At 44.1% G+C, this 1,153,433-nt stretch overlaps 3 protein-coding genes, 4 long non-coding RNA genes, 1 other non-coding gene and 1 pseudogene across 10 annotated transcripts; 3 read left to right on the forward strand and 6 right to left on the reverse strand.

Moving 5' to 3' along the window:
- Positions 1-2,405: 2,405 nt before the first annotated feature.
- On the forward strand, positions 2,406-45,943 carry LOC143929883 (steroidogenic acute regulatory protein, mitochondrial-like). Its single transcript, XM_077453840.1, has 7 exons — positions 2,406-2,523; positions 6,409-6,519; positions 32,444-32,577; positions 34,648-34,806; positions 40,141-40,325; positions 41,795-41,888; positions 45,590-45,943. The coding sequence occupies exons 1-7, from the start codon at positions 2,460-2,462 to the stop codon at positions 45,689-45,691; spliced, it is 849 nt and encodes a 282-aa protein (XP_077309966.1). The 5' UTR covers positions 2,406-2,459; the 3' UTR covers positions 45,692-45,943.
- Positions 45,944-66,218: 20,275 nt separating this feature from the next.
- On the reverse strand, positions 66,219-122,045 carry LOC143930338 (protein NDNF-like). The gene is made up of 4 exons (XM_077454596.1): positions 121,513-122,045; positions 93,141-93,321; positions 79,861-79,985; positions 66,219-72,442 (listed from the first exon to the last, which is right to left on the reverse strand). The coding sequence occupies exons 1-4, from the start codon at positions 121,520-121,522 to the stop codon at positions 71,088-71,090; spliced, it is 1,671 nt and encodes a 556-aa protein (XP_077310722.1). The 5' UTR covers positions 121,523-122,045; the 3' UTR covers positions 66,219-71,087.
- LOC143930339 (uncharacterized) lies at positions 66,219-958,373 on the reverse strand. The gene is made up of 2 exons (XR_013262756.1): positions 958,289-958,373; positions 66,219-68,222 (listed from the first exon to the last, which is right to left on the reverse strand). It is a non-coding gene; the product is annotated as an uncharacterized LOC143930339 (long non-coding RNA).
- TRNAL-CAA (transfer RNA leucine (anticodon CAA)) lies at positions 330,970-331,079 on the forward strand. The gene is made up of 2 exons: positions 330,970-331,007; positions 331,034-331,079. It is a non-coding gene; the product is annotated as a tRNA-Leu (tRNA).
- LOC143929884 (INO80 complex subunit C-like) lies at positions 334,617-335,319 on the reverse strand (annotated as a pseudogene).
- Positions 442,806-625,511, forward strand: CCSER2 (coiled-coil serine rich protein 2). Of its 3 annotated transcripts, XM_077454593.1 has the most exons (13): positions 442,806-443,040; positions 495,330-496,701; positions 504,635-504,781; positions 521,985-522,190; positions 548,991-549,081; positions 557,798-557,939; positions 567,702-567,906; positions 569,411-569,497; positions 571,806-571,892; positions 575,103-575,201; positions 583,074-583,158; positions 602,768-602,807; positions 618,949-619,146. In XM_077454593.1, exons 2-13 carry the CDS (start codon positions 495,369-495,371, stop codon positions 619,010-619,012), a joined length of 2,586 nt encoding a protein of 861 aa, XP_077310719.1. In that variant the 5' UTR covers positions 442,806-443,040; positions 495,330-495,368; the 3' UTR covers positions 619,013-619,146. The 3 variants fall into 3 exon arrangements, with proteins under 3 accessions (XP_077310719.1, XP_077310720.1, XP_077310718.1); XM_077454594.1 differs by lacking the exon at positions 602,768-602,807 and having other exon boundaries at positions 442,807-443,040; positions 618,949-619,198; XM_077454592.1 differs by lacking the exons at positions 583,074-583,158; positions 602,768-602,807 and having other exon boundaries at positions 442,808-443,040; positions 618,949-625,511.
- On the reverse strand, positions 552,898-553,852 carry LOC143930337 (uncharacterized). Its single transcript, XR_013262755.1, has 2 exons — positions 553,395-553,852; positions 552,898-553,102 (listed from the first exon to the last, which is right to left on the reverse strand). It is a non-coding gene; the product is annotated as an uncharacterized LOC143930337 (long non-coding RNA).
- Positions 958,374-965,128: 6,755 nt separating the features above from the next.
- Positions 965,129-965,836, reverse strand: LOC143930340 (uncharacterized). Its single transcript, XR_013262757.1, has 2 exons — positions 965,590-965,836; positions 965,129-965,489 (listed from the first exon to the last, which is right to left on the reverse strand). It is a non-coding gene; the product is annotated as an uncharacterized LOC143930340 (long non-coding RNA).
- Positions 965,837-966,945: 1,109 nt separating this feature from the next.
- On the reverse strand, positions 966,946-967,648 carry LOC143930341 (uncharacterized). Its single transcript, XR_013262758.1, has 2 exons — positions 967,407-967,648; positions 966,946-967,306 (listed from the first exon to the last, which is right to left on the reverse strand). It is a non-coding gene; the product is annotated as an uncharacterized LOC143930341 (long non-coding RNA).
- Between the last annotated feature and the right edge of the window lie 185,785 nt (positions 967,649-1,153,433).

Below are 1,153,433 nucleotides of genomic sequence, written 5' to 3' on the forward strand. Positions count from 1 at the left end.
GATAGTTATTGGCTTTGTTTTTGCCATGAGGTTAATTCCCAGGTATCTAATTGAAGTCACTCCATTCGAATTTAAAGCTTTTTTGTAAGAGGGCAACAGTGTCAGACTGAAGGGATATGTTTAACACTTGAGACTTGGACTAGTTTACCTGGAGGCCTGAAATATTTGCAAATTCATCTAAGGTGTGGCACAGGGAGGTTATATGGGAGGTGAGGAATAGAAGAATATCATCCGCAAAGAGCCCACATTTATAGATCTGAGAGCCACAAGTAACTTCATGTATATTAGGGTTTTGGCAAATGGAAATGGCAAGTGTTCCAATAGCTAGCACAAAAACAAGCGGAGATAGTGGCCTTGCTTAATCCCCTTCACTGTGCACATTGGCTTGGAGTAATATCCCTGGAGCCTGATGTAAGCTTTAGGAGTTATGTAAAGAGCATGCATCAGGCCCATGAATATTTCACCAAAACGCCATTGATCAAGGATCGCAAAAATGTGTGGCCAAGAGACTGAGTCAAAGGCCTTTTGGAGGTCCAGTGAGAGGAGCATGCTTGGTTGTTTAAGGCCCCCGGTGGAGTTTGTTTGGAGAATTAAGACTATATCAATGGCCCCCCCTGATCTGATCAAAGCCTTGTCTTCCTGAGATGAACCCCACTTGATCTTTATGTGTATATGTATTAATGAAGGAAGCTAAACGATTTGCCAGAATTTTAGTGAGGATTTTTAAGTCGCTGTTGATAAGGGAGATGGGTCTGTAATTGCTAACCCCTTCTGAGTTTTTGTCTGGTTTAGGAATAACTGGCTATAGGCAGTATTAAGGTGAGGATCAAGTGGGGTTCCCTGTGTCTTTCTGTTAAGGAATTTTGTCAAGTGAGTGGACAGGGTATTGATAAATGTCTTAGGGATCAGAGAGCCCACCTGGACCAGGGGCTGATCCCTATTTAAGGGCTTTGATTACTTCCTGAACCTCTCTTTGAAAGAAGGGGGCTTCCAATATGTCTCTATGTTCTGCAGAAAGAGATGGAATGGGGAGGCGGTCTAGATACTCGGAAATGGGAGTGTTATCTTTGGCTTTGTGGGGACTGTACCGGTTGGTGTTAAAATTTTTTGAAGACCTTGAGAATTTTAGCAGAATTGGCCGTAGTGCCTTGGCCCGGAACTCAAATTTTTGGTATTACGAATGACCGGAATCTGGGAGTTAGTTTCGATGCCAGCATGGATCCCAATCTGTCCCCTTGAGTATAAAATGTGTTTTTGCTTCAGCGGATTTGTTACTGGGGTCTGGATGCCTCGGAACGGGTTCTGTGAGTGCCGCTGGTCTGAGGTGGCGCGGAGCTCAGTGATCAGGCAGCCATCATGGATCCCTTGTGAATGCGCACTGTGTATTTCATTTTTTAAATGCAATTTGTAGCATCTTAGGGTGGTACTCTTACAGAAAACACACCAAAACCTTGAATATAATAGGTGTAAGGCCGCGTACACACGCGTGGACTGTTCGCCCAACCTTGTCCGCTGAACAGTGTTTGGGCGGACAGTCCGCTCGTGTGTGGGGCTTCAGCGGACAGTTTCAGCGGACAGTTGGCCGAACAAGGTCTTACGGAAATTCCGAAAAACTGTCCGCTGAAACCTCGTTTCAGCGGACTGTTCGCTCGTGTGTAGGCTTGTTCGGCCAACTAAGTCTCGCGCATGCTCAGAAAGGATTTCCACGTCGGAAGGTTGCATTGCAGTGTATAGGACGTCGTATTTTTCGTCCCGTCGTACGTGCCGTTCACGTCATCGCGCACGGTTTCAGCAAACTGTTTGTCCGTCGTGTGTGGCCATGTCCGTCCATGCTAAGTTTGAGCGGACTGTTCGCTCAAACTGTTGGACGGACAAAGTTGGGCCAACAGTCCGCGCGTGTGTACGCGGCCTTAGTCTATGGCAAATAGGTCATAAGTCTAACCCACTGCCCTTTGCCAAGGTATACTGTGCTGTGGCCAAAGCACAGATGATCAGTTTGCAGCTGTTCTAAGATTATTGCTTACATAGAAGTAATAGTAGTCTTTGGCATTTTGTATTCTATTATGTTGACGTTCCCAATACATTTCTCTTATTTGACTAAACTTTCTCTTATGCATGGCCCATTATAACCAGATAATATATGTATACTTAGGAAAAGTTCATATTTAAATGTCCTTTTTTTGGGAGCAACCTCAATGTCTTAAGTATAGATACTATTTTATATGCAGCAGCAGATGTATCAGTTGGCTTGTGAACTAAATGATTTCTTTATTCTGCCAGTTGGTCTCCTCCTCTGAGCTTTCTCTGTCCTTGGACTCTCTCCATTCCCATTTTCTATCTGGAAACTTGCTGGCTATCATCAGGTGTTGTCCTTCAGGATAACTATAAAGATAGGCGAGTGTAGAGTGCACAGCCCCTCCAGCTAGGAAGGCCGGACTGCACATCCCATCCTACTGACTATGCTTCCTGCGACTCTCAAACTATGCTGTGGCATTTCTCATCAGCCTCTCCGTAGCCTGACCGGTACTGTATCTTGTTCTTACCATTGTATATGAAAGCCTGTGATATGTATTATTTTTGTATGGCTCATGTCTGGCATTATAACAAACATATTTTACTTAGAATTACATTTTCATTTTATTTAAAAGATTAAGTTTCTTTCTAAAACATATAGGGGTTGATTTTCTTAAACTGTAGAGTGCAAATCTGGTGTAGCTGTGCTTAGAAACCAATCAGCCTTCAGGTTTTATTGTCCAAAGCTTATTTAAACAAGTGGCACAGTGGTGTAGTGGGTAGCACTCTCACCTAGCAGTAAAAAAGGGTCACTTATTTGAATCCCAACCACGACTCTACCTGCCTGGAGTTTGCATGTTCTCCCTGTGCCTGCATGGGTTTCCTCCGGGTACTCAAGTTTCCTCCCACACTTCAAAGACATGCTGGTAGGTTAATTGGCTTCTGTCCAAAATTGGCCCTAGTATATGAATGGGGACCTTGGATTGTGGGCTCCTTGAGGGTAGGGACCAATGTGAGTGTGCGATGTACAGGAATAGGGACAATTGTAGACACTCACTCAGGTTGAACTGGATGGACTGGTGTCTTTGTTCAACCTTACTAACTATGTAACTATGTAAGTTAGAAGCTGATTGGCTACCATACACAGCTGCACCAGATTTTGTACTCTGCAGTTTTAGCAAACCAACCCAATAGGCTCTATTAATATATCCATTGATACTAAGCAATTTTGCACATATAAACTCTTACTTATGCTTTACTTGTGTTTGAAGACCTGTCATCAGAGGTCCTGGATAGTGTAAATATTGCTTTGTTTACAGTCAGCCTGTCTGCGGTCTGTGCTGATCAACAGTCAATGTAGACAGAGATATGTCTGTAGACCAGGACTGAAAAGAACAGGGAAGATATCTTCTCCTTAAACCTTTTGAGTCAAACTACCACTTGTGGCTAGGTGCCCTAAATTATGTTTTTAAATCGAGGTGCTCTCAAACATACATGGAAAAGCAGATAACCCTCTCCTAACTGCCTATCTTCCATCTCATGTATTTCTGACAGCTAGCTGTGAAAATCAGAATGTACATATAGAAATATCTCTGCTTCCCTTTTTGTTGTCATTCCTGGTCTGCAGAATCAGATGTGTCTCTACATATTCTGGTCTTGGTCAGCCCAGACAGCAAACAGAAAGAATGTAAACAAAACAATGTTTACTGGACTGGACCTGTAATGACAGCTCTCAAAAATGATTGATACCTCATTGATATGCCTGCTAAACAGGGGCGTAACTATAGGGGGTGCAGCAGTCGTGACTGCAACTGGGCCCTGTGCTGCAGGGGGCCCATGCAGCCTCCTCTACATATGGCCGGCAGCAGCATAGGCAGCTAGGGGTACCAGTGCACCATGCACACAGGTGACTGGAGGTGGAGGGTGACTAGCAGAGCTCCATGCTCGACTATCGCACTGGCTGCTCTTTAGTTGTGCATTCCCATGACCTGTGTCCTTGGCCGGCTCCTCAGAGTGCCCCTCTCCTGCTCCATGCATTGCTGCTCCGTCCAATGTCTGTTCTCCCCAGCCAGAGTCCCACCCCCCCCTGAGTCCGGCCCACACTGCACTGCATACTTCTCCCGGGTAAACAAACTTTAAGCACACAGATGCAGTGCAGTCCTATGAGAGCCAGCTCCCCGGAGGACACTGCAGGCTTGTCTGCCAGCCCCCCTCCTCCCCCGTCATACACAGATGATGGAAGGTCTTTCTGGGAGATATGCTGATCGCCCGTCCAGCACACTGGATGGAGCCCAGGCCACCATGGATGAGTGCGCGGCCTGCAGCTTGGTCATGGTGAGTGAGAGGACCCCATCCCCCACACACCATTACATACCCCCTCCATCTCCCCCTGGGGACAGGGGCCCCTTCTCACGTGGGGACAGGGACCCTCATCTCCCCTGGGGGCAGTAACTTCATCTGTCCTGGAGAAAAAGGACCTCATCTCTTCTGGGGACGGGGACCCCATCCTGCCTAAGGACAGTCCCCCAATGGGGCACCTAAAATAAAAAAAATATAATAAAAAAAAACTACTGATGCCAGTGGTGGAACTACAGGGCTCACATAGGTCATACCTGTGACCACGCCCTGGAGTTCCACCGCCGAACTCGGAGGGAAGGGCCTTGGCTAGGGTTCAGGGGGGCCCTTCATGGTTTCTTGCATCGGGGCCCTGAAGGTTCTAGTTACGCCACTGCTGCTAAATATACATTGTAATATTTTATTGTGAATGGAAGATGACAAATTATTATGAAGCAAAAAGTGCAATCAAGAATAGAAATCAATAATCACCCTTTCATTTTCAGAATGTCAGGAACTGTTGAAATAGTAACTAATTTGGTTTGTCAGGGGATACTGCACTTTACACATCATTGTTGCTTTGTGTACTGCATTATTATATTAGACCAGGGGTCTCCAAATGTTTTAAGTTTGCCAGTTTACTATCCTTCAGACTTTAGGAGGGCCGGCGGGAGTAGGGAGTAGAAGTGCCTTGGACTTGGTGGTCAGTGGGAGTAAACAAATTACATTGTCTCTGTGATCAGTAGGAGAAGGAATAGTGCCCCATCATTGGTGTCAGTGGCAGGATTAGTGCCCCATCTTTCGTGTCAGTGGCAGGAATAGTGCCCCATCACTGGTGTCAGTGGCAGGAATAGTGCCCCGTCTTTGATGTCAGTGGAAAGAATTATGCCCAATCATTGGTGTCAGTGGGTGGGATGGTGCCCCATCATTGGTGTCCCTTGCTTGAATAGTGTTCCAACATTTATATTAGTGGAAGGAAGTATGCCCCATCATTGGTGCCAGTAGAAGCAATAGGGCCATGCTGTTGTCATCAATGAGAGGAATTATGCCCCACTGTTGGTGTCAGTGAAAAGAATGGTGCTTCATCATTGGTGTTAGTAGGAGGAAATAATGCTTTGAATCAATGAGGGGAATAGTGTCCCAAGGGCCACATAAAGGCAAACAAAGGGCTGCACCTGGCCCTCGGACCACAGTTAGGAGACCACTGGACTAGACTATTAATGGTAATATTTAATAGACATAAGAATATATAGTAAAATACGTTTCATTGTGCACAGAAAACTCTGTGACAACCTTTATTTTTGTCATTAAAGTATAACTAAAGCAAAACCTTTTGCTTTTAGTTTTGGATAGTGGAGGGGGATTAGAAAACCTGTCAGTTCTTTATTGCTGTCTGTGCCCCCCGTTTGGGAGGTTCACCCACCCTATTTGTCCTTTTTAACATTATCATCAAGCGTTAAAGTGAAAGAACATCAAAAATTTGGGGTTGACACCAGAAAAGGAATAAAGGGGACACTAGTTCTGGTGACAACAATGGATTCACTCACTTTGGGGGGGGGGGGGGGTATATCCTCTCACTTCCTGTTTTGGTTATGGGACAGGAAATTAAGGGAAATCTCCCCAATTGGACACAGAGGGCAAAAAACTTGTAGATTCACTAGACATCATAGCAGCATCTTTTGTAAATTATTTAAAGAAGAATTACACAGCAACTGGGGTTACTGGGCGCTTCTGATACAGTCGGCATTGTTAGTTTACAGTGGAACTTGCACCTCAGTGACAGGTTTCGCTTATTCAAGACCCCCCTCCCCCCCCCCTTTTCCTAAAGGGCTGGAAGAAAGTTCAAAAAAACAGCGGGGGGAAGGTTAGATGATATTTTTTCCTTTACCCCCCCTGCAGTTCCTAAGTGATAGTGACGTTGCCTTCCTGAAGGCATGAGTCAAATGGTATGGATGCTGGAAACCAATGTGCCAACAAAACACACCGTCTAAACAAAAATGTTGATATAATGTAGGCATGATTCCTATAGTATCTAAATGTTGCTTGTTTACTTGCCTTTAGGTCTTCAGCAGCCTGCTGTTGGTGCATTTGGAAAAGAAATGTCAAAATTGGCGGACAACTATTTCCAAAATATACCTCATTCCCTGCAGAATCTTCTATGTACGAAAATAGGTAATTATCAAAGCATGCATTAAATGTGCTCTGGTGTATGTATTGTGTAAAGCGTGGTCCACCTTGCTGGAGCAGTAGGGTCATACTGCTGTTTGGAGGGTTATGTCATTTCTGTAACATATTTAAAGTGATATTCAACCCAAAACAAAAAATGTAATATATCCCAGCTTACCAATCATTAGATGAGGTGGCTGCATCAGTTTTCTTTTCTTTGGCTTTTGTTCTCTATTTTCACCTGGGGATCTGACCAGTAATTCACCTCCTGTATTAGTGAAATACAACTCTGGAGGGATGAGCACGGGGGGGGGGGGGGCACAAGAAACATTAGCATTGTCAGTCTGGGGGGAGGGTAGTGTTAAATATATTAACAAATTTTGATACACCAACAAAAAAAACCAAACTGCAGCTCACACTTTATAATTAGTTAAAGCAAGCAGTTTTTTTAATTTTGGTATAAACGTTTTGCATGAATAAGTAAAATCTAATATAAGCACCCCTGCTGATGTTAAGTGGTTTGTCTCATCCATGTAAACTGATACATTCTACTGGAGAGTTTGGGATGTGAAAAAGAACAGATTTGCTGGCTGGATCACTAGATGAAAATAGAAGAAAGTCTAAAAAAGGAAATGAATACAGCCATTACCTCGTGAAAGAATCGAGCTGTCATTGATTATACAGTATCTCAATTGGATTCTTTATACTGTATCCCTCTATCATTTTAAAATGAACCCTGAATGAAAACAATTCAACATTTACTGTAGGCCCCTTTCACATCAGTGGACTGATCAGGTCTGTTTTTCAGGCAGACCCCATCGCACCACCTATTGTGTTCTATGGGGTGGCGTATGTCAGCAGACACCTGCCCGCTGTCACCCACCGGCATCCAATCCGGTCTGCTAAAAACAGATGGATGGGGATACGTTCAACATCCCTTCAGTGGATCAGATCATATGACAATTGGATGAAATCGAAAATGCAGTCTGTTTCCATCCAACCGCCCCAAAGAGAACAGCGGGCTGTGTTCATGTCCGCTCTGCATAGAGCAGACACGGGTATCCATGAGTGATGCTTTAAAAGCCTTTACAGGTTTAGTGTTCAGATTTAAATGTGAGCTCTGGCACTAGAATTATTGCTTTTACTCTGTTGTATTTCTGCTTGAGCACAGGGGGACAGGGTGTTTTAAATGTTTTCTTTTGTTTTTTATAAAAAAAAATTTTTTTTTACACTTTTTTAAAAACTTTTTTCTTATTCAACTTGCTTACGTCATTCAACTTGAACAACACCCCTTTGTGATAGCTTTTGCAGTGACAGGTACTCTTTATGGAGAGATCAGGGGCCTCTTAGATCCCTCCTCTAAAGTTTGAAGATCAAACAATCCACAGACCACACGCCATAAATCCATATTGCTCTGCGGATGCTATTGAGCGAAATATGTCAGTTGAAGTTGAGACAGTGACGTCATCATGCAGGGTCCTACTCCGGGACGGTGTGCAGTCTGTGGATTGTTTGCTCATTAAGCTTGTCTCTGTTTGCAATCTGTAAGTGCAGGGTATTAATAATTAATCTTTAACAGGTTCATGCACTATGGTAGCTTGTATTTTGCATGTGCGTATGTAGCTACTATGTGAGTATACAGGGTGGCAAGCATTTCAACGCTCAAGAATCAGGAAACTATGGCAGGATTTGGAGCCAGTCAGAGTGGGGTGGTGTTGCCGGAGGATCAAGATTAAACATGTTTTTGTAGCGGTGTAGTTGCCACTAGTAACAAACATCAACCATATCACCCCACTGCCAGACTCCATACGTCACTTGCAGAGACAATGAAAATTAATTTGCTGTGTTTTGTTTTTGTTTATTGGGGATACAACTTGGTTGGGGAAAGGGGTAGGATGCCCATAGAATAGTTCAATTTGCCATCATATTTGTAGATTTTTACAGATTAGTACATAATTAGAGCCTGAAGAAATGATGTACATGTTTAACTGCTATGACCTTTCTCCTGCTGAACCATGCAGACTATTGCTCCTCCACTGCTTAACTCCAGCAGACTATTGCTTCCAGGATTTCCTCACCCATGACCGTGTAAGGATGGGGAAATCACTCTTAACCGTGTAAGGGTGATGTTCCCAGAAATCCTCTCCTCCTGCGCAAACTTATTCTGTAGTTTTCAATGTACTGTTAATGCCACATCCTCTTCTGTAAGCAAGAAGAACCCACTCTGAATAGTTCCTTAACCACTTGCTTACTGAGCACTTAAACCCCCCTCCTGCCCAGACCAATTTTCAGCTTTCAGCGCTGATGCACTTTGAATGACAATTGCGCGGGCATACAACACTGTACCCAAATGACATTTTTATCATTTTTTTCCCACAAATAGAGCTTTCTTTTGGTGGTATTTAATTACAGCTGGGAGTTTTATTTTTTGCTAAACAAACAAAAAAAGATGCAAAAAAATAAAAAATAAAATCATGTTTAATAGTTTGTTATAAAATTTTGCAAACAGGTAATTTTTCTCCTTCATTGAAGTGCGCTGATGAGGTGGCACTGATAGGCTGCACTGGTGGGCACTGATAGGCTGCATTGGTGGGCACTGATAGGCTGCACTGGTGGGCACTGATAGGCATAGTTAAGGCGGCACTAATAGGCACATATAAAGCGGCACTGATGGGCAAAGATGGGCACAGATAAGATGGCACGAATGGGTGGCACAGATGGGTGGCACGGATGGGTGGCACTAAGGGGCACTGATAGGTACCACTGATAGATGGGACTGATGGGCACTGATAGGTGGCACTGCTGGGCACTGATGGGCACTGGTAGATGACACTGATGGGCACGGATGTGTGGCACTGGGGTGCAGCACCTTTGTTGAGGCAGATTGTGGGCACTGCTGGGTGGCACTGTGGGCACTGCTGGGTGGCACTGTGGGCACTGCTGGGTGGCACTGTGGGCACTGCTAGGTGGCACTATGGGCACTGCTGGATGGCACTGACGGGGGGCACTTATTTTTTAATGATGTGGCGCTGGCAGGGGGCAGGTGGGCACTGGCAGGGGGCAGGTGGGCACTGGCAGGGCTGGCCGTGATCGGGACTGATGTCCCGATCAGGGCCGCCGGTGATTGGCTCTTTTTTTTTCTCCTCGCGCTGTCAGCGCGAGGAGGAATAATAGCCGATTACCGGCTCCGTTGTATCACATGATCAGCTGTCATTGGCTGACAGCTGATCACGTGATAAGGGGTCGGGATCGACCCCTTGCTCGGATCAGTGATCAGGCGAGTCTCATAGACTCCCCATTCACAGAGCGCGCCGCACGCGCCCCTCAGGGGGCACACAGGCCGCTCGTGCACGGGACGACGTCAATAGACGTAGTCCCGGCAAAGGAGATCCACGCTGTAGCCGTCATTCAGTTATAGCGCGGATCTCAAGTGGTTAAGCTAGTTCTGGTTGCTCACTGCTGCTAGACCAGAGGCCTACAGCACCTTTCCCGGAGGCCTAGTAGTTTAAAACCACATGTTGGATGGTGGACTACAACCCAGCTTGCAAATCCTGTGCCCTCAGGCCACATCAATTTGACACTGCAGTCTCTCTCTCCTCTGAGCCAGGACTCCTCATCATTGACCATGTAATGATGAGGACTTTGCTAATGACCGTGTAAAAGCAAAGTTCCCTCACAGACATCCTGGTACATCCAGCCCTTCACTGTGGTATGCTCACCGACCTTTCTCTGCCCTGAGTCCTTGATGGAGAACTTGACTGGACCATATGTTTTCCGACAGCTTCACCTGCCCCTCTGCTCCGGGAGTTCCTTATCGATCACCGTGTAATGATAAGGACATCGCCAATGGCTGTGTAAAGGCAAAGTTCCCTCACAGTTCTCCCCAGATTGGGATGCCCTCCTGTTGCTGTCTAGCATTCCATTCTCCACTTCACTCAGCTGACAACCCTTTTCAGTGGCATGTTACCTCAGCTTATATAGGAGGCCCGCCCCATGCCAAGTCCAGTTGAGGATTGGTCAGGGCTCCCACATGAGCTGCCTGCCCCTTCCAGAACATTCTCCCTGGAAGCAGGGGAGGTGCCTCAGAACCAGAGCACAGGAGGCCCCACCCACTGCTACTCTAGCCACTCCCAGCCCCCAGATCAAAACAGACAGGCCCAGCTTGCAGCATAGGCCTGCCTAGATTTACCTGTGCTGACAGTCTATTTCACAAAAATCCTATTAATAATACCTACTTGATAGTAGAGGGTGCTACATTTGGGCCTATGTATAGTGGTCGCAGGCTCTGGTAATCTCCAGGTGATTGCTGGCAAGTTTCCAGGTGGCGCAGACTAGAGGGTGGATTATAGCTAGATAGATAGATAGACAGATGTAAAAATAAGGCTGATTTACTAATAGAGGAAGGTAAAACTGGCCAAAGATGGATCAAATTTCAGCCAATTACGCAGGAACCAGACGAATTTCAATCCATCTGGGGGCAGGCTTGTTGTACTGAAGTTGATTTTATTTTTTTTCACAATAGTTTTTATTGAGGGTTTTTAGTAAACAAAGAACAGAAATTGTACACACATTAGAAAATGCAGTTTCAAAAAAATACAACGTACAACATTCGAGTAGGTATTTTGACAATAGAATCAGTGTTAACAAAATGAGAATCGCTCCTTGGGGTTGTATACTATCGTGTTCTCATTTATAGCTTTAGTATCGAATCATATAGTCACATCTACAGGTTTCAAAAATACGTTAAAGCGAATTACCCCTAAGAGCGTAGATATTCCAACGTATGTAAAAGGAGGAAAGAAAACATAAAAATGAAAATAAGGCAGGGAAAAGATGGGGAAGACTAACAGGGTACTATAGAAGTGGGTTTCGGATGGACCTTTATCTTGTTCTGGCATGTAGCAGAGAGACATATCACCAGTATGTAATAGACAATGGGGGAGATCACTAAATTACAGTAAATAGTCATCATTAGGCTTGTTCGGGGAATCTATACAGGGAACTGTTCTGTCCAAATTTTCCACTGGCGTGTGGCCTTCCCCCCGATCCCCGCCTCCGGGCCAAAAGGATTTCGTACACAGAGTGAGTCTGTATGGTAGGGTACAATTCAGATATGTTTGGTGCCACATCGCTTCTCCATTGTCTGGTTATAAGCAATCTAGCGGCCAAAAGCACATGAATAACCACAGTGCGGAGATCTGGGGGGAAAATCTCAATACCCAGATTCAAAAGAGCTAGGCTTACATTTGGGCGGGTAATCATCCCTGTAACTGAAGAGATCAATCGAAACACTGAATTCCAAAAACTATTCAGATACTTACAAGACCATAGGATAGGCATAAGGTTACCAATTTCTCCACATCCCCTCCAACATAGCTGTGAGTGGTTATGAGAGAATTTATTCATACGGTAAGGTGTTAGGTACCACCTCAAGGCGACTTTTTGGTGAAGCTCCCAATGGTTAATACATTTAGTTGCTTTATACAGAGTCGTAAAGGCGGACTGCCACTGTTGAGTGGTATATACGGTCCCCACCTCTTTTTCCCATTTTAGATAAGGTGATGTTTTAGCAAACACAGTCTTGTGTTGGAAGAGCAAGTAGAATATGGATATTCCCTTCCTTTGGGTCTGCGGTGAAGTAAGATATTTCCACGCAGTCTCATGGACAAACCATTTGTGGGATTGAAGAGACCCAAAAAAATGAGAAATTTGACCATATGTGTACCTGTCGTGAGTTTGGAGCCCGTATTTTTTTTGGAGAGCATCAAAGGACCGTAAGGAGTTGTTGTGAAACAAGTCAGTAATAGTCATAATCCCCTTGGACCGCCATCTTCCAAGGGGCAGATTTGGGATGATGTCTGCTATTATTTCTAGGGGTACAGGAACGTCAATTTTGTTATCACCTGGTGACAGGGTATTACAGAGAGCCCTCCATGCCTGGAAAGAGGCCTGAATAGTTAAAGGCAGCATCTTAAGTGGAAATGGTTTCTACATGTCTACCAAAAGCATAGACGATAGTACTTTAGTAGGGCCCATTTCCCGTTCAATAGCACCCCACGGAGAGGTCTCTGTATCACGAAGCCACATTCTAAGTTGGACAAGTACTGATGCTCTGTAATAGTCTAGAAGGATTGGGTATCCCACCCCCCCTGCATTCCTATGTTTTGCTAGTTGAGTTTTTGAGCATCTAGGTCTTTTGGATTGCCAGACATATTTGGTCAATATGGAGTCCAACTTTCTTAAGGGTGTGGTTGAAAGATGCAATGGCAATGTTCTAAAAACATATAAGATCTGTGGTAAGAGGAGCATCTTAAATGATGCCAGTCTCCCCGACCACGTAAGCTCCACTTTAGATAATCGATTAGTTTCTTTAACCACTTGCAGACCAGACCATTTTGCTGGTCAAAGACCAGACCACTTTTTGCGATTCGGCACTGCGTCGCTTTAACTGACAATTGCGCGGTCGTGCGACGTGGCTCCCAAACAAAATTGACGTCCTTTTTTTCCCACAAATAGAGCTTTCTTTTGGTGGTATTTGATCACCCCTGCGGTTTTTATTTTTTGCGCTATAAACAAAAATAGAGCGACAATTTTGAAAAAAACGCATTATTTTTTACTTTTTGTTATAATAAATATCCCCCAAAAATATATAAAAAAACATTTTTTTCCCTCAGTTTAGGCCGATACGTATTCTTCTACATATTTTTGGTAAAAAAAATCACAATAAGCAATTATTGATTGGTTTGCGCAAAAGTTATAGCGTTTACAAAATAGGGATAGTTTTATAGCATTTTTATTAATAATTTTTATTTTTTTACTAGTAATGGCGGCGATCTGCAATTTTTATTGTGACTGCAACATTGTGGGGGACCCATCGGACATTTTTGACACATTTTTGGGACCATTGTCATTTATACAGTAATCACTGCTATATAAATGCAGTGATTCCTGTGTAAATGACACTGGCAGTGAAAGGGTTAACCAGTGGGTGGCAGTGTAGGGGTTAAGTGTTCCTAGGGGTGTGTTACTAACTGTGGGGGGGTTGGGCTTTCATTTAGTGTACACTGATCTCTGCTCCAATCACATGGAGCAGAGATCAGCATCACTAGTTGCTAGGCAGAATGGAGAAATGTTGTTTATACAGCATTTCCTCCATTCGGCCGCTCCGTGAGACGATCGCGGGGATGCCCGCGACCGGACTCGCGGGGGTCCCGACCAGCGCGGGAGCGCGCCGCCGGCGGCGCGCTCCCGATGGCAGGGCGGCATCGAATATTGGACGTACCTGTACGCCAATATGCCTGCCCGTGCCATTCTGTCGACGTACATCGTCGTGCGCTGGTCGGGAAGTGGTTAAGCAATTGGTCGGAAAGTAGGTGGTAGTTTACTTCAGCCAATCTATTTGGGTCTGCAACCAATTGGAGGCCCAAGTAGGTTATACTGTCTTCACTCCAGGTGTAGGGGAATAGTCTTTGTATGCTAGCTTGAAGGTCAGGGGGGACATTGATAGGTAAGATTAATGATTTGGAATAATTGATTTTGTAATATGAAATTCGACTGAAACTTTGCAAAATGGTGTGGGCATGAGATAGAGAATGTGTGGGAGAGTTCAGGAATAAAATGACATCGTCAGCAAATAAATTAATCTTATGGGAAGTGTTATGAAATGAGAAGCCAATAATATCTGGGTGTGATCTATTTTTTTCCGCAAGGGGTTCTATAAGTAGATTAACCACTTGACCACTGGGCACTTAAACACCCTTAATAACCAGACCAATTTTCAGCTTTCGGTGCTCTCGCATTTTGAATGACAATTACTCAGTCATGCAACACTGGACCTATATGAAATTTTTGTCCTTTTTTTCACACAAATAGAGCTTTCTTTTGGTGGTATTTAATCACCGCTGGGTTTTTTATTTTTTGTGCTATAAAAGAAAAAATACCGAAAATTCTGTAAAAAAACGAATTTTTCTTTGTTTCTGTTAGAAAATTTAGCAGATTAGTAATTTTTTCTTCATAAATTTTGGCCAAAATTTATACTACTACATATCTTTGGTAAAAATAAGTACAAATTGGTGGATATTATTTGGTCTTTGTGAAAGCTATAGAGTCCACAAGCTATGGTGCCAATATCTGAAAATTGATCACACCTGAAGGACTGACGGCCTATTTCAATTCTTGAGACCCTAACATGCCAGAAAAGTACAAATACCCCCCAAATGACCCCTTTTTGGAAAGAAGACATTCCAAGGTATTTAGTAAGAGGCATGATGAGTTTTTTGAAGTTGTCATTTTTTCCCACAATTCTTTGCAAAATCAAGATTCTTTTTACTTTTTTTTTTTTTTCACAAAATTGTCATATTATCAGGTTATTTCTCACACACAGCATATGCATACCACAAATTACACCCCAAAACACATTCTGCTATTACTCCCGAGTATGGTGATACCACATGTGTGAGACTTTTACACAGCGCGGTCACATACAGAGGCCCAACATGCAGGGAGCGCCATCAGGTGTTCTGGAGCACCCAGGACAATTCTGACATTTCTCTCCTACATGTAAAAATCATCATTTATTTGCTAGAAAATTACATAGAACCCCAAAACATTATATATGTTTTTTTAGCAAACACCCTGGAGAATACAATGGTGGTCTTTGCAACTTTTTATCTCGCACGGTATTTGCGCAGTAATTTTTCGAATGCTTTTTTTTGGAAAAAAAACTGTTTTGTGCTTAAAAAAAAAAACACAGTAAAGTTAGCCCAATTTTTGCATAATGTGAAAGATGAAGTTACGCTGAGTAAATAGATACCTAATATGTCACTCTTCAAAATTGCACACGCTCGTGGAATGGCGGCAAACGTCGCTACTTAAAAATCCCCATAGGCGACGATTTACATTTTTTTTACTGGTTATATGTTTTGAGTTACAGAGGAGGTCTAGGGCTAGAATTATTACTCTCGCTCTAACGTTCGCAGCGATACCTCACGTGTGGTTTGAACACCGTTTTCATATGTGGGCGGGACTTACGCATGCGTTCGCTTCTGCATGCGAGCACATGGGGACAGGGGCGCTTTAAAAAAAAACATTTTTTTTTATTGTTCATTTTACTTTATTTATTTTAGTTTGACATTTTTTTTCCCCAAAAATAATTTTTTTGATCACTTTTATTCCTATTACAAGGAATGTAAACATCCCTTGTAATAGGAATATGGCATGACAGGTCCTCTTTACAGTGAGATGTGGGGTCAATAAGACCCACATCTCACCTCTAAGCTGGGAAGCCTGAAAAAAAAAAAAAAGATTCTGGCTTTGATCGTATTAGCGATTCGGTAGAAGCACCGGAGGGCGGAGGGCGGTGGGAGATGTCTATGGCTGGGTATTGCAGGGTATCACCGACTATGGCTGGGTATCTCAGAGCATGGTGTTGCAGAGTACTGCGTTGCAGAGCATTGCAGGGTATTGGCGGGTGTTGCAGAGCATTGCAGAGTGTTGCAGGGTATTGGCGGGTGTTGCAGAGCATTGCAGAGTGTTGCAGGGTATCAGCGGGGGTTGCAGAGCATTGCAGAGTGTTGCAGGGTATCGGCGGGGGTTGCAGAGCATTGCAGAGTGTTGCAGGGTATCGGCGGGGGTTGCAGAGCATTGCAGAGTGTTGCAGGGTATTGGCGGGTGTTGCAGAGTGTTGCAGAGTGTTGCAGAGTGTTGCGGAGTGTTGCAGGGCATTGCAGAGTGTTGCAGGGCATTGCGGAGTGTTGTAGGGCATTGCAGAGTGTTGCAGGGCATTGCAGAGTGTTGCAGGGCATTGCAGAGTGTTGCAGGGCAATGCAGAGTGTTGCAGGGCAATGCAGAGTATTTGCAGGGAATTGCAGAGTAATGCAGAGTATTTGCAGGGAATTGCAGAGTAATGCAGAGTATTTGCAGGGAATTGCAGAGTAATGCAGAGTATTTGCAGGGAATTGCAGAGTAATGCAGAGTATTTGCAGGGAATTGAGGGGTTAATTTTCGGTGAGCAGCGATGTGGGCACTGCAGATGCAGCCCACATCGCTGCTGACACCGATCTCTTTCCCCTCCGCTGTACCGATCGGTACAGAGAGGGGAGGGAGGAACCGGCGTCATAACATGACGCCGGCTTGTTTACAAGTGATCACTCTGTCATTTGACGGAGCGATCACGTGGTAAACGGCCGCGATGAGCGGCCGTTTACCGTGATTCGTGATGCGCCGGGTCCACTGGACCCAGCGGTCACAGATGCTCTCGTGTGCGCGCCCCAGGGGGCGCGCGAGAGCGGAATTCTGGGAGGACATTAATTAACGGCCTCTCAGAGTTAAACAACCGCCCTGAAGCCGTTAATCGGCAATGGGCGGTTGTTAAGTGGTTAAAGATGGAAGGTGAGAGGGGACACCCTTGTCTTGTGCCATTTGTAATCTTGAAAGTCCGAGATAGGGTGTTTGAGGTGTATACCTGGGCAGAGGGCGATGAATAAAGGGCCAGAATAGCTGACAATATGGGTCCATTAAAACCAAATTTTTTAAGAACGTGTATCATGTACCCCCAGTGTATCCTGTCGAACGCCTTCTCCGCATCCAAAGAAAGGAGCTGAGAAGGCGTCCGACAGGATTTTGCATGTTGGATTATGTTGATAACTCTGCGCGTTGCGTCTGAAGGTTGTCTGCCTGCTGTAAAGCCTGATTGGTCAGGACTAATCAATGAGGGGAGAATGTCTAAACGTCTGAGGTATTTTGGCATATAGTTTGATATCCGTATTTAAGAGGGATATAGGGCGGAAATTTGGGGGGGTATCTGGAGTCTTACCGGGTTTTGGGATGGTAACAACGTACGTTTTAAGCATCTCTGGAGGGAAGGAGGAGGTCAGAATTGCTCTGGAAAAAACGTCTTGTAGCGCGGGGGATAGGGCTGTCATAAATGTCTTGTAGTAGTCATTTGGAAGACCGTCAGGGCCAGGAGATTTGCCCAAGGGTAGCTTGTGAATAGCTATTTGAATTTCTTTTTCTGATATAGGAGCATTAAGGGTTATCAATTGTGAGTGGGAAAGAGTCGGGAGTTTTAAATTTTGTAAAAAGGCCTGAATATCCTCATCTAATGGTTGGTATGTAGCTGGGTCCTTTTCAATATTATAAAGAGAGGAGTAGTATGTGGCAAAGGTATCGGTATACCCCTGGGATCTAATATTTTAGCACCATCTGGTGTATTTTTGATGAAGGGGATTCTAGCACGGGCATTGTATTCCTTCAATTTATTAGCCAGTATCTTGCCAGCTCTATTGCCAAAGGCATAGTGGTTTAGTCTTAAAGCTTTAACATATTTGTCATGATTATCTAGAAGCAGTCCCCTGAATTTGTATCGGAGACTTGTCAACTTATCTGCCAGAGCGACCCCAGGAGTGACCTTATTTTGAGCTTCAATGGTTTTAATCTCTTGAAGCAGAGAATCTAATTTAGCAGACCTCTGCTTTTTTAATTTAGAACTAAGTTGTAGCAGTATACCCCTCATGTACGCCTTGTGGGCACACCACAAGGTCATAGGGTTGGAGACAGAATTAGTATTAATGCTAAAAAATTCCTGTAATGTGTTTGTCAGGGAGGTCACATAACTGGGTATTCGGAGCAGACTTGAGTTGGCTCTCCAAACAAAGTCCCCAGTAGGGGTGTCCTTCTCCGCCACCACAACTGAAACCGGTGCATGGTCTGACCAGGAGATATTGTGGATGGCGGAGGAGGATGTTGCTCTTAACAAACTTCTATCAACTATGATCATGTCTATGGGAGAATACGTGTTATGTCTAGCCGAATGGAATGAAAAGTCCCTTTCTCCTGGGTGCTGGCATCTCCAGACGTCATAGAGTTCTTCAGAGTGGAGAGTAGATTGGAGTGTGGGTAAAGGTCTCTTAGATTTGGTAGTGGTGTCAATAGAATAGTCCGTAGTGATGTTGAAATCTCCACATAGTAATAGGGCACCTTGTTTAATTTCAGCAATTTTCTTCAGCAGCCTTTTTAAAAACCGTAGCTGATGGGAGTTGGGGGCATAAAGACTGACCATCGTATAGAGTTTGTTGTTGATTTCTCCTATTACAATGACATAACGCCCATCTGGGTCTACCATAGAAGATTTGAGTGAAAAGGTCACTGAGTCACTGATTGCGAGAGCAACGCCTTTATGTTTATGCGCAACAGAGGCTTGAAAGACATGGGGGTATTTCTTATGTTTGAGTCTATGTTGGTCTTGCAAGGTAAGATGTGATTCCTGTATACATAAAACATCGGCTTTTAATTTACTGGCTTCTCTCCAGAGAGCGGCTCTTTTGGCCGGATGATTGAGCCCATGGGCATTAAAGGTAACTACCTTTACCATTTGTGTGGATTACAAGTGAGAGATAGGAGTTGACATACCTAAAGTCAGTAGTGCGTGCGGGTTTCATCCAGTGTCCATTGGTAGAAGTGATCCTCAAGAGTAACGTAGGAACTGTGGGCAGTTCAGCAAGGTCCATCCTAGGAAGGAAAAGGGGAGGGAATAGGGCAAAAAATAAGAAAAAAAAGAGGAAGGGGGAAACAAAACCAAATTAAACATAGAAGGAGAAAAGAAAAGAGTTTAGAATCATAACTTGTTCAGTAAAAAAGAGAAGGGTTCCTCACGGGATCCCGTGGCAGAATTACTGCGCTGTATGCAACGGGGTGTGTAAACACTCAGTGGCTTCTGTGCTTGGAGAGTCGGGTATACATGTCTCTAGTAGATTCGTACAGGGGAGAATTCAGGTATTTCTCTTGGAGGAGGCAGCTTTATGTTTCCTAGAGACAACCTGCCAGGTGTTATGGACATCCATTGGAGGTGTTGGAGGTGCATGTGTCGCAGACTGATCCGGCAGGATCTCCCAAGTGCGGAGTAGTGCTAGACCCTCTTCCAATGAGTTCACTACGGTTACGTGCTCATCTTTAGTTATATGCAGTTTAGCTGGATATCCCCAGCGATAAATGATGGCGTGGTTACGCAGAGCCTTGGTGATGGATAGCAAGGCCTTACGTTTCTGCATAGTATACTGGGACAAGTCCGCAAAAAGTTGAATATTTGCATAGCGTTCAGGCGGTTGTTTATTTTTGCGGTAGGCAGACATAAAACTTTCCTTGACATGATAAAAGTGTACCCGCATGAGAATATCCCTGGGGATGTTGTCTGGTAAATGCGAAGGTTTTGGGATGCAGTGTATTCAATCGATCACCAAGTCAGCCTCAGCTAAGTCTGGTAGAAAGGATTTCATCATGTCCTGGGTATATTGTAGCAGTTGCCCCGTGGTAATTGCCTCAGGGACCCCTCTAATTTTGAGGTTGTTGCGGCGTGACCTGTCTTCCAGGTCCGCGACCTTTGACCTGAGCCAAGTCACCTCATCCGCCTGTTCATTATGGGCATCTACCAGGGAGTTATATGAAGTTGCAAATTCCCCCATTTTGTCCTCCACGTGGGTCACTCTCTCACCCAGTTCCCCCATGTCAGATCTGAAACTCCTCATACAGTCCATCAGGTCTGCGTGGAGGGAGCTGCGGAGGGACACGAGCATGTCCTTCAGCCTGGTGTCGGACACCGGCTGGTTGGTAGTGGGGAAGGATTGGAGCGTTTCAGCCAGCTCCCTGGTGTCGTCTAGTCCGTCATGGTCTCCGCTCACCTTGTCGCCGTCTGAGTCAGTCGTCAGCCGTGGTTTTGATTTCGCCGGGCTTCGGGACAGTGGAGGGGAGATCTCCGGAGGTTCGTGGCGTGAGGGCGTCCGGGAGCTCGGGCTGGGCGTTGATGCTGTAGATCCGCTGGATGTGAACGACGAGGCGTCGCCGGCGCCATCTTTAAGTAGGCCGCGATCCTTCTGCGGGAATTTTTTTTGAAGTTTCTGCAATTGAGAGGCTCCCTTCCTCTTTTTAGCCATGGCGAAGGAGTGAGGGGTGTCTCCTGAAGGGATGGTGCGAGGATGAGCTGGAATGCTCCCCTTAAAACTGTGCTTTCCCCGACTCTAGCACGGAGCTAACTGCCTACACGTCCATGCAGTAGCTCGGTAGCCACGCCCCCATCCTGAAGTTGATTTTTTGATTGACTTCAGTACAAACAGCCTGTTGGGTGCAATCACTGGTGGAGAAACCTACAGCTGTCAGAATGCAATAGGGCATTAGGAGGGATTTCCCAATCAACACTGACTGACTAATGCCGCGTACACACGTAGCCATCTATCCGACGGACTTAGTCTGGCGGACTTCCCGCCAGACTGTCCGTCGGACTTTCCGAACGGGCTACTCGCCCACACACGGCACTTTTTCAGTGGACTAATACGGCGTACTAAGTCCGCCGTACTATCGGCCCTACTTTTGAAATGAACGGACTCGCCCACACACGCGGAGGAAAGTCCGCTCATTTTGAGTGCGTCTCCAGGTAGGCGGGGCCCGCAAAGGAGATGTCGCTAGTCCCGCCGCCTGGTATGGACTTAAAGGGAAACCCCAACGCCGAAAAAAACGGCGTGGGGGTCCCCCCCAGGTCCACATCAGACCCTTGTCCGAGCACGCTACCCAGCCGGCCAGGAAAGGGGGGTGAGCGAGCGCCCCCCCTCCTGAGCCCACCAACCCAAAGCACCTTGTCCCCATGTTGATGAGGACAAGGGCCTCTTCCCGACAACCCTGGCCGTTGGTTGTCGGGGTCTGCGGGCAGGGGGCTTATCGGAATCCAGGAGCCCCCTTTAATAAGGGGGCCCCCGGATACCGGCCCCCCACCCTATGTGAATGAGTATGGAGTACAATGTACCCCTACCCATTCACCTGTAAAATAAAGTACAAAAAAAAACACAACACACAAGATAAAATAATTTATTGCACAGCTCCGGGGGTCTTCCGTCTTCGGGGGTCTTCTCGCCGGACTCCTCCGCTATCTTCTTGTAGCTCTTTTGCTAGCGGAGGAGCCCGGCCTCTTCTTCCGACTTCGGGGGTCTTGTCCCCCTCTTTGGTTCTTCTGCCACCGCCACCGCCTTCTGTTCTTCTTCTTCTCCTTCTTCTCCTGGAGATGTTGACAAGAGTCTAGCAGACATCCCGGGTATGATAAAGTTTGAAAAATTAAATCATAAATTATAATATAATAAATAACTATAAATAATTATACCAAATAATAATATAACAATAATAAAAATTATTCAATAATGTTATCAAATCAAAACACTGAAATTTGCTAATTTGCAGAATTGTCACTGTCATTACTTTTCAGTGTTTGATGACGGATCTCCTCACAAATCGCTATCCCTCAATTCTGCGAGTGATTCTAATTTATTATCGCTGTTTTCTAGCTGGTCTAAAAATCACTTTTGATGTAAAGGGACAGTTTTGGCTGCTATGGACAATCTCCAGTTTCCAGACATAAAGAACAGTTTTTATAATATAAAACTAAATGCAGGGCACTGGAGAAACCACTAAGGACAAAGGGGATGTGAAATACTTACATACAGCAATATAATCTGTAAAATTACATTATACTGTATGTAATGTGTGTGTTTTACTTTTTGAATTTGGCGCCATTCTCCGCCCCCGTGCGTCGCAACACTCGCAGGGAACGGAGCCCGGCGATTTGATAAATCGAGCGGAGGGCGGCTAAGTAAGTAACCTCTTCTTGGATTCAGCAATGCGGTCCCGATTCTGGCTCGGGGTTACCGCTAATGGTACTAAATTTTCACCCCGAGCCAGACTCGGAAATACCACCAGGGGGCCTTTAGCTCCCTTTTTGGAAATGTTATGCACAGATCTTAATGAGAGTGCTGATTGTTACTTTAACCACTTACCAACCAGCCCACGTCTTTATAGTGTGGCAAGTTGGCACAATCCCACGAACCGCCATAGCTATACAGCTCGTGGGATTGGGAAAGCAGATGCGTGCTTGCGCCACTGCACAGCCGGGGTGCCGATGCTCGTGGCCTACAGTCGCAAATCTGTGTTTTGTTCTGAGAGGAATGACAGATCATGTGTTCCTATTAGCTAGGAACCACGATCTGTCATTCCTCTAGTCAGTCCCCTCCCCTTTCAGTTAGAATAACTTCCCAGGGAACACAGTTAACCCCTCGATGGCCTCCTAGTGTTAACCCCTTCACTGACAGTGACATTTTTACAGTAATCAATGCATTTTCTATAGCACTTATCACTGTATAAATGCCAATGGTCCCAAAAATGTGTCAAAATCCGATGTGTCCGCCATAATGTCGCAGTCACTATAAAAAGCACAGATCGCCGCCATTATTAGTAAAAAAATATATAATAAAAATGCTATAAATCTATCCTCTATTTTGTAGATACTATAACTTTTTCGCAAAACCCATCAATATATGCTTATTTCCATTTTTTTTTAACCAAAAATATGTAAAAAAATACATAAATCGACTTCATGTTCCCAGGTGCACCTTGGTCTTTGCCAGCTCCCAAATACCTGGAAGAAGCTGGCAGAATATCTGCGCACGTGCCTTTTTTTTAAAAATGGCAGCATGGAGCAGGGGCGGGGAGGAAGTAATTTGGAAGCAGTTGAGTTCCACTTTAACCACTTAAGGACCGCCTCACACTGATATACGTCGTCGGCAGAATGGCACTGCTGGGCACAATCACGTACCTGTACGTGGCTCTTTAAGTGCGCAGCCGTGGGTCGGGAGCGCGCCGCCGCCGCCGACCCAGTCCTGAGCTCCGTGACCGTGGCCGCGGGACCAGCGGACCCGATCGCCGCTGGTGTCCCACGATCAGGTCGCAGAACTGAAGAACGAGGAGATGTCTGCGTAAACAAACCTCTCCCCATGCTTCCTAGTGTGGCTGTCACTGATCATCTGTTCCCTTTTATAGGGAAGGACGATCAGTGATGTCACATGCGAGGCCACACCCCCTACAATAAAAAAAAACATATACCATCATACATAACCCCTAAACTGCCCCCTAGAGGTTAACGCCTTTACTGCCAGTGTCATTTACACAGGAATCAGTGCATTTAAATAGCACTGTTTGCTGTATAAATGACAATGGTCCCAAAAATGTGTCAAAAATGTCCGATGTGTCCACCATAATGTCACAGTCACAATAAAAATCGCTGATCGACGCCATTACTAGTAACAAAAAAAAAATTATAAAAATGCTATAAAACTATCCCCTATTTTGTAAACACTATAACTTTTGCGCAAACCAATAAATAATCGCTAATTGCAATTTTTTTTACCAAAAATATGTAGAAGAATACGCATTGGCCTAAACTGAGGAAACATTTTTTATATATTTTTTGGGGATATATATTATAGCAAAAAGTAAAAAATATTGATTTTTTTTTTAAAATTGTCGATCTATTTTTGTTTATAGCGCAAAAAATAAAAACTGCAGAGGTGATCAAATACCACCAAAAGAATGCTCTATTTGTGGGGAAAAAAGGACGTCAATTTTGTTTGGGAGCCACATTGTCAGTTAAAGCGACGCAGTGCCGAATCGCAAAAAGGGGCCTGGTCCTTTGGCTGCAAATTAGTCTGGGGCTTAAGTGGTTAAAGTGAACATGACGATTTATAGAGTACAGGATTATCTTTACTAAATCAGCCATTTATTGTAAAAAAAGACAACACATCTGCAGTGCTGGTAATATTCTTGTTCAGCTTCTGAAGGAAGGAATTATCAGTAGATTGTAAGAGCAGACTGTGTACAATTATATCATGGTGACAACTTTCAGTAGCTGCTGCTTTCGATTTCCATCACAGTGAATTGAAGAGCTTAAAAATCCTGGAGCAGAACCAGTTGGCCAAGCAGAAAATAAAATTACTATCTGGAGCTCTGTTTTTTCTTCATCTAAAATTACAGCTGAAAGAAGAATTGGCTAAACCCTTCAGTAACAATATCTCATGTTTATGCATAGGGTTATTAAAGCTAATTTACAGGTGTATTAACCGCTTCTAAATTTTGGCTAGATTTTTTTTATTTTTTTTAGGCAGTAAGGACTTGAATTATTCAATAAAGAACACTGGAACTGATTTGCTTTGCTGCCAATGGTCATATTCACAAACATTACACTAAAATGTATACAGGGTTTGGACTTTGCACTAGAAAATGACACTATACATGTAATTATTCACTGCACAGGCTGGGGAAATTAACCATGAAGTACTTACAGTTGTGTGAAAAAAGTATTTGCCCTCTTCCTGATTTTTGATTTTTTGCATATTTCTTACACTTTAATGATTCATATCTTCAAACAAATGTTAATATTATACAAAGATAACCAGAGTAAATCCAAGATGCAGTTTTTAAATTATTATTTCATTTATTAAAGCAGTGGTCCGCCACAAAAAAGAAAAAATGAAATAAAAACCAGCAGCTACACATACTGCAGCTGCTGATTGTTGAACTGGATGGACTGGTGTCTTTATTCAACCTTACTAACTATGTAACTATGTAACTGCTGACCAAAAAGAATGCAAAGGCTCATCTCGCATTTACCAAAAAACATCTTGATTATTCCCAAGACTTTTAGGCAAATATTCTATGGACTGATGAGACTTACTTACTTTTTGGAAGGTGTATATCCTGTTACATCTGGCATAAAACAAATACAGCATTTTATAACAAGAACATCATACCAATAGTCAAACATGGTGGTGGTGGCAGCGTGATGGTCTGGGGCTGCTTTGCGGCTTCAGGACCTGGACGATTTACCATAATTGATGGAACCATGAATTCTGAGCTTTACCAGAAAATCCTAAAGGAGAATGTTTGGCCATCAGTTCATGACCTCAAGCTCAAGTACACTTGGGTTATGCAGCAGGACAATGATCCAAAACACAACAGCAAGTCCAACTCCAAATGGCTCAAACAAATTCAAATTTAGATTTTGGAGTGGCCTAGTCAAAGCCCGGACTTAAATCCAATTGAGATGCTGTATCATGACCTTACACAGGCCATTCATGCTGGGAAACCTTCCAATGTGGCTGAATTAAAACAATTTTGCTAAATTTCTTCACAGCAATGTGAAAGACTCATTGCCAGTTACCGCAAATGCTTGATTGCAGTTGTTGCCGCCAAGGGTGGCACAACCAGTTATTAGATTTAGGAGGCAATTACTGTTTTACATAAAGCCAGCAGGTTTGGACAGCTTTTTTGCCTTAATAAAGGAAGCCATCATTTAAAAACTGCATTTTATATTTACTTGGGTTAGCTGTGTGCAATAATAACATTTGATGATCTGAGTCATTTAAGTGTGACAAATATGCAAAAAAATACAAAATCAGAAAGGGGGCAAATACTTTTTCACACAACTCTACATAGCATATTAAGTTTTTTTTTTACTATATACAAGCTTACATAATGATATATGGTACAGTAGTGGAGCGCATCAACCCAAGATAAGTAACTTTAATTCAGATGGCCGCAGCTTTTATTGACCCTACCCTTGTCTTACACACCTGAGGACATTTGGTTCCCAGTTTTGAGAGGCCAACATTGGAATACAATCTAAACCACATTTCTTCCTGAAATTCATTTTTAAACAATTTCCATGGTGCAAAATACACAATCACTCCCAGCACTTAGAGTGCTGGCCAAAAGTCTTGCGACACAACAGGCTATAGGTAGTAACAAGAGGACATCTGTGAGAAATGCTCATCTGACATAGCGCTCCTCAGATCAGGAAAGCCAGTAGAAAACTAAAAAGAAAACGTCTAGTGCATTGCTGGAAAATGTATTGTAAAAACATAAAAAATGACAAAATGAATGCTCACAAAGGTAGAAGATAAATGAACATGGTTGACGCAAGGCAAAGTCCAGTGCAGAAATCGTGTGACCAGACATGCAATGCCTCAACCCTGGCTATCTGACACATTTCGGGAGCATGCTCCCTTCCTCAGAGCTGAGCTGACCAGCACACATACTGCCACCAGGGCTGCCATGGGGGGGGGAAGGGTGGACTGTACACATGTAGGGGGCCCGGCCATCCCAAGGGGCCTACCATGGCTGCAGCCTCCTCCAGGCTGCTTTGGCTGCTGTGTGGGGCAAAGTTTTCCTACTACTTTCCAGGTCCGGCCCAGCCAATTCAGCAGGGAAAGAAGACGGTGGGCAGAGGCAGAGAGGAGACTCTGGGCACCGTGATCTGCAGGCAGTAGGAATTTTAAAAACAACTTTCCTTAGCCAAGTGGATTGTTTCTTCACTTTCAAGTGCCAGTGCAATATCCTGTGTTGGACAAGTACACTACAGTCCCTGCCTCTTCCTTATCAATCCATCAGGCAGGCCGGATTGTCATGTACTTGCCTGGCACAGGATATTATTAAACTGGCATCCGAAAATGAAGAAACAGTGCGCTTGGCTAGGGAATGTTTTCTTTTTTAATTGCTAAAGCCTGTAGATTGCGTTGTGCCTAGAATCTCCTCTGCATAATATATGGGCCAGCCTAAATCGGGTAACACAATAAACTGAGTGAATATTCAATTATCCAATTATGTAAAAAGCTAATTCCTGATTATTTATTTCCGCTGTACTTAAGTGGGTATTTAAAGTGAAACACAATTAACAAGTGAGCAGAACCAGTTTCTGCTTGGCCAACTGGCTCTGCTCCAAGACTTTAAGATTTTTAAAATTCACAATATATGCAATGGCCGCTCACCTTAATACAGAGAATATCAGGCAATGAGTCAAAGATTGGCCTCCATGAAGTGTGTGTGTGTGTGTAACCCCTTGGTCTCAGATCTTGCTGAATGCCAGATTTTAAATTATAAGTCTCTGCATTCATTTTAATAAAATAGTTGCTTATACTACACCATGAGGAGTTTTATTGCTTTCCATATGCGCGAGCCGATCAATCACCTGATGGAGTGACAGAAATTTCAGGGAGGCCAGTGTTTGACTCAAAAAACTTTCCCTAGCCAAGCAGACTGTTTCTTCATTTACGGGTGACGGTGTAGTAATATCCTGAGCCAGACAAGTACATGACAGTCCAGGCCTACCTGGAGGATTGAAATAGAAGAGGCCGGGACTGTAATGTCCTTGTCTGGCACAGGATATTACACCGCACACGAAAATGAAGAAACAGTCCGCTTGGCCAGGGAAAGTTTTTTTTTAAATTGCTACTGCCTGCAGATCGTGGTGCCCAGCATCTCCCCTCTGCTTCCATATTAACATTATGTTTGTTTAGATTCATACATATATTTATATGTGGGCACTTTTATTATTGTTATATTTTAAAACAGATTTAGTGCCTTTCCATATATTGTGAATATCACTGTTTATGTATGTGGGGGCACTACAAAGAATGGCAGCTTTATCTTTTGAAAATTCAATACTGTTTAGATACAATTGTGCAATAGTACCTCTTTATTATTGGTTCACGTGTTTTCAAAGAGAGTAGCGCACTAGTTCTTATAGTTTGCTTTCCAGAATTTTTAAGCTTCCTCTGCCCTTGTTGTCTGGCAATAGGTGAGTAAAAGGATGGACACGCCGCTATTCACATTCTGCAACTGGGACAACCCTGTTAATGTTGTACCAGGTTTAGGGCTCCTTCTGGGGGATTCCTCTGACTGGGATGGCTGTGTGTGCAGGGAGGGAGTCTTCCATCTGAAAGGCATGGAGCTGCCAACTAGAAGGACTGGTGCCAACTAGAAGGACAATATCTTTATGGGGATGTCTCTTTACTGTATATATTGAGATGTCTCTACTGGATTGGGCTGTCTCTTTGTTGGATTGGCCTTTCTCTTTGCTGAATATATAGGGATGTCTTTTTGCAGGATTGGACTGTCTCTTTACTGGATTAGGATGTCTCTTTGCTGGATTGGGCATCTCTTTGCTGAATATATGGGTAGGGACAGGGACGTAACTATAGGGGGTGCAGCAGTCACGACCGCAACTGGGCCCTGTGATGCAAGGGGCCCATGAAGCCCCCTCTACATATGGCCAGCAGCACCATAGGCAGCTAGGGGTACCAGCGCCCCCTGCACATAGGTGGCTGGAGGTGGAGGGTGACTAGCAGAGCTCCATGCTCGGCTATCGCACTGGCTGCTCTTTAGTTGTGCATTCCCCGCATGACCTGTGTCCTCGGCCGGCTCCTCAGAGTACCCCTCTCCTGCTCCACGCATTGCCGCTCAGTCTAATGTCTGTTCTCCCCAGCCAGAGTCCCACCCCCCCTGAGTCCGGCCCACACTGCACTGCATACTTCTCCCGGGTAAACAAACTTTAAGCACACAGATGCAGTGCAGTTCTATGAGAGCCAGCTCCCCGGAGGACACTGCAGGCTTGTCTGCCAACCCCCCTCCTCCCCTGTCATACACAGATGATGGAAGGTCTTTCTGGGAGATATGCTGATCGCCCGTCCAGCACACTGGATGGAGCCCAGGCCACCATGGATGAGTGTGCGGCCTTCAGCTTGGTCATGGTGAGTGAGAGGACCCCATCCCCACACACCATTACATACCCCCTCCATCTCCCCCTAGGGACAGGGACCCCTTCTCACATGGGGAAAGGGACCCCCACCTCCGCTGGGGACAGGGACCCCTTCTCACCATAGATGAGTGCGCGGTCTTCAGCTTGGTCATGGTGAGTGAGAGGACCCCATCCCCACACACCATTACATATCCCCTCCATCTCCCCCTAGGGACAGGGACCCCTTCTTACATGGGGAAAGGGACCCCCACCTCCCCTGGGGACAGGGACCATCTGGGGGCAGTAACTTCATCTGCCCTGGAGAAAAGGACCTCATCTCTTCTGGAGATGGGGACCCCATCCTGCCTAGGGACAGTCCCCCAATGGGGCACCTAAAAATTAAAACAAAACTAATAAAAAAAAACTACTGATACCAGTGGTGGAACTACAGGGCTCACAAAGGTCATACCTGAGTTCCACCGCCAGACTCGGAGGGAAGGGCCCTGGCTGGGGTTCAGGGGGGCCCTTCATGGTTTCTTGCATCGGGGCCCTGAAGGTTCTAGTTACGCCACTGGGTAGGGATGTCTCTTTTCTGGATTTTTGCAATAAATGTACTGATGCAAGCACTGATGACTTGGAATACACTTTTAAAAGAGAAGTTTAAGATTATTTTTTTCAGAAATATATACAGTATATCTAGTTGGATTCAGCATCGCTCTGATGCTGCATCTGTCCCTCGCAGGCTCTAAGAGTGAGAACTGAGCGACTGCTGAAGACTCAGTTCTCCCCACCGCTGTGAACAGAGAGCAGTGACTCCACTTACTGGAGTGCCGGGCTGTGCATGTGGCAGGAGTGGCTGGCTCAGGCTCTCAGCAGCCCACTGAAAGGCGGAGCCAGGTGCTGGTTCAGGGATCTGGGTGGATCCTGACTTTAAAATTGGGATCTTTCCCCAGCCTGGACCGACTCAGCTGTCAGCTGAAAACGTGTCACAGGAGATCAGAAAGCACTGCACTCCTGTGATCCATAGAAATACAACCAAAAGAGCTGTACTTCTTTCATTTTCATACATTAAAGCATAAATTCACCCAAAAGGGGAAGTTCCACTTGTTTGCATCCACCCTCCTCCACTGTCACATTTGATACTTTTTGAGGGGGAGCGAGTACCTAGTTTTCTCCTCAGCGATCTGACAGAAGTTCAGCCCCCCCCCCACAGTCTTATGGGACAAATTACAGGTCCCAGATGACTACAGGACCATTGACCAGATGCAGCTCATGCGCAGTAGAAAACCGGCTGTGAAGTTGCTTGAGATGCCGGTGCCTGCACCCGAAGCCGATTGAAGAATAGGCTCGGGTGAGGACATCGCTGGATCCCTAGACAGAAAAGTGTCCTTATATTAGAAGTTAGCAGCTGCAGTAATTATAGCTGCTGGCTTTACATTTTTTGGGGGAGCCTGAAGCTCCCTTTAAGTTGTAAGAGCGTTAAAATAAAACTGAAGGACATAAGGGACAATGGGACTCTACAACAGCGAGGGTCAAAGGTCAATCACAAAAAAAACGGAAACAAACATGGGCTCAGAATACACAAAATAGCACAGCATGGGGTGGTGAGTATATTTAAAAAAGAAGGTGGTGGCACTCCAATGTACAAACAGCAGACTTCTTTATTGCTTCTTTATTGCTCACTTCATAGAAATAAAAAGACATGAATACATGACTTTTGGAACATGTAAACTCTACTGATGTTCCAAGAGCCACCACCCTTCTTTTTCATGGTCCTTGATTATGGTTGCTGCCCGGGCTGGCACACAGACAGATCCAGCAGCATGGGATGTCATGCAGGTCAGCCTTGAGCGGTGTGTATCCTGTATGCTGTTTCTTTGTAGAATATACAGTATATGTATATATTATGACAGAGCAAGGCCATGCCACTATGTGATAAGGCAGTCTGGGCCAAATGTTGGAGAAAATAGTAGTAATGGCACAGGTGTGTGCTGTTCTGACCCTCCTGAAGGTATGTATGATAATACGTGTTCTGTATTACACACGGGCAACAAAAGTGATTCCCCTTGACCAGTCCCAGGACAAGATCATCCAGTGCCCAGGGCAAAGATGCCAAACTGCGCCCCCTCCCCTTTATTATGTAGCTTATGATGAGGAGGGGGAGAGAGAGCGCAGCCTGCACCTCCTCCTGACTCTCTCCTCTCTGTGCTGCTTCCAGTACTTGGCTGACAAAAGTAGTAATGCCACTGTCACTACTGCTGTCTGCCTTATAGTGGAAGGAACTTGTGGTGCCCCCATCCCTACAATACACGCTGCACCCGGGGTAGCCGTCCCTTATGCCCACCCCTTTTCACAGCCCTGTCTACCTTGATTGCATTAGGGACCTGGGTGGACTGGAATATCATATGTGTGCCTGAATGAAAAATACGTAGAACCAAACAGGTTGTGTCCCTGTATACATAATAATAAGGCTTAAAGTGTTACTAAACCCAGTAATATGAAAATAGTTGATCCCCCCCACAGTGTCCACAGCTTATAAATCTTCTTTTTACATTAAAATACAACCACTATATTCCTTTTTGGATGATCTGTATATCACGGTTACATGATAAACTGCACAGTTTCTCCTGTGCTGAGAGTTCAGGTAGGAGGAGATTTCCACTACAGCCTGTATACCCGCCCACATGTGTAATGTCAATATCATGTGACCTGGCTAGCTCTGAGAACATGTAAATGTTCTCTCCAGCATAAGACACAACTGAGCATGTGCAGGTCGGCTACTCTGCCTGTGTTAGTCGGCCTTCCCAAGGTAGACCTTGCAGGAGGGAGAGGATCTGTGCATACAGGATAAAACAGCCTTTATACACAATGCATAGAATTAACCCCTTAAGTTCCACAGTGAGCATAACAAGCATGCTATGCTGCATATACAAAATGATTTTACTGTTGTTGGTTTAGTAACACTTTAAAGCCCAACTTCTGCCATTTGTAATCATTATAAAATTATAACAGGGACATGAGGTACAAATTTTCCTACACTGAGAGTCAAAAATCAACTGATCAAGACTTCATTGTACTTTGCAGAACTCTTAGGGCCGGTTCACACTGCGGCGCGAGGCGAGGCGACACGGCTCGCCTCGCCTCGCTCCCGCAAGTCGTCCCCATTGAGTACAATGGAACCGTTCTGAGAGGAGCGACTCGAGTCGCTCCGACTCAGAAAAAAGGTTCCTGTACTACTTCGGGGCGACTTCGGGGGCGACTTGCATTGACTTCTATGCAGAAGTCCTCTGCAAGTCGCCGCTGACCCCCCCTGCAAGTCGCGGCGAGGAAGTCGGAGACGCCTCGCCGCGGCTCGCAGTGTGAACCGGCCCTTACACTGCAACTAACAGTCTAAATCTTTACATTATTTATATAAAGTGCAATGTTAATCGTAAGCAACTTCTTCAGTTATACACTGCTGGTCAATCCTTGCTATATTTATATATGTAAGGTAACTGTAAACATATTTAGGAGGATATATTAAATTGATGAAACTTGTTTGTGTTTATATAGGAATTAATGCCAATCCCAACCTTGAAATTACTCCAATGCTTTCTAGCAGAGATATGTTTTATTTAAATCAAATTAAAGAAACGCTTCACAAGGCAAAGTCAATGCTGCAACAGGAAGGCTGGCAGACTGAACAGGTAAGTGCACTTCTTATCTAACACCTATGCATAAAAATTTGCTTGCGTGGAAGTGTCAATCACTTGCACGCCCCAGGTGCAATAAATCTTCGCGGTAATTTCTTTAAAGAAGTTGAAAACCTTCCTGTATACTTTGTACCTATAGGTAAGCCTAGAATAAGGCTTACCTATAGGTACTGTAAATATCTCCTAAACTGCACCGTTTAGGAGATATTTACTGTATACTAGACCAAAGATGTCACCTGCTCTGAAGGAATGGTCGCCCGTGCCGTTTCTTTAGAAGTGTGTGCCGTGACCGGCAACTCCCACGCACATGCACGAGAGTGACATCATGCAGCCCGGCCAGTCACAGAGCTGGAGTCTGCTGCCCCCGGAAGGAAGGTGGGGGAAGATGGATGCGGCCTTCAGTGGGGACGATAACGCAGCTTCGTTTGCAGGTAAATGACACATAATGTGCTAGTATGTAACGCATACTGTCTAAATGTTTAAATGTCTAAATGTTAAATCTCTTTAAATGTCCAGCCCCACCTCCTTTGCCCAAGGCGAATGACATGCACACTGCCCGCTGTGGCTCCCAGTATATGCACGTCACATTTCCCAGGAGGCATAGGCTTTCATTCAAGGAAAGGAGGAGGGTGTCTCCTTATTGGCACATCATCGAGAGGCCCACCTGCTGAACTTGAAAGAGTTGGCGACCTCTCTGTGACGTCAGAGAGAACATGGTGGTGCAGGACAAAGCAGTTGCAGGACAACGCTGGATCCACTGGATGTGTAAGTATCTGAAATGTGCAGATACCACCTTCAGGCAAGCAGAGCCAAAAAAAAAAAAAAAAAAAGATGGGGCTGGGGGGAGACAGTGGTCGGCTGGGCTCCGCTTTAAAAAAAAGATGCAGGGACTATATACATGTGAGCCAGGGCCTAGATTAAACCTTTAAATTACAATAATAAACATGTTATACTTACCTGTTCTGTGCAATAATACAGTGTGTTCCCTAACCTCCTCTTTTGGGGTCCTCCATTGCTGCTCTTGACTCCTTCCCTCTTCCAAGTTCGCCCATAGCAAGCTGTGTGCTATGGGGGTACTGGTGCAGGCTCACTCCCTTGCATCCATAGACACACACCGTTTAGCTGGGCCCTGCCTCCTGCTTCTTTCTCATAGGATTTGATTGACAGCAGCAGGAACCAATGGCTCCCGCTGCTGCCTCTGTGTCCTGTGAATGCAGGTGGAAAGAAGATAATGGCTGCCAGCAGGGACATTGTAGGGTCAATAGAGGTGACAGGTGAGTTTTTAAGTGGGAGGGGAGGCACAGACATTGGAGGGTTTTTTTTTTTACCTTGTTTTTGTGAAAAATTAAGTCAGCAGTTACAAAAACGGTAGCTGCTGACTTTTAATAAACAGATACTTACCTGTCCTACAATCCAGCGCTGTGTTCACCCGAGGGGGCAGCAGAGACCATTTTCGATTGCCGGCGCTGGCATCCTAACTGTGGGCATTTGGTTGGGAACCCGCAAGCCACTGCGTATGGACAAACCTTTCTGTGCATTGTGAATGGCCCCATAGTCTTCTGGGACCTGTGACATATGCGGGAAGAGAGGAGGGAAGGAGAACTTCTGCTCAGATCGCCTAGGCGAGTGGGTACCTGTCAAAACTGGGTACCCGCTCCACCCCTGGCAAAAGAAAATTGCCAAATGGGATAGAAGAGGGGGGGGGGGGAGGCCTTAAAATGGGAGTTCCCTCTTTGGGTGAAGTTCCGCTTTAATGCAGAGAATACATTAAAGTAAAAAACTTTTGCTTTTTAGAACCTCTTTTAGCGTTTGGTAGTGCTTTAGTGCAGGGGACACATTACCATGTTACAGTAACTTTAGGATTATCGTTTAGCTTCCTTTCACATAAAAATGTATATTGCATTTGCCAGGTGCGTTATAACTATAGAGATTATAAATGCTACTTTATTATGTAAACTTGAAGAGAAACTACTTAGCACATTGCATCATTGTTATGTATGTTCAAGGTCAAGTTATCAGGGCCAACTCAAAGATTGCTAATAATGTGACAATTCATTTATACAGAAAAATGAAGATTGGATTCTCAGTAAATCATTCCCAAAGATAGGAAAAGTATTTCGTGCAGAAGCTATAATTGACTCCCCACCAGAACACATCTACACTCAGCTATTTGAAAAACTTGAACACATCGACCAGTGGAACCCAAACGTCAGTAAAGTGCAGGTAATAATGTTCATGATATCTGATCTGTCCATACTAACAAAGTCTACACATTGGGGGTTATTTATGAAAAGGCAAATCCACTTTGCACTGTAAGTGCACTTGGAAGTGCAGTCGCTCTAAATCTAAGGGGTAGATCTGAAATGAGGGGAAGCTCTGCTAATTTTATCATCCAATCATGTGCAAGCTAAAATGCTGTTTTTTATTTTCCTTGCATTTCCCCCTCGGATCTACAGCGACTTTACTTCCAAGTGCACTTTCAGTGCAAAGTGGATTTTCCTTTAGTAAATGACCCCCATTGTCCTAGTTCCATATTTTTCAATGAAAACAATAGCCCTGCGTCTACTTTTATTTTCAATGTGTATTCTGTGGTTAATATATTGAGATTGAGCTATGAGCGTGTAACTCAGTTTTCTCGTAGGTTGATGTAACACATTATTGTCATACAAGCCTCATTAATATATTCTACAGATAAAAAGATTTTTCATTTCAGTCTACGAGTATCTTTGGTTTTCTATTCTTGACAATAAAATTCAGACTTCTCTTTTCTACATAATGGCAGTTTATATTTCCATAAACCTCCTCCCGCTGTGCTTGTAAATGGCTCACGTCCTCTCGCATACAGCTATGCAAAAGGGTCTGAGTCTGAGATTGAATTGTATGCATTCTATTATGTGACATTTGGCACCACCTGGCAGCTGTTTCAATGTGAATACTTACAGTACATAGTTACATAGTTATGAAGGTTGAATAAAGACACCAGTCCATCCAGTTCAACCTGTGGTGTGTGTGTGTGAGTTTACATCAATATTAAATTCCATATCCATGTATGTTGCGATCGTTAAGATGCCCATCTAAAAGTCTTTGGAAACTAGATCCACTCCCTGCTGACACCACTGCTTGTGGAACAGAGTTCCAAATCCTCACTAGGAAGAAAAGAACAGCTGCACACCACAGGAACGTTCCAACTATTTTATTTCAAAAATAGCAATTGACAACCAACCAAGACAGAGTGGCCGAACCCAGGAGGTGACACATGCGTTTCACACTGAGCTCAGTGCTTCTTCAAACGTTCTTCTGGTTTAAAGAAGCACTGAGGTCAGTGTGAAATGCATGCGTCACAACCTAGGTTCAGACACTCTGTTTTTGTTGGCTGTCATTTGCTATTTTTGGAATAAAAACATTGGAACATTCTTGTGGTGTGCAGCCATTCTTTTCTTCCTGGTGATCATCGGTGGTGAGCCGTGGCTTGCATCCAGTGCATTCGGACTGTAGTGACTGCTCTCCTGGTGCGGCGTCTTCCTTGTTTGAATAAAAATCCTCACGGCTCTGACAGTAAAGAACCATTTAAGGTTAAACCACTTCTCCTTCAGGTGCAATGAATGGCCGCATGTCTTTTTAAGCTCCCTCCCACTGAAAAGTTTTTGTTCCTATGCTGGGTCACCAGTAAGGTATTTGTATATCACTATCATATCCCCTCTGGAGCGTCTCTTCTCCAGAGAGAATACGTTTATTGCTTGTAGTCTTTCCCCATAACTGAGGTCCTCCAGTCACTTTATTAGCTCCGTTGACCCTCTCTGTGAGCTCTCGCCAGTTCAAGCACAACCTTCCTGAGGACTGGTGACCAGAACTGGACAGCTTACCCAAGATGTGGCAGAATTATTGTTTTATCTCTGGACTAAATACAGAGATAAAATTGATTCCAAGGCTCCGGGCTGGGTGCTCAGGCTGAACAGGCTTCCACCCACCTTCAAAGCTGAATACATGCAAGGAAAAGCTGACGCTTCAGTATAACAGCCTAAACAAACTACCTTTAGTCTAGGTTCACATCTATGCAGCTGTGCTTGATGCATTTTTCAGGCATGTTTTGCAGTTTGTTTTGTGTTTTTAAACCCGCATTTTTATGCGTTTTTGCATGCAGTTTTCATGCATTTTGTGTTTTTACGGTTTTTTTTTTCTCTTTAAACGCACTGTAAACACACTGCATATAGCTGGTTGTCAGCCACTGTGTCCTTAACAACCGATGAGAAACAGCTGTCAGGGGGTTACCCCGCTGAAAGCTGAATGTAAAAAAAATTTGCCAGCAAAAAAAAAAAACTGAGAAAAAAAGGTGTGGGGTTCCTTCGGGTCTAGTCTTTTACATGTTGGAGTGGGGTCGCCACCAAAATCCATACCACATCCTTATCCGAGCATGCCACCCGATAGGTCAGGGAAGAGGGGACAAGCGAGCACCTTGCCCCATGTTGATGAGGACATGAGCCTCTTCCCCACAACCCTGGCCTGTGGTTTTCGGGTTCTCTGAAATGTTAAGAAACTACAAGAGATGGTTTTTGACAAGTCCTTTTTTAAATATGATGCTCAAAGCCATCTTCTTTCTGAGCCGTCATCTAGCGATGCCATCATCTCCCCGTGCCATCTTTTTCTTGTGCTATATTCTCCCACAGAGCTGTCTTCTTCCTCTCCGCCATCTTCTTCTTTCTTTCCTCGCTGCCATCGTCTTCTTTGCCACTGCCATCTTCTTCAATGCCGCTGGTCAACCATCTTTTCCAGTTGTCCGACACCTCTTATATAGGCATGGGGCGTGGCCAATCAATGACGTCACCCGAAGAGCCCATCTCTTGTGACATCATTGATTTTGTTATATACATTCCTTTCTGCTAGGTTGTTTCTTGGCACCATAAAAATCTCATCAATCCTTCGTTGTTTTCTATTTTCTTGGGATGAGGTGCTGATACATTCAGTTAGACCAAACATTATTGATAAGCTATAATATATATTACATTTTGGGTTTTGGGTTTAATGCCACTTTAACCACTTAAACTTTCAATTTAAATCAAATTTACATTCAAGGTGCATCAAAACAAAAGGTGTTCAGTGTATTACATTTAAAAAAATAAACAAAGTGAAAAAGCCTATCTCCAGTTAGCATGCATAGAGAAGGACCTCCCAGTCTGTGTGAATGCAATGGTCTCTCTGCAGAGCTCTGGCACATCCCCTGTTGATTTAGACCTTGAGCACTCTGATGAGAAAAGGTTGTGTGTCCTCTTGATTGGAGAGATCTAGCTCTGACTCAAGCTCTGTCAACCACATTGACTACAACATTCTGGCAAGGGACAGGCTTATCTTCTCAGACTGTGGCTGCTTTTTGAAGAAAACAAACTATAAGACTTTGCACATCTTATGTTTTTAATGCACCCAGAATATAGCAGGCTGATGTAAACTAAATGTTTTATGGGGTCTTATGTTATATGACTCACGTGTAACTAAGAGCTCTACCTAAAATCAACAGGATAGCTATGAGTAAAAGTTTAACAAAAGGTAAACACAATAACATCATTTTACTTACTCATCTTTTGCCATTGTCAAATACCTTGCTGTGCTCAGCAGAATGTTGACAGCTCCTGACGATGGTAATGAAGGAACATAGATTGTAGGCAGGAGAAGCACATTAGAGAGATAAGATATTACACCCCTTGGTGTTGGCTGCACGCAAATATGTGGCCTATCAGAGCCTTGTCCTTGGTGTCGAGGGGCCGCATATTTGTGTGAATGGCTGTCTATACAGCTGTGCTGAAATTGCATGCGGTGTGCGCTCCCAACACAGTTACCGGCACCTAACCAAAAGCAAGCAGCAATCAGGAGTTTTCAAATCATGTGACAGCCAATCACAGTGGTCACATGCTCTTAAGCCAATTCCATCATCATATAGAACTAGTTCCCCCACAAACGGGGTTTTTAGGCAGCAAGAGACAGTAATAGAAGCCAATAGAAGTAGTATAAAAGGTATTTTAATATTAATTGGTAAAAACAAACATGAGCTTCACCTGAACACTTATATAACAGACAAAATCATGTATATAAAGTACATATAATGTCACATGGAAGTATAATAACAGACACAGCTATGTTACACTGTATGGGTAGATAACAGTGAAAGCATAAAACTGCAGTTTTATGCTTTCACTGTTATCTACCCATACAGTGTAACATAGCTGTGTCTGTTATTATACTTCCATGTGACATTATATGTACTTTATATACATGATTTTGTCTGTTATATAAGTGTTCAGGTGAAGCTCATGTTTGTTTTTACCAATTAATATTAAAATACCTTTTATACTACTTCTATTGGCTTCTATTACTGTCTCTTGCTGCTTAAAAACCCCGTTTGTGGGGGAACTAGTTCTATTTGTATCTACTTGGGGTGAGCAGCACCCTCCTAGCTCTTTGCAGCACTGTGTTCTTCTTTGATTGTTATTCCATCATCATAAACCTCTGGAAGGCCAGGGAGGCGCCGGCAATAGGTTAACAACAATAAGGTGTATATATATATATATATATATATATATATATATATATATATATATATATATATATAAACTGTACAATAATGCTACTCTGTTCTTCTTAACCCAAATGAGAAAGTCAGGAATACAAGGTAGCAGGCTTTCAGGGGTGATGACCCAATTGAAAGAATTATGGACTCATACATTTTTTATTCGGGTGAATATTTCCAAGTAGATCTGCAAATCTGAAAATCACCCAGCATGAGGATCCAGCCTATCAAGATTTGTGAATTCTGTGATTCTCTGTAGACCAGCCTTTTTCAACCAGGGTGCCTTGAGGTTTCTTCAGGAGTGCCTTGGCAAAATGCCAAACAATTGCCCAAAAATTGTATACAGCAGTGGCGGTGTGTGGATGAAGCCTGCCTTTTAGTTACACAAAGCCACAGGTTTTCAGTGTGCACAATTACAACCTTCTAGCGGTTGACCGGTTGAACAACAAATGACATCACAGTTGATAAGGAGGATGCCCGTAGCCTGCATAGCATCCTTGTTTGACCCTTCCCCGCCTCTCTCCATCAGCTTTGGGGTCACATTAGCTGAGTGATGGATGTTGCTGCATTATGTAAAACTATTAAAATCATTTTTTACATTTTGGAATGGGGTGCCTCAAGACTGTCCATAGTTTTAAAGGATACCTTGAGACTGTCCATAATTTTGAAGGGTGCCTCAAGATTGTCCATAATTTTGAAGGGTGCCTTGAGATTGTCCATAATTTTAAAGGACGCCTCAACTGGAAAAGGTGAGAAACACTGCTGTAGACTTAGCAAATTTTCATGCATAGATTTATGTAAAAATGTTTACAAAGTGTTTGCTAATTGATTGGTATTCAAATCAATTGGCTCATAGTTTGATAGCATTGAAAGAAGGTGAATAGAGAAGTTAGCAAAAGTTAGGATCATTACTCTGACCGCCGTAATGAAAATCATCATAGTCAATCTCCACAAGCTAACATGGAAAATGAACACATCTGAATTGTCTTTTTTATCGGCAGATCCTTCAAAGAATTGGAAAGAACACATTACTCACTAGAGAAGTGACCGCACAGAACCCGGCACACATGGTCAGCCAAAGAGACTTTGTCAATGTGCAACATTGCTGCAGGTCAGGCTCCTCTTTATACCTCATTGGAACTGAAGCTCATTCAAACTTGATGCCGCCGCAAAAAGAAATGATTAGGTATGTATGGTGCAGAGACCAGATGTTATAAAGAGGTCTGAAGTTTGAGGCTCAACTCCAGCTTTGGGTAAAATAGGGAATGCTTAAATCCTCTGCAAGGTTTTATTTTTTAACTCAGTGGGAAGACTTCGCCTCACTTTCTATTGAGACAGGAACTGTTCGTAAATCACTATGGTGGGAGCAGCACAAAATTACCCCAGCACACTCACAGCTAGTGAGCACAAGAAGCTGAATCAAAATGTTTTAATATTTTAGGTTGAAAATAGGGATTTTTAATGCATACAGTTGCAATTGCACATGGCTGTGTCAAGGCACTTCTGCCTAACCCAAGTAGGGCACATATTGCAATTAAACATTTTCCAGTAAAATAAAAAAGAATTAGAACCTGTTAGGTTAAAATTACTGCCTGCGTGTTCCTATCCCAGTGAAAACTGCTTCCCTCATTTCTTGTCTTGCTTTAGATCCACTTAGTGAACTCCATGCCCAAGAGGATTAAGGCAGTGCTGGAAAATAATGGTAGCCACACAAAATATTGACACTTTGGGCCGAATTTGGACATTTTCACTTAGAGGTGTACTCACTTGTGTTGCCAGAAGTTTAGACATTAATGGCTGTGTGTGGAGTTATTTTGAGGGGACAGCAAATTTACACTGTTATACAAGCTGTACACTCACTACTTCACATTGTAGCAAAGTGTAATTTCTTTAGTGTTGTCACATGAAAAGATATAATAAAATGTTTACAAAAATGCGAGGGGTGTACTCACTTTTGTGAGATACTGTAGTTACAATGGTCCAGCTTGGACCAAAGTAAGAATGTACGATATATGTCAGGGATATGCATTTAATGGACCTCCAGCTGTTGTAAAACTACAAGTCCCATCATGCCTCTGCCTTTGGGTGTTATGCTTGTGGTTGTCAGAGTCTTGCTATGCCTCATGGGACTTGTAGTTCTGCAACAGCTGGAGGTCCGCTAATTGCATATCCCTGGTATATGTCATACTTGGTCGATGCCCCTGGAAGCTGGAAATGACTGAATTAGACACCGTTATTCCAGCGATCTCCACTAGAGATGCACAATGGAAAACTTTGCGTGATAACACCAAATTCATCACACCTGTTCCCCATTCACAACTGAGACCTTGTAAGAGTAACGAGTCACATGACACAGGGAAGGGAAAATGGCTAATTGGGCCCAATTTGGACATTTTCACTTAGGGATGTACTCACTTTTGTTGCCAGTGGTTTAGACATTAATGGCTGTGTGTTGTTGAGTTATTTTGAGGGGACAGCAAATTTACAATGTTATGCAAGCTGTACACTCACTACTTTACATTGTAGCAAAGTGTTATTTCTTCAGTGTTGTCACATGAAAAGATATAAATATAAATTTGTTTACAAAAATGTGAGTGGTGTACTCACTATTGTGAGATACTGTAAGTAAAGTAATATGTTTATGCTTCTCTACAGGGCAAAAGCCAAACTCACCTGTATTATTTTAAGGCCAGTTGAAGGTGACAGGAGGAAAACACATTTCACTTGGCTTCTAAGTTTAGATCTCAAGGTAAGACTGTATGTATGTATATATATATATATATATATATTATATATATATATATATATATATATATATATATATATATATATATATATATATATTCTATTATTTAACTAGGCAGTGATGATACTAAGGTTGGCCATTAGGGATGGGCCCGATGTTCCAGTCCAATGTAAGTTCGACTCGAACATCGGATTTTCACCCGTTCGGCGAACAGCACGCATTATATGGCATTTGTGGCAAATTCGAAAGCCGCAGAATACTGTTAAAGTCTATGGGACACTAACATGAAAACCAAAAGTGATAATTTTAAAGGTTTATATGCAAGTTATTGCCATACAAAGTATATGGAGACCTAGGTCCTGCCCCAGGGGACATGTATTAATGCAAAATAAAGTTTTAAGAACGGACGTTTTTTCAGGAGCAGTGATTTTAATAATGATTAAAGTGAAACAATAAAAACACACAACATACTTGAACCAACACTTTTTCTGAAAACAGTGGAATGACGGGCTTTACCAAAAAGCTGTAATTTTGTTTTCTCTGTCCACATCACATTCTCCTAAAAGGATTTTAGTTTCCTTAGGTGAGTTTTGGCAAACTCCAATCTGGCTTTTTTTATGTTTCTGTATCAGCAGTGGGGTCCTCCTGGGTCTCCTATCATAGTGTCCCTTTTCATTTAGATGGTGCGAGCTGACACAGTTTTACCCTGTGCCTGAAGGTCAGTTTGAATTTGTCTGGAAGTTGATCGAGGTTCTTTATCCACCATTCAAACAATCCTTTGCTGCAATCTTTGATCAATTTTTCTCTTTTGTCCACGTCCAAGGAGATTAGCTACAGTGCCATGTGCTGTAAACTTCCTTACAATGTTGCGCACACTGGACACAGGAACATTAAGAGATGTACTTGTAACCTTGAGATTGTTCATGCTTTTCCACAATTTTTGTTCTCAAATCCGTAGACAATTCTTTTCTCTTCTCCATGCTTCATGTGGCATACAGAGACATACAACAGAAAGGTTGAGTACATTATTCACCATCTTAATTGGTTGCCAGTGGGATTTCTATATTGTCAGCCAGCACCTGTTAATTGATGTGAGTTTAATTACAAATTACAGGAGCATCACACATTTGGAATGCCAATAATTGTGTCCAGTTCATTTTTGGAGTTTTGCGTGAAATGCCTCTGATTTGACATGTTGTTTCTCCACCTTTTTGTGTCATACCAATACAAACAAAAGAATTAAACATGCAAATGCCTAAACATTTTTAATTGCAACAGTTTTCTGGGCAAAGTTGTTCATCATTTGAAAGAAATGCAATATTTTTGGCCATGAATGTGTGTGTGATATATATTTATCCATCTATCTATCTATCTATCTATCTATCTATCTATCTATCTATCTATCTATCTATATATATATATATATTAGATACTTACATAAACCTGTATAGTTGGATTGCCTAAGCAAGGAATATGCACCAATCACAATTTTTGCCAATTATGAGATGGGATATTTGCAAAATACAAACCTACTGACAGTCTGTTAACTAGGTACTAAAACTTATGCATAATTAACTTATTGTGAAAGGCTATTAGGACAGGGAAATCAATAAGCTGCCAACTCCCGAGATCTTAAGCTGCCACCAAACACTAAACAAATTTCCAACCAAGCCAGTGGTTGAAGGAAGCTGCATGGATGCAGTACTGGAATGGGGGTTGATATTTTTTTAATATAAAGACAACAATAAAGCAGACGTAGAGTCAAAAAGTGACATTAGGTTAGCCTGGCCTTCATGTTGCCGGCTGTCCATAAACCCTTAAAATTGCTGAAGATATTTGCCTATCACTGAAGTGCTCTCTATATGGATATGATTGGATAACTTTGTGGCTAGCAGTCCGGAAAGAGAGGCAAATCCGCTAGATGTCTTCTCAGGGTGAGGCATCCAATCACAGCTCTGTATCATACATTTCTGGTTCCTTTATCAGTTGTGTTCAGAAAGGCCCAGTGGGAATCACTGACCTCAGACCCACAGGATGTGTGCTCCGAATGGTAGGAAAATAATTTAAACAATTTTAAAGTGTATACGAACACAAAAAATAAATCACTTTAACACTTTAAACTGTGTTTTATCCCTATAATGCCCATCCCTTTTTTTGGCTTTGGCTTTAAAAGATGCACAAATACCTGGTGACCCTGCCAGTTGCCTTCCTCTTTCCACATCTTTCTGCTGTATTCTGTCAACACTATCCATAGGTTTAGACCTGTGGTAGTGTTGACAGACATACTAAGTTCCTCTTTTAAAAGGAACAGAAGGATGCCGGGTGGTGAGTCTGTAGTTCCCTAGTCAGCCTGTGTCATCATATCTGTCTTTCCTTCATTGAGTGACAGCAGCTCCTGTGAGGAGACTGTGCGGATGTGCATGGTCACTTTCACCGCCAATCTTGTGCACCGCCCTCACTGGCCACTGATAAACTATTGAATTTTGGTTAAATCACATGACCAATTTATAACCCAAAAAAGGTATTTTTTATAACAAGATTAACATGATGAATACTTGAGCAAATTATAATTTTTTAGGATTCACGTTCTGGGTTTTGGGTGGATGTCATATGACGGTGCACCCGATTGGCTACGCCCACGGGGGCACAGTGCGTGCCGTGCTGCTTGGACAGGACGCAACCCTGATCTCTGTAAAGAGCTGCTGATGCAGCTCCTTAACCATGTGATCGGCTCTGTCCAATCACGGGGAGTCACATGTAAATACAGGAAGTGCCGGTAATCATCTCTCATCGCCTCACACTGACAGAGTGTGCGGCGAGGAGAGCCAATCAGTGGCATTTCCTTGCAGGGGAGAACAGGGCTTGTAATCAGCAGTGATTAAATACCATTAAAAGAAAGCTCTGTTTGCGTGAAGAAAATGATTATATATTAATTTGGGTACAGTTTTGCATGATCACGCAATTGTCATTCAAAGTGTGACAGCACTGAAAGCTGAAAATGGCCTGGGCATGAAGGGGGTGAAAGTGCCTTGTATTGAGTTGGTTAAAGTGACGCTAAAGGTTTTGTTTTTTTGTTTTTTGTTTTTTTAAATAATAACCTTTACAACTCTTTTAAGGCATCATTCACACAATCAGCCAGGGGGCAGTAAAAACAGAAGGTTGATCTGCATTGTTCCCTGCCCCCCAACCAATCACCTAAACTGTGCAATGGTGACAGTAGGGGGTAGTGCATATTGCCAAGGTCGCCATGCTTTGCTTCACAATGATGCAATATTTTACAATTGGCAGACGGTGCTTTTGCAAAATGCCTCCCATGCAAATTAATATTTCAATAGAAAAAGAAAACAAAGGGTATTCTGGAGGCAGCAGTATCTCATCCTGAATGCCTGGCAGCCACCATACTACCACCCTCTAAAATGCGACCCATCATAGATTGGTTTTCAAGGAGGTGGTAGAGAGTGTCGCCCGTGTGAATGAGGTTTTATTTTCCATAAGATTTTAGGTGTGCTGTTATAACTGTATAAGTGTGAACAAATGTGCTAATGGTACATTTCTACATAAGTAAAAAATTAATGCAAATACATGAATGCTCATGCCACTTGTGAACAAAGGTCTTAGCACTGCCAGATATTTTTTTGGTACATATTTACTCAAAATACTGTCTAAATCAGCTACTTAGGCTTTATTTTTTCCATCTCCAACAGGGCTGGATACCTCAATCAATAACAGAACGGGTCTTGTCCCAGTCCCAGGCCGATTTTATCTCACACCTGAGGAGGCACCTGTCTTCATCAGAGAAGATCTAAGATGTACCTTATTTTATTATATGTATGATGGTTATATGAAGTTTAGCTATTAGAGGTATAATGCATATCACAATGTAGCTAGCTTCAGAATGAGTTTTATTGTTGAGAAAATATGGCAGATTATCAATAAAAGGAAAAAACAATATTCATATAAATGTATCTTTCATGCTTACTGGCTTATTTATTAAATAAGAGACTTGTAAACAGTGCCATAACCTAGATCAACAGTTCCCAACCTTCTTGGCACCAGGGACCAGCAAATTTTCCCAGGGGGTGGGGGTTATGGGGGGGGGGGGTTATTCACTGAGTCTGTCCTCAGCCCCCCTTTACAGCAGAGTCCCCCCTTTATATCAGTGTCCTCGGGTCCCCTTTACATGACAGCACATTACAGTGCAGTGCCCCTTTACAGTGCAGCTCCCTTAACATTAATATAACATGGACTTCTCTGTAAGAGGGCTGTGCTGTAAAGGGGACTGCACTGTAAAGGGGGCACTGTGAAATAAAGAGGACTGTACTGTAAAGGGGCACTGCACTGTAAAGGGGCACTGTAATGGTTACAGTGCCCCTTTACAGTGCATTCCACTTAATATTACTGTGCCCCAGTAATCACAGTCCCCCTGCAGTCTGCCCCCCATCCCCCTTTCCTCTCTAACTTCACACTTCCCCATTCCAATCTCTGCCTCCCCTGCACAGGACTCCTATCTTTGGCAGGGCAGAGGCTGTGATCAGTTTGTTTGCCCTCTCCTGCCCCCCCCCCCCCCCAGATGATGTCATCCTATCAGCAGGGCGGGAGGAGCTCTTCATTCCAATCTGCAATTTCTCACGCCCCTGCCCTGTTGATAAGATGACATCTTCAGCTGGGTGAGCAGAGCAGCCGGGAGAGGAGGCACAGGCTTGGCCACACAGCAGGAGGTGAGCGGCAACTGCGGTCTGTAAAACCCCTTTCTGCTCATCTCTTGCTCTTGCCAGTCATCAAAAGCCCATGGACCAGCATCGGTCCACGACCTGGGGGTTGGGTACCTCTGACCTAAAGCAACCAATTAAATGTCAGATCAAAGAAAAATTAGGTGCAATAGGACTATGTGGCTCAGGGCATCTCTCTGGGGGCTGTTTAAGAACCCACAATGAGGCTAATACAAATTACATTCTGTGCACACAGCTGAAAAACAGAGAAACATTGTTCATGTCTTCACAGCTTGTTTTTACATTTGAACCAAAAATGTCATTAGCTATTTCACACCAAGGGGGTGCTTTACTAGAATGTGACTAATACGTGGCAAAAATAAAGCTTTTTTTTAGCATTTTCTAAAGGAGCCCCCAGGAACATACACACACAAAATTTCAATTCTACATACTGTGGCCCAAGCTGACTAAAATGTGAAGTATACTACAACCAAAACATGTTGGAGATGCCGGCAGGACTCTGGATCAATGGTCTGTATAGGCTGGGAAAACACCTGTTTCTCCCCCTATTGGAGAAATATTACTAAAGGCTTTTTTAACTAAATCAGAGACTGAAGCTGATATCTCCCCAGCTACCTACTTACTACATGTCTCCAACCTCTCTCTTTCAAAATGTTAAATCCTCACTAGCCTTACATCTTCCTTATGCAGCAAAAACCATAATTCATATAAATTTGAATTCCTATTTTCCACCCTCCATAATAGATGGCTTCCCAAGGCCATTGCAACAGATAACAGCATCACATTTAACAAACACAAACTTGATGGGTCATCTTCAAATTCCTAAATATAGGGGTAGTTTACAGAACACACACCCAACCTAACTCATATATTGATATGACATTTGAAAACCACTGAAGACCAGGTTGATGATCATTGTTTGTGTTTGTTGATGAAGGTGGGTAACCTCTGTCCTTCGATAGTAGACGACCTCCCCCCTCCAATTCCTCACTATAATCTTCTATACTGAGATCCTCCAAGTCTATACTATTCCCTTCTTTTTTTTTTTCTCTTCTCTATTTCTAATCCAATCTTTGCCCATTTCTTTTATATAGGCAGGCACATGGTTTGGTTGTATTTTAGCTTAGATACCAGACATCAAATTCTGGTTCTCAATGTTGGATACAACTTTCCATACAGTGGTTATATAGCTCAGGTACTATAGCTCCTGAATAGTTACATGAGAATTGCTCTTTTGAATTCTCTTCTGACTGAACATCAGGGCTAGTAAAAAACCCCCACATGTACATGCACTACTCATAGATATTTCTTTATAGTAAGTGATATGCTAGGACGGTGGTTCTCAACTCCTGTCCTCAGGACCCACTAACAGGCCAGATTTGCAAGATAACTGAAATACATCACAGGTGATATCATTTGCTGCTCAGTGATTGCAGTATTCTAGTCTGCATCTCCATAAAGTAATACTTAAAGTCTGGCCTGTTAGTGGGTCCTGAGGACAAGAGTTGAGAATCACTGTGTTTGGACATTGGAAAATGTGCTAACATATGGAAACAATGTTAATCTTTGTAAAATAAAAGTGCAAATAAATGTGAAGTCCACCTGTGTTCACATCAAACATCCAATCATAAAAAGGTAAATTTCCCCCAAAAAATGTATAGGAGCACCTGATGTGCAAAATCCTCACAGTGATTACATCATTGATATCTTACTACAACGATGTCTCTGCTGTACAAAACTCAGAGGTGTATTGCTGGCATATAGTCTATATGGTGATTGATTATTGTAACTGCATTAGCTGTCTTCTGGACTTGGGCCCTGGACAGGGTAAGATAGTTCCACACCCAGAAAAGCCGGCTGTATTCTTCCTGTCTCTTTATGGTTGGTGAAGGCTACGAGTGGGTTGCAAAAAGCCTTTTAAGCCAGACTAAGTGTTCTCTGTTGTAGGTGCTTTTCCTTCAGGGGGTCCTGGGAGAACTGTACTGAGCTAGAGGAGCAGCTGCAGCAATCCTGTCTCTGGAACAATATGCAGGGAGTCATGAGTAGGAGGCATAGAGCCTTTTCAATGTCAAAGCCCTCTGAGTGAGTACTAATGACCCTGGGACGGAGAGAGACTGTGCAAAAGGGAAGTTGGCTTGAGAGTGATGCGTAATGTGATGCATAATGACCGCTAAAGTTCATCCACATGTATGATTGGCAAAGTAATGCCAAACAACCCCAGATAGTATGTCTGTGATGTGTCAATGCCATCTTCTGAAGAACACCAGTAAAGTGCAGAAACTATACCATTTGTGTGGACATTCCTTTCTTCTAAATATAAAGGCTAATGGCCAGAGATGTCATGCGAAGGCCTCTGGCAAGGAGATGGGCACAAGATGGTGGAGGTAAAGGGGCTACCAACAGGTGAGTTGCTCTCCTATCATAGGAGAAGCGGGGCAGTGACTTGTACCATTTGGTGCCAGTCATCAGCCAATCACAAGCCCCCAGGTTAACAGAGGATTTAGTTAATTCATTCAAACATATATTGGAAAATTATGCCGCGTACACACGGGCGGACTGTATGGCCTACTTAGTCCGTCGAAACACATTTCAGTGGACAGTCCGCTCGTGTGTGGGCTTCAGCGGACTTTTTCAGCGTGCAGTCTGGCGTACTAAGTATTTCGGATTTTTCGAAATTCTGTCCGTCATACTTTGGTTTCAGCGGACAATCCGCTCGTCAGTAGGCTAGTTCGACGGACTAAGAATGGCGCATGCTCAGAAAGGATTTACACGGCGGAAGGGTGCATTGCTGTGTATTGGACTTCCTATTTCTAGTCCCGTCGTACGTGCTGTACACGTCATCGCGCAAGCTTTCGACGGACTGTTTGTGCATCCGTGTGTGGTCAAGTCCGTTCATTCGAAAGTATGACGGACTGTCCGTCGGATTGTATGACGGACTAAGTAGGCCATACAGTCCGCCCGTGTGTACGCGGCTTTAGATTGTAGTATGTGTGGGCAGACTAATGCTGAACGCATTCTTCAGTTTATTTTCTTTTTAAGATATTGTTAGATATTACATTTTTTCTGCCATTTTCCTAACTTTGTAGATCTGCAAATTACTACAAAGGTCTAACTTGAGTGCATCAATAGTCTGGATTAAAAAATTAAATGTATATGTGATGTTAAATACAAAGGCACAAGAGGCTAGCATACAATAAATGACTTGAGATTTAGAGTTGGATGTGTGGATAGTTGGATTGTGCAGGTGTGAGTTTGGAAAACATGGTGAAGTCAAAGAGCTGGTTCTATTTCTAACGCTTAACATACGCTCTTATAGCGTTAGTATGGGTGTTAGACTTGCGTTAATGAGCTTTAGTATGGGCATTAGACTGGCATTTTACAAGCGATAATGATGAGTTAAAAATGCTCCCCAAATGCCCTAAGGGTATTTTTGAAGCGTTTGATGTGTGTTAAGGCGTGTTAAAACTGCTCCACAAATGCCTATTCCATTATAGTAAATGAACTAATCTTAACGCTCTGCAAACCGCACTGCAACTATCTGGCGGAGAATTTGCGGAGCGTTACCATAGACTTAACTCCTGACTCAACATGAGGCTTCAAATTTGAAGCAAAGCTAATTCTTCATGTTTTGATAGTGTGAACAGTACTGTGTGCTGTCTATTGTAACTTGTGCATAGGCGTTTGAGGGGTGTTTTTAATGTCTCTCAAACACCTGCTTTTAATGCTAGTGTGAACTTAGCCTAATGCTGGCCAGGCAATCGGTTGTACAATCAGTTATGTTAATAACTGATTGTACAATCTCTTTCTTATATTTATGAAAACAACATAATATAAGGTGCTATATTAATAATCCATTCACTTTAATACAAATAGACAAACTCTTGACTACATAGATGCTAGGAGATTTTAAGAAGATTGTACCATGAGTTTGTACCATGAATGGTCAGCTTTGGAGAATTTTGTATTCAATTTGCTATACATGTTACAATCTGATTGCATAACCACCTGTGTTTAGACAGAATTGTACATAAATCTAAGCCCCTGTAACCCCGGTCGGAGATTTCGACAACCAAATCCGTCGGATTTTGTCCGTCAGATCTTGTCCGAAACTGTTGCATACACACGGTCGGACAAAGTTATCGAAAAATCCAATCTTTCAGAACGTGATGACGTAATTTCATTACGACCGGAGTACGTTCAGGCTAGTAGCCAATAGCTTTGGTCTAGGAATTTGATCTGAGCATGCATGGCACTTTGCCTGATCGGAATTCTCTACACATGATCGGAGTATGTCCTATCGGACCAGTTTGTCGGAAAATATTTACAACAAGTTGGAAAATTGGGTCCAACGGATATTCCGATGGAATCAGTCCAATGCATACCACACACAGTTGGATTATCCGACAACGCGGTCCGATAGGACACGTTCCAACGGATTCTCCGACCGTGTGTACAAGGGCTTAGGTTGTGTGGGTTCACAGAAGATCCAATAAATTAGCACATTTTGGACAGTGTTGTATAATTTGGATAATATTTATTTAGACGTAAGCAGAATTTAATTAAATGAGGCTTGGAAAAAAGGATGATGTGGCTTGCCCTTTGTCAAGACAAAAAAAAACAAGGATCGAGGCAAGTAGAAGACTTTTTAGGTTGAACAGCTAGGTGCTCAGAGCAAGCAAGGATAGGAGTGTTCAAATGTAAAAATTCCAATGGTCACTTTAAGACATAAGTATGGTCAAGGCAAAGATCACAAGATTTCATTTAAAATCAATGAAACCTTGTGTTTTCACAATTTTGCAGTTGGAAAATATCACTCACTCAAAGAGTTTCCGCGTTGGGGTTGTCATAGAAATTCCAATTGTATCTCTGTGACTTTGTTAGCATTTCCTGTACTGGCAGTGGAACTTTAAAACATTTAAAGAGAGCTGATCCTGATGTCCCTATATCTCTTTAATGACAGATCACTTAGAATAGTATTTTATTGCTATTTGTGGTCAAAAGAAAACTAATTTAAATAACTTTGCTGCTGCAGGGATATACACAATTAACAAATCAACCCCCCCCCCCCCCCCCCCCGGCCTCATTTGTCCTGCAACTGAAAATACAATTACCGTATATACTCGAGTATAAGCCGAGATTTTCAGCCTCTTTTTTGAGGCTGAAAGTGCCCCCCTCGGCTTATACTCGAGTCATCGCCGTCTGACTGCTCGATCAGCGTATCGAGCAGACAGACGGCGGACATACTACAATTCGAAAGCCGCGCCTCCGCCTCCGCCTCCGCCTCCGCCTGTGATAGGCGGAACACTCAATTTCCCAGCAGTCAGTGTTCCGCCTATCACGGACATCCTCTCATCCTCGTACTACGGACGAGGATGAGAGGATGTCTGTGATAGGCGGAACACAGGCTGCTGGGAAATTGAGTGTTCCACCTATCACAGGCGGAGGCGGAGGCGCGGCTTTTGAATTGTAGAATGGCCGCCGAGAAGAGCGGCGATCCTGGAGCGGCGATCCATCAGCACGGGACGGGACGGAGGAGGCACAGGACGACGGAGGTTTGGGAAGACGGCTCGGGACGGAGGAGGCTCGGGACGGAGGCTCGGGACACAGGTAGGCTGGACACACACACAAGGCTGCACGGACACACACACAGGGATGGATGGATGGATGGACACACACACACACACACACACACACACACAGGGATAGATGGATGGATACACACACAGGGATGGATGGACGGACACACACACAGGGATGGATGGATGGATGGATGGACACACACACAGGGATGGATGGACGGACACACACACAGGGATGGACGGACACACAGGGATGGACAGCCATATCTCACCCTCGGCTTATACACGAGTCAATACGTTTTCCAGTTTTTTTGGGGGTAAATTGGGGGCCTCGGCTTATATTCGGGTCGGCCTATACTCGAGTATATACGGTACTAAAAAAGCAAAATTACAATGTTGACATGACCCAACATACACACAAAGAGGTAAAATTCAATAACACTGTACACAATTTATTTAGTATGTTCGCCTTGCACAGATACACTTAATACATGCAGCATTTTCCTGCAAGCACTCTTCCAGTGACACTGTACCGTTTCCTTCCCAAATGCAACATTTTGAGGGGACACTGCGGAACCTGTGTCCCACTCTACTAGCTCAGCCACAACTTGCCACCCCACTCCTATTGACAATGCAGAACAGCATCAACTCCCTGTGGATCTACTTCTCTCTCCTTCTCAGCACCTCCGGCCAGGCTCATAGGTTCCCCGTGCTGTGATATCCATCCCTGCTGCATGTGGGGCACTGAATGCCATGGAGTGAATCAGGCCACCAACCCCCTCGCCACAAGGGGACACTGTCACCCATGCCTGGCACCACCCTTCCACTGACTGACTGCTACAGCACTCCCACCAGACCTGGTTACTCATAGCAACAACATGTTAGACATCTTCCTAGCAAATCCAGTGTATGATTAACCCCTTCATAGTGGCTCTCCTTTTCACCCCCCTTGAATCTGTTACATGCCCTGTACTTTTAAGTACACCATGTACCTTAATGTACCCCTTTTAAGAACATCAGACCTGGCACTTTGTAACTTGGAGAACAAATACTAAAGGTTCTTGCAAATACAGGGTTACCAGTTCACAGTCTTTCTTAGTTCATTGCAGACTTAGTTCCACTTCATTCTAACTGACTAGGCTGATTCAGGCTATTTCAGGCTGCCCATGTCTTACCTCTTAAGCAAGGAAGAGTCTTCTTATCACAGACCATGTTTTGGCTTCAATACCCTGACTGGGTACCCCAAAAGGATGGCCACATGTTCCTAGAGGAGCTACATCTTGCAGAAAAGCTTCCTGCTAGTTCTCTCTCTAAAGGTTACCTCCCCTTGTATTAATGGGCAACAGAGGCAGGACCATGAACGCAGGGGAGTTAGCAACCTTAACCAGAGGCGTAGCTTGGAGCTTGTAGTCCCTGATGCAAAAATTGACCTAAGCCCACCCCCCCACTTCCACTGTGCATGCTGATACACCCACTGCACACCAAGATACTCAAAGTGGCTTAAGAGTTTTGAGTTCCCAGACTTACTCCTTACATCAGAGGACAGGAATCACCATTGGAGAATCAGAGGATATGAATCACCACTGAAAATTTTGAGGACATAGACCCCCTGGCAGGTCACTTGGCAGAGCTATGAAAGTCTCTGGTCGGAACTGCAGTGTAGTTGCAATAGGCAGATACACCCTGTGCAGATTGTGGGTGACTGGCTGTGTTGTAAAGGAATGTGATTTCAACCCTGCAGAGGAGCATCAGTATAGAGTGCCGTAATGGGAATGGAGTTCAGCGGCCAGGCATAGCATCCGAGGCTTTGGGGGTGGTCAGGGGGCTTTTGGGGGGGCGCAACTTAGATATAGGGGGACAAAGCCATGGGACACAAAATCTGGAACCTGCAGACCATCAGGGGCCCCTCAGGCGGTGTTAAGGGAATTGTTTTAGAAATATCTGAAGGTTTCTCTGTCAACGTTGGCAGGTGTTAGGGGAAGGTCACTTACCGGAGATGTGTGTCTTTTCCCCAGTTGTCAGGGAAGTGGGGCAAGCAGACATCTCCGGGTGGGGGGGGGGGGGGTACAGCTGGTGACTAGGAGACACTGAGCAGTGTCTTACCTCACCAGTGATATTGGTTGTATCATGGCTACAGGATGGCACTTTCCTCCTCTTAACTCGCTGAACTTGGTTACCATTCCATGTTGCCAGACACTTCCCCATCCTGGGCTGTTCTCACCCTGTTCTCCTCTCCATTCAGGAAATGGCTCACAGCTTCTTCCCAGCCAATGATAACAGAGGGGTCCCCTGGAGCTAGGGGCAGGATTGCGATTGTGACCCCTGCAACCCCTTATGCTACGCCCATGACCTTAACCCTTTCCTATCTCCCTGGGCAGCCTGTACATCTAAACTCACTAAAACCAACTTTACTGTTCAGAGAACAGTGAAATAGGCTTTTGCCCACTAACTAACTAAAAGGGTTGCTAGTAACATGTTACACATACCATTAGTATAGCAGCTCCACCTGCTTTTACACGCACATGAACTTTAATGACATACCAGTCTTAGTCCGTAGGGTTTAATATTGAGTTGCCCACCCTTTGTAGTTATAACAGCTTCTACTCTTTTGGGAAGGCTGTCCACAAGGTTTAGGAGTGTGTCTTTGGGAATGTTTGACCATTCTTCCAGAAGCCCATTTGTTAGGCACTGATGGAAGAGAAGGCCTAACTCAGAGTCTCTGCTCTAATTCATCCCAAAGCTGTTCTATCAGGTTGAGGTCAGAACTCTGTGCAGGCCAGTAAAGTTCCTCCACCCCAACCCCCTCTTTATGGACCTTGCTTTGTGCACTGGTGCGCAGTCATGTTGGAACAGAAATTGACCATCCTCAAAATGTTACTACAAAGTTGGAAGCATGAAATTGTTCAAAATGTCTTGGTATGCTGACGCCTTGAGAATTCCATTCACTGGAACTAAGAGGCCAAGCCCAACTCCTGGAAAACAACCCCAAAACATAATCCCCCCTCCACCAAATAATTTGGGCCAGTCAACTTGACTTACCTGCACAGAGTTCTGACCTCAACTTGATAGAACACCATTGGGAGGAATTAGAGCGGAGACTGTGAGCTAGGCCTTCTCATCCACATCAGTGCCTGACCTCACAAATGCGCTTCTGGAAGAATGGTCAAACATTCCCATAGACACACTCCTAAACCTTGTGGACAGTCTTCCCAGAAAAGTTGAAGTTGATACCTGCAAAGGATAGGCCAACTCAATATTGAACCTTACGGACTAAGACTGGGATGCCATTAAAGTTCATGTGCATGCAAAAGCAGGTGTCCCAATACTTTTGACAACATAGTGTATTTATATTAATGGTACACTTGAGACAAAATTAAAATACACATAAACAAGGAGTAAAGGCTACTGTCAGATTAGCTCAGTTTATCATCCATCCCACTTTTGTATGTAATCTAGTGATCCAGGCCCATATCTGCTGCTGATACTGAAAGACCCTCCTTGCTGTCAGCCACACACAGAATAATAAATTGTTTATCTGGGCCTGGGTATATATTGGACTGGTATTGTGGCATTTCTTAAGGTAAAAGGCTACTTCACTGCAAGTTTTCCACCGACCAGAAGATGCAGGTGCTAGGGATATACCGAAGGGGGAGCTTTGTAGTTGCAGTAATGCCACACAAAGGGATTTCTAGGGACGTTTCTTTGTTCTTCCATCTCTATTCACAATCCACAGTACCTGTAGATGTTGTACTTTAGCATATACAACACACTATTTTGTGATATTTGGTTACATATGAGGAATGACTGGTACCTGAAAAAGGTGACACCTTGTCAGAATCACATATTTGAAAAGTGTATGGGTACGTGGGATGGTGGGAATTGAATGGCACCAAAAACATAGCATAAAATATTTAAAAATCTATTTCACCTTTTCTTATACAGTACATGCAGTAAAATCATTTAAAATGAATGTCTGATTAAACAGACAAGACCTCAACTGTTATCATATTTACAGACTCATAATGCGCAAAATGTCCATATGGAAATCATTGCAGATACTGTAAATGGCAAAGCAAATTGCACTCAATGTGATGATTGTAAAATAGGTAAGGATGGTTGCCTCATTACTTCTTCTACAATAATTACCTTGAGTGCAATTTGCATTGCCATTTACAGTATCTTCTATGGTTTCTTTATGGACTTTTTGCGCATTGTAAATCTGTAGATAAGTGTTGATTAATCAGACATTAATTTGAAATTATTTTACTGTACATATAAAAAAGGTGACATTGTTTTTTTATGTATTTTGTGGTATGTTTTTGGGGCCGTTCAAATCTAATTTTCGCATTCACTTTTCAAATATCAGTCTTCTGTGACTAAGCCAATCAACAGCAAGATCTTGGTTCTGACAAATATAGCTCACTCCCTGGCACCCAACCCATAGTATTCAGTTCTCTTCCCAGAATCCAAGCTATCTCCCTAGTATCCAAGCCATAGCAAGCAGGCACGGTGTTCAAAAAAGTAAAAGACAAAGATGTCTGTTCTCCAGTGGCATCGCTAGGGGGTGGCTTTTGGTGCTATAGCCCCAAATCTGGGGCCCAGAGCCTCCGCAGGGGAGGCTCTCTGGGGACCCTGATATAAGTGTAGGGCTCTCTGGGGACCGTGATGCAAGGGGGATGCTCTCTGGGATCCTGATTTAAAGGGGAGACTCTCTGGGGACCCTAATGTAAGGGGGGGGTCTCTGGTAACCCTGATGTAAAGGGATGTCTCTCTGGGGACCCTGATGCAAGGGGGAGTCTCTCTGGGGACCCTGATGCAAGGTGGAGGCTCTCTGGGCACCCTAATGTATGGGGGGCTCTCTGAAGACCCTGATGTAAGGGGGTGCTCTCTGAAGACCCTGATGTAAGGGGAGGGGCTCTCTGGGGATATATACACACACACACACACACACACACACACATATTACTGTATATACATTTCTATGCCTGCCCAAGCGTATGACTTTCCTTACTACGCTGCTATGGGCTCTAACCCCAGATATTTTGAAGACCTAGCAACGCCCCTGCTGTTCTCCATTATTAACGTGTCCCTTTTATTGTCCTAATATTTCTGGGGGATGCAGATGAATGACACTTCTGGAAGTGACAGTTTCTGCAATGATTACAGAGCATGATTTCCCTAGAGAGGTGTTTGGTGACTTAGGCAGCGAGTAAAATAGGTAAGTATCCACTATATTCTTTGGGAGATCTGTTAATTTAATTTAATTTTAGTGAAAGGGGGCTTTAAAAATCAAAGCCTTTTTTGTCTTTTTAGAAAAGATCTTGCAACGTACACTCACCGGCCACTTTATTAGGTACACCTTGCTAGTACCAGTTTAGACCCCCTTGTTTGCCTTCATTCTTCATATATTCTTCTATTGACATGATAGCATCATGCAGCTGCAGCAGATTTGTTGGCTGCACTTCCATGATGCAAATCTACCATTCCATCACATCCCAAAGGTGCTCTATTGGATTGGGATCTAGTGATTGTGGAGGACACTGGAGTATAGTGACGATTTGATCTTTGTGACATGGTGCATTATCCTGCTGGAAGGAGCCATCAGAAGATGGGTACACTATAGTCATAAAGGGATGGACATGGTCAGCAACAATACTCAGGTAGGCCATGGCATTTAAAAAATGCTCAATTGGTACTAAAGGGACCAAAGTGTGCCAACAAAATATCCCCCACACCATAGCACCCCCATCACCAGCCTGAACCATTGATATAAGGCAGGATGGATCCATGCTTTCATGTTGTTTACACCAAATTCTGACCCTACCATCTGATTGTCGTAGCTGAAATCAAGACTCCTCAGAGCAGGCAATGTTTTTCCAGTCCTCTATTGTCCAAGTTTGTTGAGCCTGTGTGAATTGTAGACTCAGTTTCCTGTTCTTAGCTGACAGGAGTGGCACCCGGTGTGTTCTTCCACTGCTGTAGCCCATCTGCTTCAAGGTTCGATGTGCTGTGTGTTCAGAGATGTTATTCTGCACACCTCGGATGTAATGATTGGTTATTTGAGTTACCCGTTGCCTTTCAATCATCTCAAACCACTTTTCCCATCTCCTCTGACATCAACAAAGCGCTTTCTTCCTCGCAACTGATGCTTACTGGATATTTTCTCTTTTTGGACCATTTTCTGTAAACCCCTAGAGATGGTTGTGCGTGAAAATCCCAGTAGATGAGCAGTTTTTGAAATACTCAGACCAGCCCGTCTGGCACCAACAACCATGCCATGTTTAAAGTCACTTAAATCCCCTTTTTTCATTATTCTGATGCTCAGTTTGAACTTCAGCAAGTCGTCTTCACCAACTTAAGATGACTAAATGCATTGCTGCCATGTGATTTGCTGAGTAGCAATTTGTGTTACTAATCAATTTAACAGGTGTACCTAATAAAGGGGCCTGTGAGTGTATATCCCTCATACTTCTTTAAAAACTTGTTTCTGCATTCACTTAGCTCCATTATTCCATGCATGGTAGATTAAAGGAATATATCAGTTTTCTGTTAGCATGAAATGTTGTAAAACAATAGATAGAGTAATCTTGTCGTCCAATACTAATGGAAGGTAACACATCTTTATGCATGAAATACTGAAAAAATTATGAGCAGATGCGTTTATTAGAACGGCATATTTAAAAATTTTTTTTTTTTTGCAAATGTCTTTTCTTCAATCTATCTTGTTTCACAGCTTATTTTATAGCACAGGCTTATCTCATTCACCAAAGCAATCACACGCCTCATTGATGGAACATCAAAGTGCATCTTTTCTACAATCCATTAACTCAATGTCACACATATAACCTCACTTATTTAAAGTATTAAAGCCAAGATAACTTTTTTTTTTTTTTAAAGAATGTTCTATACCACCCTGTACTGATGTTGGCAGACATCATTTCTTATGGAAACCTGTAGTGAGAGGAAAACAAAGGGCTGCAGCTGCGGACCTCCATCTGAAAATTCTAGTTGATTGCCTGTCTCTTGCTTTAGTTTTTTTTTTTTTGAGTCACTGATCTGGACCAAGAATGCAAATCGGAAAGTCAATGTCAGGACTGTATGATCTGCATAATTGTTCAAGGTTCGTGCCTTGGAAAATACTAAACCCATTGGAACAGCATGACAGCCAAGCAACTTTATTTTTTTATAGGAGTATTGTGCAACGACAACTTTTCTGTAAAGCAGATTTTCATCTTTTTAATAGCTTTCCCAAGTGTTTTAAAGCCTAAGTGCAGCCAAGAATTTTTTTTTTAAATTTAGGGATATAACTTACAGTCAGTAGGATGTGTCCTCTTTGCTGATATCTCTTCTGTTAGGTGAAATTTTCCTCCATCCATGTCCCTCCATTAATGTCTTAACTGCTGACAACAAAAGTGAGTACACTCCTATGTGAAAATGTCCAAATTGGGCCCAATTAGCCCCCCCCCCCCCCCATGTCATGTAACTTGTTAGTGTTACAAGGTCTCAGGGGTGAATGGGGAACAGTTAGGTTAAATTTAGTGTTATCGCTGTCTCTCTCTCATACTGGTCACTGGATGTTCAACATGGCACCTCATGGCAAAGAACTCTGAGGATCTGGAAAGAAGAATTGTTGCTCTACATAAAGATGGCCTAGGCTTTAAGAAGATTGCCAAGACCCTGAAACTGAGCTGCAGCACGGTGGTCAAGACCATACAGCAATTTAACAGGACAGGTTCCACTCAGCACAGGCCTCACTATAGTCTACCAAAGAAGTTGAGTGCACGTGCTCAGCGTCATATCCAGAGGTTGTCTTTGGGAAATAGATATGTGAGTGCTGCCAGCTTGTCAGTGCTCAGACTATACACCACACACTGCATCAAATTGGTCTGCATGGCTGTCGTCCAAGAAGGAAGCCTCTTCTAAAGATGATGCACAAGAGAGCCCGCAAACAGTTTGCTGAAGACAAGCAGACTAAGGACATGGATTACTGGAACCATGTTGTGGTCTGATGAGACCAAGATAAACTTATTTGGTTCAGATGGTGTTAAGCGTGTGTGGCGGCAACCAGGTGAAGAGTACAAAGACAAGTTTATATTGCCTACAGTCAAGCATGGTGGTGGGAGTGTCATGGCCTGGGTCTGCAGTCACTGGGAAGCTACAGTTCATTGAGGAAACCATAAATGCCAAGATGTACTGTGAAAAACTGAAGCAGACCATAATCCCCTCGCTTTTGAAGACTGGGCCGCAGGGCAGTATTCCAACAAGATAATGACCCCAAACAAACCTCTAAGATGACCACTGCCTTGCTAAAGAAGCTGGGGGTAAAGGTGATTGACTGGCCAAGCATGTCTCCACCTAAACCCTATTGAGCATCTGTGGGGCATCCTCAAATGGAAGGTGGAGGAGTGCAAGGCTTCTAACATCTACCAGCTCCGTGATGTCGTCATGGAGAAGTGGAAGAGGACTCCAGTGGCAACCTGTGAAGCTCTTGTGAACTCCATGCTAAAGAGGGTTAAGGCAGTGCTGGAAAATAATGGTGGCCACACAAAATATTGACACTTTGGGCCCAATTTAGACCTTTTCACTAAGTGTACTCATTTTTGTTGACAGTCATTAGACATTAATGGCTGTGTGTTGAGTTATTTTGAAGGGACAGCACATTTACACTGTTATACAAGCTGTACACTCACTACTTTACATTATAGCAAAGTTTCATTATTTTCAGTGTTGTCACATGAAAAGATAGAATAAAATATTTACAAAAATGTGAGGGGTGTACTCACTTTTGTGAGATACTGTATGTGACAAGTGTCAGACTTAGCTCAGTGTTGAAGCGGTTAAAGGCAGCCTACCATTGTCCTAGGGAGAAGAGGAAGAATCCCCAAAGACAGTACACGACTGGCCAGAAGACCCTAAGGGAAAAGATGTATAAATGATTTCAAAGCTACAAAGTTCTTCTTTAAAGGAAAACACCAGTCTTGCTAGGATATTTAAATCCAATTGAGGTAAATATCCTCAATTGAGCAAAGATGGCAAAAAATTTACAATGGTTTTAACCATTCTCAACTCTAATTTCCATTTTTAAAAATTGGCTTTAGGTATTCTGACTATGATAGATAGACATGTGCCTTGCCTAAAGGAGAGATACAGTTGTTTCTCTTTGTGATAAATTCTTTTTTTTACAAGCAGCTATTTTTTCTAATGGGGATTATTATTGCATTTTATCTAATTTCTAAAATTGAAATTGTACCCAATAAGTAGAGTGAAATGCCATCTCGAATATTTAGGTAGGAAGGCCTTGACATTTCTACACTGTGCTGAATGAATAAAAAGGCATTTGAATTCATTGACTTCATTGTTCTCACTTTGTTTTGGCTACAACTCAAAACTTTGTAATTTTGTCTTTTAACTGACTTCCAGTTTCTCCATCTTTCAACTCTTTTGGTATTGCCAGGAAGCTAAGAGAGAGCACTTTTTTAAAATATTGTTTTATGTGTCCTTTTTTAAAACCTAAATCCAGCCAACATGTTTTCTTTTGTTTTAGATAGAATTGGGAGGATTTGGAATCTCTGTCATGGTATTATTACTGCCTCTGTTCCTATTAGAGCGATTTCCCTATACTTCCCATCAGGACAATGCTGGGAAATATCTCCAATGGGGATACAGACAAAAACAAAAAACACATATATGATCAATCCTTTATTGCTCCCCCTGTGCGTTTCTATACGCAGACAGCTGCTCCCTCCATTTATCATACGGATGCCACAGAAGCAAGATGTGAGGGGAGATCTCTCCAGACCGACACAGACAAAACCTGAAAAAAATGTGTCTATAGCATACATCTGACACAGTGCATCTTCATATTTCGAATGATAGGGTTATACTGGTGTCCTCCCTAATATACAGTAACCTCTCCTTGTTGAATGAATGAATGAAAGACTTGTATAGCGCTGCAACTACGAACTGAATCGCCTCAAGGTGCTTGATCCGTCCTGTGCTTCCTGCTTGTCAGAAGAGGTGGGTCTTGAGTTTTTTCCTGAAGGCCCGATGGTTTTCTTCCATGCGGATGTCAGTGGGTAAAGCGTTCCATAGCCAAGGTCCTTGGACTGCGAATCTTCATTCTCCTTTGAATTTCTAGCGGATTTAGGGATGAGGAGGAGGTTTTGGCTAGTTGATCGAAGTCTGCAGATGGGTGTGTAGTGATTAATTTTCTCACATAGGTATTGAGGAGCGTTTCTTTGTGTGCATTTGTGGGTGAGGCAGAGGGTCTTTAAAGTGATCCGATCCTTAACGGTTAGCCAATGAAGGGTCCTTAGGGCTGGGAGATGGATTCCCAGGGTGTTTTGGATGACTTGTAGGCATGCAATCTGGTATTTGGGTAGTCCTATGTAGAGGGAGTTAGCATAGTCGAGTCGGGAATTGATGATTGTTCTAACTACTACTGCTTTCTCTTTTTCTGGAATGAGTCTATGTAGCAGATGGAGAAGATGGTGCGAGCCGCTGACTACTGATCCTATTTGAGCATCCATTGACATCTCTGAGTCGAAGATGACTCCGAGACTATTGGCTTTGGTGCTGGGGGAGATGGTCTGTCCAAGGATGGTGGGTGGTGTCCAAAGGGTCTTTGTTTTAATATTTCTGTTTGCATTGAGGAGAAGAAGCTCTGTTTTGAATCCATTGAGTTTGAGGGAGCTCGTGGTCATCCAGTCCTCTATCATTGTGAGGCATTTTTCAAGTTCTTGGTATTGATCATTTTGTCCGGCGATTCGAAAGTAGAGTTGAATATCATCTGCATATGAGTGGTAACATAGGTCAGTTGTTCTGATGATTTTAAGGAGATGGCGGATGTAAATGTTGAAGAGCACGGGTGACAAGGGTGACCCTTGCGGGACCCCATAAGAAATTTCCCGCGTTTCAGAAGTAAGGCTCCTAGTTCCACTGTCTGTGAGTAATTAGCTAATTACGCCAGGCTCCAGTTTTTTTGCTAGCGTATTATGTGGGGAACCTCTTGACTAACCACCATGAGGCTTCTGTAGCTCGAGTTTGTAAAGCTGCTACTTGGTCTTCCATTTATACTTTACAAAGTTTTACCGTGTGGATGTTCCTGACACTAAGGATGCTTTTCTTTTTTTGGGTCGACGTGTTTTGTAGGTGGCTGTCTGAGGTTCTTACCTATTTGGGGCTGGTGGTTGGTTGCTGTGTGCCCTCCCCTCATTCCATTGCTTTGAGATGTCACTTCCGTATTGTTTTGAATATGAAGATGTTTTGTATCCTGGAATGTATAAAAAAGAATTTTGGATTTGTGTGTTTACCTTTTCTTGAGTATATCTCGAGATACAGAGATCCTGCCCCTCGTCCTTTGTGGTTCATGGCTTGCCACAAAAACTGGAGCCTGAACTAACGGAAAAAAGGTATAATTTGGGAGAGTACTTTTTGTCTTATTTTTACAAGTGTCCAGTCAACTGAAGGTGGCAATATAACCCTATAATTATGAATATAATTATGCCCTGTGTCCCATGATGTACTCAAAGAAAAGGATTTCACCAGTAAAAAAAAAAAAAACAACCTTATTGTTCCTCATGCAAAACTACAATACACAGTTGAAAATGCTCTGTGTGTTGTGATGCGTAGCATTCTTAAAAATAGATCAGGGCCTTTTTTTTCTGTATTGAGGTGTGTTCACAGCCCTTTGCAACCTAATGCCTAATGCAGCCTTTTTCAACCAGGGTGCCCAGGCACCCTAGGGGCCTTGAGGTTTCTTCAGGGGTGTTTGCAAGCCAGTGTGTGGCTGAAGGCTGCCTTTTAGTTACACTAATTCATGGGTTTTCATTTGCACCTTTATAACCTTCTAGCTGCTGGCGTCATAATGACCAATGGCATCATCAGTTGGGTTTCAGTCATAACATCCTTGTTTGACTCTCCTCTGCCCTTCTCCATCAGCACTGCTTTAACATTAGCTAAATGATGGGAAAAAATGGAAAAATCACCTCTAACATTTTGTGTCCTACTTGGACTTGTGGATGTTGCTGCAATATGTGAAACTTTTAGAATAGTTTTTACATTTTAGAATTGGTGACTTTCCATAATTTTCAAAGGGTGCCTCAAGATTGTCCATAATTTTTAATGCAACATTTAATGGGTTCTTCATTTTTTTTCTATATCAGTTTCTTGGCACCAACATACAGTGCCTTGCAAAAGTATTCACCCCCTTGGCATTTTTCATGTTAGTTGCCTCACAACCTGGATTGTTTGAGGATTTGCATCATTTAATTTACAGAACATGCCCACAACTTTGAAGATTTTTTTTTTTATTATGAAGCAAGCAACAAATAGGACAAAATAACATAAAAAGTCAATGTACATAACTATTCACCCCCCTAAAATCAGTACTTTGTAGAGCCACCTTTTGCATCTATCACAGCCCCAAGTCGCTTTGGATAAGTCTCTATGAGCTTGCCACATCTTACTACTGGGATTTCCTCCCCATTCCTCCTTGCAAAACTGCTCCAGCTCTGACCACAGATTTTATATTGGATTAAGTTCTGGGCTTTGACTATGCCATTCCAACACATTTATATGTTTCCCCTTAAAGCACTCAAGTGTTGCTTTAGCAGTGTGTTTGGGGTCATTGTCCTGCTGGAAAGTGAACCTCCATCCTACCCTCAAATCACACACAGAGTGGTACAGTTTTCGCTCAAGAATATCCCTGTATTTAGTACCATCCATCTTTCCCTCAACTCTGACCAGTTTCCCAGTCCCCACTGCTGAAAAACATCCCCCAGCATGATGCTGCCACCACCATGTTTCACTGTGGGGATGATGTTCTTTGGGTGATGTGATGTGTTGGGTTTGCACCATGAATTAGCGTTTTCTTTGATGGCCAAAATGTTCAATTTTAGTCTCATCAAACCAGAGCACCTTCCTCCATACATTTTGGGAGTCTCCCCCATGCCTTTTCTCAAACTCAAAACGTGCCATTTTGTTTTTTGCTGAAACTAATGGCTTTCTTCTGGCCACTATGCCATAAAGCCCAGCTCTGCTGTGGAACTCTGCAGCTCCTCCAGGGTAACCTTAGATCTCTGTGCTGCCTCTCGGATTATGCCCTCCTTGCCCAGTCTGTGAGTTTTCGTGTGCGGCCGTCTGTTGGCAGGTTTGCTGTTGTGCCATGTTCTTTCCATTTGGTTATGAGAGATTTGATGGTGCTCCTAGGGATCATCAAAGATTTGGATATTTTTTTATAACCTGACCCTGACTTGTACTTCTCAACAACATTGTCCCTTACTTGTTTGGAGAGTTCCGTGATCTTCATGGCAGTGTTTGGTTAGTGGTGCCTCTTTCTTAGGTGCACCAGAGCTTTTTATGGGGTTCATAACAAAGGGGGTGAATACATACAAACATGGCAATTATCTTTTCTTTTTTGTATATATTTTTCTAATTTTACTTCACCAACTTAGACTATTGTGTTCTGATCCATCACATATAATTCAGATTTAAAAAAAACATTGAACTAAAGTTTATAATGTAACAAAATAGGTAAAAAGCCAAGGGGGTGAATATTTTTGCAAGGCACTGTAACAACATACTGATAGGTGCCAGGAAAGGAAAAATATGTTAAGTATTTGATACAATTTTCAATTTTTCTTGCACCAACAAGGCAGCATACATGTGACATTTGATATAATTTTCGGTTATTTTTTTCAGCATCTGTCTTCTATAATAAATTTAAATCACTGATCATGCTAAGATTTGCAAAGGAATCTTCCCTTGTTTTACTTTATGAGGGATCTCAGTACTGTTTTGCGAGGTTCTCAGAAACTGAATATGTATCTATTAATACAAAGAAACTCTCTATTACTTGAAAATAACTGCACTCATGATGATAATAACACAGTACAGCCTCAGGTTTTTTTTAATCAAATTAAAATAGTTTTCCTGTGATGTAAAGACCTGAATGAAAGCTTGTCAGCTGGACCTTTGTACCAACAGAATATGTGCTTCATTAGTCCATTCAATGGCACTCACACTGGGATTATAAAAATTTAATACAAAACATTCATAGACATACAAAATACAGCATACATAGTGACGATACAGACAGGCAATCCAATAAAGAGTGCAGTCAAGAAATAAATATGTCTTTAAACTACTAAATGCTATGCAGAAAATGAAAAAAAAAAAAATACAATGAAGAAGTAACACTTTTAATACAACAAATAAATCACTATTAGCAATAGTATTGCAATAGCAATGGTCCCCTGTTTACTAAATTATATATACATTACATCCTTCAATAAACCTACATTGGAGCTACAGTATGAGACATGACAGTGTACTATGCAGCTACAATGTGTGACCCTACAGCAGCTATAACATTTCATTCAAAACATCTTTGGTGGATTGCTTTAGTGCTCGTGGAGATTGTTCGATTTCATCAGCGGGGTGGAAAATATAATTCTATCTAGTTGTTAAATTTTGTTTTGTCGCTGTAGCTTATTAATGCATATTTGAGCGTATTTATAGAGGAGTTCCAGAAGGAAAATAGGATTGAATCAGGTGTGTTGCATTCATATTAGCTGATAAAGAAAATGTTGATAAGAGTAGAATGCAAAGAAATGACCTCAGTAATCTTTTGCTGCTACTTCACTGTCCAATCATAGGATGGGGCAGGCAGGGGACCTAGATGTGTTTCTTCTCTGCAGCAGGGAAAAGTAAGGTCACTAGGGTAAATGATCTATCCGGACTGTCTAAACCACAGGACTGGATGAACAGAAATACAAACCTTTATTGCAGGTAAAACAGCTTCCATATATACATTTGAACTATGTAATTAGCAGTTTGCCGAGAGTTCAGATTTAAAGTGATTTTGTTATGTGTATGTAGCACCCTCTAGTGTGTGCTACTAGGAGTGAGAAGTTTTTGTAGTGTACTACAAAAAAAAAGCAGAAATGGAAGGCGTGCACTCCTAGTGCATTACCAGAGATAATTTAATAATAAGAAAAAGTTTTGTATAAAAGTGGGTATTCACATAATGCAACTGACAAAAGGCGATAAACACAGTGCATGGACATACACAGGGTACACTGACACATTTTGAGCCTAGCTCTGAGGAAGGGGTTGCGCCCCCAAAATGCGTTAGCTGTACCCTGTGTTCTGTGCATGTCCATGCACTGTGTTTATGGTTTTTGTCACTTACATTTTGTGAGTACCCACTTTTATACAAAAATTTCTTGTTATTACAATTATCTCTGGTAATGCACTAGGTGTGCACTCTGTCCATTTCTGTTTTTCTTATAGTTCCTTTTGGATTACCCCATCTGAGGAAGGCAGCATCCACCTTGTTCTGGGATACCATATATACCTTTCACACCACCATTTTATCTGACATCTGTTATTCCTCACTTTGGAAGACCTATTAGCTCTGGAAGTGACTGTGTTTTTTTGTATCCCTAGAAGTGAGAGTAGCTAAAGCATTCTTCTAGCCGGAATAAACCCAAGTCAGTGAAATATTATTGGTTGAACTAGATGGACTTGTGTCTTTTTTCAACCTGACAATGTAACTATGGACTGGGTCAGGGTTACTAGAGACCAGGGCTGGATGACTCATCCTGGCAGCTCTCTGCCTCCCCCTGGTATCTAGAGGGTTGGAGAACCTTCTAGAACAGGAGGGCAGGGGTTAGGAGGGGCTGCCCTGAATATTCATGGACTCTCAGCCAATCCCCAGCAGTGGGCTGCCAGGGAACTGGGATTCCCATAAATAGACCTGAGCCATGCTAGCAGGGGAGTCGGGTGGAAGATGAAGAAGCAGTGCTGAGGAGAGGCGGTTGGTGGCCCTTGAGTGACCCCTAAATGGGGTGGGGGGTTTCCTCAGGCTGGGAGCTCAGGAAAGCTGGCCTGGAAGGATCCTAACACAAGAGGTGGAAGGATTCATGCCGGAGAGGCAGTGGGAAGGAGCAAGGAAACACAGTGAGTAGATGAGCATGGTGTAGGGACAAGACAAGGGGAAAGACTGTCAGATGTTACAGTGCTTTCTTAAAGACAGCATAGTGCCAAGTCTTCATCTAACTTTGCCCTGAGAGGTTTTCATGTGTGTGACTCTAACTGTGCTACTTTTGTCATGGGACGGAATGTTCCTGCGTATATGGACCTTTGCTGAACTAGTAATATCCTGCTAGTTCCAACAGGAGTGAGCAGCATGTGCTGTGCTGTGGAAACCAAGTTTATGCAAGAGGAAGGAAGAAGAGGACTTTTGTAAATAATGAGGAAGTTGCCCCTGGTTCTGTGTTTCAAGTTGGGCATCCCACAATTCCCTACCCCACCCAAGTTATCATACCATAATAAAACAAAAAAACAAGCCAAGGACCGTTTTCTATGTTGAAATAAATGAAGGAAAATTCTATGTTACTGGCTATGCAGCAGTCGTGAACCTTTACTTTACAAGTAAAACGACAGCATTGTGTTATTGAACACTGCAGAGTAATGCAGAAATCAGGATTACATTCATGCTCTTGTTGCCAAATAATCAACAGGGGTGGCTTCTATCAATAAGTCAGTCTATTATTATTAATATATTATATAAGTAATATTTCATAGTAGAGTCTGTAAGGATGAATCACCCACTGATATCTAATATCTTATGGCAGCTTTAACAATTGGGTAACCCCCATAGTTTCTGGTTCTATTTCGGCTTATTGGGGAGTTTGAGGTGCCCCAATCCACAATGGTGTTCCCAAATCCTTATGTTCCCATCTACATCATATCAGATAAAGTAAAAATCCAGCAGAACGGTGGAACCTCACAATTATTGCCATGGTAGATGTGAAAAATGTTGTGGTCAAGAGCATAGCCCTCATTGCCAAAGCTCACCACTACTTTTTTTGGACAAAACCTACTACTTGAACCTTAGAAAAAGGGGGTAGACCCTGAAAGCCTGTCCTGAAAAATGATCTGTTAGTGCAAATAAAATAAAGTATCATGGAGAGTACTAAACTCTGTTTAGCAAATGCACTAATATGGCGAACTTGATCATGAGAAATCAAAAGAAACTCTCCAGCATCAAACTCCAACTGAAGTAACAATTATCTGTAGACTGATCTGCCAAATAAATAACAAGATATCTGCACTGCTCTGTGCCTGGATATTGGAAATAGTTATAATTACTCGGTATAACAATGCTTACACTGAATACAAATTACACGGCAACTTGAATGTGAACAGGAAACATAGAATCATAAAAGACTGATGGTCCAACATTTTTGTCTCAGTATAGATCTATGTTTGTCCAGGGCCAGATTTACATCTCAGAAGCCTATAGGCAGAGAATTTTTAAGCGGCCCACGGGGGGAGAGGAGTGGAGGTCAAGTGACAGCTGGGTGGACAAAGGCAGGCGGCAGTTGTTGGCGGAAGTGTCAGGATCGAAGAGAGATCAGCAGAGAGAGACACGTGTGTGCTGGAGTTCCCGCACTCCACTGGTCATTCCATAACAGTGATCTCTCTCTGTTCTCAGTGGTCAACTGTCTCCGATCACCCCTTCCAACATCTGCTCTGGCTGCCCTTTCTCCCCCCCAGGTGGACTCTCTGCTCTTCTTAATGGGGGCAATGCAGTTTACCTAATGCTGGCACCGTTAAAATTGCCCGCTAGCGGCCAAAAAGCAGCGCAAATGTGCCGCTTAAACAGCACTAAAGCGCTAACGGCTGACGCTTGCAGTGTGAAAGCACTCTAACATACACTGTGAATGTGCCATTTGTTTATGTGGCACGAGCAGTCAGATGCTGTGTGCAGACAGCCCATGTAAGTCCATCTCTAGGAATACAGTGGGTGCATGGACACAGTTGCTTGTTCTAAATTGACAGGCATGTAGTATACCTACATGCCTGTCAATTTAGTACGAGCAACTGTGTCCAAGTTAGTAGCACCAATATAATTTCTAGATGTTCTCTGTAACATAGCAAATCTAGAACTATAACTATACTTGAACATTGAAATGCCTTTATTAAAGAGGAGCTCAACCCAAAAGGCGAAGTTCTGCTTTAAGGACCTGCCCCCCCCCCCGCTCCTCTTGAAGAGTTGGCACTTTTGAGGAGTTGGGGGGGGCGAGGGGGAGAGAGGGTACCTGATTTTGACAGGTACCTGCTCTCACTTTCGCTCCGACTGCCTAGGCGATGGGAAGTGGAAGTTCTCCCCCCTCCCCCATCCCCCCTTGCAGTCTTCTGGGACACGTGACAGGTCCCAGAAGACAGCGGGACCATTCACAACAACTCGCGCATGTGCAGTGGGCACCCGGCTGTGAAGCTGCAAGCTGTCACAGCTGGGTGGCTCTAATTAAGATGTTGGCACCAAGGAAATATGACAGCAGGTGAAACTGGCTGCTGGTGTGAGCACACTGATGGATCGTGGGACAGGTGAGTGGCTGTTTTTGTAGCTGCTGAGTTTTAATTTTTTCACAGGAGAATAGAGCTCCTCTTTAATAAAATACATGGTTTCCAAATGTATGTGGCCAGCCATATAAAAGAAAGCCATGTGACAGAAAAACATTCAGCTCTGCAGAAATGCATATCTGTTCCTCTCAGAGCTCAAACAAGTTGGCAATTATCTGATCTGAAAATCTTTCAGTTTGTACTAGTCTGTCTTGCATGAATAACATTAGTTTCCATTTAAACAGACACAATATATTAAGCAATATGTTAGGTAGAGTACAAAATTTTACTAGAGACAAAGATCAAATACAAAAGGTATCAGTAAATACAAAGATTATGAACAGCTCTATATTGGAAATTGTAGCAAACCTCAGTGTGTTTCTATAGAAAAGTAAAAATAAATCCCCCATTTTGCAAATTACTTTTCTATAAAAAATTTCTGTTTTATGAAGTCAGTAAGTTAAAAAAAAAATCAGTGTTTAACATGTTTTTCTAGTCTTAACTACTTTGCTCTGATATCTAACTAGTATTCCAGAGGAACCAACAAGATACACATCAAATAGGTACGGTGTGCCTTTCTCTAGACCACCAATAGTTTCTGTAGTCACTGCTTTCTGGACATTGATATCATGGAAGTACTTGCAGAGAACTTTTTCAGATCTTGGCCGGGATTCAGGTCCTAAGCATCGGTCAACACTAGAAGTTTCTCTCAGAATTTCTTCTTCTTGAATCTTCTTTTTGTAGACACAGTACATGTTTCTTTCCTGTGTACCAAGCCAAGCAATTGTTATTGAGTCACAGGTTCTTAGTTTGTTGAAGGATTTAATCTTCAAACTTGCTGGAAAAAATGGGAATAATGTCTTATGGATATGGGATGATGCCTGAATCATGGCAGAGGAATTTAGCATTACATCTGATGATTTGAAAACAGCTAAGTATTTATCCATCATTTTTCCTTTAAATGTTATGTGTCTTAAATTTTGAATGGTTTCTGATACCAGCAACTTACCATTTCTTAATATCTGAGCTCGTATTTGGCCCCTGCATGGCTGCAATGTGAATTGCACCTTTTTATTTATTGCCTGATATTGGAAGCTGTAAACTTTTTGTTTTTTACCATCAAACTTGATTTGAACTATTTTACCATCTTTTAGAGGCACAACCTTAGGTTTTGGCTCCATCCAGGTTTTTGCAAAGGTTCCTGTGTAGGCAGCACTGGCATTTGTTAGAAGATTGACAACAAAAACATCAAAATAATACTGAGTGTTGGAGCTCAAATTGGAAAGTGTGTATGTGTTTTTGTTTCCAATACACATTTGCCTTACATCGATATTGTTGGATTTGTGAATAACACTAATATCACTCTTTGAAAGGAGCATAACCCGATGATGGTCCTCAAGATATTGTGAAATAGGATAACTTGGTAACTTTGGCCATTTTCTAGTTGCAGATCGAATTGCAGTGTCGGCAGCACACAGACTTTTGTAATTATGCTTTTCGTTGACAAGAACGCAGTATTGAACATTCTCCTTCTGCTTTGTGGCAGATGGACTTGGTTTCCAGACAAGTGAAACAGAATTGTGGTTGACTGAACTGACGTCAATACGAGGATCTCCTGGAAGCTCGGGAAATAGGTTACCATGTTCTAAGTCAGTTGTGAGATACACAGAGATGTGAGTGTCTCTCTCTGTTGAAAGAAATTCGAGGACAAAAATTGAAGAATGTGAAGATGTACCAACATAGTTTTCGACTGAGTTTCCTTTATAATGGAAGAACATAGATACGGTCTTGTAGTAGGATCGAGCTTTTAGGTCATCAAATGATTTGTATTTTTCTGTAATAGAAAACACAATATGGATTCAAAATGTGCAACAAACCATGATATGCCCACGATATTCGAGAGCCAATAGAAGGAACAAAATGGCCAAACCATATACTATATAAAAAAAAAAAAAAAAAAAGATGAAAAATGCTACTTTATATGAATAGAAAATTTAGGGAAAATGCTAAGAACCATAAAAAATTTGTCTTGCTAAAAAGAAACATTACAATAAATAAACATAACTTATACAATCTGTTAATGAATGAATGAATGAATGACTTATATAGCGCTACCTATACGAACTGAATCGCCTCTGGGCGCTTTTTCTTGCCACCGGTGTCCATCTGCAGCTATTTATGTGGTCCTTTAACCTGTAGAGTCCCGACACACTTACAACATTGACATACACATACACATATTATGGCCAATTCTTTTTTTTGGACAGGGTCTAATTAACCTACCAGCATGTTAAAAGATATGCATTTTATATTGTTCAAAATAAATTGGCTAGTTAGGAATAAAAATAATCACACAACAAACAAATAAAAAAATACAGAAGATTAAAGTGTGTTTATAAAAATTGCATTTTTTAAATACACATGAAAAACATAAAATTCATGTGTTTATAAAAATCAGCTTCCCCACATACAGCCTAATGTTCTTCATTTAGTATTCAAAGCACGTAAACCTGCCAAATGTTCTTCAATTTTAGAAAAGTTTAGAAACTCAACTTTAGCAATCTCTAAAGACAAATGTAAATTATGCAGTTTCAGTAATGAATTATACTCAGTCAATGACGTACATGGATTTAATCAGCAAAGAGCTAAAATAATTATTGTAGATCAGTAATTAGTTGCCCATCCTGTGGTCAGTGGAGAAACATTTTTGGAAAAAATGCCATTGCTTGACCGTTAGAGTTGAAGCTTTTTTCTCTGAAAATCAAACTGAACTTAAGCCCTGGTTCGCATTTGCTACTTTGAAATCAAGTGAAGTAGCGCGATTTCAAAGTAGCAATGTCAGCGCAGTTTCAGCTGCTACTTGATCATCCGTGTGGCTTCATGCACAGATGTCTATTGAAGTTGCACCTGAAATCTGCAAAAGTAGTGCAGGAACTACTTTTGCAAATCGGTGCGGCGCCGCAAAATCAGTGTTGCACCGATTGGAACAGTGCCATTGCCGCCAATAGGCTGCGACTTTTCATGCAATTTGATCTCTCAAATCACATAACAAATCGCTTCAATGTGAACCTAGGCTAAAGTGGTTGTAAAGGCACAAAGTTTTTTACCTTTATGCATTGTATGCATGAAGGTAAAAACCTTCTGTGTGCAGCAGCCCTCCAGCCCCCCCCCCCCCAATACTTACCTGAGCCCCATCGTGATCCAGCGATGTTCATGAGAATTTTGGTTCTCCGAGGACACACATTCCTGATTGGCGTTTGGCAGCAAAAGTGTGAATGGACACACAGAGCCACGCTTTGGGAGCACGCTTGTTTGTGTGCCCCCACAGCAAGCACCCGGCAAGCATCCGGCAGGAGGGAGGGGCCAGGAGCGCAGGCATGGGACCTGAGAAGAGGAGGATCTGGGCTGCTCTCTGTGCAAAACCACTGCACAGAGCAGGTAAGTATAATATATTTGTCATTTTAATGTAAAAAAAGTGAGGGTTTAGTAACACTTTAAAAAAGTAGATGTAAACCCAATCACTAAAATCTCATATACTTCAAAAGTAATGTAGCACTACCCCCCCAGGAGCCGGTTGGTAGATTGGGTTCTCTGCTCTTATGTCTTGACTCTGAGATTAACCTCAGCCCCATTAACACACCAGGTTAAGCAAATACAGGGAGCACAAATTTAGATACCCTACTAAGGTTCAGGATCAAAAAGCAAACATCAGACTGGTAAGTGGTAAATGAACCCCCATTTATTGTCATGGGCTGCAGTAAATAGCAGTATGCACATAAATGAGCAAGTAAAGGATTAGGTCGATCACAGTTCAATAGACTATAGAGCAGGGGTAGGCAACCTCAGCACTCCAGCTATGGTGAAACCACCAATCCCATCATGCCTCTGCCTCAAGGAGTCATGCCTGTGATTGTCAGGGTTATGCAATGTCTCATGGGACTTGTAGTTTCACCACAGCTGGAGGGCCACGGTTGCCTACCCCTGCTATAGAGGCATACAATTGAGTTCTATGCAGCTAAATTAGAGTAAACCTGGTAATCCACAAAAATCAGTGAACAGTAGGCTATATCCACTTTAGAGTACACTCTGTTTGAATGGCAGCATTCAAATTTGAAGACTCCCTAAAGTGGTACATTTAATAATGGGCAATAAGCTAAATTCTTTTGAATCAGCTGAGTGAGAAGTCTTTAGCCCTAGTTCTTTAGCTGGCCAGAGTTGGGGGCCCAGTCTTTATGGTGGTGCACATGAGTACAGTCCCAGTAAAGTCTGCATGCAGAAACCAATGCTGCTAGTTACATGTCCCTTCTCTATGTGCTCAGTTTCTGTTAGCAGCAACATATTAATGGCAGCAGTGTCCTCTCACCAGGCCCAGCGATACAGCAACTATTCAGATGTCAGCTCACCTCTCGATCTGCTGGAACCACTCCGGTCCTCAGCACATGATTGCAGGGCCGTAGCAGACTGAGGTGCATACAGGAGCAGTAATGTGCACACCTTGGTCTCCTTGCAGAAAAGAGAGGAAATCCATTGGTAGTCAGTCTGTAAAAATACAGCTCTCTCTCTCTTTATACTAGGCTTGAATTGGGAATTTTAGTCCAATTGTCCATTAACTGCCATAATACATTTTCTTTCCCAAACTTCATCTTTCATGATTCAATGACAACCATTAAGTTTCTTCAGCTCCTTCTGCTTGTCAGTTCCCCCTGGTGGATGGAGGTGCAATAGTGTAAACCCATTCAGCTGAAGTCATTTGGGAGCTGTCATGGCCTGCCACCTAGGGGTTAAAATAGTGCAGACTAATTTCAGTGATTGGCAACAGGCTGCCTTATTTAAAAACCTCAGCAGCACTGTGTCTTTGCTGTCTGATTTGCAGCTCATACCCGTTCCCGTGACTTCCTGTTCCTGTTATCCGATCTGTTTCCTGTGTTTGACCCGGCTTGTTTGAGTACGATTGATCTCTGTTATCCTGATCCTGGCCTGCCTTGTAACCACGCTCAGCTCTACTATGTTTGATATCCTGTTGCCGAACTTTGCCTGTATCCTGAACATTCTCTGCCTTTCGTCTGTATCGACATCTGATCATCTGTTACCAAACCCGACTTGTCTGACTACGTATTCAGTGTCTCTCCAGCTTACCAGCCTGCTTCCTGTTTCCTGCTGCACCAGCTGAACTGACAAGACCAAAGACAAACCAGGCACCCATACACCGCCATACACTTTTGCAACACCGGTGGCCCTTGAGCTGAGGTTGTATGAGACAGCCTTCCCACTGCACGTTAGGCTCATCCGGCAGGTACCTGACAGGCGCACAGAGAGCACTGCAGTTACAGTGTCCTAAATCATTCTCTATCTCTAGCCAAGCATCTGGCTACAGTAATTTTAATTTGTATTTATTTTTTTAAACCACTTGCTGACCAGCCATCGCAGTTGTACTGCGGCAGAATGGCACAGCTGGGCGAAACTACATTATGTAACGTCGCTTCGCCCTGTGGCCACTAGGGGCCACAAGCGTGCTCAGTGCTTGCCCATGGAAGGACAGTGGTGAACGCGACAGCCGGGCTCCCATGATCACTCGGGACACACCGAGAACTGGGATCTGTGTGTGTAAACACACAGTTTCCGGTTCCCTGAGGGGAGAAGAGACAGATTGTCTGTTCCTACAGAGTATAAACAGTGATCTGTCATCTCCCCTACACAGTCCCCCCCCCCCCCTTCAGTTAGAACACACAATAGGGAACACAATTAGCCCCTTTATCGCCCCCTAGTGTTAACCCCTTCTCTGCCAGTGACGTTTTTACAGTAATCAATGCATTTTTATAGCACTAATTGCTGTATAAATGCCAATGGTCTCAAAATGTGTCAAAATTGTCCGACGTGTCCACCATAATGCCGCAGTCCCGATAAAAATCACAGATCGCTGCCATTACTGGTAATAAAAAAAATTATAATAAAATGCCATAAAACTATCCCCTATTTTATAGATGCTATAACTTTTGCGCAAACCAATCAATACACACTTATTGCGATTTATTTTTTTTCACCAAAAATATTTAGAAGAATACATATCGGCCTAAACTGAGGAAAAAAATAGTTTTTGGGGGATAGTTATTATAGCAAAAAGTAAAAAATAATGCTTTTTTATCACAATTGTTGCTCTTTTTATGTTTATTGGGGAAAAAATGCAGAGGTGATCAAATACCACCAAAATAAAGTTCTATTTGTGGGTTAAAAAGGATGTCAATTTTGTTTGGGTGTAACGTTGCACGACCGCACAATTGTCAGTTATAGTGACGCAGTGCCGAATCGCAAAAAAAGTGCTCTGGTGAGGAAAGGGGTAAAACCTTCTGGGGGTTAATATACAGCATTCATTAAAAAAATACGTAGTAATTGTGTCATGAAGTTTTTGCCATTTCCTGTTATAGGATAACAATTCTTTGTTCCTGCCATCGAATTGCTCTCCTGTGTTGTCACTCCTTCACATGCATATGTGGAAGAGACTATAAGCAGCCATGTTGATGCTCATTATACAGGCATGGTTTGCCACTGCTATTAGCCCTTGTACACACGGTCGGACATTCCGACAACCAAATCCGTCAGATTTCGTGTGTCGGATTTTGTCCGAAACTGGTGTTGCATACACACGGTCGGACAAAGTTGTCGGAAAATCTGATTGTTCAGAACGTGATGACGTTATTTCATTACGACCGGAGTACGTTCAGGCTAGTAGCCAATAGCTTTGGTCTAGGAATTTGATCTGAGCATGCATGGCACTTTGCCTGATCGGAAATTCTCTACAAACGATCGGACAAAGTCCGATCGGATCATGTTGTCGGAAAATTTTATAGCCCAGCTCTAAAACTTTGTTGGTCGGATATTTCGACTGAAAAAGTCAGATGGAGCCCACACACAGACGGAGTATCTGACAACACGGTCTGATTGGACATTTTCCGTCGGAATGTCCGACCGTATGTACAAGGGCTTAGAAGGAATCCAGCCCAAAGCAATGACATGCAGCCACAGCTGGGAGTGAGTACATGTAGACAGCAAATGGCTGAAAGAGGCTGAGAAGATCAGTTGCACTGAGATGTAACAAAAACAATTGCTATGACTGGGGTACTTCTAAGGATATGGACAGAAGAGAAAAAGAAAAAACAAAGACAGAGGCCATAGGAGTGATCCTTATAGTGTAGTTGTTTACAGATTAGTTCAATACAATATATTAAGAGAAGATAAAATACAGTTATGTACTCACTGTGAGGTTCCTGAGCTCCCTTATTGGGGATCAGACAACCTGGGGTGAATGTCTGCAGGGAATATAGCTGTCCCTGTGCAGGGAGCAGTCACAATCAATGCTAGATGGGGTGATCTGGGCGAGCCTACGCACTGTGATCTCTAGATTTCAGTGTATTTACAGCAATAAATCTTTGAGCCTCAAAAAATGGGAAAGTGGCGTCAGCAGAAGTGTCCAAAATGTAAAGAAGCTGTGAAGTGAATTTATCATAAATTTGATATGTATTGCCAAAGGAATATTATAGGAACACAGCCAACACATTTCACCGCACTATACTGGCTACTTTCTCACGTAGGTGTGTAAAACACTTTTAACAGCTGGTAGTGTGTTCTAACAGACAATAACAAAAACATGTTTTTTGCACCATCCTAAGGAAGAGGCCAGTATAGTGCCATGAAATCCTTTAACAATATTTTTATAATATTGTTAGGGCAATAAAAAATCCACTTCTCAGCTTTTCCTTTACATTTGGGTGCCTCCACTTTCTCATCTTTTAGGGCTCAAAGATTTCTTGCTGAAAACAATTGATACACAGCACATTAGCAAAGTAAATGTTACAGTATCTATTTAGGATTTAAATCTACTTTACATTTATTGTTTAGTGTGGAAGTATATGCCATGGTGTTTGATAAAAGTGACTACATTTCTGACAATTCCTGCAGAATCCCTGTCATCACTCCCAGCCATCTTTTGTCGAAGAAGCGGGTCGGTTACCTTTCGGCTGGGCAGTGATTGCCTCTCTTCAGATGCAAGTACTGTTCAGGTTTTCAATACAATACCCCATAGGCTGAAATTTGAACTTCCACTTTACAAAGAAATTTTCACTTTACAAGGTCATTTTCTCTTAGGGGAGTAATATGGTTTGCAAAGAATACCCGATTGCGTGCAAAAAAAAAAAAAAGACTATACTTTTGCTTGTACATGATTGGATAGTGGAAGTCAGCACAACTTCATCTCATTCACAAAGCTAAGGGAAAATTCCGTGTGAAGAGAATATCCTATTTGCATTTAGTAAATCAACCCCCAATGTGTTGAGGATTGCTTGCCACTTTGAAGTTTAGTGTTCTCACTCAGATTCTACATGCCATTGCTTCAGTTTGTGTTAGTGGGCATGTGCTGATGACGCTGGCACATGTAAATACAGGGGATATGTCCTAAACCGTGCAGGTTTAGGAGATATCCTGGGTAGCAACAAGTAAGCCTTATTATAGGCTTACCTGTAGCACAAAGTGGTCTGTAAGGGTTTACCACCACTTTAAGACTAAATGCGAAGTTCCAGACTATTGTTTCTGAGCAGAGCAAGCTGTGTTTTGCCTTTCTCTGGATTCTATAAACCTGGATTGAGGCTTGGAGCTTGAAGGTTCCAAAGTGGTTTGGGTGGAATGTAACCTTTAATCCTGTGTCTGGATTGTACTGGATGTGCTCCTGTGCCTGTACACAGCTATGCAGGATCATAATATACTCAAGTCTAAAGATAGCTCGGGGCTCTCTGTGTGGGCACAGCTCCCATATTGGAGACAGGAGCTCTCAACCAGGGGTCAGAAGTGCCCAGCTAGAAGCCAAGAGACAAAAGGTCTTGTCTCATGAATCAGGTCAGCTCCTATTGGGGTGTCTGGAGAACCCCTATCCAGAGACCAGGAGTGTGCAGCAGACTGTGCAGTAGGGTGCTGAAACTAAAGGCTAAGTGAGCTGAGTGAACCAGCAGAGCTGGGCAATATAGTTGAAGGGACTGGTAAGAAGAGCAGCAGTGCTGCTGACAAGATAGCTAGGTGGTTTAGCATATTCAGTTGACTGTTGTTGATGGTGGAAAGCCCTGCATGGGCAACTGATTTCAATGTTAACTGTTCCCTTCTGTTTAATAAATGTGGGCTACCACGCCCTAAAATACCACTTGGACTGGCATAACTAATTGGAAAACTGCCATATGTGCATAATCAGCCCAAGACCATATGTATTCATACCTGCTGCTTTTCCGTGGAATGCATGTGATGCTCTGTACTGTAGAATACTCCATTCAATAGGTACATCACAAGGAGTCACAGTGATTGAGAAGTGAGAACTGTTTTCTTGCAGTGAAAAATAGTACCTGAAAAAATATGAACATATAAAATGATGATTACTGTAACGTGCAAAATACAGATACATCTGAGAACTACATTTCAAAGCATATTTTTGACTGTTTAAGGCCCCATTAAAATCTTTCCAGAATGCTCGAGAAACGCATGCCACGTTTGTGGTGCCATCACAGCAGCAGAGAAGACAGGAGAATAAGGTGGCCACATATGAAATGAATTTGTCACAAGTGATTTCAGGACAGTAGTCCAGCAATGTAGTGCTGACTCAGCAGATATAAGCAACTTGTCAGCTGCACTAATTATGAAATATAATGTAAAACTTTCCATTATCCCCGTATTGTGCCTGTCATATGTATATTTTTACCCCCATACATAGCTAGGTTCACAAAGTTGTAGTATCTATGAAAAATTTTACATTTGAACTGTAAATTAGTTTTTAATGCATAAGTGTTTTGTTTTTTTGTATGACTGTTCATTGTTGTTCTTTCCTTCTTGCGTGTACTTCATAGAACTCAGACCAATTAAGAACGAAAATATGTGTAATACTGTATATTCGTGGAAAGCACTTTGAAATGGCCAAAATAATGGGCCAAAAGCACGGACGCCTTTGGGCGCCACTAAGGGGCAGTTTTCTATTTGCATTTATTAAGTTATACTTAGAAATTCTGTAAATGAGCTGCTCATATAACCAATTATCTCCCAGTCACTGATAGACTAATGGAATATCAGGCAGTCAGCTGTGGGTCAAGCATCTGTTGACCAGACACTGGCTGCTCTCTTTTATTCTGCTTCAGCATCTGTAGTCCTTCTGCTTCTAGTCCTGAGCCTTCTGCTCTCTCCTGCTTTTCCTACAGCAGTGGCCTGCTACTTCCTCTGTACCCCAATACACATGTGCTATTTGCTCCCTCAGATACAAAATAAATCAGTGTACTACTGGGTTAAGGGGCTCCCTATTTTTATGTATATACAATATACAGCATGTAATGGTCTATAAAGATGTTTAATAATCAGTTTCTTCAGTTTTGTGAGTTATTTTATTCTTTACCAGATGTTGTGGTGTTGATCCTTGACCTAATTCAGCAAAGTGATGAAGGCTGCATCCTCACAGATATCTGGCTAGTTGACCTCATGGTACTGACCTTTGGCCAAACTAACCCAACTGCTGGCTTGACCATTGGCTTTATCGTAACTATTTATTATATGACCTGATGATTTTCAGGTATTGATCCTGGCTTGTTTGGAAGTGTCTTAGCAACAAATAAACATCTAGCTCCTCTAAACAACCTGTGCTGTCTCATTGCTCTGCAGTTTTTTTTGTAGAATTTTGTAGAATTTAACCTAAAATACCAAGAGATTGGGAAAAAAAACTATATATATATATATATATATATATATATATATATATAAAGCAAAAAGCATCAATTTATACTTTTAGTGAGTTACTGCTTCCCTAGGTATTGACTTACAAGGACTTTATGTTCCTGAAAATACATCATATAGAGCTTGGCAACTATCTTAGTAGAAGTAAACTGGACTACTTTGGTTATCGGTTTTATGCTGGCCTTTGTGCCAAACAAAATGCAGACTATACTTTATGTCAAATATGTAGTAGTAAATTCATTTTAGAATGAAAAAAAATATTTAACAAATGTCAAAACTGAGAAATAATTTTTTTCTCAACTAGATGACCATAGACCAGCAATTGTCAACTGTGAGCTGTGGTTGCCTTTAAGTGCACTGTGTTCGGGCATCGGACACAGTGCATTATGAGAAGCGTGACATCTGTGCAATCACGAGACTGCAGGCGAAATGCTTTATTTGCAGGGTTTTGACCTGTCTTGTGGCAAAATCCGCCCATAGTATCACTACGGTGCTTTGTTCTAGATTGGCACTGCCCTAGGAGATGGGTGGTACTTTCCCTCTGAGTTACGACTTCACTTCCGGTTTCCCTGTGCCAGTGATAAACCGGAAGTGACGTCAACAGCTCAGAGGAACGCACGGCCCAAGCTGAACTATTTCAGAATAGCACTCTGCACTGTCTGGAGAGAAGGTGTCCTGGCCTGCACTGTGTCCCCGCTGTGCCCGCTGACCGGCCGACCCACCAGCTGCTGCTGGCAGAGAGGAAGTGTCCCTGCACTATGGCACCGCATTGCCTGCAGATCACCAACAAGAGGGACACTTGGAGCTGTCTCCTTCCACCAGGCTGTATATGCTATTCAGGTCAGTAGAGGGGGGCTGCCTGACCTAGTTCACCAGTGTATGACTTGCAGGCAGCAAGAGGGGGATCCAGCCTTCCCTGTCTGCCTAGCCCCTGCTGTTGGCTCAGGTGGCATGGACAGGGTTAATCCTGCCTGGGTAGTCCAGTAGTGCCCTTGGATGATGGATGATGTGAGCTGTCTCTCTTCCCCCAGCATGGCTCTGATAAGGACCAGTACAGACACATGCTACTGGTGAACTACAAGTGCAAGCATATCCTGCCAGCCAGGGTTACTACAGCTCTCCTGTAAAGTTGGTGCTGTTGAGTTTTGGGGGAAGGCTGGGTTTGATGGACAGAGGCAGGTTCTTTTTTATAATGATGTAGTTCTTGGCTGCTGGAGATTGTTATGGTGGCTCTGCTGGGACTTGTGGTTCTTTAGCAGTTGTGTTGGGTTTGATGTATTCAGGGGGCTTGCAGCTCATTGGTGGGTCATGAGTTTGAGCTGTGGGGTGCTAAGATTGATTCCTGTTTGCAAAGAGTTTGTAGGTTGTCGGGTTTGAGCCGAGGGGTACTGGGTTTGATAGCTTCCGGCATGAAGTTTGTAGGTTGCTTGTGTTTTTGAGTTGCAGGGTACTAGGATTGATTCCTGTCTGCATGGAGTTTGTATGTTGCTTATGTTGCTTATGTGTGAGCTTTGAGGATATGGTTCTTCGTAAAGGTGCCATGGAATATGTCAGTGCTATAAGTCTTGGTGTGTGCGTGTTTACAAGGGGACTTCAAAAAGTTTTTGAAGACCGTGTGTGTGTGTGTGTGTGTGTGTGTGTGTGTGTGTGTGTGTGTGTGTGTGTGTGTGTGTATATATATATATATATATATATATATATATATATATATATATATATATATGCAGTGTGTGTGTGTGTGTGGAGCCGTGACCGTGGTGAGTGCGGACCTGGAGGAGTTTGTTTGCGCCCCCCCCAATTTGTTTTAGCACCAGCCACCACTGATGTGGGAATATAGAGGTTACAGAGAATTCAAAGCAAAATTGAGACGTATGTACCATAATGCTACACTTTCTGCCAAGGGAACAACATCAGCCAATGCTTGCTTGCAGATGTAAAAATAGGAAAATAGCTTAAATATACTGATAAGGTTACACCGCCCCAGAGAAAAACATGACTCCCACCTCAGTACTTCCTATATTATTAAAACCATATAGAGCAGACCTTCTTGTATAATCTTGGGTGTTAGGAAGGTTTATTGTTTAAAGCATTTAGGACTAGACTGAGGACTTGTTGGAGAGAAATTTACACTTGTAGATGTTTTCCAAAGGTGCAGATGGCCAAAGTGGAAACAGTGTTTGGTGCGTAATTCTAGACTAAGGTTTATGTGTATATGACTGAAATCAAATCCCTTCAACACACAGCTGATTTTTACTTTTATGGAAAGAAGAGAAAAAACGTGCAAATGGAAGGATGGATCTGAATTTCATTACATATTATTAACAGGTAATTGTAAGAGAGACATATGGCAATATTTATATGAAACTATAACTATACAACCTTTATAGTAGAGAGGGATTTTACGTTGATGTTTACTATTAAACATTTTTGTTTCTATCCTGTGGAATTTATCAGGGGTGTTATAATCACATCACTTCCACAGGATATGGCAAATTACTTTTTTTTTCTTCTTTGCTTTCCAATCTTTAAAAAGTCTGTGTTCTCTTTGAATTCTAGCAGAATTCAATATGGCCAGCAGATGCATTGGGAGCTCTCCAATGGCTATCTCACTATTAAATTGGTACTCTGAATGAATGATATAGGGAATCAATTATAATTTAGTTTTCCAATCTCTACTAATAAACTAAATGTATAGGCAATACAACTAAAAAACAAAAAGTGAAATGAAGACAGGTGAGTAAATACTACGCCGCGCTATAAATATGATATCATCAAAAATAAATAAATAAATATAAAAGGTATTATAAAATACAAGCAGCTACAATCACAATAAATTATTAAATAATTAAATTGGAAAGTGCTGTGCTAGGTATTATGCACGTTACACGATACCAAATGCATATATATCATAAAAACACACAAATATTGACCAATGGTGAAGTGCCGGTAAATAATTAATAAAAAATAAAATAAGGGATGGGAAAACTCAAATACACAGTAATGCCCTGTACACACAGTCAGACTTTCCGATGGAAAATGTGCGACTGGATCCTGTTGTCGGAAAATCCGATAGTGTGTGGGCTCCATCAGACTTTTTCCGTCTGAATTTTCAACACACAAAGTTTGAGAGCAGGATCTAAAATTTTCCGACAACAAAATACAATAGTTTAAATTCCGTTCGTGTGTAGACAATTCCAACGGACAAAGTGCCACGCATGCTCAGAATAAATTACGAGGTGAAAGCTATTGGCTACTGGCCTCTTTATAGTCCCGTCATACGTGTTCTACGTCACCGCGTTCTGAATGATCGGATTTTCCAACTTTGTGTGACCGTGTGTATGCAAGACAAGTTTAGGCCAAAATCCGTCATAAAAAATCTGATGGATTTTGTAGTCGAAATGTCCAACCGTGTGTACAGGGCATAAGTATATAGTGCTCATGTGAGAAAACATAAATTCAGAAGATTCATAAAGTTCATAAAAGTCCATATAGTGTATGTGAAAAAATATATAACAAATATTAAAGTGCTCGTGTGTAGACAAAGTGTCCTGCTGTGCTTCTACTCAATATGCTAAGTAGTCCATGCAATCACAAAAACAACTTGGTAGGTGTTCAAATGTGCCAAGGTATCCTCCCTTCAATGATCCCCTAGGTAGTGAACGCTAGAGCGTGCGACTTAGTGATTAAGCTAAACACGCATTAGAACCTCTTCTGGGCTCAGAAGGGAAAAACTGCATCCAGGGCTCCTCAGTGAAATGCCTCTGTTTTATGCAAAAATAAAAGCGCTTGATAGTGTAGTAGGTTTAAACAAATTAATGAACACAAGTAAACAAACCCTAATAGAGGGTACTCACATTTATGAAGTGCGTCTAGTGCACCACTCTATTGCCAGCAATAACCAATAAGATCAGATACCGGAAAGGTATGAGGGTGATGTGCGTCTCCTCCTATGGCAGGTAAACTGATCCTCGTGCCGTCCTGTCCCCTCCCCAATGCGTAGTCGATACAGGGAATTCATATCTACTTCAGGGGGAATGAAGACTGGTGCCTGGTCGATTCAAGTTAAAATCCAAATAAAGGAACCATGGCAATTTTTTTTACATTCTCTGTGTTTTGTGTTTTAATCATTTTTATTTTTTTTAATTATTAATAAAAATATTTTTTTTATTATTTTTTACAATATTATTTTTTATTTTATTTTAGGAGCCCCATTGGGGGGAGGGGTTTGGTGAAATATCAAGGGTCTAAGCAGACCCCTGTTGTCTCGCTTTTGAGACAGAGAAAGGGGCTGAGGACAGAACTTACCAGTTCCTTACTCTGCAGCCTCAGCTGCACTGGGCAGTGAACTAATGGGAAGTGCTCTGTGCTGAGCGGCTTGTTCATTCACAAACTGAAGCATAGTAAACAAAGTTTACTATGCTTCCATTAAAGGAGACGTATAGCCAAAGCTTGTTTGGCCATACTTCTCCTATGGACCCATCGTTTTGCACTCCTGTGACCCATTTTCAGCTGAAGTCTGCTCTCTGCTGACGTCATGCATGTCAGTTAGGCACCGCGTCATCACAACAATGGAAGTCGGAATCCACCAGGTGCCTGGACCGACACCACTGAAAGAATGAGCTGGCTGCCTCGGCCCTCTCCACAGCCCAGTGCTCCAATGAGCACCCTGTGCGCATGCCTATGCAATGCCATATGTAAGGCAAATGATAAAAGGCAAAAGGGTTTGGTGAAGGACTATTTTAGAAGAAGACGGGGTACCAAAACAAACTTTCATCCACAAAACAAATGCTTGCCTTACATTGTTTGTTTTACCTAGTTTACGCACCCTATCTCATAAGATCCTCAGAAGTTTGAGAATCAAGTTGTAATGAAGAAAATCCCCATTGATTAGTAAAGAAAACATTTGCAATGCTGAGAATACAGCAGGGGACATTTACTTTGCTGACTATGCACATATATTGTAAACAGACAAGCCCTTCTCAAGTTATTTAAAATGTGGAGGAATCCTGACCATGTATTTTGACAAAGACCAGAAATGTGGAAGATTTATTTAGATAACTTGTAAAATCTGTGTAACAGAGCTCATACTTGTGATGAGCCATGGATAGCACCATACAATGCCATAGATACCCAATGGACAATGTTATAATAAGTTCACCTTAAAGTATTACTAAACCCAAGAGCAAAAAATAAAGAAATAAATGAATAATACATTGCAGCTTACCACATGAGAAGAAGTCAGCAATACCATATCCCAAATACAGTATACCAATTATGCAGCTGGCACCAATGCATGTCTGAAGCACTTAATCTGTCTATATTTGCTTCTTATGTGGGGAAACCTGCAGTCAGCAGGCCAGTCACTATACCCCATGCATTCATCACATGAGAACTGGCCCAGAGAAATCTATTTCTCTGACAATGTTTGCTATATGTAGTGTAGGTAAAGTGAACACATTTACAGTATAACAACTAATGAACTAAAATTCCTGAAAACAGACTAAACAAAACTAGAAAATGCATTTCCTGGAGAAAATGTGTGGTAATGCTGAATAGCATCAAAGCTGCCCCATCATATTGCCCCCATCAAAACTGCCCATCATATTCTTCTATTATAAATCAGTACATGGTGTGTCTGTGCTCTCCCCCACCGCCCATCACTGTGTATAAGAAGCTTTGGTAACCATGGAAACAAAACAGACAACAAAAGCCTGGATGCCTTAATTTAATTACATTTTCTAAAATGATCACTAAACTTAAGCAGCTTTTTAACAAAAACTTTTAACAAAAACTGTAAGATATCAAACTGAAAAGATATAGCCAGATAGCTGAATATTTTGCAAACATTTTAAAGTTTGTTTGGCATCTGTAGGTGAAAGTATGAAGGAGCTGAAACTTTTGGTAGTGGAAGAAGATTTTAAGGATTTTAAGTATGCTCTCATTGACTTCAATGTTAAAAAAGTGTTAAAAAGCTTAATATTTTAAAAAGTATAAATAGTAGAAAAAAAATTTGAAGAAGTCAAATCATCAGCTGAAAGAGCTTAACATTTTAAATGTTGAATGGCTTTAATAGCTGAAAGAATGCAGAAGTTACGCAGAGCCAAAAAACGTACGGAATAATAAAATTAAAAAGATGATGATGATGATTAATGAATAAAAAAAACAAATGCTAAAGCATTCCCTAAAATAAATGATTTAACACTATACTTTAATATCAAGTGAGATAGCAGTATGTTATATGTGTAATTTATAAATGAAAATGATCTGTGTGAGTGAAATCCATACTGTTTAAAAATTGATTTAATATTAATCTGCTTGTTGTAATGAAATATGTACTTCCACTGACAATTTCCAATAATCTCCTTTCCCCCGAAGGCATATGCCAGTGATGGCGAACCTTGGCACCCCAGATGTTTTGGAACTACATTTCCCATGATGCTCATGCACTCTTCAGTGTAGTTGAGCATTATGGGAAATGTAGTTCCAAAACATCTGGGGTGTCAAGGTTTCCCATCACTGGCATAGGCTCTCTCTTTGAGACTCTGAACTACCATTATCAAGAATCTATGTAGCACTCTCCTAGATAAGTGCTAGGTATTAGATAGGTTAGCTTTAGTTTTGTTTTGATGGGTACATTTAGTTGCCACACTGTAGTCAGTGTGGATAATTTCTGCAAAAGCATATGGGATCGAAGGCAGTATGGCCCGGACATAAAGAAAAACCAAAACAATCAGTTTATTGATGAAAAAACATAACTTTATTTGGACATATTTGGACATATTTGGCCTATATTACTGGTTATAACAAATCATTTAAAAGCATAACGTTTATCATGTATATCAACTGTAATGAATTAAATATATCGACTGATTACACAACTCAGCCACTAAGATTCGAGCTGCAAAATAAATGACCCCTCTTAAAATTACTGTCCCCTTTTGTTAAACAAAAGGGACCCAATCGCGTACTAAGACCACAACAGAAAAAGGGGGGGGGGTGGGAGCTGTGCTGGTGTAACCTACCTCAGGCAATTAGCCCTGACTAAACTAGGGGAGCCCTTTTTATAGAGGACCCCAGGAATTCTAGAAGGTTCCTGGGGACCATGTGACCTAAACTGACCTATCCTAGCCAGGGTCCCTGAATTGTAGAAGATTCCAGGTCATATGACCTGGATCGACCTATCCCTGATCCCCCACTATATTAATACAGTGGGAGACCCTTGAAACAGATGTTGTCATGATCACTTGAGGAAAAAAGGGGACTGAAAACAGGCATATCCCTCCTTTCCCCCACATTCTGGCTCACTGCAATCAGTGCAGCCACTATCTGCTAGTAAGGTCTAATCTGTGTGTTCTTCTGCCCTTGTGAATACAGATTGTGTAGGATCTTGGGAACCTTGTTGCTTTAGCTACCCCTCTATGCATTTAGTCAGTTCTATGTCTATTAAAGGGAACACATGGGCTGGTGGTCCCGAAAAGCCTGTCCAATTGTAGCTTCTACATTAATGACACCGCTCTTGTGCTCGAAGTTTTGCTGAAACTGAAGTCTACTGTTGTCACAAGCCTGGACTTTCCAAGAAAGAAACCAAGAGAATGGATGTTTGAAACATCAACATGTGAAGCCTCTTTATTTTAGTGGCCCAGGGCTAGTGTGGTGTTTGAGGGAGTGCTGTGTGCCAAAGTACCTGCTCCCCCAGGTGCTAAGGACAGGACATGCAACATCTTGCTGCAACACGATAGACTGTTCTGAGGTTTACATAAAGTATCTGGCAATCTACTGTTAGTCCTATTGAGCCCAGAGACCTCCTTTAAGAAAAATCTACTTGATTTGTTAATTTTAGTTATTTTTCTTTTAGCAAGCAAAAAAGTTGGCAAAAGCAACCTCTGTATGTATCCTCAACACCTCTCTGCCATATAATATGTGTGCATATGTTTGTTGGCCACAATATCTTCTATATGAGGTAAGATGGCTGGTGTTAAGCAATGGCCACTGATAGAGTGATAGGTCTAGTTGTTTTCTTTCCACCTGCATTACATAACACAGGGGCTACATAACGTAGGGCAGATATTGCTCTCTGCTATAAACCGCTGGATTAAATCCTGCAGGAGTTCATTCATTCCATCTCTAAGGTGTGCTGAGAATGTACACTAAGCTGCACATGTGCATACATTCTACAGAAAATTGAAAACAGGTAGGTAAGTTTGTTTTATTTAAGAGACACAATCCCAGAATCCCATGACTGGAGGAGAGGTCGTTCCCATGCCTTTGACATGTCATGGAACTGGAATCTTCTCATGGTTTTTTTCCCTTGGCTCCCACACATTCAGCACCACAACTTCATAATTTCTTTATTACCAACCCAGGAAACACAGAAGGGGTTTATACTATGGCACCAAGTCAATCAATGACCAATCACAGCACAAAATGCATCTGAGTTTTTATTTCTCTGTAAAAGAAGTTTCGGAAGCAGCAGTGACTGGTTTGTGGCTTGAGTAATTTATATCAATAACACATTTGTTTCTTTACAATTTATTTAATTTTAACACAAATTGGCACCCAACCAATCTGAAACGATTTATTTAGATAAACTGCATTATACACATGAAAGGATGTTGGCGCTGAAAAAAAAAAACAACCTTCACAAGCTCTCTCAAAAATTATTGATAAAAAACATTCATATATGACGGCTGTCTCCGGAGTCTAGGCGAGGCGGGCCTACACCAAGCCTCACACTACAGTTCAGGAGGGCGCTGGAAGCCTATGGCGGACCTCATGGACCCTACGGGCCCGTTTGGCCTGGACTTTCTGAGGACTCTCCAATTGACACATTTTCTTTCCACAATCCCACCTCCCAATGCGGACGCCCAGACGCTTACAGCCCTGGAGGTGTTATGCACTGACACGGGTACCATACCTCACACACTTTCGCTGACATATAACCTTTTAAATGCCCCCTCAGTAGACTTTACACCCCCGGGATTACTTAACTGGGAAAAGGAACTAGTTTGCCAATTCAATGCCTCCATGAGGCACCGTATTCTCAGATTTACGCACAAATCCTCAATATGTGCCAAGATCCAGGAAACCAATTACAAAATTCTTTCACGTTGGTATAGGACTCCCTCGTTACTCCACCGGTACTACCCGAATACACCGGACCTATGTTGGCGTTGCCACACCGATAAAGGGACAATGTTGCATATCTTTTGGTCATGCCCAAAACTAGCGCACTTCTGGAAAGTGGTGCGTGAGACCGTACAACAATTCTTAGACCAGCCCATCACAGACGACCCAGCATTTTTTCTCTTACACGCCTCCAACATCCCTGAGAGGAAATATCAGAAATCAGTGATTCGCCACCTGCTTGACGCAGCTAAGGCCTGCATACCACTCCAATGGAAATCGGCTCTTCCGCCGACCATTGACCTCTGGCTTCGCAAGGTGGAGGACATCAGAAAAATGGAGGGCCTTATCCTCACAGCACAACATAGAGAAGGGGCCTTCACTAAAACCTGGCAGGGCTGGATTGTGTTTATATATTCAGCTGCGGGCCAGGCCCTGAGAGGGCCTGACACATAATACTGCAGAACAAAACTATAGTAGGCTGAGCTAAGGGGTCGTAGATATAGATCCCGTATATGCGCATCTGCTCAGATTTCTGCACGCTCCATGATCGTGTGTCCCACTGCTCCCCACCTTTTTTCCTTCCCTTCACCCCCCACCCCTCTCCCGCTACCTCCCGCACACTCACTGCTCTCCCGCTCCTCTCCTTTCCACCTGCTCCCCCTGATTACCTCCTTTTTTCTTTCTCTTTCTCTCTTTTTCTTGCTCTATTCCCCCCCCATATAACCGAGTAGTTGCTCCCTTAAAAAAAGACCTTGGGAGGTGTGCCCACGAGATAGTGATAATCCGCTGAATTCCACAACATTGGTATTAACGGTTTTTGATATTGATATTAATGTTAGCAGAGACTTGTTGTTGTATCACCTGTTTTGCCTTCTACTCTGTTAGACATGTGGAATGTTTGTATCTTGTTGGTCTATGTGGACCCATCTCCTGTTATAAATAAACAATTTAAAAAAAAAAAAAAAAAAAAACATTCATATTATTTGATCAGTAAGTCTGGATCTGAGCTGAGCCCAACCACGCAGTGACCAGTCATGAAATAATTGAGTCTTGGAGGACAGACTACAATTTTTTTCAAAGCCTAATGCCCTGTACACACCAGCGGAATTTCCATCGGAAAAATCTTGGATGGTTTTTCCGATGGAATTCCGCTCAAGCTTGACTTGCATACATGCGGTCACACAAAAGTTCTCTCAACTTTCGACCATCAAGAATGCGGTGACGTACAACACTATGACGAGCCGAGAAAATTAATTTCAATGCTTCCGAGCATGGGTCGAATTGTTTCCGAGCATGCGTAGGAATTTAGCACATCAGAATTGGTACAGACGATCAGAATTTCAAATCAGAACTTTTTCCGTCCAAAAAATAGAGAACCTGCTCTCAATTTTTTGCTGGCTGGAATTACGCCAGCAAAAGTCTGATGGAGCATACACACGGTTGGAATTTCCGACCAAAAGCTCACATCAGATTTTTGCTGGTGGAATTTCCTTTTGTGTGTACGGGGCATAGGAGTAGCCAAATAGAAAGTAGTACAGCTTCTTTGAATCAAGTTGCTGGGTGGAAAGCACAGGCAAAATCAGATCCTGATTTGAGCCATCTACGAAGCCATTACAAAACTGCTGGATCATGCCCCTCTTTTTACTACTCAGATCGACATCTTTAAATGATAAAGCTCTTCCAGTGGGCGAGTACATAGGATCCCTAAGTATTCACCTTCTTAAAGCAGGCAAAGCTACTCCACCCCCTACTATTATTGAATGGTGGGCCAGAGTAAATCAAAGTGTTCAGATGGAAAAAGCCCATGCACTAGCACAGGTCTCTCTGTCTCTGACATGGCTATTATGGCTACGTTCTAAGCTTTCCTCCTGTAACATCTGATCTTTGGCTTACATCCCTACACTAGATAAAACCTCCCCATCCTTGCCTTTAACTAACAAAGGGAAGGCTAACAAAAATGTTCAGGGCCCTGTCCTAACTGATGCAATGACCAGTAGTATTGTGAAGATTTAATTTTCTCCCCATTCCTCATTTTGCCTCAACCCAACTAACCCCCCCCCCCCCCCCCCCACACCCCTATTTTACTTTTATTTTCTTCCTATACCTCTTAACCTACTTCTTCTGGCTATGCCCCCCACATCTAAAACTCATCTGATTAAAAACATTACCCACTATCACCAGTTGAAACTAATGTTGAATCTGGCCTCACCCTGAAAGACACCCTTCTTCATCCACAATGGGTTACCTAGTTGAAAACCCCAGCACCTAACAACATACCTTGCTACTTTTCGATTTAAACTGGTTTTATATATGTTCTACAGTATGTTAAGCTTTTTGGCTTCATTATATACTGTATTTGGACTATATACTTAAATAAAGTTATTAATAAAATGATCATTATTAGAACCATCACTGGAACTAATAAAATAAAAAATAAAAAACACATTTTCAAAATGTTTTTAAATAATAGTAATTCTTTTCTACATTGTATTATAGCAATTATTCAAATTCAAACTTGCATAAGCAGAAAATAAATGTTTTAATCAGATTAGTTGTTGTATGTCATCACAGTTATTTCTTATTTTTGTAAATTAAGTATGAATGTTTTCAAAAAGTCACAATCACATATAAGGGTTTGCGCTGAAATGAAATTCTCTTACCTTTTAGTAATATCTTTCAATAAATAGGCAGTGGTTTCCCTGCCATCTGGTAGAATAAGCGAGTGGTAGGGGTTGAAAAAGTCTCTTCGATAGTTGTCAGATGTTCGTATATTGGAATGGCACATACATCCAGCCAGAACAGTGACGAGAACACTCCAATGAATTCCATGTGTTTTTATACCTATAGCAAGGTTACAGAAAAAAATCATTACAGTTAGTGTGGGTATTACTGCTGTTTGGAAACAATGTTTCTCTATAAAAGTAGTGATATGCTTTTGTCGCAGCTTAGTAAAGGAGAACATATATTTAGGTGGATGCTACAATAATATTTAATGTCCTGCACCTGTCAAAAAACCTGCCTTAAGAGTTTTTTTTTATAAGGGCAGGAAATACTTGGCATGACATGAAAGGGGTAGTGGTTGTTCACTCAGTAAAGGGTAAGGATCGTGTCACACTAATGAAAATGACAAGAACATGCAAGTGTCAAGACTGTGCAAATGTGTAGGGAAATACTCTCCTGCTGGCATGTGTCACTCCTATACCTGTTGACAAGAGAGGCATCACTCCTTCTCTGGTGAAAATGCTGCAAAATGTATCCAGAGAGAGAACAAGGCTTTGCTCATGCAGTCAGCAAGGGGATGACATGGGCTTAACTACTTATAGACCACCCCCCCCCCCCCCAACCAAATGTATGAGCATTATGTGTCAGCAAAAATCCCCCACACCAGAAAAATCAAGCACTAATCTGCATGCTTACCCCCTAAGCATAAATTCCCCCTCCTCCCAGTACAAATCTGACCCAAATCACACCTCCCCAAATTTCCCATGCTAGAACCATTCTTACCCCCTTCCATCCCCCCCCCAATTTCCTCCTCCCAACACAAATTCCCTCCCCCAATCTCCTTGTGGTGCCCCCTCCACGTCACATGACACCTCCGTGTCCAGGACAGCTAGCCCTCCTGCCCACCCCTTGTTCCAGCCCAGCAGCCAGTCCTCCTGTACTGGGCCAAGGCCTTATTAGTTCACAGAGGGCCCCCTGCTGAGTACTTGCCTTATTGCTGACACTTGTGACTCTTATGTAGTGCTGCCGGCCTCTACTTTTTTTTTCTCCCTCTAGCTGTGCTGTAGAGAGATTGGTTCTAGTATCTGGGCTCCCTGCTGTCTGGGACCCCCGTGTGCCTCTTTCCCTGCAGTGCTGCCGGTCACTTGAAATGGGTCTTTTTTGACTTTCTTCCATGGCTGCAAAGCATAGCATCACAGCTGTTGCATATTAGCAAAAAGATCATTTGATATTTTCAGAGGAGGGGGGTCCTGTCAGTTAGGTTGTACGGGGCCCTGTGATTTCTATCAGCAGCTCTGAACATAGGCCTACGGTACTGTAAGGCTTTAAAAGAAATATAAGCCATACTCTACATACAGTTTGTAAAAATATTTCATACATTTTTAAGAAGCAGCTGATGTATACAACAAGCTTGTGCAAAAGAAGAAACATAAGGATTGATTTACTAAAGGCACATAGGCTGTTCAATTTGCAAGGGAATTTTACCTTAATTCAGTGAATGCAGTGAAAATCCAATTCACAAAGCATAACTAATCACATGCAAGGGAAATAACAGACAGTAGTTTTGCTTGCTGAGTGAACAGCCTATTTGCCTTGAGAAAATCAATCCCATACATATAAAATGTTCAATACTGACAAATTGGCAGCTTTAGCCTGCAATTTAAGACATCTTCTGTCCACATTTTGAGTATAGAACCCATCTACCACATAAACAACAAAGAATGGACTGATTTAGTAAGCAAGTGGGACTTTAGGTGTGGGGTCCATGTCTGTGTGGTGGACTGGTAACACTATCTGGGCAGGCAGGGACTTGAGAAAAAGAAAGGTGGCATGGTCTGGCATGGAAGTGGTAGGGAGGGGGGATTACTGGAGGGGTGTTGTTGATAGTTCACGAGATCTTGGGAGTGCAGGAAGAGAAGGACATTCAAATTTTGTAAACGTTTTTAGTGGGGTTTTTTTCGCTTTCCTTTCCTTGAAGAAGTTGAGGAGCAAGCATAACATATGCAGTTATTTAGGAGTTCTACCTGTTGTTTTGTTGCTATTACATAAAAATTATAATCAGTGGTTCCACATAAGATCTGTTTTAATCTCGAATATATAAGAAATATGAAATTATCATTCATTTTATTGCCATTTTCTAAAAGAATTCCCTTTTTTTTTGAAGAAAGAAGGTAATATGAATTAAGCCATGTCAGCTAATGAAATATTACATCATATGTTATGCCAAGGGTCTCCAAACATTGTAAACAAAGGCCTGGTTTATTGTCCTTCAGACTCTAGGAGGGCAGGACTTTGGCTAGTGGGAGTTTAAATTTTCTTGGCATCAGTTGGAGTAAACATTGACACATTTGTTGAATAGTACCCCATTTTTGGTGTCAGTGGGAGAAATGGTGCCCCATTATTGGTGTCAGATGGCAGAATAATGTTTCATATCAGTGGGAGGAAAAGTGCCCCAAGGACCAGGAAAAAGGCAAACAAAGGGACACATCCGGCCCTTGGACCGCAGTTTGGAGACCACTGTGTTATGCCATAGGATGGCTGAAAGTATTTTTACATATCTATAAAAATGTATCAGTTTGTCAGTTGGCTGTGACTGCTAAGTATTTTCTAAATGCCTTATGACTAGGGATGAGCTTCGTGTTCGAGTCGAACGTACGTTCGACTCGAACATTGGCTGTTCGGCCGTTCGGCGAATTCCGAACGTTTGGGCCGTTCGCGTCAAAATTCGAGTGGCGCGCGCGCGGACCACAATGCACTGCGATGGCTCAGTGCATTGCTGCCCCATGATTGGCCAAGCATGCACTGTGACCCCGCATGCTTGGCCAATCGCAGCGCCAGCAGCGAGGAGAGCCATGATTGGCCACAGGCATCCTGCCTGTGGCCAATCATAGCTCAGGCTGTGTAGTGCACGCCCCACACTATATAAGGGCGCCTTTGAGGCGGCCTCGTGTAGTGTGTTAGCATCTGAAGCAGTGGGTGTTCTGTGTACCTTCAACACAGTACACACCGATCGTTTTTGGCTGATTTCCTATCTTGCTGCTGTGTAGTGGTTGTTGTCTGTGCCCTGACCGCAGTATACACCACTATATTCACCTCACCTATATAGCTAGTGATCTAGCTTTAACCACTTAACAACTGCCCATTGCCGATTAACGGCTTCAGGGCGGTTGTTTAACTCTGAGAGGCCGTTAATTAACGGCCTCCCAGAATTCTGCTCTCGCGCGCCCCCTGGGGCGCGCACTCGAGAGCATCCGTGACGGCCGGGTCCACAGGACCCGGCGCATCACGGATCACGGTAAACGGCCGCTCGTCGCGGCCGTTTACCACGTGATCGCTACGTCAAATGACGGAGTGATCACGTGGTAAACAAACCGGCGTCATGTTATGACGCCGGTTCCTCCCTCCCCTCTCTGTACCGATCGGTACAGCGGAGGGGAAAGAGATCGGTGTCAGCAGCGATGTGGGCTGCATCTGCAGTGCCCATATCGCTGCTCACCGAATTTAACCCCTCAATTCCCTGCCAATACTCTGCAATACCAGTGCATACTCTGCAGTACCCTGCCATTACTCTGCAGTACCCCGCCATTACTCTGCAGTACCCCGCCATTACTCTGCAGTGCAGTACCCTGCCATTACTCTGCAGTACCCTGCCATTACTCTGCAGTACCCCGCCATTACTCTGCAGTACCCCGCCATTACTCTGCAGTGCAGTACCCTGCCATTACTCTGCAGTACCCTGCCATTACTATGCAGTACCCCCCATTACTCTGCAGTACCCTGCCATTACTCTGCAGTACCCCCCATTACTCTGCAGTACCCCCCAATACTCTGCAGTACCCCCCAATACTCTGCAGTACCCGCCATTACTCTGCAGTACCCCACCATTACTCTGCAGTGCAGTACCCTGCCATTACTCTGCAGTACCCTGCCATTACTCTGCAGTACCCCCCATTACTCTGCAGTAACCCCCATTACTCTGCAGTACCCTGCCATTACTCTGGAGTACCCCCCAATACTCTGCAATACCCTGCCATAAATTGCCATACCCAGCCATACTCGGAGATACCCAGCCATACTCGGTGATACCCTGAAATACCCAGCCATAGACGCCCCCCACCCCTCACCGCCCTCCGGTGCTTCTACCAACTCGCCAGTACGATCAAAGCCAGAATCTTTTTTTTATTTTTTATTTCAGGCTTCCCAGCCTAGAGGTGAGATGTGGGGTCATATTGACCCCCCATATTTCACTGTAAAGAGGACCTGTCACCCCATATTCCTATTACAAGGGATGTTTACATTCCTTGTAATAGGAATAAAAGTGATCAAAAATATATTTTTGGGGAAAAAAATGTCAAACTAAAATAAATAAAGTAAAATGAACAATAAAAAAAAAAAAAATTAAAGCGCCCATGTCCCCATGTGCTCGCATGCAGAAGCGAACGCATGCGTAAGCCCCGCCCACATATGAAAACGGTGTTCAAACCACACATGTGAGGTATCGCCGAGAACGTTAGAGCGAGAGCAATAATTCTAGTCCTAGACCTCCTCTGCAACTCAAAACATGTAACCAGTAAAAAAAAAATTAAAGCGTCGCCTATGGGGATTTTTTAAGTAGCGACGTTTGGCGCCATTCCACGGGCATGTGCAATTTTGAAGAGTGACATGTTTGATATCTATTTACTCAGCATAACTTCATCTTTCACTTTATGCAAACATTGGGCTAACTGTACTGTTTTTTTTGTTTGTTTTTTAAGCACAAAACTGTTTTTTCCCCCCAAAAAACGCGTTTGAAAAATTGCTGCGCAAATACCGTGTGAGATAAAAATTTGCAACGACCACCATTGTATTCTCCAGGGTCTTTGCTAAAAAAAAATATATATATAATGTTTTGGGGTTCTCTGTAATTTTCTAGCAAATAAATGATGATTTTTACATGTAGGAGAGAAATGTCAGAATTGGCCTGGGTGCTCCAGAACGCCTGATGGCGCTCCCTGCATGTTGGGCCTCTGTATGTGGCCATGCTGTGTAAAAGTCTCACACATGTGGTATCGCCGTACTCGGGAGTAATAGCAGAATGTGTTTTGGGGTGTAATTTGTGGTATGCATATGCTGTGTGTGTGAAATAACCTGATAATATGACAATTTTGTGGAAAAAAAAAAGAAGGAAATAGGCCGTCAGTACTTCAGGTGTGATCAATTTTCAGATATTGGCACCATAGCTTGTGGACTCTATAACTTTCACAAAGACCAAATAATATCCACCAATTTGTACTTATTTTTACCAAAGATATGTAGTAGTATGAATTTTGGCCAAAATTTATTAAGAAAAAATTACTAATCTGCTAAATTTTATAACAGAAACGAAGAAAAATTCATTTTTTCGCAGAATTTTCGGTCTTTTTTCTTTTATAGCACAAAAAATAAAAAACTGAGAGGTGATTAAATACCACCAAAAGAAAGCTCTATTTGTGTGAAAAAAGGACAAACATTTCCTATATGTCCAGTGTTGCATGACTGAGTAATTGTCATTCAAAATGTGAGGGCACCGAAAGCTGAAAATTGGTCTGGTTATTAAGGGTGTTTAAGTGCCCAGTGGTCAAGTGGTTAATAATAGAGCTTGCAGTCAGTAGTGTTAGGAGATAGTGCGTGCTGTCTGCGTGCTCTGTACCCAGTACATACCGCTATAATATAGGGCAGGCCCCTACTTTCAAACATCCAACTTACAAACATCTCCTACTTGCAAATGCAAAGAGACAGCAGCAAGTGAGATGAAAAAAGATGGACGACAAAACAAATTATACAGGGGTGATAACCCTTCCCTATGTTTTCCAAAAAGCTTAAAAATAGTTTTTTGGACTGGAGCTACACTTTAAAAATGTACCGGTTGAAAATTACAAACAGATTCAACTTAACACAACAAACCTACACAGTCCCTGTCTTGTTTGCACCGCCTGTATACTGCTGTTCTGAGTATATAGGGGGGCCACACGCATTTCCTTTTTTTAATATGGGTACGGGGTTCCCCTTAATATGCGTACAAGACCCAAATAGGCTGGTAATGGGCAGGGAGGGCTACCCATGCCATTTTTCTGAATGATTTTCAACCATATTGCAGGAACCAGATATAACATTAAAACCGCAAGCAGTTTTAAATGGTGTTATTTCCGTTTAATGTCATTTTGTGCAGGGACTGTTCTAAACACGGGAAACACGTGGCACTTCACAGGCATACTACAGACACCCCCCAGGCACCATATTTAAAGGAATATTTCACCTTTTTTTTTTCACTTTAATCGTCATTAAAATCAGTGCTCCCGCCAAAACGGCCGTTTTTAAAACTTTTTTTTGCAGTGACCCATGTCCCCTGAGGCAGGAGGCAGGTCCCCAAACCCTTTTTAGGACACTATCTTGCATATTAGCCGTTAAAATTAGCACTTTCCATTTCGAACGTTCGAGTCCCATAGACTTCAATGGGGTTCTAACGTTCGTAACGAACGCGGGGGTCGTTCGCAAGTTCTGGTGCGAACCGAACAGGGGGGTGTTCGGCTCATCCCTACTTATGACAAATACAGCACACAGTTCATTAAGATCAAGGAACTGACTTGTATTTATATTAAGATAGTGTGGCAAAATGCCTAATGGAATTGATGGGGAATAGAATGATAAGCTTGACAAAGTCATCTGCATCAATCAAAACTCAGCTTCTATAAATTAGAACTAATGATGGAATAGTTGGTCATAAATTCAACGATGATGCTTTAAAGAAAATTTAGGAGTTAGAAGGAGGTTTATTATGGGACTATTAGAGAAACCAGGAGTTTACTAGGCGTATTAGGAAAAATAATAGCTATAGTTTGCAAAACAAACGGTTCATTATGTAAGAGGGTCTCTATAGCTATATAGCAAGTGCTTCCCTCCTTGTATTTCCCAGTGGCTCTGCACAGCAGTATCATGTATGGGGCAACACATGACACTCCCCCAGCCACCCTACCATTATAAAGTGTATAACCCTTTCCCAGTGACATGCGAAGTGAGAGAAAATCCCCTAAACGACATCCCCTTACTGTTACAGTGACACTGATAATCATGACAAACTGACAAAGTGGATCTACCCAAGGGGTATGCAGAAAGCAATAAAATGTTACAGAGGCGTTACACTTCCTCAGTCTCGCAAAACTAGAAAACATTTTAGGCTGAAGTTTTTACACAATGTACACTTTAAAGTGGGACTTTACTCTATAAAGTGCTTCTAAAGGCTGAATGTTTTTTCAGCAGCCCCCCAGCCCCCCCCCCATCCTTACCTGTGCCCCCCCCCAGTCTAGAGATGTTCACGATAGCCTTAGCTGTAGGACTCCCCCTCCTCATTGGCTGAGACAGCAGAGAGAGACAGCTTCCACTGCTGTCTCAGCCAATGAGGAGGGGGAGTCCTACAGCTAAGGCTATCGTGAACATCTCTAGATTGGGGGGGGGGCACAGGTAAGGACGGGGGGGCTGGGGGACTGCTGAAAAAACCTTCAGCCTTTAGAAGCACTTTATAGAGTAAAGTCCCACTTTAAAGTGTACATTGTGTAAAAACTTCAGCCTAAAATGTTTTCTAGTTTTGCGAGACTGAGGAAGTGTAACGCCTCTGTAACGTTTTATTGCTTTCTGCATACCCCTTGGGTAGATCCACTTTGTCAGTTTGTCATGATTATCAGTGTCACTGTAACAGTAAGGGGATGTCGTTTAGGGGATTTTCTCTCACTTCGCATGTCTCTGGGAAAGGGTTATACACTTTATAATGGTGGGGTGGCTGGGGGAGTGTCATGTGTTGCCCCATACATGATACTGCTGTGCAGAGCCACTGGGAAATACAAGGAGGGGAAGCACTTGCTATATAGCTATAGAGACCCTCTTACATAATGAACCGTTTGTTTTGCAAACTATAGCTATTATTTTTCCTAATACGCCTAGTAAACTCCTGCTTTCTCTAATAGTCCCATAATAAACCTCCTTCTAACTCCTAAATTTTCTTTAAAGCATCATCGTTGAATTTATGACCAACTATTCCATCATTAGTTCTAATTTATAGAAGCTGAGTTTTGATTGATGCAGATGACTTTGTCAAGCTTATCATTCTATTCCCCATCAATTCCATTAGGCATTTTGCCACACTATCTTAATATAAATACAAGTCAGTTCCTTCATCCTAATGAACTGTGTGCTGTATTTTTCATAAGGCATTTAGAAAATACTTAGCAGTGACAGCCAACTGACAAACTGATACATTTTTATAGATATGTAAAAATACTTTCAGCCATCCTATGGCATAACACAGTGGTCTCCAAACTGCGGTCCAAGGGCCGGATGTGTCCCTTTGCTTGCCTTTTTCCTGGTCCTCCCACTGCTGTCAATCACAGCCAGTGAGCCACTGAGAAGAGAGCTGGGGATGGGGCTGAACCACGGCTCTATGGGGTTGATTTACTGAAGGCAAATAGACTGTGCACTTTGCAGTTGCCATCTACAAGTTCACTTGCTCCAGAACTAGTAAATAAGGTAAAGTTTCACTTTGCAAAAAATACCTAATGACGTGCAGGGAAAATAAGAATAAAAACTGCATTATTGCTTGCACATGACTGGATAAAAGTCAGCAGAGCTTTATTTACTAAGCTCTGGAGCAACCGCTCTTGCAGAGCGCAACTACATTTTGCAAAGTGCACAGTCTAATTGCCTTTAGTAAATCAACCCTGTTGTGTCTTATGAAAGCACAGAGTAGCCACTATGGAGCGAGCACGCAGCAGTGCCCCCAGGGCAAGCAGCTTTCTCTGGGGGCACTGCTCCAGGGGGAGAAGCCAGGAACACCGGTGGGGGACCCAAAAAGAAGAAGACTTACCCCTTCACTGCCAGTGTCATTAGTACAGTAACAGAGCATATGGTTCCCCAAAAAATTGTCAAAAGTGTCAATTAGGTGTCTGATTTGTCCACTGAAATGTCGCAGTCCCGCTAAAAATCGCTCCCATAGTTTGTAGATCAATCAATATACACTTGTTGGGATTTTTATTTTACCAATACATATTGGTCTAAATTTTTTGAAGAAATTAGATTATTTGAAAAAAAATTATTGGATGTGTTTTATAGCAGAAAGTAAAAAAATATTATTTTTTTTCAAAATTGTCGCTCTTTTTATAGTGCATAAAAATTTTTTATAGTGCAAAAAATAAAAACCACAGAGGTGATCAAATACCACCAAAATAAAGCTCTATTTGTGGGGAAAAAAAGGGCATCAATTTTATTTAGGTACAGTGTTGCACGACCTCACAATTGTCAGTTAAAGTAACGCAGTGCCTTTCTTGTGAAAAAAGTGCCATATCGCAAAAAATGGCCTGCTCATTAAGGGGGTAAAACCTTCCAGGGCTGAAGTTGTTAATTATGTTTAAACCTTATGTCGATAGTATTAGTTAAATAGATAGGTATATTATATTTACCGGTAGGGAAAGAGGTTTTCTAAATGATCTCTTAACATAATACAGCATGAAGACATGGATGGATAGGTGAGTTTGCGTTTTCGGTTTGTGGTGCTTTAACCATAATGGAGATCTAGTAAAGATCCAGCTAATGAAAGTCATCATTATTAGCTATTTTCGGAAACCAAAATATTAAAATATGTTTTTCAAGCTTATTAAAATCTGGACTTATGCATATGAAAGAATCTAAAATTTAATAAGGCCCTTTAGATTTTATTAAGCTGGAAAGCGTTAAGTAAAAAATCAGTCATATGGCAAATGTACAGTATATGCATTATTCATACATTAAACATTTGGGCAGAAAAAATTTGATAATGCGCATAAACAGGCATAAGTGCGCGTTAATGCTAGACGCATTACATGGTAATGCATTCTAGCGAGCAGAATAAAGTTATATACAATAACGCTTAAAATGAGCAATCATGAATACATTTGTGCAAACGCTAATAAACGCACGTGCAAAATACGGTTTATACCATATTTATTAAGTCGCTTTTCTCCTGCTGTGAGAAAGGAAATTGGAGGAGCTGAGCAAACCCTCAGTGTGCATGAGGCCTTAGATGCACAATTGGATCTGCAGGATTTCATTTACACTGAGAATGCTTATTCTTGGCTTTCTACTATCAGTACTAAAAAGACAGAAGAAAAGGTTCTCTTCTCCGTGTCAATGATTAAACTTCCCTTCTCTCCAGCTGGAGCAGATACCGTACTTTGCATGACAAAGTTGCCACTACATTTTCTATTCCACCTGTCTTTTAATGTGTCCAGAGCATTGTGCAGACAGACAGCACTATGTCCTTAGAGATGGATTAACCACTTCAGCCCCGGACCAATTGTCAGCCTAAGGACCAGAGGTCTTTTTACAATTTCGCACTGTACTGCTTTAACTGGTAATTGTGCGGTCATGCAATGTTGTACCCAAACGAAATTTGCGTCCTTTTCTTCCCACAAATAGAGCTTTCTTTTGATGGTATTTGATTGCCTCTGCGATTTTTATTTTTTATGATATAATAGGAAAAAGACTGAAAATGTTGAAAAAAAAGATATTTTCTACTTTTTGTTATAAGAAAAATTGAATAAACTAAATTTTAGTCATACATTTAGGTCGAAATGTATTCAGCCACATGTCTTTAGTAAAAAAAATGTCAATAAGCGTATATTTATTGGTTTGCGTCTACAAACTAGAGTACATTTTCTGGAATTTACACAGCTTTTAATTTATGACTGCCTATCTCATTTCTTGAGGTGCTAAAATGGCAGGGCAGTACAAACCCCCCCCCCCAATGACCCCATTTTGGAAAGTAGACACCCCAAGGAAATTGCTGAGGGGCATGTTGAGCCCATTGAATATATTTTTTTTTTTGTCCCAAGTGATTGAATAATGACACAAAAAAAAAGTTTACAAAAAGTTGTCACTAAATGATATATTGCTCACACATGCTATGGGCATAAGTGGAATTACACCCCAAAATAAATTCTGCTGCTTCTCCTGAGTACGGGGATAGCACATGTGTGGGACTTTTTGGGAGCCTAGCCGCGTACGGCACCCCGAAAACCAATCACTGCCTTCAGGATTTCTAAGGGTGCAAATTTTTGATTTCACTCCTCACTACCTATCACAGTTTCGAAGGCCATAAAATGCCAAAATAACACAAACCCCCCCCCCCCAAATTACCCCATTTTGGAAAGTAGACACCCCAAGCTATTTACTGAGAGGCATGTTGAGTCCATGGAATATTTTATATTTTGCCACAAGTTGCGGGAATATTACAAACTTTTTTTTTTTTAGCACAAAGTTGTCACTAAATTATATATTGCTCACACATGCTATGGGCATAAGTGAAATTACACCTCAAAATAAATTCTGCTGCTTCTCCTGAGTACGGGGATACCACATGTGGGGGAATTTTTGGGAGCCTATCCGCGTACGGGACCCCGAAAACCAAGCACCGCCTTCAGGATTTAAATATAAAACGCTACCAAAAAGAACTGTTAGCGATCGCAGGGATCAGTCCTGACTCTGCAAACACTACAGTTATGTGTTTAGTGTTTTGTATGTGACAGTGATCGATCAATACTGCACTTGGATGGGCTGGGCGGAGGGGCTAGACGCAGGTGCTAGCAGGTATCTGGGCTGATCCCGATAACAATGCATTTTTTTTGGAACCCTAAACTGCTGGGGACGCTAGTATAGATCTGATCAGATCAGATATTGATCTGTTCAGATACTATACCACTACGGGAGGTGTATGCTTTGCGCGTGGGTGTTAGCGGTACTGGCACTAACCTAGCGCTGCCTGGGGCGACGCAGACCCTATCTGACCCTAAAACCTAATTGATATCACCCGCCGGGTGATCAGGGGGTTAAACCATTATTGGGTAATAAATGGTGGGTGCCCTGATGCTATAAAACGCAAACTAACTAACCAGAGTCACCCGTAACACTTATACGGTGATCACTGGTGAAAGGGTTAACTAGGGGCAATCAGGGGGTTAAAACCTTTATTAGGTAGTATATGGGGGTCCCTGACGCTATATAAAAAAATGGCGGGGAACCTAAATAACTAAATAACTAACTGGCTAACCAGCGTCACCAGTGACACTTATACGGTGATTGCTGGTGAAAGGGTTAACTCTAGGGGCAATCAGGGGGTTAAAACCTTTATTGGGTAGTATATGGGGGTACCTAACGCTATAAAAACCTGGCGGTGAACCTAAAAAAATAACTAGCTACCTAGCGGCACCAGTGACACTAATGCAGCGATCATAAAAACGATCGCTTAGTGACACTGGCAAAAGGGGGGGAAATTGTTAACTCTAGGGGCAATCAGGGGGTTAAAACCTTTATTAGGTAGTATATGGGGGTCCCTGACGCTATATAAAAACCTGATGGGGAACCTAAATAACTAACTGGCTAACCAGTGTCACCAGTGACACTTATACAGTGATCGCTGGTGAAAGGGTTAACTCTATGGGCAATCAGGGGTTTAAAACCTTTATTGGGTAGTATATGGGGGTACCTAACACTATAAAAACCTGGCGGTGAACCTAAAAAAATAACTAGATACCTAGCAGCACCAGTGACACTAATGCAGCGATCAGAAAAACGATCGCTTAGTGACACTGGCAAAAGGGGGTGAAAGGGTTAACTCTAGGGGCAATCAGGAGATTAAACCTTTATTGGGGGGATAGGGGGCTACCCTGGACCTAACACTAACTGCCCTGACACTTTTTACTGTCACAAATGACACTAAATGCAGTGATCAGTAAATAAATGATCACTGCAATCAGTGACACTGTGACTGGGAGGGGGGGCGGGGGGATCGGGGGGCGATCGGGGGTGATTTGTGTGCCTATGTGGACCTACGTGTCAGTGTAGTGTCCGTGCACACTTACTATGTCCTCTCCTCGCAGTACAGTCAAAAAGACCGCCCCGAGGAGAGTGACATCACTTCCTCCCTGCCTGTGTTTACACTACGCAGACGGGGGAAGCTTCTCATTCGCCAGGAGCGATCAAGAGGGGATAGCCAGAAACCGTTCGGACCCCCCACCCGCTGGAAGGCAGGCACGTACGGGTATGTGCTTGTGCCCGTATATGCCATTCTGCCGACGTATTTCTACATGCGGCGGTCCTTAAGTGGTTAAAGAACCATGGGGACCTAGGCAAGATAACAGCTTTGACCCACCTCACTTTAATTGACTTTGATGAATAAGACCAGTGTAGCCAACCGTAAGAATTGTCATTACTGACATTGCCCCATCACACACCAATTGCCAACAAGTGCATTCTCCCGTGTGAAGGGGCAGACAGGTCAACAGCTTTGACCAGCTGTGCTATCCTGATGGTTTACAACAGGAGCAAAAAGTTGCAGCTGGTCCACTGTGTAGGCAGGTGCAGTCTGTATCCCCCACTTCAGGTGGCGATCGACCAAAGTGGCAATGCAGAAGGGAAAGGAAGCTGTGGGGAACCTGGTTCCTCTATGATTTCCTAAGGTGTCGGATTGGATGCTGGGACCCCACATGACTTTGACAGCCATCTTGAGTCAAGCAGGGTCTATTTAAGAACCAAGTCTATTTAGGAACTGGCCAAGTGATACACTAAGGCCGCGTACACACGGGCGGACTGTTGGCTCAACTTTGTCCGCTGAACAGTGTTTCAGCGGACAGTCCGCTCGTGTGTGGGGCTTCAGCGGACAGTTTCAGCGGACAGTTTGACGAACAAAGTTTTTCGGAAATTCCGAAAAACTGTCCGCTGAAACTTGGTTTGAGCGAACAGTCCGCCCGTGTGTAGGCCACTTTCGAAATGAGCAAACTGTTCCCGCTCGGAGGGAAGTCTGCTAATTTCGAGCGCGTGTGCAGGTAGGCGGGGCCCGCGACGGAGACGTCGCGGGCTCCGCCGCCTGGAATGGACTTAAAGGGGAACCCCAACGCCGAAAAAAATCGGCGTGGGGGTCCCCCCAAAGTCCACAACAGACCCTTGTCCGAGCACGCTACCCGGCCGGCCAGGAAAGGGGGCGAGCGAGCGCGCCCCCCCTCCTGAGCCGTACCAGGCCGCGTGCCCTAAACATGGGGGGTGCCTTGGGGAAGGGGGGGCCGCGCGGCCCCCCCACCCCAAAGCACCTTGTCCCCATGTTGATGAGGACAAGGGCCTCTTCCCGACAACCCTGGCCGTTGGTTGTCGGGGTCTGCGGGCGGGGGGCTTATCGGAATCCGGGAGCCCCCTTTAATAAGGGGGCCCCCGGATACCGGCCCCCCACCCTATGTGAATGAGTATGGGGTACAATGTACCCCTACCCATTCACCTGTAAAATAAAAGTACCCAAAAAAAACCACAACACACGAGATAAAATATTTTATTGCACAGCTCCGGGGGTCTTCCGTCTTCGGGGGTCTTCTCGCCGGACTCCTCCGCTATCTTCTTGTAGCTCTTTTGCTAGCGGAGGAGTCCGGCTTTCTTCCTCCCCGCCGCCGGCCTCTTCTCCCGACTTCGGGGGTCTTGTCCCCCTCTTCGGTTCTTCTGCCGGGCCACCGCGCCTTCTTATAGCTCTTTTGCAGGCGGTGGCCCGGTCTTCTGTCGCCGCTGTCGCCGCCGCCTTCCGTTCTTCTTCTTCTTCTTGTTCTTCTTGTTCTTCTCCAGGAGATGTTGACACGTCGCTCTCTCCGGCCGGAATGCCAGAGCCGTGCTGTGCGGCCACTTATATAGTGACAATGGGGCGGTGTCACATGGTATATGTCACATGGGTTGGTCACATGGGTTGATGTCACATGGGGACTATGACATCGTAAGGGGGGCGGGGTCACCATGTGACCAACCCATGTGACATATACCATGTGACACCGCCCCATTGTCACTATATAAGTGGCCGCACAGCGGCTCTGGCATTCCGGCCGGAGAGAGCGACGTGTCAACATCTCCTGGAGAAGAACAAGAAGAACAAGAAGAACGGAAGGCGGCGGCGACAGCGGCGACAGAAGACCGGGCCACCGCCTGCAAAAGAGCTATAAGAAGGCGCGGTGGCCCGGCAGAAGAACCGAAGAGGGGGACAAGACCCCCGAAGTCGGGAGAAGAGGCCGGCGGCGGGGAGGAAGAAAGCCGGACTCCTCCGCTAGCAAAAGAGCTACAAGAAGATAGCGGAGGAGTCCGGCGAGAAGACCCCCGAAGACGGAAGACCCCCGGAGCTGTGCAATAAAATATTTTTTCTCGTGTGTTGTGTTTTTTTTTTGGGTACTTTTATTTTACAGGTGAATGGGTAGGGGTACATTGTACCCCATACTCATTCACATAGGGTGGGGGGGCCGGTATCCGGGGGCCCCCTTTAATTCCGATAAGCCCCCCGCCCGCAGACCCCGACAACCAACGGCCAGGGTTGTCGGGAAGAGGCCCTTGTCCTCATCAACATGGGGACAAGGTGCTTTGGGGTGGGGGGGCCGCGCGGCCCCCCCTTCCCCAAGGCACCCCCCATGTTGAGGGCACGCGGCCTGGTACGGCTCGGGAGTGGGGGGGCGCGCTCGCTCGCCCCCCTTTCCTGGCCGGCCGGGTAGCGTGCTCGGACCAGGGTCTGTTGTGGACTTTGGGGGGACCCCCACGCCGATTTTTTTCGGCGTTGGGGTTCCCCTTTAAGTCCATTCCAGGCGGCGGAGCCCGCGACGTCTCCGTCGCGGGCCCCGCCTACCTGCACACGCGCTCGAAATGAGCGGACTGTTGCCTCGTGTGTGGGCGAGTCCGCTCATTTCAAAAGTCGCGCGGACTTAGTACGACGAACAAAGCTTGCCGTATTTGTCCGCTCAAAAAGTGCCGTGTGTGGGCGTGTTCGTTCATTCAAAAGTTTGAGCGGACTGTTTGACGAACTTCGTTTCGGCAGACAGTCCCCGCGTGTGTACGCCGCCTTACAAATACATGACAGTAACAAGCGTATCATAAAATTCAGATGATACTGCCTTCAGATCCATAGTGCTCAACTAATGGCTTGGGAAGAATGCACAGCATCCAATGTGGCATCTAGGCAGTAATCAGCTGGCAGGTGGCAGTGACAGAGCTTGTGGGACACTTCAGGACTGGATGTGACGTCATGAATAGGCCAGAAGTCGCGTCCGGCAGACCAGAATGCGTGGATGGAATGCAAACGGTGCCCACACTTTTGGTTTGTGATCCCAGCATGCGTTCCACAGGCTGTACAGGCATTTTGGATTGAAGTATTTTATAGCACTACTTTGCAATATAGCACCCAAGGAACGTATACACTGATATAAACTGCCCCAAAACAAAGTCTGAGTGAACATTTCAAAGTGATTTTGGTATGTACAAGGTTTTATGGTAGGGATCAGTAATGTTGTTCAGGCAGTTCAATTGAGGATGCAAAAAAAAAAAAAATAAAAACATTTTTTCACCATATATGCTGTCTTTTGTAGTGAATGTTGTCCAGCGTATATGTATATGTCATTTTTACAGACCACTATCCTTCAAGGATGTGATGGTGATCACACTGTTTAGATTAATGGGGTCATCTGATCTGTGGTCCAAACCCCCTGTGGCAGGGGGTTGGACTTGAAATTTTAGCTCAATAAAGGCATACTATATAGACCAGCCTCAAGCCATTCATTCTTTTGGCTCTGAAGAAGAGGGTTTGTCCCTCAAAACACTTAAACTGCACTGGACGCCGAAAGATCTTCCCAAGCTATTAGTTGAGCACTATGGTTCCCAAGGAGTGGGAAATGTGCAGGGCCTATGCCACCTCCTCGTAGAAAGCCTCCAGTTTGGGGTGTTGACCGGTCAAGCCACATCCCTGCTTCTTGTTGCAAAAGCTGTCAGCATCATTCAAGGATCTCGATCCAATGCTACTGTTTGTAAATGGTTCCAGTCAGCTTCCCACCGGACCTGCTTGTGCATTATTGGAACTCTCACAATATACTGTTTTCATTCTCCTCAGTCTCACAACTGGACATTTACCAGGCCCTTGGCCCCTACCTAGGCCCATCACAAAAGGACAGGCAACCAAACAATGGCTTGGAACCCCGAGCTGGCCTGGGGCCCCAGCAGGGCGGGTCCTTTCCATGACGCCGCTTCCTATAAATGCTGCGGCCTGTAGCGTGGCCAAGCTCCTGTTCCTTTCTCCTGCAGTCCGGCTGGGTACCGCGCGGTACAGGAGATTCAGTTTCTTGTTCCCAGCCAGACTGACAGGAAGTGCACACTGAATGCTCACTTTCTTTCAGTCCGGCCGGCCAGGAACAGCAAACTGAATCTCCTGGCGTGCAGTACGTGGTAGGAAGGGGGTGCGTGGTAAAAAGAACACGGGGGGGGGGGGGGGGAGCACTCATCAAGACCTGTTGCTCACAGCTTGATTGGACACCGTTGGATTTCCTTTGCATATTGCACTTTTTGGACTTATTTCATGGACTGTAATAATATAGTTATGGCACTAGTTATACACAGCATTTGCCACTGTGTTCACACAGATTACTTTACACTTTGCACAAGGATTTGCTGCTATATTGTTGCCCATGCATTTTTTTTAGTTCATGTGACACATAGCATCCTTTGGACTTTGTTTGCACTTATCCTTTGAGTCTTATCATTTGATTGGGGGGGCTCTGTGTCCATTTGCTTTCTTCAAAAGGCCCTGCCCCTACCTAAGATTCTTTGGGGATGGCCTGTTCTTTATGGCTGGGTGACATGCAGAACTTGCATGAAGACCTTGAGTGGATTGCTTCAATTATCAGAAGAGGACCCAGAAAAACTTAGTGTCTCCTGGGTTTTCCAGGAGAGCTGACTTTCATCCTGTGTTCTCTTAGCCCACGTACACACGGTCGGAGATTTTGCCAACCAAATCCGTCGGATTTTGCCCGTCGGATTTAGTCCGACGGATTGTGTCCGAAACTGTTGCATACACACGGTCGGGCCAAGTTGGCGAAAAATCAGATCTTTCAGAACGTGATGACGTAATTTCGTTACGATGGGACTACATTCAGGCTAGTAGCCAATAGCTTTGATGTAGGAATTTGATCTGAGCATGCGTGGCACTTGGTCCGATCAAAATGCTATACACATGATCGGATTAGGTTCGTCCGGCCCAGTTGGTCGGGAAATATTTCCAACATGTTGGAAATTTGGATCGGACGGAGATTCGGACGGAATCAGTCCGATGCATACCACACACAGTCGGATTATCTGACGACGCTGTCCGATAAGACTCATTCCGACAGATTCTCTGACCGTGTGTACGTGGGCTAAGAATTCTTCCTATTTGGCTTGTCTCTCACTGTAGCTCCTACAGCAGTCCCATAGCAGTAGTGCATGGATGACTTACAGTAGTAAGACGACACTAAAAGCTGTTGCAAGTCATTGCCATATACACATAATGAATGTTATAGCTTTACAGTCTTCCCAGTTGATGTTGGACACTTCTAAAACATACTACCGATCTCAACAAATAACTCAAGAGGCTGTGCAAGTATACAAGTATTATCTAAAGCTGAACTAATAGCTTAGATCCCAGACTTCCATACAGACTGCACTGAAAGCAATACACCCTGGTCCCTTCTCCATACCTCTCTTAATACAAGAAATTACTTATATTTACTTCCTCCTGTAGTTGTTTTGCACAGAGCAGCCAAGATCCTCCTCTTCTCGTGTACCTCGCCGGAGCTCTTGGCCCCTCCCTCCTGCCAAGTGCCCCTAGAGCAAGAAGCTTGCTATGGGTACACCTGAGCCACTGCTCCATATGTCCATTCAGACAAGGGGCCGTGATTCAGCCCCACCCCTCTTTCTCCTCATTGGCTCACTGACTTTGGTTCACAGCAGTGGGAGCGAATGGCACCACGCTGTTGTCTCAGCAAATGAGGAGGGAGTGTCCCAGACAGACAAGACTGTCCGGCAACATCTCTGGATTGAGATGGGGATCAGGTAAGTATTAGTGGGGCTGAGGGGTCTGCTGCACACAAAAGGTTTTTTATCTTAATGCATACAATGCATTAAGATAAAAAAAAAACTTCTGACTTTACAATCACTTTAAGCTTTGACAAAAAGACTGAGAAGCTTATTGGTTTACTAGATTTTGCACACTCCATTTTGAGCTGTCACCAGAACAATGGAGGAGAAATATTCCAATGGGGACACTAGTTCCATTGACTCTGGTGACAACAAGGGGATTCTTCTACTTTGGAGGGATTTCCTCTCACTTTTCTTGTATGGGACAGGAAATAAAGGGAAATTTCCCCAATGGGTGCAAATTTAAAAAAAATAAAAGAAACTGATGGGTTATAACTCCTTTTACTCTATAACAATTAAAATGAAAAAATAAAGTTTTGGCTTTAGTTCTACTTTGATGATTAAAGCTATATAATGTTCAGTTTCTTGGATAAAAACAATTACCACTTTAATCTTAAACTATGAAGCCAAACTTGTTGAGTTATGGTTCTCTGAAAAGACATCTACCTTTAACCACTTGCCGACCGGCACACACCAATATACGTCGGCAGAATGGCATGGACAGGCAAATGGGCGTACAGGTACGTCCCTTTAAATTTGCCGCCATGACATTGCGTGCGCGTTGCGCGCATTGGTCGGAACCTCCGTGAGTCCGATCGCGGGTCCCACGGACTTGATCGCCGCGGGGAAACCCGCGATCGCCTCACGGGGAGGAAGAACGGGGAGATGCTAATGTAAACAAGCATCTCCCCTTTCTGCCTAGTGACAGTGTCACTGATCTCTGCTCCCTGTGATCGGAGCAGAGATCAGTGACGTGTCATACACAGCCACACCCCCCACAGTTAGAAACACGACCCCTAGGACACACTTAACCCCTACACTGCCACCTAGTGGTTAACCCCTTCACTACCAGTGTCATTTACACAGTGCCTTTGTATAGCACTGATTGCTGTATAAATGACAATGGTCCCAAAAATGTGTCAAAAATGTCCAATTTGTCCGCCATAATGTCCCAGTCACAATAAAAAATCGCTGATCGCCGCCATTACTAGTAAAAAAAAAAAAATTATAAAAATGCCATAAAACTCTCCGCTATTTTGTAAGCGCTATAACTTTTGCACGAACCAATTAATAATCGCTTATTGCGATTTTTTTTACCAAAAATATGTAGAAGAATACGTATCGGCCTAAACTGAGTGAAAAAATTTTTTTTTATATATTTTTGGGGGATATTTATTATAGCAAAATGTAAAAAATTATGTGTTTTTTTCAAAATTGACGCTTTTTTTTGGTTTATAACGTAAAAAATAAAAACCGCAGGGTTGATCAAATACCACCAAAAGAAGGCTCCTATTTGTGGGAAAAAAAGGACACCGATTTTGTTTGGGAGCCACGTCGCACGACCGCGCAATTGTCAGTTAAAGCGGTGCAGTGCCGAATCGCAAAAAGTGCTCTGGTCTTTGGACTGCAAAATGGTTTGGGGCTTAAGTGGTTAACGTATTCATAGGAAAATCTTCCCAGACACATCTAGAGCACAGGGCTCAGATACTGTATAGAACTCTGTGGTTACATAGACTAATGCATGAACAACATGTTATTGCTGCAGCATATCTCAGCAAGCGCAGGACCCACTTTCTGCAGACTATACTCATTGCACCGACTCATACTGTGTACATCACAGTCTGCAGATACTTTATCGCTGGCCATCAAAATGCAGATAAAGATTTTCAGCTTGTAAGCATAAATCCTTAAAGGGGTTGTAAAGCTAAAAAAATGTTGCCAACATGCTATATAGATCATGAATCTAGCTGTTATTTCTGCAATTTTTTTTATTTACGTCTTAGATAAATAGGATTTATCAGCACTTCCTCCTTCCATCTCTGTATGTTCTCCTCAACTTCCGGGTTTTCGAGCATGCTCCCTGCAGCAATGTCACGGCCTTAAAGGAAGGCTCCCCTGCCTCCCATGCCTGTGAACGCACACAGCGTCTCCCTGCAGGGATGTAGTCCCAAGGGAAGGGGCGAGCATGCTGACTAACCCCCAGCCAGAACAGCTCGGATGATGGGGCCAAGCTTCTAGAGGAGGAACAGGAAGTTGAAAATTCACACACAGAATAAAAGCATTTACAAAGGAAAATGAAGGAAAAGGTAAGTGAACCAACAGTACACTATCTTAGTCCTCCTTTAAGCGAACGATCCGTTCTGGTCTGCCTGTAATTTTTTTAGGCAAACCTGAATGGATGCTCCATAGACCTAACTCTAATGAAGCATCGGATGTCAGCGGTGACATGTCCGCTGACATCCGACCCGCTCCAATCCGAAAAAGTGTGACAGAGGAAAAACCTACTTTTCCATCTGTCTGTGGATCGGATTGGGTGACGACGGACTGTGGGAGGGGAGAGCGGCACTCTGACAGGTCCGTTCCTGCACAGTGTGCAGAGGCAGACCTGTCATCTTCCTGCTCAGCGGGGATTGACGGTGCGATCCCCGTTGAGCAAGCGGATGTCCACGGGGTGGATCATCACGGATCTGTCCCGTGCGAAAGAGGCCTTAAAGAAACATATTTAGAAAATAAAATATGAACCTTTAGTATCACTTTAATCACTCTCTGACTACAGCCCTGCTGGTTACAAATGCCTGTTTTTCACCTGTAAAACATGGCCCAATTTGCTGCTGTTTAAAAAAAATCACCTAAAAATCTGACTAATTTTAATAATATTAATGGACAGGAATGAATACAGCTTTTTTAAATTAAAGGGGTTGTAAAGGTTCGTGTTTTTTCACCTTAATACATCCTATGCATTAAGCTGAAAAAACACCTGGCAGTGACCAGCCCCCTGTTTTACTTACCTGAGCCCTTAAACTTGACCTGGCGGGGACGCGCTGTCTCTCTGCCCGGGGTTCTCAGCTCTTGATTGGATAGATTGATAGCAGCACAGCCATTGGTTCCTGCTGCTGTCAATCAAATCCAATGATGCGGGTGCCGGGGGTGGGGCCGAGTCACACATTTGGCAGCTATGGACGCGTAATGCTGGACTTGGGAGCGCGCTGCAAGGTAACCCCCTTGGGAAAGTGCTTCTCTGAGGTGGTTATCTGATGTGGGGAGGAGCTGCGAGAGCCGCTGGGGGATCCCGGAAGATGAGGTTTGGGCCACTCTGTGCAAAACAAGCTGCACAGTGGAGGTAAGTGTGATATATTTGTTATTTAAAAAAAAAAAACCTTACAATCACTTTAAACATTATGTACACACGACCGGACTTTCCATCAGAATAAACTCTGATGGTCTTTTCCGACCGAATGGGCTTACCTACACACGATCACACCAAAGTCCGTTAGTTTCTAACAAGATGACATATGACGGGACTAGAAAAGGAAGTTCAATAGCCAGTAACCAATAGCTACCCTTGCATCGTATTTGGTCAGTCGGAATAGCATACAGATGAACGGTTTTCCCGATAGGAATTGATTCCGTCGGAAAGATTTAAAATATGTTCTATTTCTAGGTCTGTCAGAATAAGGCGGCATTATTCATACTTTGTAAATGGAAGTACTTGAATTCAACTTGGGATCAACCTCTTGCAATCCCACATGCAGCATTGAGACCGGGAGAGGGAGGAGAAGAACTAGGATCCAAGTATTTTGAATGCAAATGCAGAGAGAGTAGAGGGATGACCTCATTGATCTGCTGCTCCTCTTTCACTGACTAGTCAGCAGGCTGAGGTTTGAGGAGTAAACCACTGTATACCTTTACTATAAAAATTACCTTTCCACCATCTCAATCCTTCCTCCACCACCAACATCATAGGCATGCACACAGGGTGGGCCAGGTATGCCTGGGCACACCCTAATTGCCCTGTGTGGTACAGATTCCCCCTGTTTAGACCCCTGATAATTGACCAAAGACCCCTAATGGGGCTCCATAAAAAAATTGTATAAAAATACAAACTACTGACACGGTCCACTGCCCTATTGACACCAATCTTTGCCCTACTGATACTGTCCATTGCTCTGCTGACATCGTCAGTATATACAGGTATACACATGCACACCCATGCAAACATGTTTAAGCTTTGGGGTGCACATCCTAATACAATAGGCTGTGCACACCTATGAGCAGCGTAAAGCAGTGCACTTGTTTAGATATTTATTTTTTACCCTGATCCTGCCCCCACGCTACCAATCTCACCTAGGTGAGAATGATTTATAGCCTTCTCCCACTGCCTCCTATGATTAGTACAACACATATCATGGGGGGTGGCACAAGGTTTCCCCACAGCGCAAGTCAAACCAATATTCATCTAGTGCTTCATCGTCAGGGGGTGGCTGCAAGAGATCAAAAGAGACTGCCAGCTCCCTGATGACTAGTAAATACAGATTATGGTGTGGGGTGGGGTGGGACGTGCAGCATTAGAGCAGTGGGGGCCAAAGGGACAACACAGGATTCTTTAGACTTGTGAGTATGTTTCCTTGGATAAAAGATTACCAAAGGCAAGTGGCATATACCAGTTTAATATAATGGGATTGGGTGAAGTTCCTCTTTAACTGCTGGTGTCATCCACCTGTCTGCTCTGTGCAAGAAGGATATGTAAATCTCAGGGATAGATGTATAGAAATAGAAATTATTTGGCACATAAAACAACTCTCATATATGTATTACATCTTTGCAATTAGCTGCTTGCCTGAAGTTCAGCTTTAATTTATAATCATGTTTTTATTTTCAGTATGATGACCCGTGTGCTCCTGACAAATAACATAAGTACGGTATTTTCAATACAGCAACCACCATCAAATCTTAGCTAAGCATGAGCCGGCCAGCACAAAAACGGTCCTATGTGCATTTAATGTAACATAATGTTTGCAAAACTAACATTTTGAAAGCAGTATTAAACCCAAATGCAAACATTTATTATATTGCAGTTTACAAATTCTTAGATGTGATGGCTGCATTAGTTTTCCTTTATAGACTTTCTTTCCTTTATTTTTACCTGGTGATCTGGCCAGTAAGTCTGTTTTTCTACAAAACAAGCTGTTCTGCAAATGCAGAATTTACAGGTTTGAGACAAACCATTTACAACCGCAGGGGTGCTTACAATGATCAGCTTTTATTTTGTTATAAAAAAAACTTGGTCCTATAAAGGAACAAAACTATTTTCTGTAACTGCCTATACAGTGTTAACTGGAGTTCAGTTTTAATACATTAGTGTATGTATGTGTAGTTTTTTCAGAATCCTACTTAACTAGGAGGATGCAGCATCAGTCCCCCGCCGGCTCTAATGCCGCGTACACATGAGCGGAACGTGCGTCAGAAAAAGTCAGACGGAAGCTTTTCATCATATATTCCGATTGTGTGTATGCCCCATCAGACTTTTTTTTTCAAAAATTCTGATGGACCTAGAAATAGAACATGTTCTAAATATTTCCGATGGAACCAATTCCTATCGGAGGAAAATGCTTGTCTGTATGCTGTTCCGACGGACCAAAAACGACACATGCTCTGAAGCAACTACGAGACGGAAGCTGTTGGCTACTGGTTATTGAACTTCCTTTTTCTAGTCCCATCGTGCGTGTTGTACGTCACCGCATTCTTAACGATCGGACTTTGGTGTGATCGTGTGTACACAAGACAGTTTTAGTGGAATTCAGAAAAACCTTCAGAGTTTATTCCGACGGGAAAACCGGCCATGTGTACAGGGCATAAGGCTGAGAACTGAGCGATCAAACACCACCAATTGCTCAGTTATCAGGGCTCTGTGGGCAGAAAGACAATGACTGAGTCACCGGCTGTCTGTTCTGCCCCCTCCTCTGCCCCCTCCTCGCTCACTGGAGTGCTGGGCTGTGGAGGGGACGGGAGCGGCGGCTCAGTCGTTAGCTGAGAGGCTGAGCCGGGTGCCAGTCCTGGCATGTGGGAGGATCCTGACTTCTGAGATCTTGCCCGAGCCTGGACTGGATCTGTGACAGCAGGCTTCAGCCCGCTGTCTGCAGAAATGGGTCACAGGAGTGCAGAACAAACTGCACTCCTGTGATGCACAGGAGAAGTACTGCCAAATGAGCTTTGGCTGTACGTCACCTTTAACAATGCTACTATCCAAAGGTGCACGCTATGCTCATCATGCAAAGTGGGGGCACGCTATTACAAGAGGCGTGTTACTAGGTAGATTCAATATCTAAAATTTGTGGTTTTGGGTTAACTACTTACGGACCAGCCGCCGCTGTTATTCGTCAATATTTTGGCGTGGAATACAGTTATTATGGCAGCAGATAGCTGCAATAACCCCAGTATCCTCTTAAAGGGTGGGCGGTCCGCTTTCAGATAAAAGTGGTCTCTACGGCGCAAGATCACCTTTTTCAAAAGTGGGAGAGCTGAGTGAGGGAAAGAGTGAGGGCCGTCACTTCCGGCCTAATGGTCTTAGAGGGTAAAAAAAAATTTTGAAACAAAATTTTATTTTTTTATTGCATTTAAGTATAAATGTTAGACCTGATGTCTCTTTGACCCCATAGCTTACATTAAAGAGGTCCTGCTATTCTTTTTTTCTATTACAAGGGATGTTTACATTCCTTGCAATAGGAATAAAAGTGACCCATAAAAATAAATTTTTCGCGCAGACGTGCCCGCATATGAAAACGGTGTTCAAACCACTCATGTGAGGTATCGCTGCGATCGTTAGAGCGAGAGCAATAATTCTAGCCCTAGACCTCCTCTGTAACTCAAAACTGATAACCTGTAGACATTTTTATATGCCGCCTATGGAGATTTTTAAGGATTGAAGTTTGTTGTCAATCCACGAGCGGGTGCAATTTTGAAGCATGACATGTTGGGTATCAATTTACTCGGCTTAACATTATATTTCACAATATAAAAATTTTTTAGCTAACTTTACTGTTTTCTTATTTTTTAATTCAAAATTTTATATTTTCCCAAATAATTGTGTTTGTAAGACCGGTGTGCAAATACGGTGTGACATAAAGTATTGCAACAACCACCATTTTATTCTCTAGGGTGTCTGAAAAAAAATCTATATAATGTTTGGGGGTTCTAAATAATTTTCTAGCAAAAAAAAATGATTTTAACTTGTAAACAACAAGTTTGAAAAATAGGCAAACCATTCAGATGGGTTTTACATTACTTGAAATTCTACACTAAGACCCCTTTCACACCCGAGGGCGCTTTGCAGGCGCTATAGCGTTAGAAATAGCGCCTGCAATGCGCCCTAAAACTGCTGCACCATTGTCTCCAGTGTGGAGCGGTGCGCTGGCAGGACGTCAGGAAGAGTCCTGCCAGCAGCTTCTTTGGATCGGTGAAGGAACGGTGTGTTTACCGCTCCTCCACCACTGCTCCCCATTGAAATCAATGGGGCAGCCCTGCAATACCGCCAGCAAAACGCTGCTATTGCGGGTGGTTTTAACCCTTTTTAAAAGGGGTAGAAGTGCCCCGCTAATGGCCGAAATGCACCGCAAATCCAACAGTAAAACGCAGTTAAAATTGCGGTGTTTTACCTCCGACACTATGGGCGGCGCAGTGTGAAAGCCCTCTAAATTGTCTTAGCCTTCCTTATTATTATAATAATCATTTTCTCTTCTTGAACAGAATCTGCAGGTCAGGTTAACAGCACATCACATCCAGCATTTATAAAAATGAACGCATGATCAGCAGCACTAAAATCAAAATATTCATAACAGTGGTGCCCATCATCATCTATACATCTTTTAATACTCTATCAGGTTTATTTACTAATGCTGGAGAGTTCAAAATCAGGCTCACTTCTGCATAGAGACCAATCAGCTTCCAGGTTTTATTGCCAACGCTTAATTGAACAAGCTGATTGGTTTCTATGCATAAGTGAGCCTGATTTTTACTAAGTGAGCCAGATTTTGCATTCTCCAGCTTTAGTGAATAAACCACCATTAAAGAGGACCTGTTATGCTTGTTTTCTATTACAAGGGATGTTTATATTCCTTGTAAGCCCTTGTACACACGGTCGGACATTCCGACGGAAAATGTCCGATCGGAGCGTGTTGTCGGATAATCCGACTGTGTGTGGGCTCCATCGGACTGTTTCCGTCGGAATATCCGACCAACAAAGTTTTAGAGCAGGTCTATAAAATTTTCCGACAACATGATCCGATCGGAGAATTCCGATTGGACAAAGTGGCATGCATGCTCAGATAAAATTCCGAGACCAAAGCTATTGGCTACTAGCCTGAACGTAGTCCCATCGTAACGAAATAACGTCGCCACGTTCAGAACGATCGGATTTTCCGACAACTTTGTCCAACCGTGTGTATGCAATCATTTCGGACAAAATCCGCCAGACAAAATCCAACGGATTTGGTGCCAGAACGTCAGACCATGTGTACAAGGGCTAATAGGAATAATAAAGACAGCGTAAAAATAAAAGCTTGCATGCAGAAGTGAACGCATACATATGAAAATAGTGTTCAAACCACACACGTGAGGTATCGTCGCAATCATTAGAGCGAGAGCATAAATTCTAGCTCTAGACCTCCTCTGTAACTCAAAACTGGTAACCTGTAGACATTTTTAAACATCGCCTATAGAGATTTTTAAGGGTCAAAGTTTGTCGCTATTCCATAAGCAGGCGCAATTTTGAAGTGTGACATGTTGGGTATCAATTTACTCTGCGTAACATTATATTTCACAATAAAAAAAAATTGGGGTAACTGTTTTCTTATTTTTTTAATTCACAAAAGTGTATTTTTCCCCCAACAAAAATGTGTTTGTAAGACCGCTGCGCAAATACGGTGTGACATAAGGTATTGCACAAGCGCAGAAGTGAACGCATACATGAACAAACGCCCTGCCCTGCTGCATTACATACTATCATTACTGGACATGTCTTATACCTGCACTCATTCTGGGGCCAGATGAGGTTTTACCTCCCCCCGATAAAGTACTATAATGCGATAGTGATGTGACAAGATGCTGAGACTTGTATTTTTACTTCAAGAAGAATTAATATAAAAATGAATGCATAATAGAGTTGCTGCCCCTACTAATTATCCTACCACTGCAGTGCTAATTAGAATAAAAAAATATTACAACATTAGCATTCATAACAATCATTATCTCTATCAACATTATTACTACAGCTACGGCATAAGTGTCAAACAATTAAAATAAAATGAGAAGCGTAGAGCTGTCGCATTGTTCTTTAAAACTTTCATCTCTTGGCTGCAGAGCACGCATTCGATTCTAAGTGCTAAGATATTAGCTGTTGTCTAAAAAAAATTCCCTTCTGGCAATCTATTTATTTTTTATTTTTTTACATCATCTATCCAATTAAAGTACAAAGGACATAAAGTGGACAAAGCAGGTCCTGGTGCAAACTTCTATCACTTTAGCATATATAAAAGAAAATATACTCACTTCCCATCATTGATGTACACCTCTTAGGCTCCAGTTAGTTCTCCGGTAAAGTGAGATCTGTTTATCCTTCTAGGAGAGGGTCACATGAAACACCCTCCAAGACCGATTGAAGTTTTTCATGGTGAGACGCTTTAAGACTCCTTCAGCTTGAAAGATGTCTCTTTCCAGATATGAAGCTTTTCTTATTCTTCTCTCTATTGAGCAATGAATGGCTTTTCGGAGATTCCCCTGTGGTAGAACTAAGGCTCAGTATCCCCTGCGAGTTTGTGGCTAGACTGCTCTCCTGCTCACTAAAGAGTTAGTTGTTGGCAGATCTGCAGATGGATAAGGGTTTGAATGATAGACAGAGAGGGAGAGAGGGACACCCACTTAACTCTTGTAGAGCCCTTTACAATACAGATAAAGGGTACCTGGCCTCATCCTATCAATAATCCGGCATTAGTGGAAGTGCAGTTAGATATTGTAGATCATATTTAATACCCTAGAGTGCTGGGATAGACCCCCTCCTTCTCTCTGCAATCTCATTAAAACATGTGATATCTAAAAAGGAATGTGCTGGGAGAATACATTCAAGCAAGTGGGAGCTGTCAGAAAAGTGAGGCTCAGAATATATTTACATTATATGGAAGCCATCCGCAACCAAGTGTCATTACGATTTATGTCTGCGGGAGCCAGCAAGTGACTTTCGATAAATCACCAACTGGCGAGTTAAAAGATACACGATCACCGTTTTAACTTTAAACCAGGAGCAGCCCAAACATTCCAGCTACTGGGAGCGTTATATACTGCATTTATCACGCCATAGAGCAGGTGCACGCTTTAATATTTTCGCACACGTGTCATTTGTTTTTGTAATGCGCTTCAACCCTGTCAGGGCCATTACATATTTTTTTTTCTTCCAATTTTGGAAAATTATAGACTTATTGATCTCATGTAATGTTTCGCAGGTCATGATACCTTTTAGTGGACTGACATTGAGTCCCGGGAAGCATAAATTGGATTTGTTTTTAGATGACCTCAACATTTTCTTTGTCTTAAGAAAAATGACAGTGGTTTTTTCTCTTTTCTACTCTACTGAAAAGTAAAAAAAATAAAAAAAATGTATGAAATGGGAAAAGAGAAGGGGGATTGTCGCAGTGTTTACAGATAATATCGGAAACCGTATATTGATAAAAAATATATATATCATTTTAAGCACCGCGACAATCCCCCTTCTCTTTTCCCATTTCATACATTTGATTACTTGGGATGAGGTGCAAAAATACTTGGGTGTTCTACCTTTAGCCAGACATGTTCAATATAAAAAAAAATAATATGTTGCCTATTAATACACTTTAATTAACAACCCCCCCCCCCCCCCCGTGTATAAATGCGCTCCAAATAACTCCCTTGTTTTAATGTCATTAAAGTGTTTCTAAACCCAGGACTCTGCATTCACTATATTTGGTCTCCCACAGTACACAGAACATGGAAATGCAATTATTTTAGTAAATATAAACTGCCAAATAACTTTTCTCACCAGCAGTATATAGCCGTCTTGTGACTTCTATCAGTGTCTGGTTAAAGCGGTATTAAAGTCTCTATTTATTTATTTTTTAAGCACTTGCCCTCCTGAAGGTTTACCCCCCTTCATGACCAGGTCATTTTTTTGCCTTTACAACTCCTTTAAAATGTTGCATCTCAAATTAGCAGTAGTTTCATAGTTTCATAGTTAGTAAGGTTGAATAAAGACACCAGTCCATCCAGTTCAACCTGAGTGAGTGTCTACCCCTATCCCTGAACATTGCATACTCACATCGGTCCCTGTCCTCAAGGATCCCACAATCCAAGGTCCCCATTCATAAACTGGGGCCAATTTTTGGACAGAAGCCAATTAACCTACCTGCATGTCTTTGGAGTGTGGGAGGAAACCGGAGTACCCATAAGAAACCCGTGCAGGCACAGGGAGAACATACAAACTCCAAGCAGGTAGTGGCATGGTTGTGATTTGAACCAGCAACCCTTTTTACTGGTAGGTGAGAGTGCTAACAACTACACCACTGTGCTGCCCAGCCCCGTAAGGATTTACCCTCTTCCTGTCCAAGCCATTTTTTGCGATACGGCACTGCGTCACTTTAACCACTTCAGCCCCAGAAGAATTTGCCCCTTCCTTCCGTCGCTTTAACTGACAATTGCACAGTCGTATGATGTGGTACCCAAACAAAATTGATGTCCCTTTTTCCCCACAAACAGAGCTTTCTTTTGGTGGTATTTGATCACCTCTGGGGTTTTTATTTTTTGCGCTATAAACAAAAAAAGAGCGACAGTTTTGAAAAAAAAGCAATATTTTTTACTTTTTGCTATAATAAATATCCCCCAAATATATATATATAAAAAAAATATTTTTCCTCAGTTTAGGCCGATATGTATTCTTCTACATATTTTTGGTAAAAGAAAAAACTTGCAATAAGCGTATATTGATTGGTTTGCGCAAAATATATAGCATCTACAAAATACGGGACCCGAGGTCATGGCCACAAAGATCGTGGCAAGCGTGCACGTGCGACACCGCTTCTTAAAGGGGACATACCTGTACCTCTTTTGCCTGGTGGTGCCATTCTGCCAAAGTACATTGGCGCGTGCTGGCCGGCAAGCGGTTAACTGACAATTGCGCACTCGTGTGACGTTGTACCCAAACAAAATTGACGTCCTTTTTTTTCCCACAAATAGAGCTTTCGTTTGGTGGTATTTGATCACCTCTGTGGTTTTTAATTTTTGCTCAATAAAAATAAAAAGAACCAACAATTTTGAAAAAAACAAACAGTATTTCTTACTTTCTGCTATAAAACTCATCTAATAAAAAAATGGAAAAATATAATTTCTTCATCAATTTAGACCAATATGTATTCTGCTACATGTTTTTGGTAAAAAAAATATCCCAATAAACATATATTGATTAGATTGCTTTGCGCAAAAGATGTAGCATCTACAAACTATAGCATAGATTTATGGAATTGAATTAGATTTGTGGAGGACAAATCGGACACTAAGTGACACTTTGTGGGAACCAGTGACACCAATATAGTGATCAGTGCTAAAAAACGCACTAATGTACTAATGACACTGGCAGGGAAGGGGTTAACATCAGGGGTGATCAAAGGGTTAAATGTCTTGCTAGGGAGTGCTTGCTAACTGTGTGGTGGGTGCTTGTACTGTGTAATAGTACATTATGACAGGCTTACCTGCAGACAGAGCCCTCCAGCACTGTGCTGACAAATTCTCCTTGGTCTCCGGCAGCTTCCATCTTTGTCTGGTCTTACTTCCGGGTTCCCGAACTGCAGGCACTTGTATGGCTGAGCCGCAGGTGACGTCACTCCTGTGTATGCACACAGTAATCACATCGCCTCAACATGCACTAACCCCTGAAGGAGCTGCTGAATTTTTCTGGGCTTACCGATTACCTCCACCAGCTCATACTCGTTGTCCTTGTCTAGGAGTTCCCAGGGTTGATGACCCAGTAATTGTAGAGAACGACACTTGAAGTCCTTGTTAGGATTTTTATTTTGCATAAAACAGCTCAACAAACTCAGTCCCTAAGTTGGGAATAGAGGGTATCAGGGTAGAGTTTAGCTCAGGTGTTTGGAACTGCTGACTTCAATAAAAGTCTCTCTCTCTGTACACAATCCAGGGAACAGCCGCTCACAACTGGACTCTTTAGCTTAAGTTTGTGTTTAGCAGCCAACAGGTAATTCTAGCTTTTCAAAGTCTCTCAAGCAGACTTGGTTGGAAACTTAGTTACAACTGGTAGAAGTAGAAACTTTTCTTACTGTACCAGAATACCAGAACCTTTCAGCCGGTCTGGCGACACTGTAAGAATTGTGAATTCAATCAATACCTATGGCAGCTCAGCTTCCAGGCTCTTACCGACCAGCCAGCCTTGTGCGTGGCTTTCTTACTGAAGAGTCCTCCCTTGGTCACGTGTAGAGTTGCTGGGCCTCTCCAAACCCGAGACGGCACCGGAACACCTTAGGCCGCGTACACACGCGGGGACTGTTCGCTCAACTTTGTCCGTCAAACAGTTTCAGCAAACAGTCCGCTCAAAATTAGCATGGACGGACTTGCCCACACACGACGAACGAACAGTTTGCTGAAACCGTGCGCGATGACGTGAACGGCACGTACGACGGGACGGAAAATACGACGTCCTATACACTGCATTACAACTTTCGGCGTGTAAATCCTTTCTGAGCATGCGCGGAACTTAGTTTGACGAACAAGCCTACACACGAGGGGACTGTTCGCTGAAACCAAGTTTCAGCGGACAGTTTTTCGGAATTTCCGAAAAACTTTGTTCAGCAGACTGTTCGCTGAAACTGTCCGCTGAAAGCCCACACACGGGCGGACTGTCCGCCGAAACACTGTTCAGCGGACAAAGTTGGGCGAACAGTCCCCGCGTGTGTACGCGGCCTTGGAATCCTCCTCCCAGTTAATGCGCCTCGAACTAGCCAGTTCTGAGGCTTGGAAACGGATACCCCAGGCCATGAGGGCCCCTGGGGGCTGGTCAGGAGAAAGTAACAACTTCTGGACTGGAACCCAGAACCACGTGACTTCGGCACCTTAAGTACCCTTTCCCAGATTATGCAGTGAGACAAACGCACCCACTGATTGGCTCCGAGAAAGAGATTGGTACCCAATGCATCCAACCAGACTGCGTTCTATAGCCTCCCATAGGTGTACACCCCACCTATGACTAGGCAGAACTTCTATACAGCCCAGCCAAATTGATGCCAAAGTACAATTTAGCACAATTAATCCCAAAACTCACTACAGTTTTGAGCAAAAACTAAATTTAAATACATAGCGCATTCTCATTAGGAGTACCGGCGCTAAATTTATAATAACAAACAAAGAAAAGGAGAGGAAGAGGGCCTTAGAGAACCTGGGAAAAGGAAGAAAACGTGAAAGACAAAACTGGAAAAAGTTGGAAAACCCAAGGTTTCCTAAGGCCCCCTTCCTCTCTTATTCTCCTCCCTTCCCTTTACCCATTTCCCCTCTTCCATTTCCCCTCTCTCCTTTTCCCCTTATATTTCCCCTCCTCTTTTCCCCCTTCCCTTTTTCCTACCTGGGTGTTCCTCTCTTTACATCCCTCTGTCCCTTCCCACCTCTCTTTATCTCTGCCCTTTTTTCTCTCTCTCTCGTCCCTCTTGTGGAGATTAGGATCTTTTATGGAATTGTTCATTTTGTAATTGGGTTATGGTTGGTATTTCCTAACATATATATTTTTTTAATGTGATATCAGTGTCCACCCTGTTCATATCTGAGATCTAAAGGTCCTCCTGATGAAGCGGAAGATTTCTTGAAACGTGTTGATCCTCAGATTGTGATTTTACCTTCATACATTATTTATTCTGCCAATTCCTGTTTAAAGCACAAGAAGTCTAATTGGCAGATGTTTTTAAATTATGACATATTATCCAGGTTTTAAGGTTTTTTTCGAACGTGTATAAAACTTTCTATTTTTTACTTTCTAATTTTTTTACAAATTGTTGGTGTTTTTGCGCTTTACCTTTAGAGGTATATATAAAGTCCCAATATATAATTTTTCCTGTGGTTACGATTTAGTGACACCCTAACCTGCTGCTAAGAATATACAGAAAAAATGATCCCCTACTGAAGCAAAAGACTCCCCCAAGGAATACAATATGTAGCACAGAGTGCTCGTGGGCTAGATACAAGCTCGGGCTGGCCCATCAGAGCGCAGGCTGGTCATTAATAGTAAAAAGTGGGGGCTGGCAACTACCACTCATGGGTTTTAATGACGTTTTGTTCTAAAAAATACAGTGCCACGTGCTGTAATTGACTGCTCTCTAGGCTGTCGATTACAGAGCCTGGCCTGCCTCCTATGACCATGACCTGTCTACCTCCATGATGCTGCTAAAAGAGCCCTTCAGCCTAACAGAAATTACATTTTTGGTGAGAGACTTCTAAAGGAATGCAGACATTGCAACGTTTCTCATAAGAACACTTATAGTACACCAGGTGATTATAATGAACCAGACCCATTTAGAATCAATATCCAAAGAACAAAGGAAAAAAAATATCAAAAGATGAAATACACATAAACTTCATGATTTTGAGAAATCTGAGGTCAACAAATCATTGTTATACTTGATTTAGAGAGGGTGTAAGGTCACATTTTGGATCTAGACCCCTCCTTGATGGGTTCAATATAGAATCCAGCAATGAGGGGGATGACAAACACACTACTGAATTTGTGGAATTAATGTATCCAAGATGCATGCTAAAGTTTCACTTTATAAAAGTATTTGTTTTTATTTGTAAGTATTATATTAAGTTTGACAGCATAATGTATCTGATTTCAGAACTACTGGATAGCACATGTATTTGCGGTGTGCAGAAAAATTTTAAACTGGCATACCATTTTATAATGCAAATTGAGATACGGAAATACTGTAACAGTGTGAATAATTCATCACAGATTCCAGACTACGTTTCAGACTATCTTGTATAATTCTCAAGAAACATTATTAAAACTCCCAGATTTATCATGTGGATAAAATAACATTCTTTAACGTGCACAGAATAGTAATATTACTGACATAGGGCAGAGAGAAAAATAAAACAAAGATCTGTCACTGCGAGAATAATAGCCAATATGTATCAGGTAAGCCCAGTTTTATTTTTCAGCTGCTGTTTGGTGAACCTGGTGGTTGTAGCTGGTGGGAAAGCAGAGGAGAAGATTGATGTAAAGTGACATTGTATGGTCAAAAGCAACCTTCTCTAAGCTGTATCTGCAAAGGATAAGTACATCCAGGAGTTTTGATCTTCTTTTTGTTTAAAGGCACTCAGTGGTTCCTTTCACCAAATGGAGAGGGCGACTTTCAATATCTTTTTAGCAAGGGAGGCTAAGTGGAGATTGTTTTTGGCCTGATAGGCTCTCATTTTAAATGGGCTCCCAAAGCACCATGATGCTGGTTTCACTGTACATGCACATTTTTTTTTCAATGCTGTGCACTACAATTCACAAATGGTTTAAACTTGCTCTTTTTGGCATAATATACATTGTAGTGAGTTGTGTAGGTGTGTTGGGGTTTGAATGTTACGACAATAAAATGCACAGAGAGGTATATGTTAACATGACCTTGCAGTAATACACAAAAAATAAACACAATTACCTTCATGTTACTATAATGCATTAGTATCAATCTGCCCCCATAAAAGTACCACTTATACCAGTTAATATTTGCCTCCAGGCCCATGGCCACTGTCTCAGGTCTGATATATGGTACATTGGGGCTCCCTAAACCTGGGTGCTAAATGCCACAGATGATTAATCAAGCTTCTGAGTTATTGGCTCTTACTCCTCTCACAGTATGTTACACACTGTTCTTAAGCAAGGGCTCCCTTTACAGTGACGGGCCAATGGTACGATGCATTTGGCAATGCCAGGACCTACCCAATCAAACAAGAAGATTGTTCTGTCCCCGCTACACCTTTCCCCGTTTGTAGCTTGACATGCAGCTAAACCCTCCTGTTCTGCAATAAGCCAGACTGAGTGTCATTTTGAAGCTTTATTAACAAAACAGGGTAGGGTGAAACTATTGAGAAAAACAAACACAGATACATATAATCGGTATATGAAATGTACACAAAATACTGTACAATTAATAAGCTAGACTGCTGATGGCAATGTGTAATTTTCACCAGCGATGCTGAGTTTAGGGGATGCAGGTTTTAGTCCAACATCTGATCTTATAGCTGGTTCATTCTTTCAGTTTCTAAGATGGAGTCTGAGTTCCCAGGATGCACCTGTTTCTCTTCCTTACACTGAAAAATTATGGGAACTTTTGTTAAAGGGGAACAGTTTCTAATTTCTGCAAAAACAGTAAATTTACCACTAGCTCCATTTTTTGGTCAAATCTGATATTGCAGGCAAAGCAACTTAATATCCTGCTGGAGTCAGATAAAAGATCCTTACTATTACCTTTACGCACCTGTTTCTCTTCCTTATACTGAAAAATGATGGGAACTTTTGTTAAAGGTGAGAAGTTTCTAGTTTCTGCAAAAACAGTAAATTCAAGACTAGCCCCATCTTGTGGTCAAATCTGATATTGCAGGCAAAGCAACCTGATTAATATCCTGCTGGACGCAGAACAATGATCCTTACTATTGCCTTTATTAGCCTTTTCAAACTAATGTCAGTTTTTTATTGTAGCCTGGCTTTCCTTGACTTTATGGCCAAGCCCTTCCAACTGCAATTCTCCGCTGTCTGATGAGAGTGTCTTTACTGCCCCTGAGGCAGACATTATTAGACAGTGGAATGACCGTTGGCATGATTTAGCCATGAAGTAAGGCAATGTCAGGCTTCAGTAACAACATATAATTAAATCAGAGAGGGATAAAGAAGAGGATTTTTTGAATCATAAAGGTAAGAGCAGGTCTCTTTCAGGACATTTCAAAATATATGTTTCTCCATATAACTGTTGACCAAAAAGTCTCCATGACTATATTAAAAAAACATCAGCCACTACCACAGTAGTTGATGGCATTACACTTCTTCTGTTAGCCTCAGCAGCAGTCCATTTAACTGCTATACTACAGTAAAATGTCCAAGGCAAGCCCCCTGGTAGGGCAGTCTGCCCAGATCCAGAAGCTGGGAGATGTAATGGGAGACAGGGACCCGTCTATACACTTTGGCACAGTCCACCTTCTGCTCCCATCTCCATACAAAGATGTTTCCATCGCTTCACTTCTGTGTTCGCTTATATTTAAATATCAAAGAACAAGAGGCACTGCTAATACATTTTAGCTCATAAGTGTTTTCAGGAAAAAGTGAATATCTTTTACTTTTTCCTTTCTGCTGCTTTCCTTTGTGGGCTAAATCCTCGCCCACTTTGTCAGTTTTAGCTTTCCAATGCTTGCTAAAGCTGTATGAAGTTGTCTTCCAACACAGCAGTAGTTGCAGCAAACACAATGTATCGAGCTTCCCTTTAGATTTTTTTTTTTACAACAAAAAAAAGAGTAATTTTAGCAAAAGAAGAAAAAAGTTTTAATTTTGCTATATTACAGAATCCACTTCACAGCGTTACATATTTGTATATCCTTCTATAGTGCAAAGCATGTTGTAGCTCACATGAAATCTATAATACAGCAACACTAAGGGGTTGATTTACTAAAGGCAAATAGACTACAAATATAGATAAAAGAAAACCACCTATAGGTATAGTGGTGCAAACCTTCACCACATCCCATTACAAAAGAGAAAATTAGAATAGGGGGTCCCCCGGGCGATTTTATGGGCAAAGGAAGTTAGCTAGAAAAGGGGGTAACAAGCATATAAAAATATACAAAATGTATTAAATACAAAACAGTAGTAAAGGCAAATAGACTGTGCACTTTGCAAGAGCATTTGCTCCAGATCTTAGTAAATGAGGTAAAACTTCACTTTGCCAAGAAAGCCCAATCACGTGCAAGGAAAATGAATGGCACGTGATTGGGTGACGGTCAACAGAGTTTCTGCTCATTTACTAAGCTCTAGAGCAAATGCAATTGCAGAGTGCAAAGTGCACAGTTTTTTTTTCCCTTTAGTAAATCAATCCCTAAGGGTACATTCACACCAGGTCCAGTAGGACTGTGCTGGGTGCCTATTTGTGAGCAGTTTCAACGCAAGACAAGGATCAGTGTGTTGAGGTGCTGTGCACCGAAAAAGTACTGCATGCACAACACAATCCACCTCCTCACCCCACACAGCGACTAATGAATTGTCACTGTGACATTTCAATAAAGTTTGTTAAAAATAAAAAAAGCGAACAGTGAGATGTGCATCAACAACGCTGTCAACCCACCGCATACCAGCAGCTGTGTTATAATGTAGCTGCTGGTGTAAATGTACCCTTAAACATACTGCCCCCCTATAGCATCATTATCATATTTTATCAGATACCTGGAGAGGTGATCCAGGATGATCAGGTGACCTAGGTCTTCTCAGAAGAAGTAGATCTAACCGCTTTTCCACCCAATTTGTTACATTTTTCGCACACATTTTAATCCTCATCTTTTGCTAGAAATGTACAACCGCCAAAATATTCATAACAATTTATCATTTTCTAACTGTTCCAAAGTTTTGATTGCGGTAAGCCCTGATCTCCCCCCTCTACACACACTGAATATCACTTCATACATTTGGAGGAAGCATAGTTCATACATGACTGAGAATGTTCTGAGGTTAGCCAACCAATTATCTTGTACCCAATAACTGAACCCTAGGCAGGTACAGAACACTCCAATAGATGTCCGCATAGGTTTATAAGATCACAAACTGTATGAACTCATTGTTGACTGTGCAAGTCTGGGCCACTGTAAGAAATCATGGGGCCCCATACAGCCTTCCTGAAGACACCCCTCAACCCTGTCTACACCCTACCCACCCCCATCCCCACCCCCGGGGTCCAGTGGAAAAGCAGCACTGACCCCAAGCATAAACAAAAAAAAGTCCCTCCTCTGTTCCCATCTCCTGGGCCCCTCCGTTGACCTGATGGAGCCCAGGGAAATATAATTTAATTCCTGGTAAGCAAGTAGGAGCAGAACCATTTAATAATTTAGGCAGAAATAAACAATGAAGATGTCCTGGGCCCCCCTATTTAGCTGATGGGCCCTGGGCCCAGTACAACAGGACTGATTGTACTGCCTTATCAGCGACCCTTGTACCAGTATGGGTATAACAAATGAATACCTGTTCATAAGGATCCCACAATTCCATGTTACCTTTTTCTTGATAGCAAGTAGAGCCACCAAGAAACAGTTGATATTAATAATGTATATATTAGAACAATACTAAATCTAAACCTTTTGTGAGTGGGCATTGGTGGCTGGTAATCTGTAGTGTGTGCTTCAGCCCTCCTAATTATGTTTTCTCTGCTTGTATAATATTAAATGATTCTAGAACATAATCCCTCAGTTTGATTTGTAATGGGAAATTAATGAGTTAAGCAGCATCACTTCATTCACTCCTCTTAAATATAAGAAATTGTTTTCCCATCTGTCACACTCCTTTAATTCTTCCTGAAAAGCTCCTGGGAAAATGTATAAAACCTCATGTTATAACAATAGTAAGTAGATTGCTGGACACATGTGGAGAGAAGACATTAGCTGATTGGAAATAAAATCTCTTTTGCTGGCACAGAGCGATCAGACCATATGCACTATAACATGAAGTAGAGAATAGTTTGTAACATACATACTCAATTCAATGAACAAACCAAGCTTAACTATTTAAGTGTTCCAGTGTTAGAAAGGACATTTATTATGTCATTCGTATCAACTGCATAGACAAATATTATTTCTATTTTTGATTGAATATATATATATATATAGATCTATCTATCTATCTATCTATCTATCTGATCTATATATATATATATATATATATATATATATATATATATATATATATATATATATATATATATATATATATATATATATATATATATATATATATATATAGATATATAGATAGATATATATATATATATAGATAGATAGATAGATAGATAGATAGATAGATAGATAGATAGATAGATAGACAGATATATAATATGTAAATAAATAAATATATATATATATATATATATATATATATATATATATATATATATATATATATATTTATATATATATTTTTTATTTTTTTTTCTATTTAAATAGCATTCATATATTAACCACTTGCCGACCGCCGCACGACGATATACGTCGACAGAATGGCACGGGCAGGCATATGGGAGTATATATACGTCCCTGCCTTCCCGCGGGTGGGGGGCCCGATCGGGCCCCCCCGGTGCCAGCGGCGGTCGGTATCCGTTCAGGAGCGATCCGGGAGGAGGGGGCGGCCATTCGTTCATGGCCACCCCCTCGCGATCGCTCCTGATGAATGGAAGTGAGGCGTGACATCACTTCCTCTCCTGTAATGTAAACACAGGCAGAGGAAGTGATGTAATCTCTCCTCCGTGTCGGTATTTGTATTTTTCGTTCCGGCACCGAGGAGAGAGGATCGGTGAGTTGCACCAACACGACACTACACAGTAGAACATGCCAGGCACACTCTCACCCCCCGATCACCCCCCCCCAATCACCCCTGCCCCCCCAGTCACAGTGACACCAATTGCATTTTTTTTTTTTTTTGCATTGGTGTCATTTGTGACTGTAATAACTGTTAGGGCAGTTAGGGTTAGCCCCCTTTAGTTCTAAGGTACCCCCCTAACCCCCCCAATAAAGGTTTAACCCCGTGATCACCCCCCGTCGCCAGTGTCACTAAGGCTGGGTTCACATTGCAGCAGTTTATGAGAACGGATGTGATTCGCACCGCACTGCAGTGCAAATCACATCCGATCTCTGTGCGATTCGAGTTCAGCCATACAGATAGTATGGCTAAATTCGCGTCGCACCCGCCGCACCCGCCGCAAACTCGCACAGGACCCTTTTTTTGGTCCGCAGCAGAATCGGATCGCATGGGTGTTCACACCATGCGATCCGAGTTTGCAGATCGCACTGCGATATGCGAACTGATCTGGGGGTGTCATTAACATTTCACTGACACTCCCAGCAGTTCCCATAGGGCAGTGTGAACTGCCGCCGGGAGGCATGCTATGCGGGAACCCGCTGCGGATTCGTGGCGTTCCCGCATCGCTCCAGTGTGAACCCAGCCTAATAAGCGATCGTTTTTCTGATCGCTGTATTAGTGTCACAGGTGACGCTAGTTAGGCAGGTAGGTATTTAGGTTTGCCGCAGCTTTTTATAGCGCCAGGGACCCCCATATACTACCGCATAAAGCCCCCTGATTGCCCCCTAGTTAACCCTTTCACCAGTGATCACCATATAACTGTTACAGGTGACGCTGGTTGGTTAGTTATTTTTTTATAGTTTCAGGGCACCCGCCATTTATTACCTAATAAAGGTTTAACCCCCTGATCACCCGGCGGGTGATATAAGTTTGAGGGTCAGATAAGGTCTGCGTCGCCCCATGCAGCGTCAGGTTAGTGCCAGTACCGCTAACACCCACGCACAAAGCATACACCTCCCTTAGTAATATAGTATCTGATCAGATCTATATTAGCGTCGCCAGCAGTTTAGGTTTCCAAAAACGCATTGTTAGCGGGATCAGCCCAGATACCTGCTAGCACCTGCGTTTAGCCCCTCCGCCAAGCTCAGACCAGCCCACCCAAGTGCAGTATCGATCGATCACTGTCACTTACAAAACACAACACGCATAACTGCAGCGTTCGCAGAGTCAGGCCTGATCCCTGCGATCGCTAACAGTTTTTCTTGTAGCGTTTTGATACAGTCGCTGACAGCCTAGGTGCTTTTTTACCTGTGAGTCTCACTAGTGTACCCCTAAATTTAGGGGTGTCTACTTTCCAAAATTGGGTCATTTGGGGGGGGGGTTTGTGCCATCTTGGCATTTTATGGCCTTCAAAACTGTAATAGGTAGTGAGGAGTGAAGTCAAAAATTTACGCCCTTAGAAAGCCTGAAGGCGGTGCTTGGTTTTCGGGGCCCCGTGCGCGGCTAGGCTCCCAAAAAGTCCCACAGGAGAAGCAGCAGAACTTATTTTGGGGTGTCATTTCACATATGCCCATAGCATGTGTGAGCAATATATCATTTAGTGACAACTTTGTGAAAAAAAAATAAAAAAAAATAAAAGTTTGTAATTTTCCCGCAACTTGTGCCAAATATAAAATATTCCATGGACTCAACATGCCTCTCAGCAAATAGCTTGGGGTGTCTACTTTCTAAAATAGAGTCATTTGTGGGGGTTTTGTGCCATCTTGGCATTTTATGGCCTTCAAAACTGTAATAGGTAGTGAGGAGTGAAGTCAAATATTTACGCCCTTAGAAAATCTGAACTCAGGAGAAGCAGCAGAATTTATTTTGGGGTGTCAATTCACATATGTCCATGGCATGTGTGAGCAATATATCATTTAGTGACAACTTTGTGAAATAAAAAAATAAAAAATTAAAGTTTGTAATTTTCCCGCAACTTGTGGCAATTTATGGCCTTCAAAACTGTAACTGCCCATAGCATGTGTGAGCAATATATCATTTAGTGACAACTTTGTGTAAAAAAAAAAAAAAAAAATTTTTTTGTCATTATTCAATCGCTTGAGGCAAAAAAATAAAATATTCAATGGGCTCAACATGCCTCTTATCAATTTCCTTAGGGTGTCTACTTTCCAAAATGGGGTCATTTGGGGGGGTTTTGTACTGCCCTGCCATTTTAGCACCTCAAGAAATGAGATAGGCAGTCGTAAACTAAAAGCTGCGTAAATTCCAGAAAACTTACCTTAGTTTGTAGATGTGACAACTTTTGCGCAAACCAATAAATATACAGTTATTGACTTTTTTTTTACCAAAGACATGTGGCTGAATAAATTTTGGCCTAAATGTATGACAAAAATTGAGTTTATTGGATTTTTCTAATAACAAAAAGTAGAAAATATCATTTTTTTTCAAAATTTGCGGTCTTTTTACGTTTATATCGCAAAAAATAAAAATCGCAGAGGCAATCAAATACCATCAAAAGAAAGCTCTATTTGTAGGAAGAAAAGGACGCAAATTTTGTTTGGGTACAACATTGCATGACCGCGCAATTACCAGTTAAAGCAGCGCAGTGCCAAATTGTAAAAAGACCTCTGGTCATTGACCAGCAAAATGGTCCGGTCTGAAAGTGGTTAATGTATTTCATTAGCAATTGAAGGCTGTGTGCAGACCTTTAATTCTCATTGGATTCACCTTGAAAATATATTTTTTATATTTTTTATATATTTCATCTAGTGTACGGTATATCTTTTTCCAGACGAGGTAACCACTATAGAGCCACAGAATGCACTGGTTGTGTGTTTTAACCTGTACTTATAATCAATAAATAAAGACCTTCCTGAAGAATCCACTTGGAAGCACCTTTTAGTTTAATGGGCTCCTCTGCTTACCACACGTTGGTTTCATTTTGGGGTCTCATTCCATTTACCATTGTTCACCTGATCTGATTGCAGCTTAGCGCAGTGCAGGAATCTCCATAAAACCTTGACTAACACTGAGTGTGACTGCCCACAGTCTGTATGGAGACAGTCATATTCACTACATGTACTATAATATGTAGCTTGACCCTCGGATGGGTATCCAGCAACCTTATTAATGTAAATATATGCTTATACACCTTTTGTTATACTTTCCATACAATTGCAACTGAATTCAACTCTCAGAAGGCTCTGTTGTGGATTTTAACCCTCATTTTCTCCTTTTCTCTGCATTTCTGAAACACTGTTGATTGCATTGTTTGAGCTGGAGTTCTGACTTCCCAGGCTTAAGAGATGGAAAAGTGATGGCAACGTTGGACTGCCTATTTGATAGACCTGATAGGCAGCTCTACAACTAGGGATGAGCCGAACACCCCCCGGTTCGGTTCGCATCAGAACTTTCGTACGAACGTTAGAACCCCTTTGAAGTCTATGGGACTCGAACGTTCAAAATAAAAAGTGGAAATTTTAATGGCTAATCTGCAAGATACTGTCCTAAAAAGGGTTTGGGGACCTGGCTCCTGCCCCAGGGGAGATGGGTCAATGCCTAAAATGTTTTTAAAAATGGCCGTTTTGGCGGGAGCACTGATTTTAATGACGATTAAAGTGAAAAAAAAAGTTAAACATTCCTTTAAATATCGTGCCTGGGGGGTGTCTATAGTATGCCTGTGAAGTGCCACGTGTTTCCCGTGTTTAGAACAGTCCCTGCACAAAATGACATTTAACGGAAATAACGTCATTTAAAACTGCTTGCGGCAAGATAAGGTCTGCAACCTTACCCTTGTACCGTGGATCAAGGAGAGTGGCCAGCCAGTAATTGTCCCTCTCCTTGATCCGAAGAATACGAGGATCCTTCCGCAGGCTTTGCAGAATCAGGGAGGCCATGCAGCGTAGGTTAGCTGAGGCATTCGATCCGGAGTCCTCTGGATCACTAAGGACAACATGGTCCGCAGCTACCTCCTCCCAGCCACGTACAAGTCCACGGGTTTCTTGGGACTGTAAATCATCCCTACAAGACTGCTGCTGCTGCTGATGCTGAGTGCCAGCCTCCACCTCCATGCTAACACAATCATCCTCCTCCTCCTCCTCCTCCTCATTCTCTTCCTGTGTGATGGGTGGCACAGCAGGAACACTGTCTGGATAAAGGGGGCCTTGAGAGGCAAGGAAGTCCTCCTCTTCCTGTCTCTGTTTTGCCTCAAGTGCCCTGTCCATTATTCCATGCAGCGTATGCTCCAAGAGGTGGACAAGAGGTACAGTGTCACTGATGCATGCACTGTCACTGCTCACCATCCTTGTGGCCTCCTCAAACGGTGACAGGACAGTGCATGCATCCCTGATCATGCCCCACTGGCGTGGTGAGAAAAAACCGAGCTCCCCTGATCCTGTCCTGGTGCTGTAGTCACACAGGTACTCATTGATGGCCCTCTGCTGCATGTGCAGCCGCTGCAGCATGGCCAACGTTGAGTTCCACCTAGTGGGTATGTCACATATAAAGCGGTTCTTGGGCAGGTTCAACTCCTTTTGGAGCTCAGCCAGCCGAGCACAGGCATTAAATGATCAGCGGAAATGCACACAGACTTTCCTGGCCTGCTTCAGGACATCCTGTAAGCCCGGGTACCTGCCCAAGAACCGCTGCACCACCAGGTTAAGGACGTGAGCTACACAGGGCACATGGGTCAGTTGTCCCTGTTGGAGGGCGGAGAGGAGGTTGGTGCCATTGTCGCAAACTACCATTCCTGACTTAAGCTGGCGTGGCATCAACCACCTCTCTGCCTGCCCCTGCAGAGCTGACAAAACATCTGCCCCATCGTGGCTCCTGTCCCCCAAACAAACTAGCGCAAGCACGGCATGGCATCGTTTTGCCTGCATACTTGCGTAGCCCCTGGAACGCCTACGGAGCACCGCTGGTTCTGAGGACAGAGCACAGGAACAGGCCATGGAGGGAGAAGAAGAGGAGGGGGTGGAGGAGAGAGGTGTGTCACAACCAATAGTAGCATTTTGGAGGCGTGGTGGCAGAACAACCTCCAACACTACTGCACCTTGTTCTGCATCCTTCCCAGCTGCCAGAAGAGTGACCCAATGGGCCGTGAAAGACAGGTAACATTCCTTTCCATGCCTGCTGGACCATGAGTCAGCAGTAATATGCACCTTACCACTGACTGCCCTGTCCAGCGAGCCAAGGACATTGCCTTCCACATGCCGGTAGAGAGCCGAAATCGCCTTCCGTGAGAAAAAGTGGCGTTTGGGGACCTGCCACTGAGAAACCGCACGATGTATAAACTCACGGAAGAGGGCCGAGTCTACCAACTGAAAAGGCAGCAGTTGAAGTGCTAATAATTTAGCCATGCTAACATTCAACCGCTGGGCATGTGGATGGCTGGGAGTGAACTTCTTTCGACGGTCCAGCAGCTGGGGCAGGGACATTTGCCTGCTATAATCGGACGTGGGTGTGCTACTAGCAGAGTGCCCAGAAGCACTTGGCTGTGACACACCTAATTCTACACCTTCATTCCTCTCAGAGCAGGTTTCAGAGACTGAAGGTCTAGTGGTGTTGGAGATCCCAGCTGATGAGGAGCAAGGAGAGGTCCGCTTTGTTCTTTGGTGTGGGTCTTTGAGGTAAGCTTGCCAACGAGCTGCATGGCAGGTCAACATATGTCTGGTCAAGCATGTGGTGCCCAAGCGGCTGATGTTTTGGCCACGCGAGATATGCTTGAGACATATGTTGCAAATAGCAGCGGTGCGATCTGATGCACTCATCTCAAAAAAGGCCCACACCAAAGAACTTTTAGAATAACGCGCAGAGGCACCGCCCTGCACAGGCGGAGCTCTGCGGTGTGATTCAGTCAGTGTGCTGCCCCTAAGCTGGCCCCCGGAGGGCATCCTGCCTCGTTGGACATGTGCCTCCTCCTCCTCCTCCTCCTCTCTCCTACCAGGCACCCATGTGGAGTCAGGGCCCTCATCATCCCCTCCCCCTTTCATCGCTGGAGCAAACCTGGCAGTATTCTGCAGCTTGTGGAACATGACTGTCCTTCTTGAGCATCCCCTCTCTCTGCGCTCACGCTACTGCCTTCCTCTAGCTGAGTATCATCATCAGAGCCTACAAAACACTGGGCATCCTCCTGGAGCATGCACCCAACACTGTGCTCAAAGAGTTCAGGAGACTCCTCAGGAGGACATGGTGGGTCAAGGGAAGGAGTCACTGATGATGACATTGAGAGGAGGGAAGACGATGTGTTGGCAGCTGCTTTGCTAGTACTCCTAGCCTGGGTGAGAGAGGATGAGGAGGATGAAGAGGGCTTGGTCATCCACTCTACCAAGTCTTCGGCATGTTGCGGCTCAACATGTCCAGCTGCCGAAAAGAAGGACAAGCGCGTCCCATGGCCACGTGCTGATGATGACGATGCACCGCATCCACGACCAGCACTGTTGTCTCTAGACACAGAGCCTGCTTGCCCTCTTTTATCGGCTTGCGCCTGTCTGCCTCTCCTTGTTGGTCTTCCAGACATGGTAATGGCCTGAAGGGAGATGGGAAAACCAGCAATTGGGTAGTGTATATTGTGCTGGAGGCACACACAACACCCACTAACTCCTGCAGATGGCAGACGGCTCAATTAGAGAAGAGCTATGTAGGTGGATATAGCGGTGTATACTGCGGTCAGGGCATGCAGACAGCATGCACAATCTCCTACACCTGACTGCAAGCTCTATTAAAAAAGAGCAATATAGCTAGCTATATAGGTGGATATAACGGTGTATACTGTGGTCTGGGCACGCAGACAGCACGAACAATCTCCTACAACTGACTGCAAGCTCTTTTTTAAAAAGAGCAATATAGATAGCTATATAGGTGGATATAACAGTGTATACTGTGGTCAGGGCATGCAGACAGCACGCACAATCTCCTACAACTGACTGCAAGCTCTATTTAAAAAGAGAAAGATAGCTAGCTATGTAGGTGGATATAACGGTGTATACTGTGGTCAGGGCACGCAGACAGCATGCACAATCTCCTACAACTGACTGCAAGCTCTTTTTAAAAAGAGCAATATAGCTAGCTATATAGGTGGATATAACGGTGTATACTGTGGTCAGGGCACGCAGACAGCACGCACAATCTCCTACAACTGACTGCAAGCTCTATTTAAAAAGAGAAAGATAGCTAGCTATGTAGGTGGATATAATGGTGTATACTGTGGTCAGGGCACGCAGATAGCACGCACAATATCCTACAACTGACTGCAAGCTCTATTTAAAAATAGCAAGATAGCTAGCTATGTAGGTGGATATAACGGTGTATACTGTTGTCAGGGCACGCAGACAGCATGCACAATCTCCTACAACTGACTGCAAGCTCTTTTTTAAAAAGAGCAATATAGCTAGCTATATAGGTGGATATAACAGTGTATACTGTGGTCAGGGCACGCAGACAGCACGCACAATCTCCTACAACTGACTGCAAGCTCTATTTAAAAAGAGAAAGATAGCTAGCTATGTAGGTGGATATAACGGTGTATACTGTGGTCAGGGCACGCAGACAGCACGCACAATCTCCTACAACTGACTGCAAGCTCTTTTTAAAAAGAGCAATATAGCTAGCTATATAGGTGGATATAACGGTGTATACTGTGGTCAGGGCACGCAGACAGCACGCACAATCTCCTACAACTGACTGCAAGCTCTATTTAAAAAGAGAAAGATAGCTAGCTATGTAGGTGGATATAATGGTGTATACTGTGGTCAGGGCACGCAGATAGCACGCACAATATCCTACAACTGACTGCAAGCTCTATTTAAAAAGAGCAAGATAGCTAGCTATGTAGGTGGATATAACGGTGTATTCTGTTGTCAGGGCACACAGACAGCACGCACAATCTCCTACAACTGACTGCAAGCTCTTTTTAAAAAGAGCAATATAGCTAGCTATATAGGTGGATATAATGGTGTATACTGTGGTCAGGGCACGCAGACAGCACGCACAATCTCCTACAACTGACTGCAAGCTCTATTTAAAAAGAGCAAGATAGCTAGCTATGTAGGTGGATATAACGGTGTATACTGTGGTCAGGGCACGCAGACAGCACGCACAATCTCCTACAACTGACTGCAAGCTCTTTTTTAAAAGAGCAAGATAGCTAGCTATGTAGGTGGATATAACGGTGTATACTGTGGTCAGGGCACGCAGACAGCACGCACAATCTCCTACAACTGACTGCAAGCTCTATTTAAAAAGAGAAAGAGCTAGCTATGTAGGTGGATATAATGGTGTATACTGTGGTCAGGGCACGCAGATAGCACGTACAATATCCTACAACTGACTGCAAGCTCTATTTAAAAAGAGCAAGATAGCTAGCTATGTAGGTGGATATAACGGTGTATTCTGTTGTCAGGGCACGCAGACAGCACGCACAATCTCCTACAACTGACTGCAAGCTCTTTTTAAAAAGAGCAATATAGCTAGCTATATAGGTGGATATAATGGTGTATACTGTGGTCAGGGCACGCAGACAGCACGCACAATCTCCTACAACTGACTGCAAGCTCTATTTAAAAAGAGCAAGATAGCTAGCTATGTAGGTGGATATAACGGTGTATACTGTGGTCAGGGCACGCAGACAGCACGCACAATCTCCTACAACTGACTGCAAGCTCTTTTTTAAAAGAGCAATATAGCTAGCTATATAGGTGGATATAACGGTGTATACTGTGGTCAGGGCACGCAGACAGCACGCACAATCTCCTACAACTGACTGCAAGCTCTATTTAAAAAGAGCAAGATAGCTAGCAAGATAGGTGGATATAATGGTGTATACTGCGGTCAGGGCAAGCAGACAACAACCACTACAGAAGAACAAGAACGCAAAATCGGCCGATAACGAACGGTGTATACTGTGTTGAAGGTACACAGAACACCCACTAACTCCTACAGTCGCCAACACACTACACAAGGCCGCCGCACTGGCGGCCTTATATAGTGTGGGGCGTGTACTACACAGCCTGAGCTATGATGTGGCCAATCATGGCTTTCCTCGCTGCTGGCGCTATGATTGGCCAAGCATGCGGGGTCACAGTGCATGCTTGGCCAATCATGAGCCAGCAATGCACTGCGATGGCGCAGTGCATTGTGGGCATGAACGCCACACGAATTTGGCGCGAACGGCCCATAACATTCGGTATTCGCCGGACGGGCGAACAGCCGATGTTCGACTCAAACGTATGTTCGACTCAAACACGAAGCTCATCCCTATCTACAACCAATCTGTAGTGCTCACCACTGAGAATACGCCTAGGTCTCCCTAGCTAGTACAGAGGCTGCTAGTCACAAGCACAGTTCCATGCACACCAACAATACAAGTTGAGTCTAGGGGATGCCTTTTTAGAATTTATTGCTGAGTAACCTTAAACAGGAGAGGGGTTCAGGGATCAGGATACTCCAAACAATAGTAGAAATACCAGGAGGATAGCTTCTCACTAGTCTTCTTTAAGCAGCCTTTCCTGAAGGTTTCGTAGAGGGGATACCCAGTATATCTAGGATTCTATGAGAGCAAACTCATTCCATATGGCATCCTCTGAAACTTAGTTGCCTTCTAGCATGTGCACACCCAAGAGTCCACAGCAAGGTCTTTACTCACAGTGTCCCAGTAGCTGTCTACCACCTAGCATCTACAGGTAGTTTCTCAGTAAGGGAGACAACAGTTCCTTCTCCAGACCAGGACTCCAGTATGATTTTCTCCAGCAAATAATCCTTCAGCAATCTTCTCCAGGCCCTCAGCTCAGTTCTTGCTGAGACCCGGACTGCAATTTCTTGTCTCAATAGCCATCTACCAGGGGAAGCAGTCCCAGGGATTGGCTGGGTATTGATAAATATTCATACTGGACTATATTCTGGAAGCTTCTCCCAGAAGCAGGTGGGAGAAATCAAACACTGGGCTAGGAACCCCTGACCAAATAAAAACAATAGATCACTGCTCTACTGACTGCAGTGAAGCCAAAAACTAACTTTAGACCAACAGTCTACAAATTGAATGAGCTTGCTTGGCAGGCCGACAACACTGCTGCTAATTGACAGGCAGGGTTGTCAGCCTGCAACAGGAATTGTTGTTACCTCCAAGCAAGAAATGTTTTAATATAATCGCAAAAACATTTTTTGGAGCATGATGCCAAACATACTGAACATACATACAAACAAACAAAAATTCTTTAACCTCCCTGGAAGTATTCCTGAGTGTGGCTTGAGGTGAATTTTCAGTACCAAGAGCGGTAATCCCGAGCCACATTTGGGAATGCATCGTAGTATCCTGGTATAGGTTACTTATATTGTCCCCAGGATCCTGCGATGTTCCTCTGCTGTATCCTCCGCCGGATCCTCTGCCCGATTCATCAATGTTCTGGGCTTCATTCTCTGCGAGCATCACGACGCATGGTGTCTGCAAATTAAAAAAAGTACACAAAACATAACACATACAATACACTGTAATCTGTAAGATCACATTACTGTATCAAACCATTTCACCTCCCTTTTGTCCCTAGTGCTTTGTCCAGTGCTCTGCTTGCACTTTCATATTATATATATATATATATACCATTCTTTCTGCCTGGAAACTTTAGATTGTCCATGGCATCCAAAAAGCATCCCTTTAGACCAGCTAGAAAACAGCGATAGCAAATTAGAATCACTTGCAGAATTGAGCGATAGCGATTCGTGGGGAAATTTGTCATCATACACTGAAAGTGTATGATGACAACAGTGACGACATGTGACGATTCTGCGGCTGAGCAAATTTCAGTGTTGTTGATTTGATTACATTAGTGAAAAAAATGTATTATTATTATATTATTTTTTTATATAATAATTTATAGCTATTTATTATATTATAATTTATGATTTTGAGTTTTCAAACGTTATATTCGGGAATGTCAAACTTTATCATACCCGGGATGTCTACTAGACTCTTGTTTGGGCAGATTTAAGGGAGTTATTCCTAATGCCACGTACACACGACAGGACTTTCCCGGAGACTAAGTCCAACAGTTTTCCTGACGTACTTTCGGCGGAGTTCTGACAGACCTTCCGAACAAACGGATTTGCCCACACATGAACAGACTAAGTCCGTTCGAAAGTCCACTAGTTTTGAATGTGATGACGTAAGACGGAACTAAAAAAGGAAGTTCAATACAACAGCTTCCCTTGCGTCATATTTGGTCCGTCAGACCAGCATACCGACGAACAGTTTTTCCAATAGGAATTGAGTCCGTCGGACAGATTTGAAACATTTTCTATTTCCGTCTGATTTTTTAAGTGAAAAATGATCGGATTAGCCCACACACGATCGGATTGTCTGACGGACTGATTCCATCAGACCTAGTCTGCTGGAAATTCTGGTCATGTGTACGAAGCATAAGAATTACAGGCCTACCATATAAACCGCCAAATTTCCATGCAAAACAATGTACCATTTTGACATTCAAAAATCTGACATAATCATACCACCAGGGAGGTTTAACGAACTTTTGAAGAACTTGAAGAATGAAATTCCACAGAGCAGCCCTAAACTGCTTCTTCTCGGGTCCCCCACGGTGCTTCTGCCTTCTTCTCTTCAGCGGACCTCGGCACTGACCCCCGCTCCCTCAGCACTGGCTTTGATTGATAGCAGCAGGGCTGTCTTAGCAAAGCCTGTGAGACTTGGAAGTGAGATGAGAGCTGTAGACGGGCACAACATTGGATCCAATGAGGGCTCAGTTAAGTAAAAGGGGGGGGGGCTCCTGTTCCTAAACATTTTTTGCCCTAATGCAAAAAATGCATTAATATAAAAAATGTTTAAGCTTTATAACCACTTTAACAAGCCTTCTACATAAGAAACCCACATCTTGTCTGGTATAAACTTCCTCTGTCTGCGATTCTAATCCATTTCAGAGGAAATGGTCCTAATTAGCTTATAATTAAGTTGAATGTGAAGGCAATTCATGGAAAATTGCTCACACAAAAAGATAGTTAGGATGAAACGGTCCCCATGCTCTTCTGTGACACAAAAGGAAGCTGCAACATCTTCTAGAATCATTTTTTTTTCTAGATGATGGTTTTCCTTCACTATCCCTGTGCTGATCGGATGTTTGCCAACTTCAAACAAGTATCAAAAGCCTGTTGTAGCATTTGGAAATGCTTATTCTTCTTTGGTATACAAAAGCTTGGGAACAATTCTATTACATCTGTGCCTTAAAAAAAGACCTACGGTAATATTTGTTCTGATTCCCCAACAGTTTACTGTATATTCCACTAATAGTTTTTTTAGCATTATTTATATGTACAACGCTGAAGTTAGACTTGTTCTTGGGTTAATAGGTACATTTAGTGAAATGGATCAGTCTTGCTTCAGCACATGTTATCATAAATAGTACATTGAAAGTCAAGACAAAACACTTTTTCTAATGTTTTAAATTATGTATGAGAATTCTGCTTATTGCAATTGCAGAAAACCAATGTGCTCCGTATTAGTGTACTCTGCTAACATTTATTCTCTCCTATATTAGGTGCATTTATTTTTCATGAAATCATTATGGGAAATTGGGTTGTTCGAGATCAATATTGTCTGACATTAAAATCTCAGATTATGAATTAGCGTGGGCTTAATTCTCTGGCTTTTAACAAAAGGAACAATTTAACCTAGCAAAAAATGCTATGTTTCAAAAAGAAAATTTTAAAAAAGATAAAAATGAATCAATAAACTTTTGTGACTTGTAATCTTGTATTATTGTGTAAAATAAAATAAAAAAATAGATTAACAGGAATGAAATAGATTAAAACTAAAACAGGTCTAAAAACGATTAGACGTCTAATCATTAGACTTCTAGTTGCTTCTTCATCATAGGCTTATTTAATAATGCAGTGCCTAATGTGAGATAAGACTTCAACAGCTCAATTCTGATTTGCTTTTTAGGAAGTGACTCATTTTAACTGATTCAAACAGAAAACTAAATGCGTTCCAAATGTCTTGATGGAATCTAGAGATTTGCTCTTTATGGCCTAAAGTGGCAATATAGTACAATGATATGACCACACGCTCCTTCTGGCATGGTACCATTACTCAAAAAATCTCCTTTTCTTGTTCTTAAACTTAAAGAAATCACAAAATACACTCACATTACAGGCGGAGGGTCTCAAATACCTCTTAGAAGCTCAAAGATGGCAAATCTTCTATCAGCAATAGTGCTCGAGACACACCCAAATTCCAACTAAAGATAGTTTTTAGGGTCATTTTATTTTATTTTGGAAAACTGTAGGAGAGTACATAAAAAAGGTGAAGATAAACTAGTTTAGGGTACCAAGAACTAATTTTCATTAACATCTTGACACTGATACCATGCAAATATGGGCATCTCAGCGGGTGGGCCTTGGTGCAGAGTGGCTACATATTTGCATGCCATTTGCATACATCTACCCGCGGCTAACAGAAAGCTTTCCAATCATATGACCATCATGACAGCCAATCATGGTGGTCACATGATCATAAACCCCACCCAACCTCCCAGCATCTGAAAGCCCTTAACCACTTAAGGACCGGGCCTATTTTTCAGACTCATTGTTTACCAGTTAAAATATTTTTTTTTGGTAGAAAATTACTTAGAACCCCAAACATTATATATTTTTTTCTAACACCCTAAGAAATAAAATAAGTATGTGACGGAGACCACCAAAGCGCAGCGGGAGAGGGGGGGGCCTCTCCCACCACCGATAAAAGTAATCTTGCAGTGAATCCGCCGCAGAGACCACTTTTATTTGAAAGCTGACTGCCCAGTGAAGAAGAGGATACTGGGGTTATGGCAGCTATCTGGGCATTTTAATTTGACTGTTTTCAATTTGGTTTGGAAAATATGAGGCACAGAGAGGCCAGCGCAACAAAGCATCATATGTAAAAAGGAACTGCCGTAGCTAATAGCTGCAAAATATAAATAAAAATGGATCCTCCTATATGTACTGGGCTTGTTTAACATCAAAAAAAGGAACAATGTTAAATTTGTCGGTATCAAACGTGTTCATTTTTGTGGGTTTTGGTGTAAAAATGATCACGGTATACTTTAAATTTAGTTCAGTAGTACAAATATCCAACAGAAATGAGGTGGGGAATTTACAGGGGAAGGAACACACCAATCAGTAGCACCATATGTTTTGTTTATAATGCAGTAAATCCTGCAGCAGGCTAGATACACTCACCGGCCACTATATTAGGTGCACCTTGCTAGTACCAGTTTGGACCCCCGTTTGCCTTAATTCTTCGGGTCATAGATTCAACAAGGTGCTGGAAACATTCCTCTGAGATTTTGGTCCATATTGACATGATAGCATCATGCAGTTGCTCCAGATTTTGTCGGATGCATATCCATGATGCAAATATCCCATTTCACCACATCCCAAAGGTGCTCTATTGGATTGAGATCTGGTGGCTGTGGAGGCCATTGGAGTACAGTGACCTCATTGTCATGTTCAAGAAACCAGTGGTGAGACGATTTGAACTTTGTGACATGGTGCATTATCCTGCTGGACGTAGCTGTCAGAAGATGAGTACACTGTAGTCATAAAGGGAAGGACATGGTCAGCAACAATACTCAGGTAGGCCGTGGCATTTGAACATTGCTCAATTGGTACTAAGGGACCAAAGTGTGCCAAGAAAATACCCCCCACACTATTACACCTTCATCCTGAACCGTTGATACAAGGCAGGATGGATCCATGCTTTCTTGTTGTTTACACCAAATTCTGACCCTACCATCATAATGTTGTAGCTGAAATTGAGACTCATCAGACCAGGCAATGTTTGTCCAATCTTCTATTCTCCAATATTGGTGAGCCTGTGTGAATTATGCCTGTGCGAATTGTAGCCTAATTTTCCTGTTCTTAGCTGACAGGAGTGGCAACCGGTGAGGTCTTCTGCTGCTGTAGCCCATTTGCTTCAAGGTTCAATGTGCTGTGCACTCAGAGATGGTTCTCTGCATAACTTGGTTGTAACGAGTGATGTGAGTTACAGTTGCCTTTCTATCATCTAGAACTGGTCTACCCATTCTCCTCTGACCTCTGACATCAAACAAGGCATTTTGGTCCACACAACTCACTGGATATTTTCTCTTTTTCAGACCATTCTCTGTAAACCCTAGAGATGGTTGTGTGTGAAAATCCCAGTAGATCAGCAGTTTTTGAAATACTTAGACCAGCACCAACAACCATGCCACGTTCAAAGTCACTTAAAATGGTTGTAAATACATTTAAAAAAAAACTAACACCTGCAAGACAAAGGCATAATGAGCTAGTATGCATAGCATAATGGCTCATTATGTAATACTCACCTGAGATTGAAGCCCTCGCTGCGGTGCCCCAAAAAATGCTCTGGTGGCCGACATCACTCCCGGGTATCGCAGCTTCAGCGCTGTGATTGCCCAGAGCCACGATGACCTCACTCCCGCCATTCGTGCAGTAATGGCACCCTCACTGAAGCAACAGTACATATGAGCCATTGCTTCAGTTTGTGTCAGTGCACATGCAAATACAGGGGACATCTCCTAAACCGTGCAGGTTTAGGAGATATCCTGGGTAAATACAAGTAAGCCTTATTATAGGCTTACCTGTAGTGGAAAGTGATCTGTAAGGGTTTACGACCACTTTAAATCCCCTTTCTTTTCCATTTGGATGCTCAATTTGAAATTCAGCAAGTCTACTTCGCCACCTCTAGATGCCTAAATGCGTTGAGTTGCTGCCATGTGACTGGCTGATTAGCAATTTGTGTTACCAAGCAATTGAACAGGTGGGCCTAATAAAGTGGCCGGTGAGTGTAGTTTGCTGTTTTAGTAAAAACACACTGGGGTTGATTTACTAAAGGCAAATAGACTGTTCACTTTGCAAGGGAAGTTGATCTTTGCAAAGGAATTATCCCCATAGTTTAGTGAATAAGGTGAAACTCTGCTGACTTCCATCATCCAATCATGTGCAAGCAAACATATTTTATATTTTTATTTTTCCTTGCACGTGATTGGGTATTCTTTTCAAAGTGAAGTTTTACCACATTCACTAAGCTCTGGAGTAAATTCCCATGCAAAGTGCAACTTCTCTTGCAAAGTAAACAGCTTATTTGCCTTTAGAAAACCAAGCTCATTGCACAGCTTTTTACCTGAGACAAGAGAGGGTTAAACATGTTGGCCAAAACTGCTTTTAGTTTTCATCAAGACCAATTAAATGGAAGTCTAAGGCCACTGGACTACCCGACTAATAGCTATATTGCTAATTAATTTCCGCACTCTTGACTTTTTTCCTCTATAGAGGAAAGACTAATGAAAACAAGAAAAGGAAGCAAGCAGCGAGAGCTAATGTGACAAGTACAGCTCACATCAATCTCTTAGCACAAGAAATGAGTCTGAAAGGCCGCTCGGTGCCATAGGCACTATATGTTGCTGGTTACATATTAATGGGAAGAATGACCCGCTAACAGTGTTCCAGAGCAGACTGATGCTTATTGAACCAGAAGGAAATACATGGTCCTTTTAATTTCTTTATAACTGTGCCGTTACAGATCCCACCCAGCAGCAAACCTTTAAGTGGGCTATGTGGACTTCAAAGAAATTCCCAGAATGAAATTACTGCGAAAATATGAGACAGGATTTTAATTAGTCACTGAGCGCTACAGTAATTTGCCTGTGTGGAAAGCTGTAGGAAATGCGATCGCCGTTTGATATATTCAGTTCTAATCCCAGAAGATTCAAGTCAAGTACTAAGAATGTTACATGGTATAGGTTTTATCATGTGTCCTTTATTCCCATGAATCTTTCTTGTTTGCTCATTTGGAAAATTCATAGTGCATATCACAACTTCCCTTGACTTTGACCAGGGGTTACATCTTTTTTTTTTTTGCTAACATCTGAAAAGAATAATGAACACATTTAATTTGGCTGCACATTTGCTTTAACCTCCCTGGTGGTATGATTATTTCAGATTTTTGATGCTCAAAGCGGTACATTGTTTTGCATGGAAATTTGGCGTTTTATATTGTAGGCCTGTAATTCTTAGGAATAACACACTTAAATCTGTCCAAACAAGAGTCTAGTAGATATCCCGGGTATGATAACGTTTGAAACACAAAATAATAAATTCTAATATAATAAATAACTATAAATAATTATAACAAATAATAATATAATAATAAAAATTATTCAATAATGTAATTAAATCAAAAACACTTAAATTTGCTCAGTTGCAGAATTGTCGCTGTCGTTACTTTTTATGATGAATTTCCCCACAAATCACCATCATTCAATTCTGAAATTAGTGATTCTAATTTACTATTTCTGTTTTCTAGATGATCTAAAACCACTTTTGATGTAAAGGGACACTTTTTGGTTGCTATGGACAATCTGCAGTTTTCAGGCAGAAAGAACAGTATTTATAATATAAAACTGCATGCAGGGCACTGGACAAAGCATTAGGGACAAAAGGGATGTGAAATAATGTGATACAGTAATGTAATCTGCAAGATTACAGTGTACTGTATATGTATTGTGTGTTTCACTTTTTGAATTTGGCGCCATTCTCCGTCCCTGTGCGTCGCAACGCTCGCAAGGAACGGAGCCCAGCGCTATGATGAATCGAGGGGAGGACACAGCACGCACACAGAGCAGGGAGACATCGCAGGATCCTGGGGACAAGGTAAGTAACTGTACCTGCATCATGCAATGCGATCCCAAGTGTGGTTCGGGTTACCGCTTTTGGCACTGAAAATCCACCCTGAGCCACACTCGGGAATACCGTCAGGGAGATTAAAGCTCATCTCCAGCCAAAGTAGTTATTTTTCTTTTTGATAGAGTGATACAGGATTAGAACCTCTGTCCAGATTTTATTGAGGCCTGTGTACCAATTGGGGAGATTTATTTTTATTTCTTGTCCTAGTGATAAAAAGGGCGCTGTCACATTGCCCCCCCCCCACACTTTGCTTTTGCCGCAGTGCCGGTGCACTCCAGTGTATCTACGGTTTTGGTGCGCTTTCAGAAAGCACTCCAAAACTATGGGAAGTAATAGAAGTCTATGGGAAAGCGCAGCTAACCCGCACCAAAACCGCAGGTACACTGGGGTTGATTTACTAAAACTGGAGAGTGCAAAATCTGGTGCAGCTCTGCATAGAAACCAATCAGATTCCAGGTTTTAGCCCCCGTTCACATTGGCACGATTTGACATGTCAAATCGCAAGCCAAATCGCAGCCTATTGCCAGCAACGGCACTTTTCCAATCGGTGCAACGCCAACTTTGTGGCGCCGCACCGATTTCCAAAAGCAGTTCCTGCCTACTTTTGGTGACTACGGGGCAATTTCAATAGGCATCTGTGCATGAACTCGCACAGAAGTCTTTCAAATCGCCCCTGAAGTCGCAATGGTCTGAAGGGTCTGAAATCATGCGAGTTTAGCTTAGTCATTTTTATTTTTCTGGATACATTTTGGCCAAAATTTATACTGCTACATATCTTTGGTAAAAAATAACCCAAATCAGTGTTTACTATTTGGTCTTTGTGAAAGTTATAGAGTCTACAAGCTATGGTGCCAATCACTGAAAATGTATCTCACCTGATCACACCTGATGTACTGATGATGGCCTATCTAATTTCTTGAGATACTAACAAGCCAGGAAATTACAAATACCCCCCAAATGACCCCTTTTTGGAAAGTAGATAATCCAATGTATTTAGTAAGAGGCATTGTGAGTTTTTTGAAGTTGTAATTTTTTTCCCCACAATTCTTTGCAACATAAAGGTTTTTTTTTCTTTTTTTTTCCCACAGAATTTTCATATTAACGGGTTATTTCTCTCACACAGCATATGTATACCACAAATTATACCCCAAAACACAGTCTACTACTCCTCTTGATTATGACAATACCACATGTGTGAGACTTTTACACAGTCTGGCCACATACAGAGGCCCAACGTTCAGACAGCGCCATCAGGCGTCCTAGGTATTTAAATTACACATTTCATTTTTTGACTACCTCTTACACTTTTGAAGGCCCTGGAGCACCAGACAATGGAAACGTCCACAGAATGACTACATTTTGGAAAGAAAACACCCCAATGTATAGTCTATGGGGCATAATGAGTCTTTTGAACATGTCAGTTTTTTCCACAAGTTTTTGGAAAACGTGGAAAGAAAATGAAAACTTTGTTGTTGTTTTTTTTACAGAAAGTTGTCCGTTTAAAAGATATTTAAACAGAACCGCAGGAGATGGTTTCTTGTGATGGGACCAAGGCGAAGGCAGAGATGAAGTGAGCTGGACAGCTTTAAGTAGGCAGATCAGACGAGTAGGATTAGGAACAGCTGGGTAACTGTGGAGAGAGATGTGAGCTGGCAATTAGCCGACAGCTGAGCAGCCAGCCCAGAGAAGGAAGGGCTAAGCCAGCCCTGACAGATGGGCGCTGTAGTGGCAAGGATGCAGCATGAATGAGAACTTATGTGGCATGGATGAGCACTGGGGTGGCACTGATGAGCACTGATGTGGCATGGCTGTGGCAAGGATGAGCATGAATGAGCCATGGATGGGCATGGATGAGCACGGATGGAGCATGGATGGGCATGGGTGGCGCAGGGATGAGGCAGGGATGGATGGAGCATGGATGAGCCAGGGGTGGATGGAGCTTGGATGAGCCAGGGATGGATGGAGCATGGATGAGCATTGATGGATGGAGCATGGATGAGCCAGGGATGGATGGAGCATGGATGAGCCAGGGATGGATGGAGCATGGCTGAGCACAGATGGGTGGAGCATGGCTGAGCATGGATGGGTGGAGCACGGATGAGCCAGGGATGGATGGAGCATGGATGAGCACAGATGGATGGAGCAAGGATGAGCCAGGGATGGATGAGCATGGATTGAGCATGGATGAGCACAGATGGATGGAGCATGGATGAGCCAGGGATGGATGAAGCACAGATGAGCCAGGGATGGATGGAGCACAGATAAGCCAGGGATGGATGGAGCACGGATGAGAACAGATGGGGCACGGATTGAGCCTAGATGAGACAGGGATGGATGGAGTATAGATGGGCACATATGGAGCATGGATGGGCACATGCGAGGCATGTATGAGCATGTATGGGCACATATCAGGCATGTATGAACATGTATGGACACATGGGAGGCATGTATAAGCACATGTGAGGTATGGATGAGCATGGGTTGGCACATGTGATGCATGTATGGGCACATGGGAGGCATGTATGAGCATGTATGGACACATGTGAGGCATGTATGAGCATGTATGGGCAAATGTGAGGCATGGATGAGCATGGATGGGCACATGTGAGGCATGGATGAGCATGGATGGGCACATGTGAGGCATGGATGAGCCAGAGATGAATGAATGGATGGGCACAGATCTGCTCCCTCCTCTTGTTCTGTGCAGCTCCTCCCCTCTCGTACCTCTTGCACCGATCAGTACAGTGTGCGAGGAGAGGAGAGGAGCTGCACCGGACAAGCTCCAGTTTGTTGAAAAGTGATTGCTCCATTATTGGACGGAGCGATCACATGGTAAAGGGCCAGTGCGTGGTCCCAGGGGGTGCGCAGGAGTGCGATTCAGTGAGGACGTCAATGGATGCCCTCCCAGAATAAGCCGACTGCGCTGTAGCCGTCTTTCAGCTATGGCCCAGTCAGCATGTGGTTAAAGTGATTCTAAATGTATTTTTTTTCTTTAAAATAACAAACATGTTATACTTACCGGTCCTCCTCTTCTCAGGTCCCCAGCAGACGATGCTGGCTCTTCCACCCACCGGGTGCCCCCATAGCAAGCACAATGTCTCGGTTTGTTGACACAGACAGCAGGACTCAGTCTCTACCCCTGCTCCCTCAACACTGGCTGGGATTGACAGTAGCAGGATCCAATAGCTCCAGCTGCTCTCTCTGCATCAATAAGCAGGGAGAGAGAAGACAAAGCATCTGCTCTCGTGCACATCGCTGGATGTAAATCAGGCTAAGGTAAGTATAACAAGGGGTGGGGGTGGCGTGGGGGGGGATTCACCCTAATGCAGAGAATGCATTACAGAAAAAATCCTTCTGCATTCACAGCCACGTTAGAATAGTTCTAAAATCTAAATATGTTTTACCATAATGCATTCTGTGCAATGAAGTAAACAATGCCCACTACCTGCCCTACCCTCCTCTGTCAGTAAATGTTTCTGGCTCCAGCACCGACTCCCCTCATTTCCTGCTCTTGCAGGAGTGACAGGAGGCAGTAGAGCCATAGGCAAGCTCCTTTGGGGAGGGAGCCCAGGGGTGGCCTACCAGTAATGTGTGTGACTATAGGCCAGCTCAGGTCCCAACTGGAGCATGCACTCATGGGTGCCTCCTTAGTAACTGGCTTGTTACAGGAGGCACCCGAAGGAGGTGGGAGCCCAGGCGCCAGCAGGGACTTCCTAAGCAGGAAGTAAGCAGCCTTTTTTGTTTCACAGAGCAGGTAAGTATAACCTCTTTTTTTATTTAAAAATGTATTTTGTATCACTGTAACTTTTTTAAACATTTTAACTTCACTTCTATCCCTGAATCCCTGTTTCTCTCCAACCCCCTTCAAAATGACACCTTTGGACCAGTCCCCTATGAATAGTTTAACCACAATGCTGACAGCTATTTATATCAAAGTAAATTGCATATATAGGTTTTTCAGAAAGATAACGTTTTCCTGCAACCAAAAGTTAAAGCTGATTTTCCATTTAATTTTCATTGTAAAATTTAGACAAATTCAAAAAAAGATGGAACTCTTTTGACAGCTGCACTGACTCCACACACAACCTTGGGAAGTGATTTCCAAAAAATTTGGTAAAGTTCTCCTTTGCATAAACTTACGCAACATGTCTGATGTATTTATTACACCCAGAAACAATATGCTCTTTGTACCTGTGTCTATAATTTGTAAGGGAAGATGACTCTAGGTAGCCTTGGCTCAAAAGCAGCTGTTAAGTCTCAATCATCACTGACTGAAAGCAGTAATATAGCAACATCTTGATCACTGCAGCTCCATGGGGCCGTCTTCATTTGGGTAATCCCAGATGACTCTAGCTTTGTGAAATTATAAAGTGACTTTCAATAAACATAGGAATATGGGTATTTCCCTGATGAAAATATTGAAATGCATGCAAAATTCTGATTACCCAAAGTAATGATCTTATTAACTTTCACAAGCTCTTCAGGCTGGCATTGGTATCTAGCTTTAAATTCTAGCTTCAAAATAGTCAGAGCTGAATTAAACAAAAAACTTTAACCTCCTTGGCGGTAATCCTGAGTGTGTCTCGGGGGTTAATTTACAGTACCAAAAGCGGTAACCCTGAACCACACTCGGGATTTCACTGTAGCATTCCTCAAATGTACTTACCTTGTCCCAACGATCCCGCAATGTACTCCTGCTGTGTCCTCCAAGTGGATCCTCTGCCCGATGCATCTGCCTTCCAAGTTCCGTTAACCAGCGAGAGTCACAGCGCAAGGGGTGGAACCGGCGGCAAATTCAAAAAGTACAAATAACATAACACACACACACAATACATTGTAACCTGAGGATTACATTACTGTATCAAATCATTTGACCTCAGTTTGTTCCTAGTGCTTTGTCCAGTGCCCTGACTGCACTTTTACCATTCTTTTTGCCATTCTTTCTGCTTGGAAACCAGAGAACATACATCGCATCCAAAAAGCGTCCCTCTACGTCAAAAGTGTTTTTTGACAAGCTGGAAAACAGCAATAGTGAATTAGAATCACTTGCAGAATTGAGCGATAGTGATTCGTGGGGAAATTCGTCATCAGACACTGAAAGTGACAACAGTGATGATTCTGCGACTGAGCTCAGTGATGTGCAAACTTGGTGCTCTATTGACTGTGGTATGGATCAAGCAAGTCACCCCAAGATTCCCATTCACTGGAGGATCTGGTATGAAAGTAGACATTGAATACGACAACCTCTTGGCATACTTAGAACTATATCTGAAAATATGGTTACTGAAACAAACCGGTAGACTTGTGCACAACGGAGAATTTTGTTTAGTTTCGGTTTGTTGTCATTCGTAAAATACATAATTTCATTCTGTTATATTCCTTATGTTACATTAATACGTTTTCGGATAATTCGTTATTATTCGTAGAGTGTCAAATTCATTCGTTCGTATTCGTTGAAATTCGCTATTTATGTATGTATAGACATTCGTGATAATGATTCATAGTTTGGAAAGTCGTTTGTTTATTGAATCTTTTAACACACATAATGACAACGTCTCTTCTCAGCTCAAATACATTACAACACCCTTCTAACTCAGTTCTCAGGAATGCACTTTGCCAGTAATCCATCCTCTGGCACAAAATTAATTAGCTGATTGGACTATTTACTTTGTGCTGACCTTTTGTTTCATTAGATCTTTAAAGAATTACCGAATCAAGTCGAATTCATTCGAATTAATTCGTTATATTTCTTTCGCATTCGTTGTTATTCGTTATTTTTTTATACGGACATTCGGATGCATCCGAATGTCCAAAAGATGCAAAATTCGGCCGAATTTCGATTCATTACGAAATGGATTGCACAAGCCTACAAACCGGTACCAAGAGCAACAATTAGCTACTACACATCCAAAGTTTCCAAGTAGCAGAAAGTGGGAACCAGTGACCAAAGATGACATTTGGAAATTTCTGGGCCTAATAATACTTCAGGGAGTGGTGGGGAAACCCCTGCAGAAGTGGTAGTGGACATCTAATGAGTTACTTGCCACTCCATTCTTTGGCACGGTCATGTCAAAATACAGATTTTCCCTGATCATGAAATATTTACACTTTGAAAACAACAAAAAATTTGATGAAGCTACTTATTGTGCACCAAAACTAAATAAAATTTGGGAAGTATCTAAAATGATTCTAAAGAATTTCCAAAGTTGCATTGTGCCAGTCAGTCCTATATACTGTAAAAGGAACAAAATTCAATCCAAAATACAACAACTATGGAACAGCAACATTTTCCATTCTTTCACTTATTGAGCCATTGCTAAATCAGGGCTATTGCTTAACCCCCCTGACGGTTTTCCCGAGTCTGACTCGGGGTGGATTTTTTATACCATTAGCGGTATCCCCGAGTCAGACTCGGGACTGCATCGCTGGATCCAGGAGGAGGAATACTCACCTTCTCCCTCGGATCCAGCGTCGTCTCCCCGCTGTACGAGCGAGCCGTGTCTCGCTCGATCTATCACATCGGCGATCTCCGTGCCCTGCGAGCGTTGCGACGCACGGGCACGGAGATCGGCGCCAAATTCAAAAAGTGAAACACACAGTAAACATACAGTATAATGTAATCTTACAGATTACATTGCTGTATGTAAACATTTCACATCCCCGTTGTCCCTAGTGGTCTGCCCAGTGTCCTGCATGTAGTTTTATATAATAAAAGCTGTTCTTTATACCTGGAAACTGGAGATTGTCCATAGCAACCAAAACTGTCACTGTACATCAAAAATGATTTTAGAGCAGCTAGAAAACAGCGATAATAAATTAGAATCACTCGCAGAATTGAGCGATAGCGATTTGTGGGGAGATTCGTCATCAAATACTGAAAAGTAATGACAGTGACAATTCTGCAACCGAGCAAATTTCAGTGTTTTTGATGTGATTACATTATTGAATAATTTTTATTATTGTTATATTATTATTTGGTACAATTATTTATAATTATTTCTTATATTATAATTTATGATTTAATTTTTCAAACTTTATCATACCCGGGATGTCTGCTAGACTCTGGTTTGGACAGATTTAAGAGAGTTATTCCTAAGAATTACAGGACTACAATATAAAACGCCAAATTTTCATGCAAAATAATGGTACCGCTTTTAGCACCTAAAATCCGAAATAATGGTACCGCCAGGGAGGTTAAAGCGGGATTCCACCCTAAAGTGGAACCTCCACTGATCGGATCCCTCCCCCCCTCCGGTGTCACAATTGACACCTTTCAGGGGGGAGGGGGGTGGAGATACCTGTCAAAGACAGGTATTTACACCCACTTCCGGGCATAGACTCCCGTGAGAGTCTACGCCATTTCCTGCCCTGCCACGCTGTCTGCTGGGACACACACGGGTCCCAGTGACAGCGCAGAGATTTCCTATTGCTTCGCTTCACTTCCTGATTCCCTCACCTAGAATGGTGGCAGCAGCAGCCGAGAGCCGAGCGATCGATCGGCCTCGGCTGCCGGCATCGCTGGAACCCAGGACAGGTGAGTGTCCGTTTATTAAAAGTCAGCAGCTGTAGTATTTATAGCTGCTGGCTTTTAATATTTTTTTTTTGGTGGAATCCCTCTTTAACAACTGACAACTTTTATACATCTTGAACTTTATGAATTTCTCTGCAAAACAAAACAGATGCCTATGGAACCGTTAGGCCTAACCGGCGTAAAATGCCGCCAATGTTTGGCAATAAGAAGCTGAAGACTGGAGAAATGGTTGCCTGGCAGAAAGGCAAAATGATGGCACTGCGATGGCGTGACAAGAAAGATGTGTGCCTAATGAGTACAGTTCACAATGCCTCCACTGTTATGGTACGCACGAAAGGTGGGAAAGAAATCATAAAGCCACAAGTAGTGATAGACTACAATAGCACCATGTGGGCATTCTACCCAGCAAGGAGGCAGGCATCTTCTTGAGGAATGCTTGTGGAATGCCTACATTGTGAAAAAAAAAGAGTGAGAAGCCTGCGATTCATTCTGGCTTCATTTGGAAAGTTGCTGAACGGAGGATCGTTGGGAACCACCAAAAACTATCAATGGCCGTGAATAGAGCTGGACATCGTGCTGTTGGTGTTGTCAACCAGGAAAGCCTGCCTGGTTGTCACTTCATGGACTACATCTCACCAACTAAAGAAAAAGTCAGCACCTACAAGGATGTGCGTGGTTTGTTGATGGAAGCAAGATGACAGTGGAAATAAATGACCTAATTATAAACAGTCCAAACTGATGATAGCTAGCTTCAAAAAATAATAAATATCAAAAAAAGTCCTTTTATATATATATATATATATATATATATATATATATATATATATGTGATTCTTTATAAGGTGACTTCCACACAGATTGGTATGTGAAAAAGAGAAAACCTCCACTACATGAACACACTGCCCCTTACCGGAACCCAGTGGCCCCTTATTACAGGGGACCACACTGCGCGGATAGCTGTAACCCCAGCCTTGGATAATACTGGCACACAAGAAACTCCTTAACCTCAATGTAAATGTCACAACTTGCAGCTGACTGATACCCGGAAATGTCCCCAACTCAAAGGGTGAGCCACAGGTTCAGATGTATGGCTTTGTAGAAGAGTTTGGCTGCTCCTCACCCAGTTTTAGGCCTCCCATGCAGCTGTTTTCAACCTGATCACAGTTGCAACATTCCTTTCCATCACCAGAATAACAAATTTTGTTTGTTTATTATTTTTTCTTTACACATATGCAAAATTAATCATGTCAAATTTCTAAAATTTAGTTGTGACTAACTGCTGCAATAATTGTTTTACTTTGATCGTATTTACTATATGAAAAAATAACTGCTGGTGTTGCCTCCTAGTAACTAAAGATCAAAAATAATAGTGTGCAAGAATATTGTTCTTGACTAAGGTATAAAAGTTGAAGTTCAGGCCTTGCTCAAGCTGCCTCGCCACTCCATTACCCACCCCACCACTGAAATAAGGCACACTGACACCAACTGGGATTCAATGGCCACAGCAGCTACTTTAATTACCAAAATTATCAATATAAATAACAAAATAAATAACCATATAAATAACCATATAAATACCAAATATACATAACAAATAACAAGCAAGACTGAATGTATACTGGAATCTCAAGGCTCCTTGTAGGCAACCAAGTAATACCTATGACCCATAAAGTAGGTCTCCAACCACACACCATCGACTCAGAGACAAGGTCAGGTACACCATTTACTGCCATAAAAGTACTAAAATAGGGAAAGCCGTACCCAAGATGGGTCCCCATCCTTTTGACCTTTACTACTGCATAACTTCTAGGGCCTTGAAGCCCACCAGCTGCCATGACAGATCCCCAATCCACCAGCAACCTACCGATGACAGGACCGAAAACTCCAATATTTCAGGGGAGGGTGGGTGATGATTCCCTAATGTCTCCTGTCTTCCTACTAAAACATTCTTGGGAACGTCCTACCTACAACCCCCTATGGACCCCTCCCGCGTCATCCACTTCACCAATCAGGTCAATACCCCTTCTTGCTGGCCTCTTTCAAACTTTCAAGACTCTCCACTTTTGTCCTCCACTTCCATTTTAACTCAGTAATGCTGCCCCTCCATCTTTTCCTTCTGTAGTTTTCCTCCCGGCCTGACTTTCCCTTAACATTTAAATCATACAGCAGCCTTTTTTAATGTGTTTACCAAATATTTTGATTGCTCCCTATAACACCAAATATCATTTTGTGGGTTTGTAACCCTAGTCATAATCATAGTGGCATCAGTCAGAAAGTTTGATCTGAGAAATTTGGGGAGGATAATGGTAATTGTATTTTAAAAGCCAGTAATGACTAATGAATGAACACTACTTCAGTCGCACATACATGGTTAAAAACTGCAGCATTATAACTGAAAAATTTTATTTTCTCAGGGCTGAAAGAAACTATAATGGTACTGGTAAATTTAAATGTATACGTTGCAATATATATTTTTTTCATCATCTTTATAGCATCTTACAAATCAACTTTTAATATAACGTACACCCATGACCCTTGCATCACATGACATGCCTATTTTCAGGCCTCGCTTACTGAAGAGCAGTAGGGTTCCTTCTGAAGAGGCAGACAGGGAGGCTAAAGGAAGAAGAGTCACTCCCCAAATTGTATGTGTAAAAACCAGCTGAAGCTATGAAGGAAGATTTACCAAAACTGGAGCATTCAGAATCTTGTGCAGCTGTGCATGGTAGCCAATCAACGTCTAACTTCAGCATGTTCAATTATCTTTGATAATAAAACCTGGAAGCTGATTGGTTTCTATGCACAGCTGCACCAGATTTTGCACACGCCAGTTTTAATAACCCCCCTATTGAGTTAAATATACAACATGTTTCATTTTCGATAAAGCAGGCAGGATAGCCTAAAAAAAAATACAAATCAAAATGGTGACCTGGAGCTTTACCTGCTGGCTGGAGGTACCAGTACATACAGAAACTGCAGTAGCTTTCTTTCACCACTACTATGGCCAAATACCAGTGCTGCTGCTTTTAGTGGCACGATTATTTTGGATCATACAGACTTCAGTTTAGTAAACCATAAAAAAATATGTTAACCATAATATACGTAGTTTTGCTCTGGCCTGTTCTATGTTCTGCTCAGAAACTGGCGACTTCTTGATACATGATTATTTGTCCATACACATATGTATAGAGATAATCCCTCTTTTAAAAAATGGGTAACTTGATGGACACAAATCTGGATTTAGCAAAGCATTGCACAATGAAATATGGTTTAATCCCTGGATGACATGTTGGCAAATGTGGCAACAGTACTTAGATTAATGAGGAGAGCATCAATAATGGGAATATATAGATGTATGCAAAGAAAGATATATCCAGATTTTCATCTGCAAAACATTAGGAGCTTAGATATTAGTCTGCATCAGGACGTTGCAATATCCTCTCAGTGCTACAGATCTCATCCATGCTTTATAGTGGCTGAGATAATCTCCTTTGGAAAGCAAAGCTGTATGGTTTGAATTGTCATCCAAATGTACTTTAACTGAGAGTGATGTTCAATTCTTAGACATATGATAGTCAGTGCTTTGACACATGATTTATGCCACCCACTCACTGTACTTTGCAGGGTTTTATATATTATTTTTTCTATTGCTCAGTATCTTTTCTGGAGAAATACATAAACAACTAAAATAAAGTGGAAATACAATACGATTCAACATGGTAGAAACAGTGAAAGCAAATTAAAATATTTTATATTTAAGGCCCATCTGGAGGAACAATAAAAGGAATAAAACAGTGAAATACTTACCTGATCCTCCATTCTTCCCTGTAGCTAGACTGGTCCCAGCAGCTTCTGTACCACCATGCTCCTAGGGTCCTTACAACATCAAAATCAAGACCATGTATAGAATACTGTATATATTATTAAGCTAGATATATTAGCCCCCCCCCCCAGACTGGGGAGCTACCTCAAAGGCCCAGACAGCCTAACACTCCATCTCCATCCAATCAATTCCTGCCCAACTGGGCTGATCCTGGGTATTTAAGGAAGCCTGCTAATCTAGATTGGAGATTGGTCAGGGCCCCTCAGAATACCAGAGGTGGCTCCACCTTCCCTCTCCACCTCTTTTTCCAGAAAGCACTAGAAGATTCTAGAAAGAAGTGGGGGTCCCAGTGGCACCACCTGTGAGTCACCCAGCACTACTCTGAGCCACTCCCAACCCAGATCACAAAAAACACACCCAGGCTTGCCAGCCAAGCCTGGGTGTGTTTTTTGTGATCTGGGTTGGGAGTGGCTCAGAGTAGTGCTGGGTGACTCACAAGTGGTGCTACTAGAATCCCCCAAGAAAATGTACCTACTAAAAAAAACTGCACTATCCTTCTAGCACACTAGAGGGTGCTATACGTGCATTAACACCAATGCAAAACACTTCTAAAAGAGTGTTTTTACAGCTGCTTTTTCCTAGCATTGGCACTGGCTTTGCAGCTCATTTTTTTAAAGCCCTGTGTGCCTTAAAGTTTAATTTCAAATTAATGGGGGGATCCCCGTGGAAGCTGAAAAGCATTGTTGTGGGCACCGCTACCATCATCTGGTAGGGCTTAAGAAGTTCCAAGAGTCTTTATAGTATCTCACAAAAGTGAGTACACCACTCACATTGTTGTAAATATTGTATTATATCTTTTCATGTGACAACACTGAAGAAATTACACTTTGCTACAATGTAGTGAGTGTACAGCTTGTATAACAGTGTAAATTTGCTGTAAATTTGAGCGCACGTGCAAATGTCTAAATTGGGCCCAAAGTGTCAATATTTTTTGTGGTCACCATTATTTTCCAGCACTGCCTTGACTCTCTTGGGCATAGAGTTTACCAGAAATTCACAGGTTGCCACTGGAGTTCTCTTCCACTGCTCCATGATGACCTCACAGAGCTGGTGGATGTTAGAGACCTTGCTCTCCTCAACCTTCTGTTTGAGGATACCCCACAGTTGCTCAATAGGGTTTACATCTGGAGACATACTTGGCCAGTCCATCACCTTTACCCTCAGCTTCTTTAGCAAGGCAGTAGTCGTCTTGGAGGTGTGTTTGGGGTCCTTATCATGTTGGAATACTGCCCTGCGGCCCAGTATTCGAAAGGAGGGGATCATGCTCTTTTTCAGTATGTCACAGTACATGTTGGCATTCATGGTTCCCTCAATGAACTGTAGCCCCCCAGTGCCGGCAGCACTCATGTAGCCCCAGACCATGACACTGACCGAAAATTTGTGTGAACTTTAGAACCCCATTAAGTCTATGGGACTCGAACGTTCGAAATCAAAAGTGCTCATTTTAAAGGCTAATATGGAAGTTATTGTCCTAAAAATGGTTTGGGAACCCGGCTCCTGCCCCAGGGGACATGTATCAATGCAGAAAAAAGTTTTAAAAACTGCTATTTTTTTGGGAGCACTGATTTTAATGACGCTTAAAGTGAGAAAAAAATGTGAAATATTCCTTTAAATATCATGCATGGGGGTGTCTATGGTATGCCTGTGAAGTGGCACGAAAAAAGTCATTTAAAACTGTTTGCGGTTTTAATGTAATGTCTGGTTCCGGCAATATGGATGAAAATCATTGAGAAAAATGGCATGGGTGGCCCCCCTGCCCATTACCAGCCCCTTTGGGTCTTGTACGGGTATTAAGGGCAACACCGTACCCAAATTAAAAAAATGAAAGACGTGGGGTCCCCAGGCCCTGTATACTCAGAACAGCAGTATACAGGTGGTGCAAACAAGACAGGGACTGTGTAGGTTTGTTGTTAAGCCGCTGCTTACTTTTCAGTTCCCTCATCTAGCTGCTGGGATGACATTTCTCTGTCACTGTCGTTCATGAATCCTTGGTGGGGAGTGACAATCACCTCACCCTGGGCCTCCAGAACTGCCACAAGTGTAGGGCAGAGGTCTTGAACCCTCTGTCCAGTTGTCAGCGTTTCAGCTTTCGAGACAGCAATCTCTGAAGTTTCCACTGCCGATTCTCCCCTTTGCACTTCCTTTTCCATATTCCTCCCATGCCAGTTAGCCAATATAGGAAGAGTGCAATTGTCACACTTCATCAATGCAGCCAAACACCTGCTTCCTATATACTGGAAACAGTCACATGTACCCGATAGGGAGCAATGGACTTGGAAGGTGAAGGAGATTAGGGAGGCTGGGGAATGGTTGGCTACCTGCAGGGGCACTGGGGAGAAGTTTGACCCTACCTGGGCATTCTAGTTACAACACACATCCGGTGGGGGGTTTGTCACCTCCAGTCTAGATATTGCCTTGTTAGGACGAGTGGACCAGTGCAGTTCAACCGCCTAGCTGTAACTGCTGCAGCTGCCTGTGGTATAGGACCAGAACATCACCAGCAATGGGGGTAGCTTCAGGTGTACACTGTGCAGGTGGCACAATACACCGACTGTAACTGCTGCAGCTGCCTGTGGTATAGGACCAGAACAACACCAGCAATTGGGGTAGCTTCAGGTGTACACTGTTCAGGTGCCACAATACACCAACTGTAACTGCTACAGCTGCCTGTGGTATAGGACCAGAACAACACAAGCAATTGGGGTAGCTTCAGGTGTACCCTGTGCAGGGGGTACAATACACCGACTGTAATTGCAATAGGTTAAAATGAAGACACTGTCTCTATGAGTTGCCCGCAACACACTATTGCTGTGAGTGGAGACCCCGATATCAGCTCAAGCTGCAGTTGAGTGTAGGGACCAGTAGAATTCTGCCCTGTTAGCACTTCAGCTGAGGACCCCACATCACCCACTCCAGCTAACTGTTGGGGAGTGACCGCCACCTTCTCACCATGGGCCCCTAGAACTGGGGCAGATGACCCTCTGTTCGGTGGCCAGCACTTTAGCTGGAATCTTTTGTAACTCCAAAGTTGCTGGTGCTGGGCAGAGGTTGGTAGCACTCTGTTTTGTTGCCAGCACTTCTGCTAGGGACTCCACATCCTCCGCTCTGGTTAACCGTTGTGGCAGGAGGCTGGCTTCCTCCACTCCCAAATAGTGTAGCTGCCATTAGGGAGGTGAGCCGGCTGCTTACTTTTCAGTTCCCTCATCTAGCTGCTGGGATGACATTTCTCTGTCACTGTGTTCCAGGTTCATGAATGCTTGGTGGGGAGTGACAATCACCATCTCACCTGGGCCTCCAGAACTGCCACAAGTGTAGGGCAGAGGTCTTGAACCCTCTGTCCAGTTGTCAGCGTTTCAGCTTTTGAGACAGCAATCTCTGAAGTTTCCACTGCCGATTCTCTGGCATGCAGCTGAACGCATTCTAGCAGTTTCCTGTGTGCCCTCATCAGATGCTGTTGCTTCCTTAGCAAATAGTCTAGGTCAGGTTTAAGCTCTGAAACCCCTGAAAGACCGAGCATAACCTCTCTGTATTCTTGCAGGTCTTCAAGGGTAGGTTCCCCTTCAGCGCTATACACAAAACAATCTAAAAGGCTCTCCCACAGCAATCCAGGGTCACCAAAGTCATATCCCTCTGAAGGGTATTCTGTTGTCTCCCCTAAATATTTCTGCTCTGCAAGCCAGTTCAGAACACGATACTGATTGTCCAGCTCTATCTCCTGCAGACCAGTCTGTCCAACTCAGTCACCCATTGCTCCTGGGGCCGCTCTCCCAGGAATTGCACCCATAACTCCCGTTGTTCACTGGCCTGCTGCTCTGGGGTTGGAATGCACTTTCCCTGTTGCATGCCAGCAACCTGGAGGGCTCTAATCCAGTGTCTTACCCAAATCTTCTGCCTGAGCTCCAGGTATTCATCCGCAGACATAGTCCTGGGGATTGCTGAAAGGACGATCCGCAGCAACCCCCGGAAACCTTAATGCCAGATCCATATCTCCGCTGGGGTGACTGAAGTCTGCTATGCTGATATTGGATCAAAGTGGAGGTATGGACGTCTTCACAGCCAAGAAGCATGATCCTTAGCTCACCCAGTCACCAGACAACACCAGTCTTGGAGTGGCAAACAACAAACTCATTTATTATCACACATGGACAAAAAAGATGAAATACTCAGACTCTTTCCCCCAACCCTTGGAAAACAGGATGGGGTAAACTGTCCAATGAAAACAGACACACAGGTCAGATGTGTTCAGCTTCTCATCAGTAAACAGTCTTATTGGGGGGGGGGGGGGGGGGCTGCTGGAGAAATCCCCCCTCGCTCTTTCCTCACAGCAAACACACTTACACATCCCATAATATTTGAGGCAGACAGCCACAATAGAACAATAGAATACAGTCACACCCCAAACGATCACAGCAAATAGTACACAACAGCATGAGACAATATACAATATATACATATATACAAGATTGAGTCCGATTAGTACAGATCAGACTGGATTTCTCAGTCCCTGGTAATAAGGTGGTTGGTCCCTTAGTGGTGATAGCTTCCCCTCTACCTCCGACCATGACAGGTTCTCTGGCCAGCAAGCTGCAATCTCAACCCTCTGCTGCTCTCTTGCTTCTGGATAGGCCCTCAGACAGTCTAGTAGCCAGATGTGCCCAGGATAGGCCCTAACTCCGGCCTAGCAGCCTGGGAAATACAACATACGTCCACCCAGATAGCCGCCCAGGTGGTACAGAACCCTAACTATCTGACTCGACCCAAATATATAGTTTCTCGCAGCAATAAAAAAAAAAAAAAACAGTGGTGATTAAATACCACCAAAAGAAAGCTCTAGTTGTCAGAAAAAATATATAAAAATGTCATATGGGTAAAGTGTTGCGTGACCACGCAATTGTCATTCAAAGTGTGACAGCTCTGAAAGCTGAAAATTGGCCTGTACAGGAGGGGGTAAAAGTGCCCAGTTTCTGGAAATATGATGGGCAGGTAAATCTCCATGATTGGACACAGACAGCAGCAATAAAAATCTAACAGAAATTTTTAAAGGGTAACTCCACTTTTGTGGGGAAAAAAATAGAAAATAAAGAAAAAATAATATAGCGTATACAATTGGGACAAAAGCCATATTGTAATTGAATGTTATTAAAAAATTACCTTTCCTTTTCAATCTGCAGCCACTGTAATTTTCTGTAAATGCAATACAAATTTGGCTCCTTGAGTTGTTCTGTTTACAGAGTGTGTACTGACCACTCCCCAGAAACATATTTTTTTTCTGCTTGTATGATTGGCTCACCAATTTTCCCAGAAGTCTGCCTAAGATACAAGTCAGATTTCAGGCATCCCTTGCAATAAAAATGTTAAGAACATGTCTAAAGGAATGCAGGTCCAGTAGATCTCCTCATTAGTGCTATACAGGTCCACAGATGATAGATAATTATTAAACCACTACCATTAGACCCAATCAGTTTTTTCTTCAGAATAACAAAAGGTAGGAATCTGCAACAAAGGTTGTTATAATCCTTGCAATGTATATCGATCACCCAGTGGGAATGTTTTTTTCTCAACAAATGTGGAGTTACGCTTTAACTTATTACACCCAAAAATTGAAAAAAATTTATAAATAAAAGTTTGGTTGGAGTAACACTAAGATAAAAAATATAAAAGCAGCATAGAAAGATACTACATGGAGACCCAAATCAGACCCTATACAATGACATTTATGAGTCCAACATAGCTCAGATAAATAATATTTCTCAGGAGTGAAAAAGAAAGTCTAGATAATCAAGTTCCAATTTTTCCATCTGTTTGTCTGATTTTAAAAATGCATGGTATTTCACAAATATTCCATCACAGCCACAGCAGGTTTAAATGTCAACAGCAAACAGCTGGCCATAATGAATTTCCACCCATATGTATGAATGTGCAATGATATTCTTGCACTTTTCACCACAGTCACTTTTGTCAGATAGGCCGACAGAACGATTTATCAATATTCAACCCTTATTCTAAACTTTTCTCCAGACAGGTTTGTGTTACATTCTAACCCCTGAAATCCCAAGCCAGGCTGGCCTACAACTTCAACTTTTCACTGCCGCTAGCATCCATGTTACTGATTAACCTTCTCATGGCAACAGCTTATTCCCAGCTTACCTTCATATTTCAGCACATTCCTTCACTAACCTAAGGTTACTGGAGCATATAGGGATGTATATATGGGTGCGTATGAGCTGCTGTATGCCTGAAACTAAAATATATTTTCTTCGATATGTTTTTGTTCTTAAAGGGTCAGTCTACTGAAAACTGATTTTTCAATTGATCGTTTGCAAAATAACAGTAGAAAATAAGCTCTTTTAAAATAAGAGGTATGTGCGGTCACTCTTTTTGTTCTGTGTAGCTGAGGTCTGAATCAAGAAGAAAAATTAGGCAACATGTAACTTGGACATACATTGTAAGAATGTGATCCCACATGAATCAAGTGTAAACTCAGCAGAAATATATCACAGAAAACGAAACATCCATGCAATTCCAAAGTGATATAATGCGGTTGCGGCAGACCCAAGATATGCAGTAGCCAGATGATGATCTCACCCGCTCCTCAGACCCAATCTGCCACTTCCTGGTGTGGCGTCTTATATTACGTCACACATAGATGATTGCCGTGCCCGTCACAAACGACTTACTCATGGGATTTTTTTATTTACATGTGGAGCAATTTTGGAATTTCACGACTGGAGATTGGAGATCATCATAAACCCTGTTCATGTGGTTTAAAACTGATTAAGCCAAACACGAGAGTGGAATCACTTGCACGGAGGTGTGGTGGAAGCACCTTTCAGAGGGTGTGAGGAACACTTAGCCCTTGTACACACGGTCGGAGAATCCGTCGGAATGTGTCCTATCGGACCGTGTTGTCGGATAATCCGACTGTGTGTGGTATGCATCGGACTGATTCCATCGGAATATCCGTCGGACCCAATTTTCCAACTTGTTGGAAATATTTTCCGCCAAACTGGTCCGATCGGACATACTCCAATCATGTGTAGAGAATTTTGATTGGACCAAGTGCCACGCATGCTCAGATCAAATTCCTACATCAAAGCTATTGGCTACTAGCCTGAATGTAGTCCCATCGTAACAAAATTACGTCATCACGTTCTGAAAGATCGGATTTTTCGACAACTTTGTCCGACCGTGTGTATGCAACAGTTTCGGACAAGATCCGACGGACAAAATCCGACGGATTTGGTTTTCGAAATCTCCGACCGTGTGTACAGGGGCTAAGAAGTGCTGCTCCACGTACACATTGGTTTATCACATATGTGTATGTATTGATTTATTGATTTTTTATTCTTTTGATTAGTTTTAGCACCACTATGGTTTCACTGTTTATGCAAGGTTAATAGAGAACACATTACGGTTTAAAATTAATTTTTTGAAACTGATCAAACATCATTTCTTTAGTTAGAAAAACAGATCAGACGAAAAACTGACGTAAACTGATAAATAGACATTTTTTCATCTGTTTTTGCATTGGTAGTGGATGTAAGAAAACTGATGAAAAACTGATGAATACTTTATCTGTTTTGACGTGACCGAACTGATTAAATGAATGTTCCACATGTGTGAAAGGGGCCTTAATTGAAAAATCAAAGCGGTTGGGTGACACCAATTAAGTTCAACCCCTGTTTGGGCTATTTAACAGCCAGCATGTTGTTCTGGCAGGTCATAAGCTTAGTAATGTCATGCAATGACAAGCAGCGGTTCCCAAAGCAAGCAAAATCCTTTCTTGTATCAAGAGAGGTATGGACTCCAAAGAGAAAGATATAATTTTGCCCCTGTACAAATCATTAGTAAGACCTCAGTTGAAATATACGGTTTCATTTTTGGGCACTAGTTCACAAAAAGCATATCAGGGAACTGAAGAAAGTGCAGAGAAGAGCAGTCAAACTGATAAGAGGCATGGAGGAGCTCAGCTATGGGGAAAGATTAGATGAATTAAATTCCTTCTCTCTTGATAAGAGGAGATTAAAGTGGTTGTAAACCCTTACAAACCACTTTGACCTACAGGTAAGCCTAGATTAAGGCTTACCTGTAGGTCCAAGAAATATCTCCTAAACCTATACGGTTTAGGAGATATTTGCCCGAAGACAGGCACCGCTGTCTACGGCGCATGCGCCGTAGACAGCGGCGCGCAGGCGCACTGAGCGCGCCATTTCCAACAATGGAGCTGCCACGCGTGTCGGCTCCCGTGCGCATGCGCGGGAGTGACGTCATCGCGGCTCCGCCGAATGACAGCGGCGGAGCTGCGAGACCCCACCGAAAAGATGGATGCGCCGGACTACAAGGGACAGCGGTGACATCGATGGCTCCTGTGTCAGGTAAGTGACACATAATGGGCTACTATGCGATGCATAGTAGTCCATTATGCTTTGCCTTTGCAGGGAATGAAAGAGGAAGTAAACCCATCAGGGTTTACTTCCTCTTTAAGGGGGGATATGATCAACATGTACAAATACATAAGGAGTCCATATAGTGAACTCTGTGTTGAGTGATTCACTTTAAGGTCATCACAGAGGAAATATCATCATCTGGAAGAAAAGAGATTTAAGAGCTTTGAAAAAGTGGAAAAGACTTCCTCAAGAGGTATTTGTGGACATTTTTGTACATTTCTTTAAAAAAGGGCCTGGATTATTTCCTAAATGTACACAATATAACTGGGTACTGACATTTATAGGTAAAGTTTATCCAGGGAATATCAGTTTGCCTCTCTGGGAATCAAGAAGATTCCCCTGTGGTAGCAAATTGGAGCATGCTTTGCTGTTTTTTTGTTTTTTGTTTTGCCTTCCTCTGGATCAATTCTGGGTATGGGATTGTGTATATAGGATTGTGAAAAATATATATATTTTGCCCCTTTTATTGAGTGAACTAGATGAACTTGTGTATTTTTTAAATCTGACTAACTATGTAACTAGCAGGCCTGACTATCAAAGTATCATAGCCTCAGTTGGTCATTTGTCCAATTGCACTCTTTATCTGTTAGATCTGTTTTTGTTTTCTAAAGTGTTGGGTATCACAGAAACTTTTTTATTCCATCCTTTGTTGTATATCAGTGCTACTGATCTACTCTAGCTTCTTTCAAGCACCACCTGTCTACAGGCATTCGCTTCAGCATTGGATGCACATTCGTTGCTTAGGATGAGCTTCCCGATAACGACAATGGCGGATCATGCACGAGCAATGTGTGTTGGCATGGCCATTTGTAGTCTCAATTGGGGACGTATGTGACATGCTGACAATGTTGGAAGAAAGGAGAGAGCATTGTCTTTAACTGGTTGCTGACCGCCGGCAGTCAAATATCAGCCAGGCGGCGCACCTATTGTGGCGGGAGCCCATCAGAGTACCCGAGTACCTGTCCCAGTCCATCTGAGTACCCGAGTACCTGTCACAGTTCATCTGAGTACCTGAGTACCTGTCACAGTTCATCTTAGTACCCGAGTACCTGTCACCAAGCCCATCAGAGTACCTGTCACCAGGCCATCAGAGTACCCGAGTACCTGTCACCAGGCCATCAGAGTACCCGAGTACCTGTCACCAGGCCATCAGAGTACCTATCTCTAGCCCATCAGAGTACCCGAGTACCTATTTGCAGCCCATGTCTCATAGAATATACGTTGGGGTGTTTGCTTTCCAAGATGGGGTCATTTTGTGGGTAATTTCACTGTCCTGGTGCTCCAGGACCTTTAAAAGTGTGATAGGTAGGAATGAAATGAGATGTGTCATTTATGCTCCTAGAATGCCTGAACGTACTACTTCAATGTTCGGCCTCTCTATGTGGCCAGGCTGTGTAAAAGTCCTACACATGTGGTATCGCCATACTCGGGAGGAGTAGCAGAATGTGTTTTGGGTTGTAATTTTTGCTATATACATGTGTTAGAAATATCTTATAAATTGACAATTTTGTGTAAAAAAAATGCGTTTAAATTTTTTCCCACATATTCCAAAAACTTCTGGAAAAAAATTAACTGTTCAAAAGACTCATTATGCCTCACAGTTTATACATTGGGGTGTTTACTTTCCAAAATGGGGTCATTTTATGGGAAATTCCATTGTCCTGGTACTCCAGGGCCTTCAAAAGTGTAATAGGTGGTTGAGAAATTAGATTTTTGCTCGTAGAACGTCTGAAGGTACTGCATCAATGTTGGTGCTCTGTATGTGGCCAGGCTGTGTAAAAGTCTCACACATGTGGTATCACCGTACTCGGGAAGAGTAGCAAAATGTATTTTGGGGTGTAATTTGTTGTATGCATATGTTGTGTGTGAGAAATAACCTGATAATATGACAATTTTATAAAAAAAAATAATAATAAAAAAAATAATAATAATTAAAAAAAAATCTTCATTTTGCAAAGAATTGTGGGAAAAAATGACAACTTAAAAAAACTCACCATGCTACTTACTTAATACCTTGGAATGTCTACTTTGTAAAAAGGGGTCATTTGGGGGGTATTTGTACTTTCCTGACTTGTTAGTGTGTCAAGAAATGAGATACACCTGATGTACTGAAGGCCTGATCAGATGTGATCAATTTTCAGTGATTGGCACCATAGCTTGTAGACTCTATAACTTTCACAAAGACCAAATAATATACACTAATGTGGGTTATGTTTACCAAAGATATGTAGCAGTATAAATTTTGGCCAAAATCTATGAAGAAAAATTACTAATTAGCAAAAATGTATGACAGAAACAAAGAAAAAGGCATTTTTTTCACAAAATTTACGTATTATTTTATTTATAGCACAAAAAATAAAAAACCCACTAGTGATTAAATACCACTAAAAGAAAGCTCTATTTGTGTGGAAAAAAGGATGCAAGTTTCATATGGGTACAGTGTTGCATGACTGAGTAATTGTCATTCAAATTGTGAGAGCGCTGAATGCTGAAAATTGGTCTGGTCAGGAAGGGGGTGTAAGTGCACTGTATTGAGGTGGTTAATAGAACAGGGATCTTTATGGCAGGGTAATCAGGTATTTCTTTTACCAGTTAGGTACCAGTCTGTAATAACCCTTCGTTACCAGGACATTTTTTAATTTTCAGTGATAGTTTGACTGACAACTATCCTGTCATACAACACTGAACCCAAATCATTTTATAAAATTTTTATAGAAATTTTTTTATATATAATTGTACATATTTTTTTTCAAACAGAAAGGGACTAGAATCCATATCTTCCCCTAGTAAAAGCAGCAAAACAGTACACAGAAACACTGGCTAGGCACGCAGTTAACCCTTAGATTGACCTAGATGTTTAACACATTCCAGCCAGTGTCATTTTAAAGTGACAGTGCATATTTTTTAGTACTGATCACTGTATTAGTGTCACTGTGTCAGAAATGTAATTTAGTGTCCAATAGCCCACCGCAATATTGCAGTCCTGCCATAAGTTGCTCATTGCCACCATTGCATATAAAAAAAATTCCATAAATATATCCCATAGTTTGTAGACATTATAATGTTCACATAAACCAATTAATATACACTTATTGGGATTTTTTTTTTACCAGATGTAGCAGAATACATACTGGCATAAATTTTTCTAAGAAATTCTATTTTTTTAATTTTTTTTATTTGATGTGTTCTATATCAGAAATTAAAAAAATAACGTTTTTTTTTTTTTTTTCAAAATTATCAGTCTTTTTTGTTTAGAGCACAAAAAATTTAAAACACAATGGTGATCAAATATTACCAGAAGAAGCTATATTTGTGCAAAAAAATGCATACATTTTATTTGGGTAGAGTGTCGCATGATCACGCAATTGTCAATGAAAGTAACGCAGTGCAGTATCTCAAAAAATGTACCTGCTCGTGAAGGGAGGTAAATCTTCCAGAGGTCAAGTGGTTAAAGAGGAGTTCCCCTTAAAGAAAAAAAAATTAAAAGTCAGCAGCTACAAATACTGCAGCTGCTGACTTTTAATAATCGGATACTTACCTGTCTCAGGGTCCAGCGATGCGGGGGAACGAAGCCGGGCACCCACTGCGCATGCGCAAGCGGTATGATTGGCTGCACAGTCATCTGGGACCTGTCACGTGTCCCAGATGACTGACAGGAGGGAGGGAGCAGAGCTGAGCCCTTCCTGTGCCAAGGGGAAGTGATGTCACCAGCCAAGGCACTGAAGGAGGCAGACTACGAGGGACCCCCTAACAACAGGCATTTAGAGGTGAGTTAAAAAAAAATGTTTCCAAATATTTTTTTTATTTTTTTTAGGAATTTTGATGATTTTTTTTTTATGTGCAACACCACTTTAATAATGTAAAGCTATACACAGAAGGAGGAGTAGGTAAATAGATCACATACAGTGAGAGGATGGAGATGATGGGGTTAATGTGCATAATAAGAAAGGCAATGGCGCTAATATACAGACACAACAAAGGAGATGAGATGTACAGGAGTGGAGGGGATAAACGGGTTAAAAAACAACCGCACATTATTTTTTCAATCCACCCTAGATCTGCTGCTGCATACCTCCCTAGGGTCCCTCCGTCCATAATTTTCTCCATCCCTCATTTTGGGAGGAACGGGAGGGTTCTCAAATGTAAGCATTACTGTTTACATTTGTGACAACTGTGCCTATCACAAGGTACAGAGCCACTCTGATCGGTTCTGTGCATTTTGCCTAGGATCTTCTCTGTCTAATGTGTAAGTACAGGGCTATTTAAAAATGGCACTCCAGAATACCAGATCCATCCTACTGCCATTTTAAAACATACGACAAATGACACTTGTCAGATTTTATTGCTGTCTGTGCCCCCATTAAGGAGATTCACCCATCCTGTTTACCATTATCATTGAAAATTAAAGTAAAGGAAAATCATATATTTTGAGTTGTCCCCAGAAAAGTAATAGAGGGGAAATCTTCCAATGGGAACACTAGTTCTGGTGACCAGGGGGTCCCCAAGAAATGCCCTTAATTTGCAGGGCTTTCCTCTCACTACCTGTATAGCAATTGGACAGGAAGTGAAGGGAAATATCTGCAATGGGACACAGATGACGGAAAAATCTGACAGGGGTTATAAATCTCTCTTGCTCTATCCAAAAAAAAAAGAAAAAAAAAAAAAGGTTTTGCCCATAGCTCTTTGTTAAGCTTATATTTTAGATTTTAGTGATGGGTTGAGATCTACTTTAATCATGATGTAGGTGGGCTCAGATGCAGTGGATTCAGGATGAAAGGTCCTGGACTGCATAGTAGTACACAGTATGCATAGGTTTCTCATTGCAAGGAAAGTAGGTCAAAAAGTTACCGTTATACTTAGCGATTCTATCAGATCCTCATTTTAAAAGATTATCCTCTCAGTGAAGCATACAAGCATACTTTATTCTTTTAAACATTGCATAATATGCCACATTAACGGTAAATAGAGAAATGATTTGGTACAGTTACTCATGCATGACCTCTGATAACAGATGGTGGCTACAGATGGACTATCCTGATCACACAGAGGAGCGTCTCAAGTGCCATTTCACTTAACTTAACAAAAAATCAGAGTTCATAAAAGCGTTTTGCTACAAGTAGCATTATAGAGGTAAAGCTTACACATGTCATTTAAGAAAGCAGTAATCGTGTCTTGTTCTATTTGTTCTGCATTTTATGTTTGAACCTGAATAAAGGTTTTCTGCTCCCTTCACATACAAGGAGGACCAAATAATAAATAAAGTCTATTTCCAAGACAAAGACCTCCATATAGTGACCGATAGAAATGTTTTACACTTGGCATGATTTATAAAGACTAGACTTTATTTACAATATTTGGTGCAATCAAAAAAACCCTAACACACTTTTCTGGCAGTATGGTCCTTTTTAATGATCTGTGCCAGTTTCAAAAATCCCTGCTGTCATTTCAGAAGCTTTGCTGACACATAAGGTAGACTCAGGTAGCCCTTTTTAGAACCAGTTTTACAAAGTGGCACTAATACTGCCCCCAATTCAAAAACAATTATCTCCAGTTCATAGATAACTAAACTGGAAGTTTTTAAGACCAACTCTAAGTTGGAGTACAGAGACAGGCAGATTGCCTGTCTCTGTGCGCTACATAGCAGATTGGCATATTTGCCACCTTTATCCCCTCCCCTCCCCTTCCCACCTGTCACTGGTTGTAAAGGATGTTGTTTGCTTCCCCGCCAACAACCTCCTAGGAAGCAGTGATGCTGGCAGTGGGTGGAGCCTGATGGGGAAGCTGAGACGCTAGTTCCCCATTAGGTGCACTCTGATTTACAGCAGGAAGTGGGTGGATTTTGCAGCAGGTAGTGGGTGGATTCTTTAGCCAATAGCAGGCTTTCTGTGGATGGATCTGCTCACTGCCTGTTGTCATTTTGCAGCAGGTAGTGGGTGGATTCTTTAGCCAATAGCAGGCTTTCTGTGGATGGATCTGCTCACTGCCTGTTGTCATTTTGCAGCAGGTAGTGGGTGGATTCTTTAGCCAATAGCAGGCTTTCTGTGGATGGATCTGCCCACTGCCTGTTGTCATTTACAAAAGGGAGCAGACTTGATTGGGAACTACTGTTTGCAAATCCCCATCAGGCTCCGCCTCTTCCGGCTTTAAAAATACTTGGCTCTGTGTGACAGCTCTAGTGGTAGGAGGCCGGGGTGTCCAAATGGAGGACACTATGATCTCAGTGCTCTTCCGAAAGCAGAGCATACCCAAGTCAGCAAATACATTTGTCACACACACTGCCATTTGTCATGTAGAGGGACGTGAGAATTTTAAAGATTGTTAGGCAATCATTACGAATTCCCCCGATAATATCATATGAAATTTATACCTGACAAAACTCATGGTTGCACTTGAAACATTTTTTATAAGAAGTGTTTGTTGTTTATCAGATGCTAATCATATGATACTATGTAATCTATTATTACTTATTATTATGAGCTGTAAGCACATTAATATTCTGAAGATATACATTTCTATTAAGGCCATGTGCTGTCCTTTTCACATTAAGTATGTCCATCAATTGTCATTACAGACTTATAAGATTTTCTTGGCTTGAAATCTAACAAACGTGGGTCAATTCTCACTAAAGGCAATGCCTTTTCTATGACAGCAGCTTGGCTCTTTGAAGAGAAGGTTTAGCGATTTCAAGGACAAAGAACTAAAAGTTTAAGGAAAATAAAATTGTGTCCAAACCAAAAACATTAAAATATTGCCTGCCCATCCAATTCTGCCCTCACCTCCATTTAAAAACCTCATACTGATCTTCTCCTACAATGTAGGAGATTGCAATTATTATTTTTTTGAGGGGAAATTTCCTTTTCTGGCAGTATGCACCCCATAAGCAGTATGAGCTCAATACTTCTGCTTTTTTTGCCTAGGTGATAATGACATCCCCCCTGTGTGACGCCTCTTGGGATATCCATGCCATAAATGCCAAGAGGCTCTTCTTTATTCCATTTAAAAACCGCATACTGCTATTCTCCCACAATGTAGGAGAGTGCAATTGTTATTTTTTTTAGGGGAAATTTCCTTTTCTGGCAGTATACACCCCACAAGCAGTATGCACCCAACACTACTTCCGCTTTTCTCGCCTAGACGAGAATGAGCCCCCCCCCCCCCCCCATGTGAAACCTCTTGGGATAACCACGCCATAAATACCAGGAAGCTTTGAGACTATGTAGAGTTTCTTGTTTTTCTTATAATAAAGGCACGTAGGCTGATACATTTCTCAAAGGAAATGTACCCCAGAGCTTAGTGAATGGGGCAAAGGGGTTGAGTTTCTAAAACTGGAGAGTGTAACATCTGGTGCAGCTCTGCATAGCACCCAATCAGCTTCCAGGTTTTGCTGTCAAAGCTTAATTGAACAAGCTGATGTTAGAAGCTGATTGGTTACTATGCACAGCTGCACCAGATTTTGCACTCTCCAGTTTTAGTAAATCTGCCCCAAAATATCACTTTGCAAAGACTACCCAATCACGTGCAATGATTTTTAAAAGAAAAAAAAACAGCATTTTTGCTTGCACATTTATGGATGATGTAAGTCAGCGAAGTTTCACCTCATTCATTAGGCTCTGAGGAAAGTTTCCATGCACAGAGAACACCCTGTTTGCCTTTAATAAATCCAGCTCACTGTGCATGTGCAGTGGAACATCATTAGGTGGCCAACTGCTAGGACCCAGAAAAGCCCTAGTTGGTCTAATGCTGCAGTTGTCCCTGCTGGCTCTAAACCTGAGAACTGAGTGATCACATGATCCCTGATTGCTCAGCTTTAGGTCTTCACTGACCAGAGAGTGGTGACTTTCAGTCACCGCCCTCTGCTCTGCCCTTCATTGCTCACTAAGGCTGGGTTCACACTGCTGCGGGGGGAGATCCGGATGTGATTCGCACAGCAAATCACATCCGATCTCCGTAGCACTGCGAGTTCAGCCATACAGATAGTATGGCTGAACTCGCAGCTGTCCCGCAGCAAACTCGCACAGGACCCTTTTTTGGGTCCGCAACGGAATCGGATCGCATGGGGGTTCACACCATGCGATCCGATTCCTGTGCGAGTCGGCAGATCGCACTGCGATATGCCGACGGATCTGGGGGTGTCATTAACATAACATTGACACCCCCAGCCGTCCGCATAGGGCAGTGTGAACTGCCGGCGGGAGGTATGCGATGCGGGAAAACGCCGCGGATTCGCGGCGTTCCCGCATCGCAGCAATGTGAACCTAGCCTTAAGTAGGGAAGGGAATATCATCACTCCAGGTAGGTCAGCCAAAAAGTTAAACATCTCCTCCAGTTTAGAAGCTACAGGTGCTGGCAATGCATATAGCAATGGAATAGGAAGAAGTTCTGGACAGCCACACTCCAAAAATTGCCTTTTATTAAAAAAACAGGATAAAAAAAATTAAAACTAATTTTTGTGATTGTTAGCTATGATTAAGCACTGTTTCATAGTATAAAACATGTCAGCTCTTCCATTCTGCTGTGGCATGTATTTTTGATCCCGTTTTTTGAATAAAAGGCAATTTTTGGAAAAAAAAATTATTAAGCACTGTTTGATAGTGTGAAACGCATCAGTTTTTCTGTCCGTTCTGCTGTGGCATGTATTTTTTTATGCTGTTTTTTTAATAAAAGGCAATTTTTGGAGTGTGGCTGTCCAGAATTTCTCCTTATTTCAATACTTACTAAAGTGCTGGACTGTAGAGGGGCGGGAGCAACTGGCTCAGGCTCTCAGCTAAGATAACTGCCGATCAAACATCTGGGTAGATCTCGACAATATGGTCAGGACAGGGGCGTACCTAGAGCATTTGGCACCCGGGGCGGATCCTATATCTGGCCCCCCCCCCCCCCACCATAAAATGTAAAAACACCCACCGTGTCCCCTGCATACCTCTGCATCCTTCAATATCTTTTTGTCACTACTGTGTACCCCCCCCCCTCTCCACAACTGCACCTCTGGACCCCTTTAAATTACACAGCACCTCTGGACCCCTTTACATTACACAGGACCTTGCACCTAAGGACCTCTTTACATTACACAGCCCCCTGCACCTCTGGACCCCTTTACATTACACAGCAGCCTGCACCTCTGGACCCCTTTACATTACACAGCTCTTGTACCACTGGACCCCTTTACATAACATAGCACCCTGAACCTCCTGACCCCTTTACATTACACAGCGCCCTGCACCTCTGGACCCCTTTACATTACACAGGACCTTGCGCCTAAGGACCTCTTTACATTACACAGCAGCCTGCACCTCTGGACCCCTTTACATTACACAGCTCTTGTACCTCTGGACCCCTTTACATAACATAGCACCCTGAACCTCCTGACCCCTTTACATTACACAGCCCTTGTACCCATGGATCCCTTTACATTACACAGCACCCTGAACCTCTGGACCCCTTTACATTACACAGCCCTTGTACCTCTGGACCCCTTTACATTACACAGCACCTCTGCACCCCTTTACATTACACAGCCCCTCACAGCTCTGGACCCTCTGCATGTTACACAGATCCCCTACAGTGCAGACCCCCCTCCCTACCATACAGACCCCCATCTACAGTGTAGACCCCCCTACAGTACAGAATCCTCCCCTACAGTGCAGACCCTCCTACAGTACAGACCCCTCCACCCTATAGCGCAGACCCCCCCCCTACAGTGCAGACCCTCCTACAGTACAGACCCACCCCCCTACAGCGCAGACCCCCCTACAGTACAGACTCCCCTACAGTACAGAATCCTCACCTACAGTACAGACCCCCCTACAGTGCAGAATCTTCCCCTACAGTACAGACCCCCCCCCCTACAGTGCAGGACCCCTTCTACAGTGCAGGACCCCCCTACAGTGCAGGAACCCTTCTACAGTGCAGGACCCCCTACAGTGCAGGACCCCTTCTACAGTGCAGGACCCCTTCTACAGTGCAGACCCCCCTACAGTGCAGACCCCCCTACAGTGCAGGACCCCTTCTACAGTGCAGGACCCCTTCTACAGTGCAGGACCCCCCTACAGTGCAGGACCCCTTCTACAGTGCAGGACCCCCCCTACAGTGCAGGACCCCCCTACAGTGCAGGACCCCCCCCCCTACAGTGCAGGACCCCTTCTACAGTGCAGGACCCCCCTACAGTGCAGGACCCCCCCTACAGTGCAGGACCCACCACAGTAAAGAACCCCCCTACAGTGCAGGACCCCCCCTACAGTGCAGGACCCCCCTACAGTGCAGGACCCACCACAGTAAAGAACCCCCCTACAGTGCAGGACCCCCCCTACAGTGCAGGACCCACCACAGTAAAGAACCCCCCTACAGTGCAGGACCCCCCCTACAGTGCAGGACCCCCCTACAGTGCAGGACCCCCCTACAGTGCAGGACCCACCACAGTAAAGAACCCCTAGTGTACCTGGAGCCCAAGGCAGCGGCATTGCAGGGGGGAGGTGCGAGCAGCACCCGAGTGGAGTGTCACCTGTCGGCTCAGTGATCCGGGACCCGGCGCAATAATCCCCTTCTCTCTGTAGTCACGTGACTCACATCACTCCGTTCAGATCAGTCTCGGGCAGCGGCTGTCACTCACAGCCGAGCAGAGTGAAGCCGCCTCCCCCTCCTTGTCTACACAGTGCTGTGCATGGAGGAGGGGGAGGCGGCTTCACTCTGCTCGGCTGTGAGTGACAGCCGCTGCCCGAGACTGATCAGAACGGCAGCGCGACGCGACCACAGAGAGAAGGGGAGCCGGGTCCCGGATCACTGAGCCGGCAGATGTCACTCCACTCGGGTGCTGCTCGCACCCCCCCGCAATGTCACCCACTGCCAGTGCCTCGGGCTCCTCACGGCACTGTCTGACACTTCAGTTGCCGAGAGAGGAGGGGGGCGCTGGCCTGAAACCCCCCCCCAGTGTGTGGCACCCGGGGCGGCACGCCCCCCCGCCCCCCCACTTAGTACGCCCCTGGGTCAGGATCCTTCTAGAAATAGAAAAATATACTATATCCCCATCGCCAGGAATGGCTCTAGGCTATCAGCGCTTAACCATGCATGGGAAGTGTAAATGATAAAGTAAAAAAATGACTCATAGAATAAACAAAGACATTGATATAGACCAAAATTAATACAGACTAAAATTGGGAGGGGAGGGGGGCTTTATGAGCGGGTAGCCCTTATAACTAGACAAAAGGAACTGATGACCTGGGGGTGCTGCTGTCATAATGGAGGAGGTTCTCCATCTGTAAAACAGGAAGATAGTGGAAGGGAGGGAGACAGCGTGAAAACGCTGGTGTAGTAAGTTCCAACAAGGTTTAATTATAATGAAAAGTTAAGTGAATACTCACAATAGTATAAAACCACACATATATATAGTAAAGCTAGTCAAGTTGAAAAAAAAGTCCATCTAGTTCAACCAATAAAATAACAATTAATTGAAAAAACACACAATCCTATACCCAGTTGATCCAGGGGAAGGCAAAAAAACAGCAAAGCATGATCTAATTTACTACAGCAGGGGAAAAAAATTATTTCCTGATCTATCGAGAGGCAAGTGAATATTCCCTGGATAAACTTTACCAATGGTTTATTGGAAAGCAATCTTTAAAGCCAAAAAGGACCACTTCTCATATACAATCTCAACAGCCGCAAACCAACCACAGGAACTGTTTAAACTGGTTAATCAATCAATGAATCTGGTGTGCCTAGAACCCCCAGAAAGTGAATCCCAGGATTACTGTGACAAACTGTCGGATTTTTTCATCGATAAAGTCAAAACCATCAGGGAAACAATTTGTCAGAAGAAAACATCCAACCTCAGCCAGCAAATACATAAAGAGGATGTCTGCACCAACATACCACAACCGCCTAAATTTTCACTATCCCCAATTACCGTAGACACCGCAAAAAACATCATTAATAAACTGCGTGACAGTACCTCACCTATTGACATCATCCCCACAAAACTACTGAAAGAATGCTCCGACATCGTGGCTCCAACCATAACCCACCTCATAAATAGATCATTCCACAAAGGGATTGTTCCCAGCATCCTCAAACAAGGCACCGTCAAACCTCTGCTCAAGAAACCAAACCTGGACCCTCAGGATCCAAACAACCGTAGGCCAATTACAAGCCTCAACACCATTTCTAAGATCATGGAGAAAGCTGTAGTACATCAGCCACAACTTCACCTGGATACTCACAAACTCCTTGACCCGCTGCAATCAGGCTTCCGCCCGGGTCATGGAACAGAAACAGCTCTCCTGAAGATTTGGGACGACGCCCTCGAAGCAGCAGATGACGGTGAGCCGTGTCTCCTCGTACTGCTAGACCTAAGTGCAGCTTTTGATACAGTAAATCACAATACTCTACTCGTCCGCCTCACAGAAGTAGCCGGGGTCCAAGACATAGATCTCCAATGGTTCGCGTCTTCCTAGGAAATCGGTCACAGACAGTGAAACTAGGAAAATTCCTCTCCGAAACTCGGGCAGTCACCTGCGGACTCCCTCAAGGCTCTCCTTTGTCACCCGTTCTCTTCAACATTTACATTCGCCCACTCCTTCAAATCATCAGATGCTCAGATCTCTGCTTCCACTCTTACGCTGACGACACGCAACTTTATTTCTGGATCAATGGAAAAAAAGATCACCAACAACAACTTGAAAACTGCCTCAAATCAATAGAGGACTGGATGACCACTAACTCCCTCCAGCTGAACGAATCAAAGACAGAGCTTCTTATCTTACACCCAAATCATAAGCCCGCAACCAAAACCTCCTGGTCTCCACCAACCGTCTTTGGGCAGACTATCTCCCCAAAGACCAAAGCCAAGAGTCTCGGGGTTATTTTAGAGGCACAAATGTCAATGGAAGCGCAAATAGGAGCAGTAGTCAGTGGATCTCACCACCTGCTGCGCATGCTACGCAGACTCCTCCCTGTTATCCCAAAGAATGACAAAGCAGTGGTAGTTGGAACAATCATTAATTTGCGATTGGACTACGCAAACTCGCTTTACATAGGATTACCACAATATCAACTTGCGCGATTACAACTGATCCAAAACACGGCGGCAAGGCTGATAACAGGAAAAAAACCCTGGGAATCAATCTCTCCTTTGCTGTGGAGCTTACATTGGCTAACTGTAAAAAATCGGATCACGTTCAAGACCCTTTGCCTCACCCACAAATGCGTGCATAGAGAAGCTCCGCAATACCTAATGGAGAAAAAAAATCATTACACACCAAACCACAGTCTTCGATCGGCCAACAAAAACCTCCTCCTCGTGCCCAAAGCCTGGTATAAATCCAAGGGGGATCGGAGATTCGCTGTCCAAGGGCCTCGGCTATGGAATGCTCTACCAATCAACATCCGCCTGGAAGAAAATCACCTGGCTTTTAGGAAAAAACTCAAGACCTTCCTCTTTTAGCAGATGATCAAAGCTCGCCACATTGCTCGCCTTTTTGAATGAAATACTTGTATAGCGCACAATGCGAACTGAATCGAGGCGATTCAGTTCGCATTGTGCGCTATACAAGTATTTCATTCATTCATTCATTCATAAATGTTAGTACCCAGATATATTATGTACATTTAGGAAAGAATCCAGGACTTTTTTAAAGGAATCTACTGAGCTGGCCAGAACCACCTCTAGAGTGAGTGTATTACACATTTTCACAGCTCTTATTGTGAAGAAACCTATCCGTATTTCTTTTCTCTTTTTCTCTAGATGTAAAGCGTGTCCCCTCCACCTCTATGATGACCTTAAAGTGAATAACTCAACACCAAGTTCACAATATGGACCACTTATGTATTTGTACATGTTGATCATATCCCCCTAATCTCCCCTTCTCAAGAGAGAATAAATTCAGTTCCTCTAATCTTTCCCCATAGCTGAGCTCCTCCATGCCTCTTATTAATTTGGTTGCCCTTCTCTGCACTTTCTCCAGTTCCCCAATATCTTTTTTGCTGAGTCCGTGAAATATTTTATATTTTGTCACAAGGAAAATGAAAATCTTTTTTTTTTTTTGTACAAAGTTGTCACTAAATTATATATTGCTCAAGCATGCCATGAGCATATGTGGAATTACAGATTCCACATATTAATTTAATATTAATATTAATTAGACACTCCAAGCTATTTGCTGAGAGGTATGTTGAATATTTTGCAGATCTTACTTTTTGTCACTAAGTTTTTAAAATTGAAAAAGAAAAGAAGATAAATTTCCTTTTCTTTTTTCATTTTCAAAAACTGACAACTTTGTGTATAATAAAAAAGAATGAAATTTTCCCGAAACTTATGGCAAAATATAAAATATTTCATGGACTCAACATGCCTCTCAGCAAATATCTTGAAGTGTCTACTTTCCAAAATGGGGTAATTTTGGGGGGGGGGGGGAGGGGGGGTTGTACTATCTGGAGATTTCAGGGCCTCCAAAACTGTGATAGGTAGTGAGGAAGTGAAATCACCTTAGAAAGTCTGAAGGCGGTAATTGGTTTTTGGGGTCCTGTACATGGCTAGTCTCCAAACAATTCTCACACATGTGATATCTCCATACACAGGAGAAGCAACAGAATGCATTTGGGGTGTAATTTCACATATGCCCATGGCATGTTTGAACAATATATCATTTAGTGACAACTTTGTGCAAAACCAAAAAATATATATTTTGTCATATTCGTGAAACTTGAGGCAAAATATTAACTATTCCATGGACTCAGCATGCCTATCAGCAAATAGCTTTGGGTTTCTACTTTCCAAAAGGGGTCATGGGGGGGGGGGGGGGGGGGTTAACTGTCCTGTCATTTTATGCACAACAATAGAAGCTTATGCAACACATCGCCCACTCTTCCAACCACTTGCAGACAAGGCCCTTTCTGACACTTTTTTTTTTAACATGAAATTTTTTTTCTAGAAAATTACTTTGAACCCCGAAACATATATTGTTTTAAAGCAAAGGTTCTACAGATTAAAATGGTGGGTGTTGCAGTTTTTTTTTTCACACAGTATTTGCACAGCGATTTTTCAAAAGCAATTTTTTGGGGAAAAACAAACTTTTTAAAATTTTAATGCACTAAAACACACTATATTGCCCAAATATTTGATGAAATAAAAAAGATGATCTTATGCCGAGTACATGGATACCAAACATGACATGCTTTAAAACTGCGCACAAGTGTGCAGCGGCGACAAACTACATACATTTTTAAAAGCCTTGAAAAGCCTTTACAGGTTACAACTTTAGATTTACAGAGGAGACCGAAACTTGCGTTTGCCTTTTTAAGAAAAAAAAAATGATTTCTCTATTTATTTATTTATTTACACTGTCCCTTTAATTTTTATTTTTTTTTAATTTTTATTGTTATCTCAGGGAATGCAAATATCCCCTATTATAGCAATAGGTGATGACAGGTACTCTTTTTTTAAAAAAAATAATTGGGGTCTATTAAACTCTAGATCTCTCCTCTGCCCTCAAAGCATCTGATCACACCAAGATTGGTGTGATAAAATGCTTTCCAAATTTCCCAATGGCGCTGTTTATATCTGGATAAACCTAAGTCATGAAATGCTCGTGGCTTCCGGTTTCTTAGGCCATAGAGATGATTGGAGCTATTATGGTCTCCGATCATCTCATTGGTCAGCTGGTGGAAACATGGGCTGCATTCTCGGGTTCCCTGATGGGACAGGAGAGCCCAAGAAAACCATGGAAGAAGGCAGGAAGGTGGGGGAAATTCCCTCCCACTGCTTGTAAAAGCAGTCTAGAGGCTAATTAGCCACTAGGATTACATGAAAGCTGACTGCTGGCTGAAAGGAATGGTACCAAGATGTTACCTAAACTTGCAGGCATCATTCTGGTATAACCACTCAAAGTCCAACAACGTACCAGTACGTTGCTGGTCCTTCTTCGGCATATATTGTAATGTTCTTTTTTTCATGCAGCCTGCCTAAAGAACGGGGAGTGCTGGCGTCTTTTTTCCAGGGCCCTCTCCTGAAAGCGGATATCAATCTGGTTAGACAAGGTGATGACACTGTCCAGATCAGCAGGAAGGGATCTCAAGGTGACCTGACAGTTTGATCAGCCATGGACCCGGCTGATGTGCCGCTCCCTGCAGTCGATCCGTTGCAGGGCTTAGTTCGCAGACTTGAGACCCAAGAATCGCATCAGACCCAGATGATGCGATTCCTTCAGGATTTGGCATCCCGTTTTGAACAGGTTCAGGCCTCATTAGGACCCCCAGTTCAACAACCTCAACCGCTATCTGCTGCTGCACCTATCGCATCAGCCACACATTCATTACAACTACCAGCTCCGGTCCGTTTCTCTGGGGACTCCAAGGCTTGCAGGGGGTTCCTTAGCCAGTGCACAATTTATTTTGAACTTCAGCCCCAAAACTTCCTGTCCGATCGGGCAAAAGTAGCATATATCATATCCCTCCTGTCTGGTGAGGCGTTAGCTTGGGCTGCCCCTCTGTGGGAACTGAATGATCCAGTGGTTTCTAGCCTGCCTGATTTCTTGAAACTTTTTTGGAATATATTCGAGGAACCAAGTCGTGGCTCCTCAGCGGCTAGCGCTCTTTTACGTCTCTGTCAAGAGTCCGCGTCTGTGGGACAGTATGCTCTTCAGTTCCGTATCCTCACAGCTGAATTGAGCTGGAATAATGAGGCCCTAGTTGCAACCTTTTTACATGGCCTCTCTGATTGAGTGAAGGATGAATTAACAGGAAGATCCCTTCTTGCTGATCTGGACAGTGTCATCACCTTGTGTAACCAGATCGATATTCGCTTTCAGGAGAGGGCCCTGGAAAAAAGACGCCGGCACTCCCCGTTCTTTAGGCAGCCTGAGCCCCCAGTCCCTTCTCTTCGATCCGAGGAGCACCCTCTGCCTCCTGAGGAACCTATGCAGTTGGGCTGGACTAAGTTATCTCCTGAAGAACGTGCTAGGCTCAGAACACTGGGTCTATGCCTCTATTGTGGGGCCAAAGGTCATTTCCTTGACACTTGTTCTCTTCGTCCGGAAAAACGCTCAGGGCTAATACATCTGGAAGGTGGAGTATTAGACCCTGAAATATCACCTTCACCTTCTCGTCTTCTCCTTTCTGTGTTGCTTCATGTCGGTGCTTCCTCTCGTTCGGTCTCAGCACATCTGGATTCCGGAGCCGCTGCCAATTTCATGGATTGGGAAACCGCATCCTCCATGAGACTTACCCTTTTGCCCCTTACAATGCCATTTGTGGTCATGGCGATTGATGGCACTGTTCTCCCAGGGGGCCCTATCCGCTTCCAGACCCTTCCTGTTAAGATGTCAGTAGGGACACTCCACCAGGAGTGGATATCCTTCCTTGTCTTACCTAAGGCTTCATCTCCTATCATATTAGGTCTTCCTTGGTTATGGCTCCATTCTCCCCACGTTGACTGGTCTGCTGGACAGATCCTGGCTTGGGGTTCCTCCTGTTCCTCTTCCTGCCTACTCAAGGGTACCCCAAAAGAGAAACTTCCTGTTACCACCATCCCAGTATCTTCTGCTCTTCCCGCTGTACATAGCGATCTCTGGGATGTGTCCTGCAATAGACTGATGCACTCTCTAGGTCATGTGGTACTCTGGATGAGGGGTCCACCTATGAACCTGAGTCGATCATTCACTCCAGTTTGCATAACCATTTACCTTTGCCCGTCCCTAATCTCCCTTGGACGCACAGCCAGGCTAACTTGTCTGCAAGTTCCACAGTTGCTATGCCCTGTGATGCGATTGAGATGGTCGCTACACCTGACAATACTTTTCAGTCTGCCTCTGCACCAGTTATGCCAGTCCAGCCCATGCCCAATGAGCTTCCTGCTTCTTGTTCAGGACCTTCTGTGACCTGGCCTCACCCTACTGCTACTATGTCCGTTCAAACCCGTTTAAGAGGCTCAATCCATCCTTTGGATAGACTGCCTCATTCGGCCAGGGGGGGTTTTCAATCTTTTTCTCAGGGTTCTCTGCATTCTGTTTGTGTTTCAGCTATCTAGCTTGACTCTTGTGATATGTCACCTCCTAACCAACCTGACCTCAGGGATCCACTGACCTCTGCCCAGTCTGGTGGTCCTGTTCTGGATGCCCAGCTCATCTTTAAGGGTCTGGGGGACCCTGCTCAGGCTCCTGATCTTCTCATGCCCTTACCCATTCCTAAAAAGCCTTTAGTCCTCAAGTTCTCTCGTCCTCTTCCTACCTCAGTTCCAGTCTCTGAGGATAATCTATAATACAAGGTTAATAAAATTTTGGATTCCCGGCTCCGTAAAGGCATTCTTCAGTACCTCAGGGGTTGGTTTATATTAACCTGTACACTGCAGGCTAACCCTGCTGATCAACCATTGTGTATTCCTTTGTGTGTTTAGCTTCCTGTTACCTGCCGTGTGCTCTTCTGTTGTTCCATTACCGACTTTGGCGTGTCCTTGACTATCCCTGTTTGCCTGTGATCCTGACCTATTGGCGTGTCCCTAACTATTCCTGTCTGCTTGTGGCCCGACCTTGGCTTTATCCCTCACTATCCCTATCCTCCTGTTGCCTACTGTGGGTGCGAGCTGGGGGACCCTGGGGGTCGCGACCTGGAGCCAGTTGCAGCCAAGTTCATCCTCACCACTAGAGGCTCTGGTGAACACCTGCTGGCTCTTAGACTCCGTGCCCCAGGGAATATTACGCTCTAACCTCGGCGGGATCTGTCTCCCATCCGCAGCAGTCAGCCTTAGGGTCCACAACCTTGCGGTGCACTCCTGATCCCCACTGTGTGCATCTGTCACCTCGCCTGAAGGTGACCTGACAGTGTGGTAACGTTTGGAACAGTTACTGGTCAGGACAGGAGGGACAATAAAAGCGAGTGTCATGCCTAAATTAGTGTTTTCTACAGACACAACTTGTTCTTTGGGGTGTTCTTTTGGCTGGGGTACCAGGGAAGATATACGGAAAATGGCTCTCATGCAGCCAGCTCACTGCATTTGCATTGGAAAGGTGCACAGCAGACACAGAAAGAGATAAATACACATTTTTTATACCAGCATCTGGCCTTATGGGCAATTAACTATGGTGCCAGCGTCTGGTTGTTGTAGTACACCCCTCCCATGTTAAGGTTGTATTTGTGGACACAGAGGGGCTTCACAACAACACCGGTCACCATTGGAATTTCGACTGTTGTATCTTTGTGAAGGGAGGACAGAACGAAAACATTCCGTGCATCCCTCCAATGCACTGCGAGCAAATTATTACATCTCAAGCAGACTCTCTCCCCCATCTAAGTCAGGAATCTACAAGTCATTGGGGGTAGCCCCGGCGATTAGATTGCACAGTGCCACATGCATCAATTCCACAATCAAAAAAGGTGACTAAAAAGTGGCACGCTTGTGTAATACTTGTCCACGTACAAGTGGTACTCCTTTCCGAATAAAGGTGACACTAAGCCCCACACAATCTTACCAGCGCTCCCTATGTAGTCTGGGGAGTTCTCAGGCTCCACGTAACTATCTCTTCCCTCGTAAACCCTAAAACTATATGTATAGCCTGTTGCCCTGTCATAGAGTTTATACAACTTGACCCCATATTTGGCATGCTTGCTCTACAAGCCTGTCTTTGTCTTCTTGGTGGCTGCGGGACACTACTTGTGCTAGCCACTGCACCAGCTTGAACTGCACTTATGGGACTTGCCAGGTCATCAAGTGTTACTGCAGTCCTGGATGTACGACCAGGATGTACTAAGCCGCTGGTACTTTTCAGTTCACCAGAAGGTTGGGCGGCACTAGTACTGGCTCTCTGCTCCATGCGAGAGCCCTGCGGTTCTTCTACCTCAACAGAAGAAGAATGAGGTCAGGTACGCCTGACCTTAGCAGGGACCACTACTCCATCATCAGAGCTATCTGTCAGGGTGCCATTGCTGTCTATCGGTTCATATTCTGAGCCTGATCTGACAGATGGGTGACTTCCTCTTCATTCTCATCTGTCATGCTCAGAAATGTGTAGGCCTCTTCACTAGTGTACCTCCGATTGGACATTGTGGCCTCTAAATTTACTGGTACAACTAGTGCGACTCACAGGCAAAAAGAGCACCTGATTGTCAGAGCCTGCTTCCATAGCTACCAAGTCATGCCTGACTCTGCGAACACTACAGTTATGTGTATTGTAAGTGACAGTGATCAATTGATACTGCACTTGGGTGGGCTGGGCGCTAAATGGAGGTATTTTGGCTGATCCCTCTAATGCTGCATTTTTTGGAACCCTAAACTATTGGGTACACTAGTATAGATCTGATCAGATCAAAGATATTGATCCGTCCAGACACTATACTAGTAAGGGAGGTGTATGGTGCATGTGTAAATGTTAGCGCTGCTGGCAGTAGTCTGACTCTCCCTGGGGCTGACGCTGACCCTGATGCTAAAACCTGTACTGGGGGCGATAAGGAGGGGTTAAACCTTTACTCAGCAATATATGGCGGGTACCCTGATGCTATAAAAACCTGATGGTGACAGTGACTAGCTAACTGGTGGCTAACTATCGTCACCCATGACACTAAATACAGCAATCAGAAAAGAGATCTGTACGCTATATTAGTGACACTGGTGACAGTTAACTGGGGGGTGATCAAGGGGTTAAACCTTTATTAGGAGGGTTTAGGGGAGTACCCTGAATCTATCTGGGCCTACTACTAACTGCCCTAACACATCAAAGAAAATCAAAGATCAAAGAGAAATATGAAAACTGCACTTGATGACACTGTGACAGGGAGTGAAGTGGTTAACTAGGGGGATGATCAGGGGGTGAAAAGTGTGCCTATGTGTACTGTGTCAGTGTAGTGACTAGCTAACTGGTGGCTAACTAGCGTCACCCATGACACTAAATACAGCGATCAGAAAAGAGATCTGTACGCTATATAAGTGACACTGGTGACAGTTAACTGGGGGGGATCAAGGGGTTAAACCTTTATTAGGAGGGTTTAGGGGAGTACCCTGAATCTATCTGGACCTACTACTAACTGTCCTAACACATCAAAGAAAATCAAAGATCAAAGAGAAATATGAAAACTGCACTTGGTGACACTGTGACAGGGAGTGAAGTGGTTAACTAGGGGGATGATCAGGGGGTGAAAAGTTTGCCTATGTGTACTGTGTCAGTGTAGTGTAGGTGCAACTCATGTTTGGATGTCCTCTTTACGTGCTGTGGAATCTAAAAGGATTCCAGGACGGGAGATGACATCACTTCCCCTGCCTGCGTTTACATTACACAGGCAGCGGACAGTCTGCCATTCACCAGAACTGATCACCAGATCCAGGCCAAAAATGTATGTCCTGGGCATGGAGACTGATCAGTTCTGAAGTGAATCCGATTGTTGCGGGTGCGTGCGCATGCGCCCAACGTACAGCTATGACGCCTCACCCAGGAGAGTCAACCTATACTGCAGCAGCTGATCGGGAACTGGTTAAATAATTTTTTTCCACCAAGAACTCTATGTGGTCTTTTATTAAACTCTCCAGTATCCATAAATTATTAATCCAGCAGGATAATTCACCATGTCACAAAGCTCAAATAATCTCAAACTGGTTTCTTGAACATGAAAATGAGTTCACTGTACTCCAATGGCCTCCACCGTCACCAGATCATAATCCATTAGGACATGTGGTGGAACAGGAGATTCACATCATGGATGTGCAGCCGACAAATCTACAGCAACTGTGTGATGCTATCATGTCGACATGGACCAAAATCTCTGAGGAATGTTTCCAACACCTTGTTAAATCTATGCCACAAAAAAATAGAGGCAGCTATGAAGGCAAAAGGGGGTCAAACCCGGTACTAGCAAGGTGTACCTAATAAAGTGGCCGGTAAGTGTATATAGCAACCAGAAAGGAAAGCAGGATCTGAAAAGCCCGGGAAAATAGTCTAGCCACAGTTAACCCCTTCCCAATCTGGGCAGACCTACTAACTCACAACACACACAATCCTTCTTGTATTCACCTGCATACAAGTGTGTAAGGATGGCAGTCGTAGATGGCATGCACACACGTTTGCCATGGCCTGACTGGTTGCATTTGCACACATTTATGCAAACACACTCATACATTGAGGCATTTATGATGGATGCATGGGTGTGCAGATGCACAGATACGCATGCCTAATCCATGTCTTAGGGACAGATGACCTAATTCAGGAACAGAGCTGAGTCAGTAAGTTGCAGGATGGTCTTTAACTGCTACTCAATCCCATATCTGCTGCTGTGATCTGTTTGCCTGCTGCTGACCTTCCCCTGGGCACATCTTTGCTCTGACTTTCAGTGTGGTCCTGACACAATTTTCATTTGCCTGCCTGTTGTCAACTCTGCTAAATGGTGACCGTCCTGGCTCATCTATGCAGACTTGCTGGTGTGACCTCAGTCCTTCTCTTGATCACGATTCAGGAGAACAAAGAACTTGAACAAGACATGTGCTGAGCACATAAAGGAACTGGGAGAAGCTTTGTAGGACATCAAGCAAGAAGCAGTTTGTAAGATCCTGGATCATGGAAGACAACTCCATCATAAAGAAAAACTGAAAATAGGAACTTCACCACGGGATGACACTACATTTACAAACCAAGTTTTCAAACTTGGGTGTATCTCTCTTGCATACATTATCCATGCTAATTTGCTGGGAATGATAGATAGGTTGTGCATGTGTATATTGTATGCATATTTTGTCATACTGTGCATACCATTAATTGATTTTTCTACACGTGAGTACAGCATTTTTGCTTAGTAAAGCAAATTAATATACACTACACAGGTTTTTCATCCTTCCTAGCTTTTACTACAAAGTAACCTTTAAAGACGCAAAGCAAAGCAGACCTCTGCCTACCTTCTGACCATGCTCCTGCCTTCTGACTTACTGGTAGTCGAAAAGAACACATTGCTACGTAGAGCTAGGAGAGTGCTGCTCACCCCAAACGAATCAGAATAGAACAAGTTTCCCCACAAAACGGGGTTTTTAGGCAGCAAAAAAACAGTACTAACGCATGTCAAAATAATATAAAAAGTATTTTAATATTTGGTAAAAAACATGAGCTCTACCTGAGCAGTTTAAAAGCGGACTCTTATATACAGAGTACAACGATATCCATGGGCGTACATTAACAGACACAACTATAAATTACACTGTATATTATAATAACAGTAAAAATATATATAATTCTAACGCGTTTCAACCCCCTGGGGGGTCTTCTTCAGAGAAATGGTGGTCTGTTGATAAAACAAAATTACACTGAATGAATACATCAAGTATTATGTATTATTTGTGTTGGAAATACCTCATATTTGTTAATATCATTTACCCAAAGATGTGCTTCCAAAGAGATAAAATGAGTTGTGATATTTTTGATGGAGTTCCCCCATAAGGTGGTGCCTCGATTTCCTTCACATATCTGGAATGTTACCCGGTTCATGTCTACCGCCAGGATACCAAGGGGAAAGGAGGTAGCGCCAGAGAACCAATGGCGTGGCTCACGAGAGGTCACACGAATACCACACCCCCCATAAACATAGGGAGTGGGTGCAGATATGGGCAACCGGATAATGTGGTAAGTCACACCTGCAGTGAAATCCCAACATGAAAAGGATTAAGAACATGTCATTTTTAATATATGAGCACAGGGTGTGTATGTGGCATGAGATTGTCATCATCATACCCATAATCTATATAAAATAAAGAATGCACCCCTGGGTAACCCAAATGCCAAAAAAATATATATATAAGGGAGGGACATGTGTATATAAGTGAACCTAATAATGACTGTGCCTGCAAGATATCAGAATAATGTGGTGAGTGAAAAGCTAAAAGATGATAAAGTGAATATATGATGAATAGACTATGTGATGCATGAGAGATAAATAAATAGGTGAAAATGTGCGAAAAAAAGGAAGGAAATAAATAACTTAAAATGGTGGACTAAATGGAATAAATAACAGACAACACATGCATAAAAAACGATGAACCAACTAAAAAATAGTGTAATATGAAGCATAAAAATAAATAACCAACTAAAGAGGGGGAGGGAAAGCAATAAGGGAGTGACATAGAAAAACAAAACCACCATGTACATGAACTAGGATGAATGAGTGAAAGACAAGATGTAAATGAGATGTGAATGAGTGAGTGAGATGTGAGTGAGAAAAAAAAAAAAAAACCAACAACTATTTATACTAGCCTAATTTAATAGACGGTATCGATGGTAAGAATAAAGACAAATTACCTGGATTATTAGGCTTGATCAAAAGTGATCCGAGTGGGAGAGGAAAGGACTGCGACCAAAACAGGCGCAGTCACTAATTCGTATTAGGTAGAGTCACCAAATCTGAAATTTGATACTTATCAAATTTCAGATTTGGTGACTCTACCTAATACGAATTAGTGACTGCGCCTGTTTTGGTCGCAGTCCTTTCCTCTCCCACTCGGATCACTTTTGATCAAGCCTAATAATCCAGGTAATTTGTCTTTATTCTTACCATCGATACCGTCTATTAAATTAGGCTAGTATAAATAGTTGTTGTTTTTTTTTTTTTTTTTTTTCTCACTCACATCTCACTCACTCATTCACATCTCATTTACATCTTGTCTTTCACTCATTCATCCTAGTTCATGTACATGGTGGTTTTGTTTTTCTATGTCACTCCCTTATTGCTTTCCCTCCCCCTCTTTAGTTGGTTATTTCTTTTTATGCTTCATATTACACTATTTTTTAGTTGGTTCATCGTTTTTTATGCATGTGTTGTCTGTTATTTATTCCATTTAGTCCACCATTTTAAGTTATTTATTTCCTTCCATTTTTTCGCACATTTTCACCTATTTATTTATCTCTCATGCATCACATAGTCTATTCATCATATATTCACCTTATCATCTTTTAGCTTTTCACTCACCACATTATTCTGATATCTTGCAGGCACAGTCATTATTAGGTTCACTTATATACACATGTCCCTCCCTTATATATTTTTTTTTTTTTGGCATTTGGGTTACCCAGGGGTGCATTCTTTATTTTATATAGATTATGGGTATGATGATGACAATCTCATGCCACATACACACCCTGTGCTCATATATTAAAAATGACATGTTCTTAATCCTTTTCATGTTGGGATTTCACTGCAGGTGTGACTTACCACATTATCCGGTTGCCCATATCTGCACCCACTCCCTATGTTTATGGGGGGTGTGGTATTCGTGTGACCTCTCGTGAGCCACGCCATTGGTTCTCTGACGCTACCTCCTTTCCCCTTGGTATCCTGGCGGTAGACATGGACCGGGTAACATTCCAGATATGTGAAGGAAATCGAGGCATCACCTTATGGGGGAACTCCATCAAAAATATCACAACTCATTTTATCTCTTTGGAAGTACATCTTTGGGTAAATGATATTAACAAATATGAGGTATTTCCAACACAAATAATACATAATACTTGATGTATTCATTCAGTGTAATTTTGTTTTATCAACAGACCACCATTTCTCTGAAGAAGACCCCCCAGGGGGTTGAAACGCGTTAGATTTATATATATTTTTACTGTTATTATAATATACAGTGTAATTTATAGTTGTGTCTGTTAATGTACGCCCATGGATATCCTTGTACTCTGTATATAAGAGTCCGCTTTTAAACTGCTCAGGTAGAGCTCATGTTTTTTACCAAATATTAAAATACTTTTTATATTATTTTGACATGCGTTAGTACTGTTTTTTTGCTGCCTAAAAACCCCGTTTTGTGGGGGAACTTGTTCTATTCGCCTTCTGACTTACTTGCCTTCCCAGTTAATGACCACTACCTGTCTCAGATGGGGGTTAAAGAGGAGGGCCGGTTTAAAAAAAAAATAATTAAAGTCAGCAGCTGCAAACACTGTAGCTGCTGACTTAATAAGCACACTTACCTGTCCAGGGCACCCGCGATGACGGCCGCCCAAGGCTGACCAGTCCCTCGGCTCTCGGGTCCCGGCGCCGCCATTCTATCTAAGGGAAACAGGCAGTGGAGCCTTGCGGCTTCACTGCCCGTTTCCTACTGCGCATGAGCGAGTTGCGCAGTGCTTTGTGAATGGGGCGCGCTGTGTTCTGGGACACACAGTTCCCAGAACACAGCGCGACCCATTACCCAGAAGACGCCGCACGGAGGAGAGAAGAAAGAAGATCTCCGCGGAGGAGGAAGAGGCAGATTAGGATGATGCGCCTAGCAACAGGCATTTCTGGTAAGTTAAAAAAAAAAAAAAATCATTTTTTTTTTCTGATTTTTTTCTAATCTTTAATGTATTTTTTTTTTCAGGGTGGCCCTCCACTTTAAAGTGTTTTTGCCAGCTGTTGCCCAGTCTGCTTTGCCACAGTGATTTCTCCTGTGGCCCTGTTCTTCAGTGACCTTCCTATCAGTCTGCGCATTTTCAACCAATTCTTTAGGAACCAGCCAACATTCAAACAAAGCATGAGTAGTGTAGCGCCCTGCTCCTAATGAGCCGATGCTATTGTTTTTCAAAATTAAGTTGTCTGAAAATGTAGTTTGGGCCCAGACTAATTATTCCAAAAAGTTCTGGTTTTCTATATCAGGTCAGCTAGGTTGCACTAATTTCCACTTGACCGTGGGTGTCACTTTCACCGCCGGTGGGTGTAGAAATGCAACAAGCTGGATGTATTGAATACCACCTCTTGCTCGGAAATAGCTCAGTGGGAGTGGTTTCTCTGCTGTGCATTCTGGAAGAGGGTATTTAAGATACCAACGCCATTTTGTGAGAGCTCTTTCCGGGGTTCACTATCCCGACCTCATGGCCCTCCTGGCCTGGGGTGTGTGTTGCATGATCCTGTGCCTCGGGGCCGACTAGCCCGAGGCTTCGCAACTGAGAGAGTAGGCCCAGGAGTCTTGGGGCCTACTGATCCAGGGGTGGTCCTGTGCTGTCTCGTCTGCGGGGAGAGGCCATGAAACCTGGAGGACGAGGACCCAGGGGAGGACTTTTCTAGGAGAGGACCGAGCTCAAGGCTGGTATATCTGGAGAAGCCTGGAAACCCAGTTGGAGGACATAACCTGGATCAACACGCATACAGTATCGCCGGGTCGGCTGAAAGAAAACTGGTACTGTATGGCAGTTCCTTAAATTTGTTTGGAATCTCTCAAGAATATTTTAATTCAAAATACAAGTCTGTGGCAGAGACTTTGTTTGAGCATCCCACCGGCTGCTAGGTCAGGTGAGAGAGGGGCCTATCCGGTGGTTGCTGGATCCAGTCTGTGGAGCTGTTTGTCCTCTGGATCTGACCAATACCTCTAACCTGCAATTATAAGGTGCCTGAACCCCACTTAACCCTTTGACCCTCTATTGAAGGAATTTGTGCTTATCCCAAATAAATAAGTGAAAAAGGACTAAGTGTCGGATTTAATATTCTTCTGGGCTATTTTCCAACGGGACCCCTGAGACGGAGAAGCGAGCAGGTGAGGTAACGGTAAGCCTAAATAAAACCAGCAGCTCCTTCGGGGGTCAGTGCTACACTAGCTAAACCAGGTACTTGATACAGCGGGCTGACTCTTGGGAGGTGTTATTGGAAATCTCAAAATGCATTCATGGGTGAGTATCAGCCTGGAGGACTGAGTGTTTCTAGGCGGACTGCATTTTATTTGAAAGACCTGAAATCCAATGAACAAAGGGGTGGGCCAGGGAACAGGAAAGCCAGGTATGCATGTGCAGAAATGTGTCCAGCTCCTGATGAACCAAACCTGTTTCGGTACAGTGCCCAATGTTAAGCTTCCACATAAGTACACTTCCATGGTTGAAAGTATTCCAAAACTACTTGCAAAATTTGAACACCTGTTCCAAGTAGTGTTGCCACCTGTATGGGATTCACTCAGACAGTCCGGGTTCTGAATCATCTGCCCGGTTTTAAGACAGCCTTCGACCATTCAGGCAGGGGGAGCACCATTAGCATATATGCCACTGTGGAGACAGCAGCAGTGTCATTGCTTCTAGTGCAATGTCCTGAGAGAACTGGGAGGTGGAGCTCAGAAGCTCACTACTGTTGGGCTAGCGCTGCTCACACTACATGTAGGGAGGAGAGGAGCTGATGTTTTCTTGTCTGAGGTGTCTCTTAGGGTGGAAAGCTGACAAACTTCCAGGAGGATTTATTTTGCAGGAGTTGCAGTGGAGGGTTAAGGGGACATTGTGGGATATTGTGTCTCTGACCAATATCTTCCAAGCCTCACACCTCTGTCTATACAAACATCCAGCTGGCAGACATCACTAAGAGCTGCTTCCTGCCCCCCAGCTACAGGATATCATTTCATGGTCACTTACCTTCCCAACATCCCTCCCTGGTCACCCCATACACAAGAAACCCTTCCCCATTCTGCCACTGTCATACCTGCCACACTCCTCTCCTGTACATACTACCCCTATCATCCCCTCCACATTCCTCTCCTATAAATACTGCCCCCATCATACCTTCCACACTCCTCTCCTATACATACTAGCCCCATCATACTCTCCACGCTCCTCTCCTGTACATACTGCCCCCTTCATACCCTCCACACGCCTCTCCTGTACATACTGCCCCCATCATACCATCTACACTCCTCTCCTGTACATACTACCCCATCATACCCCCCCCCCCCCCAACCTCCTTCTGCCACTCTGAATGTCGCAGAGCTTGATGCTTTATTTAAGCTTTATTAGTGTTGGCTCTCATGAGGCAGCCATCTTTAAACCTGGGGGACCCATGATTTTCAATTGCCCGGAGGCTCCATGAGTTATCAGTCCGCCCCTTGTCTAGACTGTGGCTACCCAGCACTCACTGCAATTGTAAGCCAAGAGTGTTAACTTTGTTTACTCTAATGTAAAGGGGGACTCTTGTGATTAACCCCATATGTTTAGAAATGTTATTTATGCACAAAATATATGTATAGGGTATACTACATAAAAATTGCCCTGCATTGTACAGAGGTAATGAATTTAATGTACTACTGAAAAAATAATAATTGCCGTGTGCTGCTAATGTGTTTAGGTTTGGCTTGAAGAAAAAGTTCCAAGTCACATATGTACAAGAAAACATGTGAAAGAGAGGAGTTGCTAATGTAACATAAGAACAGAGTTTGAACAAACTTGGTGATATTAGATATGGAGACATTTTGTTAAATGTTCCCAATTTTTGAGCAGAGAAAAAGAACGATAGAAAAATGTGAAACTATGAGATCATGCATTTCATTTTACTCAGGTATTGTTAAAAAATGAGGTGATGAAGGATTTACTGAGACATATTTTCTTTTGTTTCTAATTCTTTCTCCAAAAGGCAGAGCTGTTTCATTCAAAACTGTCACGACTGTTGGTGCCAAAGCATTGCTTTACAGATTAGGATGGAAAAATCTTATGAGTGATGATGTTAACGCTCAATAAACCTGGAGGCAAACTGAACAAAACCAGTTTCTTTTCTGAAGTCATATCACTGCGGGCTGAACCATTCTGAGTGGAGGGAGAAAGTCAACCCCATCTGAGGCTTACATACTGGATATTGGAACATATTGGAGCTACCTATAACTGGCTGGCGTTTTAATGCAGTCAATACAGTAAAAACTGGTTGGTTGCAATGGATTTCCGGTCTTGGCATGCTGCTCTTTAATATTGTAAAAATACTTTAAGTGCATATTTATAATTGTTAAAATTCACATCTTGTAATTTTCTTTTCAAGGCAAATATTGTTCAGGATGTCTTTTTTCTATATAAAGCTATTTCTCAACTCATGTTCAACATACCGGAGAACTTAAAAAGCCTCAACACAGTTACAATGACAAGACTGTAGTTTAAGTTTGCTCCAAAAAGCAACTACAGTAGTAATCGCTGCCTAAGGACCACTCCACTCCACTCCAACACATTTCACTCAATAGGGCTTAGTTGTAAAGACGGTGGTTACTTTGGATAATAAACTTGAATTAGAGTGTCATCATTGGTGTGCAGAGGCTCTTCATTATATTCAGTGTGCTTGGAGCAGGGGTAGTTTAATTTAAGAGCAGAGGAGAAAGTTGTATCTTGTCCAGTCATCTTTAACATAATTTAGCTTTACATGAAAATAATACAAATAATAATAGTAATATTAGAAGACAGATGGCACCAATTCCTCCAAATGTAATTTTATATAAAGCACATTTAAATGTAGGAAACCCTTTCCCAAAGAAGAACTAAGATGGAACAAGACCCTAGGCAAGTTAATGGTCTTGGCCTTCCCCTTCCTTTGACTGACATTATTACTAATTCCAGCAGGCATGGAAAAGTCCCAATTTGCATTGTCTGTATTGATCCTATCAGACACCAACTGCCTGCACAATGCTAAGTATCTTCCCTTGTAAAGTGGCGGATGTATAGCATTGGCCAATTGGACTGTGACCCTGATTTATTGCAGAAGCATACATGTTGTAGCAGGGAACCATGGACATGCACTGGCCTAGGTCGCCTTGGCGATGATCTGACTCTAAAGCAGGGTATACATGCATAGTCTTCTTTTTTTTCATTTACAACCAGTAGGTTGAAAAAAAAAACTTGCAGTTTCCCGCATCAACACAAATGACGCAGATGCAGTGATCTCCCCCACTTTGATTTGATATTCTGACAGCAGAGACCCCCCCCCCCCCCACAGTCAGAATACACTGATCAGCACCGCAGCTATTGGCTGCAAGTGCTGATAAATTGCTGATCTTCCAGCAGGACCGTTCAACAGAAGTTGGTCGTTAGACCGGTTTCTGCTAAAAAGTGATACAGAGGGGGCAACAAGGCTTTTGTGCTTTGGAGTACAAGTTTCAAAGTACACCCCTGCTCCATGCTTTGGAGTTTGTGGGGGGCTATTTAACCACTTCAATACCGGGCACTTAAACACCTTCCTGCCCAGACCAATTTTAAGCTTTCAGCGCTGTCGCAGTTTGAATGACAATTTCGCGGTCATGCTATACTGTACCCAAATGAAATTGTTATCATTTTTTTCCCAGAAATAGAGCTTTCTTTTGGTGGTATTTGATCACCTCTGTGGTTTTTATTTTTTGCTAAACAAATAAAAAAATACAGAAAATTTTGAAAAAAAAATATGTTTTTTTTTGTTTCAGTTTCAAAACTTTGTAAATAAGTAAATTTTCTCCTTCACTGATGGGCACTGATGGGGATACACTGATGGGCAATGATAAGGCGGCACTGATGGGCACCGATGAGGTGGCACCAATGAAGTGGCACTGATGAGGTGGCATTGATGGACACTGATATGTGGCACTGATAGGCGGCACTGATGGGCACTGATAGGCGGCACTGATGGGTGGCACTGATGGGCGACGCGGATGGGCACTGATAGGTGGCACAAATTGGCACTGATAGCTGGCATGGATGGGCATGGATGGGCGGCATGGATGGGCATGGGTAGTCGGCATAGGTGGGCATGGATGGGCACTGATAGGTGGCATGGATGGGCACTGATAGGCGGCACGGATGGGAACTGATAGGCGGCATTGTATTATAATATACTGTACTAATGGATGTCAATCAGTGCCAAACAATAATGCATGCCAATCAGTGATGCCCATTGTGGGCACTGATTGGCATCCATTATGGGCACTGATTGGCATCCATTGTGGCACTGACTGGAATCCCTGGTGGTCTAGGGTGGCATACCTTATCCTGGGCATCCCTGGTGGTCTGGTGGCGTCCCTGGTGGTCCAGTGTGGGCATCCTCGGGGGGGGCTGTGCTGATAATCGATCAGCACAGGCCCCCCTGTCAGAGGAGCAGCCGATCGGCTCTCCTCTACTCGCGTCTGACAGGCGCGAGTGAGGAAAAGCCGATCACCGGCTCTTCCTATTTACACTGTGATCAGCCATGATTGGACACGGCTGATCACGTGGTAAAGAGTCTCCGTCGGAGACTCTTTACCGAGATCGTAGTTGCAGGGTGTCAGACTGACACCCCGCAACAACAATCACCGCGATGCGCGCCCCCGGGGGCGTGCAGCGGCTCATAATCCTGAGGACGTCATATGACGGCCGATCAGGATTATGAAACCACTTTGCCGCCGTCAATTTGTAATAGGGCGGGCGGCAAGTGGTTAAACAAGAGTGGGTAGTAGACATGTGCAGAGTAAAATATTTCGTTTCGGAATTTCGTTTTCGTCCGAAAAATTTATTTATTTAGTTACTCCCGAAATTCGTTTTTATTTATTTTGTTTTTCATTCAAAAATTGCATTGGTCCGAAAATCCACATGAATTACGGTCAAATCTGTCTTTGAAGGCTTATGGCGTCTGTCGGATGTATAAAGAGGATTCGACAGAGCTAGTATATAGCATACTTCGTGTGAACTTTAGAACCCTATTAAAGTCTATGGGACTCCAACGTTCAAAATCTAAAGTGCTAATTTTAAAGGCTAATATGCAAGTTACTGTCCTAAAAAGTGTTTGGGGACCTGGGTCCTGCCCCAGGGGACATGTATCAATGAAAAAAAAAGTTTTAAAAACGGCCTTTTTTCGGGAGCAGTGATTTTAATAATGATTAAAGTGAAACAATAAAAGTGTAATATTCCTTTAAATTTCATAGCTGGGCGGTGTGTATAGTATGCCTGTGAAGGGTGCTTAGAACTGTCCCTGCACAAAGTGTCATTTATGCAGGAAAAAAGGTCCTTTAAAATCACTCGCAGCTATTATGAATTGTCGGCTCCGTAATACAGAGAACACTCATTGAAAGTCATTGATAAAATAAATAAATAAATAAAAAAGCGTGGGGGTCCCCCAAATTCAATTACCAGGCCCTTCAGGTCTGGTATGGATATTAAGGGGAACCCTGCGTCAAATAAAAAAAAAATTGATGTGGGATTCCCCCTAAATATCCATACCAGACCCTTTATCCGAGCATGCAACCTGACAGGCCGCAGGAAAAGAGGGGGGGACGAGAGAGTGGCCCCCTCCCTCCTGAACCGTACCAGACCACATGCCCTCAAAATTGGGAGGATGCTTTGGGGGTCTGTGACCCCTCAAAGCACCTCGTCCCCATGTTAATGTGGAGAAGGGCCTCATCCCCACAACCCTGGTCGGTGGTTGTGGGGGTCTGCAGGCGGGGGGCTTATCAGAATCTGGAAGCCCCCTTTAACAAGGGGACCCCCAGATCCCGCCCCCCCTGTTTGAAATGGTAAGGGGGTACAAAAGTACCCCTACCATTTCACAAAGAAAGTGTAAAAAAATTGTTAAATAAGACAAACACACTTTTGAAAAATTCCTTTATTAAAAATAAAAAAAAGATTCCATCGGTGATAATCCACTCTTGCTATCCAGCGACGGATGATATCTCTCCAGCGATCGTTGATCTGATCCAGTGCAGCGAATCCATCCATCTTCTGTCTCCACGGAGGAGACACTGCGGGGATCCCTGCGGCCTGACGTTTGTTATATGGGGGCCACCCGTCACCTGACCCCGCCCCCTCGGACGCAAGGGGAAACCCCTGTGACGTATGGGTGACCCCGCCCCCCTCTGATGTAACACAGGCAGGTTTCCGTTACATCAGAGGGGGGCGAGGTCACCCATACGTCACGGGGAAGTCCGGATTTCCCCTTACGTCAGAGGGGGGCGGGGTCAGGTGATGGGTGGCCCCGCCCTCTGCATATAACAAACGTCAGGCCGCCAGGATCCCCGCAGTGTCTCTTCTGTGGAGACAGAAGATGGATGGATTCGCTGCGCTGGATCAGATCAACCATCGCTGGAGAGATATCATCCGTCGCTGGATAGCAAGAGTGGATTACCACCGCTGAAATCTTTTTGTTATTTTTTTTATTTTTAATAAAGGAATTTTTCAAAAGTGTGTTTGTCTTATTTAACTATTTTTTACACTTTCTTTGTGAAATGGTAGGAGTACTTTTGTACCCCCTTACCATTTCAAACGGGGGGGTGGGATCTGGGGGTCCCCTTGTTAAAGGGGGCTTCTAGATTCTGATAAGCCCCCCGCCCGCAGACCCCCACAACCACCGGCCAGGGTTGTGGGGATGAGGCCCTTCTCCACATCAACATGGGAACAAGGTGCTTTGAGGGGTCACAGACCCCCAAGGCATCCTCCCAATGTTGAGGGCATGTGGCCTGGTACGGGTCAGGATGGAAGGGGGGCGCTCCCTTGTCCCCCCTCTTTTCCTGCAGCCTGCCAGGTTGCATGCTCGGATAAAGGGTCTGGTATGGATTTTTAGGGGGACCCCCACGTCAGTTTTTTTTTTAAATTTGACGCGGGGTTCCCCTTAATATCCATACCAGACCTGAAGGGTCTGGTATGGATATTTAGGGGGAACCCCACGTCAATTTTTTATTTTAATTTGACGCAGGGTTCCCCTTAATATCCATACCAGACCTGAAGAACCTGGTAATTGAATTAGGGTGACCCCCCAAGCTTTTTTTATTTATTTATTTATTTATTTATTTTATCAATGACTTACAATGAGTGTTCTCTGTATTACGGAGCCAACAATTCATAATAGCTGCGAGTGATTTTAAAGTACTTTTTTTCCTGCATAAATGACACTTTGTGCAGGGACAGTTCTAAGCACCAGAAACATGCACCCCTTCACAGGCATACTATAGACACCCCCCAGCTACAAAATGTAAAGGAATATTACACTTTTATTGTTTCACTTTAATCATTATTAAAATCACTGCTTCCGAAAAAACTGTAGTTTTTAAAACTTTTTTGCATTGATACATGTCCTCTGGGGCAGAACCCAGGTCCCCAAACACTTTTTAGAACAGTAACTTGCAGAATCTTTTCTCTCTGTCAAATCTTTTCTTTTTCTTTTTCTTTTTCTTTTCGAATATTTTCTCTATATAATCTTGGACTAATAGAGGTAAGGTTAGGCACATTCGACCAGAGGTTCTATAGACATAGATTGGTATTGTCAGAGTCACGTTGAATCTCTTATTCTATATCGAACTGTTGTAACAAGGAAAACGAAAATAAATAATTTATTTATGTCGGATCTTTCGTTTTTCGGATTCAGTGCTTTCGTTATCGTTTGTCAAAACGAAAACCAAGAGTGGATTACCACCACTGGAATCTTTTTTTTATTTTTAATAAAGGAATTTTTCAAAAGTGTGTTTGTCTTATTTAATTATTTTTTACACTTTCTTTGTGAAATGGTAGGGGTACTTTTGTACCCCCTTATCATTTCAAACAGGGGGGGCGGGATCTGGGGGTCCCCCTGGCGCATATATCACACGGATTCTACTGAATCCTTCAACCTATGTGTTGTCCCCAGCGGAAATTAAAGTTCTATCATGTGGCCTAACTTTTTGTCCACAGGAAAACTTTGATGCGTTTGGAGTGATCACGGATATTCAACTCTTCACACGCAGGCTCCTGCTTAAGAGCCTGCATGCGAAGACTGATATCGGCGCCAACACCACAGATTGGTCTAAGTTTAGCATGAGAGAATTTAAGGCCTTACAGGACCTGACACTCTTATTCGAAGAAAACAATACCTTGGATTTGATAGACCAAATAGACTTGGAAACACTATTAGAAAATGCAAACAAACCCACATCCACTTCCCAGTCAGATTTTAAAAAGACTTCTGGCAAATTTGTGTCACTGAGTCTCAATCCAAGTATTGAAACATTTGTAAAACAAACCTCGAGAAAAATTTGCAAACTGTCATGGAAAAAATCTTATCCTGACAATTTGAGTCCTGATGAAATCAAGGCACTTGATGCCCAGTGCAAAACATCACAATTAAACCTTCAGACAAGGGAGGAAATGTGGTCCTAATGGACAATATGGACTATGTACATATGTGCCAGGACATATTGGACAACAAGGACTGGTATAAGATCATTCCGAGTAAACTAATACAGACTTATAAGAAATTTTATGATCTAATTGACACAGCACTTGATAAAGGTGGCATTACAAAAGATCAATATGCCTTCATCAGGACCAAGTACCCGAGGGAAGCTACTTTTTATAGTTTACCTAAAATCCACAAATGTCAATCTCGCCCGCCGGGTCGACCCATTGTCTCAGGGAAAGGAGGAATAGCTGAAAATCTCAGCAAAATCATTGACTCACTGCTACAACCGTTTGTTGTTTGTATGCCTTCCTTTTTAAATGATACCATATATCTACTAGAAACTATTGAAAATTGGACCGTGTCAGACAATTCAATTCTGGTAGAATGTGGAAGCACTATACAGCTTGATCCCCCATATCAAGGGGATCAAGGCAGTACGTGGATTGCTGCAACAGAGTGGTAAATATGAGCACGAAGTGAACAAATTCATAGTGGACGGTTTGGATTATATTCTGCACCATAATTTCTTTGCATTCAACAACTCCCACTACCTCCAGGTGCAGGGCCAATCTGTACCTGGGGGAGTGGGAGAAGTCCCTCCTGGGTGACGGGGGTCTCGTCGAGTATACGGGCCACATTTCGATGTGGCGATGATACATTGACGACATCGTCATCTGGGAGGGATCTGAGGAGGCCTTGCTGTAATTCAAATCCCGTATTAATGTAAACAATTACAATTTGCAGTTTACCATGACTTATGACTATCAAATTATTACATTTCTGGATGTCCTCATTGGCCGTACTCTTGAGAACAAAATTTCTACCTCCTTGTACCGCAAAAGCACCGCGGGCAATGCGGTGCTGCATGCGGAAAGTTTCCATCCCATTTCCTTAAAACATTCCACCCCCTATGGACAATATCTACATCTGCGTAGAAATTGTTTGAACGATTTTCTTTTTAAAGAAGAGGCCTATAAACTACAAACTAGATTCCTTGCACGTGGCTATAGTTGCTCATGCTTACGAAGAGCATACAACAAAGCTGCGGCACAGCCTCGCCGGGACCTCCTGTTTTCTAAGAGGGTACGGGGTGACCCTGGCTTGAATCCAGCCAGGCTCAACCTGCACTTCTCGAAACAACATAATATCCGAAATATCATTCACAAACATTGGTCCATCCTGAAGGATGACCCAAGGGTTGGGAGCTTTATTTCATCATGCCCTTCTATTACCTACAAACGGGCTACTTCACTACATGATAGGTTGGTCCAGAGCAATATAAAAACGAAATGAAAAGATCCAAACACTGCTTGGTTGTTGGTTCTTTTCCCTATGGCCACTGCCCTTGTTGCAAATACATCAGACGTGACAAGGTTTTCTGTCTACCGAATGGGGCAACGTTTCGACCTGCTCACTTTGTTAACTGCCAAACACGGGGGATTGTATACCTGGAGTGTGAATGTGGGGCATATTATGTCAGAAAAACGAAACAGGAGTTCCATCGACGGATGTCCAAACACGTCTATAGCATGGAAATTGGCAATCATTATTTGCCTGTAGGACGACATGTCGTGAAAGCACACAATTACAGAATGCCCAGTATTTCATTCACCGCCCTGAATCGAATACACATTCCAGATCAAGGTGGTGATTGGAATAAGACACTACTCCAACATGAGCAAAGGTGGATACATAAATTGGATGCCACCTTCCCTCCGGGACTTAATGAGTCGGTCTCTTTTGCCCCCTTCCTAAATGGGTTTACCTCTGGAAGGACGCAGTAGAGGCCGCTCACTGAGCCCTGCTAATGGGACCGTACGGTCCCATTCGCAGGGCTTTAGGGCCATATCTAGGGACATCTGGCCCTCCCCTCCTCTCCCCTCCCTGTTTTTTCTTTATCGCGTTCCCTTGAATTATTTGAAACAGTCTCGTCGCTACAGTTACACTCTAGTTTTGTGTATGTAGACCTTTACCATCAACTTTTTAATGGCATCATTAACTCTGATGTTATGCATTCACTGTGGCCTTGTCTCATGTATAACATATACTATATGTAGATAAATGTATAAATGTATTTGGAATTGGTGTGATGAAAACGAAATATTATAGTACTTATTTGGAAAAAAAAAAACTTGTGCTATTGTATTTTTGTATTGTGATATACTGCCTTTGCTCTCTCTTTTTGCCTTTTTCCTCCCCCTTTTCCCCCTTTTCCCTTTTTTTTGTATCATTTTTTCCTTCCCACTCATCCCTCCCCTTTCTTCACTTACCCCTTTAGGCATTCCGAGCGGAGACTGTTGCGGTTTGTCACAACATCAATACAAGTATACCCATTCAGGCACTGCCCTTTGGTGTGACTTCTTGGCAAGGAGGGGGGGGGGGGGAGAACATGTCTACATGAGCCTCTCCCCTTCTCCTCTGGTGTGGGCATGTGGGCTGGTACCGCTCGCCCTCTGGGGACATTTACCACTTGCCGGTGGCATCCTTGGATGTCTCTGGACACCATGCTTTGTGCGCATGCGCGGTGTGCCGCTGGTGCACGCGACGCGCTGACGTCACGCAGTTGCTGCGGATATGACGTCATTTCGGGGCTGCTCGCGTCCTTCCGGGACGCCGGGGAGGCCACACGCATCCAGCGGCCATGCGGAACAAGGCGGAGACTGGTCGGTATGTGGACGGAGGACACCTGCTGACAATATCCTGTGGATATCTCAGACCCAGTATAAATGCCTCTCACATAGGAAGGGGCCATTTATCTCTATCTCCACATGAGGAAGGATATACGATTTTCTAGCTTTCGGACGGTATGTACTGCCAACCTCTCTGATTGAGTTTATATCCCTGATTAATTTTACCTTTATTATAATTTGGAGGCTTGGTATACGAATCTTTAATTATATTTTGATTTACCTATAGATTGGGTGACTTTATCCTTTGGGTATTGCACAATAGCGAGTGACTGTGTCTGTGACCCATCTCGGGCTGGGTCTTTCCTTACAGCCTCCTCTCTTTGGAGCCCCCTCCCAATATAATCTAATCAGGTAATATATTTTCCTCTTGAAGTGGATTTTGTCTGCTCTATGTGGTGTGTGCACCTGCCATGGCTTAGCTCACTCTTCTCCACATTTTTGGCACAAAAACTTGCTTCAGGTATATTTTCACCTTTTTTTATATTGACTTCTACTATGTTGTCCTCACACTTACCATGCACTCTGCACATTTCACATTTCATCACCTCACTCTTGCATATCCATCTTCTCACTTGTATTACATTTTCCGTGTAATGGATATTTTTATCCACACTTTCACACATTTTGTGTGATTATTCGCAGCAATTTTCATCATTGTTATTTTTTTTTTTGGGGCTTTCTTCACAGGTTTGTTTCTTTTGCATCAGTTGTTCCCTCACTTTTAGATTTTCCCCACATTGTTGTGTTTTTTATTTTTTTCTCTCTTCTTTCACATTATCACATCTTATAACCACGGTGAGTGATACCACCCCCGAGCACCTAGGACTAAGGGCTAACTTTCCCTAATATCTAAAATAAATTGGTAGGTGTGTGTATATTTACACACACAGACTGATACGCATGATGATATGTTCATGCCTTGCAGATATCCACTTATTGAATTTTTAAGTGCATAACACTAACCTCATATTTGTATGGAATTTTGTTACAGGTGCGACCTGCCCCGCCTTCCAGCCTCCAATGCCCGCACCCACTCCCTGTTTACAGGAGGTGAGGGATTAGTGTGACCTCTTGTAAGCTATACCGCTGGACCCTAACTTCCTCTCTCAGTATTCAGTGATACTGTGGGCCTCGGCACTCTCTGTATGTGGGGGAAATTGGGGCGGTCCTTTTAAAAAGGGAACTCCACTGGGACTACTTTTTTTCATCTTTTTGGATGTGCATCATTAGGTAATCATATTAAGTTATTAGGTACCCCTATCATAGATAAGTATTATTTGATGTATATATTCATTGTATTCTTGTTTCATAGCAGACCACTCCTCTGAAGAAGACCCCTGTAGTGGGTTGAAACGCATCAGGTCTATATCTTCACTGTTGTTGTACTAGTCGTGTCTGCTACTGCACATTCATTGTTGTTTTTTATATATTCTTTGAATTATTTTGAATTGAATTTTTTCTAATTGTTCAGTGGAGCTCATGTTTTAACTTATGTGCTATATTTTTCTACATTAATAAATATTGGAATTTTTTATATCACACCGTTATACATTTATTGATTTGCTGCCCAAAAACCCCATTGTGGGGGAATTTGCTCTATTTTTTATGTCTGTCCAGGGTGAGCAGCACTCTCCAAGCCCTTTGGGTAGTGTGTTCTTTTCTATTGTGGTGTAGCCTTTGCTTGCCTTTATTTGGCCCTTAGGGCACTAAACCTACCACTGGAACAAGGCACTATTTATCCCACTGACACTGACAATGGAGTACTGTTTCTTCCACTGACACCAAGGGTGAAGCACTATTCCTCACACTGACACTATAGATAGGACGCTATTTCTTCCACCTGCAACATAGATGGGGCACTATTCTTCCCACTGACACCAATGATGGGGCACCAATCCTCCACCGATACCAATAATAGGGCACTAATCCTCCCACTGATACCACTGACAAGGCAGTTTTCCTCTTTCTACTGTCCACAGGCATTATGTAATTTTTTTTTTTTTTATGTATTCTTTTTTACCCCCTGCCATTTTCTATCCCCACTGGCCACAATCAGTCCCTCCTAAATTCTGAAGGACAGTAAACTGGCCCTTTGCTTGGACAGTTTGAAGACTTCTACGTAAAGCAGTGGTCATCAACCCTGTCCTCAAGGCCCACTAACAGGCCAGGTTTTATGTATTACCTTGGGGAGAGATGCAGACTAAAATAATGCAATCACTGAGCAGCAAATTATATCACCTGTGATGTATTTCAGTTATCTTGCAAACCTGGCCTGTTAGTGGGCCCTGAGCACAGGGCTGATGACCACTGACAAAGGTGACCCCTGATGAAGTCATGACCTGTGACGTAATGCATAGGGAAGTTACTGGATTAAGGAACAACCGGAAGTGACGCATAGAGACGTTTGTAACATCGCACATTGTTTGATCTGCCTGTTGTTTTCAGCATTGTTGTAAGTAGCCATTTTTTAAACATAAATAAACCTTTTTGAGACATATTACGCTATGGGATCTTCCTGTTTATTCCCCTCTTTAATTTGTCGTGGATGAACGGGCGAACTAACCAACTGGGAACCATTATTGCAATACAGCACTCTTAAGGACATCATCCCTGGTTTCCACACTCAGGAGGGCTCATCATTAGAAATATCTGAGAGGCATTTCTTACCCATTTAGAGGTAAGCGCATGGAGAGCACTGAGTGGCGCACACGAAGAGTACACAGTGGTTGTCACCTGAAGAGTTTGTCTGTCACACTTTTTGCACTAATTTGCACGTTTACTGTTTATGGATGGACTTTTATGGGTATCTCAGTATAAATAGGACTGTATTGGTACACCTACACACTTAAAGGCGTACACAAAGGATCATTTGATACTCAGAACTTTATGATAATCTTGCACCGTTTTGCACTATTTAGTGTTCATTCAATTATTATTTAATGTTTAGCATCTGATGAGGATTTGCATGATTTTGCACTATATTAACTGTTTATTTTAATTATTTGCACAGCAGTAGCTATTTTATTCACTTTATGAATTTAGGATAATGTGTTGTGCACATTTTTTGAAAATAATTTATTTGCGTAGTTTGCATAGTAGCAGTTTGCACAACAGTTAAATAATCGCATGCACAGCAAATGATTTTTTTGCATAGTTTGCACAGTAGTATTTTGCACAGCAGCTAAATAATCACATGCACAGTGAATAATTTATTTATGTAGTTTGCACAGTAGCAGTTTTGCACAGCAGATAAATAATTTCATGCACAGCAGTAATTTGCATTAGGATTCACCAATAGTATTGATACAATTATTGATTTATTGCACTTTATCTATGAAGTAGAATACATATCAAACAAGGATTTTCCATCTTTGTAGTAATATTTGGTATATAGTTTGCGCTGATCTCCTTTTTTATTTATTGTTGTTCAAGTGCATGGTATACACTTTAGGTCTAGCCGCAATCTAACCGACATACCACATTCAGATATTTCTCACTTTGATAGCGTGAGGGAACCCCATTTTTCTATAATTGCAACCTTACACAGCCACCTGAAAAACCTTGCATCCAAAGCAAGCATCCGAAGATGAGCTTACATCAATTTTGCAGAATTTTGTGAAATTGTGAACGGACAACTAAGTCATCGCCTTACACAACTGGGAGACAGACGCTTGATGACAGAAAGCCCAGGAGGTCCCAATTGCTCTGGTGGAATGAGCCGTTACAGGAAAAGGGGGCACCCGCCCCTTTAAGGCATAGGCCTGAACCACGATCTGTCTGATGCACCGAGAAATGGTGGACGACGAGGCCGTGAGACCTTTTTTCGGACCAGCCACCGAGACAAAACAGAGAGTCTGACTTCCGGAAGGGAGCTGTAGCAGACAGATACACCCATAGATCCCGGATGCAATCTCTTTTGGGTGTGTTGGCTTAGGACATAAGGAAGGTAACACAATGTCCTCATTTAGATGGAATGCCAAAACCACCTTTGGAAGGAAAGAGGGCTGCGGACGTAGCACCATCTTATCCTTGTGGATGACCAGGTAGGGAGACTTGCATGACAAGGCCATCAACTCAGAAACCCTCCTGGCAGATGTAATAGCCACTAAAAAAAACTACTTTCAGAGAGAGGGTTAACAAGGGAATCTCCCTAATGTTCTCAGACGGCGGTTTCTGAAGCGCCGATAGCACCAGATTCAGATCCCACGGAGGTAGCGGTGATCGAACCGGAGGGGCTATGTGTCAAACCCCTTGCACAAACATACTTACCATTGAGTGAGTCACCAAGGGGCATTGGAAAAAGACAGCCAAGGCTGATATCTGTCCCTTGATGGGGCTTAAGGCATGTTTCTGATCCACTCCTCGCTGCAAAAACAGCTGCCACTGCCGATCAAAGGCCCTGGGCCGACTGTACTCCCAGCACTTCCCCCCAACCAGTCAGGCTGGTGTCCATTGTGATCACTGTCCAACTGAGAGGAAGGAACGATCTCCTGCACCGAAGGGCCGGAGACCTCAGCCACCAGAAAAGGGAATCCCTGACTAACTGGCTCACCTGAATTTGAAAATCCAGGGATTATGGAGCTTCATTCCATTTTGACAAGACTCGAGTGGGAAATTGAGAGTATGGTATCGTCGCGAAAGTGGCTACCATGAGGCCCAGAACGCGCATGAAGAAGCGCAGCGATGACCACCTGCGGTTCATAAACAACTTCACCGCAGTTTGAAGAGTCTGCAGCTTGTCTGAAGGGAGAAAAACTCTCGCTTATGAGGAGTCCAACAGCAAGCCCAAGTACTCCAGGCGTTGAGTCAGCACTAACACTGACTTTTGTAGGTTCAGCACCTAACCAAACTCCCAGAGAGTCTGCATGATGATCGCTACATCCTCCCTAAATTCTGAGGCAGGAGCTGTTCTCAGAAGGAGGTCGTCTAGGTAACCAACAATTGTGATCTCACATTGCCTTAACAGCGCCAGAATTGGAGCTAACACTTTGGTAAAGATTAGGGGTGCTGACACCAGGCCAAAAGGCAGAGCCACAAACTGATAGTGCTCTTTCTCTACTGCAAATTGCAGCAACCTCTGATGCCTGAGGCATATGTGTACATGTAAATATGCATCCTGGATATCCAGGGACGCCAGGAAGTCCCCTGATGGAATGCAGCAACCACAGAGCAAATGGATTCCATCCTGAAACTTTGCACTTTCACAAAGTTGTTGAGGGCCTTCAAGTCCAGGATTGGACGTACCCCTTCCTTTTTGGGGACTACAAACAGATTGGAGTAGAATCCCTGAAACCTTTCCAGCGTCAGTACAGGTACTAACACCCTGCGCAGTAACAGATCCTGTACTGCCCTAAACAGGGCTGGAAGTACAGGTAGGTTGGAGGGAAAAAATCAGTTTGGTGGACAAGAAAGAAACAATCTTGTATCCCGATGAAACCAGTTCACAAACCCACTGGTCAGACATTAGAGAGGTCCACCGGGCTGCAAACTCCCCAAGGCAAACCTTCATGCGGTAACATTTTTGTTTGCAGACTTGTTTGTCTTGCGAAACCAGGGCCGCTTTCGTCCTTCAGCAGGCGCTGACTGTGAACACTTACCTGCCAACCTGGGCAGGCGAAAAAGCAATTTCTGAGTGGAAAAGAGGGCCCTTGCCTACGACGTGGCTCCTTACCCTTCCTGGACTGTGGGAGCAACGTGCTCTTCCCACCTTTTTTAACATTTTTAATAATTTCATCCAGCGAAGCTCCAAAAAGCCTCTCACCTTGGAAGGGCAAACCCGCCAAAACTTTTTTAGATGCCAGTTCCGCAGACCAGCATTTCAGCCAAATCAGGTCCTGTAGCACCACTGCCGATACTGATGCTCTAGAGAGCAGGGGAACCGTATCCAGGGCCGCATCACAGACATGGCACTTCCATCCGGTCAATAGTAAATTGATGTCCGGGTAGTGGTTCTGTTATCCTGACTGGGCATCATATGATGTCCTTCAGGATAAAATGCCGCCGCACGCCCGTGGGGGCGAGCATCGTGTCGATCGGTGGAGCAGTGTGTCAGTCTGACACACCGCTCCACCGATCTCAGTAAAGAGCCTCCAGCGGGGGCTCTTTACCACGTGATCAGCCATGTCCAATTACAGCTGATCACGATGTAAACAGGAAAAGCCGATGATTGGCTTTTCCTCACTCGCATCTGACAGACGCGAGTAGAGGAGAGCTGATCGGCGGCTCTCCTGACAGGGGGGGTCTGCGCTAATTGTTTATCAGCACAGCCCCCCTCAGATGCCCACACTAGACCACCAAGGAAGCCACCTGGACCACCAGAGAAGCGGACAACATGTGGATGACCAGGTATATATCCCATGGCCATCCACATGTGCAAATGATGCCCAATCTGTGCCAGTCAGTGCCCACAAATGGGCACTGACTGGCACCATCATGTACCAAAATAAAAACAGTGATGCCCAGCAATGCCACCCATCAGTGTTCATCAGTGCCACCTATCAGTGCCCATCCATGCCCATCAGGGCCCATCCGTACCACTCATCAGTGCCACCCATAAGTACCCATCAGTGCTGCCTATGATTGTCCATCAGTGCTGCATACCAGTGCCACCTATCAGTGCCACCTATTAGTGCCCATCAGTGCCCGTTAGTTCCACCTCATCAGTACCACCTCATTGGTGCTACCTCATTGGTGCCCATCAGTGCCACCTTAGTGCCGTCAGTGCAGCCATATCAGTGCCCATTGAAGAAGAAAACATACTTATTTACAAAACATTTTAACAGAATCAAAACAGAAAAAAAAATGATTTTAAAACATTTTTTCAGCCTTTTTTATTTGTTGCACAAAAAAAAATCGCAGAGGTGATCAAATACCACCAAAATAAAGCTCTATTTGTGGGAACAAAATGATAAGAAATTTGTTTGGGTACAGTGTTGTATGACTGCACAATTGTCATTCAAATTGCTACAGTGCTGAAAGCTGAAAATTGGCTTGGGCAGGAAAGTGTCTAAGTGCCTGGTATTGAAGTGGTTTAGGCCATGCACCAACTGGTCTGCCAGCTCTATGCAGACCGGGGGAGACTGTAGCTTCTCCAATTCACGGTGCAACAGCTTTGCCCATTCAGTAAGCATCTCCGACACCAAGGCCGTGGCCAGCACAGGTTAACGCTGACCCCACTACCGTAGACATGGATCAGGCCACTGTTTCAGCCCTCCTGTCGGCAGGATACCCTTCTACCGGAATCGTGGTTACTTTATTTAACTTGGATACCGGGGGTCAACTTCCGGAGGAGACGTCCATTTTTTCAGGAGGCTCTCCTCAAAGGGTTCACGCTTCTGCCTTCCCCATTCCTTGTAGATGAACTTATCAAAATAAGTCAAATACGGAAACACCTTAGGCGTGCGTGCCGGTTTGCGGGACCCAAAAGGGACCACCCCCTCAGCAGAGGTTCCTGCTGCATCCTGTATTTTCATGGTATCCCGCACCGCAGTGATAAGTGCTCCTACTAGCATTTTTTCCTAACCCAGACACAGGGTCATTCTCACTGTCCGACGAACGGTCCTGGTCCGCATCTTCTGACACATCAGAACAGGGGCCGCCAGCCACCACAGGACCCAAGTCTGAATGAGAGCTCTACCCAGAAGACGAGGGGGGGCAGGGAGCATTTTTTACCCCCTTGCGCCCTTATGCCACTTCCACCCTGGCAACAAAGTCTTCAGGACCGCTGACAAAGCGTCCATAGGCACCTCATTTTTTGCAGGTGAGCCGGTTGCAATAGCAGGGATGTTTGGGGAATAAGCCCCAGCTTCTGACACCATGTTGACCCTCACTCGCCTGCCACAAATTAAGGACTTAAGTCAAGGTACACAAATCCCACCCTCCTAGCTGCTCACGGGCTGAGGGGCCCCTCCATAGGACTCACCACCCCGACCAAGTGCTGCACTGTGCTGCCGCTGAGCGCTCTGCCCTGTTTCAGTCACAAAGTGCTAAGAGTGAAAACTGCACTGTTCTGAGGTACACCGACCCAGCAATTGAGGTAAAAACGTGATGAGGCTACAAGAAAATGGCCCCGGCCGTCCTTAGTACAAAAATCACCAAGAAAATGCCCGCTGAACCTTCTAGAAAATGGCTTACAGTCATACACTGCATAAGACTACAGGAAAATGGCCGCGGCTTCAACAAAATGACAGAGGCCTCTCCTGAGGTAAATTTAATTAGGCACCTCAGAGTGCAGTAAAAGGGGGCAGAAAAACAAAAACCATAACAGCCAGCACAGCCCTGACAAAGCTCGGAGCCCCCCCCCCCCCGGAGGACCCCCAGCCTAGGTACATACACTGCACCTCATGCCCAGCCACAAAGCGGTCCTAGCAGGGGGAGGAGGGAATGAGGGATAGGGAGAGTGAGAAACCCCCTAGTCGACCTCCCAGGGAATGCCCAGCTGCTCTATCCTGCCGAGGCAGGGAGAGCCATACCTACCCTTCCTGTCGGGATTGCTGGACGCAATCCACCACAGATCCATCACCTGAGCAGTATGGGGTAGCTGCTGGCCACAGCATACTGACACGGACAGCAGTAGCCCGGTCATATGTGGGCCCCGGAGCATATAGCTCACCGGCCCCCTCTGGAGCAGAAGGGGCACATTATGGCAAACCCAGCACATAGCTAGGGTCTGCTCACGCTCAATGGCCAGGCTGGGGAGACTACACGGATCTATATTATCCAGCCTGTCACCCAGCCGGCTGTTGATAGTCGATTACAGGATCAAAAATTGTAGAAAAAATTTGAAAATTCCAGGACCAATGTTCCCCTCAGGGAGTCAGGTCCTTCTCCTACACTAGGCAGAAAAAACTGAGCTGCAGGAAGCAGAGTGAGGGGTTATAGCCAGAGGGACTGCCCCCTGGGTGGTGCTGTGCAGTCTTGCTGTTTTTACATGTGTTACATGTTCTGCCTAGTCCTCTCCTGAAGTGGCATGATAACCCTAAGGTCATGAGTTAAAGGAGCTGTGTCTGTCAATGAACGAAAGAAAAATCCTATTACTAGCACCTACCTATTGGTAGAGGGTGCTGCAGTACCTTTTCTAGATATCGTCAAGTCAGTCACGTAACAAGCAGGGTCCTTTACGTCTTGGCCTCTTCTGTGCTGTGCAGTCCTCAATAATGAGTAGAATTGTGTTGTTATGATGACATCACTGCCATTTTCTGCAGCATTTTGCTGTGAGTGCAAAGTGTGGTGTTAATGCCACACTCACAGGATGTCCTCCATCCTCCAGGTTGAATGATGGCATTTATGAGCTTAATGGCTAATACTACATTTTCATTTTAGTTTGGCTAACTGCTGATTTGGGGTCCCTGGCTTGGAAATCCTACTTTCGTTTCTAAGCTTAAGTGGCTCCCATTCCACAGCTTTGCTCAATCCAGATGGTCAAAATAGACAGTATTCTTTCTGTATTCCGAGCCAGAACTTTGATTGGGGAGGATGGGATTTCCACACCAAGAGACCTGAATGTTATAAGAGGCTAACACATTATTGGATCTAGAAGTCTCCACATTTGGATGAACTTATATATACATATAAAAAAGTATGAATTGAATTACAGGTAATTAAAGTACAGCATAGCGAGGACACAAGTATTTCTATTTCAGACCCTAGTCCATATACTTCCTGTAAAAAAGCTTTGATCCTGACTACAGTGAATAAAAGGATATATCTTAAACACAAACAAGAACCAGATTTTTCCCAAACCTATATTACAGATTTATTTGTAAAATATAAGCTTTACACACTGAATCATTGTTCATTTTATGAAAATGCATCTACTAAGTGGAATGTCTGAGCTCTTAAATAGAGACCATATGATTGCAATACGGTATTTGTTTTATCAGGCAAATCTGGCTTGGAGAGCTGTAGGCTGTATTGGGTCGTTTTAAGGAGATGCGCTGCAGAGTGCCGAGCGGTTGCTCCAAGGATGCTGAACTCTCAACATTTATATAGCTGTCAAAGGTCTTCTGGCTCTTCCATGAAATTGTAGACCTTTCAAAACACTTTGGGACAGTTATAGTTATGTTATATATAGTTAAGTTATAATTTAAGACAGCTTCTGTTTTGGTTTTTTCGATACAAAGGTGAGGATCACATTTCTCAGAAACATATGGTTTAGAATAGGACTGTCCAACTGTTGATGAGCCAGCCAACTGTTACCATTCAAGCTGTTATTAGAGGCTCTGAACATACTGAGGGACATAACTTCTTTGACATTTGACTGAAGTGCTGTCCCATGTCTGAAAATCTCTTATCACACTAGTGGTCCTGTTGTTGGTGACAATTCACCAGTAACACAACTAATAGAGAGGGCAAAAAATATGCCCACCTGTCTCTACAGTATTGGTCCTTTGCTGGCCAAAATAGCTGGGCATTTCTTCCTTGTTGGTTGAAACACTAGAGAATTTCCCTTGGCAGCAAAATAGATATACCACACTGTTCAGGCCACCGAGGAAGTGACCCCATAGAAAGGGTGTTTTTCTTTCATGTTTTTTTCCCCCCTCTCTAATGATAGCTATTTTGACAGAGCTTAAAGCATTACTCCACTTTTGTGGCGATACTTAAATTTATTGTTATTAAAAATTACCTTTTTTCAATCTGCAGCTGCTGCAATTGTCTCCAGAGATGTCATTTCCTGCTTGTGTGATTGGTTCATTGACTTTCCCAAAAGTCTGCACCAAGACCCAAGTCAAATTTTAGGCACACCTGTAATAGGGATTTTGGTTTTGGTGAGATACTCCCCAAGTGCTAAATACTTAGAAAGGAATTCAGACTCTGCAACTTTTCTCATTAGAACACTGAAAGTGCACCAGGTGATGATAACCAACCAGACCCTCCTATTTAGAGTGAGTTTGCACTGGACATTATGAAACAACAGCTATTTCTTCAGAACAGAAAAGGCAGGAATCTGTAACAAGCATTGTTAAATTCCTTGCAATTGGCATAGATCACCCAGAGGATTTTGTTTCTCCACAAAGTGGAGTTAAACTCTAAACTGGAACCAAAGTCTAAAAAGCACAACTTACAAGCAGATAGACTCCTTAATGCCTAATAGACATGCTCAGCTCAGAAGCTTGGTCTTGTGGATAAGAACAGAAAAATAACTATTAAGCACATCATCCCTTTAAATCAAAAAATGGTAGCAAAAGGGTAATAGGGATGGGATTGTTTAGGTTCAAACTACACAAACCACGTTTAAACTGCATACATTTTATTTACAAAATATGATAAAAAAAATGAATATATTAGTTCAACCAAATATTGGTATTTAACAGGCAAAGAGAGTCTCCCATCACGCTTGTAGTTCTACATGTTTTATCATCCAAGCTTCTTCAGGAAAGCGTGATGGTGATACTAATGAAACAAAGAAAAAACAGCACAAAGAATAAAAAAATAAAAAAATCAACATACTGAAAGATATACAAATCATGATTTAGTAATGTTATGCCCAGTGACGTGGGGGGGGGGGGGGGGTGACTGATCCTAGGCCCGGCCCCTGAAGCTCAAGTGCCAGAGTCCTCCCCTCCCCCTCCTCTCCTTGTTTTACATCACACACAGCGGAAATGTCATGCTGTGTCACGGAGCTTAGGTTTGAATTGTTCACCGGCAGGCTGCATTGGTGGGTACTGGTAGGTTGCATTGGAGGGTACTGGTAGGGTGCATTGGTGGACATTATGAGGCTGCATTTGGTGGGCACTATGAGGCTGCATTTGGTGGGCACTAATGAGGCTGCATTGATGGGCACTGGTGGACTGCATTTGATGGGCACTGATGAGGCTGCATTTGATGGGCACTAGTGAGGCTGCATTGATTTCTTGTATAATGTCCACAATCTCTGACCATCTCCTGTATCATGTCTGAAGTCTCTGACCCTCTCTTGTATCATCTGACTATATCTTGTCTTATCATGTCTGCAGTCTCTGAGGGGGAGTCTGGAGAGGAATCAAGAGTGGGAGTGCCGCCGGGATGGGGGTCATGGGAGAAGTCAGATGTGTGTGAACTGTGGAGAGGAGACTATAGGATAAAACCAGAGCCACCAACCTGAGCCCTGCATGGTGCACCTGAGAGGTCAGTGACAGCACTGCCAGGCCAGTCTGAGGGTCACTGATGTATGGGGGGTGTGAGTACAGTAAAGTAAGGCGGCACTGATATAAAGGTTTCCCCCTTATATCATTACCCCCCCCCCTTTACCTTAGTGTATTCTTTCTGTGGAAGGTGGTCTCTGGTCACCAGAGATTCCCCACATTCCCAGAGTTCCTGGGGTCCCCCTTGACTATTGCTCCACTTTTAACCGGAATTTGCTCTGATACTGTACACATCACCCCTCACTCAACAGGCAGCGAGAATCGCAGAAACCAAATTAATAATTTATTGGGGGATAGGTTGGTTACACTGACTTTAGTGTGGCCTCCATCCAGTTCTGATTCAGGGTTTGTTTTAAAGCGCTCCCCTCCACATCTGCTGTGCTACAACACAGCAAAAGGCTGCAGCAGCAGCGCACACTCCACAGCCAGCTCAAGTGAGCCCTCAGCCCAGTCTCAGTGTTCTGTCACTGAGGCTTGCCGGGCAGCACTGGAACAGGCCGCAGCCCAGCCCTCATTGGGCAGGGGAGAGGGGGGCATTGGGTGGAGCTTGGGCTGGACTTAAAATGTGGGAGGGGGTTATCGAATTTACCTTCAGGCCGAAGCCCCTGGGATTTTTCCCCACCTAGCAACACCCCTGGTTACACCCACCAGGCAAGCTTAGGTTCCAAAAAATCCTTGCCTCTACATGCAATTGGAAAAAACAAGGCGTATGATTTGGGAAATTACTAAACAGTTTGTCTAGTAGAACCATACAGGCCCACGGCCAGGAATATCAAGACCAAATTCTGAACCTCGTGTAGAGGGGCCATGAAAACTTTAAAGTAAACATGGATCATATGTTTACAATGGTTGTATGAGAAAATATATATCATCAGACTTCGCAAAAACGAACACAGTATTTCCAAATGACTTACCTAAAATTGGTATGCTAATAATATTGGGAGCCTATTTGTCCTCTAGATGGTGTTGTAGTGGCTAGATATTTTTCACATACTATAAAGGGACATAAATAAATGCTCATAGATCAGAAAGATAGCAAATGCACAGGATGATTTGGATTGGATATTATTAAAATACTATTTAAATTGCCAGGCAACTACATTCAAGGAAAATTTAGCAATTACACAAAATAAACACCAATAAATTCAGTTATACCTTTCAGCTTTATAATAGAGGTGTGCAAATCCTAAACAGCCACATTGGGGCAGGTCACCCACATCTGTATAGAAAGAGTCTCATATTTACAAAAAACAATAGTGCAGGGCACCAAAAACCCATGTTTAACCAGTTAATAAACTGTGTATAGTAGCCTTCCCTGTACCCCTAATACTTACCTGAGCCACATCTCTCTCCAGCGATGTCCACGTGTCCCTCAGCCGTCCAGGACTTTCCTCCTGATTGGCTGAGACACAGCAGCGACCCCATTGGCTCCTGTGGCTGTCAAAGTCAGTTTGCCAATGAAGAGAGAGAGGGGCGGGGCCGAATGTAGCTCATCTCAGGTGCCCCCATAGCAAGCCTGTAGTGAAAAGCCCTTCCAGATGAAGATATGCCATCTCCTCTAGTGAAACACGTTGACGTCATGATTGTCACGTGATGCCTTGCCCCAGTCTGTCAGCAGTGGGAAGGGGACAGGCGACCACCGTAAATGGTGCTCGGATCTCACAGCGGTGAATTGGAACAACCAACAAGTTCCTCACAAATTAAGGGATTACAGAATGTCACAGCCACAAGGTACCAACGGACAGGATCACAGAGGAACCTATCTATATGGACATCCATTATAAAGGATAGTAATGTACCTCCACCAACAGGGTGATCAATATAAGTCAATGATTGGAAGCTTACTGTCATGATCCTTATATGTCTGGCGGTTATCCACCAATTCTTTCAGTTGTTACTGATACTATACTTACAACACCAGACCGCTAGGACCCGGATCTACTACAGCCAACGTCTTTACAGTGAGACTAGTGCATTTCAAAATTAGAGGAATTTTCCAAGCAACCAATTGCAGTATATAGTACACTATAATCAAGTACCGGCATTTGAAGAACTGGTTCCAGTCATGCGTATGACGTGGAGCTCTTACATACGTCCTATTCCCAGTACAGTAGGTCACCCAGGCCACCTTGTTCCATATCAAACCGGGACTTTTCCCCACTTCACTTGGTATTACTAAACCATACATTCTCGCAACTTTCCTTATACCAGCTGGCAGAATCCATCCTCCCCCCCCCCCCCCCAGTCTTCCCAATTTTTCACCCCATCCCCCATTGCTTCCTAATCCTTGGGGCCACACATAGTGAGGTTGTCATATATTATTGATGATACCAGTTGCATGAAGAGATTTCCATCAGACAACCCACCTGGGTGTTGTAACATGGCGTCCGGACGTTTTCTTTATATGTTGTTTGTAATATCTTATGTCTATGTTATAGTTTGATGTAATACTTCATAAGTTATGGAGCTCTGTTGCTAGCCTACTACTGTGAAGCTGTTTTAAAATTACTGGCTTTTAGAAATTGCCATATCTTACCATAGAAATTAATAAATATACATTTTACATATACTCTAGTATGATCCAATTTGTGATAAGCCCAACTCCTTTTTTCCATTTGTTAACTATAAGACCCCTTTCACACCACACCACCCATTGCATCGGCGGTAAAACGCCGCTATTTTTAGCGGTGTTTTACCGCTGGATTTGCGGCGGATTTGTGGCGCATTTCGGCCACCAGCGGGGCGCTTTTACCCCTTCTAGCGGCCGCGAGAGGGTTAAAACTGCCGGCAATACGCTGCAATAGCGGTGTTTTGCCGGCGGTATTACAGCCTTGCCCCATTAATTTCAATGGGGAGCAGCAGTGGAGGAGCGGTAAACACACCGCTCCTTCACCGCTCCAAAGAAGCTGCTGGCAGGACTTTTTTCTGACGTCCTGCTAGCGCACCACTGTAGTGTGAAAGCCCTCGGGGCTTTCACACTACACACAATGATGCAGCTTCTTTAGGGCGGATTGCAGGCGCTATTTCTAACGCTATAGCGCCTGCAAAACGCCCTGGTGTGAAAGGGGTCTAAATGCAATCAGTTTTAGCACGGACTTCCACTTTAAGGATGCCAGAAGGGCTGTGACCTTTTCCACACAGTTTGGAAGATCCGTAATAAAAAGTGTGTGTGGGAGAGGTCTTATAAATTCCAAGCAGTACCCTCTATCTACAAATCCCAGAATAAATTGACTGGAGGAAATCTTCTCCCACTGTGGGAGGAAAGCTCTTCAGTCTAATCCCCACCTGTCATTGTGCTTTCTGGGGCTGGACAGGAGGGTGAAAAATCTTTGATCCCTTTGCCCTTGCCCCTCTGTCCACAGGACTTCTTTTGACCCTCAGACCTGGGAGTCCCAAAGCACCTAACAGCGTGAGACTTCTTCCTAGACTGCTCCGTCACCTTGCACTTGATGGGAAAGAACTTCTTTCTACCTACTGTGTAATCTAGTACGGCCTCCAGCCCAGGACCAAAAAGTAAGTCCCCTGTGAGTGGAATACCACACAACTTGACTTTGGACGCACTATCACCCTGTCAAGTCTTAAACCACAAAGCCCTTTTTGCCAAATTGACCAGGGCTGATGATTGATCTGGCTGACACACAAACAGACTCTGCCAATGCGTCCGCAATATAAGCTACACTCTGAAGAAAATAGGACACGAATAAAGGACTGCCACTTTAGACATCCCCGCTTCTACTGTATGTGTTCCTGCAATTACCTGCGATAGACAATATTCTAAATTGTGGGCCAGAGCTGTAACCAGCACTGGGGACTTTAAATTCCCTAAGGTAGAATCCTAGGTTTTTTTTCAAAAGAGAGTCCATCCTCTTGTCCATAGAATCTGACAACACCCCTATGTCTTCAAAGACCAAGTCAGCATGCCTGGAGCCCTGGGAAAAAGCTGTGTCTAGTTTAAGACTCTTATTCCACATGGAAGCAGCATCTTCTGAAAAAGGAACCTACATTTCAGCGCCCTTGAGAAGAAAGGAGTTCTGACAAAGTTCCAGTGTCAGAGGAACGAAACATGTAAACTTTACGCTGAGGCAGCACCCCTGTCTTATACTGACCCCCGCCTACACCCTGGTTTCATGTGGAAGTAGCATTGAAAGCTTATGATGCACTGTCTGATACAACTATTCTGAATACCTTGTTGGAGACCGATGTTATGTACCAGAATCCTGGACTTTGATTCCATTGTCCGTTGGCCTACTATCAGCTCATTTTTTGATAGTATTGAAATACTGCATTAATTGAAAATACACAGAAAAATCAGAGATGAGGAACCCCATGCTGAGGAATTGTATGCTTTGTACATACACTGAGAGATTGATCTCCACATAAGATTAGTGGAGCTCTCTGCGCTACCAGCTGGATCCGTGAGTAACCACCATTGATTTAAAAAAACGTATCACTGTATCAACTACCTATGGGGGCTTACCTGCACGCTGCGGGAAACCTAGCATGTGGTTACATTGAATCTGTCTGTGAACATATCTGTGGCTCTGAATTAAGGAAAATATATCAACTTTAATTGCAGTATCTAGGGACTTATATTATCTCCCTGGTACATGGACATATAGCTCTGTCTCCATCACTGCACTTCAACATCGGGACGTGAATTATGGGGACTTATTGCCTTTTTAGAGACTGAATACATCTGTCCGTGAAAGAGTTTTTTTACCAAACATTTCTTTGGACTAATATCTTTCCTTTCAACGTGATCAACAACGCATGTATTTGACCTACCCCTACTCTGACTGATCAAACCAACATAACATATACCTATTATACCAGCATATCAGAATAGTGTGGATTGTGCATCATTACATTGTGGAACAGTGTGAATTTTACCTGCATTCTCGGGAACACACTGCTCCCTTTAGGAATTGCATGCTACTGCTACTTATTTGTTTACAGGTGGATTGGGAGGTTTTCTATAGGTATTATAGGGGGTGCTCTCATTTGGGAGAGGGAGGGATCTGTGGATTGCTGATTTTTACCCTATCTTTCCCCTTATAATTAGGAGAAAGTTGTACAGTGGGCACTGATAGGCTGCACTGGTGGGCACTGATAGGCACAGTTAAGGCGGTACTGATGGGCACAGATGAGTGGCACAGATAGGTACCACTGATAGATGGCACTGATGGGCAGCACTAATGGGCACTGGTAGGTGACACTGATGGGCACTGATCAGTGCTGCACATCAGTGCCACCTTTGTTGAGGCACGGATAGGTGGCACTGTGGGCACTGATGGGTGGTGCTGGTGGGCACTGGTAGGTGGCACTGTTGCCTACAGCTAGGGGGCACTGGCAGGGGGCACAGGTGGGCACTAAGGATCTGCAGCAGCTAGCTGTGATCGGGACTGATGTTCCGATCATGGCAGCTGCTGATCGGCTTTTTTTTTTTCTCCTCTTGCTGTCAGTGCAATAAGAAAAAATAGCCAATTACCAGCTGTGTTTACATCACGTGATCAGCTGTCATTGGCTGACAGCTGATCACGTTGTAAGGGGCGGGATCGACCCCTTACTCCGACCTGTGATCCAGCAAGTCTCATAGACTCGCTGATCACAGAGCACGCCGCATGCTCCCTGCAGGGGGTGTGCAGGCCACTCGGGCACAGGATGACATTAGTAGACATAGTCCCGGCAAAGCAGGTCCGCACTGTAGACGTCATTTGGCTATAACGTGGATCTGTAGAAATTAAGCAATAAATTATACTGTAGTTAACTCTTTAGGGTGTGTATACATCTCCTTATTTTTTATTTTTTCCCTTTGCTTTAGGGGAAATTTGTTTTTATTTGCAGTGTTTCCAATGAAGGGAGAAGCCAAGGTCTTTGTCCTGAAAGATGCTTTAGGGAAAATTACAACTTCAAAAAACTCACTATGCCTCTTGCCAAATACTTTCTACCAAATACGTTGGACTGTCTACTTTCCGAAAAGGGGTAACTTGTGCTGTCCTGGCATTTTAGGACCTCAAGAAATTAGATAAGCAGTCAGTACATCAGGATTGATCAGTTTTTAAATATACTGTATTTACCATAGTTTATAGACTCTGTACCTTTCACACAGTATACACTGATGTGGGTTCTTTTTACTAAAGAAATGTAGAAGAATACATTGTGACCTAAATTTATGAAGAAAGATTATTTACAAAATGATATAACAGAAATAAAGAGAATTTTCTTTACTTTTTGCTCCCTAAAGAATAAAGAAAAAGCCTTTAAAATGTAAAAAAATAAATAAATAAAAAAAGTAATTATTTTATTTATATGGAACAACAAAAAAAAGCTCTATCTAACTCAAAAAATGACGGAGTGATTCAAAGCATGACAGCGCTAATGAATAATGGCCTTGATTGGAAGGGGGTAAAAGTGTCTGGACTGGGGTAAATAAGGAATAAACATATGACAATGCCACCTAGTGGCAGAAAGTACTAAAATCCAGCATACTATACAACAGGGATATGCAATTAACGGACCTCCAGCTGTTGCAAAACTACAAGTCCCATCATGCCTCTGCCTCTGGGTGTCATGCTTGTGGCTGTCAGAGTCTTGCTATGCCTCATGGGACTTGTAGTTCTGCAACAGCTGGAGGTCCGCTAATTGCATATCCCTGCTATACAAGAACAGTTGTTGCAGCTGTTATATTCTATGTACACTGGATTTTCAGATTGCAAGTACAAATCTCAGCTGTTCATAATTCCCTTTGGGAGAGGAATATGCTTTGGAAAGGGTAAAAGATCAAATGTGCTAGGTCCCTAAATAACATTCTATTTCTTTGGGTTTCAAATAATTAGAATTCTTAGAAGTTCAGTAAACTATTATTATTATTTTTTTAATTTGTCCTATGTCTGATTTATGTATCTGAAGCAACCTATTCTGCTGTTACAGCAGGCCCTATCTTACCCATTTTATTTGGATTAAAGAACATGCTGCAAAGATTTCAAAGAGGTGGCCATCTAGAATATATATTCTGTATAATATTTGCCAATATCGTAGGTCAAACAGGATTCCTGAGTAGTGAGCAAGGATTTCATTTGACATTTATGAAAATGTCACAGAGCTATGTCCCACTCGCTCCTGTCAATTACTCCCACCTTTGCTTGTGTAATTTAATTATATTTAACTTTACACTGCACATAGAATATTTTTTTACCATTCTGATTAAATTGTTAATTAGAAATGTCGCTGCCTGATTACAGAAGGATTCTAGAATGTGCTGGTATGGATAGAAAAGTACTTGTCTTTTTCAGGCTCTGCATTGGAAATTCTTATGGGATTTGTGCTGTAATTGTACAACATATATTTCTTCATATTTATTATGATTATTACAAAACCTGCCTGATCAAAATGACATTTCAAAGGGCTATGCAAAATTATCATATAATGAAATGCTGCAATTTAATTAACTAGGAATAGTTTCTGTTCTTCCTTTTAGTTTGATATATTTACTGTGGAGAGAACTTAGTCTGAGGACAAACTACTGTATATAATCAAAAATGAGGCTAGAACCTAATTTTACCAAGTACCATGTTATCAAGTATCCAAAAGTTACCTATAGCAGTGGCGGCCCGTCCATTAGAGGCACCGTCCCCTATATCCACAGCTGCCCCCCCTTTCAGGATGCCAGGTGCATGAATTACAGCAGCGGGCGTGGGTTTTTCTTTGAAGCACCCGATTAGAGCCAGATGCTCTAATAGGCTTCAAAATAGGGGTGCTCGGGGGGCAGAGCATTGCGCTACAAGCCCATCCAGGTATTACAATTCAGTCAAACAGAAGCGGATCTGAGAACCGTTTTCCGATTGGCCCAAAAAGAGAAGAGTCTTAATTGGCCACGAGGAGGAGGGAGGAAACGGAAGCAGCTGCAATGCCCGTGGAAAGCAGGGGAAGGGGAAGCCCCCGATGGCGAGCAGGGGAAGCCACTGGTGAAGCCCGGGGAGAAGCCACCATAGATGGAGTAAGTGCTCCAGACCCGACTGACCAACGGGGGGGGGGGGTGGTATTGGTACTATTTGCCGCCCCCCTCAAAAAAATTACCACCGGCTGCCACTGACCTATAGCAACCATTTCATTTGATACCTTTCCTTTTTCAACTGGCATTTTCCAGAGCAGGTCTCAACCTGATTGATTGCTATGAGACCATACCAGTGTTTCTCAATTCCAGTCCTCATGGCCCACTAACAGGTCATGTTTTCAGGCTTTCCATTATTTTGCACAGGTGATTTGATCAGTTTCACTGCCTTAGTAATTACCCCAGCTGTTTCATCTGAGGGAAATCCTGAAAACATGACCTGTTAGTGGGCCATGAGGACTGGAATTGAGAAACACTGGACCATACTGACCCTATTTCACTATTTCAGTCATTTGCAACAAGAAAATATATACTTCCTTGTATTATTGACCAAATATAGATATATACATAGATGAGAATGATTTAAAAAAAATATATATAGGTATATCAATAATACCTATACATAGGTATATGACTAATAAGATAAAAAAAAACAAAAAACAAAAAAGACTGATAACCATACCTGATCATTATACCTACCTATAGGCTTGGTTCACATTGGTTATAAAATCCACTGCAGGTTCACACTGCCCTCTGTAAACCGCTGGGAGTGTCAATACAAAGTTAATGACACCCCCAGGTTTACATATCGCAGTGCAAACTGTCAATTCAGACAGGAATCAAAACAAAGGGTCCTGCCCAACTTTGGTCTAAATGCGATGCAAATTCAGCTATACAGTCTGTATGGCTGAATTTTCATCGCACAGCAGTACAGTGCGCATCACATGGGATTTTGGAGAGTGCACCAGTGTGAACCCAGCCCTAGAGTGCCACTGACTACTGAGTATGGCTTAAAAGGATTTACAGTGCAAGGATTCAGTAGCAGGTGGTGCAGAGCTCAGGAATGAAAAAAAAACAAAAAACTTATTTAGGATTGTGGAAATGGGGGAAGGGGTTCAGAAGATCTAAAGTTTTTAAGAGTAGGGAGGGTCCACTTCCTTTAATGCTTGTTCAGAATATCTGCAATATATTAGTGTGCATGAACTAGGGACTGGTATAAAACCCAACAATCATTAGTTGCGGTGGCTGCATTTGTTTTATTGTAGTATTTTCCCCTCTGTTTTCACCTGGTGATCTGGCCAGTAGCACACGTCCTGTATTAGAGTGCCTCCAATCTGTATAAAGGAGAACAGGAGGCACAGCAGCATGGTCAGTCTGGAGAGGAGACTAGTGCTATATGTACTAGCAGATTTAGAAACACTAACACATTGAAGCCTTACTCACTAGTAGGGATGAGCCCGGTGTTCGATTCAAACCCATGTTCGAATCGAACATCGTCCGTTCGTCCGCTCATCGAAAACAGAACTTTGTGGGCCGTTCGCATCAAATTCGTGTGATATGAATGGCCCACAATGCACTGCGCCAGTCGCAGTGCATTGCTGGCTGATGATTGGCCAAGCATGCACTGTGACCCCACATGCTTGGCCAATCACAGTGCCGGCAGCGAGGAGAGCCATAATTGGCCACAGGTTGGATGCCTGTGGCCAATTATAGCTCAGGGGGTTTAGTACACGCCCCACACTATATAAGGCCGCCAGCGCGGCGGCCTTGTGTAGTGTGTTGCGGCATTCATAGAGAGAAGGATAGGCAGGGACAGTGTCAGCTGTGCTTTACTTCTTTAGATAGCACTGTTACAGTGAGTGTAGTGTTCAGGGAGAGAGCAAGATAGGCAGGGACAGATTCAGCTTTGCTTTGCTTCCTAACCTAGCGCTGTTATAGTGGGTGTAGTGTGCCTCCTGCACAGCATACACCTGAATCTACCCCCCTCCCCCCTCATTGCTGGTGTTGTGTAGTTGATTTGTGCAACACAGGTATCTGCCTAATATTCAGTCAGTGTAGTGTGCCTCCTGCACAGCATACACCTGAATCTACCCCCTCGTTGCTGGTGTTGTGCAGTTCATTTGTGCAACACAAGCAACTGCCTAACATTAACATAACATATTTTGGGTGCGGGGTTCCCCTTAATATCCATACAAGACCTAAAGGGGCTGGTAATGGGCTGGGGTAGGGGGGTGATGGGGTAGCCATGCCATTTTTCTCAAAGATTTCCCTCCATATTGCCAGGACAAGACATTACTTAATAATTACTTAATTAATGCTTTAATAGCCGCAAGCAGTTTTAAATGGCTTTTTTTCCTTTACAAATGTCATTTTGTGCAGTGACTGTTCTAAACATGGGAAACACATGCCACTTCACAGGCATACTTTAGACACCCCCAGGTACGATATTTAAAGTAATATTTCACTTTTTTTTTTCACTTTTTGCATCATTAAAATGACTGCTCCAGAAAAAACGTCAGTTTTTAAAACTTCTTTTTGCATTGATACATGTCCCCTGGGGCAGGTCCTGGGTCCCCAAACCCTTTTTAGGACAATAGCATGCATATTGGCCGTTATAATTAGCACTTTAGATTTTGAACGTTCGCGTCCATTGTAATTAATAGGGTTCTAATGTTCGTGCGAACTTTCGGTCCTTTCACAGGTTCTGGTGCGAACCGAACCGGGGGGTGTTCGGGTCATCCCTACTCACTAGCCCAGGGGTGCTCAACCTGTGGCTCTCCAGCTGTTGCAAAACTACAAGTCCCATCATGCCTCTGTCTCTGGGTGTCATGCTTGTGGCTGTCGGAGTCTTGCTATGCCTCATGGGACTTGTAGTTCCGCAACAGCTGGAGAGCCACAGGTTGAGCACCCCTGCACTAGCCTATGTAAAACAGGATCCAGCATTCCAAAATTCAGCACACTGGACTCCTCTACTTTCTCTTTCTTCTCTGCTGTCTACAGTCAACATGGGAAAGAGAATGAGGAGGAAAGGTTCTGATACAGGAGGGCCTCTGAGAAATTGGGTGGTTCTGACACACGGGGAGCTTTGACACACACAGGGGCTCTGACACACACAGGGGCTCTGACACACGGGGAGGCTCTGACACATGGAGTTAGAGAGGCGGGGCAATTGCTGTTGGTTGGCTAACAGGGGGAAGGCTCAACAGGATAGGAGGCTGGGCTAATAGGGACAGAATTTTTTTTCATTGCACCCAGCTAATATCAGAAAAATAATAGAGTAAGTACACTGCTGCTAGTGGGACATATCCTGTGTTCAGTATGGTGGACAGCTAGGGGAAGTTAGAAAAGCACTGGATCCCCTCCCCCCATAGACACATACTAGATAAATCAGCAAAGAACAGTACCAACTGAAATGTCTCAGTATATTTATATATATTAGTGAACCCGATCTGCAAAGTACAGGGCAAGTATACAGCACAGCCAGGTACACTTCAGAAGGCAGAGCAGTGGGGAGTCACATGGAAGAAGACTATGACATCCATCCTCTGACATCTTCATGCTGGGATGAGATGTGATGTGTGTAGGACAAGAAGCAGTGATCGGAGCTGCACTGTTCTGTTTTCTTCTTGTTCTGTCCACCTGTAGAGGAGCTCTCTGTGTGACAGCTAGGATTGCCACCTCATCCCTTTAAACCCGAACATATGAATTACACAGGTTCTGAGGCTAATTTAATAAAAATGTAGCATGCTCATCTGCACTGCCTTGACCTGGGGAACATTCCAACCCACCTGACACTCTGGGTTTAGACATCCTTGTACCACTGTAAAGTAATAAATCAGACAACTAGTAAATTATATTTACTTGAACCAATTAACCACTTGCCGACCAGCGCACAACGATCTACGTCGACAGAATGGCATGGGCAGGCAAATGGGCGTACATGTATGTCCCTTTAAATTTGCCGCCCTGCCATTGGGAGCACGCCGCCAGCGGCACGCTCCTGTGCTGGTCGGGACCCCCGTGAGTCCGGTCGTGGGACCCGCGGACTCGATCACCGCGGGCATCCCCACGATCGTCTCACGGAGCGGCCAAATGAAGAAATGTCGTTGTAAACAGCATTTCTCCATTCTGCCTAGCAACTAGTGACGCTGATCTCTGCTCCATGTGATTGGAGCAGAGATCAGTGTTCACTAAATGAAAGCCCAACCCCCCCACAGTTAGTAACACACCCCTAGGAACACTAAACCCCTACATTGCCACCCACTGGTTAACCCCTTCACTGCCAGTGTCATTTACACAGGAATCACTGCATTTATATAGCAGTGATTACTGTATAAATGACAATGGTCCCAAAAATGTTTTAAAAATGTCCGATGGGTCCCCCACAATGTCGCAGTCACAATAAAAATCGCTGATCGCCGCTATTACTAGTAACAAAAAAATAATAATAAAAAAATTATTAATAAAAATGCTATAAAACTATCCCTATTTTGTAAACATTATAACTTTTGCGCAAACCAATCAATAATCGCTTATTTTGCGATTTTTTTTAACCAAAAATATGTAGAAGAATACGTATCGGCCTAAACTGAGGGAAAAAAATGTTTTTTTATATATTTTTGGGGGATATTTATTATAACAAAAAGTAAAAAATAATGCGTTTTTTTCAAAATTGTCGCTCTATTTTTGTTTATAGCCCAAAAAATAAAAACTGCAGGGGTGATCAAATACCACCAAAAGAAAGCTCTATTTGTGGGAAAAAAAGGACGTCAATTTTGTTTGGGAGCCACGTCGCATGACCACGCAATTGTCAGTTAAAGCGACGCAATGCCGAATCGCAAAAAGTGGTCTGGTCTTTGACCAGCAAATTGGTCCGGTCTGAAAGTGGTTAAAGAGATAGTGTCACAAAAAAGGAGGTGATAGATCTGCTGAGTTCTAGGCAACAGCACCAACTCAGCAAAGGAATCCCTTCCAAAGACGCAAAGCAAAATATTAACAAATGAACAGTATGTTATGCACACTTCCTTAAAGAAATAATACTATCCCTTAAAAGGATGAATACAGCTAACAAACTATACTGACACTCTGCAGAAGATGGAACCTGGCCCGCCTATAACGGTTACCCTAAGGAAAGATTAGGCCTGGAAGTAATAATATAAGGGCCCTTGGGGGCGTGGCCGGCGCGTGACTAAGATGGCAGCTTGAGGAGAGAGCTCTCCACACCGACGGCATCCGAAGCGACTCTCGACGAACCCATTCCGCCTTTCAAGCCTCTGGCATCCCGGGAGAACTCCCGATCCACCTCACAGCGATGTCGCTGAAGCGCAAAGACGATCGGCTTCCCCGAAAATTAACGGCGTTCATGTATCAGCCGTCCGCGCGGAAGACCCAAAATGGCGCCGGCGCGGACCTACGGAGCATACAGACAGAGGCCGCAACTCTCGCGAACGGAGGGGGTGAAACGTACGTATCGACACATCCTCCGGTAAGCAGAGGAGACCCTTCCCTCTCACCTCCAGGAACACCCACAGCCCAAAGCCCAGCTAAGGCTAAGATGCGCCTGGACAACACAGGCACAGCTCAGTGCAGGGACCTCACTAATGGGACGCCTCAGGCCTTCCCTCAGCAGAGCCAGCAACCTGATGCCATAGCAGCATTCCCTACCATCGGACAGGCTGTCATAGACACCACCTTAAAGGACATGCTCATGTCTCTAAGGAGCTCGCTGCAGTCAGATATGTTCTCTCTCATGCACAGTTTTGGTAGTAAAATAGGAGCAATGGATGACAGGATCACACAAATGGAGGTTACAGTAGGGGACATTACAGGCACAGTAAATGACATTATTGATACTCAGGAGGCGCAAGCTCAGGATATTACATGGATAAAGGACAAAATGGCGGATTTAGAGGACAGAGCCAGACGTAACAACTTTAAAATCAGAGGAGTCCCGGAATCTGTCCAAAACACTGACTTGCCTGCCTATGCAAAAGGCCTTATTAAAGCTGTGCTCCCTGAGGCAAAAAATATAGAACTTGTCATTGACCGCATTCACAGGCTGCCAAAACCCGCGTTTTTACCTGACGCTGTGCCTAGAGATGTCATCCTTAGAGTGCATTTCTACCACATTAAGGAGTAGTTCATGCACAGGATGAGGGGATTAGAAAATTTACCAGACCCATACAATCATCTCCAAATCTATGCTGACCTCTCACAGCATACTCTGAGCAGAAGGAGGCAGCTTAATACGATCACCAAAGCCCTCCGCAACCACCAGCTCCAATACCAGTGGATAGCACCAGCCAAGTTGTCCGTCCTCCGAGACGGGAGGAAATATGTTGTAACGTCTATACAACAAGGTTTGCATCTCTTACAGAAATGGGGCATCGTCCCTGCCTCCCCTGGCGAGGCACCTATGGATCAAAGTAACACAGGCTCTATAATAGCCCAACCTCTGCCTCCCAGGAGTCAAAACAACGCTTCCCTTTAACATTCAGGAACGGGCTCATACTTTCTATTTGCCGTTTGGTGATGCCATCTGCTCATGCCAGGTCTTAAGACTCGTTACCCCAGTTTTTGTGTTTCTAGGCGCTGTAGCGCTGAGGTTTATCCTCAACAGAAACTCCTTTTACAGTTCACGGTTTTCAGTACCTTAAAGCTTTCTAAGCTGCAACTACCCGAAAATCTCTTTGCTTTTTGGTCTACCTAGATACAATTGTGTGCCTTTTTTTTTTTTTACCTTTTTGTTTTGTTTTTTTTTTTGTTTTTTTGTGTCTCTCCCCTTTCCCACTTCTCTTCCTTCCCTGCTTGTCTCTCCACCCTACACAGCACCCCGGAAGCCTCCACCCATTGGACTGGACGTGCCTATTCTTGATCTATTCCGGTTTCCAGCACAGCTAACTGAACTTTCGGACCCCTCTAGACCACCGCCTTCCAAGGTAACAACCTCATCAGTTCCTTTTTGTTCTTTTTTGGCAATTAAGCACTCCACATGCCAATCACCATTGTCACAATCAATGCGAAGGGGCTTAACCACCCTGCCAAGAGACGGTCTTTGTGGTCGTTAACCAAACACACCAAGCGTGACGTTCTATGCGTACAAGAAACGCACTTCCAAGCAAGCAATTCACCGGTATGCACTAACAGAGAATTCAGCAATATTTTCACCGCTAATGCAGAAAAGAAACGGAAAGGGGTACTTATAGCCTTCAAAAACACTCTAGCATTTCATCTTGTCCAGTGCACAACAGACCCTGATGGTCGCTATATAATATTGTCTTGCACCATCAATGGTGCTCCTTATACTTTTGTCACCGTGTATGCGCCTAATACACACCAATCTCGCTTTTTACGTAAGCTACATAAGAAAGTTGAAGCCCAAAAGCAGGGAGCTACAATCTGGTGTGGAGATTTCAACAGCACTCCTGATCCGGAACTAGATTTCGACCTTTCAGTCTAAGAGACGCAGACTGGCGCTCAACCCTTTGCTGAGCACTCTACGCCTTCTAGACATCTGGAGATGTCAGCATGCAGATGAGAGAGACTACACATACTTTTCCCCAGGACATAATTCTTACTCCCGAATCGACCTTTTTTTAACAGACCCCTGGACTCTTCAAAATGTATCCTCTTCTACTATACATCTAACTACATGGTCAGACCACTCCCCTGTGAGTATAACCTTGGAAGACAAAATCAAGCACTCACCAGCATATCTTTGGAGAATGAATTCCAGAATTTTACAAGCGGAACCCTATGCTCAAATATTGAAAAACGAATTGGAGGAATATTTCATTCGTAACAAAGACTCTGTTGCAGATCCGCATATTTTGTGGGCCTCGCATAAAGCATTTATGCGGGGAATTTCTATTCAACTTGGGGCTAGGGATGCTAAGCAAAGGAGGCAGCGGATGAATACCCTTCTTACACGTATACAAACGGTTGACTTGCTTAACAAAGCCCAGCCTACCCAGACACTTAAATCTGAACTGATATCACTGAGACTGGAGCTTAGGGCCCTTTTACTAGAGAACCATGACAAAATCCAAAGGCGGCATAAAATGACATTTTACGCTGCAGGTAATAAATCTGGTAAGCTACTCTCCCACCAAATTAAAGGTCGTATTACTAGATCTCCCATACCTTATATCCATCACCCAGACTCCAATTCCAAACTGACTAACCCGCAAGACATCGCTAATGCCTTCAGCGTTTATTATGGCAAACTATATAATCTAACTGCTGATCCCAACCAAACCCAACCCACTCATACGCAGATACAGGATTTCTTAGACTCAGTGAATCTCCCCCGTCTGACTACACATCAACTGGAGGTACTCAATGCCCCTTTCACGCAACTAGAAATTCAATCCGCTATCCAAACTCTACCTAATGGCAAAGCGCCCGGTCCAGATGGTTTTGTAGGAGAGTACTACAAACAATTTAATACAATCCTCACTCCACATATGATACCCCTATTTAATTCTGCTGCCTCCTCTGCTTCCTTTCCGCAAGAGATGTTAAAAGCGTTAATCGTAACAATACCAAAGCCAGGGAAGGAACCTAATCTCACTCAAAATTTTCGTCCCATCTCACTACTGAACCATGATATAAAATTGTACGCTAAAGTTATTGCAAAGAGATTAGATGACATATTGCCACTGTTGATACACCCTGACCAATCGGGCTTTGTCAAAGGTCGTCAGACCTCAGATGCCACCCGACGCATGATTAATCTTGTCCATCATGCAGTGACCCATCGAGTGCCTTCTCTGCTTCTCTCATTGGACGCGGAGAAGGCATTCGATAGGGTTCACTGGCATTACTTAAAATTAACCTTAGAGAAATTTGGATTTCAAAACCACATCCTCTCATCTATTTTAGCCCTTTACTCCAACCCTTCGGCCCAAGTTTACTGTTCCTCAATGCTATCGACTTCGTTTCATATTACAAATGGCACCCGACAAGGATGCCCCCTCTCGCCTTTGATATTTGACCTAATGATCGAACCCCTGGCAGCTAAAATCAGATCCCATCCCAACATTTATGGTATTAACATTGGCAATACAGACCACAAAATCAGCCTTTTTGCTGACGATGTCATCTTTTCCTTGACTCGTCCAACCTCTTCCCTGGCTTCGGTACAACAAGTACTTGATGAATTTAGTCTCGTCTCATATTACAAAGTGAATGTTTCTAAATCTTATGCACTTCCCTTAGTCCTGCCAGAACAACAATGTCTGTTACTGAAAGACTATTACCATTATGCGTGGGCCGCTGATTCGTTGACCTACCTAGGTATCACCCTCACCTCTTGTCCTAACGACTTGTTTAAGGCCAATTTCACCCCCTTTCTCAACCAACTCCCACTGGAACTCGACAAATTATCTAAATTGATGCTCACAAGCTCAGGTAGACTAGCAACATTCAAAATGATCCACCTTCCACGGTTACTGTACCTGTTTAGGGCAATACCAATCCCCATACCTGCACCCTTCTTCACACAAACCCAAACATTACTCAGGAAATTTGTATGGCAAGGGAAAAAAGCTAGAATAGCATACACTACCCTACTGAAGCACAAAACGGTGGGAGGTATGGGTTATATCAATATTAAGGACTACTACTACGCAGCCATACTGGCACAACTCAAAGAATGGTTTACTCCTGACCTTAACAACCACTGGAGCTCCATAGAAACCTCCCAAATACCTGGTAAAAATTTACAAACGTGGCTCCTCTCTGCACCTAAATTGAGGGTGAGGGATACACTCCTCTCTCCCCCCATAAGAGCATCAGTGAAGGCATTCGCCTATCTGGTCAAACACACACACACGAATACCAACAACTGCACTGTTCCTCTCCCGATAGATATCATTGGTCTTCTGATCTCTGACATGCATATGCATTCTTGGAAAGCCACTGGGATCACACACATAGCGGATCTCTATAAAGATGGCCTCCTAAAATCCTTTTCCTCCTTGAAACAGGAATTTAATCTACCTCCCCGCGACTATTTCAAATATTTCCAAATAACTCATTGCCTAATACGGAATCCCCATCTCCACGTACATATTCCACGACCAACCTGGCAATATCTCACAGGTGATAATTCATCAACCAAAGGTATTTCTCTGTTTTACGCCACACTTAATGAAAAGACGTCCTTTGCCAAACTGCCCCCCATGATACAATGGGAACAAGATATGGACAACACATATTCATCGCATCAATGGTCACTTGCCATAAAAGCTGTCAACTCGGCGACTAAATCTGCTAACCTCTGGGAACTCACATACAAAATTAATCTCAGGTGGTACCTCACCCCAACCCATCTTCACACCTACTATAAAAATACAGATCCAACCTGTTGGAGAAACTGTGGTCTCCCAGGAACCCTCTATCATACCCTCTGGTCCTGCCCCAAATTGGTCCCTTTCTGGACAGATGTATTCAATCTCATATCAAAAGTCTCACACATCGCTACCCCTCCAAACCCCGCTCTGGCTTTACTCACCATTGGCATTGAACAATACCCTTACAGGCTAAGATGCATAGTAACACACATTTGCCTAGCCGCTAGATTAACAGTGACCCATAATTGGAAATCCTCTGCCCCAATTTCCTGTGCTGACGTTATACGAACCACTCATTTGCATGGGATGTATGAATGTATGTATGCCACTGCAGAGGGACATCTACCCAAAACTGCAACACTTTGGGAGGCGTGGACGGAGTGGTTCAACAATTCCCAACCCTTACTTATCTGAAAACTATAACATGATAAGGCTTCCCTACCCGTTCTTTCTACCCTTGTTCTACCATCTCCCTGGACCTCTCCCCCCCCCTCGATGGAGGGGGGGTGAGAGAGGGACGGGGTGTGTGGAGGGAAGACAAGTCCCGCCCCCCTTTTTATTTTTTTCCCTCCCCTTCGTGTGTTTTGTTTTACCTTTTTCTTTACTTATCTTTGTATTCTCCTTCTTTACAAAGCCCAAAGCTTCCTATGCTTTATGCTTACCTGCATCCGGGCGTACTTATGATAATTGATATGTGATATATTATTTGTTTCTTCTTAAAGTCAGTTTTATGTGATTTGACCGGTTTAGTTACAACCTCAGGGATAACTCTTACTACTATTTTCCTACATACATGTTGATAGGAGATTGTCCTCAACCCTGGACACAGTGAGATCCCATTTGGGGTGTCTGGATTGAGGCTAGTCCCTGAGGCCTGATATTTTCTATATCTATTGTTATGTCTTAGTGTTATATTCAATCCTACAATTTGTTGGTTATTGAATGCATCTACTGTGGACTAGAAGGCTACTACATGCAATGTCAGCGCTGTATTTCTCTTTTGCTTTACTTATTTTTGTTTTTTGTTTCCTGTATTACTTCTAACTTCAATAAAAATTATTGAAATATAAATAGCATAGCTTGGTGACAGCTTCGTTTAAGCTGATCATGTTCACATGTATATCCAACAATAAAAATGTTGAAGTGAAAAAAATATATAAGGGCCCTTGTATCAGTAATAACATTAATGTCCCCATTTCAGATCTGATAGTCTTTACCGGTACATAGGAGCTCATTAACTGTAATCTGATTAGGTGTAGTGGGAAACAATATGTTTCTTGTATTGAGGTAGGCTAAAGCTAAGCACAATGTTCAAATAGGTTCAGTAAAATATTCCTAAGGTAGAGATGTCTATACAAAGTGTCCTAGTGAAACCATGACAAAGGATGGGTAAAGGTTGGGCAATTGCCCTCTCACCAACGATCAGAACGATATGATGTCTTCCGCACAGTAACTCCAGTAGCGACACTCGTGCAGCAGATCCGGCATCTCGATCTCCCGATGTGAAGCTTGGTACACCGATGTCAAACCATGAATCAGACCACGACAGAAGTACAGTTGAATCACACTTGTTAAATAATAAATGTAAATAGAACAACGTAGTCAAAACATAGCCAAAGTTCGGTAATCGGAATGGATAGTCAGACAAGCCAGAAAGTCAGGAAGCCAGGAATCAGCGTAGTGGAACAGCAAGCAGGATCTGGAGCCAGAAGGAATGTCAGCCAAACAAGTCTTTAACAGGAGTGCTGTAAAAAGTCTCTGACATTGACCAATGCAAAGTCAGATATCATCTGGGCTGGACGGCTTAATTAAGCAGGACTGACAAGCATGATATCATCAACAATTGAGTCACTGTGGAGAGATAGGAGCTGGCAATTAACCGACAGCTGAGAGGCTAGCTCAGAGAAGGAAGGGCTGAGCCCAGCCCTGACAACTAACTGGCAGGTGACTGTAGTGGTGCTGTATGGATTAATAATTTTAAGACAGGCCAATAATAAGCTAGTGACCCACCCAGTAGTGTCAGCAGGTGGGTCCAGGTCATCCTTTACTAAAGAGTCTGTAAAGGAAGCAAGTGCTTGACTGTAACATTGACCAGTGGGTATAAGTTTGTCAAAATTTTCTCCAAGAGTATCATAAGTCAGTCTTTTTGGGGTGCATATCCTCTGTCTCAACCAGGAATTGATGTCTTCCAGTGACTCTTGTTCCTGTTTTGCTTCCCAAAAACTGCATCCAGCTTCCGGTTCAGATTCTACTTCAGGCTCAAGTTCTACTTCAGGCTCTACTTCAGGCTCTAATCCTGGTTCAGGGACTTTCTCTCTCCATGCTTTGTAGGAGGGATGAGAGCATCAGTCGCATTAGGCACTTCACAGGGTTCCAGCTTGACTTCCTCATTTCCCCTAGGTGAGTGAGAAACTACTGCCTCTGTGTCAGTCAAATGGGAACCTCTCCTTTTACAGCCTTCTCCAGTATCAGGGACGATGGAATCCTCTTCAAAAGACGGAACCCACAGCCAATCAATCCAGAGTTAATTCCTCATCATTACTTTCCTCTTCTGGAAGTGCGGGTGGACAAGGCCTCAACATTGGGGATTAATATGCCTCTGAGCAAGGGATGGAGGGTACTCAAACAGCCACTGATATGGGTAGTAAATGGTTTTGATGCCAAGTCTTGAGAGGGCCAGTCTTCCCTTCAGGCCGGATCTGATACACGGGGAATCCAGAGAGTTGTTTGCAAACAATGTAGGGTTGGGAACGCCATCAGCCAACTTATGTTTTCCTGGCACCCCTAGATTGCGCAATAACCCCCGATCCCCAGGTTGCAAATCCTGCATCCTCGCTCTAAGATCAAAGTTGTTCTTGATCCTTTGTTCTCTGATAGTAGATGCCTCCTTGGCTTTCTCATAAGCAACCTTTAAATTCTTCTGGAGTCTGTCGATATGTACCCTATAAGAGGCTTGGGAGGTATGATCTATTGATGTTTCGAAAGCCAGATCCACAGATAGGTGAGCTTCTCTCCCAAACATTAATCTGTAAGGGTAGTATCCGGTAGAATCATTTGAGGCATTATTGTTGGCATGAACTACTGCAGCGATATGATCTCCCCAATGCTGTTTCTTCTCTAATAGGAGGGTTCCCAACATGTTCAACAGGGTATGGTTGAAACGCTCAGGTTGTGGCTCCCCTTGAGGATGGTAGGAAGTAGTCCTGGATTTCTTTATGTTTAAGAGTTCACATAATCTTCTGATCAGTTTGCTCTCAAAGTCCTGACCTTGATCCAAATGTAGGCACTGAGGAAACTCATAATGGACGAAGAACTTCTCCATTAGAGTCTTACCCACTGTACTAGCTTGTTGATCCCTATAGGGGAAAGCTTAGGAATATTGGGTGAAATAATCTGTCACAACCATGACATTACTTCTTCCACACAGATCAGGTTCCAGGCACAAGAAATCAATGCACACCAACTCCATTGGCCCTTGACTCTGTAGATGGCCCATTGAGGCTGTCCTGCCTGGTAAAGTTTTTCTATGGATACACCTGACACAAGAGCGGCAGTAACTTTCCACCTATGTTATCATAGATGGCCAGTAAAATAGATCCCCGATCTGCTTGAAAGTTCTATATGGGTCTAAGTGCCATGATCATCATGGAGAGTGGTTAGCACAGTTAGTGTTTTTTTTTTTAGGGAGGAACATCTGGCTCACACCTTCTACTTCTTCAGAGGGACCTTATCGATATATGATCCCCTCTTCCCGCTTCATTCACTCCCATTCTCTGAATCACCTTGGGCCCCTCGATGGGACCATTCATCAATATCTGAAGGTCTTCGGTGGGCAACAATTTCATATTAGACTCCCTAATAGATCTTCCTGCTGATCCCGTCTCATGTCCATCTTAGTCAGCTGAGGCAGTTGTTTGCTGCATACTTGGGTCAAATTACAGTAGAACTTCGGTACTCCAGCAGGGGCGACTCCCGCAGCACTTAGTTCGGAAGTGTCCAGACTCTCAGAATCCATAACATCTCTTTTCTCGCTCTTGGTATAGTTTTAGTTCACTTGGGTGAGTCACTTGTTCCTGAACCTTCGCTTGGGTCTCCATCATTCGCATCAGAGCATGAAACATTTGAGTTTGAGCCTGAGCTACCTGAGCCATCAATTTGGTTGGCCCGAGCTCTGCTACAGGTTTATGGACATCAGGAAGGGCTATTCCACTATCCTCATCAGAGAAAATTCAATTTCTGCATGGACAGCTCGAGCCACCACTTTCTCCCTGTTCCCAGCAATAGGATTCAATTCTCTCGATCTTTGACTTTTCTCTAACATAGCCTACACCTCTCGTACCTCCCTTATCAATTTAGGATAGGTGGGTACCAGCTGCGTTCTCTTCAGCAATACCTTCAACACGATAGGATGATTTGGCCAGGCCCCATACAGAACCTGGTCCAGACGGGCCTGGTCAACATCTTTGGGGTCAGTGCCCTTCTTGAGGATAATAAATGATGCAGCATCTGGTCTACTCTGGAGATGTATTCGGACAGACTCTCTCCCTTCTGTTGGTGAGATGAATTTATACATCAGGTCAGCAGTAGTTTCAACCCTCCCAAATACAGCATACAGGCCATCTATGTAGTCCATAGCAACATAAGTCCTCTTTCCCATCCTCAGATTACGGATCACATCAGGCACTGGGCCTCGAAGACTCTCACTAAGCCGTTGTCAGCTCTCACTTAATGAAGATTCTATTTCCCATAATTAACATACAGTTTTAGCACAAAACAGTTTACTGTTTAGGGATTTCCATTTGTCATAACAACCCCCCCATCCCCCTCAAATGCATTCGACGCACATATGTTGGAGTGCACCAAAACGCACATCAATTGTGTTTTGTTGTGTCAGCACGCAATATACTGGAATGGACTGGTGTGAACTCAACCTTGCAGCAACTACCATAGTTATAAATTGATCAGAACAGATGTATCCATTGACTCTTATTTTACACAGGCATTTCTAGAATTGACTGTTTCTCATACTCCTTTTATATGTGTACCAATGCCATGTACTTTGTGCCACCTGTACTGTTAAAGGGTCAGTCCACCCAAGTCATATTTCAGATATAAGTGGAGTCTACTAGGTTTTGTCACTCACTGGCTTTTTAGATCTCCTGTAGTGCCGTCGCCTTACAATAGTTTCCTGTTCTGTTCCTGCCCACAGCGAGGTGTTCCCACTTACATGCACTATCCAATGACCTAAATCACACATCCACAAGATTTCAACCCCTTGTAATGGTTGGTGTAAATGTGAAGATCTGGGATCCCAGTTCCAGACACCTTATCACAACATATGAGAAACAGTTATGTAGTAGAAAACTCCTCCATCTATTACTGAAAATTGGAGTGGGGTGACCCTCCAAAAATGACCATACATACAGTGCCTTGAAAAAGTATTCATACCCCATGACATTTTCCACATTTTGTCATGTTACAACCAAAAATGTAAATGTATTTTATCAGGATTTTATGTGATAGACCAACAGAAAGTGGCCCATAACTGTGAAATGAAAGGAAATGATACATGGTTTTAAAATTTTCTTACAAATAAATATGTGCTAGGCTTGCGGACTACTGACCACTAAATTTGTCCTGTATTGTCCAGTTTCCGGGACAAAATTAACACCTAGAATTACCTTAAACTTTCGCTGCCGGTTAAGGCAAACCTGATAAAAATGATATTAATGCCACAGCTGCTCTACTTTTTACACAACTCCCCTGGAGTGATCCATCTAAAAATATTCAGAGTGGTTAATACCCTTTTTAGAAGCCTACTGTGGAATAAGAGTCCCCCAAGGATTAAATTGGAACAGCTGCAGTACCCAAAGGACAGTGGAGGATTGGCATTGCCCAATCCTTGGCTGTACTATCTGCCAGCCCAGCTGCAGCATCTGACTGGCTCCATGACCCAGTGGGCTTGTCGGCATGGTTGAAGCTGATAGGTACTGGAGCAGAAATTGTTCTGATGGGACTGGAGGTGCAGCTGTTTCACAAATCCAATAAACAGACACCTACTCTTTCATTATTTCAAAAAATATGTAACAAAGGAAAACTGATGCAGGGGGTGCAAGTGTTCACTGAATACAGCCCAATTTGGAATAAACTCTCATATGTTGAAATGGCTAAGCTACAACAAGGGCCTAGGTGGCAAACCTTCGTTGTGTCTCTTCTGTCCCATATATTTCATAATGGCAAGTTGAAGTCCTTCCCTGAACTAAAAAGTCAGTTTAATTTACCTCCCACCATACTTTATTTCTACCTTCAGCTCAGGTATGCAGTACATTTTTCATCTATTACAGTCTAGCACTGAAACTAAGGGTATTATTATATCACACTGTTAACAAATGTTGCTGACACACCATCTGAGGGTGCACCCCATTAAAGCAGTAGTAAACTCAGATAATGTTACCCCAAATCAGCAATATGCAATTTCATGTTGCTGTTTAGTAGCTATGCGCCACATACATTTTGCAAATAGAACGTTCTTACTTGATAAAATGAACTTTTTATGATCACCTCTGCTGGTACTCAGCTTGCCATTATAATTCCTGTCTTCCGTGTCTCAGTAGAATTTTATTTCTGCCCTCACTCTTCTTCTGTGGCCATTATCCCGCACGTGCCCATTCACTCACGAGCCAAGCCTCATTTTTCGTTTCAGACAGACAGGCAGGCAATGTCCTCGGCTCTGCGCTCCAACCCCTGTGACGTAGCAAGTCACATGGGATTAATCAGCTACTCAACGGAGGAGTATCGCGGGATCTTTGGGCTGACGTCAGCCCAAGGAAATTACGCAGCCCCGGCATGTACCCAGCAATTTTCCAGCATGCCGGAAACATAGAACTAGTCGCGCATGTGCCGGTGACGTTATTGAAAAGAAAACAAATAATTTCACAGAAACCAAACAGGTAGGAAACCACACACACAGCGCAAACAGGACATTAAGTTTACAATGATTTATTTTACAGAAACTTGATTTGATGGGTAGACAACCGCTTTAAGGCAGTATCCCTGTGGGAAAGGGACCTGAGAGCACTCAAGGGAGACCAGTGGGAAGAAGCACTGCAATCAATATCTACCTGCTCTTTAAATATTGCACAAAAATTATCAAAATTATGCATTACACAGTATAAAAGCTCCACAAGATGGGCAGACTGGCACACCCCTTATGTGGTAGATGTAGGCAGCACAACGGGGACCTTATCCATCTCCTCTGGCGATGCCCAAAGCTCCATCGTTATTGGAGTGAGGTACTTGGAACATTCAAGCGGGTGTTTCAAACTGATGTGCCTCTAAGCCCAGAGAAGATGGTTAGGACTGCATTCTCCAGGGCCCTGTTTCAGGCCAGAAAACTTATTTTGATGGGTTGGAAATCGATCTCACTGCCCACTGTCGCTTCCTGGATAACACACATTGGGAACACCCTTGTTATGGAAAGATATATCTATCAACACAGGGGGAGCCAGATAGATTTGAACGTATTTGGTCACCATGGTTAGATATGCCAGGGCTGAGCCCCAGGGAGTTGGTGATTTCCAGACTTCTACCCTGCCCTACAGGATAATGCCAAGTTTCTGACACAATGTAACTGTTGTAATAAATTTATGAACAAGTTTTGACGGTACGAGACCTTGCTTAGTATGTATAATAATTTTCATGGCACGATAACCCTGATATGTAAATGACAATTTTTGCAAGCGCAATGTATGTACATGGGAATTTGTTTACAAATGTTTAATAAAACTTTTTTTGATAAAATAAATAAATATAATACATACGTGAAAAGTGTGGTGTGCTCTACTCTTTACTCTTATAACCCTAACTAAAATCTAGTGGAACCAATTGCCTTCAGAAGTCACCTAATTAGGAAATAGAGTCCACCTGTGTGTAATTTAATCTCAGTATACATACAGCTGTTCTGTGAAGCCCTTAGAGGTTTGTTATAAAACCTTAGTGAACAAACAGCATCATGAAGGCCAAGGAACACACCAGACAGGTCAGGGATAAAGTTTTGGAGAAGTCTGAAGCAGGGTTAGGTTATAAAAAGATATCTCAGGCGTTGAACATCTCAGGAAGCACTGTTCAATCCATCATCTGAAAGTGTAAAGAGTATGGCCCAACTGCAAACCTACCAAGACATGGCCGTCCACCTAAATTGACAGGCCAGGCAAGGAGAGCATTAAATCAGAGAAGCAGACAAGCGTCCCATGGTAACTCTGGAGGAGCTGCAGAGATCCACAGCTCAGGTGGGAGAATCTGTTCACAGGACAACTATAAAGCCCCGTACACACGAGAGGACTTATGTCCGACAGACTTCCGAAGGAGTTCTGCCGGAGTTCTGTCGGAGTTCCGACAGAGTTCTGATGGACTTTTCGGCTGAGCGGACTTGGCCACACACGATCACAGTAAACTCCGACGGATTCGAACGTGATGACGTACGACTGGATTCGAATAAGGAAGTTCATAGCCAGTAGCCAATAGCTGCCCAAGCGTCGGTTTTAGTCCGTCGGAATAGCATACACACAAGCAAATTTTTCGAAGGGACCGGGTCCGGCGGAGTTCCTTCGGAAAAATTTGAAGCATGTTCCATATTCTAAAGTCCTTCAGACTTTGGTGAGTCAAAAGTCCGTTGCAGCCCACACACGATCGAATAGTCTGACGGAATCAGTCCGTCGGACTTTGGATGTTGAAAAGTCCGCTCGTGTGTACGGGGCATTAGTCGTGCACTCCTCAAATCTGGCCTTTATGGAAGAGTGGCAAGAAGAAAGCCATTGCTGAAAGAAAGACATAAGAAGTCCTGTTTGCAGTTTACGATAAATCATGTGGGGGACACAGGAAAGGTGGAAGAAGGTGCTCTGTGCGGATGAGACCAAAATGGAACTTTTAGGCCTAAAAGCAAAATGCTATGTTTGGCAGAAAACTAACACTGCACATCACCCTGAACATGCCATCCCCACCGTGCAGCATGGTGGTGGCAGCATCATGTTGTGGGGATGCTTTTCTTCTGCAGGGACATGGAAGCTGATCAGAGTTGATGTGAACACATGGATGGAGTAAAATACACAGCAATATTAGAGGAAAACCTGTTAGAGTCTGCAAAAGACTTGAGACTGTGGTGGAGGTCCCCCTTCCAGCAGGACAACTACCCTAAACATACAGCCAGAGCTACAATGGAATGTTTTAGATCAAAGTATGTTCATGTGTTAGAATGGCTAAGTCAACGTCCAGACATAAACCCATTTGAGAATCTGTGACAAGTGTATAGGAGATGGAACAGGAGTAGGAGGCAAAGTCACTTACACTTCTGTTGCATTGTGAGGCAAACTATGGATTTTTTGGTGATTGAGAACTCTATGATGATGGTGGCTGCTACAAATCTGTAATGTTCTCTATGGCTATTAGACTGTATGTGATGAATAAGGACTACTGTCAGTTTCAGGACTGTATGTAGTCAAATTAAAATAAAAAGAGAATCTGTGACAAGACTTCAGAATTGCTGTTCACAGATGCTCTCCATCCAATCTGACATGACTAGTGTAGTCTGAATGTTCCCCTTATATTATTCCTTACCCATACCTTCCCCTATTAGAAACGAGACCACACCATAGGTTGGAGTAAACTGGCCACAACAGCCTTTATTAAACATAACTCAAAATTCACTCCAATAACTTGTAAATATGAAAATATCTAAATATATATAGATATATAAATATAAATAACTTTATTACCATTAAACCACATTAAATAACATTAACTGCCCATTCTGGTGATCTCTGACGGTGACCCCACTTAAGCCAATACCAAATCACTGCGGTACACCTGACCAACTTCCCAAAGGCCTCCACCTGTGACCGGTCGGAGACAACTTCCGCCAGTGAACATAACCGTATTCCCTCCAATGTTCAGGAATACCCAGAGGGGCCGATCGTTAGATGAGCCCCCCACACCCTCAGATCCCTTCTGAGTACCTGTCTACCGTCAGAAACCACCAGAAAACACACCGCCAACACAGGAAAACCTTCAGCTGCCGTGACAACCGACGAAACCTGCAAAAGAAGAAAAGACCAGCAACGAACGACACAACAAAACAAACACATAACATTAGGGCGGGAGGGCGGGAAAAACTGCCTCCTCTGTGTCACGCTGGGATCCGAATGATCCCCTAAAGCCACACCCCTCCCTTTTATATGACCCCTCCCCTACACTGAACTTGCTTCCTGCAAACCTTTTTCCTCAGCTCCACCCATAAAGCTTAACCCTCTGTGTCCCTCATCCACACTGTCATGTCCAGCACTCCTTATATCATTGCATTCTTAATCCGTGCTTCTCTTGACTAGTGTAGTCTGAATGTTCCCCTTATATTATTCCTTACCCATACCTTCCCCTATTAGAAACGAGACCACACCATAGGTTGGAGTAAACTGGCCACAACAGCCTTTATTAAACATAACTCAAAATTCACTCCAATAACTTGTAAATATGAAAATATCTAAATATATATAGATATATAAATATAAATAACTTTATTACCATTAAACCACATTAAATAACATTAACTGCCCATTCTGGTGATCTCTGACGGTGACCTCACTTAAGCCAATACCAAATCACTGCGGTACACCTGACCAACTTCCCAAAGGCCTCCACCTGTGACCGGTCGGAGACAACTTCCGCCAGTGAACATAACCGTATTCCCTCCAACGTTCAGGAATACCCAGAGGGGCCGATCGTTAGATGAGCCCCCCACACCCTCAGATCCCTTCTGAGTACCTGTCTACCGTCAGAAACCACCAGAAAACACACCGCCACAGCCCGAAAGGGTGACCCCCTCAACCTTGAGGGCCACCCCACACCCTAAGAGCTTTTTTGTATACCCTCCTGCAGACCCAATGACCAAAGGTCAATACCCACGTCCGACCCCCATCCTGGTTTTGTTGATGCTTACCATGGACCTAGCCCACCTCCACACCGATCTGCCCACAATGTCCGACCAAACCAAGATGGTACCTGGGAAGCGGACTCGTAAGCGCAAAACATCCGCCCTAACATCAGCTAAGATGTCCCTTTCCTTCCGTATGCCCAGGTCGTTGCCCCCTGCGTAAATGACCAACACAACCCGGGGGCCTGTCCCTCATTGCAAAGCGCTCAACTTCCTTCATCACACGCTCCCACCGCATGCCCGGGAATCCCAACCACATCAACCTAGCCTCCCGCCCGGGAATTCCCAATGGCCTGCCTGCCGGCCGAGCATCACCTCTCCCGGCCCCCCAGCACACGTCCGAGTGCCCTAGGATCCAAACGAGGCGTGAGGAACCTCCATCTGGAATGAAAAAACATAACACAGAACATATAACAACCAACCAATGTAATATACCATAACACCTGTAACTCCCAACCCCATACTGCAAAACACTCCCAGCCGCGCCCCAGCTCACCCCAGGATCAACTGCGGCCGGACATACGAACGGAACCTCTTAGATTCCCAACGACCGATCCGGCGAACAATCGCCTCAGCCAGCCCACATCGGCAGCCTCAGTGGCCGCCCCAATACGGAAGGAGTGCGACGAGTACTCCCGGTCGTCCAAACCCACAGTCCGCAGGCACCGTTGAAAACTGACACGAATTGCAACCTAGAGAGAAAAGAGCCCCCCGCATGCAGCAAGAAAGGCCCCCCCCCTCCAGCCGCACCACCCGAAAGGCCCTTACCGCCTCCACAGGGCACACTGCCGAGCCCGGCAAGGCAAACAGTATCATCACCACTCCCCTGCCCAGCTGGTCAGGCTTGGACCTCTGCCACCGTATACTCACCCGATCAGCAGCCACCTGTACATCCTGATCCAACAGCCCCTCAGCAACCCGTTTAGACCGTCACACCAACTTCCCAGTCCCAAACGCCCCATAAAACGCCAACGAAAAAGCCGCTGTGAACAGGATGGCCTTGTAAGCGGAAGAACAAACTTCCACAAGCCGGGAACAAATCGCCACCAAGTTATCACACTGCACCAGCCTGCGCGCATCCCGACCTTTCCGTTCCCTCCTATACCCCTTCAAGGTTTGCCGCACCCAAAAATCCGCATTCCCATCTGGCTCTCCCCACAGCTTAAACAAAAATGCCAACCCCGCCAATTTCCGATCAATCGACGCAGGTGCCAATCCCATCTCAATGTTCCGTGCCACCCAATACAGCACCAACCAGCGCTGGTCGGAGCCCCGACCAACCGCTCCAACCCAACCATTCTGACCACACCCTAGCATAGGCCGCCCACGTGGACTCACTCAAAGACCCCTGAATCCAACCTGCGGCGACTACAAGGGCATCCCCCACATCCACCCAGGGCAAGACGCCCTCGACTCCTCCGTTCTCGGCGCCAGATCCCGGAACTCGTCCCACTGAAAACGAGAGAGCGAGTTAGCCAAAGAATTCTCCACCCCAGGTATGTGCACTGCCGAAACGTAAACATGGAGCCGTAAGCACCGAAACACCAGCTGCCGTAGCAGCCAAATGGTTGAGGACCTGAACCACCCCCATGTCGTCTCAACTAATGCGCAACTTCGTATTACGGAACTCCGCCCCCCACAGCTCCAATGCCAACACCACCGGGAATAGTTCGAGCAGAACCAGGTTGCCCAACAACCCCGCCACCTCTCAAGATCGCGGCCAAGGTTCAGCACTCCACCGTCCCCGAAAATACGCCCCACAACCCGCCGACCCAGCCGCGGCAGCGACCAATTCCACATCGAAATTGCTCACTGGCCCCGACATCCACATGTCCCGCCCGTTACAAGAGGCTAGGAATTCAAGCCACGCCCGCAAGTCTTCCCTGTGTTCCTTCCCGCAGACGCACAAAATGGTTAGGCACACTCACCCCGGCCGAGGCTGCCGACAGCCGTCTGCAGAACACCCGCCCCCATAGGGATGATCCGGCAAGCAAAATTTAGCTAGCCCAACAGAGACTGCAGGGCCCTCAACCGGACCTTCTACTATCCTGGCATCTCCGCCAATTCCATTTTCAGATCAAGTAATTTATTCTCGGGCAATCGACACTCCATTGCCCTCGAATCGATCACTATCCCCAAAAAACTCAAGTCCGTAACTGGTCCCTCTGTTTTATCCCCCGCCAACGGTACCCCGAACTTACCTGCAATGTGCTGCAACGTAGACAGAAAAATCGCACCCACACTGGAGGCAGGCGGGGCCCACGCACAGAAAATCGTCCAAATAGTGGATGACCGACTCCAGGCCCGAAACGTCACTCACCACCCACTCCAAAATGAGCTAAACGCCTCAAAGTAGGCGCAGGAAATGGAACAACGCATGGGCAGGCACTTACTCATATAGAACTGGCCCCGCCAATGGCACCCCACATCTGCCTTGGCCATAAGAGCCCCGCATCCAGAAAGCCTGACCCACCTCACCGCCGCATCAAAAGACGTGTATGAGACCGTACACGCATCAGGGCCGATGAAGTCATTGACGACCCCCCTTTAGGAAAGGACAAGTGATGAATCAAGCGAAATTTCCCTGGCTCTTTCTCAGGAACTACACCCAGCGGGGACACCACCAGGTCGCCCCACGATTGCACTTCGAAAGGCCCACCCATCCGGCCCAACGCCACTTCCTTGCCCAAGTTTTCGCCTACCACCCCTTTTCAGGGTGTACCAAAGCCGATCGCAAGTTCCGGGCCACTGGCGGCACCTCCGCCAATGAACAAGGAATCCTGAAACCGTCCCGAAACTCCGAAATCAACCCCAGCGCCGCCTCACCATCCGGATACTTACTTAGGAAAGGAAGCATCCTTTCCAGGGTTACCGGCGTCATCCCTTTCGTGAGCAACATCGCCGGAACGCTTTCCTTTCCTGAAACAGCGGGACAGTGTGAGGGCGCCGCCGCAGCCGGAGCACTCGTGCTTAAATCGGCACGCTCTCCCGAATTTACAAGCCCCCCGTTAAAGGGCCAGCACACACCCCACTTTGTCCCGGCCGGCAGCCCTGAGGACAACACACTCCCGCCCCCCCCTGAAGAAACGGAGCAGGAGTCCGAGCCGCAGACATAAGCCTCATCCAGAGGCTGATGTCCTTGTGGTCCCAGCGTAGTTCCGGCCGCACCGCTTACCGCTGCCTGGACTGTTCGTCATAACGCAGCCATGCCACCCCCCCCATACACCCGATAAGCCTCTCCAATCGCGTCCATATAGCAGAACAACGCCGAGCAATGCTCGGGGTTCTTCTCCCCAATCACGCTAGCTAAGCCAGCGAACGCCTGAAGCCAATTGGAGAAAGTGCGCAGAATCAGCCGATACCTACGCTTCCCCTCGTCGTCCTTTTGGAACTGTCCGGCTTGACCCTATCCAAGTTGAACTTCTCAAGGGGGAGCAAAGAGAAAATCTCCACATACTCACCCATGCCAATATTCTCCCGCACCTCCTGCTTTAGGCACGCCCCCACCGGGCCCTCGAATCAACATATACTTCGCACCGGGCAGCATCCGCAATCCTGACCACATCGGTCCACGCCCCAGGTTCCGTGACCACTGGGGGGACCCCCGTGCCCCCAGGCCCCATGTCTACCACCCCCCCAGAAGCCGCAGCGGTTGGGGGGTCCACCACCGGCGCGGCCCCGGACCCCCCTCCCCCCGACCCTGGGCCCGCAGCCATCCAGGGACCCACTTGCGGCCCCCCCGAACCCCCGGCAAACTTACCCACCAGGGCCCGCAGCCCCTCCAAGAAGGTCCTGCAGCTGTCCGTGGGCCCCCCCCCAGGGCAACATGCCCCACCCCCGCCGACCGGCCCTCTGCCCCCATCCCCTTGCCGTTCTGGGATACCGGGTCCCCCAGCAAATCCCCCAAGGCTTCCGTCAGAACCAAAGGATCACGTGACTTACCTGGCCGCACCGGGGCCTTGCCGACAGTCATGGTTTCGTGCGCTGCATGTGAAAATTCCTCCTCCTGCGACAGCTCACCCTCGGACTTGTCCTCCGCGGTGCGCGCTGGGGGCGCCGCCATCCCCCTGGGCGAATCGCAGACCTCCTGGTCAGCGCGTTCAGGCGCATCCCGCAGTGCCTGTGGCCCACGACCACCCCCGGCATGCTGGTGTCCAAGACCAGCCCTGCCAGGCACCTCGGTGGCTCTCGTTATCCCACCCGCCCCATCCCGGGAGCTGCGACCCCCCCCCCCCCCGTGCCAAACCCTGCCCCCCACCGCGCGTGTCCCCATGCTGGAACCCCCAGTCCGAGGATCCCCCCCTTCCGCTGGACCCAGAGCCCCCCGCCCGTTCCCCCCCCCCGTTCCCGGGTGCCGGCCCGACCCGGAGCCGGCGCCATTTTGCCGCGAGGCCCCGCCCCCCTCCGGTCGGCGGCGCAACCACCACCCGGACCAGGGAGAGCCAGGCACCTTCCTCTTCGCCGGGGGGACCGAGCGGTCAGCCCCCGGGCTCCGACAGTCACGAGGTGGACGAGGTGGACGAGGTGTAGGCCCCGGGGAAAAAACGCGCCGGAGGCCGAGACCTCCGCGCACGCAGCGGCGCCTCACCTGCATCACCGACATCCTCCGCGGCGTCCTCCAGGTCCCCGCTCGGTCCCGCAGCCACTCCGCTCCACGCGCCTCCGCCGCCCGTCTTAGCCTCTTGAAAATCCCACCCAGGTCGGCCATTACAGAGGAGCAGAGAAAAACTGCCTCCTCTGTGTCACGCTGGGATCCGAATGATCCCCTAAAGCCACACCCCTCCCTTTTATATGACCCCTCCCCTACACTGAACTTGCTTCCTGCAAACCTTTTTCCTCAGCTCCACCCATAAAGCTTAACCCTCTGTGTCCCTCATCCACACTGTCATGTCCAGCACTCCTTATATCATTGCATTCTTAATCCTTGCTTCTCTGAGCTTGAGCTATTGTGCAAAGAAGAATGGGCAAAAATGTCACTCTCTAGATCAGTGTTTCTCAACTCCAGTCCTCAAGGCGCCCCAACAGGTCATGTTTTCAGGATTTCCCTCAGATGGCAAGGCTTTGGTAATTACTAAGGCAGTGAAACTTATCAAATCACCTGTGAAAATAATGGCAAGCCTGAAAACATGACCTGTCGGGGTGCCTTAAGGACTGGAGTTGAGAAACCCTGCTCTAGATGATGTGCAAAGCTGGTAGAGACATCCCCAAAAAGACTTGCAGCTATAATTGCAACGAAAGATGGTTCTACTAAGTATTGACTGAGGGGGCTGAATACAAATGCATGCCACACTTTTCACATATTTGTAAAAGAATTTGAAAACCATTTATCATTTTCCTTCCACTTCACAATTATGAATATTTTTTCAAGGCACTGTAATATTCTCCTATACTGTCATAACACTGCCTGTCTTGTCCAGAATTTTTAAGCAGTAGTACGGCTTTAGTGAGTGATGGTCAACTTGAAAGTTATAAAGAACCCCCACTGATATATCCGGAGGGCCACACAATAGCAGTGCATTTTCATACATTGAGGTGTACTGTGTAAAGTTATTCAGCCAATTAAAAATAAATAAGCAATAACACACCTCAATGACAAAATATTTCAGCCCTGCTGCATGTTTTGTGTATCGCAAATGCATATTAAAAACATTGGAGTACATTAACTCCAGCACTGGTGTCAGTGACAGTAATGATAAACCCCGACAATGGTGTAGTGGAAAGCCAATACTAAAAGAATCAAACAAAACAGTTACATCAAAGCCGCAAGTAGATATCCCCAAGGATGATATAAGAACCCTCAGTGATGGTACTGACAGGATGGAAATGATCAATCTCTCCTAATTCGAATTCTTCAGGACAGACATATACGGCTGCTTTGCCGTGGTCTTTCCTTCTCACCGACTAATTGAATGAATAATTTTGAGGTATTTAAGGATGTCTCTTTATTTCTTAGAAAGGTGTATCTTAGATTGGTCCACTCTGATAACACAGATACATTTGCAGAACCAGGGTCATCCCATGATCCAAGAGAACAACAAGCAATAGAAGATCTCGTCTCTCTAAGGCCGCGTACACACGGGCGGATTGTCTGCCCAGCTAAGTTCGGCAGACAATCCGACAGACAGTCCGTTCAAAATTAGCATGAACGGACTTGACCACACACGATGAGCAGACAGTCCGCTGAAAGCGTGCGTGATGACGTGTACAGCACGTACGACGGGACTAGAAAAACTACGTCCTATACACTGCAATGCAACCTTCGGCTGTGTAAACCCTTTCTGAGCATGCGCCATACTTAGTCCGTCCAACTTGCCTACACACGAGCGGACTGTCCGCTGAAACCAAGTTTGGACGGACAAAACCAAGTTTGAACGGACTGTCTTACGGAAATTCCGTAAGACTTTGTTCGTCAGACTGTCCGCTGAAAAAGTCAGCTGAAGCCCACACACGAGCGGATTGTCCGCTGAAACACTGTTCAGCGGACTAAGTTGGGCAGACAGTCCGCCCGTGTGTACGCGGCCTAATAGAGGGTGACTCAAGAGATATCGAGAGTGAGAGCTCTAGGAGAACTCCATGTAAGAGACAAGCTAACCTCAATAATAAATCTAACAAAATGCCACAATTTAGAAATAACCGGTGGATTGAGATATTTCTGGATTTGGTCCAAGAGGACTTTACCAGGATCAGATTGGATAAGATAACTGTGGATAATCTCTTATCAGATGAAAGGACAAAAGGGCTGTAAAGCCAGGAACCACCTTGTCACATGGCCATTTTTCTCCCTGTTGTCATACATCCACTTTAAGGGAGCATGGTCGGTGACAAGTTTGAATGACCTGCCCAGTAGGTAATACCTCAGGGAGTCTAAGACCCATTTAATTGTGAGACACTCCTTTTCTACAATGGGGTGGCTTTAGAGTCTCATAGTCCTGTGCCCTATCTGGTTCTAGATCAAAATAGGCCTTTTCGTGGTTCTCCTGTTAGAAATGGGGCCAACAGACCCACCCACTGCTCTTTTGGCCATCCCTCACGGACAGAGACTCTCTCAAAAGTCGCAAGGTGTGCCTCGACATCATCGGCAGGTGTCATTTTCTGTAGGTGGTAGGAGGCACGTACCATCTTTGGTTCCACTGGCACAGGAGGTGGGGACCCCCTTCTTCAGTTCCACTAGAGCCTCTGCAAACTGACGGTTCATCTCCTGCTGGGCCGCCTGCTGTGCTGCAGCGGCTTCTGCAATTTGGTGGTTCATCTCCTGCTGGGCAGTATATTGTGCTGCAGCGACCACCTGTTGTGCTGCAGTGACATATGCGACTTGGCGGTTGGTTTCTTGCTGAGCTGCATTGGCCTGTAGCGTAGCAGGGCCTTTAACATTTCCTCCATCTTCAGAAAAGCGCCCGCTGAATCCACCATGTGTGGGAGAATAGCTTCTGAGGGATCAACCAGGCACTTTCTTTTAAAATCTGGCAGATGCCAGATTTGTTTACAGAGGGTTTGCAAATAAAAATAAAATAAAACAAAACAGTAAACTAAATCCTTGCCGTCTGGCGCTAAACTAAACAATAATCTCCTCTCTATACAGTGCGGGGCTGGTCCTCGTCACGCAAAACATGAGGGTAAGCAAACTTTCAGTCCAACACACAGAGCTCTTCTCACTCAGATTCCTCAAAATTTGGTCTGTTTTGACTACCGGCTATTACCGGCCATTACATCCAGTGCATCATCATCCTCTGTTTTAGTTGGCTTTGGCCTCTGTTATCTGGGGGCTGGTTCTGGGCTGTTTTTGGTCCCTCTCACTAGTTGCCTTGATGTTGGCATTTTTATGTCCAGCCCAGGGGTTGCGTTGTGCACATGGGAGGTGTTTCTAACCTCCTGCTTCGGCATCATGTTTTCCATGCCCACAGTGTGACGCCTTTTGACCTCACACTGTTCAGGGCTATGTGGAACATCTCGGATTGGAGGAATGGGGTTTGCATCTGCACACCCCCTGTGACAGCTGGCGTTACCACGCCAGCTTGTCCCCATTGGTACATGGCGCTGGGGGCGGGGCTTCTGGATCCGCCAGGGATACATCCGGATGTCCGGCACAGCTGCAGTTCGCATTTGTGTTTTTGTGGTCCGACGTAGTGGCCACAGGTTTGGGAGTGCACCATCTATGTGTGGGACTGCTTAATTGCTTAGGTAATATATAAAAAAATTTTTTACATTCACTGTGTAGCTGGTACCATCTTCACCGTACACAATGGAGGTTATCGATAAATTTTTGACTATTACCTACTTACACATATTTATTGTCTATATAATTCTTCAATCACTGCATCTCTTGTAGCATCCCTGCCTATACCATCTGTTGCCATAATGGTCACATATAATGCTATATTTTTCTAGACCAGCCCAACATATTGTAATGGACGCCGTGGCTGGGTCCTGGAAGGACGCTATATTTCCCCTCTGTTTGGGTTGTGCTCTCTTTAGGGAATGAAAATTGATTAACCCACCTGTTAGAGGAAGTGTCTTTAAAAGGCAAGACAGGAAGTTGTAGATGGGTGTGGAGGAGTGGAGAACACATGGTGGATGGTGTTTGGCGTTTGTTTTGGGTTGCAGCAAATGAAGTGGACAGCAGTGTCCTGTTTGTAAGGCTCCTGGCAGGGGAAGCTACCTGCCATCAAGACCAAGCTCTGTTTCTGATAAGGACAGCTCTTCTGGACTTTGCAAGTCGGTGAGACTACAAATCTTTTTCCTTTGGTTCTTGGCTGCTGTAAAGCTATTTAAGTTAATAAACCGTTTGTTGTATGAAAAGCCTGTGTCCTGCGGTCTACCTGGTCCCCCGAACATTACAAGTGGTGCTCGAATGCGGGCAGGACAAAGTAACAGGCATTTTTTCTTGCTATTTTTTTTTTTTTTTTTGTGGATTTGAACTGACATTTAAAGGGACAGTACAGTGAATTTATGTCCTGGGTTAAAGCTGCACAACTGCGGAAAGCTGAAACCATGGAGGAGCTAATTAAACAGCTGTCCTTGGCGAATATACAAGCGCAGACCCACCATGAGGAAGCTAATCAGCGCTTAGCAACACAGCACAACGAGGCACTGGCTTTGCAGCAAGAAAATACTCGCCTGTTGGTGGCCCAGTTAGCAGCCCAGCAAGCGACCCAACAAGGGGTTATGCAGGATCAGATGGCGGCCTTAAAAGAAGCAGTGCAGCAGCTTTCTCAGGGCCGTGAACAAGTGGCCGTTGCCTCTGGCAACCAGGTGATCATAAGGGCAAGCCATTTCTTGCAGAAGTTGTCCCCGAGTGATGACGTAGAGGCGTTTCTGGCAACATTTGAGAGGACGGCAGAGAGAGAAGGGTGGCCCCAGGACCAGTGGGCCGGCTTAATTGCTCCTTTCCTCACCGGAGATCCTCAAAAAGCCTATTTTGACCTACCACCAGAAGATGCTAAAAATTATCAAAAACTAAAGGCAGAAATACTGGCTCGGTTGGGGGTGACTACGGCCGTTCGGGCCCAACGAGTGCACCAATGGAAGTATCGTTCAAACCGGCCACCGCGATCTCAAATGCATGACCTGGTGCAACTAGTAAAAAAATGGCTGCAGCCCGAAGTGTTGTCTGGCCCCCAAATTGTGGAGCGGATCGTGCTGGACCGGTACTTAAGGTCACTGCCAGATGACCTTCAATGGTGGGTCAGTCATGGCGACCCCAAAACCGCGAACGGCCTTGTTGAGATGGTGGAACGATATACGGTGGTGGAGGATCTGCTTGGCCCCACCAAGCGTCAAGGGCCCAGTCTGCCACGGCCCTTCCGATCAACTGCCGCCCTTCGAACGGATGTCCCCAGGAGCCCTGGAACCAACACCCCGGAAGGCCAAGAGTCACACCCGTTACCCCCTCAGCGACCTGTTCCTGATCGGAGAGGAGGGGATGTACAATGTTGGCGATGTCATGCCTGGGGCCATACCCGGGCCCACTGCCCATTGCAGGAAGAACCCATGGAATGCGGGGTTCTTCGGAGGGGGTCTTTTTATGCCCATAAATCGTGTACAACACATCTTGACCTTGGAGAGAGGAATTTTGAGTGTGAAGTCCAAGTGAACCACCACCCTGCATGGGCCTTGCTGGACTCTGGAAGCATGGTAACCCTGGTTCACCCTAGAGTAATTGGGAAGATCGGTCCGGTAAGCAAAATTTTGCGGGTTGTGTGCATTCATGGGGACACTAGAGAGTACCCTCTCATCTCGGTGTCCATCTCCACAGCATGTGGCACTGATACTCAAGAGGTGGGGGTGGTAAAGAACTTGGTACATGACGTTATCATAGGACGAGACTGTCCATTATTTGCAAAACTTTGGAGACAAGGAGAACTATCTGAAAGGTCCAGAGACTGGGAAGAAACTAGTCCCTCTGTTCCTGTTGTAGAGGGTAATAACCCTGAGATGCCACATGTTCATAATATGGACCCAGTTGATAAAAACGCCAAGACTTTGGTTAATAATGATGAAAATAGTGCTGATTCTGTTAAAGATGTCAATATGTGGGGTTCTCAGACCTACCTGAACACTGAGGGGGGGGAACCTTCCCCGCTTCAGGTAATGCTGGGGGAAAATGATGAGGAAATGGCCTCTACCCCTGACTTGCCAGATTTGGGTGTTCCCCAGGGGGCATTTGGTACTGCCCAGATGCAGGACCCCACTTTGGCCAGGGCACGGGAACAGGTTGTAGTAATAAATGGGGAGCCCCAAGAGCCAGGTGCTAATGAGCGGTGGCCACATTTTTCAATACGTAATGAATTGCTTTATCGGGTTACTAAAGTGAGAGAAAATGTGGTAGAACAATTATTGGTACCCCAACAATATAGACGCAAGGTCCTGGACCTGGCCCATGATGATGTGTTAGGGGGACACCTGGGAGTTGAAAAGACGGAGGCACGGATCGCCGACCGGTTTTACTGGCCAGGCTTGAAAGCAGAGGTAAGGAGATACTGTACCTCTTGTCCCACCTGTCAGTTGACCGCTCCGGCGACCCATTTCCGGAGCCCGTTGGTCCCTCTACCCATAATTGAGGTCCCATTCGAGAGGATAGCCATGGATATAGTGGGTCCCTTGGTAAAGTCGGCTCGAGGTCATTCTTACATACTAGTGATCCTTGACTATGCCACTCGATATCCTGAGGCGCTACCCCTGCGGAATACCTCCTCTAAGGCTATTGCACGAGAGTTATTCCAGTTGTTTACACGGACAGGTTTTCCCAAGGAAATACTCACAGACCAGGGCACCCCGTTTATGTCGAAGGTTATGGCTGATGTATGCAAACTGTTCCGGATTAAACAGCTGCGCACATCGGTCTACCATCCCCAAACAGATGGATTGGTAGAACGTTTTAATAAGACCCTTAAGTCTATGCTCAAGAGAGTGGTACAAAGGGATGGGAAAGACTGGGACTGCCTGTTACCAGCTCTCCTGTTCGCTATCCGAGAAGTGCCCCAGGCCTCCACTGGGTTTTCGCCCTTTGAATTGGTATATGGGCGGAGACCTCGCGGACTACTGGACTTTGTTAAAGAAGAATGGGAAAGTGAACCAATCCAGCATAAAAGTGTTCTTGAATATGTCTCTCAAATGCAGGAGAGGATCCGAACTGTGATGCCGCTAGTTAAGGAACACTTACAAAAAGCCCAGGAGGCTCAACGACGGGTCTATAATAGGGCAGCCAAAATTAGGAACTTTCAAGTGGGGGATCGAGTAGCAGTGTTGATTCCCACTGTGGAAAGTAAATTCTTGGCCAGATGGCAAGGCCCTTTCGAGGTTGTAGAAAAAATGGGAGAGGTAAATTATAGAGTCCACCAACCAGGCAAGAGGAAACCCTTCCAGATATATCATGTAAACTTGTTAAAGCCCTGGACAGACAGGGAACCAGCGACCTCCCTGGCTAGTACAAAACTTGAGCCTCGGGTTGGGGTGGAGAGTGTCCAAATAGCAAATACCCTGTCTAAAACCCAAAGTCAGCAGGCAAAGGAGTTCTTGCAGAGAAATAAAGAAAAATTTTCAGACTTGCCCGGGCTCACTAGTGTCGTAGAGCATGATATTGTCACAGAACCAGGAGTCAAAGTTTTTGTCCGGCCCTACCGCATTCCAGAGGCTCAAAGGAAGGCCGTTTCAGAGGAAGTAAAAAAGATGTTAGACCTAGGGATTATTGAGGAATCGCAGAGTGAGTGGTCGAGCCCGATTGTGTTGGTACCGAAGCCCAACGGGACTCTGCGATTCTGCAATGATTTCCGGAAACTTAATGAAGTTTCCCGGTTTGATGCCTACCCTATGCCCCGGGTAGATGAGCTTATCGAGAGACTAGGTCCAGCCAGGTATATCACTACGTTAGACCTTACCAAGGGGTATTGGCAAATACCGTTGACTAAGGCTGCTAGAGAGAAAACTGCTTTTTCTACCCCAGAGGGGAGTTTTCAGTACAAAAGGATGCCTTTTGGATTGCAAACTGCGCCAGCCACTTTCCAGAGAGCAATGGATAGGATTTTACGACCTCACCGGAAGTATGCCTCAGTATACTTGGACGATATAGTCATTTTTAGCAAAGACTGGGAATCACATTTGCCCAAAGTGCAGGCAGTGCTGGACTCTCTTTGGAAGGAGGGGTTTACAATAAACCCTGAAAAATGTGCTTTGGGAATGGAGGAGGTGAAATACCTGGGTTATATCGTGGGTAGAGGGGTAGTGAAACCTCAGGTCAACAAGATAGAGGCTATACAGAATTGGCCCCGCCCCCTCACAAAAAAGCAGGTACGTGCATTCCTGGGCATGGTGGGATACTACAGGAGGTTTGTACCCAACTTTGCCACGTTGGCGGCTCCGTTGACCGATCTGACTAAGGGTCGGAAATCGGTCATGGTGGAGTGGAATGCAGACGCTGAGAAGGCTTTTTTGGAGCTCAAGTCGGCGCTGTGCCAACACCCTGTCCTTGTAGCACCCAATTTTTCAAAAGAATTTATTGTCCAGACTGATGCTTCCGATGTAGGATTGGGAGCGGTGTTGTCACAGGTTATTCATGGCGAGGAACACCCGATAGTCTTCCTCAGCAGGAAGTTAACACCAGCGGAGAAAAACTATGCCATAATTGAACGAGAGTGTCTGGCCATTAAGTGGGCTCTGGTATCCCTCAGATATTACCTTTTGGGGAGGAAGTTTAGGTTGATTTCTGACCATGCCCCTTTAACATGGCTGAGACAGGGAAAAGGGACTAATGCCAGGGTTACCCGGTGGTTCCTGGCACTCCAGGAATTTAAGTTTGTAGTGGAGCATAGGCCCGGGAGACTACATCAAAATGCAGATGCCCTCTCCCGAGTCCATTGTTTGAGCTCCACTGTTGCCTCCACCTCCTTGGCGTTGGGGCACAGGGGGGGGATATGTAATGGACGCCGTGGCTGGGTCCTGGAAGGACGCTATATTTCCCCTCTGTTTGGGTTGTGCTCTCTTTAGGGAATGAAAATTGATTAACCCACCTGTTAGAGGAAGTGTCTTTAAAAGGCAAGACAGGAAGTTGTAGATGGGTGTGGAGGAGTGGAGAACACATGGTGGATGGTGTTTGGCGTTTGTTTTGGGTTGCAGCAAATGAAGTGGACAGCAGTGTCCTGTTTGTAAGGCTCCTGGCAGGGGAAGCTACCTGCCATCAAGACCAAGCTCTGTTTCTGATAAGGACAGCTCTTCTGGACTTTGCAAGTCGGTGAGACTACAAATCTTTTTCCTTTGGTTCTTGGCTGCTGTAAAGCTATTTAAGTTAATAAACCGTTTGTTGTATGAAAAGCCTGTGTCCTGCGGTCTACCTGGTCCCCCGAACATTACAATATATATACATACATACATACACCAGCATGTCAATCACAATTATCAGTAATCAAAATGATCACAAGTTAACATCTTATGCCTTTTTGTGTCTCTATTCTGTTTTTTGAGACTGTTGCATCTCTATACACATTTTATACATATATATTTTTTAGATATGCTTCTGGGTACATCCAAGACTCCCCACCAATGCCTCATACAGTCAGTCAGTGCTGACCATCCTGATTGTTTCCCTGCTGCGCTTTCTGTTAGCTGCGTCCCCTCAGCTCCCGAGCTGGACACTCTTACTGCCACCATTTTGACACCAGTGCTTGGTAACCCAGCCCAATTGATTGGTAATTATGAGATCCGTTTTTCTTTGACCTCTCTTGCCTACCACTTCACCTGCCCTGACTTTTTTCATTTTTACATTTATCAACATACACCCATGTTTTTTTATTATTTCTTGTTTCAGACATAACTGCTATGCATCTGCCCCTGATGAGCGAGCCAAGACTCCTGAAACACGTAGGCCACCATCTATGCTTTTCATATGTTTACACTGCTGGGTGTTTTGTTTTGTAGTATTGCCTGTATATTGTTTCATTTCTGTATGTACAATTCTGTACCTATTATGATGTATGTATATTCACTGGCTCAGCAATTTACCATGCATTCTATTGCTGTTTAATGGATGTTCTATAAGTGTAATGAATTGATATCTGTTTTTATTCTTGCTGCTTAACTTGGCCACTATGCCGGGTAACACACACTTATTGCTGTTCCCATTAGGTTAAAAAGCATCATGAAACAAATAAATAGATCTATTACATTTTTGGTGAACGTATGCCAATCTCTTCCACCTCATCAAAAATCCCAGGGCTATCTGTTCTCTTTTTTTTCTCACTCAGATTCCTCTCTGAGTCTCAAGCCAGAGACCCTGGTATGCTCTCTTCCTGGATATTTAAAGTCCAGCTGACTGTGGACTCCAGTGGACCCAAACTTTCGGACCGGAACCCAGCCTGCCACAAAGGCTGGAAGAACCGGGCTGAATTCCGGTTTAGTCCCTTACAATGGAACGAATGCGAGGTGAAATGTACCTATTATTGTGTATCTCACATCGCAAACTGTCACAATATATAGGACATTTATACATTATGCTGCACAAGCCACATACCATCAGAACTGTGTGTTAGAGAATTACCACCAGCACCAGCACTTTACCATTCTCTGCTGACACCGCTAATATCCAGTCACTTACTCATCCTGAATAGGGATGAGCCGAACACCCCCCGGTTCGGTTCGCACCAGAACTTTCAAACGGACCCCAAATTCGAATGAACTTTAGAACCCCATTGAAGTCTATGGGACTCGAACGTTCGAAATTAAAAGTGCTAATTTTAACGGCTGCAAGATACTGTCCTAAAAAGGGTTTGGGGACCTGGCTCCTGCCCCAGGGGACATGGGTCAATGCATAAAATGTTTTTAAAAATGGCAGTTTTGGCGGGAGCACTGATTTTAATGACGATTAAAGTGAAAAAAAAAGTGAAATATTCCTTTAAATATGGTGCCTGGGGGGTGTCTGTAGTATGCCTGTGAAGTGCCACGTGTTTCCCGTGTTTAGAACAGTCCCTGCACAAAATTACATTAAACGGAAATAACACCATTTAAAACTGCTTGTGGTTTTAATGTTATATCTGGTTCCTGCAATATGGTTGAAAATCATTGAGAAAAATGGCATGGGTAGCCCTCCCTGCCCATTACCAGCCTATTTGGGTCTTGTACGCATATTAAGGGGAACCCTGTACCCATATTAAAAAAAAGGAAATGCGTGTGGCCCCCAGGCCCTATATACTCAGAACAGCAGTATACAGGCGGTGCAAACAAGACAGGGACTGTGTAGGTTTGTTGTGTTAAGTTGAATCTGTTTGTAATTTTCAACTGGTACATTTTTAAAGTGTAGCTCCAGTCAAAAAAACTATTTTTAAGCTTTTTGGAAAACATAGGGAAGGGTTATCACCCCTGTATAATTTGTTTTGTCGTCCATCTTTTTTCATCTCACTTGCTGTTGTCTCCTTCCGTTTGCAAGTAGGAGATGTTTGTAAATTGGATGTTTGAAAGTAGGGGCCTGCCCTATATGCTCTGCAGAAATGGCGGAACAAGGTGTTGGTTTTGCCACAACATTGTAAGCCCTCAAAGTGACTCTTGGTGGGCGCTGGAGCGCCCTGCTGTGAACGATTATATCAAGAATTGTAATTACATGCCATTGTTGAACAGTGGTAGAAAAATTGACCTTTGGTGGTTGTGGTGCTGGTGCCACAACACTATAAGTCCTCACCGTTACTCTGGGTGGGCACAGGAAGGGGCCCTCCTGTGAAATATTATATCAAGAATTGTAATTACATGTCCCTGTTAAACAGGGGCAGAAAAATGTGGCCTTAGGCACTGCTGCTGGTGCCACCACACTGCAACCTCTCCCATATACTCTAGTTTTATTGCAGGAATTAGCCCTGCTGCAAAGCATTGCATCAAAAATTGTACTTAAACGCCCCTGTTAAACAGGGGCAGAAAAATTGGGCCTTAGGCACTGGTGCTGGTGCCACCACACTGCAACCTCTGCCATATACTCTAGTTTTATTGCAGGAATTAGCCCTGCTGCAAAGCATTGCATCAAAAATTGTACTTAAACGCCCCTGTTAAACAGGGGCAGAAAAATTGGGCCTTAGGCATCACCCAGAACTAGAAATGTTCTTCCAACATATCAGCGGAGGAGGAAGAGGATAGACAATCAACATAACAGGACAGTCACTCAGCATCAGCATAGGCAGTCTTGAAGGGATGTGATATTTTAAAAAAAATTATTCTGTTACATCAGCTTCAGGTGCTTGGTAGCTGTGGGTGATCCAAGACTGATTCATCTTGATGAAGGTCAGTCGATCAACTGATTCGGTGGACAGGCGCACCCTGTGATCGGTAACAAAGCCACCAGCAGCACTGAAGGTGCGTTCCGAAAGAACGCTGGATGCAGGACAGGCCAATAGCTCAATTGCATACTGTGCAAGCTCTGGCCAGTGATCCATCCTCAAGACCCAGTAAGCCAAAGGATTTTCGGTGGGAAAGGTGTCCAAGTCTGACCTTGCCCCTAGGTATTCCTGCACCATGTAAATCAGACGCTGGCGATGGGTGCTGGAACTGATCATACCTTGGGGCTGCGGACTAAAAAATTGTCTGAAAGCATCAGTCAGACGGCCACCTTCTCCACCGCTCCTTCTGACCGATGCCTCAGCAACACGTTGTCCAGGACCAGGAGTTTGTAACCTCCCAGTCTCTGGGAACGCGTTGCACAGACCTTTCTGCAAGGCCTCCCGGAGATGTCTCATCCTCTGCTCCCTCTGTGATGGCAAGATAAGGTCGGCAACCTTACCCTTGTACCGTGGATCAAGGAGAGTGGCCAGCCAGTAATGGTCCCTCTCCTTGATCCGAAGAATACAAGGATCCTTCCGCAGGCTTTGCAGGATCAGGGAGGCCATGCAGCGTAGGTTAGCTGAGGCATTCGGTCCGGAGTCCTCTGGGTCACTAAGGACAACATGATCCGCAGCTACCTCCTCCCAGCCACGTACAAGTCCACGTGTTTCTTGGGACTGTAAATCATCCCTACAAGACTGCTGCTGCTGCTGCTGCTGATGCTGAGTGCCAGCCTCCACCTCCATGCTGACACAATCATCCTCCTCCTCCTCTTCCTCCTCCTCATCCTCTTCCTGTGTGATGGGTGGCACAGCAGGAACACTGTCTGGATAAAGGGGGCCTTGAGAGGCAAGGAAGTCCTCCTCTTCCTGCCTCTGTTCTGCCTCAAGTGCCCTGTCCATTATTCCACACAGCGTATGCTCCAAGAGGTGGACAAGAGGTACAGTGTCACTGATGCATGCACTGTCACTGCTCACCATCCTTGTGGCCTCCTCAAACGGTGACAGGACAGTGCATGCATCCCTGATCATGCCCCACTGGCATGGTGAGAAAAAACCGAGCTCCCCTGACCCTGTCCTGGTGCCGTAGTCGCACAGGTACTCATTGATGGCCCTCTGCTGCGTGTGCAGCCGCTGCAGCATGGCCAACGTTGAGTTCCACCTGGTGGGCATGTCACATATAAGGCGGTTCTTGGGCAGGTTCAACTCCTTTTGGAGCTCAGCCAGCCGAGCACAGGCATTAAATGATCGGCGGAAATGCACACAGACTTTCCTGGCCTGCTTCAGGACATCCTGTAAGCCGGGGTACCTGCCCAAGAACCGCTGCACCACCAGGTTAAGGACGTGAGCTACACAGGGCATATGGGTCAGTTGTCCCTGTCGGAGGGCGGAGAGGAGGTTGGTGCCATTGTCACAAACCACCATTCCTGGCTTAAGCTGGCGTGGCGTCAACCACCTCTCGGCCTGCCCCTGCAGAGCTGACAAAACATCCGCCCCAGTGTGGCTCCTGTCCCCCAAACAAACCAGCGCAAGCACAACATGGCATCGTTTTGCCTGCGTACTTGCATAGCCCCTGGAACGCCTACGAAGCACCGCTGGTTCTGAGGACAGAGCACTGGAAGAGGCCATGAAGGAAGAAGAAGAGGAGGGGGTGGAGGAGAGAGGTGTGTCACAACCAATAGTAGCATTTTGGAGGCGTGGTGGCGGAACAACCTCCAACACTACTGCACCTTGTCCTGCATCCTTCCCAGCTGCCAGAAGAGCGACCCAATGGGCCGTGAAAGACAGGTAACATCCCTGTCCATGCCTGCTGGACCATGAGTCAGCGGTAATATGCACCTTACCGCTGACCGCCCTGTCCAGCGAGGCAAGGACATTGTCTTCCACATGCCGGTAGAGAGCCGGAATCGCCTTCCGTGAGAAAAAGTGGCGTTTGGGGACCTGCCACTGAGGAACCGCACATTGTACAAACTCTACCAACTGAAAAGGCAGCAGTTGAAGTGCTAGCAATTTAGCCAAGCTAGCATTCAACCGCTGGGCATGTGGATGGCTGGGAGTGAACTTCTTTCGCCGGTCCAGCAGCTGGGGCAGGGACATTTGCCTGCTATAATCGGACGTGGGTGTACCACTAGCAGAGTTCCCGGAAGCACTTGGCTGTGATACACCTAATTCTACACCTTCATTCCTCTCAGAGCAGGTTTCAGAGAGGACTGAAGGTCTAGTGGGGTTGGAGATGCCAGCTGATGAGGAGCAAGGAGAGGTCCGCTTTGTTCTTTGGTGTGGGTCTTTGAGGTACGCTTGCCAACGAGCTGCATGGCAGGTCAACATATGTCTGGTCAAGCATGTGGTGCCCAAGCGGCTGATGTTTTGGCCACGCGAGATACGCTTGAGACATATGTTGCAAATAGCAGCGGTGCGATCTGATGCACTCGTCTCAAAAAAGGCCCACACCAAAGAACAGCGGAGCTCTGCGGTGTGATTCAGTCGGTGTGCTGCCCCTAAGCTGGCCCCCGGAGGGCATCCTGCATCGTTGGACATGTGCCTCCTCCTCCTCCTCTCTCCTTCCAGGCACCCACGTGGAGTCAGTGCCCTCATCATCCCCTCCCTCTTCAACGCTGTAGCAAACCTGGCAGTATGCTGCAGCTTGTGGAACATGACTGCCAGATTGCTGTCCTTCTTGAGCATCCCCTCTCTCTGCGCTCACGCTACTGCCTTCCTCTAGCTGAGTGTCATCATCAGAGCCCACAAAACACTGGGCATCCTCCTGGAGCATGTACCCAACACTGTGCTCAAAGAGTTCAGGAGACTCCTCAGGAGGACGTGGTGGGTCTAGGGAAGGAGACACTGATGATGACATTGAGAGGAGGGAAGACGATGCGTTGGCAGCTGCTTTGCTAGTACCCTGAGACTGGGTGAGAGAGGATGAGGAGGATGAAGAGGGCTTGGTCATCCACTCTACCAAGTCGTTGGCATGTTGCGGTTCAACATGTCCAGCTGCTGAAAAGAAGGACAAGCGTGTCCCATGGCCACGTGCTGATGACAATGCACCGCGTCCACGACCAGCACTGTTGTCTCTAGACACAGAGCCTGCTTGCCCTCTTTTATCAGCTTGCACCTGTCTGCCTCTCCTTGCTGGCCTTCCAGACATGGTAATGGCCTGAAGGGAGTTGGGTAAAACAGCAGTGTAATGGAGTCACACAACACCCACTAAGCCCTGCAGATGGCTCTATTAGAGAACAGCAATAAACGGTAGATACAGGTGTATATTGTGCTGGAGTCACACAACACCCACTAACTCCTGCAGATGCCTTTATTATAGAACACCACAGATAAAGGGGTATACTGTAATTGAGTCACACAACACCCACTAAGCCCTGCAGATGGCTCTATTAGAGAACAGCAATAAAGGGTAGATACAGGTGTATATTGTGCTGGAGGCACAAAAAACCCACTAACTCCTGCAGATGCCTTTTTTATAGAACACCAGAGATAAAGGGGTATATACAGATGTATACTGTGCTGTGCTGGAGGCACACACAACTTCCAATAACTCCTGCAGATGGCAAGTGGGCTCAAATAGAGAAGAGCTATGTAGGTGGATATAGCGGTGTGTACTGGGTACAGAGCACGCAGACAGCACGCACAAGCTCCTAACACTACTGACTGCAAGCTCTATTATAAAAGATAGATCACTAGCTATATAGGTGAGGTGAATATAGCGGTGTATACTGCGGTCAGGGCACACAGACAACAACCACTACACAACAGCAAGATCGAAAATCGGCCAAAAACGATCGGTGTGTACTGTGTTGAAGGTACACAGAACACCCACTAACTGCTTCAGACGCCAACACACTACACTAGGCCGCCGCGCTGGCGGCCTTATATAGTGTGGGGCATGTACTACACAGCCTGAGCTATGATTGGCCACAGGCATCCTGCCTGTGGCCAATCATGGCTCTCCTCGCTGCTGGCGCTGTGATTGGCCAAGCATGCGGGGTCACAGTGCATGCTTGGCCAATCATGAGCCAGCAATGCACTGCGATGACGCAGTGCATTGTGGGCCGTGAGCGCCACACGAATTTGGCGCGAACGGCCCATAACGTTCGGAATTCGCCGAACGGGCGAACAGACGATGTTCGAGTCGAACGTATGTTCGACTCGAACACGAAGCTCATCCCTAGGTATAAGTGTAGTACAGTATATAGGGTTCAGTGCACTGCTGTGCTGGTGATTGCAGCAGCCTGTCTTTTGTCAGTGCAGGGAGGGACAGGACGCTGTGTGTGTCACAGATCAGCTGCGGAGCTGATCTGTGTCTCACCTTTACTGTAGTGGTTCAGCTGGCGTCTGTTGTCCACTGTCAGGTGTTCAGCTCTGTGCACTCTGCAGCTATGAGCGTTGACGCCCTTCACCTGTTGCCTGATATATGTTTCCTTCCTGCTACTTCCTGTCTAGCCCCTCATGTGCTTCTCTATTTAAGTCCCTTCCTAACTTGCTACCATTGCTTGAGCAACGTTTGTTTCTGAAGCTCCCCTGTGTAACCTGTTTTACCTGACTTCTCGTGAACTGATCTTCTGTGTACCGACCCAGCTTGTTCTGATTACATTGTCTGCAGCCCACCCTGACCTTGGCTCACTACCTGGCTTTCCTTGCTTCATCCATCCATCCTTGTCTACAGTGTCTTCTGGTACTTCCCTAGCGAGCAGGGTGAACCCGGGGGTCGTGACCTGGGGTCAGCACGCAGCTAAGTCCAAACCTTCATGAGAGGGTCACTGGCGGAACACCGGCTGACTCTTAGATTCCACATCCTGGGGGATCCCGTGTCACCTGCTCGCCTGTGGGTTCGCTGTAAGTAGTACCGTGACAGTTTGCTCAAGCCATGAGTGTCTTTGAGAATCGGCCATTGACCGAGGATCCTATGCAACATCTAGTTCAGAGACTTAACTCCCAGCAAGCTAATCAAGAGCAAATAATGCTGGTTCTCCAGGATCTGGCCTCTCGTCTGGATCGTCTGCAACTCGCTGCAACTTCAGCTCCTCCCGTTCCTGCTCCTGCTTCAGTTGCTCTGGTCTTACCTGCTGCACCTGGCAATCGATTCTTCGGTGATCCTAAGGCTTGTCGGGGCTTCATTAATCAGTGTTCCATCCACTTCAAACTTTCCAGGCACCATTTTCCAACTGATCGCACCAAAGTTGCATATATCATCTCTCTCCTCTCCGATGATGCTTTAGCTTGGGCCTCTCCACTCTGGGAATTACACGCTCCTATCACCTCTGACCTCCAGCTCTTTTTGGATGCATTTCGGAAAACTTTTGATGAGCCCGGCAGAGTGTCTTCGTCTGCTGGGGCCCTCCTTTGTCTTCGTCAGCGAGAAATGACAGTCGGCCAATACGCAGTTCGATTCCGTACTGCTGAATGCTGAATGCTGAACTCAATGCTGTACTCAAATGGAATAATGAGGCCCTTACTGCTACCTTTTGGCAAGGCCTATCTGACCGTGTCAAGGATGAACTCGCTGGACGCGCCATTCCCACCACATTGGATGACTTAATCGCATTGAGCATTCAAATTGACATTCGCTTCCAGGAGCGGGCTCTGGAGAAATCCAGATCCAGTCATCCCCCTGCTGGCCGTCCAGCCCAGGTAGTCCCAAGATCGGTGCAATCCTCTCCGTCTTCGACCTCTCACATGTTGGAAGAACCTATGCAGCTTGGGCGAACCCGCTTCACTCCCGAGGAGCATGGCCGACGCATGGGACTGGGTTTGTGCCTTTACAGTGGCGATAAAGGACATCTTTTGAACTCCTGTCCACTCCGTCCGGGAAAATCCAGGGTCTAGCTCACTCAGAGGGAGGTGATCTAGACCGATCCGTAAATTTTCCTCGTTTCCCTCGTTTCACCCTTCCCGTAGCTATCTGCTGGGCTCAGAATGCCTATCGACTCTCTGCATACGTGGATTCTGGTGCTGCCGGCAATTTCATTGAACAGTCTGTAGCTTCCGAGTTGGGCATTGCCTTTGTTGCCTTGGCTATGCCTCTCTCCGTGACCACAGTAGACGGCTCCTTCTTGCCTATGAGTCCAATCCAGTTTAAAACCTCTCCTATAGAGTTACGCATTGGGGCTTTGCATAGTGAGGAGATCTCTTTCCTAATATTGCCTAAATCCTCCAGTCCCATCATCCTGGACCTTCCATGGTTGCAGAAACACTCTTCACATCTTGACTGGAATTCTGGACAAGTATTGGCTTGGAGCCCTCCATGTCAACAACGGTGTATTTCCAGGGTGCTACCTCCTCCTTCCATTCCTCTTGCTGAGACCTCCACAACTCCCATGTTGCCTGCCCAATATCAATCCTTCCAAGATGTTTTCTGTAAAAAGTCCGCCGATCGCCTTCCTCCTCATAGAGACTTTTACTGCTCCATTGAGCTTTTACCTGGGACCTCTCCTTCCCGTGGTTGAGTCTACCCTCTATCTATCCCCGAGACACAAACCATGTCTGAATACATTCAGGAAAACCTGCAAAAGGGTTTCATCAGGAAATCTAACTCACCTGCTGGAGCCGGGTTCTTCTTTGTAGCGAAAAAAGATGGTTCACTCCGTCCATGCATCGACTACACCCTCTTCCTTTCATTTCTGAACTCTTTGACAGACTGCGAGGTTCTCATATCTTTACTAAATTGGATCTTAGAGGGGCCTACAATTTAATAAGAATCCGGGAAGGAGACGAATGGATGATCGCCTTTAACACCAGGGATGGGCATTATGAGTATCTTGTGATGCCCTTCGGCTTATGCAATGCCCCAGCGGTCTTCCAAAATTTTGTTAACGAGATCTTTCGTGACCTTCTGTATGTCTGTGTTATTGTATATCTGGATGATATTCAAATTTTCTCGCCAGACTTACCTACCCATCGTTTTCATGTAAAAACTGTGCTACAGCGTCTATGGGACAATTGTCTATATGCAAAATTGGAGAAGTGTCTATTTGAACAAACACAAGTTCCATTCCTGGGCTATATAATCTCGTCACAAGGTCTCCTCATGGACCCAGCCAAACTTCGGGCCATCTCGGAGTGGCCTCAGCCCTCTGGTCTTAACGCCACCCAACGCTTTTTGGGCTTCACCAATTACTACCGCCAATTCATTCGTAACTACTCCACCTTGGTGGCTCCTATTACATCGCTCACACGCAAAAGGTGTAAATGCTCGGCTCTGGTCCCCTGAAGCCATTGAAGCTTTCCGCAAACTCAAGGCAGCCTTCCTCTCCGCCCCTATTCTTCTACGTCCAGACATTACTAAACCCTTTTCTTTGGAGGTAGATGCCTCTTCTGTAGGAGTCGGGCCGTCCTACTCCAAGCTCAGCAGGGCAAGTCTCAACCTTGATTCTTTTCCAAGAAGTTTTCTGATGCTGAGAAAAACTATACCATTGGGGGCCGTGAGCTACTTGCCATTAAACTAGCTCTTCAAGAATGGAGACATCTTCTAGAGGGTTCTCCCCATTGTATTACCATCTATACTGATCATAAAAATCTGCAGTATTTACAATCCGCGAAACGCTTGAACCCACGTTAAGCTCGCTGGGCCCTCTTTTTCGCCCGCTTCAATTTTAACATTACTTTCCATCCAGGTGCCAAGAACCTTCGAGCCGATGCCTTGTCCAGGTCGTTTGATGTCAATGATTCTGAGAATCACCTAGATCCTGGTCCCATCATTCCTCCGCATCGTATTCTAGCCACCACTCAGCTCCAGTCTACGCAGCCTCCTCCTGGTAAAACTTTTGTAGCCCCTGCACTTTGTTCCAAACTCCTTGCTTGGGCACATGACTCCAAATTCTCAGGACATCCTGGCATACCTCGTACTTGTGACCTTCTTCAGCGTCATTATTGGTGGCCCTCTCTTCGGAATACATTCAAGCTTGTTCGGTTTGTGTACTTTCCAAATCTTCCACGTCCGCCCCTGCTGGGTTGCTTTTGCCCTTACCAGTGCCCGATGTACCTTGGCATTGTATTGCCATGGACTTTATCTCAGATCTGCCTCCCTCAACAGGTTCTACAGTCATCTGGGTAGTGGTGGATCAGTTCTCCAAAATGTGTCACTTGATTCCTCTCCCAGGTCTACCTTCTGCTCCCAGTCTTGCCACAACTTTCATTAAGGAGATCTTTCGCCTTCATGGGATGCCTTCCCATATCGTCTCTGAGAGAGGAGTTCAATTTACTGCCCGGTTTTGGAGAGCCTTGGCCAACTCCTTTGGGATTAAATTGGATTTTTCATCTGCCTTTCATCCCCAGTCCAATGGGCAAACGGAACGTGTCAATCAAAATGTAGAACATTTTCTCTGTGCCTTCATTTCTGCTCACCAAGATGACTGGGTGGACCTTTTGCCCTGGGCAGAGTTTGCCTTAAACCATCACGCCAATGCCAGTTCTGGGAAATCTCCTTTCTTCACAGTTTATGGGCAGCATCCATCGGTTCCCTTTCCTGTTCCCATTTCTCCTGTGGTACCAGCAGCAGCCAAGACCCAAAGGTCCTTCAACTCAATCTGGAAAGAAGTCTCTGGGAATCTTCATCTAGCTGCTTCCAGGCATAAAACGGCGGCAGATCGTCATCGCCGTCCGCGTCCTAAGTTCCTGCCTGGCGATAGAGTTTGGCTCTCTACCAAGCACATTCGACTCCGGGTACCTTCGATGAAATTTGCCCCTCGCTTCATTGGTCCATTTCCTATTCTCCGCCAGATCAATCCAGTGGCCTTCAAGCTCCGTCTACCCTCTCATCTCAGGATACCAAATACCTTCCATGTCTCCCTGCTCAGGCCACTGGTCCTCAATCTCTTTTCTCGCCCTTCTTCTCACCCCGCTCCTGTGGCTGATACCTCGGATCAGTATGAGATTAAAGTAATATTGGACTCCAAGTACTCCCGGGGGAAGTTATTCTATCTCATTGATTGGAAGGGCTATGTTCCGGAGGAGAGGTCTTGGGTCCCTGCCACTGATGTCTCTGCCCCACGTCTGGTGACCAGATTCCATCAGAAATTTCCCTCCAAGCCAGCCCCCAGATGTGTAGGGAGGCCTCATAAGAGGGGGGGGTACTGTCACAGATCAGCTGCGGAGCTGATCTGTGTCTCACCTTTACTGTAGTGGGTCGACTGGCATCTGTTGTCCACTGTCAGGTGTTCAGCTCTGTGCACTCTGCAGCTATGGGCATCGACGCCCTTCACCTGTTGCCTGATATGTTTCCTCCCTGCTACTTCCTGTCCAGCCCCACATGTGCTTCTCTATTTAAGTCCCTTCCTAACTTGCTACCATTGCTTGAGCAACGTTTGTTTCTGAAGCTCCCCTGTCTAACCTGTTTTACCTGACTTCTCGTGAACTGATCTTCCGTGTACCAACCCGGCTTGTTCTGATTACGTTGTCTGCAGCCCGCCCTGACCTTGGCTCACTACCTGGCTTTCCTTGCTTCATCCATCCTTGTCTACAGTGTCTTCTGGTACTTCCCTAGCAAGCAGGGTGAACCCTGGGGTCGTGACCTGGGGTCAACAAGTCCAAATCTTCGTGAGAGGGTCACTGGCGGAACCCTGACTCACTCTTAGATTCCACGCCCTGGGGGATCCCGTGTCACCTGCTCGCCTGTGGGTTCGCTGTAAGTAGTATCGTGACAGTGTGCAGCAGGGACAGTCAGTTTAATCACTAGCTATTGCTATTAGGTCCACAAAGGTCCTTTTAATGACTGGTATAGGTGTACAGTATATAGAGTTCAGTGCACTGCTGTGCTGGTGATTGCAGCAGCCTGTCTTTTGTCAGTGCAGGGAGGGACAGGACGCTGTGTGCAGCAGGGACAGTCAGTTTAATCACTAACTATTACTATTAGGTTCACAAAGGTCCTTTTAAGGACTGGTATAGTGGTACAGTATATAGGGTTCAGCGCACTGCTGTGCTGGTGATTGCAGCAGCCTGTTTTTTGTCAGTGCAGGGAGGGACAGGACGCTGTGTGCAGCAGGGACAGTCAGTTTAATCACTAGCTATTACTATTAGGTCCACAAAGGTCCTTTTCAGGACCGGTATAGGTGTACAGTATGTACGGTTGTACATATATAATATACTTTCTTCCAAATATAGAAAGAATATTATACTTGACTGCTGCCCTATTCTGCAGCAGTCCTTTATCAGTGTAGGGACTGAGGTACAGTCTGCAAATCACTAGCTACTAGGTCCACAACGGTCCTTGTAAGGACTGGTATAGGTGTACAATATATAGGGTTGTGGTGCACTGCTGCAGATTACTGCCCTATTCTGCAGCAGTCCTTTATCAGTGTAGGGACTGAGGTACAGTCTGCAAATCACGAGAGAATAAAAAGAAGAGTTCCCCTTGGGGTTTTCAGGCAGCAACAAGAAGCAGAAATAAATTCGTAAAAATGTATATTTGTTTTATTGGTTCAACAGCTTATTTGCCATCATAGATTAAAAATACAGGCTCTAGTATATAATATTATAGCATATCAGTGGATAAAGAGTATATGCAACATTTATGCAACATTTAATACAAAATAGGTTATAGGAACAATTTACAAATACAACACTTTTTCAAAAGTTGCAAATAGCACCCGGGCTGCCCCAATGCATTTCGACCTTCAGAGAGTCAGGGTCTTCTTCAGGGGGTAAGAGACAACAGAGCCCTGGCGAAAGGAGTAGTTATATTGTATATTCTGCAGATGATCAAAGAAAAAAAGGTCTTTCAATATAGTAAATTTTAATATAGTATCAGAAATTTGTTTCGATAATATTTACCAATTCCACCGAACCAATGCTTTTCAACCAAAGACTTCTAATAAAATCTAAAAAACGGAACAATGCCTTCTCTCAAAGGGTCATCCTGGATTCGCTGCCCCCCCCCCCCCCGTTTAGACCCACCTCAACCTCCCCCAAGGTGGACAAAAGAGGGGGGGGAGTCTGCAAATCACTAGCTACTAGGTCCACAAAGGTCCTTGTAAGGACTGGTATAGGTGTACAATATATAGGGTGCTGGTGTAGGGCTGTGCTGCAGATTACTGCCCTATTCTGCAGCAGTCCTTTATCAGTGTAGGGACTGAGGGACAGTCTGCAAATCACTAGCTACTAGGTCCACAAAGGTCCTTGTAAGGACTGCTATAGGTGTACAATATATAGGGTTGTGGTGCACTGCTGCAGATTATTGCCCTATTCTGCAGCAGTGCTTTATCAGTGTAGGGACTGAGGTACAGTCGGGGCTGTGCTGCTGATTACTGCCCTATTCTGCAGCAGTCCTTTATCAGTGTAGGGACTGAGGTACAGTCTGCAAATCACTAGCTGCTAGGTCCACAAAGGTCCTTGTAAGGACTGGTATAGGTGTACTATTTGGTGTGCAGTATATAGGTGTGTAATGCACGTATAAAATACTTGCACATATAGAAAGCATAGTATAGTGCATTTCCACTGTGCAGCATTGTGACTGCTGAGTGGTTCTGCAGCGACACTACAAAGAGTGACAAACGCAATAAAAAAAAAAGTATTATAACCGGTGTGATAGACCAGTTACCCCCAAAAACAACAGATTGAGGCGGGGTGTTATATACCTTCTTCCACATACATACTGCACTTCTCTAGAGACTTTTGTCACAGGGTCATTTAAAAAATGACAGGCAGAGGAAGAGGAAGGCCCTTCCGCTGGGATGGTAGGGGTAGGGCAGGAGCAACAGACTTGAGCCAAAGTGGCAAATTGCAGAAGGTGCGTGTGATTACATCAAAGGACGCACCAGACTGAGTGGCTCACTCAGCCTTACTCTTCTGCACCGTCTTCTTCACTCTCTGCTATGTGCACCCCCAAATACACTACCACCAGCACCACCACCACCATATACCTTCCTCTTGAGTCACAGGAATTATTTTCTGATCCATATCAAGACATTTCCGATGCGCAGCCACTCTTGGCATTGGATCAGGAAGAGGAGGTAGCAACAACCGCCACTAAGCAGTCTGATGACAGTACCCAGATCAGCCCAAGGAGGAGGTTGGTCCCCGCTGTTCCTGCCTACTCCGAGATCTCTAATTATAGCGGTGGGGAAGGTGACGTCGATGATGACGTGTCTAGTGATGCCACGTGGGTGCCCACAAGAGAGGAAGAGGAGGGGGGGTTCAGAGGGAGATATGGACCAGCAGATATGGAGGAGAAGCAGGAAGAACTTAGATTGCACAGGAGGGACAAAGCAGAATGCGAATGTATCAGGAGCGAGACATCAACCATGTACAGTCACATCTGGCGCTCCCAGGACGCCGGCACATGGCTCCGCAGTGTGGGCTATTTTTTAACGTGTCCACTGCTGACAATAGTGTTGCCATCTGCAATCTTTGCAGTCAACGCATAAGTAAGCCCAACACTCACCTAGGGTCAACGCATAAGTAAGCCCAACACTCACCTAGGGACGACCGCCTTAAGAAGGCACATGAGCTGCCATCACCGAGCCCAGTGGGAGCAATAGAGCACTTCCAGGCTTTGCTTCAAGAAATGCTGCATTCTGCTTTTGCGTGCGCTGGCAGAGGAGGAACTCCCACTCCCAGAGAAAGAGTTCTGGATACCAATCCAACAGTACCTGCAAGAAGAGGGCGGTTTGAAGATGTGTTGGTGACTTCTGATATGAGGTCATTCTTTCAGCTGACCCATCGACAGGTGTCATCCAGATCCAGCATCAGGGAACGCCTAGACCGATAGGTGTCCGACTACATCGGGTTAACGGCCGATGTGGACGCTCTGAGGAATGATGAACCCCTGGACTACTGGGTGGGCAGGCTTGACCTCTGGCCAGAGCTTGCCCAATTTGCAATGGAACTGTTGGCTTGCCCCTCATCCAGTGTCCTGTCCGAAAGGACGTTCAGCGCAGCAGGGGGATCGTGACCGATAAGCGTACTCGCCTAGCTCACGACAGTGTTGACTACCTCACATTTCTAAAAATAAATGAGACATGGATCTCGGTGGAATTCAACACATGTGACCAGTAGACCATGTATATCTCTATAAACAATTTATTTAATCGAGCACACAGACCTTTTTTCTACATTTGGCTCACCTTGTACAAAAAAAGCACACCGTACTATATGCCCGTACCCTCATGTTTGAAGAGGTTGAGCGGTGTCATATTTTTGGGGCCCAGCAGCGAGTTGCTGGTATCAGTGCTGCTGTCAGTGCTCTCTATCTCGGTGCTGGTGTCAGTGCTCTATATAACAGTGCTGCTGTCAGTGCACTCTATCACGGTGCTGGTGTCAGTGCACTCTATCACGGTGCTGGTGTCAGTGCTCTATATCATGGTGCTGGGGTCAGTGCACTCTATCACAGTGCTGGGGTCAGTGCACACTATCACGGTGCTGGTGTCAGTGCTTTATATCATGGTGCTGGGGTCAGTGCACTCTATCACGGTGCTGGTGTCAGCGCTCTATATCACGGTGCTGGTGTCAGTGCTCTATATCACGGTGCTGGTGTCAGTGCTCTATATCACGGTGCTGGTGTCAGTGCTCTATATCACGGTGCTGGTGTCAGTGCTCTATATCACGGTGCTGGTGTCAGTGCACTCTATCACGGTGCTGGGTTCAGTGCACTCTATCACGGTGCTGGGTTCAGTGCACTCTATCACGGTGCTGGTGTCAGTGCTCTATATCACGGTGCTGGTGTCAGTGCTCTATATCACGGTGCTGGTGTCAGTGCTCTATATCACGGTGCTGGTTTCAGTGCACTCTATCACGGTGCTGGTGTCAGTGCACTCTATCACGGTGCTGGTGTCAGTGCACTCTATCACGGTGCTGGTGTCAGTGCACTCTATCACGGTGCTGGTGTCAGTGCACTCTATCTCGGTGCTGGTTATATCACGGTGCTGGTGTCAGTGCTCTATATCACGGTGCTGGTGTCAGTGCACTCTATCACATTGCTGGGGTCAGTGCACACTATCACGGTGCTGGTGTCAGTGCTCTATATCATGGTGCTGGGGTCAGTGCACTCTATCACGGTGCTGGTGTCAGTGCTCTATATCACGGTGCTGGTGTCAGTGCTCTATATCACGGTGCTGGTGTCAGTGCTCTATATCACGGTGCTGGTGTCAGTGCTCTATATCACGGTGCTGGGGTCAGTGCACTCTATCACGGTGCTGGGGTCAGTGCACTCTATCACGGTGCTGGGTTCAGTGCACTCTATCACGGTGCTGGGTTCAGTGCACTCTATCACGGTGCTGGTGTCAGTGCTCTATATCACGGTGCTGGTGTCAGTGCTCTATATCACGGTGCTGGTGTCAGTGCTCTATATCACGGTGCTGGTGTCAGTGCACTCTATCACGGTGCTGGTGTCAGTGCTCTATATCACGGTGCTGGTGTCAGTGCTCTATATCACGGTGCTGGTGTCAGTGCTCTATATCATGGTGCTGGTGTCAGTGCTCTATATCACGGTGCTGGTGTCAGTGCACTCTATCATGATGCTGGTGTCAGTGCTCTATATCACGGTGCTGGTGCCAGTGCTCTATATCACAGTGCTGGTGTCAGTTCACTCTATCATGGTGCTGGTGTCAGTTCACTCTATCACGGTGCTGGTGTCAGTGCTCTATATCTCGGTGCTGGTGTCAGTGCACTCTATCAAGGTGCTGGTGTCAGTGCTCTCTATCTCGGTGCTGGTGTCAGTGCTCTCTATCTCGGTGCTGGTGTCAGTGCTCTCTATCATGGTGCTGGTGATCATCTCCTGCACCCTCTTTATAGCCTACCCTGACCTTTCCTCTCCTCCATTGCCTTCATGCGCTCCTGAGTCCTGAATTGTCAAAATTTCACAGCTAAAAAAATAATGTTTGTAGTTGTCAATCCCAGATTCACTTCATACATGTGTTATGTCAGTGGCCATGTGGTGGGACTATGTGTGCACAGCTGACCCTGTAAGTTTTTAAAGTTCGCCTACCATTGAAGTCAATGGGGCCCGCCGCAAACTTTGCGGTTTGCGAACTTTCGGCCGCGTTCACGGTTCGCTTTCGCGAAACATCCCGTCGGAAGTTCATCCATCTCTAATCATGGATGCCTGGCGGTCATCGTGCTCTGGCCTCACGCGTGCGTGAATCTCTTGCCCTCCCAGTCGTCAAGAGGCGAACCGATGTACAGCTACGTCGGTTCGCCCAGGGGAGCCTGGGTTGTAATGTTGTCAATTCATGCAATGGATTGTTATATGTTGTTTCTATGTTCACTCAATAAAAATTAATGAAAAAAAAAAAGATTTGTTTTGAGTTCCTTGAACAACATTAAACTTTTTGTAACAATAAAATTGCAAGTATACATACGCTGCAGTGCGTTTTTTATTGGGAGCCCCTTCCCTTTCCCCTTCTGTCACAATAATAGGTCTCAGTGGGCACAATAAGAAAAAAAAAACTGAATTGGTATCAGTAGACACAATTGCTCTTGACATTGGTGTCAGTGGATGCAATAATTCACCAAGAGACAATAAATATTGAGCAGCACTACTGTCAAAAGCAATTTTTTCAAATCGATTAATGTGCAAATATAAAAATATCCATATACCACTTGAATTTTCTACTATTTGTACTATGTGTCAAAATCACAAAACATTGCAATATAGTAGAAATCCAGTATAACAACATGCCCATACAAATACATTTCTAGTTTAGAGTCAATGACTGTGGCATGTGTCCTTTTTGTTAAATCAATGAAACCCGTGCTCCACCATACTTACAAAACTAGTGCTCAACAGTGTGACCCTATTATATATATATATATATATATATATATATATATATATATATATATATATATATATATATATATATATATATATATATATATATATACATGCATACACACACACTGTACATGAAGCCTTTAGCAGTATAATCTTTTATATTATTACTTCCATCTATAACTGGTGGTCAGAGGAGGCCACATCTATAAAGAGCACCCATGGTACATGTTGGCACCATTTATTTCCTTAAAGTAGATGTAAACCCAATTACTAAAATCTCATATAATCTTTAACATGTTAACATAATTTTAAAAGTAATTTATGATCTTGTCATGACACTAGAGTTGCCACCTCATAACTTTAAACACAAACACATATGAATTACCCAGGTTCTGAGGCTAATTTAATGTAGATAAGGCACCAAGTGAGTTTAATTACCACCTTAATCAGCCACAGAACCTTTATAATTAATATGTGTTCGGTTTTAAAGGGATGAGGTGGCAACCCTAGTGACAGCCCCGATCTAGCTGGCCAGCCGGATAAGGACTCAAGCCTGGGAGAGAGAATTCTTCTCCCTTTGTGATGGGTTGGGACGTGGTTGTCGCTGTAGAGTGGAGGCAGACGATAGGTATGAGCACATCCTCCGTTCAGTTTTTGGGCAGGCTGTAGCATTGAGTGGCCTCTTTGGCTGTCCGTTGGCCTCTTTGGCCCCACATCATTCATCCCCACTCACTGGTAACCCAATTTGTCACAGATTTATCATCTAATAGTGTGTCATTATGCAGGCTGGGATAACAGGAGGATGCTGTAGAGAATGTTGCTCATATCCCAAGACACGAGTAAGCACTGTTCTGTGCAACAGTGAGGACTGCCCATTGCCAAGGTCACAGACAAACTTTGTATAGTTTGCAATTATGTGTGTACATAGTGGCAGCCCTATTTTCTTTTTTTGGACTTCTTGGGAGTGCCAGAGATCAGCTACAGAGTGGTGAGAGACCAGTTGGACTCCACACTTTGTATCTTTTGCTCAATATACCATCCTAATGTCCAAAATAGAATTCAGCCATAGTTAATTTTTGCCACTGTGGAGTACAACTGCTCCCACAGGGGATTAAGCACACCACCATAAGGGCCCCAACACCAATAGAGTTAAAGTTTCTCTGACCTCTAGAGAGGACCTCTTTCACCTTTCATGTATTACACACATTACATATATGTAGGTTGCACCAACATTTTTTACAAACTGACTGATGGAAGAAGATAAACTTTTAAGAGGCAAACTATAATGTGAACCGAATATCTATGGTTTATGTACTTTAAGTTGTTATTGGGTACATTACATCAATACAGTATTTTCTCTCGTCTTTAATGTAAAGTTTTTGTTTCTTTGAGTTGATACATTTTTTCAAATTTTTTAAACTATTTAAGAAAGCTTTGTTGTTGTTTTTTTTTAAAGTTCAAATCTAAATTATTTTGATCTGTTGTCATGTGGCCCTTAACCACTTCCCGACCGGCGCACGCCGATGTACGTCTGCAGAATGGCACGGGCAGGCATATTGGCTTACAAGTACGTCCATTTCTATATGCCGCCCTGCCATCGCGTGCGCGCAGCTGGCGGTGCGCTCGCGTGCTGGTCGGGACCCCCGTGAGTCCGCTCGAGGATCCCGCGGACTCGATCGCCGTGGGGATACCGGCAATCGTCTCACGAAATGGGTAGATGCCATTGTAAACAGCATCTCCCTGTTCTGCCTAGCAACAAGTGACACTGATCTCTGTTCCATGTGATTGGAGCAGAGATCCGTGTTCACTAACACAAAGCCCAGCCCCCCGCAGTTAGTAACACGCCCCTAGGAACACTTAACCCCTACAATGCCACCCCCTGGTTAACCCCTTCACTGCCAGTGTCATTTACACAGGAATCAGTGCATTTGTATAGCACTGATTGCTGTATAAATGACAATGGTCCCAAAAATGTCCGATGTGTCCGCCATAATGTCGCAGTCACAATAAAAATCGCTGATTGCCGCCATTACTTGTAAAAAAAAAAAAATGTATAAACTGAGGGACATTTTTTTATATATATATTTTTGGGGGATATTTATTATAACAAAAAGTAAAAAATAATGCATTTTTGTTTATAGTGCAAAAAATAAAAGCGCAAAAAATAAAACCCGCAGGAGTGATCAAATACCACCAAAAGAAAGCTCTATTTGTGGGAAAAAAGGACGTAAATTTTGCTTGTTTTGAAGCCATGTCCCAGGACCGTGCAATTGTCAGTTAAAGCGGCGCAGTGCTGAATCGCAACAAGTGCTCTGGTCTTAAGCCAGAAAAATGGTCCGGTCTGAAAGTGGTTAAACAGCCTGGGGCCCATAGGACAGTGCCTATTTGGTAATCCAGCTTTGACCACAGCAAACTGACTTATTTCTCAAAGGACTACAAATGCAGTATCCAGTATACTCATAGTCCGTTGACACTTCTGCCACGCACACACTATCGGAGTTTTCGGGCAGAAAAATCTTGGATGGTTTTTCAGACGGAATTCCGCTCAAGCTTGGCTTGCATACAAATGGTCGCACAAAAGTTCTCTGAACTTTTGACCTTCAAGAACGCAGTGACGTACAACAGTACGACAAGTTGAGAAAATTAAGTTCAATGCTTCCATGCATGCGTCAAATTGTTTCTGAGCATGCATAGGAATTTTGCACGTCAGAATTGGTAGAGACAACTGGAATTTCCAATCGGAACTTTAGAGAACCTGCTAGCAAAAGTCAGATGGAGCATATACACGGTCGCAATTTCAGACAAAAACCTCACATTGGACTTTTGCTGGTAGAATTTCTGATCGTGTGTACGGGGCATTCCTCTAGATTTTGGAGAATGATGGAGGAAGTGTGCAACCTGATCACAGGTGCAATTCTTTGCAGTCTCCTATAAAAAAAAACAAAAAAAAACACACACATTTTTTTCCTGCAAAAATATGTGCATTTATTTATTTTATTTATTTATAACGGTGAACCTAGATTAAACTTAAAATACAGTATGTGCTCTCCAAAATGTAAACAATACTTTCTTAGGGTCACCAAAGCTGTAAAATTGTGGCAGGCTGCATTTTCAATAAAGCACAGCATGGATATCAAATCGGGATGAACGATTTTTATGACAATTCTGTTTCCTGCAGTAATAATTTGGTAGCTGCCTGTTGAGAAGCGTTTAGCTGTGAATGAAGCCTGACAGTAGGGTGTATCCAAATTGCTGATCACATTTTCTCATTTTTTTCCTACAGCAGCGTAAACAGGTAGAAGCTTGGAAAGTAACTAAAAGATAGGCTAAGGATGTGATGATTCATATGATTTTCATGACCTATATAACTTGCATTTTGTCTAAGGATTATTTGAGCAGTAGAGGTATCTATGTGTTTGCATATATAACAATGAATCATGCCAACTCAGTACTTAATTGGCATCTTCATCTTTTAATAATACTTGCAACCTGCAGTATATCACGGAGCAGTTTAAGGACTATGAACAAAATCTACAATGATTAGGAATCTATAGAAGTGTGGCCAGGGGAAGTAAAAGCAGGCAATTGAGTTGAGGTTTTACTGCCCGTCCCCCTTCCCCTAACAGCCCACCTAAACAACTATATGCAGCTTCTCAGGGCTGTACACAAGCTGCTTTCACATTCATCAAGTAGTGCCGAATGTGACCCATTAAAGGCAATAGGGCTGCGCCTCAACTGACGCAGTGGTTTGGCCTTCTTAGGGTTAAATCAGGTAGTGAGGAGGGAACAAATGTCCTCGGATTCACCTGTCAACAGCTCTCTGAGAAGCATTCCAGCATAGATTGCTTTTTATTGGGGCGACAAAGGCTGTCCTACATAAGAACAAGTCCTTAGAACCCTTTCACACTGGGGTGGTTTTCAGGCCCTTTAGCACTGGAAATAGCCTCTGCTAAGCGCCTGAAAACCGCCTCTCTTTCATTCAACTGTGACTTTTCACACAGGGGCGATGCGCTAGCGGGACGTTCCTAAAAGTCCTGCAAGAAGCAACCTTTGGGGCGGGTGTGAAGTGCTATATTTAGTGCTCCCAAAATGCCCTGCCCATTGGAATGAATGGGCAGCACTTCCAAAGCGCCTGAAAAGCACTTCAGAAGCGTCATAAAATGGGAGTTTTTAACCCCCTCTTTGGGGTTAAAAGCCCCTGCTAGTGGCCAAAAAGCACGACTTAAACAGCAGTAAAACGTCGCTAAAACGAGTGGCGCTTTACCGCAAACGTGGCCCCAGCAAAAGGGATCTTAGGGTCTAATGATGCAGGTGATCATGCTCCCTTAAAGGGGAACTAAACCAATCAATTTAAGTGCATGGCAAGGCTTGCCATGAATGATAACTGTTTAGGACCCTTTTAAATGGCCGTTCTGATCAGGTCCGCCTGTCAGATTTTCAGGCGGACCTGATCAGAAAGAGCATGCATTCCTATAGACGCCTACCTCCGGATCTGAGCATTTCAGCAGGGTGGGTCCGAGGTAGCCGGGTGTAAATGGACAATGGAGTCCATTCACTCCTGGCCACCCATAGAGCTGAGGAGGCACTGCCCATGTCCGTTCTGCAGATACTGAGTGGACATGGATTTGCCATCCGTCCGCTCTGCTCTGATCAGCAGGGGATCAGCTCACAGATCCCCTGCTGATCACAATGGAATATGCCCCATGTGAAAGCGGCCTTACAGCTGCTTGTGCTCTCAGCCAAACTGTCAAGTCATCAAATAGTTGATGTTGTACCTGATCACACATGTAACTTGATTGTAACCGCAGATCAAAGAGAGGCTAAGATGGCAGCTTCCTTGGCTGTAAAGAAGAGAGAGGTTTAGTTTGGCTTTTAATAATGGCTGAGGACTTTGAAATAAATGCCTATTCATGTAACCTGCTAGGTGGGTTTATATGACCTGGCAAACTGCTGAGATAGGGAGTAATCAGTGTGAGTGCACAGTATGTAATGTGCTTGCAAGTGGGGTGCAGCGTGTGCAGCGACAGTAACTTACACAGACAAGTGCAATAGAAAACTTGTATTGAAGAAAAGTAACAACCACCCAGAGTGATGCCTACCCAACTGAGTACACTCACTATATCAAAGATGTGAAGATGACAAGTATAACCCAGGTTGACAGCATTTGTTAAAGTGTTACTAAACCCAGAACAGTAAAATCAGACTGTATATGCAGTAAAGCATGCTTGTCATACCCACTGTCTTCTCTATTCCTTCACTTCTTTTACTGCCCCCAATTCATCTGCTGATAGAACAGAGTCTTGGAGGCACTCTGCACATGCCCAGTTTTCTGTGTATTGCTAAAGAATTTCTTTTTTTCTTGGGAGGGTGCATGTGATCGGCACAGGGCCAATCAGCATAGGACAGTCAGAGGAGAATGAAAACGTCTTCCACAAGCTTTAGCCAGTGCTCGGCTGGAAACCGATAGAAGTCACAAGACTGCTATATCTGCTGATGAAAAAAGGTATTTAGCAGTTTATATTTACTAAAATATTTGCATTTCCATGTTATGTGTACTGTGGGAGATCAGATATAGTGAATGCAGGGTCCTGGGTTTAGTAACACTGTAAGAGGGAGGAATGTGGCCTGGCCATCCAGTGCCCAAGGGGGAAGATGTCTAAAGGACACTACACTTTCCCTCCTAGTCAGGAACCTTTCCCTACTGCTAGTACTGTCCCTAACAGGCAGGGTATCCTTCCCTATTAATTCACAAAAAAGTGCGCCAAGCCTGCGAAACAGGGTCTTTAGCCTCTTCCTGACCCAAGATGACTGCTGCAGTCGCATAGGGCGTAAGCATCCGGTGCTTTCCCAGTGACTCAGAAACCATAGAGGAACTGCGTCCCCCTTGACTTTCCCTCCAGCTGCCATGTCGCTGCAGAAGAGTGCCATCTGCTGTGCAGAAAGTAGACTGCACCTGCCTACATGCTGCATACTGTAAAATGTCAGTGTTATAGAAGTACCTGTAATAAATGGACTATAGTAATAGCTGCATATGGAACAGTCTACCAAAGGAAGCCTCTGATGACTTTCAACAGCAGAACTAAGAGTCAGACTTTTTTAGTTAGGAGGACACAGCAAAAGTATGACCTCATTAAAGTACCATCATGCTACGTACACACGACCAAACTTTCCGGCAGAAAAGGTCCGACAGAATCATTCCGTCAGACATTACGATCGTGTGTAGGCTTCATCAGACTTTTTTCTTCAAAAACTCTGACGGACCTAGAAATAGAACATGTTTCAAATCTGTCCGGCGGAATCAATTTCTATCGGGAAAACCGAAGGACCAAATTTGACGCAAGGGCAGCTATTGGCTACTGGCTATTGAACTTCCTGTTCTAGTCCCATCGTATGTCGACTTTGGTCCGTTCGTGTGTGGGCACGTCCGTTCAGAAAGTCTGTTGTAACTCCATCGAAAGTCCGTCGGAACTCCGTCGGGAAGACCTTCGGAACTCCGTCGGGAAGACCGTCGGAAAACTCAGTTGGGAAGACCGTCGGACATTTTGTGCCGGAAAGTCCGGTCGTGTGTACACGGCATCAATCCCTAAGCATTTTTAGCTTAACACACTGAACACAATAAAATTAGCATTCCCTAGTAAACTATTTGTTAAATTCTTACCCCAGAACTTGCAGTTTACCAATTTCCAAAGTTTAAGCCTCTGATCTTCACAGGAAAGACTTAAATGTAGACAGTGCATTCTTCAGTCAGTCTCTTAGCTTGAAGAAGGATGAGGGAGGAGCAGGGCTGGGCCTTGTGTGTCTATTGATGCACACAGTGTAGGGAGACACAGCTCTAGCCTCGGCATGCAAGGGTGGCTTCATAAGATGCTGCAAGAGAAAGGAGCCACCCTAAAAGAGCAAACATGGAGTCTGCAGTCATGGCACCAACTTAAACTGGCAAAAGATTCAAAAGCTGCATACTCTGTAAGTGATTAAATCAGGTGCTGAAAATGCTTAAAACTGAGAATTTCATATCACATTTTCTCCATCTTTGCCCAATAAGCAGGGTGGGGGGTGTATTTAGGACTAAGCTGTGCTGACAGTACACTTACATCTGATATGTGCAAGCGTTAGAACACTGGGAAAGGGCTTCTCTTCAGTGCAGAAAATATGAACTTATAAAATGATACCAGATCAGATGGGGTACGTTTGTAAAAGCAGAAGCTAATTATTGAGAAGACTGAAGAATGGACAGCAAAAAAGGTGACTAAAGCCCCATACCCATACCTCCCAACTTTTTGGGATGGGAATGAGGGACACCTATCATCAAAAGTATGCAGGCACAGGACACAGCCCTTGCCACGCCCCTTAAAGGGGAATTGTACAAAAAACAAGATTGGTTAAACCCACAAGTGCTTTTTTTTTACCACTGCTATTCCTTTATATTGGCTTTTGAAATTTACAAATGCAGCAATTTAGAAATCAGATGAAAGGTTTAGCGCTAGAAAACCCTTTTTCATAGATAAAAAGTGTATTTTATATACATTTATATAGATCAGACCAAAACGAGGGACAAATGAGGAGGAATGAGGGACAGTGGGACATTGCTCCAAATCAGGGACAGTTGGGAGCTATGCATACACACTATCAGATTCTCTGCTGATTTTTGTCTTCAGATTTACCAAAAACCATATAATATGAGGTCAAACCTTGGGAGTTTCAATGTGTATGCAATCAGGCAGGCCCTTGCACTACATGGTTTTGGTAACTCTGAAGACAAAAATCAGCAGAAAATCTGATGAATATGGGGCTTAACTCCATTGCACAAATTTGTTGGCAAAAGAGGATGGCATCTGTCTTGTTGGGACAGATCCTTCAACAACAGCAAATGAGAAGACAATGGATCCTCCGCCACTTAATAAACATGTCCCTGATGTACTTTTGTGCAAAATGGAGACTTGCAAAAACATATGCATTTCAATACAACCTGTAGATTTGCTATTTTTATTTCTACCACTAGATGGCACTATGACAACACATATGCTTTAACCTTTTATTTTTAAGAAATTATTTTCGATCAAACAGATTTGTTTTTACAATTTTCTTTTTTTTTAAAGTCAGGTTTCAGCAACTGAATTTCAACTTACAGAATCAATGCACATAAACTATGTGAGTTCATGTAAATCCTTTGATCTTTTTTTTTTGTACAGTGCTGGTTGCTGTTTTAAAGGTTGCAAACCTGCTGCAAAAAAAAAAAAGAATATCTAAAGCCCCATACACACTATCAGATTTTCTGCTGATTTTTGTCTTCAGATTTACCAAAACCATATAATATGAGGTCAAACCTTAGGAGTTTCAATGTGTATGCAATCAGGCAGGCCCTTGCACTACATGGTTTTGGTAAATCTGAAGACAAAAATCAGTAGAAAATCTGATAGTGTGTATGGGGCTTAAGTTTACAAAAACACTTTGTGGTTATTTGTAAAGTGTTTATAGTGAGCATACACTCTAGAACAGTGCCTTCTGTTTTCTTTTAGTGGGACAGAGGATGATTTTTTTATATCACACACACAGGGCTACTGTTAGAAATCACAGTGCCCCTTACAGCCTAAATGACAGGGATCCCCCCGGCTGAAAGTGACAGAGGACATATAGTAAATTTATCAGTCCCTTTCTCTGTAGCCTCAGCTGCACAGATGAATGAATAGGAAGCGCTCTGAGTCTTCCTGCTCATTCACAAACTGAAGCATAGTAAACACATAGTTTACTATGCTTTAGTGATGAATGGACACAGGAGTGATTGGTACCAATCGCTCACTGTGTTAATTCGGGAAAGAAAGGGGCCAGTAAATGACATATTTACTGGCCCCTTGCCTCGCTCTCCATCTTAAAACATCCCCCTTTGTGCCCACAAGAGAAGCTGGGGGGGGACAGAAGATGATCAGTGTCAGCAATAAAACAGCACAGCCAGCCCTCTTGCTTATCAGATGTCCAGGCCCCCATTTTGAACTGATGAGGCCTGGGCCAGGTACAGAAGGTCTGGCTGTACTGCCTTATCAGTGGCCCTGCACATACATACAATATATATATATATATATATATATATATATATAAGGTGATCACACCACCTACAGACTACGCCAAAGGATGAAATTCTTCTTGCTTTTTTCCTTTTAAAACAAGCCCTGGACTGATAATTGAGTGAACTGCCAGGGATATTGTACTCTGACTCCAAAACAGCTACTCTCTTTAAAGCCTCATACACACAATCGGATTGTTGGCAAACAAAACCGTGGACTTTTGTCTGAAGGGTGTTGGCCCAAATTTGTCTTGCATACATACGGCACACAATTGCTGGTCAACAATCACAAACGTAGTGACGTACTACGTGGTTTTTCAGCTCTTTAGCGCCACCTGGCTGCATTGGTTTTCTTTTTTTAGGCCTTTTTCTCTTAATTTTTACCTGGTGATTGTGCCAGTGAATCTGTTGTTTTTCAACAGAATAAGCTGTCCTGCAGATGTAGCCGTTAGAAGACCATTTACTACTGATATGGGTGCTTAGGTGTGAAGGGGGGCTGTGAGTGTACAAGTGCCAGGAGGGCTGAGAGAGTACAAATGTAAAGGGGGGCTGTGAATGTACAAGTGTGAAGGGGGCTGAGAGCATACGAGTGTGAAGGGGGCTGAGAGCATACAAGTGTGAAGGGGGGCTGCAAACGTACAAGTGTGAAGGGGGCTGAGAGCATACGAGTGTGAAGGGGGCTGAGAGCATACGAGTGTGAAGGGGGCTGCAAATGTACAAGTGTGAAGGGGGCTGAGAGCATACAAGTATGAAGGGGGGCTGTAAACGTACAAGTGTGAAGGGGGCTGAGAGCATACAAGTGTGAAGGGGGCTGAGAGCATTCAAGTGTGAAGGGGGCTGAGAGCATTCAAGTGTGAAGGGAGCTGAAAGCATACGAGTGTGAAGAGGGCTGAGAGCATACGAGTGTGAAGGGGGCTGCGAACGTACAAGTGTGAAGGGGCTGTGAATGTATAAGTGTGAAGGGGGGCTGCAAATGTACAAGTGTGAAGGGGGCTGTGAATGTACAAGTGTGAAGGGGGCTGAGACCTTACCAGTGTAAAGGGGGGCTGCGAACTTACAAGTGTGAAGGGGGGCTGCAAACGTACAAGTTTGAAGGGGGGCTTGCGAACGTACAAGTGTGAAGTCGGGCTGCGAACGTACAAGTGTGAAGGGGGGCTGCAAACGTACAAGTGTGAAGGGGGGCTGCAAACGTACAAGTGTGAAGGGGGGCTGCGAACGTACAAGTGTGAAGGGGGGCTGCGAACGTACAAGTGTGAAGGGGGGCTGCGAATGTACAAGTGTGGAGGGGGCTGAGAGCATACAAGTGTGAAGGGGGCTGAGAGCATACGAGTGTGAAGGGGGCTGAGAGCATATAAGTGTGAAGGGGGCTGAGAACGTACAAGTATGAAGGGGCTGAGAACGTTCAAGTATGAAGGGGGGCTGAGAGCATACAAGTGTGAAGAGGGGCTGAGAGCATGCAAGCGTGAAGGGGGGCTGAGAGCATACAAGTGTGAAGAGGGGCTGCAAACGTACAAGTGTGAAGGGGGCTGCGAACGTACAAGTGTGAAGGGGGGCTGCGAACGTACAAGTGTGAAGGGGGGCTGTGAACGTAGAAGTGTGAAGGGGGGCTGTGAACGTAGAAGTGTAAAGGGGGGCTGCGAACGTACAAGTGTGAAGGGGCTGCAATTGTACAAGTGTGAAGGGGGGCTGCAAACGTACAAGTGTGAAGGGGGGCTGCGAACGTACAAGTGTGAAGGGGGGCTGCAAACGTACAAGTGTGAGGGGGCTGTGAATGTACAAGTACGAAGGGGGGCGGCGAATGTACAAGTGTGAAGGGGAGCTGTGAATGTACAAGTGTGAAGGGGGCTGAGACCATACAAGTGTGAAGGGGGGCTGCGAACGTACAAGTTTGAAGGGGGGCTGTGAACGTACAAGTGTGAGGGGGCTGTGAACGTACAAGTGTGAAGGGGGGCTGCGAACGTACAAGTGTGAAGGGGGGCTGCAAACGTACAAGTGTGAAGGGGGGCTGTGAACGTAAAGAAGTGTGAAGGGGGGCTGCGAACGTACAAGTGTGAAGGGGGGCTGCGAACGTACAAGTGTGAGGGGGCTGCAATTGTACAAGTGTGAAGGGGGGCTGCAAACGTACAAGTGTGAAGGGGGGCTGCGAACGTACAAGTGTGAAGGGGGGCTGCGAACGTACAAGTGTGTAGGGGGCTGAGACCATACAAGTGTGAAGGGGGGCTACGAATGTACAAGTGTGAAGGGGGGCTGAGAGCGTTCAGGTGTGAAGGGGGGCTTAGAGCATACAAGTGTGAAGAGGGGCTGAGAGCATGCAAGCGTGAAGGGGGGCTGAGAGCATACAGGTGTGAAGGGGGGCTGCAAACGTACAAGTGTGAAGGGGGCTGAGAGCATACAAGTGTGAAGGGGGGCTGCGAACGTACAAGTGTGAAGGGGGGCTGTGAACGTACAAGTGTGAAGGGGGGCTGTGAACGTACAAGTGTGAAGGGGGGCTGTGAACGTACAAGTGTGAAGGGGGGCTGCGAACGTACAAGTGTGAAGGGGGGCTGCGAACGTACAAGTGTGAAGGGGGGCTGCAAACATACAAGTGTGAAGGGGGGCTGCAAACGTACAAGTGTGAAGGGGGGCTGCGAACGTACAAGTGTGAAGGGGGCTGCGAACGTACAAGTGTGAAGGGGGGCTACGAACGTACAAGTGTGAGGGGGCTGTGAATGTACAAGTACGAAGGGGGGCGGCGAATGTACAAGTGTGAAGGGGAGCTGTGAATGTACAAGTGTGAAGGGGGCTGAGACCATACAAGTGTGAAGGGGGGCTGGGAACGTACAAGTGTGAAGGGGGGCTGTGAACGTACAAGTGTGAGGGGGCTGTGAACGTACAAGTGTGAAGGGGGCTGCAAATGTACAAGTGTGAAGGGGTGCTGTGAATGTACAAGTGTGAAGGGGGCTGAGACCATACAAGTGTGAAGGGGGGCTACGAATGTACAAGTGTGAAGGGGGGCTGAGAGCGTTCAGGTGTGAAGGGGGGCTTAGAGCATTCAAGTGTGAAGGGGGGCTGAGAGCGTACAAGTGTGAAGGGGGGCTGAGAGCGTACAAGTTTGAAGGGGGGCTGTGAACATACAAGTTTGAAGGGGGGCTGTGAACGTACAAGTGTGAAGGGGGACTGTGAACGTACAAGTGTGAAGGGGGGCAGAGAGTGTACAAGTGTGAAGGGGGGCTGTGAACGTACAAGTGTGAAGGGGGGCTGCGAATGTACAAGTGTGAAGGGGGGTTGTGAACATACAAGTGTGAAAGGGGGCTGCGAACGTACAAGTGTGAAGGGGGGCTGCGAACGTACAAGTGTGAAGGGGGGCTGTGAATGTACAAGTGTGAAGGGGGGCTGCAAACGTACAAGTGTGAAGGGGGCTGAGCACATACGAGAGTGAAGAGGGGCTGCAAACGTACAAGTGTGAAGGGGGGCTGAGAGCGTACAAGTGTGAAGGGGGGCTGAGAGCGTACAAGTGTGAAGGGGGGCTGAGAGCGTACAAGTGTGAAGGGGTGCTGTGAATGTAAAAGTGTGAAGGGGGGCTGCGAACGTACAAGTGTGAAGGGGGGCTGTGAGCATACAAGTGTGAAGGGGGCTGAGAGCATACAAGTATGAGGGGGGGGGGGGGGTGCAAGCATGCATAGACCTGCGAGGAGGGCTGAGTACAGCTCTCTCAGGGATTTTTTCATACCAAAGACATTTAGCAGAATACATTTTGGCCTACATTTATGAAGACATGTTTTAAATTTTTAAATGTTATGTTACATAGCAGAAAGTAGAAAATATTGTACTTTAATTATTACGAGTAGGTGCGTAAATTGGGCAGGCTTTTAGGGGCCCATAGCATTACAGCGATATCCCCTCCCACTCCTTTAGAAAAACAGCCGATCGCTCACTCTAAAAACGGTACCGGGGTGATGCTTGCAGCTGCAGGCATCACCCTGGTATAACCCCTTAAAGCCGAGGCCGTACTAAGGGGATAAACTGTATGTAGCATCAGCTACATACAGTATACTGCACTGTGTTCATACAGCGGGATGAGGACTTCCCATCCCATTCCCGGAACAAAATCAAGTCGGGTGACTGCTGCTCAGATATTCACAGGGAGCACTGTATTTTCATCAATACAAGGCTTCCTCTGATTGGCTGAGGTGAAGATCATGACATGATCCACCTGCCTCTCCAACTTAGCCAATCAAAGGAATCCCTGCATTCATTGATGGAAATACAATGCTCCCTGTGAATGGCTGAGCAGCACTCATCCTAACTTGATTTTGTTCCGAGAATGGGATCCCCATTCCACTGCAGGAACTCGGTTTAGTATACTAGATGTAGATGATGCTTCATACAGTTTATACAGCACTCCTAAAGGCAACCAAACCTTGGTCCCACCCAGGGCCTGCGACAGCAATAGGCAGGCCAGGCAGCTGCCTAGGGCGCCTTGGCGGCAAAATCCAGATCCCCAGCCACTCGCTGGGGATTTGGATTTTTAAAAAACCTGTCCCTCCAGCAGGCAAACTAAAACTTTCACCCTGTACCCCATAGAAGAAAGGGGGCGCAGCATGGAAGCTTTAGTTTGCCTGCTGTTTAGAAGGCAGACTGCTCTCAGCATGAAAGCATCAGAGAGCAGAAGGCGGGGGGGGGGGGGGGGGGGTTGATGAGTGTGTACCGCTGTCACAGTGGATCCAATGAGGCAGAGGAAGGCAGAGCAATGGGCAGATTCCCAAGTGTGCAGGGAGAAGGAGGGGGACCCACTATCAGGCAGCATGGGGGTCTGCTCTGGCTGTGCACACTGAAGTAAGTCGGGCTGAGGAGGAGTTCAGGATGGAGAAGGCTCCCCACTCTTTGCAACTGCTGTTGCCACCACTGCTATCATTGACTCGGTGAGATCTTGTCATGCCTGCCCCATTACAGCTAACCCACCCTGACTGCTGCACTTTCCTCCACTAACATCATCTGGAGGAGAAGCCACAGGACTGGGAGGAACTGAGGGACTGGTGAGATCTGAGGGGTTGGTAAACCCAAGGTGTGTGTGATGGTGGAGGGAGTTGGGTATTCAGGGTGTGTTTTAGGGGAGCTGTGATCAGAGTGAAGAGATCTGAGAGGTGTGATCAGACTGGAAGTATGGGGAGGACTGTGATCAGGCTGGGGGATATCTGAGGGTGTAGTGATTTCAGAATAGTGGATATCTGGGGAGGTGTAATCGGGGTGGGGGGGTATCTAGGGGTGTGATCATAGTGGAGGTATATGGGGGTGTAATTAGGGTAGGGCTATCTGACAAAATACATCTTCTCCTATGTTGACATAAATCATTGCACCAGCCCCGGTTCCACCAGGGTTCAAACTTTCTAAAGTCACAAGAAACCTAGAGTTGGGCTTTGGCCCTGCTTCTTCTGTGGGTCACAGAAGTGCAGTTAGTTCTGTTAGTTAGTTTAGACTAAAAACCACTGATAGCTGACATCACTCAGCCGGTCAACACTCTGGAGGGATCCCAACTTTAATGTCAGGATCCACCCAGATTCCTGACAAGCAGCTTGCTTAGCCTCTCAGCGTGCTGCTGAGGGCCTGGGCCAGCCTGCCCCTTCCACTGCCTGGTGCTCCATTGAGCGGAGAGGCAGTGCAGAGAGTCAATGGCTCACTGCTAACTGAATGATCAAACACCACTGATTGCTCAGTTCTCTGCCTTAGAGGGGGTGGGGATAGATGCAGCTTCGGACCAATGCTGCTTCTACCTCAGTGAGTTTGTATGTTTATTTTTTTGAAATCCCACACTTTCCTTTTTAATATGTGAACTGAAATTATGAATTATCTACTTAATAAAATGTATATCTTTTTTTCTAGCTTCAAATTATGAAGGTTTATGAAGGAATAGTACCCGCATAGCTGCCAACACCTGAAAATAACTAAAAGGAATATATAGCTCAAAGGTGAATAGGAAATGTTTAGCCTGACATGCAGGACGTGACCAAAAAGTGGACTTACCTATTAGATGTGCAATGCATCACTGCATATGACTTGTAGTGTTGCACTTTTCCCCTTAAGCTTTTATTTGTTTTAAGCAAAATAGGGCCTAGGGATGTGTTGAAGAGAAAGTAGAAGCAAAATCCCATTATTGGTGTCACTGGGTGTAAAGTAAGCCCTATCATTGGTGTCTGACTAAAATAAGTTTAATTGTTGCTGTCTGTGGAAGCAAAAAAAGACACATCATCATCATCTGTCAGAGTAAAAAAAGTTCCATCATTGGTTTCTATGGAAATAAAATTCGTCCTATTATTGGTGTCAATGGGAGTAAAATAAATACCATTGGTGTCTGTGGAAATAAAGAAGTCCCATTACTGGTGTCAGTATGGAGTAAAATATGTCCCATCGTTGGTGTCTGCGGGAGTATAAATAAAGCCATCATTAGTGTCAGTGGGAGCAAGTATCTGTGGTGTCAATAACAGTAAAAATAAATTCAGAAGTTGGTGTCAGTGTAGGTAAAAATATCCCCCTATATCAGTGTCAGTGGGTGTAAAGGAGTACCTTCATTGATGTCAATAAAAAGGTAAAATAAACCCAATTGTTGGGGACAGTAGAAGAATAAGTCCAAATATTGGACTGAAAATATGCTGTTACTGTTGTTCAGGAGATCACTTCACTTGGAGCTGGCCTACCAGGATACCTACGTTCCTGGATGGTGCTGGACGCAAACACTAATGCCCGTACACACGGTCAGACTTTCCAACGAAAAATGTACGATTGGACTGTGTTGTCAGAAATGTGGGCTCCATCTGACTTTTTCCATCACAAAGTTTGAGATCTGGATCTAAGATTTTCTGACAACAAAATCCTATCGTTTAAATTACGATCATGTGTATACGTGGTTTACGCCACCTCGTTCTGAATGATCACAGCCCCCCTTCCCTAAAGCACCCCCCCATGTTGAGGGCACACAGCCTGGTACACTCGTCCCCACCCCCTTTCCTGACTGGCTGGGCTATGTCCTCGGATAAGGGTCTGATATGAACTTGGGGGGGACCCCCACGCCGTTTTTGGCGTAGGGCTTCCCCTTTAAGTCCATACCAGGTGACGGGGGGAGTGAGGTGTCAATTTTGCCTATTGAGGTGGCGACATTGACCTCCTGCTAGTCCCGTCTACCTGGAGCCACGTTCAAAATGAACGGACTCTCTGTGTGTGGGCAAGTCTGTTCATTTCAAAAGTCCGGTGGACTAGCCCACACACGTGCGGATGGTCCGATTGTGTGTACAGGCATAAGGGTAAGAACAAAAATGTATGTTTCTCTGTCCCCGCTAACGTGAGAAATTTAAGAAATAAATAACATTATATACAAAGGTGAACAAATAATTATTACTTCTAAATAAATATCAAATGGTAATATAGTGGCTAATACATTGAATAATAAAAGTGATAAATAAGTAGTCCCGGTGAAGACAATTACAGTAGGTGACCGCGATATTGTGTCAATCTCGCCGCTTCTATCAGCGAGATTGACACCCTACGAGCCCCGTCGCGGGAGCCAGCTCCAAGCTGGCTCGCATCGGGAAAGGAAAAATTTTTCTTTTCCTTTCCCGATAAGCGTCAAGCATCGCTGGCCGGGTTCACACTGGTGCGGGGATCCGAATTGGATTCCCGCCAATACCAGGCACTGTGTTTGGTATAAGTCCTAAGGGAGAACTCCACGCCAAATTTAAAAAAAAAACAGCATGGGTTCCCCCTTGGGAGGCATACCAGGCCCTTAGGTCTGGTAGGGATTTTAAGGGGAATCCACTACGCCGAAAAAAAACGCGTGGGGTCCCCCCAAAATCCACACCAGACCCCGAGCACGGATAGCGCCCCCCACCCTATGTGAATGAGTATGGGGTACAATGTACTCCTACCCATTCACCTGTGAAAAAATATGTAAAACAAAACACAACACACAAGGATTAAAATAGTTTATTGCACAGCTCCAGGGGTCTTCCCTCTTCGGGGGTCTTCTCGCAGGACTCCTCCGCTATCTTCTGCTAGCTTTTACTAGCGGAGGAGCCTGGCTTTCTTCTTCGTCGCCGCCCTCTTCTTCCAACTTTGGGGGGTCTTGTCCCCCTCTTCAGTTCTTCTTGCTGGGCCACCGCTTCTTCTTCCAGCTCTTTTACTAGCGGTGGCCCGGTCTTCTGTCGCCGCCGCCACCTTCCGTTCTCCTTCTTCTGGAGATGTTGACTCGACGCTCTCTCAATGCCAGGGACGCGGTGCGTGGCGACTTATATAGGAACAAGGGGTGGGGTCATCGGTTGATGTCACAGTCCCAGCATCCTACGGGTACATTGAACCCCATACTCATTCACATAGGGTGGGGGGCCGCTATCCGGGGGCCCCCTTATTAAAGGGGGCTCCCGGATTCTGATAAGCCCCCCACCCGCAGACCCCGACAACCAACGGCCAGGTTGTCGGGAAGAGGCCCTTGTCCTCATCAACATGGGGACAAGGTGCTTTGGGGTGAGGGCTGCTAATAGGCTCTGTACCCCACTGATTACCAAGATTCTGCAAATCCTCCATTACCTCTGACACCCTGGGTTCAATCATATTACCAACTGTATTAGTAAATAGAGACTCACACAGCATTAAGGTGTCCGTTTAGTAAAATTTGATAAGCTGAGATCAGGATGATCTCTGCTTATCTCAGAGCATTGCAGGTTTAATATACCGAGATCAGTGCTGGAGAACTATTTTTTCTCTTCTCATCTCAGAACACAGAACGGCTGCATTGACTGCAACAGAAACGGCATGTTTAGTATACAGAGATGCCACTTTATCTCTGTGCTTCTCTTTCAAGTTCTCCTTTCTGGCTTCTCCAGCCCAGAGGTGGAGATATCAGGAGATCTCTGCCAGAGAATAGCTTTTTCCTTCTCCCGTGGCCAAAAATGAAAGTAAAAACTTTCTTAACTGCAGTGAAAAATACACCAACAGCAGGTTACAAATACAATAACTATACAATTACACACAGAGATTATATATATATGTATATATATGTATATATATATATATATGTATATATATATATATATGTATATATATATATATATATATACACACACACACACACACATATATACATATATTTATATGTGTGTATATATATATACATACAGATATATATATATATATATATATATATATATATATATATATATATATATATATCTGTGTGTGTATATATTTATATTTGTGTGTGTATATATATTTTCAAAAAACTCACGAAACGGATCGTTCCTGGGATCAGAGTCATGGATTGGATCATTTTTCGGATCAGCAAATAATAATTGGCTGAGCATGACTGGGTATCGCTGAGTATGGCTGGGTATTACCGAGTATGGCTGGGTATTGGCAAGTATTGGCTGGGTATGGCAGAGTATTGCAGAGTATTGGCAGAGTATGGCAGGGTATTGGCACGGTATGGCAGTATTGGCAGGGTATGGCAGAGGATTGGCAGAGTATTGGCACGGTATTGGCGGAGTATTGGCACGGTATTGGCAGAGTATTGGCACGGTATTGGCAGAGTATTGGCACGGTATTGGCACGGTATTGGTAGAGTATTGACACGGTATGGGCAGAGTATTGACACGGTATTGGCAGAGTATTGACACGGTATTGGCAGAGTATTGGCATGTTATTGGCAGGGTATTGCAGAGTATTGGCAGGGTATTGGCACGGTATGGCAGTATCGGCAGGGTATGGCAGAGTATTGACAGGGTATGGCAGAGTATTGGCACGGTATGGCAGAGTATTGACAGAGTATTGGCACGTTATTGGCACGTTATTGGCAGGGTATGGCAGTATTGGCAGGGTATGGCAGAGTATTGACAGGGTATGGCAGACTATTGGCATGGTATGGCAGAGTATTGGCACGTTATTGGCAGGGTATTGGCAGGGTATGGCAGTATTGGCAGGGTATGGCAGAGTATTGGCACGGTATTGGCGTAGTATTGGCACGGTATTGGCAGAGTATTGTCACGGTATTGGCAGAGTATTGGCACAGTATTGGCAGAGTATTGGCACGGTATTGGCATAGTATTGGCACGTTATTGGCAGGGCATGGCAGGGCATTGTAGAGTATTGGCAGGGTATTGGCACGGTATAGCACTATTGGCAGGGTATGGCAGAGTATTGACAGGGTATGGCAGACTATTGGCACGGTATTGGCAGGGAATTGCAGAGTATTGGCAGAGTATGGAGGGATGACTGTGACTGCAATTGTTACAGAGCAGCGCTGTGGACACTACAGATCCAGCCCACAGTTAGGGTTGCCATCTTTTCTTCAAGTCAAACCCGAACACTTTTGCGGCGCACAGCAATTTTTTTTATAGTATAAACTATATATATATATTTTGCTATTAAATAACATTTCTAATCATATGAAGTTAAGAACAAGAGCCCCCCCTTTACATCAGAGTCCACATAGTTCCCCTTTTACATCTGAACTCGCAGAGTTCCCTTTCACTGTAATAGGGGACTCTGCAGACTCTGATGTAAGGAAGAACTCTAACATAAGGGATGCTCTAGGAACCCTGATTTAAGGAGGGACCCTGAGAACTCTGATGTACGGAGAAGACTCTGATGTAAAGGGGAAACACTGTGGCCTCTGGTGTAAAGGGGAAATCTGATGTAAGGGGTGCTCTGAGAACCCTGATTTGCCTTAGTGTACTTACTCAGAGGCAGGAGAGAGAAGGGGGGAGACTTCAGTCACAGACAGGGATGGATGGTGAGCTCACTCACCACCTCTCATCCAGATGTATCTGAGGCTGCTGGACTTCAAATTTCTGGCCCCGACTTACTTTCCTATTCTGGGGCTCAGCACCAGGGATTGGAGTGTGGGCAGACACTCCTGTGTATGTTTGGGGGGGATTGTTAGTGCTGGCTTTGGGCAGTGTTAAAGAGTGTAACAGGCACTCTCAGCTTAGACAACTGCATGCAGCAACCCGGCTGGGAGGCCATAGTCCAGTTTAAATAATGTGTCCGGGTTTCAGGCAGTCTGAAACCCAAACGCATGATTCCAAACCCGAACTGTCCGGGTGAATCCTGGACAGGTGGCAACCCTACCCACAGTGCTGCTTCTATCCGATCTCTCCCCTCCACTTTACAGAAGGGAGAGAGGAACCCACGTTTGTTTACAAGTGATCGCTCCATCATTTGACAGAGTGATCGAATCGTAAACGGCTGATGGGTGCACCAAGATAGCTGCCGCTCCAGAGCTAGGCCGAAGCCACGACCTTTCCTAAGGCCGAGGCCGTGGATCGCTGCGTGTGCCGATCCGAACAGGGTGACCCATTCGAATCACGGATCAGTGACGATCTGTTGCACCCCTAATATATATATATATATATATATATAATATATATATATACATACACACACACACACACACATACACTCACACAGATATACACATATATATATAGGCATATATATAAAGGCAGTGTTGGGGCTACAGAAGTACAACTGATGCTGTAATTTTGACAGCTGCGCAGATGATGCATCGCTGATAACGCAAGGTGGCTGTAAAATTCAGAGCATCAGATGAGTCCAGTACACACTGCGTTTGCATAAGTGTATATGTTAATACGCCGGTATTATTTATTTTTTATATTTATTATTATTATGTATTTATTTATTATTATTTTAATTGTTAATTTAATATTTTTAATATTAATTAATATTAATATAAATTAATTATATAATATTAATTAATTCATATTTTTATTGTTATGCTTTTTTAAAATTACTTTGAACTATTTAATATATATATTTATTGTTTTTATATGAATGGTGCATATCTGCATGACAAATAGGGTACTATCATTTCAGAATACACCATTCGCATAAGTATGCACATATGTTATGTATTAATTAGAATGTTTTACAGTTATGGGGTGTCTGTTTATTGGGTAGGGGAATTATATCTTTATTATTAACTTAATATGTGCAGTGTATGTGGAGTGCTTCGTATTTCACTTTGGGATTCTGATACTGAAATCTCCTGAGCTATTGTGAGATTACAGAAACAGAAGCCGTTCAGGGTTCTCAGAGCGTTTGTAGATCACTTCTATTCTCAGTGGGAGAAGTGATCTACATGATATATTAAACTGCCACATGGGTGAGAACAAATATCTCTGAGAAGAGCAGAGAACTCCAGAGATGTAAAATATCAAAATATACTAAACGGACACCTAAAGAGACAGTTTAAGTATGTTTACTGTATTAGTAAGAACACAAAAATAGGTATATCTCAACTTTGTTAAACAATAAGAAAACACTCTTACAAACAGATATTTTATCTATACTATCAAAAATGCTATATAATGGTGCAAAGTTCCTTTAAACGTAAATGAGCACAAATATTAACCCAATCACAGAAACCTATGTAGAAAAAGGGTAAAGAAAGAGGTACCTTCTAAGTATGAACTGTAGAAACTTTATGGTACAATAAATAAAAACACTCACATTGAGGATAAAAACGATCAGCATGGGGAAAATCCTGCAGCGGTGCATCTCCTTGCTCGCTAGTTCAACAGGCTGTGTCCCTCAGGAACCCATAGAAAGCCACCCGCCGGCTCTGTACACTCTGTGGCTCAAATGATAATAAAGAGGAGAAGTCTGAGGTGCTCGTGGACCGCAGCGGCGTTTAATGTCACCAGAAGTGTTGCAACTCAGTTTCTCACCATTCAATGTGAGTGTTTTTATTTATTGTACCATAACGTTTCTAAAGTTCATACTTAGAAGGCGCCTCTTTCTTTACCCTTTTTCTACATGTTTTGGAGTGTGCTTCTGCTATCCTGAAGAGGCCTGCCCTGAGTTATGGACCGTTTCTTCTTCACCCCTGGATATCGCCATCCATCTTGCACGGTTTGTGCTCTCCCCTGATCCACACCCATTACATTAACACAGACTCGTGTTCTCTGGCATCATTTGAACTACAGTTTGCACCAGAACCACCCCCATTCCAAAGAAACCTATGTGAACAAGTTAACAGGAGGGTAGACAACTGGCACTGTATCTACTGTGTCAGGTTTCTCCCTTCTGCCTCCTCAACTTAAAGTCCATTAAATCCTGCACAATATAAAGAGACAATATTCAAACTATTATATTCAAATTGGTTGGCTCCCTTTAGATGAAGTCTAATGCAATTAAAACAGAAAAGAAAAAGAGATAATAAAAGGGTAAAAGGGTAAAAGGGTATCCCTTGATATCCAGATGTCTTCAGCTAGTCTTTTTGGGTTGTAATAAAAGTAATCCTTGATAACAGGGGTAGTAAATTTGGCAAACTTTAGGTTATCCTTGTTGTATTGTAACTTCCTTTGATGTGATCCTAATGTCTGATTGCAGTGTTCATTATAAAATAAGAACTAACTTCAGTGGAACTACAGGTGCCACCAGTTGAACTGTGTGAATGATTTCTGAAAGCAGTGTCTTTAACAATAATATGGGCTATGCTCGCTTACCACTCTTGAAATCAGATACAGTCGGCAATGATGCAGATGATGAGAAGACTCTCACAGATAATTTTGTGCCCATTAATTGCCGCCACTGTGCCATCAATTGCAGCCACTGTGCCCATCAAACGCAGCCACTGTGCCCATCAAACGCAGCCACTGTGCCATCAAATGCAGCCACTGTGTCCCATAAAATGCCACCAATGTGCCCATCAAACACAGCCACTCTGCCATCAAATGCAGCCACTGTGACCCATAAAATGCCACCATTGTGCCCATCAAACGCAGCCACTGTGCCATCAAATGCAGCCACTGTACCCCAAAAAATTCAGCCACTGTGCCTCATAAAATGCAGCCACTGTGCCCATAAAACGCAGCCACTGTGCCATCAAACCCAGCCACTGTACCCATCAATTGCCGCCACTGTGCCATCAAATGCAGCCACTGTGCCCCATAAAATGCAGCCACTCTGCCCATCAATTGCCGCCACTGTGGCCATCAAACGCAGCCACTATACCTCACCACTCTGGAACTCAGATACAGTTGGCAACGATGCAGATGATGAGAAGACTCTCACAGATACTTTTGTGCCCATCAATTGCAGCCACTGCGTCCATCAATTGCCGCCACTGTGCCATGAAACGCAGCCACTGTGCCCATCAATTGCCGCCATTGTGCCATGAAACGCAGCCACTGTGCCCATCAATTGTCGCCATTGGGCCATGAAACGCAGCCACTGTGCCATGAAACGCAGCCACTGTGCCCATCAATTGCCGCCACTGTGCCCATCAATTGCTCCCACTATGCCCATCAATTGCTCCCACTGTGCCCATCAATTGCCGCCACTGTGCCCATCAATTGCTCCCACTGTGCCCATCAATTGCCGCCACTGTGCCCAATAATTGCTTCCACTGTGCCATATCAAATGCTGCCAGTGTGCCCCCCGTCAGCCCGTCGGCTGCACTTACCTGTCTCAGTTAGACAGTTCCTCATTGTCTTCTCCCATCTTCTCTTCCTGTCCTCTGCTATGATTGGATGCCTGGCATCCAATCACAGCGGCTGTCATTTCAGCCAATCAGGTGACGGGTAACAGATCCAAGCACCTGCTTGGCGGAGAGGCGGTTTAGTGTTGGGAAAGCGAATATTCATTTGCTTTTCTAACACACAGCTGAGTGACCTGCAAGCGCCCGGTATGACACTCACAGGTCACCTTTTTTTACGCCTATTAGAGCCTATGGCTCTAATCGGGTGCTTCAAAACCTCCCCTTTCTGCTGTAATTCAGGCACCCTGCACCCGAAAAGGGGTCAGGCGCCTGAATAGGTGGCCATAGATAGATTCATGCAATGCCCGTGCACCCTTATGGACACACCGCCACTGCCCCCTTGCATAGTCACTTGAGCATTCTCATTAACACATAGAGTCCAGCAAACACTAGAGGGAGCCACATTAATAACACAGAAAACGTCTGGATTTTAGGCTTAATAGCCAGCCCTGGCTACATAAACTATAAGAAGAGACACCAATCACCTTTTTAATTCACTTCTTGAATGTGCAATAACTAGAACCCCTTCACCTGTATTGCACCTTTTATGAAATCAAATTGTCTTCACTGGGACTACTTATTTATAACCTTTATTATTCAATGTATTAGCCACTATATTACCATTTGATATTTATTTAGAAGTAATAATTATTTGTTCACGTTTGTATATATTATGTTATTTATTGCTTATATTTCTCATGTTACTGCGAACAGCGCAATATCAATTTTTATTAATTTATTCAATCAGGCAGGCCACTGCACGATATAGTTTTTGGTAGATCTAAAGGAGATTGTGAAATCAGAGTAATCTGTGTTGTGTCCAAATTCTATGTTGTGTCCAAAACAGTGTCCAAATTCCCAGGATTATCCTGCAGGATCTGGGACACCTGGCAACTACGAGACTGTAAGCCAAAGGCCTATTCAACGTTTAAAAGTGTAACAGGTAAATTGCTAGACTTCCCAAAAGTGATCTTGTCACGGATCAGTAGTATAGCTGATCTGCAGCTCTGTGTATGTTTACGATTGTAATCTTTTACATGGCTGCCATAACCTGTTCTGATCCACAGAATTGAGAGGTATAGGCATGGCTGGATTTCACCTGCTGATTGATATAGCAGTTACACAGCCAGTCTCCTCCCAATCTGCCAATCAACCCCACTATTTAGCTATGTTCAGGCCAACACCTGTTGCTTAAAGCAAAAAATTAACTTCCTAGCCTGAGGTTCTGTCTGTGTTACTTCTTGTAGTTCTGCATTCCTACTTTTTTGGTTATCGTGTTTCCCTGGTATTTGACCAAACTTGTTCACTGCCTGCCTCAACCTTTGGCCTATCCCTGTTTCTGAATGTGCCTGTCAACGGAATACCACACTTTGGTCCTAATCTCTGGTCAGCTACCATTTGCACAGGCATGCCTCAGGGCTGAAACCTGGGACACACTCCAGCAAAATCCACCATTACTTGTGGGGCTTGCTCTACATTCATATCAACTTCCCACATGCCTGGAGCACACTTTCATGGTGGGCCCTGCAATTTATCGTAATTACAAGTTAAGGCTCCGTAGGTCTAGCTTAACCACTTGCCGACCGCCGCACGACGATATACGTCGGCAGAATGGCACGGGCAGGCATATTGGCGTATATATAAGTCCATGCCTGCCCGCGGGTGGGGGGCCCGATCGGGCCCCCCCCCGGTGCCTGCGGCGGTCGGCATTCGTTCGGGAGAGATCAGGGATGAGGGGACGGCCATTCATTCATGGCCACCCCCTCGCGATCTCTCTCAACGAATGGAAATCCCCCGTGACATCACTTCCTCTCCTGTAATGTAAACACAGGAGAGGAAGTGATGTATTCTCTCCTCCGTGTCGGTATTTTCCGTTCCGACACGGAGGAGAGCGGATCGGTGAGTTGCACCAACACTCTACACACACAGTAGAACATGCCAGGCACACTCACACCCCCCCTTTACCCCCCGATCACCCCCCCAATTACCCCTGCCCCCCAGTCACAGTGACACCAATGTCATTTTTTTTTTTTTTTTTTTTTTTTTTTTGCATTGGTGTCATTTGTGACTGTAATAACTGTTAGGGCAGTTAGAGTTAGCCCCCTTTAGTTCTAATGTACCCCCCTAACCCCCCCAATAAAGGTTTAACCCCGTGATCACCCCCCGTCGCCAGTGTCACTAAGGCTGGGTTCACATTGCAGCGGTTTATGAGAACGAATGTGATTCGCACCGCACTGCAGTGCAAATCACATCCGATCTCTGTGCGATTCGAGTTCAGCCATTCGCCGCACCCGCCGCACCCGCCACACCCGCCGCACCCGCCGCAAATTCGCACGGGACCCTTTTTTTGGCCCGCAGCAGAATCGGATCGCATGGGTGTTCACACCATGCGATCCGAGTTTGCAGATCGCACTGCGATATGCGAACTGATCTGGGGGTGTCAGTAACATTTCACTGACACTCCCAGCAGTTCGCATAGGGCAGTGTGAACTGCCGCCGGGAGGCATGCGATGCGGGAACCCGCCGCGGATTCGTGGCGTTTCCGCATCGCTCCAGTGTGAACCCAGCCTAATAAGCGATCATTTTTCTGATCGCCGTATTAGTGTCACAGGTGACGCTAGTTAGGCAGGTAGGTATTTAGGTTCGCCGCAGCTTTTTATAGCGCCAGGGACCCCCATATACTACCGCATAAAGCCCCCTGATTGCCCCCTAGTTAACCCTTTCACCAGTGATCACCATATAACTGTTACAGGTGACGCTGGTTGGTTAGTTATTTTTTTATAGTTTCAGGGCACCCGCCATTTATTACCTAATAAAGGTTTAACCCCCTGATCACCCGGCGGGTGTCATTTGTGACTAATAACTGTTAGGGCAGTTAGGGTTAGCCCCCTTTAGTTCTAAGGTACCCCCCTAACCCCCCCAATAAAGGTTTAACCCCGTGATCACCCCCCGTCGCCAGTGTCACTAAGGCTGGGTTCAGATTGCAGCGGTTTGAGAACGGATGTGATTCGCACCGCACTGCAGTGCAAATCACATCCGATCTCTGTGCGATTCGAGTTCAGCCATTCGCCGCACCCGCCACACCCGCCGCACCCGCCGCAAATTCGCACGGGACCCTTTTTTTGGCCCGCAGCAGAATCGGATCGCATGGGTGTTCACACCATGCGATCCGAGTTTTCAGATCGCACTGCGATATGCGAACTGATCTGGGGGTGTCAGTAACATTTCACTGACACTCCCAGCAGTTCGCATAGGGCAGTGTGAACTGCCGCCGGGAGGCATGCGATGCGGGAACCCGCCGCGCATTCGTGGCGTTCCCGCATCGCTCCAGTGTGAACCCAGCCTAATAAGCGATCGTTTTTCTGATCGCTGTATTAGTGTCACAGGTGACGCTAGTTAGGCAAGTAGGTATTTAGGTTCGCCGCAGCTTTTTATAGCGCCAGGGACCCCCATATACTACCGCATAAAGCCCCCTGATTGCCCCCTAGTTAACCCTTTCACCAGTGATCACCATATAACTGTTACAGGTGACGCTGGTTGGTTAGTTATTTTTTTATAGTTTCAGGGCACCCGCCATTTATTACCTAGTCTCACTAGTGTACCCCTAAATTTAGGGGTGTCTACTTTCCAAAATGGGGTCATTTGGGGGGGGTTTGTGCCATCTTGGCATTTTATGGCCTTCAAAACTGTAACGCCCTTAGAAAGCCTGAAGGCGGTGCTTGGTTTTCGGGGCCCCGTACGCGGCTAGGCTCCCAAAAAGTCCCACATATGTGGTATCCCCGTACTCAGGAGAAGCAGCAGAATTTATTTTGGGGTGTCATTTCACATATGCCCATGGCATGCGTGAGCAATATATCATTTAGTGACAACTTTGTGAAAAAAAAAAAAAGTTTGTAATTTTCCCGCAACTTGTGGCAAAATATAAAATATTCCATGGACTCAACATGCCTCTCAGCAAATAGCTTGGGGTGTCTACTTTCTAAAATGGGGTCATTTGTGGGGGTTTTGTGCCATCTTGGCATTTTATGGCCTTCAAAACTGTAATAGGTAGTGAGGAGTGAAGTCAAATATTTACGCCCTTAGAAAGCCTGAAGGCGGTGCTTGGTTTTCGGGGCCCCGTACGCGGCTAGGCTCCCAAAAAGTCCCACATATGTGGTATCCCCGTACTCAGGAGAAGCAGCAGAATTTATTTTGGGGTGTCATTTCACATATGCCCATGGCATGTGTGAGCAATATATCATTTAGTGACAACTTTGTGAAAAAAAAAAAAAAAAAAAAAAAGTTTGTAATTTTCCCGCAACTTGTGGCAAAATATAAAATATTCCATGAACTCAACATGCCTCTCAGCAAATAGCTTGGGGTGTCTACTTTCTAAAATGGGGTCATTTGTGGGGGTTTTGTGCCATCTTGGCATTTTATGGCCTTCAAAACTGTAATAGGTAGTGAGAAGTGAACTCAAAAATTTACGCCCTTAGAAAGCCTGAAGGCGGTGCTTGGTTTTCGGGGCCCCGTACGCGGCTAGGCTCCCAAAAAGTCCCACATATGTGGTATCCCCGTACTCAGGAGAAGCAGCAGAATTTATTTTGGGGTGTCATTTCACATACGCCCATAGCATGTGTGAGCAATATATCATTTAGTGACAACTTTGTGTAAAAAAAAAAAAAAAATTTTTTTTTTGTCATTATTCAATCGCTTGAGGCAAAAAAATAAAATATTCAATGGGCTCAACATGCCTCTTATCAATTTCCTTAGGGTGTCTACTTTCCAAAATGGGGTCATTTGGGGGGGTTTTGTACTGCCCTGCCATTTTAGCACCTCAAGAAATGAGATAGGCAGTCGTAAACTAAAAGCTGCGTAAATTCCAGAAAACGTACCTTAGTTTGTAGATGTGACAACTTTTGCGCAAACCAATAAATATACAATTATTGACTTTTTTTTTACCAAAGACATGTGGCTGAATACATTTTGGCCTAAATGTATGACTAAAATTGAGTTTATTGGATTTTTCTAATAACAAAAAGTAGAAAATATCATTTTTTTTCAAAATTTGCGGTCTTTTTACGTTTATATCGCAAAAAATAAAAATCGCAGAGGCAATCAAATACCATCAAAAGAAAGCTCTATTTGTGGGAAGAAAAGGACGCAAATTTTGTTTGGGTACAACATTGCATGACCGCGCAATTACCAGTTAAAGCAGCGCAGTGCCAAAGTGTAAAAAGACCTCTGGTCATTTACCAGCAAAATGGTCCGGTCTTAAAGTGGTTAACACCTGATGCCAAAGAGACACTGGAGCCAAAGCCACCTGGTGCGTGTTCCATTGTGGTTGAGTTCTTCCTGCACTGCAGGTGGGCAACTGCTTTTACTAACCAATATCAATACCTCGGCTAATAAGGATTGTACTTTACACTTTCAAGTACATATTTAACTCTGCACTTTACTCACCTTTCCCTCAGCTATGCGTTTCAATTAATTTTACCATATTACTTGTCTTGTCTTGCATACATGGTCAATAATGAGACAGTGTAATGACTTCTCCTAAACTTTCAGCTATATATTGTACACAACAGAACCGTGTAATTGAGTCCAAATAACATGGTATTACTGGTATATGTCCAGAGCAAGTTACAAAAGTCACACTAACACTACTCAGCACAAAATAACTGAGCAGAGTTGAGGAGTGTTCATTAGCCCCTGTGACACGCGACCTGACCTGCATTCTTCTTTCCATCGTTTGACCTGGCTGGCCTCTGATGTTTTTTTATTTCCTGTTGCTGACCTTGGCACATATCATGGCTACGCCTTCTGTCTGGTGCCTTAGTACCTCTGGTGCCTATCAGTCATTGACACTGGCCTGGACTTTGACCTTGTTCCTGTCTCTTACATGGTACTTACTTAGAAATGTGCCTGCCCTGTGTCCCTGCTCCCTATGCATATCTGGTTCGAGCCTCTCCATTGGCACAGAAGCTCCCAAGCTTTCTTCTGATCTTCTGCTGCATCTGAATCCATTGCAGGCATCTGTTCTGCTCCTAATCCTGCTACACCCTGTCTCAGTATCCAGAAGGTACTAGGCAGGAGGTGTAAGGAAAGCCCTCTCATAAACTAGGCCTCTACCAGGAATGTGACACTCACTGACTAATGCAGCGTACACACTGTCGGAATTTCGGCCAGCAAAAGACTGATGAGAGCTTTTCGTCGGAAAATGCGACCGTGTGTATGCTCCATCTGAATTTTGCTGGCCGAATTTCTGCCAGCAAAAGATTGAGAGCAGGTTCTCAATTTTTCAGACGAAAAAAGTTTCTATCAGAAATTCCGATCGTGTGTATGCAATTCCGACGTGCAAAAACTCACGCATGCTCAGATTCAACTACGAGATGGAAGCTCGGCTACTGGCTATTGAAATTCCTTTTTCTAGTTCCGTCATAGGTGTTGTACATCACTGCATTCTTGACAGTCTGAATTTGGTGTGACCATGTGTATGCAAGACAGCTTGAGCGAAATCCCATCGGAAATCCGTCGGGAAAACTATCAGAGCTTTTTCTGACCAAAATTCTGATCATGTGTACGGGGCATTGCTGCGCTGACTGATAAATTGATAAAAAAAAAGTCCCCTCTTCCTATCACCACTACAAATCTCCCCACTTATTCCCACTCCAGTTTACCTCTTTTCTATCTCCATTCCAAAGCCAACCACTCTAACCTCCCCCCAGCCCCCCTTCTATATCCTGCTCAAATTCCCCCTCCACCAATTTCCACTCCAAAGTCTCCCTTCCTATCTCCATTTCAAAGTCCCTCACGTTGCCACCTCAAAGTCCTTCTTATTACCTCTTCAAAGTCCTCCCTCATTGACACTCCAATCCCTATTACAAATCCCACCTGCATATTTACACTTCGTCGTTGCTTTAAATCATCCACACCTATTGCCACACCAAATTACCATCTGTCTATTGCTGCTCTGAATTCTTTATACCTATTGCCATTGCAAAGTCACAACTTCCTTACAATCACCCCTTAAAAGTCCTCCTCCACTATTGCCATCGCCACTCTAAAGTACCCTACACCAATTGCTACTCCAAATGCTTTTAGCACTGTTTTAAATCCCCCAAGCCTATTTCCAGTCCAAAGTCACCCCTGCCTATCACCAATCTAAATGTTCCTGCTAGTATGCTGCTCCAAAACCCTCCTACGTTATTGATGCTAGCTCATAATACCCCCTCTACCCCAATCGCAACTCTGAAGTCACACCCTTCCTATTATCATTCCAACCACCCCCCCCCCCCCCCGCCCCCGCACATCTTTTTACCCCTCCAGAGTTTTACCCCCTATTGCTGTACCAAACAAATCGCCCCATCACTATTTCTTTTCAATATTTGTATTGAAGATTTATAATGCAATATAAACAATGCCATCTATACAATAAAGTAAGATAAAGTAAAATCCCCTCACTGGCTAAACTGGCTAGAGGAAGGAAAAGCATTGAAACAAAAGGGAGGTCTCAAATATGGAGATAACATCATTAAGGCACTTATATGTTACCATATTTAGATCTATAGACACAGTTTAAACCTGCCCATTGTGTAACATAGGAAATATAACTTGTAAGGGGGGGACTACAGACCTTAGGGAAACATAATAAAAACAGTAGAGAACATTATATAGCTGAATATGATGGTCCCCCAAAACGGGCAACTTTAGGCATGTATGTGTCAATTAACTTAAAGTGGACTCATTCTGGTGTCTATGGTCATTCTGACCAGTAAAGACAATGGAATCCGTCCCCGCACGGCCATCGCTGAGATTGAAGTGTAACCCAAGTGTGTCACTGTAAGCGCTAGTCTGCATGAAAAAACTTTAGCAGGGATGACTCTCCAGGCCAGCCCACGAGATCATCACCCCACCCCTATGGGTGCTCACTGTGGAGTGAGAGAGCTCCAGGATCTCGCCCGGCAGAGATCCCCGCCTTTTGCCCCCCGACCCCTCCCGGGAGACACACTGATATTGTGCCCCCCCCAGGGGTTGAGCCGACAGGTCTCTTACTGTGACCGGTAGACCAACTATGGTGATCAGTTCCCTGGATTGGGTTATCTAGCATATATATGAGGTCGATCCGTGAGGAGTTTACCGTATAGTTTACATTCTGTCAGTCTAGTATCTAGGTATCAGAAAAGAGAGAGAGGAGAAGAATGAAGAAGAGAAATAGTGGAGGAAGAAAGAGAGGGGAGTGGGATAGGGTGTAGGATACAGGAGTGTGATCTCGCTGGAAAATCCTTTATGTTGATAGGTGACCAGGATAAAGCGGGATCTTTATGTATGTGGTCCATGGTTCCCAGATCGTATCAAAGCAAACACATAAAGAAAATGAGTTGTTGTGTGGTCTTAGGAGTGTTATGTAATATACGGTTTAGTAAGATATATGTGGGGTCTTGAGGAATTGCGGTTTCAGTGACCTTTCGAAGCAGGCGAAGAAACGTGTTCCAGTAGCTTTGTATGCGGGGGCACGTCCACCATACATGAAGCATCGTGCCTATACGTCCCACAACCTCTATAACAGAGGGAGGAGGCATCTGGGAATATCTTGGAGAGTCTAGCAGGAACATAGTACCACTTTGTGTAAACTTTAATGTTAGCTTCTATCAAAGCGATGTTTAAGATACTGTTAGATGATCTGCTGAAGGCTTGAAACCACATATCAGAGTCCAGCTGGATATCCAAACCGATCTTCCAAGATTGAGCGTATGCCGGTGTGTCCTTCCCAACCTCCAGGGAATCGTAAGTAGTAGAGATTCCACCCTTTTGAGGTACTATATTTGAACACCATTGTTCATACATGGTAGCTTTGGGAATGTTTTGTTTGTCCGTCCAAAGTGTGTGAAGAAAGTGCCTGATCTGTGACAGTTTGAATTTTTCTGAGGCAGGCATTTCTAGTTTACTCAGGCAATGACCCAGTGAAATGGGGCCGATAGGCGTGAAAAAATTACCTATCCTAAAAAAGACCTTTATTCAGTCACCAGTGGAACACGTGTATATTCATTTCTGGTGGGAAGTTGGGGTTATGAAATAGGTGTGTGTGAGGCTTCAGTGGGGATATCAGGTGTGGGTTTTTATGTAGCTGATCACAAAGCGCTAGGGAGTGAGATAATGTTGGAGCTAATATGACAGGTCCGTGTTTTGCTGGTCTCCACACTAAGAAGTTAAGTGTATAATGAGGTACTGCCTGCCTCTCAAGGGAAAACCAATCAGGTCTGGAGCTCTTGGCGTATATATAGCAGAAAACTGGGCCAGCTGTGCAGCCTGGTAATAGAGCCATAGGTTCGGTAGTCCTAGTCGCCCCATCACCGTTTCAAACTGCCCCTATCATCACTCCAAACACTTTAGCTCCAAAAGCACCCCTTCATGACCAGAGCATTTTTTGCTATTCAGTACTGTGCTACTTTAACTGGCAATTAGTCAGGAAACACTGTACGCAAATTAAATTCATATAATTTTGTTTTCACACAAGCATAGCTTTTTTGGCACTCTTTGCTCACGACATGGTTTTTTATTTTTTTGCTATATAAACAAAAAAAGACAATTTATAAAAATATATTTTTTCTACTTTCTGTTATAAAACATATTCAATAAAATACAATTTCTTCTTAAATTTAGGTCAACATGTATTATGCTAAAAAGTGAACTTGAAAAAAACATATACTTGAAAAAGTATTCATACCCCTTGAAATTTCCCAATTTGTCACGTTACATCAAAAAAATGTAAATGTATTTTATTGGGGTTTTCTGTGATAGACCAACAAAAAGTGGTACATAATTGTGAAGTAGAAGGAAAATGATAAATGGTTTTCAAATTTGTTTTACAAATAAATATGTGAAAAGTGTGGCGTGCATTTGTATTCAGCCCCCCTGAGTCAATACTTAGTAGAACCACCTTTACCTGCAATTACATCTTCAAGTCTTTTTTTGGGACTGTCTCTTACGAGCTTTGCACAGCTAGAGAGTGACATTTTTTCCCATTCTTCTTTGCAAAATAGCTCAAGCTCTGTCAGATTGGATGGAGAACATCTTTGAACAGAAATTTTCAAGTCTTGCCACAGATTCTCAATTGAATTTAGGTCTGGATTTTGGCTGGGTTATTCTAATGCCGCATACACACGACCGGACTTTCCGTAACACTAGGTCCGACGGAATCAGTCCCTCGTACAATCCAATCGTGTGTGGGCTAGTCCGACCGCTTTTTATAAAAAAAATCAGACGGACCTAGAAATAGAACAACTAAAAATCAGGAAACCGTTTGTCTGTGTGCTAGTCCGACGGACCAAATATGACACAAGAGCAGCTATTGGCTACTGGCTATTGAACTTCCTTGTTTAGTCCCGTTTACGTCATCACATTCAAAATGAACGGACTTTCGAACTGACTTAGTCCGGTTGTGTGTGGCCAAGTCCGCTCGTTCAAAAAGTCAGTCGGACCTCCACCAAAAGTCCGCCGGGAAGACCGTCAGACCTAGTCCGTCTAAAAGTCCGGTCGTGTGTATGCGGCATAAAACATGAATATGCTTTGATCAAAACCATTCCATTGTGGCTCTGGCTGTATGTTTAGGGTCGTTGTCCAGCTGACAGGTAAACTTCCGCCCCAGTCTCAAGTCATTTGCAGACTCTAACGGGTTTTCTTCTAAAATTGCCCTGTATTTGGCTCCATTCATCTTCCCATCAACTCTGACCAGCTTCTCTGTCCCTGCTGAAGAAAAGCATCCCCACAACATGATGCTGCCACCACCATGTTATATGGTGAAGATGGTGTGTTCAGGGAGAAGCGCAGTGTTAGGTTTCTGCCACACATAGCATTTTGCTTTTAAGCCAAAAACTTCAATTTTGGTCTCATCTGACTAGAGCACCTTTTTCCACATGTGTCCCCTACATGGTTGCTCGTAAACTGCAAAAGGAACTTCTTATGGCTTTCTTTCAACAATGGCTTTTTTCTTGCCACTCTTCCATAAAGGCCAGTTTTGCATAGTGTGCGACTAATGCCGCATGCACACAATCAGAATTTTGGTTGGAAAAAACTCAGATGGTTTCCCCGACGGGATTTCGCTCAAGCTGTCTTGCATACACACGGTCACACCAAATTCACACCATCAAGAACGCAGTGACGTACAACACGTATGGCGGAACTAGAAAAAGGAGTTTCAATAGCCAGTAGCCAATAGCTTCCATCTCGTAGTTGAATCTGAACATGCGTGAGTTTTTGTGCGTCGGAATTGCATACACACGATCAGAATTTCTGATAGAACGTTTTTCCGTCTGGAAAATTGAGAACATTCTCTCAAATTTTTGCTGGCGAGAATTCGGCCAGCTAAATTCCAATGGAGCATACACATGGTCGCATTTTCCGATGAAAAACTCTCATCAGTCTTTTGCTGGTTGAAATTCCGATCATGTGTACGCGGCACAATAGTTGTCCTGTGGACAGTTTCTCCCACATGAGCTTTGGATCTCTGCAGCTTCTCCAGAGTTACCATGGAACTCTTGGCTGCTTCTCTGATTAATGCTCTCCTTGCTCGGGCCTGTCAGTTTAGGTGGACAGCCATGTCTTGGTAGATTTGCAGTTGTGCTATACTCTTTCCATTTTCGGATGATGGATTGCACAGTGCTCCGTGAGATGTTCAAAGCTTGGGATGTTTTTCTATAACCTAACCCTTCTCCAAAACTTTGTCTGGTGTGTTCCTTGGCGTTCGTGATGCTGTTTGTTCATTAAGGTTCATTAAGGTTCTCTAACAAACCTCTGAGGGCCTTACAGAACAGCTGTATTTATACTGAGAATAAATTACACACAGGTGGACTCTATTTACTAAATGAGTTGACTTATGACGGCAATTGGTTCCACTAGATTTTAGTTAGGGGTATCAGAGTAATGAGGGCTGCATACAAATACACTCCACACTTTTCACATATTTATTTGTAAAAATTGTTGAAAACCATTTATAATTTTCCTGCCACTTCACAATTATCTGCCACTTTGGGTTGGTCTATCACGTAAAATCCCCAAAAAATAAATTTACGTTTTTGGTTGTAACATAACAAAATGTGGAAAATTTCAAGGAGTATGAATACTTTTTCAAGGCACTGTATTTAAAAAATTGATCAGTCCTGATGTACTGATCACAGAATCACTACAGAAAGCACAATTGTTGTGAATGAAACTCATTCATAAAAGTTGTGTATGTAGCAAAGTCTCCGGCCTTCGTCAGTCTAATGAAAGGCTCCAGGGCAAAAGATAGCTGACATCCTTCTGTATGTGGTGGGTTGTGAGGCATAGTGGGTGCAAGGTGGATAAAGTTATTGGGCACCAGACACTTCTTGAATGCAAAAAAGATGTTTATTTCTCTTACAAACTTTTTTGGGGGAAAAGGGGTTAGGGCCAGGACACCCTTCAGTTATTATACGCTATACGCTGAAGTTCCGGAAGTAACGGACATATATTCGAGGCCGGCCAACTCAATCTCTTTTTTATGCTGTATTTTCATCCATCCAAATGTAAGTGTGCATTTGTCTTATGCCAAATCGAAATAGATGTTAAGGTTTTTTACACTATTGCGAGCCTTTATCGTTTTATGTGGATTCTATTGCTGTGCCCGATCTGACTTGTGTGGGGACTGCTGAGGCTGAAGAGTCCAGTGTACTCCATAAAGATCCCGGGCTGGGGTAATATCCATCTGCATAATGTGGTCCCCTGTAATAAGGGACCACTATTAACTCGTGTTTGCTGTGGTGGAGGCTCTTCTATTTGGTCACATTCCTTTGGAGTGCTTTCATTTTATTTTATTTATGTATTATTTATTTATTTCAGTTACTTATATAGCGCCATCAATTTGCACAGCGCTTTACAAATACATTGTACATTCACATCAGTCCCTACCCTCAAGGAGCTTACAATCTAAGGTTTCATCACTTTTGAAGAATCTACAACTTACCACCAATTGGACTTTTTTACTTTTTGATTCATCATTTGTTCTATTAACCCTCCTTTGGGTTATCATCATCACTATTGGACTTTTAGTCACTTAATATTCTGTATTTGTCAGTATTTTTTATTTAGTGTTGTATAACATTTTGGGTTGCAGCTGGGATAATTTTTAGATAATAGCGCAGTTTTTTTCTTTTTTACCCTTGAGTTGTTGCAAGTTCAATTATCAGACTCTGAGACTTCAATCAATAGGAGGACAGCTGTGCAGGCAAAGGCCTCCAGCAAGAAGCCACATCTGCATGTGCAGGAATGCTTTCTCCTTTGGCAACAGTCTTTAACAGTTCCTAACACAAAGAATAACAGTTCTCTCACCTTCACTACAACTTCTCCTTGTAGTTCTTCAGCCCACTGAGCTCCTGGTCTGTCACTAGACCCTCTGATTCACTGCCACTGAATCCCTTGAGCTCCTCCAATCTTCATGGTGGTATCTTCCACAAGTGTCACCTCCGCCTCTCTGCTAGGTCCTTAGAGTGGCACTCCAGATACTTCTCAAGCTTCAACCCACTGGAAGTTCGGTCCCTAGCTTGGCTCACAGGGCTGCTCTGCCAGCGTGTCCTCCACTGGCTGGGTCCCTGTTTTGACTCTGGCTGGGTCCCTGACTGGGTACCTGACCCGTTTGGTGAGAATACGGCTCTGGTACTTGCTTCAGTTACTCATGTGGTCCCTTCTACCTCCAACCACTATTAGGTTCTCTGGCTGACAGAATGGTAACTTCTGGTCGGACTGCAAGCCGCAATCCCAACCCTGCACTGCTCTCCTCATTCTGGATAGGCCCTCAGACAGCCTAGCAGCCAGATGTGCCTGGGATAGGTCCAATCTCCGGCCTAGTAGCCCAGGCAACATGGCACACGTCCTTCCAGACAGCCGTCCAGGTGGCACAGAACATAGATCACCTGACTTCACCCAAATATATAGGCTCTCCCAGCAGGCCAAGTGATTTCAGAAAACCCCTGCCCATTGGGTGAGATATCCCATATATCAATAATCTGACCTTGAGTTGCTCTTCTCATATATAGTACCACCTGCCCGGCCACCTAGTGGTAGAAGAGAAAAGTGCAACAAGGCCAAACTTAGGGAGAAATCAATAGATCTCTAACAATCAACCAAGATAATTACTCCTGGCAAGTAAATTTGTGAGGAGCATTCCTGCCTAAACTCCAGGGTGCTACATGTATATACAGTATTGTGATCATGTGATCGCCTAGTGATCACGTGATCCATCGGTTGTTCAAAGCAGCCAGGTACCATGAACTATTATCCGGTCACAGCAGGTATGGGAGCAGCACGCTGGGCCTGAGAAATGTAGATACTTTGCTGAGCCTGCCTGTGCCACCCACCAACAGTAAAAGTATTGTGGGTGGTCTTAAAGCGTTTAAAGAAATCTAAATAACAGCTTAAAAAATGTAGAGACATGGTAACCCAAGCTAGTTCATAGTACCTCTAATGCCGCGTACACATGATCGGACTATCCGGCATCGTCTGGGACTGTGACATCATAAGGGGCGGGGTCACCACGTGACATCGCCCCTTGTCCATATATAAGTCGCCACACAACGCTTCCCTGCCATTAAGGCTGAAGAGAGCGTCGTGTCAACATTGGAAGAAGAAGAAGCAGAAGGCGGCGGCGACGGTGATGGCGACAGTGACAGAAGACCGGGCCAACGCTAGTAAAAGAGCTGGAAGAAGAAAACGGAGGCCCGGCAAGAAGAACTGAAGAGTGGGACAAGACCTCTGAAGAGGTTTTTTTTATGTACACTTTTTTCCAAAGGTGAATGGGTAGTGGTACCATGTACTCCTTACTCATTCATAGGGTGGGGGGCGGGATCTGGGGGGCCCCCTTATTAAAGGTGCTTTGGGGTGGGAGGGCCACAGGGGCGCCCTGTAAAGATGACTGCAAGAGCACAGCACAGACTGCTCAATGAGGTGAAGAAGAATCCTAGAGTGTCAGCTAAAGACTTACAAAAGTCCCTGGCATATGCTAACATCCCTGTTAGCGAATCTGTGATACGTAAAACACTAAACAAGAATGTATTTCATGGGAGGATACCACAGAGGAAGCCACTGCTGTCCAAAAAAAATATTGCTGCACGTTTACAGTTTGCACAAGAGCACCTGGATGTTCCACAGCAGTACTGGCAAAATATTCTGTGGACAGATGAAACCAAAGTTGAGTTGTTTGGAAGAAACACACAACACTATCTGTGGAGAAAAAGAGGCACAGCACACCAACATCAAAACCTCATCCCAACTGGGAAGTATGATGGTGGGGGCATCATGGTTTGGGGCTGCTTTTGCTGGACGGATTGCTATCATCGAAGGAAAAATGAATTCCCAAGTTTATCAAGACATTTTGCAGGAGAACTTAAGTCCATCTGTCCACCAGCTGAAGCTCAACAGAAGATGGGTGTTGCAACGACCCAAAGCATAGAAGTAAATCAACAACAGAATGGCTTAAACAGAGGAAAATACGCCTTCTGGAGTGGCCCAGTCAGAGTCCTTACCTCAACCTGATTGAGATGCTGTGGCATGACCTCAAGAAAGCGATTCACACCAGACATCCCAAGAATATTGCTAAACTGAAACAGTTCTGTAAAGAGGAATGGTCAAGAATTACTCCTGTCCGCTGTGCACGTCTGATCTGCAACTAGAGGAAACGTTTGGTTAAAGATGGTTGAAGGAGGTTTAACCAGTTATTAAAGCCAAGGGTTCACATACTTTTCCCACCTGCACTGTGAATGTTTACATGGTATGTTCAATTAAAACATGGTAACATTTAACTTGTGTGTTTAATCAGACTGTCATTGTCTATTTTTGTGACTTAGATGAAGATGAGATCACATTTTATGACCAATTTGTGCAGAAATCCATATCATTCCAAAAGGGTTCACATACTTCTTTTTGCAACTGTATGTACTGTGCAGCAGTAGTTCTCAACTTCAGTCCTCAAGTACCCCTAACAGGTCATGTTTTGGTAATTTCTCTTAGATAAAATAGCTGTCAAAAATACCAAGCCATTGACTCTGATTTAAAGCACCTGTATAATATAAAGGAAAACCTGCAAACATGGCCTGTTGGGCGTATAGCCTAGGAGTGCTGGCCATCAGGACCTGTGTGCTAAAAGACTGCTGTGAGATCTGACTAAGGCTCTATGCACACTGGGCTTAAAAAGACTCCAGTTCCCTTGGCAGAAAACATACATATCGTATTTATCGGCGTATAATACGCACCATTTTCCCCTTAAAATCAGGGGGAAATCATGGGTGCATGTTATACGCCGATCCCCACAGATGCCCCGCTGATTGTGAGTGGAGGATTGAGCGGTGCCGATATACATACATAGCCGAGTGTACTCAGCTAGTCTCGGCATCTCTTGGCTCCAATCACAGTCACGCCCAGTCCCGCCATTGGATCTGTGTTATATCCATTATAGGGCAGGACTGGGCGGGACTGGTAGAGGAGCCGAGAGCCGCCGAGAGAAGCCGAGAGGAGCCCAGAGCCGCCGACACCATTTTTAAACTGCAAGGCTACACTGACAAGGCTACAGATGGACACTGAGAAGGCTGCCTTAATGGGAATTTAAATGTAAGTTTTTTTCCTTAAGCTTCCCTCCTAAAAGTTTTTTTCCTTAACCACTTCCCACCCGGCCAATGTATATATACGGCGGGTGGGAGCCGCCTGCTCCTGATAGGACGTTCAGGAACGTCATTCAGGAGCAGCGGGATCGCGCGCGCGCGCGCCCGCGCAGCGGCGCGATCCCGATGTGCTCGTGTCACCCGGACACGGCACATCTCAGATCGGCAGGAGGGCTCTGTGATTGGCCCTCCTGATCACATGACGGCCGTGTCCAATCACGGCCGTCATGTGATGTAAACAAACAGCCGGTTGCTAGGCAATCGGCTCTCCTCTCCTCACACGGAAGTCACCGCTGAGAAGAGGAGAGCAGAACGCTGCAGCCGGCTGATGATCAGTGAGTATGGGCTGCTTTTCACAGCTTTTTACTCACTGATCATCAGTGTAGTGTAAACACACAACACACCACACAGTGAAAACACAGTCCCCACATATGTCCCCAAAACACACATGTCCCCAAAACATACATGTCCCCAAATAATAAAAACACATGTCCCTAATAATAAAAACATGTCCCCCACATATGTCCCACTAAAATCACATGTCCCAATGATTATCTGCACACATATGTACGTGATCACCTGCACACATATGTACATGATCATTTGCGTACATATGTCCGTGATCACACAAACCAATTATTATACACTTAACGGAATTTTTTTTACCAAAAACATGTAGCAGAACACATTTTGGCTTAAATTTATGACAAAATTTGATTTTATTGGATTTCTTTTCAAATAGAAAAAAGAAAATATTGTTTTTTTCCCAAATTTCCGCTTTTTTTGCGCTTATATCGCAAAAAAAAAAAAAAACGGAGTCGTGAATAAATAACACCAAAATAAAGCTCTATTTGTGCGAACAAAATGATAACAATTTCATTTGGGTACAGTGTAGCATGACCGCGCAATTGTCACTGAAAGCGCTAGAGCGCTGAAAGCTGAAAATTGGGCTGGGAAGGAAGGGGGTGAAAGTGCCCTGTATTGAAGTGGTTAAAATTCCCTCCTAAACTTGGGGTGCATGTTATACGCCGACACGTGTTATATGCTGATAAACACGGTAGTTTAGATGAGTTTAGGAGAGTTTTGCGTTTTTTCTGCCAGAAATCTTCAGTCAGAAATGCAAACCAGAAGGGTTTTTATCCTGCCTCTTTAACCACTTCAGCCCCGAACCATTTTGCTGGCCAAAGACCAGACCACTTTTTGCGATTCGGCACTGCGTTGCTTTAACTGACAATTGCGCGGTCATGCGACGTGGCTCCCAATAAAAATTGAAGTCTTATTTTTCCCACAAATAGAGCTTTCTTTTGGTGGTATTTGATCACCCCTGCGGTTTTTATTTTTTGCGCTATAAACAAAAATAGAGCGTCAATTTTGAAAAAAACGCATTATTTTTTACTTTTTGTTATAATAAATATCCCCCAAAAATATATATATATATATAAAAAAATTTCCCCTCGGTTTAGGCCGATACGTATTCTTCTACATATTTTTGTAAAAAAATCTAAATAAGCGATTATTGATTGGTTTGCGCAAAAGTTATAACGTTTACAAAATAAGGGATAGTTTTATGGCATTTTTGTTAATAATTTTTTTTTTTTTTTTTTACTAATAATGGCGGCGATCAACGATTTTTATTGTGACTGCGACATTATGGCGGACACATCGGACATTTTTGACACATTTTTGGGACCATTGTCATCTATACAGTAATCACTGCTATATATATGCAGTGATTCCTGTGTAAATGACACTGGGCTTTCATTTAGTGAACACTGATCTCTGCTTCAATCACATGGAGCAGAGATCAGCGTCACTAGTTGCTAGGCAGAACGGGAAGATGCTGTTTTCAAATGCATCTCCCCATTCAGCCGCTGTATGCCCGCGGCGATCGAATCCGCTGGACCCGCGGCGGCGTGCTCGCAATGGCAGGGCGGCATTAAAGATTGGACGTACCTGTACGCCAATATGCCTGCCCGTGCCATTCTGCCGACGTACATAGGCGTGCGCTGGTCGGGAACTGGTTAAACTTTGAGATTAAAACATGCCTGTAATCATCCTAATGTGCATGGACACACTGGATAACATTGAGCTGTTTCTACAGGGAACACAAAACTCCTGTAGTAGCAGGGATTTTTAAGCCAGTGTGCATGCAGCCTAAAAGTGATGTGTTTTGATCATAAGAGGTAATGTTGCTGCATTGTGCTTAGCAGAGGATGTGCCACTAAAAGTACTGTTTGCTGCTACTGCTACAGAATCCAGGGAAGGACAAGGCTACAGTTTCTATCAACACTTTCAACACTGAGAACGAAGCCCCCGAAGTGGTCCTCCGTCTTCATCTTCACCACTGCCATGTATCCCGGATTGACTTCCAGGTCTCGCTGCTCTGGCGCTGTGATTCGCGGGAGCCGCGATGACGTCGCTCCCGCGCATGCGCACGGGAGCCGTCATGAGTGGCATATCGCCATGATCTGCGGCCTGCTCAGTGTGCCTGCGCGCCGCTGTCTACGGCACATGCGCCGTAGACTGCAGTGCCTGTCTTTTTGTAAATATCTATATGGTTTAGGAGATGTTTCTTGAACCTACAGGTAAGCCTTAATCTAGGCTTACCTGTAGGTCAAAGTGGTTTGTAAGGGTTTACAACCACTTTAACTAATAAAAGCACTTGTGGGTTTAACTAATAAAAGAACAAAATGGAATAAAAGAACTTGTATTGAAATAATGTAGACTGTTCACAAATAAACCAGTGAGAAGACAGACCAACAGGGCACACTCACAATACCAACAGCATGTAGAGAGCAGAATGCAGCAAACTGACAGCATCTGAGCCTGAGGCCGCGTACACACGGGCGGATTGTCTGCCCAACTAAGTTCGTCAGACAATCCGACAGACAGTCCGTTCAACTTTTGAATGAACGGACTTGCCCACACACGGCACTTTTTGAGCGGGCTAATACGGCGGACTAAGTTCGCCATACAATCCGCCCAAACTTTTGAAATGAACGGACTCGCCCACACACGCGGAGGAAAGTCCGCTCATTTCGAGCGGCTATCCAGGTAGGGGCCGCGACGGAGACGTCGCGGGCCCCGCCGCCTGGTACAAGACCCCCGAAGTCGGGAGAAGAGGCCGGCGGCAGGGAGGAAGAAAGCCGGACTCCTCCGCTAGCAAAAGAGCTATAAGAAGATAGCGGAGGAGTCCGGCGAGAAGACCCCCGAAGACGGAAGACCCCTGGAGCTGTGCAATAAAATATTTTATCTCGTGTGTTGTGGTTTTTTTGGGTACTTTTATTTTACAGGTGAATGGGTAGGGGTACATTGTACCCCATACTCATTCACATAGGGTGGGGGGCCGGTATCCGGGGGCCCCCTTATTAAAGGGGGCTCCCGGATTCCGATAAGCCCCCGCCCGCAGACCCCGACAACCAACGGCCAGGGTTGTCGGGAAGAGGCCCTTGTCCTCATCAACATGGGGACAAGGTGCTTTGGGGTGGGGGGGGCCGCGCGGCCCCCCCTTCCCCAAGGCACCCCCCATGTTGAGGGCACGCGGCCTGGTACGGCTCAGGAGGGGGGGGGGGGGGGGCGCTCGCTCGCCCCCCTTTCCTGGCCGGCCGGGTAGCGTGCTCGGACAAGGGTCTGTTGTGGACGTTGGGGTTCCCCTTTAAGTCCATACCAGGCGGCGGGGCCAGCGACGTCTCCTTCGCGGGCCCCGCCTACCTGGATACCCGCTCGAAATGAGCAGACTTTTCTCCGGGCGGGAAAAGTCTGCTTATTTCGAAAGTACAGAGGACTGGCACACACACGGGCGGACTGTCCGTTCAAACCAAGTTTGAACAGACAATCTTACGGAAATTCCGTAAGACTTTGTTCGTCAGACTGTCCGCTGAAAAAGTCCGCTGAAGCCCACATATGAGCGGACTGTCCGCTCAAATGTGTATCGGCGGACTAAGTTGGGCAGACAGTCCGCCCGTGTGTACGCGGCCTGAGAATGCATACTGGCCATCTCGTTGCGAACCCTCCTTATTAGGAACCTTTGCCTGCCGCTAGTTCTGTTCTTACCAGGCAGGGTACCTGTCCCTAATCTACTGTAGCAAGGTCACAGGCCTCCGTCAGTCTAATGAGAACCTCCAGGGTCAGAGATAGCTGACACCCTTCTGTATATTATGGGTTACATGGCATAGTGGGTGTAATGCAAGGTAGATTGATTGGGCGCCAGACACTTCTTGAATGCAAAAGAGAGTTTATTTTTCTTAAAAAACTTTGGGGGAGAGAGGGTTAGGGTCAGGACACCCTTGTTGCAAGATTAATTGGCAGACTCCAAGACTTCAACCGGAGGACTGCCATTCAGGGAAAGGCATCCAGCAAAATGCCACATCTGCATGTGTAGGAGTGCTGTCTCCTATGGCAATAGTCTTTAACAGCTCCTAACATAAAGTGTAACAGTTCCTTCGCTTCCACTAGAATCACTTCTTGTAGTTCTTCAGCCCACTGAGCTACGAGTCTTGCACTAGAATAGATGATTCACTGTCACTTAATCCCTTGAGTGCCTCCAATCTTCACGGTAGTATCTTCCTCAAGCGTCACCCCTGCCGCCTCTCTGTTGGGTCCCTAGCTTGGCACTCAAGATACCTCTCAAGCTTCACCACACTGGCATGCTCCGTCCCTGGCTTGACACACAAGGCTGCTCTGCAAGCATCACCTTCCGCTGGCTGGGTCCCTGGCTTGATACCCACTGAAGTTTCCTGATTCTTCACCATCCCCGGTTGGTGAGAATACTGCTCCGGTACTTGCTTCAGTTACTCACCGTGGTCCCTGGTAATAAGGTGGTTGGTCCATTAGTGGCAACAGCTTTCCCTCTACCTCCGACCACAACAGGTTCCACAGCCGGCAGAACTGTCACTTCTGGTTGGACAGCAAGCTGCAATCCCAACCCTGCACTGCTCTCTTGCTTCTGGGTAGGCTCTCAGACAATCTAGCAGCCAGATGTGCCTGGGATAGGCCCAATCTCAAGCCTAGCAGCCTGGGCAATACAACACACATCCACCCAGACAGCCGTCCAGGTGGCACAGAACACTGATCACCTGGCTCCACCTAAATATATAGGTTCTCCCAGCAGGCCAAGGGATTTAAGAAAACCCCTGCCCATTGGCTGGGATATCCCATATACTCATAATCTGACCTTGCATTGCCCTTCTCATATTTAATGCTGCCAGTAGGGATGAGCCGAACACCCCCGGTTCGGTTCGCACCAGAACTTTCGAACGGACCCCAAATTCGTACGAACGTTTGAACCCCATTGAAGTCTATGGGACTCGAACGTTCAAAATTAAAAGTGCTAATTTTAACGGCTAATATGCAAGATACTGTCCTAAAAAGGGTTTGGGGACCTGGCTCCTGCCCCAGGGGACATGGGTCAATGCAAAAAAAAGTTTTAAAAATGGCCGTTTTGGCGGGAGCACTGATTTTAATGACGATTAAAGTGAAAAAAAAGTGAAATATTCCTTTAAATATCGTGCCTGGGGGGTGTCTGTAGTATGCCTGTGAAGTGTCACGTGTTTCCCGTGTTTAGAACAGTCCCTGTACAAAATGACATTTAACGTAAATAACATCATTTAAAACTGCTTGCGGTTTTAATGTTATATCTGGTTCCTGCAATATGGTTGAAAATCATTGAGAAAAATGGCATGGGTAGCCCTCCCTGCCCATTACCAGCCTATTTGGATCTTGTACGCATATTAAGGGGAACCCCGTACCCATATTAAAAAAAGGAAATGCGTGTGGCCCCCAGGCCCTATATACTCAGAACAGCAGTATACAGGCGGTGCAAACAAGACAGGGACTGTGTAGGTTTGTTGTGTTAAGTTGAATCTGTTTGTAATTTTCAACTGGTGCATTTTTAAAGTGTAGCTCCAGTCAAAAAAACTATTTTTAAGCTTTTTGGAAAACATAGGGAAGGGTTATCACCCCTGTATAATTTGTTTTGTCGTCCATCTTTTTTCATCTCACTTGCTGTTGTCTCCTTCCGTTTGCAAGTAGGAGATGTTTGTAAATTGGATGTTTGAAAGTAGGGGCCTGCCCTATATGCTCTGCAGAAATGGCGGAACAAGGTGTTGGTTTTGCCACAACATTGTAAGCCCTCAAAATGACTCTTGGAGCGCCCTGCTGTGAACGATTATATCAAGAATTGTAATTACATGCCATTGTTGAACAGTGGTAGAAAAATTGACCTTTGGTGGTTGTGGTGCTGGTGCCACAACACTATAAGTCCTCACCGTTACTCTGGGTGGGCACAGGAAGGGGCCCTCCTGTGAAATATTATATCAAGAATTGTAATTACATGTCCCTGTTAAACAGAGGCAGAAAAATGTGGCCTTAGGCACTGCTGCTGGTGCCACCACACTGCAACCTCTCCCATATACTCTAGTTTTATTGCAGGAATTAGCCCTGCTGCAAAGCATTGCATCAAAAATTGTAATTAAACGCCCCTGTTAAACAGGGGCAGAAAAATTGTGCTGATGGCATCAACCAGAACCAGACATGGTAATGGCCTGAAGGGAGTTGGGTAGTGTATATTGTGCTAGAGGCACAGAACACCCACTAACTCCTGCAAATGCCTTTATTATAGAACACCAGAGATAAAGGGGTATATACAGATGTATACTGTGCTGTGCTGGAGGCACACATAACTTCCAATAACTCCTGCAGATGGCAAGTGGGCTCAAATAGAGAACAGCTATGTAGGTGGATATAGCGGTATGTACTGGGTACAGAGCACGCAGACAGCACGCACTAGCTCCTAACACTACTGACTGCAAGCTCTATTATAAAAGATAGATCACTAGCTATATAGGTGAGGTGAATATAGCTGTGTATACTGCAGTCAGGGCACGCAGACAACAACCACTACACAACAGCAAGATCGAAAATCGGCCGAAAACGATCGGTGTGTACTGTGTTGAAGGTACACAGAACACCCACTGCTTCAGACGCCAACACACTACACAAGGCCACCGCACTGGCGGCCTTATATAGTGTGGGGCGTGCACTACACAGCCTGAGCTATGATTGGCCACAGGCATCCTCGCTGCTGGCGCTGCGATTGGCCAAGCATGCGGGGTCACAGTGCATGCTTGGCCAATCATGAGCCAGCAATGCACTGCGCCATCGCAGTGCATTGTGGGCCGTGAGCGCCACACGAATTTGTCGCGAACGGACCAAAATGTTCGTACTTCGCCGAATGGACGAACAGCCGATGTATCTTGTCAGGATGGCCGAGTGGTCTAAGGCGCCAGACTCAAGAGCTGTCTCTTCACATTGTGTGGGTGTTCTGGTCTCCAAATGGAGGCGTGGGTTCAAATCCCACTTCTGACAATCAGATATAACATTAAAACCGCAAGCAGTATTAAATGGTGTTATTTCCGTTTAATGTAATTTTGTGCAGGGACTGTTCTAAACACGGGAAACACGTGGCACTTCACAGGCATACTACAGACACCCCCCAGGCACCATATTTAAAGGAATATAACTTTTTCTTTTCACTTTAATCGTCATTAAAATCAGTGCTCCCGCCAAAACGGCCATTTTTAAAAACATTTTAGGCATTGACCCATGTCCCCTGGGGCAGGAGCCAGGTCCCCAAACCCTTTTTAGGACAGTATCTTGCATATTAGCCGTTATAATTAGCACTTTTAATTTAGAACGTTCGAGTCCCATAGACTTCAATGGGGTTTTAAAGTTCGTTCGAATTTGGGGTCCGTTCGAAAGTTCTGGTGCGAACCGAACCGGGGGGTGTTCGGCTCATACCTAAATGGGATGAAATCGTACTGCATCCATTCCAGTGCAATTTGTTATGTGGTTCGGCCCTGAAGGGCTTCTCTCTGTTCATTAAAGCCCTACGCATGTTGGAGGCCTGGAGCTTCTTTTAGTCATAGGCGGTGGGAACAGGGGACCCAAGGAATTTTTTTTTTTTTTAGGGGGGGGGGGTACATGAGTACTACACGTGTGAAATAAGAACGTTTTTTTGGGGGTATGTCTTTCAGGGTTTTTTATCATGTTATTCTTGGTCATTAATATGCACACAAAACAACAAGTTTGCCATATGCGTTTTTTTTAAATATAGGATGCATATATATGTTCGCAAGACCTAAACGGAACGATCACACAAGATAATCTTATTACATTAAGTGTTCTCCTTTAGATGGGGCTGTATGATAGAACTTTAGTAACCTGATATAGAGCTCAGCAGTGAACATGGCCACTTACAAGGGAACTGTTATTAACACCTTTCCGCCGCTGCTTCCCAACTCTTTAAAAGGTTCTGAATAGGGATGGGCCGAATGACCCCCTGTTATTGGGCATGTAGGCACCAGCCGGTCTCTGTGCTGGGGGCAGGCACAGCGCGTGCTGTCAGCATAGAAGGATGTTTACATAGGGCCACATACTGTACTGTACATGGAGCCTCTTGGCATTAAAGCCCATTCGCGGAGAGGCTACTTATATGCGTAAGGCCGACAGGAACAGGTTACAGTATAGAGTTCAGTGTGAATGTTGTTGTATGGATTTTTAAGGCGCTGATAAATCTAAGGATTGAATTGCCATAGGTGTCCTAGAAGTCTCCTTCTACGTAAACTGTACCTGTTTATCTGCAGCCCTCTCTCCTATACAGCCGTTCAAATTACAAAATGTACACAACATTTCTCCAGAAGGCAGGGGGCAGGGATCTGATGTAGAATGCCAGACAACATAGAGCAGGGAGATGAGTGTAATCTGAAAACTGAGTGGAGGTAATACCGTAATGGATACACTACCCTCTAAACAGTCTCAGGCCTGGTTCATATTAATGTGGCTCTGTGTGTGGCGTTTGCGCGGGCATGGCAGCTAATGCATTTACTGCAGGGAAAAGGTCCTGGCATCTTAGTTATAACACAGCCGAATGCAAATCGCATGATACTTTTGCGCTATGCGTTTCCACAGATGGGAAACCACAGTACATTTACAGTGTAATTACATCATTATGTTTCCCTGTTGGAGAAACTGTTTGCCCATGGCTATCCATCGCTCCACTTCCCTAAGACCCCTTTCACACTGAAGGCGCTTTTCAGGCGTTTTAGTACTAAAAATAGCACCTGTATAGCGCCTGAAAAGTGTCTCTCAAGCCACCCCAGTGTGAAAGCCTGAGTGTTTTCATACTGTGGCGGTGCACTTGCAGGATGGGAAAAAAAGTCCTGCAAGCAGCATCTTTGGGGCGGTGGAGGAGCAGTATATACACCGTCCCGCCATTGAAATCAATAAGCACCTGCAAAGCGCTTTGTCAGCGAACCTTTTCGGGGAGTTTTAACCCTTTGCACGGCTGAAAAGCGCTGCTAAAATGACTGTAAAGTGCCGCTAAAGCTAGCAGCGCTTTACCGCTAATGTGGCTGCGCCACAATGTGAAAGGGCTCTTCCAGATGGGCAACAGTGTCTACCACCCTTGGAAAATCTTTTTTTTTTTTGTTTAACTTGTGGTTGCGGCATGCTCCCATTGACCTTAATGGGCACATTTAACAGCTGGAGGTGCCTGTCAAACTTTGAAGGCCGTGTTAAAAATTGCTGCGGCCGCGGCATGTGTACAGCCCCTATTGGCTGCAATTGTAACATTTAACTGGTCATAGAGGGTAAAACTGTGGCTAAACAGCTAAACATCCTGTTTTTACCATCCTCTGGCCACCCATGTAAAACAGTCCTAACAGACACACTTTAACAATTTTGCCGCGTACACACGATTGGAATTATGGTCGGAAAAAGGTCTGATGGTTTTCCCGACGGAATTCCGATGGAATTCCACTCAAGCTGTCTTGCATACACGCGGTCACACCAAATTCCGACCGCCAAGAACGCAGTGACATCCAACACATACGACAGGACTAGAAAAAGGAAGTTCAATACCTAGTAGCCAATAGCTTCCATCTCGTAGTTCAATCTGAGCATGCGTGAGTTTTTGCGCGTTGGAATTGCATACACACGATCGGAATTTCCAATAGAAAGTTTTTCCATTGGGAAAATTGAGAACATGCTCTCAAAGTTTTGCTGGAGGGAATTCGGCCAGCTAAATTCCGATGGAGCATACACATGGTCGCATTTTCCGATGAAAAGCTCTCATCGGTCTTTTGCTGGCCGAAATTCCGATCGTGTGTACACGGAATAAAAAGATTCTGTTTGGGGGAAAAACTGGAAGAGAAGACATTATAAGCCAGTCAGATCATGCAATCACTGACTAATGTCTATCTCTAGGATGCCCTGGTCTATATTTCCAAAGCAGCTGAATAAACAAGCACAACCAACACAAAAGGGTGTCCCCGGGGTAAATTGTACAGCGCACTTTTCATTGTAAGCGGTTCATGGTCATTGGATGTCTCACTTTGTCTGCTCTAATTATTGATTGACCTTTCAAACAGTGCAGCAAGGGCAATCCTCTCCTGTGTTTAGTCTATAAACCTCTGAGACTGAAGTGAAGTCTTGTACCGTATATATATTACCTTTAATTATCTTGATCATTTGAGTTTGAATAAAATAGGCAGCTTTAGAACTAATTATCCTGTGCTTATTAAATGCTATAGGAATAAAGTGATGTCAGCAACAGTGACGGAAAGTAGGTCACTATTCTATTCAACTATACAAAACATCTATTTTCTAGACAGATAATTCAAGGTCCTACAATCAGATACTGGTAATGTCTATGTATTTTAACCACTTCAGCCCCAGAAGAATTTACCCTCTTCCTGACCAGAGCCCTTTTTCCGATACGGCTCTGCATCGCTGCGACGTTGCATCCAAACAAAATTGATATTTTTTTCCCCACAAATAGAGCTTTCTTTTGGTGGTATTTGATCACCTCTGGGGTTTTTTTTTTTTTTTTTTTTTTTTTTTTTAAACAAAAAGGAAATAATTTTATTGTTTTACATTGTATACATATACATTTTACAGCATGAATTCTATAATACAGAATATTTTATAATAAAAAAAAAAAATATTGCATTTCTAGATGGTCACGATACTATACTGGTTGCTTTTCTTAGTGCCAAATATCCAGTGACAACATCAGTGGGAAGCATCCTGATGTAATTGAATTCTTCAATTGTGCTGAATCGAAGCTTACTTTGAGGGTCAGTATAATTGGCAGGAAGTCCTGATATATCAGAATACTTCTTTGCAGGTTTGCATGAAGGTGGTGCATCAATATTGAAGTAGCTTGGATCATTTAGTTGCCATGGCAATGCCCTTTCTAAAGCAAGAATCTGTTTCAGGTTCTTCCAGGTCCTGTTCTTCTTGCCAGCTGCCGCTCCTCCAATTCCTGAATGCTGTGATCAGTGGATTGCGGGTGCAATGCCAGGCTTCTACAGACTCTTCCTTCAGCTCCCTGCTCACACTATATTGGAGGAAACGACACATGGATTCTCGGGAATGAGGCACGGGTCTTCAGTTGGAGAGAAGGAAATGCGCTTGTTTAAACGGCAAAGGTTTGCCAGTTGTCGCCGTTTGTGGTGCCGCTCCTTCAGCAGCTACAGCTTTGCTGTCCCCCATTCCTGTATAACGGCATTCACCGGTTACAATAACACAAGCAATCGGGGTTTTATTTTTTGAGCTATAAATAAAAAAAGAGTGACAATTTTGAAAAAAACTAAACTTTTTACTTTTTGTTATAATAATTATCCCCAAAAAAATGAAAAAACATATTTTTTTCCTCAATTTAAGTCGATATGTAATCGCAATAAGCGTATATTGATTGGTTTGCGCAAAAGTTATAGTGTCTACAAAATACGGGATAGTTTTATGGCATTTTTATTATTAATTTCTTTTTATTAGTGATTGTGGCTAACTGCGATTTTTATCGGGACTGCGACATTATGGCAGACACATCGGACGCTTTTGACACCATTTTGGGACCATTGTCATTTATACAGCGATCAGTGCTATAAAAACGCACTGATTACTGTATTAATGACACTGGCAGGGAAGGGGTTAAACAGTAGGGGGTGATCAAGGGGTTAAGTGTGTCCTTGGGAGTGATTCTAACTATGGGGGGGGGGGGAATGGGCTACAACTGACATGACAATGATCAATGACTGGGAGCAGTAGATCTCTTTCTTGTCACTAGGCAGAATGGGGAAATGCCTTGTTTACATAGGCATCTCCCCTTTCTACCACTCCGTGACATGATCGCGGGACACAGGCGGACATCGAGTCCGCAGGTCCCTTCGGGCATGGTCACAGAGCATGTGCTAGGCGTGTGCCCAGGCCCACAATGCCACTTCTTAAAGAGGACATACCTGTACGCCCATTTGCGCAGCCGTGCCATCGTATATCGTCATGCACTGGTCAGGAAAGGGTTAATTTTTATAGACTACTTAATTAAACAGATAAGGACAAAAAAATATATTTTAATTCAAATTTCCTGCACGGTGTTAATGACAGCTTTTGAAGTTTAGATCAATGTATGTCAGTCATTTCAGTATTTAACAAGCCAACCAGTAAATTATACATTTTTTTCTACTTTTTTGGAAACATTATTCTAATTTTTGGGTCCCCCGCTGGTGGTCCTGGCTACTCCCCCCACCGAATGACATGGGGGCACTAGAGCAGGCTCACTCCTGAGCCACGGCGTTTTTGTCCATTCACACACACAGTGCAGTTCGGTCCTTGCCCCCGATCTCTCCTCATTGGCTCACTGACTGTGATTGACAGCCAATGGCTCCTGCTGCTGTGTGAGCCAGTAAAGAGAGAGAGACCCGGAAGAGACACTGTTCTCTTGCACATCGGTGGTTTGAGATGAGGCTCAGGTAGGTATTGGGTGGGAGAGGTGCACCCACAAGGGTTTCTAAAGGAAAAATTGTCATTTAAAACTGATCACAGCTGTAATGAATTGTCGGGTCTCGGCAATATAGATAAATCTCATTGAAAAAAAAGAGCATCCCCCCCCCCCCCCCACCAGTCCACCAGTCCATTACCAGGCCCTTTGGCTTGGATTTGGGCAGACTGCCTAAAGAGCCAGGAGAAAGGAACCAGGAAGTAGTTGCAGGTGGAGCTCATGACTTGTGTTCCTGTAGCAGAAAAGATCTCCATAGAACCCACAATGTTGCCTACACATGGAACACTGCCAACAGGAAGGACTAGCCAATCAGAGCCTGTTGCACTATGCATTTGTGTAAGTGCAGTTAAAGTGGAACTCCAGGCTCCTTCAGAAAAAAATGAAAAGTCAGCAGCTACAAATACTGCTGCTGACTTTTAATATTAGGACTCTAACCTGTCCAGCTATGTCTTCATCCGAGCCGATTTTTTAATCGGCTTTTGGGTGCTGCTGTCACACTCTTGGGTAAGAGAAATCGTCAGTGAAGCCTTGAGGCTTCACAGCCGGTTCCCTACTGCGCATTTGTGAAGCGCGCTCCGCTTTGTGAATGGCTCAGTGGTGGGGAAATCGGGGGAGTGAACTTCTAGATGAGTTTGCCGCGGCAAAGTCAGACTGAAGTGGGAGTGGGTATCTAGTAAAACCAGGTACCAGCGCTCCCCCCAAAAGGTGCCAAATGTGGCAGCGGGGGGGGAGGGGGGGATAAGAAATAAGTGGAACTTCCCCTTTTGGGTGGAGCTCCGCTTTAAATTAAAAAGTTCCCAAGACTCACCAGAACGAGTCTTCCTTCCAACAGTGGATCTAATACAAATGGACATCATGTCAGGAAAGGCTGAAATCAGCAGATGGGCAAAAGAAGTTCTGTGAAAACTGAAAGATGAGAAAACAAAAGTGAATGCTGGATAGCTGGGGTGTCTGGAGCTTATAGTTACCTGGTTCTACTGACTTGAAGGGACAATGCTGCCATGATGCAAATTTGTTTATCAACTGTGTATTTTGCTGCTTTCCTGGAGTTCATTATATGCTTCCACACACTTCTGTATTCAGAGTTAAATATGCAACAAATAATAACAACAGGTATAGTTCTAGTTCTAATTCACTTCAAAAAAAGGAAAAAAAAACACAGAACAATGGAAAGTGTAAGCATGTGAGCTCTGACCCACACAAATCCTGGCACAAGTAGAAATGTCGCATGGAACAGTGCTCTGTGTCAATTAGTTCCTATAAATCTTCATCTTTTTATATAGATTCTGTGCACCTTTTCATGTGAATATATAATTACAGTCAGCTGATATTACAGGAATACAATAGGCACGATGAGTAATTCTAAAGAACAAAAAATAAATAAATTAGTGGAGAGAATGGGTTTCAAGGAGATGCCTAAATATCAGGCTTTTTCACGAAAATGTCACTGTACAATACATAGTTACATACTTAGTCAGGTTGAAAAAAGACACAAGTCCATCTAGTTCAACCAAAAAAAAATACAATCCTATATACACAGTCCTTCACCCACAGTTGATCCAGAGGAAGGCGAAAAACCCCACCAAAGCATGATCCAATTTGCTACAGTAGGGGAAAATAATTCCTTCCTGATCCCCAAGAGACAATCTGATTTTCCCTGGATCAACTTTACCTATAACTGTTGGTACCCAGTTATATTATGTACACTTAGGAATAAATCCAGGCCATTTTTAAAGTAATTTACCACCTCTAGAGGGAGTCTATTCCACATATTCACAGCTCTTACTGTGAAGAAACCTTTCTGTATTTGGAGATTAAATCTTTTTTCATCTAGACATAAAGAGTGTCCCCTTGTCCTCTGTGATGACCTTAAAGTGAATACCTCAACACCAAGTTCACTATATGGACCCCTTATGTATTTGTACATGTTGATCATATCCCACCTTAATTTCCTCTTAAGAGAGAATAAATTCAGTTCCTCTAATCTTTCCTCATAGCTGAGTTCCTCCATGCCTCTTATCAGTTTGGTTGCCCTTCTCTGCACTTTCTCCAGTTCCCTGATATCCTTTTTGTGAACTGGTGCCCAAAAATTAAACCGTATATTTCAGTTTGGGTCTTATTAATGATTTTTCCAGGGGCAAAATGATATCTCTATCTCAGGAGTCCATACCTCTTTTAATACAAGAAAGGATTTTGCTCACTTTGGAAACCACAGCTTGGCATTGCAGGTTATGATTGAGCTTATGATCTTCCAAAACCCCCAGATCCTTCACCATTGATTCCCCCAGTTGTACTCCCCCTAGCATGTATGATGCATGCATATTATTAACCCCCAAGTGCATAACTTTACATTTATCAACATTAAACCTCATTTGCCACTTAGTTGCCCAATTAGATAGAGCATTGAGGTCAGCTTGTAAATTGGAGACATCCTGTAAACTTTTCAACCGTGAAAACAGAAATGTTACTTTTAGTCCCAGACCCTATATCAATTATTAAGATATTAAAAGTAAGAGTCCCAGCACTGAACCTTGGGGTACACCACTGATAACCTTAGACCATTCAGAGTAAGAATCATTACCCACTATTCTCTGAATTCTGTCTTTTAGCCATATATGGAATTACTAATGTTTGTGAAAAACTAAAGTAAACTGCGCTTGTTTAAACGTATTAAACTTGTGTATAGCAGCATTACTGACGTGAGATATGATCACATAAATAATGAATGTATAGCAAAAGTGTTGCTCTAAACCAAAATATAAATATACATATAATTATAAATGTAAAACAATGAGTTAATTGTCCACTGCATGGCTCCATGTTTTTCTTCTGCTGACTCAACATTTAAGTAATCAGAGTGACTAAAATGCTGTTTCATGCAATCTGATGAGACTTTGCTTCTTTACAGAGGGTGTTGTTATAATATGATTAATGTTGGCATGCAACGCAGAAAAACCTATTAAAAGCACAAAACATTTTGTAACAAGGGTGTCATATTTATTCTTGTCAGATATATTCAGTAAAAAGAGGTTTTAAAAAGAACTTCTGTCAGACCAGCTGCTGTACACATGGGTTGAACCTGCCAATGCTGCCTTATATTTGGCCTGTGTGTACTAGGTTTAAAGGGATATTAAAGTCTTGGCTGTTTTTGTTTAAAAATAACAAGCATGTTATACTTACCTCCTCTGTGCAGTTGGTTTTGCACAGAGCAGCCTGGATCCTCCTCTTCTCGGGTCCCTTGCTGGCTCTCTGGGCCCCTCCCTCTTTTTCAGTGCCCCCACAGCAAACAGCTTACAATGGGGCACCTGAGTCGAGTCACAGCTCTCTGTGTCCATTCAGACATGGAACAGCGGCTTGGCCCAGCCCCCTCCATCTCCTCATTGGCTCACTGACTTCGACAGCAGTGGGAGCCAATTGCACCACTCCACTCACAGCTTGATGTCCCGTACACACGATCTGAATTATGGTCGAAAAAATCTCTGATGGTTTTCCCGACGGAATTCCGCTCAAGATGTGTTGCCTACACATGGTCACACCAAATTCCGACTGCCAAGAACGTGGTTACGTACACCACGTATGACGGGACTATGAAAGGGAAGTTCAATAGCCAGTGTGCCACCCTTTGGGCTCCTTCTGCTAATCTCATGTTTATCTCGTGTTAGTAGAAGTTTGGTGAGAGACGATTCGCGCTTTTCAGCTTTCATGCTTTTCAGATTATTGCTGCCCTTCAGTTTGTACCTGTGGGTTCGTATCTGTTCTTCAAAGTGTGTAGTCAGTTCGCATTTGTTTGCCAGTGCATGCTATTTATAGTAGTACCGTTTCTGATTATCAGCTCGTTCTTTCAGGCATTGCTGTTTTTCAGTACTTAGTTCGTTCTGACCAGCCAACTGTTTTGAAGCCATGTTGCGGGTACGTGCTCATTGTAGAGTTTGTGCCGTGTGGGGACTTGGTTTTGGGCTTCTAGCTTTGACAAAAGCTCAGTCCATAAACAGGGCGAGGAGGAGTTCATGGACAAAGAATTGGTTGCTTCAGCGTGACCAATTCTCGCACATACCTTTGTTGCGTGAGATGCAGGAGAATAACCCTGATGATTTCAGGAATTTTCTCAGGATGACGGACCTAATTTTTTACCGTCTGTTGGCTTTGCTGACCCCTTATATCAGCAGGCAGCATGCGGAAAGCCATCCCTCCGGAGCAGAACTTGTCGCCACTTTGCGGTACTTGGTGACTGGGAGAAGCCTGGGGGTCGCGACCTGGAGCCAGTTGCAGCCAAGTCCATCCTCACCACTAGAGGCTCTGGTGAACACCTGCTGGCTCTTAGGGAATCTTACGCTCTAACCTCGATGGGATCTGTCTCCCATCTGCAGCAGTCAGCCTTAGGGTCCACAACCTTGCAGTGCACTCCTGATCCCTACGGTGTGCATCTGTCACCTCGCCTCTAGGTGACCTGACAGTTTGATCAGCCATGGACCCAGCTGATGTGCCGCTACCCACAGATGATCCATTGCAGGGCTTAGTTTGGAGACTTGAGACTCAAGAATCGCATCAGACCCAGGTGATGCGATTCCTTCAGGATTTGGCATCCCGTGTTGAACAGGTTCAGGCCTCATTAGGACCCTCGGTTTGACAATCTCAGCCGCTATCTGCTGCTGCACCTATCGCATCAGTTGCAGCCACACATTCAGGTGGCGAAGCCAGCCCAGCAGGGGTTATCAGGTGACCCTGAGTATCCGAAACGAGGAGCTTGAGACGATCCAGGAATTTCTGATAATCAGCCGGCTGAGGTAAGCCTTTTGCTTACATTTTTATATATTTAGTTATCAGACTTCCTTGATCGGTAAGGCATTTTCGGGACAAAGGGTACCTATTTTACTCCCCTTAATCGAACTGTATTGATTGGTGGTTATATGTTATGTTGTCACTGTCTACTGTCCATCAAAGTGTTATAGAGAAAGGGAAGAATAGTGCTGTTCACAGGTATATGTAGTACATCTGCTAGATAAAGTTGTTTAGAGGCAAGAGGGTATAGGCACACGTAGAGAAGACTGGCCAGTCATTATGGGCATTAAATTAAGTAAGGGAATGACGGGTAAGAGACCCTCAAAAATGCCCAGTGCAAGAGGAGCGCTATATATGAACCGAAGGTGCGGTTCCGCCTATACTGAGCCCCTAGATTAATGGTTAAAGTGGACAGGGATCCACAATGGGTAACTGGGTTACCAAAGTCCACAGGGACAAAGAATCATGCAGAGTATACAGGTAGAGAAACAGCTATTTATGTGAGCAGGATGGATCAAGAGTGACATTAACCCTAGACAGAAAGGGACTTTTTGATGTTAAGTTGTGGGATGAATTTGGGGTCAGGTATTACAACTAGTAAAGTCAAGAAACAGTTATGAGAGTTAAAACAGAATGCTTTATATGTTGTCAGAGAGGGAAGATGGGATGAGCACTATAGCTGCCCGTCTGATCATAGAAGGTACAGTATGTGAAGTATGGAATTACAATACATTGGATGCAAAGGATAGAACAAAATAAAGAAAGCAGAAGTTTAAGCAAGGAAGTATTAAAAAAGCGTTAAAAGAAAGTGAGAGAATGATATGCATGTGTTGTGTACAAATGGGAATAATGTAAGCAATTTTAGAGATATATTTGAGTATGTTTGTGAATGCTGGAACCTTTAGTTCGCTCGCTTGTGTCATGTACGCAGATGTGACCCCCTCCTTTGTGCTCTCCTCAAAGAATGTAGCTGGGATGAGAGTTTGGTGATAAGCTGGAAGGACATCATGCCAATTTCAGTTTTTTAGACAAAACATTTATAACAAAATCTGCCGGGTTAACGAATCTAATGATAAACAATGTGATCACAATTATTTTTGAATCTGTTTTCCAAGCATGGTAAAATCAAGGTTACATTTAACCATGTCTTACACTAATTGAATATCTTTTGATAGTGGAAACAGTGCATTAAAAAAAAAAAAGAGAGAGAAATTGAGTTAAATGAAGTAATATGTCCCCCTTTAAGGACATTTATCTGTGCATATATATTAGTGTGTGATATTGAAATTATCATATGAGTATTAATTTCTAATATGAGTTTAACAATATTATTAATAAATATAGATATATTGAAACTGGTTTAGACAACCTTTGGTTGGAAATGAAATCAAGGTTAATGGGGAAATTGGTAAAAATGGGATTAGTTTATATAAAGATAACAATTTTGTAATTTTACATTTATTGAGTGGAAAGAAAAAAAAGATTCAGATGAGGTTGTTAATTTGAATACAGCTGCAATAATGTTTAACAAAGCCAAGATGAATGGGATACATAAGGAAGTTTTTCTACAGAAATGAAATCTTAAAGTCTGATAATAACTTGATGTGCGGTCCATGATGTGAGAGTAATAATAACATTTAAATATAACAGACCCATCACATCAAGTCCACACACCCTGTTAGGATAGCTGCTGCCTGCAGCCAGTTGGTTTATAGTTTTTGATGGCCAAGTGCTTTCTGGTCCGTCATACATATTGTTGGTCCTTTTGTTTTTATGTATTTTTATTTTTGAAATCCAAAGCAGAATGTGTGGATTGTGAAATGATGTGCCCCTTTTCCTTGTAAGTGCAGTGGGTATAAGTAGAAGAATATTTTGGATTTATGGACATCTCTGCATGACTGCAGGGTATTCTTATCATTTATTATAATATTGCCAGGAAAAAGTTGTCTTTTTGAAACATGAAACTGGTGTTCTTACACAACATCATGATAGAAAACAAGCCATTGTTATATTGATGCAATCTGGACCCAGTAATGAAGGGTTCACTCCGATGTATCAGAGCTGTAGCTTTATGCAAAGTTGATTAGACAAAGTTACAGATATTATTTTGGTTGAATATTTCATTTTTAATGGTCCGATATTCTGTACAGCAAATATATAGCTAACTAAATGTTTGTCTAATGAAAGGTTCAAAATATGAATTTGTTTTGTTTATGTACAAATCTAACAATGAAAAAGGTGTACATTTGAATCCAGCCACCTTATTGCCTCTATTGAAGGAGGCTGGAGACAAAGAAAAAGCACATGTGTTAAATTGATGACGTGGGAATCAGCTGCTGTGAGCCCAGTGCAGGACACACTCCCTGAAGACCCGAGTATTTACTTTTTTGTAGTGTTATTCCTGTTTTTTTACCGAGGATGAAGTTTATCACCCAGAAGGATTCCCTGTATTCAGAGTCATTGGATCCTTTTTCCCCAGCTCAAGAAGCAGAGCTTCATGTTTTAGAAAAGCCTGTGAGCTATAAAAAGAGTATATATTTATATAGATAGTCAAGATAGAGAGCTTTTGGTTCCATTTGAAGGGCCAGAAGTTTGTTTTTACTTCGGCAGGTAAAGCAATCAAGCACGCTAAGTTAATTTGATTGGCTGTTTTCAGCCTTCCAGGTTCTTGCTGAGGTAGCCATACTAACAGTAAAACTCACATATGGAAGCAGACCAGGCGACTCTAAAGCCCCGTACACACGAGAGGACTTGTGACCGACAGACTTCCGAAGGAGTTCTGCCGGAGTTCTGCCGGAGTTCCGACAGAGTTCTGACGGACTTTTCGACTGAGTGGACTTGGCCACACACAATCACACTAAACTCCGACGGATTCGAACGTGATGACGTACGACTGGACTCGAATAAGGAAGTTCATAGCCAGTAGCCAATAGCTGCCCTAGCGTCGGTTTTAGTCCGTCGGAATAGCATACACACGAGCGAATTTTTCGAAGGGACCGGGTCCGGCGGAGTTCCGTCGGAAAAAATTGAAGCATGTTCCATATTCTAAAGTCCGTCAGACTTTGGCGAATCAAAAGTCCGTTGCAGCCCACACACGATCGAATAGTCTGACGGAATCAGTCCGTCGGACTTTGGAAGTTGAAAAGTCCGCTCGTGTGTACGCGGCATAAGGATGCTGCATTTACAGCCCCGGACACTTGCTGGGTCTGTGCAACTCACAGATTCCACAACTAGTTCTGGCCCAGTATAGCTGGGATTAATAATTCAACTTTAAGGACCCCAGAACGAGAAGCACAACTGGTCCACAGAGGGCAACTTCTTACGAAACAAGACTTTGGAAAAGGTGATCATTTATGTTTGCAGACACTCTTTTCCCTCCAGCTTGACACATGGACCGTGTCATCAGTCACAAGTAGTTATGGCTGCCTTAGTAAATGAGCGTGGGATAGAGCCAGGGTTCTCCACAGTTGTTTTTATAACATACCACTTCTTGTTTTACCTGTTACCAAAGGTGTTACCAAAAGCTGAACATCCCTTCCAGAGATAACAAAAAGATGTATCCAGATGCCCAAGTCAGGAATCTTACGAGTATGTATTTTGTTTGTATGGACATGTTTTATGGATGTCCAGTGGCAAATGCTACTGCAAAGGCCATAGTAAAAAAGTGTTATCAGAAGTAATTTTTAAGTACAGAGTGCAGAATCTACAGAGAGTAACAGAGGAAATCATTTTTATAGGAGAGTCCTTACTAGAAGTTTTGAGGTTTTATTTTTACACCCCCCACTGTCTACAATGTAGCGGACAAAGTAGAGTAAGAAACTAGAAAACTTTTGCCTGAATGTTTTATTATATTTTATCAAGCCCGTGAGGGGATATTGGACTCTCTCCCTTTGGGATTTGGGTTGGGAGTGTGTTACTCACTTTCTTATATTTTGTCTCACCAGCTGAAGTCCTCCATTCGCATCTCACAGAGAATGGTGCTGATTTTTTAAGGTTTTCGACAAACTCATTTATGTGTTTTCTCCCCAATTTGAGATCCTAAAAGTTTGGAAGGATCTAAAACTAAAGCCAGGTGACATGTGGATTGTTAAGAGACATTTATATATAAGGAAATGTTTGGAGACTCAATACAGCATCTATTTCATGTACAGTTTTGCAAAACTTGAAAGAAAAGTCACCTGGATCCACACCAGACACTGCAAAAATGACTAAATGAAAGAAATCTCTGTTTGATTTGTTTCCCTCTTGCGATCACAGTCTAGGGTACTTTTTGATTCAATTACTTTAATTGTAAGGGATACATATATTTGAAAAGTAGTTTAGCCATGTTGAAGTCATTTTTGTCTTTTGTACCTCTTCCATTGTATGTAGAATTGTCTGTGTTTACATATGCTGATAAGTCAGCATACCAGCAATTAAGCTAGAAGGCCATTCTGGCCACAGGAGTGTACAGCCAGTACTCTGTAAATATGTATTTGTTTTTCACAGTGAAAAGTCATTTTGTAATGAAAAAAGCTGCTCGGCTATTATTTTCTCCACAATGGAGTTTTTGCCTCTTTGGCCAGGATTACCTCCACCTAAGCGTGTGGAGGTTCCAGGTTAAAGGTGATAGCAGGTATGGTTAGTGATCAAAATATTGATCAAAAGAGAGGAGACTGTAATGGAAATTTGTAGGTTCTGTATATAATTGTATTCTATTTTATATGTATTGCACGATGCCCTCACTGTGCACACGGCACTAACAATGTTTTCAGTACATGTTTTGCATTCTTTCAAGTCCAGATTAGAATTAGCCTGCCTATGTAACGCCCCTTGTTACCATAAACGTACAATTGTAATATTAACCACTTTCAGACCGGACCATTTGGCTGGTCAATGACCAGAGGTCTTTTTACAATTTGGCACTGCGCTGCTTTAACTGGTAATTGCGCGGTCATGCAATGTTGTACCCAAACAAAATTTGCGTCCTTTTCTTCCCACAAATAAAGCTTTCTTTTGATGGTATTTGATTGCCTCTGCGATTTTTATTTTTTGCGATATAAACGTAAAAAGACCGCAAATTTTGAAAAAAAATGATATTTTCTACTTTTTGTTATTAGAAAAATCCAATAAACTCAATTTTAGTCATACATTTAGGCCAAAATGTATTCAGCCACATGTCTTTGGTAAAAAAAAAGTCAATAACTGTATATTTATTGGTTTGCGCAAAAGTTGTCACATCTACAAACTAAGGTACGTTTTCTGGAACTTACGCAGCTTTTAGTTTCCGACTGCCTATCTAATTTCTTGAGGTGCTAAAATGGCAGGGCAGTACAAAACCCCCCCAAATGACCCCATTTTGGAAAGTAGACCCCCTAAGGAAATTGATAAGTGGCATGTTGAGCCCATTGAATATTTTATTTTTTTGCCTCAAGCGATTGAATAATGACAAAAAAAATTTTATTTTATTTTTTTACACAAAGTTGTCACTAAATGATATATTGCTCACACATGCTATGGGCATATGTGAAATGACACTCCAAAATAAATTCTGCTGCTTCTCCTGAGTACGGGGATACCACATATGAGGGACTTTTTGGGAGCCTAACCGCGTACGGGGCCCCGAAAACCAAGCACCGCCTTCAGGCTTTCTAAGGGCGTAAATTTTTGATTTCACTTCTCACTACCTATTACAGTTTTGAAGGCCATAAAATGCCAAGATGGCACAAAACCCCCACAAATGACCCCATTTTAGAAAGTAGACACCCCAAGCTATTTGCTGAGAGGCATGTTGAGTCCATGGAATATTTTATATTTTGCCACAAGTTGCGGGAAAATTACAAACTTTAATTTTTTTTAATTTTTTTTTCACAAAGTTGTCACTAAATGATATATTGCTCACGCATGCCATGGGCATATGTGAAATGACACCCCACAATAAATTCTGCTGCTTCTCCTGAGTACGGGGATACCACATATGTGGGACTTTTTGGGAGCCTAGCTGCGTACGGGGCCCCGAAAACCAAGCACCGCCTTCAGGCTTTCTAAGGGCGTTACAGTTTTGAAGGCCATAAAATGCCAAGATGGCACAAACCCCCCCCCCAAATGACCCCATTTTGGAAAGTAGACACCCCTAAATTTAGGGGTACACTAGTGAGACTAGGTAATAAATGGCGGGTGCCCTGAAACTATAAAAAAATAACTAACCAACCAGCGTCACCTGTAACAGTTATATGGTGATCACTGGTGAAAGGGTTAACTAGGGGGCAATCAGGGGGCTTTATGCGGTAGTATATGGGGGTCCCTGGCTCTATAAAAAGCTGCGGCGAACCTAAATACCTACCTGCCTAACTAGCGTCACCTGTGACACTAATACAGTGATCAGAAAAACTATCGCTTATTAGGCTGGGTTCACACTGGAGCGATGCAGGAACGCCACGAATCCGCGGCGGGTTCCCGCATCGCATGCCTCCCGGCGGCAGTTCACACTGCCCTATGCGAACTGCTGGGAGTGTCAGTGAAATGTTAATGACACCCCCAGATCAGTTCGCATATCGCAGTGCGATCTGCAAACTCGGATCGCATGGTGTGAACACCCATGCGATCCGATTCTGCTGCGGACCAAAAAAAGGGTCCCGTGCGAGTTTGCGGCGGGTGCGGCGGGTGCGGCGGGTGCGACACGAATTCAGCCATACTATCTGTATGGCTGAACTCGAATCGCACAGAGATCGGATGTGATTTGCACTGCAGTGCGGTGCGAATCACATCCGTTCTCATAAACCGCTGCAATGTGAACCCAGCCTTAGTGACACTGGCGACGGGGGGTGATCACGGGGTTAAACCTTTATTGGGGGGGTTAGGGGGGTACCTTAGAACTAAAGGGGGCTAACCCTAACTGCCCTAACAGTTATTACAGTCACAAATGACACCCGCCGGGTGATCAGGGGGTTAAACCTTTATTAGGTAATAAATGGCGGGTGCCCTGAAACTATAAAAAAATAACTAACCAACCAGCGTCACCTGTAACAGTTATATGGTGATCACTGGTGAAAGGGTTAACTAGGGGGCAATCAGGGGGCTTTATGCGGTAGTATATGGGGGTCCCTGGCGCTATAAAAAAGTGCGGCGAACCTAAATACCTACCTGCCTAACTAGCGTCACCTGTGACACTAATACAGCGATCAGAAAAATGATCGCTTATTAGGCTGGGTTCACACTGGAGCGATGCAGAAACGTCACGAATCCGCGGCGGGTTCCCGCATCGCATGCCTCCCGGCGGCAGTTCACACTGCCCTATGCGAACTGCTGGGAGTGTCAGTGAAATGTTAATGACACCCCCAGATCAGTTCGCATATCGCAGTGCGATCTGCAAACTCGGATTGTATGGTGTGAACACCCATGCGATCCGATTCTGCTGCGGACTAAAAAAAGGGTCCCGTGCGAGTTTGCGGCGGGTGCGGCGGGTGCGACACAAATTCAGCCATACTATCTGTATGGCTGAACTCGAATCGCACAGAGATCGGATGTGATTTGCACTGCAGTGCGGTGCGAATCACATCCGTTCTCATAAACCGCTGCAATGTGAACCCAGCCTTAGTGACACTGGCAACGGGGGGTGATCACGGGGTTAAACCTTTATTGGGGGGGTTAGGGGGTACCTTAGAACTAAAGGGGTCTAACCCTAACTGCCCTAACAGTTATTACAGTCACAAATGACACCCGCCGGGTGATCAGGGGGTTAAACCTTTATTAGGTAATAAATGGCGGGTGCCCTGAAACTATAAAAAAATAACTAACCAACCAGCGTCACCTGTAACAGTTATATGGTGATCACTGGTGAAAGGGTTAACTAGGGGGCAATCAGGGGGCTTTATGCGGTAGTATATGGGGGTCCCTGGCGCTATAAAAAGTTGCGGCGAACCTAAATACCTACCTGCCTAACTAGCGTCACCTGTGACACTAATACAGCGATCAGAAAAATGATCGCTTATTAGGCTGGGTTCACACTGGAGCGATGCAGGAACGTCACGAATCCGCGGCGGGTTCCCGCATCGCATGCCTCCCGGCGGCAGTTCACACTGCCCTATGCGAACTGCTGGGAGTGTCAGTGAAATGTTAATGACACCCCCAGATCAGTTCGCATATCGCAGTGCGATCTGCAAACTCGGATTGTAAGGTGTGAACACCCATGCGATCCGATTCTGCTGCGGACCAAAAAAAGGGTCCAGTGCGATTTTTTTCGGCGGGTGCGGCGCGAATTCAGCCATACTATCTGTATGGCTGAACTCGAATCGCACAGAGATCGGATGTGATTTGCACTGCAGTGCGGTGCGAATCACATTCGTTCTCATAAACCGCTGCAATGTGAACCCAGCCTTAGTGACACTGGCGACGGGGGGTGATCACGGGGTTAAACCTTTATTGGGGGGGTTAGGGGGGTACATTAGAACTAAAGGGGGCTAACCCTAACTGCCCTAACAGTTATTACAGTCACAAATGACACCAATGCAAAAAAAAAAAAATGCAATTGGTGTCACTGTGACTGGGGGGGCAGGGGTAATTGGGGGGGTGATCGGGGGGTGAAGGGGGGGGGTGTGAGTGTGCCTGGCATGTTCTACTGTGTAGTGTCGTGTTGGTGCAACTCACCGATCCTCTCTCCTCGGTGCCGGAACGAAAAATACCGACACGGAGGAGAGATTACATCACTTCCTCTCCTGTGTTTACATTACAGGAGAGGAAGTGATGTCACGGAGCATTTCTATTCGTCGGGAGCGATCGCGAGGGGGTGGCCATGAATGAATGGCCGCCCCCTCATCCCGGATCGCTCCCGAACGAATACCGACCGCCGCAGGCACCGGGGGGGGGCCCGATCGGGCCCCCCACCCGCGGGAAGGCAGGGACGTATATATACGCCCATATGCCTGCCCGTGCCATTCTGTCGACGTATATCGTCGTGCGGCGGTCGGCAAGTGGTTAATGTGATATCTACGTAATCATGTGTATAAAAGCCTTCAAATGCGTCATAATAAAGGAGAACGGTTATTTGGAAAGATGCTGAGCGTATCTTTTGTGTCTGTTCCCTACTGCAGTAGTTATTCATTTGGAACCACTAATCAATATGAGGATAGGAGTTGCCTATCATCAAAATATCCATTTCAGGTGGTACCAGCTCCGGCCAGTTTCTCTGGGGACTCCAAGGTTTGCAGGGGGTTCCTTAGCCAGTGCACAATTCATTTTGAACTTCAACCCCAAAACTTTCTGTCCGATCGGGCGAAAGTAGCATATATTATATCCCTCCTGTCCGGCGAGGCGCTAGCTTGGGCTGCCCCTCTGTGGGAACTGAATGATCCAGTGGTTTCTAGTCTGTCTGATTTCTTGAAACTTTTTCGGAATATCTTCGAGGAACCAGGTCGTGTCTCCTCAGCGGCTAGCGCTCTTTTACGTCTCTGTCAAGAGTCCGCGTCTGTGGGACAATATGCTCTTCAGTTCCGTATCCTTACTGCTGAATTGAGCTGGAATAATGAGGCCCTAGTTGAAACCTTTTTACATGGCCTCTCTGATAGAGTGAAGGATGAATTAGCAGGAAGATCCCTTCCTGCTGATCTGGACAGTGTCATCACCTTGTGTAACCAGATCAATATTTGCTTTCAGGAGAGGGCCCTGGAAAAAAGACACCAGCACTTCCCGTTCTTTAGGCAGCCTGAGCCCCCAGTCTCTTCTCTTCGAGCCGAGGAGCACCCCCTGCCTACTGAGGAACATCTGGAAGGTGGAGTATTAGACCCTGAAATATCACCTTCACCTTCTCGTCTTCTCCTTTCTGTGTTGCTTCATGTCGGTGCTTCCTCTCGTCCGGTCCCAGCACATCTGGATTCCGGAGCCGCTGCCAATTTCATGGATTGGGAAACCGCATCCTCCATGAGACTTACCCTTTTGCACCTTACTACGCCATTGGTGGTCTTGGCGATTGATGGCACTGTTCTCCCAGGGGGCCCTATCTGCTTCCAGACTCTTCCTGTTAAGATGTCAGTAGGGACACTCCACCAGGAGTGGATATCCTTCCTTGTCTTACCTAAGGCTTCATCTCCTATCATATTAGGTCTTCCTTGGTTACGGCTCCATTCTCCACACGTTGACTGGTCTGCTGGACAGATCCTGGCTTGGGGTTCCTCCTGTTCCTCTTCCTGCCTACTCAAGGGTACCCCAAAAGAGAAACTTCCTGTTACCACCTTCCCAGTATCTTCTGTTCTTCCCGCTGTATATAGCGATCTCTGGGATGCGTCCTGCAATAGTTGGACTGATGCACTCTCTAGGTCATGTGGTACTCTGGATGAGGGACTCACCTATGAACCTGAGTCGATCATTCACTCCAGTTTGCATAACCATTTACCTTTGCCTGTCCCTAATCTCCCTTGGACGCACAGCCAGGCTAACTTGTCTGCAAGTTCCACAGTTGCTATGCCCTGTGATGCGATTGAGATGGTCACTACACCTGATGATACTATTCAGTCGGCCTCTGCACCAGTTATGCCAGTCCAGCCCATGCCCAATGAGCTTCTTGCTTCTTGTTCAGGACCAGGGGCGGACTGACAACTCATGGGGCCCCCGGGCAATAGAAGATCATGGGGCCCCCTTGGTCTCCACACTCAAGTCAAACCTGCACAGGGAGACACTGGAGAGAGAACATACACACAGGGGGACACCAGAGGGAGAATGCACACACACACAGGGGGGGACACTGGAGGGAGAATGCACACAGGACACTTACACAGCACACAGGGGGACATGCACACAGGACATGCACACAGCACACAGGGGGACATGCACACAGGACATGCACACAGCACACAGAGGGACATGCACACAGCACAGGGGGACATGCACACAGCACAGGGGGACATGCACACAGGGGGACACACACAGCACAGGACACTTACACAGCACAGGGGGACATGTACACAGGAGGACATGCACACAGCACAGGGGGACATGCACACAGGAGGGACATGCACACAGGAGGGACATGCACACAGGGGGACACATGCACACAGCACAGGGGGACATGCACACGGGGACACGCACACAGCACAGGGGGACATGCACACGGGGACACGCACACAGCACAGGGGGACATGCACATAGGGGGGACATGTACACAGGACATGCACACAGCACAGGGGGACACACACAGCACAGGAGGACATGCACGCAGGACACTTACACAGCACAGGGGGACACGCACACAGGACACTTACACAGCACAGGGGGATATGCACACAGGAGGGACATGCACACATCACAGGGGGACATGCACACGGGGACATGCACACAGCACAGGGGGACATGCACACAGGGGGACACTCACACAGCACAGACGGACACGCACACAGGAGGGACACGCATACAGGAGGACATGCACACAGCACAGGAGGACATGCACACAGGACACGCACACAGGAGGACACGCACACAGGGGGACATGCACACAGGACATGCACACAGCACACAGGGGGACATGCACACAGCACAGGGGGACATGCACACAGGGGGACACACACAGCACAGGACATGCACACAGGACACTTAGGCCGCGTACACACGCGGGGACTGTTCGCCCAACTTTGTCCGCTGAACAGTGTTTTGGCAAACAGTCCGCTCGTGTGTGGGCTTTCAGCGGACAGTTTCAGCGAACAGTCCGCTGAACAAGGTTTTTCGGAAATTCCGAAAAACTGTCCGCTGAAACCTTGTTTCAGCGAACAGTCCCCTCGTGTGTAGGCTTGTTCGTCAAACTAAGTTCCGCGCATGCTCAGAAAGGATTTACACGCCGAAAGTTATAATGCAGTGTATAGGACGTCGTATTTTTCGTCCCGTCGTACGTGCCGTTCACGTCATCGCGCACGGTTTCAGCAAACTGTTCGTCCGTCGTGTGTGGCCATGTCCGTCCATGCTAATTTTGAGCGGACTGTTTGCCGAAACTGTTTGACGGACAAAGTTGGGCGAACAGTCCCCGCGTGTGTACGCGGCCTTACACAGCACAGGGGGACATGTACACAGGAGGACGTGCACACAGCACAGGGGGACATGCACACAGGAGGGACATGCACACAGGGGGACACATGCACACAGCACAGGGGGACATGCACACGGGGACACGCACACAGCACAGGGGGACATGCACATAGGGGGGACATGTACACAGGACATGCACACAGCACAGGGGGACACACACAGCACAGGAGGACATGCACACAGGACACTTACACAGCACAGGGGGACATGCACACAGGGGGACACGCACACAGGACACTTACACAGCACAGGGGGATATGCACACAGGAGGGACATGCACACATCACAGGGGGACATGCACACGGGGACATGCACACAGCACAGGGGGACATGCACACAGGGGGACACTCACACAGCACAGACGGACACGCACACAGGAGGGACACGCATACAGGAGGACATGCACACAGCACAGGAGGACATGCACACAGGACACGCACACAGGAGGACACGCACACAGGGGGACATGCACATAGGACACACACTTACACAGCACAGGACATGCACACAGGACACTTACACAGCACACAGGGGGAATCGCACACAGGAGGACATGCACACAGGGGGACATGCACACGGGAGGACATGCACACGGGAGGGGACATGCACACAGGAGGACACCCGCACACAGCACAGGGGGACACTCGCACAAGCGGACACGCACACAGGAGGGACACGCACACAGGAGGGACACGCACACAGGACAGGAGGACATGCACACAGGAGGACATGCACACAGGGGGACACGCACACAGGGGGACACGCACACAGGGGGACACGCGCACAGGGGGACACGCACACAGGGGGACACACACACAGGACACACACTTACACAGCACAGGACATTTACACAGCACACAGGGGGACATGCACACAGAGGGACATGCACACAGGGGGACACGCACACAGGGGGACACACACACAGGACACACACTTACACAGCACAGGACATTTACACAGCACACAGGGGGACATGCACACAGAGGGACATGCACACAGGACATGCACACAGCACACAGGGGGACATGCACACAGCACAGGTGGACATGCACATAGGGGGACATGCACACAGCACAGGGGGACATGCACACAGCACAGGGGGACATGCACACATCACAGGAGGACATGCACACAGCACAGGAGGACATTCACACAGCACAGGAGGACATGCACACAGGAGGACACGCACACAGGGGGACACGCACACAGGGGGACATGCACACAGAGGGACATGCACACAGGGGGACATGCACACAGGGGGACATGCACACAGGGGGACATGCACACAGCACAGGTGGACATGCACATAGGGGGACATGCACACAGGACATGCACACAGCACAGGGGGACATGCACATAGGGGGACATGCACACAGGACACTTACACAGCACAGGGGGACATGCACACAGGACACTTACACAGCACAGGGGGACATGCACACAGGACACTTACACAGCACAGGGGGACATGTACACAGGAGGACGTGCACACAGCACAGGGGGACATGCACACAGGAGGGACATGCACACAGGGGGACACATACACACAGGGGGACACATACACACAGCACAGGGGGACACTCACACAGCACAGGGGGACACGCACACAGGAGGGACACGCACACAGGGGGACATGCACACAGGACACACACTTACACAGCACAGGACATGCACACAGGACACTTACACAGCACACAGGGGGACATGCACACAGGACACACACTTACACAGCACAGGACATGCACACAGGACACTTACACAGCACACAGGGGGAATCGCACACAGCACAGGACATGCACACAGGAGGACATGCACACAGGGGGACATGCACACGGGAGAGGACACGCACACCGGACACACACTTACACAGCACACAGGGGGACATGCACACAGCACAGGTGGACATGCACATAGGGGGACATGCACACAGGACATGCACACAGCACAGGGGGACATGCACACAGGACATGCACATAGCACAGGGGGACATGCACACAGCACAGGGGGACATGCACACAGGACAGGGGGACATGCACACAGCATGGGGGACATGCACACAGGACATGCACACAGCACAGGGGGACATGCACACAGCACAGGGGGACATGCACACAGGACATGCACACAGCACAGGGGGACATGCACACAGGACATGCACACAGCCAGGAGGACACTGTGGGATGGAGGGACCCGGGGCCCATGCATCTGTCTGTACCCCCCCCCCCCCCCCATCACGTGTGGCGGCCCCCTGGTGTCTCGGCTTCACTCACCGAGTCACTGGATGCTTGCTGAGCCTGAGTCCTGAGACACTTCTAACAGCGCGCTGCTCCCCGCCGGCCCCTCCACTCTTTTCGTCGGTCCCAGGTCAGGTGATGTCACGATGCATACAGTACAAGCACCTGGCCTGGGATGGACGGGGGAAGGAGGGGCCGGCGGGGATCAGCGCACAGTTATCATCGGCATGTAATTCAGCCGAGTCCGGGCCCCCAATGTCCGCGGGCCCTCGGGCGGCGCCCGAGTGACCGACTGGTCAGTCCGCCCCTGTTCAGGACCTTCCGTGACCCGGCCTCATCCTACTGCTACTATGTCCGTTCAAACCCATTTAAGAGGCTCAATCCATCCTTTGGATAGACTGCCTCATTCGGCTAGGTGGGGTTTTCAATCTTTTTCTCAGGGTTCTCTGCATTCTGTTTGTGTTTCAGCTATCCAGCTTGACTCTTGTGACATGTCACCTTCTAACCAACCCGACCTCAGGGATCCACTGACCTCTGCCGTCTGGTGGTCCTGTTCTTATCAGGGAATGATTAGACCAGACTGTGTGGACTGCACAGAGGAAACCCAGAACGCATGTGAGTGAAATAACAATGTGTTTATTATAAATAAAAGGAAAGTGAAAACAAACAGTGCACTACCAACCACAACAACCAGTAATATATATATACAATAAATGGGAACTACCAGAGACGTCAACGAAAGCCAGGCCGAGGTCATACACCGGGGAATCAGTAGATGGGTAAGGACGGATGGATGAGCTGCAGAGCAGGGATCTAGGTAGCAGGAGACCAGAAGGACAGGTCCAGGATGGGCTCAGAATCTGGAAGGAACAGGTCAGGTAGATACAAGGTCCAAGTTCAGGTTTCAAGGTTCAGGGCACATGGAGAGAGCGATACCAAGGCAAGCATGTTAAGGGGCAACTCCCCTCACTACGGAGCCTTCCACGTGACGATCAGCCGCTCGGACAAGCGGCACCACACGTTAGGCTTGTGCATTGCGCTCTAAGCCTTTCTTTATGCCAGTACCACACTACAGTACCCAGCGTGCACTGCATCTCCCTTCCAGAGTTTTAACCATCATATGGATACATATCCAGGAGCAGGACAACCCCCCCTCCCCCCACAGGCATAGAGCAGCGGCGTCCTAGTCTCACAGTCCATCTACTAACAGTGAGTGACTTTAGGAACACAGTTTCTTTTATCTGCACCTGACAAGTTCTGTTTTCCATCAAGCACCATCATTTCCCCTCTCTGGGTGAGGATTGTTTGCAACCACCAATCCCCCACGTTCCAGCTGGTTGGCAGCAGTGCAGTGTTTTTGTGTTGCCTTAAAGTCACAAATACAGACTTCAGGGGAGATTTATCATATATAAAAAAATATGTCAGTTTACATTTTGATTTTATGTTACGATCGATGGATTTTGTGCTTTTAAGATCCCAGTAGGATCAGATGTCTTTGTTGTTGTTCTTTTATATTTTTATTTAATAAATGATTTTTATGTTTTTTCATATCACATCATAAGTTTCTGTGCTGCGCTGTATTTTGTTGTTTGTTTTTCGTATCTTATCCCACTAAGTCCAAAGTGGTCAAACAGCTGCACATTGATACGAACTATAGGACATCATTTTAACCACTAGGGATCCGCGCTATAGCCGAATGATGGCTACAGCGCTGACCTGCTTTGCCGGGACTACGTCTATTGACGTTGTCCCGTGCACAAGCGGCCTGCGTGCTCCCTGCACAAGCGGCCTGCGTGCTCTGTGATCAGCGAGTCTATGAGACTCGTCTGATCACGGATCGAAGCAAGGGGTCGATCCCAACCCCTTACCATGTGATCAGCTGTCAGCCAATGTGATCACAACAGAGCCGGTAATCGGCTATTTTCCTCTTCGCGCTGACAGTGCGGGGGGAAAAAAAAGCCGATCACCGGCGGCCGTGAGAGGGACTTCAGTCCCGATCACGGCCAAGTCATCAGTGCCCACCTGCCCCCTGCCAGTGCCACCTAAATAAAGTAAAAGTGTCACCCATCAGTACCACCCCTTAGTGCCCATAGTGCCACCCATTAGTGCCCATATTGCCACCCATCAGTGCCCACAGTGCTACCTATCAGTGCCCACAGTGCCACCTATCAGTGCCCACAATCTGCCTCAACAACAGTGCTGCACCTCATATGCCACATATCCGTGCCTATCAGTGTCATATACCAGTGCCCATCAGTGCCACCTATCAGTGCCACCTATCAGTGCCCATCAGTCCCATCTATCAGTGGTACCTATCCGTGCCCATCCATGCCACCCATCCGTGCCACCCATCCGTGCCATCTTATCTGTGCCCATCTTTGCCCATCAGTGCCGCCTTATCTGTGCCCATCAGTGCCGCCTTATCTGTGCCTATCAGTACCGCCTTATCTGTGCCTATCGGTGCCACCTTAACCATGCCTATCAGTGCCCACCAGTGCAGCCTATCAGTGCCCACCAGTTCCGCCTCATCAGCGCATTTCAATGAAGGAGAAAAATTACCTGTTTTCAAAATTTTATAACAAACTATTAAACATGATTTTTTTTTTTTTTGCATCTTTTTTTGTTTGTTTAGCAAAAAATAAAACTCCCAGCTGTAATTAAATACCATCAAAAGAAATCTCTATTTGTGGGAAAAAAATGATAAAAATTTAATTTGGGTACAGTGTTGTATGACCGCGCAATTGTCATTCAAAGTGCATCAGCGCTGAAAGCTGAAAATTGGTCTGGGCAGGAGGAGGGTTTAAGTGCCCAGTAAGCAAGTGGTTAAACAACGAGTATCTTGCCATATGGACAACTACTCTCAACAAAAGGAATATTCATTTGTGCGCCAATGACTTTTTGGTTTATGTTGTTAATTTTTGAGTCAAAACTACTTTCTAAGTCCTCTGGACTTTTGGGGAAAAAAAGTCTACTGGAGCCCACACACGGGCGGATTGTCCGGCGGACTCTGGTCCGCCGGATAGTCTGATCATGTGTACGCGGCATCAGTTGGGCCTGAGGTTGGACTTCAGGAAACAATGAAGGCCCTGGAAGCGGCCTGTCCTGGCTTGCCCCCCCCCCCCCTAAGCGCCCGTAAAGTGCCCCAAAATGATTTGAACAATTTTTTGGGTAGGGGGCCATTGCTTTGCCAGCATGGAATACATTTTATATTTAATCAGCTAAAATCTTGTTTTGGATTTACTGCTTGTGTTTCTTTTTCTCCCAGGTTCTCCTAGTGCACTGGTAGTGCCAAGTGGTTTTTCCCTTATTAACACCCATTGTCACTATAAACACCAACTGGTATTGATCATTGAAAGCTACACATTGTTGCGTATAAAACCTTTTTACTCCATACACATTTACATGTGCGTTGTAAAACCTTTTTTTTTAAAGTAACAAATTTAGAGTTATCTAAAATTTTTTTTGTTTTTTAGGTTACATAAACAGCCATGTTTCAAAACCTAACATACACAACTCTGGAACTTACAAAGTTCAACATTGAAAAAACTTTAAGGCAGGATCAGACATTATATTGTCCAAAATGTGTGGATCTTGCCTTCAACAGATGGGTCACCCCTGTAAAAGACAAATTTTGAAGATGCTCACAAATTGGGCGTCAAAGTGGGGATTTCCATCCTTATCCCGTGCATGATTCAATACGTGCTATCTCCCATCATGGGGGATCAATGGACATGTTTTGGGGGTGCAAACACTTCCTCTCTCCTACTTGAGCTTCAAGGAAGGGGTTGCAGGCACAAAATGCGTACATTGATATCCCCTGATGGCAGATAGCACATGTTGACACGATGTGTGCATTTTCAAAATTTGGCTCATAAAATGTTTCCAAAATGTAAAAATTAAAAATAAAAAATGGTGCCAGGTTTTTGGGAAATTAGATTCTTCCGAGGACATCAATCGTGTTCTTACGTTTTTGTTCAATCTCCAGAGCTTTTTGTTTTAAGAAGCCTAAATCCCGACTACACCACATTATGTCCTGGATTAGGCTTTGGGCACTGTCACTGGTGAAATTATGAGATTGTTTTTCCACAACCTGTACATCACCTAAAAATAAAAATACACACCATGTATTATAAATATGCAGGCATACATCTGTGTTGTCAGACACTCACCTGTTGTGGTGACAATCTCAGCCACCTCTCCTTCCTCCACATCCTCAGGTTGTGACCTCTTTTCCCGAGTCTTTGCTCCCCTATGAGAATGAAACAAAAGGTATACTTAGCACACAGATATTTGAGTGGGGTACAATTGTCTGTTTGGGCAGAGTTCCAAGCTGAAAACATGATTTATTCCCTTATTAAAGCTGGAATACTTACCTTTTTTTGGAGTTTCACACCTGGAGACACCCCAAATATCCTTTGGAGTACCTGTGTGGGAAACCCTAAAAATTTAATTCTTGTGTCCCACACTAGTGTCTAGATGTGTAAAGAGCTGCTGAGAGTCCTTTCCTTACATTACACTGAATCTTGTTTGCTATTCCTTCTAGGTTTAAACACATCTATACAACGATGTCCTAAACTTCTTTGAAAATAAAAATTTGCATGACCAAATGTATTTAATCCTGTATCTGGGAAAAACATTGTATTTATTTGGCAAACGAACAATGTTTACTACGACCGATTATTGTGCCCATGAACATGAAAGTAGCCATTTTAAAATGTCCAACAGTAAAGAAAAGCACATGATGCAACATGCAAGCAATAATTAATAAAAGGAAAACATGACAAATACTTTTTCGAAGAACTTTCTTGATCTTTCTGTACTGATCCTGCTCCCTTAATTTGAGGTTTGACCAGCGTTTCCTCAGTTGATCCTTGGATCGTCGTACCCCAAAATTCCTGTGCAGACTTTTCAACTTATATTTATGATCTTGGCCTTGCTCCTATTTGGTTTTGGGTACAGACCATAGTTCCCGTCATAGTCGTTCCTCCTCAAGATGTGGACCATCTCCAACATCTCACCAAAGGACATATTGGAGGCCAAAATCTCCTCCTGGATCGTGACGCTCCGGGCTTTCCTCCTCCTCATTACTACTATTATGTACCTGTTATGTCTCCGCCAATTTCCTCTCCCGCTGTGATGAAAAAGACGGGGTGAGGAATATTCTAGAAGGAACGTCAGGGGCGAGTGATGCGGGCGGTGTTTCACGCATGTGCAGTGTATATACAGCTAACATGCGTGTGTCGTAGCTACGTTCTGTGTGTGGAGGAAGGAGGAATGGAAGTGACGAACGTTATAAGGAAGGTAAGATTTTAACTTGGGACATAAGCAGCCTATACTGAATCTAGATTGAGGCCTATATCGGGATAAGATTAGCCTGAGATGACTGTGTTTGTTTTTTGTTTGGTCTTGCAGAGAAAATGTATCCATTTAAAGATCAAGAATTCCTGAGTGAATTCCTTGATAAATATCGAGATGTGAGAAATTTACGGGCGGTGAAAAAACAGTTATATCACAATAAAGCAGCTAGGAAGGCATTGCTGGAGAAACTGCTTGAATTTGTAAAGACCCGGGCCCCAATGCAGACATGAGGTTTCTGGAAAGTAAAATTGGTAGCTTGAGAAGCACCTATAGGAAGAAGTATCTGAGGGTCCAGAAGTCTCTGAGGTCCGGAGCAGCAGTAGAGGACGTCTATGTACCCAGTCTGTGGTACTACAACAGGATACGTTTTCTGGATGACCAGATTGAAGCCAGGGAATCACTTTAGACTCTTCCGGCACCCTTTCCCTCCCTATTTTTTATGAAAATGATTGTTGTTAACTAGATATTATTATTGATAACAAATGAATTATTTAACGAAAAGGGTTTGACATATCAATAGACAGTAAGGGATAAAAAAGATTGTGCCAAAAATGAAAAATGCTGGGTTCAGAATGATAGTCTTTTCTATTTATTAAAATTCAATTTGCAACAGTCATGAGCTGAAAATTGTGTGTGTTTGATGAACAAAAAACTAAAACTAAGTCCCTTTTTCATACACAGGAAGACCTCAGCCAGGACGAGGCTCTGGCAAGTGGCACACAGGAGGAGGCGGGGGAAGTGGCACACAGGAGGAGGCAGGGGTAAGTGTCAGCCAGGAGGTGGCGGGCCCAGTCACACCCAATCCCAGGTGCCTCCCCTCCGCCTTCCACCCAAAAGGCCCAGGAGTTTGCCCAAAGTTTTTCCATCAAAAAATTGAGAGCATGCTCTCAAATTTTTGCTGGCGGAAATTTGGTCAGCTAATACACATGGTCGCATTTTCCGATGAAGCTTTTCATCGGTCTTTTGCTGGCCGAAATTCCGATCATGTGTACGCGGCATGAGCCTCAGATTTTTATTTTAATATTGGTTGTATCTGAGATATCACTTTGACTACAGTAGTCAAAGAGATCTTCTCAGATTCAACCAATAATAAAAGGCTGTGGGCAGCCAATCAGAGGCTCAAGCTGTAAATAATGAGGAGCCCTTCTATACAGCAGAGCAGGCAGTCATTAACCACTTTCAGACCGGACCATTTTGCTGGCTTAAGACCAGATCACTTTTTGCGATTCGGCACTGCGTCTCTTTAACTGACAATTGCGTGGTCATGCGACGTGGCTCCCAAACAAAATTGACGTCCTTTTTTTCCCACAAATAGAGCTTTCTTTTGGTGGTATTTGATCCCCCCTGCGGTTTTTATTTTTTGCACTATAAACAAAAAAAGAGTGACAATTAAAAAAAAATGCATTATTTTTTTACTTTTTGCTATAATAAATATCCCCCAAAAATATATAAAAAAAATGTTTTTTCCTCAGTTTAGGCCGATGCGTATTCTTCTACATATTTTTGGTAAAAAAATCGCAATAAACGATTATTGATTGGTTTGCGCAAAATTTATAGCGTTTACAAAATAGGGGATAGTTTTATGGCATATTTGTTAATATATATATATTTTTTTTACTAGTAATGGGGGTGATCAGCGATCTTTATTGTGACTGCGACATTATGGCGGACACATCGGACATTTTAGGCACATTTTTGGGATCATTGTCATTTATACAGCAATCAGTGCTATACAAATGCATGTATAAATGACACTGGCAGTTAAGGGTTTACCCAGGGGATGGCAGTGTAGGGTAAGTGTGTCCTAGGGGCGTGTTACTAACTGAGGGGGTGTGGCTGTGTGTTAGTGAACACTGATCTCTGCTCCAATCACAGAAATCAGAGATCAGTGTCACTTGTTGCTAGGCAGAACGGGGAGATGCTGTTTACTGCCGCATCTCCCCGTTCAGCCTCCCCGTGAGACGATCGCCATTATCCCCACGGCAATCGAGTCCGCGGGATCCGCGACCAGACTAACGGGGGGTCCCGACCGGCACACACGCGTGCTTCCGGCAGCGCTCACGCAATGGCAGGGTGGCAATTTCAAATGGATGTACCTGTACGCCAATTTGCCTTTCTACCGACGTACATCGTTGTGCGCCGGTCAGGAAGTGGTTAATAACCATGATATAAAGTAGGAGGAATTAAAAAGACACACAGGGATGGGAGGAGGGGTGTCCCTTCTTTCCTCATATTTTTTTTACTCTCTCATCTGGAGCCATACAATTTCCAGTGCAAAATATATATAACAATATAATGGAAAAAATTAAGCGGTATTAAACTCAAAACCAAAAATGTTATATATTACAGCTTACCAATACTTAGGTGTGGTGGCTGCATTTATTTTCTTTTTTTTAGGCTTTTTATTTTCTGTTTTCCCCTGGTGATCTGGTCAGTAACACGCCTTTTGTATTAGAGTGTCCCCACTCTGGATGAAGGAGAAACGGACACCTTTGGACAGCAGTCTGAGGGGCAGGGGGTGTTAGATATACTAGCAGACTTAGGTACACTAAACAATATTTTTTCCCCTTTTGTGATAAAGGTGTTACATAAATGAATGAAAACTGATCATTGTAAGCACTCCTGTCAGCGTTAACTGGTTTGTCTCAACTCTAATTGCTACATCTGCTGGACAGCTGGTTTTAAAAAAAAAAAAAAAACAGACTTACTGGCAGGATCACCAAGAAAGGCTAAACAAGAAAATGAATGTAACCATCACATCTAAGAATTGGTATGCTGCAATATAATAAATGTTTACTTTGGGGTTTAATACTGCTTTAAGTGGATAAAGTTTTTCTATTATCAAATTTTTAGGAAAGTTGAGATGCCTGAGCTATTTCCAGTACTGGCAGGGAGAGAGGGGGGGGGGGCAGAGAGATTGAGGGAAGCAGGGAGAGAGGGGGACAGGAAGAGAAAGAGAGAGGAGGGGCGGCAGAGAAAGATTGAAGGTATGGAGAGAAAGAGAGCAGGCAGGGAGAGAGAGATTGAGGGAGGCAGGGAGAAAGAGATTGTAGGGGTGAGGGAGAGAGAGAGAGGGCAGAGAGAGAGATTGAGGGTATGGAGAGAAAGAGAGGGGGCAGGGAGAGAGAGATTGGGGGGGGGGGCAGGGACAGATATTGAGGGAGGCAAGGAGAGAGAGATAGAGAGAAGGGGCAGGGAGAGAGAGGGGTGGAGAGAGAGATTGAGGGGGGCAGGGAGAGAGATGGGTGGAGAGAGAGTGATTGAGGGGGGCAGGGAGAGAGAAGGGTGGAGAGAGAGTGATTGAGGGGGGCAGGGAGAGAGTGATTGAGGGGGCAGGGAGAGAGAGGAGTGGAGAGAGATTGATTGAGGGGGCAGGGAGAGAGAGGGGTGGAGAGAGTGATTGAGGGGGGCACGGAGAGAGAGGGGTGGAGAGAGTGATTGAGGGGGGCATGGAGAGCGTGATTGAGGGGAACAGTGAGAGAGTGACAGAGGGGGGCAGGGAGAGAGTGATTGAGGGGGTCAGGGAGATAGTTATTGAGGGGGCAAGGAAAGAGTGATTGAGGGGGGAAGGGAGAGGGTAATTGAGGGGGCAGGGAGAGAGTGATTGAGGGGGGCAGGGAGAGAGTGATTGAGGGGGGCAGGGAGAGAGTTATTCAGGGGGACAGGGAGAGAGTGATTGAGGGGGCAGGGAGAGAGTGGTGGAGAGAGAGTGATTGAGGGGGGCAGGGAGAGAGAGGGGTGGAGAGAGAGTGATTGAGGGGGGCAGGGAGAGAGTGGGGTGGAGAGTGATTGAGGGGGCAGGGAGAGAGTGATTGAGACGGGCAGGAAGAGAGTGATTGAGGGGAGCAGAGGGAGAGTGATTGAATTGCTCTTGTCTCCCAGCTCTGCTGATCCTCTACCACTCAGTCCTCTCTCTCCATTCTCCGCTCACCTTCTGCTATAGCGTTCCCATGTTACACATCTTGTGTGCCATCTGCTAGTTGCTCCAGCCTGGACCCTGCTCACCTTCCTGCTGCTCCATGCTGCACACCAAATGTGACATCTACACCAGACACTTCCAGAATATATACTAAGTGGAAATTACTGCTGATGATGTCTTTCTTGTTTGTTTGTTAGTTTCCCAGTGTATTCTGGGATATCTCATACGTGAAATACCTCCAAAACAAAGTGAAACTAATGCTAAATAAATGCCTCTTAAAAGCTTCAGGTGCTGTAAAAATATGTTGTGACTTCAGTGCACTTCTCTGCACAGTAAACCATTCCTCATGGATGCATATACTGTATGTGGCTGCTCAGCATTAAAGCATGCCCACCCAGTGTCGGCATATATGTGTTCGGCTTGTGGGAACTGGTTAAAACAGTAAATACAATGAAACAATGTAGTATTGCATTGTATTTACTCAATGACACTTGTGGACTGTTTTCAAGTGTCATGCTAGGCAGCTGGATTTTGACAGCCATTCCTGCTGTGTAATACATAGCAATTCCAGAATTCCGAATCAAGATGACAGCAGGCAAGTTCTGGTAATAGCACTGGGGGAACGGTGGTAGGAGGAGAAGAGCTGAATGAGAGAAATACTTCCAGCAATTACCATATTTATCGGCGTATAACACTCAGGGGAAAATCATGGGTGCGTGTTATACGCCTATCCCCACTGATTCCCCGCAAATTCCCCCGCCGATTATGAGCGGAGCAGCGAGCGCCACCTATATATACACATAGCCAAGTATACTCAGCTAGGCTCCGCTCCGCTCACAGTCACGCCCAGTCCCGCCCTATGATGGACATAACAAAGGGACTGGGCGTGACTGTGAGCGGAGCTGGGAGGAGCCGAGCCTAGCCGAGTACACTCGGCTATGTGTATATCGGCGGCGTTTGGCTCCTCTCGGCTCCGCTCACAGTCACGCCCAGAGGAGAGAGTGAGAGGAGCCAAGATTCACAGGACTGGCTCTGTGTATCTAGGCGGCGCCATATTTAAACATGAAGTGGCACTGACAAGGCATCAATATCACTGGACAAGGCTGCAAATGACACTGATAAGGCTGCATTGATGGCCATTTAAATGTCATTTTTTTCCTTAAAATTCCCTCCTAAACATGGGGTACGTGTTATACGCTGGCACGTGTTATACACCGATAAATACAGTAATTATGGGTGTTTGGTTAAGGTGGCCAGTTAATATACAGTACATAAAAAGTTGGTGTGTACTCAGCGCCTATTACAAACACTAAAAAATCAGACAAAGCTGCTCCCTTAAATTAGTATTAATAATACTCAAACATGTGTTTGTGCAATGTGCAGAGGGCGCTTTGTAATACTAAGTGGTGATATAAATGTGTATAAACCAATAAAAAATACCATATAATAATATATTACAAAATACAATATGGTGAAACTAATTAAAATTCATGCATGTGATATAGATATTTGCTCATAACAATCTATTGACATTACAGCCAAAAGTGATTCCTTGTATATAAGTAGTCCCAAACAAAAGTTCATAGTGATCTATAAAAATTCTTCTGTGCAGATAGTCTTCCAGAGAAATAGTGAGTATTCCTTCACCAAACACTGTAAAAACACCCCACACGTTTTAGGTAAATAATATGTTTAAAAGAGAAATTTGACTCTGACCTTTAATTAAAAAGAAAGTCAAAATAAGATTTGGCAGGATAATACCTGCTACATTGATGTAACCTGGAGATATATGGAACTCTTCCTCCTCAGAGATTATGCATGGGATATGTAAAAGAAATGATGGAAACCCATAGCATAATCCTTTTTATTAAAATGTAATAAAAAAATACAATAGCCGAGTGGCCGCTTACATGAACTCTGTGCCCCCCCCCCCACCCCACCCCAAAGCACCTTGTCCCCATGTTGATGAGGACAAGGGCCTCTTCCCGACAACCCTGGCCATTGGTTTTAACATTAGATCTAACATAATTTCAGAAATATTTCACATAAAAATAGAGATATTAGGTGGTACATAAGGTGTTACATAAGGACAGGTTAGCCCCCCCACATGCAATTTTCTGGCCAAATAATTCAGGCTAATAGATATTCATTAGATCCGGTAAGATCAAGTGTTTTTAACGTTAGATCTCACATAATTTCAGAGCTATTCCAAATAAAAATAGAGATATTAGGTGGTACATAAGGACGGGTTAGCCCCCCCACATGCAATTTTCTTGCCAAAAATCATCTAGCCTAATAGATATTCATTAGATCTGGTAAGATCAAGTGCTATTAACGTTAGATCTCACATAATTTCAGAGATATTAAAGTAGAGATATTAGGTGGTATAGCACCCCACCTAACCCATCACGACTGGCGTAAAAGTGTATCTCGTATGGCTTGGTTGGATCTTCATAGGCCAGGACTGGAGCGGTTCTTAGGCTTCACTTCAGCTGCCTAACACTTCTTCACACTTCGGAGTCCATTGTTCCTGAATGGACTCTCTGGATTTTCTGGGCCCTCCAGCTGGTCTGACAGGCTTTGCCAGATCAGGGTCAGCATCTTAGCGAATCCCTTGACAAATCTTGTGTAATAAGAGCAGAATCCCCTAAATGACCAAAGCTCAGTCACCTTGGTAGGCCTCAGCCAGGAGGTGACAGCTTCCAGCTTCTGGGGGTCGGTGGCCACTTTGGAAGACACAATATGGCCAAGGTAGTTGACTGAGGGTTGATAAAACTCGCACTTTTCCAGAGACAGCTTAAACTCCCTCATCATGCAGTCTCTTCAGGATGCTCTTCATGTGCTTCCAGGGTCTTGCCAAAAACTATTATGTCGTCTAAGTACACCAACACCTCGATCAGTTTCATGTCACCCACGGTCTTCTCCATTAGCCCCTTGGAAGGTGGCTGGGACACCAGACAGGCCTTTTATTGCATATGGTTGAATTCAAACATCCCCTCCGGGGTAATGAAAATGGTCTTCTCCCGATCCTCAGTGTGCATGGGGATTTGGTAATACAGACTCTTCAAATCCAGCATGCTGAACCATATTGCTCCTGACAGGCTCTGCAAGGCATCTTCTATCCTTGGGGTGGTATAGTGGTCGGGAATGGTAATTCGGTTCAGTGTCCGGTAGTCAATACACAGCCTCAGTGACCCATTCTTCTTCCATACCACCACTATTGGGGAAGCATATGGACTTTGGGACTCTCGGACGATACCTGCCCTCTTCAACTCTTGGAGAATGCAGCCTGAGTCTTGGCCCTTTCTTTCCATTCAGGCAAAAGAAGAGTATTCTTTGGATAGAATTCCTTCACAGAGATCCCATCCTTTGCTCCCCCTACTAAATCAGACGGCAGGGCTGGGTGGCTGAATTTACTTGTCCCAGCAACATCTGAGCCAACACCTTCACTGGTGAGACTGTTATGTTGCAGACACTAACCAAGATCTTCCTGTGACTTCTTTGCAACCCTTTGGTTGAGACAACCTCGGGAATTATCTCGACTCCCATGTCTTCTCTCTGTCTGTCTGCTTCAAGGACAATGAAAGGGCCTGGTTGCTTCCAATTTAGCTTGACAGATGCTAGGCCACTTTACAGGGCTGTAACACTTTCTCACACTGGTCCAAGAGCCAGCTCTTTCCCACTCTTTTAACTGGGGCCTTCTGTTCTTGTACCAGGCGCTGGTAGACTTGTCTCAGCATGGGGTGGACACTTGAAGTTGAAGTGCTCGGCTCCAGAACAAGAGGTGTCAACAGCCTTCTGACAAGATCAGTATTGGTCCCTATGCTGAGAGAACTCTTACTGGCCCCTGGTGGATGAGGACAGACCACTACCAGAGTGTCAAAAGTCTCGACAGCCATGGAGGCATCGAAGGTCAGCTTGATCAGTAGATAGCCATCATAGGGGAAGTTCTGAGTCAAAATGCCTCATATCTCCAGCTCTTCCAACTTCTGCAATGGCAGGTGCTTGAGGTGCCTGTCATAGAAGTCTCTGTAGAGAAGGGTCACTTAAGCTCCAGTACATAGAAGGGCCTTGGTGTAGACTCCCTTTACTTGGATGGGAACAACAGGAGAAGGTCCCACCAGCTTGTCAGGGAGCATCGAGGAAGTGGCAGCCCTGGCCTGTTCAGTGGTTTGTATCCACATTCCTCTCTTGCAGAGATTCTGATGAGGCTTAAGTCTACGCTAAGTTCTGGGAGTCTGGTGTGCATCGACTCTCCGATGGCAGGAAGCATGTGTCACAAGAAACGTAACACTGGGTTGCTTGGAGGAAACAACGTGGGGGGGGGACCTCTGTAAGGGTTTGGACTTCCGCTGCTGTCTCTTCACGTCATTGGTTTTGGAGCCAGTTACCGTAGATGGGCACACAGTTGGCTCCTTCACCAGGGCCCTCCGAAGTTTCCCTCTGTGCTTCAGGCTTCACTGGGCTTGGACACAACTGTCGATTAATGTCCCACTTAATTTCAGCATACCTCTGTATGCTCAATAGCTCTCCTCACTGGTACATGTGAAAATGCTCATAATCGGCTCCGATATAGACACTATCATGGATATCCGTGCATCGCTACCAAATATCCATAATATCCCTGTAATTATGCATAATCAAACATTGAAACCACTTGATCTTACCAAATCTAATGAATATTATTTAGTCGGGATGATTTTTGGCCAGAAAATTTGATAAGAAGGGGCCAGCCCCCCTCATTAATCACTTAATAAGTCTCTAATTATGTGAGATCTAATCTCATCCTTATATACCACCACCTAATATCTCTATTTTTATGTGGAATATCTCTGAAATTATGTGAGATCTAACGTTAAAACCACTTGATCTTACTGGATCGAATTAATATCTATTAGACTGAATGATTTTTGGGCAGAAAATTGCAAGTGGGGAGGCTAACCCGTCCTTATGTACCACCTAATATCTCTAATTTTATGTGGAATATCTCTGAAATTATGTGAGATCTAAATTAAACCACTTTACCTTACTGGATCTAATGAATATCTATTAGCCTGAATGATTTTTGGCCAGAAAATTTGATAAGGGGGGCAAACCCTTCCTTATGTACCACCTAATACCTAAAATTTTATGTAGAATATCTCTGAAATGATGTGAGATCTAACGTTAAAACCATTGATGTTACCGGATCTAATGAATATCTATTAGCCTGAATGATTTTTGGTCAGAAAATCACATGGGGGGGGGGGCTAACCTGCCCTTATGTACCACCTAATTTCTCTATTTTTATGTGGAATATCTCTGAAATTATGTTAGATCTAACATTAACCACTTAAGCCCCGGATCATTTGGCTGGCCAAAGCCCAGACCACTTTTTTGCGATTCGGCACTGACAATTTGTGCGGTCGTGTGACGTGGCTCCCAAACAAAATTGAAGTCCTTTTTTTCCCACAAATAGAGCTTTCTTTTGGTGGTATTTGATCACCTTCTGCGTTTTTTTTTTTTTTTGCGCTATAAACAAAAAAAGAGCGTCAATTTTGAATAAAACACATTATTTTTAACTTTTTGCTAAAATATATATCCCCAAAAATATATATAAAAACCTTTTTTTTTCCTCAGTTTAGGCCGATACGTATTCTTCTACATATTTTTGGTTAAAAAAAACAAAAAAAAAACGCAATAAGCGTTTATTGATTGGTTTGCGCAAATGTTATAGCGTCTACAAAATAGGGGATAGATTTATGGCATTTTATTAATATTTTTTACTAGTAATGGCAAAGATCTAATGTTAAAACCACTTGATCTTACCGGATCTAATGAATATCTATTAGCCTGAATGATTTTTGCCCATAAAATTTGATAAGGGGGGGCAGGCCCCCTCATTAATCACTTAATAAGTCTCTAATCATATGAGATCTAACGTTAAAACCACTTGATCTTACCGCATCTAACAAATAGCTTCCAAAATAGCTAATTGTTTTTCAATTTTTTGATAAGGGGGGCTGATGACGGGTTAGATCCCCCCAGCAAATAACTGTTACTATTGCTTCTTCTGTGTGAGATCTAACGCAAACAACGGTTGATCTAACCTAATCTTCAAAAGATCTAACAAACTGCATAGGATTTTTTCAAAAATTCTGATATGGGGGTGCTAACACAGCAGAGGTCGTAGACCTGTCTGAGAGAGGACCAGATCATTCTTGAATGCAGTTTCACTTTCACTTACGTTTCCTGCCCATGTCTACCCTATGATTGGACAATCAAAGGTAAAGCAGCAGAATAATAGCTCATCTTTCTATCACTCCTTTCTTAGCATCTCTTGCACTGTAACGCACCTAATTTTTTTCCATCTGCTGCTTGTCCTCCCTTAGTCTTAGCTCTGCTGTAAATGGAGACTCATACTGTGTCAAATTCAGGTACTTATGCTGCTTGCATTAAAGTGGGTTGTAAACCTAGTTATACCACTTGTACCTACAGGTAAGCCTATAATAATACTTACCTGTAGGTACTGTAAATATTTCCTAAACCTGCACGGTTTAGGAGATATTTACCATATCCGCTTGTGCCGACGTCATTGGCACATGCGCACTGATGAAACGGCCTGCTCGTGACACTTATTCAGGGTGTGAGGGGTTAGCTCGGCAGCGGGTGTGTGTGACCCCCTGGATGGGTTCACAACACAAAGTCAGGCACAGCAGACAGCGGTGTAGGTTAAAAAAAACAAAAGATCCGGTTTATTTATGCTACATGCAGTGATACATATAACAGCCAAACAAAATAAAACATGAAAATAAATCCTGGTCAGCTTGACCTCTAACTACACACGTAGACTCCCTGTCTAACAACTGGGTGCAGCCTTGTGCTGTACCAGTCCCTGCCTTTGTTGTAAAGGTTTTGCCACACAGGCGTTAACTCACCGCACAGTACAGGTGACACACTCCCCAGTCTATACAACACAAAACTGGTTCCAGGATGGAGCATCTCCCTAAGCATGCTGAGGTTTTTTGTAGAGGTCTTAATGAGCCCACTTACTACAGCTGGGCTCATTAACTCTTCCCCTCTAATTGTAAAAGTCTGCATAAAGCCTGAATCTAGGACACACATATTTCCCATCCTGGATACAACCAGGTGATTTTACCTGCGTGCTGCCACATACCCCCCCCTCTTGTTTCAACCTTGGGGTTGTAACACAAGCAGCCAGACACGCATGTATCCGAGACAAAGCATCCACATTCCCCATTTTAACACCAGGGCGATGCTTAACTGTAAAGTTAAATTCCTGTAGGGCCAGGAACCACCTATTTACCCTTCTATTGGTCTCCTTGTTCTGAGCAATCCACTTTAAAGGAGCGTGATCAGTCACCAGGTCAAAGTGCCTACCTAGCAGATAGTACCGAAGGGAATCTAGAGCCCACTTCACTGCTAAACATTCCTTCTCAATCGTGGAGTAATTTACCTCATGGGACTTTAACTTCCTGCTGAGGTAAATGACTGGGTGCTCTTCCCCGTTCCAGACCTGGGATAACACTGCTCCTAACCCAACGTCTGATGCATCAGTTTGTACCACAAAGTCCTTAGAGAAGTCTGGTGAGTACAACACTGGCTGGCTACATAAGGCTGTTTTTAAGGACTGAAATGCTTCCTCAGCCTCTGGGGACCATTTAACCATAACCGACTCTTTCCCTTTTGTCAGGTTGGTGAGGGGCACAGCCTGAGAAGCAAAATGGGGAATGAATCGTCGATAATAGCCAGCGATTCCCAGAAAGGCTCGTACCTGTTTCTTGCTGTTGGGACGTGGCCAACTCTGTATGGCCTCGACTTTATTGACTTGGGGTTTTATCACCCCTCTCCCAATAGTGTACCCAAGATATTTGGCCTCCTCTTGTCCAATGGTACACTTCTTTGGATTGGCCGTAAACCCAGCTTCCCGGATAGAGTCTAGGACTGCTTGTACTTTTGGCAAATGTGAGACCCAGTCTGTGCTATGGATAATCACATCATCCAGGTAAGCTGCAGCATATTTCTGATGGGGCCTCAGAATCTTATCCATTTTCCGCTGGAATGTTGCCGGTGCATTCTGTAACCCAAACGGCATTCTCTTATATTGGAATGCCCCATCTGGGGTTACAAACGCAGTTTTCTCCTTGGCCGACTCGGCCAGGGGAATTTGCCAATACCCTTTGGTGAGATCAAGAGTTGTCATATATCGGGCTGTTCCCAGCCGGTCAATCAACTCATCTATACGCGGCATGGGGTAGGTGTCAAATTTTGTAACTTTATTTAATTGTCGAAAATCGTTACAAAACCGCCAGCTCCCATTAGGTTTGGGCACTAGTACGATAGGACTGGACCAGTCACTCTGGGACTCCTCTATCACACCCAAATCCAACATCCTTTGAACCTCCCCACGTATTGCCTCCCGTCGGGCCTCTGGTATTCTATAAGGTTTTAGTTTTACCCTTTCTCCTGGCGGGGTGATAATGTCATGCTCTACGCCAGATGTTTGTCCCGGAAGCTCAGAGAAAATCTCTTTGTTACGAAGTACAAACTCTTTAACCTCCTGTTGTTGGGCTTTCGATAAGGTGTCTGCTATTCCAACCTCAGGAACTAAGCAATCAGGCTGTACTTGTGACAAAGTCTCTGCGACTAGGGATTCCCTATCCCTCCAGGCTTTCAGCAGATTGACGTGATAGATCTGCTCCGGCTTTCGCCTTCCAGGCTGTCTAACCCTGTAGTTCACCTCACTAATTTTTTCAATTACTTCATATGGACCTTGCCATTTGGCCAGAAATTTGCTTTCAACCGTAGGGACTAGCACCAAGACCCTATCCCCCGGGGAAAAAGTACGTGTCTTGGCCCCACGGTTGTACACTCTCTGCTGTGCTAACTGCGCTTGGGTTAAATGTTCCTTTACAATTGGCATTACCTGTGCAATTCTATCTTGCATCAGGGCAACATGCTCAATCACACTCCTGTGAGGAGAACTCTCATTTTCCCAAGTTTCCTTGGCGATATCCAGCAGCCCTCTTGGGTGTCTCCCATAGAGCAACTCGAAGGGTGAGAAACCCGTAGAGGATTGGGGTACCTCCCTAATGGCAAACATCAGATAGGGTATTAGACAATCCCAATTCTTTCCATCTCTATCCACCACCTTCTTTAACATTTGTTTTAGGGTTTTGTTGAATCTTTCAACCAACCCATCTGTTTGGGGGTGATACACAGATGTACACAATTGCTTCACTTTGTACAACTTGCATAATTCTTTCATAACCCGGGACATAAAGGGTGTACCTTGGTCCGTAAGCAGTTCCTTACAAATACCCACGTGGCTAAAAACAAGAGATAGCTCTTTGGCTATGGTTTTGGCCGAGGTATTTCGAAGAGGAATTGCTTCCGGATAACGGGTGGCATAGTCCAATATAACCAAAATGTACTGATGCCCCCTAGCGGACTTCATTATCGGACCTACCAAATCCATTGCGATCCTTTCAAAGGGGACCTCAATGATAGGAAGAGGTACCAGCGGGTTACGGAAATGTGGCATAGGTGCCGACTTCTGACACACAGGGCAGGAGGAACAATAATTTTCTGTTTCCTTCATGACCCCAGGCCAATAGAATCTCTGCAGTACCCTCTCTCTGGTTTTTTCGGTCCCCAGATGACCTCCCAGAATGTGCCCATGGGCCAATTCTAACACCAACTTCCTGTAAGGTTTGGGCACCACAAGTTGCTCAATGGTTTCTTCTGCCCTTTGAGCCACTCGATACAGCAGGTCCCTTTCCACAGTGAAGTACGGGTAAGTGCAAGTCTTATCTGGGTTCACTAACTCGCCATCTATTTTCACCACATTTTCCCGTGCCTTTATTAGGGTGGGGTCTTTTAACTGTTCTGTGGCAAAATTTTCCCTGTGAACCTCAAGGTCCGAAAACTCCACAGACGGCATGTTTTCAACTGAGGATGTTGGCTCCTCCCCAGTTTCTCGAGTTTCCCCCGCCAATACCGACAAGGGAAATTCAGGAGAGTCCTCACCACTCCCAGAGGAATTCGGGTCATCTTCCTGGTCTATAGGGGCACCAGTGGGGGGCTCAGGACAATCCCAGAGTTCCCAGAATTTTGGAAAATCCCTTCCCACAATAGCATCATGTGGTAAGTGAGACACTAACCCCACCTGATGAGAGAGGTTACCTTTGGGGGTCTCAAAAAACACTGAAGTTACAGGATACTCTCGGGTGTCCCCATGCACACAAATAACAGCCACCCTGTTCTTCTCAGAGACCTCTGTAGTAACTAATTCAGCTTTTATCAATGTTACCAGGCTACCTGAATCTAGCAACACATCAACATGCCTACCATTAATACACATTTTACATAAATGTCTCTCAGGTCCCCGAATGGCAGTGCATGCAACTCTCGCAAACAGCGACTGACGTCTCTCCCTTATAAAGTCACATTGCATAGGCTCATCCACAACTGGGCAATTGGCTGCAATATGTCCCTCTTGCCGGCAGCGGTAGCAAATAATCTTTTTTGCTGCCTCTTGCAGCATGGGCTTCCTGGGCTGCTCCCGCCAGACCTTAGGTAGAACTCCCACCCTCTCACTCTCTCCACCCTCACCCCTTGGAGTCATCTTACCCGTCACTGGGGATGATCTGGTCTTAGGGGGGAAAGTCCGTGAGTCCCTGGAAGAGGTGGTCAGGTTCTCTGTAGCCAAGTACCTCTCAACCAGATCCACAAGTTTATCTGCATTTTCTGGGTCTCCATGGCTTACCCATTTTTGGATGGCAGTAGGAAGAGCTCTCAGGAAACGATCCATAACCACACGTTCCACAATGTTTGGTGCAGTCAAAGTCTCTGGCTGCAGCCACTTCCTGCTCAGGTGAATGAGATCATACATTTGAGACCTGGGAGGTTTTCCAACCTGAAAAGTCCAGTTATGCACACGCTGAGCCCGGACGGCCAGGGTGACACCCAGCCGTGCCAATATTTCTGCTTTTAGCACCACATAGTCTTTTGCTTGGTCAGGCTCTAGGTCATAATAAGCTTTCTGCGATTCCCCAGTTAACAGAGGGGCCACCAGTCCAGCCCATTGCTCCTTAGGCCACTTTTCCCTTTCAGCAGTCCTTTCAAATGTGGTCAAAAACACCTCCGGATCATCCTCTCCAGTCATTTTTGTCAGTAAACGGCTCACACCAAAGGATGCGGTATTATTGTACCCACTTGCTTCATTGGTCTGCGGACGTTGCTGTATTAATGTCTCTATTTTCTGTTGAAAATTCTGCTCTTGCTTCTGCAACAGGTCTATGAAGCGGGCTTCAGATCGCTGCTGGGCTTGTTGCTGAGCTTCCAAACTCTGCTGGTGAGCCTTCTGCTGATTTTCCAAACTCTGCTGCAAAGTTGCATTTATCTGCTGCTGGGCTGCAAGGCTCTTTTGTAAACCTGCATTTGTTTGCTGCTGATTTGCATTTGCTTGTTGCTGGTTTGCATTTGCTAGAGCCAGCTGTCTCAGTATCTCCTCCATGCTGGCCTTAACAAAAAAAAAAGTGCCAAAATTCTCCACCAACTGTGAGGGGTTAGCTCGGCAGCGGGTGTGTGTGACCCCCTGGATGGGTTCACAACACAAAGTCAGGCACAGCAGACAGCGGTGTAGGTTAAAAAAAACAAAAGATCCGGTTTATTTATGCTACATGCAGTGATACATATAACAGCCAAACAAAATAAAACATGAAAATAAATCCTGGTCAGCTTGACCTCTAACTACACACGTAGACTCCCTGTCTAACAACTGGGTGCAGCCTTGTGCTGTACCAGTCCCTGCCTTTGTTGTAAAGGTTTTGCCACACAGGCGTTAACTCACCGCACAGTACAGGTGACACACTCCCCAGTCTATACAACACAAAACTGGTTCCAGGATGGAGCATCTCCCTAAGCATGCTGAGGTTTTTTGTAGAGGTCTTAATGAGCCCACTTACTACAGCTGGGCTCATTAACTCTTCCCCTCTAATTGTAAAAGTCTGCATAAAGCCTGAATCTAGGACACACATATTTCCCATCCTGGATACAACCAGGTGATTTTACCTGCGTGCTGCCACAAGGGCCAGTGCCACGACCGGCAACTCTCTCACGAATACGCAGGAGTGACATCATCGCGGCTCTGTCCAATCACAGCAGCGGAACCTGCGAGCCCAGAAATAACTCCGGGAGACATGTCGCCGGTCACAGCCGTGTTTGGGGACTGCTGCAACAGCTTTGATCTAAGGCAGTGATATGCAATTAGCGGACCTCCAGCTGTTGCAGAACTACAAATCCCATGAGGCATAGCAAGACTCTGATATCCACAAGCATGACATCCAGAGGTATGATGGGACTTGTAGTTTTGCAACAGCTGGAGGTCTGCTAATTGCATATCCTTGATCTAAAGCCGCGTACACACGTAGCGGTATGTCCGACGTACTTAGTCTGGCTGACTTCCCACCAGACTGTCCGTCGGACTTTCCGAACGGGCTACTTGCCCACACACGGCACTTTTTGAGCGGACTAATACGGCGTACTAAGTCCGCCGTACTATCCGCCCTACTTTTGAAATGAACGGACTCGCCCACACATGCAGAGGAAAGTCCGCTCATTTCGAGCACGTCTCCAGGTAGGCGGGGCCCGCGAAGGAGATGTCGCTGGACCCGCCGCCTGGTATGGACTTAAAGGGGAACCCCAACGCTGGAAAAAAATCAGCGTGGGGGTCCCCCCCCAAAGTCCACAACAGACCCTTTTTTCGAGCACGCTACCCGGCCGGCCAGGAAAGGGGGGGCGAGCGAGCGCCCCCCCCCCCCCACTCCTGAGCCGTACCAGGCCACGTGCCCTCAACATGGGGGGTGCCTTGGGGAAGGGGGGGCCGCGCGGCCCCCCCACCCCAAAGCACCTTGTCCCCATGTTGATGAGGACAAGGGCCTCTTCCCGACAACCCTGGCCGTTGGTTGTCGGGGTCTGCGGGCGGGGGGCTTATCGGAATCCGGGAGCCCCCTTTAATAAGGGGGCCCCCGGATACCAGCCCCCCACCCTATGTGAATGAGTATGGGGTACAATGTACCCCTACCCATTCACCTGTAAAATAAAAGTACAAAAAAAACACAACACACGAGATAAAATACTTTATTGCACAGCTCTGGGGGTCTTCCGTCTTCGGGGGTCTTCTCACCGGACTCCTCCGCTAACTTCTTGTAGCTCTTTTGCTAGCGGCTTTCTTCCTCGCCGCCGGCCTCTTCTTCTGACTTCGGGGGTCTTGTCCCCCTCTTCGGTTCTTCTGCCGGGCCACCGCGCCTTCTTATAGCTCTTTTACAGGCGGTGGCCCGGTCTTCTGTCGCCGCCGCCGCCTTCCGTTCTTCTTCTTCTTCTTCTCCAGGAGATGTTGACTCGACGATCTCTCCGGCCGCAATGCCAGGGACGCGCTGCGCTGCCACTTATATAGGGACAAGGGGCGGTGTCACATGGGTTTATGTCACATGGGTTGGTGTCACATGGTGACCCCGTCCCCTTACGATGTCACAATCCCGGAGGATGCTGGGACTGTCGCCATGTGACATCAACCCATGTGACCAACCCATGTGACATAAAGCCATGTGACACCGCACCTTGTCCCTATAAAAGTGGCAGCGCAGCGCGTCCCTGGCATTGCGGCCGGAGAGATTGTCGAGTCAACATCTCCTGGAGAAGAAGAAGAAGAAGAAGAACGGAAGGCGGCGGCGGCGACAGAAGACCGGGCCACCGCCTGTAAAAGAGCTATAAGAAGGCGCGGTGGCCCGGCAGAAGAACCGAAGAGGGGGACAAGACCCCCGAAGTCGGAAGAAGAGGCCGGCGGTGAGGAAGAAAGCCGGACTCCTCCGCTAGCAAAAGAGCTACAAGAAGATAGCGGAGGAGTCCGGCGAGAAGACCCCCGAAGACGGAAGACCCCGGAGCTGTGCAATAAAGTATTTTATCTCGTGTGTTGTGTTTTTTTTGTACTTTTATTTTACAGGTGAATGGGTAGGGGTACATTGTACCCATACTTATTCACATAGGGCGGGGGGCTGGTATCCGGGGGCTCCCTTATTAAAGGGGGCTCCCGGATTCCGATAAGCCCCCCGTCCGCAGACCCCGACAACCAACGGCCAGGGTTGTCGGGAAGAGGCCCTTGTCCTCATCAACATGGGGGCAAGGTGCTTTGGGGTGGGGGGGCCGCGCGGCCCCCCCTTCCCCAAGGCACCCCCCATGTTGAGGGCACGCGGCCTGGTACGGCTCAGGAGGGGGGGGCACTTGCTCGCCCCCCCTTTCCTGGCCGGCCGGGTAGCGTGCTCGGACAAGGGTCTGTTGTGGACTTTGGGGGGACCCCCACGCCGATTTTTTTCGCCGTTGGGGTTCCCCTTTAAGTCCATACCAAGCGGCGGGGCCAGCGATGTCTCCTTCGCGGGCCCCGCCTACCTGGAGACCCGCTCAAAATGAGCGGACTTTTCTCCGGGCGGGAAAAGTCCACTCATTTCAAAAGTACGGCGGACTGGCATACACACAGCCGGATTGTCCGCCGAAATGCGAGTCCGACGGGAAGAGTGCAACACGGCATTCTAAGTCCGCCGTACTTTCGGGTCAAAAAAGTATGCCGATGGCTACAGACAGGGGGATTGTTTGGCGGACTTGAGTTTGCCGGACTTTTCCACCGGATTGTTTGATCGTGTGTACGCGGCATATGGTGAGTATTTCATAATGAGCTAGTATGCGATGCATACTAGCTCATTATACCTTTGTCTTACAGTGTTTGTTTGTTTTGTTTTTTTGTTTTTTTTGGTTTACAACCACTTTAAGAAATACATTTATGAATAAATGAATGAATATAAAGCTGCATTAATTTGTGTCTTTTATAATTGCCTTGAGTTCAGCTTTGATGAAAGCTGTAGGTTTAAACCAATTGAAAACAATATTTTAAATAAATAAAACATATTAAATCTTTTTTAAATCTTTTATATTTTTTTTCTCTGGTGAACAAAAATCGGGGCATCTATGAATCACCTACTAATTGCAAACATTTTGAAGTAGTTCCTTTTTAGATACCAAGATGGAAATGTAAAGAAATCCCTGGATTAAAAAAAAAAAAACTCTTTAGGTGTTTTTTCATGGTGTAGTTGTATTTGCATATCCTACCAAGACTGATAAGCAGAAAATGTTTACCATAAGACGCAATTATTTATAGCTGAAGGAAACCTCTCCCTGAACTTATCCTTCCGACACAGAAGGCCTAGACCGTAAAATCCAGTCAAAGCAAACATATTTGGAATTCCACCAGTTCTTCTGTCAGCTGTTGTGACTTTTCATTGTGTCAGGGCTGGAGGAACTCCTCATCCTTTACTGGAACATCATTTCTTCTGATAATGATGTGAATGTGCCAGACCACAATACTAAAGCTGGTCATACACTAGTAGAATTTTGTAAACAAAAAAAAAGTCATCTTAGGAACGTTTGTTTAATCTTCTAATTACTACTGGATTCAAGTCGGCGTTTGTTTTCAGCCACAGTGATAAGAAACTTTGCAGGATGGAAATTTTTTCTTGAAAAAAAAAACACATTTCTAACCGTGTATGAGGTTTGTCCAGAAAAAGTTCAGCCTTTGGTAATATAATGGGAACAGTTTGCACGACATTGATGTAACCTGGTAGCCTAGAGGATTGGACTGGAATGTGCATGCATGAGCAATGATGACTTCACTGTACTAATCAGTGGGGGCGCTAGTGAGTAGGTGTACTGTGTGTCCGTCACATTCAAAATGACTGAGCCAGAAGATCAACCATTCTGCATCAAATTGTGTTTTAAACTTGAGCGCAAACTATTCAGATGATTCATAAGGCTTTTGGGGACAATGCAATGAGTGCAGCACAAATAAAAGGCAGTAAGGCTTCAAAGATTGTTGAGTATCTGCTGAAAGTGATTCACGTTGGTTGGACTTGATGGACTTTTTTCAACCTCAACTACTATGTAACATTGTGGAAGGCCTGCAGCAGAACACCTGAGAATGCTGTACATGTACGGGCTGCATTCAATAAAGATCAACAACAGCTGAGAGAACTAGAATTGATCTAGGGATTCCAAATACTACAAGAGTACAAGATTGTGACACAGGATCTTGTGGAAAAGACGCTGGGAGAACTGTGTGAGGTCCCAAGGTGCCTACTGAGGAGTCATTGTCCTGTGTACAACGTTTCTTGTATCTTCTTCAAGAAATGTCTCTATTTTTCATATTACAAGGGCTGGATACTTTCCAGACAGACCTCGTATGTGGCTTTCATTTTTTTGGGGAAATTCCATTTACTTAAACATCAAATGTTAAAAGCAAATATTTTTTGGAGTATTTCTTAACGACATAGTCATGTGACTGAATGTACTGTTCAGAATTTTCGTTCAAAAATCTACTGGTTTGCAGCCAACATAAAGTGGAAGTTCCACCCAAAAGAGAAGCTCCGCTTATCTGCTTCCTGCACCTTTCGGGGGGGAGGGGGGAATGGGTACCTGTTTTTGACAGGTACACGTCCCCACTTCCGGGAGATCTGGCTGCGGCAAGATTCGGCCTCCCTCCTCCTTTCACTGCTGCCGGGCCATTCACATTTCGCACATGCACAGTATGGAACCAGTTTCCATTGCAGGCAGGGGTTGCGGCAGCACACGACAGCTGATGGAAACATCGGCTGCGGTGCCGACATCGCTGGATTCCAGGACAGGTAAGTGTCATAAAATTAAAAGTCAGCAGCTACAGTCAGTGGCGGCTGGTGGGGTTTTTTTTTTGAGGGGGTGGCAAACAGCTCTCCTGTCCGCCGGAGGAGCAGCACTACCCCCCCCCCCCCCCCCTGCAGCACTAACACACTCCCCCACCCCCTGTCCTTACCTTGAATGTGGGCAGTGAGAGCATGGCGGGCTCAGGGAAAGTTTCTCCGGTGTCCTCTCCTGGAGCAGCTTCCGCAGTGTTTCCTCTCTCCTCCTCCCAGCTCTAGGCGTCCAATAGGATCGCCAGACGTTTTGGCCAATCGGAAACAGGTTTCATATCTGCTTCCCGATTGGCTGGGAGGAGTATCAGTGTTGCAACAACAAATTTTTATTTGCTGTTGCAACACACCTGGGTGGGATCCAGACGCAATGCCTATGGCTCTAATCAGTGCTTGAAAAAAAAACTTCTGGCCACTGTAATTCATATGCCAGGTGACCCGAAAGAGGCCGGACACATGAATAGGGGATGGGTGCGGCAGCAGTGGATAGATTCATGCTATGCATGAATCTATCCATTATGCATATAAGGGCTGACTTTTAATTTTTCGTGGGGGGGGAGCAGAACTCCTCTTTAAGACTTGGAGTTTTACTGCTACAGGGCGGCAGATGTGCAGGATCAGGTATATATATACAGTACGTGATCCTGCACTTCCGGGTAGTGGGGTGTGAATGCACGGCGGCAGCAGGTCGCTCCCACTGTGATTACACACAGCGGGAGCCAATAGGCGGATACCCTGGACTCGATGTCCCCCAGCACCCGCCAATCATCAGAGAGACAGAACAGTGAGTTGCCTATGTAAACAAGGCGGATCGCCATTCTGTCCGTGGTGAAAGAATGGCATTTGTGTGAACAAATTCCATCTCTTCCCCTAGTAAAAGCACCTCCCACAGTACAGTAAAACACATTAGGCACAAAGTTAATTCGTTGATCGCCCCTTATGTTAACCCCTTCCCAGCCAGTGTCATTAGTACAGTGACAGTGCATATTTTTAGCACTGAACACTGTATTAGTGTCACTGGTTCCCAAAAAGTTTCAGTTGTTGTCAGAATGTATGCCGCAATATCGCAGTCCTGCTATAAGTCACTGATCACCGTCATTACTAGTAAAAAATTTAGTTAATTAAAATTGGATATGTTTTATAGCAGAAAGTAAAATGTATTTATTTATTTTATTTAAAAATTGACAGTCTGTTTTTGTTTATAGTGCAAAACATAAAAAGCACAGAGGTGATTAAATATCACCAAAAGCTCTATTTGTGGGAAAAGGGGCATACATTTTATTTGGGTACATCGGTTAAAGTAATGTAGTGCCGTATCGTAAAAAATGGACTACTCATGAAGGGGGGTAAATCAGGGGTCAAGTGGTTAAAAAAAATATGTTAAATAGGTTAAAAAGTATGAAAAGGCCAAAATATACACACAGTTGCTGAAATATAAAATAAAGTCTCTGGATTTTCGCAGTTGAAGTAAACTATTTCAGGCAGGATCCAATGTAGACATGACATAATCTTATCAATACAACCCCTATTTTTAATCACCTATTACAACCAAGGGAGCAGTAACCTGAATGGCTAAAATGCTAAATGCTACTGCAAATCTGAACAATGTATTCTATGGCCCTGGTCCCATGCCACCATTTTCTTTCCTGATATCATCAGGAACTGTCTGTCTCTTGCAAGAACCAGGAAAAGATGGCCAGCCCCCTGATGAAAAACAGCGGCACATGCGATGTTGAGTACTTGAGGCCTCTTGGGATGCCTGGCATGAGTACACTATATTACCAAAAGTATTGGGACACCTGCCTTTACACACATTACCTTTAAAGTGGTTGTAAACACTTACAACCAACTTTGACCTACAGGTAAGCCTAGATTAAGGCTTACCTGTAGGTCCAAGAAATATCTCCTAAACCTACACGGTTTAGGAGATATTTGCCAAAAGACAGGCACCACTGTCTACGGCACATGCGCCGTAGACAGCGGCGCACAGGCGCACTGAGCGCGTGGCTGTCAACAACAGCGATATGCCGCGAGTGGCGGCTCCCGTGCGCATGCGCAGGTGTGACGTCACCACGGCTTCGCCGAATGACAGCGGCGGAGCAGCGAGACCCACCAAGAAGATGGAGACTCCGGACTACAGGGGGACAGCGCTGACTTCGCTGGCTCCTGTTTCAGGTAAGTGACACATAATGGACTACTATGCGATGCATAGTGGTCCATTATGCTTTACCTTTGCAGGGAATCAAAGAGGAAGTAAACCCATCAGGGTTTACTTCCTCTTTAATGCATCCCAGTCTTAATCCATAAAAAAATTTAGTTGATTCACCCTTTGCAGCTATAACAACTTCAGCTCTTCTGGGAAGGCTGTCCACAAGGTTTAGGAGTGTGTCTATGGGAATTTTTTTACCATTCTTCCAGAAGTGCATTTTGTGAGGTCAGGCACTGATGTTGGATGAGAAGGCCTGGCTCACAAGTCTCTGCTCTAATTCATCCCAAAGGTATTGTATCGGGTTGAGGTTAGGACTCTGTGCAGGTCAGTCAAGTTCTTCCACCCCAAACTCACTCATCCATGTCTTTATGGACCTTGCTTTGTGCACTGGTTCAAATCATTTGGTGGAGGGGCGATTATGGTGTGGGGTTGTCTTTCAGGGGTTGGGCTTGGCCCCTTAGTTCCAGTGAAGGGAACTCTTAAGGCGTCAGAATACCAAGACATTTTGGACAATTTAATGCTCACAACTTTGTGGGAACCGTTTAGAGATGGCCCCTTCCTGTTCCAACATGACTGTGCACCAGAGCACAAACAAGTGCCATAATGACATGGATGAGCGAGTTTGGGGTGGAGGAACATGACTGGCCTGCACAGAGTCCCCACCTCAACCCAATAGAACACCATTGGGATGAATTAGAGCAGAGACTGCAAGCCAGACCCTCTCGTCCAACATCAATGCCTGACCTCACAAATGCGCTTCTGGAGGAATGCTCAAACATTTCCATAAACACACTCCTAAACCTTGTGGACAGCCTTCCCAGAAGAGTTGAAGCTGGTATAGCTGAAAATGTGCCCACTCAATATTGAACCCTACAGACTAAGACTGTGATGCCATTCGTGTACGTGTAAAGGCAGGTGATCCAAAACTTTTGGTAATATAGTGTATGTCAAGAGACTGTGAGCAACTGAATATGTTGTTCGCACCTAGGTGAGAATCTATGAATTGTTGGGAAGGTTTCTAATAATAACAACAGGAAAATAAAGAAAATAAGTCTTATTGTAAGAGAGGAGGGGGTAGAACTGAACTGATGAAAAGTGTGTGAAGAGCATAAGGGTCCGTTCACACAGGGGCAACACGACTTTCAACACGACTTTTGGAGGCAACTTGGACGCAACTTGGACACGACCTGAACACGACTTACAACACGACTTTAAGTCGCCCCAGGCCAGGCGACTTTTGCCGCGGCCAATCAGAGAATGAGCTCTCAAGAGGGAACTCCACGCCAAATTATGAAAAAAATTTGGCATGGGTTCCCCCTCCGAGAGCATACCAGGCCCTTAGGTCTGGTATGAATTCCAAGGGGAACTCCCTACGCCGAAAAAACGGCGTGGGGGTCCCCCCCAGATTCATACCAGACCCTTATCCGAGCACGCTGCCCGGCCGGCCAGGAAGGGGGGTGGGGACGAGCGTGCGCCCCCCCCTCCTGAGCCGTACCAGGCCGCGTGCCCTCAACATGGGGGGGTGCCTTGGGGAAGGGGGGGCCGCGCGGCCCCCCCACCCCAAAGCCCCTTGTCCCCATGTTGATGAGGACAAGGGCCTCTTCCCGACAACCCTGGCCGTTGGTTGTCGGGGTCTGCGAGCGGGGGGGCTTATCGGAATCCGGGATACTGGCCCCCGGATACTGGCCCCCCACCCTATGTGAATGAGTATGGGGTACAATGTACCCCTACCCATTCACCTGTAACATAAAAGTACCAAAAAAACACAACACAGGGTTAAAATATTTTATTGCACAGCTCCGGGGGTCTTCCGTCTTCGGGGGTCTTCTCGCCGGACTCCTCCGCTATCTTCTTGTAGCTCTTTTGCTAGCGGAGGAGTCCGGCTTTCTTCCTCGCCGCCGGCCTCTTCTCCCGACTTTGGGGGTCTTGTCCCCCTCTTCGGTTCTTCTGCTGGGCCACCGCGCCTTCTTATAGCTCTTTTACAGGCGGTGGCCCGGTCTTCTGTCGCCGCCGCCGCCGCCTTCCGTTCTTCTTCTTCTTCTTCTTCTTCTTCTCCAGGAGATGTTGCCTCGACGCTCTCTCCGGCCGGAATGCCAGGGACACGCTCCGCTGCCACTTATATAGGGACAATGGGGCGGTGTCACATGGCTTTATGTCACATGGGTTGGTCACATGGTGACCCTGCCCCCTTACGATGTCATAGTCACCATGTGACATCAACCCACGTGACCAACCCATGTGACATAAAGCCATGTGACACCGCCCCATTGTCCCTATATAAGTGGCAGCGGAGCGCGTCCCTGGCATTCCGGCCGGAGAGAGCGTTGAGGCAACATCTCCTGGAGAAGAAGAAGAAGAAGAAGAAGAAGAAGAACGGAAGGCGGCGGCGGCGACGGCGGCGACAGAAGACCGGGCCACCGCCTGTAAAAGAGCTATAAGAAGGCGCGGTGGCCCGGCAGAAGAACCGAAGAGGGGGACAAGACCCCCAAAGTCAGGAGAAGAGGCCGGCGGCGAGGAAGAAAGCCGGACTCCTCCGCTAGCAAAAGAGCTACAAGAAGATAGCGGAGGAGTCCGGCGAGAAGACCCCCGAAGACGGAAGACCCCCGGAGCTGTGCAATAAAATATTTTAACCCTGTGTTGTGTTTTTTTTGGTACTTTTATTTTACAGGTGAATGGGTAGGGGTACATTGTACCCCATACTCATTCACATAGGGTGGGGGGCCGGTATCCGGGGGCCCCCTTATTAAAGGGGGCTCCCGGATTCCGATAAGCCCCCCGCCGCAGACCCCGACAACCAACGGCCAGGGTTGTCGGGAAGAGGCCCTTGTCCTCATCAACATGGGGACAAGGTGCTTTGGGGTGGGGGGGCCGCGCGGCCCCCCCTTCCCCAAGGCACCCACCCATGTTGAGGGCACGCGGCCTGGTACGGCTCAGGGGGGGGGGGGCGCACGCTCGTCCCCACCCCCTTTCCTGGCCGGCCGGGCAGCGTGCTCGGATAAGGGTCTGGTATGAATCTGGGGGGGACCCCCACGCCGTTTTTTCGGCGTAGGGAGTTCCCCTTGGAATTCATACCAGACCTAAGGGCCTGGTATGCTCTCGGAGGGGGAACCCACGCCAATTTTTTTTCATAAATTTGGCGTGGAGTGCCCTCTTGAGAGCTGATAATTCTGTCAGAGTCGCCTCCGTATAAACGGAGATCCGACTTGGAGGCGACCTCCATTGAAATCAATGGGTACCGGTCGCCTACAAGTCGGATTCAAGTAGTACAGGAACCTTTTCTGAAGTCGGAGCGACTTCAGTAGTGTGCATTAAGACGGCTCTCATTCACTTACATTGCTTTTTAAATGTTGTCCGACCTGAGGCGACTAGGGGCGACCTGAAGTCGGATCGGAGTTGCCCCTGTGTGAACGGACCCTAAAGGTCCACTTTAAATTTACTGATACTGGAACTCCAGCCAAAACTTTTTTTTTGTTTGGACACAGACAGAAGGGCTCGGAACCTGTTTTTCTATTGCCATCCGTGTTCCCATTGGGGAAGATTTATCCTCACTAGACATGTGTGGTTCGTTTCGTACAAATTTTTCAATTCGTACGAATTTCCAAAAATGTGTACATTCGGAAGCATCCGAAATACAAATTTCTATGCTTCCGAATTGTATATGAAATATGAAAGGCTTCCCTCCCTCCAGTGTCCCCCTGTGTGTTTGTGTTCTCCCTCCAGTGTCCCCCTGTGTGTGTGTGCATTCTCCCTCCAGTGTCCCCCTGTGTGTGTGTGCATTCTCCCTCCAGTGTCCCCCTGTGTGTGTGTTCTCCCTCCAGTGTCCCTGTGTGTGTGTGTGCGTGTGTGTGTGTGTGTGTGTGTGTGTTTGCGTGTGCGTTCTCCCTCCAGTGTCCACCTGTGTGTGTTCTCCCTCCAGTGTCCCCCTGTGTGTGTGCGTTCTCCCTCCAGTGTCCCCCTGTGTGTGTGTGTGTGTGTGCGTTCTCCCTCCAGTGTCCCCCTGTGTGTGTGTGTGTGTGTGTGTGTGTGTGTGTGTGTGCGTTCTCCCTCCAGTGTTCCCCTGAGTGTGTGTTCTACCTCCCGTGTCCCCCTGTGTGTATGTGTGCGTTCTCCCTCCAGTGTCCCCCTGTGTGTGTGTGCGTTCTCCCTCCAGTGTCCCCCTGTGTGTGTTCTCCCTTCAGTGTCCCTCTGTGTGTGTGTGCATTCTCCCTCCAGTGTCCCCCTGTGTGTGTGTTCTCCCTCCAGTGTCCCCCTGTGCGTGTGTGTGCATGTGCGTTCTCCCTCCAGTGTCCCCCTGTGTGTGTGTGTGTGCGTTCTCCCTCCAGTGTCCCTCTGTGTGTGTGCGTTCTCCCACCAGTGTCCCCCTGTGTGTGTGTGTGCGTTCTCCCTCCAGTGTCCCCCTGTGTGTGTGTGTGTTCACCCTCCAGTGTCCCCCTGTGTGTGTGTGTGCATTCTCCCTCCAGTATCCCCCTGTGTGTGTGTTCTCCCTCCAGTGTCCCCCTGTGCATGTGTGTGCATGTGCGTTCTCCCTCCAGTGTCCCCCTGTGTGTGTGTGTTCTCCCTCCAGTGTCCCACTGTGTGTGTGCGTTCTCCCTCCAGTGTCCCCCTGTGTGTGTGTGCGTTCTCCCTCCAGTGTCCCCCTGTGTGTGTTCTCCCTCCAGTGTCCCCCTGTGTGTGTGTGTGTGCATGTGCGTTCTCCCTCCAATGTCCCCCTGTGTGTGTGTGCATTCTCCCTCCAGTGTCCCCCTGTGTGTGGGGGTGCGTTCTCCCTCCAGTGTCCCCCTGTGTGTGCGTGTGTGCGTTCTCCCTCCAGTGTCCCCCTGTGTGTGTGTGTGCGTTCTCCCTCCAGTGTCCCCGTGTGTGTGTGCGTTCTCCCTCCAGTGTCCCCCTGTGTGTGTGTGCGTTCTCCCTCCAGTGTCCCCCTGTGTGTGTGTTCTCCCTCCAGTGTCCCTCTGTGTGTGTGTGTGCGTTTTTCCTCCAGTGTCCCCCTGTGTGTGTTCTCCCTCCAGTGTCCCCATGTGTGTGTGTGCGTGTGCATTCTCCCTCCAGTGTCCCCCTGTGTGTGTGTGCGTTCTCCCTCCAGTGTCCCCCTGTGTGTGTATGCATTCTCCCTCCAGTGTCCCCCTGTGTGTGTGTGCGTTCTCCCTCCAGTGTCCCCCTGTGTGTATGTGCGTTCTCCCTCCAGTGTCCCCCTGTGTGTGTGTGTTCTCTCTCCAGTGCCCCCCTGTGTGTATGTGCATTCTCCCTCCAGTGTCCCCCTGTGTGTGTGTGTGTGCGCATTCTCCCCCCAGTGTCCCCCTGTGTGTGTGTTCTCCCTCCAGTGTCCCCCTGTGTGTGTGTGTGTGCGTTCTCCCTCCAGTGTCCCCCTGTGGGTGTGTGCGTTCTCCCTCCAGTGTCCCGCTGTGTGTATGTTCTCTCTCCAGTGTCTCCCTGTGCAGGTTTGGCTTGATCATGGGGCCCCCTTGGTCTCTTCTATTGCCCGGGGCCCCCATGAGTTGTCAGTCTGCCCCTGTCCTCACCTCCTATTTTGCAATCAGAACAGGAAGTTGGACATAAACTAACAGCAGCACATAGCCATACACAACATATATAGTTCTTGCTTTAAAATAGTAGGTGAGGTACAATGTTTACAACCGGAGACACACTGAAACCAATGCATATTGTATAATATACTATCATGTGAATAGACTGATGTGGTTTCCTGGGTGTGAGATGATAGGAAATGAGTTACCACAATGTACTGTTCTATCATTCTGTACAAAGTGGTGGGATGTACAGATTCTTCTCATACTCTAAAAGAATTTCTGATTTTGTAGCTGAAAGTTTGACAGCTGTTGTGAGTTCAAAAAGCCGTCTTGGGTATTCAGGCTTTTCAATTGCTTCTTTATGCTTCTAGGTTAAAGAAAAAAAAAAACCCCACAGCTGCTATGGGGCTATAAAGCTGTCCCCCTTGGTAAAATAGAATTTCAATTTCATGATCTATTAGTGAAGGAGGCACCAGGAAGGGTGGCATGGATAAAGGTCTTACTCTTTTCATTCTCTGAGGACTAAAGAATAGGAGGATTCATTTAGTACTATAGAGCAGATCATCCATGGACTTTGGGGAAATAAAGGAAAGAACACTTACAAAAAGAAGATTGTCTGAAAAAAACAAAGTAGCCATAAAAAGTAGAAAATGCAAATGCAATAAAAAAAATCTAAAATCGCATCCTATAATAAATAAAAAGATCAGTGCGCCTAAGAAGCAATGCTGAAGTCAAACAATGGTCCTTGTGCTAACAAGTAGTATGGCAGTTGACTGTTAATGAGCCGAGTGCTTTTGAAAGACGGGCAACATGTTTGTGGTGAGCTTACAGCGGAATGCTTGTCTACTTTCAACACAGACATGCCGTGGATTAGATTATGATTACTTAGGAGTTCTCAGAAGCGTACATCTTCATTCATATATTTATGAGGTAATCGGTTTTATGTTCTCAGCCTGATATTTACAAAAGCATTTGCTAAGTGCATGATTATTGACAGGGTTCTTTGTGCTAGGGCACTACAACACAAACAGTCACATGCACTAGGTTGGAAGTATATAGACAGGCGTTTATTCTGAATTTCAGTACTTTCACAATATGAAATTATTATTATTATTATTATTATACAGGATTTATATAGCGCCAACAGTTTGCACAGTGCTTTACAATATAAAGGGAGACAATACAATTAAAATACAGGAGGGCCCTGCTCATGGAACTTACAATCTAAAGGGAGAGGTGCTACAAAAGGTAATAAAGTAATGGGAAGAAGGGCACTCTGGAAGACATGACTAAGCAGAGATAGTAGTCTGCAGAGATGGTGGTGTGGATCAGTCAACCGATGGCTTGGATGGCACTAGAGCAGCACTCCAAGAGGTGAAGCAATTCTCTGGCAATAAAGCACAAAACAAAATGCACTTCTAAGTGCAGTAATCACATGACTATTTTATTGGTAAAGATAACAACACACCCACTTCCTGTTGACGTCACTTCCGGGTCCTGTGGTCCACGCTGGTCCCGGCAATGCGGCCTCTCTGCCTGGTGGGTTCTCCTTGCAGCTTCCCTCTGCTGGTCGGCTGGGATTTGGGACAACTCCTGCTGGACTTTACATCTTCCTCTCCATCACGGAAATGATGAGCCTTTTCTTTCCTTACTTCTAGTAAGTGTGTTTTTATCCTTGGCAATAAAATAGTCTTGTGATTACTGCACTTAGAAGAGCCTTCTGTTTTGTGTTTTACGAAAAGAAATAGCTGCAGCGAATGATCTGATGGAGGTTGCCTAAGTGCAGTTTTTAGGTGGAGGTGGGGTAGGCTTCCCTGAATAAATTTGTTTTCAATGATCGCCTAAAGGCGGACACAGTAGGAGCTAACTGGGCATACTGGGGTAGAGAGTTCCAGGGGATCCAAGAGGTTCTGGAGAAGTCCTAAAGGCAAGCATGGGAGGAGGTGACGAGGGAAAGAGGGAACAAAATGGGAGGAGCAGAGTGGACGATTTGAGTGATATTTTCAACATGAGGTTGTTGATGTCGCTGCGGGCATTGTGGATGGCTTTGTATGTTGTGGTTAGTATTTTGAATCATACACAACTGAGCTAGAGGAAGCCAATGAAAAGATTGGCAGACAGGGGCAGAAGCCGCTGATTGGTTGGTAAGGTGTATAATTCTATCAACAGCATTTATGACAGACTGAATGGGGGATAGCCTGTGCAAAGGTAGGCCTGTAAGAAGGGAGTTGCAGTAGTCAAGGCGGAAAATAACATGGGATTAAATAAATTGATTTGTGGTGTTATTAGTGAAGCCTATTACACACTATCAGCGCTGAACACTCCAATCAGCGCTCTCAGCCATTGGTTGAGAGTGCTGATCGGGAGCCAGGCAGCTGCTGGTTTTCCAGCATGCTCATTTGACAGAAGCTGGCTGAACGGCTGGCTTCTGTCAGACCAGCTGCCATACACAAGGCCTGAATGTCGACCATTTTTTATTTAACCGGCCCGTGTGTACTAAGCATTAAGTAGGAGAAAATTCTGTGAGTGTTAAGGAGATTAAGGGGGCAATATTTAGCCAGTGATTGGAAGTGGAGCTTGAAGGAAAGGTCAGAATCTAGGATTACTCTTAGCATGTGTGGAAGGACCAATAATTTGGCAATTTATCTTAATGGTAAAGTTATGAGGGTGTGAAAATAATCAATTGGCTGAATTCTATATAACCCACGTCTGTAAGATTCCATGGAACTAGAGTGAGATTGATATCATGATGTCACCTCCCTCCCCTCTCCACATTGTGCAATCCTTGCATTAATTAAAGCGGAACTAAAGTCAATATACTTACCTTCTCCATAATGCTCTAAAGTACGCAAGGGGTTCCTCGTCAACACTGGCATCTTCTCCCTGGGTGCTGGCCTTCAGCCATCTTCATTGGCTGGCTCAGGATGACGTAACTCCTGCGCATGTGCAGGCATCAGTCATCCAGAAACACAGGGACCATGCCAGCGATGTAAGCTGAGCTGTGCATGTACAGCTCAACTTACGCGTGGTAGAAGACTGTGGGCAGGCAGGTAGGAGTATTTTATTGCAGAGACATTGCGTGTCACAAATTTTTGTAAAATACCACTACAGTAATTCATTCCTTCCATGGATACCCAACTGGTATGGCATATGCATACCAAGCTGGACTCTGGACTGATGTAACTATGCAGGAAAATCTATACCTAGGGTTTGGCTGTAAAATACAATTAAAGGTTTGCAAATGACAGGCTAAATAAGTCTCAAACCTCATTACTATACAAAGCATAATCCTCATAGACAAAAACCTTCCTCTACCTCTCTGACTAAGGCAAATCCTCCTTCTATTGTGTCTCACTGTCAGGAACCATAAACCAGGCGAAGACAGAAAGTGCAGTTAAAATCAAATCTTTAATGAAATGGCAAAAATAACAGTTCTGTTTAGTTAAAAACAGAAGCCAGGGTTTGGCTGCCAGAGCGGGTAATCAGACAAGCCAGGTCAGGAAGCCAGAAGTCAGCGTAGTGAGGAGCAAAAATCAGGAACAGGAATCAAAGGGGAGTCAGGCAGGCCAAGCCATACACAGGAGCACAGGAAGGAAGCACTTAGAGATCATAGACCACGCAAGGGCAAGGAGGAAATGAGCTGTATAAATAGCAAAAAGGGCTTTGCCGTAGGCCTGATTAATGAGGTAGGTTGATGGTAACAATGAGCGGCTGGTAATTAACTGACAGCTGAGCAGCTTATGAGAACTGAAAGAAAAGAGCTGCTTGTTAAAGAGGAGGTCTGCCCACCCCTGCAAAAATTAAAAGCAAGCAGCTACACATAATGCAGCTGCCGATTTTTTTTTTTCCTGTCCTGGAGTCCAGGAATGTTGGCACCGCAGCTGATTTTTCCAATACGGCTTCATGCTGGGTCCCTACTATGCATGTGTGAGGTACTGCTGCATTCTCCTACTGGCCCAGTGGCGGGGGAAGGAGGAGGGAGGAGGAGGAAGCTGAGGCGCTGACGTAATTGTGGCACCGAAGGGAGGAGGGGAGACAAATGAGCGGAAGTTCCACTTTTGGGTTGAACTCCGCTTTAAGTAGCAGGAGCCAACCCTGACACTCGCACACTCCCCCTCCCAGACACTCACTCTGGGAACATTTCAGCAAGAGAGGCAGTGCTTTCATTCCAGAAAGCTGTGGGCAGCGGACTGGGTATGGTCAGGAGCTGATCGACAAGAGGCAGGCTTGTGAGTCAGAAATTACAATGCTGAGATCCATGACCCCTGCAGCATTGTTGCCACACCACCAAATTAAGTTGCATTAGGTAAACTTCACTGGCAGGATCAACACGTATTTGTGGGGTTTTGAGGAGAAACATTAAGCCACTGTGTTACAATGCACGGTTGGTGTGCAATGTGGTGGAATCACTGCAGTGCCGATGCACTGATCTCAGCATATCATACCATTCAGTTTTCTTTTTTAACAAATTTAATTGAAATGTCACAAAGTGGATTGCCTCGCACTGCTATGTGCTACAAAAAAAAAGTACAGCCTGCCTTACTTTTTTCACACATACCACCACAATGCAGTGGTGTGAACTGGGCACACAGGTAACAAGGCATTTTGCTGGAATAGCCACCTAAGACTGCCCCACCTCACCCAGTGTGAATGGGCCCTAAAAGGTAAATGTACTTATATTTGTGTGCTTCAGCAATATTATTTTTTTATTTTTTTAATAGAAGGTCACAGTTGTAATTTAAGCTGACTACTTACATATACATTTTTCCTTTCAAATTGACAAGATTTAAGTAAGATTCTCTCATCTTGTTATTTCAAGAAACCACAAAAACATGTGGTAACAGCTGATAGCTGCTAAGATCAGTAGAAAATAAAGGGGAACTGAGCAGAAAAACTGAAGATGAAGATCTACAAATGACACAGGGTACATCAACATGCTCTATTATACTCACTAATTCTCCAAATACTGTCAAACTGATATATAACTGAACAGATATTGCTTAGACTGGACAACACCTTTTTTACTGTATAAGCGCTTTCTTATAATTACTGTATCTACAGCTCACAGTGTATTAGTGTGATGGTCAATGGGAAGAGTGCTGCCTTATGTTTGTGGTCATTAGGAACATTTCCCTCCTTACAGATCGCTAAAAAAGATAATTGATGGCAGTGGTTACTTATCTGAGAGGCAGAAATTGCTCATTACTCAAAGAACCTCTAGCAAACTTTGGAGGAACCTGAGGGTTCCTTGAAACCCTGGTTGAGAAAGGCTGCATTGGAAGTTAAAGTGGTTCTAAAGCCTAAACTTTTTTTTTACCTTAAAGTGATATTAAAGTGTGTTACTCTAAATAAAAAAATACTGATCCTGTTCCTTTAACTAGATGCTGACCGCCGACCGTCAAATGACGGCCAGGCGGCGCACCTATTGTGGTGGGAGGCCGTCATATGACGGCCTCCCGTTTAAACAGGGAATGCACGCGATCGTGCGCGCGCATCCCTGTTTCTTCGGTGGCGGCGTGTCACGGAGACACCGCTCGCCACCGAACGGGGTGAACAGCCATTGGTTATGGCTGTTTACCACGTGATCGGCCGTGATGAAGTCACGGCCGATCACACATGGTCACACCCCGGCTGTGCACGGCGCGCGATCGCGAGCGCGCTGCGCGTGCACGTCGGTGGCGGCGTGTTCCCCAGGAACACTGCTCGTCACCGACGCTGGTAAACAGCCATTGGCCGGCTGTTTACCCACGTGATCGGCTGTGATCCTTTCACAGCCGATCACTAAAATGTAAACAAACCGCGGTAACGTGATGTTACCGGGTTGTTCTCCTCCTCACACACCAATCGTGTGTGAGGAGGAGATTGCGGTAACATCTCGTTACCGCCTAGTGTACACCAATCACACTGATTGCCCCCCCCCAATAAAGAGGACCTGTCACCACCCCTCATAGTACCTGTCAATCACAGTCCATCAGAGTACCTGTCACAGTCCATCAGAGTATTTGAGTACCTGTCACAGCCCATCAGAGTACCCGAGTACCTGTCCCAGCCCATCAGAGTACCCGAGTACCTGTCCCAGCCCATCAGAGTACCCGAGTACCTGTCACAGCACATCAGAGTACCCGAGTACCTATCACGGCCCATCAGAGTACCCGAGTACCTGTCACGGTCCATCAGAGTACCTGTCACAGTCCATCGGGGTACCCGAGTACCTGTCACGGCACATCAGGGTACCCAAGTACCTGTCACGGTCCATCAGAGTACCCGAGTACCTGTCACAGTCCATCAGAGTACCCGAGTACCTGTCACAGTCCATCAGAGATCCCGAGTACCTGTCACAGTCCATCATGGTACCCGAGTACCTGTCACAGTCCATCAGGGTACCCGAGTACCTGTCACAGTCCATCAGGGTACCCGAGTACCTGTCACAGTCCATCAGAGTACCCGAGTACCTGTCACAGTCCATCAGAGTACCCGAGTACCTGTCACAGTCCATCATGGTACCCGAGTACCTGTCACAGTCCATCAGGGTACCCGAGTACCTGTCACAGTCCATCAGAGTAACCGAGTACCTGTCACAGTCCATCATGGTACCCAAGTATCTGTCACGGTTCAACAGTGTACCCGAGTACCTGTCACAGCCCATCATAGTACCCGAGTACCTGTCACAGCCCATCAAAGTACCCGAGTAGCTGTCACAGCCCATCAGAGTACCCGAGTACCTGTCACAGCCCATCAGAGTACCCGAGTACCTGTCCCAGTCCATCAGAGTACCCGAGTACCTGTCACAGTTCATCTGAGTACCCGAGTACCTGTCACAGTTCATCTGAGTACCCGAGTACCTGTCACAGTTCATCTGAGTACCCGAGTACCTGTCACAGTTCATCTGAGTACCTGTCACAGTTCATCTCAGTACCCAAGTACCTGTCACAGTCCATATGAGTACCTGTCACTGCCCTTCAGAGTACCCAAATACCAGTCACCAAGCCAACAGAGTACCTGTCACCAGGCCATCAGAGTACCCGAGTACCTGTCACCAGGCCATCAGAGTACCCCGAGTACCTGTCATCAGGCCATCAGAGTACCCCGAGTACCTGTCACCAGGCCATCAGAGTACCCCGAGTACCTGTCACCAGGCCATCAGAGTACCAGAGTACCTGTCACCAGGCCATCAGAGTACCCGAGTACCTGTCACCAGGCCATCAGAGTACCCGAGTATCTGTCACCAAGCCATCAGAGTACCCGAGTACCTATTTGCAGCCCATGTCTCATAGAATATATGTTGGGGTGTTTGCTTTCCAAAATGGGGTCATTTTGTGGGTAATTTCACTGTCCTGGTGGTCCAGGACCTTCAAAAGTGTGATGGGTAGGAATGAAATGAGATGTGTCATTTATGCTCCTAGAACGCCTGAACGTACTACTTCAATGTTCGGCCTCTCTATGTGGCCAGGCTGTGTAAAAGTCCTACACATGTGGTATCTCGGGAGGAGTAGCAGAATGTGTTGTGGGTTGTAATTTTTGCTATATACATGCTATGTGTTAGAAATATCTCATAAATTGACAATTTTGTGTAAAAAAAAATGTGTTTTAATTTTTTTCCACATATTCCAAAAACTTTTGGAAAAAAATTAACCATTCAAAAGACTCATTATGCCTCACAGATTATACGTTGAGGTGTTTGCTTTCCAAAATGGGGTCATTTTATGGGAAATTCCATTGTCCTGGTACTCCAGGGCCTTCAAAAGTGTAATAGGTGGTTGAGTAATGAGATGCGTCATTTTTGCTCGTAGAACGTCTGAAGATACTACATCAATGTTGGTGCTCTGTATGTGACCAGGCTGTGTAAAAGTCTCACACATGTGGTATTGCCGTACTCGGGAAGAGTAGCAGAATGTATTTTGGGGTGTAATTTGTTGTATGCATATGTTGTGTGTGAGAAATAACCTGATAATATGACAATTTTGTAAAGAAATTATAATAATAAAAAAAAATCTTCAAGAATTGTGGGAAAAAAATGACAACTTAAAAAAACTCATCATGCTACTTACTTAATACCTTGGAATGTCTACTTTGTAAAAATGGGTCATTTGGGGGGTATTTGTACTTTCCTGACTTGTTAGTGTCTCAAGAAATGAGGTACACCTGATGTACTGAAGGCCTGATCAGATGTGATCAATTTTCAGCGATTGGCACCATAGTTTGTAGACTCTATAACTTTCACAAAGACCAAATAATATATACTAATGTGGGTTATTTTTACCAAAGATATGCAGCAGTATAAATTTTGGCCAAAATGTATGAAGAAAGATTACTAATTAGCAAAAATTTATAACAAAAACAAAGAAAAAGGCATTTTTTTCACAAAATTTACATTTTATTTTATTTATAGCACAAAAAATAAAAAACTCACTAGTGATTAAATACCACTAAAAGAAAGCTCTATTTGTGTGGAAAAAAGGACGCAAGTTTCATATGGGTACAGTGTTGCATGACTGAGTAATTGTCATTCAAACTGTGAGAGCGCTGAAAGCTGAAAATTGGTCTGGTCAGGAAGGGGGTGTAACTGCACTGTATTGAGGTGGTTAAAGCATGTTATACAGCACAGTGCATGTGCTGTGTAATTTGGCCCTTTATATTACCTGAAATACCGTGCTGATACTGCCTGGTTCTGCTCTCCACCCTGTAAACTGACCCCCCCGTCTGTCAGCTTGTGACATTGCACGTCCCTCCCCTCCTGCTGCTGAAATAACTTTGTAAAGTACATGCAATCCCCTTGGTTAGAAAACATTCTATGCCCCCAGGGCTGGTGCAAGGATTTTTGACACCTTAGCTGAAATCTTATTTTGCAACCCCCATTGGCTCCACCCCTGACTCCACCCCCTTTGCCCTGCCCATTGACAGGAGGTGGCGCTATAGAGGAAGCATTAGCTCTGCTTCCTCTAGTGCTGCGCTGTGCCTCCAATTACACTACCGGTCAGAAGGAGCAGCTGCCCGAGTCTGAGTTAGTTACATGCTGCAGCCTGCAGAGCATGCAGATACAGAGGGAAACCAGTGGCCGGGCACCACTATGCAGCAGTGCACCCTAGGTGGTTGCCTAGTTTGCCTAGTGGTAGCAATGGCCCTGTATGCCCCAGTGTCTGTGCTCTGTAAAAAAATATGTCAATTTCTACTTTATTTCATAGTGCCACTCGGCACTCACATGATTGCCCGCCTCTCTCCTCCTCTCCTCCATCCGGCTGACGTCAGGGGGATTCTCAGCCTCTCCTAATGCAGCTGTCAGATTGGGAGAAGGAGCAGCAAGCAGACACGGGGCACTGTGAAATAAAGTAGAAATCTGCATATTTATTTTTAGAAAGCACAGACACTGGGGCATAGAACGTTTCCCAACAGAGGGATTGCATGTACAGTATCTCACAAAAGTGAGTACACCCTCTCATTTTTGAAAATATTATATCTTTTCATGTGACAACACTGAAGAAATGACACTTTGCTACAATGTAAAGTAGTGAGTGTACAGCTTGTATAACAGTGTAAATTTGCTGTCCCCTCAAAATAACTCAACATGCAGCCATTAATGTCTAAACCGCTGGCAACAAAGGTGAGTACACCCTTAAGTGAAAATTTCCAAATTGGTCCCAAAGTGTCAATATTTTGTGTGGCCACCATTATTTTCCAGCCTGCCTTAACCCCCCCCCCCCCTCACCTTCCGTAGACTTACCCTCACTTGATTCAGCTGTGCCCATCTGCAGCGCCTCTCCCTACTCACAGGCTTTGCTAAGGCAAATGTTTTGACAATCGAGTGGGAGTGGGAGTGGGGCTGAGCCATGATATATGTGCCTATAGGCGCAGGCAGCATGGATCTGGAGCAGCTCTGGAGTGAGCCCGCAGATGTGCCAATAGAGATTTGTAGCCAGAAGCTGGCTATTATGTCTGCAATTCAGAGACATTTTTGTTGCTTTGTTATTAATGTGGAGTTGGCTCCCTCTAGTGTTTGCTGGACTCTATGTGTCATTTCCTTTTCTTGTGCAAAATTCGGAGCAAAGTATCATGGGATGTGTAGTTCAGAATGCTGAAGTTTCAATGCCAACAGGACTTATTTCAACTACAATTAACAGAATGCTGAGTGGACAGAAGAGACTGCAGGGAAAGGATATAAAAGGGCTGGCACAGCCTAGATTTTTCTGTTGGGGCGCCATTTGACTCAGCCAGTAGGAGGTCTGTGTGACAGTGAGCTGCTGTCGATTTGCGGCTTACACAGCAGGGAGCCGTTTAGCTATACCCAGAGGGACCTCTGTGGACAGCATTGCTTCTTCCCTGCAGCGGATCGGAGGGTGTTCCAGGTCATTCAGAGACGCCTGCACTTCAAATCCAAGTAGGTCGCAGCATGGCGCGTGGGTGCCATTTCCCAGAGCCAGGATACTGGTAGAGTCTTCTTCATCATCTACATCGTTGCCAGCTATATCTGAGTTCCAGTGTGGTGAGCGGGCATTGCCCATCTTGTTATAAGACCCTGCTTTCTGAAATCATTCACACAGTTCCGCTTGGTGGTACTTGTAGTTCCACTGGAAGTCAGTTCTTATGCTTTAACGAACACTGAAAGCAGACATCTATGCCTTGTTCACATTATTGATTCTTGTAGCTACACTGGATAACACCATTAGTATCATGTGAGAGGAAGTTACAATACAACAAGGATACCCTAAAGTTCTGCCAAATTTGCTATACCTTATTATCAAGTATTACCTTAGTTACAATACAAGGCTAGCTGAAGACATCTGGATTTCAAGGAATACCCTTTTTACCTTTTGTTATCCTTTTTCTCATCTGCTTTAATTTCATCAGACTTCATTTAAAGGGAACCAGCCAATTTGAATATAATAGTCTGCATATTGTTTTCTTTATTTTGTGCAAGTTTTAATGGCCTATGGGCTAAGGAGACAGAAGGAGGGAGCCTGACACAGAAGATACAGTGCCAGCTCTCTACCCTCCTGATAACCTGCTCACATAGGTGTCTGTGATTGGGTTAATATCTGTGTTCATTTACAGTTGAAGGAACTTCCGATCAACATATTGCCTTTTTCATAAATACAGATATAGTATTTGTAAGTGTGCCTTTTTATTATCGTACAGTGTTGAGATATACTTATTTCTGTGTATTCTAATACAGTAAACAAACTTGAACTGTTTAATTATTAATGTGTGAGTCTCTCCTTATTAATACAGTTGGTAAAATCAATGAACTCAGGGTGTCAGAAGTAATGGAGGAATGCAGAGTCGAGGTAATCAGTGTAGTACAGAGTCTATTAAACAGCCCTCATGGGGGTACCGCTACAGATGGCACACAAAAGAGAAGGAGCCGCTAATGGGGTACCCCAGAAAACAAGGATCGGGGCCACTCTGTGCAATATTAAATATAACCTATTTGTTATGAAAAAAAATATATACTTTACAATCACTTTATTCATACTAATAACAATTACAGTTAAAGTAAACATCAGGCAGATTCCTTCCATAAACCACCCAGAAGATGCCATTTCTAACCACTCAAGTTTATACAGTCAGAGCACTCAATGAAGGCCACGTGACCCCATTCAGATGGTCCTATTTGAAGGCAAGTGCTTTTCTCATGACCTCATGACAATGTTAGGTTCTCTGAATTGGCTTCTTTTATAATGCAAGTCTTTCTACTTGTGGCATCCCTTGTCCCTTACATACAAAGTACAGATTATTCCGGTCACCAACCCAGTGTTTAGCACACCCCTTGCCCCCCGAGTTCCATACAAAAATTACCAAGATAAGCCAATGCACTACATGATTTTGTTTAAGTGAACCACTTCTGTCTTCAAACCATTAACTAATCTTACAGTAAGGGTCCACATCTTATGCATTCTTCCTGACTGCAGCAATTGTCCTTAATAATCAATTACTGTACCCATGGGCGTCTGCAGAACTTTTTTCAAGGGGGGGCATCATTTTAGGGTCACCCGTGCACTGCCCCTTTTCGACAATGTCATTGTCACATTATCAAGGTCAGAGACTGCAGATATAGTACAGTCCATAGGATAAGTAATAGATAATGGCCAACAGGCCCTCTTACCAGACCCCGCAAAACTACAGCAGTGATCCCTCCGACTGGATGATCGCTCACTCTGGTCAGTAGTGTATCATGTCTGTACCCTGGTAGTGGCTTGGTCTTTTTCTCTCTGGTGGCGCTGGGCAGCGTGGCTCTCTCTCTGGTGGCTCTGGGCAGCGTGGCTCTCTCTCGTGGCGCTGGGCAGTATGGCTCTCTCTCGCTTTGGCTTCTGTCCAGTACACTCCTCATTCTTTGTCCTGTAGCACTCTCTCCCTTAGCTTTTTTCCAGGCTGCAGTCTCTCAATCTCTCTTGCTCAAGCTGTAGCCTCCTACCTTTGGAAAATGGGGCTGCCAATCTTCGGGACTACATGTCCCATGATGATCTCCTCTCCTTTGAGTGGCCCTCAGTTATGGCCAATGGGGAGGGAACAGAGCTGGCAGGAATCTGGGTTGGGAACTTGGTGAGAGCCACCGTCTCTCGGGAGCGAGCTGGGGAAACCTCTGATAACCTGCAGCTTGCCTTTCTCCTGTCACAGCTATGCTGAGTTCTCTGCTGGACTGAGCAGGGAAAAGAGCCTCAAGTCACACTACACTGATGGAGGGGCTTGACAGCACCTTGATCGTTTCACCCCACTGGCGAGTGGCACCTGCGTGTGGGCTGCCCACACCCCAATAGCGACGCAACTGTGCTAAATTTAAGATCCGATCCCTGATTCCAAGGGGGGGCACTTGACCCCACTTGCCCATACCTGCGGACGCCCATGACTGTACTTATCCCTTCTACACACAGTCGGACATTCCGACAACAAAATCGACTACGTTCAGGCTAGTAGTCAATAGCTTTGGTCTAGGAATTTGATCTGAGCATGCGTGGCACATTGTTTGATCGGAATTCTCTACATACAATCGGACAAAGTCCGATCGGATCATGTTGTCGGAAAGATTTATAGCCCAGCTCTAAAATCTTGTCCGTCGGATATTCCGATGGAAACAGTCCAATGGAGCCCACACACAGTCGGATTATCTGACAACACGGTCCGATCAGACATTATCCATCGGAATGTCTGACCGTGTGTACAAGGGCTAAGTTGTAAAACCTTTGCATTTTCTATCCTCAGCCCACTTACATGACCTTGTGCCAAAATACTATAATAACCTGAATGAAGCAACAGCTATATTATTGTCAATTGTAGCTAATCTTTTGCCAGCACATTTGATTGGTATGCTCTTTGGAACTATATGTTTAACCACTTCAACAACATTGGCCCATGACGCAGCAGTTAAAGTATACCTAGAATCAAACTTTTTTTTGTAGTTTTGGACACTCGAGTGGGATTAGAATGCTTGTTAATTTTTTATTGTTATATGTGCCTTTGTTAAGGAGATTCACCCTCAATATTTGTTCTGTTTACCATTATCATTGAAAGTAAAAAAATCCCAAATTTTGGAGTTGTCTCCAGAAAAGTAATAGAGGGGAAATCTTCCCATGGGAACACTAGTTCTGGTGACGTGGGGGTCCCCAAGACATTCCCTTAATTTGTAGGGATTTCCTCTCACTTCCTGTTTGGCTATGAGACAGGAAGTCATTGGAAATCTCAGCAGTGGGACACAGGCAGCGAAAACAAATCTGACAGGGGTTATAACCCTCCCTTGCTCTATCCAAAATTTAAAAAAAAGATTTTGCCTATAGTTCTACTTTAAGTACAGGGAGAGGCAGTAAAAAATGACTCATCAAAGGGTAGGAAGCTCATCCAACACTTGCAGCCAAGTATATTTATGTATGTATATACCAAGGTTGTTCTTTTGCTTCTGCTGTATCTAACATTTTAAAAATACATAAAAATTATGTGATCAATACCTATTAAAATGAGCTTTTACTGTATCAGTTACCACATTATCTGTAAAAATTTGCACTTGCAGTGAAGGCTGCTACATAGTCAGCAAGATATCAACTATTTTACTTTCCCTTTGGCACGGCAAATATAAAAATAAAGCTTGTAATTATTTTAAGAGAGCATCTTACTGGAAGAAGTGTCTGCTTATAGGAAACACATTTAATACTATGTTTCAGCATACCGTTTTTTCTGGAATCTGGACATTATTTGAATACACCTTACACTCAATTGTTGTAAAAAGACAAAACATTAAAGCGTTTGTTAACTCCCCCCCACCCCAAAAAAAACCCCCAGATATTGTTCCTTTAACCATATCAATACTGGGCACTTTCGCCCCCTTCCTTCCCAGACCAATTTTCAGCTTTCAGCGCTCTCAGCCCTTGTACACACGGTCAGAGATTCCGACGGAATGTGTCCTATCGGACCGTTTTGTCAGATATTCCAACTGTGTGTGGTCTCCATCGGACTGTTTCCGTCGGAATATCCAACGGACCAACTTTTCCAACTTGCCGGTAAAATTTTCCGACAAAATGCTCCGATCGGACATACTCCGATCATGTGTAGCCTACTCCGACGGACAAAGTGCCACGCATGCTCAGATCAAATTCCTAGACCAAAGCTATTGGCTACTAGCCTGAACGTAGTCCCATCGTAACGAAATAACGTCATTACGTTATGTACAATCGGATTTTCTGTCAACTTAGTCCGACCGTGTGTATGCAACATCACTTCCAGAATTAATCCGTCGGAATTACTTTCAATGACAATTGAGCAATCATGCTACGCTGTACCCAAATTAAATTTATAACATTTTGTTCGCACAGAGCTCTCTTTTGGTGTTATTTATTCACGACTACGTTTTTTTTTTTTGCGATATAAGCGAAAAAAGAGCGGAAATTTTGAAAAAAAAAAACAATATTTTCTTCTTTCTATTTTAAAAGAAATCTAATAAAATAGAATTTTGTCATAAATTTAAGCCAAAATGTATTCTGCTACATGTTTTTGGTAAAAAAAATCCTGTTAAGTGTATAATAATTGGTTCGTGTGATCACGGACAGATGTACGCAAATTATCATGTACAGATGTGCGCAGGTGATCACGGACATATGTATGCAGATAATCATTGGTACATGTGATTTTAGTGGGACATATGTGGGGGACAGGAGTTTTTATTATTTGGGGATATGTGTTTTGGGGACCAGTGAGTAAAAAGCTGTAAAAAACAGCTCATACTCACTGATCACCAGCCGGCTGCAGCAATCCGATCACCTCTCCTCACTCATAACTTCTGTGTGAGGAGAGGAGAACCGATTGCCTAGCAACCGGCTCTGTGCTTACATCACATGACAGCTGTGATTAGACATGGCCGCCATGTGATCAGGAGGGCCAATCACAGAGCCCTCCGGCCGATTGGAGATGCGCCGTGTCCAGGTGACACGAGTGCATCAGGACCCATGGGCAGCAGGCCCATGCACGCATGATCCCCCTTCTTTTGAGGGACTTTCCTGAAGTAGTTAAAGCATGTTATACAGCACAGTGCTTGTGCTGCGTCATTTGGCCCCCTGTATACCCTAAAAAACCTGGCTGATCCTGCCTGACTATACCCTCCCCTCTGCAAACAAACCACAATAATCATGGCTGCTGAGCACTGACATTGTGGTCCGTTAGCGTGATTCCTTCAGCCGCAGCCCTGCTCTCTGCAGGTCTCCCTGTGTCTGTCTCCTCTGTCCTCCTTCCCCTTCCCTCCCCTCCCTGCCTGCACCAGGGCTTTGCCCTCCAGATTAAGCCACATGGATGGTGGCATAATGCGTAGGGGTAGAGCCTGGCGGTGACATGCGCTAGACCTGTTGGATTTTAAATATGTTATATGCTGTTTTTTTATTGAAATAAATGTGAGTTTAAAAGATGAAGCTAGGTGGGTGAGGCTTATTCCATTTAATACCTGGTATTGCATTATTGGAGGCACTTTATATTTTTGCATGTCGGTGTGGAGTTGCTGGTGATCATCACAGAGGCAACCTTATAAGGAGACATATACGAGGTGCAAAGCGTGTTTGATCCCTGCAGAACCTTGGTGTAAGATCAGCGTGGAGTCTTTTTCCTGATGGGAATTATCATTAGCGAATTTGACCCTTTCATGGTCTAAGAAGGAGATGAGCAGCCATTTCACCTGGTGAAGGGAGCACTTGTAACATGTTGTTGGTTTATCTGAAAAGCAGCTTTTTCTCACAGTGGAATTTGAAGCGCACTCTATATAAGAAGATTTTGTGTTCCATTTAACTTTCTTATATATTTGGTATTGAACTTTTAATTATTTCAGCACATGCGTTTATTGCATGTTAATATTGGATTTATTTAAAAAATTTTACTTGAGAAGCACTTTTTTCCTCACAGTGTAATTTGAAACGCATTCTAAATAGGAAGATTTTTTGTTTCAATCAACTTCTTTATACTTTATAAGATTTTTTGTTTCAATCAACTTCTTTATACTTTTACTATTGGCATATCATTTGATTTATTTATTATTTGTCAGATTGCAGCAGCGCTGTCACATTTTTTACATATTCTCAGTACATGTTGCATTCATGGTTCCCTCAATGAATTGTAGCTCTCCAGTGCTGGCATCACTCATGCAGCCCCAGACCATGACACTCCCACCAACATGCTTGAATGTAGGCATGACACACTTGTCTTTGTACTCCTCACCTGGTTGCTCCGACACACGCTTGACACCATCTGAACCAAATAAGTTTATCTTGGTCTCATCAGACCACAGGACATGGTTCCAGTAATCCGTGTCCTTGGTCTGCTTGTCTTCAGCAAACTGTTTACAGACTTTCTTGTGTATCATCTTTAGAAGAGGCTTCCTTCTGTGACAACAGCCATCATGCAGACCTATTTGATGCAATGTGCGGCGTATGGCCTGAGCACTGACAGGCCGACCCCCTACCCTTTCAACCTCTGCAGCAATGCTGGCAGCACTAATACGTCTATTTCCCAAAGACAATCTCTGGATATGATGCTGAGCACAAGCACTCAACTTCTTTGGTCGACCATGGTGAGGCCTGTTCTGAGTGGAACCTGTCCTGTTAAACTGCTGTATGGTCTTGGCCACCTTGTTGCAGCTCAGTTTCAAGTTCTTGGCAATCTTCTTATTGCCTAGGCCATTTTTATGTAGAGCAACAATTCTTTTTTTTCACATCCTCAGAGAGTTCTTTGAGTCACATGACACCGTGGTGAGAAAATGGCTAGTTGCGCCCAATTTGGACATTTTCACTTAAGGGTGTACTCACTTTTGTTACCGTTTAGACATTAATGGCTGTGTTGAGTTATTTTGAGGGAATAGTAAATTTACACTGTTATACAAGCTGTACACTCACTACTTTACATTGTAACAAAGTGTAATTTCTTCAGTGTTGTCACATGAAAAGATATAATAAAATATTTACATAAATGTGAGGGGTGTACTCCCTTTTGTGAGATACTATATATATATATATATATATATATATATATATATATATATATATATATATATATATATATATTATTTTTTTTATTAGAAGAAGACTACAGCCTCTTGCAATTACTGCAAAGCACACATCCAAACACAGCCTCTTGCAACCGCTGCAATCACACTCGTCTCCAGTGGCATTTTCAAATGAGCCACTCATCATTTTCTCTGTCATTTCTCCTTTGGATCAATCTTGTTCAGCCTCCACCCTGCACCAGGTTGGACGTTGTTTGTAAAAAAAATTAAAAGAAGGAAAAAAAAAAATGTATACACATAGGCATTGCATCTTCACCAGGGCCAGTCACATGACAGGGGAGGGACAGCTCGTTTTCAGTATAAAGAATATATACATGTCACACTTATGTCACCCTCACCTCAGGTTTTCTGGTCAACTGAGTTTGATCTTTACCAGGAGCTCCCTACTAGGGCGTCAGGCAGGTGTATATTTCACGGGCCCTGGATCTGTCACATTATCTTGCAGCACCCTTTCACTATACGTTTACTTCCCACACACAGTTCGTCATGTTCATTAGGCGTTATTTACTGTCAGTGTCTCTGCATTACACTCTATTTTCGAAGGGCGACCCGAAGAGCGCCTACTCAGACAAGGTCGCTAATACGTTAAGCTTGCTGACAGTGAAAGTGTTAGCAGGACGAGCATACGTCACCCACTACAGACCACAACATTCCTACGTAGGCCATACCAGACTTCAGCTGCTTGCCCCAGTACACCTGGGAACTCTGGTCCACAGGTTTGTGCTCAGCACAGACCAGCACCTGAGCATCGGTTACCTGTTCAGTCATCTCCTGGCTCACCTTGGTTGCCACGCACTCTTTCGAGTTTTCTAAATTTTCACTCTACAGGGTTCTACACAATAGAACCCATCCGCTCCTCCCTGCGTCTGTAATTTTTTCCCCTGTATTTCTCCCCCTTTTTCCTTCTTATCCGAGTTTTCTGTATCCCACTCTGCTCACTATATTACTGCTATGCCCCCTCCTAACACATGCACCCCCTCAGTTAGTGGGGCAAGGTGATGACCCTAACGTTCTACCACAGCCTGATTCGAATCCACTCACATCAGCGGCTCAACGATTCGTACCGGTTCATTTCATACATTTATTTTGTTTAATTTCACACACTCTACAGTAGAGTGTGAGTCCATTCGCAGTAACGGCACAATTTTTCATGTCAGTTTCATTTCATTCTTTCAGATCACACACTCCACAGTCAATTCAAGTCCAGTCACAGCAGCAGCACAATGATTTGTGTCGGATCCATTTCACAAATTTCGCAGCCCGATTCCAATCTAGTCGTGGCACAATGGTTCGTATCGGGTCCACTTCACTTCTCCGATTCCTTCCAAGGTATTCTCCCTCATATACTATTGAGCCATCTCTCTGGAGGTGGCACGGCACTGAATGGAGGGATTCATGTTACTTCGCCACCATGTTGACCGTTGGGTTCAAAAGCAGCCTGGAGCCGTTTGATGTGTTCGTCCAGTTCCTTACATAGATCCTACCGCACCTATCGCAGGTTTCTACTCATCCAATAGCAGGTCAGACCCACCCCCCCGCGCAGACCATTCAGGTTAAGAGTGGTATTTTACAAACTCAACGTGCCATAGCCAAACATAAAATGAAGGGCCCGGCCCACTCCATCACCTTCCTAGGCATTACTCTGGACACCTGTGCCATGCAGACCAGCCTGGCTCCTGGCAAACTAGCCTGCATCAGGTGGTCATCCATTACTTTACCCTGTTACGAGGGTGTACTAAGAAGGGTTGGAAAGGATCTTTAGAAAGCATTGGCCCATTCTACAAACAGATGACACATTAAAAACTTTATTACCTAAAAAACCATTGTTTATATATAGAAAGGCCCCCACACTGAGGAATAGACTAGCAAGGAATACCATCGACCCACCAAAAACCATAAAAATCTTTGAAAACTTGAAAGGCTTTTTTAACTGTGGGAGATGCCTCCCGTGTAAAACCAGCTTAAAAACCACCCAGAAGAAAAGAAATAAGTTTGTGTCCTCTTCAAATGGAAAGGAGTATAAAATTAACGAGCTAATCACATGTAGTAGTACCCATGTCACTTACGTAATTGAGTGTCCATGCCGTAAACAATATGTCGGTAGAACCACGCGACAATTGTACGTAAGGATAAGAGAACACATAAAAAACATTAAAAAAGGTTACCATAACCACAGTGTCTCCAGACATTTTAGGGACCACCACAACCGAGATCCTAACCTTATGACTTTCTACGGTATTGACAAAATAAAGGGGCACTGGAGGGGAGAAGATAAAAGAATAAAAATCTCACAGAACGAGACAAAATGGATATTTCTTCTAGACACGTTGCAGCCGTCAGGCCTAAACATAGACCTGGATTTAAATTGTCTTTTAACCAATTATTAGTTCTTAACATGCACCCCTCTTTCCTGGGTTGACCAATTCATCCTCTAGTTCCATTAATTTTTATTAATTTTTATTAATTTTTATGCTATGAGTTGAACAATTAGAAACCAAAGGAGGCATAGGAATCTGTATAACAATAATGATAGTTATTGACTGGTCCTGATAATTAAAAGAATTTCTAGAAGGGCCTCCTCAACAATACTCTATATCAGAGGTCTCAAACTGGTGGCCCTCCAGCTGTTGAAAAACTACAAGTCCCTTGAGGCATTGCAAGGCTGACAGTTAAGAGCAAGACTTCCAAAGGCAATGGCATGATGGGACTTGTAGTTTCTCAACATCTGGAGGGCCACCAGTTTGAGACCCCTGCTCTATATTGTATGTAGAGGGGCTCCTGCGCTCTATGGCTAGAAGAACGATTTTGGAAGTAAAGTAAAAAAAGGAGTTCTAATCGGAGCAGCAGACACTTTTTTTGAGTGAACTCTCAAAAAATAGAAAAAAGGGGGGAAGGGTGGTGTGTTGCGCTTCCTTAGATACCAAGAGAAAGAATAAATAATAAACTTATGTGATAAATAGTGACTGTCAATTCAATAACAAAATGTGAAAAAACAAGTGCAATAGTGCTTAGTATGTGATACTAAAAAATTGCATACAAATGAACATCTGGTGTATAATATTGCTAGTGCATCATTCCAGTGTCTATACAGTAAGGAAACAAGGGATCTACGGCTATAAAGTGCAAATAGTTAATTCCAATAACTATATAAAAAGGTGAAGCGTCTAAGATAAAAGAGAAAGGAAAATTAAAACATCTAAGATAAAGCTACAAAAATATAATGTACCGATAAAATAGTGTAATCAATAATCCAAAAAAATTCTGTGGATAATTTAAATGTGCAAAAGATGTGCATACAGAAACAATATAATCCTTGGTAAAAAAGGAAATGAAGTAGCAGCAAAATAGCAGCAAAAAATTGTGACTCTCGATAGTGTCCCATACACAGTCCAATCGTGCAGATCTAGAATGTGATTTCACAACCAAACATAAAGTGCAATGTGCCAAGGTAGTTTTCCTCCAATCGGTATCCCGTGTCACTGCTGATATTCCTAAATAATTACCTCACAGCTGTAAGGTATACAGCAAAAAAATAGATTTGCAGAGGGAATTCCGGGGGATCAGATAGGCTGTGACTGGGACTTCTGACAGTGCCTGCTCTTCCTTGTAGTTTTGGTCGACCAGCAATGCTCAAAATAACAAGTAAAAGATATCCTCCATGGTGTAGTAGTTTTAAACGAACAATTTATTTGTAAAAGAAACTATATCTACTCACAAACAGGAGCGAATAAACAGGCACACACAACTAAACGGATCGATGGATGATACGAACGTCACTTCCGATTTCCTACGCGTTACGTCACGAATGGACTTCAACTGGGATATTTCTAAAAGGATCGGAAGTGCTTATATGAGAGTACTGGGCGGATCGCGTCCGCCCACTGTTTACGTAACTCGAGTGTGTAATCACACAGACAGGCAATAGAATCGCCCAGCATTAGCATAGCTAAGGCGTACGTTGGTAGAGCGGGCCATTCAAATGCCGGGGATATATCCTGCTCTATATCTCCTCTCACCGTACTCACACTACATTCGTTGGAATAACGAGTAACGAGTGGGTGCGGACAATGTGAAAAGGAGAAAAAAGGGGAAAACAACGACCGGACAATAAAATAAAATTACGAATCCACCGTAAAGCTATATATCTAAGACAAAGGTTCACATCGTATAACGTACTTACACATATGTCACTCTGACGAAAGTAGACACAGGTACTACATATTCTAATATATACGATTATCCCGTCGGCCATTTTTTCGAAGTCCTAAATTATCATCGAAAAAAAACGGCCTATATTTTGATGGCAAGGGCCAGGTTAAGATCAACACAAAGACAGCTATTAGTTTAATAGTACAAAAAAGGTAGTAGTTTTTACTATTTAAGGACCCAATGAAACATCTCAAAATTTAAAAACTTTTTTTCTCTTTTAGTTATTACTTTAAAATTAGGTGGTAATTTAAAAAAAACTCGTATATATGTATATATATATCAATACGAGTAAAATGTATTATACTAATGTCTATATAAAAAAAGTTTTTGATAAAAATACTTAAAATAGAGAGGCGAGACCAATCACAGAAAAAAATTAAAAAATTCAATTTTCCAAGGGCCTAAGGTTTAAACGTATAGGGGGATCTCGGAAATGACGTATGTATTAACAATACAGTTAACATATAAAAATTCAGTCATTCTCCATAGATTAATCCTCTAAAATACAGTATAAAATTTAAAATCAAAGATTAAAAAATTAAAATAAGAATATATCATAGTTATGTAATCAAGGCAAGAAATATAAGAGAGGAGATGAAAAAAGGCGTTAAAAATTACTGATAAAACAGTTTAAGTCGAACTCAATATTTAATCCTCTGGGGCTAAAAGTGTCGAGCGTGAATATCCACTTCGACTCTATTTGGCTCAGGGTCCTCACTTTATGTCCACCCCTCCAGTGTTTAGCATAAGGGACAATGCCCCAAAATCCCTGGGGTCTTTTTTGTGGTGAGTAGCAAAGTGCTTAGAGACACTGTGTTTATCATACCCCTTTAAAATATTCTGTATGTGCTCCTTGAGCCTAATCCTTAAAAGTCTCTTTGTGCGGCCAACATATTGTAGGCCGCAGCTACATTCCAAAACGTATACGGCACCTTCAGTATTACAGCATATAAAATCTTTGATCTTATATGGATTACCAGTACTTGTGGACGAAAATTCAAACACTTTTTCAGGTTTGCTTGCTCTTGTGCATGCAAAGCACCTCTTACAGGGATAAAACCCCTTACCTGTAAAGAACGTGTAGTTATTTACGGGGGGGGGTCTGGTATATTTTTTACCAGCATATCTCTCAGAGTTGGGGCACGCCTATAAGTAAAATGTGGCCTAGATGGTAAAACCTCATGCAAATCCCTATCATTCAATAGGATGTGCCAATGTTTTTTTATTATATTTTCTATGCTTTTATATTGGCTATTATAGTCAAGTATTATTGTCCCTTCTTTACATCTCTTATTTTTAACCAGTTCTGAGGTCTTTTCTTTCTCTTTAAGAAGATTTTGACGATCGATATTCTTGACTTCTGTTATTTTTTCCAGAATTATGTTCTTATCGTAGCCTTTCTCACAGAATCTCTGTCCCATGGAATTGGCCTGATCCAAAAAGACTTCCTTTTTGCTACAGTTTCTCCTCAGTCTCATAAATTGGCCTTTAGGAATGTTAAAGAGCCAGTTATGGTGATGGCAACTTGTTACTGGGAGGTAGCTATTTTTGTCCACGCTTTTGAAATGCGTTTTGGTCTGCAATTTGCCATCCTCCTGTAAAATTGTCAGATCCAAGAAAGTTATTTCTGTCTCATCTGTGTTCCATTTTAATTTTATGTTTAAATCGTTAGAGTTCAATTTCTGTTTAAATTCATTTAGGCTAGCGCTGTTTCCTTTCCACAGGATTATTATGTCGTCGATATATCGTCTATACATTACCAACTCGGGTGGTGTGTTAGAGAAAACTGTGTTTTCCTCCCATTTTGCCATAAACAAACCGGCGACACTGGGAGCAAATTTTGCTCCCATTGCGACGCCGGTAGCCTGATGGTAAAACTTGCGGTTGAACCAGAAATAATTATTCTTTAAGCAAAAATCGAGACACTTGACTATAAACTTTCTTTGGGGGCAGGCAAGTTGGGAATGGGTTCTCAGACCCCATTTCACAGCTTCACAGGCCTCATGGTGAGGGATTATCGTGTAGAGAGAGGTCACATCTGCTGTGGTCAAGATAAATGGACCATCATTCGAAAAAGCTTCCAAGATCTGTAAAGTATGTTTTGTGTCCTGGAGGTATGCTTTCGTCCTTTTAACCACTGGTTGTAAAAAATTGTCTATATAAGATCCTATTCTTGTGGTAAGCGAATCTATGCCGTTTACTATGGGCCTCGGAGGGGGGTTAATTTTATCCTTATGAATTTTAGGCAAATAATAGATAATTGGTGTCCTTACTGATTCTGGTATAAGGAACTGAGCCTCTTTTTTGTTCAGAATCAATTTTTTTTTTTTTATACCCAAATGCACAACTTTTTCAAGCTCTTTTCTTCCTTTAAAAACAGGGTTTTATTCCACACCGCTTAATTACAGACAACATCCGCCTGGCAACAGACGTTATCCAAGATGCTAACCTATTTTCCCGCAAGCTCCTCCTGTTAAGCCTAGACATACAGAAGGCGTTTGACAGTGTTACATGGGATTACATCAACACGATCCTCCCACGCATGGGATTTCAGGGGAAATTCCTAGTAGGTTTCAAAGCCCTTTACGATAACCCTAGGACCCGCATAAAGCTACCTGGCTGTTGCTCCGAATTCTTCCCCATAGGTAGAGGCACTAGACAAGGGTGCCCCCTTTCCCCTTTAATCTTTGCCTTAGCCCTGGAGCCCCTAGCGATTGCCCTTTTGAGACATCCTGATATCACTGGTTACACTAAGGGTGACGAAATGTACAAATTTTGCATGTACGCAGATGACGTTTTGATGTTCATAACTAATCCCCATGTTTCACTCCCCAACCTTTTTTCGACACTGTCAAGTTTCGCGAAGGTCTCTGGTCTAGCCATTAATGTTTCCAAATCGGTAGCCCTTCCCATAGGTTTTGATCCCACTGATTTAGCCCTTATTAAACAAAACTACTCCTTTACATGGGCCACCTCCCACATACCCTACCTGGGAGTGGGGCTGCCTGGAAATTTTCGTGACCTCTTTGGGGTTAATTATCCCCCATTGATTAGAAAACTTAAAAATACTATTAAAAGCTGGCTTTCTTTACATATCCCCTTTATAGGGAGAATCACTGCGCTCAAAATGGTCATCCTTCCCAGGCTGCTATATCTGTTTCGCTCCCTACCGTTTAGGCTTTCTAAATATTTTCTCCTCAACCTTCAGTCCCATTTTAACAGATTCATTTGGAATAATAGGTCGCCCAGGTTTGCCAAGGGAGTCCTATACAGCTCTATGAGAAGTGGAGGCCTAGGGGTTCCTCAAATCTGGTTGTATTATCTTACCTGCAGATTTACGCAACAAGCACAGTGGTCGATCCCTAATTCCAGAGTTCCTTGGGTGCGTTTTGAGAGTGATTCGATAGCACCCTTTTATCTCCCTGGCCTTATGTGGTCAACCCATCGACCTCACTCAACCTTATGCACGCTTAACACTATGGTTGCAGATAGCCTGCAACTGTGGCATCGCTACAAGCACAAATACAACCTCACTTCGGAGAGCTCTGTGGGCGCCTCTTACCTGGGCGATCCTAGGTTCCCCCCCAGCCTATCTCCATCCTGAGTCTTTCAGATTGTGGGTTCAATGCAAGCTTACCCAGTTAAGGGACTTCGTGACGGGTTCTGATTTCATTCCCTTCTCAGTATTACAGACCCAGCACCAACTCCCCGACAGGGAACTTTTCAGATACCTGCAAATCCGTCACTTCTTTCTCTCCCATTACAGACTCCGGTCCCAGGTCCAACTCACCATCTTTGAGGATTCATGTTTTAACTTCCCACGCCAAAAAGGCCTGATTTCCCTGATCTATAAAGCTCTAGAGGGACTTACAGTGGTTCAGACTCTGAAGTATAGATCACAATGGGAACAGGAGCTTGCACTAGGGGCCGGTGTTGTGGACTGGGAGGAGGGATGGGACAACATGTGTAAATGCACCAGATCCTTAACAATTAGGGAAACAGCTATTAAAGTAATTACTAGATGGTACTACACTCCGGTACGTTTGCACAAGATTTACGTTCATACATCCCCCAACTGTTTTAGAGGTTGCAATCACCAAGGCACCTTTGTTCACATTTTTTGGGAATGTGAGCGGATTCGGCCAGTTTGGCAGGAGATTTTGAGATTGATAGACAAGCTCGCTGGTCGTGCGATGTCCCTTACTTACCACCACTGTCTTCTCTTCCAAACCCCACAGGACACCCCTAAACCTCTAGTGAGGCTCGTCCATTCCATCTCTGTTTCTACGCTATGGACTATAGCGTTACATTGGAAGTCCTCTTCGATCCCTTTATCTCAGGTTCTCTCACGCATTGATCAAGTAATGCTGACTGAAAAGATTTTCCATACTTTACAGGACACGACTCATATATATGACCTAAAGTGGAACCCATGGTTCCTATTTAGATTACAAAAATGATCACACCGGGGATTTTTTTTTTCTCTTGCCTATCTGAAAAAAAAGAACTAAGGAATAAAAAATAAAAAAAAAAAGAATTCTATTTTTATTATTTTTTTTTTTTTCTCTCTCTTTTCTTTCGTTCTAGACTTCTCATTTCTTTCTTTGTGTTGTCTATTCTTATACATTACAAATATGAAGGTCAGGACATTGAATATTTTTGCTTTCCCTCTATTACGATTTTTCATTGGATGTAAGATCTATGCCACTGTAGAATCCTATGGTCTGTTCGCCATTTTATTATAATCTTGTCATCCAACTGCATATGATGTATATGTCATTTGATCCTTTTTACTGACGCTGTTTTCTATTTATCGCTTTAATAAACCTTTTTGAAAACAAAAAAAAAACAGGGTTTTTTGCTAACGGTGTGTAGGTTTTAGGATCGTTAAGTAATTTTGCAATATTTTCATTATATTGTATTTTCGACAATATTACAATCCCTCCTCCTTTATCGGCCGGGCGTATTACTATGTCTTTGCGCTCGCTTAACCGTTTCATTCCACATTTCATGAAATTCGGTTCTTTTTGTTTCTTAACCTCTAGGACCTTTAGGTCCTCAACAACAATTTTTTTTAAAACATCAACAAATTTGTTATTATTAATTTGAGGATTAAAAACCGACTTATTTCTTAAGGTGCTATGTATAACTTCATTGGAAGGGGGGGCATGGGTTTTAATAGGATTATTGCACAAATACTTCTTAATATTGAGCCCTCTGATATATTTTTGAATATTCACGTAGGTCTGAAACTTGTCCAAAATCTTTTTAGGCGCAAATTTAAGACCCCTATCAAGTACAGCTGTTTCTTCTGATGTTAGGGGTACACCACTCAAATTAAATACCCCTTCGCCTTTTATTCTCTTTTTCGCTTGTTCTCGCGCTCCCGCTCTTCTGCCTCTCTTCTTTTTGGACTTACATCTCTTTCCACTTGTACATCTCTTGCCCTTGGAGGGTGGTGATCCTTGTACAGCACTCAGCACTGGAGATCAGTGCACACAAATGTGAGTGTAATTTTTTCTTTTACTTGCTTTTAATAAATTGGTATCAACGGAGAGCACTAGATTTGCTTGTTCTTTTTTCATATGATATCACATTGATCTGATGATACGGAGGAGAACCTTACCTGGGAGTACTTCCGTTTGGTCTGCTGCAATCTTATGACCTACCCTTGATGGGAACATGTGTTTTTGACCTGTCTGATATATCAGGGGTCCACTAGTTGAGGTGAGAGTCCAACTTGTTCAAATGGTGAAGGGATCACATCGTCACTTGATATATTGATTGAAGACACACTGCACAAGCGGATTCTTCTTGATTACTGCATATATCATTTTTCACTATATGGACTTTGTATTGATTATTTATTATTTATTTGCGCTGTACTGTCACTTTTTGATTTTGTAATGTGGGATTTGGTAATTTGACCTATAGTATTCTAGCTGCATTTTTTTCACTTTTACTTTAATTATTGTGTTTAGCGCTGGTTGATTTCTCATTTTATATATTTTTGCACCAATTTACTACAATTTCAGCAGCTAATATGGATGTATTCCAATATTTGGAAAATAGAGAGGTTAAACTAAGTGATATCTTTTCACGTACCCCTATTTCTGAACAAACCCCAGATGTAGTTTTGGCCTATAGAAAGCTTGGTCATGTTTTCGAGAAAAAGGTTAAAGCTTGGTGGGACATTGTTTCCTTTCAGCAATATATTTCAGCCAGATTAATACCACGTCGTTTAAGATGGGATGTTCCCCCTAACGATGGACTCCTTGATAGAGATTCCATGTTGGAATGGGAAGGTTTTTTCCTAAATAAAGGTTTGGAATTAATGGAATTTCTGTTGAAACGAAAGCAAAGAAAAATGACCATTTTAGAAAATCAGATTAATGAGATTAGGAACTCCATTGAATCATTTAAGGATACCCCTGATTTCATTAGACTCTCTGTTGAATTAAAGGACAAGATAGCAAAGTGGGACTTTGAGGTCCAAAATAAGAAAAAGAAAAAATTCATGAGAGACTCTGATGATTTCAATGGGGGGAATGTCTTCAAATGGCAGAAAATGAACCAAACTGAGGGAGATATCCCCCACAATGTTCCTATTGAGGTTGATGTTATGGCCCCTGTACCCCCACCTGGCTCCCAAGGCACCCCTACTTTGGAATATCCTGTGCCTGGGCCCATTAACACTAGGAGTGGTGCTCCTAGGGGTGGTACATATAGTAAGGGACCCCGTAACAATTATGGAAGAAAAAGAGGTAGAGGTAATGGTAATCATGATAGGAATTTGGATTCCAGGGATGTCCCTGTTAATGAATCCCAGTACTATTATGGTTATCATTCTCCTAGCAGACAGGGTGGATACCAGTCTGATTATGGTTCCCATCAGAGGGCTTCTTATGGTGGTCAACCTAGGTACTCCTTGCCTGTGTCTAATAGGTATGCACCATTACAGTATGGAGGAGCTGGAGAGGGAGGGGATTTTTCGGGTGCACAGAGTGGACCCGGAAGGGGCCCTTATATGCAACCCCCTGTCCACCAACCTATCAATCCACCATTTGCACCCCCACCTATCCATCAGGAGTGGTGGAGACAGCAACCCTACGGAACCCCCCGGTCGGGCAATCAGGTTCGAAAAAGAAAAGAGAGAGAGGAAGGAGAGGGGGCAGGAGAGTTCAAAAAGCAAAAACCCCAGTAGGAGCAGGTATTTACAACTTAAGTGGGTACCCATTAAGTGATAATGAGTTAAAAGTTTTGGATAGGGGTTTAAAATTTGCTCCGGTTAGGAATTTAAGTAAATTCCATACATATGTTAATATCCAAAAGTTTATCAGGAATTTGAATATGAAGAAATATTTCTTATCCAACCCGGTTAGACAAGTGAAAACATTTGAAAATCAACACTCTAATCTCCGTAACAAATCTACGTTTAATCCTTTAAATACCGATAATAAGTTTTTGGAGGTTTTCAAAAATGTTGTCATAAACGATCTAGACAATCTCAAAGTACGTAAAGTAAAGGACCCCCAGTATATCAAATTGGGAATGGAATCCCTTAGGAGCAGGGATGACATTATCATACGCCCCGCAGATAAAGGGGGGGGGGTTGGTTATTTTAAATAAGATTAATTATATGTCCGAAATGAATAAACTTGTCAGTGATACTGACACTTACCAAATTTTGAACAAAGATCCTATGTTGCAGTACAAGGATGAATTGCATTGGTTAATAGAAGAAGGGAGAAATAAAAACATTCTTAACAAAAAGGAGGGATCATATCTTGATCCATTGTTCTGCAGAACCCCCATTATTTATAGCCTGCTAAAAATACATAAGGATTGTGTCAACCCGCCTGGCAGGCCTATTGTCAACGGTATTGACTCTATCTCCTCGAGAGTGGGTCAGTACATTGACACCTTTCTACAACCCCTGGTGTTGAAAACTAAGGCATTCCTTAAAGACACTAAACACATCATTCAAATTCTTGAATCATTAGAGATTACGGCCTCTTGTTTTCTTGTAACCGCTGACGTTGGTTCATTGTACACTATTATAGGACACAATGATGCGCGAATTTCAGTTCAGTGGGCTATGTCCACTTATTCTGATCTGTCTGAGTGCCATAAAAAGTTTATTCTCAAATGTTTAGATTTTTGTCTTTCTAGGAATTATTTTTGGTTTAACCATCAGTTTTACCTACAAGTAAGGGGGGTTGCCATGGGGGCTAGGTTTGCTCCCAGTGTGGCCAATATATTTATGGCCCACTGGGAGGAGGATGCTGTCTTTCGGAACCGCCCCAAGGAATTAATTTGCTACAATAGATTCATTGATGATCTAATCTTTATATGGGATGGTGACCGGCTTGGTTTGGATAGATTTATCAGCACCATGAACGCTAATGATAAAAACATCCAGTTATCATGGAATATTAGTCAAGAGCGGATGGTGTTTCTGGACCTGGAGATCATCAAAGTGAATGATGGGCTAGTATTAAAAAATCATTTCAAGCCAACTGATCGGAATTCGTTCATTCCTCTGGGGAGCTGCCACCATAAGTCTTGGTTATGCAATATCCCCAGAGGACAGTATGTAAGATTAAGGCGGAACTGTTCTCGTGTGGATGATTTTGTGCTTCAGGCCCAAACCTTATCCTCCAAATTTCAAGAAAAAGGATATGATAGATCTGCTCTTGAACATGAAATATCTTTGGTCCAACAGATGGATAGATCTCTCTTGGTTGGAGACAAAGTAAAAGAATCAGAAACGGAAGGGGTTAATTTCAGAATGGTTCTGGATTATAATGTACAGTATAAAAAATTTGAAAAAGTTGTTGCCAAAAACTGGTTTATATTGAAACAGGATCGTGTGTTGGGTCCTCTTTTACCTACACGGCCCTCTTTCATATACAAGAAAGCTCCTTCATTATGTGACCAGATAGCACCTAGTGTTATCGATCCTCCTGTGCATACCGAAAGTAGACTTTTCTCTTTTTTATCCGGCTTCTACGCATGTGGTAGGTGCACGGCATGCAGACATTCCAAATGCAATGTGAAAAGGAGAAAATCTTTTATTGCCACGAGTAATAACAAGGAATATAAGATTGATAAACTTATCACCTGTTCCACTGCAGGGGTGGTATACATGTTACAATGTGGATGCGGTCTCCAATATATTGGTAGAACTTCCAGACCCCTACATGTGAGGTTGGGCGAACATGTGAATAATATTAAAAAAGGTCTCAAGACTCATAATGTGTCTCGCCATTTCAAATTGGTGCATTCTCAGAACCCCAGGAGTTTGAGTTTTTGGGGGATTGAGAAGGTAACCAAACATTGGCGTGGAGGTAACTTCATACGCCAATTAAGTAAACGTGAGTCTTATTGGATCCATGAAACAAGGGTTCTCGCCCCGAGAGGCTTAAACGTGGATTTTGATTTAAATTGTTTCATTTCGGACAGATAATTGTTTTTTCCCTTTTATATATTTTTATTTTTTCAATTTGTCTTTTATTTATATTTTTACATTTACTTTTATTTTTATTTACTTATTTATATATTTTTTGATTAGTATACATATATTTGGTACATATATATAATTTTTTTGTATATGTATATTTATTTTTCATCAACCCATGCGTGGATCAGTGTAGCTTTCTGATGACATCAGCGGAATTGTGGGTTTACATTTTAGGTTCTCATTGCCAGTAATGTTGGACTGATTAGGAGATACACACATATGTGGTCCTTTTTCAGTGCTATAATATTGCATTGCTTTTTTAGGCAATACCATTTTTTTCACATAGTTTATGTGGAAATAACTAGAGGATTGCTATGTGTCGCTAATTAGTAGACAATATTTGCGCTTTCCTCTGGCTTTATTCTTGCTTTTTATTAGTATTGTTTTTAAATACATCTTTTCTCTCTTTCTTGTATTGTGATTGAGCGAAGATCTGTGTCCCGGTGTCACGTTTGATACGTGCTTCCCCTGGCACTTGTCTGGCGCACAACTCTGCTTTCTATTGGCTTAATATTAGTGTGTTGGTTTAAAAGCGGCCGTCCGACGTCATTCCGTTACCGCTGATGAAGTCCCGCCTACTTTTTGGGACGCAACGCGTACGGACCACGTGACTCGCGCCGTGACGTCATCCGCAAGCTGACACACTGATCCACGCATGGTATTCTTTGCCTAGCACTCAGCACTGGAGATCAGTGCACACAAATGTGAGTGTAATTTTTTCTTTTACTTGCTTTTAATAAATTGGTATCAACGGAGAGCACTAGATTTGCTTGTTCTTTTTTCATATGATATCACATTGATCTGATGATACGGAGGAGAACCTTACCTGGGAGTACTTCCGTTTGGTCTGCTGCAATCTTATGACCTACCCTTGATGGGAACATGTGTTTTTGACCTGTCTGATATATCAGGGGTCCACTAGTTGAGGTGAGAGTCCAACTTGTTCAAATGGTGAAGGGACCACATCGTCACTTGATATATTGATTGAAGACACACTGCACAAGCGGATTCTTCTTGATTACTGCATATATCATTTTTCACTATATGGACTTTGTATTGATTATTTATTATTTATTTGCGCTGTACTGTCACTTTTTGATCCTTGTACATATCCCTGGCTAAATAGCACCTTACATTTGACCATCCCTGCCCACACAGTATTTTATATTGACCACTCAGTCTTAGCAGGGGACAGTCTCACTTAGTTAAAAAACATTTTTGTGTATGTTTATATTTCTCTAAAAGAGCCTATTTTCTAGCGCATCTCACTCTGGGTTCCATCACCATGTAATATTTTTGAGAATTATATTTTTTTCATTTATTTATTATTATGTTTCATTCATTTCATTCATTTTTTATTATTCTTATTTTTATTTTTATTATTATATTTATATATTTTTTATTTTTTTATTTTTTTTATTTTTATCTTTATATTTATTTTTATTATTTATTTTTATTTTCATATTTTCATTTTTATTTTTATTTATCTTTATTTATTTTTTTTTTCACTTCTACACTGATGGTCATTTCTCTAAAAGTAATGGGGTTTCATCTCAATTTTTAACGTTTTAATTTTTAATTTCTAATATTCAATTGTTTTCAAGGGTTAAATTCTGATGTTTAAAATATTATACCTTTTAATTTTAATTTTAATTACATTTCTTAATTGTCTATCACACAGTTAGACTGTACTGTTGATCCCACCACTGCCGCACACGTAAAATGTAAAGCCGCTTGTTTGACACATACGCTGGTTATATTTGAGTACATTCTTTCAATGACAGCAGAGCATGTGGATTGCGCAAGCTCCACTGGCTCTCTGGTCTTTTCATTACTTATGAAGCACACTGTGGATCTGTGTAAATGCCAGATCATTAACAGGTGTATTTAATATCCTATGCCAGCAAGTAAAATGGCGTTCATGCGCTCGCGCATGCGCCGTACAAGAAGTACACCCTATATTAAGAGAGTGGAGCACCAAGATGGCCGCTCCAGACGACGTCCAATGACGAAACGCGTAGGGCGTGGCCTAAGGTGTACACTCTCTCATTACGGCGGCAGTGGCGGTGAATTCAAAAGCTGTGAGCAGGAAATACACTGAAGCATTGTTTTTACCCTTCGGTTTGTGAGTAAATCTCTTATGCATCTAATAAAATGTTGTTTTAAACGGGATCACACTATGTCTGCATCATTTTGTTTTTAATGAGGGACATCACTGGATGGTAACTGAAGCAGCTCCATATAGCGACACAGGGGCTTACACTTTGGAGGCGCATTAACCCCTCAAGGGCCAGGGGAGCTGGTGAGTGCGGATTATTGCCTTTATGCATGGGAATCGCACCGGTTGCAAACCAGGAAGTCACCAAGCACTGAAGCACATTGTCACTTTTTGTCCCAGATAGGACTTTCTGATATCATTTTTCTGCTGCTGGACATCTGTATTAATTTGTATCTGCAATTTTGTTAATTTTTTCCTATAGCGATTTTTTATTTTTTCTGTTTTTTGGTAGCGACTTTTCATTTATTTATTGAATACGAAGCACTGTACTTATGTATTTACATTAGCACGTAGCACTTTATTGCACCTATTGAAGTTGTGGCACTATTTCAGGCACTTAGCACTTTATTCATCATGTGATTTGAAAAAACGCACTTTAGAAAAAAACGCACAAAAGTACTTCTATAGAATGTATATTGTAATTGCACATCAGCATATAGTAATTCAATCCAAATAGCATTTTTGTTACATATTTTTAAGCACGGTATATACTGTTGGTTGTAAAACTGCACATAAGGATTTTTATTTTTATTTTTAGTTCATTATTTTTTCACATGTCAGCCACTAGTGGATAATTTAAAAATAAGGCGAGATTATTGCAGACACCTAGTAGATATAAAAACAGGAGAGCGCCATAACTACCCTTCTTTATTATTTTTGTCTATGGTTTTCAACCTTTGGGTTGGATTTTTAGGTAGCGGCAGCCCCTCATTTCCACGTTAACTGCTATTCGGTTTTAAGGCCTCATATATAGGGCTCAATTACATTTTACGTCCATAGCGCACCTTAACCCCCCCTTTTCTAGTGTACTAAGAAGCAGCTACAGTCCTTGTCAAGGATGCTCAATTTGCCATGGAGATTATTCCTCAGAGCTCTGGGTCTTTTGTCACTCAAGATCAGGACCCCGACCAAGTTTTCAGGTTAGACCCAACAGCGATAGCAGCCTTAGCAATATGGCATGAGTTGCTTTACCAACTAGAGCGGCATATCGATGTTTGTTCCATTAGTGAGTGTTAGCTCAGTCGCCACACGTAGTCACAGATACTGCAGCCTCCACAGGCTTTGCTGCAATTTTTGGCCATCCCTGGTTCGCCAGACCTTGGCCTCCAGAAATCTGCCTAAATGCCTGCGTTCACTCTATCTTCATAATTTTTGCAAGCTATATCCCATTGTTTTAGCTGCCCAAGTCTGGGGCCACACGTGGACAGGTCTAAAGGTGCTCTTCACCATAGATTACCAGGCTTTGGCCGACATCATCTAGAAGGTGGGAACCCAGAACCGACCCTACGACTACTCCTATCCCGTCTTGGTGACAATGAACTATGGATTGAAGCCACACCTTAGCAATGCTACCAGCTCATCAACCATTCGTTGTCCTGCAACACTAAACCTGAAACATGGCAGGTTCTAGCCAGTTGTCCCAGAACCACAGCAGATGACATTAGACACATCCTAGCCTTTATATCGTATTGCCACATGCAGCTGGCATTTTCTTATAACACTATCAGGCTATACCTGGCTGGCATTCAGCATTTCCTGTCCCTATGGGGTCCCAGTAAGCCATCTATGTTCACGGCCCATACAGTAAGGTTCCTCCTATGTGGTATCCAGAAGCAGCAGCCCGCAACCAATGGCAAACGCATGCCCATCATGAGCGCTATCTTTAGGAGCATGTCTGAAATCCTCACATATTCCCCGTTCAGGGTTCTGTCCAGCCTAGTCATCCAGGCGGCCATCTACATGGCTTTCTATGGCTTCCTATGGCCTAGCGAGTTTACCTCTGGTAGCACCAGCAGTCAAATGCTGTAAAGACACCTCCTGACTCGCTTCCCAATCCATTATGTCCTTCATCATCCAAAAACCCAACAAACTGGACCTGGACTGGTTATCAACTTCTTTCAGCAATAAAAATAGATGCGCTACTAATTAATTCATGCAGACTAATATTATCTGAGCTACACCTGTGCTAAAAAAGCAATAAGTGCATTATTGAATGAACAAGTGTGCCGCTAAATGCACAGTGAAACAAATCAGCATAAGCATGAATTTAAGTGAACACAAAAAAACAAAAATGATACAAAAAATAATAAAAGTCAGCATACACGAACTGTTCTAATCAAAGTTTAGATCAGTTAATTTGTTTCACTGTGCATTTAGTGGCACACTTGTTCATTCAATAGTGCACTTATTGATTTTGTTTAACACAGGTAAGCTCAGATAATATTAGTCTGCATGAATTAATTAGAAGCACATCTATTTTTATTTATACACGTGTTTAAACTGAATGTTCCGGTTTTTATTTAGATTGCCGCACTATCACATATATTCAGTCATCACATATTTTTATATATTTATTTTTTCATTTATTTGATTGGGGGTAGCGCGGACTTTCCACCATACATAATTCAGACCAGCAATGCCTGGTGCCCAGTAACGATCCTTGACCGTCTGCTCTCTTACCTACCCAGCCAGTCAGTCTCCAGCCCGTTACTGCATTTTCCGATCAACCCCCTGAGTGGCAGTCACTTTGTTTAACATGTCAGGGTCCTACTGGTCAACTTAAGCCTAGACCCCGGGTGATATTCTGGACATTCCTTCCAGATCTGTGCAGCCTCATCTCAGCATGGAGTATCAGACCATGTGATCAAGAAGCTAGGCAGATGGAAGTCTGCCTTTTTCGCCAGATATATTCCAAACCCTCAAATGGAGATGGCCATTGCCTTCTCCAAGCTCGCCCAATGAGGTTAGAGCCAATAAAGATATACTTCCCTACCTGGTTAATTTTGGCCCCTTTTCTTGGCATGCCTACCAGATGACCAAAAGCCACACCTCAGGTCTATTTATGTTGTGAGTCTTGTCGCGTGTTTATGTTATCCACATTTGTCTTAGTCATAGGGCCACAACCAGCCTGAATTTATGGGAGGAGCCTGGAGAGTATTTAAGCTGACCACTTGCTCTTTCTTGGTTCCAGTGCATGATACCCTCCCTTCCATTACCCTTTTTTCAGCATTTCTTAGCACATTCCCCTATACATCCATCTATTATGATTGGATGGAAGTCAACAGAGCGTCACTTCATTTTCAAAGCTCTTGGGATAATTCCCTTGCAAAGTGAAAAGCATATTTTTCCTCTAGTAAATCATTTCCATAATATTCACTATATACTGTACTGCAACAAGCAACTGTTAAAGACAGCTGATTTACTGGAGGAAAATGATCAGAGATCGCAAACATGCTACATGTATAATTGGAAACTGGAGACATGCTGTAGGAGACAGTCAAAAACAAGAGACTTGTTATATGAGACTTCTAGAAAATTACCATTATTACAGATTGAACAAAAGGAGTCTGCATTCTGTAAACCTGGACATTTGAGGTTGAGTTTGAGTTCCTGGGACAAAATCAAGAGCAGTTTCAACCTAATAGCACCTGATGTTACCTGAATTCATAACCAGAGCTTATTTTTAAAGTTTTTGATATGTTACTGGTTTGATTTACATTGACGCTGTCATCACAAAAAACTGAGTTACACTTACCGGTAACATCCTTTTCCAGGAGTCTGTCAGGACAGAGACCTTGGCCCCTCCCCTCTCAGGAAACATCGCCTCATACTGCAAGATTTAAGCCTCACCATCCCGCCTGCCCGTCAGTTCTCCAAGAGTACCTCCGGCCAGCTGGGGAGACACAAGAATATGTCATATTAACCTTTATCTTACCTGATGGTCTCATGCGAACAGCTTTCAGAAATGGACCAACATTTTGGGTGGGTACCGATGCTGTCCTGAAAGGATGTTACCAGTAAGTGTAACTTCATTTTTCCCCTGTTGCTCTTTCAGAACAGCCACCATAGAGAGGATAATCGAGCACCTTACCTTAGGGTGGGACCACTGCTTGTAGCACTGCTCCTTGGCCGATAGCAGGTCCGACCTGTAGTGCTTCATGAATGTGGCAAAGCTGAACCACATTGCAGCTCTAAAGATCTGCTCTGGAGAAGCACCAGCCCACTCAACTTGAGATGTCGCCATCGCCCTGGTGGAATGTGCCTTAATACCCTCCAGGGGGCTCCAACCCCCCGACCACATAGGCCTGAATAATAGCTGACCTCAACCATCTAGCTATCATATGCTTAGAGGCTCTGGATCCTATCCTAGCCCATGAAAATAAAACAAAAAAAGGAATCAGATTTCCTAAACTGTTTTATACTCAGTATTGAAGGATGCACCTTTTAACATCCAATTTATGAAAGATATGTTCCTGTTGCCTCACAGGACTCGAACAGAAGGTAGAGGCCACCTTTAACAAAAAGGCCGGATCAGTTTTAAAAACCACACGGTGTGGGAAAATCTGAAAAAAAAGTGCCCTAATGGAGAGAGATTAAAGTCCACTAACCCTCCTTGCAGTAGTGATCGCCACCAAAAACACTGTCTTGAGGGTGACCAATTTTAAAAGCACAAGACTCAAAGCTCTCCCCAGTGAGGGCCTGTAACACTAAAGAGATATCCCACACGGGAAAGGGGGAACTTCTGCCTGGTCTCTGTCTGCCTAGGGCTTTAAAAAAGCTGACTATCCATGGATCTGTCACTAGTGGCTTTTCTAGGCACACACTCAAAGCGGCCCTTTCAAAGTGCTGGGGACTAGCCCTTTGCCCCTGACTGCAGGAATTCCAACACTGCCACTGGGCTGCATAAATTGAAGGGGCTTTCTGCGCACCAGCTATTGTAGCATCTCCACACCTTTATGTATATAGACTGCTTCTCCCTTTTTCTGCAACTTAGGAGGGTCGCCACTAACCGATCCGAGAAATCCTTTCCCCTCAGCAACTAGGCTGCGAGATTCCACCACTCCACCTGGGGATTGACCCTTGAGAAAGAAGATCCTCTTGGATAGGCAGAATCCAGAGAGGCCCTACAACCAGACTCTTCAGGATGGAGAATCACGGCCTCCTGGGCCAGTGTGGCATGATTAGACTGAGAGTTGTGTTTTTCGACTGAAATTTTCTCAATACTGCTGGTACCAGTACAGGAGGGGGGCAGGCATAACACCTAGAGAACTGCCAGCTCTGAGCGAGTGCATCCACACCGATCTCCCTGTCCCATCTGCTTAGGGAGAAGAAGAGGCGAGCCTTTGTGCTCTCTCTCGAAGCAAAGAGGTCCACAGATCGCTCCCTCCATCTTTGAGTGACCATCTCGAAGATGTCCTGGTTCAAAACCCAGTCGCCCTCCCTCAGCAGCTTCCTGCTGAAAAAGTCTGCTACCTGGTTCTGTTTCCCCTTCAAATGCACCGCAGTGGGGGATATAACTTTGGCTTCGACCCACTTAAGGAGGATTTTCGCCAGGGCCCACAGGGATCTGCTCCTAGTACCCCCCTACCTAGGCCACCACTAAGGAGTTGTCTGAGCGGACCCGCACATACTGTCCTGGAGTTTTCTCTGAAAGGTTCTGGGGTGCCAAGGCAATTGCTCTCAGCTTCCTCCAGTTCGAGGACTACTTTGCATGACTTGTCTTACAAAGACCTGGCAACTCCCCTGGAGTAATAACAATGCTCTGTCCACCTCCTGGATCTTCTCTAGGGGAAGGAAGACCTTCTGTTTTGTTGAATCCAACACGTAGTCCAAGAAGGTTACCTTTTGGGATGCAATCAAGTTGAATATTTCCAGGTTCAAGAGCCACCCCAAGCTTTCTATCCCGGAGGAAACACCAGAACTGATGGTCTGACAGGATGGTGAGGCTTAAATGTTGCAGTGTGAGGTGGTGTTTGCTGATAGGGGAGGAGCCAAGGTCTCTCTATGGTGGCTGTCCTGATAGATGAACAGGGCGAAAAAAGTTCCAGAAGCATTCCTCTCAACTTTTGTACTTAAGAATGAGGGACACGTTAGGGAGACAGCGACTTGTGGTGCGTGCATAGCGAGCTGTGGCAAAAATGGGTTTGGTTAAATTACACTAAATAATGGGTGTGGCTTAATAACTGCTTTCCCACTCCCTCCTACACTAGAACCCCACCCTATACACACTGCCTCCTGCCTGAATACTCTGCCCTCCTCCTTGTGCTCCCTTTCAGGATATGATTTCTAGGGGAGAAGTTGTACCTCAACCACCCTTTTTGCTCACAGCTGCACTCCCACCCCCCTCCCCCACTAACTTCTTCCCCACAACCCCCCCTCCCCCCCCCCCCCCCCGCTAATCTCTGTTTTCCAAATGCTCCCTCTGCTTGCTTCTGCGCCTCCCTCTGCTTGCCTTTACACCCAAAACCCCCTTCTCCGCTAAACTCTACACCCCAAACCCCTATCCCTATGCTAACCTCTGTTCCCCCAAACCTCCCTCTCTGATCATTTTTTGCACCTCTACTTTGCTTACCTCTACGCACACCTTTGCACCCCAACTCCCCTTACTGCTCATGTCTGCATCCTACCCCCTTTCTTCTCACCTTTGGACCCCAACCACCCCTTACTGACCTGAACAGCCCAACTCCCCTCTCTTCTAACCACTACACCCAAACTCCCCCTCTATGCTAACCTCTGCAGCACGACTCCTTTCCATCTCCTAATCCCTGTTTCCCTCTCTGCTCACTGTTGCACCTCACTGTCTCTGCTACAGTAAACTCTACACCCCAACCCGCCCTGCTCACCTTTTGCACCCCACCTCCACGGCTCACCCTTTCTCTGCTCATTTCTGCACCCTCCTTGCTCACCTCCACATCCCAAATCCCCTCTTGGCTCACTTTTGCACCACACACCCTCTGCTAATCTCTGCATCCCAATCCTTCCTCTGATCCCCTCCTTGCCCTGCTGTCCTCTTTGCTCACCTGAGCATCAGGGCAGGAATGACCTGTGTGTGCAGCATCTACAAGGCTGTGGGCAGTGCTGGCCTTGGTGATCATGGAAGCTGCCTGGCGAAGCACTGCTAATCTCTGCATCCCAATCCTTCCTCGGATCCCCTCCTTGCCCTGCTTTCCTCTTTGCTCACCTGAGCATCAGGGCAGGAATGACCTGTGTGTGCAGCATCCACAAGGCTGTGGGCAGTGCTGGCCATGGTGATCATGGAAGCTGCCTGGCGAAGCACTGCTGCAGGGAACTGTGAGTAAACTTTGCTGGAAGACAGAAATCAGTCCAAACCCAGGGCACTCTGTAGTATATAGGACGTTTGCATGGCACATCCTCGCCTCCATCCCCGCCCTACCCCGCTTGTCTCGGCCTTTAACTTCCCACGCATCTCCTGTGTGTATGCACTGATTCCCTTCCTTCAATCCCCTGCCAGGCGCCACTGCAGTAGCCAGCTTCTCTTCTTAAGTTAAGGGAGCCGAAAACTTGTTCCCGGCCTTCTGCTCCGGGATATAGCCTGGACCTGTGGGAATCTGGGACTTGCTTGAAGTTCTGGAAAGGTCCCGCAGATTCTGCGGGACAGTTGGGAGGTATGCAGGTGATCCTTCCTGTTACAGATCAATACTCTGGCCTGTCTCTCAATTGTCCTCCTGCACTGCCATCCAATCAAGCATCCACAAAGAGAGTGCAGGATATCAAAAGCACTGAAATGCAACAATAGGAGATAAAAGAACAAGTATGCACTTGCAATACAGTTCACTGCAACGTACGGTAACTACCCTGCATTGTGGTGCATGGTGCTTAAAAAAATGATGCAAGCTGTTTGTTTTGGTGCGGTCAAATGAAGGGACTGCCTTAAGAGAACGCATGTTTATGCACTGCAACTAGATACATGTGAAGGAGCCCTAAAGGGTTTTTCTAAGGGAAAACCTAGTTTTGGATGCAGTAGAGAATGATTAGAACCCTTCAGGCTTTTTTTTGGATGTCTGTGTGCTATCGAGGAGAATTCCCTTCACATTCTGGTCTGGAGAAATTACAAGAAGAGAGAAGTCATATCTCCAGTGAGGGGGAAAGATGTTGCCTTTGGAAGAATTCCTCATGTACACTGAGTGTCTAGCTTCAGTATAAAACATCCCAGTGTTTTTGTGTGGGCAGGGACAAGCATACCATCCAGGTCGCCTGTAAAAGCTGAAAGTTGCTGCGGCTGAACTGTGCACCAAGGGGTACTTAAATTTAAGGCAGAATGTGCACTGGGATGAATGACCGAAATACAAAAATCTTCATTCTGGGCATTCGTCTTTAAGCACATACTGCATTAAACGCTAATACAACTTGGTACCCTTTCCAACCACAGCAGCTGTCAGCCTCTCTTAAAGGCTGGCGGCAACTGGGCCGTGCCTTCCACCTGCACCAAAATGTTAGGATCTCATGCACTGAGGCTATATGCCTAGTGTGCATGAGGCCTTATGTGAACACTTTAAAAAATTTGGAATTCCCATCACTTTCTGTCCTAGTGACAACTGCTATTAGGAGAAAGAAAGAGAGAATTAATTTACCTAGCAGGCACATAGACATCAATAAAGCCTCTAATCCATCCACACTCTGAAACTAATAATAACGCTTAGGTTTTACACATACACTTAGAAGTATTATAATGTAAAGGGTATGCAGTTTTCAGAAGCTTTGCACGAATACTATAAAAAGACAACTCATGTAGGAAATGGGGGAGTAATTACCCAGCACAGCCGTTTGCTCCTGATGTAATTTGACTGCAGCCATTGCCCCAGGACAACTCAATGACACGAGGAGGTCATGAATGAGCCTTGTCCTCCCATGCTGAGTGAGACCCCAGGCTCTGTATAGAGAATCATCCCCACAGCTGACAAGTGTCCTTTCTACTACTACGGCATTGCTTCATAAAAATACAATGCTTCAAAATGTATTAATACCTATACCTCCTGTATGAATATTAAAGAAGATGATTTAAACTGAATTTCAGATATTTTTTATTTTTTTGCCTTAATTACATTAGTCCAGCTTGGACCATTGAAAGTATGTATTTTAACCACTTGCTGACTACGCACAGTAGTTTTACTAATATAGTAGGGGGCCGGCTGCGCAGAATCAGGTATATACTATATATACCCGATTCTGCATTTCTGGGTAGGGGGCGTGCACGTTTCCGCAGGAAAGAGGCCAGCTAAAATGTAACAAACGATAACGGAAACTTGCCACTGGACACCCCGGAGGGCCGACCCTCCACCTTCAGGACGATGGTGAAAAAACTGGACCAAGCACCCCTGGAAATTACTGCCTCCAGTAACTTAATGACAATGAAAGCATGACTGTCTGCTGAAGCCAAGATGCTACATACCAAACTTTGCTGAGATAGGGATGAGGCCTGTTTGAAGGCCTACTGAATATTCCTCCAGCAGAGGCTGTCTGAAGACTGGGTATGGGAGATTCCTACACAGCCCCTATCAAAAAAACATTACTTCCCGCAGACGTATTGAACCAGAAGGCTTGACAAGACTCGTGGACTAAGGAGATGCCGATCTTGCCTGCAGGAATGTAAAAAGAGCCGCCCCACCTTTAACCGAGCGAGCTTCGATCGCCTCCATCCTGTGCTGCAACCGTAACAGGCCATAGAGAGCATATTTAGCCAAACTGAGTTAAAGAACAATGCCTGGAACGTGTTCCATGCTGGAGGTTTGGAGTAGCTGGGACAGAATTGCAATAACAATCCAAAGCATTCTGCCTTCGCAGCTGTTGCCGGGAAAGGAAACCCCTGTGACAAAGCTCCGCTGTATATACCACCCAGTATAGACCACCTTCTTAATGACATAAAGTCAGGTGGGGGGCTTGCTGGGGGCTGGTCAGGAGGACTAGGACCATTGAGTCAGAACATACTTTCTGGACCGATACCCGAACCAGATGACATCCGCATCTTATGTACCCTCTCCCAGAAAGCACAGCAGTGACACTCCCACTGGGCGGGCTCTGAGAGAAAGTAACCTTAAAGCACCCAACCAGACTGTGGTTCCATGCCTGCTAGAAGAGACAGTGCCCCCGGTGGCCAGGCTGAACATCCTATAGTCCAGTCAGACTGATGCTGAGGTAAAAATTTGGAATAATTATACCCAAGCCAAACTGCAGTTCAAGTGTAACCTTAAATTTCAAAAACATAGCGCGTGCTCTTCAGGAGCCGACGCTACAGTATGAAGAAATTTTCATTTTTTTTTTTACTGGAAAAATTTGTTTCTGTGCAGCATTGCAGGACAGCGCAATCTACACTTAAAATAGTGGTGCCAAATAGCAAAGAAAATGGCCTGGTCATGAAGGGGGAGCTAAAGTGGTAAAGCCATTTTGAAGGTATTTCTACTTTTTGAAGAAGTGCAATCAACATAACTGCTGTGCTGTAGTCGAAGAGAAGGCACTTGGCAGCCTCATCAGGTCTCATTCATGGATTTCTTGTGTCATTACCTGATCTTAGAGCAATGGCTGCAGGCACCGAAATTTTAAGAGCAAACTGTTGTGTCATACACTATTCATTTTTGGTCATTCAGCCTCATTCAGATGTAACAGATTCTTCCATTTACATCAGTGGTTCTCATCTCCTGTCCTTAGTACCCAATAACAGGCCAGGTTGGCAAGATAACTAAAATAGATCACAGGTGATATCATTTGCTGCTCAATGATTGCAGTATTCTAGTCTACATCTCCCCAAGGTACAGTGGTGTGAAAAAGTGTTTGCCCCCTTCCTCATTTCCTGTTCCTTTGCATGTTTGTCACACTTAAGTGTTTCGGAACATCAAACCAATTTAAACAATAGTCAAGGACAACACACGTAAACACAAAATGCAATTTGTAAATGAAGGTGTTTATTATTAAAGGTGAAAAAAAATCCAAACCATCATGGCCCTGTGTGAAAAAGTGATTGCCCCCTAAACCTAATAACTGGTTGGGCCACCCTTAGCAGCAACAACTGCAACCAAGCGTTTGCGATAACGTGCAATTAGGCTTTTACAGCGTCCTGGAGGAATTTTGGCCCACTCATCTTTGCAGCATTGTCCTAATTCAGTTACATTAGAGGGTTTTCGAGCATGAACGGCCTTTTTAAGGTCATACCACAACATCTCAATAGGATTCAGGTCAGGACTTTGGCTAGGCCACTCCAAAGTCTTCATTTTGTTTTTCTTCAGCCATTTGGTGGTGGACTTGCTGGTGTGTTTAGGATCATTGTCCTGCTGCAGAACCCAAGTTCGTTTCAGCTTGAGTACACGAACAGATGGTCGGACATTCTCCTTCAGGATCTCTTGGTAGACAGCAGAATTCATAGTTCCTTTTATCACGGCAAGTCTTCTAGGTCCTGAAGCAGCAAAACAGCCCCAGACCATCACACTACCACCACCATATTTTACTGTTGGTATAATGTTCTTTTTATGAAATGCAGTGTTCCTTCTACGCCAGATATACTTGGACACACACCTTCCAAAGAGTTCCACTTTTGTCTCATCGGTCCACAGAATGTTGTCCCAAAAGTCTTGGGGATCATCAAGATGTGTTGTGGAGAAATTGAGACGAGCTTTGATGTTCTTTTTGCTCAGCAGTGGTTTTCTCCTTGGAACTCTGCCATGCAGGCCATTTTTGCCCAGTCTTTTCCTGATGGTGGAGGCATGAACGCTGACCTTAACTGAGGCAAGTGAGGCCTGCAGTTCCTTGGACGTTGTTGTGGGGTCTTTTGTGACCTCTTGGATGAGTCGTCGCTGCGCTCTTGGGGTAATTTTGGGCGGCCGGCCACTCCTGGGAAGGTTCACCACTGTTCCATGTCTTCGCCATTTGTGGATAATGGCTCTCACTGTGGTTCGCTGGATTCCCAAAGCTTTGGAAATGGCTTTATAACCCTTTCCAGACTGATAGATCTCAATTACTTTCTTTCTCAATTGTTCCTGAATTTCTTTGGGTCTCGGCATGATGTGTAGCTTTTAAGGATCTTCTGGTGGACCTTACTGTGTCAAGCAGCTCCTATTTAAGTGATGCCTTGATTGTGAACAGGTGTGGCAATAATCAGGCCTGGGTGTGGCTAGAGAAATTGAACTCAGGTGTGGACAACCACAGTTATAGTATGTTTTAACAAGGGGGGCAATCACTTTTTCACACAGGGCCATGATGGTTTGGATTTTTTTTCACCTTTAATAATAAACACCTTCATTTACAAATTGCATTTTGTGTTTACTTGTGTTGTCCTTGACTATTGTTTAAATTGGTTTGATGTTCCGAAACACTTAAGTGTGACAAACATGCAAAGGAACAGGAAATGAGGAAGGGGGCAAACACTTTTTCACACCACTGTATTCGTAACCTCTTCCCATCCGCGCTATAGCCGAATGATGGCTACAGTGTGGACCTACTTTGCTGGGAGGGCGTCAATATTGACGTCCTCCCATGCTCGAGCGGTGTGCTCTGTGATCAGCGTGTCTATGAGACTCAGCTGATCACAGATCGGGGTAAGGGGTTGATCCTGACCCTTACCACGTGACCAGCTGTCAGCCAATGACAGCTGATCATGTGACGTAAACAGAGTCGGTAAGCGGCCATTTTTCTCCTCGTGCTGGTAGCGCCGATCACCGACGGCTGTGAGAGGGACATCAGTACCGATCGTGGAGAGCCTCGGCAGAGGCTTCTGTGCACACCTGTGCCACATGCCAGTGCCCACAGTACCACCCATCAGTGCCCACAGTGTCAACTATCAGTGCCCAAAGTGCCACGTATAAATGTCACCAATCAGTGCCTCATCACCAGTGCTGCCTATCAATGCCATCTACCTGTGTCCATCAGTGCCACTTACCAGTGCCCATCACTGACATCAGTGCCACTAGGGTTGCCACATCATCCCTTTAATCCAGGACACATATTAATTAAGGTTCTGTGGCTGATTAAGGTGGTAATTAAAGTCACTTGGTGCCTTATCTGCATTAAATCATCCTCAGAACCTGTGTAATTAATATGTGTCCTGGATTAAAGGGATGATGTGGCAAACCTAAGTGCCATCCATCAGTGCCACCTATCAGGGCCCATCAGTGTCGCCTTTTCTGTGCCCATCAGTGCAGCCCATCAATGTGGTCTCATCAGCGAATATCAATGAAGGAGAAAAATTAAGGAGAATAAATTTTAACACAAACTATGAAACATGTTTTTATTTTATTTTTTCAAAAATGTCTGCCTTTTTTTGTTTGTTTAACAAAAAATAAAAACCCAAGTGGTGATTAAATACCACCAAAAGAGAGCTCCATGTGTGTAAAAAAAAAAAATTATAAAAATTTTATTTGACTATAGTGTTGCACGGCCGCGCAATTGTCATTCAAAGTGTGACAGCGCTGAAAGCTAAAAATTGGTCTGGACAGGAGGTGGGTTTAAATGCTCAGTAAGCAAGAGGTTAAAACCTGGCTTGTGGGTCCTGAGGACAGGAGTTGAGAACCACGGATCTACATTATACAAATTTGAACAATGTGTGGCCATCTTTAATACTTGGTTTATATATCTACATGTTGGAGATGTGCACAAAATTGCATGTTCTTGACATGCAGAGAAAATCACTGCTCGTTATCAGATGCATGGGAGTGCCATTAATTCTTAAAGGAGAAGTGCAGACAAAGCGTCTTTTTATTATAATATATATAAAATGTATTTATTTATTTACCTTATTTTTACTGCGCCCCAAATGCAGGTGTAAGCTAAGCTTAAAGCTGGCCATAGACTACTAGAATTTAAATAGAAAATTTTAATTTTCTGAACATTTATTTGATTTTCAAATAGTTATTGGGGTCAAATTGATTACCATTTTTGACCACAGTAAGGAAAAAAAAAAAAGAAATTCTAACAGTGCATGTGGATTTTGTTTATGAAATTCCATACATTCCAAAATTGAATGTTCAGAGCAAATAAATGTTGCTCCTTCTCACCAAGCTTCTTGCTGATGGTCTTGTAGCCCATTCCAGCCTTGTGTAGCTCTACGATCTTGTCCCTGGAGTCCTTTAAGGCTGGGTTCACATCGCTGCGGCAGCGAGAACCGGATGTGATTCGCACCGCACTGCAGTGCAAATAACATCCGATCTCTGTGCGATGCGAGTTCAGCCATACAGATAGTATGGCTGAATTCGCATCACACCCGCCGCAAACTCGCACGGTACCCTTTTTTTGGTCCGCAGCAGAATCGGATCGCATGGGTGTTCACACCATGCGATCCGATTCCTGTCCGAGTTTGCAGATCACACTGCGATATGCGAACTGATCTGGGGGTGTCATTAACATTTCACTGACACTCCCAGCAGTCCGCATAGGGCAGTGTGAACTGCCGGCGGGAGGCATGCGATGCGGGAAAACGCCGCAAATTCGCGGCGTTCCCGCATCGCTCCGGTGTGAACCCAGCCTTAAGCTCTTTCGTCTTGCCCATGATTGTGAGGTTTGAATAGAAGAAAGATTCTGTGGACAGGTGTCTTTTATACACATAACGAGTTGTCGTTCAGAGCACCTTCTTAAATTGACAGGACTTATCTGCGTATCACATACTGTAGCCAGTATTATTGTTGGTGGAAAGGTGATTAAATACTTATTTTACTTTATTTTTGTATCTTTTCTGGATTTTCGGTTGATATTCTGTCTCTATCATTTAACCACTTCAATACCAGCCACTTTCCCCTCTTCCTGCCCAGGACAATTTTCAGCTTCCAGCGCTGTCGCACTTTGAATGACAATTGCACGGTCATGCAACACTGTACCCAAATTTAATTTTTTATCATTTTCTTCCCACAAATAGCAATATCTGCCTCTTGTGGCCGGCGGTCATCGTCACCACTGGTCACGAGCATCAGCACCCCCCGCTATGCATCAGGCACGTCTGCTATCCCGCTTAAAGGGACCGACGTATAGCTACGATGGTACACGGGATCATGCTGACCTGCCGCTGTATAATGATGGCGGCTGGTAAGCAAGTGGTTCAATTTGTTTCCTTACTGTGTTCTAACTGTATGGGGGACTGTGTGACTGGGGAAACACACAGATCCGTCTTCCTGCATAGCAGAAAGACAGGATCTGTGTGATCTCCCCTGTCAGAACAGAGATTTGCCTTGTTTACACAGGCAGATCCCCATTCTGTCACTGCAGGGATTGATCGTGGGTTGCCAGCAGACATCGAGTCCGCCCCACCCGCTAATTTGCTCCCCCACTGGTCAATGGTAGCTTGTGCGCACCCCCAAATCGCTGTGTACGAGCCCATGTACACCTACAGTGATTTGTGGGATCGAGCCACATCGCCACAGTATAACTGCGGCAGCTGGCCCTTAAGTGGTTAAAATACACCTATGATAAAAAATTATAGACCCTTCATTGCTTTGTAGGTGAGCAAACTTACAAAATCTAAAGGGGGTCAAATAATATTTTTTATCACTGTATGGAGTGTGGCCGTGGGTTCTGTAGGAAAACTAAAACATATGATCGTTATGTATATGGCACATTGGGTGATCTTTCAGTCATATTTCTCATTGGACAGGCTGAATGTGCAGTGAGGAAAAAAGTATGCGATTTTTTGTATGTTTGCCCACTGACAAAAAATAATCAGTCTTTAATTTATATGGTAGGTTTGTTTTGATAGTGAGAGGCAGAATAACAACAAAAATATCCAGAAAAACACATTTCAAAAGTTATAAATTGATTTTCACATTTAATGAGTGAAATAAGTATTTGACACCTTCGCAAAACATGACTTAGGCCCCTTTCACACTGGGACGGTGTGGGCGTCGGCTATTTTTAGTGCAGCTTTACCGTCATTTTAGCGGCGCTATTCGGCTGCTAGCGGGGAGGTTTTAACACCTGCTAACAGCCAAGAAATGGGTTTAAAACCACCCACAAAGTGCCGCTGCAGCCGCGGTATAGCCACGCTACCCCATTGATTTCAATGGATAGGAGCGGTGAATATACCGCTCCTTCACCCCTCCAAAGATGCGGCTAGCAGGACTTTTTTTACTGTCCTGCTAGCGCATCGCTCCAGTGTGAAAGCCCTCCATCTTTCACACTGGAATGAAAGGAGCGCCTTTTCAGGCGCTATTTTTAGCGCTGTAGTGCCTGAAAAACGCCTCAGAGTGAAAAGGGCCTTAGTACTTGGTGGCAAAACCCTTGTTAGCAATCACAGAGGTCAGATGTTTCTTGTAGTTGGCTACCAGGTTTGCACACACCTCAGGAGGGATTTTGTCCCACTCCTCTTTGTAGATTCTCTCCAAGTCATTAAGGTTTTGAGGTTGACGTTTAGGCTCGATTCACACTAGCGCGTTTTTTGATGCATTTTGCAGAAATGCAAGGACATTTTTTAACATGGGTTCCTATGGAACATATTCACATCAATGCATTTTTGTGCCTCTGCGTTTTTGGAAAGGGTCGGGGACTTTTTTTCATGCAAAATGCAGCGTTTTGCATGTAATAGAAGTCAATGGACCTGCATCAAAAACGCAAGTACCGCTTCTTTACCGCGTTTTTGCCACGATTTGCGTTTTTTTCCCCATTTTTTTCACTGTATATATCTGGTTGCTAAACAACCACAGTGTAAAAAAACAAAAGAAAAAAAACGCAAAACGCGGCAAAAATGCGTGTCCAAAAACGCGGCAAGCACCGCAAAAACGCTCAAAAGCAACATGCATAGATGTGAATCGAGCCTTAGTAACTGGAACCTTCAGCTCCCTCCACATATTTGCTATGAGATTAAGGTCTGGAGACTGGCTAGGCCACTCCAGGACCTTAGCCTAGGTTCACATTGGAGCGATTTGAGAGATGAGGCCACACAGATGTCTATCAAGTAGCACCTGAAATCGTGCTACAAAGTAGCATCAATGTGAACCAGGGCTGAAGGGGGTTGTAAAGTCTCAGGGTTTTCTGAGCATTAAGGTGAAAAACCTTTTGTGATGCAGCTATCCCCTCCTCCTTTTTTCTTACCTGAAACTGATCGTTCCAGCGACAGGGACGAGTACAGCAGTTCGTCACTGTCTTGGATCCTCATTGGATAGATTGATATGGCTCCTGCTGCTGTCAATCAAATCCAGTGACACGGGTGCCGTGTCATGTCAAATAGTGTCCCCCGTTGGATAGTGTCCGCTGTGTACTGCGCATGCACAGTACACAGGACAAGCCTTTTCCGAAAATATCCAAAGATGAACGGCGCCTGCGCTGTGAGTCCAGGTTCAGACCTCACCATCCAAGTGGACATAGAGTTAGAATAAAGAGTTGAGTGAAGCGAGGCGAGCCCGCGAGGGGCCCTCTAATATGTGCAGTCCTATGTCCACTTGGATGGTGGGGCTTGCACCAGGACTCACGGCGCAGGCGCCATTCATCTTCAGAGATTTTCTGAATCTCCTTGTGCTCCGTACTGCGCAAGCGCTGTATCTGTGCAGTACACAGCGGACACTATTCGATAGGCGGACATTTTTGGACAGAACACCGGGGCCAAGTCCTGCTGTGTTTGTGTCAATGGACGCAGCAGCAGGACTCAGGAGCACGCCTGCACAGGAGCCCCCATGGAATGTGGCTCTCCGTGGGGGCACTTGATGAGGTGGAGGAGCCAGCAGCGCCGCTGGGGGACCCAGAGGAGGAGGATCGGGGCCGCTCTGTGCTCAGAGGAGGTAAGTATAACCAAGACTGGTGTTACTACTAGGCAAACTAGGAAGCCGCCTAGGGCGCATTGCTGCCTAGGGTGCCTGGCCACTGGTGTTTCTACTCTCTTCTCTCTGCAGCAAGCAAGTAAGTCTCAGCATCAGCAGCTAGCTGTTTCTCTGTTTGCACATAGTGTCAGAGGCGGAGGACTGTGTCTGTGTCCCGAAAAAAATGGAAGAAAGCAAACATTCATTCATGGGCACTGGTAGGCTGTATTTAATGGGCGCTGATGAGGCTGCATTTGATGGGCGCTTCATTAAAAAGGTGGGGTATACATGGGCAGAGCAATGGGGTGGAGCCAATGGGGCAGCAAAATTAAGTTTTGCCTAGGGTGTCAAAAATCCTTGCACCAGCCCCGAGTATAACATGTTTGTTATTTAAAAAAAAAAAAAAAAAAACCCTTTACAACCCCTTTAATGTGCCTCTGCTTGAGCCACTCCTTTGTTGCCTTGGCTGTTTGTTTTGGGTCATTTTCATACTGGAATACCTATCCATGACCCATTTCCAATGCCCTGGCTGAGGGAAGGAGGTTTTCACCCAAGCTTTAAGCTGGGTACATGGCCTACGTCCATCATCCCTTTGATGCGGTGAAGTTGTCCTGTCCCCTTAGCAGAAAAACACCCCCAAAGCATAAAGTTTCCACCTCCATGTCTGACAGTGGGGATGGTGTTCTTGGGGTCATAGGCTGCATTCCTCCTCCTCCAAACACAGCGAGTTGAGTTGTTGCCAAAGAGCTTGATTTTGGTCTCATCTGACCACAACATTTTCATTCTGTTCTCCTCTGAATCATTAGAAAACTTCAGATGGTCCTGTACATGTGCTTACTTGAGCAGGGGGACCTTTTCGGGCACTGAGGGATTTCAGTCCTTCACGGCGTAGTGTGCTACCAAGATTTTTCTTACCAGCTGCCTTCAGATCATTGACAAGATTCTCCTGTGCAGTCCTGGGTTGATTGCTCACCGTTCTCATGATCAGTGAAAATCCAGGAGATGAGATCTTACATGGAGCCCCAGACTGAGGAAGTATCACAGTTATTTTGTGTTTCTTCGGCCATTTGTGAATAATCGCACCAACTATTGTCACCCTCTCACCAAGCTGCTTGGCAATGGTCTTGTAGCCTATTCCAGCCTTGTGTAGGTCTACAATCTTGTCCCTGACATCCTCGGATAGGCCTTTGGTCTTGGCCATGGTGGAGAGATTGGTATCCGATTGATTGTTTCTGTGGACAGGTGTCGTTATACAGCTAACAAGCTGAGTTTAGGAGCATTCCCTCTAAGAGAGTGCTCCTAATCTCAGCTTGTTACCTGCATAGAAGACACCTGGGAGACAGAAATCTTGCTGACTGATAGGGGATCAAATACTTATTTCACTCATTAAAATGCAAATCAATTTACTGTTTAACTTTTTACAAATGCGTTTTTCTGGATATTTTTGTTTTTCACTGTTAAAATAAACCTACCATTAAAATTATAGACTGATCATTTCTTTGTCAGTGGGCAAATGTACAAAATCAGCAGGGGATCAAATACTTTTTTACCTTACTGTACCAAGTTGATCGATTGACTTGGGTACAACTAGCATGCTGGGTCTTACCTGCGATTATTGCTAATGGCTTCCCCGCCCCCTCCGGAGGGATTTCCGCATCAACGCTGTGCTAATGAGAGAATTAAGTGAATTTTTTTTAGTTTTAGAGTGGAGATGGATTAGAACCCCTGTCAGGGTTTTATTTCTGTGGCCTGTGCCCCCATTGGGCAGATTCACCGGCTCTATTTGTCATGTTATCGCCGAAAGTGAAAATAAATCCCAAATTTGTCATCAAAACAATAATACAGGAGAAATCTTCCAATGGGGACTCTAGTTCTGGTGACAATCACAGATTTCCTCTTGCTTCCTGTATCCAATAGGAAATATATGGCAACAAAAACCCGACAGGGGTTATAACCCTTCCTTACTCAAAGTGGGGTGCCCCTTAAACAATAAAAATTAAAAGCCAGCAGCTACAAATACTGCAGCTGCTGACTTTTAATAATCGGACACTTACCTGTCCCAGGGCATTTAGAGGTGTGTAAAAAAAAATGTTTTCCCAATTCTTTTTTTTTTTTTTCTTATGAATTTTGAGCTATTTTTTTTTTTGGTGGCAACACCACTTCAAGTTTTGCCTTCAGTTGTGTGAACAGACCTGTAAATATCGCTCAGCCATGCTTGCTACACATTTGCAGTGGCTGAGCCCATATGTAATGTAGGCAGTGTCCAGCAGGTAAATAATGACTAATACACAGCCATAGAGCACTCCGCCTGCTCCCTGCACACACCATCCGACCGCTGACGTCATGTCACGTACTTGCGCTTTGCAAAGGCAATGGTTCGCGCATGCGTACTCGGCGCTCTAACATCACGCGCTCATGCCCGCGCACTGAGAACGAGCATCCTTGGTGCCCGGTGTCCGTAGAGAGGGCACGGTCGGAGTCCTAGAGGTACACACGCCCGGGACCTAGTGTGGCGTATAATGGCCGTGTGTCTGCTGCTGTGTTTTCGCGGTGTCCTGTAATGGAGGAGGGATGTGAATGAGGCACAGGAAGAGAAGCGGCCGGGTACAGACGTTCTAGCAGAGGTGGGTAATGGGATGCGTCAGCTGGAGGGGAGAGGGGCGGGGCCTGATCAGGAGGGGGGATAGGCTGGAGCTCACCTTCGGCCACAAGTCAGCACCGAGTATGTCCTCGTCTCATCATGTCATTTATATGTAGAGATGAGCATGGATTCCACATCTGGGTGTACCAGGGTGATGGGGGATCCCTGTGCTTCTCCACATGTTATCATTGCTTCCTCCATCACTGACACAGTCCTGCCCCGGTGTGGGGACCCCCTCTTCCTGCTGAGCCCCGACATAGGGACCCCTCCACGAGCCCTGGCGTGGGGACCCCCTCTTGCCGCCGAGCGCCGGTGTAGGGATCCCCCTCTTGCCGCCGAGCGCCGGCGTAGGGATCCCCCTCTTGCCGCCGAGCGCCGGCGTAGGGATCCCCCTCTTGCCGCCGAGCGCCGGCGTAGGGATCCCCCTCTTGCCGCCGAGCCCCGGCGTGGGGACCCCCCTCTTGCGGCCGAGCCGCGGCGTGGGGACCCCCCTCTTGCCGCCGATCTCCGGCGTGGGGACCCCCCTCTTGCCGCCGATCCCCGGCGTGGGGACCCCCCTCTTGCCACCGATCCCCGGCGTGGGGACCCCCTCTTGCCGCCGAGCCCCCCCTTAGGGACCCCCTCTTGTTGCCGAGCCCCCCTTAGGGACCCCCTCTTGTTGCCGAGCCCCCCCTTAGGGACCCCCTCTTGTTGCCGAGCCCCCCCTTAGGGACCCCCTCTTGTTGCCGAGCCCCCCCTTAGGGACCCTCTCTTGTTGCCGAGCCCCCCCTTAGGGACCCTCTCTTGTTGCCGAGCCCCCCCCTTAGGGACCCTCTCTTGTTGCCGAGCCCCCCCTTAGGGACCCTCTCTTGTTGCCGAGCCCCCCCTTAGGGACCCTCTCTTGTTGCCGAGCCCCCCCCTTAGGGACCCTCTCTTGTTGCCGAGCCCCCCCCTTAGGGACCCCCTCTTGCCGCCGAGCCCCGGCGTACGGACCCTCTCTTGCCACCGAGCCCCGGCGTACGCACCCCCTCTTGCCGCCGAGCCCCACTTACACTGTATTTACACTGTATATAGCTGATTGCTAAGGAGGGGGCCAGAAAGCCGGCTGTCGCATCCTTAACAACCAATGCATTATCAGCTGTCAACGGGCTTCCACGCTGAATGTAGTAAAAAAACAAAAACAAGTTGCCAGCTAGAAAAAAATCTTGAAAAAAAAAACAAGAAAAAAACAGCCCCTCCCCCCGTCCATACCAGGCCCTTGGGTTTAGTATAGATTCCGAGGGGACCCTCCTGCCAAAAAAAATAAATGGCGTGGGGCCCCCCCAAAATCCATACCAGACCCTTATCCCAGCATGCAGCCCGGCAGGTCAGGAAAGGGAGGGGATGAGCAAGCGCCCCCCCTCCTGAACCATACCAGACTACATGCCCTTAACATGCTCTGCACCCCCCCCATCCCAAGGCCCCTAGTCCCCATGGGGACAATGGCCTCTTCCCGACAACCCTTGCCCGGTGGTTGTCGGGGGGGGGGGTGAGTCTGCTAGCAGGGGGCTTATTGGAATCTGGAAGTCCCCTTTAAAAAGGGGGTCCACCAAATCCCACCCCCCCACTATGTGCGAATGAGTATATCGGGTACTTTGTACCCCTACCTGTTCACCCAAAAAAAAGTTTTGTAGTGTTAAAAAATACAGTAGAACATTTTTGACAAGTCTTTTTTTTTATTAAAAATATCTTCTTCCCTGCTTTTTCCTCCGGTCTTCCTCCATCTTCTTCCACATCTTCATCTTCTGGACTTCTCCTGCTTCTTCCGGTGTTCTACCTCTGCCGCAGATGACCCTCCGATGCTGTGTCCCGCTGATCTGTCCACGCCGATGTCAAGCATTTCTTAAATAACATTGGGGGCGTGGCCCTCGGATTACGTCATCCATAGGCCCCACCCCCTGTGACGTCACAGACCCATCATGCCTCGGGTGGTGATGTCACAGTGGTGCGGGGATGATGTAATCCGATGGCTACACCCCTATCGTTATCTAAGAAATGCTTGATGTCGGCACGGACAGATTAGTGGGGCGCATCGGAGGAGGGTTGTTGGTGGAAGAAGAAGCAGGAGAAGCCCGGAGAATGAAGATGTGGGAGAAGATGGAGGAAGAAGTGGTGAAGAAGATGTTTTTAATAAGACTTGTCAAAAACTGTCTACTGTATTTTTTTCACACTACACAATTTTTTGGGGTGAATAGGTAGGAGTACAATGTACCCCATACTCATTCACATGGGGGTGAGGCCGGGATCTGAGGGTCCCCTTGTTAAAAGGGACTTCCAGATTCTAATAAGCCCCCCGCAGCAGACTCCAACAACCACCGGGCATGGGTTGTCGGGAAGAGGCCCTTGTCCCCATCAACATGGGGATAAGATGCTTTGACCCATCCCCCATGTTGAGGGCATATGTCCTGATGTGGTTCCGGGGGGGGGGGGCGCTTGCTTGTCCCCCTCCCTTTCCTGATCTGCCGAGCTGCATGCTCGGATAAGGGTATGAATTTTGAGGAGGTGGGGGCTCACCATTTTTATTTTATTTTTTATTATGACGTGGGGGTGTCCCCTCCGAATCCCTTCTAGACCCAAGGGCCTGTGTTTTTTTTTTTTTTGTTTGTTTACATTCAGTGGGAAGCCCGCTGATGACTCATCGGTTGTTAAGGACGCTGCGATGACTGGCTTCCCGGCCCCTTCCTCAGCAACCAGCTATATACAATGTAAAAAAAAACACGTAAATCGCGGCAAAAACCCTGTGCTTTCGTTTTTGGAAGGGGGTCTATTGATGTCTATTACATGCAAAATGCTGTATTTTATGGGAAAAAAGTCCCCGACCCTTTCCAAAAACGCAGAGGCACAAAAATGCATTGATGTGAACATGTTCCATGGGAACCCATGTTAAAAAAATCCCTGCATTTCTGCAAAATGCATCAAAAAACGCATTAGTGTGAATAGAGCCTAAAGGAGCACGCTGCACCCCCCTCCGGTGACCACCGTGTCACTAGACAGCAGATTAGTTACCAGTACTCAGTAACCGGATATCATATGCTTGCTTACTGTTGTGATCTGTGATTGCCCAAAGCAATCACATGGTACCTGGCTACCTGTACCATGTGATTAGCTTAGCCAATCATAGATCACAATCACAAATAAATTTCTATTTTCCAAACAGCTGTAATTTCGTTTTTTTTTTTTTTTTTGTACTGTCCTAGCATTGTGGGACCTCAAGATATGAGATAGGCCTGCAGTACATCAGGATTCATCATTTTTCAAATGTATATACACCATAGTTTGTAGAACCTATAACTTTCGCACAAACCAATTATTTATTTTTATTTTTTACACCAAAGATGTAGCAGAATAAATATTTACCTTAATTTGAATTTATTGGATATGTTTTATAACCAAAAGTAAAAAACGTTTTTTTTCCAAAAAATTTATTTTTCATTTATGTCACAACAAATAAAAAATCAAGAAGTGATCACATGCTACCAAAAGAAAGCTCTATTTGTGTGACTAAATCTCATTTGGGTACAGTGTTGCGTAAGTACGCAGTTGACCATTAAAGTAGCGCAGTACTGAATAGCAAACAATGGCCTGGTCATGAAGGGGGCAAGACCTTCCAGAGCTCAAGTGGTTAACGACTCCACAATCCTTATTCTTTTATCCCTTCACCTTTAACATACACTAATACACCATGAGCTGTATTATATATAGATATAGTAATTTCAGGGTTTCCCTGAGACCTGAAAGTTATTTCCAGCGTTCCTCCATATTGCATAGCTTGAGTAAGTCTAGAGTGTAATATGAACATTTCTTCAATACAGTGTAGCTGATAGGGATGCACTTTGATACCATGTGTATGTACTCCCGCATGGCTGCAGTTGATTGTTCACAGATGTATGCGTAACATCCTGTTGGCTCAGTGTGAATAATCTCTGCTCAGTGTATGTCGGGTTATTCCCTGTTGGGTTGAAATATTATCTAAATTCTTTGTGAGCAGAAACTTTGGACCCGTGATGCCGATACCCTGATATGATTTGGAGCTGGTCATTGAGATGTTGTAGATGTAGAACATCATACTGCATTGTATAATCATGTCATTACCTTTTTTAACCCTTTCATGACAGCCTATTTTTGACATTTGGTGTTTACAAGTTAAAATCCGTATTTTTATTTTTTTTCTAGAAAATGACTTAGAACCCCCAAATAATAATATATTTTGGCAGAGAATCTGGAGAATAAAATGGCGATGTGTTTTTAAATGCAATTTTTGGGGAAAAGGGACACTTTCGTGAATTAAAAAAAAACGAAACAGTAAAGTTAGGCCAATTTTTTTTGTATAATGTGAAAGATGATGTTACGCCGAGTAAATAGATACCAAACATGTCACGCTTTATAATTGCACGCACTCGTGGAATGACGACAAACTACGGTACCTAAAAATCTCCATAGGTGACGCTTACATTTTTTTTATGGTTACCAGGTTAGAGTTACAGAGGAGGTCTAGTGCTAAAATTATTGGACTCGCTCTGAAGATCACGGCGATATCTCACATGTGTGATTTGAACACCGTTTACATATGTGGGCGCGACTTCCGAATGCGTTTTCTTTGCTGCGCGAGCTCGCAGCGATGGGGCGCTTTAAAAAAAAAAGAAATTCTTATTTATTTTAAAATGAATAAATTGTTTTAAAAAATAAAATAAAAAATTTTGATCACTTTTATTGCTGTCACAAGGAATGTAAACATCCCTTGTGACAGTAATAGGTGCTGACAGGTACTCTTTATGCAGGGATCGGGGGGTCTCAAAGACCCCCGATCCCTCCTTTGCACTTCAAAGTATTAAGATCGCCGTTTTTGGTGATTCTGAATACTGTATATTTTTTGAAACCAGCGCCATTGGCAGCCGAGTAAACGGGAAGTGACGTTGTGGCGTCGTTTCCGTGTTTACAATTAGGAGACTGGAATGAAGCTGCTTATGGCTTCGTTCCAGTCTATCCCTAGCCGCCAGAAGTGCCGGATTGTTGATCAGGGCTCCCGGTGGAACAGGATCCCTGTAAGAGCGCCGAGAGGGGGGCCTCCCACTTCTCCAGTATAACAGCTGAGCGTCTTTTAGCCGCATCGGTTGTTATCGCCGGAAAGCCGATCGTCAGGTCTAAAAAAAAAACGGTACCGGGATGATACCTGCAGCTGCTGATGGGTGGCACTGAAAGGCAGCACCGACTTGCATCACTGATGGGCACTGACTTGCATCACTGCTGGGCACTGTTGGGGCTGCAATGATGATTAGGGCACTGATAATCAGTGCCCAGATTATCTGTACAGATCTTCTCTGTCAGGAAATGCCACTGATCGGCTCTCCTCACACTTTGTCGGTGTGAGGAGAGGAGAGCCGATAACCAGCATTTCTTGGTTTACATGTGAACAGCTGTGATTGGACACAGATGGTTAAAGATCATAGGCTCTTTACCAAGATCGGGTTCATGCCGTGTCCCAGGGAGTGACAACACTATTTTACACATAGTTCCACTTTAATGTAATCTTTCCCTGTCAAAGCCAAAATGTCACATCAGTGTCAGGTTGTAAGGCCCCCATGAGGGAAGGTTTACTAAGATTAGGACTGAGAACTAAAACTCTCAATTACAATGTCTTTAGTATTGTTTTCATGTAATTCTGACAGCTTTTTGAGTGTCTGTTATTAACACTAAGCTCAGGCAAGCGTTTTGGACAACCTTACAGGTTGCAACCTTTCTGACACTTGGGCTCTGATAGAATGAGAATACAGGTAAAGAATCGATAATAAATAATATATCTATCAGTTCAAAATGGCACTTTCGTTTGCCCATTCCTGGTTTAAACTCATCACCCACATGACATACTGAATGTATAATCTCCTTTAGATGCACCAAAAACCGTGTGATGCAAAGGCCTGCCTGACTGGCCGCAGACTGAGTTGATGAATTAAGTAGGCCCTTGCATTAAATGTGAAGTTGATTGTATGTTCAGACTGTAACGTGTATAGTGACCCTAAGAGCCCCTTTCACACTGGAGGTGTTTTTTTTTTCACCACTCCTAAAGCGACCCTGACCATTGAAATCAATGGGCAGCGCCTCTGCAGCAGGTGCTTTTAACCCTTTATTCGGCCACTAGCGGGGGTTAAACGCGCCCCACTAGTGGCCGAAAAGCAGCTCTGAAATGACGGTAAAGCGCCGCTGAAACCGACACCCCCCCAGCCCCCCGCCACCCCCGCGCTGGCAGTGTGAAATGGCTCTTACACTTCTACCCACTGCCTTTTCACATAAGAATTATATACATGATCTGTGTACAAATAACATTTCACCAATTCATTAACCTCTTTGGCAGCCACAAAGGCACCTAACACTATAATGCATTTCTATTATATAATGCAACATGTTTTTTTTTTTTTTTTAATCTGTCATCAGCCTTAACTATTTAAATGTACAGATAACGCTGAAATACAGGCTCTCTAAACAAAAGAACAAAAAAAGTAATATATTGCACCTTAGCAGACCTTAGATGTGGTAGGAGGATTAGCTTTCGTTTTTTAGGCGAAGAACATTTGATCCTGACAGAAATATCGTCCTTGTAACTGTAAGTAAAACTGAAAGCACAAAAGGTTTATGTTCTTTATGTAAACTGCTAATCCCATCGCCCTCCATGTAATGAAACGAAATGAGGAGGACAAGTTTGAAGATGAGCCTAGAGTGACAGCCATAGCTCCTCCTATAGATACAGTGGAGGAGTGAGTGTAGCACAGAAGTGTTCTGTTCTCAGAATTAGCAGGTGAAAACAATGGGGAAAGAGCCTTAAGACCCCTTTCACACCGCCCATTGCATTGGCGGTAAAACGCTGCTATTTTTAGCGGCGGATTTGCTGCGCATTTTGGCCGCTAGCAGGGCGCTTTTACCCCCCCGCTAGCGGCCGCGAAAGGGTTAAAATTGCGGCGTATTGCCAGTGGTATTACTGCGCTGCCCCATTGATTTCAATGGGGAGCAGCAGTGGAGGAGCGGAAAACACACCGAGGAACCTTTTTTTCCCCTGGAAAATAATTTGCAGGTGTTAGATGTTTTTTTCTGACTGCTAATTTGTCTGGGATTTGCTGGTCAGCAAATTCAGCCAAAGAGCTGAGTGTTTGATTTTTAAAAGAAGTCTCAAAGAATCTCAACATTTTGCCACACATTTGGCACTTTTTTTGTGGGGGGGGAGTGGGTACCTGGTTCTGACAGGTATCCGCTTCCGGTCAGATTTGGCGATCTGAGCCGGAAGTTCAGCCCTCCCTCTTTCCCTTGCAGCCATCCATTCACAAACTGTCACGTGTGCGGTAGGAAACTGGCTGTGACGCTGCAAGGCTTCACTGCCAGTTTCCCTTACTTCCGATGCTGGCACCTGCACCCAAAGCTGATTTTAAGAATCGGCTCGGGTGAGGACATCGCTGGATCCCTGAACAGTGTCCTTTTTATTAAGTCAGCAGCTACAGTGTTTGTAGCTGCTGACTTTTAAAGGATTTGTAAACCCTCCTGTTTTTCACCTTAATGCATTAAAGCGGGGTTCCACCCTAAAGTGGAACTTCCGCTGATCGGAACCCCCCCCCCCCCCTCCGGTGTCACAATTGGCACCTTTCAGGGGGGAGGGGGGTGCAGATACCTGTCAAAGACAGGTATTTACACCCACTTCTGGGCATAGACTCCTGTGGGAGTCTATGCCTCTTCCTGTCCTGCCGCGCTGTCTGCTGGGACACACACGGGTCCCAGTGACAGAGCGGACAATTCCTATTGCGCTGCGCGACTCGCGCATGCGCAGTAGGGAACCGGGAAGTGAAGCCGATTCGCTTCACTTCCTGATTCCCTCACCTAGAATGGTGGCGGCAGCAGCCGAGAGCCGAGCGATCGATCGGCCTCAGCTGCCGGCTTCGCTGGACCCCGGGACAGGTGAGTGTCCATTTATTAAAAGTCAGCAGCTGTAGTATTTATAGCTGCTGGCTTTTAATATTTTTTTTCCCCAGTACATTCCCGCTTTAAGGTGGAAAAACCTTTTGTGCTGCAGCGCCCCCCCCCCCCTCTTCTTTTACTTACCTGAGCTCAATTGTTCCAGCGACGGGGACAAGCAAAGCTACTGTCTAGGGTCCTCATTGCATAGATTGATAGCAGCAGAAGCAATTTGGCTCCCGCTGCTGTCAATCAAATCCAGTGACACGGGAGCCAGGAGGCGGGGCCAAGTCCTGCTGTCTGTGTCAATGGATGCAGCAGCGGGACTCGGGAGTGCGTCCGCACGATTGCTCTCCATGGGGGCACTTGAGAAGACGAGTAGCCAGGAGGGCTGCCGGGGGACCCCAGAAAAGAATGGGGGGGGGGGGAGGCTGCTCTGTGAAAAATCCTTGCACAGAGGAGGCAAGTATAACATGTTTGTTATTTAAAAAAACAAAACACAAAGCTTTACAATCACTTTAATTATTTTGAGGGTGCCTGAAGCTCCTCTTGAAGTACTAAATTTTAAATGGTAAATACATTATTTCTAGTGTTACTTACCCTTGACCTATGCACTGCTTACCTCCACTGTACATTGCTTTCTCTTGACCTGTGTATCCAGGGACATATGTACAGAACACAGAAGACCTGCATTCATCCCTGAACACGTAAAGCCTTAAATGTGGTTACCACTTGGTAGAACATTCATCCCCGTCCAGCCACTGTCTGCCATAGACTTTGGTAGGCAGCAGGGCTAAACGCTGCACCTCGCCCTCCTGGGTACACTACAACATCGGGTGGGATGCACTCCAGCTAGACGGCCCCGTGTGCAAGGGACCTTATTCTCCTGTTTTGGGTGTCTGCCTCCTTTACTTTTTCTATATGGAAACCTACTTCTTTTGCATATCTCTTCTCTTTTGCTTTATATTGCGTCTGACCTTCTGCAGTTTATTTAAACAAAGGTTGTTTCATCTGTAGAGTAAGTTGCTGCTAAAATACATTACAGGCAGTAAGTGGAGATATTTGTTCATGACCTAGAAAAAGCTTTTACTGATAAGGGTCTTAAAAAGTAGGAAGCATTAACTGTATATTGTGTACGACCTTGGTGCAAAACCTCATCAGCAGGATATTAGGAGAAAAGTAAAACTACATGGTTCAGTTGCAGAAATATTTTATTTAGTCCAGCTTTACACTTAAATGGTAACTACTTTTGTGAAGAAAACTATAGCAAATAAAGAAAAAATAAAACTGCACATACAATTACTACAGAAACCATAATGTAATGTACCGTTAGACCCTTTTCAAACTGGGGCGCTTTTCTGGCATTTTTGCAAAAATAGCACCTGAAAAGCCTCCCCAGTGTGAAAGCCCGAGTGCTGTCACACTGGGGCGGTGCACTTACAGGACCGAAAAAGTCTTGCAAGCAGCATCTTTGGGGCAGTGTATACACCACTCCTAAACCGCCCCTGACATTGAAATCAATGGGCAGCGGTGCTTTGCAGGCACTTTTAACCCTTTTATTCGGCTGCTAGCAGGGGTAAAAAGCACCCGACTAGCAGCCGAAAAGCACCGCTATAACAGCGGTAAACAGCGCTAACACCCCCCCCCCCCACGCCCCGCCCCAGTGTGAAAGTAGCCTTATTAAAAAATTACCTTTCCTTTTCAACCTGCAAAAATTGCACTAAAGGCAATTCCACCTGTTTGTGGGGGAATTGCTTCAATTTTAAGGCCTACTTCACACCATTGAGTTGCAGTAATACTATGAATGCAATATTTACAAATGGTACCCCAACACATTAAAGGGGTTGTAAACCTTCATTTTTCTAAAAACAAAAATAACAAAGATGTTATACCTACCTTCTCTGTGCAATGGCTTTGCACAGAGCAGCCTCGATCCTGTTTCTGGTGTTGGGGCACCCTCCTGTTCATCGGATGCCCCAACCGAAAGCCGCTTTCCTTAGGGGAACCATGGGGGCTCACTCCCAAGACCTGCTGCTGTGTCCTTTAACACAGAGAGCAGGACTTGGCCCTGCCATTCCCCCCCACCCCCCCCACCATAAATCTGTCCAATGAGTAGAGAGAGCGTCAGGAGTCGCTGCGCTCATGCGCAACACTGGATCAGATCGGGCTCAGGTAAGAAAAAGGGGGTGTCTGGGAGGTAGCTGCAGCACAGAGTTTTTCACCTTAATGTATAGAAGGCATTAAGCTGAAAAACCTTACCACAACATTTCATATTCCTGATATTGTCTGCTGTACTACAGTATGTACTTGTATGAGACAGTATCCTGTTCTCTTTGTATTGCTTCCTTTATGTGAAATCCCTGGTGTACCTGCCAGTCCCCTTGCTTTTTTATTAAAAACTGACCACACTAAGCAGAACAGTGGTCAGTTCTCTAGCTGTGCTCAGAAATCAGTATGTTCTCCAACGATGAGACTTATCCTGACATGACCCCTCCCCCCCCCCCCCCCCCCGCACAGCCTGTCACCGGAAAGTTCAGTGTGCTGCTGCTGCTTCTCCCTCCCTCCAGTAATATGCAGCTGATAACAGAGGGAATGTGATCACTTATTTAAAAAAAAAAGGGGGATTTTTTTTATACTTGCCTCCCCACAGGCCCCTCCCTCCTGCCAAGTGCCCCCAGGTCAAGCAGCTTGCTACTCTGCATATCCATTAACACACAGAGCTGCAGCTTGGCCCCACCCCCTCTCTCTCCTCATTGGCTCACTGACTTTGACAGCAACGGGAGCTAATTGATGTCTGTATCCTTGTAAATGCCCACTTTTTGTCTGGTAACACTGCCATCTGGACAGAATGTGAAAGACAATCTAATTGAACTTTTTGATAAAGCAGTGAAAGCTTGACTGGGATTCTAATCCATTCCTACTTTCTCCAAAACTAAAAAGAAATGTTTTATCTGGAAATACACTTAAAGTACATTGTGGACCATGGGGTGGAGACAAAACACTGGCACCAATGTCTGTCATAGAAGCCTCTCTGATGTGGTAGGGAGCTAGAAATAAGGCCCCATTTACACTGCAACTTGAAAGTCGTTCGATTTCGGGGAATGCCTGTGCAAACTTAAGGTCTATGGAGAGTCTGAGGCTGAAGCCGGATCTGCTTATTCTTCTCTGGAAGAAATAGGGTCAGATACAGGGCCCAGGGTTAGAGAATTCACAAGGGGCTTGAGGTATAAGTTCTCATTGGAAGATTTAGATGACTTATTAAAGGCTATCTATACGACACTTGATATAGAAGAGGAGGAGGTACAATTGTCTAAACATGACCTTAGGTGCAAAGGTTTGCATAAGAAAAAGACAAGTTTTTCCCGTGCATAGTTCCCTTCTTGATACTATCAAGCTGGAGTGCGAAAATCCAGAGAGAAAAACCTTTCTTTTCTGGTAACCTAAAAAGATTTCCATTTGAAGAGGACCCCGCACAGCCATGGAACAAAATTCACGCCCCTTTCAAAAGTTTCAAAAACTCGGACCTAGCGTTTTATGATCTGGGCACGCTTAGTGATCCGATGGATAAAAGAGGAGATCTCCTTCACAGAGCCTGGGACTCAGCCATTGGGAATCTTAAACCAGCTCTGGCCTTCACTTGTGTATCCAGAAATTTAGAAGTATGGTTGACACAAATACAAACACATTTACTGGCAGGTACCTCTAGAGAGCAGATTCTGAAATCGTTCGTGCAGTGGGGTCTTTGGCTAATTCTTCCGCAGAGTCGGTAAGAATGACAGCTAGGACCTGGGCCTTAGTGAATTCGGCCAGAAGAAGCCTATGGCTTAAAACCTGGTCAGGCAACGCTGCCTCAAAGTTGCGCCTATGTGGTCTTCCCTTAACAGGCAATAATCTTTTTGGACCAGGTCTGCAAGAGGGGCTGGAACGCATGGCCGATAGAAAAAAGGTCTTTCCAGAGAATAAGAAAAAGCCAACAGGCAGAAAAAAATTGTGGCCAAAGTAGGCAGCAAGGTCCTAGAGAAAGGGACAATAGGCCCAAAAAACATTGGTCAGGGGACAAGGGCAGAGGTAGAGGGGGCATCTTGTTTAACCCTCCTTAACAACCTGCCAAGCCATGGTGACTTGTCTTCCAGTGGGAGGAAGATTGAGCGCTTTTCTCCCACAGTGGGCAGCAGTCACCTCCAGTCCATTCATCCTGGACCTAGTGACCAATGGTTACAGGCTGGAATTTTCTTGCCAGCCACCAGAACGATTATTGGTCACCTTCCCTCTCCGAGATTGGGTAAAAGCGAGAGGGGCCCTGGGTCTCCAAATTGGAGATTTGATAGATCAAAAGGTCCTGATACCGGTTCCCCGGTCGGATCAGGGCAAGGGATTTTATTCCGGCCATATATTTGTCATCAGCAAGCCATCAGGAAAATATCGGCTTGTCCTGAACCCCCAGTCTCTAAACCATTCGATCAGGTACAAGCACTTTCGTATGGAGACAGTGTTCTCTTTTCAATTTGTTTTTATTGTATATATGACAGTCAAAACAGTGACATATTACAAAAATTGAGTTACACGATATTATATTGTATACATTGTTCAATCATCTTGGAATACAAAGTTTCTCTAGAATTAAAGGGACATGCAGTTCATGAATTTTTGGACTGGTTTTGCATATTTGTAGTTAACCATTTCCTAACCATTAGACTTTGCAATATTTTTTTCCATTAGGTGTAGCTCCCAAACTGGGACATAAAGAAAGTAAAATTCTAACTATGCTGACGTAAATCATATTTACAAATAACATGTAACATAGAAGATAACATGTACCACCAAGCGTTATGAGTGAGAATTCCAACTTTATTTAATAGGCTAATGTGCTTGTCATGTTTCACAACAGAAATTAAAATTGGAGATATTCTGGGCTTTGAAGGCAAAGAATTGTTCATAGATATATTGTGTTTGAACTCTATCTATGACTTAGAAGATAGATAGATAGAAGAGGTGTGTCCTTGGACTTCCATTTAGAGGTTATGGTTAACTTTGCTTTCAATATATTTCTAACTAGGGATCTATATTTACGTGGGATTAAATGCACCCCTATGTTTCCAATGGCCAACTGTGGTGTGGGAGCAATAGTTTCCCCTGTAACTTTACTTAGCAGGGAAAATACTTCTTTCCAAAAGTTTTTAGTTGCTTTACACTTCCATAATATGTGTAGGATGCCACCATTTCCCCCACACCCTCCAACAATCTGGGGAGGAGTCTGGGTAAATCTACGCCAGCCTCACTGGAGTTAAATAAGTTCTATATATTATTTTTAGCATCAGTTCCCAATGATTTACGCAATGGGAATATTGAAAATGAGAAATTAAGTTACTTACCTTAAAAACTAGTGATGCACCGAAATTTCGGCCGCCGAAACATGTCGGCCGAAAATACCCTTTTCGGCAATTTGCCGAAAGAGAAAAACGCCCGATAATGGAGCCGAAAATGGGGCGTGACCTGGGTGGGGGCAGGGCTCCGCCCCCGCCCCTGGTGATGCCCATCATGGGGGTGTATAGCGCAGGAGAGCCGCCTCCACCGCCTGTTTGATCACAGCGCCGGGAACATCACAGCTTTCATTTCAATAGCCCCTCCCCTTGTCCGGGCACTTAGATAGACAGATCATGCGCAGGATTGGACGGATGATCTGTCTATCAAAGTGCCCGGACAAGGGGGAGGGGCTGTGTGTGACGGCGCGCGGCCGGGAACACACAGCTATTGAAATGAAAGCTGTGATGTTCCCGGCGCTGTGATCAAACAGGCGGCGGAGGCGGCTCTCTTCCCTGCACAGGCTGGCTGCAAAATGGGACACGCTGGCTGCAAAATGGGACACGCTGGCTGCAAAATGGGACACGCTGGCTGCAAAATGGGACACACTGGCTGTTTTTAATAAACAGTCATTTTCGGTATCGGTGCTGTTTCGGTATTGGTTTCGGGTTTTCGGCCTAGTGTATTTTTCATTTTCGGTATCGGTTTCGGCACCAAAAAACCCATTTCGGTGCATCCCTATTAAAAACTATTTTCCTTGTGACAATTACCTCAACTCCTTGGGTAAGTGAGTTACAGGCCCTATCAGTGAGGGAGCCTTTCCTCACGATTTTTGGCAATCCGGCTGTCCTGGAAGACTCTCAGAAAAAAAGTTACCGGTAAGTCTAACTCCGCTTTTCTCTAAGCATCTTCCGAGTTAGACTTACCGGTAACTTTTTTTCTGAGAGTCTTCCAGGACAGCTGGATTGCCACCTGATTTTTTTTCAAAGTTAGGTGTATTATGCCTATGTTTTACAGAGACTCCCAACGGTTCTCGAGAATACTGACGTGGCCTGGAGGACCGCCCTTTTATCTGGTGGGGCCTAACGTGTTTCCTGTCCTGATAGTAGTAGCCCTAGGTCTCATGGCTGTCCTGGAAGACTCTCAGAAAAGGAGTTACCGGTAAGTCTAACTCAGGTTTTTTTTTACCCTAATGCAGGAAATGCACTTAGGGTAAAAAAAATAAATAAAAAAGACTAGCCTTTAGAACCATTTTAAAATATGTATTGCATGTGGTGTTGACCTGTTATGGAAAAAAGGGGGTTTGTACTTCACCTTTTGCATGCTTATTATTGGTCAGTGACTATTGTAACCAGATACAGCCATGCAGTTGGTGTTTTCGGGAGGTCAGCAATAGCAGCCTCCATATTTCTCTCATGACAGGGGGGCTTTTAAAAATGTAGGTTTTCTAAATTATACTGTATACTTGTTTTTTTTCATTCTTAAAAAAAAAAAAAAAAAAAAAGCTTTTTTTCACTACTGCCATCTGTATTGACAAGTGTTTGGACGTTTTAATCAATCTGATATAATCATTTTTTCTTTCCCACAATACATCTGCTGAGAGTGCTCCTCTTTCCTTCCAGAAAGCTCCCCACCTAGCATTCCTGCAGGGTTTTTCTACTGGATCATGGTAGAGTTTGGCATTTAAAACTCCCTACATTGGTTATGATTGTGGTATGCTGGCAACTTACTTGGTCCTTTTCATCTTTCTAGACTGCAGGTGTTTAAAGGACTTTGATGTGACTTGGTGACGACTTCTAAAGTTTAAGGGTTGGGCTCTACAGATCCCCCCTAGATCAGTGATGGCGAACATTGGCACCCCAGATGTTTTGGAACTACATTTCCCATGATTCTCAACTACACTGCAGAGTGCATGAGCATCATGGGAAATGTAGTTCTAAAACATCTGGGGTGCCAAGGTTCGTCATCACTGCCCTAGATGCACAGTAGACAGCAGCATTTTCAGCCGGGGGGGGGGGGGGAGTAGTGTTAAATGTATTACCAGATTCAAATACACTAATAAACTGGTGCCAAACTCCAGCCCACACTTTCTAATCAGTTACAGCAAGCAAGTTCTGGGGTTGCAGCTTACAGAGTTCTGGCCCCCTATACCAGAATTACTACATGCTATTTCCTTCAGTTCCTGGAGCTAAACGGAACAATGGAAGGGTAAGTATATGTTGTTGCTTTTTCCAGTAATATACCTTTGCTCAAAGCTTCACAGCTTTTGCCATAATGTATACAATGCAAATACACAGCATATGTTATACATACATTATGGTAGACTGGGCTGTTTGCTTACTGCCAACGCTGACGGATCAATGTCTTTATTTGTTACTCTGCCCAACCCCTTCACCTTCTGGTCTCTTTTTCTGGTTTTCCATCACCTTTTTGACCATTGGACTGTCACTGAGCATCTAATATCGTCCTGATGCCCAACATCATTCTCAGCGTCTTCCAGAGGTTGGAGTGTAGAGTACAAAAGTCTCTTGTGCTCCAAGTCGTGCGCATTGCACTTTAACAATTTTTTAAGGTTTTGATGTAGAAGTAAAGTGAATGAAGTCATGCTAAAACCAAAATCCCTGAATCTATAGACACCAACATTCTAAGACCAACCTATCTAGCATTGAAAATAAAAAAAAAATCAGTATACATACCTTTTCTGCAGGTGATCCAACTCAATCTCCAGCAGTGAAAGCTCTGATCCCACGCTGAGCTGTTAGCCGTGGCTTCGCTGAGTAGGCAGGTGCAGGGGACACATCTGTCAACGGAAGTCCCCATAGTAACGCTATGGGTGACGTCACTTCCCATTCATTTCACAGCCGTTTTCGGCTGTGTCCACTGCAGAGCTTCCGCCATTGGGGATTGGGTTGGATCGTCTGCAGAAAAGGTATGTATATTAATTTTTCTTTACCATACATCACGGGACACAGAGCCATAGTAGTTACTATGTGGGTTATAGGCCACCTTCAGTTGATGGGTACTGGCACACCCTTAAGACATGACGTTCACTCCCTATATAACCCTTCCCATTGCTGGGAGTACCTCCATTTTTTTCGCCAGTGTATTAGGTGTTGGTCACGAGTAAAGATGTGCTGTGCTGAGCTCCACTGGAATATTCCTTGCTGGGGCAAGCTATGTGACTGGATCCATTCAACGTGTCTTTTTAGGCCGAATTGAGTGGTACCCAGGCCTTGTGGAGGAAGAAACAAGGTTTAGTCCGTAACGCTTCTCTCTTTAGAGAGCTGGACCCTAGGATCCAGTACTTTGTTTTTTTCAGCCATAAAGTTTTCCTGGCGGGGTGCTTTACGGGTCCAGGAGTGTGGATCCCACGATAAAAAGGGGCCCTGTTTCCAGAGAAGTCATTTGGCCCAGAGAGAGGTGAATCGCATACTAGCTTGGGCAGAAAACAATGTACCTTGCCTATCGGCAGTCTTCATTCCAGGAATATAAAATTGGCAGGCGGACTACTTGAGTCGCCAGCAGTTGTTCCCTAGAGAATGGTCCCTTCACCCCGATATCTTCCTGATGATATGCCAAAGATGGGGGGGATCCCAGACGTGGATCTGTTTGCGTTCAGGCTCAACAAAAAGATCGACAACTTTGTGTTAGGAACAAGGGATCCGCTAGCGCGTGGAACAGATGCCTTGGTGTTCCCATGGAATCAGTTCTCACTGATTTATGCATTCCCTCCTATTCTGCTGCTTCCATGACTTCTTTGCAGGGTCAAGCAGGAAGGGATGTCCTTGACTTTCTGCACATGGCGTTAGAAATGAAGCTGGCCTTGAGTACTATCAAAGGCCAGGTCTTGGCCTTATCGGTATTATTTCAAGACCACTTGTTTTGCATTCTTTGGTCCGTAGCTTTTCTCAGGTGGTAACGCGGCTTAATCCTCCAGTTAGGTCACCCCTGAACCCTTGGGACTTGAATTTAGTTCTATTAGCATTACAAAAACAGCCTTTTGCACTGATACGACATATTCCCTTGGTCTTCTTGACAAGGAAACAAATTTTTCTGGTAGCCATATCTTCTGCAAGAAGGGTATCGGAGTTGGCTGCTTTTTCTTGTAAAGAGCCATATTTAATTATTTACAAGGATAAGGTGGTATTGTGTCCTTCTCCTAACTTTATACTGAAGGTAGTGTCAGGTTTTCATCTAAACCAGGATATTGTTTTACCTTCATTTTTTTACAGAACCCTGCTCTACGGAAGAGAAGTCACTACATTCTCTGTATGGTGAGAGCAGTCAAAGTCTACTTGAAGGCGACTGCTCAGATTAAAAAAAAAACTTATTTTGTTTGTTGCCTGAAGGTCCTAAGAAAGGACAGGCAGATTGGCTAAGACACAGCAGCGATGGCATTGGCTCCTGCTGAGAGGCGCAACTGTGTGCTGATTGGATACTGGGGGAGCCAATCGGAGGGTCTGGCAGACCTGATGTCCACCAGTCACCTGCGATCGTTCCCAAGAGAGGCAGAACGGTGGTCTGCTCTATGTACACAAGGCAGATTGCCATTCTGACAGCGGAGAAGATAGAGATCTCGTGTTCCTCCCAAGCAGGAACATGGATCTCGGTCTTCACGCAGTCGGAACAACCCCCACGCAGTTAGCAAGCACCCCCCTAAGGACACATTTAACCCTTTGATCACCCCTGATGTTAACCCCTTCCCTGCCAGTGTCAGTACAGTAACAGTGCATATTTTTAGCACTGATCGTTGTAACCTTGTCACTGATGCCCAAAGTGTCAAAAGTATCAGATTTCTGATTTGTCCGCCACAATGTCACAGTCCCGCTATAAATCGCTGATCGCTGCCATTACTAGTAAATACATAAAAAATGGGTAAAAAAAATCTCATAGTTTGTAGATGCAATAACTATTGTGCAAACCAATCAAAATACGCTTTAGTGGGATTGTTTTTCACCAAAAATATGTAGCAGAATACATATTGACCTAAATTTATTTGATTTTTTTTACATTTATTTTTATTTTTTTCATTTGATGTGTTTTATAGCAGAAAGTAAAAAAAGTTTTTGGGTTAAAGCGCAAAAAATAAAAACCGCAAAGGTGATCAAATACGACCAAAAGAAATTCCTATTTGTAGGGGTAAAAAAAGGACATCAATTTTATTTGGTTACAGTGTCACACAACCGCACAATTGTCAGTTAAAATAAGACAATACCGCATCTAAAAAAAAAATTGCCTGGTCATGAAGGGGAGGGAACTTTCCGGGGCTGAAGTTGTTAATAACTGTACTAGCTTGAATGACATTTTACATCCAAAGTCAATCTGTAATGGTGGTTTAAACAAATGACCTGTCCTGATTTCATGATTGATCCAGTACATTGTGGCGTGACTGTGCAGCCAATGATATAATCCCACTGAGTGTTTCCAGTTGTATTGCAGAGGGCTGGGACATACAGGGCTTGGCATCCTTTTGATGAGTGTGACGTGTATGTGTGGTGCTGCAGCTCTAGCAGATACCTCATAGGCCTGAGGATGTGTCATTGCAAAACATCAGCTCACAAAGGACTCGCCTTCAACCTGTGCTCTGCATTAACTATTTATCATGAGGAGGATGAGTCTGCTCTGTATCTTGTACTTTACTGGGAGGGAATGCATTTTTTATAAACGTCTCAGAATTAGATTGTGAAGGCCGGGAGACGGGTGAAGGCCTTTGCTCTAGCAGCCGAATTAAAAGAAAGGTAATGGAAACATGTTGCATTATGTTTAATATCTCTCCTTGACTGATTTGTGCGTTTGTGTAAAAGTAGGTCATGCTACAAAATGCGTGCAGATCATCTTTATGGCTAACATTCAGAAATCTGCAGACAATAAAAATATTTAATGCGTTTGCATGAAAGAGATTACAGTTTACAATTCCTCTCCTTGACAGTTAACTCTTGCAGACAAGAATATTTTTAGGAAAAGCTTAATTCATTCTCTTTTTATTCTACAGTATTGTTGATTCTTGTTGCTTTTCACTAGCTTCTTGAACTCTACTTCTATTTGTGTAAAATGGATTTTGTTGTGGGACGTTTATATCAAGTAAGCAAATTTTGTTGGAATTATGTAAATTCGTAAAATGTAGAAAAAAATTCAACCTTTTTTAATTTTATAAAAAAATAAAAAATACATAAACGGTGGTTTACAGGAAACCTGGAAATATGGGGCTGTCATTTCTGACTTGGTTGTAATAAGGTGCTGGCTCGAGTGCGATTTATAATCTGGTTTTACTAATTAGCTAGTTACTGACCCAGAAACCAGCAGGCCATGTCTGAAGTTGGAAAAGACTGTGTGCTTCTGTGCTGCATGCTGGTGCTAGATCACCGACACAACCGGTCGGGAAGCCAGGACTGGGATGGTAGTCCTGAAACCCAAACCTTTTAAAACTGAACTATGGGAATGGAAAAACTTTTACCCTTGCAGTTGGGACCAACTTCAAGGTTTAACTGCTCATTTTGCTTAGTGTTGTAAAAAGGGCAATAACTTATTACTTGTTCCCTTGGCAACTGGTGCTCGCCCCTGCTTATTGGTTCTCTGAAACGTTGACAGGTCCTCTGTGTGTCGTTCCTTACAATTCAAGAAGACTACTGGTCCTGCATCGTACTGGCTGATGTCAGCAGTGATGAGGAACCTTGGGATGGGAAATGTAGCTTCTTCAAAACATCTGGGGTGCCAAGGTTTGCCATCACCGTCATAGAGCTCTGACTTGTAGGGCAGGGAAGAGGGAGCAAGAAAAGGAGAAAAGCTGCCCTATATATGTATGTATGTATGTGTGTGTGTGTGTGTGTGTGTGTGTATATATATATATATATATATATATATATATATATATATATATATATATATATATATATATATTTATTATAAAAAAAAATAATAATTCTCCTTTGAAATGTTGCTTTCAAATCCAAGCTCACTTGAATTTCATACTGAAGGATATAACAACCAGGGATTGATCATGATTGTTTTTATAAAGAAAGTTGAATGTTCAATCTTGGTTTCTTGTAATTATGCAGTCTTCTATGTCACATTTTCTCCCTTTGCAGCTTTATTTACTTTATTGCCCTGTATACATGGTCAGACATTCCAACGACAAAATCGGACATTCTGACGGATTTTGGCCCAAACTTGTCTTGCATACACACGGTCGCACAAAGTTGTTGGAAAATGCGATCGTTGAGAACGAGGTGACGTAAAACAAGTACGACGGCACTAGAAAGAGGCCACATCATTTTATTCTGAGCATGCGTGGCACTTTATGTGTCGGAATTGTCTACACATGGTCGGAATTTAAACGATCGGATTTTGTTGTCGAAAAATTTTAGATCCAGATCTCAAACTTTATGGGTCGGAAATTCCGACAGGAAAAAGTCAGATGGAGCCCACAAATGATCAGAATTTCCGACAACACAGTCTGATCGCACATATTCAGTCAGAAAGTCCGACTGTGTGTACAGGGCATATTAGTTCAGCGTGTCTGAGAGTTAGCGGTCACATAAAATATGGCACCTTCTTGGCCTGATTCTCAGTCTGATTGTGCAGTGTGTTAGGTCAGGATGTCAGCTACTATGGTACTTCATGTGGCCTTTGACCTCCTGACACAAGATGATTTGTCAGACATTAGGGGATAAATATAAACTTTTTAGAAGTATACATGTAGAGATGTCCAAACATATATAAAAATCCCTTGCTTCTGGGATTCTGGATACTGAAAGGAGCCCAGCCATGCTCCATAATCAATCTGTGATCAAGTCCGTATTGAGCAAAACATTGGGAAGGGGGTGGTCCTAGGCAGTGCTGTAGTGTGCTTTGTCTCAATTTAATAAAGTTGGGAGCGGTCTTTCTGCTTTCCTTCTTTAGAAGTATGACTGTATTCTACGGATTTTAAAGTGATTGATATACTTTACAATCAGGTATATAGTTACCTGCTCCATTGCAAAGAGCGGCCCCAAAGCTATTCTAGGAATCCCCCACCTGGCTCCTCCCCTCCACTGAGTGCCCCAATAGAAAGTTGCTTTCTATGGGAACACTTCTGTGGGCTCGCTTCCGAGCCTCGCTTGTCTGTCTTTTGACACAGACAGCAGGACTCTGCTCTGCTCCCTCGTCACTGGGTTGATAGCAGCAGGAGCCTTTTGGCCTTTTGGCTCCTGCTGCCCCAGCACAGCCTGTGAGACCGGAAAGTGAGGGAAGAGAAGAGCTGCAGACGTGCACAGTGCTGGATCAAATGAGGGCTCAGGTAAGTAAAGGGGGGGGGGGGGTTGAGGAGGGATACTGATGCCTAAACATGTTTTACCTTAATGCAAGGAATGTATTAAGATAAAATATATATATATATAGGCTTTAGAACCACTTGGAAAACCGTTGTAAAGGCATATTATTTTTTTTTTTCTTTTAAAATAATCTGCTCTGTGCAATGATATTTCACAGAGCAGCCCCTTACCTCCTCTTCTGATGTCTCCCGTTGCTCCTCCTCCTTTTTCAACTGCCCAATAGTAGACTGCATGATGTGTGGGTGCCCTCTCCCGAGCTGGGCTATTTACATCCATAGACACACACAGCGCGGCTTGGAGCCACCATCTGCTCCCTCACATGATTTGATTGACAGTGGGAGGAGCCAATGATTTCTGCTGCTGCCGCCTCTCTGTCCTGTGATAATTGTCCTGTTATTAAAAGTCAGCAGTGTCAGTTTTTGTAGGTGCTGACTTAAAAAAATTTGAACAGATGACTGGACAATGCATTTTGGCACACAGGCCTTGTTCACACACATGTCCCAGAAGACAACGGGACCATTCAGAAAGGGCAATGTGACTCACGCATGCGCAGATTGTGAAGCCGCAAGGCTTCACTTCCTGTTTCCCTTAGTAAGGATGCTGGTGTCTGCACCCGGAGCTGCTGGATGGGTCAGCTTCGGGTGCTGATATCGCTGGCTCCCTGGACAGCTAAGTGTCCTTATGTTAAGTCAGCAGCTGCTGACTTTAAATTCCCCCCCCCCCCCCCCCCCAGGCTGGAACTTGGCTTTAAGACTGTATACTCAGGTGCATGAGAACAGTTGTGACTAATTCTCTTTAAAGCCCAATCCCAGACTGGAAGAAAAAATGAACCGTTATAGGGTGACCCTCCGCACTGCAAGGGTCAAATGCTCATTATGTCTAAGGGAAGATGAGAAGGCTACAATACTTGCCATACCCCCTGCTTTGGCTGGCTTTGGAATTGACTTCTTCTCCCACCAGTGCTCCTGGCTGTTGGTGGACCTTCAGTGCCACCACTTCCAATCCAGGACTATTCACTCTGCATTGTATGTGGAGGAAACCAAGCTGGTTATTTATCTTGTGCCCATAGTTGGGAATATTTAAGAGTTTAGTAATTTGCTGGAAGCAGTGCTGAACCTGGATGGAAGAAGCACCCTGCTGTTCAGGTAAGGGGGGGGGGGGGGTAGTTTGGATTCTGGGGGTGCTGTATATGGCCATGTTTCATGGTATGTCCTAAATATGGGTGCAGTATGAAAGCATTTTTTAAAACTTGGACTTGGCCTTTAAATATATGCTTGAGTCATAATTAATTAAAATGAAAGCCTTGAATTGTAAACGAGAAATGAAACCTACCTTCAAATGGTGTCAGACTTTCATCCTAGGAAATTGTAGTGAACAATTAGTTTGCTGCCTGATATGGGAACTCCTGCTTTCTTGTTTGTATTTAGGAGAGGTCTCTGCAGACTCGCCACTCGCACATGGTTGGCTCTTTACTGTCTGTTACATATTACATTAGAATCCTAATCCAAACCCACCCGATCTATTCCACCAAAAAGCTCTCACCACACAACAGCAGTCGTACATGGCCAAGGCATTCCCTGCACATATACATGGTCATTTATAAATGGTGGTGCGCAGTGACATCTTTCTGGCAGGATCCCAACATGCCTGAGTTCATCTCTACTGACCACCAAAGTCTTGTGGCCTTTTTTTTTTTTTTTTACCGTATTTTTCGGACTATAAGGCGCACGTAAAAGCCTAAATTTTCTCCCAAAAACGACCGTGCGCCTTATAGTCCGGTGCGCCTTATATATGACCTGTTGACATCGCTGGAGTTCTTTGTTAACAGTATCTGTCAGATGGGCGCGCATGGAGTCACAGATCAAGTCTCTTGACGTTAACCTTCGGACTATAAGGCGCACGTAAAAGCCTAAATTTTCTCACAAAATCGACCGTGCGCCTTATAGTCCGATGCGCCTTATATATATGGAAATATCCATTTTATCAGCCGGTCGTTGCTAGTGCGCCTTATAATCCGGTGCGCCTTATAGTCCGAAAAATACGGTAATTTAATTTTTTTTAAGGCAAATAAATTTAATTTGGGCACAGGCTTGACTAAGCAATTGTCAAAGTGTCACAGTGCTGAAAAAAAAGAGCCTGGCAATGAAGGGGTATATACAGGCTGGTACTCGGGTGGGTAAGGCTTAATACAGTCATCACTTTTCTTTTCTCAGCTAATGCTTTTCAAATGGTTTTCTCTGCAGCTTTAATGGGTGTTTATTCATGTATTGTGTGCGGTTTTTATTAGGAAAATGTTTGTAATATTGATCAGCTGAGAGAAGTGTTTGTGTTCTGATTAAAAATAAACGCAAGAAAGCCAAATAGTCATACATAAGAAGTATTCAGGTAAAGACTTATGACGGTACTCGTACTTTACTGATCAGTTCCAGTCCTCTCTCTTATAAAGTCCTGAAGACACGGGCAGAATAACAGCCAGGCGACTTTCCAAGGAGGAGGTCAGAAATGGCAGCAGCTATATTTCTTGACCGATTTATTTTAAGGCCTCTTTCACGCAAGTACTGGGGCCCGGTGCCCATTAATGGGCCATATGTAAGAGTGGCTTGAGCTGCCAGGTACCACATGTAGGCAGCCCATGCAAGTCATTGGGGGTGGAGCGACTGCACACAGCCCCATGTAACAATTTAACAGACATTCGGGTGAGCAACATAAAGCAGCATTCTACCTATGTTTTTTTTTTTGTTTGTTTTTTTTAAACATTTTTTTCCATGGATGCTGGAAAGTTACAACCAGTTCACGCCATTGGGTTATGGTAATGCATAGGTCATATCCATGCCCATTATTGCGTTGGTGCACCATAGTGACATTACCGTAATTTTGAATGGCATCCTAATGCACCTACACAGTACACTTGCTCTAGCAAAAAACAGCTGTGAGGTTTTTAATCAGTTGTGGTACGTTGGGAAGCCGCTTCAAATGAGCTGCCTTAACACAAACACTTACTGTAAATCCTGCAAAAGTTTTGTCTTTGGGGTAGTTTGGTTAGATCTATGTAGTTCCCAGGTCTCTGCATCTGCTACAGTTTTTTTAAAGGGGTTCCACTGTGCTTTTTTACATTTATTTCATGCTTATTTTACATTCTGGAGAAAAAAGGTGCAGCTTTGGGAACACCCATAATGTTAAAAATGTAAGGAGAACGACAACTACTATGGCAGAGCGTTCTACTGGAGTGCTCAGGAAGACTTATGGAGCCCACAGTTGACTTGCTGCTCTTATTGACTGATCAGCTGTGTAAAAGTCAGCCATAGATGGAGCAGTTTTCTTTCCTTATTTGTGATAATTTTATATTTTATTATCTGTGATATATTCTTTTCAAATCTGTGGTTTGGAACTTTCTGTTTATAAGCCAAGTCTCTCCATAACTGATGCTGGAAAATTGTTTAGAGGTTTAAGTCCTATGAGGGATGCTAATGGGGCAATTTGTGTGCTTGGGTTCCCAGATCTTTCCACCACCTACAAGCTTTCCTTTTTGCCTTAAAGAGGAAGTAAACCCTGATGAGTTTACTTCCTCTTTCATTCCCTGCAAAGGTAAAGCATAATGGACTACTATGCATCGCATAGTAGTCCATTATGTGTCACTTACCTGACACAGGAGCCAGCGAAGTCACCACTGTCCCCTGTAGTCCGGCGCATCCATCTTCTCGGTGGGGTCTCGCAGCTCCGCCGCTGTCATTCGGTGAAGCTGCGATGACGTCACTCATGCACATGGGAGCCGACACGCGCGGCATCTTCGTCATTGATAATGCCACACTCAGTGTGCCTGGGCGCCGCTGTCTACGGCGCATGCGCCGCAGACAGCGGTGCCTGTCTTCGGGCAAATATCTCCTAAACCGTATAGGTTTAGGAGATATTTCTTGGACCTACAGGTAAGCCTTAATCTAGGTTTACCTGTAGGTCAAAGTGGTTTGTAAGGGTTTACAACCACTTTAACCACTTCAGCCCCGGAAGATTTGGCTGCTCAATGACCAGGTCATTTTCTTTCGATACGGCACTGCGTTGCTTTAACTGACAATTGCGCAGTTGTGCGCCGATGTAACCAAACAAAATTGATGCCCTTTTTCCCCCACAAATAGCACTTTCTTTTGGTGGTATTTGATCGTCTCTGAGGTTTTTTCTTTTTTTTTTTTTTTGTTCCTAGCTAGTAGGCGCTCATAATCTGTCTCTCCTCACAGAACAGGGATGCGTGTGTTCAGTGGTCATACGCATCACCCCCCCCCCTCCACGGTGCAGCGTGTGCACCTGCTATGCTGCTTAAAGGGACTGACGTACAGCTACGATGGTTCGCGGGATCGAGACGACCTGCCGCAGTATAGTGGCGGCGGCTGGTCAGCAAACAGTTAAAGTCTAACTAAAAGCAAAACCTTTTATTTTAGATTTATATAGTGGAGTGGAGAGGGATTGGAACCCCTGTCCCTGTCAGTTTTTATTGCTGCCTGTGTCCCGTTAAGGAGATTCACCCTCTCTATTTTGTCCTGTTTACTATTATCATTGAAAGTGAAATAAAATCCCAAGTTTTGGGTTGTCCCCAGAAATGTAATAGAGGGGAAATCTCCAATTGGGAAACTAGTTTTGGTGACCTGGAGATTCCCAGGGAATTCCCTTATTTTTCAGGAAATTCCTCTCCCTTCCTGTTTGGCTATGGAGCAGGAAGTGAAGGAAAATCTCCAAAATGGGACAGATGGCGAAAAAAAAAAAGTAAGAACCCTTCCTTACTCTATCCAAAATGAAAAAAAAATGAAATGTGCCTACAATTCTACTTTAAGATGACCTGTCGGCACAAGATCATTTTTGCTAAATTCCCAACCTGTAAATAACTTCTTACCTTTCCCATGTCCTATGTATAAAGACACTGCTGCTTTGTTTCTCCCCGGCAGCTATAGGAATTTTAACAATTTAGCAGAATGCCTACTTTCCTGAGAAATGCTGCGATTTCTCTTGTCAGCTCAGTTCACTACAGAATGTGAGAACTGGAGGGAGGAACCACAGTGTTCAATGAGAGCAGTGGGTATTAGACACAAGTAAAAAGGCTTGATTTAAATCTACTCAATTTAAATCATAGTTTTTATAATCTCTGTCCTGTAGCGGCTCCTCCTCTGACCCGCTATTGACTCACCGACAGTCCCATTCACTTTAATGGGACGGCTGGTGATGCGGCAGTGACGCGACAAAGAGAGGGACGCGGCGGCAGCAGGTGAGTGGATGCCCGCTAACAGGCGCTGCCATGATGGATCTGAAATTACAGGTGCTCTTTAAATATAAGGACGTTTTCTTGCTGGTAATTAGAATCTTTAATATTTGCAAACAAAATGAAGGTTTCCTATTTAGAATAATAAGCTGTCAGGTTAGTAAAACAGCGATATCAGAACCGGCTCAATCATACAGTTTGTAGTGTACATAGATTTGCAAAACAATGGGATAAAGCCATATTCCTGAACTTTGTTTTATCTCATGGTTACCATGCCTTTGTGTGAATGCATCAATGCAGTGCATGTTATCTCAGCTTGCAGACCTTGGGTTCATTGAACGAGTTTACCAAAAATTGCTTGTTCACATCCAGTGTGGTGCAGGAATGTTTGCAATATCACGCATTTTCCCCCACTGCACAAAAACTCACTGCCTTTTACAAATGCGTGCGGGTGTTGTTAATTCTTAACCAGTTCCCCACCAGCGCATGCCAATGTACGTTGGCAGAATGGCACGGGCTGGCAAACTGGCGTACAGGTATGTCCAGTTGAATTTGCCGCCCTGTCAATTGTCAGTTAAAGTGACGCAGTGCCGAATCGCAAAAAGTGGTCTGGTCTTAAGCCAGCAAAATGGTCCAGTCTGAAAGTGGTTAATGGCACCCCCATACATCTAGCAAACATGTCTGTTCATGCCCACCAAAACACATGCTGGTACCGGGGTACCATGAATTTTGATTGTGATTTTAAAATTTGCGTCTGCATCTTTTTGCACATTTCCTTTGCAAAGTGCAGCTCATTGAAACGAGTGAGCTGCACTAAATTGGAACGTGCAAAAAGTGTGTTCAGATTCGCTTCCTAGTGTGGACAAACCCTGAGTGTCGCCTTCAACGGCCGGGAAGAAGGGAAGCATCAGTGTTTTAACACATCACCTACTGAGAACATCTATTTATTTCCAAGGATTCAAAATGTTTACAGGTGGCCCTGCACTAGTTTTAAACCGAGAGAGAAAGAATTGGTGTATTTCTGGCTTTTATTGCTGTCTGTGTCCCCTTGGGGACATTTATCCTCACTTTCTGTCTTGAGACACAACATGAAGGCTACTTTCACACTGAGGCGTTGCGGGCTCTGGCGGTAAATATAGCGGCCCTTTACCGTCATTTTAGCTATGCGGCTGGTAGCGGTTTAATCCCCACTAGCGGCTGAAAAGGGTTAAAACCGCCAGCAAAGCACCGCTGGAGCAGTGCTTTGCAGGCAGGTTTACAGCGGTACTTTGCAAGCGGGTGTGCAGTGCTGCCCCAGTGTTTTCAATGGGAAGGGGCACTTTAGGAGCTGTAAATACACCGCTCCTACAGCGCCCCAAAGATGCTGCTTGCAGGACTTTTTTGACCGCCCTGCAAGCGCACTGCTCCAGTGTGAAAGCCCTCGGGGCTTTCACACTGGAGACACAGCAGCGGCTGCTTCAGGGCGCTTTGCAGGCGCTATTTTTAGCACCTTAGCGTCTGCAAAGCACCTCAGTGTGAAAGCAGCCGAAGAGAGAAGAAACCTCCCCTAACTGGAGATTTATCTCCATGGATCTGACCTGCTCGGGTAACACTGTAAAAATGTAAATTGGGCAAAACACAGGTTCACTTTAGGCTAGCAGTATTTCTAGGGAACCTTTGAAAAATATGGAGGCTACTATTGATTAAGGCTCATTCTAAAAATCTAGCTGCATGGCTGTCATGCCAACTGTCAGGCATATAAATACTTTGAGTAACTAACCCAGTACAGTTATTAAGAGGAGAACTTTTAGTAAAGTGGCTGTAAACCCTTCCATGTACCCAGTGAAGTGACTGGCCTCAGGTGACACACAGATGAAACAAAGCTTCCTATATAAGTTGTATCTGTTTATCTGCAGCTATTTTCCCCCTACATCTGTTTAGAGACTCCTTTCATAGTTTTTCAGGCGCTAATGGGCTAAAAATAGCACCTGAAAAATGCCTCCTCTGCAGCCCCAGTGTGTGAGCCTGAGTGTTTTCAAACTGGAGCGGTGCACTTGCAGGATATTAGAAAAAGTCCTTCAAGCAGCATCTTTGAGGTGGCACCTTTGGGGCAAGCAGCATCTTTGGGGCGGTTTGAAATGAATGGGCACCGCTGCTGAAACGCCTGCAAAGCACTTCAGCAGCGTCACTTTTGAGGCATGCTTAACCCTTCTTGGGGCCGCTAGCAGGCCCCGCTAAAATGACGGTAAAGCGCCACTGAAACTAGCGCCGCTTTACCGCTAACCGCTCTGTGTGTGTGAAAGGGCTCAGAGCGCAGAATTTACACAGGATCTCTCAGCACTGAAAAGGGGGTGGAGAGCTGATTGGAGGGATGGGGACTCACCGCACACAGGAGCAGATCAGAGGCTGTCAATCATCTGGAATTCCCTCCCCTGTCACTATTTTATTCCTGGTGTCAGGAAAACTGGGCAGAAGTGACTCCTGCAGATGGAGGAACGAAGCAGAAGACACAAATGGCACTTAGTGCTCTGGATTGAGACAAGTACACACTAAAGAGCTTTGTTCATGTCTCATGTCTGAGATTTACAACCACTTCAAAAAACTACTAGCATGCCAAGCTTTACTTTCTGTATATATTCACTTGACATGCTTTAACCATAAGAATTCAAGTAGGTTATGTTTATAAAAGATCAGAAGTAATCCCTAAGTACCTTTTTGTGAGTCTCATTTGTTTGATATACTGTATATTATATAGCAGTCACTGGGACAACATGTCTCTTACCCTGACATGCTATTAATCCTGTCATTTTGTGCTTGCTTGCAAAACTTTATGTAATTAGATGACTAGCTGTGTGTAAATGAAACTTTATAATCATTGTCATGATTATTACTACATTGGAAACGCCCTTTATCCATGTGTTTGTCTCTCCCTTTAATTATTTACAAGGGAGCTTTGGGAAAGTTTTAGCTACTGTTAGGCAGATTCATACCTATTCACAAGAACATTTTACACAGCTAGTATATCAAAGAGATGACATTATTGGATTAGAGTATACCTGGGTGCCGTCTACTACTTGGATCAGATTTATGTAAGCTCTACAATGAGACTGCAGCTGGAATCCAGAATCCGCTTTGGTGTCCTTAGATACACTGCCCTACTGTAACTGAAATGAAGGATTCTCTTACTGTGATCGGGGTAAGCCAATGAAATCAGAAACCAGTCTTCCAAGAATAGTTGTTCCCAAGTACTTTTAGATGGATGTCGCAATGGTGATTATGCCACCAGAGGCACTTTGCTGACATCAGTATCACCATGGTGTAACTACAACTTCCCTTAGTGGGCAACAGAGTGCTGTAGAGTCTGGCTCATAGCGTGGCGGCTGCAATAGAGCAATATTTCACTAGCAACAAGATTACTTGTGCGATATGCCCTTGGGAAGACAAGGAACCCTGTTGCCAGACTATGTTAACAGTCTTCCTGTTAAATGACATTTAACCACTTCAGCCTCGGACCAATAAATACCTTAAGGACCAGAGGTCTTTTTGCAATTTCGCACTGCGCTGCTTTAACTGGTAATTGCGCGGTCATGCAATATTGCACCCAAACGAAATTTGCGTCCTTTTCTTCCCACAAATAGAGCTTTCTTTTGATGGTATTTGATTGCCTCTGCGATTTTTTTTTTTTTGCGATATAAATGGAAAAAGAGCGAAAATTTTGAAAAAAAAAGATATTTTCTTCTTTTTGTTATAAGAAAAATCGAATAAACTAAATTTTAGTCATACATTGAGGGCAAAATTTATTCAGCCACATGTCTTTAGTAAAAAAAATGTCAATAAGCGAATATTTTTTGGTTTGCGCAAAAGTTATAGCGTCTACAAACTAGAGTACATTTTCTGGAATTTACACAGCTTTTAATTTATGACTGCCGATCTCATTTCTTGAGGTGCTAAAATGGCAGGGCAGTACAAATCCCCCCCAAATGACCCCATTTTGGAAAGTAGACACCCCAAGGAAATTGCTGATGGGTATGTTGAGCCCATTGAATATTTATTTTTTTTGTCCTAAGGGATTGAATAATGACAAAAAAAAAAAAAAAAAATTTTTTTTACAAAAAGTTGTCACTAAATGATATATTGCTCACACATGCCATGGTTATATGTGGAATTGCACCCCAAAATACATTCTGCTGCTTCTCCCGAGTACGGGGATACCACATGTGTGGGACTTTTTGGGAGTCTAGTCGCGCACGGCACCCCGAAAACCAATCACCACCTTCAGGATTTCTAAGGGTGCAAATTTTTGATTTAACTCCTCACTACCTATCACAGTTTCGAAGGCCATAAAATGCCAAAATAGCACAAAACCCCCCCAAATGACCCCATTTTGGAAAGTAGACACCCCAAGCTATTTACTGAGAGGCATGTTGAGTCCATGGAATATTTTATATTTTGCCAAAAGTTGCGGGAATATTACAAACTTTTTTTTTTTGCACAAAGTTGTCACTAAATGATATATTGCTCACACATGCTATGGGCAGAAGTCAAATTACACCCCAAAATAAATTCTGCTGCTTCTCCCGAGTACGGGGATACCACATGTGGGGGACTTTTTGGGAGCCTAGCCACGTACGGGACCCCGAAAACCAAGCACTGCCTTCCGGATTTGAATATAAAATGCTATAAAAAACAAACTAACCAGAGTCACCCGTAACACTTATACGGTGATCAGTGGTGAAAGGGTTAACTAGGGGCAATCAGGTGGTTCAAATTTTTATTAGGTAGTATATGGGGGTCCCTGGCGCTATATAAAAACCTGACGGGGAACCTAAATAACTAACTGGCTAACCAGCGTCACCAGTGACACTTATACTGTGATCGCTGGTGAAAGGGGGTGAAAGGGTTAACTAGCAGCAATCAGGGGGTTAAAACCATTATTGGGTAGTATATCGAGGTACCTAGCGCTATAAAAACCTGGCGGTGAACCTAAAAAAATAACTAGCTACCTAGCGACACTAGCGACACTGATGCAGCGTTCAGAAAAATTATCGCTTAGTGACACTGGCAAAAGGGGGTGAAAGGGTTAACTAGCGGAAATCAGGGGGTTAAAACCATTATTGGGTAGTATATCGGGGTACCTAGCGCTATAAAAACCTGGCGGTGAACCTAAAAAAATAACTAGCTACCTAGCGACTGTAGCGACACTAATGCAGCGATCAGAAAAACAATCGCTTAGTGACACTGGCAAAAGGGGGTGAAAGGGTTAACTAGCGGCAATCAGGGGGTTAAAAACATTATTGGGTAGTATATCGGGGTACCTAGCGATATAAAAACCTGGCGGTGAACCTAAAAAAATAACTAGCTACCTAGCGACACTAGCGACACATGCAGCGATCAGAAAAATGATCGCTTAGTGACACTGGCAAAAGGGGGTGAAAGGGTTAACTCTAGGGGCAATCAGGGGGTTAAATCTTTATTGGGGGGTGATAGGGGGCTACCCTGGACCTAACACTAACTGTTCTGACAGTTTTTACTGTCACAACTGACACTGAATGCATTGATCAGTAAAGAAATGATCAATGCAATCAGTGACACTGTGACTGGGGGGGGAGGGGGGATCGGGGGGCGATCGGGGGGGGTTTGTGTGCCTGTGTGTACCTACATGTCAGTGTAGTGTTGGTGCACACTTACTTTTACTGTTCTCCTCGTAGTCCGGTCAAAAAGACCGCCCCGAGGAGAATGACATCACTTCCTCCTTCCTGTGTAAACAATACACAGGGGAGGAAGCTTCTCATTGGCCAGGAGCGATCCAGAGGGGGTGGCCGAAAACCAACGGCCATCCCCTCATCACGGAGCGCTCCTGGACCGAATCGGACCACCCGCTGGAAGGCAATCACGTAGATGTACGTGATTATGCCTGCCTGTGCCATTGTGCTGACGTACAATGGCAATACGGCGGTCCTCAAGTGGTTAATATATTTAAGCATTTTTTTTTAGCTTTATAGGTCTCTCTTTTGTAGCATGCTAAAGCCCTGACCCTGAGACTGCTGTTTGGTGCTGCCATTGTAGGCTTGCCTAGCAGACTCGGAACATGTATTCTTCTTCGCTTCTCCCCGGCTGCTACATAAATATGTGGGAAGGAGCTGGATCAGCACATGGCAATTAGACGATCCCAGAAAAAGAAAGGGGGCTATTTAATGGCACTAGGATGTGCTAGGAAAAGTATTCCTCCTGAAGAAGTCAGATTTCCTAGCAAGTTCAAAAGCACACCACTCCAATAAAACCTTGTTAAAGTCCCTGGCAAATAAAAACTGGGAGTAAAGCCCCATACACACTATCCGATTTTCTGCTGATTTTTTTTTTTTGTCTTCAGATTTACCAAAACCATGTAGTGTAAGGGCCTGCCTGATTGCATACACATTGAAACTCCTAAGATTTCACCTCCATAGTATATGGTTTTGGTAAGTCTGAAGACAAAGATCAGCAGAAAATCTGGTCGTGTGTATGGGGCTTTAGAAGATGAACGCCAAACCTAGTTGATAATATGGTACATGCATCGTGACTCTACCGGAAGTGACGCACACCTCAGCAGTAAGGTAAGGGGACACCTATAATCAGATTACACAGGATCACGGGAAATATCGTCAGCATCACCAGTACCACCATTTATTGCAATTTTCTTCATGTTTATTTGCACATTTGTCATTCAAGCATTAGCACTTTATGCGATTTCTTGGAACAAATGGCCACACTAGGCACGTTGTAATGGACACTTGAGATTTTGACTTGTGTATCTTTGTTATTCACGTATTTTTATCGCATTTAAGCACAGGCACTTTATGCGATTTCTGCAGTTAATCGCTATATTTTGCACTATTGAAAGATATCTTGATTTATCTTTATATTATTTTATTTTTGTTGCATTGCTTTATTTATTTTATATGTGGATTGACGCACCTACAATGAATGTCACCATTGTTCAATTATAAATAGGAACCACAATTTTTAGTAGACTGTGTGTTAGACCTATACGCATATATGCTTTATACCTTTTTAAGTAGCTGATCACAGTTTCTGCCAAATCTTCTTGATACTGTATTTATTTACCTTAATAATCACATAAGTCACGACACACACAGTCCAATCTTCTCCATTTCCAATATACTGTCCTGTGGGGCAGACTGAACCTGTCCCAGTACAGTGCACCACTACTTTCTTTGACTATATACTTCATTGGGTTCAGACATTTCCCCCCAGTGCGTGCAGCAGTACGCCCTCGTTTTGCACCCTGATTAGGTGCAGGAATATCCTTTGACATACATGGTATTATTCTGTTACTCACAAGCCGCCATAAGGCTCAGTTCACACTAGTGTGGGCCGTGTTTGCTCAGATTCAGCAGGCCATTCATTTGAAAAAAGGTGCATGCACCTTTTTTTTAAAAATTCAGACACAGGGACACCGCATATCCTTGCAGTTTCCCTGAGGTTCCCCGTACTTGCGATAGTGCTGCGGGTTGAGATGCGTGGGGTAGCATTCAGAATGAACCATCAGCCCCAGGCATCTCGCATGAGCAGCGCAATGCGGGTGCGAGAATCAATGTTATGCCTGCAACTGGAACGCACAGTGTGGTCTAGTGTCAACCTAGCCTAAGGGAATAGTGTCTCTTGTGTACAGAGAAATGATTTTACGTTGACAGTTATGACTTTGCCTTTTCCTAAATCGATCGTCTCAGCTCTATAATTTGTCCTGGCCTTTGAACAATCATTGTATCCATTTTTGGGTGTACTTGGCAGCTGTAGGAGATGGTTTTGAAACAAAATCGAGATCTCCTCGTACAGGCGGAGAAATCTGTCTGCAGGGGTGATTTAGAGTGGAAATTGTCATATGGCTGTAAAGGGTCGTCCTACTTCATGTCACCCAAAACCCCAAGCTAAAAAGTTGTTGAATCTTTGCTTCAAATGTAATAGTTTCTGCAATCTATAGTAAGGATGAGCTCAGATGTGTTCGCACAGCCCACGTACAGAGCCCGCCAGGAAGTCGCACTGCGCTAATCACAGGCAGTGAGACATTTCCCGACTTCCTAGCGGGCTCTACATGTGGGGTGTGTGAACACGTCTGAGCTCTTCCTTAATCTGTACGATAATTGTTTATAGAAGTTCTGGATTCATTAGTAGGCTTTTTTTTTTCTGCTAAATCATTTTTGACTTCAGACTAGTTATTAGTTTTATTAGTTGTCCTATTTAGAGACTTTTTTTTTTTTCATTGTTCTTTTAGGATCTGTCTAGACACACTAAACAATACGTCTTTGTGCTTCTTGTTGTTGCACGCTTAGGGCTGCCATGTCCTTTATGCTATTTGCTTTGTGTTTACTGTTTGGTCCATTAAGTTCTCATACTGTACAATAGGGACTTTGCAGTATAAACTTGGCCCTTTTAGGGATCTGCCTTGCTGTGTTTTTATGGGCGTTTATTGAAGTTATGGATCCAGTTTATGGGTTATGAATAACTAGTTCTGAAACATTGATTTAATGTATTTGCTTTATGCAATTAGTACAACAATGCAATAGGCATGGAAGTGCTTTGGAAGGAAGAATTCTTTTCAGCACCATCCTTGATGCGGTTATTCGTAGCCATACCTACTAATCTGTGCAAAGGTGTGATTGCACTATTGGGCTGGTGTGGCCCCACTCTCCTTTGGGAACATGTAAGTGCACACTGGTAGAATATGCTGTACTGGTTTTAAAATGGTTAGAACATATTTTTCTGATTTACCAAACCGTAACACCAGTATAGATCTTGTAGGTATTTTATTATAGTCACACTTGTGTTAAGTCTGAGGTTCTGCATTCATAAGCTCGGCTCTAGTTGAGTAGCTTAGCATCTTGATGTCTTATTCTTGTACCTTCTGAATTCCAGCAACCTGTGCTATTGTTTCTCGGGAGGCGCAGTATATAGAGCATATCCTGCAGTTGTCATGGTACTCTGGTACGGGAAACATAAGCATTACATTGTTTTGTTTAATGAAAAAAGATTGTTCACATTTGTAGTCTCATTGTTGGTGTTCTTATCAGAAGTGTTATATTGGGGTTGTGTTACATGGTCAGTTTAGTTGCGGATAATGCTGGATTGAATTATTTAACTGCCTATTGAAATTGTATGAACACAGCTTAAATAAGGCAGAAATAATTGGAACTTTTGTGTGAAAAAGTGCTCGGTGCTGTCGGCTTGTGACCATTGTATCCGAATAATCATTTGAGCTGTTGAATCCCTTTTTAAATGTGATTCTTTGTATGCTGAGAACAGACCAGGTTTGGATGAATCTCATGAAACTTCCACTTCAGTCTATTTTTAGCCAGCAGTAAAATACAACATTGGAAACCTGCAAAGCTGATTTTGTGGCCGGTAGTGCAGATATCAAACAACCCAACGCATATTCTTGTAATTTTCATACAATTACAGGTGGAGTAGGGCGCTTCTCATGTTACTAAATTACCTAAATATCGGATACCTGGCAATGTAGGAGATCCAAACCATCAGTTGTACTGGTGGAAATGTAATGAAAGTCTGTTTATTATTCTTTTGGGTTTATATATATATTTATATGGCTTAGCCCTTGTTAAACAGGACTATGCTTTGTAAATAGGGCAATGTATATATTGTATGTGTTGTCCACACCACATTGACTTCTAATGTTCGTGTTATAACTGTCAGATATTAGAACTTTAGCCTGAGTTCATTATGTGAACCTTTCAGTAAAGTAGACCTACCCTCTGTTTTTTTTAGGACTCCACTCCCCCATGTAAACTCACTTGGTAGAAACAAAAAAACAATACAAAACCAGGCGATACCCCAGACCTTGGCTTCCACAACATTTGTTTAGTCACTGGGGACATTGCTCAGCTTTTTCACAGCCTTGTGGAGAACTTAAGGATTCCAAATCTTGTGACATAGAAATGGTCTATGGCCGTCCAGTGTGCTCGGTAATAGCTGTGAACCGGGCTGTCATTGGATGGCTCTGTGTTCACATACACTGCAGGGGTGTCAAACTGGGGGGCCCTCCAGCTGTTGCGGAACTATGAGTCCCATCATGCCTCTGCCTGTGGGAGTCATGCTTGCAACTGTCAGCCTTGCAATGCCTCATGGGACTTGTAGTTCTGCAACAGCTGGAGGGCCACCAGTTTGACACCTTTGACTTACAGTATACAGAATTGATTTGACCAGTTCCGTTCCATGTGATTGCTGTCATTGACCAATAAGAATGATCACAGATATAAATAGTGTATTGCAAGGCTTGACAAATTTGCTATGAATTTAGGACCATTTTTTTTTTCTGTTTGTAACAAAGCTTTGTTTTCAATGGAAAAAAAACCCTCCTCTTATGTAACCCTGATGTGCATCTTTACAGACACACGACAGTCTTACTATCCCTCACTGCTGTTAGTTTTAAATGTACTAAGTTTTTAAGGATCCTAAGCAGGTTAATAGGCAAATGCTGAGAGGAATAACAAAAGATAAACATCAGGGCTACATAAGAGAAGGGGTGCTGTGCTTTTAGAATTTTTATTTTTGTTTATGAATGTTAAATTTTAATACAGATGTGCAGGGAGGTACAGTGGTAGGGCAGATGAGAAAAAGGGTACATTGATGGGGCAGATGAGCAGGGAGGTTTCAGAGGTGGGACAGAAGAGCAAGGGTATACAGTGGTGGGGACAGATGTGCAGAAGATACAGTGGTGGGAGGGATGAGAAGGGGGGGGGGGGTTCAGCGGTGGGACAGAAAAGCAGGGGGTAGATGAACAGGGGGTTACAGTGGTGGGACAGATGAGCAGGGGGGGGGGGTTCAGTGTTGGGCCATCCCTTGTGATCGCATGGGCAGTGACAGGTTCCCTTTACCTTCTGATTAAGCTGAGATTAATTTGAGCAGATGCTTTCATAAGCTAGTAACAGCTTATTTACATCTGAGCGAACCGGAAGCGACCTAGGATTTTGCCACTCCCTGTTTCTTAGACCATAGAGATGATCGGCAAAGTTCCGGGCCTCGGTCATTTCTATGGTGAAAGGGTCCCGCTTTATTCCTGGACTCCCTCGTGCCACTAGGTTCAATTTTACACTTACATTGCTGGTAGAAAATGATCATACTTACCTGTAAAATCCTTTTCTTTGAGTACATCAGAATAGGCTAATATTCATTACCTGCTGGGTTATACTTCATATCCAGGACACTGGTAGACCAAAAGTCTTTAGACAGGAAGTGATCCCCTATATAACCCCTCCCATACAGGAAGTACTTCAGTTTTGTAGCAAGCACTGAATACTCAAAAAGAGGGGAGGGACCTCTGTGTTCCATGATATACTCAAAGAAAAGGATTTTACAGGTAGGTATGACAAAAAAATACAAAAATACTATTTTCTTTTCCATACATCATGGGACAGAGGTCAGAGTTAGGCTAATATTCATTATCTGCTGGGACATCCCAGAGCAATAGCCTTGAGGGAAGGGAGACACCCTGCCAAACAATAGCGATCAGACTAGAGCTGCATGATTCTGGCTAAAATGAGAATCACAACTTTTTTGCTTAGAATAAAAAGATTATAATTCTCTCACAATTCCCGTGGCGTAAAATCTTTGACATGCAAAAAAATTGGGCTAACTTTACCTGTTAGTTTTTTTTTTTTTTTTTTTTTTAATTAGTGGCATATTTTTTCCCCAAAAAATTGCATTTGAATGACTGCTGCGCAAATACAGTATGAGATAAAATATTGCAACAACCACCATTTTATTCTCTAGGGTCGCTACAAAAAACGTTATAAAATAAAAAATAATATTATATATCAGGGGTTGACAAATTTGCTTGGAATCTAGGAGCCAGCTAAAAAAGTTAGGAGCCAGGTCCGTGACGGCGATCTGGACCTGTCCCTTGCCTGACATGGAGACGAGTGGGGGGAAGATAGCCCCCAGCCCCCCACCTGTCTCCAAGTCATTGCCCATAGCTCTTAGAGGGACATTTTTAAATTGCATTTTAGTGTAAATATGAGATGTGAGGTCTCTCTGACCCCAGATCTCATATATAAAAGAGGACCTGTCATGCTTTTTTCTATTACAAGGGATTTTTACATTCCTTGTAATAGGAATAAAAGTGACACACATTTTTTTTTTTTTTTAAAAGAACAGTGAAAAAAATAAAAATAAAAGTTAAAATAAGAAAAAAAAATTGTTTTAAATGCGCCCTGTCTTGCCAAGCTTGCGTGCAGAAGCGAACGCATATATGAAAGCGGTGTTCAAACTACACATGTGAGGTATCGCTGCGATCGGTAGAGTAAGAGCAATAATTTTAGCCCCAGACCTCCTCTGTAACTCAAAACGTGCAACCTGAAGAATTTTTTAAACGTCGCCTATGGAGATTTTAAAGGGTAAAAGTTTGTCGCCATTCCATGAGCGGGCGCAATTTTGAAGCGTGACATGTTGGGTATCGATTTACTCGGCGTAACATTATCTTTCACAATATAAAAAAAAAAAAATTGGGCTAACTTTACTGTTGTCTTTTTTTTTTTTTTTTATTAAATAAAAAATTTTTCCCCCAAAAAAGTGCGCTTGTAAGTCCGCTGTGCAAATATGGTGTGACAGACAGTATTGCCACGACCACCATTTTACTCTCTAGGGTGTTAGAATAAATAATAAAAAAAAAAATATTTTTTATATATATATATATATATATATATATATATATAATATTTTTTTTTTGTTTTGTTTAGTTTAGGGGTTCTTAGTAAAGGGATGGAGAAAGACTGGCCCATTAGCATTGTTGGTTGTAATTCCAACGGCCACCACAAGAGGGCACCAGATTCCAGAAGGAACCATAGGATCACAGAAGGCCTCAAAGCCGGGGGCTCAATTACCGGCCGCCTGCGGCGCGGCCCGACGCGATCGCGCGGGGGGGGGTCCACGGAGACGGGATACCCCCAGCTATGCTGCCCCAGGCGCAAGGTCGCTGATTCTAGTCGCCAATGCGACCTGGCGACCGGGTTTTGTCGAGCACTGTTTTTTATATATATATATATATATATATATATATATATATATATATATATATATATATATATATATATATATATATATATATATATATATATATATATATATATAATATTACAATGATTTTAACTTGAAACCAACAAATGTCAGAAAAAGGTTTAGTCTTTGAGTGGCTAAATGTCCCTCATTTTCACACCAAAGTGTGTTCTTTTGATCTAAAGGACAAATTACCATGTTTATACTTACGTTTCACTGCTAAAGAATGTTGTGATTCTTGGCAGACTGCCCTTTTCTTTTCCCTTTCTCAATGGGGAAAAAAGTTTGATAACAATTCTTAATCGCGCTTCATCAGGCCTTATAAGGCAGCCTGCAGTAGACTGCGGCTAACAGCTGAATCCTCGGCTGCTCAAACATCCACTTGATACAATTTTGTGAACGTATGCACTGAAGACAAGGTAGCAGCCTTACAAATCTGAGCCCCAGATACCTGATGGCGAAAAGCCCAGGAGTTTCCTACACCCCTAGTGGAATGAGCCCTCACCCTAAAGGGAGGAGCGTTACGTTTCAGACCATAGGCTTGAATGACCAATTGATGGACCCAATTGGCAATGGAAGCTGCCTGCCCCTTCTTGGGTCATTTTGGGAAACAAAAAAGGAGTCTGATCCTTGGATCTCTGCAGATCTAGACAAATAAACCTTGACTGCCCAGACAACGTCCAAAGAATGCAGTAGTGTCTCTTCCGCCGAACGAGGCTGAGAGGAAAAAGGCGGCCAAATAATGTCCTGATTTAAATGAAAGGCCGACACCACTTTTGGCAAAAAGGATGGAACAGGTCGTAACACGACCTTGTCGTGTGAAGGATCAAGTATGGTTTCCTGCGCGAAAGGACCGCCAACTCCGACACCCTTCTGTCCGAGGTGACTGCCATTAGGAAGGCTAGCTTGCGTGACAAGAAGTCTAATGGAGTTTCCTTGATAGGCTCAAATGGCTGTTTCTGTAACACAGACAACACCAAATTCAAGTCCCAAGGAAACATAGGGGACCTAATGGGGGGGGGGGGTTGCAAGCGAGTTGCCCCCTGCATAAAGGTTCAAATCAGTGAATGAGAAGCTAAAGGCCTTTGGAAGAATACTGATAGGGCCGAAACTTGACCTCTGATTGTACTCCAAGACAATTTGATTTCCACAGCTGACTGTAGAAAAGAGAATTCTTCCAATTCACGTATTTCCGAGGATGCCATTTTTTGGCTTCACACCAAGCAAATAGAAGTCTTCCAGACCTTACGATAGATCTCCCTAGTGACAGCTTTTCTAGCATTCACCACTGGTCCCGAGATGCCACGGTCCTTTAACACCCTGGCTTCAATAGCCATGCCGTAAAATGTAGAGACTGTAAATTGGGGTGGACTATCGAGGTGACGTGGAAGCATCCATGGCCTGTCTATTGTCAGTCTCACAATCTCTGGGGGAAAAAGGGCCTTCTGGGCCAGACTGGTCCCTCCAGAATGACTGGAACTCCCTCTCTCCGAATCTTGCACAACAAATGTGAAAGGAGAGGGATCGGAGGGAAAGCATAAACCAGGGTGTACTGGCTCCATGAAGCTACCAAAGAATCTGCTCAGATTGCCAGAGGATCTCTTGTTTGGCACACAAACTGCTGTAGCTTGTTGAACCTGGATGCCAGTAGATTGACCTCTGGCCATACCCAACATTGGCAAATCTTCTGGAACACCCCTGGGTGAAGGGTCAGGGCACAGATCCTTGCAGGTGGCAGGAATACTCTTGCTTGGACCGTATCTAGGATCAGACCTAACTACTTTAGACTTTAAGCTAGTCTCAAAGTTGACTTTTCAATATTTATGATCCTGCCTAAGCTTTCCAAGTACGCATGTTATGTTACGCATGTTAGTGTGCATGTTATGCTCTGTTCTAGAGCCTGTAGTGAGTGATTTTTGAGCAGGGGGTCATCCATATACCCGAGCACCAGGATCCCCTGGGCCCTTAAAAGACCCAGTACTGGTGCTAGGACCTTTGTGAACACCCGGGGAGCTGTAGCAAGCCCAAAGGGTAGAGCTACAATCTGAAAATGATGTTCCTCTGGCCCTAGCACCCTGTTAGCCGTGGAACTGCCTTGGCGCTTAGCCATATGAGGAAGCGGCCCCTGAGGTTTTAACCACTTAAGCCCCGGACCAATTTGCAGCCAAAGGACCAGGCCCCTTTTTGCGATTTGGCACTGCATCGCTTTAACTGACAATTGCGCGGTCATGCAACGTGGCTCTTAAACAAAATTTGCATCCTTTTTTTTCCCCACAAATAGAGCTTTCTTTTGGTGGTATTTGATCACCTCTGCGGTTTTTATTTTTTGCGCTATAAACAAAAACGGCAATAATTTTGAAAAAAATTAAATATTTTTTACTTTTTGCTATAATATCCCCAAAAAATATAATATAAAAAATTTTTTTTCCTCAGTTTAGGCTGATACATATTCTTCTACATATTTTTGGTAAAAAAAAAATCACAATTAGCGATTATTGATTGGTTTGCACAAAAATGTAAGCGTTTACACAATAGGGGATAGTTTTACAGCATTTTTATAATTTTTTTTGTTTTTTTTTTTTTACTAATGGTGGCGATCAGCGATTTTTATTGTGACTGCGACATTATGGCGGACGCATCGGACATTTTTGATACATTTTTGGAACCATTGTCATTTATACAGCAATCAGTGCTATTTAAATGCACTGATTCCTGTGTAAATGACACTGGCAGTGAAGGAGTTAACCACTAGGGGGCAGTGTAGGGGGTATGTATGACGTGATTTTTTTTTTTATCGTAGGGGGCATGGCCTGGCTTGTGACGTCACTTATTGTCCTTCTTATAAAAGGGAACAGACGATCGGTGACAGCCACACAGGGAAGCACAGAGAGAGGTCTGTTTACACAGACCTCTCCTCGTTCTTCAGCTTTGTGACCCAATCGCAGGACGGCAGCTGCGATCGGGTCCGCGGGTGCCACGGCCACGGAGCTCAGACAAGAAGTCAGCTCGCTCCCGACCCATGGTTTGGCAACAAAAGTGAGTACACCCCTAAGTGAAAATGTCCAAATTGGGCCCAAGTAGCCATTTTCCCTCCCCGGTGTCATGTGACATGTTAGTGTTACAAGGTCTCAGGTGTGAATGGGGAGCAGGTTTGTTAAATTTGGTGTTATCGCTCTTGCTCACTCATACTGGTCACTGGAAGTTCAACATGGCACCTCATGGCAAAGATCTCTTTGAGGATCTGAAAAAAAAATTGTTACATAAAGATGGCCTAGGTTATAAGAAGATTGCTGAGACCCTGAAACTGAGCACAGCACGGTGGCCAAGACCATACAGTGGTTTAACCCTTTCCCGCCGAGCGTACGCAGATCTGCGTACTCGGCTTCCGGGGGGTATACCGGGATGATGCCCGCACCTGCAGGCATCATCCCGGTACCGTTTTGTTCAGCGGGCGATTGGCTTTCCAGCCATAACAACTGATGCGGCTAAAAGCCGCTCGGCTGTTATGCCGGAGGAGCGGGAGGGGACGTCCCCCCCTCCCGCCGCCGCTGTTACCGGTGCTCCCGCTCGATCGGGAGCACCGATTCTTGCTGCGATGCCTCCGGCCGCTGGGGAGGAACTGGAACGAAGCCGTAATCGGCTTCGTTCCAGTCTCCTCATAGTAAACACGGAAGCGACGTCATGACGTCACTTCCCGTTTACTCGGCTGCCAATGGCGCCGGTTTTAAAAAAATATCCGGTATTCAGAATCGCCGTTTTCAGCGATCTGAATACACTGAAGTGTAAAGGAGGGGTGGGGGGTCTTTTAGACCCCCGATCCCTCCATAAAGAGTACCTGTCACCACCTATTACTGTCACAAGGGATGTTTACATTCCTTGTGACAGCAATAAAAGTGATCAAAATTTTTTTTTTTTTTTTTAAACAATTTAGTAATTTTAAAATAAATAAAAAAATAAAAAAAAAATTCATGAAAGTGTACCTTTTCCCAAAAAGTTGCATTTAAAACACCGCTGCGCAAATACCGTGTGACATAAAATATTGCAACAATCGCCGTTTTATTCTCTAGAGTCTCTGTTAAAAAAATATATATAATGTTTGGGGGTTCCAAGTAATTTTCTAGTAGAAAATATGGATTTTAACTTGTAAACACCAAATTCCAAAAATAGGCTTAGTCATGAAAGGGTTAACAGGACAGGTTACACTCAGAACAGGTCTCGCCATGGTCAGCCACAGAAGTTGAGTGCGCATGCTCAGCATCGTATCCTGAGGTTGTCTTTTGGAAATAGATATGAGTGCTGCCGGAATTGCTGCAGAGGTTGAAAGGGTGGGGGGGTCAGCCTGCCAGTGCTCAGACCATGCGTTGCACACTGCATCAAATTGGTCTGCATAGCTGTCATCCCAGAAGGAAGCCTCTTCTAAAGATGATGCACAAGAAAGCCTGCAATTAGTTTGCTGAAGAAATGCAGACTAAGGACATGGATTACTGGAACCATGTCCTGTGGTCTGATGAGGCCAAGATAAACTTATTTGGTTCAGATGGTGTTAAGCGTGTGTGGCATCAACCAGGTGAGGAGTACAAAGATAAGTGTGTCTTGCCTACAGTGAAGCATGGTGATGGGAGTGTCATGGTCTGGGGCTGCATGAGTGCTGCCGGTGTTCTGCCGTATAGTGTCCGGCCATCAAATAGTGTCCGGGCCGTACTGCGCATGCGCAGTACGGAGCGGACGAAGCTTCGGAAAATCTCCGAAGCTGAACAACGCCTGCGCCGTGAGTGGAGGTGGTAGCCCCACCATCCAAGTGCACATAGGGTTGTGAATATTAGAGGGCCCCTCGTGGGCGAGCTTCGGGCTCAGCCTCGCTGCACTCGGCTCTTTTTTATTCCTACTCTATGTCCACTTGGATAGTGGGGATAGAACCTGGACTCACGGTGCAGGCGCCGTTCATCCTCCGCAATTTTCAGAATCTGTGTCGCTGTGTACTGCGCAGTACGCAGCGGACACTATCGGATGGAGGACGTTATATGAGAAGACACCGGCACTGGGGAGCTACAGTTCATTGAGGGAACCATGAATGCAACATGTACTGTGACTTACTGAAGCAGAGTATGATCCACTCCCTTTGGAGACTGGGCCGCAGGGCAGTATTCCAACATAATAATGCCCCCAACACACCTCCAGGACGACCACTGCTAAAGAATATGAGGGTAAAGGTGATGGACTGGCCAAGCATGTCTCCAGATCTAAACCCTATAGAGCATCTGTGGGGCATCTGCAAACGGAAAGTGGAGGAGTGCAAGGTCTCACATCCACCAGCTTCCTGATGTCTTCATGGAGGAGTGGAAGAGGACTCCAGTGGAAACCTGTGAAGCTCTGGTGAACTCCATGCCCAAGAGGATTAAGGCCGTGCTGGAAAATAATGGTGGCCACACAAAATATTGACACTTTGGGCCCAATTTGAACATTTTCACTTAGGGGTGTACGCACTTTTGCCAGCGGTTTAGACATTAATGGCTGTGTGAGTTATTGTGAGTGGACAGCAAATTTACACTGTTTTACAAGCTGTACACTCACTACTTTACAATTTCTTCAGTGTTGTCACATGAAAAGATATAACTAAATATTTACAAAAATGTGAGGGGTGTACTCACTTTTGTGAGATACTGTATTTGTCCAAATGATCACCAAATAAATGTTCCCCATGAAAGGGGAAACCTGCCAATAACTTCTTACAAGGAAGCTCTGCTGACCAGTTCTTAAGCCAGAAAACTCTGCGCATATATACACGCGAGAGAGCCAAACGAGACACCTGCTGTATTGAATCCTTTAAGGCGTCAACAGCAAAACACAGAGCTCGAGGAATATCTGCCTTACTTTCAGGCAGATCATCCTCCTGGTTAGGCCTATCAGGCCGTTTGATCTGATCCTTTACGGATTGGCAGATACCAATTGCTGTAACAGCTGGCTAAATAGCTGGTCTGGCCAAAGAAAAGGAAGCCTTTAAAGTGGTTGTAAACCCTTACAAACCACTTTGACCTACAGGTAAGCCTAGATTAAGGCTTATACAGAGTAAACCAAAATGTTTTTTTGTGTGTTGCGCTGCTGGATTGTATCAGGATGGGGATGTCCAGGATGGGGAGAAGGGGGGAGATTTGTGGGAAAATGGAGGGGAGAAAAATGGGATGGGGAAATGGGGGTATATGCTGTGGTTTTGGTGTATAACAGATTTAGGGTTTCAAATCTGCTGCTCCACAGAATTAGTTCTTAGTGAATATGGCAGAAAATATGGCAGATAATAGTCAATAAGTAGCTGGCAGGTTTTGATATAGAATCATAGGTTATAGCCAATAGTCAATAGTTATAAGAATAGTTACCGTATTTGCCGGCGTATAAGGCGACTGGGCGTATAAGACGACCCCCTATTTTTCAAGTGAAAACATAGGTTTTGGGCAATACTCGCAGTATAAGACTACCCCCCTTCTGAGGCAACACCATTTAAAAAAAACATTAGAACCATTAAAAAACACAAAGCAAGAATTCCAACTACTCATCCGCCATGCTGTGTTATGTCATAAAGTAAATCAAACAATAACACAAACAGAGATCTATTGAATGCCACAACTCTGGAAAGTAGAATTTTTCACTAACCAAACCTATACCACTTTTGGGTTACATTCTATGGGAATTTTCAACCAAAATGCATTTAATAACCCCCCTGTCATATGTCCCAGATTTGCCTGTCCCTCTTGGGTGCCTGGGACCTCAAAGGCACTTGGTCATTGTAAAAAAAACTTTTTAGGAGTGGTATATTGTGAAATATAAAAAAAGTTTTATTTATGAATCTATATAAAAAGGAAAATATATGATAAAAATTATTAAAGTAAGAAAATTAATTAGGGTAAAAAAATGGTTAAAACAAAGTGGATTTGGATTTTAGTGTCATGAGAAAAAAGAAGAAATGTGAACAGAAGGATTGATATGGATAAAAAATAATAATAATATTAAAAATGATGAAAGATGGAATTTTTATTATTATTAAAAGCAAGAGGATTTTTGCAAAGAAAAATAAAAATAAAAATAGACAAATAATAAAAATATGAGTATAAAAATAAAAAATAAAAATAAGTATACATATATTATATAAAAAAAGGGCAAAAAGGTCACCAAGGATGTATTTCTTTGAGGGATATTCAAACGTTAATAGTATAAAAAAATATAAAGAATTCGATAATATAAGAATCGATACTAAAGAAAGAAATAATAAAAAAAAAAAAAAAAATATATATATATATATATATATATATATATATATATATATATATGTGTGTGAGAAATATGAAAAAAGAGAAAATATATGGGGAAATAGATATATGCAAAATAGAATTAATTTGATTAGTGATGGTAAAAACTTTTTTTGTTAAAAATTGATGTAGGTGGAGAATTGATAAACACATATATGTGTACATATGGGAAAGGAGAGGGGAGCACTTTGGATGATAACCGAATAATGTAGAATAGGTAGGTAGGTTGGGTTCAGATGATATATATACACACACACACACTATGTATATACACACTCATGCACACACATATATAAACATATAAACAAGTGGGTGGGACCAGGAGGTATACATACATACATACATATATATATATATATATATATATATATATATATATATATATATATATATATATATATATATATATATATATATATATATATATATATATATATATATATATATACACACATAAGAACGAAGATAATATGAGGAGTGCTTCCGTGCGCTACTACATACACGTGTGCACTCCTATATAGAATCAAATATACAATATTGACAGGGGGATCTGAAAAGACGCGTCGATTTTGATTTGTGTTGGGGGGGGGGGGGGGAGAGAAGGGGTCTCGTTAGGAAGGTATAGTGGATGAAGATTACACAACTGAGTTTATTTCTATTTCTTCGTTGAGGCCTCCAGATGTGAGAGTGTCTAACGTGTATATCCAGAAGGTTTCTCTCTCGCAGAGACGTTTAAAACGCTCTGCGAGGGAGAAAGATCCAGGTACCTGTTCAATGGCCCATACTTGCATGCCCTCAGTGGAACCTTGGTGGTGTTCTTTAAAATGTTGTGGGATGGTGAGATTGGAATCTCCTTCCACTGATCGGCGATGCTCACCGAACCTCTTTCTCAGGGTACGAGTGATACGCCCAATATAGAGTAGGTTGCAGGGGCAGCGGTTTGCATATACTACGAATTCCGAGGAGCAGTTGTAAAATTCTTTAAATTGATATGTATTGCCCTTAGTGGTAAAAGATTTTTGGCGATGGTGGATGAATTTACAGGTCAGGCACTTCATTTTTTTTCATTGATACATGCCCTTCAGGGTGAGAAATGTCCTGGGTAGTTTAGACTTGTTATCGGTTGTTTTCAATTTACTCGGGGCGATGAAACTTTTTACATTGCGGGCTCTGCGATATGTGATCCTGGGGGTATTTGTAATGGAGGATTTTAGTAGGGGGTCTTCCAGAAGGATACCCCAATGGTTTTGGAAAATCTTTTCCATTTTTTTGTGTTGAGAGTGATATTGGGTGATGAATCTGGTGATATGAGTTTGGGAATGGGCAGTCTGTTTGTTCGGTATGGTTTCGTGTTGTTGGAGTGAGTCATGAGGTGTTTCTAACTGGGTGTCCAGGAATTTGGCAAAGGCTTCCTCCACTAGGGTGGAGGGATAGCCTTTGTCTTCGAATTTTCTTTTAAACAGGGTACCTTGCTCAATGTAGTCTGAATTGTGAGTGCAATTTCGTTTCAGACGATTAAATTGGCTTTTTGGGATATTAGTGATCCACCTCGGGTGGTGGCAACTTTGGAAATGTAGATACGAATTTCCTGCAGTGGGTTTGATGTGGTTTCTTGGACAAGTCAAGTTCTTGTTTAAGGAAGAGACTATGGCTGGCATGCTTCACTTCTTAACAAACTTTTCATCCATGGTATATAAAGGGAAAACCTCTTAGAAGGAACAAAAATCCTGTCAGGATGCATACATTGCCTGTTCCAACAGAGAGTGTAAAGCCCCATACACACTATCAGATTTTCTGCTGATTTTTGACTTCAGATTTATCAAAACCACGTAGTGCAAGAAAATCTGATAGTGTGTATGGGGCTTAAGGGGAAAGCCTGTGTGGCCTGAAGAGTCCTCAGGGATCACAAAGAGGACCAGGGAGACTTAGTAACCTCTGCAAGAGGCAACTAAAAGGCAGAACAAACCTTTTCAGTCAGGATCAAAAGCCTCTGTGATTGAGAGGCAGAATCCAACTGGATATCTTCTTGTCCAGATTGCTCAGAAGCAGACTCATCTACCAGGCCATCCACAGAATCCTGAGCTTTAAGCTCTTCCCCATCCTCAACCCATTCCTGCTCCAGACTAAGGGGCTTCGGGGAGGGGAGGGGGATCTGTCACACTTCTAGCCATCCCGCTGGATGGAGGCAATCATGTCAGCAATCCTGTGCTCTAACTGGGCTAGGGCTGAGGACAGTTCATCCTTAGTGATAAAGGGTGAAGCAGGAGCGTTGACTGTAGGTACAATCCCAGATAGGCACAGAGGCGCAGATTGCCCGGAAGCCCCTGGTCCTTCAGGGGATACAGCACTGGGGATATGACTAGGTTCATTAGGAACTACTGATGACAGAGGTGTGCCCTTCCCTATAGTGTTGGTCCTGCTTCTCTTTTTTTGAAGACATTTACTAGCCACAAAAGGGAAGTACCTGGGTGTAGTATTAACACACCTCAGAAGGGAGACCTTTTAATAGGGCTCACCAAGCCCCTATGCAACAATCCCTGCTAAGCACCTTTAGCCTGCCATGCAACTGCTGGTGACTCGCGTGGCCGGGATAAGGAAAAATGAACTGACGCAATTGCCTGGTTCAGAGCCTGCTGTGTCGCACAGCGGCCTTGTGGAAGCACTGTATGCTTGGCATACACAGCTTAAATAAGCTGAATGTGTGCTGGAAAGTACTGCGCATGCGTGTGCACGCACCTGTATGGTCCCGGCAAATGGGCGTGGCCATATTCGTGTATGACGCAAATCTTTGTGCACCCAGATAAAGAGGTTTCACTTACCCGTCCAGGCACAGGGCAGCTTAGAACCTAAGAGTTCAATCTTCACCCATCACGGCGGGTTCCTGACACTTGAGGACCTTTAAGGACTGGTTACCCTTTTCATGTTTAGGGTCCACTTCCTTGGACCTGTACAGCACTCTGCAGGAATGCCTTAGCGCTGTAGTGTCCAGGATTCCACTTCGCAGGGTCCAGTGCCCGGAGGCCGCATTACAGGCAAAACCTCGCAGGATCTTGAGTCTTCTTTGCGAGGCTCAGGTACCATTTTTTTTTTTTTAATCTAGGCTTTATAGGCTTGTGTCAGATGGTTCCGATCTGTCAATCCCTTGATTCATTTAAGAACCGTTTGTGGGACTAGAGACATTGAGCTCAGCGAGCTCAACCTTGAAACTGGTAAAAAACAGAAGTACTAAATGTAAGAAAAAAGAGAGAGTGCATGGAAATAAAATAACGAGCTGGCTGCACACCCCTAAATATTCTAAAAAGAATGAAAGGACAGGTTCCCCTTGGGGTTTTCAGGCAGCGACAAGAAGCAGAAATAAATTTGTAAAAATATATTTATTTTATTAGTTCAAAGGCTTAATCGCCGTCATAAATTTAAAATACGGACTCTGGTATATGTTATTACAGCATATCGATAGGTAAAGGATATATGCAACATTTGGTACAGAGATAGTTACAGGAACAGTTTACAAATACATCAATATTTCAAAAGCTACAAATAGCACCCATGCTGCATTTTGACCTCCAGGGTCTTCTTCAGGGGGGGACAAAACCCAAGCAGAAGGGGTGATTATATCGTATATTCTGCAAATAGTCAAAAGAAAAAAATTTAGCTAATTATTATACCTTATTTCAGTAATATTTACCAGTTCCACCAAACCGTTACTGTTCAACCAGAGACTTTTATTAAAATCTGAAAAAGAAATTAGTGCCTTCTCTCGAAGGGTCATCCTGGTACCGCTGCCCTGCTGTTCTAACCCACTTCATCCACCCACCAAACTGGGGGAAAGAAGAGGGGGGGGGAGAGGAAAATGACTTCACGGGGGCATCGATCGCTGACTTGCAAGAATTGACAGTATCTGGAGTTTATCCAGGGGAACCAGAGGAACAGAAGAGGAGGTTCTTGGCACACCCTAGGTGGCCACACCTAAAAATAATGAAATGGTGTGGGTTAGAACAGCAGGGCAGCGGTACCAGGATGACCCTTCGAGAGAAGGCACTAATTTCTTTTTCAGATTTTAATAAAAGTCTCTAGTTGAACAGTAACGGTTTGGTGGAACTGGTAAATATTACTGAAATAAGGTATAATAATTAGCTAATTTGTAGGCTAAAAAACTCTTTTATTGAAAGTCTTTTTTCTTTTGACTATTTGCAGAATATACGATATAATCACCCCTTCTGCTTGGGTTTTGTCCCCCCCCCCCCTGAAGAAGACCCTGGAGGTCGAAATGCATTGGGGTAGCATGGGTGCTATTTGTAGCTTTTGAAATATTGATTTATTTGTAAACTGTTCCTGTAACTATCTTTGTACCAAATGTTGCATATATCCTTTACCCATCGATATGCTGTAATAACATATACCAGAGTCCGTATTTTAAATTTATGACGGTGATTAAGCCTTTGAACTAATAAAATAAATATATTTTTACAAATTTATTTCTGCTTCTTGTCGCTGCCTGAAAACCCCAAGGGGAACCTGTCCTTTCATTATTTTTAAAAACAGAAGTACTTCCTGTATGGTAGGGGTTATATAGGGGATCACTTCCTATCTAAAGACTTTTAGTCTACCAGTGTCCATTCACCTGGAGATGAAGTATAACCCAGCAGGTAATGAATATTAACTTAACTCTGTGTCACATGATAAAAGAAAAAGATACCAAGGCCATGACTGCAGCCATGGCCCCGGTATAATCACTTCAACCCAAGGATGTATGGGTACATCTTATGGGTGGGAAGTAGTTAAAGGTTTGGCTATAGCTATGCTTTAACATTAAGGGTTATTTTCTGTGCATATATGTCATGGTAAATATGCATGCTAAATATGTATAACTTTAAAGGGGTGCATAATATGATATATCTTGACAACCGTTATTGCAAACAGCAGCTGAGGGTCTGGATTCATGGAAGTGTGAGTATGTATTGTGTCCAGGAGTAGATTTTATTATGTGCTGTATGGACATTAATTCACAGTTGTTATGGCTATGTTTGTCTTTTTTCCTTATTTGTTTGCTGCAATGATCTGTTTTGGATATATAGGTACAATATTGTTGGTATTAAGTGTTTTTTTTTTTTTTTTTTTATCATTACAGATCTGAATTAATTCAAATCACCAATGCACTTGCCCTCCCATGGAAGACAAGTTCCAGCTGCGGGCCTCTATAGGTTCTAAATTACCAAAATTTGGTACATCCAAGCCTGTAGGAAGCTTACTGCAACGGGCACAAAATGGCACATGCAATGGAATATCCGCTAAGGGAAACTTTAGTGGTGAAAAGCACATTGAACATGACAGGACACCTGCATTCACTTTAAACTGGAGCAAATCAAGATATCCACAAAATGACCAAATTTCAAGAGCATCTCCTAATCTTGCCATTGAAAAAAACTCATTCCAGGTAATGGTGCACAATGATGCACCCAGATTAAGTGTCACAAAACCTGGGAAGCAAAGCAACATGTTGGTGTCGCATAAAGAAGACTTGAATGACCATGTACTGTCTAGTTCAACTAAGTTCACAAAAGGTACCCAGTTTGGAAGGACTCCCTACCCTGGGTTAAGTGGACATAAACCTCTGGCTAATGGAGTTTATACAGCTAAGCCCCCAACCGGGTTATATAGACCAAGAGCCAATTCTGCTACAAGTAGAAACTTCACCAATAATGTCTTTACTGACAACAAGCCATTCTCCCATGTTAGGAGATCACAGAGCTTTTCCCACTCTATTCAGAATTCCAAGTTTCCAACTGCAGGATTGACTAGGTCTTATTCTCTTCACAGAGAAACAGATATGCCGAAAATACAATCGCAGCATTTACTTACACGGGCAGATCTTAAATCCAGGACTGCAAAGCAGTATGGTCTGTCAAATGGTAATGAGCCACACATTAAATCTATGTTTACAAGGACATGTCCTACAGGTATAACATCTAGCCTGAAGAAACCCGTTTTTACAAATAGTCCTGTGGCTTTGACTCCTTTAGGTTACAAATTAACCCGTCCATCTTTGCAGAAAGCAAGCAGAGCACCGTACACCACGGAAATCATTCCTGATGGAACAAAAGGATCTTCTCTCACTCCTGTAAACAACAAAATAGAATTCTTGTCAAATGGGACATGTCAAGCAATGGAGCAACACCATAAAGTGGAAGACAAGGACTTGGACATCGATATTCTTTCTTCTTGCAATAATCTAGAAAGGCAAGACTTCAGAGATGGTTATTTCAGTGAAGATGTGGATGAACTTTCTATTTCCTCTTTGTCATCATCTGACAAGAATGATTTCAGTGAGGATTTTAGTGATGATTTTCTAGACTTGGAGGATGCAAATAAAATCATTATTGTGGAAAAACAAGAGAAGACATTGCCTGATGAGCCATCACAACATTCATTGGCTGAACCGCGAGTTGAAAAACAAAATATTAGCAATAACCTGGAGGAGTGGCTTGATATGAATATGTCTGGTAAATTTACCTATTTGCAGTAATTACACATGGTTCATGGTTCTTAAAGCCCAAGTACAGCTAAACCATTTTTATTTTTTTATAGTTTTGAACAAAGTTGGGATAACCTAAACCCTACTACCTATGCCAAGAACTCCAAACTGCAGCACATGGGCCAAAGGTGTCCCTTTGCTTGCCTTCATCCGGCCCTTGGGGCACTTTTCCTTCCAATGATATAAAGCACTATTCCTCCCACTGACACCAATGACGGGAGCCCTGTTCCTCCCACTGACACCAATGACGGGGGCCCTGTTCCTCCCACTGACACCAATGACGGGGGCCCTGTTCCTCCCACTGACACCAATGACGGGGGCCCTGTTCCTCCCACTGACACCAATGACGGGGGCCCTGTTCCTCCCACTGACACCAATGACGGGGGCCCTGTTCCTCCCACTGACGGGGGCCCTGTTCCTCCCACTGACACCAATGACGGGGGCCCTGTTCCTCCCACTGACACCAATGACGGGGGCCCTGTTCCTCCCACTGACACCAATGACGGGGGCCCTGTTCCTCCCACTGACACCAATGACGGGGGCCCTGTTCCTCCCACTGACACCAATGACGGGGGCCCTGTTCCTCCCACTGACACCAATGACGGGGGCCCTGTTCCTCCCACTGACACCAATGACGGGGGCCCTGTTCCTCCCACTGACACCAATGACGGGGGCCCTGTTCCTCCCACTGACACCAATGACGGGGGCCCTGTTCCTCCCACTGACACCAATGACGGGGGCCCTGTTCCTCCCACTGACACCAATGACGGGGGCCCTGTTCCTCCCACTGACACCAATGACGGGGGGCCTGTTCCTCCCACTGACACCAATGACGGGGGCCCTGTTCCTCCCACTGACACCAATGACGGGGGCCCTGTTCCTCCCACTGACACCAATGACGGGGGCCCTGTTCCTCCCACTGACACCAATGACGGGGTCCCTGTTCCTCCCACTGACACCAATGACGGGGTCCCTGTTCCTCCCACTGACACCAATGACGGGGTCCCTGTTCCTCCCACTGACACCAATGACGGGGGCCCTGTTCCTCCCACTGACACCAATGACGGGGGCCCTGTTCCTCCCACTGACACCAATGACGGGGGCCCTGTTCCTCCCACTGACACCAATGACGGGGGCCCTGTTCCTCCCACTGACACCAATGACGGGGGCCCTGTTCCTCCCACTGACACCAATGACGGGGGCCCTGTTCCTCCCACTGACACCAATGACGGGGGCCCTGTTCCTTTTTTTTTTTTTACTTCTACTGACCACCCCCTAATACTGGGGCATTTTTTACTCCCACTGGCCACAATCTGGCCCCTTAAAGTTTGAAAGTCAGTAAACTGGCCCTTTGTTTTGAATGTTTTTGGAGACCCCTGGTTTATGTTCCTGTTGGGAAATTTACCCTCACTCTCTGCTCTAATGACTGTCATTGGGACAGTGAGTGAAAGAGAAAATCTACCTAATGATGACAAACGGCTTTCATATCCTGACAAAGTTCTAAACATTTACTCTACTAAAAATGTTGTTTTCACATTGTCAGTTTTCCTGCTTCGAAGATTTAATTTCCTTCCCCGCTTACCATCTTTTAATTTGCAAATGTTTTCAAACTAGGACTACTCTATTCAGACAATAATTTTTTTTTTTTTGTCTGGAGTTAGCCACGTTTTGGTCAGAGTTTCCATGGTTGTTGAAAAATGAAATTACATGCTGGCTTTTTATGCCTCTTCAAGATTCCAGCGGTGAGCTATACCTATCAGAATTGTAAGGCTGATGTAAACCATGCAAAACAGACAAATAATGTCGTGGCTCTATTCTGATACATGGTGTGATTGCCTACAAATATCTGAAGCAAACAACAAACAAAGTCCGTGCAATATGGCAGATAAAAACCACCAGCAGTATCCAAATATAGTTCCAAGTCTTTAGTATAAACTGAAACAAAGTCTTCTGCAGCTGTCCCCGATTACACCATGCACAAGGGAGTGCACTGGATCCGAGCAAAAGACGAGAGAAAACGGGGAAACGCACACCTTGCACAGTTAAAGTGGAAGTTCAGCCAAAAACAAAATCTAAATCTACTGTCAGCCAGATTCTAAGTCAAATCTACCTAACCTTGGGTGGCAAAAATCGCTATACATACCTCTTCTGCAGCCGCTCCGGTCTCCAGCGGAGAATGCTGTGTTCAGGAGAGATAGCCGACAATTACTGGAACATACCAGGGACGTCACCCATAGAGTTGCTATGGGGCTTCCATTGTTGGCTGCCTCTCCTGCACACTCCTAAACAGAGAAGCCGCTGTTGACATCTCAGAATGGGCCCAGACTGGATCGCCTGCAGAAAAGGTTTTTATAGCAATTTTTGTTTTACAGGACTAGATAGATTAGTCTTAGAATGTGGCTGCCAGTAGATTTAAATTTAACTGTTTGCTGCCTGCCCACCGTCAAACGACGGCGGGTGGTGCAGCTCTCGCTCTGGGATGATGTCCTATGACTGCATCCCAGAATGGCTGTTCTCACACACACACAGCGTGGTGATCGCAACTGTGTCGTGTGGCTAAGACATGGCGTGACCCCGATATCTACCTGTAAAGAGCCGCATCCTTGGCTCTTTAACCATGCCATCGGCTGTGTCCAATTACAGCCGGTCACTTGTAAACAAGGAGAGGCCGGTAATCGGCTCTCCTCGCCTCACACTGACAAAATGGGAGGCGAGGAGAGCCTACCAGCAGCCCACCACTGCCACCAATCAGTGCCCATTAGTGATGCCAATCAGTGCTGGCAATCAGTGATGCCCATCAGTACCACCTATCTGTGCCATCTATCCGTGCCGCCTATCAGTGCCCATCAGTGCCACATATCTGTGCCACCTATCAGTGCCCATAAGTGCGGCATATCAGTGCCTACTCATTAGTACCACCTCATCAATGCCCACCAGTTCAACCTTTCAGTGCCGCCTCATCAGCGCACATCAGTGAAGGCGAAAAATTATTTAGTTACAAAATTTACTGACAGAAAAAAAGTAAACTTTTTTTTTTTCAACATTTTTCGTCTTTTTTTTTTGTTAAATATTAAAAAGAAACAGCAGTGATTAAATACCACCAAAATAAAGCTCTATTTGTGTGAAGAAAATGCTAAAAAATTTGTTTGGATAGTGTTTTGACAATTGTCATTCAAAGTGCAACAGCGCTGAAAGCTGAAAAATGGCCTGTGCAGGAAGGGGGTGAAAGTGCCTGGTAGGCAAATGGTTAAACTTTTAATGATCAAAGTATAAACATCAACCATGATTGCACTCACACATTTTATAGACTACAAGCTCCTTGAATGGAGCCCCATCTTGCCAAAGTTGTAGAACTGTTCACATTGTGGCCAATGATTAGCGGTTACTCAGTATAAAGTTTGAATCTCTCACTGCAGACCGACAGACTGAAGGAAAGCAAACCATTTAGCTTGATACCTTCCTTCAGCCTGTCCATTTGCAGTGAGAGATTCAAACTTTATGCTGAGCAAACGCTGGACCACCATGTGAACAGTTCTGCAACTTTAGCAAGATGGAGCTACATTCAAGGAGCTTGTAGTCTATTAAATATGTGAGTGCAACCAGTCATTTTATTTTACTTTGATCATTAAAGGTTTACCTGCGCAAGGTGTGCACATCCCTGTTTTTTGTTTGTTTTTTCTTTTGCTCAAACGTCTGCAGAGACATCTGAGCTGTGCACATTTCCCTTTTCTAATTATCTTCTTGCCCAGTCTACATAGTGAGTAAATGTCAGTATAATAAAGTGGTTGTAAACGCTTATGCCATTTACACACAACCAGTTTTCCCCGTCAGAATAAACTCTGAAGGTTTTTCCGACGGAATTCTGCTGAAACTGTCTTGCGTACACACGATCACACCAAAGTCCAAACGACAAGAATGCGGTGACGTAAAATGCGTATGACGGGACTAGAAAAAGGAAGATTAATAGCCAGTAGCCAATAGTTTCCATCTCGTACTTGCTTCAGAGCATGCGTCGCTTTTGGTCTGTCGGAACAGCATACAGACGAGCAGTTTTCCTGATAGGAATTGGTTTTGGTTCCGTTTGAAATATTTAGAACATGTTCTATTTCTATGCCCGTCAGAATTTTCGATGTAAAAAGTCCGATGAGGCATACACACCATCGGAATATATACGATGAAAAGCTCCCGTCTGACTTCTCCTGACGGACATTCTGCTCGTGTGTACGCGGCATTACATATACCCAGTGAAGTGACTGGCCTCAGGTGATATAGAGATGAAACAAATCCTACTACATAAGTTGTACCTGTTTATCTGCTGTCTTCTCTACATCTGTTCAGAGTCCAGAATTAATAAAGCTTGTCTGAGCTGTTAGAAAAAGGGGGCAGAAAGCTGACGTTACACTCTGCAGAGCTCAATGAGGAGACCTCTAACAGCTGATTGGAAGGAATTGGCACCCTCCCCCTTTACACAGCATACAGAAACAGAGCCGAGGATGCCAATCTTCTGGAGATCCCTCCCCTGTCACTATTTTTCTCTTTGTGTCCAGAAAACCTTTCAGAAGTGATTCATGTTGATAGCAGAGGAAGGGAGCAGCAGACAGGAATGACACTTGATGCTCTAGATGGAGACAAGTACACGCTATAGAGGGATATGCTTTGTTCCTATTTTATGTCTGAGGTTTGCAACCACTTTAACTTATACACATTAGAAAATATTTATATATTGTATTTTAAATATTTATATTTGTATTTTATAACAGTGGTACTGGTCACCATGGAATACCTAACATGTTACTCTATGGTGTTGAGAGATTTTGTTTTAAGCAAAATTAGGACCAGTATCATAAAACATTGCTTTATGATTACTGTAAACATACGGTTTGTAGTGTAGGCAAGTGTATTTTTTTTACACTGATTGGCTTACTTGACCTGTGCTAAGTAAATTAATATATTGTTTTGTCAGTTAAAGCTTACATCAGGCAGTTGGTTAATACAGATGAAATGGATATATGAGAGCTGTTTAACCTGCCAAAGGATTTGTATTTCTGTCCATCAATTAGACATTTACATGGTGCTTCCAGACAAGCACAGCCAGCCTGGAGAGCACTATACAGCTAGGTCTCATCTCTCCATGCTCACTGACAGTGAAGGAGAAGCTACAGACTGACCCCTAGTTCACACCGGCAGTTGCGTGGGCACAGCACCCCAATCATTTGAATGGGCTGCCATGCCTGCATTTCCCGCAAAAAATGGTGCTGTCACCTTTTATAAAATGCCGCTTGAGGGAAAATACATGGTGCTTCAGCACCATGCAATTTTCTGTTCCCACACCCGCAAAAGCGCTACGGGTTGAGATGCATGGAAGTGCTACTAAGAAATAATGGCAGCTCCCATGTCTACTGAGAGGCACGATTTGGGTGCGGGAACAGCAGCAATACCCTCTGTTAACAGTCATGCATACTGAGCTAATGCATAGCTGTGTGCATAGCAGCCATTTTGTCATGTCTCAGCTCACCTCAGCCATGTTGTCTTGTGAAGGGTACACCACAGTGACCTAATAACTGTCATCTTCCAAAATCCTGAGAGCCATCATATACCTGCCGTAAATAGCTCAATCCACATAGTGCAGACAGTGTAGTAAGATAGTTCTGATTCCAAAGAAAAGGGAGATGCCAGGGCAGTTTTGGGATTCTCCTTTACCATCAAATCAGGAACATCTGCCAAGTTTGAGAACCAATAACATCATCGACCGAACTCTGATTAACCCAAGGACAAGTCTGCCTTATTTCTTTATTGTTTTATATTGTCTTTATTTCTTTGAAACACCCTTTTATATTAACATTTTTATTTGCACCAATTTTGATCTTTCCATTATTAAAACCTTATTTTGAAAAGTGTTAACCTTGTCCCTGATCTCTTAAAGCGGTTTTGTACACAAAATTGCAAGTTCATCTTATCCAAATCGCTTTGTACCATAGATGCAGATATGACCATTGAAATAAAATAATATACAGTATTTACCTTACATCTGTAATCTTTATGCCGACTTCCGGGCTCTCCTCCCGTGGGAGTAGTCGTGTTTATCGGCTTCGCAATGATCCCTGGGAACTATTTTAGCTATTTCCCAAGAATCCGTGGGGGACACAGTCATGCCGAAATCTCGTGAGATTTCGGAAGGAGGACGCCGTTCACGTGACGAGGGCGTGTCCGAAATTGCCATTTTCAAAGTGGGCAGGCAGCTGTATTTGCCATTACCACTATAGCACACGAGGCAAGAGGAAGCGAGATGGAGCGGTGGATGCTGGGAGCACAGCGTCATCGCATCCAGGAAGTAAATGCTTGTGGGCTTCAAATGCCCACAGTGAAAATGGAAACCGCCGGACTGCATTTTTAAAAGTTATCCTTAGAAATGAAATCGTCACGCCGGGGGTTAAAAAGACGCCGATCGTGACTACAAAGACACCTAAGGAATCGCCCACCAGTGACACAGGTAAAAAAAAAAAAAAAATCGGCAGCGGAATCCCGCTTTAATGCAAGCTATAAAAGAACCTGTCTCTTTAAAGAGGAAGTAAACCCTGATGGGTTTACTTCCTCTTTTTTTCCCTGCAAAGGTAAAGCATAATGGACTACTATGCATCGCATAGTAGCTCATTATGTGTCACTTACCTGACACAGGAGCCAGCGAAGTCGCCGCTGATCCCTGTAGTCCGCCGCATCCATCTTGCTGGTGGCGTCTCGCAGCTCCGACCAATGACAGCGGCGAAGCCGCGATGACGTCACTCCCGCGCATGCGCACGGGAGTCGCGTCTCGCAGCTCCGACGCTGCCATTCGGCGAAGCCGCGATGACGTCACTCCCGCGCATGCGCACGGGAGTCGACAAATTAGGCAAATCCATTCTTGGATTTGCCGCATTTAGTGCGCCTGCGCGCCGCTGTGTACGGCGCATGCGCCGTAGACAGCGGTGCCCATTTTCGGGCAAATATCTCCTAAACCATATAGGTTTAGGAGATATTGCTTGGACCTACAGGTAAGCCTTAATCTAGGCTTACCTGTAGGTCAAAGTGGTTTGAAGGGGTTTACTTCCTCTTGAAGAGTGCTACTGTACAGGATCAATCCTATGAACATATCTGTGGTGGCAGTGTGTGCTACAGACGATTATTCTAAAATAATACTTGTAATGCTAAATTGGTGGAAGTTCTGACTCTTGATTAAAATTCAGTGGTGGCAGTTAAGGGTTAATTGTTTGATTAACCCAGTAACAATCGCTCTCAGGCTGCTGGCACCTAGATTGTCTCACAAGATGGAAAATTTGTGTGTCGGGTGCAGAGAGTGGCATTGTTACATAAGTTACAGCGCGGTGTGAGATTGTCCGGTCCTTTGTCACGAGTTGGTGAGGGGGGCAGTAATCTGCTACCTGCGTTCATCAAATACCCTCCACCTCCCGCTCAGGTGCAGTCGTGTGAACCTAGCCTGACTCTTTTCTGCCATTTAGCATGTTCATTCTTGGTACATGAACACTGCAACTGATTGGCTGTTGTTGTTACCTCTCCCTCCCCCATTCTGAGCTCTGCTGTAGGTTTGCAAGATACCAACTCAAATTCAGTTCATTTACACTTGATGCTTTTCAAAATACAGCTAATGATTTTTTAATGAACGCATAACTGTATGAGTCTTTTTCCTACCGGTATCTGTCTGGATCCAGTTCAGTTTTCGTTTACTGAAAGCCCCTCTCTGGTGGTTGTCAGCAAACAACTGCATATAACAGTAATTGTTTTCTGCTTAACTTAATACTTCGAAAGCACTCATTACTGTACAACATTCCTTAATCATTCATTACTTTCATGTGATTCAAAATAGTACTTATAGAATTCTAAAAATTGTGTTTTTAATCATTTTATAGATTTGGAAGATGGGAATAAAGCACTCAGTGATGAAAAACTTGACAAACCCTTACCAGAAGAGCCATTATATTCACTGGGTGAACTCAAAGCTAGAAATCAACGCAACAGCAATACTTCAGATGACTGGATTGATGTGACTATATCAGGTAAATGGTATTGCATTTAACACATGAAAACATAGTACTTAAAGTGCCCATTTCATTAAATGTGGAAAACGGCTGTGCCTGTGTTTAAAAAATGCCTCTTTCTCTGCCTGCACCACCGAAAGGCACTTGGTTGATTATGTGTCAGCCTATGAAGTTCTAGAAAATGTAGTAACTTGTGAAGGTGTAGTCTGGGTCAAAAACAGATGAAAAAAAAGCTGCTTGCACTATGTCAGATATGGAAGTAAAATCACAATGTAGATTACTGAAATTCCATATATGTGATGCAGTATAACATCGTGCCACACAGTGAGAGACAACTGCAATACAAAATAAACTCAATAATGAAATGACACAACAAACTTAAAGCAGAACTATACTGCATATGAATACTACAAACAATATTTAATCCATGTTTATATTCAGCTAAACTCACTCATCCATCCATGTCTTTATGCTTTATTTTGCTGAGAAATCACTTTGAAAAACAGCCCCTAGCATTTCTGGCTGTGACTGTCAGGAGTCAGCAGCTGGGAGACCAGATGTATGTAGCTGCACACAGAAACCGGGACCAGACCATATGTATATATCTTTAAAATGAGGTTTATTTACATTGAAACAAAAGACAATCACACACCAGTAAATGGCAAACATAAACCACAAGTGACCCACAGCCAAAAATGCCTAAGTGGAACCTAGCAAACGAATTTTCTTTATCGTACATCATGGGATACAGTGTCGTAAGTAATTACTTAATGGGTTATGGGCCACCTTCAGGTGATGGACACTGGTATACCCAATACAGAAAGTTCACTCCCTATATAACCCCCCTCCTTCCAGGAGCACATCAGTTTTTTTCGCCAGTGTCTAAGGTGTTGGTCACGAGTGAAGATGTGCTCTTAGGAGCTCCACTGGAGGGATCCATGCTGGATTTAAATCACCTCCACAGACCAGATCCTTCCAAGCCAGTGAGGCCACAGGATGGTCCCCGGGCTTCGCACAGAAGAACAAGGTTTTGCCTGTAAGCCTCTTTTGAGGGCTGGACCCCAGGACCCAGGGCTCTTTTTGGTCATGCTACATAACCTAAAGTTGATCCTGAGGGGTGCTATACATGTCCAAAGGAGTGGAACGCATATAATAGGGACCCAGTCTTTGAAAGTTTACTAACGTAGCCCGCTGTGATGGGTGAAGTTTGGATCTGTCTGTTTCCAGCAGTATCCTGCAGCAAGGAAAAGGTAAGTGAAGAAGCCTAGGAACTGTAAAAAGTCCACCTAAGCCTTTTTCTTCCATATGGAAAACATTGTAATGCCTTAAAATCTCCACTAGAGTAAGTAAAAATACACATACCTTGGTACGTTGCTTCTCAGCAGCTCTGTCCAGCTATAGCGTGTGTGTGTGTGTGTCCCAGCAGCAGGAGGGGGTTCCTAATTGAACAAAGATGTTTCTTCCCCCCTGGTGGGGGGAAGGAGGCTGGGGATATGCAGATAGTTTTTAACAGGAGTCATTATATAACAAAGGTGTTACCATAAGCCTCACACTGTGGAGGAAACCACCCCCCGAGGAGGGGTGTGGTTATGGCTTCCTATGGGTAAATAAATGACTCGCGTGTCAGACTGCCTTTTAGAACACCCAAGCCTTGTACATTGTCAGTGTTACAAACTTCCTGCCAGACAGCGATTGCAGCCTCCTCTCCTTCGGGTTTGCATTGCAGACCCGAATGTCTCGTGCCTATCGGCAGTCTTCATTCCAGAAGTAGAGAATTGGCAGACGGACTACTTGAGTCGCCAGCAGTTATTCCCGGGGGAATGGTCTCTTCACCCCAACGTTTTTTGGGCTGTTTGCCAAAGATGGGGGACTCCGGACGTAGATCTTCTAGCATCCAGTTGAAGTTAGCCAACTTTGTGTCCAGGACAAGGGATCCATTCGCAGGCGGAACAGATGCGTTGGCGACCCCATGGGATCAGTTTTCCCTAATCTATGCATTCCCCCTATTCAGTTGCTGTCACAACTTCTTTGCAGGATCAAGCTGGAGAGAAAGCTGTTAATTCTGGTAGCACTAGCACGGCCCAGAAGGTCATGGTATACAGAAATCGTAAAGATGCCAGTGGAGGATCCACGGTCCCTTCCACTAAGGCCAGACCTGCTCTCACAGGGGCTGATATTCCATCCTGCTTTATGAGTGCTTTTGAAACCCACACTCTGAAGAAACGTGGGATTTCTGTAATCTACTTTGATTACTGCAAGGAAGCCAGCTTCCAGAACTATATTTTATAGAGTCTGGAGGGCTTATGTTTCCTGGTGTGAACCTAAGGGTTTGCATCCTCGGAGATATATCATAGGCAGAATTATTGCCTTTCGATAATTAGGGGTAGAGAGGAAGTTGGTCTTTAGTACTAAAGGGCCAAGTCTAAGCCTTATCAATCTTATTTCAAAGACCGCTTTCTATGCATTCTTTAGTCCGGGGTTTCGTGCAAGGGGTGATGTGGATTAATCCGCCAGTTAAATCACCTTTGAGCCCTTGGGAAGTGAACTTAGTTTTGTCAGTGTTAGAAAAACAGCCATTTGAACCGATACAGCATATTCCCTTAGTCCTTTTGACAAGGAAGCTGGTGTTTTTGGTTGCTATATCCTCAGCAAGGAGGGTTTCGGAATTGGCTGCTCTTTCTTTTAAAGAGCCATGCTTGATTATTTATGAGGGCAGAGTGGTGTTATGCCCTCGCCCAGACATATGCCAAAAGTGGTCTCAGGTTTTCACCTGAACCAAGATATTGTCTTGCGATTGTTTTTTCCAAAACCATGTTCCAGAGAAGAGAAGTCACTATATTGTCTTGATATGGTGAGAGCAGTGAAAATCTATTTAAAGAAAACTGCTCAGATTAGAAAGACTGATGTCTTATTTATTCTGCCAGAGGGTCCTAAGAAAGTACAGGCAAGAAATCCACTTTCGCTAAATGGATTCGGCGGGTTATAATTCAAACTTATAATTTTAAGGGGTAAGATTCCCCCTTTTCAAGTTGAGGCACACTCCACCAGGGCGGTTAGTGCTTCTTGGCCAGTGCGTCACCAGGCCTCCATGGCTCAGATCTGTAAGGCCTCAACTTGGTCTTCAGTGCATACGTTCACAAAATTTTATCAGGTGGATGTAAGGCGGTATGAGGATATCGCCTTCGGGCGCAGTGTGCTGCAGGCAGCAGTATAAGTACAAGTTTGGGGGTACCATGCGGGTTGTGTCTCCCTCCCCTCAAGTAGCATTGCTATGGGATGTCCCATTAACCGGTTCCCGACCAGCGCACACCGATGTACATCGTCAGAATGGCACAGGCAGGCATATTGGCATACAGGTACTCGTGTGCTGGTCGGGACCCCTGTGAGTCCGGTCGCGGGTCCCGCGGACTCGATCGCTGCGGGCTTACCTGCGATCGTCTCACGGGGCGGCTGAACAGAGAAATGCCGTTGTAAACAGCATTTCCCTGTTCTGCCTAGCAACTAGTGATGCTGATCTCTGCTCCATGTGATTGGAGCAGAGATCAGTGTTCACTAAATGAAAGCCCAGCCCCCCCACAGATAGTAACACACCCCTAGGAACACTTAACCCCCACACTGCCACCCACTGGTTAACCCCCTCACTGCCAGTGTCATTTACACAGGAATCACTGCATTTATATAGCAGTGATTGCTGTATAAATGATCCCAAAAATGTGTCAAAAATGTCCGATGTGTCCGCAATAATGTCGCAGTCACAATAAAAAATCGCTGATCGCCGCCATTACTAGTAAAAAAAAAAGAATTATGAATAAAAATGCTATAAAACTATCCCCTATTTTGTAAACGCTATAACTTTTGTGCAAACCAATCAATCGCTTATTGCGATTTTTTATTTATTTACGTATCGGCCTAAACTGAGGGGAAAAAAAAATTCATATATTTTTGGGGGATATTTATTATAACAAAAAGTAAAAAATGTGTTGTTTTTCAAAATTTTCGCTCTATTTTTGTTTATAGCGCAAAAAATAAAAACTGCAGGGGTGATCAAATACCACCAAAAGAAAGCTCTATTTGTGGGGGAAAAAAAGGATGCCAATTTTGTTATGGGTGCCTCGTCGCACGACCGCGCAATTGTCAGTTAAAACAACGCAGTGCCGAATCACAAAAAGTGGTCTGGTCTTTGACCAGCAAAATGGTCCGGTCTGTAAGTGGTTAAGTAATTACTTAAGGCTCTGTGTCCCATGATGTACGATAAAGAAAATAGGATTTATATAACAGCTTACCTGTAAAATCCTTTTCTTGGAGTACATCATGGGACACAGAGGTCCCTCCCCTATTTTGAGATTTAAGTATATTGCTTTGCTACAAAAACTGATGTTCTCCTGGAAGGAGGAGGGGTTATATAGGGAGTGAACTTCCTGTATCGAGTATACCAGTATCCATCACCTGAAGGTGGCCCATAACCCATTAAGTAATTACTTAAGGATCTGTGTCCCATGATGCACTCCAAGAAAAGGATTTTACAGGTAAGCTGTTATGAAAATACTATTATATACACTATGGGAAGCAAGGGTAACCTGAGCAATGCAGGAAAAAGGGAAAATTACAACTGGGTACAGGAACAAAGGGAGCAGCAGAAAGGGAACATGATACAAGGATAGCTCAAGAGGCGGATGGATCTGGCAGCAAGCATAGCAATCAAAACTGCGCATGTTGCAATAGAGGTGAGACTTGTGGTGTAATGGCAAATATTTCTGGTTACCTCTGTTTCATCAAGCTATCTTGTGCACGTTTTTATAAAACTATGCCTCCTCATCGCAGATCTTTTGTGACTGGTCACATGACCTCCGGCCTCGCTCCGATTGAAAGGCTACAACAAGACTGAGACACCCCCCTCTACAGGCAGACCACTTACACTGAGAGTTTGTAGGAGTCTTGCATGACACCAGCGACCTGCTGATTACAGATGCAAGGATTTCCAGGCTAATACAAAAAAAAAAAAATTGTAAATGCATATTCTTCCTAAACATCTTTCAGGACAGCACCCGAGAGATCATGACTCCTCCCACAACAGGAAACACCTCAAAATGTAAAGCTTTAATAGGAGGCCTCCACGCAGCTTCCTTCGGTTTTTTGTGTTTCCTCCAGCCGGTAGGAACACCACTGGTGGAGACTAGAATCTCTCAGGACTGTCCTTGGAGACGAGAAGTTCACCCTCCTTCTTTTTTTTTTGCCGGGAGACTGATCCTCCTACTTGCCACTAGGTGGATGGTTCCCAAAGGGCTCTCTCTCCCCCTTCCATGCTTGAGAGCCTATACTGCCTGGGAGTGCTGCTCTGTGGTTTTGGCAGATGGGCGGTGTGCATAGGGCCCCGCTTGCCTTCCGCAACGCCGGGCAGCGGCCGCTTAAGGCTGAAGCAGCCAACATTATTCTGGTGGCTGAGGAGAGCTCTCTGCCACATCTTGTGCAGTAGACAGGAAGGGGCAGCACTTCTGGGTCGAGCGTGCGGTTTTTTTAGTCCAGGAACTGACCCTTCGTCTGAAATGGTGGAAAGTGCAGTGGATAAAGGGGGCAAGCCAAGGCACCAACAAGGCCAAGGTAAGAGATTGTGGCCCGTTTTCCTAGGTTATCAGCTCTCCCTGGTGGTAGCACGGGGACTAGATGGTCAGCACTTCTGCCTACCCGCAGGGGGCTCCACTAGGATTGGTTGTGGTGGTGGGGCTTGCTTGGGCTCAGGAAAGTAAGAGGTCCTTTTCTAGTTTACCTGGGTGTTTTTAGATGTGTGCTTGCTGTGCAGCAGTACTTCAGCGTGGTTCTATTGTTTTCTTCTGTATGTCCAGGCTAAAAGCTCTGTTCAACCAGTAAAGAGAAGGTGTCCTGTTTGCAAAGAAAAGTTAAGCGAATCCTGGACAAAGCACCTTTGTGCGGATTGTATCATGGATTTATTCGAGGAGGAGTCTCCATCCATTTGTTGCGATCTTGTCACAACCATTAAGGATTAGCTCCGTGACACGTTTCAGGGTTTCAGGCCAAACCTGAGAGAAGAGCCTGGGCCTTCAGGGGAAACTAGGGCCCCACAGCGGACCCCAGAGTCTCAGGGGCTTTCTCTGATTCAGCAGGAAGGTCCGATTTCCCAGTATATTTTCCAAAATCCTATTTCACCCTCTCAGGGGGGGCTAATTGAGAAAAGGAGGAAAATTAGGCATATGCTGCCCCTAAGTACAAAATGCCCCTGGAGGAGGTCTCCTTAAAGTAATCTCCCTGGAGGAGAAGGAGCTCTCCCCTACTGTATGTATGCAGGTCTAGGGGACTCCAAAAGCCACCCTTTTCCCATTCATTTGATAATCAGACATGATTTAGAAAGAATGTCTGCAGCCGGAGAAGAAACCATTCTTTTCTCTGCCCCACAAAAGAAGATTCTCTTTTGAAGAAAACCCTGACTCCATCTGGAACAAAATTCCAAAACTGGATTGCGCCTTCTCACAGATTTCCAAGTCGACTGACCTCGCTTTTGAAGATATGGACACACTAAAGGAGCCTTTGGATAAGAGAATAGACCTACTTCTTAAAAAAGCATGGCAATCAATCATGAATAATCTGAAACCGGCAATGGCAACAACATGCGTTGCTAGGAATCTAGAACACTGAGTTAACCAGTTGAAATCCCATATTACAGCGGATTCCACAAAACAAGAGATTCTGGATTCCTTTGCAACCCTATCTGCAGCAGTGTCATATATTGCAGATGCTTCAGCAGAGTCAATAGGTTTGTCAGCTAGGTCTGCATCATTAACAAACGTTGCTGGGGGTGGGGAGTCTTATGGTAAAAACCTGGCCCGGAGACGCGATATCAAAAAACAGGCTGTGTGGCATCCCCTTTTGCAGAGGATTTGCTATTTTTGGATCGGAATTAGAATCCATTCTTGACCGCACAGCCCATAAAATAGTTTTCAGTCAAGAAAAAGAAGGTGCAGGCACACAGGCGGTTTTTTTATCCCCAGAAAGGGCAGCAGGAAGATAAAACGCAGGGAAAAAGGAAGCCATGGTCGGCGGAAGGCTCCAGGAGTTTTCTTCTGCATCAGAGTATTGCTCAAAACCAGTTTATTTTAAACCTTGCTCTCCCAGGGTCATGCCATCTAATTCACGGAAGAACCTCCAAGAAGGTTTTTAGTGACAAACTCTCCAAGGGATACAATCAAGGCTCTTCCACTTTTGCAGCCAAAAACCTTCTGAAGAGAGCTTGGTTTTCATCCCATCTCCAGATGCAGCTCAAACCGTATTGGCAACTTTTGTTGACACAAGACCTTCTGCTATAGGGCCCTCTATTTTACCAGCTAGCAAAGCTAAAATGCACAGCCTGGCTTCTGAAGAGCAGATTTTGAGGATGAAGGGATTTTCGGATAGATTAGTTGCTATCCAGAAGAAAGAGTGTTACCAGGGCCGGCCTTTAGAGGGTATTTCTCCTGTCCTGGAATTCCTGCAAGATGGAGCGGATAAAGGTTTGGCAGTCTGTACCCTTAAAGTCCAGGTTGCCACGCTGGGGGTATTTTTGGAAAAAATCTCATTGGAACCCTTAGTGATTAGATTCTTCAAGGCCCTCACCCTGTCCCGACCGGTAGTGATCAGAGGCTGCCCTGTTCTACAGGCTCTGACCAGGGAACCATTTGAACCTATTGATTTAGCCTCCCTGAGACTGATTACATTTAAAACAGTTTTTTAGTGGCTATAACGACAGCACGCAGAATTGGTGAGCTTCAAGCTTTGTCAATTGGGGAGCCATTTTTTTTTCAGACAGAATTGTTCTGAAAACAGACCCTAATTTTTTACCGAAGGTCGCTTTGGTCCATAAACGGGTTCAAGAGATTATACTTCCTACATTTTGTTCTAATACATTGGGAAATAAGGAAGAAGAATTACATACTTTAGATATTAAGAGAGCAGTCTTAACCACTTAAGGACCAAGCCTCTTTCTGAGATTTGTTGTTAAAAACATTTTTTTTTGCTAGAAAATTACTTGGACCCCCACAAACATTATACATTTTTTTTTTTTTCCTAGCACCCTACAAAATAAAATGGCGATTGTTCTCACACCGTATTGGTGCAGCGGTCTTACAAGCACACTTTTTTTTGTAAAAAAAAATACACTTTTTTTAATTGAAAAATAAGACAACAGTAAAGTTAGCCCATTTTTTTATATTGTGAAAGATAATGTTACGCTGAGTAAATTGATACCCAACATGTCACTCTTCAAAATTGCGCCCGCTTGTGGAATGGCGATAAACTTTTACCTTTAAAAATCTCCATAGGTGATGTTTAAAAAATTCTACAGGTTGCATGTTTTGAGTTACAGAGGAGGTGTAGGGCTAGAATTATTGCTCTCGCTCTACCAATCGCGGCGATACCTCATGTGTGTGGTTTGAACACCATTTTCATATATGGGTGATACTCACGTGTGCGTTTCACTCTGCATGCGAGCTCTGCAGGACGGGTGCGTTTACATTTTTTTAATTTATTTTTTGCCCATTTATTTTACCTTTTATTTATGCACTGTTCTTTAAAAAAAAAAAAAAAAGTGTCACTGTAAACATCCCTTGTAATAGAAAAAAAGCATGACAGGACCTCTCAAATATGAGATCTGGGGTCAAAAAGACCTCAGATTTCATATATACACTAAAATGCAATACATTTTTTTTTTTTTTTTTTTTTTAAATCCCTTTAAGAGATGCAGGTGAAAGTGGCTTTATGACATTGCTTCCGCCCTGCAAAGGTATGGAGACAGGTGGGGGCCATCTTCCCTTCACTCGTCTCCATACCTAACACGGAAGAGGACCTGATTGCCTCCGCCCCTGCCGATGGCTCCAGTAAGTGGAGGAGGGCACTGGAGTGTGGCAGGAGGCGGGGCCCCTCTCCCGCCGCCGATAAAAGTGATCTTACGGTGGAAACCGGACCGCCTTTTAATGCCTCTTTCTCAGCACCACACAACCTGTGTTTTGAGTTGTTAAATTCTTACCTCGCACAAGGCTATAGACTTTCTCCATGTGACAGTACTGACATTTGGCAATTGGCCTATTCATGCAACATGGATGGCCTGTATTCCCTTTCATATAGGACAGGGATCTGCAATTAGCGGACCTCCAGCTGTTGCAAAACTACAAGTCCCATCATGCCTCTGCCTTTGGGTGTCATGCTTGTGGCTGTCAGTGTCTTGCTATGCTTCATGGGATTTGTAGTTCTGCAACAGCTGGAGGTCCGCTAATTGCATATCCCTGATATAGGATACAATGTGCATTTGCATCGCTCCCAGCCATTGAGTAAACTAAAAGTGAAGCAAAAGGAAAGTTGTGTGCAAATTTCATATCTCTTGCTTTGCTCTGCATGAGCTAGCAGGCTGTTTCATTTCATTTGACTCTTCAGATAATCTGTCTTATTGACATCCAATAACAATGGGATCAGCAGCACGAAAGACAGAATTCATATTAAACAAATAGAGGGTTGTGTCCCCATGTATATTTATAATTCAAAGTTAGGCATTCAGAGGATTATTTGCATTCAGGTGATCTTTCTCACATGCTGTATCTAAAAGCAATACAAATTACTATAGCTCTTTTACATACAAGCCAGCGTTTATGTGAAACTTCTCTATCTTTACGGTTTCAAATATGTAACTGAGAAGAAACCTTTATGTTCATTAGGAAAATGACCTAATCATTCACTCTGTAGTAACTGTAACTTAGAAAAAGATCTATTCTAACAGCTGCGCATTGTGATGGAAGTGAACAGATTGGGACAGCTGCTTTTTGATTATTGCAGCTGAAATCACCATAATTCAACAGCTTGTTGCAGTATCTTCTTTCACTTTGTTTTTTATGCAAAGCTTTAACTAGTTGCTGACCGCCGGCCGTCAAATGACGGCCAGGCGGCGCAGCTATTGTGGCGGGAGGCCGTCATATGACGGCCTCCCGTTTAAACAGGGATGCGCGCGATCGTGCGCGCGCATCCCTGTTTCTTCGGTGGCGGCGTGTCACGGAGACACCGCTCGCCACCGAAGGGGGTGAACAGCCATTCGTTATGGCTGTTTACCACGTGATCGGCCGTGATGAAGTCACGGCCGATCACAGATGGTCACACCCCCTACGTGCACGGCGCATGCGCGCGATCGCGAGCGCGCTGCGCGTGCACGTCGGTGACGGCGTGTTCCCCGGGAACACTGCTCGTCACCGACACTGGTAAACAGCCATTGGCTGGCTGTTTACCCACGTGATCGGCTGTGATCCTTTCACAGCCGATCACTAAAATGTAAACAAACCGCGGTAACGGGATGTTACCGGGTTCTCCTCCTCACACACCGATCGTGTGTGAGGAGGAGGACAGTGTACACCAAACATACTGATTGTCCCCCCCCCCCCCCCCAATAAAGAGGACCTGTCACCACCCCTCATAGTACCTGTCAATCACAGTCCATCAGAGTACCTGTCACAGTCCATCAGAGTATTTGAGTACCTGTCCCAGCCCATCAGAGTACCCGAGTACCTGTCCCAGCCCATCAGAGTACCCGAGTACCTGTCCCAGCCCATCAGAGTACCCGAGTACCTGTCTCAGCCCATCAGAGTACCTGTCCCAGCCCATCAGAGTACCCGAGTACCTGTCCCAGCCCATCAGAGTACCCGAGTACCTGTCCCAGCCCATCAGAGTACCCGAGTACCTGTCCCAGCCCATCAGAGTACCCAAGTACCTGTCCCAGCCCATCTGAGTACCCGAGTACCTGTCCCAGCCCATCTGAGTACCCGAGTACCTGTCACAGTTCATCTGAGTACCCGAGTACCTGTCCCGGCCCATCAGAGTACCCGAGTACCTGTCCCGGCCCATCAGAGTACCCGAGTACCTGTCACGGCACATCAGAGTACCCGAGTACCTGTCACGGCACATCAGAGTACCCGAGTACCTGTCACGGCACATCAGAGTACCCGAGTACCTGTCACGGCCCATCAGGGTACCCGAGTACCTGTCACGGCCCATCAGGGTACCCGAGTACCTGTCACGGCCCATCAGGGTACCCGAGTACCTGTCACGGCCCATCAGGGTACCCGAGTACCTGTCACAGTCCATTAGAGTACCGAGTACCTGTCACAGTCCATTAGAGTACCGAGTACCTGTCACAGTCCATTAGAGTACCGAGTACCTGTCACAGCCCATCTGAGTACCCGAGTACCTGTCACAGTTCATCTGAGTACCTGTCACCGCCCTTCAGAGTACCCAAATACCAGTCACCAAACCATCAGAGTACCTGTCACCAGGCCATCAGAGTACCCGAGTACCTGTCACCAGGCCATCAGAGTACCCGAGTACCTGTCACCAGGCCATCAGAGTACCCGAGTACCTGTCACCAGGCCATCAGAGTACCCGAGTACCTGTCACCAGGCCATCAGAGTACCCGACTACCTGTTCCAGTCCATCTGAGTACCCGACTACCTGTCACAGTCCATCTGAGTACCCGAGTACCTATCTCCAGCCCATCAGAGTACCCGAGTACCTATTTGCAGCCCATGTCTCATAGAATATACGTTGGGGTGTTTGCTTTCCAAAATGGGTTCATTTTGTGGGTAATTTCACTGTCCTGGTGGTCCAGGACCTTCAAAAGTGTGATGGGTAGGAATGAAATAAGATGTGTCATTTATGCTCCTAGAACGCCTGAACGTACTACTTCAATGTTTGGCCCATCTATGTGGCCAGGCTGTGTAAAAGTCCTACACATGTGGTATCGCCATACTCGGGAGGAGTAGCAGAATGTATTTTGGGGTGTAATTTTTGCTATATACATGTTATGTGTTAGAAATATCTTATAAATTGACAATTTTGTGTAAAAAAAAAATGCGTTTTAATTTTTTTCCACATATTCCAAAAACTTCTGGAAAAAAATGAACCGTTCAAAAGACTCATTATGCCTCACAGATTATACGTTGGGGTGTTTGCTTTCCAAAATGGGGTCATTTTATGGGAAATTCCATTGTGCTGGTACTCCAGGGCCTTCAAAAGTGTAATAGGTGGTTGAGAAATGAGATGCGTAATTTTTGCTCATAGAACGTCTGAAGGTACTACATCAATGTTAGTGCTCTGTATGTGGCCAGGCTGTGTAAAAGTCTCACACACGTGGTATCGCCGTACTCGGGAAGAGTAGCAGAATGTATTTTGGGGTGTAATTTTTGCTATATACATGCTATGTGTTAGAAATATCTTATAAATTGACAATTTTGTGTAAAAAAAAATGTGTTTTAATTTTTTTCCACATATTCCAAAAACTTCTGGAAAAAAATGAACCGTTCAAAAGACTCATTATGCCTCACAGATTATACGTTGGGGTGTTAGCTTTCCAAAATGGGGTGATTTTATGGGAAATTCCATTGTCCTGGTACTCCAGGGCCTTCAAAAGTGTAATAGGTGGTTGAGAAATGAGATGCGTCATTTTTGCTCGTAGAACGTCTGAAGGTACTACATCGATGTTGGTGCTCTGTATGTGGCCAGGCTGTGTAAAAGTCTCACACATGTGGTATCGCCGTACTCGGGAAGAGTAGCAGAATGTATTTTGGGGGGTAATTTGTTGTATACATATGCTGTGTGTGAGAAATAACCTGATAATATGACAATTTAGTAAAAAAAAATAAAAAAAAATAAAAAATCTTCATTTTGCAAAGAATTGTGGGAAAAAATGACAACTTAAAAAAACTCACCATGCTACTTACTTAATACCTTGGGATGTCTACTTTGTAAAAAGGGGTCATTTGGGGGGTATTTGTACTTTCCTGACTAGTTAGAGTCTCAAGAAATGAGGTACACCTGATGTACTGAAGGCCTGATCAGAAGTGATGAATTTTTAGTGATTGGCACCATAGATTGTAGACTCTATAACTTTCACAAAGACCAAATAATATATACTAATGTGGGTTATTTTTACCAAAGATATGTAGCAGTATAAATTTTGGCCAAAATTTATGAAGAAAAATTACTAATTAGCAAAAATTTATGACAGAAACGAAGAAAAAGGCATTTTTTTCACAAAATTTATGTTTTATTTTATTTATAGCACAAAAAATAAAAAACCCACTAGTGATTAAATACCACTAAAAGAAAGCTCTATTTGTGTGGAAAAAAGGACGCAAGTTTCATATGGATACTGTGTTGGATGACTGAGTAATTGTCATTCAAAGTGTGAGAGCGCTGAAAGCTGAAAATTGGTCTGGTCAGGAAGGGGGTGTAACTGCACTGTACTGAGGTGGTTAAGCAAGCACACTTTTTTTTTTAAACTCGCCATGCATCTTACTATATACCTTGGAATGTCTACTTTCCAAAAAGGGGTCATTTGTGGGGTATTTGTACTTCCCTGGCTTAAGAAATGAGATAGGCCGTCGGGTGTGATCAATTTTCATAGATTGTCACCATAGATTGTGGACTCTCTAACTTTCACAAAGGCCAAATAATATACACCAGTTTGGGTTATTTTTACCAAAGATATGTAGAGGTATACATTTTGGCCAACATTTATGAAGAAAAATTACAAAATTTGCTAAATTTTATAACAAACAAAGAAAATTCATTTTTTTTTTTTTTTTTTTTTTTTTTACACAATTTTCGGTCTTTTTTATTTTATAGCGCAAAAAATAAAAATAAACTGCGGTGATTAAATACCACCAAAAGAAAGCTCTATTTGTGTGAAAAAAGGACAACAATTTGATATAGGTACAGTATTGTATGACGGAGTAATTGTCATTCAAAGTGTGAGGGCACCGAAAACTTAAACTTAAAATTGGTCTGGTTAGGAAGGGGGTTTAAGTGCCCAGTGGGGGGTAAGAGGTTAAACCTAGTTCACACAGGCTGCAGGTTCCAAATACTAGTCTGAAAAACAGCAAGCATCTGTAAAACAATTTACAAACTTTTTCAGCAAGCTTTGATTAGCATTCTTAGAACCTTTTAAGAATCCTTTTAGTTCTAAAGTTCTACTTTTTCAAGGTCTTAATGGAAGTGTAGAGTAGCATCTCTACTTTGGGAAACCTGCCGGGAGATGGCTTGCACATCCATGCAGTAAACAGACCAGTCATTTGAAAGCTGGGGGGGGGGGGGGGTTCACATGACTGATCTGTTTACTAAATGGTAGGAATGCAGTGATGAAAATTCTGCTGTGGGTGCGCCTTTCCCAAGCACCTCCCTGGACATGCTGGAGAGCATGAGCTGCAGCTCCTGGGTGTACTGCAGGCATAATCAAGATGGTGGGAGCCAGCAGCAGAACCATGCATGAGCATGTGTATTGAAAAATACAAGGTATTCATGCAACTATAACAGAGAATAACACACATATATCCCTAACGTGATGCCTCATGAACCAGTCCATAACACTCTAAAAGGTTGCAGAGCATCTTCCGCTATGGGTATGCTTAGATAAATGCCAGAGGCATGCAGAGATACAGTTTCCAAAAGTTAACCAAAAAAAGGGGTAAAGAAAAAAAGTTTAAAGGGCCCAAGTCATCCGCTGTGGCAGACTCTTCAATACGATTTCACCATAAATTCTGGAAAGAAAAGCAAGAGTTGGGGGGATGTTGGTTTCTTCCAATGCATGGAGATGGACTTTCAATCATACAAAAGGGATAGTGCCAGAAACTTTCTTCCACTACAGTGGGAAAAATGGAAATTCCCTCTAATAGGGGATTTTAAACAGCAACACCACCAAAATGATGTAAAATCAATATTTATTGAAACCTATATAAAAGATGTAATCACTCACACAAGTGATAGTCAATAAAACCACATAGTATAGAAAAACCTTACGCTAAATATAGGTAAGACTGCTTCTCTTTTACTACTTCTTGAAATACGGAGCTCAAAATATAACCGATATGCGCTGTCTCGTGTGGATCGATAAAGTTAAGTATTGTGAACAAACACAAAAATTACCACCATGTGATTTAATGAACATAACAACATAATATGAAACCAAATTCATCAAAAAATAATATTCATTCAGATTTTTTTTTCTTTTTAAATATATTTTTCCATAAAAAAAAATCTACATATAAAGTGTCCTGGTGTTTCATTTCAATCCATGTTCAAATCTTTCTATAAAATCAAGTGAACCACTTCCAGTGAAAGAATATTTTTAATCAGTTTTTCCAAATATAATTAAATGTGCCGCTTACCAGGTCCCAATGGTCTCCAAGTTATAAGAGATCATATATCGCATGAGATGAACAGATATGTTGATTCCTCCTGTGTGTAACCCGACCTTGATGGATCAATCCAGAGGCCTCCTAATTGGCTTCCCCTCCCTGCACACTCCAGCCTGGACTCTCTTGATGCTCTCCACTCTGTGTATGCATGGTGTTTAAACATAGGGAAGACTCATTGCATAAAACGTTTACAAAAAGGATTATTAAAGCTAAAATAATGCACTTACAGCAACTAGGATAACTTTAGACAATAGAGAGGGTAATCCAACCAAGAGATCAAGTATGGATCATCACATCACAGCTCCCATCTCCTTCCAACATGTTTCCCCATAATAGGCTACTTCTGGGAATGGAGGATCCTCCAGTTTTATTTTTCTTCAAGGATTTTTATGAAAGATGGAAAAGAAACTCTCTTGAAATTTCAGGACAGTTTGTAAGATAGGCGAAGCTCACTATAGTCAAGCTGTAGTGTTCCGTCTAAATGACGTCTGGTCTAAAGCCCTGTACACACGGGCAGAATGTCAGAGACGTTAGCTGGTACAAAAAATACCAGATGACGTTCTGTCCATGTGTATGTCGGTCGGTCTGTCTGACAGAAGCCGGCTGTTTGGCTTATTTCGGACATGCATGCTGGAAAACCAGCAGCCGACCGCTTCCCGATTAGCGCTCTTGGCCAATGGTGGGGCCGTCCCCCTGTCAGAACACAACCGCTCAGCGTGGTTAGTACAGTGGCTCCCGACCGGAGCTGACAGTTTTTTTTTTTTTTTCCAATTCGGGATTGTACGAAAAGAGAACTGTAATGTATACCAGGTGAGCCACTAGAAATTGTTCATGTGATAAAACAGGCAATGCCCCCACTTGTCTTCAATCTATTGTTTCTCTTAAGAAAGTTGTAAAAGATTAGGGTATCTAGGCTATCCATACTTTATTGTATTGTGAATGCAAGAGGAATTTTATTCTCTAGAACAGCAGTCTCCAAACTGCAGTCCGGGGGGGCCGGCTGTGGCCCTCTTGCTTGCTTTATCCCGCGCTATTCCTCCCACTGACTCCCAACAGTGGGGCATAATTCCTATTGCTTACAATGATGGGGCACTATTCCTCCCACTGATGCCAGCGATGGGGCACCATTCCTCCCGCTGACACCAGCGATGGGGCACTAGTTCTCCCACTGACGCCAGCGGTGGGGCACTATTCCTCCCACTGACGCCAGCGATGGGGCACTGTTCCTCCCACTGATGCTAGCCGTAGGGCACTGTTCCTCCCACTGACGCCAGCGGTGGGGCACTGTTCCTCCCACTGACGCCAGCGGTGGGGCACTGTTCCTCCCACTGACGCCAGCCGTGGGGCACTGTTCCTCCCACTGACGCCAGCCGTGGGGCACTATAAAGTCTGAAGGACAATAAACTGGTCCTTATGTAGAAAGTTTGGAGACTCCTGCTCTAGAATCACGCAGATGGTGAAGTGTCCAGTGTCCTGATCTGTACCTGGCTTGGTGCTTATCTGGTGCTGTAGTTGGTGTAAAAGATACTGTGCATTCTTTTTGAAAAATCAAAAGACTGTTTACACTTTCCAATATACAGTACTTGTCTTTCATGAATCCAGCTTCAGAGGTCTGATGGCTTTTGATGGCATAAAAACTGGAGAGCCTCGCACAATGTGGGCCCAGGGAGATGGTAGCATCCATACAACAATGGCAACATTTGGAGAGATCACTTTTAAAAGAAATCTGTTGCATTAGAAGTGTGGGAGTGCCATAGCTGACTATTGTTTGTTGGTAAAATGTCCGGGGCTATCATTTAATTCTGGCTTCACCATGTAGTGGTATACTTCTGTACTGATCTAGGTAAGTGACACACTAAGTAGTGAAATCGGGATTAGCATAACAGCTGTTGTAGAAGTATGTACATATCTGGATGTACAATATATATGGATATACTTATACTGTATAATACATCAGTATATAAAGTTAGATTTGTTTTTTATTCATATTTTATCTCTTTCTATTTTAGGACAAAATGAAGCAGATCCCAAAAGCCATTCTTATGTGGAGAACGGAGTATCTCCAGACATGGATTATAGAGACCCACCATCTTCATTGGAGCTTTCTCCATCCGACAGCTCTGATGGAACTTATATGTGGGATGAAGAAGGAATGGAACCAATTGGAAATGTCCATCGATGCGAGAGCTACGAGTCATCAGAAATGAATAGCCTGGTATGTTTTAGAATTTGTCCTAGAATCATTCCATAAATTATTCCAATATTGCTTCCCTATATATTAAGTTATCTATTGCCCAGGCTCACTGGTATTTTAGTGTGTTCTGTTATAAGGGAATTGTAGCATTATCACTAATGTGTGATGAACTTAATTTACAGTAATTACAAAACTTTGTAATTTCTAAAGATTCTTTTTTTTTTTGTTTCCTCTTAGACCCCTTTCACACTGAGCTGCTCGGGTGTCAGTAGTAAAGCAGCGTTATTTTTAGCACCATTTTACCGTCATTTTTGCGGTGCTATTCGGTCACTAGCGGGACGGTTCCTAACCCCCCGCTAACTGCCGAAAAGGGGTACATCCGCCTGCAAAACACAGCTGCAGCGGTGCTGCCCCATTGTTTTCAATGGCCAGCAGCGTTGTATTCACTGCTCCGACACCACTGCAAAGAAGCTGCTGGCGGGACTTTTTGTGATGCCCTGCCATCGCTGCGCCCCAGTGCGAAAGCACTCGGGCGTTCACACTGGGTTTGTAGCTGAGGCTTTTTTCAGGCATTATGCAGTTGCTGTTTTTAGCGCTATAGTGCCTGAAAAATGCCTCCAGTGTGAAAGGGATCTTAACCACTTCAGGACCGCCGTATTGCCATTGTACGTCAGCACAATGGCACAGGCAGGCAGAATCACGTACATCTACGTGATTGCCTTCCAGCGGGTGGGGGGTCCCATCGGACCCCCTCCCGCTGGATACGGCGGTCCGATTCGGTCCAGGAGCGCTCCGTGAAGAGGGGATGGCCGTTCGTTTTCGGCCACCCCCTCTGGATCGCTCCTGGCCAATGAGAAGCTTCCTCCCCTGTGTATTGTTTACACAGGAAGGAGGAAGTGATGTCATTCTCCTCGGGGCGGTCTTTTTGACCGGACTACGAGGAGAAGAGTAAAAGTAAGTCTGCACGAACACTACACTGACATGTAGGTACACACAGGCACACAAACCCCCCCCGATCCCCCCCCCGATCGCCCCCCGATCCCCCCCCCCGCCCCCCCTCTCCCCCCAGTCACAGTGTCACTGATTGCATTGATCATTTCTTTACTGATCAATGCATTCAGTGTCAGTTGTGACAGTAAAAACTGTCAGGACAGTTAGTGTTAGGTCCAGGGTAGCCCCCTATCACCCCCCAATAAAGATTTAACCCCCTGATTGCCCCTAGAGTTAACCCTTTCACCCCCTTTTGCCAGTGTCACTAAGCGATCATTTTTCTGATCGCTGCATGTGTCGCTAGTGTCGCTAGGTAGCTAGTTATTTTTTTAGGTTCACCGCCAGGTTTTTATATCGCTAGGTACCCCGATATACTACCCAATAATGTTTTTAACCCCCTGATTGCCGCTAGTTAACCCTTTCACCCCCTTTTGCCAGTGTCACTAAGCGATCGTTTTTCTGATCGCTGCATTAGTGTCGCTACAGTCGCTAGGTAGCTAGTTATTTTTTTAGGTTCACCGCCAGGTTTTTATAGCGCTAGGTACCCCGATATACTACCCAATAATGTTTTTAACCCCCTGATTGCCGCTAGTTAACCCTTTCACCCCCTTTTGCCAGTGTCACTAAGCGATCATTTTTCTGATCGCTGCATGTGTCGCTAGGTAGCTAGTTATTTTTTTAGGTTCACCGCCAGGTTTTTATATCGCTAGGTACCCCGATATACTACCCAATAATGTTTTTAACCCCCTGATTGCCGCTAGTTAACCCTTTCACCCCCTTTTGCCAGTGTCACTAAGCGATTGTTTTTCTGATCGCTGCATTAGTGTCGCTACAGTCGCTAGGTAGCTAGTTATTTTTTTAGGTTCACCGCCAGGTTTTTATAGCGCTAGGTACCCCGATATACTACCCAATAATGGTTTTAACCCCCTGATTTCCGCTAGTTAACCCTTTCACCCCCTTTTGCCAGTGTCACTAAGCGATAATTTTTCTGAACGCTGCATCAGTGTCGCTAGTGTCGCTAGGTAGCTAGTTAACTAGGCTCCCAAAAAGTCCCCCACATGTGGTATCCCGGTACTCGGGAGAAGCAGCAGAATTTATTTTGGGGTGTAATTTGACTTCTGCCCATAGCATGTGTGAGCAATATATCATTTAGTGACAACTTTGTGCAAAAAAAAAAAAAGTTTGTAATATTCCCGCAACTTTTAGCAAAATATAAAATATTCCATGGACTCAACATGCCTCTCAGTAAATAGCTTGGGGTGTCTACTTTCCAAAATGGGGTCATTTGGGGGGTTTTGTGCTATTTTGGCATTTTATGGCCTTCGAAACTGTGATAGGTAGTGAGGAGTTAAATCAAAAATTTGCACCCTTAGAAATCCTGAAGGTGGTGATTGGTTTTCGGGGTGTCGTGCGCGACTAGACTCCCAAAAAGTCCCACACATGTGGTATCCCCGTACTCGGGAGAAGCAGCAGAATGTATTTTGGGGTGTCATTTCACATATAACCATGGCATGTGTGAGCAATATATCATTTAGTGACAACTTTTTGTAAAAAAAATTTTTTTTTTTTTTTTTTGTCATTATTCAATCCCTTAGGACAAAAAAAAAAAATATTCAATGGGCTCAACATACCCATCAGCAATTTCCTTGGGGTGTCTACTTTCCAAAATGGGGTCATTTGGGGGGGATTTGTACTGCCCTGCCATTTTAGCACCTCAAGAAATGAGATCGGCAGTCATAAATTAAAAGCTGTGTAAATTCCAGAAAATGTACTCTAGTTTGTAGACGCTATAACTTTTGCGCAAACCAAAAAATATACGCTTATTGACATTTTTTTTACTAAAGACATGTGGCTGAATATATTTTGCCCTCAATGTATGACTAAAATTTAGTTTATTCGATTTTTCTTATAACAAAAAGAAGAAAATATCTTTTTTTTTCAAAATTTTCGCTCTTTTTTCATTTATATCGCAAAAAAAAAAAATCGCAGAGGCAATCAAATACCATCAAAAGAAAGCTCTATTTGTGGGAAGAAAAGGACGCAAATTTCGTTTGGGTGCAATATTGCATGACCGCGCAATTACCAGTTAAAGCAGCGCAGTGCGAAATTGCAAAAAGACCTCTGGTCCTTAAGGTGTTTATTGGTCCGGAACTGAAGTGGTTAAAATGCATTTTGAGCCAGTTAGGACACTAAGATTGAATTACTACTTTATTATAGAAAAAACACAACAGTAATTTAAAGAAACAGTGATAGACCTAATGTGTACCTCGTAATATAATTTTTTTTTTAATATATATATATATATATATATATATATATATATATATATATATATATATATATATATAAAACTTTGGGTGATGCGGGCATCTAATTTATTTTCTTTCTTCACAACAGAATTCTGAAGTGCCATACGATATATTTATTTATTTTTTTCACTGTGCCTCAGGAGAGGGTTACCAAAGCTCCTAATATTTAAATGTATTTTTTAAACTTTTTCAAAGATTTGGGACTCAGATCCTGCATTACTGAGGAAATTCAGCACTTGCTATTTCCCGTACAAAGATCAAAGTAAGAGCAAACTGTGCAATCCTAGGTCGGGTGACCAGTAGAAGAAAATCTGCATCATTGTTTTCATAATATGACCTATAAATAGTGGAAGGGCATATTGTACATTCTGCATAGAGTACAATGGGATGTGAGGCTGCTTTGGTAACTCAGGACCTGGACTTCTGCATGTTTTGATTGAGAGAGGAATGCATTCTAAGTGGTATCCTGAATTATTACTGTAGCAGAAAAGCCAGATTTTTTTTTTTGTATGCATTTAAAATGAAAAGTTGAGTCTTGCAACATGGCAATGATCCCAAACCATATAAATTAAAAAAAATTGTGACTTAAACAAAATGTGGTGTTTTCTAAATTGGATTTAATGTTTCAATGAGTCTTCATATGCTGAAATAGTGTACAGAGATCTTAAACAGATGCTTCATGCTTAATATACATACATTGAAATCATTTTCTATAAAACATAAGGCCAGAATACTTCAAAAACCTTTGTATAGGTATGAACAGCTGGTTAAAGTGTTACTAAACCCACAACAGTAAAATCTGTCTGTATGTGCAGAATAGCATGCTTGTCATACTCGCTGTGGAACTTTAGGGGTTAATCCTCTGCATTGCGTAAAAAGGCTGTTTTATCCTGTATGCACAGATCCTTCCCTCCTGCAAGGTCTACCTTGGAAAGAACAGGCAAGTTGGTCAACCTCAACCTGCACATGCTCAGTTCTGTCTTTTATGCCGGAGAGAAGTTTCTTGTTCTTAGAGATAGCCAGGTCACATGGTATTGACATCACACATGGGGGCGTGTATACATGCTAAAAATCTCCACCTTCCTGAACTCTCAGCACTGAAGAAACTGTAGTTTATGATGTAACTGTGGTATGCATAAAGCTCTATGTAAACTGTGCTATATAAATCCTGTATAATAATAGGGAGCTGGGACAAAATTACCAAATGGCATGCATTTTGCAGATGGCCTACTCAGTTCAAAGCACCACTCGTGTTCTATACCATGGATACATTCATTGATACAGTGCTTGCCTGTCTATGCCCAACAGCATATGACTCTCCACAGCCAAAACAAGTCCCTGTGTACACTAGGAGACTGGCTAAGTCAAAAGGCTTTTCCCATATACACACAGTTTGTGCAATTTATGGGGACTGGCTCAACCTTGAGAGTGTTTTCACTAAGCTTTACACTGAGATTTAACCAATGAAGGCTTTTAGGAAGGAATATACTATTCCCGAAGTGCATGGTTGAAGATGTTAAAGTGTAACTAAAGGCAAAACTTTTTTTAATTTCAATTTGGATAGAGTAAGGGTGGTGTATACCCCATGCCAATTTATTTTTTGTTCCCATCTGTGTCCCATTGGGGAGATTTCCCTTCACCATAGCTAAAAGTGAGAGGAAATCCTTCCAAAGTGCGGGGATCCCAGTGTGTCACCAGAACAAGTGTTCCCATTGGAAGATGCCCCCTCTGTTTTGAATGTCAACCCAAAATTTTAGATTTTCTTTTACTTTCACGTTCGGTGATAATTGTAAACTGGAAAATCTTTGAATTGAAGTGTCCTAAATGAAGTGTTAGTACTAAATATAATAATCATTGCATGTAATGGTCTTTTTATGAGCTTCTTATTTTCTACCATGAGCATAGACTAGACTCTGTAGACTTACTCATAATTGCCTTTTAATTATAATGTGTTGTTGCAGCTAAACAAGTTTCCATAGCATTTATTAGCAAGCTTCCTATGTATAGATTCACATAAAGCAAGGCTAAAGTCCACAGGTACCTTTTCTCCAGCAGTCCTACAGTCACATAAAAAATGTTTTTCCAGTTTACAATTATCACCCAACGTGAAAGTAAAAGAAAATTTCAAATTTCGGATTGACATCTGAACAGAGGGGAAATCTTCCAATGGTGACACACTGGGATCCCCACACTTTGGAGGGATTTCCTCTCACTTTTAGCTATGGTCAAGGGAAATCTCCCCAATGGGACACAGATGGGAACAAAAAGGATTGACATGGGGTATATACCACCCTTTATCCAAAATGAAATAAAAAAAAAAGCTCCTGAGAGTAAAAAAGAAACTATTGAATAAAAGATACACTATATTAAAGCGGAGGTCCACCCTAAAATGGACCTTCCGCTCATCGGATTCCTCCCCCCCTCCGGCGCCACAATTGGCACCTTTCAGGGGGGAGGGGGGTGCAGTTACCTGGATAATCCAGGTAAATGCACCCACTTCCGGGCTAGCTCTCTGCGGAAAGGGGCGTACATTACGCCCCTTTCCGCAAGTGCCCGCCCCCTTCCGCAAGTGCCCCGCTGCCTGCTGGGAAACACACAGATCCCAGAAGCAGCAGGGACCGTCCTCATTGCGCTGCGCGGCTCGCGCATGCGCAGTAGGGAACCGGGAAATGAAGCCGAAAGGCTCCCTTTCCTGATTCCCATACCCAAGATGGCGGCGGCAGCACTCGAGTGTCGATCTAGAGATCGGCTTCGGGTGCCGACATCGCGGGCGCGCTGGACAGGTAAGTGTCACTATTTTAAAAGTCAGCAGCTGCAGTATTTGTAGCTGCTGACTTTAAAAAAAAAAAAAAAACGCGGAGTCCCGGCGGACTCCCGCTTTAAGAAAAGTATTTAGATGCCTGCCTTTACATCAGGGCTCGACAAATCCCAGGCGCCAGGTCGCCGTTGCGACTAGAAATTGTGCCCTGGCGCCTGGGTTTTTGTCACTGACAGGTGCCTCTGTTGCTCTGTGTCTGGTGCCTCCAGACACAGAGCACTGTCTGGTAGTTGGGATGGAGCAGGAAGAGAACGGCTCAGCAGCCTCTGACATCCTCCTCCCTTCTCCACACACTGTTGGCAGAGCAGCGCCGCAGTGTGTGAAACTGTGTGTAGAGAGGAGCTGTCAAAATTGAGGCTGAATGTCGGGGTGGGCGGGACCCGGGGTGGGCTGGACCCTGCTTTCCAACACCAGCCAATGGGATGGGATCTGGGTGGGCCGATACGTGTATGTGGCCCCTCCCCTTAAGCAGCCCAATCATTGGCTGGCTAGCTGCCGGGTCCCGCCCACCTCTGACATCACGCTGAATGTGTCAGCTCCTCTCTCTCCATACAGTGCAGCACTGCAGAGAGCATTCAGTTTCACAGTTACACTATCGGCTGTGAAACCTGCCAGTGCCACCTGCCAATACCAGTTAGTGCCACATGCCAGTGCAATACAGTGCCACCTGCCAATGCCAGTTAGTGCCAACTGCCAGTGCAAGCCAGTGCCACATGCCAACCTGTGCCACTTGCCAGTGCCACGTGCCAACCATTGCCACCTGCCAGTGCAATCCAGTGCCACCTGCCAATGCCATTTAGTGCCACCTGCAAATGCTATTTTCCAGCGCCACCTGCCAGTGCCAAGCAGTGCTACCTGCCAGTGACATCCAGTGCCACCTGCCAGTGACATCCAGTGCCACCTGCCATTGCCAGTTAGTGCCACCTGCCATTGCCATCTGTCAGTGCCATGTGCCATCCAGTGCCTGCCAGTGCCACATACCAATGCCATCTGTCAGTGCCAATCAGTGCCATCTGCCAGTGCCAGTTAGTGCCACCTGCCAGTTAGTGCCACATGCCATCTGCCAGTGCCACCTGCCAGTTAGTGTCACCTGTCAGTGCCAGTGCCACCTGTCAGTGCAATCCAGTGCCACCTGCCAGTGCCAGTTAGTGCCATCTGCCAATGCCATTTGCTAGTGCCATCTGCCAGTGCCAACCAGTGCCACCTGCCAATCTGTGCCACCTGCCAGTGCAATCCAGTGCCACCTGCCAATGCTAGTTAGTGCCATCTGCCAGTGCCACCTGCCAGTTGGTGCCACCTGCCAGTGCCAAGCAGTGCTACCTGCCAGTGCCATCCAGTGCCACCTGCCAATGCCAGTTAGTGCAACCTGACAATGCCATCTGCCAGTGCCACATGCTAATGCCATCTGCCAGTGCCACCTACCAGTGCCAAGCAGTGCTACCTGCCAGTGCAAATCCAGTGCCACCTGCCAATGCCAGTTAGTGCCATTTGCCAGTTAGTGGCACTTGTCAGTGCCACCTGCCAGTGCAATCCAGTGCCACCTGCCAGTGCCAGTTAGTGCCATCTGCCAGTGCAATCCAGTGCCACTTGCCAATCTGTGCCACCCATTGCCACCTGCCAGTGGCATCTTCCAGTGCAATCCAGTGCCACCTGCCAATGCCATCTGCCAGTTAGTGCCACCTACCAGTGTCACCTGCCAATGCAAGTTAGTGCCACCTGCCAGTGCCAAGAAGTGCAACCTGCCAGTGCAATCCAGTGCCACCTACCAGTTAGTGCCTCCTGCCAATGCCAGTTAGTGCCACCTGCCAGTGCTGCCCATCAATGCCACCTGCCAGTGCTGCCCATCAGTGCCACCTGCCAGTTCCCATTAGTGGCACCTCAGTGCTGCCTATTGGTGCCAATCAATGCCACTTGCCAGTGCCCATCAGTTCCAACCTCAATGCCGCCCCATTAGTGCAGCCTATCAAAGCACATCAGTGAAGGAGAAAAAAAACTTATTTGAAAAATCTTATGACAAAACAAAAGATGATTTTTTTTTTTTTTTTAAATATGGTCTTTTTCTCTTGGCATCAGGCATAAGCAATTCTTATTGTCCGATGCCCCAGACATGCAGTTCTGGGCGCTGGGCAGAGGATTTAAATAATTGGCTGCTAACTTTTTCAGCTGGCTCCTAGATTCTAAGCAAATTTGTCAAGCCCTGCTTTACATGCACACGAACTTTATTGGCATCCCGGTCTTAGTCTTCCCCAAAGCACCCCCCCCCCCCCCCCCATGTTGAGGGCATGTGGCCTGGTACGGTTCAGGGGGTGCTCGTTCGTCCCCATCCCCTTTCCTGACCTGCCAGGCTGTGTGCTCGGATAAGGGTCTGGCATGGATTTTGGGGGGGGCCCTTAAAATCCATATCAGACCAAAGAGCCTGGTATGGTCTTAGAGGGGGAACCCATGCCGTTTTTTTTATATTTGGCGTGGAGTCCCCACTTCAAGTCGCAGGGCAAAGTCTGATCCAGAGTTGTATGACTGTCGTGTCGTACCAGTGTGAACCCGGCCTGATACAGACAATGCATTTAGGTAAATAACCTTCAGCATTTAGAAGCACTCTAACCTCAATTTGTTTTCAGTTGTTTACTGATATCACATTATGAATCATAATATAATGGAAAAAAACATAAAAACCTGAACTATGGAACATGTTTACTTTAGATACAATTTATTCCAACTTTAAAGCCGGGTTTACAATGTTGTGTTGCTGTAGTGTATTTTTCAAATTGGTGTACTGTGATACCTGTTGTTCTTAATGGTACCCCAATGTACCTTTTAAGACATACCGTTGTGGTGCAATACTTTACAGTAAAATCGTACATCTTTTTATTTATTTATTAGGCAGCCCATGCAAACGAATGGGTTGTCTTTGTGCAACACATGTTAATGCAGGACATAAGTGCATCGCAGATGTATGATCCTGCTCTTCGTGTTTTGTTTTACACTGTGTACTTTAATAGTTGTAGGAGACTGTCTGGCCATTGTTATATTTTAAGAATATCGGCTCTATTTGCCTCCATTAACCTCCATGTGGTGTTTTGTGTAAGATTCCGTCATCTAGTATCACATTACAAATGGACATGAGATTGACATCTGGTTATCAGATGGCCTGTGAAGCCCCCACCTTACCAACCCCTCCTCCTAAGTCAGCTTTATGTTTGGTAAGATATCCCTAAATAATCAGAGATGGTCTGCCATGGCCTACTTTCCTACATTGCTCCATAGCTAGAAGTGTGTGACTGGTAAAGGTTATGCCTTGATGGTTCCAGCAACCAAATACCTCTAATGAAATAATAAATAGTGATTAATCCAAGCTCTGATAGTGTGGGCTACTGATCAGATGATTGACTTCATCCCATTCACTCATAATGGAAGTGCTACGGACTGGACAGAGGTAGGTTTTATTTTGTATATATATGTGTGTGTCTGTTATCTGCTCCTTGATGTCTGTATGTGTTGTTTTCTATCACTGTATCCCCCTCTGGCACTTTTTTGTCTTTCTGCATACAAGGAAATCTAAATTTGTTTTCTAGCTTGATTTGTATTTAAACGTCTGATGAAAACACAGGATGGTCTTTATATTGTTGGAGAATGTAAAATAAGCTGCAAATTCACATAAACCTATCACTATGTTTTTACATGGGTCACAATTCTTATTTCTGTATTGCTACAGAGGCGACTCAAGGTTCTTTATCACAGTGAAGCCATCATTGCCCTTTATATGCTTTATTACTCCATTCTAAGTGTGGATGTATGTATTTGTTGTAGTTATCTGCCCTCTAGTGGTCAGATTGGTATATTGACAGCTATTCAACATGAGCATTATTATTACACTTTAGATAAATGCTACTATGTCAGCCATGACCTATCTAGGTTAATTACAGCCAAGATCCTCCATTTCCCATTCATGGCCTTATGCTGAAAGATTATATTACAGCGTCGTTCATCTGTTGCCTACATTCAGCAGCTGGTTAGTGGTGATGGGGCATGTTAGTTTAGTTTTTCTCCAGAGGGTTTCATTAGCTTTGCTAGCGTGGAGGACTTTATTGGCAATGTCATACCATGATGAAGCCCGTCTTTTGCAACTGGGTTTTTTTTCCCCCTTATCACGAGGCAAGGTATACTTACCGAAGTCCATTGTCCAAATCCCTCACTGGTATTATTTTCAGGTGTGGGGAACTTCTTATCCAGCGCTGCAGATATGCCCATGCTGGCTGGTACCTGACAATCCTCTTGTGCTGATGGGACTCCTCTTCTAGATCCTAAAGGGACCCTGTCCCTGGACAGCCAAAAAAGTGTCAATGTCACATAGGGCTGCAACTAACGATTATTTTCATAAACGATTAGTTGGCCGATTTTATTGTTTCCATTAATTGGTTAAAAACCTTAAATATTGTGGTGTATAATTTAGTTAATATAATAAGTTTAAAAAAAAAGCAATGTATTCTTAAATCTCTCTATGCAGTGGTAAATATGTATAACCAACTTTATGGTTAGGGAGCAAAATATGTAATCCACTCTGAGAATAACAGACAGAAAATACTGTATATACTATTAACCACTTGACCACTGGGCACTTAAACACCCTTAATAACCAGACCAATTTTCAGCTTTCGGTGCTCTCGCATTTTGAATGACAACTACTCAGTCATGCAACACTGGACCTATATGAAATTTTTGTCCTTTTTTTCACACAAATAGAGCTTTCTTTTGGTGGTATTTAATCACCGCTCGGTTTTTTATTTTTTTGTGCTATAAAAGAAAAAATACAGAAAATTCTGTAAAAAAAATGAATTTTTCTTTGTTTCTGTTAGAAAATTTAGCAGATTAGTATTTTTTTCTTCATACATTTTGGCCAAAATTTATACTACTACATATCTTTGGTAAAAATAAGTACAAATTGGTGTATATTAGTTGGTCTTTGTGAAAGTTATAGAGTCCACAAGCTATGGTGCCAATATCTGAAAATTGATCACACCTGAAGTACTGACGGCCTATTTCAATTCTTGAGACCCTAACATGCCAGAAAAGCACAAATACCCCCTAAATTACCCCTTTTTGGAAAGAAGACATTCCAAGGTAGTAAGAGGCATGATGAGTTTTTTGAAGTTGTAATTTTTTCCCACAATTCTTTGCAAAATCAAGATTTTTTTTTTTCTTTTTTTTTTTTCACAAAATTGTCATATTATCAGTTTATTTCTCACACACAGCATATGCATACCACAAATTACACCCCAAAACACATTCTGCTATTACTCCCGAGTACGGCGATACCACATGTGTGAGACTTTTACACTGTGTGGCCACATACAGAGGCCCAACATGCAGGGAGCGCCATCAGGCGTTCTGGAGCACCCAGGCCAATTCTGACATTTCTCTCCTACATGTAAAAATCATCATTTATTTGCTAGAAAATTACATAGAACTCCAAAACATTATATATGTTTTTTTAGCAAACACCCTGGAGAATACAATGGTGGTCTTTGCAACTTTTTATCTCACACGGTATTTGCGCAGTAATTTTTTTGTGCTTAAAAAAAAAAAAAACACAGTAAAGTTAGCCCAATTTTTGCATAATGTGAAAGATGAAGTTACGCTGAGTAAATAGATACCTAATATGTCACTCTTCAAAATTGCACACGCTCGTGGAATGCTGCCAAACGTCGCTACTTAAAAATCCCCATAGGCGACGATTAAATTTTTTTTTACTGGTTATATGTTTTGAGTTACAGAGGAGGTCTAGGGCTAGAATTATTGCTCTCGCTCTAACGTTCGCAGCGATACCTCACATGTGTGGTTTGAACACCGTTTTCATATGTGGGCGGGACTTACGTATGCGTTCGCTTCTGCATGCGAGCACATGGGGACAGGGGCGCTTTAAAAAAGACATTTTTTTTTTATTTTATTTTAGTTTGACATTTTTTTCCCCAAAAATAATTTTTTTGATCACTTTTATTCCTATTACAAGGAATGTAAACATCCCTTGTAATAGGAATATGGCATGACAGGTCCTCTTTACAGTGAGATGTGGGGTCAATAAGACCCCGCATCTCATCTCTAAGCTGGGAAGCCTGAAAAAAAAAAAAGATTCTGGCTTTGATCGTATTAGCGATTCTGGCTTTGATCGTATTAGCGATTCGGTAGAAGCACCGGAGGGCGGCGGGGGGGGGGGGATGTCTATGGCTGGGTATTGCAGGGTATCACCGACTATGGCTGGGTATCTGAGTATTGCGTTGCAGACCATTGCAGAGTGTTGCAGGGTATTGGCGGGTGTTGCAGGGTATTGGCGGGTGTTGCAGGGCGTTGCGGAGTGTTGCAGGGCGTTGCGGAGTGTTGCAGGGCGTTGCGGAGTGTTGCAGGGCAGGGCGTTGCAGAGTGTTGCAGGGCAGGGCGTTGCAGAGTGTTGCAGGGCAGGGCGTTGCAGGGCAGGGCGTTGCAGGGCAGGGCGTTGCAGGGCAGAGCGTTGCAGGGCAGGGCGTTGCAGGGCAGAGCGTTGCAGAGCGTTGCAGGGCGTTGCAGAGCGTTGCAGAGCGTTGGCAGGGAATTGAGGGGTTAATTTTCGGTGAGCAGCGATGTGGGCACTGCAGATGCAGCCCACATCGCTGCTGACACCGATCTCTTCCCCCTCCACTGTACCGATCGGTACAGAGAGGGGGAGGGAGGAACGGTTTGTTTACAAGTGATCACTCCGTCATTTGACGGAGCGATCACGTGGTAAACGGCCGCGATGAGCGGCCGTTTACCGTGATTCGTGATGCGCCGGGTCCACTGGACCCAGCGGTCACGGATGCTCTCGTGTGCGCCCCAGGGGGCGCGCGAGAGCAGAATTCTGGGAGGCCCTTAATTAACGGCCTCTCAGAGTTAAACAACCGCCCTGAAGGCGTTAATCGGCAATGAGTGGTTGTTAAGTGGTTAAAGGAGATGTATATACTATTAAAGGAGAGATATACTGTATATACTATTAAAGGAGATGTATATACTATTAAAGGAGAGATATACTGTATATACTATTAAAGGAGATGTATATACTATTAAAGGAGAGATATACTGTATATACTATTAAAGGAGATGTATATACTATTAAAGGAGAGATATACTGTATATACTATTAAAGGAGATGTATATACTATTAAAGGAGAGATATACTGTATATACTATTAGAGGAGAGATATACTGTATATACTATTAGAGGAGAGATATACTGTATGTACTATTAGAGGAGAGATATACTGTATGTACTATTAAGGGGTGAATCTGATAAATATCAGACTCGGATCATTTTTTTTATTCTTCCTTCAAAAAAAAAAATCACATTTTAAGAATGTTTGTTCGATTTTCTAATCATTAGTGGGGTCAAATCGACGTTCATTTTCAACCACAGTGACGGGAAAATTTGGAAATGGAAAACTTATTGGTGAAAGGAATTCTTAGACAGTGTATGTGGTTTTCGTTCAGAAATAGCATTCATTTTAAAAACAGAATGTTAAAAACAAGTGAAAATTTCAAACAGCATTTTTTAATTCAGCGAACTTGCAAAGATTTTTCGTCGGAATATTCTCGCCTGAAAATTGATCCGTGTGACCAGCATAAAGCTCAGTACACACCTATGCAGTTTGCTTTTGATCTGTTTCTGCAGTGCTTTTAGCTGTGCGTTTTGATTTTTGCATTTGTGGTTTTGCTGCAATTTGCATTTTATTTATTTTTTCCATGTAAATGAACTGTAGTGGGTTTCTGCAAAAAGCACCAAAAAACACATAGATGTGACCCAGGTCTAACAAATTTAGTAACATAATGGGGTTAAAAAATAAAATAAAAATAAAAAGCAAATTACTACTGTAAGGGGAAGGGGTTCATTTTTTTTTTTTTTTTTTTTTTACTGTAGAACTGTGAAAATAATATTTACAGTAGCGATTATTTGCTCTTTTTGTACTATAAAGGGCTCATTTTAGTTTTTTAGTTTTTTTCTTTTAACCCCGTTATGCTACTGGGCGATTAATCGATTATGAAAATCGTAATCAATTAATTTCATAATCGATTGGTTGTCAATTAATCGATTAGTTGTTTGAGCCCTAATGTCACAAAGGCAATGACATGGACACCTAAAGAAGGATCCCATCCCATGTAAACAGAAGAGAGAACACTGTGTACTGGAACATCAGACTGCAGCTACAGGGGGTGGAGGTTCATGTTTTGCCGAGAGTTGGGCTTTAATACCTGACATGTCATGCTGAGTACCTGTCCATCCTTTAATTAAAAAATGTAGTTAAAGTGACACTATAAACAGTATCTTCTCAAAAAAACAACCCATAAACATCTATTACCTTATGACCCTGCAATCTATTTTTTATTAAATGAGTTTGACTGTGTTTTTACGCCTCCTTGTAATCTCACCGGTGAGTTCATTAAAGCAGAGTTCCACTCAAAAGTGGAACTTCCACTTATCTGTCTCTCTCCCCCCCCCCCCCCCCCTCCAGTGCTACATTTGGCACCTTTCAGGGGGGAGAGGAGAACAGGTACCCCTCCTCCTTCCTCTGCAGCCGTACCAATTAGAAGGTGCAGTGCTTTTCACTCTCTTGCACTTTTTTGGACCTCCACTTCAACCTCTCCTTTTCCCCCTCATTTCCTTTTTTTTTTTTTTTTTTTTTTTGGAACAAGCAGTGCAGGTTAGCTGCAGTCATGTGCAATGCTCTATACACACTACAGATCCCATGGTCCATAGTCTTTCATAAGCAAGAGAGAGTGGCTACATTCCTACCTACAGTGGGCTTGTGAAGAATGAATGTAGCCACCCTCTTACAGGAAGTCAGATCCCAGTAGCAAAAAAAAAAAAAAAAGGTTTGAGATTTTCAGAAGGTTGAGAGGAATAGAAGGTACTTTTTAAATTACAGCAGTTTTAACCCAAAATAAAACATTTAATATACTGCAGCTTCCCAATTCTTAGATTCTTATTTTTCACCTGGTGATCCAGCCAGTAAATCAGTTAGTTTTTTTTTTTTTTTTGACAGAACAAGCAGATGGAGGATTGAGCTTACAATGGACGTCTTTAATTATGTAAAACATGTATCCCAAAGTGTTAGCTGAAGTTTGGCTTCAACTTTTAGTGTATTTAAACCTGCTAGTCCATCTATCATTCTCTTCACCCCAGATTATCCATGCTGCTGTCCAGAGGTGTCTGTTGCTCATTCTCCCAGAGGGTAGGTAGGCACCTTAATACAGTAAGTGCCCCTCCCCCCACAGAATCACTCCCTAGGACACACATTTAACCCCTTCAGGCCCCCTAGTGTTAACCCCTTCCCTGCCAGTCACATTTATACAGTAATCAGTGCATTTTTATAGCACCGATCACTTTATAAATGTCAACGGTCTCAAAACAGTGTCAAAAGTGTCCTGTCTGCTGCAATGTCAGTCTCGATAAAAAGCACTGATCACCGCCATTAGTAATAAAAAATAAAATAATATAAATTAAATATCTATCCCCTATTTTGTGGACACTATAACTTTTGGTTTGCGCAATCAATATACGCTTATTGGGATTTTTTTTTTTTTTTTTTTTACCAAAAAATATGTAGAAGAATACATATTGACCTAAACTGAGGAATTTTTTAATTTTTATGGGATATTTATTATAGCAAAAAGTAATAAATATATATATATATATATATATATATATATATATATATATATATATATATATATATATATATATTTTTTTTTTTTTCAAAATGGTCACTTTCTTTCTTTATAGCGCAAAAAATAAGAAAACGCAGAGGTGATCAAATACCACCAAAAGAAAGCTCTATTTGTGGGGAAAAATAACGATCAAAATTTAATTGGGGTTAAACCAGGTATTCGTACTTTTGGCAGTGTGGGCAGGATGCCATGTCTCCTGCTGGAAAATGCAATCAGCATCTCCATAAAGCTGGTCAGCAGAGGGAAAACGTGAAGTGCTCTAAAATTTCCTGCTAGAGGGCTGCGCTGACTTTTGTTAAGGCTAGGTTTGTACCTACCTCACTTTATATGCTTACCTATACATAAAATAAGTGATTAAAAACCTTTTATCTATATGAATCAACCCATGCGGTTGCATCTATAACCCATGAAATCAATAAGGAATGATAACAGTGTAAAAAGAATAACAATCATATTTATACAGAAAATAAATATTAGAATTATCATTACCAACTATAGTATAGAGATGTTATAAATTCAGTGTTGCCAGTGTTTACAAATATAGGTAATGCAAACAGGGGATATGGTTACAATGGACATACACAGGCTGTTACTTGACTCTTAGTGCTCATGCACACGGACGTTTTAAAAAACTGGCTGCAAAGCTAGCTCCGATGCCTGGAAAAATTGTTGTTAAAAACGTGATTTTTACCGCGTTTTGCATTGGCGTTTTTGCGCGTTTTTTAGCGTTAAGTAGCGTTTTTTAAGAAACACATCTCTTGGCTATAGCACTCAGAAAACAAAGAAAATATGTTGCGCGTTTTTGCGCGTTTTCCCGCGATTCGCGTTTTTACAGCTCTAGCTCCACGCCACGGAACGCACTGGTCCTGGGTTTTTTTTACAGCTTAAAAACGCCTATGCCATTTGCAGCTCAAAAACGCCTAGGTGGGCATGAAGCCATAGACTAACATGGACAGCCGTTTTTAAGCTGCAAAAAAAGCTCAAAAAAGTGGCTGTAAAAACGTCCGTGTGCATGAGGCCTTAGGCAAAATCTTAATATAAAAGAAAAGTAAAGAGAATACATTACACAGGAATCTTGCGTGTCCAGTCCATGAGGCTTAAGAGCAAGGACAGTGATCTGTGTCCCATTATAAAACAAGAAAGGAAGGCGCACTGACCTAGTGAATTACCATAGATGGAGCTTAATTAAAATCAGAACATATAGCAAAATGGCTACTCACAAACGAGTATTGATAAAAGGCATAATCAATACAATTGGGTCCATCACACTGAACATCCACACGTCCAGATCTAATGTCAGATGAATCGACTAATACCCTTTGTCCCATTATATACACACTTGTAACCCCCCCCCCCCCCACCTTCCATATGCTAAAACTGCTACATTGAGTCAGTGGGGGTGGGGTGCTCTCTTACCAGCTACCGTTTTATGCCTGTTCCCTTCCCACCTCCTTTCAAGCGACATTATTCTACCAAATGGTCTTAGCCCTTGTACACACGGTCGGACATTCTGACAACCAAATCCGTTGGATTTTGTCCGACGGCTTTTGTCCGAAACTGTTGCATACACGCGGTCGGACAAAGTTGTCGGAAAATCCGATTGTACATAACGTGATGACGTTATTTCGTTATGATGGGACTACGTTCAGGCTAGTAGCCAATAGCTTTGGTCTAGGAATTTGATCTGAGCATGCATGGCACTTTGTCCGTCTTAGTAGGCTACACATGATCGGAGTATGTCCGATCGGAGCATTTTTTCGGAAAATTTTAGTTGGAAGACTTGGTCCGTCGGATGCTCCGACGGAAACAGTTTGCTGGAGACCACACACAGTCGGATTATCCGACAAAACGGTCCGATAGGACACATTCCATCGGAATCTCCGACCGTGTGTACAAGGGCTAAGAGAGGCTTTTGTCAGATAACTACTCAAGATAAAATTCCACAGCTGGGTATGGTGTCTCTGTTGCTTCTAAACATGTTCTGAAACTATATTGAAAGATCACTGTGAATCCCATTAATAATAAAGTCCATCACCTTCAGGGCCCAAATCTCCACCACAGTTCCCCCCCCCCCCCCCCCCCCCGAAGTTCATTCTTGAACTTATGCCCTCCCTCAATGATCCCGTACCCACCCACAACAGTCCAGAAGCCCCGGCCCTTCCCCACCACCACTGAGGCCTCCTCTTCCTTTCTTGAACACGCTGGAACCCATTGAGATGGACTTGAGACAGCAAAGCAATCCTGATGTTTTTGAGACTTCACATCCGAACCATGAGTGCCTGTACTGCAATGTTTCATCGCCCCTCTGCCTTGGAAGAGCGGAACTCTAACATCGATGGCGGGATCCTGGCATATCTAATCCTGTAATTTGGGAATATGGTGTAATAATTGTAACGATTGGATCGGACCGCAAGCCCTTTTCAGCATGGTGAAGGAAAGTTCAGGAGAGTCTTATTCATGGCACGTTTGTCTCAAGAAATAACTTAGTTGTCATTACTTTTTCAGGTGGTGGGCGGGCGGGCCTCCAGACAGTCATGCATGAATACAAAAAAGAAAAGGAGAATGTCAGTGTACAGATATTGGAGGAATGCTGGACAGGAGCAGAGGGTTGACCATTAAGACTTAATGCTTATAAGGGGTGTAGTGTGGACGAGTAAAGTGGGATCTCACTAGGGTACAGATTATGAGCAACAGTCAATATCATCCATGGCCCTTGATGGTAGGGACCGACACCAGCAGATGACATTGTTTATAACTCATCTATATAAAATATGAGTTTCACTTTTTGAATTAGGCCTCTTTCACACGGGGTGGATCAGTAATGATCCGCCCCGTGAAGATCCGCTCGCTCAGCGGGGATCGCTCCGTTGTCCCCGCTGAGCTGGCTGCGGACAGGGCGGTCTCCGCACACTGTGCAGGGACCGCCCTGTCAGCTCTCCATTCTCCTCTATGGGGATCGGATGAGCACGGACCGTCTGTCCGTGTTCGTCCGATCCGCTCTGCAGACGGATAGAAAAATAGGATTTTCCTCCGTCTGCAGAATCGGACTGTTGCAGAGGCGGACGAAATCGGGTGTCTGTGGATGCTCATCCGCAGACACCCGCTATCCCATATATGTCCATATTTCATCCACAAACGGATGGATGAAATACGGACATACCATCCGCATGTGTGAAAGGGGCCTTAAATTACTAAAATAAATTTTGAAATTCTTTTTGATGATGTTCTAATGTTATGAGATGGACCTGTATGTGTTTTCATGGACTAGCACAATTCTGAAAGCAAAGCTGCTATAACAAAAACCACACCTTCTAGCTTAATCTACACTTTAGACTGTTACCCAGTCCATTGCCATAACACAGGCAGTTATAATAAAAATCTGCTTGGTAGTACAGTAACATCTTTTAATGTAGTCTGGGTACAAAGCAGTAATGTGCTGTAATCTGAACGAGTTGAATTATTGAGTCTAGCAGCTTGATTTTGTTTTTATATTTTCTGTGAGAATTGTGTAAGTTTTTTGTTTGTGTTATAAAATATTCATATTTTTTTGTCTTTCATTTTCTGCTCTGGTTTGATTGATTTTTTGTTTTTGTTTTTTTCACTTTTGTTTAACACCTACAAAGTAGCTTTCTTCAATTAATGTAATTTTCATGTAATCAAAAGTATGCATCAATAGAATTTGACATACTGATTGTTCTGAGAAAATGTCTATGCACGAAGCTAAGACAGTCTTAATTGGTAATTTTCAGGTATTTATATATAAATAAAAAAAAACAATAAATGAAAACTATGTCCGTACATCACTTTGTATAGCTAGACTATATTTTTTTCCCTTTTTCTGTTTTGTTTTTTTCCCCCTCCAATACAGCACACCTGAGAGATATCAAGGCTGACCTGCCAAAGAACAGTAAACATTAAAGGACTATTTTTTTTTTTCAGGCTCTTTTAGTACTCCTCAGAGGTTTCCTGTCCCCTGCAGATGGGAGGGGTGGGGTAGGAATACAAATATACGGATGCTTACCTGCAACCACTCTACAACTGTGGACATTTTGCTCAGAGACTCTTCTATCAAGATTACTAGTTGCTTCATGACCACCTTGGCTCTCCTTTATCAGCTTTATGGATGGGCTTACTCCTCAGCTGAGCTTTGTGACACTCTATCTTGGCCTTGTCTGCATGTAGTTGCTGGGCTGGCTTGTAAAGTCGCTTTGGGCACTGGATCCTGTGTGGTTGCTCACCTTTAAAGCGGGATTCCGCTGCGATTTTTTTATTTTTTTATTTTTTTTTTTTAACCTGTGTCACTGGTGGGCGATTCCTACGGTGTCTTTGCAGTCATGATCAACGTCTTTTTAACCCCCGGGTGACGATTTCATTGCTAAGGAAAACTTTTAAAAAGCAGTCCGGCGGTTTCCATTTTCACTGTGGGCGTTTGAAGCCCACAGGCATTTACTTCCTGGATGCGATGATGTTGAGCTCCCAGCATCCACCGCTCCATCTCGCACATGCTCATTGAGTGTCCTCTTTGTTTTCCTTCCTCTTGCCTCGTGTGCTATAGTGGTAATGGCAGATAGAGCTGCCTGCCCACTTTCAAAATGGCAATTTCGGACATGCCCTCGTCACGTGACCGGCGTCCTCCTTCGAAATCTCACGAGATTTCGGCATGACTGTGTCCCCCACTGATTCCTGGGAAATAGCTAAAAAAGTTCCCAGGGACCATTGCGAAGCCGATAAACATGCCTACTCCTACGGGAGGAGAGCCCGGAAGTCGGCATAAACATTAAAAATAAAAGGTAAATACTGCATATTATTTTATTTCAATGGTCATAACTGCATCTATGTTCCAAAGCCATTTGAATAAGATGAACTTGCAATTTTCTGTACAAAACCGCTTTAACTCATGGTGCATTGTGTTAGCCACAGTGTGATATTCGGGTTCAGCAGTGTTGTCTGCTGGCAACGGACCCACCCCATGAATACCCTTTTGGAGATATGCCCACTTGTAAAGTAAATTGTGTCTGGAATGTCTCATGGGGTTACTGTCCGAGGTGATCTAGTCACACACTTTAACCACTATTGGTAATTAACTAAGGACCAATTATTTTCCTCTTGGTAACCGACCTTGTGGAGGTTTACTGATGGTGTTGTGGCACTTTACATCATAGACACACCATCAGGGCACTGTGCTGTTCTGTGGTATGCTGTGATACACTGCAGTAGGAACGGGATTACTTTTTTTAACTGTCATGCATGCCCATGTATAGGCTGTGCACATATGATCAGTATTCCTAAATACTGTGTATTTAAGAATAATGTTCCTTAATGTAACATTGAAAAGACTTAAATATATCATCATCTACAGTACATAATATCAAAAGATTTAGAAAATCTGAAGAAGTGTATGTTCACGGGGAGAAGGCTATAACGCAGTATTGAATGCCCAAAAATCTTTGAGCCCTCTGGCAGCATTGCATTAAAAACAGGCATGATTCTTTGATAGACATCACTGCATGGGTTTAGGATTTCTTCCACAAATCACTGTCTGTGAACAGTGTTCACCATGGCACCCAAAAATGCAGGATAAAGCTCTATCATGCAAAGAAGCCGCCATAATGTGAACATTATCCAGAAATGCTGCCCTCTTCTCTGGGACAAAACTTATTTAGGATGGTCTTTTGCAAAGTGGAAAACTGTTCTGTTGTCAGACAAATTGAAGTTTGACATTCTTCTTGGCATGGGTGGCGTGTCTTCTGGAATAAAGATGAGAGGGACCTTCTGGCTTGTTATCAGTGCTCAGTTCAAAAGCCTGCATCGCTGAGGTATGGGGGTGCATTAGTGCATATGAAATAGGCGGCTTACACTTCTGGAAAGGCACCATCAATGCAGAAAGATATGTCCAGATTTTAGAGCAGCATATGCTCCCTTCCAGACAATAAGTATTTGTTAGAGCTCCTGCGCTATAAGAAGTGGTTGATTCTAATTGCTGGGTGCAGCGAACACTTGAACGGGACACACTCTCATGTAAATTGAATAAATAGTAAAAGAATAGTGCTGCGCTACCAAAGTGAAAAAAAAAAAAACTGATCTAAAACCTTTACCCCTTATGGTACATATAAATATACTCTGGGCTAGCCAAAAAAACACATTTTTATATATATATATATATATATATATATATATATATATATATAATCTGCATACATGTGTATCTAAAAGCCAAGGTGAAAAATATCCACTTAAGATTGAAATGTCAAACAACACATATTTACCGTGATTTAATCCACTATCAAAAGGGCTAACCCCCACTAAATTGCTCAAGTGTATATATAAGATTACTCAAGTGTATATAAAAAACACATAACCGATGTATATATGCAAAAACAATTAACAAAATATCGTCCATGATAAAATATAGAAGTGATCAAACACGTAAAGTGCTAAGTGCATATAACGAACAAAATAGAAAAAAAAAACAGCAAAACACACACAATAGTCCAGCTAGGTGAATATTGTAGTGAAGGTTCAAATGCAAAGTGACTTAGTGCTTGCAACGTGCAGAAAAAAAGATTCTTTCTCCACTCAGTGATTCACCATGTTTGTTAGGCACACCAGGTAATTACCTCACTGCTGTAAGGTATACAGCGTATCTATAGCCTTTTCAGAGACACACAGGGAATCAGGAGGGGGACTTCAGATATTCCTATTGTTATCACCATCCATAAAATTGCTCCAAGGAATAGATATAAGGACGACCATAGTGTAGTAAAATTAAACTTTAGCGAATTTATTCAATCAATTAAAATCTACTCGCAAAACAACCAGGTGAGTCACATTTAACAGCAAACTGCTCGGGTGTAGGCGTCACTTCCGGTCTCTGTATCCTACGCGTTACGGCACTTCCTGTGACTTCAACTGGGATGCTAGTTGAAGTTGAAGTCACAGGAAATGACAGTGGGGAGGAGCCAGGAGTGCCATCAGAGGACTTGAGAAGAGGAGGATCTGGGCTGCTCTGTGCAAAACCACTGCACAGAGCAGGTAAGTGTAACATGTTTGTTATTTTTTTTTTTTTTACCTTTACAATTGCTTTAAATAGGCCATACATGGAGGGAATTTTCTGCTTGGGTTGCCCAGTTGGCACCTCCGCCCAACATCCTGCAAAAAATTGTTAGCTGAACATCTTCATCCAGTCAGATACGGGCACTGTTCAGTTATTTTGATAGCTGGTAGTGCATTCTGTTAGAATGCAATGGCTGCAGCAGAAGTGTCCATCCGTCCAGGTCGCAGGCTGTGAAAAAAAAAAAATGGGTGTATGGCCATAGTAAGAGGGCAGAGAACTTAAAGTGATTGTAAAGGTTTGTTTTTTCTTTTCTTAAAATAACAAACATGTTATACTTACCTGCTTTGTACAAGGGTTTTGGACAGATCGGCCCCAATTCTCCTTTTCTGGGGTCCACCGGCAGCGCTCCTGGCTCCTCCTCCTTCGAGTGCCTCCACGGAGAGCTGCTTTCCATTTGGGCACTCGTGCATCCATTGACACAGACAGCAGGACTTGGCCTTGCCCCAGGCTCTTGTGTCACTGAATTTAATTGACGGCAGCAGGAGCCAATCGCTCTTGCTGCTATCAATTTATCACTATCCAATGAGGACCCTAGACAGGAGCTTTAGCTGCTGTGCTCGTTCTCTTTGCTGGAACGATTGGGTTCAGGTAAGAAAAAGGGGGCTCTGGGGGCAGCTGCACCACAAAAGGTTTTTCACCTTAATGCATAGAATGCTGGCAATACATGGTTGATTATGTATTTTCACGCCCTACTCAAACATTGTATTGTGACAGGAGTACCCATTGCACACTAGCACATTATGTGAAACTTACCTAAAAAGAAGCCTTCCAGCGATGCAGTGCCATTGCTGGAGGCCACTTCCACCTTCGCCTGTCTTGCTTACGGGTTTGCGGACTCTGGCTCTGTGACTGGCCAGAGCTATGATAATGTCACTTCCGCGGGTGTGCGCCGTAGGTCTGGGCTCTGCAGGCCGTCCCTTCAGAGCGTATTTGCCAGTGATGTCTGTGGTGGCATGTACAGTAAATATCTCCTAAATGGTGCGTGTTTAGAAGATATTTACACTACCTTTTAGGTAAGCCTTATAATAGAATATACAATTTAGTGATGGAAATTTTCTTCCTCTTTAACCACTTGAGACCCGCGCTATAGCCAAATGACTGCTACAGCGCGGACCTCCTTTGCCGGGACGACGTCTATTGACGTCGTTCCGTGCACGAGGGGCGCGCGCGTGGCGCGCTCTGTGATCGGCGAGTCTATGAGACTCGCCTGATCACGGATCCGAGCAAGGGGTCGATCCCGACCCCTTACCACGTGATCAGCTGTCAGCCAATGACAGCTGATCATGTGATACAACGGAGCCGGTAATCGGCTGCTATTCCTCCTCGCGCTGACAGCGTGAGGAGAAAAAAAAAGAGCCGTTTACCGGCGGCCATGATCGGGACATCAGTCCCGATCACGGCCAGCTTACTAGTGCCCACCTGCGCCCCTCAGGAATAAATAAGTGCCCCCCGTAAGTGCCACCCAGCAGTGCCCACAGTGCCACACATCAGTGCCTACAGTGCCACCCACAATCTGCCTCAACAACGGTGCTGCACCCCAGTGCCACATATCCGTGCCCATCAGTGTCATCTACCAGTGCCCATCAGTGCCACCTATCAGTGCCCATCAGTTCCATCTATCAGTGGTACCTATTAGTGCCCCTTAGTGCCACCCATCCGTGCCATCTTATCTGTGCCCATCTTTGCCCATCAGTGCCGCCTTATCTGTGCCCATCAGTACTGCCTTATCTGTGCCTATCGGTGCCACCTTATCTATGCCTATCAGTGCCCACCAGTGCAGCCTATCAGTGCGCCTCATCCGCGCACTTCAATGAAGGAGAAAAATGACCTGTTTGCAAAATGTTATAACAAACTATTAAACATGATTTTTTTTTTTTTTTGCATCTTTTTTTTTGTTTAGCAAAAAATAAAACTCCCAGCTGTAATTAAATACCACCAAAAGAAAGCTCTATTTGTGGGAAAAAAATTATAAAAATTTAATTTGGGTACAGTGTTGTATGACCTCGCAATTGTCATTCAAAGTGCATCAGCGCTGAAAGCTGAAAATTGGTCTGGGCAGGAGGGGGGTTTAAGTGCCCAGTAAGCAAGTGGTTAAACAACTGACTTTTGTTGAGCGTGGATAGACGCACTCTGAAATTTGTTTGATACGTGCTGAACCAGATGAATTTTGATCAGTGTATGGCCAGCTTTAGAGGCTCTAAACCTTCCCTACGCTACTAATAAATGGTGGTTTTATTTTGGTTTGTGCCCTCTTTGGAGACTTTCTCCTGATATTCTCAGTGAGCACAAAGGAAATGAGGATAGATCTGACCCAATGGGGTCACAGATGACAATAATGAACTGTTGGAGGTCCTGTCCCTTTCACAGCTTAATCTAAAAGTTCAAGGAGAAAAACATTTTATGTTGTAAAACCAGCTGGTATTCTGTAAATCTGTGCCGGGATCTTTGTGCAGGTTTTACTGATTTCCAAGAGCTTGAATGTGAAATGTGAACGGTGACAAAATGTACCTTCCAATTTCTCTTTCTCCGCAGTTGTATTTCTTGCCGGGAAGTAAAAAGACAATTGCCTGTCTTGTTCCATTATATAGAACCTTTGGGTGCATAAAAGAGACTATTGTACAAAGTCAGAACCAATTGCAAAACCGGCTAGTTAGATGAAGTCCTTAATGATTTGCTGCAGTGTGTCTACTTTAGAGTGATTCAGTTCAAATACATTCTGATGAGCTGTACAAACAGCTACTGAAATGGTTACATAAGTGTGTGTAAAATGCCTGCGAGAAACATTTATTTTATTAGTGCCCAATCTCATCTGGCTTTTCATTTGTAACGTGTAATATTTCCACTGTAGTGAAAACAAATTGATCAGTAATTTTGCCTACTGCAAATGGGAGAAATGTGTTACTTTATTCTGTTTAGTCTGCATTGGTCTTTACTATACTCCGTTTGACATTTTACATATCTTTAGTACTCTTTGAGCTGCTTAGATTTCAACAGGAGACTGTTTGCCCCTTCTGTTCAAAGAGGGGAGCTGGTACCTATAGACTCCACAATTGGAGCCGTGATGCCCCATTCACATTTGCGATTTATATGTGGGAGCCAATCGAGTCTGTGTCTAGGGCTGATTATTGCAGGCAGTCGCTACATGAACAATTGCATGCGAGCGGCTGTAATTAGCTGCTGGATCTGTCAGCCTCCTATTGCTTATAATTAGGCTTCTGCCTGCAGCTAATCACCGGCAACCCCTGCTGGACCTCCATCATGTAAACGGCCCATTCGCAAGTGTGAATGGGGCCTAAAACTCAAGGTGCTCAATTATACAGAGCTGTGGCCTGCTCCCCCACCCACATGTATCAAGCCCCTTTCACACGATCAGCCCGCTTGGATCCGCCTGTCAGTTTTTCAGACGGATCTGAGCGGGCCACCCATTGACTTATATGGGCAGGCGGATGTGTCTGTTGACACCCACCTGCCATCCGATGCGACATGATCCACTGAAAACAGATGGATGTCGACAAGTTCGCCACCCTTCGAGCAGATGGGATCGGATGAAAATTGACAGGTGGATTTGTTTTCATCTGATCTGTCATAGAGGACAACAGGGCTCTGACAGGTCCGTCCCTGCACAGTGATCAGAGACTGACCTCATCCGCCAGCTCAGTGGAGATCAATGGAGCGCTCCCCCGCTGAGCTGGTGGAATGCGTCCTGCAGATCCGCCCCGTGTGAAAGGGGCCTAACTGATTTAGACAAGCCGGGTGTGGGAGAGTTGGTTCAAGTTTCTGAAGCTGTGTATTGTCATAATTAACCTCTTGGTGCCTACAGTTATTTCAAGTTTGACACTGATACATTTTATTTATTTACAGGACATCCTCAATAATATAGAGACCTGTGACCTGGAAGAGGATGACCTAATGCTGGATGTGGAAATACCAGAAGACCCGCCATGTGACCCTGGTTAGTATTTTGCTGTCACTATAACTAGGCAGTTTATCTGATGCCTGTTGGATGTTTGTTTTTGGGACATTGAAAAGACTTAATACACTGTTCAAATTTTGTCTGGATTTTGATGAATTGGACATAATTTTCTCTGTGGCTGGCCCTACTATCCCCCCAACATCCTTCTATTGAATATTTGAAGGAGTCAAATGCATAATTGTTGGCAAAACAGTGGCTGGATCCCATCAGATGTTGCTGCTGTTTAAGCATTCTGAAGATCAATTGATACCTACACTATCTGTCCACTCCAGGACCATAAACACCCACTGTGCGTGTGTTGTTTGATACTCATCTATTGTGTCTCTGTACTCCAGGGCCATAAGCGCCAATTGTTTGTGTGTGTGTGTGTGTGTGTGTGTGTGTGTGTGTGTGTGTGTGTGTGTGTGTGTGTGTGTGTGTGTGTGTGTGTGTGTGTGCGTGCGTGCGTGCGCTCTGTGATTACCTGTTTCTATGTACTCCAGACCAACTTTTTTCAATCAGGGTGCCTTCTGATTCTTTCAGAATCCAAATGCCTAAAAATTGCCCAAAAATTGTCAGCAAGCTGATGAGTGGCTCATGCATGTCTTCTTTTTTGATACACAAGCCCACATGTGTTTTTTTGTGCAGCATTATAACCTTTGGCGCCATGTGGGCCAGTTGCTGTCCTGAAAACGTCTTGTTTGCCTCTTCCCTGCACCTCTCCCTCAGTACTGGGGTTATGTTATCTGAATGATGGAGAAACTGAGGGAGAAGAGAAATGCTAGCATACAAATCTGTACCAGTTTGCAAACGTATATTGCTTTGTAAAAATGATTCCCCTCTAAAGTCTATGGATGCTACTAGAGTATGTAAAAATATTTGTTTCGTTTTTTTTTTTTACGTTTTCAAATTGCGTGCCTCAAGATGGTGTATAGTTTTAAGGAGTGGCTTGATTGAAAAAAAGATTGAGAAACCGCGTGTGTGTGCGCGGGTGCGCACGCATGCTCTGTTCCCATTTCCCATCTCTGTGTAGTCTAAGATCATTCACATCCATTATATGGGGGGTTCTTTGCTACCCATACTACTGTATCTGTGCGTTTTCAGGATGCTGAATATCCAGTGTGTCTGTTCTTTACCTACCCTACTCTTCTGTGTGTGCGCTCTCTTATCCCCACTACTGTCTCTACGTACTCTAGTACTAGAATCGCACATTTGGGGTTGATTTACTAAGACTGGAGAGTGCAAATCTGGTGCAGCTGTGCATGGTAACCAATCAGCGTTGGTTTTTTTTGTTGTCAAAGCTTTATTACGCAAGCTGAAGTTAGAAGCTGATTGCTTTCTATGCACAGCTTCACCAAATTTTGTACTCTCCAGTTTTACTAAATCAACCCCAGTTATTATTATTGCAAGATGATTCCTCCTAGCTATCTTTCCTGCTACAGAAGCCAGGGTTCATTATGCTTTGTATTCAGATGTTCCTATTTTCTGGATACAGTGACAAATGGATGACATGTAGAATAGGGTGTTGAATGTAGAATAAGTGTTGAAACATTTCATAGGGTTTTTTTTTTTCCTGTATGAAATTCTGTCAATAAAGTGTCCAAATAAATTGTGATATGTTCAACCAATTTGTGTAGAAATCTTGCACCACTTTAAAGACATCAAAATCACACCCATTGTGCTCAAATAAAAAGACCTGCTCACCAGACAGTCATGACCTCTTTAACTAAAAAGAAGGTCTGAAATTGCTTGTTGGACAATCTTGCAGCCTGGTGTTGAATCGGGGAACTTCTAGACTGTACTCTCCTCTCCACCACAGTAAACCATAGGAGATGAGAAAACAGGAGGGACCAATACCGTGATACTGCTTTTTATTAAAAATGAAGATAAAACATACAATTGCCTGAAAAACAATTAAATATTTATTTTTTTATAATCGCATTCCCTCTGTTTTCAGATGCTGCATAAGAGCTATGGGGGAGGAGAAGCAGCAACACACAGCTTCCCAGTGACGGGCTGTGCGGGGGCGGGGTTGGGTGTCAGGTCAAGTCTGATCATTGGAGGAGAGCAGGCTGAATTCCCAGCATAGCTAGAGAACTGACCACGGTGTGCTCTCCTGCTTAGTGTGGTCGGTTTTTAATAGGAAAGCAGAGGAACTGTCGGGAAACCATTGACCAAAAATTTATAGGGACACTTTTTTGTCTGTAGACAGAGTTTTATTATAATTAGTGGGTGGCATAGCGGGGGGGGGGGGAGGAATGTGGCGCACCAAGCGCACCGCTGCAAAATATGGGCATGCTTTAAGCTTGGCTTAAAGGGGGTGTGGTTAGAGTCTGAGATGGAGGGAGAAAAAGAGAGGGCGAGAGAAATAAAGACAGGGGGGAAGGAAATAAAGAAGGATGGAGGGATAGCAGGCCCAGATCCTACACCACAGTAGTACTATGTGTATTCCAGAAAGTTCAACAATCAGCAGATAAAGATACTCAAACACCTGGTGTTGACGCTGCAATCATCCTGTCACCATGGTTGTTATGGTGTCAGGATGATTGAAGCGCATTATTTTTGGTATTACATTGTAATATAAAATTAAATGGTTCAAATCACAATTCACAATCAGTGAGAACCCTGGGCGTGTCACTTGCCACTGTTGCCTGTCACTTGCCAGCAGATGCCGCATGTCACTTGCCACGTCGCCTGCCACTAGATGCAGCCTGTCACTTGTCAGCAGATGCAGCTTGTCACTTGCCACGTCACCTGCCACCAGATGTGGATTGTCACTTGCCACGTCGCCTGCCACCAGATGTGGATTGTCACTTGCCACGTCGCCTGCCACCAGATGTGGATTGTCACTTGCCACGTCTCCTGCCACCAGATGTGGATTGTCACTTGCCACGTCGCCTGCCACCAGATGTGGATTTTCACTTGCCACGTCGCCTGCCACCAGAGGTGGATTGTCACTTGCCATGTCGCCTGCCACCAGATGCGGATTGTCACTTGCCAACCCAGTCCCTGCCCCCCCCCACCCCCCCAAAACGCACAGAATGTCCAGCAGATGAGCCCATGGTAACTCACCTGCAACTGCGGTCACTGGTGCCTGCAGAATCTCCCCCTGCACGCACTTCTGGCTGTCAGCTAAGAATTGGGGGGAGGTGGCGAGGGGCGGACAGCAGTTCTGTGGTGCCCGCGGGATCTCCCAGTGTTCATTAGGCAACTGTCACTGGCCGCAGCTTCTGGCTATGAAAACACGACCACAAGATCTCCTTCCGGCTAGCAGGTCTCTTCCCCTTATGTTCAGTGGAGAGCGGAGGAGCCTCTGACCCGGACAGCTAATTGGTTTCTCTCTTCAGTGTACAAGTAGACAATTCGCTTGTACACAGATGCCGGTTGGCTACCCAGGTCCGAGGCCCCTCCTTTTTCCACTGAACATAAGGGTTAGAGACCTGTTAGCTGGAAGGAGATCTTGTGGCCTTGTTTTCATAGCCAGAAGCTGAAGCGGCTGATGACACTGCCAAAAAAATCCCGATGCCCGGGAAAATCTGTATGGTTGGCATGTATATCAGGAATATGTAGTGTTGGGGTAACAAATGCTTTAAGGCCGTACACATAATCAGAGAATCATATGAAATCTACTGCTTTCAAAGTGATAATCTGATCGTTGATACACAGCTTTCTAGAGCAGATCACGACAATTCAACCCGATATCTGATCAGACGAGCATGGAAATTTTTTTTTTGTGTGATACCAGATTGTACAATTTTCAATCAACCAGTACAGTTTATCGTTTGAAAATTCAATACAAATAATCTCTACAACACATTACATCACTTCCGAATATTTATTCTGTCTTACGAGAAATTATCATAACTTTGAGTAAACTTCATCTTTGATATGAGATTAGCATTCAACAACAAAAAAAAAATGGAAGATCGTTCGTGTGTAGCAGGCATTAGGGCTGGCGATTTGCAGGTCCCGTGTACCACCTTCTGTTACTTCTGTAACTGGTTAGCTGAACCAGTTTACACTGAAAAAAACGACATCACAATTATGCCCATTAGAATTGTTATACTGTTTCCTCCTAGAATATTTTTCAGATGATGTGTTAAGCCTTTGTAAGTAGCAGACAAGCTAATTAATGAATGTTTTAGTTTTTTGTCATGCAGACCAAGCGTGATTTTACATGAAGAATCCTGCTTCGCGTCTTTAACCCCTTAATCTCACCAATCCTTTTCCTACAGGAATGCGGTGCTTGTTAACCTCCCATGGTTGATTGCAGCAGCAGTTCTTATTAAAATAAAATCAGATGTTTTGCTTACATTCTCGACGTCTAGCGAGGAAGTCTAGGAATCCAGTCGGTAAAGTCTGTGCTGTGTGGCAGAATCCTTCCCGCATCAAGTTTTCCTGAGTGTGAGAGGTGCTGCTATTTAAAGCCTCCGCTCTAGTGTGCTAGCTATGCAAGTGGTTAGTTAAGGCAGAGTTTTCAAGTCACAGGACAAAACTGGGCCCCATTCCCAGCCGCACGGAGGGTGGGAATACAGTAGGAAGGAAGGCCTGTTTGTTAAATGTCTTGTATGCAGTATGCAGGACTGAGAAGAATGACACAATGTTTCCCTTGTGTAACTCTGCTGTTTGGGTAAGTAGCTGATGGCGTCTAGATGGAAAAGTTATGTGTAAACGCACTTATCATGGTCGTCTTCCTTCATCTCTGCTGTCTCTGGTATGTTGGTTTCTACAGTACGATATGTACTTTCTTGGCCTGAGAGTTTTCAGCTTGCTTTATATTGGCTTCTTAGACAAGTTAAACTTTTTAGGACTTGTTTTTATGTTGTTTTGAACACTCTGCTAAATCCTTATTAGTGAAATGGGAGGTTTTTCACTTTTGTGTTAGATGAACGGCCATGAAACAGCAGACTTTTCTCTGAGAATTCTTGCTTGCTGCATTCTTTCTGGGAAAAGAACATTGCATCTTTGTGTCGCAGATTTCGTGTTCTGTATAGTGTGCATTTTACTGCTGTTCATATGTAGATGATGTGAAAAAGGAATATATATTTTGCTGTTTTTAGCTTGGTGGTTGGCTTTGATTTCAAGAGATGGCATCAGAGAACAAAATTCTGGACTTGTCGTTTTGCACCTAGTGTATGTAAACTCTCACAACTTCCTTTCGGACAAATAAATATATATCATTAAAAGCATTTTGTTATATCCATTTGATAAGTGCAAAAAAAAAAAAAAAAAAAAATTGTCATAGATTCAGTGTTGTCCTATGCCCACTTTCTGTAATTAGCCCCTTTAGTTCAAGAATACAGGCAGCCCCCAGGTTACAAACAAGATGGCTTCTGTAGGTTTCCTCTTAAAGCAGTGTCCCGTCCCGTTCCGCCCCCCCACCCCCCCAAAAAATTTTTAAAAGTCAACAGCTACACATACTGTAGCTGCTGACTTGTAGTATTAGGACACTTGTCTGTTCTATAATCCAGCGATGTCGGCACCCCAGTCGATGTTTCCATCGGATGTCGGGTGCTCCCGCCGCCAGGGAACATGGTACGCAACCAGGTCTTTACTGCACATGCAAGAAGAATGCTGTGCTCTCTTACTAGCCCGATGGAAGGAGAAGGAGGAGGGGGCTTCTGACATACCTCGCCGTGGTGGGAACAGGGTACCTGTCAAACACAGGTACCTGCTTCCCCCCCCGAAAGGTGGCAAATTGCAACTCCAGCCAAAAAAATGTTTTAACATTTTGGATAGCATGGGGAAGGATTAACTCCTCTGTAACATTTGTATTGCTGTCTGTGCCCCTGTTCTTAAAGCGTAGGTCCACCCTAAAGTGGACCTTCCGCTCATTGGAACCCTCCCCCCCTCCGGTGCCACAATTGGCACCTTTCAGGGGGGAGGGGGTGCAGGTACCTGTACAGTACAGGTATCTGCATCCACTTCCGGCGTAGATTCTGCAGAAGGTACGCCCCTTTCCGCAGAATCTACGCCCCTTTCCGAAGGTCCCCCGCTGCCTGCTGGGAAACACACAGATCCCAGAGACAGCGGGGACCATCCTTATTGCGCAGCGCGACTCGCGCATGCGCAGTAGGGAACCGGGAAATGAAGCCGAAACGCTCCACTTCCTGATTCTCATACCCAAGATGGCAGCGGCAGCACCCGAGAGACGATCAAGAGATCGGCTTCGGGTGCCGACATCGCGGGCGCGCTGGGCGGGTAAGTGTCATTATTTTAAACGTCAGCAGCTGCAGTATTTGTAGCTGCTGGCTTTAAAAAAAAAAAAAAAAAACGATGGACTCCCGCTTTAAGATTTCACCTCACTTTCTATACCTGTGACAATTAGATTTTGAAAATTTTGGGTTGTTGGGTTGCAAACAAGGATGAGTGATAAAGCTTCAATGGAGAGACACCCTTTAGCTATTATTACTCTTATAGGGGTGCATTTCCCTTTCCCTTTCTATGTTGCCTCTCTCCATTTGTAAGTACGAGTTGTATGCAAGTCAGATGTGCAGTGCCTTGCGAAAGTATTCTGCCCCCTTGAACTTTTCAACCTTTTGCCACATTTCAGGCTTCATAAAGATATAAAATTTTAATTTTTTGTGAAGAATCACCAACTAGTGGGACACAATTGTGAAGTGGAACGAAATCTATTGGATTTTTGAAACTTTTTTAACTAATAAAAAAATGAAAAGTGGGGCGTGCAAAATTATTCGGCCCCCTTGCGTTAATACTTTGTAGAGCCACCTTTTGCTGCGATTACAGCTGCAAGTAACTTGGGGTATGTCTCTATCAGTTTTGCACATCGAGAGACTGAAATTCTTGCCCATTCTTCCTTGCAAAACAGCTTGAGCTCAGTGAGGTTGGATGTAGAGCGTTTGTGATTCAGGTCTGGACTTTGACTTGGCTATTCTAACATCTGGATAGGTTTATTTGTGAACCATTCCTTTGTAGATTTTGCTGTATGTTTGGGATCATTGTCTTGTTGGAAGATAAATCTCCGTCCCAGTTTCAGGTCTTTTGCAGACTCCAACAGGTTTTCATCCAGAATGGTCATGTATTTGGCTGCATCCATCTTCCCCTCAATTTTTACCATCTTCCCTGTCCCTGCTGAAGAAAAGCAGGCCCAAACCATGATGCTGCCACCACCACGTTTGACAGTGGGGATGGTGTGTTGAGGGTGATGAGCTGTGTTGCTTTTACGCCAAACATATCGTTTTGCATTGTGGGAAAAAAGTTTTTGATTTTGGTTTCATCTGAGCAGAGCACCTTCTTCCACATGTTTGGTGTGTCTCCCAGGTGGCTTGTGGCAAACTTTAGACGAGACTTTTTATGGATATCTTTGAGAAATGGCTTTCTTCTTGCCACTCTTCCATGAAGGCCAGATTTGTGCAGTGTACGTCTGATTGTTGTCCTATGGACAGACTCTCCCACCTCAGCTGTAGTTCTCTGCAGTTCATCCAGAGTGATCATGGGCGCATCTTGGCTGCATCTCTGATCAGTCTTCTCCTTGTCTGAGCTGAAAGTTTAGAGGGACGGCCAGGTCTTGGTAGATTTGCAGTGGTCTGATACTCCTTCCATTTCAAAATGATCGCTTGTACAATGCTCCTTGGGATGTTTAAAGCTTGGGAAATCTTGTATCCAAATCCGGCTTTAAACTTCTCCACAACAGTATTACGGACCTGCCTGGTGTGTTCCTTGGTCTTCATGATGCTCTCTGCGCTTTCAACAGAACCCTGAGACTATCACAGAGCAGGTGCATTTATACAGAGACTTGATTACACACAGGTGGATTCTATTTATCACCTTCAGTCATTTAGGACAACGTTGGATCATTCAGAGATCCTCGCTGAACTTCTGGAGTGAGTTTGTTGCACTGAAAGTAAAGGGGCCGAATAATTTTGCACGCACCACTTTTCAGTTTTTAAAGTTTAAAATATCCAATAGATTTCGTTCCACTTCACAATTGTGTCCCACTTGTTGGTGATTCTTCACAAAAAATTAAAATTTTATATCTTTATGTTTGAAGCCTGAAATGTGGCAAAAGGTTGAAAAGTTCAAGGGGGCCGAATACTTTCGCAAGGCACTGTATGTAACTCAGGGACTGCCTGTAATTAGACTGTTGTGAAAATTTTAACAGTCGGAGGCAAAAGATGGGCAGGGCTGATATAATTCAGCCCCATTCACACATGAGCATTTTTGCGGCTCAGCGTGACAACGCTCAGCAATAGTAACCCCATTATTTTCATTACAGGCTGTTGACATCTCTACACTCATTCACTTGAAGCTCAAAAAGGTACAATACATGTGCTTTTTTTGGACTTGTTTCGTGTTTTTGGCTCCATCACTGGAAGTACTTGTAAACACAAGCTGTTTCACGTGTTTTTGCAGTAACCATCTTCCTCTACTCTACTCTCACACAGGAGCTTGCATACATGTGCAAAAATGTGTAAAAACATGCACACAAAAAGGCATTTTCATAAGCACTTACAAGGTGTGACTGAATGCTTACTGCACAAAATTCTGTATTATTCCTGTAATCCTGTATGTTGGTTCACAAGACATTAGGAACTGGGTGCATTTTTGGCAGATCGGGAGATATTGTTCTGTACTTGCAGGGTCTTGAAAGGGATAAATCATTAAATGTAGTTGTATTACAAAGATTTTGATAAATATTTTAACATTTTCATGCGTTTTTTGCAATTGCACTAAATTTTTTGTTCATTAATTGTAGGTGAAGGTGAAAATATGAGCCGTTTTGATAGATCTGAGCGAAGTCTGAGGCAACAAAAACTGTTTTGGAAGAGGAATCCTCCCCGACTTAATGGGCAAGAGCAATACCACCTGAGCAATCCTGAACACTACCACAATGGCAGGTATGAACAGCCATCCACTTCCATACCAGAGGGGGAATATGTGGCTGAGTTATAAAACCAAAAGCAGAAAAGGGAAGATGTTTTGTTCCTTTAAAGAACAACTACATTTATATTGCATAGCCTTTAGTTGAACTACAATCTCAGCATAAAAAAAGCTAATAATGCTTACCTACAGGATCTATGAAATGGAGAGACCACTGCCTCCACCCAGTCATCTTGTATCTTCCATTTTTCTCCTCTCCCAGGACAGCCTCTGAGATACAGGGCTCCTCCCTCCGGGACAGGAAACCTGTATACCCAATTAGTTTAAGAGGTGGTCCTCCAGGCCTCCCTCTTCAGTTTTGTGTTTCCTGCCTGACGGGAAGGAGCGCATTAGGAACCTAATGGGAGCTCCATATCTCAAGGCTGTCCTGGGAGAGCCCCTGGCGTGGACTGACCTCTGCCTGAAGCACCACTCTGTCCTGCCAGGGAAGAGAGGGCCGTTCAAGATCACCGCTGCCATTTACTTAAGGAGAGCAGAACCCCATGTAGCTGCAGATCCCGCTTCCCATGTCCCACTAGCGTCACCTGTATCCTGTTGGCCGCCGGTGCGGGAGACGTTCAGACGGCCACGCTGGTAAGATATCCGGTTTATTCCGGGTACAGCACGCGGCTTGAGGGGGCCGGGCTTCTGCGTTCCAGCAGGAGGAAGTGACTAGGGCGTACTTCCGGCAGAACTGCGTCCCCAGGGGGTGCCGCAAGACATGGTTCCAGTCTCCTGGGTGCGGCGGTGAAGGAACAGACGTTCAGAGAGTTGAAAAAGGCTCAGAAAGACTGAGCAAACACCAGAGACCATGGAGGGTAAATGGACACAGGTTGACTCTGGTTTTGTAGGCTCCAGCACCTCTCAGGTAAGAGTGGTGAGGGCAGACCATTGCTTACACTGGGGGATCAGAGTCCTTTTAGACCTTAAAAATTCCCTCCCTGAGTGGGGAACCTATGGTGATGGGCTGGGCACCTCCTAGGCTTATTCCACACGATGGTGGGGGTCAGGGTTGAAAACTAACGAGAGGTTGTTTGTCTTTTTTTGGCTTTTAGGTCAAAGCCCAAGATAGGACACATACAGCCACCCATAGAAAAATGTGCTGCATGTGGGACTAAGCTAGGTGCCAATTGGGAAAAGCCACTTTGCCCCGAGTTTGTCAGCAGTCTGGGCAAGGATGATTCAGTTGCAGCGTGTCACAAGATCCTGACGTCTGTTAAAGATGAGATTACGTTCACATTCCAGTCTTTCAAGGGAATGATGGATCGGACGCAGGGTCCCTCTTCATCCCTATCCAGGGCAGTGAGTATGCCTTCCTTTTCTGAGCCTAGTCATGAGGGAGATAGGGAGAGGGTACCTAGGTCAGTAACCTCCTCTCAAGCGTGTTCAGCATCCGACTCTAAGGGGGAGGATGATTCCTCCAGAGGGTCCAGATCTAAATTGTCTCTGGACGATGTGGAAGATCTTCTAAACTCGATCTATGACACCTTGGAAATCCATGAGGAGTAGGTTCAGCTCTCTAAGCACGACCTTATGTACCAAGGTTCTAGTGCACATAAGACCAGGGTATTCCCCGTGCATAAATCTCTGATAGTTGATTTTGCTGGAGTGGGAGCAGCCAGAAAAGAAGCTGTTTTTTTCAGGTAGCTTCAAGCGGAGGTTCCCTTTTGAAGCAGATGCTTCTCATCCCTGGAATAAAATTCCTAAACTAGATGCACCGTTAGCCAAGGTCTCTAAAAAGACAGATTTGACCTTTGATGACCAGAGGTCTCTTAGAGATCCCATGGATTTAAGAGGGCTTGGGATGCCTCGTTAATTGGTTTGAAACCAGCCCTTGCAGCTACTTGCGTTGCCATAAATCTGAAATTTTGGCTAATGCAATTACAGTCCCACATTTCGGCTGGCATGTCTAAGCAACAGCCTTTGAAATTGTTACCGTTATTATTCAAGGCAGTTGGCACTCTGGCAGATGCCTCTGTAAAGTTGGAGGCTAGGTCAGCCGCACTAGAGAATGCAGCTAGAAGGGGTGTGTGGCCAAAAACCTGGACGGGCGGGCCGCCTCAAAGCTTAAATTTTGTGGGTTACCCTTTTCAAGTGACCACCTGTTTGGGCCCGCCTCCAGGAGGCGCTTGAACATACTCAGGATGGGAAAAAAAAGCATTTCCTGAAATGAACAAAATTGAGGGAAAATGCTTTTTTCGAGGCCCCAGGTAGCAGGCCCAACAAGACAGGGATGGCCGCCCCAAGAAACATTGGAAGGGCCACAAGGGGCATGGTAGAGGAGGAATCTTATTTAATCCTTCTCAAGTCACCGCAAAACCCCAGTGACTCATGCGTCCCAGTAGGAGGGAGACTGGGGGAGTTCCTCTCACAGTGGACCACTTCAACGTCAAGTCCGTTTATACTAGATATCATAAAGAATGGTTACAAATTGGAGTTTAATTTGGTTCCCCTCTCAAACTTTCAAGTTACCGAGTTACATCGAAAGCTCTGGGACTATTGTTGGGGGATTTAGTGGATCAGAAGGTCATCATTCAGGACCTTCTGATCCACAAAAAGCAGTAAAATAGATCCCCTGCAGCTAGTAACAATAGTGCCCCCCCCCCCCAAGCATCAATAGATTACCCCATCAACAATGGACCACCCGCAACAAAATTCCCCCCAAGTAACATCTTATCATACATCATGGGCTCTTGGCATCAACAACAGATCTCTCACAGCCAGCTTCAATAGACTTTATGGCAGCCAACAACAATAGACCCCTGCTTTAACAGTAGATCTCTCCCAGCAACAACTGACCCCCAGAAATATATAAGGTCCCCCACCAGAAACAGTAGACCTCCTCAGCAACAATAGACCCCTAGTGCTGGAGGTGCCGAAACTGGTGACAACTGCTCCCTTATTTCTTGTCCTGGTGTTTCAGGACAAAGTATGGAAAATTTCTCCATAGGGTCACAGAAAGGGGGAAAAAAAACCTGACAGAAGTGTCAACTGTTCTTCACTCTTTTTGAATACAAATAAAAACATTGGCTGCAGTTAGGCTTTAAAGATAATTTGTCGCTTTGCCCAATCGTGGCAATGTGAAAGGTTCTCATAAAAGCTCACCCCCCCACTCATTGATACTTTCCTGCCCTGCACTCCTCGCTGTGCTCAGTTCCATCATCTGAAATACTTGGTTCTTTCAGGCATGAGAGAGAATATTATCTGCTCCTCTTTCTTACAGGATTCAGTGCTCGGGGTATAGAAGTCAGTTGGCAGGCCCAGACACTGTCATGTGAGGGAGGGAACTGGGCTTTTAATGCTCTGAGCTCTGAAATAGGGTAACTTGGAGCTTACACTGGGTGAGCCACAGCTATGACGGAGGAGCTAAGCTTTAGATTAGTGCTATGGAGAATGAGTATCAGTGAGCTGGGGCTTGGCATTCACAAGAACCTGTTACTTTTCTCACCTACTAATTCTTTGAATTCTTTTACATGTACGTGGCTGTTGGGATCTTGGTGACTGTTTGAATTTACAGGCCTTATGTATTATACGTAAATATGAACAAGCATAAATTGCAATTGGTAAAAGGCACACAGACATACGTGTGTGTACTGTATTTATTTCTGATCGTACATCACAGGACACAGAGCCATAGTAGTTACTATGTGGGTTATAGGCCACCTTTAGGTGATGGACACTGCCACGTCCTAAGACAAAAAGTGCACTCCCTATATAACCCCTCCAACTGCTTGGAGTTCCTCAGTTTTTTCGCCAGTGTCTAAGGTGTTGGTCATGAGTAAAGATGTACCCTAGCCCCAGCAAGGATGGATCAATCCTTGCTGGGGCTAGCTATGCAGACCAGAGCCATTCAAAGTGTCTTTTTGGCTGAATTGAATGGTACCCGGGCCTCCTTTTGCAGAAACGCTTCTCTTTTTAGAGAGCTGGACCCCGGGATCCAGTACTTTTTGGTATTAAGGCCATAAAGTTTTACTGGCAGAGGTGCTATTGCAGGTCCAGGATTGTGGGTTTCCTCGAGGATCCCCAGCTCCTGAAGGTTTAACGGAACCCACCGTGAAGGGTGAAGATTGGGTCTGTTGGTTTATCACAGAAAACCCTGCAGCGGGAAAGGTAAGTGGGGTTTTCTAAGAAATGTTTAAAATTTTCTTATGAATGTCTCCTTTAAATTTACCACTGGTGGCTGTATAGAGCACTTACGTCTCGTGCTTCTCAGAGAGCCATGTTGTGTCCAGAAAGCAGCAGGTTTTCTTTCACCTCCGGCCAGCAGCATGACCTCCGGTAAGCCTGGGGGGGTTCCCTCTCCCCAACAGACACCCCTGTCTTGTACTCTCTCGTATCTTTATTCAGGGTGTAACGTAGGTTAATCCCCCAGTTAGGTCACCCCTGAACCCTTGGGACTTAAATTTAGTCTCGTCGGCTTTACAAAAAGCCTTTTGAGCCAGTTTGAGATATTTCCTTGGTCCTCTTCACAAGGAAAATAATTTTCTTGGTTGTGACATTCTTCTGCAAGAAGAATATCAGAGTTGGCTGCTCTTTCTTGTAAAGAACCATATTTGATTAATCATAAGGATAAGGTTGTATTACGGCCTCATCCTAATTTCTAGACTTGTGCACAACGGAAAATTTTTGTTTCGGTTTGTTGTCATTCGTAAAATACATAATTTCGTTCTGTTATATTCGTTATGCTACATTAATACGTTTTCGGATAATTTATTATTCGTGTAGTGTCGATATTCATTATACTGAATCTCGAATCATGTTGATTTCATTCGTATTCGTTGAAATTCGATATTTATGTACGTATATATATATACGTGGTAATGATTCGTAGTTTGGAAAGTCGTTTGTTTATTGAATCTTTTAACACACACAATGACAATGTCTCTTCTCCTCGGCTCAAATACAATACAACACCCTTCTAACTCGGTTCTCAGGAATGCAATTTGCCAGTAATCCATCCTCCGGCACAAAATTAATCAGCTGATTGGACTATAAGATTTACTTTGAGCTGACCTTTTGTTTCATTAGATCTTTAAGGAATTACAAAATCACGTCAAATTCATTCGTTATATCCGCTATAATTTCTTTTGTATTTGTTACAATTCGTTATTTTTTTTTATTATTTGGATGCATCCGAATGTCCGAAAGATGCAAAATGTGGCCGAATTTTGATTCGTTATGAAATGAATTGCACAAGCCTACTAATTTCTTATCGAAGGTAGTGTCAGGTTTTCATTTTAAACCAGGACATTGTTCTGCCTTCATTTTTTTCAGAACCTCTTTCTGTGGAAGAAAAGTCACTACATTCTCTTGATGTGGTGAGAGCGGTCAAGGTCTATTTGAAAGTGACCACTCAGATTCGTAAAACAGATGTTTTGTTTGTGTTGCCAGACAGTCCTAAAAGAGGACAGGCAGCATTGAAATGTACTATTTCTAAATGGATTCATCAAGTGATTGTTCAAGCTTATGGTTTAAAGAGGAAAATTCCTCCTTTTCATATTAAAGAGCACTCCACTAGGGCTGTTAGTGCTTCTTGGGCAGTGCATCACCAAGCCTCCATGGCTCAGTTCTGCAAGGCCGCAACTTGGTCTTCAGTCCATACATTTACCAGATTCTATCTAAGTAGATGTAAAAAGTCATGAGGATATTGCCTTTGGTCGCAGTGTACTGCAGGCAGCAGTATAAGTCTCCCTCCCTTCAGTTGCCATTGATATGGGACGTCCCACATAGTAACTACTATGAATCTGTGTCCCGTGATGTACGATAAGTAAATAGGATTTTTATAACGGCTTACCTGTAAAATCCTTTTCTTTGAAGTACATCACGAGACACAGAGGTCCCTCCCTTTGGTATACACGTGTATTGCTTTGCTCCAAACTGAGGAACTCCCAGCAATGGGAGGGGTTATATAGGGAGTGCACTTTTGGTCTTAGGGCGTGCCAGTGTCCATCACCTAAAGATGGCCTATAACCCACATAGTAACTACTATGGCTCTGTGTCCCATGATGTACTTCAAAGAAAAGGATTTTACAGGTAAGCTGTTCTAAAAATCCTATTATTACACACAAAGGTGTTTGATTTTTATTTTATTTTTTATTTTAATTTGTACACACGGTTAAACCCTTCCTTGGCAGCAAGATTTCCTAACTTTGGGAAATGATGCTGGGTTCTAAATAAAGCATTTCTAATATTACAGCAGCAACAAGTCCCTCCACTTCATTTCCATTATTAAAATAGGCTTAGCATTAATTAGTCTAATGTATATGCCATAATTAGTAGTCAGAATTCCATACATATTAACACCTTCAACAACATAAAAGTATTATTGATACACTTCTCTGTACGGTGTAATGGTTGACTCGATCCATTTGGATAAAATTATCATCAGTGTTCTTTTTATATTTTGTGTTGACCTTTTGCAGCTATCCAAGCTGTGTTATTTTTGCTATTGATTTCACTGCAAGGAGACAGAAGAGATGGAATCTTCTTCAAAAGCTTGTGTATTTCATGTTGGCAAAATAAAAAAACTTTGATATCCTATTGATTGTGCCAGAGATGGCTTTTTAAATAAGTATTTATACCACTCTGGCTAAGTGCTCTACTCCTATTGTGTTGTGACTTTAATTATCATTGTCCTTCTAAATGGAGCACCCTCACATCATTGTCAATTGTGTCATTTCTTCCTTTTTATCTCTCTGCCCGCAACATATGTTCCGTTTTAATTTCCCATAGAAAATTATTCAAAGCATTTTAAAATTAACATGCATGATTTAGTGTCAACAATATCACATTCAGGCGTGCAACATAATAGGTGTATATAGTCATTGTTATAATAATGATCTGCTTTTTCAAAGAACAGTAGATTCCCAGCCAAATATTTTTTTTCCTAGTTTTAGACAGAGCAGGAAAGCGTGAGAATCTCTCGTTAGGTTTTTGTACATGGAGAGTATTTCTCTATGGGACTTTAAAGGGAACAGACAACTACTAAGTGTAATAATGCATAGTAAAGTGTTTATTAGGAGAAGGGAAGTATGTAGGTGAACAGCCTACATGTATGTGCAGGGACAACAAATGTACGTTATAAAAAGTATACAGGATGCAAACAGTATGAGCACAAATACAACTATAGCAATTCCGACGCGCTTCGAGTGTTGACTCTTCTTCAGGGAATGAGGATCAGCATATACATATGTATCTATAGAGAAAAAAACAGTATAAGAAAGACATGGCTGGTTCATATACAAAGGTGATACAATGATAGCTGATCAAGTATGCACACATCTTAGGTAGATTGAAGCATGATATATTGACCCTGTGATGTATCTAGCAATTGTCACAGTGCATCCAAAACTTAAAAGTAAGAAGTCCTTGGTGCCGGAAGCACCAAGGTAGGGAAAGTCACTGCTCAGCACAGAGGCCCCGACCTGGAACTGAAGGCGAGGTTCGTCAAGCCCCTCCCACACACCAAACAGAGGATCCCCAACAAAGGGCATCAGCGAGGTCCACCCTGAGGGGCACCCAACGGGCCGGATGTAGAGGGCTGTAAAGGGACAAAGGGGAAGGGTGTATAGTAGCCAGTATAAGGTGTGTATGCTGTCAGTGGCATGACGGCTATGCTAAACTAGTGTATTAGCAGGGAGCCATTGGGAGGGACCCCCCCGAATATGGCCAGGAATGTGTCGGTGTCCTTCCCATAGCCACAATTAATACAATAAGTAGTAAAAGGCACCGGAGCAATATGAAGGGGGGGGGGGGGGGCTATTTAAACCCGGAGTACCTGTTATGAGGCCAAGACGGTGTGCTAGAGACAGCAGAAAATGTGGTCAGGGTAACAGGGATCATCCACCTTACTTGTTAGGTTTTTGTTACTGTCTGTGTGCCCATTAAAAAGACCCATTCTCACTCTGTCATGGTGACTATTGCCACAAAGTAAAAACTAGAGGAAATCCTACATTTTACAGTTGTCAATCTATATGTCTTCCAATGTGAACACTTAATCTGAAGAAGTGAAATTTTCCTCAAATTTTTGGTGATTTTTTTAGAACGCAGCGTTTTTCCAACGTGCCTGTAGCTGGTGTTGTTGATTGTCCCTTGTGTCTTTAAAGCAGAGCAACAGAGTTATGGTTATGGTGCGGTGTGGGATGGGAAAATGTTGACAGATTTTTGCACTAAACCACAGCTCACTGGAAGGCTTTTTATGTTTCAATAATTCAATAAACAATACTTCAATAGTCCAAGAGTCAATAGGCAGAGGAGTCTCATATAAAAAGACGGCAGGCCAAATCCAGGAGCGATCCAGATTCAGCACAGTTTAAAGGAGGACCCTTAAAGGGATTGTAAAGTGATTTTTTAAATTATTTTAAATAACAAACATGTTATACTTACCTCCACTGTGCAGCTCGTTTTGCACAGAGTGGTCCCGAACCTGCTCTTCTGGGGTCCCTCGGCGGCTGTCTCGGCTTCCTCCCGCAGATGCTTCTCATGTTCATGCGAGCTCCCTCGCATGGTGAGAAGCATCTGCGGGCGTGCTCCCGTGATACAGCCAGCGGCTATAGCCGCTGGCTGTATCACTCGGCCCCGCCCCCGGCGCTCCGCATCAGTGGATGTGATTGACAGCAGCACGAGCCAATGGCTGCGCTGCTTTCCATCCATCTACTCCAGCCAATCAGGGGCCAGGCTGAACAGTGGAAAGGACGTCGGGGGACGAGCATGGGACTTTCGAGGGGTGAGGTAAGTAAAACGGGGGGGGGGCTGGGGGCGCAGGCACTGTCAGATGTTTTTTTCACCTTAATGCATAGAATGCATTAAGGTGAAAAAACATTTACCTTTACAACCCCTTTAAAAGCATGTACCTTTGGAGTATATCAAGGCTCGACTCCTTTTAATGAGAGCAGAGCAAAAGAATAGGTGCTAGTACGATTGCCCTCCAGGGCAGCCGAAAATAAATGTCAAAAACACAAGCAGCCCAAAATAAAATGACAAAAAAACAAAACGCAAGAGAGAAAAAAAGGGGAGGGGGGAAGAGGGATGGGAGGATGGAAGAGAAGCGAGAATGAGGAGGGAAAAGAGTGCCTTGGAATGCCACACCGGCCTAATGACTACAACTGAGGAGAGCGGAAGGGAGAGACGGGTCACTGCTGTAATGCCCTCTAATCTGGTTGATAGTAGTCTATCCATGGAGACCAGACCTTCAGGAATTTATCATATTTATCTTCTAGCATGGCTGTCCATTTAGCTAGCATGGCTGACCTCCTGGAAACTCAGTATGGGCGATTTCCAGTAATGAGCAATAATTTGATTAGTGGCAATAAAGAATATTTTTTTTTTTCTTTTACTCATCACCTGTATAGTTTATATAGTAAGGCCTCAGCTGGGTCCTTCTTTAGATTACAGTGGAGGAGCGTGTTAGTCGAGATGTACACCCAAATTCATAGCCTGCGAGCCTTCGGTCAGGTTCACCATACATGTCAAAAACGGAGAGGAGAGTCAGAAGGCTGTTTTTCAAGTGTGAACAGGGCACACAGAAAACACTTGTCTGTTTTAAGCTGCTTTTTTTTTTTTGCACACCACTACGCACGCATGGTATGCACAGGCCGTATAGAAAACAGTGCCCTGTTTACAACATACATGTGTAGTGGTGTGCAGTAAGTAAAAAGCAGCTTAACGGACAGGGTGTGTGAACAAACCTTAAAGTGGCCTAGATGTAAAAATGAGTTGATATCTATAATTCTGTATTACAGAGGATCATCTTGCTTGGAGTCTCCATCTGATCAAAAAGATAGCTATGGAAGTCCCTATTGTAGTCCGCTGTCACCAAGGTCTCCGCAGGCAATTGGCTTACAAGAAAACACTGTCATGCTGGATGAAATGACTCTCCGACACATGGTCCAAGACTGCACTACTGTAAAGACGCAGCTTTTAAAGCTAAAGCGGTTACTGCAACAAGTAGGTTGTTCATTGAGCACTGTGAAAGATGTCATTAGAAACTTTTAAGGGCTTATGTCTTGCTAGAGATCCCATCACTGGTGACAAGTCGCCAGCAACAAGATCGCACACAGACCAAGGTAAATATTTACTTGGTTCCACGCACTGCTCCCTCATGGGCTGAATGAGAAATACTGCAGAATGTCGCACACAAGTGACAATGTACTCATCCTTACAGCGGGGGAGCACCTCATGGAACAGGTTGAATATTTGCACAATACACAGTAATCTTGTTGATGACAAGTTGATTGCTAGTGTGATGTGGCCCCATGTAAAAGAAATAATGTAGATGTATCCTAACTCCTACTTGTCAGACCAGATCTAAATGAGCCTCTTTCTATAGGCAGACCCCTCTCTCACTGAACTTCTCATTTTTGATCTTTTAGCTTTTGTTCCACACGCACAATAAAAACAAAAAACACTAAGACCCCTTTCACACTGAGATGCCCCCGGATGTCAGCGGTAAAGCGGCACTATTTTTAGTGCAGTTTTAGCGGCACTTGGGCTTTTACACTGGGCTTGCAGCTGAGGCTTTTTTCAGGTGCTTTACAGGTGCTTTGTTTAGCACTGTAGAGCCTGAAAAATGCCTCGCTGTGAAAGGGGTCTTAAACCCTTACTTTTTGGTTAATTATTGCATAGTTACATAGTAGGTGAGGTTGAAAAGTCAATCAAGTCCAAACCATATTGCTCCATATTTATAGTTTACTGCACCCAGGCGATCTAATGAGGCGATGTATGTTTCCAAGAGGGAAATAGTGACTACATTCCCTATGATTTCATAGAACGTGGTATTTTTTTTTTTTTTGTTATTTGCGGTTACATTTTGAGGATGAGCTGCCTCCTCTTAATGTCAAACAGTACTGCTACAGTACAGCTACAATCACCTTAACCATGGGAAAGTATTGACATGCTGTGCTACATAGAACAGCTATTAGCTTAGTTGCCAATTAGTGGCTGTGAGTGGGTAATGACTAGGTGCTGTGGAATCATGACCACACACACACACACAGAACAAAGCATCAACCGTGACTATCCACAGACTACATAGAGAAGGAAAAACGACCAGGCGACATTATTACCCTGTAGTGTATGGGGCTTATCCATCCCCTTTCAATATGCTCTGTTGGCCAGTAAAGCTACCATCATATAAGAGGATAAATCACATTCATGTATTCGTCTATGAACGTTTTGATAAATGACAAGTATAATTTAATTATGATGCAGAACAGTGAGTTCACTGACCTGGATATATTGTTTTGCTGATACATTTACATATATCTTTAGCAGGTAAAGCAGTGTATGTAGCTGTGTGCCTGGAGGTTGGCCTTAAACTCGTGTGCTAGCAATCCTTGTTCTGACATGTGATGTTCCTTCTGTGTCTTGTAATAAAACTTTAATCTGTAGAATGTTGTATGGGCTGTGTAGCCATTAAACAAGTGATCATTTTGCTTATTTTATTTAATAGGAGGATGACTCAGAGTCACCAGTACAAGACTTGCAGCTATTCATCCCAACTACGATTGAGCAAACAGAGGCAGAGACACATTTAAAGGTAGATTGTTCTAACTGGTGTACAAGTTCCAGTGATTACTTGCTTCTCATATATTTTAGATGCACAATAAATACCATCTTTGAGCATTCGCTCCCCTCAGAAGGGGCCCTGCACGGTCTGCAGTGGAAGCTGTCTACAGCAACATGCAAGCTTATAACTTTTTGACAGTCTGTATTGGGATTAAAGCGGTTGTTAAGTCAGAAGGGTTTTTATCTTCATGCAGTCTATACATGAGCTAAAAAGCCTTCTGTGTGCAGCAGCCATCCCAGCACCCCCTAATACTTACCTGAGCCCCATCTTTGCCCAGTGATGTCCACGAGTCTCTTGGCTGTCTGAGACTCTCCCTCCTGATTGGCTGAGACACAGCAGATTCGCCATTGGCTCCCGCTTTTGTCAATCAAATTCAGCCAATTGGGAGAGCGAGGGGCGGGGCTTGGCTGCAACTCTGTCTGAATGGGAGCTGTGACTTAGCTTGAGTGCCCCCATAGCAAGCTGCTTGCTGTGGGGACACTCAACAGGAGTGAGGGGCCAGGAGCAAGAAGAGGGACCCAAGAAGAGGAGGATCCAGGCTGCTCTGTGCAAATCCACTGCAACAGAGCAGGTAAGTATAACATGTTTATTTTTATTGGAAAAAAAAAAAAAGACGAGACTTTACAATCACTTTAAGAAGACATGTAGACACAGCCTGGATGATTTTACTCCACTTTCAATGACAAGAGTTCCCAGCCATTATTTTACCTATACCCTTGGGTATACTGCCTCATCTGGTCTATAATTATTTCTAGAGGAGTGGCATAGCTTGTTATGAAGGTACCACAGCATGTTTAATTGCCTAATTACCTGTGTGGCATTCTGTGCTGAGGTTGAGCTTGGTAAAAGGAAAGATTGTGCTTTTGCATTTTTTACTATTTCCAGTTAGAACTACCTGCAATAGCAGATGTTTGTATACCTCCCTTCCTTTTTTCATTGGGTCCTCGTTTCCCTTCACAATTTAGAAAGCAAAGATTTTTCCTTTTGTTTATAAAAGATTTTATTGCTCTGTTAGTGTAACCTGTTGGTCCCCTGATCACAAATTTGTGAAACACCCACGTCACATCCAACTGTGGATTCTGAAGCAAAGGTGCCTAACATTTTGTCAGTCTGTCAGAAATCCTCCAATCCTCCAAGAAATCCTAAATTTCGGTCAGCAGTTTCACCCATACAGAGGAAAACTGTTTACTTTATAATGGTGGCTGTGCGTTCCCTTTAAAATTAGAGGATCCTATCTTTTACTTCTCCTAAGTGTGTCTGGCCTCTGTTTTCATAGACCTTAATGTTCTGCTAAGATGTTTTCTCATCCCACTCTGTAGTATTTCCTACACTTTAGCCAACTGGCCCAAATCCTTAGACTATATTCACCCTGAAAACCAAAACAGGAGCCTGCAAAGCATTGCACCTGCTATCAGTGGATTGATGGTGCATTGTCAGGCTCCTGCAGACTCTTCCTCCAGCTCTCTGCCCATACCTTTGTACAGGGTGTCAGAGTGCTGGAGGAAAATTCAATTGACTACAAGCGGGGCCTATGCTACCACCAGACGGACTAGGCAGTCGCAGGATACATTAATGTAGTCCTGTAACGCAAACAAGAATTCTAGCCAGTTTGATTATATTCCTCCTTTAATTATTTTGTGCTTTAACCTGCAGTTGTTGGTGCCAGGGTCTTTCTAATGCTCAGCACGTGGCATAATAATAACCAAGCATTTATTTTGTAAAGAATCATTTTATCTTTTATGTGATCTTCCAAAACCTTTGATTAAAAAAAAGCAAGGTTCTCCATATCCATGCTATTTTTGTGTTCATAGGTATGCAAAATGGTATGTGGGTAAGCAAATGAGATGGTACACATCTGGCTGGGGGGAAACAGTATTTCATGTGGCATGTGGAAAACCATCACCATTACATATGAGCTCTTGCTGTACAAGCAAGTCGACTTGTAATGGCCAACTTTCTTATATATACAGTCTTGCAAATATACATATTTTATTACAAAATCTAACAGATCTTATATATGATTGAAGTAAATGCACATAATCTTAACACGACAGTACGTTTCTGTAGTTCAAAAAGGAGATTTTTGTTTAATGATTTTTATTGGACAAGGCTGTATTTTTAATTATGTTTTCGTTATATCCAATTGATTCCACATAATCTTAGAAACTATATGCAGTATGTGCTTGTATAGAAGATATTTAGATGGTAGAAGGGTCTGTTTTCAACACTGTGTATTGTTTTAAAGATTTTTTCTCTTATTGTTTCCTTGTCGGCTCAGACTGAAGACCTGCTGACTGAGATCCAGCAACTAAAAGAGGAATCTAGAAAAAAGGATGAGATGATAAAACAATTACAGGAACAACTGGTGAGCAGCCATGTCATGGTTCAATTATTTGTGGTTACATTGTGGATCTTTTATGTTTGCTTTAGCCTAATTGCATGATCTATTTTAAGGCTGAACTTTAGGTGAAACTTTAGAGTAACAACTACCAAATCATATAGGTATGCGTTTACTGAAAATCAGTTGTGAATGTGCAACAGTGACCTAGTGCTAATAAGGAACATGTCGCTTGCAGTAAAGTAATATAACTAGGCAAGACCTAGTTATATTACTTTACTGCAGTGGCGAAGAATACAGCTAGCCATAGATGGATCTTCTTTTTTTTCTTTTTTTCTTGATCAAAAAAAGATGGCTTCTCTCATCCACACTTTTGTGGTGGGTAGAAGAATTCTCCTTGCTGTGCTATTGTATTCTAACAGCGGAACTTCTCACAACTGATCATAGTCCTTTGCTGAACCTGCAGATTTTTGATCCATCTATGACCAGCTTCAAGTCTCCAATCTGGCTGTCCGTTCCTAGTCAAGCTTTGCACTTTTTGGGAATGAGTGTACAGAAATACAAATCCTTTGGCAGTAAAACCGCTTTTATTTTGTATCTGTGTATTCAGGCTACGTTCACCTTTCTGAACATGTTATATGTTACACCTGTATTTAGGGTATGACGTCACAATTTTGAAAACACTGTCGCCGTTCAGGACTCCACCACCCACATGGCCACATAATTTATTCAGTTTCCTGTGCATGCATAGACTAGAAGTACCACCATCCATTTCTGCTGATGGCTTGTAATTCTCAATGAACTGCTAGGGCACTGTTAAGTGTTCTTGTAGTTCATTGATGATCCTGCTTTCAATTAACTTCCTGCCCGTATCCGAGGTACAGCATACAGCCATTCTGTTTTAAACTCATGCTGTGTTTTACCCTTTTTTTTTTTTTATTCCTTTATTTATTTTTTCAAAGCAGTCAACTGTACCATACATCCAACTGTTACATTTTAGCTGTACAAACCAGCTTCCAAAAAATTAACAACAGTGAACATCACATCTCTAGACACATTAAATACTGCCACGTAACTTCAAAGAAAGCTGTCATCTCAATGATTTGAGTAAACCTTAAACCAGGGGGGTCTATGGAGTCCACGAGGACCCATCCCGTAGACAACTGTTCTCACACGTATCCCAAGGTCTATGGTATACGGTCGGGTCTACAGGACACACTCGTACCCCCGAGCATAAGAAGGTGAAGAAGCACGTTTTTTTACCCTTTTTTGACTTGACTTTCAGCATTTGAAATCTGTGTGCTTCAAATGTGGTCATTGTCAACGAGTCGGTAAATCACAAACTAGATGAATTTTAAGCACTTCCCGCCCACCATATAACAGAATAATGGCCGGAAATTTGTGGTATTATTCTGACTGGGCGGAATATGATGTCCAGCAGGATAAGCCGCTAGCATGCGCCCTTGGAGGATTGGTGGTGTGACACACTGCATGTTTGATCCAGGTAAAGTGCTTATGACGTATGCTTGTTGATTGGACACAGCTGATCACATGGTAACAAGGAAATGCCGTTTATCAGCTTTTCCTCTATATGCGCTGACAAGGTGCAGGTAGAGGAGAGCCGATTGCTGGCTCTCCTGACGGGGGGCTCTGTGCTGATAATCAGCGCATTGATTATCATTGCAGACCCATCAAAGATGCCAATAAGTGCCTATTAGTGCTGCATATAAGTGCCTCAACATCTGTGTCCATCAGTGCAGCCTCATCAGTGCTCATCAGTGAAGGAGAAAACGTGGTTATTTACAAAGTTTTATAATAAAAAACGAAGAAAAACATTTTTGTTTGTTTTTTCGAAATTTTCTGTCCTTATTTTTTGCACTACAAAAAAAAAACCCAGTGGTGATCAAATGCCACCAAAAGAAAACTCTATTTGTGAAGAAAAAAAATAACAATTTGTTTAGGTACAGTGTTGCATGGCCGTGAAATTGTCATTCAAAATGTGACAGTGCTGAAACCTGAAATATGGCCTGGGCAGGGGGGGGGGGGGGGGGGGAGTGCCCTGTATTGAAGTGGTTTATTGGCTCATGTTATTAATGTTTCACTAAAAGCAAAACTTTTTTCTTTTAGGCTACTTTTCCACTGGGGTGGGGGTGTTGCCAGTAAAGCACTGCTAATTTTAGCAGTGCTTTACCACTGTTATAGCGGTGCTTTTCGGCAACTAGCGTGGCGCTTTTAACACCTGATAGTGGGGACATCTGGTGAGTGGATGGGGGAATCTAATCGGTTTTGTTTCCCTGAACCAAAAAACTTCTTGTGGTGGATTTTTAAGGCAGGATTGCTTGCACAGCACACATGTAAAAGTAGCCCCAGGATAGGAAATGTTTAAGTCAAGTGTCCCAGTAGGTTAACAACGGTCTGCCGCTTCTAAATCTGTGGCTTAGGCTGGCCATATAGTTTAACATTCTTTTTTTTTTTTTTTTTTTTTTTTGTAATGTGGGACAATATGGAGCTTTGTTGTGGAAATGTATATATGTGAATTGTTTTACCCAGCCCTAATCTTTATGTTCAGTTTTTACATGCCTGCCTTAAGCAAGCCATAATGTAGACAGGGGAATCCCTCCTGCTGCGCTATTATGTTCTACTGGCATGGGGGCCCTTCCCAGAACACAATAGTTACTGCTAGCGGCTGCCAGTATTCATGTGTTAAAAATCAGACCGGCTGGTTTTACCCAAGTTGATCTATTGATCAACTTGGGTGCAACCAGCCAGCCAATAGTGGATTTGAATCTCGGACAGTCTCTGCTTTACAGGCTGCGATTTGATCCATCTATGGCTGGCTTAACTATGTAGCTATCAGTGTGACCACACTATACACAATCAAAATGCTGAATCCTCTTGGGTCACCTGCTTGCTTTTTGGACTATGAACAAGCATCCTCACACTGTCTTGTCTTCCCTGTGTTAGCTAAACCTATCACCCTCCAGTTCTTACTATCTGAAATCAAGTTGAAATGGCAGCATTGTGCGATGAGATGGAACCTGATCAGATCAGTGCTTGGCCTTCCACTCTGGTTTGTGCTGTGCACTGGATTGTGGGAAAGTGATATGCAGATAGATTTCAAATACTTGAACAATTTTAGAATGCTTTTATAGTGAATGGCTAGATGTCGTATAGATTTCTTTTTTTTTTATTTGCTTGACACATTTTGATTTTTGCCATCTTGTGTCAATTTTGCAGAAAATTGGATGTAAATGCCAGAAAGAAATCCAAGAGCCCAAGGTGGAGATGTCAAAGCAGCACGAGAAGTTTACGCAGACCAACTGGAGAAGGAGTTCAGTGAGTAGTGTGGGAGAAATGCTTGAAAATAGGCTACAATATCAAGTCAGTTTGAAGGTCATAATCCTACCAACACTAAAAACACAGATTTTTAATAAATATTGTTCCTTTCTGAAATGGGCCTTAATTTGTTTGAGAACATTTCATTTTATAGCTAATATTACTTTTGCATCAGCTCTCCAAGACCATGGGTATGAGAACCCTCTCTAGAAATTTCTCCAGTAGACATCCTTGTGTCCGTATGAATTAAATAAAAAATCATTAAAAAGATTAATAATGAAGGGGATTACATTTATTTCCCCATTATTATTATTCTTAAATCTATTTTGTCTAGAAAATGGAGCCCCTCTCTTGCTAGACATAAGACCTGCTCTGTAGGTGATAGTTGGTACCAGAAGTTCTGCTTGTATCTGTTGGAGGAATGTAAGGAGATCCATCCATGTTATTTCAAAAAGGCAATTAAAGCAGTGTTTATATCAATCCCTACCTCCTGGGTGCCCTTTAACTGGGTGCTAACGCTGTGAGGTAGAGCAGGCAGACTATAAGGAGCCCATTCCGCTGACTTCCAATAGCAATCTGTTACCATTGTCAGTGCGTTCACAGAACCTGGACACATATGTATGGCATCTGGGTTTTGGGAATCCCCCCCACTGTGCTGCCAAACATATGCATTGCATAGTTGGCAAGAGGTCAAAAAAAGTATAGTGTTTTTTTTTTCGTATTTTGAAATTGAGTTTTTACCTATAGACAAGGGTCATTTTTTTCAATTTACAAGTTTTTCCTGCATTGCAGTGCTACGCAAAGACTGCTTGACTGCTCCTTTTACTAGTGTACAAGGTATACAAAGAGCACATTTCACCTAGTTTTATCAGAATTCAATCTGTGACTGGGCCTGTTGGCACACTCCCACCTGATATCCTTTAATCTGGAAATTGAAGAAGCTGAGCAGAATGTTGTCGTCCAAACAATGGCTGCATTCAAGACCATACAGCCACAATTTAGGTACTCTGACATCTGCGGGTTGTCTGAATACAATAGCCAGCAGAAGAGATTCTGTATAGCATGTAGGGGTTTCCATTCGTGTGGCTGAACAAGTGAAATCTTTGCGTATTGCCAGCTTAAATCTGTGGGTCAATTACACTTGTGTGGCTTATCTGGACAATTTTTATTAGATGGATAGTATAATTACATTAAGCCACTGCAAACATATTCTAGTGGTTAATCAACCAATCTATATTTAAAATAATAACATTAAAAAAAAAATACTCAAACTAATTGCAACGACGTTATACATTAATTTTATGATTATGAAATAAATTGTGTATTTCTTATAACCGAACACCTTTTTTTTTTTTTTATCAATTCTAACTCAGGAATAGGCAACCAGTAGCCCTCCAGCTGTTGTGGAACTATATTTCCCATGAGACATTGCAAGGCTGGTAGTTACAAATACTCCCAGAGGCTTGATGGGGCTTGTAGTTCTGCAACAGCTGGAGGGCCCCAGGTTGCCCACCCCTGTTCTAACTTGTGTTGAAACGAAGCAGTGTTTAACATGCTGCAACTGTAGAGTCCCTCTTGCCAGTTGTACTATTTAATAACATTTACCATGTGTTGTACCATTTGTGTTTTTGCAGACCATATTCATTAACCAATCATTCTTTATTTCCACATAACATGCATAGACTACTGGATCACAGCAGCTCATACGCTTTCATCTTTTGCTGGCTGAATAAGCTCCCTAATTCCGCTTAAAATTTTTATTTTTTTTCTGGCAACATAGTGAAACTTCTCAATAAGGCAAACCTGTGCGCTTGGCAAACATGGTTAACTGGCAAAGCTACAGAATAATGCAGACAACTCCATGTGCCTGCTTATATGCTTAGTTTATTTTCCCAGTTTATTTACCCCAGGACCCCTTATACTCAGGGGAACAGTAATATGCAGATAGCAGCCAGAGTTCGTATAGTTGCACTGTGACTCATCTCCCTCTTTACCTGCCTATTGGCCAGTGTGGCCACCCATCACACTTTAAAGCCAATTGGTGAGAAGTAGTAGGGCACAGTAGGATCACAAGAGCTTTTTGAATGTTTTGGATTATTGTCCCAGGTGTTTAATGTCCAAGTTCATTTTAAAGTAAGCATGCATATAGGGACCTGAATATGGTGTTTTTTTCATTGCGGACCTACAGGTACACTTTAGGTTCAATTGCTACCTGTACTGCCTACAACAATTGCACATAAAAATGTATTTGATAAAGACATCCAATTTGGAACGGGTAAAGCCGACTACAGATGGCTGTAATCTTGGCTGGTTCAGCAAGAACCGGCTGAGATTCGAACCATGTAAGAGAAGGCTGAATGTATCCAAATTGATCGATCTGCCAGGTTTTACATGCGATTGCTAGCGGCTGTTATAGCGGCTAGCAATAATCACTGTGTTCTCCCGGGGTGGACCGCTTCCTCCACCCACCTGCTGGGAGAACACAATGGCTCTGCGGGAGGGATTCCCCTGTCAACACTGTCTGTGTTGATGGGGGAATCAACCCGTGGTTGCAGGAAAGGATTTCACTCAGTCTATGGCTCAGTCTATGGCTGGCCTTAGGTAGTGAGACAAATGAGCAACTGAGTGTGCTAAAGTTAATTTTGTTTACCCCGATTGCTGCAGTGTTTTGCGTTTTATCATGGGCTGCATATGAAAATATAGAACTTTACAGGTTTACAATTTTTTTGGTATTGCAAACTGGATTGTGAAAAGTGCAGTAATACGTAGCAACTAATCATGAATCATCTTTTTCATTCTGATGAGTTTGAGGAGAGTTAGTTGAGTGTTGTTCCAAGGCTGGGCATAGACGACTCAGATTTCTGCCGTTTAGAGTCAAAATGATTTCTCCATGAAGTAATCTCCATTATATTCAGTCAGCCACTGCTGTCTGAATACAATTGTGTTGCCAAACAGCGACTGCCTCTAAAAGGATGTATTCACTATACGGATGATCATTTTCCACCTGTCTCATTCAATTTTTAAATTGACACTCTGTCTATGCCTAGAGGCGATTCAGTTCGCATTGTGCGCTATACAAGTATTTCATTCATTCATTCATGCCCTACTTAAAATAGTTGTGTGCGTTCTCAGCTGCAGGCTAGATTAGTGGGATTGTTAATTCACTAGGAGGATCACAGCCATAGAATTGCTGGATGGGTGCTACTGGGTTAAATTAAAATACATTTTAAGATCACCTACCAAACTATCACTCACAAATTTAAATGTCACTGAAATATAAAAAAAAGGAGAAAAAAAAAGATTCTTCCAATATATACAACTCTCACACTCTCAGTCAGGTCTGTTCATAATTATATATCAAAATCCTACTTTTAGAAAATCAGTATTTTTAAAAATAAAATCTACCACTCCATCAAATAGTTAGTGATTGTAAACCCTTGTTTTAAAAAAAAAATCAATAAAAAATAACAAACATGTCATACCTCCACTGTGCAGTTTGTTTTGCGGAGTGTCCCTGATTCACCTATTCTCCTCTATGTATTGGTGTGTATTTTTGCGCATATGCATTCACGCAAATTTGCGTTTTTTTGTGCAAACGTATTCTTGCATTCATGTTCTGCAGATGGTCATTTGTGTGCATTTGCACGCATTAGGTGTAAATTGCTAACCAAAAATGCAGATTTTATTTTTGAAGAATGCATGGTGCACATTACAATTAATGGGCTGTATTTTTAGCTCAGTAAAAAAAAAGCTGTACTGGGCTTTTTCAAGTTGTTTTTTTTTTTTTTTTTAAGAGGCCTTATCTTTAATTGTCCCATTCAACATCCCAGGAGCACAAACCAAACCCATTACTGATAGAATACTATCATCAGTCCACAAATATTATACTGTATGTGTTGACATATTAAATGTATACTAAATTGGTAATTCAAGACGCTGACAGTTTCCAAAAACTGCAATACCAGTTTTGTATAGTAATCATCATCATTTTTGCCTTTAAAAAAAAAAAATTGCAAATTTATTTAAAACAAGTTCACAGATAGTATGCACAGGCCGTTAAAATATTCATTGTGGCCAGTGAAATATGGTCATATTATATGTAAAGTGGCCTTCATTCATGTTTGTATGTGCTTGCCATGGCTTAGCTGAACTGTGCCTAATGCCCCATACACACGGTTGGGAATTCCGACGGAAAAAATCCGATCGGATTATGTTGTTGGAAAATCCGATCGTATGCGGGCTCAATCGGACTTTTCCCGATCGCTTGTAGAGAATTCCGTCGCACAAAGTGCCACGCATGCTCTGCAAAAATTTGGAGATGAAAGATATTGGCTATTGGCCTCTACGTGGTCACGTCATACATTTTGTATCTCAGCTCATTCTTAACAGTGTGTATGGGGCATTACTCTGCACGTGATGGGAACAAGCTTTAGTTGTTGCATCAATCATGAACAGCCCTATATACACAGATTTGAAGTCACCCAGTCAGAACAGAGCTCTAGAGGAAAGCACCCGCGAGCACACACAGTTAGGCTTGATATTAATATAATAGTTCTTAAGCCAGCTTTTGTTTTAAATGTGCATTTAACTGCTGAATGACTTACAAAATGAACTTCTTATTTGTTAACTTTTCTGCTCCTAATACATGACTAGCTTGTTAACAACTATAAGCTCATAGAATGAATCCTGGAATTAACTGTACACCTCCTATTCCTTTTTCATGTGCTAACATTTTAATGCCAACATTGTATTTTCATATTAAAGGGAATCTATAGTTTTACACATACATATAAATGTGATGAGCTTACAGCATGAGTCTACACACCACTGTTAAAATGTCAGGTTTCTGTGTTGTAAAGAAATGAGACAAAGATGAATCATTTCAGAACTTTTTCCACCTTTTAATGTGACCTATAAACTTGCAACTCAATTAAAAAACAAACTGAAATGTTTTAGGTGGAGGGAAGTAAATATAAAAAATTAAAATAATGTGGTTGCATAAGTGTGCACACCCTATTTTATAAATGGGGATGTAGCTGTGTTCAGAATTAATCAATCACATTCAAACTCATGTTGCATAGGAGTCAGTACACACCTGCCATCATTTAGGGCTAGTTCACACCACATGCAGTCAAGTGCGTTTTTTTTTTTTCTGCATCAAAAGCACATGGAAAGTATGGTATATGGTTTTCAATGGCATAGTTCACACCAGTGCTTGCAGTTCCAGTGTGTTCCAGAAAAAAAAAAGTAGAACATGCTGCATTTTTTCTGCACTGGACTGTACTGGAACACTGTAAAACTCATCAAAAATGCACCGGAACGCACCTAAATGCTCCAAAAACACACTGCATCGCACTTGAAGAGTGGGGGAAAAAAAGCACTGAACTGCATCAAAAACGCACATGCAGAAAAGCACCTGGAACGCATCCAGACTCTGTTTCTATGGTGTGAACTGGCCCTTAAAGTGCCTCTGATTAACTCCAAATAAAGTTCAGTTGTTCTAGTAGGTCTTTCCTGATATTTTCTTATCCTACAACAAAAGCCATGGTTCTCCGAAAGCTTCCAAAGCATCAAAGGGATCTCATTGTTAAAAGGTATCAGTCAGGGTACAAAATAATTTCCAAGGCATTATATATACAATGGAACACAGTGAAGACAGTCATCCATCAAGTGGAGAAAATATGGCACAACAGTGACAATACCAAGAGCTGGACTTTTCTCCAACATTAATGAAAAGGCAATAAAACTGGTCAAGAATGCTACCAAGAGGACTGCAGCAACATTAAATTGGAGTTCCAGACAGAAATTGAACTTTTGCTTATTTGGTTTTTTACAGGTACCCTGTCCCCACTTCGGGAGACCAGGCCATTGCAAATTATGTCACCAGCTCGGCCCCCTTCTGCCAGGCCAGTAAGAGAGCACAGTGAGCTTCATGCATGCGCAATAGGGACTTGGCCGCAAAGCCGAAAGGATGCGCTGCCGGATTCCCTTAACTGCATTGGTGGCGTCATCACCCGACCAGCCGATGTAAACATTGACTACAGTGCAAATATCGCTGGACATGGCAAGTGTCCTAATGTTAAAAGTCAACAGCTGCAGTATGTGTAGCTTATGACTTTTAATTTTTAAAGGGGTGGGTGGAACTCTGCTTTAAAGGAGCTATACAAATATCTGGCAATTACTGGCTGTGTGGTACATGTGACAACAATCTCCATCTTCATATGTCTGGGCTATGGGGTAGAGTGGCAAGATTGAAGTGTTTTCTTATGAAGAAAAACACCCAAGCCATGCTAAATTTAGCAAAGACACCTGAAGTCTCCCAAAAGCACGTGGGAAAATGTGTTATGGTCCGATGAAACCAAGGTTGAACTTTTTAGTCATAATTTTAAAAGATATGTTTGGCCCAAAAACAGCATTGCACATCACCAAAAGAGCACCATACCCACCGTGAAGCATGGTGGTGGCAGCATCATGCTTTGGGGCTGTTTTTCTTCAGCTGGTACAAAGGCCTTAGCCAACGTAGATGGAATTATGAACAGTTGCAAATACCAGTCAATATTGGCACAAAACCTGCAGACTTCTAGAAAGCTGAAAATTAAGAGGAACTTCATCTTTCAGCATGACAACAACCCAAAGCATACATCCAAATCAGCAAAGGAATGGCTTCACCAGAAGAAAATTAACGTTTTTTGTAATGGCCCAACCAGAGCCCAGACCTGAATCCAATGAAAAATCTGTGGGGTGATCTGAAGAGGGCTGTGCACAGGAGATGCCCTCGCAATCTGATAGATTTGTTAGAGTGTTTTTGCAAAGAAGATTAGGCAAATATTGCCAAGTGAAGAGGTTCCATGCTGGTAGACTCATACCCAAAAAGACTGAGTGCTGTAATAAAATCAAAAGGTACTTCAACAAAGTATTCATTTTAAGGATGTGCACACTTATGCAACCTCCACCTAAAAGATTTCAGTTTGTTGTTCGAGTTGTAGAGTTTATAGGTCCCCTTAAAATGTGACAAAAGTTCTGAAATTATTTGTTTATTATTTTTTTTACATCACAGAAACCTGACATTTTACCAGGGGTGTGTAGACATCACAGCATTTGTTAAGGAATGGAGCAATACACTGCTAGATTCATAGAAAACCTCTAGAGGGAGACTCTAAGGATCTATTTATGAAATTAAGCCATTGAGACATGGAACATCAAACATCTGACACTGTTGAAGCTGCATCAAAAATGTCAATAAAATATTCCAAAGTGCATAGTAACCAATCGGGTCTATGGTTTGCTAGTGTGGCTTCAAGGAAATGGATTTTGATTGGTTGCTATGAGTTACTGTACTTTGCTTATTACACCCATTGAATACGTTGTATAACCCTATACTTTCCCTTTAAGAGGCTTCACATCATAACTTGCCATAGCTTTTGAAATGGAGTATACGTAATGTGAAGTTATTCATCCCTGCACTAACATTGCCATGTATCCTCTGTCATTCATATTTTCTACATTCCAGATGTTAATCCTGCACACTGTGGTTGTCTCCATTGTTGTCACTTTGGGTTGATCTGATTATGATCTTTTATTCTGTTACTTGTATTTTTTTATTTCTGTATAGAGTTTCTGGTCTATATGTGTTATTATTTGACTGGTAAAGGTATTAAATAGCATTTGTTGTTACATTAACAGTTCTTGTATTACCAAATGATTAGTTTGAACAAACATGTTTTATTGGAGGTCTTTGTCTCATCTGAGGAAATGTTACACTAAGGGAATTCCTCTCTTAGCTGAAACATAATAATTTGGCTTTTGTGTGGCTTTCTTCCTCCCCGTTTCCTACTTTTTATTATCCAAATCTCCCTCTTTTTTTCTGCACAGAGTGGGTATTCTGCTCCCTTCTTCTCTCCCTGGCAGGGCCCATACCAGGGGAGTCCTCGGATTGGTCCACCGCACCGCAGACAGAGTGAGTCTGTGCACCTCTCACTCATCCCTCCTGACCTTTTATGTCTGCCTACTAGATGATGTGCATGCACCACCTCTCCACTAGCACCCTGCCCAAATGCCAAAAATACTTGCCTTAACCAAAGTGCTTTATCTGTTCAATTGTTCATTACAGCTGAAACAGTGAGATGCATGGAGTCTCCTATTGAGCTGGTTTTGAACAAATTGCCTATCAAGACAAACCTGACCCAACATATCCTGCATTTTTCTCGCTTTTTCAAGGAGCTTCCTTTCCTATGGCCTATAAAGACTTCCAGCATAACCTAAAAATACGGGGAAAAAAAAGTAAACTATACAAATTTGTATAGCGGTGCACATAAAGTGTTATTCCTAAAGCAAAATATTGTTTTAGAAATTTTATAGGAGGCAGCCATTGTCCCTGGCCATATACAGTTTCTGTGGTAGTCATATTACTTATCATGAAAAGACTGGCATTACTAAGCAGCTGGGAGTGGGAGAATGGCAGTTTCCATCTGAGGACTCTTTAAAGCAGGGATATACAATTATCGGACCTCCAGCTGTTGCAAAACTACAAGTCCCATCATGCCTCTGCATCTGGGTGTCATGCTTGTGGCTGTCAGTCTTGCTATGCCTCATGGGACTTGTAGTTCTGCAACAGCTGGTGGTCCGCTAATTGCATATCCCTGCTTTAAAGGGTATTCTGCTTTGCAGCTGATTTTAGGTAATAGAAAATCTACTACAGAAAGGAGCACATTGCTGCAGCTGTGTCTACACTTTAAAGGAAATTTGTAATGCCTTTGTTTGTTAAGGACAGGTTCACCTTTGGAACATGTTACACCTGACAGTTTGTGTGCATGGACACATAGGCTAACATGGAGGGGCTTTTAGAGGCAGTTAAAAAAAAAAAAAAAAAAAAAAAACAGCTGTAAAAACATCCTGTGTGCATGAGTCCTAATCGTTGAAGGAAGACTGCATAAAGGGGCTGCCATCTGTAACCTCCTTCTAATAATACTAGTGGCCTGGCTGTCTTGGGCTACTGTGTGCTCTGACTCACCAACCCAGACAGACTGAAATCGGAAAGATCCTAATCTGCATGCTTGTTCCTGTGACTCAAATACCTAAGCTATTTGATCAGCATTAGAGCCGGATAAGTAGCATTCTCAGAATGAGAAGTCAGCAATGGCAGCCTTCGTATGTCCTCAGTACAGGTTTTCAAGTTAAGTTAAAGATTTTCGTTTTAAAGGAAACCTGTAGTTATGAAATATGGAGACTGCAATAGCAGACCATCTCTTTTGAAAATACTAGTTTCCTGGTAGCCAAGCTGATTTGCTGATCCACCGATCCAGTATTTTGAAGTACTGACTTGGAACGAGCAGATTAGGATCTCAGAGCTCACTCTGCTGATTAGTATTCTTGTTTTAGGTTGACAGTTTATAAGCTAGAGATAGCCAGGACCACTAGGACTTTCGTAGTCCTAGTGGCCTCCTCCTTCTCCTGTAATGCCATCAGTGGCCTCCTCCATATTTCTATTAATACAGATTTTCCTAAATCTTTAACACTCCCAAATATTGGTTGAGGGGCATAGAACTTCCATAGCCTTTGGCTATGGAACCAGAAAGCTCTAACTTCTGACACCCAATATTCAGGCCTGCCGGGCTGTCTTTTTCTAGTAGAAATGTGGTTTCTGCATGGTAATACAAACGGCTCATATTTCAGACACAAATACTTTCCTGCTACTTAAAATATTTTTTTGTCATTTGCCCGGGGATTTACATTGACTTGACGTACCTTATTTTAGTTAGAGCTATCTGAATAAATAGTAATAACGTGAGTATTCTCTACATCAGTCCCCTTGTATTACATTCTTGTAATGTAGAGTTCAGTCTTCTGAATGGTCTTGGGCCACTGAAAAGAAAGCTGTAAAGGAAATAAAAGCAGAAGCAGGATGGCTTCATTTACTCTTTTCTTTTTTGTATTTTTACTACACTGTAACATTTGGAGCATGCGTCACCTTTGTCTTGTGCTAACAGCCCATGTGCATTTCTTATAATGGCATGCCAGCATTTCATGGTTGCGTTTTGCCTTGTTTTATCCCCCAAGCAGAGTGTATTTGTTTTCTACACAATGGGATGGTAAGTGCATTATTGTTTAACTGTACAAATTATTTTAATACCAAGTATTACAGAAAAAAGAATATTTTTTAGCCCAAGCAAAATTTACTCAAAGGTTTTCAGGTATATTAGCTGCTGCTTAATTGTGTTGCCAGAGGACACTTGTATATTAAACAAAAATTTATTTAACGCATATTCTATAGTAAGAATAACGCCACTTACTGGAACACTGCTTTAAAGCCTAATTGCCGATAATGTGCTTAAACCCATAGAATGGTGTGTTATTGGAACCTTGAAGGGAACATTTCATTCTCCTTCTTCACTACTTACTAAATCATTAATCTTGAACAAGCTAGCTCCCGTTTTTTATTTCATGACGGGGTCGTTTTGAAAGTTAACATCAGTAAAAAAAAAAAGTATACTTTTACTATGTGTAGGACAGTCCTAAAGCCCTGTACACACAGGCTGAATGTCGGGAAAACCACCAGCAGAACGACTCCCAATCAGTGCTCTCAGCCAATGACAGAGCACTGATCGGAGTATTCGGGGGGGGGGGGGGCTTTCAGAATATAAGAGCTCAGTAGGGGGCTGTAATAACCTTGCATGGTAGTACATAGGCTCCGACCGGAGCTGTCCTTTTTTTTTTTTTTTTTCCCCACGCAACCCGCTGGGTTGCAAAAAAGAAGAAAGTGTTGGTGTATACCCAGCTTCAAGCAGATCTATACTATCATGCCGTTTAGAGTTTTATTACCATTAGTGCTTCACTAAATCCAAAGGATAATTGTAGCTGTGAAATTCCTCTGCTGATGACAATAGTGCTCTGGTGTCCCTCCAATGGCAGGTCATATAACCATTACCAAATTATTACTCATATAATCGCTGACATTAGTAAAGTTCCTTTATCAAGGAGAAACCACTGACAGGTACTTTTAAATTCCTTCAGCAGAAACTAGTACCCAATACCATGTCATTGGTTAAATGATTCATCATTGTGGGGATTGATCGTTGATTTCTGCAAGAAAATAGGCAATTTGCAGCAATAGTGAAAACAGTTGGGTGCTCTTTGCAATCTTGATCAAATGAATTCTTAACTTCTGCAGTTTTTTCCAGCTCTGAGCTCGTTAACATGAGCCTTCTTGTTTATGAAGTGTAAGATTTATAGCTAAGGCGGATGTGTGAGCTGATGCAGAGCAGCTGGAGCAACAAGCTTTGTAAAGTTTGCTGGGCACTACACTGACTCATGTAATGAAGAATCCGGTCTGCATCTGAGATCTGTGTTCATATTCTACAACGTATTCTGAAAAAAAGGGTTGAAATGCATTGCAGTGTTTTTTTTGTTTTTTACTTTGTTGCAATTTTTATGTGCCACAGTGCATTGCATTTCATTACAGCATGTCAGCAAGCGCTGAACAAAAATACAAAATGTTATTTTCAGGGCACACCAACACATTGTTTTTGGTGTCAACTGAAACCATAGGATATAAGGCAAATTAACTTGTTCTTGCATTGAGATAACTTCATTGGCCAATTCTGCACAACAGTGCTCTTGATAACCCTCCTGGTGGATTTGATGTTCTGGAGAGAGGATTTTAGTGATTCCTTTGGGTATTTCTAACTTCTGCAAGGAACTAATATTTATAGCAGAATCATCAGTGTTCTAAGAGTAATCATATTTACTGAGAACAGGTATAAAGGCAATAACAGGAGTTATTATTTTGTGACTGTATGGTAGAATACACAGTATATTCTGTATATATGTAACAGAACAGCTTTTTGTTTTAATGCAGACAGTGACACAGCCACATCATCCAATTACAGATACATTCAGGGGGACAGCGGCAGAGGGACTTACAGATTTTAATGGAGCACAAGGCGCTGACATGACTGCACTTGCAGTCCATTGATTACTTCCTCCTGCCCCATAAGAGAAACTCTATCTCCATGTGAACTTGAGGCTGGGGAAGAGTTTGCAGGAGCCAGTCTATTGCATATCTGATACACTGGTCATGAGTGCAATGCTCTGCTGGCCTGGATCCAAATGTAATACAGAACCATGGAATTATTTCAGCAGATAAGACAGCATGGTCTATCCAAGCTGCATTTTTATCTTTCCTGGGATAATAATGCTACCAGACCAGGCTTATGTAAAGGCTTAGTTGGCTGGACGTTTATCCCTAGTGGATGAGATCCCAGCATTTAGATGTGAGGGTAGGACTCGGACCCTCTGTCCAGCCTTGCTGCTGACAGCCTATAAACCTCTTGAGATTGAAAGCTGTTGCACAATGCACAGAGTGCTAATAATGTTTAGGGCAGCATTCGCCCAGGGACCCATCCCTGGAACACAGCCTGCCTTCTAGACATGTGTCTCTGGGTGCCTACTGCCCTAAACGTTTGTAGCACATGGTGCACCATCCAGCCCCATTCAGCCGAAGCAGCTTTCAACCTCTCATAGAGTTTTACAGACTGCTGGCAGCAGAACTCTAGATTTGCGCCTGTGCCTTCTGCCTTCATCTAAATACCAGTCTCCTGAACTGGCACTAAGTTTTCGGTGTGCGTGAGGGCTTAGTGAATCCTCCTTATCCTAGGCTGCATTCTCTAATCCGGTTCAGCTGAGTCTTCTATTGTTTCCTTTCCCCTGAACTTAGCTGGGATTTTGAAGTAAGTGTAGGTGACTATTAGCAGCCACATTGAATAACATGAAAAGCTACTATAGCTGCAATTCTGTATCTAGCTTCAATGGCCTCTAAATGTCAATCAACTAAGCTACAAATTACTGGAATAACCCGGATATGCATCTTTCATTGCCCGCAATTTAGTTTTCCCTAGCTACAAAAATAAGTATATTGATTTTTTTGCAGCTGCTACAAGATAATTACCCACTGTCCTCTGGGCTGTAATGAATTGTTCCACATTTACTCAATAAGTAAAGAAGTCTTGTTTTATTTCATGGTTATAAGACCAATCCTGCTCAACATGGTTTGCAGCTCAGCTTAGAACACAATATAAACCCAGTGCAATTTACAGAAGACATTACACTATAAAAAAAATACACTGAATATATGCTTCACAACGTTCATACAAATGTGGAAGTATTAAAAAAAAAAAAAAAAAAAAAAAAGAATCTTTCTTTTACACACCTTCTCTTCTCGTGCCATAACAGTCCGTGATGGCAGTAAGCACAAATGGCATTTCTTTCACTGACTAAAGCTGACCATCCCCTTTGCAGATTTTAGCCAGTATCTGATGAATCACCCAAAATTCACTCAGTGAATGGCCCTGTCAGTCACCTCCCACCCTACATCTCCCGATCTGAATAGGAAATGGACACAAAATCATCAGCTGAACAGTGGCTACATCCAATCGGGTACAGTTAGGATATTTGACAGAAGGCGGGCCATGCTGTCACAATATAATAACCGCAGTGGGAGATTTGAGCATCTGCAGTGTTTAGTGTGGATGAAGGTGTTTGATTTTTTTTCTGTTCATCTTGCAGGCTAAATGGAAAAAGTCCTGTTTGTGTATGGTCAGCTTTAGAATGTTGAGACTTGCATAGGAATCTTAGGATGCTGTAGCAGCTGGGCGATGGTAAGAGTGGGCAGCTTAGCATGCATTCTATACAGCCCAGCAATTAGCTTACCGTATATACTCGAGTATAGGCCGACCCGAATATAAGCCGAGGCCCCCAATTTACCCCCAAAAAAACTGGCAAACTTATTGACTCGTGTATAAGCCGAGGGTGAGACATGCCTGTCCATCCCTGTGTGTGTGTCCGTCCATCCCTGTGTGTCCGTCCATCCCTGTGTGTCCGTCCATCCCTGTGTGTCCGTCCATCCATCCCTGTGTGTGTGTGTGTCCATCCATCCATCCATCCCTGTGTGTGTGTGTCTCCATCCATCCATCCATCCATCCATCCCTGTGTGTGTGTGTCTCCATCCATCCCTGTGTGTGTGTGTCTCCATCCATCCATCCATCCATCCATCCATCCCTGTGTGTGTGTGTGTCTCCATCCATCCATCCATCCATCCCTGTGTGTGTGTGTGTCTCCATCCATCCATCCGTGTGTGTGTGTGTGTGTGTGTGTGTGTGTGTGTGTGTGTGTGTGTGTCCAGCCTACCTGTGTCCCGAGCCTTTGTCCCGAGCCTCCGTCCCGTGTCGTGCCTTGCCTTCGTCCCGTCCCGTCCCGTCCCGTGCCGTGCCTTGCCTTGCCTTGCCTCCGTCCCGTGCCCTCTTCGTCGGCGGCCATTGTAAAATTCAAAAGCCGCGCCTCCTCCTTCGCCTGTGATAGGCGGAACACTGAATTTCCCAGCAGCCTGTGTTCCGCCTATCACGGACGTCGTATCATCCTCGTCCGTAGTACGAGGATGATACGACGTCCGTGATAGGCGGAACACAGGCTGCTGGGAAATTCAGTGTTCCGCCTATCACAGGCGAAGGCGGAGCCGGAGGCGCGGCTTTTGAATCATAGAATGGCCGCTGTCTGTCTGCTCGACACGCTGATCGAGCGGGCAGACAGCGATGACTCGAGTATAAGCCGAGGGGGGCACTTTCAGCCTCAAAAAAGAGGCTGAAAATCTCGGCTTATACTCGAGTATATACGGTAATAGACCTTTACATAATGGCTTAAATGACACACATAACATTGTACTTATAAGTTTACATATCCTGGCAGAATTCATGATTTCTTGGCCATTTTTCAGAGAATATGAATGATAACACAAAAACTTTTCTTTCACTCATGGTTAGTGTTTGGCTGAAGCCATTTATTATAAATCAACTGTTTACTCTTTTTAAATCATAATGGCAACAGAAACTAGCCAAATGACCCTGATCAAAAGTTTACATGCCCCAGTTCTTAATACCGTGTATTGCCCCCTTTAACATCAGGAACGCCCAGTTCCTGTAAATTCTTGGGCTGCCTTGCATGAACTGCACATTTGAGATCTCCCCAGAGCAGCTCAATGATATTGAGGTCAGGAGACTGAGATGACTACTCAAGAACCTCCACTTTATTCAACTTTATTCTGCTATAGCAAATTACAGATCGACTTGGCCTTCTGTTTTGGATCATTGCCATGTTAAAATGTCCAAGTGCGTCCCATGTGAAGCTTCCTGGCTAATGAATCAATTGTGGAAGGAACTCCTTCAGCTTCACAATCTGAAAGATTACTGAAATGGTCTGCTCCACATTTATATTACCCTTAACTGAGTCGGTTTGTAAGCCCACTTCTTGTAGCTTATGTAGTCTGTGTGGGATCACCCAGATAAACATTTTTCTCTTACATTCATTGACTGACACCGCTCCTTTACTTAGACCATCGGGTTGTTACTCCACCTTCAGGAGAGGACTAGGCAGAACAAGTTAACATGTACAACAAAACCAGAACTTTCTAGTTCGGCCTAAGGGTCGGTCCCTTCGGTAACAACCCCCCAATCCTGCAGCCTCAGTTTTTTCTGCCTAGTGAAGGAGAAGGACCTAGGAACCCTGCGGGCCTATCGGCCCGTGGATTTTTTCTGCAGAAGTTTGCCTTTTGTGCAAGATTTAGATCCTGTGATCTGCTGTCAACAGCCGGCTGGGTGACAAGCTAGATACCCTTATTCTTGTAGTCTCCCCTGCCTGGCCAGCAAGCGTGTGCAGACCAGAGCTCCACACTGGGTCGGCCACGACATGCCCCCCAGGCTCCAGGTGCGGCCAGTGAGCGTAATGCTCCGGGGCACACATATGACCGCCTGCTGATGTCTGCATCCAGCGTGCCGGGGCAGCAGCCACCCCGTACTGATCGGAGAGTGGGTCTGTGATGGAATGTTCCCCAGCTCATCAGGACTGGTAAGTACAGCTCTCCCTGCCTCGGTGGGGCTGAGAAGCTGGGCATTCCCTGGGAGGTCGATTTGGGGGTCCCTCTCTTCTCTCCCTGTCTCTATCTTCCCTCTCTCCCCCCATGGGGGAATCTGCAAGGGCTGCTGAGCGGTGTGTGTGCCCCCTGGGGGGGCTCTCACCTTGGGTGGGGGGGTTGCGCTGGGTGGCTGTGCTCTGGATGCCTGTAATGTCTCACCACTGGGTGTCTGGAAGTCTGTGTCTGCTGATCGCTGTAGCGCTGTTTGCCACCATTTCCTCTGCCTGTGTTTCACTGTATCTCTCTGTATACAGTGTTCGGCAGCCATTTTTGGTGTGACCAGGGAGAAGCATGGTCGGAATACATTTTTCTGTAGTTTGGCAGCTATTTTGCCTGTGATTATGTCCTTTGTACTGGATGCTCAGCGGCCATTTTGTTGTGGCCTAAACAAGTTTTTCATGCACAGCGCTGTTCCATTAGGCTCAGCACAGTGCGGTTTTCTCTCACAAGCACCTGGGAGCTGACACAGGCACACCTAGCTGGACAGTGCAGAACTCTGTCAGGGTGGTGAGTCCTGCGGTGGGGGCCCCTCAGCCTGCAGCAGTTAGGAGGGTGGAACCATCACTGTCCTAAGTCCCCAACAGTTGGCAGACAGGGTAGGGTCAGCATGGCTTCAGAAACTGGTGTTTCTTCCCCTGAAATCCAGGTAATACAACCGGTTCGCCTGCAGACAGTGCAGTGCCTCTGGACGCTTTGTCTGCAGTCCTTAACGCGTTTGTTGCCAAGATGGAGGTGGTGCGTGGGCGCATAGGCGGTAAAAAGCGGTCCCTCTAACACAGACTCTGGCCCCACTGAGGCTGGTGACCCCTGCTCTGTTTCAGATGACGCTGACCAGGACCGATCGGACAGTGAGGATGAGTCCCCGTCCGGGTCCGCGCCCGACAAAGCGCTTGTTGGCGCACTTATCACAGCTGTGCATGATACCCTGAAGATTCAGGATACAGCAGATCCCTCTGCTGATGTAGTGGTCCCTTTTGGGTCCTGTAAGCCAGCCCGTACACCTAAGGTGTTTCTGTAGCTGACTTATTTAGATAAGTTCATATAAAAGCAATGGGGTTGACCGCTATGAACCTTTTCAGTCCCTAAATACATAGCGGTGCGTTACCCCTTTTGAGGAGAGCCTTCTCAAAAAATGGTCGGCTCCTCCGGTCGTGGACCCCCCAGTATCCAGGTTAAACAAATTAACCACGATTCTGGTAGTGGGGACTTCTGCCTTTAAGGACCCCACGGACAGGAAGGCAGAGGCAGTGGCCCGTTCCTTGTTTATGGTTGTAGGGTCAGCAATGCGACCAGTACTGGCATCTGCACTTGTGTCACAGACACTTACTGAGTGGGCAAAACTTTTGCACCGCAAATTGGGGGAGCAACAGGCTTCTCCTGTCTGCGTGGAACTAGCAGACCGGTTAGTGCAAGGCCTTAAGTATGCTTGCGACACGGCCCTGGAAACACTCCCTCTGTTATCCAGGGCTTCAGTGTCAGCAGTGGTGCTGAGGCGCCTGATTTGGCTAAAAGGCTGGTCGGCTGATCAGGCATCTAAAAAAAAAAAAAACCCTGACTGATTTACCCTTCCTTGGTGAGCGGCTCTTTGGAACACATACCCATATGCCTACGGCATCAGACGTTTCTGCGATGGCTCTCCCCTTTGGCTTGACATCAGCCCCCCGAGTCTTTACCAAGGTACTGGCTCCAGTTTTGGCATTGCTGCGACAATGCAGGATTGCGATCGTAGGTTACCTAGACAATCTCCTGCTTAGAGCATCTTCTGCCTCAGAATTAGAGGAGGATGTGATGATCATCATGCAGGAATTTGGGTGGCTGTTGAGCCTTACTGCTGGACTCCATGGAAGCAAGAGTTTTTTTTCCCTTCAGACAAACTGCAGACTCTCAGAGTAAAACTGTTGATGAACCGCAGGTGGTCATCGCTACGGCCCTGCATGCGAGTCCTGGGATTCATGGTGGCCTCCTTCGGGGCAGTACCGTACGCCCAGTTTCACACAGTCTTGCCGAAGGAGATTTTGATGAAATGGGACAAATCACCGTTATCCCTGGATCGGCAGATTCAGGTGAGCCAGTCAGTCAGGGACTCCCTGCTCTGGTGGCTGAGATCCCTGGCACTTCGGTCCAGGAAGTCGTTTCTACCTGGACAGTGATCACAACGGATGCCAGCCTGACTGGCTGGGATGGAGTACTGGGAGTACAGTCTTTCCAGGGCCTCTGGTCGGAGGAGGAATCCAAGTTGCCGATCAATGTGATCGAGCTATGAGCGATCAGGCTATGTCTCTCCACATGGTCAATAAGACTTCAAGGGCGTCCAATCAGAATCCAGTCAGACAACTCCACGGTGGTGGCATATGTCAATCATCGAGGAACAAGAAGCTTGGCCGCCGCACGGGAGGCCACTCACATCCTTCAGTGGGAAGAGCGGCATGTACCAACCCTATCGGCCATTTACATCCTGGAAGCGCTGCATCCGGAGGTGTTCAGGCTGCTATGCCTGTGTTGGGGCACACCAGATGTGGATTTTCTGGCCTCCGTTTCAATCGGAAGGTGCCGAGATTCGTGTCCAGGACAAGAGATCCTTGGGCAGACGTGATGGTGGCTCCGTGGGGTCAGTACCAACTGATCTATGGCTTTCCTCCGCTAAAGCTGCTACCACATCTGCTTTGCAGAGTGGAGACCGAAGGGATTCCAGTAATTCTGGTTGCCCCAGATTGGCCATCAGCGTCCCTGGTACGCAGACCTAGTGCGCCTGGTGGCGGACGCTTCCTGGTGACTGCCGTTACGAGAGGACCTTCTGTCTCAAGGTCCGATTCTCCGTCCTGCTTTACCATCACTGGTTTTAACGGCATGGCTATTGAGAGCCAGGTGCTAAGGAACCGTGGCCTATCAGACTCTGTGATTCCAACTATGCTGAGAGCACGGAAATCTTCTAGGAAGATATATCATCGTACCTGGAAGGCCTACATCTCCATGTGTGATGAGAAAGGATGGCATCTGCGCTCCTATTCTATATCCAGGATCCTGCTGTTTCGACAGCGAGGAGTAGACCAAAAATTGGCTTTAAGCACCATAAAAGTACTAATATCAGCTTTGGCTGTCTTTTTCAGCGACCCCTGGCGGCTCACTCCTTAGTGAGCACTTTTGTTCGGGGGGTTCCGACATGTATTACCTCCAGTGCGTCCACCGCTACCCCCGTGGGATCTGAACCTTGTGTTATCAGCGCTTCAGAAACCGCCATTTGAAAATATCGGGGGGATTCCTCTGTTGACTCTTTACCAGAAAGTGGTCTTTCTAGTGGCCATTACATCAGCCAGGAGGGTTTTGCAACTGGTGGCCTTGTCTTGCAAGTTGCCCTATATGGTTATCCACAAGGATAAAGTGGTGTTGCGTCTGCAAACTTATTTTCTGCCAAAGGTGGTTTCGGCGTTCCACATCAATGAAGACATTGTGTTACCATCTCCGTGTCCCAAACCTACACATCCTAAAGAGGTGGTCCGGGCTCTGAGGGTGTATTTGTCTGCTACGGCTCCTTTCGGAAGTCAGACTCTTTGTTTCGGTGGCTGGTCCGAAAAAAGGCATGGCAGTCTCGTCGACCACCATTTCCAGGTGGATCAGACAGGTTTTGGTACAGGCCTACGCCTTGCGGTAACAAAAAATCCTATTTTTTCCTCCTCAAAATTTCTCAGCACTTTATCCCATGGAGGAAATATTCACTAAAAAGTGGAAGATACCAGCAATTGACGCTGCTATATCCTCTGTGAATAAAAGTTTGACTTGTCCAGCAGACAATGCTCAAATGCTTAGGGATCCAACTGATAAGAAATTGGAATTCCTGTTAAAAAAAAAAAACTGATTTTCTTTGGCAAGTTCAGTGACTTAACCTGCGGTGGCAGCAGTTGGGGTATGTCAATCCTTGAAAGACCAGTTAAAACAGGTGCTCAAGGTTATCCCTGATCAGCAGGCCCAGGATTTAACCGAGCTATCAGGGGCTTTATGTTTTACAATTGACGCTATGAGAAATTCTATCCTTTCAGGCCTCGCGTCTCACGCTTAGGCTGTGTAGAATCCTATGGTTGAAAAATTGGTCAGCCAAAGCACCATGCAAAAAAACTCCTGGCTAGTTTTCCTTTTCACTGTGAACGGCTGTTTGGAGATGATTTGGATAAATACATGCAAACAATTTCATGTGAGAAAAGTACCCTTTTGCCAGGTAAGAAAAGGAGTAAGTGTCTTTCATTTAAAGTGGTTGTAAACCCTTACAACACACTTTGACCTACAGGTAAGCCTAGATTAAGGCTTACCTGTAGGTCCAAGAAATATCTCCTAAACCTACACGGTTTAGGAGATATTTGCCAAAAGACAGGCACCGCTGTCTACGGCGCATGCGCCGTAGACAGAGGCGCGCAGGCGCACTGAGCGCACCGCGGTCAACGGCGATATGCCGCGAGTGGCTGCGCCCGTGCGCATGCGCGGTAGTGCCGTCATCGCGGCTTCGCCGAATGACAGCAGGGGAGTGGCGAGACCCACTGAGAAGATGGATGCGCCGGACTACAGGGGACAGCAGAGACTTCGCTGGCTCCTGAGCAGGTAAGTGACACATAATGGACTACTATGCGATGCATAATAACCCATTATGCTTTACCTTTGCAGGGAATGAGAGAGCAAGTAAACTCATCAGGGTTTACTTCCTCTTTAAACAAACTCCTCCAGTACCAGGGGCATCAGCCTCCAGGCAGTCACAACGGCCTCCACCATCAGGGTATAACAATTGCAACTTACCTAGACAATCTGCTCTTGATAGACCAGTCGGTAGCCCGCTTAGACCAAAGTATGGTCACCACAGTCAACTACCTGAAATACCTAGGTTGGATTCTCGGCCTAGAAAAATCTTCCTCAAAACCATCAAGGAGATTAGAATACTCTGATCTTAGATACAGCACAGAAAAGGGTATTCTTGCCCCAGGCATAGATCAGCGCCATAAAGGAGCTGATTCAAGTGGTCTGAGCAAAGAAGAATCCTATTCGGCTTTGCATGAGGTTATTGGGAAACATAGTGGCTTCATTCGAGGCTGTTTCTTACGCTCAGTTTCATTTGAGACTGTTGCAAAACAGTATCCTATCGGCTTGGAACAAGAAGGTCCAAGCTCTAGATTTCCCAATGCGCTGGAGCCTCAGTTGGTAGTTGATAACCAAAAATCTACAGAAGGGAAAATCCTTCTTACCAGTTACCTGGAAGGTGGTAGTAACAGATGCCAGCCTTTTGGGTTGGGGAGCAGTCCTATCCAAAGGAAATGGTCCAGAACAGAAAGGGCCTTGCCCATCAACATTCTAGAGATTCGGACAGCGCGCTTGGCCCAGACGGCCTGGATAAAGACACAGCAGTGGCCTATATCAATCACCAAAGGGGCACAAGAAGTCGCGTGGCCCAGAGAGAAGTGAATCATCCTAACTTGGGCAGAAAACCATGTACCTTGCCTATCGGCAGTAATAGAGAATTGGCAGGCGGACTACTTAAGTTGCCAGCAGTTGTTCCCGGGAAAATGGTCCCTTCACCCTGATATCTTCCTGACAATATGCCAGAGATGGGAGAACCCGGACGTAGACCTGGTTGCGTCCAGGTTCAACAAAAAGATCGTCAACTCTGTGTCGAGGACAAAGGATCCGCTAGCATGCGGAACAGATGCCGTGGTGCTCCTGTGGGATCAGTTTTCACAGATTTATGCATTTCCTCATATTCTGCTGCTTCCACGACTTCGCAGGATCAAGCAGGAAGGGAAGTCTGTGATTCTTGTGGCCCAGCAGATCTTGGTATGCAGAGATCATAAAGTTGATGGTAGAGGACCCATGGACCCTACCACCACGTCTGGACCTACTCTCGCAAAGGTCCAGTATTCCATCCTACCTTACAAATGCTAAATTTAACAGCTTGGCTATTGAGACCCACATTCCGAAGAAGCGTGGGCTGTCGGGATCAGTTTTATCCACCTTGATTAGCACAAGGAAGCCGGCCTCCAGAGTCATATATTATAGAGTCTGGAAGGCATATGTTTTCTGGTGTGAATCCAGGGGTTGGCATCCCAGAAAGTATGTCATTGGCAGAATCCTTGCTTTTCTGCAAATGGGGTTAGAGATGAAGCTGTTCTTGAGTACTATCAAAGGTCAGGTCTCGGCCTTATCAGGATTGTTTCAACAACCACTTGCTTTGCATTCTTTGGTCTGTAGCTTTATACAGGGGGTAATGCGGCTTAATCCACTGGTTAGGTCACCTCTGAACCCTTGGGATTTGAATTTAGTTCTCTTGGCATTACAGAAACAGCCTTTTGAGCTGATACGATCTTATCCCCTTGGTCCTTTTGACAAGGAAGCTAGTTTTTCTGGTAGCCATATCTTCTGCAAGAATGGTATCAGGGTTGCCTGCTCTTTCTTGTAAAGAACCATATTTAATTATTCACAAGAATAGGGTAGTATTGCCTCCTCATCCTAACTTTCTACCGAAGGTAGTGTCAGATTTTTATCTAAACCAGGATGTTCTACCTTCATTTTTTTTCAAGTTTCCTGTTCTACGGAAGAAAAGTCGCTACATTCTCTTGATGTAGTAGGAGCAGTCAAAGCCTACTTGAAGGTGACTGCTCAGATTCGAAAAATTGATGTTTTGTTTGTGTTGCCTGAAGGTCCTAAAAAAGGACAGACCGCATCAAAATCTACTATTTCTAAGTGGATTTGGAAAGTAATTGTTCAAGCTTATGGTTTGAAGAGGAAGATTCCACCTTTTCAAATCAGAGCACACTCTACCAGGGCTGTTGGTGCTTCATGGGCAGTGCACCACCAGGCCTCCATGGCTCAAATCTGCAAGGCCGCAACTTGGTCTTTAGTCCATAAGTTTAGCAGATTCTATCAGTTGGATGTAAAAAAGGCATGAGGATATCGCCTTTGGGCACAGTGTGCTGCAGGCAGCAGTATAGGTTCTCCGGTCTGATAGCGCCCTACTTTTGTTTGTGTCTCTCTCTCCCCTCTGATAGCATTGCTCTGGGACATACCACATAGTAACTACTATGGCTCTGTGTCCCGTGATGTACGATGATGAAAATAGGATTTTTATTACAGCTTACCTTTAAAATCCTTTTCTTGGAGTACATCATGGGACACAGAAATACCTTCCCTCTTTGTATACATTTATATTGCTCTGCTACAAAAACTGAGGTCCTCCCAGTGATGGGAGCGGTTATATAGGGAGTGAACTTCCTGTCTTAGGGTGTGCCAGTGTCCATCGCCTAAAGTTTTTGCCTATATAACCCACATAGTAACTACTATGGCTCTGTGTCCCGTATACTGCAAGAAAAGGATTTTACAGGTAAGCTGTTATAAAAATCCTATTATTGTGCATCTTGAAACAGCCACACCACATGTTTTTAGAGAGTCCTGTATTTCACCTGAAGTTATGTGTGGGTTTTTCTTTGCATCCTGAACAATTTTCCTGGCAGTTGTGGCTGAAATTTCAGTTGGCCTACCTGACCGTGGTTTGGTTTCAACAGAACCCCTCATTTTCCACGTCTTGATTAGAGTTTGAACACTGCTGATTGGCATTCTCAATTCCTTGGATATCTTTTTATATCCCTTTTCCTCTAGATCCTTTGACAATTCTTTTGCTTTCCACGTGACTCAGAATCCAGAAACATCAGTGCAGCACTGAATTAAAGATCCATAGGTCTGTCAGGAGTCCAGAAACGACTTTGACCATTTTATACACACAAACACTAATTACATGCAAACATATCACAGGTGAGGATGGTTACCTTTTAATAGCCATTCAAACCCCTTCTGCTTTCACACTGAGGTGCTTTACAGGCACCACAGCGCTAAAAATTGTGCCTGTAAAGAGCCTCCCCTCTCACTCCAGTGTTAAAGCCCCGAGTGCTTTCATACTGGAGGGGTGTGCTGGCACTCGCAGGACGCCAAAAAAAGTCCTGCAAACGGCATCTTTGAGGCACTGTAGGAGTGGTGTATACCAATCAATGGACCGAAGATCCGGCAAAGCGCCGCTGCAGCAACGCTTTTAACTCTTTTTTTCGGCCGCCAGCGGGGGTTAAGTGCCCTGCTAGCAACCGAAAAGCTCTGCAAAGACGATGGTAAAGTGCCGCTAAAAATAGCTGCACTTTTCCGCAGACTCCCTCAACCTCCCAGTGTGAAAGTAGCCTTTGTGTCAACTTGTGTGCATGTTATGCCAAAATCACCGGGGTATGTAAACTTTTGATCAGGGTCATTTGGGTAGTTCCTGTTGTCATTATGATTTATAAGCGTTAACACGGTTGATTGATAATAAATGGCTTCAACAAAAAATTAACCATGAATGAAAGAAAAGTTTTTGTGTTATCATTCATATTCTCCGAAAAATGGCCAAGAAATCATAAATTGTGCCAGGGTATGTAAACTTATGAGCAGAAATGTATATAATTAGGTATAAATAAATCACTGTTTTGTAAAGTACAGTGCCTTGAAAAAGTATTCTTACCCTTTGAAATTTTTCACGTTTTGTCACGTTACCATCAAAAATGTAAATGTATTTTATTGGGATTTTATGTGATAACAAAACACAAAGTGACACATAATTGTAAAATGGAAGCAAAATGATACATTTTCAAAATGTTTTAAAAATAAATGTGAAAAGTGTGACATGCATTTGTATTCAGCCCCCTTGAGTCAATACTTTGTAGAACCAACCTTTCGCTGCAATTACAGCTGCAAGTCTTTTTGAGTGAAAATTTTTGCCCATTCTTCTTTGCAAAATAGCTCCAACTCTGTCAGATTGCATGAAGAGCATCTGTGAACAGCAATTTTAAAGTCTTGCCACAGATTCTCAATTGCATTTAGGTCTGGACTTTGACTGGACTTTGACTGGGATATTCTAACGCATCAATCACATAAAGAACCTCTGCCCCAGTCTCAAGTCTTTTGCAGACTCTCACAGTATTGCCCTGTATTTGGCTCCATCCATCTTCCCTGTCCCAGCTGAAGTAAAGCATCCCCACAACATGATGCTTCCCCTACCATGTTTTCACAGTGGGAATGGTGTGTTCAGGTTGATGTGAAGTGTTCGTTTTCCGCCACACATAGCGTTTTGCTGTTAGGCCAAAAAGTTAAATTATCTGACCAGAGCACCTTCTTCCACATGTTTGCTGTAAGTTCCCCACCCGCATGATTTTGTGCAAACTGAAAACAGGACTTCCTATGGCTTTCTTTCAACATTAGATTTCTTCTTGCCGCTCTTCCATAAAGGCCAGATTTGTGGAGTGCACGACTAATAGTTGTCCTGTGGACAGATTCTTCCACCTGAGCTGTGGATCTCTGCAGCTCCTCCAGACTTACCTGCTTCTCTGACTAATGCTCTCCTTGCCCAGCCTGTCAGTTTAGGTGGATGGCCGTGTCTTGGTAGGTTTGCAGTTGTGCCATACTCTATTTCCATTTTTGGATGATGGATTGAACAGTGCTCAGTGAGATGTTCATAGCATGTGATTTTTTTTTTTTTTTTCCATAACCTAACCCTGCTTTAACCACTTGCCGACCAGCCGCCACAGTTGCACTGCGGCAGAATGGCATGGCTGAGCGAAACAACGTTGTGTAACGTCGCTTCGCCCTGTGGCCACTAGGGGTGTTCATGCGCCGCCTCCAGCAGCACGTGCACGCTCCCTGCTCACCCACGGAGCCGATGCGAGTGCCCGGCGGTTGTGATCACCGCCAGACTCGCATGATCGCTCGGGAACCGGGGATCTGTGTGTTTAAACACAGTTTTCAGTTCTCTGAGGGGAGAAGAGACAGATCGTCTCTTCATACAGAGTATGCATTTTTATAGCACTGATTGCTATATAAATGCCAATGGTCCCAAAAATGTGTCAAAATTGTTTGTGTCTGCCATAATGTTGCAGTCCCAATAAAAATTGCAGATCACCACCATCGCTAGTAAAAACAAAATTAATAAAAATGTCATAAAACTATCCCCTATTTTGAAGATGCTATAACTTTTGCGGAAACCAATCAATATACGCTTATTGCTGTTTTTTTATTTTAACAAAAATTTGTAGAATACATATCGACCTAGAATGAGGAAAAAAATAGTTTTTTATATATATTTTTGGGGGATATTTATTATAGCAAAATGTAAAAAATATTGCTATTTTTTTTTTTTTTCAAAATTGTTGGTTTTTTTGTTTATAGCGCAAAAAAATAAAAACCGCAGAGGTGAACAAATACCACCAAAAGCTTAATTTGTGGGAAAAAAGGACATCAAATTTATTTGGGTGCATCGTCGCGCAACCTTACAATTGTCCGTTAAAGCAACGTAGTGCCGAATTGCAAAAAGTGCTCTGTTCAGGAAGGGGGTAAAATCTTCTGGTGCTGAAGTGGTAAAACTTCTCCACCACTTTATCCCTGACCTGTCTGGTGTGTTCCTTGGCTTTCATGATGCAGTTTGTTCACTAAGGTTCTCTAACAAACCTCTAAGGGCTTCACAGAGCAGCTGTATTTATACTGAGATTAAATTGCACACAGGTGGTCTCCATTTACTATTTAGGTGACTTCTGAAGGCAATTGGTTCCACTAGATTTTAGTTAGGGGCATCAGAGTAAAGGGGGCTGAATACAAATGCATGCCACACTTTTCAGAAAAAGTAAAAAAAAAAAAAGATTAGAAAACCATTTATTTTCCTTCCACTTCACAATTATGTGCCACTTTGTGTTGATCTATCACATAAAATGCCAATAAAATACATTTATGTTTTTGGTTGTAAAATGGCAAAATGTGGAAAATGTCAATTGGTATGAAAAATGTTTTCAAGGCACTGTAAATGTAATTGGAGTATAGTCATGTCTATAAAAATGTCTTCCACCGTTGGGACACAAGATGGAAGGTCTTTTCATAGGAATGAGTAGGGGATTGTGGCCTGCATAAATGAGATTAGTCCATCAATCCACACAACATTCCTGTTGTGTTTTTTAGTAGGATCACATGACAGAATAATTGTGTGTGCAACAAAAATATATTTGAAATATTTGTTCAAATTTAAAGGCCAAGGTTATTTGAACTAGATAAGTTTTTCAAAGCAACTTAAAGAAAAATGTGAAAAGTAGTAATCTCATGCTATTTAGTGTGAATTAACTGTCACTTGTATTGGTGGGGAAGTGAGGTTATGCTTCACTTTTATCAACAATCTAATAAAAATGTAAAAATTAAGGAACTCAAGACAAGTAGAATTAGTTTTGAACCTCAAGGCACTTTTTTTTTAGGATAGTTCTTGACTTGGATTATGGAATAAACAATTGGATATTTGTGACCCAGATTAGTTTATAGTCTGATCTAGGTAAACAGTTCACAGCTCCTTTTCTGAAAAAAGGGTTTTCAATTTAGTAATGATTGATTTGCTAGAAGCCACAGGAAGCTTTTTTTCTTTCCTTGTTACCACATCTTTGATACATGAGCCCCAAAATGGTTTGATAAATTAGTTGAAATACATGATCTCCTGTTCTGTTCCCAGCCCAATAGTCACTGTTGTATGTGCTTCTCTGATACCATTTGTCCTTGTCTCCCTGTTGCTGCTTCCCTATTTGCCACTGGAAAGGATTTGAGAAGTTAGTCCATTACTTCTCTGATAAAGCGTGGTATAGTACTATTTAAAATTACTTCCCGTGTACTGCCTACCTCTGTTTGTTGACATCACACTGTGGAATCATTTACTCCTGCATGTTGCATGATCCATATTGTCTTGCATGCAACAGTCAAGTTTTTACACAGTGGGCTCTTGTCTATTTTTAAATGTTTTTGTGACCTATGTTGTACTTTTTTGAATGTACAGACATGGATACAAAAGTGACATGCCGCTCAATTAAAAACTAAAGCTTTTTACCCAAGTGGATGCCAACACTGGGACATATATAGCACTGAATACATTTATTGGAAATGTTTATGAAAGTAACCCAATACATCCCCTTAGTGGACTTATATTAAAGCTGAACTCCAGGAATTGCACACAATCTATCTTTGCAATATGACCCTCTGCACTTCAAGGGTTATTGCTTCATTCCACACTAAGGGATAGGGTAAGTAATGCAACTTATTCCTGCACCTCTGTACTAAACTGATATTTAAGAAATACAAATAGTCACTAGAGCAGGGGTCTTCAAACTATGGCCCTCCAGTTGTTCACAAACTACAATTGCCATCATGCCTAGTCATGTCTGGGGATGTATAGTTACGCAACAGCTGGAGGGCCGTAGTTTGAGGATCCCTGCACTAGAGCTACACCACAGTCATTTTTAGAAACTGAAGAGGAATAATCAGCAAGAATTCCTCAATTCAGTAAAAATACACTGTGAGCAATAAAGAGCATTGAGGTGTGTCTCTAGATCAAGGGCAGCATATATTTATGGCCAAAGCCCTATGACCGATACGTATCTGAAGAAGACAAAGTTACCATAAACTACATCATGTGAAATGGACCTGAAGTGTGCCCTGGTCTAATGGACGGTATACCAAAATAAGGGGGCAAAAACACTTAGGGATGAAGGATCTTTATTGTTTCCAGCCTTATCTATTGGGCCAGTTGGGTGAATGCTCGAGACATCTCTGCCTGAGGGTTAGGTATGTACCGGGCCAAGCAGGCCGACTTCCACCTGCCTAACCTTTTAATGACATGGTCTGGGACCCCGTGCCGGGATGCGGATGAGGCTGCTCCAATGCGAAAGGAATGGTCGGAGAACTCACCGGGATTGAGAAGCAAGTTGCGAAGGAGAATCCTCACATGTTTTATGCACTGGCAGGTAGTTAACGGTTTGACCAGAAAGGGCAGAAGCAGACTAGAGTCCGGTTGCTCGGGCAGGAGGGAGAGTAGCTGATTGAGCACGGTGACCGGACACCAGGCATTGTCTGTTTTATAGGGGTGGATATCTACACCAGCACCTGCCTGCTGGGTTTTGGTCACTGAGAGGTGAAGGATGAAATGGTCCTCACGGCGAACCAGGTGGCATCCGCTAAGGACTGGACTGTGTGAGTTGTTGCAGGTAAACTCGCTGGGCCATAGAAAGCCGTAGTAGGCCAAATAAATGGCCGCTTGTATTACCAGGCTAGGGAGAACACCAAAGGGGTAGCTGGTAAGCAGGGTGGACATGTCCCTAAAGATGGTACTGGTGATAGGGAGCCGTTTGGCTTTAACTAGCAGCTGCTGTTTCTGGATGCCACGCAGGACGGCTCGGATCGCATGGGATGTGAAGATGGATGGTTTGGTAGGATCCCGGAGTGAGAGAAAGTGCTGTATACCGGCCAAGTATAGCCGGATAGTGTTGTAGGACAAGGACAGTTGATTATGGCAATGTGAGACGAAGGCTAGTATATGCCTGGCGTCTGTTGGGGTACCCGCTGTGCAGGCAACCAGAAATGTGTAAAATACGTTCCAGGCTACCCGGTAGGCTTTCAGAGTGTTACTTGAGAGAGATTGGTTGATGAGTTGAGTGGCTCCATGTAGATGCGGCTCTAGTCCAGGGTCAGCCGAGACCAAAGCGGGATAGGAGCTGACACTGTATCGGCTTCGGGAACCTGCCGAAAGAAGGAGAGGTAATTAAAGCATGATAGCGCGTCAGCTGCAAGGTTGCTTCTTCCTGGGACAAACGTACAGTAAATATTAAATTGATGCTGCAGAGAGCGCTGCACCAGCCTGCTTAGGAAGGACATCATGGTGAGAGACTTAGACCTGCCTTTGTTGATGATTTCAGCCGTGGCCTGGTTGTCGGTAGTGAAACCTACAGTTTTGTACTGTCCAGGTATGACCCCCGAGCTGGGCGGCTGCTACAATGGGGTAAAGCTCGAACAGGGATGAAGACTGGCTAAACCCGGGGACCAAGAGTATCTGAGGAGGCCAGGGTCTGGCAAACCAATGGTGGCCAAAAATAGCCGCGAATCCAGTGGAGGCGGTGGCATCTGTCACTACCTGTGGTGACAGAGGTGAGATAGACTGGATAAACAAGGACATGCCATTCCAGGTGGACAAGAACTGGTCCCACATTGACAGGTCTGCTATGACTGCGGTATCCAGGCTGAGCACTTGATCCGGGTCTTGTGCCTGAGAAAGATAGACCAACAGGCGCGAGACAAAGGAGCGACCTTGTGGAATGATACGCATAGCAAAGTTAAGCATGCTCAATAATGACTGTAGCTGTCTCCTTGTCCACCCTCTGGTACGGGTGAATTCTCGGAGAACTGACCTAATGCGGGTCAGTTTGTCAAGGGGCAGGCTGGCCTGCATGGAGCAGGTGTCGAGATTGGCTCCGAGAAAAGTGATGGAGTGTGCAGGCCCATCACCCTTATGTTCGGCAATGGGGACATTGAGGTTCCCGAAGACGGTTCTTAGTTTGTTGAGGTCCCCTGGCGGTACACCCAGCTGCTCGATTAACAGGAAGTCGTCCAGGTAATGGATAACTTGCTGACGACAAGCTTTGTGCAACAGGATCCAGGCAAGAGATTGTGCAAACCTGTTGAAAAGCCAGGGGCTGCTCTTAGAGCCAAATGTCAGTTTGGTAGCAAAATAATATAGGTCTCTCCATTTAATACCGTGCCAGTACCAGAGGGAGGGGTGGATAGGCAAAAGTTTAAAGGCATCGGAAATGTCGGCTTTAGACAGCCATGCGCCTGTGCCTACTTTAAGGATGGCCTGGATAGCCATGTCGACGGAGGCATATTTTAACGAGAATTCTTCGGAGGGGATCAGGGAATTCAAGCTGGGAACGTGGGAAGAATGAGGCGCAGACAGGTCGTACACCAAACGGACTTTATTTGAGAACTTGCCCTTGACAAGCCCAATAGGGCTAACTCTCCAAGTGCTAAACGGGGGCTGTGTGAAGGGACCTATGACAAAGTCTCGCTCTAATTCAGTTTGCAGCAACTGGTCTATGGCCTTCTCATCGGAGGCTGCTGGGCGAAGATTCCTGCACTCATAGGTTGCGTGGGGCAGAGAGATAAGGCCGGTATGAAAGCCTGCTGTGAAGCCACGGATGAGGAAGGTGGCTAGTGAGGGAGTGGGTTGTAAGGTGAGATAGAACCCCAACCACAGGACATCTATGTGGCTTAGTCACGAGCCCTTCTGTTTGACCTCACAGAGATTCCTGGGGTGTGCCCTGTGACATAAGACGTACACGTGCAGCAGGCGGCATTGGCTAAAATTGCACGAGCCATAAGTATAATTGTTGCAAATAGCCGCCCCCCCCCACGGTTCAAACCGAGCGTCCGAACTTATCTACCTGGGTTTTCTGAACGGAGGCTGACGGGCCTTGGGCTGTACCGGAGGTGGAGGAGAACTCTAAGGGGTGACTAACTGTTGCGTTGGCGCACCAGGAGGCGGTGTGGGTGGAGGACTGACAGATGGCACATAGTGGCGAGCATAAGCTGGCAAAATGCCGGCAGAACAACTCAGGGTCCATGAGGCTCCAGTCTGTGGCTGTCTGAAATTGCGCCAGCCTGGCGGCTGCTTTGGCACAGTAGCAACGGTGGTAGTCGTAGAAAGAGAAGCCTCCGCATTTGTACCCTAAGTCCACCACGGTGTGGAGATATAAGTCCAGCTCTTCCCTTCTGCCGGGGGAAGCTGAGCATATGACGTCCCTTAGCATACCAAAGGCTAGGGGAGAAGTCTGAGGCAGACAGCTTGCGGTTCAGTCTAGGATCTTTGGCCTTGAGATCATGGACCGAAATGAGCAGGGAGGAAAGGTTGACATCCTTGCCATCCAGGATGTCCTTCCTTATGCCGGCCGGAACTAGATGTGCTGGGCAGACAGCGGGACATGTCCCTGAGGTACCTGTTGGAAGTGGTGTGGGGACTGTGATTGGATCAGGGGTGGTTGTGGCCGGGTGAGGATCTAAGAGTGCCACTCTGGCCGGGACGTCCGTGACTGTGTTAGCCAAAGAAGACACCATTGTATGAAGCTGTATGAAGCCGTGGCCGGCAGGGGGGAGAGGAGCCTGAAAAGCTCTGCCTTCTTGGCCATGGTGGGGAAAGGAATGCCCCTGCGCCTCAGCTCTGCCGTCAGCTTGGGAATGGTCCAACCCCTGAGGGACTGTATGCTGCAGCTCACTGAAGGCGGGTGAGGAGACAAAGGGGTGGTAAGATCTTTGCTGCCAGTTTGAGACATGGCTCTAGGTAGTCTGTGCCCTAGGCACGACGTCCTATCTCCTTGGGGTCGCAAGATGGACGACCGGAATCTATTGAGGGTGACACAAGTCAAGACTGTTTCTCTAGTCTACCAAAGCATACGCACCCGCTGCTATGCTCCAAGGCGGGTGTGAACGTGTGAGTGTGTGTGTGTGTGTGTATATGTGTGTGTGTATATATATATATATATATATATATAATCGTTGTATGTCCTTAATATATATATACGTATACCTGCACGGTTGCTGTCATTTTACCCCTTCTATTTATTTTATTTTATTTTATTTTTTACCTGGGAAAATAACGTCCAACCTGATGCAGGGTGGACCTACTGAACTTGACTGACCTGGAGAGAGAAACAACAGATGACAACTGATGAGGAGTCTGATAAAGTAACTAAAAGGTGACGTAAACAACTGAGTGATATGACCGAGGTGCACTGGTGACTAGACGATTTTGAGTAGTTCTCTTTTTTTTTTTTTTCTTGTATACTGTCCCAATTCGATGTGTCAGTCAACGGACAAAATGAGTGAAATGTTTTGTGCTATCGTGGGGGCACGAACTAGTGCTGTAACTGCGAACGTCAAATGAGGCAACCTGTGGAAGAAAGTTAAATGTGGCCAATACATCTGGGGCACGCCGAGGCGAATCGGTGACATGAAGCAGAAACTTGCCATGACAGAGGCACGAAACGGTTGTGTCGCAAATGCAACTGACAACAAATTGGACTCTGGAGCATGTACTGAAATGTGGGTAAAACCTGGGGCACACCGGAACGAATCGGTGCATGTTTAGGTGCGACTGGATTCGAACCGGAGCACGGAATGTGACAGTGAAATGAAATGAACAACATATGTCATGACAGAGGCCTAGATCGGCCGGCCGCATCCTGCGACTGGATGACAAACTGGTCTCTGGAGCATGCACTGAAATGAGGCCGAAATGAAAAAATACCTGGGGTACGTCCGAACTAATCGACGCATAGGGATGCGATCGGATTTGGAATGAAGCACGCTATATGACAGAGAAATGTTTCCCAATGATAGAGACGCCAATCGGAGAAGCCGCAAACTGTGACTAACAACGAGCGGGCTCTAGCGCATGTACTGAAATTAGGCCAAAGCAACTGGGGCACGCCGAACGAATCAGTGCATTACAGATGCGACTGGCTTCGAATCAGAGCGTAATAGGTGACAGTGAAATGATTCCCATGACAGAGGCCTGGATCGCTAAGCCGAAAACTGCGACTAACAACGAGCGGGCTCTGGAGCATGTACTGAAATGAGGCCAAATAACTGGGGCACACCGGGACGAATCGGCGCATTGCGGATGCGACTGGACTCGAATCGGAGCGCTGTACGTGACAGAGAAATTAGTGAAATGATTGAAATGAGCCAGCCGTGGCGAAGGCATGAATCGTTGTGCCGTGTGTTGCGACTGGCAACGACCTGTCTGTGGAACATGGTACAGAGGTAGAGATACAACAAGCTACGAAATGATGTGACATATAGGCATAACCGACTCGAAACAAAGTGAGGCCCATGAAATTAAGTCGGTTACGACAACGGTGCGTTCGAGTAGGTTAACAACCCGGTCGTGAGCAGGATTTATAACGAATGACTCGAGGGTTTTAACGTCGAGATTCGTGGCAAGATACTCAACAGAAATGCATGAAAAAAGGTCAATCAAGACCCCTACCTGCGGCAGTCGAGCCAGAGATGTTTGTACAAAAACACGATCGGGAAACGAAACCACGAGATTTCTGGAGAGGGAAGTTTTTCCGAATGGCAAAGAATCTCGAATAGTCTAGTGACGTAGTATCGCGACAAAGACCACAGGCGAGTGGGCTGGTTAAATACCCCCTGGGCTCCTCCCATAAATTCAGGCCACCATACTGGCATATATATATATTTTATATATATATATATATATATATATATATATATATATATATATATATATATATATATATATATATATATATATATATATTATAGAAGGTGGACAGAGTCCAAAGTGAATCTTCAAAGATAGACAGCTGGTGAAAAAACATTTTATTGAAGAAAAAATCAATTCAACCAATAGAAATGCACCTCCACCACATTAATTAAAAATTTCACAACGTTGTCAAGGTACGGGTAGCTACCGCAGTCATTCAAACTTCACACTCATATCCTAAATGGCTGAGTTGGAGTGGACATATGTAATAGGGTAAATATCTGCTGTGTTGCACGAGCGATCGCTCAGTAGAAAAAACACAACACAGCGTGCTGTCTCAAGAAAACAAACATTCCCACATTTAGTCTTCAGCATAAGATAAAGAGATGTAATCCAATAATAAACATTTCAACAAACTGTTGCTAAATAATCCTCAGAGCGGAACCCTGTGCTGAGGTGACGGGGAATCCTTGTATTGTGTGTGTGAAGCCCTGAGATAGTTACAACTAGTGCAGCCTTTTACTCCCATTAAAGAACAGAGTCATGGCATGTACCTCCATAGCAGATAATTTGTAGCAATATATGTCTGGTCAATAAGGTGTTGATGCATAAATCAAGTCCCAACAAATGATAGGAACATAAAAAAAAAGGTTCACCGCTCTGCAGACTTCCAAGCTGTCATGCCAGGATGCATATAATATCCTCACTGAATGATGGGAGGGGGGAGAGGGCTTGCACTACTGGCGTGTCATGCCGAGACTTCTTGTCTCATCAATGGATCACTTCCGCACCACAATTAGCATCCAGGGATTTTGGGCCTTCCCCACAAAGATATATTTTGTCTATTTCCTGGAGATCGGCTTTAAAACTGAATTATAGGTTTCCAGCCATTTTAAATAGTTTGCTTGAGCCAAGATGGCCCAAACATACTCTTTCCATTATGAACTGATGTGGCCGCTGGGTTGTGCTGTATCGTACTTTAGTAGCATCAGCTACATACATGCAGCTCTGTGTTCAGCATTAGTACAGACGACCTTTATCTGCTGCAAGAAAAATTTTGAGTCGGCCTTAATGCTTCTCAGTCACCGAGGAAAAGCCTTGTATTTTTATTTTACAATATAAGGCTTCCTCTGACTGAGGTGGAGAAGTAGGTGAATGATGTCAGTTTCAACCTTAGCCATTCAAAGGCATTGTCCATTCTTCTAGCCTCACAGAAGACTGTCAGGGTTTGGACAGGCATGCCATTGCACATTTTTGATTGAAATCTGGTGATTAGATGAAGGTTTATTTTCACACATTATTCAGGGTCAATGCCCAGTATACACATTGTTTCGGATGTTACATAATATACAATATACACAGGTATTATTGTGATCTTCATTTTCCTGGATGTCATGACAGACGTGTTTACACATTGAATATGTATTCATTCACTATCAAAGCTTTGGCAAAACTTTTGTTCGGTCACCTTTTTTTCAATGGGTTTTTAATTTAAATGTTATAATTAATGTAAAGGGTCAGTCCAGTCCAGTGAGTTTACAACACCTGTGTGATATCCGTGGCAGTTGGACCTAGTTGGGAATGTAGGACCAGGGAGTTATCCTGGAACCAGAATGCCTGAAATGATGGCATCTGTTCAAAACAACAACAAAAAATCCTGCTCCTTTAAAGCATGTTATACAGCATAGTGCTTGTGCTGTGTAATTTGGCCCCCTGTATCGCCTAAAAAGCCTGGCTGATCCTGCCTGGCTATGCCCTCCCCTCTGTAAACTGACCAAGGTTTATGGCTGCTGAGCTCTGACACTGTGGTCAGTTTATGTGCCTCAGTCATCCGCAGCTCTCCTGTCCTCTCTTCCCTCCCTGTCTCTGCTCTGTCAAGTGCCCAAACCCTCCCCTCCTGTTGCTGAAATAGCTTTTTATATCTTCTATAATCCCCTTTGTTTCCTAAAGATAGGTGCTCCTGTGTTTTATAAAAAAAAAAAAAATGGCAGCTATACCTGATTTCAGAGTGCCGCTCGTGTGAATGGCTGTCTCTCTCCTTCTCTCCCCTCGTCCCGACTGACTTCAGCAGGGGACCCGCATACTGCAGCTGTCAAAAAGAGAGAGGAGGGCCGGCCTGTCACGTGAGCACCGAACCGCGCTCTGAAATCAGGTATAGATGGCATTTTATATATATATATATATATATATATATATATATATATATATATATATATATATATAAAATGCCAACAGACACAGGAGCACCTATCTATAGCAAACAGAAGATTATCTGAATTTATCTGAGTGGGTTTACAACCACTTAAAATATCCCTTTTAGGTAAACTAAAACGTTTATGCAATACAGGGTGGAAATCAAGTGAACATGTCAAACTTTCCCAGAGTGCCCTCAACGATGAGTTCTCAATCTCCTGTGCCATTGACTCTTATTGCTTTCAAATTATTGCTTTGACTATTAAACCAACCCTTAAAGGAGAAGTCCAGGCTGAGCTTGTTTGGCTGGGCTTCTCCTATGGGTCACAGGGGTGCAATTCGTTTTACGCTCTTTTGACCCGTTTCAGCAGAGAGCGGTCTGACGGCTGCTCCCCGCCTCTCCACAGCTCAGCACTCCAGTGAGCACAGAGGAGCAGAGAGGAGAGCTGCTGATTGACAGTCAGCAGCTCTCCTCTCAGGGATCTGTGAGAACCAAGCCATCGGTGATGTTTGATGGCTTGGTTCTTAATGTAGAGAAAAACCCTTAATTCTATTTTAAAAGTATTGCTCACCCTTACACCCAGAAGTAAAAAAAAAAAAAAAAACTGTATTGAGTAAGTGTAGAGGCTGCTGGGTCTGACCTGCTTCTGAAAGCTACCAGGCTGTAATACAGTCTGAACCACTGATCCAGTATGAGTTTACAGATGAAGGGTTTTGAACTTCAGTTGCTTGATTGTCTCAGGTCAGTGACAGAGGGGTTTATTTACTAAAGGCAAATCCACTTTGCACTACAAGTGCACTGAAAGCAGTCTGTATTGCCCATTCCTCTGCATTTGTGTTTTTATACTATTTTCCAGTGGTTCCTTAATGAGAGGGAGGGGCAGGGCCAAACCTGAACAATGGACCTTGCATATTAGTTATAAGGTCTTCTTCAAATGAGAGGCAACTATACACCTGCTTTTTTATGGTGGTATCTTAATACTTTACCCTTCGGTGAGTGCACTTTAGGTCATCACCAAAAGTTGGAGTTCCAGAACCATCGTGACGGGTACCTACTTTCAAATACAATGTTTGTAAAAGTTTGTTGAATGTTTTTTTTTTTGGTTAAATATTTTTTGTCAGGAACTAAGCCTGTAAATGGATGAGAAGCGGTAACACACGCAGGGAAGCTTTTCCATTTTAAACCTTGGAATAGTATACCTACTTTCAAAAGGCCATGCAATGCAGTCTTGGTAATTTTCATCTCATTCTACGGTCTGACCTGTTTAGAGCTCTTTAAATTATTAGCTACATGAGACATCCCTATAAGTCCATATAAGTTGATTCTGTGCAGTTGCATAAAGCAATAAAACATATAATTTCAAACTGACTGTATTTGGAGTTTAAACTTCTTAAAAAAAAGTTTTTATAGTTGATATTGATTTTTTTTTTTCTAACCCTTTTTACGAGGGCTCAACACTCATGTGCAACTGCAAAAGGGTGGGATTGAATGACCACGCACCACACTCATACTTGATTTGGCAGTCAATGGTTATGTGCTGAGAGTGCTTACATGATCACCGATGCTTCCCTAAACCTGGGTGCTCCTAACTGTTCAATAGAATGCCAGGCAGGCAAGTGTTAATATTGTGTTGTGGGGTTTTATTTTTTGCAATCTGTCTCCCATTGGGGAGATTTATCTTAATTGCCTGTCCCATAGCCAAAACAGGAAGTAAGAGGAGATGCCTGCAAATTAAGGGACTCTCTTGGGGCCCCGCAGGTCACAGGAATTAGGGCTATTATTGGAAGATTTCTCTGCTTACTGTTCAGGGTACAACTCAAAATTTTGGATTTTTATTTACTTTCACTTTCAATGATAACAGTAAATATAACAAATTGAGAGGGTGAATCTCCCTAACATGGGCACAGCAGTAAAAATCTAATAGGTGTTCTAATACATCTCCACTCTACCCAAAATGTAAAAGTTTTGCCTTTAGTTACATTTTAAGTCTGCATGGAAGTGTGACACGAAAATAAGGGCTTAAAGTGATTGTAAACGATCACCTTGTCAAACTCATTCAGTTTAAAATAGAAATGAAAGGCAAAATATATATATTTATATATATATATATATATATATATATATATATATATTTTTTTTTTATTCTCTCTTTATTGAATATTTAAAGATGACATAACCATTTAACATAAGTAATTGCAGTAAAACAAGAGTGTGTGTGTGTGTATATCGAACGAGGTTCAGGTTAGTACAGTAGGCATCATATGTAAAGAAGCAAAAGGCTATGTTACAGTTAAGGTATTACTGTCACTATAGCCCTCGAGGGTACTTTTGGTACAATAACGATGTGTGTGGTAGTACCTGGAATCATCTAAGAATACATTCTATCAAGGTAAGCTGAGAGATCATTAACACCTTATGGGACACCTTAAAATGAGCTCAGGTGAGGGAAATAGGTCAGTAGTCTTGCAGCCAGGGGGTCCAATGCCTCCATAAATTGGTTTCTTTATAATGTGCTTTAGCAAAAAGAAATTCCTGCATGACATTATTTAGCAGAGTAACTACTATTGCCAGGATAGGAGGTTTTGCATCTTTCCACGATTTTGCAAAGGAGAGCCTGGCAGTAATAAATGTTTGAAATGAAGGGGGCCACTGTTTGATACCTATACCTAGAAGAGTCAGTTTAGGATCAGGTGTACAGGTGATAGGAAATTAGGTTAAATAATTCAGACCAAAAGCACTTTAACTGCGAACAATGCCACCAAATATGCACTAGTGTCCCATCGTGACCACATTGCCTCCAGTAAAGTCGAGAGTGATCTGGGGAAATCTTGGCCAGTTTGAGGAGTATAGTACCACTTATGTAAAAGTTTTTGAGCTAAATCCCAATACGTTATGCATTTAGATACTTGAAGAGGTTTCCCAGTTGAAGCATGCCAATGTGATGTGGAGATGTTGAAGTTTAATTCTCACTCACAGAATTCCATAGTAGGTGTTTTATTTAGTTTCATTGGTTTTTGGAGTAAGCCGTAGAAATTGAGAGGCAGGAAGGATTTTGGAAGATGGTTATCAAGCAACTGAAGAAGGTCTCCAGCCATGGCATCATTATTCCATTTTTACCAGGGAAAGTGGCAAACTCGTAGGTATTTGTAAAAGTCTGTGACATAAGTGATAAGTGTGGCATAAATCTTGAAAGGATTTTAAATGGTTACCCGCAAAGAGATCACTAAGGTAATGTATACCGAGTGAGTCCCAAGAGTGGAGGTCTAGATCCGGAGATGCTAGGTGTAGGCACAGTATCAGTAGGTGTCTTAATGCAGAGTGAGGTATACCCTTAACAGGTTGCATAACTGAGTTCCACACTCTGGAGGTAGCTGTCAGAGTGTCCATAAAGAATTTGTCCTGGTGTTGACGTAAGGTGGAGAAGCTAAGTAGGTACTTATGGTTAGAGCCCAATTCATGCGTTTCAAGCTGTTTCTAGGAGGTGTCTGATGAGTGTGACCACAATGATTACGTCAGGTGCTCCTATACCAGAGAACTACCTGGGAGCGTAAATGATAGAGGAATGGATGCAAGGTATTTTCTTCCCCCAGATGAAGGTGTTGATGATACTTTGGATATTGCGGAGATGTAATGGGAAGAACGGTAAAGGTAGCATCCTGAACATTTACAAAACTTGTGGGAGTAAAAACATTTTACAGAGTGCTATATGGCCTGTCCAAGATGCAAATGTGGCTCTGAAATCCTCACATATTTTAGTCAGTTTCATTACTAAAGTGTTGTAGTTGTGTCTGAGAATTCCAGAGCTTGATGACATCAGCTGAATACCCAGATATGTAAGCGAAGGGGTTGGTGCCCATAAGAAAAGTGACACGCGTGAAATGTGTGTTTTGTCGTAGCTATCTAGACAGATTGGGATCATATGCAATTGCGATTTGGAGTGATTAAATTTGTATAACGAGATCCTACTGAAATTTATTTAATTTATGCTGCAGTGCAGCGAGGGACATTTGTGGGTTTAAGGACAGTAACACATCATCGGCGTATAAACCTATTTTGTGCTCAGTATTTCCGATTTGAACTCTTCATATCAGTTGATCAGCTTGAATAGATTGGGCAAGAGGTTCCATAATGAGGGCAAATATGAGGGGGGAATGGGGACGGGGTGCCATTTGTAATTTGGAATGGTTTAGAAAGGCCACAAGTCCATACCCTGGCATTTGGGACTGTATAGAGAGTTTTAATATAGCCGAGTTAATTCGTCCTAATATGCCAAATTTTGCAGGACTGCTGAAAGAAAACCCCAGTGCACCCTGACAAATGCCTTCTCTGCATCCAAAGAGAGAAAGCAGGCATTCGACAGTGCTCAGACCATTGTATGATATCTATAAATCTCCTGGTGCTGTCAGAGGCCTGCTATCCCATTACAAAACCGACCCGATCATTGTGAACCAGAAGGGGAATAAGTGTGGCAAGCCAGTTAGCTAGGACCTTGGCATAGATTTTGGTGTCTGAATTCAAAAGCAAGATGGGGTGGTAATTAGCTGGGTCATCATGCGGCTTTCCTGATTTGGGAGTCGTGACGAGAAGTGCAGAGAGAGGATTCTGGGGGGAAGATGCCTGTGTCAGCAACTTGGTTATACATATTACCCAGATGTGGTACCAGACTACTGTGGAATATTTTATAATAGTCATTGCTAAAACCGTCTGGGCCTGGCGCTTTATGAAGCTCGAGGTTCTGTATTATTTTTTCAATCTCTAGGTCAGTAAAAGGGGCGGACAGTTCTGCAAGTTGTGCTGGATTTACAGTCGGTAAATTAACAGATTGTAAAAATTGGGAGATGTCATCAGATGATGGAAGTGTCTTATTGTCTTGATTCTTAAGGCAGAGTTCCGGCAAAATTATTATTATTTTTTTTTATTTGATCCAATCATTATTACTAATACAAATCCAAAAAAACTAATATACAATGTTTATTATGTAATTCTCAAAAATTTACATTTCTTACTGAATATTTGCTGCCTCCTGTTGTGGCCGTTGCCATCGAGATCTCAATTGGGCTTCACATGCCCACAATCATTTCCTGGATTTGTTTTGGAGAGGTGCATGCTGGGTAACCAGCATGCGCGATTCACCGGCCATAGCACCGATTGTTTCTAAAGTTGCCATTGCAGCGGGTGGCGACACAGAGGAAGGTCCCAGCCCATTGTTATGGCAGCATCACGGTACTGCCCACAGACTCCTGGGAAATGATGTGTCATCATTTCCCAAGAGCATAGGCAAGGGAGGAAGTGGCGAGGAGCTTCGGGAGGAAGGGACGAGGAGAAACCGGTCAGGCTTGTTCTACTGTTGCCCAATTTGAGGGGATTCTAGAAGGAGAGCTGTTGCCTATGTTTTGAGGAGAAGCATTAGGTACCAGTCTCCAGTTGTGTATTTGCTTAAATCCATCCATCCTTGGGGGTGAGGACAGAAACTGATTTGTCTTGATATGTAATTAGGATCTTGGTTGGAAAACCACATGAGTAGGTAATATTATCCCTGAGAATCTTGGTGATGGGAGCAAAGTCCCCGTCTTCTTTGAGCTGTGTAAGCAGAGCTGTCTGTGAAGAGGGAGAGTTGATTATAGGGTTCTGGGAGTGATTTCATGGAGCTGGCAGCTGAAATTATACAAGCTTTGACACAAAAGAAATGGACTCTTGCTACATCCCTGGGGACAGAGGCAGGAAGGTGTTTGGGCTTAAAAATTCTGTGGGCTCGATCAATAATAAAGTCCTGTGGTCTATGGTCAGGGAGCAGTTTTAGGAAGAGTTGATTGTAAGGTATCAGATCGCTGTTGGGGACAGACTCAGGGATTCCCCCTTAACTTAATATTGTTCCTTCTTGATCTATCCTCAAGATCAGCGATTTTATTTTTAAGTTGTTGAATCTCTTCTTTCTGATCCATGTGAGCATCAACTAGCTCATTACGTGCTGTTGTGCATTCAGACATCTGCTGCTCTAGTTCTGAGGTGTGTTCACCAATAGGACCAAATGGGACTGTATCTACATCACTGATTTATGAATTTCTCTCTGTAAAACTCTCTTTAGGGAGAGTAACATGTTTTTCAGTGAGTGCTCTGAGGCAGAGTTGTCTGAGGTGGGAAGTGCAGCCAGTGTGTCTGTGTTCCCAGCTGCACCACCCTCCCCTGCATGCGTGTCCCATTGCTGCTTCTTTTTACTTAAATGCCCTTTCATGTTTGGAGAGACAGAAGGAGCTGAGCATTTAGACAGCAGGATCTCCATAGTGTCTTCTTCAGTGTCTGAAGGGCGATCCAGGGAGTGCCTAGCAAGAGAAGAGCAGTGTGCCTTCCTGAGCGGCACTCCGGCGCCATCTTTTCTGTTCCCGGGCCCCGGTCTTAGGGTAGAAGTCTGTGAGCCTCCTGGGACCATTCTGTTTGTTCTTCTTGCGGGACATGCTTGGAACGATCCCGGGGCACAGGTCGGCAGATGCTGCTGTGAGTTGCTGTCCTCCCCGCTTGAAAGAGCACCAGTCTCAGGCAGCAATTCTCTTCAATGTCCAAACCATGATATAAAAAAAATTATAAATACCCTCCCCCCCCCTTTTTTTTTTTTTTTCTTAAGTGATCACATTCCCTCTGTTCTCTGCTGCATCAGAGCTGGGGGGAGGAGAAGCAGCAGTACACTGAGCTTCCCAGTGAATGGCTGTGCAACGGGGCATGTCAGGACAAATTTGATCATTGTAGGAGAGCAGGCAGAGTTCCCGGCTTAGCTAGAGAACTGACCACAATGTGCTCTCCTGCTTAGTTTGGTCAGTTTTTAATAGGAAAGCAAAGGGATTAGTAGGAACACCAGGGATCTCAAATAAAGGAAGCAATGCAAAGAGAACAAGATACTTTCTCATAGAAGTACGTGTTACAGCAGGCACATATCAGGAATATGAAGTGTTGGGGGTAACGAACATTTTAAGGTGCAACGGTATTTAATGATGATGAACTATCTGCAGACAACCAGCCGAGGCTAATCTGAGGGAACAGTGATTGGACAGGTTATGAGTCCACAGCATCACTGCTCTCTACCATTTAATTTGTGTGTAAATTTTATGTTGACCATAATATAATCTTTTAGAAGGAAACCCTTAGCATGTGTTAACCATTTGCCTCCATACATACTGTTTAGTTTTACAGTAAATGTGTACATTTAATAACTGCATTTTTTATTCCTGACACTATTTAAATATAAACGCGAACATATAATTTGCGTTGGAATGTTGACTATTTATATATTCTAGTTTTTCATTTATTTACGTGTGCATGTTTGCCAACCTTAATAACTGTTATTATGAAGTTTTGTAATGGGAACTAATTCTTGCACATTTTGGTGAACTAGAAGTTCCCTAAGTAAACAATAAAAAGAATATAAATATATACACTTTGGTGCACGCCAAATAATTTTTTTATTTCTTTTTTGTTTTTTCTGCAGTCTCAAATACTACAGTGTTCCAGCAGCACCCTCAGTTCCACAGACCTCCCCTCGGGAAAATTAACAGCATGTCAACCTATCGGGGTCCCAAATGAACCAGAAGAACAAATCCAAGAATCTTTATCTAATTACCAGAGCGATGATTCTGCTGCCAGCTCCATCATCCCTGCAAATGAACTAAGTGATCTGTTAAGCATGCAGTTGAAGATAAATGATGGAGAAGATGAAGCTAAAAATAAAAAGGAACGCAACAAAAATCATGCACAATTTGATGAGAACAAAAATGTTAAACGGTTTTCTTCTAACATTGTACCAGAATTTTCACCTAGTCAACAAAAGGATGTAAAGTCTAAAACAAGTGTACATGCATCATTGCCTGGACAAATATCAAGCCTAAAGACTTTGCAGTGCCCAAAGCCCAAACTGCAAAATACTTTGGCACATCGAGGAAACACTTTATCCTCCCCAAACAGTAGCTCCACAGACTCTAAAATCTTGGTGAATTCATTAAGCCCTTCTTGTCCACAAGAGAATTTCCTTACCAAAAAGAAACCGATCATATTGAATACCAATCCTGTGTATCAGACAACTGTAAATGTCACTCCTGACTCCAACACTAGCAAACTGGAAAGGATACATTCACCTTCTAGTCAGACCCTGTTGACTAAAACCATGCCAGATAGAAGACGACTAATTCACAGTACATCACCATCAACTGATAAGTTGTCAAGTGAAGGAGAGTTATCTTCTCATCTGCGAGCTCCAGCAGCTGAAACCTCAAAGCCAATAAGCAAGCTAACGCCCAAGGGATCATTGCTCCGACCTCCAAGTAATCTTCCTTCCAAACTAAAGGCACCAAATATTTCCAAGCCTGATGTACTTTCACAAGATGTTCCTAAAGAACCCCCAAAACCCCCAGGAAAGGTTTCATCTTCAATTCTCCCTAGGCCCCTTTCATATAAAAAAGATGGTATGCGCGAACCTGATACTTGCTCCATCCCAAAGAGGCAATCTCGACTCCCTCAACCAAAGTCAAATTAAATGAAAATATAGTGATACTGTATGCTTAAAAGTAATAGTGGGTACAATAAGTAGTCTCCTGTTTTAAGGAATGACAGTGGCCATGGTAGTGTTTTAATACAATTTATTGTCAATGTTGCGTTACCAAGAACATCATGGGGGGAAAAAATAGTAATTCTTGACCTACACAAAATACCTTGGCTTTGACTTTGACTAAGTATCCAGTTTGCCTTCTGCAGCAGTTCAACGGTTATAAACTATATGCTGCAGATGTGTTCATCCATTTTACAGATTTTCTTCTGAGTCCTGATCATCACATAGTGCAAATATAAACCATATATTTATGCATAATATATAATTTACTGCCAGTTGTACAATATATTTTCAAGTTCTATGCAAGTTTGTCACTTATTTATCTATCTTAAGATTATAAATTGTATTTATTAATTTGATATTTGTATTTTGCACATTATCCTGTTTAGATCTGCATACTATAATTTTGTACTTGTATCATGGAGTTCATCCATACAGGACACAGTCTACAAACAGCCTAATTTGCCGCTATGTAATGAAATGGATTCCCTCATTTTTAACCCTTTGTGAATAAGTCTTTATGAAATAACTCTTCCTTCACATTCATATTAGGTATCTGGTGGCCTTTTTTCAGTTTCCTTGCAAAATTAGGACCAAAAACATTGCATAAATTGCTTTAGGATGACATAACAGTATTATCAACAGGACTTTCAGCTCTAAGTTAATTATTTAAAATTAAATAGCACAGATTTTTACATATTATTCTGTGGGATACTAATATTAAAACTGTTCGATAGATTATACGGTGCATAGAAATTTGCTTCAGAAGGCTGCAGGAAAGCTTTCACAGAAGTTCAGGTTGTTTGCTTATGTTTTACACTAATTCAAGGTGTTAGTACACACCAAAATCTATTCATGTTTAATAGAAGAAAAATGAAGGGCTTCTGCATACAGATCTCCTTGCCCTCTTTCTATTTTAGAAACCAAGATGAAAGAGATAAGTACTTGATGATTCTTCTGTAAATATGCCTTTTGAGCTAGGCAGTATTTGGTTGAAAATGGGATACTTGGGATGGGAAAGAAGTTCAGCACTTGCCCTTGTGCAGTACCACGTTTTTTTCCAATGACAAAGATTCCTGTCCTGTCCTGTCATCTATCTCTCTGTCTTATACCTGTGCTGCATACAACCTATATTTTTTTATTTTTTCTGTTTCTACAAATATTCAGCAGAGGACTGCAGGAAAGATAGCCCAGTTTAAACATTTACATATTTCTGATTTGGCAAAGGTAGATACTGCATACACTGACATTAACGACTCTATAGCATTCGCTAGCAAAGGTGCTATAGCTCTTGCTGGACCACTTCACAAGTCTGTATCTATTAGACTTAAAATGGGTGCTTTCGGGTCACTAAAATGCGTACCTTGGTAAAAAAATAACTGACTTTAGATCTTATGTTGCACATGAGGGTATTTAAATGTTAATCACTATATTATTTATATTGAAGTATTTAGTAATGCAAAATGACATTGCACTTGCTGTTGTGTTATTTATAGTTCTGTTCTGACTTTGCTATACAATCTGTTATATATGGAGGCGGAATACATTTCTAAGGAACAGGTTTACAATGAGCTGTTGCTCAGGCTGATCATTTGTTAGCCCTTCTTAGGTGTCCTGTTGAAATCATTGCAGTATAAAAAGTAAAATGAAGGCGGCATCATATGGCTTCTCAGTAAACATGTCACTGGTAGAATGTTGGTAGACTGGTAAAATGTTCTAAAGACCAGCGAAGTTAAAATGTTGGCTATATGATATATTATTATAGTTGGATGAGGGTTCATTTTTACAAGAGTTATTCTTTTATTGCAGAACAAAAGCAATAATGTGGGAGCTACCACTGTTTAAAGTAAGTTACTTGGATACTCTAGGGCTGCTTTTATTTAATGTCTTTCTAATTTATGGAATGGGCATATATGAAACATCAGACCGGTAACAGATATCATTGGAGCAATTAGTTAAAAAGCCATATTATGGTTACCTAAATATCAAATCAGCAAATTTTGTTTTAGGTTTTCCATGGAGTAGGGACTTATTGTAATGGCATATTTAAGACATCTGTGTAAAATCAATAGTGGGATGGGAAATCATGACTACAAACACATCAGAAAGCATGCTCCAAAATCACCTAAAGCCCCCTAAAAGGCTCACTGTGCAAAATATGTCAATATCTAATATTTTACCTTTCTGTACAGATGATAGAATGGACTATGAAAGTGGTATCACCAAAAATATGAATTACTGTGGGCTTGTATGGCTGTGCCTTGGTGCTACAGCTTAAGGATAACTTGAGTTGGCTTATGTCATCAGATGGCTCGTTTGAATTACATCAATATCAATAGTACATAATGCCTGTATAAAGATGTGCTATGCAAAACTCATACTCTTTCTGTATTCATTTAATCTGCTGAAAATGATAGCCTCTCATACATTTAGAAAATATTTGAGCTATTTACTTGGTAAACCCGTAACACCTAATTTTTCAATATTTACAGGAAAAATATTGCAGTCACTTCTCTATGGCTGCCTAGCTGTATGAAAATTCCATTAGTTACTCTTCTGCATTTTGATTTTTCCCCATTAGTATGCAACTGTCTTCAAACCAGTAGGCAGTTGTTTATTAAAGAAACCTGTTATTGAATCACATACTGGTTAAATGTATAACATATTACAAGTTTCCTAACCTAACAGTATAGTTATTTTCCACATAGTAAAGGGTATTTAATTAGCTTGCATCCTTTTTCAGATCTGTACTGCAATTTTAGCATTTTCTTATACAATTATAATTAATAATACAGAAAACAGTGAGTGCTCAGAAATCAATGCTCTTTGAACAAAAAGGTGACCAACCTGATAGTCAAAGTATATCAAAAACAGTGCAACGCATAAAGTGCATCAAGAAATCATGAACTAAGTGAAGTACATAAAATAGAAAAGTGCATCAATCCAAAAATGTTAAAAACAAATATATTGTGCTAATTATATAACCATAAAGTGCAAGTGCTAATAGTGCATGGGAAAAGTTCAAATACCCATATATCAAGCAACATCCAAGATAGGTAATATCCATTGTATGAAACCACCACCACTATGCACTCACCAGAAAGCTAATGAAAATTGGCATAGACTGTCACATCCACTGTACAGATCCTTCATGCTTAGATGTTCAGCATGAACCATATGTATCCAGAGTGGGGGGCCCTATGTGAAAAATGCTCACGACACAAAGCCTAAAGGGTGAAGTTGTAGTGTAGTATTAATTACAATAGTTGACTAAAACAAAGAGTAACTTCCACGTGGAACAAAACAAACAAATGCAGCTGCTCCTTACTAAGATGGGTACCGATCTGGAAATGACATCAGCACCTAAGGCTCCACCCACCGCATTTTGTGCCTATGCATGTCGTCAGGATAAGTATCCTTGGGAATAGTGGTGGTTGTTTCATACACTGGATGCACTACTCATCTGTTGCATTGGATATCACCTAACTTGACTGTCATTAGTGGATGTTGCTTGAAATATGGACATTAATTTGAACTTTTCATACACACTATTAGAACTTGCACTTTAGAGTTATGTAATTAGATATAATTATATGTAATTATATATTACTTTATAACATTGAATTTTGGATTGATACACTTTATTTCATTATGTACTTTTGATTGTATGTATTTCACTTTGTTTTTTTGATGCACTTTATGTGCTGCACTGTTTTTTGACATACTTCTAATTATAAGTAAGAAGCTTACATATAATTCATACCTATGTGTGGCTCTCCACAGACAGGCAAAGCAGATCTGAGAATTTTATAGTGTACAACCATGGTGTTTTAACAAGTTTTGTATAGTTAACAATATTTAAAGGTACACAGCTCTGATAGTTAATTTTTCTTTAGTTTTTCATATATACACAATGTTTGGTCTGTTGCAGTCTATAATACAGGTATATTTTATCAGTAGTGGATACTCGTTTTAGCATAGATTCTGGACTTTGGAAGATTTTTAGTAGGCCCGCACTTAGTACTAGTTAGTCCATGTTAAATAGCCAAATCAAAAAACTGTGCATATGACTTGCCTTTTTAGTTTTAATGACTGCACTAATATTTTTCTCTCCACAAAATAAAAGTTTTCCAGAAAATCAAACCTTGCCTAATGCCCACTGTCTAGCAACAAAAGGGGATCGCCTTTACCACACTGTCACTGTTTTGCTGATATCAATACTTCTAGATTTTGTCAGTTTTCAAAACTGCTGGTATGGTGCATTTAAGATACAAGAGCTCTCAAGGAAACCTGGCACACCTAGATGCTTAGATTTTGATCCTCCACTGTAAACATCAGGAAGAGTTTACCTCTGCTGCTTACATACATAATGCAAAAGGTGATCTGTAGGTGCTTCACCTTTAATTTAGGGTTCAGCCATTCAATACAAAGTTGTGACTACTAACATGGGACCCTTATCAGCCTTTGTTGGAATAGTGACTGCAATTCTCCACATAGGTCACCAAGATCTGTTGTCTTTGCAAGCAAATGCAGCTTTGCTGGTTCTTGGGAGCCACACACTACATTTAAGATTGTAGTACCAGGCCAGGACCAGGAGACAATCCATATAGTTGAGTCTTCCAGTGACTAGTCAGCCCCAGACAGAGCAGCAACACCTTCCTGTGTATATTAGATGATGGATAACGAGTTAATCAGCACTTGCAGACCTCCATTTTTGCATCCAATGCAGACCATCCTTAAACATTCAGATTGGATGGTCGTAACTGTCCCTTTTTAGTTTTCAATTCGTTTGTTGTATAGTCTACAGTTCTTATTCTTGCCTGCCTCACTATGCTTATCACAATCACAGCTATTGTAAAGGTTAAGCTAAGTGCATCAATCCTTTTTTTGCTACTGGGAGTTTGGTTTAATCTTAAGTCTTCAGAAGGTTAAAAAAAAAAAGAAAATTTCTGGAGAAAAGAGTCAGGCGAGTGCCTTCAATTAATACGTTACATAACATTGGGCACAGTTGTTTATAAGCTGGATTGCATTCTTCTGCCTTTGTCTGACTTGTCAACTAGAGTCATGCAGCTCTGCTATGCGTTTTTAATAAGTTGACATGGAAGAATTCCATTAGTTTGCTTATTTCCCACTCTATTTAGGCTGCTCTAGAAGCTACTTTCATCTTAAAGTCTCTTGTATAATATGTGCAATATCTGTAAGAGGAAAGACTAACTATATAACTACTGTACTTTTATGTGGCATAGAAGAACATTTAATTAAGGTGATAAAACAAAAGAAAACAATATGCACTTTAAATGAGCTTTACTGCTTGGAGTTGTGCCTAAAATTATCTACTTGCCTCCAATTGTTTGGCTTTCTTTACATGTAAAATAATAAAAATGTACTTGTTTTATAATTGCTGTGTCTAAATGATCTTTAAAGAGAAATAAATACAACACCTCTTTGTAGCATGCCTGTTTCTTCCTGGTATCCTAAACTGTCTGAGTTTATTTGTTCTGTACACCTACATTTATTTTCATGTACATATGGTTTCTTTAAAGTTGCCCCACTTCACCCCTACTCCATAATATCTTTGGTCTCTATATCTTATAGTGACAAGTGGTGCACTTTAAACATCTGTTTTACAGTTAGGACCCTTGCACATAGGGCCATCCAGCTGCAGTCTGTCCCTCCCAAATGTTTATGGTACATTCACATCTGCAAATGCACCCTGCTTGCGATTTAGATGTGAGAACTCCAGTGGGGGTTGCGTTGATTAGCTTCAAGTAGGAAGCCCAATTGAAAGCAGTGGGAGGCTGTTAGGTCTCGCAGCTAATCGCACCCACATGAAGATAGACTGTCTAGGGTGATCACTCCCATGTGATCGCTGCTTGAAAGTTTAAATGCAAGTGGGCTAGATTAGCTGTTAGAGCCGACAGCCTCCTATTGCTTTCAATGGGGTTGCCTACTGGGAACTAATCATGAAAACCCCTGCTGGAGTTCTAGCATCTAATCGCAGGCCAGGTGTATTTGCAGGTCTCACAATAAAAAATGTATAGTGGTGCTAGAAGGATGTATCATAAACGTAAACTTAGCAAGATGACATGATGTGATAGGGAAGTCCTTTATGAAAGTCCATGGAATGAAAAGTAATCAGGCAGCACCCTTAGAGCGAAGCAAGTGAATGTATAGTGGTAACCAAGGGGTGCCAGACTAAGTGCAGTATTAAAATCAACAGTTTAATGAAAGCAAGACAATTGGCAACTCACAAGATAGATGAGTAATACAGGCTCAGTAGTTGGGACTATTAATTTTACTGGCCTCTCTGAGCCTTCTGGATGTCGTAGCAGCCTTGAGCACTGGGTAGAAGCAGGAAGTGCCCAATCGCTGCCGTAACCAGCATGGAAAGCAAGATGGCGCGGGAAGTGACCTCTCTACAGAGGGCATCTAATGTTTGGTAAGCTGCAATATATTTTGGGTTGGGTTTAATATTGGATGAGGGCTATGCAAATATTGTCTAAGAAAAATGTATAAAAGGGACAAAGTAGCTGACCATATGTCCTGGTTAATAGATAATACAGATAAATATAAATGCAAACTCAAAATGAAGGTAGCACTAAAACACTGAATAAAGATGCAAAATTTGTGAAATGATTAACCACGACCCAACACTGGACATTTTCACCTCCCTCCTGTCCAGGCTAATACTCGGTTCTCAGTTCTGTCACACCTCAAATAGGTCATTTTTACCCTTTTCTTTTGAAAAAAAAAAAAAAAAAAAAACTTTTCTTTCAGTGGTATTTAATCAGCACTGGATTTTTATTTTTGCTAAATGATAAAACACGCAAATGGTTGAATTCCCCCCCCCCACCACCACCACCAAAAATTTTTTTTTGCTTTCTGTTTAGGTCAATTTGTATTCTTCTACATTTCTTTGGTAAAAATAACCCAAATCAGTGTATATTATTTAGTCTTTGTGAGTGTTATAGGTGTTGATTTACTAAAACTGGAGACTGTAAAATCTGGTGCAGCTGTGCGTGGTAGCGTCTCATTTCAGCTTGTTCAGTTAAGCTTTGACAAAATTATAGGGATTTCACATCTGTCAGTTTCGACAAAGCACAAATTAAATGTGTGAAACGTGCCAACTTTTGTTTCCCCTGCCAATATGCCCTGTGCCTATTTTTTTATGATTTTTTGAATAAAGGATCTTTTATCTGCATTTTATGTGTGCAGCCATTCAATCTTCTTTCTTCATATGTAGGGATTTCACATCTGCAAATTTTTTTCAAAGACTGGATGCATAGAGGGGCCCAAAATCCAAGGAGCACCTTTGGGCTCTCGAGGAGCATAAATTACGCATTTAATTTCCAGACTACATTTTTGGAGGCCCTGTTGCACCAGGACAGTGGAAACACCCGCACCCCATTTGGGAAAGAAAACACTCAAAGCCATTTTTTCCCTACAAGTTTTTGGTAAATGCAGGAAATAAAAAAAGGAAGAATTTTCCTTGCCTGTCAAATGCTCTCTGAAGAGCTATCCAAACATGGGTGGATTCTCAGAGAGCATCACATGTGAACAAGTGCTTATGTTGACTGCTTTGGTGGGGTGATCAGGGACGCTGAGACTGGTGCGAAAGCGATTAGGGACACTGACTAGTGACAGGATTTTTGTTTACATACTGTCACCAGAGTAGTGCAGTGTCATGTTGTTGACAATGTACTACTCTGGGGGAGGTGATCGGGATTTTTATTTTCTACACTTTGATCATCACTGTAACAGAAATTGTGTTAACGGTCATGAATGGCTTTCATTCATGCCTTTTGTTTATTGTTGTGATTGGCCACAGCTGTCGCATGGTACAGAGCTGCTGGGAGTGGCCCTGTACAACATGTGATCACTTTGACTAATCACAATAGTAAATAATGAATCATGAGTGGAAGCCATTATTGACAATGTACTTGTAAACGTGATCACTGTTTTTGGTCACAGCAATCACATGGTATCTGGGACAATCACAGTGGCCTAGTACTGAGTGCTCTGCAAAGCAAGCGTATTGTAAAAACAAACCAACACAGATATACTGTATAACAGTAATCAAATCTAAACATTAATATGGATCAGAAAATATTAAATATTACGTGTGCTAATCAAAGTCAGATCAAAATAAAGTCCATATAAGGTGATATCCAATTCTCACATGAAAAAAAAAAAACAAGTAAAGTCTCTTAATCCAGTGTAGCACCACATTTGCCACATGTGAACCCACTGTTCCCTTAAGTATGAAATCTACTGAAATTCCATGACCCCAAATACAGCTAACCGACATAGTATAACAGAGATTGGCAGAGCTGACGTTTGTGATGACGTCACTGCATTCAGTCCACGCCCTTGTCTGTTTCATCAGATGTTGATGTTCTCAAGGGATATCACAATGTGAGCGCTTTTAACACATTTGTAATAAATTTTGTTTCATGATATTGCACTATTGCTGTATTTTCGATTACCTTTATACATGGGCTCTGCTGAGTGTGGGCTGCATGTTAACTGAAGAAGCTGGAGGAGAACTGATCCTGGATAAGCTATGTACTGTACACATGCTGACCACTGGGTGGGATTGGACATTCACTTTATATGGACTTTATTTTGATCTTCTCACTTTAATTGGCACATTTAATTTTGATATTTTCTTTTTTTTTTTTATTTCTGTTTATTGAATTTTCAATTTATAAGAACAGTTACAACACAAGTTGAGTCCTGCCAACATAGCAGTATCCCAACCGTTGGCCTCGCAGGGCCTAACATAACAACCTTCCCGCTATCTAACCCCCCCCCAAACCCCTTCCCCCTGTTTGTCACGACTCAGCCCCCCCAATTTCTCGGACTATTACCTCAGATCTAGGTTCCTGCAGTTCATCAAAAACTATTATCTATATATAGATGTACCGGCAGCCCTCTACTGCATACTAGTTAGAATCGTCAGTTCGTTACATTACTCACACCCCCTATTTCATTTCTTCAAAACAACCTCCATACTGCGATCAACAGGACCTAGTTGCCTTATCCATCCCCGTCACATCAAGTCCCGGGGACTAACCCGCAGTGCCTTCCGCTTCGTACCAGGCTCTCCAAACCCTATCAAATTTGTTCGCAGTTCCCCGCACCCTGTAGGTCGTTTTATAATACGGCAACATAGAATTGATTAAATGTTTCCAAAAACCTATGTCCGGGGCCTGTTTATTCTTCCACTTAAGTAGAATGGCCTTTTTACCATAAAATAGCAGGATGGTGATCAACGTTCGTAGTGCCCTGGACGGCACCACCTCCTCTACCAGGCCCAGCAAGCAAACCCGCACCTTCAGGGGGATCTGTACCGCCACAACCTCCGATATACACGAGACAACCTCCTGCCAAAACCTCCTAATGTGAGCACAACTCCAGAATACATGGTCGGCATCGGCCGGAGAAAAAGCACATCTCCAACACTCTGCCGTCGTCAATCCATATATCCTGGCTATTCTGGCCGGTGTGTAGTAGCTTCTATGTAAGAACTTAAATTGTATTAGACGATCCCTGGCTGACACAAGATGCTGAAAAGGTTGTGCCCAGAGATCATCCCAGTCCTCCGTTTGAATATCAGGGACTTCCATTTCCCATTTAGTCCTGCACCTAGTGACCGCCTTAGGCGAACGTTTAAAAAGTTCCTTATAAGTTACGGAGAGCGTTTTAGACAGGTCCTCCCGGGATAGCAATAATTCGAGCGTCGAGGGCAGAGATGCCACCCTCAACTCCTCAAATTGAGCGTGATACGCGTGCCTGAGTTGAAAAAAACGGAAAAAATACGAGTTAGGCAAATCATGCCTAGTTTGTAGCTGCGAAAAAGACTGCAAGTCCCCTAGGTTTGTGATGTCCCCGAGCGTCTTTATGCCTTTAATCGCCCATAACATGGGATCAGGTAAACCATAGAAATGGGGGAGCTTCCTATTCATCCACAGAGGTGTGGACGGAGATATTCCTTTATAGCTAGGGGCAGTCAAATTGTGTGCCTTCTCCCACGCCCTAATCGTGGCCGTCATGGTTACGGTGATGGGCAAATCCGAATTGGTTCCCCGAAAAAGTGCCAGACGTAAGCTTTCGTACGAACCTAGATGTGCGGCTTCCAGTACAGTAGCCGCGTCACCTTCGTCGGATAGTAGCCACCGGCGTGCAAACACCATCTGGCCCGCTAGGTAATATTTGAACCAATCCGGTACTGCTAGGCCACCCCCATCCATTGGTTCCTGTAGGACCTTTAACCCGATCCGAGGTGATTTTGGTGACCAGAGAAATGTGTTTAAAATCCCCTCCAATTGTTTGAAAAAGGACATTGGTATCCAGACCGGAGCATGTCTTAGAAAATATAGGATTACCGGAAGCAGTTTCATTTTAAGTAAACTGATTCTGCCCATAAGGGACAGGGGCAGTCTGACCCAGGCCTGCGTTTTATGCTTAAGGAGACCTACCAAGGGAAGTAGGTTCAAGGAGAAATAGTCATGCACCCGGGGAGTGACCGTTACTCCAAAATTCTTAATTGATTCCACCCATTGAAGTGACAAGTCTGGATCCATCCTAGTTTTAGCCTTTTCATCCACCGGCAGGATGGATGACTTCTTCCAGTTCACTCTAAGACCCGAATAGACGGCGAACCTGTCAAAGACAGCCAACGCCTCTTTCAGAGACTCCTCCGGGTCATTAAGGAACAAAAGCATATCATCAGCATAGAGGGCTAATGTCTCTCTAATAGACCCTACCCTGATGGCCTGTACCCTCTCCGCCGACCTGAGTGCGATGGCCAGGGGCTCCATGGCCAGGGCAAATAAAAAGGGAGACAACGGGCAACCCTGCCTGGTGCCCCTGCCCACCGCAAAAAAATCAGAGGTCCTCGCACCTATTCTAACTGCCACCTTAGGATTCGTGTACAACATGGATACCCATTTACAAAACTGCGGCCCAAAACCCATGACTTCTAGCACTTTAAGCATATATTCCCAATCAATAGAATCAAACGCTTGTCTATGGACACTACGATTCTACAGTCCATTGGCGGGAGTTGCAAATGAGTAAAAAGCCTCCTTATGTTTGTGTCCGTTGATTTGCCAGGCATGAACCCTGTCTGGTCGCTGTTCACCACCGTCTGAATAACTTTGGCAAGTCTGGTCGCTAGGATTTTTGTGAGGACCTTAAGATCCGTGTTTAGGAGAGCTATGGGACGATAGGATGCACACTCTGTAGGATCTTTCCCCGGTTTTAACAATAGAAGCATATAAGCCTCCATCATGGAGGGTGGTAGTGAGGACACGTCAAGACAGTGTTGTAGCAGCCAATTAAAACGCGGGGCCAACAGCTCTACATTCAACTTGTAAAATTCTATTGGAAAACCATCCGGTCCCGGGGCCTTATTGGGTGGAAATGAGAAAATGGCCTTTTGAATTTCCATAAGCGTAATAGGGGAATCAAGGGTCAAGCAGTCGTCTTCCGCCAGTCGTGGGATGGGCAGACCCCCTAATAGGGAATCCAGAGCTCCAGAGTCATACCTAGGGATGGGCTGGTACAGTTTCGAGAAAAAGGTCACAAACTCCTGCATTATTAAGGTTGGGTCAGTAACTAAGACACCTGAGTCAGTTCTAATTTTAGGAATGTGCACCAGGGGTGGCTTATCAGCCACCAATGCGGCCAGTAGCTTTCCATTCTTGTCCCCTTCAGCAAACACTCTGTGGGCATTAGTAGTCCATTCAGCGCTAGTCAACTCCTTAATATGAAGTGGCAAACTCCTCCTTGCTGTTAGGAGATGCTCAAGAGTGGCCCCCGTCGGGGACCCCGCGTCAGCCTCCGCACACTCCCTCTCCTGCTGCTCCAACCTGACGAATTCTTCGTTATCATTGACCCGAGCTGTTTTTATTGCTGAGATACATTCGCCCCTTGCAACTGCCTTAAAGGCATCCCAAACCACGGGTGGGTCCGAGGTGTTTACGTTCTCTGACCAATATTGTTGAAAAGCAGGGTTAAGCTGGGAGAGCACTTCTTCCTTCTGTAACCAACTGGCAGACAACCTCCATCCCCTCTTCCCGGATCCGGTCGGAAAAGACAGGGTGAGGGAGAGAGGATTATGGTCCGACAAGCCCCCCGGCAAATATTCCACACTGTGCATCAACCTATCATTTCCAAAGGCCAGATCAATTCTCGCCGCCGACCCATGGGCCGAGGACACGTGAGAATAGCTTCTGGCCACCGGATACTTCCACCTCCACAATTCCGTCAACCCCACCCCCAAAGCCCAATTTTTTAGTTCCGTCGAACCTCCCCTACTTGGGTTGGAGGAATCCAACACCGCATCCAGTGTAGCATTGAATCCCCCAATACCACCATGGGTAAATGTAAAAATTCCGCCAGGCTGGCAAACATATCATACAATAATTGAACCTGGAATGGGGGGGGGTATATAAACATTGACCAATAGTATCTTCCGGTAGTACACTTCCATCACCACCGCCACATACCGTCCCCCCTGGTCTGTAATAATGATGTACCGTGCAGGCAACAGCCTTGCTAATAAGCATTGACACTCCCCTTGCATAAGTAGAATATGTGGAATGTAAAGCTTTCTGTATCCACGGCTTCCGCATAGTCAACACTTTGGCTCCATCTAGATGGGTTTCTTGGAAAAGTATTATATGCGGTTTGTATTGTTTCAAATATTGGAAAACTGAGACCCTTTTAAATTTGTGGTTTAGGCCTCGGACGTTCCAAGAGACAATTGCCAACCTATCCACCATTATCCCACAACAGAATAATACATGTACAGTTCAGGTCAGACCATGCTCCCACGTGCCGGACCACCGGTACCATGTTATAAAACCTTAACATAAGGAACCATACCTCTTTTCCGAGTCCTGACAAACCGAAAACCCCCCCTGCTCTTATACCAGCACCCGTTTTAGAACCAAACCAAAGTGTCCTGATATGAAGCTTCCTCCCATAACGAAAACAGCAAAAACTTGCGGTGAGGTCCAACCGCTGCAATCGAAAGTCTGGCAATACCTCCTCCGTCATGTCGTCCTCAGTCCTAAGCTCCAGGAAGTGAGTAAACTGTTGGAGCACAGCACGCACCAGGGCACAGACACATGCCAACATATTGCCACGCAAGTGGTTGAGATCAGGGAGAAATAAAATAAAAAGCAAAAGGAAAAAAAAAAACATAAGGATGATTTGATGAGTAGCCATGGGTAAACATGAGTAGAAAAACTGAAGGAAAAAAAGGAAAAAAGTAAAGGGACCGTGAGCTCCCTGATCCCTCCGGGGAAAAACCCACCTCCCCCTCAAGCAACCTCAGAGTACCGCAACCTGCACCATGAGCTTCCTCCTCCCTAGCTGCATGTACGTGTTGCAATGTTCCGGATAAATTGGAGGGTCCTGCTCCAATCCATTGTCTGCAGGTAGGGCTGTTCCGCCGGGGGCCACCCGACTCATCGCTGTGTCTCTACTGACAGGATGTGGCAAAACTCACTAGGCTTCAGTAGGCCAGTCCTTGTTTCGGACAACTTGTCATAGAAGTGTGCAACAGGCACAATAGTCCGCCACAGCCGTGGCAGGTGAGCAACCCCGCGCCCAATGTCCCAAGCCGTTAAGCCAGTTCCTTATCCATCCAGTCGCAGGCCTCCGCAGGGTTGTCAAAAAATTTCACACTGCCTTTGTATTGGATTCGGAGCCTGCTCGGGTATAGTATACTGTATGGTATCTCCTTCGCGCGGAGCCTCTTGCGGACATCTGTAAAGGATCTGCGTTGTTGTTGCGTGGCGGCAGAAAAGTCAGGGAATAGCATTAACTTAGAGTTTTCATAAAACAGCTCTTGCATTCTTCTAGACTTGGCCAGGATCATGTCCCTATCCCTGTAGTTCAGGAATCTGACAAGAAATGGTCGCGGGAACGCCCCCGGTGGCCGCCGGCCCGTCGGGACCCTGTGTGCCCGTTCTACCACGTAAGTGGGGGGTAAATCTTCCAGGGATAATAATTTTTTGAACAAAGCCTCCGCAAACTCCACCGGCCTGTCCCCTTCTGATCCCTCCGCCAGGCCCACCACCCGTACGTTGTTTCGCCTTTGACGGTCTTCGGCGTCATCTGCTCTGCGCTGGAGGTTCCGCACCATGTCACGGAGTTCAGTTATATAGGCTGCCTGTGAATGTGTGGTATCCTCAACTCCAGACACCCTGTCCTCCACCGTAGTGAGCCTGCCCCGGATCTTGTCCAGGTCGTGTCGTATCAGGGTGCATTCTGAGGACAAATGATCAATGCGCCCCATCAACTCTGACTTACTGACATTAATGGCTTCCAGTATAGGCCTCGTGATCGCCTCAGCGTCCACCGCCACAGGATGGTCCTCGGGTCCCTCACCGTCTGCTCCCAACTCCGCTGCTTGAGCAGGATGCTCCATCCCGTCCCACGGCCACGCTGCACTCTGCTCAGCCCTCCGTGAAGACAAGATGGCGGGGGCGGGACTTCCGGCCGTGTCCTGTGTGGAGCGAGTGCGGCGTTGCTCTTTCTGGGCCCTGCGCTGCTGTTTAGAGGCCGATGAAGGCATGTCCGGAGCCTGCACACCTTCCCCCGGACTATGGTGCCTTGTATTCCCGGCCGGCTGCGCTCCAATATCAGCAGGATGAGCGGAGCTGTGGAGAAAAGCGGATACTAGCAGGATGAGCGGAGCTGTGGAGAAAAGCTTGCTGCCGCGATCACATCCGGTCACGCCCCCCCTAATTTTGATATTTTTTGATCCATATTCATTTTTAGATTTGATCACAGTTACATACGGTATATACAGCTGGTAAAATATTTATTGAACAGGTCACCATTTTTCTAGGTAAATATATTTCTAAAGGTGCTATTGACATGACATTTTCACCATGTCAGTAACAACTCATGCAATCCGTACATACAAAGAAATAAAAACACATTCAGAAATTAAGTTATGTGTAATAAAATGGAATGACAAAGGGAAAAAGTATTGAACACGCTAACTGAAATTTATTTAATACTTTGTACAATATCCTTTGTTGGTAATGACAGCTTCAATATGTCTCCTGTATCCTGTGAAACTAGTCGCATGCATTGCTCAGCTGTGATTTTGACCCATTCTTCCACACACAGTCTTCAAATCTTGAAGGTTCCGTGGTCCTCTTCTGTGAATCCTGATCTTTAGTTCTTTCAGTCGATTTTCCATTGGATTCAAGTTGAGTGATTGGCTGGGCCATTCTAGCAGCTTTCTTCTCTTTCTTTGAAACCAATTGAATTTTCTTGGCTTTGTGTGGGATCATTGCTTGCTGAAATGTCCACACTCATTTCATTTTCATCATTCTGGTAGATGGCAGCTGATTTTTATCAAGAATGTCTTCGTACATTTTTACATTCATCCTTCCTTCAATGACATGAAGTTTGCCAGTACCGTATGCTGAAAAACAGCCCCACACCATGATGTTCCCACCTCCAAACTTCACTGTTGGTATGGTGTTTTTGGGATGATGTGCAGTGCCATTTGACCTCCAAACATGGTGTGTATTATGGCATCCAAAGAGTTAAATTTTTTGTCTCATCTGACCAGACTATATTCTCCCAGTATTTCACAGGCTTGTCTAAATGTGCAGCAAAATTTACACAAGCTTCAACAGGCTTTTTCTTCAGCAATGGAGTCTTGCGTGGTGAGCGTGCAAACAGGCCATGGTGGTTGAGTGCATTACTTATTGTTTTCTTTGAAACAATTTTACCTGCAAATTCCAGGTCTTTCTGAAGCTCTCCACTAGGGATGAGCTTCATGTTCGGGTCAATTAAATTCGGGCCCATTCGTTGAAAAACTAACATTATGGGGCGTTCGTGCCAAATTTGAGTGCCGCGTAACGCCCCATAATGCACTGTGAGAGCTTAGTGCATTGCTGTATGATTGGCCAAAGCATGCACCATGACCTGCATGCTTTGGCCAGTCCCAGCGCCCTCATTTAAGAGAGCCATAATTGGTCAAAGGCAGGTTGCCTTTGGCCAATCATGGCTCAGGGGACTAAGTCCACACCCCACACTATATAAGGCTGTATGCACATTGGCCCCGTGTAGTGTGTTGTTGACGTGGATGGAGAGAGTGTCATTTAGATTGAGCAGGCAGCTTATTCAGTTAGCTGCAGTGTATTTAATAAATATATATACACACACAGTCAGTCTCGTGTGTATGTGTGTATATATATATATATATATATATATATATATATATACACTGTATCCAGTTGCGATATATCTGACTGCAGGCCATTCCCGTGTACTTTTTCTAATATACTTCAGGCCGGCAGGTTATTCAGTTAGCTGCAGTGTGTTTATTTATATATATATCTATATATATATATATATATATATATATATATATATATATACACACACATATACATACACAGTCAGTCGTGTGTGTGTGTGTGTGTACACACACACACACTGCAGGCCATTCCTGGTGTACTTTTTCTAATATACTTCAGGCGGCGTACACAGTACCCAGTGCACCCATAGTGCAGTTTCTACTACTTTTCTGGTGCTATACACAATACAATACACCCATAGTTGTTATTACACTTCCGTTGGTGTACACAGTACCATGCACCCATAGTGCAGTTGCTACTACTTTTCTGGTAGAGTACACAATACATATAGTGCACCCATAGTTGCTATTAGACTTTTAGTGGCGTAAACAATACTATGCACCCCTAGTGCAGTTGCTACTACTTTCCTGCTGGTGTGCACAATACATACAGTGCACCCATAGTTATTACACTTCTGTTGGTGTACACAATATCATGTGCCCCTAGTGCAGTTGCTACTACTTTTCTGGTGGTGTACACAGTACATAATACATACAGTGCACCCATAGTTACTATTAGGCCGCGTACACACGGGCGGACTGTTCGCCCAACTTTGTCCGCTGAACAGTGTTTGGGCGGACAGTCCGCTCGTGTGTGGGCTTTCAGCGGACAGTTTCAGCGGACAGTTGGACGGACAAGGTTTTTCGGAATTTCCGAAAAACTGTCCGCTGAAACCTTGTTTGAGCGAACAGTCCGCCCGTGTGTAGGCTTATTCGTCAAACAAAGTTGCGCGCATGCTCAGAAAGGATTTTCACGCCGAAAGCTATAATGCAGTGTATAGGACGTCGTATTTTTCGTCCCGTCGTACGTGCCGTTCACGTCATCGCGCACGGTTTCAGCAAACTGTTCGTCCGTCGTGTGTGGCCATGTCCTTCCATGCTAAGTTTGAGCGGACTGTTTGCCGAAACTGTTGGACGGACAAAGTTGGGCGAACAGTCCGCGCGTGTGTACGCGGCCTTAGAATTCTGTTTGTGTACATGGTACCGTGTACCCCCAGTGCAGTTGCTAACACTTTTCTGGTGGAGCACACGTTACACAATACAGTGTAGTGTGGTTTTGCTAAACTAAATTTACAGCATGTCGGGAAAGCCACTAAGGGGAGGCAGACGCTCACAGGCCACTAAAAAAGGGCAAGCAGGCTCTGTGTCTACAGTCAACAGTGCTGGCCGTGGACTGGTACATCCTCAGCACGTGGCCGTGGGGCACACTTGTCCTTTATTTTCTGCAGCTGGCCATGTTACTGAGCCACAACATGCATAAGAGTTGGTGGAATGGATAACAAAGCTGTCCTCATCCTTCTCATCCTCTGTCACCCAGGCTCAGAGTAGTTTGCCTGCCAATGCAGCCTATTCCATCAGTTCCATGTCAACAGTCACTCCTTCCCTAGCCCCACCATCATGCACAGAGGAGTCCCACAAACTATTCGACCACAGTGTCGGGTACATGCTGCAGGAGGATGCGCAGCGATTTGAAGGCTCTGATGATGGTACCCCGGTTGAGGAAGTGAGCAATTTGAGCCTAGAGAGAGGAGGTGCCCAAGAAGGACAAGAAACTTGGTAGTCATGTCCCCCAGCTGCAGCACACTGACAAATTTGCTCCAGTGACAAGGAGGGATGGGATGATGAGGTCACTCGACTCTACATGGGTGCCTGATAGAGAGGAGGAGGAGGCACATCTCCAATGTGGCAGGATGCCCTCCAGGGGACAGCTTAAGGGCAGCCACCCTATTGCATCACACTGCAGAGCTAAGCAGGTGCAGGGTGCTGCTGATTCCCCGCATATTTTGAAAAGTTCTTTGATGTGGGCCTTTTTTGACATGTGTGCAGCAGATGTCTGAAGCGTATCAAGTATGGCCAAAACAGCAGCTGCTTGGGCACCACATGCTTGACCAGACATATGATGTCTTTCCATGCACTCCGTTGGCAACAGCACTTAAAAGACCCACATCAAAGAACAAGGTGGACCTCTCCTTGCTCCTCATCAGCTGGGATCTCCAACCCCACTGTCAGGCCTGGGCTCAGCCCATCCTTTTCTGAGCTGGCCGCTCAGCTGTTGGCTAATTACCAACTCCCATCTCTCTCCACAGTTACCCAGCTGTTGTTGATTCTGCTTGTCAGTCCTGCCTACTTAAAGCCATCCAGCTCACTTGATTTCTGCCTTCACCTTGGTCACATCACAAGAAACCATCCCTCCTGGCTCCTTATCCTGCTTGCTGTTTCTCTACTTGGATCCCTGACTTCTGGCCTGGCTGATTACCTGATTTAGTTAGTGAACTCTGGCTTGGCTGACTACCCGATCCAGTTACTGGGCTTTGACTATGCTTACCCTATTTACCTTTTTTATTTTTATTAATAAACAAATGTGATTTCTTGGTCTGGTTCATGGTTTCTGACACCCCACTATACCTCCAGTCCTCTCGCAAACCTGCACTGAGAGGAATGAAGTACTTGCGGCCAATCTGCTAACGGTACAACATCCTATTTTAGCAGGCACATTTCCCTACCCCAGTTTCAAAACCGTCAAAAGAAATTTGATCCCAGCCATCCACATGCTCAGCGTCTGAATGCTAGCTTGGCCAAATTGCTAGCACTGCAACTGCTGCCTTTTCAGCTGGTAGACTCTGCCCCCTTTTGTGAATTTGTGGAATGTGCGGTACCTCAGTGGCAGGTTCCCAAACACCATTTCTTTTCATGGACGGCCATTCTGTCTCTCTACCAGCATGTGGAAGGCAATGTCTTGGCCTTGTTGGACAGGGCAGTCAGCAGTAAGGTGCATATTACCGCTGACTCATGGGCCAGCAGGCATGGACAGGGACGTTACCTTTCTTTCACGGTGCACTGGGTAACTCTGCTGGTGCTTGTTCCGCCACCACATCTCCAAAATGCTAGTGGTGATTCTGCCACAGCTCACTCCTCCACCCCCTCCTCTTCCTCTGCAGATTTGTCCTCTGAACCAGTGGTGCTCCGAAGGCATTCAAGGGGCTACACAAGCACTCAGGCAAAAAGATGCCATGTAGTGCTTGAGTTGGTCTGCTTAGGGGACAGGAGCCATACTGGGGCAGAGATTCTGTCAGCTCTGCAGGGGCAGGCTCAGTGGTGGTTGAGGCAACCACAGCTTCAGCCAGGAATGGTTGTATGTGACAATGGCACCAACCTCCTCTCCTTCCTCTGACAGGGACACGACCCATGTTCCCTGTTTGGCTCATATCCTACATTTGGTGGTGCAGCAATTCTTGAGCAGGTACCCAGGCTTAGAGGATCTCCTGAGGCAGGTCAGGAAAGTCTGCAGTAATTGCTGCCGGTCATATAATGCCAGTACTCGGCTGGCTGACCTTCAAAAGGAATGCAACCTGCCCAAGAACCGCCTCATTTGACATGCCCACCAGGTGGAACACAGCATTGGCAATGTGCGGCTGCACATGCAGCAGAGAGCTATTAATGAGTACCTGTGTGAGTATGGCACCAGGACAGGGTCAGGGGAGCTTGGCTTTTTTTGCCATGCCAGTGGCTCATGATCAAGGATGCATGTACTGTCCTGTCACCATTTAAGGAGGCCACAAGGATGGTGAGCAGTGACAGTGCATGCATCAATGATACTGTCCCTCTTGTCTTCCTGTTGGAGCACACGATTCATGGAATAATGGACAGGGCACTTGAGAAAGAACAGCGGGAGGAAGAGGAGGACTTCCTTACTTCTTAAGGCCCCCTTTATCCAGATAGTATTCCTGCGGGCCCGCCGATCACACGGGAAGAAGAGGAGGAGGATTATGTCAATGTGGAGGATAACACTCAACATCAGCAGTAGTCTTCAAGGGATCGTTTTCAGTCCCCAGAACCCTATGGAGTTGTATGTGGCTGGGAGAAGGTGGTTGAGGATCATGTGATCCTTAGTGACCCAGAGGACTCAGGATCGAATGCCTCCCTGATTCTGCAAAGCCTGCGAAAGGACCCTAGGATTTGTGGTATCAAGGAGAGGGATCATTACTGACTGGCAACCCTTCTTGGTCTACGTTACAAGGGTAAGTTTGTAGAACTTATCCAGCCTTTCCAGAGGGAGCAGAGGATGAAACATCTTCAGGAGGCCTTGCAGAAAGTTTTGTGTAATGCGTTTCCAGAGCCTGGGAGGTTACAACTTCCTGGTGTTGCTGAGGCTTTGTTCAGTCACAGAAAGAGCGGTGGAGATGGTGGCCGGCTGAACGATGCCTTCAGACAATTCTTCAGTCCTCGGCAACAAGGTCTGATCAGTTACAGCAACCATCACCAGCATCTGAATTACATGGTACTGGAATATCTTGGGGCAAGATCAGGCTTGGAGACCTTTCCAACAGAACATCTACTGGGTTACTGGGTGTTGAGGATGGACCACTGGCCAGAGCTTGCTCAATATGCAGTTGAGCTACTGGCGTGTCCTGCATTCTTTCTGAACACACATTCAGTGCTGTTGGAGGCTCTTTAACCACCAAATCACAGAGTGCGCCTATCCACAGACTCTGTTGATTGGCTCACATTCATGAAAATGAATCAGTCTTAGATCACCAGCTACCAAGCACCTGATGCTACCCATTGGTTTTTCTAGACTGCATATTCTGAATGACTATCCTATTTCTCAATCGTCATTATGATAGCTTCTAATAATTTTTTGGTTCAGGGCACCACCACAACTGCCTAAGGCCCAATTTTTCTGCTCCTGTTTAACGGGCGTATAATTACAATTTTTGATCAAATATCTAACAGCTAACAACAGGGCTCGTTCCTGCCCTCAACAAGGGTATCTGTGAGGGGTTTCAGTGTTGTTGCACCACCACCACTGCCTAAGGCCCAATGGGGCGGCAGAGCTCTCATTCTGGGTGGACGTCATATGACGTAATGTGCTGAGGTGTCTTTTTCTTTTGTTTGTGTCTGTGTTTTTTTTACTTTCTAGGTGTAATTTGTATTTGTTTTCCAGAATTTTGCAGTGATTCGAAATTACTTCTGCACTATTACTCTGTTCAGGAGTTTCCTGTAATAAAGACCAGTTACTGCTGCTCTCTCTCCAAACACAGGGTGACTGGTCTTGTTTGCCCCCCTATATTTTTCTGCCACAGCCTGGCATCTGCTTGGTCCTAAATACAGCTCTGCTGTCTGCTGAAGCTATCAGCAGTTCCTTGATGTCACAACTACTTTTTCAACCTCTGCCAGGTTAGCCCCCCCATATCAAAATTTTTGAAAAAATCTCATGCAGTTTGTTAGATTAGGTTAGATCAACCGTTGTTTACGTTAGATCTCACACAGAAGTAATATTAACAGTTATTTTCTGGGGGGGGGGGGGGGGGGAGGCTAACCCATCATCAGCTCCCCCATCAAAAAACCAAACAGCTATTTTGGAAGCTTTTTGTTAGATCCGGTAAGATCAAGTGGTTTTAACGTTAGCTCTCACATAATTAAAGACTTATTAAGGGATTAATGAGGGGGGCTGGCCCCTCCTTATCAAATTTCTGGCCAAAAATCATTTAGGCTAATAGATATTTGTTAGATCCGGTAAGATCAAGTGGTTTTAATGCTAGATCTCACATCATTTCAGAGATATTCCACATCAAAATAGAGATATTAGGTGGTATATATGGATGGCAGGGGCGGCCCCCATCCTCCCCTCCAGGCAGTCAAAAAAAAATGTCATTTTTTTTTTTTAAAGCTGGCCCTTTAAAAAAAAAGGTCCATTTACAGGCGTAGCTTCCACCCTTTCTCAGTATATATTACTACGGCCAGGCGGTTTGATTGACATCTGAGTTGATGTCACTTACTGTTTTCTCTCTCCAATTGCACCCAGGAGAGAGGAACCAGGAAGTATGAGAGGACAACACACTGCAAGGTAAGTAAGGGGGGGGTTGATGTGAGACTGCTGCAACTTGGTGGCACACATGCTGCTGCAATTGATGGTGACACATGCTGCTGCAATTTGGTGGGACACATGCTGCTGCAACTTGGTGGGATGCATGCTGCTGCAATTTGGCGGTGACACATGCTACTGCAATTTGGTGGGATGCATGCTACTGCAACTTGGTGGGACACATGTTGCAGCAATTGATGGTGACACATGCTTCTGCGATTTGGTGGGACACATGCTGCTGCAACTTGGTGGGACACATGCTGCTGCAACTTGGTGGGACACATGCTGCAATTTGATGGTGACACATGCTGCTGCAATTTGGCGGTGACACATGCTGCTGCATTTGATTTTGACAAATGCTGCTGCAATTTGGTGGGACACATGCTGCTGCAGCTTGGTGGGGCACATGCTGCTGCAATTGATGGTGACACATGCTGCTGCAATTTGGTGGGACGCATGCTGCTGCAATTGGGTGGGATGCATGCTGCTGCAATTTGGTGGGATGCATGCTGCTGCAACTTGGCGGGACACATGCTGCTGCAATTGATGGCGACACATGCTGCTGCAACTTGGTGAGACACATGCTGCTGCAATTTGGTGGGACACATGCTGTTGCAATTGGGTGGTGACACATGCTGCTGCAATTTAATGGTGACATATGCTGCTGCAATTTGAAGGTGACACATTATGCTGCAATTTGAAGGTAACATATGCTGCTGCAATTTGGTGGTGACAAATGCTGCTGCAATTTGATAGTGACACATGCTGCTGCAATTTGATGGGGACACATGCTGCTGCAATTTGGTGGTGACACATGCTGCTGCAATTTGGTGGTGACACATGCTGTTGCAATTGGGTGGTGACACATGCTGCTGCAATTTAATGGTGACATATGCTGCTGCAATTTGAAGGTGACACATTATGCTGCTATTTGAAGGTGACATATGCTGCTGCAATTTGGTGGTGACAAATGCTGCTGCAATTTGATGGTGACACATGCTGCTGCAATTTAATGGGGACACATGCTGCTGCAATTTGGTGGTGACACATGCTGCTGCAATTTGGTGGTGACACATGATGCTGCAATTGGTGACACATGCTGCTGCAATTTGATGGTGACACATACTGCTGCAATTTGGAGACAGTATTAACTGCCCTACACGACAACCATGGCCACCTAGGGCCCAAGAAGACTTTTTACCTGGTGAGGGATCGGTTCTACTGGCCCTGCATGCAGGCTGAAGTTGAGGACTATTGCCACTCCTGCATCAGATGTATCCAAAGGAAGACTTTGCCTCACCGAGCTGCCCCAATGGGCCATCTTCAGAGTCATGGAGCTGGTGTGCATTGATAATATCCTGATAGTGACTGACCATTCTAATGGGTATGCCCAGGCGTTTTCCAGGAGGGACCAACAAGCATCCACGGTGGCCAAGATCTTCACTGAGTAATTCTTTGTGCACTATGGCCATCCACTCTGATCAAGGGAGAGATTTCGAGAGTAGTCTCATCAAGAGACTTTTAGACCTGTTGGGCATCAGGAAGTCTAAAACCACCCCGTATCATCCTCAAGGAGATCCTCAACCAAAGAGATTCAACCAAACCCTCCTGGATATGGTTGGAACTCTATGTTCAGAACAAAAGCAGTACTAGACAAGGGTAACATCAAAAAAATTGTTTAGTTACGTTACATTTTGTTTTGTACAAATCTTATTTTTGTTAGATTCGTAAACTTTTCATTAAAATAATGAAAGTTCCTTATGATGAATTTATCATTATGAGGGGTTCCCACCATCCCTGTGCTGACTTCCTGGGTTTTTAACTTTTAGGTTTGTTAGCTTTTCGTAACATTTACGAATGTTTGTTATGATGAATTTATCATTATGAGGGGTTCCCACCATCCTCTGGTTGGTTAACAAAACACCAGTCATGTTTTTGTTCATTTGGATCTGAAATTCATTAACAAAATTTCGTATGAAATTCGTAAGCATAGAAATTCCCACCATCCCTGTGCTGAGTTCCCAGGTCTGTACACCTGCTGTGTGTCCATTATGAGGGGTTCCCACCATCCCTGTGCTGAGTTCCTGGTTCTGAGCGTACACCCGCTGTGCCTATTATGAGGGGTTCCCACCATCCCTGTGCTGTGCTGACTTCCTCTGATTGGTGAACAAAACACCAGTCACAATTCTGTTAAATTGGATCCGAAATTCTGAAATTCGTTAATGAAATTTCGTATTTCGCGTAAAACTCGTAAGCATAGAAATTCCCCATAGGGTTCCCACCATCCCCGTGCTGACTTCTTGGGGTTTTAACTTTTAGGTTCGTTAATTTTTCGTAACAATTATGAATTTTCGCTATGATGAATTTATCATTATGAGGGGTTCCCACCATCCCTGTGCTGTGCTGACTTCCTGGGTTTTTAACTTTTAGGTTTGTTAACTTTTCGTAACAATTAAGAATTTGGATCCGAAATTCGTAAACAAAATTTCGTATTTCGGACCAAATTTGTATGCATAAAAATTTGTATTTCAGATTCGTATGAATGTACAAATTTCCGGAAATTCGTACGAATTTTTTATTCATACAAAATGAATGGCACGTCCTAAGCAGTACTGGAGCAAGCATATAGTGGCTATTGTGCATGCTTATAACAGCACCGCCAATGATGCCACAGGTTACTCTCCCTATAGTTTGATTGTTCGGACTGTAGGCCCAGCTGTCAGTAGACTTGGCCTTCGGCACATCCCTCGACTATGCCTCAGCAACTTCCCACAGAGGGCATGTGGATCGCCTGCAGAGACATCTGAAAATCTCCTATGATAAGGTTCAAGCTGCCTCATATGCCTAAAGTCAGAGAAACAAAATAAACTTTGACCTCAAGGTACAAGTGCAGGACCTACAGCCAGATGACAAGGTACTGCTGAGAAACCTGGGTGTCCCTACAAAGCACAAGTTGACTGACCATTGGAAGTCATAGTCCTATGTCTTTTGCAAAATCCTGTGCTTCCCTCTGGCCGGAAGCACAGGTCCTGCTGAAGACTTGACATTGCAATCATCTGTTGCCTCTGTCAGAAGCAGTTCACATGCCACCACAGCCAGATTTACAGTCCACACCCACGGCCTCTCAAAGATCCCGGTGTCAGAAACCATGAATCAGACTGAGAAAGTACAATTAAATCACACTTGTTTATTAATAAAAATAAAAAGGTAAATAGAAAAAGCGTAGTCAAAGCATAGCCAGAGTCCAGTAACCAGATCGGGTAGTCAGCCAGCAGTCTGGGATCCAAGTAGAGCAACAGCAAGCAGGATAAGGAGCCAGAAGGGATGTCAGCAAGCCAGTCTTTAAACAAACTGCAGGAGATGGTTTCTAGTGATGTGACCAAGGCGTAGGCAGAGGTGAAGTGAGCTGGAAGGCTTTAAGTAGGCAGGTCAGATGAGCATCATCAGGAACAGCTGGTAACTGTGAGAGAGCTGGCAATTGAGCGGCCAGCCCAGAGAAGGAAGGGCTAAGCCAGCCCTGACACCCGGCCAGTAACTAGATCTCATTCTGTACCCCTTGCTGAAGATGAAAACAGCGAGGATGAAGAGAAAGATTGTCTGTGGCCGTCTCAAATGCCAGGACCTGCCACCCCCCCCTTTTCTTATCCTCCCAAGGTGACTGAGGTAACTCTCAGGCCAGAGGCTCCTGAGTTGTATCTCAAAGTCCACCTTTTGAAGAGTTCGAAAACTCTCAATCTTCCCTGCTGACAACAGACCCCTAAGACTTTCCATACTTCATTGAGGAAGCAGAAGCTGATATGCAGGAAGAAGAAGAGATCAGTGTGCCTGTAGCCCCAGAACCTAAAGAACAGTGAGAGCGAAGGGTTATTCACCCGCCCAAAAGACTAACATATGTTACTTTGGGTGAAAGCTCTGAGGAGGTCGTTCTCATTGTAAAAAGGAATCTTGAAGTAACTGACCCTTACACCACAAATTTGTTGATGGACAATCCCAGCTCACTGTCAGGGCTGGGCTCAGCCCTTCCTTCTCTGAGCTGGCCACTCAGCTGTCGGCTAATTGCCAGCTCCTATCCACAGTTCATCAGCTGTTGATGATATCCTGCTCGTCAGTCCTGGCTACTTAAGCCATCCAGTCCAGAGGATCTCTGCCTTCGCCTTGGTCAACATCACAGGAACAATCTCCTGCAATCCTGTTCAAGATTTTCTTTGCTGAAATCCCTTCTGGCTCCAGATCCTGCTTGCTGTTCCACTACATTAATCCCTGAATTTTGGCTTGGCTGACTATACGTCCCGGTTACTGAACTTTGGCTATGTTTTGACTACATTTGTTGTTTTTACTTTTATTATTAAACAAGTATGATTTAACTGTACTTCTGTCTCAGCCTGATTTCTTGGTTTCTGACACTCACTCCCTGGCAATCTAACTGGGCCATTTCAGTTAAGGTGGACAACTTCCCCTCCTAGGCTATTTGGTGGAATGTTCCTCTGCCAGGGTTTTATGCAGATGTAAATTATATGGTTTCCTGTGCACAGAAACCTGTTTTTTTTTTGTGTGTATACCAGAAGCATGTAACAGGTCATAGATTCTTTACCTGCTTTTGGTGGACCAAAGATTCTTTGGTGGGGAGAGTTTGTAGCGGGGGCTACTCTATCACCTGTGTTCGCGCACCTCCCGCCAGAGACCGTTAGACTGAATAGACACTGACACAGCCATTCACTGAGGGAGAGCACGTCTGTCAGTCCCTGTGGGGGATTTCTCCCCCTCCTTCTCCTCTTCCTGTGTCCCTATTGGCAGGGAGAGGGAGCCAATCAAGCAGCAGCGGAGGACCACAGGACTTGAAGTCTCATCACAATACAGCCCCATTGATTTCTACAGGGGGGTGAAACTACCAAGCCCTGTCTGCTTTGCAAGAAGGGGGGGCTAGCTAAAGGCTTGTGGGTATGAACAGAGATCACCATGAGGCAGGGAGTTGTGAGGAGAGACTACAGGCACCCACTGAAGAACCCTCCAAAGATGGTTCAAGCAACCATCCAGAGGCGGTTGAAGATGGATGTACCTTCTGTACCACCTAATATCTCTATTTTGATGTGGAATATCTCTGAAATGATGTGAGATCTAATGTTAAAACCACTTGATCTTACTGGATCTAATGAATATCTATTAGCCTGAATGATTCTTGGCCAGAAAATTTGATAAGGGGTGTGCTAACCCGTCTATATGTACCACCTAATATCTTTGTTTTGATGTGGAATATCTCTGAAATGATGCGAGATCTAATGTTAAACCCACTTGATCTTACTGGATCTAACAAATATCTATTAGCCTGAATGATTTTTGGCCAGGAAATTTGATAAGGGGGGCCAGCCCCCCCTCTTTAATCACAATAAGTGTTTAATAATGTGAAATCTAACATTAAAACCACTTGATCTTGGGGACTTCCGGCCAGATGTGATCGAGGCAGAAGCTCTCCTGCACAGCTCCACTACTCCGACCAACATCCACGCCTTGTGGAGCACTTCGATTGCCCGCACAGTGTATCGCCAGCAAGGGGAAGTAGTGTGTCAGCTAACGATGCCATCTTCAGCTGCCAAGAGGGTGGCTAAGGCTTGCACAGACTCGCGACAGCCACGCTCGGTGAAAGACACAGCACTTGGCCCCGCCCCCACCATCTTGTCTTCCCTGCCGAAGCCTCAGCGCGCCAAGTCTGTAGCAGGGAGAGTGGCACAAACTCAGGAGGCAGAGGGGAGGGTCCCGGGACATGAGCAGACCCCTATCATGGACACTGAGGCTATAACCCGGTCAAACCTAGAGACAATTAGCGCCAGCAAAGCGGAGCTTATGAGGCGCATAGACCATCTCTCCTCTGAATACAATTTAATCAGACATGATCTGGATATGGGTGTCCGACATGGAGGACACGTCCCATGATTATGGAGCCCAGAGAACCTTGCAGCATAAAGCTATAGACGCTGAGGACCATCAGAGACGCAACAACATCAGGGTGGTAGGGCTCCCAGAGGGGGCGGAAGGTGACAAACCCTTTCAATTCGCTGAACACCTATTCAAAGAACTACTGTCCCTGCAGGAGATGTCCCCTACATACGTGGTCGAGCTGGCGCACAGAGTCCCTACTAGCAGCAGACCCCGTGGAGCTTTCCCCCGACCCTTCCTAGTCCGCTTCTTACATTTTCGTGACTGAGACATGATCCTAACTCAAGCCAGGAGACTTCAAGAGCTACGCCATGACAACGCAAAGATCATGCTCTTTCCAGACTTTTCTGCAGCCACGCAACAGAAAAGAAGATCTTTCAACGAGGTCAGAAGGCGCCTGAGAGAGAAGAAGGTCAAGTACAGCATGATGTACTCGAGCAAGCTAAGGATTCAACACAAAGGGTCGGTGAGATTTTTTTTTAACATCCGGAGGAGGCCAATGAATGGATGGATAAAGAACTCTGAGGGCCTGCTTTTCCAACCACGGAGACACAGTTGGAGACGGTATGTGTTGCATTTGGGTATACTGCACCCTGACCTGGATATCACTAGTTTAGTGGTGTTTTCGCTACGGTTTTGAATAGACTGCCCACCATAACTTTACTGATAACCAGTGGCTTGAACTATGGGTGTTTCTGCGATACATTACATATTGAATTTTTAAGGGGGAGGGAGAACTGTGATACGGGCAGGAGCCATCAATTAGGGCTCTTTTCCTAGTTTTTCCATTAAGGTTCTACTTATTCAACACCACGGGTGATCCCCTCAATAATGCATGGTCCTAATGTTATAATCCTGTTATGTGCCTAGGGAGGCAACCCCCCGACCTCCTTTCCTATGACGTGGACCATGATCACACCCTTCTCTGAGGACAATTTTCTTTGCCAAATTGATGCATTCCTCCTGGTGTACCCCCCCCCCCCCCCCCCCCGGGGAGCATGTGGAGATGCCAAGAAAGCAACAAAGGAACTGCCGGACTTTCGATTACTGCGGCAGGAGTTTGCATTGACGATTTTGTTTGCGGTTTCTGGTTTAGGGATTAAGCTACATACCGGACTGGTTGGGGTTGTTTCTGGTATATTTATGGATAGTGTTTTCCTAGCAAATGTGTCACAGACCTTATTGATGAATAAGCTTCCATTATAACTGCTATCTTGGATCACTTTAGATGTTACACAGGGTGATGGCGGATCATCTAAGAATTGTATCTTGGAATGTTCGGGGCCTTAACCACAATCTTAAGAGGGCCTCAGCATTCCAGTTTCTCAAATTGTCTAAACCACACATCATTCTTCTGCAAGAGACGCACTTAGATGGAAGTAGAGTCCTCTCTATATGCAAACCATGGATACAAAGGGCCGTGTACTCAACATATTCAACGTTTGCCAGAGGGGTTTCTATTCTAATCAGTAAAAGTATCACCTGCACGCAGGGCTGGACTGGGACAGAAAATTGGCCCTGGACTTCATTCAGACCGGCCCACTTTAATTTTGCAAACACGCACAAAAACAGTATGTAAACTATACACAATTGCGCAAAAAAATAAGATAAAATTATTCATCAGTTACTGTGACCAGTGCCATTAAATTATTAATCAGTTACTGTGACTAGTGCCATTAAATTATTCATCAGTTACCGTGGCCAGAGCCATTAAATTATACATTAGTTACCGTGGCCAGTGCCATTAAATTATTCATCAGTTACCGTTGCCAGTGCCATTAAATTATTCATCAGTTACCGTGGCCAATGCCATTAAATTATACATCAGTTACCATGGCCAGTGCCATTAAATTATTCATCAGTTACTGTGGCCAGAGCCATTAAATTATTCATCAGTTACTGTGGCCAGAGCCATTAAATTATTCATCAGTTACCGTGGCCAGAGCCATTAAATTATACATTAGTTACCGTGGCCAGTGCCATTAAATTATTCATCAGTTACCGTTGCCAGTGCCATTAAATTATTCCTCAGTTATTGTGGCCAGTGCCATTAAATTATTCATCAGTTACCGTGGCCAGAGCCATTAAATTATTCATCAGTTACCGTGGCCAGAGCCATTAAATTATTCATCAGTTACCGTGGCCAGAGCCATTAAATTATTCATCAGTTACCGTGGCCAGAGCCATTAAATTATTCATCAGTTACCGTGGCCAGTGCCATTAAATTAATAATTGACCAGTGGCATTAAATAATAATCAGTTACCGTGACCAGTGACATTAATATTAATTTAATGGCACTGGTCAATTATTAATTTAATGGCACTGGTCAATTATTAATTTAATGTCACTGGCCACGGTAACTGATCAATAATTTAATGCCACTGCTCACGGTAATTGATGATCAGTTACTGTAGCCAGTGACATTAAATTAATAATTGACCAGGGACATTAAATTAATAATTGACCAGTGGCATTAAATTAATATTAATGTCACTGGTCACGGTAACTGATTATTATTTAATGCCACTGGTCATTCAGGGACACCCCCCCCCCCCCCCCCCCAAAAAAAGATGATTTTTTAGCCAATTTTTGGGGCAGGGGCATATGAAATCAGCAAACCTGTGTGCAAGATCAAAAGCGGGCCCTAGGCATTAAGAACAACAACACATGTCTTAAATTGCACTAAATATTGGCTTAAAGGGGGTGTTGTTTAGGGCTGCAACTAACAATTATTTTCAGAATCGATTAGTTGGCCGATTATTGTTTTGATTAATCGGTTAACCACTTGCTTACTGGGCACTTAAACCCCCCTCAGTCCCAGACCAATTTTCAGCTTTCAGCGCTGATGCACTTTGAATGACAATTGCGCGGGCATACAACACTGTACCCAAATGAAATTTTTATCATTTTTTTCCCACAAATAGAGCTTTCTTTTGGTGGTATTTAGTTACAGCTCGGAGTTTTATTTTTTGCTAAACAAACAAAAAAAGATGCAAAAAAAAAAAAAAAAAATCATGTTTTAATAGTTTGTTATAAAATTTTGCAAACGGGTCATTTTTCTCCTTCATTGAAGTGCGCTGATAAGGCGGCACTGATAGGCTGCATTGGTGGGCACTGATGGGCTGCATTGGTGGGCACTGATAGGCTGCATTGGTGGGCACTGATAGGCTGCACTGGTGGGCACTGATAGGCATAGTTAAGGCGGCACTAATAGGCACAGATAAGGCGGCACCGATGGGCACAGATAAGGTGACACTGATGGGCAAAGATGGGCACAGATAAGATGGCACGGATGGGTGGCACGGATAAGTGGCACGGATGGGTGGCACGGATGGGCACTGATAGGTACCACAGATAGATGGGACTGATGGGCACTGATAGGTGGCACTGATAGGTGGCTCTGATAGGTGGCACTGCTGGGCACTGATGGGCGGCACTGCTGGGCACTGATGGGCGGCACTGCTGGGCACTGATGGGCGGCACTGGGGTGCAGCACCTTTGAGGCAGATTGGGTGGCACTGTGGGTGGCACTGTGGGTGGCACTGTGGGGTGGCACTGTGGGTGGCACTGTGGGTGGCACTGTGGGTGGCACTGTGGGCACTATGGGCACAGACGGGGGCACTTACTTTTACTTTTAGTTATACTTCAGGATGGCACTGCGGGAGGCAGGTGGGCACTGGCAGGTGGCATGTGGTGCCTTGCATTGCTGGCCGTGATCGGGACTGATGTCCCGATCACGGCCGCCGGTGATCGGCTTTTTTTTTTTCTCCTCGCGCTGTCAGCGCGAGGAGGAATAATAGCCGATTACCGGCTCCGTTCTATCACATGATCAGCTGTCATTGGCTGACAGCTGATCACGTGATAAGGGGTCGGGATCGACCCCTTACACGGATCGGTGATCAGGCGAGTCTCACGGACTCGCCGATCACAGAGCGCGCCGCGCGCGCCCCTCAGGGGGCGCGCAGGCCGCTCGTAACCGGGACGACGTCAATAGACGTAGTCCCGGAAATCTAGGTCCGCGCTAATGCCGTCATTCGGCAATAGCGCGGTACCCAAGTGGTTAATAACCTTAAAAAAAAAAGTGGGTCAAATTGACGTTTAATAAATAGGGAATGCGGAGTGTATGGTGGTGAGTAATATGTACAGGAGAGGAGTGCGGAGTGTATGGCGGGGGGTGATATGTACAAGAGAGGAGTGTATGGCAGGGGGGTAATATGTACAGGAGAGGAGTGCGGAGTGTATGGCAGGGGGGTAATATGTACAGGGGAGGAGTGTGGAGTGTATGGCAGGGGGGGTAACATGTACAGGGGAGGAGTGTGGAGTGTATGGCAGGGGGGTAACATGTACAGGAGAGGAGTGCGGAGTGTATGGCAGGGGGTAATATGTACAGTGGAGGAGTGCGGAGTGTATGGCAGGGGGGTAATATGTACAGGGGAGGAGTGTGGAGTGTATGGCAGGGGGGTAACATGTACAGTGGAGGAGTGCGGAGTGTATGGCAGGGGGGTAACATGTACAGGAGAGGAGTGCGGAGTGTATGGCAGGGGGGTAACATGTACAGGAGAGGAGTGCGTAGTGTATGGCAGGGGGGTAACATGTACAGTGGAGGAGTGCGGAGTGTATGGCAGGGGGGTAACATGTACAGTGGAGGAGTGGGGAGTGTATGGCAGGGGGGTAACATGTACAGTGGAGGAGTGCGGAGTGTATGGCAGGGGGGTAACATGTACAGTGGAGGAGTGCGGAGTGTATGGCAGGGGGGTAACATGTACAGTTGAGGAGTGCGGAGTGTATGGCAGGGGGGTAACATGTACAGTTGAGGAGTGCGGAGTGTATGGCAGGGGGGTAATATGTACAGGGGAGGAGTGTGGAGTGTATGGCAGGGGGGTAACATGTACAGTGGAGGAGTGCGGAGTGTATGGCAGGGGGGTAACATGTACAGGAGAGGAGTGCGGAGTGTATGGCAGGGGGGTAACATGTACAGGAGAGGAGTGCGTAGTGTATGGCAGGGGGGTAACATGTACAGTGGAGGAGTGCGGAGTGTATGGCAGGGGGGTAACATGTACAGTGGAGGAGTGGGGAGTGTATGGCAGGGGGGTAACATGTACAGTGGAGGAGTGCGGAGTGTATGGCAGGGGGGTAACATGTACAGTGGAGGAGTGCGGAGTGTATGGCAGGGGGGTAACATGTACAGTTGAGGAGTGCGGAGTGTATGGCAGGGGGGTAACATGTACAGTTGAGGAGTGCGGAGTGTATGGCAGGGGGGTAACATGTACAGTGGAGGAGTGCGGATTGTATGGCAGGGGGGTAACATGTACAGTGGAGGAGTGCGGAGTGTATGGCAGGGGGGTAACATGTACAGTTGAGGAGTGTGGAGTGTATGGCAGGGGGGGTAACATGTACAGGGGAGGAGTGTGGAGTGTATGGCAGGGGGGTAACATGTACAGGAGAGGAGTGCGGAGTGTATGGCAGGGGGTAATATGTACAGTGGAGGAGTGCGGAGTGTATGGCAGGGGGGTAATATGTACAGGGGAGGAGTGTGGAGTGTATGGCAGGGGGGTAACATGTACAGTGGAGGAGTGCGGAGTGTATGGCAGGGGGGTAACATGTACAGGAGAGGAGTGCGGAGTGTATGGCAGGGGGGTAACATGTACAGGAGAGGAGTGCGTAGTGTATGGCAGGGGGGTAACATGTACAGTGGAGGAGTGCGGAGTGTATGGCAGGGGGGTAACATGTACAGTGGAGGAGTGCGGAGTGTATGGCAGGGGGGTAACATGTACAGTTGAGGAGTGCGGAGTGTATGGCAGGGGGGTAACATGTACAGTTGAGGAGTGCGGAGTGTATGGCAGGGGGGTAACATGTACAGTGGAGGAGTGCGGAGTGTATGGCAGGGGGGTAACATGTACAGGAGAGGAGTGCGGAGTGTATGGCAGGGGGGTAACATGTACAGTGGAGGAGTGCAGAGTGTATGGCAGGGGGGTAACATGTACAGTGGAGGAGTGGGGAGTGTATGGCAGGGGGGTACCATGTACAGTGGAGGAGTGCGGAGTGTATGGCAGGGGGGTAACATATACAGTGGAGGAGTGCAGAGTGTATGGCAGGGGGGTAACATGTACAGTGGAGGAGTGGGGAGTGTATGGCAGGTGGGTAACATGTACAGTGGAGGAGTGCGGAGTGTATGGCAGGGGGGTAACATGTACAGTGGAGGAGTGCAGAGTGTATGGCAGGGGGGTAACATGTACAGGAGAGGAGTGCGGAGTGTATGGCAGGGGGGTAACATGTACAGGAGAGGAGTGCGGAGTGTATGGCAGGGGGGTAACATGTACAGTGGAGGAGTGCGGAGTGTATGGCAGGGGGGGAACATGTACAGTGGAGGAGTGCAGAGTGTATGGCAGGGGGGTAACATGTACAGTGGAGGAGTGCGGAGTGTATGGCAGGGGGGTAACATGTACAGTGGAGGAGTGCAGAGTGTATGGCAGGGGGGTAACATGTACAGTGGAGGAGTGCGGAGTGTATGGCGGGGGGTAGTTAGTGGAGAGAGGAGGAAGAGGAGCGCACCTCCTGATAGTCTGTCAAAGTTCCCAGGATACCAGACAGTACAATTATCCCCGTGATAGCAGCCAGTTTGTCTTTGAAGATGGGGAGGGAGCAAGTTGTGAAAGAAGAATACTTGCAGTGATTTGGGGGGATAAGAGCATGCTGGATGTGCTAGGAGGGCACACTTTGGGAGGGGAGAGAAATTGTGCAGGAAGGGGGGGGGGGTTGAATAAAAAAATCTGACCCCCCCCCTCCAGCACAATTTCTCTCCTCTGCTAAAGTGCCTCCTAGCACATCCAGCATGCTCTTATCCCCCAAAATCGCTGCAAGTATTCTTTTTTGACAACTTGCCCCCCGTCTCTGTGTCTTCTTCTCCTGCAAGTGCCAAGCATTAATATTCTGCACAAACCTCAGATCAGCACATCCCGTCCTGTTGTGTCCATTCTCCTCCCCCCTCCTTCTCCTGTCTGTGAGCCGAGGAAAAGGGGGAGGGGACTTCAGTCCATGTGTTAGTGTGAGGTGGGCAGGAGGGGGGAGGAAGGGAGAGATACCATGCAGTACACACTGTAATCGCAGTGTGTGGGAACAGAAACACCCCACACAAGCTGCAAGCCAGCCACTGGAGCCAAGTGCGGAGGTAAAAGAACCAGCAGTGACTCCCAGCAGCACTAGCGCGGAGGAGGAGGATGTAAAATCCTCCTCCGCATTCAACGCTGGGCTGTGACGTCACTGGTTGCCAGACGCAAGGCGGCTATAGCAACCAGTGATCAGGAGGAGGTGGAGGCGGAGATAGAGCCAGCGCTATGGCAGCTCAGTCCGCCCCTGTTCCCAGATTGTAAATTTCATTCCGGCACAATTTATGCCAGCATCACGAGGGGGTGGTGCTTGTGTGCCGGGTGCAGGAGCGGAGCTGCCGCCGCCAGCCTTATTGTAACACAGGACAGACACGGAGAGTCCAGGGAGAGTGTAGTGATTCAAACACATAACACACTGTCTGACAACCGGCCCACTGAGCCAATCGGCCCACCGGGAAACTCCCGGTAGTCCCGATGGCCAGTACAGGCCTGCCTGCACGATTCATCAGGTTATATTTGACTTAGGTGGGAGATTTGTGGCAGTGATAATGGATGTATTTCACAGGCAAATAGTGGTGGTGAATGTATATGTGCCTCCTCCTTTTCAGTCGAGGGTACTGTACGACCTATTAACTAAAATTGCTCCGTATGCCCATCTCCCAATAGTATGGTTGGGGGATTTCAACGCTGTTCTTGATGCGGCTTTGGACACCTCCAACCCGGACAGGGGGGAATCAGCTGATCTGAATGGCTGGAAATCTGTGGCAGGACTCACGGAATTGTGGCGCTGAAGCACCCGACCGAAAGATGCTACTCGCATGTCTCGTCAACCCACAGGTCCTCAGCCAGAATTCATTTAGCTTTTGGCAACAATTTACTACCAACTTATGTGACAGAGATTTCGTACCTGGTGGGAGACTTAACTGACCATAACCCCTTGCAGTTACCCTGGCGTTTGAATCAGGGGCGAGGAGGGGAGGTTGGAGACTCTCGCCTGGATGGATACAAAATGAAGGTGTCTTTACTCAAGTGGCGGAAGCTATGCAGTCATACTGGTCTTCTAATGCAGATATAGCTGACCCGATGATGGTTTGGGATGCCTTTAAGGCAGTGACACAGGGGAGTATATCTCAGCCATCAAAGTGGCACGCTTAAAAGATAGGGAGGAGACAGAGTTATTGATGCACTGAGAGAGACAGGAAGCAAAGGCACATGCGGACTCCCCGACTGGAGCGTCGTACGAGGTGAGGCACACTTTGTCCATACACTTCACGGGTCAAACCCGTGTGGAGATAGCGAAAGGGGCCCAAACGATCTTCGCAGAGGGAGAAAAGAATGGGAAACTCTTGACAATGCTGGTGGCGGAACATTACCCCCTCACCTGCATTCCAGTTATTAGAGATCAGCAGGGTGACTTGATAACCAAGCCTGGGCGTATTATGCAGGAGATTGTTAAATATTACTCTCATCTATACTCCCCTATCCTTTCTCATGACCCTACAGCACTGAACTCCCTGCTGGGGAACCTTCCAATACCAAAATTATCGGACAATGATAGGAGCATACTGGATGCTAAAATCACAATTAAAGAAATTCAGAAGGCAATATTCATGTTTCCCCCAAACATAGCCCCAGGTCCAGATGGCCTACCTGCGGATTTTTACAAAGTTAATGTGGAATTAATAGCTCCCAGAATTAATTTGCTCCTGGAGTACTGTCATGGGCATAATACCCCTCCAAATTTCATGTTGGAGGCCTATATGGTCCTCCTATTGAAACCAGGGAAAGACCCAACAGAGTGTGTGTCTTATAGACCGATAGCCCGATAGCGCTGCTGAATATGGACTTAAAAATCTTAACAAAAATACTGGCCCTTAGACTAGCTACTGTGCTCCCTTCCATTGTGTCAGGGAAATGGCCGTAGGAGAACTGGCTATAGTGTCAGTTGTCAGGGAGCCAACAGCAGGAGAAGGGCTCTAGGACCCAGAATCTCTGGCAGGAGAAGGACTTTAGGACCCAGTATCTCTACCAGCAGGTCACATGGTCCTATATGAGGAAGTCTGTTGGTGTCTGCAGTTGCTGGTTTGTCAGTCTTCCTGTGTTCCTGAACCTCTGTAAAAGTACTATTTGGATTCCTGTTGTGACCCGGCTTGTTCCTGACCTGTCTGATCTGCTCTTCTGGTTTTGACCCTCTGGCTTGCTTTACCGACTTGCTGTCTTCTCCTATACCTGATCCCGGCTAGTATCACGGACTTCGCTACAGTTACCTGTCCCTGCCTGCTTCCTGATACCAGACCTTTGATTTGTCCCCGTTTCTGCAACCTGCCTCATCCTCCTGCTGGATCTACTGTATGTGACCCCTGGCCTGGCTTCCACTACTGCTCCTTATGCACACCTTGCCAAGTATTACCGAGGATTCTTATAGACTTTAACTCTGCTGTGCTTCCTGCATTACCTGGTGTCCTTCAGGTGCCCACCAGCTCTTATCTCCGGAATCCATCTGGCAATCTGTGCTTCTCTGGGCACTACACCCTCTGTACCCAACTTCAGGGGTGTACTGCACTCAGCCGCAAGGGGAGCCCTCTCGGCATTTCGGCCTCCAACCAGGTACGTGACAGTATAAACCAGCCATGACCGAGGCCGACGGAGGTGCTTCCCCGCTCAAAATGATGTGTCAACAAGTCACCACCCTTACACAAGCTGTACAGAAGCTCCAGGACGGCTACTTCCAGTTTTAGGATCGGCTGCAGCATTTGCCTGTTGCTCCAGCCTTGGTGGACTCTAGTTCATCCTCCTCTAATACGGTTCCAGTTTCCTTGCCTCCTCCTGAACCACGGATACCTACACCCGAACGATTCTCCGGTGACCGGAAAAAGTTCAGGGCCTTCAAGAATGCCTGCCTACTGTACCTGACCCTCCAACCTAGAACTTTTGCTTCTGAGTTTGTGAAAGTAGGATTTGTCATTACTTTATTATCTGAGGGACCCCAAGCCTGGGCTCATAACCTGCTGGAACAAAAAAATTCTGCTTTGAATACTATGGACACTTTCTTTGAGGCCATGACTCTGTTGTACGATGACCCCCAGCGTGCGGCCTCCGCTGATTCTGCCTTAGTTGCTCTACGGCAAGGAAAACGCCCAGTGGAAGATTATACCGCGGATTTCTGCAGATGGTCCACTGACACTAGCTGGAATGAGGCAGCACTCAGGTTCCAGTACCGCCAAGGACTGTCTGAGATCCTTAAGGATGAACTGGCTCGAGTTGCTATTCCTGACTCTCTTGATGGACTTATTCACCTAGACATTCAGCTTGACAGGCGCCTGCGGGAGCGGTGGTCTGAACGTGCTCAATCCTTCCAGCCTACACAGATGCTACCCAAGTTTTCTCCTGCTGCAGCACCCACATCTGTTTGCCCTGCAATTTCTGATAGGGAACCAAAGCAAGTTGGCCTGGCCCGTTCCTCCCTTACTCTTGAGGAGAGACAACACCGCCAGCAGGCCAATCTCTGCCTGTACTGCGGAGGGGCCGGACATTTTTTTGCGCAGCTGCCCCATAAGACCCAGTAAGGTCTACCCACCAACTTCCACATATCTCCAAGTCTCTGGATCCTGCCATTCTTACCTTGTTCTTCGCATCTCCTTACAAGTGGCAGAAAGGGAGATTCGGCTACAAGCAATCATTGATTCTGGGGCATGTAGCTGTTTTATGGACTTATCTCTGGCTAAGAAACTTGGTGTGCCTGTCTATGAAAAAAAGCAAATACTTAAGGTTCTTTTAGCTGATGATTCCCTGCCCAGTTCTGGAGTTGTCACCCAGGAAACCATGCCCATCTTCACTACCACAGATACCGGCCATCAAGAATTTGTCCGATTTGATGTCCTATGTTCCCCCATGTTTCCCATAATCTTGGGAATTCCATGGCTGCAGGCACATAACCCACAGATCAATTGGGCCAAGAAGGAAATCTCTCTTTCTTCAGTATATTGCCTGCAGCATTGCTTTACTCCCAGCTCCAGTAAGCCTGTTAGCTGTCTGGAGGTGCAACCTGCTCTCAGTAATCTCCTGTATGTTCCTCCAGCTTATCATGAGTTTATAGACATTTTCGACAAGAAAAAGGCTGATGTCCTCCCACCTCACCGGCCTTATGACTGTCCAATTGAACTCCTCCCGGGGGCCGAGATCCCGTTTGGACGAATCTTCCCCCTATCTGAAAACGAGCTGGAGACCCTACGAGTATATATTCACGAGAACCTTGAAAAGGGGTTTATCCGACCCTCTTCTTCTCCTGCTGGGGCAGGTATATTTTTCGTGGAGAAGAAGGATGGTACATTGCGGCCGTGTGTAGATTACAGAGAAATTAATAAGATCACTGTAAAGAACAGATACCCACTCCCTCTCATTCCTGAACTCTTTCAAAGGTTCCGAACTGCCCGGATTTTCACTAAATTGGATTTGAGGGGCGCTTATAACCTTGTCCACATACGCCAGGGTGATGAGTGGAAAACAGCATTTCGGACACGGTTCAGCCACTTTGAATACCTTGTGATGCTGTTCGGGTTATGCAACGCCCCAGCCACGTTCCAGCATCTAGTGAACGACATTTTTCGGGAATTCCTGGATTACTTTGTAATCTTATACCTCGATGATATCCTCATTTTTTCTGCCTCTTTGGAGCTTCATCGAATCCAGGTAAAAAAGGTGCTCTCAACCTTGAGAAAACATGGACTATATGTTAAGGCAGACAAATGTGATTTTGAAAAAAACATCAATTCCTGGGTCTCATTATCTCCACAGAAGGAATTTCAATGGACCCAAAGAAGGTGAAAGCAATACTAGACTGGCCAGCTCCTTCAGACAAGAAAGGTATTCAGCGCTTCGTGGGGTTCTCCAACTTCTACAGGAGGTTTGTGAAGGATTTCTCCACCACCATAGCACCCATCACTCAGCTGACCCACCAGAAGGTCCGGTTCCAGTGGTCTCCAGAAACCCAGACAGCCTTTGACAAATTAAAGAATCTGTTCACTTCCGCCCCAATCCTACGGCACCCAGATCCGACCCTGCCTTACGTCTTGGAAGTGGACGCCTCTGAAGTAGCTACAGGGGCAATCCTGTCCCAACGGCAGGGACCTAAGGCTCTTCTTCACCCCGTAGCCTTTTTCTCTCGAAAGATGAGCCCACCAGAGAAATTATGATGTGGGAGATAGAGAACTTCTGGCCATTAAATCTGCCCTAGAAGAATGGAGGTACTTATTGGAGGGCGCCGCTCATCCCATTATGATTTTTACAGACCATAAGAACCTGGAGTACCTCAGGACAGCCAAGCGTTTAAGACCTCGGCAAGCCCGCTGGGCTCTGTTCTTCTCCAGGTTCAATTTCCATATTACATATAGGCCAGGTTCCAAGAATGGGAAGGCAGATGCACTCTCCCGAATGTTTCCGGACACCCCTGAAATGACAGAGCCAAGTACGATCCTATCTACCCAGAATTGTTTGCTTATCCAACCTGACTTAAAGACTTTAATCAAGCAAGCCTCAACCCAGTGCTCTGGATCAGAAGTGTCCTCACTGAGAAATCAAGTTGGATTTTTGTGGCACCAGGATACAATTTTTGTTCCCCAGCCAGTCAGACTCCAGGTTCTAAAAATGTCACATGACCATAAACTTGCTGGGCATTTTGGGATACGAAGAACCACTGAACTCGTTCAGCGCTCATTTTGGTGGGCCAGCCTAAGACAGGACTGCAGAAAGTATGTGAACTCTTGCACCATATGCCAGCGCAGCAATGCCAAGCCATGGGGACTTTTGAGGCCATTACCCATTCCTGAACAACCTTGGAAAGAAATATCCATGGACTTTATAGTAGACCTGCCCCCTTCTGGGGGATGCACCACCATCATGGTGGTGATAGACCGCCTTTCCAAAATGGCACACTTCTTTCCGATGATTGGCACACCCTCCGCCTCAGACACAGCAAACATGTTCATTAAAGAGATTCAGATTACATGGATTACCAGATAGTATTGTCTCCGATAGAGGGGTACAGTTCCCCTCCAGGTTCTGGAGGGATCTCTGCAAATCTCTATCAATAGAAGTGTGTCTTTCCTCAGCTTACCACCCTCAGAGCAATGGTCAAACAGAGAGGACTAACCAGACCTTAGAACAGTACCTTCGGTGTTTCTGTACTTGCTCGCAGGATGACTGGATCTCCCTTCTTCCCTGTGCTGAGTTTGCATACAATAATTCTTTGCGTGCAGCAATCAATCAGTCCCCTTTCTGGGCAAACTATGGATTCCATCCCTCCTTCCTTCCAAATACTATACCTGAAACTTCTGCTCCCGCTGTCCAGGATCGATTAAGGTTCATTCAATCCAACTATAAGTTGCTACAGGAGGCCAATGCGAAAAGCCCAAGAGGACTATAAAAAGTTCCATGATAAAAGAAGAAGGAATCCTGTCTTTAAGATTGGGGACAAGGTATGGCTTTCTTCAGTAAACCTCAAGCTCTCATGTCCCTCCCGGAAGCTCGGACCCAAATTCATCGGTCCCTTTGAAATCAAAAGAGAGATAAATCCGGTGGCTTTTGAGTTGGCACTACCCAATACTTACAAGATCCATCCAGTGTTCCACATATCCCTGCTTAAACCAGCTGTACCCAGTCCATTCCCTGGAAGAGAAGAGCCACCTCCACCTCCAGTCTTGGTAGAAGGGGAAACAGAATTTGAGGTCAAAGCCATTATGGATTGCCGGAGGAGGGGTAGGCAGGTTCAGTACCTAATCAAATGGAAGGGGTACCCTCCCGAAGGAGCCTGAAAACAATGTGCATGCTCCTAGACTTGTGCAAGACTTTCACAGAAGACATCCCGAATCATTGGCCCGTTGGGGCATCCGGAGGCGGCCCCTTGGGGGGGGGGGCACTGTCAGGAAAATGGCTGTAGGAGAACTGGCTATAGTGTCAGTTGTCAGGGAGCCAACAGCAGGAGAAGGGCTCTAGGACCCAGAATTTTTGGCAGGAGAAGGACTTTAGGACCCAGTATCTCTACCAGCAGGTCACATGGTCCTATATAAGGACGTCTGCTGGTGTCTGCAGTTGCTGGTTTGTCAGTCTTCCTGTGTTCTTGAACCTCTGTGAAAGTACTATTTGGATTCCTGTTGTGACCCGGCTTGTTCCTGACCTGTCTGATCTGCTCTTCTGGTTTTGACCCCCTGGCTTGCTTTACTGACTTCTCCTATACCTGATCCCGGCTAGTATCACGGACTTCGCTACAGTTACCTGTTCCTGCCTGCTTCCTGATACCAGACCTTTGATTTGTCCCCGTTTCTGCAACCTGCCTCATCCCCCTGCTGGATCTACTGTATTTGACCCCTGGCCTGGCTTCCACTACTGCTCCTTATGCACACCTTGCCAAGTATTACCGAGGATTCTTATAGACTTTAACTCTGCTGTGCTTCCTGCATTACCTGGTGTCCTTCAGGTGCCCACCAGCTCTTATCTCCGGAATCCATCTGGCAACCTGTGCTTCTCTGGGCACTACACCCTCTGCACCCAACTTCAGGGGTGTACTGCACTCAGCCGCAAGGGGAGCCCTCTCGGCATTTCGGCCTCCAACCAGGTACGTGACACATTGTCAACATCAATCAAACTGGCTTTATGCCGGGTAAGTCGACTGACACAAATCTGAGAAGGCTGTTCACTCATCTGCAAATCCAACCTAGGTCTGGTAATTCAAGAGTAGTGATTTAAATTGACTTTGAAAAGGCCTTCAATTCTGTGGACTGGCTATACATGTCAAAAGTGTCGGAGATTATGGGGTTTTGGCCACAGTTCAGGAAATGGGTGTCCATGCTATTCAAGCATTCGACCGAAGGCAGCAATTAGACTGGGATCCTCCACTTCAGATTTCTTTGAGGTGGGTAGGGGAACCCGACAGGGATTTACCCCCTTTTCTATTTGCCCTGGCCCTGGAACCACTGTCAATCGACCTATGCTCTTCCAGTGATATTAGATAAATTAAAGGAGGTACAATAGATGAGTCATTAGTGCTCTACGCAGATGATATGCTGCTTTTCCTTAATGACCCGGGGGACTCGCTGAAAGCTGCGCTAGGAATTATTGATTACTTTACCACCTTTTCAGGATTGAAGGTAAATTGGGGAAAAGCTTCTATTTTACCAATAGATGTGGAGGCCAAGGAAGGGGTGGATCCCAGTTAACCACTGCAATGGGTTGAGTCCATAAAATACCTGGGTATTCAGGTCACAGCAAATTTTCAGGACTACATGTCCCTAAACCTGCTCCCCTTAATACAGATACTTAAAAAGAAAGTACAGACCTGGACTAAACTTCCTTTGTCCCTTATGGGAAGGATCAGCCTACAAAAAATTAAATTCCTCTCTGTTATTTTATACTTCCTCAGGCATGCATCTGTCTGGGTCCCAAAGTCATACTTTCAGAAACTTGATAGCATTATTTCATCCTACATCTGGGCCCCTGGGTCTCCGAGGGTAGGTCTCAGAGTGCTGCAAGAACCCAGGGATCAGGGTGGGTTGGCACTCCCCAACTGGCATAAATATATTATATAGCAGGGCAGATGGTTTTTGCTCGCAAATGGCTAACGGCCGAGGACGGGGATGTGGCAACGGTGCTGGAGGCAGCTCATTTAGGTCCCTATGATAGTCTTAGATTTGCCTTGTTCAGAGGTCTTAGATCGGATCTGCCATTGACAATGACAATGAAAGCTACTATTAAGGCGTGGGGAGCAGCAGTGCAATTGGCGTGTCCAACTTATCAGGGTGTGTCACCATCAATTTCCCTATGGATGAACCCAACATTGCCCCACTTCTATAATATACTGGATCCTATGATCTGGGCAGTAAGGGGTATTAAGACAGTAAAAGATATAACCGCCTATGGAGAGTTGCTCACCTTCCCTCAACTGCAGTCGAGACACGATCTTCCTAACATGTACCTGTTCAGATTCTTACAAATTCGGAATGCCTTCCAGACACAGTTCCAAGAGTTGAGGGTGGAATCTCTGCCCTCTTCTCTTGAAACATTATTAATGAGCGAGGATTTGGCCAAGCCTCTTTTGCTAACTTATAACAAAATGTTCAAAACCACACCACCAGCTATTATTAAATGCAGGGACAGGTGGGCGGAGGAGGTACCAGAGGTGGGGGGGAAGACTGGGATGCCCTGTGGTCTCAACCATTCCGACCGACACCTGGTGTCTGAAAGGGGCAAGCTATTCCAGTTCAAGTTCCTGCACACTAGTTATTATACCCTGGCCAGACTAAACAACATTTTCCCAACAGCCTCTGCAGAGTGCTGGAGATGTTCCTATTCCCCTGCAAATGCTGACCACATCTTTTGGGGGTGCCCCCTTGTGCGGGAATTTTGAGCTGAAATTACCTCTTGTATCTCTGACCTAATTCAGGTGCCAGTTCCAATGACTGTAAGAGTTTGTTGGGGGCTAGTGGAAGAAGTGGTGCCGACACGGGCTATGCGAACGATGCTGAATGTCTTGCTCTTCTATGGTAGGAAAGCCATTCTGCTGAACTGGAAAAAGGCAATGGCACTGAGTATTCCCTTTTGGAAGGCCCTGGTTAATTCGATGTTACCCTACTACAAGGCCACATATGAGGCCAGAGGTTATATGAAGAAGTTTGATTAAGTGTGGCACTCATGGTTTAACTCTAATTCCACCGTGGGGTAAAAATCAGAATCTCTGAATATGGATGCATTTAGTACCATGACTGTCTTTACAAGGAAATCCAAAGACTATAGGAGCTAATCTGTGGGATTTCTCCTGTAGGATATTGGAAATAGTATTTTATGGAGGGTTATATCCGATAGAGTATTACAGGAAAACAGTGTAATCGGGGCATTGTTTCGAGCTGTGACTCAGGGGAGGGAGGAAGGGGTTGGAGGGAGGGGTGGTAGTTAGGATGTCTCTGTTAGTTATATAAGTGGCCATGCGGCCTAGGATGGATGCATCCAGTTGATGCATCCAATGTTTGTATGTCATGTTTAAAACCAATAAACAGAATTTTGCAAAAAAAAAAAACACTTGATCTTACCGGATCTAACAAATAGCTTGCAAAATAGCTGTTTGGTCGATTTTTTGATGGGGGGGGCTGAGGATGGGTTAGCCCCCAACCCAGCAAATAACTGTTAATATTGCTTCTTCTGTGTCGGATCTAATATAAACACTGGTTGATCTAACCTGATCTAACAAAGATCTAACAAACTGCTTAAGATTTTTTCAAAAATTTTGATATGGGGGGAGGGGGGGGGGGCTAAACCAACAGAGGTCTTTTTCAAGCTATTTGACAAATTGTATTCATACACTTTGTGGCTATTGAGGAATTTTTTTAGGTGAAAGTTTGTGGTGTGTACCAACGGAGGCATCGTTAACAAAAATCAAGTCACAATAAGTCACAACATTGTATTTACTTATACATTTTCTGAATCATTTGTGTACTTTTACTACTATTGCAAAGGTGTCATTTTGTGAGTGCACTGGTGACACCTTGTGGCCACCTAAAAGAAGAGTTTGATAGGCTTGTTCTTAAATAAGACATCTGTGACAGCTGCACTCAGTAATGTTGTAAAAAGTAGTCAGTTCTTTGAATCACCATTTTAAATGATTGCTTAGACAGTTTTATGATGCATTCAACTGATGCTTCTCATTTTGTTATGGGAACACGTAGATCTGTAATATATTAATACAATATGTATAAATATTTTATAGCCAACTTCATGGGATACATATAATACAATTCTTCTTGAATATTAACATATTCCTATGGCATCATCCTTCATTGGAGTGTTACTTATTTTTATCTGTGTTTTGTCATTTTCTTTATTGATCTATAGCTATGCATAATTTTTTTTATTTTTTTTTATTAAGTGCTCATGGCTTAGTCACTTTTGTATTTAATAATTAGCTTTTGGCATGTTCCGTAGGTATTGCACACCTTTTAGGGACCTATACCCATGCCCTTCCATTACATCAGTCCTCCTTCCATCAATTTAGTAGTTAGTCAGTAATAAGTAGTAGTTAGTAATAAGAGGAGCTCAGAATGTTCATATTTCTTTCTCTAAGGTTTGTAAAGTTCAGTGGGTATAACCCCAGGATCATGTGCAACAGCTGTTTATTTTAACCACTTAAAGTGGTCTTCCACACAAAAAAAATGCTTAAAATTCCCCAAAAAATGAAAAAAAGACATTTGGATTTTTTTTAACTCACCTCGAAATGCCTGTTGCTAGAGGGTCCCTCGTAGTCTGCCTCCTTCAGTGCCTGGGCTCCTGACGTCACTTCCCCTCGGCGCAGGAAGGGCTCAGCTCTGCCCCCTCCCTCCTGTCAGTCATCTGGGACACGTGACAAGTCCCACATGATTGCGGGGCCAATCACGGCACATGGCGCCATTCACGCATGCGCAGTGGGTGCCCAGCTGTGGCTTCACAGATGCAATGCTGGCGCGCCGAGAGGTGGGGGGGGGGGGATGAGTGGGGCTTCGTTCCCCCGCATCGCAGGACCCTGGGACAGGTAAGTGTCCGATTATTAAAAGTCAGCAGCTGCAGTATTTGTAGCTGCTGACTTATATTTTATTTTTTTAAGGGAAACTCCTCTTTAAAGACCATCCTATAGCAGCTTTACTGCTACAGGGAAGCTCTCATGTGCAGAATCACATATACATACATGATTCTAAACTTTCACCTACAGGGGGCATGCACACGCCGCAGACAGGCTGCTACTGGTGTGATTATTCACAGCAAAAGCCAATCTGTGGCATTCAGGCACTGGATGGCTGCCACCACCTGCCAATCATTGGTAAAATACACAGAATGGGGATCTGCCTATATAACAAGGCAGATCTCTGTTCTGATAGGGGGGAAGGGATGGATTTTGTGTCCCTGCAGTGTGTAAAACACTGGGTAGGGACTCAGTTAACCCTTTGATCACTCTAAATGTTTAACCCCTTCTCAGTATATATTTTTAGTACTGATCGCTATATTAGTGTCACTGGTTCCCACAAAGTGTCAGTTAGTGTCCAACTCTCCACCGCAATATCGCAGTCCTGCTATAAGACACTAATCGCCGCCATTACTAGTATAAAAAAAATCCAGTGCATCTATATACTATAGTTTGCTCAAACCAATCAATATATGCTTATTGCAATTTTTTTTTATTTTTTTTTACCAAAAATATGTAACAGAATACATATTGGCCTAAATTTATGAAGAAATTAGATTTTTTTCAAAATTGTCGGTCTTTTTTGTTTATAGTGCAAAAAAAAAAAAAAATGCAGTGGTGATCAAAAAACACCAAAAGAAAGCTTTATTTGTGGGAAAAATTGATATACATTTTATTTGGGTACAGTGTTGCATGACTGCACAATTGTCAGTTAAAGTAACACAAAAATGGCCTGGTCATGAAGGGGGTAAATCTTCCATATGTCAAGTGGTTAACAGACCAAGTTATTCAGTATAAATGGCAATTAGAGAGTTGTGACAAACCATTTCACACTGACAAGGGAGCTTACAATGCTCAGCTTTTTATCCAAAATGGAAAACAACTGTTGCGCTAACTGCTTAAAAAGTGTTAGCTGGAGATATAATTTGCTATCTAAATGTGCTAATACATAGTTACATAGTAGGTGAGGTTGAAAAAAGATACAAGTTCATCAAGTCCAACCTTTGTGTGCGATTATATGTCAGTATTACATTGTATATCCCTGAATGTTGTGGTCGTTCAGGTGCTTATCTAATAGTTTCTTGAAACTATCAATGCCCCCCTTGCTGAGAACACTGCCTGGGGAAGGGAATTCCACATCTTTGCCGCTCTTACAGTAAAGAACCCACTACGTAGTTTAAGGTGAAACCTCTTTTCTTTTAATTTTAATGAGTGGCCAGGTGTCTTGTTATACTTCCTCCCGCAAAAAAGTTTTATCCCTATTGTGGGGTCACCACCAGTATGGTATTTGTATATTTAAATCATGTCCCCTCTCAAGTGTCTTTTCTCCAGAGAGAATAAGTTTAGTGCTCGCAACCTTTCCTCATAACTAATATCCTCCAGACCCTTTTATTAGCTTTGTTGTCCTTCTTTGTAAGCGCTCCATTTCCAGTACATCCTTCCTGAGGACCGGTGCCCAGAACTGGACAGCATATTCCAGGTTCGGCCATACCAAAGTCTTGTAGAGCGGGAGAATTATCATTTTATCTCTGGAATGAATCCCCTTTTTAATGCATGCCAATATTCTGTTTACTTTGTTAGCAGCAGCTTGGCATTGCATGCCATTGCTGAGCCTATTGTTAACCTTTAAAATCTATATTTCTGATTTATTAATCAGAAGATATGATATGGGTTTAAAAGAGAATTCTATTGACAAGGAAGAGAAAGGTTTAACATAACACCATTTATTAGAGTAAGTTACAGGTCTATCTAATACACAGAAAATATCTATAGTCTAAGTGAGGGAGTAAAATATTAGGTTAAAATACAACAAGAGTACAGATTACATTCATTACAATACAAACAAGACATATGACAAGCAGGTATACCTTTTAAGTGCTGGGAGATGATCTGATAATTTACCTAATATTGGTCCATAGCTCTGGCCAGTCTCATCTGCCATTATGCTGGGTTTGGGTCGCCTTAATAAGGGCCATTTCTCATTGACTTGCGCAGGACCACCCTGATTGGTTAGCCCTCTCCTCCCCTGGGCGTATTTCTTGCAAGATTGGTCCATTTTCTCATAACTTAATTTCCCCTCAATAGCACCTCCTCTTTTGGGTTTAATTGGTTAGTGATAATTGGTCTGAAGCCCACTTAATTAAAGAGGAAGTTTGCTCTTGAATAGGACACTTAACTAGGCATAGTCCTAGCCGGGGTAAATTGTCCATTCCTGAACAGATCAAAGAAATATTTTAAGCATATCAACCACCCTTTGAAATGGATAAATGGTTGATTAGCACGGAAGAATACACAAGCCTTTATCTAGCAAATGAATTCGGCTCCGTAACGACTACACACCCATATGGTATCTGTTCCTGGGTTTTGACTACCACATTAGGTAAACAGCAGGACATCTCCCTCACACCCACACTTAGCATACCTGTAAGACAAAGGTATTTTTAATTGAATTATATACGCTGACCAGAAGTCTGTTCCTGTAAGTCAAACCATATGGCCATGTTAAGCTAAAACTATTATAAACCTTCTTTATTTCTTATCCTAATATATACATCTACAATAACAATATTTTACAGATATTAATGAAGATTTCACATAAACTCATAAGGCAACACTATCATCTACTAGGACCCCCAGGTTCCTTTCCATCCTTGATTCTCCCAGAGGTTCTCCCCCCAGTGTATAGATTGAAACTCATATTTTTGCCACCCAAATGAATTATTTTACATTTTTCTACATAAAACCTAATTTTCCATGTAGTTGCCCACCCCATTAATTTGTTCAGATCCTTTTGCGAGATTTCCACATCCTGTGAAGAAGTTATTACCCTGCTTAGCTTAGTATCATCCGCAAATTCATTGAACACTACCCTCTCCCGAAACTGTCAATGCTGCTGTCCAAAGATGTCCCCCTGGCTCCCCCATCCAGAGTGAAGTCACTCTAATGCCCCATACACACGGTCAGATTTTGCAATGGAAAATGTGCAATCGGATCTTGTTGTCGGAAAATCCAACCGTGTGTGGGCTCAATCGGACTTTTTCCATCAGATTTTCCGACGAACAAAGTTTGAGAGCAGGATCTAAAATTTTCCAACAACAAAATTGTGTGTAGACAATTCCAACGGACAAAGTGCCACGCATGCTCAGAATAAACTGAGAGATGAAAGCTATTGGCTACTGGCCCGTTTAACATCCCGATGTACGATGTACGTGTCGTTCAGAATGATCTGATTTTCTGACAACCGTGTGCAACCGTGTGTATGCAACACAAGTTTCGGACAAAATCAGTCGGAAAAAATCTGACGGATTTTGTGGACGGAATGTCCGACCGTGTGTACAGGGCATAAGACAGGAGATGTGTTAATGGCCGAATCACCAGGAGAGAATAAATAAAAAGAAGCCTAAAAACAGAAGACTAATGCAGCCATCACATCTACAGAGTGGAAGGTTGCAATATATCAAATTTTATTTTCCTGGCTTTTAATCTCCCATAAACTAGGAACAAAGATTGTTTTAAAAGCTTTAACAAAGCTAATTGAAGCTTGCTGAAAAATGCTTTGCAAAACTAAATCCATTGATTTTTTTTTCCCCAAAACAGATTCAAGGCATGCTGTTAATGAGAACTGACACATTTGCAAATGTCTTTATGTTGGCTCTCAAGCAAACTGTCCATCAAGTGTCATAACTGATTACATGTGCAGGATCATGGCAGTTGCAGATCCAACAGTGGCCAAGATGGCAGTTTCCTTGGATGTAAAGGATAGGAGGGTTTGCATAAGAAGGGTTTTGGAAGTAACATTGCAGAACAGCCAGTCAAAAGGGGGTTTAAAGCGGGATTCCACCCTAAAGTGGAACCTCCGCTGATCGGAACCCCCCCCCCCTCCGGTGTCACAATTGACACCTTTCAGGGGGGAGGGGGGTGGAGATACCTGTCAAAGACAGGTATTTTCACCCACTTCCGGGCATAGACTCCCACGGTCTACGCCATTTCCTGCCCTGCCGCGCTGTCTGCTGGGACACACACGGGTCCCAGTGACAGCGCGGAGATTTCCTATTGCGCGGCGCAGCTCGCGCATGCGCAGTAGGGAACCGGGAAGTGAAGCCGATTCGCTTTACTTCCTGATTCCCTCACCTCGAATGGCGGCGGCAGCAGCCGAGGCCCGAGCGGTCGATCGGCCTCGGCTGCTGGCATCGCTGGAACCCGGGACAGGTGAGTGTCCATTTATTAAAAGTCAGCAGCTGTAGTATTTATAGCTGCTGGCTTTTAATATTTTTTTTTTGGGCGGAATCCCTCTTTAATGAGAGCTTAGGCATGTGCAATTCCGTTAGGTCTGAATATAAATTTGTACAATTTTTTTTTAGGAGATTCGGCTGTATCCAAATTTCTGAATAACAATGGTAACGAATTTTGTTAAAACATTTTTTGTTTATTCCTTCTCTAACAAATTTCATTTGTTAGAAAATATATGGTGGTTGAAAATGTATCAACCAATCCAAAATCTGTTTGAAGAATAGAAATCATTAAGGAAATGATTTTAGAGCTTTCTTGGGTTTCAGAGCCTGTTCTCCGAACTTGTCCCTAACCCAAACACCCACTTTTTTGTATCATATTGAGCTTCAGGGCAGGCCATTCCCCACTCTGCAATTTACAGAAGGCGTAGACCAGGGAATGACCCAATCCAAAGCTCATTGGAGTACAACAAAGCAGGAGTTTGGATTAGAGATGAGTTCTGAGGACATCAAAGCTCATCTCTATTCAACAGTGGCAACTCTACATTTCTCTTATATCTGGTTAATATCTGGTTAATTTATGAGGCTCAGAGGGACCTTCCCTAAAAAATCCATTCATTGTGTATCTAGTGCAGGCCCTGGAACGGCAGTATATCAATGTTAATAAATCTAAAGGAGAATGTACAAGCCTATTGTAAGGTGTATGGTCAGATTTGAATTGTACAGTTCTGGGCTGCACTCAATTCAGGGTTTGTGACCGAGGTAGAAGGATGGCGCTAGTAGTGACAAAAGCAAACGGGGCCGTTTATTACCGAATTAAGGATTTTCCAGCACTTGATTGAATATCACAGAACAAGGTGTGCTTATTTTCAAAATATCACATAGTTCAAATATTGCCAATGTTACAGTGTCAAACATAGGGTCCCTTATTCAAGGTGACAGATAGGTGCAGTGCCAATATAAAATGAAAAATACAGGATTTGGCTACTAAATATCATAGGACTTTCCTGTGATAAGCACCGCTAACAGACATGCAGCATTTTTTAAAGTGTAAAATACCACATTTGGCCACTGGATGGTGCCTGCCTAGTATGTTACTTAGCGCCATCTAAAGGTCAAATGCAGTATTTTCTACTTTAAAACAATGAAAAACATTTCACCGGCACAGGAAGAAGCATAATAATAATTTTTTGCCCCCATTCTCACACAATGAATGTACAAGCACTTTGGACAGATTACTATGCAAATGTTTTTATAATACACCCCTAAGGGTTAAAATGGACCACTAACATTCTTCAGTACAAGGGCACACAGCAGAGTCTGTCCATCCCCTCACTATGCACACATGTATTGGTTAAAAGATCTTCCTATGTGATAGTTGGATCCAATAGTATTTTCAACCTCACTACTAATGTTTTAAACTGTCACTAAGGTTAATAAAGAGTCACTTTCATTAAACATGCAGATTAATTACTGAATCCCCACACTTGCAAATGCCATTAAGGGCTGTCAGGCTTAACCACTCAATATCTAACACACAGCCCATATGTATGCCCAGCACCCCAATATATAATGGCTACCACAACCAAATCTATGTAGCCAAAACCCTCAAAAATCTTCCGCCACCCAATACACATAGCAAATAACCTCAAAATTAGACTGCTCCACAATATACTTTGCACCCTAAGACACTGAGTCTAAGTTCCCCAACAACTAGCATGTTCTTACGCATACAACCCAATAGCTACTGCACACCAATAAACACAGCTTTTACCTCCCAACAGAGGCCTCTGCATCTAAATATCTGCTACACCCCAATTCACACAGCCCATTCCACCAAGTATCTTTCACAACCCAATACATATACCCCTTGAATTTTTACCTTAATCCAATTCACGTCCAGCATCCCCTTCCCTATCTAAGTCAGTAGGGGAGCACAGCGCACTTCACGCATGCGCAGTAGGGGCCGGGACGTGATGCAAAAGGCTTCACCAGCAATGGTGGCAGCAGCACCCGACAGCCGATGTTAAAACTTCGGCTGCGTTTCCGACATCGCTGGACTCTAGGAACAGGTAAGTGTCCTAATATTAAAAGTCAGCAGCTACAGTATGTCTGGTTGCTGACTTTTAATTTTTTGAGGGGAAACCGGAACGCCACTTTAATATCTACTGCACTACAGTATACTATGCACCCCAAAACACACAGCCCATCTCCCCCAATAACTACTACATCCCCTTGAAAAAAATTCAACCATACCCAAATACACCTTGCATAATACTTCCCTTATATCTCCTGCACACTAATACATACGGCTCATGCTTCCCATTATCTCTAGCAGCCAGTGGCGGCCCGTCCATAGGGGGCGCCCGGGTGCCGCCCCCCCCTCAGTCTAAAAAAATAAATAAAATAATAAGAAATAAAAAAAAAAAAAAGTTAATAAAAATAAATAAAAAACGGGCCCTTTAAGACATAAAAAAAATGTAATTTAACAATTTAATATAGTGTACTGTGGCGCCGGTCGCAGTGCACTATGAGAAGCGCCACGTCGATGCAATCACAAGATTGCATCCATGGCGCTTCATTTGCGGGTTAAAAACTCGCCTTGTGGCGCACTGTAGAATGCCGACTAGCTTCCGCCCGTAAAATCACTGTGATTCTACAGGCGGGAGCATTGTCATTCAAAGACAGGCAGGTCACTTCCGGCTTTCGGCTGTTTCACGAAACCCGGAAGTGACGTCAGCAGCTCCGTTCCTCAGCCCGAGCGGAGCTGCAAGATGGTGAGTGGCATAATTGACTCTCTGACTGTGAAAAAAATTAAATAATTAAGTAAATAATAATTAATTACCAAATGCACCTGACCTAAGCCTTTACTAGACCACTCTCTGTGTGCTGTGCACTTGTGCAGGAATTATTATATTAGAGAGCAATAAGCAATTTGTAAAAGAAACAAATAATTTCATGCTTCTTGCAGGAGGATCACATCATGCCATGCGGTATTCTTATTCAGCAAGTGCAAAGTAATGGTCTGCTATGTTGCTTGTTACTCACAGTTAATTTGCTGGCAAAGACATTTTATAAACCTTTTTTGTATTTTAGTGTAAATATGAGATCTGAGGACTTTTTGACCCAGATCTCATATTTAAGAGGACCTGTCATGCTTTTTTCTATTACAAGGAATGTTTACATTCCTTGTAATAGGAATAAAAGTGACACAATTTTTTTTTAAAACTGTGAAAAAAAATGTTTTTTAAAACACCTAGTCCCGACGATCTTGCGTGCATAAGCGAACGCATACGTGAGTACTGCGCCCGGCCCCCCGCATATCAAACCACACATGTGAGGTATCGCCGCGATCCTTAGACTGAGCTCAATAATTTTAGCCCTAGACCTCCTCTTTAACTTAAAAGATGCAACCTGTAGAATTTTTTAAATGTTGCCTATGGAGATTTTTGAGGGTAAAAGTTTGACGCCATTCCATGAGCGGGCGCAATTTAGAAGCGTGACATGTTGGGTATCAATTTACTCTGCGTAACATTATCTTTCGCAATATATCTAAAAATTGGGGTAACTTTACTGTTATCTTATTTTTTTATTTTAAAAAAATGAATTCTTTTCCAAATAAAGTGCGCTTGTAAGACCATTGTGCAAATACAGTATGAAAATAAGTATTGCAATGACCGCAATTTTATTCTCTAGGGTGTTAGAAAAAAAAAAACAATATATAATGTTTGGGGGTTTCTAAGTAATTTTATAGCAAAAAAAAAACAGTTTTAAAGATGTAAACACCTAAATTATAAAACGAGGCTGGTCCTTAAGTGGTTCAGAAGGCATTTGCTGTATATAACGTTTAAGACTGATAATATCACTGCTCGGTCAGATACATAAACCCAGGGCAGGGACATCTTTAAGGCTGGGCAAAAGGGGAAGCTGCCCTGGGCCCTGGCATTGCTGTGTGTCCCCAAGCAGCTGCCTCATACTTGCAAACTATCCCAGTTTAAATTCCCTTGTCCCTTGAGGTTTTAGTCCTGTGCTATGTCCCTATATCTCAGTATGAAGTTCTGTTACTAAAGCTGCCCAGCCCTATTGTTGTGTACAGATAACTCACTATGGCACTGTGGGTGGAAGGAAGTGGAATACAGGGGACGGATTAGGTGGATTACATAAGGGGCGTGGTTTATAAGAAGTGGGATGGGCCAAAAATGATGGGCGGGGTCATGGTGGGCGGGGTCATGATGGGCGGGGTCTGGCGCCCCCCATCCGAAAACTTCACCAGCCGCCACTGCTATCAGCTCCCGCATACATGATGCACATTATTGCACATACAGTACACTATATTGTCAAAAGTATTGGGACATCTGCTTTTACGTGCATGAACTTTAATGGCATCCCCATCTTAGTAAGGTAGGGTTCAATACTGAGTTGTTTTCGATGCTGTAGCAACCCCTCTTCTTTTAACAACACTTTATAAAGGAGAGTACTTGTTGGAGTTTAGGGAGAGCAATGATGTCCCATTCTTGCAGGATATAGGATTCTAAATGATCAGCAGTCCTGGGTCGTCTTTGTCGTTTTTTTGTTTCAAGATGCGCCAAATATTTTCAATTGGTGAAAGTTCTGGACTGCAGGCAGGCCAGTTAACTGCTTCCTGACCGCCTCACGCTGATATACGTCGGCAGAAGAGCAGAATCACGTACCTGTACGTTGCCCTTTAAGAGGGGGCGGGGCGAGCGTGCCTCTGGCGGTGCACTCGTGCGCCCACAGGAAGCTCCGTGAGTCCAGTCAATGGTCCCAAAAATATGTAGAAGAATACATATCGGCCTAAACTGAGGGAAAAAAATGTTTTTTTTTATATATTTTTGGGGGATATTTATTATAGCAAAAAGTAAAAAATAATGCATTTTTTTTTAAATTGTTGCTCTTTTTTTGTTTATAGCGCACAAGATAAAAACCGCAGAGGTGATCAAATACCACCAAAAGAAAGCTCTATTTATGAAATCTCTATTTTTGTTTGGGAGCCACGTTGCATGACCACGCAATTGTTAGTTAAAGTGACACAGTGCCGAATCGCAAAAAGTGCTCTGGTCCGGAGTGGTGTAAATTCTTCCGGGGCTGAAGTGGTTAAGGACCCGGACTCTGCTACTGCGAAGCCAGGCTGTTATAGATGCAGTATGTAGTTTACCATTGTCCTGCTGAAATATGTACGGCCTTCTCTAAAAAAGACGTTGTTGGGGTGGGAGCATATGCTGCTCTAAAATCCAGATATATCTTTCAGCATTGATGGTACCTTTCCAGATATGCAAACTGCCCATTCCATACGCCTAATGTACCCCCATACCATCAGAGATGCTGGCTTCTGAACTGAGCTCTGGCAACAAACTGGAAGGTTCCTCTTATATTTATGTGTTCTAAATATGCAACCCTTGTTTTTTATACCTATAAGTGAGTTTTACAATACTATATTTATGCAAATCTTTCCTACTCTAAAAAAACAAACAAAAAAAAATGTCCTGCCATTTTGCTGGCAATTTAAATGCACATTTTTTTCTTATCAATGTCAGTTTTTTTTTTTCAGTAGGTTTTATACATTATAAAGATGCACGACTTCACAGGCAGTGTTCATTTTGACGTCAAATTTTGATTAAGTTTGGGTCATAGTTAGTGATGGACGAACTTCCGACGGGACGTTTCGCGAACGCGAAACGCGAACGGACACAAACGTTCGCGAAAACGACCGTTCGCCGCGGGCTCCATTGACTTCAATGGGAGGCGAATTTCGCAAACCTTTAGGTCGAATTTGCGGCCACGGGGTAATTATTAGGGGGTAGCACGTAGTCCCACCACCTGGACAATAGCATAATACATGTATGAGGTGAATTTGGGATCGATAACTACAAGCATTTTTTTTTTATTTGGGAAATTGTTCTGACAATTCAGGACTATGGAGCTAATGAAGGCAATGGAGGAGAGGGAAGGTCAGGGACCAGGGTAGGCAAACAAGAGGGTGCAGGAGATACAGAGCACTGACAGCAGCACCGTAATACAGAGCACTGACATCAGCACCGTGACATACAGCGCTGACAGCAGCTCCGTGACATACAGCGCTGACAGCAGCTCCGTGACATACAGCGCTGACAGCAGCTCCGTGACATACAGCGCTGACAGCAGCTCCGTGACATACAGCGCTGACAGCAGCTCCGTGACATACAGCGCTGACAGCAGCACCGTGACATACAGCGCTGACAGCAGCTCCGTGACATACAGCGCTGACAGCAGCTCCGTGACATACAGCGCTGACAGCAGCTCCGTGACATACAGCACTGACAGCAGCTCCGTGACATACAGCGCTGACAGCAGCTCCGTGACATACAGCGCTGACAGCAGCACCGTGACATACAGCGCTGACAGCAGCTCCGTGACATACAGCGCTGACAGCAGCTCCGTGACATACAGCGCTGACAGCAGCTCCGTGACATACAGCGCTGACAGCAGCTCCGTGACATACAGCGCTGACAGCAGCTCCGTGACATACAGCGCTGACAGCAGCACCGTGACATACAGCGCTGACAGCAGCTCCGTGACATACAGCGCTGACAGCAGCTCCGTGACATACAGCGCTGACAGCAGCTCCGTGACATACAGCACTGACAGCAGCTCCGTGACATACAGCGCTGACAGCAGCTCCGTGACATACAGCGCTGACAGCAGCACCGTGACATACAGCGCTGACAGCAGCTCCGTGACATACAGCGCTGACAGCAGCTCCGTGACATACAGCGCTGACAGCAGCTCCGTGACATACAGCGCTGACAGCAGCTCCGTGACATACAGCGCTGACAGCAGCTCCGTGACATACAGCGCTGACAGCAGCTCCGTGACATACAGCGCTGACAGCAGCTCCGTGACATACAGCGCTGACAGCAGCTCCGTGACATACAGCGCTGACAGCAGCTCCGTGACATACAGCGCTGACAGCAGCTCCGTGACATACAGCGCTGACAGCAGCTCCGTGACATACAGCGCTGACAGCAGCTCCGTGACATACAGCGCTGACAGCAGCACCGTAAGCAGCCCCAGGAGGAAGTCAGCACAGCACAGGGATGGTGTGATCCCCTCATAATAAGAACCCCCAGGAGGAAGTCAGCACAGCACAGGGATGGTGGGAGCCCCTCATAATAAGAACACCCAGGAGGAAGTCAGCACAGCACAGGGATGGTGGGAACCCCTCATAATAAGCAGCCCCAGTAGAAATATGACACCGCTCAACCTCTTCAAAGAGGAGGGTAGGGGCATATAGTACGGTGTGCTTTTTTGGGTCAGGGAAGTGAGCCAAATGAATTAAGAAGGTCTGTGTGCTTGATTCCAAAAATTGTTTATAGACATATACATGGTCTACTGATCACATGTGTTGAATTCCTCCGAGATCCATGCCTCATTCATTTTTAGAAATGTGAGGTAGTTAACACTGTGGTGAGCTAGGCGAGTACGCTTATCGGTCACAATCCCCCCTGCTGCGCTGAACGTCCTTTCGGACAGGACACTGGATGAGGGGCAAGCCAACAGTTCGATTGCAAATTGGGCAAGCTCTGGCCAGAGGTCAAGCCTGCCCACCCAGTAGTCTAGGGGTTCATCACTCCTCAGAGCGTCCACATCGGCCGTTAACCCAATGTAGTCGGACACCTGACGGTCTAGGCGTTCCCTGATGCTGGATCCGGATGACACCTGTCGATGGGTCGGCTGAAAGAATGACCTCATATCCGAAGTCACCAACACATCTTCAAACCGGCCTCTTCTTGCAGGCGCTGTTGGATTGGTACCCGCAAATCCTTCTCTGGGAGTGGGAATTGCTCCTCTGCCAGCGCACGCAAAAGCAGAATGCAGCATTTCTCGAAGCAAGGCCTGGAAGTGCTGCATTCTGACAGCCCTCTGCGACGGCGGTAACATTTCCGCCATTTTGTGTTTGTACCGGGGGTCTAAGTACGTTGCCACCCAGTACTGGTCCTTGACCCTCATGCTTTTTATACGGGGGTCCCTATTAAAACACTGGAGCATGAAGGCCCCCATTTGCACTAAAGTGGAAGCGGTGTGGTGGCCTGGCTCCTGCTCATCATCCAGGATAATGTCGTCCTCTTCATTCTCCTCTCCCCATCCTCGCACAACAGGGATCCCAGAAAGGTTTAAAGCATGCTCTTCTTGCTCCTGCTCATCCGCCCCGGCACCATCCTCCTCTGACTCCTCATCAGACTCCTGTTGTTGACTTGTCTCAGATAGAGTAGCCCCCCCTGGGAATTCATCCAGCATTGCGACTTCCTCATCTTCCCGCTCCTGCTCCTCCACAGCCTGATCAATGACACGACGCAATGCACGCTCCAGAAAGAAGGCATAAGGTACCATGTCACTGATGGCGCCATGGCTGCGACTGACCAGTTTGGTGATCTCCTCAAATGGCCGCAGAAGTCTGCATGTGTCGCGCATGAGCAGCCACTGGCGCGGTGAAAAAAAACCCAGCTCCCCAGAACCGTTTCTTTCGCAGAGTTCATACAGGTAGACGTTAACTGCACGTTTCTGCTGGAGCAGCCTATCAAGCATATAGAAGGTTGAGTTCCATCGCGTCGGGCAATCGCAAATAAGACGTCTGACCGGCAGATGGTGTCGCCGCTGAATGTCAGCAAGGCGAGCCATGGCCGTGTAAGATCTTCTGAAATGGGCCGAGATTTTCCTTGCCTGCCGCAAGATGTCCTGGACCCCAGGGTATTTGACAAGGAATCGCTGCACGACCAAGTTTAAGACGTGTGCCATGCACGGCACGTGCGTGATTTTGCCCTGTTTCAATGCGCTAAGCAGATTGGCACCGTTGTCACACACCACTTTACCAACTGTCAAATTGAGCGGTGTTAGCCACTCATCTGCCTGTGAACGCAAAGCTGAAAGGAGTGCCGGGCCAGTGTGGCTCTTTGCTTCCAGGCACAACAGACGCAGCACGGCATGGCAACGTCTCACCTGGCATGTGGAATAGGTTCTGGGGAGCTTGGGCGGTGCAGTGGAAGAGACGCTAGCAGCGGAAAAGGAGGAGGCAGCTGAGGAGGAGAGGGAGGAGGATGGAGTAGGAGGAGGAGAAGAAGAGTCAGGCCTGCATGCAATCCGTGGCGGTAAAACCAAATCTACACGGGTGCCACGGGTTACATGCTTGACGGCCGTCAGAAGGTTCACCCAGTGGGCAGTAAAACTGATATACCTTCCCTGCCCGTGTTTGCTAGACCACGTGTCTGTGGTCAGATGTATCTTGGCACCGACACTGTGTGCCAGAGATACATTCACTTGCCGCTGAACATGGCCATATAGCTCTGGGATGCCCTTCTCTGAGAAATACTTCCTTCCTGGGACCTTCCATTGTGGTGTTCCAATGGCCACAAATTTGCGAAAGGCCTCCGAGTCCACCAGTTTATATGGCAGTAGTTGGCGGGCTATGAGTTCTGACAAGCCAGCCGCCAACCGTTGGGCAAGAGGGTTATCCGGCGTCATCATTTTTTTACGCTCAAACATTAGGCCCACGGAAGCCTGCCTTTTTGCAGAAAAATGTGAGCTTGGCGTGATGGAAGGTGGAGTGGAGGACAATTGTGAGGAGAGAGGAGAAGGAGAAGTAGAAGACGAGGCTGGACGGTGAGAGCCTGCAGTGTGGCTTTGTGTGTTCCGTTGCTCCCACTGGGCTCGGTGATGGCTGCTCATGTGCCTTCTTAAGGCGGTCGTCCCTAGGTGAGTATTGGGCTTACCGCGACTAACGCGTTGACTGCAAAGATTGCAGATGGCAACGCTATTGTCAGCAGCGGACACGTTAAAAAAAGCCCACACTGCGGAGCCATGTGCCGGTGTCCTGGGAGCGCCAGATGTGACCGTACATGGTCGATGACTCGCTCCTGATACATTTGCAGTCTGCTTTGTCCCTGCTGTGCAATGTAAGTCATTGCTGCTTCTCCTCCCTATCTGCTGGTCCATATCTCCCTCTGAACTCCCCTCCTCTTCCTCTCTTGTGGGCACCCACGTGACATCACTAGACACGTCATCATCAACGTCACCTTCCCCACCGCTATAAGTAGAGTAGGCAGCAACACCGGGGACCAACCTCCTCCTTGGGCTGATCTGGGTACTGGCGTCAGACTGCTGAGTAGCGCTTGTTGCTACCTCCTCTTCCTGATCCAATACCAAGAGTGGCTGCGCATCAGAAATGTCCTCTTGATATGGATCGGAAAATAATTCCAGTGACTCAAGCGGAAGGTATGTGGTGGTGGTGGTGGTGGTCGTGTTGTTGGTGGTAGTGTCTTTGGGGGTGCACATAGCAGAGAGTGAAGAAGAGGGTGCAGATCGAGAGGATGAGGAGGGTGCAGAAGAGTAAGGCTGAGCGAGCCACTCAACCAAGTCTGGTGCATCCTTTAAAGTAATTGAACGCACCTTCTGCAACTTCCCACTTTGGCTCAAGCCTGTTGCTCCTGCCCTACCCCTACCACCCCTGCGGAAGGGCCTGCCTCTTCCTCTGCATGTCATTTTTTAAATGACCCTGTGACAAAACTCTTAGTCCCTATACCGCTGAAGGACTGCTGCAGTATAGGTGAGCGGTCAGCAGTGGTGCACGTCAACCCTATCTATTGTGGACCTATAGCGGTCCTTACAGAACAGCAGACTGTACCGCACTCAAGCCTATGTACCGTAGCACCCTATACCAAGTTACCAGTCCTTATAAGAACTTTTGTGGACCAAGCAGGTTGTGTATTAGTGTTTAGCAGACTGTACGTCAGTCCCTATACCGCTGAAGGACTGCTGCAGTATAGGGCAGCGGTCAGCAGTGGTGCACGTCAACCCTATCTATTGTGGACCGATAGCGGTCCTTACAGAACAGCAGACTGTACCGCACTCAAGCCTATGTACCGTAGCACCCTATACCAAGTTACCAGTCCTTATAAGAACTTTTGTGGACCAAGCAGGTTGTGTATTAGTGTTTAGCAGACTGTACGTCAGTCCCTATACCGCTGAAGGACTGCTGCAGTATAGGGCAGCGGTCAGCAGTGGTGCACGTCAACCCTATCTATTGTGGACCGATAGCGGTCCTTACAGAACAGCAGACTGTACCGCACTCAAGCCTATGTACCGTAGCACCCTATACCAAGTTACCAGTCCTTATAAGAACTTTTGTGGAACAAGCAGGTTGTGTGTTAGTGATTAGCAGACTGTACGTCAGTCCCTATACCAATGAAGGACTGCTGCAGTATAGGGCAGCGGTCAGCAGTAGTGCACGGCAACCCTATGTATTGTGGACCGATAGCGGTCCTTACAGAACAGCAGACTGTACCGCACTCAAGCCTATGTACCGTAGCACCCTATACCAAGTTACCAGTCCTTATAAGAACTTTTGTGGACCAAGCAGGTTGTGTATTAGTGTTTAGCAGACTGTACGTCAGTCCCTATACCGCTGAAGGACTGCTGCAGTATAGGGCAGCGGTCAGCAGTGGTGCACGTCAACCCTATCTATTGTGGACCGATAGCGGTCCTTACAGAACAGCAGACTGTACCGCACTCAAGCCTATGTACCGTAGCACCCTATACCAAGTTACCAGTCCTTATAAGAACTTTTGTGGACCAAGCAGGTTGTGTATTAGTGTTTAGCAGACTGTACGTCAGTCCCTATACCGCTGAAGGACTGCTGCAGTATAGGGCAGCGGTCAGCAGTGGTGCACGTCAACCCTATCTATTGTGGACCGATAGCGGTCCTTACAGAACAGCAGACTGTACCGCACTCAAGCCTATGTACCGTAGCACCCTATACCAAGTTACCAGTCCTTATAAGAACTTTTGTGGAACAAGCAGGTTGTGTGTTAGTGATTAGCAGACTGTACGTCAGTCCCTATACCAATGAAGGACTGCTGCAGTATAGGGCAGCGGTCAGCAGTAGTGCACGGCAACCCTATGTATTGTGGACCGATAGCGGTCCTTACAGAACAGCAGACTGTACCGCACTCAAGCCTATGTACCGTAGCACCCTATACCAAGTTACCAGTCCTTATAAGAACTTTTGTGGACCAAGCAGGTTGTGTATTAGTGTTTAGCAGACTGTACGTCAGTCCCTATACCGCTGAAGGACTGCTGCAGTATAGGGCAGCGGTCAGCAGTGGTGCACGTCAACCCTATGTATTGTGGACCGATAGCGGTCCTTACAGAACAGCAGACTGTAACGCACTCAGGCCTATGTACCGTAGCACCCTATACCAAGTTACCAGTCCTTATAAGAACTTTTGTGGACCAAGCAGGTTGTGTGTTAGTGATTAGCAGACTGTACGTCAGTCCCTATACCAATGAAGGACTGCTGCAGTATAGGGCAGCGGTCAGCAGTAGTGCACGGCAACCCTATGTATTGTGGACCGATAGCGGTCCTTACAGAACAGCAGACTGTAACGCACTCAGGCCTATGTACCGTAGCACCCTATACCAAGTTACCAGTCCTTATAAAAACTTTTGTGGACCAAGCAGGTTGTGTGTTAGTGTTTAGCAGACTGTGCGTCAGTCCCTATACCGCTGAAGGACTGCTGCAGTATAGGGCAGCGGTCAGCAGTGGTGCACGTCAACCCTATCTATTGTGGACCGATAGCGGTCCTTACAGAACAGCAGACTGTACCGCACTCAAGCCTATGTACCGTAGCACCCTATACCAAGTTACCAGTCCTTATAAGAACTTTTGTGGACCAAGCAGGTTGTGTATTAGTGTTTAGCAGACTGTACGTCAGTCCCTATACCGCTGAAGGACTGCTGCAGTATAGGGCAGCGGTCAGCAGTGGTGCACGTCAACCCTATGTATTGTGGACCGATAGCGGTCCTTACAGAACAGCAGACTGTAACGCACTCAGGCCTATGTACCGTAGCACCCTATACCAAGTTACCAGTCCTTATAAGAACTTTTGTGGACCAAGCAGGTTGTGTGTTAGTGATTAGCAGACTGTACGTCAGTCCCTATACCAATGAAGGACTGCTGCAGTATAGGGCAGCGGTCAGCAGTAGTGCACGGCAACCCTATGTATTGTGGACCGATAGCGGTCCTTACAGAACAGCAGACTGTACTGCACTCAGGCCTATGTACCGTAGCACCCTATACCAAGTTACCAGTCCTTATAAAAACTTTTGTGGACCAAGCAGGTTGTGTGTTAGTGTTTAGCAGACTGTGCGTCAGTCCCTATACCGCTGAAGGACTGCTGCAGTATAGGGCAGCGGTCAGCAGTAGTGCACGGCAACCCTATGTATTGTGGACCGATAGCGGTCCTTACAGAACAGCAGACTGTAACGCACTCAGGCCTATGTACCGTAGCACCCTATACCAAGTTACCAGTCCTTATAAGAACTTTTGTGGACCAAGCAGGTTGTGTGTTAGTGATTAGCAGACTGTACGTCAGTCCCTATACCAATGAAGGACTGCTGCAGTATAGGGCAGCGGTCAGCAGTAGTGCACGGCAACCCTATGTATTGTGGACCGATAGCGGTCCTTACAGAACAGCAGACTGTACCGCACCCAAGCCTATGTACCGTAGCACCCTAGACAGACCAAGTTACCAGTCCTGATAAAGAGCTTTGTGGAACAAGTGAGTTGTGAATGATTAGCAGACTGCAGCAGAAGGGCAGCAGTCAAGTATAATATTCTTTCTATATTTGGAAGAAAGAATATTATACGTGTACAAGCCTATTACCGTACCACTGATACCAGTCCTGAAAAGAACCTTTGTGGAACTAATAGTAACAGCAAGTCTTTAAAATTATCCTCACTGCCTGACACACTGCTTCCTGCCTGTCCCTATACAAATTGGCAAAAAAGAGTAGGCTGGAACGATTAGCTGGAACAGCTCTTTTGTGGACCTGATAGTAACAGCTAATGATGATGATGATGATGATGATGAAGAAAGACTAATCTGGCTGAGCTGTCCCTAAAATAGCAGCATACAGCGCTCTGTCCCTTTATCTAAACTGACAAAAGAAACTCAGGCTGCTGACCTAACACCTATACCAGTCCTGAAAAGAACTTTTGTGTACCAAATAGCTAGCGTTTTCTCTGTCCCTACTCCACACAGGATCCTTTCCCTACAGTGACAGAAGAAAGAATGTAAAATGGCCACCGGATCGGGTGTATTTATAGGTTAGGGGGAATGTCCAAGTGTCCATGAGCTGTCATGTCTCAATTGGTTGTCCTGTAACACATGATAAACGTGTCACGAAAGGTTAAAGTTCTTGTATACATTAAACACGTAAGTCCGCCGGGGCGAACGACGGAAAAAGGCGTTCGAACCCGCGGACGGCGAAAGTCGGAAATTCGCCGCGAAACGACCGCCGGGCGAACCGTTCGGCCATCACTAGTCATAGTCTTTTGACTAAACTGTCATTTTAGTTTTAGTCATATTTTAGGTATCGGAATTGTTTTAGTTTTAGTCGTATTTTAGTCGACTAACATCTCCAGCACATTTTAGTCGACTAAAAACGAATAGGTTTATGTAAGCTGTAATGCATTATTTAAGCATTTCCAAACTCATTTTATACTCCTGGAATAAAAATATATAAATAACATGACATGTTGTTATTTATGTTTATTAAGGTTTGAACAAACTACACAACAGACAATAATATAAATATATAACGCCTTTAAAAATAAAACCAGTCTTAATTTTTACGTCAAATTTTGATTTAGTTTTAGTCAGTCTTTTGACTAAAATGCCATTTTAGTTTTAGTCGTATTTAATAATTTCAATTGCTTTAGTTTTAATCGTATTTTAGTCAACTACAATAGTTTTAATTTTGTCTACGAAATGAACACTGCACTTTACAGCCTCATTGAAACTGGTCTTATTCTGTGAAGCCACGTATGTGCTTACCTGTGTTTGTACTGACAGAACACTGCACACCTGCTCCCAGCACATAGATCGAGCTGTCATTAACAGCCCATGATATTTTACTAAGGCTTAGGAGCCAGGAGGACTGGCTTCTGATCACATGATTGCTTTGATAGCCTGTGATTGGCTATCACAGTGACCAGTAATTATACATCCCACCCCTGTGTTCTTTTTTTCTCTTAAATGGAGAAAAATATACATTGTATTTTTTTCTCCTTACTAGAAGAGAAATATGTCCAAAAAAAGTGTTAAAAGATAGCACAGGTTGTCGGTTTGAATCTCAACCATGACACTACCTGCCTTGAGTTTGCATGTTCTCCCGCTGTGCCTGTGTTGCAGTGTTGCCAACCGTCAGTATTTTTACTGGCAGCCAGTAAAAAATAGGCACTTTTCTGCCAGTGACAGGAAAAGTTTGCCCATTAAAAATATGGCTGTGACACTTGATTTGGAACTGCACATGCGCAGTTCCAGTCCAGAGCCAGCTGAGACCACCCGGGAGCCTGATACAGTGTGTTCGGGCAGTGCCGACGGGTGGGCCGGGTCTGGCGGAGGTGGCGCCAGAACAAGTCGTGTGATGTCATGGTGCAAGGGAGCCGAGCAGAGTGGCTGGAACCTGTGGGTCTGCGGGACATGAGCAAAGCATGCCGGGAGTGGGACTGTCAGTGCTGTTTGGTCTGGACTGGAGTGGACTGGAGGGACCACCTGACGTGGAGAGAGACTGTCCTTGACCTGTCCCTGTGTTTGTCAATCCTTTCCTCGCTATCATTCTAGAAAATGTCCATTACTATTTTTTTGACATTCAGCTCCCATTGACTTCAGTGGGGTTCAGATTGAGCGCCCAAAGTTTACGCATGTTTACTGAATCTACCACAAACAAATTCAGGTATGTTAAGCTTACCACTAGTAGCAGGTACCCGTTACAGCCACACTCAGTGTCTTAATTGCCAGCAGTATTAGTACAGTGTCAGCAGGTACCAGTTATGCCGCATACACATGACCGGACTTTCCGGCAGAAAAGGTCAGACGGTGTTCCCGATGGAGTTCCGCTGAAACAGACTTGCCCACACACGATCACTCCAAAGTCTGACCGTTTAGAATGTGATGATGTACAGCACGTACAACGGAACTAGAAAAAGGAAGTTCAATAGCCAGTAGCTGCCCTAGCGTCGTATTTGGTCCGTCAGAATAGCAAACAGACGAACGGTTTTCCTGATAGAAATTGATTCCGTCGGACAGATTTGAAACATGTTCTATTTCTAGGTCTGTCTGGTCGTGTGTACGCGGCATTACAGCCACAACTAGAACCCTGATTGTCATTAGTACCAGTACAGTACCCAGTAGAGTGTCAGCAGGTACCAGTGTCAGCCACTATCAGTGTTATAATATAGGTATATACCTTTAAGTCTTATATGGGATTTACTTGAAGACCAGTATGTTAAAAAATCCTCCACAATGCTAAACCTCTTTCTATTCAGGCCATTTTTCAGTTTTCAGCACTGTGATACTTTGACTAACAATTACTTGGTCAGGCAACACTGTACCCAAATTCATTTCATATATTTTTTTTTTTTAGACAGATAGAGCTTTGTTTTGTTGGTATTTAATCATTTTTTTTTTTTTAGTTTGTAAAGGGAAAACACCCAACATTTAAAAAAAAAATTATATTCTGTTAATTCTCAAAAAATTCCTCGGTCGATCCGGCTGTGTGTGTGCTAGTCCGCCGGGTTTTTTAAATGAACGGACTTTCCCGCACACAGAGAAAAGTCCGTTCATTTTGAATGCGGCTCTAGGTAGACGGGACTAGCACAGGAGGTCAATGTCGCCACCTTCGGCGGTGAGATTGACACGTCGCTGGTCCCATTACCTGGTATGGACTTAAAGGGGAAGCCCTACACCGAAAAAACGGCATGGGGGTCCCCCCAAGGTCCATATAAGACCCTTATCTGAGCACGCAGCCTGGCTGGTCAGGAAAGGGGGTGGGGACGAGCAAGCTCCTTCTTCCAGCTCTTTTACTGGCAGTAGCCTGGCCTTCTGTCGCCGCCTCGCCGCCTTCTCACCTTCTCTTCTTCTTCTTCTTCCTTGAGATGTTGACTCAACGCTGTCTCTGGCCGTAATGACAGGGACGTGTTGCGTGGCGACTTATATAGGGACAATGGGCGGGGTCACCGGGTGATGTCCTTGCCCATTATGATGTTACAGTCCCAGAGGATGCTGGGACTGTGACATCATAATGGGTGGGGCATCACCCGGTGACCCCGCCCATTGTCCCTATATAAGTCGCCGCGCAACACGTCTCTGTCATTACGGCCAGAGACAGTGTTGAGTCAACATCTCAAGGAAGAAGAAGAGAAGGCGTGAAGGCGGCGACAGAAGACCGGGCTACCGCCAGTAAAAGAGCTGGAAGAAGGAGCTTAGGCCCGGCAAGAAGAACCGAAGTAGGGGACAAGACCCCTGAAGTTGGAAGAAGAGGCGGCGACAGAAGACCGGGCCACCGCTAGTAAAAGAGCTAAAGGAAGAAAGCGGAGGCCCGGCAAGAAGAACAGAGGAGGGGGACAAGACCCCCGAAGTCGGAAGAAGACCCCCAGGTGGTGACGAAGAAGAAAGCCGGGCTCCTCCGCTAGTAGAAGAGCTAGCAAAAGAGCAGAAGATAGTGGAGGAGTCCTGCGAGAAGACCCCCCAAGATGGAAGAAGACCCCTGGAGCTGTGCAATAAATGATTTTGAAACCTTGTGTTGTGTTTTATTTACATTTTTTCACAGTGAATGGGTAGGGGTACATTGTACCCCATACTCATTCACATAGGGTGGGGGCCGGTATCTGGGGGCCCCTAGATTCCGATAAGCCCCCCGCCCACAGACCCTGACAACCAATGGCCAGGGTTGTCGGGAAGAGGCCCTTGTCCTCATCAACATGGGGACAAGGTGCTTTGGGGTGGGGGGGCGCAAGGTCCCCCTTCCCCAAAGCACCCCCCCATGTTGAGGGCACGCAGCCTGGTGCCGCTCAGGAAGGGGGGGGGCGCTCGCTCGTCCCCACCCCCTTTCCTGACCGGCCGGGCTGCATGCTCAGATAAGGGTCTTAAATGGACCTTGGGGGGGACCCCCCATGCCGTTTTTTCCGCATAGGGCTTCCCTTTTTAAGTCCATACCAGGTGACGGGGCCAGCGACATGTCAATCTCGACATTGACTTCCTTCGCTAGTCCCGGCTACCTGGAGCCGGGTTCAAAATTAACAGACTTTCCTCCGTGTGTGGGCAAGTCCGTTCATTTTCAAAAGTATGGCGGACTCCCGCCAAAAGTCCGGCGGACCTAGTCTGCCGCAAAACTCCGGTTGTGTGTGGGCAGTTCCGCTCGTTTGGAAAGCCCGGCGGACCTCCGCTTCAAAGTCCGGCGGTTTGTCCGCCGGGCTAAGTCCGCCGGACAGTCTGATCATGTGTACGCGGCATTAGAATTACACCTCAAAATAACATTCTACTCCTTCTGAATATGGGGATACCATGTTATACAGTGGTGTGAAAAAGTGTTTGCCCCCTTCCTCATTTCCTGTTCCTTTGCATGTTTGTCACACTTAAGTGTTTCGGAACATCAAACCAATTTAAACAATAGTCAAGGACAACACAAGTAAACACAAAATGCAATTTGTAAATGAAGGTGTTTATTATTAAAGGTGAAAATAAATCCAAACCATCATGGCCCTGTGTGAAAAAGTGATTGCCCCCTAAACCTAATAACTGGTTGGGTCACCCTTAGCAGCAACAACTGCAACCAAGCGTTTGCGATAACGTACAATGAGGCTTTTACAGCGTCCTGGAGGAATTTTGGCCCACTCATCTTTGCAGAATTGTCCTAATTCAGTTACATTAGAGGGTTTTCGAGCATGAACGGCCTTTTTAAGGTCATACCACAACATCTCAATAGGATTCAGGTCAGGACTTTGGCTAGGCCACTCCAAAGTCTTCATTTTGTTTTTCTTCAGCCATTCGGTGGTGGACTTGCTGGTGTGTTTAGGATCATTGTCCTGCTGCAGAACCCAAGTTCGTTTCAGCTTGAATACACGAACAAATGGTCGGACATTCTCCTTCAGGATCTCTTGGTAGACAGCAGAATTCATAGTTCCTTTTATCACGGCAAGTCTTCCAGGTCCTGAAGCAGCAAAACAGCCCCAGACCATCACACTACCACCACCATATTTTACTGTTGGTATAATGTTCTTTTTATGAAATGCAGTGTTCCTTCTACGCCAGATATACTTGGACACACACCTTCCAAAGAGTTCCACTTTTGTCTCATCGGTCCACAGAATGTTGTCCCAAAAGTCTTGGGGATCATCAAGATGTGTTGTGGAGAAATTGAGACGAGCTTTGATGTTCTTTTTGCTCAGCAGTGGTTTTCTCCTTGGAACTCTGCCATGCAGGCCATTTTTGCCCAGTCTTTTCCTGATGGTGGAGGCATGAACGCTGACCTTAACTGAGGCAAGTGAGGCCTGCAGTTCCTTGGACGTTGTTGTGGGGTCTTTTGTGACCTCTTGGATGAGTCGTCGCTGCGCTCTTGGGGTAATTTTGGGCGGCCGGCCACTCCTGGGAAGGTTCACCACTGTTCCATGTCTTCGCCATTTGTGGATAATGGCTCTCACTGTGGTTCGCTGGATTCCCAAAGCTTTGGAAATGGCTTTATAACCCTTTCCAGACTGATAGATCTCAATTACTTTCTTTCTCAATTGTTCCTGAATTTCTTTGGGTCTCGGCATGATGTGTAGCTTTTAAGGATCTTCTGGTGGACCTTACTGTGTCAAGCAGCTCCTATTTAAGTGATGCCTTGATTGTGAACAGGTGTGGCAATAATCAGGCCTGGGTGTGGCTAGAGAAATTGAACTCAGGTGTGGACAACCACAGTTATAGTATGTTTTAACAAGGGGGGCAATCACTTTTTCACACAGGGCCATGATGGTTTGGATTTTTTTTCACCTTTAATAATAAACACCTTCATTTACAAATTGCATTTTGTGTTTACTTGTGTTGTCCTTGACTATTGTTTAAATTGGTTTGATGTTCCGAAACACTTAAGTGTGACAAACATGCAAAGGAACAGGAAATGAGGAAGGAGGCAAACACTTTTTCACACCACTGTACTTGTTCACAGCCTACCCACACAATCCCAGGAAACCTTTAGGCCTATGCATCTAATTTCCTGACTACAATCACATTTTTGGAAGCCATGGAGTACCAGGACAGTAGAAAAGCCTACAAAATGGTAACGTTTTGGAGAGTAAACACCCCAGGGTATTTTTGAGGCATATTGAGTTTTTTGAAGATTTATTTTTTTGCCAGGGTTTGAAAAATGAGGAAATAAAATGAACATTGAATTTTTTTGGAAACTGTACTGTCTGCCCCCATGTTATAAAGTGCCACATTATATATATATATATATATATATATATATATATATATATATATATATATATATATATATATATAGCATTATATACTGTAAATCCTGAATAGTATGTATTTTTTTCCCATAATTATCCATTTGATAAGATATTTCTTGTGCACAGCATAGGCATACTTCAAATTGCACCTCAAAACACATTCTGCTACTCCTCCTGAATATGGTGATACCACATGTGAGACTTTTTCAATGTTTGGACTGATGATCTACTAAACATGATATCTTGTGTATCTCACAAAAAAACAACCAACATTCTATAAAAAACTGTGTACTTTAATTCTTGCCTCTGTAAGCGGTCAGGTAATAAAGCCTAGTGTAGCATCATCTGCAGCCGTCACTATTCCTGTAAGCCTAGCCTACTGCTACATGGTTGCCCCCATGAATGCCATGTTCACTGGCCAGGAAGTAAAGCAAACGGAACACAGGACGAACAAAATAATTGTGATTCTTGACGTGCAGTTGCCCCCGGGTGATGGCTGGAACTGATATCTCACTCGAATGTAGTCAGTGGGATGCGCAGATGGGTCAGTTCAGGTGCCAGGCAGAAGCGAGGTCAATAATCATGCCAGAGTCAATACAGGCAGAGGCAACACTGTACTGGTGGGGTGGTGATCAGAAACACTATTGCTTGCTGCATTGGCTCTATTGACACTGTACTAATGTGGCAGCAATCAAAGATGTGGTTGATTGCTGCACTGGCTTTGGTGACACTGGCACTGGTGTGGCTAGCTGTCAAAAACACTATTGCTGCTTGCACTGATCTGGTGACACTAATGCCACGTACACACAATCGCACATTCCGACAACAAAATCCATGTTTTTTTTTCCGACAGATGTTGGCTCAAACTTTTCTTGCATATACACTGTCACTCAATGTTGTTGGAAATTCTGACCTTCTAGAACGCGGAGATGTACAACATGTAAGATGAGCTGAGAAATTTGAAGTTCAATAGCTAGTGCGGCTCTTCTGCTTGATTCCGAGCATGCGTGGCACTTTGTGCATCAGAATTGTGTACACACGATCGGAATTTATGCAAACAGATTTTGTTGTCGGAAAATTTGAGAACCAGATCTCATGTTTTGTGCGACGGAAATTCCGATGGAAAATGTCTGATGGAGCCTACACACTGTCGGAATTTCCGACAAAAGGCTCCCATCCAGTATTTTCTGTCGAAAAATCCGACCGTGTGTATGGGGCTTTAGAATGGTGTGGTGATAAACAGGAATACTGGTTCTGCCTGCACTTCTCTGGCAACACTTGGACTGATGTGGCAGTGATCAGGAAAACTGTTGCTGATTGCACAGTCTGGTGACACTGGGGCTTGTGTGGCAGTGATCAGGTACACTGCTGCTGGCTGCACTGATCTGGGGACACTGTGATTGGTGTCACGGTGAACAGGGACACTGTACTGTGTGCAGGGCCGCTGTTAGAAATCATGGGGCCCCATACAGCCTACCTGATGGGGCCCCCTTGACCCCACCCACAACCCACCCTGGCTCTGCCCACAACCCCATCCCTCGTTCCGCCCCTGCCTCCACGCTGTCAGGGTGGGGGGCTGTCAGGGTGGGGGGGGGGGTGTCTGGAGGCAGGAGCTGGAACATGTAACATTTATAGCACTCCACCATTCATAACTGCATCTGAATGGGAGAGATGTCAGTGTTGTGACATCTGTGCCCATTCAGTTTGTGTCTTCATACACCACCGACTTGTGTCCATTTACATCAGGCTACCTCTGATCTGTCACATTTAGGTCTGGAAAAATAGAAAAGGATATTCTTTTCCAATTTTTTTTTTTCCTACCTGAATGGACATGGATGAAGTTGGATCTAAATGCACACAAGTCAGTTCATACCTGTAAACCTACATGGAGCTTTCAATCAGGTCTGCATGAAAAAGGACCTAATTGCAAAGCTTGAGTGAAAGGTTATCAAAGGGGTGTGGTTTGGGGGTGGTACAAATGCAACTTAGCTGTGTGTTTTTACTATCCCTTCCCCCATCACATGTGCAAAAGTAGCATCTCACTATGTGCTCATGATGTATGGCTCTGTCAGTGTAACATGACTGTGTGGTGCTGACTTTGTTATGGCTGTGCTGAGTTATAGTCTGTAACACACAGTACAGCCATATATCAGGAAAGTCAGCACCACACAGTCATGTTACACTGACAGAGCCATACAGCTGCTGTGCCCTGATCATCATAATGATAATAACCATGAGCACACAGAGTCTGGGGACTGCACATTATACAAGAGTGTGACCTGTCAGTGTGTGCGCATGGGACTGCTTGCCTGTGCACCACTGCCATTGTCCAGATTACTCCGGCTGCTCTGTCTGTCTAAGCCGCCTCAGTGATAAGTCCCTCAGGCTGCAGCACTTACTGAATGAAGGGAGCCGTATAACAGTAATATCCATCCGTCGGGGAGGCATACAGTGAGCAGGAAGAACTTTAGTTTATGCAGGTATACTGAGAACAGCATACAATTGTATTCCTGCACCTGAAAATTTTAAAAAAGTCCCTCTTCTGCTTTCACCTCCTGGGCCCCTCTGGTAACCTGATGGGGCCCAGGAAATGAATATATATTCCTTATATACCTTAGTAATCAAGTGGGTGCGGGTTAATATAGTTATTTAGCTTCTTTTTTTTTTTTAGCTAGAAGTTAAAAGCTGCTCGGGCCCCCCCTGGCCAGGCCCGGTATAACAGGGCTGGTTGTACTGCCCTATCAGTGGCCCTGACTGTGTGGCAAGTGATCAGGGTCACTGGCTGGCTGCACTCCTTACAGTGTCACCAGAACATCAAGTCAGTGTCCTTCATTACCAGCCACATCAGTACAGTGTCACCATAGTGACAATCTCCTGGGGTGGCTAGTGATCAGTGACACTGGCTGGCTGCTCTAGTGACAGTATAAAGAAAAAGAAACAGCCGTAAGAGGAAACGTAATGCTGCCTGTAGCATGCCGTTGGCATACTGTATGTAATTGGTCACAGCAATCAGATGGTACAGGCCAATTTTATTGGCTATGTACCTCAATCTGTGATTTGCTATGTCCAAAAGACACACAAGTAGCGAGAATGGGAGGACAGTTTAATATGCCCTCCTGTTCTCAGTATTGAGCTGGATGTTTTAATACAGTGGGAAAACGCACACAAAATTAAGAGAAAAAGTAATTCAGGTATACAATCTTTTTACGTGTGCACACTGCAGTTTTGATGAGCAAACTGTCAGCCCAAAGGTGATTTCCACAGTGTAACTTATAAACAACACTGCAGAAATAAAGTCCACTGCTTTTACCATTTTGTTGCAAGGCTTCCCTTTAAAAAATGGGGCTTTTGTTTCAGAGGTAGTATTTGGAGGTTTTCATTTCTTTTGGTAGTTTCTCAATTTTTATTTTATGGTTTTTTTTTTTTTTTTAGGATTAAGGATGAGCCGAACCTGCGAACAGACCTAAACTTCGTGTGAACTTTAGAACCCTATTAAAGTCTATGGGACCCGAACGTTCAAAATCAACATGTATCAATGCAAAAAAAAGTTTTAAAAACTGTTGTTTTTTCGGGAGCAGTGATTTTAATAATGATTAAAGTGAAACAATAAAAGTGTAATATTCCTTTAAATTTCGTACCTGGGGGTGTCTATAGTATGCCTGTGAAGGGGCACAAAAAAGCGTGGGGTTCCCCCAAATTCAGTTACCAGGCCCTTCAGGTCTGGTATGGATATTAAGGGAAACTGACGTGGGGTTCCCCCTAAAAATCCATACCAGTCCCTTTATCCGAGCACGCAACTTGGCAGGCCGCAGGAAAAGAGGGGGGGGGATGAGAGAGCGCCCCCCCCTCCTGAACCGTACCAGGCCACATGCCCTCAACATTGGGAGAATGCTTTGGGGTCCCTGCCAAAGCGCCATGTCCCCATGTTGATGAGGACAAGGGCAGGGGGTTTATCAGAATCTGGAAGCCCCCTTTAACAGGGGACCCCCAGATCCTGGCCCCCCGTTTGGAATGGTAAGGGGGTACAAAAGTACCCCTACCATTTCAAAAAGAAAGTGTAAAAGAATGTTAAAAAAGACAAACACACTTTTGAAAAAGTCCTTTATTAAAAATAAAAAAAGATTCCAGCGGTTGTAATCCACTTTTGCTATCCAGCGACGGATGATCGTCTCTCCGGAGTCCAGCGATGGCTGATCGGATCCACCGACTGGTGATCTCTCCGTCCAGTGCAGTGCAGTCCATTCTTCCTCTGTCTCCACTGGCGGAGACACTGCGGGATCCCGGCAGCCTGACATTTTTCATAGAATTAGGGCGGGGCCACCCGTCACCTGACCAGCCCCCCTCTGACGCAGGTGGGGAAGCCTAGCTTCCCCAATGACTATGGCTATTGAACTTCCTTTTTATAGTCCCGTCGTACATCATCACGTTCTAAACGAACAGACTTTGGTGTGATCATGTGTAGGGAAGTCCGTTTCAGCGCAACTCTATCGGAAAGACTGTAATGCCGCGTACACACGATAGGAATTTCGGCCAGCAAAAGACTGATGAGAGCTTTTCATCGGAAAATGCGACCGTGTGTATGCTCCATCGGAATTTAGCTGTCCGAATTTCCGCCAGCAAAAAATTGATAGCATGTTCTCAATTTTCCCGACCGAAAAACTTTCTATCGGAAATTCCGATCGCGCGTATGCAAATCCGACAAGCAAAAACCCACGCATGCTCAGATTCAACTACGAGATGGAAGCTATTGGCTACTGGCTATTGAACTTCCTTTTTCTAGTCCCCTCGTACGTGTTGTACGTCACCGCGTTCTTGATGGTCGGAATTTGGTGTGACCTTGTGTATGCAAGACAGCTTGAGCAAAATCCTGTCGGAATTCCGTCAGGAAAACCATCAGAGCTTTTTCCGATGAGAATTCCGATTGTGTGTACGCGGCATCAGAGTTTATTCTGATGGAAAAAACGGTCGTGTGTACGCGGCATTACATAAAGCTCCGCTTCCAAAGTTAATTTTAATTTAAAATAATTAAATATTACATTTTAAAAATGCTGATGTTATTGTAGGAGAAATATAAATGTACCAAAGAAGCTTGAGCCCAGTGTACGTCTCCTGAGCCTTCTGGTCTGTGTGCAGATGTCTGGCCATTTTGCTGATGCTCTCATATTCATTTGACTTTTTGGCTGAAGTGCCTAGCACACCATGTTAGTACATAATCATTGGGTTTTAATGATCCTTTCATGAGCTCCTTATTTTGTGCCATGAAACGGTGGCCCTGTTGACTTTTTCACAATTACCTTTAATTGTAATGTGCTGTCGCACAAAAAAGAAAAGAAAAGTAGTCTAATAACATGAGTGTAATTAGGACCGGCAAGTTGTTTCAGTTAACCACTTCTGAACTATTCTAGATACAAAAACATTTGCTTTTATTAGGCAATGGTAAATAAAATTGCTGTAGAATATATATATGAAAAATAATCAGTAGATAACAGATTCATTGGGGCTGGGATTGATTCACTAAAGGAGTAGAGGTCGTTTACTTAGCAAAGTGTGACCAATCATGTCTTTGCAAAAACATTTTTTTTTACTCCCCCCACATATGATTGGGTTATTAAAGTAAACATAGGTTTGTCTTGTTTGCTTACGTTCACTTTTTTAACTGAACAGCCTCTATGCTTCTATGCTTTTAGTAAATCAACCCCATCATTTTCTCATTTTTTTTCTATTTTTGCAACAGAATAGTTTTAGTGCATGTTTTGTAAAATTATATGATCTGACAATAAGGTTGAACCCTCTATTGAACATATACAGTAATTATGATCTTCCTTTATATCATGGGTGAAAACAGATAACTAAAGCTTTTCTTTGATACTAGTGTGCAAATATTAACCCTTTCATGACTAAGCCTATTTTTGACATTTGGTGTTTACAAGTTAAAATACATATTTTTTGCTAGAAAATTACTTGGAACCCCCAAACATTATATATGTTTTATAAGCAAAGACTCTAGAGAATAAAACGGCGATTGTTGCAATATTTTATGTCACACGGTATTTGCGCAGCAGTGTTTTAAACTCAACTTTTTGGGAAAAGGGACACTTTCATGATATTAAAAAAAGGAAACAGTAAAATTAGCCCAATTTTTTTACAAAATGTGAAAGATAATATTACACCGAGTAAATAGATGTCACACTTTATAATTGCACGCACTCGTGGAATGACGTCAAACTACGGTACCTAAAAATCTCAATAGGCGACACTTTAAAAAAAAAAAATCGGTTACCAGGTTAGAGTTATAGAGGAGGTCTAGTGCTAGAATTATTGCTCTTGCTCTGACGATCGCGGCGATACCTCACATGTGTGATTTGAACACCGTTTACATATGTGGGCTGGTGACAGGTACTCTTTATGGAGGGATCGGGGGTCTAAAAGACCCCCGATCCCTCCTTTACACTTCAAATTATTCAGATCGCCGTTTTCGGTGATTCTGAATAGTGTATTTCTTTTTAAATCCAGCGCCATTGGCAGCCGAGTAAACGGGAAGTGACGTCATGACGTCACTTCCGTGTTTACAATTAGGAGACTGGAATGAAGCCACTTACGGCTTCATTGCAGTCCCTCCCTAGCCGCTGGAAGCAGCGCATGTGAGATCGGTGCTCCCGACTGAACGGGAGCACCAGTAAGAGCAGCGGGAGGTGGCGGGGGGGGGGGGCTTCCCCTCCTGCTCCTCCTGCATAACAGCCGAGCGGCTTTTAGCCACATCAGTTGTTATGGCTGGAAAGCCAATCGCCCGCTCTGCAAAACGGTACAGGGATGATGCCTGCAGGTGCGGGCATCATCCCGGTATAACCCCCGGAAGCCGAGTACGCACATCTGCGTACGCTCGGCGGCAAGGGGTTAAAGTGATTGTAAAGTCTTTTTTTTTTTTCAATAAAAATAACAGAAAATGCTATACTTACCTGCTCTGTTGCAGTGGATTTTCACAGAGCAGACACCATCCATTCTGTATTAAAATTTACATCTCCTGGATCCCCTACACATGAAGAATGGTGGATACAAGTTAATGATGCCTTATTGAAAGAACAACAAGTGTACTGTATCGGAACAGGAGCTTACCCAACCAATTCCAAAAAGTGTTGATGCTTAGCAGTACCTTTCCCAGCCTCCTTCTTTGCATCCTTCAGAATCCTACAAAGTTGATAGGTGGCATTTGGGATGTAGTGTAGCTCTGGAATGCCTATGAAGATATTTCATCAGAGTGCAAACTATAATCTGGGGAGTGATATTAGAAGGTACAGTATAAGCATGTTCACTGTTTGTCTGTTAAAGCAGGTTCTGCACCTAAAATAAAAATATTAAAAGCCAGCAGCTACTAATATTGCAGCTGCTGACTTTTAATAAAATCTGGCCAGGTCTGGCCGGAAGTGGGTGCAGTTACCTGGATTATCCAGGTAACTGCACCCCCCTCCCCCCTGAAAGGTGCCGATTGTGGCACCGGAGGGGGGGAGGGATCAGATTAGCGGAACTTCCCCTTTAGGGTGAAGAACCGCTTTAAGTGTGGCAGATCACTGTTCTGACTACAATAATACTTTCTAAGATTGGTTTTGAACTTTCCTCCTGTTAGTTTGAGGTCATGTACAGTGGTGTGAAAAAGTGTTTGCCCCCTTCCTCATTTCCTGTTCCTTTGCATGTTTGTCACACTTAAGTGTTTCGGAACATCAAACCAATTTAAACAATAGTCAAGGACAACACAAGTAAACACAAAATGCAATTTGTAAATGAAGGTGTTTATTATTAAAGGTGAAAAAAAATCCAAACCATCATGGCCCTGTGTGAAAAAGTGATTGCCCCCTAAACCTAATAACTGGTTGGGCCACCCTTAGCAGTAACAACTGCAACCAAGCGTTTGCGATAACGTGCAATGAGGCTTTTACAGCGTCCTGGAGGAATTTTGGCCCACTCATCTTTGCAGAATTGTCCTAATTCAGTTACATTAGAGGGTTTTCGAGCATGAACGGCCTTTTTAAGGTCATACCACAACATCTCAATAGGATTCAGGTCAGGACTTTGGCTAGGCCACTCCAAAGTCTTCATTTTGTTTTTCTTCAGCCATTCGGTGGTGGACTTGCTGGTGTGTTTAGGATCATTGTCCTGCTGCAGAACCCAAGTTCGTTTCAGCTTGAATACACGAACAGATGGTCGGACATTCTCCTTCAGGATCTCTTGGTAGACAGCAGAATTCATAGTTCCTTTTATCACGGCAAGTCTTCCAGGTCCTGAAGCAGCAAAACAGCCCCAGACCATCACACTACCACCACCATATTTTACTGTTGGTATAATGTTCTTTTTATGAAATGCAGTGTTCCTTCTACGCCAGATACACTTGGACACACACCTTCCAAAGAGTTCCACTTTTGTCTCATCGGTCCACAGAATGTTGTCCCAAAAGTCTTGGGGATCATCAAGATGTGTTGTGGAGAAATTGAGACGAGCTTTGATGTTCTTTTTGCTCAGCAGTGGTTTTCTCCTTGGAACTCTGCCATGCAGGCCATTTTTGCCCAGTCTTTTCCTGATGGTGGAGGCATGAACGCTGACCTTAACTGAGGCAAGTGAGGCCTGCAGTTCCTTGGACGTTGTTGTGGGGTCTTTTGTGACCTCTTGGATTAGTCGTCGCTGCGCTCTTGGGGTAATTTTGGGCGGCCGGCTACTCCTGGGAAAGTTCACCACTGTTCCATGTCTTCGCCATTTGTGGATAATGGCTCTCACTGTGGTTCGCTGGATTCCCAAAGCTTTGGAAATGGCTTTATAACCCTTTCCAGACTGATAGATCTCAATTACTTTCTTTCTCAATTGTTCCTGAATTTCTTTGGGTCTCGGCATGATGTGTAGCTTTTAAGGATCTTCTGGTGGACCTTACTGTGTCAAGCAGCTCCTATTTAAGTGATGCCTTGATTGTAAACAGGTGTGGCAATAATCAGGCATGGGTGTGGCTAGAGAAATTGAACTCAGGTGTGGACAACCACAGTTATAGTATGTTTTAACAAGGGGGGCAATCACTTTTTCACACAGGGCCATGATGGTTTGGATTTTTTTTCACCTTTAATAATAAACACCTTCATTTACAAATTGCATTTTGTGTTTACTTGTGTTGTCCTTGACTATTGTTTAAATTGGTTTGATGTTCCGAAACACTTAAGTGTGACAAACATGCAAAGGAACAGGAAATGAGGAAGGGGGCAAACACTTTTTCACACCACTGTACCTGGGTTCTTGATCTTGGCTTTATATTTAAAACACTAACCTCCTGAACCTGGTTCACCCCCTTTTTGGAAATTTAAAGGTTTCAATTATGTCTCCACTTTCCCTTCTTTCCTCCAGACTGTACATATAAAGGCCCGTACACACGGTCGGACTTTTTGACAACAAACATGCAAATTAGCTGTTTTGGAGCAACATCCGACTGTGTGTACTCTCCATCGGACAAACTTTTTCTGTTTTCATCTGACTTTTGTTGGCTGTGCGAACGGACAAACTTTCTGGCAACAAAAGTCCGATGGAGCAAAGTCCGACCGTGTGTACGCAAAAGCATCGGACTTTTGTACAAGGTACAAACACGCATGCTCAGAACCAATGCAAAAGATCAGACTACAATACAGAAGTTGACCAAAGGTGGCGCTGGATTAATTGAACGTCCTCTTTTGAAGTGGCGTCAGTACGTTGTGACGTCACTACGTTCGTGTTTGTTGTCAAAAAGTCAGATCGTGTGTATGCAATACAAACTTGTGGACCACGCCCTTTGTACAAATGTCCACGGGAAAGTTTGTACAAAGTCCGATCCTGTGTATGGGGCTTTAGGCTTCATGTACACAGGATGTTTTTACAACTTCTACTGAAGGATTTAACTTGACGGATAGTAACCCACATTTAAAATGTCTGTTTTGCCACGTTTACATGCCACGTTTAGTATTTAGAAGCATTTAACAAAAATAGGATTTTTATATACAGCTTACCTGTAAAATCCTTTTCTTGAGAGTACATCACGGGACACAGGAGCTTCATTACATAGTGGGCTATATAGGCACCTCTGGTGATTGGACACTGGTTAACCCCCAATTAAGGAGAATTCCTCCCCTATATAACCCCTCCCATATGGGAGGCACCTCAGTTTTGTAGCAAGCAATAGGAAACCACGTAAAACCCAAGAGGGACGGGAGCCCTGTGTCCTGTGATGTACTCTCAAGAAAAGGATTTTACAGGTAAGCTGTATATAAAAATCCTATTTTATGGATCATACATCACGGGACACAGGAGTTTCCTTACATAGTGTCCCATAGCAATGCTCAGATTAAGGGGAGGGAGACACAGATCATAATAATAGACCGTCATGGACCGGAGGACCTAAACTGCAGCCTGCAGTACACTGCACCCAAAGGCGATATCCTCTTGCCCTCTGACATCCACCTGATAGAATCTGGTGAATGTGTGGACTGATGACCAAGTTGCAGCCTTACAGATCTGAGCCAGGGAGGCCTGGCCATGTACTGCCCAAGAAGCACTTACAGCCTTAGTTGAGTGCGCTTTCACTTGAAAAGGAGGGATCTTTCCTTTAACACTATAGGCCTGAGAAATAATCTGTCTAATCCACCTTGAGAAAGTGGATTTTGATGCCGCCTGGCCCTTCCTAGGGCCATCCGGCAAAATAAATAAGCAATCAGCTTTCCTTATCTGAGCAGTTGCCTGAAGATACATACTGATTGCCCTTACCACATCCAAAGTGTGCAAAGATTCTTCTTCTGCAGACTGTGGGTCCGGAAAAAAGGATGGTAGGATTACATCTTGATTCAAATGGAATCCTGAAACCACCTTAGGCAGAAAGGACCTGTTGGGACACATTACCACCCGGTCCTTATGAATAATTAGATACGGTTCCTTGCTGGAGAGAACTGCTAGCTCTAGCCGAGGAAATGGCTGCCAAGAAAACCAATTTTTTTTTTTTAATCAAAAAGAACTAATGAAGCCAGATGCAAAGGTTCAAATGATTGCCCATGCAAAGCTGAGAGAACCAAATTCATATCCCATGGGCATACCGGAGTTTTGACTGGTGGCCTTATCCGCATAGCCCCCTGGATGAAAGCCCGCACAAGGGAATGTGATGCAAGTGGCTTCTGGAAAAACACTGACAAGGCCGAAATCTGCACCTTGATAGTGCTTACAGCCAAATTCTTTTCTAGGCCTGACTGGAGAAAGGCCAAGATCCTGCTAATGACATACTTTCTAGGATGACATTCCCTGAGTTCACACCAGGAAACATATGCCTTCCAGATCTTGTAGTAAATAAGCCTGGAGGCCGGCTTTCTGGCATTGACCAGAGTAGAAAGGCCTGGCCCTGAAAGCCCACGATCCCTCAGAATGTGGGTCTGAGCAGCCAAACCGTCAAATTCAGACTGCGTTAAGCAGGATGGTAAATTGGACCCTGTGAGAGCAGATCTGGCCAGAGAGGAGGGATCCATGGCCTGCCTACTGCCAACTTAATGATCTCTGCGTACCAAGGTCGCCTGGGCCAAGCCGGGGCTACCAAAAGCACCGACTTTGTTTCCCTCTTGATTCTTCCCAGGAACCGTGACAGAAGCGGGCATGGTGGGGAAGGCATAAATTAGATTGTACTGATCCCAGGGAACTGTCAGAGCATCCGACCCCTGAGCAAGAACATCTCTTGTCCTTGACACAAATTTGTCCAGCTTTCTGTTGAATCTGGACGCAAACAGATCTACGTCTGGAGTACCCCACCTGCGACATATGTTCTGAAAACACGTCGGGGTGCAGAGCCCATTCTCCTAGGCACAACTGCTGGCGGCTCAGAAAATCCGCCTGCCAATTTTCCACTCCTGGAATGAGGACTGCAGAAAGGGATGGAACATGCCTTTCTGCCCAGGCAAGTATGCGTTTCACCTCTTTTTGTGTAACCAGCCTCCTGGTACCACCCTGGTGATTGATATAGGCCACTGCTGTGGCATTGTCGGACTGAACCCGAACAGGGAGACCCCGTAGTCTGTAAGACCACTTTATGAGAGCCATATAAACTGCCCGGATTTACAAGACATTTATGGGCAATAGCTTCTCGATCGCAGACCATTTCCCCTGCAAGCACGTCTCCTCCAACACTGCTCCTCAGCCTGTCAGGCTGGCATCTGTCGTAATAATCTTCCATGGAAGAGGAAGAAAAGTTTTGCCTTTCAGCAAATTCTCGGTTTGTAACCACCAAACGAGACTCTTGCGTGTCCCTAGGGAATTGGGCGAAGGAGGCGACCATTTTCCCTAACAGTCTCATGCACAACCGAATGGGGAAGATCTTCTGCCCAGAATTAGGTGCACCAGACTCCCAATGGCCAAGGCCTTTGGCCTTGGTAGAAACACCCCGCCTTTAGCGGTGTCGATGACCATACCCAGGTATTCCAACCTGGTAGTAGGCTGTAGGAATGACTTTTCTAGGTTTATAATCCAACCTAGGCGTTTCAGGTGTTCTAGCGTTCTAGTAACACTGTGGTTCAAGAGCGCTACTGTTTTCTCTATGAGAAGCAAATCGTCTAGATACGCCATGACGGCTATACCCTGAGCTCTTAGGTTTGCCAAGAGAGGGTCTAGAATCTTTGTGAAGACTCGAGGAGCCGTAGCGAGCCCGAACGGCAAAGCCACAAATTGAAAATGGCGCCGCTCTGCTGCGAACCTTAGATACTTTTGGTGTTTGGAAAATATTGGCACATGAAGATATGCATCCTTGATATCTATTGATGCCATAAACTCTCCCCCTTGCAGGGATGAGACCACAGCGTGTATTGACTGCATTCGGAAGGACCGGATGCGTAAAAAACAGTTCAGATCCTTCAGATCCAGGATAGGTATGACACCTCCATTTGGCTTTGGAAAGGTGAAGAGATTTGAGTAAAATCCGGAACCCTGTTCTTTTGGGTCCACTTCCACTATCACCCCCTGGGATAGTAAGTGATCTAAGGCCAGGAATAGCGGTCTTTGCTTTACTGGATCCCTGGGGACCGAGAAGGTGGAATCTCCTGAAAACTCTAGCTTGTAGCCCAGAGATACCGAGGAGACTACCCACTTGTCCCGGATCTCTTCCCGCCAGGCTTCTGCAAACTGCAGGAGCCTTCCCCCCACTCGGCCGAGCAGGGGCCCCTTCACAAGGAAGCTTTTGGGCTCTGCTTGGCAGGCTTTCACCCCCAAGTCTTTTTCTGCCCCTGGGCCCGGCCTTGAGCCTTTCCTGTAGGGGGAGGTTGGGAAGGCCGTCGCCACTGCTTAGAGGTTGATGCTTCGGGAGAGAAAGAATGCCTAAATGATGGATGTTTGCTCCTTTTGATTGGAAGAAGAGTAGATTTACCCCCTGAAATTCTTTGGACGAACTTGTCTAATTCTTCTCCAAATAAACGTTCCCCCTTAAACGGGAACCCAATCAAATGCTTCTTGCTGGATAACTCAGCTGCCCAATTTTTTTAGCCATAGGGCCCTTCGTATGTGTACCAAAAGGAGAGACAAACGAGATGCTTGTTGGACAGAATCCAAAATCGCATCAATCATAAAACACAGAATTTGAGGTATTTCTGCATAATTCTCCACTTCCTCACTGGGAAGGAGGCCAAGCATCTGCTTAACTTGTTCCTTGAGGAACTGACACAACCCCACGGCTGCGACTGTAGGTTGCACTACTGCGCCAGTCATGGAAAAGGAGGCTTTCAATAAGGTTTCCAGCTTCTTATCAGTTGGATCCTTAAATACCTGAGCATTATCCAAAGGACAGGTCAGGTTTCTATTCACGCAAGAAACAGCCGCATCGACAGATGGGACCCCCCATTTCTTGGCGAAACTTTCCTCCAGAGGATAAAGCATAGAAAACCTTTTAGGAGGAGCAAACAGTTTATCAGGATGTCCCCAATCCTCATACAACAATTTATCCATTAAGGGATGAATTGGAAAGGAAAAGGCAGTCTGTGGGATTTTCCTGATTCCCAGGGAAGAAACAGAGGACGTAGCAACCTCAACAGCAGGCATTCTGAATGTGGTATGCACCAATTCAGGACTCTCTCCCTGTCTCAAAATAGGGATCTCTCCTCATTGTCAGAAGTGTCATCTGAGAGAGGAATCTCAGCAGAGGTAGGGGATCTACCCCTTTTCCTGCTATCTTTTAGGGAAGCTGAAATAAAATTCATGATTCTCCCTTCAAAACCCTCCAATGTAGCCCTAAGGGAGTCCTCAGTGACATATACCGGGGCTGAGACATTAGGAGAGGCTGCAAAACCTGACAGGTGCACTGACTCATCCTGTGAGGCTGGCTCCAGTCTTGCAGGGGGGGATGGTAACCTTTTTTTTTTTTAAATCCCTAGACCTAGGCGGTGATTTACCAGTGCCTTTGTTACCTCCCCCTGAGACCCTCTTAGGAGGAGACATAGTCCTAAGCTACAAAGCAGAGGTACTAGTACAAAGTGCAATCACTATTGTGCTCAAAGTCTCACAATAAATATATATGCTTAAACTGCACAACCTGATGCTGAGTAGGTGTCTTAGGTTTGCCTGGATCCAATCCCTTGGGATGCTTACTGCCTACAGCTCCTGTGTCTCCACTTACAGCCCCCTGGCGCTCTGGGCTTTTTAAAAATTGCCGCCTGGCGCCTGCACAGTACAGCGCCGTGCACATCAACGGGCACGGCTCGCAACCACACTCCCCCCCCTCCATTAGCACGGTAGCACGCTTAGCGTGTGCGCAAGGACCACCGGACGTCCAGGGGGTAAGGGGATCACCATCGGAGCTGCACGGGACCCCCAGACTACGTGGGAGGAAAAGAGATTTCATCTTCAAGTACGGAAAGGTTTCTTCACAGTTAGAGCTGTGAAAATGTGGAATAGACTCCTGCCAGAGGTGGTTCTGGCCAGCTCAGTAGATTGCTTTAAGAAAGGCCTGGATACTTTCCTGAATGTACATAATATAACTGGGTACTAACATAGGTAAAGTTGATCCAGGGAAAATCCGATTGCCTCTTGGGGGATCAGGAAGGAATTTTTTTCCCCTGCTGTAGCAAATTGGAGCATGCTCTGCTGGGGTTTTTTTCGCCTTCCTCTGGATCAATTGAGGGCATAAAATTGGGTATTTGAATTGTACGATTATTTTTTATTTTATTTATTTGTTTTTAAGGTTGAACTGGATGGACTTGTGTCTTTTTTCAACCTGACTAACTATGTAACTATGTAACTATGTAACTATGTATTGTGGCAGGGTTTGCAGTGGAGACATGAGTCATCTGGGAGAACCAGGCTTCACTGAGCGTGTGTATCTGAAAGGCATGTAAGTATGCATCAGGCTGCTCTTACTCCCTCTAGTGGTGGAAACCAGGTAAGACATACAACTACTCAAATGAAGAAATCCATAATATACATTTATATAGGATTAACTTCCCTTACCTGTCCTCGCCGCAGGAATTGCTGAAAACAGACAGATTCCAGCCTTCACCCATCACGGCGGGTAGAGTTGTGCCAACCTTCAGGTTTTTTTGGGGTTTCTTCTCAGAAGAGCCTCCTACCTGGACCTTGTAAAAGACTCTGCCAGAAACTTTCGTGCCACTATGTAAATAGTACACCAAGTCTGGTTTTCCCAGAGCCCAGTCTTCCAATAGGAGAGGACTTACAGGCAAAACCTTGTTTCTTCGGATGACGAGGCCCGGGTACCATATCATCTTGGGAGTCAAAATATCTGCCCGAGATATGGATCCGGTTTGTTGTAGGCCTTAGGCCCCCGCAGGGACCTGCACAGAGCTTTCTTCCGAGCACATGTTTTACGTGACCAACCACCATAGACACTGGCGAAAAAACTGAGGTGTCTCCCATATGGGAGGGGTCATATAGGAGAGGAATTCTCCTTAATTGGGGGTTAAACAGTGTCCAAATAACCAGAGGTGCCTATATAACCCACTATGTAATGAAGCTCCTGTGTCCCATGATGTATGATCAAGAAAATGTTTTTTATTTTGCCAATGAAATGCGGCTAAACGTGATTTACCGCATTTAGCTGCGTTTAGAAGAGTTTGGCGCTTGAAATGCCTGTAAATTCAGCTTCTGAATTTTGCATTCCAAAAAATGCCTCTAAACTTAACTGCCTAGAAATGACTGTAAACGACCCTGTGTACATGGACAGATAAGATAACACAGAGGAGAGTTCAGGGACAGTTGAAAAAACTCCCAACTGCTTCTAAACATCTGTTTACCAGCTCCCGAAGTCTCTCCGGATATGTTTTATTTGTCAGACCTTTCACAATATTTGTTGCTCATCTCTGGACCCACTCTTATCAATATCTTTTTAAAGTGAGGTCTGAAGAAGGTCTAATTATAAATCTGCTGTCTATAGGAGATTCAGGACCTCCTTCCTTCTGCTGGTGACCCCTTGAGTAATGCAGCCTAAAATAAATACTCCCAAATCTTTTTCCTCTGTAGTGTTGGCCAATACTGTACCTCCAATACTGTACTCTATCAGGGATTTTTGTTCCCTACATTTACATTTAAAAACGATGAACTTCAGTTTCCACTGCTTTGACCAATCTTGCAGCAATGTCAAATAATGTTCCATGTTACGGACATCTACAAGGATTTCAACCCTATTGCACACCTTTGTGTAATCCACAAAAAAGACATACCTTACCCACCAAACCTTTAGCTATTTCAATTTTAAATTGATTAAATAGAACAGGACCTGGGGGGGGGGGGGGGGGGGCAGTTTTCCAGCGCCTTCTCATCAATCACACTTGTGAAAATGGCAAAGGCTTGAAGCCAGTTAGAAAATGCTCTGGGGATAATCTGTCAATGATGCTTCTGCTCCTCTTTCTTTTCCCATCTGCTTTCCCCTTCCCCTGACATTTGGCTGAATCCACCAAGCAGACCCTATCTTCCCCAGTTTCTTTGCTCCTGTGAGATTGAGTCAAACATCTTCTCAATTTGCAAAGCTGACTCTGTAGTTATGGAGAAAAATTGCTTTTTTGTTGCATCTGTCCCAATTGCTGCATCCCTTCGCCCTCCCTCATGAGCCTCTATCCACTTACCACCATTGTTGATGTCATCTCTGCAGGATGTGTGGCAGAGAATCATCTCTAACCTACCTGGCACAGTGAGAACAGGTGCCTATGCTCCCACTGGCTCCACCATGGGTTGGGAAGTCCCAGCCAAGTCACAACTCACCAACATGTTTTTAAAACCAGCAAAAAATCCTGCTAGGCCAGATATACCACAAGTGTTGGCCTCAATCCCTGGAGTGACCTGCAGAGCCAGAGACTCCTGAATGCCCTGCTACCCAACCACTTCTCCCAGGCTTCTGTCCTGTCCCTCTGAGCTAAATCTGACCCCCTTGCCCTATAGAAAGTAAAGAAGGGGACTTACCAGGCTGCCTTTGCAATGAACTGTGATCAGCCACTCTGAAGACTGCCAGTTCCTGTCATGACAAGACAAGACAAGACATGACAAGACTCTTTTCCCTCTTGTGTCCTGTGTCCTGGAAAAGCTGGCCTAGAGGGTCTTGAAACCTCCTTCTACACCCTAGCTGTGTTGCTGACCATTAAAGATCTATGGGAGTCACAGGCATCCCCAGATGCTGAAGAGTGACTCTGACCACTCCCCTTTGTATAAACAAAAAGGACAACATCCAGAGAGAGATTCTTCAATGAGGAACAAATGAACGAATTCAAATATACGACCAGACTAGAATAAGGAAGTTTATAGCCAGTAGCCAATAGCTGCCCTAGCGTCAGTATTTTCATCTGTCGGCTAGCATACAGACGAAAGGATTTCTCCATAGGAACTGGGTCCGGTGGAAAAATTTGAAACATGTTCTATTTCTAAAGTCCGTCAGATTTTTGGACAGCAAAGGTCCAATGGACCCCACACACGATTGAATTGTCTGACGGATTCATTTCATCTGACCTTTGCTGTCAAAAAGTCCAGTCGTGTGTACATGGCATAAGTGGGATTATTTTGTAGCAATACTGAATTGGCTAATTGCCAGGCACCTCAGTATGAACAGTCCACTGGTATGGTAAAATCAACTGCAGCTATGATCAGAAAAAGAAACAAGGGAGCAGACTTCAATCACCTGGGGAGTCACCATATTGTGAGCACTTCACAGTCCTGGCAATAAAGATTGTAAGCAGGGAAGGTAGAGAGAGAATTTCACAGTAATATAGTGAAAGATTGGTAATAAATCAGTTGGATAGCCAGTGTATAGATCGCAATTCAGGCAGTAAACCCGATATCCATATAACACCTTTCACCCTCAAAACGGCACAGATGAAGGGAAGGTGATGGACGATAGGGGAAAATGACTCAGCTGGCTATCAAGTAAAATTTGTCTTGCTCACCACTCTCTGGATTCCAAAACAATAAGCTGAACTGGAGATAGTTAGATCCACGTTGTGGAAGTAGGGATGGAGCGTGTGAACACCCGGTCTATGATTATCACTGGTGTCCGGCGTCTCAGCAAGCATGGCTCAGGTCAGGGAATTATTTCTGTTGCTTTCATCTACTGCATCCTGCTAAACATCCGAGAGTGTCTCCGATAGTGATGGACGAACGTTTCGCCCGGCGGTCGTTTCGCGGCGAATTTCCGACATTCGCGGTCCGCACGTTCGAACGCCTTTTTCCGTCGTTCGCCGCGGCGGACTTACGTGTTTAATGTATACAAGAACTTTAACCTTTGGTGACACGTTTATCATGTGATACAGGACAGCCAATTGAGACATGACAGCACATGGACACTTGGACATTCCCCCTAACCTATAAATACACCCGATCCGGTGGCCATTTTACATTCTTTCTTCTGTTACGATAGGGACAGGTTCCTGTGTGGAGTAGGGAGAGATAAACCACTAGCTATTTGGTACACAAAAGTTCTTTTCAGGACTGGTATAGGTGTTAGGTGTTGATAGGTTTGCTGTGCTGCTGATTCTTGCAGCAGCCTGAGTGTCTTTTGTTAGTTTAGAGAAAGGGAAAGGACGGTGTATGCTACAGGGACAGCCAGATTAGTCTTTCATCATCATCATCATCATCATCATCATTAGCTGTTACTATCAAGGTCCACAAAAGAGCTGTTCCAGTAACCACTAATCGTTCTCTTTTTTTGCCAATTTGTATAGGGACAGGAAGGAAGCAGTGTTGTCAGGCAGTGAGGGTAATTTTAAAGACTTGCTGTTATTATTAGTTCCACAAAGGTTCTTTTCAGGACTGGTATCAGTGGTACAGTAATAGGCTTGTACATGTATAATATTCTTTCTTCCAAATATAGAAAGGATATTATACTTGACTGCTGCCCTTCTGCTGCAGTCTGCTAAACATTCACAACTCACTTGTTCCACAAAAGTTCTTATAAGGACTGGTAACTTGGTATAGGGTGCTACGGTACATAGGCTTGAGTGCGGTACAGTCTGCTGTTCTGTAAGGACCGCTATCGGTCCACAATAGATAGGGTTGACGTGCACCACTGCTGACCGCTGCCCTATACTGCAGCAGTCCTTCAGCGGTATAGGGACTGACGTACAGTCTGCTAATCACTAACACACAACCTGCTTGTTCCACAAAAGTTCTTATAAGGACTGGTAACTTGGTATAGGGTGCTACGGTACATAGGCTTGAGTGCGGTACAGTCTGCTGTTCTGTAAGGACCGCTATCGGTCCACAATAGATAGGGTTGACGTGCACCACTGCTGACCGCTGCCCTATACTGCAGCAGTCCTTCAGCGGTATAGGGACTGACGTACAGTCTGCTAAACACTAATACACAACCTGCTTGGTCCACAAAAGTTCTTATAAGGACTGGTAACTTGGTATAGGGTGCTACGGTACATAGGCTTGAGTGCGGTACAGTCTGCTGTTCTGTAAGGACCGCTATCGGTCCACAATAGATAGGGTTGACGTGCACCACTGCTGACCGCTGCCCTATACTGCAGCAGTCCTTCAGCGGTATAGGGACTGACGTACAGTCTGCTAAACACTAATACACAACCTGCTTGGTCCACAAAAGTTCTTATAAGGACTGGTAACTTGGTATAGGGTGCTACGGTACATAGGCTTGAGTGCGGTACAGTCTGCTGTTCTGTAAGGACCGCTATAGGTCCACAATAGATAGGGTTGACGTGCACCACTGCTGACCGCTGCCCTATACTGCAGCAGTCCTTCAGCGGTATAGGGACTGACGTACAGTCTGCTAAACACTAATACACAACCTGCTTGGTCCACAAAAGTTCTTATAAGGACTGGTAACTTGGTATAGGGTGCTACGGTACATAGGCTTGAGTGCGGTACAGTCTGCTGTTCTGTAAGGACCGCTATAGGTCCACAATAGATAGGGTTGACGTGCACCACTGCTGACCGCTCACCTATACTGCAGCAGTCCTTCAGCGGTATAGGGACTGACGTACAGTCTGCTAAACACTAATACACAACCTGCTTGGTCCACAAAAGTTCTTATAAGGACTGGTAACTTGGTATAGGGTGCTACGGTACATAGGCTTGAGTGCGGTACAGTCTGCTGTTCTGTAAGGACCGCTATCGGTCCACAATAGATAGGGTTGACGTGCACCACTGCTGACTGCTGCCCTATACTGCAGCAGTCCTTCATCGGTATAGGGACTAAGAGTTTTGTCACAGGGTCATTTAAAAAATGACAGGCAGAGGAAGAGGCAGGCCCTTCCGCAGGGGTGGTAGGGGTAGGGCAGGAGCAACAGGCTTGAGCCAAAGTGGGAAGTTGCAGAAGGTGCGTTCAATTACTTTAAAGGATGCACCAGACTTGGTTGAGTGGCTCGCTCAGCCTTACTCTTCTGCACCCTCCTCATCCTCTCGATCTGCACCCTCTTCTTCACTCTCTGCTATGTGCACCCCCAAAGACACTACCACCAACAACACGACCACCACCACCACCACCACATACCTTCCGCTTGAGTCACTGGAATTATTTTCCGATCCATATCAAGAGGACATTTCTGATGCGCAGCCACTCTTGGTATTGGATCAGGAAGAGGAGGTAGCAACAAGCGCTACTCAGCAGTCTGACGACAGTACCCAGATCAGCCCAAGGAGGAGGTTGGTCCCCGGTGTTGCTGCCTACTCCGAGATCTCTACTTATAGCGGTGGGGAAGGTGACGTTGATGATGACGTGTCTAGTGATGTCACGTGGGTGCCCACAAGAGAGGAAGAGGAGGGGAGTTCAGAGGGAGATATGGACCAGCAGATAGGGAGGAGAAGCAGCAATGACTTACATTGCACAGCAGGGACAAAGCAGACTGCAAATGTATCAGGAGCGAGTCATCGACCATGTACGGTCACATCTGGCGCTCCCAGGACACCGGCACATGGCTCCGCAGTGTGGGCTTTTTTTAACGTGTCCGCTGCTGACAATAGCGTTGCCATCTGCAATCTTTGCAGTCAACGCGTTAGTCGCGGTAAGCCCAATACTCACCTAGGGACGACCGCCTTAAGAAGGCACATGAGCAGCCATCACCGAGCCCAGTGGGAGCAACGGAACACACAAAGCCACACTGCAGGCTCTCACCGTCCAGCCTCGTCTTCTACTTCTCCTTCTCCTCTCTCCTCACAATTGTCCTCCACTCCACCTTCCATCACGCCAAGCTCACATTTTTCTGCAAAAAGGCAGGCTTCCGTGGGCCTAATGTTTGAGCGTAAAAAAATGATGACGCCGGATAACCCTCTTGCCCAACGGTTGGCGGCTGGCTTGTCAGAACTCATAGCCCGCCAACTACTGCCATATAAACTGGTGGACTCGGAGGCCTTTCGCAAATTTGTGGCCATTGGAACACCACAATGGAAGGTCCCAGGAAGGAAGTATTTCTCAGAGAAGGGCATCCCAGAGCTATATGGCCATGTTCAGCGGCAAGTGAATGTATCTCTGGCACACAGTGTCGGTGCCAAGATACATCTGACCACAGACACGTGGTCTAGCAAACACGGGCAGGGAAGGTATATCAGTTTTACTGCCCACTGGGTGAACCTTCTGACGGCCGTCAAGCATGTAACCCGTGGCACCCGTGTAGATTTGGTTTTACCGCCACGGATTGCATGCAGGCCTGACTCTTCTTCTCCTCCTCCTACTCCATCCTCCTCCCTCTCCTCCTCAGCTGCCTCCTCCTTTTCCGCTGCTAGCGTCTCTTCCGCTGCACCGCCCAAGCTCCCCAGAACCTATTCCACATGCCAGGTGAGACGTTGCCATGCCGTGCTGCGTCTGTTGTGCCTGGAAGCAAAGAGCCACACTGGCCCGGCACTCCTTTCAGCTTTGCGTTCACAGGCAGATGAGTGGCTAACACCGCTCAATTTGACAGTTGGTAAAGTGGTGTGTGACAACGGTGCCAATCTGCTTAGCGCATTGAAACAGGGCAAAATCACGCACGTGCCGTGCATGGCACACGTCTTAAACTTGGTCGTGCAGCGATTCCTTGTCAAATACCCTGGGGTCCAGGACATCTTGCGGCAGGCAAGGAAAATCTCGGCCCATTTCAGAAGATCTTACACGGCCATGGCTCGCCTTGCTGACATTCAGCGGCGACACCATCTGCCGGTCAGACGTCTTATTTGCGATTGCCCGACGCGATGGAACTCAACCTTCTATATGCTTGATAGGCTGCTCCAGCAGAAACGTGCAGTTAACGTCTACCTGTATGAACTCTGCGAAAGAAACGGTTCTGGGGAGCTGGGTTTTTTTTCACCGCGCCAGTGGCTGCTCATGCGCGACACATGCAGACTTCTGCGGCCATTTGAGGAGATCACCAAACTGGTCAGTCGCAGCCATGGCGCCATCAGTGACATGGTACCTTATGCCTTCTTTCTGGAGCGTGCATTGCGTCGTGTCATTGATCAGGCTGTGGAGGAGCAGGAGCGGGAAGATGAGGAAGTCGCAATGCTGGATGAATTCCCAGGGGGGGCTACTCTATCTGAGACAAGTCAACAACAGGAGTCTGATGAGGAGTCAGAGGAGGATGGTGCCGGGGCGGATGAGCAGGAGCAAGAAGAGCATGCTTTAAACCTTTCTGGGATCCCTGTTGTGCGAGGATGGGGAGAGGAGAATGAAGAGGACGACATTATCCTGGATGATGAGCAGGAGCCAGGCCACCACACCGCTTCCACTTTAGTGCAAATGGGGGCCTTCATGCTCCAGTGTTTTAATAGGGACCCCCGTATAAAAAGCATGAGGGTCAAGGACCAGTACTGGGTGGCAACGTACTTAGACCCCCGGTACAAACACAAAATGGCGGAAATGTTACCGCCGTCGCAGAGGGCTGTCAGAATGCAGCACTTCCAGGCCTTGCTTCGAGAAATGCTGCATTCTGCTTTTGCGTGCGCTGGCAGAGGAGCAATTCCCACTCCCAGAGAAGGATTTGCGGGTACCAATCCAACAGCGCCTGCAAGAAGAGGCCGGTTTGAAGATGTGTTGGTGACTTCGGATATGAGGTCATTCTTTCAGCCGACCCATCGACAGGTGTCATCCGGATCCAGCATCAGGGAACGCCTAGACCGTCAGGTGTCCGACTACATTGGGTTAACGGCCGATGTGGACGCTCTGAGGAGTGATGAACCCCTAGACTACTGGGTGGGCAGGCTTGACCTCTGGCCAGAGCTTGCCCAATTTGCAATCGAACTGTTGGCTTGCCCCTCATCCAGTGTCCTGTCCGAAAGGACGTTCAGCGCAGCAGGGGGGATTGTGACCGATAAGCGTACTCGCCTAGCTCACGACAGTGTTAACTACCTCACATTTCTAAAAATGAATGAGGCATGGATCTCGGAGGAATTCAACACATGTGACCAGTAGACCATGTATATGTCTATAAACTATTTTTTTAATCAAGCACACAGACCTTCTTAATTCATTTGGCTCACTTCCTTGACCCAAAAAAGCACACCGTACTATATGCCCCTACCCTCCTCTTTGAAGAGGTTGAGCGGTGTCATATTTCTACTGGGGCTGCTTATGATATCCCTGTGCTGTGCTGACTTCCTCCTGGGGGTTCTTATTATGAAGGGATCACACTATCCCTGTGCTGTGCTGACTTCCTCCTGGGGGTTCTTATTATGAGGGGATCACACCATCCCTGTGCTGTGCTGACTTCCTCCTGGGGCTGCTTACGGTGCTGCTGTCAGTGCTGTATGTCACGGTGCTGCTGTCAGCGCTGTATGTCACGGTGCTGCTGTCAGCGCTGTATGTCACGGTGCTGCTGTCAGCGCTGTATGTCACGGTGCTGCTGTCAGCGCTGTATGTCACGGTGCTGCTGTCAGCGCTGTATGTCACGGTGCTGCTGTCAGCGCTGTATGTCACGGTGCTGCTGTCAGCGCTGTATGTCACGGTGCTGCTGTCAGTGCTCTGTATTACGGTGCTGCTGTCAGATGCCTCTATCACGGTGCATGTGTCATTCCGGTATGTCACGCTGCTGGTGATCATCTCCTGCACCCTCTTCTTTGCCTACCCTGGTCCCTGACCTTCCCTCTCCTCCATTGCCTTCATTAGCTCCATAGTCCTGAATTGTTAGAACAATTTCCCAAATAAAATAAAAATGCTTGTAGTTATCGATCCCAAATTCACCTCATACATGTATTATGTCATTGTCCAGATGGTGGGACTACGTTTTACCCCCTAATAATTACCACGTGGCCGCAAATTCGACATGAAGGTTTGCAAAGTTCGCCTCCCATTGAAGTCAATGGGGCCCGCGGCGAACGTTCGGTTTCGCGAACGTTTGGGTCCGTTCGCATTTCGCTTTCGCGAAACGTCCCGTCGGAAGTTCGTCCATCACTAGTCTCCGAGAGGAAAGTTCATGGTAGGGGAGCAATGTCATCATTAGGCACGATGTGGGAGCGTCTCTATGACACGTTTCACTCGAGATTCAAATTTCTGCAAAGCATGTATGGGCATGGAAAAGGGTTTGCTTATTTTACAAAGTCAATTAAGCTAATTAGCATATTGAAACATCACTAAACATATGCCCACTTCCTTCTGACAAACCAGAGCACACACCAGCTTGGGGAAACCCTTTTCTCTGTTCATATGCTGTATACTGAAAGGAATGTAGATTGTCTAGAGGTCGTTGAACCCTTCAGTTATCTCTGGTAAGATGTGACGATCAATCCCCAACAGGCCTGTGAGATTAGCCCATTGAGACAATGACACAAAACAACAAAGTCTCTCAGAGCAAATCTAATCTTTATTCTTTGTTGTGAATATTTAAAGGGGGCTTTCAGAAAGTACCGCCCTTTGAACGTGTCATAAAAATTATCCAATCATATACAAGTAGAATCTATGATAAAAGTGAAACTAGTGATTCCTCAAAATCATGTGCTTTCCAAGAAACGAAACAACTAAAGAAGATAACAGTAACATGAGAAACGAAACTAGATTAGCAAAACTTGAGCATATCTATTCGTGAAGTGAATGTTAGAGAGACACAAAATGGAAACCAAATTTCTTAAAGAATGAAAGCAGTTAAGCTAAATATCCCTTCAATCCCCTCTTAGATCATATAAGATGATCTCTACATTCTATGTTGTGTCTTAATACTTCTTTGGGGTTGTGGCATTGATTGCCTGATGACTCTTCATGTATGTCATGGAGGATAGAGCCTTATCATCAGGAGATTGAAGGCGTGCAACTATGCAAGTGCAACACTTAAAGTAGAGGTAAAGAATCAGATCAAGGATAAATATCATAACAAGGACAATCTCTTTGAACCATGAAAATATACCTCCAAGTCCAAATTCTGCATTGGCAAATGGGCTCCATGTTTTAGCAATGTCCCTAGCTTCCTGCTGGAGCTGGCCTCTAGGGGATATCCCCTTTTATCCTCCCCTACCACTCCAATGACAGGTACCTAGGAAGCAAGGTAACACCAACCCTTAACATGGAGGGGCACCCAGGGATAACACACTTTCCCACAACATACATAGATATTTTGTCCCAGGCAAAAGGTCTCTTGGCGACAATCTCATGAATGTACTTGTCCTGTGTCGCGATTATAAATTTGTGCAATGTATTAGACATGTGCAAAAGGAAACAATTTGTTTAGTTTCGTTTCGTTTTAATTCGTTAATTTAGTTTAGTTATATTCGTTAAATGCCTTAAATTCGTTTTCGTATTTCGTTTCGTTTTCTACCGAATTCGAAAAATCGGTCACATTCGAAAATATTTCAACCAAATTTGAAAATATTTCTACCGAATTCTAAATGATTTCAACATGATTCGAAAATATTTTGCGACCCGAATTTAGGGCCATGTATCTCGGGGTCACTTGGTGCTAGAAACCCCAAATTTGGATATGTTGTAGTTCTAGTTATATTGTGTTTGCGTACCAAATTTGGTGTTTCTAGCTATAAGTGACCCCGAGATATGTGGTCCCAAATTCGGGTCGCAAAATGTCATTCTCTGCTGCAGAAAAGTACTTTCATATTGCCCATATCTGGGGTCGCTTTGTGGCAGGTGACGTGGCAAGCGGACAATCCACAACTTGGTCACATGGCACTCATGACCAGTCACATGGCACTCGTGGCCGGTCACGTGGCACTCGTGTTAAGTCACATTGCACTTGTGTCAGGTCACGTGGCACTCGTGTCCGGCCACGTGGCACACGTGTCAGGCCACGTGGCACCCGTGGCAGGTCACGTGGCACTCCTCGCAGGTGTCGTGGCAAGTGGACACTTCACAACTTGTGGCAGGTGACGTGGCAAGTGGACAATGCACAACTTGTGGCAGGTGACGTGGCAAGTGGACAAATACAATACACAACTTTTGGCAAGTGGACAATGACATACAGCATATGCACTTGCCTTGCGATCGACATCTGTGACTTCTTCAATTAGGCATGCTGAAAACTTCAATGATACCATAAATATAAATTAAATAAGATGTGTGTGTTTTTTTTGCACTGTACACTGCAAGTATGAAAAGTTGATGTGACAGATATATATAAGTAAGTATAAGTAACTAACCATCTTCCAAAATTTCTAATTCAAATCGAAAAGATTAGAACAGAATAGAAAAAAAATAATGTAATAGAATAAAATAGAAAGAATATACAACCATCTTCTGAAATTCAAATTTGAATAGAATAAATTCAAATTTCGAATAGTATGAATTCAAATTTTTAAATGAATTAATTTTAAATTTGGATAGAAAATATTATAATACAATAGAAAGAAGACTAGAAAAACGATAGAACAGAAAAGAATAGAATATATTATATTTTATTCTGTTCTGTTCTATTGTTTTTCTAGTCTATTCATTTATATTCTATTAAAATCTTTTCTTTTAAAATCAAAATCATTATATACTAAATTCGAATTTTGGAAGATGGTTTTATATATATATATATATATATATATATATATATATATATATATATTTCCGACATTTGAATTTCGTATAGAATGAATTTGAATTTGAATAGAAAAGATTAGAATAGAAATAGAGAATAGACTAGAACAATAGAACAGAATAGAATATAGATACTATCTATTTCATTCTTACTTTTTGTTTTAATAAGATCTCCTGCAGACTATTGGCATCTATTTCATTTTTTTGCAGATCTCCTGCAGACTATTAGTATCTATTTTGTTTTTTTCACCAGATCTCCTGCAGACTATTAGCATCTATTTCATTTTTTGCAGATCTCCTGCAGACTATTAGCATCAATTTCATTTTTCTTTTTTTTGCAGATTACTATTTTTTTATTTAATTCCTTAAGTTCTCCTGCAGTATATTAACATCCATTTCATTTTTTGCAGATCTCCTGCAGACTATTAGCATCTATTTCATTTTTATTTTTATTTTTTTGCATTAGAACAGCCATTTCCTTTAGATATAGATGCTAATAGTCTGCAGGAGATAGTCTGCAGGAGAGCAAACAATGAAATATATGTTATTATACTGCAGGGAATCTGATGGAAATAAATAGTAATCTCCAAAAAAAAAATTAAATTGATTCTAACAGTCTGCAGGAGATCTGCAAAAAAAAAAAAAAAAAAAAGTAGTGAAATGGCTGTTAATAGTCTACAGGAGATCTGCTAAAAAATAGATGCTAATGGTCTACAGGAGATCTGGTTAGAAAACAAAATAGATACTAATAGTCTGCAGGAGATCTGCAAAAAATGTTAATAGATGCTAATAGTCTGCAGGAGATCTTATGGAAACAAATAGTAATCTGCAAAAGAAATTAAAATTGAAATAGATAGTATCTATATTCTGTTCTGTTCTATTGTTTTTCTAGTCTATTCTCTATTTCCATTCTAATCTTTTCTATTCAAATTCAAATTCATTCTATACAAAATTCGAATGTCGTAAAGAAATATATATATATTAGAAAACCACCATCTTCCGAAAATTCGAATTTAGTATATAATGATTTCGATTTTAATAGAAAAGATTTTAATAGAATATAAAAGAATAGACTAGAAAAACAATAGAACAGAACAGAATAAAATATAATATATTCTATTATGTTCTGTTCTATAATTTTTCTAGTCTATTTTCTATTTTATTATAATCTTTTCTATTCAAATTTAAAATTAATTAATTAAAAATTTTGAATTCATACTATTCGAAATTCAAATGTATTCTATTTGAAATTTGAATTTCAGAAGATGGTTGTATATTCTTTCTATTTTATTCTATTAAATTATATTTTTTTCTAATCTTTTCTATTTGAATTAGAAATATTGGAAGATGGTTAGTTTCTTACTTATATATATCTGTCACATCAACTTCTCATACTTGCAGTGTACCAGTGCAAAAAAACACACACATCTTATTTCATTTATACTACTTTTCTGCAGAAGAGAATGACATTTTGCGACCCGACTTTGGGGCCACGTATCTCGGGGCCACTTATAGCTAGCAACCCCAAATTTGGTATGCAAACACAGTAGAACTAGCACTACAACATATCCAAATCCAACATATCCAAATTGTCGGGTCGCAAAATGTCAAACACTTTTCTGAAGCAGAGAATGACATTTTGTGACCCGAATTTGGGGCCCCGTAACTCGGGGTCACTTGGTGCTAGAAATCCCAAATTTGGATATGTTGTAGTGTCTTTGCATACCAAATTTGGGGTTCCTAGCTATAAGTGATCCCGAGATACATGGCCCCAAAGTCGGGTCGCAAAATGTCATTATTCGAATTTGATTCGAATTTCATTTGAATTCGTTAGCATTGCAATTCGGTAATTCAGATGAATCCGAATGTCCGAATAATGAAAATTCGTCCGAATTTCGATTGGGAATGAAACGAAATGCACATGTCTACAATGTATCACCTACATTTTTAGAGAAAGAGGAAAAGTTATGCAAAGTACGGTTTAGTCCTGGGTCAGATACTTGAAACAGTGAGTAGGCAGGGGGAGAGACTCTGGATTCCCACATGAAGATGTTAAATATTGACATGCTGCAGAAAGAGGGGTTAGTCTGTGTCTCATTCCCTAAATTAAAACACCAATCAGGGGAATGACTTCTACCTGTTATTGGAAAGGTAACAATGTTGTTTATGTACAGAGTGTATATGTTAGTTAACCCTTTCATGACTAAGCCTATTTTTGGAATTTGGTGTTTACAAGTTAAAATCCATATTTTTTGCTAGAAAATTACTTGGAACCCCCAAACATTATATATATTTTTTTAGCAGAGGCTCTAGAGAATAAAACGGCGATTGTTGCAATATTTTATGTCACACGGTATTTGCGCAGCGGTGTTTTAAACGCAACTTTTTGGGAAAAGGGACACTTTCATGAATTAAAAAAAAACAAAACAGTAAAATTAGCCCAATTTTTTTGCGTAATGTGAAAGATAATGTTACGCCGAGTAAATAGATACCAAACATGTCACACTTTATAATTGCGCGCACTTGTAGATTGACGACAAAGTACGGTACCTAAAAATCTCAATAGGCGACGCTTTGAAAATTTTTTACGGTTACCAGGTTAGCGTTACAGAGGAGGTCTACTGCTAGAATTATTGCTCTCGCTCTGACGATCGCGGCGATACCTCACATGTGTGATTTGAACACCGTTTACATACGCGGGCGCGACTTCCGTATGCGTTTTCTTTGCTTCGCGAGCTCACGGGGACGGCGGGCGCTTTGAAATTTTTTTTTTTTTTTTTATTTATTTTAAAACGACTAAATTGTTTTTAAAAAAAAATAAAAAATTTGATCACTTTTATTGCTGTCACAAGGAATGTAAACATCCCTTGTGACAGTAATAGGTGGTGACAGGTCCTCTTTATGGAGGGATCGGGGGTCTAAAAGACCCCCCACCCCTCCTTTACACTTCAATGTATTCAGATCGCCGAAAACGGCGATTCTGAATACCGGATATTTTTTTAAAACCGGCGCCATTGGCAGCCGAGTAAACGGGAAGTGACGTCATGACGTCGCTTCCGTGTTTACGATGAGGAGACTGGAACGAAGCCGATTACGGCTTCGTTCCAGTTCCTCCGCAGCAGCCGGAGGCGTCGGACCACTGATCGGTGCTCCCGATCGAGCGGGAGCACCGGTAACAGCGGCGAGAGGCGGCGGGAGGGGGGGACGTCCCCTCCCGCTCCTCCGGCATAACAGCCGAGCGGCTTTTAGCCGCATCGGTTGTTATGGCTGGAAAGCCAATCGCCCGCTGTAAAAAACGGTACCAGGATGATGCCTGCAGGTGCGGGCATCATCCCGGTATACCCCCCGGAAGCCGAGTACGCAGATCTGCGTACGCTCGGCGGGAAGGGGTTAAGAATATAGGATGAGTCTCATTGAGAAAGGAAGAAATATTTAAAGGTACAGCCAAAAGGGGAATTCAGGCAGTGCTAGGATGTAATTTGCTACATATCCAACATTCATATCTTGATTTTTTCGAGCATAAGCATACTTAATTTTTAGCAAAAGCATCTTATCAGTAAAACTATCTCCAGTCTCTCTTGGTTCTAGCTTGTGTCACTGTAATGTTCTCTTGTGTGTGTTTCCACAGATACTTTTAATTGCACCCAAATCTTCAGGGTGGTAGATACAGTTAGTGATGATCCAGGTGGGTAGGAACACTGTCAGAGAGAGATTGGGATCAGGAGGCAAAATGCCTTGACAGAAGTCTGTGGTGAAATAAGTGAGGTCACCTTCTCTGGCCGGACCTGCTTTCCCAGGAACTCCTCCTTCATCTGCTTGGACTTCTGCTTGAGGGCCTCCTGTATCCAAGATCTCCTTCCGGCATGGATCCAGGACTGGCAATTTTCCACTAGGATGGCTGTTCTGGTCACTGCACCCACTGTGGTAGGAGGTCCAAAGGGATACTCTTGCTTCTTACTTCTGTACAGCTATTGGACCACCACGGTGTCTCCCACCTTGAAGGGGTGAGTAGCTTCCTGTGAAGAAAAAGGAGAGGTGCGAGCAACATTTCTCTCAACTGTATCCAATGTTTCAACCAATTTCCTTACATATTCTTCCTGTATTAAGTCTAAATCTCCCTTTTCTATCATTAAATGTGCTCTGGCCCATGGTGTGGGGAAAGGTGGACCCATCAAGACTTCAAAAGGTTAATACCCTTTTGTCTTGGAGGGGGTCATTCTTATTTCTGCCAGGACTGCTGGGGGGACCTTCTTCCAGTTGGCAAAGGTTCCTCCTGTGACCTTTCTTATTTTGTCTTTTAATTGTTCTGTTCATTCTTTCTATTATTCCTGAGCTTTGAGGGTGGTAGGGAATGTGAAACTTCCATTCTATCTTGAGAATTTTTTTTACCAAGTCTTGGCAGACCCTTGATACAAATGTAGGTCCATTGTCTGAGTTTTGAAGTGGGCATCCCCATCGAGGAATGATTTCCTGAACGAGGATCCTCACTACTGTTTGTGCATCTTCTGTGGTTACAAAAAGTTCAACTCATATTGAGAAGATGTTCACAATTACCAAAAGATATTCCTGTCTTTTGCCTAGTTTGGGCATGTGTGTGAAGTCAATCTGCAAATGTGTAAAAAGGAGTTGTTGGATGTATCAAGTGTTCATGTTTGGCCTTGTGTGGGTTGTTTTGGATTGTTTCTGATATGTGATGCAGCTTGATACATAATCTTTAAACCTCCAGGAAAGTTCTGGAAAATGAAAATCTTTCTCCAATAGTTCACAAGTGGCCTTCCAGCCTCTGTGACCTATTCCATGGTACTGGGAAATAAAAAGTGATGCATTAGCTACTGGTATACATGGCTTCCCCTCTTTGCAGAGAAGTCCAGTTTTTGGATCTTTCTGCACACCTATTTTGTCCCAATCTCTCAGATCAGCTTCTTCTGCACATGCCTGCAAATCTGAAAGAACCGTATCAAAAAAGGGAAAATCTGGGTTTAGCAAGGGCATTTCGATCTGTGCATTTTGTGAAATAGCAGCTTGTTTAGCAGATAAATCAGCCAGAGAATTTCCCTAGAGAGGCACGGAAGTAAGCCAGAGGCTGGGAGGAGGGCCGGACATGACAAATGCTGAGGGAGGAACGTAGGGGGTTAACAGGAGAAGAGAGGAGGTGGAGTATAGGAAAAGAACTACGGGGGGCGGAGCATATTAAAAGGAAGGGGAGGAGCGTGAGGGCAACGTGGCTCAGTCGGGGGAAGAGAATTGCACGTGAGAGGACCTGCTCCGTTTTGTCAGCTAGCACTGTGCGGTGGCGGCCATTACTGCCGCGGCGGGAGGGGGGGCACTATCGGGGGGGGAGACTACTCCACGCGCTCGGCGGTCCCGGCCGCCAGAACGTTTTTCCCCTGGCCCCTCCACCAGAGCCCGGTAACGGACCCGCCGCCCCCCCCCAGCGAAACGTTTGGGCGCCACGGAGACTGGGGGGTCCGGGCGGAATCCTCTTCATTGGCGGGGCTCGGGGAGCGGGGCTGGAGGCGCAGCAGGAGCCGGCTCCCCACCGGCGCGGTCAGTGCAGGAGGGGACGGCGGTCACCCACGGAAGCGCGGTGTCTTCGCCGCAAGGGGGGACTCGGCAGAGGAGGAGCAGTGTCATGCCTGTGCGCCAGCAACCAGACGCTGCGGGCAGGTCCGCACGGTCGGATGGGAGGAGATTGGCGGCAGCAGAGAGAGGGAGAGCTGAGGGTCCGGCGAGGAGACAGATGGCGGCGGTCACGCGGAGCGGAGCCAGGGGACGAGGCGCCGGTGTTCGGGCTACCACGAGCAGTTGTCGATCCACGGCCGCTGGGGTGGAGTCGCCCGGCAGGCTGAGCACGCCTCTGCTACCTACGGCAGGTGAGCGGTCAGAAGGTGAGCTGTCGGGCTCGGAGGAGGAGATCCGGGACGGCGTCGCGACGGCTGGAGCATCCGGGACGGCGGCTGACGGGAGCAGACCCAGGCAGCCAGGTAAGACTCTCGATCTCTCATCTACTGATTTTAATGCTGCTTTGTGTGGGATTGTTGGGGGGGATGTGCGGGCTGCTGGGGGTGGTGTTGGGCCTGACACAGTGGGCCCGTGGGGGGCGGGCTGCCAGCCTGCCGCCGGCGGGTCCCGGGATCAATTGCATTCCTTATTGGGGGGACTACAGGTTCCGTTTTGCGGCCGGGGCCACGGGGGTCCACCCGGGGGCGACTCCTTGGGTTGGGGGTCCGGGTGGGCACATGGGGCTGGGGGCGCAGGCGCCGGTGGGCGGCTTGGGGTGTCCGGTGCAGAATGGGGTTCTGGGGTCCCAGCAGGTTTTGGAGGCTCCGGTGGGGGCGAGTGCGCAGCTGGCTGCGCCACAGACGATGGGGACTCCGCGGGAGGAGGGCTCTGCGCCTTTGGCCCCGGCTCCACCGGTGGTAGGGCCGGCTACGGTTTCGACGTCGGGGGATGCTGTGGTAAGTACTCCGGGGGTGGAAAAGAAGGGGGAGGCGGCGGCGCCCAAGGTTGACGTGGTTAGGATCGCGGATGCAGCGAAGTGCGAGGTTTATGTGTGCTATGAGGGGCCTCTGGGTGCGCATCTGAAGCAGGAAGTGCGGGACAAGATCGCCAAGGGTGAGTATGTGGAGATATTTTCATTGCTGCCCCTGGAGAAATTTAATCTGGACAGGGTCAAGCCTGATGACTCCAAGAAGGACGACGAGGAGAAGAGGCGGTATAGGCTCATACCGCGGACTTTCGCGAACTGGCTGCAGGCGTTCGCCATCATGGCCAGCGTGATCGGAGAAAAGTCTCCGGAACACTGCTCGGCTCTCTTTTGCTATATGGACGCCATTGGGGAGGCGCATAGGGTCTACGGGGGCTCGGCGTGGCTGAGGTACGACGAGCAATTTAGGCAGAGGAGGGCGGTTCGGCCGGATATCAGGTGGGATCACAAGGATATCAGCCTTTGGATGCGTCTGATGTCGTCGGCGCGGGCTCAGTCGCAGTTTTTTTCAGGGGGGAGGCGGGGGAACCCCCGCCTCGGGACTTCCAGCCGGTAAGAAATTTGGGGTGTGCTGGCAATTTAATGAGGGGGCTTGCAAATTTGGGGGGTCCTGTCGTTTCCGGCATGAGTGTTCCGGATGTGGGGGGAGCCACGCCCTGTCCCGTTGCTTCAAACGGGGCAAGCGCGGTGCTGACACTGCGTTTAAAAGGGACAACGCCGGTGAGGGTGGAAAGGATGCGTCCTTTCCTAAATAGGTACCCGAATAGGGAGGCGGCGAGAGTGTTGGGGGAGGGTTTTGCGGTGGGTTTCAAAATTCCGTGTTCCATGGCTGGGGTTCCGCCGATGGCTCGGAACTTGCGCTCCGCGCTGTTACATCCGGGGGTGGTTTCGGAAAAGTTGGCAAAAGAAGTTGCGCTGGGTAGGATGAGTGGTCCTTTCTCGGACCGCCCGTTGCCGGATTTGGTGGTGTCCCCATTGGGGGTGGTGCCTAAGAAGGAACCTAACAAGTTTCGGCTTATTCACCACCTTTCGTTTCCCAAAGGGGGTTCCGTGAATGACGCAATCGACCCGGAAGCCTGCTCGGTGTCTTATACTTCTTTTGACGCAGCGGTGGGTTGGGTGCGTCGTTTTGGGCGGGGAGCACTCATGGCAAAATCGGACATTGAGTCGGCATTTCGGCTGCTGCCAGTACACCCGGACAGTTTCCGTCTTCTGGGGTGCTGTTGGCAGGATCGTTTTTATGTGGATCGATGCTTGCCCATGGGCTGCTCCGTTTCATGCGCCCTGTTTGAGCTCTTTAGCTCTTTCTTGGAGTGGGTAGTGCGCGATTTGTCCGGTTGGGGTTCGGTTATCCATTATCTGGATGACTTCCTCGTGGTGGGCCCCCCGGCTTCCAATGTGTGTGCGATCCTTTTGGCCACGTTGCAGCACATTGCGGAGAGGTTCGGGGTTCCGTTAGCGCCGGATAAGACGGAAGGGCCGGTGGAGGTGTTGAGTTTTTTAGGCATCGAGCTGGACACGGTCGCCATGGAATGCCGACTTCCGCGGGACAAGGTGGAGGGACTCCGGGCGGAGATTAGAGGACTGATGGGGCTGCGGAAGGTGCAGCTCAGGCAGCTGCAGTCGGTTTTGGGTAAGCTCAACTTCGCTTGCCGCATCATCCCCATGGGGAGGGTGTTTTGCCGACGGCTGTCGGCGGCCTCGGCGGGAGTCTCAGTTCCGACTCATTTCGTGCGATTGACGGGGGAACATAGGGAGGATTTGCGGGTGTGGCACACATTTTTGGAGGACTACAACGGACGTTCGGTTTGGATGGATGGGCCGGTGAGTAATTTCGACCTGGAGCTGGTGACGGATGCGGCGGGGGCAACAGGATACGGGGCGTATTTTCAGGGTCAGTGGAGTGCGGAGGCATGGCCGCAGACTTGGGTGGAGGCAGGGTTGGTTAAGAACCTGGTGCTACTGGAGCTGTTTCCGGTGGTGGTGGCTTTGGAATTGTGGGGCGCGTCTTGTCGGGACCTTAAGATCAGGTTGAATTGTGATAATATGGGAGTCGTGCAGGTGATTAACCGGATTTCGGGTTCTTCCCCTCCGGTGATCAGGCTGCTGCGCCATCTGGTGCTGCGGTGCCTGCAGAAGAACATATTTTTGTATGCCGTACACATTCCGGGGGTGGAGAATAACCTGGCCGATGCCTTGTCTCGATTTCAGTGGCAGAGGTTTCGGGACTTTGCGCCGGGAGCGGCGAGCGAGGGGATCCCCTGCCCAGAGTGGCTTTGGACAATTGCTTTGGGATCGCCGCCGAGTGGATCAAAAGGTCGGTGAGCGAGTCGACTTGGTCGGCATACAGTAGGGTTTGGAGGGAGTGGCTGGAATTTTCACGGCTGGCGGACGCCGAGCTGGGGGATCGGAGGGTGGACAGCGGTTTGTTGGTTTTATATTTTGTAGTCAGACAGATGGAAGGGTTGGGGTCAGTTTCTGGGATCGAACAGAAGCTGGCGGCTCTGGCTTTCTGGTTTAAGTTGCGGGGCGAACCGGATGAGACAAAAGGTTTCTGGGTGCGGCAGGCGCTGAAGGGGTATCGGAAGGGTAATCAGAAGCCAGATGGGAGGAGGCCAGTGACTTTTGCAATTTTACAGGTGATTTGCCGGCAGTTGGGGAGGCTGTGTGCGTCGGGTTATGAAGCTCAACTGTTCCGAACAGCTTTTTCCTTGGCTTTTTTCGGGGCCTTTCGGGTGGGGGAGCTGGTTAGTCCGGCAAAATCCGTTGGGGGGGGTTTGTTGGGTCAGGATGTTACATTGGGGGTGGGTTGCGTGTGTTTGAAACTGCGCAGGTCTAAAACGGACCAGAAAGGGAAAGGTGTGGACGTTTGGTTGTATGCATTGCCGGGTTCGGAGATCTGTCCGGTGATGGCGGTGACGGAGTTCATGCGGCTTCGGCCGCAAGGGGAGGGTCCGCTGCTGGTGCATCGGGATGGGAGTTTCCTGTCCAAATTCCAATTTGTAGCGGTGTTTAGGAAATGTTTGAGGTCGGGGGGTTTCGATGGGGCGCAGTTTGCTTGGCACTCCTTCCGCATCGGGGCGGCCACAGAGGCTGCCAGGTTCGGGTTGGACGAGGCTGCGGTAAAACGGATAGGGAGGTGGGAGTCCAGGCGTTTTAGGTCTTATGTTCGGCCGCACTTGGTGTAGACTGTTTTTTTTTTGGGTTGGGGGGTGCTTGGGGCTTGTGTGATGGGGTGCTGATTTTTGTCTGTGTCATTTCAGATGGAGGTTTACCACGCCTCGTCTGGATTCTCTGACACTCTTATGTTTTTTGGGGTGCGAGGCGAGCAGATGTCAGACCGGACGGAAGGCAGCTGGGGATCCCATGTAGTGAGGCTTGCATCAGGTGGTTGGGTATCCCGGGGATGAAGTGGAGTAGGGTCGTGCCTGAAATACACCGGTACGCCAGACTGGATAGGCCCCCCGATGTACTGGTTCTCCATGTTGGGGGGAATGACCTGGGGATTAGGTCCACTCAGGATATTGTTGCGGATGTGAAGTGCGATTTTCTGATGCTGCGGAGGGATTTCCCGGATATGGTCATAGTCTGGTCGGACATCGTAGCGCGTACGGCATGGCGGATGGCACGGTCGGTGGTCAGACTTAATAAAGCCTGAATTAAAGTTAACAAGGTTTTGGGGAGGTTTATACAGCGTAATGGGGGTTTGGTGGCGCGCCACTTGGAGTTGGAGGTTAACGTGGGCATGTACCTTCGGGGGGATGGGGTCCATCTGACGGCAGTGGGCATTGACCTTTGGGCTTTGGGCTTGCAAGATGGGATTGACCGGGCCCTGAGGGTGTGGCGGGGTCCTTAAGGATAAGGGGGTCATCCTTGCGGGCTGTGGCGGTGTCTTTTGGTCTTTGATGGGGCAAAAGGAAACAGATGATGGAAATGTGGGGGGGAGCTCATAGTGATATGGGCCCTCCCTTTTGGTGTATCCCAGCGGAAGGGTAGGCTGGAATACGGGATTTGGTGGCATTGCGGGAAGGTGGTTGTCTCCAGGCTTATAAACTGCCGGAGGCCTGGTATGGTTAAAAGGTGGTCCCGCAGTGTAATGGTAATAAAGGTTATGTTTAAAAGGTGGAACGTGGTACCGTCAAAGACCAACTGACTGGGAGTTCTTTAAAATTGCCGTTACCAAAAAGTTGTTATATATATATAGATATATTTAATAAAGTTATTTAAGTTATTGGTTGGAAGAGTGTTAATAAAAGGCTGCTATGGCCATTTTATACTCCAAACTCCTGTGTGGCCTGATTATTGGGTGGAGGGTAAATGTAGAGTGTAAGGGTAATAGGATTATAGAAAGGGAAAGAAGGGGAATTAACAAAGGGGGGTAAAAAGTACGGAGAGGTATGTCCCTAATGCATTGGTCATGGCTATCTGTTTGTTGGTCTGTGTGTTCTCTGCAGTGCTGTGAAAGATAAATCAGACCTGGGTGATGTGTCGTGGTGAATGAGGTTTATGCAATCATGTTGTGGCACAACCTCATCCTGTTCTCATTATAATCCTAAAAGGCATTTAAGATTGATGCTAGTCCTGCAGTGGGAGAAGCATATTTGATGTGCAATTTTGGATTAGACAGCACGATCACCTCATAGCCGCTCAACCTCTGAGCAGACATGTGCTGTGTATGTACATTTTCAACAGGATTGTGGGTGGTGTAAAGTGTGGTGTCGTGCCCCAGAGTGAAAGAAGTGGCCATCTGAACCATCATCACACAGGATGCGAAAGCTCTGAGACACACAGGCATGCCTTGAACCTGCACCGGAACCATCTTTGAGAAAAAAAAGAAAACAAAATAGGGCACAACTTGCCTCCATGCTCCTGAGCGAGGACACCTGACAAATTTTCCCTTGCAAACAAATGAAACATCTTTCCATAATTAGGGAGGGCGAGCTCTGGAGCCATTACCATAGCATTTTCAAATACACAAAAGCATTGCACATTTCATCTGACCATTTTATACAGTCTCGCATGTCTGAACCTGTGGCTTGTTTCAGGAGATTGTCATAGTAGGAACAGTCAGGTATTCATTGGCGGCAGTAACCAATCATACCAAGAAAGGTGAACATGTCTTTCTTAGTAAGTGGGTGGGGCAGACCCACAAGAACTAGAGCTGCAGGATTAATCGTAATAAGATTGCGATCTCGATTCACCCCCCCTCGCGATCTCCAGGCTGGATGACCTGCGATTTTGATATTCCTGCCATTTTGATATTCCCGCCAGTTCTACGTAAGCGGCGCCGTGTAACGCTGACGTCAGCAACTGGAACTGATGTCAGTCATTGGAGAGTGAGATGCAGAGCAGTTCACACACACTGCTGGAGTGGAACTGGAAGTCGTGATGCGTGTGCGGTACCCTCACTGTGGCCAGGAAATGAACACAGCACAGCAGTGTGTGCACGCCGCGGATCTGATTTCCAATTCCAACATGTGAGTGAGATTCCTCCTTCCAACACATGTATATTGTATATTCATGTATTGTGTGAGCCTGCGTGTGAGTGATTGAGCCGAGCAAGGAGTGGACCACTGCCCCCTATTATGATTATTATTACCACAGCAGCAAGCACAGTTACACTCACTGTCACAGTGACATTCTGAGTCAGCTACGCTACCCAATGCCCATATTATGAATATTACCGCAGCACAGCACACACACAGTAACAGTGACATTTTGAGTCAGCTACGCTACCCCATAATATGAATATTACCACAGTGACAGTCTGACTGAGTCACCTACCCCCATATTATGAATATTACCACAGTGACAGTCTGACTGAGTCAGCTACACCCATAATATGAATATTACCACAGTGACAGTCTGACTCTGACTGAGTCAGCTTAGCTACCCCCATATTATCCCCTTAGCTACCCCCAGCTACCCCATATTATGAATATTACCACAGTCAGCTAGTGCGACCCAGAGAGTCTCAGTCTGGGCCTCTGTGGGGGTAGCTGACTGACTGTGCTAATATTTATAATATGGGTACGGTAGCTGACTAAGACTGTCACTGGGACTGACTGTGGTAATATTCATAATATGAGTACTACTAGGCTAGCTGACTCAGACTGTGGTAATATTCATAATATATTAAGGGACAGTGGTTGTTGCCAGTATTTTAAGTCCACTCCTCACATGCCCCTCTTTAATAGCCTAGCCTGTCCGACTATCATCTGCAAGCGGTTTGGGGCCCAGCCATGACAGTACCAGGTTGTGTGACTTAAAAAACAAAACAAAAACAAAAAACACTGTTTGTTGCTTTTTAAATGTCAGTGCAATATTGCATGCTTGTGCAATGTGCATATAGCTAGCTGCAACTTAAGACAGTGTTTTCAAACTAAGGCAAATGACAGTGTGTGCTCTCAATTTGTTTTCTCTAGGTACATACAACAAGAACATTGTCAACAGATCTGTCTGCTTCCATCCACCACATCACACCCAGTTGAATATAACGGAAAGAGAGAGAGCTGCAACAGCACCTTAGCAATTTGGAGAATATACACAGGACTCTTTAGCCCAGATGGGGTCTTCTGTATCAGCACAATCACTGGGGGTGCCTGCCTGTGTGCAGTGCCTGGCCATAGAAAAATGAGTGAGGCGGAGGTCGGTGCAGACAGCGCAGAGGCTGCCGCAGGCACAGACTCAGAGGTAGAGCAATGCGCAAGTGAGTCTGATAAAATTAAAAACCCAGATGTTTTTGTTCCAAAAAGAGGAGCTTATTCCCAAGTGTGGGCTTATTTCGGATTCAAACCAGATGATGACACTCAGCAAACCATCTACTGCAAGCAATGTTTAGCCGTTGTTTGTGCACCAAAAGGGTAACACCACCAACCTGTTTAATCACCTGAAACGTAATCACATACAAGAATATGAGACGGTAGGGAAAAAGAATACTGCTCAATCACAAAGTACCTGCAAGCATACGAAACAAACGTCAATTAAAGGAACATTATTTAATGCAACACCGTACCTGACAAACTCTCTCAGGCGCAAAGAACAGAAGCAATCACATTTCACCTGGCTAAAGACATGGCTCCCATGACCACTGTTGAAAAAGAGGGGTTAAAAAAACGAATTCAAACCCTTGATAAGCGCTTTCAATTACCCTCTCGTACTTATTTTTCATGTGTTGCAATCCCTGGTCTGTACGTCAAATGTTGTGAAAGAGTTGCAACGGAATTGCAAGATGTAGTTAATTTTGCAGCAACTTCAGATTTATGGTCCAGCAGAGCAATGGAACCATACATGAGTTTAACAATCCATTTCATTAATGATGATTTTGAGATGACAAGTCGGTGCCTACAAACTGGGTTTTTCCCTGAGGACCACACTGGCGAAGCTTTGGCGCAGGGATTAAAGGATGCTCTCATTAACTGGAAATTGGAGGAGAAGAATCTTGTGTGCATCACTACAGACAACAGAAGCAACATTGTAAAGGCCATATCCATAAATCACGGGACACGATTGCAGTGTTTTGGCCATAGGCTTCATCTCGCAATAGAGAATGCAATGAAGGACCCACGAATTGGGCGTGCTATGGGTTTGTGCAAAAATCTTGTCGGTGTTTTAGCTATAGTTGGAGGAGGAAGAGGGAGCTTTCTGAGGCACAAAAACAACTCTGTTTTCCAGACCACAAGCTCAAGACAGAGTGCCCAACAAGGTGGGGATCTAGGCAGGCTATGCTGAGGAGGATACTTGAGCAGCAAGCTGCCATTACCCATGTCCTCTCTTCTGACCGCAAGGCTAGGCACTTCTTGCCAACATGGCAAGAGTTAGAGATCCTGGAGGCTGTGGACAAGACTGTCACCCCACTGGCAGACTTCACAGATGCTCTTTCAGGAGAGCAAAATGTCAGTGTCTCTTCTGTGAAACCTGCTCTACACCTACTTCAGTCTTCTGTTTTGGCTGTTAAGGAAGATGACTCTGATCTTATTTGTACAATGAAATCAAAGATAATGGGGTATCTGGAGGAAAAATATCAGGACCAAAAAACACAAGACCTTCTCGACATAGCCACAACCCATGATCCCAGGTTTAAGATGACTTACGTTAATGAAGATAACAAAACTGCTGTCCAGAACCGACTAAAAGAGGAGATGTCAAAATTAACAACAGTTAAGGAAAGCCCCCCTACAACTCCTAGTGGTCAATGTCATGCAAAGAAGTCTAGAAAGAGCTTGGGTAGCTTTTTAAAATCGGCAAGTGAAGGGGCAACAGATCCAGCCTCAGGCTCACAGCAACAACAATCCGAAAGCTTGTCCTTGGAGCTACACTCTTATCTGTTCTTAGGCAACACTGACAGTGAAGATGATCTGTTAGTCTGGTGGAAGACTCACAAGGAGCAGTATCCGAGATTGTCTGCACTGGCCAGAAAATACCTTTGCATTCCTGCAAACAGTTCCCCTTCTGAAAGGGTTTTTAGCACAGGGGGCAACATTGTCACTTGATGCCGTTCTGCACTGAAGCCACAAAATGTGGATAGGCTTGTGTTTCTAGCTAAAAAATCTTTAAATCTGTTTTCTTTATCTGACATTACAATTACATTCAAAAACATTCAGGTAGTATCCTGATGATACTACCTACCTGAATGTTTTTTGAATGTAATTGTAATTTCTTTCTTTCACATTGTTTTTCATTACATTCATTGTAATTTCTTTAAAATGTGTTTGATTGAAGCCAGAGTACTACTATGGCTTATTTTAGAACAACAGACTGTTCCCCAATCCCCCTTGGATGGGACTTTTTCAAATAACGTTTTATTCACTATCAGTGGTAACATAGATATATAAACAGTACAGAAGTGCAATGAAAGGCAAACATGTATAGGGCCATGCAAGAGTAAATATAGATATGTGACAGGCAGCAACCGAGCACAGGCATGTGCAATAGAATCCAGTAGTTCGGGCGATAGAGTGTCATGGGGCGGAAGACACCATAAGTCCGCCATCCACCCCATAACCCCCACGACCCAGTGCGAGCTGCCATGTGGCCCATACCAGACACAAAATGCATAGCAGATGAGAACCGCTATAAAAACAGGAGAGGTGAGAAAGGAAAACAGAGAAAGGAGAAAGAAAAGAAAGAGAAGAAAGTGCCAGAGATCCAGGTCGTCATACCTTAACCATTTCGCCCCTAGTCTTCCCGCAGCCGCCATCTCTCCCATACTCGGTCAAATTCCTCCAGCCTGTCCCTCACTCTGGCCGTCATCTTCTCCATTAATTCCACATCCTTAATCCTGGAGTAGAGGGCCTCCATAGATGGGGCCAGTCGACTCTTCCAGTTAAGGGCTATTAGACAACGGGCTGCGGTAAGAATATGCCGCAGGAGCTGCCGGGACGGCTTAGCCATCCGCGGTTGGGACAGGCCAAATAGATAAAACTTGGGCGCAAACGGGATAGGCACCTCAAATACCCGGCCAAGGAGCTGTTGGATTGATGTCCAGAACGGGGCTATCAAAGGGCAAATCCAGTATATATGGAATAGGGTACCCCTGTCCTGTAGACAGCGCCAGCATCGATCAGAGGCGGAGGGATAAACTTTGTGGAGCACGGCTGGGGTCTGGTACCAGTGGTAGAGAATTTTATAAAAGTTTTCCTTATAAAGGGTACACAGGGAGGATTTGGCCGCCTGCCTCCACACCCCCTGCCAAGCTTCGAGGGGAAATTCCTCACCCAGCTCTCTTTCCCATCTCAGCATATACTTGTGCTTGCCCTTTGCGGGAAAGTGGTGCGAGTTAAGGATGCGGTAGATATCTGATATCATTCCCCTGCGGTTCCGTCCCTCGAGTATGATCAGTTCAAAGGGGGTGGGCGGGGAAAATTGGAGTCTCGGAGCTATTGTTTGCGCAAAATGTCTGATCTGTAGATAACTGTAGAACGTCCGTTGGGGGAGGTCGTGTTTAGTCTGTAGCTCTGAGAAAGACAGCAGTTTTCTCGATCTGGGGTCCACTAGGTGTCCCAGATGAAATAAACCCCGGGACGCCCAGGGCCAAGACATCTGGTGAGTAAGGCCGTCCGGGAGTTTAGGGTTACAAAGAAACGAGGTTAGCAAGGATGCCTCCGAGTGGAGCCTGTGTTCCCGGGAGATTTTCCTCCAGAGCTGATTAAGCTGAGCCATCGGCCCCAGTAGACGGTTCGTATCAATCTGTGTTTCCGTGCCCCAGAGAAGGCTATTCGGGTGCATCGGAGCCAACCATAGCTTCTCTATCTCCGACCACTTGTTGTACGACCGCTGCGTATACCATGAGACTATAGCCCGTAATTGCGTCGCTTGGTAGTACCTAACCAGGTCGGGGAACGCCAGGCCCCCGTCCGAGCGCAAGGCAATCATGACGGAGGCAGGAACCCGATGTTTTTTATAGTTCCATAGGAACTTCAGTAAGTCCCTCTGGAGCATACGGAGGTGCGCGTAAGGGATCGGGATCGGGAGCGTCTGGAATAAGTAAAGGAGTTTGGGGAGAATTACCATTTTAATAGACGCGAGCCGCCCTAAGAGCGATATTTGGTGAGCCTTCCATTTATGAAGAAGTGCCCTGATCTCCCCATAGAGGGGGGGGAAGTTGGCCTGGTAGAGGGTGTGGAAGGACGGGGTAATGAGAACCCCCAAGTATTTAAGAGAGGATTTCTCCCATCTGTAGGGAAACACCGAACGTAAGTGAGCTTCTTCCGTCACTGGCATATTAATCGGGAGGGCCACTGATTTGGAGGCATTAATTTTGTAACCCGAGATCTCCCCGTATCGCTGCAGCTCCGCACTCAAGTTGGGCAAGGATGTCCTAGGCTGAGTCAGGGTAAGGATGACATCGTCCGCGAATAAAGATATTTTAAATTCCCTATCCCGAACTAAAATGCCCCTGACATCTGGATTGCTTCTAATGGCCTCCGCCAGGGGCTCCACACAGAGAGCAAACAGCAAGGGAGAAAGGGGGCAGCCCTGGCGGGTGCCATTGGCAATAGAGAAGATCGGAGACGCAGCATACGGGGTTTTAACTTGCGAGGTGGGGGTGGTATAGAGATGCCGTATTGCTTGCATGAAAGGACCCTGAAATCCCATGTGGCGTAGAGTCGCCATCATGAAAGGCCAGCTCAGGCGGTCAAATGCCTTTTCTGCGTCTAGACTCAGGACCAGGGAGGGGAGAGCAGTCTTGTTAGCTACGTCTATAATGTCAATGACTTTCCTGGTGTTATCACCCGCCTGTCTGTAAGGTACAAAGCCCACCTGGTCCTTATGGATCAGAGCCGGAAGAATCGTGTTAAGGCGATTCGCTAGGATTTTTGTAAAAATTTTCAAATCTGAGTTCAATAGAGCAATAGGCCTATAGCTGGCACAGAGAGTCGGGTCTTTATCTGGCTTCGGGATGACAGAGATAAAGGAGGCCAGCATCTCAGTCGGGGCCGGGGTGCGTGTGAGGAAGGAGTTGAACATCTTGGTCATGTAGGGACTCAGGATAGGTAGAAATGTCTTATAATACTCGTATGGGAATCCGTCAGAGCCCGGGGATTTGTGAGCCGGGAGCGCTTTCACAGTCTCTAGCAGTTCCTCATCTGTAATTTGGGCGCTAAGGTCGTGAAGGTCCGACTCCTTCAGTCGGGGCAGTGTCATGTTTTCCAGGTAACTATTAATGTGGGCAGTCAATGCGGGGGATGGTGGATTATGGGGTATATCCTGCTTGTTATAGAGATCAGTGTAAAAGGCCGCAAACGTGTCCACGATGGCCTGCGGGTGAGACAAAAGGTCCCCTTTATTGGTTTTGATTTGGGAAGGCGTAGACGCTTGTGTTTGATCAGCCAGTTTCCTAGCCAACAGGGTCTGCGCTTTATTCCCCTTATCATAATAGAGCTGTCGCAGACGGATAAGCGCCTTCTCCACTGATCCCAGAGCAAGATCCCTTAGAGTCATTCTCGTCTGTACAATTTTCTTAATCAGTGTCAGGGAAGGGGCTCCTTGAAGCCTAGCCTCGAGGGTCTTCAATCGACCCTCAGCCAGCAGCCTGGCGGCCTGTGCGTCTCTCTTCAGTGCCGAAGAGAGGGCAAGGCAGCGGCCCCGTATAACGGCTTTGTGGGCAGCCCACAAGGTGGGGGGAGTAACGTCTGGAGTATCATTTTCAGCGAAATACAGTTGGAGCGAAGACTCCAGCTCCGCTTTGGACGGGAGATGCTGCAATAGGTAGCTATTCAGTCGCCAGTTGCAGGGCTTGCGAAGCGGGACCCCAATGTCTAGCGTCATGGTTATCGGGGCATGGTCAGACCAGGAGATAGGCAGAATGTGTGCGGAGCGGACAGCCCTCAACGTGTTATTGTTTACAAAAAAGTGGTCAATGCGCGAGTGAGTGCGGTGGGGGGCCGAGTAGAACGTATATTGGCGGTCCTGGGGGTGCAGGGTTCGCCAAACGTCAAATAAGGCTCGTCTTCTGGTGATCTGGCGGAACAACTTAGAGTCCCTCAGAACTCTGGGCTGGGGCGCCTGCGGATTTCCCACATGGCGATCCTGTGGAACCGACGGAGCAAGGTTGAAGTCCCCCCCTATCACCAGAAGCTCGGAGTGTGTTCTAAAAAGGCGGGACAAGACTCTGGACAGGAAACGGTGCTGGCGTGCGTTAGGGGCATAAAGGGCACAAAGGGTGAGGGCCTGCGTGTGCCAGGTACCTCGGAGTATGACATAGTGGCCCTGTGGATCTAGGTATGTCGATGTGCACGTAAAGGGGGAACCCTTCCGGACAAGTATAGCCACCCCCGCCCGCTTGCGTGTGCTGAAGGCCTGAAAAGCCTGGGGGAAATGTTTAGAGGCAAACTTAAAGGAATCACCCCGGTTAAAGTGAGTTTCCTGGACCATCACTATGTCCGCCCCGGATTGCCGAAATTCCCGAAGCCCAAGATGGCGTTTTTTGTTGGAGTTTAGACCATGGACATTGAGCGACAGTATCTTAGCCATAGTCAGGGGGGTGGTCGGGGGTAGTCATACTTAACTGAGACCAATGGAGAGAAGAGTGTCCCGGGGAGAGAGGCGACCGTCGGGGAAGGACTGGCGACCAAGACGACTTCTTAGCGATATCCACACAGCGGGCGGGGTAGAGAGAGGATCTAGAAAAGAGAGAAAAGAGAGAAACATAGACAAAAAACATAACTAGCATTAGCTGTAACATACGCTAGGTCCGGATGCCCTACAGGGACACCGAGCCTAAACGGTTCCAATAGGTCTCCTGGCCCGGAAATAAAAAAAAAAAAAGGAAAAAAAAAAGGGGGGGCCGGGCAGGTAGACACCAACAGTTTATAGTCTCTGAAGGAACCAAGGGGTGGAATGAACCACGGGGGTGGTCAGTAACCTGGGAGTCGATCTGTTCTCGGACTCTACCTAGGCCAGCCCTAGGTAAAAGACAGTTCCAAGTAGAAACCTTGTAAAGCTCAGGCCCTCGGGGGAGGGAAGGGGGAGCAAACCCCATGTGGGGAAAAAAAAGTGAGAGAGAGCACTCCGGGGAGAGCAAAAAAGAAAAAAGGAGGAAACCGGGTCGAAAATAAACTGCAGGGAGTTCCACCGGCGGGGGAATCCGTGTCACTTGTGCGTAGGCGGTCTGCGATCCGGATCCGGTCCTCTGTGTCTCTTGGCCGAGGGTACTTTCTGCCAGAGCACCGGCGGAGGTGGCGGGGAGGCTATCAAGTCCCAGGCCGGGAGTTTAGGGACAGGTATGCCCAGGGTGTCAAAAAAGGAGTCGAGGTCCTCCGGAAAGCGAAGGGAGGCCGATTTCCCTTGATGTCTGGCCGTGAGGCAGAAGGGGAAACCCCATCTGTAGGGCATATTTCTGTCTTGCAGAGTGCGGAGGAGAGGCTGCAGCATCCGACGTTTTTGGAGGGTTATCCAGGAGAGGTCCGGGTACACCTGGACCGGGGCGTTATCAAACATGAGGTTGCGAATAGAACGGGATTTAGTCATAATGTCTTCCTTGAGGGGGAAGGAGTGTATCCTGCAAACAACGTCTCTTGGTTTGGAAGCAGGGCCTTTAGGACGGAGGGCCCGGTGTGCTCTGTCCATCTCAATATGTTTGGCCGGGTCCTCTCCCAGCATTTCGTTAAATAGCGCTTGCAGGGAAGTCTGTAGGTCCTCGGGTCCATCCGTCTCCGGGAGGCCTCGAACACGAATGTTGTTCCTGCGACCTCTATTATCGAGGTCCTCTACATGGCGCTGCATGTCCCGCAGGAGGAGGCGATGATCCGAGTTCTCCAGTTGGGTGCGGTGTACAGCCATTTTAGTCTCCTGAATCTCCTACTCCGCCATCTCGACCCTTTCAGCTAGGTGTTTAAGGCCAGCATGCAGAGTCTGGATTTCAGCTCGGCAGGTGGCTTTCACATCCGCCACCAGTTGTTTAAAGTCATCCTTAGTTGGGATAGTGGTCAGATATGCGTGCCAGGGGGATGTCCATCCCCATGTCGCTCCGTGGGGGAGTGGGGACGCGAAGGACGTTGGGGGGGACAGTGGGGGGAGCCTCCCTGCGGGGGTCCCGTGGCCGTGGAGGGGGGCCAGGAGGACAAGGGGTGCCCGTGGTCCGGCCAAGACGTAACGTGGGGAGAGTGAGTCATAGGGTCCGGAGAGGCCTCTTGGGACCGCGGGGAGCGAGGATGGGCTACCTGGGCATAAGAAAGACGGCCGGCGTCCTGGCCTCTGGATGCGCTGGATTCCCGGGAGCGGGGCTGCCTCTGGGCCTTGGGGGGAGCGAGTGGTCTCCAGGCATCTTGGGCCCCCACATCAGAGAGGGGGAGAGCCGCTGCCTCCGCTCGGCTGGGGAGGCCTTGGGGGTCTCCTGTAGCGCCTGAAGAAATGGGGGTAGGGGACCCTCCCATCGCTGGGTCCGAGGTCGTCCGCAACAAGCGGGGAAATGCGTCTGAGCATTGCGTGGAGGGCAGATGGGGCTGCAGAATGGCAGTGTAAGTCCCTGGAAAGGTGGGGGATGAGGCGGGGGGGGAGGCTGTTCACTCACCCCCTGTGCTGATTCATCATGCAGAGGCTCCTGATGGGCCCTCCGGCCGTCCCAGGATCCCGTGTGGCCAGGAAAGTGTAGAGGCTCCGTGTGCCTGCGCTGGGCCTCCAGGCCTGCAGGCTCCACGCCGTCCATGCGGCCTAGGCCGGATCGCGGCCCGCGCACACCCGCGGCCTGGCCGCGACCGGAATCACACGGGGGGCGTCCCAGATCCTCCATCTCCCGGAGGGGGTCCACGGCAGACGGGTGGGGGTGCTCCGCTCGGCGATCGCACATCAGCGGCGGCGGCGGTGGGAGGTCCCGCGGCAACGCGGTCGGGTCGTCCGGCGCCATCTTGCGGCCTTCGCCCGGCGGGAGCACGGGCGGCTGGAAATAGGATTTTAAGGAGGATGACGGGCCCGGGGGCGGCTGAGATGATCCCCGGGCGGACGAGGACCAGGTGGCTCACGATCTCCCCATCGTGCGGTGCTGTAAACCCCCGAGACAGGCCTTTGTAGCGCTGGGCTGGAGGAGAGCTCTCACTCACAGCGTCCTTCCAGCTCGGCTTCCGGTCACGCCCCCTGGATGGGACTTTTAAGGCCACAAACACTGACTGAAGTGTGTTAGAAAATTGATTTATTTTTACATAAAAAGAGAGATCACACAACATCAATGATCAATGGTTAAAGACTTAAAGGCATAACCACTAGATGTGGTATAATAATACATGTGACAAAACAAAGCAAAACAAATTATCTTTTTAACCATTGATCATTGTATGTGATGATGTATCTTTATATAAAATAAATCAATTTCTAGCACACTTCAGTGTAGCCATCCAAAGGCCAAGGGGGAAGGAACAGTCATTTGTTCTATACAATCCAGGGATGTGGCCATTACAGTATATTCACAACCTGAACCTTGGGTAGCTTTTTCAAAGTGAAGGGGCATCAGTTGCAGCCTCAGGCTCACAGCAACAACAATCCAGACTCTTGTCCTAGGATTTTCCACTCTTATCTGTTCTTAGGCAACACTGTCTGACAGTGAAGATGAACTGTTACCTGAATGTTTTTTGAAGTAATTGTAATTTCTTTATTTCACATTTTGTTTGATTGAAGCCAGTGTATTATGGCTTAAGTTATTTTAGAACAAAGGACTGTTCCCAAATCCCCCTTGGATGGGACTTTTAAGGCCACAAATATTGAAGTGCGTTAGAAAATTGATTTATTTTTATATAAAAAGATAGATCACATCATCACACAACAATGATCAATGGCTAAAGGCGTAAACCACTAGATGTGGTATAATATATGTGACAAACAAAGCAAAACAAATTATGCTTTTTAACCATTGATCATTATGTGAGTGATCTATCTTTATGTAAAATCAAATTTCTAATGCACTTCAGTGTTTGTGGCCTTAAAAAGTCCCATCCAGGCCAAAGGGGAAGGAACAGTCCTTTGTTCTATACAATCCAGGGATGTGGCCAGTGGCCACTACATTCACAACCTGAACCTTGGGTAACTTTTTCAAAGGGGCACTAGTTCCAGCTTCAGGCTCACAGCAACAACAATCCGAACGCTCTCCTTGGATTTACACTCTTATCTGTTCTTAGGCCACACTGACACTGACAGTGAAGATGATCTGTTAGTAACTGTTACCTGAATGTTTTTTGAAGTAATTGTAATTTCTTTATTTCACATTTTGTTTGATTGAAGCCAGTATTATGGCTTAAGTTATTTTAGAACAAAGGACTGTTCCCAAATCCCCCTTGGATGGAACTTTTAAGGCCACAAACACTGAAGTGTGTCAGAAAATTGATTTATTTTTACATAAACAGATAGAACATACAACAATGATCAATGGTTAAAGGCATAAACCACTAGATGTGGTATAATACATGTGACAAACAAAGCAAAACAAATTATTCTTTTTAACCTTTGACCATTATGTGATCTATATGTGAAATAAATCAAATTTCTAATGCACTTCAGTGTTTGTTTGTGGCCTTAAAAGTCCCATCCAAGGGGGAGGAACAGTCCTTTGTATGTTCTATACAATCCAGGGATGTGGCCAGTGACCACAACATGCAAAATCACATTCATGTGTTATCCAGTGTTATAGTGATGATCTCCCTTTTCTGTATGGCTTATTTTATTGCCATTTGGTTTGATAACCTAATGTTCTCAGAGATTGTAAATTTTTCAAATAAAACAGTTTTTTGAGAATCGTGATCTTCATTCTAAGCAAAAGAATCGTGATTCTCATTTTTCCCAGAATCGTGCAGCTCTAACAAGAACCATGGCTCTTTTGTGATTGACTTTCCTTTCCCCTTTTGAGAGTACACAACCAAGATATGCAACCGTTTCCTGACACTATTGCAATTATTTCTTTGACACTTTGTGACCACTTTCAAAAAGATATTTCAAAAGATCCCTCCCATCCTCCAGGGCGGCCACTTGATTAGAACTGCAGATGAGGAGCCACATACTGCAGCAGGGATGAACAGTGTCCTGGTATCCAAGCTCTGAGAGTAGTTTGGAGGACAATGGAAAAGACTGCAGAGGAGTCTACATAGCCCTGTGGCATTCTACACCATGTTAGTTAGATTGGCTGTGTCTCCTCATCCACAGGGATGGAAATAAAAATGTGCTCAATAAATCAATCACAGTACAATACTCTGCATCCTGTGGTATGGCAGTAAGTGCAGTAAGTGTTGATGACACATAAGGCACTATTGGGGCAATTGGTACCATTAGGCTATTGATGGCCCTTAGGTCTTGTACAAACCTATAGTCACCATTTGCCTTCCTACTGGGTTAATGTTAATGTAGGGCGAGGCAATTTCCCTTTAAGATTCCCTTCTTTAAGAAATCCTCAACTATTGGCTGTAAGCCATTCTCTTGTTTGTCTCTGTGTGTAACCCCCTCTTCTCTTTTTATATAAGTTTCTCCTTTGATTTCCTGAGAAATCATTTTGATAATGTGTCTGCACTGGTGTTTGCTTAAGGATGTCAAAACATCCTGCAACATCCTTCGCTGTCAGAAATCAGTTATTGTGCTTGTAGCCCACTCTGATATTTGCTGTGTGTCCTCATGCAATGAGGTCTTTAGCTCTTGATCTGGTTGTGGAATGTAAGGGGGAGGAGGCGGGGTGCATGGTACATGCATAGAAAATGTTGATTTAACCCTTAAATCCACCATCTCATGTCTCTGTTAAACCCATTGTGGGCAATGTTTGGACTAGGAAGCTATAGGGAGCGTTGGTCCAGCCGGGGATCTCCACAGCATGTTTATTTTCATCCTTATTTTTCTTTCTAAACATTTTGACTTTTATTTCTTCTACTTTTTTTTTTTCTTGGCAAAATGCCAACAAGCACTCCTTATTGCCAGAGGTTCCCCTGATCACAAGCAAGCTTTGTGTGTTATTACTTTCCTTATTTTTATAACCAAACAATTTATATTTATATTTCAAATTTTTTGGCAGAGTGCCAACAAGTTCAAGCAGTACTTTCAATAGTTGTAGTACCAATGCTGCAAACAATTCCCTACTATCTATCAGTCAGTGAGATATTAGTACTTGAACCCTGTTGGCAAAAAGCCAAATGTCCAAACTTTGCACCTGACTTCCCCTGTACAAGAGATGTCACTAGCAAAATAATTATTCAAATAGCATGTTTTGATCAAAAGTTAGCCTCAGAGTATACTACCGACTATGCCAATTTATGTATTACCTTAAGAGAGTGTTATTAACACTGCTATTATGCTTACTATCTCATACTTTAGAATAAAAGCATTCACATGTAAATCATTAAGAGTAAACATAAATACATCACCGGATACTGTAGCATCACTCTACGTTTCCAGGAACTTCCATCAATCACAAAAAGAAGTCGGGAGTTTACTGCAAGATGCATCTGTCACCTTTTATTCATTATAACACAGTGCAGTGGAAGGCATCGTCTTACCTGACAAATTCCACACAGACAGTTGACAAATTATCTTATAAACTTCTACGCGATAGATAAGATAAGGAAAGAAATTGGGTATTGTCCGGCACATCTTATCAGACTTTTTCTTATAATTACAGTACTGTATAAATCATTTTCATACGGACTTCTCAGAGTCCAGGAAAACCCCCCCAGGGCTTTCTCCCTGTTCACTGGGAACAAGTGCTGCTTCTTAAAGCAGTCTTATTAAATGGACTTCTCAGAGCCCAAAAGCCCACCCAGGGCTTTTCTGCCTGTTCACACGGAACAAGTGCTGCTTTTTAAAGCAGTCTTATTAAATGGACTTCTCAGAGCCTATAAGCCCACCCAGGGCTTTTCTCCCTATTCATCCGGAACAAGTGCTGCTTCTTAAAGCAGTCTTATTAAATGGACTTCTCAGAGCCTATAAGCCCACCGAGGGCTTTTCTCCCTGTTCACCCGGAACAAGTGCTGCTTCTTAAAGCAGTCTTATTAAATGGACTTCTCAGAGCCTATAAGCCCACCCAGGGCTTTTCTCCCTGTTCACCCGGAACAAGTGCTGCTTCTTAAAGCAGTCTTATTAAATGGACTTCTCAGAGCCCATAAAGCCCTCCCAGGGCTTTCTCACTGTTAACTCAGAACAGCCTTTATTACTGCTTCTCAGAGCAGTTAACTTATCATCAAGGTCTGAAAACAAGTTCTACATAAATTACAGGTCCCTTTGTCAGGGCTGGCTTAGCCCTTCCTCCTCTGGGCTGGCCGCTCAGCTGTTGGCTAATTGCCAGCTCTCTTCTCTTTCCACAGTTACCAGCTGTTCCTGATGATGCTCGTCTGACCTGCCTATTTAAAGCCTTCCAGCTCACTCTTTCCTTTGCCTTCGCATTGGTCACATCACAAGGAGCCATCTCCTGCTGTTTGTTTTAAGACTGGCTTACTGACATCCCTCCCGGCTTCTTATCCTGCTTGCAGTTGCTCTCCTTGGATCTTTGACTTCAGGCCTGGCTGATTACCTGATCTGGTTAATGAACTTTGGACTGGCTGACTACCCGATCTGGCTACTGGACTCTGGCTATGCTTGCCTATGCTTTTTTCTATTTACCCTTTTATTTTTATTAATAAACAAGTGTGATTTGATTGTACTTCTGTCTCAGTCTGTTTCATGGTTTCTGACACCCTTTAAAGGAAACAATTTCTAAATAGGTGTCACCGTGAGAGAAGATACATATATCAATTCAACTCACCATATAGACATATATTACAATCGACCCCGGACCAAGCCCTCAATCTGAGAGGAATGTAGATTGTCTAGAGGTCGTTGAACCCTTCAGTTATCTCTGATAAGATGTGACACTCAATCCCCAACAGGCCTGTGAGATTAGCCCATTGAGACAATGACACAAAACAACAAAGTCTCTCCGAGCAAATCTAATCTTTATTCTTTGGTGTGAATATTTAAAGGGGTTCTTTCAGAAAGTACCGCCCTTTGAATGTGTCATACAAATTATCCAATCACATACAAGTAGAATCTATGACAAAAGTGAAACTAGTGATTCCTCAAAATCATGTGCTTTCCAAGAAACGAAACAACTAAAGAAGATAAGAGTAACATGAGAAACAAAACTAGATTAGCAAAACTTGAGCATATCTATTTGTGAAGTGGATGTTAGAGAGAGACAAAATGGAAACCGGATTTCTTAAAGAATGAAAGCGGTTAAGCTAAATATCTCTTCATATACATACAGATAGATTCATATTAGCCTAATCTCTTAGTGGTGAGAAGAAATAAATCATGATATTGGTATAGGACGTAGACAAGGTAGGGCTATATGCCCCGGGTTATACAAGTAGGAAAATTTATCAAAATAACATATAATATTTAGCAAATATGAGCACACAGCAAGATGCAAACATCAAGGTTGGTCAGCCAGAGACCATACACACAATCCTTACCATTCTGGATCGGTGTTTTAAATCTTCACAGGTTTTTACCAGGGAGGAAACTGCTTTAAACTCATAAGCCTCTTGCAAATCCATCTTTGAGAGACTCACATCACAAATGGGAAAGAGATGAGGTTATGGTGGGTGAAATGGTACCAAGGGGCTTAGGGATTAAAAATTCACCTTCAGTGGTTTATTCGGATCAGTTCCAAATGGAATGTAACAATATACTGATTTATTTTTATGAGGTGGTAAGTAAAACCTTGGACAGAGGGGTGGCGGTGGACGTGATATATTTGGATTTTGCAAAAGCATTCGATACTGTTCCGCACACACGGCTCATGTGTAAGGTAAAGTCTACAGGTTTGGAAACATCAGTTTGTAGATGGATAGAAAACTGGCTAAAAGACAGAATTCAGAGAGTAGTGGTTAATGATTCTTACTCTGAATGGTCTAAGGTTATGAGTGGTGTACCCCAAGGTTCAGTGCTGGGACCCTTACTTTTTAATATCTTTATAAATGATATTGGGTCTGGGATCAAGAGTAACATTTCCGTCTTTGCAGATGACACCAAGCTATGTGGTGCAATAACGTCCTTACAGGATGTCACCAATTTACAAGCAGACCTCAATGCTCTGTCTAATTGGGCGACTATGTGGCAGATGAGGTTTAATGTTGAGAAATGTAAGGTTATGCACTTGGGGGCTAAGAATATGCATGCATCATACACGCTAGGGGGAGTACAACTGGGGGAATCCATAGTGGAGAAGGATCTGGGGGTTTTGGTAGATCATAAGCTCAATAATAGCATGCAATGCCAAGCTGCGGTTTCCAAAGCGAGCAAAGTCCTTTCTTGTATTAAGAGAGGTATGTACTCCAGAGAGAGAGATATCATTTTGCCCCTGTTCAAATCATTAGTAAGACCTCATCTGGAATATGCCGTTCAGTTTTGGGCACCAGTTCTCAAAAAGGATATCGGGGAAGTGGAGAAAGTGCAGAGAAGGGCAACCAAACTGATAAGAGGCATGGAGCAACTCAGCTATGAGGAAAGATTAGAGGAACTGAATTTATTCACTCTTGATAAGAGGAGATTAAGGGGGGATTTGATCAACATGTACAAATATATAAGGGGTCCATATAGGGAACTTGGTGTCGAGTTATTCACTTTAAAGTCAACAAAGAGGACAAGGGGGCACTCTTTACGTCTAGAGGAGAAGAGATTTCATCTCCAAATACGGAAAGGTTTCTTCACAGTAAGAGCTGTGAAAATGTGGAATAGACTCCCTGCAGAGGTGGTTATGGCCAGCTCAGTGGATTGCTTTAAGAAAGGCCTGGATTATTTCCTAAGTGTACGTAATATAACTGGGTACTAAAATTTATAGGTAAAGTTGATCCGGGGAAAATCCGATTGCCTCTCGGGGGATCAGGAAGGAATTTTTTCCCCTGCTTTAGCAAATTGGATCATGCTCTGCTGGGGTTTTTTGCCTTCCTCTGGATCAACTGTGGGTATAGAATTGGGTATATGTATGTGTGTATATATGTGTATGTATATGTATATATATATATATATATATATGTATGTATATGTGTGTATATATGTATATGTATGTATAGTATATTTTATTTTATTTATTTATTTTTTTGGGTTGAACTGGATGGACTTGTGTCTTTTTTCAACCTGACTGACTATGTAACTATGTAACTATGTAACTTCTCAATGCTCTATGCAACTTATGAATCTCATCATAACATATGAGAAGGAAGCGCTGTTGGAAGTAAATAAGGAGATTATATATTTAAAGGATTTATTCTTAATTTTACTCCCTATCTATGACACATTGAATCAGGATCTTTAAATAAATACACAAAGTTGGAAATTAAAAATTATGGAAACAAAAAGAATCAAGTTCCTACATGATCTCAAGGACTATGAGGATGAATTTGTCTATTTACATAAAAAATTTAAGTTCCCTCACTCTATTCTAAAGAAAAAAAAAGACATGTCTCCACGGGAGAGAAAAGGGTTAATTTTAGCTCCCCAGAGACATCTGATACGCAATCTGAGTTTTCAGATGAGTCAGGATCGCCAAACACCTCCCACAGTTCAGCCAGCTCTGTTTTTTTCCAAAGAGGATTCCCCTGCTGCTTTGCAGGGCAACAATCAGAATTTGAAGGAAAAAAGAAAAAAAGAGCAAGATGTTGGAGGACAAGTTGAAAAATCTGGCAATAGAAAATACCCCAGGAGAACGGGGAAATCCAAGAAGTAGGTACAGTAAATGTGCTGAATTTATCATATGTTACACTGACTGACAGTGAACTTTCCTTATTGTCAAAAGGTTTCTTTTTTTGCTCCGGTTTGCCAATTTGAAGTTCTACCCACTGGACATTAACCGTTTGTTAGAAATCTTTTGCTGGGAAAACATTTTGATCAAGGAGCCCTAGAGACTGAGATTGTGCCAAGAGTAGCTCCAATTGATGATAATATGAGTTCTTCTTTATTAGGCTTCATTCCCACGATGTGAATCCGCTGCCACAGAGTCCACCTCTGTCCACTAGCTCAGCGGGAGATCTCTCCATTGATCTCCACTGAGCCGGCGGATGAGAGGTCCCTCTCTGCTCACTTAGCGAGGAGTGGCTTGTCGAGCGCCGCTGGTTGCTATGGAAAGATTGGACGAAAACGGACAGCATGACATCAGCACTTACAGGCCACTGGATTCAGATCCTATTGATAGTATTCAAAGGGGCTTGTTGCAACTATTGGATGATGGTGGAGAAATGGGAGTTTTAGAACAGAAGATTATTCATTTTATATTTACAGATAAACCTGTCACCCCAATATTCCACCATCTTCCAAAGGTACATAAGCAACAATCCCCTGTCCAGGGATGCCCAATAGTAGCGGGTATTGGATCCCCATTAGAAAGACTCAGTGAATAGGTGGATGAGCATTTACAACCCTTGGTTAAAGGCCTACCTGGCTATCTTAGTGATACAGGACATTTATTGGCACATACACACAAGATAAAATGGTTGGTCAACAGTTGTTGGATTACGGTGGATGTTAAAACATTATACTCCTGCATACCACACCATTTGGCACTCCAAGCTGCTAAATATCACCTTACACGTTATAGTTGTTATAAGCAGGAATTGTGCAACTTTTTGTGCATGGCCATAGAATTCCTACTAAAATACAACTATTTCATGTTTGACTCATGTTTCTCTCAAAGTAACCCATATGAAGAATTCATTGATTGGTATTTCGCTTTCTGGGTCAGCCAATGTATTGGATTAATTTTTGGCTTATCTCAATACCAAATATTTGAATTTGGAGTTTGCCCACACTTCAGATCCGGTCAGTATTGATTATCTGGATTTGACTTTGCCGGGATGTGTGGATAGTGGAATAGTCTCTACCAGAACCTACAGAAAACAGTGTGCAGGTAACTCACTTTTGTTGGCATTGAGTTGTCATCCAGTGCATACAGTGTGGGCATTGCCAACCGGTGAGTTCATCAGAGCAAGGAGGAATTGTTCCTCTGATAAGGATTTTGTTAAAGAATGTAACACTGTTTCCTGTAGATTGAGAGAGCGAAGATATAGCGGACAGTTAATAGATAGAGGCAGAAGACTGGCAGAAAATAGAGAACGTGGTGTTCTTACTGGGAATTCTTCTTCTGCTAGTAAGAAGGCACAGTCCAGTGGGAGGGGAGGTGTTCACTTTGTGACCACTTACTCATAACGATATTACCAGATTCTTTCTATCATACAACACTGCCACCCTGTCCTATATGCGGACAAAACGTTGCGTCATATTTTTAGACAGGGGTGCAGTTTTTCTAGTAAGAAAGCTCCTACTTTGGTTACTATGCTTTCACCTTCTCTATTTTGTTCCATTTACACTCCATTTCATGTTTGGGGACAGTGGGCTCCTATCCCTGATTCAAAGATGATATTTTACCTAATTGATTGCAGTACTTGTAGTACACAGGGCCAAACTTACCATTGGGCTTGACTGGGCTCAAGCCCATGGGCCCCATCCAATAGGGGGCCCCGCCCGTTTACCGTGGACCTTATTTTTTGCTCCATAATACACACTTCTTTCCCCCCCAAAAATGGGGGAAACTGCCTGTGTGTCTTATGGAGCGAATATTTAGCATGAGTCGCCACCGCCACCATTCGCTCCGTGCACACACGGGACACACCATCTACTTGGTCCGCCCTCACTCACTCCAGCTAACTAGAAGCTGGCCCACCCATGGCAATGCCGTGTCGCTCCCAATTGCAGCACCGCTAGCCGGGGTGACACGAGAGTCTGCTGTCAGTGTTACCAATCACGGCCATCCACCTCATGGATGGTGGACACCTTCCTCCTGAGCTGCTGCAAGCCAATGGGAGCAGAGTGAGGCAGGGCCAACTGCCAGAATGAGTGGGATGGAGAAGTGGCGTGTGTGTTTATAATGCTGAAATATACCGTATATACTCGAGTATAGGCCGACCCGAGTATAAGCCGAGGCCCCCAATTTACCCCCAAAAAACTGGGAAACCTATTGACTCGTGTATAAGCCGAGGGTGAGATATGCCTGTCCATCCCTGTGTGTGTGTGTCCATCCATCCATCCATCCCTGTGTGTGTGTGTGTCCATCCATCCATCCATCCCTGTGTGTGTGTGTGTCCATCCATCCATCCATCCCTGTGTGTGTGTCCATCCATCCATCCCTGTGTGTGTGTGTGTCCATCCATGTGTGTGTGTGTGTGTCCATCCGTGTGTGTGTGTGTGTGTGTGTGTGTGTGTGTGTGGCCTTGTGTGTCCAGCCTACCTGTGTCCCGAGCCTCCGTCCGGTCCCGAGCCTCCGTCCGGTCCCGTCCCGTCCCGAGCCTCTGTCCGGTCCCGTCCCGTCCCGAGCCTCCGTCCGGTCCCGTCCCGTCCCGAGACTCCGTCCGGTCCCGTCCCGTCCCGAGACTCCGTCCGGTCCCGTCCCGTCCCGAGACTCCGTCCGGTCCCGTCCCGAGCCGAGCCTCCGTCCGGTCCCGTCCCAGGATCACCGCTCTTCGTCGGCGCCCATTCCCCTGTTCAAATGCCGCGCCTCCCTGTCTGTGATAGGCGGAACACAATTTCCCAGCAGTCTGTGTTCCGCCTATCACGGACATCCTCTTATCCTCGTCCGTAGTATGAGGATGAGCGGATGTCCGTGATAGGCGGAACACAGACTGCTGGGAAATTGTGTTCCGCCTATCACAGACAGGGAGGCGCGGCTTTTGAAAGTTAGAATGGCCGCTGTCTGTCTGCTCGACACGCTGTTCGGGCAGACAGACGGCGATGACTCGAGTATAAGCCGAGGGGGGCACTTTCAGCCTCAAAAAAGAGGCTGAAAATCTCGGCTTATACTCGAGTATATACGGTATGTTATGTGTATTATGGGAGTATTTATGTGAAGATCATGCTAGGTGCTTAGACAGATGGGACAAGACACGGCTAACTACACTGATTCTCATCTTCTTTTCTTACTATTTAAATATCTTTGCTTGTATTATGACAGTGGTGTGTGCATACTGTGCTATATATCCATAGGAACATGGGAGACACATGGGGGATCTACACTGTATGGCCTTAAAAGATCCAATCACTCGTTCATCAGTTTATACTGACATAAACACTGGAGTATCTTTATTTATTATAGGAATATATACCACTGGCTAACGTACTGTCCACTGGCTAATGTACTTTTTATTTGTATGGGTCAGAATATTTTTTTTATTGTTTTCCTCCTCTAAAACCTAGGTGCGTCTTATGAAGCGAAAATTACAGTATCTTCTTTACGTTTATGTATCATTTTGTTACATAGGGACCGAATGTGACTCAAGCCCAGGGGCCCCCACCACCCTAAGTCCTGCCCTGGTAGTACAGTATGTGGGATGCACTATCCGCAATCTATGTATTAGAATATCAGAGCACTACAATGACACTTTAAATAGTAATGCAAAAAATATTTCAAATGTATCTAAACACTTTAGAACAGTTCATGGTGGTAATCTGGAGTCTTTTTCTTTTTGCGGTCTGGAACAGGTGAGAAAATCGGTTAGGGGGGGAGATACACACTATACCCTACTTTAGCGGGAGGTGCGGTGGATACAGGGCCGCTGATAAGCCAGTACAGCCAGCCCTGTTGTACTGGGCCCGGCCAGCAGGGGGGGCCTGTCAAGCTTCAAAGACAGTTCAGTGGAGAAAACCCAAAAAACGCTTTCTAATTTACAAGTGGCTCCCTGCGCTCATTGTACACTACACACTGGATCTTTCCATTACAAAATCCTGGAAACAAAATCCAGGAATCTGTGTCTCCCAGGACCTCAGCTGAGCTCTGTAATCCAGTCCAGAGCTTCTAGATTGCCTTCTCCACAGACCCAAGACCACACCCCTCCGCTGCTCTCATTGGTTGGAGGAGAGAAGTCTAATTAGCAGCCCGGGAAGGGAGCTTCTTAGGTAAGAGACATGCTGCTATGCAGGAGAGTTCTCTCATGTTGGCACAGATTAAAACAGAATAAAAATAAAAGGGGTAGGTTGCGCTAAGGAACTTATGAGCGAATCCACATAAAATATAAAAAAGGAAAGTAGGTAAGAGCTGCCTCTATTACTATCCACCTGGTGGGGTGGAAAATGTTAGATAAAGGAGTGCTATGAATAGATCTGGCGCTATACCTGTGTATCAGAAACTTAATTAATGTGCTGAATTAAATTTGAAATTGTTACATTAATCCGGTGTGTGAGAGTTGGTGTGCAATATATTAGTGTTGGGATAAAGTATAAAATATAAACTGTGGGTGGGAAGTAAAAACTCAAAAATATATGTGTATAAATTGTTAAAAATTTACCAGCATGCTGGCTGGAAAATAAAGTATTGTCTCAGGTGCGATAAACCTAAATGGGTGATTACCTTATGCACTCTTAATCACATGAGTACCTTAAATATGTGAACTACTTAATAATTCAGGTAAAAATATTACATGTAAATATGAACCATAAACATAATACAATTGTGCACAAATGTGACAAATAAAATCTATGCGTGCAATAATACAATTGTGCACAAATGTGACAAATAAAATCTATGCGTGCAATACTAAAATGTACAATAAATCCGTGATAAATATCATAACCCCACGTGAAACATGCCAAATATTACGAGTGAAAAAAGAAAATAAATTTAAAAGGAGGTGAAAAAATTCCAGAAATAGAATAAAATAAAATAAAATAAAAATGAAAAATAAAAAATATTAAAAATAAAAATAAAGGATTTTTTTAGGTATTTGTCCCAAGTAATAAAAATATAAAAATGTGTACAAAGAGAAAAAAAAAAAAGGGGGGAGTAAAAAAGAAGCAAAAAAGCACAGTCTCTGATGCAGTGTAGTTAATGGGGGATTTCCCGTGGATACAGGAGGGGATGTGATGGATCCAAACAACTAATCTTCATGCATTGTGGGCACTTATAGGATGTACTCTCACCAGAAAAATAACCCCATCCGGGGTGGATCAGCCTTCACAGTATAAGCTACCGTGTCGCTCTCTGGCTTGCTTCAGATAGGCTGTTGAGGATCCCTCGTTATTTCCAGGTGGAGTGTGCCTCAGTATATATATTGAAAGAGAGGACCATACATAGTGTGATACTGTATAAATCACTTTATTAAGAAGATACTAAAAATTACTCACACTTTTGAAAGAAGAAAATGGCTTGAATAAATGCAGTATAAAGGTGCAGTGTGAAAGGTATGGAAGCTGCTGAGAGCGTTCCGTTCGTCTTCCACGCCGTAGTGTAAAGGTACAGTGTTAAAGGTAGGAAAGCTGCTGAGAGCGTTCCGTTCGTCTTCCACGCCGACTGTATTGGAAGTGTGTATTCGATAGGCCACGCCCTACGCGTTTCGTCACTGGGACGTCATCCGGAGCGGCCATCTTTACACACCTCACGCTCTTTATAGGACACAATACACCTATCGCGCATGCGCGGACGACCGCCGCCATTTTTGCTGTGGGAATGCCCATATGTCAAATAGAGCGCGGTGGTGATTGTGTTCCTATAACTATCCTACATAGTGTTCTGCCGTTTTTAGCCCGCTGTTGGATTTTATATATACAGAGCTTATATGTGTATGTATTTGTTAATAAACAGTTACTCTGCTTACTTAAAACCAAATATAGATTACACATAAATATGGTGAATACAGATTGCAATTAAAAACCCATAATAAAGAATCCATGATAAAAAATACAAATAGGTGACATTAATTGCAATTGAAAACCAATAATAAAAGCAATGGTAGAAGATAATGGTAAAAACATACAAATAGGCGACATTAATAATAGCGTACTATAAAAATGGACCATACTATAAGATGTTATTCTAAATGATCAGTGGTGGCAATAAGCGGATAAGATTTGGATTTTTGTTATGTAATGTGGAGGGAAAGAAAGATATATGATAAAAACCTATGTATGTAAAAATAGCTGGGAAAATTAAGATCAATTTAAATAAAATTGGGAATAAATTGAAGATGAGATAAAATTAACATGAATGAAAATCAGAATAAGCTATGGGAATTGGTAATAAAAATTGAAGGATATGTAAAAAAAAAATATAACTTGGTGTAAGATGTTTTATAGCTACGTAAATATATGTATCCAAAAAAGAGGGATATTTTAATGGTTGAGTATGCCCTTCTTTGATTGTTATTTTTCTGGTTGAAATGATGGTTTGGAATATTCATTGGTTGAATAGATAACATTCGACCCTCGACATTCGACCCTCTGTGCTGTAATTACTATTCGACCCATATTTCTATGCTTATTTTTTCTCAATGACAATATAAGCGAAAATATACTCTTGTAGTATTGGCTTGTGGGCAACATTCGATCCTAATTATTATAGACTACATTCGACCCCAGAATGTTATAAACTGTATTCGATCAGGAGTTTAGCACTGAATAGTGTTATTTTCGATAATCGTGTGGATGGGGTTGTATTCAAAATTAAAATAAAATTTAAAATTTAAATGTGAGGACTTTGTGTAAAAATAAATTAAAAATTAAAAAATTAATTAATTTATAAAAATTTAAAATTAAATTAAAAATTAAAAATTGGTTAAAAAACAGTTCAGATCCAGGTCTATGTTCATTCCTGCTGGATGTAAACTTTCTAAATTAAAAATCCACTTTGTTTCATTCTGTGAAATCTTTTTAGTCAAGTCTTCGCCTCTCCAGTGTCCCTTCACTTTGTCAATGGCATAAAAAATCATTTGATTGGGATCTTGGTTATGAAAATCTCTAAAATGCCGCGAGACACTATGTTTGTCGTATCCCTTCTTAATGTTTTTAATGTGTTCGCCAATTCTTATATGTAGTTCCCGTGTTGTTCTGCCTACATATTGTTTGCGGCACGGGCATTCTATGACGTATGTCACATGCGTGCTCTTACAGGAAATCAATTCTTTTATAAGGAATGATCTTCCATTGGTGACTGACATGAATTTAGTGGTTTTCCTTTGGGTTTTTTTGCTTTTGCGACATGGGAGACATTGTCCACACTTGAAGAAACCTTTTAGATGTTTACTGATTGTTATATATCGTGGAGGGTCGATCGTGTTTTTAACCAATTTATTTCTTAGATTGGGGGCCTTCTTGTAAATGAACGCAGGATTATTAGGTAATAATTTCTTTAGCGTTTCGTCTGTTTTAAGAATTGGCCAGTGTGTTTTTATAATCTTTTCTATTTGTTTATGGTGTCTGCTAAAACCTGTAAGGAAGGCCATTTCTATATTGTTCTTGTTTCTGGCGGTCGTTTTGTCCTCTATTAATTTCTTTCTCTCGGTTTTCGTTATAATCTCTTTGAGGGCTCTGAGATAGGGTTCCTTATATCCTTTTTGTATGAATCTTCTAATAATAACCTCTGCTTGTGCGTCAAAGTCCTCTCTTTTGGTACAGTTTCTGTATATTCTTAGGAGTTGTCCTTTGGGTATGTTGCCTATCCATCTTGGGTGGTGGCAACTTGACGTGGGTATATACCCATTTCTGTCCGTAGCCTTAAAGAAGGTTTTTGTGCCCAATGATCCTTCAGACTTGAAAATTTGTAAGTCTAAGTAGTCTATGCTTTGAGTGTCATGTTTTCCTGTAAATGTGATGCCATAAATGTTAGAATTTATTTCTTCCAGAAAGGACCGTAATTCATCTTGGGAACCTCCCCAGACTATTAAAATGTCGTCTATGTATCTCCTATACATTTTTAAATTCGCTCTGGGGGTTCCGTAGATTTGCTCCTCCTCCCAATGATCCAGGAATAGATTTGCTACACTGGGTGCGTACTTAGCCCCCATAGCGACTCCCTTGGTTTGAACATAGTATTTGTCTTGGTACCAGAAGTGGTTATGTTTCATCGCCAGGTCTAGTCCTTCAAGTACATAATCTATTTGTTCCTGTTTTAAGTCTGATCTTCTATGGAGGGCCCATTCTACCGCATTGAAACCGTCCTTCTGTTTAATATTGGTATATAGAGAGTTGACGTCAATAGTGACTAATAGGTCTTCTTCCTCAATTTTAATGTTATCCAATTCCTTTAGCAGTTGTCTGCTGTCTCTCAGATAAGATTTGCCTTTGGTTACCAGCGGTTGTAAAAAACCGTCCACATATGCTCCTAGTCTTGAGAAAAGGGAGTCGATCCCGCTTACTATGGGTCTCCCCGGGGGTTGCGTTTGGCTCTTATGGATTTTTGGGACATAGTAAATTACAGGGGTTTTTGGTGCTTTTGGGATTAGATATTGGGCTTCTTTTTTGTTAAGTATCCCTTTGTTTAGGCCTTTTTGGACATAACTCTTCAGTTTGTTTCTGTATGCCGTTTTCGGATTTTTCTTTAATTGTAGATAAGTGTCCGGAATATTTAAGAGATTGGCCATTTCTTGTTCATAATCCTTTTTGTTAAGTATGACCAGTCCACCTCCCTTGTCCGCTGGTCTTATGACTATATCCTTCTTTTTCTCTAACTGTTTTATGGTTTTCCAGATGTCCTTCTTCTTAGAGGGTTTGATGGTTAATTCCCTAATATCTCTTTCAACTAGTTTTTTAAAAACTTTAATTCCCTCGTTTTGTTGCTGGTTGGGGTTAAAAGTTGAATTATTTCTCAGCTCAGAGTGTTTAAAATTTGTTTGCTCTTTTTCTTTCCCTGAATATGTGTTGTTGGCAAAGAATTTTTTAATGTTTAATTTCCTGATGAATTTTTGTAAGTCGATAAAAGTTTCAAATTTATCCAAATTCTTATCCGGCGCATATTTCAAGCCTAAGTCAAGTACTTTGAGTTCCTCCTCGCTGAAAGTGGTCCCGCTTAGATTGTATATACCTTCACCTAATATTCTCGCCTTCTTTTTCTTGAGGCCTCCTCGTTTGCCCCTCTTTCGTTTCCTTCTGCCCATCTTGGAGGTCTGTATTCTCTCCTCTGGTTCTCTCGGTAGTCCTGTTGTGCTGGATATTCTTCTCTCATGTTTCCTGGGCCTGTCCACCTGGGGTTCCATCCTCCATTCCTCCTCGGAGGTCCCTGGTGTTGGACCAAGAAACGGCTGGAGGCCTTTCCGATATCCAACAAGAAACCAACACCAGGGACCTCCGAGGAGGAATGGAGGATGGAACCCCAGGTGGACAGGCCCAGGAAACATGAGAGAAGAATATCCAGCACAACAGGACTACCGAGAGAACCAGAGGAGAGAATACAGACCTCCAAGATGGGCAGAAGGAAACGAAAGAGGGGCAAACGAGGAGGCCTCAAGAAAAAGAAGGCGAGAATATTAGGTGAAGGTATATACAATCTAAGCGGGACCACTTTCAGCGAGGAGGAACTCAAAGTACTTGACTTAGGCTTGAAATATGCGCCGGATAAGAATTTGGATAAATTTGAAACTTTTATCGACTTACAAAAATTCATCAGGAAATTAAACATTAAAAAATTCTTTGCCAACAACACATATTCAGGGAAAGAAAAAGAGCAAACAAATTTTAAACACTCTGAGCTGAGAAATAATTCAACTTTTAACCCCAACCAGCAACAAAACGAGGGAATTAAAGTTTTTAAAAAACTAGTTGAAAGAGATATTAGGGAATTAACCATCAAACCCTCTAAGAAGAAGGACATCTGGAAAACCATAAAACAGTTAGAGAAAAAGAAGGATATAGTCATAAGACCAGCGGACAAGGGAGGTGGACTGGTCATACTTAACAAAAAGGATTATGAACAAGAAATGGCCAATCTCTTAAATATTCCGGACACTTATCTACAATTAAAGAAAAATCCGAAAACGGCATACAGAAACAAACTGAAGAGTTATGTCCAAAAAGGCCTAAACAAAGGGATACTTAACAAAAAAGAAGCCCAATATCTAATCCCAAAAGCACCAAAAACCCCTGTAATTTACTATGTCCCAAAAATCCATAAGAGCCAAACGCAACCCCCGGGGAGACCCATAGTAAGCGGGATCGACTCCCTTTTCTCAAGACTAGGAGCATATGTGGACGGTTTTTTACAACCGCTGGTAACCAAAGGCAAATCTTATCTGAGAGACAGCAGACAACTGCTAAAGGAATTGGATAACATTAAAATTGAGGAAGAAGACCTATTAGTCACTATTGACGTCAACTCTCTATATACCAATATTAAACAGAAGGACGGTTTCAATGCGGTAGAATGGGCCCTCCATAGAAGATCAGACTTAAAACAGGAACAAATAGATTATGTACTTGAAGGACTAGACCTGGCGATGAAACATAACCACTTCTGGTACCAAGACAAATACTATGTTCAAACCAAGGGAGTCGCTATGGGGGCTAAGTACGCACCCAGTGTAGCAAATCTATTCCTGGATCATTGGGAGGAGGAGCAAATCTACGGAACCCCCAGAGCGAATTTAAAAATGTATAGGAGATACATAGACGACATTTTAATAGTCTGGGGAGGTTCCCAAGATGAATTACGGTCCTTTCTGGAAGAAATAAATTCTAACATTTATGGCATCACATTTACAGGAAAACATGACACTCAAAGCATAGACTACTTAGACTTACAAATTTTCAAGTCTGAAGGATCATTGGGCACAAAAACCTTCTTTAAGGCTACGGACAGAAATGGGTATATACCCACGTCAAGTTGCCACCACCCAAGATGGATAGGCAACATACCCAAAGGACAACTCCTAAGAATATACAGAAACTGTACCAAAAGAGAGGACTTTGACGCACAAGCAGAGGTTATTATTAGAAGATTCATACAAAAAGGATATAAGGAACCCTATCTCAGAGCCCTCAAAGGGATTATAACGAAAACCGAGAGAAAGAAATTAATAGAGGACAAAACGACCGCCAGAAACAAGAACAATATAGAAATGGCCTTCCTTACAGGTTTTAGCAGACACCATAAACAAATAGAAAAGATTATAAAAACACACTGGCCAATTCTTAAAACAGACGAAACGCTAAAGAAATTATTACCTAATAATCCTGCGTTCATTTACAAGAAGGCCCCCAATCTAAGAAATAAATTGGTTAAAAACACGATCGACCCTCCACGATATATAACAATCAGTAAACATCTAAAAGGTTTCTTCAAGTGTGGACAATGTCTCCCATGTCGCAAAAGCAAAAAAACCCAAAGGAAAACCACTAAATTCATGTCAGTCACCAATGGAAGATCATTCCTTATAAAAGAATTGATTTCCTGTAAGAGCACGCATGTGACATACGTCATAGAATGCCCGTGCCGCAAACAATATGTAGGCAGAACAACACGGGAACTACATATAAGAATTGGCGAACACATTAAAAACATTAAGAAGGGATACGACAAACATAGTGTCTCGCGGCATTTTAGAGATTTTCATAACCAAGATCCCAATCAAATGATTTTTTATGCCATTGACAAAGTGAAGGGACACTGGAGAGGCGAAGACTTGACTAAAAAGATTTCACAGAATGAAACAAAGTGGATTTTTAATTTAGAAAGTTTACATCCAGCAGGAATGAACATAGACCTGGATCTGAACTGTTTTTTAACCAATTTTTAATTTTTAATTTAATTTTAAATTTTTATAAATTAATTAATTTTTTAATTTTTAATTTATTTTTACACAAAGTCCTCACATTTAAATTTTAAATTTTATTTTAATTTTGAATACAACCCCATCCACACGATTATCGAAAATAACACTATTCAGTGCTAAACTCCTGATCGAATACAGTTTATAACATTCTGGGGTCGAATGTAGTCTATAATAATTAGGATCGAATGTTGCCTACAAGCCAATACTACAAGAGTATATTTTCGCTTATATTGTCATTGAGAAAAAATAAGCATAGAAATATGGGTCGAATAGTAATTACAGCACAGAGGGTCGAATGTCGAGGGTCGAATGTTATCTATTCAACCAATGAATATTCCAAACCATCATTTCAACCAGAAAAATAACAATCAAAGAAGGGCATACTCAACCATTAAAATATCCCTCTTTTTTGGATACATATATTTACGTAGCTATAAAACATCTTACACCAAGTTATATTTTTTTTTTTTTTTTTTTTTACATATCCTTCAATTTTTATTACCAATTCCCATAGCTTATTCTGATTTTCATTCATGTTAATTTTATCTCATCTTCAATTTATTCCCAATTTTATTTAAATTGATCTTAATTTTCCCAGCTATTTTTACATACATAGGTTTTTATCATATATCTTTCTTTCCCTCCACATTACATAACAAAAATCCAAATCTTATCCGCTTATTGCCACCACTGATCATTTAGAATAACATCTTATAGTATGGTCCATTTTTATAGTACGCTATTATTAATGTCGCCTATTTGTATGTTTTTACCATTATCTTCTACCATTGCTTTTATTATTGGTTTTCAATTGCAATTAATGTCACCTATTTGTATTTTTTATCATGGATTCTTTATTATGGGTTTTTAATTGCAATCTGTATTCACCATATTTATGTGTAATCTATATTTGGTTTTAAGTAAGCAGAGTAACTGTTTATTAACAAATACATACACATATAAGCTCTGTATATATAAAATCCAACAGCGGGCTAAAAACGGCAGAACACTATGTAGGATAGTTATAGGAACACAATCACCACCGCGCTCTATTTGACATATGGGCATTCCCACAGCAAAAATGGCGGCGGTCGTCCGCGCATGCGCGATAGGTGTATTGTGTCCTATAAAGAGCGTGAGGTGTGTAAAGATGGCCGCTCCGGATGACGTCCCAGTGACGAAACGCGTAGGGCGTGGCCTATCGAATACACACTTCCAATACAGTCGGCGTGGAAGACGAACGGAACGCTCTCAGCAGCTTTCCTACCTTTAACACTGTACCTTTACACTACGGCGTGGAAGACGAACGGAACGCTCTCAGCAGCTTCCATACCTTTCACACTGCACCTTTATACTGCATTTATTCAAGCCATTTTCTTCTTTCAAAAGTGTGAGTAATTTTTAGTATCTTCTTAATAAAGTGATTTATACAGTATCACACTATGTATGGTCCTCTCTTTCAATATATATACTGAGGCACACTCCACCTGGAAATAACGAGGGATCCTCAACAGCCTATCTGAAGCAAGCCAGAGAGCGACACGGTAGCTTATACTGTGAAGGCTGATCCACCCCGGATGGGGTTATTTTTCTGGTGAGAGTACATCCTATAAGTGCCCACAATGCATGAAGATTAGTTGTTTGGATCCATCACATCCCCTCCTGTATCCACGGGAAATCCCCCATTAACTACACTGCATCAGAGACTGTGCTTTTTTGCTTCTTTTTTACTCCCCCTTTTTTTTTTTTTTTTCTCTTTGTACACATTTTTATATTTTTATTACTTGGGACAAATACCTAAAAAAATCCTTTATTTTTATTTTTAATATTTTTTATTTTTCATTTTTATTTTATTTTATTTTATTCTATTTCTGGAATTTTTTCACCTCCTTTTAAATTTATTTTCTTTTTTCACTCGTAATATTTGGCATGTTTCACGTGGGGTATTGATATTTATCACGGATTTATTGTACATTTTAGTATTGCATGCATAGATTTTATTTGTCACATTTGTGCACAATTGTATTATTGCACGCATAGATTTTATTTGTCACATTTGTGCACAATTGTATTATGTTTATGGTTCATATTTACATGTAATATTTTTACCTGAATTATTAAGTAGTTCACATATTTAAGGTACTCATGTGATTAAGAGTGCATAAGGTAATCACCCATTTAGGTTTATCGCACCTGAGACAATACTTTATTTTCCAGCCAGCATGCTGGTAAATTTTTAACAATTTATACACATATATTTTTGAGTTTTTACTTCCCACCCACAGTTTATATTTTATACTTTATCCCAACACTAATATATTGCACACCAACTCTTACACACCGGATTAATGTAACAATTTTAAATTTAATTCAGCACATTAATTAAGTTTCTGATACACAGGTATAGCGCCAGATCTATTCATAGCACTCCTTTATCTAACAGATTAAAACAGGCCCACTGACACTGCATCTGGCCTGCCAGCACAGACACAACACGAACAGTCAGAAATGTTTTGTAATGTAAACGATCCTAATACCTCCTGAGAGGCCCCCTCCCCCACCAACCTGAAATGGGGACTGATGTTGAGAGGTGCTCTGATGTGATATAAGGGGCTCTGCTGTGATGGAGGGGGCTCTGATGTGATGGAGGGGGCTCTGCTGTGATGGAGGGGGCTCTGCTGTGATGGAGGGGACTCTGCTGTGATGGAGGGGGCTCTGCTGTGATGGAGGGGGCTCTGCTGTGATACAAGGGGCTCTGATGTGATATAAGGGGACTCTGCTGTGATGGAGGGGACTCTGCTGTTATGGAGGGGGCCCTGCTGTGATGGAGGGGACTCTGCTGTGATACAAGGGGCTCTGCTGTGATATAAGGGGCTCTGATGTGATATAAGGGGACTCTGCTGTGATGGAGGGGACTCTGCTGTGATGGAGGGGACTCTGCTCTGATGGAGGGGGCTCTGATGTGATGGAGGGGGCTCTGATGTGATGGAGGGGGCTCTGCTGTGATGGAGGGGGCTCTGCTGTGATGGAGGGGGCTCTGCTGTGATGGAGGGGACTCTGCTGTGATGGAGGGGGCTCTGCTGTGATATAAGGGGCTCTGATGTGATATAAGGGGACTCTGCTGTGATGGAGGGGACTCTGATGTGATGGAGGGGGCTCTGCTGTGATGGAGGGGGCTCTGCTGTGATGGAGGGGGCTCTGCTGTGATGGAGGGGGCTCTGCTGTGATGGAGGGGGCTCTGCTGTGATACAAAGGGCTCTGCTGTGATATAATGGGCTCTGCTGTGATATAAAGGGACTCTGCTGTGATGGAGGGGACTCTGCTGTGATGGAGGGGACTCTGCTGTGATGGAGGGGGCTCTGCTGTGATGGAGGGGGCTCTGCTGTGATACAAGGGGCTCTGCTGTGATATAAGGGGCTCTGCTGTGATGGAGGGGACTCTGCTGTGATGGAGGGGGCTCTGCTGTGATGGAGGGGGCTCTGCTGTGATACAAGGGGCTCTGCTGTGATATAAGGGGCTCTGCTGTGATGGAGGGGACTCTGCTGTGATGGAGGGGCTCTGCTGTGATGGAGGGGGTTCTGATGGAGGGGACTCTGCTGTGATGGAGAGGGCTCTGCTGTGATGGAGGGGGCTCTGCTGTGATGGAGGGGGCTCTGCTCTGATGGAGGGGGCTCTGCAGTGATGGAGGGGGCTCTGCTGTGATGGAAGGGACTCTGCTGTGATGGAGGGGGCTCTGCTGTGATGGAGGGGGCTCTTCTGTGATGGAGGGGACTCTGATATGAAATGGGGGACTCTGTCCGTTGTTCTACTGACCTACCCCCCGCATCTTCTGCCAGTTATACTGACTTTGCTGCATATTTTAATATAATGCACATAAATAAAAAAAGATTGTAAGTTTACAAAGTAAGACATGGGCACCTCTTGGCATCATTAACCCCTTCCCACCTATATCAGCCCTTTCGCTGGATGGATAGGTGGGGTTGAGGTTGAGGCAGAAGGGGGCCCCATCAGGTAGGCTGTACTGGGCCCCATGGTTTCTATAAGCAGCCCTGGGTGGATCCACAGATTGAATACTCAATTTCCTAATGGAATGAACAGTAGAATGGATTTGAACTTTTTTTTAAATAAAATAATATAATTTGATTCCACAGGGGTTAATAATTGTTTGCCCTTGAGTTTTCGGTCTGTGTTTCCATTCTTTCCCTCCCCCTTTTCTCTGGTTCTACCAACCTCCAATGATTTTAATTGTTAATTGATTTTAAATTGGATTGTTACCTTTTTTTAAGGAGGAATGGATACTTTTCGCTATATAAACTTGATTTTATTGTAAATCTGTATGTTGTGAGGAAGGCTTTTGCCGAAACATGTTAGCGTTTTCATGTTGCACTGCTGTCTGTGCTCAATAAATATTTAAGAAGCAATTGAGTTGCTGGCATTCTTTTTGCAACAAACATATAGACATCAGTTGATATACATGAACATAATTGCTTCTATATAAGCCCAGACACACACCTTGCCCATAAGTTCAGTTTAGCCCGTGAGGTTAGATAGAAAATAATAAAAATTCCCATCCATTAACATCACTAAGAGAGGTTTAATTCAGACAGTCCAAGGAACCATAATAGAAGAGATATGAAGGTACATATAAAAGATATCCCTGATGTAATACAAGGATGGTGAAAGCATAGGGGGAAAGTCTCTGATATTCTGAATATACTCTGATATTATGAATATCAGAGATCACACAATAAGAACTGGTTGACTGACCTTCCAGCCTTAAAAGGCATGTACCCATGTGGGAGATGCACAATGTGCAAATATATGGCCAAAACAGATGTGCTCACAAGTTCCAATGGTCAAAAAAGTTTTAAAATTCAGAGTTTTATCAACTGCTCAACTACACCAGTTATCTATATACTAACTTGCTCGTGTGGCAAAATGTATGTAGGTAAAACAAAAAGACAGCTGAAAATAAGGATCAGTGAGTACATCTAGAGCAGGGGTAGGGCACCTTGGCTCTCCAGCTGTTTTGAAACTACAACTCCCATGAGACATTGCAAGACCCTAGCATGACTGCTAGAGGCAGAGGCATGATGGGATTTGTAGTTTTAAAACCGCTGGAGAGCCAAGGTTCCCTACCCCTGATCTAGAGCATAAATAAAAAAGATGATGAGTGCCTGTACACTTCTTAAACTTTCATGGAGGTGACCCAAATGGACCTCGGCCAGGGGACTCAACCTGCCCCAGTGGAGAGGTGACTTTAATAGAATCCTTTTCCAGAAGTAAAACAATTGGATTTTTAATTTGGGAGCTTTACAGCCTCAGGGATTGAACACTGAATGCAATTTAACTGTTTTCCTTGAATCTTAATACATCAAAACATCATGAGAAGAAGTTTACATTTTTATAATTATTTTTCTTTTCCCTATGGAGGCCTCCAATACTATTGGTAATCTCTCAAGGCACCCATATAAATTATTGTGTAGGTTGGATCTGGGCAGAGATTTTCCCCCTAAGCTTTCACCATCCTTGTATTATATCAGGGATATCTTTTATAGGGATGGCCGAACAGTTCGCCCGGCGGTCGGTTCGCGGCAAATTTTCGGCTGTTCGCGGTCCGCCCGATCGGCGGACTATTGCCGCTGTTCGCCCAGCAGACTTACATGTTTACTGTGTAAAAGAACTTTGACCTATGATGACACATCCATCATGTGGTACAGGACAGCCAATTGAGACATTACAGCACATGGACACTGGGACATTCCCCCTAACTTATAAATAGACCCGATCCGGCGGCCATTTTACATTCTTTCGTATGTCACTATAGGGAGAGGTTGCTGTGTGGAGCAGGGAGAGACTGCAGTGACCCAAATCACTAGCTATTAGGTCCACAAAAGTTCTTTTAAGGACTGGTATGGTATAGGTATAGTTCAGGATATAGGTTTGAGGCACTGCTATTCAAGTCATTGTTGCAGCAGGTTGTCTTTTGTCTTTTGTCAGGGATAGTTCATAGTTTCATTAGCTGTTACTATTAGGTCCACAAAAGTCCTTTTCAGGACTGGTATGGTAAAGTAGTACAGGATATAGTTTTGAGTGCTATTCAAGTTATTGTTGCAGCAGCCTATGTTTTGTCAGTTTAAATAGGGACAGACAGGAGGCTGTGTACCAGAGTATATAGGGTTGAGTGAGGTACAGTCTGCTAATCCTTAAGGACTGGTATAGGTCCACAATATATAGGGTTGAGGAGCACTACTGCTGCCCTATTCTGCAGCAGTCCTTTCTCAATACCAAATATTTGAATTTGGAGTTTGCCCACACTTCAGATCCGGTCAGTATTGATTATCTGGATTTGACTTTGCCAGGATGTGTGGATAGTGGAATAGTCTCTACCAGAACCTACAGAAAACAGTGTACAGGTAACTCACTTTTGTTGGCATCGAGTTGTCATCCAGTGCATACAGTGTGGGCATTGCCAACTGGTGAGTTCATCAGAGCAAGGAGGAATTGTTCCTCTGATAAGGATTTTGTTAAAGAATGTAACACTGTTTCCTGTAGATTGAGAGAGCGAAGATTTAGCAGACAGTTAATAGATAGAGGCAGAAGACTGGCAGAAAATAGAGAACGTGGTGTTCTTACTGGGAATTCACAAAGGTCCTTCTAAGGACTGGTAAGGTATAGCATACTAGAGTTAGGGATGAGCTTCGTGTTTGAGTCGAACATACGTTCGACTCGAACATCGGCTGTTCGCCCGTTTGGCGAATTCCGAACATTATGGGCCGTTCGCGCCAAATTCGTGTGGCGCTCACGGCCCACAATGCACTGCGTCATCGCAGTGCATTGCTGGCTCATGATTGGCCAAGCATGCACTGTGACCCTGCATGCTTGGCCAATCACAGCGTCAGCAGCGAGGAGAGCCATGATTGGCCACAGGCAGGATGCTCAGGCTGTGTAGTACACGCCCCACACTATATAAGGCCGCCAGCGCGGTGGCCTTGTGTAGTGTGTTGGCATCTGAAGCAGTTAGTGGGTGTTCTGTGTACCTTCAACACAGTACACACCGATTGTTATCGGCCGATTTTCGATCTTGCTCTTCTGTAGTGGTTGTTGTCTGCTTGCCCTGACCGCAGTATACACCTCTATATTCACCTCACCTATATAGCTAGTGATCTATCTTTTATAATAGAGCTTGCAGTCAGTAGTGTTAGGAGCTTGTGCGTGCTGTCTGCGTGCTCTGTACCCAGTACACACGGCTATATCCACCTACATAGCTGTTCTCTATTTGAGCCCACTTGCCATCTGCAGGAGTTATTGGAAGTTGTGTGTGCCTCCAGCACAGCACAGTATACATCTGTATATACCCCTTTATCTCTGGTGTTCTATAAAAAAGGCATCTGCAGGAGTTAGTGGGTGTTTTGTGCCTCCAGCACAATATACACCTGTATCTACCCTTTATTGCTGTTCTCTAATAGAGCCATCTGCAGGGCTTAGTGGGTGTTGTGTGACTCCATTACAGTATACCCCTTTATCCCTGGTGTTCTATAATAAAGGCATCTGCAGGAGTTAGTGGGTGTTGTGTGCCTCCAGCACAATATACACTACCCAACTGCTGTTTTACCCAACTCTCTTCAGGCCATTACCATGTCTGGAAGGCCAGCAAGGAGAGGCAGACAGGCGCGAGCCGATAAAAGAGGGCAAGCAGGCTCTGTGTCTAGAGACAACAGTGATGGTCCTGGACGCGGTGCATTGTCATCAGCACGTGGCCATGGGACACGCTTGTCCTTCTTTTCGGCAGCTGGACATGTTGAACCGCAACATGCCAATGACTTGGTAGAGTGGATGACCAAGCCCTCTTCATCCTCCTCATCCTCTCTCATCCAGTCTCAGGGTACTAGCAAAGCAGCTGCCAATGCATCGTCTTCCCTCCTCTCAATGTCATCATCAGTGACTCCTTCCCTAGACCCACCACGCCCTCCTGAGGAGTCTCCTGAACTCTTTGAGCACAGTGTTGGGTACATGCTCCAGGAGGATGCCCAGTGTTTTGTAGGCTCTGATGATGACACTCAGCTAGAGGAAGGCAGTAGCGTGAGCGCAGAGAGAGGGGATGCTCAAGAAGGACAGCAATCTGGCAGTCATGTTCCACAAGCTGCAGCATACTGCCAGGTTTGCTACAGCGATGAAGAGGGAGGGGATGATGAGGGCACTGACTCCACGTGGGTGCCTGGTAGGAGAGAGGAGGAGGAGGAGGAGGAGGAGGCACATGTCCAACGAGGCAGGATGCCAGCTTAGGGGCAGCACACCGACTGAATCACACCGCAGAGCTCTGCCTGTGCAGGGCGTTGCCTCTGCGCGTTATTCTAAAAGTTCTTTGGTGTGGGCCTTTTTTGAGACGAGTGCATCAGATCGCACCACTGCTATTTGCAACATATGTCTCAAGCGTATCTCGCGTGGCCAAAACATCAGCCGCTTGGGCACCACATGCTTGACCAGACATATGTTGACCTGCCATGCAGCTCGTTGGCAAGCGTACCTCAAAGACCCACACCAAAGAACAAAGCGGACCTCTCCTTGCTCCTCATCAGCTGGCATCTCCAACCCCACTAGACCTTCAGTCCTCTCTGAAACCTGCTCTGAGAGGAATGAAGGTGTAGAATTAGGTGTGTCACAGCCAAGTGCTTCCGGGCACTCTGCTAGCAGTACACCCACGTCCGATTATAGCAGGCAAATGTCCCTGCCCCAGCTGCTGGACCGGCGAAAGAAGTTCACTCCCAGCTATCCACATGCCCAGCGGTTGAATGCTAGCTTGGCTAAATTGCTAGCACTTCAACTGCTGCCTTTTCAGTTGGTAGACTCGGCCCCCTTCCGTGAGTTTGTACAATGTGCGGTTCCTCAGTTGCAGGTCCCCAAACACCACTTTTTCTCATGGAAGGCGATTCCGGCTCTCTACCGGCATGTGGAAGGCAATGTCCTTGCCTCGCTGGACAGGGCGGTCAGCGGTAAGGTGCATATTACCGCTGACTCATGGTCCAGCAGGCATGGACAGGGACGTTACCTGTCTTTCATGGCCCATTGGGCCACTCTTCTGGCAGCTGGGAAGGATGCAGGACAAGGTGCAGTAGTGTTGGAGGTTGTTCCGCCACCACGCCTCCAAAATGCTACTATTGGTTGTGACACACCTCTCTCCTCCACCCCCTCCTCTTCTTCTTCCTCCATGACCTCTTCCAGTGCTCTGTCCTCAGAACCAGCGGTGCTCCATAGGCGTTCCAGGGGCTACGCAAGTACGCAGGCAAAACTATGCCATGCCGTGCTTGCGCTGGTTTGTTTGGGGGACAGGAGCCACACTGGGGCGGATGTTTTGTCAGCTCTGCAGGGGCAGGCCGAGAGGTGGTTGACGCCACGCCAGCTTAAGCCAGGAATGGTGGTTTGTGACAATGGCACCAACCTCCTCTCCGCCCTCCGATAGGGACAACTGACCCATGTGCCCTGTGTAGCTCACGTCCTTAACCTGGTGGTGCAGCGGTTCTTGGGCAGGTACCCCGGCTTACAGGATGTCCTGAAGCAGGCCAGGAAAGTCTGTGTGCATTTCCGCCGATCATTTAATGCCTGTGCTCGGCTGGCTGAGCTCCAAAAGGAGTTGAACCTGCCCCAAGAACCGCCTTATATGTGACATGCCCACCAGGTGGAACTCAACATTGGCCATGCTGCAGTGGCTGCACACGCAGCAGAGGGCCATCAATGAGTATCTGTGCGACTACGGCACCAGGACAGGGTCAGGGGAGCTCGGTTTTTTCTCACCACGCCAGTGGGGCATGATCAGGGATGCATGCACTGTCCTGTCACTGTTTGAGGAGGCCACAAGGATGGTGAGCAGTGACAGTGCATGCATCAGTGACACTGTACCTCTTGTCCACCTCTTGGAGCATACGCTTCGTGGAATAATGGACAGGGCACTTGAGGCAGAACAGAGGCAGGAAGAGGAGGACTTCCTTGCCTCTCAAGGCCCCCTTTATCCAGACAGTGTTCCTGCTGTGCCACCCATCACACAGGAAGAGGATGAGGAGGAGGAAGAGGAGGAGGAGGATGATTGTGTCAGCATGGAGGTGGAGGCTGGCACTCAGCATCAGCAGCAGCAGTCTTGTAGGGATGATTTACAGTCCCAAGAAACACGTGGACTTGTACGTGGCTGGGAGGAGGTAGCTGCGGATCATGTTGCCCTTAGTGACCCAGAGGACTCCGGACCGAATGCCTCAGCTAACCTACGCTGCATGGCCTCCCTGATCCTGCAAAGCCTGCAGAAGGATCCTCGTATTCTTCGGATCAAGGAGAGGGACCATTAATGGCTGGCCACTCTCCTTGATCCACGGTACAAGGGTAAGGTTGCCGACCTTATCTTGCCATCGCAGAGGGAGCAGAGGATGAGACATCTCCGGGAGGCCTCACAGAAAGGTCTGTGCAACGCGTTCCCAGAGACTGGGAGGTTACAAACTCCTGGTCCTGGACAACGTATTGCTGAGGCATCGGTCAGAAGGAGCGGTGGAGAAGGTGGCCGTCTGACTGATGCTCTTAGACAATTTTTTAGTCCACAGCCCCAAGGTATGATCGGTTCCAGCAACCATCGCCAGCGTCTGATTTACATGGTGCAGGAATACCTAGGGGCAAGGTCAGACTTGGACACCTTTCCCACCGAAAATCCTCTGGCTTACTGGGTCTTGAGGATGGATCACTGGCCAGAGCTTGCACAGTATGCAATTGAGCTACTGGCCTGTCCTGCATCCAGCGTTCTTTCGGAACGCACCTTCAGTGCTGCTGGTGGCTTTGTTACCGATCACAGGGTGCGCCTGTCCACCGAATCAGTTGATCGACTGACCTTCATCAAGATGAATCAGTCTTGGATCACCCACAGCTACCAAGCACCTGAAGCTGATGTAACCGAATAATTTTTTTTGAAATATCACATCCCTTCAAGACTGCATATGCTGATGCTGAGTGACTGTCCTGTTATGTTGATTGTCTATCCTCTTCCTCCTCCGCTGATATGTTGGAAGAACATTTCTGGTTCTGGGTGATGCCATCAGCCCAATTTTTCTGCCCCTGTTTAACAGGGGCGTTTAATTACAATTTTTGATGCAATGCTTTGCAGCAGGGCTAATTCCTGCAATAAAAATAGAGTATATGGGAGAGGTTGCAGTGTGGTGGCACCAGCACCAGTGCCTAAGGCCCAATTTTTCTGCCCCTGTTTAACAGGGGCGTTTAATTACATTTTTTGATGCAATGCTTCGCAGCAGGGCTAATTCCTGCAATAAAACTAGAGTATATGGGAGAGGTTGCAGTGTCGTGGCACCAGCACCAGTGCCTAAGGCCCAATTTTTCTGCCCCTGTTTAACAGGGACATGTAATTACAATTCTTGATATAATATTTCACAGGAGGGCCCGTTCCTGTGCCCACCCAGAGTAACGGTGAGGACTTATAGTGTTGTGGCACCAGCACCACAACCACCAAAGGTCAATTTTTCTACCACTGTTCAACAATGGCATGTAATTACAATTCTTGATATAATCGTTCACAGCAGGGCACTCCAGCGCCCACCAAGAGTCACTTTGAGGGCTTACAATGTTGTGGCAAAACCAACACCTTGTTCCGCCATTTCTGCAGAGCATATAGGGCAGGCCCCTACTTTCAAACATCCAACTTACAAACATCTCCTACTTGCAAACGGAAGGAGACAACAGCAAGTGAGATGAAAAAAGATGGACGACAAAACAAATTATACAGGGGTGATAACCCTTCCCTATGTTTTCCAAAAAGCTTAAAAATAGTTTTTTTGACTGGAGCTACACTTTAAAAATGTACCAGTTGAAAATTACAAACAGATTCAACTTAACACAACAAACCTACACAGTCCCTGTCTTGTTTGCACCGCCTGTATACTGCTGTTCTGAGTATATAGGGCCTGGCGGCCACACGCATTTCCTTTTTTTAATATGGGTACGGGGTTCCCCTTAATATGTGTACAAGACCCAAAGGGGCTGGTAATGGGCAGGGAGGGCTACCCATGCCATTTTCTCAATGATTTTCAACCATATTGCAGGAACCAGATATAACATTAAAACCGCAAGCAGTTTTCAATGATGTTATTTCCGTTTAATGTCATTTTGTGCAGGGACTGTTCTAAACATGGGAAACACGTGGCACTTCACAGGCATACTACAGACACCCCCCAGGCACCATATTTAACCACTTTCAGACCTGACCATTTTGCTGGTCAATGACCAGAGGTCTTTTTACAATTTGGCACTGCGCTGCTGTAACTGGTAATTGCGCGGTCATGCAATGTTGTACCCAAACAAAATTTGCGTCCTTTTTTTCCCACAAATAGAGCTTTCTTTTAAAGGTATTTGACTGACTCTGCGATTTTTATTTTTTGCGATATAAACGTAAAAAGACCGCAAATTTAGAAAAAAAATTATACTTTCTAATTTTTGTTATTAGAAAAATCCAATAAACTCAATTTTAGTCATACATTTAGGCCAAAATGTATTCAGCCACATGTCTTTGATAAAAAAAAAAGTCAATAACTGTATATTTATTGGTTTGCGCAAAAGTTGTCACATCTACAAACTAAGGTACGTTTTCTGGAATTTACGCAGCTTTTAGTTTATGACTGCCTATCTCATTTCTTGAGGTGCTAAAATGGCAGGGCAGTACAAAACCCCCCAAATGACCCCATTTTGGAAAGTAGACACCCTAAGGAAATTGATAAGAGGCATGTTGAGCCCATTGAATATTTTATTTTTTTGCCTCAAGCGATTGAATAATGACAAAAAAAAACATTTCTTTTTTTTTTTTTACACAAAGTTGTCACTAAATGATATATTGCTCACACGTGCCATGGTTATATGTGGAATTGTACCCCAAAATACATTCTGCTGCTTCTCCTGAGTATGGGGATACCACATGTGGTCGACTTTTTGGAAGCCTAGCCGCGTACGGGGCCCCGAAAACCAAGCACCGCCTTCAGGATTTCTAAGGGCATACATTTGTAATTTCACTCCTCACTACCTATCACAGTTTTGAAGGCCATAAAATGCCAAGATGGCACAAAACACCCACAAATGACCCCATTTTAGAAAGTAGACACCCCAAGCTATTTGCTGAGAGGCATGTTGAGTCCATGGAATATTTTATATTTTGCCACAAGGGAAAATTACAAACTTTTATTTTTATTTTTTTCACAAAGTTGTCACTAAATGATATATTGCTCACACATGCTATGGGCATATGTGAAATGACACCCCAAAATAAATTCTGCTGCTTCTCCTGAGTACGGGGATACCACATATGTGGGATTTTTTGGGAGCCTAGCCGCGTACGGGGCCCCGAAAACCAAGCACCGCCTTCAGGCTTTCTAAGGGCGTAAATTTTTGACTTCACTCCTCACTACCTATTACAGTTTTGAAGGCCATAAAATGCCAAGATGGCACAAAACCCCCACAAATGACCCCATTTTAGAAAGTAGACACCCCAAGCTATTTGCTGAGAGGCATGTTGAGTCCATGGAATATTTTATATTTTGCCACAAATTGGCGGGAAAATTACAAACTTTTTTTTTTCACAAAGTTGTCACTAAATGATATATTGCTCACACATGCTATGGGCATATGTGAAATGACACCCCAAAATAAATTTTGCTGCTTCTCCCGAGTACGGGGATACCACATGTGTGGGATTTTTTGGGAGCCTAGCCGTGTACGGGGCCCCGAAAGCCAAGAACCGCCTTCAGGCTTTCTAAGGGCGTAAATTTTTGACTTCACTCCTCACTACCTATTACAGTTTTGAAGGCCATAAAATGCCAAGATGGCACAAAACCCCCACAAATGACCCCATTTTAGAAAGTAGACACCCCAAGCTATTTGCTGAGAGGCATGTTGAGTCCATGGAATATTTTATATTTTGCCACAAGTTGCGGGAATATTACAAACTTTTTTTTTTTTTCACAAAGTTGTCACTAAATGATATATTGCTCACACATGCCATGGGCATATGTGAAATGACACCCCAAAATAAATTCTGCTGCTTCTCCTGAGTACGGGGATACCACATGTGTAGGATTTTTTGGGAGCCTAGCCGCGTACGGGGCCCCTGAAAACCAAGCACTGCCTTCAGGATTTCTAAGGGTGTAAATTTTTGATTTTGCTCCTCACTACCTATCGCAGTTTTGAAGGCCATAAAATGCCAAGATGGCACAAACCCCCCCCCCCCAAATGACCCCATTTTGGAAAGTAGACACCCCTAAATTTAGGGGTACACTAGTGAGACTCACAGGTAAAAAAGCACCTAGGCTGTCAGCGACTGTATCAAAACGCTACAAAAAAAACTGTTAGCGATCGCAGGGATCAGGCCTGACTCTGCGAACGCTGCAGTTATGTGTGTTGTGTTTTGTAAGTGACAGTGATCGATCGATACTGCACTTGGGTGGGCTGGTCTGGGCTTGGCGGAGGGGCTAAACGCAGGTGCTAGCAGGTATCTGGGCTGATCCCGCTAACAATGCGTTTTGGGAAACCTAAACTGCTGGTGACGCTAATATAGATCTGATCATATACTATATTACTAAGGGAGGTGTATGCTTTGTGCGTGGGTGTTAGCGGTACTGGCACTAACCTGACGCTGCCTGGGGCGACGCAGACCTTATCTGACCCTCAAACTTATATCACCCGCCGGGTGATCAGGGGGTTAAAACTTTATTAGGTAATAAATGGCGGGTGCCCTGAAACTATAAAAAAATAACTAACCAACCAGCGTCACCTGTAACAGTTATATGGTGATCACTGGTGAAAGGGTTAACTAGGGGGCAATCAGGGGGCTTTATGCGGTAGTATATGGGGGTCCCTGGCGCTATAAAAAGCTGCGGCGAACATAAATACCTACCTGCCTAACTAGCGTCACCTGTGACACTAATACAGCGATCAGAAAAACGATCGCTTATTAGGCTGGGTTCACACTGGAACGATGCGGGAACGCCACAAATCTGCGGCGGGTTCCCGCATCACACTGCCCTATGCGAACTGCTGGGAGTGTCAGTGAAATGTTAATGACACCCCCAGATCAGTTCGCATATCGCAGTGCGATCTGCAAACTCGGACAGGAATCGGATCGCATGGTATGAACACCCATGCGATCCGATTCTGCTGCGGACCAAAAAAAGGGTCCCGTGCGAGTTTGCGGCGGGTGCGGCGGGGGCGACGCAAATTCAGCCATACTATCTGTATGGCTGAACTCGAATCGCACAGAGATCGGATGTGATTTGCACTGCAGTGCGGTGCGAATCACATCCGTTCTCATAAACCGCTGAAATGTGAACCCAGCCTTAGTGACACTGGCGACGGGGGGTGATCACGGGGTTAAACCTTTATTGGGGGGGGTTAGGGGGGTACCTTAGAACTAAAGGGGGCTAACCCTAACTGCCCTAACAGTTATTACAGTCACAAATGACACCAATGCAAAATAAAAATAAAAAATGCAATTGGTGTCACTGTGACTGGGGGTGCAGGGGGGATTGGGGGGGTGATCGGGGGGTGAAGGGGGGGTGAGAGTGTGCCTGGCATGTTCTACTGTGTAGTGTAGTGTTGGTGCAACTCACCGATCCTCTCTCCTCGGTGCCGGAACGAAAAATACCGACACGGAGGAGAGATTACATCACTTCCTCTGCCTGTGTTTACATTACAGGAGAGGAAGTGATGTCATGCTGCACTTCCATTCGTCAGGAGCGATAGCGAGGGGGTGGCCATGAATGAAGGAGCCGCCCCCTCATCCCGGATCGCTCCTGAATGGATTCCGACCGCCGCTGGCACCGGGGGGGGGGCCCGATCAGGCCCCCCACCCGCGGGAAGGCAGGGACGTACAGGTACGCCCATATGCCTGCCTGTGCCATTCTGTCGACGTACATCGTCGTGCGGCGGTCGGCAACTGGTTAAAGGAATATTTCACTTTTTTCACTTTAATCGGCATTAAAATCAGTACTCCCGCCAAAACGGCCATTTTTTAAAACATTTTAGGCATTGACCCATGTCCCCTGGGGCAGGAGCCAGGTCCCCAAACCCTTTTTAGGACAGTATCTTGCATATTAGCCGTTAAAATTAGCACTTTTAATTTCGAACGTTCGAGTCCCATAGACTTCAATGGGGTTTCTAAAGTTCGTACGAATTTGGGGTCCGTTCGAAAGTTCTGGTGCGAACCGAACCGGGGGTTGTTCGGCTCATCCCTAACTAGAGTATATAGGGTTGAGTGAGCTAATCACAACCTACTAGTTGCACAAAGGTCCTTCTAAGGACTGGTAAGGTATAGCGTACTAGAGTATATAGGGTTGAGTGAGGTACAGTCTGCTAATCCTTAAGGACTGGTATAGGTCCACAATATATAGGGTTGAGGTGCACTACTGCTGACTGCTGCCTTATTCTGCAGCAGTCCTTTATCAGTATAGGGACTGAGAGTTTTGTCACAGGGTCATTTAAAAAATGACAGGCAGAGGAAGAGGCAGGCCCTTCCGCAGGGGTGGTAGGGGTAGGGCAGGAGCAACAGGCTTCAGCCAAAGTGGGAAATTGCAGAAGGTGCGTGCGATTACGTCAAAGGAAGCACCAGAATTGGTTGAATGGCTCACTCAGCCTTACTCTTCTGCACCCTCCTCATCCTCTCGATCTGCACCCTCTTCTTCACTCTCTGCTATGTGCACCCCCAAAGACACTACCACGAACAACACCACCACCACCACCACATACCTTCCGCTTGAGTCACAGGAATTATTTTCCGATCCATATCAAGACATTTCTGATGTGCAGCCACTCTTAGCATTGGATCAGGAAGAGGAGGAAGCAACAACCGCCACTCAGCAGTCTGAGGACAGTACCCAGATCAGCCCAAGGAGGAGGTTGGTCCCCGGTGTTGCTGCCTACTCCGAGATCTCTACTTATAGCGGCGGGGAAGGTGACGTCGATGGTGACGTGTCTAGTGATGTCACGTGGGTGCCCACAAGAGAGGAAGAGGAGGGGAGTTCAGAGGGAGATATGGACCAGCAGATAGGGAGGAGAAGCAGGAATAACTTACATTGCACAGGAGGGACAAAGCAGACTGCTAATGTATCAGGAGCGAGTCATCAACCATGTACAGTCACATCTGGCGCTCCCAGAATGCCGGCACATGGCTCCGCAGTGTGGGCTTTTTTTAACGTGTCCGCTGCTGACAATAGTGTTGCCATCTGCAATCTTTGCAGTCAACGCATTAGTAGCGGTAAGCCCAACACTCACCTAGGGATGACCGCCTTAAGAAGGCACATGAGCTGCCATCACCGAGCCCAGTGGTAGCAACGGAACACACAAAGCCACACTCCAGGCTCTCACCATCCAGCCTCGTCTTCTACTTCTTCTCCTCTCTCCTCACAATTGTCCTCCACTCCACCTTCCATCACGCCAAGCTCACGTTTTTCTGCAAAAAGGCAGGCTTCCGTGGGCTTAATGTTCGAGCGTAAACAAATGATGACGCCGGATAACCCTCTTGCCCAACGGTTGGCGGCTGGCTTGTCAGAACTGATAGCCCGCCAACTACTGCCATATAAACTGGTGGACTCGGAGGCCTTTCGAAAATTTGTGGCCATTGGAACACCACAATGGAAGGTCCCAGGAAGGAAGTATTTCTCAGAGAAGGACATCCCAGAGCTATATGGCCATGTTCAGCGGCAAGTGAATGTATCTCTGACACACAGTGTCAGTGCCAAGATACATCTGACCACAGACACGTGGTCTAGCAAACACGGGCAGGGAAGGTATATCACTTTTACTGCCCACTGGGTGAACCTTCTGACGGCCGTCAAGCATGTAACCCGTGGCACCCGTGTAGATTTGGTTTTACCGCCACGGATTGCATGCAGGCCTGGCTCTTCTTCTCCTCCTCCTCCTACTCCATCCTCCTCCCTCTTCTTCTTGGCTGACTCCTCCTTTTCCGCTGCTAGCGTCTCTTCCTCTGCGCCGCCCAAGCTCCCCAGAACCTATTCGACATGCCAGGTGAGACGTTGCCATGCCATGCTGCATCTGTTGTGCCTGGAAGCCAAGAGCCACACTGGCCCGGCACTCCTTTCAGCTTTGCGTTCACAAGCAGATCAGTGGCTAACACCGCTCAATTTGACAGTTGGTAAAGTGGTGTGTGACAACGGTGCCAATCTGCTTAGCGCATTGAAACAGGGCAAAATTACGCACATGCCATGCATGTCACACATCTTAAACTTGGTCATGCAGCGATTTGTTGTCAAATACTCTGGGGTCCAGGACATCTTGCGGCAGGCAGGGAAAATCTCGTCCCATTTCAGAAGATCTTACACGGCCATGGCTCGCCTTGCTGACATTCAGTGGCGACACAATCTGCCGGTCAGACGTCTTATTTGCGATTGCCCGACGCAATGGAACTCAACCTTCTCTATGCTTGATAGGCTGCTCCAGCAGAAACGTGCAGTTAACGTCTACCTGTATGAACACTGCGGCAGAACAGGTTCTTGGGAGCGCCAGTGGCTCCTTATTTGAGGAGATCACCAAACTGGTCAGTCGCAGCCATGGCGCCATCAGTGACATGGTACCTTATGCCTTCTTTATGGAGCGTGCATTGCGTCGTGTCATTGATCAAGCTGTGGAGGAGCAGGAGTGGGAAGATGAGGAAGTCGCAATGCTGGATGAATTCCCAGGGGGGCTACTCTATCTGAGACAAGTGAACAACAGGAGTCTGAAGAGGAGTCAGAGGAGGATGGTGCCGGGGCGGATGAGGAGGAGCAAGAAGAGCATGCTTTAAACCTTTCTGGGATCCCTGTTGTTGTGCGTGGATGGGGAGAGGAGAATGAAGAGGACGACATTATCCTGGATGATGAGCAGGAGCCAGGCCACCACATCGCTTCCACTTTAGTGCAAATGGGGGCCTTCATGCTCCAGTGTTTTAATAGGGACCCCGTATAAAAAGCATAAGGGTCAAGGACCAGTACTAGGTGGCAACGTACTTAGACCCCCGGTACAAACACAAAATGGCGGAAATGTTACCGCCGTCACAGAGGGCTGTCAGAATGCAGCACTTCCAGGCCTTGCTTCGAGAAATGCTGCATTCTGCCTTTGCGTGCGCTGGCAGAGGAGCAATTCCCACTCCCAGAGAAGGAGTTGCGGGTACCAATCCAACAGCGCCTGCAAGAAGAGGCCGGTTTGAAGATGTGTTGGTGACTTCTGATATGAGGTCATTCTTTCAGCCGACCCATCGACAGGTGTCATCCGGATCCAGCATCAGGGAATGCCTAGACCATAAGGTTTCTGAATACATCGGGTTAACGGCCGATGTGGACGCTCTGAGGAGTGATGAACCCCTGGACTACTGGGTGAGCAGGCTTGACCTCTGGCCAGAGCTTGCCCAATTTGCAATCGAACTGTTGGCTTGCCCCTCGTCCAGTGTCCTGTCCGAAAGGACGCTCAGCGCAGCAGGGGGGATCGTGACCGATAAGCGTACTTGCCTAGCTCACGACAGTGTTAACTACCTCACATTTCTAAGAATGAATGAGGCATGGATCTTGGAGGAATTCAACACATGTGACCAGTAGACCATGTATATGTCTATAAACAATTTTTTTAATCGAGCACACAGACCTTCTTTCTTCATTTTGTTCACTTCTTTGTACAAAAAAAGCACACGTACTATATGCCCGTACCCTCCTGTTTGAAGAGGTTGAGTGGTGTCATATTTCTCCTGGGGATGCTTATTATGAGGGGCTCCCACCATCCCTGTGTTGTGCTGACTTCCTCCTGGGGCTGCTTATTATGAGGGGCTCCCACCATCCTTGTGCTGTGCTGACTTCCTCCTGGGGCTGTACCTCTGCTGTGCATATTATGAGGGGCTCCCACCATCCCTGTGCTATGCTCATTATGAGGGGCTCCCACCATCCCTGTGCTGTGCTGACTTCCTCCTGGGGATGTACCTCTGCTGGGCATATTATGAGGGGCTCCCACCATCCCTGTGCTATGCTCATTATGAGGGGCTCCCACCATCCCTGTGCTGTGCTGACATCCTCCTGGGGCTGCTTTTTATGAGGGGCTCCCACCATCCCTGTGCTATGCTGACTTCCTCCTGGGGCTGTACCTCTGCTGTGCATATTATGAGGGGCTCCCACCATCCCTGTGCTGTGCTGACTTCCTCCTGGGGCTGCTTAATATGAAGGGCTCCCACCACCCCTGTGCTATGCTGACTTCCTCCTGGGGCTGTACCTCTGCTGTGCATATTATGAGGGGCTCCCACCATCCCTGTGCTATGCTCATTATGAGGGGCTCCCACCATCCCTGTGCTATGCTGACTTCCTCCTGGGGCTGCTTACAGTGCAGGTGTCAGTGCTGTATATCACGGTGCTGGTGTCAGTGCTGTATATCACAGTGCTGGTGTCAGTGCTTTATGTCACGCTGCTGATGTCAGTGCTCTTTATCATGGTGCTGGTGTCAGATCACTCTATCACGGTGCAGGTGTCATTGCTGTATGTCACGCTGCTGATGTCAGTGCTCTCTATCACGGTGCTGGTGTCAGATGACTCTATCATGGTGCAGGTGTCAGTGCTCTATATCACGGTGCTGGTGATCATCTCCTGCACCCTCTTCTTTGCCTACCCTGACCTTCCCTCTCCTCCATTGCCTTCATGCGCTCCACAGTCCTGAATTGTCACAATTTCACATATAAAAAAAGAATGCTTGTAGTTGTCGATCCCAGATCCTTCTCCACTATGGATCCCCCCAGTTGTACTCCCCCTAGCATGTATGATGCATGCATATTCTTAGCCCCCAAGTGCATAACTTTACATTTATCAACATTAAACCTCATCTGCCACATAGTCGCCCCAATTAGACAGTGTATTGAGGTTGGCTTGTAAATTGGAGACATCCTGTAAGGACGTTATTCCACTGCATATCTTGGTGTCATCTGCAAAGAGAAATGTTATTTTTGATCCCAGACCCAATATCATTTATAAAGATGTTAAAAAGTAAGGGTCCCAGCACTGAACCTTGGGGTACACCACCGATAACCTTAGACCATTCAGAGTAAGAATCATTAATCACTACTCTCTGAATTCTGTCTTTTAGCCAATTTTCTATCCATTTACAAACTGATATTTCCAAACCTGTAGACTTTACCTTACACATGAGCCGTGTGTGGGAATTGTATCGAACGCTTTTGCAAAATCCAATTATATCACGTCCACCACCACCCCTCTGTCCAAGGTTTTACTTACCTCCTCATAAAAAGAAATCAGATTTGTCTGACAACTTCTGTCTTTCATGAATCCATGTTGTCTGTTGCTTAAAGTGTTTTTGTTCAGCAAGAACTCGTTGATGTGGTCTTTTATTAAACGCTCTTCCCAGCTATAGAAGTTAAGCTAACAGGTCTATAGTTACTTAGTAAAGATTTTGATCCCTTTTTAAATATAGGCACCATGTTCGCCCTGCGCCAATCCAGTGGGACTATTCCCGTCATTAAAGCTGTGAGCCACATAGGTTTTGTTTTTAGCCTTTTAAACTTATTGCCCATGGGAATATACTTTGCAGTGAGGTCCCAAACAGTCTTTTTGAAGAATTCCCATTTCTGTTCTGTGCCCATTGAAGCAAATATTCTCTCCCAGTACTGGAGAGCAGCCCTCATCCTTGGAAAATTTGCTCTCTTGAAGTTAAGTGTTTTTATCTTACCCGTATGTATTTCTTGTTTAGCGCTAACATCAAAGGAAATCATGTTATCATCACCGCTACCTAGGTGTTCCTTTATCTGCACATTAGTAATAAGCTCTGCATGGTTTGAGATTACCAGGTCCAACAGAGCTTCATTCCTAGTTGGGGCCTCAATAAACTGGACCATAAAATTGTCCTGTAATAGGTCTTTAAGTGAAGTGCTCACAATATGGGACTCCCCAAGTGACTGAAGTCTGCCCTTGAGATAATTTACAAGCTAATCACCTTGTTCCTTTTTCTGATCATAGCTGCAGTTGATTTTACCATACCAGTGGACTGTCCATACTGAGGTACCTGTCGATTAGCCAGTTCAGTATTGCTACAAGATTATCCCACTTAGATGTATAATCTGGCTAGTTCTTAATTTATTATTACAGACGTTGTGAAAGTTTGAATTGTTTGTAGTAGCTACCTGCGTCGTGACAACGTTGTCAATTTTTAACTCTTTGTTGTGGTGGAGGATACAATTTACGTTTTATGTGTTTTATTCCCTCTAAAATAAAGTTAATTATTTTTAATATATTCCTTTGTTCCTCATTGAAGAATCTCTCTCTAGATGTTGTCCTTTTTGTTAATATGCTACCTTGATTCAGAAGAACACACTTCCATTCATTATTTGGAATTGGTGCTAGTATTTCTAACTAGGTAGAGGGATTATTACTTTTACTGAATAACTCCCTACTATTTACCTGGGATGCGGCTTAAGTGACAATTTTTATCTTTCTATTTATTTCACTCCCCTTTGTAGCCTTCAATCTATGGCTGGATTTTTTGCTGGCCATTTGCACTGGAGAAACAGCAGAGGATGCCAGTTCCCTCCTGCTGCCTGTAGCTTCTCTCCTACAATGTGGAGCTTCTCTCTGATCTTTGGTTGGAGGAGTAGCTGTAGCCTGGGTTTGCAGGATGGGTAAAGGTGTGGGTTTTATTCCAATCATGGTAGCCCCTGTTTTTTTTGCCCATGGAGACTAAACCCCCTACTGCTGCCCACTGCTGAACTTTTCCCACGCTGACTGACACCTCTCTTTCAGTCTTCAGCAGCAGTGCTAGTCTTAAGCATCTGGGCGGCTGAAGATCAGAAAGGAGGAGGGTGAGTTGTGTGGGTCCAATCTTTCTTTGAGTCCCATCGGTGATGGGGATTCCTCTCAGGCTCCCTTTTTAATAATGAACCCAGAAAGTGTATGAAGGATTCAAGCACTCAACACCTTCCTAGTGGGCTTACAAATTGGGGAAGAAACAGGATTGACCCCAGACCCCCCATCATGCCAGTCAGCTGCTGCTGAAGCCATTGTGGACCTATAACTTCAGCCATTGCTCTGTCCTGTTCCAACAAGGCCTCTAAGTCACTGGGGTTGATTTACTAAAACCGTAGAGTGCAAAATCTGGTGAAGTGCTGAATATAAACCAATCATCTTCCAGGTTTTCTTGTCACAGCTTCATTGAACAAGCTGAAGGTAGAAGTTGATTGGCTACCAAGCACAGCTGCACCCTCCAGTTTTAGTAAATCAATCCCATTGTGTTATTTTTCTATCTGTAGAACCACGTCTGTTGCCTGAAATTTCCAGAATGAATAGCCAGCATCCTTCACATGAACAACCCTTGTGGCTCCACCCTGCCAATTTGACCTTCTGCCTCTTTCAAATGAATTAAACTCACATTTTAACAACCTGTTCTTCCATGCAGACTGTCCTTTATTTTGCACTTCTGTGGATCTCACTTTTCTGGTGTGGGTACAGATCAGCTTTAGACCTGTGCAGTGAGGGGTTGTGGCAACTTATTATGAACAGCAAAAAGTGCTGCAAATCAGAACGTCAATCGCAATATCCCAGCTACTGGCTATATAGATATAAAGGTTAACACTGAAGGGGAGAAGAACCCTTGCTGCACCTCCTTCTTACCATACATTTTTTACTCCCTGCTAAAAAAAATAAAAAAATAAAAAACCTCTGTGGCCATTATTCCAAATGCAGTGGGATCAAAAATTAGCTGGAAAAAATTGACATCTGCAAAATTTTAAATATTAACATTTCCTTTCTTCTACAAAAACGCACATTGGAAGGGTGGTTTCAATCCATGTAACCAACTTGTCTAAAAAAAAGGAAAAAAAAAAAAAAAACTACAGTCTTACCGTAGAAAAGAAGTAGAATAATACAGTTTATTTTTATGCAGACAACATACCGATTACTAACAGGTTGTTGACTTGAACAAAGAGCTTTACTAAAAAGGTGAATTAGTGATTGTAGTGGCTTGATTGGATTTTTGACATTTTATGCAATGATTATGTAAAGTCCCTTGTTTGAAGCTTTGTAAAATGTTTCATCCTTTGATTTATTCATATTTTGTTTTTCATCTATTGCACAGGTTCAGCTGAATACATTTTTTTATCACATTTAGTCATTATTTACAGTATGTTAGAAAGTTGATGCTTTCTTTTCAAATTTATTGGTATTTTAGAGTACATAATTATAGATTTAAAGCATGTAGTAGGAGAATGTAGCAGAAGCTGATTTATGTGGGTAAGAAAAAATGTTCCCTGTCTTTGCAATGACTAGGTTGTGAAACCAAAACTGGTGCCCTATTCGCTGAGAAATGACATAAGCACCAACTTTGCCCAGATGTATCTTTACTACTGCGCTAAGAGGCTTAACAGAAATGTCAACACTGAACACACAGCTGAATTACAAATGCACAGCTTTGAGGCCATACAAGTTCTTTAAAAAGATGGCAAAATGCACAGCTAAAGTGTGTAACTCCAGTATAACCAGGGGACTTCTGGGCATGTTGTCCCCAAGGCCAGTACATATATGTGAAAGGCTGAATGTTTTAAGTGTAAATACTCCATCATTCACACCTCAAACAGAACAGAATAGGCTCCAGCAGATGGGCGTTCTGCTTGTAGGCAGGTGCTTACTTAAGGTTATTATTAAGCCTGTTTTGTTAAAGGGGTTGTATAGGTTAGATTTTTTTAATTTTGTTTTAAATAACAAACATGTTATACTTACCTCCACTGTGCAGTTTGTTTTGCACAGAGTGGCCCCGATCCTGCTGTTCTAGGGTCCCATGGCTGTTTCGGCTCCTCCCTGCTAAAGCTAACCCCCTCTAGGAAGCTCTTTCCTGGGGGGTTTAGCTTATGTGCACGCTCCCGCATCACACAGTTGACATCCATAGACGCCAAGTGTATGACTCGGTCCCGCCCCCCCCGGCGGCCGCGTCATTGAATGTGATTGACAGCAGCGCGAGCCAATGGCTGCGCTGCTATCAATCTATCCAATCAATGGCCAGACCACCAGGCTTCTGGTGGACAAGAGGACGCTGGGGGGACACGCACAGCAGGTAAGTAAAACAGGGTGGCTGGGGGGCCCATAGGATGCATTAAGGTGAAAAAACATGAACCTTTACAACCCCTTTAACTGTTGGCTGGTGCTGCAGTATTTAAGGGTTTTGTGTTGGGTCATTGTTAGAAATTCTGTACATAGCCCTACAGGAAAGACAGTGCACAGTCCATATGGGCTTTGTTGCTTCTTTACTGCAAACAGGAAACAGAATACCTTATATTATACAGAGAAAGAACACGTTTTACCACAGAGATCAGCTACAAACTTATAAACACTGCCATTTACAGGCTAATATAGTTGTTGCACAAAATACATGAACAGTGTATTCTAACACCCCCACTCAACAACTACTCCTTATAGTATTCCCATTTTGGAGCTCAATTCTATAAATCTGTTTCTTGTAAGTGGTTTTGTCAAATTCTCTAATCCACTTTTGTTTCTCATGGTTTGGAAGTCTTTGCATCTCAATCCATGGATCTGGCTCTGGTTTTAATGCTATGTGAGGAACATGAGACAGATACTTGGCTGGGATGCCTTTAATGCTTCTGGTGGATTTCCTTATTGAAGCCTCTTGTGGTTGATTCTTTTACAGCATTTGGATTGTCCACATTGATTTCTATTTCTGTGTCATTTTGTTGCTTATCTTCGTATGACACTCATGTGGAATTTCTGTCAGTTTGAAGTGTTTGTGTTAAAATTTTTAATACACTGAAGTTCCGACAATTACACTTCTACTGATGGCTACCTTGTTTGTGTCTTGGTGTATAATTCTGTATCCCTTTTGAGATTGACTGTACCCCACAAGTACACCTTCCTTTGTGCAAGCATCCCATGTTGTATATTTTTCTTTTGGGATGTGCACATAGGCTTTGCTTCCAATTTTTTTTAGATGGTTCAAAATGGGGGCTTTTCTTGCCATTTTTACTTTTATACAATTGGTGCATTTCATTGTTTGATTACATGGACTCATTTTTATTCCACTTGCATAGTCATTCTCAGTTATTAACTTTATTATGTCAGGACTTCTGTGCCTAAGGCATCTGTGCCATGTGTGAATGCAGTTTGAATGTTTTTCCTCCTTGGCAGTATTAAACACTTCATTGCAGTTCAGCTTTTACAGTTCATCTGTAATTTTAGCCTTTGCAAGTAAGATATCCCCTTCTTGGAATACCACTACATTGCCTTGTTTTGTGAGCTTCTAAACTGACAAATGACAGTAAAGAAAACCATCTACTATTCCTTCTTATTCCATTATTTGCCCATTAGCTGTGTTGATTTTTTTCTGTATTACTCTGGTCAAGACACATAAAGAAATTTCTGTCATTTGTAATGTGACTCGTACTTCCTGAATCAAGCTTTCCATATTCTGCAGTCTGCTTTTAAATTACCTTGTTTCTTGCACACAAAACATTCACGTATTTCTTGTTGTATGTTACTGTTTTTATTCCTATTTTTAGTCTTTAAAGCAGACTTTGCAACAGACGCACCACCACTATTATTGCTTTCTGATTACACTTAAATTCATCCACAAGCGTTTCATAGCTTGTGGTAAGCCACTAAGTAATAGTACTGTGACATGAAAATCTTTTATTTCTTCTCCTATACCTTTTAGGCATTTAACCATTTACAAGGTGTGCCTTATATAATCCTGCATATCCTGGCCTTCATACATCTTGGTTTGGTATAGCTTTCTAATTTAATACAGTAATACAGTTTACTGCTGAGATTAGCTCCTTCATGCACTTTTGTAATCCTTCATGCATTTCTTTAGCAGTTTAACACTTACATATATGTATGATCTGATCATCATCTATGCTAAGAGAGATTGTGCTCTGAGCTTTTTGGCCTTTCTCTATCCACTCATCTGAAAGGCCATTTTATATTCTGTTTTACTGTAGCTGGCTATGACTGGGTTCTCAGCTTTTTCTCTGGCTGTGTGCTGTGCCTGGGCCCAATTCTGTATATAGCCCTACAGAATACACAGACAGTGCACAGTCCACATTTTTTTTTTAAGCACATGATAAGATCCTGAGGCTCTGGCTTCAAAAAGGGTGGGCTCGGGGAGCAGAGCACTGTGCCCTGAGCCCACCCAGTTGTGTGACAATAGCAAATACATTTCCTCTATTGTCTTCCTTATTCTCCTCCCAGACAATCAGAAAGCAGGTTCTGAGACCCGGGTGGCCAATCATGTCTCAGTCAGGACACATTTCCTGTTCCTGATGCAGGCTTGTGGCTGGGGAGGGCTGGGGATGGCATCCAGAAGCTGGAACAAGCATGAAGGCCGGGCAGGAGCTGTGGGTCGGCTCGCTGGTTGCCGGTCCTGATGGCGCAGATGGTGAATGACACGCTGGTGGTCACCCTGAGCTGTGGGGAGTAGTCGCACAGTGGGATCCTCCTGGATGGCCAGAAGAAGTGAGTACACCCCCGCCAATATACTATACAATCTCTTTGATTGCCGTATTCCCATCCATCTCCAATGGAAGCGTTGGTGGGTGGCATTAGTTTGCCACCCCCCCCAAAAAAAATATTGCACACCGGTCGCCACTGAGAGTAACAGTCCTAAAATGGTAATCTGCCCTTATTCAAAAAACAAAACAAAAAAACTCACAATACAGTTGAGTAACTGCTCAGCACACATCTGGCTTTCACCATAGGTTTAATCATGTTGAAACTTGGTTATGTAAAGGGTGTGGTCAGACCCCCCCTCCCCCCGCTAGAAAGAAGATAAACTTGTGAGTGATAACACTTGTCTGGTAGCAGGGGCTACAATATCTCACAAAAGTGAGTATACCCCTCACATTTTTGTAAATATTTTAATATATATTTTCATGTGACAACACTGAAGAAATTACACTTTGCTACAATGTAAAGTAGTGAGTGTACAGCTTGTATAACAGTGTACATTTTCTGTCCCCTCAAAATAACTCAACACACTAACAAACCCCTAAGTAAAAATGTCAAAATTGGGCCCAAAGTGTCAATATTTTGTGTGGCCACCATTATTTTCCAGCACTGCCTTAACCCTCTTGGGCATGGTGTGCAACAGAGCTTCACAGGTTGCCACTGGAGTCTTCTTTCACTCCTCCATGACAGCATCACGGAGATGTTGGAGTTTAGAGACCTCCAACTTCTGTTTGAGTATCCCCCACAGATGCTCAGTAGGATTTAAGTTTGGAGACAGTCCATCACCTTCACCCTCAGTTTCTTTAGCAAGGCAGTGAAAGCAGGAAAGCAATACAAAGAGAACAGGATACTTTCTCATACAAGGACATGGTACAGCAGGCACATATCAGGAATATGAAATGTTGGATTAACATATTCTTTAATTGTATGCTAGCCTAAAGATTTTGCATTAAGAATTTGATCAGGTTTCATTGTAAATTTTTGTTTGTCACGGATAATCGGGTCTCTGATAAAAAAAAAGGACATCCAAGAGATGCTATGACTTTGATATAAGTTTAAACAAGGTAGTGAGAGGGCAAGAACCGTTTGAAGAGCCCACTGGTTCAGATTAGGCTGCTCACAACAGGCAAGGCTAACCTACTGTGGGTACTCCAGCAGGTTATCAGAAAAAGACCTGCATATATGGAAGGAGAAACAGATCAAAAAATAAGAATCCAAATTAATTTATTAATGTTGTGTTAAAAGACAGCCAACACGGGGGTCAAAGGAACTCCCCCTTCATCAGGGCTACAATAAAACATAATGTAAAAATAATTGTAACTGATAAAATCATTAACCTAAGAATCGTAAAACATCATGGATAACATGTGCATACACATACTTGCATCCAAAAATGTCTGCATATTCACAAACATGCACACATGCAATGAAATGAAGATGAAGAAATGAGAGAGTATCGGATATTATGTGATTACGTGCAATGAGTTAATCTTCAAAATGAAGGATATCCGATTCTACATGGTTAGTAGATGCAATTGCAACATTATATACAGTTATGTAGCTGAAACAGTACACATGAAAACAAACAATTCAATATAGTAATTAAAGAAAAAAAAAACTTGAGCATTAAAAGAACTATATAAAAAAAGTACATATACAGTATATGTGCATGTCTACTGAAAGAAATATCTGTCACTGCTGCACGAGGCAACTTTTTCTCGCTCGGAGTTGGGCTTTAGATAGAGGATACTCTTTTTTGACTCCCAGACTACATATTCATTTTTGGGGCTCTAAAGCTGAACTTGCCCAGCTTCACAGAGTGACATAACTGCCCTAAACTAGTATGTTAGAAATTGTCAGCTTCCATTGAACATTTTGTTGCAAGTTTCCTTTGAAATACATGTGTTTACTGTACTGTTTGCTCAGCTGGTCTCTAAAGTCTTCATATAATTCCTCACAGCTTAGGTGATTCAGCCATTGCTTTAGATGTTAAAAAAAAGTAGTAGATACAAAAGTTGTTCAATGCTTTTTTGTTATGTTATCATTATTGTCTGTAAAAGCAGTGCTGTCAAATGTTATAGCTCCTATGAAAATAATGCTCATTCAGACTGCTTTAAAAAACCTTGAAAATAGACTGTATTTCAAATAAAAACAATGAAAACGTGTGCCATCCAATTTCTCTGTCTCCTCAGCTGCATTTCTTGCTAGGAAGTGAAAAGACAATTGCCTGCCTTGTTCCATTATACAGATCCACGGCTGTATAAAAGTGACTGTTGTACAAAGTCAGAGCCAACTGCGGAACAGATTAGTTAAATTAGGTTTTTAATGATTTGCTACATGTCTGGAGTTTACAGCAAACTGACCTTGATAAGCTACACAGCTGCACAGCTGTTATAAACATGACATAAATGTGCAAAAAATTCCTATGAGAAATATGTATTTTATATATTTTTTTAATGCATGACTTGCAAATTCACATTTGGCTTTTCATTTGTGAAATGCGTTAAACACTAAGGAGTCTATGTATGCAAACTTTGTTGCATGAATGTCAGAAACATTCACACAGCCACAACGAGAATCGTTGTATTCTATCTAACATGGTTATTTTCTATGATCATAAATGCCATCTAGAAACCATAATGAGGTCATTTTCATAATTGCATTATTTAAAATAGTACTGCATTATATCCACTAGATGGCACTTATGATAATAGGAAATATTCATATTGCAGGAAATCTTTTTTGTTGGGGCTGTGGGAATGTTTGTCACATTTGTACAGCTAGTTGTCTACACATAAACCTCAAAATTGCAAAAAATTGTAGAAATGTATTACTTAATTCTGCACAAGTGTTTACACATGTTCATATCCAGATACCAATATGTGAGCCCTTAAACCCCAGTGCCCAACATGTGGCCTGCAGTATGCATATGGCCCATCTGCCTTCTGTGTGTGGCATACAGGCTGTTGGGCACTATATACACAGCATAGTGGCAACAGGGTGCCTGGAACAGAAAGGAAGACTGTCTGTGGGCAGAGTTATCTCCACCCACAGTACAAGTAAAGTCCCAGCGGTGAGCAGTGTTGGAGAGTGTGATAGGTAAGTAATAAATAGGAATAGGGTTACCTTTCACTGTTATAACTAATGGGGGGGGGGTGTTAACTTTCAGTGTCATGACCAGTGAGGGGGGGGCTTAAGTTTTAGTGCTATGACCAATAGGGAGGTTAACTCTCAGTGTCATGACCAATGTTCAGTTATCTTTTAAAGCAATGACCACCAGGGCCGGTGCTACCACTAGGCAAACTAGGCAGCCGCCTAGGGCGCACTGCTGCCTAGGGTGCCCGACCACTGATGTTCCTACTCTCTTCTCTCTGCAGCAAGCAACTTAGTCTCAGCATCAGCAGGCAGCCACCGCTCTTTTCACACATTGCACATAGACTCCCAAGTGAATGGAAGCAAGCAAACATTCATTGATGGTCCCTGGTAGGCTGCATTGATGGGTGCTGGTAGGCTGCACTTGATGGGCGTTGGTGAGGCTGCATTTGATGGGCACTGGTGGGCTGCATTTGATGGGCGCTTTATTAACCACCTCAATACAGTGCACTTACACCCCCTTCCTGTCCAGACCAATTTTCAGATTTAGGCACTCTCACAGTTTGAATGACAATTACTCGGTCATGCAACACTGTACCCATATGAAACTTGCGTCCTTTTTTCCACACAAATAGAGCTTTCTTTAGTGGTATTTAATCATTGGTGGGTTTTTTTTTTGTGTGCCATAAATAAAAAAAAAGAAAATTTTGAGAAAAAAAAGCACTTTTCTTTGTTTCTGTCATATAATTTTGCTAATTAGTAATTTGTCTTCATAAATTTTGGCCAAAATTTATACTGCCACATATCTTTGGTAAAAAATAACCCACATTAGTGTATATTATTTGGTCTTTGTGAAAGTTATAGAGTCTACAAACTATGGTGCCAATCACTGAAAATTGATCACATCTGATCAGGCCTTCGGTACATCAGGTGTATCTCATTTCTTGAGGCACTAACAAGTCAGGAAAGTACAAATACCCCCCAAATGACCCCTTTTTAGAAAGTAGACATTCCAAGGTAAAAATTAAGTAGCATGGGGAGTTTTTTTAAGTTGTCATTTTTTCCTACAATTCTTTGCAAAATATAGATTTTTTTTATTTTTTATTTTGTTTTTACAAAATTGTCATATTATCAGGTTATTTCTCACACACAGCATATGCATACAACAAATTACACCCCAAAATACATTCTGCTACGCTTCCTGAGTATGGCGATACCACATGTGTGAGACGTTTACACAGCCTGGCCACATACAGAGCACCAACATTGAAGTAGCACCTTCAGGCGTTCTACGAGCAAAAATGACACATCTCATTTCACAACCACCTATTACAATTTTGAAGGCCCTGGAGCACCAGGACAATGGAATTGCCCACAAAATGACCCAATTTTGGAAAGCAAACACCCCAATGTATAATCTATGAGGCAGAATGAGTCTTTTGAACAGTTCATTTTTTTCCAGAAGTTTTTGGAAAATGTGGAAAAAAATGAAAATGCATATTTTTTTTACACAAAGTTGTCAATTTATAAGATATTTCTAACACACAGCATGTATATAGCAAAAATTACACCCCAAAACACATTTTGCTACTCTTCCCGAGTATGGCGATACCACATGTGTGATACTTTTACACAGCCTGGCCACATAGAGAGGCCGAACATTGAAGTAGTACCTTCAGGCGTTCTAGGAGCATAAATTACACATCTCATTTCATTCCTACCTATCACACTATTGAAGGTCCAGGAGCACCAGGACAGTGGAACTACCCACAAAATTACCCCATTTTGAAAAGCAAACACCCTAACGTATATTCTATGAGGCATGGGCTGCAAATAAGTACTCGGGTACTCTGATGGGCTGCAGATAGGTACTTTTGTACTCTGATGGCCTGGTGACAGGTACTCTGATGGCCTGGTGACTGGTATTTGGGTACTCTGAAGGGCGGTGATAGGTACCCCCCAAAGTCCATACCAGATCCTTATCTGAGTACGCAGCTCGGCCGGTCAGGAAAGGGGGTGGGGACGAGCGAGCGTCCCCCCTCCTGAGCCGTACTAGGCCACGTACACTCAACATGGGGGGTGGGTGGGTGCTTTGGGGAGGGGGGTTCTGCAGCCCCCCCACCCCAAAGCACCTTGTGCCCATGTTGATGAAGACAAGGGCCTCTCCCAGACAACCCTGGCCGTTGGTTGTCAGGGTCTGCGGGCGGGGGGCTTATCAGAATCCGGGAGCCCCCTTTAATAAGGGGGCCCCAAGAATCCGGCCCCCACCCTATGTGAATTAGTATGGGGTATGATATACCCCTACCCATTCACCTGGGGGAAAAAAGTGTAAATGAAAAACACAACACAGGTTGTTTTTTTGTTTTTTTTTTGTTTACAAACGATTTTTATTTGGTACATAGAGAAAGTACATTGAGTGAGCATAGATATAACATAATAAATGCAATGTATGTCAAGTTAAACATAGAAAATCACCATATATACAAAATTTGTACAAAATTCAGTGCATATATATTGAGGTTTTTAAAGTAGTTTATTAGTCAGCTCCGGGGGTCTTCTTCTGACTTCGGGGGTCTTCTCGCCTGGCTCCTCCACTATCTTCTGATCTTTTGCTGCTCTTTTGCTAGTGGAGGAGCCTGGCTTTCTCCTTTGTCATCGCCGATGTCCGGGAGTCTTCTTCCGACTTCGAGGGTCTTGTCCCGCTCTTTGGTTCTTCTGCCGGGCTCCTCCACTATCTTCTTCCAGCTCTTTTACTAGCGTTGGCCTGGTCTTATTGTTCGCCATCGACGCCGCCTTCTTCTTCTCCTTCCTTCTTCTCTTCTTCCAATGTTGACACGATGCTCTCTCTGCCTGTAATGCCAGGGATGCGTTGCATGGTGACTTATATAGACATAGGGGGCGGGGTCACCGGGTGATGTCACATGGTGACCCTGCCCCTTATGATGTCACAGTCCTGGGGGATGCTGGGACTGTTTCTCCATGTACAGGGTTTTCTGTATCTGTGTAAACCAATTGGCTACAGGTGGTGGCTCCGGGGAGCGCCAGTTGGCTGGGATGCACATCTTTGCAGCATTTACCATATGCATGGCAAATAAGTGAAGGTATGAGTTTTTCGGTATTGTGGAATGGTGTAGCAGAAACTGCAATGGGGAAAATTCAAGAATGAAAGTGGTAATTTGGTTTGTGAGTCGGTGCACTTCCTTCCAGAAGGTTTGTATTTTAGGAAAGTTCCACCAAATATAGAAGATATTTTGAGTGCATTCTCTTTTGCATAGATGTATTACTGTCCCCTTGAGGATACATGTGTCGATATGTTCCCATTCTTGATCTGATAGATCAATGGAGAATTCTTGTTCCCACTGGCGGCTAGCCAAGTTAGATTTGAGGTTATGGCTGGCAAATAGTAAGATGTATGTGTAAGAGATTAGGTGAGCTTGGGGTTCCGATTTCAGGCATAGAAACTCAAAAGGGGTGGTCTGTTGGGACCAATCAGGATGGGGGTTGAAGTGTTGAATCTGTATGTATGTCCAGAATGGAAATGTGGGGTTAGTTATCCGGGTGGCCAGCTGGGATTGAGTGAGAAGGTGGCCTCTCTCATATAATTGCTCACCTCAGATGGTAGTGTGTGGCCAAGAGTCTGAGAGGAAGGAGGTGGAGGTTCCTGGAGGGAAATCTGGGTTGTGGCGAAGTAGGGACATTAGGCCTAAGATCGAGGAGATGTCGTTTTTCTGGCAAGTTTCTCGGAAGGAGGTTAGAGTTGGAAGTATTAGCGGGTGATTTTTGCAGGTCAGAGGGGTATGTTTTGGGGCAATCCAGGGAATTTGGAATAGTGAGGAGGGAGAAATTGCATGTTCTAACTGAACCCACTCTTTAACCCTCGAATGGATATTCCAATATATGATCCTAGATAAGTGGCAGGCTTTATGATATTTCTAGAGATCTGGCAAGCCTATGAATCCTTTAAGTTTAGGGATTGTCAGTCTGGAATAGCTAAGTCGTGGACATTTGGTGCCCCATATGAAGTCTGTGCAAGCTTTCTGGTTTGTGGAAAAGAAGGTGGGAGGAAGTTTTATCGGGATGGTTTGTATTAGGTACAATATTCTAGGTAGGATGTTAATTTTAATAATTGCAGCCCTGCCAAACCATGAAAAAAGACCAGAGGAACATGACTTCAAATCATCTGTTATGTCCTGCAGTATTGATAGGTAATTCTTGGAATACAGGTCTGCAAGAGATGAGGGTATTTGGATGCCTAGGTATGTAATTATGTGTTTATTCCATTTAAATGGAAAATTAGATTGACATTGCCAGCATGTGTCTATAGGAAGTGAGACATTCAGTGCGTTAGATTTAGAAAAGTTGATTTGTAGGTTAGTTAGAGATTTGAAAGTGTTGAAGTCTTTGAGTAGGTTCGGGATTGTTATGTGCGGGTCTGAGAGAAATAGGAGGATATCATCTGCGAATGCGGCTAGTTTATAGGTGTGGTCAGCTATTGTAATTCCTCTGATATCCAGGTTTGCTCTGAAGCGTCTGAGTAAGGGTTCGAGGGTGAGGATGAAGATCAAGTTAGAGAGAGGGCATCCTTAACATGTTCCATTCGAGATTGAGAAGGCATCCGATAGGTGGCCGTTTACGGGAATGCTCGCTGTGGGGTTTGAGTATAGCATCAGTCTAAGGTTTAACATTCTATGGGGAAGACCAATGGCTTGAGAGCAGGTGACTCTTATATACTGGATTAAATTACTCTGCAGTTGAATCGTACACTACAGAAAAGCAAGGACCGGGGACATTTTATTAAGTACTTTTCACTGCTCCTAATTGTTTATTTTGTAATATCTTTTTTGTAAATATTTTCTTTATGCTGTTTGTCTTTTCAGTAAAAGGATATTTAAAATCATTAAGCTGAATCTCTGAATGCTCTAAATTAGCCTTTGGTGGTGAGTGGAAAAGCCCCTTTACATTGGTGAGCAGTGTACAAGTTTTGCATTATGATGGGTGTCAATGAATAATTACCTTGCCACACTGATGCCCATTGTATATAGAAATGAATCAGCCACAAATCAAGGAACCCCTATGAACCTTTGGAGAAACCCTAGAGTTCCAGTAACTCTGGTTGGGAAAACCTGCTCTAAATTCTAAATGAAAAAATTAGCCTGTTACATTTTTTTCTGGGTGTGGCGGCTAGTGTCACAAACATTTCTTAAAGGGCAGAATTGCTACAGTAGCTGCTGTGAACAATGAATGTTTCATAAAAAATACCTTGTGGCTACTGTTTGTGTGTAAAATGGTTACCTGTAGCTTTAAACAGCCCCATTGGCATATATTCTCAGTATGATGGTGCTTAGACTGTTGTTCCCTGAGCTGGAAAACCTATTTTCAGACTGAGGATAAGTATTGATGTGCTTTCCTCTCTTAGGGCTCATTCACACCAAGAGATGCATCCGAGCGCATGCATTTTTTTGTTCCTGTGTGTTGTATTTTAGGGCAGCCTGTTATTTTCAATGAGCTGCCCTATGTGCAAGGAACATGCAAAAATAGTGCTGGCAGGATTTTTAAAATGTGCTGCATGAAAATGCATACTATTGCTGTACAATGTGGTTTGTGGAGTGCAAACGCAAATGGCACCTGCATGCATGTGCAAAGGGCAGCACATTTTTGTGTGGTGTGGAAAAACACATGCTGTTGCATGTTTTCCTGCATCACATCTGGTGTGATTAAGCCCTTAGTTCCATGTTTGCTGTATATACAGAGGCTGATATTGGAATAGATTGACCCTAACATTGTATTATACACTATATTGTCAAAAGTATTGGGACACCTGCCTTTACACAGATGAACTTTAATGTCATCCCAGTCTTAGTCTGCAGGGTTCAATATTGAGTTGCCCAACCTTTGTAGCTATAGCAGTTTCAACTCTTCTGGGAAGGCTGTCCACAAGGTTTAATTCCCCCTTTACCAAATGATTTGGACTAGGGCACAAAGCAAGGTCCATAAATACATGGATGAACAAGTTTGGGGTGGAGGAACTTGACTGACCTGCACAGAGTTCTGTTCTCAACCCAATAGAACATCTTTGGGATGAATTAGAGCGGAGACTGCGAGCCAGGCCTTCTCGTCCACATTGGTGCCTGACCTCACCAATGCGCTTCTGGAAGAATGGTCAAACATTCCCATAGATACACTCCTAAACCGTGTGAAAAGCATTCCCAGAAGAGTTGAAGCTGTTATAGCTGCAAAGGTTGGGCTAACCCAATATTGAACCCTACGGACCTGGATGCCATTTAAGTTCATATGTGTGTGTTAAGGCAGGCATCCCAATACTTTTAACAATATAGTGTATGAGGCTTTTTTTATCTGCCCATATTTCATCCTTAATTGGTCAACATATTCTGCATTTTGAATTAGTTAGTAAAACAAGGAAAAAAGCAATAACTATGTTCAAACAGCAAGAACCCAAAACGACCAATCAAATTTAAAATTAGTGCAATCAGCTTAGATAAAAGATGATTAATGATTGGTTGCTAGAGGTAACTGTATTCTGCATACAAAGTTGCGCCTTGCACGTTCTTATTAAATACATCTGACATTGTACTGATTGGATTGCTGCATTTATACAAAAGATATGGCAGTATTATTTTTATCCTTTGACTGACCTTTTGCAGCTACCGAACCAGCTTAGCTATTGATCCTAATGTGGAAACTTAACCTTGCAGAGCACAGAAAATATTCTTTAAAAGTTTCAATTTTTCATGTAGACAAAATGAAAAAACGTTGATGTTGAAATGACTCATCATACAAAAGCTTCAATTGATCTGACAGCATTTGTCGGTCAAATAACCTTTTTACAGCTCTGGATAACTGCTTTCCTACTATTGACTAATGAACAATGTCTCCACGTCGTTGTTTAATTACTATTGTTCACTTTCATGGAGACACCCTAATCTATGTGGCCAAGTTAGTCCAATTCATTACTGTTCGCATGGTGTTAGATCATCATTCTTCTGTCATATTTCAGAATTGATGTATTTCTTTTGCTTTTTTCTCCTTGTCCAGATAAATCGTACCAAACATTTTTTCCCCATAGAAGCTATATAATAGAAACAATTTCAACTGTAAGTATCTACAATACAATTTTCAGGATCATAATTCTTTTGTATTGTGTGCATTATAGTCATCATAATAACCATCTGCTTCTTTAAATTTACACTCTGTTATTTTATCTTGCAGAACTGAGAAGTCAGACACAAGAATTTTATGAGTTTCAAGAATGTAAAGTTGTATTTGTTAGATTATAAAGTTATTCAGTCCCATTTATGTGTCTTTTTAACATCATAGTTTTTTAACTACAGGAGTGCATTAAAAAAAAAATCCCACATTTAAAGTGGTGTTTCACAGAAAAAAAAAAAAACATTTAGATTTTTTTTAACTCACCTCTAAATGGCTGTTGCTAGGGGGTCCCTTGTATTCTGCCTCCTTCAGTGCCTGGGCTGGTGACATCACTTCCCCTCAGTGCAGGAAGGGTTCAGCTCTGCCCCCTCCCTCCTGTCGGTCATCTGGGACATGTGACAATCACCAATCACGGGCAATCACGGCGCGTGGCGCTGCTCGCGCATGCACAGTGGGTGCAGGCTGTGAAGCCACAGCCAGGTGCCCACAGTTAGAATGCTAACGCCGCCAAGCAGAGGGGGGAACGAGCGGGGCTTCGTTCCCCCGCCTCACTGGACCCTGGGACAGGTAAGTGTCCTATTATTAAAAGTCAGCAGCTGCAGTATTTGTAGCTGCTGACTTTTAATTTTTTTTTTTTTTTCAGGGGAACTCCTCTGTGAATGTAATATAAAACAGAGAATATATCGGTGCAATGTGTAGACGTGGGCAACAGATTTGATTTGAAGCTGTATGTGATACGTTCCACTGGGGAAAGTGGGTATAGTCTTTGTCTGAGTAATGCCATGTACACACAACCAGACTTTCCAGCAAACTAGGTCCAACAGAATCAGTCCGTCGGACAATCCAATCATGTGTGGTTTCAAATCTGTCCGACGGACTCAATTCCTATTGGGAAAACCGTTTGTCTGTATGCTGGTCTGACGGACCAAATGCGATGCAAGGGAAGCTATTGGCTGCTGGCTATTGAACTTCCTTTTTTAGTACCATCTTACGTCATCACAGTCAAAACAAAGGGACTTTTGAACGGACTTAGTCTGTTCGTGTGTGGGCATGTCCGTTCGTTCGAAAGGTCCATCGGAACTCCGCCGAAAGTCCATCCGGAAGATTGTCAGGACCTAGTCTGCCGGAAAATCTGGTCGCGTGTACGCGCCATACTTTTTAAAAAATAAAAAATGGATGCTCAAATCCATTCACCTATACCATTAAAGATATTTTTAGATGTTGCTTAAAGTTTATCTCTAGCCAAAACTTTTATCTATATACAGTACAAAAACTAGAAGTTCCAACCAGAATTGGCCATTGATCTTGCAACCACATTATGCATCTAAACATTAGATTATTATTAATAATTCAATTACTAAACCCAGGACCCTGCATTCACCATATCACCATATCTGGTCTCCCATAGTACACAGAACTTAGAAATGAAATTATTTTAGTAATAAAAAACTGATAAATACCTTTCTTATCTGCAGTATTATGGCAGTTTTGTGACTTTTATCAGTGTCTGGTTAAAGCTTGTCGAAGGAGTTTTCATTCTCCTCTGACTGTCCTATGAGGCTGCAGCACCCCTAACCCTCTTATTGGACAGTGCTGACTGGCCCTGTGCTCGATCACATGCACCATCCCAAGAAAAAAAACTTTAGCTATACACACCAAACTGAGCATGTGCACTCCGAAGGCTCTGTACTGATCCCCTCTGAACGGAGGGGATCATGCTCTGCTTCAGAATGTCACAGTACATGTTGGCATTCATGGTTTCCTCAATGAACTGTAGCTCCCCAGTGCTGGCAGCAGTCATGCAGCCCCAGACCATGACACTCCCACTACCATTCTTAACTGTAGGAAAGACACACTTGTCTTTGTACTCTCATCTGGTTGCTGCCACACACGCTTGACACCATCTCAACCAAATAAGTTTATGTTGGTCTCATCAGACTACAGGACATGGTTCCAGTAATCCATGTCCTTAGTCTGCTTGTCTTCAGCAAACTGTTTTCAGGCTTTCTTGTGCATCATCTTTAGAAGAGGCTTCCTTCTGGGAGGACAGCCATGCAGACCAATTTGATGCAGTGTGCAGTGTATGGTCTGAGCACTGACAGGCTGACCCCCCACCACTTCAACCTCTGCAGCAATTCTGGCAGCACTCATATGTCTATTTCCCAAAGACAACCTCTGGATATGATGCTGAGCACGTGCACTCAACTTCTTTGGTTGACCATGGCGAGGCCTGTTCTGAGTGGAACCTGTCCTGTTAAACCGCTGTATGGTCTTGGCCACCATACTGCAGCTCAGTTTCAGGGTCTTGGCAATCTTCTTATAGCCTAGGCCAGTGATGGCGAACCTTGGCACCCCAGATGTTTTGGAACTACATTTCCCATGATGCTCATGCACTCTGCAGTGTAGATGAGTATCCTGGGAATTGTAGTTCCAAAACATCTGGAGTGCCAAGGTTCACCATCACTGGCCTAGGCCATCTTTATGTAGAGCAACAATTCTTTTTATTTCAGATCCTCAGAGAGTTCTTTGCCATGAGGTGCCATGTTAAACTTCCAGTGACCAGTATGAGAGAGTGAGAGCGATAACACCAAATGTAACACACCTGCTCTCCATTCACATCTGAGACCTTGTAACACTAATGAGTCACATACAAAAGGCCACGTGCAAAAGTGTGTTACCTGCTGTATCTTTTCTAAACAAGGTAGAGGCAATACAGCCAGTATCATCTTTAAAGATAGTAAGGTCAAGGAAAGTGACACAAGATTAGCCACTGTGAATTTAAGGTTAAATTAGTTTTGATTAAGAGTGTCAACAAAAGAGTTGAGACTGTCACGGGTACCTGACCAAATGATGAGTACGTCATCGATGTACCATAGCCAGCATAGGGCTTGGCTAGTGTACATCGACAAGGCATCATCAGAAAAGATTTTACGTTCCCACCCCCCCAGGGACAGGTTGGCATAGGCCGGTGCATAAAAACTGCCCATGGCAACCCCCTGTACCTGGAGGTAGTGGGACCCTTTAAATAGAAAACAGTTACGTGTAAGTATAAATTGTAATAGATCCCAAATGAATTGACAATATTCCCAATGATGATGATCTTGTTCTCGTAGAAAGGTCCAAAAAACTGTTCCTTTTTCGCCTGTGCACCATCTAGACCAGAATGTTCAAGATTTTAAACTTATTTAATGCTTTTGTATAATATTTAGTACTATTCTTCTGTGTCTATTATATTACATTTTCATATAGTGTTTTTTTCTACCTTTTTGTTAGCCAGTCGTGTTAAGCTCCAGAATAAGCGTGTTGACACGTGAAACATGTTGAGCATAGTATCATCGTTGAGTAATTTTTGATGTTCCGCAAACCTGTTCCTATATCAAATTTTTGATCATGAAATATTTGAGAGACGTTTTTCCTCATTACCAAGTATACTATGCTTATATTACAATAGCGATAACATCTTTAGATGGATATCATGACTGTCTATAACTTTTAATGTTTCTGTTTAGTATATTTTTGTTATATATGTAAATAAAATTATATTTTTAATACATTTTTTGTAACTGTGCCTATATAGTCCATAGCCCTCTCCATTCCTTTATTATTCAATTTTAGGACGTGGCACGTTTTGATACTATTTTGTATACACCGTACCACTTGGTGTTTTGATACATTTACTCTCTTCACAGTACACATTGACACGGAACATGTTGAACATGTTGGCAGGAGGAGAAAGCAGATGGGTGTCTCGATACTGTTCTTGACCAAGCTTTGATGCTGGCACAGTTGAGGTTGAAGACCAGGTTATAATGTCTAACAGGAATGTCTGGATCACAAAACTGACTGACAGAATTTTCTGTCAGGGCAGACCTCTCACAGGCCTTAGAGCGGGTAGAGGAATCTTAGCAGTGACTGGACAGGCACATGGCCGCCATTAGAGACCTGCAGGCTACTGCCCGAGCATAGACAATAGCACACAGGATGGTCATGTACAAAATTGAGGACCAGGAAACCGCAACAGGAGAAATAATATCCACATAAGAGGACTGCTGGAGACCACAAGGGATGAGGATTTGGTGGCTACCGTTCCCGGCACATTTAATAGTCTACTGGGCAATCCAGCTGTCCATCCCCTGAAACTGGATAGGGTGCATCGGGCTCTTCGCCCATGAAACCTATCACCTGAAACGCCCAGGGACGTTATTTACTACATGCATTACTTCGAAGAGAAAGAACTCATCATAAAGAAAGCAAGAGAAGCAACCACTCTTGAATTCAATGGAGTCATCTTGACTCTTTTCCCGGATCTGGCCAGAGAGACTTTAGAGAGACGCAGAGCCCTAAAACCACTTACAGAGAAACTACGACTAGCCTCTATCAACTACAGGTGGGGCTTCCCGTCCACCCTGCTAGCAAATATGGATGAGAAAACAGCCATTCTGTGATTCCTGGAGGACCTGGAAATTTTCTGCATGGACCTCAACATTGAACTCCCGGAGCTCCCGGGCTGGCAGGAGGGTATACCAGCTCTACCCAGCGCATCAGAAACCCAGTGGCAAAAAGTCCCCCACAAGAGGTGTTCAGCTAAACAGGGGCCTAATTCGGGTGCAGACTTAATGAGCAATCTTCAAAGCTCAGGCCTAAGAGATGAGTACCACCATAAAAAGCACAATTCTTGATGGTTAAACTATTAACATGTTCTATCGCAGATAGCAGTCAGACTGTTAATATTTGTTATAATGGTTATAAGTAGACAAACTGTAGCATATCTACTGCAATTAGTGGTGTAGTAAACTGCATGGTTTGGATTGTTATTTTTGTATTTTTATTCTGCCGGTGCCAGACCGCATAGATGAGGTGTGCCAAGTTAGGCCATGAGCGGTCCGGAGTTGGTGTTGGGAACCCCTCTCTGTGAAAGGGACAGTGTGGGGCAGGCCTGTGAGAAACAGCTGATCCCTGTGAAGGGAGACGTGCTGCCGTGGCAGGCTGCACACTGTCCCGAGATGTGCACAGCAAGGCTTTGCGTGCATGACGGAGACACACGTCTTTTTTTTTGGTTGTCAATGTATATGTTCTTCTTCACTTGGTCTTTTCTTTTATTTTTCCTATCTTTTCTCCCCTCTTCTCTTCCCTCCCTTTATCCACTGCAGCCTAACCACCAGTCGAGCAGAGACGACGCATGGATTGAGACCCCCAGATGAACCCAATGGTCACGATAAAACTGATCTCACTTAACGTTAGAGGACTACATGCCGTGGGTAAGAGACACATGCTTTATAGAGAACTTGAACGCTTAGAGGGGGATATTATTTTCTTACAAGAAACCCATCTTACTTATGCAACTAAGGTTAAGCTGTACACTCAACATTATCCCACTTGGCACTACAGTATATCTGATATTCCGAAGGCAAAAGCCATGGCTATTGGATTCAAAAGGGGATCCTCTTTCTTTGCAGAGGAGTCCCTGATGGATAAATTAGGTAGGTTTCTGTTTATAAGGTGCACCCTGGGAAATATGCCTTGCACTCTCGCCAACATATACAACCTTAATCAAGGACAAGCAGAATTCATATCAAACACCCTGGCTAAACTGAAGAATTTGCCTGCGGTTGTTTAATCAAGGGAGGTGATGTGAATGTTGCCCTTGATCAACTTTTAGACACGTCCCAGGGTAAAACACATATCTCTCACATATGACTGGCCTATATAAGAAAGCAACTACATGAGGTCCAACTTATGGATGTATGGAGGGTCTTACACCCACATGAAAAAGATTTCACGTTCTATTCACATTTACATAACACCCACTCGAGGATAGACTATTTTTTCCTTCAACACCATTACCTAGACCTTGTAATGAACTCCCGCATTGAAATTTCGACCGTTTCTCACCACACCCCGATAAGTATCTCCTTGCAAATACCATCATTACCAATTAAGTCCACAAATTGGCGACTTAACGATTCACTTATAGCAGACAAAATAGAAGCTAAGAAATTGGCCTTGGATCTCTCCCTCTACTTCCAAGACAACAAATCCCCTGAGATTCCACCAGGTGTGCTGTGGGAGGCCCACTAGGCCCACATTAGAGGTAAGCTTGTGGAGTTAGGCTCCAGGAAGAAAAGGGAGAGGACATGGGTGCAATCACAACTCATAAGAGACATAGGTCTGCTGGAGAAAAACCATAAGCTTGCGCGTTCTCCTACAATATTACACCCTCTTACTAAGAAGAGAGAGGAATTGAAAGCCCTGTTCTATGAAGAATTTACGTCACAACGACGCTTAACTCTCCAGCAGTTCTATGAATTGGGAAATAAACCCAGCCGTATACTCGCTCGGTCTATTGCCCAAAAAAAGTCAGCCTCGTTCATTGTTAAAATTAAGTTATCATCAGTTAAGCTGTTTTATAAAATTCATGAGATAGCCAAGAAATTCCTTGCTTTTTATCAACAATTATACCATGTGGGTCTCAACATCCCAGATGGCGAGGCAAGATGAACGGCCATACATGCGTACCTATCTAAAGCTAACCTACCAAAAATGTCAACAGATTCCCTAGAGTCTCTGGAGGGGGACCTTACCTTCACAGAACTTTAAAATGCACTTAAAAACATGGCTAGTGGCAAAGCACCAGGTCCCGATGGGCTGACGGTGGCATACTACCATACCTTTGCTGACGTATTACTCCCACATCTAACCTCATATGCCAATTGGGCATCTGCGGAGGGGGGTTTCGACCGGAGATTCTTCACGCACATATCATGTTCTTGCCAAAACCAGGGAAGGACCCGAGCTTATGCGATAGTTCCCGCCCCTTAATATGGACGCAAAAACAATTGCCAATAGACTCCTGCCCCTGATGCCCCTGTGGATCTCTTCATACAGGGCAGGGAAGCCCAAGATAATTTCCTCACAACATTGTCCCCGATGTCGTACGTACGGAGGTGCTCCCAGCCCACCCTTCTTTTATCCACTGACGCAGAAAAAGCATTCGACAGGGCAGGGTGGACTGGGAGTACTTAATGGCCACGCTATCACATATTGGGATAGGACTGCACTTAAAAGCAAAAATAGCAGCCCTGTATCAGAACCCCTTGGCTCATTTTGTTTTTGCATAATGGAACACGGCAGGGATGCCTTCTGTCCCCTATCCTATTTGCTTTATCACTGGAACCCTTTTTAGCGATAGTACGCGGTGAACCCAATATCCATGGAATTCGAATAGGAAAGTCTGAACACAAATATGCAGCATATGGGACGACATTTTATTCTATATACAACAGCCATTCATTTCCCTCCCTAATCTCATGTCAGCCTTTCATGAATTCGGTGTACTCTCCAATTTTAAAATGAATAAAAATCCTAAACATATCAGTCCCACATAAGACGGCGGTTAGCTTACAATCTTCCTTCCCCTTTCAGTGGCAGCCATTAGCCTTAAAATACCTTGGTATTTACCTCACTCCCAAACCAGCTTCCTTGTTTCATAGAAATTATATCCCCTTGCTAAACACAATTAGGGCAGACCTGCACAAATGGACTCACTTGGCACATTCCTGGCTGGGTAAAATTGCAATTGTAAAAATGAATATATTGCCCAGGGTGCTCTTTATGTACCAGATGATCCCATATAAGGTACCTATAGGATTTTTTAAGATCTTGCAATCTGTAATAGGCAAATTTTTTGGAATCGTAAGAAACCCTCCATTGCTCATAAATGGTTAATAAAGCCCAAAGCCTCAGGAGGGCTGGCACTTCCAGACTTTAAAAAATATTATACTGCTATAATTCTAACCCGAATATCTGACTGGAATTATCATAAAGAGACTAAACTATGGGTACAATTGGAGATGGAACTGAATGGAAAGGACCTATACCCCTTAATCTGGATACCAAATAGATATCGTAAGTTGGACTTGACTACCTCACCTCTTACCAGATCCTCATTTGCGTCCTGGGACCATCTATGCAGAAAGCAGGGCTGGCCTTACAACTCACCTCTAATGCAGTTGGCAGGTCATGACTACTTCCCACCAGGGAATATGGACTCTAGCTTCAGCAAATGGATATCGGAAGCACCTGTCTTGTCTTTCATGAATCAGTGGAAGTACCACCAACTATTAAAATTTGTAAGCACTCTCCCTACACCCCTGCGGACAGATTAGGAACTGATCCCTGTGGAAGAAGTATTTTATGGAGCTCAACCCCCTGCCAAGCCCATATCTAGTTTCTATCAGGCCTTGCTTTCTGTGTCACCTTGTCCACAGCACACATTCCTCTCCAGATGGGAACAGGATCTGCAAGGAAATTTATCAACCACACAACATCTTCTAAAGAAGTGGAAGTAAATTACAAATTGCTAACAAGATGGCATTACACCCCAGCTATACTTAACAAGACTTTTCCAACTATTTCGGAGTAATACTGGAGGGGATGTGGATATGTTGGATCACACACCCATATTTGGTGGTCGTGCCCTTTCATCAGACCATACTGGCTCAATATGATTTATTGGATTGAGAAAATACAAGGTAGTAAAATACAGAATGACCCCTGGCAAATATTATTTCACTGCACAGACGAGCCAGTAGGATCATACAGGAAATCAATCTCACTTATTGAATGCTACTAAGGCGCTGATCCCTTAAATTTTGGAAACAGAAGAAAATCCCCTCCCTTGGCCTATGGCTAACGGAGGTAGATCGAATTTACCAGATGGAAAACAGTGTGCTTAAACTTAGGAACAAAGCTGAACTGGCATCTAAAATATGGTCCTGCTGGCTCGCCTTCAGGTTCTCTCTACCGTATGCAGAAATGATGTCACAAAAAGGTAACTAGGTCTTCGAGTAAAAAAAAAAAAAAAGAAGAAAGTTAGATGTATCATGCGGCTCTGTCTTGGCTCCCTCTCTCTCCCTCCCTTCTTATCTTTTCTTTTCTCTTTCTACAACTGTGTTTTTTGCTGTATGATTTTGGGGTTATACATGGGCATATTGATAATAAATCAATAGACTGGAAACATGAACCTATACGACACGCAACCTGCAAGGTAATATTTGAGCTCTATTCGAGATAGCCAATCCTAAAGGGCAAGTGAAAAGGTGGTGTATGCATGAGTAAATGAGAAGAATTTACCTACATATGGGAGTACGTGCACCTCTAATCACTCATATACCTTAAGGAGTTGTCAATGAATGTATATACGATTGGAGCTTTTTTACATGGAAGATGAAAAATGTCATAAGTCTGTAGGCTCCGAATAAGTCTGGTGGCAACATTTTCCTGTATTGTACAATATGCTTTAATAAAAAAGTTATTGAATAAAAAAATGGGATTCAACTGTTTGCCTTAAAGCGGACATAACTTAATAAAAAATAATGTTCTTTAGCATGGAACATACATTTCACAGCAATAATTATGCTACCAAAAATATTTTGTGCTGTAATAGGCCTCCAGCATTGCTACTGTTTCTTCTTGCTGGAGACTGCAATTTTGCTGAAGCCTAGAGCCCCTGAACAGCAGTAATGTCATAAGGCGTAACTAAAACCATTGATTTAACAGTTTCAAAAGACAGTTGGAATGCCAGGATTGCTAACTGTCACATTTGCTTGTGTCTTCCAAACTGTCAAACCATCAAATGTCTGGTGTCATAACTGAATACATGTGCAGCACCATGGCAGTTGCAGATTAGACACAAGCAGCTTCCTTGGCTTTAAAGGATAAGAGAGTTTAATTCTGCTTTAAGGGGCCAAGCCTGAGGTGACCTATCAGGAGTCTAGACTTTATTTTCTGACTAAAGTCCCACTTTAGGTTCACCTTTTAATGAAATGGCAGAAGTGAAGAAAAAATCATGTTGGATGTAGGAATACCTTTACATATATAGATTTGACAGCTGTGACATTCTACAGTCCTGCATTCAATTTTTTTCTTATTCAGCCGAAAGATTTATCTAAATTGTTCAGCAGAATTTGGTTTGATGTCACTTTTCCAAATAGACGGTGACATTGAGCTAATCTACAGACTCAAACTTTTTCTGAAATGCATATTATTGATGTATATTTAAAAGCTGTATTTAAGAAACAATTTTATTTTCCTATAGTAAATCCATTCCACTGAGTATCCTTCACACAGATTAATTCTCCTGTGTTGTCCTGACCATTTTCTGAGCTCTAGTGCATAAATGTTCTCTCTGTGTGTCAGTGTAAAATGAATTTCCTCTAGGGATTTTAGAGATTTCTATTCCTCTCAGGCAAGTTTGACCCCAATCCCTTTAAAGCGTCTGTGAGTTATTTGCTAAAAAAGAAAAACACAATGAATAGTCTGAGAAGGAACTATGGAAGTACAGTTGACATTGCTGGAGGGGTTTACAATAGTATTACAGCTAAGAAATAAGTCTGTGCTTTGGTAATGGACAGAGCTAAGATGAACTGATATTGGCAGCCCAACTTTCTGCACTTTATTGTGATTTGTTTGGAAATGTTCTACAATAGCATACAGGAACCTAGAAGGCCAGTGCCAAAATGGCATTAAGTGAAGATGTACTGTATGCTTTATACATTATGTAATTTTCTATTTTCTCTGTAGAGGCTCATTGACATATTATATGTCGGAAATAATTTCCTTGGAGAAATGTCATATTATTGCTGTCATGGGCAGCCTAACTAGTAAATGTTGTAACCGCTAGAGCTATGGAGTCCAGAGACAGGAGCACATTGTGGTATGCACAACGATATAAGATGCTAGTGCTATTAGAACAGGTCAAAATTAGGTTGAAGCCATTGGGGGATTGGAATCAAGTCAAAAGCCATTGGGAGGTCAGCTGGTAAACTCCTTGCTGGCCTTGCGAATCAACAAACTGATTCGCAAGACCAGTGATGTTGTTGGATTGGAGTTGGAGTCGTTAACAACGGTGTTGGAGAGGAGAATGTTGTTCAAGGTACATTCTATCATGGACAACTCCTCCCACCCACTCTATAATATCCTGGTCAGTCTGCAGAGTACCATCAGTGACAGATTGTTACAACCACAATGTACCACAGAGCGACACAGGAAATCATTTTTGCCGGTGGCCATCAAGTTATATAATTCTTCTCTGTGAGGGTTGGAGGTGAAGATGTAACTCTTAAGCCGCGTACACACGTAGCCGTCTGTCCGACGTACTTAGTCTGGCGGACTTCCCGCCAGACTGTCTGCCGGACTTTCTGAACGGGCTACTTGCCCACACACGGCACTTTTTCAGCGGACTAATACGGCGTACTAAGTCCGCCGTACTATCCACCCTACTTTTGAAATGAATGGACTCGCCCACACAAGTCCACAACAGACCCTTGTCTGAGCACGCTACCCGGCTGGCCAGGAAAGGAGGGGCGAGCGAGCGCCCCCCCCCCCCTCCTGAGCCGTACCAGGCCGCGTGCCCTCAACATGGGGGGGTGCCTTGGGGAAGGGGGGGCGCGCGCCCCCCCCCCACCCCAAAGCACCTTGTCCACATGTTGATGAGGACAAGGGCCTCTTCCCGACAACCCTGGCCGTTGGTCGTCAGGGTCTGCGGGCGGGGGGCTTATCGGAATCCGGGAGCCCCCTTTAATAAGGGGGCCCCCGGATACCGGCCCCCCACCCTATGTGAATGAGTATGGGGTACAATGTACCCCTACCCATTCACCTGTAAAATAAAGTACAAAAAAAACACAACACACAAGATAAAATATTTTATTGTACAGCCTCGGGGGTCTTCCGTCTTCGGGGGTCTTCTCGCCGGACTCCTCCGCTATCTTCTTGTAGCTCATTTACTAGTGGAGGAGCCCGGCATTCTTCTTCATCACCGCGGCCTCTTCTTCTGACTTCGGGGGTCTTGTCCCCCTCTTCGGTTCTTCTGCCGGGCCACCGCGCCTTCTTATAGCTCTTTTACAGGCGGTGGCCCGGTCTTCTGTCGCCGCCGCCGCCTTCCATTATTCTTCTTCTTCTTCTCCTGGAGATGTTGACTCGACGTTCTCTCCGGCCGCAATGCCAGGGACGCGCTGCGCTGCCACTTATATAGGGACAAGGGGCGGTGTCACATGGGTTGGTCACATGGGTTGATGTCTACAAGAAGCTACAAGAAGATAGCGGAGGAGTCCGGCGAGAAGACCTCGGAAGACCCCCGGAGCTGTGCAATAAATTATTTTATCTTGTGTGTTGTGTTTTTCTTTGTACTTTATTTTACAGGTGAATGGGTAGGGGTACATTGTACCCCATACTCATTCACATAGGGTGGGGGGCTGGTATCCGGGGGCCCCCTTATTAAAGGGGGCTCCCGGATTCCGATAAGCCCCCCGCCCGCAGACCCCGACAACCAACGGCCAGGGTTGTCGGGAAGAGGCCCTTGTCCTCATCAACATGGGGACAAGGTGCTTTGGGGTGGGGGGTAGCGTGCTCGGACAAGGGTCTGTGGTGGACTTGGGGGGGACCCCCATGCCGAATTTTTTCGGTGTTGGGGTTCCCCTTTAAGTCCATACCAGGTGGCGGGGCCAGCGGCGTCTCCTTCGCGGGCCCCGCCTACCTGGAGACCCGCTCGAAATTAGCGGACTTTTCTCCGGGCGGGAAAAGCCTGCTCGTTTCAAAAGTACGGCGGACTGGCATACACACGGCCGGATTGTCCGCCGAAATGCGAGTCCGGCGGGAAGATTGGTGTGTAAAACTACATTCTAAGTCCGCCGTACTTTCGGGTCAAAAAAGTATGCCGGAGGCTACACATGGGGGGATTGTCTGGCGGACTTGAGTTTGCTGGACTTTTCCACCCGCTTGTTTGATCGTGTGTACGCGGCATTATAGTATGTTGGTATTATATTAATTATTATTTGGGGTAAGGCTAGAGAAAGTGGTCTATTATTTGCATTTTGGTAGTTTGATTTTCTGTTATTTATTTATTACGTGTACTAATATAGAGCCATCAATTTTCGTAGCGCTTCACATATTTATTGCGCATTCACATCGGTCCCTACCCTCAAGGATCTTACAACCTAAGGTCCCTAACTCACATCACATACATACATATACTAGAGCCAATTTAGGCAGGATCCAATTAACCTACCAGCATGTCTTTAGAATGGGGGATATTTTTTAATCTATGTTATGTATTCTATGTTGTATTTTAATTGTATGGATGGTTTATTAGAGTATAGCTTTAATTTGTTTTATTTGATTCTAATTGCTGTTGTTGGTAATTTTGTTGTGTCATTGTGTCTTGTTCTGTTCATTGTTGTGATCTTGTGTTGTCTTGATTCTGGCTGTGTCACAAATATTTCCCTTTGGGATTAACCACTCACCATCTGGGCCAATTCTGGCACTCTGCTCCTACATGTAAAAATCATAATTTGTTTGCTAGAAAATTACTCAGAACCCCCCCCCCCCCAAATAAATAAATAAATAAATAAATATATATATATATGTGTGTGTGTTTTATTTAGCAGAGACCCTAGGGAATAAAATGGCGCTCATTGCAACTTTTTATTTTACATGGTATTTGCATAGCAATTTTTCAAACACTTTTTTGGGGAAAAAACTGTTTCATGAATTAAAAAAAAAATCCACTAACATTAGCCCAATTTTTTGTGTAATGTGAAAAATTATGTTACACGAAGTATACAGACACCTAATGCCGCGTACACACGGGCGGACTGTATGGCGTACTTAGTCCGTCGAAACACATTTCAGCGGACAGTCCGCTCGTGTGTGGGCTTCAGCGGACTTTTTCAGCGTGCAGTCTGGCGTACTAAGTATTTCGGATTTTTCGAAATTCTGTCCGTCGTACTTTGGTTTCAGCGGACAATCCGCTCGTCAGTAGGCTAGTTCGACGGACTAAGAATGGCGCATGCCCAGAAAGGATTTACACAGCGGAAGGGTGCTTTGCTGTGTATTGGACTTCCTATTTCTAGTCCCGTCGTACGTGCTGTACACGTCATCGCGCAAGCTTTCGACGGACTGTTTGGGTATCCGTGTGTGGTCAAGTCCGTTCAGTCGAAAGTATGACGGACTGTCCGTCGGATTGTACGACGGACTAAGTACGCCATACAGTCTGCCCGTGTGTACGTGGCATAACATGTCACACTTTAAAATTGTGCACACTTGTTGAATGGTGCCAAACTTCAGTACTTTAAAATCTACATAGGCAACGCTTTAAAATTTTTTTTACAGGTTATCTGTTTAGAGTTACAGAGGAGGTCTCGGGATAGAATTGTTGCTCTCGCTCTAACATTCAAAGGCAATACCTCAAATGTGTGGATTAAACGGCGTTTACTTATGTGAGTGTGACAAACGCATGAGTTCGCCTTCTGTGTGCAATGGATGGGGGCACTTAAAATTTTTTAAATTTTTTATATTTATTTTATTTTCATTTTTTTATTTTTATACTTTGCCTTTAAATTTTTAATTTATTTTTTGATCACTTTTATTCCTATTACAAATAATGTAAACATCCCTTGTAATTGGAATAGTGCATGATCGATCCTCTTTAGAGTAAGATCTGTGGTCAATAATGCCCCGTACACACGACCGGATCTTTTCGAGGGACTAGGTCCGACAGACTTTCGACGGAGTTCTGATGGAGTTCTGACAGAGTTCTGACGGACTTTCCAAATGAACGGACTTGGCCACACACAATCACACCAAAGTCCGACAGATTCGAACGTGATGACGTACGACCGGACTAGAATAAGTAAATTGATAGCCAGTAGCCAATAACTGCCCTAGCGTAATTTTTTGTCTGTCGGACTAGCATACACACGAGTGTATTTCTCCGTAGGAACTGGGTCCGGCAGAGTTTCGGCGGAAAAATTTGAAACATGTTCCATTTCTAAAGTCTGTCGGATTTTTGCAAATCAAAAGTCCACTGCAGCCCACACACGATCGAATGGTCTGCCTGAATTGTTCCGGCGGACCTTTGATGTTGAAAAGTCCGGTCGTGTGTACGCGGCATTAGACTTCACATCTGTCCTCCAGGGATGGAAAGCCTGAGTTAAAAAACAAAACAAAAAACGATCTTGGCTTATCAGCCGAGTACACGGCAGTATTTACAACTGCCAGGCAGAATCCCAATCCACTTTGCAGGTATACAAATGTAGATGCCTTCACCTTATAAAATCTCTCCACTGCATATATCAACTTGCATCAAGTAGGTCTGTGAAATAGCTCCCCAACAAAGAGCCACAGCAGGCAGGATATGGTGTAATACCACTTTATATTTTATTGCTTAAAGAAGAGCACTTACATAGTCCAACATAAAATCACAAACAATCTGTTTTCATAACGAATCGAAATTCGGTTGAATTTTGCATCTTTTGGACATTCGGATGCATCCTAATGTCCGAATAAAAATATAAAGAATTTCATCTAAAATACGAAAGAAATTATAGCGGATATAACTAATTACTTTGAGGAAACAAAAGGTCAGCTCAAAGTAAATCTTACAGTCCAATAAGCTGATTAATTTTGTGCCGGAGGTTGGATTACTGGCAAAGTGCATTCCTGGGAACTGAATGAGAAAGGTGTTGTATTGTGTTGTATTTGAGCAGAGGAGAAGAGATGTTATCATTGTGTGTGTTAAAAGATTCAATAAACAAACGACTTTCCAAACTACGAATCATTATCACGAATATATATACATACATTAATATCGAATTTCAATGAATACAAATGAAATTATAGCACATATAGCAAAATAATTCAACATGATTAGAGATTCAGTATAACAAATATCAACACTCTACAGAAATAATAAATTATCCGAAAACGTATTAACATAACATAAGGAATATAACAGTACGAAATTATGTATTTTACAACAACCAACCGAAACTAAATTAAATTTTCCATTGTGCACATGTCTAATTTGTAATGCAATGTGGCTTGGGATCCAGTTTCCTCCATATATGATTGCTTGATTGGAAAGAGATGCATAAAGAAGCTACAGCATTTGAATTGAGGAGTCCTTCCCATAGCCATGCTTTGAGGTCACTTTGTGGCTGAGGTGATCTGGTGATTGCATTTTGTTATCACTACAGGTGAAGCACTTTTAGCAACTTTACTGAAACACTTGTGCACTTTATTTTCATGGTGTTGGAGCATACACAAGAAGATTTGTTTACATATGATAATTATGAAAATTTTTGATGGTTTATTTCATTGTGCAATTTATTAATCGGATACACATTGTATATCTTGAATTTGATACTTGATTTTTGTATTGTTTCCTTTGCACCCTTTATATAAATATTTTTGCATGGTTAGTTTTTGGCTGAAGCCATTTATTATCAATCAACTGTGTTTACTCTTTTTTGGAAAAATATTTATTGAGATTTTCACAGTTACAAGAAGAGATGCAAATGCGTAACATAGAGCGCAATAGCACTGATTCGTAATCATAAACAAAGGAAATAGGGGGTAAAAATAGGAGACAAATATAAGTAAATTGTGTAAAGTTAGGCTGTCCTGTTGACGATGATGAGGGAGTTGATGGTGTACATATGAATAGGCACAATAGAGAATTTTTGGGTAGCCAAGTCTTGTTAATTTTGAAGATGTAGTCTAGAACAGAATTTCAGTATGTAGTAATGGTTAGGTATTCCCAGAGGTGGTGGAGAAATGTAGGATGTCATAGCGAGCCCCAAGGACATTGTGTGTGAGTAGGGTCTACCACATTGATGCCAAACGGGTAGTAAGCCCTGTGAATGATTTTTAAATGGGTTTCACGCCACATCTCTGAGATCGTAAGTTTATGAATGTATTGGTATCCCGCTAGGATCTTTTTTCACGTGAGGTCCTTGTTTTTTGAAAATAGTAGACCACTTCTGGAACCGAGCAAGATTATATTTATTGGATTGGTGTGTAATAAAGTAGGAGTAAAGACTGGTGAGGGAATAATCATCTCTTTGGAGCACTACATCAATGAAGGATTTTTGAAGGGGGTCAGCCCTTAGGACCATAACAAGATCGTAAATAGTCTAACATTTTATGATATTAGAAGATGTGTGATGACAGCAAGGAGAATTCTCTTGAGAGGGCTTAGAAGGACTTGAACTCGCCAGGTTTTCCATGATACAGGGAGGTTATTTTGGTGAGGCCACAAGTGTACCATTGGTCAAAGGCTTTATGCATGATGGAAGGAAGGAACATAGGGTTACCTTGAATTATTAAATGGCAGGATATACTCGAGGGTAGTCCCAGCAGTCTCTGCACTTCCCTCCATGCAATTACTGTGCCTTTGATAAGGACACTTGATTTAAGGCAGGGGGTAGAGCTCTAAGATTTGAATGGAGGATATCTGGAAGGGCATGCGGAGAGCAAAAAGCACCCTCGAACATATTAGAGTACCTAGATTTTCTGGGCAACCAATCGAGACCTTGTCTAAGCAGGCATGAGAGGTTATAAAAACATATATTGGGCAAGACTGGACTAGCCTCTCAGTTAGGGAGACATAATTTTTGTAGCGCTATGTGTGTTTTTTTGTTGGACCATGTAAAGGCAGACAGTGCCTTGTGGATTTTCTGCACATCAGAGTGCTTTAGTAGGAGAGGTATGGTCTGCATTGTAGTCATGCAAATGACACCATTTTGAAGAGGTGACATCTCCCAAAGAGTGAGAGGGGCAGGGCTGCCCAAGCTTCCAACTCATTCACAGTTTTATTTATTAGAGGTGGGTAGTTAAGACCGTATCAAGGTTCTCAGCCTATATGGATACCCAAATAGGTGATGTGCTGTGCTGCTAATGTAAACGGGGATGATAACCTCCATTTAGCAGATGCCCGGGGTGAAGTGCTAAAACCTGGCTTTTGTCAAAATAAATTCTAAATCCAGAGCTGAGTTGAAAGGCCGCAAAAAGTTTGGTGCTGGAGAATAGTAATATGTTGTCTGCGAATAGGGCGGCTCGAAAGTTTTCATTGCCCATAGCGATACCACTGACTCCGGCTGGCAAGTTGAGTATCCTGGATAGAGGCTCAATTGCTATATTAAAAAGTATGGGGGAGAAGGGACATCCCTATCTCATTCCCTTTGTCAGAGGGATTGCGTCTGTAACAAGGCAAGCCGTGGGGGAAGTGAACATTTGCTGTAGAAAATGCATAATCGGGCCTGAAAAAACAAATACATCTATTACTCTGAATATAAATATAGAAAGTGTTTATGTGGCGCTATCTAGATAATAAATAAATAAATCCTATATGGTTTCTAATAAATGTGAATTCTCAGTGAAATAAATAAATTATCATAAATAAACCTAAATAAACCAAAATATGCACTGAGTGTGGCTAACCTATATATGGCCGAATGGGAAGAAGAAACCCTGTATAAAATGATGCCCCACCAATTAATACTCTAAGGGAGGAGCTAGGTGTTGATCGTCACTTCCGGTCGCAGCCGAGACCGGAAGTATCATTGTTTACATTTGCGAATCACTGGATCTATATGTAAGTGTGGATATTTTTATTAATAAACATTTCTCGATTATACTACACATTGGAGGCCCCTTTATTCTCTTTCCCCATTATGATATAACCCGGATTGGGAGTTGTGGAGATTTTAGTTGGTGTCCTGGAGGTTATATCTAAGAGGAGGTGGAAGATTACCAGCCCATTATCCCTGAAGTGCAATCCAGTCCTTAGGGACCTTATTTTGAGGTGAGAGGCTGGGGGAACCAAGGGGTGCACCTTAAGCACTGAAGTGTGGAGGAACGGAATAGTCTGCACCTTTATTCACTTTGCATGGTCATCATTATTCGTTGGACTTATTGCACAATTTGGATACATCTGAATGGACTGATTTATATGCACTTTGCACTTTAAAGTTTTAGTTTGCTTGGAGCAACACAATTTTCTTCATATGTTTTGTTTGATTGTGTGCTTTACGATTTGCACTTTTGCACATTTGCACATATTAATTTTTTTATACAAATTTATTTTTTTCTTTACGTTTGTGATACTATATATTTTTTATTGGGAGCAACACTATTTTTTGGTTTGATGGTGTGCTTTATGAATTACACCTTTGCACATTTGCACATATTGATTTATTTATACAATTAATTTTGAAGTTTGTGATATTGGTAACATTCCCTTTGTATTTTATACCTTTCTGAAAATTGATGCACTATATGAGGTTTTATATATAGATTAGGTTTATTTATGATAATGTATTTATTTCACTGAGAATTCACATTTATTAGAAACCATATAGGATTTATTTATTTATTATCTAGGTAGCGCCACATAAACACTTTCTATATTTATATTTCTGAGTGCAGAGAACACTTTTATATGTGAGCAGCTTCCTAAAATTAAGATCAGACCCATCTGGCGAAGGTTGTGCGCAACGGTATTTTTAAAATTTACATATTACTCTGAATAGCCATGAAAAACTGAAGTTATCGAATGCCTTTTTGGCATTGAGTGAAATCATGGCAACATCTTGGTCTGTGTGCGATTTGGCATATTCCAGTGCCAGCAGAACCTTACGGATGTTTAAGGTGGCGGATCACCCCAGGAAAAAAACAGATTGGGCTGGGTGGAGTAAAGAGAGGAGCAAAGGAGTTAAGTGTGAGGCTATTATTTTAGAGAGAATTTTAACATCCACATTGATCAGAGAGATTGGGCGATATGAACCCGGGTGTAGGGGGTCCTTCCCTTTTTTGGAGATTAGTGTGATGTATGCTTGTGTACCCGTAGGGAGATAAGGGACACCATCCCACATAGCAGTGAACACATGTTTCAGAGTGTCAGGGATAAAATATTTTGTCAATTTATAGAATTTGCCCTTATAGCCATCTTGGCCTGAGGCTTTCATAGTTTGTAATATTGAATGTAGATACCAGTCCATCCAGTTCAATCTGAGTGTGTGTGCATGTCTACAATTAGCCCTATCCCGTGCATTGCATCTCATTAAGATGCTCATCTATTATATTATTGTTTATCTAAGGTACCCATATAGCACCATCAATTTACACATACATTGCACACACACATCAGTCCCTACCCTCAAGGAGCCCACAATCCAAAGTCCCCAACTCACATTCATATACCAGGGCCAATTTTGGACAGAAGCCAATTAACCTACCAGCATGTCTTTGGAGTGTGGGAGGAAACTGAAGTACCCAGAGGAAACCCACACAGGCACAGGGAGAACATGCAAATTCCAGGCAGGTAGTGTCATGGTTGGGATTCGAACCAGCGACCCTTTTTACTGCTAGGTGAGAGTGCTAACCTGTACACCACTGTGCAGCTTTGGCTGAGGCTAAAGATTTATTAGTCAGCTGGATGTCTGCTAAGGAGATGGGAGCATTGAGTGCTTCTAAGTGGGTAGAATCGAGTCTAGCCACTTTCAGACCGGACCAATTTGCTGGTCAAAGACCAGACCACTTTTTGTGATTCGGCACTGCGTCACTTTAACTGACAATTGCGCGGTCGTGCGACGTGGCTCCCAAACAAAATTGACGTCCTTTTTTTCCCACAAATAGAGCTTTCTTTTGGTGGTATTTGATCACCCCTGCGGTTTTTATTTTTTGCGCTATAAACAAAAATAGAGCGACAATTTTGAAAAAAACGCATTATTTTTTACTTTTTGTTATAATAAATATCCCCCAAAAATATATAAAAAAACATTTTTTTCCCTCAATTTAGGCCGATACGTATTCTTCTACATATTTTTGGTAAAAAAAATCGCAATAAGCGATTATTGATTGGTTTGCGCAAAAGTTATAGCGTTTACAAAATAGAGATAGTTTTATAGCATTTTTATTAATAATTTTTTATTATTATTTTTTTTACTAGTAATGGCGGCGATCTGCGATTTTTATTGTGACTGCGACATTGTCGGGGACCCATCGGACATTTTTGACACATTTTTGGGACCATTGTCATTTATACAGTAATCACTGCTATATAAATGCAGTGATTCCTGTGTAAATGACACTGGCAGTGAAAGGGTTAACCTGTGGGTGGCAGTGTAGGGGTTAAGTGTTCCTAGGGGTGTGTTACTAACTGTGGGGGGGTTGGGCTTTCATTTAGTGTACACTGATCTCTGCTCCAATCACATGGAGCAGAGATCAGCGTCACTAGTTGCTAGGCAGAATGAGAAAATGTTGTTTATACAGCATTTCCTCCATTCCGCCGCTCCGTGAGACGATCGCGGGGATGCCCGCGGCGATCGAGTCCGCGGGTCCCGCGACCGGACTCACGGAGGTCCCGACCAGCGCGGGAGCGCGCCGCCGGCGGCACGCTCCCGATGGCACGGCGGCAACGAATATTGGACGTACATGTACGCCAATATGCCTGCCCGTGCCATGCTGTCGACGTACATCGTCGTGCGCTGGTCGGGAAGTGGCTAGGTAGGCGAATCTTAGCAAGTAATGTGTCACGTACCTAGTAATTTTAAGCCCGAATTTCAGAGAAAGGCCTCCCCTATGGCTCCTACTCATGGCCCCCTGGAATGGGGACAGAGGGCACAGGAGTGAGGAGTGGTATGAGTGCCTGGCAGGGTCAACAGTCAGTTCAGAAGTCCAGGAGTCACTTGCAGAGAAAGGAGACTGGAACTGGAAAGTAGACTGGAACAGGATGCTGGACTGGAACCAGGTACTAGCAGTAGGCAAGTAGGCTGGAGGCAGGAGTGCTGCACAGGAAACAAGAACTAGCAGCAGGCAGGAATACACAGAGAGAGGTCAGGCAGGCCGGGTCAGATATCAGGCAGACAGTGGAGGTACCAGGGAGCAGGTAGAATAATAGTCAGGCAGGTGGTCAGGTATCAGGCCGACATCTTGGGCAGAGGTACCAGGGAACAGGCAGAAGAATGGTTTTGGAAAGCCACAAGTAAATCTCAGGTCAGATCAGATAAGGCACACAGAATGCTGTAGAGCAGACAGTGGAGACTGTGTGTGACAGACAGGCTTAAATAGCCCACCTGGCGCCAACAGGGATGTGTGTGCGTGCACATGTGTGCATGCCCAATGGTGCCCACGAACGTATGCCAGTGAGCCTGGTGTGCCGATTACTGAAATTCCCCCCCAAGGGGAAGCCTTTGGATGCCCATCCGGGCAAACCTCTCGGGATGGGATCTTTTAAAGGACTGCAACAGACTCTTAGCGTGGATGTTACCCTCAGGCTTCCAAGAGTTTTCTTTAGGTCCAAACCCTTTCCACTTAATCATGAATTGGTTCTGGTTATTTCTCCTCCTGTAGTCCAAGATAGCCTCTACTTCAAATTCTTCCTCGCCATCTACCAAAATAGGATCTGGGGGACCCGTACTTCGACCTTGAAATGTGTTAGAAATAGAAGGTTTTAGTAGTGATACATGGAATACCGGAAGGATCTTTAGTGAATCAGGAAGTTCTAGTTCATAGGTCATCTTGTTGATCTTCCTCCTGACAGGGAATGGCCCCAAGAACCTGGGACCCAGCTTTTTTTGAAGGACATGCTTAAGGTTTTCTGTGGATAGCCATTACAGGTTACTGGGTGCTAGTATTTATTCCCCTTGTCTCTTACTGTCAAAGGTTATTTTGTTATGTTCCTGAGTCCTGGTCATGGTTTCCTGTAGTAGTTGGTTATTGGAGACAAAGAAGTTTATTTTTCCCTGAACTGCTGGTACCGTACATTTGGGAAGGGAATTGGACAGAAATGAAGCATGGAAGCCATAGTTGGCGAAGAATGGAGTCTGCTTGGTAGCAGAGTGAGTGGAGTTATTGTAGGCAAATTCAGCCAATGGGAGCAGGGAAATCCAGTCATCTTGGGCAAAAGAGGAGAAGCAGCGTAGGTATTGCTCGAGGGTTTGGTTAGTCCTCTTTGTTTGCCCATCGGTCTGGGGATGATAGGCAGAGGAGAATGACAGTTCAATATTCAGGGCTTTGCAAAGGGACCTCCAGAATCGGGAGGTAAACTGTACCCCTCCCATCTGAGGCAATGTTAGCTGGTACTGTGTGGAGTCTGACGATTTCTTTAATAGATACTTGTGCTGTTTCAGGAGCTGAGGGAGTACCTTTCATTGGGACAAAATGTGCCATCTTTAACAGTCGATCTATGATCACAAAGACAATGGTATGACCCGCCGCCAAAGGTAGCTCGACAATAAAGTCTATGGATAACATCTTCCATGGTCTGTCTGGGACAGGCAGAGGTCTTAGTAGTCCCCATGCCTTGGTTTTGTAACCTTTGCTCCTAATACAGGTTGTGCAGGATTCCACAAACTTCTTACAATCCACATGTACCTGAGACCACCAAAAGGTACGTTGTACCAGGTCAGTGGTCTTGGTTATGGCAAAATACCCAGCCAGTTCATGATTGTGACAAAGTTTTAATATGGACACTCGTAGGTTTTCGGGGATGTAAATTTTTTTCTCGTGCCAAAACAACCCATCTCTGACCTGTAGTTCTGGCCCAATGGGGGGTCTCTGTCCTGTGGGAGCTTGCTTAATTTGTGAGAGCAGGTTTTCTGGAAGCAGAAGAAAATTCCCAGGAGACAGGATAGTGTCTGGAGATGAAAATTCTTTGGGTTTGTGGAACATCCGGGATAGGGCATCAGGTTTAGTGTTTTTGGAACCAGGGCGATAGGTGACTTGAAAAGAGAACCTGGAGAAGAAGAGGGCCCACCTAGCTTGTCGTGGCTTTAACCTCTTTGCAGATCTCAGATACTCCAGGTTCTTATGGTCGGTGAATATCAGAATTGGATTTGCGGCTCCTTCCAGAAGGTAGCACCATTCTTCCAGCGCAAGATTTTATTGCTAACAACTCTCAGTCTCCTACGACGTAATTTTTCTCTGCTGCTGATAATTTATGGGAGACGAAGGCCACTGGATGAAGCAGGGCCCTGGTTCCTTGTCTTTGAGACAGTATTGCCCCCACAGCAATTTCAGATGCGTCCACTTCAAGTACGAATGGTAGAGAGGAATCTGGGTGTTTTAGTATGGAGGCAGAAGTAAAGAGACCCTTGAGGGTCTCAAAGGCCCTTTGGGCTTCAGGAGATCAATGAAAGCATGTTCGCATGTTTAGTTAACTGGGTAATCAGAGTGATGATGGCCGAGGACCCTTTAATAAATTTACGATAGAAATTGGTGAATCCAAAGAAACGTTGGATTCCTTTCTTGTCTGTTGAGACCAGCCAATCCAAGATTGCAGCAATTTTCTGAGGGTCCATTTTGATGGCTTTACTGGAGATAATTAGCCCCAAAAATTGTATACTTTCCTGCTAAAACTCACATTTTTTTGCATATAAACCATGCTGTCGAAGCCGAGCCAACACACTTCTGATGTGCCTGCGGTGGAATTCAAGGGAAGAAGAAAAGATTAATATATCGTCTACATAGACGATGACAAACAAGTCCAAAATCTCCTGTAAAACATCATAAAGTACTGAAAAGTGGCGGGAGCATTGCACAACCTGAATGGCATCACTAAGTACTCAAAGTGCCCAAAACAGGTACGGAAGGTAATTTTCCACTCCTCTCCATCCCTGATATGGACCAGATTGTAGGCTCCACGGAGTCAAGTTTAGTGAACACAGTAGCGGTTCCAAGTCTCTGAAATAGTTCTGGTACCACTGGGAGTGGGTAGCAGTTTTTCATCGTAATTTTATTTAGTTTGCGGTAGTCTATGCAGGGTCGAAGAGTATGATCCCTCTTCGCTGCGAAAAAGATGCCCGCGCCTGCTGGAGATGTGGATGGGTGAATGAAACCTTTTTTTAAGTTCTCATCAATATATTCCTTTAGTGCTCCTTGTTCTACTTCCATCAAAGAAAAAATCCTACTGAATGGGATTTCAGCTCCGGGGAGCAGCTAGATGGGACAGTCATAGGCCCGGTGGGGTGGTAAAGTCTCTGCCCCTTGTTTACTAAATACGTCTAGGAAGTTGTGGTAGGTCTCTGGAATAGACTGACGTATTCCGGCTTCTGTTTCTAGGCATAGTAAAGTAGAAGGCCTATGAAAGTCTTGTGAACCGCAAAACTGCTGGCAGTAGGGAGAAGAAATGTGATCTTTCCTGTGGCCCAGTTAATTTCAGGGTTATGGGCTTGTAACCAAGGCATGCCATGGATTACAGAAAACAAGGGGGAAGAAATTATGTCCATGCACAGAAATTCTTGGTGGGAGTTGGAGATGGTAACAGTCTCTTGAACTAAAGGTCCAGATTTGATGGCAGACCCATCAGCCAGAGGGATAGAAAGTCCATTGGTCTTAGGAAGAAGGGGAATCTGGTGTTTGGCAACGAAAGATGAGTCCATAAAACAGCTGCAGGCTCTGGAATCAATAATGGTGGGTATTTGCAGAGTCTTTTCTGGGAGCTGTAATGAGACAGAGAGGGCCAGATGAGATGTAGTCTTGGCCAAAGGGGTAACATAGTCAGTGGATAAGGAAAGACACTTGCGGAGTTTAAGAGGACAGTTTCTGACATAGTGTCCAGGTTCTCCACAGTATATGCACAGATTATTCATCCAACGACATTGACGCTCCTCCTGGGTGAGGGATGGACGAAGGACCCCCAGCTGCATGGGTTCAGGTGCGTCCAATGTGGAGGCAGGTTGTGCCGGTGGTAGATGACTTGGAACTCTTGGAAGTATCCAGGTTAGGTGAGAAAGTCCTGTAGCCCTCTCTGCCCTACGTTCCCTTAGGCGTTGATTGAGTCTGTGGTATGCCAACTCTAGCTAGCTCATCTTTCAGAGGGTCAGAAAGTCCCATGTGGAACTGGTAGCGTTCCAATTTGTGTCTGTGCTCCACCTACTGAAGGGTACGCAATGCAGTTTCTTCGGTTGCTGAAAGCTGGGGATCTTCATATAGTTGGGCCATCGCATCGAAGAAGGTGGTAAGATTGGTCAGCAACTTGTCCTTCTGTTTCAGGAGGTAGTGGGCCCAGGTTTAGGGGCCTGTGAGCAGGCAGACCACAAAGCCCACCTGGCTGACTTTCAGGGAAAAAGTATGTGGTTGGAGAGCGAAGTACAGTTCACAGAAGTCGTGGAAGACCCTGAATTGACTTTGATCTCCAAACAATTTTTCAGGTGTCGGAACTCTGGGCTCCGGAGGGCAAAGACCCAGCTGAAGAAGTGGGGGCATGGGGGGCTTCTTGGACTCCGGTAGGGTTAGACAGGACTGTTATCTTCTTAACCAGTAGAGACCCGCGCTATAGCTAAATGACGGCTACAGCGCGGACCTCCTTTGCCGGGACTACGTCTATTGACGTCATCCCATGCACGAGCAGCCTGCGCGCCCCCTGAGGGGGCATGGGGGGCTTCTTGGACTCCGGTAGGGTTAGACAGGACTGTTATCTTCTTAACCAGTAGAGACCCGCGCTGTGGGGGCATGGGGGGCTTCTTGGACTCCGGTAGGGTTAGACAGGACTGTTATCTTCTTAACCAGTAGAGACCCGCGCTATAGCCAAATGACGGCTACAGCGCGGACCTCCTTTGCCGGGACTACGTCTATTGACGTCATCCCGTGCACGAGCAGCCTGCGCGCCCCCTAAGGGGCGCGCGCGGCACGTTCTGTGATCAGCGAGTCTATGAGACATGCCTGATCACGGATCCGAGCAAGGGGTCGATCCCGACCCCTTACCACGTGATCAGCTGTCAGCCAATGACAGCTGATCATGTGATACAACGGAGCCGGTAATCGGCTATTATTCCTCCTCGCGCTGACAGCGCGAGGAGAAAAAAAAATAGCCGATCCCCTGCCACTGCCCACCTGCCCCCTGCCAGTGCCACCTCATTAAAAAATAAGTGCACCCCGTCAGTGCCACCCAGCAGTGCCCACAGTGCCACCCATCAGTGCCCACAGTGCCACCCATCAGTGCCCACAATCTGCCTCAATAATGGTGCTGCACCCCAGTGCCACATATCCGTGCCCATCAGTGTCATCTACCAGTGCCCATCAGTGCCGCCCATCAGTGCCCAGCAGTGCCACCTATCAGAGCCACCTAACAGTGCCACCTATCAGTGCCACCTATCAGTGCCCATCAGTCCCATCTATCAGTGGTACCTATCAGTGCCCCTTAGTGCCACCCATCCGTGCCATCTTATCTGTGCCCATCAGTGCTGCCTTATCTGTGCCCATTAGTACTGCCTTATCTGTGCCCATCGGTGCCACCTTATCTGTGCCTATTAGTGCCGCCTTAACTATGCCTATCAGTGCCCACCAGTGCAGCCTATCAGTGCCGCCTCATCAGCGCACTTCAATGAAGGAGAAAAATGACCTGTTTGCAAAATTTTATAACAAACTATTAAACATGATTTTTTTTTTTTTGCATGTTTTTTGTTTATTTAGCAAAAAATAAAACTCCCAGCTGTAATTAAATACCACCAAAAGAAATCTCTATTTGTGGGAAAAAAATGATAAAAATTTCATTTGGGTACAGTGTTGTATGCCCGCGCAATTGTCATTCAAAGTGCATCAGCGCTGAAAGCTGAAAATTGGTCTGGGCAGGAGGGGGGTTTAAGTGCCCAGTAAGCAAGTGGTTAATATCTAAATTTTAATTGGCTTTATTATATTTTATTTAGAATATGAATTCTCTATTGTGTGAAAGAAAAACTTTGAATCAATTAATCCTATGTTATGACTTGCGGTAATTGGAAAAGTAAACATTAAAAACCTGTCAGGATTTTGATGAATATTGTATATCTTATATATGCTTTTAGAGATCTATGCCTATGTAACTGATATGTTTAGTTTTACTTCCCCCAACTCATGAGTGTTAACAGATGGTAGCTTTACCATAGTAACCACTCTTTAGCCCACACTCTTGTGAAGGAGGGTTTATTCTTTTGGCGCAAAATCAGAAACTTGTGTTGATATAATCAAAATGCGGAAGGGCAGACAGGCTCTTCAATTCCTACAGCCTTGAAAGATACATCTCAGCAAACATACATCGCAGCTACATTCAGCATACAAAGGATTATTCCGCCATTTTAGAACACATGGTCAAGCTTGAAGTATTATTTTTTATATCTAAGAAAGAAAGATACTAATAATTATCATTGTACTATTTTTGTAAGTATTATTTTCTATTTTTAGTGTGTACAATAAAATACACATTTTTGATTTACGCTGACTCAGAACTAATTAAGGAAATTCGTCTCACAATCTCAATCGGTCTCACCAGATATATATAAGAGATATATATACATTTTCAAAATATTTTTACAAGGACTAACACCCCTTCTTCCAGCCGGGTGTACCCTTGCTGAAGGTTCTTGACTGCTTCGGTTAACCCTGCCAGGTGTAGGCACAGTTCCTCCATGGGAGAGGTTCCCTGCTTGGGCTTGGACATGGCTGTCTGCTACTGTCATGTACCTGGTGGTTTTGAGCCTGAATTGCAGAGAGAGGCCTCTCCTATGGCTCCTACTCATGGCCCCCTGGAACAGAGGACACAGGAGTGAGGAGTGGAATGAGTGTCTGACAGGATCAAGAGTCAGTTCAGAAGTCCAGGAATCACTTGCAGAGAAAGGAGACTGGAACTGGAAAGTAGACTGGAACAGGATGCTGGACTGGAACCAGGAATTAGCAGCAGGCAAGTAGGCTGGAGATCAGAGTGCTGGACTGGAACCAGGAACTAGCAGCAGGCAGGAATACACCAAGGGAGATCGGGGAGGCCGGGTCAGATATCAGGCAGACAGCAGAGGTACCAGGGAGCAGGCAGAAGAATAGTCAGGCAGGCTGATGGTCAGGTATCAGACGGACAGTAGAGGTACCAGGGAACAGGCAGAAGAATGGTCTTGGCAAGCCGGAGGTCAGATGCAGGAATATAGCTGGAATGGTCACTAACAGATAGCTGGGTCTTCACGGGTAAATCTCAGGTCAGATCAGATAAGGCATACGGAACGCTGTAGAACAGACAGCAGAGACTGTGTGTGACAGACAGGCTTAAATAGCTCGCCTGGCGCCAACGTGCGTCAGTGAGCCTGGATCGCGGATTACTGGCTGGATCTTCCTGACATAAGGCCTCCGCTGTGCTCTGATCAGTAAGGTCCTTAGAGTATAGGGTCGTGCAATAGTCAGCGAGTAATTTACTAATTTTCACAGGTAAACAAGGAGCCCATAGGATTTTTTAAGGCAGAAATATGGGTGGGTCTCCTTGGACCTGAGCAGAGCTTGGCCAATAGCTTGCCCGCTTGTTGCCAAATCTGTGAAAATGTAAGTAAGAGTAAAACGTTTTAGCTGATTCTTGCTGTTTTGCCCATAGATCAAAACTAAGTTTGGCCTGTTGTTAGGCTTGTATGTTATCGGGGGTGCAGTTCAGCGTTTGGTTTTCGTGTGCTAAGCTTAGAGCTTCAATGACTTGCATGTACTGTTGCTGAGTGTCTTTTAAATTGAGTAGTGTATAATATAATTTGTCCCCTTAGGAAGAGTTTACCTGCTTCCCAGAAGAGGTTAGGATCAGTAATGTGAGCCCTGTAGGTAGAGGTGTATTCTGCCCAGGCTTCATATATCATGTGACGGAAGTCCTCGTTGTCAGCTGGATTTGAAGGAAAGGGCCATGTTAGGGTATTTCATTTTCTAATTAAAAAAATAAACTGTACATTTTTACAGACTTTGCTTACGCCCCGAGTGATGTAAAAGATATATATGCTAAATTTCAAGAAGATTGGATAATATTTAGAGGTTGCACACTTTGATCTGTTTTGTAAAAGTAGGTAAAAAATAAAATTTTCAATGTTAATTACTTTTATTGGGTAAACTAGAAATCACAAATTTAAAATACTATTAAAATTATACACTACGATTAATAGTTAATATGATAGGCAAAATATGTGTTATATTAATCAACGTTGAACAATGCAATCCCTTTTATTCTGTCACGTTGTGGATCCCAAACAATTCAAAGAACATCTTTGCTTTATTAGTAACGAAATGGCTCAGATGTTTTCCTTCAAAAACCATGTTTTTACCCTCTAATCGTTTCACTTCCTTTTTCTTTGCAGGTTTGGTTTCTTAATTTTTAGTCATATTAGTCAGCCTGAGTAATACGTTTGTCCAAAAAAGCCAATCCTACGTTTGTTTCTGACAGATACCAAAGGTGTCTCTTAGCAACTGTGAGAGCACATTTTTTGACATCTGCATATGGGGAAGTGCTCAAAAACTGTAGCATATCCAAATCCTTCTTTGTAACCCATCGACTTACAATTGCCTCATGCCAAAAGCGAACATATATGATGCTGACAAAATGTGCAACCTGTTTCATTCCTTCCAATTGTCATTGAGGAATATTCAACTGTTTAGTGAAGAGGACAATTTTAAGTGCATACCATATATTGCCTTTGCCATCCACCTTGCTTGATGCAGTGCCCCTGGGATCCTGAAACAGAAGTCGTTTTTAGACCAACCTCCTAGGTACAGGAGTGAGAGTTTTAATAACTCTTTGTAGTCTTCTCTTGGATGACTTCCGTCTTTTAGGACATTTTGGATGTAGTTAACCATTTTCACTTGTGTAAGAGGTATTAATTCCCCTGCTAAAAGAAATCAAATTCTAAATTTCCTACATAAGCAGAAAATAGACATTGTGCTATTTCAGGAAACACATTTTCGCTCAGATCATATACCTAAAATCAATAATAGAAATTATAGTACATGGTTACATGACACATTTCCATATTCCAAATCAAAAGGGGTATCAATTGCGTTCCATAGGGATTTGCCGGTCCAAATACTACAAAAATACGAAGGCAAAGATGGGAGATCTTTAATAATACAGTTTATGTTATATGGAAAAAAATTCACTATAGTTAATTTGTATCTTCCTAATTATGGACAAATAGAGAATGGTACGAAAGCCCTATCGGACGCAATGAAGAAGGCGGAAGGAGTGGTAATAGTGGGTGGTGATATACATTTTTAATGGATGTAAAGAAAGATACTACAAATATTCAATTACAAAAAAAAAAAAACAACAACAAAAACAATAGAATAAAGGAATTTAAGGATATACTGAAAAAATATCAATTAACAGATATATGGAGGGCTTAACACCAAAAGGAAAAAAATTACACATACTATTCAAATATACATAATTCATATCATAGATTGGATCATTTTTTTATAAATAAAGAGGGTTTAATGATGAAACCAGTAACAGAAATAGGAGGATTCCTTTGGTCGGACCATGCCCCAATATATATGGAAATTTCAGTGATTGAAACGAAGAAAAGGAATGGGACATGGAGATTGAATGATAATCTAATTAAAGATAGAAAATGCGAGGCAGAAATACTACAAGTTATAAAAGAATTTTTGATAATTCATGAAAGGGATGAAACCTCACCTCCAACGCAATGGGAAACATTAAAATGTGTTATGAGGGGAATATTCATCAAGCACGGAGCAAGAATAAAAAAAGAAAAAACACAAAAAATATGTCAATTGGAAAGTGAGATCAAAGAATTAGAAGAACTGCATAAAGTAAGTAGGAAACCGTGTGAGGGAGCTAGATTAAAGGAAAAACAATTGGAATTACAATCAGTGCTTGATGAAGATTCCCTTCGAATAAGAGATAAGGATAGAACGCAGTGGTACAAATTTGGTAATAAACCTGGGAAAATATTAGCCAGAACACTAAAAAAGCAACAACCCCCAAGCTATATAGAGAAAATTGTAAAACCAAATGGGGAAATTACATATGACCCAGAGGAAATATCTGAAACCTTCCATAAATATTATTCTAAATTATACAATATAAAAGATGGTCAGGAACATCAGGGAGGAGAAGACAAAGGGGAGAATATACAAAAATATGTAAAGGAAATGGCTATATTTAACTGTTTAAAAGAAAAGATGGAGGGGTTGGAGGGAGAAATTACAACAGAAGAAATTCAACAGACTATTAAAGAACTTGTTCTGGGAAAAAGTCCAGGCCCAGATGGGTATACAGCTAGATTCTATAAGTCATTCAAGGATCAAATAATATCCATACTTAAGGAAACATTTAACTCTATATCTTTAGATCAGCCATTTGCGATACAAGGTACAGAAGCTCATATAGTATTAATATTAAAACCGGAAAAAGATCAATCACTATGTAAAAATTATAGACCCATATCGTTGACTAATTTAGATATAAGAATATTCTCAAAAATTTTATCCAAAAGAATAACGGCCATTATCTCAAATAATATAAGCTTGGAACAAACGGGGGTTAATGAAAAGGAAGGGAGACAAGAGATAACATCATTAAAACATGCACGCTGATTGAATACGCTCAGAGAACTGCCATCCCTACCTGCCTACTGGCTATAGACGCTGAAAAAGCATTCGATAGGGTGGGATGGCAGTTCTTAGAGGAAGTATTGAAGCAAACAGCGATGGGACCTAAGATGTTAGGAAGGATCATGGCCCTATATAAGAACTCAAGGGCTAAAGTGAGAACAAATGGGATATTATCAGAGTATATAAATATATCAAATGGAACCCGACAAGGGTATCCTTTATCACCACTTTTATATATTATGATGATGGAACATCTCATGGAGGCTATAAGAATAAACAAAGATATTACGGGGATAAAGGTCAAAGGCAAAGAATATAAGATGGCTGCTTATGCAGATGATCTTCTATTATATATAACTAACCATATAATTACTATACCAAATTTAATAAAAGAACTTGAGAGATTTGGTGAAATTAGTAATTTTAAAGTAAATTACGATAAATCTGAATTAATGAATATTACATTAGAAGAGAAAGTTCAAACTGTTGTACAAAAGAACTTTCCATTTAAATGGAAGCAAGATGCGATAAAATATTTGGGAGTATATATTCCAAGAGATTTAAAACTCTTGCAAGATATGAATTACAACTTGGCAGTTCAGAGGGTAAAGAAACTTCTAGGCAAATATGATAAAATAACCCACTCATGGTTTGGGAGAATAAATATTGTAAAGATGGAGATTTTGCCAATTATGCTGTATATCTTTCAAACGGTACCCATTATACCATCAAAAAAAATTATGAAAGATCTGAAAGAAATGGTAGAAGGCTTTGTATGGGCACATAAGACCCCTAGAGTAGGTAGGGAGGTATTAATTAGAACAAAATATAATGGTGGATTAGCATTGCCTGACTTTTTTAAATACTCACAAGCAGCCTCTTTAATGAGAATAATCGATTGGCAGCATAATGAAAAAGACAAGCAATGGATAAAATTGGAGGAAGACATATTAGGGGCTAAAATAAAACATCAGCCATGGATAAAACCTAAGTCAAGACCAGAGAGGAAGGAAATGCCTATCTTTGTAAAAACAACTTTAAAAATTTGGGATGATATGATAAAGAAAAAACAACTATCATCTTCCATAGGCCCTATGACCCCTTTATTTGGTAATCCCGAATTTAGTCCAGCTGTAAAGGATAATACATTTTTGAAATGGAATATGGAAGAACATGAGCGGATAATACAAATCCTAAATGATGGAAATATTCCAACGTTTCAGGAATTGGGGCAAGAGTATAAAAATAAATGGTTTCAGTACTTACAGCTGAGGGCATTTATTGACCCAATAAAGATAATGATTAATAGACCACCAACCATATTTGAACAAATAGCAATGAATAAGGAGAAAGCAAATAAGAAATTAGCTAAGATATATAACCTATTACTTCCTGGTGGGGATATTAAAAAAATAGCAGGAATAAAAAAATGGGAGGAAGAAATAGGGCAGGAGTTGACAGAGAAAGAGTGGGAAGAGGTATTTGAAGGAATATATAAAACACCCTTAGCTATTAAATATCAAGAAAAAAATTATAAAATTCTATTAAGATGGTATAGAAGCTCAGTGGTTATGAATAAAATAAATAAACGGAACTCTGAATTATGTTGGAGATGTAAGAAGGAGAAGGGTACTTTAGAACATATTTGGTACAGTTGCTGGAAGATAAAAATATTTTGGGGTAAGATAATAAAAATATATCAGGAACTGACAGGTATAAGAATAAATCTTGATATAAAGACAGTATTATTCTCCCATACATCTGGAAAACTAAAACGAAAAGAGATGGAATTTTTGTACCAAATAACTACAATAGCTAAAAACGTAATAGCACGGAAATGGAAAAAGGAAGTAGCTCCAACAATAGTAGAGTGGAATTATGAGATGAGCGAGGTGTGCTTCATGGAGAAACAGATTAGACAAGAGGGATATGTAGAAAAACCGATGTCGGACTATTGGAAGAAATGGGAGGAATTGAGTACCTCAGGAAAAGTGTGGGAATTTATGTAAGGGAGGGGGATTGAATGGAATAGTATTGATAAGTTGTGTGTTTTTTTTTTTTTTTTTTTTTTTGTGTATGGGGAATGTTTTATAATGATGTGAAAATTGAATGGAAAATTTTGAATGTATGTTTTATAATATAAATAAAGAGAAATTTGAAACAGATGTTTTCCTTCAAAAACCATGTTTTTACCCTCTAATCGTTTCACTTCCTTTTTCTTTGCAGGTTTGGTTTCTTAATTTTTAGTCATATTAGTCAGCCTGAGTAATACGTTTGTCCAAAAAAGCCAATCCTACGTTTGTTTCTGACAGATACCAAAGGTGTCTCTTAGCAACTGTGAGAGCACATTTTTTGACATCTGCATATGGGGAAGTGCTCAAAAACTGTAGCATATCCAAATCATTCTTTGTAACCCATCGACTTACAATTGCCTCATGCCAAAAGCGAACATATATGATGCTGACAAAATGTGCAACCTGTTTCATTCCTTCCAATTGTTGTTGAGGAATATTCAACTGTTTAGTGAAGAGGACAATTTTAAGTGCATACCATATATTGCCTTTGCCATCCACCTTGCTTGATGCAGTGCCCCTGGGATCCTGAAACAGAAGTCGTTTTTAGACCAACCTCCTAGGTACAGGAGTGAGAGTTTTAATAACTCTTTGTAGTCTTCTCTTGGATGACTTCCGTCTTTTAGGACATTTTGGATGTAGTTAACCATTTTCACTTGTTTTTCTAGAAAGCCTTGAATGGAAATTTCTTCATCCAGCATTTCTGTATATGACTTCTTATCAAGTGAAGCCCACAGACTTTGCTTTGATAAAAGTGATCAATGTGTGCAACCCCTAAATATTATCCAATCTTCTTGAAATTTGGCATATATATCTCTTACATCACTGAGACTTGGGGCGTAAGAAAAAGTCATATGAAAATCACATCTTTGGAAAAATGAAACACCCTAGGACATGTGGGTGAGGGGAAAGAGGGTTTCGAATTTTTCAGGTTTACATCAATTGGGCTATGGTCCGAAATTCGCCGTCACTGATATCGGTGCTGTGTGGTGCCAATAATAATACAGGGGAGGCAATTAAATAATCGATTTTATGAAAAGGAATTTTGGGGGGGGGGAATAAAAGGTAAAATCTCGGTCAGTCAGGTGTGTTAGTCACCATAAGTCTACAAAATGCATGGATGTAATGGACTGGGCTAGAAGAGTAGGGTTGGCAGGTAGGGAAGTAGAGTTTTTTGGTGCACGAGTGCGAACACTGGTGTGGTCCTCCAATGAAGACATAACAGAGTTAAAGTCTCCACCTACTAAGTGAAGGGCTTCAATATCCAGGATACCATATTTTGAAGAAATAAAAGAGGATCAGGAGAGTTAGGAGCATAGATGTTAATGATAACTATGTCTTTAGTGGCTAACGTCTTATGCAGTGCCATTTTGTGGCCAGACGAATCAGTCCGTACATCTCAAATAGTATGTCTCAAATTCTTGTGGATCAGTATAGCCACTCCAGCGTTACAGCCTATTGCAGGTGCACCATACACATCACTAACCCATAGTTTGGGAAGATGGGTTAAATCATCTGCAGACAGGTGGGTCTCTTGAAGTAGTGCCACATCCGCCGAAGGTGCTTTAAGTGTCTAAGGATGGACAGGCACTTACTTGGGGAGCTAAGCCAATTAACGTTCCAGGAAACAATCTTTAGGTGATTCCCATCAGTTTGAGGTGCCACGTCTGTGACAAAAGAGAATAGAGAGGCAGAATCTTAAAATAAGGCCTCCTGTCAGGTATTGTGCCTTCCATCTGAGAATCAACAAAACATTGTGGGTCACCTGAGGGTACAGTTATGAAACAGAGCTGAAATAGAAAAAAAAAGAAAACAATCAGGTGGAGGAGCCACCTAATACCTAGTGTGAACTTCACATTTTTCCAAATGAGAGCTAACCTACATGCAGAGCTCCCACAAGGCACTTGCTCCTCTCCTAGGGGTGGAGAGTGAGCTTCGGGAGGGGGAGAGGGGAAGTGAGAGGTGGGGGGAGAGCAACCATAAGGAATAGAGGGGATGAATAGCAGACGAGATGGGGGTAGGGAGGGACCCACTGAAAGGTTGGTCAGGGGACAGGCTCAGCAGAGCAAAAATGTGACTCAGGGTTCAACCCATAAGGGGAGTAAGGAGCTGGGTTTGTAAGCTTTGTAAGCCGATTTTGTGAGAAGTGCTGCGGGAGCTGGCTCTGCTCACCTCCTTCTCATGTGGCGCCGAGACCAGAAGTCAGTTTTACTCTTTTTAAATCATAATAGCAACAGAAAATATCCAAATGACCCTGATCACAAGTTTACATACCCTGGTGATTTTGACCTGACAACATGCACACAAGTTGACACAAAGGGGTTTGAGCCATCCTCACCTGTGATCTGTTTGCTTGTAATTGGTGTGTGACCCTTTTATATACAATGCGTTTCTGGACTTCTGACAGACCCTTGCATCTTTTATCCAGAGCTGCACTGATGTTCTGGATTCTGAGTCATTGGTAAAGCAAAAGAATTGTCAAAGGATCTGTAGGAAAAGGTAGTTACTGTATAAAACAGGAAAGGGATATAAAAACATATCCAAGGAATTGAGAATTCCAATCAGCAGTGTTCAAACTCTAGAAGTGGAAAATAAGGGGTTCTGTTGAAACTAAACAACAGTCAGGTAGACCAACTAAAATTTCAGCCACAACTGCCAGGAAAATTGTTCGGGATGCAAAGAAAAACCCACAAATAACTTCAGATGAAATACAGGACTCTCTAAAAACATGTGGTGTGGCTGTTTCAAGATGCACAAAAAGGAGGCACTTGAAGAAAGATGGGCTGCATAATCAAGTCTTCAGAAGAAAGCCTATACTACACAAATGCCACAATAAGCCAAACAGCACAGAGACGAGCCTCAAACCTTCTGGCACAAAGTCATTTGGAGTGATGAGACCAAAATTGAGCTTTTTGGCCACAACCATAAATGCTGAATTTGGAGAGGAGTCAACAAGGCCTATGATGAAAAGTATGGAGGTGGATCGCTGGTGTTTTGAGGATGTCTGAGCTACAAAGGCACAGGAAATTTGGTCAAAATTGTTGGCAAGATGAATGCAGTATGTTATCTAAAAATAATGGAGGAACATTTGCATTCATCAGCCAGAAAGCTGCGCATGAGACGTACTTGGACATTCCAACATGACGATGATCCAAAACACAAGGCCAAGTCAACTTGTCATTGGCTACAAAGTGAAGGTTCTGGAGTGGCCATCTCATTCTCCTGACCTCAGTATCATTGAGCCACTCTGGGGAGATCTCAAATGTCCAGTTCATGCAAGACATCCCAAGAATTTACAGATACTGGAGGCTTTTTGCCAAGAAGAATGGGCAGCTTTACCATCTGAGATAATAAAGAGCCTCATCTACAAATACCACACAAGACTTTAAGCTGTCATTGATGTTAAAGGGGGCAATGCACGGTATTAAGAACTGGGTTATGTAAACTATTAATCAGGGTCATTTGGGTAGTTTCTGTTCCCATTATGATTTAACAAGAGTAAACACAGGTGATTGACAATAAATTACTTCAGCCAAATACTATGTGACATATAAAGATAAATCATCATAATAAATAAATAAAACCATCATTTCTAATCCATAAAGTGCATGCAGTCATGTGAAAACAATAAATACAAATATACAGAAAGTCCCAATCTGAATGTTGATAATTATGGAAAAATAATAGTGCTGTACTTCCTGAGACTTTTGTGTTTCAAGTGATCACCCAGCAGCCTCTTACAAGATGTTGTGACCTCATTACAAGGTCTAACTTTGTCTCAGTGAGAACATCCCTCACTACGGGTAAAGCATCACAGCTCCCATCCAAACAACATTCAGAATTGTACTCGCAATGCACTAATTGCAGTTAAAATGCTCTGCAGGTTTCATGTAAACATAAATGAACCTTTTTCTTTTCTCAATATGGGTGATTTATGTGCCTTTATAGCAGGGGCGTACTAAGTGGGGGGGCCACACACTGGGGGGGTGTCAGGCCAGCGCCCCCCCTCCCCTCTCCGCAACTGAAGTATCAGACAGCGCCGTGAGGAGCCCGAGGCACTGGCAGTGGGCGGCATTGCAGGGGGGGGGGTGCGAGCAGCACCCGAGTGGAGTGACATCTGCCGGCTCAGTGATCCGGGACCCGGCTCCCCTTCTCTCTGTGGTCGCGTCGCGCTGCCGTTCTGATCAGTCTCGGGCAGCGGCTGTCACTCACAGCCGAGCAGAGTGAAGCCGCCTCCCCCTCCTCCATGCACAGCACTGTGTAGACAAGGAGGGGGAGGCGGCTTCACTCTGCTCGGCTGTGAGTGACAGCCGCTGCCCGAGACTGATCTGAACGGCGCGATGTGAGTCACGTGACTACAGAGAGAAGGGGATTATTGCGCCGGGTCCCGGATCACTGAGCCGACAGGTGACACTCCACTCGGGTGCTGCTCGCACCTCCCCCCTGCAATGCCGCTGCCTTGGGCTCCAGGTACACTAGGGGTTCTTTACTGTGGTGGGTCCTGCACTGTAGGGGGGTCCTGCACTGTAGGGGGTCTGCACTGTAGGGGGGGGTCCTGCACTGTAGGGGGGTCCTGCACTGTAGGGGGTTTGCAGGGGGGGTCCTGCACTGTAGGAGGGTCCTGCACTGTAGGGGGGTCCTGCACTGTAGGGGGGTTCTTTACTGTGGTGGGTCCTGCACTGTAGGGGGTCCTGCACTGTAGGGGGTCCTGCACTGTAGGGGGTCTGCACTGTAGAGGGGGTCATGCACTGTAGAAGGGGTCCTGCACCGTAGAAGGGGTCATGCACTATAGGGGTCCTGCACTGTAGGGGTCCTGCACTGTAGAAGGGGTCTTGCACTGTAGGGGGGGGTCCTGCACTGTAGAAGGGGTCCTGCACTGTAGGGGGTCTGCACTGTAGGGGGGTCCTGCACTGTAGAAGGGGTCCTGCACTGTAGGGGGGTCCTGCACTGTAGAAGGGGTCCTGCACTGTAGGGGGGGGGTCCTGCACTGTAGGGGGGGTCCTGCACTGTAGAAGGGGTCCTGCACTGTAGGGGGGTCCTGCACTGTAGGGGGGCCTGCACTGTAGGGGGTCCTGCACTGTAGGGGGTCCTGCACTGTAGAAGGGTTCCTGCACTGTAGAAGGGTTCCTGCACTGTAGGGGGGTCCTGCACTGTAGAAGGGGTCCTGCACTGTAGGGGGGGTCTGTACTGTAGGGGAAGATTCTGCACTGTAGGGGGTCTGTACTGTAGGTGAGGATTCTGTACTGTAGGGGGTCTGCGCTGTAGGGGGGTGGGTCTGTACTGTAGGAGGGTCTGCACTGTAGGGGGGGGTCTGCGCTATAGGGTGGAGGGGTCTGTACTGTAGGAGGGTCTGCACTGTAGGGGAGGATTCTGTACTGTAGGGGAGTCTACACTGTAGATGGGGGTCTGTATGGTAGGGAGGGGGGTCTGCACTGTAGGGGATCTGTGTAACATGCAGAGGGTCCAGAGCTGTGAGGGGCTGTGTAATGTAAAGGGGTCCAGAGGTTCAGGGTGCTGTGTAATGTAAAGGGATCCATGGGTACAAGGGCTGTGTAATGTAAAGGGGCCAGGAGGTTCAGGGTGCTATGTTATGTAAAGGGGTCCAGAGGTACAAGAGCTGTGTAATGTAAAGGGGTCCAGAGGTGCAGGCTGCTGTGCAATGTAAAGAGGTCCTTAGGCGCAAGGTCCTGTGTAATGTAAAGGGGTCCAGAGGTGCAGGGCGCTGTGTAATGTATAGGGGTCAGGAGGTTCAGGGTGCTATGTTATGTAAAGGGGTCCAGTGGTACAAGAGCTGTGTAATGTAAAGGGGTCCAGAGGTGCAGGCTGCTGTGTAATGTAAAGGGGTCCAGAGGTGCAGGGGGCTGTGTAATGTAAAGAGGTCCTTAGGTGCAAGGTCCTGTGTAATGTAAAGGGGTCCAGAGGTGCAGGGTGCTGTGTAATTTAAAGGGGTCCAGAGGTGCAGTTGTGGAGAGGGGGGTACACAGTGGGGGGGGGGGGGTGCCAGATATAGGATCCGCCCCGGGTGCCAAATTCTCTAGGTACGCCCCTGCTTTATAGGGTAAGTTCAGCTTTAGTAAGATGTTACAGGTTCATAGTTGGCAAAAAGTTTTTAGGGAGACCTTTTTTTCTGTGTCTAGAAAGCCACTGTAGGCGGATTTACTAACTTTACTTTAATTGCGGGTGGGGCGTTCATTTAATATGGGAGTGGTTCTCCAAGAAGCAAATCATTAACATATTAATTTATTTGTTGCAGGTATATAAATAGCACCTGCAATTTATGCAGTGCTTTACATATTGTTCTTAGGCCTCCCATAATGAGTGCAAGTGGGAATGGAGGCAGATTGTTGTCACTATCATCAGAGTGTATGCCAGGGTTGCCAACTGTTGGGACAATGAACACCTTGGTCAGAATTATGTAATGTACAATGTATTGTATAGAGTGCAGGGGACAGGAGGAGTAAGTAACATACAAAACATCACACAGAGTGCAGCAGTCAAGATGAACCCTCTGTTCACATCAAAGTCGCCCCATATATCAAAATCCCCAGCATTGTCCTATATGTCAGGGTTCAAGCATCCCTCCATACATTAGAGTTCCCCTTTACATCAGAGTCCACAGACTTCCTCCTTATACAAAAGTCCCTATGATTAATTTAAGGTGAATTGTTCATGAGGAGGAAGGATTTTGTGAATTAAATATCAGGTTACTATGGGCAACAGACTCTGTCAGTCCTTTATCCCACAGAAATCCAAGAGGCCCGAACTGTTGGCAGACATGTACAGTCATTGACTGAGGTAGTTTGGAGCTGTGCGTTAACTTACCTCCTTCCCTCTCACTGCAGCCTGCAGCTTCCACGTGCACCAGCACTGAGCAGAAGGAAGGTAGGCGCGATCATCTCGTGGCTGCACTCCCTCCCTGAGTCCAGCCCAATCAACTGTTAGGCATGTAGCCTCCACCTTAGCCAGGGATGTTCTCAATCACCAATGACTTCCTAATGAGAGTGCACTGCTACTTGAAGAATGTCAGCTACTGGGGGAGGAGGTGGTGAGGGGGGGATTTATCCCTGGCATGTTCTTCCCATGAATGTCCTGGCTAAATCGGGACAGTTGGAAACTATGCATGTTACACACATATTTAGCATGAAACATATTACTAACTTAGCAGCCCCTGGAGCCCCCAAGTCCCCGTTGTGACAGCAGACTGGGGATTTTCTGCTCACACCTCCTGTCACAAAAAAAAATTTCAGAGTCCTGTGAATGGGAGAACTACAACTACTGTCAGCCATTATGACTGATGGCTTGTATTTCTCAATGAACTAGCAGGACCCTGATGAGAGCTTTAGGTAGTTAATTGATCCTTCCAGTCATTTGCAAGGTACGGGCAGACAGCTACACTGACAGTCTGCAGGAGCCTAATGCCGCGTACACACGTAGCCGACTATCCGGCGGACTTAGTCTGGCGGACTTCCCGGCGGCAAAAGTCCGTTCATTTCAAAAGTTCGGCGGACTGGCATACGCACGGCCGGATTGTCCGCGAAATGCAAGTCCTGTGGGAAGATTGGAGTGCAAAACTACTTTCTAAGTCCGCCGTACTTTTGGGTCAAAAAAGAATGCCGGAGGCTACACACGGGGGGATTGTCCGGCGGACTTGAGTTTGCCGGACTTTTCCACCCTATTGTTTGATCGTGTGTATGCGGCATTAGATTGCACCAGTGATCTGCTGAGCATGGGTGCAATGCTTTACAGGCTCCTAAAAAAATAAAAATAAAAGTGAATTTATTAAGAAGGTGAACTTATCCTTTAATTATACTTTTTATTGTGTGTCTTTCTGCTGTCTTCCTGGACCAGTTACAACCCCCCCCCATCCACAGCAGTGTTTGAGTAAGTGGATGTGTTGCATTGCTTAATACTTTACAATGTCTATGATGATATGGAAAACATAGCACAATGCTAATGAGTGTTGCTCCTTTAAGACATCTCTGATGATGCAACCAACAGGGCTGCCAAGAAGAAAAATAATCCAGCGTTTGATTGCTGTTATATTAACTGGCTGTGTGTGGGATGCGGGATCTTTCAGTCCCTGTTTTTCAGCTCAGAAATAAAACTGTCATGAATTTATCAGAGTGCCACAGAGAGCTGAAAACTCTGTAATTGCACAGTTGAAGCTCAGTATGTCAATTGTTTCCTCTTTTTTTTCTAACTCTGAAATTAACTTTAACAAATATTCATTGTGATATGTTTTTACAGTTATATAATAGTTTATGAAACATTTTAATTGCAGAAATCAGAAAAAAGAAAGGATTTAGTGAGTATTAAGCAGTCCTTTGTTTGTCCATTGAGGATACTGTAAATGTGAGTTCTTAGAAACAATGCATAAAACATTATTTTTCCTGTATTCATTTATCCGTAGATTGCTTGTGGGGAGGACTATGTTGCAAGGCCTTTATGAGAAATAATGCACACACCAGTGGATTTATTAATAAAAGGCTTCTAAGGAGATACAGAAATGTGCAGAACACAGTAACTCACATCAATCAGATGTAGTTGCCTGTTAAAGTATAGACTCACCTTTAAAAAATAAAATAAAATACACATATTTTTGCAGGTAAACAATGTATATTTATAATTTGATTACAACGGAGCCTACAGTGCATTGCACCCACGATCAGTATATTCTGATGCAGAGTCTGCCTTTATCTCCCATACAGACAGAAAGTTACTGAAGAGCAGAAAAAATCATTGAAATATGAGGGTGTTAACCAGCGACATCACAGTTCATTGAGAACTACAAGCTGTCTGTCATGGTGGAAGATGGTACTTGTAGATTATTCATTTACAAAACTCTGTGAATTAATGATGCGCCCCCCTTAAATTGAGCCAATCTGAATCCCGCTGGACCTACGAGCTCCTCACCTTAACACGGTTAGGACATAATGTGGAGTTCGATTTAAATTGTTTTATATCTAATAGAGATGGAGTATCCAGTATTAAGAGAAGATCGTATGTGAATATTATTATGCCAGATTTTAACCACTTAAGCCCCAGACCATTTGGCTGGCCAAAGACCAGACCACTTTTTGCGGCACTGCGTTGCTTTAACTGGCAATTGCGCGGTCGTGCGACATGGTTCCCAAACAAAATTGACATCATTTTTTCCCCACAAATAGAGCTTTCTTTTGGTGGTATTTGATCACCTTGCGCTATAAACAAAAAAAGACCGTAAATTTTGAAAAAAACGCATTATTTTTAACTTTTTGCTATAATAAACATACCTCCAAAAATATATCAAAAACATTTTTTTTTTCCTCAGTTTAGGCTGATACGTATTCTTCTACATATTTTTGGTAAAAAAAAAATCTCAAAAAATTGATTGGTTTGCGCAAAAGTTATAGCGTCTACAAAATAGGGGATAGTTTTATGGCATTTTTATTAATATTTTTTTTTACTAGTAATGGCGGCGATCATTGATTTTTATCGTGACTGTGACATTATGGCAGACACGTCGGACAATTTTGACACATTTTTGGGACTATTGGCATTAATACAGCGATCAGTGCGATTAAAATTGCATTGATTACTGTAAAAATGTCACTGGCAGTGAATGGTTAACACTAGGGGGCAGTGAAGGGGTTAATATGCATCCTAGGGAGTGTTCTACCTGAAGGGGGGATGGGACTGTGCAGTAAACTAACAGATCGCTGCTCATAGTCTGTATGAACATCTTATCTGTCAGTTCACTGCTCAGAGAACTGGAAACTGTATTTACACACACAGCTCCCAGTTCTCCGTGTGCCCTGAGCGATCGCGGGAGCCCGGCGGTGATCGAGACCACGGGGCACTAACATCGGCTCGGGGAGCAAGCGGGGGGCATGCGCATGCACCTCTGGTGGAACACATGCCCCCTAGTGGCCGTTTATGTTACCAACGTAGCATAACGACGATTTGCGCAGCCGAGCCATGCTGCTGCAGTACAACTGCGGCGGCTGGTCAGCATGCGGTTAAATGTTCATTTTTTTATTGTAAATATATATTTTTTCTTGATAGATCTGTAAGGATTCTATATGGGTGTATTTCAAAACAAACAAACTGAGATTAATTCAGTTTAATTTGATAGGATTGTCTTGTTGCCATGACAGCGTACCTGCACATCCGACTCTATACCCTTTGATAAAGTCCGAGACCGGAAGTTCTTCATGTTGTTTGTTTTGATCTTGTTTTTATTATTAAATATTTTATGACATACCACACTATGGAGCCTCCTCTTCCTTTACATGTGAATGAGCTGATTGTTATATGTCCTTGAGCATGCTATGTGTTGGATACTGGATACTTTGGAAATCGATCGTTTGCTGTGGAGCTAGCATTTAGCAGAAATGCCCATTTATCGATCTGTATGAGGTGGGAGGGTGGGGGCAAACCATTTTGCACACTTCGGATGTTGAAATATTCTTGGAAATTTGGCACTTGCACACTTTTTTGGATGAACTTTTTTTTTTGCATTGCTGGATGCATTTATATGTCACTATATAGGCTGGATTTGTCTGCACTTTAAATGGGACTATTTTTTGCACATCTTTGTGGAAACATCAGATTGCTATTTGCACATTTATGAATTTATTGCTCATATTGCTCATATTGCACATATTTTTAGGATTACGCATTTGCTTTTTTGCACATTTGATGCACTTTATATATGAGAATTATTGTTTTAATCACATTGTAGTTAGAATAACGTTTTATATATATTTGCATATTTGCACATTGATTGATATTGGATGCACTTTATATTTTATTATATGTGAGATTTAGTAAGTGCCACATTCCTATAGCTTTTACATTTATTTAGTGTGAGAACACCATTGATGTTAGCAGCTACTGGTTAGGTCTTCTCATCCTGTGGTTTGCACATTAGTACCTCACCCCCCGATTATATAATTGATGCGCCCATGCTGTTTCAAATTGTGACAGTGGGGACAGGGAGAAGGTCCCCTCTCCCACTGTCACAGGTGGCATTGAGGGGTGCAGGTAGGTGGTCTTTAGTAACATGTTACACTCTAAAGATGGGTGTAGCATTTAACATGCTACTAAAGGTGAATTTAGCCTTTAATTTATTCAGTACTTTAGTTTATTGAAACAGTAATTCTAATTGGTTGCCTCTAGGACTGTATTTAGACATCATGATGCACAAGCTACTCCAGAATGATTACTGTGCTATTGGAGGAAGTAAGATGTCAGATTTTAGTTAAAATATTTACACAGACCAACTAACAAAAGAAAGGTGAGTTATTGTTTCCTGAACTGTAAGCTACCTTGTGACTCTTCTGAACATTTACTGTTTACTCACATAATTGTGCCACAAAATGTCCAGAGGGGGACAGAGGAGGGAAACAAAATGTGAAAAAAATGATACAGTCATGTTTCCTAACATTTGATATGATATCCTCCTGCATGCTGCTGAAGTTCTGAAGATCTGACTTGCAAAAAGATATCGATATCCAGAGACTGGCAACAAAAATGGTGACAGGTCTGATTGATAAAACATATAAGGAGAGACTTCAGGAACATAATATGCACAGTCTTGAGGATAGGAGGGAAAGGAGAGACGTGACGAACCTTTAAATACATTGAGAGGGTAAATAAAGTTTAGGAGGACAGTGTTTTCGATATGAAGCCAAAATCAAGAATATAGGGAAATGACCTCAAACTGCAGAAGGAAAGCTCAAAAATATGCTTAAAAAGTATTACTTTACCAAACAAAAACGTTAAAAAAATCAAAGAAACTGTCACGTTCTCACGTACCCTGTAGATGAGCCTGATAATGAAGAGGAAGGACTCCCTTACATATCTGACTTGCAGACAGGGGTCCGAGAGTGCAGTGTGGTATCAGTGCTTGGTAGGTTAGCTGTCAGAAAAGCTGCTTCGGAGTTCCTGATGCCACGGAGATGAGGACCAGCAAGATGAGAAGTCAGGACAGTGGGCAGGCTGGATACTGGATCAGCTGATATCAGGACACCACACACCTGGATGTTGAGGTTGGCACACAGCAGATCGGCCCGAGGGATATGAAACACAGACAGGTACAGGCAAACTGGGTCATACACAGGCAGGAGATACCATAACAGATGCAGAAGCCAAGGCAGGTCAGGGTACAAGCCAGGTCGGTAACAGGCGGACAGTGTGGCAATCAAAGGAACAGGCAGGATCAAGGTCAAGGACAGGCTGAGGTCGGAAGTAGGCAGAAGGCAGCAAGAGTCAAAGGCAAGCCGGGTCAAGACACAAGAACAGACCTCTGAAGCAGGTTACAGGTAGCAGGGGTCACAGGAAAGCTGCCGATCTGACAGCACTGATCCTGTGTACAAGCCCTGTTTAAATAGCTTGTTTGGCGCCGGGAATTGCGTGCGCACATGCACGAGTAATTTTTCGGACAGATTCGACCGTAATTCATGTGGATTTTCGGACGAATGCAATTTTTGAACGAAAAACTAAATAAATAAAAACGAATTTCGGGAGTAACTAAATTAATAAGATTTTCGGACGAAAACTAAATTCCGAAACAAAATATTTTACTCTGCACATGTCTAGAAAGCAGACATCATGGAGAATAAAATAGTGGTAGTTCCATTTTGTTTATTCTACACAATAATAGCGCAAAGGTCCAGGAAATGCTAAATTTCAGTAAAAAATACACTAAACTAGGACACACACACACAATAAATTACCAGATTTTTTGGGTAAAATATAAAAGACAAGATTGCACTAAGTAAATAGATACCCAATATGTCAAACCTTAAATTTACATGCACCACGTTAAAAGCTCAATATAGATCCTCAGTTTAGCGATCTGGTGCTAGAAATATTGTTCTCACTCTGGCGAGCAGGGCAATATTTAACATGTGTATCACAATTAATGTTGTCATGTGTAGGTGCCCTGATGCGTGTTTTTATATTTGTATGTACGTATATTATATGTGGGGGCCTCAAAAAAAATTTGTTGGGGGCGGGGGGGGGGATTTTATGCACTTGGGTGTAACTTTAATTTATTTACAATTACATTTTTTCTTTTTACTTTACTTAAATTTTTTCATCACAAAGGGGTCAAAAAGTAGTGACAGATTCTTTTTTAGGAGACAAGGTCTAAAGGACCCTGGATGTCTCCTCTGTGCTCCACTGAATGTAATGCAATACAAATTGCTCAGCTCCCTCTCCCCTTCCCAGTGGCACCAGCTATGCTGGTACCGGGCCTGCAGATGGGCAAGCGGAGCCAGGATATATGGAGTGGGGGGATCGTGCATGCGGGCAGGCACGTGTGTGGAAGGGTCGGGCGGCAGTGCATCAACCTGACAGGCAAGAGTCTGCTTGTCAGATTTATACACAATCCTTGTGGTTGCAGCCACTGGGAATTTGTGTATAACCCCCCCGCTGTCAGTTCCATAAGATGTACGGACCTGGTGGCAACAAAAGGATTAAATGCTGCTGTATAGCAGATAAGAGGTAGAGACCAAATTAAGCTCAGGTACTTACACTAACTACATTTTAACAAAGTATAACAAATGCTTTACTTCACATTGCTATTACTGCATTGCTGCATTACTTTTTTTTTTATAGCTACCTGAGGTTCAACTTTACATACACTCAAAAAGTGTATGTCCACTTTTGTAGTCCACTAGTAAGATAGATAAGACTAATCTAGTCTGGTATAGATGTTAATGGGGGATGCCACAGGAAATAAAATACATTGTGCAATTCCCCCTAAAAATACATACCATACCCTTATCCTTGATGAGGAGCTGGTATGGCTGTCCGGGCAGGACCCCATACAAAAAATATTCCTTATCCGAGCATGCAGTCTGGGGGGTCAGGAAACAGGGGAAGACAAATGTGCGTCTCTCCCTCCTGAACAATACCAGTCCATCTGCTCTCAACATAGGGCAATAACTTGCAAGTAGCAGTAGATAGTACCCCTACTGATTCACAAAAAAAGTAAATAAAGAGTAAATAAACCTATTGACACTTTTTGGCAAAAATAAAGACAAAATGCCATAAAATTTCCTATGATATAAATTCATTATCAACCAAGTTGTCCACCAATGTGAATCTATGTCAATCTTGATGAACAATGCACTCCACCCTACGGAAAGAAAAAGCCCCAAAGCACTGGGTGGCAGTACAGCACAGTCTCTATAAGGTTCTGTATCTGTAGATACTAGAGAATGACCACTATTTCAGCAAACAGTATAAACAGCTACATGTGTTTAGCCTCTGTGACAATGTCTAAGGTTGCTCTGGGTAAACAGGTGAACAACTTGAGGGATCTCTGGGCTTGCACCATAAGCAAGCAACTGCAGGAGTTTCAGATCTAAGCAAGCAACTGCAGGAGTTTCAGATCTGGTACCACAAGCAGGTGGCTGGAGATGCAGGGCCACCCCATTTGAAGCTCAGTGCTCTGGTAACAGGTAGTGCTCTCCCAGTGAATGGGTCTTCTTTAGAAGATGAATGTTATTGGACTCTTGCCTGGCTGCTTGCACACTGGAATTAAAGAGGAAGTAAACCCTGATGGGTTTATTTCCTCTTTCATTCCCTGCAAAGGTAAAGCATAAGGAACTACTATGCATCGCATAGTAGCCCATTATGTGTGAGCCAGCGAAGTCACCGCTGTCCCCTGTAAGTTCGGGCGCATCCATCTTCTCGGTGGGTCTCGCCGCTCAGTGCGCCTGCGCCCTGCTATCTACGGCGCATGCGCCGTAGATATCGGTGCCTGTCTTTCGGCAAATATCTCCTAAACCGTGTAGGTTTAGGAGATATTTCTTGGACCTACAGGTAAGCCTTAATCTAGGCTTACCTGTAGGTCAAAGTGTGTTGTAAGGGTTTACAACCACTTTAACAAATCATTAGAACATCAGTGTAATTACCCACCCTTCAGAAGTCATTACATGATTTAATGATTTAAGTAATGATTTTAAATGTGTAAATGCACTTCCTTACCTCTGTAATGAATGCCGCATTTGCCTGGTAATGCTGAACATAATACATTTTTTCTTATAGATCTACATTTATAGCTTTTATAGAAGTAAGAGTTTAATATGACTCTGTCGAGAAGAAAGCTCCCTGCAATAGAAAAGTGCTGCTGGAAACAAAAGCAGATGAGAATTAGCACATAATGGGGCTCTAGCATAGGCGGCAGCTATGTCCCCTCCCTCATTGCGATAGGCATATAATCACCCCATTTGCATTGTTTGTAGTGGCATGGCCTGCCCCATTAGACACCAACTTCCCACAAGTTCATCCTCCTTGGGAGGTGACAGGTAGGTGTACTGCTTTTTTTGTATACAAACGTTTTATTGTGGGTAAAAGAAAAATAAGTAGATCAACAGACACAAGTACATGACTGCATCAAGGGACAGCATAAAAGAAATACACAACATACAAATATTGCTGGCACAGCAGCGGACCAGGCACAAAAGAGAACATTTACAGAAGTGATTAACATAAAAAGCCTAGACCGTATGCACCAGATGATGCTTATCAAGTTCAAGTATGTATATAATAGAAGGCTAGTAAAACAAGAGAAAATAAACTAAACACAAATAAAAATGTAACCGTGTAATAATTATTACAGCTGACTTCATGAACAAACAGCGAATATAACATAGTACTGACTCCAAGCTGGTGCAAGCCCTAGGCCTGGGTCAAAGAGAGGGGAGAATAAACCATCAATCGCAAAAATAGAAGGATTTGGACTCTGGAGTCGGGACTCCGCTGCATCACCTACTGGGGGTGTTGGGGGGAAGGCCCCCCCGTGGGACCGGACCCCACCGGCCAATCGGACCATTTAGCGGTATGAATATGCATGGTGTCCATAATGGTGTGGTGTACCCGTTCCATTAGACGGATAGCGTCCATCCTACTAAGGACCTGTGACCAGGGGGTGAACTGCGAGCGCCAATGTAGCGCAATCGTCCAGTGAACAGCACAGAACAGTGTGTTGATCAACCTTTGGGTGGGACGGGAAACCCCTGTTATAGGAGTGAACAATAAACAGTGTTCAGGTGATAAGTTGGTCACGGATCCAACAATCGAGGATACCATGGTGCGTACTCGATCCCACACCTCCTGGAGCCGGGGACAGCTCCAGAAAATATGGACCAGAGAGCCCGTTTCCGGGCAACCCCTAAAACAGTGATCAGGAACCGTGGGGTAAAACCTGTGGATCCTATCCGGGGTGAGGTACCAACGAGTATGAAGCTTCACCACCGTGTCCTTCACCGCCATTGATCTGGCACACCTATGCATATTCACGAGCATCTTATGCCACTCATCAGGCGAGAACTCTGTGTCTAGATCAGTTTCCCAGAGGCCCATCGCCCTAGTCTTCTCCGGCATCTGGGATTCCAGAAGATGTTTGTACACTGTAGAGATAATACCCCTGTCTCTGGAGTGTCCATAGCATAAAGATTCAAATTGAGTGTTAGAGGTGGTGTGTAAGGAGCTATAATGTGTTTGAAAAAAGTGGCGAATCTGAAGATATTTGTAAAATTCCGCCCTAGGTACCTCATGCTGTGATTGGAGTTGTGAGAAGGAGGTGAAGACACCTCGTCTAACAGATAGGGCCCGCAGGGTGACCAAGGACTTTCGGATCCACCATCTAAAGGCAGCAGGAGACCCAAACGCCAGAGGGAATCTCCTATCGCCCAAAAATGATGCCATAGTGGGTCTATTAGGCCGCAGTTTAAATTTAGTACTATACAGTGACCAGAGGTAGAAGGAGCTACTCACTATATTATTAAGAGGGGCTAAGTCCCTTGGACGTAGACTCTCCTGCCACAGGACGCCCGGGAGGAAATAAGGCCGCAATGACTGAGTTTCAAATTGCAACCACGGTATACCAGCCGTAGGGGCATGCCATTGAGCCGTCTGGGCCAACCTGGCCGCTAAGTAATATAGCCATACATCCGGGAGTCCCAAGCCGCCCTGTAGCAGTGGTCGATGTATTAGATGTCTCCCTAGCCTGGGCCTCTTACCCTGCCAGAGAAAAGTGTTAATATCTCGTTGTAAAGCGGTGAGGGCTTGGCGCGACACATAAATAGGGAGAGCCCTGAAATAATACAGTAGTTTCGGCAAAATTGACATTTTAATAGCTACAACCCTCCCTATCAAGGGGATGCGGTAGGTCGACCACAAACGCAGCCACCTCCGAACCATTGTAAAGGCCGGCGGATAGTTGGCACTATAGATTTCTGGTAAGGAAGGAGCTAGATGGACCCCCAGGTATAATATGGTGCTTTTAGAAAGAGAGAGTCCAAAAAAGGAGCGAATATTAGACGTGTCCGCGGGGGTAAAGTTGATAGGAAGGGCAGTACACTTAGCTAGATTTACCCCCAGGCCCGAAAGCTTGTGGAAAGTGCCCAAGAGCTCGAGAAGGTTAGGAAGAGCTATCAAAGTATTGGGTAAAAACAAAAGGACATCGTCCGCGTAAAGGCTAAGCTTGTACTCCCCTTCCTCTTTCAAGTACCCCCCTATGTTTGGATTAGTAATAATGGCCCTGGCAAGGGGCTCCAGGGCCAAGGCAAATATTAGCGGGGATAGGGGGCAGCCATGGCGGGTGCCCCGACCTATAGGAAAAAATTCTGAGGAACTACCGGGGAGTTTGATCCTAGTTTGGGGTCTATGATACAGTGCCTTAAAACCATTTAGAAATTCGCCCCCGAACCCAAACCTAGCCAGAACTCGATCCAAATAGGGCCAGAGGACACTGTCGAATGCTTTTTGGATATCCAACCCCAAAATCAGGACTCTACGTGAGAAAAGGTTTGCATCTTGAATGATATTCGTTGCTAACCGGATGTTATCACTGATCTGCCTATTGGGGATAAAACCAGTCTGCTCCGGGCCCACCAGGGTACCAACAATAGGGGCCAATCTGTTCGCCAATATCTTTCCTAGGATTTTAATATCGTTATTTAACACCGAGATGGGCCTAAAGTTCTGGGGCAGGGAGTGGTCCTTATGGGGTTTGGGGATCAGGGTCATATTAGCACGCAACATCTCGTCGGGGAGAGTCTGTCCTTGTAGCGTCTGGTTAATAAGTCTGGACAATTTAGGGGCCAGGATCTGTGAAAATTTCTTGTAATATGAAGAGGTGTAGCCATCCGGGCCAGGGGCTGTAGAGGATTTGAGTGTCTTAATAGTGTCCAACACCTCTTGGTCAGTGCAGGGGGCGTTAAGTGCGGTCCTCTGTGAATCGGAAAGGGATGGAAGAGGGATAGAGTCCAACCACTGACCTACAGTGTTCGGCAGGGGTTGTGAGGGAGGGGATAATAGGTCTTGGTAAAAGGAGGAGAAAATTTTCAGTACTTCGTTAGGGTGTGAAACCAGATTACCCTTGTCATTTTTCAATTTGTAAACATGAGTAGGTTGTAGGGATTGATGTAATTTGCGGGAGAACATCCTAGAAGCTGTGTTACTGTGTAGCAAAAATCTAGCTTTTGACCACCGAAGCGATTTCTCCGTGCGTTCCGAGAGGATAGTGGTAGGTGTACTGCTTTGACCAGTTTTGCTCTCTCCCTGATTTACTGAAGCTACATAAACTTTGTATTGATTCCTGTACATTCACTGGACCCTAAGCTCCTGACTTGTGGATGATTTAATACTGGATCCAGAAACCCAACAATTTAAGAAGTGTTGAATGCTGAAGAGACTGGTAGAAGGAATGTAGGGAAGATAGGAGGCAAAAGGCCATCAGAAGGTTGTGTATAAGTGCTTTTTTATGGCAGGAAATGTTCACCCTCATTTTTTTCATTGCCTTACAGTTTTGCTTTAAGAAGTGATAACCTTTCCTTTTTTTTTTGCTTTCCAACTGAAATCTTGATGCCTTTATTTTGTGATGTGAGGAGGGTAAACATTTTAAATATTTATAAAAAAAAAAACACATTTGTCTTATTAAAAATCAGCATGTTGTTCTCAGGAGCTGATGAATTATTAAATATAACCAATTAACAATTTCCTCATTCTTCTCTAATAGGATAACTGCCAATATGTAAATTGTAATCACTCCAGACACTGTCTAGCAAGTGACAATACAAATTGGCAATGCTAAGGTACAGTTAGCTATGCTGAGAGATTAGCTCATCAATAACAATATATTTTTGCCTATGGAGTCATTATTGAATTTGAGAATATGCTATGTAGGAATAGCCAAGTCTGAATTGGCATGTATGTATGTATGTATGTATGTATGTATGTATGTATGTATGTATATATATATATATATGTATATATATATATATATATATATATATATATATATATATATATATGCAAGAAGCTAATGGGATAGAATTTATTATTGTTAATATTATTAGTCAGGAGCTATTAAGTTCCAAATTTTAAAGGTAGAAATAATTAAAACTCAACTCCAGCCAAATTTTGTTTTTGTGTTCACACTGGGGAGACTACCTGTCCTAGATACAACTCACCTCACGTCTTGTTTTATTGTCTCAGGAACAGGAAATGAGTTGAAATTTCCATGGGGTCTGAACAGCAACAATTTAATTGGAGTTGGGCCTTAACTTCTATTGGCACTGATGATGGAATACAAATATTTAGGTCAATTCCCAGTAATAGACATTCTTTCCTTATGGTACTATTAATCTTTGCATCTTTCTGAAAAGGGTCGCATTTTCTCACTGGGAGGCTTTAGGCATAGAAACACTGATATAATGACTTACACATGTAGCAACAGCTGAAACGGCTGCAAGATCCCCCACTCCCCCCGTTACTGAAACTGCACACTGTGTGTATTCTTGGGCCTGCTTTCCCCACTTGCCTTCCCCCGCAGGAAACATTGGGAGAGTGGTACAGCTGAATGCTGTCCCCTGCTGTGTGTTGGAGTGTAAGAGGAGTGCTGGGCTGTGTGGTCTTCTGCCAGCTCTCTCCTTTCGCCTCTGTGTGGATTCCCCAATACACACTTCAACCTTCAAAGTTGAGATACAGCCTAAAGTGATGGTGGCCAGTCTGAAGTGGAAGTGGGTGAAAGTGGCAGGTGATGGTGGCCCTATTTGGTGGGAGGATAGATGTGCTTTATGTCCCTCATGGGAAGGGACCTGACCTGAGTAGTCATGAGAGTAAGGCCTTATAACAATTATAAAGATGTGACTTCCAGGGGTGTGTGCCTCTATGGCAAAGAGGATCTATAATATAGCACAACTTTGTGTGACAAGTGTTGTTTGTCCAGATAGGGACACAAGAAACTGGAGAGGTATGAAGCGTGTTTTGCACTCCTATCTTGTAATGGCTAATCACCTTAGGAAAGAGAGAAGAGGATTGCAGTGACTGTTGGTTCCAGGTTGGAAGAGGGTAAACTCCTGGGAATGGAAGTGCGAAGAGTTAATTAAATGGCTCGTGGTTTGTAACCTGTCCTTTAGGGGTTGCACTCACAACCCCTTACATGAATGAATGAATAACTTGTATAGCACTACATATGCAAACTAAATCGCATCGAGGTGCTTTTGCCGCCAGTGTCCGCCTGGGTCTTCAGAAGAGAGCTTCTTCCTGAAGGCCAAATGGTTTTCTTCTGAGCGGATGTCCGTGGGTAGAGCGTTCCATAGCAGTGGTCCTTGGACAGCGAACCTTAGTTCGCCTTTTCATTTATAATGGGTCTTGGGGATGTAGAAGAGGTTCTGGTTAGTTGACCGGAGGGGTGTAGTGCTTTTTTTGCCGCAGAGCTATTGTGGGACTTTTCCCTGTGTACATATGTGAGTCAGGCAGAGGGCCTTAAGTGTAACTTGGTCCTTCACGGCTAGCCAATGGAGGATCCTCAGGGATGGAGTGATTGGTTCCCATGTTTTTTTTCCAGTTACCAGTCTGGCTGCTGTGTTCTGGACGATATGTAGATGTGAAATTTGGTATTTTGGAAGTCCTAGGTAGGGGGAATTTGCGTAGTTGAGTTGGGAATTTATGATTGTTCCAACTACTGCTGCTGTATCTCCTTCTGAGATGAAGGGGATGAGTCTACTTTATATGCGAAGAAGGTAGTGGGATCCACTGACTACTGATCCTATTTGTGCATCTATCATCATGTTTGAGTCAAAGATGATTCAGAGGCTTTTGCCGTTAGTGCTGGGGGTGACCTGCTGGGGGTGGACATCATGCCAGGGTTTTTGTTTCGGTTTGCATGGAGGAAGAGGAGTTCTGTTTTGGATCTGTTGATTTTAAGGGAGTTCTCCATCATCCAATCGTCGATCAGTGAGAAACAGTTTTCCAGTGCCTGGTATTGGTCTTTTTTGTTGATGATGCATAGGTAGAGTTGGAGGTCATCCACGTAGGAGTGATAAAGTAGGTCCCGGTTGCTGATGATTTTGAGGAGTGGGCGGGGATCGATGTTAAAGAGCACGAGCGAGGGGGTGATCCTTGAGGGACTCCACATGTAATTTTTTGTGCCTCTGAAGTGAAAGCTCCTAGTTTCACTTTCTGTGATCGGTTCGCTCGGAAGGATGCGAACCAGGGTAAGTCTGAGTCTGCAACTCCAGCTACCTCTGTGAGAGGAGTGAGCAGGGTTTTGTGGTCTACTGTGTTGAAAGCTGCACTGAGGTCCAGCAGCACCAGGAGACATGATTCTCCTTCATCTGCTGCTTCAAGGGTGTCATCCCAGATTTTAAGGGATTCAGTTTCTGTCCAGGGCGGAAGCCAGATTGTAGTGGGTCCAAGAATTTATGGGTGTCCAGATGGAGTTGTAGCTGTTGTACTACTGCTTTCGCGATAATTTTGGAGATGGTGTTGAGGCTTGTGACAGGTCTGTGGCCGTTTGGGTCTTTGGGATCGAGGTTAGGTTTCTTTAGGAGGGGTTTGATTGTGCCGTGCTTGAGGGAGGTTGGGACAATTCCTTCTTTAAATGACTGCTTTATGAGGTATGTTATAATGGGTGCCAAGATGTTGGTACATTCTTTCAGAAGTTTTGTGGGAATAATGTAATTTGGCGATGTGCTGTCTTGGAGGTTTCTGATGATGGTTTTGGTGGTGTCAATGGTGATTGGGACCAGAGTAAATATCGGTGGTTGTAGAATCTTTGTGTGGTTTTTGTCTTCTTGCTCTGGCCGAGTGGGGTTACTTGCTATGTTCTGCTGAATTATTACCCAAATGGTTGCAATTTTGTCATTGAAAAAAATCAGATAACTGGGGGGGGGGGGGGGACGTGGCGACCGCCGACCGTGATGGCCGCAATCTAACAGAGCTCCGCTCGGCTGCAGGGGAATCATAAGCACATCGCCCGTTCTACTATAGGTACAACCGCCGCCGCTGTTCGCCACACTACCGCCGTCACACTGAGCCTTTAGGCTATGAGGAAGAAATACCAAGCGCCGGCGAAAATGTTAAAAATTACCGGACTTCTTCCCGGCCGTATCCCGCGGACTACAAGAAAATGGCGACGGGAGACAACCTATCAGTCACGCTCCAGGTGATCTGGAGCCAGCTCCACGAACGAGATCAACGAGAACGGAACGAGAGAGGGACACAGTCACCGTACCCGGAATGTCTAACACACAGGATAGCGGCTCCAACTCCAATTCTCCTTGTAGCTCACCTACTTCAAGGAGCCCTGTGAAATCTAAGCCCAGACTGGACCCTGAGCTATCCATACAGAGCAACATATACTCTGCATTGGAAATGGAGGTGAGTGGTGCACATAATAGTGACTCAGCCGTACACTATCCAGCAGACCAGTTCGCCACGTTTCCAACTACAGGGAAAATGATATCAGATACTACATTAAAAGACATGCTCATGTCCCTGAGAACATCATTACAATCAGACATGATGTCATGCTTCCAACAATGCAGAGCAGAGATCACTGAGATTGGGGACAGAGTGCATCAAGTAGAAACGAGAATGTGCGATGTCACCGCATCCTTTAATGCACTAGTGGATTCCCACATGTCCCAGCAAGATACCATTTCCAAAATGCAATCGAAATTGGCAGACCTCGAGGATCGTTCCCGCAGAAATAATCTGAAAATACGTGGCATACCGGAAAGCGTGCCAGCACAACATCTCCAATCCTACGTTAGCGACCTTTTTCATGCCGCAGCACCATCACTATCCCCACTGGATCTTAAGATCGACAGGATCCATAGAGTGCCCAAACCATCCTTCCTGCCACAAGAGGTCCCAAGAGATGTGTTACTCAGGGTTCATTTTTTCCAAACCAAGGAGTTAATCCTAGATGTCTTCCGCAAAGCGGAGAACCTCCCAGAACAAGCCGCAAACCTACAAGTGCTTCCGGACCTCTCACAGCACACATCGCAACTGCGGCGTAACATGGCGACGTTTACTAAGGCACTGCGAAACCACAAAATCGTATATAAATGGAAATATCCAGCCAAACTCATCGTCGCTTACCAGGGCTCTAATCACCTTGTCAATATGTTGGAAGATGGCTTGCAGCTCCTCAGACAATGGCAAATTATAGCAGCGGATGCGAACACGGATTTACCTCCGCAACACAAGACTCCGCCTGGTAAACTACAACCGGACTGGCAAACCAAACATCAAAGGCGATCCAGTTCACGTCGCACCTGAGATCAAGATATGAGTTCCTACCTACGAGCTTACACTAGGATTCCCCGAATGCTTATGGTACCGTCCACCGTACCTTAGCACCCACTGTTTGGGCAGTTACACTGCCTGGTCCACTTGGACTTTGTTCGTTTGTACTGTTGGTTTCTTTTTTTCTTTTTTTTCCTCTTTCTCATTTTTTAATTTTACAACTCAGTTGTTATGCACAAGCTCAAGTTACTCCATATGTCTCAAGCTAGGAAAACAGAAATTGCTGCTCACCCGACCGCACAACTTCCTAGCCATCGTTCTTGGCAGTCATCCCGGATAATGAATGTCTCAGAGGAGTTCTTCCTCTTCACCACTGATCCCTGTTTAATTTACTATAGGCTTCCTGACTTAGTTAACTTTACAAGTCTATTCCTCCCACAAAAGAAGATAAAGCTTCAAGTTTTCCCTAAGCAACGCCTACATCGTGTAACGTATCATTCAACTGTTTTGAATGACCATTAAGCTTCTATCAATTAACGCAAGAGGCCTCAACCACCCGGCCAAAAGGAGATCTCTCTGGAAGGAGGCTACTCAACACAAAGTGGACATCCTGGCAGTTCAAGAGACACATTTTCATAGCTCAGCCACACCTAAATGTTCCCACCCGAACTTCCTGCATATTTTCTTGTCCTCTACCACAGCTAAGAAGAGAGGGGTAATGCTGGCTGTAAGAGACACCGTGGCGTTCGAACTGAAAGACTCATTTATTGACCCAGAAGGTCGCTTCATCATACTGGTCTGTATTATAAATAAGCTTCCTATCACCTTAACGTGTGTATATGCTCCCAACTCGCATCAACTTAAATTTGTTAAGCGGGTTATGAAGCAAATTACAAAAATGTGATAGGGGAGCATACTATTATGTGGGGATTTCAATATGATTATAGATGGAAACCTTGACACCTCCTCCCGAGTTAAGCAACGTGGCCCGAATTTCCGGGATCTCCTTATTAGAGAGGAACTGTATGACGCTTGGCGTTGCTTAAACGCAAATGATAAATCATTTACATACTACTCCCCTAGATATAATTCATACTCCAGATTAGACATGTTTCTTGTGGATAAGGTGCTGCTGCAGAGAGTCTCCCAATCCTCTATATATGACATTACTTGGTCAGACCACGCTCCTGTGGTCATACAGATAGAGGGTGGGAGTGCTTATGCTACAGCAAGCTTATGGAGATGCAACGATTACTTAATTCAAGACCCAAAATCTCAAAAAGCCATAGCCCAACAGCTAGAAAAGTTTTTTCGTTTTAACACTCCCAATGTCACAAATCCCTTCAACAACTGGAATGCCCACAAGGCATATATCCGTTGTATCCTTATTAAAATGAATTCAAGATTATATAAGGCAAGCTCAGCTAGGGTCACGGCTCTTATTACAGAAATCCGTAAATTAGAGAAGGAAAACCAAACCGCTCCCACAGCAGCTCTAGCCTCGAAGTTATCCAGTACACGCTTCCAACTCAGGGAATTATTTAGCTTACAACATGATCAGTATATGAACAAGCTCAAATTAAACTACTATGCAAATAATAATAAAGCAGGCAAATTTTTAGCCAACCGACTTAAAGAACGTAGATCCAAAACAGTAATTCCACACTTGTACTACCCTGACACCTCTAAAAAAATAGAAAACCCACAGGAAATTGCAAATGCCTTTGCAGATTATTTTTCGTCACTATACAATTTAAAAGATGACCCCAAAACCACTCAACCGTGCAGAACAGATATTGATGGCTTTATATCTAAATTGAAACTGCCCTCACTCTCGGAAACCCAACTTCAAACACTAAACGACCCCTTCTCCACGGCAGAATTGGAAAAAGTCAAAAAAAAACCTCCCCCTCAACAAATCCCCGGGGCCAGATGGCTTATCCAATGGATGTTACAAAGCCTTCAGTCATATAGTATCACCGAACCTTTTACCAGTATTTAACGAGGCCAGGAAGACAGGCACCTTTCCATCAGAAATGCTCAAAGCGTATGTGATTACCCTACCAAAACCAGGTAAACCCCTGGATGTCCCAGCTAATTTCCGCCCCATATCTCTATTAAATGGAGATATCAAGCTTTATACAAAAATGTTAGCTAACAGATTATACGATCTTATACCAGACCAAACGGGCTTCACCAAAGGCCGTCAGGCATCAGATGCCACCAGACGTCTTCTAAATATAATTCACCAGGCAGAAACTCGGAAAACGCCTTCTCTGCTTCTATCTGTAGATGCAGAGAAGGCGTTAGACAGAGTCTATTGGGGGTATATGGAAGCGGTTCTACGGAAATTTGGGTTCCAAGGAGAGTCATTATCTGCCATACTGGCCTTATACTCAAGCCCATCAGCACAAGTCTATACGTCAGGACTAATTTCAAAAGAATTCAAGATCACGAATGGGACCCGCCAGGGGTGTCCGTTATTGCCATTTATTTTCAACCTAATGATGGAGCCCCTGGCGGAGACCATTCGAACCCACCCTCACATCTCAGGCTTTAAATATCATAAGACCACTCATGTAATCAATCTCTTTGCGGATGACGTGATCCTCCTTCTTACTAATCCTACTGTTTCATTACAATTCACACATGATATTCTTAGTCGATTCGGCACCTTGTCATATTATAAAGTTAACTTCAATAAGTCCTTAATACTAGACCTGGGCGTTAACCATCACGCTAGAGAGCATTTACAACAAACCCTCCCATATGTATGGGCAGAGAAAAATATCCCCTATCTGGGCATTCACCTATCGGCAAAATTATCGCAAATAGCTGAGACGAATATTAAGCTCTTACTTTTAGACATACGGAAAACATTGAACAATATAGCCAAAACCGAACTATCCTGGGCAGGCAGAATTGCATCCTTTAAAATGGTTATCCTTCCTAAAATATTGTATGTATTCAGAACACTCCCCATCCCATTTAAGGCATCCCACTTCCAGGAACTCAATAGATATCTTAAATTGTTTATATGGCAAGGGAAAAGAGCCCGCTGTTCCCACAGGATCCTCATACAACACAGAAAGGTAGGTGGGATGAGTCTCCCGGATATAAAAGACTATTATTGGGCATCCATCCTAGCTCAAGCTAAACACTGATTCAATATACCTCCCTCCTAGGGATGAGCTTTGTCTTCGAGTCGAACATACGTTCGACTCGAACATTGGCTGTTCTTCCGTTCGGCGAAGTCCGAACATTTTGGTCCGTTCGCGCCAAATTCGTGTGGCGCTCACGGCCCACAATGCACTGCGATGGCGCAGTGCATTGCTGGCTCATGATTGGCCAAGCATGCACTGTGACCCCGCATGCTTGGCCAATCGCAGCGCCAGCAGCGAGGAGAGCCATGATTGGCCTCAGGCAGGATGCCTGTGGCCAATCATAGCTCAGGCTGTGTAGTGCACGCCCCACACTATATAAGGCCGCCAGCGCGGCGGCCTTGTGTAGTGTGTTGGCGTCTGAAGCAGTGGGTGTTCTGTGTACCTTCAACACAGTACACACCGATCGTTTTCGGCCGATTTTCGATCTTGCTGTTGTGTAGTGGTTATTGTCTGCGTGCCCTGACCGCAGTATACACCGCTATATTCACCTCACCTATATAGCTAGTGATCTATCTTTTATAATAGAGCTTGCAGTCAGTAGTGTTAGGAGATAGTGCGTGCTGTCTGCGTGCTCTGTACCCAGTACATATCGCTATATCCACCTACATAGCTCTTCTCTATTTGAGCCCACTTGCCATCTGCAGGAGTTATTGGAAGTTGTGTGTGCCTCCAGCACAGCACAGTATACATCTGTATATACCCCTTTATCTCTGGTGTTCTATAATAAAGGCATCTGCAGGAGTTAGTGGGTGTTCTGTGCCTCTAGCACAATATACACTACCCAACTGCTTTTTTACCCAACTTCCTTCAGGCCATTACCATGTCTGGAAGGCCAGCAAGGAGAGGCAGACAGGCGCGAGCCGATAAAAGAGGGCAAGCAGGCTCTGTGTCTAGAGACAACAGTGCTGGTCGTGGACGCGGTGCATTGTCATCAGCACGTGGCCATGGGACAAGCTTGTCCTTTTCGGCAGCTTGACATGTTGAACCGCAACATGCCAACGACTTGGTAGAGTGGATGACCAAGCCCTCTTCATCCTCCTCATCCTCTCTCACCCAGTCTCAGGGTACTAGCAAAGCAGCTGCCAACGCATCGTCTTCCCTCCTCTCAATGTCATCATCAGTGACTCCTTCCCTAGACCCACCACGTCCTCCTGAGGAGTCTCCTGAACTCTTTGAGCACAGTGTTGGGTACATGCTCCAGGAGGATGCCCAGTGTTTTGTGGGCTCTGATGATGACACTCAGCTAGAGGAAGGCAGTAGCGTGAGCGCAGAGAGAGGGGATGCTCAAGAAGGACAGCAATCTGGCAGTCATGTTCCGCAAGCTGCAGCATACTGCCAGGTTTGCTACAGCGATGAAGAGGGAGGGGATGATGAGGGCACTGACTCCACGTGGGTGCCTGGAAGGAGAGAGGAGGAGGAGGAGGCACATGTCCAACGAGGCAGGATGCCCCCCGGGGGCCAGCTTAGGGGCAGCACACCGACTGAATCACACCGCAGAGCTCCGTCTGTGCAGAGCGCTGCCTCTGCGCGTTATTCTAAAAGTTCTTTGGTGTGGGCCTTTTTTGAGACGAGTGCATCAGATTGCACCGCTGCTATTTGCAACATATGTCTCAAGCGTATCTGACGTGGCCAAAACATCAGCCGCTTGGGCACCACATGCTTGACCAGACATATGTTGACCTGCCATGCAGCTCGTTGGCAAGCGTACCTCAAAGACCCACACCAAAGAACAAAGCAGACCTCTCCTTGCTCCTCATCAGCTGGCATCTCCAACCCCACTAGACCTTCAGTCCTCTCTGAAACCTGCTCTGAGAGGAATGAAGGTGTAGAATTAGGTGTGTCACAGCCAAGTGCTTCCGGGAACTCTGCTAGCGGTACACCCATGTCCGATTATAGCAGGCAAATGTCCCTGCCCCAGCTGCTGGACCGGCGGAAGAAGTTCACTCCCAGCCATCCACATGCCCAGCGGTTGAATGCTAGCTTGGCTAAATTGCTAGCACTTCAACTGCTGCCTTTTCAGTTGGTAGACTCGGCCCCCTTCCGTGAGTTTGTACAATGTGCGGTTCCTCAGTGGCAGGTCCCCAAACGCCACTTTTTCTCACGGAAGGCGATTCCAGCTCTCTACCGGCATGTGGAAGACAATGTCCTTGTCTCGCTGGACAGGGCGGTCAGCGGTAAGGTGCATATTACCGCTGACTCATGGTCCAGCAGGCATGGACAGGGACGTTACCTGTCTTTCACGGCCCATTGGGTCACTCTTCTGGCAGCTGGGAAGGATGCAGGACAAGGTGCAGTAGTGTTGGAGGTTGTTCCGCCACCGCGCCTCCAAAATGCTACTATTGGTTGTGACACACCTCTCTCCTCCACCCCCTCCTCTTCTTCTTCCTCCATGGCCTCTTCCAGTGCTCTGTCCTCAGAACCAGCGGTGCTTCGTAGGCGTTCCAGGGGCTACGCAAGTACGCAGGCAAAACGATGCCATGCCGTGCTTGCGCTGGTTTGTTTGGGGGACAGGAGCCACACTGGGGCGGATGTTTTGTCAGCTCTGCAGGGGCAGGCCGAGAGGTGGTTGACGCCACGCCAGCTTAAGCCAGGAATGGTGGTTTGTGACAATGGCACCAACCTCCTCTCCGCCCTCCGACAGGGACAACTGACCCATGTGCCCTGTGTAGTTCACGTCCTTAACCTGGTGGTGCAGCGGTTCTTGGGCAGGTACCCCAGCTTACAGGATGTCCTGAAGCAGGCCAGGAAAGTCTGTGTGCATTTCCGCCCATCATTTAATGCCTGTGCTCGGCTGGCTGAGCTCCAAAAGGAGTTGAACCTGCCCAAGAACCGCCTTATATGTGACATGCCCACCAGATGGAACTCAACATTGGCCATGCTGCAGCGGCTGCACACGCAGCAGAGGGCCATCAATGAGTACCTGTGCGACTACGGCACCAGGACAGGGTCAGGGAAGCTTGGTTTTTTCTCACCACGCCAGTGGGGCATGATCAGGGATGCATGCACTGTCCTGTCACCGTTTGAGGAGGCCACAAGGATGGTGAGCAGTGACAGTGCATGCATCAGCGACACTGTACCTCTTGTCCACCTCTTGGAGCATACGCTGCGTGGAATAATGGACAGGGCACTTGAGGCAGAACAGAGGCAGGAAGAGGAGGACTTCCTTGACTCTCAAGGCCCCCTTTATCCAGACAGTGTTCCTGCTGTGCCACCCATCACACAGGAAGAGGATGAGGAGGAGGAAGAGGAGGAGGAGGATGATTGTGTCAGCATGGAGGTGGAGGCTGGCACTCAGCATCAGCAGCAGCAGCAGCAGCAGCATTCTTGTAGGGATGATTTACAGTCCCAAGAAACACGTGGACTTGTACGTGGCTGGGAGGAGGTAGCTGCGGATCATGTTGTCCTTAGTGACCCAGAGGACTCCGGACCGAATGCCTCAGCTAACCTACGCTGCATGGCCTCCCTGATCCTGCAAAGCCTGCGGAAGGATCCTCGTATTCTTCGGATCAAGAAGAGGGACCATTACTGGCTGGCCACTCTCCTTGATCCACGGTACAAGGGTAAGGTTGCCGACCTTATCTTGCCATCGCAGAGGGAGCAGAGGATGAGACATCTCTGGGAGGCCTTGCAGAAAGGTCTGTGCAACGCGTTCCCAGAGACTGGGAGGTTACAAACTCCTGGTCCTGGACAACGTGTTGCTGAAGCATCGGTCAGAAGGAGCGGTGGAGAAGGTGGCCGTCTAACTGATGCTTTCAGACAATTTTTTAGTCCGCAGCCCCAAGGTATGATCGGTTCCAGCACCCATCGCCAGCGTCTGATTTACATGGTGCAGGAATACCTAGGGGCAAGGTCAGACTTGGACACCTTTCCCACCGAAAATCCTCTGGCTTACTGGGTCTTGAGGATGGATCACTGGCCAGAGCTTGCACAGTATGCAATTGAGCTACTGGCCTGTCCTGCATCCAGTGTTCTTTCAGAACGCACCTTCAGTGCTGCTGGTGGCTTTGTTACCGATCACAGGGTGCGCCTGTCCACCGAATCAGTTGATCGACTGACCTTCATCAAGATGAATCAGTCTTGGATCACCCACAGCTACCAAGCACCTGAAGCTGATGTAACAGAATAATTTTTTTTGAAATATCACATCCCTTCAAGACTGCCTATGCTGATGCTGAGTGACTGTCCTGTTATGTTGATTATCTATCCTCTTCCTCCTCCGCTGATATGTTGGAAGAACATTTCTGGTTCTGGTTGATGCCATCAGCCCAATTTTTCTGCCCCTGTTTAACAGGGGCGTTTAAGTACAATTTTTGATGCAATGCTTTGCAGGAGGGCTAATTCCTGCAATCAAACTAGAGTATATGGGAGAGGTTGCAGTGTGGTGGCACCAGCACCAGTGCCTAAGGCCCAATTTTTCTGCCCCTGTTTAACAGGGGCGTTTAATTACAATTTTTGGTGCAATGCTTTGCAGCAGGGCTAATTCCTGCAATAAAACTAGAGTATATGGCAGAGGTTGCAGTGTGGTGGCACCAGTACCAGTGCCTAAGGCCCAATTTTTCTGCCCCTGTCTAACAGGGGCGTTTAATTACAATTTTCTTGCAATGTTTTGCAGCAGGGCTAATTCCTGCAATAAAACTAGAGTATATGGCAGAGGTTGCAGTGTGGTGGCACCAGCACCAGTGCCTAAGGCCCAATTTTTCTGCCCCTGTTTAACAGGGGCGTTTAATTACAATTTTTGATGCAATGCTTTGCAGCAGGGCTAATTCCTGCAATAAAACTAGAGTATATGGCAGAGGTTGCAGTGTGGTGGCACCAGCACCAGTGCCTAAGGCCCAATTTTTCTGCCCCTGTTTAACAGGGGCGTTTAATTAAAATTTTTGATGCAATGCTTTGCAGCAGGGCTAATTCCTGCAATAAAACTATAGTATATGGCAGAGGTTGCAGTGTGGTGGCACCAGTGCCTAAGGCCCAATTTTTCTGCCCCTGTTTAACAGAGGCGTTTAAGTACAATTTTTGATGCAATGCTTTGCAGCAGGGCTAATTCCTGCAATAAAACTAGAGTATATGGCAGAGGTTGCAGTGTGGTGGCACCAGCACCAGTGCCTAAGGCCAAATTTTTCTGCCCCTGTTTAACAGGGACATGTAATTACAATTCTTGATATAATATTTCACAGGAGGGCCCCTTCCTGTGCCCACCCAGAGTAACGGTGAGGACTTATAGTGTCAATTTTTCTACCACTGTTCATCAATGGCATGTAATTACAATTCTTGATATAATCGTTCACAGCAGGGCGCTCCAGCGCCCACCAAGAGTCACTTTGAGGGCTTACAATGTTGTGGCAAAACCAACACCTTGTTCCGCCATTTCTGCAGAGCATATAGGGCAGGCCCCTACTTTCAAACATCCAATTTACAAACATCTCCTACTTGCAAACGGAAGGAGACAACAGCAAGTGAGATGAAAAAAGATGGACGACAAAACAAATTATACAGGGGTGATAACCCTTCCCTATGTTTTCCAAAAAGCTTAAAAATATTTTTTTTGACTGGAGCTACACTTTAAAAATGTACCAGTTGAAAATTACAAACAGATTCAACTTAACACAACAAACCTACACAGTCCCTGTCTTGTTTGCACCGCCTGTATACTGCTGTTCTGAGTATATAGGGCCTGGGGGCCACACGCATTTCCTTTTTTTAATATGGGTACAGGGTTCCCCTTAATATGCGTACAAGACCCAAATAGGCTGGTAATGGGCAGGGAGGGCTACCCATGCCATTTTTCTCAATGATTTTCAACCATATTGCAGGAACCAGATATAACATTAAAACCGCAAGCAGTTTTAAATGGTGTTATTTCCGTTTAATGTCATTTTGTGCAGGGACTGTTCTAAACACGGGAAACACGTGGCACTTCACAGGCATACTACAGACACCCCTCAGGCACCATATTTAAAGGAATATTTCACTTTTTTTTTCACTTTAATCGTCATTAAAATCAGTGCTCCCGCCAAAACGGACATTTTAAAAACATTTTAGGCATTGACCCATGTCCCCTGGGGCAGGAGCCAGGTCCCCAAACCCTTTTTAGGACAGTATCTTGCATATTAGCCGTTAAAATTAGCACTTTTCATTTCGAACGTTCGAGTCCCATAGACTTCAATGGGGTTCTAAAGTTCGTTCGAATTTGGGGTCCGTTCGAAAGTTCTGGTGCGAACCGAACCGGGGGGTGTTCGGCTCATCCCTACTCCCTCCCCTCTATGGGTGAGTATAGAGGCAGCTGTTAACAAAATATACCCGTTAAGTCTATTACTGATTGCAGACTCCTGGAAACCGTTAACCTTAACGTCCCTTTCCCCGACAACTAAAGTCACGTTGCTAGCGTGGAGATATTTATTGAGTCAACCAAAAAAAGATAACTCTTTCACCACTATAAAAACCCCATTGAAAACATTTGGAGTATTACTCCCATACAGTCATATCACCCAATGGTTGGACCAGGGAATAGAATGGGTAGAAGAGCTCCTAGATAAAGACACTCCCTTAACGTTTCAAACCTTTCAAGCCAAATATGAGTTACCTGCTTCACACATCATGTTATATAGACAAATCTCCTCATTCTTGGTCAAAAACCCCTTGCCGAAAATTGAAATAAACGCCCTTGCGTGGCGTTTCTTCACGACTAATCAGGACAGGTGTAAAGTCATATCTCTTATCTACAACTTACTTCAGTCTAAACAAGCTTTTACTAAATCCCCGGTGATATTATCATGGGAGAAAGACTTAGGCGCAACTTACGAGACAGATCACTGGTGTGAGGTATTCCGATACAACCATAAAGCCACAAGCTATATTAGCCATAGGGAACTAACCCAAAAAATACCAACAAAATGGTACAGAACCCCCTTCCAACTGGCCAGAATGTTCCCCACACACTCCATATTATGCTGGAGAAATTGAGAGATAAGAAAAAGAGATAATACAAGCACCAGATCCAGCACTGGCAATCCTCCATCTAGGCATACACAATTACCCTACCCAATTTAGGATAGTGGTTAGCCATATTTTAATCACTGCAAAACTAGTCATAGCCAGACACTGGAAAAATACCCTCTCTCCAAACCCCTCAGAAGTAATGGCACAGGTGAATATTAACTATCACTACGAAAGATTATTAGCAATCAGGAAGTCCTCTTGCATAACTTTTGACAACAATTGGAAATGTTGGAAAGAATGGTACGGGCGTTGAAGACATCCCCCTTTCCTTTTCCCTTTTATCTCCCCTCCCCCCACCCTAATACCCTTACAACCATTCCATTCACAACTATACCATCTACAAGAATAGCACTAAAATAAAGAAATCTATCAAATGATCAGGTAGCCGAGACTTTATTGTGATTTGATGTAATAGCTGTATTCCAGAATGTTTCACTTTTCTTTCCCATGTCGAGCCCCCTCCAGCGCAGCGTGATCCCAGTTGGGGCGCGGGAAGGGGCCAGAAAGGGTCACACGAAGGGTTGTTCAGCTGGTTGCAGACAACGATACTATCCATAATAGCTTATAGGAGTTTATCGCAACAAGAGTGTCAACTGCCAAGTATTGTATGATGATGATTGTTATACTGCAGTAACTGTTCATAACTGTATTCAGCATTATTTGTTTGTACTTGTTAAAACTCCAATAAAAACTATATTAAAAAAAAAAATCAGATAACTCATTGCAGAATTCTTGTGTTTCATTTGCTGGAAACGCTAAACAGATGGGGTTCATAATCTGGGCGACTAGTTAGAACAGTGCTTGAGGGTGGCTATGAAGATGGCTTTGTGGTATCTTGTGGTGAGTGATTTGTAATTTGTGTGGTTTTCCATGTGTTCCAGCTATCCGATGAAGACTGTCGGCAGTGATTGTTTCTTCTATATAAAGCAGCAGAGGTTCCAGGAAAGAATAGTCACTATTACAACAATTGGAGTCAGAATACCATACAAATACAAACATGTGACTAGACTATCATACTAGGAAACATACATCATAAATAAAATATAGTCCATAAAACATCTATCCGTGAATAAATATGAAATACCCAAGATGCAAATGAAAAATCTTCCTGCCATCCCTGTGCTGATAATGTAGTAATCAAAACTACCCAGTGATTAATCCCATAGGAGAGCAGCTCACTGTCACAATCAAGATTAAAGGAAAGTCCAAAGGCGCTTTTATAAAATCCATTCCTGACTGCTGTCCTCATGTATGAATCAGGACCCAAGATGGAAATCCCATATGCATGGAAAAAGAGACTAACAATAGTAAAATATAGCTTTTAAACTTTTTTTGTTTATTAAAAACTAAAAGGTTACACTCACATAGGCAGAAAAAGTGCCAGTATATCATCCCACAAAGTGCTATAGAATAACACACTAAATGCCACAAACCAGGTACTCCCATAGCTCAAAAGCAAAGGCTAATAACACTGGAAAGCTGCCCTACACAAAAGAGTTTCATCTGACTGTTTCCTCGGTGGCAGGTTGTGATGGTGAGCTGCTCTCCTATAGGATTAGTCGCTGAGTAGTTTTCAATGCCTACTATCAGCACAATGTTTTAATCATTGGCCTAAGCTGGCCAAAGATGGAACAAAACGTGACCAGTTCAGTTACATTACTAGAATACATGAATAAAACATATCCCAGAGTTTGTAGATGCTATAACTTTTGCACAAACCAATCAATATACGTTAATTGGGATTTTTTTTTCCAAAAATATGTAGCAGAATATATATTGGCATCATTTTTTGAAAAAATTTCTGGATATTTTAAAGCAGAAAGTAAAACATATAGTTTTTTTTTTTCAAAACTGTCAGCTATTTTTTGTTCACAGTGCAAAAAATAAAAAAAACGCAGAAGCACGGAAAAAGGGACAAACATTTTATTTGGGTACAGCATCACACGACTGCACAATTGTGAGTTAAATTAGCCGAATTGAAAAAAATGGCCTGGTCATGAAAGGGGGTAAATCTTCTGGAGGTGGTTATTATTGATTGGACATTGCATTTATATTTTTTTACAATGTAGCTGCCAATTTATCTTTAATTATTATTTTTTGTTATTTTTTTATTTACATTTTTTTAAATGCAGCACATTCATTGTGTACTTATAACCTGATTTTCCTGTACTATAAAATACTGTCAAGAAATGTATTTTCTAGTTCTCAATATATTTCTTGTACACTTGGTGCCAATTTAAATACTGTTATAAAAAAGACAGAAATCCAATTGAACTAATAAAGCCCTTTCTCAGAAGACCCTTTCCCAGAAAAAAGGGATCTACTGCTTCCATTAAGAAAACTGCCCAGTCTAGGAACATATATAGAAACGTCTGCCTGCCTGTTTTCCAGGGGTGGTGGTGAGATCCTTTGATCCTATTTAGGGATGAGCTTGGTGTTCGAGACGAATGCATGTTTGACTCGAACACCGGCTGTTCGTCCGTTTGGCCAATACCGAATGTTATGGGCCATTCGCGCCAAATTCGTGTGCTGCTCACGGCCCACAATGAACTGTACTATCGCAGTGCATTGCTGGCTCATGATTGGCCAAGCATACACTGTGACCCCGCATGCTTGGCCAATCACAGCACCGGCAGTGAGGAGAGCCATAATTGGCCACAGGCAGGATGCCTTTGGCCAATTATAGCTTAGGGGGTTTAGTACAAGCCCCACACTATATAAGGCCGCCAGCGCGGTGGCCTTGTGTAGTGTGTTCCAGCGTGCATGGAGAGAAGGATAGGCAGGGACAGTGTGTTCTTTTCTCAGGCATCTGCAGGAGTTAAAGTGGGTGTTGTGTGCCTCCAGCACAGTATACACCTGTATCTACCCTTTATTGCTGGTGTTCTCTAATACAGGCATCTGCAGGAGTTAAAGTGGGTGTTGTGTGCCTCCAGCACAGTATACACCTGTATCTACCCTTTATTGCTGGTGTTCTCTAATACAGGCATCTGCAGGAGTTAAAGTGGGTGTTGTGTGCCTCCAGCACAGTATACACCTGTAGCTACCCTTTATTGCTGGTGTTCTCTAATACAGGCATCTGCAGCATTTACAGCAGGTGTTGTGTGCCTCCAGCACAATAAACACCTGAAGCTACCCTTTATTACAGTGTTCTGTAATACAGGCATCTGCAGGAGTTAAAGTGGGTATTGTGCGCCTCCTGCATAGTATACACTACCCAATTGCTGGTTTTCCCATCTACCTGCAGGCCATTACTATGTCTGGAAGGCCAACAAGGAGAGGCAGACAGTCACGAGCCAATAAAAGAGGGCAAGCAGGCTCTGTGTCTAGAGACAACAGTGCTGGTCGTGGGCGGGGTGCATCGTCATCAGCACGTGGCCATGGGACACGCTTGTCCTTATTTTCAGCAGCTGGACGTGTTGAGCTGCATCATGCCGAAAACTTGGTAGAGTGGATGACCAAGCCCTCCTCATCCTCCTCATCCTCTCTCAGGCTCAGTGTACTAGCAAAGCAGCAAAGCATATTTCTGTCTGTCTGGAGCTGAGAGGATAGGGTCTGAGAAATCGCATAGAAAACCACCTACCTAGCATTCCAGGCTGTGACCATCTTGAGTAAGGGCAGATGATTAATGTAGAATTCCTGGAATCCATCTACCCTTGGCTCACACAGGATTTGTATGGCTGGAGATAATTTACCTCCTAGTACACGAATGGAATAGCTACATTTGAAATGCACTGTTGAAGGAATCTGCATATATATGTATGAGCTTATGTGATCCTCCAAATGTAAATTTGTGTGGATCCAATAAATCCGGTAAGCGTCCATTTCGCTTGGTGAAGGGAATACCACGTGGTGACTGCATGATTTTTTATGAAGGAGGTGTATGATTTTTCCTGCACACTTGTGGACTATACACGGATATTACTGTATTTTCTGGCGTATAAGACTACCTTTTACACTTAAAAAAAAATGCCCAAAAATCAGGGGTCGTCTTATACGCCAGGTATACAATGCTGCCCAATGGATGCCAGCTCCCAAATGTCTGCTAATACTGTATGTGGCTTCAGCTACAAACAGTATACGCCGTTGAGCCAATCCCGGCGAGCGATGTATTCTATTAATGAATACAGAGCCTGCTTGGATTGGAGTAACAAACTCTGTCAATCCGAGCAGGCTACATAGAGTAGCCTGCTCGGATTGGCTTTGAGAGAGAGAGAGGAAAGGGCTGATGATGCTACAGCCTCTGTCAATCCAAGCAGGCGTTGTATTCATTATAATAATACACCGCTCACCATACTTCCCTGGGTAAATCCATTCACTGATCTCCTACTATTATACATCCTGCTGTTTGCCTTTGAGGTCACAGGCACCCAAGAGGGACAGGTGAATCTGGGACATATGACAGGGGGTTTATTAAATGCATTTTGGTGGACAATTCCCGTAGAATGTAACCCAAAAGTGGTATAGGTTTGGTTAGTGAAAATTCTACTTTCCAGAGTTGTGGCATTCAATAGATCTCTTTTGTGTTATTATTGTTTGATTTACTTTATGACATATCACAGCATGGTGGGTGAGTAGTTGGCATTCTTGCTTTGTGTTTTTTAATGGTTCTAATGTTTTTTTTAAATGGTGTTGTCTCAGAAGGGGGTAGTCTTATACCATGAGTATTGCCCAAAATCTATGTTTTCACTTGAAAAATAGGGGGTCGTCTTATACGCCCAGTCGCCTTATACGCCGGCAAATACGGTATATACTAGAGACTTTTTACATCTTTATGTTTGGATTCTCTTGTTTTTGGATTTTTTCTTTTGTTTGAATTCTTTTGTAGAATCAATCTATAGCTATAGCTATATATCCATATATGGCAAATAACATCTATATGTGATTTATAGTAAAATTTTATATGTTATGTGCACTATTTCACATTGTGAATATTCACTGAATGTATATACATAAGATATTTTTATAAGGATGGTATAAATATGCCATGTTCTTGAAGCGCTACACTTTTTTATATAGCTACTAGCAAAGCAGCTGCCAACGCATCGTCTTCCCTTCTCTCAATGTCATCATCAGTGACTCCTTCCCTAGACCCACCATATCCTCCTGGGGAGTCCCCTGAACTGTTTTAGCACAGTGTTGGGTACATGCTCCAGGAGGATGCCCAGCGTTTTGTAGGCTCTGATGATGATACTCAGCTAGAGGAAGGCAGTAGCGTGAGCACAGAGAGAAGGGATGTTCAAAAAGGACAGCAATCTGGCAGTCATGTTCCACCAGCTGCAGCATACTGCCAGGTTTGCTCCAGTGATGAAGAGGGAGGGGAGGATGAGGTCACTGACTCCATGTGGGTACCTGATAGGAGAGAGGAGGAGGGGGCACATTTCCAATGAGGCAGGATGCCCTCCGGGGCCAGCTTAGGGGCAGCACACCGACTGAATCACACCGCAGAGCTCCGCCAGTGCAGGACGCTGCCTCTGCGCGTTATTCCAAAAGTTCTTTGGTGTGGGCCTTTTTGGAGACGAGTGCATCAGATCGCACCCCTGCTATTTGCAACATATGTCTCAAGCGTATCTCGCGTAGCCAAAACATCAGCCGTTTGGGCACCACATGCTTGACCAGACATATGTTGACCTGCCATGCAGCTCATTGGCAAGCGTACCTTAAAGACCCACACCAAAGAACAAAGTGGACCTCTCCTTGCTCCTCATCAGCTGGCATCTCCAACCCCACTAGGCCTTCAGTCCTCTCTGAAACCTGCACTGAGAGGAATGAAGGTGTAGAATTAGGTGTGTCACAGCCAAGTACTTGCCGGCACTCTGCTAGCAGTACACCCACGTCCGATTGTATCAGGCACATTTCCCTGCCCCGGCTGCTGGACCGTCGAAACAAGTTCACTCCCAGCCATCCACATGCCCAGCGGTTGAATGCTAGCTTGGCTAAATTGCTAGCACTTCAACTGCTGCCTTTTCAGTTGGTAGACTCGGCCCCCTTCTGTGAGTTTGTACAATGTGCGGTTCCTCAGTGGCAGGTCCCCAAACACCACTTTTTCTCACAGAAGGCGATTCCAGCTCTCTGCCAGCATGTGGAAGGCAATGTCCATGCCTCGCTGGACAGGGCGGTCAGCGGTAAGGTGCATATTACAGCTGACTCATGGTCCAGCAGGCATGGCCAGGGACGTTACCTATCCTTCACAGCCCATTGGGTTACTTTTCTGGCAGCTGGTTAGAATGCAGGACAAGGTGAAGTAGTGTAGGAGGTTGTTCCGCCACCAGGCCTCCAAAATGCTAATACTGGTTGTGACACACCTCTCTCCTCCACCACTCCTCTTCTTCTTCCTCCATGGCCTCTTCCAGTGCTTTGTCCTCAGAACCAGTGGTGCTCCATAGGCATTCAAGGGGCTACGCAAGTACGCAGTCAAAATTATGTCATGCCGTGCTTGCACTAGTTTTTTTGGGGGACAGGAGCCAGACTGGGGCAGATATTTTGTCAGCTCTGCAGGGGCAGGCTGAGAGGTGGTTGACGCCACGCCAGCTTAAGCCAGGAATGGTGGTTAGCGACAATGGCACCAACCTCCTCTCTGCCCTCCGACAGGTGGTGCAGTGGTTCTTGGGCAGGTACCCAGGCTTACAGGATGTCCTGAGGCAGGCACGGAAAGTCTGTGTGCATTTCCGCCGATCATTTAAAGCCAGTGCTTGGCTGGCTGAGCTCCAAAAGGAGTTGAATCTGCCCAAGAACCGTCTTATATGTGACATGCCCACCAGGTGGAACTCAACGTTGGCCATGCTGCAGCGGCTGCACATGCAGCAGAGGACCATCAATGTGTACCTGTGCGACTACGGTACCAGGACAGTGTCAGGGGAGCTCGGTTTTTTTCACCACGTCAGTGGGGCATGATCAGAGATGCATGCACTGTCCTGTCACCATTTGAGGAGGCCACGAGGATGGTGAGCAGTGAAAGTGCGTGCATCAGTGACACTGTACCTCTTGTCCACCTGTTGGAGCACAGGCTGTGTGGAATAATGGACTGGGCACTTGAGGCAGAACTTGAGGCACTTGAGCATTCTCAATAGCAGCATGTAAAAAAGGTACTGGAATGGCATGACAGATTGAAGACTAATGCTGTGTACACACGATCGGAATTACAGCCAGAAAAAGACAGATGAGAGCTTTTCATCGGAAAATACGACCGTCTGTATGCTCCATCGGAATTTAGCTATCCGAATTTCCACCAGCAAAAAATTGATAGCATGTTCTCAATTTTCCAAACAGAAAAACTTTCTATCGGTAATTCTGATTGTGTGTATGCAATTCCGACATGCCAAAATCACGCATGCTCAGATTCAACTACGAGACAGAAGCTATTGGCTACTGGCTATTAAACTTCCTTTTTCTAGTCCCATCATACGTGTTGTACGTCACCGCGTTATAAACGATCGGAATTTGATGTGACCGTGTGTAGGCAAGACAGCTTGAGCCGAATTCCATCGGAATTCCGTCGGAAAAAGCTCTGATGGTTTCTGATGAATTCCGATCATGTGTATGCGGCATAAGGCTGTGTTCACACATTTGTGAATTGCTTGCGGGTTTCCCCACATCCAATTCGCATGACAGGCTATTGTGACTGGCTCTCAATGGAGCCGGTTCACACATGTCTGGGTGGCCATGTTCCAGACTGAAAAAAGAATCCGGTGCGTCTTTGGATCTGGTTCAGGTGTGAATTCAGGCTAAAATTTGGACCTGAATCGCACCTGAACCAGTGAACAGACACGCACCGGACACCAGACACTAACAGGCTGCCAAACATATGTGAACCCGGCCTTGAAGCATAGAGGATTAGTCGGGAATTAATAAAAACTGCAACAGCCACTGGTGCTTTACAGATGCTTTCATTAGCTGAGCTATAAAACACTGCCTGGAAACCCTAGATACGAGGAAAAGATGATCTGCACTCCGATGATTGCTCTTAAAAAATGTTGTATTAATTAACAAGCCACAGTGACCAAATGCAAATACAAAAGTTTGATGCATTTCAGCCTATAAGGCCTTAGTCATAACCCTAGATACCTCATCATCAGTGGTACCTCAAGTTACTGGCCCGTTAACCCTATTAATAAGTCTGGCCCTGGTTTTAAATGTGCCTGCACCTCCCCTCATCATTCTATCATAATGAATGTCTGTCCAAACCTGCCAATACTATAACATAGCAATGCTCTCATTGCATCATGGGTCAATACCAATCTGATACAAATTTATTGTGTGATGCCATCAAAGCTTATTATAGTGATTATTTTACGGTTATTATAGCAACAATACCACAACACAAATGTGATTTATGTGTTTTTTAATGAAATGTAATCATCAAACTTTTACACTATGGCCATGTCAGCCATTCTACTTCTGGCAATTTGTTTCCAACATCAGAATTACCAAGAAGGGGTTTTCACTTACAGTAATAAAGTTATGCTGGACCTACACTATACAAAAAATCGTTCAAACCCATTTTCGAAAAAGACGAGCATTCGGCTGAGAAAGCAAACGATAGTGCCATCATGTAATGACCAATAAATCGTTCAATAGACATAAATTAATCAGTTTTTTGTTCGTTTTTTCACATATACCCAGTGCAAACAGTTTGGACAGGAAACACATTAACCTTTCAATTTATCGTTCGTTCAGCAGAAAATTTCCAAACTTGTCCTTTAATTTTTCTGGCTCAAAAACATCCCAACCGATTGCCAATTTGTGACCATTAACTGGCCGAAAAATTAACGAACTGTCTAAATGACCGGCAGATTTTTTGTATAGCGTATGGCCAGAATAACTCTCTCACTTGCAGGATATCACCTGTTAGTGAGGGAGTGAAATTTTGTGGATCTGGTTAGTGAGGGGGTGACACCACAACAAATAGCAAATGGTCTGTTGCCAATCCTGTCGTTGTTGTCACCAGTGACAAGATCCTTCAAATGAAATCAGTTTAAGAGAATAATGTTTATTTCAAATTTTGAATTTACTAGTAACAGCTTTAATTAATAAATGTTCCAATTAATAAAAAAAAAATATAATTTGAAATGATAATAAAAAAATATACTAGTTACCTTTTTTTTTTATATAGGCAAATGATTCCCTATTTCTTAATTGCATAGTAACTAAAGGTTAGCAGATTCTGCCTTGGCAGAAAATACTTTCAATAAGTGCAAAAATCTAATATAGAGAGCTCAAGCTAACCCGATAAAGGTGTCTTTCAAGATTAATTGGATTTTGTCTCTTTGTTTTCAATGTGTCTGCAATTCCTAGAGCAGGGGATAGAAACATATTACTGTGAATAAAATATCGTGGATATATTTCATTAAAAGCATGCTTGACATGAGCAGATTTCTGCACTTATTTCCGCCTCAATGTTATTCTTTTATGGCAAAGATTAATGTTAGAAGGGGAAAAGGATGAACCATGGGACTTGTGAAATGGTTGGGAAGCATAGATCTATTTAAAGGGAAATGACATGTTATTTATAGGTGAAAGCCTCAAAGACGATTCTGGCTGGTAATTGTCATTTTTCAAGAGTACTCTTCAAGTGTCTCTACTTTTATATATATATATATATATATATATATATATATATATATATATATATATATATATATATTCCCACACATTCGTTCTTAAAATTTAACTCTGGAGGATCTATTAATTGGCCTCTGTTGCTCAAAAGAAACATACTTTCCTCATTTATTCAAACATATTTAGTATTTAACATGAATTAATTTTTTCAAGGAGTATCTTTATTAGTATATTATGGTAATTGCAGGTTGTTGAATACTTCCTCACCCCGCTGCATGCTGTTGTTCCTCTTGCTTACCCTTATGTCTTATAGTGATATATGGTGAAAAGGAACTACAGTGTGTGGAGGTAAGAGCAGGTCTTAACAGGTAATCCAGCAGTAGCAAGGAAGCACCCTGGTGCTGGAATTTGAAGACCACTAGAGTTAACAGATAATTAATGAGTTAGAAAATGTGTTCTTAATTTAATTGTTCCCATGATAGTAAGCCAACACTAGCACCAGATCTCTCCTCTCTCCCCTTTCTACAGAGGATACGTACAAACCTGGAAGAACTCATAAAGTTGCAGTGTCATTTGCAGGTATTTGCGTGTTCTGAGAACAATCAGATCATGGCGACATGATTGTTCACCGTTTGTGAGCCGGTTAGCTCATTGCTACTTCAGTATGCATGTGTTATTTACATGCAATTCTCATGTGTTTCCACATGCGTTTTCCCGGGAAGAAGAGTACCAAAAGCATGTACGGTTAATCCATTGAGCATATTTTTCATGTGCTTACATAACGAATATGATGTAAGTGTCTGGTTAGGTGGGGTCGATCCAGCTAACTGAATTTTTTTTTTTGTTAAATTGATGATTTTATTTAACAAATAATCTTGTTGACAGATATTGTGACCCTTTAGTTGTTACCCCTTACATAACTAATATGATGCACCATGTAGGTCTGAGTGCTATGAAGCAGAGAGAGAACCTTGTTGGACTGAACTGCCAGAAGACTAGCTATGGATTTAGGGTGAAGATGGAGGAACCTTGCCACCCCTGACCTTTGCAGGTCCTGTGGCTTGGTTTATGCGTGGAGCCATAGGGTGGGAAGATGGCTGAATATGCGGGTACTTAGCCTAATGCCATGTGCTCTACATTGTGATTCTACCTTAACGAAGGTGTATTGGTAAGTAAGCCTAAGGTGTAAGGCAGTAAGGCAATAAAATGTAACTGGAGTGAGGGTAAGGACCCTTCTCTAGTTGCAAATTACCGCCCGATCTCTCTTTTAAATGTCGACATCAAGGCGTACGCGAAGATTTTGGCCAATAGACTCCTCCCCTTGATTCCCGATCTAGTCTCCTTAGACCAGGTAGGTTTTGTCCCTGGTCGTGAGGCCAGGGACAACACCATTCGCACACTCAACCTACATCACTGGCTCACTTCCACCAACGCGAGGGTTTTTTTCCTCTCACTGGACGCTGAGAAGGCGTTCGACAGGGTGGCCTGGGACTATATGCGAGAAGTCCTTGCCGCCCTTGGCCTGGGACGTCAAATGCTTTCAAACATAATGGCTTTATACTCGGGTCCCACCGCGGTAGTGAAAGTTAATGGCCACCTGTCAAACGCCTTCCCCATTAGCAATGGAACGCGTCAAGGTTGCCCGCTCTCCCCGTTGATCTACATACTTTCTCTGGAACCCTTCCTTAATAGATTAAGAGACAACCCGAACATCCAGGGCATTAGGGTCAAAGACAGGGAATTTAAGGTTGCAGCATTCGCTGACGACATCTTATTGTCCTTACAATCTCCCCGCGTCTCTCTACCTAACCTTCTCAAGGATTTAGCTCACTTTGGCGCCCTGTCCAATCTCAAGATTAACCACGCCAAGTCACAGGCTCTCAATGTCTTCCTCCCGACTCCAGAGGTGACTCACTGCCAGGAATCATTTCCCTTTAGATGGGAACAGGACTCTCTCACCTATCTCGGCATCCGTATTCCAGTCCGCCTGTCCGATTTGTACTCCAAAAATTTCCATCCAACCCTGTTGCAGTCTCAACAACTTGTCAAAGACTGGATGAGCTTGAACGTCTCATGGTTTGGTCGTTCGGCACTACTCAAGATGATAATTCTACCCCGCTTCCTTTATCTTATGCAGACGATCCCTATCTCCCTACCAGCGAGTTTTTTCGCAGCCTGCCGTAAAACTTGGTCCACTTTTCTGTGGAGAGGCGCACCGCCTCGCATTAAGTTCACTAGACTCACTCTTCCTAAATCTAGAGGATTACCAGACCTTCAAAAGTACCATACTGCCTGCCTACTTACGAGGATCGCGGACTGGAATATTCACGCCTTGAAAAAATTATGGGTGCCCCTGGAGAGTGCCTTTTTCTCTGGCCCACTTCACCTACTCCCGTGGCAGCCCCCTAAGAACTGGTCCAGTGCCCTAGTAGCTCACCCTCTCATTTACCCTACGTTATCAGCCTCTAGGAATTTGGGACCGCAGGGCTCTCCGGCCCTCCTTCCAGGCCCCCTGACCTCCTTGCGGGGAAATCCTGATTTCCCCCCGGGGGACTCCGAGGGTTTTTTGCGCAGGGAATGGCCACACGAGGATGTCCTACCACTCCAGTTCTATTCTAACAATAAGCCCCTGGCCTATGAAGACATAAAATCCACCTCCAAGACATTAGCGTTTTCCTTCTGGACCTATAGACAAATCCGACACTTCCTCTCAACCCACTCTGACCAGACAGCGTGGACGCGACCCCTCACGCCCTTTGAGTCCTTATGTTACCGCAAAACGCCACAGAGACACTTGATCTCCTTTCTCTACACCATTCTCATGGAGACACCATGGCAGACTTCTAACCCTGCCCAGGATTCCTGGAACAGGGACCTACATCCACCCTTATCGACGGAGGAGTGGAACACTGTTCATGAGTACTCACACAAAGGCTCGTTAAATGTTGCGATTCAGGAAAATGGATATAAAGTGATCTCAAAATGGTATAGAACCCCATCACTTCTTCATAAATTTTCCCCCAATATCACAGACAAGTGCTGGTGATGTAACTTGGAGGTGGGAACGATGCTCCATGTGTGGTGGGACTGCGGGAACATTCAGCCCTTCTGGAGAGAGGTCCACAGTCTCATCTCCCATATCACGACCTACACCCTGGACTTTACCCCACACCAATTTCTCCTGCATCACATATCCCTACCCAGAAAAGTATACTTTAAATCTCTGGCCATGCATATGGTGAATGCAGCTAGGCTATGCATACCCAGACATTGGCGCTCCGCAAATGCCCCGACGGTCAGGGAATGGTTTACACAGATTTCCTCCATGAGAGAAATGGAAGAATTAATCTCTACTGCACATGAAAACATGCACAAATTTTACTCTACATGGGCTTGCTGGTCCCATTTTGTCACCACAGCTCAGTATCGTCAGTATGTCCCCTAGGGTTGCCCAGAGACTGAAGCCTGGCTCTCTCTCCCCACTGGGGGGAGGGCAGGGGCAGATCCACCAGTACCCCCCCCCCTTTTTTTTTTTCTCGACCCCGTCACCCTTCCCATCCCTCACTCCAATCCTTCCTCTGTCCTCTCTCTTTCTCTTCCTTTGCCCCTTCCCCCCTCTATGCCCGTTCTACGGAGAAAAGGGTACCCGACCGTGCCATAACTTGGGTGCACCGCTACCCCTTGGAGGTACGAGACTGCCTTGCTATACCTCCCCCCCCCACCTGCCATAGCTTCAGGGTAAAGACGGGGGAGGAGCTTTTCATTGCTTACGATCCTTCACCCAGTTATGTTGACTTATCGTTATACCTGCTGTGGGCGTTTGCTCAATTCCACCGAAACCGATTTTTGTTATGCATTGTCACAGGTACCCTCCATACTCGGATACTCTGTAATTCTGTTATGTAATGATCTGTGTTGAACACCTTGTTATGCTTACTCTGCTGTATTTTCTTTAAACTAAATAAAATACTTTGTGGAAAAAAAATGTAACTGGAGTGGACATCCTTTTATTCTTTGCTGGGAATATAGAGAAGGTGGGTCTCTGGCCACTGGAAGGAGTTGCACAACATGGTGGAGTATCAACTATCCTATACAAAAAAGATGCAGGATGGGTCCCAAGGCAAGATAGAGGGAACTTTTATTCAATGAGGGACCGTTACAAGCTACTACTAATACTAAAAAAGAAGCCGTGTAAAGGAAGTGACAGCATCTGTAAACTAGGGCTGTGGTTGGACTTGCTTGCCTTGTTTTAGGACTGTCTTGGTTTTAATTTTTCAATTTCAGAAGCAGACTTAACTCAGAAAATAACAAAGGGCTCCAACTTAAATTAAATTTTGAATTATTATTAGTATTTGCTCTGGATGCAACATAAATTAGTGAGAGAGAGAAATGCAGTGGTAAATATAAGAATATAATTAACAGCTTGGGCTTGCTGATTAACTCCCGTTCTACGATATTTTAGTATAATATTTCCTCGGTAAGACATTTTAGTCTTGCTTGAAATATATAGCATATTGTAAAGATGTGTTACAGTGACTCAAAGATTTTACTAGGATCATTTATCAAGAACATCCCTATGTCTAATTCTCCAGCCAGATGTGCCGCAAAGTATGACTATTTATTTCATGGATAGTGTTTTCAGAAAGCCATTTTCAATTTTTGGATAGGTTTCATTTGTAATGCCAGACACTTCTAGATTACTTATCATACAATACACAACTGTTTTGCTGACAACATTTTTTTTTGGTGTTTTTTTTTAAAAGTATTTTGCTAACTTTTTGCTTTCACCTGCCTCTGATTGCTACTGTATGCATACCAGCATTATTTACAGTATATTCCTTATGGTTATCATGCCATATTTTCAGTTTTGGTCTGCTATCGAGGCTACTTAGAAAGCAATCAAGATCCAAACAAATCACAAGTACTGTAGATGTAAACCCTAACTAAAAGGAAGCACTGAGTAACATAATCAACTACTCTTTTTTTATTCTGTAATGCTCTTTATGCTGTCATCTCCTGCAGCTACTCTCTGTCTATATGTGTGCACTTCATGCATGCAGTGATGGATGGGTGCCTTTAATAATGGTGGGAAAAGCAGGCTATGTCTGCATAACGTGTTTTGAAACTGCCACTTGTAGTCTTCATCGGTAGCACATATGACAAGGTGATAAAATAGGAGCACATCTAGGCGAAAGGGACAGAGCACTGTCACCCCATCACAGGAAGTGTCTGAAAAAGGACCTTCATGGCAGAATCACTAGTTATTATTTAATGAAAGTTACATATTTAAAAAAATCTGAAAACGACTTTTGAAATGACATCAGTTTATTTGAGATTTTAGTGATTTTATTTACATATACTTTAACCCCTTTAGTAGTCTCCTTACAATAGAAGAACAGATAATGTGCAAACCCTTACAAGCTTTTTGGCTCTACTTACCACTTTTACTACAACATGCTGACTGGCAGTGCAGCAGAGCATGTAAAGATTTGTTCTATTTCTACAAATTCATTTTCCTCCACTTTTTCTGGATGGTAAACGTGAGACTAAGAATGATAAAAAATGAATGGCAATCCTAATAAAAATCCAGCGACTTTCAAACATATTGTTTTGAGCTCACAAACCTGCCTTTGCTGAACTGAAATTTCAAGTGCCATTGTCAACCCCGTCTGAGTTCTCCCACTACTGCAAAGAACTCCACCATCTCTATCCCTCTCCTCAAGCAAACATGTATTTTCTTCCCTTGGCTCCCAAAAGCCTGTATACACTGTGTGTAGGAAAAGTGCCTATATCAGTAGAAACCTACTTAAAGTGATTGTAAATGTAGCACCCTGATTTTTATGCAGGGTTGCTATTAACTTTATTGCCAAGCGATAGTTGCCTTGGTTAATTGTTAGGAGGTTAATGGATTCTTCTGTCACTAGATGGCCGGTTATCTGGTGACATTAGATAAGACAAGGGAATTGCAAGGACAGATTAGGAATGAATGACATGTCTCAGCCAATGGGCAGGGATTTTCTTGGGTCCCCTGGCCTGCTGGGAGAACCTATTTATTTGGGTGGAGTCAGGTGATCAGAGTTCTGTGCCACCTGGACATCTGTCTGGATGGACATGTGTTGTATTGCCCCGGGCTGCTAGGCCAGAAACCTAGGCTTATCCTGGGGATATCTGGCTGCTAGGCTGTCTGAGTACCTATCCAGAAGCAGGAAAGCAGCATAGGGTTGGGACTGGGGGCTTGTAGTCCACCCAGAAGTAACAGTTCCACCGGCTGGCGAACCAGTTGTGGTTGGAGGTGGAAATTAAGCTTTTGCCACTGAGGATGGATGGATCTGAAGCCTAGTGAAATAGACTGGGAGCTTGTTGAGTGAAGACCCACAGTGAGTGAGTGTGGGGTAAAGATAACTGTTGCCATAGGTGACAGTGGTCCTACCTACACAGAAGTGGTGTCCAGCTTGAGGCCTTCACCCGTATAGCCAGGGCCAGCCCTACCATGGGACCCAGTGGGCCCATTGTCCCAGATGACATCTTATGAGGGGTGGCAGTCAGCAGTGACAAGTTGTACCTGTACATCACCCGTGCTGGCTGTAACCCGTGCCAGCTGTCTCCCGAGATCTTCCTGTGGGACTGCTGTGAAATGTTGCATCCACTGAGTGTGCAGTCCATGCTAACTGTGGGACAGTTTCACAGTGAGCCGATATTGACGCTTGCCAGAGTTGCTCAGTGTGTGAAACTGTCATGTAATGTAACTGAATGCAGAGAGAGATCAGCTGTCACAGAATTCAGCATTGATGTCTGGTGTGGGTGGGACCTGGGGTGGCGGGACCCAGCAGCTATTAAACACCAGCCAATAGAATGCGGTCTGGGCGGGCAGCTGCGTGCATGAAGCCCCACCCTCTTTTTTAAGTATTTCAATCATTGGCTGGCATTTGATAGCTGCTGCTGGGTCCCGCCCACCCCTGCCACCCCCACTGGATTTTGAAAGCTGGTCTCTCTCTGCTTGCAGTTACATTACATGTTAGTTTAACACACAGTTTCACTAAGCATCAATATCGGCTCAGTGTTAAACTCCCTCTCCTCTGTCAGTGCCACCTGTCAGCACCAATCCGTGCTTCCAATCAGTGTCATCTGTCAGTGCCAATCAGTGCCACCTGGCAGTGCCAATCAATGCCGCCTAATATCAGTGTCAACCAATGCCTCCTATCAGTGCCAATCAGTGTTTCCAATCAGTGCCAGCTGCCAGTGCCAATCATTGTCACCAATCAGTGCCAGTGCTTCCAATCAGTGCCCATCTGCCACCTACCAGTGCCACCTATCATTGCCTATGAGTTCCACCTATCAGTGCCCATCAATGGTACCAATTAGTGCCCATCAGTGCTACCAATCAGTGCCACTAAATGCTGCCAGTCAGTACCACTAAATGCTGCCAATCAGTGCTGCATATCAGTATTAATCATTGCTGCCTATCAGTTCTGATCAGTGATCCCTATTAGTGCCAATCAGTGCAGCCTATCAGTGCCATTAATGCTACCAATCAGTGCCACTTATCAGTGCCAATCCGGGCCCATCAGCGCTACCTATTAGTGCCAATCAGTGCTTTCTATTAGTGCCAATCAGTGGTGCCGCCTATCAGTGCCAATCATTTCTGCCTGTCAGTGCTGCCAATCAGTGCATTGAGTGCAGGGATGGGGCGATGAACTCAGCAGCTGAGCACATTGTCCATGGGGGCTGGCCTGGTGGGGCACAACCAAAATCTGTTGATGTTTATTAATTCCACATGCCGATCTTCAGTATAATAGGTAATCACCACACTACTATTTACAATAAACTACAAAGAAAGTAGACTCTGGACTGCCACACTCTTGAGAAAAAAATTGCCTTTCTTTATTAAAAAATCACATCAAAAAACCCAACAAACACAGCAGACAAAAAAACGCTGACGTTTCGCACCAGCAGTAGTGCTTAATCATGGTTTTTTTTATGTGATTTTTTTAACCACTTCCCGACCAGCGCACGTCGATGTGCGTCGCCAGAATGGCACGGGCAGGCATATTGGCATACAGGTACGTCCAATCTAAAATGCCGCCCTGCCATCGCACTGGTCGGGACCCCCGTGAGTCCGGTCGCGCGATCGTCTCACGGGGCGGCTGAACTGGGAGATGCCGTTGTAAACAGCATCTCCCCGTTCTGCCTAGCAACAAGTGACGCTGATCTCTGCTTCATGTGATTGGAGCAGAGATCAGTGTTCACTAAAAGAAAGCCCAGCCCCCAACAGTTAGTAACACACCCCTAGGAACACTTAACCTCTACACTGCCACCCACTGGTTAACCCCATCACTGCCAGTGTCATTTACACAGGAATCACTGCATTTATATAGCAGTGATTGCTGTATAAATGACAATGGTCCCAAAAAATGTGTCAAAAATGTCCGATGTGTCCGCCATTATGTCACAGTCACAATAAAAATCGCTGATCGCCACCATTACTAGTAAAAAAAAAAATATGAATAAAAATGCCATAAAACTATCCCCTATTTTGTAAACGCTATAACTTTTGCGCAAACCAATCAATAATCCCCTATTGTGATTTTTTTTTTTTTTACCAAAAATATGTAGAAAAATATGTATCGGCCTAAACTGAGGAAAAAAAATTATTTTTATATATTTTTTGGGGATATTTATTGTAGCAAAAAGTGTTTTTTTCAAAATCGTCGCTCTATTTTTGTTTATAGTACAAAAAATAAAAACCGCAAGAGTGATCAAATACCACCAAAAGAAAGCTCTATTTGTGGGAAAAAAGGACGTCAACTTGGGAGCCGCGTCTCCTGTGGCAAACCAGGGCAACAGTTGTGATTGTTGATGGGTCCACTGGATCAGAGCAAGGAAAAGATTCTTGAGTACCATCCCCCTGTTCTATGACCAGAGACTGCTTATCAGCATCCCTTGGAGATCTATGAGTGACCTCTAATATCAGCAATACATTGAGATTACATTCAGCAGTTATATTGTCAACATCAAAAAATTGTGTTTTTATAACTGTGCATGCAAGGTTGTCTCCTCTCTTTCCCCAGGAGAACTGTACATTTCCACCCCCTCTGTCCTACCCCAAGTTGCCTAGATGTCAACCTCACATCTTTAAACAGTACCTTGAAATGTCCAGAGGGTCCAGTTGGTGGGTCATGGCTGTCATCAAAGTATTATCAAAGCACATAGTATTAAAAGAGAGTACCCAGATCTGCACCTAAAAAAAACTTGAACGTGGGAATTTTTTTCAAAAGAGTCCCTAAAAATTGGAAACAATGGCTTTGAAATGACAGCTCAATTCTTTTCGGATCCGTGGGTGCATGTCATCTGGTCCAGGTGCTTTATTCACTTTTATGCTGTATAAATATTTCTGAACCATATAAATTTTGAGCCATAGTGGGTCATTTGGAGCTGTGTCAATACCATCCTCATTTTGAACATGAGCTCCGCCATGTTTCTTTGTATACATAGCCTTTTAAACGTATTGCCCATGGGAATATATTTTGCAGTGAGTTCAAATAGTCTTTTTGAAGAGTTCCCATTTCTGTTCTGTGTTCATGGTGGGCCGAAGATATCTGCTGCAGCTTCAAATGGTTACATTGTTCAGAGCAAGGGTGGTCACTGATGGTTCAAACGTGGTTCTCTTGATTTTGACAATATGTGGAGAACATGAGGCCTTTTCTGAATAGATAGAAGGCAATAAAGAGCACCCAAATCAACACACAGCAGAATGTTAATGCAGAGAAAGGATTTCAACCTGTTGAGAAATTAAGCAGGTCTCTCCTAGGAAGAAGAGAAAAACATTGCATATATACAACTTTTAATGATGAACAAGCATTGGGATGGACATGGATAAGCTGAAATGACTAAAGTCATTATAGGCAGATATTTGTCCACCCATTACTCTTAAGTTGGCCACACACGTTAAAATCTCTCTATATAACCACCATTTGATCCATCAACTATGTTGGCGAGTGTCTTTTTAATTGCATACAAATTAAATAGATTGTTTAAGTAGGCATTTTTTTTATTATTAAACTGTTATTACAATTCACATTATACAAAATATAAAATACTTTGTTCCAAATTCTCATTCATAAAAATATAGTTTTCACCTATCCCCCCCTCCCCTGGCCTTTCCTATTCCACATTCCTTAAACATATGTTAAAATCTTCCTTCATTTATTCCCATTGCCCTCTGTCTCTAACCCTCTTCGCTATTGCAACGGAGCCTGTGGCGGAGGCCCTCCGCACTTCCCCCAATATTAAGGGGCTGTGGATTGGTTGGTTGGTTGGATGAGAGGGTAGCCTTGTATGCAAATGATCTTTTATTATTTCTGAATAATGCTGGACCTTCTCTCCAAGAGGCTTTACAGATATTAGACTCTTTTCAATGGTTACTGGGCTAAAGGTAAATTGGTCAAAATTTAATAAAAGTCCTTGTTGTTTCCAATAAATATCAAGGCTCATAGTATGGCTATGAGTAATATTCCATTGAAGTTAGTAGAGAACGGCTTCAATGCTCAACACTATTCAAGCTTGGGAGACTGGCCTTAAAAATATTAGCATTATCTTAACTACTTCCCACCCAGACAATGTATATATATGGCCGGGTGGGAGCTCTCTCCTTCTGACTGGACATTCAGGAAAGTCCTTCAGTAGGAGGGGGGTCGCGCGCATGTGCCCGCACAGCAGCACGATCCTGATTTGCTCATGTCACCCAGACACGGCGCATCTCGGATTGGCAGGAGGGCTCTATGATTGGCCCTCCTGATCACATGATGGCCGAGTCCAATCACAGCCATCATGTGATGCTAGGCAATTGGCTCTCCTCTCCTCACACGGAAGTCATCGCTGAGGAGAGGAGTGAGTATGAGCTGTTTTCTACATCTTTTTACTCACTGATTACCATTCTAGTGTAAAACACACATGTCCCCACACATGTCCCTGAAACATACATGTCCCCAAAACACACATGTCCCCAAATAATAAAAACACATGTCCCCTACATATGTCCCACTAAAATCACATATCCCAATGATTATCTGCACACATATGTCCGTGATCACCGGCGCACATCTGTATATGATCATTTGCGTACATCTGCCCGTGATCACACAAATCAATTATTATACACACGGAATTTTTTTTACCAAAAACATGTATCAGAATACATTTTGGCTTACATTTATGACAAAATTCGATTTTGTTGGATTCCTTTTAAAATAGAAAGAAGAATTTTTTTTTCCCAATTTCCATTTTTTTTTGCTTATATCGCAAAAAATAAAAAAAACGGAGTCGTGAATAAATACAACCAAAATAAAGCTCTGTTTGTGCAAACAAAATGATAATGTAATTTGGGTACAGTGTAGCATGACCGCACAATTGTCATTGAAAGCGCGAGAGCGATGAAAGCTGAAAATTGGGCTGGGAAGGAAGGGGGCGAAAGTGCCCTGTATTGTAGTGGTTAAGAATGCAATCTCACCAAATGCTCCGTTATGGTTTAATCCTACAATTTCTCAATTTTATAAATTACCTGAGGTTATTGCATGGACTAAGTATAATGTCAAATTACTTTCTCAGGTGGTCACTGATCAGAAACTGTCTACCTTTTCTACACTGCCCAGTTTCCAGAAGATAGCTTAATAATTATACAACCCACTCTAGAATCAGTACTTAGGTCTGAATGTTTGGAGACGTCCACCTCCAGATTATATTCTCTTTTAACCTTAATTTCCCTCCTGCCATTGGAGGGTCTGAGAGCTAGATGGATACAAGACATACCGGATTTGGACTTAGAAGACTGGAAGAGTGTGTGGGATTTCCCTCTGTGATCCTTGTTATCCTTGAGAGACTGTATGATTCAATTTAAATTAGTACATAGAGCATATATCACACCACACAGACTTCAAAAGATAAATCCTGTGTGCTCATCTGAGTGTTGGCGGTGTGGAGCAGTTGAGAGGGATTTCACACACATCTTCTGCACTTGCCCATATATAATTATTTTTTGGGTGGAAATTGTGGATTTGTTGAATTCTATCACTTCTACTCCTTTACAGCTTTCAATGTCTGTATACTTGTTGCGTCTGGTGGAGGCCACTCACCCTACAGTGTCGGAGCGAGAGCGAGAAAAGCTATTACCTTACATTGAATGAAAGCCTCTGCTCCTACGCTTGCATACTGGAAACAATTGGTAAATAATTATCTCCCACTGTATAGAGGCACCTACACAAATAGGGGCTGCCCTAGTAAGTTTTACTTTGCTATATTAGATTAGTGGATTGCTATTTAATTTGATAAATAGATTTGTATCTAATATATATATATATATATATATATATATATTTATATATATATATATATATATATATATATATATATATATATATATTATATATATTATTTGATATATTCAGTATCTCACAAAAGTGAGTATACCCCTCACATTTTTATAAATATTTTATTATATCTTTACATGTGACAGCACTGAAGAAATTACACTTTGCTACAAAGTAGTGAGTGTACAGCTTGTATAACAGTGTAATTTTGCTGTCCCCTCAAAATAACTCAACACACAGGCATTAATGTCTAAACCGCTGGCAATATTTTGTGTGGCTGGCATTATTTTCCAGCACTGCCTTAACATTCTTGGACATGGTGTTCATCAGAGCTTCACATGCTGCCACTGGAGTTCCATTTCTACTCCTCCATGATGACATCACAGAGCTGGTGGATGTTAGAGACCTTGTGCTCCTCTACCTTACCTTTGAGGATGCCCCAAAGTTGCTCAACAGGGTTTAGATCTGGAGACATGCTTGGCCAGTCCATCACCTTTACCCTCAGCTTCATTAGCAAGGCAGTGGTAGTCGTGGAGGTGTGTTTGGGGTCGTTATGTTGGAATACTGCTCTGCGACCCAGTCTCCAAAGGGAGGGGATCATGCTCTGCTTCAGTATGTCACAGTACATGTTGATATTCATGGATCCCTCAGTGAATTGTAGCTCCCCAGTGCCGGCAGCATGCATGCAGCCCCAGACCACGACACTCCCATCACCATGCTTGACTGTAGGCAAGACACACTTGTCTTTGTACTCCTCACCTGGTTGGCGCCCCACACACTTGACACCATCTGAACTAAATACACTTATCTTGGTCTCATCAGACCACAGGACATGGTTCCAGTAATCCATACCTTTAGTCTGCTTGTCTTAAGCAAATTGCTTGCGGCTTTCTTGTGCATCATCTTTAGAAGAGGCTTCCTTCTGGGATGACAGCCATGCCGAACAATTTGATGCAGTCTGCGGCATATGGTCTGAGCACTGACAGGCTGACCCCCCACCCCTTCAACCTCTGCAGAAATGCTGGCAGAACTCATACGTCTATTTCCCAAAGACAACCTCTGGATGTAACGCTGAGCACGTGCACTCAACTTCTTTGGTCAACCATGGAGAAGCCTGTTCTGAGTGGAACCTGTCCTGTTAAACCACTGTATGGTCTTGGCCACCATGCTGCAGCTCAGTTTCAGGGTCTTGGCAATCTTCTTATAGCCTATGCCATCTTTATGTAGATCCTCAGAGAGTTCTTGCCATAAGGTGGCATGTTGAACTTCCAGTGACCAGTATGAGAGAGTGAGAGCGATGATACCAAATTTAACAAACCTTCTCCCCATTCACACCTGAAACCTTGTAACACTAATGAGTCACATGACACCGGGGAGGGAAAATGGCTAATTGGGCCCAATTTTGAAATTTTCATTTAGGGGTGTACTCACTTTTGTTACCAGCAGTTTAGACATTAATGGCTGTGTGTTGAGTTATTTTGAGGGGACAGCAAATTTACACTGTTATACAAGCTGTACACTCACCACTTTACATTGTAGCAAAGTGTAATTTCTTCAGTGTTGTCACATGAAAAGATATAATAAAACATTTACAAAAATGTGAGGGATGTACTCATTTTTGTGAGATACTGTATATATTAGACATGTGCATTCGTTTTCGTCCGAATGCATTTTCGTCCGAATTTCAGCTATTTTCATTTTCGTTTTGACAAACGATAACGAAAGCACAAAATCTGAAAAACGAAAGATCCGACATAAATAAATGCTTTATTTTCGTTTTCATTGTTACAACAGTTCGATATAGAATAGGAGATTCGACATGACTCTGACAACAATCTGTGTCTATAGAACCTGTGGTCGAATGTGCCTAACCTTACCTCTATTAGTCCAAGATTATATAGAGAAAATATTCGACAGAGAAAAAAGATTTGACAGAGAGAAAAGATTCTGCAAGTTACTGTCCTAAAAAGTGTTTGGGGACCCGGGTCCTGCCCCAAGGGACATGTATCAATGCAAAAAAAAGTTTTAAAAACTACCGTTTTTTCGGGAGCAGTGATTTTAATAATGATTAAAGTGAAACAATAAAAGTGTAATATTCCTTTAAATTTCGTAGGGGGGGGGGGGTTGTCTATAGTATGCCTGTGAAGGGGCGCATGTTTCCCGTGCTTAGAACTGTCCCTGCACAAAGTGTCATTTATGCAGGAAAAAAAGTCCTTTAAAATCACTCGCAGCTATTATGAAGTGTCGGCTCCGTAATACAGAGACAACTCATTGAAAGTCATTGATAAAAAAATAAATAAATAAATAAATAAAAAAGCGTGGGGGTCCCCCAAATTCAATTACCAGGCCCTTCAGGTCTGGTATGGATATTAAGGGGAACCCTGCCTCAAATTTAAGAAAAAATTTGACGTGGGGTTCCCCCTAAATATCCATAACCAGACCCTTCAGGTCTGGTATGGATATTAAGGGGAACCCCGCGTCAAATTTAAAAAAAAATTGACGTGGGGTTCCCCCTAAAAATCCATACCAGACCCTTTATCCGAGCACGCAACCTGGCAGGCCACAGGAAAAGAGGGGGGGACGAGAGAGCGGCCCCCCCTCCCTCCTGAACCGTACCAGGCCACATGCCCTCAACATTGGGAGGATGCTTTGGGGGTCTGTGACCCCTCAAAGCACCTTGTCCCCATGTTGATGAGGACAAGGGCCTCATCCCCACAACCCTGGCCGGTGGTTGTGGAGGTCTGCGGGCGGGGGGCTTATCAGAATCTGGAAGCCCCCTTTAACAAGGGGACCCCCAGATCCCGCCCCCCCCCCCCCCCCTGTTTGAAATGGTAAGGGGGTACAAAAGTACCCCTACCATTTCACAAAGAAAGTGTAAAAAATTGTTAAATAAAACAAACACACTTTTGAAAAATTCCTTTATTAAAAATAAAAAAAAGATTCCAGCGGCGGTAATCCACTCTTGCTATCCAGCGACGGACGGTCATCTCTCCAGCGATGGCTCATCTCATCCAGCGCAGCGAATCCTCCATCCTTCTTCTGTCTCCGTGGAGGAGACACTGCAGGCTTTCCGGCGGCTGACGTTTCTTATATACGGAGGGCGGGGCCACCCGTCACCTGACCGCGCCCCCCTCTGACGCAAGGGGAAACCCGGAGTTCCCCGTGACGTATGGGTGACCCCGCCCCCCTCTGATGTAACGGAAACCTGCCTGTGTTACATCAGAGGGGGGCGGGGTCACCCATACGTCACGGGGAACCCCGGGTTTCCCCTTGCGTCAGAGGGGGGCGGGGTCAGGCGACGGGTGGCCCCGCCCTCCGTATATAAGAAACGTCAGCCGCCGGAATGCCTGCAGTGTCTCCTCCACGGAGACAGAAGAAGGATGGAGGATTCGCTGCGCTGGATGAGATGAGCCATCGCTGGAGAGATGACCGTCCGTCGCTGGATAGCAAGAGTGGATTACCGCCGCTGGAATCTTTTTTTTATTTTTAATAAAGGAATTTTTCAAAAGTGTGTTTGTTTTATTTAACCATTTTTTACACTTTCTTTGTGAAATGGTAGGGGTACTTTTGTACCCCCTTACCATTTCAAACAGGGGGGGGGGCGGGATCTGGGGGTCCCCTTGTTAAAGGGGGCTTCCAGATTCTGATAAGCCCCCCGCCCGCAGACCTCCACAACCACCGGCCAGGGTTGTGGGGATGAGGCCCTTGTCCTCATCAACATGGGGAGAAGGTGCTTTGAGGGGTCACAGACCCCCAAAGCATCCTCCCAATGTTGAGGGCATGTGGCCTGGTACGGTTCAGGAGGGAGGGGGGGCCGCTCTCGTCCCCCCCTCTTTTCCTGCGGCCTGCCAGGTTGCGTGCTCGGATAAAGGGTCTGGTATGGATTTTTAGGGGGAACCCCACGTCAATTTTTTTTTAAATTTGACGCGGGGTTCCCCTTAATATCCATACCAGACCTGAAGGGTCTGGTTATGGATATTTAGGGGGAACCCCACGTCAAATTTTTTCTTAAATTTGAGGCAGGGTTCCCCTTAATATCCATACCAGACCTGAAGGGCCTGGTAATTGAATTTGGGGGACTCCCACGCTTTTTTATTTATTTATTTATTTATTTTTTTATCAATGACTTTCAATGAGTGTTCTCTGTATTACGGAGCCGACAATTCATAATAGCTGCGAGTGATTTTAAAGGACTTTTTTTCCTGCATAAATGACACTTTGTGCAGGGACAGTTCTAAGCACCAGAAACATGAGCCCTTTCACAGGCATACTATAGACAACCCCCCCCCCCCCCCCCTACGAAATTTAAAGGAATATTACACTTTTATTGTTTCACTTTAATCATTATTAAAATAACTGCTCCCGAAAAAACGGCCGTTTTTAAAACTTTTTTTTGCATTGATACATGTCCCCTGGGGCAGGACCCGGGTCCCCAAACACTTTTTAGGACAGTAACTTGCAAATTAGCCTTTAAAATTAGCACTTTAGATTTTGAATGTTGGAGTCCCATAGACTTTAATAGGGTTCTAAAGTATGCTATATACTAGCTCCGTCGAATCTTCTTTATACATTCGACAGACACCATAAGCCTTCAAAGACAGATTCGACCGTAATTCATGTGGATTTTCGGACGAATGCAATTTTTGAACGAAAAACGAAATAAATAAAAACGAATTTCGGGAGTAACTAAATAAATTAAGTTTTCGGACGAAAACGAAATTCCGAAACGAAATATTTTACTCTGCACATGTCTAGTATATATACTGTGCTCAAGAAGGACAAGAAATTGGCAGTGATGTTCCCCCAGCCACAGCATACTCCAAAGTTTGCTCCAGTGGTGAGGAGGGAGGGGGGTGATGAGGTCACTACTCTACTTGGGTGCCTGACAGAAGAGAGGAGGAGTAAGGAGGAGGAGGAGGAACAACTCCTACAAGGCAGGATGTCCTCTAGGGGGCAGCTTAAGTTCAGCCACCCTACTGCATCACACTGCAGAGCTCCACAGGTGCAGGGTGCTGCTGACTCCCTGCTGATTTTGAAAAGTTCATTGGTGTGGGCTTTTTTAATACGTGTGCAGCAGATCGCACCATTGCTGTTTGCAACCTATGTCTAAAGCAGATCAAGTGTGGGCAGAACAGCAGCTGCTTGGGCACCACATGCTTGAACAGACATATGACAACCTCCCATGCAGTCATTTGGCAACAGCACTTGAAAGACCCACATCAAAGAAAAAGGCAGACTTCTCCTTGCTCTCATCTGAGATCTCCAACTCCACTATACCTCCACGCCTCTCAAAAACCTGCACTAAGTGGAATGAAGGTATAGCAATAGGTGTCCCAAGTACTTGCAGCCAATCTGCTATCAATACACCTACATCTGATTTTTTTATTTATTTTTTAAACATGTTTTTATTCAGAAAATGCTGCATTTAACATTAATGCAAAATACAATTACTGTATACAGCCATCTCATACTGTGGTACATATTCTCGTATATCATTACATTCAAGAGTAACCCTGCAGCAAACTCAGAGATTTAAACGACAGTCTCCAACCAAACAGGAAACGGATAACATTAAGTATTACACCGATATTTTTGTGAGACTAAGCTAGTAAGTGTAACTATCTAGTAGCCGCCCCAAAATAGGGCCTAAATATGTGACATGAGGCTGGTATAATATAGGAGTATATCTAGTCTGAACTTAGGTAGAGGACAGGTAGTTCATATCTCCCTACACTCCCCCCTACAGGGTTCACGCTGTGAGAGTAGAGGAAAACTGGAGCAGGACAACAAGCATAGAAGAGCCCAGTCGTCAGTACACGTCTCCACTGATTCCAAGCAACAATGTGGTACGTCACCAGCTAATTCCTATTCATAGCTGTTTGGTCATAGCATTCCAGAGCTTTGTGATAATTAAAGGATAGAGGAAAATTGGGGAGGGTATAGGGGTAAGGGTACAGGGGTAAGACTTGGAAAGGGATGGTTGCTTTGTCCTAAATGGGAACCCAGTGTACTTGGGGAAAGCGTACACTATTGCATTATTAGAGCAGTTATTTTCTCAGGTCAGGCTATAACTCGTCTAGCAATGTCTTGCATTCTGTGGACGCACGAAAATGTAGCCAACAAGCCCACACTGTGGTAAACTTTGGTGAAGTGTCATTAAGTTGGTGAACAAGTTCTTCCATTTCCATTGTCCGCCCCACTCGACGGATCCAGTCTCCTACCGTGGGGGGAATAGTAGATTTCCAGCGCATGGGCAAACACATTTTTGCTGCGTTCACAAGGTGCAAGACAAGGGATTTCCTATAAAGCTTCTGTGGTATGGAGGCGTGATGGAGTAAATATTGTGCAGGTGTAAATTCCAAGGTGTAGGTAATTATTTTAGAAATTAGTTGGTGTATGGCTGTCCAATACGTTTGGATAACGGGGCATTCCCACCAAACATGCAATAATGTCCCCTCCATAGTCTGACATCTCCAGCACGTGGACGATGTGTTAGGGTAAAATTTGTGCAACATGTCTGGTGTTCTGTACCACCTGGAGTACAGTTTATACCCGTTCTCCTGAACCGACACGTTCCGGGAGCCCTTGTGGATATGTAGCAGAATGTTTTCCCAGTTTTCTCGTGTTAGCTCTAAGTTCAGCTCCTCTACCCATCTGGTATTGGCAGGGTCATTTAAACTGTTGGCTTTAGGGAAGAGGAGTGCGTAGAGTTCAGAGATTAAATGCCTTTGTGGTTCTTGTCTGTTGCATAGTTCTTCGAAATGTGTGAGTTCCCTACTCCATTGTGACTTAAGAGGTGTACTTGACAGAAAGTGCTTTATCTGGAGGTAATTGAAGAAGGGAATGTGCCTGTCCGGACATTTTTCGGGGAGGGAATGAAAGGGGATTAAATCTCCCCTCTCAAAGAAAGATCTAGCTCTTAAGACATCCTGTTGTGTCTGGTCTGTTGGCTGTCGTGGAGAGATACCTGGAGGAAAGTCTAGGTTGTATTCTAGCGGTGAAAGTGGGCCAGGAGTAGAGGAGAGTTTAAATTTTTGACACACCGCTCTCCATGTGTGTAAGGTCGACCCTATCAATGGATGAGAGTTAAGCGTATGCGAGATAGAAAGGGGGTCCAGCCAAGGAAGAAGTCTGATCGGGATGCCGGCGGCTGTCTCTTCTATGTCTACCCATGCTTTGGCTTGCCTGTGAACATGCCAGTCCACTATTCTAGTGAGCTGGCATGCCCAATTGTACTTTTGTAGGTCGGGGACTCCCAGTCCGCTTTGCAATTTGGGCAAAGTCAGTTTTCCCCAACTTATGCGTGGATGCTTGTTAGCCCATATAAATTGAGAACTTAGAGCTTTGTATGTGGCAAAAAATGCCTGTGGCAGTTTGATCGGAATTGTCTGCATGAGATACAAGATCCTGGGGATAACATTCATCTTCAGGATCGAGGATCTCCCAAACCATGAGATTGTGCGTTTATTCCAATTTTGTAGGTCTTGTCTGATAGCATTCAAAAGGGGTAAAAAGTTTCGAGGGTAGAGATCGGACAGTTTCGTTGGGAGCTGAATTCCCAGATAAGTTAAAGCGTGTCTCTCCCACCCGAACGGGAAGTTCAACTTGCATTGAGTCAGCACGTTTTCAGGAAGAGTAATATTAAGGGCCTTCGATTTACTGTAATTAATCTGTAAGTTGGCTATTGATTTAAAAAGTGCCAGATCCTGGAGTAGATTTGGTATCGTGATGATCGGCTCCGTAAGGAACAAGAGCACATCGTCAGCGTATGCTGCCACTTTGTACTCTTTGTCGTTTATCCGGATCCCCTTAATGTCTTCGTTCAGTTGGAGTTTATATAACATGGGTTCTAATGTAAGGATGAAGATGAGGGGAGATAAGGGGCAACCTTGTCTGGTCCCGTTGGACAGGGAGAAGGCATCCGACAGGTGGCCGTTCGCTCTAATTCTGGCCGTGGGAAATGAGTATAGTGCAGTGATGAATTGCATTGTGCGTTCTCTAAAACCCATTTTACAGAGCGTTGCCATCATGTAATCCCACGCCACCCTGTCAAATGCCTTCTCCGCGTCCAACGAGAGGAGAAAGCCTGGTTTACGGGATGTGGATAACCACTGATGTATGCTTATTGCCTTTAAGGTATTATCCCGGGCCTCCCAGCCCGGGACAAAGCCTACCTGGTCCAGGGATATCAATGAAGGGAGTAAGGGGAGTATGCGATTGGCCAGGATTTTGGCGTAGATCTTCATGTCAACGTTTATAAGCGAGATGGGTCTGTAGTTGGTCACCAAAGATTCTTCCTTCCCTGGTTTGGGGATTACTGTGATGTGGGCCTCAAAAAGGTCCGAGTGCATTACAGGGGAATTTGGGAGATTATTAAATGTGTCTAAGAGGTGAGTGATCAAGGTTTCAGAAAATGTTTTATAATATAGGGTTGAGAGGCCATCGGGGCCTGGGCTCTTGCCTGGTTTTAGCTATTTAAGAGCCTCCTGTATCTCTTCCCCAGAGATCGGTCTGTCTATGTCAGCCGCCGCGTCAGCAGAGATAGGTCCCGGGCAATGGTCTGTCAGGAAGTCCGAAATCAACCGGCTTCTATCCTGTTGGGATCCTGTTTGGTGAGTGGGTGGGAGATTATATAACTTTGAGTAATATTGTTTAAACTGATCTACAATACCCGAAGGGGTTTCTATTTTGTTACCTGAGGGGTCAGTGATATGATGTATCGTCGCCCTTGCTTTCTTTTTTTGAATCGCCCTAGCTAATAATTTCCCCGCCTTATTGCCAAATTCATAATAATTCCTTTGCATAAGTACATATTTTCGTCTGATCGGTTTCCCCAATTCCTCCAGGAGATCCTCTCTGGTTTGCAGAAGTTCGGCTAGTGTGTTCTCGGCCAATGTTTGCTTGTGTTTTTGTTCTAAAAAATGAATGCGTTTAGATAACTCATCTATACCTTTAACCCTAGCCTTCCTTTTCTGAGCCGCCAGGGATATGAGTTCCCCCCGAATCACACATTTGTGCACCGCCCATCTAGTGGAAGGGTGTATTTCCTCCGCCGCTTTATCTTTGAAATATTGCAAAAGGCACGTCCTGAGTCTATGAACAATGTCCAAGTCGTTTAGCAAGGAGTCGTCCAAGCGCCAGGTATATGGCTTTGTGGGCCGGGTGGGAAAGGAGATGGTGGCCGTTATTGGGTGGTGATCTGATAATATCATAGGGCCAATGTCAGCTGCTATCAAGGAATCTAAATTTGCTTGTGACAGGAAGAAGTAGTCAATCCTCGTATATTTGTTGTGTGGGGGGGAATAATAAGTAAAGTCCTTTACTGTCGGGTGGAGCGTCCGCCAGGTGTCATGAAGGGTCAGTGTGGAAAGTTGCGTCTTGATGGCACGAAGTGCCCTGTATGTTATTGAGGAGGAACCCGAGGAGGAATCTAGCGTAGGGGACAGGGCAAGGTTGAAATCCCCCCCAACCACCAACATGCCTTTAAAAAAGGAGGTGAGTTGTCGCATAGTGTTTCTGAAGAAGGGCACTTGACTTTTGTTTGGTGCATATAGATTAGCTAACGTAAGATCTCGGCCAAATAGCTTTCCCTTCAGAAAAATGTAACGGGCCTCTGTGTCGATAAGCGTATCCTCTACTTGGATGGGGCAGTTTTTGGAGATGAGGATCGAAACTCCTTTGGATTTCGCGGATGGGTTGGTGGCATGAAACTCTGTAGGATATTGGGAGGAGCGAAATGTGGGGGTTTTGTCTGTTTTAAAGTGTGTCTCTTGTAGAAAGACAACATCAGCTTTAGCCTTTCTTAGGAGGAGCATAAGTTGCGACCTTTTTTCTGGTGTATTAAGTCCTTTAGTATTGAGTGAGTACAGCCTGACCTGAGGTAATGCGGTATCGTTGCGAGCGGAATGCATTGTGCAAGACTGTTGCCTAGTTACGCAAAGTTAGAACGTTAAATTCAAGGGGGAAGGGGAAGGAGGGGGAGGGATTGTGAGGGGATAGGAAGGTGTGGGTAGGATGGGTGTCAGATAGACCACCCAACGGCAACCGTAGGGATTGAAGACCAGCTCCTTCCCAGTAGTACCGGTGCCTCTAAGGTTACGGTGCCGAGACCGTAGGAGCCCTGTTTTTGAAAGGGCCCCTCCGTCTAAGTAACCGTGTTGGGATTGAACTGGAGTCCTCGGAAGAGTCTGAAATCAGTTATCTGGGTGGATCGCCAACGTCCAGCCCCTTTGAAAGCTTATAACTCTATGATATAAAACGGAAGCATGACACCTGCAAAATAATCAGCGGGTAGCCACACGGATGCGTTGTGAGAAGTACCCTCTTGTCTCTCAATGACATAACATTAGAATCTCAAATATATAAACCCCTACTAGTTACATTTTAACAGTGGCTACTGCCCGAAATTGCACGAAACTGCAAGAACTAAATGAAGGAGAGAGACCAAGGTCCACTGTAAACAATTAATGACAATGGTCAATATTGGGTAACCATTAGACTATGGGCAGAACAGGCAATCGGTTTTGATTAGCAGCTTACAAATAAACATTAAACTGAAACTGAAAAATAACTGAAATTGCCTCTCAGGGAGTGAACCTCTCCCGACTGCAAGTGTCTTTGACATGTGTTCCCCCCTACGGGCCTTAGCCGTGCGTGGAATTTGCCCTAAGACGAGAACTCAAGTTTCAATGCGTGAATTTCTTATGAAGGCTTAACCCATGCAGTCATATCTGCAGGAATCCCACCCGCTCCAGGTGAAACTAAGTGGGCGCGCGGCTTCGCCGGTCCGAATCCGCGTCCCCCACTCCCCACAAAGTACTGTCGAGGCCATCAAGCCAAAACCCTGGGGAGATACTAGGTTGACCGCAAGAGCAGAAACTCCTGCAGTCATGACCGCAGGGTGGTCTACTACGTTCCCTGCAGCTTGTCAGGGGCCTAAAGACTGTTCTAAGCATTCTAGGCTATCATGAACGATATATATGAAGAACACAATCTTTGCAAAATAATGTCACTTCTATTCCTGTGGCTAATATCACTAGCCAGAGAGGGCATGCCAGGAGTATAGAATTGAAGGGTGTTGTCAGCGAACGAACATGCACACGAGAAGGGTATGGAGGGGGAGGAAGGGGATTTAAGGATCCCTGTCTTATGAAACTTCCCAGCCCTCCTCTCGTGGAAGTCTAAGGAGGTAATCAAAATGTCATCGCAGAGGATCATTAGTATACTTAGGGGCTTAATACCTCGCTTTAAGTGTACTCCGGCATACCTCCTCTTGCTCCCATTTATATCCCCCCCCCCCCTTAAAGCATTACAGTACTAGGGGGACGTGCAGAATAATACAAATAGCGATACAGTACATGGGTATACGTGCACTAATGTCCCCCGCTTCCGTAGCAGCCTTGGTATATTGACTTTTGTGATAAGCCTTGTGTGCCATGCTTAACCACTTCCCGACCAGCGCACGACGATGTACGTCGACAGAATGGCACGGGCAGGCATATTGGCGTACAGGTACGTCCAATATTCGATGCCGCCCTGCCATCGGGAGCGCGCCGCCGGCTGGTCGGGACCCCCGTGAGTCCGGTCGCGGGACCCGCGGACTCGATCGCCGCAGGCATCCCCGCGATCGTCTCACGGAGCGGCCGAATGGAGGAAATGCTGTGTAAACAACATTTTTCCATTCTGCCTAGCAACTAGTGACGCTGATCTCTGCTCCATGTGATTGGAGCAGAGATCAGTGTACACTAAATGAAAGCCCAACCCCCCCACAGTTAGTAACACACCCCTAGGAACACTTAACCCCTACACTGCCACCCACTGGTTAACCCTTTCACTGCCAGTGTCATTTACACAGGAATCACTGCATTTATATAGCAGTGATTACTGTATAAATGACAATGGTCCCAAAAATGTGTCAAAAATGTCCGATGGGTCCCCCACAATGTCGCAGTCACAATAAAAATCGCAGATCGCCGCCATTACTAGTAAAAAAAATAATAATAAAAAATTATTAATAAAAATGCTATAAAACTATCCCTATTTTGTAAACGCTATAACTTTTGCGCAAACCAATCAATAATTGCTTATTGCAATTTTTTTACCAAAAATATGTAGAAGAATACATATCTACCTAAACTGAGGGAAAAAAATGTTTTTTTATATATTTTTGGGGGATATTTATTATAACAAAAAGTAAAAAATAATGCGTTTTTTTCAAAATTGTCGCTCTATTTTTGTTTATAGCGCAAAAAATAAAAACCGCAGGGGTGATCAAATACCACCAAAAGAAAGCTCTATTTGTGGGAAAAAAAGGACGTCAATTTTGTTTGGGAGCCACGTCGCACGACCGCGCAATTGTCAGTTAAAGCGACGCAGTGCCGAATCGCAAAAAGTGGTCTGGTCTTTGACCAGCAAATTGGTCCGGTCTGAAAGTGGTTAAACATACTGCAAACTAGGCCAAATTTGTCCATTCCCCACAAAAATTGCAGGGGCTCTGAGAGCAAAGAGTGCATGTTCGCATAGGGTATAAACAAAAAACAAAAAGAGAAAAAAGAAACGGATGAGAAAGATGGCAGATCCAAAGGAAAAGGGTGGAGGGATGAAATCACTTATCTACGTGTTTCTTTCACAGTTCCGGTGAGTGTCTGCGATATTCCGCTCCATCTCGCCGCGCCCGGCGGGAGCGTGGCGATGCAGAAGGGCTATGCCCGTTGCGAGAATCCTGCCTTGGATGATGGTTTCTGTTCCTAGATACTGACCGATGTCTGCGGTATCTGCTGGGTTGGACTTCCATCTGCTCCTCGCGTCCTCTCTCTCTGCTGGGTGGAGGTCTGGGATGGAATGCTGCATACCAGCTGGGCACTTCTACCTGCGGAATGTCCAAAGTGGCACAAAAAAACGGTAATTCCTCAGGGACACGCAAGACCGCCCTGCGGCCGTGATGTGAGGTCGCGAGACCAAAGGGGAACTTCCACTTGTACTGTATACCCTTGGCCCGCAGAGCGTCAAGTAGTGGCCTCAGATCCCTGCGGTGCTGAAGCGTGATTCCTGATAAATCTTGGTACATATGAATGGTAGCACTGACATATGAGAGCTGGATCCGATTACGTGCCTTGCGTAGAATGTCCTCCTTTAGTCTGTAATCCACCAGACAACAGACTACATCGCGTGGGGGGTCAGTGTCACGACCCTTAGGCCGCAACGCCCTGTGTATTCTCTCTATAGCCACTGGTGTCTGCGCTGGTCTGTCAAGGAGATCATTAAACAGGCCCACAACCGTTGCCTCAAGTTGGTCCGAGTCTACTGACTCCGGTAGGCCTCTCACCAGCAGGTTGTGTCTTCTCCCCCTGTTATCTAAATCCTCCTGATGGCGTTGGAGGTCTCTCAATTGAAGGGTGTGGGCATCAAGTGTATGGGTGACTTTACGAAGGACATTGTCATGCTGCAGTGTTCTTTTCTCTACATCTTGCACCCGGTCCGCAATGGCGCGTATGTCTAGCCTCAGATCCGCTATGGCCGCAGAGAGAGTCTCCTTTATGTCTGCCGCCACTGCCCTCAAATCTAGCAGGCTCGGGTGTTGTTGTGCGCTCAGATGGGATCCCTGATCGGAGATCACCCCGCTATGTGGAGCACTCGGCGGTGAGGAGAGCGGGGCCTGTGTGAGCGTGATGTGGGAAGCCGCCATGTTGTCCCGCTGAGAGCGGAACATGTCGGGCAAAGTCTGGCTGAGGGTACCTTGTTTCCGCCTCGGTGAGCGGGATGTCGACGAGGTCCGGGAGGCTGTGCCCATTGTCTCCGGTGCTGTGGAGCAGTGTAACGCGTCCGTGTAGGCAAACGGGCTGGATCGCGGCGGGAGCTCAGCTCTCAGGCAGCCATTCTCTCCCGAGGTCAGGCCACGCCCCCCCCTACATCTGATTTTAGCAGGCAAATTTCCCTACCCAAGTTGCTAAACCATAAAAGAAATTTGGTGCCAGAGATCCACATGCTTAGTGTATGAATGCTAGCTTGGCCAAATTGCTAGCACTGCAACTGCTGCCTTTTCAGCTGGTAGACTCTGCCCCCTTTCCTTAATTTGTCGAATGTGCTGTACCTTAGTGTCAAAGGTTCCAAAATGCCATTTCTTTTCATGGAAGGCCATTCTGGCTCTCTAACGGCATGTGGAAGGCAATGTTTTGGCCTCATTGGACAGGGCGGTCAGCAGTAAGGTGCACATTACTGCTGACTCATGGTCTAGCATTCGTGGGCAGGGACGTTACCTTTCCTTCACAGTGCACTGGGTAACTCTGTTGGCAGCTGGGAAGGATGCAGGACAGGGTTCAGTATTGTTGAAGCTTGTTCCACCACCACGTGTCCAAAATGCTAGTGGTGATGCTGCTACAGCTCTCTCCTCCACCCCCTCCTCTTCTTCCTCCTCTATGGCCTTTTCTTCAGATTTCTCATCTGAACCAGCGGTGCCCTGTAAGCGTTCAAGGGCCTGCGCAAGCACTCAGGCAAAAAGATGCAATGCAGTGTTTGAGTTGGTCTGCTTAGGGGACAGGAGCCACACTGGGGCGAAGATTCTGTCAGCTCTGCAGGGGCAGGCTCAGAGGTGGTTGATGCCACACCAGCTTCAGCCAGGAATGGTTGCATGTGACAATGGCACCAACCTTCTCTCCGCCCTCCAACAGGAACACTTGACCCATGTCCCATGTTTGGCACTGAATTTGGTGGTGCAGCAGTTTGTGAGCAGGTACCCAGGCTTACAGGATCTCCTGAAGCAGGCCAAAAAAGTTTGTGGTCATTTCTGCAGTGCTCGGCTGGCTGACATCCAAAGGGAATTCAACCATCCCACCAACCGCCTCATTTGTTACATGCCCAGCAGGTGGAACTCAACATTGGCAATGCTGCAGTGGCTGCACTCGCAGCCGAGGGCCATCAATGAGTACCTGTGCGAGTATGACACCATGACAAGGTCAGGGGAGCTTGGCTTTTTTTTGCCATACCAGTGGCTACTGATGAAGGATGCATGCACTGTCCTGTCACCATTTGAGGAGGCCACGAGCATGGTGAGCAGTGACAGTGCATGCTTCAGTGATACTATCCCTCTTGTCTTCCTGTTGGAGCACACGCTTCATGGAATAATGGACAGGGCACTTGAGGCAGAACAGCAGGAGGAAGAGGAGGACCTCCTTATCTCTCAAGGCCCCCTTTATCCAGATAGCATTCCTGTGGGCCCGCTAAACACACATGAAGTAGAGGAGGAGGGTTGTGTCAGCATGGATTTAGAGGATAACACTCAGCAGCAGTCTTCAAGGGATGGTTTTCAGTCCCCAGAAACCCAAGGAGGCTGTACGTGGCTGGGAGGAGGTAGTGTACGTGGCTGGGAGGAGGTAGTTCTTGACAAGGTCATCGTCAGTGACCCAGAGGACTCACAATTGAATGCGTCTGCAAACTTAAAATGCATGGCCTCCCTGATTCTGCTTCAGGCTTACAGTGTTGTGGCACCACCACTCAAGGCCAAATTTTTCTCCCCCTGTTTAACAGGGGCATGTCATTACAATTTTTGAAATAATATTTAACAGCAGGGCCTGTTCCTGCACACAACAAGAGTAACTGTGAGAGGTTACAATGTTCTGGCACCACCAATACCTAAGGCTCAATTTTCTGCAGAGTATATAGGGCAGGCCGTATAGTATATATACTTCTGTTCAGAGTATATAGTGCCTGCCCCCCACGCCATTTCTTTTATATTTGGGCACGGGGTTCCCCTTAATATCCATACCAGACCCAAAGAGCCTTGTTTGGGCTGGGGGGGGGGGGGGAGTGGGAACCCATGCCGTTTTTCTCAATCATTTTCATCTATATTGCCGGGACCTGACATTACATTATAGCCGCAAGCAGTATTAAATGACTTTTTTTCCTTTAGAAATTTAATTTTTCTGTGGTATTGTTCTAAACACGGGAAAACTGTGCCACTTTACAGGCATACTATAGACACCCCCAGGCACGATATTTAAAGGAGTATTTCATTTTTATTTTTTCACTTTAAGCATTCCTAAAATCACTGCTCCAGAAAAAACGTTTGTTTTTAAAACTTTTTTTTGCATTGATACACGTCAACTGGGGCAGGACATGGGCCCCCAAGCACTTTTTAGTGAAAAAACTTGCATACAAGCCTTTAAAATGTTTGTGTCCCATAGACTTTAATGGTGTTCACGTGTTTGATCAAACTTTTTTGCATGTTCGGATGTTCTGGTGCAAACCTAACGGGAGGGAGTGTTCGGCTCATCCCTAATGATAAGTAGTGGCGTGACATGTGATGTACTGTATATGTTATGTCCTATATTGCATTATTCTCATCTCCATTTCATTCATTTCATAGAAAAGCTATTACCTTACATTGAATGAAAGCCTCTGCTCCTACGCTTGCATACTGGAAAGAATTGGCAAATAATAATCTCCCACTGTATAGAGGCACCTACACAAATAGGGGCTGCCCTAGTAAGTTTTACTTTGCTATATTAGATTGCTATTTAATTTGATAGATTTGTATCTAATATATATATATATATATATATATATATATATTTTTTTTTTTTTTTTTTTTTTGATATATACAGTATCTCACAAAAGTGAGTACACCCCTCACATTTTTATAAATATTTTATTATATCTTTACATGTGACAACACTGAAGAAACTTTTGTTTTTAAAACTTTTTTTTGCATGGATACACGTCCACTGGGGCAGGACCTGGGCCCCCAAGCACTTTTTAGTGAAAAAACTTGCATACAAGCCTTTAAAATTATCACTTTTGATTTTTCATGTTCGTGTCCCATAGACTTTAACGGTGTTCACGTGTTTGATCAAACTTTTTTGCATGTTCGGATATTCTGGTGCAAACCTAACAGGAGGGAGTGTTCCGCTCATCCCTAATAATAAGTAATGGCGTGACATGTGATGTACTGTATATGTTATGTCCTATATTGCATTATTCTCATCTCCATTTCATTATTTTATGTTTTGCACTGGTTTTGACCAGGACACCTTCTGGTCTCACTTCCTGCTTCTGCTCGACATTTTTGTTTGCATACTATGTCTTTCTATATAATGACTGCTTGTATGCGATATTGGATTGTCAATATCTTCTTTAAAAATACAAATTTTTGAAAGAAAAAAAATCTGCACTTTTGCTTAGTTCTTAAAAATCATTTATGAAAGTAGTTACTAATTTTGAAATGGGCATTTGTAGGGAATTGGACATATACCAGGAGAAAATATGGAAATAAAGACAACATTTTTCAGTGATTTTCCCAACTTACTTCAAAAACTTCAAAAACATGTCTGTTACACTAAAACACACTCATCAGCACACAAAATTGTACTACTACTCCTACAAAAACCTACACTGTTATATAAAATATAATGCAATGAAGGGGTAAGAATAGGAGAGCTAAGTGCTATAGAGAATCAATTTATTTGCATCTGCAGTTTCTCAACTTTAATGAATCAGTAGAAAAGTCAAAGCAGGGTCCACAGAGTACAGTACTAGCATTCTCATTGCTTTAAATACAGCTTGTGGGAGCTAGAGAATCATGTACAGCATATAGATGGCTCTTTACATACCAGTCAGTGTCAGCTTTAGCTTGCATTTTCTATGTTCTGTCAGGAAACAAAAGCCACAGTCAATACCAAAAGAGTGCTAATATTAATTTTAGTTCAATTTGCTCCTAAAACAATATTCCTGATGTGCAGAAAAATGCTACGGGGCACAAGGATTTGAATATCTTACATTTTAGAGCTATATATCTATAACAAGAAGACCAAGTGGTATTTTAAATAATTTAATAGCCAGCCATGCTATGAATGTATAGAGAGATAACAGCTATTACAGCAGCCAAAGGAAATTGAAGAAGAAATACATTTTTGATATTTTAAGTCTAAATGCTGGTGTCATCTTGAAGCAGAACTCCAGTTTTTTGTAAAACAAAAAACATTCCTTGCCAAATATTTGAATATTTTTATTATTTGTTTTACTATGGTATGCCAAATATGTTTTTTTTTTTTTATCAATAAGCATGTGAGTCAGTGAGTCAAAGTAACGCAAATTCCCAAAAAAGGGTTGGTTCCTAAAACCACTAAAATGTGTTGGCTAGATTCCTTTTCTTTTTACAAGTAAAGCACAACAGGACTACTAGGATTTGCTATGACCTCCTGGCTTTCCAGACCTCATTATATGAGGTTGTTTTGTTTTATATTTGCATGAGGGGCACACTTTACTGCACAGAACAATGAGACTCTTCCTAGTCCCGCCCTATGTTTTCACTTTTTATTTGATAGTTGCATTTAGTAAAACATGTGGTTGATGAAAGAGCAGGATAAAGAAGGATTAAGATAAGGATATTAAAACAAAACCAAAGAAAATTCCCAGCTCAACTTGCCAGCCAGCCTGCAACCAACCGAATTAACCTGCCTAACAGTTTGTGTAAAAACAGGGGTTTAGTTAGCAATTGTAAATGTGCAAGTGTGCAAGTATTTGCAAACTAAACCCCTGTTTTTAATTCAAACTGTTAGATAGGATAATTTGGTTGCTTGCAGACTGGCTGGCAAGTTGAGCTGGGAATTTTCTTTGTTTTTTTCTTACATGCCTTACCCTTCCATGTGCTCCTTCCTGCAAAGGCCAACTATAGGTGGGGACAGTGGCCATTTGTTTGTTCTGTTGGAATACTGGTGAGGGGATGCACTGGACCTCTTTGTTGCCATTGTGTTATACACTGGGTGTCGAGTATTCAATTGTTCAGTTAAGTTTTAACACAAAAACAAAAACTGGAAGCTGATATGTTTATATACAGATCTGCACCAGACATGCACTCTTTTTAGTAGATCAACCCCACTGTGTCAATAAATGAGGATACTGAAAAAAAACAAATCTCCCGCAAGTACAATGCTAAATACTATTCCAAACACACTGTATTTTGAAATATTGATTATCTGTAAAACATTGTTTTTGTGTTTGGCATATTGCATTATTTCACATATTTGTGTTCTGGTATATTGCAACATTGTTTATAATTTGTACTGGAGTGTGTTTGGGATAATATTTAGCGCTGTACCAATGAGAAAAAGAAGGGTGGTTTTAATAGCATAAGCTCTTTGTATTCTGAAAATATATAGCTTGGAAATACTGATTTGGTCTGTGGTGCAAAATGAATTGGCCCATATGAGCCAAAGGGTTAATCCATTAAGCTTTCATGTGAAAGTAAAGCAGATCATTTAATTTGCAAGGCTTAACAACAAGCTTTCCGATATAATCTGGAGTGGCAGGCAATGAGTTACTTTTAGCCAGGTCACATTGTGAAATGATGTGCAAGTGTTCCTTATTTTGCTTCAAGGAAAAGCATTTCAAACCAACAGTTCTTTTTTGGTACCTATTGTTTGCAAATGATTGATTGCAAAACAGAGATTGTCTATGAACTAATCAAGCACTCTAAAAATAAAAATATAGTTTGGTTAGAATGTTAGGTAAGGTTCCCTGTGTACAAAAACCTGCAGCTCTGACACCCTTTTCACAGAGGTTATGGCAACCAGAAACACGGTCTTCAGGGTTAGATTGCGGAATGTAGCAGTTTCTGTAGGGTAGAAAAGAGGCTTTGATAGATCTTGTAGAACTGTAAGCAAGTGCCACTTTGGGACACGGAGCCAAACAATGAGACGACTGGAGGAGAAGCGGTTGAACCTTAAACTGCGTAGGGGGTTCTTCACTGTTAGGGCAACAATTGGTGGTGGGTGCAGGGCATATGGATGTCTTTAAAAGACTCTTAGATATACATCTTAAAGGACACAACATACAGGGATATGGAAAAATCATTATAGACTCTGATACATGCACCTACACAGGTTGAACTGGATGGACTATTGTCTTTTTTTCAGCCTTATCGACTATGTAACTATGTAAGAAATTGCATCACTTAAGGGTTAAGGGCTCATTTAACCCGTGTAAATATGGACAAGGCTGAAACTTAAAAAAAGGGAATCAACCGCTGTTTTATATATAGGGGCCGGTGGCCCCTGAGATGGACTAGAGACTGCACTGCCTGAAATGGTCACTGTTACAAGGGGCAGGGAGAGGGGTGCCTATACCGATTGTTGTCTACTGGAGACGGCCTGGATATTCTGAGGTGGATGCAGAAGCTGCTAGCGGAGGAAGGATGATGGTTGCTACCTGACACTCCCTGTGACAATTTTTGAGTCAATCATTGCTTAAAATGTGTGCTTATGAGGCTTTATTTTCGCTGTTAAAAATTTTTTACTTCTTTTGCCAGTAGTGTGTACTATTACAGAGAGACCGATTTAACGAGACTTGTATAATAATTTTTGCTCCGGTGCTAAGCAGTAGCAACTGGGGATATATGAGCCCGTACTCCGTTTGAGCCCGTACTCCGTTTGAGAAGTTAAAGTAGGAGGGACTGTCCCCAAGGGAAATAATATTAAGCCACCCCCCCTCCCCTTTCCCTTTTTTTTTTTCCCCTCCTGCCCCTCTTCTGCCTCCCCTGAATGGAAAATGATAAATGAATGTTAGCCGAATTTTGGTGGTTGTGTACTAGGTATTGTATTCAGACTGAATAATACTATATAATATTGTGGAGGCACTCGAGGGGAGGGCGGTTTAAAGGGTAAGGGAAAGGAGGCGTATTATAATAGACTAGGGCAGGGTCAGAAGGGCATAAGTTAGGAGTTAAAGCCGTAGAAATTAAGCCAGGAGCAACTTGGTAAAGTGAGGGGAGTATTGTGTGTTTGTCTCTCTTCTGTTTCCAATCCTCTTTAAAGATGAGGGGGAAGACAGGCAGGGCAAATAAACCCCCTACCCCAGTTGCAAGCCCGGTCGGAATTCAAAGGTACATGGCCGCAAACTCAAGTATAAGGGAAGAAGAGGCTGGGAGCCCCAGGGGGGAAAAATCACTCCGGTCGGGCCCAAGTAGACAGAGGGGGGAGGAGAGCAGGGGGAACAAGAACCACGCCACAAAGTCAACTGAGTTAAAAAAAATGGGGTCAATGCACAAGTCAGGGACATAAGGCAGAAGGGATCTCAAGGAAATGGGGGAGAAGTAAATACGGAGGAAGGTGAACTAACTCTGGAAGGGCAGGAGGAAACCCCACACCCAGAACAAGGGCCACAAATTAGAGAGATGCTTATGGAGATGTTCTCGAGAATGGAAACCTCTCTAAAAGCAGACAGTCATAGGCGTGAGCCCCAGGGAGGCTATGAAGGAGAGACAACCACAAATATTGGTCAATTGGACCCATGGTTCTAACGGGAAAGAGGGAGTCCTACCCAGTCTTACGAGATTGGGGGGGTGGGGGAGGGGGAAAAGAAGGGTCTCAGGGGGGAACTCAGGGGGGAACTCTCGGGTTCCCTCAAGGGTTTTTTCTTTTTCTTTTGTGGGCTCTCACTCGGTCCTTCCATAGGCGTAGGAAGGGCAGGTACAGCTGGGTCCACTGGACGCACCAAAAATTAGAGGGAATCACCATTAGAAGAAAGGTATGGTAGTAATCAAATGTAGTTACTTATAATGTAAGGGGTTTAAATACAAAAAAGAAAAGATATAGGATAAACGATTAACTGCATTATATGGAAGCAAATATTGTTTGTCTCCAAGAGATGCATTTAACACATACCTCAGGTATTAGATTGAATTCGGTAAATTTCCCGGTATGGTTTCAGGGGGATTCCCCTTCCTCTTATTCTAGAGGAATAGCGATAGGCTTTAGTAGAACAATGAGGTTCAGTTTGGAGGAGCGTCTAGTGGACCCGTAGGGACGGTACCTGTGCTTAAAAGGGATGCTATTCAATATTAAATGCACCATTGTAAATGTTTACGCTCCGAATGAGAACGCGGACAAATTCCTAAATAAAGTATTAAATAAAATAGAAGGGTTTAAGGAGGGCAAATTGATACTGGCAGGTGATTTCAATTGGAGTATAGACCCCAAAATAGATACTACAGGGGGCGGGAATAGGACATCAGAACAGAAACAGAGAAGGTTTTCAAAGGCTCTGGCTACTTATCAGTTACAAGATACCTGGAGGGTATTGCACCCAAAAGATAGGGATTACACATGTTTCTCCCCGGTCCACGGGTCCTTCTCTAGAATAGACTACATTTTCTTGGAACATCAGTTCTTGCCGGCACTTAAGAAAGTGGAAATAAAAACAAGAACGGTTTTGGATCATGCACCTGTAAAGATTCAGCTGGAGATAGGGGGAATTCGCGGACCGGGGATAGATTGGAGGTTGAATGTATCACTGCTGGAGGAGGAGGATTCAGTAAATAGGATTGAGCAGGAGTTGGAACAATTCTTTAGATTGAATGACACCCCGGAAATCTTGAGTTCTATATTATGGGAGACGCATAAAGCAGTAATAAGAGGGGTATGAATAGGGATTGGAGCGGGGGAAAAAGAGGGATAGAGTGAGGAGGAAAACCCTACTTTACGAGGAAATTCAGAGACTTGAGGAGAGCACGAGACCAAGGGGGATACAGGATAGGCAGGACTTAATGATGAAAAAGAAGGAGTTAGAAGATTGCCTAAAGCAGGACAGGAGGGCTGCTCATCACATCCTCGATAGAGACAGGTATCAATGGGGAAATAAATCAAGTAGATGGTTGGCCAGGAGGGTGAAGGAAAGGAAGAGCAGAACTTTTATCCCAAAGGTGAGGGATAGGGAGGGGGAAGTACAAAATATGCCGGATGGTATAATGAACACATTTTATGCATATTATAGGTCCCTTTATAATATTGGACATCTGGATAATGCTGAGAGTAGAGGGTCAGAGGAGATAAAGGAATACCTGAAGGGTTTAGATTTACATAGGCTTAAACAATAAGAAAGGGATGCATTAGAAGCTCCAATTGCAATCGAGGAGGTTGAGAAAGCAATTAAAAACACAGCTACGGGAGGATGCCCTGGTCCCGACGGGTTCCCGATCTCTTACTATAAGATTTTTCAAAAGCAGCTAGCTCCAAAATTATGCGACTACTTTAACACAGTGGGGAAGGGTGAGAGATTTCGTGAAGAGACACTCCTGGCACATGTGGTTCTGATCCAGAAAGAAGCAAAGGACCCTATGGCAGTTGAAAGCTACAGGCCAATTTCTTTATTAAACTCAGACATTAAATTGTTCGCCAAAATTATCGCGGAGCGATTAGGGCCTCATGTGCCAGATTGGATACAGAATGATCAGGTGGGATTTGTCCAAGGGAGGGAGGGTCAGGATAATGTCCTGAAGACTACTATGCTAATCCACGAAGTAATTAGGCGGGGGGCCCCTACAGTACTCATGTCTATAGATGCTGAAAAAGCATTCGATAGGGTTAGCTGGGGGTTCCTCTTTGAGACATTACATGGTTATGGATTAGGCGAGAGGATGAGGAGCTGGATGGAAGCTTTGTACTGTCACCCCAAAGCCAAAATAAAAATTAATGGGGCCCTGTCTTGTCCCCTTGAATTGTTCAATGGGACAAGACAGGGATGCCCGCCTTCCCCACTATTGTTTATCCTGTCGTTGGAACCCCTCCTGGCAGCCATCAGGAAAAATCAAGACATTCAGGGAATACGGGTGGATAGGAGGGAGTATAAGATTGCGGCCTTCGCAGATGACCTCCTGCTCTATATTGCTACCCCTAGGACCTCTATCCCAGTGATTATGGAGGAATTGTCAGAATTTGGGAAAGTAGCTAATTTTAAAGTGAATATGTCCACATCCGAAATATTAAATTTAAATATGTCGGTAGAAGAACAGACTGCACTCCAAACCAAATTACCCTTTAGATGGTGCCCGAAGGAACTAGGATACTTATAAAATAATAATAAAATTGACAGCAAGGCTGGGAGACCTGTTTGATTTTGTTCAGAAGGGGGATATAATTGATCTCAAACAGCATCTGGAAAGGATTCAATATAAAGGCCTCTCATGGATAGGGAGAATAAATGTAGTCAAGATGTTAATTTTACCAATATTCACATATACATGTCAAATGGTCCCAATATTATTACCCCAAGCATATTTAAGCAAACTGAAAACCATGATTATAAGATTTATCTGGAAACAAAAAGCGGCGAGGGTGGCCTTTAATACTTTGACTAGGAGCAAAGAAAGAGGAGGTCTAGCAGTACCAGACTTTAAAAAGTACTATGAGGCGATAGTGATTTCACGAATTGCGGACTGGATCCACACTGACGGGGGGAAAGACTGGGTGGAATTAGAAATTAAGTTAAGCAAAAAGAAAATAGGTGATCTAATATGGATACCGGCACAATGTAGAGAATTAGGCCCTAATATGAGTATATTAACAAAAAATTCACTCTGGGTTTGGGATATAATAAATAAGAGACACAAATGGGAGCACAATTCACCACTAATTCCGTTACTGGATACAAAATTCATTCCACCAGGGCAAGAGGAATACATATATTTTAGTAGGTGGGCTAAGAAAGAGGATATCAGACTACAGGATGTTATGGAGGGAAATAGACTATGCACATACGAGGAAATTATAAGGAAGTGGGGACACAAGACACTAGATAAATGGAGATATTCACAATTATTTTGTTTAACCCATTCTTTATCACAGCCATTGCGGAGCAAGGAGCAATTTAGACCCCTGGAAAAGCTACTAGAGAGCCGCCAATGCTTGGAAAAAAGGACCTCAAAAATATATAAAATCTTAATTGATGCAGTAGATTTTAAATATCCTGGCTACATAGAGAAGTGGGAAAGTGAAATCGGGCCCTTAAGCAACGACCATCAGAGGGACAGGATTATGAGATGAACCTATTCGGTTGCTATAGACTCACAAACAAGAGAGATGTCATATAAACTGTTAACGAGGTGGTATATAACTCCCCAGCAAGGAAATAAAATGAGTATAGCGTATAACGTGTTGGAGAGGTTGTTCGGTATTGGGAACCTTTGCACATATATGATGGGAGTGCCCCAAGATACAGATATTTTGGGGAAAAATAATAGAAGCTTTCTATGATATAACAGGAGAAAGGATCAGGAGGGACCCATGGACGTGCCTATTCCATAACTCTGAAAAAGGGGAGAGAGAGAGTATAGCCATTCTCTCACTCCTTGTTTACTGAACTCAGCTAAGGGACTGATACCGCGGAGATGAAAAAACAGGAATCTCCCTTAATGAAGGAATGAGCAGAAAGATTAGAGAGAATAAGGTATATCGAAGAGTCAATATATAAATCAGAGTGTGCAGTGGGGAGTTACCATAATAAGTGGCGGAAATGGCTGCAATTTGCAAAAACTGAAAGCTATATGAAGCTGCTTGAATGTTAGTAAGAAATATTATTGGAAGGATTGACTGAGAGAGAGGGGATAGGGGGGGGGATGTTGGGTAAGGGGGGGGGGGGGAACAGGGGGTAGGTATTGTAGAAATTATGATATATTTATTGTATTTTTTGTAAATGAGTACAATACTGAAAATTTGCAAAATAAAGAATAAAAAAAAAAAAAAAAAAAAGGGAATAAGGCAATAAAGGGTTCCAGGCTTCTTGCTGTCTGAGAGATACACATTTTGCCCACATTCTCTGGTAAGTCTTATTTATGAAGCTCATTCTGATTTAAAACAAGGTAGCCACTACTTCCACTGGGACCCATTACTTAGTAGCCTCAGGCTCTCAATTTCTTTACCATCAAATGTAGTCTCTTGGTAGCTGTATGACAAAACTAGCCTTGAGAGAGCAGATCCAATGTCAATGCCAGAAGCAGTGGCGACTCTATTCTCAACTGTTGGAGAGATGGAAACCAGGGCCTCCTTGAACAAAACAGTATTATTGTGTCATATACCTGGTTAGAGATCCTGACGTAAAGAGGAAGGCCTCTCTTACAGCTCTGGCTCAAGAACAACTGCTAGTAAGACAGTGGCCGCAAGAGTGTGGTAAGGTATGAGTGCTTGTGGGATGTCCAGCAGTCTGCACAGGTGAGTAGCTGCTGCTTCACCAGGAACGGATCAGATGGCCCAGACAGCAGATGGAAGCAGGAACAGAGGACCCTGAACTTAGCAGAAGGCAGTCTGGTAGAAGACTTTCTGCGGCTACCAAACAGGCTGGCAGGTGACCGACTGAGACCAGGTAGGTAGCCTGCTGGTCAGGAGATTCTGAGCAGGCCGATAAGACAGGATGTATGGTCACACAAGCCAAGTCAGTAAGAAATTATCAGATCAGGAATGGACAGCAGGCAGAAGAGTCACGGTACAAGCCGAGGTCAGTATCGTCAGAGCAGGCAGATGAGCAAGAGAGTGAAGCAGGCTCCAGAGACAAGCCGAGGTCAGGGCAGGAGACATTCAAGTGTGGGCAAGACAAGCCAGGTCAATCACAGTAACATGCACAGGAACACAGGAAACACTATAGATCAGACAGCAACTAACTAGAACAGCTGTTGCCCTTATATAATCCACTTGGCACCAGTATCAGTGGTGAATGCAAGCACGCGCATATGTTTGGGAATATGCGCCCGCCTGTGCACCACAAGACGAGCACCCGCAGGCCCACGCCTGCACAGCTGTGTGTGCCTTTGAGTTTCATTCGCACAATGGCCAGCTTGTCCCTGACAAATTACAATTATCATTACTGAAATCTGCTTGAGCCTGACTAAAAATCTGGGTATCAGAGGAATTTTGGATAGATGTACCCCAGCTGGAAGTTTCACTGGCAGTGTAAGAAGCTTACCCCTTCTGCTGTCGAGTATGGTGCTCTCACTAGGAATCTGGCACATTTCGTATTCAAGGGAGTTGCCACTAGATTCACCTAGGGTGAGCCCCACTTCAAGATAACTGATTGAACACCTGGCTTAATGAGTCAGCTAACTGGTCAATGAGAGTGCGCTTAATTAAATACACACTTTACACAGGGAGTTCATGTAGGATAGTTCATGTGCAGTACAAAGGTATAATGGTGGTCTCAGGTATGCTGACTGAGGATGGCTGCCAGCTCGTAACAAACTAGATGGGGCTCTGCAGGAAACAAGAGACAAAGAAGAGCAGCGCCAATCTAAGTGCAGCAATATTAAAACATTTTATTCCAAGGTAGACAATTGGGAACTGAGAAGATCATAGATGTGTCAGTGCATGAATGATTACCAAGGTTCATCAACTCAAAGGGGAAGTCAGTGAAGAGGCAGCTGGTCCGGCTAACGCTGGTGACTCCCAGTGCTTCCAGGCACTCAGAATGGGTCTGGGGCAGCGATGAAGGTCAATATAGGGGGCACGATGGGCTTATAGAAAACACGAATGAACGTGAAACTAAAAACATTAAAATGGGAATGGCTTGCATACCAATGGATAATAAAACATGTATTTCATGCTATACAATTTAGGCAATCAAACAATCAAAAGGTCTCATGGCAACAGTAAAAGGAGATTGATTAAAATGGAATTTCAGAAGAACAAGACTAGAAATGAGAATTAGATATAAACTAAAAATATAAATAATAAATAAAAATGAAAATAAAAAATGAAAGATGAAAAATATATGAGGATATAAAGATAAAGATAAGAATAAAGATGAAGAAAATAGAAAAAAAAAATGAAAATAATAATAACAATAATAATAATAATAATAAAGTATATAATAAAATAAAATAATAATAATAAAAATATAATAAAAAAATAAATAAAAATAAAAAATAAAAATGAACAAACAGTTGAAAATAAATAAAAATAAGAGGAAGGGAAGAAAAAATGAAGGAAAGGTGGGAGGGAAGGGGGATGTAGGTAGAGGAGAAGGGTGGGGTTAAGGGGGTATACTAGAAGATGGTTAAAAAAGGGAAAGAGGATATAACAGAAGCAATGTGAACAATCATGGGGGGAGGAGGCACTGGAGGTACTTTTACTATTGAAGAGCTTACTATTAAAGTGTGTCTAGGAGGGGTATAGTACCTTAAGGGTCCATAACCTAAAAATGATTAATAATAATGAATGTTAGCCAACAAACTAAGGGAAAATGGAAGAGTATATATAATCTGATATACATATGTGTCTCTCGAGTCCTTGTGTAGCTAAATTAAGAATATTAAATGGTTATTGGAGGTTGATAGCACTAAAAATGAATGATTCGTAATTAACAATCAAAAACTAAATATGAATTAATTAATTAAAAATCCAAAAATTGAATTAAAGGATTGATTACTAGCTCCTAGTTTAACCCCCCAGTGCAAAGATATCCTGTTGTTATATCCAATAGGATTCCCGTGCGCACAGGCTTGCTTTGATTACCCGAACTTTTAGATCCTTGGAAGAATGTGCATTATGAATAAGGAAGTGTTTCGGGACACTATGTTGGTCAGACTCTGCGTCCACCAGGCGCCTGTGTTCCCCAAACCTTTTCCTAATTGTACGAATCGTGTGGCCTACATATAGTAAGCCACACAGACAGGACAGACAATATACCATGAGTTCTGATGAACATGTGTAGAAATCAGGTAAGCGGTAAGTTTTGCCTTTTAAATAAAATTATTTTTGTCTGTGGGTAGTGTGTGAACAGGTCAGACATAAAGGCTTACAGCAGTCATGTCCAAAGTCCGGCCCGCGGGCCATTTGCGGCCCGCGGTCTGGTTTTGTATGGCCCCCACCTTGCCCCCAGCCTCTCCTGCATTATGGCCCGCCTGGCTCCGCACACCCCAAGCGCCTCTCTAACAAGCTGAGGCGTGTGCGGCAGGTCCGGAGCCTGTGATTCCGGCGGGGATTGGTGGCGGTGATTGGCTGCTAGTGCCTCTCACCCCGCCTCTCATCCCCGCCTCCCACTGACGGTCAGATGCTGGGGGTGGTCCAAGGCCTCCGGGAAGCTGACAGCACACGCCGCCAATAGCAGACACTGAGCTGTCCCTGCAGCAGCTGCAGATCTCTCAGTGCCTGTGATTGGCGGCGCGGATTGGCGGCGCGGATTGTTTGCGGCGCCGCGCGCTGTCAGCTGCCTGAAAGCCAGAACAGAGGAGAAAAAAGGTAAAGATAATTACCGATAAAGAGAATTAAAGAGAATTAAAGAGGGAGAATATTAAAGAGGGAGAATATTAAAGAGGGAGAATATTAAAGAGAGAGAATATTAAAGAGAGAGAGGAATAAAGAGAATTAAAGAGAATTAGAGAGAGAAATAAAGAGAATTAAAGAGAGAGAGAGAAATAAAGAGAGAGAGAAATAAAGAGAGAGAGAATTAAAGAGAGAGAATTAAAGAGAGAGAGAATTAAAGAGAGAGAGAGAGAATAAGGCTGGGTTCGCACTGCTGCGGGAGGAGATCCGGATGTGATTCGCACCGCACTGCAGTGCAAATCACATCCGATCTCCGTAGCGATGCGAGTTCAGCCATACAGATAGTATGGCTGAATTCGCATCGCTCCCGCAGCAAACTCGCACGGGACCCTTTTTTTGGTCCGCAGCAGAATCGGATCGCATGGGTGTTCACACCATGCGATCCGATTCCTGTGTGAGTGTGCAGATCGCACTGCGATATGCGCATGGATCTGGGGGTGTCATATATGAAAGGCAGAGTGATTTAACACCTGTGTAGATTTGTCATCCATGTGACGAAATGAAAAGTATGCCGTTTGCAATAAACTTTGGTTAAAAATTTAATTTGCATTTCATTTTAACGGTTCAAAAAAAGTCAGGCAAAATGGTCGGCCCTCATGCATGTTCACTTCATGAAATCCGGCCCTCTTTGAAAAAAGTTTGGACACCCCTGGCTTACAGCATTGGTACATGCCTCGAATGTTAACCACTTGCCGACCGCCGCACGACGATATACGTCGGCAGAATGGCACGGGCAGGCATAAGGGCGTATATATAAGTCCCTGCCTTCCCACGGGTGGGGGGCCCGATCGGGCCCCCCCCCGGTGCCTGCGGCGGTCGGCATTCGTTCGGGAGCGATCCCGGACGAGGGGACCGCCATTCATTCATGGCCACCCCCTCGCGATCGCTCCCGACGAATGGAAATCCTTCGTGACATCACTTCCTCTCCTGTAATGTAAACACAGGAGAGGAAGTGATGTATTCTCTCCTCCGTGTCGGTATTTTTCGTTCCGGCACCGAGGAGAGAGCATCGGTGAGTTGCACCAACACACCACACATACAGTAGAACATGCCAGGCACACTCACACCCCCCCTTTACCCCCCGATCACCCCCCCAATTACCCCTGCCCCCCCAGTCACAGTGACACCAATTGCATTTTTTTTTTTTTTTTTTGCATTGGTGTCATTTGTGACTGTAATAACTGTTAGGGCAGTTAGGGTTAGCCCCCTTTAGTTCTAATGTACCCCCCTAACCCCCCCAATAAAGGTTTAACCCCGTGATCACCCCCCGTCGCCAGTGTCACTAAGGCTGGGTTCACATTGCAGCGGTTTATGAGAACGGATGTGATTCGCACCGCACTGCAGTGCAAATCACATCCGATCTCTGTGCGATTCGAGTTCAGCCATACAGATAGTATGACTGAATTCGCATCACACCCGCCGCACCCGCCGCAAATTCGCACGGGACCCTTTTTTTGGTCCGCAGCAGAATCGGATCGCATGGGTGTTCACACCATGCGATCCGAGTTTGCAGATTGCACTGCGATATGCGAACTGATCTGGGGGTGTCATTAACATTTCACTGACACTCCCAGCAGTTCGCATAGGGCAGTGTGAACTGCCGCCGGGAGGCATGCGATGCGGGAACCCGCCGCGGATTCGTGGCGTTCCCGCATCGCTCCAGTGTGAACCCAGCCAAATAAGCGATCATTTTTCTGATCGCTGTATTGGTGTCACAGGTGACGCTAGTTAGGCAGGTAGGTATTTAGGTTCGCCGCAACTTTTTATAGCGCCAGGGACCCCCATATACTACTACCCCTGATTGCCCCCTAGTTAACCCTTTCACCAGTGATCACCATATAACTGTTACAGGTGACGCTGGTTGGTTAGTTATTTTTTTATAGTTTCAGGGCACCCGCCATTTATTACCTAATAAAGGTTTAACCCCCTGATCACCCGGCGGGTGTCATTTGTGACTGTAATAACTGTTAGGGCAGTTAGGGTTAGCCCCCTTTAGTTCTAAGGTACCCCCCTAACCCCCCCAATAAAGGTTTAACCCCGTGATCACCCCCCGTCGCCAGTGTCACTAAGGCTGGGTTCACATTGCAGCGGTTTGAGAACGGATGTGATTCGCACCCCACTGCAGTGCAAATCACATCCGATCTCTGTGCGATTCGAGTTCAGCCATACAGATAGTATGGCTGAATTCGTGTCGCACCCACCGCACCCGCCGCAAACTCGCACGGGACCCTTTTTTTGGTCCGCAGCAGAATCGGATCGCATGGGTGTTCACACCATGCGATCCGAGTTTGCAGATCGCACTGCGATATGCGAACTGATCTGGGGGTGTCATTAACATTTCACTGACACTCCCAGCAGTTCGCATAGGGCAGTGTGAACTGCCCCCGGGAGGCATGCGATGCGGGAACCCGCCGCGGATTCGTGGCGTTCCTGCATCGCTCCAGTGTGAACCCAGCCTAATAAGCGATCATTTTTCTGATCGCTGTATTAGTGTCACAGGTGACGCTAGTTAGGCAGGTAGGTATTTAGGTTCGCCGCAGCTTTTTATAGCGCCAGGGACCCCCATATACTACCGCATAAAGCCCCCTGATTGCCCCCTAGTTAACCCTTTCACCAGTGATCACCATATAACGGTTACAGGTGACGCTGGTTGGTTAGTTATTTTTTTATAGTTTCAGGGCACCCGCCCTTTATTACCTAGTCTCACTAGTGTACTCCTAAATTTAGGGGTGTCTACTTTCCAAAATGGGGTCATTTGGGGGGGGTTTGTGCCATCTTGGCATTTTATGGCCTTCAAAACTGTAACGCCCTTAGAAAGCCTGAAGGCGGTGCTTGGTTTTCGGGGCCCCGTATGCGGCTAGGCTCCCAAAAAGTCCCACATATGTGGTATCCCCGTACTCAGGAGAAGCAGCAGAATTTATTTTGGGGTGTCATTTCACATATGCCCATGGCATGCGTGAGCAATATATCATTTAGTGACAACTTTGTGAAAAAAATAAATAAAAAAAAAAGTTTGTAATTTTCCCGCAACTTGTGGCAAAATATAAAATATTCCATGGACTCAACATGCCTCTCAGCAAATAGCTTGGGGTGTCTACTTTCTAAAATGGGGTCATTTGTGGGGGTTTTGTGCCATCTTGGCATTTTATGGCCTTCAAAACTGTAATAGGTAGTGGGGAGTGAAGTCAAATATTTACGCCCTTAGAAAACCTGAAGGCGGTTCTTGGCTTTCGGGGCCCCGTACGCGGCTAGGCTCCCAAAAAATCCCACACATGTGGTATCCCCGTACTCAGGAGAAGCAGCAGAATTTATTTTGGGGTGTCATTTCACATATGCCCATGGCATGTGTGAGCAATATATCATTTAGTGACAACTTTGTGTAAAAAAAAAATAATAATTTTTTTTTTGTCATTATTCAATCGCTTGAGGCAAAAAAATAAAATATTCAATGGGCTCAACATGCCACTTATCAATTTCCTTAGGGGGTCTACTTTCCAAAATGGGGTCATTTGGGGGGGTTTTGTACTGCCCTGCCATTTTAGCACCTCAAGAAATGAGATAGGCAGTCGTAAACTAAAAGCTGCGTAAATTCCAGAAAACGTACCTTAGTTTGTAGATGTGACAACTTTTGCGCAAACCAATAAATATACAGTTATTGACTTTTTTTTTACCAAAGACATGTGGCTGAATACATTTTGGCCTAAATGTATGACTAAAATTGAGTTTATTGGATTTTTCTAATAACAAAAATTAGAAAATATCATTTTTTTTCAAAATTTGCGATCTTTTTCCATTTATATCGCAAAAAATAAAAATCGCAGAGGCAATCAAATACCATCAAAAGAAAGCTCTATTTGTGGGAAGAAAAGGACGCAAATTTTGTTTGGGTACAACATTGCATGACCGCGCAATTACCAGTTAAAGCAGCGCAGTGCCAAATTGTAAAAAGACCTCTGGTCATTTACCAGCAAAATGGTCCGGTCTGAAAGTGGTTAAAGAACTTAAGAGAGGCACTGAGGGTGAATGCAGTTGATTTTATTTTACTCGGTGCAATTCTAGTTTTTAGGTTTCTAATGCATATGTAAGACATGAGGGCTCGAGCTGTGTTGGTAGATTTGAGGTGTGGGTCTTCTAGTATAGACAAATGTTTTTGGAATATTCGTTCCATGTTTTTGAATGTAGTATGGAAGTTGGTTGTAAATCTCAATGGTTGCCTTGGGGAGGTGATATTGGTATGTTTGTCTGTTGGGTTATGTTGTTGTTTATAGAACATGAAGGCTTCATCAATGAGGGTGAGTGGATAACCTTTATCTAAGAATGTATGTTTTTAATCTAGCGTGGGTGATGGCAGCTTTTGTAATGTGAACACGTGAACACGTCCGTTCGTGACGAAACGCGCGTAGGGAGGTAGGCGTTCTGACGTCTCCGCGTTCTACGCCCAACTAGGAAGTGCGGGCGGCACACGAGTCCGGCCGGCTCGTTTTTTATACGATCGTTTTCTTCTATACACATGTGAGTGTAATAATTTATATTTTATTCCATTAAACTAAGTGGTTTTACGCTATGCGAGTGCCTTTTGAATTTTTTTATATGATCCACGATACCCTTGTTTCCTGACTGGAGGCTTCGTATTGGAGATAGAAGCAGTGTGGTGCCTGTGACGGTTCATCCAGAACTTCTGTGATGTTGCTTTGCTGATCTCATTAACACTGGGATCTATAACTCTGGTAAGCGGCCCCTCTTCTCACTGGTGGAGGATTGTTTGGATTATTTTTCACACAGGAATTTGTGGGTGTTTACACCTTAATATCACCTTGGAAGAACTAACACTATTCTTTGGACAATTTTTGTTTCAATATATATAAATCCTTTGTTGTTTTCGAATACTATTTATGCTAATTTCATTATTGGTTTTGATTTAGTATACATTTTTTTCACTTATATGATGACAAGATATTATTCACATATATAATTTTATTATTTGAATTTCATTACTTGCATTTTTGTCACAAAAAATTGCTTTTTTTTTTTCTCATGGTTATTGATATGGTTTTTGATTAGGTTTTAGTAATATATTTTTTGTTTTTAGCGCAGCCCACTTTGTTCACTTATTTAGCTTTTGTAATGTACATAAGAATTTCCTGGTATTTAACATTTATCATTGAGAAATTGTAGCTCTTAAACCTACCTCATGGGATATAGAGGTATATAAGAAAGCTACATCTTAAGAGAGCCATAAGTAAGATGGTTCCCATGAATAATTTTGGAGGGCGTGTAGTAGATCTATACTGTGTTAAATGTAGGATGGTAAACTGTTGTGCTAGTGGCTGTAAAAAATTAGCACTATATATGGAGAGATAACTGGTGATACTCTCCATGGCAGCCATGAAAGGTCTACCGGGTGGATGTGTGGGATTTTTATGAATTTTGGGCAGATGGTAAAAATACGGTCGATGATAGAATTGATATTTCAGGAAGGATGTTTCTGATTTGTCAATGATGCCATCTGAGGAGGCCCTGTCTATTATTGCATGTGCTTCTCTGATGAAGGTGGGGAGTGGATCTTTGGTCAATTTTGTATAAACGTTTGTGTCGGGAAGTAATCATGAAGATTCCTTATGATAATCTGATTTGTTTTGGACTACTAGGCCACCGCCTATGTCCACAGTTTTAATGATTACATTGGAATTTTTGGTGAGGTCCTTAAGAGCAGTGAGTTCGGAGGGAAAGAGATTGAACGATGAAGAGGGAGTGTATGGGTTGTGTTAACACAGACGGAGTATGTCTGCAGAAACCACTTGATAGAAGGTTTGGATGAATGGTCCTTTTGCAAAGGTGGGATAGAAAACTGACTTGGGGCAAAATGAAGTGTGTTGAATGGGTGGGGATGTGGGTGCATGCTGAGTTAGAAGTTCAAGATATTGATCTTCATCATCACTATATAATTGTTCTAGAAGGTTTTGGGCTGTTTGGTCAAAGAGGGTGGACTCCAAAGTGGCATCTGGAGATGTATCTAACTTGAGAATTGCATCTGAAATACTCCTGTTGAGGGGGCCTTTATGGAGAAAAAGCATTTAACCGTGAGATTTCTGGTGAACCTGTTTAAATCTAAAAAAAAGTTGAAATGGGTTGGGGGCTACTGAAGGGGCAGAAAAGAGACCTTGGCTCAATAGGGAAACTTCAGATGGGGAGAGACATTGGTCTGATAAGTTGAAAATCTTTATAGTCTAAGAACTTTTTTAAGGGTGTCGACGTCTTCCCCTTCTTCTGCCTCGTCTATGAGTTTGCTTTTCATGGCGGGAAAGGGGTGAAGACTAAAAAAGTGGAGTCGGATAAGATGGAAATGGGTGTACTAGAAGGTTCAGGGGGATCTATAGAAGTATGTATTGGGGAGCGGATGGATGAGTGATCTTCTAGAGGACTGCTGTGGGAGGACTGAGATGATGATGTGTAATGTGTACAGGGATGGTGATAATTGTAGACACTCAGGTTGAACTGGATGGACTGGTGTCTTTCTTCAACCTTACTAACTATGAAACTATGAAATTATGAAACTATGAGGGTGCTGCAGGGATGGGGCAGAGAGTTTAGTATTGTGAACATGGATACTCGTGGGGCATGATGTTGTTGCCAATATGGGGGAACCAGAAGGGCCATGAACACTGGAGGGCTTGTGTGTCGATGATTTGGTGGATGATTTGGGTTTTTTAGCAAAATTATGGGATTTGGATTGTAGATTGGGATGTTGAGTGGGATGGGATAGATGTGTGGGATTGTACCTGAGTGGGCCATGGGGGGGGGGGGGGGCAAGGAGTGGTCTCTAGAGCATCGGGTATCAAAACATAAGGAGAGAAGTCTTATGGGTTTAGAAGGGGGTTGCACGGGATCTCCTGAAACATGTGAAACAGTGGGAGAGTGGGAAGGTACAAAAGTATCTGGCTGAGGGGCAGTGGGGGAGGAGCTTCTCTTCCAACTATATATGTGGTTGCTACTATAATCATTGAGGTCTCTACAAATTTTACTGAGTTTAACCCCGATAAAATTGTCTTCCTTACGTTTAGTGTTGAGTTTGAATTTGTTGTACCAAGTGATGGGTAGATGTAGAATGTTCTGAATAAGACTCCCAAGTGAGGTCTGTATTTTAGACAATAAATCAGAATATTTTATGTCTCTTTGTTGGATGATGATTTCTATCCATTTCTTTGTACAAAATTCTGAGATGTTGACCCATTGTCATTGGCACTGAATGTGAAGAGGAGAAAAAATCAGCAGGGAAAAGAGTGAATAGTTCATCTAAAACCCCAAATTTGACGGGTTCAATGTCATGGATAATATCCATATTGGGGATATGGGTAATGGATGTGGACATTTAAACAAGGAGATGGAAAAGTGAGATGACTGAGCAACTGTGGCTATAATCAATTGGAGCAGATGTTCAAATATAGAAATGGCTATATAAGCGACTATGTTTACATTAGATTGGTGTACTAATATAAGTGTTGCAGCAAGAAACAATATCAAAATGTGAGTAAATGGAGTAAATTAATACAATAAAACTTTAAAACTTCAAAAGCTGCATGAGCATAGACAGATTAAAATGCAATTGAATATAAAAAATAAATAAATAAGCTGGATCTACATATATGAAATTGAATATGTTAGAATATTATTTCAAATTCATAATTTGGCACTTATAAGTGTTATATTATATTCATGGCAAGCTTGCAAAACATATTTGGTTTTATGATTAGTCATAATAAATATAGTATGTGTGAATGACCTTGATCAAGTGTTTAGTAAAATAGATCCTAATCTAAAACTGAGTATTGCTAGAAGTATCTGGTGTATGTAGTTAGTTTGAGAATGACATACATTATCTCACGAAAGTGAGTACATCTCTCACATTTTTGTAAATATTTTATTATATCTTTTCTTGTGACAGCACTGAAGAATTACACTTTGTTACAATGTAAAGTAGTGAGTGTACAGCTTGTATAACATTGTACATTTTCTGTTCCCTCAAAATTGCTCAACACACAGCCATTAATGTCTAAACCGCTGGCAACAAAAGTGAGTACAACCCTAAGTGAAAATGTCCAAATTGGGCCCAATTAGTCATTTTCCCTCCCCGCTGTCATGTTACTCGTTAGTGTTACAAGGTCTCAGGTGTGAATGGGGAGCAGGTGTGTTAAATTTGGTGTTATACAGTAGCTCTCCCTCTCTCATACCTGCCACTCGAAGTTCAACATGACATATCATGGCAATGAACTCTGAGGATCTGAAAAAAATTATTGTTGCTCTACATAAAGATGGCATAAGCCAGGGATATGCAATTAGCGGACCACCAGCTGTTGCAGAACTATAACTGCCATGAGGCATAGCAAGACTCTGACAGCCACAAGCATGACACCCAGAGGCAGAGGAATGATGGGACTTGTAGTTTTTTAACAGCTGGAGGTCCGCTAATTGCAGATCCCTGGCCTAGGCTATAAGAAGATTACCAAGACCCTGAAACTGAGCTGCAGCACGATGGCCAAGACCATACAGCAGTTTACCAAGGCAGGCTCCACTCTGAACAGGCCTCACCATGGTCGACCAAAGAAGTTGAGTACATGTGCTCAGCAACATATCCAGAGTGTGCATCATTGCTGCCGAAGCTGAAGGGGGGTCAGCCTATCAGTGCTCAGACCAAAAGCAAATTGCATCAAATTGGTCTGCATGGCTGTCGTCTCAGAAGGAAGCCTCTTCTGAAGATGATGCACAAGGAAGCCCCCAAACAGTTTGCTGAAGACAAGCAGACTAAGGGCATTGATTACTGGAACCATGTCCTGTGGTCTGATGAGACCAAGATAAACTTATTTGGTTCAGATGGTGACAAACGTGTGTGGTGGCAACCCGGTGAAGAGTACAAAGACAAGTGTGTATTGCCTACAGTCAAACATAGTGGTGGGAATGTCATGGTCTGAGGCTGTATGAGTGCTGCCGGCACTGGGGAGCTACAGTTCATTGAGGGAACCATGAATGCCAACATGTACTGTGACATACTGAAGCAGAGCATGATCTCCTCCCTTCGCAGGTCAGTTTTCCAACATGATAACGACCCCAAACTCACCTCCAAGATGACCACTGTCTTGCTAAAGAAGCTGAGGGTAAAGGTGATGGACTGGCCAAGCATGTCTCCAAACCTAAACCCTATTGAGCATCTGTGGGGCATCCTCAAAAGGAAGGTAAAGGAGCGCAAGGTCTCTAACATCCACCAGCTCCGTGACGTCTTTATGGAGGTGTGGAAGAGGACTCCAGTGGCAACCTGTGAAGCTCTGGTGAACTCCATGCCCAACAGGGTTAAGGCAGTGCTGGAAAATTGTGTGGCCACCATTAAATATTGACACTTTTGGCCCAATTTGGAAATTTTCACTTAGGGGTGTACTCACTTTTGTTGCCAGCGGTTTAGACATTAATGGCTGTGTGTTGAATTATTTTGAGGAGACAGCAAATTTATACTGTTATACAAGCTGTACACTCACTACTTTACATTGTAGCAAAGTGCCATTTCTTCAGTGTTGTCACATGAAAAGATATAATAAAATATGCTCATATTCACACACTTCTCCCAAACTTATTTCTTTATTCTTTTTACTCATTTCAGCAATACAATATTTTAATTCGTCACATCTACCCATTTTTATTTTTTATTTTGTGGTTGTTTTTTTTAATCAGCATCTCCTTTTTTGACAGTTTGCTCATCTTTGCGGTGTGTTTTGTGTTAAATTACCACAATACCATTATTATCTTTTTAATTTATTGTTTTCTTTTTTAATCTACAGGAGGTTGTTTGGTGTTGGTACCCCTTGTTATTCATTTCACTTTGTATTTTTGAAATGTACCTGCCTACTCACAAATAAACTGTCCTTTTTGAAGTAAAACACATATGCAAGTATTTCTTCAACCAAAAAAATCTTTATTTAGGTGTCAAACAAATAAAAAGGAAGGCAACGCTGGAGAAAATTGTCAATTTGGCGAAGCCTTTGGCCCTCAGGGCAGACATGAACTAATTAGAAAATGCAAAATTGGTGGCCTGAGGAGTACATATCTCAGGGAGAGCAGTCTGGTCCAGAAGTCTGAGAGATCAGGAAGAGCAGAGTGCCATCTATGTCCCCAGGCTGTGGTTCTACAAGAGGCTGCATCTTCTGTCAGACCAGACTGAACCCAGGCCATCACTCTCTGATATCCTTGGGCACTTCCCTCCAGGCTTCCTTCCAGGCTGTGGTTCGGCTCCTGTAGTTGTGGCAGGAGGAGGAGGAGGAGGAGGGCGATGGTCGACCTCCCGGCTGCCACTTGCCACAGCCTCCTCCCGGCTGAGGTCTTCCTGTGTATGAAAATAGGACATTAGTTTTAGTTTTTTGGTCATCAATCACACAATTTTGTGCTCATGACTGTTGCAAATTGAATGTTACCAAATAGAACAGACTATCATTCTGAGCCCAGCATTTTTCATTCTTGTCCCAATCATTTTTGGTCACTACTGTCTATTGAGATGTAAACCACTTTGTTAAATCACAACTTACTAATCAATAATAACATCTAGTTAACATCATTAAATGTACGACAAGAAATATGTTCAACAATGCTATACCTGTCTCAAGCTGGGCCCCACCCCATGTTGCTGCCTGGAAGGCCCAGGTTAGACATCAGAAGCCTAAGCTGGGGGTGAAGGAAGCCTTGAAGGAAGACTGGAGAGTGGTGGTGTGAGTTCACCCTGGTCTGCTAAAAAATGCAGCCTCTCGTAGTACACCATACTGGGGATATAAATGGCATCTGGATCTCCTGATCTCAGGGAATTCTGGTGCTTCATTCGCTCCCTGAGCTATGTACTCCTTAGGGCACCAATTTTAAACATCACATAGGTCATGTCTGCCGTGGGAACCATGATCCTCACCAAAGCAAGAAGTTTCTCCAGCGCTGCCTTCCTCTTTGTTCGGTCATTATAAAAGGGGTTGTTCTTCTGCCACAGGCAGGGCACCTCCCTGAGCAGATCAATGAATAGCCCCATAAAATGTGTGTTCTTGAAGGGATCCATCTTGTCTGCAAGACACAACACAAGACAAACCCTAATAATAATAATAATGCCATGCTAAACTCTCCTAATCTTGTCCCAACATAGGCCTATATAGAAGCAGTATAGGCTAGTGATGTACCAAGTTAAAAATTGTACCTTCGTTTGCACGATCGTCCTCACTCTGCTCACAGATCGTACGTACGATACACGCGTGTTGCGTTTTATATACAGTGCGCATGCGTGAAACTCCGCCCGCCCTGACGTTCTTTCCAGACTATTCCCCACCCCTTCTCTTTTGGCGCAGTGGGGAGAGCACATGGCAGAGAGAACGCAGGTGTGCAATCAGAGTTCTACTAACGAGGAGGAGGGCGAGAAAAAGCCCGGAGCCTGAATGGTCCCGATCCTGGAGGAGAAGATTTAAAGCCTCAAATATGTCTTTTGGAGAGATGTTGGAGATGGTGGACATATTGAAGAGGAACGACTATGATGGGAAGTATGGACCTTACCCATATCCCAAATATCAGAAAGGCCAAAATCATGACTAAAGTTGTAAAGAGTCTTCAGAAGAATTTTGGGGTACGACGATCCAAGGATCAACTGAGAAAACGCTGGTCAGACCTGAAACTGAGGGAGCACAATCCGTACAGAAGGATCAAGCGAGTTCTTCAAAAAAGTAAATCGTTGTCGTGTGTTCATATTATTATTATTGCTTGCATACTGCTCCATGTGCTTTGATTTAATGTTGTACAGTTTAAAATGGCCACTTTCAAGTTCATGGGTTCAATCATTCGTACTAAACATTGTTCGTTAGCCCACTCCCAAAATGATGTTTTTACAACTTACACTTCACTACATTTGTTCACACTGCAGGTAAGTATTCCAGCTTTAGAAAGTGTCCAAAATAATGTTCTCACCTTTGAACTCGGCCAAAAAACACAATTCTAGGACACTTCCAAGCAATGTTTCATATTCCTATTTCTGCCCTCTGTGTGCTAAGTATTCCTTTTTTACATTCTCATAGGGGAGAGAAGACTTGGGACGTCTGAGGACACCAGGGACCCCACACCTCCCAAAGAAGGGGAAATTCCAACACCAGAAGCAGAGGAGGAGGAGGAAGGAGAGATGGTTGAAGTTGGACAAATTGGTGAGTGTCGGAGACCACAGCTTCCGGTAAGATAATCAATGTATGTCTGCATATTTATAATACATGGTGTTTTTTTTTTTAGGTGATGTGGAAGAAGAATCACATTTTACCAGTGAAAGTGCCCAGATCCTTATTGGGGAGATAATGGGGTACAATTCGTAATTTATAAAAATACACAGAAAAACATCAATGATGTTCAACAGAAAATGAAGAACATCATTGATGAATGAATGAATGAATGACTTGTATAGCGCTACCTATGCGAACTGAATCGCCTCAGGGCGCTTGATGTTTTGGGGAGAGTCTGAAACACCCCAAACTAGCTAGCTTAGTTTTTTATTTTTTCCAAAAACTGTTATATTTTTCAAAAAGCCAAATTTGGAAGATGCACACAGTGTGTCAACATGTACTATCTCCCATCACGGGGGATCAATGTACGTGTTTTGTGGCAAGTGGCTGAGATGAAGGGGTTGCACCCCCAAAACATGTACATTGATACTCCATGATGGGAGATAGCACATGTTGACATTAGGCATGAGATCAGGAGGAAAATGGCCACTTTTGGATTCTCAGTGTGTGCATCTTCCAAATGTGGCTTTTTCCAGGGGTGACACCCCATCCGATGAAGGCAATATCAGCGCAGTTTGTACATACTTATGTCTGATATTGTCTTCACTTTTCAAAGTTGAACTTTGTAAGTTCCTGTGTACTGTATGTTATGCTTTGATACATGCCTGTTTACACAAAAACGCCAAGTTATAAAAATGTTACCCAAAATAATGTTTTCTATACACCAAATATGTTGGTTTGTTGTAAAACCCTTTTCTAAATGCACATGTGAATGTGCTTTGAGTAAAAAGTGAAATTATCATCAATGTGTGGCTTCCTTTTTCAATGCGCAAAAGCTAAAGTTGGAGTAAAGTTGTTGGTTTCTGTGGCAATGGGTGTTATTTACTAAAGGCAAATCCACATTACACTGCAAGTGCAATTTCAGGTGCACTTTTGCAGTGCACTTGTAGTGCATAGTGGATGTGCCTTTAGTAAATAACACCCACAGTGAGGTTTACATTTCCCCAATCACTCCATTTTCACGACCCCACATGGTGGACCTGCCATGGTGCTGAAAATGAGCAAGATTTTTGTCAGTAATGCACTACATACATTAGCAACAAAAACAAGGTGTGTGTGTAGCAGACACACAACATAATAAGATTATCTGAAGAAGAGACTGTCACCTCATCTTGCTCAGAACTTGGGTTTGCACTGTTGTAGAAAAAGGCCCAAAAAAAAAAAAAAAAGCAAAACTACCTATGAGACACCTAAAACAAAGCCAAGCAGTAAATGAAAACAAAGATTATTGGAGTTTCAAATAATTAAAAAAAAAAATGCCTCTCAGACATTGTTTGGCATATCAATGGCCCCCCCTACCCACAAACGACTCCATGTATTGGTTTCTGACATCGTGGGCGCTTTGGGGGGGCAAGCCAAGACGAGCAGCTTCAAGGGCCATGAGGTTGTTTTTTTACGGCAAGTCTGCATCTGGGCCAACTGAGACCACATAGTTAGCTGAATGTCTTTTCAAAAAATTGTGCAGAACGCAGCAGGCAAGCACAATGTGATTTCGTTTATATTCCACCATATGGATTGGCGTCAAAAATAGGCGGAACCAGCTGGCCAGTATTCCAAAAGTGTTCTCCACGACTCTTCTGGCTCTGGCCAGCCAGAAATTAAATATCCTCTGATCCGGGGTGAGGGTCCTCATCGGGAAAGGCTACATCAGATGGTTTGACAGAGCAAACGTCTCATCCACAACGAAAATGAACGGGAGTGCTTCCAGATTCTCCTTTGGAGGTGGCAAGCCCAGACTGCCACTCTGGAGATGCCAGTAGAATTCCGTCCGTGTGAACACTCCACCATCCAACATCCGGCCATTTTGCCCCATGTCCACATAAAGGAAGTCATAGATCGCTGACACCCCCGCCAACATCACGATACTATTAAACCCCTTGTAATTATAATAGTACGACCCTGAGTTGGAGGGTGGGAAGATGCAGACGTGTTTCCCATCAATTGCAATCACAATTGGGAAAGTCCCAACGGCTGGCAAAGTGGGAGGCCACAGTCTGCCATTCCTGTGGCGTTGAAGGAAACTGTGGAGTGAAACATGAAAAAGAATTAGTAATTTTGCACATCAAAATTGCAAGCAGATTAGACACAAACATTTTTGGACAATATCAGTATAACATTTTAGTATTTAAAGCCTAAAGTATAAGGTCCCCTTATCAGAGTCATCACCCCCATCCCCCCCATCTGATGGGCCCTTGCCAAAAATGAGGGGGGATGTTTTGGACAGGTAACCCTTTCCACTTCATTGAGAGCTGATTGCATAAATAATGTGTGATACTTTGGCCAGCCCCTCCTTACTTACACTATTGGCAGCCCACCGGACAGGTAAGAAGTGTCATAATACCAAAAAGAAAAAGAAAAAATTAAAGCACATTTTCACATTCTGCTATTACCTATAAAGATAATAATAGGAGAAGAAAAAACTTGAAACTGTAGCATTTGAAAGTATTGAGGCAGACCCTTGCACTACATGCTTTGGTGAATTAGTCCATAAATCTGACCAGGAAAAAGGTAGGTAGAGTGTGTATTGGGTTTGGCAAAGTCAGCAGATAGAGGATTGCTATCAGCTGACCTAGCAGTTGGGAGAAGGGGGGTTCCTAATGAGTTTGGCCCAACCCAAAAAAATAATCTGGCACTCTGCATGAATTTAAGCACACACATAACATTTGTACACATTTTAGGGGGTGTTTAGGGGAAAGCAATACTATGGAGCTGACAAAATACATTGCTATGTGACTAGACTGTAGGATTATGGGCCCAGAAGAGCATGCTGGGGAAGTTAGTGAAGGAAAATATGCATGAAGGACAAAAAAGGAACTTGAAAAGTTTCCAGCATGCATGAGGACAAAGGGGCACAGCATATCAATTAGAGCATATTGCAATCATGGTAATTAGGGAATGAGTAAAGAAATCCAATACATCAGCAATCATTAAATACATAGAATGTGATGTTAAAGGAGAAAACTTACCTTCATATAGTCCTTCTGCAGGACCTGAATGATGGCAGAACAGGTCTCTGGAATAATGATCCCCAGAGCCTGGGGGGAGATGCCTGTGGAGAACTTCAGGTCCTGAAGGCTTCTCCCTGTTGCCAAGTAGCACAACGTGGCGATGGGCCTCTGCTCCGGAGTGATGGCTTGCCACATGCAGGTATCCTGCCTGGTGATATAAGGGGACAGCAAAGCCCACAGACGGTGAAAAACGGGGTCCGTCATCCGGAGATAATTCCTGAAATCATCAGAATTATTCTCCCGGAACTCACGAAGCAAAGGCATGTGCGAGAACTGGTCATGCTGGCACAACCAATTCTTGGCCCACAAACTCCTCCTCCCCCTGTTCATGGACCGGGCTTGTGTCAAAGCTAAAAGCCCAACACCAAGCCCCTGCACAGCACAAACTCTACGACGAGTACGTACACGAAACATGGCTTAAAACGGTCGGCTGGTCAGAACGGACAACAGAAAGCACAGATAAACAGCAATGCCTGAAAGAACGACCTGAAAAGCAGAAACGAGCAGACAATAAGCAATGCAAATCAAAGCGTACTATACCAAGATATAGTCCACAACGAGCAACAAATGCTTACTGACTACAAGCACTGATAATCAGGTACGCACCCACAAGCACAAACTGAAGAGCAGTAACGTACTGAAGCACAAATCTGAAAAGCTCGAATCGTCTCTCACCAAACGTCTACTAACACACGATAAACACGAGATCAGCAGAAGGAGCTCAAAGGGTGCCGGACGTGGTGCTGAACTTCCCTTTTCTAGTGCCGTCATACGCGGCTTACGTCACCGCGTTCTTGGCAACCGGAAATTCCGACAACTTAGTCCGACCGTGTGTATGCAACACCACTTCCCGGACCACTTCAGGACTAAATCCGTCGGAATTTATCCGACAGATTTGGTTGCTGGAATTTCCTGCTTCTTTTTGCTTACACAAGAGAACATGGAAACAGAAGACAGCAGCTATGAATCACACATGCTTTTATAAGCTTATTACAGCTGTATAACTATTTATTCTATTTCATACATTTTTACCTACACTGAATTGAACTATTATACTTTTCACATTGCATTTATGATGCCAACTGTGTGACAATAAACTCACACTTTGTTTTAAGTCAGATTATCAGTGCTATTCATCCAAAAACACAAGAATATTCAGTATTATTTGTATTCTTCAATATATTTCTCAAATTTAACTTCACCAACTTAGACTATTGTGTTCTTATAAATCACATATAATTCAGATTAAAAAAACTTTGAAATAAAAGCTGTAATGTAACAAAAATAAGTAAAAAGCTAAGGTGGGTGAATACTTTTGCAAGGCACTGTAATGGAGGGATCCATGGTGAAACAGCATCTTTAGTTAAGTATTCTTGTTATATTTTCTATTATTTATCTGTAATTTCTTCATTAAATATTGTATTTAAAAGTATTTGTGTTACCTCTCTTTGCACATATTGAATACAGCCCCAAAAACGTGACCTCTCACGTCACCGTAATGAAATAGCCTAGCAAAGCAGGTCTAATATGGGTTGATGAATAAGCATGTATTGCTGCTAAAACTACCTGAAAAACATATTTTTTGCTAAGCAGACTCTGGTTTCTGTGGCGTTATGTAAATCAAGTGAATTGTAATAGACAAACATAAATTCCGCAACCAAATATATGATGCCAAACTATGCTATCACTGGGAATGTCTATAAAACAAAATTGCACTCTTTCATAAGAGGGTTATGGAGTCATAATATAAAATAGTCATTATTTTTATTAATACAACTGCTTTTAAATTACTACTAGACCACCTCGTGCAGTACTTGCTTTGGGTGGTGCATTGAGGCACTGAGATGCCTAAAAAGAGTCTGATGAGTAGTGATGGCCGAACGGTTCGCCCGGCGGTCGTTTCGCGGCGAATTTCCGACATTCGCGGTCCGCACGTTCGAACGCCTTTTTCCGTCGTTCGCCGCGGCGGACTTACGTGTTTAATGTATACAAGAACTTTAACCTTTGGTGACACGTTTATCATGTGATACAGGACAGCCAATTGAGACATGACAGCACATGGACACTTGTACATTCCCCCTAACCTATAAATACACCCGATCCGGTGGCCATTTTACATTCTTTCTTCTGTTACGATAGGGACAGGTTCCTGTGTGGAGTAGGGAGAGATAAACCACTAGCTATTTGGTACACAAAAGTTCTTTTCAGGACTGGTATAGGTGTTAGGTGTTGATAGGTTTGCTGTGCTGCTGATTCTTGCAGCAGCCTGAGTGTCTTTTGTTAGTTTAGAGAAAGGGAAAGGACGGTGTATGCTACAGGGACAGCCAGATTAGTCTTTCATCATCATCATCATCATCATCATCATTAGCTGTTACTATCAAGGTCCACAAAAGAGCTGTTCCAGTAACCACTAATCGTTCTCTTTTTTTGCCAATTTGTATAGGGACAGGAAGGAAGCAGTGTTGTCAGGCAGTGAGGGTAATTTTAAAGACTTGCTGTTATTATTAGTTCCACAAAGGTTCTTTTCAGGACTGGTATCAGTGGTACAGTAATAGGCTTGTACATGTATAATATTCTTTCTTCCAAATATAGAAAGGATATTATACTTGACTGCTGCCCTTCTGCTGCAGTCTGCTAAACATTCACAACTCACTTGTTCCACAAAAGTTCTTATAAGGACTGGTAACTTGGTATAGGGTGCTACGGTACATAGGCTTGAGTGCGGTACAGTCTGCTGTTCTGTAAGGACCGCTATCGGTCCACAATAGATAGGGTTGACGTGCACCACTGCTGACCGCTGCCCTATACTGCAGCAGTCCTTCAGCGGTATAGGGACTGACGTACAGTCTGCTAATCACTAACACACAACCTGCTTGTTCCACAAAAGTTCTTATAAGGACTGGTAACTTGGTATAGGGTGCTACGGTACATAGGCTTGAGTGCGGTACAGTCTGCTGTTCTGTAAGGACCGCTATCGGTCCACAATAGATAGGGTTGACGTGCACCACTGCTGACCGCTGCCCTATACTGCAGCAGTCCTTCAGCGGTATAGGGACTGACGTACAGTCTGCTAAACACTAATACACAACCTGCTTGGTCCACAAAAGTTCTTATAAGGACTGGTAACTTGGTATAGGGTGCTACGGTACATAGGCTTGAGTGCGGTACAGTCTGCTGTTCTGTAAGGACCGCTATAGGTCCACAATAGATAGGGTTGACGTGCACCACTGCTGACCGCTCACCTATACTGCAGCAGTCCTTCAGCGGTATAGGGACTGACGTACAGTCTGCTAATCACTAACACACAACCTGCTTGTTCCACAAAAGTTCTTATAAGGACTGGTAACTTGGTATAGGGTGCTACGGTACATAGGCTTGAGTGCGGTACAGTCTGCTGTTCTGTAAGGACCGCTATCGGTCCACAATAGATAGGGTTGACGTGCACCACTGCTGACCGCTGCCCTATACTGCAGCAGTCCTTCAGCGGTATAGGGACTGACGTACAGTCTGCTAATCACTAACACACAACCTGCTTGTTCCACAAAAGTTCTTATAAGGACTGGTAACTTGGTATAGGGTGCTACGGTACATAGGCTTGAGTGCGGTACAGTCTGCTGTTCTGTAAGGACCGCTATCGGTCCACAATAGATAGGGTTGACGTGCACCACTGCTGACCGCTGCCCTATACTGCAGCAGTCCTTCAGCGGTATAGGGACTGACGTACAGTCTGCTAAACACTAATACACAACCTGCTTGGTCCACAAAAGTTCTTATAAGGACTGGTAACTTGGTATAGGGTGCTACGGTACATAGGCTTGAGTGCGGTACAGTCTGCTGTTCTGTAAGGACCGCTATCGGTCCACAATAGATAGGGTTGACGTGCACCACTGCTGACCGCTGCCCTATACTGCAGCAGTCCTTCAGCGGTATAGGGACTGACGTACAGTCTGCTAATCACTAACACACAACCTGCTTGTTCCACAAAAGTTCTTATAAGGACTGGTAACTTGGTATAGGGTGCTACGGTACATAGGCTTGAGTGCGGTACAGTCTGCTGTTCTGTAAGGACCGCTATCGGTCCACAATAGATAGGGTTGACGTGCACCACTGCTGACCGCTGCCCTATACTGCAGCAGTCCTTCAGCGGTATAGGGACTGACGTACAGTCTGCTAAACACTAATACACAACCTGCTTGGTCCACAAAAGTTCTTATAAGGACTGGTAACTTGGTATAGGGTGCTACGGTACATAGGCTTGAGTGCGGTACAGTCTGCTGTTCTGTAAGGACCGCTATAGGTCCACAATAGATAGAGTTGACGTGCACCACTGCTGACCGCTCACCTATACTGCAGCAGTCCTTCAGCGGTATAGGGACTGACGTACAGTCTGCTAATCACTAACACACAACCTGCTTGTTCCACAAAAGTTCTTATAAGGACTGGTAACTTGGTATAGGGTGCTACGGTACATAGGCTTGAGTGCGGTACAGTCTGCTGTTCTGTAAGGACCGCTATCGGTCCACAATAGATAGGGTTGACGTGCACCACTGCTGACCGCTGCCCTATACTGCAGCAGTCCTTCAGCGGTATAGGGACTGACGTACAGTCTGCTAATCACTAACACACAACCTGCTTGTTCCACAAAAGTTCTTATAAGGACTGGTAACTTGGTATAGGGTGCTACGGTACATAGGCTTGAGTGCGGTACAGTCTGCTGTTCTGTAAGGACCGCTATCGGTCCACAATAGATAGGGTTGACGTGCACCACTGCTGACCGCTGCCCTATACTGCAGCAGTCCTTCAGCGGTATAGGGACTGACGTACAGTCTGCTAAACACTAATACACAACCTGCTTGGTCCACAAAAGTTCTTATAAGGACTGGTAACTTGGTATAGGGTGCTACGGTACATAGGCTTGAGTGCGGTACAGTCTGCTGTTCTGTAAGGACCGCTATAGGTCCACAATAGATAGGGTTGACGTGCACCACTGCTGACCGCTCACCTATACTGCAGCAGTCCTTCAGCGGTATAGGGACTGACGTACAGTCTGCTAATCACTAACACACAACCTGCTTGTTCCACAAAAGTTCTTATAAGGACTGGTAACTTGGTATAGGGTGCTACGGTACATAGGCTTGAGTGCGGTACAGTCTGCTGTTCTGTAAGGACCGCTATCGGTCCACAATAGATAGGGTTGACGTGCACCACTGCTGACCGCTGCCCTATACTGCAGCAGTCCTTCAGCGGTATAGGGACTGACGTACAGTCTGCTAAACACTAATACACAACCTGCTTGGTCCACAAAAGTTCTTATAAGGACTGGTAACTTGGTATAGGGTGCTACGGTACATAGGCTTGAGTGCGGTACAGTCTGCTGTTCTGTAAGGACCGCTATCGGTCCACAATAGATAGGGTTGACGTGCACCACTGCTGACCGCTCACCTATACTGCAGCAGTCCTTCAGCGGTATAGGGACTGACGTACAGTCTGCTAATCACTAACACACAACCTGCTTGTTCCACAAAAGTTCTTATAAGGACTGGTAACTTGGTATAGGGTGCTACGGTACATAGGCTTGAGTGCGGTACAGTCTGCTGTTCTGTAAGGACCGCTATCGGTCCACAATAGATAGGGTTGACGTGCACCACTGCTGACCGCTGCCCTATACTGCAGCAGTCCTTCAGCGGTATAGGGACTGACGTACAGTCTGCTAATCACTAACACACAACCTGCTTGTTCCACAAAAGTTCTTATAAGGACTGGTAACTTGGTATAGGGTGCTACGGTACATAGGCTTGAGTGCGGTACAGTCTGCTGTTCTGTAAGGACCGCTATAGGTCCACAATAGATAGGGTTGACGTGCACCACTGCTGACCGCTCACCTATACTGCAGCAGTCCTTCAGCGGTATAGGGACTAAGAGTTTTGTCACAGGGTCATTTAAAAAATGACATGCAGAGGAAGAGGCAGGCCCTTCCGCAGGGGTGGTAGGGGTAGGGCAGGAGCAACAGGCTTGAGCCAAAGTGGGAAGTTGCAGAAGGTGCGTTCAATTACTTTAAAGGATGCACCAGACTTGGTTGAGTGGCTCGCTCAGCCTTACTCTTCTGCACCCTCCTCATCCTCTCGATCTGCACCCTCTTCTTCACTCTCTGCTATGTGCACCCCCAAAGACACTACCACCAACAACACGACCACCACCACCACCACCACATACCTTCCGCTTGAGTCACTGGAATTATTTTCCGATCCATATCAAGAGGACATTTCTGATGCGCAGCCACTCTTGGTATTGGATCAGGAAGAGGAGGTAGCAACAAGCGCTACTCAGCAGTCTGACGCCAGTACCCAGATCAGCCCAAGGAGGAGGTTGGTCCCCGGTGTTGCTGCCTACTCCGAGATCTCTACTTATAGCGGTGGGGAAGGTGACGTTGATGATGACGTGTCTAGTGATGTCACGTGGGTGCCCACAAGAGAGGAAGAGGAGGGGAGTTCAGAGGGAGATATGGACCAGCAGATAGGGAGGAGAAGCAGCAATGACTTACATTGCACAGCAGGGACAAAGCAGACTGCAAATGTATCAGGAGCGAGTCATCGACCATGTACGGTCACATCTGGCGCTCCCAGGACACCGGCACATGGCTCCGCAGTGTGGGCTTTTTTTAACGTGTCCGCTGCTGACAATAGCGTTGCCATCTGCAATCTTTGCAGTCAACGCGTTAGTCGCGGTAAGCCCAATACTCACCTAGGGACGACCGCCTTAAGAAGGCACATGAGCAGCCATCACCGAGCCCAGTGGGAGCAACGGAACACACAAAGCCACACTGCAGGCTCTCACCGTCCAGCCTCGTCTTCTACTTCTCCTTCTCCTCTCTCCTCACAATTGTCCTCCACTCCACCTTCCATCACGCCAAGCTCACATTTTTCTGCAAAAAGGCAGGCTTCCGTGGGCCTAATGTTTGAGCGTAAAAAAATGATGATGCCGGATAACCCTCTTGCCCAACGGTTGGCGGCTGGCTTGTCAGAACTCATAGCCCGCCAACTACTGCCATATAAACTGGTGGACTCGGAGGCCTTTCGCAAATTTGTGGCCATTGGAACACCACAATGGAAGGTCCCAGGAAGGAAGTATTTCTCAGAGAAGGGCATCCCAGAGCTATATGGCCATGTTCAGCGGCAAGTGAATGTATCTCTGGCACACAGTGTCGGTGCCAAGATACATCTGACCACAGACACGTGGTCTAGCAAACACGGGCAGGGAAGGTATATCAGTTTTACTGCCCACTGGGTGAACCTTCTGACGGCCGTCAAGCATGTAACCCGTGGCACCCGTGTAGATTTGGTTTTACCGCCACGGATTGCATGCAGGCCTGACTCTTCTTCTCCTCCTCCTACTCCATCCTCCTCCCTCTCCTCCTCAGCTGCCTCCTCCTTTTCCGCTGCTAGCGTCTCTTCCACTGCACCGCCCAAGCTCCCCAGAACCTATTCCACATGCCAGGTGAGACGTTGCCATGCCGTGCTGCGTCTGTTGTGCCTGGAAGCAAAGAGCCACACTGGCCCGGCACTCCTTTCAGCTTTGCGTTCACAGGCAGATGAGTGGCTAACACCGCTCAATTTGACAGTTGGTAAAGTGGTGTGTGACAACGGTGCCAATCTGCTTAGCGCATTGAAACAGGGCAAAATCACGCACGTGCCGTGCATGGCACACGTCTTAAACTTGGTCGTGCAGCGATTCCTTGTCAAATACCCTGGGGTCCAGGACATCTTGCGGCAGGCAAGGAAAATCTCGGCCCATTTCAGAAGATCTTACACGGCCATGGCTCGCCTTGCTGACATTCAGCGGCGACACCATCTGCCGGTCAGACGTCTTATTTGCGATTGCCCGACGCGATGGAACTCAACCTTCTATATGCTTGATAGGCTGCTCCAGCAGAAACGTGCAGTTAACGTCTACCTGTATGAACTCTGCGAAAGAAACGGTTCTGGGGAGCTGGGTTTTTTTTCACCGCGCCAGTGGCTGCTCATGCGCGACACATGCAGACTTCTGCGGCCATTTGAGGAGATCACCAAACTGGTCAGTCGCAGCCATGGCGCCATCAGTGACATGGTACCTTATGCCTTCTTTCTGGAGCGTGCATTGCGTCGTGTCATTGATCAGGCTGTGGAGGAGCAGGAGCGGGAAGATGAGGAAGTCGCAATGCTGGATGAATTCCCAGGGGGGGCTACTCTATCTGAGACAAGTCAACAACAGGAGTCTGATGAGGAGTCAGAGGAGGATGGTGCCGGGGCGGATGAGCAGGAGCAAGAAGAGCATGCTTTAAACCTTTCTGGGATCCCTGTTGTGCGTGGATGGGGAGAGGAGAATGAAGAGGACGACATTATCCTGGATGATGAGCAGGAGCCAGGCCACCACACCGCTTCCACTTTAGTGCAAATGGGGGCCTTCATGCTCCAGTGTTTTAATAGGGACCCCCGTATAAAAAGCATGAGGGTCAAGGACCAGTACTGGGTGGCAACGTACTTAGACCCCCGGTACAAACACAAAATGGCGGAAATGTTACCGCCGTCGCAGAGGGCTGTCAGAATGCAGCACTTCCAGGCCTTGCTTCGAGAAATGCTGCATTCTGCTTTTGCGTGCGCTGGCAGAGGAGCAATTCCCACTCCCAGAGAAGGATTTGCGGGTACCAATCCAACAGCGCCTGCAAGAAGAGGCCGGTTTGAAGATGTGTTGGTGACTTCGGATATGAGGTCATTCTTTCAGCCGACCCATCGACAGGTGTCATCCGGATCCAGCATCAGGGAACGCCTAGACCGTCAGGTGTCCGACTACATTGGGTTAACGGCCGATGTGGACGCTCTGAGGAGTGATGAACCCCTAGACTACTGGGTGGGCAGGCTTGACCTCTGGCCAGAGCTTGCCCAATTTGCAATCGAACTGTTGGCTTGCCCCTCATCCAGTGTCCTGTCCGAAAGGACGTTCAGCGCAGCAGGGGGGATTGTGACCGATAAGCGTACTCGCCTAGCTCACCACAGTGTTAACTACCTCACATTTCTAAAAATGAATGAGGCATGGATCTCGGAGGAATTCAACACATGTGACCAGTAGACCATGTATATGTCTATAAACTATTTTTTTAATCAAGCACACAGACCTTCTTAATTCATTTGGCTCACTTCCTTGACCCAAAAAAGCACACCGTACTATATGCCCCTACCCTCCTCTTTGAAGAGGTTGAGCGGTGTCATATTTCTACTGGGGCTGCTTATGATATCCCTGTGCTGTGCTGACTTCCTCCTGGGGGTTCTTATTATGAAGGGATCACACTATCCCTGTGCTGTGCTGACTTCCTCCTGGGGGTTCTTATTATGAGGGGATCACACCATCCCTGTGCTGTGCTGACTTCCTCCTGGGGCTGCTTACGGTGCTGCTGTCAGTGCTGTATGTCACGGTGCTGCTGTCAGCGCTGTATGTCACGGTGCTGCTGTCAGCGCTGTATGTCACGGTGCTGCTGTCAGCGCTGTATGTCACGGTGCTGCTGTCAGCGCTGTATGTCACGGTGCTGCTGTCAGCGCTGTATGTCACGGTGCTGCTGTCAGCGCTGTATGTCACGGTGCTGCTGTCAGCGCTGTATGTCACGGTGCTGCTGTCAGCGCTGTATGTCACGGTGCTGCTGTCAGCGCTGTATGTCACGGTGCTGCTGTCAGCGCTGTATGTCACGGTGCTGCTGTCAGCGCTGTATGTCACGGTGCTGCTGTCAGTGCTCTGTATTACGGTGCTGCTGTCAGATGCCTCTATCACGGTGCATGTGTCATTCCGGTATGTCACGCTGCTGGTGATCATCTCCTGCACCCTCTTCTTTGCCTACCCTGGTCCCTGACCTTCCCTCTCCTCCATTGCCTTCATTAGCTCCATAGTCCTGAATTGTTAGAACAATTTCCCAAATAAAATAAAAATGCTTGTAGTTATCGATCCCAAATTCACCTCATACATGTATTATGTCATTGTCCAGATGGTGGGACTACGTTTTACCCCCTAATAATTACCACGTGGCCGCAAATTCGACATGAAGGTTTGCAAAGTTCGCCTCCCATTGAAGTCAATGGGGCCCGCGGCGAACGTTCTGTTTCGCGAACGTTTGGGTCCGTTCGCATTTCGCGTTCGCGAAACGTCCCGTCGGAAGTTCGTCCATCACTACTGATGAGCTACTGAGGAAAAGGAAGAATAAAAGTTGATTCCATGAGCTGATGCTCCCCCTTCTTCCCTGACCGCTTCATTCCCCAGCAGTACCCAGGTGATGGTGATCTAAAACATGACTTTGTGCTTTAATAAACTAAGAGAAAGTATGTTTTTTAGTTCTGTTTGTCTAAAAATTGTATAAAAACATATTTGTTGGTCAATATTAGCAAAGAAAAGAGAGTCCCGCAGCTATACACCGCAGGGGGGTCAGCGCAGGGACGGCATGACAGGTGCATGGACAGCACTGTCGCCATTTTTAAAAAGTATTCCTCGGGCCGCTTTAAGAGCAGGGGGGAGGTAGAGCTAGGGGCGGAGCTACGGCATGGTACGCGATAGCAGCGTACCATGCTTTCACTCAGAGAGGGGAGGAGGAAGCGATCCCCACCTACCCTCCCTGGTTCTATTGGGGTCTGTCAGGTTGGGGTTATCAAGGTGGAATGCAGGCGGTGCTTGGGGCTTTTGAATAGGAAATGTGAGGTACAGGTAGAAAAGACTGTTGTACCCATCCATGGGATGGGGTGGTTAATGGTACTTCCAGGTTACGAGGGGTTAACCTAACCTGGAAGGGTTAAAAGGGGTAGGTCACTGCAATGGTTTGGGTATAGCCTCCGAGACACAGGATTCCGTCTGGAGGTCAAGAGGTCAAAAAGTTGGAAGTCGCAGTGACCAGTATGTTATTATTATGACAGTACCCATGACCCGTTTAAAGGCTGGGAATGTTTATAGTTATTTAAAGTTATTTATGGTATTTTATTAAAGTATATATTTTGTTAATAAATTAAGGCCAGATGGCCATTTATTCCATACCTTGTCCAGTCGTTTGTTAAAGGTAGGGATGGGGTTTGAAGGGGGTGCCTGTCATGGGTAGAAGGTTATAGATATACATTTCAATGGCCTTAAAGCGGAGGGCCGTTTAAAAAAAAAAAAAAAGTCAGCAGCTGCAAACACTGCAGCTGCTGACTTAATAAGCCCACTTACCTGTCCAGGGCGCCCGCGATGTCGGCCGCCCGAGGCCGATCTGTCCCTCGGCTCTCGGGTCCCGGCGCCGCCATTCCTTGTAAGGGAAACAGGCAGTGGAGCCTTACGGCTTCACTGCCCGTTTCCTACTGAGCATGCGCGAGTCACGCAGCGCTTTGTGAATGGGACGCGCTGTGTTCTGGAACACACAGTTCCCAGAACACAGCGTGACCCATTACCCAGAAGACAACGCGATGAGGAGAGAAGACCAGAAGATCTCCGCGGAGGAGGAAGAGGAAGATTAGGATGTGCCTAGCAACAGGCATTTCTGGTAAGTAAAAAAAAATAATTTTTTTCATTTTTTTTTTTTTAGATTTTTTTGTAATTTTTAATATTTTTTTTTTTCAGGGTGGCCCTCCACTTTAAGTCCTACAAATTTCAAGCTTTGTCTAAAAAAACAAAACAAAACAATACACTGTGTTTTTCTTTGTTATCTTATGCAATAACAAAGTTATCACCATATAAACATATCCATAGTGGAAATTTAAGAATCAGTTCATAGAAGCTATAGAGATGTGAGAGCTTAAATGCTTGAGGACAACTTCAGAACAGTAAAATTATCCCTTAGTATACCAGCTCGCTCAACAAGCAAATACAACACTGGGGTCGTCGGTTTGAATCACAACCATGGCACTACCTGCAAGAGTTTGCATGTTCTCCCTGTGCCTGCGTGGGATTCCTCTGGGTACTCTGGTTTCCTGCCGCCCTCCAAAAGGCATGCTGGTAGGTAAATTGGCTCCTGTCTAAATTGGCGTGTATATGTATGAATGTGAGTGAGGGAACTTAGATTGTAAGTTCCTTGATGGCAGGAGCTGATGAGAATGTACTATATATATGTAAAACACTGCGTAAATTGACAGCGCTATGTAAGTACCTAAAATAAATAAAGATGGTTATCTATCTATCTATAAAGTAATATTTACCTTTATCTTATCCTAACTGCCCATGTGCATGTCTTTGTGGCATGCTTCGATTTTGAGGTCTGGAATTTGTTTTCTTTCCTCCTTCAATCAGTACTTATTTTCCCTACGATGGAATAGTAAGTGCTTTATTGTTTTGTAACTGTACAAGTGGCTTAAGAAAGCTTTTCTGAGGATCTGTAAACTCTTCCAGTCAGATCAAAATTTATGCCAAGGTTTTCAGGTTTGTTAGCTCCTTCATACAGTGTCCCTGGAGGACACTTATATACCAAACACAAATTGAGATAAACATATATTATACAGTGAGTTCATTAAAAGTCCCAGTCCAGGTTGAAATGTTGAAAAACAAATTAGAAATTCACTACTGGGAAATTTAAAAAGAATTGCCACTTAGATGAAACGTGCATTTAAAACAAGGCCAGCAATAAGGCAATAAAACCCACACATTATGTGATAACAAACCCTTAAATAATAATTAGATGATTCAAAGAAACACATTTTATAAATGTTTCAATGTGTTCTAATGAGATTTCTATTTTATGAACCCTAAGAAAACAGAAATGTCTTGTGGCTCTCTCTTTTCCATATATTTACTGTAGCATAAAATGCATTAGTGGACAGACGATTTACTAAAATGTATAATACTAAAATATATACTATTTACTTTTTATTACTCTTCAAAGTTTTTCCTTCTACAAGGCAAGTTTTTTTTAAGCATTTTACAAGTATTCACAACATATGCTATGGTTTGAAAATTAGCTATATACATTGAATATGAGAGTAAATATTCAGTTGTGCTCATAAGTTTACATACCCTGGCAGAATTTATGATTTCTTGGCCATTTTTCTGAGAATATGAATGATAACACAAAAACTTTTTTTTTCACTCATGATTAACCACTTCAGCTCCGGACCAATAAATACCTTAAGGACCAGAGGTCTTTTTGCAATTTCGCACTGCGCTGCTTTAACTGGTAATTGCGCGGTCATGCAATATTGCACCCAAACGAAATTTGCGTCCTTTTCTTCCCACAAATAGAGCTTTCTTTTGATGGTATTTGATTGCCTCTGCGATTTTTTTTTTTCGCGATATAAATGGAAAAAGAGCGAAAATTTTGAAAAAAAAAGATATTTTCTTCTTTTTGTTATAAGAAAAATCGAATAAACTAAATTTTAGTCATACATTGAGGGCAAAATTTATTCAGCCACATGTCTTTAGTAAAAAAAATGTCAATAAGCGTATATTTTTTGGTTTGCGCAAAAGTTATAGCGTCTACAAACTAGAGTACATTTTCTGGAATTTACACAGCTTTTAATTTATGACTGCCGATCTCATTTCTTGAGGTGCTAAAATGGCAGGGCAGTACAAATCCCCCCCAAATGACCCCATTTTGGAAAGTAGACACCCCAAGGAAATTGCTGATGGGTATGTTGAGCCCATTGAATATTTATTTTTTTTTGTCCTAAGGGATTGAATAATGACAAAAAAATGCCAAAATAGCACAAAACCCCCCAAAATGACCCCATTTTGGAAAGTAGACACCCCAAGCTATTTACTGAGAGGCATGTTGAGTCCATGGAATATTTTATATTTTGCCACAAGTTGCGGGAATATTACAAACTTTTTTTTTTTTTGCACCAAGTTGTCACTAAATGATATATTGCTCACACATGCTATGGGCATATGTGAAATGACACCCCAAAATACATTCTGCTGCTTCTCCTGAGTACGGGGATACCACATGTGTGGGACTTTTTGGGAGTCTAGTCGCGCACGGCACCCCGAAAACCAATCACCACCTTCAGGATTTCTAAGGGTGCAAATTTTTGATTTAACTCCTCACTACCTATCACAGTTTCGAAGTCCATAAAATGCCAAAATAGCACAAAACCCCCCCAAATGACCCCATTTTGGAAAGTAGACACCCCAAGCTATTTACTGAGAGGCATGTTGAGTCCATGGAATATTTTATATTTTGCCAAAAGTTGCGGGAATATTACAAACTTTTTTTTTTTTTTGCACAAAGTTGTCACTAAATGATATATTGCTCACACATGCTATGGGCAGAAGTCAAATTACACCCCAAAATAAATTCTGCTGCTTCTCCCGAGTACGGGGATACCACATGTGGGGGACTTTTTGGGAGCCTAGCCACGTACGGGACCCCGAAAACCAAGCACTGCCTTCCGGATTTGAATATAAAATGCTACCAAAAAACCTGTTAGCGATGGCAGGGATCAGGCCTGACTCTGTGATCGCTGCAGTTATGTGTTTAGTGTTTTGTAAGTGACAGTGATCGATCGATACTGCACTTGGGTGGGCTGGGCAGAGGGGCAAAACGCAGGTGCCAGCAGGTATTTGGGCTGATCCCGCTAACAATGCGTTTTTTTGGAACCCTAAACTGCTGGGGACGCTAGTATAGATCTGATCAGATCAGATATTGATCTGTTCAGATTCTATACCACTACGGGAGGTGTATGCTTTGCGTGTGGGTGTTAGCGGTACTGGCACTAACCTAGCGCTGCCTGGGGCGACGCAGACCCTGACCCTAAAACCTAATTGATATCACCCGCCGGGTGATCAGGGGGTTAAACCTTTATTGGGTAATAAATGGTGGGTGCCCTGATGCTATAAAAAACAAACTAACCAGAGTCACCCGTAACACTTATACGGTGATCAGTGGTGAAAGGGTTAACTAGGAGCAATCAGGGGGTTCAAATTTTTATTAGGTAGTATATGGGGGTCCCTGGCGCTATATAAAAACCTGACGGGGAACCTAAATAACTAACTGGCTAACCAGCGTCACCAGTGACACTTATACTGTGATCGCTGGTGAAAGGGGGTGAAAGGGTTAACTAGCAGCAATCAGGGGGTTAAAACCATTATTGGGTAGTATATCGGGGTACCTAGCGCTATAAAAACCTGGCGGTGAACCTAAAAAAATAACTAGCTACCTAGCGACACTAGCGACACTGATGCAGCGTTCAGAAAAATTATCGCTTAGTGACACTGGCAAAAGGGGGTGAAAGGGTTAACTAGCGGAAATCAGGGGGTTAAAACCATTATTGGGTAGTATATCGGGGTACCTAGCGCTATAAAAACCTGGCGGTGAACCTAAAAAAATAACTAGCTACCTAGCGACTGTAGCGACACTAATGCAGCGATCAGAAAAACGATCGCTTAGTGACACTGGCAAAAGGGGGTGAAAGGGTTAACTAGCGGCAATCAAGGGGTTAAACCCATTATTGGGTAGTATATCGGGGTACCTAGCGATATAAAAACCTGGCGGTGAACCTAAAAAAATAACTAGCTACCTAGCGACACATGCAGCGATCAGAAAAATGATCGCTTAGTGACACTGGCAAAAGGGGGTGAAAGGGTTAACTCTAGGGGCAATCAGGGGGTTAAATCTTTATTGGGGGGTGATAGGGGGCTACCCTGGACCTAACACTAACTGTCCTGACAGTTTTTACTGTCACAACTGACACTGAATGCATTGATCAGTAAAGAAATGATCAATGCAATCAGTGACACTGTGACTGGGGGGGGAGGGATCGGGGGGGGGGGGTTTGTGTGCCTGTGTGTACCTACATGTCAGTGTAGTGTTGGTGCACACTTACTTTTACTCTTCTCCTCGTAGTCCGGTCAAAAAGACCGCCCCGAGGAGAATGACATCACTTCCTCCTTCCTGTGTAAACAATACACAAGGGAGGAAGCTTCTCATTGGCCAGGAGCGATCCAGAGGGGGTGGCCGAAAACCAACGGCCATCCCCTCATCACGGAGCGCTCCTGGACCGAATCGGACCGCCGTAACCAGCGGGAGGGGGTCCGATCAGACCCCCCACCCGCTGGAAGGCAATCACGTAGATGTACGTGATTGTGCCTGCCTGTGCCATTGTGCTGACGTACATTGGCAATACCGCGGTCCTGAAGTGGTTAATGTTTGGCTGAAGCCATTTATTATCAATAAGAAAAAGTTTACATACCCTGGTGATTTTGGCCTGATAACATGCACAAGTTGATACAATTAGTGTGTGATTATAATTAGTGTGTATGTATAAAAGGTAAATGAGTTTCTGGACTCATGACAAACCCTTGCATCTTTCATCCAGTGCTGTACTGATGTTTCTGGATTCTGAGTCATTGGGAAAGCAAAAGAATTGTCAAAGGATCTGCGGGAAAAGGTAGTTGAACGGTATAAAACAAGAAAGGGATATAAAAAGATATCCAAGGAATTGAGAATGCCAATCAGTAGTGTTCAAACTCTAATCAAGAAGTGGAAAATGTGGGGTTCTGTTGAAACCAAACCACAGTCAGGTGGACTTCAGGTGAAAATACAGAACTCTCTGAAAAAATGTTGTGTGGCAGTTTCAAGATGCACAATAAAGAGGCACTTAAAAAAATATGGGCTGCATGGTCGAGTCGCCAGAAGCAAGCCATTACTATGCAAATGCCACAAAGTTTCCCGCTCACAATACATAAAACAGCACAGAGACAAGCCTCAAACCTTCTGGCACAGTCATTTGGAGTGATGAGACCAAATTTTGCTTTTTGGCCACAACCATAAACGCTTCATTTGGAGAGGAGTCAACAAGACCCAAAATGAAAGGTACACCATTCCTACTGTGAAACACAGAGGTGGATTACTGATGTTTTTGTGATGTGTGAGCTACAAAGGCACAGGAAATTTGGTCAAAATTGATGGCAAGATGAATGCAGTATGTTATCAAAAAATACTGGAGGAACATTTGCATTCATCAGCCAGGAAGCAGCGCATGGGACATAATTGGACATTTCAACAGAACAATGATCAAGGCCGTGTCAATCTGTCATTGGCTGCAGCAGAATAAAGTGAAGATTCCAGAGTGGCCATTTCAGTCTCCTGACCTCAATATCATTGAGCCACTCTGGGGAGATCTCAAACGTGCAGTTCATGCAAGGTAACCCAATAATTTACATGAACTGGAGGCTTTTTTGCCAAGAGGAATGGAGGAATGGGCAGCTTTACCATCTGATAAGATAAAGAGCCTCATCCACAAATACCACAAAATATTTCAAGCTATCATTGATGTTAAAGGGGGCAATACACAGTTTTAAGAACTGGGGTATATAAACGTTTGATCAGGGCCATTTGGGTAGTTTCTGTTGTGATTATGATTTAAAAAGTGTAAACACAGTTGATTGATAATAAATGGCTTCAGCCAAACACTAACCATGAGTGAAAGAAACGTTTTTGTGTTATTCATATTCTCTGAAATCCAAAATTCTAACAGGGTATGTAAACTTATGAGTACAACTGTATATTGTAGCTCATAAATGAAAATGGACATGATAAAACACTCTTTGAGAATCTTTTTTTAAATCAAGGGATTTGCATATCTTTGCACTAAGAGAATGGCTTTTGGGGTAAAAAACAACCCATAGAGCAGATCGGATTCTGTCCGTGTCCACTCTGTAGAAACTGAGTGGACATGAACCTGTCAACTGCCCGCACTGCTCTGATCAGCAGGGGATTAGTGGACAGATTCCCTGCTGATCAAAACAGAGTCCCAGTGTGAAAGGGCCCTTACAGTATTTTTACTTGTAAACAAAGCCCTACTGCCCCAATCTGCAAACAGAGCCCACCTCCAAAAAATTATAGGTTTCAGAAAAGACATCTTAAAGTGTCTACTATAAATTCTGCTGCTCAAATACGTAATCATATACACCTTATTATCTTTAATAGTCCTGTACCTGTACCTTTACCTGTATAGTCCTGTGTTATAGTTTGTGACTTTTTGCTTGAAAATGCCTAAAAATACTTCAATAAAAGTGCTGTTTCCTGTTCTCATACTTCAGTATACTATGCTGGCAGACTTGAGTAACAGGCACAGCTCTCGACACAAGAGTCATAAAAAGAAAAGCAAGGTGAAACTGCACAGAATTATTGTGCAAATAAGTGCATTGGGTCTCACGCTGGTGTCTATTGGACTGCACAAATATGTTTAGACACCCCAAACTGCCATAACAAGAAAGTAGAGGTTTTTAATACAATGTCTATCTGGGATTTAGGGTTATCTGAAATTGTGAAAGCAATTAAAATGTATTAAAAGTAGAAATGTATTTAAATATACTGTTGACTTAATTATTGAGGTTGCTAAAAAGATTTACTCTTCACTTCATAACCAGTGAGTCTGTGTTATTCAGGAGTCCATTCTGCAAAGATGCTTTCTACCTTCAACCTTCCTATCTTAAACCATAATGTTTTACACACACACAAAACACACATATAAACGCTGTAAATCAACTTTTATGTTCAGATGCATTTTTGCTATTTTTTTAATAATTTGTTTTGGTTATGTTTGTAGTGGATTTGAAATGGGTATTGGCTAGATTTAAAAAATAAATCCAGCCACCCCACTCTGCAAGCTGTTAACTGTTTTGTCCTCATCTATATGCAGTTTATTCTTTAAAATATATGTCCAGACAATTTTTTCTTTGAAAAAGTGGATAGGGGTTAGAACTGGGGTTTGAGGCTCGGTTCACACTGCTGTGATGTGAGAACACGTGCGAATCCATTACGGGTTCCCCCATTGCATACAACTTGCAGGCAGTTCACACTGCCCTATGAGAACCTCTGCAGGTGTCAATACAAAGTTAATGACACCCCCAGATTGGTTTGCATATCACAGTGCAAACTGTCACTTCAGTTGGGTGTGAACACCCATGCGATCCGATTCTGGTGGTGACCAAAAAAATGGGTCCTGCACGACTTTGGTCTGAATATGATGTGACTTCAGCGATTCAATCTATATGGCTGAATTTGCATCGCACAGACATCACATATGATTTGCACAGCAGTGCGGTGTGAGTGACATTCGATGTCTTACAGTGTGAACCCGGTCTTACTGCTATTCAGGACTTCATTTTAGAGATTTACCTTCACTTCTTGTTTCTCTAAATATGGTTTTACTAGACCAGAAGTGAAGAAAAATTGGCAACAGGGAAATAGACAGCAACAAAATTCTGACAGGGGTTCTAGCCTCCCACTATTTCACAAATTATATATATATATATGTTAGAAGGCTGGCTGTAGGCCAGCCTGTATTTGTGGGAGGAGTCGGAGACTATATAACCCTCCTCCTCTGTCAGGGCCAGGGTTGGGGTTTTCTAGGTGGAGGCACTGGCAGCCGGCGTTCAAGGAGGAGGCCGGTCAATCTATCCTCCACTACGCTCCTCTCTTCGTCCCTGCCGGCTTCCAGGGGGGGGGGTGATCCCGCTCGGCGTTCTCTTCCGGTATGGGAGGAGGGGAGAGTGTGTTCGGCTACCCCCAGCGCCTCTCTCTCCCCATGTGTATCGCTCCGTCAGCCTGTCCTCCATTTCTCCTGGTGTGGGGGACAGGGGGGTGATCGGCCAGCTCCTCTCTCACTCATGGGCATTGTGCTGTCCGCCCACGTTCTCCTGTCTCTGCTTCTTTCTCTCCCCGCCCACCCTCTCCACAGGTACAGGGCTCCTCGTGGCTTTTCTCCCATTGGGGGAGAGGTGGGTCGGCTGGCTCCGGCTGCTCCCTCCCAATTTGTGCCTTTTGCTCCGCCCGCCGATTCTCCTGGGGAGAGGAGGTAGCCGGCCGCCGCCGGCTCCCCTTCTCCCCTCGCAGGTACGGAGCGCCCGCTGTTTCTCCTCGTGGGGGGGGGGGAGATGATTGGCCGCGCCGTCTCCCCCTCCCCCCTCGCATATGCAGTACACCTGCCGATTCTCCTTGCGGGGGGGAGGGGGGGTAGTCGGCCGCCCCCCCATACACACATATGTTGTACACCCGCCGATTTGGTTGTCCTTCACTCTCCCCTCCCTCAGCTCTCCGGCAGTCGGCTCGGTGTTCCTGCGGGGGGGGGGGGGGGGAGGAGCTGGGGCGGCCGATCGTCGATCACCCCCCCCTCGCCCCACACTGGAAGAAACATCCGCCTGCTATCATATCCCCATAGCTCCGTGGGGCTGGCATGTGGCCCGCCCGCTCTTCCCGGCGCTCAGGCCAGGGGAGCGGGGGGGGGGCGTTCGGCCATCCTTCCACCTTGCCATGTCCCCAGTCAGTTCCCAGCTCCACCTGGGCGTGCTCATGCCGGAGGCAGCGGGATGCGTCCTTCCTTCCTGGTGCATGGCTGCACTCTCCCTGCCCGCCCACTCCTCATGCGTCCAGCCATTGGCCGCGCCGGCTCTCTCCCCCCTCACAAAATAATAAATAAATTGATAATGATGATGATCGGCCGATTCTCGGGGGGGGGGGGGGTATTCGGCCCCTCACATATGCCGGGGGGAGGGGGGGTTGATCGGCCGTCCTTCGCCCACATTCTCCCCTCCTTCAGCTCTCCTGCGTGCAGTCCGCCCTTCCCCACCGGTTTTTCCCATGGGGGGGGGGAGGTAATTGTAGCTTCCATCAGCAATTTTCTGTCATAGCATTCTGACATAGTGTTTTGCCAGCGTTTTCTGTTATAGCGTTTTTTCCAGCGGTTTCTGTCATAGCGTTCTGCCAGCGTTTTCCGTCATATCATTCTGCCAGCGTTTTCTGTCATAGCGTTCTGCCAGCGTTTTCTGTCATAGCGTTCTGCCAGCGTTTTCTGTCACAGCGTTCTGCCAGCGTTTCTGTCATAGTGTTCTGCCAGCGTTTTTTCTGTCACAGCGTTCTGCCAGCGTTTTTTCTGTCACAGCGTTCTGCCTGCGATTTTCTGTCACAGCGTTCTGCCTGCGATTTTCTGTCACAGCGTTCTGCCTGCGATTTTCTGTCACAGCGGGCTATCCAGCATTTCTGTCACAACGTTCTGTCACAGCGTTCTGCCCTGCATTTTCTGCCCAGCATTTTCTGTCACAGCGTTCTGCCCAGCATTTTTCTGCCCAGCATTTTTCTGTCACAGCGTTCTGCCCAGCATTTTTCTGTCACAGCGTTCTGCCCAGCATTTTTCTGTCACAGCGTTCTGCCCAGCATTTTCTGTCACAGCGTTCTGCCCAGCATTTTCTGTCACAGCGTTCTGCCCAGCATTTTCTGTCGCAGCGTTCTGCCCAGCATTTTCTGTCACAGCGTTCTGCCCAGCATTTTCTGTCACAGCGTTCTGCCCAGCATTTTCTGTCACAGCGTTCTGCCCAGCATTTTCTGTCACAGCGTTCTGCCCAGCATTTTCTGTCATAACATTCAGCCCAGCATTTTCTGTCATAACGTTCGGCCCAGCTTTCCTGTCATAGCGTTCTGTCAAGCATTTCGGTCACAGCGTTCTGTCCAGGTTTCGGTCATAGCATTCAGTCCAGGTTTTGTCACAGCATTCTGTTCAGCATTTTCTGTCATAGCGTTCGGCCCAGCATTTCTGTCATAGCGTTCCGTCTAGCTTTCCTGTCATAGCGTTCTGTCCAGCATTTCTGTCACAGCGTTCTGTCCAGGTTTCGGTCATAGCATTCAGTCCAGTTTTGTCACAGCGTTATGTTCAGCATTTTCTGTCATAGCGTTCGGCCCAGCATTTCTGTCATAAGCGTTCCATCTAGCTTTCCTGTCACAGCGTTCTGTCCAGGTTTCGGTCAGCATTCAGTCCAGTTTTTCTGTCACAGCGTTCTGTTCAGCATTTTCTGTCATAGTGTTCGGTCCAGCATTTCTGTCACAGCGTTCTGTCCAGGTTTCGGTCAGCATTCAGTCCAGTTTTTCTGTCACAGCGTTCTGTTCAGCATTTTCTGTCATAGTGTTCGGTCCAGCATTTCTGTCACAGCGTTCGGTCCAGCATTTCTGTCACAGCGTTCGGTCCAGCATTTCTGTCACAGCGTTCGTGTCACAGCGTTCGGTCCAGCATTTCTGTCACAGCGTTCGGTCCAGCATTCCTGTCACAGCATTCGATCTAGCTTTCCTGTCATAGCGTTCTGTCCAGGTTTTGGTTATAGCATTAGTCCAGTTTTCTGTCACAGCGTTCTGTTCAGCATTTTCTGTCATTACGTTCGGCTCAGCATTTTCTGTCATTACGTTCGGCCCAGCATTTTCTGTCATTACGTTCGGCCCAGCATTTTCTGTCATTACGTTCGGCCCAGCATTTTCTGTCATTACGTTCGGCCCAGCATTTTCTGTCATTACGTTCGGCCCAGCATTTTCTGTCATTACGTTCGGCCCAGCATTTTCTGTCATACGTTCGGCCCAGCATTTTCTGTCATACGTTCGGCCCAGCATTTTCTGTCATACGTTCGGCCCAGCATTTTCTGTCATACGTTCGGCCCAGCATTTTCTGTCATACGTTCGGCCCAGCATTTTCTGTCATACGTTCGGCCCAGCATTTTCTGTCATACGTTCGGCCCAGCATTTTCTGTCATACGTTCGGCCCAGCATTTTCTGTCATAATGTTTGGCCCAGCAATTCTGTCATAGCGATTGGTCCAGCATTCTCGGTCATAGCATTCTTTCTAGCTTTCCTGTCATAGCGTTCTGTACAGGTTCGGTCACAGCATTTAGTCCAGTATTTCCGTCATAGCGTTCGGTCCAGTATTTCCGTCATAGCGTTCGGTCCAGTATTTCCGTCATAGCGCTCTGTCCAGCATGGCGGTCATAGTGGTTTGCCCCTGGGTTCCTGTCATATCATTCTGCCCGGCATGTCTGTCATAGTGTTCCGCCCCAGGTTATCTGTCAGTGTTCTGCCCCTGGAGTTCTGTCATAGCGTCCTGCCAGCATGTCTGTCATAGCGTTCTGCCCCGGGATTTCAGTCATTGTTCTACCAGGTTAACTTTTAGCATTTCTGTCATGGCATTGTCGTGACATTTTTCTGTCAGTATTTCTGTCATGGTGTTTCAACCTCTGTGTTTGGCTTCAGAGTTCGCAGAAGGGCGTTCACTTATGACATATTCTGGTTAGGTTTGTCTGCATTCATTGTCATGTCTTATCGTATCTGTGTTCATGTTTGTACCGGGGTCAGTTAGCTAGGGCTCGCACATCGGGATCTGTCACGTCTACAGATCCATACGGGCTGAGGTTTCGTTATTAATGATTGTTGACCACAATCTTCTCGCCTGTATACCATACGTCATACGATGCATGTTCATTCACCACACCTGTACGTCTACCCACCACGGTCTGTGGGTACTCTAGGCCTGAGTTTCTGTTAATTACCTGTCTCTGCGCTGCAGGTTACTCGGGTTAACTCACTATTTCTCAACTCAAACACGGGGGGGGGGGGGGGGGGGGGGGTTCATCATTAGGTTCATTCATGCGCTGTGGTCTTGACTTTTCTGCCATGTTCTCATTCTTAGGTAGGCAGAGGGGCGTTGTTGTTGTTCTCATGTCTGGTTGTCTGTCTTTCCTTCTAGTTACGTTTTCAGGTTGGGCCGTCTTGGCATCCATACCAATATCAACCATGCCTGCACTCACGTACAGATGTCTTTTCGCCACTGGGCGCACCCTCAGGTTGGAAGCAGACAACAATTTTCTTTAGTGGACATCCTGTTGCATAGAGGCCCTGGTTACCGCCCTGGGATTCATACTCTCAGGGTGTGTCCAAGCCACGGTCCTTAGGTGGTAGGTTGGGCGACGTCGTCACCATTCTGGATTCCACTCTCAGCTCCGATCTCTTGTCTAGGAGGTTGCCTGGAGTACTGCTCAGGGACATCGGTCCAGTCATCTTTGCTCCTCCCCGGTTTGTTCCAGGTGGGGAGGGGGGTGCTTTAGTCACTTTGGGCATGGCTGGTTCATGCTATGGGACTTATTCCCCTGGGTTGGAGTCTGTTTCTCCTTCCTCGGTTCAGGATTCGGTCTCGGTTGGGAGGTCTCGGGCAGTAGCATGACCTGCTCAGATCCGGTGGGACCAGTTTGTCTTGGTGTCGCCATGTTGATGATGCTTGCCATGGCATCTACTCCATCACATCCATCAGGCAGCCAGGTTTCCTCTCCTATCACTGGTATTTTTGCCACTCACCCTCTCACATCCTCTTACCAGGTATGGGAAGGGGTGTTTTCACGGTGCTTCTTCTGGTGTGTGTTGTAGGGGTTCTTCGGGTCAGCCCTTGCTCTCTTTTCCCCACGTATCCTCTCATTCATAGCAGTTCATTCTCATGTCCGGGTCACCTTGGGCATCAGGCTCATCCTATCCTTCACGGGACGTTCAATTGGGTTTGCGTAGCTTGCAGGCTCTAAGGAGGTTCCTTCTCATCTCCAGGTCTGGAGTCGATGGGTTCTACTCTCACAGCGGATACTTACCGGTTACTTACGGTTGGCGTTTGGGCATACGTCATTTTAGGGATAGGATCTCTACCTTCCCTCTCCCACCTAAACTGGTGTCTTTTTGCCCTCTTTTCAGGCATACTGACCATCCAGGCCATGGCACACCTCAGGCCTTGTTTCTTAAGTAATATTGCATTTCCCACTTGAAGACTCCGATTACAAGTTAGAAGGCTGGCTGTAGGCCAGCCTGTATTTGTGGGAGGAGTCGGAGACTATATAACCCTCCTCCTCTGTCAGGGCCAGGGTTGGGGTTTTCTAGGTGCCCACCCACCCGTTTCCCCCAAGTTATTCACTCATACTCATAGTATTTTTCTTATTCTTACATTCAGGGTATGCCCTCTTTTCAGGCATACTGACCATCCAGGCCATGGCACACCTCAGGCCTTGTTTCTTAAGTAATATTGCATTTCCCACTTGAAGACTCCGATTACAAATATATATATATATATATATATATATATATATATATATATGTTTTTTTTCTTTTTTCTGGGTTAACATTTGAGATTTACATTTACTTTCCAGTCAGTGTGGAGGGGGGTCTCCCTGTTGGAGCCCAGGATTTTGAGTTTTATCACTGCATGTTTTGTTATTAATGTGTAGAGTTTGATTTTGCTTGCCGCAACCTTTAGTCTGATTCATTTTTCTCAAACATTTTATGCCATATACTATAAATGCAGCACTCTAAAATGAATTTCTGAGCACCTTTTTGGGGAACATCACATGAGGTGAGACTCGCTAGGTAAAGTATTGCTTATAAACTAGCACTAAACTCAGAAGTAATGATATACAGTAAATCCTTAAAACCCCTCAGAAATTAGCTCTTACCTAATTAGTTTTCAAGTTTTCTTACCTAACTCATTTTAAATTGTTGGAAAAAAAAACTGGCAGCAATGATTTTAAGAGACCAGAAGCACTGGAAATTAAAATTAAAAAAAATTAAAATGTCATAAATGAGTTATTTAAAATAAATGGTATTTCAACTGTGTTTTACCGTAATTAAAAAAAAAAAAAAAAAACTTTCTGAATCCCCTTCAATCATTTAGTGTTTAATATGCAGACTGGACACAGTTCTGATTTTGACATATTCACATACACTTCAGCATGCATTATTTAGGAAAAACATGGTGGGAATTGCCTCAAGCAATTGATGCAAGACATACTGAGAACCATATTAATAGCTTGAATCTTTCCTGATAATCTGAAGCCAACTCATTACCAGCTTATATCTACTAATTGGTAGAAGTACACATAAGATGTACAGTATTACCTTATAACTGTGTAATTTTATGCCCTCAAATTCTGTAACAAAATATCCACTAAGGTTTGTTAATAAAGCTTTTAACACTTTAACCACTTCCCGACCAGCGCACGACGATGTACGTCGACAGAATGGCACGGGCAGGCATATTGGCGTACAGGTACGTCCAATATTCGATGCCGCCCTGCCATCGGGAGCGCGCCGCCGGCGGCACGCTCCCGCGCTGGTCGGGACCCCCGTGAGTCCGGTCGCGGGACCCGCGGACTCGATCGCCACGGGCATCCCCGCGATCGTCTCACGGAGCGGCCGAATCGAGCAAATGCTGTGTAAACAACATTTGTCTATTCTGCCTAGCAACTAGTGACGCTGATCTCTGCTCCATATGATTGGAGCAGAGATCAGTGTACACTAAATGAAAGCCCAACCCCCCCACAGTTAGTAACACTCCCCTAGGAACACTTAACCCCTACACTGCCACCCACTGGTTAACCCTTTCACTGCCAGTGTCATTTACACAGGAATCACTGCATTTATATAGCAGTGATTACTGTATAAATGACAATGGTCCCAAAAATGTGTCAAAAATGTCCGATGGGTCCCCCACAATGTCGCAGTCACAATAAAAATCTCTGATCGCCGCCATTACTAGTAAAAAAAAAAAGAATAATAAATTATTAATAAAAATGCTATAAAACTATCCCTATTTTGTAAACGCTATAACTTTTGCGCAAACCAATCAATAATCGCTTATTGCGTTTTTTTTTACCAAAAATATATAGAAGAATATGTATCGACCTAAACTGAGGGAAAAAAATGTTTTTTTATATATTTTTGGGGGATATTTATTATAACAAAAAGTAAAAAATAATGCGTTTTTTTCAAAATTGTCGCTCTATTTTTGTTTATAGCGCAAAAAATAAAAACCGCAGGGGTGATCAAATACCACCAAAAGAAAGCTCTATTTGTGGGAAAAAAAGGATGTCAATTTTGTTTGGGAGCCACGTCGCACGACCGCGCAATTGTCAGTTAAAGCGACGCAGTGCCGAATCGCAAAAAGTGGTCTGGTCTTTGACCAGCAAATTGGTCCGGTCTGAAAGTGGTTAAAAAGATAGAAAACAAATATACACAGATGAATACAGTTGTGTATTAACCACTTTCCGAATGGACAGTAGTAATGTTACTGCTGGCTGGCAGCTCCCTTGGGCATCGCTATGTACCCATTCATCACGCCAAATTTCCTGGTTTACAGTGGCTTGCACACCCCTGCCATTTATGCTGTGGTTGGACACAGCACAAGTTTATCAGCAGGCTCGCAGCCAATGATTTTGAAGGTGAACATGCTGATTGCTGTGGCTAATCACAGCATAGATCTGTGTGTGTTAGGAAACAAAACCCAGATCTGACTGTTTTTTTTCTTCCCAATTTCACTTACCATTCAGAACTGAAATCAGGAAGAATAGCCAGGCAGTCTGTAAGTGAGTAAAAGCAGCACACATACACTTGTAAAGCACACAGTTACTCTTTGATTGCTCCCCTGATCACCCCTGTTACCTAGCCACTGCCATTAGAACAGTGACAGTGTGTACAGTATTATCACTAATCACTGTATTATTGTCACTAGCAAAGTCAGATAGTGTAGGTCTGAGTCAGTTAGCATCACTTCCAGCCAGTGTCAGTTAGCACCAGTCCCTGATTGCATGCTTTACTATCAGAGTCACACTATAATTTGCTGATCACCGTCATTACTAGTATAGTGTCTGTCCAGTTAAGACCCCAATAGCAAACCCCATTAAAATCAATGGGACTTGAACATCAAAAATCAAAATTGCCCATTTTGAAGGCTTAAATGCAAGTAATTGGGCATACAATGGTTATAGGGGTCCGAGTCCTACCCTGGGGGACATGTATCAATAAAAAAAAAGTTTGTGAAAAACAATTTTTAAATGAGCAGTGACTTTTTGATTTTTAAAGTGAAAGCATAAAAATTAAAAATTCCTTCCAATATAGTGTCAGGGGGAGTCCCCTTAGTCTACCTGTAAAGTGGCAGATCTGTACCATGTCTAGAATCTGCTGCAGCAATAATTGAATTTATAAAGCCCAAACAAAATGCAATTTTCCCTGCAAGCTGCCTTTATTTTGCTTAGCAACAACTGGGGAGCCAGTGTGTATGATGAGGCCACAATGTAGTACACTGGGAACGAGATTAGAGATTTTTTGGATACATTCTGGTGTCACTTTGACTTTGGATAGAAGTAACGGGTGCGTAAAAATTGGTCTGTGTGTGTCGGTGGCGCCTTCCCACCGTAACCCTATAGAGATGCTCTTGATGAAAGCAAGAAAAAATTTAATTATATGCACCTGTCAAAAAGGTGCAGAAAAATTGGTCTTTGGGTGTTAATTGTGCCCATGAAACCTATACCAAAAACATTCTTCCAAATTAAATGATTGAACACCCTCAAAGCTAGGCAGCCTCGAAGTCCTGCAGAGATTCCACATCCCAAAAATACTTAGTCAGTGACATCGGCATCAGGTGCTTATAGCTGGTAATGCAGGACTGATTAATTTTTATAAAAGTCAAGCGGTCCATTGGGGTCTGTGGACAGACATGTTCTATGATCAGTAACAAAATCTCCTGCAGCACTGAATGCCCAATCTGAAAGCATGCTGGATGCAGGGCAGCCCAACAACTCAATAGCATACTGGGCAATTTCTGGCCAGTGGTCTATTCTTATGACCCAGTAAGTCAGTGGATCATCAGCTGGAAAGCTCTCTATCTCTGTTTTGGCCCTAAGGTAATTGTCCACCATGTGATGAAAGACACTGCCGATGGGATGTGGAAGTTGGCAGCCCTGGGCGGCGAGGACTAAAAAAAAATCCTAAATGCTTCACTTAGGCGGATGCCTTCTCCAATACTCCTCTCTTGAACAACAGAAGACTCAAAACTATGTTTTCCATGACACTGTAATCTACTGGAGTAAGGAAAAACATCCAATAAAATCCTCTTCAACGTGTCCTCAAGAGATTTTATCGTCTGCACTCTCTGTGGGGATGGGATGAGTTTCCAAGACCTTCCCCTTATAACGATGGTCAAGGAGGGCTTGCAATGCACTGTTCAGTGCTGCAATGCATTGTGGTTGAATGACCCGTTTGTTCGGATGTTCGCTGAATGACCAAACAGCGAAATCTCGGCTCGAACTTATGCTCGGGCCGAACCATTCGCCCATCCCTAGTGGGGACCCTGCAAGATCAACACTCCCTGCAGACTTAAGAGGAAGGTGATGTTTGGGTAGCAAGTAGGATAAACATTTGCTTTCAATCTCTCAGTAGCCAGAGTTTTACTGTCCATGTAACTCTAATCAAACCCTTCTCCGCTTTATTAAAAACAAAAAAGGTCTTGGCTGGAGTTCAGCTTTATTGTTTTCCAGTGATGGGAAAAAAAACATTACTTTTTGTTATTCTCTGCATCAAAGCTAATTTCATTTAATTTCACAGCGATTTTACTACTAGTATGCAGTTTATCTTAAGTGATTATAATAATGATCTTTATAGATACTAAAAAGCATTTTAAGTGGGGTGGATTTATGGTTCTTTGAAAGTTTGATCTTTTTGTTTTTTTAAACGTAAATAAAACATACATAAAAATGACAGAGTAATCTGTGTATTTAGAGAACACAAAGACTTGGTAAAAGGATTTATTTACAAGCCTGCAGAAGTATGTTTCTAACACAGAGCTGAATTAGTCTTTATCAATAGATGTTGATAAATGCAAGATTCTCACGTTCGGAATTTTGGGACAACATTTGTGTGACCGTGTGACAAGTTTGAGCCAAAATCCTTTGGAAAAAAATCCACGGTTTTGTTGTTGGAAAATCTGATTTGTAAATGTTTGTAAAATCATATAAGGTGTGGAGCAAAAGTCACCCAGTGGAGGAGTGACCCAAGAGATAACTGCCCTCATAGTTAGTAGAAGGAGAGGTAGTGGTTGTTATTTTATTTAACACAATACAGAAAAAAAGAAGAAAAAAAGGGGTGGGGTAAGGTAAATGGGGGATAGGATAGGGTGGACACTGTTTGGGTTCTTAAAACTGAAGGAGCTGGTGATCAAAATTAGGTAGTAGGAAATTATTTACCAATAGGGCCCATACAGTTTTGATTCTTTTTTTTTTTATTGATTGACCAATGTCCATGTGAGGATGCTTTTTATTCCATTAAAAATGAAGATTTTTTACATGGCCATGAGGACATAGGAAAAAAAGGGGTAAGGTAAATGGAGAAATAGGGAGGACACATTTTGAATTCCTAAAAGTGAAGGAGCCTCTGATCAATTTTAGGTGGTAGAAAGTTTTTTTTACCAATTAGACCCATGTGGTGTAGACTTTCACCATGGTGTCGTTCCTTTAGAATTTTTTTTTGTTAGTTGACCGTAGTCCGTGTGATGATGCTTTTTATCTCATGAAAATTAAGATATCTTCTTGGCCATGAAGAAATATGAAAATAAGGGGATAAGGGAAGTGGGGAAATAGGATGGACACTGTCTGGATTCCTAAAAGTGAAGGAGCTAGTGATCAAAATTAGGTGGAAGGAAATGATTCACCAATGAGACCCATATAGTAAAAGCGGTAAGGATGTGGAATTCTCTTCTACAGGCAGTAGTTTTAGCAGGGAGCATAGATAAAAAAAAGAAAAAAAAAATTAGACACCTGAGAGATCATAACATACAGGGATATACAATGTAATATTGACATAAAAATACGCACTCAGATTGGACTTGATGGACTTTTGTCTTTTTCAACCTCACCAACCATGTAACTATGTAATTATGTAACTATAGTGTTGACTTTCACCCTGGTGTTGTTCAGTTTTGACATTTTTTTTGTTGACCAAAGTCCATGTAATGATGCTTTTTATCCCATGAAAATTGAGACTTCTTCTTGGCCATGAAGAAATAGGGCTTATTTATTTTATCTTAAATGCATAAGGGTTGATTGGCGTAGGGGTAGTTTGCAAATTGGATGTTCATTTCAATTGTCAAGTCACGTGCAAGCAAATATCCTGCTTTTAATTTACCTTGTAAATGACTAAGAATTCAAAGTGAACACATCTTTATTTTATTCACTAAGGTAAGTGAACGGTTAATTTTCAAAGTAAACATTCTCTGCTGGTAAATAATCCTCTCTGGGCCTGATTTGAAAGCCGGTCTGTAATTTCATTATTGGAGCCCACTGGTATAAATGACCTCCGGTTCGCTATTTTCCGCATGAAAGCAATTTGTATTATTTATGAAAATCCTGTGTATTGTTTCTGTACAACTGTCAACAAAAGTTTGACTTATTGGCATTATCTATAAACATGTTAAGTTTTCGAGTTTAAGATAACAGCATAAAACATGTCAATATTTTACAAAATAATGAAACCTTGGAAAGGCTTTCTGCTGAACGAAGGACACCTTCTACATGTTTTTCTTTTAAAGTGGTGTCATTTGATTTTCTAATTTAAGGAGCCAATGCCAGACCATTATTTATAGCAGTGTAAATTCATAGAAGAATTGTCAAATGCCAATCTTTCCAAAATGAATTCTAGTTGCAGATAAAACTTTTCAAACCTGGGTGTCTTGCAAAATAGACTGATCAAGATTTGCTACCTGTAGGTTAACTCATAATTTATGGAAAAGCTTCAAATAAGGATCTGATTTATTTTTTATAGTGCATGCATGCTATGCATTAAGTAAGTATAACAGTAAAGGTATTTATTACCTCTCACAAAGATCACAGTACTCCCCCTACCATTGCCTTCATCAGCTTTTCATTTCAGAAGGACAGAATCATCTTTGTTCCAACATCATCCAGGGTAAGCATCTACTTCCTCAACTGAAATTCTGGCTTAAAGAGGTTGTAAACCTCCAAAAAAACCCCCCAAAAAAACCCCCCAAAACCTCTGTTTTGCATACTAGCTCATTATGAAATACTTACTATAGAATGATGCCTTGGATCAACGCTGACACACCACTGACAGGGCCGCCATGTTTCCTGGAGTTTCTTCCGGGTTCACAGGCTCCAGCGCTATGATTGACCGGAGCCACTATTACATCACTCCCACGAATGCACACAGAAGCCACCGATCACAGCATGAGCCCTGAAGAAAAACAAAAAAAAAAGCACGACGTTGGCGGAAGCGTATACAGTAAATATCTCCTAAATGATGCAGGAGATATTTACAGTACCTACAAGTAAGCCTTATTATAGGCTTACCTGTAGGTACAATTAAAGAGAAAGACGTTACTTCCTTTTTAAAGATGACACAGCAAAATCCTGGTGCTTATATAGGTCTAAAACAGGTCACCCCTGCTGCAGTGTCTTAGCTCAAGACTTGCTACAAATGTATGTAGCGCTACTCCCATAGAGGCGCCTAGTTGATGCTTGTCCCCAGTTGTTGCTCTGACTTTGCTCCTCAACCCCTCTGACACTCTAGATTCAGGCATGTTTAAATGAACAGAACACACAGTTCAAATTTACCAAAGCAAATCACTGTGTTCAGCAAGGGATTAGATTGATAATTGAACAGTTTTCACAGATTAACCCCTTGAAACTGCACTGGTACAACAGCAACAATGTTAGTATAAATGTAAATATATCACAATAAAGAGCATGGGTTTAAACATAGAGGTAAGCAATATACAGAGTTGGATATGCACAAATATAAAGTAGTGAGTGCCCTCTAAATATTGTGGTCTAGTGTTGACACTGGCGTGAGGGGGAGAAACTAATAATCAAGTCAGCTCCCTCTGGACCACTGGAACACTAAGGAACATTCCTATGTTGTTCCTGTACTTAAGTATAATCTTGCCTAGAAAAATGTAAAAAGAAAAGGGGAACAAGTGGGACTTTAAACGAAGCATGTCAATTGAAAATAACAATGTATGAATACATGTGAATAAAATGATTTAGATTTAATTTATAATCAATAGCCACTAGGGGTTGTCCAAGATCGGAATGCATACAATAGTAGTACAGTAATATAATATAAATATGGATATACACTCAATATATTTTCATAATAGTAATCAGAGAATCTCGAAGTATAGACAAATCAATGGACATACATGGATGCAGTTCATAACAGAAATGCATAAATCAAAAATCATAAAATCACATGAACGAGTGCAAACTCAATAAGACAAAAGTTGATATTATCAAGGATTAAAATAAGCTTAGGTAGGCATCCTTAGTTTGAGAACCCGACGCGTTTCTTGGCTTCTTGCCAGTCATCAGGGGTGGGATGCATGTTTTTACTAAAAAAGCAAATAAATATGACAAATGTTAATATAGGCGGAACCTCAGTTAAATAAAGAAAGTATCAAATTGGTCCACTTGATTGATAAAGTGACTTACAAAGTAGCCCAAAGATTGGGCAGAACTTCCAGCAATGGGAACTGTTAGAGCTGGGATAAAACCGTCTCATCCGGGGTTGAGGCAGGGTTCAGACCATCCCCCAACAATGTCAGGGGGCAGGCCAGGGGGAACCGAAACAGACATCCTCAACACAGGTCCACTAGGTACTAAATGTATATGTGTGTTACCCAAATCTGCGAAAGAGAAAAGTGTGACGGGTCACAAAAAAACAAACAAAAAAAAAAAAACCAAAAGCAGGACACTGAGTGTTGGATTGAACGTGTTGAATGAATATAGCTGATTGCTGAAAATGTGTGTGAATAAGATATACATGAATGATTGGGAAATAGGAGAAGACTAAATATGTGTTAAATAAGTGGAAATGGATGATGGGGAAATACAAAATCATCCAATTCAAATGTGTAAAAAAAAAAAAAAAAAATATGTGCAGTGCTCTGAATGAAACAATGTATGTGCAAAAAAAAAAAAAAAAAAAAAAAAAAAGGTGCATAAAGCTATTACCCATATGTAGAGTTAAGGAGTGATCTCTACCTAGTGGAGCACAGTGGAGGAGTGAACTGTCTGTCTGTCCCAGCTCATATACCCCAGGCCCTGGGCGGATCCCCGCCAGCGTCATGCATGATGTCTTTTGCAGCTGTGAAGAGATGAGGGAACACTCACAGCTGAGGATAATCCATACCTCAGTGGGTGCCCCTCCATCTTGGCTGCAGCATCAGGTGGAAAGACAGAGAAAAAAAAAAAAAAAAAAAATACAAAAACAAACAATAGACTCCCACCTTGCAGTGTCTATTGACACCACTCGAGGGGCCCTTTTATGCATGGCGCCGATGCACTGAGATCGAACCCCACCACCCCCTGTGATCCACAAAGGGAGGTAGGGAGGGAGCTGAGCGCATCGCAACCCCGGAAGGATGACTGCAACATACCCAGCAAAAACAGCCCATATGTTCAATTGATTGATAAATAAATTCCAGGAAAAACAAAACTGGAAAAAATAATATTAAAAAAATTTCTCAATAACTGATGGAAACACATATATAAATAATTTCAAACCGCAGGTTTATATACCCGAAACTGGGATCATAAATGAATAGGGATATATATACAGATGAATATTTACTAAGGATAAGGATAATAAGTAATTGTGCAGCATGGTCACCAAAGGAACAGGTGTCTTCCACCCAAATTATATAGTTTAAAGATAAGTGACCTAGCTGCAGTACTAAATAGCAATGGCATGCTTCCATCCCGGGTATATTATGTAAAAAGAAAAGGGGAACAAGTGGGACTTTAAACGAAGCATGTCAATTGAAAATAACAATGTATGAATACATGTGAATAAAATGATTTAGATTTAATTTATAATCAATAGCCACTAGGGGTTGTCCAAGATCGGAATGCATACAATAGTAGTACAGTAATATAATATAAATATGGATATACACTCAATATATTTTCATAATAGTAATCAGAGAATCTCGAAGTATAGACAAATCAATGGACATACATGGATGCAGTTCATAACAGAAATGCATAAATCAAAAATCATAAAATCACATGAACGAGTGCAAACTCAATAAGACAAAAGTTGATATTATCAAGGATTAAAATAAGCTTAGGTAGGCATCCTTAGTTTGAGAACCCGACGCGTTTCTTGGCTTCTTGCCAGTCATCAGGGGTGGGATGCATGTTTTTACTAAAAAAGCAAATAAATATGACAAATGTTAATATAGGCGGAACCTCAGTTAAATAAAGAAAGTATCAAATTGGTCCACTTGATTGATAAAGTGACTTACAAAGTAGCCCAAAGATTGGGCAGAACTTCCAGCAATGGGAACTGTTAGAGCTGGGATAAAACCGTCTCATCCGGGGTTGAGGCAGGGTTCAGACCATCCCCCAACAATGTCAGGGGGCAGGCCAGGGGGAACCGAAACAGACATCCTCAACACAGGTCCACTAGGTACTAAATGTATATGTGTGTTACCCAAATCTGCGAAAGAGAAAAGTGTGACGGGTCACAAAAAAACAAACAAAAAAAAAAAAAAAAAAAAAAACCAAAAGCAGGACACTGAGTGTTGGATTGAACGTGTTGAATGAATATAGCTGATTGCTGAAAATGTGTGTGAATAAGATATACATGAATGATTGGGAAATAGGAGAAGACTAAATATGTGTTAAATAAGTGGAAATGGATGATGGGGAAATACAAAATCATCCAATTCAAATGTGTAAAAAAAAAAAAAAAAAAAAAAAAAAAATATGTGCAGTGCTCTGAATGAAACAATGTATGTGCAAAAAGGAGAGAAAGAAAAAAAAAAAAAAAAAAAAAAAAAAGGTGCATAAAGCTATTACCCATATGTAGAGTTAAGGAGTGATCTCTACCTAGTGGAGCACAGTGGAGGAGTGAACTGTCTGTCTGTCCCAGCTCATATACCCCAGGCCCTGGGCGGATCCCCGCCAGCGTCATGCATGATGTCTTTTGCAGCTGTGAAGAGATGAGGGAACACTCACAGCTGAGGATAATCCATACCTCAGTGGGTGCCCCTCCATCTTGGCTGCAGCATCAGGTGGAAAGACAGAGAAAAAAAAAAAAAAAAAATACAAAAACAAACAATAGACTCCCACCTTGCAGTGTCTATTGACACCACTCAAGGGGCCCTTTTATGCATGGCGCCGATGCACTGAGATCGAACCCCACCACCCCCTGTGATCCACAAAGGGAGGTAGGGAGGGAGCTGAGCGCATCGCAACCCCGGAAGGATGACTGCAACATACCCAGCAAAAACAGCCCATATGTTCAATTGATTGATAAATAAATTCCAGGAAAAACAAAACTGGAAAAAATAATATTAAAAAAATTTCTCAATAACTGATGGAAACACATATATAAATAATTTCAAACCGCAGGTTTATATACCCGAAACTGGGATCATAAATGAATAGGGATATATATACAGACGAATATTTACTAAGGATAAGGATAATAAGTAATTGTGCAGCATGGTCACCAAAGGAACAGGTATCTTCCACCCACTTATCTTTAAACTTTTGCCTAGAAAAATGTCTCAGATGGTAATGAAAAAAGAGCAGTTCGGGTCTCTGATGTAAGGTGAAGTCTTCGCTAGCACATAGTTGCCTGTGAATGATGGCGACTAGTCACAGATGTGCAGTATCCAGTAAGTAGGCAGTTGAGATAGATATAGTGGTGGTCCCAAAGGTATGGTATCTTCATGTAGTGTCTCTAGATAGGGAAGTGACAGAAAGGAAGTGTATGTGAGTCTGCCCACTCACCAATCCTGGCCTGAATGCATCCTCCATGGAAACAGGACAGTCAGACAGCTTTACAGATGCATGTATGACAATAGAGTGTGTGGTCGGCTGGCCTGGTTAAAGGATCAGAGAACAGCGTAGAAGTTGAGGAGTGGCTCTCTAACTGAGGAAAGGCCTTGAACAACTGACTCTCACAGACTGTGCTTGACGGTGCAAATCTGATTTGGCCGCACTGGCATGACATCCCTGAAAGTGCAGAACGGCAGCTTCTCCATTCTAAGAGGATTCCGGTGCCAAGAGAGTGAACCTGCTAATTTCAGTCCGATATATAGTCTCTCCAATCAACCCATTCTGAGGTTCAGCCACTTGGGAAATGTAGTTCAAGAAGTGTTATGGTAATGTTCATGGACACCTGGACTACATGTCCCAAGAGTCTCTGCTTCAATTCAGAATAGTTATTCTCCACTCTGCTTACAGGAAATAAGGAAGAATTTGGTGTCACTGGCACTTGGGGAAGGGGGGGATTTTAAATTAGCTGCCCCCGAGTGATGGTGTACGCCATGATGGCAGAGCAGCCACCCTGCTATACTTACATAGAGAAATCCAGTAAATACCTACCAACAGTTTTCTGGTGGAATGGGGCTTTAAAATGGCCTGTGCCAGTTTCAACAATCCCTGCCCCCATTCTGATGAGAAAGCTGAGACAATAGTTCCCCATCAGGCTTGCTCTGTCCTTGTAATTGATGGCAGGCTGTTGGTGGATTCTATAGCCAATATCAAGTTGTGATGGCTAATGATACATCCACTTCCTGTTATCAATCACAAGGGGAACAAACCTGATGGGAAACTGTTGTCTGTGAATCCCTAACAGGCTCTTCCCCCCCAGATACAGACTGCCCGTTGTTGGTCTCTTTCTGTGTGACAGCAACTGTGGGGGGGAGGAAATGCAGTTGCACTGAGGCTGAAGTGTGTATGTAAACACTCTGGCCTCAGTGCCACTGCAAGAAGTGCATGCACCAGATTCTCTTTATGAATTCTCATGACTGTGTTTCTGTGTAATCCTAGGTGAGAAGAGACTCAGAATATTCTTCCTTCAGGCTGCAGCAGACTGACGTAATCAGCCTAGGCAAGGTCAGCAATTACTGCTTCTTTTTCCCATTAATTATACTGTTTCTGAATATTGTAATACATCAGAAATGTATCCATGCACACTTTATATATTTTTTCACTTGACTTAAAGAAGTAGCAAACTCCAAAACAAAACATTATTAGATTGCCACTTACCAGTTTCTAGATGTGGTGGCTATGTTATATATTTTTTTTTTAGGCTTTTCATCTTTATTTTTGCCTTGTGTTTCAGCCAGGAGGTCTGTTATTTTTCAACTTCCTTTAGGGCCGGTTCACACTGCAGGCGAGGCGAGGCGACTCCGACTTGCCTCGCCGCGACCTGCAGCGGCCTTGGCGGCGACTTGCAAATGACTACTGTATAGAAGTCAATGCAAGTCGCCCCGAGGTCGCCCGAAAGTAGTACAGGAACCTTTTTTCTGAGTCGGAGCGACTCGAGTCGCTCCTCTCAGAACAGTTCCATTGTACAGAACGGGGGCGACTTGCGGGAGCGAGGCGAGGTGAGTCGTGTCGCCTCGCATCGCCCGCTGTGTGAACCGGCCCTTACAGGCCAAGCTGTCCAGACAAAGTAGCAGTTACATTGTTGAGATAAACAATTTACCACTAACAGGAGTGCAGACAAGGGTCAGCTTTGATTCAATTATGTAAAACCTTTATCCTTTATAATCAGCCACAACATCTAATGAATGGTAAGCTGCAATAAATTACAATTTTGTTTTTTTGGGTTTAATACCCGTTTAAACTTGTCTTCCTACCATGGATTAGAATTGCAATCTCTAATTTCACTATATCTTCCTTGCATCTGGCTATATAAAATTATATAATTTGTATGCCGTAGTAGCCATTTAGAATGTCACTAGAAATACGCGTAATCAGATTGTATATGAGCTGTAAATTGCTTGACTTTAATCTCAGGTACTTGTGGGTTTTTTACTTTTAATTTTGAATTTTGTAGACCAACTTTATATGATACATTTTATGGTACAACACTCTGAAAGCATATTATAGATCAAACATCATAATTTTCCTTCTAACAATTTTTCCTCCAGCGAAATAGAGGGTAGCACAATTTCTACTTTTCTCTTTTTTCATTTCTTTGTACTCTACCTATGGGTAGAAGAAAATTGTAGAGGACGCTTTAACCCTCTAAACCATAAGAGTATACACATACATGTGGCGCCGGCTCCCGAAGAGCACGCGCTATGTGTTGTAAATTTAGTTTTTTCCTAAGACCATAGTTGGGTCTTAGTATTCATTTCACTAAATTGTAGTCTTGGCATCAGTTTGGCTGGGCTGTACTATGTTCTGCCTGGTCATAGGTGTAGGTATCACCTTCGACAGGCATTGGAACGCAGTCTGGTTGGACGCATTGGGTACCAATCTCTCTTTCGCAGCCAATCAGTGGGTGCGTTGTCTCGCTGTGTATTCCGGGAGAGGGTACTTAAGGTGCTGAGGTCACATGGTTCTTGGTTCCGGTGCAGAAGCATGTTCTGACTCTGTGGTCCTGGTCCTCCTGACCAGCCCCAGAGGCCCTCATGATCTGGGGTGCGGATCCATCCATTTCCGAGTCTCGGGACTGGCTAGTCCGAGGCACAGTAACTGGAAGGAGGATTTCAAGGTGGTCCGGTGCCGTCTCGGGTTTGGAGAGGCCCAGCAACTCAATACGCAACCAGGGGAGGACTCTCCAGAAGAGGGCCACACACAAGGCTGGTTGCTCGGTAAGAGCCTGGAAGCTAAGCTGCAAGGACACCAAGTAAACCTGCATTCTTATGGTATCGCCGGACTGGCTGCAAGATACTGGTACTGTAAGAAAGTTCCTAATTTCATCCTTCAGTTACATCTAAGTTCTGTGCTCATTTAAAGTTCTACAATCAAGTCTGTGGCAGAGACTTTGCTCATTTAAAGTTCTACAAACAAGTCCGTGGCAGAGACTTTGTTAAGCTTAAATCACCTGTCGCCTGCTAAATCCACAAACAGGGATTTATCCGGTAGTTGAAATATCCAGTTGCGAATGGCTATTCCCCGGATCATCTAGAGAAAGACATTTCAAGTGTCAGCAGTTCCAAAAGTACCTGAGCTTTACTACCCATACCCTCTATTCCCATATGAGAGACTGTGTTCTGTTCAACGTTTTATGCAAATAAAAATTCCTCAAAAGGGAATCAAGTGTCGGCCTCTGCAGTTTATTGGGCCATCAACCACGGGAACCCCTAGACAAGAACGAGGTGCAGAAGGTAGATGGTAAGCCCAGCAAAACCAACCACTCCTTCGGGGGTCAGCACTACATACATATATATAATTTCCTTCATATATTCCGTAGCGCAGTATCATTTTCTTTTTTCCTTTAATCTCAGTCTGTAAATAGATTTTCTACAAAAAAATATGTTAAAGTGGTTGTAATCCCTTTACAACCACTTTTGCCTACAGGTAAGCTTATAATAAGGCTTACCTGTAGGTACCATGAATTTCTCCTAAACTTGAACAGTTTAGGAGATATTCACTGTATACGCATGTGCCATCGTCATTGCTATATGTGCACTGAAGAAACGCCACCTACGCGCCGTTTCTTCAGCTGCTGTGCCGTGACCGGTGGCTCCCGCACGCATACGCGGGAGTGACGCCATCGCGGCTCCAGCCAATCACAGCGCCGGAGCCCACGAACCCAGAAGTAACATTCTGGAGACATGTCTCCCGCCACAGCGGTGTACGAGGACCGCCGCAACAGCATTATTCTAAAGTAAGTATTCCATAATGAGCTAGTATCGCATCACATTGCATCAAATACTTTATCATCATTATACCTTTTTCTTGCAGGTTGTTTTTTTACAACCACTTTAGTATACAGCAGTTCACTAAACAAAATAATACTGTATTATCTTTAGGTCTGTCAGTGATCACATTCAAATAAAATAATGCTAAATTGTGTGTGAATGTCATCAAATTTACGATGTCCAATAACAGAGCTGTGTAAAAAACTTTGGATACCAATAGTATAAAAAGTATAAAAACTGCTAACGATTGCAATAGCAGAATTAATGTAAAAAAAAAAAAAATAATCTATATTGATTCACAATATTACTTTCTAAATACCAAGAATCTACATACACAGTTAAAAATCACATATCTGTATGTGTTTAACCACTTGAGCTCTGGAAGGTTTTACTCCCTTTAGGGCATTTTTTCCAGTTCAGTACTGGCATTACTGTATGCATATTAAATTTTTATATTTTTTTCACACAAATAGAGCTTTCTTATTGAGGTATTTGATCACCACTGGGTTTTTAATTTTTTTGTGTTATAACTGAAAAAAAAAAAGATGTCTAGATGTCTAAAAGAGGTCTAGATGTGTCAAAAACCATATCCAATAAAATCTATATATATATACACAGTACAGACCAAAAGTCATTCTTATGCCCTGTACACACGAGCGGACTTTTCAACATCCAAAGTCCGAAGGACCGAGTCCGTCAGACTATCCGATCGTGTGTGGGCTGCAACGGACTTTTGATTCGCCAAAGTCTGACGGACTTTAGAAATGAAGCATGCTTCAAATTTTCCCGAAGGAACTCCGCCGGACCCGGTCCCCTTCGAAAACTCCGCTAAAACCGACGCTAGGGCAGCTATTGGCTACTGGCTATGAACTTCCTTATTCGAGTCAGGTCGTACGTCATCACGTTCGAATCCGTCGGAGTTTAGTGTGATCGTGTGTGGCCAAGTCCGTTCGGCCGAAAAGTCTGTCAGAACTCCGTCGGAACTCCGTCGGAACTCCGGCGGAACTCCGGCGGAACTCCTTTGGAAGTCTGTCGGACATAAGTCCTCTCGTGTGTACGGGGCAAAAGAGTTTTCTTTATTTTCATGACTATGAAAATTGTAGATTCACACTGAAGGCATCAAAACTATGAATTAACACATGTGGAATTATATACTGAACAAAAAAGTGTGAAACAACTGAAAAGGTTCTTCAAAGTAGCCACCTTTTGCTTTGATTACTGCTCCGCACAATCTTGGCATTCTGTTGATGAGCTTCAAGAGGTAATCACCTGAAATGGCTTTCCAACAGTCTTGAAGGAGTTCCCAGAGATGCTTAGCACTTGTTGGCCCTTTTGCCTTCACTCTGCGGTCCAGCTCACCCCAAACCATCTCGATTGGGTTCAGGACTTCAGGTCCGTTGATTGTGGAGGCCAGGTCATCTGGCACAGCACCCCATCACTCTCCTTCTTGGTGAAATAGCCCTTTACACAGCCTGGAGGTGTGTTTGGGGTCATTGTCCTGTTGAAAAATAAATGATGGTCCAACTAAACGCAAACCGGATGGAATAGCATGCCGCTGCAAGATGCTGTGGTAGCCATGCTGGTTCAGTATGCCTTCAATTTTGAATAAATCCCCAACAGTGTCACCAGCAAAGCACCCCCACACCATCACACCTCCACCTCCATGCTTCACGGTGGGAACCAGGCATGTAGAGTCCATCCGTTCACCTCTTCTGCGTCGCACAAAGACACGGTGGTTGGAACCAAAGATCTCAAACTTGGACTCATCAGACCAAAGCACAGATTTCCACTGGTCTAATGTCCATTCCTTGTGTTCTTTAGCCCAAACAAGTCTCTTCTGCTTGTTGCCTGTCCTCAGCAGTGGTTTCCTAGCAGCTATTTTACCATGAAGCCTGGATTCACACAGTCTCCTCTTAACAGTTGTTCTAGAGATGTGTCTGCTGCTAGAACTCTGAGTGGCATTGACCTGTTCTCTAATCGGAGCTGCTGTTAACCTGCGATTTCTGAGGCTGGTAACTCGGATGAACTTATCGTCCACAGCAGAGGTGACTATTGGTCTTCCTTTCCTGGGGCGGTCCTCATGTGAGGCAGTTTCTTTGTAATGCTTGATGGTTTTTGCCACTGCACTTGGGGACACTTTCAAAGTTTTCCCAATTGTTCGGACTGACTGACCTTCATTTCTTAAAGTAATGATGGCCACTCGTTTTTCTTTACTTAGCTGCTTTTTTCTTGCCATAATACAAATTCCAACAGTCTATTCAGTAGGACTATCAGCTGTGTACTGTATCCACCTCCTGCACAACACAACTGATGGTCCCAACCCCATTTATAAGGCTTGAAATCCCTCTTATTAAACCTGACAGAGCACACCTGTGAAGTGAAAACTATTTCAGGTGACTACCTCTTGAAGCTCATCAACAGAATGCCAAGAGTGTGTGAAGCAGTAATCAAAGCAAAAGGTAGCTACTTTGAAGACCCTAGAACAGGGGTGCTCAACCTGTGGCTCTCCAGCTGTTGCAAAACTACAAGTCCCATCATGCCTCTGCCTCTGGGTGTCATGCTTGTGGCTGTCGGAGTCTTGCTATGCCTCATGGGACTTGTAGTTCCGCAACAGCTGGAGAGCCACAGGTTGAGCACCCCTGCCCTAGAATATAAGACACATTTTCAGTTGTTTCACACTTTTTTGTTAAGTATATAATTCCACATGTGTTAATTCATAGTTTTGGTGCCTTCAGTGTGAATCTACAATTTTCAGTGTCATGAAAATAAAGAAAACTCTTTGAATGAGAAGGTGTGTCAAAACTTTTGGTCTGTACTGTATATATATATATATATATATATATATATATATATATATATATATATAGTCACATTGGGGGATGTTTAACTCAGTGGCAGATGCCTTTTCAGTAAGTTCACAGCGAACAGCAACTTTAGTTTAAGGGCATGGTAGCCCTTTTTATTAAAAAGGAACAACATAAAGTTCATACATGCACTTAGTTGCCCACACAGGGGTTCTTCTGCCAAAAAAACAATACATGAAAAATGCCAAGCCACCTGGCTCTCTTCAGCAGCACTGCCGCCTAGGCTTTACAATTCAGCCCTCTTGGCCTTATAACAGGGTTCCTGCACAACTACTGTACCTCTTTTCAGCTTCCTTGCTGCTCAGGCCTTCCACTTCAGGCTCTCATTTGTCTCAGATGCGCACAGCTTTAACACACACAGTGTCTATCTACAAAGCAGCCCCTCACTGCTCTGATCCTCAGACTTGGGTCTCTGGCTTTCTCTAGTGCACACCTGCACTCTCTGGACTCCTGGAGACCTCCTGTCTCTCTGGGTGGAGCCCAGAACCCTAATCCTGACTCTGCTATAAGCCCAGGACCCACCTGCTCAATCAACCAGCCAGACTCCTGGCTGTTCCAAAAACCCAGTCCCAGGATTGGAGATTCCATCCCACCCATAACGCTATGGAATCTCCAGGCTCCGGGTCCCCAAGTGGATTTTACAAACTTTGGAGGAAACTAATAAACAGATTCCTCCACATTAAATACTCCTGGAGCCCCTCAACCTGCCTATTTGAGAACCCTGGGCGACAATTACTAGGACAGGGAACTGTACTGTCACAATATATATAACATTTGAAAATTTTTCAGTCCTGATGTACAGATGTCCTATCTCATTTCTTGAGGCCCTAAAATGTCAGGGCAGTACAATTTCCCCCAAAATAATCAATTTTGGAAATTAGACAGTCTGAGACATTTAGAAAGAGGCATGGTAAGCTTTTTGAAGGTGACATTTTTTTGTCACAAGTTTTTTGAAAATTGAGAAATTGAATATATATTTCTTTCACAATTTTTTTTTTTTTTACATACTGTCACCAGTACAGTACAGCATCATCATATGACTGATCAGGAACACTCACTGGTGACAATGACAGTATGTAAAAAAAAAAAACTGTCATGAATGGGTTAACCATTCTTCACAGCTGGGATCACTAGTGATCTGTTATTGACTACAGCTAATCACATAGTACAGGGTACTGTGATTGGCTCAGGTACCTTGTGATAGCTATGGGCCAATCACAGCATAGGCAACACAGCTTTTATGAATGAATTAATTCATAACAGCTTTGTTGAAATTGTGGTCATGTTCACTGGGCCCTGAGTATTGGGGTCCGCAATACACAGTCCTGCGGACACATCAGTTATGAGGTGAGGGGGGGGGGGGCACGCTGCACACTCCTAAACCCAGTGCAGACACATGACATACAAGTATGTCATTGGCCTGCAGGTTCTGACCACAGTATATGTAGTGTGGCAGGTTGGCAAGTGGTTACGCTATCACCCTTGCATTATAGGAGAAACTATTCTGTTTAGATTCTGTTCCCAGAATATACTAGAAACTAAAAACTTTTAAGAGCTAGCTAGGGTCAGGTATAGATTTATGAGGTCTTTGGACAATGAATTTGTTGTTGGTAAATGCTTAAAAGATTGCCTTTAAAACTCACTTCTTAATTCACAGATGAATCCTAAGCATTCAAAACAAACCCCTGTGTGTGTTGTTTTCATTTGGATTCACTAACTCATCTTGATAGATAATTTGTAAAAATGTATAATATATAAGAGAGGCAAACATCATGACAGAGCAAAGTCAAGTATGTTCAATGATTCTTGCATCTGTGCAGAGCAATAATCTTAATTGTAGGTAAGGTCAACCATACACGAATTGTAGCTAAGGCTGGCCATAAACAAAATCAGGCATTCAACACTGTCTGTGTTAATGGGGGAATCAAACAAATGTATTTCCTGAAACCACAGTTTGCTTGATTCACACATCAACACAGACAGTGTTGAATGCGGGAATCCCTCTTGCCGGGGCATTGTCGTTTACTGCCAGGGGAGGCTGTCCCCACCAGGAGAAGACAGTGATTATTGTTATAACAGCCGCTAGTTATATTCGCAGGTAAAATCCTGAATGCTGGTTGTAGCTAAGTTGATTGATCAATTTTTTGGTACATTCAGCCTGCTCATACACTGTTTGAATGGTTCCTGCTGAACCGCCTGAGATTTGAACCGTGTATGGCCTGCCTAAGTAATATTGCTCAGTCACCTGCCTTCCCCTTATCCTGCTGATTGAACAATATAAAGAAGAATCAACACACTGATAAGGTAATTACCAAAGAAAAAAATGTGTGTTGGTTCAGCGCCTATGACGTAAATGAATTGTGCTCGATCTCTGAAAAAATGGTCTCTGAAAAAAATGACAGCCACAGTTGTAATGCATACCAGTGTGAACACAACTTAGATATTATTCAATAATCAGACACACTAGTCATCATGAATACCATTCCATGCGATAAACAAATATACATACCATGTAAACTACTTAGCATCTCATAAATAGTATGAACAAACAATATTATTGGACAGAAACATTTAAAAACAATATAAAAGTCCCATTCATTTAAAGTGGAGCTCCACCCAAAAGGGGAAGCTCTGTTTGTTTGCTTACCGCCCCCCCCCCTCACATGTGGCACCTTTTGGGTGGGAGGAGGAGTGGGTACCTGTTTTTGACAGGTGCCCGTCCCCACTTCTGGGGTGAACTTGCCGCGGTGAGGTTCCCCCAGAAGTTTGACCCCCTTATTCCCCCGCTCGGGCCATTTACAAAGCACAGCATGCTTCGCACATGCTCTGTAGGGGACAAATCGTCTGGGGTGCCGACATCGCATGATCCCTGGACAGGTAAGTGTCATAATATTAAAAGTATGCAGCCACAGTTTTTCTAGCTGCTGACTTTTAATTTTCTGGGGAGGGGCTGGAGCTCTGCTTTAAGCAGGTGCTCTGTATAAATATTAAACTTTGGTGCTTGATCCAACTAAGTGTATGTAGTGCCCCACATGGATTTGCACTCACCAGATATATGTGACCAACTATTGCTAGTATGGTCAAATGCGCTTGTGGGGCATGTCCCCTTTAAATCCAGTGTCTCCTACATTAGGTCTGCCCGATGCTGATTACCCAATCATATCACTCAGAGGGAAATACCAAGAAGGAAGCTAATACCGTTTTCTGAAATGTATTAGATAAAGGTAAAGAATACACTCATTTGTATTGTGTTGGTTAAAACCTGGCACCTGGCATGTAAAGCTTTGTTTGTATGTGGGCCCTGCTGTGCCACTTCCTTTCGTGAAGTGTGGCTTGGGTCCCCATCCATCCGGCAGAAGTTACATCATGATGACGCCAGGTATAGCTTCAACGTGTTTCCACCGGATTGGTGGTTCTCGGGAAGCTAAAGTAATTATCAAGCCTGTTGATTTCACCTCTCAGCAAGCTCTCATGTGTTAGCAAGACAGCACTACAGCAATCTACTGTATGGCACTACTGAGTGCTGATGAATAGAAGACTTCAGGAAGGAATATTCAGGTAGGTATTTTTAAATAGCTGCATTAAAACCTGATGAAATGGTAATATTAAGAATAAGAATAGCCATTTTTTTTTTAGCTTAGTACAGAAAGAGTAAAAGTAAATCATTTTTCTCATTGCTGTTTGTGCACCAACCCTGCCCCCCAGCCCCAGATACATTTTCTGTTTAGACACAGACTACAAATAAAAATCCGTCAGAGAGTTTATCCCCCCCCCCCCCCCAACTTGTTTTTATACCCTCTGTCATGCATTGCAGGCAGTACTGCCCTCCAAATATGACACATTTATTTGAATAGGGCTGCACCACTACAGCTCCATTAGTTTGTGTCATGGTGGTGTGAATTTTTAAGGGTTAAAATAGGTGGCAAAGAGCAAACATAATGCCTCCTCACTGCCTTTAAATTGCTCTCTGAGGAGTGATCCACTGCAAATCGTTCTTCAGTCTGCCAACACATGTTTAAACAAGCCCTAAAGGTGTGGACTCCAGGGATGCCACCTGGCTTTGCTACTTAATGAGTCACTGAGCCCTCGAACCTTGAAAAAAGTTTGCAATGGCAAGTCCTGTATTTCTGTCGTTACTTGTTAGTCCAAAAAGCTTTCACGATCATTGTGACTTTAAATCTGCTATTTTTTTTTTTCGAGTTGCTTTGATGCAGTCTATAAATACCGGACATAATGTACAAAATTACACATTTATTTTCTTTTGATCTTAAATTTTTCCATTAACTTTCAATTGCACAAAAACACAGAGCTACGAATTCCAAGCCTGAAGGTATCAGGCTTGGAATATAAAAGTAGTAATTGTTGCGGCTATGCCACTTGAAGTTATTCTTCTTTGAGAAGAGATAGTGTTACTCGAGTCTCTCTATTAAAAAGAATAGTGCTCAATGTGACACTTGGAAATGGCAAGATCCCAAAGGTGCTAATGTTCTGTTCTCTTTTGAGGTCGTGCTATTATCACAGGTGAGATCAAAAATATTTTCTTGAAAGATATTGATCATATCAAATTTAGAGTTAAACATCAGCAGGGGAATTTTTTCTTTTAAAAGCAATTAACGGTAAGTTATTTCTGTAATACAGTTGGCTTTATGTAGGCGTTTATGTCATGTGGTAATCAGTATGAAGTTATGGTACCTGCATTTGTTAAGAGGCCAGTTTGCTTTTTACACAGAAGCAGTCTACTTTCTATTATTAAGAATATATTAACTCAGTGCTCAGGGGCAATATTTTCTTGGCAAACTAATTGAGAACTTGGATTTATGTTTAATTAGAACTAGTTTTGTGCAATTGAACTTATATGTCCCCCTTTGGGATAGTTCTTAGTCTTGACTATGGCATAAACAATTAGATATTTGTGACCCAGATTCTCTTTTCTTTTGTGATACAGGTGAACAGTTTACGACTCCACTTCAAAGAAAGGGGATTTCGATTTAGGAGCACTTTTGTTAAAATATTCGTGATTTCCCCAAGGAGTATACAGAAGATAAAATGCTTTGTTGATTTAGATGGAACACAGGAATGTTTGTGTTGTTCTTAAATACTTACTGCTTTATGGTCTCCTCTAATGCCATTTGTTCTTGTGTAGCTATTACTGCCTCCTTCGTTGCCTTTGACAAGGGCATTGTCCTCCACTTTCCTGATAAAATATTAAGATATCTACATATGTGCTGCTCGCTTCTGAATTTTTTCTATGTGCCTGGACATTTGTTTTTTAGACTTTCAAGGCATAGCATACATTTTCTATTAAAATATATTTTGTTTATTAAAAATTGTTAGAAGAAGCATCAATATAATTTTCATATCACACTACAAAATACATCATGATAAAATACCAAAATATATCCTTACCTCCTTTCTTCCCATCTCACTCCCTTCCATCTTCTCTTCTGCCCCTCCTTCTCCCACCCCTCCCTGTTTCCACGTATGGGAGAATTTTATTGCAATAGATGAAGGTATAACCATCAAAAAGTGGTTTAAAATGTAATTACTGATAATGAGTTATTTCATCTAGTTGGCATTAATATATAAAGTCTATATCGTTTTTTTCTGATGAAGCGGACAATGTTCAAGAAACATGTTGAGTCATAAAGACTGTTTAATGTGAATATACTGCAGTACTAATGGAGTCCTCTTTTATATTTTCGTATTTTATCATGATGTATTTTGTAGTGTGATATGAAAATGACTTGGATGTTCCTTTAAACAATTTTGAATAAACAAAATATATTTTAATAGAAAACGTATGCTGTGCCTTAAAAGTCCCACGCAAATACTATAGTGTAATCTTGTTACACTCTCCATTATAATTCAGTCCCTATGTTAAATTGGGTAAACGTTCTGCATTGTTACCTAGTGCCATTACAGTTTGGATCCCTGAATAGGATACACCCAAATTGCATTGTAACATATGGAAAAATAGGTGACAAAGCACATTACTTCAGCCAGCATTGGTGTATTCATTATAGTAATAATGTGGACAATTTTTTTTACTTTACAGGTAAGCCTACAAATATATCAGACATGGCAACATGAGCAGCGAGTAGGGATGAGCCGAACAGCCCCCCCTGTTCAGTTCGCACTAGAACATGCGAACAGGCAAAAAATTTGTTCGAACAGGCGAACACTGTTTAAGTCTATGGGACATCAACATGAATAATCAAAAGTGCTAATTTTAAAAGCTTATATGCATGGTATTGTCATAAAAAGTGTTTGGGGACCTGGGTCCTGCCCCAGGGGACATGTATCAATACAGTGATTTTAATAATGCTTAAAGTGAAACAATAAAAGTGTAATATTCCTTTAAATTTCGAACTTGGGTGGTGTCTATAGTATGGCTGTAAAGTGGCGCATGTTTACCATGTTTAGAACAGTCTGACAGCAAAATGACATTTCTAAAGGAAAAAAAAGTTATTTAAAACTACTCGTGGCTACAATGAATTGTCGGTCCGCAATACACAGAAATGTTCATTGATAAAAACAGCGTGGGGATTTCTCCACAGGGGAACCCCGAACCAAAATGTAAAAAAAAAAATTGTGGGGTCCCCCTAAATTCCATACCAGGCCCTTCAAGTCTGGTATGGATATTAAGGGGAACCCTGTGCCAACATTTTTTAAAAAATGGCGTGGGGGTCCACCTCAAAATCCATACCAGACCCTTCAGGTCTGGTATGGATTTTAAGGGGAACCCCACACCGAAATAAAAAAAATGCATACCAGACCCTTATCCAAGCACGCAACCTAGCAGGCTGCAGGAAATGAGGGGGGGGGAATGAGAGAGTGCCCCCCTCCTGAACCATACCAGGCCACATGCCCTCAACATTGGGAGAATGCTTTGGGGTAGCCCCCCAAAGCACCTTGTCCCCATGTTGATGGGGAGAAGGGCCATATCCCCAAAACCCTTGCCTGGTGGTTTTAGGGGTCTGCGAGCCCCAGATCTCGCCCCCCCGTGTGAATTGATAATGGGGTACAAATGTACCCCTACCATTTCACAAAAAAAGTGACAAAAAGGTTAAAAAACACAAGAGATGGTTTTTGACAAGTCCTTTATTAATTTCTTCTTCTTTCATCTTCTTTTTTCAGTCTCTTTCTTCTGGTCTTTCTTCGGTGTTCTTCTGCCTCCAACTTCTTCTTCTCCATCATCTTCTTCATCTTCTTCTTCCTCCACTCTTCTCGTCATCTTGTTCTGGCTTCTTCTCAGCTCCGTTCGCACGATCCGCCTCAGTGGGAGTCTTCAGCCGTGTGACGCTTCAATTCTTCTGACACTTCTTGAATAACGGAGGGCAAGGCCCCCCGGTGAACCCGCTCTGCTCTGTCGCATAGGGACTTCCCTATGGCTTTCCCCGTGTTGGCAGAGGGGGGCGGGGTCACTCGTTTACATAACATGAGTTTGACTCGAACATAAAGCTCATCCCTGGCAGCAAGACTTGACAGAGGGATTTTGATACAACAGACAACAATTCTAATACAACATTACACCATTGGTTTCCTTATACTTTTACAGTCAAAAGGAAAATTACTTATTTTGTATAATGTCCTTATTTAAATTTTCTTTTTCATCAGTACTTGGATATTGTGATGTACACAGTCAGTATTGGCAGGTTAATTTCTTCTGGAAGTTTGAAACTTGTTTTATTTTGACCTGGTTTTGGTAGCATTTACAATAAACACAGCTCAAAAATAAATATTATCCTACTTTTCCATCTAGATAATTACAGTCCATTTATTTGTTATGCCGAAACATCAGGAGGACATAAAAAGACATCTCTATTGCACTGTGTGAATACCTCATTACAAAGTGTAAACTCACACCACATTTTCAGACTGTGTAATGTTTTAACTTTACAAGTGTTAACTGACCTGTATGTACTGAACTGCCAAATCATGTAGACGTTATTTGAAAAGACATGCAGAAGAAAACACTGTCTTCCTGACAGTACAGAAGTTAATGTAGACATGGCAGCCAATATTCTGGGTTAAACAGAAGTATGCAGACTCGTGTGCTAGCGACACTCAACTAATCATATTATGCACTAAAACAGTTATGGCCCGTACATACGATCAGACATTCCGACAACAAAATGCATCTGATCTTTTCCGACGGATGTTGGCTCAAACTTGTCTTGCATACACACGTTTGCACAAAGTTGTCGGAATTTCTAATCGTCAAGAATGCAGTGAGGTACAACACATACGACGGGACTAAAAGGGAAGTTCAGTACCACGTGCGCCACCCTTTGGGCTCCTTCTGCTGATCTCGTGTTTATTGCGTGTTAGTAGAAGTTTGGTTAGAGACGATTCACGCTTTTCAGACTTGTGCTTCAGATCGTTACTGCTCTTCAGTTTGTGCTTGTGGGTTCGTATCTGCTTTTCAGTGCATGTAACCAGTTTGCATTTTGTTTGTCAGTGTGTGCTATTTATAGTAGCGTATTTGATTTTCAGTGTGTTCTTGGCCGCTCATTGCTGATTTTCAGTTCGTTCTTTCAGGCCTTGGGGTTTTCAGTGCTTTCTGTTAGTTCGTTCTGACCAGCCGACTGTTGCGTGTACATACTTGTCGTAGAGTTTGTGCTTTGCAGGGGCTTGGTGTTGGGCTTCTAGCTTTGACACAAGCGCAGTCCATGAACAGGGCGAGGAGGAGTTCATGGACGAAGAAATGGTTGCTCCAGCGTGACCAATTCTCGTACATGCCTTTGCTTTGTGAGATCCAGGAGAATAATCCTTATGATTTCAGGAATTATCTCAGGATGACGGACCCCATTTTTCACCATCTATTGGCTTTGCTGTCCCCTTATATCAGTAGGCAGGATACCTGCATGCGGCAAGCCATCACTCCAGAGCAGAGGCTAGTCGCCACGTTGCGGTACTTGGCAACTGGGAGAAGCCTGCAGGACCAAAAGTTCTCCCCCAGGCTCTGGAGATCATTATGCCAGTGACCTGTCCTGCCATTATTCAGGTCCTGTAGAAGGACTATATTAAGGTAAGTTTTCTCCTTTAACATCACATTCTATGTATTTAATGTTTGCTAATATATTGTATTTCTTTCATCATTCCAGGAAAGCTGAAAATTGTGTGTGATTAATGAACCAAAAACTAAAAGTATGTACCTTTTTCATACACAGGTAGACCTCAGGCAGGAGGAGGGTGTGGAATGTGACATCGAGGAGGTGGCTGTGGAATGTTGCAGCCAGGAGGAGGCAGGGGTTAGTGTCAGCCAGGAGGTGGGCAGGCCTAGGAGCCTCACAGAATCCCAGGTCCCTCCCCTCCGGCTTCCAACCAAAATGCCCAAGAAGGGGAGGAATGTGGAGGAGTCAGCATTCAGGCTGATTGGAGAGGCTTCTGCAGCCCTCAAAACCACCCCCACTCTTCAAGAGGCCTTTGCCTCCATGACTGCGTGCAAAATGCAGAAAATGGAGGAGGGGCAACGGCTCATGCGTGAGGAAATAATTTATCACACACTAATTAAGGGATTGAGGGGCGAAATCACCAAAAAAATCCACCTGTGTGAGTTGGACCATCTGCCACACCTCCAACACCACAGCCACAGCCTGGAAGGAAGCGGGGAAGGAAGATCAGAGAGTGATGGCCTGGGTTCAGTCTGGTCTGACAAAAGATGCAGGCTCTTGTATGACCGCAGCCTGGGGACATAGATGTCATCTGCTGCTGTTCCTGATCTCTTGGACGTCTGGACCAGATTGTGCTCCCTTATATATAGACTCCTCAGGCCACCAATTTTGCCTTTAAATAATTGATGTGTGCCCTGGGGACAAAAGGCTTCGCCAATTTCAGCAGTTTCTCTAGTGTTACCTTCCTTTTTATTTGATTATGACTCCTAATAACGTTTTTTTTTGGTTAAATAATTACTTTCCTACATGTTTTCCTGCAAAAAGGACAGTTTATTTGTGAATAGGCAGGTACATTTCTAAAATACAAAGTCAAATTAACAAGGGACACCAACAAACAACCTCCTTGAGATTAATAAAAAATAATAAGATAATAATGGTGTTGTGGTAACTTGACACACAAAACACACAAAAACAAAATATGGAGATCACCAAAAAAAAAACAAAAAAAACAGGAGATCTTGATTAAAAAAAAAACATTAACCATTACTATGAATGCAGCCTGATCAATGCCCATCTGCATCCTCAACTCTGATTACTGCTGCCTCGGAGGGGACAGGGAGGGGGGTGGGATGAGCGCCATCAGAATTCAGCAAGAATCTCCTGTTTAATGGTTGGCCTCTTTAATGCAAACTCCCGCCTCCTCGACCGGCTTCTTTGATAGACAAAACAGTGGTCCAATGCCAGCCCAGGGGATGGGATTATTACATTATCTATTACAGAGGCCACTGAGTAAACAGGAGATTCTTGCTGTATGTAATCTGATGGCGCTCGTCCCGCCCCCCTCCCGGTTCCCTTCTAGGCAACTTAAATTGCAGTATCAGCATATAACATGCACACACTATTTGAACCTGGTTTTCATGCCAGTACAGTAATTTTTAAAAATTGCAGAACTAGTTCTGGATTTGCCTATTAGAAAGCCTAGCAGGTTCTTAAAACAGCAATCATCTTGAAAGTACTCTGTATTAAATATGCATTTGCTAAATACATTTGCTAAAGAGTAAAGTACACTCCATAAATTTGTAGACTTTATACATAAAATGTATATTTAGGAACATTATTTCTTAAATGTACATAATATAACTGGGTACTAACATTCATAGGTAAGGTTGATTCAGGGAATATCTAAATTGTCTCTGGGGGGATCAGGAAGGATTTTTTCCCCTGCTGTAGCAAATTGGAGCATGCTTTACTGGGGTTTTTCACCTTCCTCTGGATCAACTGTGGGTATAGGATTGTGTATATGGGATTGTATGTTTGTTTTTTTATTTTTTATTTATTGGCTGATCTAGATGGACTTGTATCTTTTTTCAACCTGACTATGTAACTATGTAAAATAATCAAATGCAATTAGTTTCACTTTAATATTAAGTAATGCACTTTACTCCTAACTCTACTAACTACTTTTATGCTAAAAAGGTTCAAAATCTCCTGCGCATGAGTGTGGTGGGCTAGAGTCAATCATCGTCACATGTATACGCTTTTAGGATAACACCCAGGGATAAATCCTGCCTTTGTGCGTTCTAATAACAGGGTTTAGTCAGACCCTCTTAGACCTCCCTGCTCTCTTTGACACAGTTAATCACCTTCTCCTTCTCAGCAAACTACACTCCCTTGGCCTCTGTGATTCTGCTTTATCCTGGTTTTCCTCTTACCTATCTCGGCGCACTTTTAGTGTCACTTACAACTCCATCTCCTCCGCTCATCTTCCTCTTTCTGTTGGGGTACGCCAAGGCTCCGTCCTTGGGCCCCTCCTATTCTCGCTCTATACCTCTTACCTGGGCCAGTTGATAACCTCCCATGGCTTTCAATAGCACCTCTACACCGATGACCCCCAGATCTATCTCTCCACTCCTCAACTCACTCCTTCGATCTCCTCACGGATCTCAAACTTACTGAATGACATATCGGTATGGATGCCCCACCACTTTCTCAAACTCAATATTTCTAAAATTGAGCTTGTTGTATATCCTCATTCCCAATCCCCCCCCCCCCATACTTTACCATTAAGATCAACAGCACAACCATTGGTCCCTCCACATATGCTAGGGTGCTGGGTGTAATCCTTGACTCTGACCTTTCCTTCAGCCCCCACATCCAACCACTGGCTAAATCCTGCTGACTTAACTCCGCAACATATCCAGAATTCAACCCTTCCTGACTAATAACAGCACAAAGCAACTTATTCACTACTTAATTCTTTCCCGCTTGATAACTGCAACTCCCTCCTTAATGGCCTACCCTTATGTAGGCTATCCCCCCTTCAGTTTATTATGAATGCTGCTGCTAGACTAATATACCTCACTAACCAATCTGTGACTGCTGCCCTTCTCTGCCAATCCCTTCACTGGCTTCCCCTACCCCACCGTATAAAATTCTAAATGCTAACCACAACATACAAGGCCATCCACAACATCACCCCCAGCTATATCACCAACCACATCTGCAGTTATCACCCAAATTGTCCACTCCGCTCCTCCCAGGACCTCCTGCTCTCTTGCTCCCTTGTTACTTCCTCTCATGCTCACCTTTAGGACTTCTCCAGAGCCTATCCCATCCTCTGGTATATCAAATCAGCCCCTAACCTGTCCACCTTTAGGAGATCCCTGAAAACTCACTTATTCAGGGAAGCTTATCCCACACCCACCTAACAACTGTCCCCGAGCTACCCCCATCAAATCATTCCCTGCATCTATTACCTTTTGTACCACCACCCCCTCCCTTTAGAATGTAAGCTCTACGAGCAGGGCCCCCCCGTCCCTTCTGTATTGAACTGTACTGTAATTGTTCTGCCCCCCTCTACATTGTAAAGCGCTGCATAAACTGTTGGCGCTATATAAATTGTGTATTATTATAATAATAGTAATAATAATAATAATACTATTAATGTGATTCTACCCAGCCAAAATATATTGTGTTTTTTCCAGGAAGTGTAATTAAATAATTTTGGGTTACTTCACCTAATACTAGGTGGAGTCCCAGATAGGGCAAAGAAGATGAGGTCCATGAGAAACCAAATGAGCTCTGGAGTGTCTATTGTTTCCATGGGTAATGAGGTGTTCAACTCAATTTAATTAATATAAAGTCCTGAAAGATGTCCAAAATTAGTTGAAAGGGCATAAGGTTAGGAAGAGAAATCACGGGGTTAGGCAATATTAGTAAAGCAATAATCTGCAAAATTACGAAGTTTATGATGCAAACCTTGATCACTGGTCTGGTATAGATGTTAATGTGGGGGCACGACACACACATGGCATGGGAGAGAGGGCAAGTACTTGTCAGTGTGTTTATTTACCGTTTATGCTTTTGGTAAATAACTAGGGGTACATGAACCATTTACTTATTCACATGGGGGGGCTCATATATGGGGGCCCCCTTATTATTAGAAGGTGCTTTCAGATTCTTCAAGGCCCTCACTCACAGACCCTCATAACCACTGACCCAGGGTTGTGAAGCAGAGGCATTTGTCCTCATCAACATTGGTACCCCCCATGTTGTGGGCATGTTGCCTGGTATGGCTCAGGAGTGGGAAGCCGAACACTTGTCCCTCTCTTTCCTGGCAGTCCAGACTGTACGCTTTTGAAAGAAAGGCTGAGTGGCTCCAAACAGGGCTAGACAGTGAAGATTTGGAATAGAGAAAAGGGTAAGTATTGCACCAGGTTGGCTGTATTCTTGGATGTGGGGGCTTGCTTTAATGAACACCTTATACCAAGAGTATAGTATTTTTATATTCTGTTCCCCCCAGCAGCAATAATTCTACTTTCCTCTGCTACCCCACTGCCCTGTTCAAACTGTTGGAGCAGAAGAGGCCAGCCTATGTGAACAAGGTTTCACTTATGTTATAGATTACATGGGACTATGGACTTTCCTTACGTAACAGTGGTGGTGCTTGTCTCATGCAGTCACATGCAGTGACTCATATGATACTTAATTCCTGGAGAAGCTGACTGTGAAGATAATGAGGTCTGAGAAAACCCAAAATTGAGTAAGGAACAGATGACAACCTTATTTTTTCTAAAATTTGCAAAAACAGCCAATGATATTTAAAAAAAAAATACATTCTTTCCCTGACCCTTTTCCAAACAAGGACACAATTAGAAATGCTACAGCTGACATTGCGAGTGGTGCATGTTTCCAATAAAACTTGCAGTGACCAGCGATAAGTGTGCATGACATCAGTTCATGCATTAGATAAGTTCATATTTTGAATCCGAACCCTATTAAGAAACATGCAGTGAAATGTCATTTTTTAAATATTTTTTTGTATATTCTACAGCAAGAATGACAAACAAAGTCCCTCTCAAAATCTATATTAGACCCTTAATCTGGGAATACAGTCTGCCTGTCCAGGAAAAAGGGGTACAAGCATATGTTTCCCCTCTTGAACAATATTAGTTCAGGCCACACGCCCTCAACATGGGGGAGGGGGTACCTTTCCAGAGACCCCCATGGTGAAGCAGCTTGTCCCCATGTTAATGAGGACAAAGCCATTGTCCCTACAACCTAGCCTGGTGATTTAGGAGTCATTGGGTAGGGGGCTTACAGGGATCTCAAAACCCCTTAACAATAGGGGGCAACTAGATATTGTTCCTCCTATGTGAATTAGTACATAGTACCACTACTGATTCACAAAAAAGTAAACAGTAAATATAGTATTAAAAATACACACACAGTTTTTGACAAGTCCTTTATTAAAATTTTTTTAAATAATCCCATGATTTAAATCCATTGTCAATCATGTCATCCAGAGATTTAGATCCTCATCAATCATGATGAACTTCACCCAACAAAAGAAAAAAACAGGTGACCCTAACATGATGGTAGTCACTCGCTGAATGACAGTTCCCTGTCATCAACTATATACATCAACAAATGTCATCAACTATATAAGGAAAGAGACAGGGATACTGGTGACATCATTGGAAAAATATGGCTATGACCATATATCTTGTAAGCAAATGGAGCCCCATGTCCACAGTGCTTGCTGAAGATGAAGCAGGTGCCTAGATCTAGCATTTTTGACTATATAAGTGAATGGGCCAGGTCATGTCAATGGTTGCCAGGAATGTGGCGAGTGAATGCACCGACTGCTACCTTAGCAACCATTGATAGCAAGAAGCTGTCATTCATGTTAAATGCCCTACGAAGGGCTTTTTTTCCTCAGAGAAAACATGCAGCAACTCACCCACCTCCCCTAGGCCATGCTTGTCTCCACCCCCTAACCACCCCCTAACCACCCCCTAGAACTGCCCCTACGCACCTCCTAGCACTGCCTCCTTTAAAGAACAAGGAACTAAGTATATAGAGTGGGTATGCATATTTAGAAGTATACCAGTGGTACTTGCATACAGGGAGAGATGCATACAGGGTGTATTACCCGAATGAAGACTGTGTTCAGGGCATGCATCTCTGTAAACATACATGGGGATGTGCATCAATATGTGTGTACAGCCACTGTGTATTTCAGCTCACCATTGATTTTTACTGGCAGCTAACTGTGCACAAGACCTACAACTCACAGGGACCAAAATTAGTCCAGTTTTTACTCTGTACAGTAGGGATGAGCTCATGTATGTACAGACATGAGTCTGAATTCACCTAAAATATCCTGCCAGGAAGCTGCAGACTGCCAATCACAGTTGGCAGAGGCATTCTGAACCCTGAAGCTGCATGTATACACACCCCTTGTAAACACGTGACTTTGGGGAATGCTTCTGCCACCTATGATTGGCTGTTGACTTTGACAGCCTTCCAGCAGGATAGTTTAGGCATGTTTGTATCCAAACACACATGAGATCATCCCTACAGTCGGTCACCAGTTCTTTAGAAAGGACGGACTGCACTTAAATGAGGAGGGTGCAGATCTGCTGGGAGTGAAGATGGCCGAAATAGCATGTTCACCAATGCCAGGAGCCTGGCGGATAAGATGGGAGAACTAGAGATACTGTTGTACAAGAAGAATGTAGATTTTGTGGGAATTTCAGGCACTTGGTTCAACAGCTCTCATGATTGGCTGGCAATCATTCAAGGTATTTCGTTTATCGCAGGGATAGAGAGGGTAAAAAAGGGGTAGGGGTATGCATGTATATCAAGAATAATGTACAAGTGAATGTGAGAGATTACATTACTAAGGGTGCAAGGAAGGAGGTGGAATCCTTATGGGTAGAGCTCCAAAGGGATGAAACTAAGGGGAAAATAATATTGGGAATATGCTATAGGCCCCCTAATCTGAGGGAGGAGGGGGATACAGGCCTCCTATCACAATGTGGATGAGCAGCAATGATGAGAAGTGTCATCATAATGGGGGATTTTAATTATCCAGACATAGACTGGGCGGAAGTAAACACACATTTGTCTAAGCCCTTGTACACACGGTCGGAGAATCTGTCGGAATGAGTCTTATCGGACCGTGTCGTCAGATAATCCAACTGTGTGTGATATGCATCGGACTGATTCCGTCCGAATCTCCGTCCGACCCAATTTTCCAACATGTTGGAAATATTTCCCAACCAACTGGGCCGGACGGATCTAATCCAATCATGTGTAGAGCATTTTCATCGGACCAAGTGCCACGCATGCTCAGATCAAATTCCTACATCAAAGCTATTGGCTACTAGCCTGAATGTAGTCCCATTGTAACGAAATTACGTCATCACGTTCTGAAAGATCGGATTTTTCGCCAACTTGGCCCGACCGTGTGTATGCAACAGTTTCGGACACAATCCTTCGGACTAAATCCGACGGGCAAAATCCGACGGATTTGGTTGGCAAAATCTCCGACCGTGTGTACGTGGGCTAAGGCTCGCCAGTTTCTAGATGTCTTGCAGGACAATTTCATAGGTCAGATGGTAGACACACCAACTAGGAACAAAGCGTTACTAGACCTACTGATTACCAATGGAAATGTGGAAATAAGGGGCAATTTAGGAAACAGTGATCACAGGTCAATTAGATTCAGTATAAATCACACAAATGGGAAACATAAGCGGAATACAAAGATATGGAATTTCAAAAGAGAAAACTTCCCCAAACTATAACGCTTGCTAGAAGATATAAATTGGGATAAAATCTTAGGAACAAAGAACACGGAGGAAAAATGGGTTTGCTTCAAGAGCATATTAAATAAGGGCATTAGCCAGAGGAAAATACATTTAAAAGAGCAAACAAAAGTCCTGGATGGCTTAACGCCTATGTAAAAATGCATATAAAAGCAAAGGAGAAGGCCTTCAAAAAATACAAGGGATCGTCATCAGCATTCAGACTTTACAAAGAATGCAAAAAGAAATGAAAGGGTGCAATTAGGGTGGCTAAGATAGAACACGTAAGACACATATCGGAGTAAAGCAAAAAAAATCCCAAGAATTTTTATATAGAAGAAAAGTATATAAACAGTAAAAAAGGAAGGGCAGGCCATATTGGCCCCATAAAGAATGGGGAAGGAAATCTGGTTACAAAGCATGGGGAGATGGTGAAGGTATTGAATTTATTATTCTCCTCAGTCTTCATGTGGGAATCGGGGGGCTTCAGTAACCAAAACTGCAGTGTTTGTCCTCATGACACATTACAGTAAGCACCCTCATGGCCAACAGAGGACAGAAAACGTAACATTGATAAGTCACCGGGGCCAGGTGGCTTGCACCCGAGGAACCCGGGGGAACTCAGTCAAGTAATTGCCAGACCATTGTTCCTAATTTTTACTGACAGTCTACTGACTGGAATGGTACCAGCTGATTGGAGAAAAGCCAATGTAGCGCAATATTTAAAAAAGGCCCAAAATACATCCCTGGGAATTACAGACCAGTTAGCCTAACATCAATAGTCTGCAAGCTCTTGGAGGGGATGATAAGGGACTATAGATTTTATTAATGAAAATGGTATCATTAGCAGTAATCAGCATGGATTCATGAAGCATCATTGTTGCCAAACCAATCTAATAACATTCTATGAGGAGGTGAGCTGCCATCTAGATAAAGGAAGGACCGTAGATGTGGTGCATCTGGATTTTGCACAAAAATTTGACATAGTTCCCCATAAACGTTTACTGTACAAAGTAAGGTCAGTTGGCATGGCCCATAGGGTGAGTACATGAACAAGAGTACATTGAAAACTGACTATAAGGGCAAGTTCAGAGGGTCGTGATAAATGGGGAGTACTCGGAATGGTCAGGGGTCCAGTAGGGTCCCCCAGATTCTGTGCTGGAACCAATCCTTTTTAATTTGTTCATAAATTACCTTGAGAATGGGGTACACAGTTCAATCTCTGCGTTTGCGGATGATACTAAGCTAAGCAGGGCAATAACTTCTCTGCAATATGTGGAAACCTTGAAAGAAGATCTCAACAAATTAACGGGGTAGGCAACTACATGGCAAATGAGGTTTAATGTGAAAATTTTTAAAATAATGCATTTGTGTGGCAAAAATATGAATGCAATCTACTCACTGGGGGAGAACCTCTGGGGGAATCAAGCATGGAAAAGGACCTGGGGTCTTAGTTGATGATAGGCTCAACAATGGCATGCATCCAAGCTGCTGCTAACCAAGCAAACAGAATATTGTAATGCATTAAAAAGGGGATTAACTCAAGAGATAAAGCGATAATTCTCCCACTCTACAAGACTCTGGTCTGGCCTCACCTGGAGTATGCCATCCAGTTTTGAGCACTAGTCCTCAGGAAGGATGTACTGGAAATGGAGCGAGTACAGAGAAGGGCAACAAAGCTAATAAAGGGACTGGAGGATATTAGTTATGAAGGAAGGTTACGAGCACTGAACTTATTCTCTCTGCAGAAGAGATGGTTGAGAGGGAATATGATTTTAATTTACAAATAACATACTGGTGACCCCACAATAGGGATAAAACTTTTCTTTTGAAGAGAGTTTAATACCATACATGGCCACTCATTAAGATTAGAAGAAAAGAGGTTTAACCTTAGACTGCGTAGAGGGTTCTTTACTGTAAGAGAGGCAAGGATGTGGAATTCACTTCCACAGGTGGTGGTTTCAGCGGGGATCATTGATAGTTTCAAAAACTATTAGATAAGCACCTGAACGACCACAACATACAGGGATAACAATGTAATACTGATATATAATCACACACATAGGTTGGACTTGATAGACTTGTGTCTTTTTCTAAGCGCCCATGTGCATGACCCCTTGTTTTTGAAGTTGAAGCAATAATAGATCATTCCAGCAACAACAGACAGTGCCCCATATCCAGAAAAAGCAGGCAGCTCCCCATATCCAGCACGACAAAAATAGACAGGCCCTCATATCCAGTATGACATCAATAGACAGCGACCCATTTTCCAGCACAGCAACAATAGATGCCCCTCATTGTTCAGCCCAGTAACAATAGACAGCGCCCCATTATCCAGCACAACAACAATAGACAGTGCCCCATTTTGCAGCACATCAACAATAGACACCCCTAATTTTCCAGCACAGCAACAATAAACAGTTCCTCATTTTTCAGCATGGCAACAATGGATGCTCGTCATTTTTCAGCACAGCAACAATAGACACCCCTCATTTTCCAGCACAGCAAAAATAGACAGTTCCCAATTTTCCAGCACAACAATAGACAGAGCCCCATTTTCCAGCACAGTAACAATAGACACCCCTCATTTTCCAACACAGCAACAATAGACAGTGCCTAATTTTCCAGCACAAAAGCTTTTTTATGATGCCCTGCTCACTCCGCGGCCAAAGCTGGCTGAAAAGCAGACAGAAAAGTCCTTCTGCCACAATTTGCGCTTTCCCGCGGCTGGTATGCTTCTTCTGCATTCAGGAGAGGGAGGTTGAAGCTCACCTAAACGCAGCAGCTCCTAAACTCTGCTAAAAGGCTATGTGTACATTGGCACATAGGCTTTTATGGAGTTGAGTTTAGGCGCTTTGGCAAAAAACCAAAAGTTTAGGAGCTGCCAGTGTAACCTAGTGTACATGAAGCCTTATGCCCTGTACACACGATCGGACTTTCCAACAACAAAATCATGGATTTTTGTTTGAAGGATGTTGGCTTCAACTTGTCTTGCATACACACGGCCACACAAATGTTGGTCAATAATTACGAACGTAGTGACGTACAAGACATACATGATATCTCCATTACAAATGCTAGTTATATCTCAGACTCGTACTTGATTCCGAGCATGCGTGGACTTATGCCCTGTACACACAATCGGAAAGTCTTACAACAAACATTTGTTGGCGGAAACAATTGAGAACCTGGTAGCCAATATGTTGGTGGAAAGTCTGACAACAAATGTTCGATGGAGCATACACATGGTCAGACTTTCCGTCAATAAGCTGGTATCCAACATTTGTTGTCGGAAAATCCGATCATGTGTACGGGGCATTACAGTGTCTTCTTGTACAGGAAAGCTCTACCGGCATGTTTCTCCAGAAAAAAAGTCCTGACCCTAAGCATTTGATGTTTAGAGAAACAGCCAAACATAAAGTTTCTGTCTGAACTTACTCTCAACTGAACGCTTGGCTCATACCTGGTGGTATCAGCTATCATATGTGGGTGAAGGGTTAACTATGGATCAAATCCCAACCATGACACTACCTGCCTGGAGTTTGCATGTTCTCCCTGTGCCTGCGTGGGTTTCCTCCGGGTACTCCAGTTTCCTTCTACAATCCAAAGACATACAGGTAGGTTAATTGGCTTCTGTCCAAAATTGGCCCTAGTATATGAATGGGGACCTTGGATTGTGGGCTCCTTGATGGTAGGGACCAATGTGAGTGTGCAATGTACAGGGACAATTGTAGACACTCACTCAGGTTGAACTGGATGGACTTGTGTCTTTATTCAACCTTACTAACTATGAAACTATGAAACGTACAGTACCTTGAAAAGTATTCATACCCCTTGATATTTTCAGCATTTTGTAGACTATGTGCTGTCAGGGAAAAAGGGAGGGGAGGGCCAGAAATGCTTAAAATCAATGTTAACTTTGCAGTGATATTTATATTGAAAATGCGCATGTTAGTGAATAATGATAAATAATCTTGTGATAAAAAATAGATGCAACACTTCACTTTTGAAGTTTTGGTGAATCAAGAGCTTTGTGCTCCATTAAAAGATATACAGAGTGCTGTATGGATTAGCAATCAATCATACCTTGATATTTTATGAAATCTCACTGTTCTCAGCAAGAATTTTCAACATTTAGAAATTTACAGAAAGGGTGGTTAATATGAAAAATAGCAAGTAAGGCAAATACAATTAAAATTCACATAGTTCTAATATAACCCATAAATAAGGTCAACTTGTATAACAATAGCTGTGTAATTAACTAAATCAATTAAAAACATTTATAAACCCTACAAAGATGTTTGTATCAGTTTAGTAAACTTTCAGTATTTTTCTCAGAGTTTACACGTCCTTTTGCATCAGTTTTTTTAAATGCCATGGCTAGTATGTTTATTATTTATGTATTTTTGTATTACAGCACACTGCGCTTTAAAAATAAAATGGACGTCTCCACTTTTTCCTATTACTACATGAAATGTTATGCTGTGACATTAACTAGCTTGGTTATACGTTGTATGAGAGTTCTTGTAAGTCACATTTTCTTTTTCTGACATTTACGATCTTAGCAGCTTTTCCACAGAATAAACATTTACTGACTACCTGAAGTGACATAGGCACCATGCACATCAAAATAAAAAGGTAAAGAGAATACAGAAGAGATTTGGAAACAACATTTGAAAGAACCTTGATCACTACTGAGAAAGCTTATAATCTTAGTGAGAGCTGCATTACACAGTATTACAGCTGTCAGTGTTCCAGCTTCTCTGCATCTCAAGAAACAAAATGATGGGTTCTTTAAAGAAGCCTTTGTTCTCAGCAGGTAAACTACATGACATGAGTGCAGATCAAATGCACACCAATATCAATATGTCAATATGTTCAATTTGCAAATATTGGTAGCATACATAAATGAACAGTACTCCTTCAAAGAATTGGCTACTTCTGTAAGTAGGTCACTGCTTCTAACCTCTGCCTGCATTAACCCCTAAAGGGACGATTTATAAAAAAAACATGCTATACGAATGTCTCAACATTCATGCAAGCGTGATAATTCCCATAATGTTTGTAATATGTGTGTAATAGTTTCCTTGTTGCCTTTCGCCAGGCAAATGGAACAGACCCTTACATGGGACACAAACATGAAAAAGCAAAAGGGCTAATTTTAAAGGCTTATTTGCATGGTATTGTCATGAAAAAGTTTTTGGGGACCAGGGTCCTGCCCGGGGGACATGTATCAATGCAAAAAAAGTTTTAAAAAACGTCTGTTTTTTCGGGAGCAGTGATTTTAATAATGATTAAAGTGAAACAATAAAAGTGTAATATTCCTTTAAATTTCCTACCTGGGGGGTGTCTATAGTATGCCTGTAAAGGGGCGCATGTTTCCCGTGTTTAGAACAGTCTGACAGCAAAATGACATTTCTAAAGGAAAAAAGGTAATTTAAAACTACTCGCGGCTATAATGAATTGTCGGTCCAGCAATACACATAAAATGTTGTCTCGTCCGGCATCTTCTTCTCCGCTTTGTCCTCCACACGATCCGCCTCAGTAGGAGTTTTCCACTGTGTGACGCTTCTGATGAGGTGACAGTTCTTATATAATAGAGGGCGGGCCACATGGGGACCCCGTCCCCTCTGACACACGGGGACTTCCCTATGGCTTTCCCTGTGTTGTCAGAGGGGGGCGGGGTCACCCGTTTATGTAAACGGGTGTCTTTTTTCTTGTCATTGTCACCTACCCATATTGCTACTTTACACAGCGTTATTGCCCTGACAGAAAAAAAAACCCTGCACAGTTTAAGATTTAACTGCTCCTCCTCCAATCTCATTGTGTGCGCCGTGTCCACTTACACTCTCTGAGTTATTTTTTCCTACGCTGGGATCACTATTGAGGTATTTGTAAATTGCTATCACTCCCTCTCTCAAAAATCGCTTCTGCAGCGAGAATAAAATGTGTGCTTGCAGGCGTTCCTCATAATTGAGGGCATCCAGTCCCTTTATTTTGTTCCCCTTCTTTGGACTCTCTCCAGCTCCAGCACATCTTTTTTCTGAGGACTGGTGACCAGAACTGGGCAGAATACTCCAGCTGTGGCCTAACCAGAGTTTTATAAAGTGGCAGGATTATAGTTTTAGTATATCCTTTTTTTATGCATGCTAATATTCTGCCAGCTTTGGTAGCTGCAGCTTGACATTAGATGCTATTGCTCAGTCTGCCATCTTCTAAGACCTCAGATCTTTCTCCATCCTTGACCCTAACTTTCGATCCTAAAAGAAAAGTAGTTTAAGAACATTGATTATGAGAATTAAAGCAATATTAAACCCAAAACCATCATTTAGAAACCTTTAAGAGTGATGTGGACGTGAGAGGACATATGTAGGGTGTGCTCCGTCCCCTCTATCCTTTACTGGCTGACTCCCCGGATGGTGTGTCCTGACTCCTGACTGCCTGGGAGCAGACATCAGCTGTGTTTGAAAAGCCGCATTGAGGGAAAAAAAATATTTTGAGACTTTCTTGTTGCTTTGTGGTCTTCTGGATCCCTCTGCCTTAAGAAACTCTACCCCTGAATCTCCCCTTGTTTCAAAAGAGATTTCAGAAGAGACTTATTTTTTCTCATAACAACAGCGGTATAAGAGCACCTACCTGTTGTGCCTGTGCTGTGCATGCGCTATGTCCGTGCTGTGCCTGAGCTGAAGTCAGGGCTCCAGAGGTGTCCTGGTGGGACCCTGCCGTGCCGTTTGGAGTCTGGTTCCTGGCTGTGGATCGTTCCTCTCCCCCCCTCCTCGCTTTGGCTTCTAAGGTTGAGGCGTCGGAAGGTTTCGGTCCCTGGAGATAGCCGAGCCCTTTGTAACCTGCCTTTGTAACCTCCTTTTAGGACTTGGCAGAAATGTGAAGATTTTGACTGCAGGAGCAGGTACACTCAAAAATATATAGAAACTGCAATTTGAAACTGAAGTTAAATAAAAAATAAATAAAAAAAAAAAGACTTGGGGGGGAAAAAACAAACAAACAAACAATCTAAAACGGTGATACAGGAATAAGAAAGGAGCAAACAAAGAAGCGGAAAAAGGAAAAAAGAAAAGGAAAGGAAGAAAGAAAAGGAGAAGGAAAGGAAAGGAGAAGAAAAGGAAAATTAAATAAAAAAGGAAAACCATATATAAAAAATTAAACAAAAATAAAATTAAACAAACTAAATAATTAATCAAGAGAGGGATAACAGGAAGAAAGAGGAGGAAAGAGGAGGAATGGAGAGAAGGGGTGGTAATAGAGCGGCTAAATTATGGAAAGAGGGGCAAGGGAATTTTAATACTGATGCCTCAATGCAAGATGAGGGCAGAATTCCCCAACAAACACAACATGGTAAATCCACAAAAGAAAAGGTTAAAGAAGCTGCAGCCACAGCCCCAGCCGCAGCAGCAAAACTCACAAAATATGCATTTCCGTTAAAAGACAGGGAAAATAAAGCACCAAGAAATATGGCTGATGAAGAAACGGAAGCTTCTTGCACTTATATAGTTAATACGCATGAACATTCATTATATTTAGATCAAAAGACAAGTGAAGTGGAAGAGATGGATGAAAGGGAAAACTTACATATTAACCACTTGCTTACTGGGCACTTAAACACCCTTCCTGCCCAGACCAATTTTCAGCTTTCAGTGCTCTCCCACTTTGAATGACAATTACTCAGTCATGCGACACTGTACCCAAATACATTTTTGGTCCTTTTTTTTCCCACAAATAGAGCTTTCTTTTGGTGTTATTTGATCACCTCTGGGGTTTTTACTTTTTGCGCTATAAATGAAAAAAGACTGAAAATTTTGAAAAAAAAACGCATATTTCTTTGTTTCTGTGACAAAATTATGCAAATTATTAATTTTTCTTCATAAATTTTGGCCACAATTTATACTGCTACATATCTTTGGTAAAAATAACCCAAATTAGTGGATATTATTTGGTCTTTGTGAAAGTTAGAGAGTCTACAAGCTGTGGTGCGAATCGCACAAAATTGATCAAATCTGATGTACTGGTGGCCTATCTCGCTTCTTGTGACCAGAACAAGCCAGGAAAGTACAAATACCCCCCCCCCCATATGACCCCTTTTTGAAAAGTAGACATTCCAAGGTGTTTAGTAAGTGGCATGGTGAGCTTTTTGATGTTGTCATTTTTTTCCCACAATTCTTTGCAAAATTAAGATTTTTAATTTTTTTAATTTTTTCCACAAAATTGTCATTGTAATAGGTTATTTCTCTCACGTGGCATGTGTATACCACAAATGACACCCCCCAAAAAATTCTGCTACTCCTGAGTATTACAATACCACATGTGTGGGACTTTTTCACAGCCTGGCCACATAGAGAGGCCCAACATGCAGGGAGCGCCATCAGGTGTTCTAGGAGCATAAATTATACATCTAACTTGTTGACTACCTATTACACTTTTGAAGGCCCTGGAGCACCAGGACAATGACACGTGGCACTGATGACAGATGGCACTGATACGTGGCACTGATGACACGTGGCACTGATGACAGATGGCACTAATATGTGGCACTGATGACAGGTGGCACTTATACGTGGCACTGATTACAGATGGCACTAATACATGGCACTGATGACAGATGGCACTAATACGTGGCACTAATACATGGCACCGATGACAGATGGCACTAATATGTGGCACCGATGACGCGTGACACTGATGACAGATGGCACTGATAAGTGGCATTGATGACACGTGACACTGACAGGTGACACTGATGACAAATGGCACTGATACGTGGCACTGATGACAGATGGCACTAATATGTGGCACTGATGACAGATGGCACTAATATGTGGCACCGATGACGCGTGACACTGATGACAGATGGCACTGATAAGTGGCATTGATGACACGTGACACTGACAACAGATGGCACGTGACACTGACAGGTGGCACTGATGACAAATGGCACTGATACGTGGCACTGATGACAGATGGCACTAATATGTGGCACTGATGACAGATGGCACTAATATGTGGCACTGATGACAGATGGCACTATGTGGCACTGAGAACACGTGGCACTGATGACAGTTGGCACTTATACGTGGCACTGATGACAGATGGCACTGGGGACAAATGGCACTGACAACAGGTGGCACTGGGGACAGATAGCACTAACAGGTAGCACTGGGGGCAGGTAGCACTGGGGTGGATGGCACTGGGGCGGATGGCACTGGGGCAGGATGGCACTGGGGCAGGATGGCACTGGGGCGGATGGCACTTTTTAAAAAAATTGTTATTTCTTTCACACTTAAGGCCACTGCAGCCGTTCATCTCTCCCTCCTCACACGCTGTCTGTGTGAGGAGGGAGAGCGGCGCTGCGAGATGATCTCATATGTTTACATATGAGATCATCTCACATTGGACACGCTGATCGCGCTGTAAATGGCTGCTGTGATTGGCCGTTTACAGCGATCTGTGTTTGCCTGTCTCCGAGGGACACGGGAAACACAGAACTTCCCTGATGCGCACCCGCGGCGGCGCGCATTGCGGAAGTAAACATCAGGACATCCAGGGACGGCCTCCCGGACTAAAGCGCCTGCTCTACGGCCATCATTCGGCTATAGGGTGGGCGCGAGAAGGTTAATAAACAGCCAAATGACATACAAATAACAACATCAATAACACCAATAGAGCCTACATTACTAGATGTGTTAAAGGCAATATAACAATGCCAGAGTTCCATAGGTAATCTGACTGGTCAAGTACAGGAGCTCAAAGAAGAATTTTTTTTTTTGCGCCAAGACGTATAGAAAATAAGGGAGAGAACGTCTGTATTGGAAAACCAGGTCAAAGAACTAGAAGATTCAATGCAGCCTTTGGGCAAAGAAGTTAAAGAAGCAATGAAAAAATCTGATGCTAATGCTAATAAGTTGGTAGATCTGGAAAATCGTTTTTGAGGTAACATAAGGCTGGTGGGCCTCAAAGAGAAATCTGAGAGAGCAAACCCAACAGAATTTGTGGAAACATGGATTTGGGAGAACATTGCAAAAGAATATCTTTCTTGGTTGAAAGAGCAAACCAAGTACCAAGTAGGCCAATACCTGCAGGAGCCCCCCCATGGCCATTCCTAATACGACTTCTTAACCAATGAGAAAGAGATCATATTCTTAGAAGAGCTAGAAATTTGATGTTTAATGGAACTAAAAAAAACACTTTTTTGACAAGCCACAGGCAGCTGCTGAATGGCTGGATAGGCACTATGGATAGTGCAGTGGGAGGGTGAAATATGGGGGGGGGGAGGGAGGGGTGGGACAGGGACAGGAGAGCGGTGAAGAAGAAAAATCCTTTTTTTTTCTTCCATCTCCCTCCACTTCCCCCCCTCCACAGCCGCTTCACCTTACCTTTTTTTCTCCAATTTTTGGGAGTCGGCCAGGCTCTTTTTTTGGGGTCGGAGGAGAGAGTCCTATGTCAATCACTGAATGGATTCTTTATACCTTTTTCCTGAGGGAAAAGTTTGATTGTTGGTTTTTAATTCTCGTATTCATGGCCATGTGTTTGGTTGCGTTTTTTTTTTTTTTTAGATGATGGTAAAAATGTATCTGGTGTGTACTATAAGGATTTTCATGCAGAGCCATGTGGAGGAGGGCTAGGGAGGGGGTGGGTAGTTCACCAGTAGGGATGAGCCAAACACCCCCCGGTTCGGTTCGCACCAGAACTTTCAAACGGACCCCAAATTCGTACGAACGTTAGAACCCCATTGAAGTCTATGGGACTCGAATGTTCGAAATTAAAAGTGCTAATTTTAACTGCTAATATGCAAGATACTGTCCTAAAAAGGGTTTGCTGACCTGGCTCCTGCCTCAGGGGACATGGATCAATGCCTAAAATGTTTTAAAAAATGGCCGTTTTGGCGGGAGCACTGATTTTAATGACGATTAAAGTGAAAAAAAAGGTGAAACATTCTTTTAAATATCATGCCTGGGGAGTGTCTATAGTATGCCTGTGAAGTGCCACATGTTTCCCGTGTTTAGAACAGTCCCTGCACAAAATGACATTTAACGGAAATAACATCATTTAAAACTGCTTGCGTTTTAATGCTATATCTGGTTCCTGCAATATGGTTGAAAATCATTGAGAAAAATGGCATGGGTAGCCCTCCCTACCCATTACCAGCCCCTTTGGGTCTTGTACGGATATTAAGGGGAACCCCGTACCCATATTAAAAAAGGAAATACGTGTGGCCCCCAGGCCATATATACTCAGAACAGCAGTATACAGGCGGTGCAAACAAGACAGGGACTGTGCAGGTTTGTTGTGTTAAGTAGAATCTGTTTGTCATTTTCAACTGGTACATTTTTAAAGAGTAGCTCCAGTCAAAAAATCTATTTTTAAGCTTTTTGGAAAACATAGGGAAGGGTTATCACCCCTGTATAATTTGTTTTGCAGTCTGTCTTTTTTCATCTTACTTGCTGTTGTCTCCTTCCGTTTGCAAGTAGGTGATGTTTGTAAGTTGGATGTTTGAAAGTAGGGGCCTGCCCTATATGCTCTGCAGAAATGGCGGAACAAGGTCTTGGTTTTGCCACAACAGTGTAAGCCTTCAAAGTGACTCTTGGTGGGAACTTTTAGAATAACGCGCAGAGGCAGCGCCCTGCACAGGCGGAGCTCTGCGGTGTGATTCAGTCGGTGTGCTACCCCTAAGCTGGCCCCCGGAGGGCATCCTGCCTCGTTGGACATGTGCCTCCTCCTCCTCCTCTCTCCTACCAGGCACCCACGTGGAGTCAGTGCCCTCATCATCCCCTCCCTCTTCATCGCTGGAGCAAATCTGGAAGTATGCTGCAGCTTGCGGAACATGACTGCCAGATTGCTGTCCTTCTTGAGCATCCCCTCTCTCCGCATTCACGCTGCTGCCTTCCTCTAGCTGAGTATCATAATCAGAGCCTACAAAACACTGGGAATCCTCCTGGAGAATGTACCCAACACTGTGCTCAAAGAGTTCAGGAGACTCCTCAGGAGGACGTGGTGGGTCTAGGGAAGGAGTCACTGATGATGACATTGAGAGGAGGGAAGACGATGCGTTGGCAGCTGCTTTGCCAGTACCCTGAGCCTGGGTGAGAGAGGATGAGGAGGATGAAGAGGGCTTGGTCATTCACTCTACCAAGTCGATGGCATGTTGTGGCTCAACATGTCCAGCTGCCGAAAAGAAGGACAAGCGTGTCCCATGGCCACGTGCTGATGATGACGATGCACCGCGTCCACGACCAGCACTGTTGTCTCTAAACACAGAGCCTGCTTGCCCTCTTTTATCGGCTCGTGCCTGTCTGCCTCTCCTTGCTGGCCTTCCAGACATGGTAATGGCCTGAAGGGAGATGGGAAAACCAGAAATTGGGTAGTGTATATTGTGCTGGAGGCACACACAACATCCACTAACTCCTGCAGATGGCAGATGGCTCAATTAGAGAAGTGCTATGTAGGTGGATATAACGGTGTATACTGGGTTCAGGGCACACAGACAGCACGCACAATCTCCTACAACTGACTGCAAGCTCTATTTAAAAAGAGCAAGATAGTTAGCTATATAGGTGGATATAGCGGTGTATACTGGGTTCAGGGCGCGCAGACAGCACACACAATCTCCTACAACTGACTGCAAGCTCTATTTAAAAAGAGCAAGATAGTTAGCTATATAGGTGGATATAGCGGTGTATACTGGGTTCAGAGCATGCAGACAGCACACACAATCTCCTACAACTGACTGCAAGCTCTATTTAAAAAGAGCAAGATAGTTAGCTATATAGGTGGATGTAGCGGTGTATACTGGGTTCAGGGCACACAGACAGCACACACAATCTCCTACAACTGACTGCAAGCTCTATTTAAAAAGAGCAAGATAGCTAGCTATATAGGTGGATATAGCGGTGTATACTGGGTTCAGAGCATGCACAATCTCCTACAACTGACTGCAAGCTCTATTTAAAACAAGCAAGATAGCTAGCTATATAGGTGGATATAGCAGTGTATACTGGGTTCATTGCACGCAGACAGCACGCATAATCTCCTACAACTGACTGCAAGCTCTATTAAAAAAGAGAAATATAGCTAGCTATATAGGTGGATATAGCGGTGTATACTGCGGTCAGGGCACGCAGACAACAACCACTACAGAAGAGCAAGAACGCAAAATCGTCCGATAACGATCAGTGTATACTGTGTTGAAGGTACACAGAACACCCACTAACTCCTACAGACGCCAACACACTACACAAGGCCGCCGCGCTGGCGGCCTTATATAGTGTGGGGCATGTACTACACAGCCTGAGCTATGATTGGCCACAGGCATCCTGCCTGTGGCCAATCATGGCTCTCCTCGCTGCCGGCGCTGTGATTGGCCAAACATGCGGGGTCACAGTGCATGCTTGGCCAATCATGAGCCAGCAATGCAATGCGATGGCGCAGTGCATTGTGGGCCATGAGCGCCACATGAATTTGGCATGAACGGCCCATAACCTTCGGAATTCGCCGAACAGGTGAACAGCCGACATACGTTCGACTCGAACGCGAAGCTCATCCCTATTCACCAGGGGAAAATATATGGTTTGCACAAGTTTGAGGGATTTTTTTTCCTTTTCTGTCTTTTATTGCATATTTTTTATGAACATGGATCTTTCTTTATTTTTACATAGACATCTCTTATACCTTTGTCCACTAGATAAAACAAATATTGACATTCGCTCCTCACAAAGTATGTTAAATGATCTCCCTTGTATTGCTAATAAGAATCCCCCCCCCCCCCCCCCCCCAGAGCTATGTCCCAAAAATTTAATACAGGAGCAATATGTCAGCTCTAAAGCAAGTATTAGTATCTAGGAATATTAAGGGGCTTAGTTATCCAGTAAAAGGACATACCATGTTTACAACACTGAAATAAGTGTCTATTATCTGCCTGCAGGAGACCCATCTAAACATACATACATTTAATTATCTGAAACGAGCACAATATAAAAGACAATACCATTCTATATATACCATTCATTCTAGAGGAGTATCTATATTGCTAGCAAATTAATTGGATTTCTCCTGTAGGCAAATACAAACGGATACAAAAGGCCGATATGTTTTTCTGTACTGTATTATGTACAGAAAATTATGTCCTAGCTAATATATATATATATATATATATATATATATATATATATATAAAAGTCTGTTTATTTCACAAATTTCTAGAATAAAAACATGATTTAGAGCCTGGGAAGAATTAGTGAAGGAAGAAGCCTTAAAGGCTGAATCTCAATATATAGCGAACCCCACTAAAGAAACACAGCAGGTATGAATACAAAAACAACAGATATATTCCGGTATCTCTCGTAAAAAAGCAGAGCAGAATTTTTTTTATCCTTCAGCAGTCCTATTTTGAGGATGGGGAAAACACGGGTCACCTCCTGTCTGCAATAGTGAAATCCCAAAAACCAAAGTCACAAATAGTGGAATTACAAATTTTTCCTACTAAAAAAGTGCAAACAACTTTGGAGATTTCATCAGCTTTTACTGATTTCTATAAAAACTTGTATAGTAGTATCCTATACAGAGGTTGATTTGAAACTCTTTCTGGACTATATTACTATAGCAAAATTATCAGAGAGTGATAGGGAACAACAACTATAAGAACTCCAAATAGCTATAGCTAATTTGCCTAACAATAAAGCCCCAGGAGAAGACTAGTTACCAGTAGAGGTTTATGAGGTTTCAGGGCTTCCTGAATTGTTGGAGGTCTTTAATACAGCATTTGAGAGTGGCTGCCATCTTCTATGAATGAAGCAATTATTATTGTGCTCTTAAAACCTGATAAAATCTGTAGTAACCCTGAATCATATCGCCAAATCTCATTACTTACCTCAGACGTGAAACTACTGGCAAAAGTATTAACCACTAGATTGACAAAAATAAGTTCTAAGATAGTGCATAAGGATAAATCAGGCTTAATCCCAAATAGATCTACAGCATTGAATATTAGGCATGTATTTCTTAATCTACAGGTTCCAATGGAAAATGCAGGTAATAGAGCTATATTGTCGATTGATGCTGCAAAAGCTTTTGATAGTATAGAATGGGCCTTTTTGTGGTATTGTCTAGAAAAATTTGGTTTTGGACCCCAGTTTATAAAATGGATACAATAACTCTATACTGCCCCAGGTAAATGGACATATATCAGCACCTTTTTCACTGCAACAAGAAACAAGACAGGGATGTCCATTATCACCTTTGTTGTTTGCTTTAGCTTTAGAACCACTGGCTGCTTCTATTTGACAATCAAAGAATATTACGGGAGAGGACAAAATCGCCTTATATGCTGATGATACACTTTTATTTCTGGGAGATACTTCATCCTCATTGGAGGCAGTGGTATGTTTAATTAAAATATATCGTTCCTTTTATGGCTTTAAGATAAATTATCATAAGTCTGTAATTTTACCAGTGGACCACTTGGTGACTAGTCTGCATGTCTGGCTCTTAGATCACAGTCGTTTCTAGATTTAAATATCTAGGGGTACATATTACATCACAAGTGAGTACATATTTGGAGAGGAACTTATCCCCACTGCTTAAGCAGCTTGGGCAAGTGGAAAAAATCTGGAGTAAGTTGCCTTTGACAATAATAGGTAGAGCTAATTTGATAAAGATGATCTGCATGCCACAATTATTATATTTGCTCCATAACTGTACCATATGGTTACCACAGAATTTTTTTTTAAACAAATAGATACTCTGTTTAGAGATCTAATTTGGAGATATAAACATCACTGGATCAGCTTGGAAACTTTTCAGCTGTAGTAAGAAGAGCCAGCAACACTGTAATCCTTGAAGTGTCATTTATTGGTACATCAGAGTGACAGTAAAACAATAAAGCTGATGCATTTCGGCAGAAGCCTTAGTCGGGTGTATATATTTGACACTTTAAACTCCTTGTGTTCCACACAGGTACAGCATTGTTAGGGGTCATGCCCTTAGATCCTATCCCAGATGAGGTGCAAGAGATGTAGCTGATATTAAACTCTCCAGATAGATAAATGGATTAAAGCAATTAATCTTAATTTAAGATGAGAGGAACTGACTTTCAAACACAGGAGATGTCCTAAGAAATTTGGAAAGATCTGGCATTGGTGGTTAGTGTCTGATCTGGCTGAGAAATTTGATGAATATATTAATATGGGACATTAGATAAGAAAGTTAAAACTGGAGGGAAATTAATGCATATATAACAACTAGCATATAGGAATAGTGTGAAGGAGGAAACTGTAAAAAAGGGACTGACGAACGCCGATACAGAGGGGGAGAGAAGGGAAGGGATTGAAAAAGAAAGACATTTTTGGATTTTTTTTCCTCTTCTGGGTTTGTTTGTTTGGTAAGATAGTATGTCTGATTACTTGTCTTGTTTTTTGTTTATACACAATGTTGGGTGGGTTAATGAGATTAAATTAATACCTATGTTCACTTTTTGTTGTAATATGTGAAAAATCTTATAAAACAAATTTGAAAAAAAAAAACCCAAAACCAAAAATATAATATATTTCAGGTTACCAAACATTAGATGTGGTGGTTGCATTGGTTTTATCCCTCTGGTCAGTACCATGCCTCCTGTATTTGGGTGCCTATACTCTGGATGACACCCTTGGACAGCAGCATTTTCAGTCTTAGATATATTAGATTTAAATACACTTACAGATTTAAGTTACACTCCAGCTAATACTTTATAATTCCAGAAAACATTTTTCCACTTTTGGAATAAAGGTTTTACATAAATAAATATTTGCTGATCCTGATCATTGTAAGAGCCCCTGTCAGTAGCAAATGGTTTGTCCCATCCCTCTAACTGCAGGGCAGCGTGTTCTGTTGAAAAACAACAGGCTTACTGGCCAGGTCACCAGGCAAAAATGAAAGAAAGACAATCTAAAAAAGAAAACAAAATGTATCCATCATATCTAATAATTGGTAAGCTGCAATTTAATAAATGTTTGCTTTTGGATTTAATACGGCTTTAACCAGCAACTAGCCTCTCAATTGCTATTATAAGCAGCAGGAGGAGATGCTCCCGCCTCTCACTGCCTTCTGCGGCTCTCTTGGGCTCTCCCATCCCGCTTTTAACATAAAAACTGTTCTGCTGCGTACACACGGCTGGACTTTCCGACAGACTAAGTCCAACTTTCTTCCCGACGGACTTTTGGCGGAGTCCCGACGGATTTTCCTAATGAACAGGCTTGACCACACACGAACGCACTAAACAAGGAAGTTCAATAGCCAGTAGCCAATAGCTTCCCTTACGTCGTATTTTGGTCCGTCTGACCAGCACACAGGCAAACGGTTTTACCGATTTTAGTCCGTCAGAATTGAGTCCATCAGATAGATTTGAAACATGTTCTATTTCTAGGTCCGTCTGATTTTTTTTTCAAAAAACGATCAGACTAGCCCACACATGATCGGATTGTCCAACGGACTAATCCCTTTGGACCTAGTCTGCCGGAAAGTCCGGTTGTGTGTACGTGGCATTAGACAGGGGCAATTTGGCTGTTTTGCAGGCTGACAAGTGAGTGTGCTGGGAAATCATTTGTTTGTCCTATTCCAGGAATTGGAGTAGAGACCCCAGTGGATGGGAGACCTCATTACTTTTCACCATAAAGATCAAGGAGACCCTGGCTTATTTATCATGTGTAATATGGTTTTACCATTAAGGTGAGCACAGTGGTGGCATTATTTAATTATTTACAGCACCTTTTTGGTGTTGGGGTCCTCAATAATTAGAAGATTTAAAGCTGCTTTGTACACATTGGATACAAACTCACATTCATTTTTGTGATTTATCATGCACTTTTAGCACATGGACAGAGTTTGCTTTGCTAAGGACGTTTTACACATGATTTATATATAGTGTTATAACAATTTCACCATTTATGTGTGGATACAAATTGGGTCACAGATATTCTAACAAGTGAACGATTATCATTCACCTTAAGGCCTGGTTCACACCTATGCAGTTTGCTTTTGATCCGTTTCTGCAGTGCTTTTTGCATTTTTGCACATGAGTTTTTTGATGCATGTTGCATTTTTTATGAATTTTTTTGGCCATTTTGTTGTTGGGCAAATTAAAAAGCGCATCAAACACATGTCAAAAATGCACAACATGCTTTTCTGCAGCGTCTACATTAACTGCTTCCCGACCGCCTCACACCGATATACGTAGGCAGAAGGGCATGTACAGGCAAAATCACGCACCTGTACATTGCCCTTTAAAAGGCGGTGGGTCCCGCAGACTTGATCGCCGTGGGGATACCGGCAAATTGTAAAAGTAAAGTAAAGAAGCATCTCCCTGTTCTGCCTAGCAACAGTGACACTGATCTCTACTCCCTGTGATTGGAACAGAGATCAGTGATGTGTAAACCACAGCCACGCCCCCCACAGTTAGCAACACACCCCTAGGACACACTTAACACCTGCACTGCCACCTAGTGGTTAAGCCCTTCACTGCCAGTGTCATTTACACAGGAATCAGTGCATTTGTATAGCACTGATTGCTGTATAAATGACAATGGTCCTAAAAATGTGTAAAAAATGTCTGATGTGTTCGCCATAATGTCGCAGTCACAATAAAAATCGCTGATCGCCGCCATTTAAAACAAAATATTAATAAAAATGCCATAAAACTATTCCCTATTTTGTAAACGCACTAACTTTTGTGCAAACCATTCAATAATCGTTTATTGCATTTTTTTTTACAATAAATATGTAGAAGAATACGTATCAACCTAAACCGAGGAAAAAAATAGTTTATTTTATATATATTTGTTTTATTATAGCAAAAAGTAAAAAATAATGGTTTTTTTTCAAAATTGTCGCTCTTTTTTTTTTTATAGCGCAAAAAATAAAAAACCACAGGGGTGATCAAATACCTCCAAAAGAAAGCTCTATTTGTGGGAAAAAAAGGACGTCAATTTTGTTTGGGAGCCACGTCGCATGTCCGTGCAATTGTCAGTTAAATCGACGCAGTGCCGAATCGCAAAAAGTGCTTTGGTCAGGAAATAGCGGCTGAAGTGGTTAAATTCCATTGAACCAAAAGGCTCTATTTTGTGATTAAAAAAGTCCCTGACCAGTTCCAAAAACACAGTTTGTAAATGTGTCCAATAGGAAACCATGTTAAATGGATGAAAACCAAAAAACGCATAGGTGTGAACCAGGCCTTATAGATAATTATTATAGGTGAGTAGCGCAGCACTTTATTTTGCATTTGAAGACATTATACATGTTTTTGACTTCCTATTTCAAAAGAAAATTCTGTTTTCAATAAATAAAGAAGCTCCAGGCATTGTTGAATCCTAATGGCCATAGCAATCTTCAACATATAGAGATAGGGTGGATTTTAAGCCAATGATTACTTACTGTATATTACCTGTATTGCGGCTTGGTGTATGACCATCCCACCCCACATATAATGAATAAACACAAATAGGTAACAGAACTTTATGGAAGAAAAAATGTTACTGCTTGTGTTTCACAAAAAGTTTCTCATATCTAAGGCTGTTCAAAGATTTTATGGCAGGAAATGGCAGGAATTATACGAAACAGCCTTGTGTGGTTTCCCCTAAGATCTGTTAGTTTGCAGGTATCTACTTGTTGTCATAGATTCAAGAAGACAGGGATACGTAATTTGCAATCTCCTATCTATGGGCTCCTAAGAGGGGTTCCCTACCCAATTTCCAAATTGGAATACTAGTACTTCCTGGAAAGCCTCTTCTTTCCAGAAATACTACTGTTGCACAAGAGAAGGTTTCTTTTTAGCCACCCAACACACGTTCTTTATTCAATAATGAAAAGTAGTTAGGTAGGATCTTGCCAAAAGATTGTCTAACCAAAGAATCCTCTCTCCCACCCACAAAGACCTAAATCAATTTCAATCAAGTAAGCTACAATCTCCCACCCCTTTTTCCATTTGAAATAAAAAAAAAAAAAATAGTTGACCCCATTTTTATTTCCCCCTATGAAGATCTTCTGAATAGTTAGTCATCCTTCGGCATATCTACATTGCAATTATATGAAGGTATGGAATCACAGTATATGAAGCCAAGCAATTTAAAGACATATGAAAATAGTCACCTTTTCCTCTGGAATTAACATTTTTTTCTATTAAATGCATGAGATAAAAGTAATAATTTCAGCTTTTATAGTAGTTTCAGTCTTATCAGATTTCAGGAGGCTTCTGCTATGGTGGGATAAAATAGCTGTGTTTAATCAGACTGCATAGAACAAATGTAAGTACATTCTGAAAAAGGTAGTTATTCGAATGTCTATTATAATTTTTTAATAATAGTAAAAACAATGGTACAGAGACCCTTAAGAATGATGCCTGTCTGACAGCACAGAAGAGGAGGGGTGCACCTAATTATCAAACTGATAGAAAAAAAAAGAAGAAAAACAAGAGGACTATTTTATCATTTATTTCTGAACATAAGCTTTTTTCATCACCTTATTGAGCCAATAACATAATTTAGTAAAGCCTCTGAAATATTTTAAAATCAGCTGCTTCAATGCTGATGGTACCCCACCATGGGATGTTTCGGGACTAACAGCCTGGGGAGCCTGAAGCTACTAATGGGTAAGTACCACAGACTTTTTTGATACTAGTTTAGATGTTAGTTTATCTGGCTTTTGCCTTACCATTACACTCTCTGTCAATGCCTGCAGGCCAGGGTTAAAAAAAGTAAATTACAATGTGTATTGTATAATCAACTGCAAAATCCTCCCTTAGGACTAGAAAGACTTGAGAAACAGCATAGTGGTTGGAAAAACCCTCTTAACCTGAGGCCATCAGTTCAAATCCTGCCTAATAAAAGCCAGTATGGAAAAACAGATTATAATGCACTTTTCAAACTTTATATAGTTGGACAGATATGAGAAGGCATTCCGAGTAAAGCAGTTTAGAAAACTCATGTCAACAGGAAAATGTACAATTATTTTATAGCATTATACCATTAAGGTAAGGGCACTGTAAGCACAGTGGTGGTATTATTTAATACATATCCTCAATAATCAGATTTAAAGTTGCTTTGTACACATTGGATACAAACTCACATTCATTTATGAGATTTATCATGAACTTTTAACACACAGAATGAGTTTGCTTTGCTAAGGACGTTTATCGGACACATTATTTATATATAGTGTATTTTTATATTTCATTATTTACTTGTGGATGCATATTGGGTTACGGATATTGTAATAAGTGCATGAGCAGATTCGTATAATTATTTCCTACATCCCCTTGTTACAAGCTGTGCATTTAGAGCCACTCTTGGTTGTAAAGATGTAGACAAAATATGGAGCCAATTTTAAAATGTGCAACCACCTGTATAACCTTTATGCACCTAACTTTTTTTTACATTTTAGCTATGGACATATTAGTGTGTTACTAAAACCTAATTTTTTTTATAATAAAATAACAAACATGCCTATACGTACCTTCTATGTGCAATGGTTTTGCCCAGAACAGCCCAATCCTCTTCTTCTTGGGTCCCCCGGCAGTGGTCCAGGCCCCTCCTCTTCGGCGAGTGCCCCCACAGAAAGCCACTTTCCATGGTGGCACTCATGCATGCTCGCTCCCGAGTCCCGCTGCTGCATCCATGTCACAGCTTTTGATTGCCAGCAACCTGCCCAATGAGGAGGGAGACAGTGGCGGGAGCCACTGCGCTCGTGTACGTCGCTGGATCGGATGGGGGTTTTAGGCAAAAAATATATAGAATGCATTAAGGTAAAAAACCTTAAGGCTTTAGAACCACTTTAAAGGGGTTGTAAACCCTTATGTTTTTCACCTTAATGCATCCTCCTAATGCAACCCCCACTTGCAGTCCCCCACAACCAATGGCCATGGATGTGAGCAAGAGGTCCTAGTCCTCATTAACATGGGGACTAGATGCTTTGCCGGGGGGGGGGGGTCCACTCTGGCAATGCATCCCACGTGTCAAGGGTATGTGGCCAGGTATGGTTTAGGGGGGTGCAGGGGGACCCACCGGGGGGTCCTCACTCATTTTTGGTTTACCTCACAAATTTTTGGTTTATTTTTTGTGTGAGGTACCCCCTTAAAATCCATACCAGACTCAAAGGGTCTGGTTTGCATTTTGGTGGGGACTCTATGCATTTGTTTTTGGATTCTTGCTGTAGGTTGTCTACAGCAAAAATGGCATTTGCCAAGAGAAAAAATGCACAGTTTAATCAGTTGCACCTTTCATCTTATAGACACATGGAGGCACAACTTCCCACACACTCGTGCCTACTCCTGTTTCTCCTCTACCCACAACTCTATGTCCCGCATAGATTTTATACTTGTGTCTCACACCCTGGCACCGCGGATTCTCGAAACTGCATTCTGCCCCAGGTTACTGTCAGACCACAGCCCATATTGGATCACCCTCAGTATCCCTTTTGATAAACCACCGAGACCATGGCGACTAAACCCGTTCTGGCTCTCACTGCTCCCAGGGGATGATGAACTCATCGCCCAATGGAAGCAATACTTCTTGGAAAATGATTATACTGCATCTGTTGCCGCAATATGGGAATCATTTAAAATATACACACGTACAACCCTGATCACACACATAAATAAAATCAAAACAGACTCCGCTGGGGCGTTTGACAGGGCAGTGACGGAGCTAGTCTCCACTGAACGCGAATATGCTGCTAATCCCACCATAGCAACGGCGACTCAGCTTAAAATGCAGAGTAGAGTGGTTAATCAACTCCAGTATACGAAGGCTCGTCAAAAGCTTTTCTTTACGAAACAGAAACTCTTTGAGTATGGGGAAAAGGCAGGCAGGCTCCTCACATACCTAGTGCATAGCGAAGACAGGCCCCCAGTTGTCATCACCCTTCATGGCCCAGGGGGTGGATGAATTACAGACCCCCGCAGTGTCACCTCCAAGTTCAGGGAATTTTTTGTGGATCTATACAAAACAACAGTGACAGACCTGAAGGACGTGCAGACCAATTTCCTTCACAGCATCACCCTCCCTCAGTTGACGAAAGATCAAGTAGATTCACTTGAGGCACCCCTTACCACGGAAGAAATAGATACTGCGATCGCAAGTTTCGCCAGATCCAAATCCCCTGGATCTGACGGTCTCCCTGTTGAATTTTACTCCCAATTTAGAGAACTACTAACCCCTAAACTGCTTGCATTAATCACCTATTTGAAAACTTCACCCTGCCCCCCTCTATGCGGGAAGCGACGATAGTCCTTATCCCCAAACCGGGGAAGGTCCCGGGCTACCCCGAATCCTATTGTCCCATTTCCCTACTACAGGTGGATATAAAAATACTAGCCAAGGTACTGTCCCTTAGATTAAATCAAGTTATTCTGTCCCTCATACATGTAGATCAAGCAGGATTCATGCCAGGCCGTAACACTTCCTTTAATCTACGCAAACTTTACATCAACCTACAGGCTACACACGCAGAAGTTGGGTCACGGGTGGTGGTGACATTGGATACAGCAAAGGCGTTCGATTCAGTGGAGTGGGGCTATCTCTGGAGCTGCTTGGAGGGATATGGCTTTGGACCACGGTTCATTAAATGGGTGTAACTGTTGTACCAGGCGCCCACGGCCAAGGTGGTGGCTAATGGCTGGCCATCTCGAATGTTCGACCTCAGTAGAGGCACGAGACAAGGCTGCCCTCTTTCTCCACTATTATACGCCTTGGCCACGGAACCCTTGGCCGTGTCCATCCGAGCTAACCCAGAGATCAGGGGATTGAGCCATGGCGCCCTAACTGAAAAGATCAGCATGTATGCTGATGACACACTGTTATACCTGGCAGACCCGGGCCCCTCGCTGCACGCGGCTCTCCAAACAATTGAAAGGTTCGGGACCTTCTCCGGGCTAAAGATCAACTGTGGGAAATCCCAAATTCTTCCACTTGACAGCTTCCCACCGACTGAATTTCAGGGCAGTTTGCCATTACAACGAGTCAGCATTATCAAGTACCTAGGGCTATACGTATCCAGATCACCGACGGATTATATACATTTAAATTTCAGCCCTCTAATTTCCCACGTTAAATCCAAACTACGGGCCTGGGCCCGTCTACCACTGGGGGTTTGGTGGCTGGGTAAACCTCATAAAAATGGTTCTGCTACCCAAGATCCTCTATGTTCTCTGGCACTCCCCGATATACTTACCCTTGAAGCATTTTAAATCCCTTGAGGCCCTTCTTAAACCCTTTGTATGGGGAAACAACAGACACAAATTAGCTTGGCAGGTGCTTAAAAACCCCACGGACCTGGGGGGCATGGCCCTTCCCAATTTTAATCTTTATTACATTGCGGCACAATTATCCCAACTGTACCATATAGACAAAATGGACAGAGGGCGGTTTCTCCAACTGCTATGCCCAAGGTGGGCTCGACGCACCGAAGATTAAATTTACGCGCTGGTGATGGGCCTTAGTGGGGCGGGCCTGGGGGACAACAGACAGACTTTGCTGTACCATTATAGACGCATATGGGACTTAGATTTTGTCAAGCTAGGGATACCACTCTATAATGATTACACTCCATTATGCATAATAAAACTCTTGTCAGAATTTTTACAACTTCCCGATGCAGACCTCTGGTCTACTCATGGTATTCTCTATATGCATCAATTGTTTGTTGATGGAACCCTTAAAACCTTTGCCACGCTTAGAGAAGAATTTTCACTCCCCAGATACATGCTCTTCCGATTTTTACAGGTGAGACACGTGGCCTGGGCTCAGTTTTCAGAATCCATCCCGCAGTCAGCCACAAATGCACTAATGGACATAATCAAGAGTACTGACCCCCGCAAATTAACTTCGTCCTTCTATGACATGCTCACTACCCCCGTTTCCACCAAACTGGCACATAATCTCAGGCCCTGGTGGGAGAGAGAGATAGGCCCTTTGGAGGATGGGGAATGGGAGGAGGCTTTGGAATCCTGCAAGGCTGTCTCACCCAAACTTGCCGACAGACTGACCCAAATTTATATTATCCACCAGGCATATCTCACCCCCCTTTGGGTTGCCAGGTACAGAAGCACTCAATCTACCCTTTGTCAGATGTGTGGGAGTGAGGTGGGTACGTTCTTTCACTTAATCTGGTCATGTCCTAAAATACAAGGCCTGAGGGCGCAAGTTATAACATTCCTGCACGATCACATGGGCTCCCCGGTCACATTAGACCCAAAACAATGCCTACTCGGGGTACTTCCAGATACTATAGACAGATACGCTAAGACGTTCCTGCATGAGACCTTGTTCTCAGTGCAGAAGGTCAATGCCCGGAAGTGGATGCGGCCCGCACCCCCTGGGCTGGTGGAGTGGAAGGCAGAGGTCAATAATAATTTACCATATAAAAAGGTTATGTATATTAACAGGGAATGCCCGGCCAAATACAACAGAATATGGGATCGTTAGTTACAAGACTCCGATACTTGTACGTAAGGCATTTTGAATCTATGTTGTCAGTTAGATGGTTTGCCCCTAACTGTGTGTTTTGGTTTGGGTCTAGCTGACCCACATGGTCGGGACCAGCTACCGCTCTCTCCTTGTTTTTTGATCCTTTTTACAAATGTTTGTTATTCATGACACCAGTTTTGAACCGGCTGTACTCTACTTACTGTATACCCTTCTGATATCAGTGACACTTTGGCTGTATGTAATAATATGTATGCACTTTTTCTTGTTTTATTTTTCTTTGACATAATAAACTTGGTTATGGAAAAAAACTGTATTGCCAGCTTCACTACAAAAAAAGAATACTCAGATCTCTTTAAAGCTTCCCCACAATACAGATCCTTAAGGGTTTGCTATACATTTTGGTGGACCTTTGGAGGTTTGCTAGCTACTTGAAACTCTTTCTTCCTTTGCAAATGTCAGTGCTTTAAGAAAATCACTGCTCCCAGCCACATGGAATTCAATTTTGGTGCACTGCTACATGTTCCCCAGGCCAGTGCCCCTTCCCATGTTACTTTTTGACACCCACTTGCCTATTAGCCCAGAAAACAGGCATTTTTAATTTGACAAATTCTATGGGGTTCGGGTTTGGCATGCACACTTCCTAGAACCCTGCCGAACCCTGCTTGAACCGAATCCCACGTCAGTTTGGCTCATAAATAGTGGCCAGGAGTTAATACATCCCAGCTGGGACTGTAAATTCCATGCATGTGCATGGGAATTAATTCACCCCAAGACCTTTAAAATACTAGGATTATAAACAATCAATGATCAATGCAAGAGCAGCCATTGTAAAGCTAGCAAGTGGGGCTACGATTTTTTGGCAGAGGAGACATACAGATTCTCTTATACCATAAATACGGATCTGCTATCAGTTTTTTCTATTTCAAGTGTATTTCTGCTTTAAATCTTTCTAATAAATCTATGCGCAGCATGCCAAAGCATGCAGATATATTGAGCTGATCATGTGAATATATCTGTGAATTGTAAAGCAGAATATTATAACAATGAACATTGTCATTACAGATCTGCATTATAAAGGTAATTATTTTAATTTTCAAAGTTCAATAATTTGAGGATTTTGCATTGTAAATCCTGTTTTTTAAAATACAATAAGGGCTTTCATTTATTGAAATGGGCTTCAATCAACTTGCATAGGTATTAGTGAATGATTCATGGCGTACTTACGCAAACTCTGGTTATTTATGTGTGCTATAGACTCTGTGGCTGAACACTGCTATCAAAAAGAGAAGAGGCTTTGCCATCAGATGTAATTCAAGTTGTACCTATAAGTGGGATCTAGTACAGTCTCCCGATACGCAGTGGAAATAAACTGCCTTTCACACATTCTAAGCAGCGTTTGACTGACAGAAAGAAATGTAGCCGTGCCATATTGACAACTACATTATATAAGCCTAGGTTCTAGAAACAAGTAAATGTGAATTTTTTTTATAGCGATTATACTGCCAACTGAGTGATGATAAACTAAACATATCACTAAAATTAATAACTATATATCTGCAAACGGTGTAGTATTATACATTTTTCAATTATGCATAACCAGAAAATATGAAATGTAATCAATTTCTAAAACACATATTAAAAAAAATTTTATAGAGCAGAAGATTTTTTTTCTATTGCTATACCCCATAAATATCTTAATTAAAATTTTCTTCAGTATACTATAATTAGCTTATTTTGTAGAAAAAAAAAAAATTGACAGTAGATGGCAGTATAACACAAGCTTAAGTTTCCCATAAGCACCACATTTCAATGCATCTGCTTCTGGTACATAAGACAAGAGCATTCATCACTGATGTTCTCTAGTAGTTACTAATATATGGTTTAAAGCTCTCTATATGGATAGCAAAAATAAATTTCACTTTAGACAGTGCTAATTGTGCAGGATCTCCAATGAATACAATAAAATTACTCGTGTCTTAATTTTACTGCAACTGGAGTGAAACAAAGAGTATTTATCTATTTTTGCTTCACTCTTTGAAATATTTCTTTCATTAATGCTAAAATATTCCCAAAGATTCCCTTCAGAATTCCCAAATCGCTTGACTGTATTAAGCAGTGGGCCCGGAAGACGATTGCCTGCAGCTACAGATGTGAAAATTTTAACTATTGTCCTTAATCATACATCCCTGGTGGACCTAACTGTTGTTTTTTGTATTGGAACATGTATTAGAAAGGATTAAAAGAAAACCACAAACCACAAACCCATACAACAGTGGAGAATTAGAACTTCAGTTGACTTAGTACTACAAAACTCAAGATTACACCAAAGAGGCTGGAGACAAATCTCTGTAGAGCCCTCTAGTGCTTCTGGATAGAAATATTTTTTTTTTATATTTTTTTTTTATACTTGCCAGTCAGAAAATCATCTTTCTATATGGTCCCATCTGGGTTTTCTTTAAAAATGGTAACTAAATTTGATTTTGCATGAGTCAATAGATTTGGTAATTATGTTTTGATTTTCTGTGTTTTGTAGTCTTTGGAATTAAAAAAAAAAAAAAAAAAAAAAAAAAAAAAACACTGAAGATGATTATAGTGTTAGCATATTTGCAACAAAAAAAACTGAGTACTGTCCATGATCCTTTTTTTATTTATACTTTTAAATACATTTTTTTAGGACAAGCTTTCAGGGGAAACATTTCCTTTTCGGTTCATGCAGTAATGATACCCAAAGTTTTATCATCATTTTAAAGTGGTTGGACACCCCTGAAATAAAAAATGAACAGAGCATATCTCTCTATAGTGTGTGCTGGCCTCATTCCAAAGCACTGTGTGTGATTTCTGTCTCCTCTCTCTTCCCTCGTCTATATGCCTTAGGCTGGCCATACACGGTTCATATCCCCGCCGGTTCAGCAGGGACCAGCCTAGATTCGAATCTTTAATGGACAGGCTGAGTGTACCAAGTTGACCGATCGATCAATCAACTTGGGTATAACCAACCTGCCAGATTCTCTTGCGATTATCGCTAGTGGCTGCTATAGTCACTAGCAATAGTCACTGTCTTCTCCTGGCGGGGATGACTTCCCCTGCCCCCCCTGGATGAAGACAATGACCCGGCAGGAGGGATTCACGTATCAACACTGTCTGTGTTGATGGGAGAATAGAGAAAAATTCTTCCTGCAACAAATCTGCTCTGTCTATGGCTGGCCTTAGTTACTTCTGATGGGACACTACAGAATCTCTGGAGACACCCCCATACCACACCGGTACACAGAAGATGTATGACAGCTGTGCATGTTTCCCTTATTCGATTGTATAGGGGGCTGTGTCCTTTTCCTCCATTCAGGTCTCAGATTACACTCAGCTCCCTGCTGTATGCTGTGCAGTGTGTGACATTAGATCCCTGCCCCTGCATGCTGGAGCTGAGAAATAGCCCTTGATCTGTGCATGTTAGAAGCCAGTAGAGGAGAGAGAGCTACAGACAAATGGGTACAACTTATGTAGGACAATTTGTTTCATCTTTGTGTGTCACCTGAGGCCAGTCACTTCCCTGGGAATATGTAAAGGTCTCCAACTACTTTAGGTAGAATAACTGGAATAGTTGTTAGGAAAGGAAAGGAGTGGGCTATGGAATAGATGGTGGAGTAGGAGTCACAGTGGTGAGAATGATCATAAAACTTTTAGATAGTGAATTGGAAAACTGTTTACATTTGTTTTCTTGGGTTCAATAAAACAATAATTTGTAGTTTAAAAGTTTGCCTTTTGCTGATTATTTTTCAAATTCCCTTTAAGAACAACTTGAAGAAGGGGACATACCCGAAAGCTTGTCCTGAAAATTTTTATGTTAGTGCAAATTAAAAAAAAAAAGTATCACGGACAGTACTCAATTTTCTCTTTAAGGCCTCGTTCACATGGGTGTACTTAAAGTGATTGTAAGTGCCGGTTCACACTCGTGCGATGATAGACATTGCATGTGATTCGCACTGCACTGCTGTGCAGATCACATGTAATATCTGTGTGATGCAAAATCAGCCATACAGATTGTGAGAGCAGGGAGAGCCTCTGCTCTTGTGCAGATTGGTGGATGGAGATCGGGCTCAGGTAAGTTTGAGGGGGGTTGGGGGAGCTGCATGCTGAAGGTTTTTTACCTTGCAGAGAATAGATTAAAGTGGTTGTAAAGGCAGAAGTTTTTTTATCTTAACCTCCCTGGTGGTAATCCCGAGTGTGGCTCGGGGTGAATTTTCATTATCAAAAGCGGTAACCCCAAGCCACAATTGGGATCGCATCGCAGTATCCTAAAATACCCAGTTGTTCCAATAAGGGTGGGACTTTAAAGGCATGGATTATCAGACATATGGTATATTTAAAATAAAATAATTTTATTTAGACAATATATCAAAAAATACTGTGAAACAAATCAAAATTCATACATACATATATAGAAAGAATGAATATATCTGTGCAAAATAGCTTTTGGGTGTATAATGCCTCTTATATATCGCAGAGAATAAATACATATGACAAGTAACAATTGGTGATATACATTCAATAAATCCTACGTGTTATGGAGTGTCCTCCACCCCTTCTTCAGGGATGATCAAAAATGTATAATCAATTTTAAATAGTGTATGTCCAATGAAGAAGTCCAGACTAGAAACCAAGAGGCCGAAAAAGGTCAAAGGACATAGATATATAGCACAGTGGTTAAAAAATACAAATGCAGCTCCCTGGTTAGTGGAGTAAAGTGGACGCCAACAAAACACCTGCAGGCAAACCGGGACTGTATCAACAGGGAAGCTCGAGATCAATGGAGAAAAAGTCCTGGTTCAGAGAGTTATGAAACCAAATGATCACTGGTTAAAGTGGGTAAAATGTCCATCCCTTATGTTGTGCAATGAAGGCTGATAAGCGTCAAAAAATCCATGTCACAAATATATTTCAAAGGAGTATAAGCAAAGCCTCAAACAAACTTCCCATAGATGTACACATCCAAGGAAAGAGGGATCTTCATCAGTGAACAGCGCTAGTGTGTTGCCTTGTCAGAGAGGTTACAGCACATCGCAGTATCCTGGGAATGTTACTTACCTTTTCTCCAGGATCCTGCGTTGTCTCTACACTTTGTGTGCGAGCCATGTCCTCCGCACGATCTATCACTGTGCCTGGCTCAGTTTCCTACGAGCGTCGCAACACACAGGGCGGAGCCTGGCGCCAAATTCAAAAAGTGTAAAACACATACAGTACACTGTAATCATAAATATAAAAATTATATTACTATATAAAATAATTTCACATCCCTTTTGTCCCTAATGCTTTGTTCAGTGCCTTGCATGCAGTTTTATATTATATATATTGTTCTTTCTGCCTGAAAACTTGAGAACGTCCATAGCAACCAAAAAGTGTCCCTTTATGTCTTACAAATGATTAGTAAGACCTCATCTGGAATATGTTGTTCAGTTTTGGGCACCAGTTCTCAAAAAGGATATTGGGGAACTGAAGAAAGTGCAGAGAAGGGCAACCAAACTGATAAGAGGCATGGAGGAGCTCAGCCACGGGGATAGAATGGAGGAACTGAATTTATTCACTCTTGATAAGAGGAGAATAAGGGGGATATGATCAACACGTATATATAAACAAATATGTAAGGGGTCCATATAGTGAACTTGGTGTTGAGTTATTCTCTTTACGGTCAACACAGAAGACACGGGGGCACTCTTTATGTCATCTCCAATTACTGAAAGGTTTCTTCACAGTAAGAGCTGTGAAAATATGGAATAGACTCCCTCCAGAGGTGGTTCTGGCCAGCTCAGTAGATTGCTTTAAGAAAGGCCTGGATCATTTCCTAAATGTACATAATATAACTGGGTACTAACATTTCTAGGTAAAGTTGATCCAGGGAAAATCCGATAGCCTCTCGGGGGATCAAGAAGGAATTTTTTCAACTGCTGTAGCAAATTCGATCATGCTATGCTGGGGTTTTTTGCCTTCCTCTGAATCAACTGTGGGTATAGAATTGGGTATATTTGATTGTACGATATTTTTTATTTTATTTATTTATTTTTTAATGGTTGAACTGGATGGACTTGTGTCTTTTTTCAACCCGACTAACTATGTAACTATGTAACTATGTCAAAAGTGGTTTTAGACCAGCTAGAAAACAGCGATAGTAAATTTGAATCACTATCAATCAGAATTGAGTGATAGTGATTGGTGGGGAAATCTATCATCAAACACTGAAAGTAACGACAGCGACATGTCTACAACTGAGAAAATTTCAATGTTTTTGATTTGATTACATTATTGAATGAATTGTATTATTATTATTTCTTATAATTATTTATTATTGCAGTGTTGTAAATCAACCCCACACTGTTTGCATTCAGGGACCCACACGCATCAGCACCCACACTGCTGTCAAATTGGGAGCAGCAGCTGTGCAACTGCTGCATCTCAATTGAGAGGAAAGGGACTGCCTGCACGGGGATGCATGGAACGCTTGTGCCTTCTTGTGGGCTGTACACTCAAGTATTCCCTTGTGAAAGAATCCTTGTTGTGTGTCTGTGTAAATGAATTCCTTTGTGCAATTTCTGTCCACTTTTGCCAATATAAGATCGTTGGTTGCATTTTTTGCATTAAGAGAGGGGTAAAAAAAAAAAAAAACAATTGTAGACAATATCTTATTCTATCAAACATTTGAAGTATATAAAAGAAAATACATAAACACAGACAATCTGAATCTAATGAAAACAAGTCCTATACAGCTGCAAATGGATTATCCCCATGGTATCTGTCTGTAGTTAACCAGTGGGCTGAAAATAGAAGATGTAAGGTTAAATATAAAACAGAATAAGAAAAAAAAGTGGCAACAAATAAGCAGCAGGTGTATAAAAAAGGCACATTCTCTAGCCTCCAAGTGTCCAATTATAAATAAAGCTGTAATATAAAGCACTATACGATCTGGGAGTCCAAACACAGCAAGTGTAAAAGCACAGTTCTCAGAAAGTGATGACAGTAAAAGTTATGGCAGCAGTCATAATAAATAGCTTTTATATAAATGTGCAAGGACGGTGATAGCAAACATTTTAGGCTTACTACCTGTTTGTAGACAGTTGCACGTTATAAAATCTTTACATGTAAGTTCATTAGTAGTGTTTTTTGTATTTTTTTTTTTATTTTCATTCTCCTATTAAAGGGGTTGTAAAGGTAAAAGTTTTTTCACCTTAATGCATTAAGGTGAAAAAACATCTGACAATACCGTCCCCCCGTTATATTTACCTAACCCCTCGAAAGTCCCGCGCTCATCCCCGACATCCTCTTCGCCGCTCAGCCTGGCCGCTGATTGGTTACAGTGGATGGATTGCGCTGCTGTCAATCACATCCAATGACACAGTGTTCTGGGGGCGGGGCCTAGTGATACGATGGCTGTATCACGGGAGCACACCCGCAAGCACTCCACATCATGCGAGGGAGCTCGCGTGAAGTTGTGGAGTCCTTGCGTGAGGGAGCCGAGACAGCCGCCGAAGGACCCCAGAAGACCAGGTTCGGGGCCACTCTGTGCAAAACGAGCTGCACAGTGGAGGTAAGTATAAAATGTTTGTTATTTAAAAAAATAAAAATAAATTCCTTTACAACCCCTTTAAAGCAGATCTTCACCCAGTAATGCAACTTATTTACACATGACTCCCCCTCCCTTTCTCACAATTAAATAAAAAAAGAATTTAAATGCTACTGGCTTTTTTTCTAAAATAATATTGGACTTCCTGTAGGCTATTACGGGGCACATGCATGTGGATTTTATGCATCCACAGTTTTGGAACCTGGCAGAAATGTGGTTGTATGCATGAAGACCACAAAGTAATGTGGACCCTGGATCTCAGCATGTCTGCACACTCACAATAAATCCCCCACGCCGTGATTCTCTGCTGGGACTCCAAGACTGGGTAGAACCTTGCAGCACGTCTGCGCATATGCCATATTTTTAAAGATCATTGAGGAAAGGACCAACCATAAGGTGGGCTAAAGTTCCTCTTTAACAAGGGATGTGGTATCATTCATAGTTTACTTAAAGCGGAGGTTTACACAAAAATGGAACCTCCACTTTTCGGAACCACCCCCCCCCCTCCGGTGTCACATTTTGCACCTTTCAGGGGGAGGGGGTGCAGATACCTGAAAAATACAGGTGTCTGCACCCACTTCGGGGAATAGACTCTCACGGGAGTCACGCCCCTTCCCGCCCCCCAACTGTCTCTTGGGAACACACAGGTCCCAGGAGATAGCGGGGACCAGTTTGTGCATATGCATTAGAGAACCGGGAAGTGAAGCCACAATGCTTCACTTCCTGATTCCCTCACCGAGGATGTTGGCGGCAGCTGCTGAGAGCCGAGCGATTGATCGGCTTCGGCTACCGACATTGCTGGACCCTGGAGCAGGTAAGTGTCCATTTATTAAAAGTCAGCAGCTACGGTATTTGTAGTTGTTGGTTTTTAATATATTTTTTTTGGTGGACTTCCTCTTTAACTTTTGCTAGTGCCAAAACATAGCCTCTGCCCAATGTCATATCTCTTAGGTATGATCTGACATTTTGTTAGAACATTGATGTTACCTTCAAGTGTCCATCTGTCCTTAACACATGTACACTATATTACAAACAAGGTCCATAAAGACATGTATGAGCAAGTTTGAGGTGGAGGAACTTCACTGGCCTGCACAGAGTCCTGACCTCAACCCTATAGAATACCTTTGGGATGAATTAGAGCGGAGACTGCAAGCCAGGCCTTCCCATCCACATCAGTGCCTGAGCTCACAAGTGCGCTTCTGGAAGAATGGTCAAACATTCCCATAGACACACTCCTAAACCTTGTGGACAGCCTTCCCATAAGAGACAAAGCTATTATAGTTACAAAGGGTGGGCCAACTCAATATTAAACCCTACGGACTAAGACTGGGATGCCACTAAAGTTCATGCGTGTAAAGGCAGGTGCCCCAATACTTTTGCTGCTGTAGTCCCGTCTCCTGAAGAGCATGCACTATGTGTTTTTCAAATTTAAGGTAACTACAGTTTGGTTTGGGGACAATTTTCTAAATTTTGACTTCAGCATCAGTCTGACTGGACTATGATATGTTCAGCCTGGCCACATGGGGCACTGTCTCTTCTGGCAGGCATGGAACTATGGTCTGGTTGGGTGCTTAAGTTACTCTCTCTCTGAGTCCGCCCAGTGAGAGTGGCACTTTTGCTGTGCTTTCTGGGAGAGGGTATTTAAAATGCGGATGTCACGTGGTTCGGGCTTCCGGTCCAGAAGGATGTACTGACTTCATGGTCCTGGTCCTCCTGACCAGCCCCCACCTGATCTTGTTGTCTTGGGGCTGGCTAGCCCGAGGCAGGGAAACTAAAGGAGGATTTTGAGGTGTTTGGGTGCCATCTCCGGTTCGGGAGAGACCCATTAACGTCATGCATTCCAGAGGAGGACTATTCAGAAGACCACGTATGGGTTGGTTTCTTAGTAAGAGTCTGGAAGGGCTGAAGTACCCAAGAGAATCCGGTCTTGTGGATATCGCCAAGCTGGCTGAAAGATCCAGGTATCCCACGAGTGTTCTACAAGTTAGTTTTCCTACGTGTTCTGCAACAACATCTGTGGCAGAGACGTATCCTTGTATGTTCTATAACAACGTCTGTGGCAGAGACTTGTTCCTGAATTAAACACCTTGTTGGCTGCTAGGCCTTGTGAGAGAGGGACTGTCCAACTTGAGTGAATATCCAGTTGCGAATGGCTATTCTCTAGATGCAGTCAAAGTAAGCAAGTTCAACATTGACTTTGACACTAAGAGTACCTGAACTTCCTCTCCAACCCTTTGATCCCATATTAAGAGACTGTTCATTATCTATGTTTTTACAAATAAAATCCATTGAAGTGGATCTGTCGTCAGTCTCTCAAGTTACTGGGCCATCTACCACGGGACACCCCTAGATGTGAAGTGAGGAGAAAGAAGGTAACGGTAAGCCAAATCTAACCAGCAGCTCCTTCGGGGGTTAGTGCTACACTGCTTTTTAGGGACAAGGCTAAAAATTAAGGAATATTGACAAATATGCTCTGCTTTATCAGAGCAGACCATATTGTTTGTTTCATCAGATGACTATGTAATATACCAAGCAATATAGTAATTTGGTCAAATGAATTTCCTTAATAACACAGTGATGTTACACAGCAACTGTGATGTATTTTTCTGTTGTCACATCAAACTGCATTACCTTATTGATATTCTAATCCATACTGATGTCTAGTGTTAGTTAAATTATTTTTATTTGGTATCTCCCCCTGTTCTCCCCTCCTATTTATTACTTGCTAGTTCTGTTCTAGCTAACCCCCCCTCCCCCAGCTTCTTTAATGTTTCTTCAGAGGAACAAGATATAGAAATAACAATTACTGTGAAAGTGAATACCCCCAGAAATTTTAAGGCACCATCCCCTAATTAGAATAGATTCGCTATAGAGAACTTTCAATCCACCCATAGGAGGACTGGAAAATGGGGATTTTACATGTGCCCACACAACAATATGAGTTACATTAAAATACTACTTTATTTGTACATTAAAATACAATTAAGAACAATATATGCAAAAAATTGCATATCCAATATATAGTGATGTGAGACTCAGCTGATTAACATGTTTCACATACAGGCTGCTTCTTCAGGATCCAAGTTGCTTGTATAGTCAAAAGATATGGCTGATAATACAAAATATTTAAAAACAAACATTTCCATAATAAACAACAATATTTGCAAATCTTTTAGAACAATCCATGACATTTTTTTTTACACCAAAATCAAATGTAATACAGTATGTGAAAACATGCAAGCAGTCCGATGTAGAAAATAAATATAGGAGTTCCACAATCGGTATATAACAAATTGTAAACTGACATAACAGCAAGTGGATTAAATACCAGTATCAAACCATGATGATTGGCCTGGGGCGTCAGTACCACTACAACCTATAAAAAGGATAGAGATATGCTAACTTCATATAAAATGGAACCAGTATATGGTCATCCAAAAGTATATAAAACCTCAAATGAACTCATCCTAAATTACTAAAGGGAGACAACCATCTCCCATCACAGACACACAGATCTCTAAGCGATCCCTTAACTATAAAACACACACACACACACACACACACACACACACACACACACACACACACACACACACACACACACACACACACACACACACAAATAAACCATTAGGGTAGAGGCAAATGCCAAAACTCAAGATCATATACACATAAAAGATTAGAATCATCTAAAGTCACCAAAATGTAGCTATACCTACCATATGTTTGAAACTTCCCCAACTGGCAGCAACATCAGGTTCAGCCACCTATCAAGAAAATGGCACCCCGGCGTTCCGCATACAAAAGCCCTGTACCGGTTCTGAGAAAAGAGGGGCAGCCACAACCCAGTCTGACGTCCCTCACTCGCTGCCTCGCTCTAAATTTAATGACTATTCTGCTCTCCATAGGATGTAAGGGGAAGGAAACTGATATTTAAGTATGCATTTCTTTAAAACATCTATAGATATCAGAGGAGAATGTTTTTAAGTACATTCTTGTACTTCTTGTTTAGAAAATGCTGGAATATAAAAAACACTTTAGTCTGAATAGCCTGGGCACATGTAATTAGGGTGCAGTAGTGTGTGCGGCGGCAATGATTCACAGTTAGTGCAAAGTAAAACTTGTATTGAAGTAATGCATTTTCACTGTATGTTTTCACTGTAGGTTTTCGTTAAATTACCATTTTATTGATGCTAATTTTTGTTTCCACTGCAATATACAATTTGACATTGAAAAAAATGTTTCAAAAGACAGGATTAGTATTAATGGCATATTTTTAAAGAAAAACTATATGTGTTGACCATAGCAAAAAAAAAATCTTCATTTCATGTTAGATTTACTGTTGAGCTACAAACACATTTCTTCCTTAACACACAGCTCACTGGTTTCTTACTGCAGGAAAAAAATGTCTTTGCATTGAAAAATCCAGGGAGATTGCACAATTCATGCACCATTCATTTTGGAATGATACAAATCCAAGTACATACTCTACATTTTGCCTGCTAAATATCAGATCTGCCTAATCTTTCACAATCAGTCCAATTTGTAATGAACAGAGAATTGATTTTTTGATCGCTGTGTCCAAGGGAAGCAATTCTACAGTAAACAGAAATAATTGGCTTTAATTTGTAGTAGGATTAAACAAAAAAAATGCTAAAAAATATACAGGGGTAGCAGAAAACATCCACATTACAGGTTATGGTGAGAAAGCTTGCAGAACATTTGTGCAGAAGGTTTATAAAAAAACAAAAAAAAACATGAAATTAAAATGTAACTAAACTTTTATAAAGGAAAAAAAAAATACCTATCCCTTTGGATAATATTTCTATTACTATCTATAAAGTATTTATTTATTTTATAATAAAGTAATTATAAAATAAAGTAATCTATATTACTATACTATCTATAGTATTACAGCTGGTTAATAACCAAATGATTTTTAATAAACTGATCACTGAATGAGAGAGTCTGCCTTCATTACAACCACCTGAACAAATGTCAGTTTTCTAATGAGGAAAGAGATGGTGTCTGCATCCCTTTAGTAGACAAACCTTAGGGGGCATTTCAGCCCAGGTTCACACTGACAGTGAGATTGAAATTGTGCGAGTTCAGCTGCATGTCAGTCCAAATTCGGAGGGGATATCAGAGACCTATGTGCAGGTTCCTGCAAAGATGTCTATACATATCGCACCCAGAAGTTGTCAAAAGTAGTACAGAAACTACTTTTGGGAATTGGCGCGGTGCAGCGAATGCGACGTTGCACCGATTCGTGCCATTGCTGGCAATAGCCACCGATTTGGCATGCGATTTGACATGTCAAATCACATGCTAAATCGCATCAGTGTGAACCTAGGCTAAAATTCCTATTGCAGGGGATGTCTAAAATTTTATTTGTATCTTAGTGAAGACTAAGAAAAACAGTGAACTGATTACACAAGTAGATAATGACATTTCTAAGGGCATTCAAAATAGCAATAGTGTATGGAAGTGGTCTCCAAAATGCGACCCGGGGGCCGGATGTGGCCTTTTGATTGCCTTTATCTGGCCCTTTGACCACAATTCCACCAACTGACACAAATGATGGGACACTATTCCTCCTACTGACACCATCAATGAGGCACTATTCCTCCCATTGAAACCAACAATGTGGCACTATTCTTTCCATTAAAATCAATGACGGGACACCGATGTTGGGACATTTTCTACTCCTACTGGCCCCTCTAGAGCCTAAAGGACAATGAACTGGCCCTTTGCTTAGTAAGTTTAGAGACCCCTGGTGTATGATATGCGTGCATCAAATTGCATTTAATTTCTTTGACATTTTTAGAAAACTTACAGTAGCTGCACATTGAAATGGAATGTTAAGTTTTTATAACATTAAATTATAAAATGGCTTAAACAGTAGAGATAGGCTGAAATATATAAAGAAAAAAACAATGACATTAAAATTATTTTCCCGGCTGCAAGCATTCTTGAAAAAAACACATTGCCAACAATACAAAAAATAAAAAATTACATGAGGGCCCCCCAATCCACACCAGGCCCTTTGACGTCACAGACCCAGCATGCACCATCACCAGGTGGCTTTGCCCCTTACCGATTTAGAATGTGTCAGACGGGGAAGTAGGCAGGCGGCGGTAGCTTTCGCTCTAGGAAGATAATTTTTTTTTTTTTTACTTTTTTCGGATGCGGAGGTGCGGCGAGTGTCGTGATTGATGGTGGATATACATTGGGGAACATTGTTTGATTATTTTTATAAATTAATTGTCAAAAACTGTGTGTGGGTTTTTATTTATTTTTTTATACTTTTTGGTGAATTCACATGGGGGGTGGCAGGAGACCACCCCAACCACGGCCCACCCCATCAATAAATAATGGGGACAAAGTGCTTTGGGGTGGTGAAGGGGCAGAGCCCAGCTTCCCCTTTTCCTTGCCTGCCATGCTTCATGCTCAGATAAGGTTCCAGTATGGATTTTGGGGGGCCCCATGCCATTTTTTTCTAAATTTTGGCGTGGGGTTCTCCTTAAAATCCATACCAGACCTGAACGGCCTGGTGTGGATTGGGGGGGCCCCCATACCGTGTTTTTTTCACATTTTTTATTGCCAGGAAGCCCATTGACAGCTAGTGACTCATCCGTTGTTAGGGACACGGAGCCTGACTTCTCGGTCCACTCCCTAACAACCAGCTATTCACTGTGCCCTGATTTTGCAAAACCTTCATTGCTTCAGCCAATCAGGGCTTAGTATGCACTGTACAGCGCCCCACAAATTTGGACGTTTGCTTGGTCTGAACTGCTCGCCCAACACTATTGAACATCAATCAAAATGTTATATTATTTTATTTCAATAACAAATTTTTCCTGAAGCCAATTTCATAATGTTCATGGAAACACTCATAGTTTCTTGTTTTATAATTATATTACATTATTATATAATATAAACAGGCATTCTTTACTGCTTCTTCTCACAATACAAGTCTGTGAGCCAACAAACAGCTTGATAACAACTTGTGTGGCTGATATTTTTAACAGTTAAAGTCTATCTATAGCTAAAATGAAGTTAGAACTGCTATTAGGTGTTCGTTGCAATGTTTACCCCTTACTGAGAGTAAAGTGACAGTAAAGTGACAGGAAATGACAAGAAGGTCATGCCAGTATTTGGAAAGGTACACCAGGACAAAGATCTGCATGGAGGCGCAGGCTGGCACATAGCTGTGGATATGGTCGCCAAGGTATGTGTGGACATGCGACCACATACGTGATAATGTACGCATATGCCTGCCTCTAATGCTGGCTCAAAGCGTGCTATTTCAACTCAGCTGCACATGACCAATGCTGTCTTGTCTATGGCATTCCATTGGAACATGTAATCTGTGGTTCTGTATCTGACTACCTGTTACTGACCTGCTTGGCTTTACTTACTCCGGATCTCTGCCTGCACTGAACCAAGGCTTACGCTTGGCTACGCTTGGACCATGCATGTGTCTGCTCCTGCTCCTGACCTGCTCATCTGAACCCTGACTACACTTCTGCCTCTGAGTGTACTTGATCTGATTGCTACTGACCCGGCTTGCTTGACTTTGCACCATGTTTAAGTTTGTGCTTCAGTCCCGGTTCACACTTGTGCGATGCGGGAACCAAAACTATTCCTGTGCTCCTGCATCGCATCTCACTCGCAGGCAGTTCACACTGCTCTCGGTGAACCTCTGCGGGTGTCAATGTAAAGTTAATGACACCCCCAAATCAGTTTGCAGAACGTGAAACCGGACAGGAATGGGATCGCATGGGTGTGAACACACCATGCAATCCGATTTCAGTGCGGACCAAATCAAGCGCCCTGCACCATTTTGGTGTAAATGCAATGTGATTTCAGCCATATAGTTTGTATGGCTGAATTTGCATCGCACAGACATCGCATGTGATGTGCACAGCAATATGGTGTGAATCACATGCGATGTCTTGCATTGCACTAATGTGAACCCAGCCTGAGTCATCTCCAATCTGCAGTCTCACAGTCAACATGCCTGCCTGCCCATGTGCTCCAGGTCTCAGCTTATATGACAGACTATCACCTGTCCACTAGGAATGGTCCCAAAGTTCCAGCCGAACGTAAGTATAATAGAGTTCAGAGTAAATCGTGCAGTCTGTATAGTATATATATATATATATAATGCAGTTCAAAGTACATTGTGCTTTCCGTATAGTATATATAATAGAGTTCAGAGTATATAGTGCAGTCCATATAGTATATATAATACAGTTCAGAGTATATAGTGCAGTCTGTATAGTATATATACTGCAGGTCAGGGTATATAGTGCAGTCTGTATAGTATATATAATGCCGTTCAGAGGCACGCCTGAGAGGACTGGGAGGAAGCAGTCTGGAATGGGTGCAGAACCAGAGGAATAGACTGTAGTGTCGTGGGCAGTGGAGAAGGGCAGCGGCAGCCAGGAGGGCTGGCAAGGCCTGAAGATGGCTTACAGGACCCAGTAGCCGCATGTAGGACAGCATCAGAGACTTTCTATTTTGCTATACGATAGGGGCCTGCCGTCCCTGCCTGAAAATTACAATTGCTAAGTCCTGGCGGAGCCAGTGTCAGGCCTACCCACTTTGTGCTAGCTGTGCAGTCCTTATAGTATATATACTGTATGTGCAAGAGGAGAGAGAAGAATGAACATTAGAGAGGAAGCGAGAGTAAAGAATTGCTTGTCATTTATTATATTGGCACCACATCCTGTAAATTTGACAGTACAGAAACAAAAGAAAATTGGATTTTTAGGGTGCAGAATTAAACACAAAAGATATTTCAATAGTATTTATTTACGAATAAAAACATGATCAAATAAGAAGTCCATCAAACATGTAGAAAAGTTACAGTTACATAAGGTGCAGCTCAACATATTCTCAACATGTTTCACCATGACTAGTAGCTTCCTTGGGAGAATTATAGGCACTATCTACTGAAAAAAGAAAAGCAATAAATAAAATTACAAAAAACAACAAAGAAGCAAAAAGGATTACAGAAATCCATTTTTAATTACAATTTTAATGACCCCGTGTCCCGACTAAAGCCATATTGACAAGCCAGCTTAAAGCGGAATTACTTGTATATAAATAGACTGGTCAAAGTTATATGAAGGCTAGCATAAAGGCAAAAAATGGTCGAAAGGGAACTCTACAAATGGATCATCTGGTGTAACCATAGAGAGAGGTATACAATGTAAAAACCTAGTAGTTGTTATTAATGGGATAGGTAGATGTGACGCCTAAAGAGGAGGTCAAAAAAGGAAAAACTTAATAAACAAGGTAAGTTTCAAAAGAGTTCACAACGGGACAATCATGGCAAAAAATTAACATGTAAATACCTGAAGCCCAGGTTCAATCCACTTGAATGAACATCCACAATCACAGTGGGTCATGCATTCAAAGAATCCCATACAAAAAAACCTGCAGATCCAGAAAGAGAAATAAATCTCTTAATTAAATCCAAAAATGTGTGGCAAAAATATTCAGAGGACTGGGCAATTTACCTTAATAAGACAATCACACAGTATGGTTCCTTCCTCCTCTTATGGCATCCTTACTATGATTCTTCTAACCATATGCTTTTATATCTCCCCCACCTCCCGAATGGGCATCTGGGAATTGGAGCCAAATCCATGGATAGAGTGGATGCTTCAGTGGAGTCTGCCTCGTGGATGGTCGCTCCGGAAGTGACAACACCATCATACACAAAAAAGCGGAAATAATGCTGATGCATCATGCAGCGCACCGGAAATGACACCAAGGCGCCAGACATAGTGAGCCCCATATGCTGTCAGCAAGAAAATGCGGCGTTGGAAAAAGGTGTAAATACACATTTGACCAGTTTTAAAATACAAATGTAGAAAGAGGTCACTAATTGGTACCCGGGCTAGATGCAAATAAATTGCAATCAAAATACAGGAAAGCAAGCAAGAACGCTAGCTTATATCTATAAGTGGAATGCAAGAACGTGAATAAGATGCAATGGTGCCACCCAATGATGTCAAAGGACTACATTGAAAATGACGCCCTGGGTGTCCGTATGGTCACTTGATCCATTGGAAATATACTTAAAAATGTGAGTGAGGATTAAAAAGAACCCCCACCAAACAATAGTTAGACCAAAAGCCTCAATAGATGCACAAAAATTATAATTACAATGACCTGCAAGCTAGGGACATCAAGGGCATAGCAGTCAGGACATGGGTTTACATCATAAATAGACACAAGCCAGAAGGCAAAATAAATTGACCTCGAAATTAAAGGAGGTCCATTGGCCAGTAAAGCCTCTAAAGGAACCGCTTGTAACGAATGGACTCATTCAATCCTCTATACGTTCACATTGTAGCTGCCAGGGAATGGATCCATCTGGTTTCTTTTTGTAAAATAATTTTATCCACATAACCTCCTCTATCACTTGTGGGCAGAGACTAATGCAAAAAATTTCATTATAGTAAAATCAAAAATATAAAGGTATAAGCCCATATGACAGCTTATAGGAGTTTCCATTTTTTTCTTTTGAACCAGGGAAACATGAGCCCTGATTCTGTGAAAAAAGGGTCTCTTGGTTTTCCCCACGTAGAAAGCATACAATGGCATTTCATATAATATACAACCCCAACGGATTGACGGTTGGCAAAGAAATGCAGCTTGTAAACAATCCCATTGGAAAGAGTGAGCTGAATTTTGTAGAAATTTACAAAAATCACATCTCCCACAGGGAGCAGTACCTCTACGAGCATGCCTACCAGAATTGGATATAAGGTGACTATGGACCAACTGGTCCTTAATAGACCTTGACTTCCTATAAGTAATCTGTGGAAATGGATTAACAGAATTGGAGATAACCTCATCAGTAGATAATAAAGGCCAATATTTCCCGTGTTCACCAGAATATCTAGTTATTAAAGTGGTTGTATAGTCATAAAAATTACTTTTACCTACAGGAAAGAATATAATAAGGCTTACCTGTAGGTAAAAAAAATATCTCCTAAACCTGTACGGTTTAGGAGATATTCCCCTCGCAATGAGCCGCTGACTGCAGCGTCGCATGCGCACAGGGGATTCTTGACTGAAACCCTGCCAGAAAGAAATCTCCCGTGCGCATGGCACGGAGTGACGATATTGCGGCTCCGGCCACTCACAGCGCCGGAGCCTCGATACTTCTAAGGTATTTCATAATGAGCTAGGATGCGGAGCATCCTAGCTCATTATGCCTTTTCCTTTGCAAGGCACTGCTGTAACGCCAAGGCCTCAAGTTCAAAATCATCCTCCTTAGTTGCAAATACCGGCTAAAGGGAATTCTCTCAACCAAAGCTTTTGGGTGAGAGCTAGTAGCATGTAAGATGGTGTTCCCTGCTGAGGGCTTTCTGAAAAAGGAGGAACCGATGGTGCCATCAGAATTCAAATATATTGAAATATCCAAAAAATGTATCACTCTTTGATCACAAGTCATGGTGAACTTTAGGTTAAAGGAATTGGCTTCAAGTTTCCTTAAGAAAAAAGAAAGCTTCTCCCTGGTGCCGGTCCACACGATAAAAATATTGCGAACCAACACCAGAGAAGAACATTATCAAAGAACTTCTGATAATCCTCCAATGAGAAAATTTCACGCTCCCAACCCCCCCCCCCCCCCCCCCAGGTACAGATTGGCGTACAATGGAGCACATTTGGTCTGCATTGCAACACCCTGCACCTGGAGGTAGTGGGAGCAATCAAAGACAAAAATATTATTGGTTAGAATAAACAACAACATATCCAAAATGAATCTATTGTAAGCAAACGCCCTAGGACCTCTCTCAAAGATGAAGCCCTCGGCAACTTGCACCCCCCAATCATGGGGGATGGAGTTGTAGAGGGCCTCAACATCAATGGCAACTAGCCAAGCTCCTATTGGTACACATCCAGGGATCTAAGAAGATCTGCAGTATAGTTTCATAGTTAGTAAGGTTGAATAAAGACACCACTCCAACCTGACTGTCTACAATTGTCCCTATCCCTATAAATCGCATGCTTACATTGGTCCCTACTGTCAAGGAGCCCACCATCCAAGGTCCCCATTCATATACTAGGGCCAGTTTTTTGGAAAGAAGCCAATAAGCCTACCTGCATGTCTTTGGAGTGTGAGAGGAAGCCCACACAGGCACAGGGAGAACATGCAAACTCCTGGGAGGTAGTGTCGTGGTTGGGATTCGAACCAGCAACCCTTCTTACTGCTAGGTGAGAGTGCTAGCCACTACACCACTGTGCCACCCGGTATCTTGTACGTGGGAGCTTGTATGTGGGAGCTTGTATGTGGGAGCTTGTATGTGGGAGCTTAATGATTTGACATGTGGTTGTAAGTAATCGTCAATAAGTTTACTGGCCGGCTCTGTGAGACAGCCATTGCCAGAAACGATTGGACGGCCAGGAGGAGAGTCATTTTTATGTATCTTGGGTAGGGCATAAAATGTAGGAAGTTTCGTTGTCTCAACAGTCAGAAATTCACAGGTCTTCTTGTCAATGAGGCCTTGATGAAAAGTGTGACAAGAATATGATATTTAGTTTCAGAATATTTTACTTGGGCTAATGGTATAGGCCATTTTGCTTGCTTTCCTGTATTTTGATTGCAATTTATTTTCATCTAGCCTGGTTACTATTCAGTGACCTCTTTCTACGTTTCTATTTTAAAACTTGTCAAATGTGTATTTACACCTTTTTCCAATGCCACATTTTCTTGCTGACAGCATATGGGGCTCATTGTGTCTGACACCTCAGTGTCATTTTGGGTGCGCTGCGTGATGCGTCAGCATCTTTTCCGGTTTTTCGTGTATGACGGTGTTGTCACTTTCGGAGCGACCATCCACTAGGCAGACGCCACTGAAGCGTCCGCTCCTCCCATGGATTTGGCTCCAATTCCCAGGCACCCAATCGGGAGGTGGGAGAGGTATAAAAGCATATGGTTAGAAGAATCAGAGTAATGCTACCATGAGAGGAGGAGAGAACCATACTGTGTGATTGTCTTATTCAGATAAATTGCTGAGTTCTCTGGATGTTTTTCCCACACATGTTTGGATTTAATTAAGATATTTAATTCTCTTTCTGGATCTGCAGGTTTATTGTGTGGGGATTCTTTGAATGCATGACCCACTGTGATTGTGGATGTTCATTCAAGTGGATTGAGCCTGGGCTTCAGGTATTTACATGTTAATTTTTTGCCATGATTGTCCCGTTGTGGACTCTTTTGAAACTTACCTTGTTTATTACGTTTTTCCTTTTCTGACCTCCACTTTAGGCATCACACCTACCTATCCCTTTAATAACAACTACTAGGTTTTTATCTTGTATACCTCACCAGATGATCCATTTGTGGGGTTCCTATTTGACCATTTTTTGCCTCTATGCTAGTCTTCATGTAACTTTGACCAGTCCATCTATATACAGGTAATTCCGCTTTAAGCTGGCTTGTCAATATGGCTTTAGGGACATGGGGTAATTTAAATTGTAATTAAAAACAGATTTTTGTAATCCTTTTTGCTTCTTTGTTATTTTTTGTTTTTTGTAATATTGTTTATTGCTTTTCTATTGTTCAGTAGATAGTGCCCGACAAATATAATTCTCTTGAGGAAGCTATTATTCGTGGCGAAACATGTTGAGAATTTGTTGAGCTGCACATTCTGTAACTGTAACTTTTCTACATGTTTAATGTACTTTTTATTCGATCATGTTTTTATTCGTAAATAAATACTATTGATATATCTTTTGTGTTTAATTCTGCACCCTAAAAAGCCCATTTTCTTTCATTTCTGTATTGGAGAGGAGGCGATGTGCAGGAGGAGAGAGGAATGAACATTGGAGAGGAAGCGATGTGCAGAAGGAGAGAAATATCCATAGACAAAGTTTAAAAATTTCTACAGGTTACCAGTTTTGAGTTAGAGGAGTTATTTTGCTAGAATTATTTCTCTCGCTCTAACGATTGCGTCAATACCTCACATGTGTGGTTTGAACACCTTTACTTATGCGGGCGCGACTTACGTATGCATTTGCTTCTGTGTGCTAGCACGGAGGGACTGGGCGCTTTAAAAAAACATTTTTCATTTTACTTTGGATTTTTGATTTTTAACTGTCCCTTTAAAAAAAAAAATTGGATCACTTTTATTTCTTGCAAATCAATAATACACTCACTAATGCCCTTTCACCTGTGTATTTACCACTGCGCTTCCAGAAAAAGAACCCTTCCCCACTAAGCAGCCACTTAAAATAATGTGTAATTTCTGTGTATTTGTTCCTATTATAAATAATTGAAACATGTGGCGCTAAACCAAGTGACTGTTACACCACCAAATATCATACTACAAAGTGCATCAGATCTAGCTCAAAAACAATTGTATACATAAATAAATAAAAAATTATTAATAGTAAATAAAGATTAAATAAAAATAAATAATCCAATGAATAAGTGAAAGTTCACACTGTACATTTAAACACTCCACAGGGAGTATTGCAGAGCATATGCAGTGTTCATACAATGTTGCAAAAGTCCGTGAGTCTCCATTACATATTTCACTTTAACAAGCAATATTGATCAGTGTTTTTTTTCCTCTCAAACCGACTTTCCTTCACCACACCGCTGTGAAATGTGATTCCTCTCCCCCTTATGTGAATTAACTCACCAACTAAATCAGCCTCACACGCAATGTGTTTGGCAGAAAAGCGCTTTTCAAACCACTTTTATTCCTATAACAAGGAATTTAAAAATCCCTTGTAATTAGGGATGGGCCGAACACCCCCGGTTCGGTTCACACCAGAACATACTGAGCAGGCAAAAAATTCAGCAGACCACACAAACACTGTTAAAGTCTGTGGGACACAAACATGAATAATCAAAAGGGCTCATTTTAAAGGTTTATATGCAAGTTATTGTCATAAAAAGTGTTTGGTGACCCGGGTCCTGCCCCAGGAGACATGTATCAATGCAAAAAAAGTTTTAAAAACTGAAGTTTTTTCTGGAGCAGTGATTTTAATAATGATTAAAGTGAAACAATAAAAGTGTAATATTCCTTTAAATTTCGTACCTGGGGGGTCTCTATAGTATGCCTGTAAAGTGGAACATTTTTCCCGTGTTTAGAACAGTGCCTGCACAAAATGAAATTTCTAAAGGAAAAAAGTAATTTAAAAGTACTCGCGGCTATAATGCATTGTCGGTCCTGGCAATACAAATAAAAGTCATTGAAAAAAATGACATGGGATCCCCCCAGTCCATTACCCCCGAACCAAAATTAAAAAAAAAAAAATTGCGTGGGGGTCCCATACCAGGCCCTTCAATGTAGTGGGAGCCCTCTGCACCTAAGTGGGAAACTCTCTGCACCTACTGTAAGTAGGAACCCTCTGCACTTAAGTGGGTACCATTGGCAACCAACTGCAGGTAACCAGGGAGAGGCCTATGAAGTCAACATTCAGACAGTGCTACATTACAGATTACTATAGTATTGTGGGCTCCCTCATGTATTGCACTTTTATACTTTTAACCTAAAGGACATTTTTTGAGCCACATCTAAACGAAGATGTTCGGCCGGCTTCTGATGAAGGGGCAGGCACGAAAAAGATCTGCCGACTGACTCCTGGTCTGCGCTCTCAGCCAATGACTGAAAGTGCTAACTGGAGTGTTCTGTTAAAACGCAATAGAACAGCAAGGGAGATTGCTGTACTAGCATTGCTTAGTACAGCGTCTCCAATTTGGGGTGCCAGTTTTTTTTTTCATTCAGCCTGCTGGGTTGAACGAAAAAAAAAAAAAACAACTAGCAGCATGTACTAGGCTTAAGGTGTAGTCAGACCTTTTACAGAAGTCCTAATGTCTGGTAAGAGGCTATAATATTTCTCTTGGTGGAGAACATCTTGGTGATCACCAGAAGCAAAGGTTTTTTTTTGAAGCACACAAGTGGAGCCCTTTATTTTTTTATCACTAATTTAATAGATTTTTTCACTGCTTTATGAATTTTATGAATTTCATGAATTACGGAGCTATTGAATTACATTATACATTTTACATACATTTTTTATATATATTCTTATTTCCAAGTTCATTAATTCACCTATTAATTATGCATTTCATTATGCATTTCATTTGTTTATGAATTTTGTTATGAATTGTTCAAACACTTTAGATAGCTCAACATGCACCGGTTTTGATAATACTAATAATGTATGTAAAAACTGGGTTATCGAGAAATTATTAAAGCATACTGGTCCCATGTGCTTAAAACATGGCTCATATTAAACCACACATTTATTTACTTGAGCTAAACTAGATTTATTTTTATTACTATTTTGTTTAGAATATTTCATTTTTTTTCCCTACAAAATATTGTCAAACCTACTATACAAAATGCATACTTATACACATATTTATACATACACATCAGTGCTTTAAGTGGAACCTGGGTTTTGTAGATCTGAATTGTGCAAGGTGAAAAAGAACAATGATGTGTGCTAGTAACTGTTAATAAAGTTAAATAATGTCACTTGTATCAATAAGATTATGTGCATCAGTAATGGTGGATAATACATTACTTTGGGTGTGTGAGTAATCTATTGTTCAGTGTAACAGAGGTAGGTTTATTAATAGCTGCTTGTCATGACAAGGAGATCTGTGCAGGCTGTACCCTTTCTGCAAGAAATAAATTTATCCCTAGCTATTATGTATGTTTCCTATGTAGAACAGTTAGGCATCACTGTCAGCCAGCGTGTCTAGTAGATAGAACACGTATCTCCAGTCTGCAGCAGGAATTCCTCACTCATAAGTTAATTACATTTTTCCTAAGTTGCCCTCCTTTTGTAGCTTAGTAGAACAGTTTAATTTTATAAAGTAAGAAGCCTTTTTTTTTTACGTTCAAGCAAATTAATTATAGCAAAACTCAATTTTGGTTGGCACGGAAAATGCTATCCTTCTTTAGGTCAGTTGTTTATATAGAATGCCTCTAGGTTATAGCATACCAATTAAGCAAACCTTAAAAGAAAAGTATGGTGTATGTACACATGCAGTCTGATGCTGCATGTGTACCCCGCAGCCTCTAGCACTGAGAACAGAGTGATCAAACACCACCGATCGCTCGGTTCTCAGGGCTCAGTCACCGGTTCTCTGCTCTGCCCCCACACTCACTGGAGTGCTGGAAATGGAAAGTGGCGGGAGTGGCTGGCATAGGTTCTTAGCGGCACGCTGAGAGGCAGAGCTGGGTGCCGATCCAGGCATATGGGCAACTCTTGACTTCATTAATGTCCCTGACTTCTGCTCTGCATACATGCTCCAGGGCAGCGACTCCGAATACACTGAAGCCATTGATAAAATGGGCAGGTCAAGCAACTAACCTTTTTAATAGAAGAAGATGTCAGCAGTTGCCTCCATATTTCCTTAGTAGAGGTTTTTTTATTGCAGATGTTTACTTGCTTCTGTTCTATAAATTCCAAGACAGGACTTTCACTTATGGTACATCCATTTGAGGAACGTGGAAAGAATGGGAGTGCTAAGGAAAGTGTTTGGCTGCTTTAATCATGTGATAAATATCATTATGGTGAACAGTGAAATACAATGAGCTAGTTATACGAACAAGAAACTACATTTCTGGGGAAGTTTCATAATAAATAGTGTAAATACAGAACACCCCCAAGGTTATCATTATTGCCATGGCTGCTAAACTGACTGCAGTTTGAAATGAAAGGGACACTTTTAGGTTTTAATTTAAATCTTAGCAATATTCATAGTAAAACATACATGCAACAATTTTAGTGTTTTTTCAATGTAGTACTACCCCAGTGTAGCTGCTGATTGTTTGGGTCCCTTCTTTCCTGCACTAGTAATAACCCTCCCTTATCTGGATCAGAATGATACACACTTGTATGTTTAAATGGGCTTTATTGAGTGGCAAAGGCCTGTAGAAATGAAAGTACAATAAACACAATTTAGACAGGTTTCAAGTGTTCTAACAGTCAAACGCCCTGACTACATCATCTGTCCAGGGCTCCAAACAGTCTGCAGGTCAACGCTGTATCTTGACCTAGGCCAACGCTGTATTTTGGCCTAGGCCAACAAGGCCTAGGGCAGCATTTTTTAGGGGGGCAGCAAGAAAGCTGCCCCCCGTACGAAGAAAACAGCCTCCTCCTGGTTTCTGCATGAAGAGCCCCCCAATGGCTTGCTCTACACTTCTAGTATAGTGCCAGTCTTTTGGGACAGTCTGGGCGAGGGGGGGGGGGGGGCAGGGTCCAGGAGGGAAATCGGTCAGATGCCTCCCATAAGGCGGCCGCATTTCTGTCGGTATGATAATATGGGTTGAGGACCGACCTGATGTTCAGATAGACTGGTGGCCAGGAGAGGTGGCAGCACCCCCAAAATGCATATGCCACCCTGTTTTTTTTAATAGCAACGTACCTGCAAATTTCTTTATTGGTGCCAGAAGGTCGGGGACTCTTTTTCCCTGTGGAGGGATACAACAGCTCTGTCTGCAAAAGCCACTGTTCCTTAGTCCCGGCAGGGGCGGATTGATATGCACTCCTGTGTCAGTAAACATGCAGAGCCTGCAGCTGCTCCACCCCTCTGCTGCCTCCTCAGCCAATGAGAAGGGCACTCTACCCGCTCCCTTCCCCAGACTGCCTTATTTGACTTCTAAGCCGTACAGGAAGAGGTGCTGGCAGCTGGATCAGGCTGGAGAGAAGAGAGAACACAGCCTGGGGGATGAGCTTCAGGAGGCAGAGAAATACCTAAGCACCTGCAATGAGCTTCGTGAGTTTCAGTTCTCTCCTTACACATGATCTTAAGGAGGGACACAAGCAGCTTCTGCAAGCATGCAAAGAGCAGGCTATACAGTGTTGGGATACAGAAGGTTGGAAGAACAGCATCAGAGGACAAGTTCATTTTCTCAATCTATTCATGCTGCATTGTGACACCAGCAAAGCTCTTGGTTAAGATCCTCAGTGGGACATACATGACACAGAATTCATGCATTACTTTCTGGCAGTGGAAAATGTGATAAAATGTACAATAACCACTTTAGATAATACTATGAATGTGTTCATTCTATATTATTGCACTGTTATCTCCCACAAATAACTTGCAACCAAAGTCAGTTGCCAGCCATTACCTTTTGAAACAAAATTTGTTCAAATATCTTAGTATGTCTATATGCAATGGCTTCATATACTTTAAAAACAAACCAACATGAACCAGTCCATGTGAATGTGCAAACCCAGTCCTAGTAGGGTTTTTTTTGCACACAGTCCTAGTATATCTTTTTATCTGAGACACAGAGGTTCACCTCATGCATTGACTCTGTACATAGTGAACTCCTGAACTCTGCACCCTGTACAAAATATACAAGTAGGCACTTGGTATCCACTTTTAACCTCCCTGGCGGTATGATTTCAGATTTTTGGTGCTGAAAGTGGCACAATTATTTTGCATGGAAATTTGGCTTTTATATTGTAGGCCTGTAATTCTTAAGAATAACTCACTTAAATCTGTCCAAACCAGAGTCTAGTAGACATCCCAGATATGATAAAATTTGAAATACAAAATCGTAAATTAAAAAATAAATTATAAATAATTATACCAAATAATAATATAATAATAATACAAATTGTTTAATAATGTAATCAAATCAAAAACACTGAAATTTGCTCAGTTGCAGAATTGTCACTGTCATTACTTTTCAGTATTTGATGACGGATCTCCCCACAAATTACTATCGCTCAATACTGCGAGTGATTCTAATTTATTATCGCTGTTTTCTAGCTGGTCTAAAACCACTTTTGATGTAAAGGGACAGTTTTGGTTGCTATGGACAATCTCCAGTTTCCAGGCAGTAAGAACAGTTTTTATAATATAAAACTGCATGCAGGGCACTGGGCAGACCACAAGGGACAAAAGGGATGTGAAATAATTACATACAACATTGTACTCTGTAAGATTACATTATACTGTATGTAATGTGTGTGTTTCACTTTTTGAATTTGGCACCGTTCTCTGTCCCCATGCGTCGCAATGCTCGCAGGGAATGGAGCTGGGCTCTGTGATAGATCAAGCGGAGGACGAGCCGCTCACACAGCGGGGAGACATCACTGGATCCAGGAGATAAGGTAAGCATACTCATCCTGGATCCTGCGATGCGATCCCGAGTCTGGCTCGGGGTACCGCTAATGGTACTGAATTTTCACCCCGAGCCAGACTCGGGAATACCGCCAGGGGGGTTAATATACAGAGAGGAAGAGGTTGAGCTCTAATAGGAAAAAGTGGAGCCTAAAGAGGGAGGGGTGTGGTTTACAGATGACAGGGTGGGTCTTGACCAGAAAGCAGTGTGGCCTTGCCAGGACGGGGTGGGTCATATTTAAATTCAGGGGTGCACAAGTTTAGTCAGGCTTAGGGCAGCACAAAACCTAAATACACCACTGCTGCAGGTATCAGGGCCCCTGATATTCCATTAGAGTTCTTCAAGTTAAAGAAAGGCCCATACTGCAACCTAGGGATGTCCCAAAGTGGGCAGCAAAGAACCAAAAATATTTAAAGCAGGTGATTCAAAACCTCTCACCGTAGCAATGGGTCCTAGATCTCTGTCAGTCCCACAAGGGCCAGTGAAAGATTTCTGCCCCTCTCTCGCCTCTTAATTTAGTTTCCTATGATGTCTCCAGGCAGTTCTTACTCTAAGGATTCTAAAACAGCTTCAATCTTTGGAACACAACAGGAACTGCAAAGTACATCAGCAGCAGTAGTCTAGGAATAGGCTACATGTCCTGGGGAAGTCTCAGCACACTTATCCTAGAATGAGCACAGCACCACATGGTCCCAGCAGCAAATTTCTTACTGCCAATAAGCAACTTCAGCTTCTAAGCCCTCTGCCAGCGTTCCAGGCAGTCATCTAACTGGGACATCTGTTTTTATGACGACTCTCTAAAGCCCCATACACACTATCAGATTTTCTGCTGATTTTTTTTTCCTTCAGATTTCCTAAAACCATGTAATATGAGGTCAAACCTTAGGAGTTTCAATGTGTATGCAATCAGACAGGCCCTTGCACTACATGGTTTTGGTAAATCTGAAGGAAAAAAATCAGCAAATCTGATAGTGTGTACGGGGCATAAGATGGGAATTCTGTTGACTTTAAAAAAGTTCTCTTTTTTCCCATTGTGTCTCCAGGATAGGAAGTGAAAGGAAATCTGGGACAAAGGGAGCAAAAAAAACAAAAAAAAACAAAAAAAAAAAAATAGGGGCTAAAAAAACATTAAAAAAAAGTGTTTTATATACTCTTTAAATACTTGAGTCAGTGCAGCATACAGATTATCTCTATACAAAAATAGTTTTTACATTTTCGTGCATAGCCTTACCTTCTGTTAATTTCTATTTTTCTATAAAGTATTCTTGAATTAAATTTTTTTCACTGAATGTTCAGAACACTACGATTTTCAATTAAAAACCTAACACTTCTAGTAGCGTGCAGTGTAGATGCTTTGTTCCCTGCATGAAATCAGATAGCATATAGCCTATCATTGCCATGGAGGTTTTTGGTCATGAATCTTTACGAGCGCTTTCTTTAAATCATTGTGTGTGTCCTGCATTAGGTGCTACATCAGATCCTTGGGGACATGATTATGACTCTGGAAGAGAACTTAATATTCATGGAGCCTACTGTGGTTTCTTCAAGGTGACAATGTTATCACTGAGCAGTTACAGAGTTGATTCCAAAGTACAGATAATACACATGTCATAACTTGGCAGGGTACAAAGTAAATATACTTGCTTCAAAGCATCCTGTCAGCATAGAAATATTGTGTTTATTAAAATGTAGATGCTTCAGGGCTGTCATCATGATCTTTTAGACATGTCCTAAGATATATTTGGTTAGATTATTCACATCAATGCATATCTAAGGGAATATTCACATTATGGCATTGTGACGTGTGCTAATGTGCATTTTACTGCGTGCTGTGCTGCAATGTGTCATATATAAACTTCTCGTGCTATTGTTCTACAGTGCAGCAGGCTGCAATGCGCTAAAGAGCAAAAGATTGCACTGTGCATACTACTGTATTGGTATGTACTGAATTGAAACAACACATGCAAAATGCTTTGTTCTTACATCGGGTCCTGCATTGCAATTTAACCCACTTCCTACGATAGAGAGATAGAGAGATAGAGAGATAGAGAGATAGAGAGATAGAGAGAGAGAAAGAGAGAGAGAGATAGGTAAAATAAGTTATGAACACGTCACCATTTTTCTAGGTACCGTATTTATCTTCGTATAACATGCGCCAGCGTATAACACGCATCCCAAGTTTAGGAGGGAAGTTTAAGGAAAAAACCTTACATTTTAAATACCCATCAATGTAGCCTTCCACTGTCCCCCTGTAGCCCTACACTGTTCTCCTGCAGCCCTACACTGTTCTCCTGCAGCCCTACACTGTTCTCCTGCAGCCCTACACTGTTCTCCTGCAGCCCTACACTGTTCTCCTGCAGCCCTACACTGTCCCCCTGCAGCCCTACACTGTCCCCCTGCAGCCTTTCCCAAAATTGCAGCATGGTTAGTTTTAAATTTACCGCCGCCGCCGAGATCTTCGGCTCCTTCCGCCGCCGCTGAGATCTTCGGCTCCTCCCGCCACCGACATAGTCCGAGCCGAGCCGAGGGTACTCGGCTACTCGGCTCTGCTCGCAGTAATGCCCCCGTCCCGCCCCTTGTCCTGGCTCCTGTGATGGACACAACACCGGGCCAATGGTGGGACGTAAAGGCTAGGAGGCGGGACTGGGCGTGACTGAGAGCGGAGCCGAGTACACAGTACACTCGGCTCAGCTCGGTAAATGTCGGCGGCGCTCCACAGACAGCGCAGATCGACAGATCGGCGGGGGGATTGGCATATAACACGCACCCATGATTTCCCCCTGATTTTAAGGGGAAAAAAGTGCGTGTTATACGCCGATAAATACGGTAAATATATTTATAAAGGTACCTTTGACGTGAATTTTTCAGTAACAACCTATGCAGTCCATACATACAAAGAAAACAAAACAAATAAGTTCAGAAATGAATTTATGTGTCATAAAATGGAATTACACAGGGAAAAATTACTGAACACATGAAGAATGGGTGGTGCAAAAGGCATGGAAAGCCATGACACCAGCAGAAATCTATGAGTAATTAGAAAGCAATACTGCCTCTTGTCAGTGCAAATTAATATCAGCCGGTTCAGTCTCAACTGATGGCCTATAAAAAGGTGTCTCATTACCAAGGAGTCACACAAGAAACATTGCATGATGGGTAAAAGCAAAGAGCTCTCTCAAGACCTTTGCAACCTTATTGTTGCAAATCATACTGATGGCTTTGGTTACAGAAAGATTTAAAAACTTCTGAATGTTCCAGTGAGCACTGTTGGGGTCATAATCCTGAAGTGGAAAGAACATAATTTCACCATAGACCAGCCACAACCAGGTGGTCCTCACAATATTTCTGACAGAGGAGTGTAAAGAATTATCAGAAGAGTTGTCCAAGAGCCAAGGACCAGTTGTGGAGAGCTGCAGAAAGACCTGGAATTAGCAGGTACAATTGTTTCAAAGAAAACAATATAATAATAAGTAATGCACTCAACTGCCATGGCCTGTATGCACACTAACCACACAAGACTCCATTGCTGAAAAAATAATAATGTTGAAGCTCATTTAAAGTTTACTGCACAACATTAAGACAAGCCTGTGAAATACTGGGAGAATATAGTCTGGTCAGATGAGACCAAAATTGAACTCTTTGGATGCCATAATACACACCATGTTTGGAGGTCAGATGGCTCTGCATACCACCCCAAAAACACACCCATACCAACAGTGAAGGTTGGAGATGGGAACATCATGGTGTGGGGCTGTTTTAGCATACTGTACTGGCAAACTTCATATCATTGAAGGAAGGATGAATGGAAAATGTACCAAGTAATTTATGATAAAAATCTGCTGCCATCTACCAGGATGATGAAGATGAAACGAGGGTGGAAATTTCACACAAGACAATGATTCCAAACAGAAAGACAAGGACACTCTCAATTGGTTTCAAAGAAAGAGAATAAAGCTGCTAGAATGGCCCAGCCAATCACCTGACTTGAATCCAATAGAAAATCTATGCAAAGAACTAAAGATCAGAGTTCAAAGAAGAGGCCCACAGAACCTTCAAGATTTGAAGGCTGTGTGGAAGAATGGGCTAAAATTACACCCGAACAATGCATGCGACTAGTTTCTCCAGGCAAATGTGCGCCAATGTGTGCAAATGGGGAGGGTGGCTGACTTTATTGTACAGATAAGAATAGGGGTTTATTTAGACATGCACTCAGGGGGAAATAAAAGCAGGTGGCCAAGCCGTAATTTTACCACCCCCAACTAAACAAGGGAATGCAGCCATTCAGAGCTGCACACATGCCGAGTCCATGGCAAAAAATGGATTCCTCGTTACATTCAACGGGCTGTACCACCACTGAATGTGACCTATTTAAGTGAATGGGACTGTTCCCACATGTGGCAGCCTTTGGAACCCATCTAAGAAGTCATTTATGGTGGGTCTGCATTTTCAGGGTTAAAACAGACAGTAAAGAGGTACCAAGTCGTATCTTCACCACCTGTCAAATGCCCTTCACCACAGATTGCTTTTCAGAGAATGAACCCTAAAGACAATGGGGTTTATTTACCAAAGCTGGAGAATGCAAATTCAGGCTCACTTCTGCATAGTAGCCAATCAGCTTCTATCCTCAGCTTGTTAAATTAAGCTTTGGCAATAAAACCTGGAAGCTGATTGGTTTTAGTAAATAAACGCCAATGTTCTATGTTTCAAGGCCTGTATGGTCCAGAAACATTGAGCATTGCTTCTACTTTATCCTAACACTGGATTTTGGTGTGCTGATATGTGATCTATTATTCAAACTGCCATGTGTCTAATCATTACAGCACCCTTATTACTAAAAGTAGGTTGCAAGTATCATTGGGACTTTCATTTTCCAGGTGGATCCACAATCCTCTTGGCAATGAGCTAGCAAAGAGGTCCCATCTATTAAGACAGATTAATAGTTCTGCATTAGGTAAAGTATATCACAGGAGGTTGTATTCCTGCCCCTGAAAGTGTTACTAAACCCAGGGCCCTGCATTCATTATATCATGTCTCCCACAGTACACAGAACATGGAAATGCACTTATTTTAGTAAATATAAACGGCTAACTAACTTTTCTCATCAGCAGTATATAGCAGTCTTGTGACTTCTATCAGTGTCTGGTTAGAGCTTGTAGAATGAGTTTTCATTCTACTCTGACTGTCCTATGAGGCTGCAGGACCCCTGACCCTCTGTCTGAACAGTCTCGATTGGCCCTGTGCTGATCACATGCACCCTCCCAAGAAAAAAAAAAATCTCTAGCCATACACACCAAACCAAGCATGTGCAGAGTGACTCCACAGACATTGTACTATCAGGGGAAGAAGAGAAGGAACAGAGAAGACAGGATAAAACAGCCTTTTTACACAATGGAGGATTAACCCCTTAGGTTCCACAGTGAGTATAACAAGCATGCTTTACTGCATATGCAGACTGATTTTACTGTTGTGGATTTAGTAACACTTTAAACGCTTGGGCCTCTCTTACTCAGTAGAAAGTTTGATAGCCATGGTAGAGTTAAAATTTTGAGTTTAAAACCAAATATGTTTAACATGAAAAGTAAATATATTTAATATCACCATAAGTGATCTTTTTTGGAGTTATCTGATACAATAGGAACAAAATTCTAATATTTTTCAAGTATAAAAGTCTGAGTTCACATCTTTATTGTTATGTTATTTTACCGAAATTTGAATCATACACTATATCATTGTGAAAGAAATAATGTAATCTTCTGCCAATTATGCAAGCATGCTGCAAATTGCCATTTTATTTGTCATTATCATAACTCTATTTGACACTTCCTTTCAGTGGGCATTTTAGGACTGACAGTGAATTAACCTTTTAGCAAAAAAACCGCAGGGAAGCTCAGCAGTTTGGTTTAGAGACTAGACACAGAAATGCTGTCTTGACACCTAGAAAGCATTATGCGTCTCATATGCTAAAAATATCATTCATTACGTTTTACTGCTTTTGCATCTGTCTTTTCTTACTCTGTGTTTACATTCACAGCGATAATGATATTGTCTTATGCTCTAAAAAATTTTGTCCTCCAGAATTTTGGAATTACATTTTTTTCATTTTCACAAACTCTATGCCTCAGTTTTTATGGTGGCAATTTGCATATGCTCCAGAATGTTATGAAGAGTGATCAGATGAAGTTCAATTAATTGCAAAGTCTATCTTTACCATGAAAATGAACCTAATCCCCCAAAAAACATTTCCACTGTATTTGTGAAGAAGGCTCCAGGGTGTCCAAGAAAGTCCAGCAAGCGCCAGGACCGTCTCCTACAGTTGATTCAGTTGCAGGATCGGGGCCCCACCAGTGCAAAGCTTGCTCAGGAATGGCAGCAGACAGGTGTGAGTGACAGTGAGGCGAAGACTTTTGGAGGATGGACTGGTGTCAAGAAGGACAGCAAAGAAACCACTTCTTGCCAGGAAAATATCAGGGACAGAATGATATTCTGCAAAAGTTACAGGAATTGAACTGCTGATGACTAGAGTAAAGTCATTTTCCCTGATGAAGCCCCTTTCCGATTGTTTGGGACATCTGAAAAAAAACCTTGTCCAGGGAAGAAAAGGTGAGCGCTACCATTAGTTCTTGTCATGCCAGCAGTAAAGCATCCTGACACCATTCATGTGTGGGGTTACTTCTAAGCCAAAGAAGGGGGCTCATTCACAATTTTGCCACAGGCATGAATAAAGATTGGTACAAAAACATCCTCCGAGAGCAACTTTATTCCAACCATCCAAGAACAGTTTGGTGAGGAACAATGCCTTTTCCAGCATAATGGAGTGGCTGTGTATTTGATTATATATATATATATATATATATATATATATATATATATACACACATATATACACACATATATACACACATATATATATACATACACATATACACACACAGTATCTCACAAAAGTGAGATACATACACTCCTCACATTTTTGTAAGTATTTTATTATATATTTTCATGTGACAACACTGAAGAAATTACACTTTGCTACAATGTAAAGTAGTGAGTGCACAGCTTATATAACAGTGTAAATTTGCTGCCCCCTCAAAATAACTCAACACACAGCCATTAATGTCTAAACCACTGTAGGCTTGTGCAATTTGTTTCGTAACAAATCGAAATTCGGACGAATTTTGCATCTTTCGGACATTCGGATGCATCCGAATAAAAAAATAACAAAATACAACGAATACGAAAGAAATATAACGAATGAATTCGACATGATTCAAAATTATTTCAAACGCATTCTAAATTATTTCAACATGAGTCGACATTATTTCAACTGCATTCGAAATGATTTTGAGCAGAGAATGACATTTTGCAACCCGATTTTGGGGCCACATATCTCGAGGTCACTTATAGCTAGAAACCACAAATTTGGTATGCAAACACAATGGTACTAGCACTACAACATATCCAAATTTAAAGTATCTAGCACCAAGTGACCCGAGATACATGGCCCTAAATTCGGGTCACAAAATATTTTCGAATGCGGTTGAAATAATGTTGAATCATGTTGAAATCATTTCGAATGCATTCGAAATTATTTCAACATGATTCAACATTATTTCAACCGCATTCAAAATGATTTCAACATGATTCAACATTATTACAACCGCATTCGAAAATATTTTGTGACCCGACTTTAGGGCCATGTATCTCGGGGTCACTTGGTGCTAGACACTTCAAATTTGGATATGTTGTAAAGCTAGTATTATTTTGTTTGCATACCAAATTTGGGGGTTCTAGCTATAAGTGACCCCGAGATATGTGGCCCCGAAATTGGGTCGCAAAATGTCATTCTCTGCTCTATTAACTAATAACATTTTGCGACCCGATTTTGGGGCCACATATCTCGGGGTCACTTATAGCTAGAAATAAATTCGGTATGCAAACACAATCGTACTAGCACTACAACATATCCAAATTTGAAGTTTCTAGCACCAAGTGACCCCGAGATACATGGCCCTAAAGTCGGGTCACAAAATATTTTCGAATGTGGTTGAAATAATGTCGAATCATGTTGAAATCATTTCGGATCCGGTAGAAATTTTCGAATTTCGTTGAAATATTTTCGAATGTGGCCGATTTTTCGAATTCGGTAGAAAACTAAACGAAATCCGAAAACGAATTTAGGGAAGTTAACGAATATAACTAAACGAAATTAATGAATTAAAACGAAACGAAACTAAACAAATTTTTTCCTTTTGCACATGTCTAAACCACTGGCAACAAAAGTGAGTACACCCCTAAGTGAAAAAGTCCAAATTGGTCCCAAATCAGAGAATCAGCTTCCAGTTTTTTTTTTTTTTTGTCAAAGCTTAATTGAACAAGTTGACGTTAGAAGCTGATTGTCTACCATGTGCAGCTGCCCCAGATTTTGCACTCTCCAGTTTTAATAAATCAACCCCAATGTCTCCTTCTCCACATTGTTGTAGCCCGACATCTGCCTTGAATGGCAAACGCGTATCTATCTTCAGAAAACAGCATAGTTACTAAAACTCTAATGTTATATTGCAAAATAATCAAAGGGAAAAAGGTACTTAAGAGTTGTGATATTTAAGAGACTTATTTATATCTGTGTATTGCCAAATTAGGCCTTGATTACAGAGGGAATGATGAAGCTGCTCATCAGGTGACCCTGATGTAAATCATGGTAATTTTCCTGAGCTTGTTTTGTTTCTAAGCAAATATGCTAGAAATCTCCACAAGCATATATGAGCTTGGGGCCCTAAGAAGTAATAGAAATGCACATCACCCCAACAGCAGAGGAAAAGGTGTTAATCAAAACTTCAGTCAATCACATAGTCCTTGTTAAGGCAACATGATGCTAGAGATTTATTGAATTCACTATGGAAATCATTATTTGGACTCTTTTTCTCAGGGTCCTACAAATGCTATTCTGTTTAGACTGAACAAGTCTGCTCTCAGGATCATGGCCATGAGAAACTCTCTAACAAGATGATATCAGATGATGGAGCAAGCTAAAAGCATTGTGTACCATGTTTGTTTACACTGTAGACCAAAGGAATTGTATACCCTTCTACTGTACTGCTTAGAACACATTGCTAAATCTCCTATATTTGACAATAAAACCATGAGTAAGGTCATGATGTAGGTCTAAATAGTGGTTCAGAAAATGCTCCTCTTCTCTATTGTAAAACCAAATTTGAGACAATCACTTCAGCCTTGCATGACACTTTAGATCAGGGGCAACCAAACTGAAACAAAAGCACCGGCCTAGTGCATTATCATAAGACTTTTTATTACTAAAACAAATTCTAAAGTATTCACAAAAGTACAGAATAATGTGTATCACTAGCCAGCCCTGTCCCAGCACTGCATTCACATCCATTCACAAGGGCAACTTATGCGTTTCAAGAGCTGTGCCCTCTTCATCAGAAGAAAAAAATTTGCTTGATCAACACAATGATGAGGGAATTAAACAATTTTTTTCCCTTCAACCCATGGTCGAAGGAAAGAAAATTTCAAAAACTATAACCAGCCTTAGTAAAACTGTACATACATTTTCAACTACTTAGTGTACCCAGGTGCATTATACCTATATTTTTTTTCAGGACAAATTAGACCTTAATTTGTTGGCAAATGTTAATATATATCTCCTGATTTGTTGTCAACAAACAAAAACTGGCCAAAATAGTAAAAAAAGAAGGCCAAAAGCCTGTAGAGGTACACGAGGCAAACAGAGGCGCAAGTACACTGGAATGTTCTGAGGATAAAACCTGTGCAATGATAAAGGTGGCAAGCTGGAAAACACTGGGGGTACAAATATCACATTGGAAGGCACTGGGAGATGTTTTCAAAGTCACTAGGGAAAAAAGGGGAAGGGTCCAACGTCAGGATTACCAGGAATCTTAGGGTCACTAGGAGTCTCTCAGAAAGTCAGAGATACTGATAATCTTGGGGCCACTTAGAATCCTCTTGGACAATCATGGATACTAGGAAGTACTGGGGGCAGGAGGCATCTTGTATACAGTGAGTAACGTGGCACCAGTAGCGCTAGTTGTTGCTCAGGCAGCAAATGGGGACAAGCACAGCTTATATAGAAATGGAGATGGCCTAGCTGGGCTAGGAATAGGTGTGTAGCTAATTAAATCAGCAGCAGGGAATAACCAGTTATTGTGGGATAACAGCAGAACCTTGCAAGCATGGAGCTACATATCTATGTAGTTGTATAAAATGTGGGGTGCTTGTGTGCTACTCAAAGTGTATAGCAATTAAAATATATGAGAAAGTGTAAATAAATATGTATAAAGCAGCTGACCTTCTGAAGTGTCACCAACACTAAATGATAAATTATAACAGTAAAGTGAATCAGCGCTATATAAAAACACTCAAAAATTACCAATAAATGCAGCAAAATAATAAAGTCGTAATTAAACATAAAATAATGTGCTAAGAATATTGTGTTAAGACTAATATAAGGTCAAAGTGCAACTGTGCAATAAACGGTAGTTCAAAAACTGTGCATATAGTTCCATAAATAATTCACAGTCTCTTCAGCTGTGCAAATTTGTGCAAAAGGGAGGGGGAGTAGAAGAAAAAAGTGTCCAAGTGCAAAAACAGATTGAATGTGATAATGACTTGCAGATCCCTTACAACAATCCACACCCAGTGTACCCAGTGTACTTCTAACTGCTCACCTCCAAGGTAGACCCCAATGGGTCTAGTCAAGCATCAATATATTAATTTGTGGTAAGCTGTGTCACCTTCCTCTCTGTTGTAGATCTTCCAGCTGGACAGGGAACAACTGCAGCTTTCAACAACTCCTTTCCTGTATGGTCTGCACCCTGTGATAACCTTGCTCCAATACTCCGTGATACCTCCAGGTCACCAGCAGACAACAGGAATCTCAATACTCCAGTCAGCCGATACCCAGTCTATGGTAAGGTTAGTAATTAGATAAACCCCACTCCAAAAAAAAAAAAAAAAAACAGTGAGTAAACCAAATAATAAAAATTAAACTGCTCCCCTGATTTGGACAAAGTGGTCAAATACAAGTGATAATAGATAGAGGGCGCTAGTAAAATAACTAATAGTGAAGTTAACAAAAATAATTAAGTAATTACCAAAAATGGAAAGCTATGAGTGAGAAGCACCAAGCTTGGTCAAAACGTAATTGGATTAAAAAAAAAAAAAAAAAAATATATATATATATATATATATATATATATATATATATATATATATATATATATATATATATATATATATATATAAAAATCACAAAAATAAAGAATAAGTAGTAGAAATAAAGTCCCAATTAGGAAGAGAACAACAATTCTATCATATACAGAGTAGTCTTCTAGGTATAGAATCTTATGTAGATAGTGGGAATTCCTTCACCAAGAAACAAATTAATTGAATTCTTTTTATAAAAAAATTTAAAAGAAAGTCATAAAATGCTTGTGCAGGATTGTGCCTGCACACATATGGAGACTGGTGATCAATTGGAAAACTTCCTCCCTGGATTTTTAGACATGGGATATATGAAAGACAATGGAATTGTCCATAGCATAACAAGTTTATTAAAAGAGCTTAAAAACATAAAACATAGCCAAATGGCCACTTACATCTGTTGGTGCCTACCCGATACTGGGGCTGCTCGTTCATCAATGTTAGGGCTGTGTATGGATGCTATGTACCACCTCCGTGGTCGGCGTGCAACAACCAGGAAGACCGGATAAAGTGACCAGGTACCGCTCTGATGTACGTTTCGTGATAACGTCTTCAGGAAGATATTACAAATTAACTGAGGGAAGGATCCAGAAAGTCGCAGCTATCAGCCATACATTATAAGCCCAAGACTGACTTTGATTTTCAGTTTAGAATTTACATAAATCAGTATTACAACCGTCACCCTCATTTGATGCACACCAGCACTGGATGGATGTCACCTCAGTTTAGAGATCTAGTAACCCCAATACAGGGGATAATAGTTTTGCACAGCATGTGCACTCCAAAACTGTAAGTCCCTCCTCAGGCTACGTGTTCTGTTACACCAACATAGGGGATGGTAATGTTGTAAAGTTCATGCATAAGATCAACTCAATTTGGACATATGAGGAATGATGGAAGACTGTGCCCTGCTCAAGTAAAGCAGACATTAAACCCCAATGATCATGGTGCCGGGCTGATGTCCAATTACTTCAATCCTTGTCCAGAGGTTTTCTCTGAGTATTTTATGTTTTTGAATAAAATTTGCTATGCCATTTTACAACTATTGTTGTCACTGGAGTGTTCCGAGATATGCCTATAGGATTTTATGATATAATTAGCAGAGTCTAATCAAGGTTTTTATTGGTTGGTTTTTGCATGTTAATGAAATTTCTCCCCTTTTGTTTATATATATTAATTGGGACCTGGAGGGCTCATAGATTTAATATTGCTAAATTGTGTTAACATTGTGGAGGGGGGGGGCTTTATTTTGCGATTGCTGTACACAAAGTAGGGATGGCCGAACTGTTCGCACGGCAGTCGCTTCGCGGCAAATTTTGCATGTTCGCGATTTGCCCGATCGGCGGACTATTGCCACTGTTCGCCCAGTGGACATATGTGTTTACAGTGTGAAAGAACTTTGACCCATGATGACACATCCATCATGGGGTATAGGACAGCCAATTGAGGCATTTCAGCACATGGACAATTGGACATTTCCCCTACCTTATAAATAGACCTGATCTGGTGGCCATTTTACATTCTGTCTTATTTCAGTGTAGGGACAGGACGCTGTGTGCAGCAGGGAGAGACTGTAGTGACACAAATCGCTAGCTATTAGGTACACAAAAGTCCTTTTAAGGACTGGTATGGTATAGTTGTAGTACAGTATATAGAGTTCAGTGCACTGCTGTGCTGGTGATTGCAGCAGCCTGTCTTTTGTCAGTGTAGGGAGGGAAAGCACGCTGTGTGCAGCAGGGACAGTCAGTTTAATCACTAGCTATTACTATTAGGTCCACAAAGGTCCTTTTAAGGACTGGTATAGGTGTACAGTATATAGGGTTGTACACGTATAATATACTTTCTTCCAAATATAGAAAGAATATTATACTTGACTGCTGCCTATTCTGCAGCAGTCCTTTATCAGTGTAGTGACTGAGGGACAGTCTGCAAATCACTATCTACTAGGTCCACAAAGGTCCTTGTAAGGACTGGTATAGGTGTACTATTTGGTGTACACCATATAGGTGTGTAATACACGTATACAATACTTGCACATATAGAAAGCATAGTATAGTGCATTTCCACTGTGCAGCATTGTGACTGCTGAGCGGTTCTGCAGCAATACTACAAAGAGTGAGAAACGCAATAAAAAAAAAGTATTATAACTGGTGTGATAGACCAGCGGCCCCCAAAAACAACAGATTGAAGCGGGGTGTTATATACCTTCTTCCACATACAGTACATACTGCACTGCTCTAGAGACTTTTGTCACAGGGTCATTTTAAAAAAATGACAGGCAGAGGAATAGGTAGGCCCTTCCACAGGGGTGTTAGGGGTAGGGCAGGAGCAACAGACTTGAGCCAAAGTGGCAAATTGCAGGTGCATGCGATTACGTCAAAGGACGCACCAGACTTGGTTGAGTGGCTCAATCAGCCTTACTCTTCTGCACCCTCCGCTCAGTGCTCTCCATCACGGTGCTGGTGTCAGTGCACTCTATCACGGTGCTGGTGTCAGTGCACTATATGATAGTGCTGGTGTCAGTGCTCTATATGATAGTGCTGGTGTCAGTGCACTATATCATAGTGCTGGTGTCAGTGCACTATATCATAGTGCTGGTGTCAGTGCACTATATCATAGTGCTGGTGTCAGTGCACTATATCATGGTGCTGGTGTCAGTGCACTCTATCACGGTGCTGGTGTCAGTGCACTCTATCACGGTGCTGGTGTCAGTGCACTCTATCACGGTGCTGGTGTCAGTGCACTCTATCACGGTGCTGGTGTCAGTGCTCTATATGATAGTGCTGGTGTCAGTGCTCTATATGATAGTGCTGGTGTCAGTGCTCTATATGATAGTGCTGGTGTCAGTGCATTCTATCACGGTGCTGGTGTCAGTGCTCTATATCACGGTGCTGGTGTCAGTGCACTCTATCACGGTGCTGGTGTCAGTGCACTCTATCACGGTGTCAGTGCTCTATATCACGGTGCTGGTGTCAGTGCTCTATATAATGGTGCTGGTGATCATCTCCTGCACCCTCTACATGGCCTACCCTGACCTTTCCTCTCCTCCATTGACTTCATGCGCTCCTGAGTCCTGAATTGTCAAAATTTCACATACAAAAAAAGAATGCGTGTAGTTGTCGATCCCAGATTCACTTCATACATGTGTTATGTCAGTGGCCATGTGGTGGGACTATGTGTGCACAGCTAGTAATTATTTTGTGGCTGAAAATATGACCTGTAGGTTTTAAAGTTCGCCTGCCATTGAAGTCAATGGGGCCCACCGCAAACTTTGTGGTTCGCAAACTTTCGGCCGCGTTCGCGGTTCGCGAAACGTCCCGTCGGAAGTTCGTCCATCTCTAACCACAAGCAACATTCTCAGTGATATGTATGAGCCTCAGCACGATCAATTAAAAAAAAAACAAATCCCTTCTTTTACAAATGCACAAAAAAATAGACAAAGTGCTACCACTTTGTCTGAGTCTACCTTAAAGATGAACTTCATAAAAATAGACAGGGACTGCTTAGTAACCATCAATTCAATGCTGGTTAGGAGATAGCAGATCTAGAGCTCTAATTCACTATAAATTTCTAATCTTCCTGTAAGTTCCTTTCTGGAGAATTGGAGACCCAGAGGGATATACATGTAAACGGGGAAGACAACTGGCATCCCCTTCTCAACTGGCATCTTCCTCAAAACTTTAAAAGTTTCAGGGTCACATACTGAGCCAGTGCTTTCAAGCTATGTCCTGCATCACTCACTGGTTCTCTAAGTGGGAATGGAGGGTTTGAGACTGAAAACCATCTCTCTGCAGACAGACTGGCATTTATCCCAGGGTCTCATAGCTCAATTTTGGGGGGATGATACATCCTAGTCCAGGACTGAAATTCTGATTCTCTGGGCACAAAACCTGAAAGGCATACTGTTGTATCTCAGTGCCTTACTTCTTGCCCAAATTCCTTTCTTCAACACTCATTTTCCAAGGGCACATGAAATCTCAGAGAACACATTATCTGTTTTCCCCATTCCCATGAGAGGGGACTCCTTTGTGCACATGGCTGGTCTAATTGTCTTACACCACACAGAGAAAGATGTTACTCTACTAAAAGAACCTTTTCTGAGCATACAGCCCGGCAGGCCAGGAAAGGGAGGGGCGAGCAAGTGTCCTCTCCCCCCTGAACCATACCAGGCCACTTGCCCTCAAAACATGCCCCCATGTTGATGGGGACAAGGGCCTCTTTCCCACAACCACTGGGCTGGGGGTACAGGGGTGACTTATCAGAATCTGAAAGCCTCCTTTAACAACCCCCCCCCCCAAAAAATCATGCCCCCCCCCCATGTGAATGAGTAGAGGTACATATTATCCCTACTCATTCACCAAAAAAGTATAAAAAGTAAATAAAAAACACAGAGACAGTTTTTGACAATTTCTTTATTAAAAACCCTCAAAAAACTAAAATAAATGTCCCCTGAAGTAGATGCAATGTCAATCACAATGCCCGCCACTACCACAGGCCTGAAGAAAAAAAGATCCGCTGTCTGACTGTTCTTAAATAGCTAATGGGCCAGAGCCACCAGATGACGCTGGGATTGACATTGGATTTACTTCAGGGGACATTTTTTTATTTTTTAATAAAGGAATTGCCAAAAACTTGCGTTTTCATTTCCTTTTTACACTTTTATAGTGAATGAGTAGGAGTACTCTGTTCTCCATACCCATTTACATAGGTGGAGGGCTGGGATCTGGGGGCCCCCTCATCAAAGGGGGCTTCCAGATTCCGATAAGTCCCCTGCCCACAGAACCCCACAATCATCAGGCCAGGGTTGTGGGCCAGCCCTATTTTGATGTCCTTGACCCAGTATGCCCCGGTTGATGACGTCAGAAGGGGGGTGGGATCACTTGTTCTTTTTTCTCAAATAACGTTTTATTCAGTATTTTTGTGATACATAAGAAGAGTATTACATCACATACCATGCAAGTAAAGAAAAGGCAGGGAGACTTCTGATAGCACATATTGTAGTCCTCGTATATCATTACTTTGGAAGGAGAGAGAAAAAGAAAAGAAAAGATCTCTCTCGCTTGTCTGATAAAAACGGGCCTATAATAAATCAGCCTATGCCAACTCATAACTGTTCTTATAACCTGGTGAGAGTCACAAGAATACTCTCGGAAAAGGGAGAGAAAAGGAGATAGAAAGAGGGAAAAGGAAGTTGTCATCAGATCACTTGTTCTTAATGATGAAAAAAAAAAAAAAAGGGGTAAGGGATTGTGGAAGATTTTTTAAAAGAAGGAAACCTAACAAATTATACATCTGGATTGTAAAAGGGGCTACTGTACTGCAGTTTTATGTAACTTGCTAGGTCTTGATGTCATTAATTCAGGTTAGGTTAAGTGATAGGGTTTAGATAGAGGAAGTAAATGTTAAGGGTGTACTTCTGGGGAGGGAGATTGAGTAGGCTATGTTGGCCAGGGGTTATTGTTAAAGTGAACCTGTAGATTGGCTAGGACATTTAAGTATTTGCATATTCCTAACAAGCAATAAGCTAGGCCTTACTGACCACCCTAGTTTCAGGTACTGTGGAAAGATACCCCCTGAAAGCGCACAGCAGAAGTACTGAACTTGTTTAAGAGTTCTTTCAGCAGCTAAGATTCTCTGTCCGAGAGCACCTACTCTGTGCTTACTTTTGAGATTAGAAAGCTGAAAGGCTGCTAAATTACTACACAGTGCTTGCAGCTACAAGAGTCAGTAAAAGCATGTTTTTTTTTTACAGGTTAATTTCAATTGTTTTGATTAAATGTTTATGTATGGAAGGGTGAAGTGTTATGCAGCGTACACATGGTCGGAATTTCCGACAGAGAAAGCTCAATAGGAGCTTTTGGTCGGATAATCCGACCGTGTGTATGCCACATCAGACTTTTTCTGTCGGCATTTCCCACGGACTTAGATAGAGAACATGCTCTAAATTTTTCCATTGGAAATGCTGACGGAGCTTGTACGCGGCATTGCCAGATGTTTTCTTTATATGGGAGCTGGAGATTTTCCACTTGTTCTTCACCCCAGGAACCTTGTGCCAAAAACCACCAGTAAATGGATCATCAACTAGGTCTTCTATAGCTGCAGCAGTTTTAGTATGTCAGGATAATATTTGACCAATGTGGACAGACAGACCTCTGGAAATGAGATCAGCAATATTTGTATATTTTCATAGAATTTACTTTTTTATCTAAAAGGGACCATGCTCTCATCAACCAAGTAGCTGTTCTAGCTAATAACTACTAGGGTCTAGGGACAGGTTTGCCACTACTATGGGTTTGTGATGTGTCCAGCAGGTTGAAATTTATGGTCCTAGTGAGTTATTGTGTAAATTCACCAGGCTGAATTCTCTATATCCATGATGCACTGCCTGGTCCTTTGAACTTAGGTTATCTAACTTAAAATAGTAAGGCTAGCCCTCTTGCTATAAAAGGGTGAGGTCACAGCAGCCAAATAAATAATGTGCCTTATCTGTGATAGGGAAAGCACAGCAATTGCTGCTGACAAACTACATAGTGAAAGATTAGCATAGGGCTTGTAGGCACTGGCAGGTCTGTCAAAGTAGATGAAAACCCTTACTGAATGTCTTGTCAAGCTTTTTGTTAAATGGTGACAACAGAGGAATGCGCCTGGACGATGTATAGCTTTCATAGGGGGAGCCAGTGACAGGGTGATTTACAGGCAGGAGATTGTAGAAGACAAGGGCAGAAAATAGTCAACACAAAACACAATGTGCCCATGCAAGGGCCTTTATATATTATACAGGATTTATATATCAGTTGTCACTGCATAACACAAAGTGCCAAAACAAGGACCTTTTGTAACAGTATCACAAGCTGTTATTTTCAAGACAGCTAGAGATAAAAAAAAAAAAAAGACTTTCCAAGTGATGTTATCATGCTAAAGCTTATATGAGATTTTAGAGATTAGGTTTAAATATACTTTAACAAACTGTTCTTAAAATTGCAGTGTTGGGATGCATTCTCCTATGTGCCCTGTATTTACAGATCTGTACACCAAGAATCCTTTCAAAGACAAGTCCTGTATCTATCGCAACAACTAGTTCTTCAATTGTCAACACATTGGATACATGTTAGAACATTTGGTATTTATTTGAACCCAAATGTTGAGGGGGTTGGCAGCGATGGTACTTGAGGGGGTGGCAGCAGTGGTACTTGAGGGGGTGGCAGCAGTGGTACTTGAGGGGGTGGCAGCGGTGGTGCTGTACTTGATGGGGTGGCAGCGGAGGTACTTAGGGGGGTGGCAGTGGTGGTGGTGTACTTAGCGGGTGGCAGCGGTGGTATACTTGGGGGGGTGGCAGGCAGCGTGGTACTTGGGGGGGGAGGGGTGGTAGCGGTGGTGGTGCCATCCTCTCCCACCACCACCACCTCTGCCTTTTACTGATCTCATCCCTACCCTATCCCTCCCATCACCTCTGTTGTAGAAATGATGGTGGGTGGGTAGGGAATCGGGATGGGATCAGTAAGAAGCAGAGGTGCTGGAGGACTTAGGATGAATCGATTGCCCTGCAATTCGAATCATAAGTCACTCACTTGAATGCAGGGATGCCTTTCCTCATGGGGAGAGAGAGACCCTCCCCTTCACTCGATTGGTGTCAGCTGACTTCATTTTTCAGTGTTCGCCCCTCCTCCCTACATTCTCTCTCTGGATAGGCGGGGCGGGATGGGGCGGTCCAGACAGTCTCTCTGAGTCTCAGCCTCTTCTCAACTCAGCGGGCGAAAGCCCCCCTCCCCGCGGCAGAACAAATGGCCAGGCAGTGCGGCCACGGCGGGGCCTCCTGGGCGGTAGATGTAATTGAGGTAACGCCGCCCAAGTAATGGGAACTGAGTTACCATGAGGGGAAGAGTAATCAGTTCGATTACTCGTTACCCTCTAAAGTAACTGCATTACATAACTCTGTTTATTTTAACTCAGTAACTTACATCACTGTATAAAAGACCGCTAGGTAAAAAAATGGCCAGTGGCAAGACAATTTTGCAAGCAAAGGCTCAGACACAAGGCAAGTGTTTTGTTACACTAAGGCCAGCCTTACATGGCTCAATTCTCAGCTGGTTCAGCAGGAGCTGGACAACATTTTAACGGTTAATGGGCAGGCTGAATGTACCAAGTTGATTGATCGATCAACTTGGGTACAACCAGCCTACTGTATTCTCTTGCGTCTATCGCTAGAGGCTAAAGCACTGTCTTCTCCCAGGGATGGCTTCCCTCGCCCCAGACAATTGATCGGCAGGAGGGATTCACACTGTCTGTGCTAATGGGGAAATTGTGCAAATTTCTTTCCTGCAGCCCATGGCCTGCATGGCCTGCCTAACAGGTTAGTATATCCATGTAAAATTGTCAAAACTTTTCAGAAACAAATGAAGCAGCTTTGTTTTCTACAATAAAATAAGCAATAAAATGTCAGATAACCATGAAAGACAGTTATGAAGTTAAAGTACAATGGGTGAGCTGTTCAAGTGGGACCTAATAAGTAAACACAAGTCATTTTTTTATGTTAAGTGCAAAGAAAAGATGTTGGTCTTTTTTAAAGCAGGTAATCTGACATTCACCAAACATTCACTGCAGTTGATTCTTCCTGGTCCACGTGTATTATGTGACAGCGATTTATTTGCTGCTATTGAATGTTTAGTGAAAGTCACATTCACTACTGTAAACAAAAAAATTACAGTGATTGATTCACCTCTAGTGATTGTTTGGTGAAAGTCACATTCACTAAAAAATAAGAACCCTTAGTGCACTTGAGGGATGAAACCTAGAAGCTGTTGTGCACTGAAGTCCATCACCAATCAGCTCCTTAGATTCTGCATCTTGGACAAATTGGTAACTCTAGAACCACATTTTCAAAATAAGAACAGGACTAGGGATGGGCCGAATGACCCCCTGTTCGGTTCGCACCAGAACTTTCGAACATTGAGAAAATCCGGAACTGCATAACAAACCCCATTGAAGTCTATAGGACCCAAACATGAAAATTCTAAAGTGCCCATTTTGAAGGCTTATATGCAAGTGATTGGGCATACAATGATTATAGGTGTCCAGGTACTGCCCTGGGGGACATGTATCAATGAAAAAAAGGTTTGTAAAAAACTTCATTTTAAAATGAGCAGTGATTTATTGATGCTTAAAGTGAAAGCATAAAAATGAGAAATTCATTTCAATATAATGCCTGGGGGGTCCCCTTAGTGCACCTGCAACGTGGCACTGTACACCTGTACTGTTTATCAAAGCTGCTGTAGCAATAATTGCATTTATAAAGCCCAAAAATTGACATTTTCCCCTGTAAGCTCTTTATTTTGTAAGCAATGGCTTGAGGGGCCAGTCTGTATGATGAGGCCACAATTCAGTGCACTGGGAACAAGATTAGAGATTTTTTGGATAATTTCTGGTGTCTCTACCACATACTTTGGATAGAAGTAAGGGGTGTGAAAAATGTGTTCTTTGGGTATCGGTAGTGCCTTTATACTGTAACCCTATTGAGGTTCTCTTGATGAAAGCAAGAATTGGCCTTGCTGTCAAAAATTGCAATGATATGGAGTAAGCCAATGGGTCGTCCATCTTCGTTCTTGCCCCTAGATAATCGTCCGCTATGTGATGCCGATCACCACTAGCATTTTGGAGGCGTGGTTGTGGAACAAGCTCCAACAACACTGCACTGTGCACCGTGAAGGAAAGGTAATGTCCCTGCCCATGGCTGCTGGACCACGAGTCAGCGGTAATATTGACCTTACTGCTGACCGCCCTGTCCAATGAGTCCAAAACATTGCCTTCCACATGCCGATAGAGAACCATTTTGGAAGTTTTAGAACCTGCCACTGAGGTACAGCACATTCCACAAATTCACGAAAGGGGGCAGAGCATACCAGTTGAAAATGCAGCAGTAGCAATGCTAGAAATTTGGCCAAGCTAGCATTTAGATGGTGAGCATGTATATGGATGGGACAGATATCTTTTTTACAGCAACTGGGGTAGGGAAATAAGGGAGACAGACCAACTCCTGCTGGAGCAACTGCTATTGTGAGATGGTGTCCTGTGTTTATGCTTATGATAACGTATAATTTACTGTGTGAAGCTCGGTGACAACCAGTCTGACCTGTAGTGAAAAACTGAATAATCATAACAATGCTCAGGAGGGCACAGAGTCACATGGCTGCTTTAAGGGATTAGTTAATTAGCTCATGTTAATTCTGTTTCTGGTCACAGGTGTATTGTTATAGTATTATGAGCAGGAGGGGGGACCTCCTCTTCTACTGTATATAAGACTTGTATTTTGGTTCTAATAAACAGTCCATGTTCAGCAATCAAATGAGTATTGTCTTGTTTGTTGTTGATAGTGGTTGGAATATAATAGCGGATAACAGCCCAACAGAAGGCTTTGGCTACAGCGGCCTGGGACTGTTGTATGTGAAGCTGACAGGGGACCCTAACTTTTGGAGTGATTTGGAGTGGCGGTTGGATGAAATCATGGATCTCAGAGAAGTGCTACTAAACATTGTGCCCAGGAAGTGCTTCCCAGGTACTCGGAAGTGCACTGGGCACTGGAAGATATAGATTTTTTGGGCTTTCAGGAATGGAAGCTGGAGATCAATGGCTGCTAGACTCTGCTCAGTGCCAGGGCTGGGCTTCCTTTGCCTGAGACTATCAGGAAATACCAGTTGACAACTCTGAAATCCTGGCTGAAGAGTCTGCAATGTGGCAGAGTAACAGTGTTTTGCCAACCTGCCCCCGAAGCTATGGACACGGAGGTCTTATAGTGGATGCAACAAGTGCTGACTGACCTTGATGATCCTGATTCTGCATGGGATGATCTTGGATGGAGGAATGTGCCTGTCCAGCAGCATGCCAGAGAATCGGCAGTAGAAAATCTTCAAAGATGAAGTGCTGACAACAGGGCAGAGCTCTGCTAACCTCTGCCCAGCACCGATAGCATCTTCTGGGTTCCACAGACGGGAGATGGTGAATCTCTATCCCCAGAGACCAGTTGCAGAGACAGGGGATTTTATAGACTTTTCTACTGAGGAAGAACAACCTGATGAGCCTCTAGCAGAAGAAGCAAAATTTCACTGTACTCTGCCCAGCACCAACAGCAGTATCTGTGGAGTTGCAAGAAACTTCCCCAGCTGAAGTGCTGGTCACCAGAAAGAAGGTCCAAGAACTATACCCCACACCTGTGACAGTTCCGGAGGCTCAGGGTGAGAAGATGGCGATCACTTCACAGCAGCAGGTACAGGGGGGAAAGGGAGAGGAGGTGTTCGCTGTCCCTCCCCAACAGTTGGCCAGGGTGGAGAAAGCGTTTTTTCCTCTCCAGCAAAGATCTGGCACCTGGGAAACAGTACAATAGACATGTCGTTCCGGCAGCCAGATGAGGGAATGGAAAAGGAAGCAGCCAGCTCACCTCCCCAACAAGGGTTCATGCAGCTGGGAGACAATACCAGTGAAAGGGAGTTCTAACAGCAGACAGCACTCCAGAATGATGACATCGACCCAGCTGAAAAGTTGGAAATCGGACTATGTCTGCATTGTATTGTGTACTGTGTACACCACCAGAAGTGTAGTAGAAACTGTACACACTGTATTAGATACTGTGTACACCGTCTGCATTGTATTAGCAACTGTGCAACAGTTGCACTGTATTGTATACTGTGTACACCAGCAGAAGTGCAGTAGAAACTGTACACACTGTATTAGATACTGTGTACACCGCCTGCACTGTATTAGTAACTGTACTACAGCTGCACTGTATTGTGTACTATGTACACCACCAGAAATGTAGTAGAAACGGTACACACTGTATTAGATACTGTGTACACTGCCTGCACTGTATTAGCAACTGTACAACAGTTGTGCTATATTGTATACTGTGTACACCACCAGAAGTGTAGTAGAAATTGTACACACTGTATTAGATACTATGTACACCACTAGAAAAGTAGTAGAAACTGTACTGCGGCTGCATTGTATTGTGTACATCACAAGAAGTGTAGTAGAAACTATACACACTGTATTCAATACTCTGTACACCACCTGCACTGTATTAGCAACTGTACAACGGCTGCACTGTATTGTATACTGTGTACACCACCAGAAGTGTAGTATAAACTGTACACACCATAATAGATACTGTGTACACCACCTGCACTGTATTTGAAACAGTATTATGGCTGCACTGTATTGTGTGCTATGTACACCACCAAAAGTGTAGTAGGGACTGTACACACTGTATTAGATACTGTGTACACCACCAGAAAAGTAGTAGAAACTGTACTACAGCTGCACTGTATTGTGTACTGTGTACACCACCAGAAGTGTAGTAGAAATTGTACACACTGTATTAGATACTGTGTACACCAGTAGAAAAAGTAGTAGAAACTGGACTACGGCTGAATTGTATTGTGTACTGTGTATACCACCAAAAGTTTAGTAGAAACGGTATACACTGTATTAGATACCGTGTACATCGCCTGCACTGTATTAGCAACTGTAAAATGGCTGCTCTGTATTGTATACACCACCAGAAGTGTAGTAGAAACTGTACACACTGTATTAGATACTGTGTACCCAGCCTGCACTGTATTAGAAACTGTACTACAGCTGCACTGTATTGTGTACAAGGCCAGAAGTGTAGTAGAAACTGTACACACTATGTTAGATACTGTGTACACTGCTTGCACTGTATTAGAAATTGTACTACAGTTGCACTGTATTGGATACTGTGTACACCACCAGAAAAGTAGTAGAAACTGTACACACTGTATTAAATACTGTGTATACCGCCTGCACTGTATTAGAAACTGTATAATGGCTCCACTGTATTTTATATTGACTACACCACCTAAAGTGTAGTAGAAATTATACACACTGTATTAGATACTGTGTACACTGCCTGAAATGTATTAGAAACAGTACACCATGGAATGCACTGTAGGCATAGGCTACACTGGATGCAGAGTATATATATATATATATATATATATATATATATATATACATATATATATATTTATTTTATTTTTTTATGTAACCTGGGGGTCAGGTAACAGGTACAAAAGCTTCCTGGGACAAGCAGGCTTCCAGGCACAGATACCAGCACAAGAGAAGTAGTGACAAACAGTGAAATGTTTAATGGTGGTATTTACTAGTCCATAGAGGTGCTGTACAGTGTTCAAAACAAACAGAACAAAATAGCCAAACCAAAAAACCTAGCTGTGACTCGGCCCTAACTATACACTATTTAGGCCGTAACTACCAGGCTGAGCAAGCCTATAGCTTGTCAGTTTCCAGATAAACTGCTTAACAGCTTTTTACCAACCTTGTTGCTCTCACAGACCAGCATTGTCTGTGTTTCCCAGGCAGAGATCAAAGGCTGTCTGCTCAGGTGAGCTTAAATTAGCCTAGTGAAGAGGACCAAGACCCGAACTGGACCATGGATCAGAGATCCCTGAACGTATATGAGAGGAGCCTGGGAGATGTATAAACCCGAAAAAGGAATTTTCCCCGCTCTCTCTGGGACACTCTGCTACTATATATAATGGGATTTTTATATACAGCTTACCTGTAAAATCCTTTTCTTGAGAGTACATCACGGGACACAGGAGCTTCATTACATAGTGGGTTATATAGGCACCTCTGGTGATTGGACACTGGTTGACCCTAATTAAGGAGAATTCCTCCCCTATATAACCCCTCCCATTTGGGAGGCACCTCAGTTTTGTAGCAAATCAATAAGAGACCACGTAAAACCCAAGAGGGGCGGGAGCCCTGTGTCCCGTGATGTACTCTCAAGAAAAGGATTTTACAGGTAAGCTGTATATAAAAATCCCATTTTCTTGATCATACATCACGGGACACAGGAGCTTCATTACATAGTGGGATGTCCCATAGCAATGCTCAGATTGAGGGGAGGGAGACACAGATCATAATCATAGACCGCCAGGGACCTGAGGACCTAAACTGCAGCCTGCAGTACACTACGCCCGAAGGCGATATCCTCTTGCCCTCTGACATCCACCTGATAGAATCTGGTGAATGTATGGACTGATGACCAAGTCGCAGCCTTACAGATCTGAGCCAGGGAGGCCTGGTGATGCACTGCCCAAGAAGCACTGACAGCCCTAGTAGAGTGCGCTTTCACCTGAAAAGGAGGAATCTTCCCCTTTAAGTCATAGGCCTGAGAAATAACTTGTCTGATCCACCTTGAGAGGGTGGATTTTGACGCTGCCTGACCCTTTCTGGGGCCTTCCGGCAGAATAAATAAACAATCAGTTTTCCTTATCTCAGAAGTTGCCTGAAGATAAACCCTGATTGCTCTAACCACATCCAAAGTGTGTAAAGACTCTTCCTCTGTGGACTGAGGGTCCGGAAAAAAGGATGGTAGGATTACATCCTGATTTAAATGGAAACCCGAAACCACCTTAGGTAGAAAGGACCTGTTGGGACGCATAACCACCCGGTCCTTATGAATAATTAAATACGGCTCTTTACTGGAAAGTGCTGCCAACTCTGATACTCTTCTAGCCATGGATATGGCTACTAAGAAGACCAGCTTTTTAGTCAGGAGAGCTAAAGAAGCCAGATGCAAAGGTTCAAAAGGTTGCCCCTGTAAGGCAGAGAGAACCAAATTCAGATCCCATGGGCATACCGGAGGTTTAACTGGCGGCTTTGTCCGCATAGCCCCCTGGATAAAAGGCCGTACCAGGGAATGTGATGCAAGAGGTTTTTGAAAAAATACCGATAGGGCCGAAATCTGCACTTTGATAGTGCTTATGGCCAAATTCATTTCTAGGCCTGACTGGAGAAAGGCCAAGATTCTGTTAATGACATACTTTCTAGGATGCCACTTCCTGAGTTCACACCAGGAAACATATGTCCTCCAGATTTTGTAATTAATACGCCTGGAGGCCGGCTTTCTGGCATTGACCAGAGTAGAAAGGACTGGCCCCGAAAGGCCACGGTCTCTCAGAATGTGGGTCTCAGCAGCCAAACCGTCAAATTCAGACTGCGTAAAGCAGGATGGTAGATTGGACCCTGTGAGAGCAGATCTGGCCGGAGAGGGAGGGTCCATGGCCTGCCTACTGCCAACTTCATGATTTCTGCATACCATGGTCGCCTGGGCCAAGCCGAGGCCACCAAAAGGACCGACTTCGTCTCCCTCTTGACCCTTCCCAGGAACCGCGACAGCAGCGGGCTCGGGGGGAAGGCATAGATCAGATTGTACTGATTCCAGGGAACCGTCAGAGCATCTGACCCCTGAGCAAGTGCATCTCTTGTCCTTGACACAAACTTGTCCAGTTTCCTGTTGAACCTGGATGCAAACAGATCTACGTCTGGAGTGCCCCACTTGTGACATATGTTCTGAAACACGTCGGGGTGCAGAGCCCACTCTCCTGGGCACAATTGCTGGCGGCTGAGAAAATCCGCCTGCCAATTCTCCACTCCTGGGATGAAGACTGCAGAAAGACACGGAACATGCCTTTCTGCCCAGACAAGTATGCGATTCACCTCCTTTTGGGCCGCCAGACTTCTGGTACCGCCCTGGTGATTGATATAAGCCACTGCGGTGGCATTGTCGGACTGAACCCGAACCGGGAAACCTCGCAGTCTGTAAGACCACCCTATGAGTGCCATGTAAACTGCCCGAATCTCCAAGATATTTATGGGCAGTAGACTTTCGGTCGCAGATCATTTCCCCTGCGAGCACGTTCCCTCCAATACAGCTCCCCAGCCTATCAGGCTGGCATCTGTTGTGATAATCTTCCATGAGAGAGGAAGAAAAGTTTTGCCTTTCAGCAAATTCCTGGTTTGTAACCACCAGACAAGACTTTTGTGTGTCCCGGGGGATAAACGCATAGGAAGATCCAGGGATTGGGGCTTCCTGTTCCAAGCCGCAAGGATGCATCTTTGCAGAGGCCTTGAATGGAACTGGGCGAATGGGACGGCCTCGAAGGAGGCGACCATCTTTCCCAATAGTCTAATGCACAACCGAATGGAGGAAGATCTTCTGCCCAGAATCAGGTGCACCAGATCTCCAATGGCCAAGGCCTTTAGCCTTGGAAGAAACACCCTGCCCTGAGCGGTGTCGATAATCATACCTAGGTATTCCAACCTGGTAGTCGGTTGTAGGGACGACTTTTCTAGGTTTATAATACAACCTAGGCGTTCTAGATGTTCTAGCGTTTTGGTGACGCTGCGACTTAGGAACGCTGCAGTTCTCTCTCCAAGAGATGCAAGTCATCTAGATAAGCCATGACGGCTATACCCTGAACTCTTAAGATTGCTAAGAGAGGGTCCAGAATCTTTGTGAAGACTCGAGGGGCTGTAGCAAGCCCGAACGGCAAGGCCACAAATTGAAAATGGCGCTGCTCTACCACAAACCTTAGAAATTTCTGGTGTGCGGGAAAAATTGGCACATGGAGATATGCATCCTTGATATCTATTGATGCCATGAATTCTCCCCCTTGCAGGGAGGAGACCACAGTGCGGATTGACTGCATACGGAAGGTCTGGATGTGTAAAAACCGGTTTAGGTCTCTCAGATCCAGGATAGGTCTGACACTTCCATTTGGTTTTGGAACGGTGAAGAGATTTGAATAAAACCCTGAGCCCTGATCTTTCGGGCTCACTTCTACTATCACACCCTGGGATAGTAACTGATCTAAGGCCAGGAATAGCGGTTTTTGCTTTACTGGATCCCTGGGGATCCTTGACCTTAGGAAACGAGAAGGTGGAATCTCCTGAAACTCTAGCTTGTAGCCCAGAGATACTGAAGAGATCACCCACTTGTCCTGGATCTCTTCCCGCCAGGCGCCTGCAAACTGCAGGAGCCTTCCCCCCACTCTGCCGAGCGGGGGCGCCCCTTCATAAGGAAGTTTTGGGGCTCTGCTTGGCAGGCTTTCGCCCCCAAGTCTTTTTCTGTCCCTGGGCTCGGCCTTGAGCCTTTCTAGCAGTGGAGGACTGAGAAGGCCGTCGCCACTGCTTAGAGCTTGATGCTTCGGGAGAGAGAGCGCGCCTAAATGAAGGACGCTTGCTCTTTTTGACTGGAAGGAGAGTAGACTTACCTCCTGAAATATTTTGGACAAATTTATCTAATTCTTCCCCAAACAAACGCTCCCCTTTAAACAGTAACCCAGTCAAATGCTTTTTGCATGACAGCTCAGCAGCCCAATTTTTTAGCCATAGGGCCCTACGCATGTGTACCAACATGAGGGGCAAACGTGATGCTTGTTGGACAGAATCCAAAATCGCATCAATTATGAAACACAGGATGTGAGGCAATTCTGCATAATTTTCTACTTCCTCACTGGGAAGGAGCCCAAACATCTGTTTAACTTGTTCCTTGAGGAACTGACACAACCCCACGGCTGCGACTGTAGGTTGCACCACAGCGCCAGCCATGGAAAAGGAGGCTTTTAATAAGGTTTCCAGCCTTTTATCGGTTGGATCCTTGAAAACCTGCGCATTATCCAAAGGACAAGTTAGGTTTTTATTCACACAAGAAACAGCCGCATCGACAGATGGGACCCCCCACTTCTTGGTGAAACTTTCCTCCACATGATAATGCATGGAAAACCTTTTAGGAGGAGTAAACAGTTTATCGGGATGCCCCCAATCCTCATACATCAATTTATCCATTAAAGGATGAATTGGAAAGGAATAAGCAGTCTGTGGGGCTTTCCTGACTCCCAGGGAAGAAACAGAGGACGTAGCGACTTCAGCAGCAGGCATTCTGAATGTGGTCCGCACCAATTCAGTATAATACTGCACCTGCTTCCTGAGTGCCTGGGAGGAGGGGACTATCTCCTCATCCTCTGACTCATCTGACTGCTCATGATCCCTATCCAAAGATAGGGATCCCTCCTCATTTTCAGAAGAACTATCCGAGAGAGGGATTTCAGCAGAGGGAGGGGATCTACCCCTTTTCCTGCTATCTTTTAGGGAAGCAGAAATAAAATTCATGATTCTCCCTTCAAAACCCTCCAATGTAGCCCTAAGGGAGTCCTCAGTGACATAAACCGGGGCTGCGACATTAGGAGAAGCTGCAAAACCTGACAGGTGCACTGACTCGTCTTGAGAGGCTGGCTCCAGTCTTGCAGAGGGGGATGGTAATTTACAGGCTTTTTTGGAACCCCTGGACCTAGGCGGTGACTTGCCAGTGCTCTTATTACCTCCCCCTGAGACCCTCTTACGAGGAGACATAGTACTAAGCTACAAAGCAGAGGTACTAGTACAAGTGCGATCACTGTTGCGCTTAAAGTCTCACAATAAATCAATATATGTTTAAACTGCACAACCTGATGCTGAGTAGGTGTCTTAAGGTTTGCCTGGATCCAATCCCCACGAATGCTTACTGCCCACAGCTCCTGTGTCTCCTCTTACAGTCCCCTGACGCTCTGGGCTTTAAAAACTGCCGCCTGGCGCCTGCGCCGTGCACACTGACGTGCACGGCTCGCAACCACACCCCCCCCTCCTCCATTAGGCCGGGAGCGCGCCCGGCGCGCGTGCACGCGCCTGCGCGCGTGCACGAGGACCGCGGAATCCGGGGGGGGGAGGAGAACCCAAAACGGAGCAGCGTGGGACCCCTGAACTGCGTGGGACCCCTGTTTACCTTCATCTGTGGCAGGGACTGCAATGGAGACATGAGTAGCTGGAGAAACCAGGCTTTCACTGAGCGTGTTGTATTGAAAGGCATGTAAGTATGCATCAGGCTGCTCTTACTCCCTTTAGTGGTGGAAACCAGGTAAGCCATACAACTACTCACAATGAAGAAATCCATTAATATATTTAAATATACAGGATGACTTCCCTTACCTGTCCCCGCCGCAGGAATTGCTGAACCAGACCAATTCCAGCCTTCACCCATCACGGCGGGTATTGCTAGCCAACCTTCAGGTATATCTGGGGCTCTTACGAAAAGAACCTCCCACCTGGGCCATGTAGAAAGCTCTGCCAGAAACTTTCGGGCGCTCTGTATAAACAGTACCCCAAGTCTGGTTTTCCCAGAGCCCAGTCTTCCAATGGAGAGGACTTACAGGCAAAACCTCGCTTCTTCAGCAGACGAGGCCCGGGTACCATACCATCTTGGGAGTCAAATATCGGCCCGAGGTATGGATCCGGTTTGTTGTAGCCCTTCGGCCCTCGCAGGGACCTGCATAGAGCTAAGTTTTACGTGACCATCACTCAGACACTGGCGAAAAAACTGAGGTGCCTCCCAAATGGGAGGGGTTATATAGGGGAGGAATTCTCCTTAATTAGGGTCAACCAGTGTCCAATCACCAGAGGTGCCTATATAACCCACTATGTAATGAAGCTCCTGTGTCCCGAGATGTATGATCAAGAAATATATATATATATATATATATATATATATATATATATATATAAAACTGTATATTTACGTTAATACAATGCCTGCACAGACTGAATATCGAGTAAACACTGAATATATAGTCTATGCTAAATGCAGAGTATATATATATATATATATATATATATATATACTACACTGACTGTATATATATATATGTCAAACAGACATCTACAAGCTAAATGAATAAATCAATTCACCCGTAGAAACAACAGCGCATATTACTCTATAGGAAAAAAAAATATATATATATGTTATTTGTTCTAGTGCACACTCTAATTCTACGGAAAACATGTATATACTCCAAGATATAGTCATACAAAATAGTTATTGTCCATGATGACTATCCATATGTCCAGATTATACTGAATAATCAAGATAGTTTCAGTGAAAAAGGAACTGAAACAGAATTATCTATTCCAGTCCATAGAAAAAACAAAACTGAAACAAAGTATCCTGGCACAGATCATAAGGGGTATACGATGCAATCCTTCCTTAACGTGGTTAAACTTCCAACAGTAAAATGCAATGATCCCAAATTTGCTGGGGTGCAATCCTAGGCATAAGGCGACCCCCTTTAGTTATATTCTTACCAGATCTGCCTGGTTACACGGGCTCTCAGATATTACTCCTCATCGGCTGGATCTCATCCGCTTCATGTGTCCCAGGAAATTCAAGATCAGATCTGCCTGGTTTCACGGGCTCTCAGATATTACTCCTCATCGGCTGGATCTCATCCGCTTCATGTGTGCCGGGTAATTCAAGAACTCGGAAAAAAGCAATTGCGGGAAACAAACATAGCGTAATACTGTCTCGTAAAAACACAATTTATTTCAATAAAAAATATTGCACTCACAAAAAACGATCTTTTAAAAGCATTGGTTCACTCAACATGCATAGTTCTTTATCACAGTCAGGTACGGGGAGAAGTATTAGCATCAGCTGCCACTGGCTGTCACCATATAATAGCTCACGGTTAAAGCCGTGCACCTCTTCCTCCCTCCTGTCAGTTCCTCTATGCTACTAACGTGTACTACCACCCTGACGCGTTTCGTCGTGTTGACATCATCTGAGGGTGGAGGCAATCAGTCCTGACTACTTTTTAATACGTCTGCTATTAACCCTTCATAGACATATATAAGTGTATAGTGATGAATCCACCTATATTCTATACGCAGCTCTCTTTGCAGGCCACCTGTCAGAGGTTTTTACGAATGCTGTTTTTAAAAAACTTACTTCATTTCTCAGAGGAATTAAAAAATAAAAAATAAAGAATCAGAAGAATTTAAAACTAAAACTAAAAACTAGAAAAAGACAAACAGTCTTATTCCCCTCACACACTATACCGATGCGGGAATGTCAGATCTCTAATAATATGCTGACATTCACAGTACTCATAGTATCCGGCGAATATATCATAATAACTTTCATTTCTTTGCCAGAGGGAATCCCAATCCCGCTAATCAAAGTGCTCTGAGTTTAAACTATCAATTTCATTATAAAGAGAATTAATAGAGCAGCCGGATCCACAACCTTTTATGATATGTCTCCTGTTTCTCCCTGCTAGTAGGCTCAAGCAACAGCCTCCGCTAAGACTATCAAATGTTCTCACGCTTCTCATACAGATAAAGCTGAAGCGTCCACCAAATCGCTCCCATTGAGCACATCGCTGATTCAATGAATGGACTATACACAACCCGATCTCTGTAATGCGACGGGGATTTTTTAATAACTATCTTTGGCTGCTTTAGATACCGCTATTCTCAATCCACCTTACATGCGACGTTGTGGCTTATATACTGTGCACACTTAAACTCTTTGATTGTTTAGACATCCACTTATTAAGTATGAGTGAAATAGCTAATATAGTAGTTATATACAACATAAAATGATGTTCAATATTCAGCTGGCTAAGCGACTGAACCTCCCAATAACTAAAATTTAAACATGCCGATACCTCACATATATAAGCCAGATACTAAAATTAAAACTAAAATCCAATTAAAAAATAAAACAAAGCTACTGCCTATCTCCGCTAATTAACTCATTGTGGTAAGAATACCACTTGCCAGAGGGCAATTGCATCAAAGAAACGCAAACTTATGCGTTTATCGGACTGTCTACATTAGCCTACATATCTAAATGTTCATGTGGATTTATGTTAAAATATTTCTCCGAAAATATCTTTATTAGAAATAGTTTTAAAGAACTACTGTACTCAGCGTAGATGTATAATTCTACCCATATTTACACCACCATAACTGGATCTCTATTTCATATATGAATATCTACAAACCTATTCCTACTTATTCTCCTATTGAAGTCTAGCTTCCCTGTATAATGACAACCTACATAAAATCATGCTTCCCACTTGTTGACTGCATAATATAAAATGTAACTAATCCCCTCTCTCCACATACGACTACTATTTTCTTAAAGGGATGTACCTTTACAACTTATCAACTCCATATATAGTAACCTGACACAATTATTCCGTAATAATACTCAAGAGTAACTAATAAAAACCCTATATTTCCCATAAGAACTATAATAAAAAAATTGTAATAAAAAAGTTGTAATAAAAAGTTGCTCTTCGAATAATCTGGATACTGGGACCCCTACTGAATCGATTCTAAAAATCACTGATGAAACAATTTACATCTAATTCGTTTAACCCATTGGGAGTCAGAGTGTTCATCCGATATATCCATTGGGATTCTTTTTTAGAAATTTCACGGACCATGTTCGATCCTCGCCAATTGGGGTGTACTTTGTCCACTCCCCAAAACTTTAATAAAGATGGGTCTCTGTTGTGATGTTTCTTGAAGTGAAGGGACACGCTATGATCACTAAATCCGATTTCTATATTATACATGTGTTCGGATATGCGTTTCCTCAGGGTCCTTTTCGTTCTTCCCACATACATGAGCCCGCATGGGCACTGTAACAGGTATACCACGTGCGTAGAGCTACATGTGATGAATTCTTTTATTACCATTTTCCTATTATTACCTGTGGATATGAACTCCGTCAAACCTCTAATTGGGTTGTTTTGTTTCATACAGGGTTGACACCTTCTACATGAAAAAAATCCATCCCTATTCCAAAAGGTTTCTGTTTTTTTGGGGGGGTTCAGCACTTTCTTCACTACCTGATCTCCAAAGTTCGGGGCTTTCCTGTATATAAATGAAGGACGAGATGGAAGGGCCTGTCCTAACACTTTATCTAGACGCAATACATGCCAGTGGCGATTTAGTATTGATTCCACTTCTTTATACTGGGCATGAAAGTCTGAGATGAATCCCCATTCTTGGCTAGGGGCCTTATCTTGCAATTTATTTTCCAGACATTCATCACGGGGAATTTTTGCTATTTCCGATACTGTTTTATTCAAAGATACTTCATTATACCCTTTTTCTATAAAACGCTTCTTAATAATGTCTGATTGCGGGTAAAAGTCACTGTCTAAGGTACAATTACGCCGTATACGCATAATCTGGCCTTTAGGGATATTTTTTAGCCACAGTGGATGATGTCCGCTTTTTATAGGTAAATAACTATTCCTATCCGTGGGCTTAAAATATGCTTTGGTGATCAGACCAGTTCCTTGTTTGATTATATCCACATCAAGGTAATGTATTTTTTCTAAGCTATGTTCGTATTCTAAGCAGATGTTGTTCTTGTTGTTATTTAATTGAGTCATGAATTCATGCAGTGAACTTTCTGAACCTTCCCAAATAATCAGGAGGTCATCAATGAATCTTTTGTAGAATACTAAAGATGATTTGTACTGTTGTTGCTGTGAGAAAATTACTCGGTACTCCCATTCAGACATGAACAGGTTCGCAATGCTGGGAGCAAATTTGGCTCCCATGGCCACGCCTCTTTTTTGTGAGTAAAAATTCTGGTTATACCAGAAGTAATTCTGCGACAAACAGAAATCTAAAGCTTGTCCCAAAAATACTTTCTGTTCGTGAGGGATGTCATTCCTCTGACTTAAAGCCCAATTGAGGGCCAGAAGGGCATCGTCATGCTGGATGATACTATACAGGGAGGCCACGTCCGCTGTCACTAGGTGGATCTCTCCACCTTCTCTCAATTTGATCTGACTCATTAGCTGCAATAAGTTTTTTGTGTCTTTCAAATATGCTTTTGTGCTTTGAACACTCATCTGTAGGAATCTATCTAAATATTGTCCCAATCTCGCTGTCACCGACCCAATACAGTTAACGATTGGTCTGGCGGGAGGTATGGTCGGATTTTTGTGTACCTTAGGCAGTGTGTAGATTGTCGGTACTCTACAATGGCTAGGTACCAGAAATCTAGACTCCTTCATATTCAAAACCTTGTTTTTTACTCCCAATGATACCAACTTTTCTAGATTTTGATAATACAGCAAAGTGGGATCCTTCCTTAATAGCTCCTAGTTTTAGTTTTAAATTCTTCTGATTCTTTATTTTTTATTTTTTAATTCCTCTGAGAAATGAAGTAAGTTTTTTAAAAACAGCATTCGTAAAAACCTCTGACAGGTGGCCTGCAAAGAGAGCTGCGTATAGAATATAGGTGGATTCATCACTATACACTTATATATGTCTATGAAGGGTTAATAGCAGACGTATTAAAAAGTAGTCAGGACTGATTGCCTCCACCCTCAGATGATGTCAACACGACGAAACGCGTCAGGGTGGTAGTACACGTTAGTAGCATAGAGGAACTGACAGGAGGGAGGAAGAGGTGCACGGCTTTAACCGTGAGCTATTATATGGTGACAGCCAGTGGCAGCTGATGCTAATACTTCTCCCCGTACCTGACTGTGATAAAGAACTATGCATGTTGAGTGAACCAATGCTTTTAAAAGATCGTTTTTTGTGAGTGCAATATTTTTTATTGAAATAAATTGTGTTTTTACAAGACAGTATTACGCTATGTTTGTTTCCCGCAATTGCTTTTTTCCGAGTTCTTGAATTACCCGGCACACATGAAGCGGATGAGATCCAGCCGATGAGGAGTAATATCTGAGAGCCCGTGAAACCAGGCAGATCTGATCTTGAATTTCCCGGGACACATGAAGCGGATGAGATCCAGCCGATGAGGAGTAATATCTGAGAGCCCATGTAACCAGGCAGATCTGGTAAGAATATAACTAAAGGGGGTCGCCTTATGCCTAGGATTGCACCCCAGCAAATTTGGGATCATTGCATTTTACTGTTGGAAGTTTAACCACGTTAAGGAAGGATTGCATCGTATACCCCTTATGATCTGTGCCAGGATACTTTGTTTCAGTTTTGTTTTTTCTATGGACTGGAATAGATAATTCTGTTTCAGTTCCTTTTTCACTGAAACTATCTTGATTATTCAGTATAATCTGGACATATGGATAGTCATCATGGACAATAACTATTTTGTATGACTATATCTTGGAGTATATACATGTTTTCCGTAGAATTAGAGTGTGCACTAGAACAAATAACATATATATATATTTTTTTTTCCTATAGAGTAATATGCGCTGTTGTTTCTACGGGTGAATTGATTTATTCATTTAGCTTGTAGATGTCTGTTTGACGTTTCTTAGGGGTTTTATTTATTTAATGCCTTTTAAAACAGCTGCTTAAATTCCACAGCTCCCAGGTAGAAAGCACACCATTCAGTGTTAAGCGCCTTTTGTTTGCTTGGCTAACGGGCGGAGGTTACCCTAAGCAAAGGTGTATATTTGTATAATTATATATATATATATATCAAATACACTGCCAGTAACTGAAGAAACTGCCTGGTTATTCTAACTTAAGCTATCTCTCTGTCCACGCCAACAACCCTACACACAGTCGCCGTGTAAGCAGCCTTATATAGTGTGGGGCGTGGACTTAGTCCCCCTGAGACATGATTGACCAAAAGCACCCTGCCTTTGGCCCATAATGGCTCTCTTAGCAAAGCGCGCTGTAATTGTCCAAAGCATGTAGGTCAGGTGCATGCTTTGGCCAATCATAATACAGCAATGCACAGCAATCTTGCAGTGCATTATGGGGCATTCTGCCGGTCTCAAATTTTCCGCAAACGCCCCATAATGTGCGCTGTTCGTCGAATGGGTGAACGCCCGATGTTCGAGTCGAACTTATGTTCGACCTGAATATCGAGTTCATCCCTAGTAGCATACTACAGAGGTGACATTCCCCTGCAATCTCCCATAAGCAGAACACATGTCTGCTTGACTTAGGCAAGGATGGCCTTACAAAAAAAACAATGAAGTGTAGTGCCGGCTCCTGAAGAGCATGCGCTATATGTTTTGAAATTTAATGTTACACCTGAACTGCAGTTTGGTTTGGGTATAATTATTCCAAAATGTTGACCTCATCATCAGTCTGACTGGACTATAGGGTGTTCGCCCTGGCCATAGGGGGCACCTCTCTTCTGGCAGGTATGGAAACACAGTCTGGTTGGGTGCTTTAAGGTTACTTTCTCTTGGAGCTCGCCCAATGGGAGTGTCACTCTTGCTGTGTTTTCTGGGAGAGGGTACTTAAGAGGCTGCTGTCACGTGGTTTGGGGTTTCCAGTCCAGAAGTATGTTCTGACTAAGGATGAGCTGAACACCCCCCCTGTTCGGTCCGCACCAGAACCTGCGAACAGACCTAAACTTTGTGTGAACTTTAGAACCCTATTAAAGTCTATGAGACTCGAACGTTCACAATCTTAGAACTGTCCCTGCACAAAGTGTCATTTCGCGAGGAAAAAAAGTATTTTTCAAATCACTTTGAATTGTCGGCTCCCGTAATACAGAGAACACTCAATGAGTGTTCTCTGTATTATGGGAGCCGACAATTCATTCATTGATAAAAAAAAAAAAAGCATGGGGTTCCCCTAAATTCAATTACCAGGCCCTTCAGGTCTGGTATGGATATTAAGGGGAACCCTGCATCAAATAAAAAAAAATTGACGTGGGGTCCCCCTAAATATCCATACCAGACCCTTTATCCGAGCAGGCCCCGAGAAAAGAGGGGGGACGAGAGAGCGCCCCCCCCTCATATCAGATCAGCCATCGCTGGACCTCGGAGAGATGATCATCCATCGCTGGATAGCAAGAGTGGATTAGCACCGCTGGAATCTTTTTTTAAATTTTTTTTATTTTTAATAAAGGAATTTTTCAAAAGTGTGTTTGTCTTATTTAACCATTTTTTACACTTTCTTTGTAAAATGGTAGGGGTACTTTTGTACCCTCTTACCATTTCAAATGGGGGGGGGTGGGATCTGGGGTCCCCTTTTTAAAGGGGGCTTCCAGATTCTGATAAGCCCTCGCCCGCAGACCCCCACAACCACTGGCCAGGGTTGTGGGGATGAGGCCCTTGTCCCCATCAACATGAGGACATGGTGCTTTGAGGGGTCACAGACCCCCAAAGCATCCTTCCAATGTTGAGGTCATGATGCCTGGTACGGTTCAGGAGGGGGGGCACTCTCTCGTCCCCCCTCTTTTCCTGCGTCCTGCCAGGTTGTGTGCTCAGATAAAGGGTCTGGTATGGATTTATAGGGGGACCCCCACGTAATTTTTTTTTAATTTGACGCCGGGTTCCCCTTAATATCCATACCACACCTGAAGGGCCTGGTAATTGAATTTAGGGGAACCCCACGCTTTTTTTTTATCAATGAATGAATTGTCGGATCCGTAATACAGAGAACACTCATTGAGTGTTCTCTGTATTACGGGAGCCGACAATTCAAAGTGATGTTAAAAGACTTTTTTTCCTTGCGAAATGACACTTTGTGCAGGGACAGTTCTAAGCACGGGAAACATGTGCCCCTTCACAGGCATACTATAGACACCCCCCAGGTACGAAATTTAAAGGAATATTACACTTTTATTGTTTCACCTTAATCATTATTAAAATCACTGCTCCTGAAAAAACGGCAGTTTTTAAAACTTTTTTTTTTCACTTTGTGCAGGGACAGTTTTAGGCTGGGTTCACACTATAGCGATGCGGGGAACACCGCGAGTCCGCGGCGTTTTCCCGCATCGCATGACTCCCGCCGGCAGTTCACACTGCCCTATGCGGACTGCTGGGAGTGTCAATGAAATCTTAATGACACCCCCAGATCCGTCCGCATATCGCAGTGCGATCTGCACACTCGCACAGGAATCGGATCGCATGGTGTGAACACCCATGCGATCCGATTCTGCTGCGGACCAAAAAAAGGGTCCCGTGCGAGTTTGCTGCGGGAGCGATGCGAATTCAGCCATACTATCTGTATGGCTGAACTCGCATCGCTACAGAGATCCGATGTGATTTGCACTGCAGTGCGGTGCGAATCACATCTGGATCTCCCCCCGCAGCAGTGTGAACCCAGCCTTAAGCACGGGAAACATGTGCCCCTTCACAGGCATACTATAGACACCCCCCAGGTACGAAATTTAAAGGAATATTATACTTTTATTGTTTCACTTTAATCATTATTAAAATCACTGCTCCTGAAAAAACGGCAGTTTTTAAAACTTTTTTTTGCATTGATCCATGTCCCCTGGGGCAGGATCCAGGTCCCAAAACACTTTTTAGGACAGTAACTTGCATATTAGCCTTTAAAATTAGCACTTTAGATTTCACCCATAGACTTGTACAGGGTGTTCCGGCTTTTCGAATTTGCTGCGAACAGCCCAAATTGTTCACTGTTCGCTGAACAGGCAAACAGGCAATGTTCGAGTCAAACATGTGTTCGACTCGAACTCGAAGCTCATCCCTAGTTCTGACTCCATGGTCCTGGTCCTCCTGACCAGCACCCAGGAAGGCTATGGCCTGGGGTGTGGATCCACCCGACTTTATGTCTCGGGCTGGCTAACCCAAGCCAAGGAAACTAAGGAAAGGATTCGGAGGTGGTCCGGTGCCATCTCCGGTTGTGGAGAGGCCCAGCAACATCGTAGCTATCCAGGGGAGGACTCTTCAGAAGAGGGCCACGCAAGGGTTGGCCTCTTAGCAAGAGCCTGGTAAGGCTGAAGGACCTGAGTGAATCCTATCTTGTGCGGTATTGCCTAGTTTCTACATGTTCTAAGTCCTAGTTTCCTACATGTTCTACAACAGAGTCTGTGGCAGAGACTTATTCCTACGTGTTCTACATCAAAGTATGTGGCAGAGACTTAATCCTGGTTCAAGCACCTTTTTGGCTGCTAGGCCTTGTGAGAGAGGGACTATCCAACTTGAGTGAACATCCAGCTGTGAATGGCTATTCTCTGGATTTAGTCGAAGGAAGCAAGTTCATTATTATTGACTTTGACACTCAGCCCTTGTACACACGGCCGAACATTCCGACAACAAAGTCAGTCGGATTTTGTCTGACGGATTTTTTTCCGAAACTGGTGTTGCATACACACGGTCGGACAAAGTTGTCGGAAAATCCGATCGTTCGTAACGTGATGACGTTATTTCATTACGACTGGGCTATGTTCAGGCTAGTAGCTAATAACTTTGGTCTAGGAATTTGATCTGAGCATGCATGGCACTTTGTCCGATCGTAATTCTCTACAAGGATCATGTTGACAGAAAATTTTATAGCCCAGCTCTAAAACGTTGGCGGTCGGATATTCCGACAGAAACAGTCCGATGTAGCCCACACATGGTCGGATTATCCGACAACATGGTCCGAGCGGACATTTTCCGTCGGAATCTCCGACCGTGTGTACAAGGGCTAAGAGTACCTGGACTTTTCTCCTAACCCTCTGATCCTATACTAAGAGACTGTTTGTTAACTACGTTTTTGCAAATAAAAATCCCTTTAAGCGGATCTGTCGTCAGTCTCTAAAGTTTCTGGGCCATCTACCATGGGAAACCCCTAGACGCAAATCGATTTGAAGAAGGTAACGGTAAGCCCAATCAAACCAGCCGCTCCTTCGGGGGTTAGTGCTACAGAAAGTAAGGGAGAGAGAGTAGGAGGTAGAATTGAAGGACGAAAAAGAGGTGAGGGGGGAGGAGTAGAGGGAGGGGCAGTAGGAGGAGAAAAAGGTAACTTTAGCAATACGTGGCACTAATGTGGCACTTGGGCAAAGTAGGGTTCAGACCACTGGACTTGAGGGTGTTTTAGTGTAGCTTTTTATTTGCAACTCTAGATTGCAGATGTTACCTGCTATACACTGTGATGTCCCCCTATTCCCTCTACCAGCATGCTATTGCTCATCTAACTTTTGTTAACCACTTAAGGACCGAGCCTCTTTTTGAGATGTGTTGTTTACAAGTTACATTTTTTATTTTTTGCTAGAAAATTAGAACCCCTAAATATTATAGAGACAATTGTAGACACTCAGGTTGAACTGGATGGACTGGTGTCTTTATTCAACCTTACTATGTAACTACTTATCACTATTATACATTTTTTCTAACCCCCTAGAAAATAAAATGGAGGTCATTGCAATACTTTCTGTCACACCGTATTTGCGCAGTGGTCGTTCAATCACACTTTTTTGGAAAAAATACACTTTTTTTAATTTAAAAATAAGACAACAGTAAAATTAGCCCAATTTTTTTATATTGTGAAAGATAATGGTACGCTGAGTAAACTGATACCCAACATGTCACGCTTCAAAATTGCGCCCGCTCATGGAATGGCGAAAAACATTTATCCTTAAAAATCTCCATAGGCGACATTTAAAAAAATCTACAGGTTGCATGTTTTGAGTTACAGAGGAGGCCTAGGGCTAGAATTTTTTGCTCTCGCTCTACCGATCATGGCGATTAAGGATGACCCGAACACCCCCCGGTTTGGTTCACACCAGAACCTGCGAGCAGACTTAAATTTCGTGTGAACTTTAGAACTCTATTAACGTCTATGGGACTCGAACGTTCAAAATTGAAAGTGCTCATTTTAAAGGCTAATATGCAAGTTATTGTCCTAAAAAGTGTTTGGGGACCTGGGTCCTGCCCCAGGGGACATGTATCAATGCAAAAAAAAGTTTTAAAAACGGCTGTTTTTTCGGGAGCAGTGATTTTAATAATGATTAAAATGAAACAATAAAAGTCTAATATTCCTTTAAATTTCATACCTGTGGGGTGTCTATAGTATGCATGTGAAGGGGCGCATGTTTCCCATGCTTAGAACTGTCCCTGCACAAAATGTCATTTCTGTAGCAAAAAAAGTCATTTAAAATCACTCGCGGCTATAATGAATTGTCTGCTCCCCATAATACAGAGAACAGTCATTGAAAGTCATTGATGAAAAAAAAAAAAAAAAAAAGTGGGGTTCCCCCAAATTCAATTACCAGATCCTTCAGGTCTGGTATGGATATTAATAGGAACCCCGCGTCAAATAATAAAAAAAAAATGACGTGGGGTTCCCCCTAAATATCCATACCAGACCCTTCAGGTATGGTATGGATTTTAAGGGGAACTCCACGCCAAATTTACCATTTCACAAAGAAAGTGTAAAAGAATGTTAAAAAAGACACACACACCGTTGAAAAAGTCCTTTATTAAAAATAAAAAAAATGTAAAAAAGATTTCAGCTGTGGTAATCCACTCTTGCTATCCAGCGACGGATGATCATCTCTCTGGGGTCCAGTGATGGCTGATCTGATCCAGCGACGGGTGATATCTCCCTCCAGCGCAGCGCAGTCCATCTATCCTCTGTCTCCACAGTCGGAGACACTGCGGGGATCCCGGCAGCCTGACATTTCTTATATGAGGAGGGCAGGACCACCCGTCACCTGACCCCACCTCCTCTGACACAAGTGGGGAAGCCTAGCTTCCCCAATGATGTGTGGGTGACCCCGCTCCCCTCTGATGTAACGGAAAGCTGTGTTACATCAGAGGGGGATGAGGTCACCCACACATCATGTAGGCGTTGGCTTCTGCATGTGAGCTCGGTGGGATGGGGCGCGTTTAAAAAACATTTTTTTTCTTATTTATTTTACAAAAAGTGTCACAATAGCGTGACAGGACCTCTTAAAAATGAGATCTGAGGTCAAAAAGACCTGATCTCATATTTACACTTAAATGCAATAAAAAAAAAAAAATGTCATTTAAATTTTTATTTTTTTTTAAATGGTCCCTTAAGAGCTATGGGTTGGACATTATGACCACTTCTGCCCTGCATCGTTATGGAGATGGGTGCCATCTTCCCCTCACTCGTCTCCATGCCCAGCCAGGGTGAAAATCTGATTTCCTCCGCCGCTGCTTATGGATCCGGTAAGCGACGGAGGGCACGGAGCACGGCGGGGGGGGGGGGTGGCCCTCTCCTACAGATAAAAGTGATCTTGTGGTGAATCTGCTGCAGAGACCACTCTTATCAGAAACCGGACCGCTGTTCAAACACGAGGATACTGGGGTTATGGCAGCTAACTGCTAACAACAATACCCCCCATTAAAGTTAGGAAGTATATCAGCGTGTGGTGGTCCGGAAGTGCTTAAGATTGCCCTGTTCCCCCTTCCTTGTCACCAAAGTGCAGTCTTCATTAGAATTCCTAGTATTCTTTTTCCTAGTATATTTAGCAGGATAATTAATATCCATTTGTTTTGGAGAAGTGATGGTATATGTTTTACTTTCTGTACCCCATGTATGATTATGAAATGTGCAAGCTGAAGACAAATCAATTTTTGTTCATACAGTTTCTAAATGAATGCAACTATCTGGCTGAAAAAAAGTAACATCATTTCAGTCTTGTATTGTTGAAAAGTTGCAGGCAGCATGAATATTTTAAGGAAACAATTTTCTCTCTTGAAAATGCATGAATTTTCATGTGTTCACGTAGCGTTTAATGCAGAAGTTCATGTTCTAGCATATCTTTTGTACTAGGCAAGGTGGAAACTAGTAGGAAGTCATGCCGAGATGTGTAACTGCTGTGTTAAGACGACTTTCCTAACTGACTTATATGTTACTTTTAGATCGACATCAAGCAGATCTGACATCTTTGTTTCATTACTTTTTTAGCTTTGTAAATCATAGTCTGTAGATAACCAGCATGAGCAGATCCTGCTCTATATGGTATCACTTAACACTGACAGTGAAATAACTGTGAGTCTACATTGCACAGAAGTATTCTATATACTTTAGTGGCTGAGGGCGGTGGCTGCATCTGGGAATCAGTAAGAAAGGGGTAGACTTATGGCAATTCACTGTGCAGTAGCGATAGGCTACATTCAGGCGAGTGTGCAGGAGTGGTGCACTTAGTGAGCACACAGTGTGTGCATATTGAGCGGAGGCTGTCACATTTGTACTTCATAGAAATCAACAGCCAGAGCTGCCGCTGTTCAAATATAAAAACTAATCCATGCTCTTACATGCAAATAGAGTTTCTGACTCACCCTGGACTTTGAAAGCGTGCATCCAGGGACAGGGTTTCTGCATAGTTTCCGGTCTCACACAAACTGGCTGCAGCTAATCAGTCAGCTACTACATCCAGAGACAGAGTTAAGATACCTCTGAGCGCATCAAACTATCTGCCCCTGGCCCAGTGTTGCCAACCCTCAGTATTTTTATTGGCAGCCAGTAAAAAAACAGGCACTTTTCTCCTGCCAGTGAATGCCAGTGACAGGAAAAGGACGCCAGTTAAAAATATGGCTGTGATGCTCAGCTCTTGTGTGGGTCTGCGGGAAGAGAGAAAGGGAAGCCAGGAGCTGGCCTGTCAGTGCTGTTTGGATTGGAGTGGACTGAAGGGACCACCCGGCATGAAGAGTGACTGTTACTGTGACTCAGGAGGGGACGTGTCGGTGAGGTGTAATCATCATCTGCGATGCTTCACACTGCTGTCATTATCACTGTGATAGTCAATTTTAATTGTGTGTGCATCTGCCCATCCTACTTTCTTACCCTCCTAAGTCCTGTCCCTGAGCTACTTACTATATTGAAAAAAAAAATAGGAAATATGTTTTTTGTCGTAATATTTACCTTAAATCACATTGCTAGTTGCATATTATACTTGTTTTGTAGCCTAAATACTGAAATTTGCACTTAAATCTGTAATTTTGTAACTTTTGGAAATGGCAGTAAAATCTTGGCTATGCCAGTAAATGTTGAGTGTCGTGTCAGCAAATTTCAATCTGGTAGGTTGGCAACGCTGCCCTTTTGCATTAAAGAAAATCCTTCAGGGTTAAAGTGATACTAAAGTTTTGCTTTTTTTGTCTAAAAATAACAAACATGTCATACTTACCTGCTCTGTGCAGTGGTTTTGCACAGCGCAGCCCAGATTCTCCTCTTCTCGGGATTCCTCACCAGTGCTCCTATCCCCCCCTCCTTCCGAGTGCCCCCACAGCAAGCAGCTTGCTATGGTGGCACCTGAGCCAAGCCACTGCTCTGTGTGTTCCTTCCCTCCTCCTAAGTGCCCCCACAGCAATCAGCTTGCTATGGTGGCACCAAAACCGAACCACTTCTCAGTGTGTCTATTCAGACAGACCCGACCCCTCTCTCTCCTCATTGGCTCATTGACTTCCATTGACAGCAGCGGGAGGCAATTGTGCCTGCTGTGTGTCTCAGCCAATCAGGAGAGAGAGTCCCGGACAGCCGAGTCTCTTGTGCGACATCGCTGGATTGAGATGGGGCTTGGGTAAGTATTGGGGGGGGGGGCTGCTGCACACAGAAGGTTTTTTATCTTAATGCATAGAATGCATTATAGAATATAGAATGCCTATAAAATAAAATAAAAACCTTCTGCCTTTAGAACCACGTTAAAACTGCTTGATGCATACAGTGCGGGCACGTACATTAATTAGTCTCCAAAACCAGCAGTTACAGCTGCATGTCAGACCTTTTTGACAGGAAAAGCTCTGGTACTTCCTGATAATGTATGTAATATTGTTTTGGTGGGGGGGGGGGGGGTCACTCCTCGAAGCAAAAATGTGTGTCTCTATGTTTGTGATTTCATCCACATGGGCCTTAGAAAGAGACGGAAGGCTCAAAAAAGTTCTGGTCCTGACTTAAATGCAGTTTACCTGTTTAGTCATAAATTTGATAGGAGATAGGATAGAATAGGTTGAAATACCACAAAACCTTATGGTACAGCTCCAACAGCTTCTCAGGCTAGAAGTCAATGGATGGGTCTCAGCAAACAAAAGCTTCAAACAGAACTTATTCTAAGCCCTTGTACACACGGTCGGAGATTCCGACAACCAAATCCGTTTGAGTAATTCCGACGGATTAATTCCGGAAGAGGTCCGGAAGTGATGTTGCATACACACGGTCGGACTAAGTTGTCAGAAAATCCGATTGTACATAAAGTGATGACGTTATTTCGTTACGACGGGACTACGTTCAGGCTAGTAGCCAATAGCTTTGGTATAGGAATTTAATCTGAGCATGCGTGCCACTTTGTCCGTCGGAGTAGGCTACACATGATCAGAGTATGTCTGATAGGAGCATTTTGTCGGAAAATTTTACCCTCAAGTTGGAAAACTTGGTCCGTCGGATATTCTGACGGAAACAGTCTGATGCAGACAACACACAGTCAGAATATCCGACAAAATGGTCCGATAGGACACATTCCATCGGAATCTCTGACCGTGTGTACAAGGGCTAAAGGAATTTAGCCCCACAACAGCAGAGGTTCTAGTGTTTCTCCATTCCACATTGAACAAAGTTAGATCAGCATGGCCTCCAGGCACATAGTCTGTGTGAAAATGGGCAACATCCTCTAGGCCAAGTCTCCTGCCCTGGGACTTAAAACCAGGCATACAGGCTTCTCAAACAGCCACCAGTTCTCCAGAGGGAGGGCTTCCCAAAGACCAAGGGCCTTCCCTGGATAGGCAAGGCTTCCTGCACCACACCATTGACACAGGACTCTGAAGTCTCCCTCACAGAGATACTGGTAGGTAAATTGCAGAAACGATAGAACACCATGCCCCAAGAGAAAAAAAAAACACTTGCAAACATCAGGAAGTGAGAAACACACATCCTTCATGTAAAAGCTTGCCTGTCCCTGATTTGCCTTCTGCATGTTCCTATTGGTCAGTGATATCATAATGACGGGCCAATAGTAATGTATTGCAGTTTGAAGTATTGGGGTACTTTAAAACTATCCAGGCAGAGATTTGCAGAGGAATATTTTGATATAACATGTACGAGCGCATTCACATGGAGGTTATTATGTTTGTGTGAAATTAGAGCTCCAAAACTGCATACCTTTTTTAGATCAGGGTCTCAGAAAATACATTACATTTATTGGATTAGCATTACAACCATGCACCTAGTGCATGGCTGTCATGCAGTTACAGTTGCGGCGAATGCTTCTTTTTTTTTATATTGAAATTTATCAGAAGAACATACATATGATGAGCAACATCAGTTACAGAGTTACATAAGAACATGGAATGACAAAGGTGTTGTTACAGGTGGATACAAGGATACAATCATATTATAGATACTGGAGGTAGGGTGTGATAGTCCACCCTTTCTGTGTCGTTGGGTCATATGAGAGTGATAGTAGGGACTGTGCTGGGCAAGTTTCGCTGTTGTTTTTTTGTGGTCTGGTATCATGTCAAGGATTGATCAGTTCAATTTTATGCTGCTGGGATGTGCTAGCCAAAGAGACCATTGCTTCCTGAATTTGTGACTTGTCAGATTCATTTTTGAAAAGAGATATTCCATATGACAGTGCTCATTGAGAGTGTTAATGAGCCACCTGGTTGTCGGGGGGGAGTGGGTTCTTCCATTCTCAGGCAATTACCAAAAGTGCTGCAATTAGAATATAATGTATAAGTGGCAGGCTAGTTGTAGGCCAGAGTTGGGGGTCCATCCCGAAGAGAGCCATCTGCGGGGTCAGATGCTGGGAGGAATGAGTGGCCTCCTTAATTAAAGCCGAGACTTGTCTCCAAAATGGAGCGATGTATGTGCAGTCCCACCATATGTGATACATGTCTCCCAAGTTACCACAGTTTCTCCAGCATTTAGGAGAGTGAGTTGGAAAAATGTTCACTAGTAGGACAGGCGTGTAGTACCATTTATGATATATCTTCATCAGGGTTTCCCAGTGGGTCACATTTTTGGAGATACTGGTCGGTATACGTAGCGTTCTGTGCCATTCATCCATAGGGAATGAGGCCCTTAGCTGGGACTCCCAGTAGATCAAGTTCGTTGGTTTATGCATTGAGGTTGGTTGAGATAAGAGAGCGTAAATGTGAGAGACGCCTTTAATTTTGCCAGTGTGAAGAATGTAGTAAAAGAGCAGACCCCTGGAGATCATTTCTGAGGTAGTAGGGATGTTTGAGAGGATATGTCGAATCCCAAGATAAATGTAAAAGTCCTTGTTTGGTATGCCGAACTCTGTGGTAAGTTGTTGGAAGCTTTTGAGGGTCGATTGGAGAAATAAGTTACCAAGAGTCGTAAGTCCAGCCTCATACCATGGTTGGATGTTTAAGTTTGGAGAGAGAAGTGCCAGTGTTAGGAACAGAAGCTTTTTCAGGGTATCGCTATGTATTGCTTTGTGTGCTTGGCTGAGAGCCATTAGTTGCACCACACAATCGTTTACTGCTGGGAGGTAGGAGCGCGGGGCATGGTGGTTCAACCAAATTGCTGAGATGAGAAGTTGAAGGTTGTTAGGAGACACCGATGCTTCTATTTGGTGCCACATGGTAGTGGTGCGCTGGGTCCACCACTGTTTCACTTGGTCTAAGATTGTAGCTTTATAGTATCGTTTAACATCTGGGGCACCCATACCTCCACAGGTGGTAGGGGTACATAATGTAGCAGATTTTAGGTGTGGTTTGTGGGCTGCCCAGATAAAGGAATTAAGGGTGTGTTGTCATTTAGCCAGTTCATTGGGCAGAATTGGTAAAGGAAGGGTTCTGAAATAGTATAGCACATGGGGAAGAAGAAACATTTTGGCCAGAGCTATCCTTCCAGCCCAAGAAGCCTTTATAAGGGACATTTCTGAGAATATAGTATTTAATTTCTGATGTAAGGAGGCTAAGTTGGTACGGAGAAGCGTGAAAGAGGGAGTTACTAGTTAAATGCCTAAGTACTTCATTGAGGAACCAGGAGAACAGGAGAAGGGGGCGATTTTTGAGATCTCTGACTTGAGTGTGGGTGACACATTAACGCCAATCATGGATGATTTAGAATGGTTTAATTTGTACAGGGAGACCTCATTAAACTTCTCTAATACTTGCGTTAGATTGGGGAGGGAGTTTACGGGGTCAGTGAGCACGATTATGATGTCATCCGCATAGAGGCCTATTTTGTGGTGTGTATCGCCTACTAAAATTCCAGAGATAAGAGGGTGTGCTCGGATGGTCTGTGCTAAGGGTTCCATCACCAAGGCAAAGATCAGGGGTGACAGTGGGCACCCCTGACGTGTGCCATTGGCGATTGTGAAGGAGTCAGAGAGTATACCTGAGATACGGACTTTAGTGCTGAGTGATGAATAAAGGCTTAGAATGGCCTGTAGAAAGTTACCCTCTATGCCGAATTTCTTTAGTACTCCCTCGAGGTACCTCCAATGGACTCTGTCAAATGCCTTCTCTGCATCTAAGGAGGTCAGCAGAGAAGGTGTGCGATGATGTTGTGCCCAATGTATAAGATCTATGAATCTACGGGTGCCATCCGATGCCTGTCGATGGGGGATAAATCCCACTTGATCAGGGTGTACAATGTGGGTCATGTATTGTGATAGGCGCGAAGCAAGCAATTAGGCATATATTTTTAGATCTGTGTTGAGAAGGGAGATAGGGCGATAGTTAGCTGGGTCATGTGGGGTATTTTCTGGCTTATGGATAGTACAAATGGTGGCTTCTAAGGATTCTATTGGGATTTCTCCGGTGGTGAGGAATCTGTTAAATGAGTTACACAGGTGTGGGAGCAGTTGATCGCAATATGCTTTATAGTATTCATTTCCAAAGCCGTCCGGCCCCGGGGCTTTGTGTAACGGGAGCGCTGTAATTGCGTCACGGACTTCCTGAATAGTGAAGGGTTGGACAAGTTCAGCGGCTTGTGCTGGGGTTAGGGAAGGGGGGTTCACTTCGGAAAGAAATTTCTTGATGTTTGTATCAGTGGATCGTGTCTCATGAGGGGAGTCTTTTAGATTGTATAAAGTGCGGTAGAGTGAGCTAAAACAGTCGGCCATATCTTGGGGGTTAGTTATTCTGCGACCATTAGCATCTTCAAGGTATGGGATTGCGGCTTGTGCTGCTCTACGTTTATATTGCTGCGCTAGGGTCTTCCCTGCTTTATTACCTTGGGAGTACCAGGTAAGTTTCAATTTTCTTGCGTAGAACTCATATCCGTTCTGAAGGTAGGTACTCAGATCGGACCTGAGTCTACTGAGTGCTTCATGGTTGGCTTCTGAAGGTGATTGCATATTTTTTAGTTCTTGGGTCTTTATATCGGTGAGGAGAGTGGTAAGGGTTGCATTGCGTTTTTTTTTCTCCTGGGCTGTTAGTTTTAGTAGGATACCCCTAACTACAGATTTGTGAGTAGGGATGAGCCGAACACCCCCCGTTTCGGTTCGCACCAGAACTTTCGAACGGACCGAAAATTCGTACGAACTTTAGAACCCCATTGAAGTCTGGCTCCTGCCCCAGGGGTGTCCCATGTGTCAATGCCTAAAATGTTTTTAAAAATGGCCATTTTGGCGGGAGCACTGTTTTTAATGACGATTAAAGTGAAAAAAAAAAGTGAAATATTCCTTTAAATATCGTGCCTGGGGGGTGTCTATAGTATTCCTGTGAAGTGCCACGTGTTTCCTGTGTTTAGAACAGTCCCTGCACAAAATTACATTTAACGGAAATAACGTCATTTAAAACTGCTTGCGGTTTTAATGTTATATCTGGTTCCGGCAATATGGATGAAAATCATTGAGAAAAATGGCATGGGAAGCACCCCCTGCCCATTACCAGCCCCTTTGGGTCTTGAACGGATATTAAGGAGAACCCCATACCCAGGCCCTATATACTCAGAACAGCAGTATACAGGTGGGGCAAACAAGACAGGAACTGTGTAGGTTTGTTGTGTTAAGTAGAATCTGTTTGTAATTTTCAACTGTTACATTTTTAAAGTGTAGCTCCAGTCAAAAAATCTATTTTTAAGCTTTTTGGAAAACATAGGGAAGGGTTATCACCCCTGTATAATTTGTTTTGCCGTCCGTCTTTTTTCATCTCACTTGCTGTTGTCTCCTTCCGTTTGCAAGTAGGAGACTTTTGTAAGCTGGATGTTTGAAAGTAGGGGCCTGCCCTATATGCTCAGCAGAAATGGCGGAACAAGGTGTTGGTGTTGCCACAACATTGTAAGCCCTCAAAGTGACTCTTGGTGGGCGCTGGAGCGCCCTGCTGTGAACGATTATATCAAGAATTGTAATTACATGCCATTGTTGAACAGTGGTAGAAAAATTGACCTTTGGTGGTTGTGGTGCTGGTGCCACAACACTATAAGTCCTCACAGTTACTCTGGGTGGGCACAGGAACTATTATATCAAGAATTGTAATTACATGCCCCTGTTAAACAGGGGCTGAAAAATTGGGCCTTAGGCACTGGTGCTGGTGCCACGACACTGCAACCTCTCCCAGATACTCTAGTTGGAGTGCAGTAATGAGCCCTGCTGCAAAGCATTGCATCAAAAATTGTAATTAAACGCCCCTGTTAAACAGGGGCAGAAAAATTGGGCCTTAGGCACTGGTGCTGGTGCAACGACACTGCAACCTCTCCCATATACTCTAGTTGTGGTGCAGGAATGAGCCCTGCTGCAAAGCATTGCATCAAAAATTCTAATTAAATGCCCCTGTTAAACAGGGGCAGAAAAAATGGGCCTTAGGCCCTGGTGCTGGTGCCACGACACTGCAACCTCTCCCATATACTCTAGTTGTGGTGCAGGAATGAGCCCTGCTGCAAAGCATTGCATCAAAAATTGTTATTAAACACCCCTGTTAAACAGGGGCTGAAAAAATGGGCCTTAGGCCCCGGTGCTGGTGCCACGACACTGCAACCTCTCCCATATACTCTAGTTGTGGTGCAGGAATGAGCCCTGCTGCAAAGCATTGCATCAAAAATCGTTATTAAACGCCCCTGTTAAACAGGGGCAGAAAAAATGGGCCTTAGGCACTGGTGCTGGTGCCACGACACTGCAACCTCTCCCATATACGCTAGTTGTGGTGCAGGAATGAGCCCTGCTGCAAAGCATTGCATCAAAAATTGTAATTAAACGCCCCTGTTTAACAGGGGCTGAAAAATTGGGCTGGTGGCATCACCCAGAACCAAAAATGTTCTTCCAACATTTTTAGCGGAGGAGGAAGAGGATAGACAATCAACATAACAGGACAGTCACTCAGCATCAGCATAGGCAGTCTTGAAGGGATGTGGTATTTCAAAAAAAATTATTCGGTTACATCAGCTTCAGGTGCTTGGTAGCTGTGGGTGATCCAAGACTGATTCATCTTGATGAAGGTCAGTCGATCAACTGAGTCGGTGGACAGGTGCACCCTGTGATCGGTAACAAAGCCACCAGCAGCACCGAAGGTGCGTTCCGAAAGAACGCTGGATGCAGGACAGGCCAGTAGCTCAATTGCATACTGTGCAAGCTCTGGCCAGTGATCCATCCTCAAGACCCAGTAAGCCAGATGATTTTCGGTGGGAAAGGTGTCCAAGTCTGACCTTGCCCCTAGGTATTCCTGCACCATGTAAATCAGACGCTGGCGATGGTTGCTGGAACCGATCATACCTTGGGGCTGCGGACTAAAAAATTGTCTGAAAGCATCAGTCAGATTGCCACCTTCTCCACCGCTCCTTCTGACCGATGCCTCAGCAACACGTTGTCCAGGACCAGGAGTTTGTAACCTCCCAGTCTCTGGGAACACTTTGCACAGACCTTTCTGCAAGGCCTCCCAGAGATGTCTCATCCTCTGCTCCCTCTGCGATAGCAAGATAAGGTCGGCAACCTTACCCTTGTACCGTGGATCAAAGAGATTGGCCAGCCAGTAATGGTCCCTCTCCTTGATCCGAAGAATATGAGGATCCTTCCGCAAGCTTTGCAGGATTAGGGAGGCCATGCAGCGTAGGTTAGCTGAGGCATTCGGTCCACAGTCCTCTGGGTCACTAAGGACAACATGATCCGCAGCTACCTCCTCCCAGCCACATACAAGTCCACGGGTTTCTTGGGACTGTAAATCATCCCTACAAGACTGCTGCTGCTGCTGCTGCTGATGCTGAGTGCAAGCCTCCACCTCCATGCTGACACAATCATCCTCCTCCTCCTCCTCCTGTGTGATGGGTGGCACAGCAGGAACACTGTCTGGATAAAGGGGGCCTTAAGAGGCAAGGAAGTCCTCCTCTTCCTGCCTCTGTTCTGCTTTAAGTGCCCTGTCCATTATTCCACGCAGCGTATGCTCTAAGAGGTGGACAAGAGGTACAGTGTCACTGATGCATGCACTGTCACTGCTCACCATCCTTGTGGCCTCCTCAAACGGTGACAGGACAGTGCATGCATCCCTGATCATGCCTCAATGGTGTGGTGAGAAAAAACCGAGCTCCCCTGACCCTGTCCTGGTGCCGTAGTCGCACAGGTACTCATTGATGGCCCTCTGCTGCATGTGCAGCCGCTGCAGCTTGGCCAACGTTGAGTTTCACCTGGTGGGGATGTCACATATAAGGCGGTTCTTGGGCAGGTTCAACTCCTTTTGGAGCTCAGCCAGCCGAGCAGAGCCATTAAATGATCGGCGGAAATGCACACTTTCCTGGCCTGCTTCATGACATCCTGTAAGCCTGGGTACCTGCCCAAGAACCGCTGCACCACCAGGTTAAGAACGTGAGCCACACAGGGCACATGGGTCAGTTGTCCCTGTCGGAGGGCGGAGATGAGGTTGGTGCCATTGTCGCAAACCACCATTCCTGGCTTAAGCTGGTGTGGCGTCAACCACCTCTCGGCCTGCCCCTGCAGAGCTGACAAAACATCTGCCCCAGTGTGGCTCCTGTCCCCCAAACAAACCAGCGCAAGCACGGCATGGCATTGTTTTGCCTGCGTACTTGCGTAGCCCCTGTAATGCCTACGGAGCACCGCTGGTTCTGAGGACAGAGCACTGGAAGAGGCCATGGAGGAAGAAGAAGAGGAGGGGGGGAGGAGAGAGGTGTGTCACAACCAATAGTAGCATTTTGGAGGCGTGGTGGCGGAACAACCTCCAACACTAATGCACCTTGTCCTGCATCCTTCCCAGCTGCCAGAAGAGTGACCCAATGGGCAATGAAAGACAGGTAACGTCCCTGTCCATGCCTGCTGGACCATGAGTCAGCGGTAATATGCACCTTACCGCTGACCGCCCTGTCCAGCGAGGCACGGACATTGCCTTCCACATGCCGGTAGAGAGCCTTCTGTGAGAAAAAGTGGCGTTTGGGGACCTGCCACTGAGGAACCGCACATTGTACAAACTCATGGAAGGGGGCCGAGTCTACCAACTGAAAAGGCAATAGTTGAAGTGCTAGCAATTTAGCCAAGCTAGCATTCAACCGGTGGGCATGTGGATTGCTGGGAGTGAACTTCTTTCAGCGGTCCAGCAGCTGGGGCAGGGACATTTGCCTGCTATAATCGGACATGGGTGTACTGCTAGCAGAGTGCCTTGAAGCACTTGGCTGTGACACACCTAATTCTACACCTTCATTCCTCTCAGAGCAGGTTTCAGAGAGGACTGAAGGTCTAGTGGGGTTGGAGATCCCAGCTGATGAGGAGCAAGGAGAGGTCTGCTTTGTTCTTTGGTGTGGGTCTTTGAGGTACGCTTGCCAACGAGCTGCATGGCAGGTCAACATATGTCTGGTCAAGCATGTGGTGCCCAAGCGGCTGATGTTTTGGCCACGCGAGATACGCTTGAGACATATGTTGCAAATAGCAGCGGTGCGATCTGATGCACTCGTCTCAAAAAAGGCCCACACCAAAGAACTTTTAGAATAATGCGCAGAGGCAGCACCCTGCACAGGCAGAGCTCTGCTGTGTGATTCAGTCGGTGTGCTGCCCCTAAGCTGGCCCCCGGAGTGCATCCTGTCTCGTTGGACATGTGCCTCCTCCTCCTCCTCCTCTCTCCTACCAGGCACCCATGTGAAGTCAGTGCCCTCATCATCCCCTCCCTCTTCATCGCTCGAGTAAACCTGGCAGTATGCTGCAGCTTGTGGAACATGACTGCCAGATTGCTGTCCTTCTTGAGCATCCCCTCTCTCTGCGCTCACGCTACTGCCTTCCTCTAGCTGAGTATCATCATCAGAGCCTACAAAACACTGGGCATCCTCCTGGAGCATGTACCCAACACTGTGCTCAAAGAGTTCAGGAGACTCCTCAGGAGGATGTGGTGGGTCTAGGGAAGGAGTCACTGATGATGACACGAGGGATGAGACGAGGGAAGACGATGCGTTGGCAGCTGCTTTGCTAGTACCCTGAGCCTGAGTGAGAGTCGATGAGGAGGATGAAGAGGGCTTGGTCATCCACTCTACCAAGTCTTCGGCATGTTGCGGCTCAACATGTCCAGCTGCCGAAAAGAAGGACAAGCGTGTCCCATGGCCTGTCTGCCTCTCCTTGCTGGCCTTCCAGACATGGTAATGGCCTGAAGGGAGATGCAAAAACCAGCAATTGGGTAGTGTATATTGTGCTGGAGGCACACAACACACCCACTAACTCCTGCAGATGGCAGATGGCTCAATTAGAGAAAAGCTATGTAGGTGGATATAACGGTGTATACTGTGGTCAGGGCACGCAGACAGCACGCACAATCTCCCACAGCTGACTGCAAGCTCTATTTAAAAAGAGCAAGATAGCTAGCTATATAGGTGGATATAACGGTGTATTCTGCGGTCAGGGCACGCAGACAGCACGCACAATCTCCTACAACTGACTGCAAGCTCTATTTAAAAAGAGCAATATAGCTAGCTATATAGGTGGATATAACGGTGTATTCTGCAGTCAGGGCACGCAGACAGCACGCACAATCTCCTACAACTGACTGCAAGCTCTATTTAAAAAGAGCAAGATATATAGGTGGATATAATGATGTATACTGCGGTCAGGGCATGCAGACCACAACCACTACAGAAGAGCAAGAACGCAAAATCGGCCCATAATGAACGGTGTATACTGTGTTGAAGGTACACAGAACACCCACTAACTCCTACAGACGCCAACACACTACACAAGGCCACCGCGAGTGTGGGGAGTGTACTACACAGCCTGAGCTATGATTGATAGCTCTCCTCGCTGCCGGCGCTGTGATTGGCCAAGCATGCAGGGTCACAGTGCATGCTCGGCCAATCATGAGCCAGCAATGCACTGTGATGGTGCAGTGCATTGTGGACCGTGAGTGCCACACAAATTTGGCGCGAATGGCCCATAACGTTCGGTATTCACCGAACGAGCGATCAGCCGATGTTCGAGTTGAACGTATGTTCGACTCGAACACAAAGCTCATCCCTATTTGTGAGCATTCCACAGTGTGGTAGTATTAGAGACAGAGTGTTCATTCAAGGCAAAATATTCAGTTATCTGGCATCCGACCAGCTCCCTGACATCCTTGGCACCGAGTAAGGAGGCGTTTAGTTGCCAAAGCTTACGTGGTGTGTTGGCGGGTGACAACTTGAGGGTGATAGATATAGGGGCATGGTCAGACCATGATATTACCCCAATTTTGGAGGAGGAGATCGATTGGAGCAGTACTTTGGATGTCAAGAACAGGTCGATCTTGGAGTAAGTTGTTTGGGCATTAGAATAGAAAGTGAAATCTCTCTCAGTACCATGTTGACACCTCCAGGGGTCATATAGATCTTCTAGTCTGGTCATGGAAGATAAGGCAGTGGATGGTTTCCGTCGTGGTGTGGACGAATCTAGTGAATGATCAAGTATGCCGTTGAAGTCGCCACATAGGATAATTTGATCACGCGGGTAATGTTGTAATTTGTGCATGATAGTTTTATAAAATAATTTCTGGTGGGTGTTTGGAGCGTACAAGTTGACAATTACTAAGGGACCATTGTTAAAGTTTGCTGAGAGAATTAGATATCCCCCAGCAGGGTCTTGTTCTATACTGGAGACCGAGAGTGATACAGTAGATCGCACCGCTATGAGTACTCCTCTTACTTTTTTGTTCACTTGGGAGTGAAAGATGTGCGGGAACATTTTGTGAGTGCACAATGGTGGGTTAATGGAGGATAGGTGCGTTTCTTGGATGCATAATACATCTGCGTGTTGCAAGATCGCTTCCCTCCACATCAGCGATCATTTGAATGGACTATTTAAGCCCTTGACGTTGAGGGATGCGATTTTGAGCGACATGAGAAATGAGTAGCAAGTGTCAAGGTGGTACTGGGGTCGATTGTATCCTTAAGTCAAAGAGAAAGCAGTAATAAATCAGAACTCTATATAACTTTACAAATTTGTTAACCGGTAGTTGCTACATACAAGATCAGAGATCAAACTTCTATATCACAATCAAAGTGGTAATAGAGGCTCAGAATACTTAGGTAGATAAATCCGCTACAAACAGAGGATAATCAATGCTGCTGTCAATACTATTGGAAATAGTATGCAATTTTGCAATCCATAACAATCAATGTCACTTGTGCAAAAGCTTTGCGTGCCTGTGACGTGGCTGTTGAAATTTCATTATACAGCTGTATTTTAGAGAATGGTTCAGGAAGATTGCGCAGAGACCTGGCAGCTCTCATGATTTGCTCTTTGGAGTGAAAATAGTGGATCTTTGCTAGGATATCTCTAGGTAGCGATTCGGGCAGGTGCGGCGGTTTATGGATCCTATGAGCCCTGTCTATGAGGAGGTCCTGTGGTGTCAATGTTGGTATGATTTTACGGAACAGTTGGTGGAGGTATGGGATTATTTCAGAAGGTGTTATGGCTTATGGTACCCCCCTAATTTTGATATTATGCTGCCTAGAGCGGTCTTTGAGGTCAGCGATTTTAAGACGCAGCTAGTGTATGGCCTCAGAGTGCTCGTCTTGTATATCAACCATGGTGTTATGGGCGATAGTAGCTGCAGATATGTTGTTTAATATGTTCCACACGTTCTTCCATATCATCTACTCTGTCCAGTAAATGGTTAATTGAAGACCTGTATTCTCTTTGCATATCAGCTTGCAGGGAGAGTAGCATGGCCTTCAATGTGTGTTCTGAGGCAGGGTTGTCTGTGGTATTATATGCAGCTAGAGAGGCAGAAGAATCACTAGCTGCTGTGGCACCACAAGTCTCAGTGCCATGCTGCCTTTTCACCAGGGGAGGCTTTGTAGGGGAGTGTGCAGGGAAAACAGCAGACCTCTTACCTCTATCCACTGGAGAGGGAGTTGACTGCTGCTGGAGGTCCCCAGAGTCCTCCATATCTGTTACAGACTCCTCACTCCGATCCGGAATTGTCTGAGAGGCCTGTGGCGCGGGATCTCCGTCCCGGTCGGCGCCATCTTGTGCAGGGGTCCTTGTGGGCTGCATATAGAAATGTATCAGCTTCCGTGCTCCGTGGGTTTCCCGCTCTGCCGCGGGTCATGTCCCCAAGAGTGTGGGGGGTCAGCGGGTACAGTTAGCGGAGGGGAGAGCAGATTGTGAGAGCTGGATGCTGCGGGCTGCTCTGTGGATGAGCGGAGCTCCTCACTCAGGCGGCCTTCTCCTGTGCGGCCAGGCCATGCCCCCCTGCGGTGAATGTTTCTTAAAGAGAATGGTTATCATTGCACTTGTAAGTAAACTGTTCCCAAGAAATTTCTGTATGTTAATGTTCAAAAACTTACAGTTAAAACACACTGCCAATGACCACAACTGAACCACTAATTAAATCTTTCAGATAGATATATATATTTACCCCCCAAAGGAGCTGCTGGTTTTCTTTGGGCTTACCTTTACCTCACCTGCTCACTGTGTCCATCTTAGTGGTCCCATTGTAGAGTGGATTAAAGAATGTTAGCTCCGACACATAGTCCTTTTTCCAAAGATTTATTTGAAAGAAACATGGGATAGAGGGTTAAGGGGATTCAGGTACCTTGTAATTGCGGGTTAGAGGTATTCCCTTGATCCAGAGGACAAACAGCTAGGCTGGGTCTAGCTATCAACGGATAGGCCTCTCTCACTGACCTAGCAGTGAGATGCTCGAACAAAGTCTCTGCCACAGACTTGTCAGTATAACGGAATCGTTGTGCAATCCTCTGCCACAGGAAGGCACAACCAGCAACTTGTTGAGAAATTAAAGAGTTGTCACACAGTACCAATTTCTTTCAGACGATACAGCGATACTGTGTGATAGGTGACCTGGGATGCATCCTCCAACTGAGTCTCCAGGCTCTTCCAGACATACCAGCCTTCTTGCTTGGTCCTCTCCTGAAAAAGTCCTTCCCTGGATCCTCCAGTCGCTTGGCTTCTCCCAGCAGGCAAGACAGCACAGGACCACTCCTCGATAGGTAGGCCCTAAGACTTTTGGGCCCACCCTTTCAGTTACAAAGCCTTGGGCCAGCCGGCCCCGAGACATAGAGACAGGCAGCATGCACCTCAGGCCAGGAGAGCCACGAGGTCGGGATAACGAACCCAAAAATATGGCGCCTGTACCTTAAGTACCCTTAAACAGAATGCACAGCGAGTGAACCACTCCCATCCGGCTGTTTCTGAGTAAAAGGGGTACCCAATGCATTCATCCTGTTGCATTTCAAACACTTACCGGTGGTGACAGCGACACCCATGGCCAAATGGAAACTAGCCCAAGTTAGCTGAACTGGTACAGAAACCAGAACTTTGACATAATTAGTCTGAGCCAAACTGCAGCTTCAGACAAACTTAAATTTACAAAAACAATAGCGTCTGCTCATTAGGAGCAGGGCGTTACTTATACATACATACACAGGGGCGTAACTATAGGGGGTGCAGCAGTCGCGACCACAACCGGGCCCTGTGATGCAGGGGGCCCATGCAGCCCCCTCTACATATGGCCAGCAGCAGCATAGGCAGCTAGGGGTACCAGTGCACCATGCACACGGGTGGCTGGAGGTGGAAGGTGACTAGCAGAGCTCCATGCTCGACTATCGCACTGGCTGCTCTTTAGTTGTGCATTCCCCGCATGGCCTGTGTCCTCAGCCGGCTCCTCAGAGTACCCCTATCCTGCTCCATGCATTGCCGCTCAGTCCGATGTCTGTTCTCCCCGGCCAGAGTCCCGCCACCCCCCCCCCGAGTCCGGCCCACACTGCACTACACACTTCTCCCGGGTAAACAAACTTTAAGCACACAGATGCAGTGCAGCCCTATGAGAGCCGGCTCCCCGGAGGACACTGCAGGCTTGTCTGCCAGCCCCCCTCCTCCCCCGTCATACACAGATGATGAAAGGTCTTTCTGGGAGATATGCTGATCGCCCATCCAGCACACTGGATGGAGCCCAGGCCAACATGGATGAGTGCGTGGCCTACAGCTTGGTCATGGTGAGTGAGAGGACCCCATCCCCCACACACCATTACATACCCCCTCCCTCTCCCCCTGGGGACAGGGACCCCTTCTTACCTGGGGACAGGGACCCCCACCTCCCCTGGGGACCGGGACCCCTTCTCACCTGGGGGCAGTAACTTCATCTGCCCTGGAGAAAAGGACCTCATCTCTTCTGGGGACAGGGACCTCATCCTGCCTAGGGACAGTCCCCCAATGGGGCACCTAAAAATTATAAAAAAATTATAAAAAAAAAAAAAACTAATGATACCAGTGGTGGAACTACAGGGCTCACAAAGGTCATACCTGTGACCACGCCCTGGAGTTCCACCGCCAGACTCAAAGGGAAGGGCCCTGGCTGGGGTTCAGGGGGGCCCTTCATGGTTTCTTGCATCGGGGTCCTGAAGGTTCTAGTTACGCCAACTGTACATACATATATATATATATATATGCACACATACATACACAAACACACACACACACACACACACACACACACATATATATATATATATATATATATATATATATATATAGTATACACTGTAACTATAAATAGATATATATATATATATTTTGAATTAGAAAATATGTTTTAAGAAAAGAAGAAGCAATGTGCATTTGGATCAAAAACCTACAAAATAGAAAGCTGTGATTTTCTTACGGTTCAAAGACATTTTGTCACAATATTTCTGGCCAAACAAATGTCAAACCTTGTCTCCTTGAATTAGCAAACAGAATGTCTAAGCGACAAAGTCTATGATACTGGTTTCAGAATCATGAGTGACAGGATGTTCCCAACTTGACGGACAATTCATTTGATGGTTGCTACAGAATGTCCTCACTGATAAACACTTGTTAATTATTTATTGCTTATGCATTAAGCGGATTACAGCTCAAACTCAAATCGTTGTTGCTGCAAGAAAACAAGTCATTTTGCCTATAGCCAGTGTTATTAATGATTTTTTATTTTTTTTAAATTAAAGAGTAACTCTACTTTTGTTGGGGAAAAAAAAGCATTCCCCTCTGGGTAATCTATGTACATTACAAGGATTTTAACCAACATTGTTGCAGATTCCCACCTTTTGTTATTCTGAAGAAATCCCTGTGTGTTTGTCTGTGTCCATGTGGTAAGTGAATCTAATGGGAGTGGTTTCATAATTATCAGTCAGCTGCTGCAATAGCAGTGCTCTAATGAGGAAAATGTTAGGGTTTGCATCCCTTTACATGTGATTTCCTATTGGGAGTATCTCACCAAAATGTAAATTTTTGTTGCAGGGGATGCCTGAAATCTGACTTGCCTCTTACTGTAGACTTCTACGAAAATCTGTGAGCCAATCACACAAGCAGGAAATTATATTTCTGGGGGGCATTCTATAGACATTTTGTGTATAAAACACATTCAGGTAGCCATATTGCATTGCACAGAAAATTACTGAGCTGCAGACTGAAAAAGAAAAGGTAATTTTTAACCACTTGCTTACTGGGCACTTAAACCCCCCTCAGTCCCAGACCAATTTTCAGCTTTCAGCGCTGATGCACTTTGAATGACAATTGCGCGGGCATACAACACTGTACCCAAATGAAATTTTTATCATTTTTTTCCCACAAATAGAGCTTTCTTTTGGTGGTATTTAGTTACAGCTCGGTGTTTTATTTTTTGCTAAACAAACAAAAAAAGATGCAAAAAAAAAAATCATGTTTTAAAAATTTGTTATAAAATTTTGCAAACGGGTCATTTTTCTCCTTCATTGAAGTGCGCTGATTAGGCGGCACTGATAGGCTGCATTGGTGGGCACTGATGGGCTGCATTGGTGGGCACTGATAGGCTGCATTGGTGGGCACTGATAGGCTGCACTGGTGGGCACTGATAGGCATAGTTAAGGCGGCACTAATAGGCACAGATAAGGTGGCACCGATGGGCACAGATAAGGTGGCACTGATGGGCAAAGATGGGCACAGATAAGATGGCACGGATGGGTGGCACGGATAAGTGGCACGAATGGGTGGCACGGATGGGCACTGATAGGTACCACTGATAGATGGGACTAATGGGCACTGATAGGTGGCTCTGATAGGTGGCACTGCTGGGCACTGATGGGCGGCACTGCTGGGCACTGATGGGCGGCACTGGGGTGCAGCACCTTTGAGGCAGATTGTGGGCACTGTGGGTGGCACTGCTGGGTGGCACTGTGGGTGGCACTGTGGGTGGCACTGTGGGCACTATGGGCACTGCTGGGTGGCACTGACGGGGGGCACTTACTTTTATTCAGGATGGCACTGCAGGGGGCAGGTGGGCACTGGCAGGGGGCAGGTGGTCGCTTGTATTGCTGGCCGTGATCGGGACTGATGTCCCGATCACGGCCGCCGGTGATCGGCTTTTTTTTTTCTAGGAATACTAGGAATACTAGCCGATTACCGGCTCCGTTATATCACATGATCAGCTGTCATTGGCTGACAGCTGATCACGTGATAAGGGGTCGGGATCGACCCCTTGCACGGATCAGTGATCAGGCGAGTCTCATGGACTCGCCGATCACAGAGCGCGCCGCGCGCGCCCCTCAGGGGGCGCGCAGGCCGCTCGTACACGGGACTACGTCTATTGACGTCGTCCCGGAAAAGGAGATCCGCGCTGTAGCTGTCATTTGGCTATAGCACGGATCTCAAGTGGTTAATAATAGTCAACTACAATATGACTTGATGCACAATTGTATGTGCTATATTATTTTACATGGAAGTGGAGTTTACCATTAAGTAAGCAATATTTAAAAGGACATCTCTTTTTTTAACTTTCACTGTCATGATGAATTCTGAGATCCTGTATGTGAGCATTTCTATCCTTTAATTTGTGTGTATGTCCCCTTTTATAAGATGTAACAAACTTTTTGTATGATATTTTTTAACCAGTTCCCTACCGCCGTATTGTAAAATGACGGCGGCAGGAAACCATTCCTCCCTCTGGGTGGGTGTCATATGACGTCCTCGGCTTCCCAGCATTGTGGAGAGTGTGTGTTCGCTGCATCACTGGGGACACTGTGTGCGTGCCCGGCGGCCGCGATGTCCGCTGGGCACCTGCGATTGGTCATCACAGAGCAGGGATGTGGATCTGTGTGTGTAAACACACAGATCCACCTCCTGTCAGGGGAGAGGAGAACCGATCATATGTTTCTTGTACAGAGGAACACTGATCAGTCTCCTCCCCTCATCAGTCCCCTCCCCCCACAGTTAGAATCACTCCCTAGGATACACATTTAACCCCTGCAGCACCCCTATTGTTAACCCCTTCCTTGCCAGTCATATTTATAGAGAGAGAAGATTTACAGGGGAAGAGACACAGGCGGACCATGCTGCTTAATAAGGGATACATTTTATTAGAAAAATATATTTAATACGAAAAGGGCTAAGACCTAGGCTTGTGCAATTCATTTCGCAACGAATCGAAATTCGGCCGAATTTTGCATCTTTCAGGCATTCGGATGCATCCGAATGTCCTAATAAAAAAATAACAAATTACAACGAATACGAAAGAAATATAACGAATGAATTTGAATGAATTCGACATGATTCGAAAGTATTTCAACCGCATTAGAAATGATTTCAACATGGATTTGACATTATTTCAACTGCATTCGAAATGGTTTCAACTGCATTCGACATTATTTCAACCCATTCGAAAATATTTTGTGACCCGAATTTAGGGCCATGTATCTCGGGGTCACTTGGTGCTAGACACTTCAAATTTGGATATGTTGTAGTGCTAGTACTATTGTGTTTGCATACCAAATTTGGGGTTTCTAGCTATAAGTGACCCCGAGATATGTGGCCCCAAAATCGGGTCGCAGAATGTTATTCGTTATTAGAGCAGAGAATGACATTTTGCGACCCGATTTTGGGGCCACATATCTCGGGGCCACTTATAGCTAGAAACCCCAAATTTGGTATGTAAACACAATAGTACTAGCACTACAACATATCCAAATTTGGAGTTTCTAGCACCAAGTGACCCCAAGATACATGACCCTAAAGTTGGGTCACAAAATATTTTCGAATGTGGTTGAAATAATGTCGAATCATGTTGAAATAATTTCGAATGTGGTAGAAATATTTTCGAATTTGGTTGAAATAATTTCAAATGTGGTCGATTTTTCAAATTCGGTAGAAAACTAAACGAAATCCGAAAACGAATTTAAGGAAGTTAACGAATATAACTAAACGAAATTAATGAATTAACAAATTAAAACTAAACGAAATTAATGAATTAACAAATTAAAACTAAACGAAACTAAACAAATTTTTTCCTTTTGCACATGTCTACTAAGACCAGGTACCCACCATCAACACCAAGACCATATTAAAAATAGACAACGTTGTCTGTTTAAAAGCAGCTGCATCACACTTCAACCATGCATGCACACACCTATAACAAGGCTATTGTTAATTAGAGTGGGTAATATTTATGGATCAGATTGTTGATCTTAATGACATGCACAATGTGTAACAAAGTCTGTCCTTTCACTAGGTTTAATTAGAAACCCTTTAAAAAAAAAAAAATACTTTTTGAAGGGTGGTTGATTGAGTCAAGTTGCTAGTCCTACAGAGACATATTTAATTAGGATTATAGCAAAACTTAGCTGTCAGTGTGGAGAAATGATTATAATCCACAGTTAATATCCAGTCGAAAGGCACAGAAATACAGTTTCCTAGAGTGGAATTGCATGTATTCACGGGCTTTAACTGTTGGAAAAACAATAGCTCAATGATGCTGTCAGGTCCTCTGGGCCACTGATCCTTGAAAAAAACAGAGTTCCTGGTGAAACATGTCAGATTTGGCATCACGTCAGAGATGCTCTATGTGTTGTGGATGATGTATCTCATCGCACTTGTGCATGCGCAGTTGATTGCCTGAAGCCAGCGGCGACTATCTCGCTGAGACAAGTGGACGGTGGCCCAGAGGACCTGAAACTTACACAGTGCTGATAGCAAACTGCTCACTGGAGCCCCACGGACCCCGCTCAATAAACGGAGCATCCCAGACCGGAGAAAGATAGTACAGGACTGTGATTATATCGCTCCATGAATAGTCGGGTGAGTGGACCATAGGTCCTTTAATTGCCTCCCTTTATTTTGCCCCCTGCTGTTTGTTACCTCTCAGCCAGTATTAGCCAGCTTCACAACAGCATCACTGAGCTATTGTTTTTCCAACAGTTAAAGCCTGTGAATGCATGCAATTCCACTCTAGGAAACTGTATTTCTGTGCCTTTGGACTGGATATTATCTGTGGATTATAATCATTTCTCCACACTTACAGCTATGTTTTGCTACAATCCTAATTAAATCTGTCTCTGTGGGACTAGCAACTTGACTCAATCAACCACCCTTCAACAGGGTTTTTTTTTTGTTAAAAGGGTTTCTAATTAAACCTAGTGAAAGTGAAATATTACCCACTCTAATTAACAATAGCCTTGTTATAGGTGTGTGCATGCATGGTTGAAGTGTGATGCAGCTGCTTTTAAACAGACAACGTTGTCTATTTTTAATATGATCTTGGTGTTGATGGTGGGTACCTGTTCTTGGCCCTTTTTGTATTAAATATATTTTTCTAATAAAATGTATCCCTTATTAAGCAGAATGTGTCTTCCTTATTAAGCAGCATGTGTATCCCTTATTAACCACCTCCCGCCCGCCCTATAGCCGAATGAGGGCCGTAGAGCAGGTGGGTTCCTTCGCCTGGCCGTCCCTGGACAGCCTTGTGTTTACTTCCGCAATGCGCGCCGCCGGGGGCACGCATCGCGGAAGTTTTGTATTCGCCGTGTCTCCCGGAGACAGGCAAATACAGATCGCCGTGAACGGCCAATCAAAGCACAGCGCGATCGCAGCTGCCAATGGGAGATGATCTCAAATGTAAACATATGAGATCATCTCCCATTGCCGTGTCTCTCCCTCTTCACACAGAGACAGCGTGTGAGGAGAGAGAGGATCTGTGAGTTGATACATTGTTACAGTGTCAGCCCCAGTGCCAACTGTCAGCCCCAGTGCCATCTGTCAGCCCCAGTGCCATCTGTCAGCCCCAGTGCCAGTGCCATCTGTCAGCCCAGTGCCATCTGCCAGTAGTGCCAGTGCCGCCAGTGCCACCTGCCAGCGCCAGTGCCACCTGCCAGCGCCAGTGCCACCTGCCAGCGCCAGTGCCATCCGTCAGCCCCAGTGCCGTCAGCCCCAGTGCCGTCAGCGCCAGTGCCGCCAGTGCCAGTGCCACCTGCCAGTGCCAGTGCCACCTGCCAGCACCGGTGCCACCTGCCAGCGCCAGTGCCATCCGTCAGCCCCAGTGCTGTCAGCCCCAGTGCCGTCAGCCCCAGTGCCACCAGTGCCACGTGCCAGTCCCACCTGCCAGTGCCACCTGCCAGTGCCAGTGCCACCTGCCAGTGCCAGTGCCATCCTTCAGCCCCAGTGCCGTCAGCCCCAGTGCCGTCAGTGCCAGTGCCGCCAGTGCCACCTTCCAGTGCCAGGGCCACCTGCCAGTGCCACCTGCCAGTGCCACCTGCCAGTGCCACCTGCCAGCGCCAGTGCCACCTGCCAGCGCCATCTGCCAGCCGCAGTGCCATCTGCCAGCCCCATTTGCCAGAGCAATTAGCCAGAGCAAATAGCCAGCACCATCTGCCAGTGCCATCTGCCAGTGCCAGCCCCAGTGCCATCTGTCAGCGACATCTGCCAGCGACATCTGTCAGCGACATCTGCCAGCGACATCTGCCAGCCCCATCTGTCAGCCCCATCTGTCAGCCCCATCTGCCTCTAGTGCCATCTGCCTCCAGTGCCATTTGTCAGTGCCACGTGTCGTCAGTGCCACGTGTTGTCAGTGCCACGTGTCGTCAGTGTCACCTGTGATCAGCGTCACCTGTCAGTGTCACCTGCCACATCAGCGTCACCTGTCAGTGTCATCTGCCAAATCAGCGTCACCTGTCAGTGTCATCTGCCAGATCAGCGTCACCTGTCAGTGCCATTTATGATCAATAAAAATGTCACAAAGATTGTATTCAGCTGAGGAGGCATATGATATTCTTGCAGCCGACGAGAGCAACGGGGAGGTTTCCGCTTCGGATTCCTCCTCATATTCAGATTGTGACTCTGACGTGGACTACGAGCCTGTCCTCAGCAGCGGTACCATGACAGCCTCATAGGAGGAAGATGATAGTCCGCCCGTCAGACGAAGGCGCACTGGTGAGGAGGCGGTACCATCCACCAGCACCGCAGAGCCATCCACCGGCAACCCAGTGCCATCCACCGGCACCACAGTACCTCGGCAAAGGCCACGTACAAGTGGGGTGTTAAGTCGGCCCCAAAGGGTTAGGTCCCATGCCAGCCTTCCCTATTCCCTCCAGAACCCCTTGTGGCTTCCTCCTAACTCAGGAGAAGCTAACGTTCCCCCTTTCACTGCCAACCCAGGAGTCCAGGTGGACATACACAATTTTTCCCTGATGGACTTTTTACACCTAATTTTTACAGAGGACATGCTTGAATCCATTGTGGTCCAGTCCAACCTATATGCCCAACAATTTATTGAAAGCAACCCAACGTCCTCTTATGCCCGTCCCTACAAGTGGAGAGCCCTAACAGTGGAGGAGTTTAAATTTTTTTTGGGCCTCACATTTTGTATGGGACTAAACAATAAAAATGAAATATGTGCATATTGGTCATCCCGCCCCATCTATCACATGCCCATCTTTTCCTCAATAATGTCCCGGACCAGATATCTAATGATAATGAGATTCCTACACTTTAACGACAATACCCAGTGCCTTCCCCGGAATGACCCAAATTTTGATAAACTTTACAAAATTCGGCCGCTAATAAATTATTTTTCTCCGATTTTCCCCCAGTTGTTTACCCCAGACCAACACATATGTGTGGATGAGTCCCTGATCAATTTTTCTGGCAGGCTGGGCCTAAAGCAATTTATTCCCTCCAAAAGGGCCCACTATGGGGTGAAAATGTATAAATTGTGTGATCGAGCCACAGGGTATACATATTCCTTCATGGTATACGAAGGGAAGGACACCCAGCTACATCCCCCTAATTGCCCCGAATACATCGGATCGAGTGGGAAAGTTGTTTGGGAACTCATAAACCCACTCCTGGAGAAAGGCTACCATCTGTATGTGGACAATTTTTATACCAGTTTACCCCTGTTCCGCAACCTCCATAGAAAGCAAACTCCAGCATGTGGCACCGTAAGAACGAACCGGAAGGGCTTTCCTCAAAGCCTCGTCAACAAAAGGCTAAGAAAAGGCGAAGCGGCGAGTTTATGGAACGAGGAAATTTTGGCTGTGAAGTGGAGGGACAGAAGGGATGTCTACATGCTTTCTTCGATCCACAACAACACTTTTGTTGAGATCACCAGCAGGGATGGCCCAATACAAAAACCCACTTGTATCCATGAGTACAACATGTTCATGCGGGGTGTCGACTTGAACGACCAGATGCTCGAACCCTATCTTGCCACGAGAAGAACATACAAGTGGTATAAAAAAATTTCAATTTATTTCTTTAATTTGGCCATATACAACACATATGTAATTTATCGTAAATCCACAGAAAGACCCATACCCTTCCTTGGCTATCAGGAGGAAATCACCACTGCCCTTATATACCCCAACGGCCCACCACAAAACATTCCATCCGATGTAATTAGCAGACTCTCTGAATGCCACTTTCCTGATAAAATCCCTCCCAGACCAACAGGCCGAAGACATCAGAAAAAATGTCGGGTGTGCAGCAAATGAGGAGTGAGAAGAGACACCACTTATCATTGTTCCCAATGCCCTTCCCAACCAGGCCTCTGCATAGGTGACTGTTTCCGCCGTTACCATACTTCAGTGAATTATTAGTGAAGTATGGTAACCATAACCCTCACTTCCTGCCATTTACCTTCAAACCCCTTATGCCTCTGCTTGCTCTGTAACTGACCCTGGCTTGTTATTCGACCACGTTTCTGCCTACTGATTCTGTTTATGCCTCTGCCTGATCTGGAACTGACCCTGGACTGTTATTCGACCACGCTTCTGCCTACTGATTCTGTACATACCTCTGCCTGATCTAGAACTGACCCTGGACTGTTTGACCATGCCTTTTGCCTGCCTCTTGGACTGATCTTGTACCCTCTGTGGACTAGTGGGATTCATAACAGGGGTCTCACATATGTGAGGGGCTCCAGAATAGTTTTTTTGGATGAAGAAGACAATTTCCTTTGTTTTCTCATTCCTAGCTTAGGGTCTGGAGACTCGGAGGCTTCAAAGAGATTTGGGTGGGAGAAGCCTCTACCCCTATCCCCATTCTGTCCTGAACAAGGCCCTACTTCTGCCTGCTGCCTGTAGGACCTATACCATCATGGCTCTGCCTGTCGCATGAACTGACCACACCACATGGATGGACCATGTTCCTGCCTACTACCAGGACCAATATTTTGGCAATGCTGACGATCTCTGCCTGCACTGACCTTGGACTGTATATGGACAGTATCCCTGCCTGCTGCCAATATTGACTATGGACAGTATACCTGCCTGTTGCCTGGAAAATTGTGTTCACTTTTGCTGACCAAGTCCCTGCCTGCTGCCTGGACCAGTGCTATCATCCTGTGGACAACTGCGCTGCTAAAACCACAGGTAATCTTTTTTTTACTCTTTTCTCAGCAGAATGTATTTTGGGGTGTAATTCTTGGTATGTGCATGCTATGTGTCCCTGGAACACCTGATGGTGTTCCTTGCATGTTGGGCCTCTGTATGTGGCCAAGCTGTGTAAAAGTCTCACATATTTGGTATTTCCATACTCAGGAGGAGTAGCAGAACGTATTTTGGGGTGTAATTTTTGCTATGTACATGCTATGTGTTGGAAATATCTTATAAATGGACAACTTTGCGTAAAAAAAAATGCGTTTTCATTTTTTTTCCACATTTTCCCAAAACTTCTGAAAAAAAAATGAACCATTCAAACGACTCAATATGCCTCAAAGATTATACGTTGGGGTGTTAGCTTTCCAAAATGGGGTCACTTTGTGGGCATTTCCATTGTCCTGGTGCTCCAGGGCCTTCAAAACTGTAATAGGTGGTTGAGAAATGAGATGTGTAATTTATGCCCCTAGAACGCTTAATGGTGCTATTTCAATATTGGGCCTCTGTATGTGGCCAGGCTGTGTAAAAGTCTCACACATTTGGTATCATTATACTCAGGAGGAGTAGTAGAACGTATTTTGGGGTGTCATTTTTGCTATGTACATGCTATGTGTTGGAAATATCTTATAAATGGACAACTTTGCGTAAAAAAATGCGTTTTCATTTTTTTTCCACATTTTCCCAAAACTTCTGGAAAAAAAATGAACCATTCAAACGACTCAATATGCCTCATAGATTATACGTTGGGGTGTTAGCTTTCCAAAATGGGGTCACTTTGTGGACATTTCCATTGTCCTGGTGCTCCAGGGCCTTCAAAACTGTAATAGGTGGTTGAGAAATAAGATGTGTAATTTATGCTCCTAGAACGCCTGATGGTGCTATTTCAATATTGGGCCTCTGTATGTGGCCAGGCTGTGTAAAAGTCTCACACATTTGGTATCGTTATACTCAAGAGGAGTAGTAGAACATATTTTGGGGTGTCATTTTTGCTATGTACATGCTATGTGTTGGAAATATCTTATAAATGGACAACTTTGCGTAAAAAAAATGCGTTTTCATTTTTTTTCCACATTTTCCCAAAACTTCTGGAAAAAAAATGAACCATTCAAACGACTCAATATGCCTCAAAGATTATACGTTGGGGTGTTAGCTTTCCAAAATGGGGTCACTTTGTGGGCATTTCCATTGTTCTGGTGCTCCAGGGCCTTCAAAACTGTAATAGGTGGTTGAGAAATAAGATGTGTAATTTATGCTCCTAGAACGCCTGATGGTGCTATTTCAATATTGGGCCTCTGTATGTGGCCAGGCTGTGTAAAAGTCTCACACATTTGGTATCGTTATACTCAGGAGGAGTAGTAGAACGTATTTTGAGGTGTCATTTTTGCTATGTACATGCTATGTGTTGGAAATATCTTATAAATGGACAACTTTGCGTAAAAAAAATGCGTTTTCATTTTTTTTCCACATTTTCCCAAAACTTCTGGAAAAAAATGAACCATTCAAACGACTCAATATGCCTCATAGATTATACGTCGGGGTGTTAGCTTTCCAAAATGGGGTTACTTTGTGGGCATTTCTATTGTCCTGGTGCTCCAGGGCCTTCAAAACTGTAATAGGTGGTTGAGAAATGAAATGTGTAATTTATGCTCCTAGAACGCCTGATGGTGCTATTTCAATATTGGGCCTCTGTATGCGGCCAGGCTGTGTAAAAGTCTCACACATTTTGTATCGTAATACTCAGAAGGAGTAGCAGAACGTATTTTGGGGTGTTATTTGTGGTATACACATGCCATGTGAGAGAAATAACCTATTACATTGAAAATTTTGTGAGAAAAAAAAAAAAAAAAAATCTTAATTTTGCAAAGAATTGTGGGAAAAAGATGACAACATCAAAAACCTCACCATGCATCTTAGCAAATACCTTGGAATGTCTACTTTCAAAAAAGGGGTCATTTGGGGGGTATTTGTACTTTCCTGACTTGTTCGGGTTGCAAGAAATGAGATAGGCCACCAGTACATCAGGTGTGACAAATTGTTTATGATTCGCACCACAGCTTGTAGACTCTCTAACTTTCACAAAGACCAAATAATATCCACTAATTTGGGTTATTTTTACCAAAGATATGTAGCAGTATAAATTGTGGCCAAAATTTATGAAAAAAAAATTATAAATTTGCAAAATGTTATCACAGAAACAAAGAAATATGCGTTTTTTTTCAAAATTTTCTGTCTTTTTTCATTTATAGCGCAAAAAATAAAAACCCCAGAGGTGATCAAATACCACCAAAAGAAAGCTCTATTTGTGGGAAAAAAAGGACACAAAATTCATTTGGGTACAGTGTTGCATGACTGAGTAATTGTCATTCACAGTGTGAGAGCACCAAAAGCTGAAAATTGGTCTGGTCAGGAAGGGTGTTTAAGTGCCCAGTAAGCAAGTGGTTAAGCAGCATGTGTCTCTTCTCAGTGGGAATTTTTCCCCTGTAAATCTTCTCTCTCTATAGTATTTAGGCACAGAGACCGCGCCAATTGTTGGTGAGCCTGCAAATTTTGGGACACCATGCGGGTATATTGAACACCCAGTGTTGTGGTACAGCAATCAGTGCATTTTTTATAGCACTGATAGCTTTATAAATGTGAATGGTCCCAAAATAGTGTCAAAATTGACCGATCTGTCCGCCACAATGTCAGTCACAATAAAAATCGCAGAATGCTGCCATTAGTAGAAACAAAAATAATAATAAAAATGATCTAAACTAAGGAAATTTTTTTTTTTAATGGGATATTTATTATAGCAAAAAGTAATAAATATTGTGTTTTTTTTTTAAATTGTCGCTCTTTTTTTGTTTATAGCGCAAAAAAAAAAAAAAAAACAGGTGATCAAATACCACCAAAAGAAAGCTCTATTTGTGGGAAAAAAATCAATTAAAATTTTATTTGGGTACAGCATCATATGACCGCGCAATTGTCATTCAAAGTGTGACAGCGCTGAAAGCTGAAAATTGGCCTGGGCAGGAAGGGGGTGAAAATGCCCGGTATTGAAGTGGTTAAAACCAAAGGAATTAAAGCAACATAATGAACCCACTGAGTTATTTATCAATTTGTCATAAAACTGCCATCTATTTTAAAAATAATCTGGACATTTTCTTTCATATTTTGTTACTAATTAAAGATATTTGCAGAATAGTCACTAAAAGGTATTCTTTTTTTTTTCATTTTACACCGCCTTACACACGGTCAAAATTTTCCAATAGAAAATGTGCAATCAGATCGTGTTGTTGGAAAATCCGATCATGTGTGGGCTCCATCGTACTTTTTCCTTCAGAATTTCCGACACACAAAGTTTGAGAGCTGGATCTAAAATCCGATCGTTTAAATTCCGATCGTGTATAGACAATTCCGACGGACAAAGTGCCACGCATGCTCAGAATAAATTACGAGGGGAAAGCTATTGGCTAGGCTACTGGTCTCTTAATAGTTTTGCCGTACATGTTGGACAGCACCGCATTCAAAACGATCAGATTTTCCGACAACTTTGTGTGACCGTGTGTCCGACAAGTTTGGAGCAAAATCTGCCGGATGAAATCCGACGGATTTTGTCGTCGGAACGTCCGACCGTGTGTACAGGGCATTTTTCATAGTTTCTGCATTAAAATGGTTGAGATGAGGCACATACGGAGTGGTATGAAAATTCTACAGCCTCAAAGAAGACCAGTTCACTTACACCTTAGCCCTTGTACACACGGTCGGAGATTCCGTCGGAATGTGTCCGATCGAAGCGTTTTGTCGGATATTCCGACTGTGTGTGGTATGCATCGGACTGTTTCCGTCGGAAATATTTTCCGACAAAATGCTCCGATCGGACATACTCCGATCATGTGTAGAGAATTCCGATCTTTTTTGTTTATTTTTTTTATCTGGAAAACCTGGCAGAAACAGGATTTCCCGTTTCACACTAACAACGTTAAGCCAATATCTGACAATTAGCTGCAAAATTATCAGCCTGCTTCGTGTGCTCCTTCAGTTTGCCTATTGGATGCCTATCTGATAGACCTCATATGGAGTCCAATGGCCAACTACAAGAGCCTGCATGACAATCTTGCTGCCAAATTTGAGACAGTGGCTTAATGTTGTCAGCTTGAAACAGGAAGGGGTAAAGCAAAACTTGGAAACATATTTACAGAAGATTTTTTACTACAGTATAGTTGTCAAAAATACTGAAAAATTGATTTATATACACTTTAATGGAAATCATAGAAACTGCATAAGATGCAATGCCTTGATAAACTTCCCTGATGCAGGATAGAGTATGCATTACACATTGCTTTGTCTTTAATGGGTCATTTGACTCATATACTTTTGGATATACATTAACCACTACAGCCCCGGACCAATAAACACCTTAAGGTCTTTTTACAATTTCGCACTGCGCTGCTTTAACTGGTAATTGCGCAGTCATGCAATATTTCACCCAAACGAAATTTGCATCCTTTTCTTCCCACAAATAGAGCTTTCTTTTGATGGTATTTGATTGCCTCTGCGATTTTTATTTTTTGCGATATAAATGGAAAAAGAGCGAAAATTCTGAAAAAAAATGATATTTTCTTCTTTTTGTTATAAGAAAAATCGAATAAACTAAATTTTAGTCATACATTGAGGGCAAAATTTATTCAGCCACATGTCTTTAGTAAAAAAAATGTCAATAAGCGTATATTTTTTGGTTTGCGCAAAAGTTATAGCGTCTACAAACTAGAGTACATTTTCTGGAATTTACACAGCTTTTAATTTATGACTGCCTATCTCATTTCTTGAGGTGCTAAAATGGCAGGGCAGTACAAACCCCCCCCAAATGACCCCATTTTGGAAAGTAGACACCCCAAGGAAACTGCTGATGGGTATGTTGAGCCCATTGAATATTTATTTTTTTTGTCCTAAGGGATTGAATAATGACAAAAAAAAATAAAACATTTACAAAAAGTTGTCACTAAATGATATATTGCTCACACATGCTATGGGCATATGTGAAATGACACCCCAAAATACATTCTGCTGCTTCTCCTGAGTACAAGGATACCACATGTGTGGGACTTTTTGGGAGCCTAGCCGCGTACGGGACCCCGAAATCCAAGCACCTCCTTCAGGATTTCTAAGGGCATACATTTTTTATTTTACTCCTCACTACCTATCACTACCTATCACAGTTTTGAAGGCCATAAAATGCCAAGATGGCACAAAACCCCCCCAAATGACCCCATTTTGGAAAGTAGACACCCCAAGCTATTTGCTGAGGGCCATGTTGAGACCATTGAATATTTTTTTTTGTCCCAAGGGATTGAATAATGACAAAAAAATAATAATTATTTTTTTTTACAAAAAGTTGTCACTAAATGATATATTGCTCACACATGCCATGGTTATATGTGGAATTGCACCCCAAAATATATTCAGCTACTTCTCCCGAGTATGGGGATACCACATGTGTGGGACTTTTTGGGAGTCTAGTCGCGTACGGCACCCCGAAAACCAATCACCACCTTCAGGATTTCTAAGGGTGCAAATTTTTGATTTCACCCCTCACTACCTATCACAGTTTCGAAGGCCATAAAATGCCAAAATAGCACAAAACCCCCCAAAACGACCCCATTTTGGAAAGTAGACACCCCAAGCTATTTACTGAGAGGCATGTTGAGTCCATGGAATATTTTATATTTTGCCACAAGTTGCGGGAATATTACAAACTTTTTTTTTTTTGCACAAAGTTGTCACTAAATGATATATTGCTCACACATGCTATGGGCATATGTGAAATGACACCCCAAAATATATTCTGCTGCTTCTCCTGAGTACAAGGATACCACATGTGTGGGACTTTTTGGGAGCCTAGCCGCGTACGGGACCCCGAAATCCAAGCACCGCCTTCAGGATTTCTAAGGGCATTAATTGTTTTATTTCACTCCTCACTACCTATCACAGTTTTGAAGGCCATAAAATGCTAAGATGGCACAAAACCCCCCCAAATTACCCAATTTTGGAAAGTAGACACCCCAAGCTATTTGCTGAGGGGCATGTTGAGACCATTGAATATTTTTTTTTTGTTCCAAGGGATTGAATAATGACAAAAAATAAAAATATTTATTTTTTTTACAAAAAGTTGTCACTAAATTATATATTGCTCACACATGCCATGGTTATATGTGGAATTGCACCCCAAAATACATTTTGCTGCTTCTCCTGAGTACGGGGATACCACATGTGTGGGACTTTTTGGGAACCTAGCTGCGTACGGGGCCCCAAAAACCAATCGCCACCTTCTGGATTTCTAAGGGCGCAAATTTTTTATTTCACTCCTCACTACCTATTACAGTTTCGAAGGCCATAAAATGCCAAAATAGCACAAAACCCCCCCAAATTACCCCATTTTGGAAAGTAGACACCCCAAGCTATTTACTGAGAGTCATGTTGTCTGAACGAAAAAAAAGAGATTGATCGGTGGGTATGCCCACCATTAGAATACCTCCCTTCATCCACCCACTTCTAATGATGGACATACATGCACCATTTATATATGCCGAAGCATGGGGGCATCCTCCCGCAAAAAAGTTATGCCACGTACATACGTTCAAACTTTTCCATGGGCAAGACCTCCGTCGGAATTTTGACCGTATGTACGCGGCATTAGGAGCAAAATCGCTCCTCCACCCCTTATGCCCCCATGCTTCGGCATATATGCTCTTTTTTAACTGTGGTGGTGAAATCACCTCCTACAGCACTGGAGTCATGGCTTTATGTATCGTGGGAGCAAACGCTGTTGCTGTCAAGATAAATAAATCCGCGCTGCAGCTGAATGGCATACCTGCTAAGCAAATTATGGTTAACGTTAAAACAAAGTAACATCACAGTAAAACCTTACCATACCATACCTGCAAAGCAAATGCCAAAAAAAACAGTAAAAAATAAAACATTTTTTAACACAACCTGTGCCTAAAATATATATATGCCGAAGCATGGGGGCATCCTCCCGCAAAAAAGTTATGCCGCGTACATACGTTCAAACTTTTCCACGGGCAAGCCCTCCGTCGGAATTTTGACCGTATGTACCCGGCATTAGGAGCAAAATCGCTCCTCCACCCCTTATGCCCCCATGCTTCGGCATATATGCTCTTTTTTAACTGTGGTGGTGAAATCACCTCCTACAGCACTGGAGTCGCGGCTTTATGTATCGTGGGAGCAAACGCTGTTGCTGTCAAGATAAATAAATCCACGCTGCAGCTGAATGGCGTACCTGAAAACATGAAAAATGGTTAACAATAACACAGTAAATAGTAAATTATAAAAAATTAGAGAGAAGAGAGAGAGAGAGAGAGAACAATAAAACGACAACTATTTTTGGTTTTTATATTTTATATTTTTTTTGGTTTTTTTATTTTACTTTTTTTTTTTATACACTTTTTTTTGAACTGTAAACTGTAACAACTGTAATGGTTCGGGTCTCTCAAAATGCGATGGCATCTTGGGAGACTCTGTGTTAGTGTGCCTAGCCTGTGAAATGCTGTACCCTACTCTAATACTTCACTAGTGTGTGGTAGCGTTCAAAACACTCACCCTGACAAAGACCAGGATTGCCAGGACAGCGTGGACAATAGCAACGGGTGTCACGCCTAAATCCGCGCTTGGTACAGACACGACATCTTTTTTGGGGGGCTCGTTGGGTAGGGGTACTCGGGAGGACATAAGAAAAATGCCTCTCATGCAGCCGGCTTACTGCATTTGGTTGGGGATGGTGAGGTGCAGAACCCTCTGGATACAGAAGCTCTGTGACAACCTCTCTTTGGAAGAAAAGAAAGGTTAAAGTCCCGCCTGAAGTTTTGTATAGCACAAAAGCATTCAGCAAAGCCAATTGAAATAAGTCAGCAGACACTTTTTTGTACCAGCGTCTGGCCTTACGGGAAGCTAGATACGGCGCCAACAACTGGTCATTGAGGTCCACCTCTCCCATATTTTTGTTATATTCGTGGACACAGAGGGGTTTCTCCACAATACCAGTCGCCGTAGAAATTTGGACCGTCGTGTCTGCATGAAGGGAGGTAAGAACGAAAACATTCTTATTATCCCTCCACTTCATAGCGAGCAAATTATTACACCGGTAGCAGGCTCTCTCTCCCAGCCTAAGACGGGACTCTACATGCCCTTGGGTAAAGCCCCGGCGATTAGGTCGCTCGGTGCCACATGCTCCAATCTGATGATCAAATAAATGACTAAACAGTGGCACGCTGGTGTAATAGTTGTCCACGTACAAGTGGTACTCCTTTCCGAATAAGGGTGACACCAATTTCCACACTATCTTGCCAGCGCTTCCTATGTAATCAGTGCAGTTCTCCGGCTCTACGTAACTATCTTTACCCTCATAAACCTAAAGCTCCATGCATAGCCTGTGGCCCTGTCACAGCACTTATAGAGCTTGACCCCGTATCTGGTACGCTTGTTGGGAATGTACTGTTTGAATGACAAGCGACCAGTAAACTTAACCAGGGACTCATCAACGCAGACAACTTTTTGGGGAGTAAACAAGTCTGCAAAACGTTGGTTGAAGTGGTTTATGAGGGGCCGAATTTTGTAGAGCCGTTCGTATTCAGGGTCTCCACGTGGACGACAAAGTTCATTGTCACTGAAGTGCATGAACCGCAAGATCTGCTCGTATCGTTTCCTGGACATGGAGTTAGAGAACACGGGCATGTGGTCAGTCAGATGCGTGGACCAATAAGCCTGCAACGTCATGAATTTATGTGTGCCCATGTTGAGGGAAAGGCCCAGAAAGGTCTTAAATTCGGAAACCGTAACTGGTTTCCAATCTCTGGCAAGAGACGGCAACTGGGGATTAGCGGCGATGTGTTGACCAGCATATAAATTGGTTTGGTCCACAATAGATCTATAGAGATCTTCCGTGAAATACAGAGAATAAAAATCGAGTGGCGTAAAATCATCTGTATCCACCTGAATACCGGGTTGGGCAGTGAATGGGGGAAGTACGGGTTCTGCAGAAGTGGTGGGCACCCAATCAGGATTGACGAATTCTGCAGGAAGGGCACTATGGGAACGACGGGCCTGTCTTCGTCTTCTTGGTGGCAGCGGGACACTACTTGTGCTTGCCACCTCGCCAGCTTGAACTGCACTTATGGGACTCGCCACGTCACCACGTGATACTGCAGTGCTGGATGTACGTCCAGGGTGTACTAGGCCGCTGGTGCTTGCCAGTTCACCAAAAGGATGAGCGGCGCTAGTACTGGCTCTATACTCCATACGAGGGACTTGCGGTTCCTGCACCTCAACAACATCAGATGATCGGGGTCGGGTACGCCTGACGTTAGCAGGGACCTCTTCTTCGTCGTCAGAGCTATCTGACATGGAGGCGCTGTCCTCTACAGGTTCGTATTCTGAGCCTGAATCTGACAGATCAGTGTCTTCCTCTTCACTATCTGTCATGCTCAGAAACGTGTAGGCCTCTTCACTAGTGTACCTTCGCTTTGCCATTTTGGGCTCTAAATTTAGGGGTACAGTAGTGAGACTCACAGGTAAAAAAGCACCTAGCCTGTCAGCAACTGTATAAAACGCTACAAAAAAAACTGTTAGCGATGGCAGGGATCAGGCCTGACTCTGCGAACGCTGCAGTTATGTGTGTTGTGTTTTGTAAGTGACAGTGATCGATCGATACTGCACTTGGGTGGGCTGGGCTGGGCTGGGCAGAGGGGCAAAACGCAGGTGCTAGCAGGTATCTGGATTGATCCTGCTAACAATGCGTTTTTTTAGAACCCTAAATTGCTGGGCACGCTAGTATAGATCTGATCAGATTAGATATTGATCTGTTCGGATACTATACCACTAAGGGAGGTGTATGCTTTGCGCGTGGGTGTTAGCGGTACTGGCACTAACCTAGCACTGCCTGGGGAGACGCAGACCCTTTCTGACCCTAAAACCAAATTTATATCACCCGCCGGGTGATCAGGGGGTTAAACCTTTATTAGGTAATAAATGGCGGGTGCCCTGATGCTATAAAAAGCGAACTACCTAACCAGCGTCACCCGTAACACTTATACGGTGATCACTGGTGAAAGGGTTAACTAAGGGCAATCAGGGGTTAAAACCTTTATTGGGTATTTATATGGGGGTACCTGAAGCTTTATAAAAACCTGACGGGGAACCTAAATAACTAAATAACTAACTGGCTAACCAGCGTCACCAGTGACACTTATTCAGCGATCGCTGGTGAAAGGGTTAACTCTAGGGGCAATCAAGGGGTTAAAACCTTTATTAGGTTATATATCGGGGTACCTAACGCTATAAAAACCTGGCGTTGAACCTAAAAAAAAACTAGCTTCCTAGCGGGACCAGTGACACTATTGCAGCGATCAGAAAAACGATCGCTTAGTGACACTGGTAAAAGGGGGTGAAAGGGTTAACTGGGAGGTCAATCAAGGGGTTAAACCTTTATTAGGGGGGGGTAGGGGGCTACCCTGGACCTAAAGGGGCCTAACACTAGCTGCCCTGACACTTTTTACAGTCACAACTGACACTAAATGTAGTGATCAATAAATAAATGAACACTGCATTAGTGACACTGTGACTGGGGGGGGGGGGGGGGGCGGGGGGCCGATCGGGGGGGGGGGGTGATCGGGGGGTGACTGGGGTGAAATGTGTGCCTATGTGTACCTATGTGTCAGTGGACTGTTGGTGCACTTACTTGTGTGTCTTCACTCCGCGCTGTCCCGTCAAAAAGACCGCCACGAGGAGTGTGACATCACTTCCTCCTCCTGTGTTTACATTTTCACAGGGGAGGAAGTTCGTCACTGGCCAGGAGCGATCGAGAGGGGATGGCCAGAAACCAACGGCCATCCCCTCATCGCGGATCGCTCCGACAGCGAACGGGACCGCCGTATCCAGCGGGAGGGGGTCCGATCGGACCCCCCACCCGCTGGAAGGCAGGCACGTACAGTTACGTGCTTGTGCCTGCCTGTGCCATTGTAATGACGTACAATGGCTATACGGCGGTCCTTAAGTGGTTAAAGGAAATATGATGACTGAGTGGCCATCGTTACTTTTTTAATAAGGTGCATATGCCACAGTTCTGAGCCACCAAGCTTGATAAATAGTAAATTACTGAGGAAAAACAAGCACACGGGTTTGACGTTTCAGTAAACACATAAGTGTTCTGGGTCAAAAAACACTGAGTAGTGAAGCTGGAAAATAGGTCTGGCAGCCTAGGAATCTGTGGCTTGTAAAATGCATGCACCTATATTTCTGTCATGGTGCCTTCACTTTAAAGTGTAATAGCAATTGTAGGCTACTTGAGGGATGGGGACAATTGTAGACACTCACTCAGGTTGAACTGGATGGACTGGTGGCTTTATTCAACCTTACTAACTATGTAACTATGTAGCAATGGCTTATAATTAGTATTTCGGTAACCAACATAAACATGTGAAATATCATTCTAAGAAAATATTTTGAGGCCATGCTCCCTCTGTGGTGTTTTGAGAGTGTGGCCTTGAATCATCTTTGGACATCTGCATTGAGAACGTAGACTTTCAAAATTAGCTACATTTTTTCTTTGCTCCATGCTAGTTCCTCAATGTTTTTTTAATGAAATTTATAGCAACAAAGCAACTTACTACAAAAAGTGGAGTTGTTAGAAAACACTGTTCCATGTAAATAATTAAATCTGACTTTTATTCTTCCAAGTTAAAGAGAATGGATGATGTTATCAGTTAATTGTTAAAAGGTCATCACCCTTATGCCTTGTGCATTTGAAACCAGTGGGATCATACTCTTCTGAATGGTAAAACAGAAAAAATAAAAGACTAGAGGTGAGCCACACTTGACTGGCTCCCCTCCAGGCAACCTTATTAATCAGACAGGATCCTCACCTTGTGTATTGTAAATTTCCCACACAGTAAGAAGGCACACCTAGGGAACACAGGTAACCCTTTGATTGCCTCTGGTGTGAACCCCTGTCCTGCCAGTGTCATTTATACAATGTCAGTGCATTTTTTTTTAGCACTGATCACTGTATTGGTGTCACTGGTCCCCAAAAAATGTCACTTAGTGTCAAATTTGTCCGCTGCAATGTCGCAGTCCTGATAAAAGTCACTGATCAGTCCATTAATCTTTCCCATAGTTTCCCATAGTTTGTAGATACTATAACTTTTGCACAAACCAATCAATATACAGTTATTGGCTGGGGTCTTCAAACTCCAGCCCTCCAGTTGTTCAGGAGCTACAATTCCCATCATGCCTAGTCATGTCTGTGAATGTCAGAGCTTTGCAATGCCTCATGGGATGTGTAGTTACGCAACAGCTGGAGGGCCATAGTTTGAGGATCCCTGTTTATTTATTTATTTTTTTACCAAAAATATGTAGCAGAATACAAATTGGCCTAAACTGATGAAGAAAATATATTTTTTACAATTTATTATTGGATATGTTTTACAGCAGAAAGTAAAAAATATATATTTTTTCTAAAAATTGTCAATATTTTTGTTTATAGTACAAAAATAAAAACCGCAGAGGTGATCAACTACCACCAAAAGAAAGCTCTATTTGTGGGTAAAAAGGACATCAATTTTATTTGGGTACATTGTCACACAACCATGCAATTTCAGTTAAAGTAACGCAGTGCCTTATCGTAAAAAATGGCCTAGTCAGAAAGGGGGTAAAACTTTCCTGAGTGGAAGTGGTTAGGTATAACAATGACAGGAACAAGTATGCAGGTCTGGAGTTTATGAACTGTATAATTATTTCAGATCAGTGACTTATTTAGTAGTGAAGAAAGTAGAAAGATGGTAGTCCCAGGTTTTTTTTCTTTAAGGCCTCATTCCCATGAGGCGAATCCGCTTCCACGGTGTCCGCCTCTGTTTGGCGGCTCAGCGAGAGATCTCTCCGTTGATCTCTGCTGAGCCGGTGGATGACAGGTCCCTCTCTGCTCACTGAGCTGGGAGGAGCTTGTCGAGTGCTGCTGGTTTCTATGGAGAGATCGGATGAAAACGGACAGCATCTCTGTTTTCATCAGATCTCACCCGATCCGATCCGCCAGCGAAGGATCCCGACGTAGGGCCATCCATCTGCTTTTTCGTCGGATTGGACCATGTCGGGTGTCAGCGGACACCGCTGACATCTATTGCTCCATAGACTAGCATGGAGCGTCCGTTCAGGTCCGCCGTCAAAACTGAAAGGCGGAGCTGAATGGTCCAACAGTGTGAAAGGGGCCTTAAACTAGGTTACCAATTTAAGTTCCTCTTTTGAAGTTGAATTTGTATGTAAGTTGGAACAGGTACATCTTGTAAGTGTAACTCCAGCCAAAAAAAATTATATTTACACTTTTTGGATAACATAGGGAAGGGTCAACACCAGTAACGTTTGTTTTGCTGTCTGTGCCCTTGGTCAGAAGATTTCACCTCACTTTCTTTCCCTATGACAATTGGATTTTGAAAGTTTTAGGTTGTTGTGGAAACAATTGGTGAGTAACCATTTCCTGCCCTGGCCTATAACAGAATGAAGGGCAGGAATTGGTTCAGTTATCCTGATTGGGCATCAGTATAAGCCACGAACGATCGGTGGTGTGGTATGTCAGTCTGACACACCACATCTCCAATTTAGGTAAAGAGCCTCTGGTGGAGGCTCTTTACCACGTGATCAGCTGTATCCAATCACAGCTGATCACAGTGTAAACAGGAAAAAGCAATGTATTGGCTTTTCCTCTACATGAGCTGACAGACGCGAGTAGAGGAGAACCGAACGGCTGTTCTCCTGACAGGAGGGGTTTGCACTGATTGATTATCAGTGCAACCACCCCAGAAGATGCCCATTCAGGACTGTCAGGGATGCCCACCCATGGCCACCAGTGAAGCTCACTCATGGGCAGCAAGATGCCCACCCATGGCCACAAGGGATGCCCACCCATGACCACCAGGTAATCCCACTAGAGCTCACCAGGTATGGCAATCATTGCCGATTAGGGATTTAACTCTGTGCCCATCAGTGATGCCTACCAGCACCTCTGATCAGTGCTGCCTATCAGTGCCATCTATCAGTGCCACCCATCAGTGCCCACCAGTGCCCATAAGTGCTGCCTATATGTGCCATCCAGTGCCACCTCTAAGTGTCACCTGCAAGTGCCCATCAGTGCCACCTATGAGTGCCCATCAGTGCCACCTATCAGTGCCCATCAGTGCTTCTTATCAGTGTTGCCTATCAGTGCCCAGCAGTGCTGCATATAAGTGTCACCTCATCAGTGCCACCTTATCAGTGCCACCTCATCAGTGCCAATCAGCACTGCCTCATCAGTGCCCGTCAGTACTGCCACATCAGTGCCCGTCAGTACAGCCTCCTCAGTGCCCATCAGTAAGGGAGAAAATTTACTTATTTACAAAGTTTTGTAACAGAAACAAAAAAAAACTTTCTTTTTTTTCAAAATTGTATTTCTTTTTTTATTTGTAGTGCAAAAAATAAAAACCCAGATGTGATCAAATGCCAATTCAAAGTGTGAGAGCGCTGAAAATTGGTTTGGGCGGGAAGGTGTATAAGTGCCCTGTACTGAAGTGGTTAAGCTTCAGTGGAGACACCTTTTTCCCATGACAATGCTTACAGGAGGGAATTTCCCTTCCTTGGGGTAGGTTTCTTCTCACTTCCAGTTGTGTATCCTTCCGTTTGTTTGTATTTAAGTTGGATCTGTGTAACTCGGGGACTGCCTGTATATGCATAGCATCAAATCACTAAGTTGTGTGACTTATTGTAAATGTGTTCATTACTTTATCTCATAATATTCTACTAAAATGTTCAGTTCACAAAAATTAATAAGGCATACATGTAGAATTATTTTTTTTAATTTGACATGAAATTAGCCTTTATTGTAATTACTGAAAGTGTGCACAGTCTCATGAAAATGTATTTTATCACCATTTCAAATTGTTCCTATTCCTTGCTATACTACATATGTTTTTGTGAATTACCATATTCTACTACATGGGTCTCCAAACTTTCTAAACAAAGGGCCAGTTTACTGTGCTTTGGACTTTAGGGGGGAAGGACCATGGCCAGTGGGAGTAGAAAATGTCCCATCTTTGGTATTAGGGGAATTATTGGTGCCTCATCATTGGTGTCAGTGGGAAAATAGTGCCCCATTACTAGTGTCAGTGAGAGGAGTAGTGCCCCATCGTTGGTATCAGTGGGAGTAATAGTGTTCTATCATTGGTGTCAGTGAGAGGAATAATAACCCAACATTGGTGTTAGTGGAAGTAATGGTTCCCCATCATTGGTGTCAGTGGGAGGAATAGTTTTCCTATCATTGTCAGTGTTAAAAATAGTGGCCCATGTTGATGTCAATACAGGAATTAATGCGCCATTGTTGGTGTCAGTGGGAGGAACAGAGCCTAGTATCAGTAGGAGGCATAGTGCCCCAAGGGCCAGATAACGGCAACTAAAGGGCCACATTTGGCCCCCGGGCCACAGTTTGGAGACCACTGCTCTACAGTTTGGAGACCACTGCTCTACTAGTTTGCAGGTACCACTCTTTGTCAGTTTTTAAAGGAAATATGCACTGAAAGAAATATAGGGCTACCACTGCATGTTGCCTGGCTGTCTCTGACCCAAGATTTTTCTAAATCAGTTGTCTAGAACATGCATGCAGATTAGAAAGTAAAGATAACATTTTTGAGCTGCATACTTTTTCTAGGTCAGTCCTTCAGAAAATATTGCACTCAATAGCTGATAGCTAGGCAACTAGTATTTCCAAGAAGAGCTTTAGAAAAGTCGGTCTCCATTAGGGATGGCCTTACGGTTCTCCCGGTGGTCGGTTCGCGGTGAATTTTGCATGCTCGCGATTCGCCAAACTGGCGGACTTCTGGCGCTGTTCGCGCGGCAGACATATGCGTTTACATTGTGAAAGAACTTTGACCCATGATGACACATCCATCATGGGGTACAGGACAGTCAATTGAGACATTTCAGCACATAGACAATTGGACATTCCCCCTACCTTATAAGTGCTCATGCACACGGACGTTTTAAAAAACTGGCTGCAAAGCTAGCTCCGATGCCTGGAAAAATCGTCGTTAAAAACAAGATTTTTACCGCGTTTTGCATTGGCGTTTTTGCGCGTTTTTTAGCGTTAGCGTTAAGTAGCATTTTTTAAGAAACACATCTCTTGGCTATAGCACTCAGAAAACAAAGAAAATATGCTGCGCGTTTTTGCGCGTTTTTGCGCGTTTTCCCGCTATTCGCATTTTTACAGCTCTAGCTCCACGCCACGGAACGCACTGGTCCTGGGTTTTTTTTTACAGCTTAAAAACGTCTATGCCATTTGCAGCTCAAAAACGCCTAGGTGGGCATGAAGCCATAGACTAACATGGACAGACGTTTTTAAGCTGCAAAAAAAGCTCAAAAAAGTGGCTGTAAAAACGTCCGTGCGCATGAGGCCTAAACAGACCTGATCTGGCGGCCATTTCACATTCTGTCTTTTGTCAGTGTAGAGAGAGGTTGCTGCGTAGAGCAGGGACAGACTGTAGTGACACAAATCACTAGCTATTAGGTCCACAAAAGTCCTTTTAAGGACTGGTATAGGTGTACAGTATATAGGGTTCTGGTGCACTGCTGCTGACTGCTGTGCTGGTGATTGCTGAGTGCCCTGCTGACCGATTCTGCAGCTGTCTTTTGTCAGTGTAGGGACAGGATGCTGTGTGGAGCAGGGACAGTCAGTTTAATTACTAGCTATTACTATTAGGTCCACAAAGGTCCTTTTAAGGACTGGTATAGGTGTACAGTATATAGGGTTGTACACGTATAATATACTTTCTTTCAAATATAGAAAACGTATTATACTTGACTGCTGAGCTGAGCGCTGACCGATTCTGCAGCTGTCTTTTATCAGTGTAGGGACTGAGGGACAATCTGCAAATCACTAGCTACTAGGTTCACAAAGGTCCTTTTAAGGACTGGTATAGGTGTACTATTTGGTGTGCAGCATATAGGGGTGTAATACACGTATAAAATACTTGCACATATAGAAAACATAGTAAAGTGCATTTCCACTGTGCAGCATTGTGACTGCTGAGTGGTTCTGCAGCGATACTACAAAGAGTGACAAACGCAATTAAAAAAAAAAGTATTATAACTGGTGTGATAGACCAGTGGCCCCCAAAAATGACAGATTGAAGCGGGTGTTATATACCTTCTTCCACATACATACTGCAATTCTCTAGAGACTTTTGTCACAGGGTCATTTAAAGAATGACAGGCAGAGGAAGAGGCAGGCCCTTCCGCAGGGGTGGTAGGGGTATGGATAGGAGCAACAGACTTGAGCCAAAGGGGCAAATTTCAGAAGGTGCATGCGATTATGTCAAAGGACGCACCAGACTTGGTTGAGTGGCTCATACAGCCTTACTCTTCTGCACCCTCCTCATCCTCTCGATCTGTACCCTCTTCACTCTCTGCTGTGTGCACCCCCAAAGACACTACCACCAACAGTGCTCTCTATCACGGTGCTGGTGTGGTGTCAGTGCTCTCTATCTCGGTGCTGGTGTGGTGTCAGTGCTCTCTATCTTGGTGCTGGTGTCAGTGCTCTCTATCACAGTGCTGGTGTCCGTGCTCTCTATCACGGTGCTGGTGTCAGTGCTCTCTATCTTGGTGCTGGTGTCAGTGCTCTCTATCATGGTGCTGGTGTCAGTGCTCTCTATATTGGTGCTGGTGTCAGTGCCCTCTATCATGGTGCTGGTGTCAGTGCTCTTTATCTCGGTGCTGGTGTCAGTGCTCTCTATCATGGTGCTGGTGTCAGTGCTCTCTATCATGGTTCTGGTGTCAGTGCTCAGTCTCTATCGCGGTGCTGGTTTCAGACAGTAAGGGAGACAGCAGCAGAGAAGCCAATCAGCGGGCAGTTCCAGCACCATGGCTGAGGATCAGCACTGGACTGGCACCTCTGGACCACCGCAGTGGAACCCTGCATAGGTGGGGGTAAGGGCCGGGCAGAGGGAGGGGCTCAAGCACAGGTTGGCACACTGGGTCACTGGCACAGGACTGCGCTGCCCTGACTGTTGCACTGATCATCTCCTGCACCCCCTTCATAGCCTGCCCTGACCTTGCCTCTCCTCCATGGCCTTCATGCGCTCCTGAATTGTCAAAATTTCACAGATAAAAAAACAATGCTTGTCGTTGTCGATCCCAGATTCACTTAATACTTTTGTTATGTCAGTGTCCATGTTGTGGGACTATGTGTGCACATATAGTAAGCATTTTGTGGCTGAAAATATGACCTGTAGGTTTTTAAGGTTCGCCTGCCATTAAAGTCAATGGGGTCCGCCGCGAACTTTGCGGTTCGCAAACTCTTGTCCGCGTTCGCGGTTCACGTTCGCGATACGTCCCGTCGGAAGTTCGTCCATCACTAGTCTCCATATTCTTTCACTCCATGTTAAAAAACAAACAAAAAAAAACAGCTCATCCATTAGATGGCATTCCTCTTCATAGTGAATCATTGTTAATGTCATTCAGCCTTCTTGCTATAAACCCAGGCTGTCAGGGACACATCACCTGGGGGTGTGTCATCATGCCGGTGTGGTAAAATTTCATGCGACCCGTGAATTTCGCTCACCCCGTCACTTCCGGTGCGGCTCCGTCACTCTAACAGCTGACGGCGGGCCTTTACTGCGCATGCGCCAAGTCCGTGATCTGAACGCCGCATGCGCAAGATCGTAAGTTCAGCGGTGGTTAAAAATTATAGACAGAGAAATTCTGGTGGGCGGGCGGAGCTGAACAGATGCTCAGGACGTCAGCAGCAGCCCCGCCCACCCTAGTAACATGGCCCTGAATCTTAAGTGGTGGTGAAAAATCATACTCATGTGGGCGGAGACTTGCGGGTGGGCGGGCGGAGCTAACGATGGCTTTATTATATCATCGGCAGCACCAATATGTATATATTTGTATATATTTATTAAAGCTGAACAATAAGCAGTGTATTTATTAAAGCTGAACAATAAGCAGTGTATTTATTAAATCTGAATCTATTTTTAGCGGCCCTTTACCGTCGTTTTAGCGGCGGTCTGCGGGCGCTAGTGGGGTGGTTTTAACCCCCGCTAGCGGGCGAAAAAAGGGTTAAAACCACCCGCAAAGCGCCGCTGCAGCGGCGCTTTGCCGGCGGTATTGCCGCGCTGTCCCATTGATTTCAATGGGTAGGAGCGGTTTAGGAGCGGTGAATACACCGCTCCTTCACCGCTCCAAAGATGTGGCTAGCAGGACTTTTTTCACTGTCCTGCCAGCACACCGTTTCAGTGTGAAAGCCCTCCGGCTTTCACACTGGAGTGACAGGGGCCGTTTTTTTTCAGGCGCTACACAGGCGCTATTTTTAGCGCTGTAACGCCTGAAAACCACCCCAGTGTGAAAGGGGCCTTAAAGCTTAAGAATATGGGCACAATATTGGGGACAGTGTGTGCGTTTGGGGACAGTGGCTGCATTTGGGCACAGTGGCTGCGTTTGGGGCACAATGTCTGCGACAGTGTCTGTATTTGGGCACAGTGGCTGCATTTGGAATGATCACAGTCAATTGCGTGGTAAACGGCCAATGGCTGTTTACCAGCATCAGTGGCGAGCAGTGTTCCCGGGAACACGCCGCCACCAACGTGCCCGCGCAGAGCGCGCCCGCGATTGCCGTGGAGATGTGGGGCGGCCACCAACGTACACGCGCAGAGCGCGCCCGCGATCACCATGGAGAGGTGGGGCGGCCACCAACGTACACGCGCAGAGCGCGCCCGCGGTCGCCGTGGAGGGGTGGGATGGAACCATCTGTGATCACGCGGTAAACAGCCTCATGGCTGTAATGGGGCCTAGTCCTCATGTGATGGGGACCAAGGCCTGATGTGATGGGGGGTCCTCTGATGTGATGGGGGGTCTTCTGATGTGATGGGGGTCCTGTGATGTAATGGGGCCTAGTCCTCATGTGATGGGGACCAAGGCCTGATGTGATGGGGGGGGGGTCCTGTGATGTGATGGGGGGTCTTCTGATGTGATGGGAGTGTCCTGTGATGTAATGGGGGGCCTAGGCCTGATGTGATGGTAACCAAGGCCTGATGTGATGGGGGGTCCTGTGATGTGATGGGGGGTCTTCTGATGTGATGGGAGTGTCCTGTGATGTAATGGGGGGCCTAGGCCTGATGTGATGGTAACCAAGGCCTGATGTGATGGGGGGTCTTCTGATGCGATGGGGGGGTCTTCTGATGTGATGGGGGTCCTGTGATGTAATGGGAGCCTAGTCCTCATGTGATGGGGACCAAGGCCTGATGTGATGGGGGGGTCCTGTGATGTGATGGGGGTCTTCTGATGTGATGGGAGTGTCCTGTGATGTAATGGGGCCTAGTCCTCATGTGGACGTGTGATGTGTTGCCCTGAGTTGCTAGGTCACATGGCTAGCTTCTATCCCAGGGACATCTGGCTGCTAGGCTGCCTGAGGGACATTGTGGGAGAGCAGCGTAGGGTTGGGACTTACAGCTTGTAGTCCAACCAGAAGCAACAGTGCTCCTGTCTGGGAAAACAAGCTGCGGTCGGGAGGTAAAAAGGAACAGCTGTCGCCACAAAGGGACCATACACCGTGGTACCAGAGACCATTGTGAGTAACTAAAGCCATTACCCAAGCAGTCTTCTCACTAACCAGAGATGCTGAAGTGGGAAAACTTGAGTTAGTGCCAAGCCAGGGACCTATCTGAGGAGACGCTTTGAGAGCTCCTTTGAGTGCTGGTCACCTGAGAAGGTCGGAGATGCTACACTGTATCCAAATTAAATTTTTATCATTTTTTTCCCACAAACAGAGCTTTCTTTTGGTGGTATTTGATCACCTCTGCGGTTTTTATTTTTTGCTAAACAAATAAAAAAAAGACATAAAAGTTTTCTCCTTCACTGATGGGGCTGCAGTGACGGGTACCGATAAGGCCACACTGATGGGCACTGATGAGGTGGCACTGATGGGCGACACGGATGGGCACTGATAGGTGGCACAAATTGGCACTGATAGCTGGCAAGGATTGGCATGGATAGGCGGCATGGACGGGCATGGATAGGCGGCACAGATGGGCATGGATGGTCACTGATAGGGGTCCTGTGATGTGATGGGGGGTCTTCTGATGTGATGGGGGTCCTGTGATGTAATGGGGGCCTAGTCCTCATGTGATGGGGACCAAGGCCTGATGTGATGGGGGTCTTCTGATGTGATGGGGGTCCTGTGATGTAATGGGGGCCTAGTCCTCATGTGATGGGGACCTAGGCCTGATGTGATGGGGGGGGGGGGGGTCCTGTGATGTGATGGGGGGTCTTCTGATGTGATGGGGGTCCTGTGATGTAATGGGGGCCTAGTCCTCATGTGATGGGGACCTAGGCCTGATGTGATGGGGGAAGGGAATGCACTTGCATTGTCCAGTAGGGGTGCAATGGATCATCACCGATCCGTGATGCGAACATGTCACCCTGTTCAGATCAGCACACGCCACGATCCGCGGAGTGCCCCGGCAGCCTCGGCCTTAGGAAAGGCCGTGGCTTCGGCCTAGCTCCGTAGCGGCAGCCATCTTGGTGCACCCATTTACAATGTGATCGCTTCGTCAAATGACGGAGCGATCACTTGTAAACAAACTGGCGTCATAGTGACGCCAGTTCCTCTCTCCCCTCTGTGTACTGATCTGTACAGTGGAGGGGAGAAATTGGAAGGCAGCAGCGCTGCGGGCTGCATCTGTTGTGTCCACAGAACTGCTCTGTGACAAGTGCAGTCACAGCCATCCCTCCATACCCAGCCAATACTCTGCCGTACCCAGTCAATACTCTGCCGTACCCAGCCAATACTCTGCCATACCCTGTAATATCCAGCCATACTCGGCGGTAGCCAGCCGTACCCAGCCATGCTCAGCCAATATTACAGTGGGGGAGATATATATTACAGTGGGGACTATGTTGTGGTGGAATTTTAACAGGTTTTTGATACTTTTTTTATTTGCACTAACATACAATTTTTCAGGACAAGCTTTCGGGTATGTCCCCTTCTTCAAGGTTCAAGCAGTACTGATACAGTGGGGGAGATATATATTACAGTGGGGACTATGTTGTGGTGGAATTTTAACAGGTTTTTGATACTTTTTTTATTTGCACTAACATACAATTTTTCAGGACAAGCTTTCGGGTATGTCCCCTTCTTCAAGGTCCAAGCAGTACTGATTTACAAATTTTCTTCAAGGTCCAAGCAGTACTGATTTAAAAATTTGTAAATCAGTACTGCTTGGACCTTGAAGAAGGGGACATACCCCGAAAGCTTGTCCGGAAAAATTGTATGTTAGTGCAAATAAAAAAAGTATCACGGACAGTACTCGAATTTTCTCTGTCACAATTGCACTAATACGGCTACAATCACATTAAACAGGTTTTTGCAAATTCAATTATTATTGGCTGATCCGAAAACTGATCCAATCCGTGACTCAGATCCGAGGAACGATCCGGTCCGTGAGTTTTTTGGATCCGTTGCACCCCTATTGTCCAGTGATAGGAGACTTGTAACAGCGAAGCAAGGGCGTACTGTTCCGGGGGCCAGATGGTCAAAAATCATGATTGTTTTTCGATCAATGCAACTAGCTGGTGTATCAAGAACCCATTACATCACAGTGTGGCTGATGCTGCTGTTAGGAAGTTTTTAGTGTTTAGGAGTGTGTGCACTGTGCCACACTCCAAAGATACCTCACCTACTTGTGGTACTTGTACTAATACCTGGGTTTCTGTGTAGCGCTCTTTCCTCTTGTAGTTGAGTCCTGGGCTCTTGGAGGCATATTGGTGACTTTAAGAGTTAGGGACAGCTGACATCCTTCTGTGTAGAGTGGGTTAAAAGGCAAGTTGGGTGCAGTGCAAAAAGAATTGATGGGCACTAGACACTTTTTTAATGCACAGAGATTTATTGTCTCTTAACCACTTTGCCGCCTGGCCTATAGCAAAATGACAGTGGCAAAGTGGTTTCAAAATCCTGACCGGGCGCCATATGAGGTCCTCATGATTTTGATCCACTTTGCACCCCCGGGGGCGTGCATCGCGGCGATCGTTGTTGCGGTGTGTCAGTCTGACACCCCGCAACTACGATCCCAATAAAGAGCCTCTGACGGAGACTCTTTACCACATGATCAGTCGTGTCCTATCATGGCTGATCACAGTGTAAATAAGAAGAGACGTTGATCGTCTTTTCCTCACTTGCGTCTGCCAGACGCGAGTAGAGCCGATTGGCTGCTCCTCTGACGGGGGGGGGGGGGTCTGTGCTGATCGATTATCATTGCAGCCTCCCCCGAGTATGCCCACACTGGACCACCAGGGACACCACCAGGGATGCCCAGCACCAGGTATGCACCCCCTAGACCACCAGGGATGCCAGTCAGTGCCCACAATGGATGCCAATCAGTGCCCACAATGGGCATCACTGATTGGTATGCATTATTGCTTGGCACTGATTGCCATCCATCAGTACTATATAATACAATACAGTGCCGCTTATCAGTGAGCATCTATGCCCGTCCATGCCGCCTATCCATGCCAATCCTTGCCAGCTATCAGTGCCAATTTGTGCCACCTATCAGTGCCCATCCGTGTCGCCCATCAGTGCCACCTCATCAGTGCCCATCAGTGTGGCCTTATCGGTACCCGTCACTGCAGCCCCATCAGTGAAGGAGAAAACTTTTATGTCTTTTTTTTATTTGTTTAGCAAAAAATAAAAACCGCAGAGGTGATCAAATACCACCAAAAGAAAGCTCTGTTTGTGGGAAAAAAATGATAAAAATTTAATTTGGATACAGTGTAGCATCTCCGACCTTCTCAGGTGACCAGCACTCAAAGGAGCTCTCAAAGCGTCTCCTCAGATAGGTCCCTGGCTTGGCACTAACTCAAGTTTTCCCACTTCAGCATCTCTGGTTAGTGAGAAGACTGCTTGGGTAATGGCTTTAGTTACTCACAATGGTCTCTGGTACCACGGTGTATGGTCCCTTTGTGGCGACAGCTGTTCCTTTTTACCTCCCGACCGCAGCTTGTTTTCCCAGACAGGAGCACTGTTGCTTCTGGTTGGACTACAAGCTGTAAGTCCCAACCCTACGCTGCTCTCCCACAATGTCCCTCAGGCAGCCTAGCAGCCAGATGTCCCTGGGATAGAAGCTAGCCATGTGACCTAGCAACTCAGGGCAACACATCACACGTCCACATGAGGACTAGGCCCCATTACATCACAGGACACTCCCATCACATCAGAAGACCCCCCATCACATCACAGGACCCCCCCCCCATCACATCAGGCCTTGGTCCCCATCACATGAGGACTAGGCTCCCATTACATCACAGGACCCCCATCACATCAGAAGACCCCCCCATCGCATCAGAAGACCCCCATCACATCAGGCCTTGGTTACCATCACATCAGGCCTAGGCCCCATCACATCAGAAGACCCCCATCACATCACAGGACCCCCCATCACATCAGGCCTTGGTCCCCATCACATGAGGACTAGGCCCCATTACATCACAGGACACTCCCATCACATCAGAAGACCCCCCATCACATCACAGGACCCCCCCATCACATCAGGCCTTGGTCCCCATCACATGAGGACTAGGCCCCCATTACATCACAGGACCCCCATCACATCAGAAGACCCCCCCATCGCATCAGAAGACCCCCCATCACATCAGGCCTTGGTTACCATCACATCAGGCCTAGGCCCCCATCACATCAGAAGACCCCCATCACATCACAGGACCCCCCCATCACATCAGGCCTTGGTCCCCATCACATGAGGACTAGGCCCCATTACATCACAGGACACTCCCATCACATCAGAAGACCCCCCATCACATCACAGGACCCCCCATCACATCAGGCCTTGGTTACCATCACATCAGGCCTAGGCCCCCCATTACATCACAGGACACTCCCATCACATCAGAAGACCCCCCATCACATCACAGGACCCCCCATCACATCAGGCCTTGGTTACCATCACATCAGGCCTAGGCCCCCCATTACATCACAGGACACTCCCATCACATCAGAAGACCCCCCATCACATCACAGGACCCCCCCCCCCCCATCACATCAGGCCTTGGTCCCCATCACATGAGGACTAGGCCCCATTACATCACAGGACCCCCATCACATCAGAAGACCCCCCCATCACATCAGAGGACCCCCCATCACATCAGGCCTTGGTCCCCATCACATGAGGACTAGGCCCCATTACAGCCATGAGGCTGTTTACCGCGTGATCACAGATGGTTCCGCCCCACCCCTCCATGGCGACCGCGGGCGCGCTCTGCGCGTGTACGTTGGTGGCCGCCCCACCTCTCCATGGTGATCGCGGGCGCGCTCTGCGCGTGTACGTTGGTGGCCGCCCCACATCTCCACGGCAATCGCGGGCGCGCTCTGCGCGGGCACGTTGGTGGCGGCGTGTTCCCGGGAACACTGCTCGCCACTGATGCTGGTAAACAGCCATTGGCCGTTTACCACGCAATTGACTGTGATCATTCCAAATGCAGCCACTGTGCCCAAATACAGACACTGTCGCAGACATTGTGCCCCAAACGCAGCCACTGTGCCCAAATGCAGCCACTGTCCCCAAACGCACACACTGTCCCCAATATTGTGCCCATATTCTTCAGCTTTAAGGCCCCTTTTACCGCCGACGCCCTCACAGCCCCAGTGTGAAAGCAGCCTAATAAATACACTGCTTATTGTTCAGCTTTAATAAATACACTGCTTATTGTTCAGCTTTAATAAATACACTGCTAATTGTTCAGATTTAATAAATACACTGCTTATTGTTCAGCTTTAATAAATACACTGCTAATTGTTCAGCTTTAATAAATACACTGCTTATTGTTCAGATTTAATAAATACACTGCTTATTGTTCAGCTTTAATAAATACACTGCTTATTGTTCAGCTTTAATAAATACACTGCTTATTGTTCAGCTTTAACCACTTGCCGACCGCCGCAGGCCGATGTACGTCGGCAGAATGGCACGGGCAGGCATAAGGGCTTACATGTACGTCCCTTGCCTCCCGCGGGTCGGGGGCCCGATCGGGCCCCCGCCCGGTGCCTGCGGCGGTCGGTATTCGTTCGGGAGCGATCCCGGACGAGGGGACGGCCATTCATTCATGGCCACCCCCTCGCGATCGCTCCCGGCGAATGAAATTGTCCGGTGACATCACTTCCTCTCCTGTAATGTAAACACAGGAGAGGAAGTGATGTATTCTCTCCTCCGTGTCGGTAGTTTTCGTTCCGGCACCGAGGAGAGAGCATCGGTGAGTTGCACAAGCACTACACTACACAGTAGAACATGCCAGGCACACTCACACCCCCCCTTTACCCCCCGATCACCCCCCAATTACCCCTGCCCCCCCAGTCACAGTGACACCAATTGCTTTTTTTTTTTTTTTGCATTGGTGTCATTTGTGACTGTAATAACTGTTAGGGCAGTTAGGGTTAGCCCCCTTTAGTTCTAATGTGCCCCCCTAACCCCCCCAATAAAGGTTTAACCCCGTGATCACCCCCCGTCGCCAGTGTCACTAAGGCAGGGTTCACATTGCAGCGGTTTATGAGAACGAATGTGATTCGCACCGCACTGCAGTGCAAATCACATCCGATCTCTGTGCGATTCGAGTTCAGCCATTCGCCGCACCCGCCGCACCCGCCGCAAATTCGCACGGGACCCTTTTTTTGGCCCGCAGCAGAATCGGATCGCATGGGTGTTCACACCATGCGATCCGAGTTTGCAGATCGCACTGCGATATGCGAACTGATCTGGGGGTGTCAGTAACATTTCACTGACACTCCCAGCAGTTCGCATAGGGCAGTGTGAACTGCCGCCGGGAGGCATGCGATGCGGGAACCCGCCGCGGATTCGTGGCGTTTCCGCATCGCTCCAGTGTGAACCCAGCCTAATAAGCGATCATTTTTCTGATCGCCGTATTAGTGTCACAGGTGACGCTAGTTAGGCAGGTAGGTATTTAGGTTCGCCGCAGCTTTTTATAGCGCCAGGGACCCCCATATACTACCGCATAAAGCCCCCTGATTGCCCCCTAGTTAACCCTTTCACCAGTGATCACCATATAACTGTTACAGGTGACGCTGGTTGGTTAGTTATTTTTTTATAGTTTCAGGGCACCCGCCATTTATTACCTAATAAAGGTTTAACCCCCTGATCACCCGGCGGGTGTCATTTGTGACTGTAATAACTGTTAGGGCAGTTAGGGTTAGCCCCCTTTAGTTCTAAGGTACCCCCCTAACCCCCCCAATAAAGGTTTAACCCCGTGATCACCCCCCGTCGCCAGTGTCACTAAGGCTGGGTTCACATTGCAGCGGTTTATGAGAACGGATGTGATTCGCACCGCACTGCAGTGCAAATCACATCCGATCTCTGTGCGATTCGAGTTCAGCCATACAGATAGTATGGCTGAATTCGTGTCGCACCCGCCGCACCTGCCGCAAACTCGCACGGGACCCTTTTTTTGGTCCGCAGCAGAATCGGATCGCATGGGTGTTCACACCATGCGATCCGAGTTTGCAGATCGCACTGCGATATGCGAACTGATCTGGGGGTGTCATTAACATTTCACTGACACTCCCAGCAGTTCGCATAGGGCAGTGTGAACTGCCGCCGGGAGGCATGCGATGCGGGAACCCGCCGCGGATTCGTGGCGTTCCCGCATCGCTCCAGTGTGAACCCAGCCTAATAAGCGATCGTTTTTCTGATCGCTGTATTAGTGTCACAGGTGGCGCTAGTTAGGCAGGTAGGTATTTAGGTTCGCCGCAGCTTTTTATAGCGCCAGGGACCCCCATATACTACCGCATAAAGCCCCCTGATTGCCCCCTAGTTAACCCTTTCACCAGTGATCACCATATAACTGTTACAGGTGACGCTGATTGGTTAGTTATTTTTTTTATAGTTTCAGGGCACCCGCCATTTATTACCTAGTCTCACTAGTGTACCCCTAAATTTAGGGGTGTCTACTTTCCAAAATGGGGTCATTTGGGGGGGGTTTGTGCCATCTTGGCATTTTATGGCCTTCAAAACTGTAACGCCCTTAGAAAGCCTGAAGGCGGTGCTTGGTTTTCGGGGCCCCGTACGCGGCTAGGCTCCCAAAAAGTCCCACATATGTGGTATCCCCGTACTCAGGAGAAGCAGCAGAATTTATTTTGGGGTGTCATTTCACATATGCCCATGGCATGCGTGAGCAATATATCATTTAGTGACAACTTTGTGAAAAAATAAAATAAAATTAAAGTTTGTAATTTTCCCGCAACTTGTGGCAAAATATAAAATATTCCATGGACTCAACATGCCTCTCAGCAAATAGCTTGGGGTGTCTACTTTCTAAAATGGGGTCATTTGTGGGGGTTTTGTGCCATCTTGGCATTTTATGGCCTTCAAAACTGTAATAGGTAGTGAGGAGTGAAGTCAAATATTTACGCCCTTAGAAAACCTGAAGGCGGTTCTTGGCTTTCGGGGCCCCGTACGCGGCTAGGCTCCCAAAAAGTCCCACATATGTGGTATCCCCGTACTCAGGAGAAGCAGCAGAATTTATTTTGGGGTGTCATTTCACATATGCCCATAGCATGTGTGAGCAATATATCATTTAGTGAAAACTTTGTGAAAAAAAAAAAAAAAAAATTAAAGTTTGTAATTTTCCCGCAACTTGTGGCAAAATATAAAATATTCCATGGACTCAACATGCCTCTCAGCAAATAGCTTGGGGTGTCTACTTTCTAAAATGGGGTCATTTGTGGGGGTTTTGTGCCATCTTGGCATTTTATGGCCTTCAAAACTGTAATAGGTAGTGAGGAGTGAAGTCAAATATTTACGCCCTTAGAAAACCTGAAGGCGGTTCTTGGCTTTCGGGGCCCCGTACGCGGCTAGGCTCCCAAAAAGTCCCACATATGTGGTATCCCCGTACTCAGGAGAAGCAGCAGAATTTATTTTGGGGTGTCATTTCACATATGCCCATAGCATGTGTGAGCAATATATCATTTAGTGACAACTTTGTGAAAAAAAAATAAAAAACAATTAAAGTTTGTAATATTCCCGCAACTTGTGGCAAAATATAAAATATTCCATGGACTCAAAATGCCTCTCAGCAAATAGCTTGGGGTGTCTACTTTCTAAAATGGGGTCATTTGTGGGGGTTTTGTGCCATCTTGGCATTTTATGGCCTTCAAAACTGTAATAGGTAGTGAGGCGTGAAATCAAAAATTTACGCCCTTAGAAAGCCTGAAGGCGGTGCTTGGTTTTCGGGGCCCCGTACGCGGCTAGGCTCCCAAAAAGTCCCACATATGTGGTATCCCCATACTCAGGAGAAGCAGCAGAATTTATTTTGGGGTGTCATTTCACATATGCCCATAGCATGTGTGAGCAATATATCATTTAGTGACAACTTTGTGTAAAAAAAAAAAAAAATATTTTTTTTTGTCATTATTCAATCGCTTTAAGGCAAAAAAATAAAATATTCAATGGGCTCAACATGCCACTTATCAATTTCCTCAGGGTGTCTACTTTCCAAAATGGGGTCATTTGGGGGGGTTTTGTACTGCTCTGCCATTTTAGCACCTCAAGAAATGAGATAGGCAGTCGTAAACTAAAAGCTGCGTAAATTCCAGAAAACGTACCTTAGTTTGTAGATGTGACAACTTTTGCGCAAACCAATAAATATACAATTATTGACTTTTTTTTTACCAAAGACATGTGGCTGAATACATTTTGGCCTAAATGTATGACTAAAATTGAGTTTATTGGATTTTTCTAATAACAAAAATTAGAAAATATCATTTTTTTTCAAAATTTGCGGTCTTTTTACGTTTATATCGCAAAAAATAAAAATCGCAGAGGCAATCAAATACCATCAAAAGAAAGCTCTATTTGTGGGAAGAAAAGGACGCAAATTTTGTTTGGGTACAACATTGCATGACCGCGCAATTACCAGTTAAAGCAGCGCAGTGCCAAATTGTAAAAAGACCTCTGGTCATTTACCAGCAAAATGGTCCGGTCTGAAGGTGGTTAATAAATACACTGCTTATTGTTCAGCTTTAATAAATATATACAAATATATACATATTGGTGCTGCCGATGATATAATAAAGCCATCGTTAGCTCCGCCCGCCCACCCGCAAGTCTCCGCCCACATGAGTATGATTTTTCACCACCACTTAAGATTCAGGGCCATGTTACTAGGGTGGGCGGGGCTGCTGCTGACGTCCTGAGCATCTGTTCAGCTCCGCCCGCCCACCAGAATTTCTCTGTCTATAATTTTTAACCACCGCTGAACTTACGATCTTGCGCATGCCGCACCGGAAGTGACGGGGTGAGCGAAATTCACGGGTCGCATGAAATTTTACAACACCGGCTCAAGCTCACACTGTTGCTGCACTGAACAGTGTTCACACATCATTATATGTAGCAAGGACCACCCACTGCTGACTCTAGACAAGAAGGAAGAGGAAGGATCCATTCATTTACATTAATGGCCTCAGAGTTTAATATGTCCATTTTTTTATAATTAGATAAGTGCTCTGTGTGGAGATAAGAGTGGAGATGGGCTTTAAATAATCCCATCACATGAGAAATGTGAAAGCTTAAATTGTTATTCTTCTCTAGATAATCTCGTTTGCCTGCTGATGTTGCTGACCCTGTTTTTACATTTGTATCAGTGACTATAAATTCAACAACCAGAGTATTTTTACAAAGAAAGCCGTCAACAACTGTATGTTTATCATACGTTTTCTAACTTAAAGCGTAGTAAACTCTCCCACTACAATGCTGCTTTTCATCTAGTCCATTATATTAAGTTATTAGCAAACATTATAAATCAGCCCCAATCACATATTACTTACTTTTTAAAAAAAAAATTATAAATCGTGTCTCCAGGGATTAGGCTGCACCAAGTACTGTTTCCCCATTGTGTCCCCATTGCATATTACTTCTGTCCTTCCATGTATGTCTTGCTGTAATCTAGAGCATGCACAATGGTGTCTTAGCCAAGCCTTGCATTTGATCTGACATTCCTGTGGCAATCGTGCTTCGCCACTCATAGCTGACCTGTTTTAGCCCCACGAAACAAGTATGATATACAGTGAATTAAAGTGCTACTTTACTCTATATATATTGTAGACATGTCACTGGAGAAGTGATCGAGGGGGTGTACATCTCACCTAGGTTGCTACACAGTGTGAGATGGTAAATCCAGGATGGTTCAGTTTCTCAGCAGCGATATGCTGCTGAATTGTTATTTAATTTTGCCGGGCCTGGGTTTATATGGAATGGCAGGTAGGTTTGGTAGAGGGACCTGTCATTCCACATCCCCCGATCCAGTTCTGGGTTTGGGATCAGGTGAGCTTTGATCCTAATTAGCCTGGGAAGCTAAAGGCACTGCAGGGTCTGCAGGTGGTTGCTCTCAGCCAGGGAATGAACAATCTGTGTGTTGAAGGAAGCTGCAAGCACAGCCACTGCTGGAGCTAAAACTCACCCTGCGACATCCAGGCGAAAGACGCTGTGTTTGTAAGTGTCAGATAGGTGAGCAGAACCTGTTAGTAAGCGCCCAGCCGGGCTAGGACTTTTATTTTTGTTGTACTTAGAAAGCACGGTGTTGCTGTATATTTTGTTTGCTGGACTGTTTGTACCACGAATAAACGCCAAGATCTGCTTTATAAATTCCAAGTCTGCTGTGAACTGTGTCCAAACACACCCTACCCCGGGAAGATCCCTTACAATTGGTGGAGGTAGCGGGCAACGCGGTTGCTAGGGGCAACGGTGTGGACAGACTTGGCTACAGCTGCTGATGTCCTGGGTGAAAGCTGCAACTACACTCCAAGAACAGTCCAGCAACATGGAGGAGATGCTGAAGCAGTTTATGCAAGTGAGTTTGCAACAACAGCAACGACATGAACAGTCCATGGCTGAACAACAGCAGATGCATAAGGAAGAGTTGCAAGCTTTGCGCCAAAGCCAACAACAACTTATCGAGCACCTGATAGTAATGCGAGAGGCGCCTGTGGTTACTAATCCACCCATAGTGATGGGAGCCGCTCCAGAGATTTTTTTTGGGAGAAGGACTGTGCAGAAAGCGCTGCAAAAGATGACTGCTGAGGACGATGTTGAGGCCTTTCTAACAGTATTTGAGCGCGTGGCTGAGCGAGAGAAGTTACCAGCCGCTGAGTGGGCAGAGGTAATTGCGCCCTATTTAACAGGTGAACCCCAAAAGGCCTACTATGACCTCAGTGAGCAAGAGGTTAAGGACTATACTCGGCTAAAAGAGGAGATACTTGCCCGACTAGGAGTTACTACTGCAGTCCGTGCCCGGAGGGTACGCAACTGGAGCTACAGTCTGGACAAATCAGCGAGGTCCCAGATGTATGACCTAATCCATTTGGCAAGAAAGTGGTTGGAGCCAGACACTTCTACTCCTGCACAAATCCTAGAGAAGGTCGTGATGGATCGCTACCTCCGAGCGCTTCCTACTGACCTGCAACGCTGGGTGGGACAAGGTGATCCTAAGAACGCAAACGAACTTGTCAACCTTGTGGAGAGGTTCCAGGCGACTGAGGACTACCTCCGTGATGTTCCTGCAGCATCTTCACCTCCCCGGAGCGCCAGATCTGTGCCGTCAGCTGGTAAGAGACTTCCATCTATTGGGGGAGTGTGGAGGGGTGCTGATAGAGGGAAAAGGGCTCAAGTGGTGTCTCAGGGACAAAAGACTGGTGATGGTCCAGGGTGGCTAAGGGGCTCTGAAAAGGACTCCTTGCCAAAGAGACCAGGCCCTATCCAGTGTTGGAGATGCCATGAGGCGGGACACGTGTCGGCCCATTGCCCTCTTACCTCTGAACCCATGGAATGTGACGCTAGCCGGCGTCAGTCGCTATTTGCGGAACCATCTTGTGCTGCAGTTCCTGGACTAGAGACTGAACCGCAAATCTGCAACATCACAATCAATGACTTTCCTGTTAAAGCGTTAATGGACTCAGGAAGCCTTGTAACCTTGGTGCATGCTAGCCTGGTGACTGGGGACTTAGAGTCTAAAAAGCATATGAGCGTTGTGTGTATACATGGTGATACAAAAGTGTACCCTATAGTGCTGGCTAAAGTCGGGACTGAACAAGGCACAGTACAATATGAAGTGGGTGTGGTTAAAAACCTCATGCATAATGTAATATTGGGGCGCGATTTTCCTTTATTCTGGGCTCTCTGGGAAAAAAGAAAAATCCCCAAAAGGAGTGAGGATACCTCTAAGGTGGTTGCCTTGTCCACTGTAAATGATAAAAGTGTACAGGATGAAAATGATTGTTTTCCTTTGCAGGTCCTGGCTGGGGAGGAGGAGGCTCCTCCCACTGAGCAAAATATACTAGACTTAGAGGTGTCTAGGGATAATTTTGGGGCTGCACAATTACAGGACCCCACTCTCAAAAATGCGAGAGAGCAGGTTGCTGTAATGAATGGGGTACCTCAGGAACCAGATGCTGAAAAAAGGTTTCCACATTTTTCGGTGACTAATGATCTTTTCTATAGAGTCAATAAGGTTAAGGATGAGATTGTGGAACAGCTTCTGGTACCTAAGCCGTACCGGCGTCAGGTGCTTGACATGGCACATAACCATGTTCTTGGGGGACACTTGGGGACTGACAAAACGCGAGAGAGGGTTCTCCAGAGGTTTTTTGGCCGGCCATATATGATGACATTAAAAAATACTGTGAGTCGTGCCCCACATGTCAGGTTAGTGCCCCAGTGTCACATTTTCGCAGTCCTTTGGTTTCGCTCCCTATTATAGAGGTGCCTTTTGAGCGTATTGCCATGGATTTAGTGGGTCCCATTGTAAAGTCAGCTAGAGGACACCAGTATATTTTGGTAGTCCTGGATTATGCGACCCGCTATCCTGAGGCTGTACCCTTAAGAAACACTGCATCTAAAACAATTGCACGTGAGTTGTTTTATATGTTCTCTAGGACTGGGATCCCCAAAGAAATCCTAACTGACCAAGGTACGCCATTTATGTCGAAAGTAATGAAGGAATTATGCAGACTATTTAAAATCTCACACATCCGTACCTCTGTGTACCACCCCCAGACGGACGGATTGGTGGAGAGATTTAATAAAACTTTGAAACATATGTTGAAGAAAGTGGTGGCAAAAGATGGTCGTGACTGGGATCATTTATTACCCTACCTCATGTTTGCTATTAGGGAGGTGCCCCAAGCGTCCACAGGGTTCTCACCATTCGAGTTGGTCTATGGTCATCACCCTAGGGGTCTACTAGACATTGCAAAAGAGACATGGGAGAATGAGTCCACCCCATACAAGAGTGTTATTGAGCATGTAGCACAAATGCAGGACCGTATAGCCACTGTAATGCCCCTGGTAAGGGAACACCTCCAGAGGGCTCAAGAGGCCCAAAGTAGAATTTACAACCGGTCCGCAAGAATCAGGACATTCAACCCAGGCGATAGGGTCCTTATACTAGTCCCCACGGTTGAGAGTAAATTCTTGGCGAAGTGGCAAGGTCCCTATGAAATTGTTGAAAAGGTCAGTGAGGTGAACTACAAGGTGCACCAACCAGGTAGAAGGAAGCCTTTCCAAGTTTATCACATAAACTTGATCAAGCCCTGGAAAGACAGGGAATCCTTGGTGGCGACAAATACTGTTAATAATTTGTCACCACCAATCCCTCCAGTCAAGGTAGGTGATACTCTATCAGTGTCACAGAAACAGGAGGCTCAGGAATTTTTACAGAAAAACAAAAACAAGTTCTCTGACCTCCCAGGGCGTACACACCTCATCCATCATCACATTGAAACTGAGCCTAGAAGCAGAGTAAACCTTAAGCCCTATAGGATACCCGAGGCACGTAGGGAAGCCGTATCTGCCGAGGTAAAACGTATGCTTGCTCTGGGGGTAATTGAGGTGTCACAGAGTGAATGGTCCAGCCCAATTGTGCTAATCCCAAAGCCCAATGGAACTTGGAGGTTCTGTAACGATTTCAGAAAGTTGAATGAGATCTCCAAGTTCGATGCGTATCCTATGCCCAGGGTAGATGAGTTGATTGAGAAGTTGGGTAACGCCAGGTACATAACCACCCTCGATCTCACAAAGGGCTACTGGCAGATTCCACTTTCTCGTGAGGCTAAAGAGAAAACTGCATTCTCCACCCCTGATGGGCTATTCCAGTATGTAGTGATGCCATTCGGGTTACATGGAGCGCCTGCAACTTTCCAGAGGTTGATGGACTTGATTCTGCGACCACATCGTGATTACTCAGCTGCCTACCTCGATGATGTGGTAATTTTTAGCCCTGATTGGGAAAGTCACCTCTGTAAGGTACAGGCCGTGTTGGATGCCATAAGTGATGCGGGGTTGACCATAAATGCCGAGAAGTGTGCTCTAGCCCTAGAAGAGGCCAAATATCTAGGCTACATTATTGGGAGAGGGTTGATTAAGCCACAGCTAAATAAAATTGAGGCAATACAGAATTGGCCTAGACCCCTGACAAAGAAACAGGTTAGAGCTTTCCTGGGTATTACGGGGTATTACCGTAGATTTGTGCCGAACTTTGCCTCAGTTGCTGCTCCACTAACTGACTTGACAAAGGGCGGAAAGACAGCAATGGTCACGTGGACCCCAGAGGCCGAGAAGGCTTTCCAAAGCCTTAAGTCGGCCTTGTGCCAACCACCTGTCTTAGTTACCCCCGATTTCAGGCGAGAATTTCTGGTCCAGACAGATGCCTCTAACACAGGCTTAGGTGCAGTACTCTCACAAGTAGTGAATGGTGAGGAGCATCCAGTGACGTACTTGAGTAGAAAACTAACCCCGGCCGAGAAAAATTATGCCATTGTGGAGCAAGAATGTTTGGCAGTAAAGTGGGCCCTAGAATCGTTAAAGTATTACTTGCTAGGCAGGAAATTCAAGTTGGTGACAGACCATGCCCCCCTAACATGGATGAAGTTAAACAAGGAGAGAAATGCAAGAGTGACTAGATGGTTTCTCTCCCTACAAAACTTTAATTTCACTGTGGAACACAGGCCAGGGAAATTACAGGCAAATGCTGACGCATTGTCAAGGGTAAGTTGTCTGTGGGGACAAAAGGCTCAGCCCTCCGGTCTGAAAAAGAGGGGGGGGATATGTAGACATGTCACTGGAGAAGTGATCGAGGGGGTGTACATCTCACCTAGGTTGCTACACAGTGTGAGATGGTAAATCCAGGATGGTTCAGTTTCTCAGCAGCGATATGCTGCTGAATTGTTATTTAATTTTGCCGGGCCTGGGTTTATATGGAATGGCAGGTAGGTTTGGTAGAGGGACCTGTCATTCCACATCCCCCGATCCAGTTCTGGGTTTGGGATCAGGTGAGCTTTGATCCTAATTAGCCTGGGAAGCTAAAGGCACTGCAGGGTCTGCAGGTGGTTGCTCTCAGCCAGGGAATGAACAATCTGTGTGTTGAAGGAAGCTGCAAGCACAGCCACTGCTGGAGCTAAAACTCACCCTGCGACATCCAGGCGAAAGACGCTGTGTTTGTAAGTGTCAGATAGGTGAGCAGAACCTGTTAGTAAGCGCCCAGCCGGGCTAGGACTTTTATTTTTGTTGTACTTAGAAAGCACGGTGTTGCTGTATATTTTGTTTGCTGGACTGTTTGTACCACGAATAAACGCCAAGATCTGCTTTATAAATTCCAAGTCTGCTGTGAACTGTGTCCAAACACACCCTACCCCGGGAAGATCCCTTACAATATATATATATATATATATGTGTGTGTGTGTGTGTGTGTGTGTGTGTGTGTGTGTGTGTGTGTGTGTAGCAAGGTCCTGGGTCCCCTTTGGTCTAATGAGAACCCCCAGAGTTTGGGACAGCTGACATCCTTCTATGTAGAGTGGGTTACAAGGCATGGTGGGTGTAGTGCAAGGTAGATTTATGGGCACCAGACACTTCTTGAATGTAAAGAAATGTATTTTCTTTTGAACAGAACTGTGAGAGAGAGAGTTTAGTGCCAGGACCCCCTTTAGTAGTTGCAATAGGAATTAGCAGACCCTGAGACTTCTATAGGTAGACAGCCTAGCAGGGAAAGGCATCCAACGAGACACCACATTTGCATGAGTAGGATCACTGTCTCCTATGGCGCAGTCTTATCACATTTTTTTACACAAGTTGTAATGAACTTCTGTAAATCCTCTACAATCCTCTTGTAGATTTTCACTCCACTGAGCTCCCAGTCACTCTCACTAGACTTGCTGATCCATTGCTACTGTATCTCCCGTGCTCTTCCTACCTTCTCACTGAGTATCTTTCTCAAGCATCACTCCCGCTTCCCTGCTGGGTTCCTAGCTTGGCACTCACAGATATTCCTCAAGCATCACCCCACCGGCCTGCTTGGTCCCTGAATTGGCACACAAGGCTGCTCTACGAGTATCATCTCCACTGGCTGGGTCCCTGGCTTGACACATGCTGAAGTTTCCCAATTCTTCACCATCCATGGTTGGTGAGAATACTGCTCCAGTACTTTCTTCAGCTACTCACTGTGGTCCCTGGTAATAAGGTGGTTGGTCCCTTAGTAGTGACAGCTTTCCCTCTACTTCTGACCACAACAGGTTCTCTGGTCAGCATAACCGTAATTTCTGGTTGGACTACAAGCCACAGTCGCAACCCTACGCTGCTCTCTTGCTTCTAGATAGGCCCTCAGACAGCCTAGCAGCCCAGGACAGCACAACACAAGTCCACCCAGACAGCCATCCAGGTGGCAGAGAACCCCAATCACCTGACCTTACTCAAATAAATATGGTATCCCAGCAGGCCAAGAGACTCAAGAAAATCCCTGCCCATTGGCTGGCCATCTATTCCTAATCTGTCCTTGCAATGCCCTTGCCTTATCTAATGTCACCAGATTCCTGGCCACCTAATGACAGAAGATAGAAGTGCAGCAATTCCAGAATTAGGGTGGAATCAATTGATCTCTTATCAAGTGGCCAAGGCAACTATACCTGGAATTTACTAGCAACCCTGCCTAACCATCAGGGTGCTACATTTATATATATATATATATATATATATATATATGTAGCGCCCCTTCCATTTTGGTAGATGCTTAGTGGTGTATTTGATAGTGTAAGAGTTAGAAATAGGTACATTTAACCAGGGCTATGTGTTTTTTTTTTTCTGGGCCTGGTTGTGGATTTGAGGTTGGGAGTGATAGAGTAGAAGGGGGTGTGGCTGCCTACACTTGGACTCAGGGATACCTC

This window comes from Lithobates pipiens, unplaced genomic scaffold (genome assembly GCF_037356315.1).
Source record: "Lithobates pipiens isolate NorthernLeopardFrog02 unplaced genomic scaffold, aLitPip1_a1.2 Scaffold_25, whole genome shotgun sequence".
NCBI lineage: Eukaryota > Metazoa > Chordata > Amphibia > Anura > Ranidae > Lithobates > Lithobates pipiens.

Bases quoted from the DNA above. Each gene is read 5' to 3' on its own strand.
- LOC143929883 (XM_077453840.1), top strand. From the start codon at position 2,460: ATGCTTCCTGCGACTCTCAAACTATGCTGTGGCATTTCTCATCAGCCT. The intron at 32,578-34,647 runs GTAAGTGCACTT...TCATTTATACAG, and splicing joins AAGGCTGGCAGACTGAACAG to AAAAATGAAGATTGGATTCT. The intron at 40,326-41,794 runs GTATGTATGGTG...GCTTCTCTACAG, and splicing joins CCGCAAAAAGAAATGATTAG to GGCAAAAGCCAAACTCACCT.
- LOC143930338 (XM_077454596.1), bottom strand. The intron at 79,986-93,140 runs GTAAGAGAATTT...ATATTTTTTCAG, and splicing joins TTGAAAGATATTACTAAAAG to GTACTATTTTTCACTGCAAG. The intron at 72,443-79,860 runs GTATGAATACAT...TTTCTATTACAG, and splicing joins ATTCCACGGAAAAGCAGCAG to AAAAATACAAATCATTTGAT.
- CCSER2 (XM_077454592.1), top strand. From the start codon at position 495,369: ATGGAAGACAAGTTCCAGCTGCGGGCCTCTATAGGTTCTAAATTACCA. The intron at 549,082-557,797 runs GTTAGTATTTTG...CATTAATTGTAG, and splicing joins AGACCCGCCATGTGACCCTG to GTGAAGGTGAAAATATGAGC. The intron at 575,202-618,948 runs GTGAGTAGTGTG...TTTTTTCTGCAG, and splicing joins CCAACTGGAGAAGGAGTTCA to TCTCAAATACTACAGTGTTC.